We start from the raw sequence: 1,153,433 nt of genomic DNA, 5'->3' as shown, positions 1-1,153,433 counted from the left end.
CCATAATATAATACCTTTCTGTTTGTACAACTTAAATCATATGCTGGGTGTTTGTTTTATATTTATACTGTAAAGAAGACACTTAGGATTATTTAACTCTGAACACTGTTCCTTCTGGATATTGTGATGTAGCCTGAATGTTTCAAATCTGGATGAGTTCCAGTTTTGTTCCTGAACATTGACCGATATTTATCCACTTTTTTTCCAGTCTTGATATATCTAATATAGGGTTTCAGGGAGCAGCAGTTTACCGAGTGAATTTTTATTACATTCTCTTGAAATCTGGTTCAATTATACATTCACTAGGGGGCTCTGCCCCCTGCTCGCTTCGCTCGCCAACCCCCGGTCTTGGGTAAAACGAAATACATCCGATAGAGATTATTGTCTGTCTTGGTAATTGTTACATATGTATTATGTTCAGTGCCACGATATCTGTAGGTCTATGTAAGATATGTAAATGACAACAGCAGTGTAATTGTTATGTTATGTAGGTATAGATGTGCAGATCTATGCATGAGAAATATTGGAGTGGTTATTATAATCTTAACGCTAACGTTACATGAGTGCCGAACTCTTGAGATGGCAACATAAAGTTGTCCATGTCTAAATACAGGCTCAGAGAGGTAAAGGCTGACTCTGCCCATGGTCTGTCTTTGGGATTTGTTGATTGTCATGGCAAATGCAACTGTAATGGGAGATTGGCATTGTTTAAGTGAACAGTATTGTTAGCAACCATTAATAATGTATCACTGTAATGTGCTTAACATATGCTGTGTAGTTTGGACGTTTGGGGATTCCGTCCGTATAATACGGAGCGTTCGTTTATTCATATTATACCTGTGGCGTCGTGTGTGTGTTCTCTGTGGTTGTCGTTGTAGGCGCATGCGCCCTCCGTATTATGTCGGGTTTGATTATGCTGTGGTGTGTGGACGTCTGTGGCCTCCGTACTTTCTGTGGTTTGACTGTGGGGCGGGACGCCGAGGTCTCTTGTGTGTGTTACTTCCGTGAGTACTTATAATATTGTATTACTGCAATGTGATTCACATATGCTGTGGAGTCCGGATATTTGGGGCGTCTGTACTATCCTGGGTTTTTGCTTGCGGTGTTTTAGAAGTGCGTTGTAGGCTCCTGCACCTTCCGTACTATGTCGGGTCTGACTATGCTGTGTAGTGTGGACGTGTACGGTTCCATATTCCTCTATCAGGTCTCGTGTCTGTGTGTTCTGTGGTTGTACGGTTAGTAATATGGATCACTGTAATGTGCTTCACATATGCTGTGTACTCTGGACATTTGGGGATTCTGTCCGTGTAATATGGAGTGTTTGTTTATTAATATTATACCTCTGGTGCCGTGTGTGTGTTTTATGTGGTTGTCGTTGTAGGCGCATGCGCCCTTCATCCTATCTCGGGTTTGACTATGCTGTGTTTTGTGGACGTTTGGGGACTCCGTACTCTCTCCAGTTTGATTGTGGGGCGGGACGCCGAAGCCTCTTGTATTTGTTTTGTCTGTGAGTACTCATATTATTGTATTACTGTAATGTGATTCACATATGCTGTGGAGTCCATATCTCTGGGGCTTCTGTACCATCTCGGGGGTTTGCCCGTGGTGTGTAAGACACACGTTGTAGGCGCCCGCCCCTTCCGTACTATGTCAGGTTTGACTATGCTGTGCAGTGTGGACGGTTAGGGTTCCGTATTGTCTGTGGTTGTTGCTTTATTTCGTATTTCCGTTAGTTGAGCTCTTTCGGTTTTGGTGGTGTATCAGAATTCACTTGCGGTGGTTAGCTATGGTTCAGAAGCGCGTTGTAGGCGCCTGTGCTTTCCGTACTATCTCGGGTTTGATTATGCTGTGTGTTGTGGACCTTTGTGGACTCCGTAGTATTTCCCGTTTCACTCTGGGGCAGTGGGCTGAATCCTCTTTATTGTGTGGCTGTGTCATTACCTATGGGCACGTTGCCTCATTTCTTATTTACGTTAGTTGAGCTCCTTCGTTTTTGAGCTGTGACTCCTTCGTTCTTGGTGGATCAGACTTCGCTCGCTGTCAGCTTCTGCACACTATGTCTCTTGCGTCCATGGGCATGCCATATACCTGCATCCATATCCGGTTTACAATTCTCGGTTAGTAATATGGATTTTCAGGTTACTCATTTCGTTAAGGAGCTATCATAGCTTCAACATACTGTACCTAAGCAGCTACGATGTTGTCACTGCAGTACATATTGGTTTTATACTTAACATTTATAAGCAGCATATTAAAACAAAGTTTTTTTTTCTGCTTTTTGCAAATGTTGTTCAACTTTGAGACTTCAGGACAAAACATTTACCATTATGTTACTGTGATTCCCTTTGGACAAGGAAGAGGTTTCTGGCTAACAGCATTTCACATTTTGCTGTAGGTTTTTAAGCTGAAACAGGACAGTGAGACGCACCCTGCCCAGCTCCCTACTCCTGACATCATGCTACCCTCTCCCCTTGGCCTGCAGCCTCTGTCTCTGATTAATGTGAATATATCGCTCCTGCAAGTGAATTATGATTCTTAGCGTGATGAGAGAAGTCTCAAAATTAGCCGGAATGTTCAAGCAAATTATAGAAAAAACCTGATCTAAACCCATTAAGTAGTTCTCTCATTCGGTAACTAAGCGGAAGTAAGGAATGCCCCGAGGCTGGAGCATGAGTGAGGAAGGACCCCTACCTTCCCTCGGCCCACTGCATGTCACTCAGATTCACGCAAATAAATTGGTACTGCAAGCAAGCTATGATACATAGCGCAATGAGAGAAGTCGCAAAATCAACCAGAATGTTTAAGAAAATTATAGAAAAAAACCCGATCTAAATCTGTTAAATAGTTCTCTTGTGAACAGCGGACAGACGTACAGACAGACAGAAGTTGGATTTGATATATATAGAGAAGAATCAATAGGATGTCAACACACCTTACTTCACTCAAATTCATACAAAGAATTAGGCTAGGCTAATTATAAGCACCGGGTCTATCTCTGGATCCTGATGCTCATGGAAAAGCGGTGTAATATTATTTTAAAGTGTGTTTATTCCACAACTTTCTTTATAATTAGTGCCAATTAGTGGATCTTTAGGTTACCATCATGACAGACACTGACCACTGTTCAGCTACATTTCTTTGTAGCTAAGCCTCTACTCCATTTCAAAGTACCCTACTCAGTATATCAAGTAAGGTGATTAGTGTTAATTAAAATAAAGTTTTGCATTTTAGAACATTTCTGTTTATCATGGCACCAGAGAGTGGCCATTGTGGTGCATGTTGTCAAGAAGAATTTCAATGCTACAATATTAATACTACTACTACTATTACATGTTGCAGTACTGCTACTACTGTTATTTCTACTGTTACTAATACTACTCATGCCTTAAAATCATTAACTCATTCATTTCCTTCACTATACTTTTTACTATTCAGTATACTCCATCCAACAAAAAAAAAATGCTGTAATTAGTATAGTGACTGTAACACATCAAGGATTCCTAGCCAACCATTCATCATATGACCTTTCTGGTCAGGCCTGTCTGAAGCCATTTTTCAAAAGGATAATGCCTGACCTGGCCACCATCTCCAGGGAGTGCTTGCTTGACATCACCGCACTTCCCTGGCCAGCCATCTCTACAGACCCGTCTTGGACAAAAATGTGAATGACATCCTGGAGGAAAATAAAATCTGCAGCCTTAGCACTGTAGAACACTTGTCTTCCTGGAGCAACAATTGCACAGTTAGCTGGATGTGACACAGAGCATTATTCTTCCTTTTGTATGTCACAGTGCCATGACACTGATATTAAGAATCCCAAAGTGTAACTTTGTTATGGAACAATAAGTCATTGGGTACCTGTTTGATACACATTTTTTTCTTGCAAACTGGTCCACTGTTCTTAGGGGCAATTATTTTTGTACTTTTTGGGCAGGGAAATCTAAATTATTTCCATCCATCCATTCATTATCCAACCCGCTATATCCTAACTACAGGGTTACGGGGGTCTGCTGGAGCCAATCCCAGCCAACACAGGGTGCAAGGCAGGAAACAAACCCCAGGCAGGGCCCCAGCCCACCGCAGATCTAAATTATTTTTGAAAATAAAATATACATAGTCTGCGGTGGGTTGGCACCCTGCCCAGGATTGGTTCCTGCCTTGTGCCCTGTGTTGGCTGGGATTGGCTCCAGCAGACCCCCGTGACCCTGTGTTCGGATTCAGCAGGTTGGAAAATGGATGGATGGATGAATATACATAGTTTAAATGACAGCTCTTTACAGAAACCAAAATGTTTAATCCAGTTTAGAGTTGTGATGCAAGGCTGAGAAGCTAGATTCAGTTCCTCACTATTACTAATAAGAAAATCCCACACAAACATAGGGAGTACATACACACTTGACCCAGATTGTGACATGATAGGGACTGAAATTCAAGAAATGAGAGAAATGTGGCAATGGCACTAAAAACTAAAACATCAAGCATTTATTAATGGGGATTATTGGCTTTGGGGGATTTCAGGTTGGCGTTTATAAAAAAATGATGTATTCATTGTATACTACTTGATTTATCCTCCCCTATGAACATACTAAATGTATTTATTTGCAGTTTCTGTCTATTAACTGAATCAGGGAAACTGCTTAAAACCAATACTAAAAAATTAAAACATTATATCACTGCCATATGGATTAATAATTACCATGACAGATTGGGATATTTCAATTTCCACACACTCTGTAAAGTTGCTTTTGTAACAGCACACTTTTCAATCAGGTTTTTCAGAAAATCACATTTCAGGTCCATGATATTTGCTGTTGCAAGGCTGCAGCAGGGTAATGGAGGAGACTGTAGCAGGTTAACAACACATATACAAGAGTCCACAGCTCTAGGGCACACTGCATCAGCAGTAAACCTAAAAAATGAGTCTTGTTACCCATAGTAAGACCAGATCAGCACAGGATGATCCCCAGCAGGTGGCACACATCAGCTGATCTCCAGAGTCTGATGTTGGCCATAAAAATTCCAGGCATTTCCCAATGGCAAGTGAAAATCCATTTGTTATTGGATTTAAATTCGTATTAAGAGGAAAGAAACATGCGTTCAAATTAGATAAGCAAAAAAAAAAAAAAAATGGATGACTCCATTTACAGTGGTATGATTGGACTATTTTATATTTAACAATAATAAAATCAATATTAGGCCAACTTGTGACAAATTTAGACCCACCTTTTTATGAAGTCCTGGAACACCTACTGCTTAGGTTGATTGCTTTCTAGTAAATAAATAAACATCTGACTTCTAAACACATTATTTGACAACTGTGGAGCTCTGGAACATATTAGAAAATGACTGGAAACATTCCATTTCTGGGCATGGATTTGCTGAGAAGAGGTCTTAAGGGAAAAGAGACACCTGCAGACCATAAAGTGTGTTAAAGGCCTCTGAGGAATTGCTGCATGATAAAATAGAGGCCACACAGGTAAGTGAAGATCCTTTCAGAAACTGTGAATAATTCAGTTCACTTTATTGTTATTATACTGAGGAACATTACATTTAAATGCATTTGTTGTTATTCCCAGTAGTGCAGAAACACTGAGCAGTATGAGCAATACAATGCACAGTACAGCAAAATGGCAATGGTCAACAGAAACAACAGTGAGTCTACCAAAAGAAAAAAATACAAACACACAACAATACTACACTAAAATACATATACAGTATATATCAACACTAGTATTAACAACTAGACAATACAAGTAATGTAGTTATAAAATCATAGACAATAGCAAATAGCTTTTGAGGAAGACTAATAGATAAGTTCATGCAGATGGCAATGTTTAATGACGCAGGAGAACAAATTGTTTGGAAATGTGATGGTAAGATGTCAAATGCTATTATATCACTTGATGGATGCCAAAGCAAGAAGACTGTGGCATGATTAGTTTGAGGATGAGGCTGTTGACATAAGAGTTCTGTGTGGATGAGAATGTAGGACCTACAGTATACAATACATTAACTGAGTCATTTCAGTAATCCTTGCAGTCTGCTGCAAGGCAGCTGCCATACCAGACTGTGATGTAGCGAGTTACTGTGCTTTTCCTTTTACATCCACAGATGTTAGTGAAGGTCCATTAAGGAATACTAATTTTCTTCAGCCTTCTTAAAATGTAAAACCATAGTTGAACTGTCTTAACCAGGTTGAACATGTTGAGGAAGTATGGGTAATTGATGGCATGGAAACATAATCACTATGATGTATTAAGTCTCTTGAAGTCCTTTGCTTTCATGCTATTGAGCCACAGATTCATGTGTCCGCTAGGCTCAGTAAGGAGTCTCATCACTACTGTTTTTGTGTCACTAGCAAATGGCATTGCAGAATAAGCATAATGCATATGAAAAAGGACAAATGACACTGGGAACATTATTTTGTTTGTTCATTTACATAAAATATAGTTGTGTGAATTTTGTTTAGATCATACATGCTGACAATAACAAAGATTTTTAAAATTTTATTCTCCATTTATAGTCTGTATATAAAAATGTGGTTTAAGGTGTCCCTACCAGAATAATAAATATAATTTTCAAAAAGATAAACAAAGTTATAAATGAACAGTCACTGTAAAGAGAAGTACAATTTGATGTTACTATATTAGCATTTTTTCAGTCTCTAAAAATATATAATTTTAACATTTTTTTTTGTGATGAACTTTTTATTAAGTAATGACAAACTGACTGGATATATCAATAAACGGACATAGCATACAAAGTAATCCAACCTACCCACTCACAACCTTACCCACCCTGCCTGATCCAAGGGATAAAAAAAAATCAAGGTGTTACATGCCAAGATTTACACAATTGAGCCACAGCAGATCAGGATTCAATTACATTACTGGAAGCACCATTAATCCATGCTGCAGACAACTCCGAACGTAGGAAGGAGGACTCCCAGTTGTCACATTCAGGTGTCTTCTAGTGGGAAGCAATAATTATTTGGGCTGCTAGGATACTCAGACAGAATAACTTGTGTTCAGAGAGCTTGAACGAAAGCCTAGAAAGGTCTAAAAGAAGAAAGATTTGAGGTAACAGAGGAATACTGCAGGAAGGAAAGGAAGACAGTAGGTGACATACATGTGTCCAAAAGGAAAAGATAGGAGGGCAGTACCAGAACATTGCAGAAAAGTGCCAGGTAAACCAAAGGAACATAACTCAGAAAGAATCAGCAGTGAAGCCTATTAGAATCTGCTTGTGATGAGTAGGATAGCGTCTGTGTAGAATTTTGAACTAGGCGTGCTGGTAGTTTGGGTTTCTAGAACAAAACCTTAAATTGAAAAGAATGGTGTCCCATAAAGGCCGTGAAGGGAGAGGAGAAAGGTCTCTGGACCAAATAGAAATCAAGGGCAGAGGTTTATAGGATGCTTTGCAATGTAAAAAGTGCAGGGTAGAGACAGGTTTTTTCTTGGGAGAGAAAGAACAAAACAGACAGTACAATGAGTGATTTGGTAAGGGGGTAGTCAGAGAAACCCCACTTGTTTTAGCACTGATTGGAGCTGCAGGTAGAAAAAGAAACTGGAACCAAGGAGATTAAAATGTGCTTGTAAAGACTGGTAATTGTAAAATCTGAGTTGACATCCATCCATCCATCCATTTTCCAACCCGCTGAATCCGAACACAGGGTCACGGGGGTCTGCTGGAGCCAATCCCAGCCAACACAGGGCACAAGGCAGGGAACCAATCCTGGGCAGGGTGCCAACCCACCACAGGACACACACAAACACACCCACACACCAAGCACACACTAGGGCCAATTTAGAATCACCAATCCACCTAACCTGCATGTCTTTGGACTGTGGGAGGAAACCGGAGCACCCGGAGGAAACCCACGCAGACACGGGGAGAACATGCATCTGAGTTGACATTTGACTACTAATACTTTGAGGGTGTACACTAAGCACAAATCATTATTGTTCATACCTGAGGGACAATTACTTTAACTTAAAATATTTATGCTATATTTTGAAGGTGACCAAAACTAAAGGCCAAGCTAGCTGCACAGCAGTTTGTTCATATCAACATAACAGTTTGTGTTCATTGCATATTCTTGTAGGACAGCACAGGTTAGCCTCTCCATATGCAGAATAATGATAAAAAAAGTCAACAGGTTTTCAAATGGTATGTTTTTGAAATATACAAACAAAGAAGTGACCATAAGGACAGCACAAAGTAACCAGACAAAGGCAAGCAAAACCTAATTTCCCCTGTTGTCTTAAAATGTTTGGTTTGATTGTATTGCTTTCTTACATCCTATTTCTCTCTCGGTCTTTCCATGTGACCTCACTGCCAGTAAATCTTCTCCAAGTGACCTTTTGACGCCAGGGTGAACTCCGTTTATAGGTCACGCCTGCAGTTATGGGCCATCTCTTCAGCTCCAGTTGTGGTAATTTGCAGTCATAATTAGTAGCCTTTACACCTTTTATTCATAAGATGCCTTGGTAGTAGCCAGGCATTCAAAGCATCTTGTGGGCTACTTGCTGTCTTAAATATTGTTGGTAGTACTCTTTCACTGCAGCCATCTGAAAACCTGGAAGAGTTGTACTAACAATGGCATCAGTCTCTTACTAGTCCCCCTAATAGTTCCTGTCTGCTATCAATGGCATTCAGTGGTGTATGGGTTTTGTTTCTCACTGAAGGATCGATATCATGACTGTCTCCTGCCATATTCCATCATGACGGCACTCTTGACATCGGCAATCTCTTGCCAGTCAGGAAACCTCTTACTATATATAAATATATATATCACCATAAAACAGCAAATGCCTGAATTCCTGTGAAGTAAAATAAGATTGAGCTCAGCCACCACACTATGAAAGCCTCTATGATTCTGTCAAGGTGAAGCAAAGGATAAAGCTATATGGATGATAGGCTAGAAAGAAACTTCAATTTCATGACTAGTGATATAAAGCATTGTTCTTTCATAGTTAACTTCATCCTGAGGACAATAGTTTTAAAACTAGTGATGGATGGCTGTATAGACTAAAGAAAGAGAAAGGGAAAGAAAAAAAAAACAGCACTTAGCAGGACAAAAACCTAGCATAGATACATCAAAGTTCGAGAAATGATTTATCTCCAATAGAGAACAGTTACTTTGGCTAAACCTATAACACGGTAAAACAATTCTTATATTGGAAAAGAATCTGATGAAACACTCTTTGCTACCTGTAACAATGCCCCTACCAGCCAAACAAAGAACAGTGTCATTTTCCTAAAAGACACAAATGCATCTGATCTAAATTAAAACAAGTCTTTCTAAGCAGACCTAAAAGTCTATGCCGCTGACAACATGCCGAAGCCCTTTGCACAGAACAAATGCATGGATGGAATGTCATATTTTTTTCTGACTTGTTTTTAAAGATTTTTGTCCCCTAGGTGAAAGCCTATCTACACTGAAAAATCTGCCAAGTAAAGCCATTTTTCTTCTCGACAATGCTCCATCTCGCCCTGATGAAGAAACATTGAAAAGCCCAGATGGGAACATTAACTCTCTATTTGTGCCTGCCAGTCCTACATCCCTTCCACAACCTTGAGGCCATGAAATGTTTGAGATTTTAAAGAGCTGATACAGAAAGAGAATTTTTAAACAGTAGTTTAAACAAACACAATTGTCATTTATCACTGGCCAATATGCTCAGGTAAAAAAGGATGTTTCCTAAATGGCAGCTACAGCTGCTACAAACCCTGCTTTTCAAAACTGTGAGAAAAATTCCAGTATAGGAATCATCCACTAATATGGAGTGCAAGATACAATTCTGCTTTCCATTAAGTGTGGAAGTAATACGAAAAGGACAAGGCAGCAAATGACACTTTCCAGTTTGTTAATCTCAGACATACAGGCCAATCAACAAGAGAAAGTGGATGTGGAAAATGAAATGCTATCCACACCTGTACCAACAAAACAATTTCAGCAAGTGTCTATGAATGGTTTGAAGGTTCTTCAATGGGCAAACTGCCTTGGATAATGTGAGGGAGGATTCACAGTAGATGTTCACAAAATCAGCATTTTAAAGTAGCTATTAATAATTTACTTTATTTAAAGTGGTATTTCTTTTCTGAGCAATTGTATCTCACTCTTCTCATCCAACAAAGAGAGCAGCAACTATCCAGTAATGCTCAAATATATTCACTTTTACTAAATATTCAAATCATGGGGAAATACAGCAACCATACTTTTCAATGACTTTTAAAGTATACAAAAACTTTCAAAAATGTAATTACAATAAAATTCTTTTATCAATTTCATGGTTATTTTGTTAGAATTTCATTAAGTTCCATACAGTAGAACTGCACTAGAAGTCATATTTTAAATTGTGTTATACAAAGTAAGTACAGTGCGTAAAATTCTGAGATATACAAAATCACACATATTTAGTGTTAAGTTTTCTCTTTAACTCTTTCTCTTTGTGATTTTATTTTTTTAAGGCCATGCAATGTCTATCATTAACAATGAATCATTACACTGATGGTTTATTCTTTCAGATTATTAAGTACAGAGGCACACAAAGAAGTGCTGAATCCACACAGATAATTGGTATCAGTTTGACTCCTAGAATTGGTGTCTTCTGTGTTGACTTTCCAGACAGGTTTCCTTTGGCACTCTTTGTCAATTTTTAGGTGAGTTTGCATATTATTTGAAAAGCACCTACTGTGATTGCCATTTCTGTCTGTCTGTCTGCTTCAAACCACAAATCTCCTAGTGGGAATCTTTTGTTGAAATTTGGCACACTTATTCTTCAAGGAATGTTGTCAAGACAGTTCAGTTTCCATTGAGTTAGCTCAAATAGACCTCATTGTACAAAGTTTTGAAATTTAAAATCTCCAATTGAAAAGCATTAACAAATGTTAAAACTCACATTTCCATCCATCCATTATCCAACCTGCTATATCCTAACTACAGGGTCACAGGGGTCTGCTGGAGCCAATCCCAGCCAACACAGGGTGCAAGGCAGGAAACAAACCCTGGGCAAGGCACCAGCCCACCACAGAGCGTGCACACACACACTAGGGACAATTTAGAATCGCCAATGCACCTAACTTGCATGTCTTTGGACTATGGGAGGAAACCGGAGTGCCCGGAGGACACCCGCACAGACACTGGGAGAACATGCAAACTCCATGCTGGGAGGATCTGGGAAGCGAACCCAGGAATCCTTACTGCGAGGCAGCAGCACTACCCACTGCGCCACTGTGCCAGCCTAGCTCACATTTCTTAAAACAAATTATGTGCAGCTTCAATAATGGTTTATTTTACTTGTTTACATTTACCTTGAGAGGGATCACTTCAGCTTGTGTATTTTTTTTTATTTTCCTCTTCTACTGGTCTGACAGCTGCATCTGGCAGCTGCTCCTGACTACATAACAGATCCTCAAAATTGTTGTGATAACTTTCCATTTTTAACATTTTACTGCTTTTAGCATGTGTATTTCTAAACATTATTAAATTATATTGTGTTTTTGGGATGCGGAACCTAACCCTCCTGTGAAATTTTCTTGTGCACCCAAAGTGTTTGTCACAGGTGTCTGGTCACACTTATAGGTAATCTAACTTAGACACCATTAAAATATCAGACTACGCCACCCAGTTTTATCAAGAGACTGGGAACTCCTGAAATTTACCAATAATAGCACACAGGTTTCTTTAAATTGGGCAGTGAGTAAACACACAATGAAAGACACAACAGTAATTTTAGAAAAAAGCAACAGTAAGTTCTATTACACAAAACAATATAAGGTACATTGAAAAGATGAACGAACATAACAAAAACTAAACATATCAGGAATCAATTTCCCTTTTTTTAAAAGGAAAATACACAGTCCACACTCTAAAAGTCAGTTAAAAACAAGAATTGGAGGATACAACCTTTAGTAGTGCAGAGTCCAGTTTTTGCACTGTGTTACCCCAACACTTAATTGTTCATGGATGCACTCTGTTCCCCGGCAGAAGTTGTGTCAAATTGTTGACTCCCTGTCAGCGTCTCTTCGTTGTTCCTTTTTCTTCCACTCTGGGCTCCTTGTGTGGCTGAGACCTAGGCACGCCTCATTCCTCGTCTGTCAGCTTCGCTTGGTCCTCTCATGCGGCTTCCCTCTTTCGCTGGACCCACAACTGACATTTCCTTGTGGAGCTGTCTCTTCCTCCCTGGAAGTAAATGTTGCCGTCCTTGTGCCTCACGTCGTGCCAGCCAGGTACCCTTGTCTGCCTGCGAGCCCCTGTGCCCTGTCCGAGTGCCTTGGCAGCATTTTCTGTGGACTGTCCCCTCCTGCCTTCTGCTGCCCAGGAGTTTATATTTACTTCAGTCCCTCCTGTTGTCAGTCCTGGACAAACAGTTTAATCAATGGCACATCTAAATTGCCTGGGTTTAACAATTAATGAAAACACAAGTTAACAAAATGTATGGTTACCAAACATTAATAAGTACAGATATGCTGATTAGGAACCAATATTTCCAAGCCAGGTAAATACAGACATCCTCCAAGGAAGCAGCAGTTCTGTTATCACACGTGGTATTGTTTGTAAATCTCAACCAGCCATAAACTTCAAAGTGGTGACTCCTTTGCAGTACAGCAAATAAATACATCCTGCAGACAGCCTTTTAACTTCTCACCCCCCAGTCCCAACAATGGGTGCCTAATGGAACCACCCAGTGCACAAAAAAAATGTCCCCATCTGACACGTGCGCATGAGAAAGTTTCATGAGGAAATCGGATTCAGCACCCCAAAAACAGAATATAATTAAATACCTTTTTTTTTTTTGCTCATGTCAATTTAGAGACTCCATATATGCCAGATGGAGTCTAATGTCAATAACTGTAAAGACACACATGTTGGAAGTAAAATTTTACTCAGTTTATAAGCTGAATTTATATTATATTAGAAACAGCACAGTTTTTACTGTCTGCAATCATGCAGTGTAGATATGCAGTGCACGGTGGAGGAGGTGCTACTCAGTACAATGGGGGCTGAGTGAGAGAGACAGCTCAGCTGAGGACACCAGGGAGTGCTCCACTTTACATTGCTTTCAGCTTATTCCTGCGCACACAGTTAATGGATGTCTTCTTTAGCTTATTCTTTAGAGGAATTTGCTTAGAGAACCACTTTAGTCCAGACATTACAGGTTCATGGCTAACCACTGGCTGTCCACAGTGCAAAATGTGTGACCTGGGATGGATTGTGGTGTGATACCATGACAATACAATGTCAAACAGGATGCTGAGTTATGTATTGTAGCATGCTTTGTCACTTCAAGAAAGATTAGGCTGGAATAGTATCAGTAATTGAGGTCTCCATATTGTATAAAAGAGATAGAGGGTTTTAGAAAATCCAGGAAAGAGCTGATGGACTGGATACCTGAAAATTGCTACAGGGGCCCTGTACAATGGCTGACCCTGTGCTGTGACCTCCAAAAAAGGTCATGTGAAAATACAATTTCCCCTTGGGGATTAATACAGTAATACCAAAAAAAAATCTAAATTACAAGGCACATTTAAAGGGATTGAAACTAAATATGACATTTAGGGGTTACATTAACATGATATGATATCATCAGGTTTCTATTATTCTTGGAACTACAATTGAGTAAAGAGAGTACAGGGTAAAATGACCAAGTAATGAAGTTGGTAGTAATACCTTTGAGATTTTCATATGATGACTTTATTTTATGAGGACTAGAGTGACTAGGGATTGACAAGCGATGTGACTAAATAACTTGTTTTCATCCAAACTTTGTACATGTTCATATGAGCAGAAATTTAGGTTGGGCAGATGCCAGACGCTCACAGGAGAGTAAAACGTCTGCTCAGCTTTATGTATAATCACAGTATGAGGTGATGACAATAGAGCACTTTTGCTTTGATATTTCAAACAATTTTCTTGCAATGGAAAATATATTGACTCATTTCACTCCTGATTCTTATTTAGAAAGAGAAAAATAAATGACATAAAAATATTTCCTAGCTCTATGACTAAAAAATGTTTTTTTCAGTAATGAGTTTAAACATATCACTGCCATTTACTTACAGACCAGAAAGACCTCTCATAAAAACTAATTTCTTCTTAGGTGAGTAGTCTGGTATCATATTTTCTGGGTACCATAATGTGTCTCATCAAAACATATATTTAGCTCAAAACAAAACAAGCTCCCCTAAATTATATGAATCAAAATAAGTACATCATTTCTCTGAAATAGCTACATTTGGTGGTAGATAACATATTTGAACATTTGGATTATCTGTATCAATAAAATCCCTAATTAGCCCAAAACCCTTAAGCATAAATTCAGAATTAGGACGCGGCAGATATTGTCAGGTTCAGTCTCCCAAAGGCAACAGCTAAAGATCCCTGATGGTGTGAACAGCTGTTGAGTTGTTAACAAATATGTATATTAAGTTGTATATGAATATTTGCACAATCACTTTACACAGATGGCACATTCCAAAGATTTAAATTGTTGCATGTAGAATAGAGGATGATTTTCACTTTTATATATTGTACCGTATGGGAACCCAATCTTAACTGAAAATCATATTAAATTTTTTTTTCACCTTCTGTGTTAATTACTGAATTCTCTCTGTTAACGAGCAAAACATGTCAGAGAAAGCTTTGAAAATGATATTTACAGAGCACTATGGTTGTCTTATTTACATGCAAACTGAAAACTCTTATTCCCTGTGAGTACTCCAAGCAAGTTCTCATTTCTATTATTTTTGGTAATATTTTATACCATTTTCTACTGGCAGTTCTACAGTAATTATTTTAATTAATTGGAAAAAAATAAAACCTCTACATGAAAATCTTAAATATAAACAACAAAGCATCTTTAGGGTCTGAACTTAAGTGTTTAATTATTATAAAAAGACCCATTGTCAGCCTTTTAGCACCATACCTTTGAAGTGAATTGTGATTTTTCTCCTCTCTAAAAAATGTTACTGACAGATTACTTTCACTAACTGCCATATAGCACCACAGCTGGAGAGACTTTCAGTTCATTTCACAATCACTTTCAAGGCCCAACTACTAACAAACTCATGCATTCATTATTTATTTAAGTGCTTTACCTAATTTAGGTCATAGAGGTGGGGAAAAAAAGAACCTAAAATCACAGATCACCTACATATGCTATAGATTCTTTACAAATATATAAGAATTGTCCTATAAAGACATTAAACCCTGGGGGAAGGATGGGATAACACAAGAACACCCCCTCTCCAGCTTTGGAAAACCATCAACCTGTCCCCCTGTTAGACAAAGACTAAGATTAATTTAGCAACAGATTACTATTTAGCTTACTGATTAAATTGACAGTAGTGAGTGGCTAATATGTATGACTATAACTTACCATCACTTAACACAAATCTAATCACAGTTTAGTTATCACACTATCATATGAAATACAGTATGCATTTTGCTGAACTACAGAATTAGAGAAATTTCAATGGAGGTACAGAGATTGTTTCATTGAGTAGAACCTAACGTCAGATTATTGCTAGTGGTGCCTGCGTCATCCACTAAAGCTGACAAAAGTTTTAGAACTCTCAGGAGATTAAAGAAATATTAATGACCCAACACGGTACAGGGCACACTAAGTAATATTGCAGTATGCCATATGCATCAGGAAAGGCTTGATCATTTAGACAGAAGAACTATTTGCCAGCAATTAATTAATTAATTGGCTGAGATGTTTCTATTCATGCATGTGTGTCCTTTCTCTAGAAAATATAAGTGAGAAAACACATCTATACACACAGACGCCTCTACATAAGTTGTAGTTACATTAGGTTGCAAGAAACCTTTACGCGAGTGAATATAAATGTTTAAAAACCTAAACCTGAAGGAATAGTACAGGCTACTCAATAAGTTCTTAAACTGATGCATTTAGTGCTGGTCAAAGCCCATTTGGAGCCCTATGACGGAACAGTGTCTCTTGGTGTGTTGTATAGTGGATAGTCAGTATCAGACTTCAACAAGCAGGGGGCCCCTTCAGTGTCCTTTTAGTGTGCGCCTCTTCAACTACATAAACAGCGCCCCTCTGTGCCAATATTGCTGAATTGAGACAGTGTGCACCGCTTAACTTTCATAAAAGCTGTGCAAACAGTATTACTTGACTACGATGACTGTAGGGAGTCACCTTTGGTGCCCAGAGGATTATGTAATTGCTTCCCCTCTGTATATTCATCTTGGTGTCTGAAGCACACACTCCTTAACTTTAATAAACAGTGCCGCTATTACATTGACTGGCTCAGGCTATAATTGCCATTCTGAGTTTTTTTGTATTTGCACACAGTGCTGCTCCTGGCAAGATGCCCATGTTGCCCACACCTAGATCTGCCAATAGATACGTTAAGGAATATTTGTTATTGTGGTTATTGTTATGTATAGCTGCATGTGTGTTGATAATGCCACCCCACTCCCTATAAATATAGGTCAAGAAAAATTCCTTCTTTTTGACCCCGCAAATATGAAATGAGATCTACGCCTTTGCCTAGAGTTGATTCTGATTCTTATTCTTATTAAGTGACTTGAATTTTGCTTTTATGTTTATTACTTTATAAACGTCTTCTGAATTGGTGTCTAAATTAAGTCGAATAGTAGCTCTTTTAGTTTAGGTATAAATAATTTACATTTTATATCTTTAATTTTTATGCAATACAGCAATAATAAAGTGAACTTTTCATACTGCACAACAAAAATGCAATCGTGTTCAAAATTTTGAGTAGTTGGACGACAAAGTATTTAACCAATGTTAGCTGGTATATCTTTTCTGAATTACATATGGAAGAGCATTTAGAAGAACACTAGGTGCAGGATAGTGCAACGAAACAATGAACAGAATGATAATGGCTGCTGTACCAGTCCCTTTCAGGAAGTGGATACCTGTAGCGTCCTTACTGAACTGAACATGCACTCTTTACCTAAACAGTCTTCATTATCTCCTTTTTTTGACTCATTTCAGGAGAATGTCACTGTATCTGCTATATTGGGATCTAACCCTTCAGCATACCTTTGTTAACAGGAAAAGTTACAAGTCTGTGAGACTTCTCAGTACGCAGAGTGCTACTTATTTTTGATTATACTGTATGTCATATAAATTTACAAGTTGTATAAAACTGGGCATGTAACAATAATACAATGTGCTACTAACATTTATATTTGCTATTATTAATTTATCAATGCTACTGATTTTGCTGCTGATTTTATTAATACTTTCCAACACAGTATATATTTAAGTCATTTACAGACATTATGTATAAAAACCTCCTTTAGAGTTGCTGAAGTTTAGTTAACAAAAAAAACCAAAACAAAACACAATTCCTTAGTATGTCACTTTATATAAGTTATTACAAAAGTAAGATAAAAGAATTTTGAAACTGCTTTCATTTTAACAGATAAACTAAAATTCATTATTTGTGATTTTGTAACAGTATTTTTTGCAATTTCATTTCTACTGATTTTTTGGTAACTCCTTAGAAGGAGCTTAAGTTTCAGCTTTCCTGGGGCATTCTTTAAGCTATAAATATTTAACTAAATTAAATAGGTGAACTATACTGCACAAATCATCAAATATGCTGGAAAAATACATATACATCTACATGCAAAGAAAGAGGGTGTAAGAGTACCATTGCCACTAGACTAATGAGAACTGCAAGGCAACATCACCATTAAAATATAGCTATAAACAAGCCATATGTCTATTTACCACATTTGTATGCAAAAGATAAGCATATATGCAGTCTAATGACCCTGTCATTAAAAATATCTTGCATAACAAATACTATTACTTATTTATATTGTTAGTTAATGTTTTCTGCCATATCAATAAAATATGTATTGCATAAACAATAAGAAATATTACAGTGAAGTGTAACTAATTAATAGTTTGATGAATCAGGAAATAATGAACAAATCTGTAATTCACTTCAAATCCTAAAATTCCATAAATTAAATCTCAAAAATAAAATTTATTATTATTATTATGGAAAACAACAACAATAATAATACATTACTGATATAACATTTTTCAAATGCTGAATACAGTTCAATGTACTTTTCACGAAAATGTTTCAATACAAATTACCTCCACATTATTTTGTAACAATAAAAAGAATAATAGCAAGATGTTAGTGACATAATAATAATATTATAAATACAAAGTAACTGAAAAATAGTTACAATTATTATATGTTTATCCTAAAGGTGAGATGATATGTTAAGAACCCTTTGCTCATTTTTTTTTATCAATAGTTATGACAATCAAGGAAAGGTAAACAAAAATGGTGCCTGTGGCATTGAGTCAATCAAGAATGCAATGTTTTGTTGACTTAGGTGAAATGGCTGAATGTCCCATTCAACGTTCAAGTTATTTAAGTCACTGTCAATCATAAAATCATAGAACTCTAGTGATGCCTGAGTCACTGAAGAAGTACTCCTTCAAACTAATGCTGAAATAAAAAAGAAGTTATCAGATATCAAAGTCAGGAACTGTGCGACTTTGTGAACTCGAGTTTCTCTGACACTCTATGTCACTCGATCAGCTTCCTTTTGTTGTTTATATCACTGTTTAAACCAACAAATAGTAGGTTTTTTCTTGCCTCCACCTGGTATTCACTGTAATTCTTCAATTTCCCCCTGTGCTTTTGCCATTGCCTTTTCACAGAATGCTGAGCTTAAGGGCTATTTATATTGATTTGCATATTCAAAGAGGCATAATTCTGGGAGGAGTTTGGGAGTGGTATCACGTGCGTGCACGTGCGTTACTTTTCACGCTGACCGGGATTTATGTAGTGGAAGAACGTGGAAGTTGACGAATGCACAGATTTATGCATCTGGATTTTTTTGTACGTATGCACATTTCCGCTTTTGTCCATACACCATGTTTTAGTGTGAATTCTACGCACAGCATTATGCATGAGGCCCCTGGACATCGACACAAATAAATGAATATATGTAAGCCTGCTCTGCAACAGAAATAAAGTCTTGCAGTACTTCTTTAAATTCCCTGCTGTGCGTCCAGTAAATGCAAACTATTGTCAGTACACTAATAATCCAATTACCATTTATTCTCTCAGAATATGGATCCAATGTAGGAAGCGCTTTAAGACAAAGAAGCTTTTACCTGTTGCCCCTCTACATGACAACCACAATTTTCCACCCCCTCAAACATATTTAATGTTTAGTATTTAATGTTTGTAAAATGTCCGGGATTAATACACTAAGAGACTTGTACATAGATAAAGTCTTCACATTTTACAAATAATTATGCTTCAAATTTAACCTGTCATCAATAAAATTATTCCACTACATTAAAGCTAGAAACTTTGCTAAACAGAACCTGCCCAATTTTCCTCACCTAGTTCTATTCCAGAAGAAATATTTATCAGTCTTGCAGACTCGGACAGCATCTCTACAATTTACATTTGCTTAAAATTGCCCTAAATGTTTCCAAGGTAAGATTCAACTAGTGAATGTTTCAATATTTCTCCAGCCTCTCTGGGTCACATGTTCTGGAGAAGGACAAATAAACTGTTATTGCCTTTACCTCACTACTAGCATGTAGACTTATCTATAACTAGAAGAATCCCACCCCACTACTTCCAAGTCAGTGGGTAACTGATGTTCTATACTATTTGGAATTTCCATCCATCCATCCATTTTCCAACCCACTGAATCTGAACACAGGGTCACGGGGGTCTGCTGGAGCCAATCCCAGCCAACACAGGGCACAAGGCAGGGAACCAATCCCAGGCAGGGTGCCAACCCACCACAGGACACTTTGAAATTTGAAAAAAAAAAATTAAAACGTGAAAAAAAATGTAGGTAAACATGCACTATCAAACTGCTAGAAGTATTTAGCAAATAATTGTTTTTTCAGATTATATAAATACTGTATGGTAGAATAATTAACCTGACTTGTCTCTGTTTGTTTTATTTGCATTTCTGTCTGAATAAATGCAACTGAATAGGCAAATTTCATATTTTATGTAAACATTAAGAAATAAAAACCTTGTAATTGGCAGAAATCAATTCAACTAAGTAAAATCAATTTAAATACATTAAGTGTTCAATGCCAAAATCATATATTATCCTACATTCTGTTTTTCAGTTCACTTTAAAATAAAATTACAAAAAAAAAAGGAGATATAATGAAAAGCACTCCTGCATATGGAGATGGCGATGTTTGGACTTGTTGGGTTGCACACTGCCATACATCCCGTCAATAGTTTGCGACTTTGTGATGGCTTGTGCAGTTCTGCAGAGCATAGCACAGAAACATGCATGACTTCAGGACACCAACACAATGGCAATTCAAAGATATTTAGTACATTGAATGTAAAGGGACTTGTATTACAATAATGGCATTTACTTGGCAAAATGATTTTTTTTATAAGTTCAGTAAGAATATTCTTAAAATCTCATAGTTCTGTACTTACAGCTCGCTTCAATTCATGCTGCTTATTTGCAGAGGTCTTGGAACTGATTTATGGCACATTGCTATTGGTCTGACCACTCTATTTTTCTTTTATGTATGACTTCCACACAGAAACCAGCAAAAAGAATGTTTTTGTCATTCTCCACCACGTCACTTCAGTCATTAATACTTCAAGTTCACATTCACTTAAATTTTGCCTTCAATCTTCCATGGTTTGCAGTAAAGAGGTCGCTCAGGAACATGGGTAAATGTATATATTGAGATTAAATTATGAATATTCAAAAGAGGAGTTTTTAAGCAATATATGTTTCCTGACATGTAGTGACGGGGAGTGGCTAAAAGTGCCTGCATGTGTGCATAGTTTAAAGTTGATTTAAGATTTATAAAGGAACTTGGCATGGCACATGGGTGTACATGCAGTTTTATATATCTGATATTTTTTTCTGCTAATGCCATTTTTGCCTTTTGACCATAAGCAACATTTTAGTGTGGGATCTAAGCAAGTTTTTCTACATGAGGCCCCAGGACTGGTAGTTTACTCAATGTAAACAATTGTTAAAATTAGTTTTAGTTAACATCTTAACCATTAATTATACATACAATAACTAGAAGTACACCGTGCACAATATTTTATTGACAGTATATTTATTTTCATAAAATTCAAACAATAGAAAGTCATATAATTTAAATGAATATCCCAATGAATCATGCAGATCTTTTACAAGAAGAAATTAATTGGAAAAAAGTGAAAATATAAATGTAGCATATCTCAAATTTTAAAGATAATTGATTATTGGAAATATTAGTGTTTTAATAAAGATGTTGCATTAAAAAAATAGAAACTCAGTACTGTGGCTTTTTCATGGGTGGAGAGTTGGAAAAGATTAATAGAGGGTCAAGAAACTGAGTAAACAAAGCTAAACGATACAAAGAAGGTAGACTGCAGTCAAAACAAAATAAGATGATGATAAGTTCATTTTTAAGCACTAGTGAACTTGAGAGTTAAGTTTTAAAATAAGTATAGTTTTTTTCTCATTATTATTTAAAAGAAACATAGACATAGCTGCAAGGATGTGATGAAATGAAGTGAAATGTGCCATCATTAATTTATAATGTTGATCCAGATGCATTATTTATAGTTACAAAATAGAAATTACACTGATAACAAATTATTGGCCTAACTCTAAACAAAATATGGTCCAGAAAAATAGAAAAACTAAGCTGTGATTGGAAAGGCTAAGAAAAAAATACCTGGCAAGTTGATGATAAGTCTCTCTTCTTTTCTTACTACTTCTTTGTAAGTTATTGTTATAACATCTACAATCATTTGATTAAAGGAATGCCCCATTCAAAAATTATGCAATTTTATATGTTACTTACCCCATATAGTTTGTGGTGATGGTCAAGAAAAACTTAGTAATCTTATGTTTTTATACAGCAGTGACATAAAAACATTTTTGATACAATGTACGTCTGTAGTGACCAGTGCTAGACAACAGCAAACAATACTAAAACCTCTATGAAAAAATCTCACATTACTTGTGTCACATGATCCACATATGAAGTCATCTAGTCATATACTCACAGTGTTCCAGTCACAGTCAACCTTTTAACTGGCTTAGGTCCCTACTGCCGTCACAGGTTTCCAGAAGAGCACTGTGCTGAGCCGCTTTCCTTCGAATCCTGCTGCCATTCCCCAGCCTTACACGACAGCCCTCCAGAGCAAAGAATCATTCTAGGTCCCTCAGATTGCCCAGTTAAAGTAACCCTTTTCAGCCTCCAAGAAAGTTGGCCACACACTCCTTTTCAAGGCTCTCTACCTAGCTGCCTGCTTCTTCTCTACTGCACACTGACATCTCCATCTCTCTTTTGTCTTTTTTGATCCGCTTTCTCTGTCGTGCAGGCTTCCCTTATCCTGCATGATTGCTTGTAGGTGTGGTACTCTGCCTACTCTGATATGTGAATGAGGCACTTTACTGAACTGCTCACATTTGAATGTGAATGCGCTATCAGCCAAGCACCCCAATCAACCCCAGAGTGGGACATGCTTTGGCATACCCATACCCATTTGGAGCCTGCATACTCCAGGACTCCATTATTTAGTTAAAACTGCACTTTGTCACAGACCCTCAATCCACTGTTGCCTTTTAAAAAAATGAAACTTTTCATAGAGTCTTTCCCTGTCTCTCTTCATTGGACAGAAACTCTCCTCTACTTCATTTCAACTGTGAACACATAACCGACAACTAAGAAAAGAAGCCATCTAGGAATGTTTACTAGTGTCTTGCTGTAACTAATGCATGACAATTTAACCTACCAAGATTTGTGAGTGTATATCTCTATTTACTTGCTGTTAATTACTTTTGATATAAATAAATAAAGCTTGTGAGTGAAGCTTAAAGCCAGTGTCTCTATCTGACTGTTACTGTAGGGTTGAGAAGTTAGATTGTTCATTCGTTGTCTAACTGTTATCATTTAAAGACATAACTAGATACCTTTGTTAAATCCTCTAGTGGCGAAAAATAGGACTGAAGTATAGGTTTGAGAGTAAAGAAAGCCCCAGTTAGCAAGCAGCCTGCCATAAAGGTTGTGTCAATTTTATTTATCATGAAAGAGTAAAAGGAATTAAAAAATGTTGTTTATTATGAGGCATAAAATGTCTGTCCATCAATTTTTCCTTTTTATGATTTTGTGAGGGTTTTGTTTGTTTATTTTTTTTGATGTCTAGAACAAAGTCTCTAGATATCTTTTTTACCACAGTAAAGGGAATACCCATATTTGACTGACCTTTGAAACTTTCATCTAGATGGACATATAGTAGCAGCAGTTGGAAAGAGTGGGTCTCTGTCAGTCACATTCTTTACTTCACTTTTGCAATCTTCTCATATTTGAATTTATTATCAGTGAGACTAAGTAGATCAAAGAAAGTTCTCAGCAAGCAATCTGTTCTTTAATTTATTTACTAGGCCTAGGGTACTGATTATCATGCTGGAGAGATAAAACGTTCCATGTGTCTACTTGGATGGGCCACCTCAAATTGAGACCCGAGTGCTGCTGTGCAGTGGCCGATGCCTCAACACCACACCGGTTCCGATCCCAAACAGGCATGATCCCATTGGCTTTTTCAGCAGTTTCGACTCTTCCGGGACTGAGGCTCCCGAGGGCTCCTCCCCCACTTCATAATGCAAGAAGCCTTCCTATGGGCAGCTGCAACAGAGCATGTCTGTCATTTCAGAACTATGTGAATTTTTTATGGTGGCTGGAGTGTCAGTCCTGCCACCAACCTCTAAGTTTTCCCTGCAAGCTGTAGGTCTGCTTGCAGGACCGGGTGTAGTTTAATGTCATACCCAGTTCTTGAGGCTGATCCTCCAATTAGCTGTGAACCACCCAATCTCAATAAGATTGCACAGGTGGTGAACAAGCTGAGGGTAGGGAAGGCTGCAGGAATCTGTGGTATTCGGGGTGAACTTCTTCAGGCTGGTAGTAAAGCTGTCCTCCTTGCATTGCAAGCACTCTTTGCTTCCACTTGGGAGACATGTGTCATCCCAACTGACTGGAAAATGGGACTTATCATCTCTGTCTACAAAAAGAAGGTTGATCACCTAGATTGCAGCAACTACAGGGGGATAACACTGCTCTCAGTGCCAGGTAAGGTCCTTGCTAGGACCTGTGATCGCTTGTTCATTTATCAATGACTGGAGCAGTCTGGTTTTTACAACTAAAAAGTCAACCATCAACTGCATCCTGGCACTAAGGGTTCTCATGGAGTGCAAATGCGAATATTGGCAGTGTTTCTTTGCAGCTTTTGTTGAAGTTCATAAAACGTTTAACTCAGTTGATTGGGCTGCCCTGTGAGACATCTTGAGACTTGCTGGATATCATGGCCAGACAGTACACTGGTACTGTGAGTGCTGTGCAGAGTGGAGACAGAACCTCTGTGTTTTTCCCAGTTGATTCTGGGGTTCGTCAGAGGTGTGTTCTTGCTCCTACTCTGTTCAATGCTTGCATGGACTGAGTGTTGGGCAGTGTCATTGTATCCAGTGGCTGAGTGGCATCTGTTGGTGATGAAAAAATCACTGATCTAGAGTTTGTTGACGATGCAGGAGTCTAGACTGAATGAGGAGTCTGAATGTTTGGGCTTACAAGTGTCCTGGATAAAAACCAAGATCCAGGCTTTTAATGACCTGGGCGAACCCATCAGCAGTGTGCCTGTCTGCGAAGAGAATGTTGACCTTATCAAGAGGTTTACTTACCTTGGCAGTGGTATTCATGTCTCTGGTGACTCTTCCTATGAAGTCAGTAGATGAACTGGGAGAGCATGGGGGGTCATGGGGTCCCTGGAAAGGGGTGTGTGTGACGCTCCCGATATCTTTGCAAAAGGACAAAGGTCCAAGTCTTTAAAGTCCTGATGCTTCCTGTTTTGCATTATGGTTACGAGATGTGGACAGTGTCCATTGACCAGAGATGAACCTCAGCCTTTGGCAGGCACATAGGGCACTGTCATCTGAGGGGTGCCATTTTGTCAAGGCATGAATTTTTTTTTTGACATGGTGTAAACACAAGCTTCTACTATGACTTTGTCCTCTCAGCACCACATGGGACAACCCATTCTATTTCATACAACAGGCTCCACACTCCTAACATCAAGGAAGCACACCCCCATCTGCTTTTGCCATAGTAAATGGAGGCATCAGTGATTTTTTGTTTTAACCATGTTTTTTTGTGTAGCTCTGTATGGGCTTTAACCAGCACTGAATAATGCAGCAAACATACTGTAACATGAGTGTGGAGAAATTAACTGTTAAAGCACTAAATTTGTGACCCCTCATAACATTCAGAAACTCTCTTTAACTGAGATGCTACCCACTACTTCTGGGTGCAGCATAAAAGAGGCCACCTTACTCCACTTGGGGAGTCAGAGTCGGGAGGAAGAGAACAGAACTTGTGGGAGATGAGTGGAGGTGGCAGAAGAAAAGAAAGAGAAAAGGAAAGAAAAGGACTAAGTTTATTGGGGTTTGTGCAGTATGTGTATTGTGCTGAAGAAGGAAGAAAATAAACGTGTGTGTTTTTGGACTTGTGAGTCTGAGTGTCTGTCTGGGTCGGGCTGATCTTCCACAGGAGACAAGGGCCACGTTGGATTCTTAAGGCTTTGACGGAAACAATTGGTTGTTTAAGATCCCTTGAGTACAAATATTCAGTAACTCAGGGACCACTGTATAATGTACATCTTGCTGATTATTGTAAGTGATATTTTATATAGTATTGTTGTCCTGGGGCGGCACGGTGGCGCAGTGGGTAGCGCTGCAGCCTCGCAGTTGGGAGACCTGGGGACCCGGGTTCACTTCCCGGGCCCTCCCTGCGTGGAGTTTGCATGTTCTCCCCGTGTCTGCGTGGGTTTCCTCCGGGCACTCCGGTTTCCTCCCACAGTCCAAAGACATGCAGGTTAGGTGGATTGGTGATTCTAAATTGGCCCTAGTGTGTGCTTGGTGTGTGGGTGCGTTTGTGTGTGTCCTGCGGTGGGTTGGCACCCTGCCCGGGATTGGTTCCTGCCTTGTGCCCTGTGTTGGCTGGGATTGGCTCCAGCAGACCCCCGTGACCCTGTGTTTGGATTCAGCGGGTTGGAAAATGGATGGATGGATGGATTGTTGTCCTGTGCTATAAGTTGTACTACAACTTTTACATAATATATATTTTTACTTTACTGCATTACGTTTTGATTTTATAAAAGTGCAAGAGCAAGAAAGAGCTCTATTGATACTGACACAATCAATCAAATAAAACTGATCATTGAACTGAACCCTGATAGTCATAATAGTGGATCAAAGATTATGTAATTATAAAGTTGTCAAATATGTGGGTCTGTATGGAAATATTTTCTTATTTGGCTTGGAGGATAGTATACAGTATGAAGTTGGTTATCATTGACAGAAGAGTAGTGAATGTGCTATTCTCCTTTCATCTCAAACACTACAGTATCCAACTTTACCCTGCTATATCAAGTACACTCAAGAATGTGCTCAAAATGCACCATTTTTATGTTTAAAAAAGTTAAGCTTGTAGATAAGATACTCATAAATTATGAGAATGGTACTAAATTTATTGAGCATACCACCAATAAATTTCTACCAATATTAGAATATAATTAATTCCATCATTCACCTCATAGCAAAGTGAAAAATGGGGTCACCTACCTTAGTTACATGTTCATAATTCATTCTGAAGAGAAAATTATTTCAACAACATATAGTGATTAATTTTCTTATAAGGAAGAAGATATACACTTGCAACTTCAGCAGAGATATAAAGATGTCTGCAGGAGTGGTAACTGTGCAGAATGATGAGTGAAAAACTTTAAAGTTGAAATGTAGACATTACTGACCAGCCTTGTAATGTCCACATGTAAACTGCTTCTTCCAAAAGCAACAAACAAAAAAGTAACAAGGTCATTGGACAGAACGGACATGTGACAATTAGAGAGATAAGGCTATCCAGACAGCAGTGGACTCATTGTTTATGTATGGCTGGAACAGATTTGCACCCAAATGATCTCTTCAGACACATGCAACAGTTGCAAGAATGAATCAATCAGAATGGGGGTCTTGTACCGTAAACAACTTTATATAATAGATTTGCATTTAATAATTTTCTACTCATATCATTATTGAATAATATACTTATTGAATCATAAGTTCCAAATATTTGTCATTTTTTAGGTACAATGTGGTGAAGTGAGACAGAGGTCTATGGTGGTGCAAGTTTTTCAAATAAAAACCGTGTGCTCAAGCTTATTGGTGTAGGTGCATGTTAATATATGTAGCCCTAGAATCACTTATGAGGAAATTGGCTGCTTGTACGTGAAGACGCGTTCACTGTGACTAGTTTCCTCATTACTCATTGTGGTTTCTATGGGACATTAGGCAGAGATCACCTGCACCTACAGAGGATAAAAAGAGGCAGAGCAGGACAGATAGGGAGAACAAATAAACAATAGAACAACAAAAAAGTTAAAACTGATAGAGAAAGGAAATGAGAGAAGACGACTGGATAAGAAGGCAATGTGGAAAGAGGGTGGCAAAGTGGTTGTGGAAACCCTGGGAAGGAGTGGAGTGAGAGGTGCTCCAGGCTGCACAGTTGAGAGGGGGAGCAATAAAAGGCTTCTAGGGATTCTGTGGATGCCAAGGGATGGTTTGGGAAGATGGAGAGGGGCTTGTCACTTCTCAGTGGTCACCAATGGATTATGGCTGGAATGGGGAGTTGGAGAGGAATGGAGTTCACTGGTGTCTTTGTCCCGTTCACCAGATCTGGGAGACGGGTGAATGGGGAGAGACGAGTATAAGTGACAAGCACTGGAGAACAGAGGAATGCTGATTCTGATTGGTTTTATCCTTGGGTTTTATTACTTCTGCTTCACTGGGTTTTAACTTCTCCACAGAGCACTTATTTGTATGAGATATATTTTTTATTTATTGAGACTGCACTGCATCTTGTTGTTACTGTAAATAAAATAAATAAGAAGCACTGCACACTGTTGCACCATCTCTTTCTGTGGTGTGCCCTCATTGCCCAGTTCACCTTGGTTTCATGACTATTAATGAAGGTAATGTCAGCTGCGGGCAGCTCAGGCACCACACGAGGAAGACAGAAGTTTTCAGTTAAGATAGTTATACTCACTAATCACACTAATCTCGCTAATACTAAGTAATCAAAGAGTGCCAATGTGTTGCATTAGCACATGCTTATATGCAATTCATTATTCTCTGTACATGTGGCAATGATGACCCTATAAACCTACTATATAAACCTAACTTAAAATTATTATTAATAATAAGGCCAAGTAAGGAACAGAAATAATGAATATTGCACATCTCTGGCGGATAAACACTGTGGTAAAATAATCAATTTTCAAGTGCTAAGACTTGAAATATCTCATTGCTCACATTTTCTAGAGAATTATTTTAACATTCAGGATTACTATATCTAAATGGTCTGCCGTGTGCAGTAATTTTGCTAACCTATCAGTTATTTTCTGTTATAATCATAACATGCTGTACATTTAGAAAGCTAAGCTGTTTTTCTGTATGAAATTAAATGGACAGAATATACAGCAAAGTAGAATTGTCGTAAAACTAATATGTTTTCTTTTCAATAGGACGTATTATAGTTGCTTGAAATTCATTATTAGTTTTCTTTTTTAATTTAGCTTGCCATACTGACGGGACTCAGTCTGTTACTGACAGAGATCCTTCTCATTATAAGCTACATGTACAGTGTGTGCTTCTATAAAAGATAAAACCACATTCAGCTCTTCAGTCTCTCCAGCAGGCAGAAGCCAGGCAGTGGTGAGTTAACAGCTAACATCTATATCTAATATCACATTAACATGCTGTTTCCAGAAACACTGACAGCACTGCTGATACAGAAAATTGCTAAGCATAAAATTAAATAATTACTGGCAATTAATTCTGTGCAATTATTTATTATTGGCAATAATTGTTCACAGTTATTACCTAATGTAAACTGACCTTAAGTGTAAAATGTACCTGATTATTTTTGGCCCAGCTGGGATAGTCAATTAACTTGTAAATTGAGCAGAATTTCAATGTATGCAATTCGGTAATATTCTGAGCAGTTGGAAGTTTTAATTTCCAATTGCCAAAGGCATACAGCCAGTGTGGATTTGTAGTCCTGTGCTTCAGATCTTTCTAACTATTTCTGGGTATAAAGCAACTCTAATTCTTGTTTTTTTATATACAAACTATTTGGAGCATTTTTATACTGGGTGTTAGGTGAAAAACCAGGAAAGGGGAACATTGATACTGCCTAAAAACATAAAGTACATTTTATAGTTTCTTCCATTGTCATTTTTCTGAAATCTCGGTTTTAGTTTTTTTAAAATATATCAATCATCCTTGACAAGCTGTGCTTTTGTTTGATTTTCAGACATGATGCTGGCCCTGTGACCCACATCTGGATAAGCAGGTTTGAAAGGTGAATGGATGGATGCTGGGTCTCTGAAATGCAAATGCCTGACTACTATAAAAAGCAGTTTTTTCTTATCCATAAAGAAAGCTTCATTATGGTATTCAGGAGTTTTTGAGTGTTATAAATTTATCTAATATTTAAACTCTGATTCCGTTAGTACTAAATTAGACCCTAGGGGACATTATTAAATTTGAGATAAAGCCAAATTTGTCTTTGAATTAAGTTGTTTGAAGACAACTTGGTATAAAATATAAAATAACGCATTCAGATCTCCTCCTGGGTCATCAATTGCCCCAGACACCCTTGACCAGGTACCATTTTGCATTAACAGGAATTCATGTTAAGAATGCATTCTTTCTTCATATACTTTGAGATGTTGGTAAACAGAAATAGCCACGGCACCCTAAACTTCTTTTACATCTCCCACAAAATATGGCATATAAGTTTTCTTGGAATCCACTAAATGTGTAAACTGGCTGGATTGGCCAAATCCCCTGCTTCTCTTATATCTACAGTATTTGAGGTCAAGGAGATTGGACTAGTAGTTCTTCACTACTCTTGACTTTAAAACCCAGCTGTACCAAGCTACAGTAAATTTTTACCAGGTGCCAAGTTCTCTGACTGTGAAAATAAATTGACTGAACTCATGTAGTTGTGTGACTTCACCAATGACATTTGTTTTCAGTAATCAGAGATATCACAGCAATTCTTCACGTCTATGTGAACATAAGCTAAAAGAAAATGTCAGAACTGGATCGTTTCTGTCCCATTATCAATATATACAGTATATATTTTGGCATTAGAGGGCACTGTTGCTCCTCAAACATGATAGACAAACGTCCAGGACACCAGGTAAAAGCACAAAAAGGATATTTTTTTCCTTCTTTTCCAATAGTGGTGCATTGAAGCACCTCCACCACCATACAAAGGCAATACTAATAATACAAATAAACACAATTCTTCTCTCCACTACACCTCCCAGCAAGCTCCGTCACACTCCTCCCAACTCCGGTTCGCTTGCTGGGTCTCTACCAGTCCTTTATATATTCCTTGACCCGGAAGTGCTTCTGTTCATCCTCCCACGTGACTTGCCAGCACTTCTGGGTCACCTGGAAAATTCAACTTTTCAATCAACCCGGAAGTACTTTGGGGCTTCTGTTGTCATAGCCCATTAGCACTTCCGGGCTAGGTGAGAATTTGTTTTCTCACCAACTTCCCACAGTGTCCCCTGGCGGTACCCACGGTACCCAGCAGGGCTGTGCTGCCGAACTCCAAGTCCCATAGTGCCCTGCGGGCATCCGGGGCACTGCTGCAGTCCAGGGAAGCTGCCATCTATCGTCATGGGGGAGGAAATGTCCCTTCCCCCATCCTTCCATTACTGGGGCATCCCGGCCGGGATAAACTGCTGGCCATCCCTTACAATATATATATATATAGTGTCCCAGATGGATGGGGACCCTACCCAGCTGGGACGCCTGGATGGTCCCCGTGATGGACACTACCTTCCCTGGACCATGAGGGGGCAGCCACGGGGGTCTGCCTATGGGCCACTGGACCGGAGCTGGGACGCTTATCCCTACCGGAGGACGTGGCCACCGCCAGGAGGCACCCAGACGGTTGTGAAGTCCTGGATGGCAGCAATTCCGCCACACCAGGAAGTGTTGCCGGAGGAATTCCCAGTGTGCTTCCAGCGGCTCTCTTGACACTTCCGCCACACCAGGAAGTGTCGTCAGGGGGAGCACCTAGAGCTCATCCAGGTCAGTATAAAAGGGACTGCCTCCCTCCAGAAGCTGAGCCAGAGTTGGGAAGAAGGAGACGAAGCTTGTGAGGAGGGGAGAGGAGGTCAAAAAGGAAAAGAGAAAGAGAAAGAAAAGAAAGAGAAAGAAGAGAGTGTTGGAGAAAGGCGTTGTGGTGCTTTGGAGAAATAAAGAAGTGTTTTGGACATTCTGGTGTCTGTCTGTCTGTGTCCGGAGGTATGCTTTCCACAATGGCGCCCAACGTGGGGCCCTCCTCCTTCTAAAAGGGGGGGGACCCCGTTTTCAAAAATAATTTTGTGGAGACAGCCCGCACAGCAGACGAAGGTGTACGTCTACCGCGGCACGCATTCCTGGGCCAACACCGCGAGAAAACGCTCGCCGAGGACCACGCCTAACGGACGTCCAGCACAATGGGGAAGAAGAAGGGCAAACGTGCCCTGAAGGTAGTGACGCCTGTACCCAGCGTCTTCTTCGCGGAGGCACAGGTCGGCGGTGCAACGGAAAAGGCCACCCAGCCACAGCTCGCTCAAGAAGACGGGATCCGGGAGGTAAGCCTAGCGTATGACGGTGATACACTTGGCGGGGCTTACCCTGCTGTCCCCTGGTCTTGCTTTTTAGCAGGGGATTGCCCAAATCCGCGTCTGTGACCGAAGCACACCGACCCATGGAGTGATGGCGAGACAGCAACGGGAGATGAAGAGGAGCCGCTGCTGACTACAGAAGAGCTGCGGGGTGGAAGCTACCCGGAAGACTCTTCCCCGACCGAGTCCGCTCATAGGGTGGAGGGAGCGTTGGAGAACCGGAAGTCCCTCCCAGAGACAAGCACAGGATTGGACGGAGTGTGTTGTGTACCTGCAGGTGAGTGGTCAAAGGCGGAACTAATGAATGTCAATCCTGGGATGGTCGAAGACCCAACAGAGCATGCACAGGAACCCCAAGGCTCCCAGTCGGACGGGAGAGCCGAACAAACCATAAGTTCCTCGCCGGCTGATGTTTTGGTTTTGCTGGCAGCTGTACGAGAGTTGGAGGAAGCCCTTCAGCCCGTACAGTCGCTGTTTCAGGTCCTGCGCTTGATGCGAGAGGTGATCAACGGGCTGGAGAAGAAAACGGAGGCTTTCCTAATGACCATAAAGGAGTGGGGGGCTAAGTACACCATGGGATTCTCCAGCCAGAGCGTTGACGCGGTGCAGGTGAGTACTACCGGCACTGTAAAGGAAAGGGGAAGCCCTAGCGAAGGGACCCGTGACGTAAGTGACCGGAGTCAAGTAGCAGGGCGTCCTACAGTAGAGCGGGGGATGAGTACTGAGGAAGCAGCGGGAGAATAGACGGGGGGACGGTGCCGGCTTGTATGTGTTGGCACCCAAACTGCCCCGCTCCAAGAAGCAGCAGCGCTCGTAACCCAATCGAGAGGAGTGCAAACAGCACAGGGTCCCTCTTTGTCCCATAAGGGGATCCAGGCTGTTGCAGCACCCCAGAGTAACAGGAGGCCCCGGAGAAAGAAGGAGGGGTCTCCCGACAGAAGGAACTGGGGGCCAGAGAGCTCGCAGGTGGTGAGAGAGCTCTCTCCACAGCGATGGGGAGCAGCCCCAATCCTAGCTGAGGAGACACAGGCACGGCGTTCCCGTCTTGTTTTCAAGTCCGGAGGGCACCGGAAAGGCAGGGGTTCTGCTGATGTTACAAGTGCCATGGGGCCGGTCATCTGTGGAGACGTTGTCCGTACGCCAGTAGGCAACGTCGGGATGACGTCTCCGCCTCTTTTGTATCCTGTTTTGCAGGACTGGACCATGGACGATGGTATGCTGGCACCCCGCCGTGGGAAACACCTAGCCCTCGCGGGACAGGCCGCTTTGCCGTATGGGCTTCAGCTGGTGCTGGGGCAGTGTCCCAGATGGATGGGGACCCTACCCAGCCGGGATGCCTGGATGGTCCCCGTGATGGACAATACCTTCACTGGGCCACGAGGGGGCAGCCGCGGGGGTCTGCCTATGGGCCACTGGACTGGAGCTGGGACGCTTATCCCTACCGGAGGATGTGGTCACCACCAGGGTGCGCCCAGATGGTTGTGAAGTCCTGAATGGCAGCACTTCCGCCACACCAGGAAGTGTTGCCGGAGGAATTCCCAGGGGCACCCGGAGTGCTTCCAGGGACTCTCTTGACACTTCCGCCACACCAGGAAGTGTCGTCATGGGGAGCACCTGGAGCTCATCCGAGTCAGTATAAAAGGGACAGCCTCCCTCCAGAAGCTGAGCCAGAGTTGGGAGGAAGGAGACAAAGCTTGTGAGGAGGGGAGAGGAGGTCTAAAAGGATAAGAGAAAGAGAAAGACAAGAAAGAGAAAGAAGAGAGTGTTGGAGGAAGGCATTGTGGTGCTTTGGAGAAATAAAGAAGTGTTGTGGACATTCTAGTGTCTGCCTGTCTGTGTCCGGGGGTATACTTTCCACAATATATATATATATATATATATATATATATATATATATATATATATATATACTAGCAAAATACCCGCGCTTCGCAGCGGAGAAGTACTGTGTTAAAGAGGTTATGTAAACATATATATACATAAACATATATACATATATACATATATATATATATATATATATATACACACATGCAGACACATATATATACATATACATATTTGTATATCTACATATATATACACATATATACATATATATACATATACATATTTGTATATCTACATACATACACATATATACATATATATACATATACATATTTGTATATCTACATACATACACATATATACATATATATACATATACATATTTGTATACTGTATCTACATACATACACATATATCTATATATATATCTATATATATATATATATCTATATATATATATCTATATATATATATATATATATATATATATATAGCTGATTACCCAGTGGATTCGCTCACTGAGTGCAAGAGAAAAAAATAAAATGTATGAATAAAATAAGTTTAATTGCCAAATTTATTTTTCCACAAATAAAGAGCACTTACAATAACATAGAAATCAATATAAACAACATTAACATCATTATCATATGAGAATATGAAGTAATATATAAGAAGCACATTGCATATAAATATAAATTATTAAACAGTAAAATGTTCTTCTATAATACGCTACCGTGGCTATTCGTTTGTCTGTCCAGGGTTTTAAATCAGCTGTAGCTCGCAAACCGTTTCACCTATTGACTTGAAATTTGGTACACATATACTACGTCACGTCTACTATTCGCTTTCCCACACATATGAACATATATATATATATATATATATATATATATATATATATATATATATATATATATATATATATACACACATACATATACACACACATACACATATATACATATACATACATAGTGCGTTGCAACACAGGCTGTGATTGTTACATGGGAGGGAGAGGACAAATCACAGCGTCCCGCTTTCTAATCGGGCTTGTGATTGCTGCTTTGACGGATGCACAGATCCCACAGTATTTCCCCTTAGGAGAGGCGTTAGGCAAGTGTAATTGAATAGCGGTGCTGCAAGTTATTACTCTTTTTATCTTTATTTTATTTTATTGTAGAATCAACTCACAGCTGCGCGCACCTGTGCGTGCGTGGCGGATGCGTACGGCTGACGTTTTCATTGTCTATCACCTTCGCTAATCATTCTTGAGGCAGATTGAAGACTTAAGTGCCAGCTTAACTGAAAAATTAAAGAAAACATAATAAGTTTTAAAAAAAATCAGTTTTAACGGAAAAAGATGCCGACGAAAGGAGAGAAGCAGCGGGACGCTAGGGTGAAGAGCTGCTCATTAAGCAGCAAGTGCATCAACCTCTGAGCAAACGAATGGTAAACGTACAGAGAAAGACGATAAATACTATGAATGGTCATGTCAAGTGTATTCACTCCACGTTATAGTGCAGTGCGCTGTTACTGGTATTTTGATAAAAGAATCTGAATAACATAAAAGAAGCGTATAAATTATTAAACAGTAAAACATTAACATTTAAGAAGTAAAGATACATTGAGTACTACTGTAGTGCTTTCGGGTATAGTACATGTTTTGTTTGCCCATTACATGCATAAATGTATACATTTTTTGGTGTACCTACCCAAGAACACGCGACATGAGCCGGCAGTTAAAAATTTATCGCTCCAGCAATTTTAACTCTATTACAAAGTCATCTAATATGGTATTGCAAACGGCAGCGGGAGCGTTTCTATAAACTCAATTTAAACTTACTGTTTACACCGTGCTTTGAAGATGCATAGTATGCGACACGTGTTTCGCCATAATTGTGGGCTCATCAGGAGTACACAGTCACTGCACTCCCTTACGGGAATCGATCCTCGGACGTAGAGGCGAAGCCCCTAACGTTGTGCCACGGCGTGTGGTTCGTTCATTTGACAGCATGTAGATTAGGGTAATTACATTGCAGGCATTCGTAGTCTGATTCACAATCTGATTGTATGGGTGGTTACCTACCAGGTAACGCTTGTGGTTGGTGAGCAAGTCGGCTAACTTCTGCCACGGTGCCCTCTTTCAGTTGCGAGAAGCAGATCATACAATGGTTGAAATAGTTTAATATATATAGCAAAATCACCGCGCTTCGCAAGTCGGCTAACTTCTGCCACGGTGCCCTCTTTCAGTTGCGAGAAGCAGATCATACAATGGTTGAAATAGTTTAATATATATAGCAAAATCACCGCGCTTCGCAGGGGCGAATATGGTATTGCAAACGGCAGCATTTCTATAAACTTAATTTAAAGTTACAGTTTATACCGTGCTTTGTTTCATATTCTTTTCCTACCTTATCAATTGTGTAATGTGTTTTTTGAACAGGTTTGATTCATGGAAGTGATCACTCCTGCTGCGTTCAGTCACTTCATGTGAGCCGCTCTCTTGTGTGATGTTGCGATGTCCACGGGTTTATTTAATGTTAGCTAAGACCCGGCAGTTAAAAGTTTCTCGCTACAGCAATTTTAACTCTGTTACAAAGTGATGCAAACTGTCGTTTATACCTCGTGTCTTCTCATTAAACTTGTATCTCGCGAATATGGCATTGCAAACGGCAGCGGGAGCGTTTCTATAAAGTTAATTTAAGGTTACGGTTTACACCGTGCTTTTTTATACCTCGTGTCTTCTCATTAAACTTGTATCTCGCGAATACAGTATTGCAAACGGCAGTGGGAGCGTTTCTATAAAGTTAATTTAGACTTACGGTTTACACCGTGCTTTTTTATACCTCGTGTCTTATGAAGATGCTTGTATGCGTCACTCACACGCTTCTTATTGTTTCGCTGCCTTGTCAATTGTGTAATGAATGTTTTCTTCAGCGCTCTTTGGGGCTCCTCCTTCTTTTCTACGTACTGAGTTCACAGTCAGTTCACGTGATTACGTGGGAGGCGTGATGACGCGACACGCAACTCAGTCTCCTACGGCCATCTTGCTGCCTTCCATTACAGTATATGGACAAAAAAGGGGTTCCAGTTATGACCATTACACGTTGAATTTCGAAATGAAACCTGCCTAACTTTTGTAAGTAAGCTGTAAGGAATGAGCCTGCCAAATTTCAGCCTTCCACCTACACGGGAAGTTGGAGAATTAGTGATGAGTGAGTCAGTCAGTCAGTGAGTGAGTGAGTCAGTCAGTCAGTCAGTGAGGGCTTTGCCTTTTATTATTATAGATATATATATGGAAGAGAAGGTCTGTGATACGGTTTGCATATTTGCAGTTGGAGATCCACAAAGGGAGAAAAAACGAATCACGTATCATAAAATAGTTTTTATTCCTGAGCTTTCAACCCCTATCAGGGGTCTTCATCAGAGGATAATGCTTAGACTTACAAGAATCAAAGGCAATATATAGCAACAAATTCAGGGGGGGTGGGTGGAGGTGACTAAGTCTGTATGATCAAAAGGGGGGGGGGGGGGTTATCGTTAAATTAAAGTGCATATGTCCTTCTTAAGTTGGCATATGCTGGGTTTATGTCCAAGTGTCTGTTGATGGCATTTTCATCTGATAGCCAAGACTCGGCCAACATTCAACTGGGACAACGTGAAAGTAAAATTTAAGGCCAGTACAAAAAGCGCCAGAGAGTTGGCCGAGTCTTGGCTATCAGATGAAAATGCCATCAACAGACACTTGGACATAAACCCAGCATATGCCAACTTAAGAAGGACATATGCACTTTAATTTAACGATAAACCCCCCCCCCCCCTTTTGATCATACGGACTTAGTCACCTCCACCCACCCCCCCTGAATTTGTTGCTATATATTGCCTTTGATTCTTGTAAGTCTAAGCATTATCCTCTGATGAAGACCCCTGATAGGGGTTGAAAGCTCAGGAATAAAAACTATTTTATGATACGTGATTCGTTTTTTCTCCCTTTGTGGATCTCCAACTGCAAATATATATATATATAGTATGTGTCAAATTGGATCCACTTTTCTTTAACATAACAGACCTGGTGCTTCATGCATATAAAAGCTTGCTTAGATTACATACTAAAATTTTGCTTACACCTGAAAGGCAAAAGTAACGTATGCACACATGTAGCGGCTTTAGAATAGTCGCTGGTGATTTGGAAGAAGACAGACACACCAATATCCGAATTCTGCCGTTTATTCTACAAGACAAGCAGTAAAGGGGCACAGTCAGCACATGCAGCGTGTGGACGAAGGTTCGAGGTAAACTGCAGGCAGACAGTAGACGTAGAGTGAAAAAGCAATTTCTTTATTCTTGGTGGCAGAGAGACCACTCCAGCCCTGTCAGCTAGTGTCACTGACGGTTACCAGCAAATAGCCCAATCTTGGGGGGGGGGTGAGTTTCCTTTTTATACACAATTCTTTGGGGGGATTCAGTAATATGCCCAAAAATTACAACACATTTGTTCAACCACTAAAGGAGAAGTGAAAAAGCCTGTTGCTGTTGATTTTACAATCCTAGATGTTCGTTAAGATTAACAGTTTCCTGAGTACAGACTAAAAGGTCAGCAGTTTGACAGAAATGTTGCAAGTTTGTTTTTTCAGCTTGGGTACACACTTAATTTTCATATGTAAGTCTTATTAATAAACAATTAATCCATAGCCTATCAATACAAACTAGTAATATACTTATTTTGTTAAGATGATTATACAGGTAATGGTTTTCTTCTTTTAACAATCTTAATGCATTCATATAGTTAACACAAAGAACTTTTATACTTGCAAATATATATACATATACATTTTCGTAGCATAATCTGGGTTGCATAATAATATATTTTCCATCCACCCAAATGCACACAGATAGTAATCATCAAGGCATTTTAGACTTGTTTATCTAAGTACAAAAATTTCATTGCACTAAGGCATAGTCACGAAATCTTCTTCCCCTCCCTTGGACTAGGTCAAAAGGTCCTCAGCCCAAGATTCTTTGTTCAACTATTATTTAATACATTGATTCAATTTTTTATTATTCCACAAGCGTCAGGCGCTCTATGTCTCCTGCAAAAGCGTCATCCAGCTTTTTTTCTATTTTTTACATATATACACAAATACAATAAATAGAAATTTAACAAATGCATATAAACAATAACAATGAAGGACAATAATTAACGTTGCAACATACCTACAAGACAAGCAGTAAGGGGCACAGTCAGCACATGCTGTCTCCTGTAGCAAGCCAAACAATATACTAATGAGGCTGGATCTCCGTTAAACCAAACACTTTTAAAATCCCTTTCTGCCGACCAAAAGTGACAACAGAACCTCAAAACACATCAACAACCACATGGCGTGATGTTTCCATTCAGTTTCAGACAGAAAACACTAATTTAAAACTTGTCAGCTTATACGAGAGATGGAGAGTATTGAGAAGCACCTTACCTGCAAAAGCATCATCCAGCTTTTGCCAGGAGTCTGCTGTACGCCACATGTGCGTCCTATGGGTGTTACATTAATTAAAGCCCCCCCTTGCTACAACAGGCAAAGAGGAACTATATACAAGAGATACAATGATTACGTTCACATTAAACAAAATTCACAATATATAAAACAGAAGAATTTCAGTATTAAAAAAATAGTTTTGAGAGTGTTCACAACATAATAAACTAACTCTGCCACACACACACACACACAAAAATCATACATATGCCACGTGCCACACCAAGTTCCTTTATAAATCTCAGATTAGTTTAAAACTATGCACTCATGCATACACATTTAGCGATTCCCCATCATCGCCCACCATTAACTATACATTGCTTAAAAATGTTGTTTTTGAATATTTATCATCTAGTCACCACATACATTTGGCCCTGTTCCTAAGTGGAGTCTTTACTACAAACAATGAAACACAGAAAACAAAACTTTAGTGTATCTGAACTTGTGGTATTACTGACTGAACTGGAGAACCTCAAGAACATTGTTTTTGATGCTGTCTCTGTGTCTCTGTGGTAGTCATAAATAAAAGAAAAAAAAATGAGTGGGAGCAAGTGACAGCAGTTGACTTGAGAAAGCAATAGTAAAATGTCATCATGCAGCAGACAACAACAGGGACAAATCATGAACTGATGCAGTCATCAATCGTGTGTTCAAGCGTCATGTCATTATATCTCCTCTCTTGGGGTGTACTCACTATCACCTAAAAGAAAGAATTTACAAGTAGTTTGCAATGTATCAAGATGCCAAACATAACGCACAGCATGACCCTGAATTGTACTTCCCACACTACTATTTGAGAAAATAAATGAATCGAGGGTTCAGCTTGGCCACCTTGCCACAACAATAATCGGGCACATTTGAGCATCATACTGTATATTAGTTGTATATTAAACTAATGAAAGTGCTTTTTGTTTATAAAAACAAATTCTTTCTGTAATTGTTCCTCTATCATAACATGTGTACATCTGATCTTGGCTTGCTTACCCTGATTGTAAGAAAATTGGATGTATCTGGGTAGCATCTAAATAATTATACAATCCCACATATATGGCATGACATGGCTGAGGTAATGACTGTGAAACTCCTAACCTGCCAGCTAGTTCATGTTGAAAAGTTTCGGTTGGCAAATACACTACAGTTGTTAAAATCTGTAATGGAACAGGGATTACTTTATTTATGCATAATGGTCTATGTAAAGGAGGTCCCACACAACTCCAAGAGAATGGTTCTATGAAGTATAAATTGGCTTATAAGTTGGTGATCATAAGGTGGCAAAAAATCATCACGATCCCTGAAACCTCGCTCTTTGTGTAGACTGCCATTGGCGATATCTCCCAAAGAGTCAGTTATTTCAGACAACACATGGCACACCCTTTTTATTAGGCTACATGCTGAGGCAAATAACATTAAGTACTGTATACTGTATGCATTGGGCATTATTACTAACTCTAAAGACTGCTGTACTGAGAGAACATGTCAGTTAACAGTGATATAATTAGTTCAAGCACAACTGAAATGTTCAATGAAACATTTTCTCTTCTCTTCATTGTCCTACTGCCTGAAATCACAAAAATGGCAACATTAAAAAGTCTACATTGGACTTACGAATGGTTGAAATTTGCCACAATACTAAGCCAGTTTTCACAACAAGTTTGTGTTTTATAAATCCTGATTTTTGTGTAAGAAATGGCTTACCCACATTTCCGAGCATAAGCATTTTTATGGTCTGCATCTAAGAGCACAGATCATGCAATTAATTGAGAAAGACCTGAATCTACAACCCAACTAAACAGACTCTTATCCAAAAATATTGCAACAAAACAGCTCAGACTATTTAGAGCACCATTTAGTCTCCGCAGTAAATTCAAGTTGGCTATTATCCCATGTTTAGTTTTGCTCTGAGTTATAGTTACTACAAAGAGGCACCTCAGAAATTACTTTCTAATACAATTTAAAAATCAATTGTAAAATAAAATTGTGGCTGCCATAAAAACACCGTAATCTGATCATGAATTAAAGCCATATCTTTGGTAGCAGCGCCTGAGTAAATAATTCATTACATATTAAAGACTCAAAAACTACCTCCTTCACATCAAACTGTTCCATAATGTTGTCTATCAAATACCCATTCACTGGAAAGTAAAGCCACTGGAGTTGATGGCATAATCTCATTTTTTTCTTTTGTTTTAGAAACTTGAATCTACATACAGGCACCACTTAAACAGACATGGAGTGATTTTAATATGTAAATTGAACATTAACACGAATTCTAGATATATTACATCCTTTCATGGTTCTAGTATTAAACATTAACACATTCTTAGGCAAGCTTTTCTCTGTATTTGCTAAAACAATCTGTATAAATACTTTATACTCCACTCCAATTTCCTAACGTTCATCTTCCTCGGCTCATCTTTAATGAATCATGTTTACATGCTATTTGGTTATTAGAGAAACCTTTGCAATTGTGATAGCACCGCTGAAACCTGTTGTTGGTGTTCAATAAAGTGAAAACAAGAATAATAAATGCTGGTGGTATTTCAAAAGTTCAATTTTGGGTTCACAAATGATCAGAAGGAAATAACTTTCCCAAGAAAGCATATCAGTTTAATGTTGTTTTGTGAAGTGTAGGTTATTCCATGCCGTAGATTACCAAATCCTAAATTGAAGATTTCATTTTCTATTATTGTCTTAAAAGAAAAGGGCTGACTCTATCTAAAGAGGACAGAAAAAGAAGTAGTTGGCCAGATACACAATTGCATTGAGGATAAGTGCACAAGAAGATAAATAGGTGGCTTACTGTACCACAATTGGCTGCTTCCTTAAATAGTACAAGCCAAATACCAGTGTATTTTATATGTATATTCAATATTTATGTTGGTATGTATATTCTTTCTGTTCCAGGGATATCAGTAGTCATGAACTGAGATGGCCTACCTGCAATGAGGACACAAAACCACAAGGGTGGTGCATTAAAAGCACATTATGCATTTTATTCTAAATTAGGCAGTGTCAAATATATAAAGTGATGTGCAGTTCATCTAAAATAAATAATCAATAACACCAGTGCTCTTTATTTGAAGATAAAATCAATCCATAAATAAATTCAAGTGATTGATAAAAAAGAGTAAAAACCGTATTACTTTTGCTTCACTCCTGTGAGCCTCAGCACATCTCTCCCACTTGCCTCCCCTGCTCACTTATCAGGTCTTCTCAGCGGGGAGGCACCTAAGCCAGTATCCAATGGGATAACCCAAAGCCCAGCTCCATCATGTCAGCACCATCATTTGCCAATGATAGGACGATCCATGAAGCCAACGATCACTCTGGGTCCTTTGATACTCAAAAGGAGCAACCTGATCCAGGCATGCCATTCCTCTCGTTTACCTCTTTGCTTGCTGTCTACTACACTGGCTCACGCTCACAATCCACTCTCTCTTATTTCCCCAATTCTCCCCCTGGACTTTCTCCCATATTTTTTGTCTTCTCTCTTTCTTTCTTTTTCTGATCTCTCATTCTCGATCTAGTAAATACTGTATAACAAGAAAAAATACATTTTGCATCTTGAGATTATGCAGCCTTTAAATTGCATTATTTAAAGCAAATAAAAATTAAGTCACTGCTTTGTCATAATAAAATATTTAATGGAAGGCATTTATTCAGTTTAGTTATATTAAAATACATTTTTTATACATTGATAATTGAATGCTTAAGTCAGTCAATTTGTATGAGCACGTTGTTGCTTGAATCACAGATTGTGTTCCATTTAGTCAGTGTGTTTATCAGGCAACATATTATTACTGATGAGATTACATTTGTATTTACAATGTTATTTCACATTTTAATATGTTTAATAAACTGCTTTTTAGTAAAGCATTAATATTCTGTTTGGTTTTTAATTTATTACATAAAGATCTGTTTTTTTTGTTCAGTTCATGATTTAAATTTTAAAGTTGTTATAAACAACACAAGTACTTGCCCTGTAAATTCAGCACAAACAGTATATAGATAGGGATTGGCTGCATGTACTTCATCTGAATTTAGACTAAAATACATTATTTAATTAGTGCTAGGACCCAGTCTCCATATTTTACTGTGTATGGCTACAAACCTATTTTTATCTTTCGTTGAAAAGTTCAACCACTGTTGCATATGACTTTAGAATGTATATTTATGCAAACGTAAATGGACAATCTACATATTCTAGGTGTATTCTAATCTTCTGTAGAAATTAGTCTGAAGATGACAGCCTCCTCACTGTAAAAGTTCATTAGCTGAAGAAAATAATATTAGAGATAAGAGCAGCTGTTGGGTCAAGTATAAATGTATGAAATATTACATTGAAAGTGTCAGCTTAGCAATAACTAACTAGGTTATTTCAAATGTTATAATTCCAATCAGACTCTAATCAAAAACTATTGTTTAATGAACTTGAAATTGTTTCTAATTCAGCACTTTCTGTATCTTAAAATTTTAAAATTATACCTAATAATCCTATTTCCTTTCTTTAGTTTATATGTTAGAATTCACACTACTTAAAAGACAACAGTAAAGAGTGTTTCAAAATCTCACCAGAGCCACAAGTGGAATACGCCATAGTGGGAACACCATAGTGTGGACATCTCGCTAGGGAATGCCACCTCCCACCATCGCTCTGGTCCAGGTATATGGCTCGCAAGTTTCCCCCTGGATGTTAAAGGAGGACAATTTTAAGGTCTCGATTATGTTGGCCGTACGGGAACATCTGCTGTGTCCATGGGGGCATTAAAACATACGAGACTATATTACTCCCTCTGAAGTTTAAAGGGAAGAACTTTAAGGTTTGGACTGCCATATCAGGCACTTCACCCTGACCACTCCTAATAGGAAAAAGGAATGCCCTTTTCCCATGGGTCATGGCCACCTGTAGAGCGCCTTCCCCCATAGTGGATAGAGAGGGGCTCACCGCGGACAATGTCAGTCAAGGAACCAGATTTGAAATTGAACTGGAGTTATCCGGCGAGGTGGGGAACAAATCCTCAAGTGATGACCTGGGACAGCTAGCAGACTTTTCCATGCCGTCACGTGCACTGGCAGCCTCCCCAGACCAGACACTCAATATGAACCCGAATGAAAATGAAGTAACCGTGGGAGGTGAGTGCAATGCTGCATCGGACATGGAGGAACCAGAGACTGCCATCCAGACAGAGTTTGCTTGCCTGCAATGAGCCGATACCAACTTAGATTTTGCGCTCAGACAAGCCCATGTCGCAAATGACTCTTACTCTCTGGAGAGAGAGGACCCGAATTTTAAGCATGGTTTTCTGTATCAGGTGGTTTCTGATTGCTTGGGTGATGGCTGTATACAGGGAGTGCTCGGGTTACAACGTCTCGACATACAATGTTTCGAGTTTACAGCGTTCACTCCCATAAAAACTTAAAAAATTGAGACATGAGTGTTTCGGCTTACGCCATTAGCGTCATACTTAAGACTACGTGGGCAAACTAGTTTGGTTGCGTGCAGCGGAAAAATGCGCAGTAACGCAGCGTATGAGTGAGGGAGTTGGCGAACTAGTTTCGTTGCGCATGGAGGAAGTGTTCCATTTGTGTGGCTTTGTTTGGTGACTTTGCGGCCCTTATCATGGCTCCCAAACAAAAGTCAGAGTCTTCAGATGGTAGTGCTTCGAAGAAGAAGAAAGCCATCGCGATGGAAGTAAAATTAGACATTGTAAAGAGATTAGATGGAAGTAAAATTAGACATTGTAAAGACATTAGAAGGAATAAAGGTAAGGAATTTTTTTTTACATTCATTTTTTTTCATTTTTTTCTGTTACTACAGAAAATCCTTTTCCTACAAAAAGTCATTTTCCTTTTTCTGTGGCTTAGTTGTGTTTTTATGTTCTAGATCCGGGGTACTCAATAGGCGGACTCCGGTCCGCATCCGGACCCAAATACGGTTAAATCTGGACCAACGCCAAAACAAACATGCAAATTTAATCATAATCCAAATGAGTTCTCAATGAAGTGCGCAATTGTGATTCCGCGCGATATATCTTTGAGGTTTCTACTCGGTTTGGTTGCTTCATCTATGTCCAATCACAGCAGTTGTAACAGTATCGTTCCCACTACTCCCCGCCTCCCCCCCAATACTCGCTCACTCGCTCATTCACGGCAGCCAGATTTATGTACCGGTCACATGCTCTGGGTCAGGCCGGTGAACAGGCAGTCTCATCACTCGCAGGCAGTGCAAATTTCGATAACTGAATTTTTTTTTGCTGACTGAAAGTGAAGATGGCTGGCTCAAGACAGTACATTGATAAGAAAAGAAAAGTTGATTTTGAAAACCGCGAATTTAAGAGTGAGTGGACAGAAAAATATGCGTTCGTGCTCCCCGTGGGAAGCAGAAAACCAATGTGTTTAATCTGCAACGAGACGGTAGCAATAATCAAAAGTGGTAATGTGAAACGCCATTATGAAACCAAGCATGCACATTTTGAACAAAATTACCCTCAGAACTCAGAGGTAAGGACCATAAAAATAAACCAGCTGAAATCATCATATGAAGCTACAAGCAGTGTAATAGTTAGATCAGCCACACAACAGGAGCGGGCAACAGAAGCCTCACTTAGAGTAGCATGGGTCCTGGGAAAAAACAAGAAACCCTTCTCTGATGCTGAAGTAGTCAAAGAGTGTATGAGTGAAGTGGTGACTGCACTGTTTGAAGGGACTCAAAAGGATGAAATAATCCAGAAAATAAACCAAATACCCTGTTCTGATTCCACTGCTGCAAGACGAGCTGAAATACTCGCTGATGATTTGCTTGAACAACTTAGTTCTGCTATAAAAAAAGCCAAATTCATTTCATTGGCTGTGGATGAATCCACAGATATCACGGACAATGCACAACTCATGGTCTTTGTCAGATTTTTTGATGAAGAAAAGGGAGAATTTCATGAAGATGTTTTGGGTCTCACAAACCTCCATGGACACACAAGGGGGGATGATATCTATGAAGCAGTGACACAGATGCTTAGAGACAGAGCGATAGACCTGAAGCATGTTGTTTCCATTGCTACTGATGGCGCACCATGTATGATTGGGAAAGAGAGGGGATTAGTGTCACGCTTGAGAACTCACCACCCTGACCTCATGGCATACCACTGCATAATTCACCAGATGGTTTTGTGTGCCAGCCTTGGAGAAAGGTACTCAGAAGTAATGACAACAGTCATGAAACTAGTCAATTATCTGAGAGCATCCTCTGCTTTGCAACATCGTTTATTGCGCTCATTTCTAATAGAAGTGAATGCAACATTTGATGATTTGCTCCTTCACAACAATGTCCGGTGGCTTAGTAAAGGCAAGGTACTGGAGCGTTTTTGGGCACTGCGGAAAGAGCTGGAGACATTTCTGTTGGATCAGAAGAGTGCAAAAGCCACACCGTTTGTGGATTTCATGAAGAATGACGAGAAAATGGAAATTGTTGCTTTTCTAACGGACATTACTTCCCATCTTAATGACCTTAATATGAAGCTCCAAGGCAAAAACAGCACAGTGTGTGACCTCATGTTAGCTGTCCGTGCTTTCCAGAGGAAGCTGGAGGTGTTCAAATGTGACTTACAGCAGGACCTGCTTCACTTCCCAAGACTTTTGGATCAGACTGCAGGAAAACATCACCATCACAATTATGCTGAATTCCTGGACAAGCTGATTAAAAATTTCCAAACTCGCTTTGAAGATTTCCCTTTGGGAAAACAAGTCTTGCTGTGCATCGAAAATCCATTTCTTGTCAAAAATATTGCAGAATTCTCAAATGAAGCCACAAAAGTCTTCCAATGGGCCAGTGCTGCTTCTCTGCAAACAGAGTTAATTGAGCTACAAGAAAACCTAGCACTGCAGGAATCTCACTGTGACCTTGTCACCTTCTGGACAAAGATGGTTACTGCGGCAGGTGTTCCTCTCCTGCAGAAGATGGCCCTTCAAATTCTTACAATGTTTCCCTCAACGTACTGCTGAGAATCTGCCTTTTCCACTATGAACATGGTGAAAAACACATACCGCAACACCCTCACCAATGAACATTTACATCAGTGCCTCCGCCTTGCCCTCACACCTTTTATGCCCAAGTTCAAACAACTGGTGGCACAAAGAAGGTGTCACCTTTCACACTAAAAGGCCTACCATGTCAGTTTTTTGTGTATAGTTCTAAAGTTTGGGGATTGCCTTTTTTTGGAGTTCTCTATTTGGAATTTGACCGTCACTTTTCCGGACCTCAGACTGAATGGAAATTTAGTAAGTGGACCTTTCAAATTTATATTTGAGTAGCCCTGTTCTAGATTATGATTTTGCAAATGAGACTTAGGCTAGGGTGTGTTTCGACTTACAGCAAAATTCGGGTTACATCACTATTGTAGGAACGGAACTGTGTCGTAACCTGAGGACCCCCTGTATATACAATAATAAAAATAACAATAAAATAGTCATAATAGAGATTAATTATATATATTAATTTAGGAAATAGAACAAAATTAGAATCTGGTAACTGCCACAAGGCTCATGTGATCGTTCTTGTCTTGGTCATGTCAGCTGCCCCGTTCAGTAGTCCACTGAAAGTAAGCGCAGCTCATATATGACGGGCACCAAAATCTTTTAAGTGCTTAGGGCCTCTAAAAGTTTTAATCCGGCCTTGATTAAAATTTTGGAAATGCGTAGTCTCAACCACATTAAATTTGAGATGAAAATAGCATTGGACCTCCTGCAAATTCCCCTTCAGGACCACATTGCAGATTATAAACCCATCACTTACCATGCCCTACTCCAATCTGGATAAGACAGGCAGTAATGAATGGATTATGTTTTCTGGATTCTCCAGCATCTTCACAACATGCAGCCATTAATGTTGAAGAATCAACTAAAGTCAATGAAGGAGGACACAACATTTTTGTTTTGGATTATGGACTAAAGTCAGTTCTCGAGTCACTAATGAGTTCCATTCCTTTAGATGTTCTTAACTTGATTTACTATATAAGTCAGAACTTGCACTGAAAATGTCCATTATTGAAAAAAAATGGAAGAAATGCATAATGATGTGTTACTTATTTTACAGAAAAACATTACAGACTTATTAATGAAATGACAGCAAAACAATATCATTATACTGCGGATCCAGCAACTTACCTGTGACAGGGCTTATTGTGCGACTCTATACTTTGTACTTGTCCACAAGTACATCAGACTGCAAGTTCCAAGTGGTTGCCCATTCATTTTCTGAAATAGTTTTCTCCTCAGTATTTGCCATCCTTCCATCGGCAAATAACATATTGTCTAACTATACCATATCTCAATGTATGTCATTAAAATAAGTCTGGAAAAAAATATTACAAGTATTAATAATGTTTTACTAATTTACCTGTTTACAGAAATGCTGCACATTCAAAAAGTAGAGAATAAAAATTAGTACTCTTTCTTCTGTAAATATGTTGGGAAAATGTGACAGTAATAATTGCACTTGTCGTTTGCGTCATTTAACTGATATCTTGTTGTGATCAGTGAGCTTAATTGTAGCTTTATTTTCAAAATGAAATCCTGTTAATTGAAAAGTAGATGGTAAGCAGGTGAATTCTTGAAATCCCAATAGACCGAAGCAGGAGGGGCTTTGTGGTTTACATGGAAAGACAGGTGGCATAACAAAAGCGTGTGGGACAAAAGAGCACCAACAAATACCTGCCAACAGAAGCATCTTCTTATATAATACGCTACCATGGATGTCCGTTTGTCTTTCAGGATTTTAAATCACCTGTAGCTTGCAAACCATTTGAACTATCCATCCATCCATCCATTTTCCAACCTGCTGAATCCGAACACAGGGTCACGGGGGTCTGCTGGAGCCAATCCCAGCCAACACAGGGCACAAGGCAGGAACCAATCCTGGGCAGGGTGCCAACCCACCGCAGGACACACACAAACACACCCACACACACACCAAGCACACACTAGGGCCAATTTAGAATCGCCAATCCACCTAACCTGCATGTCTTTGGACTGTGGGAGGAAACCGGAGTGCCCGGAGGAAACCCACGCAGACATGGGGAGAACATGCAAACTCCACGCAGGGAGGACCCGGGAAGTGAACCCAGGTCCCCAGGTCTCCCAACTGCGAGGCAGCAGCGCTACCCACTGCGCCACCGTGCCGCCCCCATTTGAACTATTGACCTGAAATCTGGTACACATATACTACGTAATGTCTACTATCTGCTTTTGGGTGATGATTGACCTCCAAGGTTATTCCTCTTTTTAATTTAATTTTATTTTATTGTAGAGCTCTTTTGGCAGCGGCCAGCAGGGTGGCTGTGCGGGGCATGCATACGTCGGCCGTTCTCATTCCTACCACCTTTGCTGTCACTTCCCCTACCTCTTCATATTTTAAATCATTCTTGAGGCAGATTGAAGACTTAAGTGCCAGCTTAAGTGAAAAATTAAGAAAAACATACTAAGTAATTGCAACACAAACACTGGTTTAATCAGTTTTAACGCAAAAAGATGCTGATGAAAGAAGAAGAGAAGAAGCGGGCCTCTAGGGTGGAGAAAAGAAGAGCTGCTCAGGAAGCAGCAAGTGCATCAACCTCTGAGCAAACGAATGCTAAACATACAGAGAAAGAGTATGAAAACTAGGAATGCTCAAGTCAAGTGTATACACTGCACGTTATCATGCAATGCACCATTACTGGTGTTATAATAAATGTGCACTGCTAGTAAAGGGTCACAGTAATGTACAATTTATAGCGCCATTAACAAATCTTGCAAAACAAAATATGTAATTTGAAGGAAGAACCACCTACACAAATGGACAAAAAATTGCAAATTTAAGATTAAACCATATTATGCAATTTAAACATAAACTGCAATGGTGAGGAATATTAAAGTTCTAAGCAATGGGCAAAGTAATTTTGTCATATAATTCCAGAAATTGTGTGGAAGGCTGTATATTTGTTTTATGATCATGCGTGTTTAGCTTCACATGCTTAAAGCTGGATTTGTGCATATTCTCACTCAAGTTTAAATATTGTGTGAGATAATTTTGGAGAACATGTAGCAAAAATAAGGAACTGTAATGAAATCCACCACACATATTGCAGTCACAGGAACTGCCATAGCTTCTGTTATGATTCTGGTATTATCATTTTTATTTGGCTTTTGAAAATTTTCTTGCCCTTGTTATCATTGTTTCTTCTTTTTTGTATAAGTATAACATTTTCAGGTTTATTGTATTCATGTTGTTATTTCTCTTTTCATTTCTTTTCCTCATTTATTTTTGCCTTTGCCATGACACCATTTTGAAACTGTCATGGAAGCTACTGTTTTGAGTTCTCGGAGTTAAGACGCTAGTACTGGTTGCTTGGTTTGCAAACCTGGAAAAGTGTGATACATGTCATCATCAGTGCAACTCTATTTAAACCAACGGCAAAGATTGTGGATAATCAAATAAATGTTTTCATGTATGTTTAGTGTTCTGATTATTGAACTAATGATTTAGTTAAATGTACTATTTTGGCTTTAGTGTTTTGATTTAGCACTTCCTTGGTTTTGGCTATTGGCCCATTTCATGACTACTTTTTTATCTTCCATTCCCTTAACTTTAAAACTTACCATATTTTGCTAATACAGCTGAACAGGTTAGTAAAATGTTTTTTTTTTGTGATGTGACAATTTGGCTTTACACTGATTATTCACTGGAATCCTCCAGGGTTCTATATTGGGCCATTCCCTGTTTTTCTGACATATAAACATAGCACACCCCTTGTCTCTATGATGGCCTCACATAATTTTGCAATTATTGTCATTGACAGCATTCAAATTGTTCTATTTTTTCTCCCTTTGATACATACATCTCCAACTAGACACCAGATTAACCAGCTTGATGTGTAAATTTACATTGTATTCTTAGATTACACCTTTTATGTTTTTACTTGTTTTTTCCTTGGAAGTGACCAACTTGTGACTTGCAGTTTCAGAGCACTTCCAGTATTTAAAAGATGCTTATTAGCAAAATTGATGATTCAAAATGTACTTCAATAGTTCTTCTCTATGTTACCTTGGCAAATCAAGAAAGAAAACAAAGAGGCAGAAAAAAGTAATTCTATAATCTATAAAAAAAAAATGGAAAGGTAAACCTGGATGTTTAACTGAAGGAACAGATTATTGTTCAGATAAAATAAAAATCTTACATCTTGTGGTGCTGAATCAAAGGACAAAACAGCAACACTCCTCATGTCGATTTTTATACCATCCTGCCTCCCCCCCCAATACATTAGTCAAGAGTCCTGGGTTGTGACTTACTTTCGGATTACCAGAGTAATCGATATTTTAGCAAAAAATGCATGCATTGTTCATGTTTCGAGTATAAGACTGGATAACCTGATGTGGAGTATGCAACAGAAGTAAGATGAAATGTTTTTCATGGATGTTTTGATATTGTTAGCCATTGTCCAATGTTGGTCCCCAACCAGTTCCATGAAAGCATACAGTTTGCTCTGTTCTGCATAAAAACATTAGATACATTTTTTTTTTCTTGGCCAACACTATAAACCACATGGTGTAAGTAACATTTAAAAATAAATATCTTTTTAGTTGGAGTATTCATTTAAATAAGAAAAAAAAAATCTTTTTTGGCTACTGGGAGATTTGCCATTTAATACCTGAGATTTAGTTAGAAATGTTTCTTATTTTCTTGAATTTGTATTGGTACATTAATTATTTGCAGAAAAGAGAGAGAGAGGTTAGGAGCACGCACTGATACAGCACATTGCCGCACCCACCACATGATAAACAAACTCAGGATTCCAGATTAGGACCCGAGTGCAGCCATGCAATGAGTGACACCTCAGCACCACACTAATTGAGATGGAACAGAACAATGTGAGGTTCCTTATGGTGGCTAGAGTGGCAATTCTGGTTTTTCCCTGAAGGTTGCAGGGCCTACATGCAGGGCTGGATGCAGATTAACATCATACCCAGGACGAGCAATTGCAGGTCAAGTGCCCAACGAAGTAGAGTCACTTTTAACGTTTGTGGGATTTGAACTGGCAACCTTCCGATTACCAGGGCAGATCCCTAGCTTCAGAGCCACCACTTTTCTAAATACAGTAATATAATAAATGTTAAATATGTATTTATATAAATGTTTTGGTTAATTAAATGTTAAAATGTCTACATAACTAATTAGATTTTTGCATATTAGTTACTTATTACTGAAAGGTAAAACAAAATTGGTAGAAGCAATTAATGCATTATACAGTGAATTGTGCATATGTCATTGCTTTTTAATAATTTTCTATGTAAAAAGTAGGCACTGGGATTAGCTACCTTGGATTGTGTACTGAAGGATTTTGGAAAAAGCAATCTTAAATGAGAATACTGGGAATGTTACAAACAGAATGATCCGTGCAGATTTCACAAGACTGTATTTATCTTTCTCTCTAGTGTGCTTTGTATCATGCATGTCTCCTTATGACCTCTGGTGTCTGTGAGACATCTTTGTAGATTGTTTCAACTGTCATCTCTAGTCATCTTCAGGGACTGACCTAGATTGCCTCTCAAACAAATCGGTCAATGCCTTTATGTTTAGCCTCTGCTGGTATAATGACATGGGAGTGCATTAACAGCCCAATCGGTTTTGAACTTTACTTTAGAATTCTATATTTGCAGATAAGATGGTCATTTAAACAACTGGTTTATTTCTCCCAGAAAATACAAAGACAGTCATTTTACTTGAAGGAAATAAAATTGTAATAACATAAAAAAATCACTAGAGAGATGTCTGATATCACAGTATTTCTTGCTATTAGACTTTCTTTTCTGCTCCTCACAAAAATCATCTCATACATCATAATTCACAGCTCCATGCTTCCATTTTTGGTGCTATGAATTTAGGGATGCAGGGAGGAGCCACCTCTCCTAGCAGCATAGGGCCAAAATCAGGAACCAGAATAGGACAGAACACTGATCCATTTCAGAGCATGCTTATGTAAACTCACAAACCCATTCATCATGGGAATGTAGAAAGAAAATTATCAACCCACACAGACATTGGAATTGAGCAGGCCATGATTTTCAACCAGTCTTCTGGAAATGCAAGGCTACAGCTCTAACCACTGCCTCTCTGTGCTGCCCTGTGCATCTTATTTTAATGTGTAATTGTAATACTTTTGCAATTATGTTAAAATAAAGTAACACATATGTTACACTAGCAATGTTTAGCTACTTATTTACACTAGCAATATATATATGTATATATATATATATATATATATATATATATATATATATATATATATATATATATATATATATATATATATATATATATATATTTAGAACAGCATATATATGAAATCTGAGGTATCTGAAGTAATTCTGAATATATTCAATCAAGTTTTGCTAATATATAAATTGGAATTCTATACAGTATACAGTGAATTTGGAATATATAAATTCAAACTTAATATATTTAAATGAACTGTCACAAACTTGACCACAAGTCATAGCAAGGTTTGGGGCAGCCACCCGTATAATTGGTATCCTGGCTGCAAAATCGTAAAAATTCTGATGTGCAGAAAACCGAGTCCAAAACAGAACTGAGGGAATAGGGAGAAGGTGGAGGCTTTTAAAGTAGAAGACAGGAAGTGAAGTCAGATGGGTCAGGCTCATAAGGGTCTTCAGTCATAGGCTCAAACCCGGACTTGACATCACATGGGCCGGAGCTGGCAAGGTCTTCTTCTATAGGCTTGGACCCGGAAGTGACGTCAAAAGGGCCAGGTGCAATCTCCCGTGAATGGTCTGCAGGAATGGGAGAAAAAGAGTCAGTGCACTCTGTCACATCCCGGTCTGATTCAGAATTGCCCTTACTCAAGCCCTTTAGCTGCCTCCCATGCACACGTGTGTGACAGAACTGTAAATGTGTAAATCTAATTTTTGTATATATGTTCTGATTTTTAAAAATGTAAAGTGCCCCCTGACATATTGAGTGAATGCTGAATGTATTTTTTTCCAATAGTCTTAAAGGTAGCCACAGTAATTTGAAAAAAAAGACATCAGATCAATTTCAGCACAAGACATTAATCTGATGGAGCTGAGCAGCTTCTTGATCATCACCCACCACTGAGTACGATCCCCTGATGGCACTAAATTAGAAAGGCCACCAAAGAAGTGTTTTGAGTGCTCCTTCCTCATTGTGGAAAAGAGGACTATGATGTCCTTGTTTCAAAGCAGCGCATAGGTGTGGTGTAACATAGAAGAGGTATGTACTGTTTTTCAATTGTTTGCCAGTTATCCAGCAAAGATTTGGACCTACAGTGGTTAATGCAGCTACTAGGAAACTGCAGATTCTTGTGTTCTAGTCATGCAGTCTGTGTGTTCTTTTATGATTTTGTGACTTGTCCTTTTTCACCTTAAACCCTTTCGGTTCTAAACTTGAGATGTTGCTGTTTAAATTTAGCCAGTTCATTGTCAATATATTTTCTTGGGTACTAGTTGGTTGTGAAGCTCCCATTTTACTTCAGGTTTATATCTATATTGCTATATATGATACTAGCTGTCCCCAGTGGCTCTGCCCATGTGGTAGTGAAACGTGACAAATTTTATAAATCAAAAATAAAAAAAAATGTAATTCCGGCCAAGTGGAAGGTAGACACTGTACTTGATCGTGTTCAGCTCTGACGGGAGAGCATCCCCCGCGTCAGGAGAAAAGCATGTGGCCGTGATATCTCTGACAATCAGCAGCTACCCTCTGATCTCTCTTTCAAAAATGTCAAATGTTACTCCTTAACAATCTGTAGATGATAATGTCTGTTGAACAAACAGGTATCACTAGCTAAGCGGAAGCAAGGCACGCTCCAACACGTGGTGAGAGGTAGACTGACTTGAACGGAGGCTGGTGTGTGAATGAGGAATGCCACGCTTCCCTTCCCTCGGCCCACAGCCACTCTCTGCAAATAAATCGGTACCACAAGCGAACTATGATACTTTGTGGGATGAGAGCAGTCGCAAAATCAACCAGAATGTTCAAGCAAATTATTGAAAAAGACCTGATCTAAATCCGTTAAGTAGATCTCTTGTGAAAGCGGAGAGACAAACAGACAGACACTGATAATATATATATATATATATACATATACTTGGGGGCGGAGTGGTGGCTCTGAGGCTAAGGATCTGGGCTGGTATCCCGAAGGTTGCCGGTTCAAATCCCCATCACTGCCAAAAGAGCTCCTACTCTGCTGGGCCCCTGAGCAAGGCCCTTAACCTTCAATAGCTCCAGGGGTGCTGTACATTGGCTGACCCTGCGCTCTGACCCCAAGGGGTTTGCGAAAACTAACACATTCCTAATACAAGAAATTGTATAAGGCAAAATAAAGAAAAAAAATATATATATATAGATATAGATATTGTCAGATGATGTTAATGTCAGAGGGTATCACAACAATTTGATGACAGCTGAGACAGACCAGGAACCAGAATTCCACTGTCTAAATGATTTTTTCTGAGGCAATAAGTTTGCGAAATGGCTTGTTTCACTAGTCATTAGCAGAAATGGGAAGCTGTTATTAGTTATGTAATGTAATGTTAAATGTTGGAGAATTCTGCATGCATAAAGGAAAATTCTGGTGTAACTCCACCAGAAGTTTCATGCCTAAAACACCATAATTGTACAGCTTATCATGTTGCTATTATGACACTTACCAAAAAAAAAAAAAAAGGAAATACTCTTATTATTTAGATATCACTTGTTTATTGAAAATGTAAGTAAAAATCAGAAGTAATCAAAGCATCAGTGATAAGGATAAAGAACACACCCTTACTGTACCTACTGTACAAACTCACACCACCTACACTTATCTTTATCTGCACTTGACAGATGACCTGACACATAATAAAAATCAGTGTAAGAGGAAATAATATACAATACATACGAATTTTAAAAAGAAATTAAAGGTAACCAACTTAGTAATATTTCCTATATAAAACTGCACTTGTTATTAGCATGAGCTATTTATAGAGGTATACAATTTATTATTTTATCAATCAAGTATAATTTTGGTCTTGTTTAGAAAATTGCTTAAGGCTTAAAAATTAATTGCTGTTTTATCATGCTAGTTTGAGTTTAATTTTAGAAATCCTGGAAATGCTCAGTAAGTCAAGTCCACAACAATGGATATTTTATCTTTTTATTCCAATACTGCCAATGCTCCAACAGCATTCTACTGGTGTGTATCTAGGTGTTGAAAGTAAACAGAAAATAATTAATTCTGATTAAACAATTTGAGTGAAATTATATATATTAGCCTAAACTAATCTATTCTAACAGAAAGAGATTTATTCAAATAATTGCATTTCATTTCAGACTGCAGCACAAATATATATATATTTTTAACTGATGATTCTACAAGTAAACTTTCTGTTACAGCAAGCTGTTCTATAAATCAGTTCTTTGACAGCTCATTTGCCATAGTGAAATAGAATGCTTGAAAGAATAAAGCATTATTTATAAAGTACGTAAAATTATGCCTATAGTTTCTTGCTTCTAATGTTGAGGGGAAAAATAAAATTTAGATGCAAGAGGTCAGATGAGATACATACTTGAGAGGTATTTCTCCTGTTATCACTCATTTTGTAATTATTAGGGTTGCACACCTGTAACATTCGGTACAAGTCCCCTAAAAAATTGTGTTTCCTGCGTTGCCCATGGTCCATTCAATTTCCATCACAACTTCAGATTTCAGTTACTGTGAGTGAAGTGAGGGTGCATCAGTCCATTATATCCATGGATCTGCCTAAAACACCTGTATGGGAGGCAAGAAAGAAACTGTTCCTCTAAAATAATTATTATAACTACTGTGTTGTTTTTCAGAAAGCATGAACATTTTTTGGAAACAAATCAAACCTTGCCGCGCACCTCATGAAACACTACTGCGATGGTGAAATATGGCTATGGCAGCCTCTTGATACAAACACGTTTTTATTAGCAAGTGCTGGATAACTTGTTAGAGTTGACAGAAATGCTACTAGAGCACAGGACTACATGTATAGAATATTGCGAGAAAGACTGTATCCATTTGCAAGGCACACAACAAAACAATCATTAAAGAAGCTTTTGAATCGAAATGAGTGGACTAGTCAAATTTCATACCTTAGATCAATCAAGAACTTGGCAGAATATAAGAATGTCTGTCCATAAGTGAACTTGAATGAGCTGGATCAAATCTACCAAGAAGAATGAGCAAAAAATGTAAAAAAATCACTCTGCAGACTCAGTCTCAACTCTGGAAAATCCGATTGCTTACACTTCACCATTATTCTCATTTCATGTCTTTGTCAATATTAATTTTAAAATGCCTTAGAAAGTATAAACATTTCACTGAAATCTGTATTTAAGGGGCACCAGTATTAACCGAATGTGTGAGATTATTGTTTTGGAGATTGGAGTATGAACTAATGATGCTTTGATTTAATCATTTTTAAACATATAAAACACCCCATTCTACTGTGTTTCAAGGTGACCCTTTAGGTGCTGCATAAAACTGACTTAAAGGTGTCTTCTTCTAAGTTCCAGCTGGCACATCTATCATAACAATAAAATTAAACCAAACTCAAAGTGACACTTTAAAAGCTATTTCATTTGAGTTATTTGGGACAGGCCCAAACAAAACTATATCCCTTTAAAAGATAGAAAAAATGAATTATGTTACAGAAATAATGGCACCGAATTACATTCTCAAAGTAATTTGTATAGGGCACATTTCATATTAACTTCCTTTTCTTCTAAGAAAGCAAATTAATTTTTTAAATGTAATATTGCAAAAATTATATATCCTGCACTGATTTTAAGAACATTTTCTCACCAAAGAAAATATTTTTCCCCTTTGAATCATGCTTTTAAGATTACACCATATCACATTCTACACTGAATTCTTGTCACATTTCAAGTATAGTTGCAAGAAAGGAAACAGTTGGAAAGCGTAAGGGAAATCAAATTTCATCAGCGCATTTCCATTACAAATCATGTTTTTGGTACAAAACGTCTTTAGTTTGCTAACACAGTTCTTCTTCCACTCAGATCCAAGTAGTTTAGAATTTAAAAAGTTAAAAAAGTGCAATTGCTGTCAATATAAATAAGGATCTACTTTTAACTGCTGCATTTACCACACATAAAAATATACTGACTTGCCAAAAAGGGGCAGAGAGGCTACACGATGGAAAGCCATAAAAGACTACAGCAGTAGAATAAAAGTCTGCCATTGAATGTAAAGGTATAAAAAACCTACTTTAAAGAGCAAGGCAGACACCATGGATTAGAGTAAAATATGGAAGACAGGAAGAAATTGTTAAAGCAATGAGAGCACATTGATGGCGTCCTCCTTTTCATTGTTTTTGTGGAGATTCCTGTGGCCCAAACAACCAAGATAAGTAATGTAAGGGAATAACAACAGGAGTTTAGTTCATGCATGTTATGTCAGTCAATCTAGGCTTACCACAACACGATTAAAAAATGATACCTTTAATATACAGTGAAAGCAACGTAAGTAAAGGTATTATTTCAATCTTCAAAATCTACCGAAGTGATTTCCAAATGGGGGGCTACAACCTATTAAGAGGGCATTAGTAAACTTCCTCTGGGTGCTGCAAGATGACTGCAAATAATGATTTAAAAGCAGGAGAATACTTAAACCAGTAAAAATCAAGCTACAGCTTTAAAAGTAGATTGCATCATCGATATCCAAAACATGTTACATATGGCATACAATTACTGTCAGTTTTCAAAGACCTCCTTTAATGTCGTTTTTCATGCATTAATTGTATTTGTATGTGATTTAGGAGGGTCCCATTTACACCTGGCTTTAAAAATGCATCCCCAGCATTGGGTCACATTTATCTGAGCCGCATGGTGCACTGTAGCTACTACCATTTAGCTAGAATGGGAAAGGGCTGCTCACAAAGAAGTAAAAAGAAGGTGATGTGCCTTGTGTTATAGAATGATGCCAAAGACATGACAGTGTCATGAAGGAGATGGAGTTAGATACACTCATGTTTTTAAAGCTCCACAGGTTTCAGGGCTGGCCACTCTTCTACAGCTTACCTGACTGTTGCCACTAGCCTGCACGATCTTCACTGATTTGATTGTTGAAAGTGGATAGAAAAAGCACATGCATTTTCACTTGTGTTAAATATGGCTATCACTGCAGGAAATGCTCCAAAGCTGAATTCAGAGGATAACAAAGCTGCTTCTGTAATTAAGTAATGAAAAAAAATGTCTGCAAGGGGCTAATTCTGCATTTTAAAAATTACTTTGTATTTTTTTCTTTTAGGAAATACCCAGTTGTTTTATGCATAATTTAACAAGTAATACTTAAGCCAAGTGAATAGTGAGCAGCTTTTGTTGCTTATCGAAAATATCTGCATTGAGAAATTCTGCAGTTTTGTAATTACTGGTTATTAGTTATCCCTGAAAAATGCCAGCTCGTTTTATGTTATGATTATGAAATTCAGGCACTAGTTAAAAATACCTTTTATTTAACAATAAAATAAATAACACACATAAACACACAGGCCATTTTTGAAATGACTTCCTGATTTTGCATTCTGCTTTTACAAATACAGCCAATGCAATAGTACTAGCAGCAAATATGCTTTTGATAAGGGCAAGTTCAAGCATCTTTGTCAGGACTGCAGCAAAAGCACAAGAGGGTAAAATATCGAGGTTTGTGGAACGGGGTCCTTCACATACTCCTATGGTTTTCTTAGGGAACTTGGAGGAATAAAGGTTGAAAACCAGTGATTGATGTGTGACCCGCGGGAGATGTGAGGGATTTCTGTGGTATTTTTTTGTTTTTTTTTCACATTGTGTGGGATGATTTAAATATGTTTTGTAATTTGTCACTATATTGGATGGTAAGGAGGGGATTAGTTCAATTTTTGTTTTAGTTTTATGGTGTTTGTGTTTCTTGTATTTTTTTTTTTTTATTGGAGTGACATTCACCACTATCACTTTGGGATTTAATTTAGCCCGTGTCATGTGTTCCACACTGGGACTAATTGGGAGGCAGAGCTTCTACTTTTAAGGGATTGGTCAACAGTGTTTGGAAAAGTTGGGACTCTGGTTTGAACTTGGGGGTTTTACGTGGGGTACCCTGAGAGCGAGTGCTACTTTCAGTCACACCCAAGGATGCACAGACAGCTGGAGGATATTGTTTTACGTCGGATACATGCAGCGGTTGCATTGCCTTAAATTGACAGGATCCAGGACAGACAGTACGATCAGCGTGAAGGAGAAAGGTGCAGCTAGTGAGAGGAGATCAGGGAATCATCTGACTGGTGTATCCAATTGACTTCATGCTGTCCGGGTTTCGAGTTAGTTGAAGCCCAGAAGATGTGAGTACCTTCATTGCTCAATTAAGTTGATTTGAGAGGAGAGCCCTGTCTGGCACCATGTGTGTGTCATTTTAGGAGCTCATGGAGCAGCATGGGAAACCATCCCTCGACACGAGCTCATGTGGAGTACCCTTGGCGGATGCAGTATTGAGCTAAATGAGTAAAGTCTGTGGAGCTTTTAACTTTCAGGGTTTTACATGGATGCGAAGATAATCGACAGAGGTAGGAACTCGCGAGCATCTGTGTAAGTGCCGCATTGGACTTTATTTTGTTTAGATGTTGGTGATTGTGTTTATTTTTATTAAAAATTGTAATGTTTTGTTTACAAAGATTGTTTTTCCAGTGTGGTGGTTGCTCATCCCTGTATATAAAAGAGCCTGTGTTTAGCAGCACTTTGGAGTTTAGCTAAATTTGGTCCCAGTTCCCTTCCCTTGCTGTTCAGTTATTTCTTGGGTATTGAGTGTGGGTGGGAGTTCAGGGGAGTTGGGCATTTAGGTGCCTCTGTTGGGGAAAGAAAAAGACAATATATAGTGCAAGACATGCTTACAGATACTTATCTCAAGTATCAAAAAATAACTAGGGTGTCTAAACTTATGTTCACCGTCTTTGGTTCACAATTCTCAATGTCCCACCTCCCCCTGGCATTAGTAGCAAAGCTCTACACAACCCTGTGTATCTTGATGCTAATGGGTAGGGATCAGGTGTCAAGAGTAAAGACAGCACCTCTCACAGTATCCCTTTGAACCCCTTAGTTCTTTGGGATGTTTTTGCTTAGTCTTTTGCTGTTTTCCCTTTTTTACATGTGATTGCTTTGCCAAGTGTAACACAAGCTTATAATTGTTGATGACACGTCAAAATTGGATTTTGATCTCGAACAATGGTCTGACACACTATAGGGTGATAGTTGCAATTAAATAATTGGGTGTTGTCATAAAAAACAGCATCTCATTATGAACTTCAGGGGATCTAGAGAAGGTTATATGCCTACAGACATTATCTTGGCCGCTGTGGACAGATTGAGCCGCTTTAGATTGTTAGGTCTACAAAGGCTCTCAGTACCTGTTGTCTTGGTAGGAAGGCTCAATAATGCTTTCTTTGTTTGAGAAGGCTGAGAAAGTGAGTTTGTCCTCCTAGACTCTTACTAATTTGCACAATGGAAAGTGCGACAATTGCCATTCTTCATAAAAATGATACAATTGTAATTTTTATTAGTGTACCAGAGTCTTTACAAATGTTAAAAGTGCCATTATTAATAATATTATTATGTTAATGTTAAAATGGGACAGAAATTATTATAGTTCAATATTGTACTAAGAAAAGAACAACAAAGAGTTGAAAAAGTGTTACGCTTAGTCTAAGGTAGACTTATACAAGGGACTTTCAAAAAGTTTGAACTCTATTTATTCAGAATTTCAAAAACAAATTACACCACATTTCTACATAGTCACCTTCATTTGTGATGCAGTTTTCCCAGTGTTGTACCAACTTTTTAATACCCAATTACTACTACACCCGCCTCCACCGTTTCCAACAAAAATATAAAAGTGCGGAAACTTTTTGAACGTCCCTCGTAGAAGGGATAAAGCTTGAAGCGCCAAAGCTACCATGTCTAATGGCTGCATACATTAACTGTGTTAACACATTTTTTTTTAACTTTAAGCTTTGAAAATAATCTCAATGATTTTGAAATCACAGGTTTGCCAAATCCAAATTAACAGACTGTATTTAAACAATCACATACGACACCACTCAAATAAATGAGAACGATTCATAATTAATGATGATCAGGAAGGCATCTGTAGCAATTGTTACAGCTCTAAGCTTGGAACTGATTTCAGACCTACTGGCAAAGAAAAACAATGTCCTGAAATGACTGTCCAGCTATGCTGTTTGCCAGTGCAAAATTACAGATTTGGATTTTCATTTAGTGATAAAATGTAATGAAAACTGAAATAATATTGTCAGTGTTTTTTCAATATAGTGCATAGATAAATCAAAATAATGATTTTCCTTTCATCCTGGTAGACTATTTATCTGTCACTTTTTTAGATAAGTTTTTTAATTTTTTGTTCCTTCAATAATTTTTTTTCTGCAATTCAGTTATTTCTTTCAAGTTTATTTACTCCAGAGATCATTATGTTTCACTGTTATCTGCCTCCAGGATCAACTTTAATTTTATTTGTTAGATTTAATGTTTACAGCTTTTCTATAAGAGTAACTCTTTTGAGTGTACCTATATGCTAGAAAAATGTAACCATTAAAAAGTAGATGGATAGTTGCTGACTACATTGTGGGTTTTCTTTTCCCTAAAATAAATCAAGGTATTTTTTAATTCTTTTGTTTGTTTCCTTAATTTGATTTGTGAGGAATAACATTTTTGGTTCCCTGCCTTGTGCCCTGTGTTGGCTGGGTTTGGCTCCAGCAGACCCCCGTGACCCTGTGTTCGGATTCAGCGGGTTGGAAAATGGATGGATGGATGGATGGATGGAATAACATTTTTTGCTAGGCCAAGCTACAGCAAACAAGGCCCCGTTTCTCAAGTGTGTTTATAGTTGTGGGACAGGTAAGCCCAAAGCATTTGAATGCATCCTTTGCGGTCCACCACATAATTATCATCAGCTAGTTTTAAAGTGGAACGGTTTTGGGGTGACCTTATCCTCACTTTTTTATGTGGACCTACAGATAATGTCCTCCACCTCAACACTTATTTTCTTATCCTTGCACTCACCTGGCCTAAAATGACACAGCCTGCAGACACAATAAACTTGCACTTGGGACTAAATGGATCTGTTCTGCACCAAGAACTGACTGCAAATGTGCTTCACTTATCCTGTCAGAGAACATCTTTCCTTTTTACATTTATACTCCAGATGACAGGACAGACTAAATATTAAAATCATGAAGGGACAGAAGGTAACACTGGTCTACAAAAAAAAAAATTGTTTGCTACTGGGAACATCAGACCAGCGCTTAAGTTTTTTACACTGATTTCATATATGAAATCGGAATTGAGCTTGTACTGCACATCCGTCTCTCTTTGCAAGAACCAACAGTAGTCACCAATTTTCCCTGATATCGGTTTTCCATCACCTTTATATGTTGAGGAAATCTTTCCCCATGTTCATCACTGACATTGCCCAGATTTGGTGGAAGAATGTCGAGATGAGAATGTAAAAAATGCATCTTCAATGACATTCTGGCTCTCATAAGCTGATATGTTTTCAGCAGGTTCTCCACAAGCTCAGCATAATCCTCTGCTCTGTGACTGCCAAGAAAATTATGGGCAACCTGCACGAATGCTTCCTATGCTACTGATTCAGTTGGCTTCAGTTTCCTTTTGAACTCATTGTCAAGCATCAGTTCACAGATTTCAGGACCAACAAGAACACATTCCTTAATTTTGGCTTCACTTTTCTCAAGACCAAACTTATTTCTTAAATGCTGAAACGCATTGCTGTTTCTGTCCATCGCCTTGACAATTTTCAAATTACAAATTTAGTAATGGCGGTTCTAATGAACAAAATGTCCTGAAATGTGATGTTATGTTAAGGAAACAGTAAAACCGACTACTTACTGAAGTGTCATGTCTGAATTGTGTCATTATGCTTTAGAGTCATATCAGACTTGGCAATCAGTAACAAATATTTATTCCGCTAATTGAAAATTAGTAATTTTTAAATAAAATTAATAATGACAAGGTAAACAACTCACAGCTGTTAGTAACATGTGGCAAATTTGTTTACCTCAATGGCAGCCCTAATGGAAGTACTGGTATTTATCAAAATGGTTATCTGTCTTTACTGTCCAGTTACCCTAGTTGTCCAAGACCTGGAACATCATAACTAAAAAATAGGACATGCTAGATGAAAACGGTTATCAGATTTGGATTCAACAAGTGAAACTTGTTAAAATACAGGTGAAAGAATCCCAGTAGCGAAATGCTTGATGACCAGTGTAATAAACCTTTAATCAGTTATTATAGACTTTAACATTCCTAAATATTCTCAATGTGCCAAAGCGCAAAAGCAAATAAAGTAAATAGGTGTGGCAAATGATCAAACAACCTGGCTATTTCAGCAACTGTCATAGACAATGCTGGCCAACACACCCAAATGTATGTGGTATTCAGTCTTTTAAGGTTACATCATTGTGTTTTCTTGGTCCTCCCCCCTGGTTCTTCTCTCTCTCTTCAATTCAACATTTTTACTTTAAGCTGATGACTTTTAAAAACTTATCACGGCCATAGTGAACACCTCTTACCTCGTTCTGTCCAATGTAATTTTGACAGACCATATCAGTAAATAATCATGAGGTGTACATGTACATGCAAGGAAACCAATGCCTCAAGAGCTTCACTTTCATTTTTAGTTAGCCAATAAAAGGTGTCATTTTGCTTGGCTTTTCTCTACATTCATAATGGCTAACACGGTACAACACCCTAGTACTACATGTAGGAAGTTCAAAAGATTATCATTTTACCATTTAAAGTTCTGACCTTTTCATCTTCCTTGACTGCCCCTTTTGCAGTGGCAATTTTCCTTTCTGCTATTTTAGCCTTCGGTTGGCTACCTTTACTAATACCTCCTCTGTGTGTGGTTAGACAAGCCACCCTACTGAGATCAAAAGTAAAAATAATAATAGTAAAAAGTCACAGCTCTATATTGCACTTCTCATCCAAAAAAATGGCTCTAACAAATATTTTCGAATGAAAGAATGAAAATTAAAACACATTTTAAAATTAATAAATATCATATTCCCTACAATACACACACTCACAAAGAATAATTAAATAAACCATATAGATATCGAAGAAAGGACAGATGAAGTAAACAAAATGCAGAAACATCTCAAAAACACCCCACATTCTAACAATACTAACTTTAAGGATAAAACCGTAAACACTTACTTTCCACCAAAATTACATTACTGCATTTTGTTTGTGCATATTAATTAAAATCTTTGAAATACCATAAAAATGTCAGAGTGAGTTAAGACCATTCAGGAAATTTTGCTTTTTAAGTTTTATAATATCTTTTGTGGTTCACCATCTTTTTCAGGTGTTGACAATTACATAAATATCTGTTTTGCATTTTCCAGCTCCAAAGCATTTTCTTTCATTTCCTTTATTTGTTCTTGGGTGTGTGCTTTATGTTTTAATATATGAAAGTCTATTAGATGCTGTAGCTGCATTTCTTTAATGTTTCTAAAACTGTACAGCTATCAAGATGTCAAATGTTCAAGCATTAACTATGGTGCATAATATAAGAAATTCCATAGTCGAAAAAGCTTTGATTTACACCAACAAAATTTTTTTTAAAAATTAACACAACAGAAAAAGATTTTTCTCTATGAAGAGACAGATTTAGGCTTCTGTATCAATATTACTTTTAGTTATTTTTTACGTTGTAGGAATTTATGATGATTATTAATCAATAAGACAGCCACCCTGGAGGATGCCATAATAATGTGGGATTTCAAAAATACATTTTAACTTCGTTAATTAATTAGGATGCCATAATAATTTGGGATTCGAAAAATAAATTTTAACTTGGTTAATTAATGATCAGTTTTGCCTTTGGCAATATTGCTAATCTATCCAATAATTCGGCAAAGCTCCTACTTTATTTACCTTACCTGTGTCTGTTGTAGATGGCAGGTCTCCGGCCTTAAGACTTAAATGAAGTCAACTAAAGTACACTTGTTTAAAGAAACAAAATAATACAATTTATTGATAAACACAAGGATTATAGAAATATGACAAATGCATATATACATATATTGACATGTACGACTGGATGCAGACACACTAGACAAACATATACTGTAACATATAGGCTGGCCGTTTACTTGTATTTAGATTTCTACTTTATCTTGGAACAGACAAATAGTTTTACAATACAAGTCTTTATGGATAATCTCCACTGTTGTGTGGAGTTGTTGCTTTATTGTTGCTCCGGGTTCAAGTTGAAGATTCTTCATGTGTTGGAGTACATGGTCCTTGTCATTGTTGTGCTACTGCTTCCTCCTGTCTTTTGCCTCCACTTTTGCATCATAAGCAAAAACATTACTTTTTCTGGTACAAGAGTTTAGATGCTGAAGTTTCCTTCTTGAAGTGATGGCTGTTTCTCAGCCTTCAGACTGGCTTACTGCTTAGCTTGGCAAACTGGATCTCAGCTCTCAGGTTCACAAAGGGAAGAGTTTGTCAGGTTCAGGTCTCAATATTTTTTAGGTTTCAGAGGGTTATTTCCTCCTTCCTGAGAGAATCCCCAGTTAGTTCAGTGAGTGTCTAGCGAATATCGCAGAGAGAGCTTCTTCAGGATGGTGCAAAGAGTTTTAAAGGAAGGTTGAACTTTCTCCTGATTGGATTAAAGCCACTTCCATTTCCACCTTTCTTATCAAATGAAATCTAGGCAAATCCTGGTACAAGCTGGAGTCAGTCACTTAGTTTGGAATGCAAGTGGGGCTTTTGTGCAGCTAGATGATTGAATCACTGTTAAATCATCAGCTTTCTTAACAGGCCTGGTACATCACAAAAGCCTAGCAGAATGGGCAATGCACTTGCCAGTTATAAATAAAAACTGTCTCCTTTGCAGACCACTGCCTTATAAAAGTCGGATGGTGCGATTTACATGTTACATGTATTTATCTACAATATCTACTGTATGTATTCTAAGGTTAAAATTTGTATCAAAGCTAAGGAAATGCCTATGTGTATACAGCATGAACACAAGTTTAGTAAGAATAGCTCTTACAAGAGCTTTTATTTAGTCAGTGTTTTTAATTGTTTTGGAAAACTAGATGAATGGTGATGAAAAAAGGTTTGGCAGAATCACAGAAATATTTGTGAACTTTGCCAAACTCGATGAAATGCATTGACATCAATGGGAAAAGATAATCCTAAAAAGGTTTTGATTAGTTTATAATGGTGCAATGGTGTTTTAAATGTTCCTGTCAGCTAGGGCAGAAGTTATGAACTATGCTGCACCATTTATTGTAGTCAAAAATGTGACCTGAGCTATGAAGCATTAGTGCTAACTACTGAGCCACTGTGCTTCCCTGAGATAAAATTAATAGGACTAATTCTCAGAATAATAAATTGCGATGAGATGGGTTTGTGGCATCATGCATTTCTAAATTAAATAAATAATTTGATGTCCATAACCGCCAGGCATATGCAGCAGCTCTGAGGTTGATTGAGGTGCTTGGCTAATTGTGCATTCACATGCAGACAAGAACAGGTCAGTCAAGTGCTTCATTCACACCAAAACTATTGGAGATTAAAGCAAAAGTAAAAGTAAATGGCAGGAGCAGGAGAGGAGCTGGTGCAATGTGGAATGGAGGCAGGTAGTTGTGAAAGTGAGCCCCAGAACAGTAGCATTTGTGGCCAACGCTCAAGATGGGGCTGGAGTGACCAAATGTTCCTTTGTAAGGTCGAGGAGTGGCAGCAGGAAATGAGGTAGCAAGGCTTAGTATGATGCCTTGCAGATGTTGAAGGACTGGTGATGTGGACCCTACTGTAATGCCTGTATAAGGGGTGACTGTTCCTATCGGGAGGACATCTCCTCTGTCTGTAGGACCCTTAAGGGGTAAGAAGATGAAGCATTGGTTTTGGAACACACCAGACTATCACAAAAATTGCTTGCAGACTGTGGCAGAGAGAAGAATGAATTCACCTAGGCTTGCTCCCAACAGATTCAAATGCAGCTACACAACTCTACCAAATGTTTTTGCACATTTACTGCCACTCCTACTATTTGTTCAACAACACACATGGATTCTTCATTCCTTCCTGTCTACATCAAATGCAAAGCAAACTGGGTAATACTACTAAAGTGCCTGGCTCACTTATTACACACAGGCCACATACAAGTCAGTATAAAAAGACATTACTGTTAACACACAACTGCATACATTGGGACATTTCCAGTTTTCTTCTGTGTGCATGTTTTGTGTTTAAATGTATTTGCAGATTTTCCGCTGTCCCATCCAACATTAGCTGCTACAGCTCTATGATGTCACACTGGCTTCAAAAAGCATCATGGGGTACTGGGGGGAAAGAAAAATATTGTCTAAGCCGGCCACAGGATAAATTTCCAAAAAGATATTTGGTAACAAAGCCACTGGCAAAAACAGCATATTAAATGCGAAAATACTTTCACCGATCTACACCATGGATTAGACTGAAAAGACAATATTTTTAATTGATCGTTAGATTAGGAGATGGACCACAGAACAGGGTTACACCTGAGAGGTCTTTTCTATATTGTTTTCTTTATGATGACATCTGATTATTTATTTATTTTTAATAAATACATTTTTTTAAGATTAAACCTATATTTATTGACCTTTAACATGGCAGTTCTTCCAATTCTTCCATCTGATGTGAGTTTCAGTTTTCTCCCTTTTCTCCCAGGTAATGTATATCACTTAGTGAAATACTAACAATAGGAAATATGGTTTCTGTATGCAATTTCCAACCTAGATCTATGTCAGAATAGGTAGGAAGAAAAATACTTTTAAAATGGAAAATGTTTAAAACACAAGTAGAGGGCACTAATAGTATATGGAAGACACCGTAAAAAGGCAGACTTACACTTTGAGGGAAAATATGGAGGAGAGCATACAACATGGGAAGAAGAGCAGGACATTGACAATCAAAGTCAGAGCAGGTTGGGGGCATGGGCTGGTATCATGTTGCCGCACCCACCACATGATGAGCCACCTGAAAGAGTGTGAATTTTTTTATGGTGGTTAGAGTGCCAATCCTTCCACCAACCCCCAAGTTTTCCCTGTAAGTTGGAGGACCTGCTTATCTGGCAGGATGCAGATTGACGTCATACCCAAGTTGAAACAACTGCAGGTTGAGAGCCTTGCTCGAAGGCCCAAAAGAGTAGATTCACTTCTGGCGATAACAGGATTCGACTAGGCAACCTTCCAGTTGCCGGTGCAGATCCCTAGCCTCAGAGCCACCACTCTGCCCAATCAAAGTTAGGGATCTTAAAAAATAATAATAATAATAACAGAACAAAGTCAGTATAAAAAAAATGTGAAATTGCAAAAGCTTTTACAATCAAGATCAGTTCCTGAGAAAATCCTATAACACAAATGGGGACTGTTTTAATAATGATTGCAAGGTAAATTTGTTACTAAGGGTTGGCCTGTGTCACCACATCAGATTGTGTAGTAATGCTCTCTGAATTTTTCAAATAGACATCTTTTGCCAGTCAGTGCTGTATACTTTACCTTTTTTCTTGGTGAGAAGGAATGTTTCCAGGGAGCTGTGACTTTTTAATGAGGTTGGTAGTGAATTCATACAGCAGCTAGAGAACTATGATCTATTACGCTGTTAGATACATGCTTGGAGGCAACTGAAAAATCTCTATTTCTGGAGCCTGCATAGTTAATGTGGTGTCTTATATGAAGCAATAGGTGGTTTTAAAAATATAAATGCATCTTCTAAATAGAACTGTTGGCTTCCTGAAGAAGTAACACAAGGATGATACGCTTGTGCTTGGTGTTAATTTTCTTAATGAAGTCAACAGACTGCCAAAAAAAGAAGTCTGTCAATATTATTTTTTCAAATGGATGCCAGAGACAGAACTGCTGCTAAGAATGCAAAAATAATTAAACCATTTATATTACAGTATGCTGCAGACCTTTCAGAAAAGTGTCACAAGTTAAACACACAATTACAATGTTTAAAAATGTAACGGAAAATATGTGGATTACTGGCTTTTAACTTAACTTCAGGACCCAATGTGTTTTTAAAACAATTTTTCCAAAAAGCATTCCAAAGAGGTAGAAGACTTGCATAGTGTTCAAAATTGCAAAAAAGACAAATGTCAGAAGATTTTAAATGTATTTGTATTTTGAGACATCAGTCAGCAAAGACTTTAGGTAGACATGGAGAATTGATGACAAAACAATAAAACAACAAAGCAATGCATGGTGTAGAAGCCTACCCTCCCGAAAGCAGGGCTAGATTTCTTTCAGCTGATAAAAGCTTAGGTTGTTCAGTCACAGGGTCTTGTGGAGAAAAATGAATTTGATTCACCACTAAAGAAGACTCACTGTGTGGATCACTGCATACAATATAAGAGGAGAGAAGAACACTCAGTCGACGAGTATTAGAAGAAAGTGTTATACTCATATGTAAAGATGATGAATGCATTTTATTTTTGGTTGTCAGGTTGCATGGGCTGTAAAGGAGATACGTAGCTGTTTTGGCATTTTTATATTCCATCCATCCATCCTCTTCCGCTTATCCGAGGTCGGGTCGCGGGGGCAGCAGCTTGAGCAGAGATGCCCAGACTTCCCTCTCCCCGGCCACTTCTTCTAGCTCTTCCGGGAGAATCCCAAGGCGTTCCCATGCCAGCCGAGAGACATAGTCCCTCCAGCGTGTCCTGGGTCTTCCCCGGGGCCTCCTCCCGGTTGGATGTGCCCAGAACACCTCACCAGGGAGGCGTCCAGGAGGCATCCTGATCAGATGGCCGAGCCACCTCATGTGACTCCTCTCGATGCGGAGGAGCAGCGGCTCTACTCTGAGCCCCTCCGGGATGACTGAGCTTCTCACCCTATCTTTAAGGGAGAGCCCAGACACCCTGCGGAGGAAACTCATTTCAGCCGCTTGTATTCGCGATCTCGTTCTTTCGGTCACTATCCATAGTTTATGACCATAGGTGAGGGTAGGAACATAGATCGACCGGTAAATTGAGAGCTTTGCCTTATGGCTCAGCTCCTTTTTCACCACGACAGACAGATGCAGAGCCCGCATCACTGCGGACGCCACACCGATCCGCCTGTCAATCTCACGCACCATTCTTCCTTCACTCGTGAACAAGACTCTGAGATACTTGAACTCTTCCACTTGAGGCAGGATCTCGCTCCCAACCCTGAGAGGGCACTCCACCCTTTTCTGGCTGAGGACCATGGTCTCAGATTTGGAGGTGCTGATTCCCATCCCAGCCGCTTCACACTCAGCTGCGAACCGATTCAGAGAGAGCTGAAGATCACGGCCTGATGAAGCAAACAGGACAACATCATCTGCAAAAAGCAGTGACCCAATCCTGAGTCCACCAAACCGGACCCCCTCAACACCCTGGCTGCGCCTAGAAATTCTGTCTATAAAAGTTATGAACAGAATCGGTGACAAAGGGCAGCCCTGGCGGAGTCCAACTCTCACTGGAAACGGGTTCGACTTACTGCCGGCAATGCGGACCAAGCTCTGACACCGGTTGTACAGGGACCGAACAGCCCTTATCAGGGGGTCTGGTACCCCATACTCCCGGAGCACCCCCCACAGGATTCCCCAAGGGACATGGTCGAACGCCTTTTCCAAGTCCACAAAACACATGTAGACTGGTTGGGCGAACTCCCATGCACCCTCCAGGACTCTGGTAAGAATGTAGAGCTGGTCCACTGTTCCGCGACCAGGATGAAAACCACACTGTTCCTCCTGAATCCGAGGTTCGACTATCCGACGGACTAATCTACTACACGGCTGCGTTTGAAAAACCGACTTATCCCGGATGAGTTTCACTAGCATTAACTCATCCAAGATGATGCATCTGATCTCGGATCATTTAAGCAACGTACGGAAAATACCCCCCAGGTCAACTACAGTTAATTCTAAACAGCTTTGCCCTAATTTTATTCTTCATTTTTGCTAAATTAAATTGACATTAATAACATGTATCATATGAAAATTCCAATTGAGGTACAGCAGTTATGATTTTATTTTTTGCCCCTACATGGAACAGCTGCTCATCCTATCCCCCTAGAGAACAAGCCAATGTTTTCCAGAAGAATATGACCTCAGATTCGGAGATGCTGATTTTTATTCCAGTCAAATTCCACTTACTTGTAGATCTTTACAGTGAAGATCACAGACTGATAAATTCAATAGGACAACATCATTTGCAAATGTTATAATGCAAGGCTAGATTTGTCTTCACAAACTGTGTTTGGAGACCTCAAGTCTCCAAAGAGGCCTAGAATCATATAGTAGGCCTCAAAAACACACTGAAGTCAAGAAGCAGGTTTTTGAAGCCTGCACAGGCCAAAAGAAGCCATGCTTGTACTTTTCAAAAAGGGAATGAGAAGTTGTGAAAACCCATGAGCCATAATGACAAAAACAAAGTTTCTTAATGATGCAAGAAACTTATTCACAAGAGACAAAAGAAGATTGAAAACAGTCAAAAAGGTTTACAAGAGACAATCCAAAAGACAGAAGCCAAGTTCACAATCCAATAGACAAGAAGGGTGAGGCAAAGAATAAAAAAACAGAAAAATCAACAGAGAGCACTTACAAAAAATGCAGGAATTTGAAAGGAGCTGAATAACACAAGTAGTGAACTAACCAATGCCCCAGTGAAGCCTGTCACCTATTTATAAAGGCTGAGGGCAGCCCCTCAACTGCAGCACTAGGGGGTCCTCTTCATATTGGCATCTTCAGAGTAGAAGAAAAGCTCCTGTTGATTGAATTGTCTGCTTTCAGAGCTAATGCTGTGAGGAAGTGAGTCCAATTATATTCTTCATAAGCACTGGCTTCTTCCACAGCAGTGAATTGATGTTCAATGTTCTTTTGCCAAAATCCTAAGTCTTGATTCATACCACTGTTGTCACTTGCACAACTGTTCCAGGTGACATATTGATCTTGTATGTGGTGAGTTTAACACAGTTTTGTTCTTCTTCTTCAATATGCATGGACTTTATGGGTCTGCATCCATGAGTTGTTCCAGGTATCCCTGCTCCAGGTGAAATTCTCTTTGAGTGACATGAAATGATAGAAATGAAAAGTACAAATGGATGAGAAAAAGTGAAACAATTTCAAGTTTTGTTTTAAATTATGACTATTACAAAATGTAAGATTTTGCACTTGAACCAGTTGCAAGGTCTTGATGGCATGCAGGAATACAGTATAATGAATATTAACACACTCACATACTGTATGTACAAACCAAGGTGGACTGCTTTTTAGTTAAGTAGCTGAGTGCAACTTCGAGAATAGACAAAGATGAGTAGAAATGATAATTTGCAGTCAACTTCTGAATAATGGCTTGAAGTTTCTCTGTATCCTTCATCTCCTAACAACCTTGCTACAGTACATTTCATTAATGTTTCACACTCTTATAAAGCTGGTCTTTGTCCATCTGTTAAAGTACTTACCAGAGTTTTAAAACCCATACAGGGATTAAAAATATGGACAGTATTAGTCTTTATGATTTCAGTTTAATCTGCCAAGATCCCATTATTAAACCTCTTAAAAGTTTAGTACTTACGCTTGATCTATAACAGTTAATTAAAGAACCAAACCTATACTGATTAATTTCCAAGTATAAGAATAGATCATCCTAATGAATCAGACTAATAATAATATGTCCTCAGGTAGTAGGCTCACTGGTTGCTTTAGAGAACAGTAGCTATAATATTCATTTATTAAATCCATAAGCAAAATTAAGTAACCCCTGAAACCCATGTAATTTTTTTTTCTGGACCAAATGTAATTTTTACAGTACTAGCAAGGGATTTGTTATAAATCTTCTAAAACAATAAAAACATAATGAGGTGGTTTTCTTGAAAATATTAAAAAAAAACGCTAATAATGTTTAGAACAAAAGGATATTCAGCTACAAACATACATTAGCTATAATGATCCACTTTTTAATGATTATTTACTTTTTCCTTTTTTTTTCTTCTTGCATATTCAGCAAGTGCGCTCTGTCATTAATCACTATCAAGCACATCTGTTCCACTCGTGCATCAAAGGATCAATAACTGATTCTTCCATCTACTGTATTTTATTCTTCTTTTAACTGATTCCTGCAGCAACTGAATTATGCCATTAAAGCTACAATTTAGTGTCATGTTTACTGAGTTCATTTTGCTCTGTAACATTGCACTATGCCTTTAAGATGTAAATCATCCATTTTCTTCATATAGTTTTTAACTGCTGTAATCACAGGAAGCAATGAAAACAAAATAGGAAACAAGCCATCCCACCCACCCACTCACTCCTCCTGGACTAGTTTAGAGCAGGGGTCCCCAACACTGGTCCTGGAGGGCCCCAGTGGCTGCAGGTTTTCATTTTAACGCTTTCTGAATTAGTGACCCGTTTTTGCTGCTAATTGACTTCTTTTGAATTCATTTTATTTGACTTGCTCTTGAAGACTCAGAACCTTAATTGTTTCTTTTTTTTTTAGTTAGCAGCCAAACAATAATGAGATACAAAATGAGCCAATACGTGACCAGCAAACTGTGTTCATCATTAGGGATGGGAATTGATAAAATTTTCACGATTCCGATTCCATTTTCGATTCTGTTTAACAATTCGATTCTTTATCGATTCTCCTATCGATTCTTATTTTTAAAAAAGGAGAACACACAGGTCGATTAGCTTAGAACTTTGTTTTATAGCTTATCTTTGAACAAGATAGAAATTTAGGAGTAGCATGACCTTACAAACCCAACAGTGAGATCTTAAGAGATCCACAGCCTACGGCTCCTCGATGGGGTGCCACGGGGTCCCCAGAAAAAAATGTGCAAATGTAAAATAATAATAAAATAAATATTCTTCTGTAGCAATAACAAAGTATAACATAAATTATTCTGTGGCAATTACACAAGAATGTCCAGTAACATTTACACTCTCCTTTTTAAAAGTATATATGAGCTGAGCACTCAAAAATAAAACTACATCAGCCAGTAACAAATACAATCAACTCAAGTCCAATGGAACTGTGCACAGTGCAATTCTGCAACCATCAACTATTTTGACAGCTACATCCATGTTGGCCGCATTATCAACAGTGGCTGCCACAACCTTGTCTTTGATACCATACTCCTCCAAGATCTCATCAGTCTCCTCTGCTACAGCTGTCCCTGTCTGTGCCTGGTACACTGGTTTGGTTTTGAGGACTTTTTCTTGAGCCTGGCCATTCCTGACATAATGCAGCGTTACTGTGAGGTAATGATCTTGACTAAAACTTGCCCATCCATCTGCAGTGACAGCTGCCTTCAACACGTTTCAGCTCAGAAATGGAAACGGATGAAACATCTGGTAAGAGGAGAACACACAAATTTGACATTCCCTGACTTAGCCTACAATTAAACATATTCACTTACCAAAAATCGGGGGGCATCTACTGTGGCAAATGGGTGCAAGCCTTTTACCACAAACTTAGTCACTGCTCGGTGACATTCGTCTATCCTGGCCTGTGTCATTTTACTTTTGCCCGCCTCTGTGAAAGGAGAAGCTACCGGTAGACTGCAGCGAGAACTGCCAGCATCTGAGACAGTCAGACTCTGTCTGTCTCTCTCGTCATGGTCATCTAAATGCAATGCACAGTAATAGCAGGTTTTGCAATAAGGCAAATCGCGCTAACATAATATGCAATGTTAGTTGATTAGTTACCTGCCGTATTAATGGGAGAGGACCTGCAAACGTTACCGCTGCTGCTGGGTTGAGATTCACTAGTCCGGAGCGGATCAAAAACACAACATTCATTTAAGGTTATCGCGTGTTTTGTGTGCAAATGCTTTTGCATATTCGTAGTGTTTCCTCCCTTTGATGAAATATCTACTTTGCAAGTATTGCAAGTTGCCCTGTTGTCATCCTTTCTCGTAAAGTATAACCAAACTTTTGAGCATTTGTGCCGCTTAGGCGCCATGTTTCCTGCTGGGTAAATGACGCTACGTAACGCGGTGATGTCATTCGAGGCGACTGGAATCGATAGGGGAATCGTTTGCAAAAATGGCAAACAATTCCAAGGAATTGAAACAGTGGGAACCGGTTCTCAACAAGAACCGGTTTTCGATTCCCATCCCTATTCATCATACAATATCTGACAATAAAGAAAGATGAAGGTCTCAGGAATGCTGATCTGCTCAGGTCCCCAAAACATTTTAACAGTGCTCTTAGAAAAGAGAAAATCAATTTTGTAATATATGCTATTGCACAATGAGAGCGGCAACAAGCCATGGAATTAAAGAACAGGTTTAATTAACAACAAAAATCAGAGTCCAATTTTGCAACTGGTTGAAGTGAAATTGGTTGGAGTTTGAGGCCCTGACTTAGTTGGTCTTCTGTTCGCTCACTCATTTCACATTTCATTTCTCTTTGGGTGCTATGTAAGGAAAGAAATTAAGCAATTCAGAAGAACGCTGAAAAAATTCAGGGGAACATATCTTAAAAAACAAGTCAATTAAAATCAAAAGAGGTTAATTAGCGGCAAAAACAGTGCACTAATTAAGAAAAGGGTTAGAATGAAAACTTGCAGCCACTGTGGTCCTCCAGGACCGGAGTTGGGGACCCTTGGTTTATAGTATCACATAACAACGAGAGATAATCCACACGAACAAGAGCAAACATGCAAGCTTTACACAGAAAGTCTTCCAAATATGTATCATTACTTTTAGTCACTGCTGTCAGAGAACGTGCTACCAGTAATGTTTGCACATTTAATAAGGAAGGCCTATATAGAGGTGAACAAGAATGGAATCAGGATGCAGGAATATGGACTGATCCTTAGAGGGCTTCCATGTACTGTAAGTTACACTTTAGTAATATCACAGGAAATGACTCAGAAGAACTTACAACTGATTTTACTGTACAATAAAATACAAGTACATTAACTTATATTTATTATTTAAAAAAATAAATGTATACTAAAATGAGCAGGAAGTAGAATCAAGCATAAATATGGCTTGACTGGAAAATGGCAAATATCATCCCATTATATAAAAAGGGTGAGAGGGCAGATCCAGGCAACTATAGGCCAGTAAGCTTAACATGCATCACAGGAAAATTAATGGAAAGAATTATTAAGGATGAGATTGAGCAACACCTGGCAAGGACAGGAGTTATTCTAAGCAGTCAGCATGGGTTCAGAAGAGGGAGGTTGTGTTTTACTAACATGCTGGAATTCTATGAGGAGGCAACAAAAGGATACGATCAAAGTGGAGCTTATGATATTATTTATCTGGACTTTCAGAAAGCATTTGATAAGGTTCCACATGAGAGGGTGGGCATCAAATTAAAAGAGGTGGGAGTTCAGGGTGATGTTTGTAGATGGGTGCAGAATTGGCTCAGGCACAGGAAGCAGAGGGTGATGGTGCGAGGAACCTCATCAGAACTGGCCGATGTTAAGAGTGGTGTTCCACAGGGGTCAGTGCTAGGGGCCGCTGCTATTTTTAATATATATAAATGATTTAGATAGGAATATAAGTAACAAGCTGGTAAGTTTGCAGATGATATCAAGATAGGTGGATTAGCAGATAATTTGGAATCCGTTATGTCATTACAGAAGGACTTGGATAGCATACAGGCTTGGGCAGATTTGTGGCAGATGAAATTTAATGTCAGTAAATGTAAAGTATTACACATTGGAAGTAAAAATGTTAGGTTTGAATACACAATGGGCGGTCGGAAAATCGAGAGTACAGTACACCTTATGAGAAGGATTTAGGAGTCATAGTGGACTCTAAGCTATCGACTTCCTGGCAGTGTTCAGAAGCCATTAAGACGGCTAACAGAATGTTAGGATATATAGCACGATGTGTGGAGTACAAGTCCAAAGAGGTTATGCTCAACCTTTATAATGCACTGGTGAGGCCTCATCTGGTGTACTGTGTGCAGTTTTGGTCTCCAGGCTACAAAAAGGACATAGCAGTGCTAGAAAAGGTCCAGAGAAGAGTGACTAGGCTGATTCCAGGGCTACAGGGGTTGAATTATGTGGAAAGATTAAAAGAGCTGAGCCTTTACAGTTTAAGCAAAAGAAGATTAAGAGGTGACATGATTGAAGTGTTTAAAATTATGAAGGGAATTAGTGCAGTGGATCGAGACTGTTATTTTAAAGTGAGTTCATCAAGAACATGGGGACACAGTTGGAAACTTGTTAAGGGTAAATTTCGCACAAACATTAGGAAGTTTTTCTTTACACAAAGAACGATAGAAACTTGGAATAAGCTACCAAGTAGTGTGGTAGACAGTAAGACGTTAGGGTCTTTCAAAACTCGACTTGATGTTTTCTTGGAAGAAATAAGTGGATAGTACTGGCGAGCTTTGTTGGGCTGAATGGCCTGTTCTCGTCTAGAGTGTTCTAATGTTCTAATAAATGTTCAATATTTATTTTGAAACTAAACACATAGAGTCAAATGAAGTAAACAAGTTGCATAAATAGGCAGACGAGTACAGAAGTGACTTAATGCCTCTGTGTGTTTATTTCTATCAGTTCATCATCTAGCATAAGATGGGGTTGGGCAAACAAGTTGTCAGCTATCTTGATGTATACATGTCTTTGAGTGTTTATGAATGTGTGCGTGTGTGTGTACGTGTCAGCGTTTGCATGTGCCTTTATGCATGCATACATGTATGTATATTTTGTGATTATATGGATTTTTTAGAAAACAAACCTGTGGGAGGTAATTTCTTTAAATAAAAACATCTGTTTGACCCCAAACTGAAGTCTGAGTAATTGAGCCAGGGTGTTGGGGTCTGTGATACTCCCAAGTGGCCACAATTTAAATAAACTTATGTATCTCAAAAACTACTCATGCAAAATGTTGCACATCAATAGGCCTGGTCTCATGACTAAACAAAGGAGTCTACAAAAAAAGCTCAGTTAAATAAAACATTTTCAGTGGCAGTTATTATTGGTCTTACGTCAAACTGTTTGTGAAAAATATGGAGGACTAAATAGGACCAACAACTGAGACCTGTAGCCTATAATATGACAAACGCATAGTTTTATTGAAAAGGATATTTCAATTTTTTTCAGATGTTATCTCTGTATATACAGTAGGTCTCTGGGTTCAGGGCAGATATCTCAAAAACTGCAATCATACAAGAGCTGCACAAGCAAAAAAAAATGCATACTTTTCTGATATATCAGTTTTCGACTTTCCACACACACACACACAAACGCATTAAAAACGCATTGAACACTGCAGAATCAGAATCTGAACTTAACTTCGTAATGATTTTTGAATCACCAAACTTCCATTTACATGAACGTAAAAGAGGAATAGGCTTGTCCCTGTGTTTTAAAATTGGGTTCATTCTTCCTATCTTCTCTGATTTCTTCATTAATAACCAAGGCACTTAAACTCTTCCATTAAAGTGCAATGATCCCTCCAAACATTATCAAACTTGTCTAATCCAGTTTGGGGTTATAGGGGCCAGAATATATCCAGGTAACATTTGCTGTAAGCTCATCTCAGAGCTCACTCACTGACTCATGGAGTGAAGGTAGAGCTGCTAGTTATCTTAACACACATCATTCAAAGTGTAGCCAGCATGAATACAAGTTAACTTGTACAATGTTACTATAACCTATAGTATAAATGTGTATAAACTTTTGCCCAGGAGGGGTGAGAAGCAAGGAGGCCTAGGTCTCCAGGACTGTGACTGTTTCTGACTTTGTCTTCTGTTATAACTGACCGTGGATCCCCAAAGGTTTATTTTCTGGACTGATTCTAGTGACTGGAGTTTTTTTTTCCTCTGTTCTTTGGCAAATTGGCAATAATTGATAACATTTAAATAATGGACATATAGTGCTGGGGTTCATTTATGTTAATCAATTTCAAATGATTTAGTTTTCTATGTGAATAATCAACTCTGTATCTTCATGTATGCTCATTTTGTGATTAGTAATTTGCAATGTTTGTAGTTGTATCAACCTATGAATTCATCACAGTGCTCTGTGCCTACACTCAATGAAGAACACTATGCAGAAATAAACTGAATTATTGGAATGTTGAAAGAAAACCAGAGTACCTATAAAAAGAAGAACATGCAAACTCCACCCTGGCCAAGAGTTGAACTCAGTCTATTAGAGCTGTGAAGCAGCAGTACTCACCATTATGCCACCACATTATTAAATGCAAGATCTTTACTTACCAGTTGTTGCCAATATAGAATATTCTCTAAAATCTTCACCATTTAATTCCTCAACATAAAAGCAGTGCTTATGCTATGAATATATAAAAATGAAATTGCGCCAGACTTCAATGAATGTTTAAATATTTAATAAACTGGTCTATTCAGTCTTTAACAAACCGTCTTAAATACTTAACTTATACCTAATAAGCATAAACAAATAAATATTTCACTCTCTAGTAAAGAAACCCCAAAGACTTTTTTTTTCAGGCATCTAGCATTTCATCTGTATATAAATGACCTTGTGTCAGCTATGACATCGAGACTTACATTTGATTAATGATATCATATCCTACACAGAAAGTCATTTTTACCTTCATAAAACCAATATATTCAATGGAACCAAATAAACAGCAGAAAGTGAATATTCTTCAGATTTACTTTATTGACGACAAAGGATACATTTGTGTAAAACTACACAAAACAGCCATAAATACCCACACAAGAGAGATTTTCAACTGGTCAAGTGCTATCTCTCCCTGTAACATTGATGCACATTTCTAGTTGATATGTTGTAAATATTTTAAATTTTAAATAAATACAGTTTGTAGAATAATTTATTACATCTACTTTTACATGTTTAAAAATCAACAGATGATAAGCATTAAACATTTAAGCCACAGCACTGTTGGCAAAATCTGGCAATGGCTTGCTGTAGGTGGCGTTAATGTTAGCTTTAAATGATTTGGTTGATTTGTTAAATATCTTTTAACAAAAGATAAAGAAAATTTCATCTGTATGCAAAAAATGGTAATTATACACCTTTTCATTCTCTGAAAATTACCAAAGATGGTTATTTTCTCTGTTTAATTCTATACTAATATATCTGCCTATCAGCATTTAATGCTATTTTGTTGTATCTGAATGTATTTTTATCATATAAAATGTGTAAACCTGTTATAAAAATGTGAAAGCTGTAGAAACAATTCATCTACTTTAAGTGCCGCACCAAGATAGTGGCAAACTGTAATCATATATGATCTTTTAATTATTCATAAAGATTGCCTAGAATGGAAAACTATTCTGGGCCACTGTTTCCCTAAACAAGACACTTGATCTGTTCATATTTTGAGAATGATGCTGAAGATCATGCAAGCACAATTGTATAGTAATGTATTTTAAACTGAAAATAAGATACATTAGTCTTTAAACAATGTACATAATAAAACTACACATGAATACACTGCAGTTTAACAACAGAGGACAGTAAACATTTGTTTAGCCTTGCAGATTTCCTGTTGCACTGTAATCTGTAGTTTTCTGTATAATTATGTACAGTACTTCATAACATTTGTGCATGATTTATGCTTAATCATTTTCCATATGTGCCCCCATTTTCTTGCAGAAAAAGCAACAGCTGTCATTGCCCTACTTACTTTCATCATAATTTTGAACACTTTCACCATTCATCCCATTAATCTCCATTTATTTAAGATTAAAAAGCTTTCCTCATTTCCCTGGATTCATGGAATTAATCTAGTGTTTCTTATCTGGACTTTTCTATACCACATCCATGACTCTCTTGACTCTCCAATGGCCTCAATGATCTGCTTTTTAACTGCAACTCCATCTTGGTGCATGTGTGTTTATCCAATATATGGGTCCTCCCTTGTGATTAAAATAACTTATCTCCTTCTGTGACTTGCTGGTTTCTGTCATATACTCCGTTATTACCATGATTTTGAGGATTTTCACCTAAAAAATAGTGTTAAACAGATGTACACAGATATACAGAGTTATAGATGTCTACCAGGTAATATTTTTGTATTACAAAAATGGAATGTGGAAAAACATCAGATGAGAGGTAGTTGTTGTGTTTAGACTGTTGTACATTTTTGAGCTCAAGCTTGTCATTTGTTAATTTTATTCCATTGAAAAAAAATTACCAAGCAACATTCTTGCTTGTTAAGTTTTTAGCTTGCCTTAGAAATATGAGACACTGGAAACCACAAAGTTTTGTGTTCAATTCTCCCTACTGACCTACTAATCTATTAGACTGATGCGTCAATCTTGATGAATCTTGATTTTCACCTATTAGCTCAAAAATATACTTATTAAAGAGTGTTAAATTGTGTTAATGTCATTAGCATAAGAAACATAATACCTATAGAATGGAAAAGAATATTCTGAATAATCTGCTTATTTAAAGTTTTCAGAAAAACCAGCATTGCCTATTATCGACTGACTTTCACAGAAACCACATCAAGACCTTCAGTTGAAAAACACCCTTGAAAAGAGTCATCTATTAAGTTCAAACACTTATTGAGTTTAGTTTCTCTTTCCACTCCTTCATTTTTCAAAACAGCTTTATTAAATTAGTCAAAAGAAAGTAAATTAATTTTTTTTCTTTGTTGTTTTATTTCTAGCAAAAAGCAAAAAACTCTTTGCCATCAAATGCCATATTAGTTTTTATTCTTTGCATTCATGTATTTAGTTTGTTTACATGTAGGAATATGTCTGATATGCCTGACAGGCAAGGTTACATTTTTTTTACTGAAATATAATGTATATCTAAAAAATTCAAGAATGCGTTTTGGTCGTGCTAAAAGTAGTTCACTTTTGTTTGAAATAAAAGTACTTTGTTTTTTGTTAACAAATGTCATGAAATTAGTTTATTGTTCTCACTATAGATAAACTATTCTTCAGGTCTGTTGGTAACGACTTTGTGACAAGTGTACAGGCATGCAAAGTACAAATAAAGCATAGTGTGGCAATGATGTAGTGAACTTCTTTCTTTAATTAGGCACAAATCATATGACTGATGGCTAGCGGTGAGATTAGTGCATGTCTGCAGTAACCCCATATGATCGATTTTGCAAGGTTTATTTCAGCACAGTACCAATAACAGAATGTAACATGAAATATATTCCATTTTCTGAACCAATGCGTATTTTCTCCATTTAGCCACTCTTACTATATGCCACAAGGGCAAAGGAATTCTAAGGAGGTGCATTCATATAAAGGTCACGCCCCGAATGCATCATTGATCTGTCATGGATAATTTTGTGTTATAAATAATTTTTAACCATCCAGCCACCTAATAAACCTTTTTTATCCAGTTCTTTTGGTAAAGGATAAAGGGGAGCCAGAGCCTAGCAGACAGGAACCATATAAATATAAAACCCCAAATCAGAAAAAGTTGGGATGGTAGGGAAAATGCAAATTAAAAAATGCAGTGACACCTTAAATTTACTTTGACTTTTATTTCATTGCAGACAGTATCAACCAAAGATATTTTGTGTTTTGTCTGGTCAGCTTCATTTCGTTTATTAATATACAGTATATCCATTCCTGTATTACAGGCCTGCAACACATTCTAAAAAGAGTCCACCACTTTGTAATGTTGACATTCCTTCTCACAATGCTTAAAAGATGTTTTGGCAATGAGTATACCAAGTGATGAAGCTTTTCATGTGTTATTTTATCCCATTCTTCCTGCAAACATGTCTTAAGGTGTGCAACAGTGTGGGGTTGTCATTATCGCATTTTTCATGTCTTAATTCTCCACACATTCTCTATTGGGGACAGATGAGGACTGCAGGCAGGCCAGTCCAGTATCCTTACCCTCTTCTTCCACAGCCATGCCTTTGCGATGTGTGCAGAATGTGGTTTTTGCATTGTCTTATGGAGTAATACATGAATGTCCCTGAAAAAGATGTCATCTTGAAGGCAGCATATGTTGCTCTAAAATATAAATGTGTTTTTCTGCATTATTGCTGCCATTTTTTTTTCCCTGAATTACAGGAATGGATGTTGCAAGATGAGAACGGGCATCCCAAATGAAATAGAGAGAAATACATTCCCTGGAAGGGAGGTCAGTATGATTATGCAGATAAAGTGGCCGGTGGGACAGGAAAATACTTTCGTACCCAGTTGGTATGAATTAATAAACGGACAAGCAGAAGCCAAGAGTAGAGAGAGGTTTCATCCCCCATACACCAGGTGACAGTAGTCCTCACATGACAAAGACAAGTTGGGACAACCGCAAGGATGCTTGGGAGACGGAGTCTGGGAATGCTTCCCTGTGGGAGTCTCTACAGGCCGATAGAGGGCATACTTTCTTTATGGTCTGGAAGTGCTTCCAGGAAGATACAACATGACATCGATGGAGATGTTTCACAAGTTTTTGTGGAAGTAAAGAGTAGGCTATTTCAAAGCACAGCACATAAATAAAAAAGTGGATATCTACTTTGAATATTATGATGTAGATTCTGTAGGTAATTTCACTGGAGTTATTTGAAATTTTGAAAAATGTGTTTTATTTATTAATGTTATTTTCAGAATGCGATATTGTTCATAAATACACAGATTTGATTAAACAAAGTAAAAGGTACTTACTGTTTTTTCAGTGTTTTTCCTTCTGTAGCTGTAGTAGTTACCTATATTCTAGACATAGGACTATTACCATAGACTCAGTGCCAAATGTTGTATTGTAACTTTACACAGTAATGGTATATTACTCATATTTAGCAAAAAGAAGGGGTTAGTAGCATACTGAAAATTATAAATTAGGAAAATAACTGATATATTAAATTTAGAAATAAAATATCGAGGTGTTGTTCGCAGTTACAAGTGCAATATTAAAAGATCACATTTTTAATTGATGCTGTTTTGATTTGTTTGCACAATGGTGTGACTGGAGCTATTTATATCTGCAGTGATACATATAGAATTTTGAAAAGAGCTATTTTTCAATTATGTAAAATGTTAACATACAGTAAAAACTGTTGATTGTGCTGTTATTTAAAGTGGGAGAACAGAAAACCTGTGGGCTAGGAAATCTTCCCATATAAATAAACTTTTCAAAGTTGTTTCTTTAATTATATGAGTCTTTTAGGGACTGCAATGTAAATGTTAGAAGGATGTACTGTAAATGTTAAGGGGATGTAGTGTAAATGTTACAGCTTCTAGCAGGCACAAGCTTATTTGTTTGTCCTGCAGTAGATTAGCCAAATAGAAACAGAATTTCATTTTATTCTAATTAGATCTGTTCATGTCTTACAACAGGCCAGGATAAAAAAGACACATTCACTGCAGTTTATAGTAAAAGTTTAAATTGTTTAATTGATTGAATGTTTGTGGTGGGCTGGCGTCCTGCCTGGGGTTTGTTTCCTGCCTTGTGCCCTGTTTTGGCTGGGATTGGCTCCAGCAGACCCCCGTGACCCTGTACCTAGGATATAGCGGGTTGGATAATGGATGGATGGATAGATAACTGATTGTGGGAATGTGTTTATTAAATAATCTATCATCTTTTTTCAATGTTGGTGCAGATGGAGCATAAATCATAACTGCCCTTTACTGTAGTTCATTGAGCTTTCTTAGAGCGACTGCTATTCTGTGTCATATCTTTGTGTCAGTGATATGTAAAGCACTAATCTGAGTGTCACTTTGATTGTAAAGATAAAAACAGTTTTTAAAGGAGTTCAATGTATTTAATATATAAATATTTATAAATTAAAATGTTATCTTTTTGTTTTGAAACACCTTGAAACTTGAAGATACATGTAGTTGAAATACACTCTGCAGAGCAGCTCTGGTCATTAGTGAGTTAGAAATGTCAAAACAGAAAGGCTCAAAATAAGAAGTGGAACACACTTCATATTTCAAAAAACCTATTAAATTTGGGTAAATGCATAACCATCCATCATCCATCCATCCATTTTCCAACCTGCTGAATCCGAACACAGGGTCACGGGGGTCTGCTGGAGCCAATCCCAGCCAACACAGGGTACAAGGCAGGAACCAATCCCAGGCAGGGTGCCAACCCACCGCAGGACACACACAAACACACCCATACACAAACCAAGCACACACTAGGGCCAATTTAGAATCGCCAATCCACCTAACCTGCATGTCTTTGGACTGTGGGAGGAAACCGGAGCACCCGTAGGAAACCCATGCAGACACGGGGAGAACATGCAAACTCCACGCAGGGAGGACCCGGGAAGCGAACGCAGGTCCCCAGGTCTCCCAACTGTGGGGCAGCAGCGCTACCCACTGCGCCACCATGCCACGCTAAATGCACAACGATGTAGATAAATATATATTTTATAAATGGACGTAGCTGGAATTGAAAATGTACTGTCATTGGAAGCATTGTATGGATAAAAGTGGGATAGACAGTGAAGCACTTGTTTGATAAGATGAGCCACATATTTCAATGTAGAGGAAGTCCAGCTTACAAAGGCAAGTGTATCACTCACTTTATTTAAAATGGAGCAATAAAAAAATAACTTAAAAATTATATGTTTTGTTCATTGAGAGAATGAGGACTTAAACAACGTGATTGTTTTATAGAAAAAAAAAAGAAAACACAAAATTCCGTTCCCAATTAATATTTACAAAACACACCCCTTTTCTAATATAGCTTTATTTTAAATAAATAACTAGTTTATGTACAAAAATATATAAAAGTTCTATTTTTTAAGCTTACTTTTTTTCTAATGAGAGTTGTGGGTAACTGGAACCTTTCCTGATATTAGCAGGCACAATGCAGAAATCAGCACCAGGCAAGAAGCTAATTCCTTTCAGATTCCTTATGTGCACACTTAGGATTAAATGTGGAAAAGATGAAAGTCAAACTGGCATCATGTCTTAGAGCCATGGAAGGAAGCTGACGTCACTGGGCAAATACCAAACAGAGTTTAGAGTTCAACTCAATTTATTCTTATATTGCATGAGTCATTGAAGGAACATTCAGAGAATGTACATAGGTTTACAGATACAAAACAGTGCCTCATTTGCATATATACACATACATACATCTGTAAAAAGAATGGTAATACAGATATCCATAAAGTTGTTCAAATAAAATGAAATGTAATGGACATAACAGATGATATCACTAACAGAACACCTTTGTGAAAGAAGACTGTGTACAGCTGGCATAGAAGAAAACAAACTTTAGTTAACATTTTTTTGAAGACAATAAACATCTGATGTGTTGGGGGTTTGGCCAATTAGGAATTTACAAAGTTAAAATCTGCTTAGCTGACCATACCCCACAGCTTTAGGACATTGTGCAACATCATACACCTCATTCTGTGGTTCAATAGTATAGCAATACCGTCTGAAGACATATATGTCATCATTGACAGCAAAGGTTCTCATCATGTTCCTGTATATACAGAAAAAAATGTAAAACGTCTGCACTAAGCCAAATAAGAACAGTGCTTGATGGACTGATGTATTTCTGGAACCTGTATAACTGGTCCTTTTTGCAAATAAGGTCAAAAGTTGTTGAAATCCAAGAGCATTGTTAAATTTTATCTTTTGGGAGATATTACTGTATAATGTTTATGTGAGAATGAAGTTGCATGGCTTATTTTTTAAAGAACATTAGAAGAAAAAAAAATATCTTTGAAACTAGCCCGGAATTACTACTGAAAGTACATTCAGGTTGAATTCCATGTTTTCAGTAAAGCTCTGCAAGAATGTAAATGGAGATATTGCTAGAATTTGGTTAGCACTGGATCTGGTAGTAAAATGTCTTGCTCTGTTATTAAGAGTAATATTACATTTTTAAACATTTTCCAATATACTGTATGTGGTTCTGTGCAAAAGTCTTCAAAGATAATGCTATAGATTGGTTTTATGGATCAAAACTTGCTAGAAAGTGCAGTGAGCATAAAAAACAGACACAGCAGCGATTCTCTTTTTCACGTGTGCGTTCTGCACGTGCCTGTTCAGCTGATCTAAGCTTCATGAAGAAGCCACGGTTTCACTGCAGACTTTGGCTGCCTTTTTTGATTTTGTCTCTTAAGTATTCCCAGACTGGCGCGATGATGTTGAGATCAAGGCTTGGTAGTTTTTCTCACAGGATTATTCCTCTGTCTGCTGCAGGTAGTTTTTTTTAATGATTTTCTCCATTACTTTGGAGTTATTGTCATCCTGTAGAATTAAGTGGGGACAAAGCTGATGACTCCTTGATGGTATAGCATGAAGGATAAAAATCTGCCTGTACTTCTCTGCAGTGAGGTAGCAGTCAATTTTGATCTAATAACTAACTCTGTTTGCAGAAGTGCAGCCTGCTTTGTGTCTCACTGTTTCCTGCAGACATTCATCCATGTACCATTCTCCAACCCATTGGTGAACAAACTATGTTCTGGTCTTCTTCTTCTTTTGGCTGCTCCCGTTCATTAAAACCAATAATTTACAATTTTGACTTTTCATTTCAGAGTACCTGCTGCCATTTTTCTGCACTCCTGTCCTTGTGTTTTCATGTGTAAATGAGTCATTTGGCTTTACTTCCACATCAGTGGAATGGCTTTTTGGTCATACCTCTTCCGTGAAAAGTACTCCTGATAAGACTTCTTCAGACTGTAGATGTGTGTACCAGGACATCAGTGGTTTCTCCTAGATCTGATACTGGGAATCTTCCAGTTTTGAAGGGAAATGCGTTTGATGTATTCTCATTTGCTGTACTGTTTCCATGGCTGACCAGTGTGTTTCTGATCCTCGAACTTCCTCCGTTTATTTGTGCTTCTTAAAAAGCTCTTTTACAGCACAGCTAGAAACAACCTTCTGCCATAAAATTCCTGCTTAAAACAGAAACCTTGATGATGCAGGAAAATTAACTTCTCCCTTGTTGCTATGTTCATTTTTGCCATGGTGTATGATTTACAGGGGGAAACTTCCACATCTACCACAACTTCAGCTTTTTAGTATGGCTGTTCCTTGCCCAGTCTTACTTCCTCTACTCAACTGCTTATATTTATTTTAACCACTTTGATTCAACCTGCATGTTATGTCATTGACCATTAGCATTGGTTTGTCATATTTGCTTAATCACACATTTTTTTAACTGGCAATAGATGTATTATTATGTTAGTTTCTTTCAATAAATAACAATATCTTGTTTTATTGCATGATTTTTTACAAAAAGAATGTTTGGAATTGTAATATGTGATCTTTTTGACACCCTAATCCAGAACACATAAAGTAACCATCTAAGATAAAACTGTTTCTGAATTATCTAGTGCCTTTTACACAGTACTGTATATTCTTAACTTCTTATTGATTCTAAAGAAGTCAACACTACAGATATCAGGATGAATTTACATTCCAGTTCAAATTTCTTATTTTTTTGACAACAATTACTCTAAACAATATCTTATTTCTTTTTGTTTTCTATTAATGTGAAATAGTAGTTAGAGTCAACCAGATTATACAAAGAGAAAACATTAATCAGAATTAATTCTCTTTTCTTCAACTGCTATTATTGGTGAATACAGTATTTCATTGGCAGCTTCTGAATGGCAACGCGGCATTTAAATCAGTATTTTAATCTGTGTCAGGATCATATCTGGTATTAATTCACCAAATTAATTTGTATTTCTTTTCTTCAAAGTTTTTCATTTAGAAAGTCAAATGTATAACATTAGTGATGAGCGAAAACCATTGAATTTGCTTTGTCTTGAGTTTGTCAAAATCAGAGAAATGTTTGTGAACTTCGCTGAACTCCACGAACTGCACTGAAGTCAATGGGAAAGGAGGAGCTGAACTAGTTTTGAGTGGATTATAATGTTGCTATGGACTTTTAAGTGTCCCTGAGAGTTGAGGAAAATGATGCTAACTATGCTGGGCCAATTATTGCGCTCAAGTGTGTGATCTGAGCTGTGAAGCAGTAATGCTAACCACTGTGCTACTACGTCTCAAACAACAAAAGATGCAGATGGAATGAATATCACCAACAAAATACAACAAAGGATACAAGTTAACATTGTACTCACAGAGTTCCAGTCTTGGAGCACACATTGGCCATGCCACAAAGCAATAGTGAGGGCTAGTTCCTTTGTCTGATGTCATGGCTCCAGGAATAGCAGGAATTTCTTTTTTTTTTTCTTGTTTTTCATGTACTTGTGCAGATGCTTTAAACTTTATTTTTCTATTAAGAAGAAAGAATAACCTTGTAAATAGTAATAATTCTTTAGTTTTTATTATTTCACAGCATGTCCTGTGTTTTCTGAAGGGGGGGGGGGGTGGAGGGTGGAGGGTGGAAGGCTCCTTTAAGACTTGTTTTGAGTTTATTGTTGGGCACTTGGCTAATCTGCATGCATAATTAGCCATGTGGTGATGGTGCACAAGGAACAGTGTTATTCAACAGTTAGCAGTACTTCTAATACTGCAAGTTTTTTTGTTTATTTTTTTTACACACATGCTGGATATAAATCTGACAGTGTTTCTGATCCTTGGGACCCCTTTACAACAATTTAAAACTTTTGGGGAGGGTCTGCTTGGTCTTGTGAGGGGGAGGTATTTGGATTAGCACATCTCAGTAGCTGAAATTGCTTTTTTTTTGGTTTTTTACTGTTGTGCTTGCGACTCAGCTATGGCCATGTGACAGGCATGCATAAAAGTTCTGTGCAAGGCCGCCACTGCTATTTGACATCATGCTGACCTTGTAAAGCATCATAGGGTGCATGGAAACAAAATGCTCACCAAGGCCGGCTGCACAATGAAATACGAGAAAGATATTAGCACTCTAGAACTTTAATTTCTAGGAAATCATATTTAAAATATTTTTAGCATTTTAATACATATAGTAGCCATAGTTTTGTTCCTTTATTTTAGAGCTCTTTCTTTTATAACTATTTAGAGCATGCTGAAGGCTCAGTTTTGGTATGTTTGGAGAAAAAAAATTAAAATGTGATTACTGTTTATGAGAAAAAAACATTTCTACTCACAAAAGAAAGCAGCTTCAATGAATGAATGAATGGTCGGCCTCATGTGCCACACACAAAGAAGACATAAACTTCTTGTGTATGTGACAGTTAATCCAAGATTTCTAAAATTATATCTTTGGCAGATGATCTTGATTAAAACATTTTTAAAGAATATTTAATGACCTGAATCAAACTCATTAGCACTTTTTTCATGTCAGTTTTTACAGAAAGGAATATTTCTGAGGATGATTTAATTGATTAACAAGTCTAAGAAAAGCTGTGCATTTTTATGTAACTCTGCAACTTTTAGTGCACTTGCTTTTAAAGATTTTAAATCTATAATTGCTCTCATCATCAAAGAGAGCACACAGCAAAACTAGCAGGGCGGTCTACAGAGAAAATGACATCCAGAGTGAATCGATTCATTTATCCACTCCTTTATTTTATCTGCTGTCTGTAAAAAAAAGTACTCAAAAATGATAATTGGGTAAAATTCAAAGTACTTCATCAAATCTGAAGTAAAAAGTATTACCGTTAAAAGATAGGTAAGCAAAAGTGAAAAAGTATTTGCTTTCAAAAGAATCCAAGTACCAAAAATAAAAGTACATTTTATAATAAAGAGAAGGTCCGAGGCTTTGTCTAGAAAACACAATACATTTATTTTATTTTGAAACAACACTCACATAATATAATTGCTACATAAACAAGAATGATGAATAATGAAAATGCAATCCTGCCTTTGGTTATTACATACAGTCATATGAAAAAGTTCAGGAACCCCTCTCAGCCTGCATAATAATTTATTCTATTTCAACAAAAAAGATAACAGTTGTATGTTTCATTTCCTAGGAACATCTGAGCACTGGGGTGTTTTCCGAACAAAGATTTTTAGTGAAGCAGTATTTAGTTGTATGAAATTAAATCAAATGTGAAAAATTGGCTGTGCAAAAAATTGGTTCCCCTTGTAATTTTGCTGATTTGAATGCATGTAACTGCTCAATACTGATTACTTGCAACACCAAATTGGTTGGATTAGCTCGTTAAGCTTTGAACTTCATAGACAGATGTGTCCAATGATGAGAAAAGGTATTTAAGGTAGTCAATTGCAAGTTGTGCTTCCCTTTGACTCTCCTCTGAAGAGTGACAGCATGGGATCCTCAAAGCAACTCTCAAAAGATCTGAAAACAAAGATTGTTCAGTATCATGGTTTAGGGCAGGGGTGGGCAAATTCATTCCTGGAGGGCCGCAGTGGCTGCGGGTTTTTGTTCCAACCCAGTTGCTTAATTAGAAAACAATCCTTGCCAATAATTACATTTCATGGCTTGTTAGTGCTTTAACTCTGCTATGTTAAGTCATTCTCATATCCTAGATTTTTTTTTCCATTCTAAGGATATCATCCAAATACTTTGAAGTGTAAAACGGATGGGTAATTCTCAATCCTTCACTTTTTTCTCTTCTCTTTCCTTCCAAGTATTTAATTAAACCAAATAGTTCACGATAAATACACACAGGTGTAAAGGGTAACAAGCAAAATGGATAACTGCTGGTTTCTTTTGTCATTTGCATCTTATTGCTAATAAGGAGCAATTAAAAACCAAGAATGCAGCTGTTTAAGACTTAAATAAGCAATAAGGGTTCATAATCTTAACGAGGGAGATAACTAAAATGAAGCAGAAGATGTTTCTAGAGCAATAAGTGCTTCTTATTAAGCAATTGGGTTGAAACAAAAACCTGCATCCACTGCGGCCCTCCAGGAATGAATTTGCCCACCCCTGGTTTAGGGGAAGGCTACAATAAGCTATCTCAGAGGTTTAAACTGTCAGCCTCAACTGTAAGGAATGTAATCAGGAAATGGAAGGCCACAGGCACAGTTGTTGTTAAACCCAGCAGGTCTGGCATGCCAAGAAAAATACAGGAACGGCATATGCGCAGGATTGTGAGAATGGATACAGACAACCCACAGATCACCTCTAAAGACCTGCAAGAACATCTTGCTGCAGATGGTGTATCTGTACATCGCTCTACAATTCAGCGCAATTTGCACAAAGAACATCTGTATGACAGGGTGATGAGAAAGAAGCCCTTTCTGCACTCACGCCACAAACAGAGTCACTTGTTATATCCAAATGTTCATTTAGACAAGCCAGATTCATTTTGGAACCAAGTGCTTTGGACTGATGAGACAAAAATTGAATAATTTGGTCATAACAAAAAGCGCTTTGCATGGCGGAAGAAGAACACCGCATTCCAAGAAAAACACCTGCTACCTACTGTCAATTTTGGTGGAGGTTCCATCATGCTGTGGGGCTGTGTGGCTAGTTCAGGGACAGCGGCCCTTGTTAAAGTCAAGGGTCGGATGAATTCAACCCAATATCAACAAATTATTCAGAATAATGTTCAATCATCACTCACAAAGTTGATGTTACGCAGGTTTTGGATATTCCAACAAGACAGTGACCCAAAACACAGTTCAAAATCTACAAAGGCATTTATGCAGGGGGAGAAGTACAATGTTCTGGAATGGCAGTCACAGTCCCCTGACTTGAATATCATCGAAAATCTATGGGATGATTTGAAGCATGCTGTCCATGCTCGGCAGCCATCAATTTGAACAGAACTGGAGAGACTTTGTATGGAAGAATGGTCAAAAATACCTCCATCTTAAATCCGGACACTCATCAAAGGCTATAGGAGACGTCTAGAGGTTGTTATATTTGCAAATGGAGGCTCAACTAAGTATTGATGTAATATTCTTGTTGGGGTGCCCAAATTTATGCACCTGTCTAATTTTGTTATTGTGCATATTGCATATTTTCTGTTAATCCAATAAACGTAATGTCACTGCTGAAATACTACTGTTTCCATAAGGCATGGCATATATTAAAAGGAAGTTGCTACTCTGAAAGCTCAGCCAATGATAAACAAAAAATCCAAAGAATTAAGAGGGGTTCCCAAACTTTTACTACAGTCAGTGTCATGGTGATGACTTGAAGTGTGGTTACTGGTGAGTGTGGATAAGACGTACGTTGTGCCTCTATTATTTGGATACCCAGCAGCAGTGGAGGAGGCACCCCTAATCCAGAGAGAAGAATAATAAAATAAAATACAAAAATAAGAATAAAAAGTTAAGTGACTGGCTCACAAATGCATCACTTTAATAAATAGATATGAAAAAAAAATTGTGAAAATCAACAAAGATTGGGTTTATTATAATTCACAGTAGAAGAGATGGCAAATATTACATTAAATGCTAGTACAACAATTTCAGAATTATCTTAAGAATGCTGTGGTTTCCTTTGCTCAATATGGTCCCCAATTGTATCTTTAAATTACTTGCTCATACACTCATGTAAACTACAAAGTTAACCACACCTAAACTTATAAGGCACATTATTAACTCTCCAGCATAACAAGTTAGTCGTCTTATAATACATGTTCATATTCTGAATGTACTCCTACAGACAATTGAACATTCTGCAGAATAAAATTTCACTACGCAGAAAAGCATCAAACCAACTTGCATTAATATTACCCAATAATTCAGCTTGAATACAAAATAATAAAATGGCAATTTATAAATCTGACTGTTTATGTTCTAATGAAAAATACTCTGGGCATGGGTCAATTCTGTTATATTTAAATGCTTTCTCCTGAACAGCATAATGGATTAATGAAAAGGACAGCTCAGAGAAAGTGTAAGTCACACAGTAGAATTCAGTGGAAGACAGGATAACAGATGCAAGTAATTATCTAATTGTTCACCAAGACAACATATATTGCTACTCAGAGTTCACCCTTGCACACAAAACTAGAATATTTACTTAATAAGCCACCTATATTTTCCTTAGTCATTGTGACTCTAGTAGATTCCGGTTGGAAGGGAAGTGTTCTGTTAGCTTTACTTGAGCTCAAATTCCATAATACTTATCTTGCTTGAAGGAATGCTGACATCCCTTTTATTAGCTCTCACATAACAAAGTCTATCTTCTCCAGTTAACCAGTGACTTTTACAGCCTGGCTCATTCTCGTTTTGGTAACTTTGCTCATAAGAATTTGCCACCACTTACAGATCTTGTTCACACAATATATAACTTGTAGTCTCAAGATATTATTTGGGCCTATAAAATCTTCCTTGATCTTAAATTTACTGATGATGCTGTGATCTTTGTAGAGTCACTGAAGGCTCTGATTGGGGCTCTTGAGAGATTGAGCAAGGAGTCTGAGCGTCTGGACTTGCGAGTGTCGTGGATAAAAACCAATATCCAAGCCTTTAATGACCTCTTAGGCACAGCCATCAGCAGTGTGTCTATCTGTGGAAAGAATGTCGACCTTGTTGAGTGGTTTACTTACCTCGGCAGTGACATTCATGTCTCTGGTGACTCTTCCAATTAAGTCAGTAGACAGAGGTCTTGAGGTCACTGGAAAGGAGTATGTGACGCTCCTGATATCTTTGCAAAAAGACAAAGGTCCAAGTCTTTAGAGTCCTGGTGCTTCCTGTCTTTCTATATGGTTGCGAGACATGGACACTATCCAGTGACTTGAGACAAAGACTGGACACCTACAGTACTGTGTCTCTACGTTGAATCCTTGGGTACGGCTGGTTTGACTTGTCGAATGAACGGTTGGTCATGGAATCCTGAATGAGGCACATTACCTGCATTGTGAAGGAGCATCAGTTACAGCACAATGTGAAAGTGCACATTCAGTTTCCATCTCTCAACAGGAAGTGGGGAGCATGGGAAAGACCTAGCAAATGAGCAGTGAAAGGCGTGCTATTGTGCAATTACTGTATTTTTAAATGATATGCAGCATTCTATTGCCTGTGTCTGAGCAGTGCTGAACTATAACTTAAGTTCCTGATAGGTCTATTTGTAGTACTAGGGTGTACTAATGTTAGCCATTATGAATGTAGAGAAAAGCCAAGCAAAATGACACCTTTTATTGGCTAACTAAAAAGATTACAATATGCAAGCTTTCGAGGCAACTCAGGCCCCTTCTTCAGGCAAGATGTAATCAAATTACATTGATTTGATTTTGAAAATTGATTACATCTTGCCTGAAGAAGGGGCCTTAGTTGCTTCGAAAGCTTGCATATTGTAATCTTTTTTGATAGGTCTATTTTATGAATTTATAAAAGTTTATCCTGTTTTATCTGTATCAAGGACTTGCTGGAAAATGCAATGAAGTAAAAAGTATGCCATTTGAGCTAAAAATGTAGGTATGTGAAAGTAAAAGTAGCCCTAAATGAAATGTACTCAAGTAAAGTACAAGTAGCTGAAAAATGTACATACGTAAAGTAGCAAAGTATTTGCACTTTGTTATTTTACACCTCTGGCTATCTTCAATTGAGGCTAACTTCCTAAAGAGAAGTTTCACCATCACCAGTAATCCAAACAGAATTTCAGGCTAATAAATTTAATTGTGGGATGTTCTATATTTTAGCACTGCTGCCTCGCAGTTAGGAGACCCGGGTTACTTTCTCTTTTCCTCCCTGTGTGGAGTTTGCATGTTCTCCCAGTGTCTGTGTGGGTTTCCTACGGGTACTCTGGTTTCCTCCCACAGTTCAAAGACATGCAGGTTAAGTGTATCGGCGATTCTAAACTATCCCTAGTGTGTGCTTGGTGTGTGGATGCACGCCCTGTGGTGGGCTGGCGCCCTGCCCAGGGTTTGTTTCCTGCCTTGGTTTGGCTCCAGCAGACTCCCGTAACCCTGTAGTTAAGATATACCGGGTTGGGTAATGGATCGATAGATATTTCAAGTCAATTTCAAAAGAGAGATTGCATAAACAAGACAAAATACCGTATTTCATTTGCACAGGAAAGCATTGAGAATGTTTGAAGAAGTGTTCATCGGGATTATGTTGAAAAATAAGACTTGTTTGGTTTTACTGGTCCCTGCCTTGTGCCCTGTGTTGGCTGGGATTGGCTCCAGCAGACCCCCGTGACCCTGTGTTCGGATTCAGCGGGTTGGAAAATGGATGGATGGATGGATGGTTTTACTGGTGTTTCTTAATAGGTCAGGCGCAAAACCTTTTGATCACCCATATAGAGACTAAAGAAAATGAGAACACACTATGCTTAAAGGGGTTTAGGCAGAAACCATTCAAAGCCATTAAAAATGATGTTTGGGTGAAAGTTAAACAGAAAGCTAAACAAATCAGAACAGTTAAAGCCTGACCTCATCACACCAAGATCAAACTTAATGACAGCAAGATCTAAAAAAGCATGAAGGTTTAAAAGAGGAAGGAGAGGAGAAATTGAAAAGGTAGGTAGAGAAAATGGAAGTGGTGAATAGAGAATCTAATGAGCATAATAGATAAAGAAAGAAATTCTCTGCAGGTATGAAGTTAACAAGAAATGATAGTGGGGAAAGAAAGAGAGAGAGAGAGATAGCATTAAGTTGTAGATTTTGGTTTCATTGTAGGGTTTGGTTGCTATATTCACAGATCTTGAGGGATTAAGGATGGGGGAGTTCATAGGATTTCATGAGAGAGATGAAAGAATGGATTGTTACAGCCTTGCTTTTAAATCTCCTTCAACCATACCAGTAATAAAATAATGCAAAAGCAATGAAAGCCTGCCTCATTGTTCAACTTAACATTCCATAATATATCGTGCATGATTTCATCCAAGCAACTTCAAAATGTTTTAATTGTTCATAAAAGAATGTAGTCTGTCAAACTAATTTCCCCTTTTCTGAATTCAAAGGCAGTTGATTTGTAACTGTACAAGTCACCTACTCGTCAAGAAATGTTATTGTAATTCATTCCAATGTTAAATTTCAATGCATCGTTTTAAAATTTGAAGTGCACTAAAAACACGGGGCGGCACGGTGGTGCAGTGTTAGCGCTCCTGCCTCGCAGTAAGGAGACCTGGGTTTGCTTTCCAGATCCTGCCTGCGTGTAGTTTGCATGTTCTCCTCGTGTTGCGTAGGTTTTCTCCCACAGTCCAAAGACATGCAGGTTAGGTGCACTGGCGTTCCTAAATTGTCCTTGGTGTCGGGGTATGTGTGTGTGTGCCCTGTGGTGGGTTGGCGCCCTGCCCGGGGTTTGTTCCTGCCTTGTGTTGGCTGGGAATGGCTCCAACAGACCCCTGTGAATCTGTGTTAGGATATAGCGGGTTGGAAAATGACTGACTGACTGAATAAAGACACCATTTTGCTAATCTTAAACAAAAAAAGAAGTGCTTAGTTTATAATCACTAATCATGTTCTGTATTAAGTATTTAGCTTCAACATTTACAGAGAGTCAAGGAGGTGCACTTCTTCAGATGTGTCTTGGTCAGGGGTAGGCAACCTTTCAGTGGTGTTGTGCGGAACCTATGTTACAATGTTATTCCATGTGCCGACATAATTCTACCAATTTTGTTATATATAGTGTCAAAATTGGTCCAGTTATAATGGGCTTCAAAAGTATATACATTTGAAGCCCATTATAACCAGATCTTATATTATTGGTCATTTTATATTTAAAATGCATAGGATCATATGTGAAAAGAAAGTTTTGTCAAATTTAAATTTTGAACACATTTATTAAAAATTGTGTTAGAAATGATAAATTACAAGTTTTTTCAATACAAAATACATAGTTTGAATAAGAAAAAATGATCACGAATTCTAATATGATTTATCATTCTTTATTATTAATCAGAGCTATTACTCAAATAATGCAAAGCAATTGTATAACTGTATTCAGTAGCTTTATTTTTGGTTCCAATTATTTGATTAATATAAGTAGTTTGTTTCTGAAAGCCAGAAATAGCCCTTTTTATAGCTTCACTTTTCTCATCAGAGTTTTTAAACGTGGACTGGTGTTTAATTTCATAATGTCTTTGTACACTTGACGTATGACACACGACACTTTCACAGCATAACGCACACACAGCATGATCCTTTTGTTGTACAAATCCATATTAATTCGTTGAAGAGTCTTAAAAAGAGTGAACATCAAGTTGTTGTCTTTTATGAGTCATTTTGGGCAGTATATTATTTAATAATAACAAGAGATTTGCTTTAACTGCACTGAACACATGGTTTACCATTTACATGTTAGTCGCATGCACAAAATGTAGGTGAGGGCGCAAACGCGTTTGCTGTAATTAAAATATAATTTTGCTGTCGGTTGCTGACCCCTGGTCTAGAGTGTACTGCACACTGCATAATCTGTAAAAATAGCAAAGGGAATATTTTACTGTATATATAGTTAACCATTGAACCAGGGTCACAGGGGCTACAGCGTATCCCATCAAAACTGAGTACAATGCAGAAACCAATCCTGGACAAAGCATCATTCCATCATAAAGGACACTCATGCTCGCATCCATGCTCACTCATACAAGGTTAGATAATACTTGTCTGTTAACCTAACAATTGGGATATTGGAGGAAAGCTGAAGCGTTTTGAGAACTTATATGCATACTCCACACAGGCATTAAAGGGGCTGAGATTTGAAGGCAGGACTCTGTAGTGTGAAAACACAGTTGTTTTTATTGCTAGTAGTACATGCAGTAATATTAACAGTAATTGTAGAAGTATCATCATCATCATCTTCCATCCAATTTCAAACATGATTAGCTCAATTCTGAAGGCCACTTTGTGCTGGATCCTATTCTACAACATCGAGCACAAGGCATACCTGGACAAAGCACAAGTCTATCATGTACAGTATGTAAGACAGGAACCAGTCCTGGACAAGCCGCTAGTGAGTCACAAGGCACACTCATGTTCACCCCACACTTTTTAATATTAATTTAATTTATAATCTCCAATTAACATACTGTATCATGTAGGAACAGCAGAGTCGATGGAGCAAACTTCCTTGATTGGGACTACAGTATGAGAAAACTCCACACTGACAGCGACCATGCCTGGATTCAAATAGTCTTCTGAGCTGTGGAACAGCAGTGCTAACAACTACACTAGCGTGCCACACTTTATTACTGCCGCTTCTGCAATGTTTGACTTTATTAGTGGCTTATTCAGGGAGAAAAAAGAATATTAGCAATCTCTTTCAAAACTACTAAAATTAAAGCAAGCTCCTTCTAACATTTGTAGGCAGATAGTTAAACATGTGGTTGCCTAATTAACACAGTCAAAAAAGAAAAACAGAAACTGGTGCATTATCACTATCAAGGATTAATACTGCAAAAAAATAAAAAAAACTTAAGCAAAAACATTCTAATATGACATTTAAACAAATTAAACACTGAAATGAATGTATAATAAAGTCTCGAGGTACTTTTATACATAATACAAATTAGTTTAAAAGCTTATACTTATTTGTATTGCTTTTTGTTGCTTTTAACAAAGGTGACCACTTTTAAGTAAAATAGCTTTTTTATGATATTGTAATTTCCTCCCACAAAAAAAGGAAACCTAGTGCCTTTTTGTTAAAAAAGATGTTATAGCACTGCAGCACTGAAAATAAAATATTGTGGCTACTGTTAGTATCTTAATAGACTGGAACTGAAAAGAAACAAAAAAAGGCTGTGTGCTACATGGTGGCCCTTTCAATGTTGACTGCTGGGCTTTAGAGAGTTTTATTACTAGGGGATACGTATGATATGCTGGTCCCTTTTTGCTTTTGTCATGTTTTTATTTATTTGTATTTTTCTTTAATTGGTAAAATGTAATTTTATGAAGGTGGACACAGGTTTGCAATGTTGCAGTGAATGCAAGCTAAACGCTTTCATCTTTCTTATCTGTAACATTTTATTTTTTTTAGAGGAAAGTGAAGTGGAAAGCAGAACAAGACATGGTTGATTTGGTCAAGCTCTGAGGTGCATTTATGGCATCTAATGTGGCAATAGTGCGGCACTCCTGATTTTTGAAACAAATCACATTTAATGTATTCTGGGAATTAAGTTTTTGCCCAGAATTTATGACTGTAATGGAAACTTATTATGATGTTCTAGTGGATAAGGCTTTGAAACCTCAAACCCAAGACTGCTGATGGAGTCCTGTTACTGTATTTGTCAAGCAAGTCAGGAATTACCCCTACGAATTGTCTGACCAGGATAAGAATTTGTCCTAACTCTGAGTAAGACATGAGATGTAGTCATGAAGCATCTTAGCCATCCTCCCAGCTAGGAGTAGAAGTTTATGTTTAAGAATGAATAAAGTCACGATTTTGTGGCACACTGTGCCGCAAAATGGCAGTTATGAAGGCTTTTTGTAGTTTTCAGATACTAACACTAAGGCTTCATCACAAATCTAACAATAATAGTAATAGAAATAATAAAAATAATAGTTATATTAAAAATAGGAGAAGAAGAAGGAAACCATAATGTGGTACAATATTGTGCTAAACTGCATGAAATTGTTGGCACTTCCTAATAATATCAAGAATAACACTGTAATGAGCACCGAGATCGAATGACAAAGACACAAACACACAATGAATGAAAGAAAAGCCAGATAATGTGCACATTTATTTAACAATGAATGATTCACAGCTTTACTTCAGAAGAATCACCTTCGTGCTATAAATGTCATGGGGAATGCCTTATAAATTATGGCTATGGCTAACACGGTACAACACTCTACTGTTATAAATTAACAGTTATTGATATTGGCCTAAACAAATTCCTGCACTGTTACTGAAGTTGCATTCACTCATCCAGTGTTTCTGATCTTGCTGCAAAATTGTACGTCATGTCACTCTCCATGACCAAAACCCCTTACCTTCTGTAAGGCTGTATTTATCCAATGCCCTGGGAGTCTCCACCTGCCTTCTTGAACTTTCCCCGTCTGATACAAATGTTGTATGGGTTTTTGGAATGCTGAGGTCAGTGCACCTTTGTGACATTTTGCTGTCAATCACCTACTCACTTCCAATTATCTTCAGAGGCACATGTTGAGAACTTCAATAGAGGTTGCGTCCATGACCACCTGGGTTTTGATACAATGATATCACATGTGATTCAGATATGCATACAGTGGAACCTCGGTTCACGACCATAATTCGTTCCAAAACTCTGGTCGTAAACCGAGTTGGTCGTGAACCGAAGCAATTTCTTCCATAGGATTGTATGTAAATACAATTAATCTGTTCCAGACCGTACGAACTGTATGTATATATATATATATATATATATATATATATATATATATATATATATATATATATATATATATATATATTAGTTTTTAAGCACAAATATCGTGGTGGAGGGGTTTGCGTGTCCCAATGATCCTAGGAGCTCTGTTGTCCGGGGCTTTATGCCCCTGGTAGGGCCACCCAAGGCAAACAGGTCCTAGGTGAGGGATGAGACAAAGAGTGGTTAAACAAACCTCCTATGATGAAAAACAATTTTGGACGGCGTTTTCTCTTGCCCGGACGCGGGTCACCGGGGCCCCACTCTGGAGCCAGGCCTGGAGGTGGGGCTCGATGGCGAGCGCCTGGTGGCCGGGCCTGCACCCATGGGGCTCGGACGGGCACAGCCCGAAGAGGCAACGTGGGTCCCCCTTCCCATGGGCTCACCACCTATGGGAGGGGCCAAGGAGGTCGGGTGCAGTGTGAGTTGGGTGGTGACTGAAGGCGGGGACCTTGGCGGTCCGATCTTCGGCTACAGAAGCTGGCTCTTGGGACGTGGAATGTCACCTCTCTGAAGGGGAAGGAGCCTGAGCTAGTGCGCGAAGTTGAGAGGTTCCGGCTAGATATAGTCGGACTCACCTCGACGCACAGCTTGGACTCTGGAACCAATCTCCTTGAGAGGGGCTGGACTCTTTACCACTCTGGAGTTGCCCCCGGTGAGAGGCGCCGAGTGGGTGTGGGTATACTTATTGCCCCCCGACTTGGAGCCTGTACATTGGGGTTTACCCCGGTGGACGAGAGGGTAGCGTCCCTTCGCCTTCGGGTGGGGGGACGGGTCCTAACTGTTGTTTGTGCGTATGCACCGAACAGCAGTTCGGAGTACCCACCCTTTTTGGAGTCCCTGGAGGGGGTGCTAGAGGGCATACCTTCTGGGGACTCCCTCGTTCTGCTGGGAGACTTCAATGCTCACGTGGGAAATGACAGTGAGACCTGGAAGGGCGTGATTGGGAGGAATGGCCCCCCCGATCTGAACCCGAGCGGTGTTTTGTTATTGGACTTCTGTGCTCATCACGGATTGTCCATAATGAACACCATGTTCAAGCATAGGGGTGTTCATATGTGCACTTGGCACCAGGACACCCTAGGCCTCAGTTCAATGATCGACTTTGTGGTCGTGTCGTCGGACTTGCGGCCACATGTCTTGGACACTCGGGTGAAGAGAGGGGTGGAGCTGTCAACTGATCACCACCTGGTGGTGAGTTGGCTTCGATGGTGGGGGAGGATGCCGGTCAGGCGTGGTAGGCCCAAACGTGTTGTTAGGGTCTGCTGGGAACGTCTGGCAGAGCCCCCTGTCAGAAGTATCTTCAACTCCCACCTCTGGCAGAACTTCGACCACATCCCGAGGGAGGTGGGGGACATTGAGTCCGAATGGGCCATGTTCCGTGCCTCTATTGTTGAGGCAGCTCACCGGAGCTGTGGCCGTAAGGTGGTCGGTGCCTGTCGTGGCTGCAATCCCCGAACCCGTTGGAGGACACCGGCGGTGAAGGATGCCGTCAAGCTGAAGAAGGAGTCCTACAGGACCCTTTTGTTCTGTGGGACCCAGGAGGCAGCTGATAGGTACCGGCAGGCCAAGCGGAATGCAGCTTTGGTGGTTGCTGAGGCAAAAACTCGGGCATGGGAGGAGTTTGGGGAGGCCATGGAGAACGACTTTCGGACGGCTTTGAGGAGATTCTGGTACACCATCCGGCGTCTCAGGAAGGGGAAGCAGTGCAGTGTCAACACGGTATATGGTGGGGATGGTGCGCTGCTGACCTCGACTCGGGACGTTGTGGGTCGGTGGGGGGGAGTACTTCGAAGACCTCCTCAATCCCATTAACATGCCTTCCAATGAGGAAGCAGAGCCTGGGGACTCAGAGGTGGGCTCCCCCATCTCTGGGACTGAGATCACCGAGGTGGTCAAAAACTCCTTGGTGGCAGGGCCCCGGGGGTGGATGAGATACGCCCGGAGTTCCTCAAGGCTCTGGATGTTGTAGGACTGTCTTGGTTGACACGCCTCTGCAACATCGCATGGACATCAGGGACAGTGCCTCTGGATTGGCAGACTGGGGTGGTGGTCCCCCTCTTTAAGAAGGGGGATCGGAGGGTGTGTTCCAACTACAGAGGGATCACACTCCTCAGCCTCCCTGGAAAAGTCTATTCAGGGGTCCTGGAGAGGAGGGTCCGTCGGATAGTCGACCCTCGGATTCAGGAGGAACAGTGTGGTTTTCGTCCTGGTCGCGGAACAGTGGACCAGCTCTATACCCTTAGCAGGGTCCTGGAGGGTGCATGGGAGTTTGCCCAAGCAGTCTACATGTGTTTTGTGGACTTGGAAAAGGCATTCGACCGTGTCCCTCGGGGAATCCTGTGGGGGGTACTCCGAGAGTATGGGGTACCGGCCCCCCTGATAAGGGCTGTTCGGTCCCTGTACGATCGGTGCCAGAGCTTGGTCCGCATTGCCGGCAGTAAGTCGAACCCGTTTCCAGTGAGAGTTGGACTCTGCCCTTTGTCACCGATTCTGTTCATAACTTTTATGGACAGAATTTCTAGGCGCAGCCAGGGCATTGAGGGGGTCTGGTTTGGTGGGCTCAGGATTGGGTCACTGCTTTTTGCAGATGATGTTGTCCTGTTTGCTTCATCAGGCCGTGATCTTCATCTCTCTCTGGATCGGTTCGCAGCCGAGTGTGAAGCGGCTGGGATGGGAATCAGCACCTCCAAATCCGAGACCATGGTCCTCAGCCGGGAAAAGGGTGGAGTGCCCTCTCAGGGTTGGTAGCGAGATCCTGCCCCAAGTGCAGGAGTTCAAGTATCTCGGGGTCTTGTTCACGAGTGAGGGAAGAATGGAGCGTGAGATCGACAGGCGGATCGGTGCGGCATCCACAGTAATGCGGGCGCTGCATCGGTCTGTCGTGGTGAAAAAGGAGCTGAGCCGCAAGGTGAAGCTCTCAATTTACCAGTCGATCTATGTTCCTACCCTCAACTATGGTCATGAACTATGGGTAGTGACCGAAAGAACGAGATCGCGAATACAAGCGGCTGAAATGAGTTTCCTCCGCAGGGTGTCTGGGCTTTCCCTTAAAGATAGGGTGAGAAGCTCAGTCATCCGGGAGGGGCTCAGAGTAGAGCCGCTGCTCCTCCGCATCGAGAGGAGTCAGATGAGGTGGCTCGGGCATCTGATCAGGATGCCTCCTGGACGCCTCCCTGGTGAGGTGTTCCGGGCACGCCTAACCGGGAGGAGGCCCCGGGGAAGACCCAGGACACGCTGGAGGGACTATGTCTCTCGACTGGCCTAAGAATGCCTTGGGATTCTCCCGGAAGAGCTAGAAGAAGTGGCCGGGGAGAGGGAAGTCTGGGCATCTCGGCTCAAGCTGCTGCCCCCGCGACCCGACCTCGGATAAGCGGGAGACAATGGATGGATGGATGGATGGAAGCACAAATATAGTTAATAATAACATAGAATGCACAGCGTAATGGTAAACTAAATGTAAACACATTGAATAACACTGAGAAAACCTTGAACGACAGTGAAAACTAACACTGCAATAGTTCGCGCTATAGTGCTAGGAACCGCTCGCTAAAAACACTTTTTTTAATGAGTTTTAAGCACAGGGGAAAAAATGAACGTTTGAAAAATCCGTAATTTAATAAACCACCAAGAAAAGTAACATTGCAACAATGCAGGCTACGAACCGATCACTGTAAATAGAACTGAAAACAAAAACAAGCCTTCTCTACCTTATGCATCCCTCGCTCTCTCTCATGCCTGTGTGTGTGTGCATGCGTCTCTCTTTTGCGAGCCTGAAGCGCCTGTGTGTGTGTCTCTCTAGCGCGCTCCTGTGTGTGTGCGCACCTCTCTCTCTCTCGCGCCTGTGTGTGTGTGTGCGTATCTCTTTTGCGAGCCTGGAACGCCTGTGTGTGTGTCTCTCTAGCGTGCTCCTGTGTGTGTGCGCGCCTCTCTCTCCCACACCTGTGTGTGTGTGTGTGCATCTCTCTTTTGCGAGCCTGGAGCGCCTGTGCGTGTGTCTCTCTAGAGCGCTCCTGTGTGTGTGCACGCCTCTCTCGCGCGTGTTCCTGTGTGTGTGCATGGCTCTCTCTGTCTTGCGCTGCCTGTGTGTGTGCCTCTGTCTCTCGTGCTGCCTCTGTGTGTGTGTGTGCGTGTGTGTGTGTGTGTGTGTGTGTGTGTCGCACTCTCTCTCTTGCTCGCTGCACAGGAAATGCACAGGGAGAGACTGAACATGTACAAACCGAAAGGAAACCTGGCTTGTTCGTATACCGAGTGGGTGGTCGTGAACCGAGGCAAAAGTTTGGTGAACTTTTTGGTCGTAAACCGAGTTGTACGTGTACCGAGACGTTCGTGAACCGAGGTTCCACTGTACTACAGTTTGAGCAATAATTTTTACTGTATGTGTTTGGCATCAATCACACCGACAACTCCAGGAAAACCAATGATTTGCATAAATGAATCTTGCTCTAACATTACCTCACATGGAGTGGGAGGGGAAATGTATCAATCTGCACGTTACATCAAGTGTTACAAGGGCGTTGAGGGTTTGTTGTAAATTTTGAAATGCTTGGTTGTGACATTCCCAAATCATTGCTATTGCAAACAACAATTCCCTGTGACCAAAAAAGTAATGTTCAGCAATTTCATTTCAGCTGGCAGCACATGGCTTCTCCATGTAGATGGAGTGATCACGTTAACATTCAAGATTTGTTACAAATATTATTCCATCTCTGCTAAATTAATATATTTTTATGAATACACTGTTGCCCACCATTTCCAAAACATTAAGCCTTTCCAGGAATGCGCATGTTGTTCTCTGTTTAAGCGACATCTTCTGGCACCTCCTACCAAGTTAGGACGGCTCACAAGCTCTCCAACATCCAAGTGAAATAGATGTATCTACCTAAATTAGGAAAACTGATAACATACTTTTACTCCTACTCCTAACAGTAGGATCAAATTTATGTCACGCTGAGATTTATGAGCCAGTTAGGAACACTCTGAGATGCTTGATAAATACAGACACCGATTTTTAATTCACTTTTGACTTTTGGAAACTAACATAACTTTGTTTAAATGTAGCTAAGAGATACACACTGAAACTATTTTTTTGTATGGGCTAACTAAATAGTAAAGTGATGATTTCATATGCTTACCAGTAAAATGTGTCCAATTATTTATGAGTAATACTTTAAGGTCTTGTCTATTACACACTTATTTCTAAGGAACACAAACAAAGCCTCGTTAAGCTGTTGTTATATAGCATTAAGGGACAAATACATACACAATATATAGCTGGTATTCTAAAGTGTCCATGGTGTATTCTTAAAATTGGTAATTTACACATATTGGAAAAGTATTATACACACATGAGACAAGTAGATATAATATTTCACTAAGCATTAAGATGTAAGAGTTAGAATTAAAAAGGCTTATGTGAAACCCCCAATAGTTCATAAGCCAAAGGTCAGATGTGCTCGAGAGCCAATCCCTTAGAGAGGGAATGCAAACTCTTTGGTTGTAAATCATTGTAGCAAGCCCTGAGATACAGTAGTAGGGGGAGAGAATAGCCCTTATCAAACAAATAAGATGGACAGAGCGGGGGTTTGACTCTCCCTTTACTAAGAATTATTGGTGGAATTAATTAGAGGCAGGACTAGAGCAATGGAATGCTAGAAGTCAAGTGAGGAAGAATAAAGGCTTAAATGATAAGAATTGTAATAAAAGTAAAAGATGCCCATTGCTGGGGGCTCATTGTTCCATCTGAGTTGAGTCTGTGTGCGTGCCATATAATAAAGCTTAATTCTGCTGTCTAATAGTTACACGAATATGCTTAGGGTTAGAATATATTGCTTACTGGGCTAGGTTCAAATGTCAACTGGAAACAGCATAGCATGGGTCAAAACTCAACAGAACCAAGGTGGACTGGGAAATACTTTCTTTCAGAAACGTCTAACCCCAAAAGCTGTGTACAGTAAATTCCTACTTCATTGGAGTTTTTTTTATATATTTCCAGGCTTTTAAAAATAGAATTTTATCATTTCATAGAAAAATAAGTGTATTTTAAGCTCTTTCCAGTGGGGCTTGATTAATAAAATGATACTGCACTCAAGGAATGTGAAACCATTCATACTGACCTGTGCAGCCTATACAGCTTGTGCTTGCTCCAACATCACTGTTTCTTAGGGTTGTGCATCTTGCTAGTGGTACAGAAAGAATCCAGCTCAGAAAATGCAAATATATGTAATGGTTTGCCTCACTGTTGAAAATACACAGAAAGCAAAAATATTGTCTAATTTTAGATAATATTTCCATAATTGTGCACTTGGTTAAAGATGGTTTGTTGTATGGGCTGCCTTCTAACCTTGGGAGCTGAACTCTAATGATAACATTAAGTGTTTTTCTTAGTAAAAGTGTCTTGCAACTTTCTAGTATGTGATAATAACTGAAACTAATCGTGATCAGCTATGCTTCTGGGGCATAAAAATATTCTGTATAGCGTATAGTGTACCGACCACTAGATAGGGTCACTGGTTACAAGTTAAGGTGGTGTTGAATAACCTGGCTAACTGCAAGTTTCTTAGGTTTTCAACAGTATGACAGATACTTTCATTACGTGTGTCCCAACTTTATCATTTTTGACAGACCCTGGCTGCTAGTTTATCTCCATGAACACTGATATAGATTTGGTTTTGCTCTGCTTCAACTTGTTTTACAATTTAACAAAATAATATACTAAATGATATTAGTGTATTTACTGCCTCTATACTTCTGTTGCAATTTATGAAGCAGAAAATCTCCAAAGAGTGTATTAGCAGTTCATTTAATTAAAAGACACTTTTAAAATAAGCTTAACTCTCATACAGAGGAAATTAAATCTCTTTTAAGAGAAACCTGTGAACCCTTCTGTTCAGTCAGCTAGCTAGCTTTCTTTTAATTACCATCTTCATGGTAATACAGTGAATTAATTTCTAACATTTCATAAAGATAGCAATAGAATTAGCAGCTGAGTAGACGATAAGCAGATGATAATCAATTCATAAGATCCAGAAAAAATATGTATCATATTTCTTAGTGTAATACCTGGATTTATTAATGCAGTTTCATTATAATGTTCTTGTATTCTGATCTGCAAAATTAGAAGTTGCAACCACCTGGATAGAGTCTCTTAATGTGAGCAGCTTTACAGCTTTACTAAATTTTCAAAAAAGACAACAGCAGAATAATTTTAAAGCCCTCAGGACATAATCACCGCATCAATTTGCAGTCTTCTCATATTAATTTCCCTTACTTCCTTATTCTGTCATACATTTATTTTAATGTATTACATGAAACAATGTGCAAAACACTTTGCCGTGTGCTGATGCCCCAATATGAACAGATGCTGTAAACAGTCCAGCATTAGCCTTCACTATTATAAGTATGTGGATTGGAGGGAGGTCTTTTAATGTGCATTTAGATGACTAGCACTGTTGGCTCGATTTATATATATTTTTGGTGGATAAGGAATGGAAATCATCTCTGTAAAAATGTTTTGAATATGTCATTTACTTATTTTGCTGTGCATGTATTTTAATAATGCTATAATTGGCCTTATATACCCTCAAATTGTTATTGCCCTCTTAGGGATAGGCTGGCTCTTAATATTGTTGTTACTTTTGCTAAATTACTAGCTCACTGCCTAATATTCCTCCATTGTAAAGATCCCTACACAGCTATACAGTATTTCGCAGTGAACCAGGGAAATATGTTATTATTCCAAATTGAAAAAACATAGTTTGTTCAATAAGGATTATTCCATACATTTTGCTAGAGGTTTCAAATAGGAAAAAAGACTATGTTGTCTATCAAGCTAATTTGGGCTGACTGATGGCTATCTCATCTCAATATCTCATCCAGAAGATTTTTAAAATGTACAGTATCAAAGTTTCTGCCTCAATGGCACAACTCAGTATTTTGTTCAAGATTCTCACAAGGTTTTGTGTGAAGAAGTGATTCCTTGCTACAGGTTTGTTGGACGTTGATGTGTGTGACTTTTAGAACTTAAGCTGCTTACTGAAATGTTTTCAGTAACCCCAGAAAAGATTAGGGCTGGCTCTAATGGCTCTTAATTTAGCACTGGAAAGCTTGGAAGATAAAAAAAAAATAACTGTGGAGGGCTTGAATAAGGTCAGGTTCAAGGTTGTCTTAATGTTATTACAAGACCTAGCTGGGCAAGAACTTAAAAGGCAATCATTTCTTTCATCTGAATGATTGATTTTTGATCATTTAGGGTTTTTAGGGATTCTTTTTGATACACTTTACTGCATTATTTCTACTGTGTTGTGCTTTTTATGTATTTGTCAGTTTGCTATGTCTTATACTAGAAGATATTTTGCCCACTGTACGGATGGCTCATCATGTGCACTAACATTTGACATCACAAGTGCCATTATTATAAAACAATACCATTCTGTTAATTTTTCTACTTGAGCCTTTTGTTAGTAAAGGGTGAAGAACAAATGGCTCCTTCAGAAAGCAAAGAATGAAGAAGACCTTTGTTTAGGCTTGTTTTAAAAAATTGGGACTGCTTTGTATTAATTTACTTCAAAAGGTTGTCTCTTTTTATTTATTTATTTGTTATAGTTGATTAAGAAAGCATTCCCAGAAAATGGTTAAGGATTTTGCTATTGTCATTCCGTCCTGCCAAGAAGCTGTTCTCCTATTTCTGGGTATTTTGCCATTGAACAAGGTGGCGGCTGTCTTGTTTCTGTTCTGTCACCTATCCATCAGTGCTTTATGGTGTCTATGTAGCCAAATATCCCGTGAGACGGCACCTCTCTGGATTCTTATCAATCAAGCAGGACTAAAACAGGAAACTTTTTGTGGGCTGTCAACCACATCTCAAGCGTTTGCCTTGTATATCTCAAGGCTGCCAAGTCTTACACAGTTCTCTTATATTGTGTCTAGCCAGCTTTTTTTGTTTTGTCAAAATTGCTAGCCAACCTACAACCTTGGCAGCAGCTTTCTTATTTATTTTTTTTCTCTAGGAAGTAACCAAACCCACAACACAGTGTACCTGCAGCAGTTGTTTTTTCTCTATATTGTCTGCCATCCTGCAAGACCTTCGACCTTTGCACCTGTCTATTTAGCAGTTCTCCCTTTTGCCCTTTGCTGCCTTCACTCACATTTAATTGTTGCCTATTGTGACCAACTTGTTTCTGTTATAAAGTTAAAAAAACATCACAATATGAGGGAGGCAGAAGTAAAATTTTCAGGTAATTGAAGAAGAAGCATATGCGCAGAGCAGGGGTCATCAGCCAAAACTGAATGACAAAATAAACCTGAAGTAAGAAACAAAAGCATGCCAAAATGAAAAGTCAAATGCTAGAGAAAAACTAATTTTGTTTAAATAAGAAAAGATCTTTCCTCTGTATGCAAAGTTTGAACAATTGCACAGCACAGGGCTCAGTCTTACAGTATATAAGAAGACAGCCAAAACAATCTGACCATACTAATGCAATGTGCAAATACTTAGGCACATAACCATACCCCCAAGCACATATAGTGCTATAGCTGTGAGGAGCATGTGATTAACTCACATTGTCAGGCAAGAGTGCTTAGGGGACACCTTTAGGGCTCCACTAAGGTAAGAGAAATCAATCTACACCAGGAGAGTCTATGGTTGCTAATGCTTTCTCCACTTTATTCCACTCTCTTGAAGAGACCCAGGAAGCTAACTGATGTCACTTCCCTTACATCCCAGGATGTACCATCCCTTCCAGGGTACTCAATATATAAACCAACTAGCAACAGAAAGTGGCCGTTCATGTATGGCCCCATGACTGGGGAAGTCAGACCACCTAATTAGGACACAAACTCATCAGCTCTTGAGTGTGGCTGTGGCCACATTACCTTTAGTTCTTTTGTTTATTTTCTTAAACATCTTTAGTTATAAAACAGGGTTTCACCTGGATGGTTGACCCAACATTTTGTCCTGTTCATCTTATTTACAACGTATCATGCCTGATTTTATTTCATAGTATTATGAATTACTGTATATACTCGCGGATACGTTCTTCTATGGATAAGTCGGGAGTTGATTTTAACGTATAATTTCTGGTATTTCATAATGTCGGTCGTATAAGACGAATGCGGAAAACTCACGCTATTGGTCCAAGAGATTATGATATGCTAACGCCCACCTGAGAGAGTAACCATGGAGCACACTGCCTTTTTTTTCTATGTATTATGCCCATATGACCACACGGTAGGTAATACCAGAACTATTCCGAAGTGACATTTGCACTGTTTTGTGTTTTTTGTATCTCACAGCCTCATACACCTTTATCATAAAACCATCCCTTATCTATGATGAAGCATTCGATCAGAAGAAAATATGAAGCTGGTTTTAAATTAGATGTCGTTGAAGTGGTGAAAGAAATTGGTAACTGCCCTGCTGCAACAAACTCCGATGCGCCTGAGAAACTGGTGTAAGATTGGAGGAGATAAGAAGATGTAAAAAAAAAAAAATTAAGCATCGCATTTTTGAACGGCTGCGGTGGGTTGGCACCCTGCCCGGGATTGGTTCCTGCCTTGTGCCCTGTGTTGGCTGGGATTGGCTCCAGCAGACCCCCGTGACCCTGTGTTCGAATTCAGCGGGTTGGACAATGGATGGATGGATGGATGGATGGATTTTTGAACGGGCACATAAGTCAGGGTTTGGTTTTATGATCGATTTTTCGGGTTTCAAGACCCAACTTATACATGAGTATATACAGTATTTATGCTTTTATTATTTTTAATTTTAATTTATTCATTGTCATTATTATGAACACAATATTAGTTGCTTTTTGACATTTCCGCTTTCTCATTATAAATACATTTTTATTTCTTTTTTCTTTGTAATGAACTCCCCTATATTGTGGTCAGGCAGCATGGTGTGCACCTGTGAGGTGAGAGACGTCAGCACAGTGTGATGCGCAATGCTACCAGCCCATTGCATTGTCCCTAGTAGTTTGTAGACCAAAGATGGACCAGTAGCAAGTAAGGAGACAGACAAGATTTAAAGTGCCAAAAAAGTGCAAAATATTTATTTCCACCACAAGGAATTAAAGTGTGCACAGTGCTTCATTTCATAAAATCAGTGTCTTTGGATGGATAAATAAATGCAGGTAAAATTACTTCATTGAAAGCACAAGAACCAAATAAAAACAGTCTGTTACTTTCAGGAAGATAAATGAATGCATTAAAAACAAAGTAAACCTCCTGTCCCCTTGGAAACATGAATACTGACCCAGAGCATGAAGCATAGTTTCAAACCACCGCAACTTGCCCATACTTACCTGGTCACTGTTGCCCCCTAGCCTTGCACTCCGCAGCAGCAGCTTCTCTCCGCTTTGCATACGGCTTCACCTTTATGCTTTTGTCTGGACCAGTCCTTTAACTCGCCAGCCATCACTGCTACTTAATAATTCTGCTCAGCAGTTCTGGACTAATTAACTACTAACCCCTACTTTCTCTGCTGTTCTCTTTCCAGTTTTCTGTGGTGGCGATCTGCGCCACCACCACCCGATCAAAGCACGTGCTGTCCCTACATTGATGGATTGAAGGCCAGAAGTCCACATGACCATCATCTTCAAGTTCTTCCATGTGAAGCCTGAAAACCATGAGGACTGATTGAGATCATTTATGTTAGGTAGAATGCCTAGAGGGGACTGGGTGGTCTCATTGCCTGAAACCCCTGCAGATTTTGTTCTTTTCTCCAGCCATCTGGAGTTTTTTTTTTTTTTTTTTCTGTCCAACCTGGCTATCAGACCTTAGTTTTATTCTGTGTTAATTAGTATTGCCTAATTTTATTTTTATTTTTTTTTCTTCATCCTGTAAAGCACTTTGAGCTACATCATTAGTATGAAAATGTGCTATATAAATAAATACTGTTGTTGTTGTTGGACCTCTCCACTCAGCTGTATGGCACTCCTCTATCTCACCTCTATAGTAACCAGCACATTGCTGCGGCCATCCTGACCTGCTTTCAGCTTTTTCTCTCAAGATTGCGCTCACTCTCACTCATTTTATTCCAAAAGTCCCTTCTCTCTCCTCTATTACTTGCCCCTCTCCTCTTTTTTCTGCATTGTCAACCCCAGCTGATGTTGTGCACTCGCCATTCTGCTAAATGACAATCACCTTGTTAAGGCAAATGCACATGCAGGCCAGTGCCGATTAATCAGCTGGGTAAGTAAAAACCTAAAACACTTCATAAATTACCCACAAACAACCTGCTGCAACAACCAGCCCCTGACACACAGTCACGTTTTAAAGGTGTGCATAGCGAAATATCTGAATTCAAACAAAAAACCATCCAGATGATAAAAAATAAACAAGATAAAACAAATAACTATAATAATAAGCTGTTATAATATTCATTTGATTCATTGCAGAACAAGGAGGCAAACACAATCCTGTCCACTAGCTTTAGAATGATGACTATGCTTTAATAAAATGCCGTAGACTGTTCTTCAAGACCATAACCATGCCATTGGCTCAAATATTGGATCTGTGACAATCCAAAAGTTTATGGATTTCATATTCATGTTCAACAATTACTGGATTAAAGACAATTGTAGTGGAAAAAATAAAAGCTAAAAAGTAGTACCTTTAAGTGAGAAGAATTAAATGAAGGAAGAACTTGGTAATGTGCTGGCAAGGTCTGTTTCAAAATTTTATGAAGAGTACAATAAATCATCCATGATGGAACCTCAAATAGTTTTATCTCTAGGAGGGCCAAACCTTATATTCCACATTGACAATTACAATAATCTTTATGTTTAAAATCTGTAAATGCTTCTACAGTTGAATCAGTCCTCTGTAGATACAGTAATTGCATACTCTTGTCCAGACCATTTATAACATTTGGAACAGAACTAGATTCAAAAAAGGCAGATAAGCTTGGTAATATGTAGTCAAACTCATAAACAGTGAATCAAAATGGTGTACAAATGTTACTGGGAGGAAATATTTCCTTCCAAACAGACTGAAAGTCTTACATTTCAAATACTTTTTCATTTGTTGATTGACTCTGTTAGTTTACCCACTGATTGGTTGTATTCTCAAAAGTAATTTGGTTCCAGTACTTGAACAGAATTTTTTTTCTTAATGTAAGGCATGAATTGGGGACTGTGATGAAAAACAATGCAGGCTGGATGTCCATGTAGCCTAAAATGTAGAAATACATTTTTTCAAGATCTGTAGTAAAAGGAATTTTCTTTTAAGAGAGTGAGATAAACTGCCTTACAAAACCTCTCTATAACTGCCAATATAATTTCAAAGGTAAATCTGGTAAATAAAAGTAATTCTGCCATAAAATCCACATAATTGTATTTCCAGGTACTGAGATAAGGAAGAGATAAGGGTTCTGATGAATTCCGTAACCAAGCATATTATAGCAAAACCAATCATTACTCTGAATAGTACATGTTCACGCACCAATAATCTCCAAAGCACTCAAAATGTAGAGCTTTCATGGAAAAGGTAGAAGAACGTGCCACGGAGGACAATCTTGCAGCTTTGATAGACTAAATTGGAGTTTTTCAGGCTGAATACTAAGATGTACCACATTGCAGACCAGATATAGCAGAAATATGACAATCTGTAGCATGCTTTTAACATTTCTGCCCATCCCTGTGCCACAACTAACTTGACACAACTATCACAATTCTGCAAGGAGGAAAATACACACAGTAGTGTCTCACCAATGTGCAAAAACGATTACATAGAACATAAAAGCGTAAGAATAAAAGGATAAGTTGACAAGCATAGACCATTCTGCCCAACACTGCTCATCAGTCCTTGTTCACCTATAAAAATTCTTGCAAAAAAAAATCACTCAGTTGGGTTTTGAAGGGTAACAGAGGTACTATCTACCGACCTACTTGGTGATATATTCATGTATGTATTGTATGTGAATGAAGAAGTTTACCCTTAACTAGTTTCCAGTGATGTTCTAGGTGAAGAAATTTGAAATATCTGCATATTTGTGCTGGTATTAAGGAGCCCCAGTAGAGGTTCTTGACACACTTTTTTGTAGGGCTGAAAGTCCTCAGTGTTAGTGTGTCAGAGAGAGAGGATGCACATCATTGTTCATAATGGCACTCAGTTTTGTTTTAATTCCAGGAGGCCCAGAGTGTGTCCTGTAACTGAGCTTGCCATTTCAATTAGCTTTGCGTACCCAAGATGACACGGGTGTGTGTGGCTTGCTGTCTTTGTCTGTGTTCATTTTGACCTGTTTTGTTTTTGATTGCCCCGTTTACGTTTTTTTTAATCCAAAATGTCTCTTCTGTCCTGGTTTATGACTGTCAGTCTCTTTTAAACATACGATCAAAAGTTGACAAAACTTTTAATGAAGATCGTACAGGCCAGTAGACCTGTTCTCCACCTTTTCTGTTGGATATTCTGGCGTTCCTGTGCCGTAAGCCCTTGCTATTGCCCTGAAGGAAGCATTGCAGAAGACGAGGAAAGCATGAGGGTGTATTCGTGGAGGCTTTAAAGTTAACCTGGCATCTTCTCCAGTGATTCATCCTCACTATGTTTTGGCTTATGGTTGTTTCATCACTTGTCTCTCTCTAGAACCTATGTATAAAGGGATCTGGCCTGTTGTTTCAAGCTGCCATAATCAACTCCTCAGTTGGAGACTGGAGTGGATTCTTGAAACCTCTGTCCGATGGGTCGTGCACCTCATCGGTTGGTGAATTGACTTCTTTGAAAATGCAAAATGATAGATCCCTAGCTAACAAAACATTTATTTTAAACAACCTCTTGGGGATTTGATTTTTTTAATTGTGTCTAAAACATGGCTTAACTGTCAGTGATTAAACCCCTTTCACTGAATTAGTCCCCCCTGACTGTAAGTTTTTTAGTACCCCAAGGTCTACTGGTCCTTTTGTTACTGTCGCCAATTGAAATCTGACAGCTACTCCAGCTTTGAATTGCAGTTGTTTGAAATGGACCGTTCTTGTCCTATATTGTGTGCAATGGTGTATCAGCCTCCAAAATTTAACAAGGATTTTATATGTAATTTCTCAGATTTTCTGGCAGGAATTACACTGAATTATTACAGACTTTTAATTCTTGGGGACTTTAATATTCATGTGTGCTACCTGAGTAAAACCTGGTTAAAGACTTTTTAAACCTCATTGATTCTTTTAATCTTACTCAGTTTGTTAGAGGCTTAACAGATGAGCATGGGCATACATTGGACCTTGTTCTTTCATATGGTTTATCTGTCTGTAGCACTGAAATTGGTGATGCTTACTTTTCTGATCACATGCCTATTATAATCGAGGCTTCCTTACCTTGCCAAACAGTCTACATTGGTAACAAGACCCGCTGCTCTCACATAATAAACTCCACCACTACTAGCAAGTTCTGCACAGCTTTTATGGATGCTGTGCGTCCCCCCCCCCCACACCTCAGCTGAACACTGATGGTCTAGTTACTCTTTTTAATGATACCTGCTCTAACATTTTAGACTCTTTTGCTCCATTTAAAGTGAAGCACTCAAAACCTAAACCTGAACCATGGTTAAATGATGACACTTGTACCCTGAGGTGGGCACGTAGGCGAGCAGCATGGAAATGGAAAAAGACATGCTTCAGGTGTCCTTTGATATTTTAAGCTGTAAAATCTGCTAGGATAAAGTACTTTTCAGATATTATTTTAAAAAATGATCATAGACCTAGAGTTGTATTTAATACTATTAACACTATTCTTCACCTGTGTGTTCCTACATGGCCTGACATGACACCAATAGTCTGCAAGGATTTTCACCAATTTTTGTTCAAAAACTTGCTAACATTAGATCCCACATTACACCATCTGTTGATGACCCATCTGTCCCTCCTACATGTATAGTTGTTTTTCATCTATTTGAGCCTGTATCTCTCCCTCTTTTTGGCAGAACCCACAACTTGTCTTCTATTGTTCCCAACTGTCTTCTTAAAGATGTTTTTAAAGTGGTCAGGCCTAGCATTTCAGAGATTATAAATAGTAGTCTTGAGACAAGTTCTGTTCCAGCCTTTTTTAAACATGCTGTGGTGCAGCTTTTAGATCAAAAAAAATCTGGACTTTACAGACTTGTCAAATTTCATTTCCAGTTGCCCTTTCTCTCTAAAATTCTGGAGGAGGTTGTCTTTCTACAGCTTTAAACTTTTTAAAAAGAAAATGGCATTTTTTAAGTATTTCAGTCTGGTTTAATCTCTTTTTGATATGTGATTCTAGGGATGCTGCTGTCTTGTTGCTGTTACATCTGACTGTAGTATTTGATACAGTTGATCATGACATCTTGAGCAGTATGTGGGTGTCCTCATAAGTGGCGCAGTGGTGGTGCTGCTGCTTTGCAGTAAGGAGACTGTGGAAGATTGTGGGTTTGCTTCCCAGTTCCTCCCTGTGTGGATAGCGCTTTGAGTACTGAGAAAAGTGCTATATAAATGTAATGAATTATTATTATTATACAGTACAAGGAACCGCAGAAGCTTTTTAGTCAGCTTGGGCAATTTCTCCTCTTCCTCAAACCTTATCATCTGTGGAGTCCCTCAAAGATCTATTCTGGGGCCTATTCTTTTTTCACTGTAAATGTTGCCCTTAGGATCCATTTTTAAAAAACACAATATTTATATCCATTGCTAGGCAGATGATACGTAGATATATTTTCCACTGAAACAGATCAAAACAAATTCTCTTCACTAAAGTCTAAATGACATTAAAACAGATATTGTGTGTTTTGGACCTTCTGATCTTACTTGTGCTACAAAAATTAATCTTGGCCCCTTGACAGCCTACTGTAAACTCTTTGCAAAAAATCTTGGTGTGATTTTTGATAATGCCCTCAAATTTGATAAACAAATTAACTCTGTTGTTAAAGCCTGTTTCTGTTAGCTCAGGGTATTGGCTGTGGAGCCTGTCATTGATATGGACCTCCAAGTACATCTCAGCATCCACTCCTTGAATATTGACCATGCAAAGATGATCTTTGGTGCAGAGAAAGTCAATAACCAGTTCCTTGGTTTTGATGATGTTAAGTTGCAAACAATTCTCTTTGCACCAAGAAACAAATTTTCCCCCCTGATTCCTATACTCTGTCTCATCCCCTTTATCAATATACCTCATGAGTGTAGAATCATCTGAGAATTTCTTCAAGTGACATGACCTAGTGTTATATTTATAGTCTGGAGAGGTGTAGAGAGCAATGAGAAAAGGAAACAGGACTGTTGCTTGTTCTGCTAACATCTGCATCACAAACACAGTCCTTGAGGCTCACAAACTGTGGTTTGCCCAACAGATAGTCCATTATCCAGGACAACATATGGTCATCCACCTAGAAATCTAACCAATAATCTTAATATAATGTTTGGAAGGTCGGAGAGAAACAATGAAAATCTTATTCTTCAAAGCCCCAGCTCCTTGAACTTTCAAATATGAAAGAAAAGTGAAGTTCAAGTTGAACAGTTGAAAAGTTATTGCTGGTTAATCAATATAAGGTACCTTTCTTTTTAGAGGGGTTTGCATGAGTTACAAACTGAGAATTCAAAGTGTTGGCCTTGAAATTACTGAAAGTTGAGAAATTTGAAGAAGCATGAAATGAATCAAACATTCAAAAATGTATGTGTAATTCTACCCATAGGTTGTAAAATTCAATGCATTTTTTACAATATAGCTGAAAAATATTGAACTTTGTGTTTATATTTTTAGAGGATTTATGAACATAATTTATAAAACTGCAGCTTAATGTCCTCCTCAAAATTAAGCTCTGCCAACTTTATAAGCAATTGCATTTATGCCCTAATTTGTTGAGGAAAACAGGTAATCATATTCATAATGTATTAAGAAGCTTAAGATGTTAAGGTTATTTTTTCTCCACTAAAAAGCCATTTTAATCACACTTTGAGACATCACAATCTGTTGGAATCAAATAGAATAACATTCCTAATGATGGTAAATAGCAAATTAAAAGTGGCTAATTAAAACATTGATTAATGCAATGCACAGCAATGTATTAAAGAGAATTAGATAGATAGTTTAGCTTTCGGTAAGGCAACCTTTCTGAGGTTTTTTTCCTTTAATCACCCTTTAACGTGTGCCACCTCTGTCGAACAAAGCTTATTTTGTGGAGTTCTTTCTCATCTGGTTTCCTACATTTTTTCTTTAAATAATGATTTTGGATTTCTGAAAGGGGGATTATTCCTCAATTATGGAGATTCAACTAGATAACTGCTAGGTATGAAGAATGCAAAGTATTTTTACCTGATTGAGCAATGTATTTTTTTTATGTGCTAAATAACCATTTAGATACAAGGCTGTTGTAGTCGGAAAAATTTGTATTGAATACTGGTGCCAAAAGTACATTTCTGCATACAAAATGCACTTCATGTGCAACTCCTTAAACTAAACTACAGCACAATGGTAACATATTGTTATATATATATATATATATATATATATATATACACAGTATATATACATATATACACACACACACATTAGGGGGCTTACCCCCTGCTCGCTTCGCTCACCAACTCCCCTTGCCTGCGTCTCTGCCGCTCGCATTGTGAAGAGGGGGGCTGGATACACTTCAAGGAGACGCGGTTGCTCCTCCAAAACCCCCTCTTAAACGGTGATACAATGGGAAACAGTTTTTTTTTTCCTCCTCTTTGCTCGATCAGCTGCTGGTTTGCTGCTGCTGCTGCCGTGCCGCGTGATCTGCATCTTGCTTGGCGCTTCGAACATTTAAAAGCCTGCACAGCAGCTGTCGTTGCCACCGGCCCCAGTGGTTAAATCTGTTGGCACAAAGTCTCATCTTGCGGGACATGAGTTCTTGAGATTTTTTAGTTTATAATTTAAAAACTGAATAAAAATCTGAAAATCTAACAACATCACATTAAAGTTTGATAAATTCTAAAAACCAAAAATATATATGTAGGTTTTAAAGCATGACAAAAAAGTGACATAAAATCATTGCACAATTTCGGTGCACTTTTAGGCTTAGGATTTTATATGTATAGAGCAATTAATTAAAATTAATTCAAAAGAAGTTATTTAGGAGGAAAAACAGGTCACTAATTAAGAAAAGGTATAGAATGAAACCTGCAGCCATTGAGGCCTTCCAGGATCAGAGTTGGGGACCCCTGCTGGATAATAGAAAAATGAAGTGAGGAAAAGCCTAGAAGTAGGACAATGTTGGGAATCAAGCAACTTGGCTCTATGCATTGGAAATGTTCCTATTACGTTCCAGCACTGGTGTAGTAAAAGTATTTACATACTGGGCGATATATTGGATGAGTTGGGCCTTTGAACATTCCAATGTCTGAAAACTTCCTTTTCTATCCCTTCATTTTCCTTTTTCTTTTACTTACAACTTAGGTCTGTCTTTAAAGTTTATTTGGTTTCAATGTCTTCTGACCTTGCTTCTCATATTTGTACCCTGGTTGCAAACCAGCATCTACATTACACACAATTCTTTGTAAGGCATCACACAGGCCACTATCAATTAAATAAAAATAAGTCAATTTGACTTCAGATGCAAAAAAATACATAACTGCACACAAAAAAGCTCCACAGCTACTTGAAGAGGTGAAGAACTGAACTTCCTGCTACAGGTAAGCACATTGTCTTTGCTGGAAACATCTTGTTATTAGGTATTATCCTTAATGGAGGTAACAATATGTTTCTAAACCAGTTTTTTAAGACAGTTGTGTAGTAGTGTGAATATGCTCTATCACATAATGAATTCAATTTGTGATTTAAACTAACTTAGATGGATTTGTAATTTGCAGACACACTGTAAAATACTTTGTCAACAACAAATAATTCACAGATACTAAACTATTGATGAATACTGAAATGCACATAACTTTGCTTCTATGAACAGTTTATGTACAAATTTGTTCTGCTTGAATTTAATGAATGAGACCGAATGTGTTTCAAAAATATGCTCCAATGTCATTGTAAAGACCAACTCTCATCTCTGGAATAATATATGTTCAATAAACAATATTAGTAATCAACTGGTAAAAAGCACAAAGGTAACATAATACGTGATGATGCTTCTGACAGTCATGCTTTCTGATTCAAGTCATAAGCTAAAGTTTGACTTTAACATTCCTGACTTTAACAGTTCAGCCAAAATTCTACTAGTCAATTAGCCATAATGCATTTTATAGAGTGCCATTTTCAACATGCATCATCATAAGGCAAATTATAAAGAAAACAGGACCACAATACATTCTAAAAATTAAACTTAACTTAATTAAAAGAATATTCTACCATTTTTCATGCTGTCTTAATTATTTTAAGTGACATTCGCATTTAGCAAAATCAAAACCTTTCTTAGCGGTTTAATTTATCCTCATAAACGTTTGCTTACATTATACCTTGTGTGAAAGGAATAAAAATAATTTTAAAAATAAAGAAAAGAATGTTACTGAGTAATATGATCTGTATGCTATACCTGAAATTAGTATAATATTCCTTGTGTTGTGTTGCTCATTAGCAGAGGTTTAACAGATTATAGAAGACACCAAAAGGTTTGCCAAGTCTTCTAAAAGTTCTCCATAACAGATAATTTGGGAAGTACTGAGTTCATTCAACCATACAGAATATAGTTCAAACTTGAAAATATAATTGCCGATTTCACTGTTGGTGGTGGGTTAGTCACTGAAAGGCTTGTTTTCACCATTCTGAAATTCTTCCTGTTTGTGACTGTTTTGTGTTGTGTGCTCTGTGGGTGAAATTATTGATTATCTGGTGTTTGAAGCTTTCGTTTTGTTTTTCTGAAGGATAAAGAGATAGGTTAGTTCATATAAACATTCTACTGCTCAGTAAGTATCAGGTGAACTGACTATTTCCAAGCAATGTTAATTGAGTGCCACTATATATTCACTTGACCCTAATGAGCAGAAGTTGAAGGAATAGTGCAGATATTAAGTGGGGTCTTGCCACTAAGACAATGAATGATATATTGTATATACTGTATACATTCTATTCTGCATAAACTAAACATCTAAAGTTAACTGTACTTATAGTAAATTACTGCTTGCCACAATCTAAAAATTTAATTCTGAAATGTATGTCTTTTACAGTATGATTTATGTTTTGGAGGACTACCCTCTGAGCTACAAAGTAGTTACAAAAATGAAAAAATAAAATAAAGAGGAATAGTGCTAGTGACAAATGATAAAGTAGGGTAATGTTTGTTCATTCCACCTCACAATACTGAAATTAATAAAGCAGGCTTAATAATGTTATGTTACAACTAATGAAGCCAATAACTACGTGATCAAATATGGCAATTTCAAGATGCGATTCACTGTAGGTATCTATTATAAATCAACTATTAACAATATAAACAAATTGTTTTAAAGATGCTGTTAAAGATGTTAACAATAATAAATTATCACTAGAAGAAGTCATTGTAATATGTTTAGAACATATTAAACATCCGATTATAATAGACGGATAACTTCTCTTTCCAGCTTTTAAAGTTTTATTTGCTGATTAACATTAGAAGCACCAGGTCGATGCCATTTGGCATGAATGTCTTTTAAATTTTTAATTATTTATTAGTTAGTGCCTCTGCTGTTTTCTTCCAAAGTCCAATACAAGCTTTTTTGTCTTGCTGATATTCATGACTAGACTGTGGTGATGACACCAGTGTGACAGACTCTCCACTTCATCCAGGTAAGTCTGCTTGTTGTTGTCAGATATAATGCCAGAGACATGTGCTGCTGTGCAGTCTTAAGTGTAGAAGGAGTACAGCAGTGGACTCAGAACATGATGAGGTGTAGCCACCCACTTGAACCACCTGGGGTCTGCCTCTCATGATGGTAAAGATCCAACTGCACAGTGAAAGTGCTCAGATGCAGTTCCCTGAGCTTGATGATGAGCTTAGGGGGATTATTGTATTAAATACAGAGCAGAGAAGAAGGTAAAATGGCTTGCATTTAAACGTCAGGAGCTCCTGATCGGAAGAGCAGTAGCATGGTAAAAGACTTACATTTCTGTTGTCACACCAGTTGTTGTTAACCATGAGGCATACACCTCCACCCTTTGATTTGCAGGACTTCTCTGTTCTATCCATATACAAAATGGAGAGAGGTTTAGCCGTCTGAATCACATCCTATGTTTATGAGTGTCGGCCAGTCATAAATGAAACCCAAAATAGGGGGAGAAAAAAAAGTAAACAAACACTTAACACAAAGTCGACACACAGTCTGAACAGAGCTGGCAGAATGGATCTGTACTCTTTGGCACCATCTTCTCCAACAGGGATACTAAGCTTACAAGATTTTAGTGAGAACAAAAGGATTCAGACGCCACTTGGCATTCCTTTAGTGTTTTTAGTGTGGTCTTCCTAGTATTAATACCTTCATATTTCTATAATTAAAAAAATGCTTCAGCTGGCCTTGCATTATCACTACATTTATTAAAGAATATGTGTGTTTTTAGTAAAGTTGCAACATGCAATGAAATTAACATGTTACCTAAAAATGTTTTTTTTTTAAAATAAATTGCTGACCCGTGTATTTTGTAGTGAATGTTTTATCTCAGGGAGGCACAGTGGTAGCACTGCTGCCTCGCAGTAAGGAGACCTGGGTTCGCTTCCTGGGTCCTCCCTGTGTGGAGTTTGCATGTTCTCCCTGTGTCTGCGTGGGTTTCCTCCGGGTGCTCCGGTTTCCTCCCACAGTCCAAAGACATGCAGGTTAGGTGCATTGGCAATCCTAAATTGTCCCTAGTGTGTGTTTGGTGTGTGTGTGTGTGCCCTGCGGTGGGCCTATACATCTATGGTGACCAATACAGGACAACAGCAAACAATATCAAAAATGTCCAAGATAAAATCTCGTGTTACTTGTGTCATGTAATTAGCAAGTTAAGTCATCCATGCATATGCAAACAATGACCCATACACATGTATTTTTACTAAAATAATGTTAAATAAACCACTTCTAGAAAATGCTGTTGTGAATGAAAATTTAACTCACTTAAATACAAATTAGCATTTGAATTTGAGTTACAGTTTTTCTATAATGCAGTAATAATTTATTGTATTCCAGTTAGAAATCTTCTCTTACTTTTAAAGCATTTCAGTCTTTAAAGACAGACCACTTCACACATACTTCAAAATAAAACATAGTGTACTATATATCTCTCTATTATAATAAAACAATCTTGGGAAGAGAGACAAGAGGTGACTTTCTTAGAGAGACACTTTCACGTCCCATGAGATGAGACATTGTGCCAAGAGATTTAATCATGCCCGGGGCCGGAAATAAAAGATAAAGAGTAGATGACAAAGTAGAATGTCATAAAGAATTCAAAAATGTTGGCGTGATACACATGCAGAGCAGGTTAGAGATAATGGAAGTACGAAAATTTGAAAGCCTCAAAAAAATGATAATAAAGATCACATTGGCACAAACAAATGGAAATTATTACTTGGTGAAATAATGGAACAGCGAAAAGAGATTGAATATATTGTTTGGATTTAAACTTTAAGTCAGAGACTTGTAGATCATCTAATTTGTATTGCCATCAGGGAAAAATAGTGCTCCTTACCAATGAAGAGGCCTTTTTTGCGAGAATTAAAAGCTTGGTTGTTTGGTGAAAGTGAAATCCACATACGCCAGCGGCAGAGATGTGAAGTTGCTGGTGCATAGCGCAGGCAGGGGTTGGCAGGTGAAGCAAGCAGGAGGCAAAGCCCCCTAGTGTGTGTATATATATATATATATATATATATATATATATATATATATATATATATATATATATATATATATATCCATCCATCCATCGTTTTTCCAACCCGCTGAATCCGAACACAGGGTCACGGGGGTCTGCTGGAGCCAATCCCAGCCAACACAGGGCACAAGGCAGGAAACAATCCTGGGCAGGGTGCCAACCCACCGCAGGACATATATATATATATATATATATATATATATATATATATATATATATATATATATATATATATATATATATATATACAGTATAGTCACACACGTGCACATGGGAGGCAGCTAACAGGTCTAAATGTAATTCCCTGCCAGACCGGGGATGGCAAAGTGCACTGACCTTTTTTCTCACTTTCCTGCAGACCGTTCACATGAAATTTATGCCTGGCCCTGAAGATGTCACTTCCAGCTCCAACCTTGATGTTGTCACTCTGGTTCTAGACAGAATAACATTACTTCTGGTTTCGGACTCTTGGATGACGTCACTTCCAGTGAAGAACCCATGACTGAAGAGACTTCTGGTTCGAGCCCTTTTGATGATGTCACATCCGGGTCCCTACCTATGGAAGAACCTAATCAGTTCTGTTTTGGACTCCGTTCTGAGCACTTCAGTACTAGCAATTTACCCATTTGCAGCCAGGGAATATTATATGAGTGGCTACCACAAACCTTTTTATGACTCTTGTGTTTGCTTTTTGTGACAATATATTATTTTTACATTTTACAATAGTGAAAAACAACAAAAGAAAGAAAAAAAATAGTTTTAAGGAATTCAGGACATGAAAAAAGAAAATCTCTAGCAACTCAAAATGGTTTGTTCTGCCATCATCTTTCATGACATACTAATTACAGATAGAATATTTTGGATTGTGACAGTTATCTAGAACTGGGACTCTCTTATTCTTATCTTTACTAGACTGAACATAGACATTTTATCCAAAATACTATTGACTTAGTTGCATTTGTCCTTACAGTGTACTTCCGCTTGGTTTCCAGAGTATACGTCCCTTAACTTCCATAAATGGTGCCCCTCAGATGATAATACCCTAGGTGGCTGTCTATATCACCTAACTGATTCACTGGCTCTGACTTTAATCTCACATAAAATAAAAGCTCTATTTTTACTGTTAATTATAAACAAGGGAAACCATCTCTTTCAGGAAACTTCTTCTCATTCTCGAGTTATTCTTCGTTTAACAAACAGACTTAAACAAAATTGTCATGAAAAAACAATGGTAGGTTACACATTTTTCATGTGGCATCTAAATCCCGCTCACTAAATAATTCACTGACGTATTAGTATTTGGATATAACCTTTTTTTGCCACTTTTCAAAAGATCTAAGATTTTTATTTTCTCATCTGGAGATAGCACTTCACACTTCCTCTTAGCTTTTGAGGGATTGCTTTTTTCTTAGCTATTTTTCTATAGAACCAAAGGGTGCATATGCAACCCCTTTTTTGCAGAGTCTCTCAATTCCAGTTGTCTGCCGTAATAAGAGGCAAACAAACATGCATGTAAACCTCAGATGGATTGCTCTGCGTTGTGTAACCCTGTCTTACCTGATCAAATAATGTCAATCACAGATCACCGTTCAAATCCTCTTTTAACTTTATTGCCAATTTCAAGCTGCAATTAGACTCAAGAGACTAACAAGCAAACAGAATAGCCAGAATCAAACTGTTTTACAATTTCTCCACATCTATAGTTATGCTGCTTAAAACATCAATAATAACTGCTACTGGTTAAAGCAAAAGCAAATATAAAGCAACAACAAACAATTTTAGAAAACTGGACAAAGAGAACAAGATTTATGAAAGAATATAGCTCACCTAAAAAGCTAACAAAAACTGCAAGAATCAGAGGTGAGTCACCAACCATTTACTGCTATAGCACTGCTGCTTCCAGCACGAGTGAGAGAGAAAGAGAGATCAAGTGCTAATAAAAAAATATTTGCCCTTCATTCTCTCAGAGTATGGAACCAAAGTGTGAAGAACTTTAAGACAGAGAAGATGTTATATGTTGCAACTCTACATGAAAACCACCTTTTTCCATCCTCTCAAACATATATAGTATTTAATGTTTGGAAAATGTCCGGGATTAAAACACTTAGAGACTTCTACATACATAATGTCTTTACATCCAACGAACAATTAAGCTCCAATATTAACTTCTCTTTAACACAATTCTTCCACTACTTTCAAGCTGGAAACTTTGATAAACAGAACCTGCACAATTTTCCTCACCGCACACCTAGTTCTATTCCAGAAGAAATATTGATCAGTCTTGAATACTCAGATAGCATGTCTACAATTTATAATTTATAAAAGACTCCAGAGTATCTTAGGAAAAGGATCTGCCACTTAATATTTCAGAAAAGGAGAGGAAGGCAGCCATAAATAGAATACCTGCTAGCTCCATATGTGTAAAGCATTCAATCATTCAACTTAAAATCTTTTTTATAGCGCATTTATCTCATTTAGGGTGGCGCAGTGGTAGCGCTGCTGCCTCGCAGTAAGGAGACCCGGGTTCGCTTCCTGGGTCCTCCCTGCATGGAGTTTGCATGTTCTCCCCGTGTCTGTGTGGGTTTCCTCTGGGTGCTCCGGTTTCCTCCAACAGTCCAAAGACATGCAGGTTAAGTCGAGTGGCAATTCTAAATTGACCCCAGTGTGTGCTTGGTGTGTGGGTTGGCGCCCTGCCCGGGATTGGTTCCTTTCCTTGCACCCTGTGTTGGCTGGGATTGGCTCCAGCAGACCCCCATGACCCTGTGTTCAGATTCAGCAGGTTGGAAAATGGATGGATGGATTTATCTAATTTAAAATTGTCCAAAATGATTCCAGGGCAAGTTTCAATCTGTGAATGTTGCAGTCTAGCTCCAGCCTCACTGGATCACATGTTCTGGGCGTGTACCAAATTAAAATCATTGTAGACAAAAATCTTTGAATGCCTATCAGAAGCCATGAAGGAATAGCCTTGGTGTCACAATCACTCCTAACCCATTAACAGCTGTGTTTAGTGTACAACTAGATGGCCTTAAAGTGGAGAAGGACAAACATTTATTGCTTTTACCTCACTACTAGCATTTAGAGTTATCTTACACAAATCGAAGAATCCCACCAAACCACTAATAAGTCAGTGAGTAACTGATGTTCTGTACTATCTGAAATTGGAAAGAATCTAATTCTCACATAGAGGATCTGTTCAAATGTTTTTTTTAAAATAGGGTAGGATCTAATCAATAATATTTCAGAATAAGCTTCCATTTTGGTGAAAAGGATACTCTTCCTTTTTTGTTGTTTTGTTGCTTTGGTTGGTGAGTCTCCTCTCTTTCTCTTGGGTGGGGATTGAATTTTGCTTTTCTTTGTTAAGTTTGACTTGATTGTATGGAATATTATCTGCTTCTAATTAAAATCAAAAAAAATGATGAAAAAAAAGAAAACATTTAGAACCCCATCTCCCAATGCTTGAACATTAAATTAACCAGCTACACAGACAATATAATGAATGAGCAAGACAACAAACAATGATTATATGAAGAGTACTGGAGAGAGAGACTGAGAATTTGTCAAATGCTGGGAGACTGTCACAGGGTATGTCAGTGCCTAGACATCAGCTCCTTCATTTTTGATCCACAGGTGATTGAATCGACACATACGGAGGACTGATTGTTCATGATTTATTTGAAGATGTAGTTTAAAAGTATTAAATTTCATAAAGTAACTGTATTCTTGAATAACGTTTTAGAAATATATTAAGAGCTGAATCCTAAATACTCACTTTTGTATTCTGAATACGTAATGTCGGTTCTTATATTCTGGTACAGCCCAACTCTAACTACATGTGATGTATAAGTTCTGATCATATTGTACAATCAAATACCACCAAGCTGAACTACTACAACATTAAGGATGAATTCTAGAATGCAATAAAAACAAAAACTATATCCCTTTAAATTATGATGTAACAAAACCAAATGTATTAAGAATTTGGATTTAAATCATAAACAGATACAGGTGCAAGAACATATATAAACAAAAGAAAAGAGGTTACAATAAACTAAAGAAAATTGAGTATATTATTTTTAACATTTCCACAAAGCAATGGCATAGTCTCTGTCACCCATCCAATATAACTTTTTTTCTTCATCCAATGCTGGTGTTTTTTTTTTTTCTTTTTCTACAGTCTGAGAACATCCAGAAAGCATAATCCATTAAGTGAGTTATCTTGAAGTTTCTTCATTCCAAATAGAATTCCACAACCACTTTGTAAACCTTAATGCAAGTCCCAAGGTTTATGTTGCAGACCTGTTTCCAAAAATGTAGTATCTCCTGCTCCCCAGTGGCTTCTCTTCTTTTTCTACATTTATTTATACCTTCTACACGATGATGAACTTCCTGTAATACTTTGCTTCAATATAAAGGTCCTTCCTGTCTTCACATAACCTCTGACAGTCTTTTCAAAATAAAAGCTTAGCAAGGAATTGCAGTTTCCGTAACGCCCAATCCCTTCCGAGTGTAAAATTATATCTCTCTGTGCCTTTGTCACAATAACTCAAATATTAACACATTTTTATACAAATGTACATTGATGTTTGAGGCTATTGACTAAGTCCAAGGTGGAGACTGAACAAAAAGCTTTATGGTTTAAAATCCGATGCCTTAATCATTACAACAGTCCATGTGACTTTACTGTCCAAAAAAGTACACTTCATGACTTCCTTAATAATTACAATAGTCAGCTACAAATAAAAATGAGCTGCATATGGTAGCTGTTTATTGGACGAAAATTGTCACCATTTATTTCCGAACAAGTGCCGACCAGTTTCCATTCATTATTTCTTTGAACCTGCATTTCCAATTCTAGTTTATAGTGGGTTTTTGAGCTAAAAGTACCAGCCTGTTACAAGGCACATTTACACACACACACCTCACTCACCCATATCATGCCAATTTAAAGACAACAGTTAACCTAACCAATAGATTTTTGAATTGCACAAGGAAAACATAAGTACCTGGAGAAAATTCACACAGAAATAGTAATAAAAGCCACATGTGTATGTAAATACATTACTGTTTATTTTAATTGTACTGTGACTGTGTCTTATTTTTGTTACAGGCATCGCCATTTTGTGCAAGAATGGAAATCCAAGGTTCTAAGTAAAAAAGGAATCGGAGGTCACAATAGTGATGTTATTGACACAATAATACTTAAACTGGCTCCTCAGTACATTCACTGTCTGAATTTGACTGCTACTACCTGTGGTGTTTTAAGTGTTTCAAGCTTCAAATTCTTTGGCTATGATCTTACAACAGTTTCTTGACATTGATTTCGGTTTGCTTTTTGGGTTTAGACATTTATTAGGCTTTCTTTCCTTGTTGTGACAACACTTGTTTATTACCTATGGTTCATCTACTGACCCATTTTTATTTTTCCCTCTCCGGTCTCGTTGCAGAAAAGAGTGTGTGTAAACTCTACATCACAAGTGAATGTACTGGAAACCAAATCATGTCTCTCTGATTTGTGGGAAGAAAACAAAAATACCTTTCAGGAGCAACGGCTGTAAATCATGTGTGGAAATTACTGCTTAGTTGTTTCCCTTTCATTACATATTAAATTAGTGAATCTAGATGAGGAGGCATTATCAAGGAATTGCACACACTAAACACTGCATTGGCAGCCTCAAATAGAGAAACAAATCGAGAATATGATTAAGTAATGTGTTACATGTTATCTAAGTAACAAAACTGTGAAAATGCCATTGTGCTTCTTCTGTATAATTTGCCTCGAATATGCCATAGAAATAATTAGTCATAGTATTTCATTAAGTAAAAAATGCAAGTCAACATGGCTTTTTTTTCTATAAGACTTAATAAGTAGTAAGAGGTGTCAATTATATCTCAAGAAACAAAGTCCTTGGTTATCTGACCAAAGTGTTCAGCTAATGGTCATAATGTTTAGTCTCACATAATGGTTCATAAGTGACATCTCATTTTTACCACAAGTTTCTGACAGAATCAAATATGCAACACATTTGCAGTAGTGTGTACTAACTTAAATGTCTTAGCATGATTCAATTAAGCACTAGCATCTCAATGAAGAAACCATGGAAATAAGACTTGCTCTACCACTTGTCACCACTAAAGTTACTCCATTTAAACCGTCTTACAAAAGGAAATTGTGAATCAAATTAAATGTACAGCCTGCAGTCCAGAAAGAAAAATAAACCACAAGGATAAGCACACTGCACCAAAAAGAAACAGAAAAGCATACAATTAACTGACATAAAGTTAAATATACAGAAAACACCAAGATTAGTAACATAACTAATATGTGGTGAGTAAATAAAAACTTTTAAGAAAGTATATTGAGTTATCCTCACTACTTTTCTTCCTATTCAATGCTGAATAATTTAAAAAATTCTCTCCTAACGTAACAATACCACAGACTACCAGTTGTCATTGATTTTCATGTGCAGCATGTTTTGTCATTTATGAGATATATTTGTCATGCAATTGGTCTTTGATGCTGTTCTTCTTGCTTTCTTAAAACCCTGTGGTCTATTTCTTAGTAAGAACCTGCTTAGCAACTTCTGTTTCATGGATCTGTCTTTCAGTGGTAGTGGTGCTGCTTTGCAGTAAGGAGACTGTGGAAGATTGTGGATTCGCTTCCCGATTCCTCCCTGTGTGGATAGCACTTTGAGTACTGAGAAAAGCGCTATATAAATGTAATGAATTATTATTATTATTAATACTCAGTCAGTGTGACCACATTGTTCATATGTGTTCAATCTTGTCTAAAAATCCTTATTTTCACTGTTATCCTTATGAAATGTCCTTACATTTATTTCTTTTAAAGCAAATAATGTTGTACCATGAAACTGTATCATTAATGACTTTATAGTACTGTACTATCAAGTCTTATCTGCCAATGTTTTTCCACAGTAACTTTTATGTACACCTTATACTTGTAAGACAACCCAAGACTTGTCTTCTACAAGGCCCTTAACCTGCAATTGCTTTACCCTGGGTATGATGTTAATCTGCATCCAGCCCTGCAAGCTGGTCCTCATCCAAGTGGCTTGTCGTGTGGTGGGTACGGCAATGCGCTATAAAGGCATGCCCCCAACCTCTTCTCTCTTAAACTCTTTCACCTGAGACAGCTGCTCACCTTTTCCCTACAGGAAAGAAGTCACTCTTTTCTGGGAGAGGATTATGATCTTAGATTTGGAGATGCGATTCCTCTCTTAGTTGTAAAGGTATCCATAGCTTACTTGAGATCATATAGCAGACAAAAATCATCTAGAAACAGCAGAGAGGCAACTCTTAGTTTCCAAACTTCCAAAAAGCTCTTCATATTTTCTTTTTTATCTGTAATAGGTTTCCAGTATTATTTTTTTTTGTACAGAAGCTACTGTGAGAGGGCCAAAGTGATGCCCATAGTGCAGACATAGTGTACTTTTATGTGGAAAGAATTAAGGTTTGACAGTAAAAACGATTATAAGTGACAAATCCTCTTGACATTTTCCTCTTCCACTTTCATCTCTGATTATCATGTCCCAAAAAAGAAGCAGTAATCTCATCTCTGGGCTCTTCCAGACCCAAACCTAAAAGGCTTCCTAGAAGACAACAGTGACATCATTCATGGACCAGCCATGGGTAATACATCTGTGAGTTTAACTATTCTTCCTAGCCTAAATAATAAGCTAATATACAGGTTACTACTGTACTTTGTACATGTTTTTCTTTCATCTTTTACAGTACCTTGTTGTATTTTTGTATTAATACTGGTTATTTTCTTTATTTCAGGTGCATAAGGCTGTGAGTTCAGTTATATGTTATATTGGACATAGAATTTAGGAATATTAAAAATTCTGAAATTGAGGCAGACATTTGTTCACTGTATAGATATGACCAGAGCTTATTATAGGCTAAGCTTCGGTGTCACTGACCTAAGTTTAATTTCACTAAGCTTCTTATGTTGAGTATCAGGTATGATGTTAAATGTGTTTTTGTTTTTAATTAACCATTTCTCCATGAATAAGTAGATTAAACAAATTATTGTTGATACACATGTTAATAATGAGCAACCAACCTTCTGATATTACATTAAAAAATGCAAAGTCTCATTTCCTAACAAGATATAAGGCATTATTAACTGTTGACTAAGTTCAAATTTTTGGTAATAAAAAGGTCTCACCTGCATTCCAGTTAATTTATTTTTATGTCAAAATGTTAACTAATGGAGAATTTAATATGAGTGAAAAAAGTGTTTGAGGGAAACTATGTGTTTTCTAACCATTTGTCATCCTGTTAGACATTTTGATAAATAAAATTACCCAGCATGTGTGAGTGCCCCCTGTAGTTGGCTGCCATCTGCCTTTTGTCTGTTGTTGGCTCAATTGGCTTCTTCCACCGGATAACAAATCTACAAAATACATCTCTATATTAGGCCATACTGCCAAGGAAAACCAAGCTATTTTATTCTGGGTGAAGTGATATTTAATTTTCCATGTCATATTTATTGTAATATAATGCAAACTAGGAAAGTTCATTGATCCATACATTTTCCAACCCGCTGAATCCAAACACAGGGTCACGGGGGTCTGCTGGAGCCAATCCCAGCCAACAAGGCAGGAATCAATCCCAGGCAGGGTGCCAACTCACCGCAGGACACACACAAACCAGGGCCAATTTAGAATCGCCAATCCACCTAACCTGCATGTCTTTGGGCTGTGGGAGGAAACCGGAGCGCCCGGAGGAAACCCACGCAGACACGAGGAGAACATGCAAACTCCATGCAGGGAGGACCCGGGAAGCGAACCCAGGTCCCCAGGTCTCCCAACTGCGAGGCAGCAGTGCTACCCACTGCGCCACCAGGAAAGCCTCTGCTGGTAAATCACCTGGTTTTTTTTTTCCAAGAACTTCAATTCAGTTTATAAATAAGCATTCACAAGCACAATTCTCACCTGAAGTTAAAGTTTGAAATTATGCAGCCATTGAGGTCTACTTCTAGGTATTGCTGGGCTGGCAGTTTGCAAAAATGATGATCCAGTGAAAAAAAGTAAATAAAAAGAAGATTAGTATTCATGGTCAATATCAACCATTATCTCAGAGTTGTTATGCCTCAAAATACTCCCTATAATTAATCGGAAGGAAAACAATTTAATTACTGTACATCAATGATATGAAAAATGGACTAATTCACTCTAAAGTCAACACATAGGAGTCAGACTGGCCTTTTCTCCTGAAGGCTAGAAAAATTTAATTTAACATCCAGTTTGGAAAAGAGCAGAGATGTGGTTTAATAACTTCCCTAAACAGAAATTCGTGGATGAAGTTTTTGACAAGTAAAAAATTATTTAAAAAAAAATGTAAAAAGTATAGAATGTGGAAAGGACTGAAATCTAGTGGATATAGGGGTATAACTTTTCATTTTGAAAGTCTGGTAGGCAAACTGATGAACATACTCCCGCTGCCTTTCTGCCTCAACATTTTTAAAGTTAAGTATAAATTATTGGGGTTTGCTGGAGGTTTATGAATCAACATGCAAGGGCAGGAAGAAGGAGCAGAACTTTTCTTATAACATTTATAAATTGCACTTTTTAAAGACACTTTATTCATTTTCTGTGCATCGTCTGCTAAAGAATTACCTGAGTATTCTGATAATCAGGTAAGTAGTTTAAGTAGAAAGTGTAAAAAGTTCAGCAGCATTATAAGTCTAGACTTTTAGGATTGCTATTGTGGGATGATGTTTGGTTTTAAGAGGCTACCAAATGCATCTACTACAAAGTGCAATTTATGCTGGCACAAGAGTGCTTCTTATAACCCTTATGCCTACATTACACAAGCATACCTGGCTATAGCCTTCTGCTTCTAATGGCAGAAGTGTAAGAGTTTATGAGCTGTAAAAGACCTTTTTAGAGACAAAAAAACTTAATTTTAAAAATGCAAAGTTGTTTTGGATCGGGGATGACCACATCACACCTAGATTATCTTTATAAAGTCAGTAAAATCAGAAGGAAAAAAGGCAAAGCATGGAAGTCAAACTGAGAATGCTCTGAGTTACTGCACAAACTTCATGCAATGCAAGAAAAGAGCTGCCTGGAAAGACTAAACATGTAAAAGCACCAGGTTGTGTGGTGTGCATTTCCACACTTCATTTCACTTTCGTTTATGGCTTTAGCTATTTGCATAATGCTTAAAGATGACATCTGAATTGCATGAGTCGTTTCTATGATGATCTTCCAGAGTTCCCACAGAGCGTGCTCTCTTGTAACATCAAGCAAGAGACATATTAAGGTCGTCCCAGGAACTTTTCGGCTTATCTGAGTTTGCGAACAGAATACCTAATTTTGCAATTCTTCAAAAGCTCTGTATTTGTATTCCTGGTTTCTAACTTTTTGTTGTTGTTCCTGATTTTGAATCTTTGATTTCATTTTGGTTCTTACGTTAGTATTTTGTGATGTTTGGCTTTGACTTTGGCTTGCCTTTTGTCTCATCCTCTATTGTATCAGTGTAGCCAGTACATGTTTATACTCCTGGCCTAACACTGTTCTTATCTGCTAGATCTCCACCAATAGCAGAACACGTGAAGTGTGGGAAGTGTAGGAAAACACAAATGAGAGTAGAGATAAAATTTGTGACGTATGTGTGTCCACAAAGAATTTGTACATTTGAAAAGGAGTTTATGTTTTAGGGAGAGATGTCCCCAAAAGCCTTTCCACATTAAAACAGTGACATTAAATGTTGTGTTATGCTACTTCATATATTTTTTAATGTGACTTATACAAGTGGAATGTTTTCAAAAAAATTTAAGAAGCATGATTGCTACATTTTTTACACCTGACAGAGTACAGACAGGGGTCATTAAAGACTGAGTAAGAACATGTTAGAATGTGTGTTAATTTGAGAGATCATTTGCTGATTAAAAAAAAAAAAACTGTAGGAATATATTTGTAGTTTTAAAAAGTGGTGAGGACATATCTCCTATGTTCACAGCAGAAATTGCACCTATAAATTATTATGTGAAGTGCTGCTAATGTTAATTATAAAGCAGTTCCTGTTGCCAGGTGCTTGCTTTTCCTTTTTGATTTGCTTCACTTTGGTTGAGGAAACTTGAAAATATTTAAAATCAAATTCATATCTCGCTTAATATATGAGATGCTAATCTCACCATCATTTCATACTTGCTGTTTAGTAATATTATCATGTCGAAGGTTTTGAGTGGCAGAAGCAGCGCCAGGGGGGCACAGGTCAGGGGAAAAATCCATTTAGGGTTTGAGAGAATGACAAAGGGAGAAAGAGAAAGAGAAGGACATGCATTGGAAGATGAAGAGTTTAATTAAAAAGGCACTGTGGTAAGAAATGGGATACCATTGATGGATATGGCAGAGGTTTGTATCTTTAAACTTTAATATGAAAATGTGGGTATCTTTCTCTCTGTCTGTCACCAACACACACACACAAAAACACACATAAGACTTTTTCTTTTTTATCTAAAGATCTCTGTTCCAATATGATTCTGGTACTAATTTTTTTAGTATCTGTATATGACTGGTCAATATATCTGTTGAGTGTGAGCAACTGAAATGTTAACCTAAATAAAAACAATACAGGTCAGTAGAGCTGCAACTAAGTGGCCAGTTTCACATGTATGGGATGGTACTATGCAAGAATGTTGCTGAAGTTAAACTGCATTTGAAGAATTATCTCCTGACATGACCAGAAATAATTATAACTGCGAATGAAAATCATAAAACCACCTTAAAAACAAAGGTTCATAAAAACTGGCAATCCATTGTTTCAAGCTAAGACCCCTCATTAACATTTTCTTTCTACTTTGGGTTCCTAGTTTGTATCCACATTGTTCTCTGCACCAGGCAGTATGGTCTAGATGCTAACTTGTACAAAGTTAAAAGGCTACTGTTTCATTCCCTATGACTGACTTTGCTACCCAGAACAAGAAACTTAATACTGTGAATTCACCAATTTGAAAAATATGTAAACAGTTAAAAGCTTGGTGGAAAAATAAAGAGTTCATATTACAAAAGTTAAAGACACCTTATAGGTAAGCCAGCTAGGGAGATAAGAGGGCCTATGCTGATATTGTGGCTATACAAAAACAACAAAAAACAAGACACACTGGCCAGCTGGACAAGAATATGGCAATTGCAACTTTTAGGTGTGCTGACAAGGTGAACAGAAACAGACGAGCTGACAATTGTGTGGCTTATTCAGATGAACCTGCTTACATGATTTGATATAGGTGTTATCCATACAGACTAATCAGCTGAAACAGACAAAACCAAAACCACTAAACTAGAGCCAAAGCTACTACTACTCTATGAATGACGTCAGTCACATCATTTGTTGGATACTTAGATGAAGGCCCAAAATTAACCTATAGACCACTATATTAACACAAATTAAATGTCTATTTTCTTTTTCAAAAATAAAGTTTTTTTTTAGATTAAATTTGTCTTCTAAGGAGTAGAATATCTGTCAGCCAGGAGCACTCAGCTTGTCACATGCATTTCCCACGTTTATGATGTTATACATTAGTGCACATATGCATAATGTACATACACTGATGCCTAAGGAGCATGTACAAACCTGGTGACATGATTGTACTCTGACACTGTAAATTTCAAACCAGATAAGGTAAAACATACCGCTGATAGTACTAGCTGAAATACTCAAGACAGGAGCAAAACCTAGACAGTCCATTGCAAGGCAAAATCACACACACACATTATCAGGGCCAAATTAGTGTTGCCAGTTCAACCAACCTGCATGTCTTTGGACAGTGGAAGAAAATCAGAGCACCTGGAGGAAACTCACACAAGACATGGGAAGAACATTCAAACTCCATGCAGGGAGGACTTGGGATGTCAATCTCTTACTGCGAGGCAGCAGAGATATCACTGCAGCACCATGCCACCCTGTTTTTTAATTATGTATTGCACTTTTGTGTTAGGTACTGTGCAGAAGTATTTGTGATACTGTGCAATTTTTTTTCTTCATTCAGTGTAAATATTCAGATACATTTTTGTTACTATAGTGTGTATGGTATGGTCTGTATTTGTGTGAGTTAAATATATATATATACTACAGAGTTCGCCCCCTGCTCGCTTTGCTTGCCAACCCCCCTGGCCTGCGCTACATGTCAGCCACTTCACGTCTCTGCCGCTCGCGTTGTGAAGAGGGGGGCTGAACGCACCCCACGGAGACGCGGTTGCTCCTTTGAAATGCCCTCTTAAACAGTGATACAATGGGAAACAAATACAGTTTTGATTTTTTTTTTTACCTCATCTTTGCTCAATCAGCTGCTGGCTTGCCACTGTTATGCTGTGTCGCGTCATCTGCATCTTGCGCGGTGTTTCAAACATTTAAAAGCCTGTACAGCAGTTGTACTACTCTTTGTCTTTTTATTTCCAGCCCCTGGTGTGATTAAATCTGTTGGCACAAAGTCTTGTCTCGCAGAACGTGAGTTCTTGATATTTTTTAGTTTATAATTTAAAAACGGCATATGAATCTGAAAATCTAACAACATCACATTAAAGTTCAATAAATTCTGAAAAGAATGATACCAAACATATATATATAGGTTTTAAAATAAGCCAGATTTAAAGCATGACAAAAAAGTGACATAAAAAGTCACATAAAATCTAGCACAGAATCATTGCACTTTTAGGCTTAGGATTAGATAGATAGATAGATAGATAGATAGATAGATAGATAGATAGATAGATAGATAGATAGATAGATAGATAGATAGATAGATAGATAGATAGATAGATAGATAGATACTTTATTAATCCCAAGGGGAAATTCACACTGCTGGAAAGGCTGCCACTCGCGGCGGCGCCTGAGTCATATATGATATATGATATATGGTCTGGATAAACATATCTAAGGTATTGCTTCAAGCCTTTTTATAATTAATTATAATTAAGATATATTTGTTGGCATCATTCACTTCAAATTTGATTTCATCTCTGTTTCTCCATATGTAGATTTCAAATTTTTAACTAGTGCATAGTTCTTCAAACTGTATAATAGTTGTATTATAGTAGTAGAAGAAATTGTGTCTCATATACAGAGTGCAGCAAAGTTCTTACTTGCATGTCCAAATAACATGCAATAACGTCACCACACCCTGACCTCAGTGACAAACAGGTGATCTGTAAAATAAAGATGTCTATAACAAAACATTTTCAAAACTGATTCTACCCTATTATCAAGGAGTGTGATCTCCTGAGTAGTCAAGTCTACTTTGTTAGTGAACCTTCATATTTTTGATTCCAATAATCTGCTGAGGGATCTGCAAATGAACATAGCAGACATATCTCATTTGTCAATTTTCTTCACTTATTAAAGGAACTTTTGCTCATTTATTTTCAAGTATAATATTTGTTACCAAACATTCAATAGTATGAAGTAAATGAATGTAAGAAACAATGTCTGTTCATCTGCTCAGCATTCACTTTATCTTATTTGCTTCTTCCACTTTGATACCTTGTCAACAAAGCCCCGTGGCATTTGATTTCTCCCCATTCATCTTCCTGTCAAACTTTTGGACTGGAGCATTAACTGTATTCTTTATTTGTTGTAGTTCTTGCTCAAAATCTTCCACCCGTGCTTAGTTGTTCACAGAGTTTACATCCTTCAGCAGCCCACTTTTCATTCTCATTATTTCCCATCCTCTATTGCCTCAATCATCATCTTTTCCAAGTTTATCAATAAGAGTATCAGTGTAATCAAGTATTTTTGTTTAACTTGTTTAACTTAGTAATGAAAGTTCTGCCTTTCCAGGGCACCCATGTTTAATTTGGTGTTTCTATTAACTTCAACTTTACTCTGCCAAATGAGTTATCAAACTCTATAAAGGAGGCAAACAGGTCCTCATCAAACATTAGTTTCTCTCACATTAAATTTTCATTACAGATATTGATTTATTTTTTCAACAACTTTCCTTGAATCCAAGTCGCATTTAAATCAAGAAACCATTTTTTTTTTTACTCTGAGACCTTTGGAACAACACCATGAACATTATTTCTGATGCAAATAAAAGCAAACTGTTCTGTGATCTGTACATTATATTGTATCTGCCTTCAATTCATACGTCACTTTTATTGATTTTGTGACATTTTCAAGCAAGTAGTTTTTTTTTTTTTTGCTTTTTTTCCCAGTATATCCTTACTTCTGTCCATAGAAGAAAAACTGAAATGTAATTAGTGGTTACTAAAAAATTAACTGAGATGACACCTGCTATTGATTGAAGGGTAATCGTTTTTTTAAATCACACAGGAAAGCTCTCAGGCTACATCTGGCATTGGGTAAACGTTTGCCCAGCATGTGTGTGAATTCAATTGCACGTTTTAATACTATTAAGATATTTTCCTGAAAACTAAGAGATCTCAGTTATAATAAAATAGCTCATATGCTACTCTAATAAAAAATATTCATATCTTGAATTTGCAAAAAGGTCAAAGTAATCATTCCCAGTCCAATAATATGCAACCCCATGACACACAGACAAAAGCATGTAATGCTTCTGGGCAAAGTAAGAGAAACATAATAATCAGCAAAATAATTGTAAAAACAATAACCATACACTTCACAAAAACAAAACTTTGAAACAGCCTCTCCTTCCATGTGGTGTTATCTGAAGTTGGTCAGGGTTGTCTGCAATCAAATGAAATTAAATGAAATGAAAGCCAAGGTTGAATAGAGATCAGTAGTAGAAATATGAGTGATCCTCTAGATCAGGGGTCTCCAACTCCAGTACTGGAAAGCTACTGTGGTTGCAAATTTTCCTTCTACCTCTTTTCTTAATTAGTGACCAGATTTTAGTGCTAATTAACTATTTCCCTTTATTTTAGTTGACTTTTCTTGAGACTCTGACTGCTGAATTGATTATTTTTTCCTTAAACGGCACCTAAACATAAATTTAATGTGAACTGAGACAACAGATGAGCAACTAAGTTGGGGCCTCAAACTCCAACCAAATTTACTTAATTCAGTTTCTTAATATGAAGCCAATTCTCGTTGCTAATTAAACCCGTTATTTAACTCCATGGCGCTCATTCTGCCATGGCACACATTTCCAAAACTGTTGATTTTCTTTTTTAAGAGCACTGTCAAAATTTGTGTGGACCTGAGCAGATCAACATTACTGAGGCCTTCAACTTTCTTTATTTTCAGTTATTGTGTGATGGACGCAGGTTGTTATTTATCTGTTGGTTCATTTTGTGTCTTAATATTGTTTGGTTGCTAATTAAAGAAAAAAGAAATAATTAAGGGGGTCAAGTCTTAAGTTCTGCATCAATTAAAATTAAGGCAAAGAGTTAATTAGCAGCAAATTTGGTCACAAATTAAGAAAAGGGTTAGAATGAAAACCTGAAGCCACAGTAGCTCTCCAGGACTGGAGTTGGAGACCCCTGCTCTAGATTCTTAAACTAAGGATCTTTGGCTTTTGTTCACACCTATTTGTGAATCACCGTTGTATTCAATGGGAAAGGGTCTTAAAGTTTACAAAGTACTCCAGTTTGACTGTTGGCAGTGATTCTCAGAAGGGCCATGGGATGACAGTTGGCAGATATTTCCCAAAGGGGAGAGATCTGACAGTTGTCTGGGAGACACTAAGAAGGACAAGTTTTGGTAGTGCAAAAAAAAATAAAAATTTAGAAACACTACACTAGACCATAACTGTACCAATGTGAATGATAAAAAATGTGTCTTACAGTCAAATAAGAATCATGTTTTTTTGGGCCTCATACTGTTAACATATTACAATCATCAAGCAAGACATAATAAACAAAAAGGAAAACCCCATATGTTGCAATACTACAACATGGCCACTAATCAATTAGTCATACTGCTCATTCTTACCAAAAGTGATCTCAAAGTTGGGGACATTTTAGCTTTCATACTGATATTGCAACATTAATAACATTAAACAAACATATCATTTAATTCTTAGGAATATATTAAATACAATGAACCATATCCCTCTATAAAAAGTGAATAGTTTAAAAGCAATAGCAACAACTGAATTTATAAAGCATTTTATTCTGGATTAAACTAGTTTTCACTCATCATGCTATATAAATAATCAAGCAGAAACTTTCCACCCCACTTCACACTCAAAGTTAATATACAGGAGGGAGCAGAAATACATCTTTTATATCTAAAAGTTGTAATTTTGCACAACTGATCACACATAATATCTGTGACAGCTTATTAGATCACAACGCAACTGACAGAGAAGTTACAGTAAAGAAAGAACAATTTATGTATTAATTGCTCAGAAAGGAGATTATTTTACACTTTATTTTTTAAAACAGGTTGACGATGGTGGGAGCTGTGAGTGCACACTACTGAACACAGCAGACCACCTGTGCTACAGTGTGCAAAGAAATTAACAGAACCAGGCAGATTCTTCTAAGTACAGGTGGTGTGCAGTGCTACACTGCCTGTTACCAAAGAGTGCACTAGTCAGTCTGAAAATCAAACAAATAGGACCACCACTGTTGATTAAGCTCTGTTTGATTACCACCTGCAGGCAAAACTGTATAAACATTAGGATTATTCTGCTACTCAGCCTGGAACAGAAGTCTCTCCATAACTGGGAAAGAAACTGAGGCGCCCTGTCTGAAAAAATGAAGGCTTGAAACTCATGCAGCATAACAATGGGTGAAGTAAAAGTATGAGGCAGATATTTGGCAAAGAGAGATTTTCTTTAAAGGTATAAAAATGGGTCGCCTTACAGAAACAATCCAGTACTATCAATAAAATGAGATCCCTCGAGAAATAGAGAGAGTCATAAAGCAGCCATGGTCTTTTTTCTAAACCTCCATAAAACTTCTCAAGAGATTTTAGGTCAGGGCAGTATGTTCATATGTTGTTAATAGAGAAGGACTCTACACAGAAAATCATGACGTCAGTCACAAATCATTTAAATATCCAGTTTCTCGTTGTACCCTTCTTAAAAGTTGGTTGGACTTTATGCACACCATAGATATAGTTAAGTGCACAAAGCTGAGTCAAGGATCTGATTGGATAGGTGAGATCTGGAGGAGAGCTCTATTCTTTTGACCTGCATGTTTATTAAAATCTATATAAACTTTTCATAATGTGACTGGGATATCTTTGTTATACAAAGGAATATCTCTGTTCTGACTAGACTGGAAGTTCAACTGCCAGATAGTCTTTAATAAATACCATCATGATTTTTATTTTGAGACTGAGAAAGCAAAGGAAGTGAGTGGATGGGCTGACACTGGGGTGTGTAGTTCAGGTCAACACAGATCTGTACAACACATAGATTTGAGTAACTAAATCTACATTTTAAAGCACAAAGTAAATGTAATTATTCTTTTTTCATCACAATAATAACTTGATGTTGGCAAAAGAAGAGGTTTTATTTTTTTTATTTGGGAGGATTCCCAATACCCAACAATTGATTTTTATTGTTTGGTCTTAAGTGGTCTTTTCTGAACAACGATTCTAACCTCAACACAGAAATGCATTTTGCTAAATATGTATATTGACTACCTCACAAATAACCCTTAGCATCAGGTTGAACACTTGCCTGGCATCGACAGTAGGCTATTTAATCTTTCCCTTTTTATTCCAGTTGTGCAAGAGAGGTACAGTATACTCACTTAATTTTGTAATTGAAAATGATTCTTAAAAGTGATTTTGTTTATTTCCCTCAAATCAATACATGGTTTAGAAACAAATCTTTTTCTAGAAAACAAAAAAGAATCCAGGACTAACAATAAGAAATGTATTTCTCCGTTGCCTTTAGTGGTATGTGGGTCAGCTTTTTTCTACCTGTACCTGCCCATAGTTATTAAAAATGAATCTCTGCCCACCTAGCCCAATATAAAATGATAAAAGTACTGACCCCAATTTGACCCAGACCTGCTCTATTATTAGCTAGCCGTCCCCATGGTTCTGCCCACGTAGTAGTGAAACAGGACAAAGTTTAAAAATCAATAAACAAAAAGGTATCGCTAGCTAATCGGAGGCAAGGTACACTCCAAAATGCAAAAGTAGACCAACTCCCTATTACTGATGTCACGCTTCCCCCTCCCCTTTACCCACAGCCTCTGTCTTGGATTAGCGCAAATACATCGCTCCTGCAAGCAAACTATGATACTTAGCGTGATTAGAGAAGTCGGAAAATTAACCAGAATGTTCAAGCAAATTCTAGAAAAAAAATCTAAATACAATAAGTAGTTCTCTTGTTTGCTAGCTAAGCAGATGTAAGATACGCCCCGAGGCTGGCGCATGAGTGAGGAGGGCTCTGCCTCTATCCCCTCGGCCCGCTGTGTCTCCCTCGGATTTGCGCAAATAAATTGGTACTACAAGTGAACTATTATACTTAGTGCGATGAGAGGGGTCATAAAATCAACCGGAATATTCAAGCAAATTATGGAAAAAAACTCGATCTAAATATGTTAAGTAGTACTCTCATGAAAAGTGGACAGACATACAGACAAACACACAGACAGACGTTGAATTTATTATATATAGAGAGAGATGACATCAAACAACATTAGAACATTTGTTTGATTAACATTTATTGAGATATCAGAAGCAATTCAAAATGAGACTAATATAGTTTCAAATTCCTGCCATCAAGGGGTCTGTCTTTAACACACAATTAATGAAAAAGAAAACGGGAGGGGAAGGCTATCATGCACTCGTCTTTGGTGCTTCTTTACTTAGTAGACTTCTGACTGAATTAAATTAAATACAACATTATTTCATTACTTAGCCCTAAATCAATTAAACGGGGTTTGCATTACATTACATTTTAGCATTGATTTGGCACATTTTGTGCATGTTTTGAGTTCACTGTATTAGATTCAGTGAGCTGTGTGTTGATTTTATAACATGACCTACTGTGCTGAACTTGTGCTTGCTACTAGCACTTGTTCCGGAAATACAAAGAATTGCCTTTGCAAGTTTATACAGGCAAAAGAAAATTGTTTGCTGATTTTCCCGTAAAGCAAGAAGATTGACCACTACATAGGCATTAAGGTGGGAGAAATGCTTCTCAACAACAGGCTACACAGCTGTCTATTTGATTATTATTTAAAATATTTTAAAACATTTTCTTCTTTGTTATTTATTGCTTTTATACATATATCAACCCACACATGTCCTATTTTTTAGCCAGATCGCGCGAAACCCACGGGTAATCTCACAGCCACACATAAATATGAGCCAATTTGCTTATCATTAATTGCTAAAGGTCAGAGCCCTGACAAAGAATATACAGTACTAGTCACTTAAGCAATGGAGCACCAGTCAACATTTTATACAACAGTCAAAGAATCACAAGGAGGTGGTGATAGTGTCCTATATCTTTGTGAAGTGTTCATGTTATTCTATTAATTGATTTAAGAAATAAAATACTCTAGGATTCTTTCTAAATTAAGATGAGCAATATCCCTGTAGCAAGTGAATTGCCTTATAATATCATTCCATGCACATCTAATAGAGTATCATACTTTATCAGCCATTGCTGGTTCAACATTGTTTCAAGGAGCACTCTAGGAATACTAGTAGGAATTCAGTCAATTTCTTTAACTTTAGTTTTCCACAGTTTGCGTTTATCATCAAATAAATATTATTCTGACTTGAAATTTATCAAATTTACATCAGACACAGAACCAACAAAACACTTTTTCATTAATCCCATGTTATTCACCTTTAATTGTAATGACACATGAAGATAACAATAGCTTTCTTATCACTATGGACTCTCTTTGAATCATAAATTCTCAGTTATACTGATTCTGAAACCCATTGCAAGCATCTGCATTGCCTACATACACTTCTGAATGTGAAATGTCTGCTTTTCTAAGAGTGAATGTTGTAATTTCATTGATAGGAAGAGCTCCTGTAGATAGCACCAGTTTTTGGACTGATATGGTTTGATTGTTTTTGCTGCTTGCCATTAATCTTGGATTCCTGAGCTAAACTGAGACTGTCTTGTCCCACAATAATCTTCTTATACTGTATCATGAAGAGACTGCCCATAAATAATCTTTATTTATTTTTTTAATATTTCACTTATACTGTAAGGGTGCAGATGTACAATTTTTTTCTCATTAGCTTGTATTAAATCATACAAAAGGGCATACCTGTATATACAGTAAATCATTACTCATACTACATCCCAAGGTCAAACTAAATGTGAGTTGAGAACTCAAAGGTCAGAAGTTAAAAAATTATCATCTTTACCAGTTTACTGACTATTTTCCAGATTTGCCTAAGCTGACTAGTTGGTTCCATATCTTTTCCCTCCACTCCCTGTGGTCTAGAACATCCCTCAGGACAAGAACCATTCTTCTCATGCCTCCAACCGCATCTTTGTCTGTCTTTCTCTGGACTTCATCTCCTCTATCTCCATCATAGTACACCTTTTCATTCCCAAATTATCTTAGTCTGTATGTCTGCAGCACAACAACTATCACTGCTACAACAAGTTTTCCGTTTAACTCAGCATTCATTCTCCTCTCACAATGTCACATACCTACTTGATGATTCTCATTTCCGTTGTTTTCAGCTTTGCTTCATGTTCCATCTTTGCCGGCCACATCTCACTCCCATAGAACATACAGTTCCTCACACTGCCTTCATAGAATTTTCTCTTCAATATCAGTGAGGCTCATTTACAGTTCAGAATAGAGAACAGTTCTGGAAATTTCTTCCATGTCCTACTCACCTTTATTATCACTGCTGTGCTCGCACCTCAATCTGCACTTCAACTGTCACCCAAGTAGCGGAACTCCCCTACTTGCTTCAAAATAACTCAATTGTCAACATCTGAAACTACAGCAAGTTACAGCATCCTGCTCCCTTCTTGGACATTTTGATGTTGACAGACTAGCCACCACATCTCTCCATCTAGCATTTCCCAACTTTCAACAACCCATTCACTGGATAGAATTTCTTCCAACACATCTACGGCAAACACCAAATGGCCATTTACTCATCTCTTCCACATTTCCTAATGCTTCAACTCGAATAATCACCTTTGTCTGTTCTGTATTTAACTTGAGACCTCCCCCACTCCAACGTAATGTTCTATTTCAGTATCTTCTCTGTCAGTTTCCCATTCACTTGTTGTCTTTAATATAATATCATCACAAGAACTTCCTTCAAGCACTTCTCTATTTACCAACTCCATCACTATCACAGAAAGCAGTGGATCCAGAATAGATCCTTGGTTCATCCATACCTTTGCACCAGAAACTTGCACTATCTCCATCCATGAATGTAACCAAAGTTTGTGCTTTCTCATACATTGACACTACTGCTGACACTAATTCTTCACACTTAACTTTTTCAATATTTTATTACCTCTTGAAGCACCCTTTTGAAACCTTCTCAACCTCTACAAATGTATAATGCATATTCTTCTTCTTGCTTCCATTAAAATTCAAAGTTTCTAAGATATCACCTAAAGTTGTTTTTTTGGATACGACAAGCATGCCATGTTGTTTTTTAAAAAGAGATATGAATCTAACTCACAAATCCTGCAACAGGACTTAGTTTTTCTTTACACAGAGAACCATAGAAACATGGCATGTTACCAAGTATTGTGGTAGACAGTAGGACTTTAGGGACCTTCAAAGCTAGACATGATGTTATTTTAAAAGAATGAAATTGACTAAATTCTAATCCAAATTCTTTTCATAATGCCTTGCGAGGATATGATAACTCTGTAGCAAGCACTTTCTCAAATATGCACTTCATTAACACTATAATAACCAACCTCAGTCTAAGTAAAAAACGCAGACAATGTGGCATAAATGTGAATAATTTTATTACCATTTAACCTCTATATGTGCACTGTATTAAAACTATACCAGATTATAGATTAAAAAAAAACCTGTACAAAGCGCATTAACATGAATAATTTAACTACCATTTCGAGCAGCCATGACACTCTGCCAATTTATCACTGTTCTTCTCAGACCTTAAATATGGCCTTATTAAATGTTATAGTGTTAACCAACAAAACGTTTTACATCAATGACCTTATTAGTGATAGGAAAATCGACTTTCTTACATTAAGTGAAACGCGGCTCACCTCTGATGATGCGACTTATTTAATTGAACCTGCACCTCCAAATTACACCTTTACTCATGCGGTTCGCCAAGGCAAGAAAGGCGGAAGTTTAAAAGATTTCGGCTTTGGTATGTTTGCATCTTTTGAATATCCTGCTGTTGTTATTCAAGGAGTTTCTCAGACTCTAGTATTGTCTTTGTATAGACCTCCTAAACATAATACGTCTTTCATTGAGGAATTCTCAGACTTAGTGTTAATTATAATAACTAACTATAAAAGGTTTCTAATCATTGGTGAGTTTAATTTTCATATCAATAAACAGTGTGACCCAAAAGCAACAGAATTCATGAACCTCCTGCGCTCGTTTGATCTGAGTCAGCTCATTAACACCCCTACACATAATTGGGGGTCACATGCTGGATTTAGTGATTACTAAAGGATTAAAAGTTGATGTGAGGCAGATCATGGATATCATTTTTTCTGACCATTTTTTATATTATTTAATGTAGAAATACTGATAGCTACAACTAATGAAAAACATTATTAAAAAACACTATTTTGATACATCTGCAGCTTCAATGTTTGCTAACATTCTAAACAACCAGTACATCTGTAATGCTTACTACAATAGTGATAATAATGTAAATAGTAAGGAGAAATTTTAATGCTAAACTGAGAGCTGCCGCTGAAATAGTCGCTCCTGAAAAGTTAGTTAAAAAATTCTCCAGCACTATTATACCATGGAAGAACCAAAGAGTGTCTTATTTAAGGAAAACATGATGGAGAGCTAAATGTAAATGGAGAAAAACTAAACATAGTTCACTATGAAATTTTGAAGGCTAAAATAATGGAATATAACAATATAGTCTGTCTGGAGAGGTGGTACTACTTCTCTAAAATTATAAATAATAATGCTGTTAATCCAATAGTTTTATTCTCTACTAATGATCATTTGCCAGACCCAAGTCACTCAATGGAATGCCTCCAAAAACCTACCAGTGAAACTTGTGAGGCTTTTGCTATATTTTTTAAACACAAAATGAATAATATTAGAAATAGTATAGTACATCCCACCAAAGCTGATCCTATTAAATTCCAGTATTCCTTTTTTAAGCTACTTAAATTCATTCACCAGGATAGATTTACCCAATCTATGTAGGATAATTTCTCAACTGAAACCCTCCACTTGTGTCCTTGACCCAATACCAAAAAGCTTTTTCAAAGAAATATCTGATGTGCTAATTAATAGTGTGCTTGACATAGTAAACTCATTGTTAGATATGGTGGTCTTCCCAGACTATCTTAAGACTACTATTGTTAAACCCCTGCTCAATAAAAATAATCTTAACTTTTCTGCTTTGGACAATTTTAGACCTATTTCTAACCTGCCTTAAGTAAAATTCTAGAAAAGGCAGTCATTACACAGCTAAACAATCACTTGAATAAACATGCTATTTTTGACAAGTTTCAGTCAGGTTTTAGAACACACCACAGTACAGAGACTGTGCTGGTTAAAGTAATAAATGACTTGCGGGTTAATGCAGACAGAAGACATTTATCTGTTCTTATCCTCTTAGATCTGAGTGCAGTATTTGATACCAAATATCACAATATTCTTATAAATGACCTTATTCAGTGGGCGGGCCTCTCTGGCAATGTCTAATATTGGTTTGAGTCTTACTTAACAGGTAGAAAATCCTTTGTTAGTTATAGTAATTATACTTCAAAGACACATGATATTCTATATGGTCTACCACAAAGATCTATCCTTGGTCCACTGCTCTTTTAGATCTACATGCTTCCATTAGATCAAATTATCTCAAGACATACCACGAGCTTCCACAGCTATGTTGATGATATACAACTGTATTTATCAATAGAACCTGATGACCCCAACTCTCTTGATTAACTGACCCAATGTCTTACTTGTATTTCTCAGTGGATGAGTAGCAATTTTCTCAAAATAAATAAGCAGAAATCTTAGTTATTGGAAAAAATGGATATAGTGAAGGTGTTACAAGTAAACTTGATCCATTAGGCTTACAAATCAAGACAGAGGTAAAGAATTTAGGGGTAATTATTGACTTTGACCTAAATTTTAAATCACATATTAATCAGATTATACCAGAACAGCATTTTTTCACTTAAGGAATATAGCAAAAATGAGATCCCTTATAACTTTTCAAGACACTGAAAAGTTAGTTCATGCTTTTGTTATAAGTCAGCTAGATTACTGTAATGCACTCCTTTCAAGACTACCCAAGAAAGACAATAATCAGTTCCAGTTAGTGCAGAATGCAGCTGCCAGAATCTTAACCAGGTAAAGAACATCTGAGTACATCTCTCCTATCATCACATTGGTTTCCCGTGCCATTCATAATTGACTTTAAAATACTGCTAATGGTTTACAAAGCCTTAAATAATCACATGCCATTCTATATTTTGGAATGCCTGTGACCTTACACTCTAAGTCATAACCTTAGAATCTTCGAATGAGTTTCTGCTTATATTTCCAAGAGCAAAACATAAAAGAAATGGTGAGGCAGCCTTCTGCTGGTATGCACCTAAAATCTGGAATAGTTTACCAATAGAAATCTGCAATGCTAATACAGTGGAGTATTTTTAAAAAAAATGAACATGGCTTTCTCATAGCTACATTTCAGTGTATCCCTGTTAAGCTATAGGTGCATTGAAATATTTTTATCAAGGCTCCACAATCTGTACCAATCCCTACTGTTCTCTGCTGTTCTTTTTCCAGTTTTCTGTCGTGGCGTTCTGCGCCACCACCACCTAATCAAGGCACCATGCAGTCCCTACATTGATGGATTGAAAGCAGTACCCCAGATGTCCACATGACCAGCATCATTAAATTCTTTCATGTGAAACCTGTAAGCCATAAGGACTGATTTAGATTATTTATGCTAGGTAGAATTCCCAGTGGGGGCTTGGCCGTCTCTTGGCCTTGGAACCCCTGCAGATTTTGTTTTTTAGTCTCCGACCCATCTGAAGTTGTTTTTTTTTCTGTCCTCTTGACCATCTGAATTTACTTTCTTTGTTACTTAGTATTCTTATTTTTGTTTCATATAAACTTTTCTTTCTTCATCTTGTAAAGCACTTTGAGCTACACCATTTGTATGAAAATGTGCTATATACTGTACATAAATATTGTTGTTGTTGTTAATAGGACTGGCTAGCTTTGTTGGGCTGAACGGCCTGTTCTTGTCTACATTGTTCTAATGTTCTAAAGAATCAAAAATCAGAAAAAAGGAAAATGAGACTTTCTATTAGCACTTGTTCACTGATCGATTCTGCATCTCAAACAAAATGGGTAATGCTTCTACACTGTAACTTATTAGCTCGTATCAGGAAGAAGACCCCTAGGAACAAGACAAGACTCCCTAGCAACCCATTATCTGCTGGTAGCATGTTTCAAAAAGGTGATGTCATGCAGTTAAACTTTAAATAAAAAAATAAATAAAAGTTAAACTCTCTACAGTAAGTACAGCCTGGAAATTATACTTTCAAAGTACACATTTCTCATACCCTAGAACAAAAAAGGTTCAGAACAGAAAAAAAAAATTCTGACCTGTTAAAATGAGTCCCCCAGTTCTCAACGCTTCACAAGAAAAAGATGCACCTTTTCCATATGAAAATGGCAAAGATGTAAATATTTAAAGGTATGATTTTAACAAGAGGTACACAATGTTACTGCAGTAAATGTCAGTGGTTGAGTAGCTCTGTGTATGAATTTGCACCTTGCATCATTTTAATGCTTGTTTAGCACTGTGTGGCTTCTCTTTCACAACAATAAAATACATTAGTATAATTTAACAAAACTGTTCTGCAACAATTAGCAAAGGTTAATATTTTATTCAAGGGTAAAATTGTATATTTCCCCCAGCCTTTTTATGTGACATTTATAATTTGCATATGACAATACCACTTGCAGTGCCTCTGTTTATTGATTCTTTTTCCCCAATCGTTCATTAGAGACACTCAGAAGCAGTGTGATGAACATAACCTAAACACAGCTTTTTGAGTAGCCCTGTTGTCTTGGTGGAAAGTCTGCATTAAGCAATGTGCAGCACTGGACAGTTGCTATTGCTTTTACAATTAACAGTGAGGTGATGACAACAGAACTGTGCATTTTATTTATGTCCCCCTCTCACGGAGGAGCTGGCAGCTGCTGGCACTCTCTGTTGAGATGTCAGAAACAGTGCACTCTGATATCGGTTTTCCTCTACTTCTATAATACATACCGAGTTGACTGAGAAGCAGTAACTGCGCCTGTCCCTCTGTTGAAACACCAGAACAATGCAATCCAAAGTCTGCATTTTAATAACTGAGCAACAGTAGGTGGTCTGCACCTCCTGCTCAAATACCAGAACTGCTGCAGGCTGCTACCCATTGTTGATGTTGTCTGATGCATAACTGTCCTCTAGTGGCTGCCAAAGGATCAGACTGACAGGCAGAAATGGGTTTTAACAAAGTGGATGAGGCTGCATCTCTTTATTTAGTGCAAATACACAACTTTACATTTATGGAATCTCAAAAACTGCAATCCAAATACTTTCTGACAATGAACTAGTTTCACAGCTAAGCCATATGGCGAGGTCATGTAGTCTTGCCAATAAGAACTTAACCTTCAAAGCTCAAGGTCACAAGCTCAAATCCCAGCACTGGGTCACTGAAGGACCCCGATCAAGTTACTTAACCTTTCTGTGCTCCAGCTGTAAGAACTGTAAATTACTGTGTCCTGCTGATACAGATATAAAGAACTCCATTATGATGCACCACGGAAAAGGAAATTGCAGTCCATGCTATACAGTTGAATTTGTTCAATTCCTGCTATTTTAGAAGTACTCCTAGATTATAAATTGATTGATAAAAGCACTATACATTAGACAATACAAGGTTTAGGAAGCAAATCACAAAATGGGGACTTGCCTTATTTATTCACATATTTACTTGGTTCATAAGATACAATTGTTTAAAAGGAAAATGAAGCCTCAGACGCACTTTGATTTGCATTCTGTAATCGCCTCAAACGGCAGCCAGTTAAGAGAAAATGTGCCCTCCATCCCTTTTTAAAGATGCTAGAGACAGGGCCTCGGCAGTAACATGATACAAGAGGTGCCGCATGCATTATCTAAAACATTTTGAGACAGGCCTTTTAAGAATGCGAATTAAAAATGTAACAGGATATATCCTTTAAACGTTTAAGTGAAATTACAGCATTGTGATTTCTCAGTAAAATATTGCCTGACAAGCTGTTCATTCAGAGAAATGTTAATGCACTGTTTTATTGAAACGTAAGTAGTACTCAATACTTTGCTTTTTCATTTGAAGGCAGAAGGTGAACACTGACACTATTTTAAAACAAAACCAGACCTGCTTTTAGGGATAAGCGAGAATACAGCTACACATAATAACAGCAAAAAAAGAGAGAAAAATGACAGAATTCACAGAGATGCCGATAGGTTGCCTTATAACAATACATTCAACGCCATTGTGAAAGAAGAAGGGGTTAGAAAGACAGCATTTCAGGTCTGTGCACTCACAACAAGGCAAATGGAGGCAATGATTCATAGTGCCGGTTGTTGCATTTCAGTTACATTAGGGGGCTAATAAATTAGGAGAGCACTCTGCCCTTTCCTGTCCTTAATTTTTGTTGTATTAAAATTCTAGAAGCAGTCAAAACATGTTAATTCCTACTGCCCTACATTTTAAGAATAACTTGAAGCTGTAATTTACTTTTTATTTTTCAACCAATTTCCAATAACTGTTTTGCTCAGCACACTTGAATACACTGTGGAATTTATTTTAACATAATATATATCATCCATTTGATTTATACAGGCTTCGCATTTTAATTAAATTATAGCTGATCCTCATTTTTTTTTTTTCATTTGACCCTGTGAAAGTCACTTAACCTTTTTTTGTCCCTGTTAGGTGCAATATAAAATCTAAAAAATTATTTTAAGTGACAATTTAGAAAGTGGCATAAAGGTCACAATTTAATCTCTAAAGTGCTTTACTCCTTTTTCAGGGCTAAAAGGTGCTATATGCAGGATAGAAATTCATCATTTTAAGAGAATTAATATTTGTGCAAAACATTAAAACTTACTTCAGAATGAATGCTTCATTTTGTGTTGTGTTTGCTCCCTGCTCTACTGTACAACAATACACAGAGGGTCTTTCAAATGAATTGTTTTGTCAATAAATAAATTGCAGTGGTACAGATAATAAAAATTAATACATAAACTGCTTAGCTAGAAGAGTTGATTGTGTTTTAGTAGTTATGCTATTTAAAATATTAAAGGAGTGTTCTTTATTTCTAGAATGTCAACCAATGGAAAATGTTACTGTATGAATATCCCGGTTTTAATCCGATTGAAAAAACACAACTAAAAAGCTGCAAGCAGGTGGAGCCTGAGCTGAATTTGAGAGGTTTATGATTATTGTACTTCAACTGAGAAAATGTCAAGATTGCAAAATGAAAATATTTAAACTAAAAAAGTACTCTAAATTACATATACTTCCAGTGAAAAGTCTGGACAAGTCCTAAAATGTTCATGTTTTTGATAGAAATTGATGTCTTTTTTATCAAGATGCTATTAAATTGATTTTAAAATATAGCCAAGACAGTATTAGTGTTGCTAAAGGCTGTTGCTGCTTGAGATAACAGATTTTTAATTTATTATTCAGATATGACCATAATTAGCTTTTGCAGTCATCTTCCATCCAATGTCTGTACTATTTTGCCTATTTAATCTTTTCATTTTATTGTATTTTCTTTGAAAGTTTACCTCTTGGGCCAGCATCCCAGAAACATATTTTCTCTGTTGCAGTTTACACAGGTATTTGGCATGTAGTGTATTTAAAGAAGAAGCAAACTGTTTATTTGAACTACACATTCCGATGTTCTTATCCTCTTATGCAGTTGCTTGTCTGGGCCTTCCCCTTCTTTTCTGTCCTGGTCAGATCCAGCTCACCCTCTTCTCTAAAGAAAGCAATATTTGTGTGAAATCTTCAGTTTCTTGATAATCTGTTACACGGAGTAACCTCCATTTTACAAAGAACAGTAGACTGACACATTTCTTAAAAAAGCTGTTTACATTTTGGCCATTTATGGACTCAAGAACTAAACTTTATGAATGCCAGTACCTTGCAATCCAACTGAACACAATGACAGTTTTTAGCGAAGCTAATCCATATTACTAACCGAGAATGGTAAACCAGATGGCATGGACCCAGGTACACGGCGATGGACGCAGGAGACGTACTGCGCAGGCGCCGACAGCGCGCGTCTCATAAACCGCCAGCGAAGTGTGATCCACCTCGCACGAAGGAGTCACCGCTCAAAAACGAAAGAGCTCTTGACGTGAATGAGAAATAAAGCAACAACGGCGCGGGAAAGTACGAAAGGCAAAGGCGCCTACACAGCATAGTGAAACCCGACATAGTACGGACGGCGCATGCGTCACCGCCATATTGTTAGTGGCACTACTGCGGAGTGAAGTTAGGAATAATGTGCTGCTTGGGATTGTACAAACCAACTCGACTAACGGAGCTACAACCACGAGCCCGCATGGATAAAGAAAATAAACGTGGGCGCCTACTACGCGCGTCTGAAACCGCAGAAGCAAAACTGTCTCGGCTCCAGAACCAAACAGCTCGACTAACAGAGCTACAAAAACACACCAGCATGGACAAATACAATGAACATAGGCGCCTACAACGCGCATCTGAAACTGCGGAAGCAAAGCAGGCACGGGGGGTTGGCGAGCGAAGCGAGCAGGGGGCAAAGCCCCTAGTATAATTATAAAGGTTTCTCTTATAACCAATTAGCATTTAAAATAACTAATGAAGAATAATTTGAGGGAGATGATCATTAAGACTCTGAAGCAATGGCTGCTGAAAATGTCATATGTGAATAATAAATTAAAAATCAATCATTTCAGACAGTAATAGCTACTAGTAAATCAATGTAATGATCTTGATCTTGATAAAAAAGGTAGCAATTTTTCTGTGTGTCTAATTTTTTTTACTAATACTGTATCTTCTGAGTAGGTTTCTATGATGCTTAAAAGTCTTCAGGCTGAGCCCTCATTTCTACACTTTCAATTTCACACTTCATTTTGAACACTTAACTGGGATGTTAAAAAATAGAGAAACAGTCAGGGCCCAGGAATACTCATTGATGTCATCTCCCTCATTAAAGGCAGACTCAGAGATTCTTGTCACTTTGTGAACGTAAGCAAAAAGGGTCCAAGCAAGGTATACTTAAACATCTCTTAAGAATTTTAACTCGGTGTGAGAGTCTGGTAGTCCACAATTTTTTTTTTTATTATTGTTGTTATTTTTCCAGTCATAACTTTAGAGTTAAACTTTCTAGAAGCTTCAGCCCCTCATGAAGACAGAAGCTGTGGGACAAAGTTAGCAGATATTACAGATGTTTTTGTAGAGATCATTGTGAAGTGGCATATAAAGGGACGTAAAGAATTGGACAACAGGCTTTGTGAGGTATTTCTTTTTAATGTCTCCCTGTTTCACATATATAGACGGCTGGACACTTCCTACAAGGAATGCACTAAAATATATATATAAAGTGCGGTTCAATATAACCTCCTATGACGAATAAAAAATTTGGACGGCGTTTTCCCTCACCCGGACGCGGGTCACCGGGGCCCCACTCTGGAGCCAGGCCTGGAGGTGGGGCTCGATGGTGAGCGCCTGGTGGCCGGGCTTGCACCCATGGGGCTCGGCCGGGCACAGCCCGAAGAGGAAACGTGGGTCCCCCTTCCCATGGGCTCACCACCTATGGGAGAGGCCAAGGAGGTCGGGTGCAGTGTGAGTTGGGTGGTGGCCGAAGGCGGGGACCTTGGCGGTCCAATCCTCGGCTACAGAAGCTGGCTCTTGGGACGTGGAATGTCACCTCTCTGAAGGGGAAGGAGCCTGAGCTTGTGCGCGAGGTTGAGAAGTTCCGGCTAGATATAGTCGGGCTCACCTCGACACACAGCTTGGACTCTGGAACCAATCTCCTTGAGAGGGGCTGGACTCTGTACCACTCTGGAGTTGCCCCTGGTGAGAGGCGCCGAGCTGATGTGGGCATACTTATTGCCCCCCGACTTGGAGCCTGTACATTGGGGTTTACCCCGGTGGACGAGAGGGTGGCCTCCCTCTGCCTTCGGGTGGGGGGACGGGTCCTAACTGTTGTTTGTGCATATGCACCAAACAGCAGTTCGGAGTACCCACCCTTTTTGGAGTCCCTGGAGGGGGTGCTAGAGGGCATACCTTCTGGGGACTCCCTCGTACTGCTGGGAGACTTCAATGCTCACGTGGGCAATGACAGTGAGACCTGGAAGGGCGTGATTGGGAGGAATGTACCCCCCGATCTGAACCCGAGTGGTGTTTTGTTATTGGACTTCTGTGCTCGTCACGGATTGTCCGTAACAAACACCATGTTCAAGCATAGGGGTGTTCATATGTGCACTTGGCACCAGGACACCCTAGACCTCAGTTCGATGATCGACTTTGTGGTCATGTCGTCGGACCTGCGGCCACATGTCTTGGACACTCGGGTGAAGAGAGGGGCGGAGCTGTCAACTGATCACCACCTGGTGGTGAGTTGGCTCCGATGGTGGGGGAGGATGCCGGTCAGGCCTGGTAGGCCCAAACGTGTTGTGAGGGTCTGCTGGGAACGTCTGGCAGAGCCCCCTGTCAGAAGTAGCTTCAACTCCCACCTCCGGCAGAACTTCGACCATGTCCCGAGGGAGGTGGGGGACATTGAGTCCGAATGGGCCATGTTCTGTGCCTCTATTGTTGAGGCGGCTGACCGGAGCTGTGGCCGTAAGGTAGTCGGTGCCTGTTGTGGCGGCAATCCCCGAACCCGTTGGTGGACACCGGCGGTGAGGGATGCCGTCAAGCTGAAGAAGGAGTCCTACCGGTCCCTTTTGTCCTGTGGGACTCTGGAGGCAGCTGATAGGTACCGGCAGGCCAAGCGGAATGCGGCTTCGGTGGTTGCTGAGGCAAAAACTCGGGCATGGGAGGAGTTTGGGGAGGCCATGGAAAACGACTTTCGGACGGCTTCGAGGAGATTCTGGTCCACCATCCGGCATCTCAGGAAGGGGAAGCAGTGCAGTGTCAACACTGTGTATGGTGGGGATGGTGCGCTGCTGACCTTGACTCGGGACGTTGTGGGTCGGTGGGGGGAGTACTTCAAAGACCTCCTCAATCCCAGTAACATGCCTTCCAATGAGGAAGCAGAGCCTGGGGACTCGGAGGTGGGCTCCCCCATCTCTGGGACTGAGGTCACCGAGGTGGTCAAAAAACTCCTTGGTGGCAGGGCCCCGGGGGTGGATGAGATACGCCCAGAGTTCCTCAAGGCTCTGGATATTGTAGGGCTGTCTTGGTTGACACGTCTCTGCAACATCGCATGGACATCAGGGACAGTGCCTCTGGATTGGCAGACCAGGGTGGTGGTCCCCCTCTTTAAGAAGGGAGACCGGAGGATGTGTTCCAACTACAGAGGGATCACACTCCTCAGCCTCCCTGGAAAAGTCTATTCGGGGGTTCTGGAGAGGAGGGTCCGTCGGATAGTTGAACCTCGGATTCAGGAGGAACAGTGTGGTTTTCGTCCTGGTCGTGGAACAGTGGACCAGCTCTACACCCTTAGCAGGGTCCTGGAAGGTGCATGGGAGTTCGCCCAACCAGTCTACATGTGTTTTGTGGACTTGGAAAAGGCGTTCGACCGTGTCCCAAGGGGGATCCTTTGGGGGGTACTCCGAGAGTATGGGGTACTGGACCCCCTGATAAGAGCTGTTTGGTCCCTGTATGATCGCTGTCAGAGCTTGGTCCGCATTGCCAGCAGTAAGTCGAACCCATTTCTAGTGAGAGTTGGACTCCGCCAGGGCTGCCCTTTGTCACCGATTCTGTTCATAACTTTTATGGACAGAATTTCTAGGCGCAGCCAGGGTGTTGAGGGGGTCCGGTTTGGTGGACTCAGGATTGGGTCACTGCTTTTTGCAGATGATGTTGTCCTGTTTGCTTCATCAGGCCGTGATCTTCAGCTCTCTCTGGATCGGTTCGCAGCTGAGTGTGAAGCGGCTGGGATGGGAATCAGCACCTCCAAATCCGAGACCATGGTCCTCAGCCGGAAAAGGGTGGAGTGCCCTCTCAGGGTTGGGAGTGAGATCCTGCCCCAAGTGGAGGAGTTCAAGTATCTCGGGGTCTTGTTCACGAGTAAGGGAAGAATGGAGCGTGAGATCGACAGGCGGATCGGTGCGGCATCCACAGTGATGCGGGCTGTGCATCAGTCAGTCGTGGTGAAAAAGGAGCTGAGCCATAAGGCAAAGCTCTCAATTTACCAGTCGATCTATGTTCCTACCCTCACCTATGGTCATGAACTATGGGTAGTGACCGAAAGAACGAGATCGCGAATACAAGCGGCTGAAATGAGTTTTCTCCGCAGGGTGTCTGGGCTCTCCCTTAAAGATAGGGTGAGAAGCTCAGTCATCCGGCAGGGGCTCAGAGTAGAGCCGCTGCTCCTCCGCATCGAGAGGAGTCAGATGAGGTGGCTCGGGCATCTGATCAGGATGCCTCCTGGACGCCTCCCTGGTGAGGTGTTCCGGGCACGTCCAACCGGGAGGAGGCCCTGGGGAAGACCCAGGACACGGTGGAGGGACTATGTCTCCCGGCTGGCCTGGGAACGTCTTGGGATTCTCCCGGAAGAGCTAGATGAAGTGGCCGGGGAGAGGGAAGTCTGGGCATCTCTGCTCAAGCTGCTGCCCCCGCGACCTGACCTCGGAAAAGCGGAAGAGGATGGATGGATGGATATATATATATATATATCCATCCATCCATCCATTGTCCAACCTGCTGAATCCAAACACAGGGTCACAGGGGTCTGCTGGAGCCAATCCCAGCCAACACAGGGCACAAGGCAGGAACCAATCCCGGGCAGGGTGCCAACCCACTGCAGATATATATATATATATATATATATATATATATATATATATATATATATATATATATATAGGTCTGAATCGCAATTTGATTATGTATTATGTGGGTGGTCACCTACCAGGTAAGGCTTGTGGCTGGCAAACATCTGCCACACCCTCTTAGTTGCGAGAAGCAGATCATAGATACAGTATGTTATACAGTACCTCTCAAATAATACAAAGAGTACAGGACATGTGTTTCACTTCATTTGGGACTTGTCAGGTGTACACACCTTTGCTTCTCATTGAAGGGATCGAACTTCAGACATCAGTGCCTGAGGCGAAGCCACAAGCTAAGCATCTATTCAAACCGGAGCTCCCTCTTCTATACTCAAACACAACAAACAAGCAGTGATGTTATCAGTTGTCCTGCATTATCTCCCTCCTTCAGTTTAGGAATAGATATCTTCCCTCATCAGGAGGGTTCAGCGGATGCGTTTCAGCAGCTGAAGCTCACTCATTCCAGGGGAAAGAAGTGCAAGGCCAGATCAGTGGCTGGTTTAAAAATGTTCCCAGAATCAACCATTGGGCAACTGACGCATTATGCAGTGACCCTACGAAATTGCAGTTGCACTTGCTGCAGACAATCAATTCCCGGCATGGATCAACAAGGTTTTGCTGCAACAGTGCAAAGCTGTTTCATGACGCAGGAAGTAAAGGGCGTACCCTGGTCAGTTAAAATCTGTCAGGGTCTCAAAAATCTCACAATATACGTATATATTTTATAATGTGGCCAGGAAAGCAGACTTGCGTAGGCAGGCAAAAGGTTAGGGCACCAGCCAGGTTGACCCATTTAATTATAACAAACAATTTACCCATGCAGCAGCAAAACCAAAATTAAACATGGCTACTATCAGCCTTGGTTTTGAATTAGTGCTGGCAATGCAGTTGGAGCTCTATCCTCCTCAGAAGCAGGTCAGACACTGCTCCTTGGGTGGAGTTTCCTCACAGCCTTGTGGATTGAGCTAATCATTCTCTTTGGGTGACTTTCGATGCTACGGGCGAAAGAAAAGATACTGGTAACATCCCTCTTGTCCCGGGGTGGAACTGCTTACCTCACCACAGCCAGGAAGGTGGCCCTCAAGCGCACATTTGAGACTATATGACTATATACAGTATATATATGTAGCATATGTCTATTGTGAATATGTATGGACAGAAACGAGAAAGGTAGGCCTGTTAATTGTACCATCTCAAAGCTTCACAGACACAAACTGGAATATGAAACTAAGCTAAGCACAAACACACAGTTGGAGTGGGGCCCAGAATTAGGTTCCATTGCACTGTGATAAGAAAGCTCTGTAGCTTGGAAACACATTGTAAATAAATAAATACATGTTGTGTTCTCGCTGGGGAGTGGGGCATGTGCAGGTGGATCGGCAGAGAAAACAGCTCGTCTCCTGGTTGGTGTGAGGGCAGTCAGCCGACCTTGCATTGCCGTGTCGGCACATGTAGTGGGCCTGAGTGTCTCATTATCATCCCAGTGTGGCAATCGGGTGAAAAAAGGTTTAGCGGAAGATAGAGACAGAAGTAGAAAAGAGATGGAAAGAATAATGCAGGTTAAAAAAAAGGAAGGGGAAAGAAAGTAAAGATGGGCAGAGAGTGAGAAAGGCGATACATGGAGAGAAGCAGGGAGATGGTTTTGAAAGGGAGCGACCATACTGCTGAGGGAGTGCTCTCGCTGGGTGTAGCCAGGATTTGGCAGCGAAGCAAGGTTTGGAGTGGGTGCCTCATGGATGCAGTAAAGATCTGGGTCTGGAAGGGCTCAGAGGGTGTCTCAGTTTTGGGAAGGAATGATGGAAACAGGAGCAAGACTCAGAAAGGGAACCTCACAGGAACAGATGACATTATGGATTATTTATTGGATTTTAACTCCCCAGAAGGGACACTTTCATTTTATAGATTAGTTTAATAAAAAGCACTTTGCACTTTTATACACGCATCCCTGGTTGACTACATACATTATGTGACCTCATTAGCCAAAGCCCATCCCTTGGTTATGTTATTGACGGTGGTGGGTTCAAGAGGCTTCTAAAGTTAAGTGGGAGTGTGTCGCTAACCCGCACTGTTGCATGCACATAATGTAAAGATGAGGGATTCAGCCTTGGCTAAAATAAGTGTGACAAGGAACAGAAAGCAAAACTGGAACTCAACAAAATAATTTTAATATTGTTATAACCTAATCCTAGCATTAGTTAACAGACAGTTTAAAGACAAGTCCATATGTCTTAACTCTGCTAAAAGACTTTTTTTAGATGGGCACAGGTGAAAAGGCAACTTAAAATTGCCCAACAGGCTCAACATGGAAATACTCCTAGAACTATTGTTCAGCAAACTAAAGATCTCTCAGATCTAATTAAGCCAGCCTATAGTGATACGAAAGTCAAAGCCAATGCCCGAAATTAGGAGGCCACAACCATACAGATTCTGTATGAACATTATACAATTAAACAGGAAGAGAGCCAACAAGAGATAACCAAATTTATATCAGAAGATGTGCAATGGAATAGGTATTGGGAAATGGATACTTTCTTACTCAAAAATAGGTATAAACAAAAGGAAGTTTTACAGAGCTAATAAATGATCTGGAGAATGTACAAGTTGAACTTTCAAAGAAAGATCAACAAAAACAAACAATTACAGACTCAATTGATTCTAAAAGAAAAAGAGGCAAATTTATATAGCAAAGAAAAGGGTATGCCCTTACAAGGTACAATTGAGCATCAAAAAGAGGAAAAAACTACAACACCAACTAAATCACAAACCAAAAGAATGTTAACTTGGGCACAGGTTGTTTCCAAGGGTTCCACTCAAGAATCTGAAACAAATTCGGTTGACAATGAATGGTTTATATCAAGACAGACAGTAAAAGAAAAAGAAGAAATAAAACAAATACAACAGGTCTCCTCTTTACCTCAATGAGAAAAAAGACAAAATTCAACAGGAACTACTGTAACTGAACCTAGAGTATTAATGTCCTAATAAAATTGATAATTTGGAATGAAGTTTCTATTTACCAGATACTTTGAATACCTCTACACCTTGTAAATCTACACAAACCTAAATAGGAGGAAAGGATGAAAAAAACAAAGTAGAGCAAGCACAGAATAAACAGTTACAAAAACAACAGACTGAAAGAGATTAAATTGTTTCAATACATTCCTTGGAGGAGGAATCCAATAAAATGGGTACAAAACAAAAAAAACCTACAGGATTTTATGAAATGTTTACTGAAACTAAAAGAATTACAGCAAAAGATAAAAACATAGAATCAGATCAATCAAAACAGAAAATAGAAAAACCTTTTATACCAGTATTAGTTGAAAATAAAGAACTGGAAAGAGGGGGAAATATTATATTGCATACTGAATCTGACCTTGAAAATTTAGATTTCAATCTAACATTAGAGGCTGAACCAGAATCAGAAGATTTAAGCATTGATAAGCAAACAAGAAAACTGATTACTTCAGATTTAGATATCTCTTTAGAGATAGATATTAGCCCCACAACAACACAAACAGCAGTTAAAAAACAAATCAGCTCCACCGCGGTCAATTTAGAGACATCTCTGATTGACTTTGAAGGAACTGCTTTCCCATCTGCAATAGAAAAGCATTCTTTCTCTTCTATCATGAAAACACCTGTACCTGACTCACAAGCTAATGTAACCTTTTATCCCAAGAACCATGGGATCTCGAGGAGAAAAAACGTTGAGTGGTCACTTGAGGTTAAAAAAATTAATATAATCATGGAACATTCAAATTTGAGACTGATAAATGGTCACCATTTTAAGACTCTACAGATTGATTTTTACCCAGGGGCCAGACTGGCAAACTTTATTTTAATTTAAAAAAAAATCAAGCCAGTCAGTCAGTCAGTCATTTTCATAGGAATCAATAATAAGGACATCCAGTATGTAGAAACAATTGTTAAACAAACTCAAGGGATGCTGAGGGTAGCAGCTCAGGCCTTTCCAAAGGTAATGGTTCTCATGCAGGAGTTAAATTACTCCCATGAATTTACTTTAAAACAGAAGACAATTCTGCAGGCTTATAATAAATATATAACAACAAATACGAGCCACATTGCAAAGCTTTCAAAAGTTGATTTTGTACTTCAGAAAGACCAGAGTCACTGGACAAGGTCCACGGCCCAAACGTTTTTTATTAACTGGACAAAAGCTTTAAACTTACATTGAGCAGGACAAATGCTACAAATCAAAGGACAGAGATCAAAAACAATATATTAAACCTCTCAAAATGGTTACAGGGGGATAAAATTGATGAGCCACAGCATGAAGTTATGGGAAAGAGTAGTGGAAGCTAGGTTGAGAAGTAAGGTGATGATTAGTGAGGAGCAGTATGGTTTCATGCCAAGAAAGAGCACCACAGATGCAATGTTTGCTCTGAGGATGTTGATGGAGAAGTATAGAGAAGGCCAGAAGGAGTTGCATTGTGTCTTTGTGGACCTGGAGAAGGCATATGACAGGGTGCCTTGAGAGGAGCTGTGGTATTGTATGAGGAAGTCAGGATAGGCAGAGAAGTATGTAAGAGTTGTACAGGATATGTACAAGGGAAGTGTGACTGGTGAGGTCTGCGGTAGGAGTGACAGATGCATTCAAGGTGGAGGTGAGATTACATTGCAATAGTGATGGACAGGTTGACAGCCGAGTTTAAACAGGAGTCCCCGTGGACTATGATGTTTGCTCATGACATTGTGATCTGTAGCGATAGTAGGGAGCAGGTTGAGGAGACCCTGGAGAGGTGGAGATATGCTCTAGAGAGGAGAGGAATGAAGGTCAGTAGGAACAAGACAGAATACATGTGTGTAAATGAGAGAGAGGTCAGTGGAATGGTAAGGATGCAAGGAGTAGAGTTGGCGAAGGTGGTTAAGGACTTTAAATACTTTGGATCAACAGTACAGAGTAATGGGGATAGTGGAAGAGTGGTGAAAAAGAGAGCGCAGGCAGGGTGGAATATGTGAAGAAGTGTCAGGAGTAATTTGTGACAGACGGATATCAGCAAGAGTGAAAGGGAAGGTCTACAGGACGGTAGTGAGACCAGCTATTTTATATGGGTTGGAGACGGTGGCACTGACCAGAAAGCAGGAGACAGAGCTGGAGGTAGCAGAGTTAAAGATGCTAAGATTTGCACTGGGTGTGACGAGGATGGATAGGATTAGAAATGATTACATTAGCGGGTCAGCTCAAGTTGGACGGTTGGGAGACAAAGTCAGAGAGGTGAGATTGCGTTGGTTTGGACGTGTGCAGAGAAGAGATGCGGAGTATATTGGGAGAAAGATGCTAAGGATAGACCTGCCAGGCAAGAGAAAAAGAGGAAGGCCTAAGAGAAGGTTTATGGATGTGGTGAGAGAGGACATGCAGGTGATGGGTGTAACAGAACAAGATGCAGACAGAAAAATATGGAAGAAGATGTGGAGTGCGGAGTGGTGGATCTGAGGCCAGAGATCTGCACTGGCAATCGGAAGGTTGCCGGTTCGAATCCTGTAAAATGCCAAAAAGGGACTCTGCTGTGTTGGACCCTTGAGCAAGACCCTTAACCTGCAATTGCTGAGCACTTTGAGTACTGAGAAAAGCGCTATATAAATGCAAAGAATTATTAAGATGATCCCTTGTGGCAACCCCTAATGGGAGCAGTCGAAAGAAGAAGAGTAAGTAAGGCTCAAGAGACATTATTATTGAAGGGATTAACTTTTATACCCTGCCCCAAGGCCAATGAGAGGCCTATGGATAGTTTTATAGCAGAAAGTGAAGAATTTTTTAGAAAGATAAAGTTAATAAATTGCTACAGAAATAAACAGTCAGTACAACACATGCCTTTCTGCTTAAAGTCAGGATGGATACCCCCTGACAATAAGATAGATAAAAGAATGAAGAAATTTATAACTGAAAGCAAAAAAAATTAAGCAAATTCCTAGAAATCTACACCAAAATAGGGAAAATATAACAGAACCTCTAAAGGAGCTAAAATAGCTTAGAAACATAATCATGAAACCTGCAGATAAAGGCAGTGCCATTGTAATAATGGACACTGAAGATTCTATCACTGAGGCCTGCAGACAATTAGAAGACAATGAATATTATTTAAGGTTAAAGGAACCTATGTACAGTATATAGAAACACAAAGACTAACACATAAAATAATAGGCAGTATGGAAAACAATGGTGTCATACATCATAAACAGGCACTTTTTTTAAAGGATCCAGTGACACCTAGACCTAGAAGGTTCTATACCCTACCGAAGATCCATAAAGAACCGACTAACTGGAAAGACCCTTTTTAATTCCACAAGGGAGGCCTATCGTTTTGAACTTCGGTAATGAGACATATACATTGCAAGTTATACAGACTCCTACTTAAATCCCATTTCACAATTACACACTACCTACAGTATGTTAAAGATACAACTGACTTCATCCAAAAAATAAAAACCCTAGGAGTAACTGAGAAAACACTTTTGTTAACTATTGATGTAAATAACTTGTATACTAACATTGATATAAAAAATGGATTAAAGATTATTAAGGATTGGTTACAATATTACCCAGTAAAAAAAAGACCTGATAAGTTTATTCTTCAGTTATTAGCTTTAAGTAGAAATGATTTTATTTTCAATGAAAAATATTATCTACTAACTAAAGGTACTGCCATGGGCAAAAAATGTTCCCCTTGCATATGCCAATCTCTACTTGGCAAGTAGCATATTACGGATACTTGGGCGATATTTTTGGTATCTGGGAATATGACTTACAGAAATTTAAAGAGTGTTTACATAAACTGAATATCCACTGGCCAAATATTAAACTGAAGGCAAAAATAAGCAATAAATCTGTTAATTATTTAGATAGAGAAGTGTACAAATCTAACAATAAGCTTTCTACTAGGGTGTACTTTAAGAAGACTGACACCCATGCATTGTTGCATAGGAGGAGCTTTCACCCTACACCTACACACAAAGAGATTATTAAGTCACAGTTATTAAGATATGACAGAATCAGTTCAACACAGGAAGATTTCTTAAAATCGACTAACATACTTTTTCAAACTCTCAAAACAAGAGGTTATTCGAGAAACCTTCTCAGGGACAGTCTAAAACATTTTTGACACACAACAGTTATACAAAAAAAAAAAATAATACCAATGATCAGCACATATAATAAATATAATACAGAAATTAATAGAATTATTAGAACAGAGCTTGATAACTTACAACAAAATGATAAACCTGTAGAACAGTATAAATTGGTTGCAGCCTATAAAAAAAAAGTCTCAAGGACTATCTAATTACCAGTAAAGTACAATATACTGACAGAAATATAAAAGATAAATGGATGAATCAATGGTGGGATACTAATAGAGTAATTAGGAACAACTAAATTAGTAAAAAAGTATTACTCTTTAAAGAGCAAATCCACTTTTATAAACAGTTTGTCTTGACCCAGAGAAACATTCAAAATAAACACTACTGAATAAAAGTGTAAAAAAACATATAAAGAAAAAGTAAAAATAGTAAGAGAATAAATTTCAGAACAACAACAAAGATCCATCATAGTCAGCAATGCTGCAAGCCAGATGAAGATGGACATATTTTCCTGAAACAGGGTGAAGACAACAGCAACCCCTGCTTGTTAAAGTGAATTATAGATAATAGCAGAGATCATTTCAGCTCTGTTCATCTCATGTCTCAAATCAATATGAACCTCACAGACAAACTTTTTGAAGATTTTTTTTGCTAAATTTTATTTCTGGTTTTGAGTCCTGCATAAAGTAAATTAAATCAGCCAAACATTGCAGAGCTGTGGAATAACTGCTGCAGTTTGTTCTGAGAAATCTAAAGTAGAGCGTGAACCAAGTGGTGTTGTTGGAATGTCTTTTTGAAGGAAACACACTGTGAACACCCTTAGAAAAAGATGAGATCAGACATAGTGTATGACTAGAATCATTTGTAAATGTAATAAAGTCCATTTCCAGATACTACTGAACAACTGGCGAAAGCCTTAACCACTGGATTAGAGAAAACACAATGGAAAATAGTAACTCTGACAGAATATTGTGAACAAAGGCCTCAACAGGGTAGCTGGTTTCTTAATAAGTCAGCATGGTTGTAATCAAAAGCCAAATGTGATGTCCAGCATACGCAAAGTCTTTTGGCTAACCAGTTGTTACAATACTAAAAGAATAAGCGTCAGCGTGTCTGTCTGTGTGTTGTTTGGTTGCTATGTATCTGTCATTCCAAATGATGGTGCATCACAAACATTTGTAGTAACAAAATGCATTGAATCTGTCATTTCAATAGGCGGCACATCACAACATTAGCACTGTTTACAAATTCCCATCCAAAATGGCATATAACAGAGTCATGTGCATTGCATGGTGCATGGTAAACATTTCCGCTTAGGTCTACATTGAGTGCTTACACTTAGCTAGTGTAGCTAGTATTGAAGAAAAGAATATCCCTAAACTGTGCTTCTAAACATCTGTTTTTATAGTAGACATGTATTACATGTTTTTATTGTTCAGTATCTATCTAAAAAAAAAAAAAAAAACCTTCAATTTCGTTGTTCCTTTGTAAAAGTGACAATGACAATAAAGATCTATCTATCTATCTATCTATCTATCTATCTATCTATCTATCTATCTATCTATCTATCTATCTATCTATCTATCTATCTATCTATCTATCTATCTATCTATCTATCTATCTATCTATCTATCTATCTATCTATCTATCTATCTATCTATTACTTCATGAAAAGGCACGTCTTATCATTTTTAAGAACAAAGACATGTATTCACTGAATAGTTGCTGAATTTCAAAACTGGTCTAGCTGCTGTATCTGTCTTGATTCATAAGACCACATAGTCATAGACATCAGTTTCATTTAACGAAGAAACTGAACAGACTAAACTGGATTTGTCCTGCATTCATCCTTTTATATCACTACAGATTTGTCAGAATAAAATGTAAAATAAAAAAGAGCTTTATTATTTGCTTCATTTATTTTCTGAAAGTTCATGTACTATTTCTAGGGAGATCTTATCCACGCGTGTGAAAACTGGCTGGAAAGAGTGCCTTGTCTTGTTTGAAAACATCTTAGTGACACACCAATGCCTCCCTTAAAATGTTCAGCAAGATTTACTCTCTAATTCCACCTCTCAGTAGCAAAGTACTTTCCAATGAATTCAGCTCAGACTGTAACATCATCATAAGACTTGTTTGGAATCGGGACATGCTTCTGGGAAGGTTAGATAATAAGAAGTGTTGAGCAATGCAGAATGACATGTATAAAAAGGAAATATAAAAGGAAAGCACCTCTGATTTTCTTACAAAAAATAATCGCATGGGTCATTTTCTGACCTACCTCGTGTCCTTTTGTGAGTTTCCTACTTTATATTATACCTGTCATTAAGTCATTCAGGTGATTGTAAACTATAAAACAGAATCTTATTCATTTAGTTCACCTTCAATCCAAAAAAAAAAAGTTTTAGAAGGTCTTTTAAGATGTGGATCATTTCTATTTTAAGTGAACAAGCCAAAAAATAGTGATGCCACAGAATGATTTATGTTTGCTAATAAGCATGAATCAAAATAAAACAAAAAAACTACCATAGAAATTGCAAAAGGTACCAAAAGCAATACCACAAAACAGAGTAAACAGAAATCCAAATAATTTTCTATATACAGGAGGTTAGGAGCACAATGCATTGCCGGACCCACCACATGATAAACCAACTCAGGATCCCAGATTAGGACCTGGGTGCAGCCATGCGACGGGTGACACATCAGCACCACACTAGTTCAGATGGAGTGGAACCAGTGTGAGGTTTTTTATGGTGGCTGGAGTGACAATTCTGCCACCAACCCCTAAGTTTTTCCCTGCAGGTTGGAAGGCCTTCATGCAGGGCTGGATGCAGATTAACATCATACCCAGGACAAAGCAATTGCATGTTAAGGGCCTTGCTCAAGGGCCCAACAGAGCAGAGTCCCTTTTCTGATTGCCAGTGCAGATCCATTGCCTCAGAGCCACCAGTCCACCCATTTCTATATACTGAACAATTAAAATTATAAAGTATCAATAAATCAATAAAAACAGAAGAATCAATTTATGAAAGTGTGTAATTTCACTATATGTGTATTATTCATAATAAAGGAAAAACAATTTTTACAAAAGTAAAAATATTATACATACAACAAAGAACCACATTTCAAACCCAAATAAACAACTGGAATACACTCACTGGCAACTTCATTAGATACACCTACATGCTAGTACCGGGTTAGATCCCCCTTTTGCCTTCAGAATTACCATAATACTACATGGTATGGATTCAACAAGGTGCTGGAAACATTCCTCAGTGATTTTGGTCCATATTGACATGATAGCATAACACAGTTAATGCAAATTTGTTGGCTGTACATCCATGATGTGAATCTCCCATTCCACCACATCCCAAAGGTGCTCTGTTGAATTGAGATCTGGTGACTGTGGGAGCCATTTGAATATAGTGAACTTATTGTCATTTTTAAAAAACCAGTTTTAGATGATTTGAACTTTGTGACATGGAATATTATCCTGCTGGAAGTAGTCATTAGAAGATGGGCACACTGTGATCATAAAGGGATGGATGTGTTCAGCAACAATACTCAGGTAGGCTGTGTTATTTAAACTGTGCTCAGTTGGTACTAAGATAACCAAAGTGTGTCAAGAAAATATCCTCCACACCATTACACCACCAACAACAGCCTGAACTGTTGATACAAGGAAGGATGGATCCATGCTTTCATGTTGTTGATGCCCAATTCTGACCCTACCATCTAAATGTCACAGCAAAAATCGAGACTCATTAAACCAGGCAACGTTTTTCTAACCTTCTTTTGTTCAATTTTGGTGAACATGTGTGAATTGTTGCTTCAGTTGCCTATTCTTAGCTGATAGAAGTGGTACCCGGTGTTGGGCATTCAGAGATGCTCTTAGGCTTTCCTCGGTTGTAATGAGTGGTTATTTCAGTTACTGTTGCCTTTCTATCATTCAAACCAGTCTGGCCATTCTTTTTGACCTCTGGCATCAACAAGACATTTTCGCCCAGATAACTTCTGCTCACTGGATATTTTCCCTTTTTCAGACCATTCTCTGTAAACCCTGGAGATGGCTGTGTGTGAAAATCCCAGTAGATCAGCAGTTTCTGAAATACTCACACTAGCCTGTCTGGTACCAGCAACCATGCCACATTCAAAGTCACATAAATCGCCGTTTATCCCCATTCTGATGCTCGGTTTGAACTTCAGCAGGTCGCCTTGACAATGCCTGCTGCCTAAATGCATTAACTTGATGCCATGTGATTGGCTGATTAGATATTTGCGTTAACAAGCAGTTGAACAGGTTTACTTAACAGAATGGCTAGTGAGTGTAAAATTACAATAGAAAACATGGAACAGTGAAATCAGTCCACATTCAATATATTTTATAATTAATAAATAAATAATTAAATAATATGCACTAATAATTATCACACATGTCTTTACAACAAAGAAATAACTGACAATTTATAGATGCCTATAAAACATACCAAAGGATATAAAAAAATTATCTTCAAAGTATGTGTAACAAAAATGAAAAATAAAAACAATTAGGAAAATCAAACAAGGTGTGTAAAAAAATAGAAACAAAATAAATATAACAACAGTGAGAGCCCACTGAATGAAACGATCAGACCTAAGTTAGTACAAAAATTGTCAAAAAAATTTATATCATGAGGTCCAGACAAGCATTAGCATAGAGAGAAACTGACAGAAGTATCACTGGATTCTTGATTCATTCATTTGATGCAAAATGTAGGCCTGGCCAACACATTTTGTGGAAAAAACAAACTCTTCTTTAGGGCACAGTATACTAATATTAAACTTAAAAAGAATAATTAAACAAATTAAACAAGTAAAAAAGAATACAATATATACATCAAGCACCAAAGAACAGAAATCATTGAACTATTTTACAAGGCCAGGTGCTCATAATAGTGGATCCACCTTCTATCAAATGATCAAAAATGAAAGTTGTGTTAACAATAGAAACAGCTGCCATAAATTGATCATAACAAATGCAGATATACCCGAGAAAAAAAGCTTACCTCATGAGTATAAATAAATACTGAAAAATGCTTGACTGAAGGGCTTGTAAATAGCTAAAAGGAAAACCACAAAGAATACAAAATCAATAAAGTACAACTAGAAAGACAGTATTCAATATAGAATGAAAATAACAGAAATCTTGTTTACCTCACACAATCCATACACAAGATTCACAGAAGACTGTGAACATCCATACGGAAATGAAAGCATGAGGATGTTGAAACACAGGGGCATATCACAGAATACACACCCAGTCAAGTAACTCAATCAAACCAAAAGGTTGTAAAGATTTTTTTTTTTTTTTTTTTATATTTTTATTTTATTAATTTTCATTGTAATCATTCCATACAAACAGATCCATTTATAACCCAACAAATTTGAAAACAAATCAAACCCCATCCCTGAGAAGGAGAGCTTAGCTAAAGGAAAATTTCTTTAAGCTTTTTAATAAGGCAACATTAGACAAAAGAAGGGGAGAAGTAAATATCTATATAAATAAGAGATGGAGAAGGGAGTTAAATACAATAATAGTTAATTCTCTTATTCTAAAATAATATTGATTAAATCCTGCCAAGTTTTGAAAAAATTTTGTACAGATCCTCTAACTGAAAATTTGATTTTTTCCAATTTCAAATAATATAAAACATCGGTTTCCCACTGACTTATAAGAGGAGAATTAGGATTCTTCCAATTTAACAAAATAAGTCTGCGTGCCAAGAGTGTAGTGAATGCAATCACCGTTTGTTTGTCCTTCTCCAATTCAAGTCCATCTGGAAGGACACCAAACACAGCTGTTAGTGGGTTAGGAGGGATTGTGATACTAAGGCTGTCTGAGAGGCACTTAAAAATTTTTGTCCAAAATGATGTTAGTTTGGTGCAGGCCCAGAACATGTGACCCAGTGAGGCAGGAGCTTGGTTGCAGCGCTCGCAGGTTGGATCCTGGCCTGGAAACATTTTGGACAGTTTTAAGCGAGACAGATGAGCTCGATATATAATTTTGAGTTGAATAATTCTATGCTTTGCGCATATAGAACTCGAGTGAATTCTCTGTTTTGCTACCTTCCACTCCTTTTCTGATATATTGATTAAGAGATCTTCTTCCCAATGTCCTCTTGGATCTTTGAAAGGTAGGGACTCTAATAAGATTTTATATATTGCGGAAATAGTGTTTGTTTCCTCGGAATTGAGCAGTATTTTTTCCAGCATTGTGGAGGGTGCAAGGTGGGGGAAATCGGGCAATTTCTGTTTAACAAAATTTCTAATTTGAAGATAGTAAAAGAAATGTGTAGCTGGGAGGTTAAATTTTGAACGTAATTGTTCAAAAGATGTAAATATGTTGTCTATATAAAGATCTCTGAGCATTTTAATCCCAAAACTTTTCCAGGTATTAAAAACTGGATATACTTGCGAAGGTTGAAAGAGGTGGTTCCCTTGCAAAGGTGCCACTGATAAAAGATTTTCCATCTTAAAATGCTTCCTAATTTGGTTCCATATTCTGAGTGAGTAAAGCACAATTGGGTTATTAGTATATTTGCGATAACTTTCATTTATTGGAGAGCAAAGCAGGGAATATAAAGAAGTACTACAAGATTTTACTTCTATTGCAGACCAAGCCTGTGTATGTGCATTTATTTGTGTCCAGGTTTTTATGGCTTGTATGTTTGCTGCCCAGTAATAAAACTGAAAATTAGGTAAAGCCATGCCACCTTCTGCCTGAGGTCTTTGTAGGGTCGCTCTTCGGATACGTGGGTGTTTTGAGTTCCAAATGAATGAGGTTATTATTGAATCTAACTGTTTAAAAAAACGATTTATTGATATATATTGAAATGTTTTGAAATAAAAAGAGAAGTTTAGGAAGGATATTCATCTTAACACTGTTAATTCTTCCGGCTAGAGTGAGATGAAGGGTTGACCATCTATGCAAGTCTTGCTTAATTTTTTCCATACAGACGCCAAAATTTTGTTGATAAAGAGCTTTATGTTTACTTGTGATATTTACCCCTAGGTATTTAAACTGATCTGCTATGGTAAAAGGTAGGTTGTAAAGATTTTAATTTAAAAATTCAATATGCTTCCCTATGTAACATTAAGTTATCAAAGTTACCCCAACGGGGGTTTGGTTTTATGATTTCAAGAACAGTAAACCTAAGGTCAGAAACTTTGTGATTTGCCGTAATAAAGCATCTAGATATGGGATGTTTCAAGAATTTAGTCCTGATGTTGCTTTGATGTTCTGAAGTGTGATAATATTGCCCTGTGGAAAAGTAATTAGACTGACTTTTAGAACATTCCCGCAACAACTACAATTTAAACAAGGAAAATGTCCAGGAGCAATATACTACATAATTGACACCCGTAAATAATTAACTGCAAAATTCTGACAATTCCAACCACGAGAAAAGGCAAAGAGAGGTGGATCAGAAAAACTAGGGTGTAATCTCAATATATGCCAATATTTCAGAATAACACATCTAATCAGATTAGCATAATAGGAATACGTAAGATTACACACACTCCTATTCATAGTCATGGATTTCATCTTTAGTGTAAGCAATAAATCTCTGCATGTGAAAAGAACATATTAAATGTTGCATTGACGCAAGTTTTAGAATATCCTCTCTGTAAGAAATGGGCTTTCATATCCATAGCTTGGTTAATGAAATCATTCTGTTCTGAGCAAATACAACGAATACAGAAGAACTGAGGCACAGGTAAATTATTAATCAGGGATTTAGGGTGAAAACTAGAAACATGTAATACAGTATCATGGTCAGTAGGTTTACAATATTAAGAAAATTGGAAAAGAATATTTGGCCCATATATATTTGTATCTAAAAATGAAATAAAAATAAACACTGTTGTTAAGTGTAAAGGATAGATTGGAATTTCAATTATTAATATACATAAAAAACACTGTAATTCATCTAATGCGCTGTTCCAAATCAGAAAAATATTGTTAATTTAATTGAATGACTTACTGTATTTTGCTCAAATGGAAGAATCCTAGCCCACCTCTTTTAAGTCAGTGGGTAACTGATGTTATATACTATTTGAAACTGGAAAAAAATCAAATTCTCATTTAGATGATCTGTTCAAAACTATTTTAAAATCTGGCAGGATCTAATTAATAACATTTTAGAATAAGCATTTATATTGGGGAAAAGTACTCTCTCCCATCTTTTCTATCTTAGAGTTTGACTCTGGATGTTGGCCTTCCTCTCTTTCTCATGAGCAGCGGTTGAATTGAATTTAGTTTTGTCAAGTTTGACTTGTTTGTATGGACTGTTGATTGCTTTTAATAAATCCAATAAAATTTAACAAAAAAAGTTTTGTTATTTGTGTTTCTGAACATGATCACCAGGTTCAAAACTGTTTGTAGAAAAGGATAAATTTTTCTTAATGTAAAAACCATCTGTGATAGCAAGACCATTATAAGGAATGTTACAGCAAAGCTGTCAGGAGCTACAAGATGCAGCAGGTGACCTGCAATGCTAAGAGTATGGTAGAAGGTGAGTTTCACAGTGTAGGGACTTTTTATGAGACAGCAGGAATTCTCTATGTGTACTTCTTGATGCCTGTGAAGCACCCACCACCATTGGCAGGGGAGAAAGATACATAATGGACCCCACACAAAAAAGAGAAGTGAATGAGGTCTGAATTAATTTGTTAAAAGGTCTCTTCTTCCGTCGGGCATTGCCTTCCAGCAGGGTTTCTTAAACAATGGGTTGAGAGTTATTATTATATTTAATGGCAATTGGTCATGGTGGGCTGATTAGGCAGTGGACATTAACTCCGACAATTATCCTCGATTACACTCCCCCAAGACAATTGTTCATGATTCTCCAAAGGGGATTCAACAAGTGCTGGGTATTAAAAACAATAAAAAGGGCAAGATTGGGTTACAACAACAGTTTAAGAAACCCTGCCTTACAGTATTCTACTGAAGAAGTGTGTGATGGTGCTGCTATAGACCTTACCCTTTTTTTAAATTACCTGATGCCAACTAACTGGTCTGCCCCTGTCATCTGCAGGCACTTTGTGGTCTGTTTTCTACTGACTGCCATAGCCTCTTCTTTGCACTGTTCCACTTCTGTCGCTAGTACAGACATCGCACATTCACAGGAAATTGCCTTCAAATTGTCTTCCATCTCCCTTCTCCCATACTGCAGTTTCTTTATAGATAGATAGATAGATAGATAGATAGATAGATAGATAGATAGATAGATAGATAGATAGATAGATAGATAGATAGATAGATAGATAGATAGATAGATAGATAGATAGATAGATAGATAGATAGATAGATAGATAGATAGATAGATAGATAGATAGATAGATAGATAGATATTTTATTAATCCCAAGAGGAAATCACATACTCCAGCAGCAGCATACTGATACAAAAAAACAATATTAAATTAAAGAGTAATAAAAATGTAGGTAAAAACAGACAATAACTCTGAATAATGTTAACGTTCCTGGGTGGAATTGAAGAGTCGCATAGTTTGGGGGAGGAACGATCTCCTCAGTCTGTCAGTGGAGCAGGACAGTGACAGCAGTCTGTCGCTGAAGCTGCTCTTCTGTCTGGAGATGACACTGTTTAGTGGATGCAGTGGATTTTCCATAATTGATAGGAGCCTGCTGAGCGCCCTTCGCTCTGCCACAGATGTCAAACTGTCCAGCTCCATGCCAACAATAGAGCCTGCCTTCCTCACCAGTTTGTCCAGGCGTGAGGCGTCCTTCTTCTTTATGCTGCCTCCCCAGCACACCACTGCATAGAAGAGGAAACTCACCACAACCGTCTGATAGAACATCTGCAGCATCTTATTATCTTTATGCACGTTCAACAATGTTTTGCAAGGATCAAAAATTTCATCATGTTTTATTTTTCTTTAAGTCATTCAAATCTGATTTGCATCTAGTAATTGTGCTTATTTTTCTCATACATTTTGTTTGTACTTAATATATTACGGTTTTTACAATATTCATCTTTTGAATGCTCTTATGTTTACATTTATTAATTAGCAATCACTTTTTTAAACTGCTATTTTAATCAAAGGGTCTTTTTTTGTCTGTGGCTTCCATTTATCAGAGAGAGGTTCTTTCTTCTTCCATTCATCAGCGAGAGGTTCTTTCTTCTGACAGATCTTCTTACAAGCTACTGCAAAATGATGAAGGAGCTGAGTGAGAGGTGTGTGAGAAGAATGTGAGTGAATCTCTCAAAATTTATTATTGAGAAAACCAGGCCTCTGTCTCTTCGTCCTCCTCCTCTTCTTGTTCTCTGTCCCAGGTATGCCTCACTTATTATTTTGTACCATATATTTTACTTTACTGATTATGTTTCTTGGAAGTATTTATTAGTTATTAGCCATGGGACAAGGAAACAAATCTAAGGGAACTTCATCCATCAGCTGCGCTTGGCCATTACGACTTTAAGCCTTTGCAAAATTCATGAAGTTTCATAGTGTTAAGGGGTTACTATTACAGTATATCCATTTTATTTATTTATTTTAATTTCTTATGTTATTGTTTTTTTTAAATTTTTTTTTATGGGTTTAGACAATTTAGCCTGTTTTTTTTTTTGTTTCTTTTTGAGGTACAGTCATAATACCTGTTCCAGGCCCTACTTCTACTTAGGAGAAGAAAAAGTTCATGATTTAATTTTGCCTTTATGGCAGTTTACAGTCTCTGTTGTGGTTATGGCCTGTGGCCTACTGTTCACCACAGCTCCAAACACTTACACCTCATTCCAGGGGCTCCTTGCTTTGAATTTAGCCCAGTTTTTCTCCTCGAGTTCTATAATTTGTGCTCTTCTACATATCTCCAGAACAGTCCTTATTTTACAAACTAAAAATCTTTCTATATTATAGATTGCAATTCTTGAAAAACTCTAATTGCAAGTACATGGATGCTATATCACTAAATAATATTCTGGTGTTTAAAAAAAATCTAAAATACACTGATATTTTATTCTGTCTATATATGAGCAACATTCTTTATTATATTTATGTGGATCAAATAAACAAACTCCTCTGTAGAAGAATAGACTGGGTCATCAACAATTGTGACAAACATTACCACAATATAATAAAAATTCAAATTCCTAAAGAAACAGAGTCAAGACTAATTGTCATTTGTAGGCACCAAAACACAAGTGAAAGAAACCTTAATTAAAAAAATATAGCCTATAAAAGATAATGCATTTACATTGAACAGGTAGTAGTAATATGATAGAAAGGTCTGGTCTGAGATCATAGATGGTACAAGAGCAAGAAAACTACACCATCAAGGCTGAAAGGTCATGTGGAGCAGAAATCAGAGGAGTACACAAGCTAAAGCAGGACAGTGTCAGCAACCAAATTCCCCCTTGCCCAGACATACCCATCAGGCTTAGAATAAGATTTCCATTCAGAGGCAAAAAGCAGGACCAGGACATGGAGATCAGTAGATCAGTTCTAAAGGGACATGTACTGTAGATGTTAGACCCAACTGTTCAAACTGCAGGAATTTTTTTAAAATTATTTTTATTCACAATGACCACAAGAGGAGCTAAAAAATGAGAAGACTTGAAATAGACAAGTTTAGCAAAGAAAAGAAAAGGTGGAAACATGTTGTAAGACTCGAGCAGAGTCAACTGGTAAATGACTGGAGTGAATTGACAATATCTCACAGAGTCAATTGCTCACAGGACATGTTCAATCAAAGGATAAACAGGTTCTGTAAAATCCAAAAATGATAGAATTTCCCATGTCATTATTAGCAAGTCTGTGACAGTTAATTGAAGATTACACAAGGTTTGACTGGTTTTGAGAGACTAGATTTCTAATAACTATAGTAGAACATTTAGAAGGTGTTAAATCAATGGAAAACTCTGTTAAACTAATATACTGTATCAGCCTTGAAGGAATACATAAATGCTACAAAAGACTAGCAAGTTACAATCTGGTTACTTAATCTTTACTCTTATTTGGCCACACCCAGTTTGTTGACCACCAGGTTATCCTGCAAGCAAATAGCAACTTAACCTGCAAAGTAAAACTGAAGGATGTGCATCTGTAGAAAAGAGAAAAAACTGCTTTAAGCAACTCTAGCTTATTTTCCTGTCTTATGGAATCTTGCAAAAAAAAAATTAGGAAAAAGGATCACTTATTCCTTAAAGAGGAATAATAAGTTTAGAAAATGTTTGCAACAAAATGCAGCTGACTAAAAAGTGCATTTACTTTGGTATTTGTGGAAGAAGGTCTGTAGGGGATTACAAAACTGTAGCTGAAGAATCTGTGGTTTTAGATTTAGTGTCGTAATAGCTCAAAGAAATAGAATATTTTTCAGTATTAGTGAAAAAACAATTTTGTGTTACTCCAACTATCAAGTCGCTCAATTCTTTTAAAGCCAACTGAATGGTTAACAATATACAGAATACCATCTGTCAGAATAACTGTGATAAAAAGACTTGCCAAAAAATAACTAAAACACCATATTTCAATATATTTGAAGAATATATGATACTAAGGACATCAATATCAGAGGCTCAACAGCATCAAAAGGTTTTAGAAGAAAAAAAGCAATTTTATGTAGATAGAGATGACTAAAAACAAGTGGATTACACATCCAACGCCAAAGAAGAGTAAGTGCCATCAAAAACAATGAAAAGAGGGAAAGACTTAGCAACTCTGAATCAGAAGAAATTACTATGATAAATTAAAAAGCAACATGACCGACTGTTCAGTATGAACCAGTTTCTCCAGAGTAATGGAATGTTAAGCCAAAATAATGAGTCCTCTGTGTTGATTTAAATGCTGAGAAGGATGGGGTTTCTCGGATGTTAGTAGGTAGCACTGCCTCCTATACTATTTTTATTTTTTCTCAGAACTATAATGAGACCAGCATTTGCAGCTTGTACTTTTGGTATGAATTAGAACCCATGGAATATTGATACTTAATACATTTTTATGACAGTAACTGAAATAATATTTACTATACTTTAACATTAGTTATTCTCTTAGCAATTAACTGTGGGAATTGATTTGTGCAACCAAGAATAACCAATATGGAATTTGATATACAGTACCGTATGTATATATATCTACACACACACACAGAGGATTTAATGATATTTTAACTAAATATTAATGAATTGTCATCCATTCAGTTTTCACTGTAACAAAATTGAACTCTACATTAAAATAATTCAAGTTTTAATTACTTTGCAAATGTATTCACATGTTTAGCAGACTCCAAATCTAGTGAAGGTATATTATTTAAATTGTTACTAACAGACAAAATTAGGAAAAACAGGAATCAGTAGCTGCAGGCTCGGAGAAATAGGAATGAATTGATGATTAGACTGGAAGTGGATCATTTATGGAACATTACAGTATAAAGTTTTTAAAATACTCACTAACTGCAATATTTAAACAGGCCTAATGTAAGGTTGTGTTATATCATCATTAATGATGTTAACTGGTGAATTATCTCATTAGAACTTCTACTTTTTCACCCTCTGTGGAAACCATTATATAACAGCAAAATTAATTAAAAAAAAAATCAAATTTACATTTTATACTGAAATAATCTGAGGTAATAAATGAAAAAAATATAAACTAAGAATAATAGTAATCTTGAAATTATTACAATGCTATTTATTTGTGTTAAATCACCATCAGATTGAAGACATGCAGTCATGAAAAGTTAATCTAAACAATTATAAAAAATTCAGATGTATTTTTATATATTTAGATATTGTTGAGGAATGTTCTTTCACTTTAGCAACAAGAGACAAATCAAAAAAAAAACATCAAGCAGTAAATGAAGTCACAAGAGACCTGCAACTCAGCACCCCCAAAATTAAAAACTTAAAAAGACCTACATAAATTCATCACGCCTTTTGTTACATGACTTTTAAAATCACTTTGTTGCTTTCCACTTGGAAAAGTCTTTCAACCCAACTCACGGGAAGTTCAACAAAAGTCAGCAAGCATTACGTTTTGTTAACCTGTCTTTTAGTCTTCTGTATGAGGGTTGGGGCAAACCAGTTCTCAGATATATTTCAGTTCCCTATCTTGGGAGATTCTGCTTTGAGGCATGAAACGTCATAATCAAAATTTTATCTAGCCTTATGCATGCAATGGAAAATATCCATCCATCCATCCATTTTCCAACCCGCTGAATCCGAACACAGGGTCACGGGGGTCTGCTGGAGCCAATCCCAGCCAACACAGGGCACAAGGCAGGAAACAATCCTGGGCAGGGTGCCAACCCACCGCAGGCAATGGAAAATATGAATAGTAAAAAAAATGTTTCATATAAAAAGACAGACTTCAGGAACAACAGACAATAATATATATACATATATGTTAGGAAGAAAAAAAATTAAATATTGTAATATAACAAAACACACGAAGTACACATTTATACAGTAAAATGGCAAAAAAAAAAAAAAAACCAAACACACACATACGCAAAAATGAACCCCATTTTGTGTAGCATAGCTCATTTCAGAACCCGGTCAATCAGATCAAGCCCAGCACCCAACTCAGACTCAGAGCCGCTCTTTCTTTCTACAACGATCAGATAGCATTTAAGTGCACTAAAAAAAATGTGCACATTTATATGTGATCAGGTCGATCAAACCAAAAACTAATAGAAGTGTACTGATCCAGTCAATGCAATAATCAAAGCCTCTCATGTTAGAGTGTGCAGGTTCAGTCGTCAATGCGATCTCTCTCCAGTCATTATGCCAACACTCCAGATGCATTGTACTATGTAGATGTAATTATTCTGAATAAATTATACCCAGGCACAATGCAATGCAGAAAATATAAGTTAGTGGTAGGTTTAAAAACGGGGTCAAAAGTTTACTGCACACTTTTTTTTTTGATTAACCATGTCTGCCAAAGTGTTCAAAATCTGCAAGAATGGTGCAGTAAAAATAAGAGGGGGTACTTTTGTGCTATATGTAGTGATTGAGGATAGGGAGAAATTCATGGTAATTGAATAAAACATTCTACCATATGTTATAGACACACATTTATTTTTATTGTGGACTCCCATATATGCTGACACATGATGGGATTTGCCAGTTGGCTATTCTATTTGTTATTGTAATAATGGAAAATAAGAAATTAAATCTAACATTTTATTTTTCAAAATTAATTTTAACTTTGCATTTAAAGCAGCAAGTGATAACATTTTGAAAATAAAAAAATCACGTATATAAGTCAAAAATCGAGATGGATCAAGATGCGTTGACAATCAATTTATAATTGTATTGAATCACACAGTGACTTGTGATTGCCACACTACACAAGGTAATGTAAGGATAATTAGGCATAATTAGGTTGTGATGTTTAGTTAATGAGAGTTTGTTGCAATAAATGTGACAAACAATAGCAGCAGAAAAAGAATGACATTGTATGTGGTGGTCCAGGTCAGCTCCACACTCACGGAACCCATCTTGGGTGTCTCTTGAACCCATGCCGCCTGATAACATAACCAAGGAATGGGATGCTGCAGAATATACAGATTCAGGCAAAAGTGATACAAGCAACAAGGCAGCCCACAAAGTCCTCATTACTCAAGGCTCAATTGTATGGACATCATGCTTATGTAGGCTATTATTGAAATGTGTCTCTGAAATGTACACCCATGATAAATGTGAAAAATTAGGTCCTAAGGATAAAGTTGACAGATGATGACAATGAAAGAAGAAGAGAATGAGAGAAAACAGAATTTTACAATAAACAAAATAATACTGTATATATAAAAATATACACCGATCAGCCACAACATTTAAACCACCAGACTAATATCATGTATGTTCAACATCCAAAATACCTGTAACATGTTGAGGCATAGATAGACTCCACAAAACCTCTGAAGATGTCCTGTGATACCTGGCATCAAGACATTAGCAGCAGATCCTTTAAGTCCTTTAAGCTGCAAAGTGGAGCCTCCATGGATTGGTCATATTTTTCTAGCATTTCCCACAGATGCTCGATCCAATTGTGATCTGGGGAATTTGAAGGTCAAGTCAACGCCTTGAGCTCTCTGTCATATTTTTCAAACTGTTCCTGTCATGTTTCTCAAACATTTCTTGCAGTGGGGCAGGGTGCAATATCCTCACTGCCATCACAGAATACCATTGCCATGAAGGGGTAACATCAACTTGAATGCCAGGTCCCAAGGTTTCCAAGCAGAACATTGCCCAGAGCATCATACTGCCTCCAGTGGCTTGCCTTCTTTCCATAGTGCATCCTGCTGCCATCTCTTTCCCAGGAAAACAATGCAAACAAACACAGCCATTCACATGATCTAAAATTGGAAGTAGACGGGGATCCTGCTCCTTCTTTGGGCTTAACACTTGTCTGACAATTTTTCTCAATTCATTGGTAAAATACTGTCTCCTCATTGTCCAGAAAGTCTTCTGTGGATTTTGCCCCATGGGACACCTTCATCCCATTAAAAACACTACATGCTGGTCTTCTTTGTTGCAAAGAGTGAAGTTTAACTTCTAGAAAACAAAATGAAACTGACTGATCAAGGCAGAAACAGCACCACAGTCACATCCTGTTTCCACATATGTGTGAAGAAAGTAGTAGAGCTATTTCAAGCAAAAGTATCACTAAGTGCAGATAATTATTGACTTACTTTTGTGTATACATAGGGACTTTTAGGGGCTGGCAGTTGAGTGATACCCAGTCAAAGAATGGTTCCTTCCTTGTACAAAATTGTCAGTGAAGTGTCTTACTTTGGTAAAACATGGGCTACAGATGTTTGATAATTTGGAAAGCAAACCTTTTTCTTTGTTGTTGATAAGGCCGTTTTAAACAGCCCAATTTGGCTGCAGCTGGCCATCGTCTTAAACCCAAGACCATCGATAGTCATAAACTGAGATGAGCCAGAGCAATAAGGACACATACACAGGATTTATTTAGTGTTCTCCAAACAATAAATAAATTGCAGCGCGTTACAATACTCAACAAAATAAATCAATAAATAATCCTATAATAAAACAGTTCCCACGTGCAGGATAAAATCTAAAATAAATAATTAAAATCGACTCAGGAATCCAGGTCTCTGTGGCGATCACTAAACAGTTTGTAGTGGCTGTTACTCTGTCTCTCCAGTTCACCCCCAGTTGGTCTTCCCAGCTATTGTAGACGCCAACAGCTGCAGTTGCTTCTTCCTGGCTCCTGTACTGCAAAACTCCACTGACGTCTGCCAAGACATATGAACTCAAGCCTCCGTCATCCTTCATGTTCCCTCACAGCTTTTTGGATCCTTCAGAGGCTTGGTACTTGGCCCCTCCTCCAATACAATTGCTTATTAGGGACACCCCGTGGATCACCATTTATTTGCTCCCTTGCAGCGCCTAACCACACTGCCTCCTCTCTTCTGCACTCACTCACTCTGCCAAAGATGCCTCACGGTTTTCCTTCCAAATGTTTTTCTCCTGTTTACCTCTGACCTTCTCAACTGGAAATCTGAATGACACACCCAGAAGCGCTAACAAGGAAATTGGCTGAATCGCGAATGCTTGTATGTGTATGCAGGCTTGTCAATTCCCTCATCAATAACCCGGGCTGCTCTGGTAGACATCCTTAAACCTACGTCCCTCCCTTGACCTCCATGGACCTCTTACCTTTTCTTTAAACATTTGCCTTCAAGAATGATCATTTCAATTAAGCTATCAAGCACAGTACCATAGTCCCAAGTACATTCTGTTAGGAACAGTATTGCACAAGTATTAGATTATCTTTAATAGAACTAATCACAGGAATCAGGTTGATTCCTCTTGAATTAACAACATCCCAGGCAGGATCAGCAACAACTATAGTATAAACAAAAAAAGCAAAAATTAAGATAAAGAAATGCATTGTAATTCTCTGTGCGCGATTCAGCTCTCTCCTTTCATTGATTTTCTCTTCCTCCCATCTTCCTCTCCTACTCAGACTTGAGGGAAATGAGGGATGGTTGCATTCCTGCACACGGCTATGTTCACAAAATCTGAGCCACACCATTGGTCAGAAATCCTGCACCTGCTCTGATCTGCTACGGATCCCTGACACCATGTACCACATGCAAGGGAAACAAACAAGGGAAGCCTTGGTTTAAATTAAATCACTTGTAAGAACAAATGTGCTTCCTTTTATTAATTCAGTCATGTCATATATATGAATTTAATTTATCAATAAAATATTTGATTTAATACTAGAAGGAAAAGGTATGCTATGTACTTATTTTCAATCTAGAAGGTGCAATAGAAGAATGCACAACACACAAATTCAATAATTTCCTGAAGTGAGAAAGAGGTGCATACATTTTATACAGCTGTGTAGTGAGTTAAAACAAAACATAAAAAGCTTGTTTGTAATACATCGTCCCTCAATTTCATGCAAAGTTTAATAAACAGAGATGTTTTGTGTACAAGTGGCCAACAAGGAATTAGCACTAGCTGCCTTCTGGATAGTGTTGAAAGGAAGGTGTTTACCATTAGAAAATTAAAGCACTGTCACCAATGCCACCATCTGTTTGGATTTAATTAGAATGACCACCTATTGCTTTTTCCCTAATATTTAAGTCATCTCTGATACTAAAACTACTGTCAGAAATATTATTTACTAGGTCATATTGTGTAACAGAATATATATTTTAATGCTCTGATATACATTCTTGAGTATGGAGGAATACAATGAGACTGTGAAAAGCTAAGAATTTCCCTTCCTACAAGCAGTAGATTAGAAATTATGTTTCTTTCTATTTTAGGATCAATTATAGCTCCATTACTTTTATTCTGAATTAATCCAAAGACAAAACATACAAAACTTTACCACATTTTATAGAACAAAGATAAAACACAAAATGCAAGCTGCATACAGCCAGCTTTGGGCCCATTGCCCACTTTCCCACTGTAGAGTACCACCACAATCAATTTCATTTCACCTTCTATCTCTCTCTGTGTCTCTAACATGGGCCCTCTTCCATCTCATACTAAGCTTTTGCTCAAGTCACCTTCAAGTTTTAGATATAGGTGGTATAGGTGATGGTCAGGAATACCCTCTGAAAGTTTTGAAGTCTTCTTTCATAAGTATCCACTGACAGCTTCAAGACCAGTCACCCTCGATAGTTCTCTGCATTTTTTAAATATTTTAAGTAATTAGACACTAGAAGGAACTCTTCAATTTCTAATTCTACTACCTAAGGAACAGCTCAGAAGTTTTGGTCAAAATCCTGAAGAAAATAGGATATCCTAATGATTCTGGCCACCAGAAGACAGCCATTACAAGATAAATCTCCAAGCTGCTGTGGTACATCACAGGAGAAGCAGGAAGGTCTGAGAAACAAGTGATGAGTGAAACTGCTAAGTTTCAATGCACATACAATTTTATGAAACAGACCCTAAAGTTAATTTCACTGGGGAGTTTTCAATTATGAAATTCTCTAAAGACTTTTCTTTTGTGTTTTATTTTTATTTTTTTTTGTGGAAGACAAGTAATATTTCTTCCTAAAGCCAATGTTAAGAGTTACTGTGTTCTTTTCAAAATGCATCAGCATGGAGGAGTGAAATTCATTTTTAAAGAAATGTGACATGCTGCGTATTTTCACACAATGACAAACCAAAATGCACCATTAAGCACATTACTTTGTTTTTCCATAGGAAAGCTTAGTACACAGAAAGTGCCTCAATTCCCCCCTTAAAGTTACACCCCCACTTCTGTTATTCACATTCCCAGTTATATATTTGTTTTCTAGAGATCTTTGTTTAAATACTAAATTACAGGCTGTCGCATGTGAAATTAATGCACACAGTACTTCTTGTTGGTGGCTTGTAAGAATATGGATTTTGTTTACAGATTTTTCTTTAAAAGTAAATAGTTTTATTGTTGACTGTTATTGATTTAATTTTGTACACTTAACTGCTGTCATTTTCTACCATTTTGTTTGAACTTCATCATTAATGAATTGTTTTTTTGAAAGGCTAAAAAATGATTACTTTAAAGTTAAGCCACTTTCATTTGAATAATACGTGCTGCTCTTCATTATATTGTACAAGACAATATGAAGTATTTTGTCTTTTTTTTTTTTTACAAAATTGGTATTGTAGAGGTGTGCAGTAACATGGCTTGGTACAGTATTGTGTGTTTTTTATGAAGTGCTTTGAAGTTGACATTTTTTGGGGTTTTTTAATGCTATCACTACTGGTGCAATTACATAATAAAAGTGAACAACTATATAATCTGTGCACTTTTACTGCTACTATAAGGTTTATTATTATTATCAGTTTAAAGGAAGTTACTGTACCATTGCTCACTTTCTGTCTAACTCTCTTTATTCTTAACACTGCTCTTTAGATTTCCGTCCAGTTAAGTATTTCACATGAACATCCATGGGGGTCAAATGCACCCCAACAAAGCCAAGTTATATATTTTTTGAGGTAATATATTTGGAGTAGAATTACTGTGGATGAACTAAATGTTATATTGGGTTTTCAACTTTTCATGTTGTTTTAAAAACTTTCCAAGCTCTGAATATTCATAGAACTGTTGCATTGCTGGCTTGTACAACTTATGTGTACATCATTCCTTCACTTTTTGTAATCTGAGAATTCACTGTTACAGCTCTTGAAAATTTGTATCCAATATTCACTTGCCTCATCAAAAATACTATATTCTAAAAAATTTGAACCAGTCTTAAAGAGCCAATTAAGTTGCACACCAGTCCAAGTAAAGGATGAAGAGAGCGCCACAGTTGTGTCTCAGCTGTTCACAGGAGTGTGTTTTATGATCAAGCTGTTTAAATGTGTTGTATTTTTGCTCCACTATATCCAGAAGAATATGGAGAAGAAGTGTCTAACCTCCCCATCATCATCCCCTCTACCCACCATGCAAACACAGATCAATGTTTCAGCAATAGTTTTTTTTCTAAGCATTATTTTATTATGGGTTTTCATTATTTATTTATATTACAATACAAGTCCATTCTAGTGTAGAATGAAAACACAACTGGTATTCAAACGGATAACATCATTGTGTTTATTTTTGACTGCGACCAAACACAACACACTGTTGAATCTGTTAAGTGGTTAACAATTAAGCAACTGGCATTTTACAATGCTTTATGTATATATACAGAATATATATTATATATATTATGTATTTATACAGAATTCTTTAGTGGATGGCGTAACGCATGCGCGTCAGAGACTCATCTGAGGTATGCAACACCACCCTGGGACAAGACCGGGTGCTGACGTTAACTGTGTTGTCTCCCTATTCCTCCACAGTGCCGAGGAGATGTCCAGGGAGGATAACTGACTCTGCCCCTTCCTGTCCAACCCTTATAAAGCCCCCTGGAAGGAAGCGTCTACTTGTAGACTGAGTGTACCGCAGGACTGCGCTCCTACGCAAGCCAAACAGCTCAAGAATGCTGATTTAAAGAAGCCCAAAGGCGACGTTTGCTTATTTTCTGTTCAAAGCCTTTATTTTTCTTGGGGCCAAAGAGTGTTGGTTTTGCTTTAAATCTTCAGACAATTGAACAGGACAACTCGGTTGGTTTCCCAACATTTCTTTTGGGTTCCATGATTCCCTCACCTGACGACCATGGTTATATACTGTAGGCGTTTAAGAATGTCTTAGTAATTAATAAAAGGGAAAACTGTTTAATGGACTTTGGATATTACGGGTGCTAGTGATGAGCAAAACAGCCAATTTTCAAGTCACATACAGATTTACGACCCTGAAATCAAAATTAGTTTCATAGCTGAATTTCACAACACAAAATTTCAGAAATTCTTCTGAAGACAAACACTACAAACTAAATCTACAAGCTGCTTTAGTAGATCAGGATCAAGAGGAGAAGCAGAAAAAAGTGAAACATGTCAGTTTGATGAAACTGACACTAAAATTAATTTCTCAGGCAATTTTCTCACTAAGGATTTTTTTTGTTTTAAATGTTTGGTTTTTTTTGTGCAAAACAAGGATACTGTTCCCTAAAGCCTCATTCACACTTCTGTGTTTACCTGTGCTCTCTTCTATAGCTGCATAAAGCATATAATCCAGCAGTCAGACATACTGTAGTGCATTATAACATCATGTATTTGCTAATGGCTTTGGCTTCACACTGCAGTGCCGTATAACGGAGTTCTCTACTAACTTTTCTCTCCATTGCCTAAATTTACCCGAGATAATATGTTCAGATTTTGAACTAGCATTTTAAATTAAAGGGCTCCAAGATTTTTAATACATTTGTTAAGTGTAGATTGATGAGCAGAAATGGCGAGTTTATCCATTTAAAGTGAAATCTACAACACAATAAAGAATGCGGAAAGCAAAGGTGTCTGAGTACTTTCTGAATTCATTGCATACAAATACTTTGGTAACCATTCAACCTTCTACACATACAGTAAATCATACGTAATAGCTTTAAAGTGCAAGTTGAGATAAAATAGTAATTTAACAATATAAATTTGCCAATATAAAAAGAATTAATCGTGCATGCATGGATCAAAGACAATAAAGTACAGCAGTCTTTACATTTTAAATGTTATAATGCAAATAAATCGCTAGCAGTTTTCAAGGTACCTTCCATGGCCATTTCATGTACACCCAATGACTTGTCAAGTCATTTTCTAAATTTATTTCATTCAGTTTTAGGGTTGTGATGGTCAGGAGTCTATCCTGCTAATATGAAGCCCAAGCACAAAGCAGGACTCAACTCTGCACTGCTCTCCTACACATTCCCACTAGTACTCACACTAAGCAAATTAACTTAGCATGCTGAGGGATTGCCACAGTACTCAAAAATAAAAAAAAAGAAAAAATCATACTAATAATGAAATCTCCCAACTCAGCAGTTGTCTCCCAGATCTCTGAGATAGTAGCACTAACAACTTCAACACATGCTAAAAACACAACCATTTTCAATTACATTTTTCTATATTAATTATAATGACACTTTTACATGGGGTTAAAGTATTTTAAAAGGACATCACGTTTACACATATTAAAATCTAGAAGTGCTTAAGAAATGTGACTTTTAAAATTTCTTTTATTTACCCTGCGTGGAGTTTGCAAATTCTCCCCGTGTCTGCGTGGGTTTCCTCTCGGTGCTCCAGTTTCCTCCCAAAGTCCAAAGACATGCAGGTTAGGTGCATTGGCGATCCTAAATTGTCCCTAGTGTGTGCTTGGTGTGTGGGGGGGTGTGTGTGTGTGTGCCCTGCGGTGGGCTGGTGCCCTGCCTGGGGTTTGTTCCTGCCTTGTGCTGGCTGGGATTGGCTCCAGCAGACCCCCGTGACCCTGTGTTAGGATATAGCCGGTTGGAGAATGACTGACTACCCCAATAATTTTAATTGTAGAATAACAGTCTCAAACCTGTTTAATTCAGTTCAGGATTGAGGAAAGCCTCAGGAACAAAGCAAAAACCAACCATAGCGAGCAGGCTAGTCTCTCACAGAAGCACTGGTGGAGAGCTCGACTGCCTGTTTTTCCCTTCTCTTTTCTATAGGTGTCTTTGCTATCAGTCTTCTTAGTTTGATTGTTTCACTGGTTGTGAGGTGGGAATACTTATTATATTTTAGTTCCACCGAAACGAAAGCTCTCTGTGAATAGTACTCGATACAGAATTTGTGCTTAGACAAACTTTGCCAGTTTTACCTCACAGTTATGTGGCGAGCCATAACAGACATACACTGCTCTGAGTGAAAGAGGCTGATGGTATTATGCTGCATTTTAGGACACCTGTGGCGAGCTACTGAATTGATTCATCTGCACATCAATCTCCATGATTCACTAATAAGAGTCGTTTATAAAGAATGAACCATTCAGGTGTCTGTAAAATGTAAGGATTCACCATGAAGAAATGTAATGGAGTGTAAAGTCGAGATATTCACTGTAACATTTAGTGGAGTAAAAGTCAAACGTATCCACAGCTAAATCTACTTAATTAAAGTACAAATATGTACCCAAAAATGTACTTAATTACAGTAACAAAGTAATTGTACTTCGTCACTTTCCATCTTTGCACAGAAGCCATTGCTGCATACATTTCCACGCACACTGGACTAATTTAGAGTCACCAACAACTTAACAACTATCTAATTAACAACCTAACTGTTGACTAATTTGATAATTTGTAAATCTTTCGTGATGTGGGTGTATATTGAAAACCTGGTGTTGTGCCACCAGGCAATGAAAGGATCAGGAAGTAAATGGGAGTCAAAATAACAAAGGAAAGGTCAAAATGAGGAGATCAAAAATACTGAGGGTCAAAACATAACCGTGATAATAGGAACAAAATGCAAACAAACTTTATTTATTTTTAGAAATGTGCAAACTTGAATACGGAATTGACATCAGGATCAACTTTTACACCTTGTGACCCCTGATGTCACATTGTTCATGACCCCTAAAGTTGCCATTAGCAACTTGTTGTGATGTGAGATTGTACATATAACTTGATGAATATTTTGTATGTCTTTATTTGATTTTTAGGCAAAGCAATGTAATTTAGTGTTACTTTGGTGAGAGGCATTTGTGTTTGCCCCCCTTTTACGACTGAGCCTCTTTGAATTTTACGACAGGATTTGGGGGAAGATGTGCCTTAAACCAGTTTGGTTAGTGTTTCTTTGCTTAATTAATTTCTACCCCCGCAAGAAAGACTTAAAGACATATGGTCTTGGGGGTGGCAGGTATTAAGATGTTCTATTCCCCCATTGGTCTGAGGTATGGCTGTTTGGAATTGGCTTGTCTCAGATGCCTTTAAGTACCATGATGTCCTATTGGCTCTCGGGGTTGGACAGAACATCTATAAATGTATGTGTTTAACCTCACAATCTCTCTCTTGCTAACCTGTGATGATGAAGACAACACAATGAAGAGCACAGCTCAGCAGCCATTTTGAACAGACATGTGGCTGAAAGCTGAGCACCAATGATGCCTTAACTAGAGACATTTAAGTAACCACAAGTCTGTGTGCCTCCTGAACTACATATCACCATTTAATCAGGTTGTATGGTTGCCAATATTCAAAAATACTTTGCATTTTGTTATTATTTATGAATATTATCAATAAAACATTATTTTATGTGTAACCTAACTTCTGCTTGTCTTTTTACTACATCGAATGGCCTAAGGTAATAGATATAGAAGGGAAGGTGGGGATAAGTTATACAGTAATCCCTCCTCCATCGCGGGGGTTGCGTTCCAGAGCCACCCGCGAAATAAGAAAATCCGCGAAGTAGAAACCATATGTTTATATGGTTATTTTTATATTGTCATGCTTGGGTCACAGATTTGCACAGAAACACAGGAGGTTGTAGAGAGACAGGAACGTTATTCAAACACTGCAAACAAACATTTGTCTCTTTTTCAAAAGTTTAAACTGTGCTCCATGACAAGACAGAGATGACAGTTCCGTCTCACAATTAAAAGAATGCAAACATATCTTCCTGTTCAAGTCAGGAGCAGATGTCAGAGAGATAGAGAAAAAAAGCAAACAAATCAATAGGGCTGTTTGGCTTTTAAGTATGCGAAGCACCGCGGCACAAAGCTGTTGAAGGCGGCAGCTCACACCCCCTCCATCAGGAGCAGAGAGAGAGAGAGAGATAGAGAGCCAGAGAAAAACAAACAAGCACAAATCAATACGTGCCCTTCGAGCTTTTAAGTATGCGAAGCACTGTGCAGCATGTCGCTTCAGGAAGCAGCTTGCACAGAAGGCAGCAACGTGAAGATAATCTTTCAGCATTTTTAGACGAGCGTCCGTATCGTCCAGGTGTGCGAACAGCCCCCCTGCTCAATCCCCCTACGTCAGGATCAGAGAAAGTCAGCGCAAGAGAGAGACGGAGAAAAGTAAGTTGGATAGCTTCTCAGCCATCTGCCAATAGCGTCCCTTGTATGAAATCAACTGGGCAAACCAACTGAGGAAGCATGTACCAGAAATTAAAAGATCCATTGTCCGCAGAAATCCGCGAACCAGCAAAAAATCCGCGATATATATTTAAATATGCTTACATATAAAATCCGCGATGGAGTGAAGCCGCGAAAGGCGAAGCGCGATATAGCGAGGGATTACTGTATACAATACCTTATAAACAGTGGTAAGTGTTAGATTAGGCATTCTAAGGCTACATATTAATAATACAATAGGGGAAAGTAGAGCAATATATATTACTCTACCAAGACAAAACACAACTGCCAAACAAAACTGCTCAACACAGTGTGTCCAGATAAAAACAAAATGGTATCGCAGGAGAACACAAATAAATAATAAACAACTGGAAAAAAAAAAACAAGCAACCTTCAGAATTGAATAAATAACCCTCAAAAAGGTATGGAGAGATTATATTTTTTGAAAAATCATTGCGATTTCCCCCATAGTTGTGACATCTACAGAAAAATCCACATAGATATGAAGAGCATGTTTAAGCTCTGTATTTAGAACAAATGGGTCCAAGGTTGTAATCTCAGGTACTGAATTAATTGAGCCACATTAGTTACCACTGTGACACCATGCAGCTGTAATAATATAATTTGTTTACATGTTTACAAATGTTTATTCAATTCTTATAATGGAACTGTAAAGTGTTTTTTTTACTGGGCTCTAACCTTCTTCAGGCACTGGTAGTGATGGGCATGTACAAATTAAATGGTTTGATCCAAACTGAAAACAATGCTTTCTTTACTCATGGATAATAAACTTGTTCTTTACATAGCAAAAAGTATATGCAGACAGATATGTGGGTGACTCAGAATGTGCATAGCGGGCCAATGACTCATTACTGTGTGTTTACGCTTAATGAAGAGAGTCTGCTATGTACACATTTCAGGTTATTTCTGAAGAAGAAAAATGACATTGCAGTTTATCCAATAAAGCTATATTATTATTATTAGCATTATCATTATTATCCTTTACTTCATCTTGCCTGTTGTTTGATGACGGTAACTAATAAAAAAAACGTCTCTACAAGAGATCATAACGATTTTACAAGTCATTCTTTTTGCTGAGCTTCTTGGCTTCTTTCAGCATGATCTTCATATCATTTGGGATGGCTGTTTTCAAGCAGTAAGTAGCTTTTCTCTTTCTTGTTATGTAGCACTTAGCATGAAGGTTTGCTAAATTGGTTTTATCTGTGACTATTGGCATGTACAACGATGGTAGAATCATTGATTTGATGACCTTTTTGGGTACATGTTCAAACCACTTATTACATACTTTTACTCCCAGATACATTCATATTATCCAGTGGATGTAGCCAGCTACTTTGTTATGTCTGCTGGTGTACTCAAGATATAACATCATCCTGCAACAACAGGCCTTATGTGTTTCTTTGCATTGTTGCACATCCTGCACTTGTTATCAACTGTCCATTTCAGGATGTTCTTAGGGTGTTGTGCTGAATTCTTAGTCCTGAGCTGCTATTATCAAGCTGTCTGTCCCTCCTTTTTAGACCAGAACTGCGAGACATTTCTGTTCATGTAATGGTTTTCTCTTTTGCAGTTCAATTTTTTTCTTTCTGATTGGAGGACTGATTCTTTATATTCAGAGCAATGGTCTCTTGCCTCAGATAATTGTATTTGATTAATATGGATTCCTTCTGCAGACAGTATTTTGCTTAACTGTCATTATGACCTTTCACTGGTCTGGTGAACTTGTCCTTGTCTAGCTTGACGTGCTTACTTAGATCAATGATGTCTGAATTGTAAGCTGATTCTAGCTTGACTAACCCATGTCCACCATTTCATCTCTTGATATAGTCTTTCAACATCAGCCTTGAGGTGAAGGAGTAATCCAATAGAAATGTATCTTAAAGAAAGAAAGCTCATCTTCATAATGTTAGACTTCTTAACTATCCTGAAACTGTAAGCTATGGCAGGTGTAGCTAAGGTGTCGATAGCTGGAATTTTATTTTTCGAAATCAGTTCAGTCTTATGTATTTGTCAGGCTCAACTATAAAACTACCTCACAATGTTCTCCTTCATCCAGGTGTTCTCAATACCATCGGCCTCTTCTACTTCCAGGTACTTGTAGTTTTCTTATTACATTCAGCTGTATTTTTGGCTACTGATTAGCTTACTACTTTTGAATATTGCTATGGCACATTTGTCTAAGGCAAACTCCATTTTGATATCATCACTGAGCACATTGACAATGGTACAGATTTCTTTGACCGTGATACAGCCATTTTACTCACAAGCAGTTGATTTTTACATCCTCTAGGCACTCCTCAACAAGCCTTATGTTGATCTAGAAGGATAATATTTCTTGAGTATGTGGCTATGTCCAATTGGTCAAAGCAACTGTGAGAATTTTGTATGTGGTGGGAAAGTATGCAATGAGATGATAATTCCTTGGGGCTGTTAGCGTCCTGACCTTTTAATATTAGGGAGGTGGTTTCAGATGTTAACCACTCAGGAGCACTCCATTGATCTTTGAAGGTGTTGTTTCTGGCCCTAGTTTAAGTAAGTATTTAGGTCATTGTACAGGGCAGTTAGTTGCTTAAGCGAAACGTTTTGCACGTTGTCTGGCCCAGGGTAATTCCAGTTTTGAGTCTGTTTAATAACCTTAGCTATCTCTTCAACTTAAAAGTCTGTGCTAATGGTCCTATCCTGGCTGAACCAGATCACTTATCATTATGGACAACTTGATGTTCCAGGATTTCTCGCCAGACACTCTTTACTTGTTTATTACTTGGTTCTTTCATGTCATTTTTTGACAGTTAATTTGAGGAAATTCTACCTATCTATCTATGATAAAAACCTTTGAGCATTTTCATTGAGCTGTATTGGTGGTAATGGTTGCATCTGATAATATACCATCTCAGCCTCTGTTTTTTTGCCTAGAGTTTCATCTGAATACAAAGTTCCTGTTCATCAGTGTTCTTGTTTGCTTTGTAATTCTTGAGCTTGTTGTTGGCTTTCAAGTAGAGTTGTTGGGTTGGAACATCTTTCTTGAGTTCAGCACTGGTAGTTCTTTCCTATATGATTCAATGTTTTTTTTAATTCTCTTTTACCATGCCAATTCTTTGTGGGCAACCAGTGATTGTGTTTACTCCTTGACCTCACTAGCTATGGTAGTATCTGCTGCATACATAAGCTCATTGGTGTTAGTAAAAGATAGATATTTGCCTTGTGCAATATTACTGTTTTATTATTTTATTTCTGTAAAACAATGTTTTTCAAAACATAAGCTCATCTGATCAGCATCTCTCAAAAACTACCCTTTTTTAAAATAAGTAAGAGTCTGGCCTATAAGCTTTCCTTTACGCTTTTCGAAATACATAGTTACATGTACATTTAGTATTATAGAGCGTTCAAGGTTAAAGCATTAATGCATGTGATTTACTTCAAAAACATTATACATGTTATTTTTTCTAAATCGCACTTAGCCCATGTGTAGTTCTACATTCCTTGCTCTCTAAATCATTCCATTAATGATGGCTGAGAAAGACAAACTCTATAATGGTGCTTTTTGATTTAAAACTCTACCGGATGTTTCAGAGGACAATAGTTATTGATATTAATAAATTTAGTGCTTGCAAATTTAAATGTCAGCTTCTTTGCCTCCTCACTTAAAATGACAACATGCGACTGTTAAAAACTCCAACATTAGGCCACAAAATCTTTGGCAGACTACAATGACTGAATGTGCAACTTGACTTATAACTATAAATGAAACAAAAGCTAAAGAATTAACTACTGATATTGCAAAATGGATCACGTCAGACTGCAGACCTCAAAATACAGGGCTGAGAGGCATAATTTAAGATATCATGGCTCTACAATTATCACATTGCCTTTACATGGGATAATTGTGTCATATATCAAGAATTTCTATAAAAGGCACACGTCTTTACAGTTTGACCAGTTAAGAAGTCGTAATGCACTGGCATTCACAGGGGACTACCAAACATTACTGTGATTAATCAAGACTAGTCGAATGACATTTTGTGATTGATTGTATTAAAACATTGAATCATTTCACAGCTCTCATATAGTATATGTGTGTGGTATACTATATACAGTATATACCCCAAAATACTAAACTAAAACAAAACCATTTACTGTATATAAACAGGTCTGTTCATCATGGCATCACCAAAGTTAGCTCTGCATCATTACAGCTCCAGGCATCAGGGTTCAGTTCCAACCACAGGTGCTGACTATGGAGTGTTCATAAACTCTTCCTACATCCATTTGAGGATTCTCCTACATTTCAAAAATGGAAGTGATAAGTTAATATATGGTTCTGAATGGCTTTTATGTGCGTGAATATGGCGTATTTATGCGAATGTAACATGCAATGCTTTGACGTTCTGGTGTCCAGCTCATGTTGTCTCAACAGGTTTTGGCTCCCTTGAGCTCAGGAAAAAGATTGAGGGGCAGCTTGTTGAAACGTTGATCTTTTCCAGGCAGATCATCTGGACAGATTCTTGTGCAAACATCTGTGATCTTGAAAAGGACTTTTGGACCTTATATGACAGTCTGTTCAGAGACAAAGAAACAATTAATGCAGATCTGGATGTTTGCTCAATTTTGAACAGCACATTTGGAGGTTACCATCAGCAGGACAGAATAACTTATCAGAACTTGTGCTATAGTCACCCATTACAGATTGTACCAGAAATTCTGAGAATTTATAAATCATCAGCCTTGTTAAATTTATTAATGTCTAGCAGGTTAACCATCACGTCTGGTAGAGCCAATTTACTCAGAATAAAAACACACATTCACAGGTCTTTAGCAACAAGAAAAAAAGGACTGATGTATTGTATTCTTGCTCTCATTTTAGTTTTATAATTTCAGATTGACTAATGCACAATTAGCTGTTCAAGGAAATTAGGCTTTTGTGTTTATGGCAAAGGGAAAAAGAGCAAAGTACTGTAATGAATGTACATTCTTGCATCCAGATTAACCTGAGCCAATTTGTTAAACAGTCGCTAACATTTTGAAGAGCTTGAGGAACATTGGAAGAAAGACAAAAGTAAAAGTCAATGAAGTGCAACAAAGAAAACAGAAGGAATAATTAATCTAATATGCATCAGAAGTGTCATCTGTTTTATATGGAATAAAAATATGCCTCATTTTCAGTATTAGTGTAGGCTTTCTGATTTAATTTGTAAAGCCTTATTTTACTGAGTGGTTATTTTAGAGAGATTTCTTTCTTATAAATATTGAAATGTGTCAATTCTTTCTTTTATTTATTAGCATTTGTAAAATGCAGTAGTGACCCATTATTAGTTACTATATAATATACAGGCCTATAAAAATATTCACTCATCTGGAAGTTTTCAATTAATTATTATACAACATGGAATCTCAGTGGATGTAAGTTGGCTTTTTTGACATTGATCAGCAGAAAAAAACATTTTAATATCAAAGTAAAAACAGATCTCTGCTCTAAATTAATTAGAGATATAAAACACTAAATAACTGATGGTATAAGTAGATTTAGTAGATGCACCATTGAAAGCCATAACATCCTTGAGTCTGCGTGGACAGGTCTCTGTTAGTTTTGCACAACCTGACACTGCCATTCCCCCCCCATTCCTCTTATTCCAGCTGCTGAAGCACTGTCAACCTGCATGGGGATCATGAGTGATCAGCCTTTTTCAAGTCCAGAAACAAACTCTCAATTGAACTGAGAGGTCTGGACTCTGATTTGGCCACTCCAACACATTAACATTGTTATTTTAGGCCATTCCTGTGTAGCTTTGGTTTTATGATTGGGGTCTTTGTCTTGATGGAAAACAAATCTCCTAAAATGTAGGCTTCTACATCAGTCTTTCCTTCAGGAAAAAAAATAATTTCATGCTCTACTCTCTCAAGCCCTCCAGGGTCTGCTGCTGAGAAGTATCCCCACAGGATGCTGCTGCCACTATTATGCTTCACGATAAGGACGGTGCATGCTTGATAATGCACAGTGTTCAAACATGGCATTTAGTCTGATGTCCAAAAATTTCAATTGTGATCTCATCAGACCATAGAACCTTGTTCAAGCTGACTTCAGAGTATCCCATGTGCCTACCGGCAAGCTTTAGCTCAGATATCATGTGTGTTTTTTCTCATTACTACTCTCCCATAAAACTGAGACTGGTGAAACACCTGAACAACACTTGTCTGTCTAGTCCCTGCAGTCTTAGTCACTATAGCTTGTAACTCCTCCAGAATTGTTATTTGTTATAGGTTTCTTGGTGACCTACCTCACTAGATTTTTGCACAATCACTCAGTTTTTCTGGATGGTCTGCTCTAGGCAAATTTACAGTGGTGCCATACTCTTTCTATTTCTTAATGATTTCTTAACTGGACTCCAAGTGATATTCAGTGAATTGGACATTTTCTTGTCTCTGTCTCTATCAACTGACTTATCAATCACCTTTTCACAGAGTTGCTTGGTTTTTGGTCTTCATTGTGTATTAGGACACCATACTGGGTCACCACAAGTTGGTCCTTCCAGATAAGGCGCTGTTATACTGTAGTCAATTGAAACCCCTTGACTACAAACAGGTGATCTCCACTGAACTAATTAGGTGACTTCTAAAACCAACTGGCACATCAGCGATGAATTTAGGGGTATCATATTAAATGAAGTGAATATATGTGATCTGTCAGTGCAGTGTCCAGAAGTGCAAAGCTGACAGAGGTCTGTGCACTCAGGCTCAAGGCTGACATGGTTGCCAAAGGTACCTCTTCTAAATACCGACTTGAAAAGGTGGGAATGCTTATGCGACCAATTACTGTATATACTTCCGTTTAAGTTCTCCCGCGGATAAGTCAGGGCTTGATTTTACCGTATAATTTCCAGTATTTTATAATGTCGGTCGTATAAGTCGAATGCGGAAAACTCACACTCATGGTCCAAGAGATTATGATATGCTAACGCCCATCTGAGAGAGTAACCACAGAACACACCACTTTTTTCTTCTATATATTGTGCCTACGTGACCTCATGGTAATATCCAAACTATTCCGAAGGCGACATTTACACTGTTTTGTGTTTTTTGTATCTCACATCCTCATACACCTTTATTGTAAGAGCATCCCATATCTGCAATGAAGTGTTCGATCAGAAGAAAATATGAAGCTGGCTTTAAATTAAAAGTCATTGAAGTGGTGAAAGAAATCGGTAAGTGCGGTGTTGTAACAAAATTCGATGTGTCTAAGAAACTGGTGCGAGATTGGTGAAGGAAGCAAGAAGATGTAAAAAAAAATGTAAGGGTTGCATTTTTGAACGAGCGTATAAATTGGGGTCTGATTTTATGATTGATTTTTTCGGTTTCAAGACCCGACTTATACGTGAGTATATACGGTAGTTTATTTAAACCACCTTACAGAAATCTGTATTCTGTTTGACGTTAATGATTTTTTTCTGTAGATGAGTGTCAAAAAAGCCAAATTTAAACCATTGTGATTCAATGTTGTATAATAATAAAATGTGAAAAGTTACATATAACTTGAATATTTTTTATAGGCACTGTACAGATCCAAATTTCATTTGTCATTTTAGTAGCTGAAGAGCAATGTATTTTCTGTACTAAAAAACCCATATATTTTAAAATTAAAAAGTATTGTAAATTCCTAAAAATATATGAGTTTGCAGTCTATATCATTTTAAATGTTATTTACTGGCATGTGTTAGACTTAAGTATTTAAGTTTTTACACTACATCACTAAATGTCATCTTCTTTTCCATGTTAACATGGTACCTGACTAATCAATACACCGCTAACACTTTTGATAGGAGCTACCTAAGACAACATACAGTATTAGATATTTCCTGGTACAGCAGGTAACAATATTTCACTAATGCTTTATTCGTTTTTTATAAGACAAACAAAGCACTAACACCATTTTAGAAGAGGAGCTACTTGTAGTGCGACTAATAGCCATTTGCTACTGTGTTACAAGACCTCATCAAAGGTTTTTCTTGTTACCTAGTAATACATGACCAACAATTCATTATAACAAAAACTTAAAGCCCCTAAAGCATTAACAATATGCCTTTATACAAAAAGTAATTTTCCATTCCATCCTGAGTAAAATTCACTTCTGATCTTTTTAATATTAACCAAATATTCTGTTTTTATAATCTAATTGTTTGTATGCAGGATGGCCTAGTTTGTAGCTCAACCCACTGTATAACCCTAAGCACTGAGTTGTGTTTCACTTGTAAAAAAAATAGATGGCATTACATATTATTCACAGTAAGCTATGCAACATTAAACATACAAGAAATAAAACCTTTATGACAATCTTCGTTAAACTGTAGGACACAGTAAAATGGTAAAGATTTGAGGAATTGCCGAGTAAAAGAAAAACACTGCAAATGTTACTCAAAAACCTTACCTTTAATGCTTATCAAGGGGTCCCAAACTTTTACTTTCCAGGAAGAGAAATGGGCAGAAGAAAAATACCAGAAGAAGTCTAGGAAAGGTCATATATATACACCTCATTATGTCAGATAGCCCTGCTTTCTTGTGTATGTGGAGCACCCACAGCTATGGATGCAACTTGAGAGAGTCCTTCTGCTCGTAGATTTACCCCATAGTATTAACTCACCTTCATACCAGCATCAGTCAAGTCTTGCAGCTGTGGATACTTCAAATGGTGGGTGATGGATAGCGTGCTCAACTGCCAAATTGTTGCCAGATGAAGGACACCATTTAAGTTGGAAATGTAAGAGGAGTAGTAATACAGAAAAAGACAGTAGCATCTTGGGAAAGAGGGGCCTTCTCTAAAGAGAGAAAACAGAGCCCACTTATTGGCAACATATGATGCATTGGAAAATGAAACTCCCAGGATCCTGAGAGAAGTGGCCTTTCAAAAGGACAGAACAGCAGAGGACAGACAGCATGGCAAAGGGTAGGCGTTCCTAGCCTTCAATATGTCACTGTGTTTACCTATCTAAGTGTTAATCCAGGATAGAATGGCAGGATGCCAGTACTCCTCTGTCTGGCTGTTAAAAGCCAGCACATCATACCTGATTAGAAGAAAATGGGGCAGCGTCAAGACCAGGATCTTGAATAGCTATAACAGACTCAGAGATGCAGGGGCATTAAAGTCCACCATAGGGAATTCCAGTCTGGTGTCTTTGCAGTCATCTCAGGTAAGAAGCACTGTTGACAGTTAGAGACTCTGATAAACAGACGAAAAGGATAATGTTTTGTAGTTGGGAAAGTGGCAAAGCCACCCTACACAACAAAAATGATACAATAGAACAGTTATTTTATGGCTTATAATGCTTTTATGTATTTTAATTCTTTCTTTGTTAATCCCTCAGTGTGGTGTTTGCGTGTTGCTCTCATTTTGTAAACGGCTCATGTTAGGTTAAATGAGGACTTCTGTACGAATGAATAGATGGGTGTGTAGTTAGACTCATCCAGGTTCCTGACTCGAGTTCAGCGCTACTGTTGTGGTGCTCTTCAGTATCCTGTGACCGAGAAATGGAATGAACCAGCAAAGCTGACTGAGGTTTTGCATTAACCTGAGCTGCAGTAGATTAAACGTAATTACTAAAACTGACCTACAAGTGATTGATCTAGAGCAGTGTTTCTTAAACTTTTCTTTCACACAACCGAATTTTGCCTATTTAGTATTGTCAAGACCCAGAAATGATGCAGACAGTTGGAGAATCACTGCCAAAGGCAGCATCATTTACATAAACTGCCAACAGTGACCCTTCACATCATAAGGCACTCTGCAGAACGTATGCCACCGTTTCCCACTGAGTACAGTTGTGAATCTCTACTCATAGTTAAAGTACCTGTGATTTACAGTATATAGAGGGAGAATTTTATTTTTAATTTCTATACTATGAACAGTGATGCAGTTTACTAGACCTTATACTATAATTCAGCTAAATTAGTGAGAGAGGAGGATGTTAGACTACCTCAATATGCATTTTAATGTCACTAATTCTATGCACTTTTGTAAAAAATAAATTTGTGTAATTTACACTAAGTGAGTGTTAATCCACAATTGTATGTTTTTGCCATTCTCTTGTAAAATTTTAACATATAAATATTTAAGCATCTCCACTCTTGAAATCTAGTACCATTAAAGGGCACTTGTATCATCATTTTTTTTTGTGGGGGTGTTATCATGTCTGTTAACTTAGATGTAAAGCTAAGCTAACCAGGCAGTAAATATCAGCATCGGCACAATCATTTCTTTACTATTGCAGGTTTGGCGCGCTTCCAGTCTCTAGGAAAATGTTCCATGTGATTTTCTAGAACTACTTTTCCCAATTCTGTTAATTTGATGCATTTTGATACTTTATTTAATTTTGTACTCTATAACGTAGAAATTATTTAATGTGTCAAATAATTCCACTAATGACTGGCACATCAGAAAGTAAGAATTTGCTACAGTATTTTTGTCTTATTTGCTTAATTTTCATTGTGTCAATTTACAATATGTCATTCTGAGTGCCTCTCGCAGGACAGGCTAGACACTCACACAGGAACACAGTGGTGGCTCATTAAATAAAGTGCTGCAGTGTAACACGCCAGATGCACTTGGGAGTTAACCTTTGTGATGCAGCATCACATGGCGAGTGCTCTCAGGAGTGAACCTTTGAGCTTCCTGGCCCAAGTGAATGCGAGTACGAGTGTGAGCTGTCAGAAAGTTTGTGCTAATGGGTGTTACTGAAGAAAAATGTAAATGATACACCATTACACCACTGATAAGTAGTTTTTGGTGCAGTAGTCTGAATTTTTATTTAAGATTTAATAAATGCAGTATGTGCTCTTCAAAATGCTAAAAGTGAAAGATTTTGTATCACTGAAATCAAAGCAATATTTTCACTTTTTTATTTCCTGTATGTAAAGAGCTTAGGGAAATATTTTATATCAATATTATGTTTACTAATAAGGTAAATAAATGTAACATACATGATGTCAAATTAACTTTGTATTTGCCTAATTTGTATTATCACAACGAAGGCAGTAAAAAAGAAATTTGATCTCGAGTTGTAAATAGGCAGAAGTTATATTTTAAAGACATTAAAGAATCAAATAACCTTAATTGTATTGTATATTCAATATTCACATAATATGAAATATCTAATAAATGCATTTTTTCTTTACTATATACAGTATATTTGAAATCATGATGTTTAAATAATATACCGTACATTAGGAAAAAACATTTTCACAAAATAAATTCTGAAAATCATGCTTTAGTGGCTATAGAGTAATGAACTCTTCAATGGGTTCTTGATTTATGAGGCACCGAGTCACACCACATCCAGAAGTACAGGCCTTCTGGTTACTAAACCAGATAACATTAAGGCAAAATCAGTGTTTGGGTGTGCTTGTCTTAAAGAATAAAGGCAATGTGCTACACCAAACAAAAAGATATGTGATGGCACCAAACAAAAGTCACATTTCCACTCTTAAGTTGTAGCACAATTACCAGGATAATCATCTCAGCTAGGAGGAACTGCTAATACTTAAAGTCGCACGGTGTTACCAAAAATGGAAACATTTCCTGGATGAGTTATACATGATAAGCTCTAGGTGGCTGTATGAAAATAGTACACTAAATATGGATTAATAACTTAATATATTCCTCTCAGTTAAGAATGTGATATACTGTGGCCTAAAGATTCATTCATTTGTATAAAGATTCTACCAAAAGTAATGGGAATATTAATTTCATCAGTCAATAAAAATCTAAATGTGTCCCTTTGTAAGTGGCCATTCTGATCAATTCTGCGTTGCAAGTTTGCTGTAGAAAAAACTCACATCCATGTGTACACGGCTATGCAATGCTCCCGGTGATTTGTATACATCAATTGTTTTTAATGAGCCCATAGAAGCTTGTTTACTTTTTTCTTTCCTTCTTTTTAACTCTCAGTATGGGAAGACAGACATTAAAGCATGAATATCAGACCAAACAATTCAGTCACTGTGTTGTTCAAAACAACATATCCTTGTTGGCCATTATCAAACAGTGAATTTTGAACACGTGACTGCTATGATTGACGTTCTTATACCTAGTGGCATGGATCATGGACTATCTTAAAGACAGACCTCAGTATGTGCGTCTTGGGAACTGCACGTCTGACATTGTGGTCAGCAACACAGGAGCGCCACAGGGGCCTGTACTTTCTCCGGTCCTGTTCAGCCTATATACATCGGACTTCCAATACAACTCGGAGTCCTGCCATGTGCAAAAGTTCGCTGATGACACTGCTATCATGGGCTGCATCAGGAATGGGCTGGAGGAGAAGTATAGGGACCTAATCAATGACTTTGTTAAATGGTGCGACTCAAACCACCTACAACTGAACACCAGCAAAACCAAGGAGTTGGTGGTGGATTTTAGGAGGCCCAGACCCCTCATAGACCCCGTGATCATCAAAGGTGACTGTGTGCAGATGGTGCAGACCTATAAATATCTGGGAGTGCAGCTGGATGATAAATTAGACTGGACTGCCAATACTGATGCGCTGTGCAAGAAAGGACAGAGCCGACTATACTTCCTTAGAAGGCTGGCGTCCTTCAACATCTGCAATAAGATGCTGCAGATGTTCTATCAGACAGTTGTGGCGAGCGCCCTCTTCTACGCGGTGGAGTGCTGGGGAGGCAGCATTAAGAGGAAAGACGCCTCACGCCTGGACAAACTGGTGAGGAAGGCAGGCTCTATTGTTGGCATGGAGCTGGACAGTTTAACATCTGTGGCAGAGCGAAGGGCGCTCAGCAGGCTCCTATCAATTATGGAGAATCCACTGCATCCACTAAATAATGTCATCTCCAGACAGAAGAGCAGCTTCAGCGACAGACTGCTGTCAATGTCCTGCTCCACTGACAGATTGAGGAGATTGTTCCTCCCCCAAACTATGCGACTCTATTCTACCTGGGGGTGTAAACGTTAACATTTAACATTATACAAAGTTATTGCCTGTTTTTCACCTTCATTATTATCATTCTTTAATTTAATATTATTTATTGTATCATTATGCTGCTGCTGGAGAATGTGAATTTCCCATTGGGATTAATAAAGTATCTATCTATCTATCTATCTATCTATCTATCTATCTATCTATCTATCTATCTATCTATCTATCTATCTATCTATCTATCTATCTATCTATCTTGGGCTCTCTTTAAGGTTGAAAATTAAGTTATACTTCTTTTCTGGGGTGATTTGACTCAGACTATTTTGGACTTTTGGTTTTCAATTGGAGACTCTATTTAAGAGTTTTATCAGTTTCTCACGATATTTTAAATACCAGTTTGTTTTAGCATTTGGTTGACACCATTTTAAGAGTTTCATGTCATTTGTTACCTTGGTAAAGCATCCCACAACTCACCAGCTCAGTGTATGATGAGGCCACCAGCGTGACTATATAAAGATCACTTCTCGTAGTTCTAATTTATCTGAAACTGGATAAAAACCCTTAGTAATAGTATGCAACTTTTTTTGATACTTTTTGGTACTAGAATTTTTGTTGATTTTTCATTTTTTTGTTAGCATTGGCAGCTTTCACAATCATACCTTTGACTTTGTTTTTTGGATAAATCTTTTCTTCTGATCTTTCCTCATAAAATCATTTGTTGACAACATGGACATCTTCTGCCCATCTTTGCTCCTCAAAGATTCAGCCTTTCATGGTACTCTCTTTTTATCAAATCATGATTACAATCACCTGTTGACATCACCTGTTTGAAATCACATCATTATTTAATTATTATACATCATTACTAATTTGCCAACTTCCAACTTTTTTCGGGATTTGTGTTGCAGGCCAGAAATGCAGGAATGGATGTGTATTAACCAATGAAATGAAGTTGACCACACAAAACGTGAAATATCTTGGGTTCATACTTTCTGCAAATAAATAACAGTCAAAGCAAATTTAAGAATCACTGCATTTTCCATACCGTCCCAACTTTTTTTGATTTAGGGTTGCATAATGTACATTGGAAAGAAACTCCAAACATAATTGAAATTGGCTGCCACTGTCATATTTTTCACTCATAGTTAGTCACATGACAGAATGATTCCGTATATTTACAAGCTCATTTTCAGTCACACGAATATGTCTTATTTTAATTTTTTTTATATAATTAATACAATATTTTCTCAATGTAAAATCATTTAGCATTTTAAATTCCTCTGACTTTACTGCATTGACAGTATTTATAAAAGTTGTACTTATGCCACCAATACACATTTGCTGGTCGCCACTTTTAAGTGAACACATCACTGCTTATATTACTTTATATTACTGAAGTAATCAGACACACAGCATGTTATTCTAAACATTTATTGCAAGAGCTGAATACCTGTATAGCAGTAACAAGGATTAACTGTTTATATATATTTATATGTATATCTAGGATGGCAAACACCCCCACACACTGACAAACATACTGCAATAAGCAATTCACCCCAACCCATGGGTTTTTGTGTTTGTACATATATATATATATATATATATATATATATATATATATATATATATATATATATATATATATATATATATATATATATAATTATTATAATAGTATACATATATACTGTTAAGTAAAACATGAAGTGCTATACAAAATGAATGATTCTGTAATCTACAACATAACCTTCAAATAAAGCAAAGGAGGTATGCTTAAAAAGTGAGACAAAAATAATCATATTTAACTGTAAAGCTATTTTGCATGCTATTTCATTGTTTTAATTGGCTTTCATGCCTTAACAAAATAGTTTAAAATGCTTGGGTTCACAAATTTCTGCACGTGCTTGTAGATCAGGTAAATATATTTTGTGGAAATTTTTCTATTTATGATGCTAAAACCAGCCAGGCATTCTACAGTTTGGATCTTTTTTAGCAGAATGGAAGAGAGTGCGACCCACATCCCAACCATCGAAACAGGTAGAATGCATGTTTTCATGTCATGAAGGCACAACACGTGAAACATCCAATGATTACACTCAAATCTCTTGTGCTGAAACACAAATTATGTTTTTTTTTTTTTTTTTAAGAATTGCATTAAAAGCCTTTTTAAAAGACAGCCAATTCCAAAAACCCCTGCACAACAGAATGACTCCTTGTAAAATCACAGGTGCACTTGGGTCAGCAGTCTCCTTATGCTCTGTTTGAGTTGTTTTTTTGTTTTTTTTGTGAAATTAAAAAAGCAAAGATTTAGTAAAAAGATATATCATTACTAATGTCAGTGGTAGAAAAATAGTTAAAAATAAATTAAAAATTTCCCCAAGCACAGTGGTGTTTCAATGACAGTCAGGAAAAATATAGAGTATTTCCTGTAAGTCTGAGATTAAATAACTTGTGTTAACCTATTCACAAGCATTTCTGAGTGTATGAATATGAATGTGTCAGACTACAAAATGCATATTTTTACAGAAAGAAATGAGTAATTTAAAGTAAAACAAAAATGCCTATAAAATATGAATCGTCATAGTCTGTTGAGTGAGTAGTACAGGTACACAAAATTGGTTAGTATTAACTTGTCCTATTTACAAACACTTCAACAATGACAGACTCAACAAGTGTCCACTAACGGTGTTAATAGCACAATTTTTTTTCAATTTTATATGTCCATGTTCTTCAACTGTGTCAAGTAATATAGTCCCAGAATAGCTCAACAACAATCACATCACAATATCTCAATATCTGAATATATTATTTAGCCACTATATTAAAAAAAAAAGAAAAAAAAAACTCTTTAGCCTTCTCTTCTTCAGAAATGAAGATCACATATACTTGAAAGTGAGTTTTACAAGTATTTTGTAAGGTGTTACTGTATGCTCAAGGCAAGGATCCAATACCATTGGTGGTGTCAACATAACGTAGAATTGTATATACTTGCTGAATATAAGCACTGGTCTACAGGCCTACTAAGTACATTAACTCTATTGAACAGCAGTAGCAGGAGTCAACATTAAAAGCCTACATGACTTTCAACGTTTGCCTACAGTATATGATCACTTGGGGACTTCTTATAGCTGGTGCTCCTTTGGGCTATCAGTTCCAGAAACCTGTTTATATGATTTCAAGTTAGCCAGCGGAATGTCTGTCATATGATTGCCACTGTTGAAATGGCCTTCCGCACTTCCAAACTGCTTTCGGTCCCCAAACTGGTTCCTGGTGCCATCTTCTTTCCAGTTTCTTGTCAATGTATGTCCATTCACTAATTTATCCTTGGCCCATTCTTTTTGGTTGGCAAAGGTGGAGAGTGGGGACTTGGGATGCTGGTAGGATCCTAGCCCAGGAGGCATCCAACAGTTGTCAGAGTGTCCAAGAACTAAACACTCTTGGGTACACATCTCTGTGGCTTCAGCTAGTCCCCTGGGTCCAAGTGGGCCATCTAAAAAACAGAGTTAAAAACAAAAACAGGAAATGGATTAAAATCTGCTCATGATATGCCTAAGCAGAGTGAATTATTTGGGCAGGAATAGTATTAAATGCAAATTTCATAATAATACCAACACTGCATTTTATGTGTAGAGTGCCTAGACGTTTTTTTTTAATGAAATTAGACACTTTATTGTTTGCCATACAAACGTCAAGACAATTTTTTTCTGTCCTAAAGCAAATAATCAGCTACAAACACTCCATAAAAGACAATAAAAAGCAGGAAGGCAAATATGTACAGAATCAAAAATGAGAACAAAATGTAATGCCTTTTCCTTATTCCCTTAATTGCAGATGAAATATTTCCTTTGAAATTGGTGCAAGCAGCTTATCAGTGAAAAAGAACATATCTGTTATAAAGCTGATACACATCAGGAGCAGCAAAGGTCACAAAGAATAAGGCGATTCTTCATGTAAAGCACAGGAGATTTAGATGTAGGTGGAAGTTCTTTAATGCCAGAAGCCTAGAGTTTCATGGCTCAATGCACTCAAAAGGTCAATAATGTTAACAAATATCTTAACAAGGCCAGTCAAATACAGAGCCACTCACCACTTCTACGTTTAAAACAGGTTGAAGAGGACATTTGAAGAGAGTATCTATTTTTTGGGGTCTTTATTTTTCAATCTTAATGGAGTTGGTTTCTGTTTAACCCACTATTGCTCTTCTCTTATTCCTGATGATTTTCCATATTGCCTGTGTGTTAATTTGAGTGAAATTTCTTTTCTTCTTTGAGGCATTTTGAAAGATGGCCATTAACATTATGGCAACAGCACTTCAGAGAAATTCAGTTTTATCTGTCCATACCAACTGCTCAGATGTTCTGCTCCTTAGATTTTCTTTTCTGACACATAGTAGATGATGATAAATACAGCAGGCCAGCGCTTCTCATCCTTTAATTGCATAGCCGTACTGTACTTTGACATGTCTAATTATTTTGAGTCATCTCCTCATGTTATTTCCATATGAACTTGGCCTCCTGTTGCTTCAGTTATAGGCGCTGACTTGACAAGTGGTTATTGATTAAATGTTTCTTCGGCATGCACATGGGTCTGTTTTTTTCTACTTTACCTCAAAAGTACATAAATGAAAAAAATGACAATACTGTAAACTTATGACACAGGATTGGACAATATTTTGTACTTTGTGTTATTCATGGTTTACTCAGCTCATAAGGGCTCTCCGTCTTTACAGCCATTTCAGTGCCCCTTGATTGGTGGCACAGCAGTTACTACTGCTGCCTCACAGATTCAGCATCCTGGGTACAAATTCTGTTCCCAGTTGCTGTCTGTGTGCATATTAACAGTATTTCTTTGTAGGTTTTCTTCAGCTGCTCTGGTTTTCCTTCTACATGCCAAAGGCATGCATGTTAAGTTTATAATTTTAAACTGTTCTAGTGTTAGTGCAGGTGTGTGTGTGAGTTTACTAGTGATGGACTAGTACCCTGTAATGGATTCTCCTTGCTTTCCACTTGTTTTCCTGTCACCCCAAATTGGATCAAAAGGCTTGAAAATATTACATTATTTCTGTATTATAGCAGAGCATCTTAGAGTTGTAATGGTTAGCACATATACTGCTCAGTGACAAAGGGCTAATGTTGATTCCTGGCCAGGTCATTGACTTTTTAGAGAATTCCATCCATCCATCCATTTTCCAACCCGCTGAATCCGAACACAGGGTCACGGGGGTCTGCTGGAGCCAATCCCAGCCAACACAGGGCACAAGGCAGGAAACAATCCTGGGCAGGGTGCCAACCCACCGCAGTTTTAGAGAATTCAAATTTCATAATAAGATTCAAAAGAAGAGTGATAAAATCAGAAATACTGTTCTTTACCTTTTCAAAAACATACTACACCGCATCAGAATCATGCAGCTTCAAAAGTGTCCCTTATTTCTTCTGCCAACTCAAACAGGCATACAATATGAGAAATCTGAATGAACATTGTGACAGGTGGCAGAGTGACACAGTGCCACCTCACAGCTAAAGTCTCCTGGTTACAACAGTGTCTTACGGCCTGGGTGCAGTTTGGACATTTAACTCTGTTCATGTGTGTTTTTTTTTTTGTCTAGTCAATACTTTTACATAAACATTGTAAAGATTATGCTTGTTAAATTAATTGGCATCTGTAACATGGCACAACATTTTAAGTGACTTTGAGTATGTAAATGGATCTATATCGAAGTGGATTGGCATCCCATAAAGATTTGGGGCCTTTTTTGTGCACAATACTTCACAAATAAGCTCTTTTCTCCCCCTGTATCTGAAATGGAAGTCTGTATACTTGTGTACACTTTATATACCACAAATATTCTCCTACTTCAAATAGCTAATCATGTGTCTGCTGCTCAACATATTTAACAAGAAGATATCATCAAAAGGTTTAAGTATTGCTCAACTAAGCAACAGGATGAATACGATATGTTAAATTATTGACTAACTCTAGTACCCAATGCGATGGTTCCAGCATTTCGAACCAGTTTCCTCCCTAAGATTTTTTCACACTACAGTCTCTAGGGTTTACGGGGATAATGGTGATAAACAAAAGACATCCGAGAGGTCATAGGAGAATCCATCCATCCATCCATCATCCAACCAGCTATATCCTAACTACAGGGTCACGGGGGTCTGCTGGAGCCAATCCCAACCAACACAGGGCGCAAGGCAGGAAACAAACCCTGGGCAGGGCGCCAGCCTACCGCATCATAGGAGAATGGTCAGCCAAAAAACAGAAAAGCCACATTTACTTCTGCAAAAGCTACGTACAACAGAGGTGTGTACACGGACAAATCTAAACGCATAACACATCAAACTTTGAGGAGCATGGGTAACAGCAGCAGAAAATTCCCCAGTGTTTCACTTCTGTTAGTTAAGAACAGGATGAAGAAGCTACAGTTGGCATATCATCATCATAAATGCACAAGTGAAAACTGGAAAATGTTGTCTGGTTTGATGAATCTTGATTGTTGGTGTAACGTTGCAAATGGTAGGTGGAATGTGTTAATAGGGAAAAGGTAGAGATTTTTTTAAAATTGGGATTGGGAGATGAAGCATAAGTCATAAAACCACAAAGGTCAAAACTGTGAACCTTTTCTGTCTGTCATCACAGAAATATCATTTAACAGACATAGTCAAAATACAGTTGCACAAGTTCTGAAACCAAGAAGACTGTAATTATATCAACACTCTCAAAAGTTTTTAGCTATCCACCCAGTCTCAGATAATCAGGAAGTGTGTGACTGTTATATCTGTTATTCGTTGAAATCATTGGACTCCAGTTGCCCTGCATAGCAATCTGGAAAAGTTCCAAAAGAAACAAAATGGCTTCAAAATAAGATGTTAAACCAATTTTAAAAATTGCCTTTAGCCTTAAATATGAATTCTCCGTATTTTAAACCCCCCAAATGACATGAAATAAACACTAAATCAATCCAAATAATAGTATTTTCAATGATTCTATGTACTTTGCTCCCTTAAACGTATCCTAATAATGACAGTTAACAACAAGCCAAATAGACATCCAGGTAAACAACACTGAAAGGCTGCAATGACTTCAGTATCAGACTCACAAACATGTTTATTAGGAAATAGTGGATTAAATACCCAGAACACCTGGAAAATCGGAATGAAAAGCATAATAATGTTGAAAATCTTAAAAACCAAATGTAGAAAAAACATTAAATTATCCACATTTTAATATACATAAATGCTTGGCATATGCTAATAAAATTTTACAAAATTTAGTTTTGTAATTTATACAATGACCCCAAAACACAAAAACTGAAATAACAGCTGTGAGGGATGGTCAGCCAAATATTCCCGTCCACACCTCCAGGCCGCCAGATGGAGCCCTCCCAGCAGCATGGAAGGTCCCCAGATTCCAGCAGGGCATTATGGACATTGTAGTTTTTATAAACAACCCTGCTGGATACCATGGGGACCACCAGGAGCCGCTGTAGGGAGGCTTCCAGAGCGTGCCCTATAACCCGGAAGTGTGTCATGATCACATGACTGGAAGGAACGACGTGCTTCCGGGTTGAAGAAAAGGACTTTTAATCTGACCCGGAAGTGATGAGGTCTTATGGGTTGTTGGGCTGGAACCACTTCCGGGTCAGGGGATATAAAAGGACTGTGGGAAAGCCCAGACACTGAGCTGAGCTGGGAGGAAGGGTGGCTAAGTGTCTGGGAGAGGAGGAGTGTGTATTATTGTTGATTAATTAGAGAATTGGTATTTGTATGAGTAGTGTGGAGTGGAGGGTGCTTAGTGCACGTATTTATAATAAAAAGAATAATAATTGTACTTTTACCTGGTGTTTGGAGTGGTACCTGAGGGTTCAAGGGAGCGATAGCGCCCCCTACAGCTACACAGCTCACTCAATTAGGCTAGCAGTCCAACTGAGAACAGAAGTTAGTTGGAACAAAAACCTGCAGCCACAGGGGGATCCCTTAGGATTGAGTTTGAGAACAACTGCTATGTTCAAGTTGACTTTCACCAGCAGGCTATTGAGGTTTGTCACAAAGAATGGATTCTTTCAAAATGGTTCCACAACCATGACAGTAATGTCCAGAGGTGGCCTTAGGGGTGTGCAGAGCCTAGGGCTGACCAACCCCACATTGGGCCGGTTACATCAAACACTGTTACCGGTATGTGTGGACTGTATAAACGTGCGCGCGAATTGAATAAAAATAATGTTAACGTACACTGGATTTTCTCATTACAGTATTCAGCTAAATTTTTGCAAGATAACTGGACTTTATCAAAATATAACTGGATAACTTGACAAATACGCTCGAACGGGACACGCGGACCTCAAAAGCGGGTCGCCCATAGGTGCGGGGCCTGGGGCGGTTGACCCACTTGCCACCCCCAAACACCGCTCTTAGTAACGTCAGTTTACTCCAATGGCCTACACTGTATCCAGATCTAAATCCAGTACAGCCTTAAACTTTGGAATGTTCACATTATGAACGTGTGCCCAAAAAATCTGGAGTAAATACACTATCAAGTCATCCTGGAGCAGAACCTCTTTTTAATATTTCCAATATCTTATTAAGTTGTTCTGCAAGCAAAATTGGACTCTACCCAGTACCAGATAGTCGTAGTATGTATATTGACAGACCTGGTCTTGCTTAGAGATGCTGACTTCATAAGACATTAAAAGTAACTTCCATCCATCCATTATCCAACCCGCTATATCCTAACACAGGGTCATGGGGGTCTGCTGGAGCCAATCCCAGGACGCAAGGCAGGAAGCAAACCCCGGGCAGGGCGCCAGCCCACCACAGAGCTCACTGACACACACTAGGGACAATTTAGAATCGCCAATGCACCTAACCTGCATGTCTTTGGACTGTGGGAGGAAACCCACGCAGACACGGGGAGAACATGCAAACTCCATGCAGGGAGGACCCGGGAAGCGAACCCGGGTCTCCTAACTGCGAGGCAGCAGCACTACCCATTGCGCCACCCCTTAAAACTGAAATGAAATTGTCCTATCATAATGCACTGGAAGAATACCAAAGCTGTCACTTAAAGGTTTATTTGTTATACACATTTGGGTTAACTCACTCGATTATGTCATTTCTCATATAATAAGTTCTGTTGGTTATAAGGACTTTAGACTATATCCTTCTGTACTTCTAATCTAGAAATATACCTTAGTATTTACAAGATGAATTGATAATTCAAATCTATAGGGAATCTCCACAAAAACTGCTTTACTTAATATGTCCCTCTCAGTGGCAGCAAGCTGGAATATCTTCTGTCGGAATAAACTGAAGTAATTATTTTAAAACTGTTATGAAGTCTACCCATGTACCATGATATAGTGTACTTTAATTTCAGTGAGTAAAAAGCATAAGAAGATTCACACACTAATATTATTTTGATCTGTGACTGCTTAGAAGAGAGGGATTAAGTTACTGCCTCAGTAGGTGATGAGGAAAAAATAAAATAAATTGCTGGAAGGCCATGGCAAAATCATTAGTGCTAACAACAGGGGGTTATTTTGTACCTTTGATGTAGTGAATTTATTTGCTTTGAAAATTTAACAGTTTTGCATCTTTTAATATATAGTTAGTGATTAAAAACCTGTTTCCAGTAAATACATTTTATTTAGCATTATTTGTCATCACCAACCATGCCTTTCATATGGCTTTAAAATGTTCTGACCTTGAAGGAGTAATTGAGTATTTGTGATTGTGCATTTTCGTATTAGGACTGTCAACTGATTACATGTTTGTAAGCCTCTTTGAAATGTATGGGGTGTTTATGATTTTTGAGAAATTCTCTGTGGTGTTTATAGTCAAGGGAATTGTACAATTAGTTACACAGTACTCTGTTCTGCGGGATCAATAAAAGGAGTGTAGAGAGCAGAACTGTTAGCCACCCAAACTCTACAATGATCTATTTTATCTGCTAATGTTACAGATGCCCAAACACTCTTGAGCACTCTGCACATTTAAGCCAAGGCAGACCCAAAATCAGATCTTTGTCAGGTTTTGCTAAAGCCACTGAAACATTTGCCTCACTGTGGTGCACTAGTGCCTTAGGAGGAGTTGGGTTAAATGACAGATGAAATCTTGTCATTGGACACGAGGTAAACTGGAATTTCTGTTTTACTCTTTTTATCTGCCAGCTGTTCTTCTCTAACACTGTACATTCAAACATTTTGCTTTAAGTAATAATTTGCCTCAAACCTCATTATATTAAAACAAACAATCTGTAAATTTTTACTCTATTCTTTAATATATATCTATTTACATTCATATTACATAGTGTTGCCGTGTCCAGCATTACAGTTTTAGATTTTATCAAATAATGTGCATTGTCACAGGTGGCTGGGGGGGGCGACCCGGCCGGGATGCCCTGGAGAAACAGAGGAGGGCTTATACCTCCCCCAGACAACGTGGGGGCAACTGCCCTGGTGGCTATGAGGACCACGGGTACAGAGCTTCGAAGCTCAACCCTGTAGGGGCCCGTGGTCACAGCCAGGGGGTGCCCCAATGCCTAAGGAGCCCTGGACCTCAGCACTTCCACCACACCTGGAAGTGCTGGGGGGGAAGAGGATCGGGGACATTCGGAGTGCTTCCGGGTACACAGCCGGCACTTCCGCCACACTGGGGAGTGCCGGCGGAAGATTGTCAGGAGGCACCTGGAGCACATCTGGGTGATAATAAAAGGGGCCGCCTCCCTCCGTTCGTGGGCTGGAGTCGGGAGAGAAGGAAGGACAAGGTCTTGGAGGAGGCAAGGAGGCGGCCTGAAGGAAAAGGCATCTGAGAGTTGGCCTGGACTTTGGAGACTAGGGGTTTGTGGTGCACTTTATTCTTGTAAATAATGTACAATAAACGTGTTGTGGGTGATTTGAATGTGTCCGGCCATCTTCCACAGCATATAATTATACTATATTTTAACTGAATGCAATATTCTAGACTTGTCCAAGTTAGTTGGCTATATAACAGCACCTGAACCAAACAGAATTAATATTCTTTCATTCTATATTTGTTTAATATGGTTCTTGTGCTTTCTCAGATATAGCTAATACAGTACTTCTGCCATTATAGCTCTCATATTTTCATGACATCCTTGAAGCTATTGGCAACAATAGGTTCATTAAAAAGAAGGTAGTCTGCCGGAATATAAACCCTTCTTGCAAGGAGGTATTACTCGTACAAGATAGCAGATCAAGTCAGATTATAGGCCAGTGGTATAAATGACTTCATAGGCATGCTAGATCAAATTATGCACAGTAATAGTTATTTTATTAAATATTTTCCATGGTTCATACCACCATTTTGACCATGTGTTATTTTTAACAATGTAAAGCATTATTGTTCTTAATGAAACAAGCAGATCCACTGCATTATGTTTTACATTTGGCCTGACTAACTTGGTAGCTGAGAAGAATTTAGTATAATTTTTGTTGGTATATTTTGCAATGACCTTCATGAGTTATGCATACTCTTTACAGGTAGTTATTATTTTTGCTATTTGTCAGTATCATTGTATTTTACTTTCCCTTTTCATTGTATGAAAACTATAATGCCTTACAATAACCATGCAAACAGCACCTCCTGCATCTCCATCAATCCACTGCAAACTCTACTGCTGGAAATTGTATTTTATGCATGATCAACAATTAGGTGATAACTGTATGGTAGAAAAGACATTAGAAATACCTTACTCATAGATAAAACTTCTTTCTTGAACATGATATATTATATAGTACTCACATGGTATGGAAACAAAGTAAATAGAAAAGCTCCCATGCCATTAGTTTATCTTTATATACGTAAACGTTGGTCTTTGGTTAAATACAAAAAGGTTTTTCCTATTATCTACAAACATTTCTCATTACTTTTCCATAGAAATGTCTTGTCAAGCTTCATGTCAACCTACCACTAACTTGTTGTCAGTTCGCTAAATTTAAAGAAAGCTGCTAGTATGACTCCAAAGATGGCTGTCTTCTTTCAGACTCCATTCAGCATCCCACAGCTACTCCATGTAGAACTGAATTCATGTCCCAGACACATGTTAGTTAGGATCAATGCCCAAGGAATACCAAAATGAGTACCATTCCAACAACATATTCACACATTCTAATTTAACATCAATTTTCAATAACCAAAAATACCACCATTGTACTGTATACTGTAACTGTACTTGTTCAGTGGATAATCAAGGCGGCCATTAGCCATCTTTAATCGAATCCAAATCTTGATATCCATTTTGAAGACTTCCTTTAAAAGTCTGCCTTTCTTCTGGACTGCCAAATAGGGTGCAATAATAATTACAACTTACAGTCCTCCTTACATATCCAGTCTGGTGAGTAGTGTTGATCGGCAAAATTCGCCAAAGTGTTTTTTGCAGCAAGTATGCTGTGCTATCCTGGAAAGTCTCTGTGCAGCTGGCTTAGAGTTGTAGCAGCCAATATTGGATTGGTTAGACGTCACCCCCTCCACGCCCCCCATGAGTATAAAACACAGATCCTAGTGGTGGGCTAAAAATGAGCAGAAAATGTGATAACACATTTAAACACAAACTGTGCATGCAGAAGGAAACTGGTATTTTGTCTTTGTATTTGTTTCTTAAAGGTAATGTATTTTTGTATTGACTTGTATGTGACCTGTACGTCATATGTGAGCCTAACTCTTTAATAATATTATACAGAGTGCTGTGCATTTGATGCAAACATTAAGGAGGGAAGAATTTATTTGCTGTAATGTTGTGCTTATTTGGTAGCAAGCACAAGTGTCGGGGTGGGGAAAAATAAACTGCATTTCAGTTCAAGAGAGGTGAGTACTTGCTATTGAATCTGAGGGGAGCGAACCTTAGTGAATCAAAGTTTCCGGTCTGCCATTGTCTGCAACAAATGTTATTGTTCTGATATTTCATTTTATTATTATATCTCAGGGAGGCATGGTGGCACAGTAGTTAGAACTGCTGTCTCACAACTCAGGTGACATTTTGGCCATATGACTTGATGCAGCATAGTTGGCAGACATTTCACTAGCCGTCAGGGATGCTTAAGAGACCACTGTACAATCATAATCCAGTCAAAATGGTTCACTTTCTCCTTTTCTATTGATTTTAATGTATTTCACTGAGAGTTTTCAAACATTTTTGTGATTTTTCAGAACTTGAGGCAAAGCCAATCCACTACAGATGAATTGTGATCATCCCAAGGTGGCAATAACAGACAAAAGGACCTACTTGAAAGCCCTCCTTTGCTACACATTCTAAAAATGAATTTAAAAAAGAGGTGAATATATTGTAAAGAACTAAAGTTAATTATTAGTAGATAAGAGAATATCAAAAATGTACAAAAAATGTACAGTATCCAATATTGCAATATATGGGGTAGCACAGTGGTGCAGCAGTTAACAATCCCAGAGTCACGAGTCTTAATCCTGGCCAAGGCATTATCTTTGTGTATCTGGCAAGTACTCCTTGTGTTTAAGTAGTTTTTTTTCCTATGTACTTTGGTTTTCTCCTTGTGTTAATTTCCAACTCTAACTTGCTCCTGTATATGTGAGTACTGATGTCTGCACATGTTCTGCAGCAGACTGCTGCTCCCTGCACTGTTTGTTCACACCTTGCACCCAGTGTTGCCGGAACAGGTGGATGTCTAATTGAGCTAAAGGGTTTGAACATTTTTCCATCTTGCATATTGTTTTATTGAAAATAAATTCTGTAAAATCACTTATACTTTCCTTGTAGTTTCCAATACACTATTTAATGGATAAGGACAGTTTTGAAAAGGCTTTTCTTTTATGAAACATGCTTTCCTTTCCTGATTTTCTGACTAGTTTCATATAAATACAGATGGAGATTAAAGGCACTCTAAGTGGACAGACTGCTGTGAAAAAAAATCAGGAAAAAAATATTAACATGGTTCTTCACACATATTTAAAATGAAAATGGTAAAAAGAAAATATATTTGAGATTCGATTCCGGTTATAAAGAAGTCAAACAATTAGAATTGATCCCTCAGGGACAGAACAAACAAGTGTATAAATATTTGTCTGTAGGCAGTCAAATGACTTATCAAATAATACATACTGCGGTGGGTTGGCACCCTGCCCAGGATTGTTTCCTGCCTTGTGCCCTGTGTTGGCTGGGATTGGCTCCGGCAGACCCCCGTGTCCCTGTGTTCGGATTCAGCGGGTTGGAAAATGGATGGATGGAAATAATACATAAGTGACTTGTAAAGATGATAATAATAAGAAAAAAATAGCAACTACAGGTATATTCTTTCAAACTGGTTAATTATTACGTATATTCCCTTAACCTGAATGACTTATGAAAGACACAATGGTCATTGTGGCTATAGCGTGCAGCTCTTTGCATCTTGCACATTAACCTGCTTCATCCAAAAGGAGGGCCAGTTTTGTTCTTTTTAAAACTTTATTTTGTGAACCAGCATGCATTCCAATTATGATTTTTTATTATTTTACTTCTCTACTGGTGACTGAGATTCAAAAACAGTTTAAAGATTTAGTATCACAGGTCTGTAACAACTGTCTGTTATTGACCCTGCCTGAATGAGTGTGAGTGCACTGGGGAATATGCTCAGCCAAACTGGTCCCTTGTCAAAGGTTGGTAACCGATGCTGTTGGAACATGACCCACAATTCTGAACTAGATTAACTAGGTTTGAAAATGAATTGATGGATGGATTGAATTGATAATGCGGTTGATATACAGTTATAAATATCTTTATAATTAACAGTGGAATGGTGGCACAGTAGTTAATGTTTTTGCCTAAAAGCTGCAGAAGGCCTTGTTAGAATAACTGTCCCGTCCCTCTGTCTGTGAAGTCTGCACATTCTCCCAGTGTCTGTAGGGGATATTATCAGGGTATTTTGAAGCTTCTCATATATTCCAAAGACTTGTATATTAGATGAACTGGTAACCAATTCAGTATGAGCATGAGTGTTATTGTGTCCTGGGATGGACTGGGACTCCTACCTGATTGATACCTGCCTAAGACAGAACAGGCTTGAGCCACTATAAATATGAAATGGTTTAAGTTGGTTCAAAAATTAAATGACTGGTGGAATAACGGATTTATAAATTATGTCTTCATAATTTGGGAATCTTTCAGCTTTCTTATATTGCAGTTAGCATGGTGCTGTTTTACATCTCTAAGAGGCTGTGTTCAAACCCCAGCACAGTCAATGCCTGTATGTAGTTACCATGTTCTAACTTTGGTAAAGAGGGTAGTTACTGTAAATTTTATAGTGCATATAAAAAGTAATCACCCCCTTGGAAGTTTTCACATTTTATTATTAAACAACATTGAACCACAGTGATTTTAATTTATTTGGAGTTTTTTGACACTGATAAACAGAAAAAGACTCTTTAAATGTCCAAGTGATGACAGTCTGTCTGTGATGACAGGTCTCTGTTTGGTTTGCACATATGGACACTACCATTCAAGTCCCGCGACAAATGCGCAATTGGACTGAGATGTGGACTTTGACTCTGCCTCTCCTGCACATTTACATTGTTTTTAAGTCATCACTGTGTAGCTTTGGCTTTACGTTTGGGGCCATTTTCTTGGTAGAAAGCAAATCTTTTTCCAAGGCTCAAGTTTCTTGTAGACTGAACCAGTTTTTCTTTCAGGATTTCCCTGTGTTTTACTGCAATCTTTTTACCCTCAACTCTTAGAAGTCTTTTGCGCATAATGCTGCATCCACCATGCTTAATGGTGGCTTAATGACGGTGTGTTTTTGATAATGTAAAGTGTTTGACTTGCAGGAATGCCATTTAGTCTGATGGCCAAATACTTCTGTTTTGTTCTCCTCAGACCATAGAACCTTTTTCAGGTGACTTCAGAGTCTCCTATTTTGGCAAGCTCTAGCCAAGACGTCCTGTGCATTATTTTAACAACGGTTTTCTCCTTTCACATGTCTCATCGGTCTCTTAGTGGACACCCTTACTATTCTTGTTCTTGTAGGATCATGTAGTTTTTGCAGAATGTCTGCTTTTGGCAGATTTACAGCTGTGCCATACTCTTTCCATTCTTAATGACTGATTTAACCAGAATCCAAGGGATATTCAGTGAATATGATATTTTTTTGTCTCTATTCCCTGAATGGTCCTTTTCAAGCATCTTTTAACAGAGTTGCTTGGAGTGTTCCTTTGCCTTAATTGTGTAGATTAGCCCACCATACTGACTCAGCACAAGTTGGACCTTCCAGATAAGGTGCATTTATACTACAGTCAAATGAAACCCCTTGACTACAGATCTCCGGTGATCCACACTGAACTAATCAGGTGATTTCAAAAAACAATAAGCTGCAACAATGAGGATTTAGGGGTCTTGTAAGGACGAGAATATTAATTGTGATCAGTTATTTGGTGTTTTGTATTTGTAATTAATATCGAATTCTTTGCAGAGGATCTGTTTTCTTTAATATTAAAGAACCTTTTTCTGTTGACTCCATGTTGTGTAACAATAAAATAAGGGACTGCATACTTTTTATAGTCACTGTACTAGCATTGGGCGACACATTTCTAAATTTGCTGCAGTTTGGGAGTACATACAACACAGCATCTTTATAAATGTTTTTTGATGGCAGCACTTTGACTTTACTTTATCCTGGTAGTTGAGATTTCAAAACTTTTTCAGTTACAGTGTTATGGGAGTTGTTTAAAATATTTATTGGATATAGCATGAATAAATTAAATCACTAATGTACTACTTCAGTTATAAATGGTGACACAATGCATCTGTTAAAACACTGTTTGAAAAATGCAAATTGAATTAGATGTGAGCATATAATCTAACTCCATTTTAATTCAATTTCATTTTTTTCTGAAACTTTGCCAGCTATATTTAACACCTTGATGTGTTTTGAATTTATACTTAATTTTGTGCATCTGGTGCAGCTATATTTCATTAATGTTTGGATAAAAATAAATCATCAAGTAGTATTTCTCTTCTCTGTTCTTATGATATTGTTATGAATACAGCTGTTGTCACTGTCTCCAAGTATGTTGAGTTTGCCTGTTAACAGAGTTAGTGTAAGAGTGAATTAACTCAGTTTCTTGTTAATGAGATCATTTGGTTTACATTTAACTTTTCCTAAGGTTGTCATAGTTGCTGAAAAGTAATGCATAAAAATAATAGAACTAAAAATATCATTCAAAAACAGGCTAGTTTCAGGAAAGCATTGAATCCAGAGACTGACAAAAGACTATCTGCTAACCCATTGTAGCATTATAGAAGAAATCTCATGAATCCAAAATTTTCCACAAGATTGCTACAGCTGGGAAACTCAGGATGGAGAATAACTGGCCACTTCTTTACAGATCCACTTGTTCAAGGAGTTGACCTGGGATGTAGGCTCAGTGGAAGAAGAATACAAGGTGTAAAGCATGTTGGTGTTTATTTTGTACAGAGCAACCTGCATGAGCCACTCCATTTGCTTGACACTCCACTTTTTGACACTTGCTTAATCCATTTATGGTGTTATACATATATACAGTATATACTGTATATATACACAGGCACACCTACACTAGGGGTGCTGCTCGATTAAAAAATGTTACTGCAATTAAAATTCCTAATTGAATTTAACTCTATATTAATCACAACTTCACATATTTCCTTCAAGCATTTTACTATTTTTCTGTAAAGCAGAAATATCTCAGTGATTAATTTCTAACACAAAACAGTTTTAATAATCACTTGCCTATACATATTAAATTATTCCAGTTAATTTATTGAACATTTTTTTTTTAAACATAAACAAGACCCAATGATCACCAAACACTCCCCTCCTACCACCTGGGAGTTTCTATAATATTTGGAAAAAACAATACATATGGTTTGAAATGCTATGTTGCAAGACACCATTAAAAAAGCACTACAGTTTACAAAAACAATTAAATATTATAAAATGGAAACATAAAATCATGTTTCAGCTTTTGTGTACGAGGTTGTGGTTGAGAGCGTGATACACTTGAGTCAACTCCGCAACTGTTACATGAAGTAGAGGAGTCATTAATTAGATTGAAAATATGTATAGATTTGGGGTTGAATTAAATTTAATTTTGTTAAGTTTGACTTGATTGTATGGAATGTTGTATCCTTTAAATAAATTCAGTAAAAGTTAAAAAATATATATATATGTATAGATTAGGCTTTTAAATAGCAAAGGATAGACTGAAAAAAATTCTAAATATGTATCTGATAGGGTTATTTATTTAGATGTTTAAACTGCACATTGTCATAGAATGTTTCATTTGTGAATCTGTATAACATCCATAAGATCAGACCTTATCCGACTGTGTATGCAGCACAATATCTGGTCCAGGCTGTGGTCTTGTCACGTCTGGATTACTGCAGCTCACTACAAGCTGGAGTACCCACATGTACCATCAAGCAACTGGAGATGGCCCAAAATGCAGCAACTTGTCTTGTATTCAACCAGTAAAGATGGGCACATGTCACTACATTGGCTCCCTGTAGAAGCATGCTCTTTACTTCAAATCCTTGATGCTTGCCTACAGAGAAGTCTGTGGGTCATCAGCAGTATATATGGAGACACTGGTAAAGTGCTATCCTCCTTCTCACCAACTCTGGTCTGCCAGTGAACAGTGCCTGGTGATGCCTCCACTACATGGTATCAAATCTTAATCCACACTCTTTTCATACGTAGCCCCTAGTTAGTGGAATGAGTGGCCACCTCTGTCTGCACTGCTGACTCCCTCAATGTGTTTAAGAAGAGATTGAAAACCCTACTGTTCTGTAAATATCTGTTAAATTATTACTGAATGTTTTCTGTTCTGTGGATATCTGTCCTATTTTTAATTGATTTTTTTTTTTAGGTTTATAACTCAAATTTTGTAACACTTGTTCAAAACAGTTCATAGACTGATGTTACTTGATTATGTTGACTTATTTTTGTAAGTTGCTTTGGATAAAAGTATTTTAACTATTAAAACTATTTTAACCTTCCGAACAAATAGATGGAAATATTAGCATAATCGATTTGCGTGAATTATTGCCTATTTTTATTGGTTCCAGTATAATATAGGCTAATGTAGTCTTATAATGTAGGTTTCAATAGGCAATATTCAATTAATAAAACAACAACAACAACAACGTACAACTCTGAGTGAGGTATTAGAAGTCAAGTGACTCCGCTCTATGTCATCTGCTGTTTACGGATTGGACATGGGTAGAACATGCACTGTAATGTTTCAGGTCAGATATCCCTCCATGGGTGACCGAAAAAAAGCTTATCGACAAATGTATGCATTGTCAGAGACAGGGCTGACCGACAGCCATTCTGTTTCCCATTGAGACTTAAACCCCGACAGCCTCTTACATTTCACAGGCAAACTTGCATTTTCAGACATCATTGCATGTAGCATCTACTTCTAGATGTTCTGCTACACTGCATGATGGGACCATTTTGTTTTTTTTACTGTCAGTGTGTGAACGCAGTATAACAATGACAATAATGTGGATGCGCAATCTTACTCAGCATGCAGTGCTTGTCCTTCATTAACATTAGCAACACGAAAGTTATACTAGTTTGGTTTTAATTGCTCTCATTTTATTCTCTGCACCCTGAGGGCCTAGTGTATATATGAAACTATGTGTTACGAAAATCAAACCACATTCATTATTGATTCAATACAGTATGCAGCATTTTATGTTCCAATATAAGACAATACCGTATTATAAGGGAATAGTGGCAACCCTACCGGTGTGTGTGGATGAAGTTCATTATCAAGAAACAACATAGGAAATAATCAAGCACTTGGATTCATTTGGCACCTGTTCATTAAGAACATGTGAAGCGCTGTGAAATTAACTGGATTAAATTCATGCATTTCAGTGTTGAGTTAAAAAATGTAATCACAGAAATTTTTAATGTGTTAATCTCCAACTAGTGCTGATTAATCAGCAGCTTTACCATACACCTCTCTCTCTGTCTCTACACATATACATGCATGCAAACACACATGTATATATACCTTTATATATACTGCTCAAAAAAATAAAGGAACACTTTTTAATCAGAGTATAGCATCAAGTCAATGAAACTTCTGGGATATTGATCTGGTCAGTTAAGTAGCACGGGGGTTGTTAATCAGTTTCATCTTCTTTGGTGTTAATGAAATTAACAACAGGTGCACTAGAGGGGCAACATTGAGACGACCCCCAAAACAGACAGGTGGAGGCCACTGACATATTTCCCTCCTCATCTTTTCTGACTGTTTTTTCACTAGCTTTGCATTAGGCTACGGTCAGTGTCACCACTCGTAGCATGAGGTGATAGCTGGACCCTACAGGGGTTGCACAAGTACTAGGTACTGTATATAGATATAATTTTTCTTCTTTTTGTATATTTAAGCTGCTTACTCCATTATAGGGTTATAGGGGGCTACTATGAAGTGCAAAACAGCAGCTAGCCTATAATGGGATGCCAGTTCATTACAGGGGCACACCTAAATATATATAATCAGCAGTATCTGCCCAAAGCAGAATTAGTAAATCAGCCTAAAATAGATGTTTTTGAGATGTAAGAGGAAATAAGATTGCTAAAAGAAACCAACATGAAGGAGAGAACATACTGTTATATTCAGGGTCTGTTCCCTGATACATGCAAGTGGTCATGTTTTTGTCATTCTGTTGATTTAGAATGATTTTTATGTGATTTTGTTATTATGTATATTTTGTTGTATTGTTTTATTTAAATATTTTTATTTATGTTCCTTGAATATATTCCTTGTGTTTTATGGGTGGAACTGCAAGATGCCGGGTCGGCATGATGTCACTGCTGAGGGATGACCTGCTTGAGAAGATGGTTCTTTTAGCATGTGGAGTTGCATCATCTTGTGAGAACTGTTCTGATTTCTTGGTGGATGTTTTTGTAGTCTGATTTTGGATTAAAGATTGGATTTGTTTCTTTGCCCTGGGATGCCTTATTTTTTCATATTACTTGCATTGCCATATTATTCGTTTTGTTATTTAAATAATTCTTAATTCATAATTAATAAAACATTAGTTTTGCTTTGGTCTTTCCAATCCAGGGGTTAAACAAGCATTTTTGAGCAAGTGTTTTGGAACTTTTACAGTCTGAGCCCCATTTTGGGCCTTTGCAGACCTTGTAGCCTGTATTTTGAGTTTGTGTCCAGACTGCCTGGGGTGAGTGACATTGTGGTCCAAGTGTTTGTGTTATTTATTATAACCCCTTTAGTCATTTAGGTGTTGCAGTTTCTCGATAAATACAAGGTTTTTTGGAACTCATGCAATCACCTTACAGTCGTACTTTACTGCAGTCAACCTCTGAATCCCATCTTTCTGCTACAATCTAAACTTTTTTTTACATTTTCAATACACTATCAGATTTCAAATATACTTTTCTAGATGAGATAGAGAAGTAATTTACAATGGAATTTTCACCTCCCAGTTGAATTACTTACACTCTCTTCTTTGCAACTCAAAGTATTAACTGGTTTTGGATGTTGCCCTCAGAGCCTTGAACTGGATTAAATGCTATGTTACTGTTTAACTGGCTTTGCAACACTGGCTTCCAGTCTGATATTAAGCAAACTCTGAAAGCTATTACAGTCTGATATGAACTCTTAAAAACTCTGCTACTGAAGAAAAGCCGTTTGTGCAAACATACCAGAAGACTTGTCTATGATTCTCACATTGTATAATCCCACTAGATAGTGAAAATCTAATGCTTGTTTTTTTAAATGTTTCCACATCTTATGTCACTTTGACAAATAACAGTTTAGCTTTGTAGTTCATAGTCTCTGAAACTTTCTTCCAAGGCGGTTCACAATATTCTGTCTTTATTTGGTCTGTTGTGTTTATACCTCTAGTATTTATCCAGTGAAGAGACTGAAATTTGTACAATAGCTGTGAACGCTGTTAAAATGTCTGAAAATGACTGAGTGTTCGGGGACACAGACCAATTCCTGCAAAAATGATTTATTCTATAGAATGTGTAAACTTTAAATCTTGAATTTCTCATACTAAAGAACTGAAACAATTAATTGTGCTTATTTGTGGCATTTCTCATGTAACATTAATAAAGGCAAAAGGAGACAATGTTAACACTCTGTACCATATGTCCCCTAGTAATACTGTATATGCATGTTTTAGGTTCTTCTCGATATCCTTAGTGTATCTCTATGTCAACCACAGGTTTGTAAAGAAATGAGATAAATAATTACATGTGAAATTAAGGCCTGAATGCAGAAAATTGGCAAAATTGAAGCTGTGTCCTTAGACATCAGGAAAGAAAAAAAAAGGACAAGGTAACCAGTTCAACTTCATGAGCACAGTTTTTAGTGTATAGTGGCAGTTTTGAAAATAGGCCTTTACTGGCTCCATGAACCATTGCACCAAAAATAATTAATAACACAAGAAAAGCACATACTTGATTAAAATGCTGAACTCAAAATGAGCTTTGCAGCAGCATATTTTGTAAATTAATGACTTTTCAGGGCATTCTGGATAAGGGGAAGCAGGTTGCTCAGTGTAAGTGTTTTAATTGGTTTAGCAAGGCAGCTGCTGTTTAAATTGTGTTGTACAATTGTTTGAAGTCTTATTTTGGGCTGCCTACTATACTCATCTGTGGGTGCAATGAGGCATTCTATTCTACCACCGCCTTACTGGATGTAGTCTTTAGTTACTGTATGTAGACTATAGCAATTTTATTAAAAGAGCTGCCTGGTAAAAGGTTTAAAGCACTTTTGGGTACAATCTGTACAATTGTGTGCTCAGTTTATATTAATTTCAATTAAAACACAGAGTAAAAATGTTTCACATAGTAGAAGGGGTCTGTGATAGTGGCATCTCATAATGGAAAGCAGAAAAGATAAAGTGAAACAAGCAGAGTTTATTAGAAAGAGAGAGAGAGACAGAATGGAGATCTGGGAGAACATTGACAACACTTTACCAGAATGCAAGAGTGAAGACAATTGTCTTATGTTAAGGATGTTTGATCCTAATCCAGCCATGTGTGTTTCTTTGTGCCGGTACCCAAGCCCATAGAAATGGGAAGGAATACGTCAGGAAGAGCATCCGGTGTAAAGTTTTGCCAGATCAATATGTGGACAACAATACAGATTTTCATAGTGTATCAGTCGAGGTCTGGGTTAACAATGGCCGCCACCAATACTGTTAGCCAACAGGGTACTGGTGGAAATTGGGCTACTGTTGACTGAAGAAGAAGAGTGGGCAGGTATGTCCTGAGACAGGGGAGAAGAGAAAGGTAAAGAGAGTGGAAGTGAGGGTCGGAACGTGAATGCTGGAAGTATGAGTAGTAAAGGGATGGAGTTAGCTGATGTGATGGAAAGAAGGAAGGCTGATATATTGTGTGTGCAAGGGACCAGATGGAAGGGGAGTTTGGCCAGGTGTACTGGAGGCAAGTTCAAATTGTTCTATCATGGTGTGGATGGCAGGAGAAATGGGGTAGGGATTATCCTGAAACAACAGTTTATTAAGAGTGTTTTGGTGGTGAAAAGACTGTCAGACAGAGTGATGATTATGACCCTGGAAACTAAAGGTGTCATGATGAATGTTGTTAGTGCATAACCTCTGTAAGTTTGGTGTGCAATGGGTATGAGAGAAGATTTCTGGAGCGAGTTGGATGAAGTGGTGGAGAGTGGTCCTTAATGGAGAGAGACTGGTGATTGGAGCAGATTTTAATTGACATGTTGGTAAAGAGAACAGAAGGGATGAGAAGATGATGGGTAGGTATGGTGTCAAGGAAAGGAATGAAGAAAGTCAGATGATAGTGAATTTTGCAAAAAGGATGGACATGGCTATGGTGAATATGTATTTTAAGAAGAGGGAAGAACACAAGGTGATGTACAAGAGTGGAGGAAGATGCACACAGGTAGATTATATCCTATGCTGGAGGGTTAATTTAAAGGAGAGTAGAGACTGCAAAGTGGTGTCATGGGAAAGTGTAGTTAGGCAGCATAAGATGGTGGTCTGTAAAATGACATTGGATATCAGGAAGAGGATTTGAGTGAGGGCAGAGCGAAGGATCAAATGGTGGAGTTTAGGGAGAAGGTAAGACAGGCAATGGGTGGCAGTGAAGAGTTACCAGATAGCTAGGCAACTATGGCAGAAGGGGTAAGGGAGACAGCTAGATGGGTGCTTGGCGTGACATCTGGACAGAGGACGGAGGAAAAAGAAACTTGGTCTTAGAATGGGGAAGTACAGCAGAGTAAACAGAAGAAGAGGTTGGTAAAGAAGAAGTGGGATAGTCCGAGAGATGAAGAAGGTTAACAGCACAAGGAAATAAGGTGTAAGGTGAAGAGAGAGGTGGCGAAGGGTAAAGAAAAGACGTATGATGAGTTGTATGAGAAGTTCGAAACTAAGGAGGGAGAAAAGGACCTGTACCGACTGGCTAGACAGAGGGATTGAGCTGGGAAAGATGTGTAGCGGGTTAGGGTGAGAATGGATAAAGATGGGAACATACAAGCGAGGAGAGTGTGTTGAGTAGATGGAAGGAGTACTTTGAAAGGCCGATGAATGTAGAGAATGATAGAGAGAGAAGGTTGGATAATGTGGAGATAGTGAATCGGGAAGTGCAATGGATTAGCACGGAGGAAGTAATGACAGCTTTGAAGAGGATGAAGAACGGGAAGGTTGTTGGTCCAGATGACGTACCTGTGAAAACATGAAGGTGTTTAGGAGAGTTTGTTTAATGGAATCTTGGAAAGTGAGAGAATGCCTATGGAGTGGAGAAGAGGTGTACTGGTACCAATTTTTAAGAATAAGGGGGACGTGCAGAGCTGTAGTAACTACACATGGATAAAATGTATTGAGCCACAGCATGAAGTTATGGGAAAGAGCAGTGGAAGCTAGGTTACTAAGGAAGGTAATGATTACAATACAATACAATACAGTTTATTTTTGTATAGCCCAAAATCACACAGGAAGTGCCACAATGGGCTTTAACAGTCCCTGCCTCTTGACAGCCCCCCAGCCTTGACTCTCTAAGAAGACAAGGAAAAACTGAAACTGAAACTGATTAGCGAGCAGGAGTATGGTTTCATGCCGGGAAAGAGCACTACAATGTTTGCTCTGAGGGTGTTGATGGACAAGTATTGAGAAGGCCAGAAGGAGTTGCATTGCGTCTTTGTGGACTTAGAGAAAGCATATGACAGGGTGCCTCAAGAGGAGTTGTGGTATTGTATGAGGAAGTATATAAGAGTGGTACAAGATACGTATGAGGGAAGTGTGACAGTGGTGAGGTCTGTGGTAGGAGTGACGGATGCATTCAGCATGGAGGTGGGATTACATCTGGGATTAGCTCTGAGCTCTTTCTTATTTGCAAAACAGGTTGACAGATTAGATTAGACAGGAGTGCCTGGGGAATATTATGTTTGCAGATGACATTGTAATCTGTAGTGAGAGTACGGAGCAGGTAGTGGAGACCCTGGTAAGGTCGAGATATGCTCTAGAGAGGACAGAAATGAAGGTCAGTAAGAACAAGACAGAATACATGTGTGTGAATGAGAGGGAAGTCAGAGGAATGGTGAGGATGCAGGGAGCAGAGTTGGTGAAGGTGGATGATTTTAAATACCTGGGATCAACCGTACAGAGTAATGGAGTGTGGAAGAGAGGTGAAGAAGAGAGTGCAGGCAAGGTGGAGTGGGTGGAAAAGTGTGTCACGAGTAATTTGAGACAGATGGGAACAAGCAAGAGTGAAAGACAAGGTCTACAAGATGGTAGTGAGACCAGCTATGTTATATGGGTTGGAGATGGTGGCACTGACCAAAAAATAGGACACAAAGCTGGAGGCGTCAGAGTTAAAGATGTTAAGATTTGTACAGAAATGCTACATCAGAGAGGCTCAGGTTGGATGGTTAGGAGACAAAGTCAGAGAGGTGAGATTGCGCTGGTTTAGACATGTGCAGAGGAGAGATGCTGGGTATATTGGGAGAAGGATGTTAAGGATGGAGATGCTACATAAGAGGAAAAGAGGAAGGCCTAAGAGGAGGATTATGAATGTGGTGAGAGAGGACATGCAGGTGGTGGGTGTAACAGAGCAAGATGCAGAGGACAGGAAGATGTGGAAAAAGTTGATCCACTGTAGCAACCCCTAACGGGAGCAGCCAAAAGAGAAAGAAGAAATATGTTTGGTCCTCTAAGCAGAAAGAATAAAGTAGTTAAAGAAAGAAACCATGAAGGTCTGGCAAGGGACAGGAGAACTTCTAGGGTGATAAACGGTCATTATGGTGCTGATCTGGATACACAGGAATTTGAAGTAACTTTTAAGGATAGGTAGATAGATAGGTAGGTAGCATGGAGGACACTGACAACACTAACATGAGGACTAGTGACATTTAATGCATGCATAGACACCAGATCTGTTGCCCTTGTAGCCAAAGGATGCCTTGCCTTGTCCATGTAAAAGATTCTACAGCTAGGGTAGAAGTGACTCCTGCAAAGGGCTTAACTGGAAAAGAAGCATTTCAACTCCAGCCTGTCAGAGACAAGACAAAATAAGTGGCAAGGCAGAGGGGTAGGGGTCTGGAGGAAGAAGAAGAACGAATAGCCGAGGATCGCGGATGATACAGGACCATAGTGGAGACAGAACAATGAGAAAGAAGAGGGAAAACAGTGATAGCTGGAGCAGTAAGCGAGACCACAGGCTCTTGTGGTTTTCATATTCTGATGGTATGCCCTGGACCTAACATTGGGCTTGATGAGAAGGAAACCATGGTAGAGACTGCATTGCATAATTTAAGTAAAGGACTCTGGCATCCACAAAAAACCAGTTGTCCTGTGTTGGTCCGTCAAGTGTTGCTACAATATATATACACTGATAATGTATGCAGTATGTGTGTATGTGTATTTTATCTGTATATATATATATATATATATATATATATATATATATATATATATATATATATATATATATATATATATGGATATATATATATATATATATATATAGTCACAGGAGGCTGGGGCTCAGACCCAGCTGGGACACCTGGAAGGACCGGGAGGTGGTCTATACGTCCCCCGGGCCGTAAGGGGGCAACCGCCCTGAATGATGAGGGGACCACAGTGACGGAGCAAGGAGGCTCAAACCCACTGGGGCCCGTGGCCACTGCCAGGGAGCACCCAGAGCGTCGTGGAGTCTGGGAGATTGACACTTCCGCCACACCTGGGAAGGTGGTGGAAGGACCTTCCAGGGACGTCCGGAGTGCTTCCGGGTGCAAGGGCAGCACTTCCACCACACCAGGAAGTGCTGCCGGAAGGACGTCATTAAGCACCTGGAGCACATCCGGGTGGAAATAAAAGAGGCTGCCTTCCTACAGTCGGGGAGCTACAGTCGGTGTTTGTCTGATGGTTTTCGGTCCTGGGCTCACTATATATATCTATCTACTGTATATATATATGTGTATACATATTGTATATGTATATGTATATACTGTACTGTATATATATATAGTGGCAAGTGGCTGGGGGTGGCACCCAGCCGGGATGCCCAGAAGGACCGGAGGAGGGATTACGCCTCCTCCAGACCGCGAGGGGGTGACCAACCTGGTGGCTTTGGGGACCATGGGAACTGAGCTTGGAAGCTCAACCCTATAGGGGCCCGTGGTCACCACCAGGGGGCACCCCAATGCCTGGAAAGCCTTGGTCCTTAGCACTTCCGCCACACCCAGAAGTGCTGGGGGGAAGACGACCAGGGACACCTGGAGTGCTTCTGGGTGCGCAGCCGGTACTTCCGTCACACCACCTGGAGCACATCCGGGTGATTATAAAAGGGGCCGCCTCCCTCCGTTCAGTGGCTTGAGTCAGGAGAGGAGAAGGACGGAGCTCGGGAGGAGTGGAAAGGAGGCGGCCTGAAGAGAGGCATCATTCTGGAAAGGCCTGGACTTTCGGGGAGTTTAGGGGTTGTGTGCACCTTGTAAATAGTATATAGTGTAAATAAATGTGTGTGTGGTGCTTAAAACCATGTCTACCTGTTGGTGTCCATGCCATACTCCACATATATATATACTCCATATATATATACTGCGGTGGGTTGGCACCCTGCCCAGGATTGTTTCCTGCCTTGTGCCCTGTGTTGGCTGGGATTGGCTCCAGCGGACCCCCGTGACCCTGTGTTTGGATTCAGCGGGTTGGACAATGGATGGATGGATATATATATATATATATATATATATATATATATATATATATATCCATCCATCCATTGTATATATATATATATATACACACACACTTAATATATATTGTTTTAGGGTGGTGCAGTAGGTAGCGCTGCTGCCTCGCAGTTGGGAGACCTGGGGACCTGGGTTCGCTTCCCGGGTCCTCCCTGCGTGGAGTTTGCATGTTCTCCCCGTGTCTGTGTGGGTTTCCTCCGGGCGCTCCGGTTTCCTCCCACAGTCCAAAGACATGCAGGTTAGGTGGATTGGCGATTCTAAATTGGCCCTAGTGTGTGCTTGGTGTGTGGGTGTGTTTGTGTGTGTCCTGCGGTGGGTTGGCACCCTGCCTGGGATTGGTTCCTGCCTTGTGCCCTGTGTTGGCTGGGATTGGCTCCAGCAGACCCCCGTGACCCTGTGTTTGGATTCAGCGGGTTGGAAAATGGATGGATGGATATATTGTTTTAAACTGTCATTTATTCATATTGTACATGATATAAAATGAATTAAGGAGGTACAATAAACACAATCCTTTAGCAAGCAGTTCTTCTTTTTAATTCCCAGCCCCTTATGATAATTTATTGCAGAACTGCTTCAGGGGTCAATTTTCAGAAACAAAACAGAAAATGAAGTCCCAGCACACCATGCTGATAAAGTGACATATTTGATGAAGTAAGCTGCAAAACACTCCTCATTGTTTGCTTCTGAGTACCCTGCAGCTAAGGAATGTACCCACTACAAAAAGCTGGCACATTCTTTGTGTTTACCAAATTGCACTAGAGACATACCACTCATCTGTTTTTATCTCCCAGTGTGTGTTTGTAGAAAAAATAAATTTGCAGTTAGAGATCTAGGTTATTGTTTATTAAATCAAATACTGGTAGAGTAGAGAGACATCCAGAATGAAAAGTAGCATTTATTTATTTATTTTTTTAATTTAAGTTATTTGTCATTTTGAAAGCCATTTATATTATTTTACAGGCAACAAATCAGTGAAGCCAATTTATTGTTCTTGCATGTTTAGTCAATCCATTTTCTAGTCACAGTTTTAGGGAAAAGTGTGTGTTTTGGGACATTTGGCGTCCATGTCTGTCTGTGTCCGGGTTCAAGATCACAACACGTAAGAAAAATTAAAGGGATCTCTCAGCTTTAGAATTGAGTTGTAAACATAGGCATCCATCTCACATTAATTTAAAAATAATGACCACTGTTGTATTACATTAAAATTGTGCATCGCAAAGTTGGCCAATCTGTAAACAACAAACGTGAAAACATGTTGAATATTAGGCTTGAAATCCTACAACAGCCTACACCTATATCACTCACTCATCTGATAATGGTTGTGGGGAGATATGGTGATGCAGTATTTAGGTTCAAATCTTACTTTGGTCACTCTGAATGAGCAGTTTGCACAGGTGATCTGGTTTTCTCTCAAATTTCAAAGCTGTACAGTTTAAGATGAATAGTGAAACGAATACTAACTACATATGAGTGAGTGTTAGGTGGCCTGAGAAGTTCTCACTCACTCATTTGTAGTTGGTTTCTTTGGTCTGTCAGTATTGCTGGTATTGCTGATCTTAAATACAGCAGTTCAAAAAATCAGAGAGAGCTGGTAGTTAATGAATAAGTCCTCTACAACAGCAAATCATGGAGATCACAGAATAACAGGAACAAAACATTAAACTTATTTCATAGTGGTTCCAGTATATTGTTTTATTGTGTATTTTTTTGGCTCTTCTCTTCTATGCTGCCTTTTATGAGTGTAGAGTAGTTCCGATTTCATTAAGCACTTTACAGAAAATGGGACAGAAAGTAGGAATATACAGTATGCATAATGGAAAATAAAAGAGCTCAAGGTTAATAATAATATATTTCTTTCATTATGTGCAGTAGAAATCATCCAGTACATTTCATTTCTAAACTGTTATCTTAAGAGCCTCTTTTCTTTTATATGTCATTAACTCATAGGTAAACATGATTTTTCAAAGATGTACAGTACAAAGTGCTCTGTGTAATTGGGTGGCCTATATTCTTATAGTATCCAAAATGTATCTAGTTTATGTCAGGTGATGCATATGGGGATCTGAAAACATTTACTCCAGAAAATGTTTAAGGTTAAATGAAAATAATGAGCTTAATTTTCTCCAAACTAAGCTTTTTATATCCTGTAGGTGACAGTCATTATTAACAAGCAAAACAAGATTTAAATTTTCTTTGTGGCTTCTAGCATTGTTCCAACTACTTATTATTATATGGCAAGAACACTGCATCCCACTCCTTATATATCTAATGACAATTCATGCATCTTACAATGCTTAAACTGTACAGTTGATTACTGCAGAGATCAACTCTGAAATGCAAGAGAGAAAAAAAAAAAGAAAAGCCCTGTGTGAGCCTTACAGTGTGCGATATTTTAGCAATTATCTGGTCTCTTAGCAATTGTGAATGAGTCATTAAATGTTTTAGAAATTGGTTATGCTTTTAAACACTCATCGAGCAAGCTTCAGAAATAATGGTGAGAAGTATTTCAGTTGTGTTACTCAGCTGCAGTAATGACAGCAGATAAAAATTCACTATTAATTCCCACAGATTAATAAATGCTAAATAGAAAAACCTGCTCAAACAGCTTCAATATGTTTAGGAAAACAGACAATATGTAAGCAGTATATTTAAATTGTGCAACTTTATAAACTGATAATATTTCTACTTTTAACATCTCCCATCTGTCATGACCTTGTCACAGAGGGTATGCTTGCATGTTCCTGTCAACTAATGAGGGTTTTATCATCTTGCCAGGTTCACACATGACTAAATGATACCTGGGGAGGTCCCAGACCCAAAGAAGGTTTTTGGTCTTACTGGCTCGACTACTACTTGTGGTACACAAAATAATGACATGGACAACATGATGCCAGTGTCTGCTACCTTCAAGAATGCCCCCATTCCGCTCGAAATGAGACACTACCTCAGATTTCAGCCATGGCAACTGTTTCTTTATGACTAACACACTTTCAAAAACACCTGCTTTGAAGATAAACATGGATTCCATCAGATTTCTGCTAATGCCTCCTTATTAGTAACACTCAGTCCCAACAACAATACCTACACTGCAGATACCAACAGATTTCCCCAAATGACAACACAAGGAATCAGATTGGCCTCATTCTTATATGAAGACAATGGCTTCACTCGGTCAGGAATGCAAAATCATACTTAGGCTTGTACTGTGGTTCAGAACATAGCATGAATGGGGCCTTACACCTTATTAGTATAAGAGAAGCATATCCCAAAATGGACACCTTTAGGATCAACTTTGTGAAGATTGACTACAAGAAATATCGAATCAAAAACAGGTTGGAGTCCCTAGATCTATTCAGAAATGAGAGAGTAGAAAAAGAGGGGAAGAGAGCAAATGGACAGACCACAAGCTTGGCTGAAAATGCCCATAACGTCCTAGGTAAGGGGCCACCATGCAGGAATAAAGCCAAAATCTCAGACACAACTGATGAGCAGAAGCAAACAACAGAAGACAACAAAACATCTATTGGTCATAAGGAAGTGAATGCAGAGGTTCAAAGAGACCGGCATACCAAGACAAACCAAAACTGGAACATCAGTACACTGAAGTACAAGCAGGAATAATGGGCAACAGTACTAAAAAAAACTTTTGATATTGTCCAGGAACTGACAGCTAGCTCCAGGCCCAGAAAATAAACATCACAAATGGTTGCAACAAGCTGGCTACTAATATGGAAGACATTGTAAAGCAGTGAAGGATATCATCAAAAAACTGAAAAAAGGAAAGACATATCACATTGATTTTAGCTAGCAAGGCAGCTACAGTAGTATGTAAGCTTGAAGAGGAGCAGATGGTGTTGAGAAAAGGACTTGTATATATGGAGAAGATCAGGGAAAGTGCAAGAAGAATAAACCAAAGAGATTGTATTGTTACTTTATTTTTTGTGTTTTTTTATATTTTTTAAATTGTATTGCAATGGATCATCTTTTGTTATTCTCGTTTGTAAAAATAAGTACTTTTCCCTTGGTTTCTGATATTAATGTAAGGTCAAGGAGAGTGCAAGACGAATAAACCAAAGAAATTGTATTGTTACTTTAATTTTTGTTTTTTTGTTTCAAGGTTTCAATGTATAGTAAATATTGCAGATCAGTAAAGAAGACAGAGAGTGAAGATGGTAAGAACTTAGTATGTATTAATCATATAAAGAAAGAAACTGGCATGGCTAAAATACAGGCAAAAGGTTAATGGTGTTTGAGTAAAGATCACTTTACAAATAGGTTTGAATTGATAAGAGCTTTCCAAAATAATAATAATAATACATTTTATTTATATAGCGCCTTTCCCATGCTCAAGGCACTTACAGAATATAAAAAAGAACGGCAGGGTATACAATATATAGCATTGTACAAACCAGATAAATAAATAAAGAAGATTACAACAGTGAATTCAGAGAAAAAAAAGCCTAACAGACAACATAATTGATGGTCTAGCACACACACATACAGGTTACATGAACATCTTGACAGAGAAGTAAACTGAGAGAAGGGTAATAAAGTCAAGTGGAGCTAAAAGCCTTCCTGAACAGATGAGTTTGAGTTGTTTTTTAAAAGAATTCATGGAGTCAGCTGACCTGATTAATTTCGGTAGGTCATTCCAGAGTCTGGGCGCTATACAGCTGAAGGCCCTGTCACCCATGGAGTGTAGATTAGTGTGGGGCACAACAAGATTGCCAGAATCGGAGGACCTTAGTGGGCGGGCAGGCACATAGTGATGGAGAAGGTCACTGATGTAATTTGGTGCAAGGTTATTTAAGGCTTTGTAGGTTATTAGTAGGATTTTATATGCGATTCTGTAAGACACCGGGAGCCAGTGAAGATGGAGCAGGATGGGTGTGATGTAATCGCTGCTGCTGGTTCGAGTAAGGACTCTTGCAGCTGAGTTTTGAATAAGCTGGAGCTGTGATATAAGATTAGAAGGGGCACCTGCCAGTAGGGAATTACAATAATCGATGTGATAAAAGCATGGACAAGTTTCTCAGCATTAGAGAAGGAGAGGAAGGAGTGAACACGGGATATGTTACGGAGGTGAAAGTAAGAAAGTTTCTTAATGTGATTTATGTGGGTGGAATAAGAGAGGGAGGAATCAAAAATGACACCAAGATTCTTTACAGCAGAGGCAGGTCTGATGAGATCACCGCCAAGATGGACTGGGAAAGAGCTCATTTTATTAAGTTGCATTTTAGTCCCAATTTGCAGGAGTTCAGTTTTGTTGCAATTTAATTTAAAAGAGTTCTGCTCCATCCAGGTATTAATTTCACTAAGGCAGGTTGTGAGCTGAGAAAGCTCTGGTGAAGTTCCACTTTTAACATTGAAGGAGAGTTGAGTATCATCTGCATAAAAATGATACTACGTATCATTATAGCTACGTATAATATGGCTAAGGGGAAGTATGTAAATACAGAAGAGAAGAGGGCCAAGGACAGAGCCTTGAGGAACTCCTTGTGTGCTGGTGCTGAGCTGGATCTGCTGTTGCCAAGACTAACAAACTCTAGCCTATCAGTCAGATAGGACTTGAACCACTGGAGGGCAGTGCCAGAGATACCCAGCATGTTCTCCATTCTGGACAGTAGAATGTCATGTCTGACAGTGTCAAATGCTGCACTGAGGTCTAATAGAATTAATATGCTGGTTTGTCCAGAGTCTGCTGCCATAAGCAAATCATTGGTTACCCGTAGCAGAGCAGTTTCACAGCTGTGCCGCTCCCTGAAACCAGACTGAAAGGGTTCCATCAAATTATTAGAAGTTAAGTAATTGGTGAGTTGGGAAGCTACAACACGCTCAAGAACTTTTGACAGGAAAGGTAAGTGGGAAATAGGCTGGAAATTGTTAAGATTGTCAGCATCAAGACCAGACTTTTTTTAACACTGGGGTTACAGAAGCAATTTTAAAAGTGAGCGGCACAGAGCCAGTGGCAAGGGATGAGTTTATTATTGTAATAGTCGGGATTATGGCATGAAGGCAGGATTTAAAAAGTGTGCTGGGGATGGGGTCCAGTACACAAGTAGTCGGCCTCATCTTACAAAGCAGGTTATTAACAAACGCAGATGTGACTGGTGAGAACTTAGAGAAGGAGCTGGATGGAGTGGAAGAACAGGGAGAGATATAAACAGGTGATGTATTTATGTTAGTTGATTTATTTAGATCTTTAATTTTGTTAAGGGAAAAAATGGAGGAATTCCTCATAGACTTCAGTAGAAGAGGTAGTTGTAAAACAACTGAGTTTCTTCAAAATGGCAGAGGATGTTGTTTCAATAATGTTTATGAAAGGAACAACCACATTTTTCTCTGTCATTCATGGGAGGAATTTGTGATGTACAATTTTGAGTTGAATTATGTAATTTGCTCAAAGTCTAGAAGCATGTAGTATATTTAGGGCTTTAATTCCATCTATTATGTGAAAATCTTATTGAAAGGCTTTATCCTATGACTAACATTGCTGTAAATGTTAAATTTTCAAATAATTTGTAATAAAAATGATGCTTTAAAACAGAAGAAGTGAAATAACAATATGGACATTGACTGACTCCTAACTAAAATATGAGTTTAACCCTGTCACAGTAGGTGATAGGGTAAATTAAATCTTTCTTGTACAGTAGCTAAAGGTTTTATACATTTATTTAAAAGTCATATACAAAGTAAATCTTACATTGCCATTTAAAATATCACACATCATTGGTGAGGAATTTAAGTGGGCTAGTGGGGCTATATCGCCACTTAAAGTCTCCATAAAGCTGCAATTAAATTGATACTATTCTTATTTTCTTTGCATCTGTCCTTGGCTAATCGTTCGTTTCAGATTCCTGTGATTCAGGTACTGCTTTTATTCTTCTAGACTTGGTTTTATTAGATAAATGATGCTAATCGTGATACATGGTGATACCACAGTAACTCAAGTATTAAAACTTTGCAACCACTTTAAATAATATGCATTGAAGCTAACCTCTGTTAACCCATAAATATATGAAACTTCCCAAATGAGGCCTGAAGAAAGAATAGTGCGATTAATCAAGTTGCTTTTACTTAGTTTAAAAAGAAGGGTTTATAGGCTTAAGGGATATAGTTTTTTTTTCTTAACTGACAAAATGCTATTTTGGAACTTCTGTCCTCCTTTCTCTGCTTACCAGCAAATGCCACTGCTCTCTTTAAAGAGGTTTTCCCACCCCATTTCTCTCTGCTTTCTTGTTTTTACAACTTGCCACTAAAAAGGTCCCTTCTAAACTGTACTTTTTGGCTTGTAAGTAATATCCTGTTTTAATTTAATCAGTTTACTGACATAGTGCAAGCTGTCCGAGCTCACATAGATATGGTCATGAAAGTAACATCTTTCAGATCCTTTGAGCTTTATTTTGTCGTCTATCACAACCATTAAAAAAAAAAAAAAAAGTTTTGCATTCCTACTTTTTAATTCTCTAACTTCACCACCACAAATAAACAAAAATATTTTATATACACTTTGCCATGACACATTTTCCTAATCCCTATTTATATTGACAAGCCTAAGCAAAATAACCTTATTAGTAAATATAAAATATATCCCTTTATTAGATATTTCATATATTTTCATGGTTCTCACTTACAGTTACAGCACATAGTATTATTTTTCTCTCTTGTATGCATTTTTATTCTACAAAAGCTAATATCAACAGACTGGTGGATTTCATTTGTAAGTAAGATATTTGCCAATGTCATTGCATTATGTGGAAGGGTGAACTTTGCAGTAGTAGTTCTAAGTAGAAACTATCAAAGTATTTGAATGAGAGTCCATTCAAAGCACTACAACCACAAAAAGAGAGAAAAGTATATTATATATATATATACTGTATACACATATATATTGTGGGATATGGCCGGCCTGTCACCCTGGCCAACACCCCCAGGCCGCCAGATGGAGCTGTCCGTGCTGCATGGAAGTGCCCCGAATACCAGCAGGGAATCATGGACGATGGAGTTTTCCTTTACAGCCCTGCTGGATATCACAGGGGCCAACAGATGACGCTGCAGGGAGGCCCAGAGAAGAGTTTGTGCCCTATAACCCGGAAGTTCGTCGTAGGCAAGTTCCGGGTTGAAGAAAAGGACTTTTTATCTGACCCGGAAGTGATAAGAAATCACATGGACTGTAGGATGGGAAACACTTCCGGGTCAGGGAATATAACAGGACTATGGGAAATCCCAGACGTCGAGCTGAGCTGGGTGGAAAGGTGGCAACGCGTCTGGGAGTGGAGGATTGGTTATTGTTTATTGATTATTGTTATTATTATTATTGAGTATTGTGGAGAGGAGGGTGCTTTGTGCACTTATTTATAATAATAAATATTATATTTGGACTTTTACCTGGTGTCTGACGTCTAGTCTGAGGGTTCAAGGGGTCACGGAGACCTCAAACTATCACAATATATATATATATACACACACACACACACGCATACATACAGTATATACACTTACACTCATATACTTACATATACATATACACACTCATACATCAGGTGTGTCATGACTCCTACTGTTTTTTATTTGATTATTTGGTATTCTTCTTAATCTGTGTTTCCTTCTTCCTTCCTAACTATTCCTGTGTATATATATATATGTGCTCAATTTTATGATTGGCCCTCACAGGCTGCCTTACGCAAAGACATTCTTAATGTGAAATAACCTTTGGCAGCCACACTTCTGAAACATGCAAGTTCAATCTGTCTGCCTAAGCTCTTGCGCAGATAATAGTCAAAGAGCTTTATGTGCTGTATTTACCAGTATGTAGTGTACCATTACTTGCTTTTTAATTTAAGTTCTTATATTGTTTTTGCAGATATTTGTATAGTAATATTTACATGTCTGCTAGATATATCTTCTGCAATAGATTGAGGAGTTGCAGTTGTTTTTATTGTTTCAGACACTATTGACCAGTGTGCCTGAATATGATTTATGCCCTCTTTCCAATTTCGCACCTGCACTTTGTCAATAAAGTTTGAGATTTGCTCACCCATTATTAAGCTTGTTTCCAAGCTGATGATTGAATAAATGAAGGATTCTCACTGTCTTAGTATTTATTACATTTCAACAGAGACATCAGAACACCCAGCGACTTAAACTATGCATACGGGATATGTATTACACATTCCAGCAGATGGCTGATTAAAAGGAAAAAAAAATAGAATATGTACAATCCATTTGAACATCTCAGGCCTGCCATTTGTCTTGTTATGGAACAATCTCGTTTATATGCTGAAGACCTTTCCCTCAGTAAAATTCATTGATTTTTAAATATAGATTTTTTCATTTATAAAAGTAATAATATCCCAATTGCCAGTTTTTCCAATGATATAATGACCAATTGGGTCTCTAGAAAATTACAGCAGCATAATTAATTTGATCTCTAGCTAATTTTATCTGTATTAGTGACGGAATCACATTTTTCTAACCCATACAGATAATCTTCTGTGTTCAGTTTTGTTTAAATGTCAAACTGCTCATGTGTGTTTTACAGCATATTATGTCAGAAGTTCTGTTTCACCTCATTGTCTCACGGTGATGTTTCCAATAAGGTCAAATTTTAATTTTTTTTTTGCCTTTTGTACTTTTATTTTTTTTCTTTCAAATAATCTCAAAGCTCAATCATACTGTATCTTATAACTAAATGTATAATAACAGAACACCTCTGCAATTTGCAAAATACAATATGTATATTCTAGCTAGGCATTAAACAATTTATTTTTCACATACAATGATAACATTCAGGTATGCCTAGCAGTTGTTGCAGCAATGTCCCGGCAGCACGTTTGCCCCTGTACAACAGTGCTAAATTGAGAGTACAGATATTTTGAATGCCACTATTATAAAACCTTAAGGCTCCAAACAATTGGTGGCAGAACATCTGCAAAATCTAGGAATATCTATTGTCATGTTTTTGTTTGGGCCTCACCTTTGGAGTTTGTTTTGCATTCTTTTATTGTGTTCTGTGTATTTCTTTACAAAAACTTTCCTTCCTTTTTTAGCTCCTTTGTTAATTGTTTTGTTAATGAATCATCTTTTGTTAATCTCATTTGTAAATGTGACTACTTTTCTCTTGGTTTCTCATATTAATATTTACTGTCAAATTGCTGGCGATGATGCTGGGACTACAACTCTCAGGTGCTGTGAGAAGGCCTTTCAACAAGCACTTCTGATCTAAACATACAGTAAGTCTTTTCTAGAGGCACCAGATTCCTTCATTTTTTGTATCTGCTCCTTTAGCCCTTTGTACTTTTCTCTTGTGATCGTTTGGTCTTTTTTTATGGGTTACTTTGACTTGGGCAAAAGTTCATTCTGGACTATTGTTTTGTCTTCATTACTTGGACTTTTGTTTAGATTTTTGCTTTTCTGTTTATTTGCTTTTTCTCTTTTAAATGTGTGTTTTTTGACTATTTTAGACTTGAATCCTTTTGTTTTTGCTTGATATATTGTTCTTTGTTTTCTGTTCTTATTTATTTATTTTTATTTATTTATTTTTTTAAATGTTGGATTTTGGCTTTCTTAATCAATTTATTGGAATATAGGACATTCCAGTAATCACTGGAAAAAAGTTCATGACTGTCTTCTCTCTATTATTGTACACTGATTTAAATCTTGCCAATATCTGCAACTTACAAAAAATTATGTCAAAGAAATTTCATAGTACAAAGCAAAAGATACAGCTCATTTTGTTAGGTGTCCTATTTTTGCATTTATTAATTACTCATTGGAATCTGGACCCAATTACTTATTGATATTGTAGAAGCTAACTACTAAATGAGCTATTGGGATGATTGAGCTATTATCTAACCAGATTAGCCTGACAGACTGAATTGTTTTCTCCTGCTAGTCAAACTTATGTCATTATATTTGTTTGCCATCTTTGGCTGCTTTTAGATTTAGAAACTGTATTTCTATTCTTTCTTAAATGAGAAATGATATGTGAATTGAAATTACTGTAAAATCACATAGTAGACAATGAAAGGATACAAATATTTGTGCTTAGACAGCTGTGTTTTCAGTAAATTACATTTGTTAATAGCACATGCTATTTGAGTTCCGGCTTTACAAAATCAATGGTGATCAAATAAATTAAGAATGGCTCAATAAAAAAAATGTTTTTGGTGTATTAAAAAGTGTGTGGGGGTATTCACAATTAAGCTTCAAGTATTTAATTTATATAGGAACTCTATTAACTTCCAGCATATTATCTGTTATTCTTATACAGTAGAATGTACTGTATAATGGAAACACATACTTCAATAACATTTTATATGGTATTTAAGTCTTCTGCTAGATTATTACTAAAACTAAAGAGACCCCTTAAAGTTGTGGATTCAAAGTACAATATGTTGTATTAAATACTCCATTTCAGAACTACAGTGATGTTGACTTTTGCTGTAGTGTAAATGTAAATAATTGTTCACCATTTTTATTGTAACACACCAATCCTCATCAGTTCCATTTAACAATGTACACTTACAGCAGTTTTGCATTTAAATAACACTTAAAAGCACACCTCTTTTTACCTGTACTTTAATTTGTTCCACACTTAACTGCATTGTCTTAATTAATTCTTCTGAGTATATAGGAATTATGTTTTGCATGCATTGTCACTTAATCTGCTTCAATTTAATGTTCAGTTCATTTTTACTTACTGTATATATACTTAATTGTGTTTCTGCCTTGAATATGTTTGATTTAATACTTGAATTTGGAAGCATTTTCTTATTTGCTTTGTAAATTATCTTGTGACAGTTGTAAATGCCACAGGGGCTGGACAGGCATCCCGGATAGAAGATGGGATGGTTCCTTACCCGGATGGGAGGTGGCTAATAGGCAAACAGGCATCCCACCTTGGGAGGAGAAAGGGATCAGACCTGGAAGAGAGGGCCAAATAGAATGGATGGACAGCCCACCAGGAACGGGAAGAAGTCACTGGGGACAGTTTACTCCCTGAGCACATTAGATGGCAGCGGCCCTGGATAGTGGTGCCCAGTATGGAACCAGTACGGCATGCTAGGAAGTGTAGTCCTGCAACACAGCCATGCTGGAGCCCCTGGGTGCCACAAGGGGAAGCTGTAGGGAGATGCATCACCTAAAATGGGACTTCCATATGACCCAGAAGTACTTCCATTGGACAGTGGCCCTGGTACCAGAAGTACTCCCGGGTCCTTAATAAAAGGGACCGCACTCCCTTGTCCAGGAGGAAGAACAGCAACACTCAACTGGAGGAGGGTAAGAGTTGAAAGGAGCGAGACATTATTGTGAATTGTGGAGAATGAAACCTGTGCTTGTGCTACTTTGTGCTACTGTAGAAGGAATTTGAGTTGAATAAACTATCCTTTATTTGCACCCTGGACTCTTGGTGTATTCATGTTGGGGATTTGGGCTGTTAACACCCTGGTTTCCTTCACACAGTGCACTCTTTGAAGACTTCTACGTAAAGTAAATCTTGATTAAATTGTCCATGCTTGAGGCATACTGTATGTACAACGTACTACATGTAATGCCTTATATTTATCTACCAGTAATGTTAAAGCATATATTCAAATCTTTATTTTTGCTTACTAGCCATATGCCTAGTAAAGTAGCAGAGGTATTCAAATAAATGCAGAGAGCTTTACTTTTTTATTTTAAAATAGATTTATGTATATAGGTTTGTTATAATTAAAGCAGGGACAGTAACTAGTAGGGACTTGCCTTTAATTTCATCAATATATATTTGGATTTAGCATTTGCTTACTGTACCGTTATGGATTTTCTTTTTTATTACACATCCCAAAAATGGATTGCTTAGTATGAGTGTGTTCTTTAATTAACTGACATGTTGTTGAGGGGGAGCTCCTGGTTTGTGACTGATGCAGTGGAGGTTACAGAACCACTTTTTCTATAATGGAAGAAGTGAGTTTAAAAAAATAGATGAAGTTTGTTTTTCTTATTTTTAATTATAGGACAGAGCTATGTCATAATAGTATGCATTACTGCCTTACAGAGTCAGGGGGGGGCCCTCAAGAAAATCACACTAACTGAATCTCAGAAACTCAGGAGCAGTGCTTAAGATTTTTGGCCCCCTAAAAAAATAATTTTTTGCGTAAGGCAAAAAGTTGACAGAAGTCTTTGTAAGACAGGACTTTATAAGATAGCTTTATTAATTACTGTTCTGCTTTTTTTTCTCTAGTAGTGTTTTCTACTATACAGTATATAGACTTGGTGATAGGTGTTGGAACATATTCGTTGGTTAAGTTACCAGAATTATACATTCACTATTGTCAAATGTACCAGTGAAAGTCCAGTGGAATTTATACATGCATATGCCAGTCAACACACAACACATTGGCATTTTCCAGTGCCATGATTAGTAAACAGAACTACCTCACCACTGTCCTCCTTACCTGAAAAGTCTCAGAACATATTTGTCATATAGGAAGCATGCTTCGTAAGGCTGAAACAATCTTAGCAATATTTATACTGTATAAGCTTCAGTCTGTGAAGAAGCTGTGCCTTTTCCCATTATTCAGGGATGTGAATTCCGACTAATTTGAAACTCAAGTATCTGTAAGGGTTAAAGAATGAATGATTAATCATAAAAAAATGGTAGCAATGTCTCACACACTGAAAACTAATCTCATGTGTTTATCAGTTTGACAAAAGTAATGCAGAGAAATAATACATCATAATATTGAATGTGCTACATCCCGTACCAATGTCTTTTTGTATGTCATGTAGGTCTCAGTGGTTACAGCAGCTCAGGTGTCTTTGTGACACCAGGCTTTGTCATTTGGACATTCACATTTGTAGCTGTAGTTATTATTTCTTAGTTGAGGTATTAAACAGAGATTATGTTGATGGCTGTAAAATAGTTGTACTGGCATTACAGAATACTCAGGTACACCTCACTGTCCGGATAGCACTGGACCTTCTGAGCATCACCAGTAATGGTGTATTAGTGGCACTGATTTTTGGTGTGGGAAGGAAAGAAGCCAAATGATCACTGCACTGTTTCCCTATTCATGCTATTTCAGGGCACGTTATTGCAGAGTTTTATGGTATTTGTGTTTTATTATTAAAAATGTGTATAGGCTATTGTGTTTTTTTATCAACTGCCAGGTCTTCGTGTAAGTCAGACTAATTCCACCTCAAATTATTTTGGTGTAAATGGTGTAGTACAGTATGTGCTATCTACTCAGGTAGTATAATGAAATTATTAGATTGTGTTTGATAATAACCAAATGCAGAATTTTTTTAAACATTTTATTGAATTTATTAAAATCAAACAACATTCCATGCAAGCAAGTCAAATTTTACAAAACTAGGTTCAAATCTAGTTAACCCCCACCAATGAGAATAGAGAGCTAGGCCAACATAGTGAAAATTTTAATAGTAGAAAAGATAAGTAAGTAAATAAATAGAATAAAAAGGGGAAGAGAATCCACTTCCGCAATTAAAATGTCAGGTTTTTAAAAAAGTTTTGCACATATCCTCTAAGTGAGTTTTTAATTGTTTCCAATTTTCAAATAGTACAATATATAACATCGGTAACCCACTGACTGAAAAGAGGTGAGTTAGGGTTCTTCCAGGTGAGCAAGATAAGTCTACGTGCCAATAGTGAAGTAAAGGCAAGTAGTTTGTTTGTCCTCCACTTTAATCCCATCTTTTAAGTACACTAAACACAGCTATTAGTGGATTAGGAGAAAAGAATTCTATAATTTTAAATAGAGTACTTTCATTTCATAATTCCATTTGTTGGTTCTGACAGGCTTGGTCACTGTCTTTGAGATGTTTTCTTTGTTTTTTCCCCCCCAGGAATTCTGGTTGTCTCCCATGCCTCAAAGACATGCCAGCTAAATTGACCTGGTGGTTGCACCCTTTATTGACATAGCATCCCCCACATATATTTTATAATATTAATGCCACATTATTAGCAGTGTTGCTGCTTCATACTTCCATAAGGTTGGTCTTAAATTTCAGCATAGACACTACCTGTGTAGTGTAGTGTTTGCATGCTCCCACCTGGACCAGTGTGGATTTTTCCAATTTATTGTCCGAATTTCAAAAACTTGTGTATTAAAAGTTGTGACTGGAAATCACCCACTGAAGTGTAGGTGTGTGAAAGAGTATGCAAAAGAATGTCTGCAATGGTCTGGCACCCTGGTACCACCCTTGTACCCAAATTTGCTTTAATAAGCTTTACCTTCCCCTGAGCCTATAATTGGAAAAAATTCTGGATAATAAAGTGAATAAAGGATGGAAAGATTCCATTACATATCATTAAACCTTCACCATACAATGGGTTAACTGATAACAATTTAACAGGAAAAGTCAGTAATTGTGAATTGAAGATGTGAAATTATTTCTGTGTGTTTTGCTGTAGTGGGTGCAAAGGCATAAAGTGCAGCTGTTCCAATGAACTGAATCGCTAGGCACCTGTCTGATTGCTTACATAACTTAACATCACATTGTCAAACCTGCATAAAGCAATTCTTCCCTTTCACATGGGGAATGCACACCTTTGGGATGTTGGAGAAAAACTGGAATACCTTGAGAAAAACCCACACATACATCATGAGAACATGAAAACAGCACACACAGAACAGGCGCAGGCTTTGAACCCAGGATGCTGGGTCTGTAAGGTAAGCAATGGTAATCAATATGGCATCATACTACTCTCTCACAAATACTGTACAGTGTAATTATTATATAGCACTTCAGAATAAGTATTTACGTGCACATATTAGTCAGTTTCTGCCATGAATGAAGGCCTTAACAATTGGTTTATTTGCTCTTAATAAAAGTTACAAAACACTAATGACACTATGCAATAGGTTCTGGCTGTACATTATTTCATTTATTGGTTGCTTAATTGCTATGTAACAAGACCTTAAGAAAGGCTTTGTTTGTGTTACATAGCAGTAATTGACTAAATGACTAACTATAAAGTAAGGCTATAAAGTGCCTATTATAAAGAGTTACCTAATTAATTTCAAACAATTACTATGTTTGTGCTTTCTCAAGTAATGGACAGAGTACATAGACATCATAGTAGAAACTACTTTTATGTTAATAAATGTAACAATTCCTTCCACAACCTCTCAGTCTGCCTCAGTAGCATAAATAAACAATAAATACTGGGTCACTTATTTGTCATCTGCACCAGTGGCTTTTAGGAGGGTAATGGCTGTCAAGTAGAAAGCCTACAGTATGATCTCATCTGCTTTGGTTAAATCTTCTTAAATTATTACACATTGCATGCTGTGTTGGGACAGAAACAATATGCACACAGTGCTGAAAAGGTGCTCATCAACACGATGTTAGCATAGTGACATTTACTATAATGGGAAATCGCTTGCATTAACTCAAAATACTATACTATGGCATGAATGACTACAATAGCATAACCTACAGTATATAGAAAATTGCCTATGTGAAATATTGCTATAAACTCTAATTTGTCCCTGCTTTCTGGTATAATTGTCTCATTCTCAATCAGTGTTGGGAATTATTCATGTGTTGAGCCACACAACTCATTACTAAGATAACTAAGATGTGCTGCGTTAGTCAGAATGGCAATTTCTACTCGGGTTAGAAACAAATGTTGTATCTGACTTAGAGCAGTGTAAAAGGAAATAAAACGAACCAGATGTTTCGATTTTGAATCCTGTGGCTTCTTCCTCCAAAATTCCATTACCTTTCATTCTAATGCTTTCTAAATTGTCAGCATACACTATCATTGTATATTTCCGGTCTAATAAACTTGTCTTGATAAGTGTGGTGCTTGCTGGACTGCAAAAGATGATTTACTGCACTGCATTTGAATACAATGTTTGTGGAACTGCAGTCTTCAAACCAAGAGTTTGATGGATGGATACATGAATGAATGGTGGGAACGGAGAAGCTGTTGCTTCATTTTAACAAATGTATGATACCACAAATTATTTACATTTAAAAAAATATAATTATTGTGTACTGTATATACAATATAGCAATTTACTTATAGATTTTGGATCTACTAAACAGGACTTTTACATTGATTTAGATCTTTATAGGGTTTCTCTTGCATTCTTTTTGAAATTTACATAAAACAAGCAAACATATTTAATTTTTTTTCTGAGTCCTCTTATCCATTATGTGATAGTAGAGCACAACATATTTATCCAACAGAGGGCATTCTCGTGCAGTCACCCACCCATGCTCACTTAATCCAAAACAGCCAATTAACCTAACATGCACATACTTTAGATTCATAGCAGCTAGAGAAAACCCATACATGCTCCACACAGACAGGGACTGAAACCCACATCCCTGAAGCCGTGAAACTGCTAGACTAACCACCAGTACATCAATTCATCCATTAACTATCCAGTCTAATCAAATTCTGTGTCACAGATTGTTCCGCTATGCATCAAAATGAAACGCAATGAAAAATTCTGCCACTTACATTCCTGACAGACATATTGTTGATTAAAAGCAGTTTGCTGTTCTAAATGCTTTTATGTACTTTATATTGATTTTTATCATGGATTTGATCTTTCTTGTCTGGTTGATTGCACTCATGTGGACTTTGTAAAGTGCCTTATAATACCCTAATCCTAATCCTAACCCTAATAATAATAATAACATAAAATTAAGATTGAATGTTTGCTTCATTACATCGTCTGTTTACAACTTAAACTTTGTATCTGCCAAATATTGCAAAGTCTAAATATATGCTTTCCATTCTCAATCCCAAAGCCTGTAATTCCTTCAAGCCTTAGAGAGAATTGCCTCTGCACAGTACTGAGACTCAGCATGGCATTTTCTTGTTTTCCCTGTGCATATGTAGACCCCCCACACCAAGGATTGCATCTGAACATTGTGTTTCTCAGCAATGTTGCAGTGGACTGGCATCTCATCCCATCTTGGTTCCTGTTTTACATCTATTACTACCAAGGTGGGCCCTTGCAGCTCTGAACTAGAAAAAGTGGAATCAGGTAATGGATGAAATAGATGGATAGGTGCGTAGATGGATGGATTGATAGCTTAAATCACACCTTCCCTTCTCAAGCATCTCACAATTCTGAAAGGTCAATTTTTAAGCTGTTTTCTGGATATCATGCTTTTCTGTAGGTGGAAGAATGTACAAAAAATAAAATGTGGTGCACTGGTACAGCATCAGTCAGTCTAATATTTTCTGTCTGAGTTTTAAACCATCTACTTTTTGATTTATCATGTCTATATTTCATTTTTAACAATGAGGGCCTTTTCTGCATCCTCAGTGCTATCTGAATAATTAATACCCAACTTATAAGGCACACAGTTTAACCTTTGCACTAACGATAATTGTAATCAATGATATCCTAATTCTATTCCCCACTTGCCTGGCTGATTCTTTGCTCATGGCTCAGAACAGTAAACATATACACGATACAGACAGTTTCATGTGCACTCAATGACCATTGATTCACTGCGGTTTTCACAAAATGATTTGTCAATTTTTGATTTATGCATTCATTTTAAGCATTGTAAATTTCTACCACAGCTCCTGTATTCCTCCGTGTTATCTGAGGAAGTGCCACACATGCAGCATACCAAATGTCTGCTGTCATTGCCATCTGACTGGCCCAGCGGTAGAAACTGGCAATTGTGTATGTATGTATGTGTGTATATGTGTGTGTGTGTGTGTGTGGTTACTTATGCTTGGATCAACCACCTATAAGTGCATTTTTAAATTGTTATATGCACTTCCTGACTCAAGTACTGGCAAATGAAACATGCCTGTAGGCTTGCCAAGTGGAGGACAGAGGAGAGAAGTGAAGCACGATGCTTGCTAAAGAATTAAGGGGTAAAAGTACTTTAAGAGGCTGCTTGGATCTATGAGTTCCTGTGAAACTGACAGAAAAACATTACACTTCAGGCTGTTATGAAGGCAAGAAGTGAGAGACATTGAACAGCTGAAAGCTCCAGGTTGTCCTTGGCCAGTTTTTGTATATTAAATGTAATGAGCTTGAACGGAATCACAAAAGTTTATCCCTCTCGACAAATATCAGACATGTGGAACCCGAAGAGGATGTGTGCTCTATTTTCCTATTGCCTACGTTTTTACATTTTCCTGTTATAATTCATAAATGCAGCAGATTTATTACACTATAATGCTCTCAGTTTGCCATAGCAATGCCTTTCGGCTATACAAACCTCTACCTCTTAATTGTATTTATCTTCCACATACTGCATATAGTAACTCATTCAACACATTATGGTAACTTAAATCTATTAAAAAAAAGCAAGGTTTGTTTTTTTATTAGCCTTAATTTCCTGGAATAAGTAAAGCACTGTTGTCCTGCTAACATGAGAAAGGGAATATGTTTATTTTTATACCCCACCTTTCTATAATGAACATCATCTCAAGGTACTGTGTATTTCAGAGTGAGATAAAATAAGATTGTATTGCAAAGTACAGTATCTTCATGATTTTATTATTTCATCACATTAGTTTAATGGATCTACTGCTATCCTGTGCATGCTGGGTTGGGTTTATTTTTCTGACTGAGATAAAGAGGAAAAGAAAGGAGAATGGATGTGTGGTGGTGATGTACTTAATTCAGTGTTGGTTTAATAAAAAAAGTATATTACAAATATTGCATTTTACTTTTTAAGGTGGAAGGTTGAAGAATTTGAATATATTCCAGGAAGGTGTGTATTAACCATGCAGGGATAACAGCATTCTCTTAATCAGACTTATCCACTTACACGTAAGAAATTCTAATGTACAGTAAGAATTATTATTTTTTAACTATTTCATAATATTTATGAAAACAAGTCAAACATACTGTACCCATCTGGAAATGTTTTGCCAAAATATACTAAAGGTTTTGTCTCATGAGATATGGCAGTGCAGTTGTTATGTATCAGCTTCATGGTCACCATCTAAACAGAGTTTTCACATTCTTCCTATATTCTGTGTGGTTTGCTCCCAAGATGATGGTTTTCCACACACAACTACTTTAGGTTAATAGGTGTTGATGTAGAAAAGAATATGTCCTGTGATGGACTGCCACCATATTGACAGCTGCTTTCTGCCTTATTCCAGAAGCTGTTGTGACAAAATCCTACTCAACGTGACTTTAATATTATACTAAACAGATCCAGAAAATAGATGTATGGATGGATGTAATGTCTATGCTGTTAGGTATGATAGGGGGCACCATGGTTAATATTGCTGCCTCACAGCTCAGGTAGACTGTGTTCAAATGGCAGCATGTCTTTATCACTTTGGATTTCGCAAGTCTGTGTAAATTTTTTGGGGCAGTGTGGTATAGCGGGTCTGTAGCTTCAAAAGAAAAGGGGCCAGGTTTTAAATCCGTATAGCCATGTCGTTCTCCGTGGGCGCGATTACACGACCGCGGGGAGTTAATGAGGTAGTTGGAGTGAGTCGTACCTGCACGTGTGGGTGAGATCGTTCTCAATTGCTTCATTGGCTTCCTGCGGCATGTGATTAAGGCGCTGCACCCACAGAGGCGTGGAGGTGGATGTATATATATACGGGTCGACACCAGGAAAGGGGTGATAGATGGATCGAGAAATCAGGGATGGATCGAGGAAAGAGGATGAGAAAAAGGAGGTTAAAGGACATGAATGGCGGTTTTGGAAGTTATGATCTGGCCACCTGGAAGGAGGAGACAGCATGAGCTGGGGTCCCATGAAGGAGCGTTTGGCTGTGGCGCTTTAGGGGCTAGTTCACCGCACTGAATGTTCGTTGGAGTGGGGGGGGGGGCAAGGTAGGTGTCCTTCCGATGGATCTGAGGAGTGACTACGTGAGCTCAAAGGATGAAGGGAGGAGAGCCGACCTTGGACAGTCTGGCAGTGATGCATGCAGGCAGCCAAGATGGAGGTCGGCCGAAAGGAGCTTGTGGCTCTTGGGTCTCCGCCGGCTGCGGGAGCAATGGGTGAGCCGGGGAGAATGAGAGACGGAGGTGGGCTGAGATCGTAATAAGAGAGACTGCATGTTAACTTCTGATTTTAACCTCAGATTTTTTTTATTGTTTTTTTTATCCCCACTTTGCACTGTTTTTATGGAATATTTATTGAAACTGTGGAACATTGCATTTCTGTTTTGACACAACGGTTTGTTTTAATAAAAGCACATTGGCACTGATTGCACTATCCCCTGGCTTCATTTGAGAACTGTCCTCATTTGTCAGCTAATCTTGATGACATTACTGATGGTGTCGGGTTGAAGAGCTCCCAGCAGTCGGATGGGAGCATGGAGCAAACCCGCATCATCACTGGCAGTTCAGTATACAACAACACTGTAGTTTATTTTTTCAACAGCTAAATGTGGTTTAGATTCCGTGACCTGGTTTGGGATAAGCATATTTGGGAAATAGATGGATGGTGGAAGACGTTTCTACTGAAGCAATAAAAACTTAAAGATGCACAGGTTAGGTTAACCGAGGTCCCTGTATTGGCCATGTGTGAGTAAGGGTGCTTTGTAATGGAATAAGTAGGTTGAAAAAATTGGTACATGTAAATGATCAATATTTCATTTCAGCAAAATACTAATATGATTTTTAAATTTGTTGATTATCTGTTGTTTGCTCTGTAACCATGAATTGCATAAGTGAATCAGAAAATGGATGGATGCATCTGTCATTTATAGAATTCTGTGAACAGTTTACACTTCATTTATTACAAGTATGCCACTTACAATAGAACTGTCTTGTTTGAAAAAAAAATATTGTAATAAGTTGGAAGCTTTTAATGTGGATGCTCATTCCAAACATAAAATGACAAGACTGATTCAGGTTCATGAAAGGAAGAGAAAAGAGGAAGATAAGTGAAGTAAAAAGCCACCAGGAATGTATGATACATCAAGGGTAAGTGCATGACAATAAGACGGGTAGGCCATGCATATGGAATGAGGAAGGAACAAAGCAGCATATTAGGACTAAAGATACTGATTATTCAAGTGAAAAAAAAGGTTCAATGGAAAAATTCTGCTTTCGAAAGGACACAGGCTTGTACAGTAAGCAGTGCAATTCATATAATACTCGACATGCAGGATTATTGGGAACAGTTTGTGGGAAAGAATAATTAGGGATTATTTATCAAAATTCATTTATGAAGTAATTTCATCATCACCACTCAGAAAGCATTCATTAGTAAAAATGTTTAATTCATAAGCTTGTGCTAATTAACCACTTTTACGTGCACACAGACTTCTGCTCAGTTTCTAATTGTGGTCATTTACTGTTCAGTGAGAGCTGATTATAAAAATCTTGAAGACTGCACAGCAACTGCTTTCTACAAGCCCCCGCTGTGCTTAGGCAAAAGAGGAAAAAAAAAACTGGGAAAATTGAGGTTGCTTATTAGTAGCATGTTTGAAATTTTCTCATTTTTATTTTTAAATTTTGGTTGATAGTTAAAATATTTGTTCACCAAAGAAGATTCATTCCAATATGCCTACATAAATAAAAAAAGTAATGAATACTTGGTCAACAAAAAGTCTACATATGTGATTGCAGATCCGAATTATAAATCCAGTTTGAAATTATAATTTATTGCAATAATAAATAAATTTATTTGTGCAATGATTTGATATTTTTACTTTTTTATTTTTATCATTTTTTAACATTTGAGAAAAAGCCTGAAAAATTAACCACTTTATTTTTTAGCTATAATAAACATTTGCAATCTATCTGTTTATCTATACACACACACTCACACTTATGCGATAGATAGATAGATAGATAGATAGATAGATAGATAGATAGATAGATAGATAGATAGATAGATAGATAGATAGATAGATAGATAGATAGATAGATAGATAGATAGATAGATAGAGAAACTTAAAATACGCCTGATGCATCAGTGTCAAAGCTAATTCAAAATGACATAACCTTACCTGAACACTACAAATCTTGATATGGTATTCAATTAGGTATTTGCTGTATACTCTAAATGTGACCAGTGGAAGGAATGTGTCCTGCCTTGTGTCTAATGTTGTCTCAGTAGGCTTCTGTTCCTTGCATACCAAAATTAGGTTAAGCCAAAGTTACATATGTTATGCTATACAAAGCTGTTCTTCCATTTTACAGAGATCTTAGTTCAACAGTTCATCAGGCCCAAACTGGATACAATATGATTAATACATGGAATCACCATGCTGACCACAACCTGCCCTTTCAAGGTGGATTTTGTTGCAGATGCTCTGTAAGGTGGTGGTGTTGGAAATGCTTGATACATAAACTAAGGGAAAACATTTTGCCAATTGAAGTAGGCAAACGTGTTTATTTAAGACAGATAGGCTTAGTATTTCAGGTAGGCTCAAGTCATCCTACTAAAATAAAAACAAAGTAAGGCACTATTGTATAAAATGAATGGACTGACGCATTCGTTTTTTTTAATTTTTTTTATTTTTGACTGAACTCATCGAACAGCAATAGCTATTTTGTATCACAAATGTATTCTCTTTAAATTAATTGCAAAAGTTTATCAAATTCAATTAAAAATTCATATCTTATTTTCTACCTTGAAACATAAATAACAATGCTATTACATGACAATATTTCCATTTGTTTCATAAGCAAACACTTACTAACAAGAACATTTGTGTCTTTTTTTTCATTGATGTTTTTTTAATAATTTGATGGATAGCTTGTATGAATGAATGACCATTTAGTATAACTGACTGCATAACTGCCTGTCTTTTGAACCTGAATAAGGTAACATACTGAAACAAAATTAATGAATCATTTCTGATATCATGCAGAACCTAGTGGGATGAACTATCCACATTTATTAGCATTATGTTATTTAAACAATAATATTATTGTACTAGATACTTTACTAAATACTGTTAATATTTATACATAAAATCCACCAGATCGAGGCACTTTCAAATGTACACACCTTTTGTAAGTGTTATTGTTTAGTGTGTCCTGTGATGGACTGGCAACGCCTAATTGCTGTACTTGATGCTGCCTGGATTAGACCTTTTAGATAATGAATTGATGATTAGTATTGAAAATATAATTATCAACAGAATGTTAACCATAACTAACTGAGCATTAGAAATAACAACTTGTACAGTAAATAAATGATCCTAAAAGAAATTATACTAGGAAGTCTACCTATGAACAAAATAAAGATCATGCAATTTGTAATACCAAAGTAACACACAGAAAATAATATCCTTATTCCAAAAAAAAGCTAAATGAAATGTAATGACAAAATACTTTATCCCTGCCTTCTTGCAACATCTTTATAGCCCTGGTCAACCTACTATTAACTGATGCAAAAGGTTTTATCTTATAGATTAATGTTATTAATAATGTTAATAAATAAGACTAACTACGGCATTAAGTAACACATTTCTGAAATGATTTGTTGAATGCCTCATTAGTCTTCACTGTAGAGGGCTTCAGGGTTTTAAAAAAAGAAAGCTGCAGATTCATTTGCTGGACTGTTCTATGTGATTTGTTTAACAGAAGTTGTACAGAATTTATCTATGAACAAATGCATTGTGACATAAAGTAACAAAATAATCATGGAAGGGTCTGATATTAAGATGTTCTTACTCAAGATATAATATTACCTTTAGAGAACTTTAAGCATGGCAAGGACCCTTTATACAGAACATTAATAATGAGAGGCCACTTTATTAGGTACACTTGCCTTATTTCAAGGTGATCTGTCATTTGCCTTTAGAATAGCAAAAATGCATCAGGAAAAGGAGTCAACAAAGTGAGAAATGTACGGGGAAGGAAATCCAAAATATCCACAACTGTTGCAAACTAAATGGCATGGCTTTTTATGCTTACTGTAACTTCAGTGACTTTGTACAGGTGGTTTTTTTTTGTAATTGAGATCCAATAGATGGGAGAGACCACTGCGTTACGCTGAAATTAAAGTAATGTTATATGTACCATCTGTTGTCAAGAAGGGACGCACCTAATTAATTGATGTTCACATAGCCCTGTGACTTTCAAATGATCTTCTACTAATATCAAGGGATATTCTACAGTATGTTTCAAGAAAGGCCTTTAACGCCTTCACCGTCTGTTACAGTTTTAACAACTGGCCAGACAGATCCTTTGATTCATGAATTTCTTGTTGCATAACAGACCTCACTTTAGAATAGAACAACATGAAGCAAGAAACATCACACCATAATTAGATTTTCAGCATTCCAATTTCCTGTTTTTTGGACAAGAGCAGAACTAGCTGGGTCGTTGGCTACTAAACCACATCTGTAACAAGATATGAAGTGTTGTGCATTCTGAAGACTCTTTCAGTATCAATATTTCACCATTATGTGACAGATTTTTTATTGTCTATTAATTTGCATAAGCGAAGTTATCCGCTCTCCACCCATTTTGTCAGTGGTCTGTTTCTAATCTCATGATCACCATCAGCCAGTTACCTTTGGAGGTCGGCCCATTCTCGATACATACTTCTGAGACATTGTGCATTAAAATCCCAGCAGTTTATTGTAGTTGTGGCAAATTGCTAGCATGACTGGGACCAATTATCATGCTACATTAAAATTCATATAAACCTTTTACTGTATATTGCTTAATTTGCATTTGAATTGTATCAAACTGGTACTGGCCTACCTTTTTTCATAGCATTTTTTGCACAAATAATGCTGTTAAAAACAGAGGGAAAATACAGGTGGAAAAGCAAGTGACCCTAACAAACTGGCCCCTCAAGGTATTTTGATCTTTTATTCTGATGGGACGTGACAATTAAGATAAAAAGAATAATCCAAAAAAACAATAGTGGATGTTTGAGGCCATGAGGGCCATTTATGTCAAATACCACCAGATGATATTGGCACAAACAAAAATGGCCCAGCAATAAAACTGCGAAGCTAGAATGGCCTACCCAGGTGCTACCAAAAGTAAATAAACATTCTGTCGTTCAGGAATTTTCAAAAACAGCTGAAATAATTAAAACTTATGTTTTAAATTAATTTTTAAGAATTTCTGATTTCTATTAAACAAAATGTGTGAAAGATGAAAAAGCTTTAATGTCAAAATTTCTACCATAGCTTCACACACATTTCCTCAATTATTATGAATAGGTGTCATAAGCAAAATAAATTTAAAAAAAACTGTTACAGTGAATACTTTCCCACACCTTCACTTTAACATGTGTTAATGACCTTGAAAAAACATTAGAAAGTAGTTTGCCTGCCATAAGAGGGATAATGCCACATTTAATCTGTTATTAATAGCTATCCACACATTTTACATACCTGATTTATGGAAGTCAGGGTCACAAAGGGTAGTGTTTCATCCCTCCCACAATAATATACTATATGTTGGGTAATAAATAAATGAAGAAGTAACTAAAACGGTACTAATTTACATAATATGAATGTACTATTATTAATGAACACAGAAATACATCACGATAGGAAAATACACTGCATAATCTGCAAGACACCGAGTATGATGCACAGCTGTCATGAATATTCAGAATAAAGTGGTCTTGAACCATTTCAGGTTACCATGTAGAGCTACGTAGCAGGAAACAATGTATTTCAGTACAGCCATTTATCTGTGAGGATGATCTACGAATGGTATGTTATAAGGCAACTTCCATTTAAATGCTCTTGGCTACTTACTTTCGACATGTTTCTTTTATTGAAATCTACACTTACTCTCAGTAACCATCAGAGAAATCCATGGCAAACAACATGCAAGCTGCTTAGTACTGTAAGTCATTTTTCTGCTTATACAGTACCTGTAAATGGTTCCTCAATTACTGAATATTTAAGCTATAAATATCCTGTGATTATAAATGAATTCTAGTAAATAAATTACTTCAGTAAACATAGGTAATTCAAATTACATCATTTTAGGTATCCAAGAAAGCTGCTTAAGATTTCTCATTTATGCACTTTAATGAAGTTGAATGTGGTAATAAATTATTCAGACATGTGTATGGGGGAAGCGGTATTATTATAATTACTATTCACTTTCTAAACCTGCTTAATGCAAGCTTAGGGTCGCGGAGAGTCAGTACCTATCCTAGCTACACTGGGCACAAGGTAGGAAACAACCCTAGACGGAGCAGTAGTACATCAGAAGGATGCACATTTTGGGGATATATGTGGAAAATGGGAGGTCCCAGAAAAAAAAAAACAAAAAAAAAAAACAGGAAGAATGACAGGAACTGTGACCAGCTTGGAATTTAAAGCTAATCTCATGAGGTTGTGAGTCATCAGTTGCCAGTATACATTTTATACAAGATTATTTTGCTTGTGTTTTGAAAACATTAATTTCTTAATGAAGGAAAAAGACTGGGGAATTGGGTAATCAGTATGTGTAGTGTATATATAGTGGCTCTGTTTCTAGGAAAAAGTCCAATTCTTGTTTGTGTGGGGTTTACACATTCTCCTCATGTCTGCAAGGCTTTTTTCAGTTTTTTGTTGCTGCCTATATCTTAAACACTTGGTTAACACTAGAATTACCAGAGCCAACGAAAAAACTTGTAAATCCGGCCCACCTTAAATCCCTTCGCACCTCTCCGTCAGCGTCTTTTTTCTTCTTAATGTGTCGATAAGCCCAAGCAGCCTGCTATACCATCCCCCCACCGCCTCAGAATGGGCAAGATGTTCTCCCAGTTCCTGCCTTGATCGATTATCTGGGAGTGAGCTACCCAGAATTGTAAGGGGAAATAATTTCATGTGTGTTTTGTGTCTATAACAATCTATGTAAACACATTAAGACAAACGTTTTTCATATTTTAGTAATAAATAACAAAATGCAGACATGAACTATATGTAAAACATGTGTAAATTTATAAGGAAATCTGAAATGGGACTGATGGCTGTCCCGTATAGCAGTGGTCCCCAACCTTTTTGACAGCAAGGACCACTTTATTAGATGCAAATTTTTCCACGGACCGGTTGTTGGGGGGGGGGGGTGTTGGGGTTTGTGCAGTTTTATACACAATTTACATAACATTTCTATTATTATTAAGTTATTAAGCAGTTCGCATACGTTTGCAACCCGAGATTTTTCTTCTTTTTTTGCATATAACAAAGACATATGCTTTGCATTTGCCATTCCAACAGATTGCACATCACAAACATTAACACTGCTATCTTTTTTTCGTGTCTGCCGTTTCTATAGGAGGGTGACAATGAGTTAAATTCCAATGGAAGTTTTTCAAATGTTGATAAGCAATAAGCAAAAGGTATCACTGAAAACCACAGAAAACAAAAACAGCAAAGAAAAAAAAACAGTACGAGGAAAGTTCGAAGAAAGAATTTTTTTTTACATTGTTTCTGTTTGGGGATCGTTGTGCAAATGTGCACAACTGAGCTGCGACCACAGATCTAACTGCTCTGTGGATGATTCATTCAAGCATTTCAAGGTCACTTCGTTGTAATGAAAGCATCTGCTGAATGTACTTCGTAGTAATGCGATTTCTATAGACTCGTGTCATATGGGGAAACTTTCGGGACCATAAAAATACTTTGTTGTAATACTCTCTCACCTCGGTCTCTCTCCTCTCTCTGCGCCACTGCAAAGCCCCGCCCGCCAAGCGTTCTGAAAAGTCTGAGTGAGTCTCCGTTGCCGGCAGTTTTCTCGCGGCCTGGCTGTCAGATGGCTGCGGCCTGGTAGTGGGCCGCGGACCGGGGGTTGGGGACCCCTGCCGTATAGGATGGGATCCTGATGTATGCCCAATAGTGCTAGCATATCCTCTAGATACCTATTATCTTCTAATAAATTATATAAGTTAAGAGATTTAATGGCAGAATGCAATATGGGCAGAATCCTGAGCCCCCTCACAGGGTGTTAAGATTTTCATTAAATATTAGTAGCAGTAGCTTCCATATATATCTAGACTTCATAGGCTTAAATACTGAATTATGAGATCTGCTCTTACTGTAGAGTTGGGTTTAACCAAAACAAACCTCATTAAAAGGATTAAAACTTTGATTTAGAGAAATGGGTGGAATCTACATACCACATTTTGCGTAACTTTCTTAATTTTTTTTAAAATTGAAACCAGAAAATCTCCAGTGCTATATGTGATGATGAATGGGCACATTTTATTTTTGCCTCATTTGTTTAACAAGAGGCCATCTCCATAATGCTTAGACAAAAAAAACGATGCTCTGCCAGGCATTGTAGAAAAGATATACTCTCTAGTGAAAGTTTTATTCAGCATCATGTACTGATTCATATTTTATTTGCCACATGTAACCAAAAATTAAAACTCGAATTTGTTCATCTTCTTATATAATATGCTACCATGGCTCTGAGTTTGTCTGCCCAGAATTTTAAATCACCTGTAGCTCACAAACCATTTGAACTATTGACCTGAAATTTGGTACACATATACTACGTAACATCTACTATACGCTTTCGGGGTGATGATTGACCTCCAAGGTTATTCCTCTTTTTATTTTATTTTATCGAAGAATCAACTCTCAGCAGCGGCCAGCAGGGTGGCCGTGCGGTGCATGCGTACGGGCGCTGTTCTCATTCCCTCCCATCTTCGCCATCACTTCCCCTAAATCTTCATATGCTAAATCATTCTTGAGGCAGATTGAAGACTTAAGTGCCAGCTTAAGTGAAAAATTAAGGAAAACATACTAAGTAATTGCAAACACTGACTTAATCAGTTTTAACGCGAAAAGATGCCAACAAAAGAAGAGAAGGAGCGGGCCACTAGGGTGGAGAAAAGAAGAGAAGCAGCAAGCGCATCAATCTCTGAGCAAACGAATGCTAAAAGTCAAGTGCAGTGCACCATTACTGGTTAAGTATAAAACAACGAATATGAATATACATAAAACAAAATATAGTGGTTACAATTCTGTGTGCTTTACATTGCACCACCTTCTAGAAATCCAAACACAGCTTAAGTTACAGGGTCAAGATGCAGAGAAAGAAAATGGAGAGGAGTGCAAAAAGACATTGGGCCATGGAAAGTGTGTTGCTGACTGTGGCAGAAGTATAAATTCATGTGATATTATTGTGTAAGGATATAATTCAGATGTGTTTGTGAATTAGCACTTACGTATGAATGCATGTCCCAGTTATGCTATTCCACTGTAGTTTTATAAACAGACTTAGCAAAGTATGGAAACATTAAATACTGGAAAAACATCACACACAATGTAAATCTATGAAGTTGAAACAAACCTACCAGATGACTAGTGAATTCTTATCATAGAGGTCATTATTAGTAGGTATCTACCACAACATAAGAAAAGGCATTTATAGTAACCTATAATACTAGGGTGTTTTACCATGTTAGCCATTATTAATGTAGAGAAAAGTTAAGCAAAATGACGCCTTTTATTGGCTAACTAAAAAGATTACAATATGCAAGCTTTCAAGGCAACTCAGGCCCCTTCTTCAGGCAAGATGTACGTAAATCAAAGGAATCATTCTGTTTTTGCAAACCATTTCAAACATCATTAAGTAGTGCATATACATGTTATTTATATATTGTCTGAGTTAAGTTTAAATAATTAAAATGTTAATATGAAATCAATCTACAATTTGGTCATTTTGATATAGTTTCAAAAATTACAACACAGTAAGCAATGACTTTTCCTCCAATATTTAGTCTATCTATAAATGCTGTAATTTTTCTTAATGTTGTATTGTTATTCATATTAAGATATGAGTTTTAATAGATACTTGTGTTAATGTATTTCAAATAAGTTAGTCATAAAAGTAGCCTCAGAGTGGGGAAAGAGGGGTGCAGGTCCAGCACATCAGGAAGCTCTTTAGAGGTGTGTTGTGGTTGCTGGTGAGCCTCTAGTTTTGACTTTATCCTTAGGTGGGCTCACGGAACTGGAAGAAAGTGTGATAGGCAGGATAAAGTAAATGGGTAGAACATTGGGAAGAAAAAGAGGTTAAAGTAAGGCGAGAGAGAAGCAGACAAGAAGATGGAGAAAGAGAGGGGCAGGCAGGAGGAGAGCTCCTCAGGAGAGCATGCGACCAACGCTCAGGGGGCTGAAGATGGCCACTACAGCTGAGTGATTAGGGAGCTGGAGTGACCCAGATGCCACTCCTGCATAAGTCCAGGAAGGCAGATGGTGTCGGGGAGGGTCGGGTGGGAAACCCTGCTGTGGCCACAGATGGCCACAGGAACCTGAGCCTTGGTAGAGGAGGTTTGGATGGGATATCCCAAAGGGAGCCATGGAGTAGTAGGAACCCCATCCTGGAAATGAAGGATGCATGTGACTGTTGGTTGGGTGTCTTCTCCTCCTGCAAGGTCTGGTCAGGATAAAGCAAGGAGACACCAGGATAAAGGAATGCACCAGGACTTGGAGATTTTTAAAAGGACATTTTAATGAATAATTGATTTTAACTTGCTTTTAAAGCATTAATTATTGGACTTGTTTTAACCTCTACCATCACTTGCTTTTATGGATTATTTATTTATGCACTGCACTATTTATTTGAACACTGTTTGGATTGTTTTCTTTGACGGTTTTAATTAAAGCACAGAGCACAGTTACACCTACCGCTTGCTAACTGTGTGTTTGTGTCTTCATCTGTCCGGCACATCTCGGTTACAGTATCAACGGTGGCAGGTTCAAGAGGCTCCCTGATGGCCACAGCAACATGCACCTGACTCACACTGTCACAGAGTGCTATTTTATTCTGATTCCCTTATCCACTATAGGGTCATTAGCAGCTGGATCCTGTCCTGAAAAACCAGTCCTCCATGGATCAAATGTCCTTTGCATGACAAATTTATTGGCTTCAGACCAGCCAACTTCATGTCTTTCTACCATAGTAATAATAAACTTCACCAGTGAAATTCTGACAGAACAACATACAGACTGAACAGAGGGTAACCACCATTGGCAGGAATCAAAACCCAAATGCAAATATTAGGAGGCAGTAGAGCTCCCTTCTGCATTACCCTACTCTTCAACTAGTGTATGGTACTGGTGCCCTATAATATTCATATTTCTCCTAAACAGTAGATGTCTTAAAGGCCTAATGCTGTACAGGAACCAGCTGTGGACAAAAATTGCAGTCATTTAAAGAGCACAGTATACTCACTCTTAAAAATGGCGCACACTCTAGCGACTAACAAGCTGGCACTTTGTATGTTACTTGAGCATAGGAGGGCTTTATCAATAATAAGAAATCCACTTCATTACAGTGGCCATAAAACCACCGGACAATAAACAGAGTTATAATAATATTAATATACTGAATGCTATACTCACATTGTTATTGTTACCACATTCTACTGCAAGTTTCAAATGCCCATTATCAACATTATTTCTTTTTCTACGTAAAAGGCATCAGAACCTAAAGAATGGTCTGATTAAACCATTGCATGTTATAATGTCAATTTGTCTGATTAGGCACTTAGTTAGAAAGAAATCCTTGAAAAAGCTAAGGACTAAGGCTTATGAGTCTTGAGAGGTTTACTACTTTTACTGCTTTTTAAATACTGAATAGCATTTACTGAAAGGCATTCTGGAGTCACCATCAATTATATGTTTACTAACACCTTCCCCAGTGAGCTCCACTCCAAACAGCCCATAAATAACAGTGAGACAGTGGGTCAGCAGTGTAGCTGGATTTGTGGATCTTATGGATGGGTGAATCATACGTGATGCTTTGCAGGTCCTTTGAAATAGATTTTTACTAAGTTAATACATGCAAGTGTTATTTTGTAATAGGTGTTAAACCATCAAGACCACCTTTAAGTGAACTGTTTTGTAAGGAACAATTGTTTAAAATTTTACACAATGTTGACTTCTTCTGGGTCATGGAGAAAAATGATAGTAAATTTTCACAGTATCAAACAGTAGTTTAAAAGTGTTCTTATGTGCTGTAGCAAAAGTCTTAAACATTTTACATATGGTTGATATTAGCAGAGGTAAAATCATTTCTATTCTATTCCTTTCACAGTCCATTGACATTGGAAAATGATATTATTCAACATTTTAACATTTTACACCTGTTGCAACCTTCTTTCTTTTAGACTAGACATCAGGCACTGCAATTTAAAATCTGACTTATTTTTGAATAGTGTCGGGAAAATATAAAATTATATTCTTTTCAATATTACAAATTATGTAGGACTAGGAGGATTCATTAGAAAAACTAAGTAGCATCAGCGTCTAACATTTGACTACAGAGGGTTTTTATGCATGTAAAAACAGAACTTAAATCTAGATATGCATATTTCCAAAAATAGGGGAGTTCATCTTTCAGCATCCAACCTACAACAACGTTACTGATTGGAAACATAAAACACTGAGGCAGACAAAAGACAACACAGAATACAAAGGAGAACCCAGTTTCAAATCAGAACCTCCTACCCAGAGTATCCCAAGGATTAAACTGTTTTGCCGTCTATGAAAATGTAAATAATCTTGAGAGGGTACTGTTCTGAGTCACAACCTTCTCTTCAATATAAATCCACCAACTCTAAATGAATAAATCTAGAAGCATTTACAGGTAACAGGATGGCATATTGTGATGGAGCTTAATAAAAGTATGCTTGGACCTAATTTGATTCATGTTCTATAAGCTGGGAAGAACAAGAGTTTGTGCAACCTACTTTATGTAATTTGTTTTGTATTTATAGCAGCTATATCAACTCTGATGTCTTGTGCACTGTACTGGTTTGATGAATGACACCCAGTCCTGGAGCAAGTATGTGTGTGACATAGAGTGCAGTGGCTACAAAATTAGCACATTATTGACCACTGATAAGAAACTGCTATAACAGTGTTGTCATCTCACGTCCTTTGAACCTTAGTTTGATTACTGGCTGTTTGGAGGTTAAGTTTACACATTTTTCATACAAGCTTTCTATGCAGCTTAAGACAATACCATCAATGTGATTGAATGTACATTTGGCTTAGTACAAGAGACTGCTAATGAGTATGAAACAGCTCTGACTGGATTGCACTGTACTAAAAGAAAAAAACAAACCACTTTATATCAAAATATGCGTAGCAAATATATGAGTGTCTACCTGATCAATGAGCCTTAAATTTTGTGCTTCAACCAGATAGATTTGTTAGTTGCATTTTGCATTTATTTACTTATTTTGTGGATCATAATGTTAATAAATATTAAAATAAAGTGAATGACAGTTTATTGTTATATTTACTGAATGGTTTCAGGAAATTGTTTTTTGCCTCTTGTATTTCTTAATACACAACTACTAAAATACTTCTGTTGACACTTACAACTGCTCCTTAGGGAACATGGGCACCAGTGTATGTCTACAGTGGACAATCTCCTGTGGTGGGAGAATCTGGTAGGCAAAAGAAACGCAGGTTATGTGTGTGCTGACAGTGTATGTTTATTGTGAAAGGCTTTAAAATTTTGTTTCATTCTTTTTAGAACTGATTTATGATTTTCTTTTTGCTTTGCCATTCCTTTAAAGTTTAGATTAAAACATTCTTTAAGCACAGGTTATAAGTAAAAAAAAAATCAAATACTGTATGTAATCGACATTCTCCCTTGTGCCACCCAGAAGATCTCAGTTTAGAGTATTTTCTAAGTGCAAATTCTGCATACTACAGAAATACTCTAGTCAATATAACATGCAACAAACATTTACTGTTGGTCTCTTGGTACATGTTCTCTGACTTTATGATTTACAATATTTTCAGGTTTTTGGTGTTCATTTAAAGACCTCAGCAATCTTTAACTGTACATGTGGGTCTGAAAATCAAAAGGAGCCTCATGCATAAATGTTGTGTACACCTGTTTCCATGCTCACTTCGAGATGTATAAAAACTAAACTTGTTGTAAAGCATATTAATTGCATATTGTATGCAAATTTAAGGCAATTGATTGTAATCACGTTGTAACAATATATATGGTGCACGGAATGGCCAAACAATTCCAAATACCATAGCTGCTTTAGCATTGTTACTCTCAGTGCACCACTCAGAGTAGCTGAACGGAAAGCTCTACAGCGGGTTGTGTCTAGAGCGCAGAGGATTAGTGGGATACTGTTTCCAGCCCTGGAAGACATTTATAGCACACACTGCAGCCTCAAGGAAGGCCAACAGCATCTGCATGGATTGAACTTCTCCCGTCTGGCATACGCTTAAGAGTCCTTCCTGCATGGACCTTGAGGCTCTGAAACAGTTTCATCCCAAGACAGTGGCGCAGCTGTCAAAGGGGAACATCTGTCCCCGGGCGCAGCATCCAGGGGGCGCCAAATTGATGTTAAATTCCCTTCCCCATTGCATTTTGGCAAACAGGAGGGGGCGTGAAATCTTCAGTTGTCCCCGGGCGCTGAAAACCCTAGCTACGCCTCTGTCTCAAAAGCGATAAACAAACTCAATCAGTCCATCAAGTTCTCCCAGTAGAACTGTTTGTACTTATAATTACAATTACCTCACTGTAAACTTGCATTACAGTTGCTGTATGATTCAGGCGCTGCCGCGAGTGGTAGCCTTTCCAGCAGCTCCGTGTATGACTTTATCTTTCTACCTTTTTCTCTATTTTTCTCTATTTGACTGATCACTCCTACCACTTTCTTTTATGTGGACTCGTTCCCTGGACACTTTTTACTACTTGGACATGGATTTTTACACACTGAGACTGAGAAAAATGTCAGGACCTACAGAGAATGTAGTTTGTTGTGTTTTTGTGACATGTGGGTAACAACTAACATCCCAGATGCTAACATGGAGCTACCCGGGTTTAGCACAGTTAGAGTGGACAGAGACGCAAATACCTGCGGGAAGCGGAAAGGAGGAGGACTCGCTCTCTATGAAAATACAAGGTGCAACTCTGGACATGTAAACGTCAAAATCTTCACTTGCTGCAGGGACATCAAACTGTTGGCCATAAGTCTGCAGTTCGAAACGGGGTGCCACCATCGAATAGAGACGTGGAGAGAGCAAACCAGATGAACAACTTCTTTAACAGGATTGACCACCCTAACCCACTCTCACTTCAGAGTACTGCATCCTCCACTCATCCTTCTGCTGATACCAGCATAGGAGAGAGTTTCCCCCCACCCACAATTACAACAGCCCAGGTAAGCAGACAGCTGAGGAGACTCCGTGCCAGCAAAGCAGTGGGTCCAGATGGAGGATCGCCACGACTGCTGAAGGCCTGTGCGTTGGAACTGGGGAGTCCTCTACAGCGCATCTTCAACCTGAGCCTGGAATAGGAGAGATTCTTGAGGCTTTGGAAAACATCTTGCATCACCCCAGTCCCAAAGGTATCACGTCCTAGTGAGCTGAATGACTTCCGGCCTGTCGCTCTGATGTCACATGTGATGAAGACCATGGAGCGGCTGCTGCTTCACCACCTGAGGCCACAGGTCCGCCACACCCTCGACCCTCTGCAGTTTGCATACCAACATGCCAACATCTATATGCTACACCAATCCCTCTCCCACTTGGACAGAGGCAGTGGTGCTGTAAGAATTATGTTTCTGAACTTCTCAAGCGTCTTCAACACCATCCAACCTCTGCTCCTTAGGGACAAGCCGACAGAGATGAGAGTAGATTCATACCTGGTGGCATGGATCGTGAACTATCTTACAAACAGACCTCAGTATATGCGTCTCAGGAACTGCAGGTCTGACATTGTGGTCAGCAACACAGGAGCGCCGCAGGGGACTGTACTTTCTCCGGTCCTGTTCAGCCTATATACATTGGACTTCCAATACAACTCGGAGTCCTGCCACGTGCAAATGTTCGCTGACGACACTGCTATTGTGGGCTGCATCAGGAGTGGGCAGGAGGAGGAGTATAGGGATCTAATCAAGGACTTTGTTGAATGGTGTGACTCAAACCACCTACAACTGAACACCAGCAAAACCAAGGAGCTGGTGGTGGATTTTAGGAGGACCAGGCCCCTCATGGACCTCGTGATCATCAGAGGTGACTGTGTGCAGAGGGTGCAGACCTATAAATACCTGGGAGTGCAGCTGGATGACAAATTGGACTGGACTGCCAATACTGATGCTCTGTGCAAGAAAGGACAGAGCCGATTATACTTCCTTAGAAGGCTTGCATCTTTCAACATCTGCAATAAGATGCTGCAGATGTTCTATCAGAAAGTTATGGCGAGCTCCCTCTTCTATGCGGTGGTGTGCTGGGGAGGCAGCATAAAGAAGAGAGATGCCTCACGCCTGGACGAACTGGTGAGGAAAGCAGGCTCTATTCTAGGCATGGAGCTGGACAGTTTGACATCCGTGGTAGAGCGACGGGCGATGAGCAGGCTCCTGTCAATCATGGAGAATCCACTGCATCCATTAAACAGCATCATCTCCAGACAGAGGAGCAGCTTCAGCGACAGACTGCTGTCACTGTCCTGCTCCACTGACAGACTGAGGAGATCGTTCCTCCCCCACACTATGCAACTCTTCAATTCCACGCGGAGGGGTAAACATTAACATTATACAAAGTTATTGTCTGTTACACCTGCATTTTTATCACTGTTTAATTTAATATTGTTTTTTATCAATATGCTGCTGCTGGAGTATGTGAATTTCCTCTTGGGATTAATAAAATATCTATCTATCTAATATTGCACAACCTGAGCCAGTTTATGAACCCTTTGCAACTACAGTATCTGCACTATATGTACATGTATATTATACTTATGCTTTCATATTATACATTTTTCATTGTTTTTTTATCATTACTATTATTATTTTTTATCATTTTACAAGAAAATATGTCTATGGAGGAAATGTATATTGAAACTCATTATTCCATACAATGAAAATAAAGGAATTCCATTTAATTCAATAGAAGAGAATGCATATTTACAGATGATTGTGACTGGTTTCTATGTCGATTTAGATTTCCAAGAGCTATCTTCTTGGAGCTGTGTGCTGTTAGAATACTAGGATATATACTTGATAGCATTTTTATAATGATATGCATTAAAGTATGTATATTACATTTTACAGATAAATTGTTAATTTCATTTACATAATGTGTACTGTTAATAATTAAACATGTGGGAGCATGGTGGTGCAACAGCAGTGCTGAGCTGGTGGCCTGTCCTGGGATTGTTCCTGCCTCATGCCCTATGCTTGCTGGGACTGAAGCAACCCTGGATGGATGGATGGTTGGAAGAATGGAAGGATGGTATAATTAAACATGTATAAGGAAGATTTTTCAATGTTCCTTAAAAGTTTTGAATAATCTGCATTCTAAGATTACAGCCGGTTTTACATTTAAACCAGATGCTTATTGTGTGGCGATTGGTTACTTGGAGAAAGAAAATGGAAGGACTGGAATTGGGGGTTGGTATGTTTGACAGAGACAGTACTGCTGCAATAAATTATTCCATTATTCCTCACCGCTATCGTTGCCCCACCATGCACACCGTGCCCTGACATGTTTAATATGTGCTTTAATGCATTTCATCATATATATCTTAGTATTCTAAAATGTTCAGAGAGATGTAATATCATGAATGTAATGTATTCTGTGTGTTGATCACTGCCTGTGCGCTCCTGTTGGCATAAGACAAAGCCAGTTTAAGAAGCACATAGCGATTAATGACTGGGTCGGGGAGCACTTAGAATACAAAGCATTTAACGTGCTACTTTAGTTAAAGTGAGATTTGAGAAACTCTAGTGATTAAAAATTGATTTTAACATGAAGTTTATGATGTTCTACTTTAATGATAAAATAAACTATGAAATTAAAGTGGAAATTTAGAGATTTAATCTCGACATAGACCTTTTCTTCTTCACTGCATCCCTATTTTTTTTCTTCTCTGTGGCCCTAATACACTTCCATATGACATTCAGACACTCGATTTTTATCTCGACTTTGACATCTGACCACTTCTTTTCTATTTCAGGCACTGTGCAACTTTCTGATCTTGAACTTTTGACTGCCACTCCATCAATTTAATTTTGTTGCTCATACTGTACCATTACCTAAGCTACCAAGTTGTATGTTTTTCCTTGCCTCCATTACACTGAGTAGGACCTCCACTTTGCATATGGTGAAATTCTTTTTTTTACACATTTTTACCATTGCTTTTTAACAAAACACTGAACAGAAGGGGCTATTTATATTGATTTGCATATTCAAATATGCTAAATTCTGGGAGTAGTCAGGGTGGTGCTGTAGACATGTGCATGTAAAGGAGAAGTGTGTGGAACTTTGCTAACAGTTTTATGCATCTGAAATTTTTGGTGCATACAAACATTTCTGTTATTTTTTATGTACGGCATGTTTTAATTTGAATTATATGTACAGAGTTATACATGAGGCCCAAGAACTGCAGGTGCACAATAAAGAAATGCAACTTACACATACAAACAAGACTGGATTCCACCATATTTGATCTAAAACAAACATTTCCATTGAAACAATGAAGAGTTAGAAATGTGTACTAAATACCTAAAAAATGCCCTTTTTCATAATTTTTGGTAAAAACATGGAAGTATGGAAATGAAACGTATATCTGTCAAACAGATAACTAAGCTCATTGGTTTACAGTCTAACTAGATGCACTTTTGTGGGAGTCTGTCCTAGATTTGGGTTTGCTTAGGATTCAGGCTGGATTAGCATAAAAGGACACAAATTAAAAACACTTGCCTCTTTGTTTGACATGTTACAGTATATTCTGCGTGCTATAGAAAAGAGTGCAGGTATAAGCAAAATTTATTGTATATTTGCTACATTGCACCAAACTACAACAGGTTACTCCTGGGTCATTATCCTTTCAATTCTTTTAATGAGTTCTTCCAACCGAACCTACCATTAAATGGCAATCACTGACAAGTGCACAGCCCTGATCAATACTAATGTGTAGAGATGCTTCAAATACAAATGCTCTAACAGGGAGGGTAACACACCATTTTGCACATTTCAAGGACTAATCAATTAAAGACAGGAAAAGGTCAAATCATATTGAGTAGGAATACAAAGTAATTCCTTCCTAAGCATGCATATATATATATTATATATATATAAATATATAAATATATATATATTTAAAAAAAATTATTATATATATATATATATATATATATATATATATATATATATACAGTGCATCCGGAAAGTATTCACAGTGCATCACTTTTTCCACATTTTGTTATGTTACAGCCTTATTCCAAAATGGATTAAATTCAGTTTTTTCCTCAGAATTCTACACACAACACCCCATAATGACAACGTGAAAAAAGTTTACTTGAGATTTTTGCAAATTTATTAAAAATAAAAAAATTGAGAAAGCACATGTACTCAAGTATTCACAGCCTTTGCCATGAAGCTCAAAATTGAGCTCAGGTGCATCCTGTTTCCCCTGATCATCCTTGAGATGTTTCTGCAGCTTAATTGGAGTGCACCTGTGGTAAATTCAATTGATTGGACATGATTTGGAAAGGCACACACCTCATGTCCAGTCTATATAAGGTCCCACAGTTGACAGTTCATGTCAGAGCACAAACCAAGCATGAAGTCAAAGGAATTGTCTGTAGACCTCCGAGACAGGATTGTCTCGAGGCACAAATCTGGGGAAGGTTACAGAAAAAATTCTGCTGCTTTGAAGGTCCCAATGAGCACAGTGGCCTCCATCATCCGTAAGTGGAAGAAGTTCGAAACCACCAGGACTCTTCCTAGGGCTGGTCGGCCATCTAAACTGAGCGATCGGGGGAGAAGGGCCTTAGTCAGGGAGGTGACCAAGAACCCGATGGTCACTCTGTCAGAGCTCCAGAGGTCCTCTGTGGAGAGAAGAGAACCTTCCAGAAGGACAACCATCTCTGCAGCAATCCACCAATCAGGCCTGTATGGTAGAGTGGCCAGACGGAACCCACTCCTTAGTAAAAGGCACATGGCAGCCCACCTGGAGTTTGCCAAAAGGCACCTGAAGGACTCTCAGACCATAAGAAAGAAAATTCTCTGGTCTGATGAGACAAAGATTGAACTCCAGACCCCAGGAAACCAGGTACCACTCATCATCAGGCCAATACCATCCCTACAGTGAAGCATGGTGGTGGCAGCATCACGCTGTGGGGATGTTTTTCAGCGGCAGGGACTGGGAGACTAGTCAGGATAAAGGGAAAGATGACTGCAGCAATGTACAGAGACATCCTGTATGAAAACCTGCTCCAGAGTGCTCTTGACCTCAGAGTGGGGCGACGGTTCATCTTTCAGCAGGACAACGACCCTAAGCACACAGCCAAGATATCAAAGGAGTGGCTTCAAGACAACTCTGTGAATGTCCTTGAGTGGCCCAGCCAGAGCCCAGACTTGAATCCGATTGAACATCTCTGGAGAGATCTTAAAATGGCTGTGCACCGACGCTTCCCATCTAACCTGATGGAGCATGAGAGGTGCTGCAAAGAGGAATGGGCAAAACTGGCCAAGGATAGGTGTGCCAAGCTTGTGGCATCATATTCAAAAAGACTTGAAGCTGTAATTGCTGCCAAAGGTGCATCGACAAAGTATTGAGCAAAGGCTGTGAATACTTATGTACATGTGATTTCTCAATTTTTTTTATTTTTAATAAATTTGCAAAAATCTCAAGTAAACTTTTTTCACATTGTCATTATGGGGTGTTGTGTGTAGAATTCTGAGGAAAAAAATGAATTTAATCCATTTTGGAATAAGGCTGTAACATAACAAAATGTGGATAAAGTGATGTGCTGTGAATACTTTATGTATGTATATATATATATATATATATATATATATATATATATATATATATATATATATATATATATATATATACACACACACACAAGCAACACTCACACACATGCTGTATATACACATGCAAATACTTATATGCATGCATTTTGTTACCTTAATTTGATATACATAAAATTACTCTTTTTTTTCAGTCAGAAATAAGTGTTTTTGGAGCAACATAATGATTTATTGATGTCATGATCGATATACTCTCCATCACAATACCTTATGGCAAAACATGTTAACTCAAGGCTTAAACTGCCTGCATAAATTAGTTCAGTACATCTGGTGACTATTAAACATAAAAAGAACGTAATGAATAATGAATAAATGCTTTGTAGCTTGCAATGTATTATTAGTTGCATTTAATGTCAACACTATGCTATTTTAAATTGTATGATATACTGAATTATGTATTGTCCTTGTTTTGTATTTGTAAAAAGTGACTGTTGTATGGGTGACAATACTAATTAGTTAAATAGAAAGAGTGTTGTGACAAAATTTTAAATTAAGGTATAATATCTTTTCAGTAATAGTCATGTCTAATTGAATAGTTTTCTTTATTTTAATACTGACAGCTTCTGCCAAATCAGTCCTAATTAAATAAAATACTACTCTAACTTAAACAACCATGGGTCCAAAAGGAGAATAAAATACATTTAATAACAAAATAAAATGAACCTCAAAAATCACCACTTACTAGATTAAGAAAAAGCCCATGGCTGCTTCTAAATTACCCACATAATTCAAAGTTTGTAGTCTTTGGCATCTAAACTGCTGTCAAAATAGATTATGTGTTAAAAATGTACAACTAAATAATTATGCTTTTGATTCATTTTGATTATATAAAAATATAAATTATTAAAATAAAAATTAAAATAAAAGAGTTCTATAAACATTACATATATAAAATTGTGTTTATCCTGATGTGTTTATCCTCATTGCAAAAAAGAAATGAGTTCATAAATTATAACTCTTGGCTATTTTATTCACAAAGTAAATTTAGAGTATTAAACAAATTTAATTTGTATTGTATCCTTGACTATACTAAGTTCTACATACCAGAAATGAAAAAAACAACTGTAAAATTTATGTAATTATTGAATTCCAGAGATACCTGCACATGTCAGAGTTCTTTAAATTCAGATGTTTTCAGCTTTGAAGATGTCAGCTACTTTCATTTGCTATAACATTATTTTAGGGATAGTTCTGTTTTACTCAGAACATTAAGATTTTGTGATTATTTGCTTCCAGTTTTTCATTTTTCAAATCTACAACAACAATTCCCAACTGAGTTTAGGGCATTTAGCAAACTTGGAAAAAGCAACACATTTAATGAGGTGCATATCTTACATCAAAAAACACCCCTGCATGAAAATGAAGATGAAGTGGAAAACATTAGCACGTTAGCAAATCTGAGATATTTTATGATTAGACAATCATTTAATCAAGTGGCACTGGGCATACAGCAGTTACCCAGGCAGGACAAGGTGCCCATCCATTGCAGGAAACACCTACGCCCGCACTCACACTGGTCTAACTTAGATTCACCAATTAAGTAAACAAATATGCCTTTAAGATACGAGAGAAAACTGCAAAAGCATGTTAGCACATGCAGACACTGTGTACAAGGGCAATTTGATGGGAAGTGAGCCTACCTATAAAGGAATAATGTCAGGTATGTGAATTTTTTTTCTAAAGTAGACCAGACCTGGTTTGTAATTCCCTCCTAAGTTCAACCGGGCAACTGTTTCCCCTATCTGCCATTTCTGCAAAACATCCCAAAAAGTCGTCCTCTTTTCATCATGAAAATGCTTAACCACACACAGCACATATGACAGTAGAAACACTTCAAGAATAGAACTTCAAACTGTTGCCCCACACACCTTATTCACCAGATTTATTCATCTGACTTCTTTCACTTTCATGAGATGAAGAAACACCTGTGTGGTTGCCCTTTTGCCACAGATGAGGCTGTCATTGACGAGGTGGTACAGTGATGTGACTCGCTGTAAGTTTCACTGTTGTGAGAAGTGAGTTCACCTTCAAGGAGACCACAGTGAAAAATCCTAATCCAGAATTGTGCTGTGTCTCTTATTCCCCATCAGATCCCCATTGTATATAGTGAGAGTGCTACTAACCACTGCACATTTTCAACTTGAACACTATACAATAAATGATTTTATCTGAAATACAAAACAAAATATTCTTCAGAAAAGTATGAATTTTTAGATTGACCAAGAACATAAAAAAAACAGTTGAAGTGAAAGTGCCTATCATTGCACAGGGACACAGTAAAACATTTAAAATAAAAAGGTAAGCTTTGTCAATGTTTAGCTAAAACTAGCCTTAGATTATGCAATTTGTGTGCTGTCTATTAGTTTTTTTGTTTTGTGTTCACTCAAAAAATTTGCTAAGAAAAAAAACCCTCTCCGGATTATTATTTAATTAGAGGAATTCATGACTCATGCAAAGTTTAATGAGATAATGAAACATTTCCAAGGTTTATAGGGAAGCTGCTTTCCAAATAGACAATATATTGTTAGCATCAATGCACATACCTGACATCTTATGTTTTTAACAGCTACAGTAGATGTGTTTTCTGTTGTCTACTAAGGTAAGGTATAAAGATTTATGGTCTTACTATGTGTTATTTTAAAAGTGAATCTGAAGGTTATCATAAATTTTATATATATAATTTTTATATAATTTATAGTTAACACATACTGTACAAAAAAGATGAAATTCAAATTTCTTATAACCTAACCAGTAGAAGCTGTATGCACTTAATTAATGCTCCAACTGGCAGTCTATGTACATTCAAATCTTAAGCATATTTTTGATTTTCAGTTTTCTCTTTTAATTATGTTTTCTTTCATTCCTTTGCCTGTAGAGGTTTATGTCCCATCAAACTTATTCTATTATTCAACACTAGTCTCTGGGGTAAGATTCAAGACAAACTGGCTTTGGTCTTACATCTTCAGCTCTTGTAATGTTAAAATCAGTTAGTTAATCTGTTCCTTGCCTTGCACTGCTTTGTGATGATCTGCATAATAACAAGGACCCACTGTGTCTTCTGTGTAAGTGAGTGGCATGTACCTTCACCCAGGATCAGAAATGAGGTAAAGTACTGGACTTAACTTGTGCTACGTAAGATTAACATCCACATCAAGAAGAAAATGTGGGTCAGAAGTCAGATGTGTAACGAAACAGTTTCGTTCCATTGGGGACGCTATTCTGTATAGCCTTTTGAAGTTACCATTATGTGTAATTATCTAGTACCAGAAATTTAAAAAAAATACAAACTCAGGATGCTTTCATTGATTCAGTCTTGTTTCAAAGTAACAGTTCTACAAGTGCCTATTACTCAATAACAGTTTGTTTTGTTTTGATTAATTTAGTGGAGGATGAAAAAATGGACTGCCACTCAGAAAAAGATTCACACACACTGAACATTTATCTTATATGAATTAATTATGCAAAAAAATAAACGTGCATTACACGATGAACAGCAGCAATAAAATTATTTGAAAAAATTTGGAATAAGAAAATTAGAGCCCTGTTATGAACCTGTTGTGAAACAACTTCACGAGCTTTTGTGAAAGGACTGCTTTCAACTCAGTTTCACATTAAATTTAACCAATAAGTGGTTTTGTTGCACATGATATACTGACAACAGTCCCTAAGCCATTTTAGCCAACCTATACAGATCCAAGCGGAGAGTATTTCCACAGGAGTTTAAAAACGACAACTTTTTAAAAACTTGAACCTTTTCTTCAAAAAATGGACTTATTAGTTTGGCAAGTGTGATCACATGCAATTAAAAAGTGGGAAGCAGACAAACATCTAACATTTCAGGGCAACAATATATAATTGTCCATCAGTATCCAATAAACAATACTATTTTACATAACTTGTTGGATTTAGTTAAAGCGTGTTGCCTTCATACAAATTTGTGTCCAAGTGTCATTGCAGTCATTTGTATCTTTCCAAAATATCACACAAAGTAAAAAAGATACTTTTTTAAATAATGGAGACGAATTTGATAAAAATATCCAACCTTCCATTTCCTTAACCTGTTTTATTTAGTGAATGGTTGTATGGAGAAATTGCCTATCTTGTAACCAACACACATACCAGCAAATAAGTGTAGGCCTTACACCATATCTGTCGCTCACGGTCTGAGAATTTAGATGTGCAGATTAGTCCAGTATGGTTGTCTTTTGATTCAGGATGACAGATTAGAATGTTTAACTAATCTAATGCAGAGTATGGTATGAGACTCAAAGTTTGTGGAGAAAACCAATGCAGACATGAGGAAAACTTTGTCCATACAGTGATTAGGTCAGGAATCAAATACCCCCGCACCATTGTGTCTTCCTGTTCTGAAATACAGTGGTACATTGTTTTGAATTTTTCTACATTACTTATTTCCCAAAAGAAATACATTTAATGTACTACCAGTTCTGGCAACCATAGGCAAAAACAAAGTGAAAAAACAAGAATACTGTGCCATCAAGTTATATTATAGCTTATCAAAATACTCCCAATTAAAAGCAGAAAGCAAATGCAATAACTGAATTCCAGCTACTATACAAAGACCTAAATTAAAAGGTGGCACGGCCCTACCTAACTCAATTATTTTTTATTGGGGGGCAAATATACAAGCTATAAAGATGTGGGGAATCATGCATAACGCCGTGCGTAGAATTCGCACTATAACATGACGTAAGCACAAAAGCGGAAATGAGCTTATGCACAAAAAAATCCAGATGCATAAATCAGTGCGAACGGCAACTTCCACGTTCTTCCGCTCCATAAAACCCGGTCAGTGTGAAATGTAACGAACGTGCACCTGCCTGCTATCCCGCCCCAACTCCTCCCAGAATTACGTCTCTTTGACTATGCAAATCAATATAAATAGCCCTTAAGATCAGCCTTCTGTGAAAAGACAATGGCACAAGCATGAGGGAAAATAGAAGGATTTCAGCGAATACCAAGTGGAGGCAAGGAAAAACTTACTATTTGTTGGTTTAAACAGTGGTATAAACAACAAAGGAAGTTGATCGAGTGACATAGCGTGTCGGAGAAACTCGAAAGCTCAAGTTCACAAAGTCCCACAGTGCCCGAAATAAAAAAGAAGTTGTCACATATCAAAGTCGCCGTGAAAAGGCAAGTCGTAGCCCACCGTCTGAGTGTCATATGAAAGCTTATTAGGGTACAGAGAAAAGAAAAAAAAATAGGGACACAGTGGGAAAAAGGCACGAAATGTCAACTTTAATCTCTAAATTTCCACTTTAATCACGTAGTTTATTTTATCATTAAAGTACAGTAGAACATCATAAACTTCATCTTAAAATCTTTTAATGTTTAGTTTCTCAAATCCCATCATAACTAACTTTTGGATTTGATCTTCTATGTGCTCTATGTGTGTGAGCTTATGTGTACGTGCTTCCGGGCTTTCTCTTCCTCCGACAGGACACAGAATCCATTACATTCGTAATATTACAGCTCTCTGAATAATTAAAATACTGAGATGTATATGTGATATCATGTTCATGATGATATTAGCTAAAGCATGTTATTAAACATGGGAACACGGTGGCGCAGTGATTGTTCATGCCTCATGCAAGATGCTTGCTGTGCCATGCACGACCTTCGATGAAATACTTTATTGTAGCAGTACCGTCTCTTTCAAATGTACTAACCCCCAATTCCTGCCCTTACTTTTCTTTCTCCAAATACCCAATTGCCACACAATCAGTTCTGTAATAGAAGTTAAGCCATCTGTAAGCTTATAACGCCAATTCTTCAAAACTTTTAATGAACATTGAAATATCTTTGTAGGACGTGTTTAATTATTCTATCCATCTATCCTTCCAGCACCAGCAAGAATACAATGCGAGGCAGGAATAAGCCGTGAATCCTCGCTAGCGCTGTGGCACCATGTCCTCACATGTTTAATTATTAACAATATAGATTATTTAAATGAAGTTAAAGTTTTATCTGTATAATATAATAAACATGTTTTGCTGCATTTCATCTTAAAAATGATATCGTCATCATATGTAAATACGTGGTTTATAAAGTGGCTCAGTTTGTGCAATGTTATAACTGTATCGCAAGTTTACAGTGAGGTAATTGTACTTATAGGTACAAACAGTTCTACAAGGAGCACTTGATGGACTGATTGAGTGCGTTTATAGTTCTTGGGATGAAACTGTTTCTGAACTGCAAGGTCAGTACAGGAAAGGCTCTGAAGCTTTTGCCGTATGAGACCAGTTCAATAGACAGCATGGCTGAGGCAGAGTGAGCTAGATGCTGTATACCGATAATTCTCTTTCCGATCAGCTGCTGTACAGCTGTGATTCCCCACTCAGATACACAGTGATATAAATACTCAGAGTGGTGCAGTGAGAGTAATATGGAAAAACATTATCCACTGTGGCAACCCATAATGGGAGCAGCTGAAAGAAGAAGAAGAAGGTGCAGTGAGAGTAACAACGCTAAAACAGCTATTGTATTTAGAATAGTTTGACCATTCTGTAGACCATTATATTGTTACAGGATAATTACAATCAGATGCATTAAACTAATAAACAACATGGGGTTAATTTCAGTGTACTTATAAAGCCGCGTCAGGGATGTGGATCTAAAAAAGAAAGGGTAACCACACAGGAACAGTAGCACTGCTTTGACGCTGGGTGCCGCCAGTCTGCAAAACTGAGCGGAGAACTTGCGTATGCCAGGGTATGAGCTACTGTGGAAATGTGTGTGGCTTTATGCCAAGTTTAGGTTTTATACATCGCAATTTGAACGTGGAAACGTTCTTACGCAACATTTTTGCGCGTATGCACCGCATACATAAACCTCATCTACAACAGAAATGGAATCTTGCTCTACTTCTTTATATGCTCTGCTTTGTGCCCCATAAATACCAATTATCATCAATATACTAATAATTCAATTGTCCACCACTCACTCAGAATATGGAACCAATGTAGGAAGCACTTTAAGGCAGGGAAGAGCTTTTAACTGTTGCACCTCTATATGATAATCACCTTTTTCAACCCTCTCAAACCTACACAGTATTTAATTTATGGAAAACATCCGGAATTAAAACACTTAGAGAATTGTACAGTATATACTTAATGTCTTTGCATCTTATGAATAATTACACTTCAAATTTAACTTCCCACCAACAAACTTTTTCCACTGCTTTCAAATCAGAAACTTTGTTAAAAGGAACCTACCTAATTTTCCAACACCTCCCATCCATTACTATTCCACAAAAAATACTGATCACTCTTAAAGACTTAAACAGCATTTCAACGATTTTTAAAAACATATTATAGTCTCTTCCTTTCAGAGGTACTGTGGGGAAAGTATCTTTTACTTAATATCCCAGAAAAGGAGTGGACAGCAGCCACATATAGAATACTCTCTAGCTCCATATGGGGAAAGCAATCAATCATTCAACTTAAAATCTTTCATCGATCACATTTATCTCACTTAAAATTGCCAAAATATATCCAGGTGAAGATTCAACCTTTGAATGTTGTAATCGAGCTCCAGCCTCACTGGGCCACATGTTTTGAGTGTGTACCAAATTAACATCAGTCTGGGCAAAAATCTTTGAAGCTTGTCAGACAGTCTTGGTGTCACAATCACTCCTAACCCATTAACAGCTATGTTTGGTGTACTCCCAAATGGTCTTAAAGTGGAGATGAAAAAATGGATTATAACAGCTTATATAACACTTCTAGTATGTAGACTTATCCTACTTAACTGGAAGAATCACAACCCACCATTTAAAAGTTAATTGGAAAAAATCAAATTCTCGCTTAGAGGTTCTGTTCAAAACTTTTTAAAAATATGGCAAAATCTAGTTAATACAATTTTGGAATAAGCATTATATCGGGGAAATGGACATTCTTCCTTCTTTGCTGTTTTTAAAGATTTGCTCATGCTGTTGGCTGTTCTCTCTTTCTCTGGGCTGTTTTGTTAAGTTCAATTTGATTGTATATAATGTTATTTTTTGTTGTATAAGTTAGACTTGTTTGAAATGTTATTTTCTTCAAATAAATTTTAAATAATTGTAAAAAAAAATTGGCACCTAACTTATTTGACTTCACTGAGGTACCACAAAAGACCAAAATTCATTCCTTTTCTGAAGCCACTAATTCCTTTAAACAACCACAGAAAGGCAAGTGCAAGTAGTACTGTGAGCAACCTTGGAAGAGTTGCCAATTTGTTACAGCATACATGCACCCACACTTATCCACATAACAATCTGATCTGGACTAATTGTAGTTTTATGTCTTTGAGTGGAAACAAGAGTACCTGGGTAGAGCCAATAGAGGAACAGGGAGAACATGTAACACTATGAAGACGGTGACAGGGTTGGGAAATGAGCTCACAGTCCCGAAGGAGTAATTCAGAATCACTAACCACTGCACTATTGTGTCACAACTAAGGCCAAAACATCTACTTCATGTTCCTAATAGTTGCCTTTTTTCTTTCTTTTTATATTGCTCACATATTTATAATAGTAGACTGCTAACCTTTATACTTTTATGCCAAAAAGAAAGTTTTGTGAAATGTCGTATGACTCATTCTAGTAACATTTGCCTGTGAGCCACAAGGAAAAACTGCCTTACAAACACACTATTTAGTTATACACAACCATTATTAAAAGATACACTTAAAACATTTCATTCACTTTGTCAGTGATATAATTAATCATACTATCTGACTTCAGAAAATTACATATTGAGAAATAACGGGTACACGGACATTTAAATTTGAACAACATATTATCTACGTTAAATCACACTAATCGGGGATGCTTTGACAAAGTTTTTCAGAGAAGATATGTTTAGTTTACGCTATTATGTTTACTTTCCCCTTGGGATTAATAAAGTATCTATCTATCTATCTATCTATCTATCTATCTATCTAGTTATATTTGTTGAACTTTTGAACTAATTTTAAGGAATTACGATGAAAAAATGTTCAAAGGTGTAACTTTATTAAAAGATTTTACTCAGAAACTTCAATAAGAACTGTATATGCCCAGATTCTTAAATGCTTTGTGTTTTCTGTTAATTGCCAAATATGAGAGAAAAATTATGATACAAATTAAAGTGATACCAGTACTACTTCAGAGATTCAGGCATACAGTATGTGTTTATATCTTGACTTGGTTGCTATCTTTGTGGAGTTGCTTTCCCCATGTCCCTCTATCAGGATTTCAGAATTCTTTAGGAATGAGGGAGGACCATTTTTAAATGACACACAATAACCGACAGTATAAAAATCACTTTTTTGATGAGATGGAAAATAGTACCACATATGTTCTAAGATCTCAGACAGCTGCTCGGCTGGTTGAATGCCATGGCATACTGCTAAGCAGTGTTGATTGGCTAAATTTTCCAAAGTGTTTTCACAGTGAATATGCTGTGTTCGCCGATGATCTTGCTTGCCGAATATTTTACATGAAATCCGCCTTCATGCCAGTTTAGACAAACTTTTTTTCCCCCCAGCACCTAATGATGTTTTGAAAGGCCAGTGTGATACCATGGAGCCCTGTAGTAAAAAATGTTGGATGGGACATCCCCCAGCAGCCCTCCCCCAATACCTCTGAGTATATAAAGCTGATCCTAGTTGTGGGCTAAAAATTAGCATGTGAATATGTTTAAAAACAAAAAATCCACACAAGGGAAACTGGAAATGTGCCAGTGTCTTTGTGTCTTAAAGGTAATGTCTTTTTTGTATGGGCTTGCATGTGACCTGTAACTATGAGCCTTCTGATTCCCAACTATTTCTGCAATTTTGATAAATCTGAGTTGAAGTGAATTCAGTAGGGTTTGTTCATTACTACTGCTAAGTTATTGTCCTATACATTATATTTTATGCCTTAAACTTTGAAGGTATGTACTTTCTCATTCTGGAAAACACCTCATCCTGTTAAGAAATACTATATAATGGGAATACATAATGTACATCATTACAGAACCACCACATTCCTCCAATCGTTAAACCTAGCACTGACTTCTTTAGGGTGCTTTTATGGTGTAATTTTCCATTCTGGAACCTGGGACACATTTTCTAATGGCCACTACTTTTTGCACTAACGAGCTACCAAGTTTACATTAATGTGCATAACAAGCATTTTGTGCAGTATAAGCTAAGGGTACAGGGTTTCGTCCATCCATGTACCTGCCATGTTCATATAAGAGTGATAAGTCTCAGGGTCTGTCTCAGCAACGCTGATTCAAAGTGGGAACCAACCCCATATGGTGTTAACAGTTACTCACAGGGCACATTCACTCACAATGAGACAATTTAAACATAAATTTCTCAAAGCTGCTTAATCCAATTCAGAGATTTGGGAAGGCAAAAGCCTACACTGATAGCATTTAGCACAAGGCAGTAAGAAGCCCTGGCTGAGATTTCAGTCCATCATAGGGCTTATTCATGAACACACCCACCCAACCAAGCTAACATCAATATGTTCTTAATTATGAAAAAAAAACCACACAGTAAGAATTTATAAACTTATTAAAAACAATGACCAAACTCATGTTCAAACCCTATCACTTAGAGTCTATGGGCAGAAATATGTAACCATTGCTGCAGCAAGGCACCCAAGCCATGATAATCTGCTGCGCAGAATATATAATGGATTATACTTGATAAAGTTGCCTCCTAAGTCTTTCAATTGGTTATTTTCAGTTCATTTAGTGTTACAAGGCCTAGCCTTCCATGTTGAAATATATACAATCATTTCAATTCAGGTAATCTGGGTTTCTGACAATAATTTCCCTCCCTTGACAATGTTCTGCATGCTGAGATCCATGTCTGCACTTCCTCTTCATAATAAGAAGTGCTCAGGTTGACCTCGTTTTGAACACTGATCTTCCTACTAGACATACTCTCTACTTTCAAAGTCCTTGAGGTCTCACTTTCCACCCATTTAAGTGCAATGTTATTTGACCATAAAATTTTCAACTACAGCTTCTCAAAAGCACCCAGAATACTAGACCATCTTTTAGTCCATTATACCATACATGCATTTAAATGTTATGCAAAAGCAAATTACATGCTAGAAAATATGATTAAAATTAGAGCCACGATGCTAAGTGTCAGGTGAACAGCTAAGATGATGAATTTCTAATTTTCTTTTTCATTTTCAGCATGGAATTAACTTTCATGTATGTTTTCACTTTTGCAGATGGATTTTGACACAGTTCTTCCTGACCTTCATTTAAATATTATGTTTCATACTTGCTGTATACTGTACTATATTTACTATAGCACATAGAAACAAGCATCTGCTATTTTAAATATGCTGGGCATAAAATGTCAGCTTTTAAAGAAACTTATTTTTTCTTGACTGTGTCCTTTTTTCCCTGAAAAAGGCAGTCTTTTTTCATTTCCAATCTTAATCCCTCTATTGACTGTTCTGATAAATGCTTGCCTTATTGCCCCAGCCTTACAAATTAACCAGCTAACGCCCCTGGTTATCTAAATAAGATTCTGATTGATCGAGGGAAATGATTAATGAGGACTGATTTGAAAGGGCTAAAGTTGCACAAAAGTTTATAATGGATCAGTAGCATATAATGCTAGTCCCTGCATTTCATATTTTAAGACAGAGCAAAATAAATCTGAGGTAAAATAAAGAAAATCTAACTCATGTCCAAAAAGAGTAGGTTGCACTTTCCAGTTTTTTGAAATATGTGAACTCAATCTGTTACACTGCTATGCCTGACGCTTCTGGTACAGGCCCTAAAATTGAATTAAATAGGTTAAAAAATTGATGGAAGTTGCACTTAAAATTCACATTCCACCACCTAGCAATTTTTTGAAAGTTCCACTGGGTCACACAACACAGTATATATGTCAGTGTGTTCTTCCTAGCTGTAGATTTAAAATGCACACACTATTCCTTGCCGAACCAGCAATGACATTACTTTCTTCCTTCAGTATTAGTTCCATAAAATAATAAGGAGATAAAAGTTTAACTTGAGCCCTGTCCAAGGATCGTTCCTGCCTTGCACCCAGTGCTTGTTGGGATAGGCTCCACTTGCCCCACTCTCCTGTTCAGAATAAAGCGGGTTTAGAAGACAGATGTATGAATGGATAAAAGTTTAAAGAATGACTTTGTTAGCTGTGTTCCAGCCAAAAAAAAAAAAGATACACACTGAAACCTGGCATTTCACAAAGTTACATTGGGCATTCTCACTCTCTCTCTCTCTCTTCTTGTGCCTATTATTGTCTTTTTGGGGTCCATCACATAAATTCACCATGGATTCCTATCTTCTGCTGTCTCTAGTTGTAGTCCTAATATTTTTAAGTCACTGTCAATCTGATCCTGCCATCTTTCCCTTTGTTGTCCTTGTGATCTTCTTTGCATTCAACATCTCCTGTATGCATACGTTCTTTATCCATTAATTATCTACGTCCAAACAATCTTAGTTTTTTTCTCTCAGACTTTACAGTATATCCAACCATCCATCCATCCATCATCCAACCCGCTATATCCTGACTCCAGGGTCACAGGGGTCTGCTGGAACCAATCCCAGCCAACTTAAAATGCAAGGCAGGAAACAAATCCTGGGTAAGGCGCCAGCCCAACGTAGGGCACACACATAAACACACCAAGCACACACTAGGGACAATTTTGGATCGGGAATGCACCTAACCTGCATGTCTTTGGACTGTGGGAGGAAACCAGAGCACCCGGAGGAAACCCACGCAGACATGGGGAGAACATGGGATATCCTGCAGGGATCACATAGTGAGAACATTGAGGAGGTTGTTGACTGCACTACTGACTACATCAGCTTCTGTATGGACATTGTAGTTCCAGTAAGAACTGTACGCTGCTATGCTAACAACAAGCCATGGATTACAAGTGACATCAAGGGCCTTTTGAACCAGAAGAAAAGGGCTTTTAAAGGCGGTGATCAGCATGACCTCAAGCACGTGCAGAAGGAACTCAGAGTCCAGCTCAGGGCAGCAAAGGAGCAGTACAGGAGAAAGCTGGAACAGAAGTTGCAGAATAACAGCATGAAGGAAGTGTGGGATGGGATGAAGATCATCACTGGCTGCAGCTCGAAGCGGGGTGCCACCATCGAGAGAGACGTGGAAAGAGCAAACCAGATGAACAACTTCTTTAACATGTTTGACCACCCTAACCCACTCTCACCTCAGAGTACTGCACCCTCCACCCATCCTTCTGCTGATACCAGCATAGGAGAGACATCCCCACCCACAATTACAGCAGCGCAGGTGAGCAGAGAGCCGAAGAGACTTCGTGGCAGCAAAGCAGCGGGTCCAGATGGAGTATCGCCACGACTGCTGAAAGTCTGTGCGTCGGAGCTGGGGAGTCCTCTACAGCGCATCTTCAACCTGAGCCTGGAACAGAGGAGAGTCCCGAGGCTTTGGAAAACATCTTGCGTCACCCCAGTCCCAAAGGTATCACGTCCTAGTGAGCTGAACAACTTCCGGCCCGTCACTCTGGCGTCAGATGTGATGAAGACCATGGAGAGGCTGCTGCTTTACCACCTGAGGCCACAGGTCCAACATGCCCTCGACCCTCTGCAGTTCGCATACCAGGAGAAGGTGGGAGCGGAGGATGCCATCATCTATATGCTACACCGATCACTCTCCCACTTGGACAGAGGCAGTGGTGCTGTAAGAATTATGTTTCTAGACTTCTCTAGCGCCTTCAACACCATCCAACCTCTGCTCCTTAGGGACAAGCTGACAGAGATGGGAGTAGATTCATATTTAGTGGCATGGATCGTGGACTATCTTACAAACAGACCTCAGTATGTGCATCTCGGGAACTGCAGGTCTGACATTGTGGTCATCAACACAGGAACGCCGCAGGGGACTGTACTTTCTCTGGTCCTGTTCAGCCTATATACATCAGACTTTCAATACAACTCGGAGTCCTGCCACGTGCAAAAGTTCGCTGATGACACTGCTATCGTGGGCTGCATCAGGAGTGGGCAGGAGGAGGAGTATAGGGACCTAATCAATGACTTTGTTAAATGGTGCGACTCAAACCACACCTGAACAGCAGCAAAACCAAGGAGCTGGTGGTGGATTTTAGGAGGCCCAGACTCCTCATGGACCCCGTGATCGTCAGAGGTGACTGTGTGCAGAGGGTGCAGACCCATAAATACCTGGGAGTGCAGCTGGATGATAAATTGGACTGGACTGCCAATACTGATTCTCTGTGCAAGAGAGGACAGAGCCGGCTATATTTCCTTAGAAGACTGGCATCCTTCAACATCTGCAATAAGATGCTGCAGATGTTCTATCAGACGGTTGTGGCGAGCTCCCTCTTCTACACGGTGGTGTGCTGGGGAGGCAGCATTAAGAAGGACGCCTCATGCCTGGACAAACTGGTGAGGAAGGCAGGCTCTATTGTAGGCATGGAGCTGGACAGTTTGACATCTGTGGTGGAGCGACGGGCACTCAGCAGGCTCCTATCAATTATGGAGAATCCACTGCATCCACTAAACAGGGTCATCTCCAGACAGAGGAGCATCTTCAGTGACAGACTGCTGTCACTGTTCTGCTCCACTGACAGACTGAGGAGATCGTTCCTCCCCCAAACTATGTGACTTTTCAATTCCACCCGGGGGAGTAAACGTTAACATTATTCAAAGTTATTGTCTGTTTTTACCTGCATTTTTATCACTCTTTAATTTAATATTGTTTCTTGTATCAGTATGCTGCTGCTGGAGTATGTGAATTTCCTCTTGGGATTAATAAAGTATCTATCTATCTATCTATCTAACATGCAAACTCCATGCAGGGAGGACCCAGGAAGTGAACCAGGGTCTCCTAACTGCAAGGCAATAGAACTATCCACCGCGCCACCGTGTTACAGTATATCACTGATAAAATATGCTGCATCAATGTATATCATATTAAATCCAAACAAGGATTCATCTTACATATACAGTTTTAAACAAGCAAAAGCAGAACTTGAGATATCCTATTAGCACATGGAACTAAAGCCCTTTGTCTTTGTGTAAATATTCAAATAAACCTAGAGGAAAAAGAAATTTCATATCAGACAAAATTATATCATCTATACATATGATTTGTGATAAAAGTACTAAAATTAAAACAAAAAAAAAATTACAATTAAAACACATAGATTACAATAAACATTAAGAGAAGGCACAGTTGCATACACAAATTGTAGCTTTATGAAGTGTCATCACTGTTGGCTTTCCTCAATTAATGATAAATCTACTGATAGCAGCACTTTGGCTTTCTCTACTCTACTTTTCAGGCTCTACATATTGAGCCTGAAAGTGATATAATAGTTTGTTCTTTTTTACCACTACAGAGGTAATTTGTGGCCATATTTAGTTACAAATAGGCTTCATTTCCTTCCTGCATTCCTTCTTCTCTGTGGTCCAGCAAGAGTTCCATTAGTGTGTCATTGATAAGCTTTACAATTTTATAAAATGTCATGTGGAGCAAAAGCAAAGACCTCCTGAAGGACAGGAGCACAACTTAGCAGCCAGAGGTCTGTGCATAAGTGGGATGTTTTTGGTTGGCATAGGGCAGAGTGGAGTGGTCGTTATGACTTTGGACTTCAAGCCCAGAGATTGTGGGATCAAATCCCACTACTGACTCTGGCTTGTCCATGAGCAAGTCACTTCAACTGCCTGTGCTCCAATAGGAAAAGTAAAAGAAATGAAAACATTTGCATGTCAAATGTTGTAAGCCTTCTTGGAAAAAGACGTCAGTCAAATAAGTAAATGTACTCACTTAACTGGAAACTTTTCAACCCAAGTTTTTTCATATAAAAAAACTACAGTCTTTCATTTTTAGAATCTACATTGTCCATTACATGGTTGTGAGGAGATTTTATAGCCAAACTGGGTGCAATGCAGGGGCTAACTTTGAATGGTCTGTTGATCACAGGGCATAGTAAGTGACAATGTGTTGCATATTGGTTGGACACCCAAATAAAAATTTCGTAAAACACTACTATTACCACTGCAATGAGCACACACACAAACACACACACACAAACACATGCACACTCTCGTATCAGGCTACTCAGTGTGAGTGAATGTGTTTGGGATGTGGAAGAAGGTTGGAACAGCAAAAAAAATGTTTGCTGAGCACACCACCTCTACACATGTTTGGGAAATAAACAGAGCTGTAAAGTAATAAATGTTTATTTGTCCATTGGATTACATCTTGCCTGAAGAAGGGGCCTGAGTTGCCTCGAAAGCTTGCATATTGTAATCTTTTTAGTTAGCCAATAAAAGGTGTCATTTTTCTTGGCTTTTCTCTACATCCATTGCATCATTCAAGACATGCAACATCACTAGGTGTTTTACTGAATAAACAAGATTAAAATGGAAGTTCAAAACATCACTAAAATCCTTCCACCCATTTTCTAACCAGCTTAGTCAATGCCAGGAAGTCACTGGCTATCCCAAAGTTACTGTAAAACAAGAGTACCAGTCAAAGCGATGGGTTATGGAAGGGACAGACACTAAGAAGAGCCTGAAAGTTATATCAACAATACATTGCATTGTAGAGAAGAAGAATCAATTAAACCCAGAGCCGTTCTAGCACAGTATTAACCCATTTCCAGTGAATTAATAGCATGCCAGAAAGATAGTTCTAGAAGCAGAGTGATTAATGTGTTTAAAGTCTTTTAAGAAAGCTCCATGGAATAATAAGTTTATACCAAAACAGGACAGAATTTTGGGATAATGCACATTACTGTGACACCAATTTATATTTTGCAAGTGTATCTATATGCGGTATGCATGTGTGTGTACAACTAAAACAGACTGAGTTGCTGCAAAAAAAAAAAAAAGTCTCCAAATAAGATCATACAGCTTACCCAATTGAAAGCACTCATGAAAATGTGCAGAATGCGTTACACTTTATAAAACAATTGTAAAAATAGTAAGGGTTTCAATGAGAGATATCATATAATGGAAATGATTTTTAAATTGCAATTGAGATCCGAGCTGCAAAAGCATTTCATCAAATGAAATCATCAAGAGCATTTCTGCACAGAGTGAGCTGTGCCCTTTGAACAGGTTTATGATTATCTCTGATTCTTGGTGAGGTGGAAAGCAGTGACTGCACTAGTGCTTCATGAATTATTTTTTTACAGATGACAGTTTTACAAATGAAAATCAGGCAAAAACCTCTAAGAGTAGATGTGTCCCTTTTCCTAGTACAAGTGTACCCTCCATTTTTAGAGTTTGGATGTCAAGTCTTGTTCAGCATGAAGCGATCAAAACTTGCTCTCAAATGACAGCTGTACAAGTTGCTGGTGGAAGCAGTACAGATGGTTTTTACTTAATCCCCAGAGAAACTGCAAAAAGCTGCCCTTGTGCTGGATAAGAATCATGTGGATTAAATGCATTTATCCTCCATAGATTTAAAGAAGAGAGAGCATATTTTCTTTAAATCCAGAGTGCCAGCACACAGAAAAATTCAAACAATAATGTTACCTAACTCTCAGACGCTAGCAAGTTTAAAACAGTTTATATTGTAATAACCAAGTGAGCCACTCTACAGTTTTATTTGTTGTAATTCTATACTACATATATTAATAAAGTAATAATAATAATAATACATTTTATTTATATAGCACCTTTCCCATGCTCAAGGCACTTAAAACAGTACATACAGAAATTAACATTTCTACTTCTTTATTACTTTTTTACAAATCTTTGATATTACAAAAAAAGTAGTTAGCAATATTTATCCATTTATTTTTTTTAAGTTTGATTATTTATGTAAAAAGTCAAATAACAAAGAGATGAAACTTGCCTAGTTATGCTTCACGATTAAAGCAAGCACCTCAACCCCCAGCAGCGACACCACCAAAGCTGCTTATTAGATTTCTGCACATCTCACTAATTTAAAGATGTGCACTAGGCCAATATTTACACTTTTTATGCTACTTAATACACCTGGGAATGCAGCACTTGTGTCTTTTTCTTTTGTCTGTTTCTGCATGTTACTGTACCTCTGGGGATATGCTTTGAATTTCCTTACTAACAGATGCTGCAGTCACAGTCTTAATGTTTTAGGTTTTCTCTACCATATGATGTGCTTTTGATACCAATTTTACTAATCACTAAACTAGTTTTGAGTTATTACTTAAACAAATTGAAGGAGCTTTCATGGCTCTAATTCTAAAAGTTGGAATTGAAAATCATTGAAAACAACCAGGTGATAATTAGAGACGTAAAGAAGGGCCTACATTAGTCCAGTAAATATTAGTTTTATCAAACACAGTCTAATCGATTTTTTTGGAGTTGGAACAAATATGCTAGACAGTTCAAACAAGAACATCAACATAGGGTGCATCTGCAGTCAGGAGTTTCGTGGAGTTTTCTTTATAACTATTGAAGTATTTTTATCCTCTTGTATTGAGTACACCACAGTTATCAGACTGAGCTTTAATCCGGACAGATGGGCCAAATCACATCTACTTACCCACATTTCTCCTATCCCTGACCCTTTGCCTCATATACAATACCATTGTCTATTGTTCTTTTCAGAGAGGACAAACTGGGCGTTTCTCTGATTTTAAAGGAATCCCAGGTTCACTGAAGTTTAGAATTTGAGAATTCTTATTTCTGGATGTTTAAACAAATAAAATGATGTGTGAAAGAACATCATCAATTTTCTCCTAATTGTGCAAGGTGTACCTTTATTTTACTTTAAGCCGTGTAATAGTGTATGGCGCTATACCATCGCTTAACCTGACACAGACCGACGCAGGAGGCACACTAATAAACCAAAAAAGTTTTATTTTATTTTCTTCGTCTGTGGGAAATTACTTCCCTGTTTCCCACAGGTACAACACAGTCCCAATAAGCACTATCACAACACACTGTACTCTTCTTTTCTTTTGTCTCCTCCACTCCTCCCGGCAAGCTTCATCTACTGCCCCCCAACTCTGGCTCCCGGAATAGTGTCTGCTGGTCCCTTATATAGGGACAGACACACAGGCTCAGGAATAGTTGCACCCTAGCGGCACCCCCAGATTCCAACAGGGCTGTAACAATCTCCAATTCCCATGAAGACCTGCGGGTAGTCCTACGTACCGCTACCAGCCAGGGGGGCTGCCTTCTATCATTCCGGGGGAGGTGATGCTCTGTCCATGCTTGCTCCCCAGGTCCTTCCAAGGCAGAGGCATCTCGGCCGGGCAAGGACGTTGGTCATCTATGACAGCCGGTATTGTGACAAGTTTTCACTATGAATAAATTAATATGGTGGACCCTGGGAAAATGAAATGTGCAGTGAAATTATTCTTAAACTATTCAGGTATGTGCCATGGCAAACTTGTGTAGCCTCATGCCCTCCTGGAAGCTTTCCACACCAGGATGCTTCTAGGAAATTAAATATATTAAAAGCTATAGATAAAAAGTACAGGAAAGGATTACACAAGGAAGAATACAAAGGAAGTACAAGGAAAAGTACACAGAAAAGAAACTTTGTTGATCCTGTGGGCCTATTTTTACAGGTCATTGTGCTTTCTGCTTGATGTTATCCATTTTCCCACCTATGTAATACACACAACATTCACTTCACTGACCATCTCAGTAATCATAACAGGACCAGATTTCACGCTCATCAATACAAGTCTTTTAGTATATCCTACATCAGTGGTCCCCAACCTTGTTGACAGCAAGGACCACTTTATTAGATGCAAATTTTTCCATGGACCGGTCTATGGGGCAGTTTTATACACAATTTACATAACATTTCTATTATTATTAAGTTATTAAGCAGTTCGCATATGTTTGCAACCTGAGATTTTTCTTCTTTTTTTGCATATAACAAAGACATATGCTTTGCATTTGCCATTCCAACAGATTGCACATCACAAACATTAACACTTATCGTTTTTTTCGTGTCTGCCGTTTCTATAGGAGGGTGACAATGAGTTAAATTCCAATGGATGTTTTTCCAATGTTGACAAGCAATAAGCAAAAGTATCACTGAAAACCACAGAAAACAAAAACAGCAAAAAAAAAAAACAGTATGAGGAAAGTTCGAAGAAAGAATTTTTTTTACAATGTTTCTGTTTGGGGATCGTTGTGCAAACGTGCACATCTGAGCTGCGACCACAGATCTAACTGCTCTGTGGATGATTCATTCAGGCATTTCAAGGTCACTTCGTTGTAATGAAAGCATCTGCTGAATGTACTTCGTAGTAACGCGATTTCTATAGACTCGTGTCATATGGGGAAACTGTCGGAACCGTAACAATACTTTGTTGTAATACTCTCTCACCTCGGTCTCTCTCCTCTCTCTGTGCCGCTGCAAAGCCCCGCCCGCCAAGCGTACTGAAAAGTCTTGAGTGAGTCTCCGTTGCTGGCAGTTCTCTCGCGGCCCGGCTGTCAGACGGCTGTGGCCCGGTAGTGGGTCGCGGACTGGTGGTTGTCCTACATGACCTCCACTTTTTCTTTAGACGACTTCAAATTTTTAGTAGTGTAGATGACATTAAAAAGTGGCATCTTACTGCCAACATTCCCAATTAACACCCATAATATGACAACTGTCAGCATAATATGTCTTTTGTCCTTCTGCCTGACCTCTGTAACCCCTTTCTCCCCTTGGTATCCTCAGTGAAATTATATCATCTGCATCTGCAGGGCTCAGTGCTTTCTGGTGACAACTGCCTTCCTAAAATGGCATTCGGAGATGCCACTTTAACCTGTATATCAATCAGTGGGTCAAGACTATCAGCCAAATAATCATCTAACACGTCTTCTCTGAATATGTTTAGCTTGGTAGCTTTCAGTGTCTTTGGGATGATCTGACCTTTATAAAGTTTCACACCTGATAACTTCTCCATCTTTATTTTTACTCCAGTTCATAGAGTCATAGAGAATATCTTGTGATCATGCCTGAAGAATGTCTCTTGGAAACATATAAATGCAAGTCATGTAATGTAATAAAGGGAGCTTAAGGAACAGGTTGTAAACCTGGAGCCTTGTGTCTTTTCTTCATACAGTTGCATGTATACAAATAGAACTAAAAACAACCATTGGAGGAGGTACTTTACAATAGGAGCTTTACGGTCTTGCTCTTAGTCACATTTTGTTACATAACATAGAAAAGCTTTTGTTAAAGTCTAGTTACTGTATATAGAGATTTGGACTTAAAGTGTTGTATAAACAACTTGTTTTCACAGGTAGAAAGAACAGGAAAACCAAATGTGAGGAGTTAGAAATACCTTAAAATTTCAAGATGTAATGGTAGATTAAATAGCAATACAAGCTTTAAGTTCAATTAGTCATCAAAAAAAGATGGGATTTCATTATCTGTTTAAGGAATCACACTTGATTGTTATAAAAAAGGGAAGAAAACAATCTAAAATTTGGAGGTCTTATATTAATAGCTTTCTTAATAAACACCATTTATAACTCAATTTTTGAAGTTTCGAAAAACAAGAGTACTGAAGCATGTCTGGTATGGTTGTTACACCTGCAGTGACAACCCAAGGAGGGGTATAACTCTTCACACTGAATTATTACTTTCTGGCAGAGAAAATATAATCAAAAATTTCAACCTCAAGCATAAACATGGGCTTTTATTGAAATCACACTTCCATCAATTACACAGACAAAAAAGGACAAATGAAAGCCAAACATATTACTACAGCAAGTATTACTAGAAAAAGGGTGAAGAGTTTCTAATACACATACGAAGGTTCAATATAATAAAGAATCTCTTAGAATGTGATTTACTTGGTAATATGGGAGTTTGCTGAAAATGTTGACATAAAGCATTACTCAGCTTTAAGCGCTCTTGTCAGAAGGTGTTTTGGGAAGCTGACTGGAATACCTTGGGAAAACCTTGGATCCTGGAATAGTGGGGCAGAAATGCTAACTCTGACCTTTAATCAGCTTTTGATACAATAATCAGTCTCTACAACACTATTTTAATACATTTGAATCCGGGTTTGTGCTGGATTGGTTAAAATTCAATACTTCTAATAGTTTTTTTTTTTCCTTCCTGTGGCAAAAGTGGATCTCTCCAGCTTTGTGTGGGTTCCCATTCTCTTCTCTCTTGACATATGTTCCTTAAGTACTAATTTCTTTCCAGGACTTTTACCACCTAAAAGGGATGATACCCGTATGTTTTTTCATATGATCTTCCTCTCCATAGGTTTCCTCCCAGATTTCTAATTATATCTCTGTCATCTCCTTTTAAATTAATATACAGTAAACACAGGCTTAAACTAAAAGTGACCATGCTGGATATCACATACCTACCTTGTGTATTTTTTTCCCCCTGGTTCCTTCTGTTAACATTGTGCCTTCTGTCACAAACCCCACATTGGCGCTGATTACACTCAATAATCATCCACCATCCACATCAATAAGACTGTTCCTTGCTTTGTTACCAAACTCCTTGTAAAGTGTTTTCCCCTCTCTCTAAATTGGACATGTACAGTATAACTCTCTGCTTGTAGGGCTTCTGGTACTGTTATCCAGCCTCTTAACCTATCCAGAACACTGCTGCCAAACTGGTGTGTTCTGTATCTCACTACACCCACACTACTTCTCTGCTTCAGTCTTCCCAATAGCATCCTATTTGTGCTCGGCTTCAACTTAAAACTCTTCCTGTGATGCACAGATTCCTACAGGGCTCTGTTTCACACCACCTACAGTCTCTAAGCTCTCCATATGTGTTTCAAAAAAAGTCTTTTTCTGCCTTGTCTCCCTCCTCTCCACATATACTAAAAATGTATGCTATGCATATTTGAATTGAAGTGAATTTATTCTCAGGTCTTGTGGCCAAGCAGATTATTTGCACTGTTACCAGTTTATAGATATCTGGGATGCCGGTGATGATCCTTCAATTCAACAAGCACTTCAGGACTGCTTAAGATTTCTAGCCTTCTCCTTGTCTCTGCATATCTATTTCTTGTACACTAAAACTTTTATTATATTGTGTGTTTATCCTCTAGTCCTAGGTGTAACTGTAGTACTACTGTAAATGTCTTGTATGATAGCTTTAGTTTTGTTGCATACTTCTGTACATGTTTCCTTTGCATTTTTTAATCATCTACTGAAATTCACTGTATGTGTAGTGATTTTAAAAGTCATGTGTGTGTTAATTAAAGAATGACGATATGCACTATTTGTGGCTAAGTTACAAAAGATTTGTGTAGAAGCACATATCAAAACATGCTCATGTGGACATCACCAAAGCAATCTTGTAGCTCAACCAAAAATTAAAACCCACATTACTGAAGAAGGCTATACAGCTGAAGTCTAATGTTGCTAACCTTTTTTATTTTTTCAGCCCTACATTAACTAATCCTCTGTGATGAAACAAAAACAAACATCACAGAAAAAAACTAGGAAAAGGAAAACAACAACTAGAAACGTTGGACGTAGGGGTTACAAAACTTTAGATGCCATTATTTTTTTTTACCAACCCATCCAAACTCCTGGGCCAAGGCTTGCTCTCGACAGCCTTGTGGTTGGATCTTGCACAATCTCTCTATTTTCACATACAGTAAGTTTTGTCAGGGAACAGCATGTGGTTAGATTGACTGAGGTCTTTATTTCCTGTCTGAGAAAAATAAACTATTTATAATAACATTTACATTTTTCATAATTTTCATTATAGTAATTAAGTAGACATTTCATCTGTTAAATTTAAATTATCATAGATATGAACATGCAATGACAACAAATATGAATTGTCTCTGATATTAGGGATTTTGCTAAACAATGCCTATAGGTACATAATTTATTACTACAAATTAAACTTTTTCCATAAATGGCAAAAACAAAAGGGTTATAAAATGGTTTAATACTTAATTAGGGTATCTTTAAATTAATCCAGTTTTAATGTGCTAGTATGTTCATTGTGGGGAGAAACCACCCAGTTCAGGGCAGATCACTGCTGTTGGAGACTGCAGCTCCTCAAAATCTTGCATTATGTAAGAGGCATGAAAATGGATGGATTTTTTAATTAATAATTGAATGTCATTTGGCTGTTCTTTATTTGCTGCTCTGGCTCAGTGTCCTCAATTAAACTAGCATTAGCTACATATTTACATATGGATTGAATCATTAAATTGCATTCCTAACATGATGCTTTCTCATGCCATATTGCAGAATGCTGCCAATGTATCCAATGTCTTGATCAGTTCAGTTTAATACCAACATTTTCTCATATTTCTCATTGATAGTGAATGATTCAGGGAAAGCTATTTGTTTTCTTAAGGAAAATTTAGATGTGAGAATTATTTTTCCAGTGAAAAGTCGCATTGATGAACTGACTTCAGTGAAGAGAGAGATAAGGTTTGTGCTGTTCACTGTTTATATAAAGGATTTTTAATGAGAAGCTGAAGAATACACAGAAAAGGCAACAACTAGGAGATTATTCTTTCAGATAGCAGAGGATTATTCGGTGTATTCTTTTGCATCTAGTTACGTTTTCTGTTGTATAATGGAGTATTTTAACACGTATTAGCATAGGAAACAGAGGTTATGGGGCACTGATTGTTGTGAATAGTTGAAGATTTCTGTTAAACATTATCATTTAAAGAGGAATTTTCTGCCTTGGCTTTACTTTGTGTGTATAAGTAAATATATTCATGGAGTTAGTCTTGTGGACCCAAGAGTGGACATGTTATGCCAAGTTTGTATATTCATTGTGAAGCTTAATACATTTTTATAATTCAGAAAGTAAGCTACAAATATAAAGAGTTTAATACTTGTAAAGAAATACTCATAAAGTAGGTGACAGGGACCACCTGGCAACCCCTCACACCCAGAATAATTTCAACAAGGCAGAAAAGTAAACTAAAATGATGCCTTTATTATACAAAAAGCAATTCTTCTAAAAAAACATCAAGTCTAGTTTTGAAAGTCCCTAAAGTCCTACTGTCTACCACACTACTTGGTAGATTATTCCAAGTGTTTATGATTCTCTGTGTAAAGAAAAACTTCCTAATGTTTGTGCGAAATTTACCCTTAACAAGTTTCCAACTGTGACCCGTGTTCTTGATGAACTCATTTTAAAATAACAGTCTCGATCCACTGTACTAATTCCCTTCATAATTTTAAACACTTCAGTCATCTCTCCTCTTAATCTTCTTTAGTTTAAGTCTTAATCTTCTGTGGCCCTGGCCAGGATGCCTATATGATAGAAGGTCTAGGGGAGAAAGCGGTTTCAAGACATTAACTCCCCTGGAACGCTAGAGCGCAGCCCCACTGGATGGCTGTGGTGTCACAGATTCACGCAGGGCATGCTGGGAGTTGGAGTTCACTGCAGTCCTGTTGGGTTCTGCCAGGGGGCGTTGCAGAGACTGCAAAGCCCTATGATGTCGGGCTTTCGCCACACCTAGGAGTACTTCCGAAACATGCTAATGGCTCATTTGGAGTGCTCCCAAGTGTGGATTAAAAGGAGTCGGGAGGAAGAGAAAAAGCTTAGCAGAGGAGGAGTGGAGGTGGAAAAGAGAGGAAAGAAGAAGAGAAAAGAAAAGAAAGTGCTATGTGTTGTAGACTGTGCTTGGTGCTGGTGCAAATGGGTAAAACACGTTTCCCACCGAACTAAAGCCTTGTGTGTTGCAAAGACTTGTGCCTGGTGTCTGTCTGTGTCAGGCTTGGGGAGCTGGTGTGCCTCCTGGTGGTCTCACTTCTTTTGCTTAAATGTGCACAGAGCACAGTAAAATTCTTACTTGCATGTGCTAATCAACGTGCTACACATTGGCAGTCTCCAGCAACACGAGTAGAACTACCATATCTCAAAATTTTTGTCTTCCTTATTCTCAAGTATTTGTCATAAATTACAGCCCTCATTTGGAAATCCATGCCAAAATTTCAGAGGAGTGCAGAAGCTCAAGGTGCATTTATTCAGTCATAAGAATCACTTGTTACTTAAGATGCTCCAAATTCTTGGTCATTAACTGTGTAACAAATGTACAGCATGAAAAGGAAAATGATCATCCTGTGACTTGTCAATGCATAGTCCCATACTGCTTATCTCATCTTTGAGGGACTTCAAAAAATGATTAGGAACTTCTCCCAATTCACACTGCAATCAGAACACCACCTCTTGAACTTTGCAAAAGATTAGATGTGGTGCCAGCACACTAAAACTAATGAGGCTGTCCCGGGAGTAGTGCATCACTGTTTACACACAAAGTTTGAAAGAAAGAAAGAAGTTCTACCATAAAGAGACTGCCGGACTTCTAGAACAATGCTAAAATGTACTTTTGTTTACTTTGTTTACAAAATGAGGATTTTGTACAGAAATAAACAAAGCTATGCTGATTTGTTAAACTTTGGTAACATCCAATTCATAAAGCATCTTCACTGAATCATAATTAATAAGCTTACTACTTTTGAATGAATAGGTTTACTACTTTTGGATGATCCTTGTAATTGTATAAAATAGCACAGAAACCACAGAGTCTTCCTAGTTAAAACAGAGACAAATCTACATATGCTTTAGCCCTATTAGACCATGATGCTAACCTTATTACATACAGTATTATCATAAATAAGCATAATTGAAGTAAAAAAAGCTAGACAGTCAGCCTTGAAGACGAGACCAACAAGGCTGTCTTCTCACATAAAAATCTATGTAACCACCTTAAGCAAATGCTTGCACAGCTAGTTCACTGTAAACACCAAAGAGCCTTAAAATGAAAAAAGCAGAAAAGCAATCAGAAAAGGAATAGGTAAAAGACAGAGCAGCACAAAACAAAACAAAGGGAAATGTGATCAAAACCAAAGGTGTAAAAATATCGCGACAGAATACTAACAGTTCTACTAATGTCCAATCTAATAAAAAAATGGCCACTGCAATCAATGTCTCAAAGCAACCACTAATATGTTGCTTGCTTATCTCTCACTGTGGTGACACCTACATGACATGGACATTCTGGAGCATCAGAGGATATGAAAGACTGCAAGCAAGTTAAAACAGTTTAAAATAAAATGATAAATATACTTTTTAAATAGTACACAACCAGCAGTTGAAGCTAACGTCAATGGTCATTTGAAATACACCAACAATTAAAGATAAATGGCACAGGTTTATTATGCACATCAATATAGTAACTAGCAACACTGATGCATGCATGCTGTGTCTTGACCTACACAAGATGTGTAATTCATGTATTCTCTTGACATCATTTCTGTCACTATGACATTCAATTCAAATTACCAAATCTATTATCAAAATATGATAATAAACATTTATTTGCTCCTTTGTAAATCTCAAGTATGTAAAACTGTATTTATGACATAGGAAAAAAATCAAAGTGTTACATCAATTAAAATGAATATAAAAATGTACTTTGCATATCAAGTTGATATTAAAAGGAGATGGTACTTATTATAAATTATTGATGCATACTATGAAGTAAACCCCTTATAAAGTAACTTTAAAAGGGCTTGCTATAGGTAAAGTGGAAGACACATCCTTACCTCTGAAAAAGGTGCAAGGTTTACTTTCCAATTTTAATTTTGCTGGAGTAATCTTATTTTATTTTTTTAATTATTTATATTTTTATTTATTTGTTTGTTTTATTTTTTGCAGTCAAAAAATACTTTGTTAGTTTTCCAGCGGGCAGTAGTTTTAAGTAACTAAATGGTACTTGTTACTAATCTGGAAGGTTACACTATGTTTGAAGATTAAAACACAATAACAACTGCATTGTGCAGACATTGTAAGGGTTACTACAATATATGCCAACTTAAGTGGCACGATTAGCACGACAGGCATTTATGCCATATTTTCAATCAGAAATTTGAAACATGAAAATGTCCATATTTTATAAAAACTGTGCCATACATAAGGCAAAATTCTAATTACAGTATAGCAACCATTCCACCCAACTATATTCTTAACCATTTTATAGTAAGGAGCTTATTTAACAAAGACTTGTTTGTGGAAAAACAAAAAGCCATGGGTTTGGTTTGTTAGTGTGTGTATTTGGATTTTTTCAAGGTTCTTTTACTATCGATGCATCCATTGTCCAATCCACTTATCCAGGGCAGGATCACAGGGAAGCTTGAGCCTATCCCAGCAAGCACTGGTCACAGGGCAGGAACAATCCTTGGACAAGTCCAGTCCATCACAGTGTCTAGTATGATTTGACCCGGTTCTTTTCATTAACATCTGACTTGTTGTTGTTTAATTCTTCATAGTACACTGTAATAATTCAATGCTTGAAAACTTTATATCCTGTTATTGCTCAACCTTTAAAGCCTGTCACAATGTTGCCAGGGAAATCCCTGCACGGCAGCAACCCTGAGAAAATAATTTAACCTGCTACTTCTCCAAAAGTAAACTAGATGTATATAAATATACATGGGCACAATTAAAATCTTGTAATTTGCCTTTGGTTTACCCATCTATTAAATAATAAAATAGTCTTAGACTTTCTTGCACAGTCTATGAAAATTTGCTTAATATTAAAAAAAATAAATAAAAATTCTAGCAAGTCACTGCAGGTGGAAAACTGACAAGCGACTTCTTTTCCACCTTTTCTAACCTCACCCTTTTCTGAATGGATTCTAAGTGCATGATAAATTGGGAAATAAGTGGGAAGGAAATATACCTGCAATCTAACTCAACAAAATGAGCATTCTTTCTTTTTTCATGCAACACGTTTGATTATTTCTATAGGAAAGAGATGGGTTTTTCATGGAACCTTTATTTGTCATTTTAAATAAAGATGGGCTAAATTACAGGGAAAGTAAAGGAAAGCATATGCCAGGGCACTGACATGATATTTAGATACAGAAGAGAGAGCTGGTAATATTGGCATATGAAGCACCTGCTATTCATTGGAGGTTTCACATCCAATTATCCATCAGTCCCAAGAATCCTGTCAAATATGATCGGAACAGGTTGAAAAGCTGCAGGCTAAAGGCTGGAATGCACTTTATCATTAACCATTTTACTTACCACTCAGTTATGGCTTCTAATGTCATATCCAGCTGTGTGTGCCTGATGCTGTTTTAAATATAATCAACTTTCGAAATTACTAATCATTTAAACAGTGAATTTAATAAGATATGATAAACTAGGTAAGACAAAACTGTTTCCATCATCTCTGTGTTATTTAAATCTGTCAGCATTACTTACAATTTCAATTGAATAATATACAAAATAAAATAGTACTGCTACTTCAGTTTGGCAAAATAAATTGCAGCTCATAATGGCTTTTTAAATACATGAAATTTATGTTAAAATTAAAAGGTGCACATATTGTGTGTGTGAAGAGATCAAATTAATATAATTAAAAGAAAAAAATATAAACAAAGCTGATTGATTCGTGTACCTGTCTTATGTGTTTTCTTGCAAACATGAATTAAATAAATAGTAATGGTGGTTGGTGATTCTCTAGGAGAGGGGCTAAAACCTTAGCTGGAGACTGGCAGATTTTTTTTAATACCATCCCACCTGCTTTCCAAAGATTTCATTCTGCACCCATCCATCCACTAAATGTTTTGCTCCATTTCAAACCTGCATGCTGAAAGAATTACTCCACTTCCATCCACTATTTTTACCTGCAATGTTTGTAAATAACAAGATGAATAAGTAATTTCATGGCCACACTAATCCATGCAACTGGCACTTTAAGATCTCAGTGTCACTCTGTATGTCACTATAACAATGTGTCACTCAACTCTGCATGACGCTGTCTTTAATGCACCTGCTCTATGGCAAAGGTTCCTCTCCACCTTAACAATGTCAACGCTAGGATGACAACAAGTAAGTAAAACAGGGTGTGGACCACCAGGAGGTCTACCAGCCATCCTACCCAACACAGACAGATGCAATAGCACAAGTGCTTTTTCTTCGCTCCCCATTACAGAGCACAGTACAACAAAGCACAAGAAACCAAATACAATCCTCAAGAACAACACAATACAAACGTCTTCTTCTTCTCCCTTTCTCTGCCACCTCCACTTTTTCCCAACAAGCTTCGTCCACCTCCTCCCGACTCTGGCTCTTCAAATGGACTGAGGCGGCAACTTTTATAGGGCACCCAGAAGTGCTCCAGGTGCTCCCAGATCCTCTTCCTCAACACAGGACTCTGAAACTGTCCAGCTGCCACAAGCAGGGCTGAACTTCTAAGCTGTGAGCCAGGAGGGTTGCCCTCTCATGTTCCTTGGGAGCTATTGCTCTGAATATGTCCTCCCCCCAGTCCTTCCATCACAAGAGCTGCTACTTATGGCATTTCCAGCACAACCCAATTTGCTTCCCTCTCACATCCTAATACGTAATTTTAAGTAACAACACACAGACCTTAGCAAAGGTTAGAACTATAGCAGTTACATGCTAGCCTTCGCTTTGAAATGTATAAAGAATCACAGAGCAAAGGCAATCTTTTTCATGAAATTACCTGAAATTGTATGGACCTGCATGTTACAGACAGACAGACAGACAGACAGACAGACAGACAGACAGACAGACAGACAGACAGACAGACAGACAGACAGACAGATAGATAGATAGATAGATAGATAGATAGATAGATAGATAGATAGATAGATAGATAGATAGATAGATAGATAGATAGATAGATAGATAGGATAGCACTTTAGTTGTCCCAGGAGTGAAATTTGATTATTGGGTTTCTGTAAAAAGCCACTATAACAAAGAACAACAACCCCCATGTAATATGTACCAGAATAACTAAAAAGAAGAAAACTTCAAACTTGACTAAAGATAAAGGAACAGTCCCAGTAATGAGTTATAAATGAATATTATTTTTTGTATAAAGGAGCTCAGTAGTGTGTCTTGATGCGCTTTGGCTGCATAATTCATTTATTAACATTACTCAGTGTTAGTGTGTCAGAGAGGAAATGGGCATCATTGTTCATAATGGCCCTCAGTTTTGTCATTTTCCTCTCCTTCACGACTTTCTCCAGCAGGTCAGTAGTGTGGTCCACAAGTGAGCCTGAATTATTAATGAGTTTGCTGATTTGGTGGGCCTCTCTTGCAATGATGTTACTGGCTGAGCCCACCACAGCTTAGAAAATCACATTGGTCATCACAGAATTAAAAACATGTAAATGATGTCACTACCCGTATTAAAGGGACACAGTCCTTAACAGGGAACTATAGACTAAAGATGTTGGAAGAATAAAGAATAAACATAAACAAACGTATAATTAAATAAGTAGTTCAGAAGTAATACGGGACCAGTATTTCTTAATCCTCCTAAAAACTTTTTTACTTTGTGTTTCAAAAAGTTGCTTATAAGCCCCTAAACTGTGCTATACTCCAAATAACAGATGCTTTGTTTTCTGGTCAGCATCTACAGACAAAGGAGCCTACTAGGTAGCAATAGATGTACAGTAGGTGAGGAAGCATGGCTACATTGGAAGATAAGTCAATGCAAAGCACACTCATTCAGTCAGGTCTATGGGTGAAACCTATGTGAATGTAAGGAGAGCACTAAAACACCACACAGAAATCACCTACAACAAAGCAGAGTTTAACAGTTGAGAGGTGGGAATACTACTTTGCTGCACATCCATGTCATTCCCATAAAAGAAAATAAAAAAAAAATGATTTTATTAAACTAGAGGTTATTTATAAAAATATGAACACAAGGATAGCACTAAAACATCACAAAGAACTCACCTTCAACACAACAGAATTTAACTGCTGACAGGTGGCAATGCTACTTTGCTGCATCTCCATGCCATTCGCATAAAGCAAATGACATAAAAAATTATTTCAAGAAACTAGAGAGTCCTTTATAAATTCACATTTCACAGAGTATCATTTAGCAGCAAATTTAATGCTAGGAGTCATTATACTCAAGCTTATAATAAGAATAAGCTACAATTCTCCCATTTTCTGACTCTCTTATCCCATTTTGAGTTTTAGAGAGGCAGTGCCTATCCTGGCGGCCCTAAACACTAATCTATCACAGAGCACACTCATGAACACACTGACTCCATTGCTGTAAAGAATTATAATAAAGATTTTTAAGAATATTAACTGATTTCATGCAACCTCCAGTATATTTTCAGGTTATATACATATTTTTTTATTTAGATGCTTTAATAATTGCTTATGCCTAACAAGAAGAGCTTTATAAAGGCTTGTTCAAGCTTCTGTTCTTTTTTACTCAGACATCACTGATATTCAGATGCTTAGTTTCTCAAGCACGTTTACATGCTTTCATTGATAGAGGACAACTCCTGCCATTTATCTTACTTTGGCAGGTGCCAGCTGTCATAGGCTGTCCGAACAAATGCTTTATTTAGATAAATAATTACTACTCCCAAGTCATTTCTTGCCATTGCTTGAAAATTTGCATTGTCTCTTAAAAGCAAATCATCTCTGTAATGCTGCCATGTTAACAGCTGACACTTTAAGAAAATCAGTGACAAGATCTATGCTTTTGCTGCAGTGTACTCTCAATAGGGGGAGAGGAAGAATTCTGATGCTGTATGACCTTTGTTGTATAATTAATCTCAGATGTCTCATTTGTGTTTGGTGAAGATGCTTCTCTTCCTCTATCTAATTGTTTTAATGCATTTACCGCCATTTTAGCAATAGGTTCTAGAGGTGCTGCAATTATTATTTTCACGCTCTCTTCACTACCGTTGATTTCCTGATGAAACAAGAGGCATGACCTAATTGTTGAAAATAAGGAATGGAATGAAAAGCAGATGAGATTCATGATTTGAGAATCAGATAAAACTTCAAGATTCTTGTAAGATCCACAGCAAGTTAATTAATTGTCTTGGGCGTTAGGAACCCAGGGCAAAATATATTTAAAGCACTTGTCTTAATTGAAAAATCCTTCATATTTAATTACAGTAACCTGTGTAATGCAGACTGTGCTGAATACGTCTAAGAGGTCTAAGGGGCTGTGTCATATACACACAGTTCACAATGGGCACATCAACTTGACAGAAACAGATCTGCATATGCTTTATAATTACCATTTTTAAGGAGGACTCTTGCAACGGAATCTTTCATTCTGCAGAGCCATGTTCATAGCTTATTTCTTTCGCCTTAAAGATGGCTGGTCAAGCTTGACACATTTGAAGTTTTTGGTTAATTCATCCCAGTATACACGTAAAGTTTTCAATTCAGAGTTAGGGGATGCTTTGTTTTATTATTTTTTCCCTAAACCCATTCCTTTTCTTTCATCTTTATAGTTTGTTTTTAATTGTTTTTCATACGGTGTTAATTTTAATTGTGCTCAGTATTACAATTAGCCTTATCACACTCATTCAGTCCCTAGTTAAATATTGCAGTACTCTGGCAAAAGTTTAGTAATTTTGTACATTTTAGGAATGGTGTTGGTGGTGGGACAGCGGGTGGCACTTCTGTCTTTCAGATCCAATGTCCTGGACTCACTGCCCATATGGAGTTTACATGTTTGCCCACATGGCATTTCTTCCAAGTACTCCCGTTTTCCTCCCACCTTCCCAAACACTTGCTTGTTAGGTTAAATGGCAATCCCAGATAGGCCCCATATGAATATTAGTCTGAGTGTGTGCAGGAGTGGGCCCTGCATTGGCTGGTGATCTGTCCAATGACATTGAGAGAGGTTCTGACCCCTTGTGACCATAAATGTCATGTCTGACTCCCATTATTGAAACAGTGATTCATTCAGAGCAAAGGTTCTGTAGTTCATTGCTGTGAGAATCCTGTCATTACTGGATTTTGCTCCAACCAGTTTAACATTTGGTGAATTATTGTTATTTTGTACAGCGGTGGGCTGGCGCCCTGCCCAGGGTTTGTTTCCTGTCTTGTGCCCTATGTTGGCTGGGATTGGCTCCAGCAGACCCCCCTGACCCTGTAGTTAGGATATAGCGGATTGGATAATGGCTGGATGGATGTTATTTTTAATTGTTGGAACATTGACTGGATTTCTGATAATAACCGGAATTCAAAAAGATGCAGCAGTGGAATTTACTTTAATAAGAAATTCACACATTTCTCCTATAGCTTTAAACACAGAAATGTATCTTTTGATCTTTTCTTATTTTTAGTTCACTTTTTTTCTGTGGAGTTTGTTCACTTAATTGCATCCAAATACTGACAATTAACAAAGAGTGGAGAAGACACAGGTGTATGTGACACTGAGTGCTAAAGGGGAGCTACTTCGCGGTTATATCCACCTGTGCACTCATTAGCAAGCAACAACATTAAAATCCGCAACATTAAAAAAAAACTTTAAAAGGAAGAAAAATAAATGAATTCACAGTTTCTTGTTACTTTCCCATAAAATTTAACAAATACCACCTGTAATTTCTTTATTGACACAAAAAGGTATAAACTGAGAAATAACAAAATAATTAATCATGGTACGAATTCACAAGTTGGTTGGAATGAACACCTACAGTTATGGGGTCACCACAATGGTACTTTTGAGGGTTTTTAATATAATGCATAAAAACGTAACTATTCTGTTAAGACTAAGATAGCATTATCTAGTTATTGCAAAATGCTTCTCAATCTAATAAACAAATGACAACATTTCCTCTGAGATTAACAAAGTAAATCAAATCAAATAAAAAAATCCAAAAAGGTTTTTTTTTTTTTAATATTTGGATATTTACCAATAAAGTAGAAATGAAGGTCAGTAGGAACAAGACAGAATATATGTGTGTAAATGAGAGGGAGGTCAGTGGAATGGTGAGGATGCAGGGATAAAGTTGGTGAAGGTGGATGAGTTTAAATACTTGGGATCAAAAGTACAGAGTAATGGGGAGAGTGGAAGAGAGGTGAAAAAGAGAGTGCAGGCTTGGTGGAATGGGTGGAGAAGAGTGTCAGGAGTAATTTATGACAGACGGGTATCAGGGCACTGACCAGAAAGCAGGAGACAGAGCTGGTGGTGACAGACTTAAAGATGTTAAGATTTGCATTGGGTGTGACGAGGATGGATAGGATTAGAAATGAGTACATTAGAGGGTCAGCACAGGTTGGAAGGTTGGGAGACAAAGTCGGAGAGGTGAGATTGAGTTAGTTTGGACATGTACAGAGGAGAGATGCTGGGTGTAATGGGAGAAGGATGCTAAGGATAGAGCTGCCAGGAAAGAGAAAAAGAGGAAGGCCTAAGAGAAGGTTTATGGATGTGGCGAGAGAGGACATGCAGGTGGTGGGTGTAACAGAGCAAGATGCAGAAGGCAGGACGATATGGAAGAAGATGATCCACTGTGGCAACCCCTAACGGGAGCAGCCGAAAGAAAAAGAAGACCAATAAGGTAGTTATGGTGATTAGTGCTGATGTGTCTCTGCTCCAGACAGGCAGTTCTCTGTATGATGTTTGGACATTTCTTCCTTGTGTGCATACTACAGCTTTGTCTCTCAGTAGCCCGGTTTTCCTCTCATATTCCCAAAGACTTGCAGGTTACAATAACTGAAAATTCCATTTTCTCCCTATGTGAGCATGGGAGTGGGCCTGAGTGAACAATGCAGTAGACTACCCAGGGCTGTTTTCTGCCTTGTGCCCAGTGCTGTTTGAATAGGCTCTGGCTGCCTATGACCTTGGATTAAGTGGGATTGGAAACTAAAGGGTATGGTAATATAGAAATGTCTAACCACAGTGAGAAAGCAATAGTACTTGGTGCAAATGCTCTGATGCTTTTCTTCCAGTCATGAATGTCTTACACTTATGAAGCAACATGGAAACTTACAAACTAAAAGAAACTTTTGGTAATGGATAAGAAAAGTCCCAAACAACTCTGCAAAGTAACCCCCTGAACCACACATCACATTTTAGCTCATTGTTTAATTGTTGATACAGAGCCTCACAGTTCAGTAACTAGACTGAACCACCATAAGTATTCTCCTTCATGAAAGCTTGGCTGTTCTCTTCCACAGACCATGTGGCTTTTATATATCTTGGCTAAAATTAATTGCCTGATGGAGGATTAAGCCTAAGTCTTCTACATTGAACATGGCCAAATATCTTGTTGTTTGTTTGTATCACAAGAGTCATTGTTCTTTAGAGGTGATAAACTCATGCTGAAACCTTGGACTGGGCAGCTGCTGGCACAGAGATGGTTCCATAGCTTTCTTTCCAATTACCTCCCCCCCCCCAAAAAAAAGAAAAAATAAATAAAGGAAGAGAGATTGAAATAGAAACTGGCAACTCCAAAAAGATAGATAGACCTTAGCAAGAAGTGCCCGTCTTTGCAAAAAGTGACAATTAAACAAAGTAGTGCTCCAGTGAGGTAAACAATTGACCGTGTTGAAAGTAACTCTGTCCATTGACATGAGAAGCACTATTGGTTTGTAAAATACAAAAATATATAACTTTATATAAGTTTTATAATAATAAAGGCAGATAGCCAAAAATTCCACAGAAGAAATCACCGCTGAATGGAAAATATGTCTGTAGGCAGGTTCCTAGAATCTGATTAACTAAATGTGCCTGTAATGACTGCATCTGCCAAGCTTTGTCCTGCAAGCCTCCAGACAACCTGCTACAATTGCTTCAGGCATGTATCTAATAGGGCCAAAAATGGCTCTCAGAGAAGTCCCATGGTGATTGTTGCATTCTGCAGCGATGTTTAAAAAATGTAAAAGCATTCACATGTTAGATTTTTGACATACAATACTGACCACATATGAAGGTTCTACATTCGCTTTCTAACTTTTACAGTGTCTGCTATTCAGTTTGTTTTGTTTGGTTTGTTTTTATCTTTTTATGCCTTAGGCATGTCATGTGAGACCATGGCGTGAACTTACTGTATGGTCACATTTATAATTTCACCTGCTACTGTGCCATCACAATGGCACTTATCAAGTATCATATTGTCACCAGTAAGGATGATGATGGGTGAAAGCTTGACAACAGATTTGTAGAGAAAGTGACACTGATGCTGCCCAAAATGAGCAATGCCGAGAAAGTATACTTTATGCCATTCCCCTATCAATTATTTGGAAGCATTTGTGCACACAATGCAATGAGTATATAGACAGTGACCATAATTAAATTGACATAAAGACACATGAACCAAAACAATGCTTATTTAAACAAAAGGCATAATTAGTAGTCAAAACAAACTATAGAAAACATTTCTGGCCAGGCCACAAGCTTATTGCATTTTAGTCAGAGAATGCACTATAGCACGGGGCATAATTTCTAATATTTTAAAATACTCTGTCATAGTTAATGTTTAATGGAGTATATTGTCAAAATATTTTTGAAAAGAATATGAAATCAAAATGTATAGTACTTCAAATCATCAGCTTTGCTGAGTTAATTAGGTATTTCAAAGGTATATTTAACCGTCAGTAGAAAATAAAAGTATACATTAGCTGAACGAAAACCCTACACTTGCCCATTTTCACAGTTCAGTTGTCATTTGCTAATTGATCTTGATATATTATTAAATGTACAGAACAAATATAGCCTATGAAGTAAGACATATGACAAAACATGTTACAGTTCTTTAGAGGTTTTACTGAATTTTCATGTTGGTAATGCAATTGAGAGACTGATCTTGCATGCAGTTATACAAAAAAGGTAGGTGTCATTTACTTTTGGGAAAGTTGTAAAGCCAATTAAATAAGTAAGCAACAATGTTTAAATGCAACAGTATCGTTTTTCTCATTTACACAGAAATAAACAAAGACACAGCTAAATTTGATGGAATCCTTGTGGTTTCTCAGTCCAATGCCTTAACTCTTAGGCTCCTCAGATTGTTTTACTATGTAATTTTTTTCTAAACTACTGATTTCTTCACCTGTTTGTTCCAGTTCTAGACTAAGCACCAGTACATCACACGATACTCCCAAGCTACTTTATCAAATTATTCCTATTAACACGACATGGAAATTATCTATAAAACAGTGGCTGAGATCTTGTGAGAATATATGCTTTGGTTAGCTCTGAGCAAAAATAAATTTAAGTAGCCTGCCTATAAAATATCACCCCACTCAGAAGTGGGAAAAGATGTAGAGAAAGAGGATGAGGATGATGATGAAGAAGTAGAAGAAGAAGAAGCTGTTATAATAATAAACCAATATACCAGTGCTTTCCAAACTCAGTCCTAGGGACCCACTGTGGCTGCAGGTTTTCGTTCCAACCAGATTATTAGTCAGTGCCAATACCTGATAACATCAATCTCATTTAATTACCTAGTATTATTTTTTCTCTTATTCTACATTCAGAAAACCACAGCAGCATGATTATTACATTTATAAGACATTTAGAAATTTTATACTTTTGTTATAGATTTAAATTCTTAACTCTCTTTTGTTCATATTATTATATATTTGTTCTTTCTCTGTGCAGTTTTCCCCCTTCATTGTATTTTATTAATGACAATTAAAAACGAGCAGAGCAGACACCCAGGCAAGCAACACTGAATAATCAAAGACTGCAACTACTTTAGCATCAGACCCACTAATTAGTAAATAATGGATTAATTAAACACTTAGAACACCTAGAAGAGTAGAATGAAAATCAAGATGAAAATATTATTAAAAAGAAAAAAACCATTATTCTCATATAACTGCTAGGTACATTTACTGTATTTTTTTTTTTTTTCTACCAAACTTAGTTTTCTAATTTTTATATTGTTCCCAAAACACAGAACTTCGGAAATAACAGTTCACTTAATTAGCCCAGGAGTCCAATTAAAAACAGAAGCTGATTGGAACAAAAACCTGCAGCCACAGTGGGTCCTCAGGACAGTGTTTGGGAAACACTGCGCTAGACAAAAAGAAACAAATGTTTATTCACAAACTTTGTTTGGTTACCTAAGAGCTAAGTTGTCCCAAAATACCATTTAATTTTAATGATATCTGACTAAACTACAAGATGTTGTAGTTTGTTCCAATTTGTCAGGGCCCTTTTGAGTAAAGAAATGCTTCCTGTTTTCAGAGTATGCAAAGTAAAAATGCCATAAACAAAGTATTATAAAGGTTGGTCAAGCTGTTATATCATAAAAAATATCTTATTTTTTTTAAGATTCTGTGATATATGTGATATTTGACAGTTTGTTTTTAAGATTTGATTGAATAAAGAGAATGTGAGAGAGAAGAGGTTGGATGATGTGGAGATAGTGAATCAGGAAGTGCAATGGATTAGCAAGGAGGAAGTAAGGACAGCTATGAAGAAGATGAAAAATGGAAAGGCCGTTGGTCCAGATGACATACATACCTGTGGAAGCATGGATGTGTTTAGGAGAGATGGCAGTTGAGGTTTTAACCAGATTGTTTAATGGAACCTTGTAAATTGAGAGGATGCCTGAGGAGTGGAGAAGAAGTGTGCTGGTACCGATTTTTAAGGATAAAATTGATGAGCCACGGCATGAAGTTATGGGGAAAGAGTAGTGGAAGCTAGATTATGAAGGGAAGTGACAATTAGTGAGTAGCAGTATGGTTTCCATGCCAAGAAAGAGCACTACAGATGTGATGTTTGCTCTGAGGTTGATGATTGAGAAGTATAGAGAAGGGCAGAAGGAGTTGCATTGCGTCTTTGTGGACCTGGAGAAAGCATTTGACAGGGTGCCTTGAGAGGAGCTGTGGTATTGTATGAGGAAGTCGGGAGTGATAGAGAAGTACATAAGAGTTGTACAGGATATGTACGAGGAAAGTGTGACATTGGTGAGGTCTGCGATAAGAGTGACGGATGCATTCAACGTGGAGGTGAGATTACATCAGGGATCGGCTCTGAGCCCTTTCTTATTTGCAATGATGATGGACAGGTTGACAGATGAGATTAGACAGGAGTCCCCATGGACTATGATGTTTGCTGATTACATTGTGATCTGTAGCGATAGTAGGGAGCAGGTTAAGGGGACACTGGAATGAAGGAATGAAGGTCAGTGGGAACAAGACAGAATACATGTGTGTGAATGAGAGGGAGTTCAGTGGAACGGTGAGGATGCAGGGAGTAGAGTTGGCGAAGGTGGATGAGTTTAAATACTTGAGATCAACAGTACAGAGTAACAGGGATTGTGGAAGAGAGGTGAAAAAGAAAGTGCAGGCAGGGTGGAGTGGGTGGAGAAGAGTGTCAGGAGTAGTGACAGACGGGTATCAGCAAGAGTGAAAGGGAAGATCTGCAGGACGGTAGTGAGATCAGCTATGTTATATGGGCTGGAGACGGTGGCACTGACCAGAGAGCAGGAGACAGAGCTGGAGGTGGCAGTTAAAGATGCTAAGATTTGCATTTGGTATGACAAGGTTGGATAGGATTAGAAATGAATACATTAGAAGGTCAGATTATGTTGGATGGTTTGGAGACAAAGTCAGAGAGGCGAGATTGCATTGGTTTGGATATGTGCAGAGGAGAGATACTGGGTATATTTGGAAAAGGATGTTAAGAATAGAGCTGCCAGAGGAGGAAAAGAGGAAGGCTTAAGAGAAGGTTTATGGATGTGGTGAGAGAGATCATGCAGTTGGTGGGTGTAACAGAGCAAGATGGAAGATATGGAAAAAAATGATCCGCTGTGGCAACTCCTAATGGGAGCAGCCGAAAGAAGAAGACATTTTCTAATCTGTAATTGGTATGAGATTTCTTTTCATATTCCAAATGAATATTCAGTTACATACACTGTTGTGTACTTGCAATGTCCCATTGTTTTTGGGTAAAGAGAGCCGGCACATGGTATAAGTTTCTGGCCATGAGAAACCTCAATCTGCCCCTGAATGTGACCAATACAAAACATTACTTTTATAGCAAACGTTGTTGACTGAACACAATCTTTTTAATATTCTTTACCTTGCAAATGCCACAGATACAATTAAATCAATCAATTTTACATTACAAAAAGTCAAGACATCATAGACTGAAGTTCTTGGTAACCCCTAAAGCCCTCATAAACACTTGGCACACTGTCAGTTTACTTAAAATACAGTATTTTAAATGACTTAAAAACAAACAGTACTGGAAAGAATATATTTTTTTTATGAGGTTGACCATTTATTATTTTTCCTGTCATGTGTTTTGATAACCCCCTTTCTATTAATCAAGTAGTTTCTCAACCTTTAAAAATCAAGGGCACTTTGTTAAAACTTTATGCTTATTCACTCATAACAGGTATTTAAAGATTAACTGTGTAATGGTGCAAATCATTTGATTTAAACCTGTATTTACATACATGGTTAATTCTGAAGGAACAGAGATGTTTTCATAGTGATAAAAACTTTTCCCAATGCTGTGAGACTGTTACCCATAATGAAGTGCCTAATTATTATGTTTAAATACGTCAGGGCAGCTTTAACAGAAATAACCCTGGCACCATATCTTGAGCAGTCAGACCTATTATACACAAATGCCATTTTAATTAATTCTTAGCGATATATACATCAGTGCTACTGTGCTACTGTAGTGACCTGCATGAGCACAAATCTGTGCCAACTGAACTTTCTGATGAGTTTGTTTATTTATTAGAGCTGTTTATGAGGCCAGATGTTTCTCGTCAGAATAAATGAGCCTTTGCTAGTTGCAGATCAGGGGTCCTAAAGATGTTTGCAATCACCAGCTGCCACAATAATGCCTAAAGAAAACTCTTGTAATCCAGAGAAAGTAAACATTTGATTTTCATGGAGCAAAATTAATCTAAAGGTTTATAATGAGATAATCAAAAAGGATCAAAAAAGACTGGGATCCATTCTATCAATAAATCATTAAGAGAGATATCTCCAGCTTATAATGGAATGTTGTCTGTTGGGTACTGAGGCTGAATTAATATCGTCTATCTTCAGCCAGCCAGTACTCTATTTGTTGACATGGAATTTCCTCCCAAAATGGTAGTTGTTAAGACTAACAGGCCATTAACTGTTTTCTCGTGCTGGATCCTAAATACCCACAGTGCCATGCTACCACTGGGACACTGCTGTGTAACACATTGAGAGTAGCCATGTGTGTGTTAGCATGAAATGTGTTATTATTTTTCCCCAATGGAAGGGGACCTGGAAGCAAAGTAAGATCATCAGCTCTTTTGCTTTTTTATGATTTGGTTCCAAATTTTTTTGTTTGGTTTGTTTCAACACTGTGGTGCTTGGCGCACATTAGGAGCTAGTTATATTTGGCAGGCTCAGCACTAATGCCTTTGGAAATTATCCTCTTTGTTTCACTGGATGCCTTCAGGGCCTGTTAAGGCTTTTTAAATCACTTGCTATTCTTCTGTGCAGTCTCCAAATCACTTCTAAAATACTCAGCATCTCAGTGTTACATTTTTGTGCCTACTGAAATGTAATTATTTTTGCTTTGTGCCAGTCAAGTTGTGACACTAGTTAAACTGAAATTAAAAAGAAAAAAATCTGCATACTCTTTTTGTTTGCCTCTTGAAAATTTGTAAACCCGTGCTGCATTGTAATATTACTTTACATTAAAAATTATAGCAATGTGCAATTTTAATTTTAAATTAAATTAATAAGCAATTAATGATGATAGAAGAGTATATAAAGAAAAATATGATTTCAAAGTAGTGAACATTTTTTATTATCTCTTAAACAGATTTTTATCAGGATCACCAAACAAGATACAACTAGCGAGGGAATAATCCCATTGCATTACAGGGAAAAACTTGAACTAGAATGGTTATAAACATGTACTCAAGTGGTAATATACAGTATAATGCCAATATCAAGAGAGCTTCTAGAAGCCCCTAGATCCTATTGTAAAGCTTGGGTTCTCAAGCTGATCATTCTTTCTGTATACATTGTGGCAAAACAATGTTCATTGTGGGTAACAAAGCCCATTAAGTAGAAGCCTTGTCATGACAATGCTGAGGGGTGTTTCAGCCTTAAGTTCAGCTAGTTGATGAGGGCTGCATGGGTTTCCAGTGTTATGAGTTTGTGTCTAGTCTCTGGTGTCTCATGGAGGGCAACTAGAGAAAGAGGTTGGGAGCGCTGTCCTGAGTGATTCCTCTCCAGTGACATTTTTCACTGAGCAAGATTAAAGGCAGACAATGGAAGTCTCACAAAAATACTAACTACTAGTGAATTCCAAGTAACCTTGCCATAAAAACTGTATGCAATAGTATTTGCTGTACTATGTCAGCTATAATTAATAAAGCAGTTTGGGGGGAAAAAAGTGGTACAGTAATCCCTTGCTACTTCGCGGTTCACTTTTCGCGGATTCACGACTTCGCGGATTTTATATGTAAGCATATCTAAATACATAACGCGGATTTTTCGCTGCTTCGCGGGTTTCTGCGGACAATGGGTCTGTTTACTTGCTTCCTCACTTGGTTTGCCCAGTTGATTTCATACAAGAGATGCTATTGGCGGATTGCTGAGAAGCTACCCAATCAGAGCACGCAGTTAAGTTCCTGTGTGCTGCTGATTGGTTCAGCGACGAGTGTTGCATTAACCAGGAAGTCTCATCTCACTCGTTCATCATTAACGTGCTAATGCTTTAGGGGCCGTGTCCAAGCTCCAACAGAAGATGCAAATGATTGCAGAAAAGGTAAAAGTTTTGGATATGTTGAAGGAAGGGAACAGCTACACCGCTGCAGGACATCGATTCTCTTTATTTAAAAAGGAGGAAAAGCATATAAGATCTACAGCCGCAGTGTCCTTTAACCAGGGTGCAAAACGAGTTGCAAGTGGATGTGATAAGGCAGTAGTCTGGATGGAATCTGCTTTAGGAATCTTTGCAACAAGGTCGACGACGTCATGACCGCCTAAAAGCTGCTACGTGTACTTCGCTATACAGTAAGTGTAAACTTATCTACCGATTTCATATTGCTTAGCAGTTGTTCCTGTTTTTAATAGAGTAAATGGTGGGTTGTAAACAATACAGGGAGGGTTTAAAAACGTCCAAATACACGTTAAATAATTAAATAAATATAGTGTCCCTACTTCGCGGAAATTCAATTATCGCAGTCGGCCTTGGAACCTATCTCCCGCGATAAGTGAGGGATTACTGTATTGCTTTTTTGGTGTGCTTCTTAACTCTTTCAGGGCTGATGTCAACTTTAGTCAAAAGAAGGAGTTGAGGATGGTAATCAACTGTAAACTGTGACAAAACCAACCATTACGTTTTAGTTGGACTCTCGTTGCTAGAAGGATTGACCGAGATTTCCAGTGCTCATGTGAATAGCAAGGAGGAAAACAACGTCAAGAATGGCACTGACATCTGTCGAGAGATCAAAGTGAATACGTAAAGCAAAATATTCCGTGAGCAACGTTTTGCCTAATATCTCTGAACTGGACGATGACTTGTCGGACTCTGATTTTGATACAAGTGATCTAAAACGAAAGTGAGAGATTCCAGGTAATCGTGGTACTGACAATGTTCGCCAAGGAGGACTGTCAAATAACAATGATAAGAGGTAGAAACCAGATTGTAATGCACTGCAACCATTACTGCTGTCCCAGCCACGTGAAGAGAGCCTAACTGGCAGCCACAGCATGCAGCAACAGAGGTTTTATGTTGTTTTCTGTGAGAAAACATAACTTTCCAGATACTATATTCAGCCCTCAAAGAGTTAAAATATTCTAAGTACTACATAAGTACAAATCAAAAAGAAGTTATGCTTAAGCTATATAGCACACTGGTGAGGCCTAATCTGGAGTACTGCATACAATCTTGCTATCCATGCTACAATAAGGACATAGCAGTGCTAGAAAAAGTCCAGAGTAGAGCAACTAGGCTAATGTCAGGACTGCAGGGTACGAGTTAACAGGAAAGAGAGAAGGAGCTGAACCTTTTTTCTGTGTTCGTAAACAGATTAAGCGGTGACATGATTGCACTTTTTAAAATTAAATAAGGGAATAGAAAAGTGGCTACAGGCTGTTACTTTAGAATTCATTCTTCAACAGGAACACAGGGAAACAGTAAGAAACATAAGAGTAAATTTAACACAAATATTTGAAAACTCTTCTTCACATAGAGAATCATAGACATATGAAATAAATTACCAGTTAACGTGGTAGACAGTAGGACTGTAGGTACCTCAAGATCTCCACTTGATGTTTTTCGAGAGGAATTAGTTGGATAGGATTTGTGAAATTTGTTGAGCTGAATTGCCTATTCTCTTCAAAACCTTTCTGTTTTAATGTTCTAATAAATACGTTACAGTTAATGGTTTTTCAGCTTAAACACTAATTGCTACCAGTTAAGCAAACCAAATCAAAACAAAACTAACGTATGCAAATAATAAGAGATTATATGTTACAGTATCTGTTATCTTCTTTGATGTTTATCTTCTTTAAACAGTCCAGTTTCATCAATATTTCTCATGTTTTCTTAGTCATAGTAAATAGTTATGGATCAGTTTTCATTAAGCTTGGATCCCCCACATCCACATCAATTAGAACAAAACTCAAATGACACACAATGCAGTTAATTTAATAAAAAATACTCAGAATTAAATAGAACATTCCAGCCAAATGTTCAAAAACAGAATGAATTAAAATATATGCAGTCAAATTACCTTTCTGCATATTAAAATAGATGTTTTTCTCAGTTTTATAAATTGTAAGACATATTTGAAAGGAAAACAAAAACAATAATAAAAAAGTTTAAAGTAATTTTCTATGCCAGCACTGTTCAATTTTCCTAGACATTGATCAGTTGCTTCTGTCTGTTTTTCTGTGATGAGCTTGTTATGCTGTAGAATCCTTACTTCAGTGCATGGCATGAGAGGAATATAAATAGTTCATATTTAAATAGAAAACCACAATGCGCAATAAGACTGTGTATTTCAGTAGTGGCAGGGGATAGATCCCACCCAACATGCATGTTTCACAAAATTTCTAAATAAAAATGTGGATTTATAAATACATGTAAATATGCAAGAGCTGAAATGTTTTTCCAGCAGCTAAATTGTGTCTAACAAAATTCAGGAGCTGATGCTGGATTTAGTTGAACTGTGTAATCACAAGTGTGTTATAGAAATGACTAATAGTTTCACACCACATTTCAACCGTCCCTTCATTTTCCCCATAGTTTTTGACTAGACAGACTTCAGGCACACAGTATACTAGCCATTTAATCAAACAAGACGAGTCCTGCAGGTTGAATGCAGTGAAAATTTGTACCCGCAGTACACACCCTACAGCAACATATTTGTGAACCACAGGTCTGCACTGGAGGCACCCTGTTTTAAAAAGGTCTCAGTGTTGTGCCAAGTTATTGTCATCAAAGGAATGAAAGACCATATTTATGCTCATGATTTATACGGTTCAAATAAAAGAAGTCACATTTTGTTAAATAAAATAATTTTTATTCAACACAAAAAAAACACTTTTTCTCAAGAAAGGAATAAAATATGAATAAAGAAAGGAATGTTTTGCAGCAGCTACTTTATGGAAAAAAGCAATTTTAAATTTACTGGAATGTCGAATAATTGATATTTCACATCTCTAAAAATGTATGTACGGTGCAGTTTAGTTTTGATGGTTAAATTCTGGACATCCCTTAACATTTGTTTGCAGGAGTGACAAGTACCATAACATAATATACTGTAACTTTCTCAACCCCAAATGGTTGTAGTGTATTCTGACAGCATTTTTCGTAAGGTAGGAAACAGCCCTACATAGTCCAATGCATTAACAAATCAAATTACTGGCATCAAGTTCCAAAATTTTGAAGAAAAAAATTAGAGGTTAATGGAAACTAACAGTATAAGGAGGAGTTATCCTAGTTGTGTTCACTCTGAACCAACTTATCTCATTACCTATGTTGGCAGCTTTGATCACAAAATAGGAACTACATGGGGCACTGGATCACTGAAAGCATCCTATGCTCTCCAGGATAAATGATAATGATGAGTTAACCTACGTAACATTCCTTTTTGATAGTGGCGGGGTTGGGGCTATGAATATATGGGGAATAACCCTTGGAGGGACAATTAAAATATACTGACTCTCCTGCAAATTCACAAGGAAACTATTCAGGCAGAATCAGGCAAGACAAAAAACAGTTGTTTTGATTGGACTGTAGACCATCACAGGGTACATTTATGCACCACCGTCCTTATACAGTATTGACACTCTTTATGACTTTGGGGAAAAGAAAGTGGTTAGAGAAGGCTCAATATGCAACACCTTTGCACAGATGAGAAATGGTTTTGTTTTTAAACCATTTATGTCTTTGAAAAAACAGTATTTTGTAACATCTAATTTTCCATATACATGATTAAACCCCAGTTACACTGTCCACATATTAGATACTCCTTATAAATTATAAAATTGTGTAGTATGGCAAATCCAACAAGTCCACGATTTTCCCTGACAAAATTAAACAGGTTTTTTGAAGTTGTAAGGGTGGGCTCTGTGTATGTGTTAGAGCTGACAACCACTTAGAAGTACAATGCAGATAATGCAGTGACAAGGAATAAAGAACACAAGTGTTTTGGACCTCTCAAATAGAAGAGGGGCTCATCTGCTTGACCTATCATGTTTTATGTACAATGACAGAAAAAAAGCGCTACAGCTGAACCCTTTGTACTGGAACTGAGTCCATCAGGCAGCATATTATTGGCTGTCGGGAAAAGGGGTGAACACGTGATTCTTTAGAAGTATGAAACTGTGTTGGAAATTTCCCATTCAGTCAGGCACTTTGACATCTCCAGCAATTTCTAGTCATATAAACTGACATACTCAGGAAAGGAGATCAGCACACAGTCATCAAGTTTGACATCCCCTCAGACTAGGTGTCATGTAATGTGACATCAACACAAGTGTTAATCTGAGTTTTTAATTTCTTTTTACTCTGAATTAAAGATAAAATAATTTTCAGTTTAATGTAGGACTGCGTTCCTCTCACTGTAGATACAAAATCAAAAGCCCCTATTTGTATAAGTGGTTTTCTAGTTGGGGGTGGGGGGTAGTAAGTAATTACAAAAGATTTACATGTCACCAGATATTTCATTAAGGCTGTACTCAAGTGAATGAAGCACTTTATAGTGCAACACTTCCCTCAAGACTTCCAGTGAAATTGATGATCTGGCCCTGGGTGCCCTATTGGGGCAGGTCTAATTGCATTGCAAATGAACACCAGGGGCTCATCCTGATGCTTGCTTGTCCTACTTAGAAGAAAGCACTTCTAGCTACTTCTAACTAAATAACCAATAAATGTATTTAAAATGTTATTTAATTAAAGATAGTTTTATCTTAACAAAGCTATATATGCTGAGTGATAAAAGTAATGACTCCTGCTATAATTATAGTAAGGCACTTCATGCCAAAAGAAGCAAAACACATAGAGTAGAACTTAAATTGTATTCACATAAATTCCTCCCTCTGTAATATTCAGGCAATTGAGAGGAAAAAGATTTCAAACATAATAAGTTAGAAACTGGATGTGATTTCTAGTACTTGTGGGACTCACACCAAATTGTTTTGTACTGTAAGACTTATTTTAGCATTTAAGGGTTAGCTTTAATCTTACTTTCCAGGGAGCAGGCTTCCTAAACCATGAAATTCATTGCTGCATAGTCAGCAACCAAGTTTTTTTTTTTTTAAAAAAAAAGCCAAGCTGAGCATCATTTCGCCTTCCTGAAAAAGACAAGAGGTGACAGCTGAACAGCAAACATGAGGGAAAGGAGGTAACTAAAAAAGAACGGTGACAGCATAGGTGCTAACAGGTGAGAGTGCCTGTCGTTTTTGTTTTATTTTTTTTTTCTCTTTCGTTTCCTAATTCATATCAGATTTCTTCTAATAAAAAAAACAGCCTCACTAGCACTGCAAGCCATTTTAATCAGATGTGTAGTCATCTTTGGAGCTATGTAATATTTTGCTTTTATTCTGTGCATAACTGCTTCAACAAAGCAAAAAAAAAAAAAGATAAAGAATTGTTCACTAGTTATTGGTCTTAAATCAAACATATGATGAGAAATGACAGTTTGGAAAAGATGTCTGCAGATTTCAAGGAGAAAATGCTAAAGACAGCATTTCTTTTGCCATTTTTAGTTTCTGAATCCACTTGTCAGTGCAGATTGAAGTAACAATTTTCTTTTGATATTTGTACAACATGAACAGAATATTTATCATTAGATAATGAATAGATTTAGTGTTGAAGATACTGGATATACTGTACTACTTTGGACATTATGTTACACCTTTTCTTTTTGCCTTTAATTGCTTCCAGATATGCATTTAAGACCCACTTTAGGGGATTCAGGGCTATAAGACAGCTGGAGACTTTCTTAGTAAAAATAGAGATTCACCCAAGACATGATGCCAACTCATAGCACATTTAATATGATGAATGGTATTGGGAAATCAGGAGGAAATCCCACTCATGAATGCAAAATCCACACAGAAGGCTTTCAATCACCCTGTAAGGATTCAAATGCAACGGCCGGCCAGGTCTTTCAATAAAACTCTGGACTATCCTATGATTTTAAGTTTGGTAAACCTAAAAACAATAAAATAGCAGACACAATGATCCGGTTGTTAGCAGTTCTTGTTCAGAGCTCTGAGGAATAAGGTTCGACTCCCAGCTTGCTCACTTCTTTATATGCATGCTCTACTGGTGCTTGTATGCTCTAATCTCAGCAGAATCTGGAATGGTGAACTGGTTGAGTAAATATTGCTAAATAATACATTTTCTTTCTTTATGACAGCTAAAGCCAGCATATGGATACTTCAAGTATTTAAATGGGTAGACAGGTGTGCCCATAAGTATGCCCAGGTTCCACATGTGGTCATGCAGTAAACCTTTGGATGACAGAGCCTTAGTTTAGGAGAGCTAATGAACCTCTTGACTACAGCATCTGCTTTTTGTGGGGACTTACAGCTGATGAATCTTCACATCTTTCCAATGAGATTGGCTGGAATAACAAGAAAGAGAAATATCTGCTGGACAAGTCATAAGGAGAATTACTCAGATGTGTGATGTTTGCCAAGCCCTGCCTTGAGACAGTATAGTCAAGAAGCCTAAGGTCTGGTATAATGGACAGTTTCTGCTTGGGTTCAATCAAACTTGGAGGAAGTGGCAAAAGCCATATCTGATGGGAGAAAAATGAGTAGAAGAGAGAGATAAAGCAAGGACCTGATCTGCTTAGCAAAGGTCAGCCAAAAAGAGGTAGCCTTTTAGGATAGTGTAACACACGTGCGCATGGAAGGCAGCTAAAGGACCTGAATGAGGGTAATTCCAAGCCAGACCAGGGGGTGGCAGAGTGTACTGACCCTTTATCTTTAGGCGGAGTGGTGGCTCTGAGGCTAGGGATCTGTACTGGCAATCGGAAGGTTGCCGGTTCGAATCCCGTAAAATGCCAAAAGGGACTCTGCTCTGTTGGGCCCTTGAGCAAGGTGCTTAACCTGCAATTGCTGAGCGCTTTGAGTAGTGAGAAAAGCGCTATATAAATGCAAAGAATTATTATTATTATTGGCGGCACAGTGGCACAGTGGGTAGCGCTGCTAAGGAGACCTGGGTTCGCTTCCCGGTCCTCCCTGCGTGGAGTTTGCATGTTCACCCCGTGTATGCGTGGGTTTCCTTCGGGGTACTCCGGTTTCCTCCCACAGTCAAAAGACATGCAGGTTAAGTGCACTGGTGATTCTAAACTGTCCCTAGTGTGTGCTTGGTGTGTGTCCTGCGGTGGGCTGGCTCCCTGCCCTGGGTTTGTTTCCTGCCTTGCACCCTGTGTTGGCTGGGATTGGCTCTGTGACCCTGTAGTTAGGTTATAGCGGGTTGGATAATGGATGGATGGATTATTATTATTATTATCTCTTTCCACTGCAGATCGATTATGGGAAATTCTGCCTGGTCCTGATGATGTCACCTCGGTTCCAGCCTTGATGATATCACTTCCTATCATCTTTGCCTCAACAAGGCAGTTCTGTTTTGGACTCGATTCTGTACACATATCTACTCTATACTCAACTCTATTGCAACCAGGAGAAATTATATGGGTGGCTGCCCCAAACCTTTTTGCAACCCTTTTGTCTCATCTTTGACAGTAGTTATTCACCGAGAGACGTAAAACAATTATCATTTCTGCTTTCCTTGGGGTTCTGTTCTCTTGTGAATGAAAAGCAACCCTTTTTTTTTTTTTGTATACTGTGGTCTAATGCCATTTTGCTCCTGGGCCTGGGCAGCGGGTGGCACTGTCACATTGTTTTATTTCATACTATAACAAATAAAGGCATAATGCACATTCTCATGACATATGAACTGAATTGTTTGTAAAAAGAAAGCATTTTGTAGTTAAATGCACAAGCAGAAGATAGATATTAAAGATGAAAGCAGTGGTTTCTTTATAAAAAAATATATATAAATATTAAAAAATAAATATGTCAGTATGTTTTCAGCATTTCAAGGAGTTTTTCAATTGCTCTAAATTAGGAAGGTCAGTAGAAATAATTTGAGTTGCATACATAATTTAAAAAAGAATATATTCTGCAACATCAAAGCTTTCAGTGTATGGTCTTGGAAATATTTAATGAGACATTGCTAAATTGTATTTTCAAAAGGGTTCCACATGAATAAAAGTTCCACAAAAAAAGAGAATTTACATTGATTTTAGCCTCAGTAAGCATATATTCAAAAAAAGAATTTCAGACAAATTGTATACAACAGCTGAGGTCAACAAAACAGAGGAGAGAAGTGGTCTAATCACTTACACCGTGTAACTAATGTGTGCAATTTGGAAGCTAACAGTAAAACACAGCTACAGTGTAATACAACAGTTAAAATGCTAGTACTTCAGCTATATGTGGTGATATCAAGAATAACGGAAAAAATAACTTAAGTTCCATTACCTTTACTGCTTAACACCAGCTTTTATTTTCACCTAAAGAAGTGGGTGGTAAATTGGTATAAGTAATGCCAGTGCTGTATATTGTAACAATGCAATAAAACTATTGTGAATTTACTGCTAGGGGTAATGGTTCTGTATTTATCAGTGATGTCTTAAAAATAAGGTAAATATCAGAAATCAAAATTAAGCTTGCAGTGACACTAAGGGGATCAAATTCAGTGATGAATTCATAAAAGTACTTAGCAGAAAGAAAACAAAATACAATTGCAATAATTAGCAGAAAAAAATCTGTGTTGTTATGTGAATTAGCACAAAAGAGCTGAAGAATTAGAGAACACATTAGTTTATCAATCAATATGGTTTTGACATTTTTCTTCCACCCAACTTGCAAATAAACAGCATGACTCATTCAATATAGGATACTGTTTATTGCTTTCATAATTGCTACCTGTGAGCAATTATATATACTAGTTTTATATAGGAAGATCAAATTCTCTCTTTAAAATGCAGCTGATGTGTGCTTCATTAGTTTGTCTTGCAAAAGGCTGTGAATCTGTAATGGGTTTTAGTTTCACTATGGAAGCAGGGTATGGACCAAAAGCATTGGACAGTCAGATTTGTCTGGTTTAGTCTACATGAGTTGTGAATTTTTTAGTTTAAGCTAAACAAATGAACACAGATTTGTTATTTTGCTCAAATCTCTGCCACAACAATTGTCCAATGGACACTTCATGTGTTCTATACATTTCATCTGATGATAAAAAGTACATGATACCTGTCGACTCTGCCAGATCAAGCTCTTCACTAGAAGTCATCGTGTCCCTTATGAAAGTGACATTTAAGTATGGTTCATCAAATGAGGACAGTTCTGGGGGTCTTTTATGACTTTTTTCTTTCTTTACCTTGTCCAGCTTCTTCAAAGTTAATGGTAGTTCGAACACTACATTTTGAAAATCTTCCCTTCTGTGTTATTGCTTGCTGACTATAGCCTGGTTGATACAAATTTATCATTTTATGTCTATCAAAGAGTCTTGGATTAGCCTTTACCAAACCTTTTCACCAATCAACTCAATATTTGTGGTTACCAACAAATTTTGGATGGAGTGAGTTTTTGTATTTCTACTGCAGTCTTCATTATGGCGCTGGGAACTGGCAATGTGTTACATGTTTGTTGGACATGCAAGTGCCTGTACAAGTGACGATATTAATACTAATTCTATTACTACTTGCAAAAGGCCAATATTGACTTACCAATTAAATAAAAACAGATCACAGTACCTAGGGAAAATTAGATTTCACTTGCCTTTAACGTGACATTATGAAATAAGATGCATCTTACTATTAAAAAAAGGCATTTTACATAACTGACATGACAGTGTTTTCTGACTGCTTTAGAGTATTCTGGTGGCCCACACAAATAAAAGGGTGGTTTTAATACTTAAATACAGTATAATCATTAAAATATTTGACAAGAAAGACACAACATTTAAATCTCCTCACTCTTCAAAAGGCATTAGTTAATTAATAAAACACTTATCAACTGATTCTGAATTGTTACAATGTCCACTTTATCATTCACATCATTATTATTATTCTTGCCTGAAGTCAGATTCAGTATATGCATTATTTCTCCATTTCCATTATTTGACCAGTACCAACAAACTTTTCCAAAGAAGTCTCCTATGTGCTGATTAATAGTATATGTGACATAGTGATCACATCATTAGATATGGGGGTCTTCCCTGACTGTCTTAAGACTATAGTTGTTAAATCCCTGCTCAAGAAAAATAATCTTGAATCCTCAGTTTTTGGCAATTTTAGACCAATATATAACCTTTCCTTTTTAAGTAAAATTCTAGAAAAGTAAGTCATTATACAGCGAAATGATTACATAAATAAACATGCTATTTCTGACAAGTTCCAGTCAGGTTATAGAACAAATCACAGTACAGAAACTGCACTGGTTCAAGTAGTAAATGATTTGTGGGTTAATGTGGACACATGCTGTATATCCGTTCTTGTTCTCTTACAGTGCAGCATTTGACACCATTGATCACAGTATTCTTATAAATCGCCTCAGTCAATGGGTGGGACTCTATGGCATCGTCTTAAATTGGTTTCAGTCTTACTTAACAGGGAGAAAATTATTTGTTTGTTGTGGTGATTATACTTAGGAGAGAGAGGTTAGGAGCACGTGCTGATACAGCGCATTGCCGCACCCACCACATGACAAACCAACTCAGGATCCAGATTAGGACCCGAGTGCAGCCATGCAGCAGGTGACACCTCAGCACCACATTAGTTCAGATGGAAGTGGAACCAGTGTGAGGTTTTTTATGGTGGCTGGAGTGCCAATTCTGCCACCAACCCCCAAGTTTTTCCCTGAAGCTTGGAGGGCCTACATGCAGGGCTGGATGCAGATAAAGGTCATACCCAGGACGGAGCATTTGCAGGTTAAGGGCCTTGCTCAAGGGCCCAGCAGAACAGAGTCCCTCTTGGCATTTATGGGATTCGAACTGGCAACCTTCTGATTGCCAGTACAGATCCTTAGCCTCAGAGCCACCATCCTTAGGAGACCCAAGATATTTTATACAGTTTACCACAAGGATCTATTCTAGGTCAACTGCTCTTTCCGATCTATATGCTTCCATTAGGTCAGATTAACTCAAACAACAAGGTGAGCTACCACAGCTATGCAGATGACACAGAGCTGTATTTATCAACAGCGCCTGATGACCCTGACACTCTTGGCTTTCTGATCTTGATTTTTTCAGTTAAGAAATATAGCTAAAGTTAGACCTCTTATACCTTTGCAAGATGCTGAAAAATTAGTTTACACTTTTGTTTTCAGTCGACTAGATTACTGTAATACACTCCTTACAGAACTACCTAAGAAAGACATCAATTGGTTACAATTAGTGCAGAATGCAGCAGCAAGAAACTTTAACTAGAAAAAGAAAATCTGAGCACATCTCACCAGTATTAGAACTGTTACATTGGTTACCTGTATCATTTAGAATTTACTTTAAAATACTACTAATGGTATACAAAACCTTAAATAATCTCGCCCCGTCCTATATTTTGGAGTGTTTGTCCCTTTACACTCCAAGTTGTAACCTTACATTTTCAAGTGAAGGTCTGCTTATAATTCCAAGAGCTAAACTTAAAGGAAGTGGTGCAGCGGCCTTTTGTTGTTATGCACCTAAAATTTGGAATACTTCACCAATATAAATTCACCAAGCTAATACTGTAGAACAATTTAAAAAACTGCTAAAACCCCATTATTTTAAAATGGCTTTTTCATAGCCACATTTTAGTCCCATATCCCTATTACCTTTTATGGGTACTGAATTATCATTTTCCTGTGGGAAAAAATTTTCATTTTTTCTGCAATTCTGTACCAATCCCTACTGTTCTCTGCTGTTTTGTCCGGTTCTTCTGTAGTGGCGATCTGCACCACCACCACCTGATCAAGGTACCATGCTGCCCTCTGTGTTTACAGATTGAATGGCAGGTGTCACAGATGTCTACATAACCATCATCATCAAATTCTTCCATGTGAAGCCTGTATACCCTGAGGACTGATTTAGAACATCTATATTAGAATGACCAGTAGGAGCTGAGTGTTGTTTTGACCTTGGAACCCCTGCAGATTTTGTTTTTGTTTTTCTCCAGCCTAACTGGAGTGTTTTTTTTTTCTTATGGCCATCTGACCGTACCTTTTTCTTTGTTACATACTGTATAATATTATTGCCTATTATTGTTTGTTTATGTTTTATATTAACTTCCTTTGTATTACATCTTGTAAAGCATTTTGAGCTACATTGTTTGTATGAAAATGCGCTATATAAAGAAATGTTGTGATTATTTCTCTCTACCCATAATTCTTACAATGCAAAATACCACATAAATCCCTTCATTTTACCATATACAGAATGGCTTAGGCACTCTTTCGTACTTTGTCGATTCAGTGTACACAAACACGCATATATATATATATATATATATATATATATATATATCACGGCATTCGTAGTCTGTGTCACAATCTGATTGTATGGGTGGTTACCTACCAGGTAACGCTTGTGGTTGGCCAGCAATCTGCTAACATCCGCCACGTGCCCTCAGTTTGTGAGGAGCAGATCATAGAATGGTTGAAATAGTTTACTGTCAAATAAATGCAAAGAGTACGCGACACGTGTTTCGCCCTCATTCTGGGCTCATCAGGCGTACACACTCCACTGCACTCCCTCTCGGGAATCGAATCTCGGAGTGTGTACGCCTGATGAGCCCAGAATGAGGGCGAAACACGTGTCGCGTACTCTTTGCATTTATTTGACAGTAAACTATTTCAACCATTCTATGATCTGCTCCTCACAAACTGAGGGCACCGTGGCGGATGTTAGCAGATTGCTGGCCAACTACAAGCGTTACCTGGTAGGTAACCACCCATACAATCAGATTGTGACACAGACTACGAATGCCGTGAATGTAATTACCCCGATCTACATGCTGTCAAATAAACGAACCACACGCCGTGGCGCAACGTTAGGGGCATCGCCTCTGGCGCTGACGTCCGAGGTTCGATTCCCGAGAGGGAGTGCAGTGGAGTGTGTACGCCTGATGAGCCCAGAATGAGGGCGAAACACGTGTCGTGTACTCTTTGCATTTATTTGACAGTAAACTATTTCAACCATATATATATATATATATATATATATATATACAGTGTATATATATATACTATACACATATAAATAAACCTTAATTCTCTAAAAATGTCATTAAAACATTGTAAACATTCTGATGTTGACACTTTTTAAAAGCTTTGTTCATGTACTGTGTATTAATTCTGTTTTCTTTCACCCTGATATTTCAAATGTCAGTACACTTCTTCTTTCCTCTGTCCTCTAAAGCCAGGTCACACGCTACTGCCTTAATGATATTCCTCTTAAGCTTCCTGCTCATATGCTCAATTAATAGTTTCTGTCTCTTGCTGAAAACAACTAAGGCAAGGCCACTCTTTGCACATGCTGTCTGAAGTGAGTGAAACTAAGTAAGAAAATTGCTCCTTTTGCTCAATTTACTTTGTGTGTACAATGATGTTCCTTGTAACTCTGAAACAGATTCCAGATGGACAGATGGATGGATGGATATATTGTGCTGTCTGGTTCATTTGCTGTCCTCTTTTGTTACTTTCTCCACACACTAGCATTACTTCACATTATTATTTATATCAGAAACCGTTCGTAGATAGATTACTAAATACATTAAAGTTTGAAGGAATACCATGTTTCTTATCTAATTCCTTGATCCTCTAGTAAATGTGCCTCCACTGCCAATTCAACCACAACTTGCTCTGTTCCCTCAATGAACAAAAAAAAGGGTTTGGTTTACTGGGGGATCAAACCCGTGCAAGTTCAACATATCTTTTTGATAAAACTCCTGCTTCTACCACCTCAGCCCCACAGTTCCTGTTTTCCGCAAGAACAGGAGCCACTAGCAAACATCACTCTGTTGAAAGTTATGATTGGAAGCAAAGTTGCAGAAATGCAGAATTTTTTTTTAACTTTCAAGAGGCTTTTAGTTGTGTTTATGTAGTGGATCTCTCTTTCCAGGGTCTTCTCTTTCATGAAGCAGCAGGTTGCAATTGAAAAACATTTATTGCAGATCTCCAACTCTGATTCTGGGAACAACACCGTTGAATTTTACTGAGAGACAGAGTGCTTTCTGTTCTGAAACACCATTGCAAAGTTTTGCTTGTTTACTGTCCTACACTTGTTCTCTGAGTATTGAAGATTCACAGCTTTTCCCACCCCTCTTTTCAGAGACAATATAAATACATAACTTAGAACTGAATCTTTCTTAGTCTACTAAGTTGAATCGTAAAAAAAAATCTTTAGTGACTGAAATTGATTTATAGATGCAAGACAAGATTATAGTCACTATGTCAGACTTCAGATTGCAATCAAAGTAATTTTGAACTAGAATGACAAAACCAAAACAAGAGAAAATCAACAACAGAAGGGTTTAAATATGAAAAATGTAATTCTCTTCTTTCATTTTCTTTTCTCTTTCTCTAAAATGCAGAGTTTTGCTTCCCATAGAGGCCCTATCACACTACATGATTCTTCCAGCCAGTTCTAGACTTTTTATACATTTAAATAATGCAGTGTGCATACATGCCTACCACTCATGTAGTCGGACATCCCTGTGACTCATTCTTACCGATCTGTTATTCGCCCTGACTAAATCAAACAGGTTTGAGTTTGTTTTAAGCTCGACTGACAGCCTCTGTGTGTGAAAGCTGACCACCAATGAGCTCTCTGCCAGAAGCCAAATGCATAGAGTACAGCCACAAAGAAGAAGGAATGCGGGTGTTTTTGGATCACACAAAGAGAAGACAGGCTCATCTGTGTAGAGAAAGGAAAATAAAAGGGCAGAGATTGCAGATGGAACTCTCTCTGTCTGTAAAGATTTCATACAGGCAACAGCTCTCCTAGGCTGCACAAATTGATTGTTAGCATGAGGTGAGCTCACGATCCTTCTGAAATGTGAAACTATGCTGCGATTATAGTATATAGTAAAATATACTAGCTGTGTGTGGTCTTCAGGACAAAAAACAACCCGAAAACTCCCTAGCAGTTTTACTATATTGGTGAACTTGTAGAGGTGTCAGCTAAGTAGGCTGAGACAGGTCGTATCTTGTCCGAGATGGATGTATAGTCGAGTGTAGCTGTGGCACATATTGAGCAGGACAAGCTGGAGCCTCTCTCAGCCAAACATATGCTAGCTCATTGTGTGAACGCACAGCATGCATGTACCACAAAGCTGAGTTTGTCTGCTTGGGTGGAATGAGAAGTGAGGTGCATTCAAGCACCGAAAAATTTTTTAAATGCATGCATGCGGCGTCTCACCAAGTGCAAGTCAGACTTGTATAAGCTTCTACACCTTCTGTAGAATTCAAGACAACTCTCATGGCTATAGCTGACCGTGAGCAGAGTGGATTACTCCACACACACACACACACACACACACACACACACACACACACACACACACACACGCACACACACACACACACGTCTTTCTTTTATATATGTCTAATGACTGACCATTGAATAGAAAAATAATGCCAAATGCCTTAAGACTCTGACACTTGCATTTACATAAGCAGTTAACATTTTCCACTCTGCTTTCTTTAAAATCAACAAATATTATAATCTTCTTTATCGGGCTTTAAACTCCCCTAACACATACATATTAGTTATATTCATTTATTCTACTTTCTACTACAGGACGTTTTACTAAATTGAGATTGATTGTCATTGGTAAATGCCTTATTCTTTTCTGTATATTTCTTTTCACGGCTTTATAGAGTATGCTTGCTTTCCCATATCATCATTTTCAACTTATATTTTTTTAATCAATCACTAAGGTTTCTAACTTCTTCAGAAAATTTAATTTTGATCATTCATCTTAACCATGATCTACTCCTTACAACCTCCTTGAAAACTTTGGAGTTTCTTTTTTTAGTTCTAGTGTTGAGTACTTGTAATTTTTGGATAAGAAAATTTACATTCCAATGTATTTTAATGGCGGCACGGTGGCGCAGTGGGTAGCGCTGCTGCCTCGCAGTTGGGAGACCTGGGGACCTGGGTTCGCTTCCTGGGTCCTCCCTGCGTGGAGTTTGCATGTTCTCCCCGTGTCTGCATGGGTTTCCTCCGGGCGCTCCGGTTTCCTCCCACAGTCCAAAGACATGCAGGTTAGGTGGATTGGCGATTCTAAATTGGCCCTAGTGTGTGCTTGGTGTGTGGGTGTGTGTCCTGCGGTGGGTTGGCACCCTGCCCGGGATTGGTTCCTGCCTTGTGCCCTGTGTTGGCTGGGATTGGCTCCAGCAGACCCCCGTGACCCTGCGTTCGGATTCAGCGGGTTGGATAATGGATGGATGTATTTTAATTCTCCTAATATCACACAACCATCTTAATCCTTTTCATGTTATCTTTAAAATGATTATCTTAAAATGTCATTTAGTAATGGCACTTCCTTCTGTTCTCTACCGATATTCAAATTTTCTTTATTGAATAAAGAAAACTTGAAAGGTACTTACCATGCATTTTAAATAGGAAACCACAAATAGTATATTATTTTTAAGTAAACAAAGGCATAAGGATCCATAATTAGAGGTGGTGCAACAAATGCTTCATTCAGTGTAAATCAACACTAATATATCAATATGTTTCAATTATTATTTTCAAATAATATCCTATTCATATTGTTTTTAGTCCAGTTTTCAGTTTTAAATAAATGAGTGCCAGATTTTCCTCTGTGACATTTATAGATTGAGCTAAAAAAAGAAAAGCTCAGCATGAACTATGCAAAACATTTATTCATTCATTTTCTTAGCCCACTGTTCCATTACAGGATTGCAATTTGCTGCAGTCCACTTGTCCTACCACAGAGTGACAAATAATCCTTAGGAGAATATCAAATCCAAATTTAGAGCCATCTACTAAGAAAATATATACAAACCTAACTGTGCCATCTTGTTGTCCCAATTCAAAACCATATACAAATATTATAAACTAATGTCTACATTCTATAGGATGAAATATTTCAAAATATGCTTTGCCACTAATTTATCTTATTTAGTTAATAAATAGTTTAGAATATACTTTATGTTATTTCAAAATGTTTTACACTAGTACTTTGCTGTCTTAAAAATATTATTTATAATACCTTAGGGGGTGAAAGCATAAAACATTCATTTTTTCACCTCAAGAACTGATTGTATGTTTTGATAAGTGATCTTATATTTTCTTATGTGACATCAGCAAGGGGGGTACAGATAGCCTTGTATTGATATGACATAAAAGGAAAGCTCGATAACTGGAAGTTTTTTATCTGGTGTGCCACAGCCCTATCTATTCATTGAGTAACATTTAGCCTGGCATGCAAGCTCTTTTTCAAGAAAAAAAGTCTAATGTTTTATGGTTCCCTGATGTGTTTGATACTCCTGCCTGTTTTATACTTTCATATTAGGGCAAACAAACAGAACAGAATACATAGTACACTCCTGATCTCTCTTAAATAGAGAAAACAGCAGGAAACTATAATTCTAACCTTTTGATCTAGTAATGTATTCATTCATAAAATGAACTTGGCCATGCAGGGACCGAATCCAGGGGCTATGCTTTATGTGAATCGAAAGGCAAGTCTGCATGGTCTTGGCAGGATGTCTTGGTCTGACTTTTAAGGAACCTTCATCAGCTGCAAGAGCGTGCACAATAAGACAAGAGAATCGGATACATGTTTTCTGTCTGCATATAGATATACAAAATACTTTTGATTTTCCTTTCTTCTTATTAGTCAAAACTACTATCAGGTAACAGCAAAACCCACCAGGAAGATATTTCCTTAAAAGACACATGAAAAGACTAATTAGCACTGCCTTATTTGAGGCTAAGGGATTTTTTTCTTTTTTTCTTTTTCACAACATCTACATAAATAGTGTATCAAGAAATGGCATGTCCCACTTTACATTAATTACATTATATTGCTAACTTATATTATATGTTGACGGTGTACTTTTTTCACACTAAATCTCTGTTGATGTAACTTCTACAGAGAATTACCCAGAATACACAGTAATTACAGGCATATCAAATAGGAGAAGACTAAACTGAACTTTTACTAGTCTGCTATGAAGATACTAATAGACAAATAACACATTCTATGTGAGTTTATTATTGATCTTTTCATATAAAAAGAGAATGTATTTAAGTACTCTGCTCCCATGAGAGATGGAGTGTAATTAATATCAAAAAGCTACTATACAATTCTATGATTCAAAATGACTAATTTATATATTCTCATGGTTATAAATATGCATTTTACTATCCATTCATCATAATATCCACAGAATTCATTTTATAAGCTGGATTTTTGTGGTCAATATGGAGTCTTTTCCAGTGCAAAGGAAATGTAGTTAAAAACTAAATGTGTGTGTGGTTAGCCCTATGAAACTCTGTCTTCTTTCCCTGAGCACTTGTCTAACGTGAAACCATTATATTTGTTCAGATGACAGTTGAGTTTGGTTCACTTAAACACAGACTATGTAGTTTTCATTTTAGAAAAAAGACAGATCAGCTCCTGAGGTGATTTATTGAAAATGTACTAGTCTAATTAATTATTTGTTCAGGAAAATGAAAGTGCTACAAGACTTTTTGTGAGTGAAAAGGACCAGGAGAAGATCGACAACTGGAAAACCAATGTCAAAAAAGAATAGTGAAGAGGCAAAATGAGAATTGGTAACCAGAAAAATGGGGTAAATCCAAAAAAAAAAAAAAAAAAATCACAGTTAAAATGCTGGAGTGGTCAAAACCAGAGAAACAAACCTGTTGCTAGGACCCACCTGAATATAATAATAATAATAATAATAATAATAATAATAATAATAATAAATAAATAAATTTTATTTATATTGCACTTTATATTTTAGCAATCTCAAAGTGCTATATAAACTAACTAGCAGTAAGAGAAGAAGATATGTTGCATCTATTAAGAGATAATAGAAAGTGTGAACAGTGCAATATGTATACGACACATCACAGATGTGACCAATGTGGTCACATGATCCATGAACTTTTTAATATCAAGATGCAAAACTAATATCAGAATTAAATTCTGTTAAAAAAATTAAACCCCAAAATAACTAAAAAATGCATATATAGAAATGTGAAAATTTTACACTATTACAAAATTTGGAAGAACTTGAATCTTTTTCGGTGAAGTAAAGGAGTAATTAATTGGAAGCATAAAACTGTATAACAGAGGTTCTTAAAATCATGAAAGCAGGAACTGAATGCTAGAAACTTTGTATTGCTGCCACACAGCTCTCGGAGACGGGCTTTGAACCGCATGTGTTTTCACGGTCTACATAGGGTTTGCACATTTGTGTCTCTATGAATTCTTCTTTGCTTACTGAGGTTTTTCATCTTGAACATCTACTGTTAGGTAAACTCATAAATTAATAAACTGTGTGCCTAGTACTCAAAACAAATTAGGCTCTGGCTCCCCTTAAACCTGGATAAAGTGAAGTTAGCAAATGGAAATAAAGGTAAATGTCAGTTAACTCATTACTGTTACCTTTTTTCATTTATCTACAGTAAACTCTTGAATGATTCATCCTTAATTTACACAAATTTACATGCTGATTTACAAAAGTATCAATGAGTTATTATCATATCCCTTATAAATGCTAAACAGTGTGCCTTGCTCTATAATCTCTCAACTTTTTGAGCTTCATGACTTAACCCATTTTAGAATGCTTTTAGTGGCCCACAAGGTCATCTTTGCACAAAAAAAATAAAACAATCTTAAAAAAGTTTTAATAAGCAAGTCAAGACTTGCTTTCTGAGTTTTATCTTGTAGTAGGTGTGTTGATCAGAGAAAGAAATAACAAGTCTGTATAGATTTCTGCTGACAAAAGTGTGCCTTGGTGAGAGAGACTTATTGATAAAATTCATCTTTGCCACTGGACTAATCTTTGCACCTAATACTAACCAGAAGGTTGATTGATTTCATTGTGGAAGAGAGGTGAAAAAGAATGCAGGCAGGGTGGAATGGGTGGAGAAGAGTGTCAAGAGTAATTTGTGACAGATGGATATCAGCAAGAGTGAAAGGGAAGGTCTACACGACAGTAGTGAGAGCAGCTTTATTATATGGGTTGGAGACGGTGGCACTGACCAGAAAGCAGGAGACAGAGCTGACAGTGGCAGAGTTAAAGATGTTAAGATTTGCTTTGGGTGTGATGAGAATGGATAGGATTAGGAATGAGTACATTAGAGGGTCGGCTCAGGTTGGACGGTTGGAATAAAAAAATAAGAGAGGCAAGATTGCATTGGTTTGGACATGTGCGGAGGAGAGATGCTGGGTATACTGGGAAAAGGATGTTAAAGATAGAGCTGCCAGGCAAGAAGAAAAGAGGAAGGCCTAAGAGAAGATTTATGAATGTGGTGAGAGAGGACATTCAAGTGGATGGGTGTGACAGTTCAAGATGCAGAAAACAGGAAGATATGGAAAAAGATTATCTGCTGTGGCAACCTCTAACGGGAGCAGCCAAAAGAAGAAGAAGACTAACCAGAAGGTTGATCTTTATGCTTATGCACTAACACCAAAATATAAGTAAATGTATTATAAGTCAATGTATTTATTCTTTCTTCTGCATTAGATACACATGAGTAAGCTTCTCCTCTATGATAGAACAACCTGTCTCCTAAGGTGTAGCCCTCAAATAAGGCAAGAATAAATTTCTTTCTCTTGAGACCAAGACACTCTGGCATTTCTGTGACTACCCTGAGGGTTCACCAGTTTAGAGATCAGCTCTTCCAAGTTTAGGCTCCATGTCAGTTATTGAACCCAGTCTGGGAATCCTGAGAAGCAGCATTACTTCAGCACCCAAACTGTGCCAAAATGTGTCTTGCTTTTACCTGTGAAACTGAGGAAGACTAACAGAAACCCAAGAAACACAATACTACACCAAAGACATAAAAGACAATGTGGTAAAGACAACAGGTGGACTCCACCAGAGCCAGGACACACAGATTCCTACAGCAACATCCTTCTAGTCTTGGTATTATAAAATTGTTTGTTTGTGCCAAGATAAATTACAACCCTGAGTAGCTGGTAACCAGCCAGCTAAGACTTGCTTGTTCATTTTAATTGTTACTGTGTAACATGCTCATGATTAGCTATGTCAGGCAAACATCTGTCTTTTACAAGCTTTCAATTCATTTTTGAGACAAATGCCTTAAGTTGCAGCACAGAGGTTCTGCAGACCCTCATGCACAACTGTGTATTAGAGAAAGTGCCAATTGACTGAGACATCAGACTAAAATTCTAAAAATGGACAGCTAAATGAAAGAGTTAGCATAAAATCCAGAAAACCTCTACAGAAGAAAGAACAACCACTCCCTTTTGTGTTACATTTGTCTAAATTGTCCATCTTGTGTTCCATCTTTTTCACTGAAATAAAAATATAAGTAGTCATTGTTTTTTTTACGAATCTTGTGATTATCAATGCATTTAATTATTCTATTTAATAAAAGGAGTGTGCTTCAGTTACTTTGATGAAAGTCCAACAGCCAGGAAACCACAGAGAAAGGAAAGGAAAATGCTGTAAATTGCGGGCGTTACTAAATTATCTAATACTGGCATTGTCAAAAGCAAAACTGATAAATTTTTTAATTAATTAATCAGCCTCAATTAATCCATTTTACATCTGCCCCACATTTTTATGTAACAGCAAAAGCAAACTGAGAGTGTTTTTTTCTATCTTTTTGAAAAATAGGAACAAATATTGCTAAAGGCCTAATTTTGCAACCCTTGGTCTTTTAGTATTGGCATATCAACAAATGGATTACATTCCAAAAATTATGATATTTCAGATACTTGAAAATACTGCAGCCCCATCTGTCTACTGTTATAAATGTTTTGGATTTCCATGTTGTTTTGGATTGTCATTTTTAGCAAACGCTGTTTTAACCAAAGGAGAAAGAAAACATTAGTCACACATTGGGTTGTAGCTACCTTGACCAACACCTGACAAATGAACAATGCCTACATCTACATGAGGAATGTCACAGTAAAAAAGGGCCAAGATTAATAAAAACCAAAGGGAAACCAGGACCCCTTTAAATATTTTTTGTGAACAGCTGGGTAGTCTCCTTAATTTTCAAGCTGCTTTGGCTCAGGGAAAGTGTTCCCTTTTATCCTCACTTATTTGCAACCCTTTCTGAATGCTTACATTTAATTTAATAGTATACAGTATCTGCGGTGGGTTGGCACCCTGCCCGGGATTGGTTCCCTGCCTTGTGCCCTGTGTTGGCTGGGATTGGCTCCAGCAGACCCCCGTGACCCTGTGTTCGGATTCAGCGGGTTGGAAAATGGATGGATGGTATACAGTATAATCACAGAAACAAACTATTGAAATGACTTGTTTAAGATTATTATTTTTTAACATAGCACACCTTTCTCAATTGAATCCAGGGTCTTTGGAGGACAAATGTCATACCAGCATCATTGAATACAAGGCTGGACGGTGACGGACATGCAGGAACAGGGAGGTGTAAATTGTACACTGATAGAGACTGCTTGCAGGATTCAATTGGCATACTTATTTATAACACAAAAGTAAACTTGTGAGGCTATCTGTAACTGGTGGCACACTCAACGTGGCTAAGAGTGAGATCTGTTGCTTACTGCGGAGGCAGGCTGTGTTTCTGGGTAAGTGGCCATTTCTGACATTGGCTGACCAAAATTTCTTTATTGGAACCATCAAAATGGCAGCTTTGATTCCAGCGATCCATGTTCTGCCAATTCAAGAGAAAGAGGGAGTTTTGCTCTGAGAGAGTTCTTGCTGGTGACACAATATATGTAGGTAAAGGTTACATACTTTTTGTCTTTCATGAGCAGGAAAATGGAATATTAGATTATGGTTATGTAATTGTGAATGATAATTTAATTTACATAATTTTAAGATGCAGTGACATTAGTTAGTGGCACTTTATACTGTCATTAATCCAGTCACTCATTTTCCTGTAAGTACCAAAGATAGGGGCATGCAGTTAACTGTCCTTGTGGACCCAAGGTGTATTTGGAGTAGAGATCCATTGATGATTTTCAGCATGATATAGAAACAGTGTTTGTCTCAATAAAGTCTCTATTGAAGAATTGAAACATTTAAGAATGGCTTCATGAGTGTTGTAGATGAAGAACGATCAGGTTGGGTATCCATGTTCACTATGACAATACCACTAAATGTGTATATTTATAATAATGTGTTACTAGTCTAGGTAATTATATTCTAAATTGATGCTAAGGTAAACTTTCTATTTCTCCCATATTCATATTTATAATTTGATTGCAGATACATTTTGACTTACCCTCATATTTAGGTTGTTGGAAAAAAACTAAAAGCTGAGGGTACAGTGCAGTGTTACCCATCCCATGATGCATCACAACTACCAAAGTTTCTAGTGCAGTGTACAATGTATTGCTTATCTCAAGACTCTTTAAGGAAAGAGAATGTACAAGGGCGGGCAAAAGTAGGTTTACAGTTGTTTCTATGAAAAAAGACAGGATATGATTATTACATTAGCTGGTATCACTTTAGATTAGGTGTCCCTAATACACTGTACTTACTATGTAATTACTTATATAATTACAGAGTAACTAGGTGTTATTTCCTTGTAATTATTGTGTAATACAGTGTATGATACATATATATATATATATATATATATATATATATATATATATATATATATATATATATATATATATATATATACATATATATATTTATACATATATATGTATGTATATAATGACCTAATCATAATTGTTACTCCACAACTTTTAAAGGCATATATATATATATATATTCATAGCATCTGTTTTCTGAGTCCCGATCTGATTATATGGGTGGTGCCCTCTCAGTTGCGAGGAGCAGATCATAGAATGTTACAAAGTTTTACTGTCAAATAATGCAAACAGTACACGGCACGTGTTTCGCCCTTATTTGGGCTCATCAGGCGTACACACTCATCTGCATCCCTCTCCGGGATCGAACCTCGGACGTCAGCGTCAGAAGCGAAGCCTCTTTACACTGCGCCACGGCATGTGGTTCGTTTATTTGACAGCCTGAAGATCGGAGTAATTACATTCATAGTATCCATTGTCTGAGTCCCGATCTAATTGTATGGGTGGTTACCTACCAGGTAACGCATGTGGTTGGTCTAGCAGTCGGCAAACATCCACTACGGGTGCCCTCTCAGTTGTATATATATATATATATATATATATATATATATATATATATATATATATATATATATATATATATATAAATATATATATTGTCGCAGGTGGCTGGGGGCTAGAACCAGTCGGGATGCCTGGAAGGACCGGGAGGTGGTCTATATGTCCACCAAGCCGTGAGGGGGCAACCGCCCTGGATGATGAGGGGACCACGGGGATGGAGCAAGGAGGCTCAAACTCACTGGGGCCCACTGCCAGGGGGCACCCCGAGCGTCGTGGAGCCTGGGAGCTCGACACTTCCGCCACACCTGGGAAGGTGGAGGAAGGACCTTCCACAGACGCCCAGAGTGCTTCCGGGTGGTCATGCACAGCACTTCCGCCACACCAGGAGCACGTCCAGGTGACTATAAAGGGGGCCAGCTTCCTACAGTCAGAGAGCTGGAGTCGGGAGCTGGAGCAGGACGAAGCTCCAGGGACAGGAGGAAGATAGGCGGCCCACAGACATTGAGAGAAAGGCCCGTGTTGAGTGTGTTGTGTGGGACTTTATTTAGTGTAATAAACGTGTGTTTTATAAAGTGCTGGTGTTTGTCTGATGGTGTTCGGACCCGTGCTCACAATATATGTGTGTGTGTGTATATGAGGGATATCAGTTTTATATTTTCATTGGAAAAAGCGAAGGTGAAGGTGGGAGGAGTAGTAAATAGGCATTAAAAAATTGTTATGACGCTAGGAAAATGGCATCGCAAACGAATGTGACTATGTAGAAAGGTAGTGAAATTTGTTTTCGTAATTCTTAATAGAGTTATAAAAAAGTGAGGAAACTTTTTGAACGTTCCCTCGTATATATACAGTACTCAACATTCAGCTCTTCTTTTTAGTTAAATAGTATTTTTATCATTTAAAAAGCATGATTTAATTCAACATCATTTGTCCTGGCAGTTCATTACCCTATACATTATTAATAAACATTTATAGAAACTTGCATGCTCTAAAAATATTTTTTACACCAACAGATAGACAGACTACATATAAAAGCTCCTAAAATATGCAAACAGGAATAAAAATAATCTTCAACACATTTATAGATAGCATGGAGATCACCTACCAGAATGTAAAATAAGCATGCTGTCATAAAAGCACTTATCAAAATAGCAGCATGTCTTCTCATTTTATAACATTTTGTTGGTAGTGACCTAATGAAATGTTCTACATTTGAAAGACGTTTTCCTTCTTTTGGACTTAAGTGTAATAGATAATGGCACATGCCGGGATCCTTAGCAGTGCACAAACAGGACTAGCATCATTGCAGACTAACTCAGCTCTGGCAAGTGTTGCCAGTGGCTTTTGCTCTACTGTAAACACCGAGCCTAACACAGAATGACAAGAAAAGCGTACATATTGAATTGTCAGTTTAAAAACATTGGATTGATTTATATTGGCACTCTTTTGTTTTTCCTGTTCCTTAAAGGCTAAGAAAATCAAGCCCTTCAGTAGATTTTTTTCTATAATTCAGTATGTTGTTGATATGACATTTAACTGCTCCTAAAACAAAGCACAAAATCAAACTTGTTCCAGCCAAAATGCACTTGTTGAAAAATGTAAGTTTTTAAAAGGAAAAGCGAGATGTACAGTTAATTACTAAACTGTTTTGACAGATGTCAGTGCCATTTACATTGTTTTGTCTCCCTTCATCTCAGAGGCAGAACACAAGGGTAATAAGTAAGAAAATAATGCAGTTCTTCAAAAATCAAGTCACAACAAAAAAGTGAGAATACAATTATATAAAAGCATAGAGGGGCACCTGCTTGACCTACAGACTCAACAGCACACGGATACTACTTTATACTCATATTGTATTTTCTTTCCTAATATTTAAGCATATAAACCGAACAGGCACACTAAAGCAAGAACACAGTAAAAGCAAACATCATAATTTTCTGTTTGCAATTTACTATCATGTCTCCCATACCTTTTTTGGTTTCAAAATCCCTTCCTATTCTATGTTGACTGTGGCGAATGTTTTTGCATTTAATCACTGTCAAACAAGTGAGCTCTGGTGAAGGCAAACGTAAGGAGAAGACTGAGGGTGTTACACAGTGGCCTTGATGTTTCCATACTTAGAGTGGAGAACTCACCGGAAGGCGCATGACATGACTTCTTCCCTATCTCTGTATGTCCCTCCTTTTCTGGGTGCTGACAGTACGTAAACCACCAGTTTCCCAGAAGTCAGCATTCATTCTTGGAAAAGCTTCTATGGAGGTCTGACCTACCTGAAAACAGACTGTACATTTCTCATTCTTGAGAAGCTGAAAAGCTGCTGAATAATGTCAGATTTGTTGATTTTATTATTTTTTTGAAACCCAGGGCATCCTTCAGGATCCCAACCTTTTAGTTGTTTCTTCTGTTCACAACACTTACAGTTATAGTGGTAAATTTCGTATTTTTAATGACCTTGTTCTTATATTATTGGAGTGCTGCAGAAACCCATAAGAACATTTAATCAGAAATTGTATATCAGTTATTTTAGGGCTATATTTTATTTTTTTACTACCACAAAAACAAGTACAGTAAGTAAGTACAGATTACATCAAAATAATATTAATAATAAAATAACAGACTATTCCAAAAGGTCTGAAAGGTCAGTAGAAAGTCTGCAATGCACATCCACTATTTTTTTTTTTTAAGTTTCATGCTTCAGAAAAATTCTGAAAGTGATCAAAACACTTCAGGGTAGATTCTCAAAGAAGCATCAAATTTTGACCGGATGCAGTTCTCTAATTTGGCCCTGAAGAGGTGCAAACAATTCTAGTAATCATAGAATGGACAGATTAATGGAAGGGTACACAATATGCTTTCTTACCATTATTAACTTTAGAAAGAAAATAGTGCATTTTTTGTGTTGGTCAAACAATAGTATATATTAAAGAAAAGTTAATTAACTGTCACAAGTGCAAATTGGTAATTTCTTGGTGCTGTCAGCACTGTGCTTATTTCTAAGTAAATTGCCAAGAAAAAAAGGACACTTTTTTGCATTTTACCAGTGGAAAGCTGCAAACTGAGCAATAAATTGCCAATGGAGACTATTAATAGATAATGATAGTGTTGTTTTTAAAAATGGCAAATGCATTAACATTTAAAGACATTAATCAATGCTTAGAAATACGTAGTTTGGTGGCAAATCCTTGTGCTACTGTCTTGTTATCTAACCTCATGGGTTTGCAGTTCCAATTAGTAAGAGCTACACTTTTTATATAAAGTGATAACTGAGGAGTAAAGCAGTAAACATGTTTCATTAGCCAGCAAGATCAACGTAAAGATAATGTCTTCATCAATAGAGGAGTTATTCCTGATCTGAACAGAGCTTTTAAAAACTTCTTTGCAATGTAAGACCAAAAAGAAAATAACTGTTGATCGCACATTTCTATCAGTATATGCAAAGCAGATGCACAAAATGGGCCAACCTTATTAAGAATGTGTTATCTAAAAGAGATGAAAGACAGGAATGAGTAATGCTCAAAGTTTACTTTATTCTCTTATATTACTAGAAGGAAGCTCATTTATTTAACAGTTTCACAGAAGTAAACGAGTTCTGAAAAATAGTCTTTTTTCTGGTCATGTTTTGGTGGCCTTAAAGACTGTTAAAATAAAAGTCCAGAGTCTGCACTGTTAATTTTTGTGATTCAAAAGATCATTTTTTTCTTTTTATTACTTATTATTATTATTTGGCTGACACATTTTTTCAAGATGACTTATAACATATGAGGTACAACAGGTTACATTTTTTTTTTGTTTTTGCAAGCGCTGGGTGGTGAAGTGACTTGGTCAGGGTCACACAGTGTCAGTAGCAGGATTTGAAGTCAAAAGCTTTACCCACTACACCACACTGCCTGCTGTTGTGTCTCATATGGTAACTTCTTTAACTCTTGAAATGAAATTTTCTTCAGTTGCAACAATCAGAAATATATATGTGACAGCAATAGACACCTGATTTTTCTCTCCTCCGTTGTACTTTAAAAAAGCCTGCCACCCCAGCTCACCATCATGCCAGTTAAAACAGGCTGATATATGACTGCTTATCAGTAAAATCCTAAAAGTATAGCAATGCAGGCATTTCCTTCAAGCACAGTCCATGAGTTGCAAAAAAGCTCCCAGTAAGTCATTTAGCAAGCCGCTGTGATTGGAGTTTGCCTGAATAAATGGGTTTTTATGTTTTCAGCTTATGTTAAGACCTTGCACAAAAGGAGATTCTTGCTACTTGAACTCTTAAATTGCACATTCCTAACCCGGCAGGCCAGAGTTGATGCCCACAATCCTGGAGGAGGTGATACTGTGATCACATGCTGTCAACAAATTGATCAGCTGTACACCATTGCCACTGTCATGATTGCCAACTGCCACTGAGCATTTGGATTCCCCTTCTGCAGCAACTTCCCACTTGTGGGAGTTGTTGGGCAGCTAGTGTTACAACATATCTGAAGACAGCAGGTCAATCTGCCATCTAGCAGTGCTGAATGAGCATAGTACTGGAAAAGGATGCTAATTTTCTAGGGTTTATGATACTGACATTTAAATTCAATACAAATAAAATTATTACATTAAACAATTTCAAAGGTAAGTGGCTTAAAATACCTTTACGGCTTCCATTACACATTAGTAAGATACCCAAGATCTAAGGCATTAAAGGCAAAACCTGCACAATTCAGCTAGCTATAGTTTGCCACTGGCCTAGCACTATTGTTGACCACATTCTTTTTTTCAGTTTCAGCTGACCATACCCATGCATAGGGATCTGACATTACACCATAAAGGTGATGGTGACAAAATTAAAAGAAATGATGTAGACCGAACATGAACATGGCAATACAACTAGAATTGTGTCTGCTATTACAATTGTTGGTGGTCACATCTTTGCACTGCAGTCTTATACTCTTTATCAATGATGATAGACAGACTGGCAATGTGTGCAGAAGCAGGTGCTCTACAAGTGGACTGGGGTGGCGACACCGAGAGAGGTTCCTGAATGGATAGCTATGATGTACAAGCCACTATTTCTCTTGATGTAGACAAAATGCACAAAACAAAATATGAAGACTATAATATAAAATGAGTAGGTTCAAGGTTCAAAGGTTGCTTTATTTAGTCATTAGAAAACATGAAATTTGCCTTCTCAGTTGCATCTAATAACAAGACAGAAAGAAATGAAATAAAACAAATAGAGACAGGACAGGTTAAGGTAAGGCAGTTTGATAGTGCATATTTACTCAATAATTGTTACAGGATACATATCAAACCTTAATCATTTTCTCCGATTTTCCTTATTAAGAAGTCATATGGCACTAGGAAGAAAAGAATTTCTAGTGTGATTTGTGTGGATTTTCAAAGTGACTATCCTTCTTGATTCTTGATTTACTGAAGTTCTACATGTAATAGATGTCCGTCATCAGTTGAGATTATTTCTAGTTTCTTTAGCATTGTCCTCTGATACACACTTGCCAGATCATCTACATCAGTCCCAATAACTTTAGCTGCATGCTTAGCAATCTGCTGGAGCTTTTTAAAATTTTGGTTTGTTAGACCACTAAACCAGGCAATGAAACTGAAAGTGATAACAGACTGGATCATACAGCGATAAAAGGACAACATGAGGTCCTTATCTACTTTAAATAGTTTGAGTTTATGGAGGAGAAATAAACACTGATTGCATTTAGAGGATATTTTTTTTGTATTTCCATTCCAGTTAAGATTGTTATCTAAGTTAGTTCCTAAGTATTTATATTCATTTACTATTTCTACCTCCTCCCCCAGAACAACAATGGGTGAACATACAGATTTCTGTCTCTTGAAATCAAATATCATTTCTTTGGTCTTTTTTACATTCAGAGTGAGAAAGTTTTTATTACAACAGTTTACCATTCAGTCCACCTGATTTAGATAGTGGCTTTCATTCTCCCCAGACACAGTATATAGACAGATTAGCAGGACAACCTGCAAATGCAATATAAAATGTCCTAATAACAATCTGAAAGTGGACTTAAAGGAACATGACTTCATGTCTGTTGTTTCAACCCTCACCAAGCAGGGTCAGGGTGGTCGGCTTTAGGTCTCATTGCGAAATACTGTTTAGAAAATGAACACAGTGCATGGCTTAGTGTTCCAGTGGAAACACCCTGAATGACTATTGGGTCTCAATCATTTTATAAGGTGCACACCTCTTACAGTATCACAGTACTGCTTAACATGCCTCACAGGAAAATTAATGGAAAGAATTATTAATGATAAGATTGAGTAGCACGTAGCAAGAACAGGAGTTTTTCTGAACAGTCAGCATGAGTTCAGAAGAGGGAGGTCATGTTTTACTAACATGCTGGAATTCTATGAGGGAGCAACAAAAGGATATGATCAAAGTGGAGCATATGATATTATTTATCTTGAATTTCATAAACCATTTGATAAGGTGCCACATGAGAGGTTGGGCATCAAACTAAAAGAGGTGGGAGTTCAAGGTGATGTTTTCAGATGGTTGCTCAGACACAGGAAGCAGAGGGTGATGATGCGAGGAACCTTTTCAGAATTGGCCAATGTTAAGAGTGGTGTTCCACAGGGGTAAGCGCCAGGACCGCTGCTATTTTTAAAATATATAAATGATTTGGATAGGAATATAAGTAACAAGCTGGTTAAGTTTGGAGATGATACCAAGATACAGTAGGTGGATTGGTAGATAATTTGGAATCCATTAAATCATAACAGAAGGACTTCCGCTGCATACAGGCTTGGGCAGATTTGTGGCAGATGAAACTTAATGTCAGTAAATGTAAAGTATTACATATAGGAAGTAAAAATGTGAGGTTTGAATACACAGTGGGAGGTCTAAAATTGAGAGTACACGTTATGAGAAGGATTTAGGAGAAGTAGTGGACTCTGCGCTATCGAATGCTCGACTGTGTTCAGAGGCCATTAAGAAGGCAAATAGAATGTTAGGTAATATAGCATGACGTGGGGAGTACAAGTCCAAGGAGGTTATGCTCAAACTTTATAATGCACTGGTGAGGCTTCATCTGGAGTACTGTGTGCAGTATTAGTCTCCAGGCTACAAAAAGGACATAGCAACACTAGAAAAGGACCAGAGAAGAGCGACAAGGCTCATTCCATGGCCACAGGGGATGAATTATGAAGAAAGATTAAAAGAACTGAGCCCTTTCAGTTTAAGTAAAAGTAGATTAAGAGGTGACATGATTGAAGTGTTTAAAATTATGAAAGGAATCAGTACAGTGGACCGAGACTGTTATTTTAAAATGAGTTTATCAAGAACATAGGGACACAGTTGGAAACTTGATAAGGGTAAACTTCACACAAACATTGGGAAGTTTTTCTTGATACAGAGAACCACAGACACTTGGAATAAGCTACCAAGTAGTGTGGTAGACAGTAAAACTTTTGGGACTTTCAAAACTTGACTTGATGTTTTTTATAAGAACTAAGTGAATAGGACTGGCGAGCTTTGTTGCGCTGAATGGCCTGTTCTCGTGTAGATTGCCCTAATGTTCTAATGTACTGTACGTGTGTCTGTCTTGCTTGATTTAGTAGCACTGTGCACTCAGTGTTTTCTTTTTGTCAGTCAGTCAGTCATTGTCCAACCTGCTATATCCTAATACAGGGTCACAGGGGTCTGCTGGAGCCAATCCCAGCCAACACAGGGTGCAAGGCAGGAACAAACCCTGGGCAGGGCGCTAGCCCACTGCAGGGCACACACACACTCACCAAGCACACACTAGGGACAATTTAGGATCACCAATGCACCTAACCTGCATGTCTTTGGACTGTGGGAGGAAACCGGAGCACATGGAGGAAACCCACACAAACACGGGGAGAACATGCAAACTCCACACAGGGAGGACCCGGGAAGCGAATCCAGGTCTCCTTACTGCAAGGCAGCAGCACTACCACTTCACCACTGTGCTGTCCATTTTCTTTTTGTCACATGTAGAAAACAGCTAAAAAAATCCTCTTTAATAGCTCTTGAGCTATTAAAATACACACTGTATAGAGATTTACTGCTTAAATACACAGAAATAACCCTGAATTTGATAAAGAAGGTTTGAGAATGTTATGTTGTACACATTATTCTTGTATAAAAACTGCTGCTCCATAGCTAATTGCAACTTCATACATGGAAACAGAATTTCTAACAATACACCTTTAAAGACCAAACCCTGTATTTTTAAACACTTGTTTATATTTTTAAATACTGCCTACATTTTGTAAAAATAAGATTTCATTGTTAGTTTTCTGTAGTAACATTTCACTAAGTTGTGCTTAGTTTATTACAGTCTTCTTACTTATTTAAAACTGTGTATACTTTTGAATTTTCTTAGTAATAGTATTTCCTTTATTAACAATAATACACCTATAAATAGACATTTGCGTCACAATGGAGTAATTGTAATTACAAATTGATTATTGGAAAAGAAAATTAGTTACCAATACATGTCTAAGTCAGAAATACAAACTATTGATTTCAATCTTTCCTACTTACTGAACTTTGACATTATCACAAATGATAATATAACAAAAATGCCAGTGATTAGAAATCCTTAATGCAGATCAGCTTCTTTGGATCCTTAACTTTCTAAACTTAGCTGAACCTTTTTATCTTGGTTAAAGGTGCTAACGGATTAATTTTTTTGTTAAATGTATGCTAAAGCCTGTTTAACAGTACTTAAGAAAATATGGTCACTGATAATAGCATTGTTTATTATACCAGCATTGCCTTAAAATTAATAATAGTATAACAAGGAAACAGAATAACCTGACATCTTGATTGTCTTTTGTTTTCCCTCAAAACATGATTATTAAGGTTTTTATTTTGTTTGCCTTATTTAAGCTGCACTGTACTGTTCATTTGTACTTATTCTGTCATTAAGTGGTCAATATACAAATTAAATTAAAAAAAATATGGAAATGTACAAATATGTATATTTTCACTACATTTTATACAATCTACATTTAATAAAATCTTTAAGAAGTAGTGGCTTACACCAAAGAACATCATTGCTACTGCAGTGAAAAGCAATGTCCAAATCAGTTTAAAAATATTGAAACATTAGAGGTACAGCAAAAAAGCTGGTGTCACACACGTGCAAACAGGAGGCAGCTGAAGGGCTTAAAGAATGGTAACACATCTGCCCAGGGGGCGGCAGGGTACACTAACTCTCTTTTTAAGTCCCCTGCAGACCGTTCCCGGGAAATCCCACCAGGGACCACTGCCTCAACTCGGGACACATCACTTCTGGCCCTGGCCACGAGGACAACATCATATCCCCCAGACCTCCTATAAAGCCTCACTCCCTTCCTGTGGAGAATTCAGTTCTGTTTTGGACTCAGTCTTGTAAACTACTCTGGTCTTACAATTCTTTACTTTTGCAGCCAGGAACATATTATACGGGTGGCTGCCCCAAACCTTTCCCATGTCTGAAGTCTCGTCTTATTACACTGGCCATTATCAGAGGTTTTTATTGAACATTAATTTTAACCTGTACTCTGCACTCATATATTTATGTTTTTGATCCTTTTCCTGCCCTTCCATAAAGAGGTTGTTGACATTAAAAACTGCACTAATCCCTGGCATTTCCTCCAGTTTCCTTCTGTTTCTTACCTGCTAGATATGCATGTATTGCAGTGATTCAGTGGTTATGGCTGCTGCCTTACAGATCCAGGGTTCTCATTTATAAAACTTTGCATGAGTTGAGTGTGGAAATATGTGTACTTTAAAAAAAAAAAAAAAAAAAGATTTATAAAATCTAGGATTCACACATTGCATAGAAATAAATCACAATCATCTTCTAAATGCATTGTAGTGTCTCTCCTCTGCATACTGGAAGTCGGGGAAAAGCGTAAGGTGCCACTGTCTGAGTGAGTATCCACTACCACCTGGCACATATAAATACATGATCACTGTTACTGTGAATAGTGTAGCTTATATACTGTAAATAAATGAGGGCTCATCCAGTTACCTTACCAGTAATCCAGCCACCATGTACAACAGCATCACATCTGTCAAAGCTACGTTGCCTCAAAATAAATGAATCATGGGTTGATACAGGCCACTGAACCACGTTTGTCAGTCTTATCTTGGCATGACAGATGACTTGTGTGGTAATGGAATGTCACTGCTTACATTTAACAAATGCAACTTTGTTCTCAATAGGTGACCTTATTGCAATTAAAAGTTCTGTAAAGTGCTTTGATTATGTTGGAAAAAGTCAGACACTTCTGCAAATTGCCTTTTTTTGGAAAAAAAAAAACACTTGTTTTACGTATGTGCACACACACCATACGAAAACTGAACGTAGGGCCTCACTTGTCAGTTAATGGCATCCAGCACAGCAGGCATGATTAAGTATAGCCTACCTGAGATATTCCTGACCTGTCAGCCAGTTCTTTGAGAAGTAACAACAGGTTCAGATAATGAAAACCAAAAAAGTTCTTCAGCGTAAATATGCAGCATTGGACGTCTTTTAACAGGTAGCTATACTATAGTCTATGGTGATATGAATTATTATACTCATGACTCAACGTTTAGCTGGTTTCGCTGGATTTGCCTACTTGATCAAGTTTGTCCTTATTTCCCAGTTTCACTGAAATGATAAGTATGGATGGGTCAGAGCTGACATAAAACTTATACAAGTTCTCCAGTTAATTTTATTTTTTAATGAATCCAAAGTTTTGCGTGGAAAGTTGAATATGCACATTTCGAAGCACCTTTTGTATGTACACAAGTTTTACAAATCTGATCCCTGGAGATTGCATTTAAACCTTGATATGTTCAATCTCTGTGTGAACAATGCACATTCTCCCTGTGGTTAGATGTCTGTGAATTTCCTCCAGCATCTTAAAGACAAGTGTGATAAGTTACCAGATAACGTTCAATTGTGATTTGTGATGGACTATCACTCCACCCATGGAAGATTTTGCTCCAAATGTAGGATATTTGAAAGCCAAATCAAACCAGAATCTGATAAATGAATAAATATATTAGGGTATATATGCTTAATGAATCCATGGTTACTTTTATAAGGAAGTTATGCGTTAGAAAAATATTTTGGGAGTTGCATTGCATATAGGGCTAAGATGTGGCCAATGAAGGAAGAACCCAAAGTAGAATTAACAAAGATGACATAGATGAAACTGACGAGAATTTAAGGAATTTTTCCAAAGTTGATCAAAACGAGTGCAGAGTTGAGAAAATAGATTGGTATAGACGTGATAAACGAGGTAGTAGAGTTAAATACTACAACACATTTAAACAATTTGGCGGAATGATATGTACTGTGTGTAAGTGATGGAGGAAGAATGTATCTCACCTTCAAGGATATTCAATAATGCTTACTTTCTGAAGCAATCAGCTAATACTTAATTGTTATTAATTGTTAATACGTAATTGTAATAATACTTAATTGTTATTGTTAATACGTAATTGTTATTACTGTTGCAGGCATTAAAAGTGATATGATAGTACAAGTGCAATTCAAATTAATACATAAGTGAAGCTGTCATCCTCTTTAATAAAATCCCTGTGTGTGTCCAGGTGTCCGTGTGTGTGTGTCTTCTGGTGAAGTGCGCATGCGCGGGGCACGGGAACTGCTTCAAAGGCCGCCTGACGCGTCATACAAGACAGAGAGGGCGGGACCTATAAAATATCGCGCGGCAGATCCAGTCGGATTTCGGTAAATGAAGTAAGACCTAAAACAGAAAACACGAAAAATCCAATTGGGTACTGAGACGCGGAGACCAGCTTCCCCATTGTTGTGCAAGTGTTCACTCTGAGGATGTCAGATTTGCGATTAAGAAGCTTGGTCCGGTAAAGCGTAAAGTACAAGTAGATTTATTTTCATGCACATTACATCAGTTGCTGGGGAGAATCTGCTGATTGCCCACTGTTGTGACAGAAAATTAAACGCATATTACGGACAGCAAAGCCAATATTACTGTCAGAGAAAATTGCAGGCATTTTACGGAAAAAATTTAATGAGGTAAAAGGTCCCTTGCCATTTAATATAGACTGTTCCTACTAATGTTTATGGTAACGGGCTTAATGTCTAGTATAAATATAAAAAGAAGTTATATAAAATATATTTTATATTTGTTTTTCATTCCAATGCATGGACATTGACAGGTGGCAACATTATTTTTATTTTCTATTAAGGACACACTATAATACAGAGTATGTTATGAGTAACGCAGGCAAAAACATCCCATGTTGGCCGTTGCTGGAAAATATAGGCTGTGAGGTAAAGAAAAACCTATTTTTTGGGGTTGAGGAGATTGCTGTTTACTTCCCAGTGTAGTGCTTTGCCAGTTGTCTTGTTATTCTAGTAAAAGAATGTGTTTCTCAATGTGGCCATCATTTATCAACCCAGCATTCACATATTGTTTCACATAAAGTATGACATTTATCAATATAAATGTTTTTTGTGAGAAAATCTATGGACACCGTGACCTTGTCTATGCACGTTGCATAGCAGTGGAATTTTCCGTCTACTTTCCAGTTTGCACATCAATAGCTCAATTTCTGTGTCAGAAAAAATGCATTTTTACCAGATTTATTGCACTGCCAGTTTACTCCACATTGCTAAAGAAGCATTACCTATTAATCTTCAAATGGAGGGCTTCGCCCTTATTTGCTAATTTATATAGGTGCATTTTCATGAAGAAATACTGATATATATGAATAATAATTTCTTACAGGCACTCTCTCTCTCCTGTTTAATCAATCACACTAAGAAACATTTTATCATCTTTATTGTCATCTATCTCTTAAAGGTTAAAATGATTGTATCTCATGGCCTGATGAGACTGAAAGAAGATCCACAAATATTGCTACAGTTAGGAACACACCTGCCAGGCAAATTGAGTACAAAATTCAAATGGGTCACTGCATGCTCAATTCATCGTTCTGACGTTTAATTTTTGTGTTTGCTTTGTATGACCTTTAATCGTATAGATCCTGCTGAAAATCTCTTCCTCCTTCTACCACCTTCAAGAAAAATATCTTCCCAAAAGATGATATATTGTAAATATTGTTTTAGGGTAATCGGAATGACATTTTCTAAGTAAATATTATACTGGATTTGCCTTGACTGAGGTGGGAAAAAATGATATGCCCTGGGAGAACAAAATGGCGAATGTTCCAGAGTATCAAGTATTAGAATAGCCTTGATGCATGAGGTGTCTGCTTGTAAAACAACTGATAGTATAGATGGAGTGGCTTCAGTGTTTGGAGGTATTACATCTGATGGTGAGTTAACACATCCTGAATAATTGTGGATTGATTGGAGAGGATACAGACATTAGCATGATGTACTTCAATTTAATAATGAGGATTTCCCACAGGTAGCATTATTATTATATCTCCATTGCTTTGTGGTATTTCTCATACTCTATAAAGCTCTGGAAATGTACATAGGGCTCACGCTCACACAATGGAATAAGAATTAGATTTCAATCATAATTTCACATTTATTACTCTAGGTGGCTAGAACTTTGCAAATTTCAAGGGTAATGATACGTTATGTACTGGTTAAGTATACTGAGGTAAACAACCTGTTCTTGTCAAAATATTTTGTGTTTATCTTTTGCATACAGTAATATAGGTCTGTTTTTCAAGTTAAGTGAAGTCAAGTTTATTTATGATTTGAAATATAAATGAGTGTATAACAGAAGTGAAAGATTTTCTAGCAGGTGTGGTACAAAAATAATTAAAGTACACAGGAAACATAAAATTCACCACAGTGCCAGAATTATAATGTACTACCCAGCTACTGCATTACATATACTGTACAATATGAGACACAATGTCCTTGCTACAGTAGTAATAAATATAGTGCAAAAGACATCAAGTGCATACACGACAATTATAATTTTGTAGTCAATACCCCTGAAATAGACCAGTAAACGAGATTTAAGATAAAACGTACTATAAATAGCATAGATATAAAATGTTGTGTGTATGGAAATGTAATACTGCATAAGACCGAGTAGCAGATGGAGGATTCAACTAGATTCAGCTATTTTAACTGAGGGATGCCTACTACAATTCTGACAGCACAGAAGATGAAACTATTCCTGTGTTTGTTGGCATTGGTTTGCATATATTACAAAATATCATTTTACTGTGAGGCTGGAAAGCAAATATCCCGTTACACAGGTATGTGGGCTTCTTCATAATCTTTAGGGATTTCCCTTTGCATTCTTCTTACAGATATCCTGGATGGAGGGTAGTGACGACCTGTAGACCTCTGTGCTGTTGTGATGACTCGCTGCAAAGTGTTCTGGTGTGATGCTGTACAATACTGTTTATACAAGACAGAGACGTAAATGGATATGCATCTACAGAAAAGCCAATCGTCTCATGACCTTCCTCAGTCTCACTACAGATGCAGTGTTAAGTGCTCATGTAAAGTCATCAGAAATGAGGCTGCTCAGAGACAAAATGCTAATAAAGATGACTCAAAAGATTCTCGTTAAATTGCCCCAATAGAAAAAAATCACTGTGCTGGACTAAGCAGGTTCAACTAATACAGTGTTTCTCAACCTTTAAGTATTTGTGACCCGAGTTTTCATAACAGTCTTAATCGTGCCCCCCTAACATTTTTTTGAAAGGAGCCCACTAATACCAATTTGTTCTTTTTTAATTTAATGGTATATCATAGATGCATATTTTATTATAACTACTTAACTTTTATCGACATTTATCTAACTCTATATTTATTTTTCTAGTATCAGAATGTAGTTTAAGTTAATTTGTTTTGGTTTCAATAGATATATTTTTCATATTTTCGATTCTTGTTTTCTTTTTTTCACATTTTCGCAACCCTTTTTTGTTAGTATGCACTCCCTTAGGGGGGCCCGCCCCACAGTTTGAGAACCACTGAACTAATACATGGATGAATGAATGAATAAATGAGATTCTAAAACTTGATCAAAGTTATAATATTTTTAAGAAAGATATTTATCAACATCATAAACTTAAATTCAGGCATTGCTTAAAGTTTGATAATCCTACGGAAGTTAATACAAAACTGCATCTTCAGATAATTTACAGATTTGATTTTATTTGACTTTATGGATTTCAGCTCACAAGGAGACTTAATCATGGTTACACAGTTTTATTTTATTTTTTTTTTACTTGACCCATTCTATTAGTAACCCTTTTGCTTTTCTGCTGATTTTAACAGGTTTTCTGCTACAGATGTGGATGTCCCTAATGTGGCGTGTGTAGTAGTGCTACAATCCCACAGTTAAACCTCTTATGATTGGACTACTTTACGGATTTATCCAAACTAAACTCAGCACTCTGCTAGATGCCTGGTTATCCTTTTGTTGCTATGCATGACTGTTCTCGGTGAGTCGCCCTTCCAGTTCACCTTCTAAAAGGGATTCTTCATGGCAGACATTACAAGAAAATGAATGTCTACTCTTTTCCATTTGCTAGCTGCTTGAACTGTCATGGAGTAGAACAAAAATCAAGCATATGTGCGAGCGAAAACTGCTAAGCAGAACCTTTCTCCTGTATGCTGCGTCAGTAGTATAAGCAAAGTTTAGAAATGTTTATGTGCATCTTCTATTAAACTTTATGCAATTCTTGAATAACACAGTATATTTGTTGGATCATTGTAAATTACTGCCATGCTATTCTTTATCATTTTGCTTTGCATAATGTGAGGTCACTAGTATTGTAAACTGTCTCAGCACCTTTATTTCAGTGACTACACTTAAGTTTAAACTGACATTTGATTGTCCTTGGAACAGACAGTTAATTTTGTAACATCAGCTTTTCTTTTCACCGCCATTTCATTCGCAAAACCAGCTCTGTTTATCTCAATTCCCTGGGCGGTGTGGGGTTGATCCTGTAATCTGCTAATATCTGATTTTCTAAGAGACAGTCTTGTCCCACTGGGACTTAAAGTCATTCCTGTTCTCTAACACATTAAGAATTAATACTTACCCTTATGGCACCTACCAGCCTACACCAAAAACTTTAACAAAGCTGTCCAAATCCTTTCTGTCATGCACTCTGAAGATTAACAATAAATCCTTTGATCAGAATTACTCAATTGGCTGGAAGCTGTTTCTATAGTAACCAGGTGGCAGGCAACATGTCAGAATGATTTCATCAGTGGTGAACATCATTAGATACTTTTGTCTTTTAATATAATGACCTGTTTCTGCCTTCAGTGTAGCTGAAAGGTTATGAAAAATGTGAGTGACATACTTAGAAAAAGGTGACCACATGTCGAGCAATGTCTGTGTTGACGCTATTAATTCAATTGTAAACTTCACCCCCTCCAAGCATTATGGATAAAGAATTGAATTTAAAAAAGAAAAAAAAAAATTCTAATCTTGCTGAATCCTCAGTTTTGAACGTTTACTATATTATGGATTGTTCCCAAAGAGTATATTGTCCAGCTCAAAAGACAAATTAAATTTTACTTCTCGAGCTTGAGTGATTACCAGAATAGTACAAAGTACAATACACATTTTTGAGAACTGAATTTCCATGTGTACATGTGTGTAGATTTCCCATCTGCATCACTGCTCACCATGACTCTGCTCAGAATTCAGCAGCTGATGAAAACAGATGACTACTTATTGACCCTGCCACATTGAAAGCTACAGCAGTACTTTAAGGTTGCATTTTCAGCTTTTCAGATACAGTAGATTCATTCATAACATAATAAAAAGGCTGCAATATGAAACTTTCAATTGCTTTAACTTAATCAAGGGGAGGTCAGTTTGATTTTTACCTTCTTTAACAAACCTTTACACAGGATTTTATTGTATTTGCATGAAAAATCAGATGTGTGAAAATAAATGCTATTCTGGATTTGAGAACAGTATTAAAACTACAGCAAAAAAATGAGAAATAAAATAAAAGCAGGCAATTAAATCTTCATGAAAACGTATTCAATAGTACCTGAAGTCTGAGTGAATTATGGTGTAACATGTCATTTAAGTTTTTATTTGTTTATATTTTGGTTAAAGCTATAAATTGTTGTGCTCACGTTACAATTCTGTTCATTGCCATCACAGTTCCTTATTTATATTTTAATGGTGGCTGATTAGGATAAAGAAAGAGTGCAGGACGGACTGGAGGAGAGGAGCGCCTTCTTGCCCAGCTTGATTTTTTCTTTTCTCAAGGGGGTTTATTCACCTGTCTGACTCTTCTTTACACTAACTACCAGCTGCTGAGAGCTAATACTCACAAGATCTTTGGCCTCAAAATACCATTACTATTCAAAAGCAAATTAGTAAAGGCAGCTCATTTTGACTCCTTCCATTAACAAACAAACAATACTGCATACAATCATTCTGCACAAAAAAAAAAAAGAAAACAAGTTGACCCACCCACCCATTTTCTTGACCTACTTAATAAAATTTAGGGTTTCAGAAAGTCAGAGCCTATTCTAGGAGGGTCAAGAACAGCCAACCCTGGAGAGAGCATGAGTTTGTCACAGGCCTGTGCACTAATAGCACAAAAAGTATATCAAATGCACAAAAGATTATTAAATGATGTACATTTTAAAATGTGCTTTCCTACTACAATCTACAATGTTTGTGCCTGTTCATCTTTCAGTAGCTAAGTACACTCTTTTGGCTCTCTTCACCATAGCCTTCATCACCTCAATTATGATCATTTTTGAGTATATCACTAAATGTAAAAGTTAAAATTACCACTCATGATCCATGGCACTTCTAATTTGGCTAAGGTCTGGTTTACATTTTTCTGTCCATTTAACTGAGGTCATCTGTTTCTTTAACTTAGCAACGAGTTCAATCAGTTCATCTTTCATTTCAGTTTTTTTCAGAGATCTCTTCTAGGCAATAGTTAGAAGGCTTTAAGTGAATATGAATTGATGAACTATGTTGGGATAAGTAACCCAAGTATCCTGCTCTTGTCAAAACGTTTCTCCTGTTCTTTTAAAAACACTCATGGGCAATAGGAACTGGAGAAGGTTGATGTCTTAAAGTATCAACAGACTACAAGCAGTTCACAATGCGTCTGCCATAGTCCTGACTCTGGCCAAAGGAAGTGATCATGTCAAGTCAATTTCTTCAGCTACATTGCCTTTCTGTCAAACTCAGATTCATGAATTAAACTCTTCTACGAATCTAGAAAGCTGTCAGCACCAACAATAATAAGTAAGATATTCTGACATCAGATTTCCACCCGTCAGAAAGTTTGCTGCCAAACTTTCAGTTAATTTTTATTTAGTTTGGCTTCTGCCTTATGGAACTCTCTATCAATGCCTGTTCATAAGCTTCTTCATAGGGCAGTATTTAAATCATGGCTAATGTGCCATGCCACAGTAACAATTCAAATTAGATTATTATTCATATACTGTTATGTAACAAGGTCTTAGCAAAGTCTTCTTTTGCTCTTAGTAACACAAACAAAGCATTATTAGAGGGCTGAAATGTGACCCAGTTGTTAGCACTGCTGTTCAGCCTCCTGGGCTCACAACTCAACTCAGGCGCTGATTATAACAAGTTTATACAATATCTCTGCATCCATTGTGGTTTCCTGAGTGTGCTTAGGTTTACTTTCTCATCCCAAAATCTTGCAGGTCAGTTAGACCAGCAAATAAATTGGTCCACTGTGAGCATTTATGAGTAACTGCGTCCATCAATGGACTGACACGCTGAACAGGGTTGAAGAAAATGTAATGCATGATGGTGCTGTGATAGTCTGAGTTCTTCAGTTGAGGATTGGAATAAGAAGGCTTTTCATAATGAGCAAATTAATTGGTCAAGATGTTTACTGAATTTTAATATTAAAAATTTTTGCAACAATTATGTGTTTGTTTGTTTCACCTGCCAATAATCCAGTCTCATTAATATCTTTATCAGGTTCTTCAAACAAACAAACTATTAACTGTGAGTGTAATACAAAAAAAACGTAATTTCATTTTGAAGTTACCCTAAAGAAGTTCTGTATCTTAAAATAATAGCATGTAAGTACTATTTGTATGTTTTATTTGTTTCTTCGCTCAGCATGTTTGATATACATTTCACAACAATGCACCTTCTACAGAGAAGAGTGACATACTGCATTTGGTCATACTCTATGATCCATTATCAGAAAATGCATAGCTATAAACAGCATTGCCTGTTACAGAGCACATGGTATTTTATTGGCATTGAAACATAATATGAACTAATGCATAACCTTATCAATAAAAATAATGCAACAGCAATAATTTAGATCTTCTTTATCTTTATTTTAAAATATATGGAGCTCCAACACTTTCATGCAGAAAACAAAACAGTAAAATGTTTGACTCAAAATGTATTTAGACTAGTTTCATACTTTTAATTATTGCACAAACACGATGGATCACCTAGTATAGACGTATGACCTCCGGCTGGGCTCAGAGCATGTGTGCTATAGTCATAATTGTTGGCCACAAGTAGCAGCAAGGTTTATACACATCTGCACCAATGGAGAGATCATTGACTTACTTAATAATAATAATTCATTACATTTATATAGCGCTTTTCTCAGTACTCAAAGCGCTATCCACACAGGGAGGAACCGAACCCACAATCTTCCACAGTCTCCTTACTGCAAAGCAGCAGCACTACCACTGCGCCACCTGTGAGGACAACTTGGTTTACATTTACAATTTGTTTATTAGGCTGACACCTTTATCCAAAGCGACTTACAACATCTGAGATACAATTGGTTACATTTCCTTCTTTTTATAATTGGAGCACAGGCGGGTGAAGTGACTTGCTCAGCGTCACACAGTGTCAGTGGTGAGATTTGAATTACAGAATAAATGTCTGAAAACATCCTTAAATTTCCTTGCTTTGCTGAGCTTATTAATGAACTCAATCAAAGATGCTGCAAATCTGAACTCAGTGTTTTGCATTTTTCTAAATGTGCTGTGCTTCCAAAAATAAATATTTTCATTATTATTACTTACAAAATTCTTAGTTACTGGATTGTTCCTCACACTGTAAACCTTGTAATAAGTTAAATAAGTACATCCCCCAGATGTGGAATAATTACTGGAGAACAGCTGTACACTCTATTATTAAGTACCTATTGATAAAAAAAAAAAAATAAAGACCCTGGAGCCAGGTAATCTTTGACCAAATAAAGTAGTTTTAGAAGGTTTGTCTGTCCACAGTGCAGCACTCCTGTCAAAGAGGAAGACTATGCCACCCGCAAATTAATCCAGGCCAAGGGATGCCCTAAATACTGACACCAATCAAAGTTGCAAGTTCTTCATTGCCACAATTTGGAGACTATTTAAAATAATTCACATCAGGAAACCACCGATCTGGACAGGAGTAGGTTCACAAAGGGCTAATAACACACAAGGAAAAAAACAACGCAACTCAATGAAGAAAAACAAATATTTAAATCCTTTGTGATGTGAAGTTCAAAAAAAGAACAAAATCCACACTTAAACCCTATTACAAACTTGTAACCCATATAGCAAAAATGTTAAAAGAGTTTCAATTTCCATTCAATCCCTGCATGTTAGTTCTCACTGACACGAGTATACAGTAATAAATAATACCGCTCAAATATCCACAAAATCAAGGGCATCAACTTCAGGGTCTGATGCAACTCTAGGGAAAAAAAAAACAATCAGAATCCACTTTTAAAAAACAAACCAAACCCAACTCAAACTAACCACTTGCCTACTTGTTTTCTAACAAAACATGATTTTGAAAAGGACAACGCAGTACAAAGCATTCAACAAAATACTGAATTGCACTCCACGCAGCCCATTTAAGCAAAGCTACAAAAACACGCCACACCTTACTTTAACAGCTGCAGCTGAACCTCAGCCTGCCCAGAATTACTCTGAAGCCAATTGCTCATTTAACTAGCTCTGGCCTCAACTGCCACTCTTTCAGCTTTTCAAATTTGTCCTCCTGCCCCAACCTTTAAATCCAGACTGGACCCTCATTTCTCCTGTATTGCACTATGAAGTTTATGTGCAACCTATGTAATTTTCTTTTTATATTTTATCCTTCTCTTTGGATAGCATAGTGGTGAAGCACTTGGCATTTTGTTCAAAGTCCTGTAAAGGCCCCATTTTTTTTATTTTTAATACATTTGCAAAAACCTCAAGTAAAATTTTTTCAAGTTGTCATTATGGGGTGTTGTGTGTAGAATTCTGAGGAAAAAAATGAATTTAATCCATTTTGGAATAAGGCTGTAACATAACAAAATGTGGAAAAAGTGATGCGCTGTGAATACTTTCTGGATGCACTGTATATCCACTATAGACAATACAAATAGAGAGAGAGAGAATTAAGGTAAGGAGGACTCAAAATGTTTTTCTGGTTCCCTGACTCACAAGTTTTACCTTTTTCTAATTCCACTATCCTTGCTAACTGTAGATATAGTGAAGAAGAAGAAATTATTTAGCCCTGAATCACCGATCAAGAAATGGTCAGTAATACAAGACTGAATCATTTTTAAATGTTCTGATCATTGAAACTGAAATTAATAATTTTAACTCTGCAATTGTGTGTGCAAATCATGCAATGTTTGATGTATGCCTTAATAGTTCTTGCTCTGTAAGGGGCTTCATTCAAAATGAAAATTACAATATAAAATAAAGAGTTATTGATCAGCTATAAATTTGTCATAGACACATCAGCTTGGGCAGTCAACATGTTATCATGTGGCTAGCACTACTGCCTCGCTGCTTGATGAAACTGTATTTGAATCCTTTCTTGGTCAATCCCTGTGGGTAGTTTGCCTGCTCTTTCCAGTGTCTGTATAGGATGTACACTTCAGGATTACCTGACAGCTGTAAACTGGTCCAGTAAGAGTTACACCTGGTGTAGCTGGCCCGGCCCTGGCTTTCCATGATCCTATGACTGGTTAAAGCAAGTTTAACTGATGGATGAACTGACAATGGCTCTGAAAACTAATGGAAGATTTAATCTGTTATATATTAGTCTTGTTGGCTATAGAATCCATTTCATAAATACACTTGAGAGATTATTTCCAAACTAATTAAAACAATTGCATTATGTTGTATCAGTTTCAATATCAACACACTTCTTTTGCATTTAACCATCTGTCTATTTTTAAGGACAGTTCGAGAATATGCTGTAATCAGTCATAGACAACACATTTTTGATCTATACTACTATAATACTCTGATATATCTTGTCACAGATCCTTACCCGGCCGGGACACCTCCTCGCTGGAAGGATCGGGGGAGCAAGCCTTGTCAGGGCATTACCTCCGCCGGGACACTAGATGGCAGCCCCCATAGGTTGCAGCAGTGCCTCGGACTCCCGCAGGGTTTCACGGGAGATGGAGTTGTCTACAGCCCTGTTGGGATCTGGAGGTGCCACCAGGGGGCACTGCAACTATTCCTGAGCCCATGTAGGCAGTTCTTCTGGCACACCTGGAAGTGCTGCTGGAAGTGGGGCAACGAGCACCTGAAGCACTTCTGGGTGCCTTATATAAAGGGCCAGAGTCGGGGGGTGGGATACAAAGCTTGCCGGGAGGAGTGGAGGAGAAAGAAAATAGAGAAGGAAAGTATTGCGCAGTGTTCTGTGTATTGGGACTGTGTTGTGCCTGTGGGAAACAGAGAAGGTGTGCCAACAGGTGAAGAAAATAAAATAAAAATTTGTGTTTCTGTAAGTGTGCCTCCTGAGTCTGTCTGTGTCAGGTTGAGTGGCCGCTACACCCTCTAGAGTTTTCACAATCTATGATAACCTTTTTTTGTGTAAAAACTGATTCTAAAAATTAATTTAAAATTCAAGTTTTGATTTATTTTAACATTGAATCTTTTGAAAATTTCATTTTGTTGTTTTGCTAAACCAGAATATATTTAGAAACACATCTGATACTAAACAGGAAATGTCCAAAACTGTGTATCTTTGCTTCAGTGTTGCAGTACACAGGTTCTGTAACTCATATTTGTATTCCTTTGCTTGGCCTATAGCCTGATTTCTCACTATAATGCCCCCTATTTAGAGTCTGAACATTCTCTTCTTGTTGGCATTACTTTTCTCTGGTCCAGTTTCCTCCCACACTACAAGCAAATATATTTAGTCTTATTGTTGAGTGTAAAGTTTTCTAGTGTGAGGAAGTATGGTAGTATGTATAAATGGCTTGGATGAGGATCTGGCTATGTAACAATGGTTGGTTCCTGCTCAGCAACCATTGCTTTTTAAGGCAGGCAAATTATCCTGAATTTGCTTAGCTTTCAGGTATTTGCAACTTGTGGTTAAGAGACACCCCCTATCCCATTTATGTGAATGAAGATGAAAGACTAAAACTTTCCCTTTATAGGGCATTAGTTTTTGAATTTATTGAAAAATGTAATCATTCAACATCGATTTCTGTATATCTTTCAATTTAAAGCAAAATGTAATGGGAGCAGCAGAAGAGTGCTTTGAATGCTTGTGCCGCTGCGACTAACAGCCTCTTACTTTCTTGGACTGTCAGCAATCAGAGCTTGTGCTGTCTTCCAGTATCCTTTTCTGACACTCAAGCTGTCAATTTAGTTTTGTAAATAGCTGTCAGTACTTTCTCCCGGCTTATACTGTATCTCACAGAATTCTGGTCTCTGATTGGACCTTTTCGGTTTCTTTCTGTGTTGCACACAGGCTACGGCTGAAGCAATTTCCCCAGTCCTTTAAAGAGACCAGGTTATTATTCACATATTAGTATAAGAAGAATATAATTAATTTTTGCACTCAAACACTTCAATGATCTTTCACTTTATTTTCAGAATTTGCATTCCTTTTGTTATTCAGTTAGAGCACTGGTTTAAAGCTTAGCCAAGGGTTGTTGTTCTTTTCTTGTCACCCAGCATTTATTAAAAAAAACAGCATTTCTTCGTTTCAACTAACATAGTACTAATAGATTTTTATAATCCTTATAATAAGTCCATCAAGTACAAAGAATTTCAACAACATTTCCAAAGTAAAATTTCTATGTCAATGCAAACGAGATTGACAAAGCAACAATAATCTACAGTAATTAAGGAATTGAATGGGTGTATTTTGTCTGTGTCAAGTCAAGTGGTTTTATTGTCAAACCTTTCATATAAAGTATTGCAGTATTCAGCGGCATGAAGTAATATTCCCCAGGGCCACGGTTTAGTATATACATAAACACAGGACAAGTGCAAGAGAGGCAAAAAACTATACTATAAATACTGTAGATAGATAGATAGATAAATAAATAAACAATATGCAAGTGATAAGATAGGTAATAATTTTAAATAGATAGTAAAAATAAATAAAAACACCAACTAATAATAAAAACCAACATTAATAGCAAGTGTAACAAATATATTGCATACAAATAAGTTAGTAGGAGACAGCCAAGTAGAACTCATTTAGATGCTACAGTACATTCTGCCGGATGGAAGTGGGACAAAGAGACCATGGGAGGAGTGGGAAGGTCCTTCACAATTCTATGAGCTTTGCAGAAGAAACACTTTATAAAGATGAGAAGCAAAGAGATCCCAATGATTTTTTTTTATTCTGTGTGTAGAACCCTATAGTCAGAGACCTATTTTCTTTGGATATATGGATAAACAGACTGTTTAATGTGCAGTAAGTTGACACACAGTGGCAACATAAGGTAAATTTTAAAAAGGTAGTTAAGCCCTTATCCTTTTTAATTAACTCTCCATTCCATATCAGAAGTCCCACATAAAGATTATGTTTCCAGAAGTAGACCCATTTACTCCATTGCCTCTGTGCTGTTCTTCTTTCACCTAAATCACATAAGATTCTGTTGCATTAAACCAGCTCCCAGCAGACACACAATGACTGCAGGTATAATATAGGCTGTCCCTGGAAATGGTTGGAAAGAGAAAGCGGGAAAGTGAAAGTGGGGGGTCATTTTATTTCAACATTGAGCCTCTGAAGAAACAGGAGTGGAGGTCACGTTAAGGGCAGTTTATATTGAACACAGTGTAACATCAATCTCATCCCTTTCCTATACAGGGCTTTACTTCGCTCTGTAGTATTTACAATGCTTTGGGAAATCCTCCTTTACTTATTGTTACCTTTTTAGGAATTTGATCGCATAGTTGCTTTAAATGCTCTATGGCTTCATGATGTACTTTTTAGGAATTTCCAGTTATAGGCATATTAAATGTGAATATATTTTAATTCAAAAAAGGTGGAATTGTGTTTCTTCTAAACACACGAGGTGAGCTTGGCATATCTTGCAAATGGGTTTTCAGTTTTTATTTATATTATTCTATACGATTATGTAAATGTATGTTTCCCTTTCATATTATAGAGGTGTCCATTATAATCGGTGGCAAAAATTCTCGATTGAAACATGACAAAATATTGATTAATCCAAAATGGAGTTAAAATTTCTTACATGCACTATAACGAATACCATACACTATACTATATACAGTGTCATATGAAAAGGTTAGATTTTGTTTCCAAATGTTTCAATCTTGGCAAATGCTACATGGGTCATCTCATTGCATAAGGCATACTTGCATTGTTCTTTCCCCAACCCTATATTCAGCTTTGGAGTTCACCTGGTGATAATACTTGAAACTGAGTTCTTTATGCATTTCCATTAGTAAAGGCATCAAAGCCTGCTAAACCTCAAGGGCCATTGAGAGCTCTGTGCAGCTTGTTATGTTATCTGTCGTACCCCGTACTACACAGACAAATCTGAATGATTCCAAGCACAGAAATTTGTTTTCAGCTTCAGAACCTTTTGTTTGATTATCTGATTTGCAAGGTCTAACTGTGGATGCAGTAAACTGTATGATAATCACTTGTTCTGCTTATTCAATTTGGGTTAGCTAGTCTGCTGTGCAGGCCTTTCTGTCATTTCAGCAAGACGCTTGCCAGGTGAAGCTTGACTGATTTGTTATGAAAATATAAAAGTAAACCTTGTTGTACATATGAGTGTATGTAAAGAATTAGTGGGTAGAAAGGTAAGGTGGACAGCAGTGATCCTCGTGCTACTTGATGACACTTTGGCCTGGTGACACTGGGATTTTTTTCAAAGATTGTTTCCTGGAATAATTTTAGCAGTAAACCAATGGTGATGTTTAAATGTCTACTTTCTGCTAATTCCAAATGGTCTGTGGGGGGGGGGGGGGGGGGGGGGGGGCGGATCTGTCAAACAAACACAAAGGTTGTGTGGACAGTGCATTGAGTATGTGACTGTGAAAATGGGAAGAATGTGTGTCAGTAATATTTTGCAGGAGTATAAAGGGGATAAGCCACATCACAAATGGCTAGTAAAGAAGTTTGTTTTTTTTCTGTTATATTTTATATAAATAGACCTGCCCTGTATTTGAACTTGAATAAACAATTATATTTTACATAGTAAGAGGGTTCCTGCACACAACATATGTGAGTACCAGGTTTCAACATAACTTTGTTTGGCTCCCAGTTGCACTTTTCTGTCATTGCTTCAGGATATTTGAACTTTTTCCATTTAAAATATGTTCACATCTACTTGTGCCTTCTGGGTGGGGTGGTTTCAAGCTTTTGCACTTTCTATAATATTTGATTATTTGGATCTGTCTAGTCATAAAACTCCATACTACTGTAATACAGCACAAATATTGGGAACTGTAGTCCTTCTAGAATTTACAGAAGGCCTGGCAGCCTAATGCCACCAACATAACACACAAATCAAATTGAACAACTTTCTGTCTTGGGGTATGTTGTCTCAAGTTCATTGAAACAATATGAAAACTCAAAACCAAGTATGAAAATTGCTATTCGGAATTTACATTTAGTACGTTGAATTAAATTTTGTACTGGAAAAGGGCAGATTATCATTTTTTTAATGAAACAGATAGAATAAATATATGAAACTCTAACCTTTTGTTTTGCAATATTTCTGTCCTGAAGTTCTGCTCTTCTGTTCTACTCTTCTCCTTTAACTCATTACCTGCTTTTATTTTTTTCATTGTAACAAATAAAAGCAGCAGAAGAAGAAGTTTTCTTTTTCTTACCTAGCACTTTTCATTTGCAACCTGCATACTGACATTCACAGTTCAATTGTGTCACTCTATTGATTTTAACATATTAGGAGACAAAGAAAAGGATTACGGATCAGGCCAAGTTGCTTTCATCAATCCTTCTGTTATACTCATGAATTGATGTGACAACATATCTTGTTTCACATTGAGTTTGAAAGGATAAGCCCTGATGAAGCTAACGCTAGATCGATAATCTCTGCTGAGGCCCGCCTCCTAATGGGAAAATGAAGGAAATTAATTTGTAGATACAGAATAAACTGACAGCGTAGGTTTAGGTGAGGAAAATATTTTGGAGCCTAAATACAAGAAATGGAAATTGGAGAGGGAGACATTTTTTAAGTCAGATTAAGCATGCTGTTTCTTCCATTATTTATTTATGTATTTGTTTTACGAAGACTGAGGTGAATGCATGACACAAGATTGACAAAAAGCATAAGTTGTACTGTGCAGGGTAAACTGAAGGAGAGATCAACGATACAAAGCATTTGATAACAATAGTAATAGGCTCTAGGAGAGTAAAAAAATGCTTCACAAATCAAACACTTTAAAATTAGTTGCTTTGCACTAAGGGCCTTTTAGAATCCAACAGAGGTTTCATACCAGGAATTACTGTGAAGTGGAACACACAAGACATAGATGTAATAATTTGTACTCTTTCTCTACATCAATTCTGTTTTTTAAAAGAATTAGATTTGGACTTTTGGGATTTATTCTGACATTTTGGTTTAACGTATTCACCACTAGACCATACCCTACTTCAAGTTACTGTAAATAAAATATTAAAAGGAACTAAAAAATGTACTCTTTATTTCTCACAGTTTACACAGCAAAGCAGCAGCTGTACTATATAACATATGGTAAATGTGTGCTTCAGTTGTCAGTTGTAATGAAATAGCCCACAGATAAAATAATTGGCAAAATGTCATTACCAAAGTACTTGTCGTATAAGCTCTTTAAGTCTTTCTTAGTGTCAAGTTAGAGTGTATTGCTCAGTTTTTAGCAAATGGGATTTCCTGATTTCGAACTGTTTTCTTATTCTGTTTATTTGACTTTGTTTATATTGCATAATAGTTTATTTATTTGTTCTATTTTTAATCCATTTCATTACATAACATATATAAAATAAAGAATGGCATAGAATATAATGGACATATTTACATTTATTTTCTTCGCAGACACGTTTATCCAAAGTGCTTTACAAAAGACATTTTATATAAACTGCATTTGAATTCAATATTCATCATTATTTTGAAAATTATATAGTGTAATTTTATTTAAAAAAAAAAAGATCTTTTGAAAGCAAGGCCCGCAAAGACCAAAATATTGTTTCTGACCACAAGGTTGCCAGTTCCAGCCCTGCCTTCAACTAACTGGATAACTCAGAATAAACTTCCTGTGTTGCAGTTAAAAAAAAATTAATAATGATTATGTAAACAACTCTAATGTATCTGGATCTCTCAGGTTGCCTTGGGAAATGGTGTGCACCAAATAAGCGATAATAATTCGATGGAATATTTTAAAATGCATACTTGTTATCATGGGTGCAGTTTCAACTATTTTTATCCATTCACAAACATGCATTTGATTTATATACTATGTATTTATCCATCCATTTCTAAACAGCTTTATCAGTTGTGAGTTGAAAGGTTAATTATGGTGTATGTAAAAATACTATATAAAATCATATACAAATTACTTATCTTGTAACATGATAAATAAAATGTGTGGATGTGCAGCCTTCCATCCATCCATTATCCAACCTGCTATATCCCAACTACAGGGTCACAGGGGTCTGCTGGAGCCAATCCCGGCCAACAAAGGGTGCAAGGCAGGAAACAAACCCCGGGTAGGGCACACTGCAGGGCGCACACACACACACCCCATACACCAAGCACAATATAGGATCGCCAATGCACCTAACCTGCATGTCTTTGGACTGTGGGAGGAAACCGGAGTACCCGGAGGAAACCCACGCAGACACGGGAAGAACATGAAAACTCCACACAGGGAGGACTCGGGACATGAACCCGGGTCTCCTAACTGCGAGGCAGCAGCGCTACCCACTGCACCACCGTGCTGATGTGCAACATTTTTGGTACATAAAATTATTCAGTTGGCTGAATAAAATAATATTAACCAGAATGTACAGGTTGTTTGTCTTCTGTATTTTCTTACTTTGAAATGAGTGGAGGTAGTTGTGCTTGGAGATTTTTTTTTCCCACTATTGTGTATCTTACTCATTATTATGGAGTTGTATGGTGCAATTCAAAAATGATCAGTAAAATACATTTTGCAAAAATGCACCCACAAACATACATGTCAGTAGCTGAAGTTTCAATGTAATTTATATATTACGGTCATTCCTGTAATAAAGAAAGTGTTTTTGGAACATCAACAAATAGATAGTCTCTGTTAAGTTAACATGCCCAAGAAGAGTCAGGCCAGCTATAATGAAGTGGTAAGCATTTCTGCCTTACAAAGCAGAAAATGCCAAAGCAGTATTTGCCCTTTAACATAGTACATTTATGGTATAACAATATATTCTATACTTACATTTCTGCAAAAGCATAGTTCATTATATCATAGCAATGGACCATTTTTTTAAATAATTCATTTGCAACACAGATAACAAGGTGAGGAAAAAATTATTTTGTATCAAATTGCCTATTTCTAATTAGTTTTTAATTTCAGATTATGGAAGGAGGTTAGCATGGCTTTAAAAATATTAAGCATAGACTGAAGAAAAAATGTTTTTGCAGTCATCAGTATTTATAAAAAAGAAATAAAAAGAATCAATAATATGCTTTAATTCCTCTCTCACATAATAAGTGGTACCTGTGAAAAGATATGCGGGAGACAATTGTGTGTAGGTGCACTTAAAAATGTTACTTTTTAGAAAGAATTTGACTGTAATTGCCAGTGTTAAATGTGAACATGTCTGTCAGTTTAAGGGGGAAAATGAAGCATATAAAATTTAGTTGTGTTTTGCTGAAGCCCCAAAGGGGGCAAGTAAGTAAATGCCTGCATGGCACAAGCATCACAGCAAGAGAAAGGACAGAAATAGCTTTTATCTAGATTTTCTGATTTTTTTTTTCTTTTAAAACACCTGATTCCTATTTTTAAAAAATATACTATTTATATGAGTGCAGCCAAATCCATATTAGTAAGGTCAAATGAGATATGAGAATAAAAAAGTACTTTATTAATGTTTAAAACTGAAACATACAGATGGTGGCTTTATCCTTGCAAATTAAAATAAAAATAAAGCCTTTCTTTGTGTTATGTGTGGTGCTTTTCAATTCAGGTTCACTCAATAGTCACTTGGTATTATGTGATCGTCAGTCAAAAAGAGTAATTTTTGAAAATTAAGTCAGTCTGTGATGCTGAATTATTTCCACACAGAGATGTATTAAGGGCTTGTCTTGCATTGGAGAGTAGTACAGTTCAAAATTCAGGGAAAATTTCAAAAGCAGAAACAAGTTGGTGTTTGAACAGCCAGGAGTTGGGTATAGACAGGCATATCTGGTGTCTATGAGCTACTCAGAATCTAGGTCAGACGCAAAAGGTCAAGTAAATACACCACGACGTGAGCTTGATCAGTCAAAGCAACCTTTGAAATTCCTTTTATATCACAAGGTGAGGACCACTGTCCAGAAATTAATGTCAGAGAAACCAAGAAAGAGTTTGATGCTACATTATGGTAGATCTTTGTACCTAATCTTTCACTGATATAGGAAAGGGACTGACTTAAATTATCTTTATATATAATACGCTACCAGGGCTGTTCGTTTATCTGTCCAGGATTTTAAATCACCTATAGCTCGCAAACCGTTTGACCTATTGACCTGAAATTTGGTACACATATACTATGTGACCTCTACTGTCCGCTTTCGGGGTGATGATTGACCTCCAAGGTTATTCTTCTTTTTATTTTTATTTTATTTTATTTTATTGTAGAATCAACTCTTGGCAGCAGGCAGTAGGGCGGCCATGCAGCGCATGCATACGTGGCACCGTTCTCATTCCCTACCACCTTCACTGTCACTTCCCCTACCTCTTCATATCTTAAATTATTCATGAGGCAGACTGAAAACTTAAGTGCCAGCTTAAGTGAAAAAATGAAAGAAAACGTACTAAGTAATTGCAACACAAACACTGACTTAATCAGTTTTAACGTGAAAAGATGCCGACAAAAGAAGAGAAGAAGTGGGCCACTAGTGTGGAGAAAAGAAGAGCTATTCAGGAAGCAGCAAGTGCATCAACCTCTGAGCAAACAAATGCTAAATGTACAGAGAAAGAGGATGAAAACTAGGAATGCTCAAGTCAAGTGTATTCACTGCACAGTACCGTGCAGTGTGTCGTTACTGGTAGGTATATAAAATCTGAGAGGAAGAGAATATGTTCATATAACCCAAACTCTCTACTAAAAGTAAGTAAAGGAAATACTAAAAGTTCAACGACAAAAGGTGGGGTATGAGGAAAGCAAAGAGAATTGATACAATGCCTAGAAAGATAACACAGTACATAAACAGCACCCAGATGATGTGCTTCAGAAAAGATGTCCAAGTATTCCATCAATCTTGGAGGTTCTGTTTGAGCTCCTAGTGTCTAAAGCTAAACAGCAACAACAATACACACACAAGAAAAAAAACACACACTCTGCCATACTAAAAACAAAATATTCTTCCTTTGTTTTACTTTTAGTAAGCAAAAACCAAACAGCAGGCTAATAAAACACCCCACTACATGAATTAAACTTTTAACATTGAACAAAGGCACAATTTGCTGATATTCAAAAATTAAAGCACACATGTAAACGCATATCAATGCCGCCTAAGATAAGTCAGATCTTACATAAACGACACAGCACCAGGAAAAAGATGGGGGCGAGAATAAAGCCAAAACAACATCCTTGCAGAAATGAATGTGTCATCAGAAACAATATATTTAAACTTTGGAAAATCACTGTGCTTAATTTATTTATAAAAATGAATAAAACTATATTTAACATATTCACTCATCCACGATCCTTTCAATAGAAAAAAAAAGAAGCAGATCTTCCACTGCACAGTGGAGGCTGGAGAGGCCACTAATCCCCTGATTATTATAGCAATTGATATAATGTCCTGAAGCAGCAACCACAAAAGAAAAGATGGCACTATCTGGAACAACAAAAGGAGTTTGTGTTAAAATAACAGATCTCCAATAATCTGGGAAATCCATCGTGCTCTTTTGGTTTCTCAGGTTTAAAAGATTTAATTAAAACATTATACATACAAACAATAATTTTAATTGTTTAAAGGTTACTGAGTAATCATGTCTCATATTCATTATGTCATGTTTGAATTATAAGGGAAAGTGTGATTTTATGAGGAGTATGTAGGTTATAGACTAAATCTATTGTGACTGTGTGAATGGGATGTTCTTAACCAATATATTTTTTCTGCCAAAAGGAATTTGCTGTTTCAAAATCTGAACAAACACACAATTTGGAGAAATGTCTAGTAAGTCCTACGTCCTACATGTTGTGGTTTTCCTTCATGCATTATTAGCTTTCCATACACACATCTCAAGCATAATAAAATATTCAAATGTTATGCATCTGCTTTCCGGTGTTATTTGCAATGGTGGAAAATACAGGTTGTTTTCTGAAGAAGGAAAAAGTAATTGAAAGTCTCTATGCTAAACTCAACAAGCGTACAGATGAGAAGTACAGAAGATATATAATGGATGAAGACGAGGCATACATTAAAAGATCTGATCATTCCTGTTAAAAAAAATTACGGTGAATAGACTTGCACAGCTTACATGTTCCTTGATCAAAGCCTTTGGAGCTTCACAATTAACTAGACAGCAATGCACACTGATTTCTTGTCTTCAGATAATCACAGTTACTCAAACTTTTACCTTGTCAACATAATTAGCTTTAAAATGCTTTTAAACCGTAAAATAATGATAATCCATGAGTTTTGACAGGTAATGCTCTTTTGAAGATCAGTGAAGCATAAGTGACACATTTGTTGCCTAATTGTATAGCAGAGGATTACATGTAGTTAATAGGGAAGTATTGTTCCTTACTTTTTTCTTTCATTTTAATGTTGTTTACTATTTAATATTTTATTTACTAATGTGCATGTTACTACCATAATGCCTGTCACCACTGACTTTTAAAATGAGAATAAAGTCATGTAAAAAGTTTAGACTGTTTAAATATGTTTTCTAGAATTTTATGTTTATAATTTTCCAGGAACAAAACAGAGGCACAGTAGATTGTTTAAAATCAAACTTTATGGTTATATATTAAATGGATTTGAAAGCACCTTGGCTTATGTATCATGCAAGGAGGTCCTAACATAAGCGGTTTCCTCTAAGAGGAATTAAAGCAATCATAACGTGTGCAATTTTATTGCATTTATACCTAGAAACTATGTAAAAAAACATTCTTGCAAATGTAAAAAAACAATGTCACAACATTTAAAGAAAGTTGATATTTGTTATAAATACATAAAATTTGTAATCTGTAATAGGTTTGTATTCTCATATGTTGTAATGGACAGCATTTTTTCACTTAAGAAATACAGTAAAAGTTAGACCTTTTATAACATTGCAAGATGCTGAAAAATTAGTTCACACTTTTGTTTTCAGTCGGCTAGATTACTGTAGCTTTCTGCTGTTATGCACCTAAAATCTGAAATAGTTTACCAATAGAAATTTGCCAGGCTAATAAGCGGAGCACTTTAAAAAATTGCTAAAAACTCATTATTTTAACATGGCTTTCTTGTAGCTTCATTTTAGTTTAATCCTGATACTCTGTATATGCATTTAATTATTAATATCATTCTTGGTGGCTCCATAATCCTTACTAGCCCCTACTTTCTCTTCTGTTCTTTTTCCGGTTTTCTGCGGTGGCAATCTGCGCCACCACCACCCAATCAAAGCACCATGATGTCCCTACATTGATGGATTAAAGGCCAGAAGTCCACATGACCGTCATTGTCAAGTTCTTCCATGTGAACCCTGAATACAATGAGGACTGATTGAGGTCATTTATGTTAGGCAGAATGCCAAGAGAGGGCTGGGCGGTCTCGTGGCCTCAGAACCCCTGTAGATTTTATTTTTTTCTCCAGCTGTCTGGAGTTTTTATGTTTTTTTTCTGTCCTCCCTGGCCATCGGACCTTACTTTTATTCTATGTTAATTAGTGTTCCCGAATTCTATTTTCTTATTTATTTTGTCTCTTTTCTCTTTCTTCATTATGTAAAGCACTTTGAGCTACATTATTGTATGAAAATGTGCTATATAAATAAATGGTGTTCTTGTTGTTGTAATGCTAACAAGATTGAGTCTGGCATTCACATGGATTAGTTTAAGTAGATAAAAACAAAACGGAGAATGTTAACCCACAAAATCATTATAATATGACTACTACACAGGTTACACGTATTTACTGCAAACTGACAAAGCCAGAAAGGCCCGTTTCCATATTTCAGCCTATTTTATGAGCCCTTTGCTACCATTTAGGATAGCAGAGTACACCCATGCCACAAAACCACTCTTAGCTTACACTGGGCCAATTTAGAGCCTCCAACTACTCTAACCTGGACAATCTGGAGATCAGCATTCACAGGAATATTGAAACTCCAGATCTGGAATGACAAATCCGGGACTCAAATCTTGATCCATGAAGCAGCCACATAATTATTACACTACCGTGTCATTCATAAGCCAAATTGCTGTTTCACATCAATATATATATTTAGAATATACAGTAATCCCTCACCTATCGCGGGGGTTACGTTCCAGAGCCCCCCCGTGATAGGTGAAAATCCGTGAAGAAGCGACCTATATTTATTTTATTATTTATACTTATTTTAAGGCTTTATAAACCCTTCCCACACTCTTATAAACCTTTCTCACTCTCTTGTTAACCTTTCCCACACTCTTATAAACACTTCCTATGCTCTTAAACACTTTCTACATTCTTAAACACTGCAGACCAACACTGCAGACCAACACTGCACATTGCACGCAGTGATCAGACGTCAGTGTGTCTGCACTCGTTTTGTGAAGGGGGGCAGCTGAACTCACGCTGAGCAGAAATGGACTTTGTGCTGCTTCTGCCAAAATGCCTGCTTGTCGCTCTGCGCGTTCGGAAGGATCAGGAGGAGTGGGGGTGTGTGAGGGCTGAATGCACGTTTGCTCAAACCCCCCTCCCCTGAGGCGCAGTACGCTCCTGCCACTTCGCATTGTCAAGGGGGTGGGGAGCTGAATGAACGCTAAGGAGAAGTGGACTTTGTGCTAGCTTTGTGCTGCTTGTCGCTCTGCGTGTCAATAATTTTAAAGCCTTGTATTTTCCTGTCTCACTGTCTTGTCTTGCGTGAAGTTAAAATGTTTTATAATAGTGAGATGTTACTCATATCCTTAGCCCGACATCCACATATCATATGTGTTAACAAAGTGTGTTTTATAAGTTTGCATGTGTTTAAAGCATGTGGGATGGGTATTTTAAGGCTTAAACTATAAAAATGTTTATTTATATGGTATTTCTATATCGCGGATTTTCTCCTGTTGCTGATGGGTCTGGAACATAACTTCCGCGATAGGCGGGCAATCACTTGTATTTAAAAACCCGCGAAGTCGTGAATCCGTGAAAAGTGAACCGCGAAGTAGCGAGGGATTACTGTAATCCAAAATCGTAAATATATGTTCAGTGATGTTTAAAAATATTGCATTTATAGTTTTTCTATAACCACCTATCCTGTTCAGGCTACAATAATGCACACAGGAAAAATATACAGCTACCAATCAAACATGCTGGTTTAGACTGAAAAAGGAAACTCCTCAAAAACTGCGAAAACATTAAAAATGCACATTTGGGGATCAACCAGAGTCTACACACTGCAGGCTGGTAACACTACACCACCATTCCTCCTAACAATCTCTTCTTTTCAAGATCTAAAATGGTTAGATTGACTATTCATTGAATCATTTAGAAAGTAAGTGTTTTGAATACCATATGGTCTTTATTTTTAATTATAATGTAACAAAGTACAGCAGTTGTACAGTATTTTTTTATTGTACCATTAATATGCAAATCTTTTACCTTACTTTAGAACTAAGCACTAGTGTTTCTGTACTGTACATGTTGCTGCATATAATCATTCCCACTCACCACTTTTGTGGAAAGCTCCTCTGGTAGGATTGCTGTTTCAGTTAGTCTAGTATATAAGCACTTTACTACTGAAGATGGTTTCCCTGATTCTTGTGTTAAACATTTTTTTCCACACATCCTGCAATCAGTGTAATAAAGTGATAGCGATGAATAATACATCTCCGAGCATTATCTGCTGTATAGTTCTTATTTGAAACAAGGTGACACAATTTAATTGCATTTTTTTATTAGTCAATGAAATTTTTGCAATTTATTCTGGTAACTTCATACACATCTTAATGACACCTAACATAAAACATTATGAACATGAATGTACTTGTATGTCATTGAAAACAATGATAAGAAGCATAATCACGATATGTAAATATGTTTTCTAAAAAGTTTAAACATTGTGTGGATTATGTCTAGGTATATTTAGGTAAAATATTCAATAATATCACACAACCCAAATTTTGGATTAAAAGGAAATGAAACAGTAGTGGAACTTTGTATTGGTGGAAAACAATTTTGTATGATGACAATGTCAATGTGCACTACATGCCATTAAAAATCAATGCTTTAGTTGCCTCACATTTTTATGCAATTGTTTTGTTCACCCCACTGAATTAAAGCTGAAAGTCTGCACTTCAACTGCATCTGAGTTGTTTCATTTAAAATTAATTGTGGTAATGTACAGAACCAAAATTAGAAAAAAGTTGTCTCTGTCCAAATATGTATGGACCTAACTGTATATTATGTGATTCAGTCTGAGCTAAATGATCTTTGCCCTTTAGTTTATTTAAAAAAAAATTCTTCCTTCTCCTACACTTTCAAAAAGCTGTTTTCGGGAACTGAAGGACAGAGCAGTTGTTGTACCTAAACAGTATGAAGCCCAATTAATTACTTGTCAGTTTGTCAGCAATTAATCATTTAGTTAGGACAGAAAAGGATCTTCAGGAGACATGCAGGTAGAAACACACAGTTTAATGCTGTACATTCTTGAATCATCTATTGTTGGAGAAATAGATTCTTCACAGATTAAAATCTTGCTTTCTGCTCAGGCAAAGAAAATCATTTTATCATTTTCCTGTTTGATTCAGCTGTATTGAACTGTGACGTGTGCTCCTCTGACTATGGCTGTTCACTCTGCAAACATGCAAGGAAGAATGCTTGGTGAGAAATTGACTGTGGTTTACAGATAAGGAGTTCATTGAATGGGAAGCTACTGTAAGGAAAAGGTGAATCTGATCAATGGATTGCAAGATGAGATTTTTTTCTTAGCTTTAGGTTACTGCTAATGTAAAAACAGTGCATATGCATTATATATATATATATATATATATATATATATATATATATATATATATATATATATATATATATATATATATATATATATATATTATAGTTTAGTGTCAAATAATGCAAAGAGTACACAACACGTGTTTCACCCTTATTTGGGCTCATCAGCCGTACATACTCCACTGCATCAATCAGATCGTGTTTCAGACTACGAATGCTATGAATATATATATATACACATATACAGTATGGCCTAGTAGTTGAATGCTGTGTCACACTGACCACTTTTATCCAGATGTTAGACAATCTTTAAAGGCCAAACATTTCTGAGAAATGGTCATGGAGGCTGAATTCATATTATTAGGCATGTGCAGTAACACTGAACCTTCTTTCAGGTTGTATTTATTTATCACTAAGTGGGAAAGAAATCAAAGAAACTCAGTAAAGCTCCATCTCACCATGGCAGCCTTACTTCTAACCCCACTATTAATCTAAAATGTGGACATTACTGGATCAAGTAAAAGCTGTAATCAGATCATTAGCTTGACCCTTTCCAAGCTGAACTGCAATAAAAAGAAACAAATGTCACAAACAGGACGTGGCCAACTTGGGATTCATTAAAAGTATATAGGAATGCTCCTGAAGATGTCTCTTAACTTTTAAGGTTTAACAGCACTAGCAGTTTGTTTGAATTTTAAAAGCAAGATAGGTTACTAATAAGCTAAAAAAAAATCAACAGCTGTATGCATGTTTGTGAATAAACTGATTTTAAATAATTCAAAATGTATACTTTATATCACTAAATGCCAAAAGCTTTCCTATACCTTCTACACATTTCATTAAAAACATTAATGTTAAAAAGCAAACATTAATTTTGCAGCATAATTAACAGTATGATCACATTAGAAAACTAAAAATCTCAGGAGTTAAATTCAATTAAAACCACCGTACAAGTTTAGAAAATGCCTGATATCAAGCTAGAAATGTAATTTAATTCAGTAACCTGTGCTTAAGAGCTATAGTTCCACAAGATTTCTGAGCATAAATTGATATTTACCTTGTATTTATTTTGGCAGATTAAAACCCAAGGCCTAACTCTACAGCATAAAAGCTTTTCAGAGAATCGCCCAAGTAGTTGAATCAGCATTTTTACTCAGCACTAACAGAATACTTTCAACACAAAATTGACAAAATTCCATTTGTCAAATGTACATATTCAACAGAGTAACAAATTACAATTTCAAAGCAATAAAATGCATTTAAATACTGTTTATTTTTTAATCCTAATAAATTAAAATATGGACCACTTTTTCAGTGGTTTTGTGGAAGCTTTTGATCTTTTGAGTTTGGCTGGTAACAACCTCTATATTTTTAACTCTGATTTTGCTGGTATTAAACCTGCACTATGTGTCCCTGAATAATTTAAGTCATGTGTACTGAATTCCTAAACTTACATGTATTCATTAATGTCCTTTAGTGCATCTTGACAGGGTTTACTGTTAATTGGCCTGGCTGCAGTATATATCTGGTGCTACCTTTGTCACGTAATTTCTCACCCGTGTTTGACAATCGCATGGTGAACAACAACTGCATCAGCAGAGATGGCTGGCATCATTAGGACTTCCTAGTTAGATGTGCTTTCAGAACCAAGCTACCATGTTACATGTGAGTCATTGCTTCATCCCTGGACCTCACCTGACAGTAACATACAAGATAAAATTGAAGGACTGCTGAAAAATGTTAATGTAATTCCTTACTGAGGTGTTAATGTTTTGCTGCTGTTGTGTTGTACGAGGGACAAGGCATGGGACAACAGTGAAGGCTGGAGGAGTAGTAATTGGGCATTAAAAAATTGGTACAATGGTGGGAAAATTGTATCACAAAGGAAGATGACTATGTAGAAAAGTGATGTAATTTTTTTTTGAAAATCTTAATAAAGTTAAAAAGAAGTGCGTAATCTTTATGAACATCCCTCGTACAAGCCATTATACCTATTAGAAGCTCTATTGTATGTATGTGCGGCGTATCTTTTTGCTTTACTGAACACAACTGCGAGTAAAAATTTCTATTACACTGGTAAGGCATCGCAAACAAAGGAACTAACCTACTATTCCTGGCAAAGCTCAACTTCTGTTAATTTCTTCATGTATTGTAGCTTTTAAATGAGTACATTTAAATAAAAAGAGATTCCTTGTCCGTAAGTAAAAAAGATTTTCCATGAAAGCCTGGACCACAGTGTTTTCTAAAAAATAGGCCAGGTTTAACAGGGTTTATTCAATGGGACTTAATATACAATCTCAAGAAGAGGAGTGACTCGCAGTTATTCTGATTAGTGAAATCTTTGTACGTGCAGTAGATTATTATCGACTACCTACAAACTGATGCAAAGCCATGAATACTGCATACATGCAGTAGGCAGTTACTAACATCTTACCTTTTTTAAACTCATTCTAATCTCTTGATTAAATAAAAGTACAGAATCACCAATTTTTATTTTTATATAATTTAAAAGTACACAATTATAATAATCACACACTCACTGTTATGTCCAGTCTTAAATGGTAATATAATTTGATGCCCCTTAATTTGGTTTTCTGATAAAATGCCTGTTCTGCAATAGTCAGCACCTCTCACAGGGACCATGCAAATTGCATTTTGGCACACTGAGTACTTAGTTTTGGCCAGTGCCACTCACAGTATGTACACACAATGTTACACTGGTCCAGCACGAGAGGGGCTTACTTTTTAAGTGCTTTATAAAATATACAAGTTGTAAATTGGGTCTTTTTATGTCCTGTTCTTCTCCTTACTTCTTTCTTAGGTCAAACTACATGCATCGGAATCTACTTTACCTTTCATACTTTCTCTGTCCTCATGTCCTCTACATATCGCCACAGGTAACTTCCTGGAGTGTGGCAAGAAGTTCTTTGCAGTAAATGTGAGGTCTGATTTTGGTTTCTTTTCCGCTTCTTAATTATATAGTATATCCAGTATGACTAACAGAATTTGAGGTACAACTCCTTATGTTTTTTTTGTGGTTCCAATTGGAGAACAGGCAGGAGAAATGACTTGCTCATGGTCACACAGTGTATGTGGCAGGATATGAACCCATAACCTGAGGGTCTGAGGTTCAAAGTTTTTAACCATGATTGCCTGACACCAGCACAAATGAACTAGTCATTTTTTCTAATTTTCATCTAGGATTTATTTCTAACCTTTATCTCATTTATGGATAGCAAAACAATAATGTATTAATTATAGCATTTTACCATTCCTTAATAGTGCCTTTTACTCTGACCTTATTCTTAATGCTTTAAAGTGACAAGGGATTTCTTTCCATGCCATTGACCTAAGAGGGGAGGATTTTGGAGGGGCATGTCTTTAATTCTCTTCAGAGCAGTTCAGTGCTCGATTTTACACAGTATAATTCAGGTTTTCTTTATTTTTCATTATATTTGTGGGGCACATGCTAAATATTCATTTACTGCCTCTCATAAATATTTAGAGTTGCAGAGAAATCTGCCTTCCTTGGAACTTTTGCCCCTTTCTTAAATCTCTGCATCTGTGCTTTCCCCATTCAGGTTACCTTTAAAAAATAAGTATCTTTGTGTGTTTGTCTGGATTTTGATCAGGAATTCCAGTTTATCCTATAGTCTAACATAGTAGTTCCCAAATTCAGGTGTGACTGCATGTTTTCATTTCAACCAATTTCATAATCAGTCTCTCATTCTTGTTTCTACCTGATCTTGTTGTTTAGTGAGCTGTCATTTTTTCATTCTCGTATTCTAAGAAATTTCGAAATATATCCAAAACTTGTTTATGTTTTCTTTGCCATATTCCTTTCAATGCACCATTTTCTATAGATTTTGCTCCCTTAGTTAAATAGGACCACGTTCACTGTTCACATATCTTAATGAACAGAGAGGTGAACGTGGCAGTGAAGTAATTTGTCCATTATAGCATTCAATGTTGTTTGAACCTCTGCCTGAACTGCACATTTATGATCCATAGCATTTGAGTATACAGTGGTGTGAAAAACTATTTGCCCCCTTCCTGATTTCTTATTCTTTTGCATGTTTGTCACACAAAATGTTTCTGATCATCAAACACATTTAACCATTAGTCAAATATAACACAAGTAAACACAAAATGCAGTTTGTAAATGGTGGTTTTTATTATTTAGGGAGAAAAAAAAATCCAAACCTACATGGCCCTGTGTGAAAAAGTAATTGCCCCCTGAACCTAATAACTGGTTGGGCCACCCTTAGCAGCAATAACTGCAATCAAGCGTTTGTGATAACTTGCAATGAGTCTTTTACAGCGCTCTGGAGGAATTTTGGCCCACTCATCTTTGCAAAATTGTTGTAATTCAGCTTTATTTGAGGGTTTTCTAGCATGAACCGCCTTTTTAAGGTCATGCCATAGCATCTCAATTGGATTCAGGTCAGGACTTTGACTAGGCCACTCCAAAGTCTTCATTTTGTTTTTCTTCAGCCATTCAGAGGTGGATTTGCTGGTGTGTTTTGGGTCATTGTCCTGTTGCAGCACCCAAGATCGCTTCAGCTTGAGTTGACGAACAGATGGCCGGACATTCTCCTTCAGGATTTTTTGGTAGACAGTAGAATTCATGGTTCCATCTATCACAGCAAGCCTTCCAGGTCCTGAAGCAGCAAAACAACCCCAGACCATCACACTACCACCACCATATTTTACTGTTGGTATGATGTTCTTTTTCTGAAATGCTGTGTTCCTTTTACGCCAGATGTAACGGGACATTTGCCTTCCAAAAAGTTCAACTTTTGACTCATCAGTCCACAAGGTATTTTCCCAAAAGTCTTGGCAATCATTGAGATGTTTCTTAGCAAAACTGAGACGAGCCCTAATGTTCTTTTTGCTTAACAGTGGTTTGCGTCTTGGAAATCTGCCATGCAGGCTATTTTTGCCCAGTCTCTTTCTTATGGTGGAGTCGTGAACACTGACCTTAATTGAGGCAAGTGAGGCCTGCAGTTCTTTAGACATTGTCCTGGGGTCTTTTGTGACCTCTCGGATGAGTCATCTCTGCGCTCTTGGGGTAATTTTGGTCGGCCGGCCACTCCTGGGAAGGTTCACCACTATTCCATGTTTTTGCCATTTGTGGATAATGGCTCTCACTGTGGTTCGCTGGAGTCCCAAAGCTTTAGAAATGGCTTTATAACCTTTACCAGACTGATAGATCTCAATTACTTCTGTTCTCATTTGTTCCTGAATTTCTTTGGATCTTGGCATGATGTCTAGCTTTTGAGGTGCTTTTGGTCTACTTCTCTGTGTCAGGCAGCTCCTATTTAAGTGATTTCTTGATTGAAACAGGTGTGGCAGTAATCAGGCCTGGGGGTGGCTACGGAAATTGAACTCAGGTGTGATACACCACAGTTAGGTTATTTTTTAACAAGGGGGCAATTACTTTTTCACACAGGGCCATGTAGGTTTGGATTTTTTTTCTCCCTAAATAATAAAAACCATCATTTAAAAACTGCATTTTGTGTTTACTTGTGTTATATTTGACTAATGGTTAAATGTGTAGATAGATAGATAGATAGATAGATAGATAGATAGATAGATAGATAGATAGATAGATAGATAGATAGATAGATAGATAGATAGATAGATAGATAGATAGATACTTTATTAATCCCAATGGGAAATTCACATTTTTGTGTTTGATGATCAGAAACATTTTGTGTGACAAACATGCAAAAGAATAAGAAATCAGGAAGGGGGCAAATAGTTTTTCACACCACTGTAATTAAGGGAGTGAGCTCAACAGAAATGGGTACATTTCAATGAAAACATCGAAAGAAGTTTAAATGACACACTTAATGTAAAATTGGTTGGAACAAATAACTGAAATAGCCTGTTATGCCAAAGTGAAAGTTCTAGAATTTTTTTTTCCTATCTTTTTCCTTTGCCTCTCCATAAATATGACTACAAAATGAAAACAGGAAAAGAAATGGACAGATGAATCTGAAGATACATTCTGCAGAAATATAATTATAGAATCCAATGCACAGATTTGGAGTGCACATTGCTAGAATTACTAAGCATATGGAATAAAGGAGTAAACATAAGCAGAGATTTGAACAAGGATAAGCAAGAGAAAATTAAATGACATACTATATGCTGTCATAAGGATTGGAATGTCACACAGATGATTGTTTTTCTTTAAATTTCAATATGAAAACTACAAGAGCTTTAGGGATAGGTAATAAAACCAGGAACATTTTATATTTTCTCCATGCACATATATGCAAATAGAAATGAAAACAGCAAATTTAGCAGGTGACAGGTTATGAGCTTTATGGCCTTACTATTGTGCCTGTATTAGTCACTTATTGCTTTGTAACACAAACAAAGCCTTTGTAAAGGTCTTGCTACAAGCTATAAGTGACTAATAGATCCACTAAAGATAGCCCCTATTCTGGTATGCTATCATTGTTGTTCTGTAAGTCTTAATGACAGCAAACATTATATTTCTTCAGCTCTTTTTACAAATGCAGTAACTAATAGATGCACCTAGTTAGCCTAGTTATTTCTAATTGTTACTTCTGAGTTATTGAGTTCAGAATGTAACTACATGTTGTAACAGTGCAACATGGGTTTGTGATATAGCGGGTCCACGGCTCAGAAAGAATGGCAGCATCAGCCTCTAGTCCTGCAACTACACCAAGTGAGATCCACCCTGAGGAGGATCAACACCAACAAAGCTGCAGGACTGGACAGGGTGTCGGGTAAGACACTGAAAATATGTGCTGATCAATTGGCAGCAGTCTTTCTGGACATTTTCAACCAGTCTCTGCAACTTGCAATGGTCCCTGTCTGCCTCAAATCCTCCACTATTGTGCCAGTGCCTAAAAAAATCAGCAGTCACCTGCCTTAATGATTACCGCCCTGTGGCTCTGACCCCAGTAATAATGAAGTGCTTTGAGAGAATCCTCCTAAAGTACATCAAGGATGCCTTCCCTGCTGGATTTGACAACCATCAGTTCGCCTACAGGAGGAACAGATCAACAGAGAATACTGTCTCAATAGTACTTCACACAGCCCTTACTCATCTGCAGTGCCCTAACACTTATGTTAGGATGCTATTCGTCAATTTTAGTTTAGCGTTTAACACCGTAATCCCAGACAAGCTGGTACAAAAGCTTCATAATCTGGGTCTGTTCACATCATTGTGTCTCTGGACTGTCTCACCAACAGGCATCAGGTGGTTCGAATTGGAGATAGTATATCAGCCACACTGGTTCTGAACACAGGCATGCTACAGGGTTTTGTGCTCAGCCCAGCACGCTTCACATTATGTACGCAAGATTGCTCTGCCATCCATGCCACAAATATGGTTGTGAAGTTTGCGGATGATACAACCATGGTGGGTCTCATATCGGTCAAATGATGACACTCACTACAGAGAGGAGATACAACACTTAGCACTATGGTGCTCAGCCAACAACCTCATCTTGAACACCAGTAAGACCAAGAGATAACTGTGGACTATAGGAGGTCCAGAAGAACAGAACATGCTCCTATATTCATACATGAGGAGGCTGTAATGTGTGTGGACAATATCAAGTTCTTGGGTATCCACATTACATCGGATCTGACTTGGTCTTTGAACGCATCTCACCTGATAAAGAAGGCCCAACAAAGACTCTTCTTCCTCAGGAAGATGAGACGTGCTGGATTCTCTTCTCGGCTGCTCACAAACTTCTACAGATCCGCTATAGAAAGCATTCTCTGTCACAGTATGACAGTGTGGTACGGCAGCTGCATAGCACAGGACAGGAAGGACTTGGCACGGGTGGTGAGAACAGCACAGGGGATCGTAGGAAGTCCTCTCCTAGACCTGGACTCTGTATATGCTGGAAGGGTCCAGAAGAGAGCCAACTATATCTCACCCATCTGGGAAATGGACTGTTTGTACCACTGCCTTCGGGAAAGCGGTACAGAAACATAAAAACACACACCAGCAGACTGAAAGACAGCTTTTTCCCCAGAGCTGTGAAGTCCATCTGTCCCTGCTGATACACACACAAACATCTACATCTACCCCTAACCTGCCCCCCTGTAGACATGCACACGCACTTTCCCTCGTAATCCACCCCTGCAGACCCACGCACACAGATCACTGGTCTCTGCAGGTGTACTACCTCAGGAAAAGTCTGGTCTTGATGACATTTTATTGCTGCTGTCTTTTATATTTATTATGTTTATTTTATTATTTATAGTGTATTGTGTATTTTAAGTATTCTGCCTTGAAGCCGAGTCCTACCAACAAAAATTTTGTTATGTGTATGCATAATGACAATAAAGAATTCTACTCTACTCTACACAAAAACGTTCTCATTGCCACTACCTAGCAATTGCCCTTTTCTGCTTCATGATGCCTGCATATTAGGCTGAGGACATACGTGTTCCAAGAGCCACAGAGAAATGCACCAAGCATTGTTTCTATCTCTGATGCATCCTTAGGATTGTCATCATAACTGGCAAAGCAGGCAGCATACTAACAGAACAATAACAGCAGAAGCCTGTATGTCACGTTTCAACAATATTTCCATCTGTGATAAGAAAAGACTCCAATGCTGTTTTTTTTTAACTGGAGAATATTATTTAAACACAAATGACAGGTAAACAGGAACTTAACACATTTATTCCTGTGTAAATGGTACATATTTTACTGGATGCCAAACTAATAGTACCATACAAATTTTTTTACAAAGTGGAACTCTAGTGGTCTATCACTATTTATAACTTTTTACATTATTGGCAATGCTTTGTAAAAAGAGTATCACTGGAAATCTCTATCTAATACAATACATATTAGAACAGTTAATATTTGTAGATGTAACATAAAATACTACATTGCAACACCATTATTCCCACACCTTTGACTCTTTAATGTTTCTGTGCCATCCTTATTTATATTTTCTTGGTGAATCTGAAACATTCATATTTCCCTGATATTATTTGTAAGTTTGGCCTGCGATTGTCTGGTTCTGTATACATGGCTGCTGGTTCTTGCTTTTCTCAGTCTCACGTCTGCCAGAATGAACTGAGCCTTTCAGAGTTGGATCCAGAAGCCTTGAAAATAGATTGCTGGATGGTAAAGGGGCATAATGGTTTCATAGTGGTTAGCAGTGCTACCTCAATGCACCAGAAAACAGGATTTGGATCCTGGTTGCTTTCTGTGTAGGGTTATCCTTCCTGTGTTCTTGTGGTTATTCCTCTGGGTTATCTAGTTTATATAAAGATTGCTTTATTTGTCAAGTTAAAAAATGGCTTAGCATGAATCATTGTTTCCACTAATGGACACCCTATAAGGACAGAGTTTTGGTCTTTTGTGTGATGCTGCTGGGATAAGGTGCTGTGACTGTAAGCTAGGAATATAAAATTGGTGAATTAGATGTGTAATAGAGGAAAACATACATATAAATGCCTTTTTTTCTATTTTGTCTTTTTTGGTGAAACCAATGCACACTTATGTATTAGTCATTCTAAGTCTGGCACAAAACAAATCTATAAGTGCATTCATTCCACTTACATATGAATTGGTATTAAAGTCCAATGACACATTAACTAGAGCCTACATCCAAAACAACAGTAGAAAACATTCAGCGATATTCAAGTTACAGCAAGCAGAAAAGGGAAAAACCTGAAGGGGCAATTAATGACCTTGTAGCTGCAATTATAAAATCTGGGCAAAGCCCCAACAAAGCAGATGGATCTTCTGGAGATGCTTTTAGAAAATACTGCCCAGCTGCCTTTAGCATGCCAGGACACTATGCTCCACAAAAGCAACAACAAAAAAGAAACACTTGCCTCGGGTGGACACTACACAGTATGCAACTATAAAGTGACCAGAAGATTAGTTTAATTGTGGATGAAACACTGGATGTCCTCGGCTATCTGACAATAAACATACTTTGATTTTTTTTCTGCTTCCTTTGTATAACAAGCAGCTAACACAAAAGGTCTATTTCTGACTGAGTTTGCTTGGATTTCTCCACAATGATTTGGCCATGACAGCCACATTTCTGGGAAATTATGGGTACATGTGGCACTAACAAGCAATTCAGCCGAGTCAATGGGGGCCATGGCAGGATATACAAATATTGTAGCAGATGCCCATATTTTACACATTCAACCTTAAAAAGCGAGACTGACATGTGTATTGTGTTGAAGTCTGGATCTGTTCCTCTTGCACACTTAAACATACTTGAATTCAGTTTTCAAATACAGTTCTCCAGCCTTCTAACAGTTTCCTGTATTTTATGTGAGTCTAATTTAAAAAAAAAAACCTCAAATGAAACAAACAAGAAGCCCGCAATCCTGAGGCTCTTGAACAGGTGGTAGAATGAAACAGATGACCTGCCTCATGATAACAGACATAAACTGCATACAGCTCTCATGTTTAACTGGGACACTGCTTCCAAGCGCATTAATAAGAGTAATAAAGGAAGAACTGAAAAGCATTTGTCCTCAGAATGCACCTGCACGGTTTTATCAGAGCTCCCAACTCTAACTGGCTGCAAGACTGGCATATGCCGCAAAAAGAGAAGCGTAAATGCACAGCAAATTCAGCAGTATTAAAGTAACTCTTAAAAATGTATAGTCCCACATACAGTACACACTTAAATTGTCCATTTAACACTGGCAACTTTGAATTCTGGGAGGAGACAAATAAAAAAATAAGAGGAGAAGGAGAACACATTTAATTCAGAAATGCATCAAATAATCAGTAGATTCATTTTCAATAATAATGGTAGATTCATGCAAGATAAGAAGACGTTCACTCAAAATCTATAACTAAATCTGAATGAATTTGCTTTGATTTGAATTTGTAGTCATTCCTGTTCTTAGTTTACTGGAAATGGCTGATATGGGCTTATGTTTTGGGATATTTTTATAATGTTCTACATATCAAACCCAAATTGTATTATTACTTTGGGTGCTTTTGCACTTCATGTCACAAATACAACTGAATCCTTGTTTGCACTTTCCTTAAAAAAAGCAATCAAGCATGCAATTCATGAAATAGCTTACACAAAAGAGGTGAACATAAATGCTTGTTATACAGCTGCCCTTCACTATTGACTACGATTCTACTGGGAGGAGACACCTAGGAATTGAGTGCAGGCTCACTGGTGAAGGCTTTGCTCATTGGAGTTGTCCAAGAGGGATGTCCAAAGGGTACAATCAGGATAAAGCTGCTTAGGTTGATATATAGAGAAGAACCATTACAGTATTAATCAGTCTATTGCAACAACAAGTCATGCTTAAACTTCAAAGAAAGTATTTCCAGAACCAAATGTTCATCTATCCAAACATGTTCTGAAACTTTTTTTTATTATTCCAGTCAGTCATTTTCTAACCTGCTTAATGCTGTACAGGATGATGGGGGTTGTTGTAGCCTATTCCAGGGCACCCGTCAAGACAGGAATAAACCCTGGACAGGGTGCCAGTCCACCTCATGGTGAATGCACACACACCAACCACACAATAGGGCCAATTTAGTATCGCCAATGCACCTAACCTGTGTGTCTTTGAACTGTGGGAGGAAACCAGAGAACACAGAGGAATCCCATGCAGACACAGTGAGGAGCCAAGACAAGAACCCTGGACTCCTTACTGCAAAGCAGCAGTGGTCCCTCTGTGCCCTTGTGCTGCATTATTCCAGATTGTTGAGGAGCTCAAAACAATCCTAGCAGCACTGGAAACAAATCAGGAATCTATTCTTGATGGAGTATGGGATTTCTCAATGTACTCTGGTCTCCTCTCATATTCTAAAGGAGTGTATGGTAGTTAAGCAACTCTGATTTAGAACAACAGAAAACGTTTGACGAGAGGGCCTTTCAACTCAACAAAGCTTGCCAATCCTTATTTCTCCAAAATAATATCAAGGTGAGTACTGAGGTTGCCTAAAGTTCAGTCTACCACACCACTTGATAATTTATTCCATGTGTCTTCCATAGTTCTCTGTATGACGAAAACTATCTAACATTGGTACAAAAATTTACCCTGAACAAGTTTCCATTTGTGTTCCCGTGTTCTTGTTGAACTCATTTAAAAGTAACAGCCTGGATCCATTTTACTAACTCCTTTTATAATTTAAGCACTTCAGCCATCTCACCTCTTAATCTTTATTGTCTTAAAGGTATGCTGGGTGCATGATTGTGATTGTGCCACGTGACAGACTGGCATAACATTTAGCTTAATGCTACCAAGACAAGCTCTGGCTGCTACAAACCTCTACAGAAAAATGTAACATCAGAAAATAGATGAATGGGCCTTGGAGTTCAATGTAAAATCTGTTCAGGAAAACAAACACTGGATGGTAGATTTCCAATATCTATTAGTAAAACTCACTGAATCAAAACTATTAAATTACATCATGCATGTAACTGTAGTAGAGTGGTAAACCAAATGAATGTAAATGTTACCATAATTCAAAAAATACAGGCACCAATCTGTCTAAGAGCACACCCATGCATAGTCTCAGTTTCATGCATTAACATTATGCTAACACTCCTCCATCCATTTACTACATCCTCTGTCTCATTATAGTCTTTATATTTGTTTTGAATTTCCAGAAAAATTATGTAAAAGTGAAAAAAGGCAGAAACTGAGAATTGAACTGAATTGAAATATTCAAAGAATTATGTGACCATTGTAAATAGTGCATATAGTAATAAAAAGTGAGTAAAGGCTATGCCAATGGTTAGATCAATAAAAATGCTGCATTTACTAAAATTGCATTAAAATATTTCGACAAACTTTTCTGACTAGTGCCACAAACAGTTAATTCGTTAAAATATATTAATCCCTAATTTAACATACTTTACATTACCTGTGACTTATATTAGCATCATTTGGAACCATAAAAAACAAATATACCTTAATTCAACTCAAGGTCCCTAAGGGCTGTAGCATATCTTGACAGCGTTAGGAACAAAGCAGGAATAAGATGCCAGTCAGTTTCAGAGAACACTCACGAACTTACCCATACTCAATGACACTGGGCGTATGAGTATTTAGAGTTACTAAGTATCTTAATCTGCAGGAACCTTAAATATTTTTTATTCAAATTATTTCTTCACATAAAGCATAACATATTTTTTGCCTCTTCCACTGGTTAGCCTGGCACTTAATCTTATGATTTCCACATGCTTTCCACTAACAGCCCCATTAAGAGGCTTTCATCTATCTAGGGTCACTAAGAGCAAAGCTGAGCTAATTATGTCATTTGTACTACCCTGAAAATCAGTGGACAACAACATTGCAAAATGTAGAGATTCTGAGTCAGATTGTGTGTTCATCTTCCTGATGATCAGATGTCCGATTGAGATGAATCAGGTCAGTCAGCCTAGTGTGCCATCCTTCTGTCGTGTAAGTATGCAACTGTGATCCAGCAGGTGAATCTGAACTATCAGAAAAAATTCTAATGAGAGTATCCACCTGCACATTAGCAATATTGCCTTGTTTGGCAAAAGCATCACTAAACACAGTAAAATATGGAAACGGGCTGCTTAAAATGTGGAAAAAAGAAAGATCTGTTAAGATAAATGGACTTCAAAAATACAATTTATAGAGAAGTAACTATATACTGCTACATGCCATATATAGATTCATGTTTGTGGGACATATTGCTAATGATTTTCAATTTTGCTAAATGTTATTTTCTATTTTATTTTAACCACATTTGTCATTGTGAACTATAACTATAGTTCAGCATAGTTAGCTATATTTTTACTGCACTAAAATATTCCCTATTCTGACCACTAAAGGGGTTTCTCTAGCATTGAAAGGTAAAGATTATGAAAGCTATGTGAGAAGAAGTATGCTCTAAGGGAGTGTGACATGGCTGATAAAAGGAGAATATGAAGCAAAGTTGGAAAAAACACAGATGAGAATGATCTGTCACTGTTATGTTGGTTATGTTTGTTTATTTTTGTCGGGCTTTGCTTTGCCTCAAGTGATGATCTATACATTGTTTTCAGGGTCTTCTAGATGAAGGATTCTGAATATTCCTTCAGTTTTCTAATTTAATGCTTCATTTGAAAACTGTTTATTTTTTATTTACCACAATGCCATCTTGGATCCCGATGGCTGCCACTACTTTGTGTTGTTCGTGTCTCCCATATCCTTGGGTACAATCCCAGCATTCAGCAGAGGCACAGTGCTGATTACATCTATACTGGTAACACGTTTAAAGGTCAACCAAAATGATACTGTAACATCCAACTTTAGGATCCCAAACTCTTTCTGTGCCTTGTTCTTTTTTTAATGAATTTTGATCTCCCAGTATTTTACTTTTTGATCTTGTTTCTTGGTTCGATTTCTGTCTTGTGTTCTGTATTTTTTTGATTAAGGTGGCTTGACATCCTGGTTTTGACCTCTGCCTGTTTTCCGTCTACATGTTTCTCACAGTCACTTTCCTTCCCTGTGCCTTTGTCAGTGGAGCAACCATGACTGATAGGAAGATGAATGCTGAGTTTAGACTAGGAGGTAGTAGATGTTGTGCCGAGGAGAGACAGACTATGGTGGTTTGGCATTGTAGACTAAAAAGCAGAGAATGACAGGGTGAAGGTGTGCACATGCATGGAGGTGGAGGGAAGGCCAAAGAAGATGTGGTTGGAGGTGGTGTCAGATGATATGAAAAGAATGGGTCCCAATGAAAAGGATGCTGAGGATAGTGGAGGAAAAAGATTTGGTGGGGAACCAGCTAACTTGAGTAAACTGATGATGATGGTAAGCTACTGATAACAATGTGTAGTATTATGCATAAACTGTCAGTGGGAACAGAGGTAAATATCTGTTGCCACACTTGCACTATGTAATTAAAAAGCATCACATTCAGAATTATTACAAAAGACAGAGTCATCAAGAATTAAAATGTTTCTTTACTGTGAGTGAATAAGATGCACACCTGTGATACAAAGCTTTAACACTACAGATAAATTTTAAAAAACACCCTGAAATGCTTAAGGATCACAATATGAGATAATTTACACTGACATCATGACATTAGTTTTCAGGATTGAAAAATATTAAATACAATATTAACATTATGTCCCTAATTTTAACCTATTACTAAGACACTAAACAAAAATCTACTAAATCCACACATTTCAAAGATTTCTGATGCATTCAGTTGAAACCTGATTTCACAATCTGATAAAAAACAGAAAACAAATCTGCAAGCTACCACATAAAAGAGGAAAATCTGAAACACAGCAACACCAAGTAAGAGAGAGAGAGACTGTACTAAAAAACCAGAGGTATTATATATGCCAATGTGGGATGGCAGGGGCCACTAGGACACTGTAATTCCTATTATGCAAGGTGTCCCAGTAGAGGAGTCTCTGGGGTCAACAAAGAACGAGAACAAAGTAGTGATCAGGTAAGAGCTGCAGGAGGCCAGAGGGCAGGTGAAGCAGAGAGAGACAGTCGAGGGCTGATGGTTGTCCAGAGGGCTTGCAAATAACGTGAGGTAGAAAGGATTTCCTTCTTGTGAAGTGACAGAATGAGGGTAGCGGTGGGATTGGGAGGTTTTTACAGAAGGGGATGAGATAAAAAGGTTCTAAGGACAAAGGACACACTCCATGCAAAACTTTCATTTTGAAGTAACACAATTATACTTAAACTAAAGAATGCAAATTTCACCTAGAAATGTGTGAAAAAAAAAACATTTAATAGTGTCTATAACAGCCAAATAATATTTCAGACTGCCTTGAAAATGGGGGTGGATGCCTGAGTGACTGCAACCCACTCAGCATGGAAGGGGAGCACAGCATTCCACAAGTTTCAGGAAGATTTCTGGTACATTCTACAAGCCCAGGAATACTCAAGAATTCAGGCAAAGACTTTTGGAGGATAGAATAGAAAGGGGCTCCACACATAAGACAGTGTTTGGTCATTTGTTGATAAGAAGACAGACAGTGCTCAATGGGAAGACAATTGGAGACAAATTCCTTGTTACATGATAGCAGAAAAGAGTGCAAGAGTAGCTGTGCCAGGTTTCCAGTGCATATTTGTTATTTTATGAGCCATTTTTCATGGCCCGGTAACAGACTGGAAGTGCTAGGATTTTTGAAGTAAGGAGATTGGGGTATGCAGTGGCTTTGGCATTTCTAGAAGTGGCTTAAGCCTCCCCGTGATGTCACCTATGTGAAGGACCAAGATGCCTCATTAGTAAAGAGATATTTGTCATGGAAATCTAATGGTACCCCATGTAATTTCTATGTTGCTACAGAACGAACAGTCATCAAAAGCATGGAGAAGACTGCACAGTAACGTTAAGACAAATGGTTGGAGATCAAAGTCTTTAAAATCTGTGAATGTTTAGTGGAAAGAACTGAAGAGGATGCAGGAGAGAGCTATGGCCTGGTTAAAGAAGGGACACATTTCATCCTGAAAGTGATTCTGGGGCTTGGCTGAAAGAGCCTCTGAGAAGGTGTTTCTATAAATTGAGAGTTCCAGAAATTTGCAGTGGGGAGAAAACTGCAATCAATGTGGTGTAGTTGTTACGGCATTAGATTCTGAGCCCCAAAGCTGCCAGTGAAGGCCTCTCTGCTGACTTGCGGTATGTTCCTTAGAAAGTTTCATGTATTTTGTGTGCTACTTTGTGTAGACCTCACCCCTTTCTTGTCTCATTTGCGTGTATATATATATATATATATATATATATATTTTATGATAATGTAATAACAGAGCAGCACAAAATGTGAAATTCATATATATATATAGGGTGGCGCAGTGGGTAGCGCTGCTGCCTTGCAGTTGGGAGATCTGGGGACCTGGGTTCGCTTCCCGGGTCCTCCCTGCGTGGAGTTTGCATGTTCTCCCCGTGTCTGCGTGGGTTTCCTCCGGGTGCTCCGGTTTCCTCCCACAGTCCAAAGACATGCAGGTTAGGTGGATTGGCGATTCTAAATTGGCCCTAGTGTGTGCTTGGTGTGTGGGTGTGTTTGTGTGTGTCCTGCAGTGGGTTGGCACCCTGCCCGGGATTGGTTCCTGCCTTGTGCCCTGTGTTGGCTGGGACTGGCTCCAGCAGACCCCCGTGACCCTGTGTTCGGATTCAGCGGGTTGGAAAATGGATGGATGGATGGATGGATATATATATATATATATATATATATATATATATATATATATATATATATATACACACACACACACACACACACACACAATGCCTTCTCAAAATTATATATAGATTTACACCATACTTTCTCAAAATTATGATTTTAAGTTGCATTGAAGAAAATGCAATAAAACACACAAAGAAAACAATTTTTTCATCATAGAAACTTTAGACTGACTAGAATTAAAGTCAGGTAAATGGAAATTAGTATTATTGCTTTGGGAGACAAAAAGTAATGTATACATGACTTTGATGTTATGTATTAAAATTTAATTTATTGGCAGAGATTTGTGGAACTCAAACCCCATTCGCACATGTCTAGGTAGTATTCTAAAATGTATAGCAGCAATATTAAATGTGTGTATGAGATGAATTTTGTGTTCACAAGCTATGTTGATTTTGTTTTTATACATTTTCACGATTTCTCTGCTCTCATTAGTGCTGCCATTTTCTTGTAGTATGATGTATTAAAAGGGTTTTGAGAATATTTACACAAACCTAGGGAAGAGTAACCATGATCTCACTTAATAAAGTTAAGAATCAAGGCAGGCTGGAGCCTTACCTGGCAACATTGTTTGTAAAGCAAGAACCAAGCGTGAACAGTGCAGACATCCATTGGCACATCACACACCCCCACACTCACTTATACAGTGACAATTTAGATTTGCCAATTACCCTGAGGCACAGATCTTTGGGATTTGAGTGAGTAATCTGGGATGCGAGTGAAAGAAAATTCAAAGAGAAAATCCCAGCAGACACAGTGAGATCATGTACATTTTGCCCAGGCAGTGTCTATGCCAGGAGGGAGCAACACTAATCACTTTACTAGTGTACCATCCTTAGTTATATAATATGGCTGTGCTACCTATCTAAGATAAGTTAAAATCTAAATAATTATCACAGACATCAGCATTAATGTTTGCAGTGCATTACCTATTGGAACATATTTTGTAATGCATGGAGTAATACAATGCATATCTATCTATCTATCTATAATAAAATGCATAAAATTACAAATCCAATGCACATGCCTCTGTTGTACACTATTTGGTACTGGATTTGAAAAAGCAGTGTTAATGTGGGCACCAAGCAGTAACACAACTTGGGCAGAGCACCAGCCCATTGAAGAACTCGCTTACTGGCAGACATACAGCAAATCTGGAGTTGCCATTCAATCGTGTATGCAAGCATGGAGAAGACATGCAAACTCCACAAAGACAACATCTTGATGTAAGGTTTGAACCCAGAAGGCTAGATCTGTGAGGCAACTGGGCTAACTATTTCTCAATTATGCAAGACATGTGTATTTAAATTGATAATCAAATATTACAGAAGGCCTTTAAAGTGCTCAGTCTAAGGATCTTCTGAACAACCCTTAACAATAACCCACCAATTCATTTTTATCAAATAAAAGTAGAATGTAAGTGATTTATGGCACCGCTGTATTTTGCAAGCTCTTCAAAATTCAATTATATATCACATCTGAAAAAGGAACACATAAAGTATGAGAAAAAAATACATGCAATTGAAGATACAAGAGTAGGGAATTTGTTAATTTCCCAAAATACCAGCAAAGCCGACAAAAACTGTGCCAATAATAAAATGGGCTGTCAGTGATGATAAGATGATAACTGCCCTTGCCAATTTACAGTATAATGATGGAGGGGTGTAACAAAGAGTGCTTCTTATGGTAGGTAGAGACTGAGGGGTGAGATATCTGAAACAGTGAAAGCTAACGGCATCCGCCTCTAGTTGTCTTATTTTCCAACAGCTATGTGGTCTGTGTATGGTAGTAACAGGTCATCTGTGTGTAAGGCAAACCCCCATTAGAGCAGAGAAGAAGAAAGTGAGCCTACAGCAGTGCCTCAAGCATAACAAATGGGGACCTGACCACAGAAAGAAAGTCAGATAAATCACACACCACAATCATTTCAACTCAAGTGGAAATGGGAGGCATAAGAAGAAATGTTATTATTAAAGCACAGTGGGATATTGCAAACTTAGAGTCAATGAATAATATTATCTTTTTTAGTATCTACAGCTTTTGATCTTGAAAAGCACCATACCTAGCATGACCCCTCCCATAAGGCCAGAATAATGTTTGTACTGCGGCTTCTTCATATTTTTTCATTCATTCACCTATGCATTTGCTAAAAGCATGCAGTAAATCTGTTTAGGGACATACATAGATAGTGGTAACCTGTTCCAGCAACATCAAAAGGCACATCCCCACACTCATCTGCACTCAATCACTCCTTCTTCTCCATTCATCTGTTTTCTGAGCTGCATGGGCCACAGAATATCCTGGTAATATTTGGTGCAAGGCAGGAGCAAACCCTGAATGGGGACAGAAGTCCACTTATGCACATACCCTTTGGGATACTCTAAAGCTGCCAACTAATCTAATCCACGGGACTTGTGATGTGGGAGGAAACCAGAATCAATTTATACAGATGGGGGTTGTGAATGTGTGTCTTCCTCACAAACTGTGAGGGAGCAGACCTCTGAATGCAATCTCCAGGGCAGCAGGACCATATACTGTACTTCGGTCCATTATTTTATTGAAAATTTTCACAGCTTCTTGAAACAACATCTTTAAATCCATTGTAGCTCAAAACATACCTCTTTAGTTTCCAATAGCTTAAATGAGTGCCTCTTCTTTAGAACACTCCTCAGACAAAAAAGAAGAAAACACAGCTGACAAAACGACAATCCTCGACTGAACACGGCCACTTCAATCCCTGCCTAGAGAAAGCAGGCACTGCACACAACTTCAGGAATTAATCTTTGATAGGCATTCAGCAGCACCAGTTACTCTCGCTGATTTGTGCTTAAATGCATTAACTTGGCTGACTGACTCATAATACAAAATTTAAATGCATTATTTTATCATGTGTCATCGGCAAGCAAATTTTTGCTTTCCCATTAGCGTCGACTGAGTTGTTACATTTGTGCAACTTACTGAAGGATAATATGCTCAAAGTGTAGGATATTATTCAGCGTTTTCAAATTTAGATCAAAACAGAGATGCTACAAGGCAATAAAGAATACAAAGTGTATTTTAGTGTCAGATTTGCTACAACAAAGGATTACTTCAGCTCTGTTTTTTAGTATGTACCCAATAATGCTCACTACAGCTTATTCTATTAGGAAGGCAACTTATTTTTTAAACTCTAATATAATATACATTGGGCTTGTTTTCATATTCTTGAAAATGCTGCACAATTAGAGTTTGAAATGCAGACAAATGTTTGCTTTCCTTTCTCTCTGGCACAGTGTGTTGAGTTATTATGCTTATCATGGAACTGTGAGGCTGTCTGCGTGCCACAGTAGAAAAACTGGACTAAATAGACAATGCCAATAAAACTTTACAACTGGGAAAATGTGGGGGGGAGAGAGAAAAGAGAGCAAGAAGAAAAGGAGGTGTGAAGCAACACAGACATTTAGTAACATCCTTTAAAATGCAGTTACTGCACGTCTGTCACAATGAAGAATTTTTTTAAAGGAAATATGCAATTGTGTAAAAGGAATTACTGCCATAATGGCACTAATTCAAATGCACCCTAGCTTTGATTAGCAATTCAAAAGGTAAGTTATTTAAACCTCATGTTCTGAAGCCATTAGACAGATGTGCTATCCGCTGAGCCACCTCTAATTAAGCGCAGGTATGAAGGAGATGATTGATCAAATGGAGCATATCGCCTTTCGGAAGGCTAGGTGTCAGCATTTACTATGGAATGACTGATAAAAACAAGACACCTGTTATACAGTAAGGTTGCCACTTAGGTTTGTGGTTTATCTTGGTAAGGGAAAATGTGTCACACGACACTGATTTACATGTGGCTGTCTGCGTGTTCAGCAGGACAGTGGTAAACCAACAAGCTGATGTAGAATAGTCGCATGGGAGAACACCAGATAAGAATATACATTAAGAGTGACCTAGCATGTCAAGTTTGAGAGTGGGAAGGGAGAAACATACAGAAAATAAAGATACATAAATATGGATTTCCTCTATTCCCTTTACCATATAGGTGTGCATCTTCAAGTGACACAGACAGAACGCATTAATAGTTATGGACACAGCTTCCATTTTCTGCCTGATGATTGTATGTATGGAATTGTTCACATCCCTCTGTCCTCTGCAGGGCTTCTTTTAACATTAACTGATTTGTTCACATTTATGTCCAGGATACTTTTTTTTTTTAATGTGCTTTATTTTTATTAATAATTACAGTGCATTTAATGTTTTGTGGTTGGATAGTTCTACTTATGTTGGGAGCTGTTGGGAACAAGCTTCCTAGAGAGTTTTATTCATCTTGCCCTATGGCAGTGCTTTTCAAGTTACAGACACACTGTTCAGCATTTATTAGACTCAATGGACCTGGCTGTTACCCTCAAGTCCTACGACCTTCAGGCACGGTAAAATTCTTTGTGATGGTGTTCATAGTGAAAAGTATAAAATGAAAAAGATGATTTTTTATTTATTTGTTCTATGCTCTGTTTGCTTTTGCTCAGATTTTCTTTTTTCTGTCATTCTGTTCCAGTCACTGGGATAGTAGACTGTTAACTACGCAATCCACATCTAGGCCATCTGGTCAGTGCCCCAACTACCCGTATAACCCTTGCACAAGTACATTCTTCGGCATAAATACAAATTTCAAGTGCTTTTAAAATAACCATCTATGCATCCCATGCGCAATATGACATATTACAGTGCATACTTTCTCTAGCTGCTTACATCCATTTCTGGATCTCTCAGTGTTTTGCTGTCAAACTTGATGTTGTGTTCTACTCTGTACTAGCTCTTTTTGATACCAGCATGAAACACTTAAACCAAACTGCATTAGACTTAGCAGTATGTGCTTTTTTAACACATGCTCCAGCCTTTCTAGCCTTTCTAGTTGTATACAGTCAGTTGGCATATGGATCTCCCTACAGACTCTGTTGCGGTTTCGTACATTTTTGTTCTTTGTCTACATATTACTGCAGGGATACATGACTTACTAGCAACAGTACAGATACTCTGTAGTATAGGGTGGTCAACAAATAAATCCCCAATTGCGTCAGTGCTAGAGTTCTTGCTAACATTCTACAATTGGAGACAAAAAGAACTTACCTGTTCAGGAGATCACCAGTTGAACGCCTTCCTATTTCTTTTCAGTTCACCCAGCCTTGAATTCAAACGCACAATACTTTGGAATACACAACCTGGTTGTACATTCAGGATATTACATTGCCAGTGTCTGATGCAGAACTACTCTGTCAAGCCTTCATTAACTACTGCAGTTTTCGTTTCAGTGGTCTTCCTGTATGAAGTATTAACAGATTACAACTGCTTCAAACACAGCTTTGGTCTGAACAAAACATAAGGAACACATCATTCCTCAACTGGCTTGACACCACACACTTTTGTGATAATCAGATTATCTTCAAATTCCTGCTCCTGACCTAAAACATGTAAATGTATTTCTTGGTTCTGTTCCTCAAGGTTTGTCTTTATAGGTCTGTCAACCACAGAATCACAATTTTTTCCTGTTGTTTTTTTTTTAATTAATATAAAATTGTTTATGAGCTTCAGTCCTATTATTCAATGATATATTATCATCTCTATAGCTTTTAACCATAAATTCAGAAGTTCCGATATAATTGATCAATTGATTCTGTACTGTTAGTTTATCTGGACAGCACAACCCAATGCATTCAATGCAGGGATTCAAAATGGATGGATGGATGGGCTCTCACTATTCCAATATAACCTTCTGTGTAGTTTTAAACAATAAATATGTTTAATTCATTCAGGTCCTTTTTATAATTTTTTTTAAAGTTTTCAGATCTAGCTTCAGGCTCCTTCTGGTATTTGTCTGTACTGTTTGTTTTATATTTGCATTGTTAATTTTTTTTGTAGCTATTAGTGTGTATATCTGAGACTGAATCAAAATGTTTGGTCTGAAAAGCCTTGATATGGCGCTTGCTTACCATAAAGCTTTATAGTAAAACAATTAATTATACCTGTAAATTCTAGATGGTAGTATTGTGTTTCTTAATAAATGATAAATGGGGAAAAGAAAATGTATGTATTCCAGAATTAATTAATTAAGGAGATCATATGTTATCACTGCTTGTTCATATCAAATTTCCAGCAAGTGGAGATGTTCTTACGCTGGCCTATTTGCTGTTCTCAAATCTTATTATGCAACTTTTGGGGGGTTTGTGTCTCCCATCATCTCATACTTTCTCCTTAGGTCTGTCACTGCTGAAGTTCTAATCATCCCTGAATGCTGTTTCTTGTATTTTAAATCCATTGTAAATGCATATATTTTATTAGTTAATTTATGTCTCGATGGCTGTCTGATTCTGCTATCGATTAACATTTTTGCCAGTCTATCCCAGGAATACTATCGGGTCATTTATTTTCTTGGCTTTTCCTAGTGTTTGTATCCCCGCTGCATCATGTGTTACACTTGGTTAACATGTAGCTTGGAACTGTACAGAATTATTGTTTGCTTTATGAGGCACCTTGTGATGAACTGCTCTGTAAAAAGTGCTAAGGAAAGCAAACACTGACTGACTGATAAGCACTGGGGCCTTTCTATCCTCAAAACCCATAAGCCCTCTGGCTCTAACTAAATACACCAGACCAGTACTTTTAGCTTCCAAAAAAACTCTGCGGCTTTTATATAATTAAATTTATATGACACAAACTCAAAATCAACAAAACTGGCACAGGGTGTCACACTTAGCATTTTAAACTAGTTTACTTAATACAACTATTTTATTGCAAAAACATAAAAAAAATGAACCCTTAGAAGTCTGGTATGATGTAATGCAGAACAAACTTGATAAATAAGTATGCAACACCATGCAATTGCTGTCTAATTTGTATTTCATAAACAAACACTGAGCATGGGTACTGTACTGTTTCAGTGCCAGAATTCTTCAATGTTCATCCCATTAATAAACATTAGAAGTATTATGTGACTGTCATGAATAAACATTTGGACAAAAAATCCACAGATAAATACATAAATAAGCAAACAAATTCAAGTTTTCATATTGCATTAGCAATGCAAATTAGACTATTATAAAAATGACTGTTTACACAGAAAAGAAAAATATTTATAGAAAAGCAGTTTAAATAACAGAGCTGGTTAGTTGGTATGAGGCCAGAAGTGTAAAGCTTCCTACATTTGATACTTTATTTTCTATACACTTAGTGGTTACTTTATTAAGTACACCTGTAGGTTAATGCAAATAAGTCTGACCCTCTAGCCAATCACATGTCTGCAACTCAATATATACTGTAGCATGCACATATAGTAAAGAGGTTTAGTTTTTATCTGGTTAAAAATTAGAATGGACAAGATGCACGATCTAAGTAACTTTGCCAATATATGATTGTTGGTGCCAGATGGATCTCACAAACAGGTGCCCCACTGGGATTTTCACAAACTACTGCTTTAGAATTCAAAAAAAAAAAATTGTTCAATAATCTATACACATTCCATGAGTAGCAAATCTGTCTGCAAAAATGTTTTATTAAATAAATAATTACATTTATATAGCACTTTCCTTGCTACTCAAAGCACTTTACATCGAGAGTAGGAAGCCAGTTCAGCCACTGCCAATGTGTAGCGTTAATCTGGATGATGTGACAGTAACCATTATTGTGCCAGTACGCTCATCACACATCTGCTGTAAGATGGTGAAGAGGTGAGAGAGATAGCTTTTTAGAGATTTTGATAAGGGGGCTATGGATGAGGCCATGGTAGGAAATGCAGGCAGGATATCGGGATAAGCGCTACACTTTTCAAAAAATGCCCAGGAATCGTTAATGGCCACAGAGAGTCTGGACATCGATTTTACATCTTGACACAGTGTTCCTATTACTACACTGGAGCATTAGGATCCACACCCAGACTACGGAGTAAGTGCCCCCTGATGGTCACCAACACCTCTTTCAGCAGGTTGTTAACAAGAGATGTCAGAGGAGGCTGGCCATGTTAATTTAATCTAAAGAAAGGACACAAATGCTCAATGCTTTGTAATACTGGTATACGGAAGGGCATCTCTGAATGGATAACATCTCAGACCTTGAAGAGAATAGGCTATTTCAGCAGAAGACCACACTGGTGTCTTGTTCCTGTCAGCTGAGAACAGGATGAAAAGGAAAATGATGGGCAAATGAATGCTTAAATTGGAGAATTGAAGATTGGGGAAATGTTGCGTTCTATATGACATGCAGAGGGTAGGATCAGAATTCAGCATAAATAGCAAGAATCCATCCTGACACATGTCAGTGGTACAGGCTGGTGCTGGTAGTGTAATGGTCTGGAAAATGTTTTCTTGGCACTCATTAGGCATCTTAATAACAGCCACATGAATTCCACAGTGTTAGTGGAGCATTAGCGCTGATCGTGTGCATCCTTTCATGGCTTCAATATTACACTTATCAAATGGATATTTCCAGCAGGATAATGAACCAAGGCACAAAACATACCATATCTCAAGCTTATATAGCAATAATTTCAGTTTACTCTAATGAGCTGTACATTTGGGATAAGACTGAATGGGAGCTTTGTATCATGAATGTGATGCCAAAAAAATTTGTAGGCTGTTGAGTCAGCATAAATTAAAACTGCTAATGAATCTTTCCATCTCCTTGATGAACTGACTCTTTTCTGGTGTGGTTCCTACCCAGTACTGGCTAGCTTTTCTGGATCAAATAGCCAGAGTACATATTCACACATCTCGCCATGATGGTTGATAATAGAAAAGGTTGAAAGAGGGAAGTAAAGAGGGGAAAGCATGAAATGGGAGAAAACATGCATACTGTTGTGCCACTGCAAAAGGAACAGCACCTCTATGGGCATGTCCTGAATATGCACTGAAGACACTTGAAAAGCTCTGGTAGCAAATGGGCAGTGCTTCACCAAGACACTAGAGGATAAATCAGGAGATAATTATGTGCAGGGAGATATGAAGTGCTTGAGAGGGAATAAAAAATTTCTAGGCCAATTCACAATACCCGACTCAGAGAGTGCAGATTTTGATAAACGTTTATGAAGTTAATGGCAGAAAGTATCCATTACTCTTAAATAAATGCCTACGTGTCAGAAATGAAGTACAGCATTAAGTAGAACTCAGATATAACGATATTAACAGATTGGAAAATACTAATCTTACCATCTATATATACAGTATATATATATACAATTCTTTTCGTGTTTGAAACGGAAATTACGTATGACCACAGAGGAACAGGAAAAACATTCTTAATGAACCTGATTCTTGCCGAGAGAGCGAATGGTGACATAGCTCTGGCTGTAGCGTCATGGGAAATCGCTTCTACATTATTAGATGGAGGCCGTACAGCACATTCGGCATTGCAATTACCATTAAAACTTGCTCACGATGAAAATCCAGTTTGCAATATACGCAAGGGCTCTGGAAAGGCAAAAGTCTTGCAACATTCAAAGGTAATAGTTTGGGATGAGTGCACCATGGTACATAAAAGAGCTTATGAAGTCTTGAACTGAACAATGCAAGATCTCAGAGATCCTACCAAAATAATGTGAGGTACTGTCATTTTATTCGCAGGAGATTTTTGTCAAACATTACTAGTTATTCCACGAGGGACACCAGCAGATGAACTCAACGCGTGTTTAAAATCCATGCTTCTCCCACAGTCAGTTATGTCACGTGTTCTCGGGTAGGTACACCAAAAAATGTATACATTTATGCACATAATGGGCAAACAAAAAATGTAGTTTACCCGAAAGCACTGTAGTAGTACTCAATGTATCTTTACTTCTTGAATCGCTTCTACATTATTAGATGGAGGCCATACAGCACATTCGGCATTGCAATTACCATTAAACCTCGCTCACGACGAAAATCCAATTTGCAACATACGCAAGGGCTCTGGAAAGGCAAAAGTCTTGCAACATTCAAAGATAATAGTTTGGGATGAGTGCACCATGGCACATAAAAGAGCTTATGAAGCCTTGAACTGAACAATGCAAGATCTCAGAGATCCTACCAAAATAATGGGAGGTAATGTCGTTTTACTCGCAGGAGATTTTCATCAAACATTACCAGTTATTGCACGAGGGACACCAGCAAATGAACTCAGTGCGTGGTTAAAATCCATGCTTCTCCCACGGTCAGTTATATGTCGCATGTTCTCGGGTAGGTACACCAAAAAATGTATACATTTATGCACGTAATGGGCAAACAAAAAATGTATACCCGAAAGCACTGCAGTAGTACTCAATGTATCTTTACTTCTTAAATGTTAATGTTTAATTGTTTAATAATTTATACGCTTCTCATATGTTGTTCAAATTCTTTTATTAAAATACCAGTAATGGTGCGTGCAGTGAATACACTTGACTTGAGCATTCATAGTATTCATCCTCTTTCTCTGCACATTTAGCATTCGTTTGCTCAGAGGTTGATGTGCTTGCTGCTTCCTGAGCAGCTCTTCTTTACTCCACCTTAGCGGCCCGCTGCTTCTCTTTCGTTGGCATCTTTTCGCATTAAAACTGATTAAGTTAGTTTTTGTGTTGCAATTACTTAGTATGTTTTCTTTAACCTTTCACTTAATCTGGCACTTAAGTCTTCAATCTGCCTCAAGAATAATTAGCGAAGGTGGTAGGGAATGAGAACGGTGCCTGTACACATCCGCCGCACGGCCGCCCTGCCGAGATTTGATTCTACAATAAAATAAAGATAAAAAGAGTAATAAAATCATCACCCCGAAAGCGGATAGTAGACATCACGTAGTATATGTATACCAAATTTCAAGTCAATAAGTGAAATGGTTTGCGAGCTACAGGTGATTTAAAATCCTGGACAGACAAACGAACTGCCACAGTAGCGTATTATAGAAAGAAGATTTTACTGTTTAATAATTTATATTAATATGCAATGTGCTTCTTATATATTACTTCATATTCTCATATGATAATGATGTTAATAATGTTGTTTATATTGATTTCTATGTTATTGTAAGTGCTCTTTATTTGTTGAAAAATAAAATTGGCAATTAACAAACTTATTTTATAAATACTACGTTTTATTTTTTTCCCTTGCACTCAGTGAGCGAAGCCACTGGGTAATCAGCTAGTATAGAATAAGAACACAAAACAAAAATTATACATGCAATCTCAGAGAATTGCAGATCTTGCAAGGAAATTACTATTTTATTTTATATGAGTAACTATTATATCCTATAGATGCAAAATAGGTCTAGAAAACAAAATGCAAATTAATTATATTCTTGAAACAACAGCCGTAGGGTTTATTGGTGAGGAAAGATTCACTGATCTTGACTTTGCTGATGATGCTCTGATCTTCGCAGAGTCAATGAGAGACTGAGCGAGGAATCTGAGAGTCTGGGCTCACAAGTGTCCTGGATAAAAACCAAGATCCAAGCCTTTAATGACCTCTTGGGCACAGCCATCAGCCATGCTTCTGTCTGTGGAGAGAGTGTCAACCACTTCGAAAAGTTTACTTACCTCGGCAGTGACATTTATGACTCTGGTGACTCTACCTATGAAGTCAGTAGATGGATTGGGAGAGCATGTGGGGTCATGAGGTCACTGGAAAGGGGTATGTGGCACTCCCGATATCTATGCAAAAGGACGAAGGTCCAAGTGTTTAGAGTCCTGGTGCTTCCTGGTTTGCTATATGGTTGCGAGACATGAATGCTATTCAGTGACCTGAGATGAAGACCAGACTCCTTCGGTACTGTGCCTCTTCAGAGAATCCTTGGGTGCCACTGGTTTGGCTTTGTGTCAAATGAGTGGTTGCTCACAGAGTCCTGAATGAGGCACATTACCAGATTTAATGTCAGTTTCGGCACTACGGACAGGTGGTGTGATTCCTCAAGGGTGATCTGGCTCATAGGATCCTCATTGTTGAAGATCCGAGTGGCTGGACGAGGCCAAGGGGATGCCCACGTAACACCTGGCTGCAGCAGATAGATAGTCATTTCCGGAGGGTGGGACTGGACCGTGTGTCTGCTTTAGGGGGCTGCCAACCTGGAGCCCGAGCTGTTTCATCATGTCGTGGGTGCGGAAACACAGTATACCAGTCCATTCTCCCACACCTGACTTGACCTTCAAAACAGCCTGGGATTTCCTTACAGCTTCCTTTGTTACATATGAATTTTGTGGATTTTTTGCCTTAATATAATTGTCATTTTGTTTTCTAGACCTTTTATATAAGATATATTAATTTGCTTGCATAAAACAATAGTTATTTAATCATAAGTTTTAGAATTTCATTTAACTAACTATGCAATTTCTAAAACCATCTGACTGATAATTAGGGTGAGTCATATTATGGGGAGTGAATACTTATGCACTCAGTTTTCCTGTACTTTTTATTTGTAATTCATTTAGAGCACTTTGTAGAGATCTGCTTTCAATTTGACATTAAAAAAGTCTTTTTCTTCTAATAATTAAAAAAAAAAAAAAAAATTAAATCCACTTCAATGTTTTATAACGAGAAAATCTGCAAACCTCCAAGGGGGTGAATACTTGCACATGTGTAGTTTGGACTAGTTTTTGAAAATACAATGTTCTTTCACATTAGTGGAATAGTGACTGCCTAAAATGTTCCTGCCGAGAAGTATTTAAACAGCAGGGCTTTTTCTCTTTATCTCCTGCCATAATATGGCAGGATTATAACTTTGAATGGAAACAGTTCACTTTTGCTTTGGGTTTTAATTCCTGCTGGCTTTAAATCTTCTTGATCTCCAAGTTTGAAATAAGTGCATCATATCATAAACAAGCAATGTTGTCTTAATATCTGCTCTGCAACACAGAAGAATTAAAAACCCAGTTTGCTGCTGCATCTCCAATAGGTATTTGAAGAACAGAAGATAGATTCCTGTCTTATATTCATTGACATCAATATTGCACTGGCATTAGCGATGCTCAAACAGAAACAGAATCACGTTCATAAGCATCTGTGCTGATCCATAATTATTTTAAATTTTAGGAAAGTAAAAGAAAAAAGTGTCATCAGTTAATTAAAAAACATAATGGAAGACCATGCTTTAGGAATTATAAGCTCAATAGATAGTGTCACAAGGTGAGTTGATTTTTTTTTTAGCATTCAATGAGTGAAATACTAAAACAGATTAATAATAATAATAAAATCCTGTATGGAAGTCCTCCACAGAGGACAACTTTTCCTCTTTTAGTTATGTTATCTTATTCCTAAGAGTATGCTGGCTGACATTTTGCTCAGACTCTAAGGATTCCTAGACAGGCCCTGTCCTCCTTTACCAGTTGTCGAGCTGCCCACATCCACAGTTTCTTTCACTCCCTGGTCTGCAGCTTACATCCAGTTTCTTTTGTTCATTTTATCTTTTACCCTATCACCAAGGGGACATGTTGCCATGATGCCTTAGTAAGAGGGGGTAAAAATCTTTTGAGCTCACTTGCCAGTATTGTAGAAGAAAGAAACTGAATCAGTAACTGTCACCTTCTCACAGTTAGGAATGGAGAGGTTTGCATCTTCAAGAGAACAAAGCTTTGGGACAAGTAGGTGGTGCCTGTGAAAGTAAATGGAAGCACTTCATTTTGTGAGTTTAAAAGTCAATGGTATATGCAAGTTACTTCAGTGGCTCTGCAGTTGGTTCTCATTACTTTGAGTTGAACATTTGAACCAAACATAGAAATATGGTATTACTCTACAGTGACATTAATTTGATGTCAGTGATGTCTTGTTTTGGCCATGGAGCTTCAAGGTAGAAGAAAAGAACCTTCAGACTACAGCTCTGGAGGCAAAGTCAGAGAAGGTAACACAGAGGCACGTGTTGCACTTAAAAAGCCTTCCTTTTAGACTGCTCCTCTTCAGCATGAATGCTCCTTTGTTTGTATTTTTCTATACCTATTCTGAATGCTCCTTGAAAAGTCAAACCACATGTTCTGTCAATGACATGTGCATTACAATGTTTCTTCAATATTTTGCATCCTTACATCATAGCTGCAAAGTACAGTCTACCAAAGGGCACTGCTGTTTCTTTTCTATCTTATGTTTACCAATAACGTCTGTATTTTCTAAAAGGATTTTTCATCCCTTCTCATTGCTTTTACTGACTTTAATTAAGTCACCAGTGGATTTACTGTTACTTTAAAGAATTGGAAAATTAGATTTCAAAACTTCAAGCGGTTTTAATGCAATCCCCTTTAGACTTCTACATAGATTTCTATATGAATAGCGTATGAATCTGAACATCTGATGCTGTGGGCTTCATCTATCCACTTCAGCTCCCTCCCTTCTTTTAATCTGCACATTAATCAGTATATAATTTTCCTCCAGCCGACATAACAGTGGTAAAGAAAAACTACAACTAGCTTCTGCAATGCAAAAAAATATTTACAATCGCACACATGTATGCCATGTGTCATTCATATCACATGGCATACACTGCTATTGACTAATGCACGAGGCAACACAATGCTTATTTAGAACTCTTAGTTTTATGATTTTTATATAATAGTTGGGAGACAATGTAATGGACTGCTTGACCTTGATTAGTGTGAAAAAGGTCTTGAGTTCATCCACCTACCAATGTTCATTTAAAAATGAATGGTACAAAAAGTTATAAAAGTAAAAAAAAACAATAAAGTCACTGATGTCTTTACACCTTTTAACAGTAGGTGTTTTATAAGGACTGTTGTGTGCTGCTATTATTGCAGCAAAAGATCTTGCCAGAGCTGAGAAAACACTTGCAAAAGCTTTAAAAAACAAACACAAGAAGGTGCAAATGTAACACTTTTTGTGAATCAAAGTCCATAAGATGGCACCTTTGAGTCCACTAAGGAGCATCTGTGACATTTTTGACAAGAATAGACCATTCAGCCCACAAAATCTTTCCAATCTTCTTCACCTAATTTCACCAAAACAGCATCAAGTCAAGTTTTGAAGGTCCCTAAAGTCCTACTGGCTATTGTTCCATTTGCCTACATTTTCCCATGTGAATCAAAATTTTCTAATGTTTATGAAACAGAACCCTAGCTGCTTTCACATCCGTACATGAAAAGCATAATGTGGTGTTGGTAAAACAGCTCGATAATGCAATCATTATGTCCGGTGTAAATGACGACTTGATCCATTTGGATGGCTTGTTTAATTAAAACAATAAAACTACTGTAGATATTTTTCTTGCAGAGTATCACTCAACTAATCTGAGATTAATGCTAATCAGAGTAAACGCACAACGTTTAAATAAGGCACATTCTAATTTCAATGATTTTTGCTTGCAAACTCTCTGACATTTTAAATTTGTATCATTGTATCATTAGGTGTTTCAAGAAAAATCTTTTAAATTATTAAGCAGTGTGTTTATTCTTTCAGTTTTCAGCTATAATTTTAACAGCTAATGCATTTTGAGTCACAGACAATTTAACAGTAGATTAACAATGCCAAGGACATATCTAGAAACATTTTGTAATTAAATGTTAAGTTGATCATTTTTAGGAGTGGCATGGTGATTTAGTGGTACCTTACAGCTTTTGAATATCTGCCTGATCGCTCTCTGCATGCTTGGTTTTTTGCATGCATCATTGAGAAGTGCTGCTTCTGTGGTAGTGTATGGATGTGTAAGTGCTGTCTAGGGTTTGTTCCAGCTTGAATTTGATCCTGCTAGGTGTGGGCTTCAGCCTTACCTTGACAGATATTTAAATTAAACAGGTCTGAAAATGGATGGATGAATTTTAAGGTGATTAATATACCATAACATTCTCAAACCCATATACTGTATATACTCGTGGATAAGTTCTCCCGCACAAAAGTCGGGACTTGATTTTACAGTATAATTTCTGGTATTTTATAATCTCGGTCATATAAGTCAAATACGGAAAACTCACACTTTTGGTACACGAGATTACGATATGCTATTGCCCACTTGAGAGAGTAACCACGGAGCACACTGCCTTTTTTTTTCTATGTGGGTGCAGCAATGTGCTGTATTAGCGCATGCTCCTAACCTCTCTCTCCATTGTGCCTATGTGACCACACGGTAATACCCGAACTATTCCAAAGTGACGTTTGCAATGTTTTGTGTTTTTTGTATCTCGCACCCTTATACACCTTTATTGTAAGAGCATCCGTTATCTACGATGGAGCGTTCGAGCAGAAGAAAATATGAAGCGGATTTTAAATTAAACATCATTGAAGTAGCAAAAGAAATTGGTAACTGCGCTGCTGCAACAAAATTCTATGCATCTGAGTAACTGATGTGAGATAGGAGGAGGCAAGAAGATGTAAAAAAAAAAAAAAAAAAATTAAGTGTCACATTTTTGAATGAGCGTATAAGTCAGGGTCTGATTTTATGATGGATTTTTTGGGGTTTCAAGACCCGACTTATACGTGAGTATTTACTGTAATTGATTTTAGGATTATATTGGGCAAAAGGCAGAAACCAGCCCTAGGCAAGACACCAGTTCATTGCATTGCTTTCTGCAGATCATTCCCACACTCACAAAGTGGCAAATGTGAAATGGCAATTAACGTGCATATCTTTCAGGATGTGGGAGGAAAAAGCTGAAATACCTTCCAGGAAACCGACGCAGACACTAGGGGCCTCATGTATAAACGGTGTGTATGCACAAAAATGTGGAGTAAGAATGTTTCCATGTTCAAATCGCGATGTATAAAACCTAAACTTGGCGTAAAGCCACACACATTTCCACGGTAGCTCATAACCTGTCGTATGCAAGTTCTGCACTCAGTTTTGCAGACTGGCAGAACCCAGCATCAAAGCAGTGCTACTGTTCCTGGGTAACGTTACCCTTTCATTTTTAGATCCACATCCCTGACGCGGCTTTATAAATACACTGAAATTAACCGCATATTATTTATTAGTTTATGGCATCCGATTGTAATTAGCCTGTAACAATATAATGGTCCACAGAATGGTCAAACTATTCCAAATACCATAACTGCTTTAGCGTTGTTACTCTCACTGCACCTTCTTCTTCTTCTTTCAGCTGCTCCCATTAGGGGTTGCCACATCGGATCATCTTTTTTAATATTACTCTCACCGCACCACTCGGAGTATTTATATCACTGTATCTGAGTGTGAATCATAGCTGTACAGCAGCAGCTGATAGGAAAGAGAATTATCGGTATACAGCATCAAACACACGCTGCCTCAGCCATGCTGTCTATTGAACTGCTCTCATACGGCAAATGCTTCAGAGCGTTTCCTCGCAGTTCAAAAACAGTTTCATCCCAAGAACTCTAAATGCGCTCAATCAGTCCATCAAAAGCTCCTTGTAGAACTGTTTGTACTTATAAGTACAATTACGTCACTGTAAACTTGCAATAGTTATAACATTGCACAACCTGAGCCACTTTATAAAGCACGTATTTACATATGATGACGAAATCATTGTTACGATGAAATGTAGCAAAATATGTTTATTATATTATACAGATAAAACTTTAATTTCATTTAAATAATCTATATTGTTAATAATTAAACATGTGAGGACACGGTGCCACAGCGCTAGCGAGCCGCTGGTGCTCTGTTAATGGATTGTTCCTGCCTCGCGCTGTATTCTTGCTGGTGCTGACGCGACACTGGAAGGACAGATGGATAGAATAATTAAACATGTACTACGAAGATATTTCAATGTTCCTTAAAAGTTTTGAAGAATCGGCGTTCTAAGCTTACAGATGGCTTAATGTCTATTACAGAGCTGATTGTGTGGCGATTGGGTATTTGGAGAAAGAAGAGTAAGGACAGGAGTTGGAGGTTAGTACATTGGAAAGAGACAGTACTGTTACAATAAAGTATTTCATCGAAGGTCGCGCATGGCACAGCAAGCATCTTGCGTGAGACATGAACAATCACTGCGCCACCGTGTTCCCATGTTTAATAACATGCTTTAACTCCTATCATCATGAAAATGATATCACATATACATCTCAGTATTTTAATTATTCAGAGAGCTGTAATATCATGAATGTAATGGATTCCGTGTCCTGTCGGAGGAAGAGAAAGCCCTTTTTTTCTCTGTACCCTAATAAGCTTTCATATGACACTCAGACGGTGGGCTACGACTCGCTTTTTCACTGCGACTTTGATATCTGACAACTTTTTTATTTTGGGCACTGTGCAACTGTGTGAACTTGAGCTTCTGCGTTTCTCCCACACGCTACAGTATGTCACTCGATCAACGTCCTTTTGTTGTTTATACCACTGTTTAAACCAACAAATAGTATGTTTTTCCTTTCCTCCACTTGGTATTCGCTGAAATTCTATTTTCCCTCATGCTTTTGCCATTGCCTTTTCACATAACTGAGCTTAAGGGCTATTTATATTGATTTGCATATTCAAAGAGACATAATTCTGGGAGGAGTTGAGGTGGGCCAGCAGGCACGTGCATGTGCGTTAATTTTCACGCTGACTGGGATTTATGTAGCAAAAGAAAGTGGAAGCTGGCGTTAACACAGATTCATGCATCTGGATTGTTTTGTGTGTAAGCACATTTCCTCTTTTTGTGCTTACGTCATGTTATGGTGCGAATTCTGCGCACAGCGTTATGCATGAGGCCCCAGGTGAATGTGTGAAATCCACATAGAACACTTGAGGTCTCTCTGAATTTGTTCAGTGTGAGTGAGTTATGGGTCTGTGCACGAGTGGACTATGTAATGGACTGGCATGTTAAAGGAGGATTGCTTTCTGCTTCCATGCATTGTTTGCACAGGCACTCTGCAGCTCATACTGGAAGTGGCCTCAAAAAATCAATTAGGATTTTAAGTGAATATTGGCTTAAATATTGGACAGAGAAGCTACTATATACTGACTTTAGATGCATGTTAAACACAAATGCTATAAAAGTGGATTTACAGAAATAATCATTTTGTAGGTGCTAGCTTCCTGTAACTAATGAAGGCTCAGTAAATGGATAAATGAATGAATAAACAATTCCTTTGAAATCAAGTTACATTTCCCTCCCTGCAATAGACTCATTTCTTAAATAGGAATATGTGAATACTTTGACATAATGCATATTTTAGCTTAAACTTCATGGAATATACATAAACAGTAACAACCGGTTTGCTCTTAATAAAGCAGTAAAAAGCAATCTGATATGGAGACTCTGTAAAGATGCAAATGAACTGTATATTTTATGCCTTCTTTAACAGCATTTCAGTTCACAACAGGGAAGCAAGAAAATGAAAACTGAATGGCTCCAAACAGCACATTGCTCACACTTGTAACAAGCCACTCAGGGTTATATTTCAACATGTGATGCTGGAAAAATTGTACAGCCTGATTCTCAGTTGTGAAAGATTTTACAGTGTGATTTCTAGATATGTCAGCCAGAGAGAATATATTAAGCAGTAAGCATTTGAACAAGGTAGCATTGCATAAGGGATTTTGTTTAGAAGAAAGCAGAGATATTTTTGTTAAGAAAAAAAAAAAAAGCTGAATTTGCCAAAGCCTTGGGCATGTGCTTGCTGGAATAGTATCAAATGAATGTGATTAGTGAAAACATTAAAATAGGCCCAAAATATCTAAGACAAAAGCTGACTTAATATAATGATAGTTCGGGAAGAAGTTTTAATGTATGCCAGTTCATTTATTTTACCTCTTCAACTAGATCAGAATGAGCCAAAATAATTATTATTTTGATGACTGCTTCTTAAAATATATATATGCTGCTTATAAAATATTTTCATGTTTCTGTTCTTAAAATAATTTTTAAATTTTAGAAGTTACAAATAATACAAATTAACAATTTTGGGAGCTGCATTAGAATACGTGGGTGGTACAGTGATCATCACATGACACATCCCGAGTTCAAATTGCATGCTAAGCCATTGTCTGTGTGGAGCTTGTACATTCGCTCCTGTGTCTGTCAGTTCCATATTGGTCCTGTGTGAGTGTGAGCACAAATGGACTCAGTGATGGACTGGTGGCCTGTCTGGTGTGACTTCATACCTAGATAGCCTTAGGCCCTAAAACCCTTAATTAGATTATGCAGGGTTGAGAATGTTATAACAACAAGAACAATTTATTTTTTGTATAGCTCAAACTTGCCCAAGGATTATTTCAATGGGCTTTAACATGCAGTATTTTTGACAGATCTGAATCCTGGACTCCCTAAGACAAGAAAAAACTCCCCCAAAAAAACCTTGTAGGAAAAAAAAAATTGGAAGATATTTTTATGAAAGGCAATTCAGAGAGAGTCCCCCTTCCATGTAGGTTGGGTGTGCAAAGGGTATCAAAAATGGAGTAAATACAACACACAAGACAGAACACAAGCAATCCTCTTCACAGAGCTAGATTGCCAATCTACCATTGTCACCTCAGAAATACAATACATTTGTACACTTTGTTCATACACAGTCCTTAATACGTGAGGACACAGAGACACAGAGTGCCTTATTATAAGAAAATACTGTATTCTCAAATATCTCAATTGCATTTAGTCTGAATGTATGACAGGGCACATTTTTCCTTTTCACCATATAAGTTTATTATTAGTATTATGCTAATGTATGCTTTAATTAACATTTATTAGCACACTGTTTCTTATAGAATGCCATTCAACATTGAAACTCATTTTACATACCTCAGAAACATGCACTACTCCTTATTTTTGATGTGATAGTCCTCATAAATGATGTCTCCATTATATTTTCTCATAAATAATTTCTAGAATTCCAAATTAATTAATAGTTTCTTTTCAAACAATTTTCAAACATTGGAAACTGACAGAATATCAATATATGATTGCCATACTAGGAGTGTCTACAAGGGATGAACCCACTGGCCTGACTGGCTTCTTGTGTTATGTTGTAAAGTTCAGTGTTAAAGGATGCTGATTTGTTCTACTGTCTGTTATTATGTGAACATATGTCCACTGAAGATATAATGAATTTGTGTAATGAATCACCATTATATGTAACATGCATGTGTTTGGAAAGTGGCAACAAAAACAAAGTTCCTGGAAAATGCCCACAAGGAAACAGAGAGAACATGCAGACTGGTATTTGAGCCCCGGTTACTGAGGCTGTGATAAACATTAGCAACACTAATAACTGTGCTACCTACAGTAAAGCAAAACACAAGCATAAAGCAGCAATTAGCTTCAAACCAGTTATTAATTAAAATATTATTTTCCCCATGAACACTTTTTCTATTTAGTTTGCTATTTTTATAGCTTGTTTAAAAAATTACAGCTGTAAAAATGCAAAATCTTGTAAAAAACAGTACATGCAAATGACAGAAACTGAAGAAAACATTTTCTCACCCCAAACAGAAGAAATTAGCTTTACCATAAAACCTTTATGTCTGAAAAGTGAATTGTAAAATCCATGAAATGGAAAACTGATTTTCTTTTCTTGGGCTTCCTGACCTTTCAATGCTGCATATTCTACTGCGTTTTAATTCTTGCTGAAGTGAAAGTTTCAAACCTTAAAGGAATTAATTTTCAGTGGGCTCTGTAAAAAAGACCTCCTAAATCTAAGCTTATAAAGCTAGAGACTCCATTGGCATTTTTCGATCTCATCCTGGTTTCGCATGATCTCTTAAAGGAGATGATAATTTCAGTGTTGCAGGCCATTTCAGTTCATTTGGCATTTTTAACTATTCAGACTGTAAAAAAATTACTGTTCTTCCATGTCCTGACATGAATGATGAGGTGATGAAGCAAATGTGGAGTAAAATCTTTAATATGATACATCGTAATATGTAAATGTTTATCACAGCCTAATGTGAGAATCTATTGTTGGAGAGCTTAACTCAGTAGAATATCGGACACAGAATTTCAGCCCATCATAAGCCAGGCACTGGCACGGTGCCTACATATATTCACATAAGGGCATCTAAAACTTAAATGACATTTGAAAAAAGGAAGCTGGTATCCTTTAAGTAAAATCAAGGAAGAATATTTCTGTATTAGTGACTCAGCCCAGACTTAAGCTCCAAGTGTTTAAAGGGACCCAACCTGATATACCAAACCTAGAAGAGTAAGTCACAATATTTTATTAAGGTTCAGCTGATACCCATCTTGACTTGTACATAAATGCATTGGAGTGCATCTATGAGAAAGTGTGCATGGGCTTTATTAAATGTGGTAGTTCTCTTACACGAAACCCTGTAATGATATGCACTCTGACTGACTACACTATTGTCTGAACAGTTTTTTAATTTTGCTCATTCTAATGATATATAAAGAGCCAGGGATTGCCCTAATGCTCTAGACCAGGCATGTCAAACATGCAGCCCCTGGGCCGCATGCGGCCCGCAACAGAAATCTGTGCGGCCCACATGACAGATCCTAGTTAGCACTAAACTTGTACAAAATGATCGTTTGTGATTGAATCATTCTGCATCTTCGGCGTTACTTATTGACTTTTCTTACTTCTGCCTTCTGACAAAAGCGTGTTTTCCCATGGCATTATGGTACCGGAAACATCATCTGCTAGTATAGCCACGAGCCTTGTCCAAAGTTAATGAGCCACGAAGTCGCAACTGAAGTGCTAGGCTGCAGCAGCCTGGCAGCAGGGGCAGCCTTAGACATGTGCAAACATTGTGTATCTTGTTAATTAGTATGCTATATTTACTAATGTCGCTCGAGTCGGAGCAGTAAGCTATATGTAGTATTATAACATTCTGCCGTAATGAGAATATCATGGGCCGCCACTTAGTTTTCAAGTTAATGACACATGCATATAGAAGCGTGTCATGAGCACGAGGCAGCTATGCAGTGTCCACAACGAATGTGGCCATCTGCCGTGCATAAGATGCCATATTGACATTGGCGGGCGAAGGGGCCACCAATTCTTTCTCTGCCCAGGGCCGCCACGAGCCTATAGCTGCCCCTGGCAGGCTACACTACTGGCTGGGCTGCTGAGACTGGCCAATGGGCAGAACTGATCATCACGAGTAGTAATAGCTTGCATATTTTCACGTTTTTTTGCTCTAGTTTTATGTAATTTTGTGCTAGTATTGTAACGAACAGTTAGTGCAGACTACAGCTGAAGATCTGAAGTGGACGCGAGAAGTTGGTGAGTTGTTTATTAACAAATTTTTGTGATTTTGAGTTTGTAAAATTAGTGTAGGTCAGGGGGCTTTTGCATATCGGCTTATTTTACAATATAAACTTTGAAGTAAACTTAGTAAAGTAAAATTTGATCTTTGGAGGATTTGTTTTCCAACTTGAATTAATGAGCAATGAATTCAGTGAGCGTTTTTGTAATTTCAGTTCACACGAACAGGACTTTGCACTGTTTACGTCACCATACTCTTACAACGCTGAGAATGCGCCAGAGAATATCCAAATGGAATTGATTGAACTGCAGTCAGATTCTATTCTGAAGGCAAAATACAACAAAGTTGGTGTGCCAGGCTTGTATGCTTACCTGCCCCCCTCGTATGTGCAGATCTTTAAGTTGGCATCGAGAGTATTGTCTATGTTCGGAAGCACTTACCTTTATGAGCAATTGTTTTCGTTAATGAAAGCTACCAAAACCCCACATCGCTCAAGACTTACCATCGAGCACCTTTCATTCCTCATAAAAGTTGCAGCTGCACAAGATTTCAAGTCTGATATTGACGAACTGGTTACCAACAAGAGATGCCAAGTGTCAGGACAAAAGAAATAGATCTCACACTGTAAGACTCCTATATAAGCAATGAATATAATAATATAAGGACCTAGCTAAGAGACTACGACTAATTGTACGCTGTTGTACAGAGATTGTATGGAAATAAATTGCTTTTCTTTAAACTTTAAGTGTTACTTTTTTTTTTTTTTTAAGTTTTCAGTATTGGAAAGAAAGCTACAGTAACTTTGTATAATAGTATTTGCTACAATGCGGCCCGCTGACGCACGTATGGCAGTCGAAGCGGCCCACCAATGGTAGTGACTTTGACATGCCTGCTCTACACTAAGTCCCCAGGAGGAATTTCTAACCTATTTACTATCTATCTACGTTATGTATCAAATAAATGTGCAAGTCTGGTTTACTTACAAGTCAAAAACAGTCAAATGTGAATGAGTAGGGGTGTCCTTTTAGATATCTTCTGTGATGGGATGTTTTCTTACTGTGTGCCTAGTCTTGCTAGGAAGGGTTTCAGCAATAGTAATGAGGTTGAGAAATTCAAGGTCTATTAGCCAGACAAGAAGTAAAAGTATGATTTGAAAGTAACTTGTGAAACATACTATTATTGTGATAGTGGAAATACCAAACCTTTTTAAGAGGAGCTTGGGCTTGTTGTTCATTCCCATCAAAGCTTTTGAAGCATACTTCATTCAGTACAAGAATTAATGGTGATGACTGTGTGGTGTTTCTTATAATATGATGAGAAAGAAAATCCTAAACTAGTCATGAAGTGGTATTGAAAATTAATTATCCCTCTAAAGCATCACTTTCGAGATGTTAAGCAAGTGATGACACTTTTAGCCAACATTTCCACTGACCTTTTCATTCAGAAGTGTGTTAAAAAGCTCACCCTTTATTATAGTTACCCTATTATGCATTTATTCACAAAGGATACAGTTTTTCTACTGTTTAAACTGAAATTCTTAAAATGTTATGGCTCCAGAGCAACTGTGTCTTTTGATAGTTAAGTTTTATTTTGATAGGCAGTCTGATGTTGCTGACTTAAGCAAGGTAGGTGACTGCTTGGGGCTCTGTGATCAGTGGGGGTCCCCAACCCACACAAAGAAGACACACAAAGAGGGATGGAATCCCACATATCACTTAGGCCTAAAAAATCTAGAAAAAAAATCTATGAGTGTTTTGCCCCAAGAATTACATTTTATATCAGAAGTTTGCCAGTTCAGGTCCCATCATTGTGTGACACTGAACAGGTCACTCATCGTCCTGCCGGAGGTCAGAATATAACAGAAAAAAATCTCTAAAGATTTGTGCTAACTATTTTAATTTGGATGGTGTTTGACACAGAAGGCTGATACTGCATATAAAATATAGGTCATTTGATTGCTTGTTTTTTAAATTAACTGCCTGCCCCTTCATCTTGGGCTGCTAGAATGACCAATACACCTGAGACCCTAAAATAGAAAAGTACACTCAATAACGGATGGAATAATTAAGTGAACTGAATTAAGTTTTGGTGTTTCACCACCACCACAATTATTTTTAATGTACACACTTCAAAAATCTGCACACAACAGTTTTTACCAGGTTTCAGATTAGGGATGGCAGCCTTAAAAATAAATGCAGAGTCACTTGTCAGACATATCCCATATGAAAGCAAGATAAATTAGATCAGTGCTTTTCTTAACAGGTGAAACTCCCCATTGCCTTTCAACAAAATCCGCAGTGCAAATTAAATTTCTTGGTGTTTTATGGCATGTTACAATACACAAATTCCATCATGTCTCCCAATGGCTTCAGACACAGCAGCACTTGCTGGTGATCACTATCTTTTATTTTTTTTCCCCCGCAAGATAATAAAGCAACCGTTTGTGAGCTGAGCCATGTATTTTCTGCAAGCAAAACCATCCGTAGGCCTAATTAAAGTTTAAAAAGGCGTTACTGAACAAGTGAAAAACATAGAAATGCAGCTTGAAACAAATGTTTTGGCTGAACAATCATAAGTCTATGAACAACACAGGCATTGTTCTGAAGTATTACGGTACGTCATGCGTTTCAATGTAAATCTCACCTTTTCCATGCTGCACCTTTCCACAGCTATTCTGTATTACTCCTTAGCATCATCACTGTACTACTATACATTAATAGTCTTCTGCTTGTTGAGCTCTTAACTCAGGCCCGGATTTTAGACATTAAACATTATTGTGCACTAACCTGGTTTTCATTCGAACAGGCTATTCATCCATTCTATCCCATGAATTTCAATTCAGCTGGAAATTCTAAAGTGATCTCTTACTACACTGCAACTGTTCATAGAATCTTTTTATTCTAACAAACCCAGTTATTTTTGACATCTACGAAAAACGTATCACTTGGCCAGGTATCCAATAAAGGAGGATATGTGTCATCAACATGAAAATGTAATTTAAAATGCTGAAGCAAGTTGAAGTACTCAAGGACAATAATCATGTTGAATGGTTTCATAAACAAGAACTTGGAAACTTTCTAATAGATTGAAAAAATCTTTCTAAAACTTTTTAACCAATTAACATACTGTATCTGTTTGATTTGGATATGTCGAAACAGCCTTGGGTACTCTGTATTGTAGAAGCTCCCATATTCCAGTAATAAAGAACCAGGATGTGTACTGTAGTGCTGAAATCTGGGTACTTCCACTGTTGTTAAACTGGGATCAGAGATAGACTTTGACAGGACTGCATTACCCTAAGTAAAAACATACTTTAAATAAAGGGTGTTAATCCCTCAAGTTACATAATAGGCCTGCTATAACATACACTAATTTGTTTTTGTCTTAGACAAAACTGGCTCGGAAGCAGCATTGGTCAACAGCTAATGTCAAATCAGGCTCTCTGTGAAGTCTGCCTTGTACTTGATCATTTCTGCCATGCTTGACTTGGTCCCTTATCAAAGGCTTGTTTATGTATTCATTTCACAGTCCATTTCTTAGTTCTTTGGATGTGTTACTTATCATATCATAATTCTCAGTTTGTCCTTGCACTCTAACAAAAAGCAGATGTCTCTGCTATGTCAGTCTTTTCATGAATCATGTTAAATATTCAGAATAGTTTTCTCAAAACACCCAAATCGTCAATATCATCAGAGTCAAAAGTATTGAATATCTTGATAACATCTTCTCTAGCGCTGTGCAGTGAAGTAGCAGAATATATTTTCTCTGACTTTACCCAGAGGTCACTCGTGATGAGATATAACTTGATCATCTTGATTCTAACTCAATTCTCGGTCAGATATACCTTCAAGATACAGGACATTTGGGCATTTCATTTGATCCATTTTTGAGGTATTTTTTTAACTTTATATTTACTTTAATTCTGATACCATGTAGAAATGAGCATGCATCAATTTTGCCTTTACATCTTATATTATAGTGCCATTCACTTACAGTTTTAGTTTTCAGGTACACAGAGAGCATGGAAGAGAAATCTTTATGTACTTAAGACATTTCTTGTACATTTTCATTTGTGATTAATTTAAAATATTTGCCTTATCAAGCACAATATAGCATAGCATAACATAACATTCATCAACCCACTTAATCCAATCCATAGTCGTGTGCAGCTGAGGCCTATCCCAGCAGCACAGGGTGTAAGGTAGGAAATGTTCCTGGACAAAGCATCAGAACATTTCAGGGCTCACACACTGCTAATTTTTAATTGCCAATCAACTGAATGCATTGTCTTTGAGGATGTGAGAGGACAACCCACATGGAAAATGTGAAGAACATGCAAACAATACACAGACAATGGCCAGGTATTGGATTCAAACCCAGGACATTAGATCCATGAGGTGGTCTTCAAGTATAATATACATGTCAAAAATAAGTCACAACTGTATTTTAAAGAATATATATTATTGTTTATACATTTTCTATCCATTTGTTCTAATCACGTTCCATACAATGCAGGGATCAAAGAGCAAAAAAAAAAGTCATTCTTTCATTTTCTAAACTATTCTAATAGAATTGCAAGCAGCTGGAGCCAAACTGGTTTTATTTTGAAGCCAGTCATGCCTGCATTAAAGGGAACCTAAAGATACGTGTCTGGCTGTTTTGATGCACCAGCAGGAGGCAACTGCTTAGGGCTGTGTGGCTTTTCACTCTCGTCACATGCTGTCCTGTTTAAGAGATAATGGCTGTATTTATTCTAGAGAGCTTGATCCCAGAGGTAAATGAACCCTGTCCTGGTGTTGACCAACATGTCTCCTCTCAATTAAGTGTTGAGTTTTAACTATGAAGTCAATTACAGAAGCTGAGTGTCCCTAGATGATTTTAAGGGATACGTGCTGTGAGACTTGAAACGCGCATCTCAATTGCTATTTTACGGATGCTGGAAGTGCCCATGAAACACCAGGGATGACAAGTTTGGTTTTATTTTGAAGCCTGTCATGTCTTCATGAAAGGGAACCTAAAGATATGTCTCTGGCTTTTTGATGCACCAGTAGGAGGTGACCATTTAGGGTTGTTTTTTACTTTGCCCTCTCATCACATGCTGTCCTGTTTATGAGATAATGGCCGCGTTTACTCTAAAGAGCTTGAACCCAGAGGTAAATGAACCCTTTTTCTGATGTTGACCAACATGTCTCCTCTCAATTAAGTGTTGAGTTTTAACTATGAAGTTGATTACGGAAGCTGAGCATTCCTAGACATTTTTAAGGGATAAGTGCTGTGAGACTTGAAACACGTGTCTCAGTTGCTACTTTAGGGAGGCTGGAAGTGCCCATGAAACACTGGGGACAATGAGTTTTGTTATATTTTGAAGCCAGTCATGCTTACATTAAAGGGAACCTAAAGATATGTGTGTGGCTGTTTCGATGCACCAGCGGGAGGTGACCATTTAGGGCTGTGTGTCTTTTCACTCTCGCCGCATGCTGTCCTGAGATTGTATAGTTTTTATATTACATTTTCTACAGGTCTCCAGTTTTGTTCTCACATGATAAAGATGTATGTGTTAATTGGTCACTCTAAATTGCCTCGGTGTGTGTAAGATTGACTGGTGTTTTGCTTAAGGTTAGTTCCTACCTTGTGCACCTTTCTATAGGAGTAAGGTGAGGGTCCCACAACTCTGAACTGGACAAAATGTATACAGGTAAAAGTTGGACTGATAATAACAATAACACATTTAATGAAACATTGTTCTTTTAAAAGTAGCTATCACTGCACGTTGCAGAGACTGTGAATAAAAACATATAAATTGAAAAACAAAAGATTGCTAAAATACATTTTTTTATATTAAAAAGTGTTAAAAGTCTAATTTAAAAGATCAATGATTACTTGGGTCCTGACATCCAAAGGAACCAGGTTGCAATCCATCAGGCAGGCAGAAGAAAAGCCTCTGTCAACAGCAGTGTAGAAATCAATAGGAGTTGACAGACAAAAGGTGGGTTTTGATAGAAACCAGGGTCCAAGTATGAGTACAAAATGATAAAACAATTTGGGCTTTACTCTCCAAAGTAATTGACTTAAAATGTATTATTATTCTGAAGATTTATAACTAGAGGAAAAAAATACATCAATAACTCTCTTAGACTAGCCTTTTATCTACTTTGCATACACTGCCAAGGTTGTAGAGAATAAAACAGCCAAAATTAAGACGTGATAGAGAAAGAACATTTTACAGATGGGCAGATTTAAAATTTTAAAATGCCCTTGAACAGCAAACTAATTTAAAGGTGCATTTAGTATCTAACATCTGTATCAGTTAAAGAAAAAGGCCCATATTGATTGTGTTAATTAAAATTTCTACCTTCATATGTTATCCAGGAAATCATAAGGTCATCTTTTACCATTTCTTATCTGGCTCAGTTGAGGGATAGTCACACTTTCTCTTTCATTTGTCTTGTTCAGGTAATAGGATAAATGAATTCTGATAAGCCCTTTGGCTGCCTAGATTCCAGTATAAAACATCAATTAGCATTTTTAGTCATAATAAACACCTGTTTTTTATTATGCTTATATAATGTTAATTCTATTCTTTAAATTTCAAATCACTTAAAAAGCCTTCCTTATAGTTGATTTTTTAAACACATAATTAATAAAAATATAATAATGTGTAGATGTAATAATATTTCCTTATAGGTGAGCTTGGGAGAAGATATCAGCACCTTCCCCCACAACTATACAATGTCCCAGGATGAGTTGATGGGTGGGACTGCATAAAGGTAGGAATTGCTATTTTCTCATCTTTGTACAAAGAAGGTGAGGCAGTCACATTTTACAGTGGAGCTGTCAAAACATGGTTTTGAATGGAATATGCAAATAGTTATCAGTAACTTCTAGCCAAGGGGATTAATTAGGTTATTATCTTGGCTATTGAAAATAATATAATGATTGTGGTGGAGGTCCTTGCCAACTCTGAGACTGGAACAGTAAAAAAACCGAGGTATAAATGGTGCAGATTGCAATAGCAACTTTTCTTTCAAGTAGTTGTGCTGTTGGAAAGACCACCATAGTATTGTAGCCCTTTACATTCAAAGTTAGGTGTCTGATTGCAGGGATGTGGGGAGCAACTTGGCCTGGCATTCTTGGTCCATTTAGAGACTAACCCCTAAACTAGAAGGTGGTTCCAAAGTTAGTGGTCACAAAGTGGACTGTAAAAGGCACATCTGGCCATTGGACTGTTGAACAAAGTTTCAACTAATTGGAAGACAAAAGGTTGAAAAGAATGAAGAAAATGTTTGAAAAGTGAGAAGGGCTTTAGGCACCACATCAGGTTCTATTCCTATTAATAAAGCCCACTTCCTCTTTCCTGTCCTAAAGGTATACATTTTAATAGAGCAATACCATGTTCATTGTAGCATTAACAGCATGTCCAATTGTTGTTTTATGAAGTACACACATATATAATATATATGAGACATAATTCAACTTTCTCTATATATTTTTGTGGAGTCTGTTTAGGCCCTAAACTATACATCATGTATTCTTCCAAATGCAGTGCCAAGTGCCCATTCTAGGGAACCACTGCTTCAGGATAGACAACCTCATTAAAGCCTTCCTCTTTCACATCTTCTGTCTATTGCCATCTTAGTCAGTCCAACTAGCCACAGGTACAGGTAAGTTGACTCTAATTATTTCTATCCCAGACTGCCCATGTTTTAAAACCATGAAGAAATGAACACACCTGCATCATTGAAAATAGTAAAAGAAAAACTACTGAAACCTAGTAATATGAAAAATGTGTATTAATAACAAGGAATTTGTTTTGAAATTAGGCAACTTCAATTTTTATATTGAGTAGAGGATGTTTACTGTACAAATCTTCATGTTTTAGACCAATAGAACAATATTTTTTGTTTTTGTTTTTTGTAAAGCTCTTTAACTTTTGTTCAGTACATGAAATGTAGTATATACATTTACTCAGATTATTATTAATAAGATGCTTTAATTTTACTTCTCTCCTAAAATGTCTGGTAATACTTTTAAAAGTTATTTCATATAATTCTGCAGGTGTAACATGTGATAGCACAGATATATTCCCCAGACACAGCTCTTCAATGATAAGGGGCAAGGCAAAGCCACTTTAATCATTCAGACAATTGCAGATGATTTACTTTACTGCTTGTGAACTAGCTCATGGGAATAAAACTGATTAAATATCAAATTCACACGATGCGTACAAAAATGAATGAGCACCTGTCCATTTAAATGAAATTAGATAGCTATTTCCTTTTTGGTCAAATATAACTATGGCATAGTGTACATAATCATCCTACTTTGAATAATATCTGTGACATATGGTCAACTGAATCTTCATATGTGAAAGGATTTGTTAAAGAGTGCCCACATGGCTCCAGAAATGCATTATACCACAGTTTAGGTTAATCAAATGATGCAAATTATAAACACTTAAAACTGTAATCATAGTGCACACAGAAAAGTCAAAACTTCAAAGAGCAGCACCTACAAAAATGGAAATAGTATAGTTTGGGCTGAAAAAAATACAGCTTGAATGTTGCAAGTAAGTAATTTAGTTAAATATAAAAATTTATGAATACTGGACAATTGTTTATTGTACTTCTAAATTACTTGACAACAAATCAATAGCACAAATCAAGAATTGTGATCATATTTCAGAATTCTATTTAAATAATTAACATTTATACATGTTAAAAAATTGAATTAACATAGTAGGAAGGTTAAATGCAATGTTTAGTTTTTTTTTGGAATCTAAGCTAACTGTACTTAGCACATAATATTCTGCATGCTCATTGTTTTTAGCATTTATACATTATATGAAAAGCTGGCTTCCAGGTACAGTGACATCTCACCAAACTCATGTCCATGTTAGTACAGTAATAAATAAAGTTTGTGGAGACCCGCCCCGGGCACAGACAGGCAGACACCGATGGTTCAAATACACACACACGTTTATTGTACATTACCCCACTATTTACAGCACCGCACACAACCCGGTGCCCCTGCACCATACACCCTCTTTCAATGCCTCTCTTCACCACCTCCACTCCTCTCCTCCAAGCTCTGTCCTCTTCCACCCGACTCCAGCTGATGAATGGAGGGAGGTGGCCCCTTTTAAGTCCACTCTGACGTGCTCCAGGTGCCTCCTGATGAACTTCCTGTGGCACTTCCTGGTGTGGCGGAAGTGCCACACGAGCACCTGGAAGCACTCCAGTTGTCCCTGGATTTCCTTCCGCCAGCACCTCTGGGTGTGGCGGAATTGCTGACGTCCAGGGCTACCCGGACACCTGGGCGCCCCCTGGCGGTCACCACGGGCCCCTATAGGGTTGAGCTTCCATGCTGTGTTCCCGTGGCCACCATACAAACCAGGGCGGCTGCCCTCTCGTGGTCCGGAGGAGGCGCAGTCCCTCTTCCGGTCCTTCCAGGCGTCCCGGCTGGGCACCACCCCCAGCCGTCCGCCACAAGTTATAAGTTATATTCTACCTATCAAATGAAAATTTTAATGAAATATAATATGAAAAGAAACTTTAAAAATGAATTAACCTTTTTATATAACACTTTATAAACAACAACAATATAGTTATAGAGTGCACGTTTTGAGATTTCATGTCTTTGTTCTTTTAGTCAATATGCTACAATTTTGGAAAATAACAATGTGAAGACAACAGTGAGTGAGGGATTGATCAAAATAATAGGTTTGAGTCCCTTCCAAAAATTCTATTTGTCTAAACATTTTAGAAAAATAAGAGAAAAAAACCTACATCTTCCTAAATTAAATCTTTACCTCCATGTTGGAAACCTGCTTTTTTCTATAAAGATGCTTATAAAGAACATATATTTATAGTGATTACACATTGCTGCTGCTTCCTGTTAGCTCTAGGTTTCCTTGACAAAGAAGGAAGACATGCTTTTTAATCTAACAGAGTAGCCTTCTCAAGATCCTGCTTACAAGTGCACTGTAACTACTCAGCACTGAGTAGTATCAAATACCAAGTTGCAAGCCATAGGCAAGAGTCAAGCCATAATCAGCAACAGTGGTTTGTGAGGTGATTTAGATTCCTGGGATTTGCATCTTGCTCATTATCACTGAAGTTAAATGGAGTGCAGGTTCATCGGGTCCCGCATCTGGAACGTTATGGCGAAAAGAACTTTTTCAAAATAAGGTGTTATTAAAAGTGGTGAAACTCAGGAATCAGTGCTGGGGAGGCTGCTCTTTAATATATATACTGTAAATAGTCTGATAAGAAGATAAAAAAACAAGCTAGTTAAGGTGGCAGAAGATATTAAACTAGGTAGAAGGGTAAATGATGTAGAATAATATCATTACAGACAGACCTAGACAGCAATTTGGAATATATGTGGCAAATGAAATGTAATGTAAATAAATATAAAGTATTACACATACTGTATGAAGTAAAAATGTTAGATTTGAAAACACAATGGAGGGTGTGAAACTTGAAAGTATGTCTTTTGAGAAGGACGTTCATTTTGTATATCCAGACAGTGTACAGAAACAATTAAGAAAACTAATAGAAATTAGTGTGTATGGAGTGCCAGTCAAGGGGATTACATAACACACTGGTAAGGCCTGTCCTGAGCAACTGCATACAGTTTTGGTCTCCATATTGCTAAAAGAACACAGCATAGGGAAGAATGACTAGTCTGGGACTGACAGGTATGACCTCTAAGGAAGAAGTTGAACCTTTTTAGTTTAAACAAATAGAGATTAAGATGTGATGTGATTGAAGGTTGAAGTTTTTAAAGTTATGAAAGGAATCAGTACAGTGGGTACCAGCTGTTACTTTAAAGTTCATTCTTCAGGAAGAATATGGGAATACAGTTGGAAATTTCTTAAGTGCAAATTTTGCACAAATTTTGGAAAATATTTCTTCATACAAAAACATAGACTCATAGAAAAAAAATTGCTATGTACAGAAGTGTGGTGGAGAGTATTGCTTTAGGGACCTTCCAATCTTTTTGGAGAAATTCGGTGAATACGATAGGCAAGACTGTTGGGCTGCATGGCATCTTCTTGTAAAAAATATTCTAATACTTTAATCTCCAGCAAACACTCATAGCATGAAGATTATAATACTGAGCACAGTTTATGTGTGTATTTACTTTTCCTTTAGCTTCTCATACGTCTTTTTATTTTTAGTTCACTAAATAATCCGACAAGAGACCATAGGACATCTGATGTACAGAAAATTAAAGATGAAACCAAAGCTAAAAACAAAGAAAAAAGACAAACTGAACAGAAAAGAAAGCAAGAGATTCAACATTTCAGCTATATAGCCTTTCTACAGACACCCGTCTATACAATGGAAATGTTGAGTTTCGTTCCGTTTTTTCCTTTTCAGCATGAGAGTAACCTTTGCATTTACTTCTCCTTTTTGTAGATGCATGAAGATAGATAGATAGATAGATAGATAGATAGATAGATAGATAGATAGATAGATAGATAGATAGATAGATAGATAGATAGATAGATAGATAGATAGATAGATAGATAGATAGATAGATAGATAGATAGATACTTTATTAATCCCAAGGAGATTGTTAATGTAATGTTAATGTAGCCCTTCAAAAACTCCATTAAAGATAAGAAAAGTACAATACAGCTGTAACTGCACACAAAAGGGAAAAACAAGACCAAAAACAAACAATGCAGTAGGGGCGCTATTGACAAATATTTTTGCACTAAACTGTTTTAACTGTTTAGGATAAAAATGAGAACAGGCTAGAGGACAATGTTAACTTTTACAACTCTAACTTTTTCAGGATTATTTAGCTACATTTGTAAAGGTATCCTATTTTTTAAATTAGTCAGCTCATTTAAATGATAACTAACATGTCATAAAGACTGAAACTCACGTTATCAAGTATATTTAGTCAATATGAGAGATAAAGACTATGCCATTCCTTTTAAACTACAAGACTGAGTCTCTGTCACTTTACGCTTCTCCTCCTGTTATTGATAATGACGCAGATACACTTGTATCAGCCCTTACTGTCAGTCTGTTCATATGTGTATTTCTTCATTTTTTTGTAGGCTGTTCCTGGTTCTCCATGACAAATATAAGTGTTTACCAGAGCAAGAACACTGCATTACAATATTAAGAGCAGAGAGGTAAGAAACTGTAATTTGGGCAAGTAGTAAGTATGTCCACTGGCAGAAGACCCAAAGGTAGAGACACTGAAGGTGTTACACAGCTTAGCACGTCTGAGAGGACCTGCAAATTGCCTAGAAATACGTGAAGACTGTTACAGCATGTGGGTAACCTGATCTGTTCAGCTTTACTCTGACCTTGAACAGAATGAGTAGATTGACAGAGAAGTAAAAAGTTGAATGTCCCCAGTTTTTATTTTTTAGTTTATCATTCAGTTTAATAATCTTGTATTGCACTTTATTTTGTTAAAACCAAGCAGTAAATCCCCACTTTCAAATGTAAAATCCTTCTCTAGGAAAGCTCTGTGGGGTCTGCATACCTCAGGGGTCATGCAGTTAATCAATAAGCAGTACTTGCACACATCTGCTGTCATCAGACCTTTCTATGAGGTCGTTTTGGATTTGGCTATGGTAATATACTGTGTGGGTGGACTGGGCCAGGTTTACATTTTTGTCTCTAATCATAACACTTGGTTACAAAATCCAGAAGTTTAAAAGAGTGAGCCCTCTGAATTTCCTGAACCCTTGTCACTTCTATTTCCACTATCACTGCACCAGCTGTCTCAGATGCATCAACGTGAAGTAATTTCAGGATGACATGCTGGACCACGCTCATGTCCTTTAACTGTGATTCAGTATCCCTGTAATGTATGCTAACAACTGGTCGTATGCTATGAAGTGGCAAGCAGCCATAGTTATAAGGGAACAAGAACTGCGGAAACAACATATTGTTTCTGGATAAAGGAGGCTGTTGGTTTTGTTTCTAATATAGAAATAGGGAAGTCTATGACTATATGGAAACTTAATTCTACCTTCATTTAATCTTATTAGGATGAGAAAAATACTGAGCCAAAAGTAAAGGTGTTGTAGTTAGCATGGTTTACTTTGTTTTTTGAAATGATTTTATTTTACTGTTTTGATATACAATACATTGTCATTATTTATTTAGCTTGATTTTTACACTTTCACTTTGTATGTCCTGGCAGTTTTGTTTTACCGTTTCTTTTTATTGTTTTATACTTCAGCTGTTTAACTTGTTCAGGTGCTGAGTTTTATTTCTCTTCCCAGTTAATTCAATCACTATGGTTACAGTATTTGAATGCAAAACTTTTATTCACTTATGTCTTTATATTTTTCCTTGCTTTTCTGCATTATCACTTTGGGGTATTGAATTCTTTCAAAATTTAATCACCCAACTGTAAATAAGATTTTCCTATCACCTCAGAACACACTTTGATTCTGATGTACTTTTATGAATAATAAATATTTTGATATTGATATTCCTGATTTGAAATGAAGAATATATTTTAAAGCTTTTGAGGATAAGGAATATTGCTACATGATCCACGTAAAAGTAAACTAAACACTTTTCTTCTTAAAAAAAGTTACCTTTTTATTGAAATCTCTCAGGCAGAACTGTAAATAATCCATATAATGTAGTAAGAATTTCACTGTACTCTATACATGTGAAAATGTTTATCTTGGCATGGACCTTTACCTGTATGATTAAGATAAATTTTCTGTTCCTTCTAAGATTCGGTCTGCCTCCCTTACTGTTGGCAGATATTTTGGTATTATTTGTGTAGGTTTTATTGCGGAAAATCCAAATGTCCATCCATCTATCCACCCAAAATGTATAGTACAATATGTTGATATACTATTTTAAAAGCAAATACATTATAATTCAAATAGTCCTGCAACATTAGGCTTAAGATGATGTTGAACTGGAGTTGTCAGTGGTGAGGATCTTTTAGGGAAACTGGCTCTTATATTGATAAATGGACAATATGGTACATCTGCTCCATGCATGGATGCACCCAGGTTCTGGGCATAACCCTAACATTTAGCTCTTCTTCTCCATAATCAGGTCTCTCACTTGCTGGTCCTCATGGGTTCCTGTATTCTTTTGCTGTCACTATTAATTTTAATGGACCAATATTGGGTTAGATCAGATTGTGTTATGGGGTGATAGGATGGGGGGTGGGCACCAAGCATAGGGTTTTATTTTATTATAATTTCCCATCAGAATGGCTTATGTTCCCCTTTAAAGTGTTTGCTTTGTATTTCAATGAAAATTTGATCACAAAAAAGATGATGTTGAATAATATATGCAATATTTCTCTTGTTAAACAAAAGGAAAGCTGAAAATAATAATTGCATTATTGAACGTACTAAATTAAGCTGAAGCATTACAATGTAGAAAGTATGAGAAAAGTTTCTAAAAGTTAAACTCACTTAGCAAGTTTAAAAAATAATATAAAAGTTGAATTAAACTAATCGCATATTCTACACTCATTAATAGTGTGGAATTGCTAGACAAAAAAGCCAGCTTCTACAACTTTAATATTATTAATAATAATAATAATAATGATAATAATAATAATTAAATTTTTTTTATCACAGTATGGAGACAGCTTCCTTCAAGTGTATGCTTGAAACATGAAATATCCCACATATTAAGTTAACATCATTTTCTTTCTTACAAGATAACCAAACAGTGCAAGCAGAAGTAACAAGAAGAAGTAAAATGTTAAACTACAGATAACATAAACCTATTCATCTCTCATAATCATTACATTATTCCAAGCTAAACCTTGTTAAACATTTTAAGATGTTGAAAGTAGTTAGAGTTGCATTCCTGTGGGAAACCAGGAAGCACTTTTTGACCCACAGGGTACTGGATACCCGTTACAAAATGCCCAGGTATTAAGTTTAGTTACTGCATTGGCACCAGTGGGAGAACTGAACATGATAGTAGAGCAAACTGACCATTAGTTATCCAAAGAAGCTAGATGGGCTGAATGTCATCCTCTGTTTTGTACACTTTCTTTTATTTATGGGAATGTTCTGTGCACAGAGGTGTAAATGCTACATGCATATCAGACAGAAAACAAAATGTCATTCTATAGTTTACAGATGTAAAGCTTCTTGTCTTTCACTGTATGTACTAATGTAAGCGAACTGGAAGGTGACCTTCTAGTAATAAAAGGAAACATTCTTCAAAAATGAATTTAGAGACTACACTTTTTCTTCGGGCCCTGAAATGGACTGGCTTGTTTCTTCCTTCTGGCCAATGCCACCGTGTTAATTTCCAGATCCTGTGCCCCTAATTGGATTAAGCCAGTTTGAAAATGTTACATTTTTTCCACATTTTTGTGTATGTTCAAAGAATTAAGATCTAGCAATACTGTGTGCATGACATTCCATGAAGCAGATATACATTTTGTGGTATTTCACAGATATCTTGTAAAAGAGAATAAAGAATATCCTGTAATATTCTGAAATTGCACACTGAGATAAAGGTAGTGATTTCTCTTCAGTTTTACAATCTATATATAACTACTCAACCTTTGATTTGTTTCTAATCCAGATAAGAAATACAATGAATAAACCCATTGTGTCTGATATGTTATGGCTGAATTAACAGCACTTGGTACAGATGCCAGAAAAGTTAATGAAGATGAAGAGTGTTTATGATATCAATGCTCTTATCAAGCTATCTCACTGGAGTGTACTTTACATACAGATTTAATGGTACTGTATGTAAGCTTAACATTTATCACAAGGACATTTTTACAAGGAATTGTTTTACGTACTGTGATATTTAAGTTTTTTTTTAGCATAATATTAAAGCCTAGAATGGCTTACAGTATGTGTTTCTTTAGACAGCTATGAAAATGTCTGGCTTGCCTTACATGGGAGGCATTATTAAAAGCCAACAATACGCTGAGGTTAATGCATCCATCCAATCTTTTCATAATTGGATCCACCTGGTCAGTGGTTAAGGTGAAATTGAGACCACTTTGATTAACAGAGAAGTGAACTACAGAACTGATTGTGGTGTGGTACAGGGCTCTCCCAACAGAAACGGTCAAACACACTGCTATTATGATGGAGACCTTACTTGTCTGTAACTTAATCTTTATCTGTAATTATTTATTTAAAAAAACAGCCAGGACAGACTGCATGCATTACCATTTCCAAAGGTTAATGATAATACTTAATAAGACTGTATATGAGATACTGTAGATGGGCCTCACTACATCCCTGACCAGGAATGCAAGGGTATAGAAAATAAAGAGACTCTTTAAAATATGAGAAGTTTACTTGCTTCAAAAGGAACAGCATATATTATATCATTATTGTTAACATGTTAGACAGATGGACACCGGACTACATAGACAGATAAACAGCATAATAAAAAAGAAAACTGTTGGTTTGCTGTAATCAATGAAAAAGTTTGTTTTTTTGTTGTAAGGTAGTAAGGTTCCTTCTGTCAGGCCTTGGCTACAATAACTTTATAGAATATACCAACTAGTGGCATTTTTAACTGCCGCTACATTTAATTAGTACAGCATTTGCAACATACTTCAGTTTATTCAGCAGCACCATATGCATGATATGAAGTTAATCAGTTACTCTAAGGTAGGATATCAAAAATAGCATCTAGAGAAACAAAGCTGTAAAAGGACAACGGTAATAAAATTACTTGATAAAATATATCTTTAGTAACAAAGCAGAAAGTGGTTCAGAATCAAGGAGAATTCTTAGCCATACTCCCCATGTACTGGCTGATGGATGAAGGGCTGCATTTAGAAAGTCTAAGATCCACTAAGAATATTAGGAAAGATAGCTTCTTGAAGGCTAATTTAGTAGAACATCCATCAATCTTTTGTTTCGGTTTGATGGCAGTCTCAGGCAAATCTGAGCACAACGCATAGAAAGGGATGTATTATTACCATTATAATATGTTTTCCTCATGTAATTCTATTTCAGACTTTATACAGGAGAAAAATAACACAAAAATTATTAGGGAGCATTTACAGTGTTTTGAAATGTCTCTTTAAAAATACTGTTATGATTATTTTAAGGAATTAAAGACAATAATTGTGATGACTATTATTATAGTTTAATTCACACTGAAATTTAAGTGTTAGTCACAGCACCGGTGTTCCAAAACTTTGCTTTTATTATTGATGAAAACTTACAAAAACTGAATTTTTATGCATAAAGTAATTTCTTTGCATATTAATCTTTCACCGGTTTTGTAGAAATGATTTGTATCTGTGCAGTGAAACCAAGCCTTACTACAAAGCAGCACAACAGTGTATATTGTTAAAGAAACTGCAATGGCAAGGGAATATAAGCATGAAAGAAAGAAAGAAAGAAAGAAAGAAAGAAAGAAAGAAAGAAAGAAAGAAAGAAAGAAAGAAAGAAAGAAAGAAAGAAAGAAAGAAAGAAAGAAAGAAAGAAAGAAGCCAAAATTAGACAAGACAATTAATTGTCTCTCAAGTGTCTGAGAAAGAGGATGGAACGGAAACAAAAAAAGCAGAAAATGTGCCAGAACCCTTCAACATGACTGTAGGTTTGTGTTTCTCATTAATTGCTTTGTAAAGCAGCATTTGCTGGCAGTCACTATGAAAAGTGCTGACAATATAAAATAAAGATTAAAAAAGAAAGCGTCTCGCATGCACATAATAGTGATTATTGATTTTTTTGAACATGCGACATCTAAGATGAAGAATAAGACAAAGCTGAAAAACCAAAGTCAGGTTCAGATTACAAAGACAGAAATTGGGTCATCAGCCAGGATTTCAGAGGATTCAAGTTAGTAGCAGTAGCAAAAACAGAGAAAGTGAATTCCACAGAAAGGATGGGACAATGCCAAATGAGTGTCCATCATGTGAGGTTTAAAAACAGATAAAAAGCCCAGCTTCACAGGGACTAAGCTTCTCATAGCCTTATACATATTGCAAGGTGTGTTTGGGTATTAGGGTGTATTTCAATTCAGACATTTAATCCTCCTATTGTAAACCTCCCCTAATAGATAGTCAGAGTTAAGGTAGAAGCTCCCAGATTAACTAGCAGACTTGGGTCAAATAAGATCCATACATGAGTATTCACTTGACCACTGGAGGGTACTGTGTGGCAGACTCACAAAGCAACCGAGAAGGTTTGATGTTCTCCAGTTTGTCTCTTCAATATTCTTGGAAAGTCTTGGTGCTGCTAAGCAGTGCTCCTGGACTTTTAATGGTCAACAGATTACATGGAGTAACTTCTGAAGGTCTTCCTGGAAGTGTTATGTGCTCTCACAATTCAAAGCCCCTTAAGCCAGTGGCTTATCAAGCTTGGAGTTGAGAGGCAGCTGACAACAAGGGAGCAAGAAAGGCAGGCAAGAACTGTTTAGTTAAGGGCCGAAAGAATAGGCTTTTTAACCTTTAGTGTTCTGTACCCTAATTCTCATTGCAATTATTTCTTCATTTTTGAATACATTTCATTTTCTACTGTTACTTTGGTCTCCTGGGTTGTCATTTGGGTTTAGGTCAGCTCTTCAATATACTCATAGTAATTATAGAATATATACTAACCAGCAACTGTGTACTGCACACACTTGACTTATAGTTTTCATCCTCTTTCTCTGTACATTTAGCATTCGTTTGCTCATAGGATGATGCGCTTGCTGCTTCCTGAGCAGCTCTTCTTTTCTACACCCTAGCGGCCCACTTCTTCTCTTCTTTAGGCGGCATCTTTTCGCGTTAAAACTGATTAAGTCAGTTTTTGTGTTGCAATTGCTTAGTATGTTTTTCTTAATTTTTCACTTAAGCAGGCACTTAAGTGTTCAATCTGCCTCAAGAATGATTTAAGATATGAAGAGGTAGAGGAAGTGACGGTGAAGGTGGTAGGGATTAGAACGACACCCATGCACATGCACTGCATGGCCACACTGCTGAGATTTGATTCCGCAATAAAATAAAATAAAAATAAAAAGAGTAATAAAAATCATTAACCCCGAAAGCGGACAGTAGAGGTCATGTAGTATAAGTGTACCAAATTTCAGGTCAATAGGTCAAACAGTTTGCGAGCTATAGGTGATTTAAAATCCTGGACAGAAAAACAGACAGCCACAGTAGTGTATTATATAAGAAGATATTTCAGAAGATGACAGGTTATTGAAGAAAAAAATGAAACCAAGTAAAGCCGCTAATGGCTAACAACTGGGGTTAGCTTCCAAGGCTTCCAAAAATTCAGAGGAATGGCTCCTAGAATGACTGTACCTTATACATATTTAATGAAAATGGGAAAAAATCCTAGAGCTTTTGGTCTTCCCACGTTCATGCCATTATTACATAGGCTGCCTTTCAAATGTGGATGGCTTTAGAGCAGAGTTAGGGTTACTTGATGAAGTTGTAATCTTTCATTATTTTTAATACAATTTAAAGAAAGGGGCACATTCATCAATTTTAGACTACTAAAATAAAAAGTTGCATGATTTCCAAGTACGGTACATTGATGAAACTCACCGACTTCTTTTGATCCACTAAAATCTATTTACTTACTGAACCCTGGTCTTTACACTTGTTCTTTAAGCAGTGTGTTGAAATACTAAAGCCAAAACCTGCATGAAGCATGTCAAAAGAGAAAGACAGGCTGAGCTGATTCACAGGTTTGCAAATGAGCAGGGCAACCTCTAGTGATACAGATAGAAGGTGACTAAAGGTATAAAGATCCATTCATCCATTTTCCAACCCGCTGAATCCAAACACAGGGTCACGGGGGTCTGCTGGAGCCAATCCCAGCCAACACAGGGCACAAGGCAGGAATCAATCCCAGGCAGGGTGCCAACCCACCGCAGGACACACACAAACGCACCCACACACCAAGCACACACTAGGGCCAATTTAGAATCGCCAATCCACCTAACCTGCATGTCTTTGGACTGTGGGAGGAAACCGGAGCGCCCGGAGGAAACCCACGCAGACACTGGGAGAACATGCAAACTCCACGCAGGGAGGACCCGGGAAGCGAACCCAGGTCCCCAGGTCTCCCAACTGCGAGGCAGCAGCGCTACCCACTGCGCCACCGTGCCGCCCAGGTATAAAGATACATATTAAAAAAGTTTGGAGCAAAACTGTACCCTAAATAAAATACAGTCCCAGTATCAATTGTTTGCATCGTAATAATTGTACCAATTTAAGTCTAAATATTTATCAATACATATGAGTCCCATGGTACACAGGGGGACTGGAGTAACACTAACATTTTGCAGTTGACATTTGGCATGCGAGAACTTTAAAAAGTTAAACTGTCAGCTACAATATGAAAGATGCCTGTCTTTTCAAATAGGTTCTTAATTTCATAATTAAGAAGGGCAAGAAATATGGCCATCAAGAATGACAAAGAGGACAGGAAAATAAAACATAGAGGAATGGATATAAAAAGAGTTAGACAGTGAAGGGAATGATGGATATTATTATTTTTATTGTAGAGATGTGCCTGTGATCCTTAACTGAAGGCTACAGGAGGTTTAGTCATAGTCAATGTCAGCGTGGCAAAGTTTGAATAAAAATGCTTGACCTACATGAATATGATCCTGTTATTACGATCTGTATCTCTCTTTTGTTGCTGTAACATATTTTATAAAGTAATTACTGCTTTTTCTTTGTTTGTGTCTAATTAATATTTTTGGGATGTAAAGGTTGTTGAGAAAAAAAGACTATGTAACCATCATTTAAGCTTTTTGGTATTTTCTCAATGTCAATTTTTAATTGTAGGTTTCTATTAATTATTTTTAAAAGCAGAATGTAGAACATTTTGTTTTATTATTGTCTATAGCATCAAGGTATATCCTGCTGATGTGTTTTTGGTCTTGTATTCAGTAAAGGTTATCATTAATAATATAACATGAATTGAACAATATGTCAATTTTCTTTTCTCAGAATTGCAGTGTATAAATCTGTCGTTTCTTGGATTTGGAGGCCTGACTTCAAATCCCACAGCTGGTTATTACCTGCGTGAAATGTGCATGCTCTTCCTCTGTTTGTGTGCGTTTTCTTTTCAGGTACTACAGTTTTCCTCTCAAATCAACAAATATGTACTTTTTGGTTAACTGTTGATTCCAAATGGCCTTGTGAAAGTGTTGGTGTGTGTGTGTGTGTGCGTGTGAGGAAGTCTTGCAATGGACTGGCACTCCATCCAGGGTGGGTTCTGACCTTGCACCCACTGCTGCCAGTCCTGGCTTTCCCCCTGCCACCCCATACCCCTCCTGTTAAGCTAATTTAAAAACATCTTATTAATTTTACAGCACATATACTGCTCCAATGGTGGTTTTATTAACCAGGACTCTTCCAGTACAGCTCAACCATAGTGTTTGTGTTCAAACTGAAGTCTAAACAGCGCTAGAAGTCTGTTGTATTTGATTTATATATCATGAAATATAGATACACCCAACAAGAAAAAGTATTTGCAATGCTAAGAAATTATTAAGTAGATTTATGATGAGATGAATAAATAAATAAATATAAATCACTCAGTTAATAATGGAAATCTTTTCTGTGCAAGAACAATTATAAGTCAGAACTATAAAAAAAGAAAGAAACTACCTAAAGTGGCAATACGGCGTTCTGACAAGGTATTTAATTTTCTCTGTTTTATGTCTGGATCCAGTTTCTAACAATTTATTATTGGAAGCCTCTGGGGGCATAACACTTGCTTCAGAATATTAGAACACATCTTTTTTTGGACTTAAAGCGTTTCTTTTTTCTTAGCCATTTCTGCAGTATACTGTAATGTATCTGACACCCCTTTATCCTCTTTGAAGGAGGCATGCATCTATCAAGGCTTTTCTGATGTGGGCTGATTGTAAGGCACATCACTCTCTGCATTCATGTCAACCTCTCTTTCATCAGGTGCTGGCATTTTGCTGACATATCTAAAGACAGTGCTGTCAGCATTAAGCAGCACTGTTTTCTACTGTATAAACATTAAAATTGGAATATAAAGCAACGGAGCTTGCTTAAGCCTCTACTGAATCATTATTTGGGCAATTGCAGGCTATATTTCCAAGAAACAACAGTATCTGAGATGAGGAAAAAATAGACAATTTTGTAAATTTCTCATTTAGAGACTACTAAGCAGGAAGCATATACATTATATAGGAAAGAGACTATTTTAAAATGATTTTGCGGTTTGTCAATGTGCACTTTCTTCACATTCTCTCTAATTTCATACTGATTAGTACTATTCATTCAAGCCTTTGGTGGCCATGCTAATCTCCACGCTGACACACTACTGCTTCCCCAGTTGACACTGAAACAATGGACTTGACATTTTATGGTATTAACGTTTATCTTTAGACAAGTGATTTACCGTGCACTTAAAAAGTTGGTCATGTCAGCATGATAACAGTGGCACCTAGTAATCCTTGACAAGCTTTTCAGAAGAAATTACAACAGTCTGATGACAACATAAAACATGACTTCAAGAAACATGTAATTGTTTTAAACATTCATGGCTATTAAATGAGAAACAAGGGTCAAATATGAATGGACAGTTTTAGCTAGACTTTTAAAATAGGATTAAGAACATGATTGTGGAAATAGTTTTTAAACTTAGCCTTAATGTTACATTTGTAATTTTTGCAAATAACCAAGTATTATACTTATTAAATATACCACGTTAACTTTCAGTTTGCAATATACAAAATGCCCAGAACTACAGTATGGAACCAGGGCCAAACTAGCTGTCTCAGACCTTTACAAACTGCAAAGATGTCATTATTGAGGCTCACCTTCTAGGAAATTTTCATTATTAATTAAACTTTATAATTCCAGTTATAGATCAGGTTGCACAGTAGGGCATATTCATCTAGCTAGAAACTCAGAAGGACTTGTGAAGCCAAAAGACATTCATTTCTGTCTATCCTGAACATTGCTAAGGGCCAATGAACAAAAAGAAAACTCTTGCCAATGCTGAAAATAAACAAAACAACAGACCCTGGGATGCCACGTTTCAACCTCTGTCCCCTAACAACTCCTACACAACAATTTTTAGTAATGATCAAAGCTGCGGAACAAATCTCCTTTCTCAGATCACATTGTACAATCCACACTCAAGCCAACAGCTTATTTTAAAAAGAGTACAACTTGTCATGTGACTTTTATGATGCATAATAGAGAGGCTCTTATTACAGAGGCATGCTTCAAATGTGTGATACCAAGATGTATTTGAGTGATCAGGATAATTGAAAACATTTCCTGTAAGCACAGAAATAGATTTAAAAATTAACTATAAATATTTTAGCCACACATTTAGTCTTTTAAGGCATTGCAGACCTTATTTTGACTCATTTAATTACTGCTGTGATATCAGCATACTTTGTCCTAATTTCCAAAGCTGGACTTTTCTTGTGTTTACCGTGATCTTCTTGAGATTGCTGATAAATCTGACAAAACTGTCCACTACATTTTCCTAAATATAACAGTGACTGGCACTTTTTATTTATGGCTCCTCTTGCTGTTATCCTAAGTAGGTTTCAAGGGAGGAGAATGCAATTCTGAACATTTTCTTTGCTTCATCTATCCATCCATCCATTATCCAACCTGCTATAACCTAACTACAGGGTCACTGGGGTCTACTGGTGCCAATCCCAGCCAAAACAGGGCACAAGGAAGGAAACAAACCCTGGGCAGGGTGCCAGCCCACTGCATTTGTTTCATCTACTTTTATTTAATAGCTACATATATGGTTTCTCCTGATTGCCAAATTCCACTATTCACCTTATTGTAATGACACACCAGACACCCATGACCCTATGTTCGGATTCAGCGGGTTGGAAAATGGATGGATGGATGTAATGACACACAGCCATATTTGATAATTATGCCATTGTTTATATCAATAATGGAAAGGTTCAGTACCTGCTTTAATGATGACAGAACACCAATGCAAAAGTGCGTTCCTTTAACACACAAGTAAAGCAGAACTTCTTCATTGATGATTTTCCAGTACAACTCAAGTGTTTGTTTCTTGCCATGGAGTGCCCAGAGTAGAGTGAAATATAGTATTCAAACTGGCATCTTCTGAATATGAAGAGAATTATTAACTAGAGGAAAACCTCTGACCAGAAACATTCCTTGGTAGCTGCCATGGGAAAAGAAATGTGGCAAGAAAGCTCAATCCATGATAGCATCAGCAGGAAGTCACATTACTAGCTAGACTATGGATGAACAATTTAATATCCTAAGGGCTACATGTTTGCAGAAACGGAATAAAGAAAAGCCTTCATTTGGCAGTTAGAATTACCTTCTGATATATTCAACTTGCATCTACCATCAGCTGGAAAATACAGATTGAGAAAACTGATAGATGCATAGAGATCACAAATATTCTAAACAAGTACTGATCATATGATGGAGAACACCATACCACATAGGTGAATTTTTTAAAAGGTCTTTGGTTTCATCCTCAGCTTGCAGAATTATATAAAGAAATCTATGAATGGAAGTCTTAACTACTATACTCAAAAGAATTACAAAAAAAATATTTTTTTTAAAAGTATATCCCAGGAAATTGAGAGAGCTGTTCCCCATCCATTCGTCCATCCACTTCATGGTCAATGTCAATATCAGCAGCACTTGGCAACGAGTGACAACCAAGCTTGGACAGGGCACTGTCACATATACACACACACAATCGCTCAAAGAGGACTAATTCAGAGGTGCTAGTGCACCTAATACACGTTTATTTGAGAATTTTGGAAGTAAACCTGAGCATCTGAACAGAAACCCCTGTAGACTAAATGGTGAAAATAAAGATTTCATAAAGACAATCCCAGCTTCTAATGTACAGTACTCATTACAGGGAAATGATTTGTGATTATGATTGACATCTTCAACACAAGTATAATTTCAGATCGACTGTGTCAGGTAGAAATTTGGAGAAACATGGCATTAACTTTTATTGAATTTAGCAAGTTCAACTGCTTAATGACGCTGACACACTGCATCAGTTAAACTGAGCTAAAATGTTTTGCTGCTGATTTTCATTTGTACTCTGCATCTGATGCTGTTTGCTTCCAACAATTGTCATCCAGAACTGATAGGTTCCACTTGCCCTGATACCACTTTTCCATTGTTGGAATGTCCTTGTGAAATCTTTCACTACATTTGTCAATGACTGCACCAAGATTAACAGGAAGAAGTCCAAGTGCGAATACAAAAAAATTAACCTTTAGCAACATGATGCACTTCATGGTGTTCTATACTTGAAGCATGTTGTCAACCAGCTGGGCATAGTTTGGTGTTCTGTAGTTGCCAAGAAGATCGTCAACAACATCCTGGAATGCCTTCCAGGCACCACTAACAGATCTTCAAACTGCCAAATTGTCATTGCTGACGTGTCTGATTTTTAGATCAACAAAAAAGCCTTTCTTAATCTTGGTATCAGCTACTCTGTAACAACATATCTGTCTCAGATATGAAAATCTGGTACTTTTCTATTACCATGATGCAAATGGTATTATCGTTTTTAAGTTTAGGCATCCAAAGGGGACATTAACATTAGGGACCTATAGGTAACTATGCTCCACCCCCACTAACTTTAAGGTTAGTATTTGTGGTTGGGGTAGGCTAGTCTAATAATTTAAAATCCAAAAATTAAGTAACTGGGGTGGATGCCCCACTGATTTGCGTAACGATAATAGAAAAGTACCGAAAATCTTTCCCTGTTCATCACTTTCACAAAATGTTTCATCTGTACAAGTTTTATATAAAGGGTCAACAAGTGGTTTACGTGCCACACTTTTCTGCCTTTGAACTATACAGTTATAGAGTGGTTGAATCTTTTTCATTTATAGAGACACTGTAGCACCCCTGTTCCATTTGCAAATGAAAGAACAGTACTTGGCATATCCAAGCTGCATTGTTAGTAGCAGTTCCACTACTTTTAGGTTACCACAGATGTTCCCATTGTAGTTGTTGAGGCTGTTTATTATGTGAGTCAGTTGTTTGTGAAATGTGTTTAAAGATGCATGATGACCTGCCTACAGCAAACCAAAACTACCTATGGGTAGTAACCTGAACATATAAATATATATACTGTATACACAGTACAGTATACACTTATAATACAAGATTGTAATTGCAATAATACAGTACAGAACAATTTAAAGGTCATCTTTGCAATCACCAGGTCACAATCTATAAGATATGCCCAAAGGTGTTCAGGAAGCAAAATCTCCTTTGTCCTGAGTTAATGATGTCTTCTCAAGTTGCATTTTTATAGTTTTGTACATTTCAGTCTATTTTTCTTTTTTGCCTGCTAAGTTTTTCAACACTGTGACTTCTTTATCACTTTGGTTATGATTACAGTGAAGAAATCAAAGATAGTCACCAATATACAGGTAGTAGCTGTTCTCAAGGACAATCGTTGCTTCATCTAGAAAATCTGAATCAATAAACCACTTTCATAATGTACTGCTCTACAATATATAAAGAGGTGGCCCATATCTGACCTTGACCAAAGCACAAATATTACTCCAGGATCTAGACACATTTCAATTTGAAAACTCCAACTCTTTCTGAAAGAACTTCCTGACTAATCTAAAATCTAGCTGAACACCTATTACAAAATTGCTACTACAAGAGGTGTTGGTGAGGCCATCATGGCGTGTTTACTGTGTGGTCTGTGTGAGGATCCCAATGCCGCAGTGCAGTGATGGGGTCACTATGCTGTGACAATTGGTGCTGTCCTTTGGGTGAAATGTAAAACTGAGGTCCTGACTCTCTGCCATCATAAAAGATCTTTCAAAAATAGTAGGGCGTCCCTTAATGTCCTTTGCTGAACTGCCCACCCTGGCTTTGTCCATTCTGGCCTCTAATCAGCCTCTGCCTCTAACTAGCTAACCATCTCTCTCACCTCTTTACCAGTTAACAGCTAATATGTGGTGAGGGTACTGTAATAAGAATGGCAGCTGTCGCATCATGCAGGTGGATGCTACACATTTGGGATGGTTGAAGTGGTTCCCCACTGTCTATATTAAGCACTTTGAGTGGTTAGACAAACGCTATATAAATGTAATGAATTAATTACCTTTGCTACTGTATTTGTCCTAGTCAAATCTTGATTCCATTGCTAAGGGGAAGTTCATTGACCGCATACCATGTTTGAGCCTTGGTCCAACACAGAGTGGATCAACGTCTGTATCATACAATAGGGACTCAAGTTTTTGTATCAATTTAATACTAGCATGCATTCCCCTGAGGTCTTGATGCAAACAATATAATGAACAAATCAAACCCTAAACTTTTTCCAGGGCAGCTAAGGTAAAGGGCCACTGAGATCACTTTCATCAGATATTTCATAATGTTTTGAAATGCTTTTTGATTTAACCACAGTAACATTAACTAATTAGACCTTCTCTCTGGCAGGGCATCTCTTACTGGAAAATGATCCTGCCAAGTGTCCACTAAGCAATTATTTGACAATTTTGTGGCCAAGAAATAAAAAATAAAAGCAGAGTTTTTAGGAGGCTGTCATAAATCACAATAACACATCTAGCTTGCATGCAATAAAGAACTCATTGAATCAGTATAGTATAGAATATATCAATCCTGAATTTGCTTTTAATGTTACATAAATGTTTTATGGAGCTAAATCTAAAAAACTAGAACATTATTAAAAACAAACATTCTGAATAGGCCACTGGCACTTAAAGTTTAAGCTAAGTCATGATTATCCTAAATAGTGTAAGGGCCTGTTATTTGGTTTATATATTTTAAATTTGTCATATATATTTGAGTTAAAATGAATGAACGACTAAGTGAAAAGAGTGAAAATGAGACTTTTTTATAAGCAGGTCTTAAGTGCCCACCTTATTACCACAGTAAATCTTCCAACCAGTTCAGCACGGGAACAATCATTCTTTTCAGTTCATCGATTTTTCGTCTTCAAAAGATTGTTTTTCTAAATCTTCCATTACAAGTATATGTCTACCGTAGTGATCTAAAGCATTATTGTATATTCTGAAGACAATTAGAGATATTTGTAGTAAAAACTGAACAGGATGGATGACATGTAGTAAATGCATCAGATCCAATCCAACATTGTATAGTGCTTATGGCTGTCCACTTTGAAACACTATTGCCATAGATGGCACAAAAGCAATTAGAAAAATACTTGGAAATATAAATATGCCTGAAGGATTTTTATGACCGAATAAGCAATAAAATCAATAATGATTAAAAATCTTAAATCTTCTAAGAAAATTAATGACAAACTATTTTAAATAGCCATTGCATTTCAATTAACTGGTTTAAAGGGTAAAAATGGACCCTGTAGGTAATGTTGGAATGATCCCAATAAATCAAGGTGAGCATATCTAGTGAGAAATTAATTAAAGGTGCAACAAGTCTTTTAGCATGGCACACAGAGAATATTATTTTTGTTTTTATCCTAGGAATTCATCCAAAAAAGGATTTGCTGTTATGATTTATGAAGGATATTATTTTTTTTATCTACCATATTTCCCCTATCCAATATGACCCATTTTCAGGTGTAATTATAGTAACACGTTAAAAAAAATAAAATACAGAATGTTTCCTTATTATAGTAAGTAAGTTATGTGTGGGAATTAAATATTTCCTTTATTGCATTTTAAAACAACAGTTTTATCACTGGCTAACAACATGAAAGTGTGTACCTGCCTTGCTTTAAGCTGTGGTTTATTCCATGTGAGATCTTGTCATGATGTTACCAATTATGATTATTATTAACACATTTATAATACAAACAATTTCCAAAAAATTAAAAAATGAATGCATGCAAAGCAGAAAAATCACTAAAAAGGCAAACAAGTTATTTAGTCTACAGAACATTTTCTATAAACCTAGTGTTCCTATGTTCTGATGATTTGTTATTGCTTATTAAATTATTAACAATACACCTATTGAGAAGGCTAGCCTGCTGTTGTGATGTGAAATTTTGCATACAAGTTGATAAATATTTTGTATGTCTTTATTTGTAATTTAGACAAAGCAATGTAATATTAGTGTTACATTATTAATAATAACAGCAATAGTTTGATATTTAAGAACCCCTTCCCCCCTTTTAGGAATAAGTCTCTTTGTAATTTTATGACTGGGTTAGGGGAAGTGCCTCAAACAAGTTTGGCTAATATTTCTCTGCTAAAATCTCCCAGTCAACCCCCTCAGGAAAGCCAGGCTGCCTAACTGCCAAGCTTTACCTTAACAAATGGTTTTGGGGGCAGGTGTCAAGGTATTGGTCTGAACTTTGGCTGTTTGGAATTGGCTTGTATCAGAAACCTTTAAGTACCGTGACTCCCTATTGGCTGTAGGGGTTGGACAGAAAATCTATAAATTTGCTTGCTTTACCCAGCTCTCTCTCTCTCTCACTCTCTCACCAAACTGTTGAAAGGCCATCACACACACCATGAATTGAAAAGGGCAACACAATGAACAGCACAGCTTGGCAGCCATATTGAGACAGGCATGTGGCCTGTTCTGAAGAAAGCTGACCACAAATGGTGCCTTAACTAGAGACATTTTAAGTAACTAACAAGTCTTTGTGCCGCCTGAAACTATACATCAACATTTTTCAGGTTGTATGGTTGCCAATATTCAAATGTCCTTTGCATATTGTTATTATTTATGAATATAATCAGTAATACATTATTTAAAGTGTAACTTAACTCCTGCTTGTCTTTTACTACACCTAATTGCCTGAGGTTTGTGGGAAACAGCCCAGACACAGACAGGCAGACACCGATGGTTTACACCGAAACACACGTTTATTTATATTTACAAGTGAATGTCCAACTGTACACAACCCAGTGCCCCAGCACTAAGCACCCTCAGTCCAGGCCTCTATCACAATGCCTTTCCTTCGCCACCTCCACTCCTCTCCTCCGAGCTATGTCCACTTCCACCCGACTCCAGCTGACAAATGGAAGGAGGAGGCCCCTTTTATGTTCACCCGGACATGCTCCAGGTGAGTCACGCTGAACTTCCGCCAGCACTTCCTGGTGTGGTGGAAGTGCCGGCTGAGGACCCGGAAGTACTCCGGGTGTCTCTGGTAATCCTTCTGCCAGCACCTCCGTGTGTGGCGGAAGTGCTGACAGCCAGGGCTCTTTAGGCATCTGGGAAACCCCTGGCAGTGGCCACAGCCCCCTATAGGGTCGAGCTTACATGCTCTGTTCCCGTGGTCCCCATACCAACCAGGGCGGCTACCCCCTCGTGGTGCGGAGGAGGCGTAATCCCTCTTCCGGTCCTTCCAGGCATCCCGGCTGGGTACCTCCACCAGCCGCTCGCCACAGGTTATAAATATAGAAGGGAAGGTGGGGAGAAGTTATATAGTACAATACCTTATAAACAGTAGAAAGTCTGTGAGATTTGAGACATTCTGACAAAGGCTGCATATTAATAATACAAAAGGGGAAAGTAGAGCAATATATTACTCTACCAAGACAAACACCAGCTAAGTATTGCATATACCAACCTGCTCATTCATACTGGACTCAGAAGAAATGCTAATGTGCACTCTCTTCCTGATAAAATACACATTAGTTTGATTTTTCTAACTTCATTCAATTAAGAGTTAAAATAAAGATTAGTTATGAACAGCAATTAAAGACCCCATTCTAGTACAAGAAGATATATTTGGCTCAGATGGACCATTTTGGTTTCCCTTTATTAAAAGCAGAGTTCAAATTCACTTTGACCCTTCTGAAAGGTTTACAGGACATTATAAAAGAAGTATGCAGTGGCACTCAGTTGTACTGTACATCATTACATAATGATATAATGACGCTGAATGGACTCTTTAATTAGCACATCGCTATCATTCCATTGTAAAATAGTCCATGATAAGGCAACATCAGGAGTTAACATGTGCCCTGTGTGGTGGTGTTTCAGTTTTGTAAGTCCATATGCCAAATAATAATATTGTATAACACAAAAAACAGAGGAGGGCCCTGCAAAACAACACATTTCTGTAGACTGCTACTTAAGAGCTCTGTTGTTTGCTTTTTAACAGATTTTTGAACTGTATGATGTTGACGTTTTTTAAAAGATATAGCACATGTATAATAAATACAGCCATTCCTCCATCACTTTATTATAAACTAATTTTTTCAGACTCCCCATTGGGTATTCTTACACAATGGTTGCTTGGCTGCTGCCTCACCACTCCAGAAACTTGGGTTTGAATCCTGGCTCAGTCGATATTTGTGAGATTTCTCTCCTTTTTCCAAGTTTACTTTCCTGCGTGTACTCCATTTTCCCCACATCTCAAAAATGAGCAGGTTAAGATGATTGGTAATTAGATATTGTGAAGTTTGCCCGGACTCCATCAGACCGACACTGCATCTTTATCCAAATACCTTTATTTTCTTCTCCACACAACAACACTACTCAGTCCCGCACAACTCACAACATGCTTCTAGCCCCAGTCTCCCTTCTCCTGGGCCTTCTCTCTCTTTGTCCCTGGGCCACCTGTCCTCTCTCTCCAGGAGCTTCGTCCTGCTCCTGCTCCCGACTCAAGCTCATTGATTGGAGGGAGGCGGCCCCTTTTATTCTCACCCGGGTGAGCTCCAGGTGCTGTGCCTGATGTCACTTCCTGGTGTGGCGGAAGAGTCAGGAGAGCACCCGGAAGCACCCTGGAAGGATCGTCCTCCATGGGTGTGGCAGAAGCGAATAAGTCCCAGGTTCCATGAGGCTCGGGGCGCCCCCTGGCGGTGACTAGAGGCCCCAACGGTCTTGAGCCTCCCTGCTCCCCTTCCGTGGGCCTCTTCTACTCCAGGGCGGCTGCCCCCTCGTGGCACGGAGGACAAAAATGCCACAACCCAGTCCTTCCAGGCATCCCGGCCGGGTCTGACCCCCAGCCATGTACGACAATATCCATCCGATATAAGTGTGACTCACTATGGAATGATATTCTGTCCAAGTCTGGTTTTCACCTTGTGCCTGATTATACTTTGATGGGGTTTCCACATTCCTTGTGTTATGAATCACGTACGTAAGTGAAATAATCTTCAATTCCTTATTGTTGTAACAGCCCTGTCATTTCCTATTCCTGACTCTTTGTATCCATTTTGAAAACCCACTATTACCATCATGGTCAGCAAGCCTATGGAGAACTAAGCAGGGGTCAAGCTTACTGTAGATGAGATGCCAGTTAACGCAGATATGTTACTTTAATATAAAATAAACCTAATTTATACGACAAAGTGAATTTAACAGATATACAATGGATTAACCAAGTATTCAGGCCCCTTCATTTGTAAGTTTAATTTTAAATGGATACGTTTGCCATTTTTCCCATCAATCTACACTAAAAAAAACTACAATAATGTGTGAAAATGTGTATTTAGAAAAGTCTGCAAATTTATTAAAAATCAAAACCTGAAATATCCCATTTATATTCAGACCCTCTGTTCAGGCACATCCTGTTTGCTTTAATTATCCTTAAGATATGACAAACTGAATCGACTGAACAATGTTTAGAAAGGCATACACCTGTGTAAATAGATAGATAGATAGATAGATAGATAGATAGATAGATAGATAGATAGATAGATAGATAGATAGATAGATAGATAGATAGATAGATAGATAGATAGATAGATAGATAGATAGATAGATAGATAGATAGATAGATAGATAGATAGATAGATAGATAGATACTAAGGTCCCATAATTCACATTGTATGTCAGGACAAAAACAAAACCTTGAAGTCCATGATCAAGGCAACAGTATAAAACCATTTCTTAAAATTTTGACTCTTCCCTGGAACACAGTGGCTTCAATTATTGTGAAAAGGGAAAAGTTTGGAATCACCAAGGCTCCTTGGAGAGTTGGTGGTCTGACCAAACAGAGTAACCAGATAAGAAGGGCCTTTATCAAAGAATTTGAGAAGAACCCAATGATTACTCTAACAGAGCTTCAGAAGTGCTTTGCTGAGATGGGAAAACCATTTCAGAAGCACTTCTTCAATCAGGCATGTGATGCCACTCTTGAGTAAAAGGCACATGATGGCATTTTTAGGACTCTGAGAGCATGAGGCAAAAGATTGTCTGGATTGATGACACAAAAATTGAACTGTTTGGGTAGATCACCAAGCACTGTGTCAGATGAAAACCAGGCACTGCTCATCATTTGCCTAAGACCATTTCTGTGGTCTGCATAATGCTATTGGGGTGCTTCTCAGTGGATGGCAAGGGGAAACTGGTCATAATTAAGGGAAGGGTGATTGCAGCCAAATACAGAATGGTTCTTGAAGAAAACCTGCTCCAGAGAGTATACAACCTCAAACTAGATTGAAGGTTCACCTTTTAGTACAGCAATTTTCTGAAGCAGCTTCAGGACAAGTCTCTGAGTGTCTTTAAATACCCCAGCCAAAGCCCATGCTTAAAGTGACCTAGTGATGGCAGGCCCATCCAGTCTATCAGAGCTTGAGAGGATTTGCCAGGAAGAATAGGATAAACTGCTTAAATACCAGGTGTGCAATACTTGTAAAGACTTACCGATTAACACTCAAAGTTGTAATTCCTGCCAAAGGTGCTTTTACAAAGTACTGGGTCAAGGGTCTGAATACTTAAATGAATGACAGATTTCAGCTTTTGACTCTTAATCCATCCATCCATCCATTTTCCAACCCGCTGAATCCGAACACAGGGTCACGGGGGTCTGCTGGAACCAATCCTGGGCAGGGTGCCAACCCACCGCAGGACACACACAAACACACCCACACACCAAGCACACACTAGGGCCAATTTAGAATCGCCAATCCACCTAACCTGCATGTCTTTGGACTGTGGGAGGAAACCAGAGCGCCCGAAGGAAACCCACGCAGACATGGGGAGAACATGCAAACTCCACGCAGGGAGGACCCTGGAAGCGAACCCAGGTCCCCAGGTCTCCCAGCTGCGAGGCAGCAGTGCTACCCACTGCGCCACCGTGCTGCCCTTGACTCTTAATAAATTTGCAAAACTTTCTGAAAACATGTTTTCACTGGGTCAATATGGGCTATTGGGTGTAAATCTATGTAATATGAAATCTACAACACAATAAAGTGTGAAGAAAGTGAAGGTTCCTAAATACCGGTACTTTCTAAATTCACTGTATAGTGCATTTTATGTGTTAAAATCATCAGAAGCACAAGTCAAAACAATTTGAGGAAATTTACAATCTGGAAACACTGCTATTGAAAAGCAGATTTTAGAAGGAATGGTGTGTGTTGTGTAGGCACCCTCCAAGCAGCTATGAAGCAGGGAGTCAATGTAAGAGAAAGGGGAGAGAGTTGTACAGTCTGGGCAAGAGTGGGTTCTTTTCCTCCAGAATACTAGGGTGCACAAGACTTAGTAGTTGATACAATAATCCAGCCTATTAGATAAGAGAACATGACCAGGAAGGAAACAAGCATATGGAGTCTGGTATAACAGAAAGTAAAGGAACAGCTTTGGAGATCTGGAGATTGAAGTGGAAGCTGAGGTTCAACAGTGGAGGAGCTCTGAGCTACTGGAATCTGCTTCAGCAATGTGACCCTGGAGCAAACAAGTGACCATTCCTGGTCCAGGAAGTAATTTTGGCTATGGTCGAAAGTGTCCCTGGGACAGGATACAAAGGTGCCTCATTACTTGCACCTCACTGAGTGCTAAGTTGGGAGATGAATTGAGGAGAACAACTTAATTGGAGGGTGGAAATGAGAGGCTTGGTGAAAGAAACACAGAGACAAAGAAAAATGAGACAGAAAAGAGTGAGAGATGAAGATGAAAGGGTTATGGGAAAAAGTGTGAAAGGTTGCTGGGTAAACAGACAAACCCCATCTCTTATTATTATTATTATTATTATTATTATCTCTTGATAACAGGGGTGTGATACCTGTGCAGTTAAGGCAAGAGAAGCTGCAGGTCATTGTTTTATTTGGTTATTATTTATTGTTACTGTATTTATTTATTCAAATGTGTATCTCTATATTTGTATATATAGGCCTCTTGGGTTGACTATGAGTTCAAGTGGCACAGCTGTGCACCCTCATTGCAACAATGTATAATGATATAATTTTTTTTTCATAAGATTAACTTTAACAAACTTTTATTAAAAAAGAAAATCCTTGTTATTTTTATTAGTAGACACCACAGTGAAAGTGAAGGATGCCTTGTTCAGCAGCTGACTGATATTAAAATGTACCTTCTGTCTGCTGCATATATATTAATCATCCTTTCAAACATTATTTATAGTTTGATAAAATATTGCAGATTGGAAATGCGGATTATTTAAAAAGAAAATTCTTAAGATGTTATACATACAATTTTTCAGTTGTTGTATCTGCAGATTATCCTATTAAATAATTCCTAGTGCAAGAAAGAAAAAAGAATAATGACAGCTCAATCTGATCCACTCCTATTTACTTTTTTTAGTTCTTTGCCTTTAGCAGGAGAATTTGTTTGAAGACGCTCTCATTACAAACTTGCAAATCTCTTTTGTCTATATTCATTCATGACAGACAATATTTTGATTACGGCTAAATTGAAAGCTATCTTCTTTTCCCCCTTGATGCCCACAGTCACTGAAGACTGGCCTGCTTCAGAAGCAAACAGGTAGATCTTGGGAGATTTCAATAACCACGGTGCCTGCAAGGCATCCGACGCTTAAATAATTTTTCAAAAATCCCATACCTCCGACATCCAGGAAGGGATTAGCTGCCTGTTTCAGTCGCTAACATACATTTCATCAAGATTCTCTGGAGTCGGCTGGCATATGCCTGCCAAGGTCTAAGTGGCATTGCTCTTATTCATTCACTTGATGTCCCATGAGAGGATCAATTGCATCAAGAGACGCATAAAGTCTTCACTAATCTCCTCTAACTGCTGCTGACCTATCTTTGCCATCACAGCCCCAGTCTGTAATAAATGAAGTGCATTTTAACATGAAAAATGAAGTAATTACTTGATGTATCAAATGGCTAATTGCACAGTGAGACTTGGAGAGTTGTGGGATAAGCCTCTGTCAAGAAAGAAGACTAAAAGGAAGCAAATGTCAAGGGAGCTCCTCAGAGAATGACAGGATTAGAAAGTGCCTAAATCTTAGAGCAAATTTTCAACTTTCTAACTTCATAAACAACAGTAGAAGGCATTACAAGCGCTAATCCATATTAGTTCGCAAATACGAGCCAAGTAAAATGACAGGATTTGCTTTTTATTTAACATATTACAGATATTTTATTTATATCCATTTCATGTCCTAAATGAAAGTTTAATGAGTCTTATGTTGACTAGTGTGAAAAAGGGATGGCCATATGCTATCAAGCCATGTTAAACAGCTTTCCCTAATCACAAAAAAAAAGATCTTTCATAGCCAAATTCATAATTACAGTTTTTGCTGCAAGTAACCGTGATCTGTATGTGCATCTCCTATCCAACAACTGAAAGATCCACATGCACACAGTAGTAAATATCCAACCATCTTCTGAACCCACTATTTTGTGGGGAGCCCTGGATGGGTCACCAGTTTAATAGACAGTTTTATTTATTGATTTATAGCATAACATAGAATTTTAAAACAAGTTAAACCCAATTTAGTGTCAAGGACTGCTGAAGCCTATCCTGGCATCTATCAGGTATTTTCCTTGTGTCCTGGGTTTACATCTGGTTGTTGTTTGTGTGGAGTTTTCACATTTCCCCTGCATCTGTGTGGGTTTTCCTCTGGGTCCTCCAGTTTTCCTCCTACATCCCTAAGGTTTCCTTGACAAAGGTAACTGGTGAATCTAAAGAGGGCCAAGTCTGGCTGTGTGCCCCCCATGATTCAAAATTGGGAGATTTAATCGGATTAAATAGATATATATGTATAGAATTAGATAAATGAGGTAGTATAATTATAGTTACATTTACGAGGATTATAATACTGTTTTCATATTATTTTATTTGTGTACTGATACTGAATTTCAATAAGCTTCACAACACATTACATGCAGGTTTTGTCTCAAAATAAACTTAAATGTTTATGCTGGCTTATAGTTTAGATTTTGTTAAATATCCTGGAAGGTAAAAGGAAACAGGAATCTACTTTTCTGGCCAACGGTACAAGTCCATTAGCACTCACCCCACTGAATTCAGGGTCAGGTTTACCCTCGGGCCAAAAGCTGCTCATTAGTATCACAATCACACGAAGAGCTACAGTACATGGGCACACAATACTTGTTGTTGAGTACTTTTAGTTTAGTTTTTATTTATATATATATATATATTTACTGTATATATAAATACTTGGGATCAACAGTACAGAGTAATGGGGATTTTGGAAGAGCGGTGAAAAAGAGAGTGCAGTTAGGGTGGAGAAGAGTGTCAGGAGTAATTTGTGACAGATGGGTATCAGCCAGAGTGAAAGGGAAGGTCTACAGGACGGTAGTGAGACCAGCTATGTTATATGGGTTGGAGACGGTGGCACTGACCAGAAAGCAGGAGACAGAGCTGGAGGTAGCAGAGTTAAAGATGCTAAGATTTGCACTGGGTGTGACGAGGATGGACAGGATTAGAAATGAGTACATTAGAGGGTCAGCTCAAGTTGGATGGTTGGGAGAATATGTCAGAGAGATGAGATTGTGTTGGTTTGGACATGTGCAGAGGAGAGATGCTGGGTATATTGGGAGAAGGATGTTAAGGATAGAGCTGCCAGGTAAGAGGAAAAGAGGAAGGCCTAAGCGAAGGTTTTTGGATGTGGTGAGAGGGGACATGCAGGTGATGGGTGTAACAGAGCAAGATGCAGAGGACAGAAAGATATGGAAGAAGATGATCCGCTGTGGCAACCCCTAACACGAACAGCCAAAAGAAGAAGATATGTATGTATATCTTTTTTATGTATGCTGTATTTATTGTTTGGTGTTATATACAGTACACTGTCTAATTTATTTATTGTCTGACCTGCCAAACTTCTGTTCCCTGGCACGTGTTATTTGATTTTAATTTTAACAGATGAGGAAAAGTTAAGTTAAAATTAATTATTTCAATGCTATCCAAGCAGAGCTTCCTATTTGATTTGTGGCATGTTGCTTAGCCTTACAACATCACAGCCTCAAGTCTAGGTCTGTGTAGACTTTTCTTGTTCTGCTGGGTCCATGTATAGTAGCCCAATTATCTCTCTAAACTGTGTGGATACACAGTATGATATTCTGCCATGGTGAGTGCTGCTCACGCTCTCCACAACCCTCTAACTATGAGGGCATGAAAAACAGACTCTCAGAAAAAGAGGTAAAGTAAAAGGTCATATAAATGTATTTGTTTTTACTGCTATAGCACCTTATATCCCAAACGGATCAGAATACTAATATAAGTAGGTTTTATTATGCATACAAAAGTGTTTCATAGTCACTTGCAAATAAAGCTCAGGATTCGCAATAAAACCTCTAATACATTCTGAAGCAGCAAATCACCGGAGTTCTTGATTTGCAGCTTTATGGATCAATTGTGCACTGCTGTAAAAATAAAATTCAGCTGATTTTCTGTACCAGACAAGGCCCTGAAGTGACTAAAATTTCTGGATGGCATCCTGGCTGAATTCAAAGATTTAAATTTATTGCTTTGCAGCATTTGCTCATTATAGCACAGCTCACTGAGTTTAACACTTTCATGCCAATTATAATTATGATAGGCTCAAACAAAGACACATTTGTTTACAGCAAATCATTATCCCTCATGATTGTAATCCAGGGAGTGATTTGTGGGTTCACAGATTGGTATTTGATCAGAATGCCGTGAGACACATACAGACTCAAATTACGTGTACAGCCGTAGCATATCCCAGCAGATTTGCAGACAAGGCAGGAAGCAACTGTGGATGAGATGACAGTGTAATGTGGGCTAAACGCATACACACACCCACACCGAGTAAATTCATCCATCCATCCATCCATTTTCTAACCCGCTGAATCCGAACACAGGGTCACGGGGGTCTGCTGGAGCCAATCCCAGCCAACACAGGGCACAAGGCAAGAAACAATCCTGGGCAGGGTGCCAACCCACCGCGAGTAAATTCAATGTAAATCAAAATTTGTTTGGATGCGAGGGGAAAACCGAGTATCTGGAGAAAAATCCAAATGGAAGAGTGTGCAGGAGACAGATAAATGACCAGGATTCAAACCCAGTGTTTTGGGGTTGTTGTGAGGTAGCAGTACTAACTACTGCATCACTGTCTTACTTTTGGGTCTAACTCAAAAGCATTATATAATAAACTTTTGCTTATTCTTCTAAATTACGTGGGAAGAATAAATAATTATGTCTTTATAAGACTGCCATCTCAGCCAATGTGTTTCATCATTATCAGTTCTTACCAGTGCAGTGTGATTGGAAGAACTTCATTATGTGGATTTTAATGACTGATAACAATGTGCTTTTTTTAAAGAAACATGAAGAAATTGTCATTTTGATTGTCACTCTAAGCAGATACAGAGTCATTGTAATGTTCATAAACACAGGACACACATCATCTCATAATAAAACTAGTAGTAGGATCAGATTGATAAACATGCTCGATGTCTGTTCATTGCAGTGATAACACACACATATAGACTGTTGGAGGTCTTGTATGTCACCTCAACCCCATTTTTGATGTGAAAATGCAGTTAAGTACAGAGACTAGAATATGCTGGAAATTCACATGTTGAATTAAGTTGTAATACACTAGAAAATGTGCCTAGGCTTTGAAACTACAGAAAATATGAAACATTAATAAAAAAGAAAAATAATTTTTTAGAAGACTATGAACTACATTACAGCACTGAGACAAGTACTGTGTGAAATGATCAACATTTAGCTGCTTATCATTTTGAAAATAAGTCATCATTAGAGACTAAGATAAGTGAGTTAAAGACGGAGAACAGAAAGTGCTTAACGCAGAAGGAAGTAAATGGCACAAATATTAAAAGTAAGCAATGATTAATTAAAAAGTAAACAAGTTTAGAATTAATTAAAACATGACCTGTACAGATGGAATCATCTCCTCAGTATGTTCTCTAAATATACAGTACATGTATTTACAATCACATTATAGGGTTATATACTTTATAATGTTCTCTATTTGTTTCCCCAGCAGTGCTGAGTTGAGATTGTTTTAAAGGCTTTTCATACACAAGTTGTTGGTTTGCCATTACTGGGGTTACATATCAATGGCATTACACACCTCTCACTTAAATACTGCATTCTATGAATACAGTTCAGGTATCTATGTACACTGATTACAGAGTATTGAAGATAAGATACAGGTGTGAAACAGAGAGATGAAAAGTTAGAGAAAGTCGTGGAACAAAGAAGTGTGTAAAGGTTAAGGCAATCATGAAGATTATAAGTCAGCAGCATCCTGAAATACAGACACTGAGAAATGACTAAATTGGTCAATTGGAAGCTTTTGAGAGGTGATTATCGAGAAAAATGAAGAAAGGGAGCCGGAAAGGCAAGAAGACAAATGGAGGGGTTCTTGAAGCTGTCAAAGAAAGGAGAACCTAATTAAAAGTGATCAAGAGGAGAAAGAAGAACTGGAAAAGGTACGATATGAGGGTGATGAACTGCCAAAGAATGGCTGGGAAGGAAAACAACTAAGAGAATGACCCAGACTGTTAGGAGAGATGAAAGATGGGCCATAAACATTATGTGAGAATGCTGGGAAAGAGTGAACACTGGAAATAAAAATCCTGGTGTCTTACTGCAAAATTTTAGAACATTGACATTAAGGGCATTACATCTAGAGCTTAACATTACAGAAAACACACACGTCCATGGAGAAAATAAGGGAAAATACAAGTCCTCTGCTGTACTGTACATGCTACTTCTTTGGTTTTGGGTCATTTATCCATTTATACATACAAGACTAAAGACAATATGTATGTGAAAATATGTTCTGTACATATATATATATATATATATATATATATATATATATATATATATATATATATATATATATATATATAGTATATGTACAGTCATGTACAGTATATGTATATATATGTATGGTCATAAATATGTACCTGTATGTGTATGCTTATTTTAAATTTTTAGTAATATACAGTAAGTATTTTCACTGTCTGCCAGCCATTCATGCACCATAGAACACATAGTTAAACAGCCATATTTTTGTAGTCAATTGAAGGAAAACCCACACAAAAAGATAAAGACATTAATTTTCAATCCTTGAAAATCAATAGTGTTGCAAATGTTCAGGGAAATAGAGACAGGCCTGGTCATTCACACGATTGGACTATATATTTAAAAATGCATACAATTTATATGCAATATCTACAAAAAAAAAAAAATCAAAATAAGAGTTGTTGTGTTTTATTTAAGACAAAATCTCCATCAATGGGGTAAGGAAAATTTACTTTACAAGATTCTTTGAAATAAGCTAAATAATCTTAAATCCAAATTTTTTGACAAGTCAATAAACCTTAAAATAAGGAAAACAAGATTTAACAGACGGATATAAAAATGTTTCATTTGCTTTTTGATTTTTAAATAAATTACAGCCTGACACTCTAATACATCTGTATTTGCACACATACTCCCAAAACTGACTTTATTTTAATCAGATTTCTAAATGGCTGATTCATAACAAAGTGAAAATTTTCTAAGGTTTTTGAACATTAGCAAAAAGAGAAAATAATTGATTATTTATACAATGAAAAATATCAGAAATTAAAAATCTGTAAGATATCATTAGAATCTGGTTTGATAAATTAAATATGCAAAAGTAAAAATTATACAATGTGAGACAGGTTTAACAGGTAGAAGCAAACTCTGAAAAAAACTGTTCAGGTTTTTGTAATAGAAAAAAATTCTTAGTAAAGCTGGCAAAAAAAGGAGTAATGTTAAAAACATATACTGTATTTTATATACATTATTTTATATATACATTTCTTAACAATGAAAGGAAAAATGCAAACAACTGTACTTTTCCTATACCACTGAATGGTGCTCATCATGGAAAACTGCCACATGCTACTGTATGTCTGGTATTCTGCAGTGAACTGCACCCCACCCAGGGCTACTAACCAACTCTGAACTGGATAAGCAGAATAGAAAATGAATGGATGGATGGGTGGATGGTATAACATATACTATCTGATTATACTTTATAGGCCACTGAAGGCTCAAATAAAAATAACAGATGATATGTAGCAGTTGTTTTACAGCAGGCATAATCTACTTCTTTAAGTAAGGCATTGTGAACATCAGATACTATTATTACCAGTCAATATATAGAAATCAAAAGATATAAACTAAATAAATGATAATCTGATATTAAGGATGAGGATAAAATGAGATATTTGTAAGAAATTAATTAGTATTAGTTGAGTTTTAATACAATCATGTTTATACATATGAACTTCTGTTAACTATTCATTGTTTTAGTCAGTCAGTCAGTCATTGTCAAACCCGCTATATCCTAACACAGGGTCACGGGGGTCTGCTGGAGCCTTGACAAAAAATCTTCTCTTGATTATGTTAGCCCACTCACAGAACATTAAAGTGTATCCACCTTCGTGACTTATTATAGGGTACTAATAATGTAGCTCTCTTATTATGGCAGTTGACAATGCCTCCATTTTCTACCTTTTAATGCATTCATCAATAATTAACAGTTCTGTTTTAAGTTTTTAAATTTTGCTTTACCAGTGAAGCCTACAATATATTTTACCATTATCTTTGTTTTTGACGTTTATATACAAAATCTCAATACTGGTATGTTTTAAAAATCTGTTTTCACACAACATAATATTATTTGCTTCTTTTAATAACTGATTTTTTTTTTTAGCTGAAATGTAAAATTACTATTTCTAAAGGCAGATGTTGCTTGCTTTTTGAGTATGACAAACTATCCACATTTCAAAAAGTTAAATGACCTTGCATTTTTATCCTTTATGCCACAGTGCTATGTTTACATTTTTGGAAATTGGATATATTGTTAATGTCCTTTTGAAAAGTAATTATTAAAACAAGATGTTTAACTCAACATATTGATGGTTGTCATCCATCTGAGGCATGTCCGCATGTAAAAGCCAGTGGAAACCTTTTTGGTTTAACATGATTGATTATCAACTTTATAATTTAATCACCAAATGCCCTGGGAAGAGATCAAACCCAAATATCAAGTTGTTCTTTAATTCAGTGAGGGAAATGTCAATTAGTTGTAAAGAAAAAATGTTGATGTAAGGACAAATGTGACCTCTATGAAAAAAAGAAGAAGGAAAAAACAGGACAGCCCTTCTCACAGGAATAGGCAACACAAGAGCAACGAAATAATACATTTACTTTGATTTTATTTCTTTACATTTCTTATGGCATGGTGATCAGCTTATTAGGATCTCCACCGAATTTGTTTTTCAGCTTGAAGAACGAAGATCAAATTCAGTTTTACCTTCGTATTTAAAAGTACCTTTCAAAAAGACTTTTCTGATCAGATGAAATTCATACACATTAGGAGGCCAGGATTCCGTCACTGATTTTCAACTTCTCACTTAAACAGGAGATTACAGCAAAAAATGCGTCTACAGTATTTTATAAAAAGGCAGCTACCTTTTCAAAGCATTCTAGTCTGAAGGTCAGTTAAGCACAACAAGTGTAGTCATTTCAAACATGTATGTTCATTATTCTATTTGTCTTCATGTATTTTCATTAGAATTCATTTAAATATTTGGAACTTTTGCATCTCATCTTTTTCATGTTAATTTGTGAAGAGTTTAATGGTTATAAGGAATTAAGTTGATAGAATATTTCTTCTTGTATCTTAAAATAGAAAACTCTAAAATAAGTGTGAGTCCTTTAATGATACAAAAAATCTACATTAAGAATTCAGTTTAATTAGCCTGCTGGTTATTAAAATGACATATACATATTCCTAACATGTGTCTCTGCGCTTGTTCCTATTAAAACAATGTCACACTTTCCTCTATTTAAAAAAATGTATAATTCTCAAAAGTGCTAAAAACACATTTGCTAGGATATACTTTAATTATTTAATTTAATCAAAATGTGCATATTATAGAACCTCCAGACATGTATTGCGCAAAATATTGTACTCTCTTTGCACAAATTGACTATTCTTTCCGTTTCTTGCTCTCTGCAATAATTACTCATCATCGTACATCTCCCTCTTCTTGTGGTATGCTGTACTTTAAAATTGTTCCCTGTAGCATGAATTAAGTAATAAAAGAAAGCAGGAGGAAAAACAATTTGCAAATTTCCTTCAATAAGAAATTATGGAAAGGCAATTGAGCGACGATAATTGTTTAAGCTCCTGCCAATCCAAACACTGCATGCCTGATTAAAATGTGCTCATTGAAATCTACTAAAGGACTATAAGGATCATAAAATGGAGCTACATTTAAATGTGAAACTTAATCTCAATATAATGTGACTTCTGCAGTAATATTACGAAGATGAACTTTTCTACTAAGTTTAGAAAGAACTCCTGACAACTTCTTCTTGTTTTTGTTTATCTACATGATAGGCACTCATAAAAATGCTGCCGATCCCCTCCCTGCACTTCCTTTCCATAAAGTTTTAAGCTTGTTTGTTGCAGCTGGAGGTGTTTATTCTCAACGTTCCCATGGCAGATGGTGATCACAGAGTTGCCGATGGCTGAACTTCTGCTCTATACTTTGATAAATGCCCAGGGAAGCACTCGGGTTTGGGGGTTAAAAGAAAAAAGAACATTTAATCCATTTGTGTTCAACACCTGCTTTCACACTCGTTATGAAGAGCGCTATTAGAAGAGTGAAGAACATATTTGAACTGAAAAAGAAATGAAAGGCTTACACAGAATCATAGTAAGAGTCACAGGTGACCTGCCCTCTTCAATGAAATCTAGCTCTCCAAGTCATGCTGCAGTTTCAATCATGACTGATTAGTTTATTGGTTAAATGAATAATTGGCATATTAGTTTGTTAAACAGATTTTTTAATTCAGCTGTGAATTGTCCTTTTTATATAATGTCTGTATGCATAATGACTTGCATAATCTAAACAGTGTAAACTTCTTTTCTTACATTTCTCCATGAACATCTGCAAATAATGTTCAAGTGCCATCCTTTATTATCCACAGTCCAAAGACATGCAGGTTAGGTGCATTGGTGATCCAAAATTTTCCCTAGTGGGTGTGTGTGCCCTGCAGTGGGCTGGTGCCCTGCCCAGGGTTTGTTTCTTGCCTTGCACCCTGTGTTGGCTGGGATTGGCTCCAACAGACCCCCATGACCCTGTAGTTAGGATATAGCGAATTGGATAATGGATGGATGGATGTTGGTGTGTATGTGAGTGGCCTCTGTAATAGACTGGTGCCCTGTCCAGGGTTGTTGATGGCAGTCAATTAATATTTAATGTGTTATTATAGACTATGAATTTAATAAGCTTTGTACAGATATAATAATAAATTTGTTTCATGGACCATATATATTCTACTTCTATTTGGACTTTTACATAGCTTGCTTTTCTCTCTTTTTCATATGCTTGCTTTTATCAGTTTGTGAAAAAAATATTCTTTGTTTGCTTAAATTTGTAATAAATGTGGGTGTAGTGATGCTCCTAGTTAGACACTCACTGGTTTATTGTACCACAATAATACTATCTTAAACTTACAAAAAGGTGTTACCACACCCTGGCATTTAAGACCACATAACCACTAAACCCCAGACACAGTGGAGCACTTGAGCTGCTGACCTACTCAAAGCTGTGATGTTCGAATTTCAGCCCTCAGTAAACCCCCACTCTGGAATGTTTTGAATGCTTATTGAAAAAATCAAATTATTATTTAGTTCATGATTTGCTTTTATGTGGGCAGCACGGTGATGCAGTGGGTAGCGCTACTGCCTCGCAGTTAGGAGACCTGGGTTTGCTTCCCGGGTCCTCCCTGCGTGCAGTTTGCATGTTCTCCCTGTGTCTACGTGGGTTTCCTCCCACAGTCCAAAGACATGCAGGTTAGGTGCATTGGCGATTCTAAATTGTCCCTAGTGTGTGCTTGGTGTGTGGGTGAGCGTGTGTGTGTGTGGGTGTGCCCTGCGGTGGGCTGGCGCGCTGCCCGGGGTTTGTTTCCTGCCTTGCGCCCTGTGTTGGCTGTGGATTGGCTCCAGCAGACCCCCGTGACCCTGTAGTTAGGATATAGCGGGTTGGATAATGGATGGATGGATTTGCTTTTATTGTTATTGTGGCTATTTTGTTGTTATTGAGGCCTTATGGCAGCACTTTAAATGAAATGTGCTAACGCCCCCTGCTAGACACAGTTGCTTTCTATCTCGTCTCCAGTGTCATTTGGTCAGGCTGCAACTCCTATGACCCTCAAATGGATTGAACAGCTTTGAGAATATTATGTTCTTCTGTAGACATGGACGGCAGCACAGAAAAAACAACATAAACACTTATGTGGCTATTGTAAATATGATTCCTGTAGCATTTTATTTTTCAAAATAAGACAAGCCAGAAAAAGACACTTGACTTATGTTACAGTTGAGTAGCTGTCCCTAAATAAACAACTAAGTGCATTTGATATGGCCGTGACCCACTATCACACAACCATATCAAGCCTAGCAGATTATAACATAACAGTATTTGTCAGCAATAGTCATTTCAGTCTGCTAGTCCTCGGCTCAAGCAGTGGGCTGTCAGTTGGTGCAGCTGAAAGAGTGGATCTCCTTTTAACCCCTATGAGTGACTGAATGAGGTGAAATCCTCAACAAACTGAAAGACCCGCTGCAGCAGTTGATATATTTATACATTTTCTAGTCATGATGACCCCACTGGGTACTATTACTGATACTACTCTGCACTGCTGTTCACAAAAAAGGCAGCTGCTAGTAACTCTTGGGAACAGCAATAGTAGATTGCCAGTGTCAACTGAAACATTAAAATAATGATAACATTTCAATTATATCTTATTGTCAAACCAACTTAGTTTATTTTAAGGTCATGCAGGACCAGAGCTTATCCTATCAGCATCGGGTGCATAAGAGGCAGAAACTAAGCCTGACTAGGCCTCCAGACCATCACAGGACCCACTCACTTATACACACATCCAGAAAGGGCTGACTTAGCATTGCCAGTTAGGTTGGAAGTACCTGTCGAAAATCTCATTCAAGTTCCACACAGAGAACAGCAAGGTGACAAATTTGAATGCAAAACTGGGCCATAACAGAGAAAATTGAGAAGATGGCCTTAAAAATTGACTTTGTAAATATTTGATTAATTAGTAACATGTTTAATGTTATTATGTTTACTAAATTTTATCACACCACAACAACCTACTACATGATCCTTCAGATTTTCAAAATTTCTTTCAATTTGCAGATGAATCATTTAGACAAAAAAGACAAAGATACAGTAAGAGTTCCTTGTGCAGGGCACATCTGCAGTTAAGACAAACTGACTATAACAGAAATGCAAGCCTGTTCACGAGATTACAATAAATGAGATGTGCATTAACAACATGCCACTGTGAAGTAATGAAAAACTTTTCTTTGGGTCATAATACACCCTGGACTGGAACCATACTGCATGGCTATTGAAGTTGTCAATTAAAACAAAAAATGTTTAAGATTTTAGACTATAGGTAAGAGGGTGTGAGAGCAAGTAATGTGACTGGACATTGTTCACAGAGGCTGCATTGTCTTGCTATAATTACATAGACTTCCTCCAGAGACTTCAGTCTTCTCCCGCAGTCTGAAAATACACTATGCTGTCAGGCTGATTGGCGTCTCTAAATTGGCCCAGTGTGAGTGCATGAGTGGCTGTGAAGCACACTGGCATTCCGGCCCATGCAAGTCCCTACTTTCTGCCTGTTGTTGATGTGACAGACGTTCTGATTCTCAGTGGCTTTGTCCAAGATATAAAAATAAATGGATGGACTGAAGATGTAATGCATTAGGTTTCTATAGTTAGCAGCAAATACTGAACCAGAGTGTCAGTGATCCAAACAATGAAGTAGTCTGATTTCAAATTACATTTTCAAACCAGTAATATAGGACCACTAGATTAGGGACATGCAAACAATATGATTGAAGGCTCTCTTCATTTAAAGCAAGAATTAGTGACAAAAAAATCCAGCCAACCATCCTTTTTATTTTCTAAAATGATTATTATGCTTAATAGTACATAATCTGTATGTTCTTTATTTGCAGATATTTCTAGTTATGATTTTGAGCATTAATGCCATATACTTTGAATCAAGTGCTTTGTAGTAGAGTGGAAAAAAGAGAAAAAAAAGAATGAAAAATAAACAAACAAACAAACAAACCAATACGCAGTGTTATTTACTTCTACGAAAAAGATCATAATCAGTGAAAATAGATTCAATATTTGCATCACGCTTAGCAGTTGCAATCTAACAAGAGCAAACCCCAATTTATTAAGTCTGAGGCTACTCATGCCAAGTTGTAATTATCAGGTCTAATTCATTAGTATTTCTGGCATTACAACAAATGATAAGCTACTTAGTTAAATACACAAAACATATCTCCCTAATATCAATATGGATAAACACATTTCATCTAAAACTGTGCTAATTATTTATGGAACCATTTGGTAGAAAATCAACATGGTACTGACAGACTGGCAAAGCATTTTTAATGTAAGTATTTTTTGTAATGGATGTAATATACGCAGACAGAGGTGGGATCTCACTCCTTTTCACAGCCAACTATCTGCTTTACAGTCCTCCTATCAACAAGTATTTTGCTTCCTGATCTCATTGAATAGATGGTGCCTGGCCCTTTTAATGCTACAAGATCAAAATTTTATTATTCTGAGGTTGTAATATCACAGCTCACTTTGTAACCCTCCATCCAGTTTAGGGTCATTAAAAGTCACAACATATGTTGGTAGCATAAGAAGCAAAGCTGGAATAAGTCCTTGATGAGATTTCTGTTAATCTCCAAACACACTTATGCACATCCAGACTAACAGTAGGCCAATTTCTAGCTGCCAGTTTTCTCACATCTTTGGGATATGTGAGGTATACCAAAGTGCTAAAACCCATACAGACAGAAGGAGAACAAGCAAACTACACACAGGCAGTGTCCAAGCCGGACACTCTACAATTTAAGTCCAGCAGTACTAGCCACTGTGCCATCATGCCACCTACACTGTGTGCTCATCTGGCCATAATGGGATAACCATTGTAGACTTTGTTTCACACTGATCCCCAACACAGGCACCCTAAAGGGAAGTGTGTTAAGATGACTACACACTGCAAAGCACAGCTGGAAGTTTATGAGCACACATAGGAGTAGCCCACTGTTTATGTAATTGAGCACTAAAAAGTTAGAGGACCTAGCATTATATAGTAAACATTATGAAATATAATTTTAAAATCGCTCATAATAAAATGAAAGAAAATAATGTGCCATGGCAGCAGGGCTAGGGGATAAAAATTGAGGGAGCAACGAAGCCCCTATTGCCCAACTTGTTCCTGAATGAACAGTACAGAATAAAACTGTCCCGACAATAAAAATAATTGCAGACCCCTGTCTTGATGCATTAAACGTTTAACTGACTGCAAAAACGTTTTAACCTGTAGAAAAAATTAATGTCACATCGCCTACTTCTAACTCAATAGTTTACTAGTTTAAACTTATTGTTTCTGTAATTTAGAAATGAGAAACCTATCAAAATTCTTTGTATTGACTCACATGTCAGTCCAAGAAGTGTTTAATAAATTGATTATGTTAGCCCCTTTAGTTGGTATCGTGTGGTAGAAAATCTTGCAAACAGGTCCGAACGTATCTTGTGATTTTCCAGCCCCATTTGCCATAAGTATCTCCAGATGCCACTCCAACTGCCCTTTTTGTCAATTAAGCGTGCTGGTAAAGGCTCTGAAGTTGCCATCATTTTTAACAGCTGTGAGTGGGTAGAATCGGGTGTACAAGGCTCAACTGTCAAAAGCCAAAGAGAAATGGAGTTGCATTCGTAATTTATGCCATAGAATCGATACCATCAAAAATGTGTATTGAGGTAATTTGAGAATGTTAAAATTGATGATTACTGATATTTCAATACTTTTGACTACCCAGGTGGACAGACACAACTCCAACTCCATTATTTGAAATTCTAATCACACTACCATTATTAAGTCTGATCATCAACATGGATGACATTTTCCTTCTGACACAGTGGTGCTATGAAAATAATATCTCCTTTAATGTCATAAAATTGAAGAATCTGGTGAAAGACGTCAGGAGCAGGAGACAGACCACACTCCCACTTACACTAGAGGGGATGTTGTGAAGAGGCTTAGTGGCTTTATATTTCTTGGAATCACCATCACTGTTGATATGATGTAGACACAACACAGGATGGCTCTCCAGTGCTTTTAATTCCTCAGACATCCAAAGAAACCCCAGTGGTCTCCATCTAGGTTGACAAACTTCTATAAATGCACAGTGGAGTCCATTCTCACTAGGATAACTTTCTGGTATGTCACCTGCTCAGCTCAAGATTGTAAAAGAATGCTGGGGGTGTTGAAGGTGGCACAGAGTAGCACTGGCACACAGTCTCTTTGTGTCTAGAACATACACAAAATACACAACCTTAGAAAGGCAAAAGATATTACAGAAGACCTCAGCCATCCTGCATAGTCACTTTTATGCCTTGTCCTTTCTTAGAACTCATACCACTAGATTCACGGTCAGTTTTTTTTCCTCAAATCATAAGGTGCTTAATCCTATCCTAGTCACATCAGGAAACAGTCCAGAAAGATACAAATGTCCATCACAGGGCATACAGATTCACACGCTCAGTCATTTCAGTTGCCAACCTCTACATCAATGGGATAAGAAACGTTACCAGAATATCTAGAGAAAATCCACACAGCACTATGTAACAATGATACAATTTTTCTAACCAACATGAATAATATTTCATCAGATTATTTATTGTGGTATTGAAAATAAGGTTTAAAAAGTAAAACATGTGATCTGCTCCATTTTATTTAATATCCTCCTATCTTAAGGATTTCAAAGTTTTTCTCATTCTGCATCACTACAGTTTTATCAATGTGCAAAGCTATTTGAGAGCAGAAATCTGAGTAAAGTATATCAGTTGAAAATAACTACATAAGGCATGAAATATCGATACTTGTATATTTCAGAATTCATTTTTCTATTTTTCCTTTGCAATCAAAACAGAACATCAGCATGAAGAGATAAAATATGATATTTTTGACTACAAACCACAATATGAATAAAAAATAAACCAGCAGGCCTAATATTGGGCATTGCCTTCCCAAGTCTGCAAAGGCTTTCAATGGAAACACCACTAGGCACTGCCCTGGACCCAAATAACCAACAGAAGGCCAAAGTATCACACATGATGACTTTATTAAACCCAAATGGGTTTAATCCTTCCCTTTCAGCTACATTTTTGATTTTCCTATTTTCAGTATCACAAATCTGCACTATTCGCCTTATCTTCAAATTTTCTCTGCCCTCTCTTCCTCCGTTTCAATGTGCCTTTGCCCAACTTTCCCCCCTAACTTTCCCTCTTGCAAGAAATAATTTGCACAGCCTACTAAAGAGTTAAATCTACTTGAAACACCAACTTGTATCCTCTGAATCTCAAAGATGTTATCTTGCAGTGGCTGATAGTCATCCAATGTGGGTCTACACCTTTCAACCCTCTCTTTTAAAATGCCAGCCCACCATGGCAACTTCCTTTAATATGCTCATAGTGGATTTCTGTCATTCTTGGAGAAATACCAGGTTGTCATTTCATGATGGTTGTTCACATTCAACCAATCAGGTTTAAAGTCAGCCTCTGACATCATAAAGCAGGAAGTGCAGGAAAAGATCAGTCTGATTCAGAAATCGATCTCATTCATTAAAACATGTTCATAATGCTTCAAGATGGAGGCAAAAATTGTGTCATCATTTAAATTCCTATGTTAAGCAGATTTTTAAAAGGATTATGAAAAAGTTCATCTTCATGCATACAACCCCTCCTTTATGATGACAGATGCTGAATTTAAACTTGATTGGTTGGAAGTGAATGTCAATTTTGAAAAGAGAACATTGATTTTTGAATGGCAACAACAGAAACTTAATAATATCAGATGCACCCTCTCTGTATCATTCAACCGGGACCCAACTTTCTTGTACAGAATACTTTTGCTGCCACTTAACTGCTCAAAGCTGGTGTGCTCATCTCCTGACTTTCCCCTACAGCTTCTCAAGCCCCCACTGCATGTATCCACCACGTTTCTCCTCAGTGCTTCCTGCCATTCCACACTGGTGTGAAGAGAACTCTCCTTCTGCCAATTTAATTTTTGTTAACTGTATTTATGACCCCTATGGGTCTTTGATCTGCTTGCAAATTGTGTGCCTTCTTTGCCTTCATAAATATAACATGGCAACAGTGAAACAGGTAACCTAATATTTTACACATTGTACATAACCACACAAAAGAAGACAAACTAAAAGTCTAAAGTCAGTCTCATTCGTTATAATATACAAAGATACAAATATACACTCCCATTAACAAGTTATGGGATAGAACCAGTTGCCAACCGAGGAAAGGAAAATAAAAATGCCAGTTAAGAGCATTTCTGGAGAAAAATAACCAGCTGGAGGATGGTGTTCCATAATCCTTGAAATAGCAAAGTCACTGCAGGACAGCTGGCTTCACTTCTTCTCCTGGACAGTTTACAATTTCATTTGGACATGCTAAAGTTCACATTTTTACAACATGTACTACTGTGCACAAGACTAGCAGCCACTGAATCCTCACTTTCCTACTCGCTTTGGCAACAAATCCTATATAAAAAAAAATTATAAGGACTTAACTAAATATTTTCATTCCTTGTTGTTTGAGACAATGAGCAACAGTGAATATTGTGAACTACTTCAAATCCATCAGGTTAATGATTTCTGATGACCTTAGTGAGACAATTAAAAGGTAAACTGAAAACTGTTCATCCATCCATCTATAAAACCATTTTCTAAACATCATCACAGGGTTATTGGGAGATGGAACCCGTTTTGGCAGCACTAGGCACAAGTTAGACAAGAACCCGATCCTCCTCCTCCTCCTCAGAAAGCACCAATATTAATTCATACCAGGCAGATCAAAAGTCAACAATATCCTAGCCCGTATGTCAATCAGCTTTCGCAGGAAACCAAAAACAGATTACCAGAAGAAAAAAATGATGCAGAAAAATGGACAACATACAAACCTCATAGAGAAAGAGCAAGTGACATTTGATGCTACTGAACATTTGGCTGACACTTTTATTCAAAACGACTTTAGAGATCAGGATAGATTACAACCGTTTGCATGTATTTTTAACAACTGAAGCAGGAGGTGGGTTAACAGACTTGGTCAGTGCCACACAGAGAGGCAGTGGTGAGAACTGAACTGGCAACTGGGTTGGTTTAATGATCAGAGCCTTAGCAACTACACAAAAGTGCCTATTTGCTTTGATTAGACAAATCACTTCTCTTAAAGGGTTCCCACTAAGATAACTTCGATGTCTCTCTGTGTCAATTTTACCTTTAATCATTTTAAGAGATTATGTAATTACTAATTATTTAGTAACAGCTTATTTTGTTCTACTCATTCTTATAGCACCACCAAAAACAAAGCATGTGAGCTACGTTTATGCACAGCATCTGTTTTGGTATCAATGCTAGATTCAAGACAAGAATATATGATAAATAAATGTAACTACATAATATGATACTGTTTTGGTTTTCCCCCTCAGTTCCCATTCTACCAGGTAATCTGTCTTTCATAGTCCGTCCAGCTAATGAAAGGAGTGACAAGGACCTTACTGAATTTGAGCCAATTTGACATACAGTGCAGTTTTTCCCAGCACTAACAGACCAGTTAAACCCTCTGCACTTCATTAGTCATTTCCTGCTACATTAGATTATTGCCAAGTAAATACTTACTTGTTTATCTCTTGCTTTGTATATATAAAATACTCTTCTTCAAAAATACAATGCTGACACTGTTAGGTTCTGATTAAAAAAATAGCAGTTGTTTGCAATCAAATACCAGTTGTTTCCACTAAGTTTTGCTGCCATATTGCACCGAACCTAGCTGCCAGATGAGCTTTCAAGTGCTGTTCTGTGTACCAGGCAACCTCAGGAGCTCTTGTAACATAGTAAAGGTTGTAAAAGGAGTGCACTGCATCATGCTGTGTGCATGCATTTTTATTTTATTATTTTTTTATGGAATCAGAGTTTGCACTAATTAGTCTGTTTTAAAATAAATGATGAGTCCTCTTGGCAGACCTTTCCTACTCTCACAATTTTCTCTGGCAATAAAAGCAATATGGACTTTACAAGCTTATTATGAATTAAAGTAACAGTGTACATTTACAGTTACTGATGTTATAAAAACAATGTTATAGACACTCACAGTGGGTTTTTTTTAATATAAATTCAAAATTATTGCCTTTACTAGAACCACAAAATAAAGCCCGTAACAATACTGGTAATTTCTCAAATCATTTCTGAGTAGTTTATATTATAAAATGGTTTCTCCATGGGTTTCTTTTAGATATACTTCACTGACCATCAGCAAAAAAAGTAACGTTCATATTGGCATTGTGTTTTACACTGCTTTATCAACTGAAAGGGGCATTTTAAATAATCATTTGACTCTACTATACCTACTTAAATCACTGAATTACTTACTCTAAGTCCTGGGGATTGCATTCCCTGTTCTACGTGCAGTATCCGTAAAGTTCACTTGAATAATTTATCCATCCAATAAAATAGATTAAAAAAAAAAAGTAAAGAATCGAGAAGAGATATGCAAAAAGATGAAATAACAGCTAAACAGATTCACTTGTTCCACCTGGCTGGGTCTTCAAGGCACCCTCAATTGTGCTTTGATTTATGGGGGTAACACAATTTTGTTCCCCTCAAACAGGGAGCATCTCTAGATGGAAGAATGTTGGGCTCCTGTCGATCCGTCCTGGGTTTAATCTTAAATGAGCAACATGGTTCCTACATCATCAGCTCGAAAACCGAAACTGCCACCTGTCAGTGAGGTGGACTTGTTGCCACTTGCTAGTGTTGTGGCAGAAACATGCTGCTCAAAGAAGGCATGCAGAGTTCCAGAAAGGTAGAAAAATCCAATTTTATTGCATGATGCATACATGGACCCAAATTAAATGAAATGAGCAATTAGCAAATTCAGCAAGCTTACATTTATTACAATTCTTATCACTTATGCAAAATACTCTCCTCCTTCCCATCATTACCTAATGTCCATCACCTGACCGAAACTGCCATCATTACTTCATACCCTGTGCAGGTGTTCAAAAATTATTTATCAATTGATTCCCATTAACAAATCGGAATCAGGCGGACCCACACATAAGATACTGGGCTAAAGGTTGGGGCAGCTGCACCCCTAAAACAATAACGCGGTTTCTTATAAACTACATTTTCCTTGACTTGTCATCACCTGTCCAGGCAGGAAGACAGGGAGGCAGAGGCCCAGCCGCTGCAAATGGAAGCAAACAGCCTATCTGGTTTTCTCTCATGGCCAAAGCCTCAATGGCTGCATTTCTTCAAGCAATGGCCCTGTTTTAGCCCTCTAAAAGTACACAATGTCCTTGAGTGAAGTTTTTAACCTTAGCAGCATGATATTGGTGGTTTGCAGCTGACAACAGAAAATTAATAAAATAGGCGGGCACAGGATTTTTACAGTTTAACCCTTACTATACTAGTGTGCATTAGGATATAATACTTTTTTTTCCATATATCCTTATGATTCTCTTTGAATATATGCAAATCATCAACTTTAAGAATATTCTTTTCTACACTTGCCATCAATTGCCTCAGTCTTTCTTTTATTAATGAGAGGGTTGTGTACCCTTCAATCCTAATGGTTTACTTGTTCTTTGGCATCCTGCAGTCAAGCTCCTCCGGTTCAAAGGCACCATGCATGTCAGGGTCTATTTTTTAGCCCATGTCTTTACACAGCGGGGTACAAAAAAATTCTGTCACTGCCACACCTCTCTCCCTTTTTGTTTTTTTTTTTCTACAAACAATATTAGTAGCGATTAACTTAATAATTTTTTTTCTTCTTATGTTCTTTGCCACCTGCTTATATTTCTATTGCTAGAGTTGTAGATGCGAATTTCCTTAGGAAAGTTTTTGTTAGTTTGTTTACTTTGATAGACAGGTGAAAATGGAACATTACCTTATATAATGGCTTAAATATAAAAATGTATTCCTTGTTTAGAGGGTAAGATCAGGCTGTATATGCGTTTCTTAATGCAGTATGTGCTTGGGAATTAAACACAGGTCTCTACAGTGCATCTTAAGTTAATTTGCAACTGTTGCACAGTAGGGGGCTTTGATTTTATTAATTAGAGTTCATCAACGGTGTGCCCCAGAATCAGAAGACAGATTGGTCGTCAAAAGCTTGACAGTGTACTTGTCTTCTCTTCCTACTTCATCTTAATGGAAAGAAAAGGCTCTTTTGGACATGGTGTGGGCTAGACAATGGAGTCCTTGCCTTTGTAAAATGTGTTAAAACTTCATGGTATCTTAAACTGCATGGTGGCAGATTACACCTGCTTCTAGTACACATTTGCAGCCAGGTTTGGCTCTGGCTTCCCCACAACCCTGAATTGAATGAAGTGAAAGTATGAAAATAGGTGGATGGATAATATGATACACATCACACAAAAGGTCAGCTGCCTCTAAGAGAACTGACATATTATAAAAACAAAAACAGATTTAATCCGATGCTACAGAAAGAAATTTCAAAGCATGCAAAGTTTAGATACATAAGCATGCAATTCTGATGGCAAATATCCAGCACTGTAACAGGGGTAAGCAAATCATATCCGGCATGAATGTAGCCTTTGAGAACAATGCTTTCAGGATGTTCTGTTTTAACAAGAATAATATTTGCATATATACTTTAGAAGATAGGATATAAACTGTGCACCTGCAGGGAACCAAAAACAAATTGTAATTACTTTAAACAAATGCTGACAAATGATCTTGGTTGCAAATTAGACCAATGCAAGGAAATCCATTAAAAGTTCAGCTAGCATTATAAATATTAAGTCTGTTCTAAAGTGAATTTTTACTGTATAAACCATCAGAATGAGGACAAAATATGTAAGAGTCATTTGAGAAACTTAAATTGAATTGCAAAGCCATAACATAAGTACTATTGTCTTTTAAAAAGTGTGAAATGGTAGCACAGTGGCTAGTGGTGCTTTATCACAGCCCCAAGACCTCGAGTGTGAATCCCAGTCCCATCACCCTGTGTGTGTGTGTGTGTGTGTGTAGTTTGCATGTTCTTCCTATGTCTATGAAGATATTCAACTCGGCCCACTAGTTTTTCCTCACATTCCAGAGATGTGATTAAGAGATTAATTGTGTCCCAAAATTGATTAATGAGTATTTCAGCCTTGTGTTCTTCTTTACATTAAAAGCTGCTACGATAATCTCTTTTGGTTCACAACCACAAAATGAAAAACGCGGAATGAATGGATATTTCTTTCAAACATATCTTGCAGCTAAATGGATTTGTAATAGTAGCTGGAAAGTAACACTTTAAAGTGTTAAACATTTTAATTACTATATAATGCCACAGGGTCTGATAACTTTTACACATATGCAAGGATGTATATAGAAATGTATGATTGGCTTGATTCTTATAGCATCAATTTTTCAGATCAGGTGACTATACAAGATGTCACCTTTGCATTTTAAAATATTATTGTAGTATTAGGGTGTTGTACTGTGTTAGCCATTATGAATGTAGTGAAAAGTCAAGCAAAATGACACCTTTTATTGGCTAACTAAAAAGATTACAATATGTAAGCTTTCAAGGCAACTCAGGCCCCCTTCTTCAGGCAAGATGTAATCATGTTCAAAATATTATTTTTTTTTTAATCTAATTCTAAAGGCATGATTTTCAAACTAACATGATGTCTACATTGCAAGCAGAATCAGGTTAACTTGGCCCCTGACAGCCTTGTATCGTGTCCCCAGAGGTGCATAAAAATATATCTTCTTAAATAATATGCTACTGTGGCTGTCTGTTTGTCCAGGATTTTATATCACCTATAGCTCGCAAACCATTTGACATATTGATCTGAAATTTGGTTCACATATACTACGTGACATCTACTAGCCGCTTTCGGGGTGATGAATAACCTCCAAGGTTATTCCTCTTTTATTTTATTTTATTGTAGAATCGACCAGCAGGGCGGCCGTGCGGCACATGCGTACAGTTCTCATTCCCTACCACCTTCGCTGTCATTTCCCCTACCTCTTCATATCTTAAATCATTCTTGAGGCAGATTGAAGACTTAAGTACCAGCTTATGTGAGAAATTAAGGAAAATGTACTAAGTAATTGCAACACAAACACTGACTTAATCAGTTTTAACGCAATGCTGACGAAAGAAGAGAAGAAGCGGGCCGCTAGGGTGGAGAAAAGAAGAGCTGCTGAGTAAGCAGCAAGCACATCAACCTCTGAGCAAACGAATGCTAAAAGTACAGAGGAAGAGTATGAAAACTATGAATGTTCAAGTCAATTGTATTCACTGCACATTATCATGCAGTGCGCCGTTACTGGTATTCTTATATTTCAGAAAATCTAGGGACAAAAATTTCACTTGTGGAATTACAGTGAATAATGCAACTGTACAAAGCAAAGGTGAAACTTGTTTATGCTTAGCAACACTTGCATATCCCTATTAAAAATAAAACACAACAATTAAGTACTACACAGACAAGTCAAGATATACAACAGCATGGATACTTTAACAGACAAAATAAAAATTCCAATTTCAAGCACTGAAGTAGTATATAATTAACGGTACAATGATTATTAATTTCATTTCAGCCAGTACTTAAACCCCAGTTCAAGGAATAAAAAATATTTTTAAAAATTGCAAAAAAAAAAAAAAAATTAAACCTAATATATAAACCCACAAATGTATTGGACATGGTGAACTGAAGCTTTTCCGGACTCCATTGGCTGCTAAGTACTCAAACCAGGGCAGTTTTGACTTGCTAATTAATCTAATATCAGAAATTTTAGGATGTGGTAAGAAACCAAAGTATGTGGAGAAATCACACACAGGCACCACAATCTCACATGGTCAGGGACCAGGCAGGAATTTAAACACTTTATAGCAACTGTGGTGGGCACCACAATAAACAATAGAAAAATAAAAATAATAATTATTATGTCATGTAACTATTTACTGGATAAGAAATTGATGTCTATAATATGATTATACAGCATTTGTGTCATTTTCATAAAGAATACCAATTACAGTAGATTTTTTTAAGTAGTTAAAAAGGTTGGTCCTTGCATTAATATATGAACATCCAAGTAACATGAATCATAAAAGCCTTATATGCAGCTTGTCACAAAGTACACTAACAAAAGAAAAAGTCTTTAATGAATGGGATCATTTCTGTTTTAGTTAGCATAAAAAATGGGAAAATTCATATCTGGATATATAATAAAAACAAAAATTTACTGTTCATATTAAGAATAAGCATTATTGAGTCCTGTGCAAATCTGAAAAACAGGTTGGCTATGTTAATTTATGAAAATGAAGCTCAAAAATCAAATCTCTTACATAACAAAGCATCATTATAGTATTTTTTCCCCCTGGTATACTGATATGTTGCAACATTTTGTCTTTTAAACTGCAAAGGGAATCTTGACAACTAAGTGTGAAAAGTGACTTTCAGAGAACAGAAATGCCCTTTGGCTTCACACATTAAAATTCAGACAGTCATATCTTTGACCTTCCTAGCAGCAGGTTTCCAAAATATACCTGAGGTGTAGATTATATTTGTGTACCATCTACACAAAAGCCATTGTGTGGTTCTGTTCTATCTTTCATTTATTTTGTTTACTGCAGGCTACCTTTAAAACTGTATCTTGAGTGGAGCAGGAGAAATATGGCAGCACAAGCCTATTTTTTATTTATTTTATTTATTTCTCTTTTTATAGATTTTAAACACAGAGACTGACAAAAATAAGCCCTCGAATTTGGTTTCAGCACAGAGCCAGCAAGGCTTCCACAATCCTTTATTAGCAAATAAACACATCATATTCTTTCTGTCCTGAGGCATACACCAAATCTTAACACGTGTTAACTTTCTCTGTCAAATGGCTTATTGAATATGGTGAAATAAGTCAAATAATTTCATTATGTTTTTGAACACTTTTTAAAATTATCCAGGAGACCAATCCAGTATAATGTGTATATCAGTCAAGTAAATAAATTGTGACTATAATTGAAAGCACTTGGATTAAAATATTTCAACGGATGTGGATCTCAATGGAAAGGTCTGCATTCAGCTTTCAAGATGTTTCGATTATGTTGGAAAGATACGTAAACATTCTTTAATGAGTACTGACGCTGACTTCTTCAGGGAAATCAGCAGTGTAATTTAGAAGTAACGTCTCACAGGATGATTCATAGGAACCTCCGATCAAATGTGAATGAATGAAACAATGAAACTCTGCCCTTAATTCCCAAGTCAGTTTTCAAGACTTCCTAACCTGTTTAAATGGAGTGTTAATGTCTAAATGGCTAAAAATGAATTGGGCCATTGACTGGTGGTGTCCAGCTGCTTCTTATTTGTGTTTTACGACCTTTCCTGATTATTATGATGTCTAGGTACTTAAATAACCAGATTATTTCTTCTTGTGCAAAAACAGAGAAAAAAAAATACAAAGTGAATCAGAAACAAATAGATGCCACTCGGTTATGCCTCTGAAGCAGACCGCAAGTGCCTCAATCTAACTCTATTGCCTTTCATACTGCGTTTGGCTTTAAAATGGTGGAGTCAGCAGCAATAACTAACAATCATCTGTCCTCTGTGAATGTCAAGTTCTTCCTATGTGTTAGGAATAACTTCAGAAGAAGGACAGTCAACCTTTACACGCCCACAGTGCATGTCATTGCTGACAGCTAAACAAGAAGCAAATCAATTTGATGATAGACAGCTCATTTTCTCCTTTAAAAGCAGTAGCACATATGGAGATCACTTTCCAGTTAATAACACAGACATATTTCATTGATTTCAACAACGTTACTATTGTCTCCATCATCTTATTCTTGTACTTCAGTATCAAACTATACTCAATATTAAATTCCAAGATGAGTAAACAGAAGAATATAGTGAATATGAATGTCAATTAAAACAAGGCAGGGTGGTGTTTAAAAGTGGAAGCAGTTCACCTCACAATCTGATAAACCATTTCAAAAATTATTCTACAAAAACACATAGTATTTTTTAGACCATTAAAAACAAGAAATTCCTATATTATTTTTCACTTTAAGCAAGATTATACTTATAAAAACGTTTTTATTGACTCACCCATTTTCTAAGTCCTTCACGCTAATGGTACACTGTTACACTCGCATTAAAACGTGATGTACTGGGCCGATTAGATTCATCATTGTACCTATCACACCAAGGAAAACCAGAGAAATCCCACTTGAAGACAGGACAACATGAAAACTGCACAAAGACTGAAAGCAGAATGGAGAGTTGGGCCAATGAGAAAGCAGTGCTAATGTTATTTTGCAAGATACTTATTTTAAAAAGTATGATAGCCTGTCATTACTCAATGCCACAGGGATGTTCAGAAGCGTAAAGTATGACAATACATGCCGTGAAAATTTGCCATTTGTGAAAATCACTAATGATTAATTGTTTGGTCTGGCCATATGCTGTAAATAAAATATTTAAAAAATATCACACAATTCAGACATACAAAGTTTAAATGAAAAGGGAAGCACCTAAAAAAGTCAAGCAAAAGTTAAATATTTAAGTTCTTTAATGTGAGGGAATATTTTATCCCTCCTTCAGATTGGGGTGGGGTGTCACTGACAGAAAAATGTGAAAATTTTGGACTGATAACAGTTTCTAGAAGATTATGAAAAGCCTATAGTATTTATCTAAGAGCTCAGCACTACACCATTTCTAAAAGATGTTGTTATTCAGAGACAGCAGTGGGAGTAAGACAAAGGCACACTATAATGCTTAAGCTTTTCAAGTGCTTAAGACAATCAAAAATCCCTGGTCTGGTTTGAGTCTTCTCAGACCCTGCTTGTATTATCTTATATATAAATGTCTACGCGTGGAAGTGTGTGTCTGTCCAGCCTGGAATTGAGCGGTGGAGTCGGGGTAAGGGCTCTACCTCTGAGGATACACAAGCAAGGCCAGCACGTCGGCAAAACGAAACCTCTCAAGAAAGAGTCACTTGCTTAGCGGCTAATACACAAGCGAGGCGAGCACGCTGGCAAAAGGAAACCTCCAAAAATAGACAGGCGCTTAGCCGCTAATGCACACACGATGTGAGCACGTCTGCAACACGAAACCTGCTAGGAGAGAGATTCCCAGAGTAGTTCCTTTAAATTACCTGACATCTCTACATTTCAATTTTTTATCTGACGATTTCAATAGTTTCTAGGACCCCTTGTGCTTTTTACAGCATGGGCTTATTCAGCTAGTACTTTATAATTGCTGTGAGCAGAGTGAACAGTTCCTCATCCCAAAGAAAAAGAAATAAGACAATGGACCAGGAAATAAAGACTTTGCCAAAATAATAGTGGTGGGTACAGAAAAGGGTCTAAAGCAATGAAAAAATGATCGACAAATAAAATTGCTAAACACCACATGTCTTTTCCTATTGTTCTTTCAAACATGAAAATAATAATAATAATAGTAATAAAAACATTTAAATATCACAGCCAATTATTACTTTAGTGAAAAATGGCTAGCAGTTTGACTTGAGAAACACCCTGCAGACACTTTGGCACTAGAAGACTAAGGCTTTCAAACCTTCTCTGGACTGGAATGTCCATCCATCCATCCATTATCCAACCCGCTATATCCTAACTACAGGGTCATGGGAGTCTGCTGGAGCCAATCCCAGCAAACACAGGGCGCAAGGCAAGAAACAAACCCTGGGCAGGGCGCCAGCCCACCGCAGGGCGCACACACACCCACACGCCAAGCACGCACTAAGGAAAATTTAGAATCACCAATCCACCTAACCTGCATGTCTTTGGACTGAGGGAGGAAACCGGAGTACCCGGAGGAAAGCCATGCAGACACGGGGAGAACAAGCAAACTCCACGCAGGGAGGACCTGGGAAGCGCTACCACTGTGCCACCGTGCAGCCCGGACTGGAATGTCATATTCTGAAATGTGCAGTAAGTCTCTGTGCTCCTATTTTTGAAATAGGAGAGGAGCCCACTGTATGTCGTATTATGTCATATCCCATATCTTAGGATTTCTCAGACAAAAAAAAAAAAAATCGAGTAATGGATCTAAAGTGAATATGGCGTGCTACCTTAAAGCATGCTACAGCATATTATATACAGTAAGTGGAAGTTCGATATTTTGCTGTGTTAGCAAGTTTCATTTAGAAACTGCATTGAACATCTACAGAAAATTCATTCTGAGATTATTATGTTTTATTAATTATTTATTTAAATATAGAAATTTAGAAGTTTGAAGACTATATCTGCAGCTTTAGGCACAAGGCAGGAACTAGTCTAATACAGGGTGCCAAACCATTGCTGAGCACATACTTCCATGAAATGGCCTTTTCTCATAATGTATTGCTCAACTTATAGGAAGTGAGAAGAAATTTCAAAATAAAATTTAAAAAATTGTGTAAATTTCATGCAAACAACGGTGAGGTGGCTGTATGAATTTATAGTTACAGACTATTATAGAAAGATTTTGCATCACTAATTTATACAGCTCATAGAATTCAATCATAAAGGCATATTCATAAGCATACGGTTATGATGCTACATGCTGTGACCACTGCAACCCTATGCTGCCCGCATCGATACATTGCTTTATGAATACCTGAGTGTGTGTGTGTGTGTGTGTATGTGTGTGTGTGTGTGAGTGTAACTACTGAAATAGACTTTGAGTAGTCAAAATTAAAAGAGAAAGAGAGAATATTAAAAAGAATAAAATGTTGGAAACGGTAACATCTAAATAACATATTTTAAAATAGTAGTCAAACCTGTAACACTTCGATAACAAATTGCCATGGTTGTCTGGTTATATTAATTGTTTGGATGTCAAACAATCAACATTTTGAATTATCAGTATTATCAATAAAGTACTTCAGGCTAATATGTGTTCTTGGTCAAATAAAAACAGCATGCATTATATATCAAGTAAAGCAAAATGTGAAGCAGCAGAATTTAATTGTGCATGTCATTCTTGTACACAAAAAGAAACACTTCAATTCCTAATATACAAGAAAACTGCAGATGAAACAATTTAATTGAAAGCACAGTTGGGCTGAAATGATCCTGAGTGTGTGCATCAGTGTGTCTTGTGGCGAACTGGTGCCTCACCCTGGGTTGGTTCCTACATTGTGCTTGAAGCTGCCGCCAGTCCCTTTTGACCCTGAAATCGGATTATGTTTGAAAGAAATAGGTGGATGATTGCCTACTTGAAATATATATAAATGTATATAACTGGAGATTTGTCAAAAAATCTATAATCTTTACGCATCCATTTTTGCAAAATTTTAACAGTGCTGCAACTTTTAAGCTCATTTTCTGTCTAGGCACATCACGCATGCCATTCATAAAGTGTGTCTGTTTACTACTTCATTAACAAGTTGTAGGCTACTCATGTGTCTTCATTTTATGATAAGCTGCCTCTTTTCACCTGTTCTTTATATGCAGATGTTCCAGCATTAAAAACAAGATTTATTTTTAGCTTAATTAGATTTCTTCATTGACCTTGACGTTAAACACAGATTCTACTTTGTCACTTGTTATTGTTACCAGATGGCTTTTAAGTCTAAAGAATATCAGCTGCTGCAGACATAATTTTTCAGAATGATTAAATAAAGATCATGAACTTCATCTTTTTTTCAAATTGGATGGAGGTGAAGAACTCTGATTCTCATCCAGGCTGTCAGGTTATCTTTCAGAGGGTCTCCCTCACTGGTGTAATCCAGGGTATTAAGTGACATGGTGGCATTCAGGTTAACATTGCTGTGTAACAATAAAATACCTAGAGACTTTTCAATTCCAGCTTAGACATTGTGAGTGTGGTTGGTTTTGTCTAAATCTTCTATTTTTGCTCCTACATCCAAAAGACATTACAGAAGACACGGGTTGGCTGGCTCTCTGGCAGGGTTGGATGGTTCCTTACCTAGCCTGGAAGTCATGATAATGTAGGAATATGGATGAATGGGCTGGATAGTACCCTCCCCAGGTTGGGAGGCCATTATGATTGAAGGACTGAGAGAGACTGCCTCCCAGAGCTTAGCATCGCCTTGTACACTGGGTGACAGCTGGCATGGCTCCCATTTGGACACCTGCAGGGCTGAATGCAATGTTACAGTTTTGCTGAGCAGTCCTGTTGGGATTCTCAGGTGCTGCTAGGGGGAGTTGCTGGGAGCAGGCTCGCCTATTGTGGAGAGCTCCCGCTGGACCATGAAATGCTAACAACATCACTAACCCCTGTGCCCTTACATGGTTCACAATTATGTAATTTTGGGAAAAAAAGAAAATTTGCAATCTAAAATGGCCACTTTTTCTTCTAAATTATTAAAAACATTTTCATCATCCCTTCCTGCCATGAACCAGATTAAGTGAGTTTAATAATGGACGTATAGATTAGGCGTTATTCATATGGTGCAGCTCTTCATTTTATAATAAGCTGCATTAGCATTAAAACTGCGATTAAATTTCAGTATAACTGATCACATTATCTCACTGCATAGGCTCTAAAACATGAACATCCACTTCCCTACAGTAAACAAATCTTTCCCTCTAATAAACTACACTTTAAATTACAGAAATCCATTTCTGGCTTCTTTTGGTACTTGGTTTATTGCAGACACCCCGGGTTCTTCTTTACATGCTTCTCAATTCCAGTGTGTACCTGAAATATTATCCAGGGACTCATCTTCTTTCACATAGTCTGTGTACGTCTACGTATGGGTTGATGTGACTTATAGAAAGGTTAATGAGGGGTTAAAATCCCTATGGGATAAGGAGAAAGGCAAAGCTGCATAGCCAGCTACAGAGAAGGCTGTTCTGGGTGTTCCTGTGAATGGAGGCTGGGGACGTGGATAGCGGAGCTCAAATGTTGCTTTGGATAACCAGATCTTTTACATAAATGCCTTGTTTTATGTCTGAATTGAATTGTTCTGTAATAGCTTGTACAAGCAAAACAAAGTGCTCAAAAAAGTACCATGTGGTGTGTAAGGTACTGATTAAATGTATATTCTCTTTATTATGTTAATTTGTGCTTTACTTCCCTGGTGTGATTCATTTACGACCAAACTGTATGATTGTCTTCTCATTTTACAGAAAATAATAGAGCACACAATAAGATCAGCTGGTATCCTACTGGGACAAACTTCATTTTGTTTAAATTTTGAATCAGTCATTTTGGATATATCTAGTCTTTTGTAATTTACCTGCAAGACAATTTCCTTTACAAAACTTCTTACAGCATAATCCTAATGATTTTTTTTTTCTTTTTCTGATTTCTTTTTCTTAAGTATTAGTTTTATCACTTAGTTTATCATCATGCTTAGCCTTAGTCAGTTTTAAATTAAAGGTTTGGTTTCAGTTTTACTGGGACTAATTAAATGAAGCTCTTTAAGTGTGTATTTTAACCCATGAGACAGTCAAACTAAAATTAGGCCTGCAGTGAGGACAATAGGTTTGGTCAGTGATAGCAGCAGTGAGGTGTTTTACTCCCCTTCAGCAGTTTGTGACATGGGTGGTGGCTGCAGAGGAATAGAGGATGCGGTAAATGGTGAGCCCTTCATCCACCACTCTTAGAAGGAGTCCTGACTTTGTTCAGATCGACTCCTATTTGAACAAATGAGTCTGAACTCCTCAAACTGAAGGCTTACTATATACAGGCTACTGAGGGAAAATCTATGGGCAGACTTGTCTCAGCTTACCTCGGAGTACCTGGGAACTCACCAGAAGTATTGGAGATTGTTGTTCAAGGAAAGGGTAGTCTGGTCATTTCTATACTGACTGCCTCCACTACAAGCTTCATCAAGACAAGTAGATGGAAAGGGAAGGGAAGAATATGACTGTAGGTATTGCATTGCATGCACCCAAAATGAGAAATTCTCTCTAGTCTCTATTTTCTTATGTTTTACTATTGCCTAAGTAAAAGTACCATCGCAGTGCTTATTGTCTTTTCAACATTGTGTTATGTTTAGAAAATGAATACTGTGAAAATGTATACTGTGTCCTGTATTATTTTGTTTCTCTCTTTAAGACTATCAATAATATACTATTTACACTTTGTCAAAAATAAATATTCATTTTTTTATATTTGATTCCCACCTTTTTACTGTCTTTTACTGTTTCTTCAATAACATTGTAGCCAATAAATTTCAGAGTTCATTTACTTTATATTTCTGTTATTTATATATTTTTTATCTTTCTTCAGTTTTTTGGGGGGCACTGGCTGGTGCACACTTACACTGGCATGAAGGCACTATTAAATAACATGAGGCATCTGGACATTTACTACTTGGAGGAAAGACTTTGTAAGATACTAAAACTTAAACAACAACAAAAAGAAAAAACATTTTTGGGGAAAGTAAATCGGTTTGACTAGCATTTCGTTATGAGACTGTGATTGTAGTTCAGTCAGTGTAATATGATGGAAGATTTACAATGAATTCCGTGTACTAACTCTTCTAATATCCCTCCTGCCAACTACTAAATGAAAGACCTTTTCAATTTGTGGCGCTCACAAAATACATTTATTCCCAGAGACTTCCAGGCTGTTCACCCACATGTTAGGGTTCTGCAGCTACTGCAGCAATGGGTGTGAAGAAAATTTGTGAATTGTAAAGAATGGTGTTCTGTCAGATGGAACAGACACACATATGTAATTCCACTTTAGGATAATGTAGTGTTCTCAAGAGCCCCTACAACAAGTAAGGACATGGGTAGTCTGTATCTTAATCTTAATGTAAAATGACTTGTCTATGGATGCTGTACTCTTGCTCCAGATAAGTCAAAGCAATAATAATTCATTACATTTATATAGCACTTTTCTCAGTACTCAAAGTGCTATCCCCACAGGGAGGAACCGGGCCCACAATCGCCTTACTGCAAAGCAGCAGCACTACCACTGCGCCACCTGTGAGGACAGCAAGGTCTTGTCAGTCTTTAAAGACATAAATGCATGAGTCTTAACTCAAAAGACTTCTATCCATTTTTACTAGTATTTCTCATATGGAACTTGATAAAGTCCATTATAAAATAGATTTGCTGACATAATGTACAAAGTAAAAACAATCATGCAAAAGACCAAAAATACCCTCATATAGTAGGCTCCATTTAAATATTTTGAAGAAGTACATCAAGATTTGTAGGCTTTATTTATTTAATTTATCAACAGGCCTCCCATCATGAGTGGTTTTTGCTTTGTGCCTAGCACATGAAGGAGAGGTTGTAGCTCTTCATGACCCTAAATTGGACTAAACCGGTTTAAAAACTAATGTCTGGAAAGACAGATGGATGGATGGATTAATAGTATATGGTCAAGTGTCCCCACTGGCAGGAAACAATTCAGAGCAGGATGATCCACACTCTGGCATACATGCATACAGTCATATTGAGCACTTTTCCTAGAGTCATTAATCAAACTAATATGCTGCATGTTATGATAGTGTGGGAAGAATTTAGAAATAATAAGAAATAATTTAACCTCTATACATAAAAAACATAATAGAAATGATTCAGTTTCCAGTTACATTATTACCAACTTATTAAACTACCATTTGACATAACTAAGATACACCATACAGTATTAATTTATTTATTTTTTATGGAATTATGTTTATATTTCAAAGTATGGAATTTTCTTTTCAAAATAATCAAGAGCCAAATGTTCTGTACTATAACGCACTATCATGATTTTTTTGAAACCCAGTTAGACATTTCTGGTTAAGCGTCATTGAATCAGAAGACAAAGAAAAAGTTCATCACGCCATCTAGATGAAGTAATGAAACTCATTTGTCATCTGATTAAATTTTCAGTTGGAATAAATTGGTCAGAAGCCACAAGTATACACAGGGTGAAGGTTCCCAGTGCTATCTGTAGTAATCTTATCATTTTAAATATTGCATAGCATTGCATCACTTATAAAAACATCTGGGAGTTTCTAGCACAATGTATTCTATATGTGATATATGGTGCTGAGTTGCAAAATTTTAGTGTTTATGTAAAGAGTGCCTTCAATTTGCAAGTTGCATGATGAGGTCCAGTTGCTCCATGAACATGCCATTGTGAATTCTTTCGAGGTGTCAGTGTGTTATACCGCTTTATTAATTCACTAGACATTTAGACTGCAGAGTACTGCGTGCTTCATGAGATATAATAGGGCAAGAGATGCGAGCACAAGAAAATGTCATAATTTATAAATCCTTCTGGTATTGTGGATAAAGCTGATGCTTCACACCATTCACGCTCCACTTTAATAACACCTAAATTTCAATCGGTATATTGTGAGGTGCAGGCGGTCACTTGCTGGCCTTTGTCTGAGGGAAATGAGAGGGCTAGGAGAAGAGGATTCTAATTATAAGGGACAGACACACCACCTAAGGCATGAGTGATGGAGTAAGACTTAAGAGGTGGCAGAAGTATGGGGTGAAGTTGATTAGGAGTGAGGAGGCTAAAAGTGAACAGATAGAGGCCACTACTGATAGTGGAACTGAAAAGCGCAAAAAACTTTGAAAACCCCCCGGCAGCTGTGAGTACTCCTGCTCTTATTTACATGGGTCACTACAATATTTTAAATGTCATTTATAACCTTCTCATTAACTACAGTATATTTAAATACAGTACATGCCTAACATAACCTAAAATGAATGCAGATCTCTCAATTTATTTGCCTTAAATTACTGATATGCACTAGATGTACAGTATGTAGTAAGAGGAGGTCAAAACTACCAATCAACTGTAGGCTATATGGTCCAGAGCATAAATAACACTACTTAAAAAGAAGCTAACAGATCAAATCCCAGCACAACCACTCATCATTTTATGACTTTAAGCAAGTTTTTCTAAACTCTTTTTTTCTATATCTGCTTGAAACACATAAGGCAATGGTATTAGTTTAAGTAGCCAAGTTGTAAAGTATCAACTACATCTACAAATACTAATTACTCATTACCTTTCAAAACCATTTTTGCTAATATGGGGTTTCACGTGGCCGAGACTGGTAGATTTATGCAACTGACTCTGGATTGGGGGCTAGACCTTCACAAAGCTCAATTAATCCCATATCCATACAAGACCAATTTAGGGACACCATTTGTGATACTGGAAAATACTGACATACAAAAAAAAAAATCTTTGAATATGGAGAGAACATGCAAACTCCACACAGAAAGACAATAAATCTGTGAAAAATGCCTCCTAAATACTGATTTACTGTAAGTCTTCTATAGCTTAATGATGATACTTTTTTCAGCTCTCACAAATGCCATTTTCACACTAAAAAAAACGTACACTTTTTGTGTACTAATTTGTGCCTAGTGCTCCTGGGATTAATAATGCTGAGCCGATATTTGAGGAAATAATGCCACAGAATTGACAGATGGATGGATCATGTTTAACAAATAAAGGGGGATGAATGCTGTAAGCAGCACAACTGCTTCTTTCAGTTTTCTACTGTATTAAGTAGTTACGCTCCCACGTGAGGGTATTATAGCATGAGCATGGATAAAGAAGGAAACTTTGTACCCTGACCTGCTGCCTGCTCTCACAGAATGAGCCTCAAGCCTTGTTTAATAGTGTGTGCTTCGCAGTCACAGAGGCCATAATTTTATCTCCAGTCAGTGTACAAATTCTGTATTTTAAACTTTATCAGTCAACATATTAGTGAATTGCATTCTTTCACTTTTCCCCAGCCTTTTCTGTCCTATAAATTTCTACTTTTTCTGTCACTGTGTTTTGATTACCTGCAATTCATATAAAAGAATTAGCAATGATGAAGAAAAACCGAACATCAGTTGTTTTATTCTTCGCACAGTATGAATATATTGATATTAGTAGTACTTCAAAGATGGCCTCTTTCAATCATATACAGTAAGGACTCACATAGTTCTTATATGCTTGTTACAGCAGCATATATAAAATATTAAGAATTTAGTTGTGTTGAATACCTAATTATGCAAGGTATTACAACACCAGAATGAATAAATTTGAAAGTGCACTGCTAGAAGCAAATGTAAAAAGACATTTCTGCTGTAGGCAGCACAGGAACACAGTATCTGCCACTGACTCGGGGTTATTAAAAGGTTTATCTTTGACTCCCTACTTGATCACTGTTTGTGTGCGGTTTGTATGTTCTGTTCATTTCTGTGCTTTCCTTTTTGTGCACAGTAGGCTCCTCACACATTCCAAAGGTATTAATGTCAGGTTAATTGGAAATTATAAATTATACATCCTTGAGTGGGGCGGCACGGTGGTGCAGTGGTAGCGTTGCTGCCTCGCAGTTAGGAGACCAGGGTTTGCTTCCCAGGTCCTCCCTGCGTGGAGTTTGCATGTTCTCCCCATGTCTGCATGGGTTTCCTCCGGGTGCTCCGGTTTCCTCCCACAGTCCAAAGACATGCAGGTTAGGTGCATTGCCGATTCTAAATTGTCCCTAGTGTGTGCTTGGTGTGTGTGTGTGTGTATGCTCTGTGGTGGGCTGGCATCCTGCCCAGGGTTTGTTCCTGCCTTGCGCCCTGTGCTGGCTGGGATTGGCTCCAGCAGACCCCCGTGACCCTGTGTTAGGATATAGCGGGTTGGACAATGACTGAATGACTGACTGACTGACATCCTTGAGTGAGTGTGCCACATAACAGAATGGCAGGAAATGCAGAATTCACTCTATTTGTTTCGCCTTCAGCTATTAACGATATTCAAGAATTAGAGATTAATATTTTCATATTATTTTTTGTGAATGCATTGTTCAAGAATCTTCAAATATGTGAATAAAGAACATAAACATGTTATCAAAGCAGACAACCTCCATTTACTTCTCTACTTCTCCCAAACATATTCTTACCAGCATTGCAAATATCTGAAATTCTCCTTGCGATGAAACTCCATTCAAGTTATAAAACAGTGGCACAGTTCTGTCTAAGCATCCTTATTTCTCTGTCATTTGCTGATTTGGTCTGATAAGCCTATTGATTTTTATGTTGTTGTTCGGTAGAGACAGTTCATAGATGACCACTACAGGGCTGATCAGTAATGACTGTGTTGCACTTTTAAAGATGCTTTACCCATCATTTAATGCTGCTATCACCATATGCATACAGGAGCATGTAAATGTCAACCATATCAATATGCTTCCTCACATGATACCCATTGCAAGAAACTTTTTTTTACTTTTTTTTACACTGACACATGAACCTGCAACCAAGGCAGGTGACATTATTTTTCATTATAAGTGAAGCAATAGTTGAATCTACTAGTCATAAGACCACAAATATAATTGTAAGGTACTTTTAAGTATTTCTGATATCCTCATTACTACTCCGTTGGCCCTCTTGAGCAAGGCCCTTAACCTGCAATTGCTCCGTCCTGGGTATGACGTTAATCTGCATCCAGTCCTGCAAGCAGCTCCTACAACTAAGAGGGAAAACTTGGGGTTGGTGGCAGGATTGGCACTCTAACCACCATAAAAATCTTCACACTGTTCCAGTGTGGTGCTGAGGTGTCACCCGCTGTACTCGGGTCTCAACCCAGGTGGTCCGTCATGTGGTGGGTGCGCCAATGTGCTATCAGAGCATGCTCCCAACCTCTCTCTTTGTCATTACTGTTGGTATAAACTCTGAATTGGTTGGCTCAGTTAAACAGGTAAGTCACATCTCCAGGAGAAGGAGTTCAAATCTTCACCTTATCACCTTTTTGGGGGGAACGGGATTTGTATGATTTTTTGTTTCTCAAAACACTTGAACTTTTATCCAATACTAGCTAACATAGCTTAAATACCCAGCGTTTAATTGTTTGAGAAAAATATAATAAAAAAAAATAAAACACAACTTTAAAAATAAATATAAATTAACAAACAATGAAGACTCACTAATGTGCTTGTCTTGCGGTCTTGTATGTACGTTATCATCCAGCTGACGCTCAGAACCGGCCAAATCTATTTAATTTCAGAAGCAACAGGTGCATAGTGGTGCTCAAAGAATGCTGGCAGTCACCTCCACCTCGCCCTCTGGTGGTCGTTCCGAGCGTCAACTGGATGATAACATGCATACAAGACCGGAAGATCACCCCCCACCCTACCCAGAAGGGGGTGGGTTAGGAATGATTTCACTCTCCATTATTTTTAATCGACCAATGAGAAACATGTGTACCAAGTTTCATGAAAATCGCTCCAGCCGTTCGGAAGTGATGCTGGAACATATATACTGTACATGCACACATACATTGACTTTTACAGTCATATGAAAAAGTTTGGGAACCCTTAATTCTTTGGATTTTTGTTTATCATTGGCTGAGCTTTCAAAGTAGCAACTTCCTTTTAATATATGGAAAGAAAAAGAATGTCATTATATCCAACCCCTACGTAACTTCAACTTTGTGACCGATGCTTGAACATTATCCTGAAGAATTTGTTGATACTGGGTTGAATTCATCCGACCCTCAACTTTAACAAGGGCCCCAGTCCCTGAACTAGCCACACAGCCCCACAGCATGATGGAACCTCCACCAAATTTGACAGTAGGTAGCAGGTGTTTTTCTTGGAATGCGGTGTTCTTCTTCCGCCATGCAAAGCACTTGTTGTTATGACCAAATAACTCAATTTTTGTCTCACCAGTCCAAAGCACTTTGTTCCAAAATGAATCTGACTTGTCTAAATCAGCATTTGCATACAACAATCAACTCTGTTTGTGGCGTGAGTGCAGAAAGGGCTTCTTTCTCATCACCCTTCCATACAGATGTTTTTTGTGCAAATTGCGCTGAATTGTAGAACGATGTACAGATACACCATCTGCAGCAAGATGTTCTTACAGGCCTTTGGAAGTGATCTGCGGGTTGTCTGTAACCATTCTCACAATCCTGCGCATATGCGCTCCTGTATTTGTCTTCACCTGCCAGACCTGCTGGGTTTAACAGCAACTGTGCCTGGGGCCTTCCATTTCCTGATTACATTCCTTACAGTTGAAGCTGACAGTTTAAACCTCTGAGATAGCTTTTTGTAGCCTTCCCCTAAACCATGATACTGAACAATCTCTGTTTTCATATCTTTTGAGAGATGCTTTGAGGATCTCATGCTGTCACTCTTCAGAGGAGAGTCAAAGGGAAGCACAACTTGCAATTGACCACCTTAAATACCTTTTCTCATGATTGGAGACACCTGTCTATGAAGTTCAAGCCTTAACGAGCTAATCCAACCAATTTGGTGTTGCAAATAATCAGTATTGAGCAGTTACATGCATTCAAATCAGCAAAATTACAAGGGGACCCAAATTTTTGCACAACCAGTTTTTCACATTTGATTTAATTTCATACAACTTAATACTGCTTCACTAAAAATCTTTGTTCAGAAAACACCCCAGTACTCAGATGTTCTTAGGAAATGAAAGACATACAGTACCACTGTTATTTTTTTTGTTGAAAGTAGAGTAAATTATTATGCAGGCTGAGAGGGGTTCCCAAATGTTTTCATATGACTGTATATATATAGATGTCATAGAAGTGTGTTATGTTAACTGCTGTCTCTAATAGGCCCAGTGTAAGTGAGTTAGTGAACCCTTCGGAGGTCTGGTGACCACCCCAGGATTCTGCTTTCAAAGTCTGGATTGTATAAATTATGCTGATTATAATTTTGGTTAATTTTAAGTATGAAATATACTCTTTCACATAGTAATAGTCTATCATCAATGAAAACAGATCAACCTCTGACCCCTGCGTATTAGTTTAAATGTCATTTGTGACTAGATTTCCTTTCATTTCATGCATCTTAAAAACACAAAAGCCACTAGCTACTATATTTCCAAAATTAACAGAAACTGAATGAAAACTAAAGGCTATTGCTCTGTATTAATGACTTAATGAATTTCTTTTGTTGTTTATTTCTCCAAATCCTGCTTTATTTATAATGTAGGCTTTATTTATACAGTATGTGATACAATCTGACAAATAATATTTGTAATGGCCAAGGTTCCAGCTAAAATGCTTCTTTCCAGTATTCAGAGCAGTGCCAAGATTGTGAACTGGGTTTCGCTTTTGCTGACAGATATGCAAGATACTCTAGATAGCCAGTAGCTATATCAGTGTCATAAGCCAGTGAGACAGTCATTGCCACAGGTATCTTCAGGGTAGGTTTTCACAGTTACACAACATTATCTTATTTTCACAGACAGGCCAATGTGTTATGGCCCAGCAACTGCTACAGCACTTGCCAATGCCAAAAATGTGACACCATCATATACGCCATTTGTCACACATCTATTGCTAATGAACCTGAGTCTGCTTTAATGTACGAAACATTCTACTCAAACAGAGGGCAAGGAAAGGTGAAACCAAAAGGAGCTCTTTTAGACTAAAAGGGCATTCAAAGGAAGGGAAATAGAGTACATAAATCGAGGGTCTGATCTGATTGTACATTCCATACAGAAGTACTATCAAATCGTTTAAATTTAAACATTAATCATTCATCATTAGTCACAATTATTGCATCACCTTTCTTTAACAGCCTCTGTATGCTTAGTACTGAAAGGCCAGCATGTACAATGCAAAGGCAGATGCCTTAACTGAAAATTAAACATGTAGCAATGTCCTTTGCACATGAAAAGGACTCGAACTTATGTAGGCATCATTAATGCCAGATTGTAAAAGACAGATTGGTTTATATTTTCCTTTCTCTGTCTGCAGAATTTGCTCTGCATCAATACCTAGCTGTCATGCCCTGGATCTTAGCCCATATGGTGTGAGTGCTGCCAGCTCCGCAAAATAGAGTTATGCTTACAGAGATTGCCTTTTCCTTTGAAAAGGAAGAGCTTAACTAAAGCCTTAATAGAAAACACAAGCAACAACATAAAATAACAAGGCTTTTTTTCCTTTGTTTTGTTTGTTTTGTGAAATGAAATCTTCTCTACCTGTAGCTTATTCAAACTATACTGTCAACTATAATATTACAAGAGATGCTTTTGGGGTGAAAGATCTGCAACATCTTCCAGCTACATTGCCAAGTTGGATATTTCCGGAGATGCTTTTTGTTGAAATGATAGCATTTGATATGTGCAACACATTTCAACTGCTGCATCAACGATAATATTACTAGAGATGCATTTTGTTGACTTTATTGTGTGTGATATCTGCAACATATTTCAACTGCAGTGTCACTGGAAATTGCGTATATGATATTTGTGAGGCAAATATTACATCTGGCATGTGCAGCATTCTTTATCAGCATTGTCAACAAGAATCTCTGTTTTGCAACTGGTCTAATATCTTGTTATATAAAGAGAAGCTGACTTTGTGCTAACCTACAGTAGCTTTATAAATCTGCTGAGGTGATCTTTATGTCCACCTTCTACCCTCCAGGGTTTCTGTAATGCACTGGCAACAAAAACTTTTCTGGTTAAACCGGGTATAAAGGGCACTGTTGCAAGCTTAACTACCATAAATAATAACTTATAAATAGAAGGCTGGGAAAAAAAATATATTTCTGACCAAAAACGCTCAATGCTGGTATTAAAAAACACAAATGGAAAATGGCACATCTGAACTAGAAACATTTCAGAGTTTACTAATGTAAGCATAGACATGAAATATCTTTCCTGTAACCCAAACACGGTTAACTCAAAATGTACCATATCATTGAAACATCATTCCCAACAGTACAGCTATATAACTGTGTGCCAAAATAATTTATTCATTTTGAGCCTAAAAACCTAATGTTTATTTTTTTTACTCAGGGCTGCATAAAAGTCAATACCGATATTTAAACTTGTAGTTTTCATTCCAGCCAGCATACTGTGACTGAGGAGCTGATGTTTTTTTTATCAACAGCAAACCTATTCTGATTCTATTGCGGATCTCCTATAAAAACCGATTATGACAGCAAAGTGAGTGGATCATATGAACAGGTTGACAATGTGCATAATAAATTCTTTCTACATACCTGTTACATTTATTCATATTTCCTGTACATGCTTATAACCCAGCCACAGGGGATGCACAAGCCAGTGTGTTTCTTCGTGCTGGTCCTAAGTCCAGATAAATGGGGAGGGTTACCGTCAGGAAAGGGCATCCGGTGTAAAATTTTGCCAAATCAATATGCGGACAACAATACAAATTTCCATACCGGATCGGTCGAGCCCCGGGTTAACAACGACCGCCACCAGTACTGTTAGCCAACAGGGTGCTGGCGGAAATTGAACTACTGTTGGCCAAAGTAGAAGAAGGAGAAGAAGAAGAGAGGAGAGACGTGTCCGGAGGCAGGAGGAGAGGAGGAAAGTAAAGAGAGTGGAACTGAGGGTAGGAACTTTGAATTTTGGAAGTATGACTGGTAAGGGGAGAGAGTTAGCAGATATGATGGAGAGACGGAAGGTTGATATATTGTGCATGCAAGAGACTAAATGGAAGGGGAGTAAGGTCAGGTGGATTGGAGGTGGATTCAAATTGTTCTATCATAGTGTGGATGGGAAGAGAAATGGAGTAGGGGTTATTCTATTTCAGAAGCCCTTCCCAGCTCCATGAAGTGCAATGGAGGACATATAGTATGCAGGAATATTTTGGTATCTTATTAATGTTTACTGTAGCTATTTCAAAATAACAGCGTTTAATTTTATTGAGAAAAAAACCTCTATGCAAATGTTTTGATATATTCATTGTTGCAGCACTCTTGTTCAAGTACAACATCATTGAAAATAAGTGACACCATTGCAAGACTTACCCCTATCAGGTCAACTTAGATTCATCAGAGTACCTCACTCAAGCCTTTTTATGATGTAGCAGGGGGAGTGGAATCCATAGAGAAAACCTACTGGAAGATCTACCCTTCTATCTAAGCACATTTAGAGCAGGCGCTTCTATTTCAGGGCTACTTCTGACCTAACAAGTGACCTAATACACAGACTGCACTGCAGAACTAAGAGGTCAGGATTGCTGTTGGTTATAATAAAAGGTAAACAATTCTGGAAGGTGGATTGGGAGATATACTGCCATGGAATCACACCACGATCATACCAGAATGCACATTTTACACTGTGGTAAATGCTGGTGGTCAGTTGTGAAGCAAGGACACATGAATTACAATGGACCTTCAGAAGCAGCTTTCCTGAAACATAAGCTAAAGAAGAATAACTCTATTTGTGCAGGGTCTGATTGTAAGCAAAGCCATCTGAGCTCTCTTTCTCTCTGTCAGGCCCCAGTATACTGCACAGCACCACCTCCACACTCCACCCATCTATAGTGCGAATCCTGTATTATCGTGGAATCATGCCATAATCCATTCTAGGTCACACATTTTTCACTGTGGTAACTGCTGGGAATCACCCAAGAACCCACAATGTCTGGACCACAATAGCAGCTTCCCTAAGGTGTAAGTTTAACAAACAACTCAATTAACTGTTTGTGCAGGAGCTGACTGTAAGCAAAGCAAAGTGTTGGGCTTCCTGTTAAAGATATCTGATCTCTCTCTCTCTCTCTCTTTATCTGTCAGCCCCCACTGTAATGCACAGCACCACCTAAACACTCCCCAGTCCAAATCCTGACAATTATGTCAAGTGTATTATCATAGAAACACACCACAATCCACTCCAGGCCATACCTGTACATTTTGCAGTGTTGTAACTTCTGGTAGCCATCTATAAACCCATGATGTCTGGATTACAACAGCCCTCAGCTCAGAAGCAGGTACAGAGTAAACTAAAGGAGAACTCTACATAGGAACTGAGTTTACAAATTCAAAGCAGAACATTTCCTGGTGATATCAGCTGAGCTCTCTCTAACTAAGTTCCCTACCATACTGTGCAACGACGACTCCTCAGGAGAACAGGTACATGACTAGGTGCTTATGAACAAATCCTGCTAAATCTAAAGCCAAGCTTTTTGGGCAGTTTGGCTAAATAGCACTCGCCAATTTGGTGCTTTCAGTGTAGTTATACCTCAAATTAATCTCATTCTCTCATAGATTGGGCAGAGTGTTGGCTCTGAGGCTAGGGATCTACACTGGAAATCAGAAAGGTTGCCGGTTCGAATCCTGTAAACGCCAAAAGTGACTCTACTTTGTTGGGCACTTGGGCAAGGCCCTTAACCTGCAATTGTTCTGTCCTGGGTATATGACATTAATCTGTATTCAGCCCTGCAAGTAGGCCCTCTAACCTGCAGGGAAAACACCTGGGGTTTGGTGGCAGAACTGGCACTCCAGCCACCATAAAAAACCTCACACTGTTCCATTCCACCTGAACTAGTGTGGTGCTGAGGTGTCACCTGTTGCATGGCTGCACTCGGGTCCTAATCTGGGATCCTGAGTTGGTTTGTCAAATGATGGGTGCGGCAATGTTTTTATCAGCACATGCTCCTAACCTCTCTTATAGATTAGAGAGTGAGTAGTGAGACTTGGCTCATTAAGAGAGTAGGAGTAAAGCTGTAAAGATTTGACAATAAGGAGGATAACAAGTGCATGTGCCTATCACCCTCAACTTGCTATTTTGGAGGTGAACTGAAGTAGGGCATCTGCATTAACAGCTCAAGGCATTCTAATTTCCACTTTTAGCTTGTCACTACAGAAATATGCATTGAGTCTCAACATAAACAAAACATTGTTAATCACTCCAACAATAAGAAACATAAGAATGACATGTAAAACGCAGTAAAATATTGTTAGGCCAGATGAAATGACTGTAAACACATGGGGGCAAAAAACATTGCAAGCATTTCTGAGTACTTCTTAAAAGTAGAGCACTCTGTTAAACTTTCACTTTGAACACAGCAGGTTGGCTGGATGTCAAATTGGAGAATTTTTATTTTGGCGGAAATACAATTGTGCTAGCACAGCACATTTCTTTAGTTCAGAATGAGCTAAAGGTGGTTAAAATAAGCAATTTTGAATTAAAAATTCATGTACAAATGTGGAGATAAGCCGCGTCTATTAGAAAAGTAATAAGATATCAACAAGCTGTACTCAGTAGGTCAATGGCCTAGATTTAGCTTGATTGATTTAGTTATTTTTTTCCCTGAAAGTAAAGTTGGAATTGTGTTCATATACATAATTTCTCAGTAATGTGAATTTACGCAGACAAAAAACACAAAATGATGTTGTAACATATATGAAACTCTGATCATAATAAATGTAATATTAGATGCCAAAGCATCAAGAAATCAATGGGATCGAATAGTTTCATAGAAAATGAAATGTAACCAAATCCAACATTTTTTTTTCTGTGATTCCCTTCTACAGTGCATGCTGATGAGATAAATTACACTACAAATACATTTTTAAGTATATGACAGTACAATGTTCCTTATTTAATTTTATTTCAGTCTTCAAGTGCAAATGAAATGGCTAATGCTAAAATGTATATTTTATGTAATGTACCTTTTTTGTGTGTAAAATACTTTTTAGAGAGATTCTATGCTGCTGTTAATATATTCAGAATAGCCACATGCCATAGTTACAGGGGTGGCCAGTTATTCTTCAGAAAAGCAACTACATTGTCAGGTGACTTATTATGTCTTCATCGGTGGCTAATTTCCACTTAAGAAATCTCAAGGCCCACTTCTGGACTAATACATCACAGCGTAGGATGTAATGCTACACAAATAAGTCTGTAATAGGCACAGCATAAAAGCCTAATTGTCATAACTGATTTGACCTTTTGTAAAAAGGAGTACAAGAGGTTATTTAATTTATTTTTACATATGAGTGAGGTGGCAGGCTAATGAGAGCTTAGAAGAAAAGGTGTCATGATTGAGCAGAGTTCATACGCAAAAATCGCAAAGCATGGCAACTGAAACAGAGCAAAATTCTGAAATGGACAAAAGTCAAAACTGAAGAAGAAAAACTTTAAAAAGAAGCTAGATTTCGTTCATTAAATATATTCCCTCTGAATAAAGAAGTTTGCCTATGTAAAAACAAGGAGATGAGCAGTAAATAAAAAATGGCCATCGTTACATCACATGTCCTCCCTGCAGTATTAGAATATCTTTTATACTTATATTTTTGTGGTTTTCTGACATGTAGATTTCCTTTAGGAGGTTTATTTATTATTTAGACCTCATTTGAAAGAGTTTAATTTTATTCTCGTCTTGATTTTCTTGTTTACGTGATGTTTTTGGGGCATATGATTCAGCTGTAGAAAAGGGCAGTACAGGACGCCGCTTGTTGGTCGAGGTCTTCAGGACACCAACTCTGTCTAGCTCTTCTCTGACCCAATCTGGCCATGGTTCTACAGTTAACTGTTGGACAAATATTTTTTTTATTTATGTGAATTAGTTTCTGACGTTTTTGATGTATTTGAACAAATCTTTACCCTTATATGAGATAGTTTTGTATTTAGTGACTAGTATAATCTATTCTTACATTTTGCCTTGAGTTGTCATGATGCTTTGTGCCTGCACTTGGTGAGGAGTGCTGTGCAAGAACAAATTAGTTTGTACTGTATTGTATATTTCTCTGGTGACAGTGATAGATTTGCCATCTAGTTCTTTGAAGATGATTACTTGTTTTCTGCTTTGTATGTTGTACTGCCCTTCCCCAGAATTCTTCCATTTTTTCCCCAGCAGGGTTTTTGTGAAAAAAAGGATGATTTGAATGTGAAAAAACATCCCCTTGATTCATTATTTGTGTGATTTTGGGCTACACAAGGAATGAACTGTTTTTTTATCATGCTTGTGATATCATATAAATGACTTTATAAATTTGTGTCAAGGTTTACTATGCACTTTCCCTGAGTGAATACTCTAGGTATTGAGTGTATTTATGTTACTATTAAAGCAGACCCTAGCACAGGGTTTCTTTTCATGTTTCTGACTTAGGTTTTGCCTTCACCTTCTGAGTAATGTCTTGATCTTTGATTCTTGGTTTCCCGTTTAGTTTTCTCATGGTTTTGACCATTTTCTATTCTGGATTAAGGCTTTATTCTAAACAAGAATATCCTGGTCTTTATGATTCAAACATTAACTTTTAGACACCCTTTATTTCTCATAATATGTAAACACACCGATCCACACCTCTTAGAAACAGTTGGAGCCATATTGACCCGACTTCAAAATATGGTTGAGTGCAGATATAATCATCATTGGACAATGACCAAACTTCAACAATAAACACCCATAAAAAATAAACTCTGTTTGAGTTGTGACACCAATTACACAAGCATTGCTCTCAAATTTGCCATTTTGGATAATTAATTACTACACCGGACATAATAAGGCAGAATTTGGAGGTCATACATGATCATTTATAATGCCCAAATAATTTAAAACCAAATGTCTATTCTAAAGTGTTATTGAGGCATTTTGATTTTGCATGTGTTGTGTCTTTATACTAATTAAGCATACATGAAACAGAGAAATTATGGAGTCAATGCAAATATGGAGTTCACGCAGATAGATAGATAGATAGATAGATAGATAGATAGATAGATAGATAGATAGATAGATAGATAGATAGATAGATAGATAGATAGATAGATAGATAGATAGATAGATAGATAGATAGATAGATAGATAGATAGATAGATAGATACTTTATTAATCCCAAGGGGAAATTCACATACTCAGTTATGTACTGTGCATATAAATCCTAAATGGAGTAAATCCATCCATTTTGTCACACTCTAACACCTTTATCTAGTTTACGATGACAGGAAGCTGCCATCTATCCCAGCAACACTGGGTGCAAGCCTACACTGCATTTGTTGTGCACACACCCTCAGTCATTTATATTAGGGTAATCAACTTAATCTAGATGTCTTAGGGATGTGGGAATTTGTTTTGAAAGTTGACAGAACTTTTAGATATACTGTGCATCAAGTGGACAGGGAGATGAAGACAATGGTTTAAGGGATTACCACGCAGATTAATTTGGAGAGGGACTGGCAGTTATGGCCAAAAAAGTGAAGAAACCCAATATGCAGAAACAAAGTCAAGTCTCAGTAACAAACACAAAAGGTTCCTAACTAAATTTTAAATGGAATTCCTAACAAAATCTTTATGTAGCATGTTATTTGTTTTGAATTTAAGACAAAAATGGTGTATGAGTTACTAAATACTGCCTTCATAACAATAGTTGGCAGTCATTATGTCATGAATGGTAATGATGCCATTTGCGGTCCCGCAAAGTGCCATATAAATAGTTAACAACATTATTACAACCATAAACAAAGGAAAACAAAATTGTGGCAAAAAATATCCAAAATAACAATTTGATTATTAACACACATTTAAAATATGCAAGAGCCATTTTACAAGGCAAAATGAGAAATTTGATAACAAGAAGAAAACGAATACCTGGAGAAAATCCCACAAACACACAGGAAGAACACTCACCCCCGACACAGACAGTACCCAGACCAGGAGTTACACTCAGGACTTTGGAGATGTGTTGTGACCTGCACATTCAAAGGATTGTTTCCCTATAATATTTTATAATGGCTTATTTGATTTTCAAGGTCGTTAACCTGAAATATTAAGACACTTGAGTTTTGAATGACCATTCAGTTTATGCACTTTGAACCTTTGCATTTAAATGTTTCTAGAAAGTGTGTCAGACGGCGTCTATTGTAAAAAAAAGTGTGTTTGTTTGACAAAGGGTCAACCAGAATGCTTGATATACTGTAGGCCTTATATAAATAAAAACATAGAGCATTGCATCAGTATTATGCTAATCAATCAGCTGGGTGCCGGCAGCACAGTGTTGGTTTATCACATGTGTGTGAATCCCCCTGAGAAACAAATTCATTCTGATTTGTTCCAATAAGCATCCGTGCTCAAACTGATGAAAGCAGCTGTCTTCAAACTGAAAGCTGTCTGCATTTTTCTTCTCCCCTCAGCTATCCTTTTTCAGACAGTATAGGCTGTAAATAACCAATTTTTTTTTCATAAGTAATTTTCACAGTGAAAACAAACAAAAACTCTAAGACAAGAAATTGCTTTCTTAAAGCTTGCATTACAATACATTATTAAACATTGCTTGAACACATTAGCTTACACTAGGATTTTCCTGCCCACGACTTTCCTGAACAATCTGAAAATAAACTGGTAATCTTCATTTGACTCTGTGTTCCCCTAATGAGGTATGCTGATTTTGCTCTTAGATTCCCCTACAATTCGTCTTTTCTCTGTAGAATTCCTGCTATCCTTATTCCATTTCCACCTGAGAAGGCTGATTACAGCCATCATTTTATTAACACACTTTATTTAAAACAAATCAAGAAGATAATGTGCATTTATTCATTTTCAATATTTATACTTAACCTGCTTAATTCCAGTGGATTATCTGTCAGAAGTGGGTGCAATTCTGGAACGAGTCCTGGATGTGGCTGGGTAAACTCAAAAGTATGGCGCCCATTTTAGAACATCCTCCTCCTTCCAATGAAACACAGTCCTTCCTTTGGCAAAACTACATCCTCCCTCCTACCCCTGATAAAAAGTTGTCTGATGAAAGTTCCCGGCACCCTGCAGCAAAACACCATCCGCAGTTCATAACTCCCGAAAACACCATCCTTCTTCCTACCTCCAAAATCTGTGGGCAATGTGGGCACATCAGAAGTGGGCATAGTAGCCATCAATCATTTTTACAATGATGACAGTTTAACATTGTCTTGTGCAAATTTAAACTTTTCTAATACATTTTGTAGGGTGCTGTTTATGATTGTGTTTACTACGTGAGACGCTACATTAAACCTTGCATACATTACCCCTTGGGTATTTTTCTCATTTTTGTGTCTGAGTTAGGAGAAAGATTTTGGTGGAGATTGGAGGTAGGAAGGAGAACGGAGGCATAGCTAGGGTTTTTAGCGCCCAAGGACAACTGAAGATTTTGTGCCCCCTCCTCTTTGCCAAAATGCAATGGGGAAGGGAAAGAAAATTTTAAAATGGCGCCCCCTGGATGCTGCGCCCCGGAGACAGATGTCTCCCCTTGCCCCCCCTCAACATCCCCCCCCCACCCCACCCCCAGCTACGCCACTGAAGGAGAATAGTGTTTTAAGGGTGGTTGGAGGACAAATGCCATTTTGGCAGAGATACAGGGAGAAAAGAGGAAGGATGGTGTTTTGTTGGAAGGAGGAGGATCTCCTATAATGGTCAGAGTACACAGAGACAAAATCTACACAGACAGTGAGAGAGCATTGTGAATTGTACCATCACAAGACTGCTGTCACTGCTTTACTAATTAGGGTAATGCTTAAGAAGTGCAGCAAGTTTTTTCCAGTGGTTAGTGCTGCTGCCCGGCAGATCTAGCATTCTGGATTATAGGGAACTGTTTTTTTTTCTGGTTGTCACTTTTTATTGTTGGTTTCTTTCAATCATTTTTAAAACCAAAATGAAAAAAAAAATATCCAAACTTTGTCACATCATGACTAGTGCTAGTGACTTTGCAATTGAATTTTCCACTAATATATTTGTTTAATGTTGTCAAAATGTAGAATCATGCTTGAAAGAACAGTTCAACACTTGTTATTGCTGCCACTACATACAGTAGATCTAGCAGCCTGAGTTTGTATGTTATGGCTGATTGTTTGCCTTTGTGGAGTTTGCACTTTCTCCCTGTGTCTGTTTTTCCTCTGGGTCCTCAGCTTTTTCTTTCCCAATATAAAGGAGAACCGCAATTCTGAGCTGGCCCTTTGTATGTGCATGAGTGGACCCTGGGATGAATTTCTGAGAGCTGGTTCCTGCCTTTAGCCAAATGCTGGTGTGGTATCCCATGACTCTGACTTAGATTAAGTGGGTTAGAGTTCATTAATCCATGTTATGTAATGCTCAATAAACTGGAGCACATTTGGAAAAGAGTGTTGATTTATATATGTCATTTTGCTTTAGTTTGTAACATTATCACTTTTAAAAATGTATCAAGACAATTTCAAGTGTTTTGCATTGCACAATACATAACTGGTAATGGATTCATTTTTATTTCAGCTTATTCATATAGAGCACACTTCACTGAGCACTCAATCATATTTACTACTATTAGACATAAATAAACGAAAGACCTGTGTCTGTCTGTGTGTGTGTGTGTGTGTGTGTGTGTGTGTGTGCGTGTGCGTGTGCGTGTGCGTGAGTGAGTGGAGCAGTCTGCCCTGCTCACGCTCAACCACAGCCACTAGATGGCGTATACATGCACTTTTTATTAGTTCACGCGTTTGTTTTCAGTCGACTAGATACTGTAACGCACTCCTCTCAGGACTACCCAAAAAAGACATCAATCGATTGTAACTAGTGCAGAATGCAGGATCTTAAGTAGGAAAAGAAAATCTGAACACATCTCTCCAGTTCTGATGTCACTACACTGGTTACCTGTTCCATTTAGAATTGACTTTAAAATACTGCTTATGGTTTACAAAGCCATAAATAATCTCGCTCCATCCTGTTTCAGAGTATTCCACAGAGTATTCACTTAGTAATTGAGCTGCAAGAAAGCTCTTCTATCATCAAATGCTGTTGTTAAAAAAACACTAAAACTTTCATTTACTATCTTTTCAAGATATATAGATATATAAGTTAGTACATTTGCTGGGATAGTCTATATTTTCTCCAGGACCCTGCTCAGGAAACAGCAAGTTTAGAAAATCGATGTGGATGCTTGCCTGGATAGGCTCCAGTTTTCTGTGACTCTGAAGTGAGCTTAGAAAATGCATGGAAGGATATTTTAATGTTTAAAAAATACAGAGATATTAAAATGTTTCTTCTAAATTCTCCTCACCACTGAAATTTATCAGACCATGATGCCTATAGTTGAATTTTTAAAATTACAAAGTTACAACGTAGGCAGAGCCAATCCTGCATGCAGTAGGGTGCAAGGCAAAACCCGTCTATGAATGGCACTCACATGCAGTTTCATTATTTCTATATGTAATGAAAATGGTTTCATTATAAATTGTAAGAAAGTCCGGCACAGAGTGAAGATTGGTGTGAGGTGTATGAATGTTTACAATGGGTCGACAGGAGTTTTCATCCAACAGAAGGGATGTTGGTAGTTCACTCTGACATTTGGTAGTAAACGCTCCATTAGTTTGTTTTTGCAGATAAAAAGTTCTCTCTAAGTGCAGCCTTCTCAGGTTCAGCAGGTTGGCTTTCTTTTCCCTTTCAGTAGCTTTTCTATCCGTACCAATCTCAAGTATTGATTTTTTTATGAAAAAGTGAATAAACTAACTTTAAAGCTTCATTCCAATTGTAAGGTTTTTATTATTTTAAATTACAGTGCAAAATGAAAACCACTTGCCTGCGAAAACACATTTTCAAATCTCAAAGGTGTTGTTTCTTGAAATTATCATCTTGTTAAAGAATAATTTTCTCTTAAAGCCTCCACAATTTTATACTGTAATTATTTCAGCCTGTCTTCTAGGTAATACAAAATCTTTTCCCTACTAATATATTAGGTCATTGTTTTTTTTTGCATTAATTGTATACATTTACTAATACAAAACCTTTTAAAACAAATTCATAAGAAAGTGCTTAGTCTTACCACAATCTTAATGTACCACTTTAAATCTTAGCTGAGCTGCACTTTGAACAATGCAAGTATTTTGCATACCAAAGGAGCTACAAAATGTGACACTACAATTTTTGCCAAGTAAGATATCTAAAGAAGTCTTAAATTAAATTCGCTCTGAACCGTACATTAAAGTGTCAATTTGCCTCACCCAAATTAAATGCTGCATTCTGTGCATAATCAGCAAATTGACTAATAGGCATTTTATCATGGTAACTAAATTAAAACAGTTCAAATTTTGTTTTCACATCTCTTGAGATCTTTTAATTCCCATGATCCTACCAACACACACAATAACCTTCTGTCCTTAAGGCAATCATGTTTGCAAGCTCTGATTTTTTTTGGTGCTCTGTATTATGGTCAGTCTTTCATAACTGTGGTGTTCCAATGTTGTGGGGTTTGATTTGGGATAATGTATGACAATTTATATAATTTTGAGTATCCACTGAAAGCCTGAAATAAAGATTTTGAACAGTAAATGGCAAATCAGAGAATGTGGTGGAAGATAATTCAAGTAAACCAGATTAAATCTCCATGAAATAAATATGTCAACAGGTAGACATGTTGGCTTTCTTACTGTGTACAGGTTAGTTAACAACAAATACAAGGATGACTGGAATGCCATCATGGTGTGAAATAAACATCATTAACAACTAAGGTGGGCTGTATGTTTGCTTAGTGTTTAAGTGTAATTGTTAAATAATATTAAAATAGTGTGAAATCATAAACCTTTACAGTAAATAAGTTCAGTTTTGATAAGGAATGCAATAATGCAGGGTATATCTTTGAGTATTGAAATAAACTAGCATTTTAATTATTAGCATTAGAACATTAGAGCACTCTAGACGAGAAGAAGCCATTCAGCCCAACAAAGCTCACCAGTCCTATCCACTTGTTTCTTCCAAAAAAATATCAAGTCGAGTTTTGAAAGTCCCTAAAGTCTTGCTGACTACCATGCTACTTGGTAGCTTATTCCAATGTGTCTGTCGTTCTTTGTGTAAAGAAAAACTTCCTAATGTTTGTGCGAAATTTACCCTTAACAAGTTTCCAACTGTGTTCTTATGTTCATGATTAACTCATTTTAAAATGTCAGTCTCGATCCACTGTACTAATTCCCTTCATAATTATAAACACTTCAATCATGTCACCTCTTAGTCTAATTAAAGAAGATATCCAGTCATTTTAGGAAGCCCTTTGACCCCAGGTAAGCATCATTGGGAGCTGAAGTCTATCCCGCAAGTGATAGTGTAGTCAAGCACTTAATCACAAATACACACCAGAGTGTTCCTGTAGGTGGCACAGTGGTTAGTGCTGCTGCCTAAGAGTTCAGAGGATTTGTGCTTGAATTCTACCTGGTCACTGTGCAGGGTTTGTACATTCCCTCTGTGGCTGTTATTTTTTTTTTCCCAGGGTACTCTTGGTTTTGTCCCACACTCCAAAGACATGCTTTTTAAAGGGAACTGGAATTCTGAATTGTTGCTGTGTATGTTAAGGTTGTGCCACATTACCCAACTTTTCCAGTAGTGTTTAGCTCTTGACATTTATATAATGTTTGTGAGTTTGGGGTGGCTCCAGTGCATTTCTGTGACCAACAGTCATATAGCATGACATTCCCAGTGACTCACACCAAGAAAATAAAACAGGTTTGAGGTTGTCTTAAATTACGGGAGTGTGTTCTGCGTGTGCAGATGTTGGGAATCATTGAACACTCAGCTTCATCCAAAATACATATAATTCAGCAATGAGGAATAGGGAGCATGGATGTGTTGGACCTTGCAAACATAAGAGAGACTTGTTTGATTCAGGGCGGTACAGTGGCGCAGTGGTAGTGCTGCTGCCTCGCAGTTAGGACACCCGGGTTCGCTTCCGGGGTCCTCCCTGCGTGGAGTTTGCATGTTCTCTCCTTGTCTGCGTGGGTTTCCTCCAGGCGCCCCAGTTTCCTCCCACAGTTCAAAGACATGCAGGTTAGGTGGATTGGCGATTCTAAATTGGCCGTAGTGTGTGCTTGGTGTGTGGGTGCGTTTGTGTGTGTCCTGTGGTGGGCTGGCACCCTGCCCGGGATTGGTTCCTGCCTTGTGCCCTGTGTTGGCTGGGATTGGCTCCGGCAGACCCCTGTGACCCTGTGTTTGGATTCAGCGGGTTGGAAAATGGATGAATGGATGTTTGTTTCATGTTATGTGTTTCATGCACAAAAAATAGAAGGTACAAAATTGTAGCTTACCTTGCCTTACATATAAAGCACTTATACATCACCAGCTCTGTAAGGCAGCATGTTAAAAAAAAATGGGTAAGCTCGTCATACTTTGGAAGTGTGAAACTGCCCTTGAAAGTCATTATGGAGTCATGTGGTTTTTCATGCTGTGCGATTTCTCATCAAATCTGACATCCCCTCCAACTAGAGGTTGTGTAATGTGCCACTAGCACCAGTGTGTGTCTTCCCATGGGATGACGCCTCTCCCAGAGTTCCTAATGATGCCCGATATTTGGGTATAATGCCATACTATGCCAGAGGTAGGTTGGCACCCTGCCCGGGGTTTGTTTCCTGCCTTGCGCCCTGTGTTGGCTGTAATTGGCTCCAGCAGACCCCCGTGACCCTGTGGTTAGGATGTAGCAGGTTGGATAATGGATGGAGGATAGATACCATACTATACATGGGTAAATGTGCATTCAGTGATGGATTAATGTTAATTATACACCAGTCAAGATCACATACGTATGAGTGTTGCATCTTCTTAAGTTGCTTGGAGAATAACAAATGACTTGATTCTTCTTCTCCGGAAGATGTTTTGCTGTCCAGAAATGTTAGAATTCATATAAATGTATTATTTTTTGTTAGTCAATGACATCTTTAGATAACTTTGAGTGACTGGATTTTTAGTTGCTAGAATAAAAGCCCCTATTTGTTAAACTAGAAACAACGGAGCTATCAGCCGTGCAAGGGATACAACAGAGATGGAGTTTTATGCAGTTAGGTCTGTAATGTTTTCAGTAATTCACGAAGTACTGGAGAAGCCAGGATTGGCCATTATGCATATAAGGGAGAAGGTAAACTGCAATGGGATACTTATGTTAGGATGAAGGGCTCCAAAATAAGGCCTTAGTGGGAATTATGGAGAACAACCTGACATAGAAAAAAAGAGAAGGCAGTTCTAGGGCACGTTATGTTGCAAATTAATTGGGCTGTTATAGTCTTTACATCTGTTAGACAGCTTACACTGTCTACTGTGATTGTCCAAATGTACAGCATATCTTAAACATGTCATGCTTACTGAAATGAATATGAGGTAATGTGGGCCTCTATAAGAGTCCTTTGACCTGCATATGAAAAAGCAGTGTAATTATAATTAGTGTCACACAAAGAGCTAGGGAGATGGCGAGCATTGTTCCTCAACACTGGTGGTCCACTCCCTTGACTATCTTTATTTCAGAAACTTGTTTCGTAAAATTGAAACAATAATTCAACAGTATAAAAAAAAAATCATTTACAGGAAGACAGAAAAAAAGAAAACCTGGCAGCATTTTTTTCCATTATTTTCAGTTCATACTGTACATTTGTGTTTAATTTAATTGTTGAGTAAATGGTCTGTGCTTCATATTGGAGGTCAAGAAGAAAATGATCAAGGAAAAAACGCTTGTCAGATGTTCTGCTGAAATGTGCATTGGGACAAGAGCAATGGGAGGCATATGCAGGACAGGTTACACCGAGATAAAAAGATCTGTGACAAGCTATTTGTTCATTTTGATTGCTACATGTTTTCGACAAAGGCATTAACTTTTGAGGAAGCAACAGACAAGAAGTGGGTCACAGAGGAGCCCTCAAATTAGATTAAGAGGCAGTAAACCTCGGGGGAAGTGGAGACGAAACAAATACAACACTGCATTCTTGCTTTAAAACGACTTGTCTATTTTTGAAGGTGTCTGCATGTTAGAATTATATTTTAGAATTGCTATAATTGGGAAACTGAATACAGTCAAGGCAAATCACACAATGACTAAATGTACTAAAATCCTTATTTATTTATTTGGAGAGAAGTAAAACTCATAAACGTAGCCTTTGGGTATTGTCAAAAATTTACAAGGAAAATTACGTCATTTTTTTTACTGCATAGTTCATCTAATAGGATTTGCCCTTTGTGGCTCTATTTCTCTTATTGACTACTTTGGTCATTTTCTATCTACTGGGAGGTGTGCACTGTGGGGAAGCGTCGCATTCTCTTTATTGAATACATGTATCTTCCACGGCATTTGGTAATCATTTTCCAGAGATTCAGCAATTAAAGTTAGTAAATTTTTACTTTTTAGTGAGTTAACAAAGCCATGTTGCCTTTGTCATATAAATAAGCAGCTTAGCAGACCTTTGCATACTTGTATATGTTAATCTGATTTGCACCACTTCATTGGTGTGGTTTAAATAAGTGTATGTATGTTTGTGTGAATGTGCTCTGTAATGGATTGCCATTCCATCCACGGTTAGTTGCTGCCTTAGAGGCTCCCATCCCCCAAAACCTTGAAATGAACAAAAAACAACAGATGGTCTGGAAAAATCATCCATCCATCCATCCATTATCCAACCCGCTATATCCTAACTACAGGGTCATGGGGTGAGTAGATAAATTAAGCATATTTTCTTAAATACAAAAATATCTGCAATAAAGCTTTCAGTTTTTTAGAATTCAGAGGTAGTTGCATGTACATGTATCAGTTTTATGTGTCTAATTTACTACAACATGGGTCCAAACTACTATGGGGAATTGTTTAACCATTGTTAGCAAGACCACTTCCCTGTCTGTATAAAGCAGGGGTCTCCAACTCCAGTCCTGGAGAGCTACTGTGGCTGCAATATTTTATTCTAACTCTTTTCTTAATTAGTGACCAGTTTTTGCTGCTAATCAACTATTTCCCTTTATTTTAATTGACTTTTCTTGTGACTCTGACTGCTGAATTGATTCTTTTTTCCTTAAGCGGCACCTAAACATAAATTTGATGTGAAGTGAGACAACAGTTGAGCAACTATGTTGGGGCCTCAAACTCCAATCAACTTTACTTCATTCAGTTTCTTAATTTGAAGCCAATTCTTATTGCTAATTAAACCCGTTATTTTATTTCATGGCGCTCATTCTGCCATGGCAGACATTTCCAAAACTGTTGATTTTCTTTTTTAAGAGCGCTGTCAAAATGTTTTGTGGACCTGAGCAGATCAACATTACTGAGGCCTTCACCTTTCTTTATTTTCAGTTATTGTGTTATGGACGCAGGTTGCTGTTTATGTGTTGGTACATTTTGTGTTTGGTTGCTAATTAAGGAAAAAAGAAATAATTAAGGGGCCTAAGTCTTAAGTTGTGCAGCAATTAAAATTAAGGCAAAGAGTTAATTAGCTGCAAATCTGGTCACAAATTAAGAAAAGGGTTAGAATGAAAACCTGAAGCCACAGTAGCTCTCCAGGACTGGAGCTGGAGACCCCTGGTATAAGCCAAACAAGAGCAATGTGCTGTTATCTGTTTTTTGAGGAATGTGCATTAGGAGCAAGGCTCCATTGCCAACTTGCATTAAAGTATGGTAATGAATGTTTGCCTTACAAAACTTCTGAAAACTTCAAGAATGGTCACAAAAGTGTCAAAGATGAAGAGTGATCAGGACGCCCGGGGTTGCACATGCCCGTTAAATGGATCTGGTAACGTTATGTGTTCCTGTTGTACCACTAGTAGTGTTGAATAGGTACTAAAATTTTGATTTAAGACCAAAGTACCAATACTGAAATAGCACTGAAGCAAATAAGTTAAACTAAGTTAAAAAAAGCTATGCCCAGGCAAACGCTTTATTCTTTTAGGACTTATTTTTTATAGGCCTGGGAAAGTTAACACATTAATTTTTGTGATTAATGTGGACTGTTTAACGTGTTAAAAAATATTGTCACATCCAGGGCCAGCCATCAGGCAAACACCTCAGGCAGTGCTTTGGTCAGGGTGCATTTCCATTTCTTTTCTTTTTTTTATTTGAATTACAAAATAATAATACTGGAATGACTGGACTGGAGATGTAGAGTGCCTTATGGCTGGACAGCTACTGAGCACTGTGCTTTCAGAAGGTGCAGTGCATTATACAAATGAAACATCTGAATGAAAGGAGGAAGTCTCAGGAAAAAGGGTGGAATAGGTTTGAGTGTGGAAGCTGCTGTCACGGAAGTGCTTTTGCTTGGCTTTGGTGACAGAGCACACAGTCGGCTTTTCCAGGTAGTCCCATCATCCTCAGACAGACAACCACCTGAGCAGTGTGTTTCTCTCAGGTGAGGATCCGGGGGCACTACGCTGTTATTTCCAATGGTGCGTCAGTTGAAAAACACTTGTTTAGAGTTTAATTATCAAGTTGTTGATGGTGATGAACAAATGAGGATAATATTTTTGGAGTCACAAGTTTTACGTGTGCCCATTTAAGAGATGCTTATTCTTTCCATTAACTCAGTCTTTAGCAGTGCATTCAAAGTCCACAGTCATTTCGATCGTTTAATTTTTACTTTGACATGTCTGTGTCGCATATACTATGCCAATTTGATACATTGAAAACATTGGCCTCGTTTTCTTTTTGTCTTCTTTTCAGCTTGCCTTTTAGGAAGGCATTCAAATTCAGATTGTACTTGCTCAAGTAGTATTTTGTTAAAAGTTCAGGTTCAGGTTTAAGTTTAAGTTTAAACAATACCATTAATTTGTTTAATTAATTGTGTTGATTCTACATTAAAGTTGTGATTCAGTGTGTATTTACTTCATGATTTATGAATTCATTTTGTAATTACAAGTTTTAATGTCAGATGTGATTAATCACGATTATTTGCACACATTGATGCGATTAATTAGTTAATTTTTTTAATCGATTCCCAGCCCTAATTTTTTATAAATATGTATTGCAGATATTTATGATTTACTTTCATAAAATACCAATATGAACAAAGACATTTTTGTAGGGGAATGCTGATTTTTATTAAATGCCTCTCCAAGCCTTCATTGTTATGATGTCTAAGAAAGCTTTCTCGTTGTGTTATTATACTATCAGTTAGCATTTTTGTGAAAGAAACAAGACTCATTTTTTAATTTTAAGGCTTTGAATATATTAAATACAATATATAGCATTATACATAAATTACACTGTAAGAGACATAACAAATTATGTAGCTTAGCAGTAATTTGCTGCATTATTCATTTATATACAGTTTAATATTATTAATGTGCTTGAAAATCCATGTCCTTTCTAACTTGTGGGATGCAGAGTTGTTTTTAGTTTCTTGTTCGACCTTCGAATGTTCTTTCATTTGTCCTTTCTTTTTCATTAACCTTGCTTTTAATCTTTTTATTGCCCTTTTCTTTTTTTTTTCTAATGGCATTCCACTAATTTCACTGAGGGTCTCTAACCTATTCACATCTCAGTATGCATCTCATTTGTCTGGAGTTGTCAGCATCCCTCCACTCTAATCATCACCTTTTTAGTTTAATCCACCCTTTGTGCTCCTAGTCCCGACCTCATTTACTTAGCATGTCTACTCTTGTCAGTCCTACATCGGTCTTTCTTTCTCTAGCATTTCCTTAGCATGTTTCTCATTTACATTTTAAGGCTGCCCCTTCCCAGAATTCATAAATGAGCCATCTGTAAAGCACTACAGCACATACAAAGAAATCCATCACATATTGGAAATATGTGCACTAGAACATAACTGATTCCATGAACATTCACCACCCCCCTTTAATCAATGTTTAGGAAGACACACCTTTGACAGATAATTACAGTTATACTGTATGTCTCTCCATATAAGTCACTTCTAGTTTGCACATCTGGACACTGCACATTTTTGCTAATTCATTTTTGCAAAATTCTTCTAACCTCGTTAATAACAACTATAAGTGATAACAGTTTATAACATCTCGTGCATATTAATAACTGGGTTAATGTCCTTTAGACCACTCTTGGACATTGACTTTTCAATTTCAGAGGCAGGATTTAAAATAAAATACAATAACGAGACACGACTTTGTGATTTATAGTATACTGATTAGTCCGGATCAGTGGTTTCACGCTCAGTCTTGTGGACACCATGTCATTGCAGGCTTTTGATACAACCAGTGAATAATTTTACTTCTTATTCATCTCATCTAATTAGCTGGTCCTCTTTACTCTGTTATTCTGCATTGATAAAAACATAATATTATGATGTGAACATTTATAAAACATTAAGAAATATCTGTGTTTTTGCTTTAGCTTTAAATGATTTATTTTTCACACTTCGATGGACTGACAGTATATCGTAGTGATCAAAGGTTTATCGTTCTGGCACTTTTTAGTGTCCCACATAGGGCTCTTAGATCAATTGTTGATGTATCCCAGTGCTTCATACCCACCAAACAATCCACCACCCCACTTCCCCCACCACTTTGACTGAATGCCACTGTATCATAATTAAAAGAGTACCGCTGGTAATTTGGTTCCACTTCAAGCACTGCTTGTATCATACTAATGACAGTTACCAATGAGAAGAGCAGACATCCAGGCAAACAACACTGCATACGAAAAGACTGCAACTCCTTCAGTGTCAGACCCACCAAAGTGCTTACTAGTAAATAATGGATTTAATAACCAGAACGGTCCCCAGGACTGAGTTTGAGAACCACTGCATCGGGATTATTTTCCCTCTGACAGATTAGAGTTCTCCAAAGTTTTAGGAGACAGCATCCATGGATCCATTGTCAGACATGCTTAATCTAGTTGAGATCAAAAGGACGCACAAGAAGGTATTCCAGAATTTCTCATTATGTTCTGCACTACATCCATTGTGCTCATAAATCATACAGATTTTGCAAAACAAAAGCAGTCTCACAGAATGTGTCTGCCACCACCATATTCTTAAGATAAGGAGGATGTTAATACACATCTCCACTTCAGCTCCATTTATGGCTTTTTACTGAGTTGTCACATTCACTGTATTGCCCTTTATGTCTTTATATAAATCACAACACTACAGCCTCGCCAAGATGAGCAGCATACAAAATAGATGGTTGTAGAAAACAGCTCCGAAACTAATTTTTGGCTTACATAGAGACTTTAATAGAGGAAAACGACCTGAAGAACTTCACAGGGCAATATTTATAAAGTTGGACTACATGTGATGTAAAAGTAGTTATGATTGATAAAATACTTTAAAAACAAACAGTGAGGCAAGGTTGGAGGGAATGGAGACAGTAAGCAAGCCACATCCCATTACTAAGATGAAAACTGCAAGCTTGGAGGATCTTCCACAATAGACGTAGGATGGGAAGGAGAACCTAGACATGTCAAACAGATTGTGCAGTTAGGTAATGTGCCTTTCACACACACACATGTGGCATGCTTGAAGACAGCTTTTACATTCTCCTTTATTTTATATAAATGTTGATACTGCAAGCTGACAAAACAATATTTCAGTAGTTTCTGCTTAGTTATGGAATTACGCAATAACCACTGCCCCACACACATTGGTTCCTTGGTAAAGTATTCAATGTTCTAAACTAATCCTATGTGAAGAGCATGATAAAAACCTATACATTTTATGATGTATTTATATATTCTCAAAAGCTTCCTGTGTATTTTCTAATTCAGCATTATGCCTAAAAATTGAGGGACTCTAAAAGGCTCTATATTGTATTGGCGGAGAATCTAAACAAAATTAAAATAATTCAGGTTACTGTTTATGTACTGTATTTTGATGATAAAGAATTTATATTTAAAGATAACATTAATTACCAGCATTGAGCTCTCATAAACATACACTAGCATGAGATTTTTTTAAAAATGAGATAACTGCAACTATTATACCTAAAATGAACGCTAATACAATTTGAAATTGGTGGCTCAAGCCATAAATACCAGACAAATAAGAATTTATTATTCTCTACTCAAACTGATATCTTCATCAAGTCCAATTCATGCCCTGAAATGTCTATGGGAATGTTCAGAGAAACACTTAGCGCTTATTGGAAGGGACAAATAATTCCATATGTTTCACATAACAATAAGTGACATGCTAGATGGGCATCAGAACTAATTACTGAGGTCTCTAAAATGAATATATTATATGCAAGATCGCCCAATGATGATTTTAATTAAAAAAAAAAGTTTGTCATTACATTGAGTATTCAACTTTTTGACCTCAAAAGAAACAACAATTAATTGTTAAGTCACGCTGTTCTCATTATGAGGATGAAGAGGCGGTTAATGAGATTTAAGCTTCACAAATACGTAAGAAGGAAACACAAATACAGAAATTAATAATGGCATCAGAACTAAAATTAGCAAAAACAAAAAAAATGCCTAACACATTTAAGAAATAGTGTAAGAATTTATACACATTGTAATCTAATGAAAGTGAGGATTTTACTAGTGATTTCCTGAATAAAATTGATCCACTTTGTTACAGAAGAGCTGGATAAATCTTAGCTCTCTGAAATCTTTAATGCTATAAATTCTTTATAAAGTAGGAATTCTGCAGGTTTGGATGGCTATCCATTTTATTAAAGTTATCAGTTAAATTATCCTTATTAATGTTAAGTATATTTAACAAAAATAGAGAAGATAACATATTATCAAAAACACTGACAGGTTCTTTTTCCAAAGAATGGCAACAACCTCCTGGAGCAGACAATCACACAGGCAAATTTACCCTGACTAATGATTTTAAGATCCTTATTAAAAGTTCCACTCAAAGCATTTGAAAACATTATCACTATATCACAAGTTCAAACTGGGTGTATGAAAGTTAGCAATAATGTACCTTTTTTCATTTTTAACCTAAATATACTCCCTTCTGAATCTTAACTTCCAGAGGTCTTGGTATGTCAGGATGCAGGTAAAAGTTTTGTTAGAAATGAATGGGGATTAGACTCAACATATGTGTTTGGATTAGGTTATACATCAGTCAAGAAGTTTCTGTTTGTATAAACAATATTTATGTTTTGAAACAATTTTACTCTAGACTGCAGAACCAGAAAGGGTTATCGATTATTAATAATTTATTAAAGACACTGGGAATTAATCTGTGGCTATAAATGTCAACCAACAACCACAAATTAAATGGACTTGAACAAAAAGTATCTCTTTGTGCTGATGATACTGTATGGTGCTCTACATTTCTAAAACATACTTGGGCCACTTCACAACAAAGAAAGCCACATCTGCAACTGGCTAACAGAGATCTCCTGTAGTTAAGTGGTAGAACTGGCAGCTCTGATTCCAGCAACCTGTACTTGTCTTTCATCTCTGCTGGGAAATTGACTTATGAAAGAGTGTTGCACCGAGGGTTTCCTTGCTGATGACAGTACAGTACTGTAAGATGATGGAAGGAAACACAAAATAATAAAACTGTCTACTTGGGTAGCTATGGAAAAATGTCTATTAAAACTAAATGTAATGTTCTTCACTCCTGCTGTTACTAATTGGAACAATTTATCAGCAATCAATTGGTGCAGCATTTGCTAACAATGTGATGGAAGTATAGGAAATATATTAATGATGAACCATTGTTAGCTGCTTCTGTGCACAATAATCATTTATTTACCATTACTAAACTAAACAGTGTTACATTTATGGAAGTTACTCTAGACCGTTAAAGACCTCTATACGCACAACCAATTTTCAACCTTCACTACTTTTATTATAAGCAAGATAATTATATTATAATATGACAGTTGCCCAGCTTCGCCAATCTTCATCAAACTCCATGGTTCAAAATATACTATCCTATGTTAAAAAAAACATGCATGAAGCAATTCCAGACATTAGCAACTTATCTTCAACAGTGCATTCCTGGATGATTTTATGTACCATTTGGAATGGGACATTTTAATTTGTACTATGGTAGTAGATTTAAATATGTTATAACCACTTTAATGGCATGTATGATTTAATCCAAGTTTTGCTTATTTGACAGACAGGTTTTGATCTACCATTACCCCAGACTCTCTTGTGCCATCATTAGGAGCTAACACACAACAATTACTCAATGAGTCAAAAATTACATCTTATTTTATTTAAAGTTAGAAAACATCATGTTTCCTTGCAAGAAAGAAAGAAAGAAAGAAAGAAAGAAAGAAAGAAAGAAAGAAAGAAAGAAAGAAAGAAAGAAAGAAAGAAAGAAAGAAAGATTGGATTGAACTTTTTAAATCAACAATCAACAAATCTTTTACATTCATTCATTCCTTTATTGTAAATAAAAAACACAAAGAAAAACTATGTGATAGATAGATAGATAGATAGATAGATAGATAGATAGATAGATAGATAGATAGATAGATAGATAGATAGATAGATAGATAGATAGATAGATAGAACTGTAAGGCACTATAAAAGAAAGAAAGAAAGAAAGAAAGAAAGAAAGAAAGAAAGAAAGAAAGAAAGAAAGAAAGAAAGAAAGAAAGAAAGAAAGAAAGAAAGGATGGAATGAACTTTTTAAATCAACAATCAACAAATCTTTTACATTCATTCATTCCTTTATTGTAAATAAAAAACACAAAGAAAAACTATGTGATAGATAGATAGATAGATAGATAGATAGATAGATAGATAGATAGATAGATAGATAGATAGATAGATAGATAGATAGATAGATAGATAGATAGATAGATAGATAGATAGATAGAACTGTAAGGCACTATAAGAAAGAAAGAAAGAAAGAAAGAAAGAAAGAAAGAAAGAAAGAAAGAAAGAAAGAAAGAAAGAAAGAAAGAAAGAAAGAAAGAAAGAAAGAAAGAAAGATATAAAATTTAAAAAAAATACAGTGACAAAAGTACTGTGTACTCAACATGTTTATATATGAGTAAAAGAACCAAAAGAAAATGTTGAGTTTATGAAATGAATAACAATAACCTAAAATATTAAAAAGATGAGTAAAATGCTACTTCTTGAAACATGTTGCCATACGTATGGGATGGTGGCTCATGCTTAGATTTTCATGTCAGCTCTCTGTCTAGGTGTAGCTTGAATTTTCTCCCCATGTACTTGCAGGCTTCCTTTGCTTTTCTCCAACATCTCAAAGATGTGCAGATCAGATTAAATGATAAACCTAAATTAGGTAGTAAATGTCGTACATTTGCAAGTGTGAATGAGTGTGCCTTGCAAATGGCTGACTAATGTAGTGCCAAAAACTATCTCCAGGTTTCAGCAGCCATGGACCAAATAAAGAGGATTCAGAAATTAATGGATAGCTTCTGGACAAATCAGTTCATTTACAACATTTGTTTTTAATGCAGAAACTCACATTATATAAATTGCTATGCAGTAGCATATTAATGCACAGATTGTACTTTTGACTGAATTTAAAATTTCATGCTCTTTTCCTGTTCCAAAACCCCTTTATGCAACACTTTGGAAACATTCAGTTTTGCTGCTCCCACACTCTGGAAGTCTTTTTCTGGGTCTGTTTGTGAGGTTCCATCTGTCTTAATGTCTAAATTGAAGCTGAAGACCCATCTGTTTTCTCTTGCTTTCGAAATTGCCATTTATGCAATTAACTGTATTTCATTTGACATTGTCTCTTCTGTATTATGGTGATACTGAATCCACCACACAATTTACCTTTAACTCACTTACATTCTCAACTATTGACCAAAGTATTCAATATCTGTTATTCTGATTAATAGCCTTAAACATTTGCAAACTCTGCTCCTCCATCCATTTTCTAAACCTACTTTTTTCCTTTACAACATCCAAAACATTCATTTTAAAACTTGAATCAACTCTGAGTGGAAAATCAATCCATCACAAGAGGTAAGCAGTTTATGTACATACAATATGCCAAATAGACATTCAGTTAGTGTCTCCAAAAGAAAAAAAAAACAATAATAATAATACATTTTATGCATTAATCATTTTGAGTTTTTGCACAAGTTAGAATTTTAAAAGAAGAAACCCAGAGTCACTCTTAATGTTTATATGTGTATTATATTTTATAAAAAGTTTGTGGAAGCTGAAAGCAAAAATAAAACTTCTCTAAACTGGTGATGCTTTGTAGTCAAAAATATATTTTCCTGAATACTGCTCTGTGACTAGACATGTGTAATGCTTGCTGCTTTAGTTTTATTTAATTAATTTTTTTTTTTTTTAATATAAAGTTGTTGTGAATCAAAATTGTTGTCGTCCTGAGTTCAATTCAGGGCGACAGAGGGGTTAAACCTACCTGACACCACGAGGCATAAGGCAAGTGCATGCACAGCACACTCACGCACACATCCATACCATACACCCTACTACTACTGTGTTTAGAGTCAACAAAGAACCTAAGGTGATTCTTTTAGGGGTATAGGAGGAATACCAGAGGACACACAGAGGGAGAAAACTAAAACCTAAACAGAAATTAAACCATACTAAGAAAACTATATTATTTGGTAAAGAAAATTGTAAATCCCTCAATAACACATTTTAATGAAAGGTGGTACTTTTTCATATCATGCCTTCCACCTGTTGTTATTTTTGTGCATTTCTTTTCTTGCACACAATATGGAGGCCTAACAAAATGGAGACTAATGATTAGCGAAACCTGCAGAGTTCACAGAAATATATATATTATTCTGCTCACAGAGTTCAAATCATGTGGCACACATGACTCAATCCATTGGTTGAAGTCACAACCAATGTTACCGATTTCTATGCCGATGTTTTGCACTTTTTCTTCCATGAAAAAGATAGAAATGCCTTGTAAACAATAATAAATCTTTCATTATTATTAATATTTCACAAGGTCTCATGTGTTTTCTTTCTCAAGGAATGGGAGGAGGGAAGCTCCTTTAAGGCTTGTTTTTGGATGGTAGCTCCAGCACATGGCTAATTAGCACAAGGATCAGTGTTATACATCCATTGGCAGAGCTCATAATATTATCATTATGGTCAGCTAATGTGTGCATCAAATGAAAATATTGCAGTTATTTATTTATTTATTTATTTTTTAAATGCATGCAGGGTGGAAGATTGGAGTAGTGATCGGGTTGTGATATGTATGACCGAAGCAGCTCAGCAAGTATCTTACAGTATGCACATATGAGCTGCTACATGTCTTGAGAGGTCACACTGGCCTTGCAATGTATCATGGGGCTCTGGCCGCAATTTACAGAAAAATATTTGGCGAATATAGCCTATTCAGTTCAAAAAATGCCAATCAACACTAATAGAGAATAATGATTCTTTATCATTTTAGGGGTTTCTGTAGTATTTCAATGGGCAAATTTTAATCTAGTGCAAACAGCCAAGTAATAATATGTTTGAATATTATTGATTTTCATAAATATTCGGTTATTACCTTTTTTGAAACCATGTGGTATTTAGTTTTTCCATATATAAGTAGAAAACAACATTGTTTCTTTTAATATCTGAAATTTAGAGTGTGCATAGCAGTTTTCAATAAAACATTAATCTAATTTCTAAGGCAAGAGTGAATCATTTGTGACACACACTGGTATATGACAGTACATACCACATTCACTTAGTTTTTAAAGAAACTGATTATTTTGAAATATTTTGTCTTTTTATAGATTCATTAGAGCAAATAATTAATCAGCTTTTTCTGCAATTTCTGCTACAGAATCACAGACACCTAAAATATATCCAGGCAGTACTAAGTGAAAGGGGAGCACCAGCTTTAGATAAGAGACCAGTCCACTGCGGGGGACACACACACATACACACACATAGTGGTATATTACATTAATGTACATGCCAATGGGATCTGGGAAAATAAAAATGCAAATGATCATAGGCAGATTATGAAAACCTGTCACTGAGAGTGAGTGAATGCCATAATGTTTAAAATATACAGTACATATAAACACACACACACACACACACACACACACACACACACGCACGCACACACACACACACACACACACACACACGCATACATATATACTGTATTTTTGATCAAATCAAGGCTTGATGTATAGAAATTTTTACACTTGATCTTAATTGCTGATTCCTTTACCTTATTAGTGGGTTGCTTGAAGGTGATTTTGATATATTGCATAATTACCAGCCCTGGCATTTAACATGCATTTTTTTATTAGAATATATAATAAACACTGGTCAATTAATGTGAAACAAGGAAAACCTAAAATCCCATAAGTGCTCAAACAGGCCTAACAAACTAAAATGTTTTGCAAATTATGTCTTTTAACATGATGAATTTTTCATATGCAATGTTTTTTCAGCAAATGCAGAGTAACATCACAATCACAGTAAGACTGTGTGAAGAGTGTTTGGTTTAAAATGGTTGAACCTAGATTCTGTATTTGGAATGATATTATTATTATTATTATTATTGGTCTCCAAGTGTATAGTTTCAGTACATTATTCCACTTATTTATATTATTCCACTTCTAAGATGGATCCTCTTCATTAGAATCAAATATTTGTAAGTTCACATGAATAGCAAAGAGGCAGTTAATTGTTTTCTTCTTCTTCTTTTTAATTTTTAATAAATATACTGGCAGACAGAACATGTGAGCAAGAAATACATTGGCTGAACCGGAGTAATAAAAAATAATAAAGCCACAGAAAAAATTAGTCTCAAGCGTTAAGCCTACTGCTTAAAGGGTATATATGCATCTTGACATATGAGACGGTTCATTTTTAGCTCAAATGTCCAAAAAATGCTGTTCATCCATTATTTAAACCTTTGTTTTCCATTACAGGATCACAACTAGCCAGAATCTATTCCAGGATCATCAGGAATTGTGGCTTTGTGCCATCTTTGATAGTTGTTTATTTATTGTAAGCAGTATTTGGAAATGAAAATAAATAATGTTGTGGTATATTGCTGACAGCTACAACACAATAGGATTAAGAAAATCTTGCTTTTAATAAGAAAATGTCAACTCCATTTGGAGACTTATCATCACTTTCAAAGAGAGTCTGCTTGCTTTGTATTACAGAATTATATTATTTTAGGCTATTGTTTGGAGTCATTGATATTCTAACTACAAATAAAAATTTAAATATAAAATAAAATAATGTATCTATATATTAAACACTACAAATGCACAAAAATTAGTATTATTAAGTAATACTATTGCTCAAATATAAGCATTGATGATTTTTCTGTAACAGTCCACAAATCAGACAACAAACTATTACCACAGGTAATTAACTCCTCCATTCCCTAATTTTTCATTCACACTGTCCACTATTAGTTTGTACTATTATTATTATTATTATTATTATTATTATTATTATGCAGGTTGGATAATGGATGGGTGGATAATGAACTATGGTTGCCACATGTAGCTATATGTCCACATGAAACAACTCAAATCGCAATTGATCAATTTTGGTTCAATTTGGTACACTTATTCTGCAAGAAAATTTGTCAGGAATGTTACATTTTCATTGAGATATCTCAGATAGAGCATGCTGTACACATTTTTTGAAATTTCATAACCTCACATACAAAAGCACTAGCGAATTTATGAACTTGTCTATCTTAAAACAGAGAAACATTCTGTGCAACTTCAATTATGAATTAGTTCCAATTTACGCTGAGATGTCACTTCAGCTTTTATATTTTATTATTATTAACTTATTTGCATGATGCCTTTATCCAAAGTGACATATGTGAGATAAAATTGGTTACCTTTCCAGTTGGTGCATTGGTAGGTGAAGTGACTTGCTCATGGCCACACAGTGTCAATAGTGAGATCTGAACCCCCAGCCTTAGGTTTGAGGCCCAAACCCTTAACTATTACGCTGTACGTCCTGCTTAAGTTGTATAATCTCTTGCTTTACTTGTCACTCAGTCATTCATGCCAGCAAAACGAATCATCAATATAAGTTAGTCAAACTCTGGCGGAGGCACACATGTGCAAACCCTTTGTACGCCACCTCACTTTTCCTACTGTTGAGGTAAATAAACAGTAAAGGAAATTACTAGAAATTACTGTAAAAAGAAAGGAATTTGATAAGTGTCACTCTATAAGCTCAGAGTGGGCAAAAATGTCCTCGGTACTAATAGCACACTAAAAAGAATGGCACAACTCAATTATCTGCACATTTTAATGATTTAGTATTTCTCCAAAACAGTTTTTATTGGCAAAGCTCCAGACCTAGTCTCTGTCATGGGCCAAAGCAGCCAACAATTATATCGTGAGACTTCAACAGAGTACAGTAGTTCTTTCAAAAACATTATGTTTAAAAAATGAGACCTACAATTAGTCTAAGACCCTCCACAACAGCTAGCAATAGCACATCAGTCAATGCCATTTATACATCACTTGAACTGGAATCTTGTCTCTGTGAATCATTTTGAACCACCGACCACAAGCCAATGCAGGCTATGTTTTCAACTTCTCAATGCTGTAAAGCACTTTAAATAAGTAATGTGAACTACTGTAATAACACATTTAATTGCATTCTACCATTGTTGTTACTCTGGAGTATGACTCGTTACAAATACATTTAAAAAACAAAAAATGTGACAACTAAATGTTTGATCAAGTCACTGAAAAAAATTAAAATGGCCCAGCTATCAAATCAGTTAAGTCCTGGAACACACCTGAATGTTACTTCATGTGTTACTATATTTATTATAATCTTATTATTATATATTTGTCTGACAGCATCTTCCAAGGCTACTTAGAAGTTGAGGACCTGCTAGAACTGTTTACCAATAGCAGGGACCTTGCAGAGAGCTACAGTATATCTGAGCTGCATCTAGTAAGTCAAGATCCAACCTTGGACTGGGTGGCAGTCCATGGCAGAGAACATTCATTTGCACAGATCCACCAATTAACAGCAAAACACAAAATAAGACCAAATCTTCAAGGGGATTCGGCTTCTAGGAGATATGAGATAGTAGAGCTAGCTATTGTATTAAATCTGCACCTAAAAGCAGAAACACAAATTTATTACATGCTCTAGTATATTTAAAATTATATTTATTGATTTTTACAGTACATTATAAGATGTACATTTATATGCATTCACTTAGCAGATGCTTTTATCCACAGCAACTTACAAAAGATGTCAAACATATTTGAATAACATTAACCTTGAAACAAGTGTTGTGCTAGAGTAGAGCTGATGTCTTATAATTATGCCACAATTGAAGGTTTGTATTTAAAAATGTAATAAATGTAATATTTTACATGTGTAAAACAATGTAAGATATTAGATTGTGCAAAACTTTCTAAAATAATCAATACAAGATATGAACTCTGAAATAGGCACCCATGTTTTAGGATTGAAATGACATCCCATATTTTGCTCATTCTTGACCTTATTAAAACCATAAATAGCTCCTTATAGACATATATAAAAATGAAAAATGGTAGTAGTGCTTATTCATTGAATTCAGGTGCTTAGAGGGCTGTGGCCTACGTCTATATACTTTTTTTAATTGGAAGGTGTTTAATTTTTTGGTGTTAATGGATTTTTCCTGTTAATTTTGAGTTTTAAAAGTTGAAAGCATTGGTATTCTGTAATGTCCTGAATAATGAATGAATATTTCAACTTCTTTTGTCCTTTACACTCAATACTGTATATAGTAATTTAAAAAATCATTTCACTGCCCTTTGGATCCATAAGACAATCAGAAGAGTACAAAAAAGATGGGGGTGGCACTAAGTTGCCCTGGCAGTGGTTAGTGATGCAGCCTCATAGTTCCAGGTGTCTTGCTGTTGTCTGAGTGCAGCTTCCATTTGACTTCTTGGGACTGGTACCGAGATCCCCCTCCCCACCACCCCTTAAAAGAAATGCAAACAGTTCCTGACCATTAGTGCTCCCACCACTTGATTCAAAGCAGCTTCTTATCCATAGGCTACGTATATGGCTACTCAAGGTAATCAATATTTTTTAGATATATTACCTGATGCTGCATTTAATGTATGGTGTAGTATTCAATGTTTGATGTTTTTTTCATAATATACTACTGTCACTGGTCTTGGGGAAATATACAAATAAGAATTTCCTTGTACTATGTGCACAAGAAAATATATTTCAAAATGAAACTGAATTTGATCTAAGCTGACCTGGTAGGTGCATGTCCCATCTGGGATTTTTTCCAGTTATACCTAATGCTTTTGCTTCCTGTACTGTCCATTGGTATATACTGTATATGTTAAAGAAAAATGGAAGGTTGGATGGATAAAAAAGAAGCAGGAAATTAAGAATATATTGTGTTACCATATATACGAGGATAAAATGAAGGTAGCAATGCATTCCTTTTATAGTGACATACAAACAGCTTAATAACAGAAGGAAAGGGAAACATTACATATCATACGGCTAAACTCAAGTCCACAGCAAGAAGAAGTATTGTTCAGCTTTCATTGCAATGGAGTGTGTAAATTCAAAAAATGATCCTTTATTTAAAAAATGAAGTTAAAGGTTGTCATTGTTAGTCTTAACAAGTATTTGATGGGTGGACCCATAATGTCTCCAGGTAAGTGGCAAAGCACAACCTGCCAACAAGCATGCATCAGAATAGTGGCAGAAGATGAGTTTATGTAGCAAAAGCAGACAATGCTGGGTCTAGTATTGTAGAAGAGAATGACAGTACTCTAATTGGACGACTGTTTGCCTAAGTACAGTATGAAATTGACACGTCAGATGGCATTTCAGTTAATCTTCTGCATCATTAGATATGTTTGTGCTTGCCTCCGAGGAATCCAGTGTTGCTGCAAGTCTTGCTCAACATGATGCCTCTCTGTTTTCAGCTCTAATTATGTATGCATTATCTGCCATCTTTGTGTTACACAGACTGCGGTGGTGTTAACCTTTGTTCCCAAATCTCTGTCACTGTTTCTGATGGGAACATAGCCCCAATCAGTTTCAAAGTCTGAATAAAGCTAATTACTTTTTTTTATTTTTTAATTAAGGAATTATTTTAAGAGGAAGTAGGAACATATTACAAATAGTGGAACACCCCTCCTCCCAACCCTAACTTAACATGTGCATGTATGCAACCTCTAATGCAAGCATTATAGCATTTGAAAATTAGATATGTCCTCAGGACCTTTATGAAATCTTGGTTTACATGTAAAATTCAAAAAAGAAATGAACAAATAACATTTTTTGCAGACAAAGTAATAAACAACAGTTTAATTAAAACTGATTTTTTAAAGCTTATAGAAGACACTCTAAGTCAAAATCCACTGCCAATGACATTGTGTAAAGTCTGACTAATTCACTCTGCTACAGCCAGCCAAAATTTTTCTCAAATTGTTTTTTACTTAATGAAAATAGAACTGCTAGCAGCAATTTACACATGGTATAACTGTCAAAAACACGGGAGATCAAAAAGAACTACTGCAATTGTTTCAAATTGTATGAAGAGGAGGCTCTTCAAGAGAGTGGAATGTCAGCTCATTACATATTAAATGCATCTTCTTTGATAAAAGCTTTAGGAAACTTGGGAAATGCAGTAGGAGTCGCCAGAACTGGCCCTTGAGTCTGCATTTCTTTGACTACTGGATGAACTGCTGATTCAGAAAGAGAAGTATTAAGAATGTTATCCAACATATCAGAGGTTGTTTAGATTAAATTCACTACATGCACTGTTTACAGAATAGTGTCTTTCTTGTCTACATCTATTACTACATGCTAGATATGGGTATAGACATAGTTGTAAGTCAAATATAAATGAAATCACCGGACATTGTTAGACATCTTCTTCATTAAAATTTAGTTAAACATTTTCTGACTCTCTCTCTTTCTCTCAGAATGTTTATAAATATAGTATATATATATATATATATATATATATATATATATATATATATATATATATATATATATACTGTATATATATATATATACATACATATATACAGTATATATATATATATATATATATATATATATATATATATATATATATATATATATATACAGTATATATATATTTATATAGTACCTACCAAAAAATACAAAAAAGGCACAACACATTGTGGGAAGCAGCCCAGACACAGACAGACAGACATCACTTTAAAGTCCAACACACGTTTATTTTACAGTTAAAGTGCACAAACCCAGTGCCGCAGCACCCCACCACAAGTCCAGGCCTCTTTCCACACTGCCTTTTCTCTCTTCAGACCGCCTCTTTCCTCTCCCAGACCTTGTCCTCTTCCACCCGACTCTAGCCCTGAATGAAGGGAGGCAGCCCCTTTTATTATCCCCCGGATGTGCTCCAGGTGTGCTCTGGCAATCTTCCACCGACACGCCCCAGTGTGGCGGAAGTTCTGGCTGTATCCCTGGAAGCACTCCAGGTATCCCTGCTCATCTTCCCCCCAGCTCTTCCTGGTGTGGCGGAAGTGCTGAGGTCCAGGGCTTTCCAGGCATTGGGGTGCCCCCTGGCGGTGACCACGAGCACCTACAGGGTTGGGCTTCACAGCCCTGTACCCGTGGTCCCCAACACAACCAGGGGACTAGAGTAGGCGTGAGCCCTCCTCCGGTCCTGTTGGGCATCCCAGCTGGGTACCACCCCCAGCCTCATGCCACGTGTTTCGCCCTAATTGGGACTCATCAGGTGTACGCACTTTTGCTTCCCTTTGCAGGTATTGAACCTCAGACATCAGCGCCCGAGGAAAAGCCTCAAACCTTGTGCCATGACAGCTGGTTTGCTTACTTAACAGGGTGTATTATTTGACAGGTACTATATATCATGTCTATGATCTGCTTCTCGCAACTAAGAGAGCGTGGATGATGTCTGCTGACTGGCTGACTAACTACAAGCGTTACCTGGAAGGTAGCCATCTAAATATTAGATTGTAATTAGACCTATGCATGTAATACTAAATAAAAATATTTTTTTTCTTCTTACAGAATCACTTTTACATACGCTTGCAAAAGAAAGGTGTTTAGAAGGTTAGAGGGAAAAATATAGTCTAACAGAAAGCAGGGTCAGACACCAAAAAAGACAGAAAAATGTAGCAAAGGATCATATTATAGCTTGTTTAAATTATTATTACACATGATATTTGTTTTTATTTGTATATCCAAATGCGTGGATACTAGAAGCTGTGTGCCACCATCTTATATAGGCAGGACGTGATGAAATACATCTTCATGGCGTCCCCTCATGTCAAAGGGCTTGCAATGGGCATAGCAACCACAAACAATATGGCCAGGAATAGTTACAAAAGTAACACACAAAATATTGTCACCAGAAAATAAAAAGTGTAATCACAAAAACAAATCTACACTGACCAAAAATGATTAAGACATCATTCCTGATTAATTATAACATATCTGAGCAGCATCTGGTGAAAACCAGTACAGTGATCCCTCACTATATCGCGAATCGCCTTTCGCGGCTTCACTCTATCGCGGATTTTATATGTAAGCATATTTAAATATATATCGCAGATTTTTTGCTGGTTCGCGGATTTCTGAGGACAATGGGTCTTTTAATTTCTGGTACATGCTTCCTCAGTTGGTTTGCCCAGTTGATTTCATACAAGGGACGCTATTGGCAGATGGCTGAGAAGCTACCCAACTTACTTTTCTCTGTCTCTCTTGCGCTGACTTTCTCTGATCCTGACGTAGGGGGTGTGAGCAGGGGGGCTGTTCGCACACCTAGACGATACGGACGCTCGTCTAAAAATGCTGAAAGATTATCTTCACGTTGCTACCTTCTGTGTGCAGCTGCTTCGTGAAGCGACATGCTGCATGGTGCTTCACATACTTAAAAGCTCAAAGGGCACGTATTGATTTTTCACTGTTTTGTTTTTCTCTGTCTCTCTCTCTCTCTCTCACCCTGCTCCTGACGGAGGGGGTGTGAGCTGCCGCCTTCAACAGCTTTGTACCGGCGGTGCTTCGCATACTTAAAAGCCAAACAGCCCTATTGATTTGTTTGCTTTCCTCTCTGTTTCTGACAGCCTGTGCTCCTGATGCACACTCCTTTGAAGAGGAAGATATGTTTGCATTCTTTTAATTGTGAGACAGAACAAAATAGAGTTTCAGAAAATAACTGCTATACTACTATGTTTTTCCTCACCTTAAATCCCTCTGATGTGCTTCGAGAATCACCTGACAAATTCTGATCTAGCTGGTGTAATTGGATGGGAGAGATATTGTTACAGATATGATATGAGGAAGAAAGCAGATCTTAAAATATAAGATACACTCAGGTAATTACTGCTCTTTAATGATACCAAGAATGAGGAAAAATCACTGTAGGAATACTTAAAGGACAATATGTGAATAAAAAAGCAAATGTAATTAATGGAAATGAAGCTTTTGCCTTAGCAGGAAGCCATGCTTTTGAGGTTTTAATTCTGCACCATAAATGTAACTTAAGCTGAATTATTAATGTCATGATGGTCTGGGATAATAAACAAAGTTACTGGTTCTCACTGCTCTTATAAATATTAAACAGGTTTAGGCAGAAAAATAAAAACTCTAGATTTAGTTATTTGGCAAAACAACCACAAACAGTGATAGCACATGAAGTAGGACTGCTGACTAATAGCACTTGGAGCACAATTCTGTTCCTAGTTGTATGCACTGTAGTTGGCAAGTTCTCCATGTACAAGTTTTCTCTGTGGAGCCCACTTAACTGCCATGGTCCACAGACTGGAATGTAGATAAAGCAACTCTAAATTGGCCTTTTGTAAGTAAATGAGGCATGTTGTGAAACTTGCATATCATCCAGAGCTGGTTTCATCCTAGCAATCATTGCTTCTCTAAGATAGACTCTAGCCCAGAAAACAAAAGCTTTGAATGTATGAAATGAACATGCACATATGCAGTTTTAGGACATTTTAACACAATTCAAAATGTTTTATACCTACAAAATTCAGTTAAAGTGCTTAACAGAAAAGGCTTAAGTAGTTTCAAAGATTTAAAACCTTCTGCAATCCTTTTCTAAACTTAGCACAAGTGTTAACGAATTTCAATCTGACATTTTCAGGCATCATTTCCCATCCACTTCCTTCCATCACACTAAACTGAACAACAGACAGAGTGTTACGGTAAAGGAATAAAGGTCTTACTTTTCCTACTAATTACCTGTTTTAATTCAAAAGAATACAGTTTCCTCTAAAACTGTGCTTTGTAATGACCATCAAGAAAGCAAGAATTGATCTAAGGGCTGGAATGTTTTGTGTAATTGTATGTAGCATGTTCAAAAGAAAGGATCTCTAGTGATCAATATATTAGCTCCAGTGGGGGGAAAACAACAACAAATACGGTACCCAGAAAAGAACCGTTACTTACAGTACATAGTACTTGTAAAACATCCAACTAACCCTGGGCACAATAATCATTGTTTAAGGAAATTTCCCAGGCGAAGCCGGGTGACACAGCTAGTACAAAATATGTTACAATGCCAACATACTTAGTGTTTCACCATCCAATATTGTTTATATTATATTATACCAACACCAAGCAAAACATAAATGTGATGTCTGAATGACACAGCTTAAAAATTAATAAAAAGTAATAAGGAACAATTATAGTCATCTTATGGCAGCTCCATGGATTTGTAGGCCTAACAGACTGATTAAAATCTACAAGAAAGAAATAAACACAGTTTAAATATAACTCCTATATTAATTATACAGTATTAACAAATCAATTTAATTTAATATTTCAGTATACACCTACAAAAGAAAACCCCCCCCGATACTTTTACTTTTTAAATAAATGTATTTGACTAGTCACGTCATCATTTAGTACCCAAACAAGCACAATCAGGGTTTAATACCCAAGAGTCAAAAGAAGAAAATATGAAAACATTTCTCTAAGCAAAACCATTATTTAAAACACTGTATGAAGGCAAAAGGCTATTGCTTAGCAACAAACAAGGAAAAGCATATGTCAGTACGTAGGTAAAAACCTAAATGTAAAAGAATAAATATGATTTCAAATTATTGGCTCAGCATAATTTGCACTGCCAAATGAATACCAATAGAATGCAGTTTATGACTACTGATTCATGTTTACAATATTGTGTATACTTTTGTAACATCTTTAACTCAGTGTTATAAATCAAGAGCATGCCTGAATTTAATCACAGCATGTAAAATATTTTGTAAAATCATACTGTTGATAAAGTGTAATGATTTATATTGTGCTGGGCAGGTAAAAACTGGAAAAAAATCCTCACAGACATTCTAATTTTGTCCCTGCCCCAGCAAATCTGGGCAATAAGAAACATTAAAGAATGGGGTAAAATTACAAACATAAACAGCAGGAAAATAACAAAGTAAAAAAATACAAAGAAATACATAAATAGGGTGAGATAAAATGGAAGGCCTAAAGTGTAAAAAGTGGTAGACGTGGCCGTAAGCTCTCCCAGATGAAGAAGATAGCCTTGCCAGGGTCATCACTTTTATGGAAGTCGCAGAAACCTACCCTACAATTTTTGAAAATTCAGTATTTCTATTTAACAAAAGAACCGTATAACTATTAATCACTTCCTCCAAATTTTTCAAAAAGAAATTTTTAACTCGCACTCAATTTATCATTTATTCTCTTTCATCTCACAATGTTAAAGACAGACCCCCTTAAGCCAAGTGACAATGTGCTGCGCAATTATGAACTTAAACTTCATCTCCCAAAAATCCAAAGCATTTGTGCCCAGATATCAAGAAGGCACATTTGTAATGTCAAGGGACATGTGCAAGCACAGTGAACAGACATTAAAATGAAGTTATGTCAATGGTCTGGCCAAATGCAGAGGCTAGAAGACTAATGAAATATAATGATAACACTAGAGGAGTAATTGCACAGGGTTTTATCAAATTAACCTGTAAATGGTTTCATAAAGACCTGCCATATTCTAAATTGTACACTTCCATTTTAGATTTGAAACAAAGCAAGGGTCATGTAAAAAATATTAATTTTGCTTTCTATCAGAACTTTGTCCTGCACATGCAAGTTAAACAAAGCAACTATTGCTGTAACAAAGGTTAAGTATTGTATTTTGTATCACTAGCACAGAAGCAACTATTAACTTAATGTGTAAAAAAATGCACCATCTAACAAAGTAAAACAACTACAAACACTTAAACTCTACACTGATGTATTTCCAAAATTCTGCCCTGTATTATTTAAAACCTGTCTGATGTGGAAATATGTATTATCTTTATATAAAAATGCATCCAAGCACCATTCATTTTCCTTACATACCTGTTAAATTCAGAAACCTGGTGACTAAGTCCTCCAGGCAGCACTACACACAAGGCAATTGCTCACCTTAGACAGGGTGCTATCCCAACAAAGTGGTGCCACTGGTAAGTAAATGTAAATGGGCCCATCTTTATGGTGTGCATTGTGAAATAAAGTTTAACTAAAAAATGTTAAGGGCAGCACAGTGGTGTAGCAGTAGTGCTGGTGGAGAACAGGTTCGTAACACAGGGTTTGAATCCAGACTTGGTTGGCGTCTGTCTGGGATATGCACATTCTCCTTGTTTCTGTGTGAATTCATAACTTGTAGCCTGTGCTTCCTGCATAGGCTTCAGTCTTTAATTCCAAAGTTAAGCTACATTAGTGGGTTAGTAATAAATGCACAAAAAGTGCTAAAATTTAAAATGGACAACATATTTAAAAACAGTATTAATATTGTATTTGGAACTTTAACTATTCTCTATTTTCTCTCCTGAATAATAACATTAGGCTATGCTATTCTCGGGATACATTTTTAAATTCTATTTTTCAGTTTTCTTGTTTAAAACTCTTTATAGCAGACCACTAACCTAGTAACTGCAATGTAATCTGTTTTGTTTTTGGAATCATAATTACATATTGACAAGGAAAACTGTTAGACTGAAATCAGAAGGATTTAAGCTATTATGTGAGTGTCCTCTTGGGGGAAACCTGAAGGGACATCAATTATATTGCCAACAGCTAACTCCTTTTCAATTTTCAATTCTTGTGTGGTGTGAAATCCTTTGAGGGTGCTTTCTATAGAAAAAAGGGAAGATAAGTTCTATAGCTAAGATGTCAGAAAGAGTTATAATATGTAATTAAAATAAAGGGAGATAAGCGACGTGGTTCCTAATGTTCTCTGTGAGGCGTTTCTTTCAAATAAATTTTCTATTGGTATCTTATTCAAAAATAGTTTTAACCTCAGCTGACTTAAAAAAAGGAGCCGATTGCTCTAGTTTCATGTTTTCCATTCTAAGAATAATACAAAAAATTGTTAACAGGTTATAATAGAGGTAATGGTTTCATTAAAAACATCCTTCATATTTCATGCACATGTAAACCAATTAAAATGCATTAAATACTTTGTATAATAAAGAGGTAGAAAAATTCTGGCTTGCCACATATAAGATGCATGCATACCCACAAGCAAAATGAAAATTGAATGGAAATCTTATTGTTGTTCCCCCTTCTTCAATCTTTTTCATGGCCAAAATAAGTTATCAAGTTCAAATGAAATAAGACCTTTCATATATTGGCTCTAACAGTTTAAGCTGTAAGCCTCAACACATATAGAAGCACAATCAAATGTAATCCTTTTCACAAGACCTGCTCATTGATTACTTTAGAACATTTCATTCTCTGCAATGTATTTGAGTGGAGTAATGATCCATATAATAATGTCTGCACCTTAATTTAGGGGTATGTTGCTGTGTGTATACATATTATTAAGAACAATTTAGCAATATTAACAAAACCACAAAATGTTAGCAGTATTTGTGGTCTTCCTTTTATTTAAGTAATAGCTGAATAACGGCAGACTATCCAGATTACAAAATGATTTAAGTGTTTTTGGCTGCTGTCATCAATTTTTAAGATACGAGTATACTTAAACCTACAAGATTAGCAATTACGTCCAATCTTCCTGATTTAAACTCATATATTTATCTCAGCTCAACATATTATCTCCAACAACGTATCTTTCAATATACTAACCTCGGAGGAACACTAGTGTTAGACCTCCAGAATTACAGACATTTGCCAATGCCGGAGAAAAACTGACAGACTTGCTGCAACTGTCTTAATGAAATGTATAGGAGTTTAGGAAAATTAACAAATTAATTACTTCAATTTCAGTATCCACTTCAATATGAACATCATTTGCATGGCCACAAAAACTAATCCATGGCTTTGTTTTTAATGTTTAAATTCAAATTTAAGCCCTGTCCGTCTGCACTCAGCTGTTAGAAGCAGACACTAATGAAACTTTGCTCAGGACTTTACTCAGCTTGACTGCCTTGCACTTAGGTGATACAAAGAAGATTCTATATGTCGCAAATATAAGCATTATGTTAACCACTTTATATGGTTTAATTGGCATTTTTATATACTTTTACATTAATTTAACTTTTCAACAACATTAAAATAGTCTTTGAATGAATAATACACCTTTCATTTTAATGCTTGGTTTTCTTCAGTTGGGGTCATGAAATACCAAGGGAAAAAAACGTACTGCTATAGCAAGAGTCAATATTTATTTTTATTTTGCATATTTTGTAGTAAACACCGACATAAAGGAACTGATTTGCATAGTTCCTAGTTTGTTCCCAAACAGGATATTTTTTAAAATATCACATTACAAGAAAGAAAATCATTTGTAGGGTTATGGATATAAAGTCAATGTATATAAGTTAAAGCAATAAAAGTTAATGGTGCCTCATAAATCTAATCTGTAGTACTGGAGACATACTATATTTAGTGCAATGCTACAGAATTAATTTGCAAAATATTCTATAACACAGATACAGACAAAAAAAAAACCCATCATATATTACTCGACACCTTCAACATGTATATTCACGTTATCCTCTTTAATAAAATCCCTGTGTGCGTCCATGTGTCCATGTGTGTGTGTCTTCTGATGAAGTGCACATGCGCGGAGCACGGTGCGATGCTTCAAAGGCCACCTGACGCGTCACACAAGACAGAGAGGGTGGGACCTATAAAATATCGCGTGGCCGATCCAATCGGATTTCGGTAAATGTGGTAAGACCTAAAACATAACGCACGGAAAATCCAATCGGGTACTGAGACGCGGAGACCAGCTTCCCCATAGAGGTGGGATTAGTGTTTGTTGTTCACTCTGAGGATGTCATATTTGCGATTAACAAACTTGGCCCGGTAAAGTGTAAAGTGTTTTCCTAAATATATGAATTTTCATGATATTACAATAGGATGACTTTTAAAAGTAGATTTATTTTCGCGCACATAAAATCCGTGACTGGGGAGACGCCATATATACAATAATCAGCTACACGCCAGCACAGATTAAAATACTTGCTGGAGAGATGTATTACTGTGAGAGAAAATTAAAGGCACACAATACAGTGACGCATATTACAGCCACATACAAGCCAGTATTACTGTAACAGAAAATAGACGGTCCTTTGCCATTTAATATAGACTGTTACTACTAATGTTTATGCACTACTATTCTAGCGCCCGTTATTGTAACGGGCTTAATGTCTAGTATGAATATAATTTTGTTTCAGATTTAGATATTGCTCAGATATAAGTATATTACACAAAGTTGGCTGCTGTATTTACTCTAGAGAAATATGAATAAAAACAGTTTAGAATTTACAAAGATATTCTGTAAAATAAATATTGAGTTCTCAATCTGTTGGTTAACATGAAGTCAGGAATATTCAACTGTGATGAAGAAAGAAAAGTCTCATGGCATGTGAAAATGAGTCTCATAACGTGAATCTCATAATGATTAAAAGAAGTCCTACAAGTATCTGAAGGGTATATATAAACCATATAAACATAATATATTGTCACACATGCATCTGGGAGACAAACTCAGAGCTCATTTAACTTTTATACTCCTAGCCAGAGGGTGGTGCTTTTGTCTAATGTCTTTTCTCTTCCCCCACTGCAGAAAGGATGATTAACAGCTCTTCCATCTCTGACCTTGTCAGAACCCTGAACCTGTCCCTTCTGGGTTGTAGTTGGCACCACACCATCTTGGTGCAGTCTGAAAATGGCTCTTGTCTGAACAACACAACCTTTGGATATTTCGATCTTTCATCTTGTTTTTTTTTTTTCTCATCATAATATATGAGGATCATTATGGTACCCCAAGTCTTTTTGACATGTTCTTGTGTCTTATTACTACACACACATATTATATATATATATATATATATATATATATATATATATATATATATATATATATATATATATTGTATATATATATTGCAAAGGGTATCTTCATTGGTTTAGCAGCCTTTCAGTAGTATATCAGGTATATATATTATCACTTGTGGAAGAATATCACCCCTTAATGATTTGTCTGTTTCCCAGAAGACTCTTCTCTGATTCCTCTCCATCTGAGCCCCTTCTAGTCTCCAGGACTCATAACCCCAAAAGATACCAATGTATGTTGTCAGTATGGGTAGGTACCTGAAGATGGCACATTGGTTTCACTTAATCATGAGCTTTTGCCAATTGGCAATTAAACATGGACTTCCTTTGGGGAGTTCAACTATATTCATGTGTTATGTCCATTCTTTTAGTACCAAGAAGTACCAAGATTCAATACTAGTTTATAAGAACCTTTCACAAAACCACACATGCTTGAATCTTGAAATTGACAGGTTTTAATGTAGAGCAGCTGATCGTTGGTCATTTACAAAATCAGCCTTGTAAAATACACCTTGCAGAGTCTTTTTATATAATCCTCTGTACACATATATAAGCATGCACACACACACACACACACATATATATATGTTTACTTAGGAGAAGATTTTTATTTTAAATATGTTAGATTAGATATATGTATTATTTTAGATTTTCTATTCTTATAACACTGTCTTCTTTGGCTAACGCCTCCAGCTCACTGTGCAAGTTTGACAAAGAGCGAAATAAAAGGAGAAAGAGACGGTCTTGATGGAGGCAAACAGCTCCAATTACATTTTTTATACAGATGAAATTCCTGGGGTAGCATGGTGGCACAGTGGTTACAACTACAACTATACAGAGCTAGGAGGCTGCATTAAAACCTGGCATAGTCCCTTTCTGATGAATCTTGCCAGTTTGCAACTGTAAAATGTCCCCATGACAGTGAGTATTTTGTAGATGGGTGCCTATACATGACAATTGTCTGGCATGTAATCCTGCACCACACAGAGCTTTTTCCCTCCCTTGTGCCTAATGCAGCTCCCATCACCAAAAATTGGATTGCATTCAAAATGGATGGATACACGAAAGTACTGTATATTACCACTTAACTAAAAAAACTGTAATGGAGAATCACATTCCAGTATTGTACAGTATGTGCAATATTCACGGTACCTGGGTAATAATGAAAGAAGTTAAAATGTAAATGTAACATTTTCTTCTACTTTAACTATACACATTTACATAATACAGGACAGTTCATTCTGTAAAAAAAGCTTATCTCTTTTATTGAAATTCCCATTTGGTAAACATTTGGATTATGCATGTTCTGTAAGCAACATAATATTATGAATAAGTATCTGATTAAACTGGTAAAAGGAAAACAGCATACAATGTGAGTAAATTGTAGACTTATTGAAATTAACATGGGCAATTTGTAAGTAAACAATTAAAGTTGCAAATAGCATTTTAAGAAACAAAAGTCAGAAGTTTTCCTGAGACATTGCACCACCTACTTTAAGTAATCTATAACTCTTCTGCTGCTTAAAACAATCCCCCACATGCCATTCTTGTTAATGACTGAGATACCCCCTGATGGTGCTTAACATTTAATAGTGTTGGAACTCCGTTTGCCTGAGCAACCTTTTCCATTTACCTTACCTCCACAGCCTTCTAATTTCTCTTCAGAGACAGAAATCCTTTAAACCCATTGTATCCTGAGGCTACAAATTTACTGAGATTTAGGTTTCCAATAAGAGCGTAGAGATGAATGCTACCTTCCCATTTATGAATCAATTTTTCACCCATTGGCTTTTCACTGTTATTACTTTTTTTCTGCTCAAAGCGTAAGAACTTTGGAAATGGATTTTTCTTTCACAAATAAATAAAGTCCATATATGTACGTGTGATTAACCAAGTCATAAATACTGGTGATGGCACTACAATACTTAGGTCACAAACACTATATACAGTTAGAAAAAGAATGTTTAAACCTGCCTGAGCTGCAGCTAGAGCTAATTGCAGCACAGACCTGAATGAAACTACAATTACTTGAAAACCAATCCTTTAGACAAGGCTACACTATGACTATGATTAAACTTTGCTGTAGCACATACTTCTAGTCTTCTAAAAATCAGCTGATGCCAGAGTTTATATGGCACACTGTCAAACTTTAAGCACAGAAGAGGGAGAAGAATGTTTGTGTGTGTACTGTATATAGATATAAAGTCCCTACTGCTAACAATATGCCAGTTTTATACTGTATGTGAGTATGCATTCATGTTTATATGCATATACAGTATTATTATACCAGCATGCCAGCCAGATGACTTTTGAGACATCAGGGTGTCCGATCAATCTCTATTTTAATACTATAATGGATGCTTTCTTTCTGTAGGTTATAAAACTATCCTGTAAATCCTCAAAGAAAATTGTCTGGTAATGTATACCACACACAGAATATTTCTTTTATTGTGGAGGAACAATGAAACCTGTTATTTACAGTATATTGCCCATAAAGCGATCAGACTTGAAACATATGTCCCTTTTGCCTGAAAAAGAACAAGTAAACAAGCCACATGGGTAAATGGAACGACTAGAAGATAAGTGGAAGTTGAAACAGTGCAAAAAAAATCGTCACCAGGAGGACAAGCAATTAAATGTGTTACAACTCAAAACAACACCCAAAGTTGGAGTCAAAAATCAAAAAAAGAAAGAAAGCAAGAAAGAGATCAGAGAAGCCAGAAAACACAAATCAACTTTGAAATAACTTTTGTTTTTGATTGAGGAATCTGCAAACTCAGACAAATGCCTGACCACAGGAAGCAAACTTTATACCCCATAACTCTTGATGTCATTTCGTTCATGACCTTCAATATAGCTGCTAGCAACCCCATGGTAATCAGTAAAAAAACAAACCTACAAAAACGATGACACCTGTGTTAAAACAAAATGGTGTCATGGGAAAATATACATAATATACTTTAAAATAAGTTTAAATCAAAACACATCAGGAATTGCTTCATAGACATCAAAAATGTATACAAATCCAACAAAAAAGAGCCAATAGTGATTAGGAAAGCTAGTCATTTTTGCCACTAAAGTATGACACCAAGCCAAATTTGTGCACAAAAAGGCTACCCTTACACAATGAGTGAGGTGATATTAGAATTTGTTAAAGTTACAATAATAACATGTTTTTGTAAAATTATATCACATCTTTTCCAACAAGGGGTATAAGAGAGAGGGAGAGAGATTAGGAGTATGCACTGATACAGCGCATTGCAGCACCCACCACACGACAAACCAACTCAGGATCCAGATTAGGACCCGAGTGCAGCCATGCGACAGGTGACACCACAGCACCACACTAGTTCAGATGGAGTGGAACAGTGTGAGGTTTTTTATGGTGGCTGGAACTGGAGTGCCAATTCTGCCACCAACCCCACCCCAAGTTTTTCCCTGCAGGTTGGAGGGCCTACATGCAGGGTTGGATTCAGATTAATGTCATACCCAGGACAAAGCAATTGCAGGTTAAGGGCCTTGCTCAAGGGCCCAACAGAGTAGAGTCCCTTTTGCCATTTATGGGATTTGAACTGGCAACATTCCGATTGCCAGTGCCGATCCCTATCCTCAGAGCCACCACTCCGCCCAAGGGGTATAAAACACTTCTAAAATACAGGGTCACCCTAAATGACTTACTGCCATGTCTGACCGTTAAGTTATTGTATAAAGTAAATGCTGTATGTAGACCTCTTTATTTTTCACCAGTCCTCATGCAGTATACAAAGCACTTAAAACCCATGCTTCACTAGTACCTGGTTCATAGATAGATAATGTTAGGGACGGCCGGGGCCCTTACTCAGCCGGGATGCCTCCTCAGTGGACGGACCTGGATGTTGGGGAGTGTGCTCAGGACATTATCTCCCCAGGATTGCAAGATGGCAGGTCCCTTGGCTTGCAATAGCACCACCAATTCCCAAATGGCATCATGGGAATTGGAGTTCTTTGACTCAGACCTTGTGGGTGCTGTGAGTGCTGCCAGGAGGTGCTGTGGGGACTGGGGAGCCTTACTTCTTCATGCTCCACCCTTACCCAGAAGTGCTCCTGTGCCTAGCCTTAAAAGGAGCTTCCTGCCACTGTTCTGGGAGCCAGAGATGGGAGGAAGAGGGACGAAGCTTGCTGGAGAGGAGTGGAGGCAGAAGGAGAGACAGAAACAGAGAGAAGAGGAAGAAGAGAAAAGCATTGCTGTGTGATGTATTGGCACTTTATATTATGATTATTGTGTGGGAAAAGATTAGGAAGAGTTTCCAACAGCAAAATAAAAGCCTATGTTTTGTGCTGAGCTTGTGTCTGCGTTTGTCTGTGTTAGGTTGTGGAGCTGGTGTGCCCCCTGCAGGCCAAAACAGATAAATAGATAGATGGATTTTTATTTGACCCTCCCTGGGGAAAATCTGGCTTTTTACAGAAGCTCATTAAATAAAGAAATAGATATATAATTATACATATACACACACTATGGTTTGAACACACACCAGAATGACTAAAAGCGAAGAAAATCAAAAAGACAGAAAAACTTCTGACTTGGCTGTCACAGTCACATTGATGCATTATAAAGGTGAATTGCTGTTGGTTTAAAGAAACCCTCAGTAGCATTCCTTGACTTTTGCGGAATCATTTGGTGGCTGAAAGTACTCAGTTTTAGTCACAGATAGTATGTGCAGCATGGTTCATAATAGCATTCATTTTGGTTTTAATGCTCTCCTTCACTACTAACTCCAGAGTGTGTTCCACAACTGAGCCTGCCCTTTGAAACAATTTGTTGATTCGGTGGACATCTCTTGAAGTGATGTTACCAGTTTGGCACACCACAGCTTAGAAAATTGAACTTGCCATCACAGAGTTGTAGAATATGTAAAGGATGCTGTTACCTACTGTACATTAAAGGAACACAGTCTCCTAAGAAAAAAAGAGCCTGTTCTGCCCTTCTTATATAGTTCTTCTGTGATGAAACCAGTCCAGGTTGTCACTGATGTGGAATTCCAAGTACATGTAGGAGTGGACCACCTCTACATCCACTCCCTGAATAGTGACCAGACACAGCTGCTCTTTAGTGTGGCAAAAGTCAATAACCATTTCCTTGATTTTGCTTATGTTAAATTAAAGACAATTCTTTCTGCACCAAAAAATAAAGTTCTCCAACTGACTCCTATACTCTGTCTCATCCCCCTTATCAATGCGCTCCATACATTCTTAGTAACCTGAAAATGTCTGCAAGTGACATGATCTGCTGTTATATTTATAGTTTGAGGTGTACAGAGTGAAGAGAAATGGAGACAGGACTGTTCCTTGTGGTGCTCCAGTGTTGCTCGCATCCAATTCAGAGACACTGTCCTTGAGCCTCACAAATGGTGGTCTGCTGGACAGATAATCCATTATTCTGGACACCATTAGGCTTGTCCTCCTGAATATTGCTGAGGAGCTTACCCCTTAACCAGGATGGCTGGATGGCATCAAAGTCACTGGAGAAATCAAAAAACATAATCCTCACAGTGCTGTCAGCTTTGTCCAGGTCAGAGGAAGCCTTGTGGAGACAGATAATTGCATCCCCCACTCCAATCTTTGTCTGATTGGGAAAACTGCAGATGGTTTACCACAAGAGGGCCCATATAGTCCAGGACCAGCCCGTCAAAAGTCCTCTAGTCTTTAGAGGAAGAGGGACCTACTTCTTTTGAACTGGAATAATTCAGGATATTTTTCACAGCAGTGGTGCAATGTGAATTATAGTTTCACCTTTTCTCCAAATTAGCAATGTGTATCCTTACTTACTTACTTTCAATAGTGAACAGTGGTTTCCCAGATTAGGCCAGATTGCTATCTGCAGTATTTGATCAGGTAACTGATTTGATCAGCAGCGCATTGCCACATCCACCACATGACGAGGGTAAGGGCCTTGCTCAAGGACCCAACAGAGTAGAGTCACTTCTGTCATTTACAGGATTCAAATTTTCCGATTGCCGGCGCAGATCTCTAGCCTCAGACCCACTACTCCGGCATAACTATAATGATGTTTTTAATTAAGCTAAGATCACCTGAGGGCAACACCATTTTCACACCTAAAGAATGCATTTCCTTTATATCATAATATCCTGAGATATTCAAATGGCACAGTTTTCAATTTGAATAAAAGTAGACCTTAAATAAATGGTTTCCATTCACATGTAGGCTAAGAATATAAGCATATTTCTATTTGTTTTCCTCCCACATATCATATACATGCATTTTAGGCAAACCGATGACTCTGACTTGAGTTAGTGTTGGTGCGTGAGTGAGTGGACCTGGTGAGGGACTGGTACCCCCTCTAGAGTTGTACAGTGCTGGTGGTTTCCAGGTTGATGCAGCCCTGAGATAAAATTAAGCAAGCTCAGTAAATGGATGGATGGATGGATGAATGGAATTGAAGCATACATTTTACTGAGGAATAGCAGTCATTTGAATTTAAATAACTGTGCAAAACCTGAACTTGAAAAGACCTTCATGTTTAATGTAGCACAGAATAAACACAATGCTGAAACAGAACGGAATGAATGTTGTCTGCCTTGTACATCTTTAAATAAATTGCCTGCTCAATAATAATTTAGACCTTTGAGAAACACGGCAATCCACTCTGCATTGGTTCTGGTTCATATAGTCTAAAGGAAATTTTGGAGACTACACAAAATTGATTAATATTAAAACTGTGGAATGTATCCATATGCTTTCAGGATCAATTTGGTTGCTTTTAGAAGTTAAATAAATAATTTGACAAAGTGGATATTGATAACATTATCATAGTAAATACGGGTTGGTCTTGCTGAACACTTCATGCTCTAGGATCACCTTTTCTACTACAAGCAATAAAAATACCCATAATTTTCCATAAATAAATGAAGCAATCATTTCAACAACAGTCAGAATAAAAAGAAAGCACTGAAATAACTGAAAATAAAACTGGATTACTCTGGCCCTTTTTACTTTCCTTTGTTTTATAACACAGAAAAAAAACTAAACAGCAGAGCAAAGAGAGGTGCTGGGAAATAATCCATCATATCAATAAATCATAAATGATGAATGATGAAAGAGCTGTACTTTTTATGGTAGAAAACATTATGATTGCATTTTTTCCCAGCACTTAGCCTTTGACTGCACAGAAACTCCTGTGACAATGGAATATATATTTTATAACTCTTGTATTCTTCAGACTTTGTTCTTTCAGTTCATTTTTACAATACACCTTACTAAAGTTTAAAAGCAAGATATTGAGGCATACTGCTTTCAATAGAGCTGTCTTACCCCAGTGTAAATGGCTCTAGCTGCATTATCCTGAAATGCTTCTAAAACATATGTCACATGAACAATTCACAATTTACTTTTCATCTCTGAAATATGGGTAGTACTTATTTTAACTCAACTTACAATTTTAGGTATTTTATTTTTGTGTCAGGATGACACAAAGGCACAGTGGACAGAGAAGATTAAATAAATACATTCACTTTTTTGAACATTAGCACAGTGTAATAAACCCTATGTAACCCCTTTTCAAATGTGTCATTCTGGCATTAAGCAGATTCTGTTTTAAGAAGACATAGGGCTTAATTGAGTGTGCCTGCTGCTTGTTTCCCTTGAATCTGAAGAAAAACAAGGAACAACTCTGTCTATTCAATCCATAGACTAATATGGTACAATTAACCGAAAACAAAAAGTAGACATGGGTACTGAGAAGGGTTTATACAATTTTATAGTCTATCAGTGATTCTAATTAACTGCTAAGTCTGAAGCTGATATGTCCACCTGTCTTCCAGATTTGCCAATGCCAAATATGCACTTCCCATGTGCCTGCTTTACTTTCTTCTTATTTAGACCACAAGGAGAGATGTGCAGAATAACATAAATACGCAGAACTAGACAACAATAATGTAGAGTGATTAATTGTGTTATGTTTGGCAGACATTTAAAGGTCTTATTTGAAGCTGGACTTCTTACATGATAGTTGTTTTATCTGCACATTACTAGAACATAAAGCACAAAGTCCAAATCCAGTGCCAGAATTTATCATGTGTCTCAGAATTACTCTAAAAATCTGACTAGAATAAGAATTTGTCCTGGTTCAGTGTAGGACATAAAAATGTTTATGAAGCATCCTGTTCTTAAACTCAGTGCTAGAAGGAGGAGTTCACATTTGAGAATGAATGACATCACGATTGTACAGCAACCCAAGCCGGCATTCATGAAAGCATTTTGCACTTTCTTTGGTGATGGCTTTTAGTTTTCTGATACGAATGCTATGGTTAATTTACCACAAAGATAATACTACTAATACTATAGTAAAATAATAATGTTCAAAGTAGTAGAAGAAGAAGAAGAAGCAAAGCATAAGAATTTAAGATATTGCACTAACCTAGACGTTATTGTTGCCACTTCACAAGAACATCGAGATGGAAAGACCAAGACAGACACACCAAATGAGAGTACAGCCCGATAACAAGCATGTCTACTTAACAATGAAAGATCTACAGCCATACATTCAGAAGAATCGCCCTCCCACTGTTATGGCCACAGGAAATGCCATATTATATAACAGTTACTGAAACTAGCTATGGCTTGAGTTGTGTCTGAACTCATACTCAGTCCTTCCAGTGTTCCAAATTGTCTTCCAGATTTGTGCACTGTGTCTATCTCCTTATGTTCTATGAAGTTCTATTTATTCAACACCCCAGAAGATTGCATCTGCCTTCTCGAACCTTACCAGGCTTGTAAAGTGTAATGTGAATATTCCAATAGTTTGTGTAATGCAAAGCTCAGTGTACCTGTGTGACATTTCACTTTCATCATCTATCCAGCCCCACCTATTTCCAGGGTAATATTCTGGCTATACAATACAGTCTGAATTCATGTCTACCTGTGTGTTGATGCTGTGATATAACTTGCAGTTCAAATATATGTGGTCATCCACAGTTGGGGCAATGATCTTTACATGCATGCCATCAATCAAACCAAATACTCCAGGAAAACCATTGATTTGCATGAATACAGCTTGCTCTAACATTACCTCATGTGGAGTGGTGTGGAAATGTATTCATCTGAATTTTACAGTGTTGTAAGGGCATTCAAAGTTTGGCGCAGAATATGGTCGGTTGTGACATACTTACTATATACCATTGCCATTACAAAGCTGCATTTTCTCTGTGACCAAAAATTTTACATTTGGCTTCTTTGCTTAGACTGAAAGATCATATGACATACAAGATTTGTTACGAATATTATTTAATCTCAGTCAAATTGGTATCTTTTTACCAGCTAAGTGTTGTTCATTGTTTCCAAAACATTCAGCCTTTCCCAGAATGTGTGTTCCAATCCATACCTGAATGCTATTTAGTAGTTTACTAAATTAGAAAAACTGATAAAATGTTTTTATTCCAGATCCTACGAGTCAGTCCATATTTGCATCATTTTGAGATTTTTGTGCCAGTTAAGACTGTTTTCCTACTCTGAGACACTTGATAAATATGGGTGCTGATTTTTTCCAAAGTGAATGTGATTTTTTTTTGTTTTGTTTGAATGATAACTCTTTTAAGAAAGTTGTCTCTTTGTAATCAGTATTCAGATAGTTTGCTCTGGTAGCTCAGCTCTTCTGGTATAGCAGGCTATGCTTAAAACAATGTCCTATACAATAAAATTTTTGTTCCTTATAAGAAGACATGGATAGAGTGCATAAATCCCACACAGATGGTGCCCATGCGTAGATGATATCTGAGGACTAATTGGCAGTTTTTTATGGCATAATGTAAAAGTTATGTTTATAATAATTTACCAGTTGATTAATAAAACAAAGAGCAAATAAGCTTCCATACAGTTTTCAAACCAAGCCATGCTCTTTTTCTTATGTTTATAAAAAGGAGGCAAATCTTTCACAAAAACATTTGTTACATATTACTGTATATGGAAAATGGACTTATCCATTGTCTAATTTAATTTAACTGCTGCATAATGTAAGAGACATGGAGTGAATGGAAGAACACTGCAGAATCGGTCATTTTAATCAAATACAAGTAGTATCAAATAATATTTGTTTGCACTGACATGGAATTCATTCATTAATTTAGTTAGAATTTGTGGGGTGGGGAAAAGATGGATTTAGATCTTTGGTATTTAATTTTAAAAAGGGTGTTTAAAAACTGAACTCTGTCAGCATATGTTCACTGTAAAAATTAATTCAGTTTATAAAAGGCAACTCCAAGTACAGTAGAAGAAATCATTATCACATTACTGTGCATATTTCAAAGTAATACGCTGTAAGAGTAATTGTTGAAGAGAGTTATTTTATAAATTTGAAATAACCCTTGGGTCCTTAAGTAATCTATTCAGGTGTCAGAGAAAAATTGAGTGTTGAGTTCATCCATTAAGTACTGCAACTGAAAAAAGAAAAAAGGTGGATGCTTCTGTGAAGGTTATAACACTGCTTGAAAACCCAAGAAACAATGGAAAAGCAAATTTCTTATTCTAAAAAAAGATTATGTTAGTCACATGTATAAAACATCCAAGAACATAATCTTTCTTTGGCCTTGTGTCTTGACAAGCATTTATTTTTTAACATTCTACTGTAAACAAAATGTTAAAGCAAGAAGTTATTCAGTAATGGAATATCAATTTAAAAAATAGGATACAGCTGTTTACAGTACATATGATAGCTTTATTTTGAAACATTAAGAAATAAAAATCTTAATACCACTATTACCGTTATTTCAAAAAAATAAATCTAGTTTAATTTCAGGCTGACATCGCCATGTCATTTACGAATAACTAGTCTCAATTCCCAATATTCAGTTTATTTGTATTTTTTCACATTAACAAGCTCGAATAGATAATAATTTTAATGGCTAACTTTAATGGCTAAGTTTCTGCCATATTTAGTGAAACTACGCTACATGTTCGGTAAAGGTTAAAAAAAAGCTTATGGCAGACAGCACATTTGCTAAGTTAAAAATCAATTTAAATATAAAAAGTGCTAATCATCCCCTACAGTTACAAGATAATAAATTCAATTTTGTAAAATGGATATTTGCTGCATAGCAACTAGTGGATTAATGAATTTAATTATTCTAAACATTGCTGAAATTGGTACTGTTTAAGTTGGTTTAGCGTATCATACACTAATGGAGATAAAATGATTACATTGAAGAATAATTTATACATGTACAAGCAGTATTTTAAATGAAAAATTGCAATATTATCAAGTAATCATGCCATTATAAAATGTTAGGATTATAAATAATCTGCAAAATAATGATTTGAAGAAACGTGTTTTCTTTCACTACTTACTGAACTGAGATGATTTATGTCAATTTCATACAGCATTCACAAAGAAATAGCACTGTTATGGAAGGCTATAAAAGTTGTTTTTTTTTTCTTAACCTCTGTTACTATCATATAGATGCTGATGCCCAACTCCCTTCTGACCAATACAGATATAGCATAACCTGCCTAAAAAAAACAAACAGTATAGAGATCTCAGCCATCCTTCATGGTTAGTCATATTTGTTCCTACTCCATTCTGGTAAATGATGTGCCATAAAATGATAGTTATGACAAATGCATCAGTGTTTCTCTTACATACAGTATATTACTAACCAGCGTACCCAGCGTTGCCCAAGAATAAATAAACACAGAAAAACTGTCTTGTGTTAGACAAAAAATGTAATACAGCAAGACAATTAATTTTTTTAAATTAGTTAAGAAGAAAACACTGTAGCTATGGTTTTATATGAGATCCTGCCTTGACCGGTATAAAAGCTTGTGCAAGCCGATGACAATATCCTCCCATCAGCCCCAGCCCACTTCTGCTGCCTGATAGGATTCATCGTCCCTGCGTCAGCAGGGATTTTGTGTGATTCCCATTTATAATCACTCTCCTCAATACACCATATAGACTGTATTTTAAGTTGAACCAACAGCAACAGACAAGCAAAATTTCATGAAAACTGGTTCAGTCTGTTTTGTGTGACTGATGAACAAACAGACATGCAAACAACTTACAATTGCATTTATATTTATATGTGTGTGTGTGTGTTAAATGATGTATTCCTTTTCTTTTTTATGTCTATTGTTGGTATTGTCGGCATTGTACTCCTGTCCGTACTCGGTGGTTTACATACAAGTTAGAATTTTACTGAACTATGTTTCAAGAAAACTGACCTTAAACATTAATAAGATGACATAAATAAAAAACCTGCAGTTTTTATGGTACGCAAGGATAAAGTTTAACCTAACTTTTGTATAGACAGTTATTAATTTATACCCCCCATCACCCCTCAAAATAGATTTTTTGGTTGTGTGAAATATCATAATATCTCATCTAATTCTATTCCTAAACTTGAGTTTTCTTGTACAGGGTTATAGGAAGTAATGGTGTATACTGTGTAGTCATGTTCACTCTTGCACTCACAATATCTTTGGACTTGTAAAAACCAAACCAGAAATAGATCACACATACATGTGGAATGCATGCTTAAAAACAAACTAATTTACATTTTATAGAAGATATTCAGAAAATATATGTTAAATCTTGATATGTGTTAGGGTAACCACATGTTTACCTCTATAGAGATGTTACTCAGAGCTGAATTTCAGAAACAGTTGATTTAACAATGTAGCAGTGTGGGTTTTGAATGAGCACAATATGCTTTGTAAATCATATAAAGCCATGCTGCACTTTAAATAACCACAAAGTAAAACACATTTTATTTACAGATGATCAACTCCACTCTGTGCTTAGTTTTAAATACTTATATAACAAAAATGCTAGATTTCCAGTTCACAGTATACATTTTTGAGTACTGCTTTTACTTTTACTGTGAATCAGAGGAGGAGATGATAAACAGTAATCCACTGAAAAAAACAAAAGAGACAAGGGATAAACAGACTATGTTAGTTCAAATAAGCATTCAAAAGCAAACTAGCCTTTTGAGTATTGAGTTAGATTGCCCTTGTTCCTGTCATACAGAATAGAAGGAGTTATTTATTTATTTTTAACTTTATGCAGTGTTATTGCATCATTGAAAGCTTTCAGAGTCGAGTTGATTTCCCAAAGCAATAAGAGGAGCAAACACCATTTAGCATAACATTGATAATTTATATTAGGAATCCCTTCCTACATTTTTGGTACCACATGGGAACTCCCATAAATAAATAATAGTACTTAAGTGAATGAAAAATATTGCCCAGTCTTTTTGTAATCCACTTGTTCCAAACAGGTGCCCATTGGTTGTGTTATGTTTAAATTTGTTTATCATTTTTGGCCTTGTGTTTGGCTATTCTATTACATTTCTGTTATATTATCATTAACCTAACTTTTGACCCATGATTTGATCAGCATACAGTCTAAAATATATTAAAAAATCACTTTGTCTTCTATGATGAAGGAACTTTTTTGTAGCCCTGGAAGCCACGTCATGATGTTCCTGTGCTCCTCAGTACTTATCTTCTGATAAACTTCCCTGTTTTAAGTTACTATGTGCGGGGAACGGAATGCTGTTTCTGGCTCCAGTGTCACAAGTCTTCATTGCTGCCACCACAGATTGGTTCTCCTTTGAATTAATTCAAACCTGCAACCTTCGACAGTCGCTAAATTGTCTGTATTTAGGTTCACCCATTAACTTTATTTAATACTTATAATTTTAAATTTTAGCTCAAAACATGCTTTTCTTGCAGAAATAACCCCTTTAATACCTACTCTATTGTTAAAATTTCAATAAGTAGCTCAGGACACCATTGTCAGCAAAGCTTAATTGTTCTGCAGCAATATATTGCTCAACATATGGTGATAACAGGCTCCACAATATTAAAGTAAAATACTGCATTTATGGCTTGAGTAAAACCTTAATTTATTTAAAGAAATTATATCCATCACACTTTATGTAACTCGTAGATAATTCTCAGCACTTAGCTTTATATTTCTTGGCATCCTTGATGGACCATTAATGTAAATTAAACATCATCTGATTTCTATATCTTTTCTCACTTAAGATAACCATTGCCTGCCAAACAATTTTTTTATTGTTTAAACTGTTCATCTGTGAGCTGTCTTTGCTACACTGCCACTCAACAGCAACACTTTTAATATTTTTGCACTTTATGGACCATTTATCCTCTTAACTAATGACTATTACTCAGAATATGCAAGAATAAATTATATAGATTTCACACATATATATAGCCTTAATAAAAAATCCAATGATGGCTGGACCGTATTACCCTGAGGTTTTTAAAAATTATTTCAAACGATCTTTACATTAAATTCTGGCTCAAATACTGCAAAATAGTGTTGTCAAAGCGAATTCCAAGAAGAACGAGGCCTACACTAAAATACTACTAAGCACAATGTTTGTTTCAGTGAACAAGACAATTTCTGTAACACTTGTAATCATAGGTAATTAAAGTATGTTAAGTTACAGCAGTTCAATGCACCATCTAGGAGTTGTTCGTGTGTTAAATAAAATTGATAAGTAGATCAAAAAGCACCAGAAGAAATCTGCTTTTATAAAAAATCATGCCACTGAGGGTTAAACATGGTAAACACATAACGATTAGAAAAGAATATATATAAATTTGATTCTTATTGCCTAAATCTAATTCTTCTTCTTATGGATTGGTTTGCACCTTTTGATCGCTCTCTAAATATGTACCCCAATCTCCAAGCGACCTTGCTTCATGCCAGGTTACCTTCAGACACATTTTGATATGAGATGGCGCAGTGTCACTACCACCTCATGGAGTCAGTGTCCAGAGTTTGAATCTCCTCTTGTTATCTGCATGGATTTTCTTCTGCCATCCCCAGATATGTGCCGGTTAGGTTAACAGAAGAATCCAAATTGGCCTTGTAAGGGTGTGTGCAGTGAATAACTCTTAAAGAAACAACAGCTTGGTTTGTTTATCAGTTTAATTTATGATACAAATAGATCTTGACATTTGTTGATTATTTATGTGCATGTTTTGATAAAATTTCAAAAATATTGCTGTGGGTATTGTATTGAAACTTTTATGAGAAATTAAAAAAAAGGAAGCATCAGGGTGCAAAGAAGTTTGAATTTGAAATATGAAAGCAAATTCTACAGAATGAGAAATTTTATGTTTGGAAGTTGGTATAATATATCAGAGGAAAATACAGTAAATAGTTGTTCCCTGTACTGGTGAGACCACAGTCTGAAATGGGGTTTCTTACTCCAAGATGGAAAATGAAGCTTCACAGAGTGCTAGGTTCCATCACTTTGCACGTGTTGCCTGAAAAACACTAAAGTGAGCAGAGAATGGTAGGATACTTTTGAGTGGAACAGCTCTGGGGAGTAGCTACCAAATTGTATATGTAAAGACAACCCTAATACACTTTATGTGATTGTATAAAAGCCACTTACATTATTTTAAAGTAAATAAAAACAAATTATTATTTTTTTTAACAAAACAGAAATTCAAGTCTTTTATGAAACTGTTAATTGACTCTCTTTCTGCTAAGGATAGTTTACAGAGAAGACTTTTGCTTCAGTCACCCAATGTTGCTTTATTCGTTTTTAAGGAAACAAAATTGTAGAATATGTCTCTGGGAAAAATTCTAGTTATAGACCCACCTACTGAGGGTAACTTGACATGTGGCACTAATTAGCTGTACTCCAGAGATGTCAAATTGCCTGCCATTACGCTTGCTAAACACAATGTCATAGAACTCTTCAGAGGTATATGCCATCTTAGGGGAACGTTTTTATAGAAAATTTTTCAGAGCATTTTTTTTCCTTGATCCTCTTGTGCCTTTAATTTTTCATTGCTGTTTATCTCCTTGGGTTCTTTTACTTTCAAATTAGCATGATAATTATTTCCTTTGTGTTACCTTTGTATTTTGATCAAAATATTGCAAGCTAAATGAGCCAAAAGAATAGACTTAATCCCCGAACGCATTTTATGATGTAATTTTTTACAATCGTTAAAATATCAGAACTGCATGTCAGATACCCTGATATTCTTGTTTATTTACTTGTACTATGAAAAAAGAAAATAATTAAAATATGTTTTATTTGCTTTTATAGTTGAGACAAAAACTGCAATAATTTCTATAGAGTTGCTAATCTCAATCACGCAGTCTATTTCTGCTACATATATAACCTGTAAAAAAAAAAAAAAACAGCCACTTAACCGACATACGCAAACACAAAAGGGTAAGACGATTAGCAAAGTGTATTTCAAGGGAAAAAAATTAAACAAAGACATCTATAAATACATTTCAATAAGAATAGCTATTTATCAGCTGCTGCTCTGCTGTGAGAAAAAGTGAAAAAAAAAACAAATTAGACATAGGAATGATAAAAATGTCTTAAACATACTCAGCCATGAGTATTAGAAACCAAGCAAATATGTAAATATCTATGTCAATTATATCACTACTTAACTTTAACTTAATATAATTACAAAAGGATGAGTAAATTTCAGCCTCCATCCATTATTATTAAATGTTATTCTTTCATTTCAAAGCATAAAGCTTTCGGTCAAGTGAAAAGAAAATAATTACATAGGGAAAGAGGTGTCGACTGATTATGCTCCTCAGTTCAATCAAAGAAAGAATAGGGCAGTTTGCCAACCAACTGAAGAAACAGGATACCTGCCCCCTTCTTTCACTAACTCGCTTGAGGGCTTGGCAGTCACGATGTTGGGAGGAACCTTCATTGCTATGCACCAAGCAAGCCGAATCTTGAAGGGTCACCACTTTTACATCCGCTGTTTACTTTGAAACATTGTACAAAAATGCTCTATAATATGTGTGGCACTTCAGTGTTCCTATTTAATGGTACTCATTATTTATGCCTTAGCAATAAGTTTGTGAAATTACATTAATGAAGTCTATGAAAGATATTATAGCTTCTATATTACAGTGACTCAGTGCTAAAGTACCGATCACACCTCAGTCCATAGCAGATATTATTATTTAGGACTGTGACTTTGATTTTTCATTTGTATAGCTAATGGTGATCCAGCTCAGTATCACTGCTGTGTAGTCTGGCCAACCACTGCACATCCTTCCAGACACAGAAAAAGGCCACAAGTATGACCATGACTAGCTAGGTGGCTTTATGCTGCAAAAAATTACCTGTGACATGGTAATGCCTGGGCGATAATTAACTGTTTGTAACTTTTTCCTATTAATTGTTTTTTAGAAGAAAAAAAAATAAAGTGAAAAAATAAAAAAAACAAATATACACTGGGTGGCACGGTGGCGCAGTGGTAGCACTGCTGCCTCCTGGGTTTGCTTCCCGGGTCCTCCCTTCGTGGAGTTTGCATGTTCTCCCCGTGTCTGCATGGGTTTCCTCTCACAGTCCAAAGATATGCAGGTTAGGCGCATTGGCGATTCTAAATTGTCCCTAGTGTGTGCTTGGTGTGGGTGTGTGTGTGCGCCCTGCGGTGGGCTGGAGCCCTGCTCGAGGTTTGTTTCCTGCCTTGTGCCCTGGGTTGGCTGGGATTGGCTCCAGCAGACCCCCCGTGACCCTGTAGTTAGGATATAGCAGGTTGGATAAATGGATGGATGGACGGACAACTATACAGTAATGTTAACATGGCCCTGTCCAGTGTTGATTACTGCTTTGCTCCTGATGATGTTGTGATCGGTGCTGGTAACTGCCGGCCTAAAATGGATTAAGTGGGTTTGAAAATCATAATGTATAGTTGGTTATCAGAGACATACTGTATGTGCCATGGAGAATGATAATGTGCATTTTATTTTGCTGTCATGTAAACTGTATATGCCAGAAATATTTTAATTCTCTGGACCTCTCATTTGTTGTTTTATAGACAAAAATGAGCATTAATGATTTGTATTTGAAAGCTGCCAAGACTTGAATACACAGAAGTGCTATACTTCCAACAATTCATCTGTCAGTGTTTCCTTGTAGTTCTTGACAAAAGAGTTAGAACAGTTGCTCAAGTCTGGCTAACCCTGTTCTATAAATTATGACCAAGAGGTCAAGAAGATTTTGGCATGGCTGAATGAGCTGGGGCATTTGATCACTTCTGCTTTTCTCACTTAATCACTTCTAGTCTCTGAATTATCCTCCCCAGGGAAGAAGAGAGTACTATCTTTTGAAAGGTAAGCCTGACAAATGATTTTGTTAGTCTATTAAAAGGTCTCGCCTGCTATTTTTTCCCCCTCATTTTTAATGTTTCTCTTCCTGGGCATTTTAAACACTCTTGATTGGGAAGATAGAACATCCATCACAGCTTCTTATAAGTCGTTTCTTTCATGCCTCAAATACTGGGCAGGGGCAACTGGCCCCTCAGCTCCAACTGGGTGACAAATAAGTACTTTAGACAGTAAGCATCTGGCACACTCACAGGATACAGCAATGATAAATGGAAGAGATATATCAATGCAAACATAATGACATACACTATGTTACAATTAGGGTAATCTGAATGCAATGACTGAAAAACAAAATGATATTTTGAAAAAATGATGTAAATCCATGTGAAGCTGAATAACAACTTAGTGTATTAGCGGAGAGTTTGATCATTTATCGGTACAGATTTCACACATACTGTTCCTGACTCAAGTCTGTAATGAGATGCAAAAGAAAGAGCAAAAGCCATTTTTAGAAAACAAGGAAGATATATAACTGCATTTGTTAATGACATTTTTAACTTGCCATGGCACAATTATGGGTTAACAGCAATTTTTTTTATTTATGAAAATGGCAGATGTATGGTTTGAATCCAAGTCAAAACATGTGATTGCTATACTGCCAATTTACCCTGTATGTTTACCCGGGGGGGTAAACGTTAACATTATTCAAAGTTATTGTCTTTTTTTACCTGCATTTTTATTACTCTTTAATTTAATATTGTTTTTGTATCAGTATGCTGCTGCTGGAGTATGTGAATTTCCCCTTGGGATTAATAAAGTATTAATCTATCTATCTATCTATCTATCTATCTATCTATCTATCTATCTATCTATCTATCTATCTATCTATCTATCTATCTATCTATCTATCTATCTATCTATCTATCTATCTATCTATCTATCTATCTATCTATCTATCTATCTATCTATCTATCTATCTGTATGCTGTGGGTTTTAATTTACAGGTAGTTAAACTTGACTGGAAACACTGCCCTGTTTTTTTAGCTTTTGCCTTTTAGCTTTAGGTTTGTTATTACCACATACTGAATGAAGGAAACAAAGCAGTAGATTTCACAGGTAAGCCAACATAGACGTTTTTGTTCTTCTCATACTAGAGCTGTAGAACGTGCCACTAAAACAACATCTACAGGATTCGTGTGATGTCTTCTCTTCCTTCCTAGCAGTCCCTGTGCTCTACTATCTCTCTGCACTGATCAGCTTCTCTGTACACATTCTCTTTACACATTCCTTCATGTTATGCTTCTTCTAAATAAAAAAAGTTGTGTCTGGAAAGTGAACGAAGTTAATGAGACAGAAAGACAGAAATAGGGCTATTTAACACACAGGATAGTTGTTGTCAATATTAAATAAAAAATAAAAAAGAAGAGAAAAGATTCGCTGTCAAATATTTGTTAGACTGATCAACAATCAAAGTAAGCAAACAGACCTTATGTAAGCATGAGTTTAATATGTCACTGTGCTCTGTGGAAATATATCTTATAAATCTGCTTTTTTCTGCTCACATGCACAGCTCACACATAGCCAGATTAAGCACAGGGGCTCACACAGAATTTCCAGGCAAACAGATGGATTAGGACAAATGGACAGCATGCAGCCAGACTGTGAGATGCTGTAATTGTGTGCTATTTCTATCTGTTAAGTCAGCATGGAATTGTAAGCTTGCTTAAGCATCGTTGCCTTGTTTGGAATTTCATGCTTGTCTGAATTGGGGCACTGCACTCGTAAGAAAGAGTATAAAGCCTTGGAACATTGCCCGGCACATCTTTGAAGCCAACAAACAGATGGAAGACGTTGATATCTGTTCTTGAGAATGCTTTCCGCATCTGCAAAGACGACACCGACAGGCTCCACTTCTTGGGCTCCCACTCCTGACCGGGTTTTGTCACTGACTTCATTCGTCTTTGTACTATCTGCAGTGTAAGCCGATATTGAACAAAGTTATTTCTCCTACGTGATTTCTTACCGCTGTATCACAAGGGAGAGGTATTGTCTTTTATGTTATATCTATATAGATTCGGGAGAAGTAACATGGTCGCAATCACAAAAGAACGTATTCCCAGGGAGCAAGAGCCCCTTGCTGGATACACCTTAATAGTGTAGACATTATGGCACTGTTCTTTAAAACAAGGTTGTGAGTTGACCTCCTATATGTAACTTTCAGAAAAAACTGCTTAACCAGCCTCTAACTCAAATGTAAAACATATATGCAAATAATTATTACGCACCCTGACACTGTGGGTTACCTAGGGCAAAGGTGTATACCAAAGTTATAAAACTAAAGTATATTGAGAAAAATGATTAATTTTTACCATATTTATAGTTTTTTTTTTTTAGTTACTTCTATATATTTGATACATTTAACATAAAACTCAGAAGTCCGCTTTCTTTGCATTTTTTGTGCTGCTTTCCCTTTGTCTTTTAATCCAAACACTTAAAGCAATTCAGCTTTGGAAGAAAATATCTGCAGAACTTGATTTACATTCTCCACTTAAAAGTGGACGAGTAAACCATCCATACGTTTAACAAACGCAAATGAATTTATCAGGTTTCTGTAGCAACATTGTGTTAGTATGCAGAACGCATATATATTCAGGGAGGGGGATGTTGGGGGGGGTTCTGGGTTATAGAAGCATTGTTTCCGGAGGCTGTAATTAGTAGGCATGTCTGGCTTTTACAATTTTGCAAATTATACATTAACAACAAATGGTGAAAACTATTGAAAATGTAATCAATACTTTTCAAGTGTTAAAGCTTTTGGTCATGATAAGTTAAGTGGAAATATAGACAGTAAAAGCGGCTCTATTTATAAGAACAAGAATATGGAGTAAAGGGGGGGGGGGGCTTTGTGGTTGTGGTTTAAAAAAAATATATAATTTGCTTAAAATATATCCAGAGTCATGAAACAGAATAAATTGTCTCCTGGGTAGCAGCAGTTTTAACAGACACAGATTATTAAAATGTGGATTCCAAACAATGAAGAAATAATGACGGGATGCTCACCACACTAAGTATATTGAGACAAGCTGATGATCTGTTAATATGTAAAAGGAGTTGAATGGATGGAAGCATTCTCTTTGTAAAACAGCTTATGTGTCTGCAAAGCATTGAATTACTAAGTTCTCTGAGTCATTGTCAGATCTGAATGGTAGTACATTTCCACGATCAACAATACTTGATGACTGGCACCCCATCCACAAATTGTTTCTGCCTTGCACTTGATGCTTGTGGAGATAGGATCCAGTTTTGCCATGACCCTGCTCTGGATAAACGAGTTCAGAAAACAGATGGACGGACAATGCTTCACAGATTTACTGTAAAATGTTATGTGCCAAAGTGAGATTCAAACATTTTATAGGCTCCAGTCATGTGAATAAGTGAGTACATACTCTTTGAACTCTATAACTTTAGATATCAGGTTATGACTAAGATTAATCTAGTCTTCAACAAGTCAAAAAAGTGATAATCTAACTTCATGCAAAGAAGACAGTATTGTTAATTACGTTTTGATAAAAACTAACAATTGAAGGTAGGTGTATTAATTTATTTGCAAACTATATGATGCAAGAAGGGTTTCTATTTAAGAAGGTGCTGGCGTTCCAAAAAATCTGAACTCTTCATACTATAATAGTTAAACAGAGCTACTGTAACCACTGATTATTTTAAGCAGGGATAACCAAACAAGCAGTTACTTTTATAATCTCACCCCTCTTCTTTGTGTGCAGAGGCCACCTTTTGCCAATGCCCTGTCCTTTTGTCATCACACATTGAGCTTCATGAGCTGCACAGGTACCTCTTTCAACGTAGCATCTTCAATAAATTCTACCCTTTGAAATATTTCCAATGAAGGTTCTAAATTTATTCTTTATTTTTCCAAACTACGTATAAGTAACTTTGATCTTTGGTTCTTTATGCCGTTGCCTATTAATGCACTCCTGTTTATCATCATAACTGCAATGGGGGCAATGTGTAAACTATGACATACAGAAACTAGATAAAAACCACATGTACTCCTCATCTCATACATGTCCTTCAAGGTGAATCATACCGTAATAATGACTCTTTACTGTCTATTGTATTGCTTTAACAGAATCTAAAACACTTGTTTATACCGCTTTTGTAAAACTGTGAGAACCTGCAGTCAGTCAAGAAATTTCCTGTTGCTGTATTCTCTCTCTAGTGTTTATTGAACTGTTCTTAAATATATACTGTAAAAAGGACACAATCTGTATTAAGTACCATACTGTATCATGATTTTATTCTTTATAAAATGCATATTTAACAAAGATCACAGCATGTCCCATATCCATTTCTTTTCACAGTATGTATATAATACCACTGCTCTCTTTGTTAAAACAAGCAAAAAGATCTACTGGTTTTTACAGACACGTGTGATCATCTGCTGTAAAGCACTACAGTTTGTATTGCTGTCTGTATAGCACATAGCTCTATGGTTTCTCCGAAAAGCAGTCTTCCTGAATTCCCTGGTATACAGAATATGAACAAAAAGTGGTGAGCCATAGTACTAAAAAATGTATAATATATACATATCTAAAAAGACATTGTACAGATAATGGTAAACAACATGTTATATATATAAACAATCAATATTTCTAAGAAAACTCAAAGCAGCGGGCTTACCAGTGCTTCTGAGGCAGAAGAATCTTGTAATTTAATGACATTTACCGACTAAATCTAAATAAAGCGGTTTCATGTTTCACCATCAAAAACTATAAACTAAAAAAATCTCCAGATATTCTGCAAAATAAGTACTTTAGTAAGTTTCACTCAGTAATTTAACCTATTACAGGTCAAGTATCCCTAATCTGAAATTCCATTATCTAAAATGGTCCAAAATTCAAAACTTTTTTGAGTGCTAACATGATGAAATGTTAAAAAAGTGGAAAATTTCACACCAGGGTTATATCTTATAAAACTTTGGTTGGATTTAAGCATGAAAATATTTGTACACCAAAAAGTGGATATAAATAATATATGTGCAGATTTAAAATAGATTTCTTCTTTTAGATTGGGGTGAGGGAAACAAAAAATAGTCTGTATATTATATTCATTACTTTTGAGGTTTAATATGTTTGTCACATCAATGCACATTATAATAACAGCTTGGTTATATGAATCATTATACGCGTGAATCGCCATTTCCCTGGTTTGGCTGCATTTCCCTACTTGATCAATGGTGTCTAATCAATGATTAGTTCCATAGTTTTTGTAAAGTTTACACTCTTCACACCAGTTAACAAAATAATCTAAAACTGGATTAGGACTGGTTTCACTCTAATTCAGATGGCTAACAATCAGAGAGTCTTCAGCAAATTTTAATATTAATCTTAAATTTACTGTGATGACCATTTGTGTAGAGGATGTAGAAAAGTGATGAAAGAACATGCCCCTGAGAGGACCCTATAGATGAGGACAGCATGTCAGACAGACAACCATTCACTTTCAGGCTTTGAGTCCTGTCTGTTAAAAGTCAGTCATCTACTCTACCAAACTGAATTCCAAATTAAGTCTGTCTGCAAGAATGTGGGGCTGGATAGTATTTAAAGCTAGCGAGAGGTCTATAAACAGGGCCTCCTTTTGGTTATATCATGAATGAAGCAAACTGACAGTGGCATCATTAAAACCTCTATTAGACTGGCAGGCAAACTGAAATGAATCTAAAAATATACGAGTTTTCTCTGTTAGTGTCTTCTTTATAAGTTGTTCCAATTATTTCATAAACCCTCATGTAGGAGTCATTGGTCTGAAGTCATTTAAGTCTTTAGGGTTTTTGTTTTTAGCTATTGGAATTACTTAAACCTATTTCCATAGCTTTGAAACCTTCTCCTAAAATGAAGTAAAGAATGTAGCTGAGCTGCTAAAAAGCTTTCCACTAAAATGATCTGGTCCAGTACATTTTATTTGTTATTTAATTTTATAAAAATGTTCTCTATATCCTCTTGAATAAAAAATATTTCTCCCTTATCTGTAATCATCTGCTTGAAGCTTTGCACTTGTCTAGTAAAATCAAACGGCTCAAATCTCAGGTAATATCTATAAACCCATTTGCTAAATCAGAGATGAAATTAAAACCAGAAATACTTACTTACTGTAGGAGTTTCTCTTTGGCAATAGATTTTATTGAGCAGTGAGTGGTTGCACAGCTCTCAGTGTACTTAATGTTAAAAATACATATTGCTGTATTTTTTCTGATGATGACAATATCTGATCATGATGCCAGTTCAAACAAACCAAACAACAATATCCAATTATTTTATTGGTTTTTTGAAACAGTACTGCTGTCTGAACTTGCATGTCCTGCAAGTTAGATATCTCTCTATTATATAAATAAATCATGAGACGAGACAAGACTTTTTATCCTGGGACAAGATGTGACTTTTTCAGAGAGATACTTTCAAGTCCCGCGAGACAAGACTTTGTGCCAAGAGATTTAACCACGCCCAGGGCCGGAAATAAAAGACAAAGAGTAGATGACAAAGTATAACGCCATAAAGAGGTTCAAAAACATTGGCGTGATACAAATTCAGAGCAGGTTAGAGATGACGAAAGTACTAAAATTCGAAAGTCTCAAAAAAATGATAGTAAAGATTGCATTAGCGCAAACAAACGGAAAAAGTACTGTATTACTCGGTTAATTAACGGAACAGCGAAAAGAGATTGAATATATTGTTTGGATTTAAACTTTAAGTCAAGAGACTTGTAGATTATCTAATTCATGTTGCCATCAGGGAAACGTAGTGTTTCTTCCCAAAGAAGAGGTGTATCCGCGAGAATTAAAAGATTTGTTGTTTGGTGAAAGTGAAATCCACATACACGAGCGGCAGAGATGTGAAGTGGATGGTTTGTAGAGCAGGGGGCGAAGCCCTCTAATTATTAGTTAAGTCAATGTTAGAAAAGACTGAATATATAAAGAAAATGTTGGTATAGCCCCATTTTTGTGTCAAAAATGACACTGCATATATATATATATATATATATATATATATATCAGATTGTGATTCAGACTACGAATGCCGTGAATGTAATTACCCCGATCTACATGCTGTCAAATAAATGAACCACACGCCGTGGCGCAACGCTAGGGGCTTCGCCTCTAGCGCTGACGTCCGAGGTTCGATTCCCGTAAGGGAGTGCAGTGAGTGTGTACGCCTGATGAGCCCAGAATTAAGGCGAAACACGTGTCGCGTACTCTTTGTATTATTTGACAGTAAACTATTTCAACCATTCTATGATCTGCTTCTCACAACTGAGGGCACCGTGGCGGATGTTAGCTGACTTGCTGACCAACCACAAGCGTTACCTGGTAGGTAACCACCCATACAATCAGATTGTGATTCAGACTATGAATGCCGTGAATATATATATATATATATATATATATATATATATATATATATATATATATATATATACACACACACACACGTTTTGTTTTTCATGACACAAACATTTTTTGTTTTGGTAACAACCTGTGCTTTAAAATGTATTGTTGTACTGCACTCAGATCAAGTTTATTATAATTTTCCAATTAAGAATTCACCCATTTGTTATAAAACTTGTCTAATCTCAAAATCGAATCAACTTTTATTTGTCACACACAATTATGCACATTGTGCAAATTGCAATTAAAATGCTGAGTTATACAAATTCAATATATAAAATAGACCACCCACACATAAAAACCTCTGGCTTGAATATGAGACCTGATGCTGTCGATCACACACTTACAGTGGCAGTAAGATGGTCAGATTTGCTCATTTCTACTGCAGGTTTCCATTTAAGATTTGAAAGTTCTGATTCAAGACTTGAAAGTTTGATATCTCAGTAACACTGGACACAAAGGTGGAACCAACCCTGGAAGGAGTGCCAGTCCATCACAGGAACATGAAGGCACACACCTACCTGACTAAGAGGAAACAAATGTGATTGATTAGCAAATGCTATAAGTAACTCGGTATATGTAATCTTGCAAAACATTAAAGGTAATAAATTAGGTTTTTTTTTTGTTTTTTTTTAAACTTTTTTACTATTGTTATGTAAAGCAGGAAGGAGCCACGATGGTTGGTACTTCAGTCTAACAGGTTCAGAACCCTGCATTTGAATGGCAATTTGGTCCATGTATGGGTGTAGATTAAATACTCCTGCCTGTCTAAGTGAAGGTTTTCTTTAGGCAATGTGGATTTCCTCATATGTCCCAAAGAGGTCCATGATAGGTTAATTGACAACTCCAAACCAGCAAAGTGTGATGGAGTTAGAAGATGGGTGTGATTGTGCACAGTGATGGACTGCCACCCTGCCTTAGACCCTCTCTCACAGGCTCAAGCCTCTACGTCCTTAATTTAGATTCCATAGGTTCAAGAAAGGGAGAGATGTGTGCATTTTTTATCAGATACATTTGTCCAACATTTTATTCAGCATTTTATATATGAGATGCTATAAATTTTTTATTTCCTTTATTTCACATTGTAGTCCTGTGTGTGATTCAGGATTCAGCAGCAGGAGATGGTTAAACTGTCTTTACTGATGAGTTCCCATGTGAGGTAAAACGGGTCAGTAGGTTATTAACATCTTTACTGTTTGTTCATTGTAGTTACTCCTAAAAGAATCCATTGACTGAATAAACTGAATTGGCCTTCCAGGTAGTTGTAGTGAAAATTCTGGTAATATCTCTATGGCAAGGATACATAACACCTTTCAGACAAGGGTCAGTTTCACAAAGATATACATGACCATGGGGCAAACAAGCTCTCTTTCAATTGTTAATCCATGTGTACCAACAGCAGAGCAAAACTCTGCATTTGAAGTGTAGTGCATACCCCTGCCTTTTCTTGATATTTTGGCAACAGAAATGAGTGTGGCAGAATGCTGTTTTCACAGCTGGTTGATGCAGTACACATTCTACCTGAAACAGGAGCGTAATTGTCCAAGAAAGTTCTCAAAAATCTAAAAAATACAGTAAATAAAGATGAGATGTGTTTTTAATATTAACCAGCAGTCCTAATAAAATTGACAGGCTGAATTTGATAAGCCCATTTTCTGTATTCCTGCTCTAAGGACACAACATGTAGAACACTAAAATACATTAATAGCTTTTGCTTAAAGCTGTACATATGCACTAACTGTTTCAAAATAAAAAAAAGAAACATACCTATAACTCATGAAAAAAAATCTGACAGCAGAAATTGCTAGATCCAATTATACATGACTGCTGTTGCACAGTTTCAGAACAGATAAGAATAAGATTTAACAATCTATATTGTATTTTCCAGTTATGCTCTGCAGCTTCTAGTCCAAAAAAGCATGATACTGCAGTAACATTACTTGCTTTCTGATTTTACAAGAACAGAAATGTGATATTTATCAATTGCTAAAATCTTTCTTTAATCTCTTTTAAATTTGTATCTTATATCACATTAAAATTCTACTAAAGTGAAAGCCATAGATAAAATGCCCCAACACTGCATTAAACACCAGTAATATTATGGAACATGCATAATATTTTTCAGTGTAGCTCAGTGATTATGCAGCTACAGTAGAAGTGAAATTATAAGGCAGAGGTGCAAATTTAACCTTGGCTCATTCTGAAATTGACTATAAATAAATTAAGAAAGCAAACCTTACTTTTAAATGCACTTTGAAGTATAAAGATCAATTAAAAGAGAAGAGTAAAAAGTCACCAGATCGACATTCATATTGCATTGTCCATTACCAAAGCCACAGCTTTGCTCACAAAGATCAAGACAAGGAGCTGGTTGTTCATCAGGCAAACATATGCTCACACCCACACTTGGGGCCAATATAAAATCACTAATTGTGCCTTTTAAAACTGCCAAAGATCAAAATATTGCTTATCAGAATTTGCTGGTTGACTACTTTTGGAATTAAAACAAAAATATGTTTAATTGCCATTCAGCCTAGGTTTGGTTGCTACCTTTAGGCCAGGACAAGTCTCAGTAAAACTAAATTCTAAATACAGAAGAGAGATGGTGTAACTGGTCAAATGGTGTGACCTGAACACTTTGAAATTAGATATCCAGAAAATAATGGGTAGTGGACTTCAGATGAGGCAAAACATTATTCACATTTGTTTTTTTACTTTGTGGGCCACCCAAATACCTTCTCCTGTTTCCCACGTGTACAGCACAGTTCCAAACAAACTTCCCTTCTTTCTTTTTCCTTCTCTATCGCCGTCACTCATCCTGGCAAGCTTCGTCTTCTCGCATTTGACTCTGGCTCCTGGAGTAGTGGCTGCTGGCTCCTTTATAAGGTACTTGGAAGTGCTCCAGGTGGTCGTTGACCTAGATTTGGCAGCACGTCCGAGTGTGGTGGAAGCGCTGCAATTAAGGGCTCAGCAGCAGCTGTAGCACCCCTGGCGGCACCAATGGAACCCAACAGGGCTACACCAAACTCCAGCTCCCATGGAGCCCTGCGGGAGTCAAAGGCTCCGCTGCAACCAAGGGGGGCTGCCACCTAGCACTCCGGGGAGGTAATACTCTGGATACGCTCCTCCCCCAGTCCTTCCAGCGTAGAGGCGTCCTGGTCAGGCAAGGGCCCAGGCCATACGCCACAACATCAATGCTAATATGTTGGAGGAAGTAGTTATTTTCAAACTCCTAAGTATCACCATTTTTAGCACTCTAATATACAAGGCCAACACATTTGTTATGATCAAGTCTGTTCTTCGCAAAACAGTTAAAGAAGCCTGGATTATCACAGGATGAAAGACCGTTTCTGAAGTTGCATTATTTAAAAATGTTTTGAACTTCACAACCCATCTCTCTGCCAAGTAAAGGAAGCTGCTGAAGGGAGTGAGGCAAAATGCTTCTAAAAACATTGTTCGCCATCTCCTCACTATGCATTCATTCTTCTTTCTCAGATTGAAATTTAAAGCCATTAAGAATTTATCAAACCCATTACACCCACCTCCTTCTGTTCACTCTTTCTTTGTCTGGTAAGCGGCTCCAGTCAAGAACCAGGACTAGCAGATTTCATAACAGTAGCTTCTCACTAGAAAAATGATGGATACATTTAACATCTTGACCTTGAGGGCATTCTGCTGTATGTTTGAATATGTTTCTTTTCCCCTCTGACCCAGTATGTAAATTTATAGATCTATAAATGGGATGAATGGATGGAGGGGTGGATACAGATACATTCAAAATTGTTTTTAATTATCATTTTGTCTGAAACAAAAACTGTGATTTCTGTAATCATTGAGAAAAAAATGAATGGGTGATGCCAGCAGCAGAGCAGTCTGGTTCTGGTCACAAGACACACAAATAGAGCAGAAGTCAGATTCTTAGAAAACTAAATAAAATGCAAGATTTGCTTAGCACTGCCAGAAACCATACAACTTACTGCAAATGATTTTTGAAGTGGACACATCTTTAACCTAATGTACTTAACAAATTTGTGCATTTAGATTGAAATCACTACCACATAAGACTAGATATTAATTGGTGGAAAGGCAAATGTCCGTTTCCATGTTTTGTCTTTAACTGGGCAATTAGTAATATTGTCAGAAACCTAATTTTCCTGACATATCAATGATTATATAAAGAAAGGTAAGAAAATTATTACAATTTTAATTTTTTTTTCAGATGAATTATTTAAATTAAGATACAATTCATTGAAGGAATCCAGCGGAAATGTTGTCTTGCTAAAGGCATAATACTGTATATACATCTGGAGACAACCCTGGGTGAATTTTGCTTTAAACTGAATGGGAACAATTAGACAGCTCACTGTGCACCACGCTTCTAAGCTAATCCAATGCCTCATGAAGGCAGCGTTCAAAGTAGGGGTGATGATTTTGAATTGCAAAGATCACAGGTTTTCTCATTAAACTGGTCCGACAGTGAGCTAGCTTCTGTTCACGATGAACCATCTACAGTCAAATGCGACATATGTATATAAATGTGTGTTGCATGGGCAGAGAGCACATTGAACGTTTTAACCTGACATTGGCATTCAAAGACATCAATGGACCAGAGTTAAACGTGAACGAAATGTTGTCCAGGGTGCTATGTGTGTGCTCTATTATTCTGTGTTATGACAACAGTGTAGGAGATGATGTAAGCAGAGATGTTTTCATGAAAATATGAACTGTAAAATATTCAATTGAAGTAAGCAGAGTGTCACACTCCTTCAAAAGGACTGGTGTTAAGACAGCCGATAACAAAGAGCCACAGGAGATGCAGATTTCAGTACTCAAAATAACAGCATGAACAAATTAGCATAACACCACCAGTAGATGCACAGATGATGCAGCAGAACATCAACCTTCTGACTGCATGTCTAAACAAAAAACTGAAGAAATTTAACATTACTGCCTAATTGGAAAAGTAAACATGCCATGACGAAATAGTTGCAGAATTTTAACTCATGGTAGTCTGTAGACCACAATCCTTATCTGAACTCTGTTTGCTGTTGTTATGTCATATAGTGATGCAATACCTAAAATGACAGAAAAATATCATAGCAGACAAAGGCACTTCTCAAACATGTGGAGCCCAGTAGTTGAGGTAGTCTGTGTGTGTGTGTCTTTCTGTCTGTCTCCACTGTTGCAGCGCTCTTACAATGTGCAAATTAATCATTAAGCTTCAGTTACCTTGTGCTACTGAGTTCCTGATGATAACAGCAATTTTAGAGTTTTATTTTCTCTCTATGTCATGTCTTTTGCTCACTCTCACTGAAACCCCGGCAGCAGTTTAAAATGCACAAACCTGACAAATTGGAGTTTTAGGATGAAGCCCTGTGGGTATAGCCTTTGCGGAGTAGGATTTCACTGTTATTCACTGATCAGTTTTTAACAGGCTGTCCCCACATGTGTATTCTTGCTTGAGAATCACGTCTGGCCCCATTTGTAGATATGGAAGGAGGGTGTCTTGGTGAGCTGACTCTCTGGACGCTGGAGAATGCTACTCCAGCTGAGCGATTACATAGCTGGAGTAACCTGTTGGTGTGACTTGCCATGTAAGTCCAGGAAAGTAGTTAGAATCAGTGAGGCTTGGAGGGGGAGCCTTGCTAGTGCCACTGATGGCCACAAGGACCCGAGTCTTGGCTAGAATGAGTTCTGGATGGGGAGCCTTGCTGGGAGCCATGGGACAGCAGGTACCCAGACCTGTAGTAGACAGATGGCTGTGCTTGTCATAGTGGTGTCTACTATGCTGCAAGGAATTCGTGAATGTTGAGCAAAGGAGACATCATTTTTAAAGGGCTGCACAGGTAGGACAGTGTTTAAAAGACAGTTTCCTGCCTATGAGATTTAACCTCTCTTTATATTGATTATTTATTGAACTTGTTGTAACCTCCACTTTTGCACCATTTTAGAGGAATATTTATTTGCTGAAGATTTTTTATTTATTTGGACACAGTTTTTTCTTTTTTTTAATTGTTTATAATAAAAACCGTTCACCTTTTTACATCTGCCCCTTGCTATGTGTACATGTCCTCATTTGTCAGACTCACCCCTTGGTTACGTTACAGGCAATGCAGGTTCCTGGATGCAACAGAAGCATGGAGCCAACCTGCATTGTCATACAAATACCCTGACATTAATCATTCATGTGGCTACTAAGATGAGAGACTGTTTCATTCATTCATCCTTTACTGCATCTGCTTAATCCAATGGCTGGGGGGCTGGAGCAAAATCAGGCATAAGTCAGAAACCGCACTTGTACAGGGCGATGGTCCATTGTGAGGCACAACAGTGTAGAGTATATACTCACATTTACAGGAACAGGACAGATTTTTCTTTTGGGTTGAGGCCAAAAACCTATAGAAAAGTCTATGCAGATATTGTAGAGTGTGCAAATTCTTAAAAAGACTGCACAAGGAGTAGATTGTGAATCAGTATTTGAAAGACTATACTGCCATTCAGCTTTACACCTCTTTGTGACAATCCATATGTCCATTTCCTAAACCTTACAGTTTAGGGTGTGACGGAGCCAAAACCTTTATTGCTATCATCAAGCACACAGCAGGAACCAACCCAGGAATGCTGTTGTTGTAGCAACCAGCAGCTCTGTGTTTTGTAGTCCTGTCAGATCTTTGTAAGGTGTTTCTGATTATGCATGTGCTTAAAATGCTTGAATCTTGTCACACAAAAGACAAAGGTCACAGTCACTCTTTTGGGTGTGCCATCAGTCACACTGAATCACTGTTAGTCACTTGTTTCTTTTAGAAATCAGCAATCACAATACTAGGAGGACGTCTTTAGAGAAAGACTATTTATTCTGCTAGTAAGCTGAAGTGTATTGCAGCTCAAATAACCTTAAAGATTATATCAAATGCTGCTGCATCACTCAATAAAATCTAATTAACACAATATTTTCAAGTAAATTATATCATGTAATACAAGAATGTATATACCTTAGTGCTAGTTGTAACTACATCACAGGCTGTTGTGCCTTTTGAATGCAGTTTTTTTCATATATGCAATGACCATTTACAACAGAATTAAAAAGGGGACACAAATGTTTTAGATTTTCAGCTACTCAGGTCAACCTTTCAAAAGCAGGAAGTCAATACCTACAGTAATGCTATTCACATGCTATCCTTTAGAAAGATTAGTTGGTACAGAGATGAGTAAAGTGATTTCTTAAAGAAACATAATCTGCCCAGTTTATAATTGCTTGATAGGTGCAACAAAAACATGTTCATGTTCCATCATATTCTCATTAACATTTAAGATATCTAGTTGCTTAGATACAGCTAATGCACAAGCTGCACGTGACAGACAGTAGAAATAGTTGGGGTAAAAAAAAAAAAATCTGAATAAGCATTTTAATTGTACGATGTATAAAAATTCAGTTAATCAGGTTAAGTGCAATGCAGGACAGGTAATGTCACAGTTTCATTTGTGATCCTGTTTTGGTGTGCTGTTGTGTTTTTGTTTCATACCCACTCTACTGTAATACAGGAGCCTTCTGATAGAGAAGAATGAAAGCAGGCAGTTCCAGGCTGATGCATATAATCAACATTCAATTGAAGCTTTCTCTGACTTACAAAGAAAGACAGCACAGGTAATGTAAGGTACAAATACATCTTTTCATTCATTGGCTATCTTAAGTCTTAGTTGATACAGCTTGCTTTCTAACTATTGTTATACTCTTGAAGCACAATGACATTTAAACAAAGCATGAAAAATATACCATGAATTCCAGATAATGTCAGCATAGTGCTAACAGTTACCAAAAGGAAACATATATATCCTTCCTTAATTGCAATGAGCAAAAAAGTATAGTGGATAAAAATGCACTACGGGCAAATCTATTCAAAGATTTTTAATGATACAAAAACCTCTTAATATTTTGAATAAAAATAAATAAAAAGAAGTGTGATGAAAAGCTTTGCTGTTAATTTTGACACATATTTGTTGTTCATTAAGTAAAGTCTAAATTGCTTCTGTTGAAAGTATATTTAGCAAACACTGGAATATTGTTCATACAACCACTAATTAAGATAATTAAAAAGAACCACAGAACACAAATATTTCACCACAAGGAAAAATAAATGCTGTGGAAACAAAAATATGTCCATGTATCATACAGTAGGTGTAAGTTACATTTAATTTTTTTTCTGTTAAAGATAACCATACAGGGTGTGAATATGATCATCTTTCTTGTTTAGGTAAATATAGCATAGATACTTGAAAAGGGTAGTCGCACTTTTAAAAATCTATTTTGAATCTATAATAATATACAGTGTCATTTTAGTTCAAGTTGTCTTTACCTGAACAGATTTCAAAAACAATACTTGATTTTCCATCCCCTGACAAGATCAGATAATTGTTAATCTCACATTGAGGTTTCATATATATATATATATATATATATATATATATATATATATATATATATACATATCCATCCAACCATTATCCAACCCGCAATATCCTAACTACAGGGTCACGGGGGTCTGCTGGAGCCAATCCCAGCCAACACAGGGCGCAAGGCAGGAAACAAACCCCAGGCAGGGCGCCAGCACACACACACACACACTAGGGACAATTTAGAATCACCAATGCACCTAACCTGCATGTCTTTGGACTGTGGGAGGAAACCGGAGCGCCCGGAGGAAACCCATGCAGACACGGGGAGAACATGCAAACTCCACGCAGGGAGGACCCGGGAAGTGAACCCGGGTCTCCCAACTGTCTATCCACTGGGCCACTGTGCACCCTTATATATATATATATATATATATATATATATATATATAGTAAATATTTGTATAGTTAGTATTCATTAGACATTTTTTGAGGCTTTTGTTTTGAATAAAATAAATTATTTCAGAGATCAATATTATCTATGTTCACGAGAAAATGTTTGTTGATCTGATTCTGATTTATATAGTATAGATGTCGATGGGACAAATAAATACCTTGTGACCAGCCAGACTAATATGTGGCTTGGACCTCCGTGAGTTCCTGAAAACACTTTCAGGCCATATTGAAAGTAGGGAGGTCCTTCCCTGAAAGCGCCTTCAACTGATTTCTGGGGACCTCAACAGGGTTGCATTTCCTGATTCCAACTCCCAAGCATCCCTGCGAGTGTCCCGACTGGGCTGCCACGCCAGGACCATTACCACCTGCATATTGACATTACTACATCTAAACTGAGGAATGAATTCCTGTCCTTACTGGACTGTTTTGACTTGACACAACATGTTGATTTTCCAACCCATTCTGGCGGTCATATATTGGACCTGATCTGCACTTCTGGACTATCTGTTGCCAACATTTACAGCACTGATTTGGGACTCTCTGACCATAAAGCAGTATTTTTCACTGTCTCATTACCTATCCCACCTCTTACCTGTAAACGACAAATTTCTTACAGAAACCTTAAAATATCTGTCCCTCTATCCTTTCTGGATCCATTTCTGATCTTTTACTGTCTGCACCTATTCCACCAACACTAGATAGTTTTGTTGACCATTATAACACAGCCCTTCACTCAGCATTAGATAAAACAGCTCCTTTAAAACATAAGGAGGTTTCCTTTAAGCGCTCAGCTCCTTGGTATAACTCAGAATTGCGATCTATGAAAGCAGCTGGCCGATGCCTTGAGAGAATGTCACGTAAGACTGGCCTCACCATGCACATCCAGGCTTTCTCTGACCACCAAAGAGCTTACAGAGAAGCACTAACTTCTGCCAAGAACACCCATTATGGCAGAGTAATAGAAAGTGGCCATGATAACCCAAGGGTTTTGTTCTCTGTAGTTAATAAACTACTCGAACCCGCATCTGGTCCAACTACCTCTTCTACTGAAGTCTGTGAGGAATTCCTCCACTTTTTCCGTAACAAAATTAAAGATCTAAATAATTCAACTAACATAAATATATCATCTGTTTATATCTCTCCCTGTTTTCCCACTCCATCCAGCTCCTTCTCTAAGTTCTCACCAGTCACTTCTGCGTTTGTTAATAACCTGCTTTGTAAGATGAGGCCGACTACTTGTGTACTGGACCCCATCCCCACCACACTACTTAAATCCTGCCTTCATGCCATAATCCCGACTGTTACAACAATAATAAACTCATCCCTTGACACTGGCTCCGTGCCGCTCACTTTTAAAATTGCTTCTGTAACCCCAATGTTAAAAAAGTCTGGCCTTGATGCTGACAATCTTAACAATTTCCGGCCTATTTCCCACTTACCTTTCCTGTCAAAAGTTCTTGAGCGTGTTGTAGCTTCCCAACTCACCAATTACCTAACCTCTAATAATTTGATGGAACCCTTTCAGTCTGGATTCAGGGCGCGGCACAGCTGTGAAACTGCTCTGCTACGGGTAACCAATTATGGCAGCAGACTCTGGACAAACTAGCATATTAATTCTGTTAGACCTCAGTGCAGCATTTGACACAGTCAGACATGATATCCTACTGTCCAGAATGGAGAACATGCTGGGTATCTCTGGCACTGCCCTCCAGTGGTTCAAGTCCTATCTGACTGATAGGCAAGAGTTTGTTAGTCTTGGCAACAGCAGATCCAACTCCGTGCCAGTCACACAAGGAGTCCCTCAGGGCTCTGTCCTTGGTCCTCTGCTTTTCTGTATTTATATGCTTCCCCTTGGCCATATTATCCGTAGTTATGGATTGGGTTATCATTTTTATGCAGATGATACTCGGTTCTACTTCAATGTTAAAAGTGGAACTTCATCAGAGCTTTCTCAGCTCACAACCTGCCTTAGTGAAATTAAAACCTGGATGGAGCAGAACTCTTTAAAATTAAATTGCAATAAAACTGAACTCCTGCAAATTGGGACTAAAATGCAACTTAATAAAATGAGCTCCTTCCCAGTCCATCTTGGCAGTGATCTCATCAGACCTGCCTCTACTGTAAAAAATCTTGGTGTCATTTTTGATTCCTCCCTCACTTATTCCGCCCACATAAATCACATTAAGAAACTTTCTTACTTTCACCTCCGTAACATATCCCGTGTTCGCTCCTTCCTCTCCTTCTCTAACGCTGAGAAACTTGTCCATGCTTTTATCACATCCCGCATCGATTATTGTAATTCCCTACTGGCAGGTGCCCCTTCTAATCTTATATCACAGCTCCAGCTTATTCAAAACTCAGCTGCAAGAGTCCTTACTCGAACCAGCAGCAGCGAGCACATCACACCCATCCTGCTCCGTCTTCACTGGCTCCCTGTGTCCTACAGAATCGAATATAAAATCCTACTAATAACCTACAAAGCTTTAAATAACCTTGCACCAAACTACATCAGTGACCTCCTCCATCGCTATGTGCCTGCCCGCCCACTAAGGTCCTGTGATTCTGGTAATCTTGTTGTGCCCCTCACTAATCTACACTCCATGGGTGACAGGGCCTTCAGCTGTATAGCGCCCAGACTCTGGAATGACCTACCAAAATTAATCAGGTCAGCTGACTCCATGAATTCTTTTAAAAAACAACTCAAAACTCATCTGTTCAGGAAGGCTTTTAGCTCTACTTGACTTTATTACCTTTCTCTCAGTTTACTTCTCTGTCAAGATGCCAATGTAACCTGTGTGTGTGTGCTAGACCATCAATTATGTTGTCTGTTTTTTTCAGAATTTACTGTCTTAATCTTCTTTATTTATTTATCTGGTTTGTACAATGCTATATACTGTATATTCTGCCGTTCTTTATTATATTCTGTAAGTGCCTTGAGCATGGGAAAGGCGCTATATAAATAAAATGTATTATTATTATTATTATTACTGGAGATGGAACTGCTCCCAACTCCAGACTTCCGCTGGTCCAAGCCACATATTAGACCTGGTCAAAAACAAAGTTAGTTGTTCTTCCCCCTGGCCAACTTGTCTGTCCTTCTGTCTGGCCACCTGTCTGAGTAAGAAGCTGTCCTCCTTCCCGGCCAGGATGCCTATTCTCCTCCTACACCATATATACTAATATATATATATATATATATATATATATATATATATATATATATATATATATATATATATATATATATATATATATATATATATATATATCAGTGGCGGACCATGTATTTCACACCTAGGCCTTCAGTAGTGCTCCGTCTGAATCAACCCGCCCCTCAAAAACTAATTTATGGTTATAACAACCATCTTAATATGCAGAAATACAGTATAAAGAGCCGTTGCATCGCAGATAGATAACTCCTGTAGCCACAATAAATGCCTTTATTGAATAGACAAACCAGGGGTGAACAAGTTCCTTTCTACTGCAGCTACAGCCTGCGACACACATAAAAAACATCAATAATAACTCATAAACTTGCAATATTATTTAGGAAAATCGCAACATTTTACTCACCAAAAATTTGGATTATTTGTAAACAAAATCCATCCTCCTCTCTTTCCTCAAAAACAGTTCAATTACTCTGTTGCACAGATTATCCGTGTGCTTCAGTTCCATCACGAAGTCCCTTTCTATCGCCATTGAAGCTAATGCTGAAAGTCGAACCTGCCCTGTCGTATTTCTGGCATAAGTTTTAATTCGCTTTAGGGCTGAAAATGTCCACTCGACAGAAGCAGTGGACACGGAATGCTCACCTCCAGACATACCAATGTGTACTAGCTGCCCCATGATGCTCTCATTCAGATATTTATATTACACCATCCTATCCAATCAACGGGTCTGAATATGGTGACGTTGCCATACGCCTGCTAGAGGGCCCTAGTGAAACCAGCTCAAAATCTGATTGGTTGAAGCAACAGTTTAATCGACATTTATTTTGTGTTAGAGGGCCTGCAGAATGGATTGTGAAGGCCTCCTGGCAGACTTCTTTGACTTTGACCCTGCCTGGCAACAAATGATGACTGAAATGTGATTGGTTAAATGCTTTAATACGAAAATACATGTCTGGAAGCAGCACAACCATCGGAAAAGCTATGAAAGAAAGCGGACAGACTATTTGGAATTATTTAATAAGTATTCATGGACAAAATATAATTAACATCAGTTTGTGATTCAGATATTTTTTTAGGCCAGCAGAGAAGGCCTTGCAGGCCCTGACGGCCCGCCAGTGATATATATATATATTATATATATATAAAATATATATATATAAAATATATATATAAATATACATATATACACATAGGTGTGTGTGTTTTCACATACATGATAATTAAGGCAGTTCGAAGGGAGGAATTATTTGGGCTTCTATTCCTAAAATATTTGGGAAATAATTTTGTTCACATAACATGTCATTGTTTTTCTGTGGGATTCTTTGTATTAATTTTTTATCAATTAGGCATGCAACTGGGAGAAAATATTCATTCTATAGGATAGTTAAGACTAATTTTAATCTAAGTACCAAAAGCATAATGTATTGCTGTTACAGTAGCTTGCCAATCAATGCAGTTTTATAAGGAATCAAAACTGATGCCATTAATGCTGAGTACATGTTTACCCAAGTATAAATTGTACCATACTTTTTATCCCACTTAGTTTAACTGCAAATAACTGGTGAAATTTACAATATGCTTGATGCATTATTAAACATGCAACATTACTCTCATTTAGCTAAAGACTTTTACTCATTGATTTGCAATGGATGTAGATTGCTGTAGCATATGCAGACAGTGGCAATGAAACCTCTTACTGTTAATGAACACAAACATTATCATCACTGACAATGAACCTACTGATCCAGGCAGTGGACTGGGTAGGTACCCAGTCGACTATGCATGAGGGGCTGATAATATAATTTCTGTAGTTGATTGTATACAGATGATGAACTTAAGCCTACTAGTGAGTGTACACTAGTTTGGACAGTCCATGTAGTTCCTGAATTGCAGCAATTGCCCACAGATGGGTGTTTATATAATGTAATAATTAGGAACTAGGTTTATTGCTATTTTATTTTTTTCATTTTTGTTTAGTCTACCCTGTAAACCAGGGGTCTCAAACTCCTGGCCCATGGGCCATTTCCTGCCCCTGTCCCCTTCCCACCGGCCCATATATGACGTCAACAAAATAATGCAATCCAGCCCACGAACTGTAAATTTATTTAACTATTTTCGCCTACTTCCTTCTTTTACTCATTTAAGTCCAAACTAGTTTAAAAATAATAATTTTAAATTAAAAAATTATTTCAAATTAATGTAAACCTTTCAGTTCTGTCATTTGGTGCATATGTGTATTTTTTGATAAAAAGAATACAAGTAAATTTTTTTTGGAATTCATTTGATTGGTTGTCAATAAAAAAGATGTCTCTTTCCAAACCAAAAAAGAAGGTGCATGCTGAACACAGACAATTTCATGAAAGGTGGACATTACAGTATTTTATTGTGAAATTCAGTGGGAATACCACCTGCCCTATATGCAAAGAAAAAGTGGCTGTTTTGAAGGAACATAATCTCAAATATCATTACTCAACTAAACACGGAGAACAGTATGATAAGTGTTAGGGAGTAGAGAGGGAAAAACTAGCTACGCAGTTACACAAAGGCCTGAAATTACAGCAAAGTCTTTCTCGCAAAACAAAGAAGGATGCTGATGATGCAGTGGAAGCGTTATGTGATAAGTGAGTTAATCGCTAAGGCAGGAAAGCCATTCGCCGAAGGGCAGTTTCTTAAGGACTGTATGTTAAAAGGAAAGATGGGCTTGTTCAAAAATATCTCATCAGCAAACACCGTGGCAGAGTGAACAGGCGAGTTATCAAATGACATTTATGATCAGTTACACGAGAAAGCTGACGTTTTTACTGCATACTCCGAGGCAACTGACGAAAGCACCAACAAAACCAACACTGCTCAACTAGTGATTTTCATTAGGGGTGTAAATTCCAACTTTGATGCGACTGTATAGCTAAGTTATGTCCGATGCACGGCAATAACACAGGCAATGATATATATCAGCTTCTGTATGACACGATTGAGCATGCTGGTTTGCTATGGAACAAACTGGTAAGCATAACCACAGATGGAGCTTCACCCATGACAGGCAAACAAAATTGACTGGTAGTGTTTGTTAAAAAAAAATTAGAAGAGGAAAACACTGATCCAGCAGTAGTAATGCATTATTCATCAACAAGCACAGTGCAGCAAATGCTTAAAATTTGAACATGTCTGTTGTTCTGAAATATATTAATTACATCAGGTCAAGGAGTTTACAGCATTGCCAGTTCAGAGCCCTTTTAGAAGAAATTGAGTCAACTTATGGTGATGTACTTTACTTTACTGAGGTTCGCTGGCTCGGCAGGGAACATATCGTGAAGGGATATTTTGTGTTGAGAACAGAAGAGAAAAATTTCATGGAAGATGGCAGAATGGATGCTCCTGTATTGGAAGATCCACAATGGGTCATGGACCTTGTTTTCTTTGTGGATATTACACAGGAGCTAAACATACTTAACTTGAAGCTCCAGGGCCCTGATCAACTTATCACAGCTGCTTATGAAAGTGTGAAAGCCTGCACCACAAAATTGTAATTATGGAAAATGCCAAAAATCTCAGTCATTTCTCAACATGTAGATCTCTTGTGGAGGATGGCACAGCATTCAGGAGTGATACGTATACATCTGCTATTGAAAACCTACAGCAGGAATTTGATCACCGTTTTCCTGCATTTAGGTCACACCACAGCACCTTCCAGCTGCTTGCAGACCCCTTTACAGCTGATGTGGAGAGTGTTCCAAGTTTATTCCAAATAGAACTTATTGACTTGCAGTGCAATAGTGAGCTAAAATCTAAGTTCAGAGAGGCACAGAGAAAAAACAGACTTGACTGGACAACGTCTGAGAGAATTACCTCCATCCTTTCCAGAGCTGTCCAAAATGTTCAGTCAGATAATGTGCCTTTTTGGAAGCACATATCTGTGTGAAAATCTTTTCTCAACTATGACCTTTAATAAATGCAAGTACAGGTGTAGGTTTACTGATGCTAATCTTGAAGCTGTACTCAGAGTTTCCACTGTAAACTCAATTAGGGCAAATGTGGCAAGGCTGTGTGGGCAGAAACGCTGCCAGGTTTCTGGACTGAAATAGAATACAAGATCAAATGTATTTAGGTATTGCATGTGTTAGGGTAATACAAAGTTTTGTTAATTTATTTAAGTTAATTTAATGAAAAAAGAATTGCACATTTAAAAGTAATGTATTTAGAGTACAGTTTGCTTTTTGAAAAAATATGTTAATAATGGAAATAAAAATAGATTTAAAGAATATTACTCTCTTGTTGTACTTGAACATTCATGTGGCCCCTGTATGACACGACAATACCAGTTGTGGCCCAAAGCCAATTTGAGTTTGAGATCCCTGCTTTAAACCTTGGGGTTTCAAATGCTCTGAATATTAATATGCTAATTCAGTGGTCTGTAATTTGACCAGTATTTGAAGCTGTGTGGAGCTCTTGAGCCCCATTATTGAAGAAGGCAGAGTCAATCAGCACTGCATAGTATAATCCTTGTTAAAGTTATCTCTCAAGCCCTACCATTTGGGCTTTTTATTTATATTTTTGGCCTGTTGGCTTCATTTCTCCACAGATATTGACCTTGGACATGTCTAATCTATGATTTGATGTCTTCAGGTCTTTGTGTTTTGTCCTACATTGGACATTTTGTGTTATTCGACCATATTGTCATATCCTCCTCCTCCTTTCCTCCAAGTGATATACTGTAGTTGACTTGTGTACATTTTGGTTTACTTTCCCACAATCCAGCATGATATGTCATGTGTTTGCAGTCATTGTATCAATTATGTTATGGGATGTAACAACATAAATATGGTGGTGATTCCATTGCACATTATCCCTTGGTGGATAAAACATCTTGAATCTCAATTGTAGCGTATATTTCATTATGATTTTTTTTTCTCCTTCAACATCAGATTCTCGTTTTGCTTGTCTTATTGCTGGTCTTTTTTAACTTTGACCTGGTTTTCCCCTTTTACAATAATTCATGCTTCATGTTACCATCTTCATGTTATCTTCCTTGCTCATGCTCATTCTTTAACACAAGAATGTCTTAACAACTATTAGCTCTTTGTCTTTCTGTATTGGAGTAAAGAACCACATCTGTTTAACGTCATTTGTACTTAAGAAGGAAAATAATAATAATAGTTACACAAGATGAGGTTACAATTTGGCAAAGTTATGTTATGGAATTTCTGATTTAAGTTGTCCAAATTAGTAAATGTGCAAATTACAATTATTGGTTAATGTGAAATTTCTCATTTTACCTCTTATCAGTTGTTGCAAATAATATTACTTTTTCAAACGGCCATTAGTGCTGAAGTAACATGATTTAATATTGAATGAACATCTAGTTGTATAAATAATGTAACTGGAAAAAAAATTAGGTAAGTAACTGTAAATAAGATTAACACTATAGTAAATCCGAAATAGCCAACAGCTTTGGGGATTCTGCTGGATTTCAAAATGAATGCATTTTTTGTATTACTACAGGGAAATTGGTACCATCTAATCATTTAAAATGTTTAAATATGAATGCAGTTTGGTTTCAGGGAAATCAAATTTAATTAAACAAATACTATTAGCGTACACTTTTATTTGAGACAAACACACACCTGTCTTTAAGAAAAGCTCTCTCATGTGGGCTTTCCATGGATATATTAAGTAAGAAAGAAACCATATAAAATATATGTACATTTGTAATGTGTGTACATTACATTGTTTTAAATTATACATTGCCTAAAATATAATTATTTCATAAGTGATTTAAGTAATGAACTGGAGAACATCCAGGTGCACAAGTCAATAAGCAGCACTCTCTGAGTCCAAGCCAAAATCAGTGCAAATCAAGGAGAACTTTTTATAATATGCACTGGAAAAAAATAAATAATTGATACCAAAGTGCCCTTAAACACACCAAATGCCAAAAATAGTTTTTAATTGTGGAGTTTGTTTCTGCAGACTCAGTTTCTCTTCCCTAAAAAGAACTAAATGTGATGCATCACCTTCCTATCCTAGACCCTTCCAAACTTTTGTTTGCAGATACATATTTTGCTCACCTGCTCCCCAGTCCCCAGTCTCCATTATCAAACAACTATAGTTCTTAGCCTCAAGGCCAAAGGTCTGGGACAGGACAGTGCCCCACAGATTCACAGAAGGGGCACTCAGAAAATAATTTCTTCTTTGACAGACATTATCTGGTATAATGAAATATTTATTATTAATGTATAATCCAATGTATTTCCTAGAGCTATGAAATTTAAATATACCCATGGCAACGTTTTCTCTGCCTGTAACGTTTACCTTGGCTTGAGCTTTCAGAATTATTTTCAGAAAACTAACCCAATTATTTATTCAGGTCAAAATGAAGAACAAAATTATTATACTAGCAAACAAAAATTAATGCAAGTGGAAGGTCTCATTCACTGTCAACAGCACTCATTTATTTACTACTGTAAGGCATCTTAAGTGATTTAAAGAAATTATTTGTTGTACAAATCATCTTAGTAAAGAAAGTAAAGAATGCTTAACATAAAAAATTACCATACTGATAAATGTACACATCACAATTAAGATTCACAGAGGACTGCTGATACGAGGGGTGTTCAATAATTTATCTCCTTCAGTAGGAAAGAAAAGGGTTTTCTAAAAAAAAATGTTTTATTTTTCAATATAGTCCCCTGATAGCTCCATACGCTTTATGAACTTTTCCTGCAATGACTTTAACCCCTTTGAAAAAAAACTTCTGTTTACCTTCAAACCAGGACGTCACAGGTGCCTTGATGTCTTCAACACTTGAAAACCGCTGTCCACGGAGAGATTTCACAGATGGCATTGTTGTGAAGAAGCTTACTTGATTTGTATGAGGACTCTCCTGACATCCTGACTCTTGGAATGTTAGACTCGCAGTGAGCCACAACTGTGCATGAGTAACCTTGAGATATGTCACAATATGCTCAGACTTGTTGCAACGTGCTTGCTATTTTCTTTTATATTCAGATAGATATTGAACACCCCTTGTACATAAGGACACAAGACGTTTAACAAACGAGAAGAGAACATTAGCTTGTTTTGGTTAGATAATCGCCAGATTCTTAGATACTTTTAAAACAATGTTAAGATGCCCACTTCAAATTCCTGGCACAGTAGTTGGTTTTAGTTTCTCACAACCTTTTGCTTAAAGAACTGGTTCTTGTATTCTTAAATGGACTTCCCCTTCATTTCTGCCTGTGTTCTCAGGTATGTGATTGACTATTTAGCTGAAGGAATTCTGTTGATCAACTTTATTGTTTTCTTTAACTAACCTGAATATATAGCCATTTTTGTTCAAGACAAAGGGGGGGGGGGGGGTTATTGGGGTAGGTTGGTTGCTCTACGTCGCACAACTTCTAGAAATTTTACAACATTTTTCTATAGCGTGGTGACCAGAACTGTGCAATCCCTATCCAGTCTCAGTGCAGCATTATAGTCCGAGTATAATGCCTCCTGGTAGAACCAGATACGTAGTGTGATTAAATTTACCTAAAATTGTTTCTGACACATATAACTTGAGGGCCTTCAGATAACGTGAAACGTACACAGTAAATGATAACAAGTAGAATGAAGGTTTTCTTCCTTTGCAAATTATATATATATTTACCTCTATGTGTATTAACTCTTTTAAAAGTATTATTACAACACATTAACTGTGCTTTAATTGATAATCTGTCATAGCTGGCTATTTGGAAGTGATATTATCATTTATTGATTAACAGTTTCTTATATATTCTATTTAACACCTTAACCTTAAATGTCATCAAGAGAACATATAAAACCGAAAATCTGAGAGTCAGAATACAAGAACTAGGTATCTGTGTTGTAAAATGAACTCTGTCTCCTGTGATCATAGTCTGGAGGCATAAAAAAAAATTGCAATTTACTGATCCTGCATATCTCAGGGCTTATTTCTTTTTTGTATAGTTGTAGAAAATAAGAATATCTCTTGAAAAATCCTCTGCTCATGTGGACCTCATTATTGCAATCTCTTTACCTTTCTGAGACCTCAACAACATGTTCTTATTCTCATATCACTTTTGCATCTCTTTTTGCAGGTGCCATTTGGACACACTACCTGCAAGCAAAGGGTGCCGGTTAAGAGTGATACCACAAAGGTGACAGACATGGCTGAGATGTTGTACTCACTTTTTGTCAAAATAAAAAAAACACATTGGACAATTCTAAATACTGTAAATGAAAATGAACTGTAAATGAATGAAGTGTATACAATATCATGCAAGCCATGGCCATATTGTGATCTCTCTACAATAATAGTTTCATTTAATGCGTGGTTTGCTTTGATAAATATAGAAAAAGTATTTATATTAATAAAATATGCTTTTATATTCTGTCCACTTTTTAACACAGTCAAAATACTTTCAAATATAACTCTAATATGTGTGTATATTTGTCTGTTTTCAGGTATACTACTTGTACTGTTAACCATTATCCAGCTTTCAGCTATAACCGAAAAAGGGAACATTTCATTATCTGTTGTACATACAAAAACATACACACTGTTAAACAATAAGGTTTGGATAGATTTTTCATATTTTAGCCCTTTTATAAGGCAAGGGAAACAAAAAGGGGAAAGTGGACAGCAGTGAAAAAAGAAGAAAAATAGAGAGAAGAAATCAGAAAGAAAAAGATTCTCATCTGAGTTATTTTTGTAAAATCATAGGGCTGAAGTATCATTTCTGGAACTGTTTCCTTTGTTCACTAGTTTTTAACAACCTTCCAATTATACACTCATTATATTTATGAAGGGCATATCTTAAAATAGCAGCTGGCATCATCATTACTGTTCTTAGTCAAATACTTCAGTATCTCTGCAAAAGTTGTACATTTCAGATCTGGAAGAAATCAGGTATCTGTTATCTGTGTTTCTTTAATGATGTCTTACTTAAGATGTTAACACCAACACTGCATTGGATAATCAAAAGTCTAACAAGTACAAAATAGTAAATAATGTATGAAGACGTGAAGTCCATATGCCACACTACAGTAAATCCTACACCAAATTTTAATTACTTACATATTCTTACTGTATATTGTTTGTAAAATGGATAGACTATATTCTCTTTTTTTAAGTTTGTGAAGGGTAAAATATACACATATGAAATACTTTACTAAATAGTATGGTCATTTAAAATCTTTTAATTCAAACATAGTATATTTTATATATGTTAATATAAAAGTGGAAGTCAAAAGCATTCCCACTGTTTTTATTTTTTTCATTTCTTTTCTGCAAGTAGCCAACTTCTAATTTTAACATAGAATTAAGCACGAACCTTGCTTATTTTCTTGTAATCTATATAGTCCTGTCCATTAAGATACCTTTCACAAGTAATGTGGTCAGCATGCTCATTCATCATTCAACATTTACAATACAAAAGCAGTATCTGGTAGTAGTAGCAGACATTCCAAGTCTCCCCGAAATCAGTGTCATTACCCAGACTCCCACAAGTGAATCATAATCTCCTGGATAATCACTCTTCTTTCCAACATGAAACCCCATCAGACTGGAAATTGCAAGGGGTCCTTCTCCCAAATGTGCCCACTAGACTTTAAACCCCAAGGGAACAACTGCCCTGATACCAGCTATTCCTAGAAATGCTCCAGCATATACCAGGGTCCCTTTGCTGTATGGAAGTCCCTCAATCAATCCTCCCTGTAATCGGTTCTACAAGAGTGGGATGCCAGTAATAGTAGTAGCAATGTCATTTATAAAGCGTACAGCTAAATCCTTACTCCGACTAATCCGACTAACATGTCACCTCACTCTGGTAGCTTTGTTATTTTTCTCTGAAGATGTGTGATCTGCAGACTCTCTTGAATGAATCAGGCAAAAAGTATTCAAATGATCTGACTTAATAATAAAATGATGTAAGTGCTGATGATGACAAATGGTATTTCCACATGGGTTCCTGAAGTAGATGTCGATCAAGTCACCTTTCGGATTCTTACCAACCAGGCAAAGAAGTAGAAAACAAAATAATGATATGTTCTAAGTATGCCTTGCTCAACGGGTTAAAACTCATACTCAAACATATATGAGACACTGGATCCAGGATGATGAACAACAGAGGTGTTTTTGTTGCCCAGTCTGCACCTCTGCTCTATTTACTTTTGCCTTAAAACAACCTATTGCTTTAATTAGATTTCTTAGAAACAAAAGCCATGAAAACTACAAGTTATTTTGGACAGTGGTTAGCATATCTGTCGCACAGTTAACCTCTAGGTTCTATTGATCCCTTCCAGATCCCAGACATGGGTTGTTTTAGGTTAATCGGAAATGTTATTGGAAACATGGGTGTGTGTATGATGCTCCACCCAGGACCGCTTTTTCACTTGGGTCTCTGTGCTACTGGAGAAGGAGTAGCACCCTGCAAAAAACTGAAACATGTAGTTTCAAAAAATTGGTGGATGCTACAATTTACAATACAATAGTGAGACTATTTTAGAGTACAATTTATATTAAATAAAAACTTAACATTAAAAAGCATAAAAATACATATGTCAAAAGGGAAACAAACAACAAGTCAAGCAAAAAAATAATAAAATCGTTACACAGTATAACATTCTTCTATAATCCATGTTCATTTGCTTGACATGAATCGAATTACACTTTCGCCAATGAGTCAGATGTTCTTTTGCTGATAAAATAAAATTCCAACCACATTTATGGAAACGCTTCACTGCTGGTAAAGAGATGTACTAGTTTAGTAAAGGCAAGTCTTCTGTTATATGTACATGAAGACAAACTATACATGATGCCAGGGTATCATTTAGCAATATGTCAAAAGCTGTTTACTTTTAATTGAGTAAAATGTTTTAAATTGAACATTTAATTAATGATAGTAGCAGATACTGTATTCTAGCATATCCTAAACAGACATATAGCTGTTACTATAATTATTTTACTGTATATATAAAGTGATAAGAACATTCATATTCATACATTTATAAACTCCTCTGTAAGGGAATGCTCTTGAGAGTTTCAACAGATTCCACTCACGATGATTATCGTGGAATATGACTAACATCATTAACTTTCAGACCATTATTAACTTGCTACAACATACCCAGTACATTATCTTCTCTTTATAGTAGCTTGGAAAGTTTTCTCCTTCTATATATCAGTTAAAAAAACAATTTGATGTCTGTTTTATTTTTGATGTTTTTTCAGTTTTAGAAGTCTATAAATTTTTTCTTTTTAAATTTATCTTTGCAGATTGTGATATCCACATACTGTACCTTACATTAACGCTTTCCTGTTATAGTAGTGGTAAAACTGATACATTCAGTGAGATTCTCTTGTGTTTGGAGTATTAAAATGCACATACATGTGGTTTTTGATGACAAACATAACAACCACAGCTCAGTGTTAGGTGAATAACTATTGAAGAATCATTAAGGGTTCTGATCATACCTTACAGTTTTCAAGGAGAAAAAAAAAATGTTGCAGCTGAATTTTCCTGAAACATATTTAGTGACATTTATTTTGACACATGTTCAATTTAGCCTCTTTTCATAAAAGCGTAGGTGTTTAATAAGCAAAAAGTCTGCACCATAATATTGAAATTGCCACTTTTTTCTTATAAACATGCATTAATCTGATTTTAAAATCCTCCAAAGAAAAAAAAGGCCAATTAATATAATAGTGTGAAAAATTTCAGTAAAGTCTTAGCCTAGTAGGGTTTTATTGATCTGATATGTTACTTTCTTTAACGTTAAACTGGAAAGTGACAACATATTGCATGCTGGTTAGACATGTAAGTAAGAATTTATCTGTACCCTTTATACATAGCAATACTACAAGTAATATTACTGCTACTGTTGTGATCTAGAGATGTAAATACTGCGTATCATGGGTGTTGAGCCTCCAAGAAGCTTCACTAAATTGCTTTACTGGCCACCTGTTGTATACAGATTGTCACACATGAGCGCTTGGGAGGCAGTCAATGTGATTGGCTGAACGTGGGATGCCGGATCAGAGGTTAACGAGATGTACTAATGACTTTTATCTCTCCCCCCCAGATCCACTGAACAGAAGCCTGCCTAACTCCACCTCTGCTTCCAGAACTTACCCTACCTCTGGCCTCACTTCCAGTTCTAACCCTTTAGACACACCCCTTCCTTTTCAGCAGCTATAAAAGCAATCACTTTTCCTTCATTAGCAAGTCCTGTCTTGGACACAGTCTGAAGTGACTACTCAGCTCCATTGAGATTCATTGTTTATTTCTTTGTAGGAATTTGAATATACAGGGTGGAACCCCAAACCCTTTTCTGTTTCTTTTGTCTTTTTCACGAGATACATTTTATTAGAGTAAAATAACATAAATACCAAGAGTATGAAGTAGGTAAATGTTATAATGATATTTTATAAGGTGTATTTAAATTAATAGAATCTGAAGGAGTGACTCACAGTATCACCTTGAATAAATGCAGTCTAATGCATTACTAGTTTGAAGATGTGCCTTTTCTGATGAGTAATTTGCATTATAGTTTTCACAAACCAATTTGTGCAAATCAATTCAAAATAAATTTTATAACCTGGCATGTAACTACAAAGTCATGGAGCTGAGCCAAAAGATGTACAGGAGAAGGAATGATTAAAACCTGCAAAGTAAACATTAAAGACAAGCCTTTCTGTTTCTTTTTTTTTTATATAATGTACCGTATTAAGGTGTTGACATTCATTACCTTACAATACAAAAGCTAATCTTCTTTAAGGTTTTCTTAAAAATTAGACATTAATCTAGGTGTCCTTAATAACCATAATCATATTGCCCTAACTTTGTGTGCTTTGTAATCAGACAATGTAATCTAAAATAACCTTTTATTTTCTTCTGTTCAACGGTCAAGTCCAGGCTTTGCTCATTGTCATGTTTAAAGAACAAGAATAGTTCTACAAGTAAACAACTTTAAATAGAATTGTGTTTGTGAAGCATTCCACATTTGCTTGGAGTTTGCCTGTTCTGGTCGTGTCTGCGTGGGTTTCCTCCAGGTGCTCCAGTTTCCTCCCACAGTCCAAAGATATGATGTCAGGTGGAGTGGCAACACTAAATTGGCCCTAGTGTGTGGTTGGAGAGTGTGTGTGTGTGTATGTATGTTCATCCTGCGATGGACTGGCACCCAGCTCGAGCAGCCCATGCGACATTGTTCTGGACAAAGTGGGTTAGAAAATGACTGAATAAATGACAATGTCTTATTGCATTAAATGCCTTGTATGTCATTTTTAAAATCAGCTAAATATAATTCTTGGAAATGTACATATATTATTTTATAGAATAAATAACCACCTACATGTATTATGCATATCAGCTGTTAGATACAGTATAAAAAATAGGTGGAAATACTACAGAATTTATTTTATGATTATAAATTTAAATCTTTTTCTGCTTTCTGCATTACCCTGTGCTAATTGTACCAGCAACCCAGGTAAAAAAAAACACAAGAGGGATTGGCAACTCCAGATGCTTCCATCCCTGTCCTTGTTTCTTATCTAGAAGGCACTGAAAGAGTTGTTAACCAGGACATGAATGTCGAAGAGATCTTGACACTGAGGTGGCCAACCACTACTCAAAGAAAAGAGGAAAAAAAGACCTCCATCTTCTGGCTGTGCCACATTCAGGGAGTATGAATGCACACAAATGCAAGAATGCCTGTTTACTTATATTCACAAAAGAGGGTACAGTTCAGACCGCTCCAGGTATCCTAAATGGATAAAGCCAGTTTGGAGGACTATATCAAACATTAAACAAGTTTTTGGTTCAATACACTATCTTTATTGCCGATTGGTTTACTGAGTGCTGACAACTATATATAATGAGAATGATGGTCCTTTCACCCTAACAGAAAATTCCATCTGTCGGTTGATAGCTACATGTTGATCAACAAGCTCAGTCACATTCTCTCCAGAATCTGGACCGGATTATCATTTTTTTTTTAAACCTGTGATCCCATGACACAATTTATTAACGTATGTAAGTATTTGCATACGCCCATGTATAGATTGGTAAAGCAAGTTATCTGCTGAACCCATTGAGTTAAAAGAACATGTTTTTAGTAGGTAAACTTCATAAACACTCTCATTACATTCAGATTGGAAACTTCCCCACATTTAAACTTTAAAGTCAACATTTACAGTAAGCAGTACTTATGACATAATGCAACAGGCTTCAGTTGAGTCCACTCCTGAAATATAATGCCATGCTTCCTAACCCGTCTACTTATTTTATAAGTAGGTCTTCTATTGCGAAAAACATGCAATTCAAAAATGACCAAATGAAGACTTAATTTTCCACTGCACTAGAATTAAACTTTCAGCAAAACTGATAAGTTCATCTCAGGCAATGAACAAAGTTGTATACTTGAAAATATTTCTTACTTGCACTATATATATTTTGCTTCTGGATTGGCTAATTAGAGATATACCAAAAATCCAAACTTGTAAAAATATTGTACTGTAAAAAAAGTTTGTTCTGTAAAATAATTCATACTTTTGGATTGCCAGATTTTATTAAATACATACATAAATATTGTATTAATGCAGTAAAAATTAAAACACACATTTTAATATAAGAACATAGTTCATTCAATTTTTCAGCAAAAAGCATAATTAATAAGAAGGAGCTCACCAGAGTTGGGATCAGAGTTGCCATCAGCTTCAGTCCTCTTGTCCGGCGAGGCCTGTTCGTAGAATTCGTCCTGCGGCTGAACCAGAGGAAGAGGGTGTGAGATCAGCGTTCCACCGCCCACAGGCTCATGGTCCCCTAGGCCACTGTCACTGCAGCTTTCCTGGGAGCCATCGGGTAGGTGAAATGTAACACGCCTCTGTGACTAGAATGAAGAGCACAAAACAAATTTGTTACCGCTCTTCTGTTCAGACTTAAGCCCCTAAATTGGGAATTATGCTTCAAACTGCAATTTTTGAAGCTTATGATGAGAATGAGGTGAGACAGCCATTTAAAAACTGGCAAACAGTAACATTTACAAATTTGATATAGATTGTAGGTATAGCGTAGGGTCTACTAAACTTTGCTGAAAAGAGGTAGTTAATTCAGAACAATTAAGTATCAATAAATCGTTTTAAGCACCTGTTTTTTTCTAACTTATATTTGTTCTGGTGAATATAATCTGCTTGTTTTATGTTATTTTATTTACTATAAATATAGCACACATTATTCTTCATAACATTGCATTTAACACTGTACTTATAAATCATTTCATGATCAAAACAGTAAAATTACTATTTATTTAATTAGACAGCAATTACAAGCTATAATTTAAGATGCAAAACTCATGTAATGTCATTGACAAGTAACATATAATAATACTAAGTTTGACAGACTCACTGCCACCGTAAGAAAGTTTTCAAATATTTCAATAGATTTCAAAAGTATGCAAAAATGACAGTGGCTGTTGAACTAAACTAAAACTGAGTGCACTGCTAAAGATTTCAAATTAGGATACATTGACTTTTATTGTTAACCACAGTCTAATGCGAAGTTTTATACTACATTTGCAATTTACAAAATGATGAGCAGCCACAATTGTGATGCATATAGGAAAAGGCAATACATTAACGTTTTTTGTCAACATTTTAAGTGCTTTAGAAAATGTAGATGTTAATTTCAGTGCTCAGTTGTTGATTTACTTTTATTTTTGAAAGTCTTTTTTCAACATTATCCCCTAATATCGTAAACATAATGATCCTTTGAATGATGGCTGCTAATAGTTGTGAAAATATCTCCTCACACAGACATAAGTTATGATACAATTAAATAATAATAATAAAGATATACCATTGAAAATCTGTTTAAATAAAAATCTAAAAAAAGGACCATAACATGGTTTAATTAATACACATCATTATTAAAATTACGAGCCACAAAAAAGTAATAAGGAAAGTACATCAAAATACAACAGACTACACTTCCTCCTTTTTTAAATTAATGTCTACTGCAAGACAAAATTAGTTTATTTGACAATGTTGCTATCTGTTAATGAAACTGGTATCATCCAACCGGGGGTCATGCACACTTGTGCCTCAGGAGCACTGGCCTCAAAAGAGAAGCCCAATTCCTACCACCAGTCTATCGTACGGCACACTCAATACACATAAGCATAATCATATATACTGAACCAATATAAAGTCACCAATTAGCCTAACATTCTGCTCTTTCGGGCACCAGTGGACAAAGCAAAAGGGAAATCTTGGAAACCCCTTTTCCATATAGTCTGAGGTCTGCCTGTCTATCCACTTATCTGTTCACATTAAACAATTCAGCTCTCAGTGGACCAATTTTGTTGAAATTCAGTACTTACTCGTTAAAGACATTTGTAGGAAAAGTTTAGCTTTTATTGATTAAATCATGGTGTACACATTTTTAAAATTTGAAAAAACTCCCATATAAAATCACTGCTGAAATTTTAAAACCACCTATCTTACTCCTTTAGTACTGTGTCTCTTCAGAGAATCCTTGGGTGCCACTGCTTTGACTTTGTGTCAAGTGAGCGGTTGCTCATGGAGTCCCAAATGAGACACATTACCTGCATTGTGAGGGAGCATCAGTTACAACACTATGGCCATGTGCCACGATTCCCTGAGTGTGATCCAGCTTGCAGGATCTTCATTGTTGAGGACCCGAGCAGCTGGACCAGGCCAAGGGGACGCCCATATAACATCTGGCTGTGACAGATAGAGGGCCATTTCTGGAGTTTGGGATCGCATGTCTGCCTGGGGGGTTGACCAACCAGGATCCCAAACTGTTTCGTTGTGTGATGGGTGCAGTAACGCGCTGTACCAGTACATGCTCCCCAACCTAACCTTACCTGACCTATCTTAAAATAGAAAAACAGTCTGTGCAACTTCAGTTACTGATTAATTTTTTATTTCAAATTTACATTCAGAGAGGTTGTTTAAATTTGTCTATTTTCCTTTTTTATATGTCCTATAACCAATTCTAATAACAAAACAGATTTCCTTTTCAAGTTATTGAAATTCAAACACAATGATGTGCACATGCACTCTCAAACCTCTACAACAACTCGGTTCTCCTGCTGTTTGAAGTTGTACCAGATAAAAAAATGACCTTCATAATCATTGATTTAAAAATGCAGGAAAAGGAAAAAAGTCACTTAACTTCATTAGAAAGAGGAAAGGAGTTCCCTAAATGTGGCTGTGTCAGCCATTATGCATACAGTGAGCAAAAATGTACTCTGTATTTATGTTATATTAATACAGCATGAACGGCTGCATTATCTGTCAATTATAACAATGTAATATTTTTCCTACACTACAGTTTACTGACAAAGTGTCAGTAACTGGCCATTAAGGTCAACACCATTGTGGGCAACAATTTTAGCTGGAGATATCAATATAAATTTTAACTTTATGTTTACGAAATATGAACTACAATTAGCCAAAGATCCTCCTCAACTAACATAGCAACAGAACATCAATCGTTGCCATTTCTACATTAGTTGAGCTGTAGTGTGTTGCCTTGTAACTACAAGCTTATTTAGGCTCGATTTTTAACTACATGATTTTTTAAAATGCTATTAAAAACAGATATTTTATGTACTCTATTAGGGCAAGTAATTCATTTTATCATTACTGCTATTTTTCAATAATAACATATTATTCAAATATTCAATAAATAAAAATGTGATATCTCTCTCTTTGATGAAATTCATAAGCAAAAATTATGAATTACACAACTTTCTAAACAGACAACAAAGACCTTGTGTTGTTTCTTATCTTGAATAGACAATGAAACAATAAGGAGCTTGGCTTTTGATTGCGTTCTATCATTGTTCCAACAGCCTTTGTGAAAAAACGTCAGCTATGATTATTGATTGAGCAGACTTAATATTGGAATTTACACATTTTAGTGGAATTTCTTTTTTAAACTTTATTTTTTTACACTTTCTGTTTGTTTACACTTAACTTACCAATTTTACTTCATTTTATTTTCATCATTGCTCCTGCTTTAACTTCAGTCCAGAACAGTCACTTAGAAATGGTATTAAAATGAACAAAGCAGGTTTGACTATGCATAGCATAACACTGTTTGCTTTGATAACACAGCTTGCCTTCTGCTCAAATGAAAGTCGTACTAAAGTGTCTCAATTAAAAAGGCTGCTACACCTCTGAGGAGCAAGGTATCAACATTCATATGTCTGACATGTACAGTATAATGCACTTTTGCTCTCTATTCTCTTAAATATACTCATCTAAATGTTCTACATGTCAGCTCTGATTTTACTGGATCATCGACCTTTGTGATTCAGATCTTCATCTCATTTTTATATATTAAATGAATGAACATTAGTAGGATAGCAACATGAAACGTGTGACCATCTGTCTGTCTATTCTATAGTTGTGTTTACTGTATGTTTACTTTTAATTTTTTGTCACATTACCAAACACATCTTAGTCTGAGTAATAAGTGATAAATGAAGACAATTTATGGGTGGTCTTCATTAAACATGTTCCAACAATGCAAATATCCTTGCAATATCAAGGTTAAATAATTCTTTAGAATTAAAAAGGTGACTGAATGAATCTTGTATTTAGTAATTGAAATAAGCTTTACACAAGAAACATAGCTGTGCTCAAAAATAATTAAACTTGACACAACACAAATGCACTGATCTACAAGTATGCACCCTACTCAGCTAACTTATGAATATGTACGCACAATATTTATAAGTAGTAATGGATGGTGTGCATTCATACATTCAACAGATATGTTCATTACACTACAGTTTATATTGTGTAATTTAAATAAAAAAAAATACGCTCACATCTAGTCCTTATGTCTTAGTATACATGACTCCTGATTTTTATTAAAATATTGCTCATCTTTTATGAGATTATGCTTATGTCCTTGAAATTCAAGAATGTAGAAGAAACTGGGGCTAAAACACTAAGAAGCAGGAAACAGTGACCATTTTGCTTTATGTACTTTTCATCAAAGCTTTCAAGCAACTGTCTAATAAAACTGTCAAGCACCATACAGTAAATGAAATAAAATATGATTTAGTTTAGCCTGGATTTTCGATTGCCCCTTAATGTGACCAGGCTATTGCACAAGACTGAAGATAATAAGGACACAGCATAGCATTCATTTGAACACCATGTATAAGAAGACAGGCTATATATTTACTTAAAAATATTAAAGGTCATTTTCTGAATGATGCTTATTGATAGCTCAATCCCACACATTGCACACACTGTGTTAACATGTTTATTCGGTATTATTGATTACTTCCAAGAAAAGAATTGTATAACATCTTCCATATACTATATTGTAACTGTGCTGCTATTTATACGCATAAACAAAAATGCAGCAGAATGTAAATATAAATATCACTGTGATGCTTTAGGCACATAGGAAGTATCAAGAAAATGATAATATCAGCTGAACAACAGACAATACAACCACAGACGAATAATGTAAAAATATTTAAGTGTATAATGTTAATTATATTTAGCTCAACCATTTTATTTAGTGCTTTGTCAATATCTAACTCAATCATTCAGACATTTTCTATATGTGCTTTTTCCCCAACAGATTATTGGAGCTACTCATATATCCCTTAGTACTAGGGGCAAACTTAAAAGGCAAATTATCACAATACCATATTTACAACGGACCAGCTTAACATTTGGGAAGGTGACACCAGTATACAAATAAATAAACAAATGAATGAACAATAACAATACTGATCAAAATAACAAATGATCAGTCAAAAGGTATACCATGGTCCCGGATGTTTGGAAAGAGCACTAGGCCATCTTGTTGTGTAGAACTTTTGGTCTCGTCATCAAAATATATAAAGTATAGGAATCTGCAAACAATAGTAAGACATCTTGATCATAGAATTTGCCTCTTCTTAAAGCTTCTAGCAAGTAAATAATAATAATATATAAAGTTTAGTCCCAATCATTTTTGTAATTTATAGATGTCTATACTATATGAATATATGAATGTTTTTAATTTTGTAATGAATTATAGATGTTTATCTAGAAGGCGACATCAGCGTTAAAGATGGTAAGATTTGCACTGCGTGTGACGAGGATGGATAGGATTAGAAATGAGTACATTAGAGGATCAGCTCAAGTTGGACGGTTGGGAGTCAAAGTCAGAGAAGCAAGATTGTGTTGGTTTGTACATGTGCAGAGGAGAGATGCTGGGAATATTGGGAGAAGGATGCTAAGGATAGAGCTGCCAGGCAAGAGGAAAAGAAGAAGGTCTAAGAGAAGGTTTATGGATGTGGTGAGAGAGGACATGAAGGTGATGGGTGTGACAGAACAAGATACAGAGGACAGAAAGATATGGAAGAAGATGATCTGCTGTGGCAACCCCTAACAGGAGCAGCTGAAAGAAGAAGAAGAAGACCTACAAGGCGACATGATAGCTCAGTTGTTAGGTGAAAACCTGAGTGTGATTTTGTGGTTTGTTGGTTTTGTTCCTCCAGGTATGCATCAGGTTGATTTCTAATTCTGAGCTGGTCTCTTGTGAATGTGTGAGGATGTGCCCATGAGTCTGGACTGCCATCCCATTCAATCATTTTACTTGTAATTGGAAAAAGTGCTTTAAGACAACAGAGGGATGAATGAATTAAGTTTTGCTACTACAAATTATAATTACGAGGTATATTGCAGGACCTTGTTTAGTTTCACAATTAAAAGTCTCATTAAAATGCCTAAAGGTGTAAGATATTTTTAATGTGTTAAGCAAATATTTCATTAGAGCAGGAATTCTTCTTTTTCCTAAATTTTGTCTGAAAAAAATGTGTGGCACGTGTAACACTTGCAATCATGAAATTTAGGTGTTCTATTAATGTTCACCCCAGCTTCCTGTATGCCTTAGCAGAATGCTTTCAGATTAAATTAAAACCATTACAGTTTTCAGAAAATGCAAAAACGTTAGCATGGAGGTCTAATATATTTTTCAATTCACCTTATCATCAAATGACCTGCTGCTCTACTTATTTAGATTGCACTCCATCCGGACCCACTTTGAGATTGATAGACACTGCGGACAGCTGTTAACCTCAGCTGAGCATGGTATGGAAAGAATTATAATGTAAGATCTGATCATTTTCTGGAGAGTAATAAAAAAGAACAAATATGTATTACTAGTACATAACAAAGAACCTCCATTTGTGGACTGGCATTTTATTTGGATCACAGTAGAAAAATAAATTATACTATATGTGTAGAGCATGATGGTTTACGATCTTTCATTTACCTTTGATTTTCATTTTTCAGGCTGAAAACTTTTAAGTAAAATGAACATCTAGGGACAAAGTGATATGATAGACTAAAAAACAAAGGAGATGATTTACATTTCTTCTTTCTCAAACTGCAACTTTTTTGGGCTGCTCCTGTAACAAGAAAGTCTACATGCGCTGCTTGAAAACCAATACTGCTTCCAACGTAATTATAGTCTGGTTCCAGTGTAATTATATATGCTGGCTGTCTTTCATTTTGAGTATTAAGTCTTTTTGTTAAAGTGATTCCTTTAAGAATAATGGCTAAAAAAGCAAAGTTGTTTGAAATTTTCCACCATAATGGCATGGTTGAGGGGTAGTTTTTGCTGCTAACAGACAGATTCTGTTTTGATTCCTTGTTTGGTTATTATTTTTTGCTTGAATTCTTTTTCCAATGTAGTTAAGTTTCTTTACAAATTCTACAGATAAATATACTAAGATACTTGATTGGCAGTGATTTACAGTTATGAGCGCAAGTGTGCCTCATGCTGGAATGGCACCATGGTCAGGGTTGGCTCCTTCCTTGTAACCAGTGCTTCTTTGGTAGGTTGTAGCTTACCATGACCCTGAACTTGTTTAATGCATTCATAACTGAATGTAAGAATGACTGGGTAAATGTGAGCTTGAATAGGATGTATTTCCTTCTTCCAACTCTGTAACTGCTTGAGAAAATAGATGCATATAAGTCAGATCAGTTCCTGGTAGTCTGTAACCCATATTCACCTGTTTTCAGTGCCATCTCTATAAGCAAAAATTAGCTGAAGCTGCTAAGATTCTCAAACATTCACTCATATTCGATCATATTCATTGACTCAATGATAAAGTTTATCTTCAATCAAAAATTCTTTGTGGGATGCTGGTATGTGAAGGCAAATCATTCACCCCTTGGTATGAAAAATACATTTTAATTTTATATTAATCAATCAGTTTTATACATAAAGAGATGTTTCTTTCTGTAATGATCAATAGAATATGGGTTTTCTAATTATTCTTTAACAAGATCCCAGGAGAGCAATAAAACTATGCCCAAATGGATTACATTTCTTTCATGCCAAGCTTTTCCTTCCATATATCTCAACATTCTCCAAAACTGTTTAGATCAATTATGTGTCTTAGCTGCATTGGACAAAAAAGCAGGAATAACCATGGGCAGGTTACCAGTCCATCATAGAGCACATTGTATAAGGCAAAATAAAGAAACAAAGAACAAAAAATGGGCCAAATAACAGTTACCAAACTACTGAAATATATATACATGCTATTAGGTTGTGTAAGGGGACCAAAAGCAAAATAGAGAATAGAGAAAAGGAGAATTACAGTGCAAATTTCACACTGACATTCACGTGTAGTCGCGAGTTATCAGCATTAACTATTGTGGCATCCCATTGTGGAGCTGTTTGTGCAAAATGAACTACTGCTGCACTGTAGATCTACCATTCTTCTATTAAATTAGTCGGGAGCGCCACATTTTGCAAGGTATGTGCTAGATGAAATGTTTAAATAATAATGTGTTGCATTCGTACTTAGCTGTGCTTAGGCTTTATGAAGTTACATAGTATGTAAAACACTTTTGTGAATTTCAATAAGAGTTGGCTCTGCTTGGTCTTATAGTATGCTGAACAAAGGACATTTGTTTAACTACATTACCATATTTTTTACACACTGATATTTATTGCATAAGGATTTATTCCCCACTCTAGTCATCTATATAGAGATTCACAACTTTGAATTGATAGCGGCTAGTAGCAATCTGTCATCCGAATATAAACATAAGGAATGCGGGAGGTGATTGCACACAACAAGGGATTGGGAAAACTGCACCGCTCACACCCTGATGAAACACTAAACCCCTATTTACAATTTTTTGAGCCTGCCTGAGAAGTAAACCTAAAATCTGGTCCAACATTTATTAAAGAGACAGTTTCTACAACTTACTCAATACAACAAGTTCAAGCTGTAAGAAGAAAAATGAAATTTTGTAAATTTTTATACATTAATTGCCGAGCTGCTCTACAGATTGGCCAAGCTTATGTTTTTTGGATACATTACAAGGTTCTATTGAACATACTCTGAAGAGCTTGTTTCCTGGATTTTTATTAATTTTTTAATGAAATAAGCTCACACTTAATGGTGACATAAAAGACCATTACATAAGCAAACCTGCACTATAATTACCTCTATGCATTAGAATAGTATTTTTAATTGCAAAAGAAAAAGGTAATCGGGATCTACCCAGGTTGAACTGCTCAGCCCATATTTCTGCCTTCGTTCCTGTAACGGTTTTCACAGGATTGTTGGAGCGATTTTATATGAAATTATGCCAGTTCTGAAGCCAATGTAGTTTAGTCACCACTTACAGAATGTAGAGGAATGTTAATGTACTGTAGGTGAAGCTGTGTGGAACTTGCACCTTCAATGCGTACTCAGAGATTTACTCTAGATATTCTGTTGTCCTGTCACATGCTAAAGATGTGTTACATTTAATTGACTGAGAAACAATAATGAGTGATTGTAGGCGTGAGAGCGAACATGAGCAGTCAGACTTACAAGGAAGTTTCCAAGTTTCTAAATGGAATTTAAAATTCTTTCTTAAAGCACTCCAATTATTTCAATGTACAGTAAAAACTTAGATGGCCAAGTTTCATAATTTTAGCTTTCAGGCAACTTCATCCAGCCTTCACTGTGCCCAATTAATCCATCTCTAAGTCTTGGGTATGCAAGCATCTTTGCTTATAAGTTGTCCTAAAAATATTTATGTTTCAATGAGAAGAATCGTTTGTATTAATTTGTTTCTACCTTTCAAAGGTTTTATTAAGTTTTGGCTGGTTAATAGCAATTAAGAAAGCACAAATTCAGAAATGCCTGAACAAAGTGTGCGTATTGGATCATGTCTGCTGTATCATTTAGAATCCAACTCTTAAAGACTTACATAAACAGCTTTATTCATTGAGAATAGACTTGGAATTTGATTTTTTTTTAACATTTTTGATGTGACAGACATTATCTGAAAAAGATGATAGCTTTTACAAAAGCTAATCAACATGGAGCTTAATAAACCATCTTGTGAATGAATATTCTATCTTTCCATTATTTTCTCAAATATGCTGAGACCGTTTTAGGAAAAAGGGGAGACAGAATGCATCCTAGAGGCATCACAGCATGAAACAAACAAGACAGCAGTCCATCAACTCTGATACACCCACCAACCATCCTCCCAAGCAAGTTTTTAAATTAGTCTCCATGTGAGTGAGCATGGCGGTGTGTCAGCCAGTGTACCTTGTGACGGCTATGTTCTACTCCTGCCTTACACTTTTTATTTTCAAAAAAGGGGGCAGCTTTTTACTTCTCTGTACTGTGAAAAAAATAATTAGAATATTGGCAGATAAATTTAGAAGTAATTACAGAATGAGTTATTTTTTTGAGAAATTTAGCTTCACATTGTTTTCCTGGCTGGAAGAAAAAGAGCCTTGTTCAGTGTTTATGATTTAACTAAAAACAGGCGTTCTTAAAAGCATCCGGTGTCTGATGAGTATTATTGAATGAATGATTAGTCAGACAGCATGAGAAGCTATTCTGGACTCCTACACTTTTAATTAGGGAATATAATAATATATATTTATATATCACTACTCTAGGAAAAAGCACAGAGCGTATAAAACTAAGGAAAAACAGAATGCTTCATATAATTGAGAAACAAACTGTATGAGAACATCAAGAATTATAAATGCATATTCCAGCCAGTAATTTGTTAATGCCAGCCTGCTGCATAAAAATACAAATCTAAATGTTTTATCACTTATGACAAAAAAGCCCTTGTTTTGTATGTTTAAAGAGAAGGTTTTTCAGAGGCTGGAAGATATGATACAGTATCGAAAAGCAGAATCACCTTATCAGAGGGTCCAAGTAGAGTTAAAAGTAGACTAAAAGTCTAGTTGCTGAAATTTTAAAAAATCCAAAACTTGACCAAAGCTCATTTGCAGAAATCATTTCAAAAGTAAAATCTTATGGACCCAGAATTATCTAACTACCATCTACTGTGTTTGAGTAACCCTTTTTGTGCAATGTGATGACCTCAGGCACTGCAGATGCAGGTCACTGCCCAAGCATGAGTGTAGATAGGTTCATTCAGTGGACTAGCATTCCATCCCGAACCAGTTATGGCCTTGCCCTGTAATGGAGGCAGGATAAGTTTCAGCTCTCCTTAATACTGTTGTGGAAAAAAAGTTATGGAAAATAAATGGATAGCAATGAACTGTGAACAAATTCTTAGGTATGCGGTGGCAAATAACGACTTTACCACAAATATAAAGCAAAGAAGAAGAAAACAAGTTTAACTCAGTATTGAAGACAGCAACCTATTTTTCAAGTCTATCAATTAAAATTAAATTCGCAGTATTATTAAATGCATCAATGATATCTACAGTTACAAATGCAGAAATGCACTAAGGTTTGTCATTAACAGTCATTCATTTTTTTTTAGAAAGATCCATCTCGGTATTTTGATAAGGCCAGCAATCTGACTCAAAGGTTCCAATAATATTATTGTGCCTCATCACAGATAAAAGTTGCTAAGCAACAACTTTTTCCAATAATTTTATAAGTGAAAATAACCTTTAAAATTTGTCTGAAGTTGTTTAAAACCAAAATATCTATTATTAGGTTTTTGAGTAACAGCTGGACAACTGTGTATTTAATGTAAGCTATATTAAGGAAGGAATTAATTCTGAAGCAACTAGCTCACAATAAACTGTAAGAATGGTAGAATAAAAAACATCTGTAGACTTGATGGGTTTTTTTGTGGAAGAATCTGTAAGAGACCATCATATCACATTCCACAAAATCTAAACTACTGAACATGCAGGGTTTGAGCACCATAGGATGTCAAAGAATATTACATTCTCAAGCATACCAATCAATATTATCTCAGTTCAGCCTGAATCCTGGTTAAGGCACCTTGGAATAAATAAAGGGACCTTTGAATCATTCAGGGGGGTGATCCTGAGCAACTCCCAACCCAGAATGGTGCCCAGACCCATCAACGTTCAAATTAAATAAGGATTCATTGATGGAAGCTGAGTGATCCAGGGAGCATATAACAGAAGGGAAATATAAGAGGTGAATATATAAAAAACAACAAAACTAAGCCCTTCTTGGGACTAACTAAACACAAAATCAGCTTCCTACTTCTTCACCTTACTTTCAGACCACTGGCCATTCATTCCTGTTTCTTGCCAGGTGAGCCATTATCTGTTCTTCTTTCTCAACTCCAAGCTCACATGACTAAAGAATTGGAGTGCCTTTTAAAGCTACTTCTAGGGCATTGTCAAGCCAGTCAGGAAGTATTTTCTGGGTTAAAACAAAGACCTTGGGAAACATGTAGCTGCCCCTTTAAAGGGCCAGGCACCAATAATTATGCCCCCTATACAGCACATCCTGCTACTTCTGACAGACCCAGAGGACTAAGCCCAGACCTGATGACCTCCTCCAGCAGTCTGCAATGTCCCAAACTGGGTGTAGCATATTGCTAGCCCTGGATGACTTACTGATGTCTGGTCTTGAGCAGTGACCTAGACCAACTCCTGGACAGCTCCATGACATCTGATCCAGACAGGGATCCATGCCAACTCCCAGATGGTATGGAGGGGAAGAAAAAACCCTTGCAGTGTCCCTCACCTCCCTACTGGCCTTCACAATATTTACTAGAGAGAAGTAGAGGTGTTTAATGGGCAAATCAAGAACAGGAGTTTAGACATAGCAGGGATAGAAACCAAAGAAAATGACTAAACCACCTTGAAGTACTAAGAAACATAAAGTCAAAATTAAAAATGTCACAAAAATTAAAAAGAAAATTCTAGAGAAACTAATTTTTTGAAGCTAAACAAAAGGTCATCCCTTTGAAACAATCTTTAGACAATAACAGAGCACATTTAAATTAGACATATTTTATCATGTTGCACATACTGCATAGCCACAATCCCTAGCAAAAAAGACTGTCATAATGACTAAAATTAAAAAATAGGACAACATTACAAAGAAAAAAAATACAATTTTTGACTGAATTGTGACGTAAGTCTTTAATTGCAAGATTAACCCAATTTTGGACCACAGTTAAAGACAAAATCTAGCAAATGAGCCTAGTACTGAGTATGTGAAGATGGATGATCTGTGACGTAGCACAAGATCACACATACCACAGGGAATGACGATGAACAGTTAAGTACAACACTTTAGTGAGAAATACTACTGACATGGATAGAGATACATTAAACCCAAACTCTGATTAAATCTTCATTTCGGTCCTATAAAGAAAAAAAAGCTTTTTTGAAATAAAGGATTGCAGAGCAGCTTTCCGTAACGGTAGCACAGCATTATCCAACAGAGTCACACATTTTCAGGGTAAGCTTAGACAGCCATCCCCTTTTAAACATTACCTAGTTAGGCCAATGCAAGGTTTATTATGATTGAATAATTTTCCTCCAAATTACCCCCATGCTATTAATACAGTGGAGAAACATTGTTATGTGTGCTATTTCCTGTACTATTCTAATGTTTACTTTTGCTTTTATTCTCTTTTTGGAGTATATGTGAAAATTAAGATGCCTCACTTAATAAGTGAGTTCTTTTTGATAAATTATAGGGTTACTCATTTATATATTCAAATAATATTAACCTTTATGAAGTACTAAAAACTTAGCAGAAAAGCATTTTCTTTGTAGTTTTTTTGAAAATTAGTGTGAAAATGAAACTGCTTCTATTACAGGAGACATTAACAAATTTTAAAACTGACTGTAAAGTTGCCTAAATAGCTCTTGCAGAATAATTTTCTAGGAAAAGTAAGGTGCATTGCAGTTTCACATGACTGCTTTTGAGATTGCTGGTTGAAGATCAGGTCTCATGTCCTGTAGGAAATCTAAAATAACTGATATCTTCCTATAATTGGATTCTCTCAGTGATCAAACAGATATACTATGACCCTAAAAATCCTCTCTACAGTCCTCTTGCTACACTGCACAGATAAAGCGGGAGCTTGTGTCTCTATTGGAAAAAAATGAGCTATCACGGCTGCTATTTTGATCCTTTGTTCCGTGACCCTTATGTCTACAGAGCTAACTTACAGTGTTACATTTTGTGCTTATTTAAGGCAGGCATATGTTTTATATACTTTGATAAGTCTCATTGTGGAGTTAAGAAGCAGAAAGTGAAAAGCAACACAGCCTTCTTTCTGCTCAGAACTACACCAGTGCCTAGTATGCTTTAACAGTTTCCTATTCGGCAGTCTATATTACTAAAATATTTAACAAACAGTAGTCAGTACCTATGCCAAAATTTAAATAATATTTTCTGAATTGTGCAGTACTCCTTGGTGGCACAGTAGAACACTGGGTTTCACTGCTTCATTGTGGTTCCAGCATCCTGGGTTCAAACAACAACTTTGGATGTTGCCTGTTTTGAGTTTACTCAATGTTCCTCCTGTCTGTGTGGGCTTTCTATGGGTGCTCTGGTTTTCCCTCCCACACCCCCACCAAGACTAGCAGGTTAAGTTAATTAGCAATTCCAAACTGGCCCATGAGTGAGTGTGTGAGCGAGGGGATGTGGGTGTGTGACCAAAGTTTTATGGAAGGTTAGCAAGAAAAATGCATAATTCATAGAAATGTGAATTCATCAATTAACTATCAATTGGAGAACTGTAAAGAAACAATGAAAAAATGAACTTCACTGCCACACCCAACCTGTATCTCCCACTCTTATAATAACCCTGAATAGATGAACAGAAAATCTTTAAATCAACAATGCCCAAACTTGCCGAGGAGAGGAGCACCACCCAGACAGGGAGCTCAGGTTATCAGAAAATTAAGAGAATTATGAGAATCTGGATAAACTGTACTATGATTTGCTATTTATAAATAATATTGGGGCAGACAAAAGATTGATCTTTCCACTAAACTTTCAGGAAAAGTAAGACTGAAAAGTGAAGTTTTCTAGAGGTGAAATGAAGCAGGTCAGCCTGTGTACAGCAAAAGGCGAGAACTGACATGGCAGATATCATGCCCAGAAATAACAACATCCCCTGGGTGTAGAGATTAAGAGAGAAGAAAAGTCCAACAGAAAGTAGATGTAAGGATGACAAAGCATGCTAACAGAGAGGCACGCCAAGACAGGAGTGGAAATAGAAGGCTGAAATGCTGAAACTGGTGGTTGATCTCAGAGCTTATTTTAAAATGTGCCTGGGATGATCAAATAACTGAAATGTCAATTTGGATTCATTGGGAAGAACTTGCAGAAGGTAAGATAGATAGATAGATAGATAGATAGATAGATAGATAGATAGATAGATAGATAGATAGATAGATAGATAGATAGATAGATAGATAGATAGATAGATAGATAGATAGATAGATAGATAGATAGATAGATAGATAGATAGATAGATAGATAGATAGATAGATAGATAGATAGATACTTTATTAATCCCAAGGGGAAATTAACATACTCCAGCAGCAGCGTACTGATAAAGAAAAAATATTAAATTATAGAGAAGGTGAACAAATTTGAATAGAATATTGTTAAGATTGTGATGGCCGGAATATTCTTGAAAATAGATCCTCAAGAACAGCTGATGCAAGGAGCAGTCACATTATCAAAATGAATGAACAGATACAAGTTTATAAGATTCCTTCAGTAAGAGATTGCATATTGATGCATAAGGAATTGACAGAAGCCTAAGGAGAAATGGAAATGTGACTGACACCGATATGCAAGTCTGGGTTATTAGAGATCAGAGTATGGGAGTGCCTTGATAAAGATAGCTTAAGAGAGTTGCAACACTACAGAAAAACTTCAGTTCATATAAGACTGAAATACTTGAGTATATGGTGTGGAATTTTAACTTCACTTTAATGAAAGGTAGAGATGGAAAATGCCACAGTGCTGGTTTGTATATGAAAGGGCTTCATGCAGGACTTGTGTCCATTGTTGCTGGGAAAGGATTCTGGCCCTCCCATGACTCTCAGCTTCATAAAGAAGACATGCAGATAAGATGAGATGTGATGGCAGAACCCTAGTTGACTTCACAGAATAAGAAAACAGTTGCAAGAGCAAAACAAATAAATCAAAACCTTTATCCCTTTCTGGATGTACATACACAGGAAATGAGGCCTGATACATAGCAATCCACATTTTGGACTACTAATGGGATTGGGACTAATGGGATTGTTATTTCTGACAATCCCATTCACCCTTCTCAAGCTATAGACTCTGGTGGCGTGTTTTACCCTTCAGAATATGATGCATGATTGGTGTAAATGAATCATGTTCTCACATTTGTTCACCTATCTTTCTTGGAACAATAAACATTAAAGTCCAATTATGTTCCCTACCCCTTACATGATTATTTTTATTGTATGGGAGGAAGCTTATACCTATTCCAACTATTATTATATTAAGATGATATATCCACATAATGTGAAGATAATGAAAAAATAAACACTTTCAACTTGCATTTTTAAAACTTTTATGGACAGTAAGTAAATGTAAAGTACAACATGTAGAAGTAAAAATGTTAGCTTTGAATATAGATTGGGAATTTTGATAGTTGAAAGTATACCTTATGAGAATGCCTCACTACTAAACATCAAGACAATGTACAGAACCAATCAAGAACTCAGTATATCATCCATCCATCCATTTTCCAACCCGCTGAATCCGAACACAGGGTCACGGGGGTCTGCTGGAGCCAATCCCAGCCAACACAGGGCACAAGGCAGGGAACCAATCCTGGGCAGGGTGCCAACCCACCGCAGGACACACACAAACACACCCACACACCAAGCACACACTAGGGCCAATTTAGAATCGCCAATCCACCTAACCTGCATGTCTTTGGACTGTGGGAGGAAACCGGAGCGCCCGGAGGAAACCCACGCAGACACGGGGAGAACATGCAAACTCCACGCAGGGAGGACCCGGGAAGCGAACCCGGGTCCCCAGGTCTCCCAACTGCGAGGCAGCAGCGCTACCCACTGCGCCACCGTGCCGCCCTCAGTATATCATGACATGTGGAAAACAAATCAAGGTAGGTTATACTTAAGTTACCATATATACTCGTCGATAAGTTCTTCTGCGGATAAGTTGGGACTTGATTTTACTGTATAATTTCTGGTATTTTATAATGTCAGTCGTATAAGTCGATTGCGGAAAATTCACGCTATTGGTCCAAGAGATTATGATATGTTAACGCCTACCTGAAAGAGTAACCACGGAGCACTCTGACTTTTTCTTCTCAGTGGGTGTGGAGCACGTGCTCCTAACCTCTCTTTCTCTCTCTCTATTGTGCCTACATTACCACACGGTAAGACCCGAACTATTCCAAAGAAACGTTTGCACTGATTTGTGTTTTTTGTATCTCACACCCTCATACACCTTTATCTTAAGAGCATCCCTTATCTACGATGGAGCATTCGATCAGATGAAAATATGAAGCTAGTCGTTGAAGTGGCGAAAGAAATTGCTAACTGCACTGCTGCAACAAAGTTCGATGCATCTGAAAAACTGATGCGAAATTGGAGGAGGCAAGAAGATGTAAAAAAAAAAAAAATTAAGTGTTGCATTTTTGAACGGGTGTATACAGTAAGTTGGGGTCTGATTTTAGGATTGATTTTTCAGGTTTCAAGTCCCGACTTATACATGAGTATATATGGTAAATATCTCACTATTGAGACCCCGCCTGGAGTACAGTTTTGGTTTTCAGAATACAAAAAAACACATACCAACACTAGAGAAGGTCAAAAGGACAGCCACTAAGCTGTTTCAGAGAATGAGAGATATGAGCTGTGAGGGAAAATTAAAGCAGTAGAACTTTTTTTAGTTTAAACAAATGAAGACTAAAAGGGGACATGATCAGAGTGTTTAAAATTATTAAAGGAAATAACACAGTGGATCCTGTCTGTTACTTTAAAATACATTCTTCAACAAGAACACGGGGACACGGTTAAAAACTTGTTAAGGGCAGGTTTTACACAAAATGTTAGAAAGTTTTAATCTATACAAAGAACCTTAAATACATGTAATAAATTATTAGGTAGTGTGGTGGAGAGTAGTACTTCAGGAACCTTCAAAGCTTAACTCAATCTTATTTTGGACAATCTAGGTGAACAGGATGAACTTGTTGGGCTAAAAGGCATGTTCTCGTCACAATTGTTTTGATGTTCTAATAGGTAAGACAGGAGATTACCCAAAAAATTCTGAAGGGCAAAAAGCTCGACTCGTACAATTTTCATATACATTCAACATAAGACACTTCTGGGGCCAAGTTCTCGTAAAATTAGGTTTTTAATTTGGGAGTCTATAAATACTATTCCCAATATCCACTAAGATTCCTAGAATGACACAGCAAATCCATGAGAACTGCATGCAGTACAACCTAACTTTTATGATTAAATTCTGAGAAAAGTTGGCTAATTAAAACGCGTAGGCAATAAGCACAGAGTAATCACATCTATGGGCATAAAGTGACCATTCTGGATTTATTATACAGAGTTTGCACGCATACTTTAACACTTGCTAAACAAAGTGTTCTAGGCATTTCAATGATCTTCACATTTTACTATACAGTGAAACCTGTGAAAACAAATTACCATAACAAGGACTGCATTCAAATGAACTTAGAAAGTGTCTTTATTTGCAATAGAATTCACTTTTAGAGCAGGTTTAATTAACTGAGGAATAGTTTTCTCTTAGTCATTTATAAGGTTAAGATAAAGAATGCTCAAAATTACACCTTAGAGGTTATTTATTTATTTATTTTTAATATTTTGAATATTGCAAGGAGCTACTGTAGAACTTATTTCAACACCACTGGGTAAAGCATAAATGAAACACTAGTTCAACAGAGGGCACACTTTTTCTAAACCACATAAACGTAAAATTTACCAGTAAACCTCAAATGTTTATATTTTAAGTTATGGTAGAAAATTGGGGTAAGTGAAGAAAAAAGAAAAAAAATCTATATGGGAAGAATGTGCACACTCTGCACAGAGAGTCAGACCTGCTTCAATGGACCTGTCAGTTTCACTAACATCTACACTTTACTGCCACAAGGTGTATACGTATGATTCCCTCACGTTAACGTTGTTCCTAGAAATTAAGGTTATTGCTCTAAAAAAGTCATTTACCTGTAGCAAAACAGCTTTATTTCAGCCTTGAGCATTATAAACCAGGCATTTCAAGAAGAAGCCAAGAATACTTTTAGGACAGGGGTGGGTAGATTCAGTCCTGGAGGGCCGCGGTGGCTGCAGGTTTTTGCTCCAACCCAATGGCTTAATAAGAAGCACTTATTGCTCAAGTAACACTTCAGCTTCACTTTAGTTGTCTCGCTCGTTAAGATTTTGAACCCTTATTGCTTATTTTAGTCTTAAACAGCTGTATTCTTGGTTTTAATTGCTCCTAATTAGCAATACCATGCAAATGACAAAAGAGACCAGCATTTCTCCATTTAGCTTCTTTTCATTTACACCTGTGTGTATTTATCACGCACTATTTAATTAAATACTTGGAAGGAAAGTGAAGAGAAAAAAGTGAAGCACTAAGAACTACTCATCTGTTTTAGACTTCAAATCATTTGGATGATATCCTTAGAAAGGAAAATAAATCTAGGATATGAGAATGACCTGACATGGCAGAGTTAAAGCACTAGCAAGCCATGCAATTAAATAATTGGCAAGGATGGGTTTTTAATTAAGCAACTGGGTTGGAACAAAAACCTGCAGCCACTGCGGCCCTCCAGGACTGAATCTGCCCACCCCTGTTTTAGGACATGCTTAAAGGTGTGAAATGGTATGCACAGTGTTTGCTTTATGATATCAGAGGGTAACTTCAAAGCTGATTGGTTGAATGTTAAAGACTGCCCTGGACTTTGATGTACTGTAGTTCGAGGAAGAAAAATCCAAGGAAACAAGATAACTCTTGCTTTTGAAAGGATGCATGCAATTTAGGCAGAGAGTGTAAAACTTTTTTTTTAATCAAATCATTATTAAAAATATGTAAACAGACAAATAACTAAAATATACAATATAATAATAAACCTAACTTTTTTTTTTTGAAGAAGGAGTGTTTTGACAGTGGAAAAATGGCAAATTCACACCTGCCATCAGAAAAGACAAACAGCATGTGAAATCTAAGAGCAGCAGGGTTTCAATTTATGCTTTTCTTATTGTGTTTGGGCATATTACTTTGTGTATTTCTTCCCACACACACTAGATAACATAAATATGCGTTAGATTTTACTCCTGTTATGGATCTCTGGGACAGCTCAAGGCACTTTATCACAATTTATATAAAATAACTTGATTTAGTTCAGGATTTATCCAGCAGTTCAAGTAACTACTTTAGATAAAAAAATGAAACAATAAATAACAAGCATGCATAAATATAAAATAAAGAATAAAATGTAAAATAGCAAAATAAATAAATTAAAAAGCAGAATACGATGGTGATCTTCTACTAGGCGTGTTTAAAAATCTCAAATACAAAAGTAGGATACTTATCCGTCGTGACAATGAAATACCAGCCACACCAGCTATTACAGTGTAATTCCCACCATAAAATAAAGTTCCACTACCATGAAGAGGCGACATTTTCAAATGGCTGTTTTTTTAGTCTTTATCATTCTGACTCAGTGGGTTTATTGTATTTTCAGTGCTACAATAAATTAACTACACATTGTCAAATTTAAAGGAAAGTATGCTCAAAAATCAGTACTTGTATATTTTGAGCATGGATGATTACAATTTGTTCCAACAGTAAGAACATTTTCCTATTCATTTATTCAAAAGATGCTTTTCCCTGAGGGAGTCTTTCTAGTATTTGATAAGATACTATTTCAGTACAAGGCTCTAATGGATAAAAATATTCAAAAGGTGCTGTGCCATTACATAACAAGTACTCAGAAATGCAGGAGAGAGATGACCACTTGTCAGTAATTTTTGATCAGACTCATTTCAGAAATATTATTACATACCTTTGAAGATAGTGTGATCACTCATGTATACTAAGAAAGGAAAAACCCCTAGATAATTGCTGGTCAAAAACCATTAAAAGACTTCTAGAATGTGTAAGGTGTAACAGATTAATACTGTACTTTAGTGTAATTTGACTAGAAGAGCTGTACACCAAGTAAAGCAAGTAGTTACATGGTGCTACTGAAAACAAGATCGACAGAAGTAAAAAGAGCAAAAAATAAATTCTCAACATCATAACAGAAGTAGATTATACAGTCAGACTAATAGAACAAATCTATAATTTAAAAACTGGTACATTTGAGAAATGTTGCCTTATGGTGTAAAATTGTATCTTTGTTTATTGGTTAATTTACCCCCATTCGCTTTATGGTCTTCATTAATGTAGTTTTGGATTTTTTGTAAGTCCATACCTGCCTCTTTCCTCACTATTTTTTAATAGAGGCTTCAGGTTTGATCTAAGGAGGCCTCAGTTTGCAGCTGAAGCTTTAGTATTTCAAAGCTTATACTGCTCGGCTTCCCTTTTGTTTTTCCCATTAATAATGACGTTTTCTTGGTCATTTGACCATTTTCAATTGGCCTTTTGGATTTTGGATTTAATATTGGCTCTTAGTTAACTCTTGAGTCTATGGACTTTTTTATCTACTCTTTTGCATTTTTCTTTTTTTTTGTTCCTTTACCTTACTTTAGCAGTTACTTTTGAGTTACTTTTTGATTTTTTTTTCTTTTGAGGTCTTGTTTTGTTTTCAGATTTTCTTTACTGAATTTAATAAATGAAATCAAATAACTAATTGTTTTTTGTTGTGGGCCAGAGTTTTAGACCTAAAGCCTATGTGGATTTAAGTGCTTATATGTTATTTCAAAGATTCAGTCATTTCTTGATTTTTGTGTCAGGTTATAACAATACGATGGAGTGGCCATCCATGGCTGATGCCAGTCTTGAAACAAATATTTATGGAAAAATGTATGGAAATTTACAGAGTTCTCAACTAAAATAATTCAAATAAATAAAAAATAATAATAAATCAACCTCACAACATAAGCATTTGCATGTTCCCACAAACAGATTAACAAGCTGGTAACATTATTCAGTGTATAAATAATCAGCAGCACCTACCTCATTTCTTCATTTTCAGCTTCTGGCTTTAGTACACATGTACAGAATAGCACATGCAGAACTGTCAGAAGAGACGCACCTTATATACTCTGTTTACATTGACTGAATACACACTTTTTAAGTGATAAAATAAAAATGAATTAAAAGCTGCTTGTGAATTATACTCTGAAGTCAAACTGACTTCTACTGACAAAAATGACAAGTACTGACATAATTTCTTGAAAAAATGCTGTTGTAAAAGTGTGCTTAACTGGAAAAAACGTTGGTTGATGTGTTTCCATGCAAAATTTCATGTATATTGCAAATCATACACCTCTGGCTTCCCTAACTTTTTCATATGCAGCGTCAGGTATGAGGATCAGTACCTCCAAATGTGAGGTTATGTCCCTCAGTAGGAAAAAGTTGGATTGTCCTCTTCGAGATGGAGGTGAATTACAGCTTCAAGTGGAGAAGTTTATAAAGCTTGGGGTCTTGTTCACTAGTGAGGGGAAAAGAGATGGTGTGATTGACAGCCAGACTGTGGCGGCGCACACAGTTATGCGGTTGCTATACTGTTCTGTAGTGGGGAAGAAGGAGCTGAGTCAGAAGTGTAAGCTCTTGATTTACCAGTCTATCTATGTCCCTGCCCTCACCTATGATCATGAGCTTTGGGTAATGACCAAAAGAATGAGATAGTGGGTAAAACCAAGTGAAATGAGCTTTCTCCGCAGAGTGGCTAGGCTGTCCCTTAGAGATAGGATTAGAAGCACCGACATCCGGGAGAGGCTCAGAGTAGAGCTAGTGATTCCCCGCATTGAGAGGAGCTATTTGAGGTGGTTCGGGCATCTGAACACCTCCCTGTGGGGGTTTTATGTGCACAAACAGCTAGGGGGAGACCCCTTGGAAGACCCACGGCTCACTGGGAGGATTACATCTCCCAGATGGCCTAGAAACACCTTGGAATCCCACAGTGTGGCTTGAAAAAAAAGGGTGTTTGGGCCTCACTGCTATCACTGTTGCTCTCACAATCCAGCTTCAGATAAGTGGTGGAAAATGAATGAATTTTCCTGCGGAATGAGGCATATACTGTATATATGTATATATAGATGAAAGATCTATAGAGCAAAAAAACAGTATATATGTATACTAGGGGGCTTACCCCCTACTCGCTTTGCTCGCCAGCCAGTTCGCGTCTCTGCCACTCGTGTTGTGAAGAGAGGGGGGCTGAATGCACCCCAAGGAGATGCAGTCACTCCTCCGAAACCCCCTCTTAAGCGGTGATGCAATGGGAAACAAATACAGTTTTTTTTTTTTTTACTTCCTTTTTGCTCGCTGTTGCCGCTGCATCGCATGATCTGAATCTTGCACGGCGCTTTGAACATTTAAAAGCCTGTACAACAGCTGTCTTTGTAATCTACTTTTCGTCTTTTATTTCCAGCCCCGGGCGTGGTTAAATCTGTTGGCACAAAGTCTCCTCTCGTGGGATGTGAGTTCTTGATATTATAGTTTATAATTTAAAAACGGAATAAGAATCTGAAAATCTAACAACATTACATTAAAGTTTGATAAACTCTGAAAAGAATGATACCAAACATATATATATGTAGGTTTTAAAATAAGCCTGATTTAACACATGACATAAAAATGTCACATAAAATCGTTGCACTTTTAGGCTTAGGACTTAGGATCACTCTTCTTTGGTCTCTTTACTCCTCTGCCCATGTTTCTAACACAGCTTTAGGCTTGATATACTATATGGGTATGGTCTTTAAACTGATTTCTTTTCAGAGGTCACAATCATTTCTAGGGCTGGGGAGGCTAGTCTAAAAAGCCTCATAACCGCCAGGCACTCTGACTGCACCGTGAAGTTCCTGGGCCCACAATCACTTTATGTTTATATTTCTAAGCAAGGCAGTACTACTCCTTTTCAGCTATATCTCCTTTACAGCAGTCTTACTCAGAACACATGTTCTGTATTTTTCTGTGAAAAGACACTAAGACGAAACTGACTTTTTTTTCCATACTAGATAAAAACCATAAGCTTCAAATGCTATTACAGGTACTTTCTGAAGTTAATAAGCTGTGTATTTTTGCTTAGTTTTGACCATCTTTCCTCACATTATAATGACATTTGAAAACCTTTCACAAGTCTGTAAATGAACATCTTGGTAACCTTTCCAGAGAGAGTAAGGTTCCGTCAAGTGAATAACATTGTATACAGAAGGAATACTGTAATTATTGGCAAATGCAAAGGTCACATAATTTCAGGAAATGCAAATAGGCTAGTTATATAATACCGTGGTTTGACAATGCAAGCAAGTGGCACTCCTTTAAAAAATACACTATGTCTGTATGTACAATGCATATCAAAAGTCTATATTCCTTTACTAAAATCTGACAAATCATGTCATACCACTTTTTACCTTTAATAGTACCTTGTAAAAAGAAAACTTAAGTAAAGACGGTCAATATTAGCAAAGGGAAATTAAAGATAAAAAGCATTGAATGCAGTGAGTGGAGGGCGGCACGGTGGTGCAGTGGGTAGCGCTGCTGCCTCGCAGTTAGGAGACCTAGGTTTTCCCTGCGTGGAGTTTGCGTGTTCTCCCCTTGTCTGCGTGGGTTTCCTCTGACAGTCCAAAGACATCCAGGTTAGGTGCATTGGCGATTCTAAATTGTCCCTGGTGTGTGGGTGGGTGTGTGTGCCCTGTGGTGGGCTGGCACCCTGCCCAGAGTTTGTTTCCTACCTTGCGCCCTGTGTTGGCTGGGATTGGCTCCAGCAGACCCCCCGTGACCCTGTAGTTAGGATATAGCGAATTTGATAATGGATTGATGGATGGATGGATGGGTGGATGCAGTGAGTGCATAACAGAACACAGTGATGTAAGGAGGAGAAAATTGCAATTTAACCAATCATGTTCCATATCATTTTTCAACATTATTTTCTACACTTGCCATGAAATTAAGTGATTCTGCTTAGCCGTAAATCCTGCCCCTGAAAGACTTCACTGCATGTCTGGCTCTTCAACTTGCAGCACGCAGCCCACAAAAAAAAATAAAAGTAAAAGATCTGGCCCAATTCATTTATCACCAGAGGTGACACTGTGTTTGAGCAGCAATGCATGAAGTCCAAATTTCTTGAACAGAGAACATCTTTGCCCTTCCCCCTACTGTCAAATCAAGTTTAGATGTTTCTGAAGTTTGCACTCCAAAGCGTTACAAAGGTATGGAGACTCGAGCAGTGTTTTGACACTTTGCCAACTAGTAAATCTACAAAAATGTCTTTCTCCACTCTAAAAAAAGAAAAGAATTGATGATGAAAATGGTCACTTTCACAATGACTAAACTGAGAAACAGGTATTTGTACACACTTCAACAAAACCATGTTACGCACGTATGAGTAGGAGGACATATTATGGACCACATGAAGGTAATTTCACGCCAGGCCAGGGGGTGCCGCTAAACCTTCTCCTGTTATCTCTGTAGACCAGACATGATAAAACCTGTCTTACTCATCCCTGAAGATGAGTTCCGGCACCTAGAACGATGTCACTTCAAGTTCTGGCAGCTAGGACGATGTCACTTCCAGGTATGATGTTGGAAGAAGGTCACTTCTGGTTCCCATAAGTCACTTCTGGTTTTGGCATAAAAAGCCGCCATTTTTACAACCTGTACTCGGTTCACTTTTGGACTCCATTGAAGACACTTCTGTCTGCTTTTCAAAACCCATTGCAGCCAGAGACAATACACAGTTAGCTGCCCCAAACCCTTTTGAGTCTGTCGAGTCTGATTATCTCACAACCATTATATGTTTGCTCTGTAACGAGTTTGCTGCTGTCACGAAAGAACACAATTTGATGAGGCCATTTAACACAAAGCACTCAAACTTGGACACAAATCTTCTTGCAGGCTCAGATGCTCATAGTCGTAAACTTTAATAATGAACTTTGAGAGCAGACAAGCTATCATGGTTTGGTTAAGTTCTGAGCAAGAAAAGGCCACATCAGCCTCCCTCCATGTTGGCTTCAATTATTGCAAAACAGGAAAAACAAAATGTTCAATTACTGTGAAAGACTGCATTTAAGCGACCATTGAGGATTAATGACAGATGACAAATAAAGGAAGAACATAATCTAACAACGTTTGGGATGATATATACTGTACGTGCGAGTCAAGCTTTTTGTGCATGAATATAATAAAAATGGACACTTGCTTGCCCTTAAGAAGTACCCACCTCAATCACTGTCTGTGAATTAATCTTCCTACTTATGAACCTAAGTTTGCTGCACTTGCAACGTCAAGTAAATGCAATTTTAGTTATTACAAACCAAACAGAGTACTGGTAGATAAATGTGTACTTTATATAAGATGGATAAATGTGAAGCAAAGAAAAAGACAATGAAGGTTAACTGATAAAGGGATGTTTTGTTGGTCTTATAGTATATAATTTTGCCAAGACTTGTTGACTTTAGTTTTAAAATATATGTTTGCCACACATCAGCCAAATCATCAAGCTTAGTGATGGTAGCAACATTCAGTGAGGGCTGTTTCTATTCAGACGTTTGATTTCCAGTGTACATCATACCTAATTTATAGAGCTATTAATGCATGTTGAGTTATTTCAATGTCATTTAAAAATACATACAGTAATGTTTTGTCTACAGGTGCTTCCTCCTAACTGGCAGGATAAGCTGTATATTTGGTCAATTATATGACATATATGTCAGAATTAATTTAAATACTTGTTTTTTTTGCAGTTTACACAAGGAAAAACTAATAAAATCTGATTTTCATTTTTTTTATTTCAGTATGGGCTGGCTACAGTTTTCTTTTGCCAAATAATTTTGCACTGTTGTCATAACCTTTCCACAATGGGTCTGTTGAGTATTGCTAACATCTAAATAACAGCACTTAAATTTTCAAAAAGTATATGTAATTAAGATTAAGCTGCCATACAGTTTTTGGTGACTGGCCCAAATTTTAATTTCCCCCCTGAAACAATCGATCTAATTATTCTACATTACTGTTTCAGTTTAAGTGTACCAGGATGACTCTTCTCACCCTCAATGAATTTGACAGTTCACTTACAGCAAATATATTTTTGGTTCAGCCTTTTATAGACTGCTGCTGTGGATTGAATTTAACTACAAAAAGTAACTATGTTTAAAAGAATTACACAGCTAATGAAGCTAAGCTTGGTTTATAATGAGTACATCTTAATTACAAAAAATGAATGCACTGTAAATTTCATAAATACCCCCCAAGAATTATGCCTATTTTGTATTATAAGGAGGACTCCAAACAAGCTGAAACTGTCTAAATGTACTTCACCCCATTTAGTGACATTTGCTTGTTTCCAGTTTCAGAGCTGTGATTAGGCATTAGGACCTCATTATCACCAGCACCTTCCAGGCTGAGTGAGACACTTTACACCCCAGAGACATTGGAAGCTATATATCTTTTTTTCTACTTTTATTGAAGAGCCAATTTAATGCAGCCCCCTCTAATTCTGATTTAAAATGGTGCCATGACCTTGTATGTTCTGCCTCTGCTTTGAAAGACTAATAAGTATCTTTGGGACCATCTGGAAGCAGTCAAAATTTCATATATTTCTCATTTAAACCTGAAGTATATAAGAAACAAAAATATTTAATGCAAAAAGTGTATCAAACCCCTAGAAAATTGTTTATTATTAGCATAGTATCTGTTAAACATGCCATTCATTAAAATTCAATTTAAACCAAGGTGCCTGTCACACAAAAGTATATGTGAAGGTGTTTTTGACAACCTGCTTTAGTTGCCTATTTCCTATAAAGATGAATAAGCTACTGTCTTGAGAATATTGTGGGTATATTAATTAAATAAATAGACAGACGAATTTAAGGGTAATGTTTAGGCAATGTTGTCATGTACAACAAAAATAACTGACAGAACTGTGGGCACATGAACTGTGCCATTTAAACCAGAAAATCAGCACAAAAGGTACTGGGAGTAGGGATCAAAACAAGTACAGCACTTGAAGCAAATATTCTCATGGTTTAGGTGTCTACTGAATATTATTTTTAACATTACACAAAAATATCTGTTTTGGACTTGTTTCTACCCATTATGTACAACCAGAATTGTTTCCACCATTACAGGACATTTTTTGAATGTCTTTTATGTATTTATTTATTTTCTGCAAGCAATAGCATTTAATATGCTTACCCACATTTTTTTTTATTAAATTTGCAATTGTTTAAGGATATAAAAAATTACAGCAACATTTTTAGGAGTCAAAGATGTGCTTATTATTTTAAAATGTAATTTAATCTTGCAATATAATCACAAAATATGGGGCAGGTAAGGAGACCAGGGTTCACATCTGGGTCCTCCCAGCATGGAGTGTGCATGTTCTCCCCATGTACACAAGGGTTTCCACCAGGTGCTCTGGTTTAATCCCACAGTCCAAAGACATGCAGGTTAAAAGACTGGCAATACTGGTCCTAGTGTGTGGTTGGTGTGCATGTGTGTGTGTGTGTGTGTGTGTGTGTGTGTGTGTGTGTGTTTCCCCTCTGATGAACTGTTGCCTGTCTAGGGTTTGTTCCTGCCTTGTGCGCTATGCTAGCTGGGATAGGCTCCAGCAAAAACCCTGCGAACCTGTTCAGGACTGAGCAGGTTTGGAAATGAATGACTGGCAAAAAATATACTGTCAGCGAAATACAAGAAACATAAAAATTGAACCAACATAAAATCGTTAGCTTTGCTGGAGACGTTCGAACTTTGAACAGAAGCCTACATAAATTGTTGATATACTTTAAAAAAAGTTTACTTTTATGGCTAATATATAAACTAAAACATTTTTAAAATTAAAAACTGTAATAATAGGAGACAAGGAAGGGGTAAGATCACAATGAAACAGCCATGCAACAAAGCTTAAAAGAGGGCATTTATTAAAAACACTTAAAGGCTACACAAACACATTTGCTAAGTATTTAAAAAATAAATGCAAAGCTAATTAGAGAGCAAAAAGCAAGGCAATTCTTTAATAGTAATCCTTTCCATGTTACATTATTATCATCTCAGTTGGTACACCTATATTTTTCTAGTATACCTAAGAATTGGGAGGCACAGGAGAGGGTTGTAGAAGATGCAAGGGACTTGCTTGTTTATGAGCATCAATGGATGGGGGTCAGGAAAACAAAGCAGTGTTTTAGTCTGTTTATCTAATTTTATAATAGTATTAAAAGAGCACTTCCTATATGCAGGATGGAAAGTCGTGGCATTAAAAGAGGTTAAATTCAAGCAAAAATGGGAGACATTCACGGTAAACTAAAAACATGAACAGATGGTCGTTATCACCCTCAAATTTAGGCTGCTGACTATAAATAATAAATAAATAATCAGAGTTTGATCCCCCTGGTTCAACAGCACATGATTAGTCAGCACTGGGGACTGAACTGTCAAACTCTTAGCAACAATGTTAGAGGAAGACAACATGAATCCTAGAATTGCATGGTGGCTGCGGTATTCTTTCAAATTATTGTTTCAGTTCTTTCATTTGCTGTTTATCCTTGCTATTAATTGATGTAATGGTTTGGCATAGCTGACATTCAATATTTTAGGTATTAGCATTAAAGAATAAGTTTGAGATTTTCTTAAGTCAAGTTATTTGTTCACAGTCATGGAATATATGTGTTTGCCACATGAAATTGGTTTGTGTGTCTGTCTGTGTGTCCATCAGGTTGCTATGTCATACCAGAAAATGGCATGTCACAAACATTTTATGTTGCATTTGGCATTCCAATAGATGATGTATCACAGTCATTAACATGAATCCCTTACAAAATGGCATATAACAGAGACACATGCATGGGTAAGCTAATGGGTATTGAAGAAAAGCCTAAAAACTTATCAGATAGATAGATAGATAGATAGATAGATAGATAGATAGATAGATAGATAGATAGATAGATAGATAGATAGATAGATAGATAGATAGATAGATAGATAGATAGATAGATAGATAGATAGATAGATAGATAGATAGATAGATAGATAGATAGATAGATAGATCATTTCACTGATTATCTGAGGAAAGAGAAATTATCAAAGAGGGCTTTTTTTGGATGGGGCAAATCAAAAGCCATCTGATTCCATAAAGTGCTTCATTAAAAGCAAAAAAAGGTTTCTAATAATTTGAACAATGGCCTACAGACCCTGGATATCTAAATGATTAGTGTGACTAATTTTTTGTTCAAAATATTATACGTGCTTCCCCTTTGGAGCACGACAATGGACTGCTGCTTCTGCATCATAGTCCTTATTGGAAGGTGAAGTTTACCGCTTAGTTTGGAGTTTGGTACTTTACACTTTGCTACTCTTTAAATCATTTCCTTTTAAATGCTATTTTTTATGCTGTGTGGTTAAATATTGATAAGGAGTAATTAATTTGATTGGATCTTACTTTTGCAGTTGCTGTTTTGCCATGGACAATAATTACAATGTTTAAATGTACATTGACTGTTAGCATAATATAAATCCGATTTGTTCTACAAACGTTGCCGTAGCCATTCCTCTTTAAATACATGTCTACCTGAAGCACCCAACACTCAGACAAAGGATTTTGAATTGTAAACTGCCTAATTTTCATACTTCTTTTCACAGTTACTAGGCATTTATTTAAACTTCACACACGTTTGTTTTTGCATAAAGCTAAACATAGACCAAAATGGAAAGTCTCCCACATACAAAAACATATACATCTAAAACTATTAATATTTATTTTTTGTTTTTAAATAACAGTTTACAAAATAATAGAAATTAGTTGCTAAAAAATAAATGAATTCTTAATATTCATCTCCTCAATAAAATCCAAAAGGGAGGTGCTATGCTGGGAAAAGGAAAGCCATTTATGTTTTCAAAACTTCAAACATGATAACAATGAAATTATATAAGATGATGGGTTATAGTGTAATTATGTAAGTTAAATACATATGCACTACACATTTAAACTAAAGAAATGAAAATTGCTTATTTGCTTAACAACAGATGGGTTTTACCTGTGCTTTAAGAAACCATATTAAAACTCAAAACATTTAGCAACAAAATCACTGTTTTGAAAATAGAAACTTCCTGAAACGATTTGCAATTTTCGTTTTATAATCATTTTAAAGTAACAACATATGATTTATATAGCAGAACATAATTGTGTGGCCTGTGTTAATAAACTGAATTCAGTGGGTTCAAAAATTAATGGAAATAGTAGGGCCATCACAAATCACAAAAATATACATGTTCATAGGCAGCTCTAAATTATCCCATTATGAGCATGTCCAGTAATAGACCTCCAAGCTATTTAGCATTGACTCCTGCCCTCTAATGCTTTAAATATATGGAGGAAAGCTGGATGTATGTACTTTCGTAAATTTGTATGGCAATCACAGAGGCATTGAAGCTTCAAGTGAAAATATTCACGGCATTTGATAATGCATGTAGATAATATATTAGTAATTAGCTAACCAAATAAATCTGTTGGATTTAAAACCACTTCTTCTCTAACATGTCAAATTTCTGATGCATTTATATTGTTGCCTGATTTCCTCAATCAACCAATTTTTCATATGATTTTTGTTAAACATATGTATGGTTTTTTAACAAATAATCTTAATGTAAGATAACATTCTCAGACCCACTTATTTTTTTGAGGGCCACAGGGGGTCAAGGGCCTATCCCTGCAGCACTGAAATCTAGAAAGGAACAAGATCAGGGTGGGCCACCAGTGTGCTACAAGAACCACCTATGCTCATGTATCTTTTTGTGGATGCTGGAGGAAAACCAGAGTACCTGGAGAAGAAATCTACAAAGACAGCGACTGAATGCTGGATCTGTAAGGTAGCCTTAACAAAATAAATTGTTTCTGTGGCACAGCCATGAAATCTGTAATCCTTCAGGAGCATCTTAACAACCATTGACAGAAGTAAAATACCTGTTTTATTTTAGGTTACAATTTAAAATTCTGTCAGAATGTCATAGATAAAGTCAATGTATACTGTTATATGGTAAATTGTGTTTCTAAGTTAAATAAAGCAGCTCCGTTAATAATATGTCAAACTATTAGAGACCATAATTACAGCAAAAATGGTGTTGCTAGTTAACTATGTAATATTTATGAATTTATTGATTTCTAAAAAGTTCAATTTTGTGCAGCAATAGAAAGTAAAGCTGGAAAAGAAAGGCTTGTTATAATAAAGGGAATCACTTCAGTGGATTCCTTTGTCTTTTGAACATCCTTCAGCACATCATATTTATGTATAGGAAAGATCACACAATTATGTTTAATGGCCCTCAGATGCTGCTGCTATTGATTGATGAACGTTATTATCCTTTCTTTATATTTACAGTGCACACTGAATATCTGATGTGGTCAGCTCCGCCTTTTTCCTCTACCGCTTTTACACTGTGTCTGCTGTCTTTGGTGATGGGATTTCACTGCATGCAATGAGCTATGACCTTTTTTATTACATTTAATGTATTAAGGATATTAAAAGAGCTTAATGATGAGAACAAGTAATTCTGCCCATTCCAGCTTGTAAGTTTTTTATCACAGATCTCAGTGATATTTAGTCCTGGTCCTGGAGGGCAGCAGTGATGTAGATATTCATTGCTACAAATCTTTTAATCAGAGGATGATTACCACCGATGCTTACTCCTTGATTAAATAACCTACATCTTTTGCTGTTTCTGACTGGAACTATGCAACTGAGTTTTTAATATGTTATATATATGCATGAGTTTTTTTGATCCTGAAAGGAATATTTTACTTTGCTGATTTTGTGTGTGGCCAAAGATTTGCTACTGTGCACTAAAATATTTGAATTACTTTCTACCATTTGTTGCTTATAATGTATATACTGTATGTATTTTTTCAGAACCAATTCAACATGGATGCTGAAAGCCACAAAATCATGTATCATACTACCACTGAATGTCTAACATTCTAGAATAGTACACCTTTAGCGATTCATTATCACCATATCAATCACATTAGGACCAGTCCCTTTCTTATGCCACAATGAGCTATTTTCATAACCGGAGTACAGATATTGACCATTATTGGAGAGCACTTCATTTCTTAATACTCCACAGGTATGTGCAGCTAAATGCATAGTGCTATATGACTAAAATGAGTACTGCATAAGTAAGTAGCAATCTTCTGCTTAGCAACTGACCATTGGTGGATGTATCAAAGAAACATACTACTCTAATATTTGCAGAAGATATTATTTTCTGTACATTTTAAAATCTAAATGGAAATGTTAAAAAGAGTTTTGAATCTATCATTTATATTTAAAATGAGGTCACATTTTTGCAATAGATTCAATGTTCCTTGAAGGGAAAAATACATATAAAGTCTGGGAGGCAAATTGTTGTTCTGTGTCACAATTAGCCAAAGGCAAAATATGAACCTGCACTTCTGTGGTTTCAAACTCAAAACCACAAGATCATATAGTCTGCCTGAGTTTAAGTGATAATTCATTTAATGTTCCTTAACTCCCTCTGTTGTAGGTACTGCTAATTCCATAGGTATCCGAATGTGTTTAACTGCATGCATCTGGGACTGAAAGATAAATCAATCACCACTAGTGAAAAGAAATACATACATATGAAATAAATTTCATCACACAGCCTTTCTGTTCTTCAATAAATGTGCAGTGCTCACTGCTTTCAGAGCTAAATAAACAAATAGTTTAACCACTTCACGGAGCTAATGCCTATAAAAGCACACACTTAGAGCACAACAACAGCTTTTTATTGATATTCACAGTATTCGTCAGCAGTCAGAGGCTTTTTGCAGCTTCTGCAAAATGATCAGTCAATTTATGAATTCTATATTGTTTTTTGTAAGTTAAAGAGCGATAAGTGGATTTCTTTACTGTGATTTCACAATATAGTACACAATATTTTCACAATACAGTATGCATAGCTTAGCAGTTTTACCTGATTCTACTATATGAATTTACTTATACAGACATGCCTAAGGGATATATTTTCCTTCAGTTCAGCATAGTATTTAAAAAAATCCGATGTATAAATTAAGCTACACACACATATATACAGTATGTGTTTCCTACACACAAGGAAAACAGTCTTTTCCATTGTCCAATGTAAAAGAGACATGGGAGAAGGAAACAGAGGTTGCACATCAGCTTAATTATCCTTTGCTTCTGCCTCCCAACTGGTAAGACTAGTCAGAAAACATGTAATGTCATCAAAGTCTCTTCTGCAATTCTGTCTCCTCCAATCCCCCCACCATAAAAAGCAGCATCAACAGGAAGAGATCGATATTTATGATCAAGCACAGTCAATAAACACAATGGTGTCGACACCTCCTGAACCTTTACAGTATGTATTGTCTGTATTAGTAAGAACGACAAACGTGCAGTCTGCACTAAATGGGTTGCTCACTGTCTGTGTAGAGTTTATATCTTCTCTTCAAGTTATCCTTATTTCCTCCCATAGGTTAAAGATATTTCTAACCATCTGTTCTGTCATACCATTTAAATCCAATAGAGAGTCTTAGGGAGCCAGAACTTATCTGGATAGCATGAAAAGCAAGCAAGGACCAGCTTACTATGGAGTTCCCTTCACAGCTGCTTGCCTGTGAGCAGTCATTCTTTACAGAAGGTAATATGATCCTCTTTAATGAAGTGCCAACCAAACCTGCTCAATGAACATTCTCTTTGTTTGATAGTATCTGTTTTGTTACATAAGGGGTGGGTGACATCACTGAATCTTTTGTAACAGGTTGATATTGCATCAAATCAATTATCACTCTAGCACATCAATTAGACAAATAAATAACTCTAGAGCTCACTCTGATAGATGCATTCCATGCTGGGCATCTAAAGCAAGGTAGTTTGATCTGACCATTATTTGGACAGCTTCCAGTGGTCACCAGTTATTACAGGTAAATTACATGATTTTCTAAGATTATATAAAATCTGCAGTTATGAGAGGTGATTTTCTATCAGTTAGGGGTGATGTATGTTGATATGATTGCACAGTAAATAGCATTACTGTCTAACAACTGCAGGAGGCTATCTATGTGGACTTTGCTCATTCTCTGTGTGTTCACAGCATATTTCTGACTTGCAGTTTAGTTAAATTATCGACCTGAAACTAATCTAGTATGAGCGAGTTAATGTCTGGGCATGAATGTGACTTGCAATGGTGTTGCTCCATCAAAGACCAGTTCCTGTTTTGTGCCCACAACTCCTTCATGAACTTGGAATTGGATTAGACAGTCTGATAATAGAAGGATGGATGCTTCTCTTGGATAACTTCCAGCTGCTAAACAAGAACCCTTTTTACTTTCTCGTATACAAAGTATTAGATCATCCAAAAAATTCGATTCGATTTTAGAACTCCCTGACTTTCTCGTATACAACATATTGGGAAAGAATTGGAATCCTCCAAAAATTCCATTTTGAGATTTTGATGAATCTTGATGTTTTAAGACCTCCCTGAGTCCAAAAATACCATTTTTGGAATTATGTCTGTGTGTGTGTGTGTGTGTGTGTGTGTGTGTGTGTGTGTGTGTGTGTATGTAAACACAATAACTTGAGTACAGTTTCACTTAAGTCAACCAAATTTTGCATACAAGTATTAGGTACAAAACATAGATTTCTATCAATTTTTGGGATATTTCTGGTAACTGGAAGTGGTACTTTACCTTTTATTCATGCAGCTGCAGAGTCTTATTTATTCAACTTTACTTTTATAATAATTGTTCAATAAATTATTAATTTGATTTGATGTTGACTGTTCTTTAATGTACATAATATAAAAATATAATCATTGTCTTGTGGTTTACTCCTCAAATATCCATCCCCATATCTGAGTATACGAGAAAGTCTAGGGGAGACCACTTCCGATTTTTGTTCCTACATTGAGTTCCTACATTAGTAATTTTTATTTACTGACTGTTCAGATTGTGCAATTAAAATAATTTAATGTTTAATTTTGGCTCAGAAATAGAATAACCTATTAACCATATACTGTATCACACCCTATATTAGCTACTCATCAATCATCTTTTCATACAAGTAAGGAGTTCTAATAACTGTATAACACAACTGTCTCAAACTCACTTTATCCATCTTGGGGCTGTAGGAGGTTGGAACAGAGTAGGAATCAGGCATGGACAGAGCACAAGTCCAAAACAGTGCAGCAAATTTTGATTAAATTAACACAAGTCTGTTGGTATTTGGGAGGAAAAACCATGCAGACACAGCAAGGACATGCAGGCTCCATAGGACAATGATCAAGGTGACATCTGACCATAGGTTGCAGAATCTATGAGGTAGCACTGCTGACAATATTAATAACATGATATAATTTTGACAATTGATGGTAAAACAAAAAAATCTTGAAGGAAACCTAAAATGAAACATAGAATGTGGAGCCCCCACAGAGTGTAATCCTTTTCAGACTTACTGTATATGTGGGATTCAACTGCTGCAACATAAGATTCCTTCCCACTTTCATAACAACCAGGCAAAATGAAAAGACAGCACATTAATATGTATTAATAAAGCAAAGAGAGTGTTGAATGGTAGCATTGTGCTTAACAAAGATTCTTGCTGGCTTCAAGATGCTAGGTTCAAAACCTTTTCACTACTTGTATAGTGTCTGCACTTTCTCCATAACTAGCTTTCATGTATCTGCCTAATTCAACTTCGTCCTTCATCCAAGAGATATGCATGTTAGGTTGATCGTTACCTCAAAATATCTAAATTTGCACTGGATGTGTTTGTGCATGAGTGTGTCCTGTTGTCACAGCCTTTCCTGATGAGCTGTTGTCACAGCCTTTCCTGATGAGCTCAGAACTAATATAACAGAATAAGCAAATTCTGTCATTTTTAAGATGCATGGAAAAATACATGAATTCATCTTAAGATGAGGATTCTCCCCTCTCTGATTCTATTTTCATGATTCCTAGCAGATATCAGTTTTAATAAAAAACATTAAATTACTTGAAAACAAAAAACTGTTAAACTTGCAAGAAAAGTCAAGCTATATTATTCTGATTCCAGTGACAAAGGTGCTATGAAGGCTTGTCTCCAACAGTTAAAAGACTACACATTCTGGGCTTTAAGTGTAAGAACCAAAATACCGTATCTTGACCTAAATAAGCACAGCTCTGGGAATTGCCAGCACAGCAAGCTAAAAATGAAACATAATGCCAGCTGATATTTTTTCCAATACACATATAAATTACGCTTCCAGGCTTCAGCCTAATATACAGTAAGAGATTACTTTTATGTGCAATTGGTGCAGAGTGCTTAAAACTAAATAATAGTATAGTTTGGCAGCAAATATGCAAATAGATTGTAGATTACAGTTTGCATATAATGAAATGTCCTGCATTGCTGTCTAGAGTAATGTGATTACATTGAGTCAATCTCATGTGATGTAACTAAAGAGATTCAAACTTAATCGAAGTTCAGAAGAGCAGTGCACTTTTGCAGTCATTCTGCATTCAATGCTAAGTATCTGTGCTACCATCCACTAAACCTGCTTAATTTAATTTTAGGGGATTCAAGTCCCTGAAGTGCCTGTCCTAAACTTACCAAAGGAAAAAAAAATTGTATTGACATCTAAACTATCCAAGACATCCAAATTTTTGGTTTACAGCTGAAGCAGGCAGCTTGGTTCTACTGGGGCAGCGGATGGCCTGGTGGGTTTTTTATTTAAAAAAAAAAAAAAAGCATAGCTTTTCAGGTCTGCTTCTCTGAAATGCTTTCATTTTGTGTGTAATGCTGTAAAATTTTGGTTTGACTTCAGAGGGCCTGCAGATTGAAATGACTGTACAAGTAGCATTACAGACCCTTCAATAGGAGACTTCAGCACAAGCAGTACTGGGAGGACAATCAGTGCACTATGCTCCACACAGAACAGTAATATTACAGCACACACACAACCTCCATCCATCTAGCATTAGAGAAAGTGAGGAAAGAGTTTGCTGTTTAGCATTCACTGAATGTTACAGACTATAAATCACACAATTGTAGAATAGCTTCCTTGGTATGGCTGCACAACACATAACACAAAAAAGCCATTACAGAGCCCAAGCTTGCAGCATCTTTACATCTGCAGGTGCTCACTCAAAACTCCATCTGCCATTTTACTGCACCGCACCATCCCCAGACTTTCAAAAAAATCAATCCATCAATCAGTGTTTATTTTATTTGACTCAGTACAGATCTTTCACTCAGCCAAGTATCAGAAGACACCTTTAAGAAAATAGTTTAAAGCTAAATGTAACAAAGAACATGCATGTCACTTTGCTCACAAGCCCAAGCTGTGGATGAACTTACTCTCTGGTTAACTCAGGTTCAGTATATTGCCCACAAAACCCCTGAAATGGCCTCACTGTGCAATGGTTTAATTGGGATGAGGGCACACCACCATGCACACGCACAATGTTGTCTTCACTCACCATACCTTAAATAGCACAGTGCAACCTACACAAGTTCCGCTCTGCTAGTGTAAGAAAACTTGAAAATTTCTAACATATCTGCTCTATTTAATATAGTTTTTGCTTTTTATTACATAAATATTTTATGGTTTAATTACTGTACTACTGCATTTACGTTATAAATATGTGTAAGTGCTCTGAGTCTTTATTCAATGAAGAGTGCTTTAAAGTGAATTGAATTGATAAGGAAGGTGAAGTGTGGGCCGTGGGTGTTAGCGAGCATTGACTGCTTCACAACCTGACAGTGCAACTCAAGCTACTGTGTATACTGCTGTAAATAAACAATTATTTACTTCTGGTGAACAAATCTCTCACTTGCGATTGCCAACTGAAGAAAAATCAGAAGAAAAACAGATACTTCTGATTCTCAAATTCAAGACCCCATGCTCTCTGTATATTATCTTATTGCATAGTAAATGCATAAAAGTAAGGTTTATTAATTAAAAGAAGCAAACATAGCTTACTGCGGTGGGTTGGCACCCTGCCCAGGATTGTTTCCTGCCTTGTGCCCTGTGTTGGCTGGGATTGGCTCCAGCAGACCCCCGTGACCCTGTGTTCGGATTCAGCGGGTTGGAAAATGGATGGATGGAAACATAGCTTAAATCTCATGTGGTGGTATACATGTTATGAAAACTATGAACTATGATGCTATGAAACCAAACTCATGCTGACGAGGACGAATATCCATCTCAAATATCTAGCTGGAATTCTCCTTAGAAACCACTGACATTTGTCATGGTAATTTTATGTCATCGAAATCGACAAATCTGGACAACAACAGAGATTAGGGGGATTTATGGTGATGCAGTGGTTAGCACTAGTGCTTCGTGTTTCCAGAGTCCTGACTTCATATTACAGCCCAGACACTGTGTCTAGAGTCTCCTTATCTGTGTACTGTTAGGTTTCCACCCATTTTCCACAGATGTGTGTTAGGCTAAATGGTGACTTTACTGAGAAAAAGCCAAAGCCTATCGACAGAAATTGACAAGCTCCTTGGACAAGGAACCATTGAGCCAACTTGTAGACACAGACAGACAGACAGACAGACAGACAGACACATAGAAACACAGAAAGAAAGACAGATAGATAGTGACTGGGCACAGATGCCCTTTGCCAAACACCATTCTTTGGGTTTGCTGATATTAAGTTCTATTTGCACCAAGATACATAGTGCTCCACCTGAGTCCACAGGTGCCACTACTCAACAGTTCACATCTGGTAACAAGCATACCATTTTTGTGTTGGACTATGGCAGTATGCTAGTGTCCCTTGAGTAAATAAGTTATAGTAACCAGAGAACATAAATAAAGCATACCTGGGAATTGAAGCAAAAGGATTCTTTGCCATATTACCAAACAAATGACTGGCAATGGCTTATAGAAATATCTTCTATGTAAAATGCATACAGAGACTAGGATGTTTTTGACAAGATGACAAATCAGTGACCGCAACAGAAACATCATTTTATTTGTTAACTGCTCCACTAAGTCACATGATGCTAATTAAAAGTCATAATTACTGTTAATTTTCAAAAGAAGAACTTCTGCTGCTATACCCTAATTGCTTTTGCCAAGTAATGCACAATGAAGTGGAGCTCAGGAAGAATTACAATAGACTATTCCACATATTCAGAAGCAGAAGACTAAGGAATTCATAATATGAAAAATCACCTACTGCTTTATAAATAAGAAGGCTGTCTATTAAAACAACAGGAATTGCTTTATTATGCTGGGCATTAAAACAATATGACTTTAATAATCACTGGTACCAAAATGAAATGAAGAAAAAATGGAATTCAGCTCATTACATAGCAAAGAAAAATGAGGGCACTTGTTATTTAGCATCAGAATCGACACTGGTGCCTTTTTGACAGGAAGCCTACTGACTAATGGTCTATATTTGTACCAAACACCACTTCTAAGCATCTGCTTTTAAATATACTAGAGAAGAAAATTTAATATTGTTACCAAGGTAACCTTTGCTCAACCTTTGCACTTGCATTATTTTTAGATGGAGAAGCCTTCTCAAAATTCATATTTCTGAAGGGGAAGGAAAAAATACAAAAGGCCGATGGCTCAAAAGATGCAAAAGACCGACAGCCAGCACACTGGGGCGTGCCACAAATTAACAGGCTCAGTGGTAAGTTTGTGAAGGGTCTTGTTAAAGTAATGCTTTCTGAGGGTCTGGGAAAGTGAAGTATTCTCGATCTCGCTAAATAAAAGAACAAAAAAAAAGAAAATGAACTGCAAGGAAATGCAGCTATTCACATAAATCCTGTACTGCACAACAGAACGGACAATAAAATGCTTTGAAAAGACTAATTCTGTTGATTTTTGTCATTATCCATATGAGTTTATTAATAACTTTTCAGCCAACATCTTTGAACAGTTACAGTTTTTGGACTGTGGTATTTTATTTTAAATATATTTAGGAAATAAAAATTAATCTTGGAATGGCTAAAGAGAAAGAAAGTGTACATTAGCAGAGAAAAGCAGAATGTAAGAGATATAAAAATCTGTTTTAAGGAGATCTACAGTATACTTTCTGGTATCAGCCTGTGACCCATTAGGTGTGTTTCGTCCAAATTTATGGTGCAAAAATTTTCTATGAGAACTTGCCACCGGCCAAAAAGGAATCAGTGAAGTATGCCAACTACTACACAACTAAATTTAACATTACGGCTTCAACAAATAATCTAATTGAACAATGGTGAGAATTCCATAGGGAGCTGCTGAAAACACTGGTTACAGTAGATTTGCTATTCTTAGAAGAAATAGAGAGAGAGAGACCTTACTTTAATAAATGAATTTCTGCAGAATAAAGACAACCCAAAAATAATTTGCAGCATACTTATTAAATAGCTAACTGAAAGGTTTATTATGCCTGATTGCTTTTTCTGAATGCCAGTTACTGCTTTTATTTTTCCTCGACATGTCACCAACACAGCCTGGAGCTGAATGCTCTCAAATCATATAAAACCTGACACCACCAAAATATCAACCATGACAAATGTAGAAAGGTGTCGGTGTTCAATGCTCACTCCTAATTTTAAAGGACAACTGTGCTGAGCAGATTACCAATTAGATACACGCGACAGCCTACACTTCCGTCTGCAGATGGAGCTCTTGACAAAACAGTGTGATGCTGATCAGGGAAAAGCAAACACAGCATTTTCAAATAGGAGTCACACTGTGCCAATAAAAGATGTTTCCAGAAGATTTTTGGAGACAATTAAGTAACTTGAGCGATAATGTTATTAATAAGACACCTTGTTTTACATTAACTTATTATCCTGTCCCCTAGGAGCCATGTATGATAGATTAATAGAAAGGTACAAAGTCAAGAAGTCAGCTTCCATCTACTGCTCATACTGCATGCATCTTGATTACATGTACATATTACTACATATATACAGTATGTATATATATATACTGTATATATACAGTATGTACAGTATATTAAATATATAGTCTACCTGTGCACCCATCTATCCATTTTCTGATACTGGTTTATATTTCTGTTCTTGCTTAATTGCAATGCCATCCCAATAAAAGAGTAATTGCCCCATCTCCCAGTTGCAAAAGCAGGTTTTTGAGCATTCATGATAGTACTAGAGGAGATCAGAATGCTTTGTCATCCAACCTTGCTTGTATTTTTATTCCTCGGTAGATTTATAGACAAAAAACTAAGCATAGCATATTTTTAACATATGCATGTGGTTGGAAAGTCTTAAGGCTCTGGGCTGTCTCAAAGCTGCTACTTAAAACTAACAATGACAGAACAGTCTTTTGTCTTACAAGTAGACAAAAGGAGAGCAAATGGAAATTTTATTGAAATGTCTTATTAAAGTCTCTTGTAAAAAAATTGCTTCACAGAATCCTACTGTATTCAATATATATACAGTATATACCCACACACACAGAAACACACACAATTGCCTTGGAATTTTTCACACTTTATTGTTATCCAACATTGAATCACAGTTGTATGTGGCTTTTGTGACACTGATTAACAGAAAAAGATTCTTTTAAAGTTAAAGTAAACATAGCTTTTTGTAAAGTAGTCTAAATGAATAAGAAAAATAAAAATAATTGCCTAAATATTCAAGCCTGTGTACATTATCAGGCCTCTGTCAGCATTGCACATCTGAACTCTGTAATTTTTCCCCATTCAAACTGTTCAAGCTCCATCAGTCTGCATGGGGATCAGGAGTGAACCGCTCTTTTTTAATTCCAGCTACAAATTCTCAATTGAATTGAGATCTGGACTTAGACCTGGCCACTCCAAAACAATAACATTGTTGTTTTTAAGACCCTCCTTTGTAGCTTTGATTTATGCTTAGAGTCCTTGCCTCGCTGGAAAATGGTGCAAGTGTCTTGCAGACTGCATTAGGTTTTCCTCCAGGATTTCCCTGTATTTTGCTACAGTCATTTTACCTTCACAATCCTTCCTGGGCCTGCTTCAGAAAAGCTTCTCCTCACGGCATAATACTGACACGACATGCTCCATGGTGGGGATGGAGTGTTGCTGATAATGTGAAGTATTTGTCTTATACCAAGCACGCAGTCTACTCTGACTATCACAAACCTCAATTTTGGTCTCATCAGACCACAGAACCTTCTTTCAGCTGACTTCAGAGTCTCCCATGTACCTTCTCTCAAACTCTTTCTTTTTTAACATCTTTGACACTCTCACATAAAGCTGTCACTGGTGAAGCACCTGGGCAACAGTTGCTGTATGCACAGTTCCTACAGTCCCAGGTCACTGTAGCTTGTAACTCTTTCACAGCTATCATAGGTCTCCTGGTGGCTTGTCTCTCACCTTCTTTTTGTATAACCACTCAATTTTTTATGGAAGGCCTGCTCTACGCAGATTTGCGGCTATGCCATGCTCTTTACATTTATTAATGAGTGATTTAACTGGACTTAAGGGATATTTCTGACTTGGATATTTTCTTGTATCTTGTCCTTTTCAAGCACTTTTTCCACAGAGTTACTTGGAATGTTCTTTTACTGACTCACCACAAGTTGGACCTTCCAGATATGGTTCATTTATACTATAATCAATCAAAGCTCCTTGGCTACAGACATATGATCTCCATTTAACTAATTAGATGACTTCTAAAAGTCATCTAAAAGGACTCTAATGGCTGCACTAGTGATGATTTAGGGGTCCAGCAGTAGTTAAAGGGGTGAATACTTGCATGATCAGTTATTTTGTGGTTTATATTTGTAAGAGATTCAGAACACTTTATAGTTTAAAGACTGATTTTCTGTTAATCAGTGTCAAAAAAGTCACATTAAAACCCACAGTGATTCAGTGCTGTAAAACAGTACAATGTGAAAATTTCCAAAGGAGTGAATCCTTTTTATACGCACAATATGCAGCATATAAACTGACTCCATATAAAAGATTTGTTATGCAAAAAATCAGTCAATCCATTTTAAATAATCAAAGTCCATGGCAGCTACAGCCTAAACTCGCAGGATGGAGCACAAAGAAGACACCAACTCTATGTGATTTTAGTCCAACACTAAGTACACTCGCATTTATTAGACCAATTTCGCATTGGTAGTTAAAGCAGTACATAAACTAATTCATTAATTAACTAACTAGGAAAACCCACAAAGACACAGTGAGAATATGTAACAGTCAGTGACCAATCACAAATTCAAACCCAGATCTATCTGTGTGGCTGTTAACCGCTGCACTAACCTGTCGCCCTTAAAGCCTCATTTAGATCAATTATATGCACAATCTTTGACTCCCTGTGTTTCTGAATTGAATTTACATACTCCACTTTACATGTGCAGATGCTGATTATTTGTGCTCTGCAAAAACCTTGTAGCTTTTTTGTCTGCTGTATAACAAAAGTCACTTTTACTGTTTGTAACCCTTTCAAATATATTGAGAATATGATTACAAATATTTAAGTTTTGTGTATTGAATGTGTCTATTTTTGTTATTTAAAGACATCTGTCTAATAGCCAAACATCATTTTAGATATTAAATAATATAAATTCCAATCTTACAAGGATACAGATCTTGTGGAACTTGATGCTTTATAGTTGTAATCTAAACGTGTCAACACAACCTCAAAAATCAGTGTTAACTGCAATGAAATGATCTGTATTCACAAAGGTAGAAAGGTCAAATCCACAATTTCAATACTATCCCCATTAATGCAAGAGAACTGTAACATCGCCAAAAGAATTCAACTTGCAGGTGTCTTGACATCCTGAATCCCTTTTTCCCCCCTTTCTTTAGAAATTACATGAAAAGGAAGGGAAATTGCAGTGATCTGTGAAACAGAAGTTTGGAGCAGTGCTTGTTAGACACTTGTGTTACTGTAGTTCACTTAAGCCCCTTTGACATTAACACTGAAACTAAGTCAGAATTCTGTGACAGCATTGATGTGGACTGGAATAAACTGAACAGAGCTTTCCACACTGTCCTGTTTACAAGCAGTATTGATTTAAGTGCAGAATGAGGTTATTATATTTATTTATATACAGTAGGTTGTTGTGCACTTCAGGGTGGCACAGCAGTAGGTGCTGCTACCTCACAGCTCTAACAGACCCATTTCAATTACTAGCATGCTCACTCCGTGTATGTAATTTGTGCATTCATCTAATGATTTTCTCCCACATTCCAAAGGTGTACTTGCGAGACTGATTTGCCAGCACTAAATTGCTCTGGCATGAGTGGCTGCTCCTTGCGCCAGACTGCTGCCTCATACAGGATTAGCTTCCCATGGTGTTGGGATAGGTTTCTACCTCAGCTCCCCACAACCCAAAAAATGGATTGTTTTGGTAAATTAATGTTTATATGGATTCAACACTTTAAACATATGGGCTGTCCTGAATTCTGTAAAATATATGATGATTAACATATTTGACCTCGGCATAAACACAGTCATTCGGTAATACATACTGTATATTCAACACTGCTGACTCAAAACACAGGAAAATGTCCTCTTCTTACTGTAACTTTTGTAGAGTTTTTCTCTTTTCTTTCCATATAGACTTACAGCTCTTTAAGTATTTTAACAAGCTGAAGGTTAGTTATGGAGTTAAGCTATATTGTCATACCATCCATATACAAGTGCACAGTGGCATGAAATAATGTTCCCCTAGAATCACAGTCTCACATAAAGATAACATCTTACATCTATATGATACAATACCTGCCAAGTAATGCAAAGAGTATACAATATGTGTTGCACCCTAATTGGGGCTCATCAGGTGTACACACCTTTGCTTCCCCTTACGGGGACTGAGCCTCAGACATCATCGCCTGAGGTGAAGCCTCTGACATGGTGCCACGATGGCTGGTTCGCTTACTTGACAGGATGAAGAGCAGAGTATTAAATTCATAGGTATGAATCACAGTCTAATCATTTGAATGGTTACCTACCAGATAACGCTTGTGGTTGGTCGGCCAGTTAGCAAAAATCTGCCATGTCCCCTCAGTTGTTAGAAGCAGATCATAGATATGTGATACAATACCAACCAAAGCGTTTGATCCCCATAAAGGGACGCAAAGGTGTCTATGCTTGATGAACCCCAATTAGGACAAAACACACGTCGTGTACTCTTTGTATTATTTGGCAGGTGCTGTATCACGTATCTGTGATATGCTTCTCGAAACTGAGAGGATGTGGCGGATGTTTGCCAAGTGGCTGACCAACCACAAGCGTTACACATTGGGTTTCACAGGCTGCAAAACAAGACATTACATATTAATAGAATGACTACAAACTACCCTAGGTCCAATTTGACATGACAATTCGTAAAAACTAATTTTAGAAGCTTGACCGCCAATGGAAGGAAGACGCTGTACAGTCTGGCTGAACTGGCACTGACACTTCAATACCTTTTATCAGACAGCAGTCAGTCAGGCAAAGAGTCCTTGAGAGGGGTGGGAGAGGTTATCTACAATGTTGGAAACTGAGCAGATGCATAGTTTCTGTAAGATGTCCTGAATGAATAGGAGGTCCAATATTTTTTTTTTTCAATTGTGTGCACTATCCACTGCAGAGTCTTGTGGGCTTGCAACTCCCATTCCAGACAGTGATACAGATGATCAAGACACTCTCTATTTTGCGCCTGCACAACATGGTGTGAATGCAGGGGGAAGACTTGCTCTCCACAGCCATCACAGGAAGTGGAGATGCTGCTCTGCTTTCTTATCTAAGAAGTGTGGGTTGAGAGCTCAGCTGAGGTTACCCTCCACGTGAGGAATTTAGTGCTCCTTGCAGAGTCCACTGTATAGCCCTTGTGTGCAGTTAAGAGGGAGCAGCAAAGCTGTTGTGTTATATATATTATGTAGTTCAGGTGCGATAGGACTGAAGTGGGTGATTTCTGTGCATATAGCCTAGAAAACATATATGGAATCTATTATGAATTGAAAGTGTATCTTTAATGAGGTAAATGGGACAGAGTACAGTAAGATAAATGCTCCTGGGACTTTAAGCTTACTTGTGCTTCATGAACATGGAAACCCTGTTGCCTTTATTTGAGATTGTATTAGATATTTGCTTCTGCCCATATATATTAAAGTAATGCTTTTACAAGTGAATGAGGTTATGCAAGTGACTATGTCTTGTTCTACAATGGACTAGAAACTCATTTAGGAATGTCTCCTACTATGTAAATGATGCAGATACGCAAACTTAAAAAGAGTTCCCTGCCCGGTGTGGAGTTACCGGGGCCTCTGCCTGGAGTCAGATTTAGGAAGAGTTCCTGAAATTAGTTCCTGGCGGCAGGGCCTGCCATGAGGCCCTGTCATGTACTGCCCAAACCTGAGATGTGGAACTGCCCCCCCGTGGGTCCACCACTTACAGAAGGAATAGGGGCCGGGTGTGATGTGGTCAAAGGCAGAAGTCTTGGCGGACTGAAACCCAGATACATAAACTGACTAAATGTAAAATGTCTCCTGTCCAGGGAAAAGGGACCAGAATTGGTGGGTAAGGCAGAAAAAAAAAACTAGATATAGTTGAGCTCACATCTGCCGACTTACATGGTTCTGGAACCAAACCACTCAAAAGAGACTCGACTCGCCCTTACTCTAGAGTTTTCCTGGGAAAAGGGCATCAGGCAGGAGTTGGTTTCATATTGAGCCACTGTCTGATCAATGCCATGTTGGGATTTGTTCCAGAGAACGACAGGGCAGCCTCTATTCAGCTGAAGGTCATTGGAAGGGAAGACTCTGACTGCCATATGTGCTTATGCACCAAATGGTGGCTCAGAGTGCCAGGCCTTCTTGTAGTGCATGGAGGGAATCCAGGAAAGAGTCCCAACTGGGGACCACATTGTTCTGCTGGGCAACTTCAACACCAAAAAGGATGAGGATGGGGACATCTGAAGAGGTATGATTGGGAGGAATGGCCACACGAGTGGTGTTTTGTTATTGGACTTTTGAGCTAGACATGGTTTGTCAATAACAAACACCACATTGTAACATAAAGTGGCTCATAAGTGTACTTGCTACCACAGCATCTTCAGCCAAAGATTTATGTTTGATTTTATAATTGTATTGTCAGATTTGTCGTCACATGTTCTGGACACTCAGGTGAATAGAAGGGGCAGAGCTTTCAAATGATAACCACCTGGTGGTAAGCTGAGTCAGAAGCATATGTATAGACCTGGAAAGCCCAAGTAAGTAGTGAGGATTGATTGGGAACATCTAGGGGTGCTGTCTGTCCAGAGGACAGTCAGCTCCTACCTTTGAAAGAGCTTTCCCTGCTGGGGACATAGAATCTGAATGGATCTCGTTCAAAGCCTCCATTATGGAAGTGGGAAGAAAAAAAAAACATTGGAGTAGTTCCATTGGACGAGAGACCATGAAAAACGACTATCAGTCAGGTTCAAATAGTTTCTGACAAGCCATCGGGCAATTTAGAAGGGGAATGGGGGGCCTCACTCAGGTTGCTCTCAGCAAAGGTAGAAAAATGCTGACCCAGACTGAGGATGTATTCTGATGGAAGAAGGAACACTTTGAGGAGCTCCTGAACCAGAAAGACATGTTTTCTGTGTATGACGCAGAGCCAGAAGCTAATGTGGGGCGGAGTGGGGTGGCTTAATGACCATTTCCCTAAGGGAAGTCACTGAGGTGGTTAAGCAAGACTCTGGGAGTGGATGAGATCCAGCACAAAAATACTGAGGGCTCTGGACATTTTTGGGCTATCATGGCGGAAACACCTTTTCAATGTTATGTGGACATCAAGAGCAGTGCACCTGGAGTGGTAGAAAGGGGAATTGAAAGGCGTGTACCAACTCTTGGGGGATCACACTCCTCAGCCTCCCTGGAAAAACTGCCCAGTCGTGGAACCTCAGATTCAGGAGGAGCAATGTGGATTCCATCCATGCCGTCGAACAGTGGACCAACACTTTACCTTCATGAGGAATATGGAGGGGGTTATGGCAGAATGCCTATGGTGGTGTCCAGTGTGGTGGCCTTAGAATTGCATGTCTGCTTTTTTCAGGTGACATAGTTCTGTTATCTTCATTGGGCTGTGAACTCCAGCATGCACTTAACAAAGCAACTAAGAACACAATTCATAACAACAAGGTAATATTAAGCACAAAGTTGTTAGATAAATGAGAAATTCTTCAAGTATTAGTTTTTTGTAATCTACATAATTCAGCAAAAATTGAATGTATATGGGAGAAGAATGGCAATATTGCTTCATAGCAAAATAGATATAAAAGTGTCATTTAGAAACTGGCCCTAGTGCGTGTGCATTAGTGTGTTCCCCTGCAATGGATTGGCACCCTGTCCAATGGTATTGTTTCCATGTTGTGCCCTATGCTTGTTGGGATAGGCTCCATCTCCCCACGTCCCCACACAGCAAAAAGCAGGCTGATAAAATTGTATGACGTGGTACTATTAAAATGTACAGATAAAGTACAGTCAATTAAAATTAAATAGAGAGAAATAATGGATAATTAAGTGTGATTTAAACATGAACAAAAATAAGATTTTATGAATTTACTCAGGAAGAAATTTGAAATGATAAACAGCTTCAAAGCTTTATGAGTGTTCTCCAAGGGTTGTTAAGTTTATAAAGTAATATGATTTTATACATCTCCCTGCCTACAGAAAAGATGTAAAACGTGTCCTTACATTTTTGATGCAGATTGTGTAGTTATGCCACACTGCCGACTAGAACATCGCATAAAGGGATCATTTTCCTATAGATCATTTAATGTGGTCTACCTAATTCTCTGTATGAAATGTCCTGACATTGAGTCTATGTGGGAGAAACTGGACAAACACTGCACCAAAGGATGAATTTACACAGGTTCCACAGTTTACATCTTGCCTGAAACAGGGGCCTGAGTTGCCTCGAAAGCTTGCATATTGTAATCTTTTCAGTTAGCCAATAAAAGGTGTCATTTTGCTTGGCTTTTCTCCACAGGTTCCACATTAAATGTAGCAACAAAGATGTTCCTGTAGCAGCCCACTTCAACAGCCAGGGTCAAGGTGCTTGCAAGGTGGCTATTCTCTAAAAACTCATCAGAAACTTCAAAAGACTTTGTTGGACAGTTATCTTATCGAAAGATCTTGACCATACATTGTTCTCCTCTCTTGCTAAATGAATCTTAGCCTGAAGAGGTCTATTAATTTTTTACATCTAAGATGTCTCACCTAAAGGTGTTCCAATGTTTTATTTGTCCTAGTGTATATATAAAAACAGGGAACTCCAGTTTCTGTATTACATCTTGCCTGAAGAAGAGGCCTGAGTTGCCTCGACAGCTTGCATATTGTAATCTTTCTAGTTAGCCAATAAAAGGTGTCATTTTGCTTAACTTCTCACTACATCCACAATGGCTAACACGGTACAACACCCTACTACTACAGTAAGCCACTAGAGTCAGTCCACAGATTCTTCCAAGTACAATCTGTTCTAAAATACAACTCCCTCTTTCTTAGTCCTTTCAACTGGAATGCTTACAATCAAAGCATCCAAGAAAAGACTGGATTCAATATCATCTTATCTATTTTATAAAAAGCACTACAAGGCCTTTCAAGCAATAGTTAAGAAATAGGAATTAAAGTCAAATTAGGGAATGCACAAATAACTGCACTTTGTTTCACACAAAGTGAATGCTGTTTTTAATGTACCACAAAATGTTTCAAGATTTCCACCACTTTGTGTGTACTATTTTAATGAAGGTTTGCTCCAAAATCAGCACATGCCTGTGAGATTTCAAATTGTTTGTTCCCTTTGGCTGCCCAGCTCTTTCCACTAGAGATTGGGTTGATCTAACAGCCAGAAGCAGAAGACATCTACTTACACCCTGATAAGCAAGGTGATTACCATCAGTTAAAACACACATAGATTAATTTAGTCTCAAATGACTGGAAGAGGCAATAAAGCTCCCATCCGGCAAAGTGAACACTTAAGCTCTTCTACTAGGAAAAAACCTTAGGCAGTTATCAAAGGCAGATCAAAAGCAAATCATAATTCACCTTGCCGCAATGACAATACAAAACAACAATGGCGTTCTTATCTAGTCTTTAGTCAAACAGTACATATACAGAAAATGCATTACAAGCAGCCTTGATTCCCTCTATCTCATTCTGATCATTTATGTGTTACTTTAATAAAATCTCCCATATTATGATGTTATGAGGATGGTGTCTAATTGCAATGTGGTCATTGTCTTTTTCATGCATATATCAATAGTGGGTGAAAACAAACCACTAGGCCACACAATTAGATGCTAGGAAATAGTTTAAGTATTCCCTTTGCCAGTTTTATTGTTGTATTTAAGTGATAAAGATGTGCAAATATTTAAGGGATTTTTTTTGTTTTTTATCATTTCTCTAGATTTTCACAATTTAGCTTGTTTTTGGTATTAACTACAGCAGGGTTTTTATGGTGAGGGTCAGAGATCAATACACTACCCACTGTACATTATGCTATTTAATTTGAGAACAATAGATCTCTGAATTTGGCATTTGTTTTATTTTACTCATCTTGCACAGGAAAAGCTTGATTCCTCCTAAAATGTCCCTGGATAAGCTGTCAGGCTGTATGAGTAATGCCAAGCATGGGTGTGAGTGTGTGTAACAAGATGAAATACTGGACTCAAGAGTTATGAATCTAGTCTTTTACTCACTGCTGAAAAGACTGGCTATAGTCACTGAAAAGTTTTAAACACAAAGGAAAGCACAACCAGTACGACCGCGTATTAGCAGGAAGACTTCAATTCTGTCTCCGATGTATGGTGTGAACCTCAGAAATCTGTTTGTGATCCAAATATGCCTATATTATATATGTAATGGGTTCTGACAGTATAAATAGCCTTGGACAAAAGAATTTGCCAAAAAAAAAATAAAAAGTGAATGTTCATTCTGTTTGGTGGATGTGAAGCTTATTATAAATATATTCCATAATCTATACCTTTATGTTTATGTAACTGGTAAGATGTAAACTTTGTAACTCTATTTTACCTGTGAATGTGTTACTGCACTCTGAGCCGGCAATATACAAAAATAAACTGATCTGAATTTTATGTACAGAAAGAAATCAAGGAACTGTGAAGGTAATTATGGTGTACTTCTTGAGTAGAGGAGACTGCTTTAATCTAGCTTTTTCTTCTCTGTACCACTTTTGAGAGAAAACACAGAACAGTAAATTAGAATATTAGTGAGAAGTCAAGAATCAAAATAATTTGACCTAGGAGTACAGATGAGGTCAGGAGTGAGAAAAACTATGGTTGTGAAAGTTTAATACTAAATTATACTAATAAATAAAAATGTGCCCCACATAGTCATTTATTTCTGTGTTGCCTATCAATAATACTAAAACAATTTTTATTTGAATGTTAATTTTTTAAGAGAAAAAGCTTAGAAAAGCACTCAGTTTTTGATTAGATTAGGCCATCCAGCCCAACAGAGCTAATCAATTGCTATTCACCTTGTATGCAGTGAGTGTGCTATTTTCAACCATCCTGCTAAGTAATTACCAGTAGTCCTTTTATCTGTGTTTATCAACAACTGTATGAAATGTTCTCAAAATGAATTTTACTCCCATTATCCTATTATTATGTTATATTTACTTTTGTTACAAGGAATAAAAAAACCTGCATCTTGTTGAGGGCTACTTTATATTTGTTTTCTGGAATATGCTCTTAATATGCTTAACCTCAAGTAACAAAAGACAGATACCAACAAATGCCTAGAAAGAGGAATTCAAAGACACTAACAATGGGGCTCAAGTAAAATTTATATTGGACTAAACTGAAAAACGCAATTAATCCAATTCAGATTTGAGGAAACCAGGACCTATCCCATCATCACTGAGGAGAAGGGATAAAGCAGACAACATCCTTGTATAGGGCATCAGTAATTAGAGAAGTGTTATTTTAGCCAAGCATAACTCACTGTCTCTCTTTCTCTATTAAGACAATGTCCCACCTCTAGAAGAGGAATTATTTTAATATTGATCTGACTCCGTTGAAACAATGTTTGGATAAATGTTATCCCTGAACATCCTATACATGTCTGATGAGCCAGATAAGACCACAGAATACCCCCCGACAGACAGAGATTAAAGTGAAATTGTCTAACCTAAGATAGAGGAACAGTCGCAGTAGACATCACACTGGCAACTCGTAGATCTCGTATGTGTATTAATCTGCATACTTAATCAAGAGATATATGGGGGACTTGGTTGATACTCCAAAGCATTTTACTTGTCTCAGAAGTATCTTTGTAGAGGTAGGTTCAGACAAATATCAAGTCATTGGTGTCATCTGCTAATCCATTTTGTTCATCCATTTTCTGAATGTGATTATTTCAACATATGTAAAAGGGTAGCTTAAGCCTATACCAGTAGCAAGAGTGGCGTTTGGGGGTGGGTGGCAAGTGGGACAACTGCCCCAGGCCACGCTTTTGAGGTCTGAGTGTCTTGGATTTGTCAAGTTTTATTCTCCAGTGTAAATACATTTGAGATGCTTCTAAAAGGAACCCTTTTAAAATCCCTCTTCAAGGTCAAATTCCGTACATTTACATCTTTGAAAACATCCCATAGTCCGAATATGAATGCACAAAAATGTGTATCGCTAATGATAACCAGCTGACAGGACATCAACGTGTTATGACTATGACATCCTGCATGTCAAGACTCAGAGTATACTTGCAATTTGGGTACTTTTCTAGAAGAGGCCCTGCTAATTTCCGCATAACAACGCATCGTATTTCGCACTGTCGTGGTATTGTCTTGAATTTTGAATTTCACTTTTTTAATAGATTATATCGTTATATTTTGATAAAGTCCGCATGTTATCTTACAAAAATGTAGCTGAATACTGTAATGAGAAAATCCAGTGTATGTTAACATTATTTTTATTAAATTCGCTCACAAGTTTATACAGTCCATACATACCGGTAACAGCGTTTGACGTAACCAGCCCCGCATGGGGTTGGTCAGCCCTAGGCCCCGCACACCCCTAAGGCCGCCTCTGACCAGTAGTACTAGGAACTAGGTAGGAACCAGCATTTGGTCCATCACTTAACATAGTTTTAAAAATTCAGGCGGCTCTCTGGTAAATATTAATGAGAACAAAATACTACAAAGTTTTTCTTTTCAAATGAATGTGAATGTGAAATAATTTTTACTTGATGAGTTTCATTTTTTAGTTATGAACGGAACAGAATATCTCTTTTGAGGGGGTCAATTGCCAGTCAGTAGTGTTTTTTTCTGTCATTATTATGCCTTTTCCTACCCCATGGTATACTGTACCATTATCCAAAATTGTACGATGTTTAAATATGAGGTTAATATATTGTACATACTATACACATGCATGGGTAATTTTAGTTTAAATTATTTGCAATTAGTGATTTAAAGTATTGCCTCACAGTGATATCATTAATAACTCTGAAATGTTTTTCTGTAAAATAAGTAATAAAGTACTATTCATTTTGTCCGATTTTTCCATTAATGGAAGTTTTCATTGCAAGTTCAGCTTTTTAAACACAAACAGATTATGAACTTTCAGAGGAACAGAACTCATTCATAACACCAGGCTTGCCTGGTTTAAATAGTCAATTATAATATTAACTGTTCTTGTAAGTTACTTTGAGTCGTGGTATTCACCAAATAAATAACAATAAAGCCATGACTCTGCATTTCAAATTAAAGCATAAATATGCACATGTAGCCACCACAAGTTACCAGCATCATATGATGGACTATTTTTTCACTTGATTGCAATTTCATAAAATTACAAACCCTAGTCTTTACTGACTAAACATTAGAGTGAAATGGGTACTCAGTTCTGAATATCACCCCTATTTTAATAACATCATACTGTGTGAAAACATTTTGAAAACGAAAGAAAAAGGACTATACAAGGTTGGCAGTCACACTGTAAAAACACATGAGTTTTTGGATCATGCTTATTAACAATGCTGCATCCATATTTAAGCTTCCTACTAATAACAAATGGCTTGAGATTATTTACAGATGTAAATGACATACAATTAAATGTAAAGCCTTGGATGCCCTTTAAAGAGACAAACTAACAATAGGCAGGGAAATGTAACAGTTTGAGAACTGTATATCTGCTGTGCAGTTTCTGGCAGACATTTATTTCTGTGTCTATGGTAACAGTCAGATTAGTAATATATTCATCAAAAATAAAATAAAAAAAAAACATAATTTGAAATGATTTTTCAGATGCATACAACCAGTTATGAGTAATGTAAAGTGTGATGGCCTGAAACAGATATCACAGTAAATTAACAATGAGGTTTGCAGCTTGTGCTTTATAGTGTTAAAATGATGATAAAATCGGAGCTTGCTGAAATTAGATTCTTACGCTACAACAGCACTTTTCACATCCATCCATGAAATCCCATTAGTATGGTTATGGTAATTAATTCCCTAAGAATCTATCAAGAGGCCTCACACTGCAAGGAGCATATACTTATATAACTGTTATAAAAACAATGTAAACAGATTGGGGATTAATACAGTAAAACCTATCAAATGCTAATGATCACGTCACCTGTTTAATAAACTTTCATGACACTATTAGCATTATATAGCATTTTTGTCTTTTAAATATCTTGATATGAGTGTTTGGAAATATTTTTTCAAAAGAATTTAAAATTCAGGACCTGTGAAGGTTGCCTTAGCTACAGTTTAATTTAATTTACATTGTCTCATTAAAGCATAATTTTGTGGTCACCATCTTAAAAGGGACTGCACAAAGAATGCTTGAAGGGCTTTTGGTTGCCAACTGGAAATATTACTTTGGTTCAACAAAATTTGTGCTTAAGCATCAGTGGTCAGACACTCACTTTATACTTAAAATGCAGAGACATGTCTGGTTTTTTTTTTTGCATAAATGACTTATATCCCACTACAGAGATCCATTTTGTTTACCCTGTAATCAGAGGCCTTGCTAAACAATGATGAGAACAAAGTGCTGTTATCCTAAGCATGTGATTTTTATAGAGACCAAGAAGGGGCTTAGTACATAAAGGATGCTCAGGTGCTCAAATAAAGACAATAATTGTGTGCAGATTCTATTGTGAAATAAAATTGTACTTTTAAATAACTTGGGAAATAAGAATTTTATTAAAAAAAAAGGCTCTAATAGTAGGGGTCCTTCATTTCCTAGGATAACTTCACAAAAAATAAATAAATAAATAACAATGAATAAAAGAAAAATTAAAACCTTAAAAATGTCTTAGCAATTATATTGAAATTACAATAATTATACAGAACGCAAGTGAGCACCCTATTTACAAAAAAATATATATTTATGCAGAAGGCTAAAAGGATTTATTCTCTTAAGATGTGCTTCTCATAACAAAGGAGCTAGTGGGCTAGTATACCTACACACACAGACACACACACACACACACACAAAATGAAGCTGTGCCTGCCTTCTTCTACAGTACTACCCATCTAAATTGGCCTTTGTGCGGCTTATATATTGTAACTAAGCACCAAAACGCCCACCATAACTTCATTCACATAGAATCAGTTACGTGTGACACGTGGCAAGGGTTGTCATTCTTGGAGCTTTCTGGGTAGTCACAGCCAATATTCTGACCAGCACAAACATCTCTGTGATTTTTAATATTCATGAAGGTCAATGGGAAGTTCCACATATCTAGGCTTATTCTAAAAAAAAATCACTACTTGCCCCTGTTTTCAACTCTGATTTCTAGTATCTTATTTAAACACATCACTGCAAACATTTTTGCACATCATATTTAAATTACCTTTCATATCAGACACAATCAACCAATCAAAACAGACACAAGCTAACCAATCAGTTGTCTGGTGATCGGGAAGCCTGCACCTACCTCAAAAGGCACACTAGCTAGAGAGCTAGCTTTAGTCATTTGAATACCCCATGAATGATCGCTTCGTGTGAAATATATAGCCCTCAGACAGAGAATGACTAGTAAATGACTAGTTTGCAATGATTAGCAGCTGACAACGAGCATTGGAAACATCATTTTGCTTTTGTAAGTTAATATGCTGCTGTCAGGGATGTTGTCCGATTTTTACAGAGTTTAGAATTTTTGAGTTTCTTGATTTGTTGATTATCCCAAATAGTGGTTTTTGTCCTATGTGGAGACTTGCTTTCTTTCTTTTGTTGTCATTATTGGTTTGATGAGTATAATGCACTGTTCACAATTCATATACGGTAGCTTTTATGATATGAGTTGCTGAGCAGGGGATCCTTCTAGTTTTATTCATTTGTCTTAATGTGCACACACATCAACAATACTTGAACATAAATATTTACATTCTAATACCAGCTTTAGAGCAGACAGACAATGTGAAAATATGAATGTAAATATAATTACACATTTGAATAATTATGTCATTATGCATCATCCCACCATCCCTGTCAACTCCATTCTAATGATTATCCTGTACTGGATATCCTATATATAGTACATGTGACTAGCGCTTCTGTCACAAAACTCTTGGAATACCACTCAGGCTCTGCTAATGTTGGATTTGCATGTTCTCACTGCATAAATAAGGACATTTTTCATATACTCCTAAATCACCATTCACTTCTTTTATTGCCTCAAAGTAAGCTGCCAACACACAATCATCCATGTACTGCACTGTGCAAATTTTGAAATTGGCATCTACTATCATTTCATTTGCTTCTGCAAGCAATTCCTAATTAAAGATACTATGAGGATCTTCTACAGTGATGCCACTGGTGCACTGCCAAAGATACACTAGACTATAAAAAAAGAACACCAGACCAGAAGATGAAAATAAGGTTGGATCAGTAACCAGAATGTCTAAAGAAGAGAATACCTACACCAAATCGCTAACCCAAAGATAGGACAGACCCTATCCCAGAAGAATTGGGCCCAAGACCGGAACCAGCCCTGGATGGAGTGCTAGTGTATCTTTGACACACCTGCATAGGGCCGAGTTGGAATTAATCTAACATACTTTACTTGTCTCAGATAAGGGCTTGGTTCATGTCATGTGCTGAGCAACTTGCGATCATCTACCACTTGGCAAGTGTTCTCCTTGTCAGTGCTTGTACAGTTTCCCCCTAAGTATCATCTGCTTGATGTCATTAGCTTATTTAGCATATGGCGCCTTTTATATGGCTGTAGAGTAAACAGTTAGGATTTTTAATTCTAACCATACAATTTAGTAAGTCTCATATTCTAGCTTTCCTCTGTTTAACAATATCATCCCAGACTGATGAGTAAGTGAGGAGACAACCAAAGACGAGTCCCACAACACAGAGAAGATACACATAACATTCTGCATGATCTTCATAGACAACTACTGGGAGTAGAATCAAGTGCCGGAGGTTGGATTGGTGAGGGAAACCAATCACACCCTGGTCTGTGGATGCATATCTGTACTTGTATGTTAATTAGGCAAGTTAGGGTTTTGGTTTTCCACTTCATAGAAAAGTTCAAGAACAAAAGGTTGCACAAACAAATTTAAAGAGTTCAATGCAATTTTACAGTTCAATGCTACCACTATGTGCCAGGCATGTTGAAGTATAAGGGGAACAGAAGTGCTTTTCTATAAAGTTCAGGTATGATAAAGCTCAAGAATGTTTAATAATAAGGATCTGCCATGAAACAGCAAAGTGCAAATCTATAAGAAAAAGTGGCAGCTGGAGCTTGAGTTTCAGTGAACCTTCTTTGTATGCCCTCTATAAAACAGAGATGAAGCACATGAAAGCATTATGGGGCACATCAAGATTTGAGGAAATTGTACTTTTGGAAGTACCTGTCCAGGCCTGTACTCTAAATCAAGAGAATTTTGGGACTACTGGATCAAGTACTAGCCACTAGTTACAACTTAGACTACTGACTCACACTGCCATATACAGTATGATTTGTGGGGCTGCAAAAGATGTACTATAAGTCCATTGTAGTGCACGCTCATGTACACATCCATACTCTCTCACTGCAGACCAGTTTACTATCACCAATTAGTATGACATGAGTAGTGTTAATATTGTTAATATTTAGCACAGGAGGAACATGTAGACATCAGTCAGATAGTAACTGTCTTGGCTCCTGGAGCCATGAAACTTCAGTGCCATATTTTATGACACTCTACACCAAGAGTTCCCAAAGTGGTCGATATTGACCCCCTGGGGTCGATTTGAACTTTCTAGGGGTCGATAGTTTCAATGAAAAAATTTGGGGGTCAACGACAGCAAAAATAGACCCCCTTACTACTGCTATTTGTTTGTTACTTCAAAATATCTATGATTCCAATAGGTACCTAATTAAGAAGTAAAATCATTTAAAAAAAACACATTACATACCAAATATGCGAACGAAAAGGTAAAATGTGTCATTAAAAGAGTCACACGTAAGAATGCATGAAAATACATGTAGCACAAACATGTCTGTTCATTGTCTTATCGAACATATCAAAGCAAGTGCGGATATGAAAAACCATTGCATGTAATTAGGGGGTCGACAGTTTTAAAAGTTTTTGGTAAAGGGGTCTGCGGCTGAAAAAAGTTTGGGAACTCTTGCTCTACACTGTGAAATAGCACGACGGGTAACAAGTAATATTCAGAAGTCAAACTTTTAGTATGGAAGTGAAAGAAATATCTGATTAGAAATGGAGTGTTTGTATTCTTGTAGTCCGTCCAGTAATTCATATCTGGGAAGAGTAATGTTTCAATATTATAAGTACTATATAAATTAAATTTTTATATAATATAAAATAATTTTAAGTTTTAACTGGACAGAAGGGTTAATGAATGACTAATTGAAAGCAAATGTTAAGTATTTATCCCGGAGAGAAAAATGTGACGATAAAACAAGATGTTATAATAATTTTTTTCATCTTTAAAATTTCAATCGTATTTCTGAACAACATTTTCCCAAAAGTCCAATTAAGTGTGATATCTTTTAAAATCATTTTATTCGTCATGTGTAATATAGACATTTTTTATATATTTTATATAGATTGACTGGTGGAAATTCAAAAATCAATGGTCTCCCTATTAATTTAAGATATTTTACAGCTAACTTGGCAAATGCTGACATTTAACAAAATCTATTTTAAAAATGAGAACTTTTTACCTTCATTGAAAGCATATACTGCACAAAGGCAGTCTGCAGAAGGAAGAGGAAAGCTGCTTTTCAGCTTCTAAAAAATATGTGACTGAAAAAAATGAGCAAACTATGAGCCAACCTGTAGTTCTCAGGTCATCTTCTCACTGTCTTGAATCTTGAATATCAAAAAAGAAGTAAAAAGTTAAAAAAAGACAGCTAAGACTAAAATAAGGACATTAAGCTCAAATGCTCTAAATTTTAAGATTAAGATCATGCAGATTACATTTTACTGTAGAAAAGGAAGACTTATTTCAAGATGGATTATGATGAACTTTTAATACTTTACCTGACAAGACAAAGATTACGTGAAAATGGATAAACTACATTTTCACCTGAAGATACAACCAAGAGATGGTTTAAACTTCATGTTTAGAAGACCTTCAACTTGCACTTGCAACTGATACACATGAGCCAGTGATCTGGTTCTAGACCCTATATGAACAACGTTCAAGTCATATTGAAATATACTCTACTAATTACTATACTGAGACATTTATCTCCTATTGTTGTTGTGAAATGTAAGTTGTAGAGATTTATACTGGTGTTTGAATTACTACAGTTCATAAAATAGGGAAAATAATAATATACATTTTATATACATTTAGAAATTTGTGTTTGGTGCCGGAAGATGTTTTAAGCAAAGGCACTGCTGACTGAGGAGTATTTTATGGCATAACCTCTTTTTATGAGTTGCTGTAATTAATTCATTAAATTACTAATCTGTAACATATTTAACATAGCCACCTTAATAAAAGTACTAGTGTCTGTTTGTGTGACTGCATATCTATGTGTCTGTCCAGTTCCTATGTTGCAGTTATAAGCCATTTGGTATGGGATTAGTAAAAGCAATGGTAATGTTTGTGTTGAACCATCTGCTGGAATGAAAAATGCAATGCATTTTATTACTATATTGTGACGATGTGGGTGGGTTCTGTTCCATGCTCTCATCTCTGTTTTGGGAGCTCTTGAATCCAACACTGTCAGTAATGTCACCGGATGAACTGATCAGTGGAGATATCCACGAAGCAAGGGGATGGTGCAAAAAAAGTGCAAGAGTGCTTTCATTTTAAAACAGTCAAAACAAAGTGTTCAAATAAATAGTGCAGTGCTTCAAATAAATAAATAATCCAATAAAACCAGTGAAAAGGTGGAGGTTAAAATAAAATGAATAAATCCATAAAAACAAAGTTAAAATACTACGGATGGAAGAAGCAGGGGAGCCGCCAGTAGAAGAAGGCTTAAAACAAAGCCCAGTGCCTTCTTCTACTGGCGGCTCCCCTGCTTCTTCCATCCAGGCTATGCACCAGGGGAGTCACCCTACCTGCAGCTGACCTTCTCCATCTAGTCTTTAGCCCTGTGATCCCTGGCTCCGTTGGACTCTCCAGACTATGACTTGGGTTCCCCAGCGACCAGGACGCTCACACTGGGGCTGCCTCCTCCCAAGCATCCTGACTCCCACTACCTTTTGCGATGAACCAACCACATTCCGGTCACTCCTGCTCCTCCAAAGCGCTCAGCAGGAGCGACCACTTCTAGCTGCCCCCAAGTGTTGGCCTAACATTTCCGAGGGCCTCTCCTTCCAGCTGCCTGTTCTCTCTAGCGACCCTGCCTTCACCCGCTCACTCACTCGTATGCCCACCCCGGCTTTCAGCTTTTTGCCATCTTCTTCTCCCTTAACCTCCATTCACTTTCCCCTTTAAGTCTCTTTTCTCCGTCCGCACTCGCGCTACTACTATATATAATGGGGACATGGCTCAGGTATGGCGATTAGCAGCTCCCGGCATCACTTTCCCTATTCGGACGACTCCTCACCTGTACATTTAAGCGAGGACTGCCCACATCACAAAGCGCCGGGGAACAGCTCTGGCCACACTACCACGCCCCCCTCTATAAGCCGTGAGTGCAGTGATTATCTATTTAAAACTGGGCTTTTTCATCTGAGCTGTGGGCCCGCTATACCACATGCATACATTACAAAATACATTCCAGTTGATCGTATACTGCAAATATTAGCGCTGGATACGTCTAACAGAGAGTAACTGGTGGATAGACAGCTTATTAGATTTAGATCGGTGACTGGTAGCACATCTAGCTCATCAACATATTTTGACTATCTATCATTTCAATAATAGGTTTTTGATACCTCATAAACGGAAATAAACATAGGAAATGATGAAGACATATACTCTGTAGACCAACAAGTTATCATCTAGTCAAAATTACAGTACATTAAAGCTAAAAACATTGAATGTCCTTAAAGTAGGACCCCAACAACATTCATGACTAGGACTGGTGAGTAGGAAGCAGCTACAAAATGATTGCCTCAGGCACCACTTTGGTAAGTGTGGCATTTTCAAGCACCTATATATATGGTTTAACATTATGAAAATGAATACAAAATACTGACAGATAAGTATTAACCTTGAGAATTACACACATATCTAGTTATTTACAGTATATAATATCTTTAAAAAATTGAGAAATATTTCAGTATAAAAAAGTTTAGAATTTTGTTTAATACCATGCACATCGCCTCAACACACCACAAGCTTCCTGAGAATCAAAATGGCTCAAGGGCATTTCGAAGATACATAATGTCAGTGCATGTTATTGCCATTCAGTTTCCTGATTTACACATATCGTAATGTTTATATACTAATTATATCATTTTGTATTATTTTGTTAATTTCTGGAATGTTATTATAATGTCAGTTGTATAAATTATGTTAAATGTTAATTATGCTTGCACCGCACAAGTTAAATTAAAATGGTCAAGTTTAGTTTGCGATTGACAAAATATTTACAGAAGAATGCAGGGTGAACAAAACAGCCAAGGTTACTTTGACATTCAATTTCACAATCACAAAATAAAAATTTTTTTTGGAGGAGCGTCAAACAGAAACGGTTAAGCTAATCGGTTTCATTGTTTCACATACAGTGCCTTCAGAAAGTACTCAGACCCCTTTCATTTTCTTCACATTTTGTTATGTTGCAGCCTTATGCTAAAATTGTTTAAATTCCTTTTCCCCTCACCAAGCAGCTCTCACCACCCCACAATGAAAAAGCGAAAGCAGGATTTTAGAGATTTTTGCAAAATTCTTGAAGAACAAAAAAAACAAAATATCCTATTGACACAAGTATCCAGACCCTTTACTGTGACACTTGAAATATAGCAGAGGTGCATCCTATTCTATTGGTCATGTTTGAGATGTTTCTGTAGCTTGTTTGAAGCCCACAAGTGATAAATTCAATTGACTACACATGATTAAGTAAGACACACACCACCCAACAATGTATATCAAAGGAAAAACTAAAGCCATGAGGTTAAAGGATCTACCTGAAGAGTTTAGACATTGATTGTATTGAGATGAAGTTCTGGAGAAGGCTACACCACTGAAGTTTCCCAAGAGCACAATGGCATTCGCGACAGTTAAATTGAATAATATTGGAACAACCACACCTTTTCATCGTGATGGCTGGTCAGTCAAACTGAGCAATCAAACGAGAAGGGCCTTGGTAAAAGAGTTGTCCAAGATCCTGATGGCCACACTAGCTGAGCTGTGTGGAGCTCACAGAAATGTCTCAAAGGTCTCAACCACCACTGCAACACTCCACTAATCTGGGCTTTATCATGAAATGACCAAGCGAAACATACAAGTCCATTTGGAATTTGCAAAAAAGCACCTAAAAGTTCCTCAGACTATGAGAAACAAGATCCTCTGGTCTAAAGAAACTAAGGATGGACTGTCTGGCCTCAGTTCTGAGCATTACATGTGGAGTAAACCAGGCACCGCTTATCACCTGCGCAAAACCTTTGCAACGATGAAGCATGGTGGTGGAAAAATCATGCTGTGGGGTTGTTTTTCAGTGGCAGAGACAGGGAGACTAGTCAGTGATGTGGGAAACTTGAATGAGCAAAGTACAGCGATATCTGAAATGAAAACCTGCTCCAGAGTGATCTGGACCTCAGACTAGGCCAAAGATTCACTTTCTAACCAGACAATGACCCTAATCACAAAGCAAAGACAACACAGGAATGGCTTAGGGTCAACTCTGTGATTGTTCTTAAGTGTCCCCACAGGACCTTAGACTTGAACCTAATTGAACATAACTGAAGAGATCAGAAAATAGATGTCCACTGATAGCCTCCATCCGACATGACAGAGACTGAAAGGATCAGCAGATAAAAATGGCAAAAAAAATCCAAATTCTGGTGTGCAAAGCATGTCGTAGGAATGAAATATAAGGCCATAATCACTGCCAATGGAGGTTTAACAAAGTAAAGGGTCTGAATACCTGTGTTAATATAATTTTTCAGTTTCTTTTTATTTTTAATAAATTTACAAATAATTCTAAAATCTTGTTTTTGGTTTGTTGTTCTAGGGTGTTGAAAGTTGATTAATTGGGGAAAAGTGAATTCAAATGAGTTTAGCATAAGGGTACAGCATAACAAAATGTGTAAAAAGAAAAGTGAAAACTTTCTGAAGGCACTGTATGTCCCAAACAAATATACAGTATTTTTTATTTATCATTTTTATTTTGTTTTGAGGATGCATTTTATCCTGAGATTATTGTATTGTGAAGTCTGCATTTCAATATGAATTTTATGTGGATTAAGTGTATCACCTCAGGCCTAGCAAGGTTATACATTGGGGAGCAGTATTTAATGCACAGGCCCTGTTGATGGCATAAAATAAACAATGGCACCTGGCCATGGATCTGCATTCAGCATGGATAAGTACAAAAGGCTAATTAAATGGCTCATTAAGTATTGCATCAGTTTCATTGTGTCAATTTCCAACAGCTCTCAAGACCACAACATTTTATTTCTTAGCCTGTTTATATTTAAACCTTCAATCTCCTGGCTTAAGTTATAAGAACACAAGAAATATGACAAACATGGGCAGACCATTCAGTCCATCAAGCTTGTTTGTTTAGCTAATAGCTAAGCTGTCCCAATATCTTATCTAAATACTTCTTAAAGGTTATAAGAACATAAAAAATTTGACAAATTAGAGGATGATTTTTAAGGTGGAATTAAGCACTTGATTCAGACAGATATATCTTGAAAAAAAAAATCTGTTTTCTTTTTTAGAATGTGCAGAAGGCCTCAACTTAACAGGTCTCGATTTGTTGCGATGCCCTTCTGAGGAGAGGACCAGGAGAGAGGACATATCAACAGCAGTACCTCCCCAGGGACACGAGAGGGCAGCACCCCAGGTTGCATCGGGGCCATGGGCTTGGAGTTTAGAAGCTCAACCCTGTTGAGGTCTGTGGCCACTACACGGGGGCGCCTGATCAGCTCCAGAGCCATGGTCTGCAGCACTTCTGCCACACTCGGAAGTGCTGCCAGAAGAGGATCTGGATTCCGATGCAGCATTTCCACCAGAAGTTGATTGGAAAGCACCTGGAGCACTTCCGGGTGCAGTGTAAAAGAGGACCCTTAACTCAATTCAAGGAGCTGGAATTGGGAGGAAGAAGACAGATCTTATGAGAGAGGAACTGAGACAGTAGAAGAGAAGAAAAGGAAGGAATAGAGAAAGGGACAGAGCATTGTGGTGTTTGTGTACTGTGAGTGGGCAAGAAGAAGGAAATAAACATGTGTGTCGTGGGACATTATGAGTCTGTATCTATCTGTGTTGAGGCTGATCGGTCACAGTGTATATTTGTTGATTTACAAAATATGCCATTGTTCTCGACCAGTGTAATGCTAAATGACATGGTAGAAAGCATCAGGCAGTCCCACACACAAATGATATTACATTAAATCACATTGGAAAGTATACTCATTCTCCCTACATGTAATGTTTGAGGCGTTTCATACTTTCTTTCACTCCTCACTACCTTGCCAATCATGCCCCAACTAACCAGCTGTACTAACTGGTGAAACATCAACATAATTAAAAAAAAAAACTGACTCTTTCTCTGGAGAAATAACATCTGTTTTATACACATGGGTTAAGCGATTCTCAGGGCGCAATGGATTTTAAGTCAGAGGTCAACTGAAGTAAAACATCGTCATACACTGTAACTGCAGCATACTTCCTAGTCCAATCTGCTATGTCTTTAAACTGAACATGTGCAGTACACAGTTATTTATTCAAACATGTTCTTCTTTGTTCTGCAGGCCTGACTTTAGGTGAGTTCTTCAGCAGCTGTCATTCAATTCTGACTTCAATCTGTTTTATATCCTAAGTCATTGTATTAAGGCTTTTAAGGCAGTAGACTGGCTAGTAGTTTACGGCAGTGTGTGAGGCATCCCATTTACAGTACAATATCAGGAATTTGTCAGGGCCTGTTGATATTGCACATGCCTTTGGCTCACAATAGATGAAGAAAGATAAATGAATTACCAGTTTAGTTTAATCTGCTTTTATATCATTCACCCCAAAAGTGTGAATTATAGCTGCCAACATCTTTTGTTATTTCTTTCAATTAAAAAACAGCTGATGTTGCATACTCTTCTACAAACCCTCAAATTAAAAGGCTAAACAAGCAAAAAAAGAAATAAGAAAGTAAATAGTTAAAAAAGGTGACCTACTCAATAAGCTATATAAGCTGCACTAGTATCGTTACATATTCATATTTGCAAATTCTGAACTTCACATTCTTTTTTCTCCACATGATATAAAGGAACATGCATTTATCAGATTTTGAGCTTTCTGATCACCATTACAAAGAAAAGGCCATTTGTAAGGCAATAATTAGGCCTACTAAAGGGACCTACACAGTAAATCAATCCGGCATGTTCTTTATGGTTAGCACTTTTTTATGAGAAGAATGTTAATATAATGAGGCAGAAGAAAAGTACGGGTCCATTGAAAGGCCACACGCGTCTTCTCAGAGCTCGCAAATAATCAAACAATAAACACTGTAGAAAACATGTAAAGAAAAGTAAATATGCATACAACTAGAAATAATCACAAATGTGGAAAAAAAAAGTTATACATGCTGTGGTTTGCAAGGAATTGCAAGAAAAAGAAAGTGGCAGCAGGGCTGGAAATAAGTCCAAGAAGACTCTAGACAAAGAGGCCAAGCAACCCAGCAAGTGTCAGGAATTCTTGTCCAAATGTAAAAGTGAAACTTAAAATGTTTAGCAGGAAATTGTGGAGGATAGTGAGTATCTATCTATCTATCTATTACATAGTCTTATGTCTTTTATCCTGAGATCATGTTCTCATTTACAAAGTTAGGACTACACCATCTAATTGTGTCCCTCCAGCCTGTTAGGTGGCAGAACACAATTCTGGAGAATGAGGAGTGGATCCACATTTACCTTTCAGATAGGACAGTCCAGAGGCTTAACAGACCCACCCTAGAATCAAGAAGTACTGTAATTATATGCAAGATTGGAAGTGACCACCAAAAAGGGGGTATAGTTGGTAATAGCCAAATGTCCTAGATGTGAAGAGGCAGGAAATACTTCTTGGACGAAAATACAGTAGGCTAGAATTGTGAAAGACAGAACTGAAAAGTAGAAGAAAATGGAATTATTTTATATGACACTTTGAAATAGACAAGACTGTGAGTCACTCCTATGCTGTGTCTAAACATGGAATAAAAGGATTGGCCTGTAAATGACAAAGAGAAAATGGACCAGGAAATGAACAGTGTCAAGGGGTCAGAGGCAAAAGAGTAGTGAAAAAGCATGCAGAGGTGCCCTACTAGAAAGAAAATGAGAGACAATCACCAAAAATACAAAATATCAAAAAGTAACAAAACAAAGTCAGTCAAAGTCAAAACTAACAAATATAACACCTAACATTGAAAAAACATATTAAAGCAAATGTCCATTGTAAATATCCTCGACCTAGGATGCACACAGTGACACACTGTTATGTTTCACACATTGGCAATGATGCCATCCTACCACAGTAACAGTAAACAATACGGTTGTGCTTAGGACCAAAATATAATAAAATAGTGCTTTCAAAAAACAAAATGATGATACAATAAAATCAACCTAAACACATGAAAGTAATATTTAGTATGTCCAAAATATATGGCAAAGTAATCACGACACCCATCCATCCATCCATTATCCTAACACAGGGTCACGGGGGTCTGCTGAAGCCAATCCCAGCCAACACAGTGTGCAAGGCAGGAAACAAACCCCAGGCAGGGTGCCAGCCCACTGCAGGGCACACACACACACACACCAAGCACAATTTAGAATCACCAATGCACCTAACCTGCATGTCTTTGGACTGTGGGAGGAAACCAGAGTACCTGGAGGAAACCCACGCAGACACGGGGAGAGCATGCAAACTACACGCAGGGAGGACCTGGGAAGTGAGCCTGGGTCTCCTAACTGCGAGGCAGCAGAACTACCCACTGCACCACCGAGCCACCGACACCCACCAGGCAAATTGAGAATTGATAGCTGTAGAGTAAGTGTAAGAGTTGAATTTCAACCCTGGTCCAATGCGCATGTTGCATGTGTCTGAGTCTCATATCCTTCTGAGCTTATGCTTAAAAGCTGATGCTGTTATTTTATTATTCACTATGATAAATGTATTTCTTGTTACTTTCTGTTACCCCTTAAGAGAAAAATATTATATTTATGGCATAACCATTATTCTATAGTACTAAGTTTCCTGTTTATGTACCCAGCTGGATCATAATATATACATATATATATATATATATATACATATAGGTCATTGTTCTTTTCTTTTAAACCATGAGAAACAAGGTGTACGTGGAGAAACACATCTCCTAAAATAAGAATAAAAATAATACATTTAAAATGTCATGTACATCCTAAGCAAACAGGACTATCAATCAAATGGTGGTAATTTAAGGTATCAACATCTACCATGTCCCACTAGCAACTACGTGTTACCAATCATGTTATAAGTTTTCTGATTATGTAATAAATTCCATTTTTTGAGTAGTGACCAGTGTAAAAACATAAAATGATGTAATTGAACAAAATGTATGTGTGTAAGTACAGAAAATAGGACAGAATGATCAAACTTGTTTGTGTTTTGCGTACGTGACAAAAAGCATATATACTTTCTGTAAGTTTTCTTTCAATGATGTGTGTGACAAGAAAATGTACCTTTAGGGTAAAGACTTTACCAATTGGAATAATACAAAATGAGTCAGGACGCTATTTTTATTGCTTACGTGGTCTACGATCAGGAGACTAGAAAAGCTATAAAAGAGCAAGGACATCTGCGCTCGAGGCAGATGAAGTGTGGTGTCCTAGGACTGTATTTCTCTGTCATTTTACCCTTGCCTGGTATGTATCAATAAAAGGTTTTTACTAATTTTAATTTTCTTCTCTGTCTTCAGTCACAAAAAGTGTCCACACCTAATCAATGGATTGAATAAATATAGTGCAGAGGATACTTTTTTCTTTGTAGCATGTGGCTAACATGTAATGCACTTGTCACCTCTTCGGAGATTTAGATAAAGAATAACGATTGACGCTGTTCTCCTGCCTGTGTTTTTTTTTTGCTTAAATCAGGGCATTCCAGTTGGAGGGTGTCCATTTGAAATTCTTTTCTTCCACATGAGACTGAGAAGATAAACACGGTTTGTGTTTCTGCATCTTCTGATTTGATCATTTTGAATTCCTACTTTGCTCATCTCACCCCAGTTTGTCAATAACTGCACAATTTATGTATACTTGTGCCTACCTGATGTCATTCTAGATGACGGCTGCTATGAGCATAACTTACGTTGTTAAGAGAGAGAGGTTGGGAGCATGCACTGATACAGTGTGTTGCCGCACCCACCACACGACGGACCACCTCAGATAGGAAAACAATGATAAGCAAGAAAGAAATTACATGAAGAAAGTCTTTAATACTGGAATGCTATCTGCACACAATACTAAGAAATAAATACAGTATGTTTGGAATCCACCTCTATCCTGAAGTAATAACGTGTGAATTTCCCCTTGGGATTAATAAAGTATCTATCATCTATCTATCTATCTGAATGAATATTATGTGTGTCTCTGTGTGTACATGCCCCTATATTCCCATATATGTAAAAATAACTAATTTACTGAAATCCTATACTGCAAACTTTCAGAAAATTTATAAAAGAAAGCTTTAATTTGTGTAAAAGAAATTCTAAAAGCCTCATGAAACTTGAATGCATGCGATAATGATGTTGCCAAACCACACAGCTTGGGAAGACATTTTTGTGCTTGGGTATCTTCCTCAGAATCATCCTTAGAAAAAGATGAATGCTATCAGACAAACACATGACTCAGATGCGCCATTTTTGTGGCGTATGTATGTCCTAATGTTTTTAACCTTATTATATACAGTATAATAATTCAGTTACAGATTTTTGGCAAAACAGACTTGTTTATTTTGTAACGGACTAATTCAAATTGAGTGGAATCAGACAAAGGCAGAAAGCAATGCTGAATGGTGTAGTGGATAATTCAATTTGTGCACAACCATTAACCTAACCATTAGAACATCAGGACAGTTGTGATGAGAACAAGCCATTCAGCTCAACAAGCTCCTCCATTATATTCATCTAGATTGTCTAATTTGTTGCTGTTTGACTGCTGATATTTTCATATGGTTATAGTTCTTTGCGTGAAAAACAAACAGCCTGTCTTTTACACAAAAACCCACCCAGATGCAAACTGTATACAGATGGTGACCAGGCTAGAATCTGAATCTAGGTCTCTGTAGCTCTGTAGGCCATCTTACTAGATGTTAGATAGATTCATACCCCAAAATCCTTCCTTTACTGTGCACAGTCTTTTAAACATATTCATCTAGGAGTTGTAAGAATCATCTGAATATCAGATCAGAGTGGTAGCAGAAGGCAAACTGTTAAAAAATATTCTTTGAATAGACAGTTCTACACCAGCACACTGAAAACGGAATGCCCGCATAAATCTGCTATAAGTGCTTTGAGTAGTGAGAAGAGCGCTACATAAATGTAAAGAATTATAATGGATATTTACCTGAACCATATTGTGTGGTAATATCTCTTCAAGCAAACAATGTATCAATACCCTTTCTTGTTTTATTAAATGAAAAGCAGGCATATTCATTTTCAACTGCTTTAATATCAAAGAACAGCCCAGCATAAACTATTAGGCTTTTTTTTCTTGCAACAGACAGTGTATTTCACTGTACATCTTTAATTTAGATCTAACTGAAATGTATGCATTTCATCTTTTTTGAGATGAGGCAATGCAGTGCATACTATTACAAATTGCAGATCTGACACATTAGACAGACAGTGATTTCCATGACATTTTGCATCTACATAGTGTACATATACACTCATACCAGATCATCTACTGCTCTCAAATTGCACGCATCAGGAAGGCAGCTTCCTACTTATAAGATTCAGTTTTGAAAAGGGCAAAAATGACATTGTACTTTCCTCATCTCCATTTCATTCACTTTCTAGCAGAAATGGAAGATAAACTCTCAAGTTTATACATCTACTCTGAAAGACAGCCAAGAGCTCCAGAAAGGTTAAACCAAAAGCCCCATGTAATAGCAAATAACAAGGTTGCATAAATATACCTGAGCATAAGGAAACTGGATAATGTTTAACACATCACTGTACACACTTAAAAGAGAATCTGAGGGATTCAAAATCAGACGAAAAAAAGGTCTGGTTTCTTTGAAAATTTTAAAAAGTGTTTTGCTTAAAATGTTTTGGTGGGTGGTACCACTAATTCATAGCACTACAGTTCAGGAGAAGTTCAAATTTGGGTTGTCACCTTACATTATATACTGACTTTTGATGTTCTACATTTGTTCACATGGATTTTGTCTCAGTGGTGATGCTCCTTGAAACGTGCATCAACAACAAGGGTTAGATTGCTTGAAAAATGTTTATCTGTGTGTGTGCTAAATGGACATGCTTATTGTTTAGTGTGTGCTACTGCCTTGGCCATATTTTTGACTGAAAGAAATTCAAGCCCTATCACAAATATGTCTGGGAAACTGTGGGTAATGCAAATGAGTGGATAATCTGTCAATCTGACATTTTATATTTATTGGACATTCATATATAGCAAAAAGGAACATAGAGTATGTTAACAGAAGGAAGGCATTTAGTCCATCTGTCTTACTGTATATGGATAATTTTAATTGTGTCATTACTTTAATATTTGAGGACTGCTTACCCTGACATCAATCCTTATTGCCAAGTGGACATCTTGGCAAGTAAACGGCTTGCTCCACCTGGAGTCTTGGATATAAATAATATTAAAGGATCATTATAGGGTCATTATTTTCATGTGTACTTAAATGTACTATTCCAGTGATTCTCAACCTTTTGTGTGTCTGGACCCAGCTTTGGTCGGTGATGATGCTGGGCAATATTTTGCTTTGGAACATTTAATAAGAGTGTATATTGATGAAATGTTGTGCTCTCTGTGTTTGTTGGTTCTTTGTGGTACACAATCGAAAGAGGGGAGTAGGCCTCCCCCTGGTGTTTTGTGTGGGTTGGAATGCATGAGGCACTCAGCCGCTGCAAAACTTAAGTTGACAGCCCACTGACGGTGACTTGCAACCACACTGAATTAGAAACACCGTGCTAATTAACTCTCTAGTGTCAAGATTAGCGAGTATAATATACAGTTATGGGGTCATTGCCTCAGTAAAAAAGTAAAAGGATAGGTAGTTTGGAGTAAGACAAAAAAGCCCTATAGGAATTTAAACCTAGCCTCAGGCAGCTGAATGCTGCTTTTGATCAATAACGACTGTGTCAGTAGGGTGCTGGAGATGAAGCACTAGGAGTTATTTTTCTGTTGACAAGGGAAATCAGACAGAGGCATGAGGACACACAAGTAGCTTAATTCAGAAGGGGTAAGCCTTCTTGACCTATTGAAAATGCTGTTGAGAAATTCATTGACTTTAGGACCTACAGGGAGAGGCATTTTACAAGAGCTTCAGATCTCTTCAGATCACACATGTCTATAAATTTCTGGACCCTCCATGCACTCCACGGTTTCAACAGGAGTTGTTTCTAAACCCTTTAAAAGCCTAGACTCAAATGTTGTCTTTTTTTTTAATTGTTCCAAAATTGTAGCAATTTTTTTCTTTTGTATGTCATGCTGTCTAAAGATTACAGATGGTAAGAGTCTCCTTTACAGGTTAGTAATCCAGCCATTATTATTCACCAGACTGTGTCCAGATTAATAACATATGGCAAGTTCTTTGTGTTGAAATGTAGCCCTAATTCTAATCGACTGAGAAAAGCAGGAATTAACTGATGTGAGGGTAACAACAAACTTTGTTAAGGGTAATCTGTGAAAAATAATTTAGATAATTTTTATTTTTTTGCTATAGACTTTTCATATAATTATAACTAATGAAGGTAGGAAGAGTGATTAGCTCTGCTGCCTCACAGATTCAGAAGACTGGAATGCTCTGTTAGACACATTGGTATAGTTTGCAAGTTCTCCCTGTGCCTAAGCAAATTATTCTTCTTGTAATCCAGTTTTCTTCATAAAGACATAGAAATAAAGTATCCAGGTGAGAGGTTTAGAAAGGTAAAAAGGAATTTCATATTTATACTACCAAACTTTATTATCTTGAAATGAGTTGCCATTATAGTTTATATCTATTGTTAGCATAGCGTCTTGATAAACAATATTCTCAATTCACACTGAAATAAATAATCTCAGCGAAAAAGATAGCACTAGGAGAAATACAGTGAAGGATCTGCTTGATTAAAGAAAAAGTTAAACATAAGAGGCAGGAGTCAAACGAAGAATTATTATTATTATTAAACTCAGATTACTTAGTTGAAATGTAAGCGTGCAAATCATCACACCACCATGACACCCCATGTAGTGTTGTTTCTCTCTTCATAGATCATATTTTAGTGTTTCATACCATTAACTATTATGAAACTGTAGCTTTCCTAAATTTTGCTGTCAATTTAAAGTGGGAAAAAAATGAACACAATTAGTAATCGTAATTTGTTATGAATGCAAAGCCAAAAGCTACATGTCCTAAATCTGCCTTATGAAGAAAACTACTGTGTCCCAAACTTCCAGACAGGGGCTTGTATAACAACCAAAAATGAGAGATTGTTTTATAGATACAAACATAGAACCTGTTGATAAAGAACATCATCCCAAGGGGCCTAACAAGTAAAGTGGTGAAATTACTTAATGTACAGAATTTGTTAGGTCAGCTGAAGGTTGTAAATTGGCCTGGTGGGAGTGAGAATGGTTGCCAAGTGTCAATGTGCCTCAAGATAGACCACCATCCTGTTTGGAAAGGTTTCCTGCTTTGCATGTGATGTTTCAGGGAGAAGCTCTTGTGACTCAATAGTTTATTTAAGTTGGCATGAAAAAGGATGGACATATACATACATACACACTATGATGTTGATTTAAAATAAATAATAAAAGTATTAAAAACAACCTCCTTGTAACACCCATTCTCCTGTAGAACGTCACAATCAAAATTTAAGCAGTGAGTTAGTCCGCAGGACTTAGCTGATATAGTAAGGATTTAAGCATAGACATAAACATCTAAAAGAACATACCATTTATTAATTTGTAGTCTTGCAAATGTTCACCCAAAACTTTCATACTGGCTCCTTTTGAAATCCTCTGTGAATGTCACCTCCACACAACTTTCAACAAAGTGACTCTGAAGGAGGCAACTTGCCAGTTGTTTCTTTTCATCTCAACCAACACGGATATTGGATGTCAAAGAGTCCTTTATCCCCAAAATGAATAATACAAATTACAAAGCACTTGTCCTAATTTTGTAACACACTATAAATAACTGTGAGGAAGTCAAGTAGATTTTCATGTAACATGATGCCGGTTCAATGATAAGTGCCTTTTCTAAGTCATTTGCTGTATTTAAATCATGCCAATTTTTGATCAAATCTGCTGTTTTATCGGACTCTGTATACATTTTTTATAAGATAACCCTATGCCTGTTTAAAGTCAAACAGGCATAAAAGCATTACGATTTTTTTCACTGTGCTCAATTGATTGATTGTTCTCACTAAATGTGCTAGCTTTGCTTTTTAAATCTCACTTTACTCTGAAGTTATTTGATGGTTCAAAGGAACCACATGTATACCCTTGATTTGCTTTGCCAGCAGATCCTTGTTCTTCCACAGTACACTTGATTTGCTTGGCTGACCACTGCTGGCATCTGCCAGCTCTTCCCCCTCTCGTGCAGGGTGTGTGGGGGTGAGCTAACTGTTACAGTCAGGAGGAATATGCCACCCTACAGCCAAGCTCCTAATGAATAGGTCACACCACATTATCTGGATGGTAGAAGTAACTGAAAATGTATTTTTTTTAGTTTTCTGCTTCTGTTCTGAGATATTATGTGTACACGTTCTAGTCAAGCATAGGCTGAACAAAATCTTGTTAAGCATGATAAGGAATTTAAAAACATAAAAAGTCTATTTTATCTTGCATAAGATACATAATGTATGCAGTCGTCAGTTGATAGCACCAAAATAGGCTGAACAGCTAACCACTATATTCTGTAGTACAAGGAAGCTTTGTTCTGTGCTGCATCATGCTGAAGCTTTAGTCTTGTGCCAGGCATACGCTTACTACTGTAAATGTCACAGATCAGTGCCTGAAGGGAAGATAAGCTATGGCTATTGTGGTTGGTATGCTTGTAAAATGGTACAAATGCAGCATTTTGTAAAATTCTAACCCTTACGAGAAGTCAGGCCAAAAATCCATGATCAAACCAGTGACGGTTTAGTTTTTTTTATTGGCAGAAAATGACAGGCAAATAAGCAGCACAGTAGATAAGCTTTAATTCAAATGGTGAAATCCTTTCGTAAAAAATTTTACATATGTCTGAAGATAACTGATATGCGCTGCAATGTGCTGTGTACATAAAATTATATAAATAGATTTTCTGAACTTTTTCTATTAGACGCAACTGAGCCTTGTATAAATATGTCATGTATATTTTGTGAACGTCTTACGCACAGAGTACTGCAATGCAAGGAAACTCCAGGAAAGAAAGAGTGAGACTCATGATGATAACAGTGTTGAAACACAGCAACCAGCAGTTTATTTAGTCAGATATAGTTCCTTGGAAGTGAAAAGGGCAATGGCAACAGTACAAAGAAAACAGAGAGGAAAAATGCTATAGTTATCTGTGATGCTAGTTGATAGGTGACCCTGCAAATGCCAGGCGGTCACAACATCTTCTTGAAGGGTGAGGCTATGGAGAGATGACAAGAGAACACAAGACCTCCTGGCTAACACCTAGTTCAGTAAGCTGGAGCAGGGTAGCACATATGAGGTGTGGTTAGGAAGGAGTGGATGAACAAGATTAATGTCCTATCCTACCTCTCGACGGCAGTACACAGTTATGTGTTTAACCTTCCTGGCATTAGCCCCAGGCGTGACTCAGAATTCTATGTTATTATAGTTAATATGGAATCAGACTCAGGCTGATATTTAATGATTCACTTTACAGTGTAAAGTAAGAAAGACTCTTGGAACAGAATTCTGTTGCCATCCTAGTAGATGAAATAACATTATGCTACAAAAATCATGAATATTTCTATGCATTTAGCAATTCTAAGTTAACTCATCTGTATTCATGAGTAGAGTGCAGCCTTCAAGGAAAACCAAATGGCATGTAAATGATAAGTGGTAAAGCTAGTTTTAGAACAAACTTAAACTGAACCATTAGTTAAATCAAGTGATAATGATGAATATGTGAATTGCTTGTTAGATGTTGACATGGATAGTGAAACTGACGCAACTTAAACTGTACAACCAAACTGCCATGATATGTGTGGTAAATTTAGTCCTGTGAAGTTTCACTGTGGTGCAAAAAAATAAAATAAAAGGCAAAATGATTGCAATCAAGTAGATGCAGAAGAAAGATGCTAGCCCCCTAAGCATTGTTCATAATGTAGTTATTACCAATGTTCATTTCATGGGAAATATGGAAGTGACAAAGCCTTGCACTGTGGTAGACTACAACAACACAAGGGACGTGTTGATCGTGCAGCTCATATACTGACACTTTATTATCTCATATGCGAGCAACGGAACAAAATACAAAGAAACATGCTTCTACTGCCCCGATTGCAACATCGGGCTGTGCGTTAGACAGTATTTCAAAACATATCACATGCTACATATTTTTTCTTCTTGAACATTTATGACTTATTTTCTGGGATAAACATCCCACAAATGAGGCTACAAGAATGGGCATTTGGCCCCCGTTAATTCTTGCCACAGTAACAGTGATACTCAAGAGTGTGACGATGGATAGCAGAGATTAATGGAAATTGGTGATACAGCAATAACAATAGTGGTCACGTTTCAATGAAACATTACTATAACCATGTAATGATGTGAGTCTGAATTCTGTACTTTTAACTAACTTCAGATTGCATATCTATGTATATTATTTATCTACAAATGATCACCATATTTTTAATGATAGCATTCCCCAAAGCTACCTTAATGTAGATTCCATAGTACCAGAGGAAGATGTCAGTGTTCAGCTAAAACTGGAGCACTAATGGCACTATCTGTTTGATGCAGGATATTCTGTATGCTGTGATTCACAATATGATACTGGAGTTGCACCGGAACTAAACCTCAGGTTATTGGGATAATTGACTTTACATTGGGAGACAGACTGAAGAGTTTCTGGGCAGTAGAAAGATAGCTACCTGACACAAGAGATGAATATGCTAGATGTACAACAATAGTAGAAATATTGCCCTCCAAAAACAATATTAGGACACAGCCCCAAATTGAACTAATGGTTATTTTTTCCTTCTTCTTTTTACTTGCTTGCATGTGTTAATTTTGTGTTTCTCCTTTATATGTGTGTTCAGTCATAAAATGCTTTCTCCAGTCCATCCGGTACTACTACAATAAACTAAACCTTATAGTCAGGTTGAGCAGGAGAGGGATGTAAAAATGCATACACTAAAAGAAGCTGCTTAACAATACTGGAGTAAAGTTACCTACATGGCACATGAATGAAGAAATCTCTTATAAAGAGTCCCTGAAAAGGAGAATAGAAGCAGCAGAAGCCTAGAAGACAGTCTGAAGAAAAAAATATCTGCTAATGGTCAGAAGGGTTGTGTACCCTCAATAGGTGACTACTACATATGTGAGAGAGATGATTAGGTCAAGAAAGAAAATGTTTTATAAATCATTCCATTCCTATCCATGTTCAAATGAACAATAATAAATATATACATATGCAGTGTGGCTTGTTGAATCTGTACTATTTAAACATAGTTTTCGTTTTCTTGTGTTTTAGAAATAAATATTGCAGCTACTTGTTACACATATATAAGTAACAAAAAGAATTGCTTCTCTGTTGTCGGAAACTGATTTCAGAGTTGCCATTAATCTTCATGGAGATACATTTTTTGTTGTGATAGCTAGATTTCTTTTTGGTGCAATGAAAAGTGTTTTTATTTCTAATTTAATTTACATAGACAACAATGGAATATGCTAGGAAAATATTGATGAATGCAATGTTGCATTAAAAGGATGCTTTGTATAATGATGAGAAGTTGTGAGAAGTCAGGTGTAATTTATAGCATTTGCATTTATATCATTTAAATCATCTTTCTGAACAACAGCTGAATGCAATGTTTCTAATATCAAATGGTAAAGCTGCCCTAGCCTGATTTGGCTGCATTCCATTGAAAAATATCTTTGGAATAAGGTTGACCCCACTTTTGTTCTAAAATTCATTGCTAAAAGCAGCTAGAAGTAGCTACGGACAAATAGCCAGTCCTCCTTAATCAGCTGAATGCAAACAAACCATTGAAGAAAATTATTCATAAAATATTAAATAATGTGACTCTCTCTGAAAGCAAATACCACAAAGATGTCCCTGCTGTGAAGTTTCAATTGTTAGTGAAGCACCACACTTAATCTTCGGTCCTTTTTCTCACTGCATTACTGTGGTAGAATCCTGTAATTGCTTTCAGTATGATCATCTTAAACATACATAACCCTGTTTAACAAATGTCTCAGTGGTCAAAGTAGCTTGAATAGCTTTTTGATCTCATTAAAAGTAAATATAGACAATTTTACTAAACAGTCATGATTTTTATTTTTAGGAAACCTGCCTCATGAATTTTCACAACGACAAATACAACTTACGAAAATATGAATTCAGATTTATGAATACACAAATAAAAAGAACAGAAAAAAATCCTAAAATTTAGGATGAGCCGAGCAGTGAGGGAAAAAACACTGTTTTAGTAAATAGGACAACCGACTAAATCCTAAAATACTTGCAGCTCACATCACACTGTCGTTGTGCTCTCTAGACAGTTTCTCTTTCTGCTGTCTTTGAGTCTCTTCTGTCTCGCCATTCTAAAATGGTCTACCACCTTTTAATTAATCCAACAATGGTTTATGCTTTTCCTTTGTAAAGGGATTTTGTTCAAGCATCACTAGCAGGAGTTTCAGAATTATACTGTTAGAATCTTTACTCACACTGCTAGAATAAAACATTCATCCCAATCTCCATAGTAGGAATCATACTGGTCACAGCAGAAAACCTTTGTGTAATTTCATGGAATTAACACAAACTTAGAAATGTTTTGCTTTAAACTGTTACCATACTTCTTACGTTGATATTCGTTTCTAGATATTTGCCAGTTGTATTTCATTTTGGGTCAGTTTCTGCTTTCTTCCCAATGGTGATGGAATAGTTGCGCTTTTTCCCAGTGACCATAAATTGGATTATTTAATTTCAGTAAGCAGACAGATAGGAGCAAATGTTTTTTGTGAGAGCAGGCAATTATGCACAACATAGCTTTTATCAGTCCATTTTCCTTCCCAAAGTACTAGTATTAGCAACACCATCCATCCATCCATTTTCCAACCCGCTGAATCCAAACACAGGGTCACGGGGGTCTGCTGAAGACAATCCCAGCCAACACAGGGCACAAGGCAGGAACCAATGCACCACAGGACACACACAAACACACCCACACACCAAGCACACACTGTGTATTTAACCAGCATCCTTCAATGATCCCAATTTCTGAAGAGATAAAGTGATGGCTACTAACTCTCTTTAAAACAAATGCATTTCTAATGCATCTCTTAATACCAAGTAGGTTTAGATAAGTTTGAGTTTCTAGTATCTTTCTTCATAGCTCATATGCAGAAGACCTGGAATCAGTATAGTAGCTCTTATCTTTTTCTAATAGTTTTGTGGTTTTTGTATATTATGGAGCAAAATCTGTATGCAGTACTCTAGGTAACCCTTTAGTAATGTGTCATATCCTCCCTTAACTTGTGATCCACACAACATACTACGCAACTAAATATCATATTAGCTTTCCTAAGTGTGTCTGTGCACTGACTGATTATGAATAGTATGAGTCATAAAGCATTTTCAAACAACCCCCCTACCACCGCCCAACTGCCATTATGCAATTACTATATATCTTAAATAATGGCAACCAACCTTCAACGTGACACCAATCAGATACACCCTCACACTGGTACACAGAGAGCGACCTTCACAAGCCATTCACTGTGACAACATGTCTTTGGCCTGTTAGTAGATTAAAGAGCCCCAGTATGAAGTAACAGCAGATATCAGAGCATGCCTGGGCCAAATCAAAGTGAGGAAGCAACGCCGCCTTCTTTAATTCAAGAAACCCTACAAATTAGCTTTATATCAATATCATTTTTTATCTGCTCAAGAAAAAAAGGACATTACAAAGTCACATGATTTATGTGTAGGTGTGTTGACATTTTATTTTCAGACTTCAGAAATAACCTGTGAATCAAATCAAGGTGATACATTTTAGACTTGTACAAAGTGATACTGTACCTGTCTCTGGTAGTACAAAGGACAATGTGTTTAAATTACATCCCAATCCATCATAAAATCAACGTTGTTAGATAAGGCCTGGTGCTTGAAATGACTGGGCTGGGTAGGGGCAGTGCAAGTTAAACACAGCACTGGCTAGTGCCTCCTGGAAGAGGCAAGAGAGTGAACTCACAATCACACAATGACTGCAATGACAGGTATAGGAAACACCATGCTAGGCTATTGCTTAAAATGAGCCTAAAGAGTCCACTCAAACATACAAAAGCTTAAACATGTAAATCAAGACTCATAAAAGAACAGTTAGAGAACAGACTTTTCTTTGCTCTCTAGCATTGCATTTAATTGAATCTACAGCACTGACTGTACACATTTAGGCTGGTTTAATTGTGTAAAACTGAATAAGTTTAAGTAATTAAATAGCTTTATATTCCCACATTTTTAAAATAATTTTGCTGTTATATTTAACTTTCTTTTGATTAAGCATTTACCTTTTGAAAAACCATATCACAATTAGAACAACATCTCAATTTTGACTTTGAATTGGAACATATGATAGCGCAGTTGCTTCCTCACAACTGTAAAGTACTGGGTTCAAACTCCAGTTGTGCAGAGTCTGTATGTTACTTCAGCATCTGTGTCAGTTTTCTCTGGAGTCTTTGCACATCCCAGAGATTGATGACTCTACATTAACCCTGTATGAATGGCCATAGAAGTGCTCCCTGGACTGGCTTGGCATTCCAACCACGGATACGATCTTTATTTGGTACCAGGACAAGTTTTGGCTCACCACAACTCTGCGTTGAAATAAGCAGATTTGGAAAATAGATGGATGCTTAGATCATTTTTAAGCATCCAAAGAATTAAGAAAGGATTTAACAGACTGATAGCAGAGCCCCGTTTCTATGGATATTGAGGATTTGTTTAATCCTAATTATAAAACCCAATTTATTTGCTACCTCCTGCTTTTTTCCTTTCTAAGTGACTGGTGCATTGTGAAACCAAGCACAACTCTTCTGCAACCCAAAAGGAATTTTCTCTATCTGGCAGACTTGACGAGAGGAGAGTAGCAAGCTGATCATGCTTGAAGAAAATAGATCGACTTACGTGATTCTCTGGTTTGCTTGATCAAGCCCCATCCAGTTAAGTTTCAGTACGTCAAATGTTCTTACAGTACTTCCCTTTTCACAAAACAACCTGAATCAATTTCATGCTCAGTGTTTAAGAACTACTTTCACAATTAGGTGGCTATTTAGCCTGGAGGAGCCAACTGCTGCTTATATCTGGAGCCGTTACCCTATGAATTTAAGAGGTTTAGCTCACATTCATCAGTGTAGTGGTATTCTGACTCTTCTTAAGGATTGTTCTGTACATATATACTTACAGAAACATAAAAAAAATATGTCCTAGAATTCAATGAAAGCACATTTTTAATCTGTGCTTAATTAATTCATTGCTTCCCAAGATTCTGAATCATTTTCACAGTGTAACATGTGACACTACCTGCTAATTCCATTTAAGAAGTCAGTTTAATTGAGATCCAAGTACTTTAAGTACAAGTACAGAGGGATGCTTACATTTTCTTTCTCAGTGTTAGAAGGGCTTCCAATTTTAATATTGTTTTGAAAACCTTTAGGGACTTTTCTGAATGATAATGGCATACCTGGAAACTCTTCAGATACGCTAAATGCAATGCTTGAAGAAACTAGAACTGTGGTTAGCATGTGTTAAATGAATATTTGGCAGTAAAAGTAAATGATGCGATGGACCTATGTTTGAAAAGAATCCTGGAACTGTTCCATCTTCCGGCACATCAGGGATTTGCAAGTGGCCACCTTCAAATATTCATTTTTCTTAAACAGATAATTAGATCATTTGAGTGCCACTTGTCATTTTCATGACAGCATTGTTTCAACTCTTCATTATACTGAATTAAAAGAGATGTGCCGACTGCATCAATTTAGCAATTGAAGCAGTAGGAGAGAACTAATATGATGAATCGTTGTTTTTTTTGTTGTTGTTTTTTTTAATTTTAAGCTTATATGAATCCAAAAACAGTCCTCCCTTCAATTATGCTAAGAAGAATTACACTGAAAATGTAATTTACTTTTCACTGAGAAAGAAATCATAGCGACCTTGGTTTGGGGGAAAAAATGCAGCAAAAAAAGCAGCACAAATGCCTAGCTATTGCTACTGCTGCAGTACAGCAAGTGACTGTGAAATATTGAAGAAATGAGGGCAGGCTGATCAATCTAGGGCCGAGATGTATACAGGTACACTAGAGGAGAATCATTTGGAAGTCAGTGCACATCAGTCTCTGCCTCATGAGAACATTTTGACCACTCCACTGAGGCATTCGGGATCAGTGAGAAAATCATCCTGAAGCAACTTTGAGATGAGACTGTCAAGTTAATATATATTTGTGTTTTGTAATTTGTATGCACACACCAGAGAGAAAGTTGTAGCTGCCAGAACCTATCCTAGACAGAGCCAGCATAGCCATTAGGTCAAAATATATTTTTCCCTTCAAATTTCTGATTCTGTTGACCTAGTTTTTTCCAGGGGGTGAAAAGACAGAGAATAAAGCAGGAAAATCCATCCACAACACTTTCCAAATTCTATTAGAAATTCTTTTTGAAATGACAAGCTGTCATGTTAAAGTACAATGAACTGTGATGTTTGAAACAATAAAAGCCCTTGTTTTATTTGATACAGGAGGCAGCCACCACATACTAAAAGAATTTGTGGATACTGAAAATATGTGTACTGTATAAGCAACACATATATTTTAAAGGAGTGCCTGGCTGCTAAGATGTTGCTAGAGCAAGGGCAGCACTGGGACAGAACAGAGCAGAATAAAGGCCATTACACAACCTCCATAAGTGTCACAGAAGAGCCCTGTCAAAGAGAGACAGGGAATTGGACTACAAGTACCACTAGGGTTGATATTGTCATTCATATTTCCCCAGAAATTCAACTGACAGGCTATGACACACAGTCAGGGGTGGTAGCAGACCACGCTTCCTTTTAAAACAAATAATGCTATTCACATACTACTTAAAAATGGGCAATGATAAAAAGAGAAAATTACGATTTATTGTGACATGATTAAATCTTATTTGATGAAGATTTACAAGAAAAAAATCTATCCAGTTTTTGAACATACTGACTCCAGTTACATCCTAGAAATTTTGCATAAAACACACACCATCTCTGACGGGTCCCAAGTTCACTGCACAACACATTCAGACTCACAGAGCTATAGCATTAATCAAAATAGGATGAGGGAGACACCAGAGTTCTGCAACAGAACTCAGTGTGATCAGGAATGAGGACATCACCAACCCTGCTACAAAGAGAAATCAAGAGCAACCTAGGTGAAAGAATCTCCTCTATAATCTGTTTTCCTCTCATTTGCATTAAGAACATTAAAAGTTGCAGGGTTTCACTTTAGACATGGCTTAATCTAACAGCAGGAACAAACAGAATTCAGTGTGAGCTGGTTGAAAGGATCATGATGATGCTGCCACTGCCAATCTCAAGATTAGGTTCAGGTTTAGGTTCGGGTTGGGGAGCATGCACTTGTACAGCACAATGCCGCACCCACCCCATGACGAAACACGTGGTCCCGTCGCACCCTCTGGAAATGATAATCTATATGCCACAGCCAAGTGTTAACATGGGCATCCCCTTGGCTCAGTCCAGCTGCTCGGGTCCTCAACAACGAGGATCTTGCGAGCTGGATCAACCCTCGGGAAATCGCACCACATAGGCATATGTAGACACTCTCGGCATGTTCAACACTTTCTCTTCAGACAGACACAGTGCTGACTGTTGTGCTCAAGAGGTCATTATAGATAGATAGATAGATAGATAGATAGATAGATAGATAGATAGATAGATAGATAGATAGATAGATAGATAGATAGATAGATAGATAGATAGATAGATAGATAGATAGATAGATAGATAGATAGATAGATAGATAGATAGATAGATAGATAGATAGATAGATAGATACTTTATTAATCCCAATGGGAAATTCACATAGGCCTGGATCTTGGTTTTTATCTAGGACGCTTACAAGCTGAGACACTCAGATTTCTCACTCAGTCTCTCAAGATCCCCAATCAGAGCCTCCAATGACCCCGCAAAGATCACAGCATTGACGACAATATCAGTGAATCTTTCTTCACCAACATATGCCCCACAGCTGCTGGACCCCACCACCCTGCCAAAACACAGTCCATGCAAGCACTGAACAAGCTAAGAGCAACAACAAACACCAGAATCAACTGGGAAAAATGCATAGATTCTGCATACAATCTATAGCACATAGCACTCAAAGTACCAGTGTACAAGTCAGACCGTGACATGCAGCAACTTCAAGTCTGAGGATGTCCCACAGGGCAGTTTGATCAGCCAAGTCAAACAATTTACAAAAATTGAGAAATGTTGCAAAGAAACTCTGTCAATATTCACATTTGTGTTCAGTGAGAACCGTCAAGGCCAGGATGCGAACAACGGAAGACTTCTTACACTTAAAATCATACTGCTCCTGGTCATTGGTAGGTGATCACGGACCTATTGAGGATGACCCTAGCAAGGACCTTATCTGGAACGAAGAGCAATGTTATCCCCCTGTAGTTGACATAATTCAGGAAATCACCTTTCCCTTTCCAGATAGTGACGACAAGTCCCATTTTCCAGTCAGTTGTGATGACGCTAGTCTCCCAACTGTAAACAAAGATTGCACGCAATTCCAGGAGAATAGCCTTACCACCTGCATGGAGAAGTTCACCTCAGATACCACAGATGCCTGAAGCCTACCTTCCATCAGCTGGTTCATCATCTGTGCTATCTCAGTGAGATTGGGTGGTTCACAGCTAATTAGAGGATCAACCGTGGACCTAGTGAAGTCCAAGATCTTAGATGGAGGATCAGCTTTAAACAGCTGTTCAAAGTAGGCAGCCCAGAGGGTCACAACTGCAGCATCATCTGTAATAACCATTCCATCACCTGCCCTGACTGCGTCTCTCGGAGGAACAGATTGGGATGTGTGTAATGCTTTGATTTCTCTGTAAGCAGGATGTAGGTTGTTAGATAATAGAGGAATCTGAGCAAGTGACACACCATCTAACAAACGCCTCCTTATCTGCCCTCAGATCCCTCATAGCTGTCCTTCTCAGTTCCCAGTACAGACTGGAGTTGCCATCAAGGTGTGCACTGTGACTCTTCTCAATCCAGGGTGTCCTGTGAGATAAGCTACTTCCTTCAGGGAACTTGCACCCAAGTCTACAAGAACCTCACACAAAATGTGTGCAAACATATTAGAAAAAGCCTGATCTTGGAATGTGGCCTAGGTCAAGATTAGGTAAAGTCATATAGCTCCACAGGCTGGCTTACTGCCTATGCACATGGCAGGAATAGATGAGTAACATGAATTTAAGGGTTTCCATTAAATTGGGGAAGACAACTCAAGGCTAGCTTTCACAAACCATGTCAAGTTCTAAAGGTAATGTGGTAATTTCAGCAGTGGTAACAGTACTTGTGGCAAACTGGTTAAAATGGCTGAAGAGAACAAGGTAACATATTAGTTTCTTGCAGTGGGGGGATGCTTACCAGCTGGTCTTAGTCATTGTTTTATTTTATTTAAATATATCAAAGTAACTCTGAGCTATGGATTTTCCTTAAAGGGTGGAACAGAATATCCTAAAACTGAAACACCAGATAGTGGATATTTTGGAGGAGGAAAATCTTAGAAATAGCACACTTTTGTTAGTGACCTCTTTCAAAAAAGTCCAGGAAAGATTATTTTAATATGATTATTCTGGAATATGTTTAGAAGGCGGCACGGTGGCGCAGTGGGTAGCGCTGCTGCCTCGCAGTTGGGAGATCTGGGGACCTGGGTTCAATTCCCGGGTCCTCCCTGCGTGGAGTTTGCATGTTCTCCCCGTGTCTGCGTGGGTTTCCTCCGGGTGCTCCGGTTTCCTCCCACATTCCAAAGACATGCAGGTTAGGTGGATTGGCGATTCTCAATTGGCCCTAGTGTGTGCTTGGTGTGTGGGTGTGTTTGTGTGTGTCCTGCGGTGGGTTGGCACCCTGCCCTGGATTGCTTCCTGCCTTGTGCCCTGTGTTGGCTGGGATTGGCTCCAGCAGACCCCCGTGACCCTGTGTTCGGATTCAACGGGTTGGAAAATGGATGGTTGGATGTTTAGAAGGTTTTGAAAGCAGTAATAACCAAAACTCAACTTGCTTTATAATGGAAAAAATTAACACATCCATTGTTTGACAGACTGATCCCAATTCTGGATCTGTTCTAAAGTGTATCCTCACCAAAACTGGCACTAGACAGGAAGCAGCCGTGGTTCAGGGCCAGTGCCTTGCAGGACACACACATGCACAAAGACACACACCTACACACTTCACGTACACACATGGCCAAGTTAGAATGTCCAATTCACCCAACATGCACGATGTTGATGTGTGGGAGGAACACTAACGTATCCGGAGAAAAACATTCAGTCAAATAGATAATTTGAAGACTCCACAGTGATAGTAACAAGTTTTAATTTGAACCTAGTTTCCTGGAGCTGTGAGGCTGTTGTTCTAAGATCAGTACCCACGGTGCTACAATATAGCAAAGATTTTATATAATACATATATGTGCCAAATAACAAAACATCAAGAAAATATCTCATCTGTATTCAGGACCATCTCAAGGGGGAGCAGGACCCTATAAATTTGTGTATAATTTTTTTTTGCAATTTCAGCTGCATGTACTGTACTATATATACTTCTGGTAAACCTTAAGTATGTATGTCTAACAGAGGACCTGCTTATCTTTCATTAAATAGGGCAACATAAATTAAAAAATAAAGGATAAGCAAATAATACATCAAATAAATCAAAACATTCATCCAAATCCATCTCCACAATTATCTTTCCTAAGTATAGATTGAGGCTGCCATTGCTTCAAATGGACTGGTTACAATTTAAAGAGAATTATGTGTACTTATTTATCTAAATAAGAGTCAGAAATTATAGTGTGGTCAAAGGTAGAAATTGGGGACAGTGGCCCTTGTCTATCACATTGTGTCCAGTTAAGCATTCATGATCCTACAGTACTTGGTATCTCATCAAAAAGGATTATTATCTCTGGGAAAACCAATCTCGGACATTAAAACACTGAGCATGTTCTGTAATACTGTTCACTGCCTGGCTTTGTCATTCTTGTCGTTTCTTACTCTTACTATGAGCTGTTTTGTTTTTTTCAACTTAAATAATGACACATCATGGAATAGTCTGTTTAACATCAAATCTAGGTCAGTGTCTGAAGAATTCAGAGCTTAAAATAGCAGCTATAAGTGCAAAGTGGGGAAAAAACCCTTGACAGGACAAGGGCAGGGCACTAGGCCATTACAGAATACACGTGGATTCAACAGGGTTAATTTGTAGAACTTCACAACTTCAATACATGTGTCTTATGTTTAGTGGTGAATCAGTGATCCTGTAAGAAGAAGATCCAAAGAGTGGGAGAACATGTAAACTAAGCACAGAGGGCTTTTTAAACGTGAATCAAACTGGGTGCCCAGATACTACGCCACTATGTAATCAACTTATAGCAGTTCTCAATTTAAAATTTAGGGGCACTGCAGAGAGGATTGCTAAAACAGAAAACATTAAACTAAAGACATAAAAAATGGACTGTGCGAAATGGAAAAGTTGGCACAGTTATTAATTCTTAATTATTATTGCTATTAGATACTAAACAGAAAAAACAATTACAGACACACTCCAGACTATTCAATCATGATGCATCTATTTCCTGTAAACTAATGGTGCCAGATCACAAAAAACATACTAGTCAAAATGCTTTATCAAATAAGTACACAATTAGGAATTGTAACAAGGCAACTAAATAAATGTAAGGCTGCCGTATCTGGCCTTACGGGACTTTACAAAACGTGAGGCCAATTTTCTGGTTCTGTTCTCTCCAAGTTCTGTCTTGTTGCCTATTGTTTCTCCATTGGTTTGCAAGAGCATTCAAACAAAGACTAATGAACTGAGCTACTACTTCTTGAAATGCAATGGAGAGTGCTTTATTTTAAATGGACATGAAGATGAAAAGCAAAGCAAAAAAAATTAAGTTGGATACACAAGTAAAAAAGAAAATACATTTACATTTACATCATTTAGCAGACGCTCTTATCCAGAAGTGCAAAGGACAAGGTAAACTCAAAGTCTGAAAGATGAGGCAAAAGTGTTGACATTTCAACCCCAGAACGGTCTACAGTATTTATTACGGTGGCCCCAAATGGCAAGTGACAAAAAATATAACGGTGTGACACGCACAATTAAACAAGGTGATACACACACTTAAGGTGATGCGCACATTCAAAAGAGGTGACATGCAAAATTAAATGTGGTGCCGCGCAAAATTAGAGATGACACCCTCACAATCAGAGGGGTGACGACAAGTAAAAGTGTACAGAAAGGGTAGGTATCTTGGTCCCTCCGGGGCAACCGTAATTTATCCTTTGTTGTTATTTTTTTTTAAAGCTACTAGGGGGCTTTGACCCCTGCTTGCTTCACTCGCCAACCCTCCCCCCCCAGCGCTATAGGCCCTTGTGAAGAGGGAGGCTGAACGCACCCCAAGGAGACGCGGCCGCCCCTCCAAAAACATCTCTGAAACTGTGATACAATGGGAAACAAATACAGTGTTGTTGAAACCTCATGTTTGCTCGATCCGCTGCTGTCTTGTCACGTGATCTGTACTTTGCTCGCCTATCCTTCGCCCCCCTGCGAGCGCAACTTGCCGTTGTGAAGTGGGGAGTGCTGAACGCACTCTAAAGAGACGCGGTCGCTCCTCCAAAACCCCTTTAAAATGGTGATACAATGGGAAACAAAAAACAGTTGGTTTTTTTTACCTCCTTTTTGCTCGATCAGCTGCATGGCTTGCTGCTCCTGCCGTGCCATGTGATCTGCATGTTGTGCGGCGCTGTGATCGTTTAAAAGCCTGTACAGCACCTTCTTGTCCCCCAGACATCCTCAAACACTATGTGATGTCATTTCACTGGTCTGTTGTATCACCGAGTAATATTTTCCATTTGTTTGTGCTGTTGCGATCTTTAATCTTATTTTTTTGAGACTTACAAATTTTCCTACTTCCATTATCTCTAACCTGCTCTGCAAGTGTATCATGGGACTTGCTTCCAAAGGTTTTAAGTATGACTTGACTTGTCCCTCTTGCTGGACGTGAAAGTGCCTCTGTCTCTCTTCCAAAGATCACGTCTCGTCGCAAGATTTTTTTTTTATAATAGGTGCTTTTCCTTTATTCGATACTTTTCTTTTTTTCTTCCAAATAGGCTACCTTGTACCCTTAGTTTTGTCTCAGGTAGTAAGGACCTGCTGGCCGTTTCATCCCCTTTTATGGAGACAGGCAGTGAGATGAGAGGCAACAATATTCAAAGCAGTGAGCGAGTCAGAGTCTTAAACACACCGTCAGTTTTCATAATACCTGAAAACACATGACAATTAAAACTTAGTTATTATTTTTGTCTCAGGACCACCCTCATATTGATGTGGTCATCACAATATAGCACTAGGTGGCGAGTCTTACAGACACTGTACCCCTGAACACCAAACTGGTTTAAAATGCTTGGACTCATCATGCCTCCACAGTCAGAACTCCAGTTATATATAATTGTGATTCACTCCCCTACTGTCAGATCCTGGATGTGTTTAACATCACTTTGCTGTCATTTCTTATTTTTTTCCTGTGTTGTGGTCATCTACTTGTTCTTTTGCTTTATTTTCTTGTTTAATTTTTTATTAAGCGAGACACTCCAAAAGTGTCAGATATATTTTTACTGGCTCACTCTTGATGAAGCGTGCAGTGGCCATGCAAGTGTTTGTGCTGTCTTGAAATAGGAAATCATTCCTTAAAGAATACTTCCAGAATTTGATCTGTTCTTACCCTGAACATTACTCTTTATCACGTTCGCATTTTCGATACTAGATTAACTGTCCATTAAAATAAACATTCAATCCAGACAGAAAGGTGTTTGTGTTTTTTTGGACATATTTATCCACGGTTTGACATGCAGGAATACACCCTTCTCTCTGGCCTCTTTTTATACCAAATCCCAGGACTACTTTCAAGGTTACTTCTGGTCTCTTTGGAAATACCTCCGGGTGAGGCATAGCCCCACAAAACACCCTGAAGTAGTCTGCTTATAGCTCTCTCTCTGGCTGCTCCAAGTAACCATGCCAGACTGATGGTTCACTTTTAACTAAAGGGCCAGACAAGTCTGTAAGAGCCTCAACAGCCACCTCCTGCTTCCTGAAGTTATGGAGTTGTGGCACATGAACTCCTTTCTTGTGCGCTCCCCACTGTCCTTCCACTATATTAATATCCCTTGAGTAATTTAAGGGACACATTTTTACTGCATCTCCATCACCTGTTATACATGCTGGGGTAGGTTATAAGTGGCTTCCAGTCCAGGATGTGTTGCAGTACCTGTTCATAAAGGTTCTAACCTGAATCATCTTTAATATTATATAGTTAGTCACAGGTGGCTGGGTGTGGTACCCAGCCGGGACGCCCCGGAGGGCTTATGCCTCCCCCAGACCACGTGGGGGTGACCACCCTAGTGGCTTTGGGGACCATGGGAAATGAGCTTAGAAGCTCAACCCTATAGGGGCCCGTGGTCACCACCAGGGGGCGCCCAAATGCCTTTGTAGCATTGGCCCTCAGCACTTCCACCACACCCAGAAGTGCTGGGGGGAAGAAGACCAGGGACACCCGGAGTGCTTCCGGGTGCACAGCCGGTACTTCCGCCACACAGGGGAGTGCCGGCGGAAGATTGTCGGGAGGCACCTGGAGCACATCCAGGTGATCATAAAAGGGGCCGCCTCCCTCCATTTGGGGACTGGATTCGGGTGAGCAGAGGACAAGGTCTTGGTGAAGAGGAGTGGAGGCGGTCTAAAGAGTGAAAGAGGCATTGTGAGGCCTGGATTTTTGGGGGTTGTGTGTGCACTGTAAATAATGGATTTTGTAAATAAACGTTTTGTGGGTGAACCAACGATGTCCACCTGTCTGTGTCCGGGCTGCTTGCCACAATATTATATATATTTATTATATTATATATATATATATATATATATATATATATATATATACAGAGAGAGACAGAGAGAGAGAGACACTTGTGGAACAACTTGAGGGCTTACGTTATTGTAATTCTCCACCAAGACATGAGGGGGCACTGTGCAATAATAATCTCTCTTTTCCATTCCCCTCTGGAGAAAGGAAGAATAACATATTTCCACCTATGATGTCACTTCTGGGGTCAGACCACTTGGACCCGCTTCTCCTTCCAAAAATCCTTCAAAATATGAAAAGTCACCATCTTGGGCAGTCCAACTGATTCTTCAGCACAACTCAAATTTGCGCTGTACAACACATTTATTTTTACACCTGTTGTGTATGGGGTTTGCCAGACCTCTTTGTTTTTTGTGTCTTTACAGTGGTGTAGTTGGCAAGATTATTGTGGGACTGCACCATGAGTGAACCTCAGGATGTTGAAGTCATATATTTTATATATATATTTTATATATATATATATTTTATATATATATATATATATATATATATATATATATATATATTATATATATATATATATATATATATATATATATATATATACTGCGGTGGGTTGGCACCCTGCCCAGGATTGTTTCCTGCCTTGTGCCCTGTGTTGGCTGGGATTGGCTCCAGCAGACCCCCGTGACCCTGTGTTCGGATTCAGCGGGTTAGAAAATGGATGGATGGATGGATATATATATATATTATATATATACAGTCAACCCTTGATATACGACCAGCCGGACATGCGAACAACTTGATTTACGACCAACATCTTGCGTTATGACCCGAATGCGTCACATGTATCCGCTTGCGCGATTGTAAACAAACAGCCGAGAGCGTTCGGTCAGTGCAGTGATTTATATAATTTTTTTTCGATAATTGCTAAGGAAGGAAGAGAAGGTAACAAAGGTAAAGAAAGCAATCACAATCGAAACGAAGAAGGAAATTGTATGGAAATATGAGAGTGGTGTTCGTGTGACCGATCTCGCTAATATGTACAGCATGTCGAAATCCTCCCTCTCGACAATTTTACAAAGAAAAGATTTGTATAAGTAGGCTCCTTCCAAACAATAACCACCTTCCATTTCATTCTCCTCCTCCTCCCTTCCTGCAGCCCAAAGATGTCAAATTAAATGGTGAGTACAGTATGAAATTGTTGTTTCTGGTAGGCTATGCACTTTTTATAACTTTTTGGTTAGTACATTAGAAAAATTATTGGTGTTTTGGTAAATTATGTACATTATACAACCCTTTTTAATTATGAAAAGGTTAAGTAAGTGTTGCTGTAGGTGGTTCGGAACGCATTATGGGTATTTCCATTATTTCTTATGGGAAAAATAGTCTTGACTTACAACCAACTTGAGTTACAACCAGCCCTCGTGAACGAATTGAGTTCGTAAGTCAAGGGTCCACTGTGTATATATATATATATATATATATATATATATATATATATATATATATATATATATATATATATATATATATATATATCAATACATAATTCGCCAGTCTCCTTACTCACGTCTGTCCGAAGCCGAATGCGCAGTCGCCTTCTGCGCATGTCTGAAGCCGAATGCGCAGTCGCCTTCTGCGCAGCTGCCCGAAAAACCTTACGAGACTGACATCGCGGCAGGCGGCGGATTTACGGCCGCGAAAATTCAAAGAGAAAGGCGACCACGGCCGCGAAAATTCAAAGAGAAAGGTGACTTTAAACTTCGATTAAAGCTCTAGAGGCCTGAAAGGCGAATTCGACTACAGCTCGAGGCCTAATTACGCATACATTCAATACACCTATATCAGGTTTGTGGTGCTTATACTTATTATATATTATACTATTCCACTCGTGCCCGTTTCATCTTACGTTGTCGAAACGGGCTCTTTGTCTAGTATGTATATATATATATATATATATATATATATATATATATATATATATATATACACACACACACACAGTAAAGGTGATTCTGCACATAAAATATATACTTTGTAAATTCAATGTATTTGCCAGTTTGGCACCCAATTATATTACTGCATAATATTTACACATATATTCACAAAAAACACAAGCATACATATATGCACAGGGTGTTGCATGAAAAAGCAGAAAAGCAGCCCTGTGCAAAGGAGTAACGGACAGTCAATATGCTTGCTGATTCATTTTGTTCTTTCTTTTATCTATAAGCTTCCTGGAGGGGGGACATATCAGAATCATTAGAATAGTTAAAACGCTGTATGTTCATGCAGGCACCTTCAAGTTGGCAGCTAGGGGGATTCTTGGAACAATATGCCACTGTGACCCACAAAATTCAACAATACTATTTTACCAAAATCAAGAAACCCTTCCACCTGGACCTCAAAGATTGTCATGAATATTATGAATTGTATGGAAACAAATTGTATGGGAAAAATAGATGCAGTGATAATCACAGATGGGTGTTTCACAAAGGTCATATTGGCATGTATGCTATGGTGCCAGTAGTGTGTATTGCTACTACTGGTGGAGAACATTTTCATGAAAGCTGTGAAAACAGTCAGTAAAGTTAATTCATGACATTTTGGAATTATAATAAAATAATACGTTTTCAAGTGTAATATAACATTTGTCATGTTTTCATCCACCTTAATAAAAGGATAAGCGTTCATGTGTCTGTGTAACCATGGTTATGCTATGTCTGTTATTCCAAACGGTGGCACATCACAAACATTTTTAGTAATAAAATGTGTTTCATCTCTCATTCCAACAGAATGTGCATCACAAACATTAACAATGCTTTTTCAAATCCCATACCAAATGGCATATAACAGAACATATGCATTGCATGGTGCACTGTAAACATTAACGCTGAGGTCTACATTGATTACTTACTGTACATTTCAACGTGTCTTAGACAGGTACCACGACTACTTACTAATAAAACTTTTAATGACATTGACACAAAGTCTGGGAATTTTTTCATGTGCGACAGTGTGTGTGTGTGTGTGCGTGTGTGTGTGTGTGTGTGTGTGTGTGTGTGTGTGTGTGTGTGTGTGTGTATGGGCCCAAGAATTAAGATATCATCCTGGCAATCCCCTTTATATTTATTTATTAATATAAATAAAGTGAAAGTAAACAAAAAGTACAGCTATTGTTGTTATTCAGCTTTCTTCATATACACAGACTCGCTTTGGATTCATGCTCCTTATTCTCGATTGCTTTACAAGATCAGTCACTTGTTTTGAGGCTTTCTTGAGTCCCAGAATCTGAATCTGACATTAGTTTTCTGGATTAAAGCTTACTTTTGTTTTTGTTATTTATTACGGGCAATATCTGTAGAAGTTTTTGTTTATTAAAGATCACTGCTCTTTTGACATCCCATCATTAGTACAGCCTCTCATAAAAGAGTGTGTCCTCAGAGGTTGTTACTTCTGGTTAATGACACAACTGGTTAAAAGATCATCTCTGGAAGCACTTCACTATTTGAAGTTGCAGATTCAAAACAACCCTTTTTTTGCCTTGAAGTCTATTACTTGTGCTTCCCTGCTTTTTGATTTAGCTTGAATTTCAGACTTTGATTTTTGCATTGCGATTTGGCTTTGACTTCTCAGATTATTTTTTCAGTTTTGACTTCTGCTTTTTTTCCCCCCAGTTACGACTTAAATATTCTTACTAGCTTGCCCAGCATAATATTCAGGGAGCTTTGGCTCCTAGCAGAGTCAGGTTCCTAAGTGAATGCCTTTCTTTGGCCATCAGGCCAAATATATACAGTATAAAAACGGGCCATTGGGCTTTATACTCAAGAGTCAGGGCATGGCCAGAGGTCATCTGTGGCCTTCCCCTTGTAACTGCAGGTAAAAAGGGTCATTAGTGACAGCAGCCTCTCTTGTCCTGAGGTCAAACTGCATACCTTGACAGAGCCCTGAGCACATGTATGTGACTATACACACACACACACACACACACGCACACACACACACACACACACACACACACACACACACACACACACACACTGTGGTGCACATTAAAAACAAATGCCCAGACTTGGTGGCAATGTCATTAGGGTATACAGTATACTGTACATTCATATTTATAATGTGCTCATGAAGGTCAGTTTTGAAAGGGTTTCAGTTAAGCCCAACAACCTCAGACTTGGCAGGCACTCATATTAAATGAGTTGCCAGATATGCAGTTGAAAGAATATTTACAGGCAGCAAACATAAAAAAATTACAGCCATTACACTGAATAAAATTTATAGTAGTAAGAAAACTGATACAGCCACACAAAATTAACAAATTCTAAGACCACATATGCTACACCAGACAGTTACCATCACAGCTCAACTTTAGTTTTGTAGCATTTGCAATAATAATCTCAAAGAGGAGGAAAAAGTATCTCACTTGAACAGAGTGAGAGCAAGAGGGACAAAGAGCGAGAGAGAAAGAGAGAGAGGTCTAATTAAAAGGAGGGCAAACAACTCCGTAGATGAACTGGGAGGTAGCAGAGATAATTAGACCATTGGGGGGTAGGATTACACCCATCATAAACTAGTTTGACATAGGCAGAGGTTAAGTACTTAACAACCTAATTGGGATATTAGAAGAAGTCTGGGCAAAGTGCAGACAACGAGCAAGAGAAAAGACTGTCCAAACACTTGAATATCATTAAAACCAGCTCCAAATCAGAGGTTAACTCATAATTAAATTTTAAAGCCACCTTCATGATAGATTTTCATTAATGGAAAAAAATAGCAGCAGACACACTAAACAGTACACCTGAGTATGGAGGTTGTGCTTTTGAGTTTCTTTTGAAAATCCTGTGGAAACTGTCTTCAACTAATCACACAATAGTCACAAAGTCTCATAGGGTCCTTATACATCTACAGTATAGGATACAGTAGAGGCCCACAAACATCTATAGCACATGATACTACAGAACATGTGGAAATGGCACATTCTTGATCAATGCTGTTACTTTTTTAAATGGGCTACACTCTTTTCAGCCATGCCAACATCCTAGAATATTTAATTGCAATATATATTTAGTAAATGTGGTCTGCCATCACTTTTCATTAGCAAAGAGCAGGCTCCCAGCAGCCAAAAAGTGGCTCCTACCCCCCATAAACACCTTAGAGGCTTTCGGTGTCTGTTTAATGAATGAACTGTCATGAATAAATACTAAGCATCAGTCTTTTTTTTTTTTTTTCGTTTTTTTGGAAACGGGTCAAGACTTTTAAAATGGTTTAGCAGATATGAATGTGCTCTGGTCATTTAAAAGTGCTTTCATTCTTGTCTGTGGAAGATGTGAAAAGCTGAGTAAAAGCATAATAAGAATTCACGCAATCGGGTTAAAAAAAAATGACAACAAGAGTCATTTATCCTCATTTTTCTCTTCCATTACAGCCACGCTAAAAATGTAATGCCACACAATCAGGACACATTTCAGAATGGCTGGGGAGCATCCATTATAAATGAGGTTATAATACCATGAAAAAGTTAAAACCTAAAATGGAGGGAGTTTTCTATCAAGAATAACCTAAATGTAAAAAGCGCCTCAGTGAACCGCAGCTTGCAAGGGAATTGTTTGATACTGAGAGCCATATTAAATGTATTATCTTGTTATGTGATGCACTTTACATTTTATTTAGCTAAATTACAAACTGTCAGAGAGGGTCCACAGTCCTTAGAAAAAAAAAAAAGGGTATCTTATTTCTCCGGGGACAGTAAACAAGAAGCAGGATAACTGCTAGCAATTAGCGCCATATAGATAAGTGTGCTGCTCACAGATGCATTCTCCTAGGACAAAGTCTCTTCTGGGTATATTTACAGTTTTGCCAAGATTGAGTTCAGGATGTTAAAAAAAATAGAAAAAGTCTACACTGTTATCCATATATCAACTACTTGACAAATAAAAATTCATTTGTATCAAGTTAAATTCTCTTATAAACTGGAAATAGGAGTTTTCAAAATTTTTAATTTATTGTTTGAGGTGGTGAGAATTGCTTTAAAGCATGTTATAACTGCTATTCTAAAAGTTGCCTTTGTACAATCTTTTTAGTAAAGTTTATTATTATTTTTCATTATGTATTATACTAGCTGTGCTACTCATCTAAGACGGGTTGAAATGTACGCAATCAGTGTAGACCTCAGCCTTAATGTTAACAGCACACCATCTATTGAATTGTATTTTCTGTTGGATGTAGTAGTTTACAGGCAATGCATATGTCTCTGTTATATGCCATTTGGTAAGTGATTTGTAAAAGCAGTTTTAATATTTGTGATGCACAGCCTTTTGGAAAGGCAGAGACACAGCAACTGGATGGACAGACACACAAACACTCATCCTTTTATTAACAGTAGTTGATTCATCCATTTCTGAATTAACTTTTTGTGATGTTAGAGGTATCACATCAGCAGAAAGAACAAACCCTGGAGACTGAAAATAGTCTAGTACATTAGTCCAACACAGTCCCACAATCTTTCCTAATAAGCTAATTGTTTGAAAAACAAAAATTAATGTACAAGATGAGCTATTTTTGGCATATTTATTTAAACATAGCCTTATCTTTTTTATCAGTTTGTGTTTCCATTTATTTACATCAGTTTTGCTGGAAGTAAAACCCATCTATTCATCCTCCCATTTTTTCAGTGCTCACTTTCTCTAATTCCAAGTCAAGGATGGAAGCAATATTGGGCATAAGTAGGGTTGCCAGATTAGAAAATTAGAAATACGGGACACTCTTAAAATTCATCCATCCATTGTCCACTGCTTATCCGAAGTCAGGTCGCAGGGGCAGCAGCCTAAACAGGGAAGCCCAGACCTCCCTCTCCCCAGCCACCTCTTCCAGCTCCTCTGGGAGGACCCTAAGGCTTTCCCAGGCCAGCCGAGAGATATAATCCCCCCAGCATGTCCTGGGTCTGCCCTGCAGCCTTCTCCCAGTGGGACATGCCCAGAACACCCCCCTAGGGAGGTGTCCAGGGGGCATCCTGACTAGATGCCCGAACCACCTCAACTGACTCCTCTCAATGCAGAGGAGCAGTGACTGTACTCTGAGTCTCTCCCAGATAACTGAACTCCTCACCCTATCTCTAAGGGAAAGTCCAGCCACCCTGCGGAGAAAACTCATTTTGGCCGCTTGTATCCGCGATCTTGCTCTTTCGGTCACATAGGTGAGGGTGGGAACGTAGATCGACTGGTAAATCGACAGCCTCGCCTTTTGGCTCAGCTCTCTCTTCACCACGACAGACCGTTGCAGAGCCCGCATTACTGCGGATCCCGCACCAATCTGTCTGTCAACCTCCCGCTCCATTCTTCCCTCACTCGTGAACAAGACCCTGAGATACTTGAACTCCTCCACTTGAGAGAGCATTCCACCCTTTTCCGGCAGAGAACCATGGCCTTGGATTTAGAGGTGCTGACTCTCATTCCCACCACTTCACACTCGGCTGCGAACCGCTCCAGTGAGAGCTGGAGGTCACTGTCTGATGAAGCCAACAGAACCACGTCATCCGCAAATAGCAGAGATGAGATTCTGAGGTCACCGAACCTGACCCCCTCCGCTCCTTGGCTGCGCCTAGAAATTCTGTCCATAAAACTTATGAACAGAATCGGTGACAAAGGGCAGCCCTGGCGGAGTCCAACCTCAACAGGAAACGAGTTTGACTTATTACCTGCAATGCAGACCAAGCTCCTGCTCCTCATGTGGAGGGACTGAATGGCTCGTAACAACGAGCCATGTACCATGTACTCTTGGAGCACACCCCACAGGATGCTTTAAGGGACACGGTCGAATGCCTTCTCCAAATCCACAAAACACATGTGGACTAGTTGGGCAAACTCCCATGCTCCCTCCAGGATCCTGGCCAGGGTGTAGAGCTGGTCCAGTGTTCCACGGCTGGGACGGAATCCGCATTGTTCCTCTTGAATCCGAGATTCGACTATCGACCGAACTCTCTTCTCCAGCACCCCTGAATAAACCTTACTGGGGAGGCGGAGGAGTGTGATCCCTCTATAATTGGAGCACATCCTCCTATCACCCTTCTTAAAAAGGGGGACCACCACCCCAGTTTGCTAATCCAGAGGCACTGCCCCCGATGTCCATGCAATGCTGCAGAGACGTGTCAACCAGGACAGCCCCACAACATCCAGAGCCTTGAGGAACCCTGGGTGGACCTTGTCAACCTCAGGGGCCCCGCAGCATCGGAGATATTTAACTACATTGACGACCTCGGCCCCTGATATGGATGGGCAGCCACACCACCCCCGGAGTCCTCCAGCTCTGCTCTTAAAATGTCTCTCTATATTATTATATATATATAAATTTATACATGCCCCCTACACACCCAGACCAATATATTACGTATATAAAAGTAGACACATAAGTTAAAAACATAAAGCAAGGATTTTAATGGGTTATGAGGAAAACAAAAGTAAAATCATTTGAAAATTATTTACTGAAAGTGCAATTACATACACCACAGTTTGCTTCAAAACAGCTTCTGCCTTGTTTGATAAATGTCCATTCGCTGGAATATTCATCATGAAATTTACACTTACGTTTTGGCATCTTGGGATGGATGGATTAGTTTTTAAGTTAAAAAAAAAGTGGGCCGTGGCAATAGTAACAACAAACTTTGTTGACACTGTATGTTGCGGAGCTGATACAGAACTGCACAGCAGCAGGGCTGGAGAGCAAAACGGTAAAAGTGTTGCTGTCCTCAGCCAACCATTGCAACTGAACAAGTTGCAAACAGGCAGCACACACTAGTTTCCTCATTACATCCATCCATCCATCCATTTTCCAACCCGCTGAATCCGAACACAGGGTCACGGGGGTCTGCTGGAGCCAATCCCAGCCAACACAGGGCACAAGGCAGGGAACCAATCCTGGGCAGGGTGCCAACCCACTGCAGGACACACACAAACACACCAAGCACACACTAGGGCCAATTTAGAATCGCCAATCCACCTAACCTGCATGTCTTTGGACTGTGGGAGGAAACCGGAGCGCCCGGAGGAAACCCACGCAGACACGGGGAGAACATGCAAACTCCACGCAGGGAGGACCCGGGAATCGAACCCAGGTCTCCAGGTGTCCCAACTGCGAGGCAGCAGCGCTACCCACTGCGCCACCGTGCCGCCCGTTTCCTCATTACATTTGGGTTATTTTCATCAAGAGAATCTGAGAAAAGTATAATTACTTATAAAGTTACAACTAAGTAGCATAACAAGGTAGTAAAAATATATTTTTATCACGAAATTTGAAAATGAACTAAATATGGGACATGGGTGTCCCTGAAAGGTCAGTACGGGACAGGGGACAAAATTATCAAATATGGGACATGTCCCATATATAAGGGACGTCTGGCAACCCTAGGCATAAGACAGTCCTGTGAAAATGTCCATATGAAAAATGTTTATTTTTAAACAAAAGAAATTGCTAAAACTTTCAGGAAAATCCAGATGCGTTGAAACTGCCTCACAACTATAATACAATTCTATAGGCCATTTAAAGAAAACAGTTATCCTAACACTAACCCTGGCATCTTCTTACTGGTCAGCTGTAGAAGGGATGTGTTTGGTTGTCCAATAGGGACGTTTTTTTCCCCCCTAACAAACAGCTCTCAATTTTCAGCCAGTTTGTGTTGAGCCAGTGCACTGCTGATTATATACAATATTTATCAGTACTATTATTTTACAGAAGTCATCACTCTTCCTGCTCTAAAGAGGAATGCATGGTGTCTGTTATAACAAATCCAGACAAGCTGATTGCAGGATCAGGGCTTTGCCTGGAAAATAAAACTTTTATGCACTTTAAGTAGAAAGATTTTGAAGTAATAGGGATTTTTAAAAGTGTTCATATATTTCACAAATTTGAACATAAATTGTAATTAATCTTAAATATTACTGTATCAGTATTTGGCATGTATAAAAATGGATCTATGTTCATTATACTGTACTACTACTGTATGCCAGAGTTCGTTACTGCATCTTCTTTGTAATGTACATGAAATAGTTGTTTACACAAATATATTAAGAAAACAATAATTTATTTTATTAGAAACACTTGGAATTAAAAAGTTACTGTAAAATATTATTGGTACTCTGTATATTGTATATAGTATATATGATGACTTATCAAGTCTGCAGAACTTTGTAATGCGACTTCACATCTTTGCATGATAAAATGCAGTAATGATTTCATGTGCTGTTTATTTACAACACTAAAACTCACATCCCAGCATACTGTACATGTTATCCCTATAAGGTAAAGCCATAGAGAGGGATTGCATTTCTCCCATGTGGGTCTGCAAATCCTCTGCTTAAATTAGTATGGAAGGCTAGATTAACCTCCTAATTGTAATGTTTGGCATAAAGGAAAAGCTTTCTCTACAGAAGATTTACCAACCTGCCGGATTATGAAAAGTTTTGTTTACAACGGGTGTCCAGCTGACACAGACTTAGGCACATTTATAGTGTTACAATAACAAGGGTTTGGGCGACATGTTATTGTCCTCCATCTGTATTGTATTATGAAAATGACTAATTAGTGTGATTTTATTAGATTAATCTTTTAGTCATTTTCCAAGTATTGTAGATCAGGCATTTACAAAATAATAATTATCACAGAATACTAGTTAGTAAAATATTAAGTAAACATTCCTGTAAATAAAATATACTTTTACTATTTGGTGTTTTAATCATGAAACTATTTTAGTAGAATTTAATAATTTTTATTTTCCTACTGTTTGTCTTGGTGAAGTGACAGGTAGTAGCAGGCTACATAGACCAGACCATTCTTCTCTAAACCCAACATCATTCTGTAGTTTCTCATGCTGCTACCTACTATGAGCCCCTCCTTGTTCCTCTTCACTGTCAATCATTCCTGATAAACCTTCTCTTGGAGGTACCCAGGGGACATATTCATTAGATGTTCAAGCCATATTAGTTGGCTTCTTTCAATCTGGTGCTACATTCACTCTAGTCTGAGATTCTCCTACATATTGGAGACGGTCCTCCTACTGTGGCAAGCTGGCACATCAACCCTGAAGGGTAAGGGGGTGGGGGGCATCTGAAATCCTTGTTCACACTTCAGTGTTTACCCGTGTTAGTTTCTGCTGCTGCACAATGCTTGTAATACATACCACAGCAGTAAAATTAATTCCATTTATGCCTCCAGTTCACATCACCATGAAGGTGCAGTGTGTTTTCTAATGTGACATGCCACATATTTTCAAAAAAAGTCAGATCAAAATTCATTATTATTCACATTACTTTGTTATCTCTAGAGAAAAACTCATTACGTGGGAATCTAAAAGCCAGCCATTAACCAACAACAGCCCTGAACATGAGGTGGAGGTTTCACATGTTACCTGAGCAGAGGAGCATCAAGATTCTTTTCTGCCACCAATGCATCTTTAGGATTGCAATTATTACCAAGATTTTCTGCAAACAGTAGTGCGCATTGTAGTAGCAGAACGCATTTAGCGGCTCAACAAAAAGTCTGCATGTGACAGGAAATGAGTTTTATTTTTCACAAGATGCATGCATGTAAATGCTTCTAGAGAGCATTTAAACATAAATGGCACGAAATTTTTGCTGGAAGCAAATTGCAATTTATTAAAGTTTTTTTTGGAAAAGAAAAACACAATTTTGTACAAATCATTTTGCACAGCACTACTCCACATTATCAGAAAGCCGGCTACTATTTTTTTTGGTAGTGGAGGGGATTACTTGAACCCTAAGAATGGTGACAAATGCTCAATTTTATTCTGAATACCTCACACTTGGTTGAGAACCGCTTCAGTGCACACAGCACATTAGAGTGATAAGGGAAATGGTCGCTATCATGCTCAAAAAAAACAAACCCACAACCATCAGGCTACCACATCCAAAAATCTCTATACGTGACTTGACATGACAAGCACACCATTGGAAAGTATTACAAAAAACACAAAAACAGTACTTCGCACTTTAGTCTTCAAATATGTATCTATTGATATATATCCAATATTTAGGTGAATGTGCACAATAATGCAAGGCCATGTATTGTTACTTTCAGATTTTGATGGTTTCAAGTGTTTCTTTTTAACATTTTTTCTGCAGAATCTCTAGCATATATGTCCTGACTGTGACACATAGAGCCATTTTTAAGCTTTTGTAATCTCTGTTCTGCAAAGTTCATGCACTGTGTTTTCAAACTTGCTTGTGTTTAGCATACACATAGCAACCTGCAGGCATATTCCATTGATGCCATTTATCTGCTTTTAAAAGCATCCATGAACAGGTCAACATTTTTTACACAGACAGAATTCACCTTCATTGCCAGGTGTGGTTTACCCTCTAGACAAATCAAATCCTACTCTCCACTATGCTGCAAACCAAAACACAATACAGACCCAACTGGTTAATGCAGCAACATTAATGGCCTGGCATAACAGCGTAATTTTATCTGTCTATCTATCCATTTTCTAACCTATTTAAAGAGGCTCTGCCACCTGTAATGTCAGACTTATCTCAACAGCATCAAGCACAGGGTGAGTAGAAAACTGGAATGGGGTCTTAACAAAAATGTTAGTTTTAATTTTTTTTGTTTTTCGAGTTTTCTAATTTGTTAGCACCATTTTCTGATTTTTAAACAAAATGTAACATTGCACTCTCATAAAAATGGCTATTTATTTGACTTGGTTTGTGAAGCAGCATTTTCATGCAAATGTTTTGCCTGTTTTTCTTATGATGTGATTTAGCAACTACAGTGGTGTTTGGTATGCAGCGTAAATGTTTGTTTTAATATATGTTTAAAAATGGCCAGATCTAGTGCTAATGACTATCTCTAATTTAGTGGAGTATTAGTAAGAAAGACAATATTATACTTACAGTATCTATCTATCTATCTATCATGATGATTGAGGTTATTGTTAACTGCATGTTCCTACTTTGGTGTTATGTTTTGTTTTCCTGTTGTGTGCATTCTCTTTAAAATGATGCTGTTCTTCACATACAGTATTTTGTGTGGTGACATTGCATACATCTTTCTGAAAGCTGGCATGGAAGGCATCCAAGTTTTAAAAAATCTCTACAGATGGTGTATATTTCACAATAGCAGTAGGGTGTGGATATGGGAGTTCCTGAAAGGATGACAAGGTGTGAGAATTGTCAATTGGATTAAACTAAATAGGGAAACAAGTCACGTGTAATTTAGACTCATTATGAATCTGTTTCTTCTAAGATTTGATTATTCTCTTGCTCATCTTGTGTGGATCAATTAAATGCGAAGTGTAATCCCACCGCCAGCGACTTTCAATCTGCCAAGATAAGTACAAACCACACTGTTACTCTTTATCCCAGTGGCAAAAATAATACAAGGTGGAGACATTAGAGCAGATAATGAAGAAATACAAGCAATTTCTGCTGTCTATTAAGATGCATTTTTTCTTTTCCTTTGAGATACCAATGTAAATGTGCTAAACATATGACAAAGTATTAGCGGATTAGGAGAATCTTAAATTGACAGAATAAGAATTAATATTTACCTTTTATACTAAAAATATCATTTTAACATATGTAATAAAATATGTTTTAAATAAGCATTATTTGTCTGTTTTAGTTTTATCCTACTGTCACTACTCTGTGGGAGAAGTGCAAGTTAAAATCGGATTGAACTGTGTACACAGGGTAATAAGTTTGAAAAACATTATATTCCTGTTGATATTTACCCTGTGAGACGTATACTGTTTCTCATCCAGTGATGCCACAAGACAGCTTCTGAAATTATTAAATTATTTGAAGGAATGATATTGAATTAACACATCATTTTATATATTACCTTTCCATACTGTTTTTTACATTTGCTACACAAGCAGTTTATATCGTTTGGCTATAGTCACAGAGGAGTCAGTGGTAGGGGCAGAATTAGAAACCCTTAAAGTCATAAAACAAAGCCAAACAGGTGGTTGCTTACTCTGTTATATCGTTATACAACAAGCCTTATTTTTCAATAGTGTAGGAGGACAAGTGAAGAAAGGGAGATGGGATCATGTTTGTCATGAAGAGTAAACTGAAGTGGAAGAAGATGTGGTTGGCAAACATGCTATTAGGCTCAAGTGCAGGTGCCACACGATGTAACTCTAACCTGTTTTGCATGAAGCAAAAACGGTGGGTCAGAGAAGTAGAAGGTAACATGGTGTCCTTGGGTCCAGGACAAGCTAAGAGCAATGGCATCCCTTGGTCAGTTTAACTGCTGATGCAGCTCAGTAAACGGGTAACCCAGAGCCAGAAGAAGGATGAAATGGACACTGCACATAGTTCACAATATTATTTAATTTTGCCTGTTTTTTCTCTACAAAACTTATTTTTTCCTGTTTAAAGCCTCACTTCTTCACAAAACTTTTTTCCCTTGGTTGTGTACATTTGAGACCCTCGTGTCTTCTTTCCTCCACCCATGAAGCGCGATAGGATGAGTCTGTTTGGCCCAGGAAAGTGCGATTGCAGGCTAAACTAGTTTAGACTAGAACAAATCAGTTTGTCTTGAGAGCTCTAGATTGATTTCAGGATAATCTACTTTGGGTTAGATTCATCCTATCCGCTTCAGCTAACTGGTTTGGCCTAGTCTAAACTTGTTTGTCTTAAGATTTGGTTTGGCCTGTAATATTTAATGTAGATTTGTATGTAAGTGCGCAGACATACCAAGCTAACTTATACAAAAATTTTGTTTTATATATAAATATATGCACTGAATTTGTTATCAATCCCTATCAATGTATTTGCATAAATTAATAAAGCTTTGCACGCGCAACATTATCCAAAGACTTCCTTCTAAAGTAAGACACTGTTTTTAAGTGGCTTAAAAATAAATAAACAAATAAAAAATAAAAATAAAAAACAAAAGGAAAAAACTTTGGATATCTCTTGACTCCTGAGAGGCAAAACTGAATTAATGAACAATTCTTTATCAATGTTCACCAGAAATACATTTTTAAATTTCTATTGATAGCTGAGTTCTAACTTGTTCCATAAATCACAATACATTGCAAAGAAAAGAGTTAGAAAATATAAGTATTGCTGTAAAATAATATACAGTACAGACAAGGACAAGGAACCATGCTTTGTTGACATCGGTTTCTGGAATACTAACAGAAACAGTTTGAAATGTATGTGTCTCACCTCCACATAATAAAGACACGCAGAATAAGTTCTGCTACTTGTTTATATTTGTTTGAACTGCCTGAAGGGTACGTGTTTTCCGAAGTAATAAACTCTGGCCCTTGCATACTAAAACTGGTATACTGTATATTTATAACACATCAACTGTTGCTTCATTTTTTTTAAATATATTATTATAAATGAAAAGTACAGAAATGTAAACTCTTTAATTTGTAAATTTCCCTGTAGGAAAATTAATTTCTAATTACATACTGTAATTGTCATTTCTAAGTCTCCTAAACATTACTTAAAGAGAGTCAGAGTGGAAAAATAAATAAATAAATAAACAACAAAAATGTTCCTAAGCTTTGGAGAAGTGTAACCTTGTTTATCTGTATCTGTGTAATGAATAACAAATGGCTACAAGTCTCCGTAAATCACAAAGCTATTAGTTTCAAATACACAAACAGCATCATCCCTCTCACAGTAAGTAGTCCAGGCTAAAAGCTATCAGTGTGAGTATAATGCACTGAGTTTATTTTGTTTTTAACATTGGTATTTCAATGAGGTGTCACAAATTAATAGAGTCCTCCTAACTTTGTGAAATTGCAATGAGTTAAAATTTAAATTTCATAGTCTCACTATTAAACATTTTTGGAAATTGAAAGCTGTACCTAGTTGGTCTGCATCTAAAGCTAAGCCATTAGCCATGCATTAGAGAGGCGTCTGTAAGCCCATCAGTGGCTTAATGCAACGGCTTCCACTAAAGCCATACATCAGCTCAAGCTATTTTTCCACTTGACAGCCCTCGCTGCTTTAACAGTGGAAGCTTTATTTTATCTCTGTTCCTTTTTTCTTTCAACCAAGGTATTTAAAATATTATCAATAAAATACTTAACTCATATGCATATTATCAACTGAGTTACTGTCTATTCGCTCATAAAAATAGTGGATTATGATACAGATAATTTAACCACAGAGGAGAAGCCATCCAAAATACACTTTAACTTGGAGGAAATGCTTTCACTTGATCCCAGAAAATGGTAAGACCTAATCTCTCATCCCATACTACATTTGTGCTAAAGCCTCTGCTGTATGAATGATTTTTCGTCAGAAGAATATTATCAAGCAGATATTTTCTCTTTAGTGTAAAACTGGAAATGAGTATCACTGTTTATATTTACACGCAGCAAGAGTAATATACATGCTTTTCAATTTCTTACTGTACTATTTTTTGAAAAGGATATCAGTGTTCAATGAGAAATGGATAAGACTGAAAAGTTCAATTTCCCTCCACTCTTAACATCTAATGAAAAAGTAATGTTCATCATTGATAGACTAAAAATAAAACCATCTAATAAAAAAAAACTTTTATGGTTAACATATATCTTATTTAGACACTGATATAAAAGCTACATTGTTTTGTTTTAATTTGAAAAATAAATAAATAAAAAACAATTACTCTCAGGGCAAAGAACATCACATCAGCATTTTAGATATTAAAGGAATCATTTTTAACCAAACTAGCCAGTCATCAAGAGCAATACCTGTTAAAAATGACGGGAATAGAAAAAGAAAAGAAAATTGACGAACAGCCTTTCAGTTGGGTGTCTGCCTGGTACTCTGACTGGCAGAACTGACTCTGGCAGTTCTGTTAATGGTAAGGCTTTCAAGCTTTGTCAGGTAACATGTAACTCTTATTTCCCATCAAAGTCAGCTTGCTAAAGGTTAAAAAAAAATTGGTTCAGTGAAAAGAAGAAAAAAGAATAAGCACTTGTAATTTCGGCTTTCACTTATCTTCAAGTACAGTGAGGTATTCCTCTGATGTCAGAACTTCTGTTTTGTTTCCTATTTCTTTTTAAGGCAACATCATTTACCACAACTTTTAGTTAGAGGGGATGACAAACTTGATGATGGCGGTTGCTGATCTCGATGCCTCTACTAGTTATCGCAAAGGAATGACAAATTAGACTTTTCAGCACAGTTTTCTATTTCCAAAATATTACAGGCTCAGTCCTGTTCCTGGTATCCAAATAATGTGTTGTCTGACAGAGCTGTTGCTGTATGAATGCTTTCCAGATACAGCAAATTCAACCTCAATCTTGACCATTTTTTTCTCTTTTTTCATTCTGTCATAAAACAGAGGCAATAAACAGATAAGCCATTTTTTTGCATTATACACACTGAACATCTGGGTGGGCGCTTACTGGTTGTCAGCTCCTGCATACACACAAGCCCTCCCCTACAACTTAAGGCAAAATTAACATTGTTTGATTCTGTTGAGGTGAGTCACAGACTGGTTGGGCCGAGTTGCTGCGGATGTCAGACCATCTGACTGGAAGTCACAGGAAAATGCCACATCTGCTCCTGACTCGGTAAGATCCTGTAAATGACTGAAGATCATTGGAAAAGCCATGTAATGTGACAGGGCCTTTAGTTTTTCATAAAGGTTAAGAGCAGTGTTTCTCAACCACTGGGTCATGAGTTGCCATTGTGCACTATGGTAGTGGGTCTCAGTGGGTCATGGCAGGTCTTCGCTCTGACAATCACGTTCGATTCACCAAGGGGGGAAGCTCTGACCATCATGGTCAATTCAGTTTAATTCACCAAAGGGTAGATAGTCAAAAAAGACACTTACATGGGAAAAAGTGGGTTGCAAAACCAAAAAAGGTTGAGAAACACTGGTTTAGAGGGTATTCATTTTCACTTGTGCAGAGTACAGTGACATTCTTACTTGCACGTATGAGTCAATTTACAACGTGTCACCACTCTCTGGCACCATGATTAGGGAGTATACCAACTTTATCTTGAAAATTCTGTCTTCCTTAGGCAAAACATTTTAGAAAACAGTTAACAAAACTATTTACCTTTACACTGTAATAGGAAAATCATTTCATGTTTCCTCCTTAGTGTCACATTGTGTCCAAACTAAGAAATAGGGGTAGCAAAAGATTTAACTTCCCAAAAATAAGAAATTAATTTTATATATTAAATTATTTGAAAATAAGTACAAATTCAAAATAAAGCCACAATAAGGCTTTTGGGTCTTCATAATGAGTGACCACTTTGTGAGTTATGCCTCCCAAATAGTGAATTAGTTGCCCATTTAGCCACAGAATAGCCAGAATTCATCAGAATGTGTTCCTCTGCTTTACTTTAACACTTTGTTCAGTCCATTAGCCATGATAATTCCAACGTGTCCAATAATTTTTATTAATCAGCTGATGATCGAGCTCTGCTTACACAGACATTGTTTCATCATTCACACCTGTGCATGAATGAATTGATATTCAATAACTGGGACATCATGAATTCACTGTATGGTATCTTAAAACATTTACGTTTTGGCTGGTAGGCTCACTAGTCAAGGTCAAGATCTCGTAATAGAGAGAGAGATAGACAGACAGGTTGTTGCTGAACAAGGGAGAAAAAGACCCCACCTGAATGACAGGAGGAGCTACAGTATTTGTTGAGGAAGGCATAACTTGCTTTGTTCTCTGTACTGATTTGTAGTTTGTGGTTCCATTTGACCCTCCTTATGTATTTCATACAATTTCATTCTTTCATACCTTCCCTTGTTCGTATATATAAACACATTTATGCAAGTATTTTAAAATTGCTCAGAATGGTCATATTTAGGTTAAATAGGGAAAAAGTTAATGAATTAAATTGGAAACAATTTGGTAGAAACATCTGTATAATGAGCTGCTCTAAAAGCGGTGATGACACTTATTTGGAGATTGAGTACATAAAATGTGGAGGCTGGATTTCAAAAGATCATGCAATCATAATGCTAATAATTATGGAAATAACAGAAACAGATTAATTAAACAGACACATTTTACAATGTTACACTTTTAACAATTAGATTAAAAAAATCAGGTTATAGAGGACTTTGGCTTACATTCCTTAAATCAAGCATGTATATTTGTTTTTACTAAATTACATGCTAAAGGTATTTCATTCAACTTCTAATTTCACAGGACCAAAGAAAAAAAAAACACTGTTGGCCATTTAACTGTTGGGAAAGTGACAAAAGAAAACATACTATAAACATTTATTATTTTTTCTATCTCCCTTTAATGCCGTTGATGGCAACTTAAACCAGACTACTCACATATAATGCTTTAAGAGGTAAGCAAGATTTAAAAAAAAACTTATTTAATGATTATATTTGCACAGGTCAGATATTTCAGTTTACAGAATTACTAACATTAAGCCTAGTCAGCATGCTGACAGGAGTGAGAAATAAATAAAAGGGAGCAACCGCATTTAGACAATAGCTGATACTTAACAACAAATGAAAATGATAATACAGCAACAATATACAGTCACACATTGCCCACACGCAAGATGGCAAGTTGTTCCTTTATCATCGGTTTTCATTTTGATCTTCAAAACCACACCATATTTAAGATTTATGAACCAGCCTAAAATATCTCGGAAAGCAAATGTGGAAGCTGTGTTGATTAAATGAGTACAACACATCTGGTTATCATTTTTTGAAACTAGATATCTATGGTATTAGGAAAAACATTACTGCTACGTGCCATTTATATTAGAGCTTACCAGGTGCCACATTCTAAAGAACATGTAGTAATAGGGTGTTGTACCATGTTAGCCATTGTGATGTAGCGAGAAATCAAGCAACATGACACCTTTCATTAGCTAACTAAATAGATTACAATATGCAAGGTTTTAAGGCAATTCAGGCCCCTTCTTCAGGCAAGATGTAATACAGAAACTGGAATTCTCTGTGTTTTTCCAATGCTGTATCTGTCCTAGCACAGGGAACTCCAGTTTCTGTATTAGATCTTGCCTGAAGAAGGGGTCTGAGTTGCCTTGAAAGCTTCCATATTGTAATCTTTCCAGTTAGCCAATAAAAGGTGTCATTTTGCTTTTACTTCTTGCTAAAGAACTTGAAGGAATTTATAGTAAATAAGAAATAGAAAGTTCTTTTGTGACATTTTCAACTTTTATTTATTCAAATGTGGAAGTGCAGCATAGTTAACAAACTGAACAGAATCCAAAAAAGTCTGACTGTTTGTAAAAAAGTATTTTATTTATTCAAATAATCCTCCTTTCATGGTCAATCACAAAAATACATCAGGTTTTGTTAATTGTTGGCTAAGAGGGACACTATTCAGTAATTCAATATCCCAATCACCATTTCTCATAACCCTAGCACCTTCTCTTTGCCATTTAATATGAAATCCGTTTTCAGTGGTGTCTTTTATAGAAAATGTACTAGTAAGACCCAGAGAGAAGCAGTGATTCAATGTACTGCTTTTGAAATGGTGATTCAGAAGATGTCACATTTGAGTATGCCACTGATTTACTTGAATTGTTAAGCTCACTCATTAACTATGTAAAGAATAGAGGACATATCAATTTAGTATGACTTCTACATATTTAATTAGGTGTCATTTCAACACAAAATTGGATCTGTTGGTTACTTAGATATTTTATACACAAAGAATGTACACACAGAACCTATCTCACTTGAGTTCCATTCTAAGATGACGTCCTCCCCCACTATCACTTTGTTTAATCATTTCAGTTTGGCCTGCAACTATATGAAGTGAATCATTGCTCATTATGGCACAATTATAACGCTTCAGAGGACTCTACAACAGAGATCCTGACAACAAGGATCCATTTCAGCTTGGATAGTCTTGTATTTGGCTACTTGGGTAATTCGGGCATTTCAAATTATTAGGCTGGGAAAAAATTTTTTTGTAAATATTTTTTTCAATTTCACTACAGAAAAATAGCTAAACTGTAAAACACATGCCATAGTTTCACAGGTCAGCACTATATAGCTAAGGTATGGATCTCCTTTCCCATTGTAACAAGCAGAATATTTAATACAATAGTTAGTTGCTTCATTTCTTCTCACTATTTAAATTGTTTTGGGCATATAATCTGCACTGTTGAAAAATTTCAATACAGTAAAGTCTGAAATCGAGTTACAATTTTATCACTGTAGAATATTAATAAGATTTTAATCCATTAAAGGCTTGAAATTATTGTCCTTTCAAATAGTGGCAAACTTCAAGAGCTGGCATTTGAAAAAAAGCTTTCCAATAACGCGCCCTGTGTGTGTTATGTCTTTCCTCTTTTAAAATTTTGCCATTAAATATGAGGGCTTTCACAATCAGCCAATTGACAGTTCTTTAACTTCATTCAGTTTCTTAATTTACCATTAACATTCCATTTTGGGTGATTTCCTCATTTTCCTATTGGATACTCCATCCCTGTTATGTGGTATACTGTACAGTAATCCCTCGCTATATCGCGCTTTGCCTTTCGCGGCTTCACTCTATCGCGGATTTTATATGTAAGCATATTTAAATATATATCGCGGATTTTTTGCTGGTTCGTGGATTTCTGCGGACAATGGGTCTTTTAATTTCTGGTACATGCTTCCTCAGTTGGTTTGCCCAGTTGATTTCATACAAGGGACGCTATTGGCAGATGGCTGAGAAGCTACCCAACTTACTTTTCTCTCTCTCTTGCGCTGACATTCTCTGATCCTGACGTAGGGAGATTGAGCAGGGGGGCTGTTCGCACACCTAGACGATACGGACGCTCGTCTAAAAATGCTGAAAGATTATCTTCATGTTGCTCCCTTCTGTGCGGCTGCTTCGTGAAGCGACATGCTGCATGGTGCTTCTCATACTTAAAAGCTCGAAGGGCACGTATTGATTTTTGATTGTTTGTTTTTCTCTGTCTCTCTCTCTGTCTCTCTCTTTCTCTGCTCCTGACGGAGGGGGTGTGAGCTGCCGCCTTCAACAGCTTTGTGCCACAGCGGTGCTTCGCATACTTAAAAGCCAAACAGCCCTATTGATTTGTTTGCTTTTCTATCTCTTTCTGACATTCTGTGATCCTGACGTGCACTCCTTTGAAGAGGAAGATATGTTTGCATTCTTTTAATTGTGAGAAGGAACTGTCATCTCTGTCTTGTCATGGAGCACAGTTTAAACTTTTGAAAAAGAGACAAATGTTTGTTTGCAGTGTTTGAATAACGTTCCTGTCTCTCTACAACCTCCTGTGTTTCTGTGCATATCTGTGACCCAAGCATGACAATATAAAAATAACCATATAAACATATGGTTTCTACTTCGCGGATTTTCACCTTTCGCGGGGGGTTCTGGAACGCAACCCCCGCGATGGAGGAGGGATTACTGTAATCTGTTTCAGCAAAGTTACATTTTTATAATTGAGATTTTTGCTAAAATTGGTAGATTTTCAACATATATAAAGAATAGTATAGAACAGAACCCATAGCAATGTTAACAACATTTGTATAAATCACATTATACATGTACCTTTTGTGAAATTGTTTATTTGATATTTGGACTTAAGTCTTCATGTCAAAATTTTGTCGTTATTACTAAACCATGAAAAATGTTTGTGTTTTAGGAATGTGTTCAACATTTCTTGCATTTCCTGTCATCCTACACATAGATTGTTGTAGACACGGGATACACAAAATGTATGTATTCCAAATAACGATATATTATTTACTCAATACAACTCTAGGCACCTCACACTGAGATAAACAAGGCTTGAGCTGGGAGAGCTTTTTGCCTGAGGTGAGCTCCATCAAGGTGGGGGATGGGACAGCAGTCTGCTTGCTGCTTGTGCTGATCGACACATTTACAACACAAAAGATGCTGACGAATAGGTGTGAATGGATTTAAGGTGAGCTGGGATTATGAGTTTATTCATAGGCTTCAAGGGATTCTAGTGTTAATTTAGTGGAGCAATGCTTTCCACTCCATTCTCTTTTCGAAGCTTTTCAGTTCACCACATTACCTGAATAATGTTATTTTCTATATTAACCATGTCCACAATATCTTTTTCAACATTATAATCACTCTTATACCTTTTTAATGATATAAACAAGTACAGTAATGATGTAACAATAAACATAAAATAGTACCTTATCTTATATTGCATAAATGTTGTTCAGTGTTTTCCTTGTTTGACCATTTATATTTAGTTCAGCAATATCAACCGCTAATTCATATTCAGCTGGACAGAAATCCATAGTTTTCCATAACTAGGGTTTTTCTAATAGTCTTATTTACAATATGTTTTAAAGGCTTGTTCATGCTTTTTTGCCTTTGTTGCTAGAAAAGTTTTGGAACCCTCTTGACCCAATGGAGTTTCTAATAATAGGTGGATAAATTGACAATGATAACATATCAATAATCCAATCTATATTATTCTGAACTAAATTTACACAAAGCATATTTCTTTTTTTTTTACTTTCAAAAAGCTGTGTTACTTTCTCTAATGTTATGCAGGTATGGCATAATCAATCCGTGAGCATGACTGCCACCTCAGAGCACACAAGTCTAGCTCTCTGTTCTAGCTTATGATATTATTTATGTACAGTATGGGATGATTTTATGGTAATTTTCAACTATATTTGTATTTAGTTAAAAAAGTACCTCATTATAATATACTTTCTAAGGGATACTACAATGATTATGTCGGCAAAAGAGTGATGGGAATGGAAGTACAGGGGAAGAGAAAGCAAGGGATGCCAAAGTGAAGGTGGATGAATAAAGTAAAAGAAGATTTGAATGAAAAGTTGACTGGCGAGGAGGTTGTATGGAGAAGGCTGATCAAGCACATCAACCTCACACAGAAAAGAGAAGAGAAGAAGATGAAACTAGCTTACTGATTATTACTACTAGGTAACCTTCAGATTTTTTTTGCTCTCCTTGTGACTTGCAACATTTGCAGCTTGTCCAAAAAGCAGTTGAGTTTTAAAGACTTAGAAACATCATTTCTAAATCAACATTTTGGAAACGAGTTCACCTTAAATGTAAGTAGAACCTTTGAATAGTACTTAAAAGTACAACTTATCAGTATTGCTGCAAGTGTCTTGAAATAACCTCCAACCAATACAATGTAGTCATTAGAAAAAAGACTTCTATAAGAAGGTAGCAAGATTAAAATATTAACGTTGATTATCTTGGAAAAGAAATCTTAGCAAAAATTCCTTTAAAGGTATGAAGTTCTTGTCATGTGGATTTTCCTCCAACATGGAGATGCACATTATGGAAACTGGAAACTCTAAATTGGCCCCGTTAGAGAGTTGAAGTGTGAATGAGTGGGCCCTGCGATGGACTGATGCCTTGTCCAAAACAGTTTCTTAATTTGCTCCCAGAGCAACCAGGAGGGTCTTGGTCTCACATGAATCAGAAATGTATTAAAAGGGTTTGAAAATGTTACATTAGTGCAGAGTCTTGAGCTAAAACTGTATATAATAATAATTAGGACAGTGCTGGTTGTTTGTGAACTGGTAATATTAATTATCAGTTATTTCAGAAGTACTGTTAGTTGCATAAAATCAACAGCTGTAAAGCAACATTACTTTATAAAATCTTAATGTACAATAATCTTTCGTTCTATTGTCAGAATGGAAAGTGGATTTAAAACAATAGCCAAAAGAACACAAAGCCCACCAGCACATAACGTTCAAAGTTTAGTTCAGTCCTTGCCTTGAAGGCGCTTCATTCACAATAGAGTATGCTTCATTAACCTATTGCTTACTCCAATCACCTGCATATTCAAAGGGAAAATTGCAAATACCCTTATTACAATAGAAATGACAAGCACTTTTGTCTTGTATCGTCTTTGTCTAACTTCACAGAGGCGCAAAATTAAATTAGGACCTATTGTTACAGAGGTTCACATGAAGGTTGCAGTCTACTCTTGACTAGTTTAAGTGAATCATCCTCCTGGTCAATTACATGATCTTTTGAATTTTACTCTGATAAAAAAAGGCAATCTATTATAAGCATTACAGAAACTGGCAGAAAGCAAGCTGAATTAGTATGCACCTAATTAACAGCAAAATATCACTGTCAGATTCTTTTTATAGTTCTTTTTCTATTTTAAGGACTTCTATTTGAACAAGATAATGTAATCTTATAATAAGAAATTGGTCAATAATGAGATCTCATTTGTTCTTTAGATGCCAATAAAATGGATATATTTTTAACTTGCTGTACAGAAAGATGAGGTTTTGCTTTTAATTACAGATGCATTTGCAGGATTTAGTGGACTTGTGGCTGCAATGTCCATATTGACTTAAGCATAAACTTTATTGCCAACATTTGTTAGTGAACTCTAAAATATGATTAAGACCCCTTCGCTCTAGAACTGTCTTGGGGCATCAAGCAAGTTAAAAAATGGAATGGAAAACACAAAGCATTTCTATGAAACTGTCAGCCTTGTTTCTTCAGCAAGGTAAACTGTCGTATTACAAATGTGTCACCTAAAAATTATTTCACAACTTGCTTGAAGTAACACATTACAGTTTAATAAAAAACTAAAATGTCATTTATGTCTCAAAATATAACCTGCAAATGTCTTTTTCTAAAGCTAATGTTTCAGAATTATTTTCTGCGGCTTGTTTCTACTGCCAGTTCTTGACCAATGTAATTAGGTTATCTTCTCCATCCACATTTCCAAACAATTTAAATCAGGGAAAAAGCTTTAAATGTGTGGTGAAAGTTTTTAATTCAAAGTGTTTATTACATTATTACAAATGCAAGTAATACGTATATATTTATGCAGTATATACACGCTTATATGTATGTGAGCATCAACAAGTAATTTATACTCTTGAGTAATACAGCTGGTAAGTCACACAATCGCTGACTGTGCACTCATTTTAATTTTTGCATACAAAACAGCCCCACTTACTGTCAAAAATCAACAAGAATAGTGATTTCAAGTAGTCTACCAGATTCCTAAAGCCAATGTCACATTACATGACTTCTAGTAGTGGGCCCTGACAGATTTGCCGACCACAGTTACTGATCGCGTCACTGGACCATGTCAACTTAAATGCCTGAATATCGCTGCCCGTGTCACAAGAGCACAACCAAGCTCACCTTTTTTTCTGACAGTCAATGCATGCTGCCTGGCGGAGCAGCTGCTTTATGAAGTTTTAACAGGTATGGTGAGCTCAGCCACAGGCTTGGCCCTTTTTGATATGGTATTTAAAATAGGAGACATCAGGCAGACAAGCTTCTCTTTTGTGTGTGAGGTCCTAAACACCTGTGTTTCTTATTCCTCATTGCTCTATTAAAATGCATTGCAATTCCATATGAGCATTTCTTTGGTTGTCAACTCTTATACACACAGAGTTCGCTCCTACAACTAATGACAAAATCAAACCTGTTTGATTTTTTCAGAGCAAGTCACAGATTAGCGGGAGTGACTCGCTTTGTATGTCACATTAGGCGACCCGCTTCACAGGAGACTGTCTCCAACTTGCTAAGATTATGTAAATGAAGGTTATGACTATTTTAGTTTGAAAGTATTTCTGGTGAGCTATGGAGGGGTTTTAAAAAGCTTGTGTTGAAGGGGCAAATGACAAGAACTGAAATCTGAAATATACATATTTGAATGGAGAACTAGATGGGGTATTTATTTATACTTTACAATCATGACCATAAATTGCTATATATTTGTGGGTAGGGACAAATGATCAATTGAAATATAAATTAGTGCATGCAGTTCCTCCGCAAGGGACTTTGGGTTTGAGGTACCTTACAATCTAACGTTTGAAAATGTGTATCACTTTGCAAAATGCAGCCTAAGCAATGCAAAATGTATTAATCTGTTTTAAGACTATTTTGCAGTTATTTTCTCCAAATGTCTGGTATACATTTTTTTAAATACAGAAAAACACAATAAATGAGTGAAAAGTAAATTGTTCATTGTTTGTTTAAGCATGTTTTGTATGCTTCAATGTAAAGCATATGTATAAACAATCTGTTTCTCAGAAACAACTGGATCTAATTGGAAATAAGTAAAAACGTAAAACAAGATAGATGTGTGTTGGTTTCCCATTATGCTTTTAGGGCAGGGGCTCTCAAACTCAGTCCTGGGGACCCACTGTGGCTGCGGGTTTTTGTTCCAACCAGTTTCTGTTTTTAATTGGACTCCTGGGCTAAGTGAACTGTTATTTCCCAGATTCTGTGTTTTGGGAATAACATAGAAATTAGAAAACTAAATTCACTAAGTAAATAAACAAATAAATAAAGCATGGAAGAAACCCTTGAGGAAGACAGGAATAGTTCAATCAATCAGTCTTTATTCGGGCACCGGTGAGTACATGGATTCATGTGTTGCAAGGCAGAAGAGCAAAGTTCCCATTTTCAGTCAGCTTTTTTATATTTTCTTCCTCCCACCTCCTTTCCCTTACTTCTCATAAAGCATAATATCGTTTACCTAAGCATTTAATTTTATTACACAAATGGGCCATCTGTTTCTGCTTTGTGTACGTCAGTTGGACCCTAAAGAAGGACAGGTTATCTTTCCTGTGTCTAACAGACGTGTTCCTAAAGAGGAAGTTGTCCTAGGTCAGCTTACTGCACCCTGTCTTATGACAGACGCCTGTATGAATAACCTGCTGTTATAGCAAAACAGCTTTGTCAGCTTTTAACCCTTAGTAGCTTGCAAGCCATTAATTTTTCTTTCACAAAAGCAATATATGGGAATAATGTTTTTTTAACAACATTTTCATCTTGATTTTTCATTCTGTTTTCTGGGTGTTCTAATTGTTTAAATAATCCATTATTTACTAATTAGTGGGTCTGACGCTAAAGTAGTTGCAGCCTTTCACGATTCAGTGTTGTTTGCCTGGCTGTCTGCTCTGCTCGTTTTAAACTGTCATTATTAAGATACAAACTTCACAGAGAAAGGGCAAAATATAATGAAACCAACAAAACAGAGTTAAGCATTTAAATCTGTAGAAAAATAGAAATATTTCTAAATGTCTTTTGAATGTAAAAATCATGCTGCTGTGCTTTTCTGAATGTAGAATAAGAGAAGAGAAAAAAATACTAACTAATTAATTGAGATCAGCATTATCGGTTGTTGTCACAGATTATGAATCTGGCTGGAACAAAAACCTGAAGCCGCAGTGGGCCCCCGGGATCGAGTTTGAGAACCCCTGTTTTAGGGGGTTCTAGGATGACATAAAATAAAAAAGAATAAATAATCAATGTATAATTCAAAAACTAAAATGAAATTTGGGGAAAAAATAACCAATTAACAAGCAAAACAATGTGTCTATCCATTGAGCTATGAATGTTTTTATTGACTCAGTTTATTCCAATTTCATGGTCACGGGGATCTGAAAACCCCACTATATAAAAAAGATATTGCACAACATATAACAAATGATGCAAAATAAAAACAAAGCAAATAGTTAAAGTAGTGAAGAGAAACTTCAATCAGCTGAAGTAATACTGAGAACAGAGTCGTAGCTAGGGTTTTCAGCACCCGGGGACAACTGAAGATTTTGCGCCCCCGCCTGTTTGCCAAAATGCAATGGAGAAAGGAAATTTGGCACCCCCTGGATGCTGCACCCGGGGACAGATGTCCCCCCTTGCCCCCCAGCTACGCCACTGACTGAGAAATGTCTTCACCTCTCTGTATTTCAAGACCTGACAAACTTATAAAAAATACTGTGAAGGCAAAAAAGGAAAACAGTTGTGTAGTTAGCAGAATGAGGAATTAAGGTTATACAGTAATATATTTTGCAAACATTGTGCTTACTGTTAGCTTAACAAGACAGTTTTTAAAAGAAAGAAAAATATGATGTATAAGATCTGTGCTTCGTGTTACTTTCCACTTAATATGGCTTTTGCCTTAAATCGGAAGCTCCATTAAAACATTAATAATGCAGTTCACATTAAGCCTGCTTTACTCTCTTTGAAGCCTAGAGACGAACATGCGCTGAGGCAAACAGTCTACAACTGAGTGCTAAATCAGCACTGTGTGTTTTGGAGTTGAAAGCCAATGAAACAAAAATATATTGTCTTGTTCTTTTCTTAATAAAAAGGGTTAAGTGTTGAAATTCATTTCAGGTTTGGAGACATAATATCAACACACTGTACACAGCACTATATCATTTTTCTTTACTTGAATATGCTCTGTAGCACCCTCTGTTATTATAATGATGCGTAAAAAAAATTAAAATGTGTTTGGGGAACAAAATAAAATGCATCATTTTGGGATTGCTTTTTTTCACTTTTAATCCAACGTCACTTTCATACAAAAGAAAAAAAAAAAGAAAAACAGAGACAAGAAGCAGAAATAAGCCTAATCAATATAATTGATTGCGATTTGGCTTAAAATAAAGCCCTACAGAAAGGGAATCTAAGAAGGGATGTGCCATGTATACTTCCGGTATTTATTTAAGTGCAAAAGCCTGCCCTAAAGCTCTCCTTGCACAGAATTTATAAATCATGGCTGTTAATTTCTCAGGTACTTTTGTCAAAGCTTGATTTAATCAATATTGTTCTCTCCACTCAACCTTCACCTTTGAACTTCTCCATAACTAATATTTATTGGATTTACATATCCCTGGTATCTGCCTCATTCACCTCCAGCATTTTCAATTTTCCAAGCAGTTTACCTAATTGCCTTGCCTCTCTGGACACTGAGCTATGAAGAGTACTGCAAATGCACACACCTGGTTTTACAAAAGGCCCATCGCTCTAAATACAAACATATTTCATTGCCTCAGTACTTGGATTCAGCTTTTACTTCAACATGGATAATTTGCATGTTTGGCAGCAATAAATACATTTGCAGCCACTTTACAAAGTGTATGATCTGATTACAAGCTGCAGCAGATGTGCCATAATGCAATTTTTTAAATGGTTCCTTTTTTTCATTTTATTTCCATAAAACAAATCTGTATGATTTTTGAAATATTGTGCCATTATAACCTATTCAATAAAGTGCTAACTCAAGGCAATGGAAAAAGTCCAGCCCGTTCTGAAAGCAATTTATAGAAAAAATGCAAACTGGGAATACTAGATCAATATGTGAATTAGTGAATCATTCTGCACAGCATGCTTTAAAATGTAGAGGGGGCAAAGATAGGGACACTGAAGCAAAGAAAAAAAAATCACAGATTATTTATATTATTTATTTAAGTAATATACGGCCCATCACCTGGGTTGTTATTTTAAGGCACATTAAAATTTGCACTGTACATACAGTTGGTGAAAAGCACCATCATTCAGTAACAAAATTAATACATCTAATTCTAGTTTAGGAAAAGGTGAATCCGGAACAGGCAGGGACAAATTATTTGACTCTCATAAAGAGTTTTATGTATGCAGTGACAAACAGGAAAATAAAAATGGACTTTATTTAATGTATGTTCCTTTCCAAGCCAAATAATCTTCTTCATTATGCTAGGAAAAATGTTTTATAACACTAGATATGCAAATATGCATTACAATAATAGAGTTAAGGATAGAAACTGAAATATTTTCTATGAGTGTAAAATATTCCTGTATCACTGGGCTTTATTAGTGTGTTACATTCATTTACAAAATACATCTACCATGGGCTCAGCACCACACCTACTTAATGTCATTTTAAAAATATATGGTTTATGTTATATAGGGCTGGGAATTGATTAAAAAAATTAATTATTCACATGATTGTATGTAGTTAATCATGATTAATCACATCTAACATTAAAACGTAATCATAAGTATGTAAATCATGAAGTAAACACACACTGAATTATAAAAATAATGCAATAACACAAAGGATTAAATAGTAATAATAATGGCATAGCTTAAACATAAATAATCTCATTAAACCTGAACTTTTAACAAAACACTACTTGAGCAAGTACAACCCAAATTTGAATGCCTTCCTAAAAGGTAAGTTGCAAAGAAGGCAATAAGAAAACAAGGAAAATGCATTATAAGCACTGACAAAAAAATCTTGTGTTCATTCTCAAATTGGCATAGTATATAAAACACATACATGTCAAAGTAAAACTATGCAATCAGAATGACTGTAGATTTTGAAAGCACCACTAAAGACTGATTTAATTGAATGTATAAGCATCTCCTAAATGGGCATACATTAAAATTGTGTTAAAACTGTGCATATGCCATCCTCAATTGTTCATCACCATCAACGACTTGATAATTATACTCTACACAAGTGTATTTCAACTGGGGCACTGTGGAAATAATAGTGTAGTGCCCCTGGGTTCTGACCTGAGAGAAACACACTACTCAGGTGGTCGAGACCTGTCTGAGAAGGATGGGACTACCTGGAAAAGCTGACATAAAAGCGCCTCAGTGATTGCTGTTTTGCAGACACAGCACTTAGAGTGCACTGTAGGAGCCAGGAGATGTGTCGGGGGTCCAGCTGTCAGGGTACGTGCTTGCCAGTGACTATCACAGAGTCGAGGGACAGTGGGCATACAAGTGCTCACTAAGTGCTGTGTCTGTGAGCGCCAATCTCCAAATTAATTTTTTTGACGGCATGTCTGGTAGTCAAGACCCTTAGGACAGTTTAGCATATGTATGACATTAATGTTTTTGTAGTTGGTAGAATCGTGATGTGCCTTGAGATTTTCTGGGCTACAAAAAGTGTGCCACCAAAGAAAAAATGTTGGAATGCACTGCTGTACACCTATGCTTTTGGCATGTAAAAAGTTCTCCATAGCTGCTATCGTGCCTAAAAACTGACACTGTGCATTACTTGGGGTGGTCATCTTTCTTTCTTTGCATAAATTAGCGAAGATACTGCAAACTGGAAAAATGGGTAGGGATAATATTCTATTTCATAGAATTTTATCATTATATTAGGGCAGTCAGCAATGCAAGTTACCTGACAAACTGACAAGTTAAATACAGAGGTATTAGAGACTTATTTTGCCAATCAAAGATGACTTAAGAGCACTTAGGTGGTATGACATTACAGTCATATGAAAAAGTTTGGGAACCCCACTTAATTCTTTGGATTTTTGTTTATCATTGGCTGAGCTTTCAAAGTAGCAACTTCCTTTTAATATATGACGTGCCTTATGGAAACAGTAGTATTTCAGCAGTGACATTAAGTTTATTGGATTAACAGAAAATATGCATCATAATAAAATAAGACAGGTGCATAAATTTGGGCACCCCAACAGAGATATTACATCAATACTTAGTTGAGCCTCCTTTTGCAAATATAACAGCCTCTAGATGCCTCCTATAGCCTTTGATGAGTGTCTGGATTCTGGATGGAGGTATTTTTGACCATTCTTCCATACAAAATCTCTCCAGTTCAGTTAAATTTGATGGCTGCTGAGCATGGACGGCCTGCTTCGAATCATCCCATAGATTTTCGATGATATTCAAGTCAGGGGACTGCGACGGCCATTCCAGAACATTGTACTTCTACATCTGCATGAACGTCTTTGTAGATTTCGAACTGTGTTTTGGATCATTGTCTTGTTGGAATATTCAACCCCTGCGTAACTTCAACTTTGTGACTGATGACTGAACATTATCCTGAATAATTTGTTGATATTGGATTGAATTCATCCAACCCTCGACTTTAACAAGGGCCCCAGTCCCTGAACTAGCCACACAGCCCCACAGCATGATGGAACCTCCACCAAATCTGACAGTAAGTAGCAGGTGTTTATCTTGGAATGCGGTGTTTTTCTTCCGCCATGCAAAGTGCTTTTTGTTATGACCAAATAACTCAATTTTTGTCTCATCAGTCCAAAGCATTTGGCTCCAAAATGAATCTGGCTTGTCTAAATGAGCATTTGCATACAGCAAGCAACTGTTCGTGGAGTGAGTCCAGAAAGGGCTTCTTTCTCATCACCCTGCCATACAGATGTTCTTTGTGCAAATTGCGCTGAATTGTAGAACGATGTACAGGTACACCATCTGCAGCAAGATGTTCATGCAGGTCTTTGGAGGTGATCTGTAGGTTGTCTGTAACCATTCTCACAATCCTGCGCATATGCCGCACCTGTATTTTTCTTGGTCTGCCAGACCTGGGTTTAACAGCAACTGTGCCTATGGCCTTCCATTTCCTGATTCCATTCCTTACAGTTGAAACTGACAGTTTAAATCTCTGAGACAGCTTTTTGTAGCCTTCTCCTAAACCATAATACTGATCAATCTTTGGTTTCAGATCTTTTGAGAGATGCTTTGAGGATCTCATGCTGTCACTCTTCAGAGGAGAGTCAAAGGGAAGCACAACTTGCAATTTACCACCTTAAATACCTTTTCTCATGATTGGACACGCCTGTCTATGATGTTCAAGGCTTAACGAGCTAACCCAACCAATTTGGTGTTGCAAGTAATCCGTATTGAGCAGTTACATGCATTCAAAACAGTAAAATTACAAGGGGTCCCAAATTTTTGCACAGCCTGTTTTTAAGAATTGATTTAATTTCATATAACTAAATACTGCTTCACTAAAAATCTTTGTTCGGAAAACACCCCAGTACTCAGATGTTCCTAGGAAATGAAACACATACCACTGTTATCTTTTTTGTTGAAAGTAGAGCAAATTATTGTGCAGGCTGAGAGGGGTTCCCAAACTTTTTCATATGACTATATTTTGGCCTTCTTACAGAAATGTGAAATAGTATTACACCAGGATTACCATGAACCCAAGTGCCTCCCTATCTTTCTTCCCATTCCCCTGCATCTATGTTGGTATGTATAAATCAAGAAAATGAAAACCATGTGTACATACACACATGTACTGTATGTATACACATATAGATACTGTAAATATACACAGCCACATACTGTACATGCATGAGGTAACCTTCAAGACTCTGCACTATTAACCTTCTTGTATCACTCATAGCTCTGGGTGTTCAGGCCACGAGGCACAAGCCCGTCCCCTTATGGGACAGGCCCTATATAATTGACACTCATGCCAGAAGGGATTGACTTTTGTACCTGCATTACAGGTGGAAAGATACTTTCATGACACAATTGTCATCTGATCAATTTACTTTTGTTGTTCAGATATGGCAATTGTTGTTTATTTGTGTTGATTGAACTCATTTTGTTTTTTGTCACAACTAAACAGGGTTACTCCAGATGTACCTCCAACCTTTGAACATGTTCTTGTCTGGTTATTTCATGACCATACATACAAACAGATACAGACATATGCACACACACACAAACACACTATCAGTTGCAAAATGAAATATAAAGTAATTTTCAGAGCTTCACAAAAATGCCTTTTTCTGGGAACAAGTAGTGAGTAAACGACTTACAGCTTTTCTGCAGTAATAGAAGACAATTAAGCAATAAACATTGATCGAAACAATTCCTACAGGTATCCTTACATTTTTTGATTACTTACAAATCCTCTTTTTGTATAAAAGTAAAGTTGGAACAAAACTGGAAAAATAAGATTGTTTGAAAACTTTTGATCAGTAGTGTATTCTACAGGGGTGGCACGGCGGCGCAGTGGGTAGCGCTGCTGCCTCACAGTTGGGAGACCTGGGGACCTGGGTTCGCTTCCCGGGTCCTCCCTGTGTGGAGTTTGCATGTTCTCCCTGTGTCTGCGTGGGTTTCCTCCGGGTGCTCCGGTTTCCTCCCACAGTCCAAAGACATGCAGGTTAGGTGGATTGGCGATTCTAAATTGGCCCTAGTGCGTGCTTGGTGTGTGGGTGTGTTTGTGTGCGTTCCTGCCTTGTGCCCTGTGTTGGCTGGGATTGGCTCCAGCAGACCCCCGTGACCCTGTGTTCGGATTCAGCGGGTTGGACAATGGATGGATGGATGGGTGTATTCTACAGTATGTGTATTCTAGTGTGTATATATATTGTATAGCCGAGGGTGGTAACAGCCCCCCAAACCCCGACACAGACAGGCTGGACACAAGTTTGCCACGCAGCACAGTTTATTTATACGTGGGGGTGCTTCCTTCGCTCCCCACAGTGCAGCACAGTACCAAATGGCACACAATGCTCAGTCCCTTCTTTCTTTCTCATCTCTTCCTATCCGCCTCTACTTCTCCTGGCAAGCTTTGTCCTCCACCTCCCAACTCTGGCTTCGTGAGTAGTGGCTGCTGGCTCCATTTATAAGGCACCGAGAAGTACTCTAATTGCTTGTTAACCTACTTCCGGCAGCACTTTCGGGTGTATCAGAAGAGCTGCATCCAAGGGCTCAGCAACAGCTGCAGCACCCCCCTTGCAGTGCCCATGGAACCCAACAGGACTGCATCAAACTCCAGCTCCCATGGAGCCCTGCAGGAATCTGAGGCACCGCTGCAACACAGGGGGGCTGCCACCTAGTGCTCTGGGGGAGGTAATGCTCTGGATAGGCTCCCTCGGTCCTTCCAGCATGAAGACGCCCCCGGACATGTGCCGCTATATATATACATAACCACACACACATATAAATACTTATGTAGCACCAGCACCTTTATGTGCTCAGCTGGCCCCCATCCCACTGTTTCCCTGATTCTACTTTATGTAGCATTCCACACAACGTATGGAACGAGTGGTAGATGGGACAACACTCTGTTTTAAGAAAGCACACACACACTCAGTCATAGTAGGTCAGCACTCTATTTAATGTGCATGGCTACTACACAGCACAGGAAATAGGTACAGACTCCAAATAGAGACTCTGCTCAAATTCTGATCTATGGACTCATGAAACCATGAGGTAGCAGCAATAGCAAATGTGCCACCATGCTGTCCTCTTTACATAATGATTGTTAGTAAAACATTTTTTCTGTTATACAGAAGTTGAAAGATGCATCATCAGATATGTAGATAATAGTCTTCTATTTAAACTGGCAACACTGGAATTATCATGCAAATGAAGGAACCCAATGAACTCAGCATCATATCAGTAATACTTGTAAAGCCTGTTATATGAAAGTATCACTACCTTATTCACTGTCAGTCATGTGGAGCATCATTTCAGAGGAAAAGCTGACTTTATGCATCCTGAAAACATTAAAATGTAGGATTCAATTGCTAAATGAACAAGTGCGATTTCAATTAGATCAGGAGTGCACACAACTGTGAGTCCCCAAGAGAGGGACCAGAATTAAATGGGTGACACCAGTGTCAGCCCAGAATGCTCTGCATTGCTAATTAAGGAAAACATTAACGGGAGATTGACAACATGTTCCAGACTCAGTCTACCCAACAGGGATCAAAAACATTACCCAAAAGGCAAACAGGTCTTACAACAAGTTTGTAATTAACATGAATGCAAATAAATCTTTTCTGAGTGGGCTATTCATTGTACAGTGAGTTGATGTCCACATAATAAGATGTAAAAGAGAATATTAGTTTTCTAAATACCTGTAACATAATAGTAGGCAAGAAAAAAATACCAAAAACAAATATGCTAGATTCTGCTATTAAAGGCACATGAGCAAAACCTAACTATCAGTGTATGCAATCCAATACAGGCCAACTTTATTTGATATAAGGTTTTTATACTGTACTCCACTGCACACACAGGTGTGAGTATGTGAGTTGTGAAAAAGCAGATCCTATTCCTGAAGCATTAGATGAAATTCTGGGCAGGACTGGATTCCACACAATAACCTGGGATCCTCACGAATGCCCATCCATCTTAAGAGATATCAAATAACGTACAGTACATCTTTTGGAAATAGAAAGTAATAGATAGAAAATTCAAACAATCTCTGAGAGGACATGCAAGTACTACACAGAAAGTGACTGAGCTGTAAACAGTGCTCATGTTCCATAAGCTGTTAGTCAATCAACACTAACCACCAAAAAACATAACGTTGAATAACATATGATTGCAAAATAATACTCTCAAACTCACTTAATCCATATTTAGAATAGTGGGGAGTCAGCATCAGGTACAAATCAGGAACCCAGCATGGAACGAGTGCCAATTCATCACTGGGCTCATTCACACACTCACATAGGGAAAGTTTACACTCACCAGTTAATCTAACCTGCACATTTTGTGGATGCTGGAGATAAACCAACACATGCTAAACACAGTCACCAATAAAGCACTAACCACTGCACCACCATGTTGCACTAAAAAAATATAAAATATTTAAAAGATCTGAAAACAAGTAATAGATAATTCATATAGTCCATGTTAACAGTTACCTATACATTGAAACTCAGTTTTCTGCAACTGATTATTTCTATTGTTTTTCTGGTGACATAAAATTTTGGTGAAAAAGCATGCATCTAAAATTGTATACATATATCGATATACAGTATTACACCAGCTTTCTGTGTTCATCAATTGGTTTAGAGCTGATCTAAAATCATGCATGAATAAAAGATGTGGCAGAAAAAAAATTAAATTGGGAAGCTCAAACACCTACACAAAACAGAGCTGTCAGTGCTATGGAAGACCTTTAGTAAAGAGTGACTGCCATCACTGTTGAATTACTTGATGAATGTGACAACTTTTTGGATACACAGTGACATTGAATCGCAAAAATGTCGACAATAAGTATACCTAATCAATGAGTATTCTTAAACTGCGCATGGAAAAACATGTTTGGAGTGCAGATGTTAGGGCAGTAGTTTAACAAAGTGTAGAACAGAAAAGAACTCCATTCTTCATCTAAAAGACTGGAAATGCATGTTTAGGATGGCTTTAAAAATCATAAATGATTAAACCCTCGTACACTTTCATTTGGTGGAAAATGAGGAGGGATACGATAATTAAGTTAGGCAGACTTGTGTTTTCTTATAAATAAAAAGATAAAGAGTTGCATGCTGGTCGGACATATTTTATTTATTTACTTGTAAGTAAGAATGTCAAGGTATTCTATATAAATGACATACTACTACTTTACAAGCAATTATAGCTGGATCAAATTTTTGCTATTAAAATCTTAGCATGATTTGCAATAAATAAATATTATATATATATATATATATATATATATGTGTACAGTATACAATACACATATAAACACATACTGTGTATATACATTCACATACCTGTATATACTTTGCCATGTGTGTTTTGTCACACACATGTGCATGGGAGGCAGCTAAAGGGCTTGAGTAAGGGCAATTCCAAATCAGACCAGGATGTGACAGAGTGCACGGACACCTTTTCTCCCTTTCCTGCAGACCATTCACAGGAGATTCCACCTGGCCCTCTTGACGTCACTTCCAGGTCCGAGCCTATGGAAGAAGACCTTGCTGGCTCTGGTCCCTGTGATGTCACATCCGGACTCAAGCGTATGAAGACCCTCACCCCCTTCACCCTATGAAGATCAATATTGAAGACCCTCACGAGCCCGACCCCTTTGACCTCACTTCCTGTCTTCCCCTTTAAAAGCCTCAATCTTTTCCCTATTCCCTCAGTTCTGTTTTGGACTCGGTTTTGTGCACATCAGTGCTATCATTTACTTGCAATTTGCAGCCAGGAAAAGTATAAATTACTTCTTTGCCAAATAATGTTTTTTGATTCCATCAGAAGGCATATTTGTAAAACACCAAGTTAAAGAAAAATGTAAAAATCAGATGTCATTTTCAAATTGCTAATATTAAACAATCACCGTAATTATCTGAATTCTGTTATTTTTTCTTTTTTGTTTCTCCGTTTGACAATAAAGAGTCAAAATAAAAGAAAACAAAAAAGTACAGCAGTGTGAGTGAATAAAAACACTCCCTTAAGTAAAACATTGGATCTAATCCAGCCACTTACATATGTCGCTACATTTGAATGGGCTTTTTTGATATTGCATTTAAATCCCTTTGAGATTACCTGAAATGATGTTGACTTCATACATACTGTTTCAAGTATGCTTGTAATGCTCATTATTGCACAGAAACAATGTATTAGTATGTGACTGTTAATACAATTAGTCACCAAGGTGCTTCTTTTATCTTTGCTAATATTCTACATATTGTAAAAATCTAACAAATGCCTTGTGTGAATTGTAAATGTAATCTTACTGCTTGGTTAGAATATATCATACTGTGGAATATAGCTTTTAACTTTGCAAACTGCAAATGCCAAACTTCATTGGAGCATAAAAATGTCACAACTAATTTGGGGAGGACAGCTCAATTGAGACTGACAGCACTCTTATGACCTGAAAACACAGGGGTTAGTAAAATTGACATGTGAAGTAAGTGTTAAAATGTCCCAAATGGAGGGAACAGGTATATGGTTTCTATACACTGAAATGAACTATGACACTGGGTGCGTACAGCAAGGTACTTTATAAAGCTATTAATTGTTTTGTGACACAAGATAAAAATAGGCTGTGTGATAATGGAAGATGAAAAACATGCGTATAAATCCAAGAAGGGAAAAAATGAGAGCATATGAGAGCATGGAAGCCTGAGGACTGCTCAAAGACATGCAAATGTTCATAAAGGGACATCTCTCTATTTATACTAAAATAATACTTGTTCCTTCTTATTAACTGCTATTTTACTTTTAAAAACTGCCATCAATCCATAATCAAATCTGCTTGAACGAGCTCCGAGCTACCCCTCCTAGCAGCACTTGCCCTGGACAGGGTACTATTGCATGGCAAGGGGGCACTCCTGGACATCTGTAATTGCTGTTATTGTAAAATTTACAATCTCCATATTAAACTAACTTGCACATGTTTGGGATGTGTGAGTAATATCCATGTAGACATGTGCAGAACGTACCAACTCTATACATACAGTGATCAGGCAGACCAAGATTCTGGACATTTTAGTCAGTAAAGATTACTACATAACCAAGCCATGGGACCTAACAAAAATAATAAAACAGTTAAAATGTATACAGGTATACAGTATGTTCTTGTAGACAGGAGGTGAGCGTTCAGCTGGTTTAGGCCCCCTTCTCTTTTCCTAAGACAGAATCTGTATAGATTGCTGCAATTGCTTTATGTTCCTCCGTTTACAATTTCTAAGGCACTGTCAATGAATTCACCTGTTATATCCTAAACAAGCTGTTTGCCTATAGCCAACCCAAGCATTTCCTGTCCTATCATGCCTGCCATATGTAGAAGTTCTACTTACACTTCCTTCCAGCAGCTGTCCTCTAGCCACCCTCACTTTTCAAGTGCATACCAACATCAGTTGTCTGAACTCATTTAAAGCTGTTTTGCTTAACTGCTGGCATATTCTGACTTCCACTAATGGCTCAGACATCAAGTTCTTCATGCTGTTAGTTTTGTTGTCTTTTCTGATTGTTCAAATATCTTTGCTTTTTGCTTCTTGTTTTGTTCTTCCAATACACTTTGCCTAATTTTACTTCAGTTCAACTTGCTGCGATCTCAGCCTTTATGTCTACCCTGACTATACTTTCAGTTTCTCCTTGTGTTTCTTTATTTGTAAAAATCTGTTACTATAATGTTCCTTTTTGAAACTTTTTCCAAATTCTCTGGTCATCAGTGCTACTACTATGAATACTTCCATTAATAATGTTAACACCCAATCTCAACATCCAAAATGGGCCTGTGGATAGAAAAGGGAAAAGATCTGGGGATAAATGGCTAAACTGGGTAAACTTTTTAAAACTGGTAATGATGATGATAATGATAACCCAGCCACAGGGGATGCACAGACCAGTGTGTTTCTTCGTGCCGGTCCCAAGCCTGGATAAATGGGCAGGGTTACATCAGGAAGGGCATCCGGTGTAAAATTTTGCCAAATCAATATGCGGACAACAATACAAATTTCCATACCAGATCGGTCGAGCCCCATGTTAACAACGGCCGCCACCAGTACTGTTAGTCAACAGGGTGCTGGTGGAAATTGGGCTACTGTTGGCCAAAGAAGAAGAAAAAGAAGAAGAAGGAGAAGAAGAGGGGGGAGATGTGTCCGGAGGCAGGAGGAGAGGAGGAAGATAAAGAGAGTGGAACTGAGGGTAGGAACTTTGAATGTTGGCAGTATGACTGGTAATGGGAGAGAGTTAGCAAATATGATGGGGAGAAGGAAGGTTCATATATTGTGCATGCAAAAGACTAAATGGAAGGGGAGTAAGGCCAGTTAGATAGGAAATGGATTCAAATTGTTCTATCATGGTGTGGATAGGAGGAGAAATGGAGTAGGGGTTATTCTGAACGAACAGTATGTCAAGAGTGTTTTGGAGGTGAAAAGGGTGTCAGACAGAGTGATGATTATGAAGCTAGGAATTGGAGGTGTAATGATGAATGTTGTTACTGCATATGCCCTCAAGTTGGGTGTGCTATGGATGAGAAAGAAGATTTTTGGAGTGAGTTGGATGAAGTGATGAACAGTGTACCCAAGGGACAGAAAGTGGGGACTGGAGAGGATTTCAATGGACATGTTGTTGAAGGTAACAGAAGAAATGAGGAGGTCATGGATAGGTATGGTGTCAAGGACAGGAATGAAAAAGGTCAGAGTATAGTGGATTTTGCCAAAAGGATGGACATGACTTATTTTAAAAAGAGGGAGGAACATAGGGTTACGTACAAGAGTGGAGGAAGATGCACACAGGTAGATTACATCCTATGCAGAAGAGTCAATCTGAAGGAGATTGAAGACTGCAAAGTGGTGGCAGGGGAAAGTGTAGTTAAGCAGCATAGGATGGTGGTCTGTAGGATGACGTTGGAGATCAAGAAGAGGAAGAGAGTGAAGGCAGAGCCAAGGATCAAATGGTGGAAGTTGAAAAAGGAAGACTGCAAGGTTGAGTTTAGGGAGAAGGTGAGACAGGCACTGGGTGGTAGTGAAGAATTACCAGACAGCTGGGAAACTATAGCAGATGTAGTAAGGGTGACAGCAAGAAGGGTGCTTGGCATGAAATCTGGACAGAGGAAGGAGGAAAAGGAAACCTGATGGTGGAATGGGGAAATACAAGAGAGTATACAGAGGAAGAGGATGGCAAAGAAGAAGTGGGATAGTCAGAGAGATGCAGAAAGTAGACAAGAGTACAAGGAGATAAGGCACAAGGTGAAGAGAGAGGTGGCGAAGGCTAAAGAAAAGGCGTATGATGAGTTGTATGAGAGGCTGGACACTAAGGATGGAGAAAAGGACCCGTACCAATTGGCTAGACAGAGGGACCGAGCTGGGGGTTAGGGTGATAAAGGATAAAAATGGAAACGTACTCACAAGCAAGGAGAGTGTGTTGAGCAGATGGAAAGAGTACTTTGAGAGGCTGATGAATGAAGAGAATGAGAGAGAGAGTAGAGGTTGGATGATGTGGAGATAGTGAATCAGGAAGTGCAACGGATTACCAAGGAGGAAGTAAGGACAGCTATGAAGAGGATAAAGAATGGAAAAGCCGTTGGTCCAGATGACATACCTCTGGAAGCATGGAGGTGTTTAGGAGAGATGGCAGTGGAGTTTTTAACCAGATTGTTTAATGGAATCTTGGAAAATGAGAGGACGCCTGAGGAGTGGAGAAGAAGTGTACTGGTGCCGATATTTAAGAATAAGGGGGATATGCAGGACTGTAGTAACTATAGGGGAATAAAATTGATAAGCCACAGCATGAAGTTATGGGAAAGAGTAGTGGAAGCTAGGTTAAGAAGTGAGGTGATGATTAGTGAGCAGCAGTATGGTTTCATGCCAAGAAAGAGCACCACAGATGCGATGTTTGCTCTGAGGGTGTTGATGGAGAAGTATAGAGAAGGCCAGAAGGAGTTGCATTGCGTCTTTGTGGACCTGGAGAAAGCATATGACAGGGTGCCTCAAGAGGAGTTGTGGTATTGTATGAGGAAGTCGAGAGTGGCAGAGAAGTATGTAAGAGTTGTACAGGATATGTACAAGGGAAGTGTGACCGTGGTGAGGTCTGCGTTGGGAGTGACGGATGCATTCAAGGTGGAGGTGGGATTACATCAGGGATCGGCTCTGAGCCCTTTCTTATTTGCAATGGTGATGGACAGGTTGACAGACGAGATTAGACAGGAGTCCTCGTGGACTATGATGTTTGCTGATGACATTGTGATCTGTAGCGATAGTAGAGAGCAGGTTGAGGAGACCCTAGAGAGGTGGAGATATGTTCTAGAGAGGAGAGGAATGAAGGGCAGTAGGAACAAGACAGAATACATGTGTGTAAATGAGAGGGAGGTCAGTAGAATGGTGAGGATGCAAGGAGTAGAGTTGGCGAAGGTGGATGAGTTTAAATACTTGGGATCAACGGTACAGAGTAATGGGGATTGTGGAAGAGAGGTGAAAAAGAGAGTGCAGGCAGGGTGGAGTGGGTGGAGAACAGTGTCAGTACTAATTTGTGACAGATGGATATCAGCAAGAGTGAAAGGGAAGATCTACAGGACGGTAGTGAGACCAGCTATGTTATATGGGTTGGAGACGGTGGCACTGACCAGAAAGCAGGAGACAGAGCTGGAAGTTGAAGAGTTAAAGATGCTAAGATTTGCATTGAGTGTGACAAAGATGAATAGGATTAGAAATGAGTACATTAGAGGGTCAGCTCAAGTTGGACGGTTGGGAGACAAAGTCAGAGAGAGGTGAGATTGCACTGGTTTGGACATGTGCAGAGGAGAGATGCTGAGTATATTGGGAGAAGGATGCTAAGGCTAGACCTGCCAGGGAAGAGAAAAATAGGAAGGCCTAAGAGAAGGTTTATGGATGTGGTGAGAGAGGACATGCAGGTGATGGGTGTAACAGAGCAAGATGCAGAGGACAGAAAGACATGGAAGAAGATGATCCGCTGTGGCGACCCCTAATGGAAGCAGCTGAAAGAAGAAGAAGAAGAAGAAGAAGAAGAATGATGATGATAATGATGAGGATGATGATCATGATAATGATGTCCTCTACTCTCAAGAACACCACTTTTGTCAATGGTCGTTTAAACACAAGAACTGGAAAGTGTCTAAATATCCATTTGGAGCAGAGTGGAGAGTGTACTGTCAGAACACCACTATTAAAAGCCTTGGACCCCCCAAGAATAAAATGTGGGACTTTACATCTATCACTGCTTTTATGTATACACAGGGCAGCATAGTACAAATCCCACACCCTGGTACTGTCTATATATTTGGGTCTAGGTGCGTTTTCCTAACATACCCCAAAGATGTGCCTGAGATTTAATTAGTAATTCCTAATGACTGTCTCTTTGATGAACTGGTAAAATGTATGGCTGTCTGAACAGTCTCTGCTCACCAAGTGTGTTTAAGAATGTTATGTACGGTAACGGATGCATATTTAAATCCCTTTGATGGACTGGTGCACTGTCTATAGTTGTCCTCCAGCATTGTGCTTGGAAATGCTGAGATAGGCATTAGCCTGTAATGACCCAGAATCAGATAAGCAGTTGTGGAGAAAGAATGAATGAATATATTGTATGTGTACACTTGGTACTTGGTGTTTTGAAAAGTATTTTTACATTTGTATTCCATTCTAAGCTTGTTCTCTCCAAAAATCTATATATGCATCATTATTATATACTAATTGTATTCCTAAACTATATTGAATCATTAAGGAAAACTAAAATGACTGAATCTAAAGTGAATGTGAATCAAATATTGCAGTTTAACTAGCACTTATACTCCATTAGGTTTTTTCAACAAGGTGTTTTGTGTTAATCTTGAAAAGTGGGTATGAATTATATATTTTTTTCTCACTCACATCTCCTTGACAGGGTCTTTTTAAATCAACTAGTTTCTTGGTACAACAGTGTTCAGATATCATTAATTAACACACTGGACTCATCTCTCCAGGAGGAAGATAATACGTGTCCACATCTTGTCACACGGACAGGGTCAGTTTTCAAAATGATTGTGTTGACAGCTTGCTAGTCACATGTTGCACATCCTTGATCTGGTTCCAAGCAACTTTTATTTCTTTACTGTAACTGATGGATATAAAAGAACAATCTGCAGCTGGAAGAGGGTGTCTAAGACTTGCAAGGCCATCAGTGGAAAATATTTTTATCTGACGCCATTTAGTACCACTCTGAAAAGGCGTGATAAATGAGTAGAGAAAGCATCATTTATCCTATACGGTTTTGCCTATGTATTTGCCATGGTTTTTAGAACCTTATTGACCCATCCTTGTTGTGATTTCATGTCTGATTCAGGGCAGCTCCAGGGGGATCAGCAACATAATTGAAACAGGAACTGATAACAGAACGGCGCACCAGTCCAAAACAGTTAAAAGCTGTACACACCAACATTCATTCGGAACATCAACTCTCCATACAGAAGGCACCTCTTCATGGACTTCAGCTTGTGGCTCAAGCTCTGAAAGATGGCTGTGTTATCCAATATGTTACAAGTCATCCTAAATCATACATTATTAATATTTGATTTTCAAGATCATCATATGCTCTTAAGAAAAAAAAGCAGCTACTCTAGCCTTTTGTGAAATGCGTGTCCTTTATTGCATTTCACTTTAGAGATAGCACTTAAATCATGTTGCATTTATAAAGTAAAACAACACTCTGGTTTTTCTTCTCTCCTCCTTTTTCATATCTTTCCAGTGGAATGTGATAAATGATTGTCACAGCATCCAAGGAGACAAAATAGCTCTAGTGAAGAATCCCGATTGAGAGGAGGCCAAGAAGCTTTCATTTAACAGCCTGTATTTATGATAGTCAGCTGAACATGCATATCACTGAAGGCAGCGTCTTCACTCTCCCACTTAATAGGCAAAGCGTTTCAGCTCCATCAATACAGACACTGGCTCTGCTTTACAAGGAAAAGATATAAATTGATTTCTTTTACCTCTGAATGGTCAATTTTCAGGATAATTATACCATGATCTGAGTGGTAAAATAGCTTTATTTAAGCATAAATCTGTAGGCTAGAAGAAAATTAAAAGAAGAATAAAAAGAAGAATAACAGTTCTTTTAAAAAAGAGCCAGGGAACTGCATGTTTTGAGCAGTGATATATTTTGTATGTGGCTTATCCACATATTGAAAATGATGGTAGTGGGACCTGTTTTGTCATGTAATGCAAAGGGAAAAAAGCTTGGACAGCTCAAAAAAAATTATATTATATATATATATTATAAAAGTAAAAAATAAAAACTAAGTAAAAAGCATTTTATGCTCATGCTAGGATAATGATCTGGAAAATAGTCTTTTTTAAGTACCTGTAGCATACAAAGAAATATATATATATATATATATATATATATATATATATATATATATATATATAGGTAATATACTTTAATAGATTAGGAAGATATAAATGTAGTCTAGCAAACTGATACAATTTTGTAAAGCATGCCATTGCAATAAGATAAACAGAACTTTAAGTCTATTACCGGTAAACAGCTACCATTAGATCACTATTTCTTATGTTTTAATTTTATTTTCACCATAATGATAAACTGTTATTTCTAGATTCTATTATATATTAATTATACACATGATATAAGCTGAGAATTCACATTACTTCAGCTAATAGGAATAATCTATTCATCCATTGTCTAAATTCACTTACTCCATTTATAGGGAGCAGGATGCTACAGCCTGTACAAGCAGCATTGGGCACAAGAGGGGATGAGGCCCTCATACAGCCTTGTATGAGGTGCCATTTGGGCAAAGACTTGTTGAGAATTGAGAAATCTGTCTTGCCTGCTTGGAAATGTTTTTGAATAATATTTTTTTTTTTAGTTTGTGAAAAATTTATATTTGAAATGTTTGATTTTATGGCTTTATTTTCATGTAAAGTTTGAATTTTATTTCCTTCAAAAAAGTTTAGCATTTTTTTTATTTAAATTTTAACTGTGTCACATGGCAACTTTGAAAGTCACTACAGGTAGATAACTGTTGCTATGGGACACAGCCTGGTTGCTAGGGTCCGACTTCTTGCTGTAAGCGGATAGACTGCAGGGGCAGCAGCATGATCTGCTTTGTCCAGGACACAGACTCAATCAGTAAACAAGTGCTTTTAAAAAGTCTTGTTTTTTGGTATTCTGATTTTGTTCTTTCACTTTAACACAATCTTTTTCTTGGCATATTGGCTCTGGTTGCTTTATAAAATTTTGGAGAATGACTCCTTGCAATTCTTTTCAGATAATGATTGTAGTTTAGCCACTGGGTTTAAAAACAGATTACTCAGAAAAGTTTATTTCCAGTTTTCAAGAAAGAAATACTTTGTTGTTGTTTTTTATTTTTTCTTAAAAGAAACCTACATCTTCAGTTAACTGAACATCCCAGCAGTGCCCTCTAACAAATATTGCCAATAATCAATCTGGGACGGCCGGTTTGAGAAAAGGATAGGATCTGAACTTAAACACGCTTAATTTTCACTTGTCACATAAAAATACATTTGTACATATGCACACTTCACTCATAAAGGAGTGATTTAGAGTAAGCAATTAACCTGTCTTTGCAAGTCTCCAGGATAAAGGGAGTTCAGAATATGCATGAATACTTACTGAGAAAGACTGCACTGGGATTAAAACTTAAAACACTGAGTATGCAGTGCTAGCCATTGCAGCACAGCACTACTCAAAAGGTAGTATAAAAGTGTAAATATATTGGTTATTAGGGATTTATTCTGTAGTTTGTTAAAATCAAAAAGTGTAAGCACTTGCAATAAAATAATTTTCTGATAGTTCCAATAAAAGTACTTCTCAGTGATTAGTGCAAACCCTTTACACAAGCCAATGAAACAAACATGTCCATGTCCATGAAACACAGCGTTGTTTTGTTGCTTCCTATAGCATGACAAACTAATTGTTAAGCATTTCTGAGGGCTATATCTGTGTGCACTCTTAGATAGATAGACCTTTATTTGTTGTATTGCTTTATACCGTATGCCTAGTGAAGAACAAACTGATTCTTGCTAAACAAATCTGCAGCAAAATTAATACCATTGATACAAGAAAAATGACATTTAGTTCCTGTCTGGAAGCATTTATATGTGTCTGACTTTTATTTAGTATCTCTCTATTATAAAAAAAAATCTTGGGAGGGAGACGAGATGTGATCTTCTCAGAAGACACTTTTGTCTCACTTCCTTGTCTCGTGGAACATTAAAGGATAGCTGCTGTACAGGCTTTTAAATGATCGACACACAGCATGACAAGCAGAAGATGCAGCTCGGCAGCAGCAACAGCAAGACAGCAGCTGATCCGCCCACAACTCCTTAGCGTGTGTTCAGCCGCCCCCCCACTTCACAAAGCAGCATTATACGTCCCACGAGAAAGACATTTAACCACACCCGGGGCCAGAAATAAAGGACAAAGAGTAGATGACAAAGTAGAATGTTGTAACTCATATAATGAATAACTCATTCACTACAGCTTTATTACTGGCAAATATCCAGAAATAAAAAATGAATGAAATGACAATAACAATCTCTTTAAATTGTATATCTGGTTAACCAAACCTGGGGGTTGGCAAGCGAGGCAAGCAGGGGGCAGAGCCCCCTAGTTTAAATAAAGATCAGTAGTTAAAAAAAAAAAAATCACCAATGATCTACTGTCACATTTACATTTTAGTGCATCTTTGTGTGCAAAATATGCAGTATCTCACAAACTGCACCTTTATGGTATTGTGAACAAGAGGCAAACATCACATTGATATTACTGTTGTTCCGACAGTGTACATTCTTTGCACATCTGCAGAAAAGATCACTGGTAATCACAGAAGTGTAAATGAGGCTTAAAGGATCAATTAAAAAAATCTATAAAACATTCCAAAATTCTTTTTGGTGAGTTACGCTTTTCACAATTGTGAAATCACGTGCAACAATAATTTTAGGGTTAGTTTCGTAAAATTGCATGAGATTTGAAAATTGCCCATTTCACTCATCACTATTTATAACAAATAGAAGAGTACAAAACAGTTAAGGAATAAACCAGCTGCACTGAATGGTGAAGTGACGAAGATTTCTGGATATAGGAACATTTGGCAACACTTTACATCAAGTGACTCCTATTATATTGTTTTTACACTACAAGTACTCAATTGCCTATGAGACCATATTGTGATCAGACATTACTACAATGTACTTACTGTGTAACACATGCAACACAAAAGAATAACAATAATATATAATAAGAATGAGAAATGCATACTTAATATGTAACTTAAGCAACATTATCATTAAGTATACTATAATAATACCAAATTGCACTGTAGTTATGCAGGTAATTATGGACAACTTAATTAGTAATTGAGTAATTTAACATTCTTTTAATCAGTTAAAAAAGTTTTTTTGTTCTGCTCTGGAGATGGGCTAATCAGTGTGTAGACTTAGATTTAAGGTTAGGAGAAAAATTAATCTATTAATATACCTACTGGAGTACCAAAATAGCTCATTATTTTATTATGTTGTCCTTTATTAGGGCACATGGAATTTCAGTTTGTGGTCAGTTATACATACTATGGATAACCTCTGTAATAGTAAGGGTTTCAGAAGTCAGAGGCTTGTTAACTTTACAGAATACAGAAAGAATTTAAGTAATTTCAGTTTCAAATTCTAAGCTCAGCATAACTTGCAAAGTTTGAATTGAATATGGTAAACGTGAGTATTTTGTATGGGAAGACGGGAGGAGCTAAAGATAGCAAATGCTATTGGTCCTTTAGCTACAAGGAAAGCATACTAATAGCAAACCAATATATAGTATGTCTTCTTTTCAATACTTTGCTTTTAACATACTTTAAATATGTAGAAGTAAGTTGATGCCAACCAAAAAAAAATTAGTGCATGTCCACTTGACACATATTGAAGTTTCCTTTGACAATAAAATTATCATGAATTATTTAACACTGTATTTTCTCACAAATAATCAACATACTTACAAATGGAGAGGCTTTGAATAAAACATTTAAAAGCCATTACTATTCTTTTGTAAACCCCCAGCAGAAATCTCTTGTGGCAGAACTGTAATGTCTGTGAAATTTCTGTGTGTTGTTGTATGACCTTTTCTGTCATCGTGTGCACATTTGTTCATGTGCTTAAAACAAAATAAGATGCATTGACTTTGTCTTTTTTAATACTGAAGTGTGTGAATCATTGTTTCTTCTAGCTTAAAAATAAAAGTAAAATAATTTGGAGTGAAGCTGAATTTTTGCAGATTTCTGACACTTATTATCCTTGCAATGCCGATTTCTTTGTTATTCAAATATGCAATATATATTAATGCTAATTTAGATGTAAACCATATGTATGACTGGGGAATGATACAATTCAGCATCAACTAAACAGGGTATTGCAATGATTATTTCAGTAAGCTTTATTTTTGGGCAGAATAACAATGTTCTTGTCAGTAGGAATATCAAAATAATATCCTAATAATTCCTTATCCATATTGCAACTCTTATTGAAATAATAATATTTTGAAGCATACATGATTACTGCATCACCACAAGCACAAAAACAGTGTACACTGATGGATATTATTTATAACTGTACAAAATTACACATGGTATTCTTTAAGCCATTAATTGAGACCAAAAATTCTTAAGAGCAAAAAAGCAAACTAAAAAAAATCTGCCATTAAATCAAGTGGCGCATACTTGGTAAAAAATCCTTTTTTTTTTTTAATTCAGGTTGCATCAGATCCAGCTTGATCATAAAATGGTAAAAAAAAAAAAAAAAGGAATGTAATAAAAGCAGTACATTCTGAATGGGAGAAAGACTATTGCGTCCAGGTAGTTTTCCACCTCATTAGTAAGGCATCTATTCTGGCATTTGCAGTCATTACATTTGAAGCAATAGAAAGATCACCAAAAACTAATATGGGGATTTCATGGCTGTTCATTACAAATTCACAAATGATCAGTCAGCTCAATTATATATGCACACTCAATAAACTGGCCACTTTTTATACATACTGTAAAGACTTGTTTTACCCACATAGATATTTAAAAATAAATGAATAGTTAGTGCATTTTGTCTAGCATTTAAGATGACCTATTAATTACATTTGGATACTTTCATTCAAACAACTCGAATGCAGTTGTTGTCCATGACAAGCTTTTAAAGTAAAGATTTCCTTCTTTTTTTAATTAGGCTTCTTCATTCTTTGTATTTCATCCTGCACATGTTGGGTTAAAAACACAGGTGTCAAACTTTGCTTCTTCATTGATGCAATACTAACAGAGCCCCTCTAGCACCGCTTTTGAACATCCCTATTAATTAACTTAATTTTATGAAGATGTGCCTTGATATAAAGAATGCTCAGACAATGCACTATATTTAATGGTCTCAATTAGAGATAATGTCTTCAGTTTGTCCAAATCATTTTATAGAGGTGGCCAATTTGTGCACCTGCTTCTTTATATAACAGACTTTTTTCACATTGCACATGAAAAAAGCAATAGACGCATAAATCATAAGAGCCAAAGAGAATCCATAGCTGTATGCTAAATTTGGGAGGATGGCTTAGTCAAACAAGATTGTGTAGTTTATTTTGAAATCAATATTTATTTAATAAATGCAATTAACATAGCTCTATTGATGTTAAAAAATCACAATGCCTCTATAAGTCTGCAGGTGGTTGACACTATTATATATACTTTGTAACAGTGGCACCTGTTAATGCTACCCAGGAAACCAAAACAAACTGGCAGACAATCATGTGAGGTAATATTTTTCATTTTGAGAACTCTGCTGCTGACTTACTTGCAAAGCTGTTAATTTCAACACCCTAGATTAGCTATCACTGCTGCATGTCTTCTATTAACCTGCCAAACATCTGTGATTCACCGACGCTGGTTTCCACACTATTTCAAAGACTTAACACTCAACCAGCACTCATTCAGCTTATATGTGGACCCTAATCTTGAGATTTCTCTCCCTAGATCTGTTCAGGAAGCTCCATTGGTGGCTTCATTCAAATTGTCCTTTAAAATTCAGGTTTTCTCTGCTGCATTTTATTTAGCTACCCTTCCACATACTTATGTGAAATGGTAAAAGAAAGTCTTATACAGTTCTATCGGTGTTGTGTATGAGGACATACCTAACAATAATCTAGTCCTGTATAGGCACTACGAAGGTGGATAAGCAGCAGGTGATGTACAACATATTACAAATCTTACTTATTTTTTATTCAACAAAAAAATAAGCCGGCAGAAATCTTCCTTTTCAGATAACTATATACTGTACTCTCTACTGTTGGGAACTGGAAACACAACTATGGCGAATCTTGGGTATTAGGATTACAAAAGGCTTCACTAAAAGGCTTTACTGGCCAGGCCTCTTTAGCCTGTGCGGAAGGCCTCACCCCAGTGGGGCTTATGTTTCATTCCAATGGGAAGACAGAATTTCCGAATTCCTAGTTGAAATTTTCAGCTGGAACGCCCCTACAAATTGTATTTTCTATTTGGATACTCAGGCCTGGTCTGTCAAGTTTGAGGCTGTCTGACTTCAGATTATGATGCTGATCCAAAATGGCAACACACACTGCGAATATCCGTGAAAGCTATAGTATTATACTGTTTATTAGAACTTTTGTGTAATTTCTATCTGTGGACATGTAGCTACAGTGTTAGGATATAAAATACCATATAATGCGTAGTTATCAACTGGTATTTATTCTGAAAAAGCAATCTCAATAAACATTTTCCTGGAGGCATCCATGTTGGTTTTCCAAATGTTTTACTGGAACGCATTGAACTCGGGTATGATGTCATTCCCAGCTCTGACATCCAACTTCCAAGGTAAATGGACAGTATTAATCCTAATTCCAGTGGCCTGCCTCAGACTTTGTAAGACAAAAAGAGACTGAAACCTTCCAACGAAACTTAACACTTCAAAAAATCAAGACGTCCCACAAGTAGAAGGGTCACCATAAACCTTGCCCTGTAAACAAACGGGGCTCAAAATTATCTTTATAAAAGGAACAAAACATTAACAGAAAAATAGAAAAAAAGCACACTTGTGTTTACCATGTTATAATGGTGATTTTTGTTTGCTACAAAAATGGAAGAAAATACATCTTATGTACCTTCTACTTAAATATATTTTCTGAGATTTTACAGAATTTCTCTATTTGTATTAAACAGTTTATGATAAATTTCATCAAGTAGGGTATTTTAATTTTTTGCAATATAAAAAGAAAATCACTACATTACATTGCAATCCAGTAAGAATAAATGTGATAATGTAGTAATTCTGCAGACTTTTCTGTTGTCGTGATTATTCAATTCCTGACATCGCTTGACCCATTAACACTGATCTGTTGGATATGTGTATTTTCTCTTAACCTCTGCTTTTCCCAAGGGGTTTCAGCATCTACTTCTTTAAAACAGCATTTTCTTATATCTCTGTCTTGTTTTATCACATAGGTTTATCTTCTGACAACACCATTTTTAAACTCCCACAATCTATCAATGAGTTTCATGTGTTTTGAATTCTTAACTTCTGTTGGCAGACAGTTATTTTCATCTAAAAGAAGTTAGTTATGCAGCCGTAGATCCTTACGATTAAGCACCATTAAGACTATTTGTGCCATGAGGAAGTTGAACACAATGGCAGGTTATTAAAATCAGAAAAAAACATTTTTACCAGTGTGCATGCTTACTTATAGTCACCATCAGCATTTCCCATCCACCTATCAAGCACAGTCAATCTCTTTCAGAGTTGCAGGCATCACAGCCTATCCTGGTAGTATGAAACACCAGTTCATTTCAGGGCTACACTCATGTATACAACTATCCTCAAACATACTGCATAGAACCGTCACTTAACATTAACATACCTTTGGGATATGAGCTGAAAATTGGAGTACATAGGGGAAAAAAACTAGTAGACATGCTTAATAAATGAAAACCTTATTTAATTTCTAGATCCTTCATATCCATAGCGCTTGTGTGTGATGTACATTCCTCTGGAGCTGATCAGTTTAGACAGTAAGTAACTTGTGCAGTTAGGTGTTGTAGTAATATGACTTTTAGAATCCCCTGAACACACATTTGCACACTTTTTGCATTTCTTGTTTATTTTTGCACAAGTTGGAAAATTTTCTAATTTTCACTGTGACATCATATCAGCACGAACTTATAGTCTGCTTTATTTATGGGTGCTGCCATTTTGTGTGCATTTTAAATAGCTGTGGTCATGCTGTTTGTGGTGGCAGGCATATTGCCCCCATCCTCATAATGGTGTATGCCTTTCCTATTTAAATATGGCTCCTGTAGTTTGTTAGTTTTAGTTAATGTTATGCCAGTCTTTATTACTCAAAGCAGCTTAGCCGGACAATAGCAAAATTCCAACAGACCTCTTCGTATTGTCTGCTAGTTCACTTCACTGTGAGGAAACACGAAGATGTTGTTAAAAGTGTACTAAGATATGTGCATATTTTCGGGAAACAAACAAAAACAGCCTGAGAATACCAAAGTAATCATAAAAAATCCAAATGATCCAAACTGTAATTGATAGGTTAATATAGAAATTGCTAGGAGTCATTACCACAACTACAAGAGTTGTGACCAGAACCAAAAAGCTAAGACTATGAACCAAACCATGAAATGGGAAGATATAGGTTGTTAATCAAAACACCTAATGCTATGATTTCAAGACTAACACTGCTCAAGGTTTAAATCCATAAACTTGAACAGAAAGCTGAAGTGTGAAAGAGTTTTGTAGCAGAGCCTTTGTGATGTAACACATGGCGCTTCTTTGGAGGCTTTCCTTAGTAACAATGTAGTGTGTCCAGGCAAATCACCAACAAATTGCTAAGAATCTAAAATGGCGATGTGATGCACTTAAAATTTAAATCAAAAAAGAAATAATAATATTAAATAACAAAAATATGACTTACCTTTCTCAAATTAAAAAAAAAATTAATCCAAAACACATATGTAAACTTCCTTGAAAATAAAGCTTTAAGAATTTTTGCAGTCATTATAGTTTATAATATTCGCACCAATTCAGTGAAATGTCCATAGTCAGAATCTCAGCTCAGTTAGTACTGATTATGAGTCAAATACCACTTGGCTTTGAAATAAGGTCCTTACACCTAAGATCTAGTCCTGACCTTCTGACCTTTGTGTGTGCCAGATTGATTGTCAGTGTTGTTTATAAAAACTGTTTCTAGAGATCCCATAATGTAAGCATGGCTAATCGAAGGTGAGTGTGTAAGAAAGAAGTTGGGTTTAGAATGTGGAGCTCTAAGGGTCTCATTTTACATTCTGATATGCTCTCTCTCTCTCTCTCTCTCTCTCTCTCTCTCTCTCTCTCTCTCTCTCTCTCTCTCTCTCTTTCTCCTCTGTCTCAGGATGACAAAGCATCAGCTGTACACAAGTGTGGAAACTGCAGGGGCACTTGCTATGAGTTGCTGATACTGTCAGCTATTTTCTGTTTACATTGATTCTAATTTGTCTGCAGACTCAACAGAACCCATACAAAATAAATAAAAAATTAAAATGGTTGTCTAGGGTATATTTTATTATCATACAGAACACACTTCATCAGACAGACAACCCTTTAAGATGAGAATGCTTTCATTAGCCGTAAACATTTAATGCCAGGGACGATCTATAAGTGTCCATGCTGTTAAAATCATCAGCTCATTCTGCAGGCATTCATGTTTATAGCGAAGTAAACTATATCAGCCATATGTTGGTTAAATTAAAACAAAATTGCATTTGAGGATGAAATAGGAGCTAAACTCCATCAATGTTTGGAAACACCAAGGGCAGTACCACAGGGATGCTGGGGGGAGTGGGGTGGCTTAAAAAAATACACCATTCAAAAAATATACAGTATGTTACTTAATCCATGCAATTTGCATTAATGGCCGAGAAAAAAAATATCTCACGTTTTCATGTAGAACAAAGACAAAGGTTTCTGATAGAGTATTCAATTATAAAAACTAGTATCAAAAACAACCATAAAAAAACAAAACTCATATTACTTATGTAGTATAATCCATAAATATGCTCACAATATCCCTAACACGTTGTTTTAAATAAACAACTTCCAGACAACACTCTTGTGAATGAAAATGGAATGTGCACAAATGCAACTGAGCACTTCAAACGCACCTATGCCACTGGAAATACTCCTTTCCAACTAACTCCAAGTTATCCTAGAATTCAATCTTAAAAAAAATCACTTTGGCTTCCAAAAATCCTAATCACGAAACATATTCATTTCAAATTCATACAGTCTATCTTCTGCCCTCAGAAGTGCTTTCCTATGGGACTATCCCCTGACCTTCTTTGTCATTTCTGTTCTTTCAACACACCTGGTACCTTTGTGCACATGTTCTGTCACTGTCCTCTTATACTTTCCTTTTGGTCCTTTGTTGCTATCTGTCTGTCTTTGATTCACTCAGCAGAGATTCTGTTCTTATTTCATATTTTTGCTCTTATTGACCTTTCTTCTGTTCCACTTACCTTTCTGCAGCACTACCTCTTTCCTCTGAATACTATTACAGCCATATTGTTCCTGCCTCACTCTGGAAATCTCTGGATTCTCTCTCCATCAATCTTTAAAAATCCACTTTTTATAAAATGACACTCCTTGACAACTCTGTGCTGTGAATTATTGAAGCTCCAATCTTATTAAATGGTCATCCCAGGTTCAGCTGATACTCAACTAGATGGCCATTGACTATTAGCTCAGCATTTGTCTTGTTTGCAGCTTTGACTTTTTACTGACTTAGAAGAGATGGAATGGAAGAGTTGTTTTATCTTCTGTACTGAAAATGTCTTATTATCATGTCTTATTGTTATCATATTACATTTTACATTTTTTATTTTTAATTTCTTTGATTAGAAAAAAAATCCTGGTTCCTCATATCACTGAAATGCAACTCTGCATGTTCTAATAAGTATCTGCACATTGAGTACAATCACTCTCACCCCCCCCCCCCCCCCCCCCCCATACTTCTTTACGTGGAGTCATATTTTTTTTTTAGAGTCCTTAACTTTGACTTTAGCATCTCAAGTACAACTCAGTTTCACAAGCTCAGGTTTACACTATTTAATTGATCCTTTATGATGTTTTTGTCATTTTCAGAACTCTTTCAAGTAATCTTTCAGCTCATCTTACTTTCTTTTTCTAAGAAAAAGTGCTTGCACATCATAATATGTAATGCATGCAGAGTTCCAAAAGTACACTGTAAAAATAAACTATGGATCAATGGAAAGTTAATGACACCCCATATAGGTTATTGAATTTCAAGCTAATACGACAGAAAGAAATTCAAGATTACATTCATTCACAGATCTAATGTAACTAAATAGAGTTTGCACACTATTTATCATGTTCATTTTAAAACACTAATCTAAATATTCAAAAGTAGATGGTCCAGCATTATTAATCACTCTGATCACACCAGAACTATGAAAACCTTAGGACAATGCTAACCAATCTAAGACTGTTTCAGTTCCTGTCCTTGTGACATAATTACTAAACACATAAAAGTATAAATGAGTGTTTTCAACAGGATGAATAAGACAAATACAAATTTTAATCCATAAAAATAACACTTTGAAAATAATCTTAATATGTATGCCTCTACAAAAAATGAAATAAAATGTTACAATAAAGACTACATAATACATTTGGCAAGATGGCATCACAGGAAGCTCTATGCCATGGTTGACCAGATGCCTTGTACTTTCCAAGACAGTCTTATATATCATGTCAATATTCTTAAATAAATATTCACTTGTTCAGCATTTTAGGCTTGGTGCAATAACATGTGCAAATTCTGCCCTGCATAGATTGTTGCACACAGCATTGAAGCCGAACTCAGACTATGTTTAATCGCCAATAACGCCATCTCTAGTCAGATAGACAAGATCAAAACCCCTGAGATTATGAAGCTTTCAGAATAAGCATCTCAGTAGCATTGCTTGCTTGTTTTGATATGAAAGTTAAGAGTTTATATTTAGTGATGTGGGTACTATAAGATCATCTGCTTCCTTTTGATATCACATTTGTTTTATCGTGCATAATTAATTATCTAAGGTGCTCTAAACACATCCTATGTATAGTCTTAGTGCCAACATAGGGTCATCTCCTAGTTTTGTGTAATTGTCATGTGTCATCACTGCTTAAATTGGTGATAGATAGATAGATAGATAGATAGATAGATAGATAGATAGATAGATAGATAGATAGATAGATAGATAGATAGATAGATAGATAGATAGATAGATAGATAGATAGATAGATAGATAGATAGATAGATAGATAGATAGAGCTATATTTGTCCCAAGAGGGAGTTAGTTTTTTATAGAAGCTCAAGAAATATTATAACAATCAAACAAACAACAAACCTCTTGAATTACACAGAAAGAATTACAAAAAAATGAAGAAAACTTCTGACTTGGCTAATAATAAGAGAGCAGCCACGGTGATGCATTATAAAGGTGTATTGTCATAGATATAAAGGAGTCCCTGTAGCGTTACTTCATACAAGTCTTGTGAATAATTCATTGGCTGAAAGTACTTGACAGTGTGTCGGAGTGATGATATTCTGCATGATTCATAATGGCCTTCAGTTTTGTCTTCATTCTCTCCTCCACTACTACCTCCGGTAAGTCGAGAATATGTCCCATAACTGGCTCCAAACAGGCTCCAGGAGAATATGATTACCCTTTCTATGGCTTTGTTGTGGGTTGAGTGCCTACTGTAAGGAATTTGCCTGTTCCTCGTCTAGCCTACATTACCACAGGACACATAGATTATTCAAATGGCACAAAGCAGATTATTTGTGATGTGTCCTGATGTAGAATTTATCTAGTTCAGATCAAGTTCCTACCTAATAACAACCACTATTAGTTTATGTTGTCATTCACTTTATTTAGTTAGTTTAGACAAGCAGTTAAAGAGCATGCTGGAGAGAAAATATAAATGTGCAACTTAATTAAAGGAGGTCTGTTAGTGCACATGATAGTGGTATGTGTGCAAGTATAGTCATCATAAATCAAAATATTTACTATGCATTTTCCATACTGGGCGGCACGGTGGCGCAGTGGATAGCGCTGCTGCCTCGCAGTTGGGAGACCTGGGGACCTGGGTTCGCTTCCCGGGTCCTCCCTGCGTGGAGTTTGCATGTTCTCCCCGTGTCTGCGTGGGTTTTCTCCGGGCGCTCCGGTTTCCTCCCACAATCCAAAGACATGCAGGTTAGGTGGATTGGTGATTCTAAATTGGCCCTAGTGTGTGCTTGGTGTGTGGGTGTGTTTGTGTGTGTCCTGCGGTGGGTTGGCACCCTGCCCGGGATTGGTTCCTGCCTTGTGCCCTGTGTTGGCTGGGATTGGCTCCAGCAGACCCCCGTGGCCCTGTGTTCGGATTCAGCGGGTTGGAAAATGGATGGATTTTCCATACTCAACATATTGTTAAGACATCATTAGCTTAGTATGCAAAAGAAAGAATTAAGAATATAACTTAATACTTTATGAGATGAATGGTGGCGAAGTGGTTAGCACTGGTGCTTCACTACATCACAGAAATGGTTTTGATTCCCAGTCTAATCCTTTTCTGTGTGGAACTTAAATGTTCTCCCAATTTTAAAGAAGAGATCATGGATCCTGCAGTTCACCTACATTGTTATTCTTTTGTAATATTGTGGGAAAAATCATACAGCCATAACCACAGGTGCCAAGGTTAACTTGACTTGAGTCTCCATGTCCTTAACATCCCAGGTTTAGAGATTTTAGACTCTAGTTAATTATTAGGATATATGTCCTGTTCCCCTGTTTTACAAACTAACAGTTCCTTCCCTGAGACCCGTAAAGTTTCGATACCCGTTGCCAAACATTCCCAGAGTATATATAAGAATTTAAGCTTTAGGCTCTGACAATATTAATATTACTATTATTAGTTTACATTCTCAGCAGCTAAATGATATCAAACAATGTATATGAAATCAATCAAAACAAGCCTCCAAAATTATAAAAGATTATTTATGAGTCATCAGAGGCCAGAGTCACCTCCAAGCAGCACTGGTCAAAATGCAGAAAGCAGCCCTGGATGGAACTTCATTCTGTCAACTAGCCCATTCACACACATACTCGCTCTCAAAATGAGCCAATTTAAAATCTCCGTTTAACTTAACATTCACCTCTGTGGAGAAGTGGATGAAAAATACCTTAACATTTTAATAATACAGTATGCGTCTGTTTTATAAAATACATGAACTGTGAACAATCTTAGCAGAAGGATGGATTCATTCCTACATGGTCAGTTTAGAGCCAATAGTCAATCTCACTTGTACATTTTTGGAATGTGGAAGGAAAGAAGAGAGGAGAAACATGCAAGCACACCAAAATAATAGGCTGGGTCTTGAGACAAAGTCCCTGAGCCTACAGTACAACTCTCCTGAGCCCTGTACCACCATGTCAACCTAGTAATCATCAAAGTAAGAAAGTACTGAATATACTCTAATTAGAAAATATTTATTTCGTGAAATCTCTAAGAAAAAAGAAGCCAAGAAACTGAATGAAGGTCATTAAATTCTTGATTTTATTATGCCAAAGAATGAGACCAGAAATTCAGCAGCCTGACTGGCAGGAGTGATAGGCAGGCTTTAGAGCTGAGCCCATGTTCTCTGACATCGAGAGAACATATGAGACCAATAAGTAGGACTCATTTTGCAATAGTCAAACACTTAAATAGAATGCTGAAATGGCATTTTGTAATTGCATTACTAGAAAAGAATTGCCAAGTGCTGAAATGACTATTCCATGTTGATTTGGAATAGGTTTAACAAAATTGACACTGGTGACTTAGAAAATTGAATTCCATAATCAATTAATTTGAGAATTCAGATTTCCATTTTAATTGCCAGCTTTGTCAATTTACAATGTATTTATTCAATTCCTCCGTTAAATTGTATCAAATTGGCACGTCTCGATTCAATTTTAAAATTTGGAGTCTGTCATTCCATATTTGATACTTTCAGCTTCAATATATGAGGTAAAATTAATGTTGGCTAGTATTATAGTTTGCGTTTTCGTATTTTAATTACATTTCAGAATGTCCAAAAATAAAAGAATTTGTGATTGGAGAACTCTTCCAATAGTCCTCTAATAGCTCGTTAAAGCACATCCTACATGTGAATTACTATTGTGACAATTACAGTATGCAACAAAATAGATTAACAGAATTACCATTTAGATTGGTCTTTCTATATTTTTTAAACTAAGTATGACAAAGACTATAATTTTTACTGTCATACCAAATCATAAAAGCTGTCAGAGAGCAACAAAAATATACAAACTAATAAAATATTAAAATTAAATAAAATAAAAATTAAAACATTTTTCCAACACCCATTGATCAAAATCTAATTCAAGTGGCACTGTTGAGAAAACATGATCACTTACTGTATACAAATATAATGAGACTGATTTTCTGACTACTGTACACAGATTACAGTGATAAACAAAAAGAATGTCAGGAAGGAGGACTCACTCCACTACATTCATACATTTGCCAAAATTGTAATTTGTTTAAAGGTACCAAATATATTCCAGCTAAATCAACAAATGTTGAATATGAAACATATACATTATTATAAATATACATATATACTATATTTCAAATGAAATGTAAAAAATAAAAAGACTAATGTAGTATACTAGTAGTAGTAGTAGTAGTAATAGTGGTGGTAGTGAATAAGAAGAATACATTGTATCTTGTATCTGACCTCATATTTATAGCACTCAGTGTATACTGCCCACCATGACTCGAAATCCAATTTGTTCTCCTTTTTCTGCGACTGAATATCCCTATAGTCATAGCTCAATGATTAGATATAAGCAACACTGTACCTTCACACTACACAACCTAAGGCTACTGTGGTTTATTCACTAAAAGCTGCACCAACGAAATTATGGCACTCTGTGTTTTCCAGTAGAAAAAGCACAGACCTAGCTATTCAAAATGTGTGTTACTTAATGGTTTGTGGGCTGTAATAGATTGCAGGGGTTTAGGAATTTTCAGTACTGTGACTACACTATCATGCAAAAACCAACCGGTGGAGCAGTGAAACCTCAAAGTGGCATTTGAAGCATTCAAGTTCTACCACAAAACCAATAGGTTTGAATTTCCATCAAGGATCAGTAACAATTCTTTTCCATTTAAATTTCAATTTTAGCACACTGTTTAGACTTTTATTGATTGTAGACTCCTTAGTGTTATTTTTACCCCCGGAAAACAAAGTCAAAAACACTATATTTTTTTCATCAATAAAAAAATGTTTTTACGTGTAATAGGAACATTTAAATAACAAAGCGTCAAACTTAAATAAAGTAGAAAAAGTATGTCTAGTGCTCACTGCTGTACTGATGCATATTTAGTACACTTCCTTTGTGTGAAATGTTTTGAAACAATCACCAACACACAGCCTGACGTCACAATCAGGATGGTGGAAGTGTGCTTTTTTGCACTTTTTAAATAATATTTATTCTGTTTCTTGCGCATGACAGGGTGGAATGTCAGTGCCTGACCTGCACAATCGAAGCACCATTTGTGTTATTGTAGGCTTCCGCAGTGCAAGGCTTAGTGAATTCAACATTTCCCCTGACAAAAAGGACAGAGGTTGCATTGGGAACAGTGTTTAGGGGGGTAATATTTTCTTGTCTTTCTACTTGATTGCAATCATTCTGCTTTTTTTCCATGCACCTACTTGCACTATGGTGAACCTACAGGAGTCCAAGTTCAACATGCATATCACAGTTCGGTCATAAATTGGCGTATGCATCAGTTTCACTATCTGTATTAATGTCTAATAACCAATTTACATTGTCATCACTATCTATCGATCTATCGCTTGATTCAACTAATGGTTCAGTTTCAGTTACTTCTAAAACTGGCTTTACAGGTTCTTGTTTATATGCCATTGTGATTTGGTTGAAGGCTCCACCCCACTCAAATATTGACGAGATACTTAGATGAGCTTACAGTGGCAAAATGCATAGAAAAACTAATGATTTTTTGCAGCAAAATGTTATTTTATCCGCTAGATAGCAATAAGATTCTTAGAGTTATTTGGGCTTTATATTATAAATTGGATTATTAAAGGTCCACAGGTTTGACTTGGGCTTAACCATAATTACATAGAATTCTGAGCCTAAACCATGCTCTGGGTTAATGCCAAGGAGGTTAACCTGTTAAAATACTGTATGCTATGGAAGTCGTGTGTGTTTTACAGGGTTATATCCACACAGTGAAACAATAATAATAATAATAATATTTTTTATTTAATTGTTCTTTATGAGACACTCAAGAACTGAAGCTTACTCCTACCGCTCCAAAAAAAAATCATCTTGCATGCAAAACATTGATCATTTATTGATAGCTAGTGACTGAGAGATAGAAAGAGATAAAGAGTACGAGTACAGCATGCAATCGAGTGACAGCAAATGAACAGACCTAATACACTAAATATATGTATATATTAGCGGCAATGTGTGAAAAGCAGGTATTGTTTAGAATTCCTGGGAAATCTATAGAATTCTTGACATTTTTAGGCAAAGCATGAAATGTCTGTCTTACTTTAATATCCTATATACTTTCCAAGGGCATTGTATATAAAATCTAGGCATTTTACAGAATGACAAATGCTATTAGGCAAAGAATAAAAAGTGAGTCATGAAAAGGCCTTTATTGAAAAGAGATGTATGAAAATGAAAAAAGAATTACAAAATAAAGCGTAAAAAATAAACAAAACCCAGCCACACAATATTTTGTATGAAATGGCAGATTGTATTTTATTTCCCATGCGCTCAGTGCATAAACTAATATTAACTACTGACAGAACATAGATATTGTGCATATTTAAATTTTGTCATAAAAGTAATTTAGCAAAATTACATAATTATATAGCACACCTAAGAAAATAATTAAAGGAAACATTGGTCACTACTGGAAGTATTTTATACTTTGCTGGTTTGGCTTTGGGCATTGCATAGTATGGCTAGGAAATGTTTGAAATTTTAATTTTCACATTCTTTGATGTCCCATTTTCAGCATTCTACAGATTACCTAGGCATTCTGCACAATGCCTAATTTCACACATTGACAGTAACATATAAATTGTTTATTCCTACATGTGTTGAGGGAGAAGTTTAATGCACCCTGTTTAAGGTACAAAGAGCATGTGATTATCGCAGTAGGACTCATGCAAGGTGGGAAGAAACTAGTTTGCCACTCCTTTTCAGGCCACAATAAAACATCCAGAAAAGAGCACACTACACTACATGCAATCCATTAACAGGAATTAAACAATTAGTTTATTTTTAACCATTTGTTTTTACTATAGACACCATGTTGATTAAGTTGGTCAGGTTGTGCAGTAGCATCTGTGAAATAAATAATAATGTTCATACCTCAAGGCTCATGTTTAATTCTTAATCTTGTCACAATCCATGTGTTTGCATGAGTTGATTGTGAGAGGTGAATGTGTCCAGTGAAATAAACTTTTCTACACCGATTCCTGCGCTGGGCCCAATGCTACAAACATACAGTAGACTTTGAATGATTTGCACAGACATGGAGTTTATGCTGATTGTCAGATCAATACTTAACTCTGAGTCTATATGAAATAGATGAATGTGTGCCCTGGTTTTTGTCTCACATGCAAAGCAACAATGATCAGAAGAAAGACATTTAGTTCAAACTTGCATGTGATTTTCACTTTCATTCTGACTTTGAACTAGCAATACATTTTTACAGTTATTAATTAGAACCATAAAGGCAACAGAAAAAACATTAAATTCTGATAATAGGCTGGATCTTTTGTGATTTGTGACTTTAGCAATTATCTTGTTGCTGTCCAACATATTAGTCAAGATACATGACATTAGAGGCACTCCAGTATTTAACTTTGCAGCACACCTCAATTGATGTCAAATGTGTTTGGTAAAAACAATTAAATCTTTACAATTTAGCTTCTTTCTTTTGTCTTGTGGAGTCAGAAATTCAATTCAAGTCATTTAGACTACAAGTTTAGGTTAGAACAAATATATTGTATGTCTTTTTATTTTTATAAGTTCTTCAATAAATATGGTGTTGGTGGTTGGGAACATGCAAATAAATAAATATGCCTGCTTAAAAAAATTAATAATAATAATAATAATAATAACACATTGTACAATAGAGCAGAAATTAGTCCTGCGATAAAAGCTTGGCAAAAAATATGGTCTGTATGGGGACTGAACATTACTGAAGTGTAAATTATTTTCACTGTTTTACATTAAGTGATTAATCCTAATTTTCCCCAATATGAATGAGTGTTTGTACATGTTTGTGCCCACTTGTGAACTTGTGTCCTGTCTAGCATCAGTCTTCCACCTTATATTCTGCGCTGCTGAAAATAACTCAACAATCCTGAGCTATAGAAAACACAGTTAGTAAACCTGGCTAACAATACTGCATCTGACAAACAGACTTGGATGTGTTTTTATGGTTGTCCATAACATAGTTGGCCATTCTGTTAACTTTTGCTCTGAACGTGTGACACTGAAGCAACACAATACATTATTTCATTACTCCACACTTATTTAAGATGGCTTTGTGCAGCTTTAGGCATCCAAACATTGGATTCCTTTGCTGAATTATTTCAAGTTTTACAGTAAGAGCAAAGGATGTTTGAGCTTAAGTTAGTACTTTCTGCTAACTTTATTTTGACTATGATTTGGTTTATTTTTTCTGATTTTAAAATTTAGTTCTGAAAGGTGCTTCTTGTCTTTTGCACCCTAACCAGTCCCCTTAGTTTTCTGTTTAGTACTTTGCACTCTGTCCATACAGGAGTGGGTAGCTGGGAATCGTGCTCAGCCCTGTGTCAGAGAGAGCTGCATGCACTCATGAAGCTGTTATGTCAGCTTGGCGGTGAGAGTATGGACATGTCTCTGTAACCCAAGGTTCCAAGTTAACATCCCAGGGCCTTGTTAGCAGCACTACACGGTGAGCTTTCAGCCTGAGACAATCCTTCACCAATAACGTATCTCGAACTTTGCCTTAGTGCAATCGCTTCTTTTAAAGTGCCCATAATACCATTATGAATTTACATTACAACCTACCTGTTGTACAGTCTCAGTGTTGGTGAAATGACCAACTCAGTGATATACATTTGGGCAAACAGGAAATTCTAAACAGGTCCATTGAAACTGGATGTAAGTGGAGATGGTTATGGCTTCTTAAAATTTTTTGTTCCAGCTAAGTCCAAAAAATACATAAATTAATAAGAAGCATCTAATTATAACCAGAAAGAGAGCCAGAGTGAGAGAGAAATGTTTCAGTTGCCTTATGAAGAATTATTATTGCACTCACAGTAAAATTATGCAGGTGTGTAATCACCTTATCATACTGGGATGGCATGCAGCCAACAACAGATATAAAAAAATTAAAACTGGAGCTTAAACACTCAAAATCATCTTTTATGACCACAGCATTTGAAGGCAAAGTGAACAAAATGTTAACATGTTCTTCCATTATGTTATTATGTAAAATGCTGAAGCATTGACTATTCTTTTATTTTATTATATTAATTAAAATAAATGAAATTATTTAAAACAGCCTCCCACAATTCAGATTATTGTTTAAAGTGAACACTGCTCATATTTCATTTCAGGTATATTTTGCATGGGCATATTTTTATAGGTTGCTCCCTGAAAAGTAAGCTAAGCTCCTGGCTCACACACACGCGCTTAGGAGGCAGTCAACAAGCCTGGAGGTGAGTGAAATATCGCGAGACAAGGAGTTGATTTACGGTACTAATGCCTCTCTCTCTCATCAGACCAAAAGAAAAAAATTAAAAGTACCTTTTATACTTCCAGGTTCTAAAGATGGCATCCAACCGTCACTTATGCCTCTGACTCCCCAAGACCACGTCACTTCTGGCGCCCTCACCATGACGTCACTTCCGGTGCCAGCACCATGACATCACTTCCGGCTTCCACAGATGACGTCACTTCCAACGAACAGAAAATGACGTCATATCCGGCCAACTCATTTCCGCCCACCATTTTTACTGTATATAAATGCCATTGTTCTATTCTATTGTTGTTGAATGACCGTAAAGAAATTTGCATTTCTTGTCCATTGGACATTATACGGGGACGGTCCCCAACTGTTTTTTTTTTTTATGGTTTTGGAGTATTATTCTTCCACACTCCTTAATCTCTGGGCCTAATGCTAACACAAAAACATACACACATAAAACAGGCAGCAGAGGACAAAATCTTATAGCACTTAGCCTGACTTTTAATGCTTTTTTACTTTTCAGAACATAAGATTGTGAAAGGAGCACATCAACATCATCAAACAAGAGCCTCTGCTTGTTTTTTTCCTGCTCCCCAGATGCATCTAGGTGGCTTGGGTCAGAGATAAGGTCCATAGACTGAATGGCTCAATGACTTCCAAAAAGACAGAACTCTCCTTTTAAACCATTGGGTGAGAGGCAGTGCACATGTGAGCGAGCATCTGTCCTATTGTAATCAACTATTATATAAATATGTTGCCAAATAAACAACACAATTCCATATATTTCACTTCTCTCTCTCTCTCTGTTTCTGTAACCAGAGCATTCTGGTAAATAACTTGTTTCATAAAAGATTTTGCGCTTGACCATCAGTTGAAACCTGTGTGAAAGTTTGTCTGTAGGGGTCTCATTTTCAAATGAGTTTTGTTTCACAACTAAAAGTTTCATATTCCAAAAATAAGCAAGATACATTTATATGTGTAGCGAAGTGAAAACTAAATCTATGTAGTAATATGTAAATATAGCAAAGAAAACCAATGAATGCCTGTGAAACCATTTAAAGCTTAAATCACAGTGACATACTAATAACTGCCTGCATTTGCTGTACCCGGTGGCTTTCTTAGACTTACATTAAGCAATTCCATCCGCCAGACAGTCACTTACCATCCCCCACTGCTTCTACTCCTTTGTTTTAATATCAGCTATTTTTAACTATTTTCAGATGTTTAACTCAAGTTCTGTATGATAAATTTCCACGTAAAAGGCTCTTCATTAAATTATGTTTCCATGAATAAATCATACACTGCTTAATCAAGATTGGAGAGTAAGGAAAATTTTACAAAGGCTATCAAGCACAATACTTAAAACATGAAAAATGCATACAGAGTTGAAACGAATTAACAAAATTCACTGTATTCGCCTATTTCATAGAGTGACATAAGAATTCTGAATCTTGTGATATTATAATATGTACATGTCCTTCGCATTATGCCCTGACCTCAAATCTTTCAGCTCACTTCTCACCTTAACTGTAAAGTAGAATACTCAAGTGCAAGCGTGCTGAGTTATAGGATCATTCCAGTAGCCATTTTCTATGGCTACTATTTTTCAGTGTTGCATATTAGTATCGTCAAATGGGATACACAAAGGATCAGTTCCATTAAAAAAAAAAAGATCTTTTCACTTCTTTCTTCAATTGAAATGCACATTTGCTGCCTATGATGCATTCATTATCTTTTTAAATAATAAACATTGCAATGCATTTATACTTTAGAAACTTTCTTTGCCAAAACCGATTCTTTAGTCATGTTTTGAGCTTTTGGAAAACAATCTTGCGACAACACATAGTTATACTTTTTTTATTATGCTGTTCCACATGGGCTTGGTCTGGAGCAGAGTTCAGATTGCTGTCTGAAGCAAATGTGCCTTTTCTACTACAATAAAATGATCACTGACATAGCACTGCTGCCTTAAAAAGCCAGTAGCCTCAATGGCCTTCCTGACCTGATCACTGTCTGTGTGAAAAACAAGGTCGTCTCGCCCCAACTTTTATCCTCAAGTTATGCATACTAGAGTTAATGGCCTTTTTGAAAGTTGGTGTGAGTGGAGTGGTTTCTCAGTGTGCCCCATGATGAATGGCACTTCAGCTAGAGTTGGCTGGATTCTCCCAAATTAGGGCTTGGCTTCTTGAGAGGAATTGGTTAAGAAATAAATAGATGGGAATGTGTACAGTATGTAAATCCACTGGAACGATACATAGTGTGAACTAATACTGCTGATTAAAACAACAATTGTTAGAATGCTTAAGGGTTGATTCATCTGCCAATCAGTTGACCCAATAAAAATTCCCACGATAGTTTTGAGTAAATCTTTTGTTTTTTCTAGTGGTACGCCTTTTCTTTATAATTAAGAGATTAGCAAAATGTAATGACTCCATTACTCTGTTTGGTATTTCTATTACAGGAATCAGCTTGGAAGCTTCAAAACATTGCTTAACAGAACCACCTGAGAAAGCAAAAAAAACAGACCTCATGTAGCTCCTACCTGATGTAAAATAACACCAGTATGCTTCATGATCAGAAATGCTTTGAATCTGTGAACCAATAAAAGGAATGGTTAAAAACAAGTAATCTATAGATGTAAAAGTCAATGTATGTGTGTGTATGTATGTATGTATGTATGTATGTATGTATGTATGTATGTATGTATGTATGTATGTATGTATGTATGTATGTTCCAGCATCACTTTCAAACGGCTGGAGCGATTTTCATGAAACTTGATACACATGTTTCTCATTGTTCGACTGAAAATACTGTAGGGTGAAATCAACCCTAACTCACCCCCTTCTGGGTAGGGTGGGGTTGATCTTGTGGTCTTGTATGCATGTTATCATCCAGTTGATACTCAGAACGACCACTAGAGGGCGAACTGGAGGTGACTGCCTGCATTCTTTATGTTTGAGCACCACCACACTACTGTTGCTCTTGAAATTAAATAGAGTTGGCTGGTTCCAAGTGTCAACTGGATGATAGCATACATACAAGACCGCAAGGCAAGCACATTAATGAGTCTTCATTGTTTGTTAATTTATTTTTATTTTTAAAGTTGTGTTTTTTTTTAATTATTTTTCTCAAATAATTAAAAAAAAAAAAAAAAAAAAAAGAACACTTTATTTTCCTCCTGGGCAACACTGGGTATTTCAGCTAGTAAAGTATAATTTGATCCTTCCTTCTCAAGGGTCCTGGCACCTGTTTGGGATCATTTTATTTTATGCCGTTTTCTCCTCTTTACACTTTTAACTGTATAGGTAACGGAGCATGCAAATGACAGCCACTTTTACACCAGTGATGGGTTGAGTTTTATGTTTTTATGCTGGACAAATCCAGACATCAAGGATATTAAAATTTATGGCCCAAAAGAACAGAATTAATTTGCAGAAATTTCTTCTGAGAAGAGAACTGCTTTCTGTTAATAACATTACGCTTAAAGAGACCAAAACACTTTTGTCAAGTGCTAAGGCTAGAAAGTAGCAAATTTAGTGAATGACTTCATTAGTTGCTGCTGCTGCAGCTCTGTGATTAGATGCTGAGATAAAAGCTCTGGCTGCACAATCATAACAATGATTACTTGGCACATCCAGCCATATTGAGTATTAATAGCCACCAACCTGGAGCTGTGATTAACACTTAGCACTGTAAATATCAAGCTATAGCCTATATAAGAAGTTGCTTTCATGGCAGAAAAAATTAAACAGCTAATCTGTTCCATTCAGCTGGCAAAATATTACAGTTCAAATTTATAAAGCTGGAAAAGAGAAAACAATGTATCAGCTGTTAATCTTTTCACCAGGCTAAATATATTATTTATTTCTTATTTATCACACACACGCACACACACACACACACACATCTGTCTGCTGTGCCCTTTGTTCCATTTGTCATAGTTTTCAAGGTCACTGGAAACCTTGTTGGGAAAGTGTGTTGACTTGACTGATCGGTTCAGTGATGCCTGTTCGCCAGTCTACAAGTGCTTTTACAACAAGCTTATTTTTCAAAGCTATTTATGCTCACGGGAGGGGTGAGATGGGTTCATAATTTGAAAGTCATCCGTGAGTGTGCAAAGCTCCTGATCCATCAAGAAAATTCTTAAATTTCTAAGTTACAGTATTCTATTATTATAAATTTAGGAAGTGGGCATATTTCTCGATAATTTTTCATACATGAAGAGTTAGAGGGTAATACCATCATTTACTATGAATGGCATATTTAGCTCTACGTTCTGTACACGCCTTATCCAAAATGACTAAATTTTGTATTTTAAGTAGCTGTTTCTCTTTTTGTGCTCTATCTTTTCCAGTCGACATCACAGTCTCTTTTTCATTATGAATACACAGGCTTCAACACACCTATTCGGTTTATTGACCCTTTTTCTTTTTTCTATTAAATTGTCAAATATACCGCACATTACTCTGAAACAGGATACAGTGTAAAAATCAATAGCAAAACATAGCCTTCCAGCAGTAAACACATGTGCTGCACATGATCCACTTTGTGCCTGTATGCCTTCCTAACACGGGGCAGCGATGGATTGTTGCAGACAAATAGCAAATAAATCAAATGTTGCAATCAAGTTTGCAAGTTTCCCAGTAGTCTGTGGCACAATGGCAAATGGCTTTATTCAAATCAATGCAGCTCTCACTGTGATCTCAAGATGCTGGGTTATGCAGTTTTCAGATATTAGGGGACCAAGTCAGTTCTCAAGGCTGCTGAAAGTTTTGCTGTTAAAATTTAAATGCAAAGAGATATGCAAATGAGCAGCTGTTATAATAGCATTCTCACACTGTGCAGAAAAGGGTTCTGTTTTACAGTGACTGTGTTGGTATTATTCAAGCTCTACATGTAATACATATTTTTGTTAAGGCTACACTTTTATGCCATTATTGATATAAAAAATACAAATTGATTTTATATCTGCTCTCTGTGATGTCATTGATTTCTGTACACAAAAGATGCTGTACTTAGAGTGTATTAATACAACTCGGGTTTGAAAAGATAAAGTGGGTGTCAGCAAGTCAAGTTAAGTCAATTTATTTTCGTATAGCGCTCTACACTGATTACCGGCTTATAGCGAAATGAATACACATGAGTACAAATATAGCAAAGAATACACATTGCAGATTACTTGATGCCAACCTACAAAAATACAGATTGGGATGCATATATCACTAAAAAGACCATCAGTGTTAGGGGGGTGTTTTAAACCTTTAATGTCCTACAGCAAGCTCTTCATTCTGGGCACTCAGGAAAGTGTAAAGACAGGGGATCATGTAGTCTTTCAAGAATACAGAGTACATTCACAAGCCTAAGTATTCTTATTTGCTTTATCTATATTGTACAGTCTGTACAGATACAATTTTAGATTATACAATCTTGAGCATTTAATTATACAAAATCATGCTGGCAAATATTATGGTGCCAGCTGTCCAAAGTATTTGTAAAGTCTGTATATTTTGATGCAATTCTGGCTCATGCTCCTTTTAATTCTACAATCAATGAATTTTCTGATTGTGTGAATTTAATCAGAGAAGCAGCATAGTTTACATTGGTGACTTGCTGGCAAACCAGTAGTTTTTGTCAATTTTGCCACTAATTCTTCCAATCACAAGGTTACAGGATATTTTATTGCTAAACACAAAGCAGAAATGACCATGTTTTGAGATGCCACTTCCAGTAAGCCAATACTTGCTTATATTGGCCCAATGAAGAAATGTGATTTAACCTTAACATGGTAGTCTTGGCAAGTGTAAAGAAACCAGAATGTGTAAGGAGAACTGCATGTCTCAGGAAACAACTGTGTACATTGTGCAGTTTTAAATTATTAATTTACTATTTTTAAATGTAGCTGAAGACTTTTTGTTGATGGGTTTATTTAAATCATCCTTTGAACCTTTAATAAGTATATTAAATTATTAATGAGTTCATTACTTAGACAGAATTTGCACTATACTACAGCGTTTTTTTGCATGTAGGTAAATGGGCATATTTAATACATGACAGTTTTGGAGCAGTTCATTTAGAATACAAAGAAACAACCAAAATAACCAAACAGGGCTACAATCAAAGAAGGAGCATCAAAAACATTTTCTCAGCAATTATTGTAGTGGCTTGGCTTTATTGCTTTTGTTGGTAGGTACCGTAGGCACATGGCCTTCCTCCATTTACTGAGCAAACTTAATATGATTTTAGGGTCACAGGAAGCTAAACGCCTGCCTCAAAAACATCAGATACAAGATATAACCAGCTACTGACTGCATGCTGATTCATCACAGGGCAGGTAAGAATATGGTTCTATAAAAATTTAATGCTGCATTTTTACATAGCAGTTTATATTTGCATTAAGTATAAAGAGTAATCTATGGTTTATGAAGCCTTAAATAGTATAAATAGTTCTAATTTGTTTTATAGGTACAGTCGTGCACGAGTGTTACCCATTTTGTCACTATTCCACCCAAATTAAAGAAACTGACAGACAACTTCTTCTTCTTTCAGCTGCTCCCATTATGGAAGAAGATGATCCGCTGTGTCAACCCCTATCTTTCTGTCCTCTGCATCTTGTTCTGTTACACCCATCACGTGCATGTCCTCTCTCACCACATCCATAAACCTTCACTTAGGCCTTCCTGTTTTCCTCTTCCCTGGCAGCTCAAAGAAACTGACAGACTAAAGAAGGCTATTAAATTCTCCCTATTTTTATGTAATCTGCTGTACAGGAAGCCTTCATCCACTAGAAGGTATCTAAACACATACAAGTATGCACATACACACAGACACACACATACACACACACACACGCATGCGCGCGCACACACACACACACACATGCGCGTGTGTGTCATTTGGATGGAAATACAGCATATAGTAAATAATTATACCAGCAAAAACAGCCTTAAAATAGATTTGAAATGTTTGTTTTATGAATAGAAATGTAATTTTCTGGACAACTATCTTAAGACACTTCAATTTGTAGTGTTCTCAACTGCAATAGAATAAAATTAAGAGGATAAGAAATGTGTCAGCAACAATGTACCAAGACAGAGGGGATGTCAGAATGCCTGTTGTTTGACTTCATTTAAGGGCCCATTGCATTCTCAATATGAAGTCCTTTTGTATCCCTTGCACTCCCTCTAGCACCCGACCTGACAATATGGCAAATTAACTCTCCAAACAATTTTGGAAAATAATGGAAAAATCAACTCACATTCAGCATGTTTATTTTACATACTTTTATCTGTATCGCACTGGATATTGTGAATTTCCCCTTGGGATTAATAAAGTATCTATCTATCTATCTATAAAGAGATAAGGCATGAATGTATAAGATGCATTCATAGACCATGGATGTAGAAACACTAAATAATAATAAATTTGACTAATTGTATGCTTGACTAAAATATTTAAAAATATGAAAAGATTAATTTATTCTTTATAAAACAAATTCACGCCTCATTTTGTATCCACAGTAACATTACTGCTATAATTCATTCTAGCAATTGTGCTCTGTGTAAACAGACATTTGTACCACCAGGTTTGCATGATAGTTACTAATCATCAGCAGTCCTTGAAACCCAAAACAATTTTAGTCCTCTTTGAGTTATGTATGAGTTATCACACCACAGCTAAAACAAAATATACGCACATACACTTAATATGAATTTACTTTGAATTCTTTTGTGAGGATGTAAGCCTAAAAATGCACATCACAGTCACACACTACAGAATAATAATAACTTAAAGCCAATAAACATCTAAACAGTAAGAATTTAAGAAAAGATTGTCACTAAGCCTCGAATGAGGTGTGCATGTAGGCCTTTACCGGTAGAATGGCATTTCAACACTACCCACATGGTAGTTTTCCAAGCTAGTGCAGTCACATTTCTGAAAATTCCTGAAACAGTACAATAACATGCAGTGCGGAGGGATGAATGGCCTGTTCTTGTCAAAAATTGTTCTGCTATTCTAAAATGCTCCATTGCGTGTATGAATATTTGAACTAAATTCCTCAAAAATAATATGCTATTGACTTCTTCTTTACTTTTAGCCAATCAGATATGGAAAGGCCATAGTAATTCCAGTTTATTGCAATTGTATATCCAGTCCACACACCTCAAGATAATTTACTAATTAAGTTTGCATTGCCAGTGTATTCTTGCTGCCCATGGGCTAGCCTTATGCTGCATTCCAGCTGGGAAAATCCACCTAAAATGCTTTCAAGTGGCAACTTTCACGGTAAGAATTTGGAGATACTTGGTTACTTCTCTTCCCATTTCACTATATAAAATAAAGAAATTAGTTTAGCAAGAAGTGGACTTAGGCTGTCATGTTGTACAGTATTTAAAGCAATGCAATAGGTGCTTAATGCATACCTACTGCTTTCTCACAAGAAAAACCTAGTATAATATATTTTATGTGCAGATTAACATAAGCTTTTCACTTCTTTCACAACTCCTACCAGAAAGGTATGTAAAACAAAATATAGTGGATTGGTGTGATGTCAAAAACGGTAACTTATGAAACTCCAATAGAATATGAACATGGCATTTATTTATGCTCTTCATTGTTTTAATTTCCTCACTCATCCCGCTTGTCTTGACAGTATTTTTGCTTGTTACTAGTATGTGAATGTGCTGTCTTTAGATGTACACTAAATATGTATATCACAGAGTGCTACAATTGTTGCTGGTATCCAGAGAAGTCTACACAACAGACTTGAAACTTTCCCTTTCCAAAATGTCTCAGAAACCACCGTCTTAGATAGTGGGACTGACAAGAGATCATTTCCTTTGATTAGTCCTCAAATATGTCACACTGTTGTCAGAACAACAGCACAAGTTACCATTGTTTTAACTGATTTCTGCATTTAACTCCAGTTTAATTCTGACAGCAAAATCTTCAAAGACTACAAAGGACACTGCAAACTTCACAAGTGGGTTTAAGATATTACATTGAAAACAAGCTTGTTGAGAAACAAAACAAAGACATGACAAAGCAGAAAATCAAGAGCCTCAAGGATGCAAAGCACTCAAAGGACTCTATGGTACAACCCTCTGAAGAAGAAAGTACATGCTCTGCTTAAATCAAATCTGTTCATGTAGTCACATGATGGCTCAATAATTCTTGTCAACCAACTCAATGTAGTGTCTCCATTTAGTACTGCATTCATCTTTTCCCATATTTCAGTTCAAGTTTCTTATCCTTACATATATATTCAATTTTATGTTAATTTACATTTGCGTGTGTCTTATTATAAATACAGAGGTTACAAAAGTACACAGCTAAACTTTGTTACATTTCTTCAAATTTCAATAAATAAAGCATGATCATCCATTCTTGTGAGTTAACACACCACAACATAATCAACAAATGTATATTTATTCTTTTGCAAGTTATAATATGATACACTTTAAAACTAGCAAAGAGGCATAATTTGGACTGTGGAGTGTGCTGTGGTTGCTGTGGTGTTACTTTGCTTCACCTAACAGTATTCACAGTCATTAAGCATAGCGTATTACATAATTACCTTGTTGATCTCAGACCAGCAAAGGCTGAACATATTTTAGATTTATAAGCACTTAAAGAAAAACAGACATATTGGGGAAAATGATTATGGCGGCTGTTATATTAAATTTAATTATTATTTCATCAGTAGGAGCATCTTTGATTTCATACTGTTGAGCTCTAAGATGAACATGGAGAACAGTAGATTGTTCTTCTCAGAACTCATACACTGATGAAGTTGAATTTATTGACCTAGTTACTTTATAGAAGTAATTTTCACAGTGTGACTTAGCCTATTTGGTAGCTACTAATGATGCCCTCAAACTGAAAAGAATCTCTTTGCAGATATTGATGACTGGCGGGTGGCACAGCATGTTCGTAAAGAGCATGCAGTTGAGAAAATGTTTAATTAATATTTAAATAATACACTATGAAGAGCAAAAAGTTGAAATATTTTGAATTCCAAGATGATCAATTTGACAAAATTGAAGAAAGGTTTTGTTTTCCACCTACCTTTCATTCCATTATATATATATATATATATATATATATATATATATATATATATATATATATACTGTATATATATATATATATATATATATATATATATATATATATATATATATATATATATATATATATATATTCATAGCATTCATAGTCTGAATCATAATCTGATTGTATGGGTGGTTACCTATCAGGTAACGCTTGTGGTTGGTCTGCAAGTTGGCAAACATCCGCCACGGTGCCCTTTCAGTTGTGAGAAGCAGATCATAGAATCTTTGCATTATTTGACAGTAAACTATGCAACATATATATATTATATACATATAATTTATATAATATATATAATATATATATATATAATTTATATAATATATATATATATATATATATATATATATATATATATATATATATATATATATATATATATATATATATATATATATATATATATATATTATGAGGAGCCATTCAGGAAAAAAAGATTGGTTCAGATATATATATATCGGTTCGGATACATTGGTTGAGATATATACATCGGTTTGAATACAGTGATCCCTCGCTATATCGCGCTTCGCCTTTTGCGGCTTCACTCTATCGCGGATTTTATATGTAAGAATATTCAAATATATATCGCAGATTTTTTGCTGGTTCACGGATTTCTGAGGACAATGGGTCTTTTAATTTCTGGTACATGCTTCCTCAGTTGGTTTGCCCAGTTGATTTCATACAAGGGACGCTATTGGCAGATGGCTGAGAAGAAACCCAACTTACTTTTCTCTTTCTCTCTCTTGCGCTTTCTCTGATCCTGACGTAGGGGGTGTGAGCAGGGGGGCTGTTCGCACACCTAGACGATACAGACACTCGTCTAAAAATGCTGAAAGATTATCTTCACATTACTACCTTCTGTGCAGCTGCTTAGTGAAGCGACATGCTGCACGGTGCTTCACATACTTAAAAGCTCGAAGGGCATGTATTGATTTTTGCATGTTTGTTTTTCTCTGTGTCTCTCTCTCTCTCTCTATCTCTCTCTCTCTCTTTCTCTGCTCCTGATGGAGGGGGTGTGAGCTGCCGCCTTCAACAGCTTTGTGCCGCGGTGCTTCGCATACTTAAAAGCCAAACAGCCCTATTGATTTGTTTGCTTTCTCTGTCTTTATGACAGTCTCTGCTCCTGACGCACACTCCTTTGAAGAGGAAGATATGTTTGCATTCTTTTAATTGTGAGACAGAACTGTCATCTCTGTCTTGTCATGGAGCACAGTTTAAACTTTTGAAAAAGAGACAAATGTTTGTTTGCAGTGTTTGAATAACATTCCTGTCTCTCTACAACCTCCTCCTGTGTTTCTGCGCAAATCTGTGACCCAAGCATGACAATATAAAAATAACCATATAAACATATGGTTTCTACTTCGTGGATTTTGTTATTTCGCGGGTGGCTCTGGAACGCAACCCCCGCGATGGAGGAGGGATTACTGTACATCCGTTCAAATATATACATTGGTTTAGATACATTGGTTGAGAAGTATATAAATTGGTTTGCATAGATCTGTTCTGATATATATATACATTGGTTGAGATACATCCGTTCAGATATATACATCGGTTTGAATACATCCGTTCAAATATATAGTTTGGTTTAGATATATACATCGGTTCAGATACATCTGTTCAGATATATTTATTGGTTCAGATAGATCCGTTCAGATATATACATCGGTTGGGATTTACAGGCAGGCACAATACGGCCACCCAACGTTAAGCATTTATACAAGTAGCATATGCCTGTCTGTCGCGTTTTGTTTTGTAAGCCATCTTGGTTGGGGGTCCTTGATTTCAAAGAACTTTTTTTCCTTTCATTATTTAAAACACTCACACAGACACCCGCCTCCTCGCCCCGCTCCATCCCGCCCCGGCTCAATGCACCCGCCTCACTCGCTCCCTCTTGTCCCTCCCATGACAGATTCTTCTCAAAAGCCGAGTTACCAGAAAGCATTGATCGCAACTGCAGTACGTCCCATTTTTTCACCTCATGAGACATTGGTTTATCATTGACCAAAAGCCGCCTGGTGATATCTGTTATTCCGTATTGCAAGCATTTCATTAAAGGGCGATCTGCTTCAGCAAGGAACTTAGTCCCATTTGCTGAAAGGATGTTATGGAGGAAAACACTGGAGTTGCTGTTTCTTTTAGATGTTGATCAGGGATCAAAATGACCAGAATATTCTTGCTTCACAAATAACTGATGTTTAACTGTTTTTTATAGTAAAACTGACAAAACCACACATAAGCAGGTACACGCACACAACACACACACTCAAACTCACAAATCGTGGGTCACACATACTACTGATTAAGCGTATCTGTCAAAGGCGATTATTTTTTCACCCCATAAAACAGATTCTTCTCAAAAGCTGAGTTACCAGGAAGCATTGATAGCAACTGCAGTAACTCCCATTTTTTCACCTCAACAGATGCTGGTTTATCATTGACCGAAAGCCGCCCGGTTATTCCGTATTGGCAGCATTTCATTAAAGGGCAATCTGTTTCATCAAGGACATTAGTCCTGTTTGCTGAAAGGATATTATGGAGGAAAACACTGGAATAGCGCTGTTTCTTCTGAATATTTATCAATGATCAGGGATTAGAATGATCAGAATATCCCTGCTTCACAAATGGCGAGTGTTTAACTGTTTTTTTAGTAAAACTGACAAAACCACACACATTCACACGCACGCAGACACACACGCACACTCACACACACATACGTACACGCACGCGCACACACACACACACACACACACACTCAAACTCACAAATCGTGGGTCGCACACATTACTGATTAAGTGTATCTGTCAGGGGCGATCATCAAGAGACGCTGGTTTATCATTGACCAAAAGCCGCCCTGTGATTTCTGTTATTCCGTATTGACAGTATTTCATTAAAGGGCGATCTGTTTCAGCAAGGACATTAGTCCTGTTTGCTGAAAGGATGTTATGGAGGAAAACACTGGAATAGCACTGTTTCTTCTGAATGTTTATCAGTGATCAGGGATCAGAAGTATCATATATATATATATATATATAAAACCCAACACAGACAGACACAAGGGGCACACATACAAAAGCTCACGCTTTTTATTTTCTTTTTAATTAGCACAGCACACAGTGCACCAATCAGCAATATAGGCTCACTCCTTGTTCCACTTCTTTCTCTCTTTTCTCTCTCTATTTTCTTTCTTTTCTGCCACCTCTACTCCTCCCTTCCCAAGCTCTGTCCTCCAACTCCCGACTCTGGCTCCCTGAATGGAGTGAGGCGGCCCCTTTTATGTTGTACCTGGATGTGCTGCAGGTGCTTGTTGATGGTCTTCCTGCAGCACCTCCTGGTGTGGCGGAAGTGCTGCATGGGCACCTGTAAGGATATATAGACACACACACACATATATATATACACACATACACATACTGTACATACTGTATATACTGTATATATACTGTATACATGTATATACTATACTATATAGCTATATACTATGTAGCTATAGCAATAATGGCTTATAGTGAAAATGACCAGTAATGTAAATATTACTATTGTGCCATCAGTATGTCTTTCAGCTTTTTGGATCAACTAAGGAGTACTGCTGTGTTTATCAAAGTTGATTTTTACAATTTCAATCTACATAAAATTGCTAATTACAGTTTTTTTTTCTACAACGGTTAATGTTCTGAATTAATCAGTGCATTCTTTTATGTGAAGAAAACTGAGATGACGATAAATATACTGTCGTACACGTAAAGTAATAACAGGAAAGACCACTATGACTTTTTTCATTAGGGTCTGGATACAATAATAAGATTCACTTGAGTGTCTGTTAAAAGGGAATTACAGCATTGATGTCACAAAATAATCTTATACTCTTTACTTGCTGACTCGATATTAGCATATTTTTTGCTTTGTGGAAAAGGACTTATCTCATTACTGTAGCATCCCATTTACTTTCAAAGTTTAATTACACAGCTTATGCATTATGTAAATTGCTTTTAGAGTTGTACTGCATTCTCTTATATTTTGCTTTAATTTCACTAAGATTGGTACATGTAGCCCAATTTTATCAGTATAATCATAGCAATGCTGTTTGTTTATCAACACTGGATATTTTCAGTAGCTCAGCTCTCTAGGCTGAACATGTGTATAGTAAATGATATCATCTGGTGCTTTATGAGAGTGTGGGGCAGTGGCTAAGACATTGGCCTTAGAACTACAAGTCTATTAGTTAAATTCCTGCTAATGTTGTGCTGTATAACTCTGAGCCAAATTCATAAAAACATATATGAAAATATAGCACTGTAATGTTTCCTAGTCTCTTTAAACATTCTGACCATGGGAGAGGCTCTCTATACATAATGTGTATTATTATTATCATCGTTATTATTGTTAATATAGACACATTTACTGCATTTTTATCTGCAAACCCTTAGAGATTAAATTTGTATTAATTTTAACAACTATGTGTAGAATAATAATTTCCTCACACCTTCCAAAAAGGTACACATTTTCACAACCCAGCTGCAGACAAGGCATTTTTGCGTCCAAATTCTCCAGAGGTCTAACAACCCCATCAAAGTCGATAAAACTATAGTTGTAACATGGACATTTCTATGTCTCACCAAGGAAACTATTTGGAATTAAAAACCCTGATCTTAAACTCTCCTGCACAAAAACTTTTAGGAATAGTCATAACTGATTAAATATGATTGGATCTTCAACATGAAAAATGTATGATTCTCATATCCATTTAACATATACATTGTTTTGAGTATTCATTCATTCATTCATTTTTGAGCCAATTTAATCGATTAAACATTCATGGAATTCTAGACATTTCACAGTATTTTAATGAGTTCCCAATTAATTAATTACAGTTATAGACTTACATTCACATTTAGCCTTATTCATGTTAGCAGCGAGTGAAACAGGCAAGTTTGTTTACATTCATTTTGTAGGTGATTTTGTATTTGTGCAACTTATTAAGGGTTTTTTAGGTGTTTAAAGGGTATTTCAGGATGAAAAACAAGGAATATTACTTTCTAAAGCAGCTGCACAAAGAATGTACTGTAATTCATACTACACTGGTAAAATCAATTCTATTTATGCTTCCCATTCAAATCATTGTGGAGTACAACAGTATGCTGCATATTTTCTATATGAAAACACACTGCAATAACCATTGAGCATTACCGTGTTTTCTCCACAGAAAGACTCAGTAAATGGAGAGTTGCTGCTGCCAAACCCCTCTAGTTCATATCGAGTCCATTTAGAGGAGACAATTAACCTAATATACCCAATGTGGGATGGTGAAAAATAACAAGAAAAACACAGGAATCCCCAACAAGAATCCATACATTCAAGGAAAGATTGCGCAAATATCATAAAGACACTGACTGAGCTGGTCAGTGAACCCTCAGTGTAGCAGTGCTACCCATAATATCACCATTGTATCCTTAGCTAGGTTTACCATATTTCCCTGAATCAAAAAAAGAGGACACACAAGTAAAACTACTGAATGGATGCCTGGGTGAGGTTATTTACTTATTAAACTCCTTAATGTCCTCAGAGTATTTGGTGGTACTGTGCACCATCTGAGAACCTCTGTGTTTTCATCTAATGTTTGTTAAGAAATATATGGTTGGTAAAAAAAAAAAAGTATGAAAATTAAAAAAAAAACTAAATCTGGTTGGGAATGATGGGCCACAGTGTAAAACTAACATTTTCATAAAAATTGCCTGGATGCCTAGATAAGCACCTCAAAAGTGGACAGGTCTGTGGAAACCCGAATGTATGATAATCCTGCCTTAGACTGCAATGTGTTGCTGGTTATAACTGAATTCAAACAAGATTTTGATTAGCATGCTATTTTTGATAAATGAATAAATAAACTCAGCTATGCAGTCTGCAGTCATTCAGGAACAAATAAAGTCCTGTCTATAAATACAAATATTAATAGAACATTAAGTAGTTTTTAAAGCACATTAATTGTACAAACAGTGAATAGCTCTATGTAAAACGTACATCAGTGCACCAAAGCCATTTAAAACTCTTATCAGCTGGAAAACATTTATGAATATGGCAAAATATTACTTTTATTTCATATTTACAGTAGTGATCTCTTTATAAGGTACAATCCTGCTTTCTGCAAAACTGACAGCTCATTCAGAGATGACATGCAGTACTAAATGTTATTCAGTTGCTGGTTTGTGAAAGCTAGCTAGTGTTACAGATACTGCATATTCAAAATGTAATAACTGGCTAACAGCAATCTTGCAGCCAAAAGCAGAGCAGTAACAGAAGGATTTATGGAAGGAAAAAGGAAACCCAACTTGTGTAGAATAAAATACGTGCTACAGGTTATTGCAAAAGTCCCATCAGAGCACACATTAACCGAATCTTATAACATTTCTAAGTGACACTAAGAAACTTTTATTTTATGAAACAACAAGATAAAGAAGTCACAAGGGCATCTTCCTTGCAAGGTGTGTGTGTGTTAGCAGCGTAACACTACATTTTACAATCTTATGTATTGATATGATAGTATAACGCTTAATGGGACTATTGGAGCAGTTCTTGGTTTATTGTAATCTCAACAATATTAGTATTTTCTAGTTGAGCTTCAAGACTCCGTGTATTTTTTACTAATCTTGTCTTTTTTGCATCAGCACTAGATACTGAAAGAATGTGAATGAGCCTCAACAAAATTCAAAAGAAGCCAATCAATTTCTATCGTGTTAGCTAATAGCCAATGTTGCTGGTGCTCTCAACAGGTCAACAGATGACTCAACGCCATTGTAAAAGAAGTGATTAGAATATTGTGACCTTGCATCTTGAGCATTCAGCGTCTTGTTCTTGTGCTGACGTTTCACATGATGCCAGAATGAGTAGGTACTACGATGGCAGGAATTTTGCATTGCTTATCTTTCACTGAGTATTTAATTTACTTGTTTCACTAATCTATTTCCACAAAAGACTTTATTTTCATGTCACACTTTAGAATGTCAGAGTAAAGCTGAAAAAACTATTTCATCATGTTCACATGCTTGAAGAAAACCTTCATTCCTGTGGTGCACACATAGGTTTGTCTCTGAAAAAGCTATCATGGTCAAGAGATTGAATCTTTAAACAACGCATTCTGCTGACAATACTACTACTTTTTAGAAAATTAAAAGTCATACATTTTTAAATTTACTTCATTTCAATATTTGTAACATATTTTACATACATAAATACATCCTTGATTGCACATTTACACATTCAACACTTATGCCTCACACTTGTAGGAATCTGGGCTTGAACCTTAGTTGTACAGAGTTTACACTTTCATCCTATGAAATCCTGTGCTGGGGAGGCAGCATTAAGAAGAAGGATGCCTCACGCCTGGACAAACTGGTGAGGAAGGCAGGCTCTATTGTTGGCATAGAGCTGGACGGTTTGACATCCGTAGCAGAGCAACGGGCACTCAGCAGGCTCCTATCAATTATGGAGAATCCACTACATCCATTAAACAGTGTCATCTCCAGACAGAGGAGCAGTTTCAGCGACAGACTGCTGTCACTGTCCTGCTCCACTGACAGACTGAGAAGATCATTCCTCCCCCAAACTATGCGACTCTTCAATTCCACCAGAGGGGGTAAACGTTGAACATTATTCAAGTTATTGTCTGTTTTTTACCTGCATTTTTTATTACTCTTTAATTTAATATTTTTTGCTGCTGGAGTATGTGAATTTCCCCCTGGGATTAATAAAGTATCTATCTATCTATCTATCTATCTATCTATCTATCTATCTATCTATCTATCTATCTATCTATCTATCTATCTATCTATCTATCTATCTATCTATCTATCTATCTATCTATCTATCTATCTATCTATCTATCTATCTATCTATCTATCTATATTCATGCACATTTATTTCAGCTATTCTGGCTCCCTCCTATATCAGAAACATTCATATTATGTTGAAGTTGTTCCATTCTCAGTGAGTATACTATAGATGTGTGTGTGAGTGTGGTGCCTTCCACCCAAAGCTGCCAGAATGGATTCCAACTTGCCCTAAACCTAAAAGGGGAAAAGTGGTTTCAGGAAATAGATGGCTCTCCATGAGTTAACAGTATCATATGAAGAAGTTGATTTTGTATTAAAGATTCATATAATTCACTCACCTTTATACTGAGTACATTAACCTATAAAGTGGAAATCCTGATCTGCTACTCACACAGGGTTAATACTTGAAGCATTCTTAAGTGTGTCCTAAGTAATCAAAGTCATGGCACCAGATTGCTGCCCTCTCCCATTAATTATTCATGGTGATTCAATACTACTCGCCCTTAAAGTGGTATTTCCTGGCAACCTCTTATTAGCCCTTTTGTTGTTATCTTGAACAGGCAAAGTGCAAAAAACAGCGCATTTATTGGTAACCTGTTTGTAATACTCCAGTTATAAGTATTGCAGTTTTTTTTTTTCCCCACAAATGAATAACTGAACTTATATAATACATTCTGCTTTTTTCATTTTCCTTTGCTTTTCAAAGCTGTCATCTAGATCCTGCTTCAGGAAACAGATTTTTACCCTTTTTTCCTAGTTGTTTATCACAGCTCACAATTGCTTCAATCCCAGATAACAAGGCTGTCATTAGTTCCTCCCCTAAAGGCCACGCAAATGCAGCATGGTGTCTGTCACTGTGAATTGGAAAGGTGTACTTTTTGATAAGCCTCCACCTAAATCAACTGAAGTTTCTCCTAAGAGCTAATTAGTAGAATCTGGGCCACAGTGCTGTTCGGCGCTGTCCATCAAATTCCCTGCCACTATTGACATCATCAGCTAAGTGTCAAGTTCAGGCTTTTGTGATAGAGACAAGCCTATTACTGTGAAGCCTGGGGGAGGGGAATGTTGCTTTTGGAATAATAAAAAGCTGACACTTTTTGTCTAAAAGGCTACAGTCCCAGAATGCAATTAGTGAGGTTTTTAAAGTTAACCAGAAAAAGGAAGTAATCACTTACAGCCTTTTTGTCAATTCTGATGACCCATTCAGGAACAAATTCTATTAAAATACAGATCTGAAGGATGAGCCATGTAAGAAGTTAAAAAAAAAAAACTATATAAAGGAATTTGTTAAAGAAAGTAAAGTCTTTATGATGTTGCAACATACAGCATAAGATCATGACATAACATTGCCCCAAGCATTACCCATTGATAGAAATAATGTGCTAAGCATTCTTGAATAAAAAACAGAAAAGCATTTTTTTATTTATTTTTGAAAGAGAAGGTAACATCTGTTAGAAGATGGAAAATGACATCTTTGGAAGCTTTAAGGCTAAGAAGACACATCTCCTGTCAGACTTGAAACACGGTGAGATCTGCAAATAAAATTTATGCCCTAAAGTGATAAGTGATAAAAAATAAAAATTTATAGATAAAAGTTTGTTGGATTTCCTGCAGTTGGATTTATGCAAGGAGAAGGAAGTTACAAATTCCAAACATGAAAAAAACAAGTGTTATTTATATACTGTTATTGGTTGTGATACACATTTCTAGCCTACTGAATAATTCCACATAAGCAAAATATTGTCTTTAGTTGTTTTATTTCTGTTTACAAATAAAAAAAAAGTATGTATTATTGTTTGATTATAATAATGTTGGTTGGCCAAATGGAGTCATGGTTAACACTACTGTCTCATAGCTCCAGAGTCCTAGTTTCAGTTTCTGGTCCAGCTACTGTCTGTGTGGAGGTTGCACATTTTCCACATGCTTGAGTGGGTTTCTCCTCTAGGTTCTCTGATGTGCCATTTTAGTGAAATGACAACTCTTAAATGATCCAATATGTGTGAGCGTGAATGTGCCTTGTAATGGGCTTGTGCCCTTTTCAGAGCTGGTTCCAGCTTTACGCCCAATGCTTCATTGATAGGCCCCAAACCATTGCATCATGGAAGAATTAGTAGCAAAATAGATGGATGAATGGATCAAAGAAGATATTTCACCAATGTCAGACAGACACCAAAGACAAATCACAGTTATTGTACCTTAGGGTAGAAGAAACATCAAACTAAAGGAATTCTGTTGTGTCCACCAGATTTGTCTTTTAATTTATTATACATATTAAAAAAGTCATATTTTTCAAATCAAACCATTCAGATATGTGCTGTTTTTAGAATATTTGAACATACACATCAGCTATTCTCCAGCCGTCGTATTGTAAAGAAAAATACAAATACATTCAGCCCTAATTTAATTATCAGTTTAGGTTGCAAAAATGAAAACAAAACAATGAGGAGGAAGTCCACAAAGAATCGAGCAAAGCAAAGTCATTAATCCAACAGCAGTTTCAGATTCAATACAAATTAACTGTAAGCATATAAAGGAAAATCAAGTGTTGATATTTTTCAATGAAACATGTCTTAATGAATAATACTGAAGAGTATGAATAGATGCTGAAGTTAGAATATTGCCCTTTCATAAGCAGTTAGCTAATTCTAGACTACACAGAAGATGGAATTCGTGCATAAGACAAGACACATTGATTTTGTTTCAGGGCTGCTCTCAGCATATTTTTATTTTTGTTTCTGATGGCTGAAAACTGTTTTATTCTTTTGTTTGCAAACAATTATTTTTATTACAATAGTTTTCCAATTATAAAATAACTGTACTTAGGAAATTAATGTACCAGAGTGTTTGGTTTCAATGACTCTGCCCACAGCAGAACAGACAATGAGGGAGCAAGATGGCAAAGAATCTAAATGTCTAAATGTTTTCGGCTTTTTACACCCCTAGCAGACTGACCTCACAAAATAAATATTGATAATTCTGAATTTATATAATTTCACTTAAGTAAATGAAAATGCATCATTGCTTACAAATGAACTTATTTACATACCATTTACTCTACTGTCATTGTTCTTTTTTATTATTCAGCGATTTCCTTAATGTCAGTATGGGTGGTTTAATAAATTCTTTCGAATCAGCACCACCACCCATTTAACTGCTCTTTTCCAGGTTTTCCCATGTTAGTCAGTTGCCCCCCAACTTACTTCCATTCTTTGCAGTCCTGGGCATCATTTGTGGTAAGATTCATACTTTTCATATCATCATACACAACCTCCTGCAACTTCTTCTTTGACCTCCTGCTGGGCGTCATCCCATCCACCTCCCTGCACATCTTCACCCAGTCATCCTCTGTCTTTCGACCCACGTGCCCAAACTAATTTAGCCTATTACACCTATCAACTACAGACCAAGTCTTTAACCCTTAAAATGCCACATACTTTGGGGAGGGGGTTAATGTACCCCCTGGACGGTAAATACTTTTTTTGCTGCACTTTTTAAAGAAACGTCACAATTCACCAAGAAAAAGTGAAATTTTAACTGAACACATTTTTTTTTCATGCAAAGAGTATCACAATTACTGCAACACTGAACATTTTACACACTGCCAATGAACTGTAAAAAACTATTGCAAAAATCTCTTATTATATGTACAAGGTGCAACTGACGCCATTGATGAAATTCAGTGAATTACCGAGCCAACTGCCCTTGAACTGGCTGCACGCAAGCACACAAAGGCCAACGCTGCAGGCTAGTCTAATGCAGTGGCTGAATCCCAGAGACAGTTATGCCGATTTGCTAGGGGGAGGCAGTGGTCAATGCATGTATGGCATGGACTGATCAGCTCCAGCATGCTGGCAAATTGCACTAGGAACTGACTATAGCCGGCTGTAGCGCTCAACGAATGTACATCACCAACTATACTCGGCTCCTGTGTACTGGAAAATTGCATTGGGAACCGACTATAGCCGGTTACGGTGGTTTAAGGGTTAAGAGATTCTTTTGAATATATTGGAAAATGTTTTTGGTGAAAATGCTACTCACTGATAAGCATATGACCCCAAGTTAGAATTATGCTGAGTCTAATCTAATTAGAAGAAATACCATTGTAAAAGCTGCAAGTGATATTGAAGCATTTGAATGAGTGATATAGAAGCCAATGACAATGACGGACTAAAAACATTGCACAGGGCAGAAGCCAAGTATTTTAATTACATGTCAATATGCAGTAGTATACATAATTCCTTTTTTAATATAATAATCAAATACCCCTAAAATAGTAGTGTTTCATAACATTTACATTATTGCATTATCAGGAAGGAAAAGTCAATAAATGAGGTGTTAATCTTTCAAACACATGTATTTATGTGTACCACTGAGCATGAGGTATGAACAGTATCCCAATGCTGGAAGCTTGCGGCTGCTGGGTTTCATTAAGACTAATTTAATGAAACAAAGACATCTAACTTTAATTAATCTGCTTGCCTAATCATGCTACTTACTGACCCTTTTCTGCACCTTTCACATGAATGTGATATAGCTCCACGCTGAGGGGTTTACTTTTCCAAGAAATCTAGTAAATTGAGTAAACAAGATTTGCATTTCAAAATTCCAGCTCACAGAACTGCATTGTACCTCCTTGACCTCCTCATTAGGAGCTCTCATTTGTTCAATGGTTTTTAAAAAGGCGTATAATTCTGATATGCAAACGCAGGTGCAATTAATAATGTGTTCTAAAGAGCAGCAGCTAATTCATCATTCACTTCCAAGCCTTATGTTCCTCATTGCCTGCTGTTACAAAAGCCATTCCACAAAAATAAATAGGCTAAAAGTTTCAGTAAATGTCTTTTCTCTTTCTTGGTCTTTTTGGATTCCAAAGAGTGAGTGTTAAAAAGACTGGTTGGAATGGAAAATTGTTATCAGCAAGACCTGACAGGAGCAGGGCTGCCACACCATTCCAGAAATGTCATTTTGAAATTATCCGACTTTGTTTAGCAACATTTTTATGTACTATTCTCTTTCACATATTTAGAACTCTGAAATCACATGAATGCTAAATGTTACATGCCCTGCTTAGACATACTGAACAGGTGCACAATGGTCTGAGAAAGGTGATAAAATGAATAAATAACTTGTACTCTTATATGCTTTTATGTATACATGTAATTTGAATGTTAAATGCTTATTGTTTATATACCGTACTTGTATGCTTATGTAACCTCTTATTGAATTAGATAACATATACAGTATATATAACATATTTCTTATGCTTTAGATAAATAAGAGCAAAGTAGAATCAGAAGATGAAAGAAGGGTTAAATAGAATTACAAGTTCATTACCTCACATAGAGACTGAAGAGTAAGAATAGCTCTATCTATAAACAAACTCTTCATAGCTGTCCTTAACTTCCTCCTTGCTAATCCATTGCACTTCCTAATTCACTATCCAACCTTCTCTCTCTCATTCTCTTCATTAATCCATTTCTCAAAGCATTCTTTCCATCTGCTCAACACACTCTCCTCACTTGTGAGTATGTTGCCATCTTTATCATTTATCATCCTAACCTGCTGCTTAGGAGTAATTTCTGTCACATGGGTACCAGCAAGAGTGAAAGGGAAGGTCTACAGGACAGCAGTGAGACCACCAATGTTATATGGGTTGGAGACAGCAGCACTGACCAAAAAACAGGTGACAGAGCTGGAGATGGCAGAGTTGAAGATGTTATGATTTCCATTGGGTGTGACGAGGATGGACAGGATCAGAAATGAGAACATTAGAGGGTCGGTTCAAGTTAGACGGTTGGGAGACAAAGTCAGAGAGGCGAGATTGTGTTGGTTTGGACATGTGCAGAGGAGAGATGCTGGGTATATTGGGAGAAGGATACTAAGGATAGAGCTGCTAGGTAAGAGGAAAAGAGGAAGGCCTAAGAGGAGGTTTATGGATGTGGTGAGAGAGGACATGCAGGTGGGGGGTGTGACAGAACAAGATGCAGAGGACAGGAAGATATGGAAGAAGGTGATCCGCTGTGGCAACCCTAATGGGAGCAGCCAAAAGAAGAAGAAGAAAAATTTGTAAGGAAACACACATTTCCAGGTTACAACTTATAAAACACTGAATAAATATTAAGTGCATGTTATTAATGGCTGTAAGCTGAAACAGAAAACTGAAAATATATTAAACAATACTATTATGTCTCAGGAAAAGTGGTACATTTAACTCTTTTGACATTTGCAGTTACTACTTGCATTCTTATGAGAGGTGCTTTTATGACATAATATATTTAATATTTATGAAAAAGCTTAATGCTTTTTAAAAGCTAAAAATTGAAAACATTCCAAGTTAGACTGACATGAATGAGATACGGACTTTAAAAATTACCCAAGCCAAAATAACAAAGATTCCAAGACTGATTAAAACTCAGTTGAAAAAGTCATTATGATGGCATTTTGTTTTATCCTCACCAGATATCATTTAACATTGTCAGATTAGATGGGAACCACATGACCTTAGGTCTGGATTGTTGTGTACTTTTTACTACATTTATTGATTGTTGTTCCTGATAATAACCTAAAACAAGTAAATAAACAAATTAATAAATAACTAAATTACAATTACTTGTAGCATATACGTTCAGTCAGCCTAATGGCAACATACTGTAATGGCTTAGAGGCTTACCAAATCGCTAGATTTCATATTCTAAGAAAATCAAAGAATATTTCACCATAAGCCATTTCACCATAAGGCAACCAATATGCTTCTCTGTTTTTATGTAGAGTTTATGAGAGTGTGGAGAAGAAAACTTGAGGTGAGGCAAAAAAGGATTTTATCCAACAAGTACACAATAAATATGTTTATTTTTAAACACCAAAACCCCAAATATTCACAGCTAATAAGTCATTAAATACATTAAAATTTCTAAACATGCTAATAAAGAATACAATCAATTTCCAAAACCATATTGAATTTTGCAGTTTTACACTGTATGTTCACTGTAAAATTGGTTTCTTTTTTGAGTTAAGCAACTCAAGGAAATGCATGACCCTCAGTTTAACCATTTTAACAGCAGCCCTCAGTATAAGGCAGATATTAATCTTGAATGGGGTACATCAACATTGAGTCAAAATGGGCCATATTAGAAAAGCTCAGGAAACATATATTCTTCATTTTAAAAGCTTCTGCGGACATGTGAGCTATAAGGCTTCCATCTTATTTGTTGCTGCTGAGCACAGTAGGGTGGGATTTAAAGCTCAAACCTAAAATGTAAGATCCTTTTACATTGAGTTCTTAATACGTTCTATGATATGTGCCATTGGGAAAACTGGAAGAATCTCAAATGCTCAGTGATGTCAATTACATACTCTTGTTGCATATTATTATTATTGTTTAAAAATGTCACATTTTTTTCATTTTGTGTATAAAAAAATCACTCAAGTGTGTATCCATGTTGGTTGTTTATAGAATTTCAGAACAAATCTTTTTCTGATTTTTATTTTTATTTTTAATAATGTTAGAAAGATACTAGCAAAAGCTGTACATTGGTACATTGCACTTGGGTTAAAATGAGATTGTCTAGTTCAAGTCTAAAAATACCTTCCAGTATAAGTTACATATACTGTATTGGTCTAAGTGGGTTAAAGACATTTCTGTAAGTTAACTAAATGTGGAGATGTTTGATAAATGATAAATACATCAGGGTTTTATTCACTGTGACAACCTTCGACAATAAACAGTATACAGTAACAGAGGTGTGACCAGAACATCATGTGTGGGTGGGCATTTGGCTTGTCTGGGGGGGGGCAAAAAATATCCATCCATCCATCTATCCATCCCCATTTTTGTAGGGGGGGTCAAATAATAATAACAACAAGTTTTATATAACATATAAAAGCAAAAATTGTGGCATAAATCATAACCTATTGTTCAATAAAATTAACAGAGGCAATGGAACTTGTATTATTTTTTGTGAACAACATATGAGAGCAATAACGTAAACGCGGCTTATTGTAGTCATGGGAGGCTATAGGACATCAGTTTCTAGTGTTTAACCTGGATATTATCTACAGGACCAGTCTGCGGTTACTCTTGGCAAATTCTGAAATAAATTCATTCGTGTCTAGATTTTCTGTGATGTTTTTCTCATGTGCCAGAATGACTAAAATTTCTCTTCCTTGAATGCAGCATTATTTGGCGGAGTGGAGTGAGAATGCGGTTCAAAGTAAAGAAAGAGCTTTAGCATGTAGCTGAAGACACACCAATGATGACTGCTGTGATGCAGACATGGCTCTGACGTGCGGGATACTAGACGCGTGTTTGTGGAAGCTGCCACCGTCTTTTTCTAGAGCTTTTTTCCAATTAGGGTAGCCGTGTTTGGTGAATATGTCCTTGCGGTCCGAATTGGAAACACTAAATTTGTGGCAGGCAAAGCAAAAGCTGCCATCACGGACAAAATATATTCAAGCCATGGTCGAGACTGATACCAGCTTGCACTAAAACATCCGAGTGTCTTTCCGAATGCGCGCTTGGGATAATTAATTAAAATGGGCTGGGATGGGCTATCCATATTTAAGTCAGGCAGACCGGACTGTATATTTTGTTGAAGGCAGAGGTTTGGAGTACCCGACACGGGCGCAGAGCTGGAGGATTGTGTAGGCTTATCTACATCCTTTGGAGTTTCAGTTCCCGACGTGGGTGTGCTGTGCTCCGTGTTGGTAGTAGCGGTGCTGGGCTCAACTGCGGAGCCAGCAGCTTGCGGAGGTACAGAGGTTGAAGATGTCTGATATTTAATAAGCCACCTATGCATAGCCTTTGGTGTTACCAACCAGAAAATAAAAGAAGAATGGAAAGTATACGCTGTTTTTATTAAAGAATGCGGTCAACAGGTTCAAAACGTTTTGTAAAATGTGCGGCGAAGTGAACTGTGAGCAGCACGGTGCCTGTCTAGTGAAGGAGACACTGCCGGATACACCCCAAATTTAAACGGGCCGATTGGAAAGCAACTCAGTTTTGAAAATCAAATGTTATTCTTCTCCAGAGTTTTCATTGGACAGACAGAGCATTTCGCAGGGGGGGCATGGCTTGTCTCTGGGGGGGCAGTGCCCACCCAAGCCCCCCCCATGGTCACGCCTCTGTACAGTAATGTTTTTCTATATATGCTTAATCATTTAATCACTACAACTTTGTTTTATTTAGCACAATGTAAAGTTGCACTACATAGTATAATCAAATGCAAATATTTAAGATAATAAATGGTTATTTTGTAATAGGACAATTAGCTGGTAACACTGTATCTTTTTAAAGTCAGTCAGTCAGTCAGTCATTTTCCAACATGCTCAGTGTCTGGAGCCTATCCCAGCAACCACAGAACGCAAGGCCAGGAACAAACCCTGGACATGGTGCCAGTCCATCGCAAGGTATCATGTTAAAGTTTGATTGACAATTTTCAGAAGTATGAACCAGACTGATTTCAATCATTTTTCATTTCACAAAAAGTGACATTCAGCATATTTATAAAGACTTAAGCAGAGACTTTATTAGTATTTCATATATACAGTATATTAAATGTAGTCTTAAATTATCAGAGCAGTCTTGTAATTCCACAATAATAAAGACAGAAAAGGATTAAATGAATATGATGGTACCATCACCATTCAGCAGCTGCAAGACTGAAACAATACAGTGTGCAGAAGTGTATGGAAGTGGGCTTTGCCACAAATACAGTAATACACAAATAGCACTCCCTGATTACTAATGTATGCTGGGAGGTCCAGAGGAAAGTTGAGCTTTAAAATGAACTCTAGACACATGTAAAAAGACTGAAGATTAATGTGCAGTTGGTGGACTGTCAATGGAAACTGCACTTTTATGTCCCTTGGGATGATAAGGCCAAAGCCAAATTACCGGCGATCAAGAAATCAGAAGTTGGAATTTACAACTAAGCTATCCCTAAAGTCCAGACGCTTTTCTAAACCTAGCAGCACAATCATATACTGTTTCTTACAACTAAGCAAATGTGTATTTCAAAAATTGGAATCAGGCAGACTTGCCTGATTTTAGCAGTGCTAACCATTCTTTGAATATGCATTGTTGACAGGGTATAGTGAGCTGGAATTGAAAGTGGAAGCATAATTAATAAGAATAAATGACACTGCATTGAACTATAAAGCACTGCATATGCTTTAAACATACATTTCCAATATTAAGAGCAGATAGATAGATAGATAGATAGATAGATAGATAGATAGATAGATAGATAGATAGATAGATAGATAGATAGATAGATAGATAGATAGATAGATAGATAGATAGATAGATTTTCCTAAGTTTTCCCTGGTGAGTATTCTCCAATTAATCCTTATAATCCAAACTTTCTGCTAATTACTGTACTTTTCAATTAAGGTCATAGCCATCCCATTCAATGTCTGGCTGTTAGAAACACTTTTAAAAGTCCTTTTTTTAATAAACTCATGAAAATAAAAGTAGTGAAATAAGATATATCCATACAGAGTGACTGCTAAATATTGTAGGTTGTTCTGTCCAGCACAACAGATTTCAGAGTGTACCAACTTTGGAACTGAATTTGACAAGTGTTCTCAATTTAACCAGGCAGAAGATAAATGGAGTTAAATTAAAATGTGGAATTCGATCTTTCAAGTTTAATAACACATAAAAGTGTATACTTATCAAATATTAAAGCTTCATGTTACCAAAGACCTGTACAAATAAGCAGTTGCAAATAAGTCGCTATTTTCAGCATCATCAGAAATCAGTCAATCAGAAGACACAGGTAGTTGGCAATGAATGACAGAACAGCAAACACATCAGTTAACAGAATATAAAGTTCATTTCAATTCCCAGCAAATTTAATCCATGTAATCCACATTTTCAACAATCGCTTGCTGTCTGTTCCAGCAGCATAAAACATAAGTCAGGTATGTTGTGGTAAGAAAAAAAAAATGCTACTGTGTACCGCCCTTGGGTAAAAGTATTTTAATGATGTTCAGAAAAGAGGAGCATGGTGTAGTGACCTGTGGTGTCAACCCCCCGACCAAGAGATAAGCCTCATCAGATAACGGTACCCACAGCTTTGTACTCTACCATAACTGGGCCAAAGGCATTTTACTTTTATATGAAGTATATCTTCATGTTTGCTTCTTGCATCACTTTTTTGAGGGTGTTATAGTGGTTCACCCAAAAGACTAAAAAACAATGCATTTCTTAGCATCCTTTGTGTGCAGCCATTTAGGTCCCATCAGATTGAAGACTGGATAGGGGTGGCCATAAAGCAATTTGTACTGCAGATCAAAACAGTGTCAAGAGCAGTATTAAAAGGAGCAGCACTACTGTCAACCAATTAACACTTCTTTGAGAACCTGTAGGCAATGATAGATTATCAACACCTAGTCTTCAAGACAGTTCCTAAAGATCACATGAACATGATGAACATAACTCACATACAGTAAGCCACTGCCCAGTCAGACAAATGGCAAATGCCTCACACTGGGACCAACGCATCCACAAGTGCTTCAAATTGTTTCAGCTGCTCACTTGAAGGTTTCATGCTGTTATCTGACACATTCTGAAACAAACAACTGTCAAACAACCCCTGAAGAAAAGAAATTAACCGTGCTGATGCTTTAAGAAAGATTTTTGACAGAATATTGCAATGTTTTTTAAAGCAAATGCTGTTACACCATTCCAAAACCTTGGTTAATCAACATTCACTGCATTTATTCTAGAAAGGCATTTTTAATTGTTTAGGAATATGAGACTACTCGTTTGATTAGCAGTAAACCTCAGCTTCATTACTTACCCTAAAACACGTATCTGGTGTTAACATTGTAATTTTCTGGTTATGTGTACTCTTTCTAGCTTATGACTTACTGTTCTGTTCTCGGACCACAATACTGGCCACACATCCTGAGGTTTGTTATTTAATTATTGTCCTCTCGGTTATGACCCACATTTTCATTTGGACTTCTCCATGCCATCTCCTGATTCCGTTTTCTCTCAAAACTGCTGTTGCCTTGCACAAGCAGTACAACAGAATGTAAGCATATGCCATCTTTGTTGTCCCTTTTTTTATTTTGCATTTAAAAAATTACATATATTGTATATTACAGTATGAATGATATATTTCTTGCATATATAGTTTTTAAATATACAGTTCACTACCACCCTAGTTGCACTGCCAGCTGTACTACTGTATACATGTTACTCTGTTGGGAAAAAAACACAAAAAAATTCCGGAATAGCCAATCTTCCTTTCTGAAGTCTGACTAGTAAGACCATTCACTTTCAATTACTATCCAGCCTTCCATCTTCATATTCCAGCACCGGATGCAATTTCAAGTCATTACTTATAAGCGAGATACAATGTGGAGGTTGCTTTGCAGCTCCCCACAAATTGTATGTGTTTGCATATTACAATATTGAAGCTTAAGTGCTTCATGGCTTGCACTGTTGCGTTTGATTCTTTTTTGTTTTATCCTGCATTAGGCCCAAAAGATGTGGGCTTAAATTTAAATAAAGCATGTAGCAAAAGAATGGCTTTCCTAATAGCACAATATAGCAAACTGTTCTAGCAATTGCACCCAGTGTTATTACCTAGCCATACCCAGCACAATCTATCAAAAGTTAAATGTAATATTTTAAATCTCTGGCAAAACAGGATAGATTCATTGAGTAATTTCCACACCACTGCACTATACACAATATATTTTTAGGTGATATGCAATATATTGATGGATGGCTAAGATGTAGCTAATGCAATGAAGCGCCAACAAATAAATGTCACATGTAATAGAAGAACTATGGTTTATCAATGAATATGCCACAGTATAGGAATCAAAAGGGGACTTTTTCCTTCCAATTCTTCTCTGCCTTAATAATCCTTCAAACACTATAAGGATAACCAAGACATACTGTATAATAATAATAATAATAATAAGTATTATTATTATTATTTACTATTAGTATTTTTAAGCACTGTGAAGTAACTCCTCTATGCATTTTTATACCTGCTAAATCCATCTCATGGTTGAGGGGTCCAGAGCTTATACTATTTACATTGTATGCATGGAAGGAAACAAGCTTGGATAAGGGGGCTGTGCATTGATGGGTATAATAATGCACCCACGTGTTTTTAGTTATACAAGACTAATTCAGAGATGGCAATTAACCTAAACTTTGGATTGTGAAGGAGAAAGTAGTGCATTTGTACAGACAACCTGAAGGGAACTGGATCTCTTAGTTGTGCTTGCAATAATCTAGATATCAAAAACCATCAAAAGAGCTGAATTGGTAGTTGAATTCCACAGACTCCTACTTGCTTGTTCCCCCATGGAAATCTCTGGCCAGGCTCATAGATACCTGGTGTCTGGCTGTGTGCATCATTTACGTTTTTTGGCATTGCCAATACTCTGAAGTGGGACAAGAACATCACCTCCATTATTGGGAAAGCACAACAGAGACTATTCTTCCTACACTAGCTAAGGAAACTTAACATTTCTTGGTCTATCCTAATGAAGCTTTATTCAGATATAATCATGAGTATTCTGACTTTTTTTTATCACTGTCTGGTACCCTTCCATCTCCATCCTGTTCAAGACATGGCTGCAGTTGGTGTTTCAATCTGCGAGAAGATCATTTGGGACAGCAGTGCTACCCATTACATGAATATGCGAATTAAAAGAATGGATGGATGTTTCCATATTTTAAAATGTTTATATAGCATACAATCTTTAATTTGCATCTGAGTTTTTTATTAATATTTATAACTTTTTTTTCATTTTCTCATTTTGTAAAATCACTTCTCTGTCCATCCTTGAACAAAGTTATTGACATTCATTGTCAAGGGTAACTAAATCCTATCCTATCGGCATCAGATACCAGTCCTGATAGGGGTTGCACACTATCCATTCACTTATATGCGGGCAAAAAACAAAAAAAGCATACAGTATTATTAGGATGTGGAAGGAAAAAAAACAGTATATAGCATGAAAATTCCACACAGATATGAAAATAACGCACAAATATTAAGCAGACAATAAGAGGGTAGAAAAGATTAAGATATCAAAACACTAAAATTGTTGTTGCATAAAACTTAAAAAATAAATGTAGAACTACAGGTACTGTTATTATAATGTGCACTAAATAAGTGATGCAACCAACATCCTAACCAATTCAACGAAGAAAAGCCAAAGATAACAGCTAATCGTTCATGAAAACTATGTCCTATGCTTTGATAATATACTGTATTGTATATTGATATGAACAGCGTTATCAAAACAAATAAACATAAATACATCAAATGAATATAAAGTATTCTTACTGGCTACAACGTTTAAATAATATCATCCAACAATTCTGGTGTAGTTATTAATCGCAGTAATTTAGAGACCTAACAAGTGTTTCTCCATTGGTTACAATCTGGTTTTGTTACCCATCAGAACCTGGGTAATTAAAACCTGCAATATCTGAGTGTAGTTTCCAAATAGAGGAAAGAGTAAGAAACTTTATAAGTGAAAATTAAAAAATAAATAAAATCTAGTTTTTCCAGAAATATTGTTTTGTTTTTCTAGTAATACGTTTCTTTTATTCAAATGTTATTTTTGTGCAATGAAGGTGAAAGTGATGCAATATGGCAACTACATGGGTATGGGCTACATTTAAACATACCTCTGTTATTTGCTCCTGAAATTTAAGTATGAAAAGGAAACTCACATAAAACATGGTAAACCAAGACAAATTCAAAAAGGAGAAATCCAAGGTGGGAAATAAATTGGTTGTAAGGCAAGAAAACTACTGCTGGATCGCTGTATCATACTGTATAAATTCACTTAAACACAAAATAAGCCAAAAACAATATAAAGAAATTGCAGAGTATAAAGAAGATAAAAACAAATAAAAAAATGTGTTAGGAGAACTCTGATAATTTGTTTGCCCTGGGAATGTCTTTGGAGATTCTGCTTCACAGAGTTTATACTGTAGTTTGAGGGGCCACATGGGAGCGCACAAGAAAGTACAGTGCCTAGGTGGAATAAAACAGAGGGAATATGCGAGCGATTGACTGCACGCTTCAACTTGGAATTTGTTTGGTTTAGTGGATAAACAGCTCAGGCACCCTGGTGGTGTTAGCTTGCTGCCTTTAACCGCTTTAATTAATGGTCCTGTGTGGACTGGAGCAGAAGCCTGAACCAGCATGATTAGCCCGTTTTTTAAGCAACATGGCAGGGTTACTGGAGCTTGAAACTACATTACTCTAGCATGAAAATCATTGTTCATAATGCATGTTGCTAGTCGTAATATATCATTTAAAAACTCATCTGTTGCATAGATTAAATTGGATGTCAGTTTAAAATTCTTAAATGAAATACGCCACTTGTTTTCTTGGACTATAGAAAAAAAAACATGATTAATCAGTTAAATATATTCCACAATTTTAGGCAAGCAAAATAATTGCTCAAATTGTATTTTCTCCTGCTATTAAATTCAGTAATAGCTGCAATTGCAAAACATTAAAGATCCAGATTTATAAATAAAAAAAATGCTTACTTTCCTCGTTTTAAGCACCATTCACTGCTAGTTGCTGGGAGCATAATCCTTGATTAAAGTATACATGAACAATTCTTTACTAGCCCTCTGACTGAAAGATCCCCAGATTACAGAAAACAACGCTCATCAAAAACAAAAAGGATTTTATTCAGTGTGGCCCAGTGGTTAGCATTGCTCTGTCAAAGCTCCACACTTGGATTCACACCCTGACCAGGTTACTGTTTGCATGAGGCTGATATACTGTTTCTATGGTCGTATAGGTCATTCTCATGGTTTTCCTTCCAAATCCTTAATTCTTAATCCTCTTAGGGTAGACCTGGGCCTTCCATGGCTCTGAACTGAAATAGATGGGCTACAGAAAATGGAGCGATGGGTTATTTCATCATCCTAAAGATTGTGTATCATTACACTGACACGTGGTATAAAGTTGTCAGAAAAAATATTATAAACTATTGTGAAGAACCCTCATGTTCAAGAGATGTGAACAGAAAGCAAAACACAATATAAAATGATGCATTATTTAATTCTCTATACATGTTACTTGCAATACCTCAAGTAAGTTTAAATTTAATTCTACAAGTAAAATTAAATAAATAACTAAAAGGCTGGATGACACAAATGTAAAAATTGTCAACCTTTCATAAAAATGGCGTTACCTTTTAACTAGATACTGGGCAGCCAAAGCTGGACACCAGCTTCATTCACAGTTGTCTGGTTAGGTATAATTTAAGCAGAAAATTTCTTAGAAGCTGCCACCAGGGGCCAGTGTAGTAAAGCACTCATAAGATGACTCCCTAATGTACAGAACAGCACAACCACTTTCCCTCTTGCTCTTTTAGCTTCAAAATAAGAAAATGCTTTTGCTTATTGTAAGTAGACATTTCAGACTGAATTCAAGACAAACTTGTAAAATTCAAAAATATATTTATTCAACACTCATACTGCACAATAAAAACCTAGAATCACATGCACAAATTTGTCTGTTATTGTCTCAGGTCTTACTCAGCACCGTACTAGCTGTTACTGTACAACAGGTGTGTATAGCTCTCAGGACATTTCTATCCCCATGAAGATCAGTTAAGTGTTCCTCTCAAGTGTACCCCTGGCTTCTGTTTCCCTTGAAATAGGCGAACATTTGGGCTTGTTTGTTTATTTTATTATGCTTATTGCATAATGTGACCCAAGGGTGTCAAAGCAGCCATAGCAGCCTACTACTGTACTGTATAACTAATGTAGGTTAATGATGTACCAAGTTCAGAACTGCACAGCTTTTTGATTCATCTGTAGGTCTTTTCGCATTTTACGATGGATTAATTTATGTAGATTTTTTAAATGCTGAATGTGTTTAAATGGCTTATTATATACTGCACAAAGTATAGGAGTGCTTGGTCTACTACTGTATGTATATATATATATATATATATACATATATATATATATATATACATATATATATATAATTATATATATTAGTAATAAGGCGCTATATAGCGCCAGACCCGGCACAGACTGACACAGAGGCACGTGTTAAAACACACAAGCTTTTTATTTTTCTTCACCTGTTGTGCACATCTTCCCTATGAACCCCACAGGCAACACACAGTCCCAAAAACACTCACAGTACTCAAAATAACATTTCTGGCACCACCACTCCTCCCAGGCAACCTTGTCCTCTTCCTCCCGATTCTGGCTGTCGAGTGGTGGTGGCTGGCCCCTTTTATAGCCCACCCGGGAAGTGTTCCAGGTGCTTGACCACCTGGTCCCAATTGCACTTCCGGGTGGGGCTGAAGACTCATCCAGCCGGGCTGTTGATTCCAGGCAGCACCCCCTAGAGGCCACCCCAGCTCCCAACCAGGCTGTGGAGGACTCCATCTCCCATGGAGCCATGCGGGAGGTTGGGGAATCACCGTCGGCCAGGGAGGATGCCACCTAGCTTCCCGGGGGAGGTATTGAGCTGCCCATGGTTGCTCCCCCGTAACATACGCAGCAGGGGCGTCCCAGCCGGACATGGGACCGGCCACCCATCACAATATATGTATACTTACGTTATCTATTAATAAATTGTGCATGTGTAGTATGGGCATCAGTGACTAGAGATGCCAGAACTGAACCCAAGAACCACGTGTACAGTATTATGATGCCATCCTGATCAACACTTGCATTTACTTTTATTTATAGTAGGTAACGCAGTATCCTTGTGTTTTTATAAGGATTTCTTTTTATTAAAACAAACTGATATGCCTTAAAAACATGCATATGTATGTATGCATATATTAAATATATATATATGCGTGTTTTTATATTAAATATATATATGCGTGTTTATTTTTTAATTCAATACTGAATGCATTGTTATTGCAATTGTCAATTCAAGCACTACAGTGAGAGAAAATGAAAACTAATCTATAGAAATTATAGATATATCAGACACATATGCAATAAGGTCTCAAGTTACCTAAAGTCTAAATATTAAACTCCAAAGAAGCCAACCATGAAATTACAAATGGCCACAGGATGTTACTGGAAAGCTCTGTTAATTGTGTACCAAATTGCTGTACAGTTTTTTTGTGGCAAACTACAAACACAATGTTGTTTTTCAGAATATGGCTAGCGTTTGCTAGAATATGCCATATTTCTAAAAACTATACAACCATTTTCTTAATCATCAAGTTGAATGTTTTAATATACCACGATTGACATCACTGAAACCTGTGTATGCTCACTGCTCAGTCGTAGCACAGCTGGATTTTCTGTAGCGAGCTACACCACGAGTCATTCAAAAACTTACAAATACATTCTGAAGGTGCTGTATGGCAAATAAGCCAACTGTTGACAAGTAAACAGTGGTTCAGGAACTGTTCTGTATTGATTGTACTATAAAAATACAAACATTGCATTTACAGTCACCTTTAGCAAATGTCTAGCATTATACACTTCAATTGAAACACTTTTTAAAGTGATAAGAAAGCCATCATTTTCCTTGTCCATTTATGTTATTTCGTATGTGACTGCTCAGTAACTACAGCACTGAGGTGTGGTAAGTTACGAATCACATCTTACTGCTCTTTTTTATACTTTTGTACATTTCTCCCAATGGTTTAGCATGACAATTTTTTTCACATTGAGCTTGATAAATATTTTATTTTACTCTTAAGTTTTAAAATAGCATGTTCTTTGAAATTCAGTATACACAATTACCATTGACTTACAAAAAACAAACAATAAAAAAGGCAAATGTATTAAATGCCCTAGGAGTTGCTTCAAGATATTTAAATTATAGGACAAAATGTATTGTTCAGATTTTTATTCTTCAAAACCTGCCTGCTACATTGAACACATATAAAAGGAAATGTGATCCTTTTCATTTTAATATTTTATCATGTTGAATTGACAATTTTTATTATTCTGTATGCATGACACAGAACCTATATGACCATGTCCATGCTTTCTTGAGTTTATATTTTATATATATATATATATAAAAAAAAAAAAACTTTCAGTGGGCTCTTAAAATTGTTAAGCAATGTCATTTTCTAATGGGGTTCACCATGAAAATGATACAGCATACGTTGTAAAAATGAATGATATAATTTGAATTCTTTTATCCAGCATATGCACTTCAACCAGTTGTTTTTATGGCAATGTGACATGCTCAGCCACCTTTTGTGTGGCTTTCCGTTTACCTCGTTTTACATTTCTTATCTGCTTTATTTCATGCCCCAGCGCATACTTATGCATTTGTGCTTAGATCATTTCATAATAAATAAATGAAGAATTTGCCTGACAGATTTTCATCAGGACAGTGTACTCAGATATACTGTCTGACAATGCGAGTGATGCAATCACATTTTTCTCCCCAAGTAGCTCATTTCTTCTTTCTTATCGAATCTGATTAGATGAACAGGGAAATTGTTCTAAACTTCATGACTTGCATAGTTAAAACTAAAGTAGCTTCAGGCCACAATTGTATGATTCCCATTTGAATTGCCACACTTCTTTTGCTCCCATTGCTTATTTTATGATTTTGTATTCTAGGACAGCTTCTTCATTCATCTTAGGCCTACTGAATATCAATTAATAAAAATTCAAATGATCCACATTCACAAATATTAAGTGTTACTGCAATAACATATTTCTTTTTGCACATTTACTTAATGAAACCAATTTTCCAAAGAGGAATATAGTATATTATGCCATACTGAGAAATGTATATAAGTATATTTAGCTTAAATATATTTATCATCACCGGATTAACAAATTAGATGGTTGCCCCTGCAAATTTGTGTTCATCTGCTCTCCTTGGTCCTGGAAATCATTTGATAAGAGGCATGTTGTTTTCACATTATCTGACACCACCTCCAACTATGTCTTCTTCAGATTTCCTCTAGGCCTCATCCCCTACAGCTCTATTTTGGTGCCTCTCTTCACCCAGTCATCCTCTGCCATTTGCTCTACCTTAATTTCTCATCAGCACAACACTACCAATCTAACTTTATAGTTATTGCCCAATTTCTGTCTACTTTTGTTGCACTGTAAAATTTGTTGGCTGTGGCAGAGGGACAGTCAACTATTTTTTAAAGAGAAAAAACATTTTATTTCTTTTACTCTGCCATGACTACTTGTCCAGCCCAAAATGGCTGAGCAGTGACCAACACAATTGTAATGTGTGACTTAAAAAAAGTCAGTAAATAGCAGGGAAGAGGGATAAAAATTCAAACAGAAGAAAGCACTTTGAGAAAACAATATTGTTAAAATGAAATGCACAATGGTGACCAGATGGTTACAGTTTTACTAGCTAGAGCTAAGGATAGGATTATGCAGCCATCGTAAGGAAATTTAGCAAAATGCTTTTTTGACTTTTTATACGTCAATGTTTGGCTTAATATTTTGTTTTTGGTTACTCAGTAATCTCTGACCTTTTGCCCAGGTACGTTCTCCAACTCCAATTTTTGAGTTACACATTTGGTTCTAGCCCTAAACATGCATAATTTCCTCCTAGGAAGAATAACAGCATGTCTGTAACAGGTTTAAAATACAAGGGCTGCTGCAGTTCAGGCCAAGAAAAACAGGAGGTGTGGTTAGTGACAAGGGAAATCCGTCTTGCCTACATTAGATTCAGAAGTAGGATATCTTTTGCTCAGAATTGTAATTGTAAGGAAAAATGAATGAAATGTGTATAATGTACTGTAATTAAGTCTCTGCAATGCCTGTGAATACTACAACAATACTAACTGCCCAGACAACAGTTCTTCTTTAGCTCACACTTTTGGAACCTTGTCTGAGCTTTGGTAGAGTGACACTTCTAGGTTGGGGATAAACCAAGTGATAACCAAAGTAAAGTAATCTTGTTAATCATTTACAATGCATAGACTGCTGTATTTGGTTTACTCAACATATTATGAATTTCAAGCTGTAGATTGTGACTAGAGATATTTTTCAGAAATTGAACTTTCACCATTATGGAATTTGCTCCCAATTTAAAGGTATAACTGGAGCTAATTGAAGCTCCAGCTTGTAAAGCTCATGTAGAGCAGTAGGGTGGCACATTATTTTAGTGCATCTTCCTCAAGCTGTAGAGTCATTGGTTCAGATTCCTCCCTGGAGACTATCTATGTTCTGTATGATAATTCGACCCTGTGCTTTTGCTATTTTGTTTTTCTGGATACTCCCATTATTTCTCTCATAGCTGGAACACTTATAATAAGGCAAAATGGAAGATGTAAATTGGCACAGTGTCAATGAATGGTTGTATGTGCATACACAGTATGGGATGCGTGATTCCTGCCATGTATCCAATTTTGTAAGTATCGACACTGGCCCTCATTTGGGTTACAGTATATGGATATTTTAATGGATAGATGACTGAATGAATAGATCATTACGTTCAATGATCTCAACTTCAAAGAAAATTCAAAATAAAGAAGGATTCATATGCTGACATAGTGAGTTTTATTTTTGTTATATATTGCAAAAACAAAATCCAAGATAAATATCTTGAATTATCTTCGAAATGGCCAATCGTGGATTTGGGCCAGAGTGTGGGGTGAGGTAACTTTAGTAAGGGCAGCAGTAACAGTAATTCTTAATATTATGAACTAACAATAATAATAGAAAAATATGAGTTAATTATGACATTAGGGATTCTAAACACATCTGGTCCATTATATATACTGTACAATTAAAAGCTGTGAGAAATATTTTAATTTTAAAGGTTTCAAATTTAGTCTAATACAGTTCAAACAGACTCACTGCACAGTGAGCACCCAAGAAACAAATTGGTGCATGCACATTTCATTTTTTTAAAAAATTTTTTTATTTTTATTGGAAGAAAACAACATTCCATACAATGAAGTCAAACTTAACCAAACAGAATTTTGTGCATATTTCAAAGCTACAAGTCAATACATGATACTGGTATTCATTTTCCTGATTTTCACATATTGTGAATATATCGATTATGCCATTTTACAAAATTTGGTTAATTTATGGAGTTTTATTAGGTGTCAGTCACTTGTACAATGTCTGTTAAATTATATATATTATTTATTTATTACATTTATTATTTTGTCTGTTGTTCCGAGAATGCACTGTATTGTGGGAGTACTGTATCAGAATATATTATATGTGGAATGAGTGTATCATCTCAAGCCAAATAAGAATATACAGGGGGCAGCAAACTTGTGCCTTGCCTCAGGCAGCATTATTAAATATGACAGCCCTGCATGGATTAAGTAAGTTTTGGAAATTCCTTTTTTCTGTTTCTTGTTTTCTGTTATTACAGGGTGATAGTTAACCATAACAGATGAATCTGCTAAATAATAAACTATTAAGTAAATACATTAAAAATGTAATGGTTCTTTAGCACCTGAAAAATATCACTTACTTAAAAAAAAAACCTCATTAATAGAATTACTTGCACTTTTGAAAAGATTTTGTTACACTGCCCCATATTTTTGCCATTTAAAGGCATATGTACACATAACTAGGAGGATTCTTGCTTAATTGGACATTGAAAATTCATGCCTCTGTTGCAGTGAAGCAAGTTAGGGGTCTATGCCAATGTATAATCCTTAAAAAAAAAAAAAAAAAAGTTGTGCTCCGACTTTCTCTGGATGGACCTGCACCCACAATGTATAAAATGAGAGAGAAGGAAAGAACAAGAAATTGAGTAAACAAGATTGGTGAAAAGAAAGAGGACCAGATTTGGTTGGGAGCTAGGGTGAATTGAAAGTGGTGAAGCAGTCAGGGGAAACTCAGCAACTTAGCCGAGTGAGAGGTGATCCAGGGGTAGACTTATTCACAGTGGAGAGTAGGAGCGATTGTGTGCTCCACGGGAACCTACAAGTGCCAACAGAGGCGGCAGGATGAAGGAATCAGACTCGGTGCATCCTGACAGACATCAATGACAGGAGACATATGTGGAATGCTTCTGCGGGCGTCTCAGCCCTGCTGAATATACCTGGGAGGTGGGTGTGCAGGTGAGATGAGATGAGAGAGAGAGAGAGAAAGAAAGAGAGCGAAGCACTGTGGACAGATTTGAAAGATAGATTCGGACTTTGACTTTACTCTTGATTTTAGAGAAAAGCCAAGCAAAATGACACCTTTTATTGGCTAACTAAAAAGATTACAATATGCAAGCTTTCGAGGCAACTCAGGCCTCAGGACATCTTGCCTGAAGAAGGGGCCTGAGTTGCCTCGAAAGCTTGCATATTGTAATCTTTTTAGTTAGCCAATAAAAGGTGTCATTTTGCTTGGCTTTTCTCTACATTCATAATGGCTAACATGGTACAACACCCTAGTACTCTTGATTTTAGATATTTATTGGCTTCAATTTATTGATTATTAGCTTCCTCTTTATGGATTGTTTACTGAAGAAAGTAAACTGCACCTCACTTTTGAACACTGTTGTTGCTTTTAAGAAAATGCACTGAGCACTTTCACACAGACTGTTACTTGTGTCCACATTGTCTCGGCACATGATTACTGATGTCCCAGGAAACGTAAGTGTGGCAAGGCTGCAGGCACCTGGGGCATCATGCCTATGCTTAATAAAAGCATTTGCAGACAAAAATCTTAATCACTCATAATCTTTATTATAAGAGTCTATTTTTACTTTATTGGAATTCTAATCTCAGCTACTCATAACCTAGCATACACATAGTGTAAAGGAAGTGAAGATTAATATAACATTTGCTATGTTCTAAACTTGCATATAAATGATTTTTTAATCCATCCAGCCATCTTTTTTAAGCAGCCTAGGATTGTGTGATGTATTGGTGAAGCTGTCGGGGAGTTTACAGGCCTGGGAGTTATTAATGTTTTTTCCCTATCTGCTAATTAATGCAGGCAACACCTGCTTCGAAAGGTGCAATTAGAAGGTTGGTTAGGTAACACAGAAAAAAGGGAGGAGAAAAATAAGAAAATAACCCTCTCATAAGTACACACATAAGCTAAGAAAAATATGGACGTGACATTTAGTACACCGCTACTTTTTTTAATGTGTTGGATTTTTTTTTTTAAATTAGTCGTACTATTTCATTGATGCTTTAGAAACCAACAGTACTTATGGCAGGCATGTTGAACTACACCAACCTTGTCAGGGAAACAGAGGCAATTTCCCTAGACATAAAAAAATAATTAAAGCCATAAGCACCAAGCTTAGCAAACAGTGAAATACAAACAACAGAAGGCTTTTAGGACTGTCTAACGCAAATGCATTTAAAGTTACAGGCCTCTAAAATGGAACGCACAGCAGTTGGTAGCTCTCAGAAACTACAAAAAAAAAAAAGAAAAAAAATGCATCTTAGGTTTCAATAATGTATGAGCTCTTTTATCAGCAAATACACATGAAGAAGCATTGTACTAAATTAAAAGTGCATGAAATCGAAAAGCCAAAACTATTACATGCCGGCGTAAGTTCTTTGTACGGAGACATTGGCTGGATTGTCCATTATCCATTAGTCATTTTTGGTTGTTTTTTTTTCTTTGAACAGGTGTAGTAAGCTTTAATATATAAACTGTTTTCAAAGTCTGACACATTCTGAATATGGATTGCCTAAAGGAAGAGAATGCATTGCAAGTTTATGGCAGTGTTAAAATGTGCTTGGCATAGCACGTGGAAGCAGCTGCACTCCTACTGATCTTGTGCAAAACAGCTACAGTTTGCATTCAGAAAGAATTGGGTTTTAAAATTCAGGGAGTCTGAAACATAACACAAAAAGAACGGCTTAGCAGACTGACTGAAGAATTAATGCTAGCATAGTTACATGCCAGTTACTGCTTATCAGGTTTGTTTGAAAACAATAGAGATTAAAACCGCTATTTAGTAGAAGCTTCCATGGAGATAACCACTGCCAAGATCCCACCTCTAGATTTAGAAAACAAAACAGGGATTGAAGTAAGGTCACTTTAAGCAGAGACAATTCCCACAGACTCCTACTCTAGGTAAAATTAAGCTTTTACCAACTATTACATCAAAAGCAGAAGACTCTTACAGCATTTTCTAAATCATACCCGTTGTCTTAACCTCAAACAATATCCCTTTGTCAGAGTTTTGAAAGATGTAGTCAACAACTAGAGCAGCAGAGTCAAGGCCAAGATAAGTTTTGGATGGGCCACACATTTAGTACAGAGAAAACACATATACACCTGGGAAATAGCAGACACACACACACGCACATACAAAAAAAACCCACAAATCTTCAGATTGTGAAAGGCAACTCGAATCCATGTACACAATACATGCCTTGAGAAAACAAATATGAGGTAGATAGTGTATTTTGGTTACATTTCTTTTGTTTTCCCCAAGTGATTTGCTCATTGTCACACAGTGTCAGTAGCGGGGTTTGAACACACAACCTCAGAGTTTGAAGTCCTAGGCCCAAAGCCTTAACCACTACAACACACTGCCCATGGTTAACAAAACAAAACACAATTATTATATACATAGTACTACACCTGATTAACCAATGGCAGTATAACTGACACCCATTGTCTTAAGAAAAGTCCCAGACAAAGGAACACAACTAGTTTACACATAAACCGAAGAACGCTGGATATAGGATGTGTGTAGTATTTAGTGAATCCTGAGTTTGTAATAAACTCCCTGTTGCTCTCTGTGTGTAGTTTGAACATTAGAACATTAAAATAGACTGTGATGAGAACAAACCATAGAGGCCAACAAGCTTGCCCATCCTATTCAGCATGTCCAAAATAACATCAAATCGAGATCTGGATGTACCTGAAGTTCTAAACTCCACCACACTACTTGATAATTTATTCCATGTGTCTATGGTCCTTGTTGTAAAGAAACATTTTCTAACATATGTTCAAAATCTCCCCTAACAAGTTTACAACAGTGTTTTTGTTGAAGCAATCATTTTTAAAGTAACAGCTTGGACCCATCGTACTAATTACTTACTGTACATCATTTTAAACACTTCAATCATGCACATTAAACATTCTCCCAGGGTTCTCTCTAGCTGCTCTGGGTTTACTCCCATCTTGTGTTGTCTTGTGTTGTGCTTGATGCTGCCAGAAGAGGCCCATCATGACCTTTGATTTGATTTAGAGAGTTTGAGAATGTTAAAGTCCGAAATGCAGTGTGCCTTTGTTTAATCAGAGCACTGCAACAGAATATTGAAGGGGTTACTAAACAAAGAGTTTCTTTGAAAAATGCTATGTATCTATTTTAGCAAATCTGAGAAAAAATCTTTTTTGTTTTGACTAAATCCAATGGAGAATACTGGCAATTTAAGTTTTACTACTTTAATAAATCTGGAGTAAAATATTTAACATTGGAGTGCCTCAACAAGTACAATTCAATACTTATACCAATTGAAATAGTTCATACAGAATGTGAACATAATTAGTGTGTGCTTATTAATATCACAAATGCAGTTTGGTCTTGAAGCATTACTTTTAACCTTGTATTTTGAAAAATGCAGTAGGCGATTTAGCCAAATAATGGAACACTGAATCAAAGCCAATTTAAAACTCTATTCCCAATGACATTTTGACTATGGAAAGTAGAACAAGACTTTGAAGCATTGTTTATTTCAATGTTGTAGTATAATATTGATTAGACACCTCAGACTGCCATAGGCCAAAAGTAAATTGCATGTTTCTAAAATTCAAAGCCAGCTCCAACTTTTCACAAATCCTTAAAAAATATACTGTTTATATTTAATGCTAAATTCAATACTCAAAATGTCATGTTTCAAAGGCATATACTTAAAAAACAATAACATAAAATGCATTAGCTCTATGAAGGTCTGTTTATCACCACAAGTTCAAATCCAAACATTCGCAGAATTTGCTGCCAGCAGAAATTAACAAGAATATCTGGTTTCTATGTGACAATATGCAGAGCTTCATTTTTCAGCTATTGCTTATTTCTTCATGATAAAACCATGCCTGGATTCAAGATTCATATCTAGAGGCAGCTGGTTGTTATCTCTGTGGACTATAGCACAATTTACTACAGAGTATTACAGGCTTATCATTCAAATTTCTTAGCCAAATTTTATAATATATGTTTGTATATTTTTTGTAATATTAGCACAAAAACACATATGACTTACAGCTGCTTGATTAACACAAACATCTTACTTCAGAATAGTTTTTATTGTTTTGCTTCCTAGAAATGTGCTTCCAGCTGTTGTGTTCATTTCACACTGACTCAACTCTACTTTAGTGTCGAAATGCTGACATTACAGTTCCGCCTGATAGCTCTTAAAGCCAATTGACTATCTTACACATTCAGTATTGTTTTTCTCCTGACCTCATGTCAGGATAGCTCCACATTCTACCCAGAATCTGTTTTATATTGATCTATCTCGAAATGTTATGTTATTACCATTACTAGTAGAATAGGCTTAGGGTGTTCATTTTAGGACATTCTCCTTCTCTGGCAAAATCTCTGATAAAGGTCAGACCTCCACCCAAATCTCTCGCCTCCTTCATACTTCACACACATAAAGGTGGATTCAAAAGAAGGCATTGCAGCTGTCAAGCCTAGCTTTTTACTACCAGCCAATAATTCGTCAGCCTTCATTTGATGTCACACATTTTCTCCTTTCATTTCTGTGGGTGGGAATTGTTATTATTGCCTGCCTTGCCCAATATTATTTCTTGCTATTCAGTTATTTTACTGCTATTTAAATATCATTTTTCATGATCATGTTATTAATTTTGTTTTTAGTTTTGTTTTGCCTTTGCATTTTTGTAATTTTACTATTTTCTTTGTTGTTTGTGCTTTGCACTGCGTAAGGAGATGGGCCATATATTTATGCAGCTGAGTTATTGACCCCAATAGTGTAAGCCAAAGCTTTAGAGTGTTAATCAGCATTGACATAGTTAGTGTTTGCGGTTTGTTGACTATCCCACTGTGTTTGTTTACATGCTTGCATTCTCTGGCTTTGACCCAAGCACTCGTCTGATTTGGATTTGGTAGTTTTAACCTAATATCTGCTATTTTTTTTGTTTTGGCTTTGTTTTTTGTGTTCTTGTGGAGCCATTTTTAATAAACCTTTAGATATATAGGAAGTTGTTTTGTATTAGATGTTTCACAGTTTGCCTCTTCTCCTATTTTGTAGTCATTTTGAACTTTTATGAGCCCTGTGTTAGGCCTGAAGCCTGCTTTTTCGGTTTGAGGCAAGGCTTCTTTGGGCGAGTCCAAACCAGCGGGCATGGACCTGAAATAATGGTAGGTCTGGTCTTTTTGTTTTTGGAGACAGGCTTCCCTTTTTTGTGCTTTCAAATGGGAGGATTTCTAAACAGGATTACAGTTTAGACAGTTACAGTACGTTCATCCCCTGGATCTGTTCAGTTCAGAAACTAGAGGGAGGATGGCATCAAAAGTGACATTTGGGGGTGGCAAGTGGGGCGACTGCCCCAGGCCCCGCACCTAAAGGGGCCCTGCTTTTGAGGTCCATGTGTCCCGTTCGATTGGATTTGTCAAGTTATATTCTCCAGTTATATTTTGATAAAGTCCACGTGTTATCTTGCAAAAATTTAGCTCAATGCTATAATGAGAAAATCCGGTGTATGTTAACATTATTTTTATTAAATTCGAGCGCACGTTTATGCAGTCCACGCGTAACGGTAACAGTGTTTGACGTAACCGGCCCCGCGTGGGGTTGGTCAGCCCTAGGCCCTGCACACCCCGAAGGCCGTCTCTGGATGGCGTTTTGTCAGATTGTAGAAAGCATATGGAGTATTTTCCAAGATGGGATAGGGAATGGAGTTTTGTTGTGTTGCTATTTTGGCAGATGTAGGAGGAAAGGTGGAGTTTTGCTGGAGGGAGTAAAGATTTTTGTCAGAGGATGGTGGATGTCCTAAAATGAACATGGTAAAGGGCTAGAAATTTCATGACTTGATATTGTTATGATTCAACAAGGGCTCCATCCAGGCTTTGTTTCCTTTTCTTTTTACGTGTTGTCAGTTTTTATTAATTTTCTTGTGTTTTCTGGGAATTAATATATTTTGATTTTTTTTTGCACAATAATTTAATTACTGTTCTCTTGATTATTAATTATTGTATATTATATTGTATGTTAATTTTGTTAGTTATTGTGTTTGCAATGTTCCTTGTTTTTTATGTGTTGAGCTCAAGAGAGTGGAACACCATGACATTGCACCTGTGGTGACATATAAAGTCTAAAGAAGCCTCAGTTCAGGGCTGAGACATTTATGTTTGTCTGGCTGATTTTAGTAGATTCCTTTTGTGAGCTCTCTTTTTACTTTAGGTTTTGGGTCTTGTTTTCTGTTTCTTATTTTTCACATTATTATTCATATTAATTACATTTAATTACTCATTAACAATACCTTCTCTATCATTCTGATCCTAATGAATAGAGGACACTTTCCAACACAGTCTTTATGAATCCTTACAGACTAACCAGAAGGGACAGTAAGCTCTGTCACAGATAACCATCTAGCTGTCCATTTAGCTGAAGGGATATATGCAATTTCCAACACCCTAAGTAAGCAACCGTCGGCAATCTCAGAGAGTATGCCACAAGGAGGGGGAGGTAGCATTCTGCAATCCCTTATTGAAGACAGCATGTTTCGACTGAGGGATGTATCATCATTCAATGATAGCTTTTCATTCTATCATTTTGCCTTGTTCAACTCTATGAGGTTGATAATGTTATTATAAAAAAACTAAGACGTTTAAACATAAGGACAACATACAGTATTACACACATCCATAGTTTATTAAAATAAAATAAATATTGGTTTACTTTTTTATTAATGACTTTAAAACATTTTATCTGTAAAATAAGTAATAAAGCATTATTCGTTTTTGATCATATTTCCAATAATGGATATTTTCAGTGCAAGCTTGAACTTACAAGCAAAATCAGGTTACAAATGTCAGTAGGAACAAAACTTCTTCATAACCCAGGGTTACCTTTATTTGACATTTTTCCTGAATAAACTATTACTAATATCATGAGCATTATTTTGTTATTTGGGCCAGGGTTTTTTTGACGGCTTTTTCAGGTGTACACCACAGGCGTGAAGCCTAATTTTTGGGGTAAAGACTTTAAGTTTTGTGAAAGCACCATCTAATATATATACACTGCATTTTTGTTGTATAGTTTGCAAACCTTCATATGAGAAAGGGATCAGGCAAAGTATCATTTAATTAACTGAATTGTGTAAGTAGGAGTATTTTTCAAAAGTGTTATCCATTTCTTAATAAGACAGAAAATAGATTCCTGGGGCCTCATGTATAACACTGTGCATAGAAAAAACATGGAGTACAAACAAAAATGGAAATGGTGTATGCACAGTTTTATGCATCTGGATTTTTTTTTTGCATACGCACAAGTTCCATGCACTTTCCCTTTATAAATCCCAATGAATGTGAAATTTAACGCACATGCACGAGCCTACAGCCCAACCCCAACCCCAACCCCTCCCAGAATTTCTCATATTTGAATATGCAAATCAATATAAATGGCCCCTACTGTTCAGTGTGTTGTTAAAAGACAATAGCAAAAGCATGTGGAAAAAGAAGAATCTCAGTGAATGCGAAGTGGACGCAAGGCAGACATACTATTTGTTGGCTTAAGCAGTGGTATAAGTAACAAAAGGAAGTTGATCGAGTGATACTGTGGTGGAGACATTCAAAAGTTCAAGTTCAGAAAGTCGCACAGTGCCCAAAATAAAAAAAGAGGTCAGATATCAGTCGATGTGAAATAGCGAGTTGCAGCCCCACCATCTGTTTATTCTGTTTCAGACAATATCACAAATGCTGACCCCCATGCCAAGAAAATGGCTCCAGGTGGTAATGATGCTGCTGTGCCCAGCACATCTTTGGACACAGGCTGTGCACACATCTCTGCTTTAGAAACTGCTGGGCGACCATCTGGCTGTGTGCTGTAAATGCTGCATCTGATTACCTGTTTTTACATTCTGCTAAATTACATTCAAACGCAGTTGTAACACTGTCTGATTTGGCTGATTATTTACAGGGTCAGGGTCTGGCTCATGATAGCGCATTTCTTCAGGTATGAGTAAGCCGCGATTGTGTGCCACACGGTGAACAATCCAACACACTTTCTGTGAACAATAGGGCAGCACGTTAATACAGTGAAAATGATTTCTATTTACATAAGCAAATTAATTATCTAAAGGCACCTTTCTAGTTTAGTACTGGAACCAAGTGCCACAACGGATAGATTCTCTGCTCTTTACATGGCTCTTTGAGGTGACTCGCTATCCTTATAAGGACTGCTTGCCTTTTGCCGCGCTAGTTGGAAAAAGCACCTGTGACTGTGCGGAGCTGTTGTTTTTACAGGCTCTCCTGCTATAGATGATGTAACGCCAGCTCGTTCTTTTGGTGATTCATCCATGGCTCATGTAACGTGTCCAGTGTTGTTGCAATAGCAATGTGCATTCAGTTGACCACTCCAATTACATTTGGAAAACTGGACATTGCTGCGAAATGTGCTTTGATGTTTCTCAATTCAACCACAGTGTAAGGAAATCTTATATATCTGGATGATACGCTCATAATGCCATCCTATACAGCTAGAATGGCGAAACTCAGTGATGACTATGAAATACCTGATTAGTCAGCAAGCTCCTGTGGCTAAAAACCCAAGAGTGGGCAGAAGTTGCAAAGGAGCAGATCCAGTACAATTCCTTAAAGTCTGCCTTTGTAAACCTGGTGCCAGTTCAGGATAGCGCTTGAAAACTGAAATCAAGCCAGTCATCATCATCTATAAATAAGCACGTTCTTCTAACACTTCAATTTCTTCGAACAACACTAAAGCAGTTATGGTATTTGGCCAATCCGTGCACCATTATGTTGTTACAGAACGATTACAATCAAGTGCCTTAAATTAGTAAATGATATGCAATTAATTTTGGTGTATTTGGTACGTAAATCCCATGTCATGGATATGAATATGAAAAAGAAAGGTAAACGACACAGAAACAGTGGCACCTCTTTGACACTGGATGCCGCCACTTTGCAAAACTGAGCAGAAAAGTGCGTACGTATGGTTTGAGGCTGCTGCATGGCTTTATACAAAGTTTAGTTTTTATACATCTCAAAGGGTGTGTGGAAACGGGCGAGTGCAACATGTTTGTGTGTACGCACCATTTATACATGAGTCCACTGGAATTGGATTGAATTTCATCTCCTGAAGGTTGTTTTCATTGCACTGTAATAAAGATGATGCAAAAAACCACAGTCAAATATACTGTACTTCTTATTATTACTAAAAATACTGACAAATACAATGTTCAGGAATGCAGCTCACTTGTTGTCAGAACCTTATTTTCTTTCTTCTCCACATAAGGGTTGACCAAACTGTATTAGGAATAATATAAGGCCGGAAATGATTAATAACATTTTCTAAGTGTAAATGCTTTTATTCCGATTGGTCATATAGGAAAGATCTAATAGCAGAGAGAGAAAAGAGAGAGAGAGATAAATAAAGACTAAGTTGTTTTGTGTTTTTTTGGATGAACTCTTAATTAAAGGTTGGCAGTTCTTTGACTGCTTGTTGCCATGCAATGGCTAAAAGTAGTTAATCTCCTGTCTACCGTTGCATACTGTAGCTCTACAGACCTCACTTTCTTCTTAAAGACTTCATGTCTCATATTATCTGGTATCCCTTTTAACTATTCTCTTACTGTGTACAAGGCATCTAGCTTCTCTTATTCGCATCAGCTTTAATACCTGTCATTGTCTTGTTCTAGGTATCAGTAATGTCTCAGATAATGATTAAAGCATCATTCCTTCCTATTCATGTTGATGTCTTTCTCTTCCATATTAATAGCCTGCTTATTCAGTTTTATCTTTTAAAAAAGTTGAATCTGGCATTTATTAGTTACCACACAACACAAATTTGCATTTTGTCACCACTTTCAGGTATAGGCCTGGGATACCTCTGCCTATAGTCTGTCCATTCACATACTCCTAGTTCCAATCTAGCCTGGCAGCACAACTTATGTGGCAATACTGTGAAGGAATGGGTAGGAAGTCAATAAGAAAGATTTTTAAGAGATGAAAATATTAATCATGTTTACTGATTGTTTAGTGTTTGGGTTCTTTTTGACAATAAATATAGGAATTTACCCTTTTTTCAGAATGTGTTTTATTTGTTAGATATGTTTGCTTAAGTTTCTACATTTCTGCCTGTACACAATTTTGTGTTATGTTTTTAGTGAGAAATAATAAAATATATTTTCATTAAACTATTTTAAACTTTTTCGCTCTTATTTATCAGCAAGTACCTTCCCAAGTCATTATTCTTGTCATACCTTATGTGCCCATCAAAGTGTAGAAATCATTGACTTCTATACTTTGTATCTTTTGTGGATGATACACCTTAAGGGCACCAGGCAACCAATATGTCTGTAAATAAGAGCTTGAGGTTTGGCTGATGGCATCTCTGAGGAACTAATTGCATAAATTCAGGTGTAGTTTATAAGACAAACGCAAGCGATGTGGCCTAGTGTTAAAGTTACTGCAAAGTTGCCTCCAACTTGCCAAATAACTCTGAATAAATCATTTAAGCTTCCTCTGCTTCAGATGTGAAATATTTATGTGAACAACTGATGTGTCTGAATCTTGAAAGTGTCAGTGGATAAAGATATTTGTTGAAATAAAACATTTACACTAAATATTCTCTTATTATTAAGTCTAATTGCTGGCTGCTGCAAATAACTGTTGAGACTCTAATGCTGGAGGCCTTATTTGGCATGTCCTGGAGTCACATAATTACTGCATGTTCAGATTTCTATAGAGATTAATCAGATTGTAAATGCTTCCCATTTTTCAAAATCAGTAATACTAGTAAGCAGGACATCAACTGACAGTTGCCTAAAGCAACTATTTGTCATAAAAGTGATGAAACAGTCTCATAAATTGCCTCTATAATAATCAAAGGCATGCATTTTATATTAAATTCAAATTATTTCACATTATGTATTCATTACCAACACCTTCTCTATCATTCTGATCCCAATGAACAAAGGGCACTGACCGACATACAATCTTTATTAATCCTTATAGGCTAATCAGGAGAGCCAGTTATCTAAATCAAAATACTTTAAATCTATATCAGAAATGTTTAAGAAAATGTCATGAATTAATTTCTCCAATAATTTATTTTGTAATATATCACAGTCTCTGAGAAGGACAGTTTCACAATGGGTAGTGCTGACAACTTATTACAGTACACATTGAACCCAGCTAATTTCTGAAATGCTTCATCTATAGTTTAAATATTCTTCAGTGTGCATTGGTGTTTCCTCCTGGGATTCATGGTTCAAAAATAATTATGAGGAATGGGTAAATGCATCAGTTTGCTCTGCAATAAACTTCGGTTCAGTTAAGGGACAATTCCTGTCTTAATTTGAGCATGATTACAATAAGCCTCAGCTCCCCACAACACTAAAAAAAATTGAGGAGAGTATGATTTGTATTAGAATCTCAATTTAATTTTCTAGTTCTAACTTCACAGTTGTGCTGTTATGGCTTATATTTTAGCCAACCTCAATAAGCTGGTATGAAATACTTAGTCTACATTTTTTACTTTTTCTGCAGTCAAACAATTCTGTATAATCTTTTCACTAAGCATAATCTTCATAAAATGTCAACAGTGACAAGTTCCTAAGGTCCATAATGAGCTTGGAATTCTGAACAGATAACTGTGGCAAATTTAATATTTGTCTGTGATTTTCAAGACAAATTCAGTGTTAAGAAAAATATTAGGCCTTCTATATGCAAATTTAATTGCATGGCAGAAAAAAAAACTGTCTGCATAAGCAGAATTGGAATTGCCTCGGAGTCACAAGTTCTGTTTCATTTTTCCCTAAACCTAAGATATATTTTTTTTTACTCCTCAATCTTCAAGTTCACTAGTGATAACTGGATCTATTTTGAAGCTAGTCATTCAACAGCTTCTGAACAGCCAATCCTGAAATGAACGATGACAGGGCATTTAGGGAGCTAGCTTTACTCCCATTCACAATCAGACAGGCATACAATTGCTTTCACCTTTCTCCTTAGCTACGGCTGAAGATAACCCTCATAGGAAATAAACAAAGAGAATTCTGTAGATTTCACAAAATGTGGGAAGTATAACGAAGGGAATGAGCATATTTGAATCTCCTTAGATCAAAGAGGCAAGTAATACAATTATTAGTGTTTCAGCTCATTGCAAAGTGTAGTCATGAGAAGCTTCAAATTATAATCAAATGCTGATAATCGACAGTGATAACAATCCACCTACAATAAAATGTAACTGAAACCTATCATATTGCTAATTTGCATTGTGCACTGCCTCTTTCTTCAGAAAGAAGCTGCTATGCAAATGTAAAGAAATCTATTCATTGTTGGGCAAATCTGCAGTTCTCTCTCATTTCAATGTGTAACAATGTAAAGGCAAACTGCATTGTTACATTATATAATGCAAATGAGACAAAAAAAAAATCCTCACTTCTTTATGCACAAAAATATGAATTAACTTTAACCACATCACACCATAATTTTTTTTTTCTTTTCTAAATGATCTTTTATTATGAGTATCTGGAGACTAGGCAGACCCAAGTGTCTCTTCTATTACCCTTTGTGATTTGGTAAATTTGGGGGAAAAAAATGAATGAAGCATGGTGGCACAGCAGTAAGTGCTGCTGCCTTGCACTTTTGGCATCTTGGTTTAATTTCCAGCCTCTTTGCCATTTTTGCATAACTTAATGCATTCTCTCTAGTTCAATGAGCAGTCTCTGTTTTTTTCCCCCCCACATCCTAGAGGGCAGAGTGGTGGCTCTGAGGCTAAGGATTTGCACTGGCAATCGGAAGCCAAAAGTGACTGTACTTTGTTGGGCCCTTGAGCAAGGCCCTTAACCTGCAATTGCTCTGTCCTGGGTATGTTGTTAATCTGTATCCAGCCATGCATGTAGGTCCTCCAACCTGCAGGGAAAAACCTGGGGGTTGGTGGCAGACGTGGCACTCCAGCCACCATAAGGAACCTCGCACTGTTCCGTTCCACCTGAATTTGAGGCAGAGTGGTGGCTCTGAGGCTAAGGATCTGTGCTGGTATCCCGAAGGTTGCCGGTTCAAATCCCCGTCACTGCCAAAAGAGATCCTACTCTGCTGGGCCCTTGAGCAAGGCCTGTAACCTTCAATTGCTCCAGGAGCGCTGTACAATGGCTGACCCTGCACTCTGACCCCAAGGGGTATGCGAAAACTAACAAATTCCTAATACAATACAAGAAATTGTATAAGGCGAAATAAAGAACACAAAAAAAAAACAAACAAATTAGTGTGGTGCTGAGGTGCACTGAGGTGCACTTGGGTCCTAATCTGGGATCCTGAGTTGGTTTGTCATGTGGTGAGAAATTAGTGAATGGAAGTCATCCTGTAAGTGTTTAGTGTGATGGATTGGTGCCTCATGCAGGATACGAAAATCAGTAGTGGCAAACTAGGGCTCAGCAAGTAGGTGGGTATGTGAAGTGCAGTTTCAACATTCCAGTTCAACTGATAAACAAATAATGCCATAATTATTAGTCACATTGAGCATAACTCAGACCCATATAGCGGGCCGCATACTGTATATGCAACTATATCCATCCATTATCCAACCTGCTATATCCTAACTACAGGGTCACAGGGGTCTGCTGGAGCCAATCCCATCCAACACAGGGCGCAAGGCAGGAAACAAACCCCGGGCAGGGCGCCAGCCCACTGCAGTATGCAACTATTTATATATATACAACTTTATAAAGTTGTGAATAAATTATAAAAACAGCCAGGAGAACAAAAAGCAGTAGACACTTTAATAGTCAAACATTCTGATTCTGTTTGTAACATGGAAATCTCAGCATTCTGAATTTCTGTGACTAAGAATGAGCCAAATAAGATAATATGATTTTGTGTGTTTTAATGTTCTTGAAAACCTTATTGTGCTAAGCAAACAAAAGTATTCTTTAGAGCTCTTCATTTTGTCTGAAAAAGGTGGTGCTGGATATCTGGCAATGTAACTACTATCCATAGCTTACAAGTGGCAAAACAAAACAAGGCTTTTTTCAGTTGAGGTACAGTATAGTATTTATATCATAATGCACAGTTAAAACATGAATATAATTTTAATTGAAACATAACATTAGTCAGGAGTAAAACAGAACAGCACAAAGGTGCAGTGGTTAGTGTTGTCTCTTCACAGCTGCGGAGTGCCTGGTTTGAATCTCTACTCGATCACAATTTGTGTGCATGTTTTCCCCACGTCTACATTTGTTTCTCTTTGGGTATTCTGGTTTTCCTCACACATGGCATAGAAATCAACTGACAAATCGGCCCCATGTGAGTGAGAGGACATGGTGGTGTGCAGACGGTTGTCATCCTCAGAGTTATTTACAGCTTTGTGTCCGACTTTGCTAGGACACTAAAACTTGAGTTTGATAAAGGGTGGATGGAAACATTTGCATCCTTTAAGAACAAATCTTCTCATTTATGTGACAGGTTTACTAGGTAGGTGCATTAAGTATGTAGACATATGACACTTGTGCTATCCAGTGGGTGCTATTGAAGCAAACTCAAATGTTGCTTGTGAGGCAAAAATAAGTGCAAAGAAAAATCTATTCCTTTGCATGACAGTTTTACTGGGTTGGTAAGTATTATGTCCAGTACCTCCAAATCAACCTGATACTGCATACATCCTATGTGCTACCATACTACTGGTTGGTATGCCTTACTGACTTTGCATCTTGCATCATGTCTTAATGCACTGCATGTATTCATTCAGAGCAAGCGCTGCATGAATGAATGGATTTTAAATGTGCGTGCACTGAAGTGAACGTCACAGCAGAAAAATTCATTTGAATTAAATTAACTTGGCGGTTGCCAGAAATGAGCCCCACTCACAATTGTCAGTCAGTAATCAGTAGTAATCACATCACAGCAATGAATTCTGGTAGAAGCAGGAGGTTTTCCAAAACAAGACCTTCACTACTTTGGGTCCAATGTCTTTGAAATTAGTTGATGCCTCTGCAATGTGTTACTCTAGAGTGACCAAAGTTTGAGTGCTAGGGATTTACCTAGTTATTATATGCTGTACTGTGATATTTTTGTAAGCCCAGTTTCATAAATGAAGGCGGAATGGTGGCGCAGTGGTAGCGCTGCTACCTCGCAATAAGGAGACCTGGGTTCGCTTCCCGGGTCCTCACTGCGTGGAGTTTGCATGTTCACCCCGTGTCTGCTTGGGTTTCCTCCGGGTGCTCCGGTTTCCTCCCACAGTCCAAAGACATCCAGGTTTGGTGCATTGGCGATCCTGAAATTGTCCTTAGTGTGTGCTTGGTGTGTGTGTGTGTGTGTGTGTGTGCCCTGTGGTGGACTGGCGCCCTGCCTGGGGATTTGTTCCAGCCTTGCACCATGCTCCAGGAGACCCCTGTGTTAGGATATAGCGGGTTGGACGATGACTGACTGACAGTTTTATAAATGACTTTGCTTTCAGAATTGGCTCCCTGGGTTCCAGATTGGTTTATTTTCAGTCAAGTATGGATTGATGGTCTTTGGTTAGCTCTATTGATTCATAATTCCTGATCTGATCCTGGTAGCTGTACCTGTGTGGAGTTGGTATACACTCTTTGTGTGGACTACATACAGATTCTCAGTTTTCTTCTCACATTCTGTATTGGTTAGGTTAACTGCAGATTTTAAAGTTGTCCTGTGGATGTACGTGTGCATTATGATAAACAGCTGCCCTATCCAGGGCAGCTTGCTGCACAAGGCTGCTCAAGTTAGTTCTGACTCCCCATACCTCTGAAATGGAAAGAGTGAATTCATAAAAATAAAAAATAAAAAAAAAAACAGAACTCCACACTTGTGCAGGACAACACTCCGTCCACTTTATTGTCACCAGTTAACTTAGCATGCATGTCTTTGGGAATGTGGGAGGATAACGGGGTGTCTGGAGGAAAACCCATGTAGACTGGACACTGAACCCATGAGGCAGCAACACTAACCACTCAACACTGACCATGAAATAACCACTTCATTAGTTTAGAGATGTACTATGGTGTAACACCCCTACACTGAATACAATTACATTATGACTGCACCACTTCATAACAATTTAATACCCGGCCAGGGGGACGCTAAATTCAATCAGGACACAAAGTAATATTAAAGGTTTTTTTATTGCTATAAACTAGTGACAGTTTAAAATTTCATATAATAAAAACATGAACCACAGTCTAATCAGCGTTAGCATGGGTAAATTTACAAAAGGTAATAAAAAGAAAAGGCAGATACATGTGAATTCAAACTATACACAGTGGAAAAAAAACCCAATATAAGCACACAAAAGATGTTTAAAATATTGTGTTTATATTTATTTATTTATATTTATGTTAGGTAGAATGCCTAGTGGGGGCTGGGCAGTCTTGTGGCTTGGAACCCCTGCAGATTTTGTTTTTTCTGTCCTCCCTAACCATCGGACCTTACTTTTATTCTGTGTTAATTAGAATTGCCTAATTTTATTAATTTTTTCTTTCTTCATCCTGTAAAGCACTTTGAGCTACATCGTTTGTATGAAAATGTGCTACATAAATAAATGTTGTTGTTGTTGTTGTTGTTGTGGTGTTAATTACAAATTAAAACATGGAAACTTAAACCTCTTTCAAACATCTCTCCTCCAAACCTTGTATGACAAATTAAAAAAAAAAAAAATGAGTTTAATCTGAATTAGAATCATCCAATTGACAAAAAGAAAGTAGTGCAGCCTAGCACAAAAACACATACATAATAAAACTAAGGGCACAGAAGCAATTTTAAAAATAAAAAGAAAACACATCACTCTGACATAATATGGATAAATAGTCATACACAGTTAAAATGTTGCTTAAAAAGCAATAACTGCAGCTTTAAATTACGGTTTCCACAAAGCCTCCCCTAAAACATAAAGTAAAGCAAAAATTATAGAATTCGCAGAAAAGAAAAAGAACAGAATCAACTCAATTACCTTGCCCACATTTCTCAGTCAAAACACAGTGTCTTAAGGACAGTATGATAATCCTCCCTCAAGAAGCACACTGATTCTACTACTTAAGCATTTCACTATATATAGTACTGTATGTCTAATTTGTGTGTAACAAATAAAATTTAATTTCATTTGATTTAAATGCTGCTCTTCTTAAAAAAGAAATACAAGCCACACCTCAGCTCACCGGTTTCAGCTGCATGTTCACCTGCCTGTTTATCAAATAGACCAAGGATTTCACTTGTTAACTAGCTCAGACTACATTACATTTTACTTTGGCTTGACCTCTAGTGGGATGTACGGTTTGTCATAGTGAATATCTCATGTGGCCAATGGCAATATAACTGGATGGAGGGATACCAACAGTTAAAATATTGAAATATTTTTTTGCTTGGAGGTGTATTCTTCAGTGGTTTGGGCAATAAACTGACCTAAAGGTAATTTACCCACTCCTAAATGATGATGATCCGTGAATTGCTGTTAAAACTGACTGTTGTTACCCAAACCCATTGTGACTTTATATCTGTTGGCTCTGCTTTGTGATGAGAAAAGCTTTTATTTGTCTTTTCAAATGCTGGTGTTCAATTCAGGCTTAACATTCAGTATTTAACTTAGAGAGTAAATACATTTGATTGAAAGCATTTCCCCAATAGTTTTGGGGTGGAGTGGAGGCTCTGAGGCTAGGGATCTGTGCCAGCAATCGGAACGTTGCCAGTTCAAATCCTGTAAACGCCACAAGTGACTCTGCTTTGTTGAGGCCCTTAACCTGCAATTGCTTTGTCCTGGCCATGACGATAATCTGCATCCAACCCTGCAAGCAGGTCCTCCACCTTATAGGGAACACTTGGTGGTTGGTGGCAGGATCGGTATTCCAACCTCCATAAAACACCTCACACTATTCCAGTGTGGTGCTTTGTGGAAACCGTAATTTAAAGCTGCAGTTATTGCTTTTTAAGCAACATTTTAACTGTGTATGACTATTTATCCATATTATGTCAGAGTGATGTGTTTTCTTTTTATTTTTACGATTGCTTCTGTGTCCTTAGTTTTATTATGTATGTGTTTTTGTGCTAGGCTGCTGCACTCAGGTCCTAATCCATGTAGTTCATTGTGTGGTGGGTGCAGCAATATACTATCAGCACATGCTCCCAATCTCTCTCTACCCAATAGTTTAATGAAAGAATACAGTGCTAAAGCATAGTAAAGTGCCAGTGTGATAATAGGATTTCTGTTCTAACACTAACCCTAATTTCCCCTAAAGGTTTAATAGTAAGAAAAAATAATAAACACCTCAGAAAATGAAGCAAAGAACAAATGTATCAAGAAATTTCATCACCAACATTGGTGAAAACAAGGGTGGAATAAAGTTAACAACTTTTGAAACAAATATACCCTCATCATTGATTAAAGCACAAGGACTTAAGCACAAGCCCTTTCTTGTCCATTCAAAGCACATTCGTTTTTGGGTATTTTAACAAAGAATACAATGAGATTTATTGTTTTATTGAGAAAACAAAACATCATTGCCTATAAAAAGCAATATGTAAATGTAAAATGCATAAGTGCCAAGTAACATTTGATAATTATACTGTAGTTTTTTTCTTACAATACATCATTCCCATAGGAATCATTTTTGTGTTTATCACACCTACAGACTAATGTCTTAAGCGCCTTAAGCATGAAAAAGGTGCTTTATAAATAAAATGCATTAAAGTTACTATTTATTTAACAAGTGAGGTGATGAGAAATGCTCTGTAAATATGTAAAATTTTAAAATGCTTTCCGTTTCTAGTAACAGTCACCATTATACACAAGTTTATTTAAGTTTGATAAATAAAACTAATAAGCCAGCTTATTCACTAGAATGACTTCTCTTAAGCTGTATTAATGCTTAGGCCCACATAATGCGGATCGGCTGCAGGTGTAAGAGCACTCCATTATGTCACGTGATCATGGCGGCTATCATTATTCTCTATCAAAGCACCCAGCCATGAAATGATGTTTCTACTGAAAATAAAGTTAAATATCACTGGATGATGGGGTGATGAGTAAATATCCATCACATCTCTTCCTTCTCTCTTTCCATTTCCATTTCCATGTTTAATTTAGGAATCTATTCACTATTTTTAATACTCTGAAATTGTCGAGATGGCAGTTCATTGAGTTTATTTTAATTATCTGTCTTGAATTGTCCCATTTAAAAAAATTGTCCTTTCCATCATGCTTTGAGGAAGATTTACATCATAAATAAGTAAATAAAATCTGCAATCAGTATTAGTAATTCTGCAAAGCAATGTAATGCTCGCAGGTAAGGCAGCCAATGTAGCCAAGCTTGAAATCGAGTCTGTTTTCAAAGGCAGAAATTGAAACTGTCAGCAGTTTTGAAGCTAAGAAATTTAACTTTAGGTCAGTTACATATTTTTGATTACTGTGGTTTAAAATTCCAGTTTCTGGGTACTATGGTGATTAAGTGTGTAACCCTACTGTTGTATGGATCTAGTGTCCTGGGTTTGAATTTTGTGTGTTCACTTGTCTATGTGGAGCTTGCATGTTCTCCTTATGTCTATATGGATTTTACTACCACATTACCAAATACATAAGTGAGAGGCTAACTGGTGATTTCAATTTGACCCTTCATGAACTGGCACCCTGTTCAGGGCTGTTGTCTTCCTTGTGCCCAGAATAGCTGAGATGTCTCAATGTGACCATGATTAATAGGGTTTAAGAATGTTATGTGATGTTATTTTGGTTTCCCAGGGTTTATTCCTGCCTTATAAAAGAATAAACACAAGTATTTAGCAATCACAATAAGGAAAGAACCCTGGGGTGAAGAACATAGTGATAAAATCCTGGAATTTGTCCATTCATTAAATACACAATGAGCAGTTTCATAAAAACTATGCATATCTTTCAGGTTCATCGTAGTTGTTTCATTTTCCATTTTTATGACAGAGCACATGAGAGGAGACACAAAAGGTCATGCTGCGTTATCATGATAATAGTTTTACTGAAATATCACATATTTCTCACTGGGCCATAAAACGCCATAAGACAAATATATTCTTGTTAATTCTACCAGAACTGATGCTTTGAAATGACATGAAATTTCTTATTATTATTGTACCAGTATGCTTCAGTTAGTAACATTTTTAAAGGTAATGCAAAACTCATGTTTATTATTATTAATGAGTAATCAATCATTTGTTAACAATAAAAGAAATAAGTATCAGGCATAGAGTGCCATAGTGTCATGCCAGCCTCTGCTATAATTGGTGTACTTGAAGTTTACAAAAAGGAACAATGTTTTGTTTTTCCTTTCTTTTTCCCTTTCATTGTATTTTGCATATTCACATTTTTGCAGGAAATTGCAATAATCTGTGATTTCCTGTGATCAGGAAAACTGTCACAATTAGTGACAGCTGGCAGTCTCCTAATGTCATCTACACATAAAGATCATTTCAAGGAATTGAGGAAAAGTGTCAGCTTTGTGAAATTCTTGCAAAGTGTTAATTTAGTAACAGCATTTTATCATGTTGCTGTATTCTCATTGATAACATTATATCCATGCAATATTATTATGAATATACTATATATATTGTAACCATCTGTGACCACTATATCAGGGTGTGTTGTGGACACAGTACTTTGACCCCCTGCAGGAATATTATGTCTGTAATAAGAAAATGTTCACATTTAAAAAGCCTCTTATCAATTGCTAATTATATTACTCTGTTATGTAATGACATCATTAGTCCAACTTCATAAGCAATAGATTGATTTAAAAAAATAGAAAACATGGAAACTACAAATACACTGTAAATTTGCATCACCATACTAAGTAGGTCTTTAACCTGGCACATATACTTTTTTTTTGTATAATTATGTTTTTTTTTAATAAATCGCATTACAATGATTGAGACAGTTCAAATACTGTTTATAATTGATACAGCATTCGAAATATCTAAAATCAATCTCAGCAGCCCCCTACTAAACAAGTCAGAGTGCTGTGTGGACTTCACAGACATAAAGTAGTCCCTCATATATGTTGAGATATCAAAAAAGTTAACAGAGACTCATCTATTTTTGTGCAATATTAATACCTTTCCGGCAAATTCTGAAATATTGCACACAGAATTAGATTTTTTTGTAATGCTAAATAAAGTTGCCATTGAATGAGTTTAGTGTAAATTATCACAAGATAAAAATTTTATGTGGTTCACACGTGTTTCTTTCAGGACACACCAGGGAAGGATTTTGTAGCAGCATAATCAACTGTCTTTTCCAATTTTAATTTGGCAGAACTGGACTCGGAAAACCATTTGTAATTCCTCCTGTGTCTCTGCCCCTTACAGCTCAATATGTATACTGGTGTGACCATCAACAGGTATCATTTGCTATCCCAAAGAAAGGTTCTACTAGTGCCAAGGACTGACAAAATTATATTATTTAAATGATATACATTAGCCCTGTGGCTATTAAAATGGTCTAACCTGGTGGGTACGCCAATCCTTTATGCTCCATTGTTTGTGTTTGTTTGCAGAGTATAATGTTGTCCCATGTTAGAGAATTTGGACTAATACTGTTAAAGGATTTGGAATAACTGGAAATCTAAAACTATCTGATAATCTGGCATCAGTTATATTTTATGGCATTTTCAAAACATATATCCTAGCAATAAAGGTGCTTTTTGACATAATTTACAATTTTAATCTTTATCTGCACATATTTTAGATAAATTTACTTATAAAAACTGTCCATTGAAGACACCTTTTTCGTCAGTCTTTACACAATTTAATTAATAATGCATCTTGTAGATGTCTGAATTTTATTCTTTATTTGTGATTCAAATTCTTGAATTACATTCTCAACAGGGCGGCACAGTAGTGCAGTGATAGCGCTGCTGCCTCGCAGTAAGGAGACCTGGGTTCGCTTCCCGGGTCCTCCCACTGTGGAGTTTGCACGTTCTCCCGTGTCTGTGTGGGTTTCCTCTGGGTGCTCTGGTTTCCTCCAGACATGCAGGTTAGGTGTATTGGCGATCCCTGCTGTGTGTGTGTGTGTCCAGCGGTGGGCTGGTGCCCTGCCCAGGATTTGTTCCTGCCTTGTGCCATGTGCTGGCTGGGATTGGATCCAGCGTACCCCCATGACCCTGTGTTAGGATATAGTGGGTTGGACAATGACTGACTGACTGACTGACATTCTTAACATTGCCTAAGATGATACAGGTGCAAATTTTTTGAAGCTAGTTTGTAAAATCTTGAAATGTTGCCTATATGTTCATCATTATTACAGTAGATAGTATGGACTCAACCATAGACAATGTTTTAAGACTTGCAACCCTGGGAAGGGTTCTTTTAACAGTTTTAAACTTGCACATAGGTGAAGTATTGAGTCACTGGTAGTATAATTGTTCCATGGATGCATAATGTACACCATGTCAGTATGGAAGTCTCTAAAGGTTGTATACAAAGCAATTTCCATGAATTAAAAACTATTATTTAGGGATGCTTGGGAATATAATGCTGATCTTAGATAGGTATCTTAGCCTTAAAGCGCATTTACAACTAATCTGAACTGAAACTTTTCCATAAAATTGCAAGAATTACATTTTTATAGCCCTTTCAGTTTTTTGTGTGTTTTTGTGTGTTTTTGTAAGTGTCATTTATAAATATTGGAACTGTTCTAAGACAACTGACTGTCCACTGGTTATTATAAGCTCTTATTCAAGTTTTCCCTGAACACAGAAATCCTGTAATGTTTCTTGCAATGTAGCACACACTAATTTCAGCATAAAGATATCCTTCTATTAAGAGTCCTTCCATTACAATCACCTTACACTCTAGTTGTTTGCATTGGCAGATAGTTAGAAGTTAGGTTTATGGTTAGTGGAGATTGGTGTGCCCCCAACGAGGCACACCGAATGCACGGGTACATTTCCGGCACGGCACCTATCCCTAAAAAAGCTTAATAGATACTTAAAATTACCCTAAAAAATAACTAACCAAACCCATCTATACAGTTAGGGTTAGGGTTAGCTTGACCAAATAGCATTGGTGATAATGATAAAATAATTAGAATTTACATTAAGACTATCCATCTGCGGTGGATTGGCCTCCTGCCCAGGATTGGTTCCTGCCTTGCGTCCTGTGTTGGCTGGGATTGGCTCCAGCAGACCCCGTGACCCTGTGTTCGGATTCAGCGGGTTGGAAAATGGATGGATGGATGGACTATACATGCTGGCTTGTGGGCCAGAATAGAATAGTTTATTCCATAGGTGCAATAAATAGTTTGTGTGTTATAGTTAATATATATCCAGACGTCTGGAAGCTCAGATGATACAGGGAAACATACTGTTATTTATTATTATTATTTGTAACACAGCTGTCTAGTCAAGATGAGCAAGGCAGGTGTTTTTACATCCCTGAACTGCATAAACCTTATGGCTTCCTGTAAAATGCCCAGCTAACAGGAAACCAGGATGTCTGCACCACTGCATATTTACACACACTGTAAAACTAGTGATTTTTTTAAATACAAAACTAGCTATTACAAATTTATATAAGCAACTATTTTACATCTTCTAATAAAACAGAATAGTGTTCGATCATAACCCTTTTTCATTTTAAAATTCCTTATGTGTGCTCTGAAGCAGAGAAAAATATATTTGCATACAATGCCCTTTGGTACTGAAATACATTTAGCCTATGTTAAAGATTTTTAGCATTTTAATAGAACTAAAATTTAGCTACCCAAACTGCACATATTTTCCCTAGAGTGCCTTAAAAATTGTCCTCCAACTCTGAGTCAAAGGTGGACATTGAACTATCTTGATAGATAGATAGATAGATAGATAGATAGATAGATAGATAGATAGATAGATAGATAGATAGATAGATAGATAGATAGATAGATAGATAGATAGATAGATAGATAGATAGATAGATAGATAGTTAGATAGATAGATTGATAGATAGATAGATAGATAGATAGATAGATAGATAGATAGTTTAATTTGTTTATAGTCCACAAGGTTTGCTGCAGAAAGTGCTTTTTATAATAAAATCACTATACTTATATTTTAGATTAATTCAAGTTTTTGTTTTATTTTAAACTCATATTTAGTACCTAGGATTGGACTTTACCTGATAGACCTTGAAATCCTGTGAGCTTGTAATCTATTTTTCCTCTAAGCTGCGGGGCTATGCACCTTTTTTTTTTTTTTTTAGAGCTGCGCAACACCAATGAAGTAAAGCCGTCCTGTTTGGCCTCCCATGTTTTGGCACTTTATGGCAGTTGTTACATTACAGAGTTGTCATTCATTTGTCAATTGTAATTGTTTGTGCTTTTTAACAACTGATACACCACAAGCATGTCAAACACATGGGCATAGGGAGTGTTTTATGGGCTCGTGCTGGACTAATACAGAGAGAACGAATCGGGAGTGATACCACCACTAACTTTGGTCCCATTTGTGTCCTTAGACTGGAGGAAGAAAAAAGCCTAGAAGACAATTGATGCCACTTCCCTGCCAGGAGAAACCCAGGCACTTCCAAACCTCACGGTATATAATCACAGGTTCCAGCAGTAAATGGCATTCAAATATAGATCTACCTAAGAGAAATTGGGAGCTCCAAGCTTTTGGAAAATTATTTATTTTTTGGTCAACCTGAATACAGCAAACTGCTAAAATGATTGCAGCTTACAACTGCATTTTTTAAAAAAAGTGTCAATAAATGAGGAATTCCTTGGGACCACAACCCCCATTCGTGTCTTTGTTCTTCCTTATTACTATATATACAGATACACCACACCCACATACACACATACAAACTTACTCATATATTGTATATTTTACATACTGTATACACAGACATACACATACAAACATAAATACTTTATTTCTTTATTCAATTGAATGCAATATTGGTGAGCTTTGTAGCCTCACATCTTCAGAGTTCATGGTTCAAACTGGAGACAAAACTTGGCCTGATATTAGTAGCCATAACCCTAAACTGAATTACATAGTTTGAAAACGGTTGCTTTCATCAATTGATCTTGACACACATGCCATTCGGTTGTGGAAGGAAAAACTGACTCTATGGAAAAAAATTCACACAGACATGGAAGGAATATGTAAAGAGCACCTTGGACTAGGATTTGACCTGAGGACTTTGAAGCAGTAAGGCAAATGCAATAGCCACTGTGATACTCTGTCACCATCTCCCCTCTAATTAAAATTATATGCAAGTTCCCAATATACATGTATTTAAATGAGAAACTGAACTATTGGCAACAAAACAGTACTGTTAACAAGCTAAAGAATGTCTCTATTGTCATATTTTAATAGACAAGGTTAAAACTAAACAATAAAAAATTACATTTTAAATAAATCTACAGAAAAGCTTTTTTAGTAACGAAGCATCTCCACCTACATTGCATTAAGAATTGGCAAACTACTGTGTCCTCGTTAGTCTTTTTTTTTGCTTTGATAAATTATCTGTTTTTAGGACAGTAATATATTGAAAGACACATTTACAAGGTAATTTTTCTTGCATGTCTTTATTTAACATCTCTTTTTAAGAAAGATTTTATTTTTTTACTCTTAATTCTCAAGTGCCTTACACCGCCATTTTAGATTTTAATGGGGTAGTTAAATGGTTGCTAATGACTGCCTTCCAGAAGGTATTCAGGATTTGAGTATAGAAGACTTGGTTATGAATTCCAGTGCAGCACCATTAGTCCTTTTTCCATGATTCCAGCTTTGAATCAAAAAAAAAAAAAATTGGTTTAGAGCTTTAACTGGTAATAACTCAGCTTCCGCATTCTATTACCTGTTGTATCATTTTGGATTTGGCTTAATTATTGTGCTCTTGTTAATAATTCTGGGCAATTCTTGTAGACTACAATAATGGCACAGCTCTTCGGTTTTCCATATTTTCACAATACATTGTCTATTTTGAAACATGTTTGTTCCAGTTTCTGTAATCTCCTGGTTTGTTGCTAATATCATCTAGCAGTAGCTATATCTTTCATTTTGTCAGCAGAAGGATGGCTAGAAGTTGAAAGGCAAATGGAGAGTGTCTCTTTTACAGTCCTGCTGAGTTGTTTCAAGTACTTGTATCTGAGATAACTCAAGGATTCATCAACTTAAATCTCCATCCAGCTATTTCTTGACAACACTGGAAGTGATGCCGGTGCATTGCAGCCAACTTAAACCTAACATGGCCTCAACATGGCTTTCTCATAGCTTCATTTTAGTGTAACCCTGATATTCTGAATATGCATTTAATTTTTTCATGGCTCTGAAATCTGTACTAACCCCTACTTTCTCTGCTGTTCTTTTTCTGGTTTTCTGTGGTGGCGATCTGTGCCACCACCACCTGATCAAAGCACCATTCTGTACCTACATTGATGGATTGGAGGCCAGAGGTCCACATGACCATCATCATCTAATTCTTCCATGTGAAGCCTGTAAACCACGAGGACTGATTTAGATCATTTAAGTTAGGTAGAATGCCCAGTGGGGACTGGGTGGTCTTGTGGCCTCGGAACCCCTGCAGATTTTGTTTTGTTTTTCTCCAGCCCTCTGGAGTTTTATTTTTTTTGCTTTTATTGTCCTCCCTAGCCATCAGACCTTACTTTATTCTGTGTTAATTAGTATTTTTTCTTTTCTCTTTCTTCATCTTGTAAAGCATTTTGAGCTGCATCATTTGTAAGAAAATGTGCTATATAAATAAATGTTGTTGTTGTTGTAAATATACCTGGTGCAGTTCCCTCCAGTAACAATTTCTTTAATGTCTATATAGCCTAGTTTTTAGGAATATTTTCAATTATTTAGGCTCACAGGCAGATATTGTAGTTAAGTTGAAGATGCAATTCACCAAGAAAAACAGAGAGCAGACTGTGTGATGAATGGGTTGAAGGAAATTAAGTTACCGTATAATATAAATGAGGACAACAGAAAAGACAAGTCCATTGTAGTGTCAGTGGTAACATTCAAGGATCCTTGCAAATTGAGTATACCTTAGAAATATGGATCTTCCCTTATAAAGAAGAAACTTTTTACTTGTGCACAGTTACAAATAAGAAGCAGACATTAGCTAGTACTATTTCCAGTATAGCACTGGCACCATTGAGAAACCTACATACCTTAGAGCCCTGTACAGGAGTACACCCTTAATAGCATGCATGTTTCATTTGTAAAGTTGTATGGTCTGTTACTGATCAACAGAGGCAGTTAAAGTTGAAAAATAAGCTGCTTCACAGCTGTCCACCAAGCCTGGGAGCAGTATGATCCTTTTAGTTTGATGACCAGCATACAGTGAAAAATTATGTCAAGGTTGTCATCAACTAATTAGCCAGGTGGGACACACAGTAAAAAGAGACAGCTGTGTTTTAGTGATTCTTTTGTGTTCTTGAATATGAATAATAATAAAAAAAAAAGAATAAAAAAACTCTTTGCAGCCCTATTACAATCTATCATCTTAGTGCTGACACACCACTGCACATGTGTTGTTCCTTAACAGTCTGCTAGTAAATTATTTATGATAATTTATTTTGTAAAGAAGATTAAGATTTATTCAACTGTTGCTACCTTTTCAGACTGGCATGTTGGCTGAACTGAAGTAACTCATCTTTAATTTCTGCTGACATAAATCTAAAACTCCTACACTCCAATAAATTGGTTTAGGAAGACTTGATGCATGCAAAACTGGCTTTCCAGGTTAAATTCTGTCTGCCTTATAAGCATTAAATAAAGAATGCTATTTCATTATCATATGCTAACTTAATGTATTAGTATAAAAAGTATTAATCAGATATACAGGATGAAGATAAAAAAGCAAAAAAATCCTTTGTATAGACAACCCAGTATGACAGGATCAGCTTTTCATTGTGTAAGTTTTACAAAAAATCATATTATAAAGTTCAAAAGTTGCACAAGTCATATAAAAATGACAGTCACAAAAAAAAAGAAAAAGCTAGCCCATAATATAACCACTAGCCTGCTAGTTTAACTGTTTAATAAATTTACACAGAGTAGCAAACCTGCTGCTAGCAAAAATTCCTCAGAGAATGGGGATGCACCCTCATCCACCACTGCAGTGCAGAACACATCCGTGGAAGATTTTGACCATTCATTTTTAGGCTGATCTATTTAAAATATAGGAATATAATGAGCAAAGCTGCAGCCTACAAGAGATTGTTGCCACCTCCCAGAGTCCATGTCTTATTTTGTATTCCTTCTTATGCTACGCAAGGCACATTACATCTCTGTGTTTGAGTAAGTTTTTACTAGAAGCTTTGCTTTCTACATATACACCAAAAATTGCTGTTTCATTAGCTGATTATTGCAAAATTATTCTGACGTAGCACTATGTGCCTGTACTACAATATCACCCGCCATCCCACCCTTTTAATTAATGGAGTACACACAACACATAATAAGCAATTGGCTACATTTACATTAGTTTTTACAAGATATAATGTCACACGAAAGATGTAGTTCAAGCAATATAGTGTATTTGTTTGAGCCTTGGAATAAGGAAACGCTGAAAGTCTGACTTGATTAAAAGATACACCAGCCAATATCTACCTCTACTGTTGTCACTTTAAACATAATTTATCACAAAATAGGTAGAGAGTTTAAATATTACTTCCACTACTAGTTAATCCTAATCATGACGTTTGAAATGTATGCAGCCTATCTAATGTTTGTCTTTCTTAAAGTAGGCAAAGACACTCTGTTTTGCATACACTTCAGTGTACAACATATACAGTACATAAATAATGCCTTTTTAATTCAGTACCATAAATCAAAAGCACAAGATTTGCCTTAGGCTTGCACCACAGGCTGTACTAAGTTTGATTTGATGCTTTTGTTTAAAATATATCTTTTCATTCATTATTTAACCCACTACGTTTTTGAGTCATGCGGGCTAAAATCTATCCTGGTAGCACTGGTTACTACACAGGAACAAACACTGACCAGTGCAACACACCAGTCCATCACAAAGCACAATCTTGCAAACATCCATACTTGTCGCCTACATGACACAAGTTTATACTCATTAATTAACTTAACATACATCTTTGGGATGTTAAAAGAAAACTAGAGAACCTCAAAATAAATAAAAATAAATTTCAAGATAAAAGCCTCAGTTTCAATTCCACGTTTTTGGAACTGTGAAGTAATAGAACTATCTGCCACACCATCTTGTTACCTAGATAGATAGATAGATAGATAGATAGATAGATAGATAGATAGATAGATAGATAGATAGATAGATAGATAGATAGATAGATAGATAGATAGATAGATAGATAGATAGATAGATAGATAGATAGATAGATAGATAGATAGATAGATAGATAGATAGATAGATAGATAGATACTTTCACAGAGTTATACAATAATTAAAGGATGTCATTACCTGCATAAAGGACTGCAGTCTCCTTAGGAAAAAAAAATGTTTGCTCTGCCCATTATTATATATTTACATGTTTTTACAAGACCATTTCAGCCTGTCACTGATGTGGACCTCCAAGTATTTGCAGCATTGCACCATCTCAACATCCTGGAATATTGACCAGGCACAGAGGCCATTTGGTGCATCCTAATTCAATTACCAGTACTTTGGTTCAATGGATGTTAAGTTGCAGACAATTCTCAATTCTTTGCACCAAGTAACAAAGTTCTCTGCCTGGCTGCTATACTTTGCCTTTCTCATCTTGTCAATAAACTCCATTAGTACAGAATCATCTAAGAATTTCTGCAAGTGACATGACCTGGAGTTACAGTATATGTATAGTCTGAGGGGTACAAGATGAAGAGAAAAGGAGACGGGACTGTTCCTTGTGTTTCACCAGTGTTGCTCACAACCACAAGAAAAACACACTCCTTGAGCCTCACAAACTGATGTCTGCCCGACAGATCGTCCATTAATCAGGACATGATATGGTCACCCACCTGGATATCTTTGTAAAATTGAATATAGCTAAGTATAATCTATAAATTAAACATATTTTAAGATATTTCAAATATGTTGATTTTTAGATACTGTTTATATACTATCATTGTTAAATTAGTTGCATTGTCATTACTTTTCCCATTCTGATTCTGAAAGGTATTGGGGCAGTCAAAAATGATCACATTGCATTTTGATGGGAAACTTAATCTTGGGATTTCTTCCTGGACACATCTCATTTAGTATACTGATGCTAAATGAGGTAATCACTCATTTCAGTTTGAGAATGTTAAAGAAAGATATACTGCCCTGCTAGACTTTAACATGAGAAATTACAGGGCAAGCTTAAAGCCCTCAAACTGACTTCTGAGTTTAAATTCTTTAACTTTATAATAAATGATACTGTATTTCCACTGAAGTCACTATGTATGTTTCATTATGATTATACACAGTGTGGTGGATGCCCCTGGGTTGCAACGCTGCCTCGAACTCCCGCAGGGCTTCATGGCAGTTGGAGTTTGTTGCAGCCCTGTTGGGATCTGCAGGCGCCGCCAGGGGGTGCTGCAGCAGGAGCTGCTGAGCCCTTATGGGTGTTGTGTTTGCCACACCTGGAAGTGCAGCCGGAAGTGAGCAATCGAGCACCTGGAGCACTTCTATGTGCCTTATAAAAGGAGCCTGCAGCCACCACTCAAGGAGCCAGAGTCGGGTGGAGGGAGACAAAGCTGCCATGGAGGAGTGGAGGATTTAAAGGAGAAGATTTGTGCTTTTGTATATTTGTGGGACTGTTGTGCCATGATGGACACAGGGAAGATGTGGCCCCCAGGGGAAGAAAAATAAAAAGTTTATTTATTTTACGTGTGCCTCCGGTGTCAGTCTGTGTCGGGTCGGCGCTGATATAGCGCCTTTATCACAACAGATTAAATGTAATGACAGCAATAGCAAAAAGATATGCTATAGTTAAGTTGGAGTTATTATGCAATAAATGCCTAACGATGCAATCCTCATTTTTAAAGCATAGTGTACAGCAGTGTATCCGCTGGAGACATTTCTGGCATAATGTAACACTAAAACTGAATTGATGAAATGATGAATACAGTATGCCTCGTTCTCTCTCTTGTTTCTTCCTGTGTTTTTTTCCCTCTAAGAATCAGACAATCTAGGACCATATCGATCATGCTGTGTCCTGCAAGGTCCGAACCCCTATTAGCTTATTTCAATTCAATTTAGTTTAATTCATGTTTATTGTAAAAACACAAGAACAGATACAACAAAACTAGTACTGTGAGCTCTCAAGTAGTACAACAACATTTTAAAAAAGAATAATAAAAAAACAACTTGTGATCAAGAATTTGAACCAAAGAAACCCATCTCTAAATGATCAACATGAATATCAACATGCTTTAACACATATCTGTGCAGCAGTTCTTGGAGATTAACTAAATGTTAAGAAAAGAATTTTGTACAAACAAATGGTTCATTCAGCTGGAGGAGCACACAGTTACTGGATGAGGTGCTGCTGCTTATAGGTAAGGAGAGGCAGGAAAGCCGAAGCAAGGCCACTTGTCCTGATGCATTCCAAATACTTTCTTGTGCAATGTGCTACTTTAGATTTAATGCAACTCAAGTACAGTATATCCACTTCCGGCAGCTACGGTGGTTACTTTAAATACTATATAGTATGAGCTTACAAATATAGGGGGAATCTTAAGATCTTAAGGTCTAGTAACACTCTTTCTATTTGTGATCTTTGGCTTTTGGACCCAATTCCCAACTGCCCCTTCTTAACAAGTCACTATTCAGAATATTCAGTTAACATCTAACTGAAAAGAGAATTATTGACCAACTTTGGTTCAGCTTTTTGTTCAGAGACATTTTTAATAATGCAATTTATATTATGAGAAGGGGTGACGGGAATAGTGGAAGATCATAAAGCAACAGATATAATAATACAGAGGAGTGAGCAGGATCCTTAAACATGTTCTCAATAATGTGCCAATCAAAAGCAGCCTGAAAATGGTTTTGATATGTATAGCAGTCTTATCCCTATACTGCTCACACATGGCACTTTTATTTTATTTTCCTAACCTAATTTCAAGCATGCTCTTTATCCTGAAATTCATAAGCTAGAATATGTGTTTGTCATCAGCAGTTTAAATTATTATCACGCCTCACCAGAGAAATAAACAGCTCTGTGTAGTACAGACCCCGAGGAGGATATAAAAAGGTTAAAAACTGTTTGACAAAACTAAATAATTAGGTCTTGTTTTCTACAATACACATAACCCTGGTGTCTATAACATTTGATCCACATTTTCATACATATTTTCTGTGAACCAAATTCATTTCTTCTTCTTCTTTTTTTTTTCTCTGTCACTGAACAATTCACTTTGCTGCTCTCTGCAATCACCACATAGCAGCTGCTGACAGAAATGACTCACCACATGCAAGTCCATATGGCATATTTTATTTAAGGTGAACGCATATCTTCATTTCAAGTAGCTTCTTTTGTATGCTAATCTGAAAAACAGGACTTCCAGTGTTCTTTAAAAACTAAACATATAAAGATTGCCCATTTGCATTCATCTTAAAATATGCAGCTGCATTTCCATTAAGAGGGATCTGCATATGTTAATAGTGTCAGCTTTTTTGTCAGTCTGCTTGGATTTCTAGAGGCTAAACATAATTTTTGTAATTCAAGTAAGAAGTGAAATAGCTTTAGCATAATTTTCAAATTTTGAAAACAGTTAGTTAAATTATTTCTTCAGGCATCCATGTATGTAAGGCTGTTCTGTCAATTTTTATCCCGTCTGTATTTTTAGGAAAGGTAAATTAGATGGTATGGTGGTAGATTTCAACAGCAGTACCTTGCATCTGTCATTTTCTGAGAGAAACCACAAGCCTGGCCTGGGATGTTCAATGTGATATCCTTAAATAACACAAACTTTGCAGAAATGAGTAATCAGATCAGTTGACAACTTTAGTGACAGTGTCTGTTGAAATGCAGCGCTGGCTGACACTCCCATCTGTTGAAATAAACACCCCCATCTTGACACTCCAAATATGCAGTGCTGCTGCAAGAAAACTTAGTCTATTGTGATTAGATTCTATTCCTTTCTGTGATGCACTCATAACTTCTCTAGTTGAGAATTTACTACATTTCAGTCAAAATTTACATACGTACATTTCCGGTTCCTTCATATTGTTTCTCAATTCAGAAAGTAGTTTCTCTTGATAGATTAATAAGCAAATTTATATCTCTTCTCTACAGCAACACATGAACTGCCAACAGCTTAAGAATTTGGATTTCCAAATGCTTAATTAACTGATTTTTTTTAAAGGTAAGTTGTAATAGTTTATTGAACCCTTTTCCCAATGATATCTCCAAGGAACTAAGACAGAGGTGTTACTTAAGTTGGATAAAAGAAAAAGATTGTAGAGGGGGATTTTAACAAATTCAAGACTGTAATACTAAATACCTGCTATAATACACTTGAAAGTATCAGATTCTTAAATTACCAGGTAAAATAGTATTAAATCCACTTTAACTACTAAAGAGTTTTAGTTATCCAAGAACAGTTAAGTGATGTAGTAAATTTGTTATTGTGAATGGCAGTTATTTTTTGACTGGCTGTACCTGTAAACAGGAAGAAAGAGGTGGATTGCAAAATAATAATAATATTGATGATGATGTAGTTGTGCCAAATTACAATTATGTTTTTGCAAAGATGTTACGCACTATTGCAGTTTACAGGAGCAAGCATTTATCTAATTTATTTTGATTCTGAATCAATCAGCTATACTGTACTGCATTTCAATACTGCATTCAGAATTGCATTTTTTAGAAAACTGTTAATAATTTAACATTTTTTCCATGTATGACACTTAACAATAAAGATCTATCTATCTATTTATCTATCTATCTAACGTTGATAAACATATCCAAATTAACATTTGACAGTTTTCACGGTACAGGAACTTTTTTTAATCTGTACTTATATATGTGTTATATCTGTTATTAGTTGGAGATGATTCAGACATCGTTAGAATGTGTAAAATGATTTGCCAAAATGTTATTGCAAAAGCAGAAACCTATAATGACAAGAGTGACTAAAGGTTTCTCCAATTAGGCAAAGGTGTGTTTTTGGCTGAGAGATGAAAAAAAGATTTAAAGGGCAAAGTAAGACAGCGTACAAAGAATAGGCCTAGTTTTTAACCAAAGAAGGATTTAAAAACTGATCTGTAAAAATTCTCAACGGAAGTCAAAAAATCATTATCAAAAGTTCAAAAGCTAACGTTCATTTATTTAAATACTTTTTCCATAAACTATACCGTAGAAATCACAAGATTTGTTTTTGAATATTCAAAAAGTTTAGAAACCGGGAATTGCACATTGCAAATTGTTTATAATGTACGCTTGAAGATATTACACAAAATGATGATAGCAGAACACATGATTTGCAATGGAAAAAGTTCACATAAACAATACAGTTGCAACCATATTGTTGTTGTTGTTTTTTTTTTAACCCATTTTGGACTTGGGTGGCATGGTGGCACAGTGGTAGCGCTGCTGCCTCGCAGTAAGGAGACCTGAGTTTGCTTCCCTGGTCTTCCAGGCGTGGAGTTTGCATGTTCTTCCTGTGTCTGCATGGATTTCCTCCGGGTGCTCCAGTTTCCTCCCACAGTCCAAAGATATGCAGGTTAGGTGCATTGGCGATCCTAAATTGTCCCTAGTGTGTGCTTGGTGTGTGTGTGTGTGGCCTGCAGTGGGTTGGCTCCCTGCCCAGGATTTGTTCCTGCCTTTCACCCCGAGTTGGCTGGGATTGGCTCCAGCAGACCCCCCCGTAACTCTGTGTTAGGATATATTGCGGATTGGATAATGACTGACTGACTGACCATTTTGGGTTCTTGAATCTTTGAATCTTAGTAAAGTCAACAAAAATTATTATTGTTATTGTGAATTTCCCCTTGGGATTAATAAAGTATCTATCTAGATATCTATCTAAACAGGAAACAAAGTCCAGTGTTCTACGGTGGTTATGGTGCATCTACCATACAACAGAAATGGTTCTTCGAAAAGAAAACCTTGCTGCGTCTAAATCAGAAATTGTACAGTGTATCAAACAAGAATAACCCAGCATCATTAATGAAGTGCTTTAAAAATCTTCAGACAAATATACTTTTTTTTGACTGTCAGTAGGGCATTGTTTAAATGGTCAAATTCCGGCAGTAATGTAGTGTATATTTTTCAGTTTGAATATATCTTTGTTAGTCCAGCAAAATTCAGTTACATATTGTATTTGTTTCTTAGTCTATGAAATTCATGTGATATCTTTCATATGGATATATTAAAGTTTTCTTTATTAGAGTTATAATCAGAAAAATAACACTCAAAATTACGATTAAAACAGTTCTTTAGCCATGCACTATCACAGGTATCAAACGGCACAATTATGTCTTAGAAGTGAAAGTGCTTAAGAGATCCAGTGCAACCAGCATGTATTCCAGTTGTGATTGTGGCCAGGTTTTTAAATGGCAAGAATAGGAGATGCATACATGCTCAGAGGTGTTCTCTATTAAAAAAAAATCCAAGTATGTAAGAAAGAACCCATCACCATTCAGTCTATGTTTATAAAGACCTATGACTAAAATTATGGATTCTATTTTGCTCAAATTATTTTACCAAATAAAAATGGAAAGTATTTTCTTTCCTCAGAAGGAGAATGATTTGCTTTACTTCCTAGTGGACAATACATTTGGCTGGTAAAAATAGTTTACTGCTTGAATGGACTACACGTAGTAATATTTGAACCTAGTTTTAGTCCAGAGATCTGCAGTGCAACCTGAATAGTAAATAGTAAATATGATCAAGTGTTTTTAGAGTTTTTTTTGTTTGTTTTTAAAAGACAGTGTTTGTCTTCAATTAATCAAAAAATACATATGTTTTATCAAACCTTTCACAGACAATTTCACAAAGTACACAAGATTACAAATCAAAGTAACTAAATAATTAACTAACTAACATCAAAATACAAGATAAAGGAATATACATTAGTAACAGGCTGAATAAAAAATAATCATGAGAAGACTGACAATAAAAGGTGTTGAATAGCATGGCAGTGAGTTTAGTAGATACAAAAGAGTGAAATATATAGGTGTAGGAAATCTAAAATAGATAGCACATATTTTGGAAGGTTCACTTTTGGAAGTAACGAATTATGCTTTAGTGATCCCTGCTTACAGTTCACACCTAAATTCTGTAGAACACATGATACCAGGAGGGGTATATTGGGCCTGATAAAATAATATGAGTGGTATGACATGCAAATGGATAAAGAATCATGGTGGTGAAGAAGGAGATTGAAAAGGACAAAAAAATGCTGTTTAATTTAGAATTGAAAGGCAGTTGCATTATAAACAGGACTGCATGCAGTACCAATCCACCAATAAATATTCCTAACAAACATAAAATTAGCTTTTCAGTCATCTATGAGCATCATTATTAACAAAAGTCATTTCTAAGTGTAATAGAAACATAACCGTTAAAAGAATTATGGTTTTTGCCCTACATAAACTTCTGTCAAGAGGCAATCTCTCCTAAATCATTCGCTATTTTAAATACTAAAAAATGGATCAGCCAGAGCAATTGACTTTCACAATATCTTAAAATAATTCAAAGACAAAATGGGACATGTTCTCCAAGGAAGGCAGTATTCTTTTCTACAACAATTAATTCTTACAGTATTCCATCATGCAGGTATTCCTTTTTTCTCCTTTCTTTAATTTCTTATTATTTTAATATATGCAATTTTGTCCAGTTCACACTCAAAGGCTGTAACTCAAGCTGGCCGAATTGTGCTCAAATAAACAACTAGCCTTGGATGAAGCATTAATTCAGAGTCACCATTTAAAATAAAAGCACATCTTTTGAATATGAGAAGAAAATAGGAGTATTCAGAGAAAAAAAAAAGAAAAATATGCCAGCTCTATGCCAACAATGCCCTTGGCCAGGATATGAACCCTGTCTCTCCTGGACATGAGAGGTGGCAACACCTGCATCACTGTATGGATCCAAAATAATGTGTCAACTTTTAAACCTCTCAAAACTGATACACATTTACTGATTCACATTGCTGTGATTTCTAAGACAAGGACCAACCTCTCTCTTTCAGAGTATGTCCAAAATACAAAACAAGATGGTCATCATGTTTGCCACTCCTTTCTCTTTCACCATCCATTCTGTTTTGTTTGCGAGTCCAAACAACTGGGTTCCATTTCTTCAGCATCATTTTCCAATTCTAGTATCATTTGACAGTTTTTGTATGCTCATCATAACCATGATTAATTTTATGTGACAGCCTACCTCTGTACTATTTTTCGAAACTACAAATTAGTTTTTCACCACAACCATTCTGAAGAACTTTCTCTCTATTTTCTGTCATCCACTCATCCATCTGTTTAAGCCTGTTTTAAGGTTGCAGGGCGCTGAGGTCTATTTCAGCAACACCACCCTCAAGGTAGGAATCATTCACCGAGAAGACATTGAATGAATGAATTGGAGGTTGCATGGCCACTCATCCATTTTCCTTGTCTAATTTCTACCTCAAAGACATCTACCAACTAAAGGAGCCCAACAATCTCCTATTCTCCTGCCTCGTGTCCTGCCTCTTCTGTTTTGTCCATCTAAAATAACCAGGAAGCCTCTGTCACTTTTAGGCAACACAGGAACAAATCAAATCCGTGTTCTCTGATCCTGTTTCTTTTCAAACTTTTTTTTTAAAATTTGTGTAAATGGAATACCATTAAATAGGTTCACCCATTATGTTTTGTAATAGAGCATATATTAATTGTATGGTTTTCTCATGCTCACTGGGGCAATTTAATTTTATATTTTTTTTACTTTATGTCACAAGTAGAACAGATGCAAATACATTTTTGATATATTGGAGGAGAGTCGGTTTACACATTGAAAAAGGCAAACAGGCATGGGGAAGACATTTAAAGCCCACACAGTTTCCACACATCTCGTCATTTACTTTATATCAACAAATATTATTAATTATTAACTTATTATGAGGTGGCAATATATAGATCAGCATCCATCCATCCATTTTCCAACCCGCTGAATCCGAACACAGGGTCACGGGGGTCTGCTGGAGCTAATCCCAGCCAACACAGGGCACAAGGCAGGAACCAATCCCGGGCAGGGTGCCAACCCACCGCAGTAGATCAGCATTCAGACTTAAAATTCTAAGTAATTTACCTTACTCTTATTATACTTAGAATTATCAATGCTCAGTCTATCCATTTTCATGACCACGTTATGGACACATAGTTTATCCATGCAACACTTGGTACAAGGGAGGAATCACTTTTACATGAGATACTAGTCCATCTCAGGACACACATGCACATACCCGTACCCACTCATACTAGGTGAGCTGGAATACCCAGAGCAAAATTGCATGCAGAATCTGTGAAAAACATTCAGACTGCAAAAAGACATTCAAACTTGCATCACTGGCCACTGTGCTGTCTTGCTATCCTGCAGGAATTTTTGAATTCTGAAAATTAGCTATATTAGAAATTAAATTTAGGCTAGAGTCACAGAAATCTATTATGGTATTAGAAAGCAGAAAAGAAAAATACCAGATTGAGGACTGAAGTGTTTTACACCATGAGTGTGATTAAATGTGTGAATTAGCACAAGTGGGCAACATTAACACACAAAGGAGATGAGATGCAACAGGGAAAATATTGTTTGTTTCTACTGAGATAAAATAAATGAAAAAGATCAAGACATAATTAAAAAAGAGAAAATGAAAAAAAAATATACAGTATAAATATAATTGCTTAATCTGTGACCCACCAAATAACCATACACATGTGAAGCTTACAGAGGACATGCTGCCTTGACTTTAGGTAGTTCAAGGGCAATAACAAGAAATCCACTTGGCAGTTATGCAGTCATCTTAACTAAACCACTCTGCAAATAGTTTCAGGACACCAAAATACTCAGACACTGGTAAAAAAAATATCACAAAGTTTAATCCCTGTACTTGTGTATATAGTAAGCATAGTAAAATGCTGCGTACAGGACATCTTTAGTGCAAGACAGTTCTTTGTAGAAACACTGGTACTGTCGCTCTTTCATTTATTTTCTCATCCCTTTTTGCTGATGAGAGTAACATTTATTGACCTTTGTTAAATTATAGTGTCCTTAATATATGTAAGCTTTCTTTATGAAATCAGATGGAATGTCATTCCACACCTGGATAATTAATTCCTTTAGGTTTTTTCAATGCAGTCCTAAAGATTTTCAATTTAATTCAGGTCAAGGTTATGAGCAGGCAACAAAGGGCATTAGTTATATTCACTTTCCTTTTGTGTCGCACACTGAGCAGCTCTCTACATAAGAGAAATGTAACCCTTAGTCTTCAGCCCATATCTGTCTGTCTAGCTATCCATCTATCTGTCTATCTCATTTCAGAGGTTTCATGTTAAGGATGTTTTTTTTTCGCTGCATATCTGAACGTTATTTTGTTCCTTTTGAATCCTGCTTTCCACATTGAGAGCCATCTGAACTGCAAATTAATCACTGTAAGTAAGATGTAAGATACTGAGAGGTGTTTGTGGGCATGATTTTAATGAAAAAGGGAGACATAATCAAACTGTTCCTTGGAATATGGCAGATATGAAATTAGCAAATTAGTAAGGCATTTTTATCCCTCCAGGGGGCTGATAGAATACTTGGAAGTGGTTTAAAGTTCACTATAAAATAACCAGGGATTGCTTTACAGCAATGTATTTTTTAATTAGGAAATGATGACCTTTCATTGCAGGTGTTCTATGAATTTGAATATTTCGTACAGCAATAAAATTTGTTGTCATGAATGGAAAAGTAAAAGAGATCTGAAATATAGTTGAGTCACTAAATGTTCTGATTATAAGAAATCAGATTTTTAAAAAGACCATTATTCTATGTCCCTATTAATTCTGCTAAAAGTATACGTTTTACTTGAGGACAAATACTTTAAACCAAAATCATGTTTTGTTTTTATTGCCACTTGAAGAGAATTTTTTCTAAATCTTGATTATATAAAAAGCAGTACTTATGGAAATTATATTTAAACGCACTACACTCACATTGATTACAGTTTCATATACTGCCCACATTAACAGTAAATGGCATTTTATCACGTAAAATATGTTCCTCATCTAAAATTATGCCTGAATAATACACCTCTCTCTACCATAATTCTGCATTGAACTTGTAGGGATAATAAGAAAGAACTCTTTTATTGCCCACATGGGCCTAGATTACTCATATGGCCACATTTCCCACTGCCTTATATTGCTGTAGGAGAAAACACCAATACCTAGCTTGCGGCCTAAATATTAAAGCACTGAAAAATAAATAAAGCCTAGTAAGGATAAAGAAAAAATCATTTTAAGTTTAAAACTTTGGAAAGGACTGTACTTCATCTGTAGATTAAAGATGACCAATGCAAAAGAATATTGCATAAAATTAAACATGCTTGTTACGGATGGACTGGCTTGGTGCCACAGTGGTTAACACTGCTACTTCAAAACAACTGGGTTCCGTTTCTCACTTGTTTAATGAATGAGGCAAGCTTGCTCATGTTTTGAGTGTTTCTCCTTGTTCTCTGGTTTACTTCCATATCCCCAAACACATGTGTTAGCTTGACATGAGCTTTTAAATGATTCTGTTTTTTGTGAATGCTTAGCCTGTGGCGGACTGGCATCTCATTCAAGATCTATGCCTGGCAATCCAGTCTCCTTCCAAAGACAAGCAGGTCATGTTTGACAACTTCAACCTGGGCATTATGAGTGCAATGTGGGCACATGTATTAGTATGTGCTGTGTGAGGGTCTGCAATTCCATCCAGAGATCATTCCTGTCCTGAACTCTACAAAGTAACTTTGTTTAATTTAAATGTACAGCTTATTTCCATTTCTTTAAAGTTCAATCTTTATGTTTACTATTTAGCATTATTCACAACTTGTTATGAAGGTGCTTTTAAATTTATCTTGAATTTATGAAATACCTAGTATGGAAAAAAACTTCAAACTTCTCTCCATAATGTAGGAATAGAAGTAGGGATACAAAATTATATGAAGTGATTATTAATCTAGTGTTATTAAATATGTTGTCATTTCATCCAAAAAGGAAAAAAATAAAGAATCCCCAGAAAATGAAGGATGTTTAATTCCAAGATACTGCCATATATTTTTTTCTCCTGGATTGATGACTTGGTAAAATGCACAACAAAGGTGTTCTTTAAGCTGGACAGTGTGGCAGCGGTGGTGCTCAGATAGAGAATATTCAGACTCTGCAAAGCAGGTAGCTGGATTAAGACCAACTGATGCCCTAAGCACAGTCCTTCCATTGCTTGGCTGACAAGACATTAAGACTCATTAAGTGAAATTACTGATTGAACTTAACTAAATGTTGCAATTTCCTCATATGACAGGCTAATATGCACAAGAGCAAATTGATGACCATTTACAGTAACGTACTTGTTTCCTAAGGTCACCTATTTGGAAAGTTTCAGAAAACTAGATAGATTCTAAAATAAAGGGTCTTCGCTCCCATGAAGCCAAGGAATTGAACCTTGTAATCACCAGGCAAACTGTGAATCATCAGTTTCACAGCAGCCATTTTCATGTCAACATGAAAAGTGATGCACACATGGGACCTGAGCTTTGCACACTTTTCAGGAACAATAAAATGCAGTAGAACACATTAACAGGTCCTACCTGCTTCATGTTTCTTGTGCTCTTTCCCTGTTTCTCAACAGTATTATTCATGTATCAAACGTGTCTTTACTAATTTGACTTACCTAAAAACACTAAATAAACAAAAAATAAAATCATACAGAAACATTAAAAAAAAAAGAAAATAATTCAATTTGGGAATTTCCTAGGTTCTATGTGTGAAATGGACACTTATGCATTTGTGAGTAATCCTGAAGGGTGTTGTTTGTATCCTTACACCGATACATTTTCAACTGAAACAAATCTGGCGCTTATTCCAGTAATACTTTAAATTCAACATATGTGTATCCCAGTGAATTAGTATTTTAAAATGCAGCATCACTGCTATCAGAAAGCGTTTTACTGGATAAACAAATTAAAACAAAAAAACTAAGTTACACAAGTTTTATAACTCCGTTACAGATCAAAAAATGGTAGGAAAAGTGATATGACCTATATTGTACATTCTTGTTTGAAGAGACCTTCTTTACATTGTAAATTCTGAAGTAATGTATTTGCCTTCGATTTGTTTCTTGAATAAGCACACACAATAAATCAAAAACAGAACAGTATAGTATCATATATAAAATATAAACACAGGTCACCTCAGGTGAGTAATGTGTTATGCCCGATATATTTAGTGTCTACGATTGCCACATTATTCAACTTTAAGATTTTAACAGACATTAATATAAATATCTATGAAGTCCTAACTCTATAATTTAATCTTCCAACTATTTGCAGTACAATTATTTGAGAATTTGAGAGGTCTAGTAAATCATAAAAAAAATACAAAATGTTTATTGCACATTACTTAAAAAATGTATTGTCCCTTAGTATAACAGGTTTTTAAAGACTTAAAGTTTAAAAAGAATTTACTTTTGAAAATCTGTCAGTGCAAAGATATGCTAATCAGAGTTAAAGAGAGTCTCTTTCCAGCATTCTTCCTTCAGAAATGTCCATATGAAACTGAATGAAGCTCATAAGGACACGGCCCACTCTTTTCGTTAACCAATCACAATCCATAAAATGGCTTTTGTAGTGTGTGACAACATTCCGGGCCCTCAGGTGTGGCAAAAAAAGCGAGCATCATTTAATCTGCATGTAGGTCATTTTTGTCACATTCTGCTTCTTTCTAAATAATGCCAGGAAAAGAAGTACAAGCCGAGAGTAAATGCTGTTCTGAGTGAAGTAATGTCATTTTTAAAATTTACCATAGGATTGCTTTCTACTTTTATTTAAGCATAGTTTTCATAACAGTTAACTCTATTGATTTTATGCACTTTTTATGGGAAAACAGCTGCAACTGAGAAGCTGCCATGATATGTGCATAATTCTGACTTTTGAAGATTATTGGAGTTTTAACGCAAGATTTACAATTTAATTCAGGTCAAGGTTATGAGCCAGCTGCTTAGAGCATTAATTACATTCACATTTCTTGTCAAAGTGATGCATAGGCTGAATCGTGAGGTTAGTCTTTGTGCTTTAAAACTGGTGTTCACTGAAAATACATAATGTATTTTTTTTCTGAAAGACATAATTTTACATAGTATGATGAACCTACCTGCTTTAATAAATTCTGTATAGTCCAGCAACAACAACATTTATTTATATAGAACATTTTCACACAAAAAGTATGGCTCATGGTGGTTTACAAGGGGTAAAAGAAAGTAAAAATAATAAAGAATATTAAATAAACAAATAAATAACTACATATTTACACAATACAAATAAGTAACAGAAATGGGAAGACTCCCTGATCATGGTTTATATTACTATCAACTAAACTCAGTTTTTAAGTATTTAATGGTTATAATGGTAAATGATAGATTCTGATGCCTGACAGCCAGAAACGAGAGGAAAACCAAAAACTGATAAGATGCTGGAATAAATAAACCAAGATCTAAAGACTGCATACCCCAAACTAAACATTATGGCCATCCACATTCCTACCAGCATCAAATCTAACTATTTACCATTAGCTTCAAAGACACTTACACACCCTTTGCATTACCTATCAGAAACATACTAGAGGGGATAAAATAATTGTGGGACAGTGTGCGCTGCCCTTTTTTCTGTAGCTTTGTTTTCAATTATTATAATAGGGGCTAGGGGCGGCACGGTGGCGCAGTGGTAGCGCTGCTGCCTCGCAGTTAGGAGACCCGGGTTCGCTTCCCGGGTCCACCCTGTGTGGAGTTTGCATGTTCTCCCCGTGTCTGCGTGGGTTTCCTCCGGGCGCTCCGGTTTCCTCCCACAGTCCAAAGACATGCAGGTTAGGTGGATTGGTGATTCTAAATTGGCCCTAGTGTGTGCTTGGTGTGTGGGTGTGTTTGTGTGTGTCCTGCGGTGGGTTGGCACCCTGCCCGGGATTGGTTCCCTGCCTTGTGCCCTGCGTTGGCTGGGATTGGCTCCAGCAGACCCCCGTGACCCTGTGTTCGGATTCAGCGGGTTGGAAAATGGATGGATAATAGGGGCTACTTGTTATAGTTTATGGTTGCATTTTTTCCTGATGCTTTGATTTCAGTTGATTTCATTTTTGGACTGCTCTGTTCTTCAGACTCTCATAAATAATAAGAAATAAAAAAATTACAAGTTCTTAATTACAAAAAACAGACAATGAAGCATATCCAATGGAAAACAAATCATAAAAAGTCCCCTCCTACATATGATGCCTACTTAACCCAACACACATGGCCCTCTGAGAAAGAGACAGAGGAGAAAAAAAAAATAAGCAGAGACTGACCACTCATCTCTAGTGCCACTGGAAGACATGTTAAACTGAGGCGAGGAAAGTTACAAAAGACTTAAACTGTAAAAGCAGGATTCCCACAGGTTAGGAAAAAGAGAATCGGGGTGAATCTCATCAAGGAGCTAAAGCCAGTTTCTTTGCTAATGTCTACTGAGAAGAATCTCTGCATTGTAATGATGAAATAGATGATGAAGTAATGCAGATAGATTCAGGATGAAAAAAAAATCCAAGGAGAAAGATATATATTAGAAGAACTGTCCCAGGGGGACATTTAAAAAGCATAGGTTACACAAAAGTGTGCGAGAAAATTCCATGGTAAAACGCTTTTTTGGAGTAAGATATAGACGTTGTGTACAAATTTAAACTGAATGTGTTTATGTGAGATTATATTCCAGGACAATGTAGGTATGGACCAAAATATGGACCGAGAGAGTGTACAGTGAATGACAACACACTTTACTAAGAATAACGTGCAGTGTAGAACATTAAGAGTTTGGATTACTAATGTCACAAGGGACAAATGAAAACTGCTCATAGTTGATTTGCTGGACTGGTCATTACTGGTATTTGCCAAATGTCACACTACCCACATACTGAGCAGCAGTTATGGTATGACTGACCAGTGTAACTGGGGTATGAGTGCCATTTTGTTTGTTACTTAAAAAGGGGACAAATTCAACTGGAATGCTGATTGCATTTAAAAATATTTAATACTATATCATTACAACTTCACAGATGTTCTATGTAGGAGTATTCTTCACCTGGGTATGTAAGAAAAAGGTCAGTAAAAATCTGTGTGAAGAGCAAAAAAGATCAGTTTGGCTGAAGAAACAAAATCAATACAAACCACAATTTGTCTGTGTATGGATATTTAAAATTCACACAGTGAGAAAAACATGTGCCTTTATAGACTCAATATATGTTATATAGGATTTCCATATTTTATTTGCAGTGCTGTTATTGTTTGAACTGGGTAAACTGGAATTTATTGGGATAGAAGGGGTGCATAAACATTTAATGATACAACTGATTTCAGAATATATAATCCCTCTCCTGTTATATATATATTATTTTCCACTCTCAACAAATATCTAGACAGACTCTGTTTATTTTTTAGGTGTGGTAGTTATTGAACAAAAATTCCATCATTTCTTGTCAGAGATGAATTCTGTTGTAGATTGTCAGCAAGTTGGAAATAATTTGCTGTGTAAAGACCTAGTGTTCAAGATATTTAATGTGTGTCTTGTCTCTGCTTTAATGGTGCAAACAGCTGGATGGAAAAAAAGAAAAAGAAAAGAAAGCAAACCTTGGACAATAATTGCACATAAACACAAATCTATAACATATCCCATTATTCTTGTGAATTTCAGAGCCTCTGCTCTGTTCTTTTCATTTGCCTTGTTTAAAAAGAAGCCTTTGTCTTAATAAAGTTTGTCTCAGCATTTTTGGAAGCAGAGAAAAGAATGGTTAATTGCTTTATGGCTGCAATCTATTATTCCAGAAGAAGCACACTTTCTATAGTAAAGCACAGCTCTAAACTCAGACATGGTAGATTGTTTCTGAAATCATTAGCTGTCATTAACTGTATTTGCATGTGTCAAATATAAAAAGGTGATCTAGAATTGTACCAATAAAGGGCAAGGAACTAAAATAAAAATAATGATTTTATGCATTACAAAGTGCATGAAAAAGCAAACATCATTAAATAATGTCAAAACATATTTATATTTATTTTTTGCATTGACGCTGTACTCAAGTATCAGAGGGTACAAGGACTGCTTATGTGCAATAAATTGAAAATGTGCTCATAACTGACCTCATTACCAGATTACATTTGTGAATGTTGAAAACACATGGTGCTTAAAGATTCTGAAGATTAGTACCATTAATTCATTACTTAATTTTAGGCCACAAGTGTTCCCTAATATCTTTAACCCTGAACTGTTCTCCATACCTTAATACTGTATAGACTATTGCTGCTTATTGTAGCTGCCTTACGATGATCTTGGAGAATCTTACATATGAATATGTACTATTCCTAATCATTATCTCCTGCAAATAGTGTATAAATACTTTTGGACAACTGAACATGGCTCCTGTAGCCTACTGTTAGTAAAGCAGAGTTGTGTTCTGCAAGGAGGTCTGCAACAAACATCTTAAGATGCTGAAATATGGAAAGTGAGAAACACTTGGAGATTAAAAAGGAACCCATTTTCTACAGTGTTAGATTAGATGGATCACTTACCTTCACTTACACAGAGAAATACATGTGTTTCAACATCAAAATTTGCAGTATTAAGAAACAATGTCCTTAATAATATCTCATCCGCCTGTTTAGTGTGAGGACAACCAAAAGAAGAATACTGGCTTTACTGCATACTGCACATTTGCATATAAACCAATACATTTCTGATATGTTCCTCACTATCTCTTTGTCCCTGTCAGGTTCTCAGACTTTATTTATTTCTCCATGTGCATACTGCTGTGTGGTTCTCAATTACCTCCATTGTTTTGTTTATACTGCCACAAAACAACATGAACCTGTGTGTAGTTTTCACCAGCTTACTTCTTGCAGGTTACAAAATGTAAACAGCATGACTGAATCATCCTTAAACCCAAATGATGACCAAATGGTTTTACTATATAAAAGTATAAAAAGAAAGAACGCTTAGTGTTTAAACTACAACCCTAATCATAGTAATAAATAATAACTACTGTTTAGGAAATCACTTTTTTCTTTTCAGTTTGCTATGTTCTTATATGTTGTTTGTAGTTTTTCAATCTGATGCTCAAAATTACTGAAAATTAAAAATCTATTTTTATGCAGATTTCAATACCTTGTCATCTGATTTGTGATGGTTTTTCTCTAGCATTTGTGACAGAAATCAGAAATAGTTGTTTGAGGTATTCATATGTAAGTTGCATAAACCCAATTTTTAATGTTATAATTTACACAGTTGTATGGCCAGATGGTAATGGGTAGACAAACTTTCATTTTCTTGAACAAAACAAAAGAAAGCATGGGGCTTTACATAGCCATTCAAATTCTTAGTGCAACGTAAATGGAATAGGAATATGAGAAACCCAATGATATTAGGTGAGCTCAGACAGGAAGCAGTGGGATGAAATTAAAAAAATCTGAAATTCAGGGCTGCGGTGGGCTGGCGCCCTGCCCGGGGTTTGTTCTTGCCTTGCGCCCTGTGTTGGCTGCAATTGGCTCCAGCAGACCCCCGTGATCCTGTGTTAGGATATAGCGGGTTGGACGATGACTGACTGACTGACTGAAATTCAGCAAAGTTTATATACACAACAGTATGTGTTTATATTTATCATGTAAGGCTATATAATGTTAATATTTACAGTTCTGAATGAAAAAAAGGTAAAAGACGACACCTAAAACTATAGTAGGACCACCTTTATCATATGTATTTGTCACTATTCACCATGTGATATATTTAATTGTTTAAAATGTTACATATCGCTTAAGCATAAACATTCTTGAGAAAAGTATACATTTATTTGGATTTGACCTAGTAGCTCCCTAAGGTATTTTTGCAGTGTTTGCATTCAGTCTTTCTCTCTATCAACTTCTGTACATGTAGCCCTACTCTACAAGCAGATTAGCAAATAACAGGATTAAACAAAAATCATCAGAAATCCCTAACCTGTTCAATATCATATGCCAATGATCTTTTTTTCTGACCATAAAACATAAAAGTGAATTGACTTTCTGTGATGTATAATGAAAAGCATTAAAGCTACAACCATCTAAAATTGTGCTTTGAAGACTATCATACTTTCAATAATAATCTTTCATATTGAAACCTCATGCAAGGTTTAAATTCATCATACTATTACTACTGGAATTACATTAAATCAGATCACCAAAATTAATCTAAAATTCATAAACTCTCATTTAGATCATTTGGGGCAATGCACTTCCAGTATATATTTTAACTTTTTTGTATCGTTTTCTTTGGTTATATTTTATATATACTGTAATTTTTTTACAGCAATTTAGTAGTAAGAGGAAGGTCAAAGAGGAAGTGAACACTATTAAAAATGAAAAAGCAAAGATGGAATATACAGACAGTGAAATAGCAAATGCTTTGAACTTGCATTTTACTGACATTTATATGTTTGAAGACAAGCTTAACTGCCCAAAAGTAACAGGGGCTAGTGAGAGTAGCACATGTCTAGAATAAGTATAATAGCAAATAGTCAACCTGGGTTCAGACAGAGAAGGTTATGTTTCACTAATATGCCAGAATTCTAATAATAATATACTAGGTGGAAGGGCAGATAATATAGAAAGCTAAATTGTTACAGAGAGTCTAGAACAACTTACAGGTTTGGGCAGATTTGTGGCAGATATGAAATTTAAAGTAAGTAAACGTAAGGTATTCCACATCGGAAAAAGAACTTAGATTTGGATATACAATGAGAGGTCTAAAACTTGAAAAGTGCACTTTATGGGAAGAACATAAAACTTGTAACAGATGCATCATCATCTATATCAAGACTGTGCACTGAAGTGATCAAGAAGGCTAATAGGATGTTAAGTTATATATCACACTGTATGTAGGACAAGTCATATAAGTTTATGCTTAAGTTATGTATCAAATCAGTGAGGAATCACCAGGAGTACTGTGTAGAGTTCTGATCTCTATATGACAAAAAAGATGGAGCAGTGCTAAAGAAAATCAACTAGGCCAATCCTGGGACCAACAGGTATGAGTTATGAGGAGAGACTAAAGAAGCTGAACCTTTTCAGTTTAAGCAAACAGAGTTAAAGAGGTAACATGATTGAAGTGTTTAAAATTATGAAAGGAATTAGTACTGTGGATCCCAGCTGTTATTACAAAATAAACTCTTTAAAAACATGGGGACACTGTAGGAACTTTTTAAGAGCAGACTTTACACAAATGCTCCTCACACAAAGAAAAACAGACAAATGGAATAAATTACCAAGAAGTAAGGTGGTGTGTATGACTTTAGGTACCTTCAAATTTCAACCTGATGCTATTTTAGACAATCTCTGTGAACAGAATGGATGAGCTTTTTGGCTAAATGTTCTAGATCACTATTGTTCTCATGCTGTTCTGTATCACAGTTGTTCTCATGCTCATATATTCATGTATATGTAGCCACTTTCTCCTTTCTCCTTACTTGCATGGTGCTCCGCTTATAGGTCATCTTCCCTGTGTGTACCCTGAGCAGGAAGTAATTGTCATAGTCAGTCAAAACAAAAGAAAACTCTTTTGACTCAAATTGAGTTTCTGCCAGCTAGAGTGGTTTTTCTTCACAGCAGGCTTGCTCTATTTGAGCCCCGCATTAACACTGTATGATATACTGTAAGTCTATATATATATATATATATATATATATATATATATATATATATATATATGGGGGAGGTGGCTAAGTCAGTGTGGTCAGGAGAGGGGGTATTGGGTGTAAAGTCTTGTTTATTATGAATATGTTCTTCTTAAGTTTGCATATGCTGGATTTATGTCCAAGTGTCTGTTGATGGCGTTCTCATTTGATAACCAGGATTTGGCCATCTCTCTGGCACTTTTAGTACTGGCCTTGAATTTTACTTGTACATTGTCCCAGTTAAATGTATGTCCTGTTGATTTAGTATGCGTATAGATCAATAATAGTGAGTCCTTTCTTCTGACGGCGTTGCGATGTTCCTATATACGTGTTGTGATTCTTTTTGAAGTTTGTCCTATGTATACCGCTGAGCAAGAACTGCATGGAATGCTATAAACTGCGTTTCGTGTTTCTGCTGTCAATTTCTTGTTTTTAGCATTAAAGAGGACTGTGCGCAGATTGTTCGTGGGTTTGTGTGCTATTCTGACGCCTGACATACATATATTATATATAATATGGGTTTTTTTCTATAATTTGCTTGAACATTCCGGTTGATTTTACAACTCCTCTCATTGATCTATGTATCATAATTCACTTGCGGAACCAATTTATTTGCGAGAATCAGAGAGACATACAGTGGGCCGAAGGGAGGTGGGCAGAGCCCTCCTCACTCACGCACCAGCCTCGGGGCGGTCATTACCTCCGCTTAGCTAGCGAACGAAAGAACGACTTAACGGATTTAGATTGGGCTTTTTCTATAATTTGATTGAACATTCTGGTTGATTTGGTGATTTCGCTTGCAGGAGCCGCCGAGGACAGCTACTATATATATATATACACATACATATACGGGGGGTCCTTGGGTTACGACACAGTTCTGTTCCTACAACAGTGATGTAACCCAAATTTTGGTGTAAGTCGAAACACACCCTAGCCTAAGTCACTTACCTATCCTAACACATTTGCAAAATCATAATCTAGAACATAAAAACACAACCAAGCCAAAGAAAAAGGAAAAGGACATATATATACGATACTGTTCACTGTACTGTAGTAACAGAAAAAATGAGTGTAAAAAAATCCTTACTTTTATTCCTTCTCACATCTCAATTTTTTCAAGTTTTTATGGGAGTGAGTACTGTAAACTCGAAATGTTGTATGTCGAGACGTTGTAACCCGAGGACCCCCTGTGTATAATGTGTGCATATTATATTATATATATATATATATATATATATATATATATATATATATATATATATATATATATATACACAGTAATCCCTCGCTACTTCGCGGTTCACTTTTCGCGGATTCACGACTTCGCGGGTTTTTAAATACAAGTGATTGCCCGCCTATCGCAGAAGTTATGTTCCAGACCCATCAGCAACAGGAGAAAATCCACGATATAGAAAGACCATATAAATAAACCTTTTTATAGTTTAAGCCTTAAAATACCCATCCCACATGCTTTAAACACATGTAAACTTATAAAACAAAATTTTTCTAACACATATGATATGTGGATGTCGGGCTAAGGATATGAGTAACATCTCACTATTATAAAACATTTTAACTTCACGCAAGACAGTGAGACAGGAAAATAGGTGCTGTACAGGCTTTTAAATTATTGACAGGCAGAGCAACAAGGAGCACAAAGCCAGCACAAAGTCCACTTCTCCTTAGCGTTCATTCAGCTCCCCACCCCCTTGACAATGCGAAGTGGCAGGAGCGTACTGCGCCTCAGGGGAGGAGGGTTTGAGCGAACGTGCGTTCAGCACTCACACACCCCCACTCCTCCTCTTCCTTCCGAACGCTCAGATCGACAAGCAGGCATTTTGGCAGAAGCAGCACAACGTCCATTTCTGCTCAGCGTGAGTTCAGCTGCCCCCCTTCAGAAAGCGAGTGCAGACACATCGACATCTGATCGCTGTGTGCAGTGTGCAGTGTTAGTCTGCGGTGTTTAAGAATGTAGAAAGTGTTTAAGAGCATAGGAAGTGTTTATAAGAGTGTGGGAAAGGTTAACAAGAGAGTGAGAAAGGTTTATAAGAGTGTGGGAAGGGTTTATAAAGCCTTAAAATATGTATAAATAATAAAATAAATATAGGTCGCTACTTCGCGGATTTTCACCTATCGTGGGGGGCTCTGGAACGTAACCCCCGCGATAGGTGAGGGATGACTGTATATAACTCCTGCAGCAATACTTGTTTTAAAAGATTGTTTAGGTGCAAGAGACCATAAAGGGGCACTTTCCAAACAGGGGTCACCATGTGCCAAACAGTATAATTTTACAATGCCATGGGATACAACATCAAAACTTGGCATACTGGTAGCTGACAGACTGGGGCACAAAAAAAAACTTGATTCCAGGGTTGTGCATCATAAAATGTCATGTCTATGTACTGTAAATATCCTGTCTTTTGGAGAGCCCTGAAATGAGCTGGAATCCTGCCCTGTTTTGATTCCTGCCACAAAAAAACTGCTAGCATTGTCTTTACTTTTCCAAGACTTTGAAATGTGAAATGTAGGTCATGTTAAGAGTTTCATAAAACCACTAACGGTACTGCTAGCTAAATCTAATTTGCTTATTTTTTATTGGATCAATACAGAATCAACACTCATCCCTATTATATAGCTCTTTAAGATTTGGGAAGTAACTGGAGTGTATGCAGTGTAGCAAACAAGAAATGGAGAGAATGCACAAACTCCAGTTACAGCAGACTGACTGAAAATCAAACCCAGGTAGTAGAAGCTATTAGGAAACAATGCTATCCACTGTGCCACCATGACAACTTCAACCAATTTAGTAATCAATTTTAAACAAAATATGCTACTTTTACTGTATTTATTCATGCTGATAAAATAGATTTTTAAACTCCACTGTCACCAGCCATAATTCTAGGGTTTATCAATCCTTGCTTATTCTTTCTAAAATAATAAAATACTGCATATTTAAAAGAAATAAAAGCATAACTTTGTAAAGGTTACACAATTATTTTTGAAAAAAATAATGCATACTATATTTTCCTATTGCCAGTCATGAATATTATTGTAAACTCCCTAAAAATATTTGTATTTTCTGAAGGCAGTACTCATTATACTGTTTTCTGTATCTAAATTAGCAATTCACTATTTCCATACAGTCTAAGATCAGCTTTATGAGGCCATGATTGCATTTACTTTTAAAACTACAGCAGTGAACCACATATTGTTGATGCAGGCAGATGTCAATTTTTGTGCCAAAGGTGCTTATGCATCAATATTTTTACAGAGTCTGCAAATAAATTAACACCTGTCAAGTATAATTTGTGGGCATGACTGGATCTTTCCCCTTGAACTACTGAGTAAAAAGAATAACCTTTTGATTTTTTAACAGTATGCTCATTCATAGTACTTTGAGGTGTCATGCTATACTTTTTGAGCAAAATTTAAAATTGAAAACATTCAATGCATTCAAATATTTAATCTTTAGATTAAAAAAAAATATTTGCAGATGCGTGTTTGCTGTTGTCTGATAATGGTAGAGTAAAGGATTTGAAAAACTGAATTGTTTTATATTTGACTTTGTGCAACCTGATTTGTTGCAGAATTAATTGAGCTACAAACCTTCTGGCAGTGTGTTCTTTTTTTACTTTTAAATGTTAAAAAAAAAAATCACACTTCTTTATAGTAGACAGACATTCAGTAAATGTAGCATTAAGATTAGCATGGTGTCACACATGCGTGCTTGGGAAACAACTTCAAGCCTCATATAAATGTAAGTTTAAATGTTATAATATTTCTTACAATTATCAAATTTAACTTTGACCATTAAGATGCAAACATTTAGTTGAAACAAAAGAACATTTCCCTTAACAGATTTTCATTCATCTTACAGGGTTTACCTTTGAATTTCTGAGAGAGAGAGAGACAGGGTGTCTTATACTACCTGTCACATTTGCTTTTATGGCATGAGTAGAAATTATTATGATTGGTATTCTTTATTAGTTTTTTTACAAGATCTTCTGAACCTGTTTTGCTGTTCTGAATCTCATTTGTTCATTCCTGAAATCTTGATTTTTATACACACGGCCACTTTGTTATTCCTGTTGTCGGGATGTTCTCCCACTTGCCATTGGAGTGGCCTCAGGTCATGGATGTAACATGTTAAAAGGTTGCAGGTGATGATCTGTCTTTATCCATGTCTGCAGACAATTTAGAGAGGGCAGTGACTGACTTGAACATGTATTAATTGCTTCTTCTGCACCTGTACTTGAAAAGTAATATTATGAAAAAATGGACTTCTAAGGCCAATATCAGAGGCAGTAGAGTGATACTGAGGTGGAATACATCATATCCCTCTCTCATCCTACATCCACCTTTATTTTCGTGCACAGCTTTGTTACAAGGAGCATTCTCAAAGTAAGTGTGAACAATCCAAGTACTATTTTAAATAACACATTTTCTAGTTCCTATTAAAGCATTTTGCAGTTATATAAACATTCATTTATTATGCAACCATTAGTTTAATTGTTTCAGGTTAAAGCTTAAATTTGGAAAGAATGTGAAATAAACAAATGCATTATTAATAAAGAAACAATGACACTGTTTTCAAAAACGTCATGCTATGTCAAAATATGGAAAGATATTCATAGAAAGCAGTTTCACTTGTTGGCTATTAATATTTGAAAGCTCATTAACATAATAAATCAGAGCAATCTACAGCTTTAAAATCCCAGACTGATACTACTTGGAAAACATGGCAAGAATGATAAGGCAAAAGACTGACAATGAATAAGCGTAGTATTTGGAATGATAACACAGCATCAAATATGTGTATTCAACTCCAAAGTACATTGTGATAGATTTCTAAATATTGAAGGAAATAACAAGAATTGTAACCTCATTTAGTACTTAGTCATTACAAAAGAAATTAAGATTAAGAAAAAACTAAGTTTACTTTATAGACACATCTGTCTCTAAACCTCTAAGCAAAAACATGTCTTTCACTACAAAGGAACAGGAAATGATTTTTCTATCTATAGATACACTGACATTATTTTTAACCTTTCAGCCCCATACTGGTCTATCTCTGTAAAGTAATTACTACTTTTTATTATTAAAACATTGTGATACACTGACAAATATATTTTCTAGTGTGAGTGACTCATAAGAGGGCTACAGTAACAGCAATGCAGAATGATGTTACTTATGAAAAATAATTATAAATGAATTTTGCTAAAATGCTATTTAAAGACTGCAACAGATTAATTTAACACACTTTTATCATCGATGGATAAAAGTGACATCTAATTACAGTTTTAGACATGATCATTTCAGCGCATTTAAAATGGTTGGGCTATCATATATATGTCAGCTGCTCATTTGCTAGCTTGGCCGCTGCCAGGTTATGCCACGTTTTAATTATTATTTTTCTTTTTAATTTATTTTATAATTAATGCTACAGTGTTAAGAAACAAGAATTTTTAATAATGAAATATACACTTGCTTTCAAGGACTGTGCATTCAAATTTCAATTTAATACATTATCTTTATTACACTAACTTTTAAATTAGTGCAGTGTAAACTACATTAATAAAATCCAAGAATTGAAATAAGATATTCCAAAGCTAAATAAAACTGTATTTTAAATCAAACTGAAAGGATAAAGCACCAACAAAAACATAATATCAAGTTTTATTAAAAAAATTAATCATTAGAATATAGAAGAATTTGATCATTTAAAAAAGTTATCTGCATTTCTGCTCAGTTTTAAAAGCATGCTTTCTTAAATGTAAACAGGGACGGATTGTGTAATGGCACTCCAATAATTACTTTGAGTCTCTGTAGATATCTGCAGTATCAGCAGGTACTTTTTTCTATCTATTGGTCTGTTCAGAGGACACATTAATTGTCTTATTGGCTTATGTGAGAAGTTTACAACTTGTCTGACCTTTGTTTTGCATAGGTGAAGTATCAAGATGTTCAATAACTTACAATCCATAGAGTGTTATACCATGTAGATAATAAACGACTACGCACTTGCTTTTATACTGCAGGGACAGGCTCTGAAATAGTAGAAACAATTGACGGATGGACCAGTGGATGAATATTTATATTCTTTATTACACTATGCAAATATTTGCAGGGGTACATTGAAAAGGTAAAAGCATTTCTAAACAGTTTGTTATTTTGAAGTCATACAATTACACTGGATGTGATGAGGGGTTATTGAATACCTATATTTCTTAAAATCTGGTTTAGTAACTTAATTCTAGTTTAGAAATTTTGAAAAATATGGCGATAGATTTTATGATCCATCTTTTTTTTATAAAATAGCCTACATGAGGAAGATGTAAGCTTTTTAATGTGAATAGCAGCAGCAACTGTGAGAATTTATAAGATGCTGAATACTTTTGTCACAGTAGGCTGTTGCAATCTATTTGTGCCATTTCTTCACTTCTCATATTGACTTTCCAATTCCTACCACCACTTGACACATGGAAATAAACAAACATCAAAAATTTCATATGGTAAGGTGAGACATGAGTCACTATCAACATTGTTTAGAGCAAGGGTTCCCAAAGTGGTCGATATTGACCCCCTGGGGTCGATTTGAACTTTCTAGGGGTCGATAGTTTCAATGAAAAAATTTGGGGGTCAACAACAGCAAAAATAGACCCCCTTACTACTGCTATTTGTTTGTTACTTCAAAATATCTATGATTCCAATAGGTACCTAATTAAGAAGTAAAATCATTTAAAAAAAACACATTACATACCAAATTTGCGAACGAAAAGGTAAAATGTGTCATTAAAAGAGTCACACGTAAGAATGCATGAAAATACATGTAGCACAAACATGTCTGTTCATTGTCTTATCGAACATATCAAAGCAAGTGCGGATATGAAAAACCATTGCATGTAATTAGGGGGTCGACGGTTTTAAAAGTTTTTGGTAAAGGGGTCTGCGGCTGAAAAAAGTTTGGGAACCCTTGGTTTAGAGGATGATTTGGAAGGATGAGTCCTCAGACACAAAAACTTACAGGCATTTAAACGACTGTAAGTTGGTTGGTTGGTTACAGGGTTGACAGCATTCAACGACTTGCCTAACAAATAAGAAAACTTCTAAAACACGTGACAGACCAAAAAATAAGGACAAAAATCTAGAAATGCAGCCAAGGAAAATATAGCAAGGTCCAAAAACAGGGGAATATAAAACAAAAGTAAGCTGAATAGCAAACTCAAGATAAAATGTATTAAATTAGAATTTGGTATTTCTTTCATTATAAAGACATGAGGTACTACCAAAGTAAATTAGTAAAACTGATGTTTTTTAGAATTTATTGAAAAACCCGCTTCTCACTAAAACACAGTTGCAGGACACTGGAGGTAAAGCGTTCGTTTTTTCACTTACTGTATTTGAAGCTTGAAAGTGAGACAAGGCCACTTAGCCAATATTTTATTAATGTTATTTACTCAGTTTTGCTAGTGATTTACACAACCACTCCATGCATGAAGGAGAGAAGAAAACAATTTAAATAATTATTTGCCTCACAAGTGGAAAACTGAAAGATGTACCCCTCCTCCATGTTGTACACTTTAAAAAGTGCAGAATATCAAGAGTCCACTACAACAGTCAAAAAATAACAACTGATGTCTATCACACCTGAATAAGACAATTTTGTCTGTTTTGCTTTGATAAAAAGAATTTATTACCTTAACACTAAAAAAATAAAATATTTTATGCCTAGAACAGAGATGTAGTCACGGAAAACATCATGTTGACAGAGCTCAACAAGCTAGATCTGAAAGAAATACTTAACACTCTTTGCTGGTTGTGAAAACCCTTTCATAACTGTTCCAGCTGCTAACAACAGCAAGTTGTCTGCAAAGGTGGTCATTAGTTCTATAAAACATAGTAGCTCAAGCCTAATACATACGCACACGTTCTGTATATACAATATATAAATCCTCAGTAGTGGCTAAAGATGCATTCTACAACATGACTATTCTGCTGTTTTAAATCGAATATGCAATTTACATAATCCTATAGAGTCGTGGACAGTAGCAGCATGTGCCTATAATCACCTTTCATGTGTGACTAGCAGTGGCAAAAATCAAGAAAAATCAATCATAAGTCATTGCGTCATGTGAAAGTGAGAGAAAACAATATAGGAGTGCTCAGTTGGAAGTACAATGCATACAATGTCTACAAACAGAAAAAAGTCAAATCAAATCTACAACAAACAGAGCAATTGAAACCTAAAGACATTCACGAATATAGGCATTTGGAATTGCAAAGATTGGAGAGGCTCATGGAACTTTAGAGTAGAGACACATTTCTATTTGAAATCTCATTTTTCATGTATCATGACAGAGTGGAAAAAGAAAAAAAATTCTCCATGTTTACTACCTGCTAAAATGTGTCAACCTTGCGATACTTTGTCAAACACAGCAGGAAATAGTGCAGTCGTAAAGGAGCTGAGTAACTTGCCAAAATGTGGTACATTTTTGGGAAAACTCACATAGATAGAAGAATAACATGTAAAGGTATTGACTGGGCAAAAAAATGAACCTGAGACTGTGTTGCAGAACTAACCTCTGTGCCACCTGACACTACATTATAAAAACATCAATTCATTTTGTGATGATGACCATGTAGTACTCCTAAATCCTCTAAATTGACAGTAATCCAAAATAACAATTTAGAATGATCACATTTAACTACGCTGCTAATATCAATGCTTTTTTCTTGTTTTCAATACAAGCACAATGCTCAAGGAGTAAATCCATTTTTAGCAGCTGCTGTAACTACCATGTCTCTTATTAGTTATGAATATATAATTGGCTCTGTGTGCATTGTTTGCTAGTTAACTGCTATTTTATAAGAGTGGGACCCACTGCTGCTGGATAAATGGATTTTACTCTGGGGAAATCTCAACCTCCTATTGACATTATTAGCTTAACTACAAGAGTTTGGAACATGTATTTGCATAATTTAATATCTTTTTAAATACAATGATACTTGCGCAGAGACCCCATGTTTGAAAGACCATCTGTCTCTAATGAGCAAATCATAATGCTGCAAGCATTTTTAGTAAATGGAGGCTAGCTATCTGGAAAGTGTATATTAGTTAGCAGTCAGTGTTTTACAGACACAGTAAACAGTGCAATATGTGAAAATGAAAATGTAGTATCAACATTTAAAGTCTCCTATGATCATACATAATGGGCTACAAGCTACAATTCTACTTGATTTTAAATGGTGCTACGCAACAAATTTGCAGCACATTAAATAAAATGCAGGCAGCATGGTGGCACAGTGGTAGCGCTGCTGCCTCGCAGTAAGGAGTTTGTGTCCTGGGTACTCCCTGCGTTGGTTTCCTCCCACAGTCAAAAGACATGCAGGTTGGGTGAATTGGCAATCCTAAATTGGCCCAAGTGTGTAGGTGGGGTATGTGTGTGCGTTCACAATGGACTTGTGCCCTGTCCAGTGTTTGTTTCTGTCTTGCACCCTTTGCTAGCTGGGATAGGCTCCTGCAGACCCTCGCAACCCTGCTCAGGACTAAGTGGGTTAGAAAATGACTGACTGACTAAATTAAATACAATGATTTAATTCAAATTTGACATTGGTTTAACCTTTTAAAAAATGTATGTGACATCCCCTTTATAACAAAATCCTTGAAATGCTGGCAGCACTGAAAGTAGACACTGAGCAATATGATAGGAAAACCAGACACTGTTACTTCAAATCTTCAAACTACAGTGAATAGCAACTCCTCTTAGGCAAAAACATACTAAATAAATATATTACTCCAATTCAGAAATTGATTTTAACCAGAGAGGATAGGAAAGCCATAATTTTTGGTGAACATTATAATAAGAAGCAATTAAAGACTACAGATCCATTTTCGATGTCAGCTCTGTACATCTTTTGCTTTTCACAGCAGCATTATTGAAAGGAAGGAGCAAGCCTTGGACAGCACACTAGTTCATTGCAGGTCACAGACACATGGACACCTATTCTTTCTTATTATAGAGCAATTTAGAAACATCAATTAACCTAACATGTCATATGGGCAAAAACAGAAAGGACTGCAGAAACCTTATGTGGATACTGAGCATATACAAACATCACTTGGGCAGTAACCACACATTGAATCAAACTCAGGTTCCTGGAGCTATGCACAAGCTAAACAAAAAACTGCACGTTTGTGAACTACATAACAAAATGCCATTTTAAATTACGTTTTCAAAGATAGTCATGATTAGTTTAGGAAGATTTTTCCTGTCAAACAGTTTTAAGTTGTCCACCAGATGTTGTTCCAAACCACATGATCTTAAATTTAGATTAAAGTGGCTAGATAATCAATGGATGTTTAATGTAAAAATAGGCACAGGTAGTTCTTTAGCCTTTATTGTTTCTGCTATAGAGTTTAAGATCAAAGGATAACTAAAGCCATGTACCATATTGAGACTGCAGAAGGCATGAAGTTTGTTAATCTCACTCCAGCTGAGAAAACCAAAATTATCATTGATTAGTGTGTGAAATATACTGTGGTAATCGGAAGGCCTCATTAGTACCCCAGTACTGTTGGCTGAACACAGAAATCTTACACTGTTACTGAGAAGTATACAATAAATTAACTTTGGAGAATGATATCACTTAGAATATGCCTATCTTAAGTACATGAATGATAATTTGGATATGCACTCTGCAAACAAAAGCCATACCACACTGTATTTCTGACCTGCACCACACAATACATCCATTTTTCTTGTGACATATAAGCACTTAGACTTGTGGTTGTAGTTCCACTTTTCTTGTTGGCCACTGCAAACTTCTGGGAATTGGAGATCTCTTGGTAGCGTTAATGTAGAAATAGTAAATAGTAACACCATACCATACCATAAATATCTAACAAGATTGATGACTTCACTTTCCTCTTTTTATGGGGATACAAGAAACACCAAAACAACAAATATGAAATGAGAACAAGCAGTGGCTAAACCAAAAGTGAGAACAATCTGACATCAAAAAATAAAAATGCTAACCAGAACTCAGGAACCTGAAACAGAAGGCGCTTTTCTTAATCCAGGAAGATAACAATCAGAATTTTAAGGGATATCTGTCAGTCTCAAATAGCATTGGATCGCATTTATGATGTAACAGGGTTCACAACTGTTGGGGATTTCTGAGACAGATTATCTAGGAGACTCCCATTGTCTGTGCTCTAAAACAGCAGCACCAATAGCAATACCAAGATCACATTGCGACATAATGGTAAATATTAACAGCTTCTTGACTTCAGCATGAGACCACAAACTAATCTAATATTCAGAAACCAGTAAATAGATTTGTACTTTGTAAAACTTCATCCACGATAGCTCACAAAAAATAAGGGAAACAACTAATCATAACAACACAGTTTCCAACATGAATATTGTCAGTATCACAGTACCAGCAATTGCCATTACATTCATCATCACTGAAGTGACGGCCCACACAGCCAAATTGGATCCCCACACAATTGTTTGTGTTTATTTGTTTTCTATAAAAATCTCTGCCATCTTTCACAAATTCTCCTGATGTAAAGATACAGTCTCCTTACTTGCTGTGGTCACTCAAGCATATAGCCCTGTCCAGCCTATAAATTGTTCATAGCCTACCAGTCTTCCTTCTGATATGCTCTGATATGTGCACCCCACTGCAATATATTTCCACAAACTCACTGAGTAACTTATAACATTACAGCATATTTCATTTTTTTATAGAGACACCCCCATAATTTTGATTAGTACCATGGTGGTTCATGGTTTTAATTGACAGGCTTCAGACCTCCCAGAGACTCCTCTTACTTACCACTTTGACATTGATATCATATTTACATAAGCTGACAACAGAATACAAATTATGTTTGCAGTGACCCACTTTCAAATTACAGGTTTGACTAAAGTCATGTTAGATCCTGGATAAGGGAGCTCAATGCCAGACAAACATGAGTTAAAACATACAAGGTATGGGTTTCTTATTCTCACTCCTGTTGAGAATTATGACTGATGCAATTCCAATTATCAAGTAGGAACATGAAGATTAAGTTTGCTGTGGGCCCACTTCCTTATTGAAGGTTGGTACTAATTTATCTGAATGCAGCATGCTAGTGACATCCTTTCTTATGTAGCAGAGGCCAAGGGCAATAGGAGTGCTGTGGGTAAAAAAATATATCCTTGCACGTGGAAGCTCACCCATTATGAGCCAACACTCAGTAAGGAGCAAAGACCTGAACACATGCCTTGATAGCCAGGTGAAGAGGGCTTGTGACAAGAGCATTTCCTTTGCAGACAGAACCTCGTTACAATTACACTTTTAAAAAAAAAAGCAAATTACACCACATTTTACCAAGATTGAATAGCCCATTTATTTGGATGCTTTTATTTTACTAAGTTTGTTATATTTACAAACACAGTAAAACAGGCTGTAATAGAAAATACATTAAATGATCGTATGTGCCCATTTGCTGTTGCCAGGCAGTCTAATATTTAGAAACTTCCCTAAGAGATTGACGAATGAAAGAAACTGAGGTACAGAGGTATTCATTTGGATTAACGAACAAAGAAACTACTGTTGTAGCTGTGTGGTGTAGTGGGTCCACAGCTCATGTTAAAAGGCCACATTTTAAATAAATCGCCGCCTTCGCGGCTTAGAGAGGGGGCATGGTAGTGTGGCGGATCAGTTCCCGGGGAATTCATGATGCGGGCAATCCTCGCTTAAGTGCACAGGTAAGGAGTCATCCGCATCCGTAATTGTTCCCAGAAGCTGCTGTTTGCCACACTTGATTCACGTCCCTGTGATAAATGGATGCACGAGGTGGCTAGCAGGGGAGAAGAAGAAAAGACAAACAAAGGTTGCAGGAGAAGAAGGCAGGAAGCAGGGAGAGGATAGCTGGTGCAAGAGAGCAAGAGTGAGCGAGCGCAGGCAGCTGGACAGTGAGCCCTCGTGGTGTGTTTGGCTGGCACCCCGGGAGCAGTTGGTAGTGGGCCCTCCCACTGAGCATTTTGAAGAGCGGGAGTGACCGGAAGGAGGATCGCTCGCCACATAAGGTCAGCAATGGCAGGGAGAGTCAGAACTTGGGGAAATGAACCCCCCCAGCGTGAGCGCCCTGGTCGTTGGGGCAGCCCATGTCACGGTCTGGTGAAGCCCACCGGAGCCAGGGATCGGCGAGGTGAACAGGCCAGCAGGAGAAAGTAGAGATTGGTATGCGTACAGACACCTATTTATTACTGAGAAATCTGACAAAGCACAATGATGCCAGGCTAATTAAGGGTCACTTATCAAGTTAACATCTTGGTGATGCAGTAGTGAAGCACAATACCCTGAGAAAACCCATATGCAGACATGGAGAGAAGGTGCAGATTCCTCAAAGACAGTAACTGTAAATCAGACAAGGAAATGCACTCAGGTCCATGGAATTGTAAAGCACAGATAGTATACAAGCATAGAAAGAAAAAAATATTTAAAATATTTTTTCACAGTCAAAAAGATTTAATATTTAATTAAAGAATGACATCTTACTAAGTATCATATTACAGCATTGTACTACAGTGTGTCAAATACAATAAGTGTGAAAATATAAACAGTTAAAAAAGCAGCTCAGTTAGTCAGTTCACCACAGCATATAGCTTCTGAAGCAAAACAAAATGAAAAAAGGTTACATGTTGACAATTCATGCCATGCTGTAAGGGTTTTATGATCAAATATTATTGAAGTTAACTGCTGGCAGCAGTGCTGTTAGTTGAGAGCTAGTAAGTCTGACACGGTATGCTTTTTCTGTCACGCATTTTACCCTGCAGTATGTAAATTATCCGTCATTACACTGTGCATAATTTTCAGTACAGTATTGCTATGGCTTTAGAACCTTCCTGTCACTTCCACTGTCCCATGCTGAAGTTCATGCATTGCTACAGACACCGCTACAAGCTAAATTAAGACTATTTGGAATTAGAAAAAAAAAGGAAATGAGCTTTTAGCACACAATTTAAGAAGTAATGTTCCCATAACTAATTCACCAGAAAATCTTACTTAATAATGGTTTTACATTTCCAATGCCAAACCCCATTATTTATCTTGTCTCCAAGTAATGTTCTCTGCACGCTTGCTCTGCTCTAAGTAGAGCCCTTATATAGAATGTGTCAGCCAGCACTTACTGTACAAACCTCATGAATAACACGTTAACTAAGGATGCCTGAATGCAGCAGGCATTATATCAAACCTATAAACCTATTACTCACATTTAATGTATCTTGTTGGATTATATGAAATTATTTAAAAAGCATACAGTCTCTTTGATAAAACACACACACACACACATTGTTGTAACATATATCCATTGTAACATCATCTGCCTTTTCCAGGGTTGGAAGTTGGCTGCTGATTTTTACAGTGGCTGCTGATTTTCAATGCAATCAGAGACCAACTACAGCCTTTAACAGAACATCATTTCTCCTCTTCCATGTTCTCAGGTCTACAGTATAGTGTGAAATTCAATAAAGATGTGCTTTGCTGGCTTGGCTTCAAGCACACAGGAGGGCACTCAAACTCTGACTTGCTTTTTATTATTCTATTTTTGTAAATGGCCTTTTAAAAGCAGTCAATTTGCATCAAGCAGGCACAGGTGTGAATGAGAATGAATTGGCTGCTCCGCTGCAGGACATTCACTTAATTGCACCTTTGTCTGTTCATCTGATATTTTTTTTTTATCCATTTAAGTGCTGTTTAAGCAAAGAAGAACTCTTATAAAGAGACAGAATGTGAATTTGAATATATTTCAAGCATAGATTTCTTAGAAGACCAGATGCATTTTTGCTGAATATTACCCCTTTATTGAATGGACATTGTTGTTATTCATCAACTCAATACAAATGGACCAAATGCATTTACTAATCTAACTAGATTTCATATCAGTGATTTAATGAGTGATGGCACTACATTAAAATCAAGACATTTGCTTTTTAATGTGTGTACTCTGGTGCGCAATATTGTAAATTGAATGCAAAGAGAGAATGAATATCCTTAAGAAACTGACAGTAATTAAGGCCTGATTTTCAATAGTAGTCCATGCAACACTTATCTTTTCAACTAATGACAATCCAAGAAGAAAAAAATGGAGATACTTGCTCTGTATTCTTGCATGTGTATTAATGTTTATTAATATAGAACACTTGTAAAAATGATGATCATCAGTCTAATTAGAGTGCCATTTGTTTTATCTTTTCAGAAACTCATATTTTCTCAGAATGCACGTCAGCATTGCCATCTCTCATTAAATTGCTGATCATAAACTTTCATGTTAGCTCAGTAGGTATCTGACTATATAGAAAGAATAGTGTTCATTCGGTTATTTCTAAAAACCAGACTAGCTAGTAGATTACACAGTGAAAGCACATTTTAAATTCTCTATGCCATTAATTACAGTAAGGAATTTAGTTAATAACAAGTCATCCAAAAAAAGAGTTGGCTGCAAGGAAACTGCAGCTCTCCATGACCGATCACTTTTAAACATCCTTCCTATATATACTGCACCAAACTATGAAAATGTATCACCCTGAGCTGCTACCTTTCATTTTAAAGTACAAATTAAGGAGGTATCAATGCTGTAACAAAGTCTCGCTCCTTCTTCACAGAATGCTAAGCAGTATCAGTGAATTAATAGAAAAATGACATTTGAAGATTCATATGGGCTAAAGGTGATTCACAAATGCTGAAGGAAAATAAGAAAAAGTCTGATGAATAACGGGAGGTGATGATAAATAAAGTATTAAAGCATCAAACAGCTTTATTAGCCCAAAAGTTTCACAAGGCTGTATTGATCTGCAAAGTCTTGCTTTTATTTTCTTTTCTGTACTTTTCTGCAATGTATCCTTGATGTGTGCATTTTATACCTTAACGTATTTAAAATATGGCAGTAAGCTACCGTTCAGAGTGTCAGACCATACATGTACAGTACATCATACAAATACAATCTATTTTGCTACAGATTTGTTTTCTTTTTTATAGATTCAGAATTAACGAGAATTTTTAGGTACATATTTACAAACAGAGTGCAAATAGATTGTCTGCTTATGAATGAATATTGATTTCTACATTCAGTGCTCCAAAACAAAAGAGGACACTGATAAAAAATATAACTCAAATAAATTATATATTTGAAGTTAAGGTTACTTTATTTTAAAAGAAAACGGATACAAAAAGAAGCAACTCGGTCTGATGGAGTTCATTGTTTTTTGGTTTTTTTTTTTAACAATCTCTTTGTAGCGAGCACTCTCTACTTTCTTAACATTAAGGTCGCATAACCTCTCACTTAGCAGGACTACTCTAGCAGTCTGCCCATGTTGTTAAACCATTTAAGAATGTAATAAGCTATCCCAGCTTGTATAAACCACCAAAACTATACTGAGACCTTAATGCACAACACTCATTTAGAAGGTGTGATAGGAAGCCCATTCCTAAGTGGAATAGACAGATACAAGGCAAGGGGAACATTTATTTACTCTCTCCCTGGTACATGACTGGGTTTCCTGCTGTAATCCTCTAGGTCAGGGGTTTCAAACTCCAGCCCTGGAGGACCACAGTGGCTGCAGGTTTCCATTCTAACCCTTTTCCTAATCGGTGACCAGTTTTCACTGCTAATTAACTCCTTTTCTCTTCATTTTCATGGCCCTGTTTTTAAGGATTCAGTCCTCTGAATTGATTGGTTTCTTCATTAAGTTATAGCCAAACAGAAATGAGATGTGAAATGAGCCAACAGATGACCAGCTAAATTGGAACGTCAAACTCTAGCAAATTTCACTTCAACCAGTTCCTTAATGAGAAGCCGATTCATGCTGTTAATTAAACTCGTTATTTAATTCCAGGGCATGTTGCTGCTCTCATTCTGCCACAGCAGACATTTCCAAAACTGTTGATTTTCTGTTTTTTCTAAGAACACCGTCAACATGTTTTGGTGAGCTGAGAGATCAACCTTACTGAGGTCATCACCTCACTATTTCCAGATATTGTGGGATGGGTACAGGTGAGCTGGTCATGTGGTGGCTTGTTTTGTGTCTCATTATTGTTAGGCTGCTAATTAAGGAAAAAGAAACAGCTAAGGGGTTCTGAGTCAAGTTTCTTAAAACTAAAGCAAAAGAAGTTAATTAGCAGCCAAAACTGGTCACTAATGAAGAAGATGGTTAGAATGAAAACCTGCAGCCACTGCGGCCCTCCAGTACCGGAGTTTGATATCCGTGCTCTAGGTGCTCTGGTTTTCTTTCTGCACTCCCAAAGATACGTAGGTTATTTTAAGTGGTGATTCCAAAATCAGTCCCTTTGTGCATGTGGGTGTGTTCATAAGTGGGAACCTGTGATGGACTGGTGTCATGTCTTTTTCCTATCTTGTATCACTGCTGAAGGACAGGCCCTGTTTCCATATCCCCTGGCACAGGCTTCAGTGAATTTAAAATCTTATTTTCTAATTTCTTTCTCTGAGGCTGCTTTTACCTTTGTTACTGTTATGCAACTCATCTAGGAATTGTATTTTAAAACAAAGGAACCATCTCAGCAAAATGTAAAGTTCTTTTTAAACTTAATTTTGGCAATTTGACAGAGAGTATTAAACAAAATGTCACTCCAGCTGGGAGAATTAACATTGTCCAAATTATTATTCTTCCAAAGCAAACATTTTTTTCAGGCCACACCCATATATATTATACTGTATTAAGAAATCTTTTTTCAAAACACTAGACTTAGTTGAAAATTTGTTTATATGGAATTCAAAATTAATATGCACTAAAGACACTAACTTAAAGACACCCAAAAGAAGAAATTGGCATGGCACTACATAATGTTCTTGTTCTATTTCTGGGCTGTAAACTTCCATACACAGACTTTGGAAGTCATTGAAACCGTACTTGCTTGGCTGGCCATGGAAATAAATTGTTTATTAACAATCCCCAGGTCCAACATTCATTCAAAATTTGATTCCACTATAAAACATATTGTGGCCCGTGGGGGTGTTGTCATGAAATCAAAGAAACTAAAAAAGGAAATGGAGTTTTTTTTATTTTTATTATTTCAAATAGAAGTAACAACAAGAAGTGGTAAAGGACTTTAAAAGGCAAAAATACAATAAATTTGGGAATCGAGTAAAATAAAAAGACCTCTCACACCTTGTCATGTCTATAACTTGTACTTTTCTCCTTTCTTCCACCTACAGGTATCTTCTTTCTCCTCCTGTAAGTTGAACTCTCATCCACTCTTTACCCAACACTAAGTTTCCTACAGCAATGGCCACAATTGGATCCCTGGAGTACTTCCAAGGTCATTTCCTTTCTCTTGTGAAGCACATCCGAGGCCACACATTCAGTCATCCCAGAGTTCTCTCTGGCAGCTCTTGGTATCTCTCATAGACTATTGGCCCATTTTTAATAAAAGGGACAGAAGGGCCTGCAGGGGCCTCAATAGCAGCCTCCAGCTATATAGCAGTTGCAGGGCTGGAAAATATTCCATTATATTGACCTCTCTTGCCTGTACCCTCAACTGGCATCCCTTCTCGATGCAAGCATAATATAATTCAATTAACAATTATACACTTGGCACACATACCTACCTTAAATTTGTATAAATTGTATCTAGAACAATATCCAAATATTGAAATAGGGACCTGTTGACAGTGATCACAAAGTTTAAAGTTTAGGGAGTGAGCTACACTTGGATCATTTTGGGTTATAACGTTTACATATATTTCAGATTAACAGCAATACCTGGAGTAAAACTACTGGAATAAAATTACACAAGAAGAAAGCTACAGTATAATCCTATACTACTATGCTCGTGCAAAGATTTGTCTTGCTTATATGGAAGAATCTTAAAATAACTCTCATTAGCCTCATTAGCCAATGGAAAATCAATTTCTTGTATTATTTCCAATTAGAAACTTTTTAGCATTTGGTAAGAATTTATTAGCACTTAAATAACAATATAAGCTTTTTTGTCATATAGCTGTCTCTTGTAGTTATGAGAAGGTGAAGGAGGTTCTGTGTGCTTATTCAAGTTTAGTTTGCCCTTACCACTGCATTACATGTTTGTATTTTTGACTAACCATGAGGTGCTATGTGTTTTCTTTATGTTAAATTAAAAATACATAAATAATAAAGTAAACAGGGCCTAGACATTCTAGTGTCTTTATTTTGCTCAAATATATTAGCTCTAACCACATAATTAAAAAAAAAAAAAAAAAAAAAAAAAAACACCGCCAACCAAACCAATAAGTATACTTACTGGAGGGGAAAGCTGCCAGCCAAATTCCCCAGTCCTAGGTGGCAATAAGCATAGTTTATTTCTAACCGCTACAGGCAATAAGCTGTATAACACTCTCCAAAAAACTTTGAAAAGGTGTCCAGTCAAGAAATTTGGCTATTGTGTCACAAAAGCTTAAAAAACATAGTAGTCTCAAAGGCTACTCTTCACCAGCTCATGGAAGGATTTACAAAAGCCTATTGATGTGTCATATATTTTAAAGGCCTTCATGTCTAACTAATTTCTGACTTTACATTGACTTGGTGAATCAATGTGCACCAGTATGAGTATGATCTGTGGTATAGGAGAGGTTTCTGATTGAATTGACTGAGTTGCTATGACCCTGCAATGGAAAAGAGGGGCTCTCAGAACACATCGTCTTTGTCTCTATTATCCTGTATTTTATGTGGTTCCTGAATTAGGTTGATTCTTATTATTCTTTTGTTTTGCAGATTAATTTGTTTTCGGACTGATTATTTTATAGTTACCTTGTAATTTCACTTTACTGTGGTGCTATACTGTTATTATATTAGTGCTAACATCTTGTAGCTTATTATATATATATATATATATATATATATATATATATATATATATATATATATATATATATATATATATATATATATACTGTATATATATATATATATATATATACACACACGATATGCAATGTGCTTATAGCTAGAATCCTAATCAGAAGCTAGTTAATATATTTTATTGACCCCGTTATTTATTCCTAGTTTTTGAGTTTTGATTCCGAATGATTTCATATTAGTCTTTTTCTTTGTATAATATTTAGTATACATGAGCTCAATATTTAGTTCACAGATATGGATGCCTCCTCTTTGTTGCACTGAATGTCAATTATCAGTAGTTTACAAAAAAAAAAGAAAATTTACTCAACACCACTAGTTGGCAATGCACATGTGTGAACCAAATTATCCCAATATTAATAAAAAAAGCCTTTCTAAATTTTATACTACTGGGTAATTCTAAATCCCTATTTGAAGTGCAGGAGCAGGAAAATGAGGAGACTAACTAACAATGGATACAACTAAGTATTCAGTTTTGATCAAGAGATTGTTCACAATGAACACCTGTTACTACCCCAGTCCACCAGGGTCGAGATGAACAGCCCCTTCTTAGTGCCATAAAAGAGAGAAACATCTTTTGTCAGTAGTTTATTGCTGAGATCAGAAAAAAGTTTTACAGATTAATAAAGCATAGGATGAGAAAAATGAGCTACACCAAGCTGAGTGAATGCATATGGAATACCGAGTAGGCAAATTGTGTGGATAACAAAAACGTCATGTTTGCCTGAAACACCTTAATGTCAATATCTTCAATGTTTAATCCCTGGCCAAAACAACAGTGCTGAGATAACCTTCCCAGGACAAGCAAAAATAAATATTTGCATCTTGTTTGATCTGCATGAGATCATTATTTGACAGAAGAGTCGGATCAGAGCCTAGAGAATACAAAATTCAATATGATTATGATTTTTATTGATTAAATAATGAGATACTCTCCCCTGTCATTGCAAGATAAACATCACAAAATCAACAGTTTTCAGAAAAGGCAAGGTGAAATCGGTGTAGAAGATTAAGTATGGAAGCTCCATATTTTATTATTTATTTTAAATTAAGTATTCGGAAACCATTGTTGTAACAGTGATTAACATCTCAGAGCAGTACCCTGACTATATTCTAGAAGTAGCTATATCTATTATATAACAATTGTTTGTAAATAAAATGTCATTATAAAGAGAAAATGTTTAGAAAGAAATGTCAAAGTAAATGAAGAATCTAGTATATATGTTGACAAGAAACACTTTAACTATTTGGTGAAAAAATCATGGTCAGCATTACAAGGTTACATAGGGACATACAGCAGCAGTGAAATTATAGACAGTGGCATATTCATTTAGGGACATGCAGCTTCAGGAATCCAAAACAATTAAAGATAATTACAGCTTACAAAATTACAAGATGAAAAATATACACATTTACAAATGGCAGCTATACCCATATATGTATAATTTGTACCATCCTCTCCTAAACTAATATGAGTGCAGCACATTAAGATCCATGCAAATATGTGGTGAAGTTTTCAGTATAAAATGAGACCAAAGTTGTAAAACTGCAGGCCTTCCCAAAATATATTTAAAACTGGAATTTTTTCTATTTACCTTAATTGAAACAATGTACAGTCAATCCCAATTGAGAATCCTTATTATTTTCCTATGGTATAAGTTTGTTGCTAAAGCTGTTCTTTTCTGCCTTTTCAACTTACGACTTACTTATCGCCAATATTTTAAACAAAAAACAATCATGATTGTTGTTTTTTTTAAATCCCCATATATATTTCATTTTGTTTGAGTTTTTATTGTGTTTGTAACACACACTTAAATGAATTTATTTTGTCCTGGAGCAAAATTTACAATTGTATGTATGTATAAAACTGGAATACATTTACAGCACTTGTAAATGTTATTCATTTAGTTTACTTCTTAAAATGGCAAGAAACGTAAAAATAATATCTTAGATATGCATTTTGAGAGGGGGATCGGTCTCATCATGGCCTGTATTCCAGAATTTTCTAACCTTTTTGAGAATTTGTTTAAGAGAGATAAAGTTAAAAACCTGTTACTCTTGGGTGTGTTTTTTTACTCCCAAGCTTACAAAAGACAGTGTTTTATTTCCACTCATATCTTCTAAAATGATACAGTAAAACAAAAAAATGAAGCAAAAGATGGCTGAAATTTAATATACCGTAAATAAAATAATGTAAAAACAAATAATGACTATTATTTCTCAGAGTAAATCCCTAAATCTCAGTGCTCTTAATAGGAATGTCTGGTTTGGCAGTTTTGTGAGATCAGAAAATTTTGTAATGTTCCAAGTTTAAAAACCCAATCTCCATTGCTAGGGTCTAGTCCATCTAGGTGTCTTCCACCTATGCCCGCCACTAAACCAGCATCACACCCGACCATTATCCTTTGTCTTCAAGGTGGGAAGCCCACATCATCATTTCGGGTTATGTGGTCATGTATAAACGGTGCGTACGCACAAAAATGTTGCGCAAGAACATTTCCACGTTCAAATTGTGATGTATAAAACCTAAACTTGCCGTAAAGCCACGCACATTTCCACGGTAGCTCGTACCCTGTCATACGCAAGTTCTCTGCTCAGTTTTGCAGACTGGTGGCACCCAGCGTCAAAGCAGTGCTACTGTTCCTGTGTGGTTATCCTTTCTTTTTCAGATCCACATCCCTGATGCAGCTTTATAAATACACTGAAATTAACCGCATATTGGTTATTAGTTTACTGCATCTGATTGTAATTAACCTGTAACAATATAATGGTCCACAGAATGGTCAAACTAGTCCAAATACCATAACTGCTTTAGCGTTGTTACTCTCACTGCACCTCAGACCCCACATTGGATCATCTTTTTACATATTACTCTCACTGCACCACTCGGAGTATTTATATCACTGTATCTGAGTGTGAATTACAGCTGTACAGCAGCTGATCGGAAAGAGAATTATCGGTATACAGCATCAAGCACACGCTGCCTCAGTCATGCTGTCTATTGAACTGCTCTTATACGGCAAACGCTTCAGAGCCTTTCCTGTACTGACCTCGCAGTTCAGAAACAGTTTCATCTCAAGAACTCTAAACACACTCAATCAGTCCATCAAGTGCTCCTTGTAGAACTGTTTGTACTAATAAGTACAATTACCTCACTGTAAACTTGTGATACAGTTATAATATTGCACAACCTGAGCCACTTTATCCATCCATCCATTTTCCAACCCGCTGAATCCGAACACAGGGCCACGGGGGTCTGCTGGAGCCAATCCCAGCCAACACAGGGCACAAGGCAGGAAACAATCCCGGGCAGGGTGCCAACCCACCGCAGGACACACACACAAACCAAGCACACACTAGGGCCAATTTAGAATCGCCAATCCACCTAACCTGCATGTCTTTGGACTGTGGGAGGAAACCGGAGCGCCTGGAGGAAACCCACGCAGACACGGGGAGAACATGCAAACTCCACCCAGGGAGGACCCGGGATGCGAACCCGGGTCCCAGGTCTCCCAACTGCGAGGCAGCAGCGCTACCCACTGCGCCACTGTGCCGCCCCTGAGCCACTTTATAAAGTGCGTATTTACATATGATGACAATATCATTTTTAAGATGAAATGCAGCAAAATTTGTTTATTATATTATACAGATGAAACTTTAACTACACGGTGCCACAGCGCTAGCAAGCCACTGGCACTCCGTTTATGGATTGTTCCTGCCTTGCGCTGTATTCTTGCTGGTACTGACACGACAATGGAAGGATAGATGGATAGAATAATTAAATACGTCCTATGAAGATATTTCGATGTTCCTTAAAAGTTTTGAAAAATCGGCGTTCTAAGCTTACAGATGGCTTAACGTCTATTACAGAGTGGATTGTGTGGTGATTAGGAATTTGGAGAAAGAAAAGTAAGGACAGGAATTGGAGGTTAGTACGTTTGAAAGAGACAGTACTGCTACAATAAAGTATTTCATCGAAGGTCACACATGCATCTTGCACGAGACATGAACAATCACTGCGCCACCGTGTTCCCATGTTTAATAACATGCTTTAACTCCTATCATCTTGAAAATGATATCATGTATACATCTCAGTATTTTAATTATTCAGAGAGCTATAATATCACAAATGTAATGGTGATTCACACACATAGAGCACATAGAAGATCAAATACAATACAAAGCATTTAACGTGCTACTTTAGTTACAATGGGATTGAGAAACTAGTAAATTAAACAATTTTAAGATGAAGTTTATGATGTTCTACTTTAATGACAAAATAAACTACGTGATTAAAGTGGAAATTTAGTGATTAAAGTTGACATTCCATGCTTTTTCCCCCACTGTGTGCCTTTGTTTTCTCTGTACCCTAATAAGCTTTCATATGACACTCGGAAGGTGGGCTACGACTCGCCTTTTCACGGTGACTTTGATATCTGACAACTTCTTTTTTTATTTTGGGCACTGTGCAACTTTGTGAACGTGAGCTTTTGAGTTTCTCTGACACACTATGTCACTCGATCAACTTCCTTTTGTTGATTATACCACTGTTTAAACCAACAAATAGTAAGATTTCCTTGCCTCCACTTGGTATTCACTGAAATTCTTCTATTTTCCCTCTTGCTTTTGCCATTGCCTTTTCACAGAATGCTGAGCTTAAGGGCTATTTATATTGATTTGCATATTCAAAGAGGAGTAATTCTGGTAGGAGTTGGGGCGGGACAGCAGGCGCATGCATGTGCGTTACTTTTTACGCTGACCGGGATTTATGGAGCGGAAGAATGTGGAAGTTGGAGTTCACACAGATTTATGCATCTGGATTTTTTTGTGCGTAAGCACATTTCCGCTTTTGTTACAATGTTATAGTGTGAATTCTACGCACAGCATTATGCATGAGGCACCAGGTGTTGATCTAGGACACACTGTAGGGATTATATCTCTCAGCTGGCTTGGGAACACCTGGGAATTCACCAGGAAAAGCTGGAATCTATAGCTGGGACAAAGAAGTCTAGGATGACCTGCTTGGGCTGTTGCTACTGTGACCCTCACCAAGAAAAACACTTAAGACAAGACGAAATTAAATTTAGTAGTGGGTTTGCAGCTGACAAGGATTTTATACTTCAAAACATTAGCCAAGTTTGGTCTTCAGATAAAGTATGTTGTATTTTAAAACAAAACACTAAATTGTTATTTTTTTTAAATAATTAAAATTAGTAAATATTCAAATATTTAACAAATGAATAATTTTGTTCTGGGTAAGAAGACTTCATTGCTGATATTGGCTCAAGAGTTTTGGTTTGTTCTGCAAGCTGGGAAGTTCAAAACAGCTACAGACAAGAACATGAAAGCTTAGTGAGTTACATGCCTTGTAAGGTCAATGTGTATGTGCTTAGATACAGCAAATCTACTGAGGGGTATTTAAAAAGGCTAGTAATATATTAAGCCCACTATAAAAAAAAAAGCTGAAGACAAATTCATGAAAAATTCTGCTCATTGTTTGATAATACAGACAGATTTCAGATAGAATGAAGTGCTCGCTTTTGATCTTACTTCAAGAATAACTGAAAAAGAAAATATGGGAGAACAGGTTTATCCTACGGTTAATTAGAGGACACTTGAATAAAAGAGTAAAAAAAATATTTCCACACAATTGATCAAAGGGATGTATTGGACCTAGGATTTTAACTTAAGAAGGTTACAAATTATACAATAATCCTGTGCACTGTATACTGCAATACAGGACTTGAGTAAAAAAAAAAAAAAAAATGGGAAAGCAAACAGTATACCGATAAAGGAAAATGGATACTATTAAATGTATCAAAAAGGTAAGAAAAAGTGCTTGTCAATGGCATAAAAGAATGCTGTATACCCTATAAAAAATTAATAATTAAAACAGTCTATTCTGTCTCCATACACCGATAATGACTGCATTTAAACTAAACATAAACACTATTATGGGTTAATACCTTAAACCAGGGGTCCTCAATCACGGTCCTGGAGGGCCGCAGTGGCTGCAGGTTTTTGCTCCAACCCAATGGCTTAATAAGAAGCACTTATTGCTCAAGTGACACTCCTGCTTCACTTTAGTTGTCTCGCTCGTTAAGATTTTGAACCCTTATTGCTTATTTTAGTCTTAAACAGCTGTGTTCTTAGTTTTTAATTGCTCCTAATTAGCAATAACATGCAAATTACAAAAGAGAGCAGCATTTCTCCATTTAGCTTGTTACCATTTACACCTGTGTGTATTTATCATGCGCTGTTGGGTTTAATTAAATACTTGGAAGGAAAATGAAGTGAAAAAGGTGAAGGACTAAGAATTACTCATCCATTTTAGCCTTCAGATCATTTGGATGATATCCTTTGAAAGGGGAAGAAAACTTGGATATCAGAATTACCTGACATAGCAGAGTTAAAGCACTAACAAGCCATGACATTGAATTATTGGCAACAATTGCTTTCTAATTAAGCAACTAGGTTAGAACAAAAACCTGCAGCCACTGCGGCCCTTCAGGACTGTGATTGAGGACCCCTGCCTTAAACCATATAAAAAAAGTCACAGTGAAACTTTAAGCAGGTGATTCCATACAAAAATCACTCATATGCAGTACACTATCCACTGTCATAAATGTGCCAAATGTCCTAGGAGTACAATGTTTGGTGTTGGACAATATCAGTTTATTCTATTAGGTGTGCAATATGTTGCATGTCAAAACAATGAATTAACCTTTACAAGTAATCTGCTTGTATTATGTTACAGTAAGAGGAGCTGGATTCTCTTTTCCCTCTTCAGGTAAAAAAGAAAGAAAAAAGAAACAAACAAAAAAAAATCACTCCAAGGAAAAGTCATCATAACAATAGCAAAGTTATTGAGCTGTATTATGCAATTAAGCAATTTCTAGCACACAATTAATTCAGTAATTGAAAAGGTCATTTTTTACTGACATGCTCACAGAATAGAAAGTTACAAAACCAGCTATTGATACAAACATAATCAACACATTTAAATGCAAACCATGCTATGAATTGTAAATAGATTATAAAATTATATACAAAAGTAAATGTTAGATAAATACAAAAAGCAATAAAACAAATAATTAAACAAAATATTGAGCATAGTCTGCAATGCAAAACTCTTAGGATACCTTCAGAAGTCAAAAAGAGGATTTTATAAGGATAAAAAGTTTGCTTGAAATCTATACTTTTAAATCATTGGACTAATAAAGAATGTACTATACAAAACAATCAGTAGTTCTACTCAGGAAAATATTAAAGAATCAAAAAGTTACTCACTTTCTTTTTAAACAGTATAGAGTATGGAGGCTATTCCAGCTAGCATAGGGTGCAAGGCAGGAACAAACCCCGGACGAGGTGCCAGTCCATCGCATGGCTAGTGCACACACACATACCAACTCCAAGCACACACTACGGCCAATTTTGAATTAGCAATTCACCTAACCCGAATATATTTGGACTGCAGGAGGAAACAGGAGCACCTGGAGGAAATCCACACATGGGGAGAACATGCAAACTCCACACATGTGAACCTTGTTCTCCTTACTGCAAGGCAGCAGCGCTACCACTGCTCCACCCTACTGTTAATTTATATTGTTTTAATTATATTATATATATATATATTATTATTAAATGAAAAAATACTATTTAAACATGTTTAAGTGGAAATCACAGACAAAAAATATGAATTCCGTAAACCACCATATGCATGTTATATTTATGGCATGGTGGCATAGGGGTGAAAGTCTTCGGCTCAGTTTCAGAGTGAGGTGTTCACATTTTCTTTCCATGTATGCATGGGTTTTTTAAGAATTGTCCAGTATTCTTTATCCCTCTTATATTAAACTGGCATACTGGCTTTGAGTGTAAAAAATCCCATGAACTTCAGTCCTGCTTTATATGGTGTTGCCTTGTTGGAATGGCTAAACCCTGTGACCCTAAACTGAATTAAGCAGGTTTAGTAATGGATGCATATATAAATTATATTATAAACTGAGAAATAAGCATGTTTCTGTTACTTTATTTTACCTTTTAGAATAAATCTGGAATGTCTAATGATAATGTCCATAGATTAAGCAGTGTACGTTAGTGGCAAATGTGGAAGAATCTTAAAAACTTGTTCACTTTGTTACCCTGAGAAAGTTATTCAACTTGCAAATGCTTCAATTGCAGAAGTAAATTGTAAATTGTTGCATGTTATTATTAAGAAGTCCTACTAGGGTACATACCAGTATTCTATTTGTTTGAAATATTTAGATATTTAAAACAGTATATAAAAAAGTATTTGTCTTAGCTTTCGTATTTACCTCATTACATAATAGTTTATTGCCTTGGTTCCTATTAGGCTAGCTCCTAAGCCACCCACTCTTACAGGTATAGAGTTAACATAGTAGGAGAAACTACTAGATAGCTAATGTACAATGTCAAAATCTTTCAGTCTGCATTCCATTTGTGATGCATATACATTAGATCTGGAGGTTAAGCTAGCATAGTCATGTACAATCTAATCATAATACAGTCATCCCTCACCTATCGCGGGGGTTACGTTCCAGAGCCCCCCGCGATAGGTGAAAATCCGCGAAGTAGGGACCTATATTTATTTTATTATTTATACATATTTTAAGGCTTTATAAACCCTTCCCACACTCTATAAACCTTTCTCACTCTCTTGTTAACCTTTCCCACACTCTTATAAACACTTCCTATGCTCTTAAACACTTTCTACATTCTTAAACACCGCAGACCAACACTGCACACTGCACGCAGCGATCAGACGTCGATGTGTCTGCACTCGCTTTCTGAAGGGGGGCAGCTGAACTCACGCTGAGCAGAAATGGACTTTGTGCTGCTTCTGCCAAAATGCCTGCTTGTCGCTCTGCACGTTCGGCAGGAGGAGGAGGAGTGGGGGTGTGTGAGGGCTGAACGCACGTTCGCTCAAACCCCCCTCCCCGGAGGCGCAGTACGCTCCTGCCACTTCGCGTTGTCAAGGGGGTGGGGAGCTGAATGAATGCTAAGGAGAAGTGGACTTTGTGCTGGCTTTGTGCTGCTTGTCGCTCTGCGTGTCAATAATTTAAAAGCCTGTACAGCACCTATTTTCCTGTCTCACTGTCTTGTCTTGCGTGAAGTTAAAATGTTTTATAATAGTGAGATGTTACTCATATCCTTAGCCCGACATCCACATATCATATATGTTAACAAAGTGTGTTTTTTAAGTTTACATGTGTTTAAAGTATGTGGAATGGGTATTTTAAGGCTTAAACTATAAAAATGTTTATTTATATGGTCTTTCTATATCGCGGATTTTCTCCTGTTGCTGATGGGTCTGGAACATAACTTCCGCGATAGGCGGGCAATCACTTGTATTTAAAAACCCGCGAAGTCGTGAATCCGCGAAAAGTGAACTGCGAAGTAGCGAGGGATTACTGGGTGTATGCCCTATTATAATCTAAATTTCACCTTGTTTATTTTCCTATGCAAATAAGCTTAAACCTATAAACTACTCCTTATATAATTACTATTTCTATTTAGAGGAATTCTGTGATTTTACAGAGGAAATTGAAATTGTAATTACTTAATTATTTATACTTTAACAGTTTTACTTCAGATCCCATCAGCTTCATTTTACCATGCCTAAAGCTAAGCATTGTTTAAAAATGAAACTGGCCAGACGTATCACTTGTTTCCAAGACTTTTTTCTTTAGTTCCACAAGATTGTTCATTGGATATATTTTCAGGTTTTTCATACAGTACTTTTTGACAAAGTAATACCAGTAGAAAGAATTAGTTGGGAAGCAAAACATCACTACAACTTAAAGGGGCATTAGACAGGAACCAGACCTAAACCAAGTGGCAATCCATTACAGGGCACTCTCACAACCACATTAGGGGAATATTGCCAGCAATGACTGGTTATTTGGACTATGAGAGGAAATCATAATCCATGTAGGGAATGAATGCAAACCCATGAAGATCACACACCCTACAAGTTAATCCAAGTGCTTTGAAATGGAAATACCATCTGGAGCATTTTTGTGCTGCCTTTATATCAAAGCAGAAAAAAAAAAAAAAAGTACACTACTGGTCAATTAATAGTCATTTTAACAGAGGGTTACCTTTTTTAGAGTGGCATACTAACACAGTGTTTACATAAGATTTATTCCCCCCCGCACTATGAGTACTCCAGCTTTCTCTCACATCAAAAAGACTCACAGACTGGGATGAATGGTAACTACAAATTGAATACAGAGTCATATGAAAGTGAATGTGCCAAGAGGTGGACAGTTACGACTTTCATTCCACCCAGTGCTGCCCCTGATAGTTGATAGTAACCTGAGCTTTTCACTGAAACCAGCAGGTTCAGCAAATCAATGAAGATTTGGCTTATATAGCCTCTTCTGGACAAGTGAATATACAGTAGATCAATGTATGGGTAGACATGCTGCGCATTGTTGCCTGTCACACCTCTATCAATGCCTACTGGCCAGCTAAAGGGTTATTTGTTAAGATACACCCTCTTCCTGTTTCACCCCTTTAATCTTGTGAAATGTCCTGGTGATGGGGAGTGTGCGAGACATGTCCCTACCACTGGCCTCAGGATTAATTTTATCTAGATGTTATCCCTACTCATAATCCCCTGCTTGAGATCTTACCACTGTTCTTATAGAACTATGTGTTCACCAGTTCTTGTCTCAGTTCCGGAGCCAGAAACTTGCCTTTTCTGCCTCCTTTGCCAACTCCTTCTCTACCTTCCTTGGTTTCACTCCTGTCATTCAACCCAATAGAAACTAATGGATGTTCTTACAATGCCTCAGCAACCCTCCTCAAACCACATACTGTTGATAGCGCTCCTCCACACACCCTCACTGCTCTCAACTGCTAGCTCGGAATGTTTCTGCCTTTTCTTCTTATAAGACTCCTCCACCTGTTCCTATGGCATAGCCAACACCTTCGTGGGACAGCCCACTACATCATAACGATTATTTTGACTGTTGCAGACCATACCACAATATTTAACCTTAATGATGGAGTTAATGTAATTTAGGTGGGAAACTAAAGTCAGAGGGGTATTACCCCCACATCCAAACCAGGTAACCCCGACTGAACCCTTCTGAATACCTGGGGCCTCATGTATAAATGGTGCGTACGCACAGAAATGTTGCGTACTCCCGTTTCCACGCTCAAATTGCGATGTATAAAACCTAAACTTGCCGTAAAGCCACGCACATTTCCACGGTAACTCATACCTTGGCGTACGCAATTTCTCCACTCGGTTTTGCAGACTGGCGGCACCCAGCGTCAAAGCAGTGCTACTGTTCCTGCATGGTCACCCTTTCTTTCTTGACCCACATTCCTGACGCGGCTTTATAAATACACTGAAACTAACTGCATATTGTTTATTAGTGTAATGCATCTGATTGTAATTAACCTGCAGCAATATAATGGTCCAGGGAATAGCCATAGTATTCCAAATACCATAACTGCTTTAACGTTATAACTCTCACTGCATCTTCTTCTTCTTTCAGCTGCTCCCGTTAAGGGTTGCCACAGCAGATCATCTTTTTCCATATTACTCTCACTGCACCACTCGGAGTATTTATATCACTGTATCTGAGTGGGGAATCACAGCAGCAGCTGATCGGAAAGAGAAATATCGGTATACAGCATGAAGCAGACACTGCCTGAGCCACAGCAAAACGCTTTAGAGACTTCCCAGTACGGACTTTACGGTTTAGAAAAGGTTTCATCCCAAGAACTCTAAACACACTCAATCAGTCCATCAAGTGCTCCTTGTAGAACTGTTTACTTATAAGTACAATTACCTCACTGTAAACTTGCACTACAGTTATCATATTGCAAAACCTGCGCCACTTTATAAAGCGCGTATTTACATATGATGACAGTATTCATTTTTAAGATGAAATGCAGCAAAATATGTTGATTATATTATACAGATAAAACTTTAACTTCATTTAAATAATCTGTATTGTTAATAATTAAACATGTGAGGACACGGTGCCGCAGTGCTAGTTAGTTCAGGGATTGTTCCTGCATTGAGTTGTATTCTTGCGCTGACTCGACACTGGAAAGATAGACGGATAGAATAATTAAACATATACTACAAAGATATTTCAATGTTCCTTAAAAGTTTTGAAGAATCGGCGTTCTAAGCTTACAAATGGCTTCACGTCTATTACATAGCTGATTGTGTGGCGATTGGGTATTTGGAGAAAGAAAAGTAAGGACAGGAATTGGAGGTTAGTACGTTTGAAGGAGACAGTACTGCTGTGATAAATTATTTCATTGAAGGTCGCGCATGGCGCAGCAAGCCTCTGAGATATGAACAAGCACTGCGCCACCGTGTTCCCATGTTTAATAACATGCTTTCATTCCTATCATCATGAAAAAGATATCACGTATACATCTCAGTATTTTAATTATTCAGAGAGCTGTAATATCACGAATGTAATGGATTATGTGTCCTGTTGGAGAAAGAGAAAGCCCGTTTAAGAAGCAGGTAGTGATTCACATACATGGAGCACATAGAAGATCAAACACAGAACAAAGCATTTAACGTCCTACTTTAGTTACAATGGGATTTGAGAAACTAGTAAATTAAACGATTTTAAGATGAAGTTTATGATGTTCTGCTTTAATGGCAAAATAAACTACGTGATTAAAGTGGAAATTTCGAGATTAAAGTTGACATTTTGTGCTTTTTTCCCACTGTGTTCCTATTTTTTTGTCTGTACCCTAATAAGTTTTCATATGACACTCAGACGGTGGGCTACAACTCGCCTTTTCACGGTGACTTTGATATGTGATTTCTTTTTTATTTCGGGCACTGTGCGACTTTGTGAACTTGAGCTTTCGAGTTTCTCCGACACTCTGTCACTCGATCAACTTCCTTTTGTTGATTATACCACTGTATAAACCAACAAATAGTACATTTTTCCTTTGCCTCCACTTGGTATTCGCTGAAATTCTTATATTTTCCCCCGTGCTTTTCCCATCGTCTTTTCTCAGAAGGCTATTTATATCGATTTGCATATTCAAAGAGGCGTAATTCTGGGAGGAGTTGGGGCGGGACAGAAGGCGCTTGCACGTGCGTTACTTTTCACGCGGATCTGGATTTATGTAGTGGAAGAACATGAAAGTTTGCGTACGTACAGATTCCTGCATCTGGATTTTTCTGTGTGTGTGCACATTCCCGCTTTTGTGCTTACGCCATGTTATAGTGTGAGATCTACGCACGCCGTTATACATGAGGCCGCTGGTGTCTCAGTCTAACAACTGCCTAATTAAGTATTTACACATTATCATATTAAATAAGCACTTGGCTGTTTCACAATAATTAAGATAAGGTATATAAGTAGGTTTAACATTTCTGTTATCATTTTAGCCCTAAAATAGTGACTTAACATCAGGGACCTATTTTATTGTCCTTAAGGTTAGTGTTTGGACGAGGGAAAGGCCGTCTCAAGTGGTGTCTGCTTTCTGAACAAGACCCCACTTGCCCCTATTGAGCTTATTGGGACATTGTCAGCAGTCGCTGAAGAGCTTCCAAACACAGAGGTGAGTTCAAAAGATGTCTGTTGATAGTGAAGTGCTGTGGCTACCACCGGCATAGTCCTTTGTAATAAAAGGCTGCTGATTCAATTACTTTTCAACTCCATATGCAAATCATTTAAGCCACCTGCACTCCAATTCTAAAAAAATAAAGATGTCAGCCAATATCCAATGATAACTTATGTGAGAACACTCATTCAAACAAACACATTGGTTAAGACAGAAAGCATGATGAACAACAGATTCTGCAACTCACAAACACAGGTTTTCCATTTGCTCTCTCACACTGTAGCTCTACAGCAGGGGTCTCCAGCTCTGGTCCTGGACTGCTGCAGGTTTTCATTCTAAACCGTTTCTTAATTAGTGACCAGTTTTTACTAATTAACTGCTTTGCCTTAATTTTAATTGACTTGCAATTTAAGACGAAGACCCTTTATTTTTTTTTTCCTTAATTAGCAGCCAAACAATAATGAGATACAAAATAAGCCAACAAGAATTGGCATCTAATTAAGAAACTGGTTGAAGTGACATTGGTTGGAGTTTGATGCCCCAATTTAGTTGGTCATCTGCACCTCACTTCACATCTCATTTGTGTTTGGGTGCTGTTTAAGAGAAAAAAAAGCAATTTAGAGGACTGAATCCTACAAAACAAGGCAATTAAAATGAATGAAAATAAAATAAATAGAAACAAAAACTGGTCCATATTTAAGATGAAGGTTAGAGTGAAAACCTGCTGCCTCAGTAGCACTCCAGGACCAGAGTTGGAGACGCCTGCTCTAAAGCCTCCCCATCTCATCTTAAATGTAAACACTCTTTTGAAAACATAACAAAATAAACACAGCCATGAGAGTCTATTTCTACCCTAGTTAAAATATAGTATCACATTGTTCTTAGGTTCATGCTTCTTGTTTTTTGTGCTTTCTACAGGTAGGCATGCTAGCAAACAAGAATCTACCAGCTCTTATGTACTGTAGGTTTAATGCAGAAAAACACATTGTATTTGACTTCAATGTGGAAATGAGTGAACTTTAAAAATTGACTACACACTGTAACTGGAGTGGAGTCCCACTTCTTTGCCTACCAGAAATATTGCATTCACACCTTAGCTGTCCTTTTCCTTTCTGGATGTTGCCCCTTTGACCCTAGTACTGACATTAATTTAACTTGAAGAAATTGAACATATACTGTAGTGTTTTTCATTTAGAATATTATCTTTAAACTCCTAGGCACTTTACTTCCTAGGCTTACAAGACCGTGTGGAATTCCTTGGCAGTGCAACAAATGAGAATATGACCTTGTTTTATTCTGAATTCAATTTTTTCTTTGCCTTTTTCTAATGTACATGTTGAGAATAAGAAAAATTGTCTGGTTTTCTACTGCTGAAAACAAGATGATAATGTCACATAAACAGGATCTTCCCAGATAAAATGAACTGAAAGACCGAAGCAGCTCTGAAACCAAGAACCGTCTTTAAAGAGTGAAAAACAAAAATGGCATGACTGTGCTGTATGCAGTGCCACAGGAGGAACTGACACTTTTTAAACAATAACAACCATACAAGCAATCATTCATTCAATGAAAAATAATTGTGGAAAATTTACCATTAAAGGCATCTGTTCACGTCAAGTGATGTGATGCTTCTTTGGTTTTTACTTTATGAAGAGAGGGGCTATAATTTGCCCTGATTTTAATGGCTGCTCATCAAGACCAATGACATCTGATCACTGTGATCATACCATGCGTTAGGCACATAGCTGAAAAGGCATAGTTAGTTCGTGCAGCAGGAGTAGGCAACACTCTAGAGCTGACACTCAGTTTTCTGCTGTTTTCTGGCTTCTCTGCAAAAGTTCTCCAATTCTCCTTTGCAATATAAAACAAAACAGTTTAACATCTTGATTCTGTACATCATCAAGCATATTTCTAATGTGAAATGGGTTTAACATCCAAATTAATATGGCTATTGAAATACTTGAGTATTTTGACAAATTGCCTTGGATCTCAATTTGTAACATCTACAAAGTGTATATTTTTATTAAAAATCTTAGCCCTGGTGAAATTTAATTTGTTTGATTTATCTTGGGATCTTCGAGCATAAATTCATTTTTTTTTCTATTAATAAAGGGCCCCTGCTCCCTTTTAACTGAGCTTAAATGTTGCAATCCATTTACTGAATATATCAGCAATGAAAAAATTAATTATTAAACAAGTGCCTCAGGGAGACATCAATGGCCTTGTCACACACGCCTAAGATTGATGACACGTCACCTCCTTAAAAAGGCCCGATGGCTCTGGAATTCTAACTCTGTGATGGCAATACTAAGCATGTCACAGCATAAGTCAATTTTTAATTTAATTTTTTATTAAATGCAAGATAGAATAAATTTATCTGGGCTTTGCTGAGTCTATTTGAATAAATGAGCTGGCGCTATTTCAAATGAAGGGAATGGTCAAGGCTGCTCAAGGGCATCAGGAGCCCTGAGGCATAAGACACCAGTAAATAAAACCCAGCTATGGTGGGAGTTATGCATTTTGAGCACAACAAGCATCCATATCTTGAAACATGATTACTAGAAACATTTTTGAACAACTCAGACCTTACATATTTTAAAACTCCTGTTCATGCTTGGGTAAATACAACCTGCACAGTCAGTAAACACAAGCATAATTTAAAATGTATAAAGTTTAATAATGTCTTTAGCATTTATACTCTGTACATAAAGTAAAAGAGTGTATTTACGGAACACTTTTAAATTACCCAAACTTAACATATTCTTATAAAGTTTTCCTATCTACCTTAATCAACACTATGGCTGAATAAGTTCTGAAAGTGATTTAAATGTAATATTCAAAAATGTTCCATGCAGTCTGTTTTTGTCAGCAAAGCATGCAGTGATTATAAACAATATAAGATTTTAGAAACAGTTTATTATTTCTCAGTATGAAAGAAATGCTAACGTCCTGGGAAATCCAACTTGACAGCTGAATATGAGGTTTCTGAAATTCTGAGCGACAGTATTTTTCCCTTGCCTGCCCTCTCAGCATCTAACATTTAAGACAACAAAATATACTGAAGAACACATCTGCCTAGAATACATATTATTTTTCTCTGATCTGCTGCTTATCTCTCATGGGGCTGGCCAGATCTCTGAGCATTTCCCAAAGGAACAGAGATAAGAGAAATGTAGCTAAGATCCTTCAATAAATCTTCTAAATGCTGCAGTCAGTTCTGATGAAGTTACTAGAGAGAAGAAAAAGAAAAGCCAATGTAAAATCTACACCAGATCTTTATAGAAACTGGGATGAATTATAAATAACTGTTGTCGATTATCTGAGGCACTTCCTTTATAGATAGATAGATAGATAGATAGATAGATAGATAGATAGATAGATAGATAGATAGATAGATAGATAGATAGATAGATAGATAGATAGATAGATAGATAGATAGATAGATAGATAGATAGATAGATATTTATAAGTATAGTAAAGTGCAATTTCTGCACTTGAACTAATATTTAAACCTACTTTTAATTGGCACACTAAATTAAAGATAAATCTTTATCAACTAAAAGACAAAGAATATGTACAGTATTTCATTAAAACCAAGTCTGCATGCATTATTATAATCACGCTAACTTTCATCACAAAAATATAAATAAAATTTAATACAAAAACACATTGTTAAAGAAAGAGGGATGAGTCAAAAAAGTATTCCCATAGTGAACTATCAAAGACCAAGGATTAAATGATAAATATGACTAATTATAATTGTTTTAAATCCATCTAATTCCTCAATCCAATCTGAGAAACTGGAATCTGGAATAGAGTCAATCCCAGACAAACCTCCAGTCTATCATAGGACACACACCAAATTATAGTAAGAATTACACTTAACTTAGAATGCATACTTGTATAATTTTATCTTTTTTTAATTCTTCATTAAGTAAGTGATTGTTTTAAAAACACAGTACTATAATGCTGAGGAGGGTAGAGCTGTGCCACAGTTCTGAGGATGAACTTGGTCACACACTATTCCTGGCCAAGCTATTTTTTATTCACTACACTTTCTTTTCAGATGCCAAAAAAATGCCGGTGATGGCACAGCAAAAATTTATGTTTGCATTAGGGCGCTCTGCAATGAACTTTTGTTTCATCCACAGTTCATTCCTGCTTGCCACCAGAGTATGTGTATAAGATTTCAGTTCCCCATTACTTTGTTATTAAAGTAAGTTTAACATTCGGATGAATTAACAAAAAGCTTAAAGTGTCTGACATTGCCATAGTAAATACATCAAGAGTGCATTAATGCATTGTGAAGCATTTGATATTAAATGAGAAGCAAAAAAGAAGTACGCAATGAGCAATAAACATTGTCTAGACATAAAAATCTCCAATCCGTTTAATCTTTTTCAGGCTGGAAGAAGGCCAGAGCCTATTCCGGGTAGCATTTGGCACAAGACTGGAAACAGCTCTGGACAGGGTGTCAGTATTTCGCAGGGCCCATTTATGCACACACCCACACTCAGGCAAAGCCAATTTGGAATCTTCAGGTAACCTGCACCTCTTTGAAAATGTGATGGGAAAAACTAAATTGAAAGGCAAAGCTGTTATATATGTTACAAGGTTACCTTTTCAGCCCTACTCTGATTCTTTGACTTTTGAAACTTCGGGAAACAGTTACAACAAGATTCAGCAGCATAGAATCTGAACCTCTCTATGTTGTGGCCATGATACTCGACCCAAGGTAAGACCAAAGACGTTTTAGTCTGTAACAGTGCATGTAATACCGTAACTAGTTAGGATCTGTGATTTTTTTGAGGCTGTGCTTTTTTTAACTTTATGGTAGTGGAATTAAAGAATTACAGGACATAAAAAACACACCTGTACTTTTGTTCTGGAAAGGCAGCCTACTGTAATTGTGTCCTTGATATTTAGTAGGGATTTAAAATTATATATGGGTGTTTGCAGACTGTTTTGTTTTTACAATTAGTAAGCCATGCGAACATATAGATAGATGGCAGAAAAACAATGCAGGGATTTATCGGGCTCATACATCATTGTTGCTATCGAGTGGATGTTAGTTACAGTTGTAATCGGCCCTCTAATTTGCTTGCAGGGCAGAACATTACAGGCCTAGTTAATGCAGTCATAGATCTGGATAAAATAAAAAATACTAATCATGCCTAATAAGCGTTATGTGAATAGTGACTGTAGAATAACGAATTTTGTAACAAATTGTATGGCATAATGTTTACTGTAAGCCGGATAATTCTCTTTTTTTTCCCCAAATTAAACTAAGGTACAGCATTTCACTGACGATCACAGATCAGGAGCACTTAAACTGCTTAGCGCCGGTGTCTTGGCCACACAGACCAGCTCAGAGCAACGGAATACAGCTGAGATATCAAGAGAAACGAAGGCCCTGCCGATGGTACTACAGAGAGGATCTTTGCATGGGATGCATGAAGAACATGTCAATAAAGATAAGAACATGTTTGCTACATGGACGAGTCAACAGCATCACAAATTAATCTTATTCTCTGTGAACCTCATATTCCAAGAAGCACAGAGCCACTGGCTTTCTGGAGGAGCAACAAAAGCTGTTATCCTACTCTGGCAAAAGCAGCTCAGGTCCATGTACGAGTGTGAACAGTGAACGTCTGTTACAGCAGCACAAATTGTGGATGCCAGGAGGAACGGACTGTCTTCAAAAATGAAGAGATACTTGTATTCTTAATTAAGAATCTACCCTCATAAAGAGTAGCCTAGTTAAGCTACAGAGTTCAGTAAAGCTGTCTTCTTTTCTTCTTGCTGAAGTAGACTGCTCTCATGTTAAATATCTAATTGAACATAGTAATTAGAAATTTGGAATATGATTAAAACATGTCTGTCATTTTATTTTAACAGTTTTATGTTTTATTATAAATGTTTAATGTGTATAAATTATGTTTTTTTTAGTATTATAGTGACTAAAAAGTTTTATATCAGGTCAGGGAATATTAACAAAAAAAACAGTAACACTTTGTTATGTGATATGAAGCTTATACATGGCTGGTGTTGCACAAGCTTGGCTATAAAGTAAAAATTTTAATCAAAAAAAAAATTCTGTATCGAGATTGGCTGATCCTAATGATAAGGAATCACTGGCTCTAAAAACCCACATCGAAGCACCCCTACTAATAAGAATAAAATAATCAGCAGACCTAAGTGCAATAACCAATAGTCAAAGTCTAGAAGCTTGCTACTGTAAGCTCAGACCCTTACATGACAAAGAAAAGAGGTTTTTAAGCAAGAATTAGTTTTAAGATACCCAGAAACGTACATGCTGACACCTTTAATAGCAATAGCCCAAAGATGTCCCATGTTGGGACACCTGGAAGACACAGGATGTCAATGGGCATCATTGCTACAAGCAAAGATTCAGAAAATATACAAATGGAGGCACACCCTTTACCAAAAACAAAACAAAAAACTGTGGTGCAGTAAGTATAAATATGTAATATAAAAAAGTAGCAAAATGAAAAGAAGTCCATAAAATGTGAGTTTCGTATGTTCCTTAACTGTACAATCGTATTAGTGTAAGCTGGAACAGTCATCTGTTTTGCAAGGAACTGCAATCCATAACTGCTGCTAATTAGTTTATCTATTTTAAAGATTTACTGTCATTTTGAACCACAAAATTCCATTTAGAACCCTTGACTAGTCTTTACAGCCATTAATTACATATTAGAAATTATGTATTATTTCTTTCATAAAGCAGCTTTTGTGGCATACAGCTTATAGAAAACTGAACTTACAATGATGTTTTATTTCATTTAAACACATATTTTTTTAAAAGAAATATTTCTGTAATAGACTGCTAAATGCCTAGAATATTATTGCGATATGCAGGTTTACATTTAGGCCATTGAGGTTAGCAAACTTAGAATAATTAGACTTTGAAATAGCATTCATCTGCAAAAGTGACCTGTGTTTTGTCTTTATTACCATATGCCTATAGAAATCAGAGCCACAAAAGTATAATGGGATAAAAATGTACCATTCAAGAACAATACGTTTGTTAGACAAACAAATCTTGTCTCGCTTTTCCTAGAGGACCTCCATTTTTGGTTTAGTCTCGCTCATTGACTACTACTGGCAGGATTCCTACAGTTGTTTTGACCACATTAACAAGATACTCTCAGGTCACTGAGCATTTTCCACAGAATGCAAAAACAAAACAAAATTTAAAATTGAAAAAATATAATAACAAATATAGAGTTATTTGCATCACTAAAAAAATTAATTGACTACAAAAAGCTATAAAAACATGTATTTTGCACCTTGTTCCTAGTTTTATACTCTGAATCAGCACCTCACTTTATGGAGTGTGTTAAACATTTATTTTTTTATTTCTGTGTGTGTGTGTGTTTGTTTGTTTGTTTCACCACTCGTGTCCTATCACATTGTAACACAGGTCAGCATTTTGATGAGCTTCAAAAAATTTTTTCCACCAATAGATTAAAAGGTTTTTAGTGAGCCATTTACAACCTCTCATTCAGGTGTGTCAGAATAATATTGCAACTCAAAGGAAATCATTTGTGTCAATAATTAGAAACAGTAGCACAAATCTAATGTTGTCAAAGGATGTACAAATTCAAAGGATTGTACCAAATGTACAACTTCTAGTTGGGTAATTCTAACAGTAAGAGGTTTGTTCTGTATATGGCTCTTAAATGGGTTGGGTGTACAGGTGTTAAAGGTTTATAGAGTTTATAGGGCTATTATTGTCAAGTTTATGGAATATGCTGAAATTCTTCCTTGTATGTGTTCATCGACATACAACATGACACCCTTTAGCAACATTATTAATTAGTAGAGTTACAGTACCTGTGGAAGAATAATTTTAGGGTAACATAGCATTCATGTTAAAGAAATAGCATAAAGGGTTAATAAATGTGTGTAACAAAATTAAGATCAAGTTAACAACAAAATGTACACTGAAATATAAGGTTTGGTTTAGGAAGAATACTGAGATGGTCAAGTAAATAAAGAATGTACCAGAAGAAAGGCTGATGTAATATGAAAAATGTACTGAAGGAATCAGCACATGTACTATAAGCAGCAAGAATGGACAGTTATATGAACAGAAATTTGAAGGGTGGTGGCGCAACTCAAACATAAGAAGAATCAGAATATAATATAACAGACTTTTATTGTATATAAATCATTTGGGTGTAAACCAATGAACCAACCACAGTAAAATGTATGCATTGATTGACACTGTATGAACATTTAACAGTTTATAAAATGAACCTCTATCCTTTGTTTCTCAGACCATTCTGATCATTCTGACCATGCTGTAATGGACTGCTTCTGAAGAATGCTCCCTCCAAGGCATTTTGCCGAGGAGTAATTAAAAGATACAATGAACAGCTTTTCTCCTACCTGATGACTGGATTGTCCTGTTATAAGATGTTTCTTTCTTTAACAAGATGTGAAATTTCAACCACATACCTCACCTCGTACCTCTTTCTTCCTTAGCTGCAAGAACAACCCTATCTTGAAACATCCATCTTCCTTCCCTGAAAAGCCTCAGTATGTGTTTGTCACAGAAATATTTATTTTAATAATGAGGACTCAAGCCAGAAAACAGTTCCAAATTCTATCTGCCAATTACATATAAACCAGCAGAGGTTAGTGTAAGTGGTAGTAGATTTTAGTGACTTTAGGCAGACCACTTGCGATCTCTGCTCTGTTTAATAATCGGACCAATTCATGTTCTAAAAATTGTGGGAATTATTTTTTAAACTCTTCTTCAGTTTGGTTATTAGATGAAGTCAAATAAACTGTTTTAGGAAAAAAACTAAACTGTAGGTCAGAAAGATATGCTCGGCCAATTCAGAAAAATGTATTACAGTCAGTTACAAGGGCATAACATTTGGAGTTTATGGGCTTTTTGGAAGAGATAGGACACATGTATCTCAGATAAAGTGCAGGAGCTAAAAGGAATTTTTCCACAATACGTGTTGTATACAGTATACTGTGGTTGTCATTAATTCATGTTTAATATTAGACTAGAAAATCAATGCATATAGTTTCATATTGTTCTCATAATCCTGACCTCCAGACATCTAGTTCCAATTAAATCCTTAAATATATGATGCAACATTTAGGTACATTTGGACTTACTGCACGCTTCATATCTGTCTGTCTCTCTGTCTATATGAAACCGCTCTCAATAGACCAGTTTTGTAGAAATTGGGCATGCTTATTTTTTAACTAAGTTTGTCAGGAAACTTTGGTTTTCACTGAGATGTGTTGGTATGAGTGGAATTTTCAAAATGTCCCACTGAAACCATTGTTAAGTTTGCAAACACTTGTATCTTAAAACAGGAAAACATTCTGTGCGCCTTCAATTACAGATTAGTTTACTGTTTCAAATTTACCTTGAGAGAGGTTGCATTAACTTGTAAATTTTGTATATTTTCCTTATCTGACAGACAATACTAATGGCAAAACAGGTACCCAATACAAGATAGTCAAATGCCAAAGGAGATACCCCTTGCTACACCAGCATACTTCTCCTGCAAGGTTAATATAAGAACACCATAAATGTTTTTTTGTTTTTTAAAAAGTGTTACCTATCTAGAAATGAACACAGGATGAAGGGAATTATGTAATGATATATATTAAACAAATGTACTCATTATTTTCAGTAAATTGCACTAAAATCTTTTTCACTGATGCATTATCTGCACATTATAATGACTCAGTATATTTTTTCTGACAATAATTTATTGGCAAAACACCGAACATGCTTTACATTATGGTCCGAGCAGCCAAAGATTTTAAGTCTGCAGGCAAGTCTTTACATAGTGTTATTTTTAAGAAATTTGAACAACAATTAGATATTGACAACTTAATGTAGTTTTCAAACACATTTATTTGCATTTTATTACCACTGTTGATTTTGAATATAAATTATTGTTATAAAAATATTTAATAAATAAACCTACACTTTGAAGTAACTAAAAAATGTAAAATGACCCAATTTCAAAAATTATTAACTAATGCACCTCAATTTTATGCCATTGGTTATTTTTCTAACTTGCTTCGAGCTACAGATGCATGTTATACATTAATTGAGCATAGTATAAAAATATATAGTACAGGTAGGTAACCCAACAATATTAAAATAGTGGTCAAGTGCATGATTCTGTCATTTATTTTTAAGGTCACTGTACCTTGTGACTTATTGTGGTTTTGTTTAGACTTGTCACATGTAATGCTCTGTGAACAAATCTAGGTGAATAGGATTAGCAAGCTTATTGGTTTTCTTCAAATTTCTTGAATTAAATAGTGACAAAACTGAGGTTCTCCTCATTGGTACAAAAATCAACATTATCCAAAATTGATCATTTTTCATTTGTTATTGATAATTCCTCTGTCTCCCCTTCCCCACAGGTTAAGAGTCTGGGTGTCATCCTTGACAGTACTTTATCCTTTCAGTCCCACATCAATAACATCTCCCAGTTTGCATATTTCCACTTGCGTAACATTAATCGTATTCTTCCCTCCCTCACTCCGCACACCACTGCTATTCTTGTTCATAGCTTTGTCACTTCTCATCTGGATTATTGCAATTCCCTTTTCTTTGGTCTTTCTCGTAAATCAATTTATAAGCTTCAACTGGTCCAAAATTCAGCTGCCCATATCATATAACTAGAACCCCCTCTCTTCACCATATCACTCCCGTTTTGCAGCAGCTTCACTGGCTTCCTGTTGACTTCTGCATTCAATTCAAAATTCTTCTGTTAACTTTTAAGGCTATTCACAACCTTGCCCCTCCATATCTGTCTGACCTCCTCCATGTTGCCATTCCCTCCTGTACCCTTAGATCCTCTTCCTCCATCCACTTGACTGTCCCCTTCATCCATCTTACCACTATGGGGAGCAGAGCATTCAGTTGCTTTGCTCCCCAGGTTTGGAACTCACTACCATCTGAGCTTAGAAATATTGAATCATTTTCACTTTTCAAATCTAAACTTAAAACTCATTTGTTTAAGACTGCTTTTTCTCTTTGACTACAATTGCTCTGTCTGATTTTAAATTTTGTATTTTAGTTTTGTTTTTAATCTGTGTTTTATCTATTGTTCAGTGTCCTTGAGTGTTTAGAAAGGCACCACGAATAAATAAAATGTATTATTATTAATGTATTATTGGGCGAAACAGCCCCTATTCTTGTTAAAATTACTCAAATGTTCTAATGTTTGAATCAATAAAATCACTGATCAGATAATTTGAAGATTATTAGCATGAGTTCTTTGGAAAAGAGACTTCAAAAAGAATCTTAATGTACTGAATTTTGAGTCTATGAACAATGTGGCCCAACACCTTAAATTTCACACCAATCCCACATTCATGCATATAAAACTGTAAAATGATTAGCATGTTTTGTCAAACTTGATGGAATAAAAAATAATAATCAGTTAATTAATTAAAATAAAGCAAAGCATATATCTTATAGTTGATTGTATTTCCAACAACATAAAAAGATTATATCCACCCAACTATTTTCTAATTGCTCTATCCAGTTCAGAGTAATGGGAACAGAGTAACGGGGGCTTATGGCAGGAACCAGTCTTGGACAGAATGAGGAAAGAGAACACAAGAACAGAATTGAGAGTGAAGTACTCGCCTGGATTTTTAAGTCGATAGTTGTCACTATTTTAAAAATCCCGAAGTCTGAAAGAATCTAAAAACAATCATTTAACCTGCACAGTCAAACCATTCACAATCAGAAAGTCAAAAATATGTTTGCCTGTTAAGTCACACTGGAGTGGGAGAATGATGCAACATTGAAAATATTTCAAAATCATTTAAATGTGTAATACTGATAAATTAGAATGCAAGCACAAAACAAACAACATCAATGTTCACATTTAAAAAATATTTTATGCCCTAAGAGCAAATAAATAAACCTATTTACTGTATAATGTAATGTTTTGAAAGTTTGTTTTCATAAATGATTTTGCTTTCAGGCCTTTTATAGATATTTCACCTGATGTGCATGTAATTTATATATAGTAGATTAACAGAGGCCATGAAGAAAATAGTTTTATAAATATTGTATATTATAAGGGCTTTCAGTGCAAGGCTTGAAAAATTGATCTACTTTTCCAAAAACCAGCTAATAAGGGCTTTTTGTCTCTGCTACTAAAACATTTATGAAAATAATTATTTTAAAGTCGCTGAGAACACTTTAATAACTTTTCTAAATTATTTTAATTAGTAAGGCATAAATAAATAATACTTGTTTTATCTTCTTCTATTGTTAATGTGAAAGACACTGTTAAGTTTTTCAAATGACAGTTACTTAAAGCCTTTTTTCCTTAAATGTGTTACAGAGCATTTAACAGCTGCTGCAAAATTGGCAAGATAAGGCAACATTTTCAGAAAGAAATACACAGGTGTCCAGTAACAGTACAAAATGTTGTTTGTTACACACAATATTTTCGGTGTAGTGTTTAAATATTTCCCAAATTAGATCTGAGGTCCCAGTAGTCAATAAAGTTTTTGAGGGATACACATACATCATTTTAAATCAACCCCTTTCCATAACACAAATCAATAATACCAGGAGTCCCAGAGATGTCACAACAATATCAGCCAGCCAGCCCATAAAACATCAATCAGTTTAGGCTGCTCTTTTCCTCGACTCCCTGGAAACTTTTTAATGTTGCAAAACTAGCCAGTATTAGTTACTTCACAGAACACTTGTCATAATTCTGACGTGTTACTTTTACTCACATTTTGCCGATCATCTATCTATGCAATAAGTACTTTTTTGACATGTTACTGGGGAACTGATAAATAAAAATGATTCTGCATCGCCCTTTGGGTATTTTCTTGATTGACCTAAACAGTAACAATATAAAATATAAACAGTAACAATCTTTGTATATAATACGCTACCGTGGCTGTTCATTTATCTGTCCAGGATTTTAAATCACCTGTAGCTCACTAACCATTTGACGTATTGACCTGAAATTTGGTACACATATACTACGTGACGTCTACTATCCACTTTCGAGGTGATGATTAACCTCCAAGGTTATTCCCTTTTAATTTTTATTTTATTTTATTTTATTATAGAATCAACTGTCGGCAGTGACCAGCAAGGCGTTCTCATCCCTACCACCTTCACCATCACTTCCCCTACCTCTTCATATCTTAAATCATTCTTGAGGCAGATTGAAGAGTTAAGTGCCAGCTCAAGTGAAAAATTAAAGACAACGTACTAAGTAATTGCAACACAAACACTGACTTAATCAATTTTATCGTGAAAAGATACTGACAAAAGAAGAGAAGAAGCGGGCTGCTAGAGTGGAGAAAAGAAGAGCTGCTCAGGAAGCAGCAAGCGCATCAACCTCTGAGCAAACAAATGCTAAATGTACAAAGAAATAATATGAAAACTATAAGTCAAGTGTATTCACTGCTCATTATTGTGCAGTCCGTTGTTACTGGTATAAAATAACTGTACTGCAACTCACAGTACTGAAGCAATAACATATTCCATAATTTTCCAGTAAATATTCAAATTAGACATAAACTTGAGTTTTCCATGTGACATACAGTAACCGCATACTGATTTAGTATTCTTCTTTAATAAGAGTGTTATTTTTATTGTTTTAAAATTAATTAATATGCTCATATAATGCTTAGAATAGGTGTGCTCAACTGGCATTCTGCAGTGGCTGCCGGTTTTTGCTTTAACCAAACTATTAGTTAGAACCCATTTATTTACTAATAAAACAATATATTTTTAGGCCTAGTTTGTTTGTAATGTAACTCATTTGCTATGATTTACATCTTAATTCCCTATTTTAGTTTTTAAACATCTGCATTAAGATTTCAATTGTTGCCTGTTTTCTTAACCAGTTAATAATTCCGGTTCCAGGTGGAAATAACAAAGGAACCACCAGCTCTCCAGCTAATGTGTTTCCATTTAAATCTATGTATATGCATCATGAAATATTTGTGTTAATACAATGTTTCCAAATAAATGAGGCAAAAATCTGTTCTGGACCATAAAAAAAGGATAATGTTTTTAGAAAATGAAAAATCTACAATGTGATAAAGATTTCTCTTATAGGAAAGAAAGCCATATAATAAAATACCAAGTTTCATTATTTGTTAAGCCTGCTCTCTAATTATGAAACCATTTGGAATGAAAACTTGCTGCCACTGCAGACCTACAGGACTGGAGTTGAGTACCCCTGGCTTAGAAGAACCCAATAAAGTTGTATTAAAGCAGGTTTTCATTCTAACCATCTTCTTAATGCAGGGGTCCTCAATCACAGTCCTGGAGGGCCGCAGTGGCTGTAAATTCTTGTTCTAACCCGGTTGCTTAATTAGAAAGCCATTCTTGGCAATAATTTAATTTCATGGATTTTTAGTGCTTTAACACTGCTATGTCAGGTAATTGTCATATCCTAGATTTTCTTCCCCTTTCTAAGGATATCATCCAAATGATTTGAAGTCTAAAACAGATGAGTAGTTCTCAGTCCTTCACTTTTTTCTCTTCACTTTCCTTCCAAGTATTTAATTAAACCCAATAGTGCATGATAAATACACACAGAGCTACATGGTAACAAGCTAAATGGAGAAATGCTGGTTTCTTTTGTCATTTGCATCTTATAGCTGTTTAAGATTAAAATAAGCAATAAGGGTTCAAAATCCTAACGAGTGAGACAACTAAAGTGAAGCAGAAGTGGTACTTGAGCAATAGGTGCTTCTTATTAAGCCATTGGGTTGGAGCAAAAACCTGCAGCCACTGCAGCCCTCCAGGACCGTGATTGAGGACCCCTGTCTTAATGTATGACCAGTTTTTGCTACTAATTAAGTTCTTTTGCCTAAGTTTTAATTAACTAATGTAACTAATTATTTAAGTTGGCTCAGACCCCTTAGTTGTTGCTTTTTCCTTAATTAACAGCCAAACAATAATGAGACACAAAAGGAGCCACCATGTAACCAGCTACCCAGTGCCCATCACACAGTATCTTAAAATAAATAAAGGTGAAGGTCTCACTAAAGTTGATCTGCTCAGGTCACCAAAACACTTTTGATGGTGTTCTAAGCAAAAGCAGAAAACACCCCCATATTAAAGTATTATGAAAAACAAATTTACTAGTACATTTAAAGGTACCCATTAATCCCATCCCACTAATGAATGCCTGAACCTGCTTCTCTTGGATGTCATTGCTATTGGCTGATACTGCATTTAACCGAGCAACAACCTGTTTTCCAGTAAAGAATTAAGGTGAGACAAAAACTAACCAGCCTCAGGCAACATGCTAACCGATATCAGGTCAAACTTTTAATCAACTTAATTTAAAGTATCTAATTAAAATGCATTTGGTTGGACTTTGTAGGAGAACAAAGTCCTTTCAGATACAGATAGGTTTCAATGCTATCCACAATGTTAATGTGTTACCCTCATTTAAATATGTTAAAACTTAAATTTTAGTATCAACCCTTACAAAGTAAGGTGTTCTTGTTACAACATTATTTGTTTCATTACAATTGTAATGAAATAACCTTTAAGGAAGGAATATTGGTGGCAACAAGGAGAAGGTGATACAAGAATGAGGTCATCACTTGGTTTTTCCTGTTGTACTCTTAGATATGTGCGTCGTGTACATTTTCTCTGTATTATTTAGGTCATTGATGATTACTTTTGAGTTTTTTTTTATTTAACTAGCCACTTTCTTCAAGCAGGTATTATATATATCGTGTGGATATCCTCTGTTGTTCCCTGCATGCAAAACTCAGCACAATGCCTCTCTTTAGTATGATAGATGGACCATGGCCTTCTAATAAAATATGAAAAGACAAATAGTATAGTGTATTTTATGAATTTCATCGAAACCAACAATTCATAATCACAAGGTTCAGCATTAAATTGGCTTGAACAAGCAAGCACAAATAATGAACTAAATACATTATTTTTTTTGCTTTTTGTACTGGATTAGTAGATAGATAGATAGATAGATAGATAGATAGATAGATAGATAGATAGATAGATAGATAGATAGATAGATAGATAGATAGATAGATAGATAGATAGATAGATAGATAGATAGATAGATAGATAGATAGATAGATAGATAGATAGATAGATAGATAGATAGATAGATAGATAGATAGATAGATACTTTATTAATCCCAAGGGGAAATTCACTTACTCCAGCAGCACCTTACTGATACAAAAAACAACAATATTAAATTAATGATTGATAATAATGCAGGTAAAAAACAGACAATAACTTTGTATAATGTTAAATGTTAACGTTTACCCCCCCCCCGCCACCCCCGCCTCCCCCCGGGTGGAACTGAAGAGTAGCATAGTTTGGGGGAGGAACGATCTCCTCAGTCTGTCAGTGGAGCAGGACAGTGACAGCAGTCTGTCACTGAAGCTGCTCCGCTGTCTAGAGATGACACTGTTTAGTGGATGCAGTGGATTCTCCATTATTGACAGGAGCCTGCTGAGTGCCCGTCGCTCTGCCACAGATGTCAAACTGTCTAGCTCTATGCCAACAATAGAGCCTGCCTTCCTCACCAGTTTGTCCAGGTGTGAGGCGTCTCTCTTCTTTATGCTGCCTCCCCAGCACACCACCGCGTAGAAGAGGGCGCTCGCCACAACCGTCTGATAGAACATCTGCAGCATCTTATTGCAGATGTTGAAGGATGCCAGCCTTCTAAGGAAGTATATATATATATAGTATATATATAATATACATGCATTTTATATATATATAGAATATATAGTAGACATGCATTTTGAAAATGTTCATACGTGTTTGTCAGATTAGAGATAAATAAGACTGCTTATTTTTTAATCAATCCAAATAAAATTTTTTATGCTAAGAAAGAGATGCAAATGACTATATTAGCATGTCAAATTAAAGGTTTACGCTAAAAGAACTTGATGTGGAAAATATTTACATTTTGAGATGACTGTTGTAAAAGGTTTCAGCTCCCTATGGTCTCATACATGACAAAGCAGGCTTAGAAAATGGATGGGCAGGACATGAGTAGCATATTTACACAGTATCTGTTGTATTAAATAACTATGGTAAATAGACCAAATGGGCTCCTTTTATTTGTAAACTTTTGGTAGGTAGCTTCGTAAGTGACTAACTTTATAATTAGGATAAGGATCATGTTTCCTTCAAGAATTCTGACACTTTATGTGGGCAAAACAGATTTAACAGGCAGAGAATGTTCATGAGACACTATCTCGTGATGTTTTTTAGTGAACTCTTCAGATGCACATTTAAATTATATATATATAATAACACACATATTATATATATATATATATATATATATATATATATATATATATATATATATATATATATATATATATATATATATATATATATAATAACAGAAATATTTTCTAAAATGACATTAAAAAATTAAATACTTTTATTTCTTCTTTTTTTTATCAAATATCTTGCTTCTGAAAGGATCAAATGTAAAATGAGCCAATATGAATCTCACAAGTTTCCATTTTTTTCATTAGAGAAAGAGCAAGGGTTCATTCGATGAAATTTTAATGACCCATGACCTGCATGCCAATGAAGCATGCATCTAAATTTTTCAATAATGTTGTAACTCTGCTGGTACTTTATGATATTTCAGCTTTCTAATTCTCTCACACCTTAAGATCCTGGTTTATTGAAGACAAGGCGTCTATGAACGATGATAAAAATTGCTATGCTGCATTCGTCACAATGAAACACAGCTTTATGAAATCTATTCCAGGCCTACTAAATTGTAGATAATAAATAATGCATATTTTAACTCTGTTTTAAACAGAAATGAAAGTCAGGCATGACCATTTATTCTTTTATTTTGTTGAATTAAGGTCAAAAAATGTGGACCTGGTATAATTACGTAATACATTCACTATACAAGAGTCTGTTCTTACATATGATGTATTTTACACTATATAACATATATGTCATAGAACTAGCAGAACCTTTTGCAGCTTTTATATAAATTTATTGAGCTGCAGTATGGCAAAGACTTGAAAATAAAGTCTTTTATAAATAAGCTTCAGATTTGTTATTACTGTAATTTCTAGTGAAGTATCATATTTTTCTAACAAGAAGGCTTAAAAATAAGATGACAAAAGAACCCATCTGTTCCTTATTTTAGTAACTAATAGCTAAATTGCCCCATTATCTCATCTGCTTTTTAAAGGATGGCAAGGTATTACCATTAACAAAATGAATTCATATTTTGCTTCCTAACTCTGAAAGGACATACAAAGAAGAACAAAAAGTTTCCACTGAATTCAATGATTTTAAATGTAAGTTAACCTGTCCTCCCTATTTAGAATGAGCTACTCAAACCCCTAACCCTTTTAGTCTCCATCACTGGGTAAGTATGTAAACTCTGCTTTCTGAATTTCGAAGTGCCAGTTTCAATTTTAAAGTAATGAAATTAGATATATTTATATCAGAATATTTTCAGTTTTATTAAATGGATTGTGTATGCTGTATTGTATTTCTATATTTTCGCACTGAATGCTGTGTGAGTGGCACACTGGCACAGTTTCAGCAGTGCTGCCTTACAGTAAGGAGAATAGGGTTCACATTCTGGGTTCACTCTACATGGAGTTTGCATATTCTTCCTGTTTTTGCATTGGTTATCTCCAGGTGCTCCAGTTTCCTCCCACTGTCCTTAAGACAGGTTAAGTGAATTGGGAATACTAAATTGGCACTGGTGCGTGCGTATTTGTGCGTTTGCCCTGAGATGGACTGGTGCCCTGTCCAGGGTTTGTTCCTGCCTTGCGCCCTATGCTAGTTGGGATAGGATCCAGCACTCCCCCTACAATCCTGGTCTGGATTAAGGGGGTTAGAAAATGACATGAAACGAATACTTAGCAACTGCAAATCATTTTTTATTCCTTTGTCTCTTTGATTGTACGAATCCTCTCCTGAGAAGTCTTAGCCTATCCAAATAGAAATTAGAACAAAGCAGGAACTAAACTTGAAGAGATCTTTGTCCATAACGGTGTAAACACATACACACAACACACACTCGAACACACATTAATATGAGGGGCCAAACAGGCCATAAATCATATATTTTCAAATGTATCCTACTGGTTGACACGTAAACACTATTGGTTTATGAATATTTACTATTGGTTTGCATATGTGCAATAATGGTTTCATTCATATGAACTGCACTGGTTCATGTCCGTATATTATCGGTTTGTGCGTGAACTCTATACACGTATGCTTGTACACGTATGCTTTTGGTTTGTATATGAACTATATTGAATTGAACTTTATTAATGGTTCATGTGCGTTTGCTATCGGTTTGTGAGTGAATTGCATTGGTTTGCGTGCGTATGCAATCGGCTTGTGTTCGTATACTACTGGTTTGCTTACGTATAGCACTGGTTTTTCATATGCACTATACTGGTTTCACGTGGGTAATATATCGGTTTCGCATATGAACTCTATTGGTTTTGTGTATGCACTACATTGAGTCCTTGTCAGTCTTCTACCGGTTTTATGTGTGCGTACTATGCCGACTTTGTGAAAGTAACATGCTGGATTTATGTGTGCAGTATATCGGTTTTGCGTATGAAACATACTGGTTTGCGAACGCACACTATTGCAATGTTGTGTATGAACTATATCGGTTCTGCGTGCGAACTATATCGGTTGTTCACGTGATCTTCAGCGGAAATGGGCGGGGCAAGAAACAGGAACTCAGGGGCCGGTAGTGTCATGGAGAGTGTAGAGAAGCTGACAGGAGACGGATCTGGGTTTACTTTAAACAGCGCCATATTTTTTTCCGCACAATAGGTTTGGGAAAGGACTTGGTGGTAATTATTACTATTTAATAGAATCTGCCATTGAGTGTGTAATGAACACAAAGCTGAAGTTAAGTACGTATTTGGTCATCTTTTTATTCGCTTCCAGCTACATGCTCGCTTCCAACCCGCAACTGTACTTTTTCACACAGCTTTTGCAAACTAGTTACTTATTCTAAAGGCAAAATATTCTACATTTACGACTGACGCCTTTATCCAGTATAACATTTAGTTACTACTGGTTACATTTCTTATGCCCAGCGATCCCGCACACATGCCGCCTAGACAGGTGAAGTGACATGCTCATGGTCACACAGTGTCACTATCAGGACTTGAACCGACAAATGTAGGGTTTAGAGGACAAAGCCCTAACCACAATGCCCCACTGTTTGCACATCTGCAACGTGCATATTATTTGACATGACATATTTAGCTTTGAAAAGCTAAATGTTCCATATTTAGGACCAGTATATGTGAGTTACATCATATTGGGCCACCTTACCTTTCACAGTTTTGTGACAAGGCACATCCGTTTTTTAAGATGCAGCCGAGTTTTGCCCTGCCAGATACGAGTACCTGCGTATTTCCACTCCAGTATCTGATAAATAGGATTTACTGTGCTATGTAATGGGCACTGTAAAGTGTTAAATCACGTTCGGCCACCTTAATTTTCACAGTTTTGTGACAAGACAGATTCCTTTGTTAAATTAAAGTTGTATTTAACATTTTTGACCTGTGCAGAACCAAAATGTGGAATATTTATTTTTTCAAATAATTGATCAGTTTGTAATGATTCTGACTAATGTACACGCTGTAGAATATTTTGCCATGCTGCTAAAATAGAATAAGAAGCTGGTGTGCAAAAGCTGTATGAATAAGTAGCTGACTGCAAGCATATACTGGATGTAGCTAGGATTGAATAAAAAGCCAGCAGAATGTGCACCTAACGTCAGCCCCGTGAATATTTCAGAATTACTGGAAAATACTGTTAACCACCAAGCCCTTTCAGAAACATACAGTGACATGCAAAAGTTTTCAATCACTTTAAAAGTCATCCTAATTTTCTGTATGACAAAAGATTTTTCCACGTTTATTCGTTCATTCTTTTCAACGTGAACTCTTGTGCTGTAACAATACATTTCCAAAGTCTAAATAAACCATTTTCTGTAGATATTTAACTGAAGAAGAAAAACTCCAAAGTTGGTGTTTGCATTAAGTATTCAAGCCCAACACATTCATACTTTGTCAAGAACCCTTTTGCTGCCGTAACAGCCTTTGTTCTTTTGTAAGTAGGCCCCAGTTCTGCACATTGCTCAGGAGTGATTCTGCCCCTTTCTTCTTGGCAGGATTTCTAGAGACCCTCTATGTTGGTGAGATGGCACCTCTGAACAGCAGTTTTCAAACAGTGCCACAGATTCTCAACAGGGTTAAGCTTAGGGCTTTGACTTGGCCACTCCAAAACATTCACCTTTCTGTTTTTGAGCTATCCCAGTGTCACATTGGCCTAATGCTTAGGGTCATTATCATGTTGAAAGATGAATCTTCTCCTGAGCTTTCATAGCAGACTGGAACAAGTTCTCTTGCAAAATTGTGCAGTATTTGTGTCTATCCATTGTCCCTTCAACTCTGACAAGATTCTCAGACCCAGCACATGAAAAACATCCCCATAGCATGAGACTGCCACCACCATATTCCACTGTAGGAATGTTGTTTCTTGAGGCCTGGGCAATGTTAGTGTTACACTTCACATACCTCTTAAGTCTGTCCAAAAACTTCTATTTTGGTCTCATATGACCATAAAACCTTCTCCCACATTTTAACTGGGTCTTTCTCATGCTTTGTGGCAAACGCCATAGGTTGTTTTATGTTGACCTTCTTAAGGAATGGCTTCTTTCATGCTACTCTCCCATAGAGGCCTGTTTTATGGAGAACTCTTGAAATTGTGGACCCCTGCACCTTTACTCCAGCTAAAGATCATTGCAGACGTCTGAGAGTGACAGTTGGATTTCTAGTCGCCTCTCTCACCAGTTGATGTCTCACTCTGATGTTGAGTTTTGAGGGACAGCCTGTTCTAGTCAGAGTCTGTGTACTTTGATGAACCTTCCACTTTCTGGTGATGAATGCAACAGTGCGCAATGGGACATTCAAACTCTTTTGATATTTTTATAGCCATTCCCAGTCTTGTGCATTTCAATAACTTTGTCTCTCACATCAGTAGAATTCTCCTTTGTTTTCATTTTTGCACTGACTGTCCACCAAAGATTACGGCCCTTACAAAGGGGGCTGTTTATATCCAGAGAGACAGAAAGGACTCACAAGTAGCACCTCATCATGTTTAATTATGATTGTTAAACGACTGTCACCTTTGTAATTAATTTGTCATTGGTGTAATGATGGAGCTTCCAAAGCACAGAGGTTTAAATACCTATGCAAACATTAACTTTAGAGTTTTTCTTCTTCAGTTAAACGTCTACAGAAAATGGTTTATTTTGTCTTTGGAAATGTTTTGTCACAGCATAAGAAAAATACTGAATGAATAAATGTGTATAAATCTTTTGTCTTGCAGAAAATTATGACTTTCAAGGGGATTGAATACTTTTGTATGCCACTTAATGTTTGTGAAATGGCTTGGTGATGATTAACGTTTAACATCTGAAATGATCATGGGACTTAAGTTAGGTACACATTCAGGTGGCTTTTTATTCACTCCTAGCTAAACATATGCTTGTAGTCAGCTACTTATTCACAAACCAGCTTCTTCTTCAATGTTAAGTGCATGGCAAAATATTATACAGTGTGTACATTAATCTGCAAACTGATACATTATTTGAAAGAATAAATATCCCAGATTTAGGACTTGAACAGGTTGAAAATGTTACACTCAACTTTAACAAAGGAATCTGTCCTGGACAAGATTATATTATGTCAAATAATATACACATTGCAGATGTGCAACCATTGGGGCATTGTGGTAAGGGCTTTGTCCTCTAAATCCTACATTTCTTGGTTAAAGTCCTGATAGTGACACTGTGTGACCATGAGCATGTCACTTCACCTGAATAGGCGGCACGGTGCGGGATCGCTGGGCATAAGAAATGTAACCAGTAGTAACTAAATGTTATACTGGATAAAGGCGTCAGTCGTAAATGTAGAATATTTTGCCTTTAGAATAAGTAACTAGTTTGCAAAAGCTGTGTGAAAAAGTACAGTCGCGGGTTGCAAGCGAGCATGTAGCTGGAAGCGAATAAAAAGAAGACCAAATACGTACTTAACTTCAGCTTTGTGTTCATTACACACTCAATGGCAGTTTCTATTAAATAGTAATAATTACCACCAATTCCTTTTCCAAACCTATTGTGCGGTAACAAATACTGCACTGTTTAAAGTAAACCCAGATCTGTCTCCTAGCCACTTGTCTTTACACTCCATGACTCTACCGGCCCCTGAGTTCCTGTTTCTTGCCCCGCCTATTTCCACTGAAGATCACGTGAACAACCGATATAGTTCGCACGCAGAACCGATATAGTTCATACACAGAGTTGCAATAGGGTGCGCACGCATAACCAGTATGTTTCGTACGAGAAACCGACATGGAGCACACATACAACCAATAGAGTTCAAGTGCAAAACCGATATGTTACCCACATGAAACCAGTATAAGACGTGCATGAAACCAATGTAGTGCATACACAAATCCATCGTTAGACCGGCACAGAACGCAAGCCAATATAGTTCATACACAAACCAATAACATACAACTGAAAACCAATGCAGTTCACTCACAAACCAATAACAAATGTACTGGAACCACTGATATACACACGCGAATCAATATAGTTCATATGCAAACCAGTGCTATGCATATACGAACGGATATAGTTCACGCACAAACCGATAATATACAGACACGAACCAATATAGTTCATATGAATGAAACCAGTATTGTACGCACGCAAACCAATTAAGTATGCACGCAAACCGATAGTAAATATTCATAAACCAATAGTGTTCATACGTAAAACAATAGATTACACACAGAAATATATGATTTATGGCCTGTTTGGCCCCTCATACATATGCCTTGGTTCTTGGAGATGTTAGGAATCATCAGTGCTCTGCGTCAACCCTCAATGAGGAATGTTTGCATGATTTCAAATATTTACTGAAATTATTGAAGTCAAGATTTCAGAACATTGATGCATTCATACCAATACAGATTTTATTAACTTTTTTTAATGATAAAATTGATGATACCAGATTTCAAAGTCATCTAGCTAGCTAAATATTAATAATGTCAAACCATATTTCTCCTTATACACACCACCTTAGTAATTTTAACTTCATTCTGGAAGAATACAAAATCAAATCAACTTCAGCATGTACAGCAGCATGATGAGAGTACTCCATCATTATTTTCATAAGCTAAATATTTTGCCCTGCAGGGCTTTGTACTCCAACCTTTTTCTATTTTTTTTCACTTGACACAGTTCCCAATGGGATTTATTACTTTTAATTCATATGTAGATAATATTCAGCTGTACTTTCCCTTTAAATTGAACAATGTTTCTCCTATAGCAACATTAGTTAATTATGCTAGTGAGTTAAAAGGCTGGATGGAAGATAACTACTTGTATTAAAATACAAAAAACCAGGAATGCTATTAAATTGTGGGGAATGATGCAGAGAGCAACAATGTGTTACCACTTTTTAACTCAGTTGGACTATTAATTTGTATTACTGAATCAGCATGCAATTTAGGCATTATCTTTGTGAACCAGCTGCCTTTTAAAATACACATTATACCACTATCCAGAAACTGTTTTTCCTAGCTTAAAAATATTTAGAAATTAGAAAATTAAAAAAAAATTGAATATACTGAGAAATTAATTTGTGCATTTATTTCTAGCAGAATTGAGTACTGAAAAGCATCATTTGAAAACTACTCAAACAGGCCTCAAACTGGAATGATCAGCCAACTTGTGCAAGACTAGCCCCTCTGGTTTCAGCATTTAAATCCAGGCTGAAGATTCAGTTTTTGTCTGGCATACCCTGAGTAGAGCTGCTGATTATCCATTCTTCTTGCATTTCTGTTGTCAACCAACATTGTTTGTCATTTGCATGAAAATGTAAGCATGGCGATAATTATAATCTGTAACTGACCTTTCTCAGTTTTGTTTCTTTTCTGTCAAACTGTTGTGGCAGTTGATACCACTAATATACTGATAACTTGTTATGTTGCCCTTTGAAAAGGCACCAGAAATACTGAAGAGTTTTAGAATCTTTGGAAGAAATGATTCTGTCATTTTATTGGTTTATATAATAGTGTAGTATACTCAGGAGGATGTAGGAGGCCTGTTGACCTTTGTTGGTTATAAGTTACTTTGGACTCCTGACAGAGATTTTGGCCACATATCAGCTATGATGTTAATCAACATATGTTGTTAGGATCTACCTTTGCAATTAATTTGAAATTAGTTGTTTTGCTGCTGTGTTTAACCTGTAGTTTTTTTTGTGTGTATATTACATAATATGTAAATTATATAATTTATACATACCCTGTATACCTGTAAACAGGACCACTGCGTTAAATAATGCCACCTTACTTAATTCACATGCAATAGATATTGCTATACAGGCTTCACAATACAGTACATGCTCTGAATGTCAGACAAAAAAATGTAATAGCCATTAAGATTAGCTTTAAAACAATAAAACAATAAAAAATAGGCATTAAAAACTATACAAATGTATAATATGAAACTGAATGCAAAATGAAAGTCAGCTGTATTGCTTCTCCTACAAGGTTCTCTAAACGCTGTACCTCTGTCTAGCAAGATAAAAAAACACTGGGCCTCTCTAACTGAACATGTGCAGTACATACTTAAGAGACTTTCACAGACATTGTCTGACACCTTAAATAGATTCCAGAAATTAACAAAATTTTACAAAATGTTAATACTGTATTAGTTTATACAATGTGATATGTATGGGCATAGAACCATCACGAACATTGAAGGAGGGTGGCAAAATATTATAGGTTATAACACAGATACCCACCAACAACAACAAAAATAAAATAAATAAATAATCCTTAAACTGTTCTAGCATAGGAGACACAGACAAAGTAAAATTAAATGATCAGCTACAAATGTAGACATTGAATGCACTACTAAACACTGATTTCATTCAAAGCATAAGCATCACTCAAGTGGACTTACATTAAATGTTGTGTTAAAACTCCACAAATAATGTTTTATGTTGCTCACCACAATCCATTGCTTGATGATTATACTCTTCACATTCCCTCCTACTACTGGCATGCTAAAAAGGTTTCTCGATGGCTGGAAAAACTGATGCAGAGCATTGCTTGGATGGTGACATTATTTGCATACATGATGAAGTAAACAGTTTAGTTCAAGTACCTAAATATAATCTATAAGGTTACAGGTTATGAGTCTGCATAGTAAAAATATAATGGTGCTGTCGCCATCACTGTAAGCTAGCTGGCAGGCTAGCATGTTAAACAGAGAGCTACCCTCAGCAGCATCAGAATATACTTCCACTCAAAGATAGCTTATTTTTTCACTCATAGGACAAAGATTCTATCTTTTCTAATGAAATGCAAAAAAAAAAAAAAAAAGATAGCCTGCCAATACAGCCCAGTGTCACACCTAAAATACATATTTTTCCAAGAGAGTCTTGGATATACAGTATATTCATCAAAGATGATTCCACTCAAATCATCTTTTAGCATTTGCCATTGCCAATTCACATACATGCAGCACTGTAAAAAATTTGAAGTCAGCATATAGTTGGTATCCACGTTTAGTTGTTGTATCACATCTGTCAGATGAATTAATTTTTATTAATTATGCAGATTCAAGCTACAGTAGATATCAGTATATGGTCACATCTGTCTTGAATCACTTGCTGTAGTCAAATGTTAATTCCTTTAAATTTAAACCTGTGCTATATCCAGACACGTGTCATCATCTTACTACCACCTACAAGCCTTTTATTATTCAACTCAGATGTCCTTGTGTGTGTTTTGGGGGGTTGTTGCTTGTTTATTATAACATAAAATTAATTATAATGTAAACTTCTCTAAACACTCTTAAGCTGTACTTAGTAAAGAGCGCCATAAAGAAATAAAACAAATGTAACTGTTTTACAAAAAAGGTACAGTTTTACAGTACATCACTATACTGCATTCATACTGTTATTCATTTCTATTAGCCACTTTGCGACAATGGCATGTATAGTGGTAAAGAGTTCCAGGCATTTGGAGTTTAACACCCCAAAGCTATTAGTTCAGTTACTAATAACAAATAATGCACTTTTGTGCTTGTAAACAAGCATAGAAAGATGTTCGCTATTGTATAAAACGGTAAACAAAAATATATTTCAATAATCTTCAATATTTTATTTAATAAAATAAAATAAATGTCTTATTCATTTGATAAAAATGACTGAAATTATGTAGCATGTGTTTTAATCTTTACCAGATTTCAACATTTTTAGCCTTTTAGTAGGTTGAGAAGACACATTTTAGAGTAATTGAGTCAGAATTGCTAACCTTTATCTTTAGTTAAAAAAGCATGATCTTTAATATTTAGCAGAATAACATTCTGAATTTAAAAGTACAACATTCCATAACTAGTATTCTTCATAAACATCTTCTAAATTTCAACAGGAGTGGGCTGTGATTTGTGAACTGTAAGACAGTTTTAAATTACCTACATTATCAGCTTCAAACCAATATTATTTCATTGTAAAGCTGCAAGAGATTCCTCTTTCAATATAACTGAACTCCAGAAATACTTGATGCTTTCTGGTTTATTATATGCTGTAGCAATATCATCAAGTATTACAAACTTGATAGAAAAGTTGTTCTGTAACAAAATATAAGACTGTAGGCGTTTTCCACTCAAATAAAAAAGAAGCAGGCAGCATTAGAGCTGAATGGCATTAATTAGCTCACCCCATGAGTAGTGCACTTTGCTTGATTTCTATTACAATTTTCTGACATCAAGTGTATATTTTTTGTTATTCTCAGTATAGTGAAAAATCAAAATTAATTATAAGGGATTGTTAGTATATAATTGAAAAAAGGATAAAAAGTGCTTCCATTAAAATGATTACTTATGCATGTTCTTAATTTAAAGCACAGCAGTAAAACCTTTTTGTTGTTGCTTTCTAGGGGCAGTTGTACCTGTTAATGAAGTATGGACCTTTGCAGTTGATTGCATACCCTGATCAATATGTGGAAAAAAGAAATGGTCTAATTAGTTAGATATTTCTTGTTATAGCTGTTTTTATATAAAGCTGCGACAGTGAGTGCTCCTTCTGCTGTACTAAGAGAGCCAAGGGCCTCATGAATGGACTGACAGAAACATTTATACCTCTATCACTTGAGCTCACAGAACACAGCCATTCATTATTATAGATTTTTAAGCAATACCATGATTCTTTGACTTTTACCCCCCAACAGTCAATTCATGGTCATCACTTTCAAGAAAAGTAGTAACCTCTCTCTCTCTCTCTCTCTCTCTCTCTTTTAATGGATTAATCATCTAACGCATTCTTTTCTTCAGGGATTACTTTTTATACTTGGTTCAAGTGCTCATTGTCTAGAAATATTCAGTTTTACTGTGTAAGTTACTGAACTTGTTGATTAATATATAGATAATAAAATGCTTATCGGGCGGCACGGTGGCGCAGTGGGTAGTGCTGCTGCCTCGCAGTTGAGAGACCTGGGGACCCAGGTTCGCTTCCCGGGTCCTCCCTGCGTGGAGTTTGCATGTTCTCCCCGTGTCTGCGTGGGTTTCCTCCGGGCGCTCCGGTTTCCTCCCACAGTCCAAAGACATGCAGGTTAGGTGGATTGGCGATTCTAAATTGGCCCTAGTGTGTGCTTGGTGTGTGGGTGTGTTTGTGTGTGTCCTGCGGTGGGTTGGCACCCTGCCCAGGATTGGTTCCTGCCTTGTGCCCTGTGTTGACTGGGATTGGCTCCAGCAGACCCCCGTGACCCTGTGTTCGGATTCAGCGGGTTGGAAAATGGATGGATGGAAAATGCTTATCAGTGTTTTAAAATCTCATAATATTATTCCTATTATGTTTCCATTGGAAATAACATAACATAAAATAACGATACATCCACAAAAATACCTACTCAGAGTCAGGGGGGCAGAGCATACCCCAGCAGAAGCTGGACACAAGGTTGTAAACAGCCCAGGAAAGAGTGTTGGTTCATTACAAGGCCCACTTATGAACACACTCACATTCAGCCATTGTCACACAGGGCCAATATTGAATTGGCAAAATATTTAATGTGTCCTTTGGGAACGTGGCAGGAGAACCAGAGTAGCTAGAGGAAAACCCAGACAGACAAGGTAGTATCAGTAGTAGCAGTAGCATTCATAGTTGAATTGTATAGAGTACAGAGAAATTTGTATGTGTTCAATCACCATGCAACATTTCACCTCTCTCCAGTGGAGGGGGAAAGTGTAGAAAATCCAATTAAAAAACTATTTGAACCCATGCCACTGGATTTGTGAGGCCACTGTGTCACCAAGTCTGTCCTTATAAGCAATTTTTCTTGAAATACTCTAAATTAATAAAAGCTTACTTTTGTGTCAGCAAATCTCAGGAATTAGCCTGAATGATGTATGCCCGTTTAAAGTTTGCATTTGTTGAGATCATAAATTATTTAAACAAAATGCTACTCCAGATGAGTAATGATAGAGTACACAGTTTATGAAGGCCTCTGTTAGGAATTATAGTGGTTCTTTTCAAGCATATTTAAAGAACAGCTATTAGTGAATATAACATTCAGAGGCTACAATTATGGAAAGATAGGGAAAGAGAAAAACAATAAATCCTGTGTCTCACCAGTGTAACTGGCATTTGGATCAGTACATTTAACTGGGGTATTCATGGCTGTTGCATTTTGTATTATTTTAAATTTGATTATACGTCTTGAATTTAAATGTGCTTCTTTTCCTGTTCATGTTATACCTGCTTGTTGTGGGAACCTACTTCAATTTACATGACACCTGCTTTGCTTTGTCAGTTAAAATCAATACAGATCCTTTCCCTGGCTGATATCTGAATGGAGTTCACATGCTCCCTTTATGTCTGCCTTGGCTTATGTCTAGGTACTCTAATTTTTTCTTATACGTCACAAAGACAAGTGTTTATTTAATTAATGAGTGTAAACTGGATTCACGTACGCAATATGTGTGGGTGGCATTGGTCATTGTAAGGAAAACTTTCTGTTTATCTGTGTAACCAAACACACCACATACCAGTATATTTAACATGGAGATGATGACATCATATTACTTTTATTAAGTATTTATGTACTTTATAAGATGTTTTGCCAAGTGCGGCACAGTGGCGCAGTGGGTAGCGCTGGTGCCTCGTAGTTGGGAGACCTGGGGACCTGGGTTCGCTTCCCTGGTCCTCCCTGCGTGGAGTTTGCATGTTCTCCCCGTGTCTGCTTGGGTTTTCTCCGGGTACTCCAGTTTCCTCCCACAGTCCAAAGACATGCAGGTTAGGTGGATTGGTGATTCTAAATTGGCCCTAGTGTGTGCTTGGTGTGTGGGTGTGTTTGTGTGTGTCCTGCGGTGGGTTGGCACCCTGCCCGTGATTGGTTCCTGCCTTGTGCCCTGTGTTGGCTGGGATTGGCTCCAGCAGACCCCCGTGACCCTGTGTTCGGATTCAGCGGGTTGGAAAATGGATGGATGGATATTTTGCCAAATAATTTTATCAATCCAAATATTTAGGTACCCTTGATATTCAAACAATACATATGGTGTGAGATGGACCAAGTTATTCTCTTTATTCTGATCAGTGTAAACAATATGGTTTATTTACAATTACTTTACCTGGTATGTTGAAAAGAAAAATAACACAACATTAGCTTTAAGCAGAGGATTTCCTCAACCTATTCCATTCTCTGACATTAATTCCAATATAAGAATGTATTATCATTACTCAAAGAGTGTTGATTTAACTCAGACAGATAAACCACTAATTGTAATTTTAGACAAACAGTGCATCATATAAGAGGCAGCCATGCTTTTGGGCACTCACGCCACATTATTTTGAAGCCTATATATTTTTCCTTTCCCTCTGGTCTTATTATATTTCAAGCTATGCAGTAAATGCTTAACTAAATTAGTTTTTTTTTTGTTTTCACAAAATTACTTTAATTAACAACAATAATAACAATGAACAACAACAATAATGAAGAGCTAATGTTAATTGTATTTTGACTAGATTGAGCAATCAATCACAACACAACACAAAAAAGCCAGCTTAGAATACAGTCAGTTCACAACTTGCTTTGAGTTAGTAAGCTAAGGAGGGTGCTGTAACAGTTAACACATTTTGTATGTATGTTTTGGAGCATGGTGTTTTTTATCATGTAGATTCTGATTTTGTAGTTTATTTATAATTTCAAATTATTTTGATTAATTTTATGTCCATAACAGGCGGACACCAGATGCGACCAGCAATGGCACTGCTGCAGGGGTCATGGGCCTGTTTTGCAAGCAGTATCAAAGCAGACCCACACAAAGTATAGCTAGCTAATAATAAGTGTAAATTAATGCATGAAAAGCAGCAAAAATATACTTGATTTAATATATAACAATTTGAAAAGTAAAAATAAGATGACCTATAAAAAGAACATTTAAAATAAAGAAAATTCATAATAAATTAATCAATCGATCAATTCTACCTTACCTATCTAATTTTGGTTATAACCGCTCCACATTTTATAAAGGAAAATCAATTTGGATACATATTCCTCTAGCACTAGGCTACCACCATCAACACCTTCTGCAGTGAGTTCCTCTGTAGCCAGTGGTAGGTTTGATGAAATTACTGGATAATGACTGTGAGCTATTTTTTTTTTAACATAAGTGGAAAGGTTACATGCTATCATGCTTATAAAAAAAACTACATGCACTTGGTGATTCATGCACAGTTCTGGCCACCTGCCAGGCTCTTAAATTGATTACTTGAGGAAAACAGAGCAGAGCACTTACATCTTACTGTTATACTAGAATTAAGCTGGATGATAAAATGTAATAAATAAATGCAGCACGCTATGTTGACATATGAAAAATGCCATTAGAAAAAAACATGCTTGTCCTCCTTTTTGACAAAATAACAAGATTGAAGTATGCATAGAAAACTGCTGTAAATAACCTTCCTATTTCTAAATGGTTTCTGGTAAGTAAATGTGGCAAAATAAACATTCTTTAATGAATAAGCATGTTATTAAAATTACTTTCTGAATCTGGTTTTCTAATGGAGGTTTGATGCTACTGAAATGAAACAATTTGGGTACTGTGTCCACCTTTGGACATCGTCATTTTGCCCTTCTATTGTTATCAAGCATCAGTCTTACTCCATGTCATGTATCATTGGTCACCTTTCACTAGTCACTCATCCTTGGTGAAGTGTCAATGCGTGTCAGATCATGCACCCAGCCTCTCTCCTGCACACCATTCTAATTTAAATGATATAGGAGACTACTACTGCACTGAATTGCAGTACTTGGAGCGAACCAATGTTGAGTACCTTCATACTGACCAGGCAGAAAAATCAAACCAGACTGCTACTTAAATGCATCTCTTTACACCTCATGACCTCCCAATGTATAATTTCTAAACTTCTGGCATGTGCTTAAAGTCCTTGGGTTATGTAAAAATGCATGGCCAGGAAAGGCAATGTACATAGCTTTAACATTTTAAACATTCCCACATCTAAAACTTATTAGAAACACCTGAGAAAAGTGTGTTGTGTTGTGTCCATATCATAAATGCAAAAAATTCTGAATAAGGACCATAATGAAATCACCTAATTAATAGTCAGTGCCTGAACTACATGATGTCTGTGATGCTTAACTGCTTAAAACAAGGTGTGATTAATCATAAGTCATGGAAGCAATGAAGTTTTCTCTGAATTACACCTTGAATAAAAACTAATGTCATGCTAGGATTACAATGTGTGCCTGAAGTATTTGAAACTGTGGGTTATTATTATTTCGTACCTGGCTGACGCTGTTATCCAAGGCAACTTACAACATTTGAAAAACAGTTGGTTACATTTCTCTTGTTTGTCAGTCAATTGAATTGATTTTCTCATGGTCGCACAGTGTCAGTAGCAGGATTTGAGCCCACAACCTCAAGGTTTGAAGTCCAATGCCTTAACCAGTACATAACACCACGCTGCCTGCCTTATTATTAAATGAGACACTTCATAGAGCCAACCATTGCTTTAGACAGGTGAGTAGCTTTAAAGATCGTAATACTTCTAAAACAAAATGCTATTTTAATGGAGAACTTCCCTCAAAATTTAGAGTTTGAGTGATATTAGTACATTTGGTTTGGTTGAAATTAGTAATGTAAAAAATGCCAGAAAATGTATAGTATGTACAGAAGGGATGAAAACTATCCTGCACAAACTATTCATTTTAGTAATCACGCTGTGCTTTGTGGAGAATTTACATTGGAGATACATGCATGTTTGAGTTTACTTATCATAACATTTTCAAACGTAGTTAATCAGATTCATTACTCCCGGGGGCCAGATCCCATCCCTGCATCTCTGGGAACAAAATAGGAATTCTGAATGTGGCACCAGTCCATTGCCGGGTTTACTTACTCACACCCCATCACAAACTGTCAATGTAGATGTGACAATTAATCTCATTAGCACATCTTTTGGGATATTGGAGGAAATCTGAATGTTCACAATTAGGGCTTGGTTTGGGATCAGAGCGCAGGAAGCTAGATATGTGAGGCTGCAGTAATATCTTATGGACTACTCCAAATTTGAAACTGGCTTTGAATTTTTTTCCCTTTCTTTTCTGTGGTATTAGAAACAATTTCATTTTTATTTGTTATATCAATACACCAGTGATGGATTTGTTTTGGTATTAGAGTGGGGTTTAGTGGCTCTGCAGATACTGTTATAGCATACCTTTTAAGTATGCAACTTCTGCTGTATTGATTTTTTTAATGTTATATTTACTTTTCAAGTGCAACATGAATAATGCACATATGAGTATTAACAAAATATGAAATGCACCATTAAATCTAGCTTGTCAAGATCTGTTTCATAAAAAGTGGTTATTATAGCGACAACATTTTGTATCTTAAATTTGGAATAATAAAAATTATTATTTTATATGCAATACAGGCTCTGTGATTCCTTCCTCTAAATAGGTCAAAGGTTTACATGATACCAACACAATCATTCAAACACATAAATAACTGTCATGCCGAGTGATACACAAGAGTCTAACCAAGTGCTACAGGTGAAATGTAACTCTGATTTTTCAGAATTAGATTGAATGATACTATATATGATAAAATGAAGTCAGATATGAAAGAGCTGATGATTGACAATGTTTATTGAAAAAACTCCATTTAAGCAAAAAGAAACAATAGCTGATGAATGTCTCTAAATGATAAGCAAGAAACATTGTGCTGTCTGATACATGACAAGGGGTAATGCTGACACATGACTGATATTGAAAAGCCAAAAAAGGAGATCCTAAATGATGTTCTGTATAGTATTGAGTCTGAAAAAGAAAATAATCATGTATACTAGAGTCATCACAAATCATTTAACCTCATAAAACATAGAGGCACTCTTTTTTGTTGATAAATACTGTGCTTAAACATTGATGCATTTACTATATGAGATTTGTAGACATTAATATTCAAGTTAAAGAAGTAATAATAGGATACTAAAATACTAGAAAAGTTAAGATTTTTAAGTTTTATTTTTGTTCAACAAGATAAACAGTCCTTGAACTCTATAATGCAAAACTAATAACTTGCTTTCAGTACTGCATTTATTTAACCCGATTAAAATCAAATCATGTTCAAAATCTAATTACTTATGGTATACAACCATAACAAAAATGAAAAGCTACATCTCCACCCACATAATCAAAACAAGTACTTTTTGGATTCTGTTCTACATTATTTGTGACACAGTGTAACAAAATGACCTTTTATATTAGATATTAAAAATGTTATATTAAATCAATGGATTGGAGAGAGCATGGCTAATACAATGATACCAATCATTTTTGGTCTTGCCATTTTTAAGTGAAGTAGGCTAAACCTTTGGGATTTCTTGATTTAAGTGATGTAAAAATGTTTAAGCTGTCTGCAGGGGATTATTCTGGCATTGGATCATAGGATTACAAGAAATATTAAATATATACTGTATATATTTGCAGAAACACATGCACATTATATACAGTATATTATATATGTTGAGTATCTATAATCCGAAATGCCTGGGACCACAAGTATTTCAGAATATTTGCATATACATAGTGACATATCTTGAGGACACATACTGTATGATCAAGTCGGAAAATGCAGCCAAACCAGGTAAGTAATGACTCAGGCATACAATAATTTATATCACAGAGACATTATCATAATGTATGTTGACTTGATTGCAACATACTAAACCTCAAAAGTGATCAATATTATGTATTTTAGTTATCTTTTAGTATTTGCACTGAATACATTTTTTTTTTGTTTTTCTTCAGTTTACATTAACTACTTGTTGTCACTTCTCAATGAACTGGCTGACAAGTCAGGAAAACCTAAGTGAAGCCTTTCTCCATTTTGCTGTCTGTGCTGGAAGCTATTAACTGGCCGACGAGATACTGCATTTAGTTTTTGTATGGTGTAGATGTTCATACATAAAACATAACATGCCAACATTTAAAAATGGCAACATCCATCCATCCATCCATTTTCCAACCCGCTATATCATAAAGAGGCAATTTGTTGCCGTGTCTGGTTTTCCAAATGTAAGAAACACATACACATCAGACATATATATTATTTTTTTTTGTTCTTTATTTCGCCTTATAAAATTTCTTGTATTAGGAATTTGTTAGTTTTAGCATTCCCCTTGGGGTCAGAGCGCAGGGTCAGCCATTGTACAGCGCCCCTGGAGCAATTGAAGGTTAAGGGCCTTGCTCAAGGGCCCAGCAGAGTAGAATCTCTTTTGGCAGTGAAGGGGATTCGAACCGGTAACCTTCTGGATACCAGCACAGATCCTTAGCCTCATAGCTACCACTCTGCCCCTAAATTATATACTGTATATATATATATATAATAAACAGTGGTGGTTTGTAGTGCAGGGTGTTGGGATACAAATCAATAGGGCTGGTTGGCTTTTAAGTATGTGAAGCACCGCGGCACAAAGCTGTTGAAGGCGGCAGCTCACACCCCCTCCGTCAGGAGCAGAGAGAGAGAGAGAGAGAGAGACAAACAAACAATCAAAAATCAATACGTGCCCTTCGAGCTTTTAAGTATGCGAAGCACCGTGCAGCATGTCGCTTCACAAAGCAGCTGCACAAAAGGTAGCAACGTGAAGATAATCTTTCAGCATTTTTAGACGAGCGTCCGTATTGTCTAGGTGTGCAAACAGCCCCCCTGCTCACACCCCCTACGTCAAGATCAGAGAAAGTCAGCGCAAGAGAGAGAGAGAGAAGTAAGTTGGATAGCTTCTCAGCCATCTGCCAATAGCGTCCCTTGTATGAAATCAACTGGGCAAACCAACTGAGGAAGCATGTACCAGAAATTAAAAGACCCATTGTCCGCAGAAATCCGCGAACTAGCAAAAAATCCGCGATATATATTTAAATATGCTTACATATAAAATCCGCGATAGAGTGAAGCCACGAAAGGCGAAGCGCGATATAGCGAGGGATTACTGTAGTATACAATTTGGGGGGCAGGTGCACATGTTCCTTTCCACATCTACAGGGCAAGTTATGGGAATAATAATGGAACAGTAGAAATGGGAAAGCTGGCATTAGATTGGGCAACATGGTGGAAAGGGTATAATACATTTTAGCCTGGATTTGTCCTATGAGTTTGGTACTGGACAGGCCAAGATGTGCATTAGCACTATGATGAGGAATACCAGAGCATGCTGAATGACTAGATAGTGTGGAATATGACCCGGACACAGACAGGCAGACACGTTTAAATTACCCCACACACGTTTATTTAGGGTCTCCATTATACAATCCATCACTACTCACACAAGCCCCAATACCCCTCAGTCCAGGCCTTATCACAATGCCTTCTCTCTGTCTCTATCTCTTCAGACCGCCTCCTTCTCTCCTCCAGAACCTTGTCCTTCTTCCACCCAACTCAAGTCCATCTCTGAAGGGAGGCGGCCCCTTTAAATACGCACCCAGATGTGATCCAGGTGTGTTCCTGGCAATCACCCACCGACACTCCCCAGTGTGGCGGAAGTGCCGGCTGTCTCCCTGGAAGCACTCTGGGTGTCCCTGTTCCTCTTCCCCCCCAATACCTCCAGGTATTGGGGTCCCCCTGACGGTGACCACGGGCCCCTACAGGGTCGAGCTTCACAGCTCTGTACCCGTGGCCCCCAGGGCAGTCGCCCCCTTGAGGTCTAGAGGAGGCACAAGCCCTCCTCCGGTCTTCTCGGGTGTCCCGCCTGGATACCACCCCCATCCGGGTACCACAATAGATAAATAGATAGATAGATGTGAAAGGCACTTTACAATAGGTAAACAGATGTGAAGGGCATTATATAATAGATAAGTGCTTTTTCAGTTTGTCCCCCATAACCTGTGCCCCCGCCCAAATTTGTTTCACCAGCTGCCACTGAGTTTATAGTATATATATATATATATATATATATATATATATATATATATATATATATATATATACACACACACAAATGTACCACTTTTCTTAATTTTAATCAAGGCAACATTCTCTATATGAACTACAGAATTGGATTAGGAACTAGATTAGCAGAATGGATGGGTGGAAGATTGGATGGATCACTCTTTTTGGAGTAAGGCTGAAACTGAAAAATATCTATCAGACTTCATCAGTATTTTGTTGTACAGAAATGGGGAGAACACACCACACACTTAATTAATCAGGAATCTAACCCACATTCCTGAAAGTGCAACAGCAGAGCTAACTAATGTACTACTCCACCATACTTCTTTAAAGTTCTTTGCTTTAGTCCGTTGTTTTACTTACATTGTTTGGTATTGTTCAAACAATAGGTTATTTTGCTCTTTCAATAAATTCTGAAAATGTATTATGTTGTTACAGCTTTTAATACCCAGGAGTCCATTGGTTGCTTATTTTAATGATTTTGCTTCATTTAATTCACACACTTGTCGAGACTCTGCTCTCTTAATTGCTTCTGATTTAGTTACAAATTAAATTCTTTCAGTTGCCAATTCAAATAATGTTTATGTCTGCCTGTGTGTCTACTCATGTGTTTGTTCATCAATTGATTACTTACCAAAACACTGTAGTAGTAGGCTGTTGTACCATGTTAGCCATTATGGATATAGTGAGAATCCAAGCAAAATGACAAGTTTTATTGGCTAACTAAAAAGATTTCAATATGCAAACGTTCAAGGCAACTCAGGCCCCTTTGATCTTGCTTGAAAAAGGGGCCAGAGTTGCCTCAAAATCTTGCATATTGTATTCTTTTTAGTTAGCCAATAAAAGGTGTAATTTTGCTTGACTTCTCACTATTACACAAACACTGAAAAATAAAATAGACAGAACAATGCAAATACCAAAAAGTGAATCTACTACTGAGTATAAAACATTAAAACATTAGAACAATTTTACAAGAATAGGCTATTCAGTCCAAGTTCATCAATCATATTCTCTCCAAAATGACATCAGGCCATATATGTAAGCTACTTTTCTCAAACAGTGAACAATATGCTTGAACTTGGCTATGTCAGAGCCTGAAAATTAAAGGAGAATGCATTAAAACAAGCATTTTGATTTAGCAACAGTTTAATTAAATGTAAGAATTGACATCTGGTTAAGAAATTAGTTGTAGTGGAAAAGTGCAGTTCTCCAAGAACTTGGACTGAGTAGTCTTGTGGGGCCGGACATGATTCTCAAACGAGAATACACATCTGAGGACAAACCATTAAAGAGTTAAAAAAAATCCTGTGCTATGAAGGATAAACCCCCAGGGCCTCTTTCTAAAACACTCGCCCCCAGTTTTTCCAGTCTGTGCAACAAAAAGTGAACAAAAGACTTGACTCTGAAAGAAATTAAAAAGCTAAAGTTGATGTTATCCATTCAGGAACTCAGTAGCATTAGGTAACTGAAGCTTAATAATTGATCTGCATGTAGTAATGAGCACTGTGACAGTGGAGACAGACACACACGTAGAACACCACAGCTACTGGACTCCACATGTTTGAGAAGTGCCTCTGTCAACTATGCTATCTTACTGTCATTTTAACTATTGGATCTCTATATGACATAACAATATCAAACAGAGTTTCGATAAGGTTTGTGGTCTATGGATATACAACTTGTTAAAACGCGGAAGGCTATTTTGTCATGGCATGTTAGCATTTCCAATTAGACAGTAAGGTTAAATTCCCTTAGTTATTTGTTTCAGACATGAAGTCAGAAGGTGGATGTTGTGCAGCTACATTTGCACATCTACTGGTGTTATTAGGCAGATGTGTTTATTTTCGTATTTTAAGAGCTGAAATCTGCATCTCCTGTGGCTCATCATTATCAACTCTCTTAACAGTAGTCCTTTTGACAGAGTGTGACGCACCTTTTCCTACAAAGGCATATTTTGCAGTTCATATTTTCATGAATATACGGCAATTCTTTCAACTGCACATTGCCATCGTAGTGCTGAACAATAGAGAGCACACACAGCACCAGCAACAACATATCATTCCATTGATGGTGTTGAATGCCAATGTATAATCTGATGCTACAGAAAGGTTTTTCACTTGTATCAGGTTATGTTTATTTTTAAACTGTGCAATGTACACTCTGCACGTGTGTCTCACATATATATGTCTAAAAAGGGTTTTTTTAGAAGACTTTGATGGTTCATCGCAAACATAAGGTTTCTGTCTGTCACACCTCTGATCTATGCAGTTAAAAATCACCATCCCTACTTTAAGCACTACCTTCATGAGTCATTAGATTAGTTTAGAAATGTGATATTCAGTGAGCCATCTAATTGTCCCCACCCAGTTTTAAGCACAATTTAAACATGATTGTATCCAGATGTACTGTATATATTATATGTCTGGCTTCAGTGAGACTAAGGACTGAGAAACCCCTCAAATACATATTTGACATATATTCAAAATGCAACATTGTGGAATATAATAATAATAATAAGAAGAAGAATCCTTTACATTTATATAGCGCTTTTCTCACTGCTCAAAGTGCTTTTCATAGTGAGTGTGAAGCCACTTTAAGTACCGCTAATGTGTAGCATTCACCTGGATGATGCGACAGCAGAACAATTTTGTGTCAGTATGCTCACCACACATTAGCTATTAGGTGTTGAAGTAGTGAGAAAGAGATAGCCAATTAGAGACAGAGGATGATTAGGGGGCCAAAATGACTAGGCCATGGAGGGCAATTTAGCTACTCTTTATAAAGGATGCCCAGGGATCTTTAATGACCACAAAGATTCTGGCTAGCCTCACCAACACTTCCAGCAGGAAACCACATTTTTCGTAGATGTACTCCCATCCAAGTACTGGCTGGGCCCGAACATGCTTAGCTTCAAGTGGATGACCTCTTTTGAGGTGCATGTGATATGGCTGCTTTATTTTCTTTTCATTAACAGGATTTCAGAGAAGCTTAATCTCATATCCTGCTGATAACAGTGCAAGGCAGGAACTAACCCTGGATGTGATGCCAGCCATACGTAGTAGTAATAGTATCAGTGGCAGTAGTATTGTCACATACAGTGAAATTCTTCCACATATTCTAAGCCTGTTTTTTCCACCACAAGATTGGCAGGTGCTTGACATCTACACATACATATAGAGTGCCAGGGCATCAATATATAGCATGGGTTACCAAACAAATCAGATATGGGGGGAATTAAGCATCCAGGGAGAAAACCCAACTTTAAATAATAAACAGGATTTAATTAGGAGATAAATAGTCATCACTTGTGCTGGTCATTAGTCAAGTCTTAATGTTGGCTGAATTTTTTGTGAGTAATACGCAGAATCAGATGTTATACCATGAGTAAGTACTATGTTTACTGCTATACTTTATTTATTTGTAAATTAATGTTTGATAACTGTGTTCGTTGTGATGTGTTTTTAATGTTATATTGTGGTCTCTGTTTGGAATTGAACCAAGGGAGCAAAACTAACCACTGCTCAGACTACATAATATAATGAAACATCACATTAATTATCCCTCGGTATTTTATTACATATTTTCTTGTATTCATAGTAATAAAAAACAAGGGCAATATTATAAATTAGAAAAAATAACTGCAGTGCAAAAAGTATTGCATTTCAGTGTCCTTAGAAAAATGTGTTTGCAATAAATTTAAACCATTTATTAAAAAAGACAAGGACTTCAAAAACACCAAAGATCAATAAAGTTGTAAATAAACTAAATTCAGGAAAAAAATCAAGAAATGAAGTATTACAGTTTAAGGACAGAAAAATAACCCTCAGCATTGTCAGGAATTCAATGACTACAATGATTCAATGAGGCTGAACACATGCTTAAATACAGTGACTGTCGCGTACGAACCGGAAGAGAAATAAAATAGAGCACAAAGATTTCACAGCAAAAGCACGTACGCACGCATGCACGTGCAAGCACGCACGTCTGACCAAGAACAATGCAACACGTGCGGAAATCATCAGCACACACAAACCGAAAGGGAAACTGGCTTGTTCGTATACCGAGTGTGTGGTCGTGAACCGAGGCAAAAACTTTTTGGTCGTAAACCGAGTTGTACGTGTACCAAGACGTTCGTGAACTGAGGTTCCACTGTATATATATAAATATATATATATATATAAAATCCAATGTCTGTCTGTCTATCTGTATGTATGTCCATCTGCTTTTCACGAGAGAACTACTTAACGGATTTTTTTATATAATTTGCTTGTACATTCCGGTTCATTTTGTGACTTCTCACATTGCGCTATGTATCATAATTCGCTTGCAATACCGATTTATTTGCGCAAATCCGAGAGACACGTAGCGGGCCAAGGGGTGTGGGGCCCTCCTCACTCACGCACTAGCCTCAGGGCATTCCTTACCTCCGCTTTGCTACCGAATGAGAGAACTACTTAACGGATCTAGATCTTTATTTTTTTCTATAATTTGCTTGAACGTTCTGGGTGATTTTGTGACTTCTCTCATCGCGCTAAGAATCATTGTTCGCTTGCAGGAGCGATATATTCACGCTAACCTGAGACAGACGCTGCAGGCCGAGAGGAGGGGGAAGCGTGACATCAGGAGTGAGGAGCCGGGTGGGGCACTCCTCACTGTCCTGTTTCAATGCTATGTGGGCTTAGCCATGGGGGACAGCTAGTATGTAATAAAAATGGACAGAACTCAAAAGTAAAACTTTACATTCTGAAAACGTAAAATAAATTGACCCAGTGAGTGTGTGTGAGAATGAGTTTTTGTTAGTCTCTTTGTTCTACGACACCCTACCTTTCTGTCCAGAGATTCTTCCTGCAATGAAAATAGGTCCAAGGAACATCCATATCTGCAGATACAGTACATCATAGTAAAGCTGTCTACAACTGCAGAACTGTAAAGTTAAAGTTAGTTGGCCTCCTCAGATTAAGAGACTCTGTCACTTTCCGAGTCACAAGGCGAGTCAACAGTAAAACCTGTACCAATAGTCTTCTGGGGTTCAGTTCCAAGCTTTATCCACTAAGACTTTGTATAAATAACATAAAAGTTGACAGAGTAAGTGTTTCATCTTCTCGTACAACTGAAATAGTTTTTCTTTCATTCATGACCATATGTTTAAGAAGCTGTTTAGTCAATTACAATGAAGACATCTATCCATTAATTTTATAAAATCACATGTTCTTATATAATGTTTCAAACTTTCCAAAGTTTCTTCCTGAAGCAAAGGAAGAACAATCTTTTTACTCATACTGGGCTAATTTAGAGTCACCAATAAACCTGAACTACATGGATTTGGGATGTATGAGAGCAGCTCTATAGGTGTAGAGCACAGCAGACTATTGCACTGCTATAATACCATAGCAATGACACAAGTCAGTTCAGGAGATTACAATAAAAAGAAATATTTTATGAAGCATTAGAAAGCAAAGAGGCAAACAATACATTTAACGTGATGATTCTAAAGTCAAGAAAGTTTGGAGTAATTTGGAAATATAAAGTTGTTAATTGAAGTCATTTAGGAATATCTGGAGCTGCTTAATGACCAAAATCCCTTTAATGGAGCACATTACTGGCTTAATTGATGAATAACCTGCAATTGTTCTGTCTTTTGGAATGAGTGATTTATTATGGCCTAAAACATTTTCTACATGTGTAGGCATACAGCATTAGGACTCAGCAAACCTGACACACATACTCACTCATGCATTAAAGATAGCATCATATTAACTTAATTGATCAAGTCTGTGATTTATATTATACTTGTGATTTTTTTTTTTTTTTTGCTTGCTCTTATTTGACCTTGTTCACTGATTTAAAATCACCTTATAATGCCTTTCACATGTGAATTGAGAATATACAGGATATGTAAGAGCACAAGAAAAAATTAAATGCCACTGCACACAGATGTCCTACATGATTTGTTTTAGAAAAGATATGAACATTTTTTAAAAAAATATGCTTTATACTTGGAAATGTGATGCTTCAGTATAATTTTATAAGATTTTTGCTGTTTTTACTGAGCTGGGACAGAACTATGTTTTGAGATTTAATTATCAAATTAAGGAAAACTCAGCTCATTTGAAATTAGACTAAAAAATAAAATATCTGTTTTATTATCCCATGTGAAGTCTATGGCTGATAACTTAATGTTTTACTTTTTAAAGTTAGCTTTACTGAATGATTCATTACTTCATAAACCTCCTTACAATGAGATCGTGACCTTATTTTTATGATGAGTGTAACACAATGACATTTTATGAAAAACTTCTACAGCTCATGGATTTTGCTGTTTATTATAATAAACTTGATATCTTATTAGTCAGAAGGCAGTTATTCTTATAAGAAAAATATATACCAATGAATGTTTCTTTCTCCATCTAATCTTGGCATTTATTATAATCCAAGAAAAATGTGTCACAGAATTATTCCTTAAATTCTTCTAGCAATTGTCATTTATGCAGTTTTTGACTTTGCAGGAATCTGTGTGCTAGAAATATTTGCAATGTAGTCCTCATACAGTATATTACGGTAAATAAAATGACCATATATGGACACAATCGGACAATTACTACAACTACGAGTCTCAACAGGAAAATAAAATAAAAATATGACTTTTTGAGCAAAAGTCAAAGATTGATCTGTTAAATTTCTAGTACTGAATGTTCTAAAAACCGTAATCTTTAGGGTCAAACTCTAATCCTGGAGCATCACAATGGATTCAGGTTTTCGTTCCAGCCACTTTCTTAATTAGTAAGCAATTACTGATGCTAATAAAATATATCTGTTTTGCATTCATATTAATTTACTTGCCTTTTAGGTTTCATAAGCAGTTGTTTGTTTCCATAGCTAGCAGCTAAACAATAATGAGGTACAAAGGTAGCCAACAAGGGTCACTTGCTGTGTGCTGTCAGCTGGGTATGATCCCATGCTAAACTGGTTTTAGAAGTTATTGAAGGTAATAAGGGTAACTTTTAGGTTTAGAGCCATTGCAGTTTGCATCAGAGCTATGTGCCACTAGCAGACTAAGACTAAGACTTACTGAAGTTACAGTGTGCTTCTTTGAGCTAGAGAAGGCAAACTTAAATTCCCTTCTGAGCAAGTTTAACGGACTTAGTAGGGGCAGTTATGTTGCAAAATGAATTCTGCACACATCAGACAGATGGTTATAGACATGAAAAGGCACAAATATGCAAATAAAAATATGTAAACCATATTTTATATTTATATTTATATTTGGACTGAAATATAGTATAACATGATACTGAATCATATATGTGTAAGTCAATGCCACAGAATAAAACAAACAATGCATGGAAATATTTATAGAGCATAAAATAAGAAATGGGAAAATACAGATCAACAAACATTTGACCATTAATCTTTAGTAAAAATACCCAGAGTCAATGTCCCTAATTAAAAAAAAAATCGCTTAGTCACAGGTTTGCACATTGAAAGATGCTGTGATTTTCTTCAAATGCTGAATTCCTTCAGGGTGTCTGGGGATACCTTTGGGAGTGTCCCCCAGATCTGATATGAGATCTCTAATATTATGTATTACATTGAGCTTAATGATTGACAAGTATCAACTCTTCTTTATTATCTAGCAAGACCAAAATAAAATGCTCACAATCCCACACGTATATATATATACATTCAATAAACCCATCCATCCATTTTCCAACCCGCTGAATCCAAACACAGGGTCACGGGGGTCTGCTGGAGCCAATCCCAGCCAACACAGGGCACAAAGCAGGAACCAATCCCAGGCAGGGTGCCAACCCACCGCAGCACTCAATAAACCTCACACATAAAAATAAATTGACCTGGTTGGTGGTCTCCCTCGCGTATGTGTTATGTATGGAGTGCGAGGTAACGCCAAAACATTTTCTCTTGCATATTCCAAGGCTTCAGGGCACAGATCCAGGTCAACCTAATAGCAGATCCAGCCAGGAGTTTCAGGTATGATCCTACTAATTTTTATTTTTTGTTGTCATTAGTTTCCATATAAGGATTGCTTTTAGGGTATTTTCATATACTTGTCACATATAAGTGACTAATTTTCACAAAAATGACAGAGATAGTCCATCCATTATCCAACTTGCTATATCCTAACTACAGGGTCATGGGGGTCCATCCATCCATCCATCCATTTTCCAACCCGCTGAATCCGAACACAGGGTCATGGGGGTCTGCTGGAGCCAATCCCACCCAACACAGGGCAAAAGGCAGGAAACAAACCCCGGGCAGGGCAACAGCCCACTGCAGGGCGCGCACACACACACCCACACACCAAGCACACACTAGGGACAATTTAGGATCGCCAATGCACCTAACCTGCATGTCTTTGGACTGTGGGAGAAAACCGGAGTACCCCCATGCAGACACAGGGAGAACATGCAAACTCCACACAGGGTGGACCCGGGAAGCGAACCCGGGTCTCCTAACTGTAAGGCAGCAACACTACCCACTGTGCTACCACAGACATAGTCATTTCCATCCAATATAGCTTAATGATTAAAGTTATTTTCTAATAAGTTTACATGAAGACATATTTTTCCCTGTGCTCTGCCCCATTAAATCAAAAGGAATATTTAGTGGCACATTGTTAATTGAGTGAGGGCGAGACATTAATTGCCAGTGCAGCGCCTGTAATGGGCATTGCGATGTCCAGCTGAGCAAACCAAGAAGAAATACAAAGCCAACAGTAGCTGTGAAATATTTAAACTTGGTATTGATCTTGTTCCGCTCTTCACTCCAACATAGACCACTTAATATTACACTATGCCACCAGTTAAAAGTTTAGACACACCCAGAAATGTTCATGTTTTTAAAAGAAATTGATACTTATTTTTAGGAATGCCAGCACTTTGCAATCCAAGTGAACAGAATAGCAAGTTTCAGCCGTGCTAATGTAATTACAAATGTTTCTTTAATAACCAATTAGCATTTAAACATAACTGATTAAGGGTGAGCTAAAGGAGCTGAACATTAGGACACCTGAAAATGTGGAAATACAATCATATGTGAATAATAAATTAAAAATCAGTCATTTCAAACAGTAATAGCCACTAGCAAAACTAGTACTGTCTAGGTTGTATCTGTAAATCAATTTATTAGTATCTTGATAAAAAGGTGTCAATTTCTATCAAAAACATTAACATTTCTGGGTGTTTCCAAACTTTTGGTTGGGAGTGTACATATTTTGGTCTTGATTAGCAGATAGTACAGTACTCTCTCAGTTACAATGAAATTGACTCCAAATGACTCGATAACTTGATGTCACTTGTCCCTGTGTGTCTGTCATACAACATCTTTTTCAATTAAACATTTGAAACGAAGAATAAAGGTTTGAGTAGTATTGATCTGTTTTGGGGATAGAAAACATGTTGCTTGAGCTCTTGTTATGCAGCATCATAGCAACTATACAAACACAATCGTAGCACCTACAATACCTCTTCCCTCTTAGTTTTTTTTTTAGTTGCTTTATCTTACTTCCTTGCTTTGTTGTCATTTTGCTGTGTGTTTTTAGTTTTATCTGTTGTCTGAAGGGGTGAAGACACACAGTGCCTTCAGACAGTATTCAGACTCCTTCACTTTTTTCATATGTTGCTATGTTGCGAAAAATTATTTAAATTTATTTTACCCCACATCAGGTAACACTCTAAATCAAAGAATGACAAAAAAAAAAACAGGATTGTGGACATTTCTGCAAATTTCTGACTCTGGTGCATCCCACTCTATTGATCACCATTGCACCTTATTTGGAGTCCACATCTGGTAAATTGGAGATGATTTGGAAAGGCACACACCTGTTTATATAAGATCCCAAGCAAATTCTGGCAGCATTTTAGAGCACAGATGCCTTCATAATTCTTAAATGGAAGATGGTTGGAACAACCACATCTCTTCCTAGAGGTAGTCATTCAGACAAACTGAGCAATCACAGTTGAAGGCACATGGTAAGAGAGGTAACCAAGAACCAGATGGTCAGTTTGGCTTAACTCCAGTGAACCTTTGTTGAGATCAGAAAATCTTCCAGAAGGATATCCGTGACTGCAAAACTCTACTGATCTAGGCTTTATGACAGTTGCCGGACAGACACCTTCCCTCACATGGAAGCCCACTTGGCATCTAAAGGATTCTCAGACTGTGAGAAACAAGATTTTCTGGTCTAATGAAACCAAGATTAGTGTCATGTCTGAAGGAAACCAGGAACCACTCATTACTTATGCAATACCGTTCCAACAGTCAGGTTGCTTTTCAGCAGGAGGGACTAAGAGACTAGACAGGGTGGAAGGAAAGCTGAATGGAGCAAAGCACAGAGATATCCTTAATGAAAGCCTGATCCAGAGTACTCTAGACCTCAGACTTGGTCACAGGTTTGCACTAAATCTTTAAGGTACCCAGCCAAATTGGATATCTCTGGTGAGACCTGAAAAAAAAAGTCCACAGATGGTCTCACTACAACCAGTTAGAGCTTAAGAAGATCTGCAGAGAAGAATGGCAGAAAATCCCCAAATTCAGGTGTATGACATCACTTCATACCCAAGAAGGCTCAAGGCTATAACTGCTGCCAAAGGTGCTTACATTAAGTACTGCATAAAGGGGCTTGTGTCAATGTTATTTATTTTTAATAAATGTGAAAAAAATTCCAAAAAATCCAGTTTTTGTTGGGGTATTGAGTGTTGCACGATTTAGAGAAAAGTTAATTTAAACAATTTTAACACAAGACTGTAACATAGGAAAAAGTGAAACAGTGAAAAAGTGAAGGTGTCTGAACACTATGAATCCACTGTATTTACATTTAGGGTTCTTCATGCTCCATTCTCCGTGCTCTGTGCTTGTCACCTTCGCTAGGTCAGGATATGGGAGGTCATACAGTATGGGTACTCACCAGAGTAAGGGAGTAAACACATTAAATAAAAATGAGGCTGTGTTGCTACTAATGCTATATATATATGAAAAAGTTTGAGAACCACTCTCAGCCTGCATAATAATTTGCTCTACTTTCAACAATAAAGATAACAGTGGTATGTGTTTCATTTCCTAGGAACATCTGAGTACTGGGGTGTTTTCTGAACAAAGATTTTTAGTGACGCAGTATTTAGTTGTATGAAATTACATCAAATATGAAAAACTGGCAGTGCAAAAACTTGGGTACCCTTGTAATTTTGCTGATCTGAATGCATGGATCTGCTCAATACTGATTACTTGCAACACCAATTTGGTTGGATTAGCTCGTTTTAGCCTTGAACTTCATAGACAGGTGTGTCCAATCATGAGAAAAGGTATTTAAGATGGTCAATTGCAAGTTCTGCTTCCTTTTGACTCTCCTCTGAAGAGTGACAGCATGGGATCATCAAAGCAACTCTCAAAAGATATTAAAACAAAGATTGTTCAGTATCATGGTTTAGGGGTAGGCTACAAAAAGCTATCTCAGAGGTTTAAACTGTCAGTTTCAACTGTAAGGAATGTAATCAGGAAATGGAAGGCCCCAGGCACAATTGCTGTTAAACCCAGATCTGGCAGGCCAAGAAAAATACAGGAGCGGCATACGCGCAGGATTGTGAGAATGGTTACAGACAACCCACAGATCACCTCCAAAGACCTGCGAGAACATCTTGCTGCAGATGGTGTATCTGTACATCGTTCTACAATTCAGCGCAATTTGCACAAAGAACATCTGTATGGCAGGGTGATGAGAGAGAAGCCCTTTCTGCACTCACGGCACAAACAGAGTCGCTTGTTGTGTGCAAATGCTGATTTAAACAAGCCAGATTAATTTTGGAACAAAGTGCTTTGGACTGATGAGACAAAAATTGAGTTATTTGGTCATAACAAAAGGTGCTTGCATGGTGGAAGAAGAACACCGCATTCCAAGAAAAACACCTGCTACCTTCTGTCAATTTTGGCGGAGGTTCCATCATGCTGTGGGGCTGTGTGGCTAGTTCAGGGACTGGGACCCTTGTTAAAGTCAAGTTCAACCCAACTCAACCCAATATCAACAGATTCTTCAGGATAATGTTCAAGCATCAGTCACAAAGTTGAAGTTACACAAGGGTTGGATATTCCAGCAAGACAATGACCCAAAACACAGTTCGAAATCTACAAAGGCATTCATGCAGAGGGAGAAGTACAATGTTTTGGAATGGCTGTCACAGTCCCCTGACTTGAATATCATCGAAAATCTATGGGATGATTTGAAGCAGGCTGTCCATGCTCGGCAGCCATCAAATTTAACTGAACTGGAGAAACTTTGTATGGAAGAATGGTCAAAAATACCTCTATCCAGAATCTAGACACTCATCAAAGGCTATAGGAGGCATCTAGAGGCTCAACTAAGTATTGATGTAATATCTCTGTTGGGGTGCCCAAATTTATGCACCTGTCTAATTTTGTTATGATATATATTGCATATTTTCTGTTAATCCAATAACCTTAATGTTAATGCTGAAATACTACTGTTTCCATAAGGCATGTCATGTATTAAAAGGAAGTTGCTACTTTGAAAGCTCAGCCAATGATAAACAAAAGTTCAAAGAATTAAGAGGGGTTCCCAAACTTTTTCATATGACTGTATATATATATATATATATATATATATATATATATATATATATATATATATATATATTATATATATATATATATATATATATATATATATATATATATATATATATATATATATATATATATATATATATATATACAGTATAATTAAATTTTTTCATTCTGTGTCCTGGGACACACTGCACAATTTACTGATTTAAGCTGATGTTAAGTCAATGTTGAGTTACTGTTTTCTTAACAGGAGCTCTGTGGTGATAGTAAAAGCTGATGGGTAAAGTGGATATCACCTTTATACGCAGTGTAAATATTTAAATTATAGTTGTTTTACTTTGCACCATATGTGCATTACCTGTTCAAATTTATCATCAACCTTTTGCAAATCCCAGTCGGAAATGCATGAATGCATTAATTCAGATCCCATTCTTTGGCAGTAACTCAGGCATGTTAGGCTGAATACTACTTACTGTACGCACTGACCCCATAAAATACATAGAAGTATGATGTATGTGTTATGAATCAAGCTAAAATGCCAACAGTGATACTTTTTAAAAAGACACTGCTCTCAACATTAATACTCATTTAGTTCAATTTAAATGTTATAATATTATTAATGTCCCTGCCTAATTATAATGTCATCATCTTTTTTAATGATGTACAGTGCTTGGTGGACAAAGTGCCGGCAGAACTGCAGCTTAGTGCACATTTAAACAACATTAAGCATAGATACAAAGCAAAAATAAAATTAACAATAATAATTGTAATAATTGACAGCTTTTTGATTTTTTTTTCTCCTTTATAAAAAGAAAGAACATTAATTACCCAGGGTCATTTTAATTTACATTACCTTATAATATTCTTCTATATATGTGTTTATAAATTTTGTAACTATGGTATTATGATTTAATTGAATTGGAGAAATTCAGTCTGTATATTATCTTTAAATGTAATATAAGTAATCATAAAAAAACATTTTCAATATTAGTTCATTTGCAATATTAGTTTGTTTACTCATTTTTAGACTTTATTTTAGGAGTTATTTTTCACTGGACTAATATTTTCTATAGATTACATGGATTTGAAAATGAGAGAAAAGTAAAATATGTTTTTGCAGAGAGAATGTAAATTATATATTTTCTGACAGGGCTGAAGGACTAAACACATAAATTCTAGAGGTTGGGGCAAAACGGGCAGCTTTGAAGCAGAAAGAAACCAGAGGAACAGAATCAGAAGGATTTTTTTTTTTGCTCTCTCTCTTTGTTTCATGTCTTCTATTTATATTGAAGTGTATAAGATTCTTAATATGAAAAATCCATTTATTTAAAGACTAATTGCAAATGAAATTTTATTATTAATAATCAAAGTAAATTGTAATGCATGCAGCTTTAATTAAGATGTTATCAAGAAACTATTGTTTACTTTAATCACATTTAAATAAAAATTCATCATTTTAAAAGCTTTTCAAAGAGACATACGAGTAGTAGTAGTGCATACAGTTCAGTTTGTCCATGATCACAGTTAAAGGATTGATTTGTAAACGTTTTCCATGTTCCAGCATTTTCTATAGAAGTCCTTTCAGGAAACCAGCAACTGAGAAGCCAAAAAAAAAGTGCTATTGCTCAAAAACAATACAACACTTTCAACTGGATTTAAGGTCTTTATGATCTTGATTAAAAGGCACAGTTTATTCATTTTGATCCACAAGCGTTTATACATCCATAATCATTGTCTTTAAAAGTTGTTGACAGCATTTCATTCAAATGTGTTTGGCTTAGTGGGATAATGTGACCAAGCATCGCTTCCTTCACATCACGATTTTAGAATTGAAATGTTTACTCAGATTAAAAAATGTATATTAATTAGAATTACCATATTTTATAGTGTTTGTGCTAATTTCTAGTAATACAGTGCTAAAATGGCTTGCACTGTTTTGAAATATTTATTTTTCAATACGAACGGCTTCCACAATGACCAACAGTTGTCTTCCTTAAAATAAATGCCTGATGTTTACTGGAACAGCCTTGAAAATATGCAGTCACAATAAGTGTGATATTTCTAAAGGAGAGTGGGAGTGCAATGTGGGAAATCCTAAAATAAGGACTGAATATATTTTATACATGTTTGCTTTTTAAAAGAAATCAAAGAGACATAATCTTCATGAATTCTCAGTGGCAGCCTGGCTAGCAGCAGAAACCTAAAATTTGTATCAAAATGTATAAATGTATATCTAAGGGTAAGTATAAAAATTACTTTTTGTTTATTTTCCCAGTCTGCTTTGTCTACATACTCTTTAGATAGTGGAGACAACTGCAGTGCCTACAAAACCTTGGTGGACATGAGTAAAATGGATGCCTAATGTGTTTATATAATTAATATAGCACAAATGTATTACAATGTAGTGCTTCTTTTAAGACAGATTTAAATAAGGTAGGACCAGTATCAGATAATGACAGTATTCTACTTGCTTTCTGCTTTTGAGATGTCTATTCTTCAGTCTGCCAACATGTACGTAAAAATAAGGTAGTGTTGCTTACCATGTTGTTACTTTTGATGTATAAAAGCTAAAACCCAAATATAAAGCATAACATGCTATGTATTCTCCTTCCTGCTTAATTAACATAGCATCACTTGCAGACCCTTTCATATTCTGCACACTTAGTTGTATTGTAGATTTATTTTTTTCCCCATCAATCTACACCCAATAACCCTTGACAAAGTGAAAAATGCTTTCAAAAGTATTTGCAAGTTTGTTACAAATTAAAAACTAAAATCTCTCATTCATATAATTATTCAGAATGTTAAAATCAGTACTTTGTGGAAGTCCTTTTGGCAGCAACTGCAGCTTCGAGTCTTGTTGGTTAAGTCTAAGGAACCTTTGCACATGTGGATTTGGGAAGTTTATCTCATTGTCCCCTGCAGATCCCCTCAAGCATCAATAGATTGGATGAGAGGCCTCTGTAATCTACTATCTTCAGGTCTCCCAGCAGATGTTCTGTGGGGTTTATCTGTGGGTTCTGGCTGGGCCACTCAAGGATAGTCAGAGAATTGACCCAAAGCCACTCCAGCATTTCTTGACTGTATGCTTCAGGTCATTGTCATGCTGAAAGATGAACCATCGCACAAGTCTGAAGATGTGTGCATTCTGCATTTTTCTTCAAGGACCTCTCAGTATTAGATTGCATTCATCCTTTCCTCAATTCTATCAAGTCTCTTTGTCCCTGCTTCTGAGAGGAATCCCTAAAGCAAATATATTAAACATGTATTATTTAGAAACATTTATTTGACTTAAATAGTAATAAGTGAAACAACTGTACACCATCAGACCTTGCTACAATTAACAGCATGCTATCAATAATTGTGTACACAAGGCAGAACCATTTACAGGGTGGGAAAAAGTCTTCCACTTGGCATTCTTGTCTTTGGTAGCTGGATGGAAAATTATTTAAACAGAATAAAAAAGTCATCATACAATATAGACACAAGAAGAACATGCATATGCCACAGACAAAAATAAGTTTCAATGGAATTCAGGTCCCTGGATCTGTGTGGCAACAGCATTAACCATAATACCATTAATCTGCCCCAGAGTCCTATCAGTAAAACTGAATTAAAATGGCAACAATGCTTCCATTCTAAAACACATGTATGTGTCCCAGTTTCTTCAAAATCAAATATTCATGCAACAACTGCAACACCCTGTTTGCACAAATATTTTATTAGAATGCTGTCATGCCTGCTTTTGTTTGAATTGCTGTACAGGACGTAAATAGCGTGCGTGATGTTGGGCTACATGTTCAATGCAAATGAAGCTTTCAAATCATAAGGAAAAGTCCCCTGCTCTCCATTCAGTTGTGAAATGTATTTTGACTTCACTGAAGGTGGGAGGCATAGCCTACCAGGTTGTTTACCATTGTGATACACAATAACTTAAAATCATAATCCAAATAAAGAATAGTAATGCACCATCAAAGTCTGACAAGAAGAAGTGCTTAAATTTACATCCACAAACTCTTTTATTTTATATCTGAGTGCCTAAATGGTTTATTGTGCAATCAGACTCCCTTCCAGAGTTGCATTTTCTGTCAATTAAACATTTATGTGTAATTCACTATAATACAGCATATCTGATGCATCAAATAAAATGTAATATTTTAAGCTGCATTTTTGATGACCAATATTGTGTGCTTTCACTGGGATCGGTGCAATGCACAAAGGCTGAAGGTGTCTTCTTAGAGAATGACATAAGATGTAGACATTTCTTTTTTGTGGGATTGGGACTATACATAGAGGTCTAGGTGACAAATAACAACAAAAATAGCACACTTCCAACGGGAACTGGATGAAATACTTCATCTAAACAAGTAAATGTCTTTCTGGTGCTAGAAAACAATTTTGACTTCTTGTTTACCTTGGTTATCCTCTTAAAAACATCAAACTAATTTAAGACACACTTTAAACAATTTCTTCCAAGTGTTCCTAATTACAATGCAATAAACGCATCTCATTAAAAGCGTAGCCCTGCCTTATGCTCTGTTCCTGATTCAAGGACAAAGTAGTTTAAGATGATGAATTGTAATTTAAGGTAGCTTAAACAGCAGTCAGGAAGACAGTGATGTCTTATTATTGTCACAACCGGCTGGTGTGAGTGTGATCATTAAAAATGTGAGTATCGTTGTAGTTACATAGTCAATTAGTTGATTAATGGTTTAATTAATTAATTAGTATGTAATTATTGCTTAATCATTTTATGGTGTGACCATGAATCTCTTAGTAATCAAAAAATGAATGAATTGAAGAAAGGATCTTTGGTTATGAATCAAGATGTTTTACAAGGTACTTCAGAGTTAATGACATGCTAGAGTAAGGAAAAAGCCTTGAATAAGGTACATTAATGCCATACTGTGCACACAGTATCAAACCCACTCAAGCCAATGAAGAGAGTGCTGGAGCCTAACCCTGGACATGATACCAGTCTATTGTAGGGCAAATATGCCCATGCCCCCAATTTGCTCACACTACGGTCAATTTACAGTACCCCTTTGATTAATATTTAAGATATATGTCTAACAAGGGAACCAGATATTTTGGTAGATAAAGGAAAAGCTGATCAGAAGAGTCCTCAACTATTTTGGAAACATTAGTCCAAAGGCTGTGTGGATGCAAGTTGCTTTTAACAACTTATTTATATGCAATGGTGTGATGTTGCTGGCCTATAGATGCACAATTTTAGTTACACCTTTAAAGTCCTGCAGGTTCTGCCCATATCTTCATATGGCCAATAGCATCTTTAATTTCCTTAAATACTCAATAGATTTTAGTCACTATGGCTGCCATTTACAAGGACTTATTAGTTATAGGCTCTGCTTCTATTTTGGGTGTGAATTTGCCTTCAACATTAAGCTGACTTCCAGAACTCATCTGCCAGGGTCTGACTATCAGACACACCCTAGATATAACAAAGGTTCTATGCAAATTCCTCCTTACAAAGTTGTTATTGTAAATAGAAATATATAAACAGTTATGGGTGCTTAATAGATGTGCCTAGACTTTTAAAAGAAACAGAAATTACGACCGAATTCAAAACAGAACAATTTCACCAATTAATTCTTTCACTTTAATGGCTTGAAGTTTGTGTTGTTTTAAAAGACGCAGTCTGTCTCAGCAATTATTCTAGTGTTAAAAGTTTAGTCCATATTTCTGTGTTGTACTGCGAGGAGCAGTTTTACTGCTACTTCTTAAATATGGGTTGTAGGTTGACTGGCACTCAAAATAATTTGTCCAGTGTGCATAAGTGTGGGCATGTACATTAGTATGGGCCTGGCACCCCACCTGAAGCTGGTATCTGACTTTGCCTGATACACCCGGAATAGGCCTTGACTTCCTGTAGCTATTCCAGTTCACTAAAAGGCAATTTATAGTTGGGCAAAAGACATGCCACTGTTGACAGTACAATAACTATAATGATAGTAGTCAAGATATTTTACTTGACTCTAACTTTATTAGACAAGATCAAGGTCAAATTCTGTGTGTAATGGATTAAAGTACCATTTTCTGTCAGACTTTCCCAGTAGGTAATCTTAACACTGCAGATTCAGTATATTTGAAAATGCACATTTGTTTCAAGTAAGGAGTATGCCAATATGCAAAAGTGAACAGATTTTAGAAAATTATATGAAGGCAATTTGGGATTACTGCCATCTGGGAGTTACTGTATTCTGGCGAAAAGTTTTGCTTTTTAATGTTTTCATTTTCAAAATTTAAGCTTTTCCTTTTATACTGAAAGGTTGTGTGAAATGCCTGCCGTATGTTATGTGGCATACTAAGGCATTGGTCTTCAAGACACAAGGTTCTCAGTTCATTCTCCACCTTCAACTCACTGTGTGAAGCTAATCAGGTAAGTTAACCTGCTTGAAGTCCAGCTGCATTGTATTCTCATTGTTTAAGTCGCCTCAGACAAAGATGCTGGCCAGATATACAGCAGTAACATCATTCTGTACTGCATTGAACAAAGAAATACTCATTTTCATTTTTACCATCTTTTTCTAATAAATGATGCACTGCTGGTTACAAGTACAGTAGAACCAATTGAAATATGAATATTAAATGAAAATCTTGTAATTCAAAGCATACATCACCTACTGAATCCAGCAATAGTGGGCTACATTAGATATTGTTTACATACATTATACAGTCTTTAATGCCTGTTAATCTCCAGAAGCATCTGACTTGTATTTTTAATATTAATCTTCTTCTTCTTTCGACTGCTCCCGTTAGGGGTTGCCACTACGGATCATCTTCTTCCATATCTTTCTGTCCTCTGTATCTTGCTCTGTTACACCCATCACCTGCATGTCCTCTCTCATCACATCCATAAACCTTCTCTTAGGCCTTCCTCTTTTTCTCTTGCCTGGCAGTTCTATCCTTTACATTCTTCTCCCAATAAACTCATCATCTCTCCTCTGCACATGTCCAAACCATCGCAATCTCTCCTCTCTCTGACTTTGTCTCCCAACCGTCCAACTTGAGCTGACCCTCTAAGGTCCTCATTTCTAATCCTATCCATCCTCATCACACCCAATGCAAATCTTAGCATCTTTAACTCTGCCACCTCCAGCTCTGTCTCCTGCTTTCTGGTCAGTGCCACCATCTCCAACCCATATAATATAGCTGGTCTCACTACTGTCCTATAGACCTTCCCTTTCACTCTTGCTGATACCCGTCTGTCACAAATCACTCCTGACACTCTTCTCCACCCATTCCACCCTACCTACACTCGCTTTTTCACCTCTCTTCCACAATCCCCATTACTCTGTACTGTTGATCCCAAGTATTTAAACTTTTGTATTTTTAATATATATTAATATATTTTAATTTAAACTTTTGTATTTTTAATATTAATAAACAGACAAAATAATTTATTTGCCAGTATTAAGAAATAATGTGTGTCATTTTATGTTAGTACTGAGGATTTGCTTAGAGCAGGGGTGTCCAACTCCAGTCCTGGTCAGCCACAGTGGCTGCAGGTTTTCATTCTAACCATCTTCTTAATTAGTGAGCCATTTTTGCTGCTAACTTGTTTTGCCTTAGTTTTAATTGACGTGACTCAAACCCCTTAGTTGTTTCTTTTTCCTTAATGAGCAGCCAAACGATAATGAGACACAAAGCAAGCCTCCACATGACCAGCTAACCTGAAAATAAAGAAAGGTGAAGGTCTCTGTCATGTTGATCTGCTCAGATCACCAAAACATCTTGATAGTGGTCTTAGAAAAAACAGAAAATCAACAGTCTGCTGTGGCAGAATGAGAGCAGCAACAAGTCATGATATTCAATAACGGCTTAAATTAACAGCAAGAATTGGCTTCTCATTAAGAAACTGGTTGGAGTGAAATTGGCTGGAGTTTGATGCTCCAATTTAGCTGGTCATCTTTTGGTTCATTTCATATCTCATTTCTGTTTAGCTGCCATTTAATGAAGAAACAAATCAATTCAGAGGATTGAATCCTTAAAAACAGAGCTATTAAAATGAAGGTAAAAGGAATTAATTAGCAGTGAAAACTGCTTGCTGATTAGGAAAAGGGTTAGAATGAAAACCTTTAGCCACTGCGGCCCACCAGGACTGGAGTTGGACACCCCTGGTTTACAGGAATGGTGTATTGCTCCCCTGAGCTAGTAGCCTTGGACAAAGATACCTTTTACTGTAAGTTAAGAAGAAACAGCAACCAATAGGTAATTAGTTTAAGCCAGTTTCACTCTTCTTATAATTGTCTGCTTTCCCGTAGGCCATCTGTACCCTCCTGGTCATCCAAATGATTGGACTGATACTGATATATCCCTTATGTGTTTTGGACAATGTGAATGAAAACAGCAGAATCACAAAGAGCTCATATGCAACACAAAAATGAAAAAAACATATGCTTTAAAGAATCTCCTCTCAAGTTTAATTGAAATTAATCCCTGAAAGTGTATTCTTTAAAGCCTTAAAAAGGAAGGTGTTTTTTGTTTATTTTTTATTCAGCACATCCCTGTTTGTACGTTGCATAGGCTAATTTATGCCGATATACAATTCTAGTTTTAATGCAATGTACAACATACTGTGTGTTATCGGATTGGTAGTATTATAGCATTAGGATGTTACAGAACAAACATACAGAACTCATTTAATTGATTGCACTAGAAGAGAAATATTTCTTGTCTTTTTACACAGTAAAAAGCCTATTGCAAGTCTATTGCACGCCATCGTTCTACCCACACCAGCAGTGTAGCCCATTCTGCCTAATTTTAGATACAAAATTAATTTAATTTGTTAAAGCTACTGAACCAAGATTTTCATTAAAATCTAGTTGTCACGTCTCCACAAGAAAGCCCCCAGATTCATTTTAATCACTTTCAGCAGTGTCTTCATTTCATTTTCTTAATATGTTATTAACATTCCGCACACTTGTGGATTTCTTTGATGTCCTGCTTAGAGTAACTAGCACAGAAGCTTAAGATTTTGGTTTAACTAATTACTGATTAGGTGAGGTCTTGAATTTAATACTTGATTTTTAACTTGATTGCCTGTTAGAATCTTACTTAGAATTTTTTATGCCATTTAATAGATAATAGCAGGTGGTATTTATAACTGTAGCTCACTGGATCAAAAGCCTAAATCCAGAATATATTATTGACACCTTGCTTTAAAGTTAAAATGTGCACCAAAAGCCTGGCTACCAGAGTAAGACCATATGCCCTGGATATTTTTTGCTTATTTCTTGTATTAGTTTAACAATTTAGATTATGCATGCCTTTTTTTCTCTTTCACTGTATACATGTTACTCGGTAACGGCTGTCAGAATTGAATTTGATTGTGTTTTATGTTGAAATGAACTTTGCACAAATAGATCCATCGAACAAGACTCATAAATATTTTAATCATGATTTCTTCTTAATCATTATTGTTTTTCAGGCAGACAGATGGAATTGGGATGAATTTTCCATGCCTGTCTGCTGTCTGGTGAAGAGGTGCATATTAAATGAAACTTAGTAAACAGCCTATTATATGTTGTACTCAGAAGTACAGTGAAAAGCAAAACCTTTTATCAACAGTAATGTTTATTTAGAAATGTTTTAATATATCTTAATTGAAAAAAAGCACAAATGGAGGAAGCAAAATAATATATGTAAAGATAAAGAGCATAATAAAATATTACAATTTCTATAATGTATAAAATGCAACAAAGTGTAGCTTCAGTTGCAAAGATAATGAGAATATTCTAAATTTTTTTAGAGTATAGGTCTTAAATTTTACGACTGAAGTATACAATTAAAAGTAAAAGTGATTCACCTTTACATAACTGTGCAAAGGAGGTTGCGTAGTTCTTTGATGCAACAGAAAGTGGCGGTTTGCTTTTTAAATGCTGCAGCTACCTTTGCCAAAGTTAGAAATGGCACATGAATGTATAATTTACGATTACTAAGTCCAAGGATGACAGAACTCATTTGAGAGAAGTAGATGATATTAAACCTTTATAGTCAGTCAGGACATTCAAGTCGCATCAAATCAAGGAGTCTACTGTATATAAAGTCCATGTAGCAATTTCTTCTGACCTGGGCTCTCTGCTCTCTTACATGTTATGGTAAATAATATAATTCAAAAATAAACCTTTCTTCATTTAAAAGTAACTTGTTCTTTTTTGTTTTCTTATGAAGCCATGACAATACATGATTAAATCTTCCTGGTAACACATTTAATTCCCCATGTCAAAAGAAGTGACCTGTCATAAAAAATGTCCTCATTTTCTCAGTTTAAAGATATTATAAGCAGTTTATGGACATGCTATATAAAAGTTCTTCTTATTGGCACAGATAAAATCCACACACAAACAGAGAGCATTCCTTCACCATATCAAAAAAAAAGACTTCATATCGAGCTTCATTATGTTATACTGTAATTAACTCCATGGGGCCAAGTTTGATAGTAGATATAGAAATACTATGCAGATTCAGTTTTCTATTTTTAAAATGATTATTTTCTGCACCATGTCTGGAAGAAAGAAAAAAAAAAGCTTTTGCATAAAAAGCCCTATGAATATTAATTCATTTAACTTTAATTGGAGTGGTAGAAGTATGCAGATTATATTTAAAACAAGTCAAATGAGGTTTGTAAAGTAATGTCATTAGATTTACTATAAAGATATCTACTGTACATTAAATTCAGTACCTTCCTTTACAATAGTTGTAAGCTGATTTGCCCACATGCATTTGAGGCTGCAATTTAAGTTTCTCTTGAAATTATTCTTGCATACAATCTGCTTACTGAGTTCACTTGGTCCAGTATTAGGGAGATAGGAAGCTAAAACCAATCTCAGCAGCAAAACAGAATGCAAAGCAGGAACTAAGCCAATCCATCTTTGGGAATGCTTATACACTTGTTCACATACCAAGCCCATTTTAAGATGGCTACTTACCCAGCCTGCATGTTTTTGTGACTGGGGGACAACTGGACTACCCAGAGGAACATCAAGCAGACCCAGTAAAACTGTGTAAATGGCATGCAGTGTATTTGGTGTGGAATCAGATCTTTTTATAGATAGATAGATATGATATGAACACACAACAGAATGATGAAAAATGAGTAAAATTACAAAGAAAGAAAACCTTCTGTCTTGGCAGTAACAGTCACTGTGAGGCATTATGCAGGTGTATGGCCATTGTTGCAAAGGAGCCCCAGTAGTGTTTGGCACCCTTCTGTTGACACAGTGTTAGTGTGTAAGGGAGAGGATGTGCAGCATTGTTCATAATAGCACTCAATTTTGTTTTAATTCTCGCCTTTGGTACTACCGCCAGGGTGTCCAGAGCGTGTCCCATAGCTGAGAGTAAACTTTTAAGTAGTTTATTGATTCAATGAGCCTTTCTTGAAGTGATGTTACCAGCTCAGCACTCCACAGCTTAGAAGATCCCACTTGCTGTCACAGGTTTGTAAAATATGTGAAGGATGTCAACCACATTAAAGGAATTCAGTCTCTTAAGAAATTTTGCTCTGCCCTTTCTTATATAGTTACTCTGTGTTAAAGATTAGTGCATACTGTCACTGATGTGGAACCCCAAGTACTTGTAGGAGTGCACCACCTCTAGATCCACTCCCTGAACAGTGACTGGACATAGAGTTTTTTTGGGTGTGGTGAAAGTCAAAAAACAGTTCCTTGGTTCTGCTGCTGTTAAGCTGCTGACAATTCTTTCAGCACCAAGAAACAACATACTCTACATGACTTCTATACTCTGCCTCTTCACCCTTATTGATACACCCCATAAGTGTAGAATCATGTAAGAATTTCTGTTTCCTAAAGATTGGAAGTCAAGGCAATATTTGAAAAATATGGAAACAGTATTAACGATATAGGCTAAAGGGCACAATATTTGTGCACCCCAAGAAGGATCTCCCTTTCTTTTAGTTCAATTGTTACTGTAGCGATGTAACACATTTTGTATGATTGTTTGCACCGCCATTTTGTATACATGGTCGCTATGATGTATGTTGCTTGACACATAATGTACATGCTATGTGACCCATGACATCATGGCAGCCATGATATAAAACATGGTTACATGCATTTAGCAAACATCATTGAGCAAATATTTGAATTTTAAGATCAATGTATTGTGACAATTCCTGAAAATCAAAAGTGCCTAGGAAATATTTCTAATTTTGAATTTGTCTTCTTTTTTAACTTTCAATTCTAGTTATCTTTTTGTATTGACAAATGATTTTTTAAATTAAACATGCAACATACCTCTACTCATTTATTAGCTAGTCATTTTGCTTCTTCCCTCCCCTGTGTTGAAGCAATGTTACACGCTTACCTTTTCTCATTTGTAGTAGTAAAAGGAGTAGCCCTCAATACAATCACTATGCTAAAGCATCCTGTTTGAAAGCCCTTCTTTTATGTCATATACTTCTTATAAGAAAACATATGAAGGCAACACTTGGAAAATGCAGTTAAATCACACATAATGGACGTGTGTGTGTTGAGCAATTGAAGAAATTTGCACATTTGTTTAACATTTGCCCTACTGATGTGGTTAAAGCCATTCCTAATATTAATCCTTGTGGGGTGTCTGGATTAGAATGCATTTGGAATTTTGCAGTTAGCATTTAATGTATTTCAAGTATAGTAGCCTCTAGGCATTCAAGCATATATCACAATGTATCATTTCACAGCTGCCCTGTCACTAGCTGTAAAATGTTAAACTGCAGTTCGTCTCAAGGCAAGAACTGTAATGATTCATTTTTCTCGGCACAAACTCACAACTCATATAATATGTCTCTAGATGAAAGTTGAAAAACAATTCACCTCTAATATATTCCAAGGTACAAGTCAAAAAACAATACAACTATGTGAAAAAAATGCTCCCTGACAAATAGGAAACCCTAACAAGTCCTAATTATTCTAACAAGATCCTGCTGTTGAAATCTGTAAAACTTACAAAGCTATGAATACATAAAAGTAGCAGGCATAGTTGCAGATCTGTCAACCAAATATCCTCAAAAGCAATGCAGATTAGCAGATACACATGCATACTGTACATCACAAAGCTTTAATTAGTAGGAAAAGTAAAAGAAGCTTTCTTTTTAATTAGATAGTAAAATGATCTCCAATGCATCTAGTCTTTATGAAGATCAACACTTTCTCAAATCAAAATGTCTTAATCTGAAGACATTTAGCTGTGACAGACTTATAACTATGACAGTTTACTGTCATAATTACCAATATGCATCCCTCCGTTTCAAGCTTTAAAAGTCTTTATCCAGTTAAGTGAGCTAGACATGCTGGTTTGTCAGTGAAATCGTTGCTTTATCACAAAAAATGACTGTTGATGAAATTTCCCATTTACCATAATTTTAGGAAATTATTCTGATAACTTTTTTGGGTATATGCTTGAAATCAGTACCATAGTATAATATTTAATTCAAAAATGGTATACTAAAAGGTTTATAGTATACACTTACCAAATTGAAATGCGCCATTTGGTATCAGTTTAACAGTTTTGTTTCTTAATTTGAAAATGGAGGAGTACAATTAAATAACAAACTTATATGGTAAATTCCGTTTTGAATTTATAATTATATTTTTCAGATATTATCTTGAAAGCTAACAACACTCATTTACAAAATCCTTGTAAATTTCGATCCCCAGTAATCTACAAGATTACGATTATGCTTAAAATCAAAATTACAGCAGTTTATGGGCTGGCCTTTGCAAACTGCTTTGCATCACAAGTATTTTCTCTTTGCAAAGGTTAAATGTATTGTTCAAGCACAGACAGTCACAATGGCTGTAAAGCTTGATTTTACTGATTGATGAACTTAAAAAAATAAAACAATATGTTACATAAAACATTCAAAACAGCTTAATCCAATGCTCTGTACGTAGATAAAGGGTAATAGCCTACCCTATCAGCATTGGGCGCAAGGCAGGATAAAAACCCGGGACAAGGCACCAATCTTTCACAGACCCATGCTGGGCTAATGTAGAATTGTTGATTAAATAACAATCACGTTTTTGAATTTTGTTGGAAAACCAGAGTACCCGAAGAACAACCAATGTAGACATAAAGAAAGCGTGCAGCTTCCCACAGACAGTGACTGGGTGGGAGAATTTCAACCCAGAATGATGGATCATTGAAATAGCAGCATAGCTTACTGACTGTACTGCATCACCCTGTTTGTTAAGGTTATTTTTTTATTTATGAAAACTATTCTACAAAATATATATTGCCTACCATGTTGCTGCAGTTCAGCAAATATCAAATGTTGACATATTTATGACCTACTAATATCAAAACAGACAGCCATTATGAAGAATGTTGCACATTCTCTCTCTGACAAACTAGCACTGAGTACTTTTAGCCAACACAGTATTCAGCAGAAGTGTGTCAAGAAATGCTATTGGCAGAGAAATATGCCATCATAATACATAATAGTGACTGCTGTCTTATCTTTAGGAAAGTTTAAAGTTTTATTCTTCTTCTTTGTAATTGAGTGTATTTGAGGAGGGTTGTTGGTGTTGTTTGTTGTACTATGTTTGTATTCCTTGTGTTTCTGTAAAAGCTAAATGTCCACCTTGGAATAAAGTTCTATCTATCTATCTATCTATCTATCTATCTATCTATCTATCTATCTATCTATCTATCTATCTATCTATCTATCTATCTATCTATCTATCTATCTATCTATCTATCTATCTATCTATCTATGTGATTAAGGTAGGTAGCCATTAAGACATCACCTTGCAGTATTATGGGTTCTGCTTTATAGATTATTTTAATCTTTTTTAACATTTTATATATCTATGGCACCTTAACAAAAAATAAATTAGTGAATTCATTGTACAATATAAATTCTTCAAAAGAGAAAAGCGAACTTATTATAATTAAAATGTGCTGGCAGTGCACAGCGTATTTACAGTACTTATGTATTTATTCTGGCAGTGCAAAATATATTTACTTACATACTCATATGTTTTATATATATAGCAATTATGTCTGTAGGTCTTCAAGCTGAACAATCACTTTCGCACATAGGCTAAGCAATTTAAGAAAAAACACCTGTTTAATAACATATTTTACTTTCACTAAACCATTTTCCAATAGTTAAGTACACACCCTACATTTCCAGAAGTAACTTTTCTAGAATTCATTTATTCAGTTTTCCAATCTGTTTTTTCCAAGACTGGTTCTCAGGGCCAAAGCTTGTCCCAGCAGTCCATGAACAAACCAAACATGGGGCACTATTTCATCTCTTCCAAAAAATAGGAAAGCTTTATTCAAAAACATTAATTGATTTTGAATTAAGATACTTCCTGCTTTTTTCTCAGTATCTACAAGAGTGTACTACCAGTATTTGCTACTATCTACCATTGGAATTAACTTCATCGAAAAAAGAATATGTGCTGTACCTCAAAAGTAAACATTCATCAGCAAGAAATGTGGGAAAGTCAAGTATGATCCTGTTACCTTCAAGATTAACACAGTTGAAAATCATTACAAAAATGATTGAATGGTTATCACATGTTAAATCAGACAGCTGTAACCAGTCAGCAGTGAATTTAAACTTACTGAACATACTGAAAAGCCTATAATAATTTTTTAGTTTATTTTGAGGAGAAAAAAATGCACTATCCTATTTAATATCTTCCAATTATAAAGTGTACTACTCGTTGCCTAGTTTCTGCTTTATCTTACTTTTGTTGGAAGGTCTACTTAAATCTGTATTACATTGGAGAAGAAGGTACAGTATGTGAAAGCTTTCATATGGGTGGATTATGCTTGAGTGCAAAAAAGAAATATTGAAAGTGCATTTGTATTAAAGTTTGTTTCTGGCTAAAGCACTGATTACATCAAAACCTAATTTAAACCTAATCTTGGCAGCTGTGATTCTAGAAGATTGAAGGTGAGGCTAAAGGTATTACTCTGAACACATGTACGGCAGATTAAGCGTGGTCTGAAGCATAGGACTTAATCCATACATTAGCATAAGTCTGCAAAATATATAAAGGGTTTATATGCATCATTCACATTTAAATAGCTACAATTTTTGCATCACAAAACATTTCTATTATACCAGCAATTACTCACTGGCTTTATTTTATGTGAAGGAATTGCTTGGCAAATGGATACAGTCTAGCCAGAAAATAGTCCTATACTAAAATCATTAAACAGAAAGCAAATGAATTTCTTTCCAAGATGAATGTCTATTCTTATTTTTTTATAGTTTGAAAAAATTATGCAAATTAAAAAAAATTTTGGACAATTTTAACCTTTTAAAATATTTCTGCTTTTTTATACACACCATATTTATTGAAGAATATGAAAGGCCACTTTAAACTCTAGGTGAAAAAACAGTAAAAGAATATCAAGAACAGACATTATTTTTCCCTAATCCAATTGGGTTATATTATGCATAAAGATAAAGGGGTTGGTTGCTATAATAATGAGTACTAAAATACTTAATTAAAAATTGTATTAGCTGGCAATTCTCATTTTGAAACAGTCTTCAAGGAATTTACAAATTAACGTGAAAAAGAATTAATTTTTTGGGGGGAAACCTACTGCAGCTCAAAGTGAAAGGAGGCCTTCAGTAATTAGTTCTAGTGAGTCTTTCATCAAATGACAGGATTCACACTTAAGCTCCCAGGCTCAATAAAGTTTTCCATATGTTCATCTGTGTAATCAACACTGCACAGGTTTTCTAAAGATTAAATTATTAACATAGTACGATACCTTATTCTCTCAAAAACATGATTGTACAGAATGAACATTTTATGTTGAATTGCATTACATTAAAGATCACATTGCAAACTGCATGTCAAATTAAACAATATCACAAGAAATCACTTCCACTTTGCACTAAACAACCATTCAAGAGAACAATGAAAAACACCTAATACCTGAGATTTCTCTGTTTAATCAGGAATTCTGGAGTAACGGTAAGAACATTAATCACCAACAAAATAAACAGATTTTTTTCAGACAGTTTCATTATGTTAGTAAAAGACATCTTTTATATGGGGAACAATAAAGAAAATATAAATTAATAAATGACAGTGTAATTTGTATAAACCTCTTGCAGAATGCAATTAGATCATTTTAATTATTTGAAGCTAAGAGTACAGCACTGTAACCATCAAGAATCGTTCAGACCAACACTCCTCTCTCTCTCTCTCATTCACTCTCTCTAGTTTTCCTCCCTGAGATGGAAGGGAGATATAGATATGGACCTCTAGTATCAAAGCCAATATCTCTACCATTGTGGTAAAAGAAATTTCCATCAGCCAGTGTCCACTTAGCCTTTAACATGGTGGATTATTGTGGAACCACAGCAGGTCGTAAAGTTTGCTCTGTGATAATTGTCAGTGGCGCAGGAACAGACAGTAAACAGTGCAAAGTGAAGTACTTTCTGGTGACATCACATGATTTTGAGCTTTCTCTCTGTCTCTGTCAACCCCCACTGTTCTGTGCAACACTGCCGCCATACTCTACCCATACACAGTTCAGTTTCTTCCAACTATGTCATGGTCTCAGAAACAGCTCCTCAAAAGTGTGAGCCAAAGGATAATAAGCTGCTCATGCAGTGACTCATAGTAAGTAGCAATGTAAAGCAGAGAACTTCCTGGTGATGTCAGCTGAGCTCTATCTTTCACTCAGCCCCACTGTACATTTACATTTACACATACACACAGTATATATAAATTAGCCATAAAACATTATTAGAAATGCATATTATACAGTGTATTTTATATATATATATATATATATATATATATATATATATATATATATATATATTCATACAGTATATCTTTGTATATAATGATCTACATACACATTTTCATAGATACATATACAGAATACAGTTACAAAGTATCTCATACTGGGTGTGTTGCACTCTGGATGCAAAAATACCAGGAGAGTGCAAATTAATATAAAATCGTACTTATTAATCTAAACACAGGTGTTGTGATGTGAAATTTTGCATACAAGTTGAGAAATATTTTGTATGTCTTTATTTGTAACTTAGACAAAGCAATGTAATATTAGTGTTATATTAAAGATAATAACAGCAATGGTTTGATGGTTTAAGAACTCCTTACCCCCTTTTAGGAATGAGTCTCTTTGTAATTTTACGACAGGGTTGGGGGAAATACCTCAAACAAGTTTGGCTAATATTTCTCTGCAGGACTCCCAGTCAACCCCCACAGGAAAGCCAGGCTACCTAACTGCCAAGCTTTACCTTAACATATGGTTTTGGGGGGTGGCAGGTGTGAAGATGTTCTCTGCCCCTATTGGTCTGAAGTATGGTTGTTTGGAACTGGCTTGTATCAAAAGCTTTTAAGTACTATGACACCCTATTGGCTCTAGGGTTGAACAGAAAACCTATAAATTTGCTTGCTTTACCCAGCTCTCTCTCTCTTATCAAACTGATGAAAGACCATCTCACATCAGAAATTGAAAAGGACAACACAATGAAGAGCACAGCTCGGCAGCCATATTGAGACAGTCATGCGGCCTGTTCTGAAGAAATCTGACCACAAATGATGCCTTAACTAGAAACATTTTAAGTAAGTAACAAGTCTGTGTGCCGCCTGAAACTACACATCACCATTTATCAGTTTGTATGGTTGCCAGTATTCAAATGTACTTTGCATATTGTTATTATTTATGAATGTTATCAATAATACATTGTTTAAATTGTAATTTAACTCCTGCTTGTCTTTTACTACACCTAATTGCCTGAGGTTATAGATGTAGAAGGGAAGGTGGGGAGAGGTTATATGGTATAATACCTTATAAACAGTGGAAAGTCTGTGAAATTTGAGGCATTCTGACAAAGGCTACATATTAATAATACAACAGAGGAAAGTAGAGTAAAATATTACTCTACCATGACAAAACAACAGGAAAAAGGGAGAAATCATATAATGAAAAATAAATCAACAAACCAAAGACTTTCTCTCCTATTGGGCCTGAAGTCCAAAAGATCAGTCTTTTTTTGGACTGGCCTACCCGTTTGTCCACCATGAACACAACAGGATGATTGCCCTTGTTTCTCCTGTTCTCATTTCAGTTCTTAAACTCCTGTACCTTCTTGCTAGTAAAGCCTTTACCTTTCTTGTTACTAGACCCAATGGAGCTATGGCTGAGCACAACATATAAGACCAACTTCCTTAGAGTTAATTTTCAAGACCAACTCTAATAAATTTCCAGCATGGCAAGCTAAAACACACTATGTGGTGTGGTGCCTAGAACAACTGAATCAGTAAAGCAACAAGAGACCTAATTAGGTTTAAGGCTACTTGCCCTCTACAGTCAGCAGTCTGGGTTCACCTGTTGTGTGTGTGAATGCTATACTTCCATCTTCCTGCATGGAGAAAAATACTAAAAATACTTCATTCAAGCTACACCTGACTTCTTTCTGATCCTTATTCTTCATATCTGCTTAACATGCCATAATAGTTTCCGACTACCCACATTGGTTTATGGAGCTGTCTCTTCATTTTTTATTTGTTATATAAAAATACTGCCCAACACCCAAGGCAATGGGTATTGAACAGGTTTCAGTATGCACTTGAAATTTTTAAATGAAATGGTTGAAAACAAGCATTTCAGAATGAAAGGTTAAGCCTACTTATAAAAATTGCGTAAAATCAACAAATACACCTCCAAAAATACAACAAATGACACATGCAATTGATAATAGCATTTTATTGTACAGTTGAACTATTTTATTAAACTGTTAACCCATTTTATTGAACAGTTGAATCACTACTGTATATATCTACCAGAATTGCTGTAAATCCTCCCTTAGACAGCAGGGTGTACTAATAATCTAAAATGAATAAAACCCAATATCAAAAGTTTTTTACTCCAATCCTCTAAATGTAAACATCTTAATAATATTAAATTGCCAGATTCAAATGACGACAAAGTACACAAACCTATAAAGCTATTTTAATTAAAGCATCACTTTTTTCTTCAGCCCAGAATTGTATAATTACTATTGCTGATTTAATACTGTATGTACTTGGCATAGTTTGCAGATGGCAATTAGGGAAAAAATAAGTGCACATACGTATATATTTGATTTGTTATTTAGTTTGTGTAGCATATTCTGGAACTCCTATGTGAATTTCATCTAAAGAATGAAGCTAATGATGGATGGTAGAATTATGTTTAATGTGCTATTTTATCTTTTACTATAGGCATTGTTTTGTTTCTCACAGATTATTTTTCCCACAAAAAAAGCAGAATCCTAAAGGCATTAATGCATCCATGATGCTGTTGTGGCCTTTTGTGCTTCTACCTTGTATGTCACTTGTACCTAATTAGCAACTGCAAATGTATAATTACACCTTTGCCTGAAGAGTAAGCTCAGATAAACCTGGAAATTGACAACTGAAAGAGCACAAGTTTGCCCGGATAAATCAGTGGCATTCGTCTCTATTGCTAATCTTAAGCAGAGCAAGACAAATGTTAAAATGCATGCACACACAGCTGAACAAATATGAAATTCTCTCAGCCTGCAGTACCTGTATATGTTTAATCATTCCCTAAAAGTAAATGAATAGATTCTTCTTTAATATACTAGCTTCTCATTATCAAGCATTATATTTACCTATTTACCAACATTTTGCCAGAAAAAAATAAGAACATTGCCACTGTTTTCTCTACAGATAACAATGTGAACAACATGGGAGAATCTTTGACCCCATTTTGAGCAACTCCTGTCTCTGATAAAGAAGAATACAAACTGATCATAATTCAATCTGTAATGGATATTGATTTGCTGGGTTATACAGCACAGATGTGTTAGGCAACATCTAAAAGCTAGTCTTAAGTAGTCTTACAAAAAAAGCATTTATTTATATGCAAATGTAGTGTACTAAAACAACATTTTACTTGTAGCACTGTTAAAACGGGTACATTAAAAATGAATCACATTTAAATAATACCATAAATGTGTTAATTGTTTTAGGTAATGACTGAGTGAGTGTAGGTAGTGTAAGCATGACATCTTGTAAGCCTATTTTTATAATATAGTGAAAACAAGACTAATTAAATGCAGAAGTATCAAAATTTTAAATCAAAATATTCTCTCTTCTGGTAGGTTTTGTATTGTTTCTTTTATATTAAATATAAAATCCAATTGTCTCACTTATTATTATCAGTATTTAGTAAGCATTTGGTGACATGGAAAAAGGCTAATTAAGATCTACTGATACAAACATAACATTTATAGACAATGCATTTATAAGAATTTCTCAATGTGTACTATAATAGAAACCCAAAGAAGAAACATGATTATGTCAATGGAGACAAAATTACCCCAATGCATTAGGAGAAGTATTAGCTGTAAATGAACTATTATTGATATTAATTCAATTAACACTTCAAAATGTGATTTCTACTCCATGGCTATTCTCAGCATTCAATATTTTTGTAATTATCAAGCAATTCAGTACTGAGAAAAGTTTTTCAACTTGTACATTAAATGTTTATTTCATCATTTATTGGACCTGCCTAGAGCAATTTTAATGTACTAGAGATAAGGAGTTTATTACACATCTACAAATTGTATTAGATGAAAATCTTACTAGGGCATAATGTCTGCATTTCTTTTAACATAGTAGGAAAATGGTTAAAAAAACATTTTTGTTTAATCAACACAATGTATATACTACAGCCCTTGTAACAGTGCCAGCATCAGCAGCCTGTCTCATAGTGCCTATCCATGGTATAGCAAGTTTAGGAAACAGTAATATGTACCTCTTTGGCAGAGGTGCAGGAATCAAAAAGTACTTTGTGAAGTATGGATTCATGAAACTGCCGAGAACATGACTTTTTAATGGAGTTGCAAAAATGAAGTAGTGTCTGGACCATAGGTGATATGGGAGAAAAACATCTATTTTGACTGTGAAATGTTAAGAACGAGTTGAAGATGGTAAACAGGAGGGTGTATTGGTAAGGAACCAGCTGCCTCAGTTCAAGATTGGCAACAAGGGCTTTTATAAGCTGAGATAGGTGTGTGTGTTCATTTTAGCTCAGTCACACTCAGATAACATACAAATGCTAAGTATTTGATGTGGGATGAAAAGTGACGTACATATAAACAAAGATGAACTTTCACATATGATTTCTTTATGGTGGCAACCACATTCAGTCAGTGCCTTCAAGAAGGTTCCACCACAATGTTACAACAAATAGAAAGTGCATGTCAGTACATGCTGTGACATCACTAGTAGCAAGTGGTAATTAAAGGCTGGATTGAAAGATACAGCATTTATATACTTAGTGTGGGTGGAAAATGAGGACTGTCACACAGAGAATATATTATTTACCAATTGTCAAATTCATTGATTAAAACCCACTGAGATAAATGCAAGCACACATTAGTTCAAGTAATGTCGCAATCCTCCATTCATCTATAACATTTTGCACTGTGGACATCCAGTACGGGAAAAGCAGGATGCTGAAGTCTGTCCCAGGAGCAGATATAGCAAGGCTAAAAGCAGCACCAAATGGGACACACATGTTCACATTCCCTTGTATTGGGTCAATCTAGTGTGGCCGATCAATTTAATAGCTTCTTGGACAGTGGTACAAAAGCCAAAGTACGTTAAATAAACATGGAAAGATAATGATTTTACACGTGAGTCACAGTGTGCTTGTCGAACAAATTATGCTGCTGTTTTATAGCATTCAATCAGTGAATGCAGCTACAATTCTAATTTTACAAACAATACCAAAGTAAAATAAACAGAACTATTTTAGATTTATAAAAAAAGGTACCAGTAATTATAATAGTGTTAAGATTTGCTGACATATAAGGGTTTTTTGGGCTCTTGTTCATTTGCAAGTCCTGTCACTCCTAGTAATTCTGTAGGGGCTAAAACAGAGGGTTGTGAAAATAATAAGCAACACATTTAATACACCAATAAAGCATTGAAACTGTATCTCATGTGAAATTAGTTTGTTTATTGCTTTTAGTGGGGATAAAAAAGTTTTTTGTTTGTTTTTTTTTTCAATTTTAACAGAATGTGACTCAATCAAAAACAAATTAGAATCTCATGGCTACTTGTCCATGCTTTTATCACATCCCGCATCGATTATTGTAATTCCCTACTGGCAGGTGCCCCTTCTAATCTTATATCACAGCTCCAGCTTATTCAAAACTCAGCTGCAAGAGTCCTTACTCGAACCAGAAGCAGCGAGCACATCACACCCATCCTGCTCCATCTTCACTGGCTCCCTGTGTCCTACAGAATCGAATATAAAATCCTACTAATAACCTACAAAGCTTTAAACAACCTTGCACCAAACTACATCAGTGACCTCCTCCATCACTATGTGCCTGTCCGCCCACTAAGGTCCTCTGATTCTGGTAATTTTGTTGTGCCCCTCACTAGTCTACACTGTATGGGTGACAGGGCCTTCAGCTGTATAGCGCCCAGACTCTGGAATGACCTACCAAAATTAATCAGGTCAGCTGACTCCATGAATTCTTTTAAAAAACAACTCAAAACTCATCTGTTCAGGAAGGCTTTTAGCTCTACTTGACTTTATTACACTTCTCTCAGTTTACTTCTCTGTCAAGATGCCAATGTAACCTGTATGTGTGTGCTAGACCATCAATTATGTTGTCTGTTTTTTTTTCAGAATTTACTGTCTTAATCTTCATTATTTATTTATCTGGTTTGTACAATGCTATATACTGTATATTCTGCCGTTCTTTATTATATTCTGTAAGTGCCTTGAGCATGGGAAAGGTGCTATATAAATAAAATGTATTATTATTATTATTATTATTATTATTATTATTATTATTATTATTAGAATAATATGCCTCAAAAAAAAAAAAAACATTTTTCCTCCCATTCAAGTAAGACAATGATGCAGATTTTCTGTTCGTAAGCTGCCCAAACAAAAGACACATTTAACACATACACTGCAGATGGGAAGCTCGGGGTTGATCTTAATTTCAAGATTTGCAATGACTATGCCTCCCATTTTGTATACCATGTTCATATGATTCTTTGGATCCCCACCTCTCCTATTCCAAAGGCTTGCAAACTGAATTGGCCCTGGACGAGTGTGAGTTTGTCATGCAACAGACTGGAGTTCTGTCCTTGTAGCAGATGCTGAAAGGATAGTCTCCCGCTGTTCATAGTCCTGTAATGGAACATCACGTACTTTTTTTTTTTTTTGGCTGAAGAATCTGATCAAAATAATTAGCGTGGTCATGTTTACACAAATGCTGTAATTTGAGATGAGTTATGTATGGTAAAGAAACAGTTTAGATAAAAAAGTTAAGTGAAAAAGTGTGATCACTTTTGTTACACCACAGTAAGCCACTGCATCACATATGCTGTAATATACTTTTAAGATATGCATAATGGGTATAAATCAGTAAAAAAGTGCAATAGAGAATTGAAAGAGAAACTGCTAAATTGTCTCTTGTTCTTTAGCAGCCATAATCATGGAAAAACTAATCTAATACCATATAACAGAAAATAACCAGATGTGGGATTACAGACATAAAACTTACTCATTAGGTGATGATGTCATTAGGTGATGAGTATTTAATATTTGCTATCATGTTTCCCAACAAATCCGTAGCTATAAACTGAAAAATATCATGAAGTAAACAAATCAAAGAGCTTAAATTAATTATAATATTTAACTTGGATTTTTACAAAAATAAAACAGCATTTTGTCAGCATATCTAAAATTGAGAATAACAGTAGACTAAGACTGAATATGACCTTTTTTCCCCCACATTTACGATCAAATGAAATCAAATCCACAGTCAAGGCATGGACAAATAAGTTTTCATGTACACAACCAGTTCATCATACCATGAAAAAGAGAGCACAGCATCATCTCGCCAGCAGACAGGTGAGACTTCATAGAGCAGGGGTCACCAACTCCAGTCCTGGAGGACCACCATGGCTGCAGGTTTTCATTCTAACCCTTTTTATAGTGAGTGCCCTGTTTGTGCTGCTAATTAACTTCTTGTGAATTCATTTTAATTGCATTGCTTTTCCTAGATTTGTTCTCATGAATTTCTTCCTTGTTCCTCTGAATTGCTTTATTTCTTTCCTTAAATGGCACCCAAACAGAAATGAAACGTGAAGTGAGAGAGCCAACAGAAGACCAACTAAATCAAGGCTTCAAACTCCAACCGGCTGCTTAATGAGGCACCGATTCTTGTTGTTATTTAAACTCGTACTTTAATTCCATGGCTTGTTGCTGCTCTTTTGGTGCAATAGCATACATTTCTGAAAGTGTTGGTTTTCTCTTTTCCAAGAGCACTGTTAAAATGTTCTGGGGTCCTGAGCAGATTGACATTCCTGAGACCTTCATCTTTCTTTATTTTCAGATATTGTATGATGGGCACCAGTTGTTTTGGCTCATTTTGTATTTAATTATTGTTTGGCTGCTAATTAAGGAAGAAGAAACAATTAAGGGGTCTGAGTCTTCAAGAGCAAGTCGAATAAAATTAGTTCCAAAGAAGTTAATTAGCAGCAAAAACAGATCACTCATTAAGAAAAGGGTTAGAATGAAAACCTGCAGCCAGGGTGGTCCTCCAGGGCCGGAGTTGGCGACCCATGTCATAGAGCACAGCTGAAAGAGCACACCAAACCTACACACAGCAACCTGGAGTAAACCATTGATTAAGTAAACATGTTAATATATGCAAATTTTTTAAAAAATTAATCTAACCAGGGCAGCACGGTGGCACAGTGGTAGTGCTGCTGCCTACAGTTAGGAGACCCGGGTTCGCTTCCTAGGTCCTCCCAGCGTGGAGTTTGCATGTTCTCCCCGTGTCTGCATGAGTTTCCTCCGGGCGCTCCGATTTCCTCCCACAGTCCAAAGACATGCAGGTTAGGTGGATTGGCGATTCTAAATTGGCCCTAGTGTGTACTTGGTGTGTGAGTGTGTTTATGTTACTGTCCTGCGGTGGGTTGGCACCCTGCCTGGGATTGGTTCCTGCCTTGTGCCCTGTGTTGGCTGGGATTGGCTCCAGCAGACCCCCGTGACCTTGTGTTCAGATTCAGCGGGTTGGAAAATGGATGGATGAATCTAACCAAGTCTGTAACTCAAACAGGCACATCCAAATGCAAGGCAAAGTCAATTGTGGTCACATCCAGATAAGGCAAATCTTATAAGAAAATGACAAAAAGTGATAAGTAATAATAAACAAAAAAAAAAAAAAATTGAAGTCAAAAATACAAAAGATCATGAAATCAAGGGAAGCTCCAAGTAATTGCTTTTTCAAAGGCAAGAACGCCACCACTGAATGCTTCCCTGGATTCTGTTTAACCATTATTTGTGTGATTCTATATAAGCTATTATATATGCTAAGCAACAGCCATAGGCGAAAAGAGCCAGAGTGAAGAAGACAGATGAAAAGACAAGAGGCAGAGTTCCAGTCTGTTTCTAAGAAATGTGAGCTAATCAGCTAAGCTAAAAAATAATTTCTATAGGAGAAAGGACAGTGTTGCCATTATTGGATTGACAGTAACAAGAGCATACACTGGACATTTTTAGACACTCCCCTTGCTTATACTTACTGTCCTTAGCAACAGGAATCCCACTTATAACACCATTTTACAGTATTTGAGATTGAGTTTGCTTTTTGGAAATGTCATGATTATTGGGGCACAAATCTCAACCACTGTGCTACAGTAATTGCACTACGTTATTTAAAAGAATGTTGCAAAAAGAAAAAGAAGATTGTTTACCCTGAGCAGTAAACACTGTCTACATTGTTGAGATTTTCAGTTACACTGACCCCGAATAAAGTAAATTTAGTTTTGTTTGAGTGTTAGTATTTATCTAGTTTTGAGAGTAACTGTAGTTCTTGGTTATCATGCTGTACTTTTAAATTTTATTCTGTACATTCTCTGTATTTTATTTTGTATTCTCAGTACGCCTTGCAATCACTCAAATGTAAATTATGTATTTGGATTTGCTTTTGCAAGATGCATTGGATAAATGTATCTGAATAAGAATAATAACATTGTTGTAATGTGTTGGGGAAGCTCAATCTTTGCATTATAACAGGCTCTAAAATCAATCCATTAATGTTTAAAAATATACTGTTTATTTAAATATATTTGCATTCTCAAATTCAAAATATAAATTAGGCATCTAAATTCTTAGTCTAACTTAAAACAGGTCTGAAATATGAATGCATTTTTTCCCTAATGCCTCAGCCACAGAATCTCACCAGGCAACCTTTTCTTTTTGTTAGCATTACAGACAAGTCCACTGCATGTATTGCTCAAAGTATATAGAAGAAACATCTGCAAAATATCGGTTTTAAAATGTCAAAGCCCTGAGTTTCAAGGGTGACAACAAACTTCTGAGTATGAAATAACATGGATCCTTTGGTTCCTAGTGCCTTCATATACCATGACAAATACATTTCTGAGAGCACGGTTCTGAATGAATGCCATGTTAGGTCAGCAAAGGTCAAGGAGGATTGATTTCACATTCATTGTTCAGCTTGCTTGTGTTATTTGCTTTTGTTGTGTAGTAAACTCTAAACAATATGGTGAAAAAGTCTTAACACTGACTACAGAAATATAAGGCTCATATTTTAGGCTTTATTATACAGTTAGTTGGGTTGGGAGGGATACTGAGTTCATCTATGCCCAGAGACACAGTGGTTGTACTTAATCCTTTACAATTTTGGATTAAGTTTGGTTGACTTTATTATCCCAGAGGGGGCCTAGATTCAATTCCTGCTCTGGTCTTTCAGTGTGGACTTCTCTGTGCTCTTTGTGTGTCCCTGTGTTGGCCCCCTAACCCTGTGTGTTAGCCTAATTAGTGTCTCTTTAAGGTGTGATTGTATATACGTTTTTAATGGACTGATGTCCCTTCACTGCTTAGTTTCTGCTTTGTACCTAATGCTACTGGAAAAGGCTCTGCAAAAGAAAAAATCAGGTTAAAAAAATTAAAATGTTAACACTTACTGGGTACCTTGTGATATTTCATAAATAATAATGTACACTGTTGCTTTAAAATAATTAAAAGAACAGGCTGATATGGAAAATACTATGAAAGATTTAGCTAATAAGTAAGCGAGCAGTTAAAGTTATCACTTACAGTGCATTGCATGGATCATTTAGTTACAGTACAAGATGATATCCCTTCGGACATCTCTCTAGATCTGGAACAGAGCTGAATGAATTAAAAATGATCAGATGCAAGTGATTAATTTAATATTTTTATTTATTATTGTTTGTATTTTATACTGCTTATTTGGTGACATCATGGCATCACCATCTTTTGGGTATGATTTACAGTATATAGGTGTCACAGTTTTGGTGTTTAGGGTGCATCATATTATTATGCATGTGATGCACTGGCAATATTGCATTTCATGTCATCACATTTGCATTATAAATGATGACCACCAATAAATTGCACCTCAACTTTAAAACTAAAAACTTAAAAAGAACAACTTCACAAAAGACTTTTGTTGATTTAATATGAACAATTTAGAAAGAATTTGGTTTTGTTTCAGCTTCGACTTTTGCCAAGGTCTTTGTAGTAAGATTCTTGCTATAGTTACTGTTTTGACTATTACTTGAGAAAATCCCTTAAATTCTGATATCTTTTCTGATCTGTGCCATTTAATTAATGTCATCCAGATTGTTTTAAAAAGGTATGGTTTAAAATTCTCATCTACTTTTCCCCCTCAAATCTAGCATAGCAAAGCTCTCCCTGTAACAATAGTTTCTAATCCTCTTATTAGTTTGCCTTTGAACTCTTTCTCCTTATAACTCTTAAGAACAATTATACTTCAACCCAAAGTTGCTTTAAACCTTACTTTGGGTCATTTCAGACTCATTTCCTGGATCATGCTTGGACCAGTTTAACAACAGTGACAACAAGCTGAAACATTCCCAAGATGCATTTGGTATTGCTATTATTAGGCTGACACCTTTATCCAAGGTGACTTGCAATACTTTGGAGAAGTACAATTGGTTACAATGCTTTGTTTTTTCCAATTGGAGCACAGGCAGGTGGAGTGACATGGTCACACAGTGTTAGTAATCGAATTTGAACCCACAACCTCAGGTTCTGAAGTCCAAAGCTTTCGCCACAATGCCACACTGCCTGCTCCTATCCCTATTGACTTAATCAGCCATGTCTCAAAGGCAGCCCTACTGTTGCCTACCCTTTAAAAAAGGCTACATGATCCAATCTGTTCTTCTCTGGTATTCAGTACTGCAACATAGTGTCCTGGGGAGAAATAAATGGCATCCTGCTAGCTGCTCTAGTCTTCACCTTTAAAAGAAAAACATGTTTCCAGCTTTCCTGTGTAAGGGCCAGGAGGTCTTCTGGCCTCTTGCCAAACCTACTTGGCTTCCCAATTTCACTTCAACCCCCATGTAAACCTGTAAAACCTACTACCTCCTACTGGTGCCCTTTAGCTAATGACTCATTTCGCTGTCCATTACAACCTTGGTGTTACATGTACTCCTGCCTGACTGGGCAATTTTTTGTAAGTGATTAGTATTTTTTTTTCTTTTTATTCTGCACATTATGTAGGTTTTTCAATTAAAGAATGAAATATTTTATAATGAATTCCCCCAAGTGGCTTTGTAAAAGTACAATAACTTCAAAGACTAAGTTCACCCATTTCTGCTTATAAATTAGATCTTCAACAACTTAATATTAAGTACCCCTGGAGTAGGGTTTAGGTCAATAAACTGATAAAGTCAGATAATGATGTCTTTAGAGAGCAATGTAGTGAACTCAAGGGACATCTCTCTTACTATACCTATTATTTATTTATTTGCTTCTACACCTACACTCAAGCAACCTGCACCCCTCCCAAACCCCCCCACATCCCTCATCTTTCATCTTTAATTTAATATACTAAACTGATTTTTGAAGGACTCAGCAGCTTATTCATAAAACCTCCAAGTTTCTGCAACTCCAGATGGATTAAGGCTAATCATAAAGTGAGTACATTTAAATGAGAGGTTGCTGACCATAATACATTTTCTAACTTCAGCTATGTCAGGAATAAAGATCAGTTAAACAGTTGGCTTTAAGCTTTTAAGGGAATGTGTTATTTACCTTCTATATGACTGTTTTTTATTTCTCTTCATGGTACTGGTAATCATTTCTACTACTCCTTTTTCCATTATCCAGCATTTCTAACATAAATACTTTTTTGGGGAAAAAAAGCCATGAGACTACTCTTGACAATGTTTCAGCTGAATATTTTATTCTGAAGATGGCACTCTAACCTTAATAATGTCTAACATAATACTCAGAATTGTGACATTGTTGGCATTAAAGGCATATGTTCTGCATTTGTTAACTATGAGACTGTTAAAAGCAAAAACACTTTAAAAATAAATGAGATGAAGAAATTTACATTTTGTGTAATAAATAGATTTTAGACAGTAGAATGTATTATTGTAAAATTAATAAAGAATGAAATACGTTGTTACTGTTCAAGATAATTGCTGGGGACAGTGAGTGAGGAGGAGAGCTCCTGTTGCTTATCAGGTATAGCTTCTACATGATTTTGTAAAATGAGATAAAATGCAGAAGTCCTGTGTGACTAATGAAAAACAGAAGTTCTGATGGATCATTTTTGCTAATTTATTATTGTATAGTTCCACACTATGATAATATGTAGTTACTATGAGATGTATATAGAATTTGTTTTCTTTCATTTAGCATTTATCAAGCCCATCTTCTTGTATGAATCTACTGTTCATTCTATAAAATTGTTTCGAAAACTATCCACACATGCTCATAACCTAGCAATTATGACTCAGCTATCGATATTATTATGTATCTTTGGATTATTAAACTAGAGTACCCAGAGGGAAATACACACCAACACCAAAAGAAAAAAGACTAATTAGCCCAGAATGTAGTTAAAACATTGTAAAAAGGCAGCACTACACACAGTCCACCAAATGGCGGAATTAAGGTTATTTCAGGATAAAATATAACAGCTTAGGTAGCCAATGGTTACCACTTTGCAGCCAAGTGGAAAGTAAACTTGTATAAAAGGATTGTGAACAGCAAAACAACCCCTCCTCTACCCAATTAAAGTTTAACATGGAAGGCTTAGGTAAGAAATGGGTATGTATAAAGCAGCAAATTGTCAATTAGTGAAGTGAGAGTAAAAGAGAGAAGAAAATGGAATTTAAATCTTAAAGAGGTTATCCGCAAGTACTCTAACAGATGAGTAGAATGTTACAAACTGACATTTAAGAATACACTAGAAAGAGTAATGCAGAAGACTATGCTTTAACTGTATGGCTAGAGAGCGTCTCATTAGTTTGTGTTTGCACACTTTGATGCATATATTAGTCAATAGGAACTGAAGCACGGTGATATCCAGTGGGGTGATTAAATCAGTAATGTAGGAACTAAGTTGTATTTGAATGTGCAGAAGAAGAAGATCTGGACTTTTTCTTAATGACAATCACTTTGCATCCATGTCTTTGGGGAGTTCATGGAAATAAGAATTTACCCATGAAACCAACAAAAACATGCAATCTCCAAACAAACAGTCTTATAAGTGGAACAGACAGTCAATTACAATTGATTTAGTGACACTGGTGACTATGTCACTTTATTAATTACTTTGTTTCCACAAAATAAATATTTTGCCACATTAACGTAGTGTAAAATGCCTCATGGTAACAATGTGGAAGAAAGATGAATGATGAACTTTTTATCTAAAGAAGAAACCCATGATTTATGGCACTCTAAATATGATAAATGGCAAAAAATGTGTTTAAAAATTGATTTTACATGTCATTTTTAGATGGAAACCCACAATGTATGTCTGTTCTGCTTTAAGTCTGACTGAATAAAGCTTGATTGGTTGGATGTATTTAGAACAAACTGAACCATCATGATAAAGCACAATTTGGCAACAAAACAGATGGCCTGTGATTTTAAAAACATAAACTCAAACCTCACACGAGACATTTAAGCAGACATTATAATGGATGAAAAACATCAATAAATGTTATTCCAAATCTGTGTTGGAAAATTACAAAGATAAACTCAATCATCTTGAGTGAATAGACTAAAGAAGGCTGCACTATTCAATCAGTCTTGGGTCAGTTCATTATATTAATGGCACATTGTTTTTAAGCAGATAAACACTTTTATCCTATGACTTTATTACAATAGAAAATGATGAAAAATAAACATTAATAATTATTTGATAGTATTTTAAAGATCCTACATGCTTTAAAAATTGATATTATAGGACTTGGCAGACACTTTGAGAGCTTCACGTCTTGAATACACAAAAACTAAAAGCATTTAAACAAATTATTAACCATTACAACAACTTTTTGTAGTCTTTTTACACACAGTGTTTCTTGACTCGTGTATCAAGTGAACAGGATGATGTTTGAACTGTTTGGAAATTGAGCATTAGTTTGACTTGCAATCATCATGTAAAGTAGTACAAATTTTGTTTTTTGCGCATTAAACATGTTGATTCCAGCATGATAATTATATTTAATAATATAATATCCATACTCTTATCTGGTTTCACACCTACTATAATGGGATGCAGGATCTTCCAAATTATAAATGTACAACAAGGCTTATTCCTGTTAAAAGTAAAGAATGCTTGAAACGTTTCATATACTGTACAACATATTTAGAAAAATACTTTAAAATCCCATTTACAATTATGTTAATATTTATTGAAAGTCCCTTTCATTTTTTAAAGCAACTACAGTAATTCGAGAAAGTCACATAGAAGAAAATAAAATCAAGGCTGTTCTTTCACTTTTTTGCTATTATGCATTGCAGGATGCCAGAGGCTTACCCAGCAGAGTATAAAGCAGGAATGTTCCTGGATGCGTAACAGCCCATTACACGGCACACATTATCTTATTAGATCATTTTAGATCCAATCCATCCACCAAGAGTAACAGGCACATTTAGTGATGAAACCAAAGTATCTGGAGAAAAACAACACAGACACAGGGAATAAAACTAATCATACAAAGATAGATAGATAGATAGATAGATAGATAGATAGATAGATAGATAGATAGATAGATAGATAGATAGATAGATAGATAGATAGATAGATAGATAGATAGATAGATAGATAGATAGATAGATAGATAGATAGATAGATAGATAGATAGATAGATAGATAGATAGATAGATAGATAGATACAAAGAGGGCTAGGCCGGGAACAAAACCATTGGAAGTTTGAGACAGCAATGCTAACCGATGTGCCATGATGGTACTGACAAAGTACACTGGTAATTCAGAAAGTGAAAACTTACTAAATGTGTCTTCTTCTATTTAATATTAGCTATTCCATTTTCTGCAAAGACTATTAAACCACAAAATTTAAAGATGTCAAACAGAATACTGTGTGTGTGTGTATATTGTGTACTGTAGCAGTACAGGTTGATTAGAGCTCTTTCATTCTTGTAATGCAACATTTTCCAATTAGTTTAATCCTATCAGGGTTCCATCATGCACAACACTGTACTTAGCCCTGGATGGACTATCAAACAACCATAGGGACATTTTACAAGCGCCAATCAACCTAACCTGCATTGTAACTGAAGAAAAATCCTTAAAGATGCTGGAAGAATCTGTAAACTATATAGAATGACTATGCACGTTATTCCAACCCGGGTTACTGGGTCCATGACAAAGTTGTTTTCACAACAGCACCAATCTGTTGCATTTATATGGCATGATCCCTCCTAAAGCCCTCTTGTTGGCACATCCATACTTATATAGGGACAGTGTGTCATAATTTAACTCAATGTGCATGTCTTTGGGGTTGTTGGAGGAAACTTCTTGCAGAAATGGGGAGAATATATAAATCTCACATGGACAACAAACAGATAGGATGCTGGATACACCAGGCAGCAGCATTAAGCATTTTGCCACCCCACACATCCTGTGATTAGACATACACTACATGTCCTTAAAAAACAGCTTTACCATAATATTAAACTCCAATTTTACTTAGAAACATTTAACAAGTTTTACAGCAATCATTGGATATGACTTCTACTCTTAATTTCCACACAAATCTGTTGTTTATGAATGCAGTTCCATTACACTGTTTTATGTGCATGTGTTCCTTGATGCCTTTAATATAATCTTTAAATTGAAGACAAAGATTTCTGATATAAGAGGAGAGAGATTCAGAAGAGGCAAGCTCTGCCACAGAGTGGCAAATAAGAAGCACAAATCTTACAAATGGATGTGACCACAAGGACAAACAGTCAGTCCTTGTTCACGCAGCACAGCACAATAAGAAGGTCTTTATAGAACTAATGAAAGGAGGAGATGTGTGCAGAATTGCCCTTGTACCAAACAAGATGTCCATTTGGGTTTAAATAGACAGATGGCTTGTTGTTGTAAAGAATAATGCCTATGTAAATCAAAAAATCGAAAAGGTTTAGTTCCCAGTTGAATGTTTTTTCAATTTAAAAATGACATTACCGTCCATAATTGCAAAGCTGACAGTAGTATTTCATTATTAAGGGAAGTCAAAAATAAATAAGCAAGAACAACTATTATTATAAATTGCTAATTGTTCCAGCTGGTAAGAGATTGCTAGGGTTAAGGTTACTACCAGGCTGGCATAAGGTAAGGAAAAGTACCAAAATCACAACCACTAGAAAGAAATCCTCACTAACAAGGAGAGATCAGCTTGATATTCCAATATCAAAAGGCAAGGGCTGTCATTGATGGCAAGACATGTACTGAGCACCTCAGAAGGGCAAATAGGTGGGAACATAATTATAGGTGGTGAAAAGTCGAGGATTGGATGGAAAAGTGTAACATTCCCTCAAAATATCAGAAGGCAGGTCACCCTGGATAACAGAGACTGGGGTCATTGTGTGGAGGCTGGAAACCAGAAAACTTCTTGGCTGATAAGGGGCATCACATAACCCCAGGTCAGAAGGTGGAGAATGGCAAAAGATCTGTCCCAGTCCTTCATCATTCTCTTCCATTAAGAAAGGAGGACATATTGCTTCTTACTAAACAACATGGGCTGCTAGATACAGTTTTACATTAGCATTGTTAATTCATGGGGGCTACACCTGAACCTATTATGGTCCTTGGCAAAAGGTTGAAAACCAAATCAACTAAAAAGTTCCCTCTGCTTTCAGTAAGATTGTGATTTAGGGGTAAAGTTCTCGGTGGTTTGAAGAAGGGACCAGTTTTGTGAGTGCTAAGTTATACACTGCAAGTAGAAAGTTGGCAACCTGGTCAACCAAAAAGACAAGGACTCAAGAGTTACTTGTGAAGGCCAACGGTTTCTTGTTTTCTTTTTTTGTTTTGAAACTATGTCTTCTCTCATGTGTGTATCCCTCTTTTGTACTTTACATTTATAAGAAACTTTTTTTTTATACCATAGGCCTCATTAATATTATTCTTGTACACAAATAATAATAATAATAATAATAATAATTCATTACATTTATATAGCACTTTTCTCAGTACTCAAAGCGCTATCCACACAAGGAGGAACCGGGAAGCGAACTCATAAATTATACACCCATGTATATACATGGTAAAAACACACATACTGTAAAATTGAGAACACAAACAAAATAATCATAATTATTGCTTTTGTATATATGGTAGCATGTTGATGCACTGGTCAAAATGTCTGCCTTTGGGTTTGATTACTGTCTCCCTTCATGGAAACTGTTTACAGGTTTGGCCCATGTTTTCATGGGAATTCTTCATTTTTATCATATTTCAAAGAAGCCAATGTTAAATTGATTAGAGATCCTAACTGGTCAAGAGCAGACATTTATGTATGCCCTGGGGATATTCCAATTCTGGTTCTTTCATTTCACCTTATGTTTTCAAATATTAGCTTGGACTCTTCAAGCCACTGTAATGGAATTTAAAAAATGAATGACATAATGAATATGCTTAGACTGACAAAACTGAATATTGTTAATCAGTAATCCAAAATGACTAAATAACCCGGGCAAAGAAAGAAAGAAAGAAAGAAAGAAAGAAAGAAAGAAAGAAAGAAAGAAAGAAAGAAAGAAAGAATCCAGTTCTGACATTATTGGCCAGCCTCACACAAGAATGTAAGCAGGAGTGCATGCTAGAATTATATTTTAATCAGCTCTGAATATGTTTTTTCTGTTTCTCAGTTTTATAATAAATGATATAACAGCTGATTGTCAAAATAGAGCAGTGGAAAATCCTAAGGAAATAAGCAAGTCTCTGGCAAAATGGATTTTTGGACAGTTTTACAGACCAGCAGGCATAATTCTGAAAACAATCTGTGAAAAAAGGGAATGTTGGGCAAAAAAAAATCAGATGATGAAGTTTATAAAAGATCCTGAAATGTAACCTTCGGCAAGCTTTAGCAACAATAAAAGGTAACTGGACGGTATTGCAGGGGTGTGCACTGCAGTCATAAAGATCTGGGAGTTCAGAGGTTTAAAAAACTTGAATCTGAATCTATGAATATATTGTTTTTTCAGGATTTCATTCAGGCAGCAATCAACAAAAATCAAAACTTAATTTACTCAGGAATCACAAAATTGTGAGTGGTGCCAAACTAAACATAAAGACATAATGCTTGAAGTCAAAGAATGACATGCAACATTGCTCTTTAGCATTGTTCTTTTATAAAGCAAATCAAAAAACAAAACATGTCGTGCATCTTAGCAGGAAGCTTTCAGATGGTAAACAGAAGAATAAGTAAGCAGATAACCTTTGAACAAATACACTGTACAATGAATACTGCTAGCAGAAAAGGAACAGACAAAAACATTGACAGTGCTAGAAAAAAAGGTAACATTTCAGGCATCAATCCAAACAACATGTAACAGCAAAACATGTTGTTTGAAACAAATCTGCAGGTACAATATTTATTAAAACCGTGTTTGTTTGTGAATATTTATTAATATTTGTACTAATATACCATAAATCTACAAAAAACAATTATGTAATATTGAAACCTGTAAATTTTATTTATACAATATGCACAAATGAATTCTGTGTACTATTATATGTCTGCACCTCAATGAATTTATATGCCTTTCCAAAACAGAATGGTTCTGTGTTATGTGACGTCAGCAGAATTGTCAGGATTGTCCAAATAATGCCCCATTTTTGCCATTTTATGCATTTCAGTTCCACTGTATTGTGAGTTTGCTTTCGTAGGTGCTACCATGTCACCACCAGTCATATGGCGTGCTATAAAAGATGGCTACTTACATCAAACTGTGCCTTAACTACATAGCAATATAAAGGAAAGACTTCAATGAAAATCTTTGCTTTTGAGCACTCTTTTTGCTGGCAAAATTCAGTTTTCAGCTCGATTTTCTTTTTGACTCAGAATTTATTACTGTCCCCTAAACTTGACAATCAATCTCTTGTCTGTGTTTTGACCTTGGCTACATTAGACTGACCTTTTGTGTAACAGTACTAAAACCTCTGACCCAGGATTGCATTAAAGTGTTTGTCAGAATTTGGAAAAATCCCAACTGTCATGACAGTCGAAAATGTCTCTGTTACAAAAAAATTGATTGAGAGGTGGTTAACAGCACACAAGTATCTAATTTTTTATTCTCAAAAAACTGAATTTGCAGGCCAGTACGGGGTTGCATGCATTCAGCTACTCCTTAAACTACAAAGAGATGACAACCTTGATGGCGCAGCCCTGAGACTCAAAAGTGAGTTCACAGAATACCCAAAATACACGCAAGTATAGAGGGCCGTTATGTTCCTACATAAAGACAGATATGCTATGTTTATGACCAAATAACTTTTGAGATTATAAAAGGTGGGCATAACTTAGTAAACTAAACATCTTCAGGAAACTACTGAAAATTAATTTCTTTCAAATGCATAAAAGATCCACTTATGAATGGTTCAAAACCTTCTGTAGAGTTAAAACATACAGAAGCAATAAGGTTTGTTTCACATAATTCACACATTCATCCATAGTACTAATGTTAAAATCCAAGACTTGATCATTTTTTAGTAGTAGGAATCAGATTTTTGTAAACATCTACACATAATTCTGAATATCAAATTACAGCTTCTCAAAATGTGCAGATTTAATTTTAATGGAAGACTCCACTAGTTATTTCATGCTTTATCCTTATGTGATGCTTAAAGGTTGAGAAGGGGGGTTTCAGGTTAATATTTCTCTTTTTCCATTTTCGTTCACTGTCTCTCTCGCTCAATCACTTCATGACAGAAGGCAGAAGCAGAAGACAGTTTCCGATTGTTAGAAAAGGAATAAAGAAAAAGGAAATTTGAATGATGTAAGATCTATTTATGCAATGTAGAGTGATCCTGTTTTTAGTTTATGCTCATATGCGTTCATCTCTCAAAACAGTAAACACTAAGAAGTGACCCATATAAGACAGTGTGACACTTAAAAATATTTTACATTTTACATATTTAATATGTTAAACGAAGACACACAATTAAAAAGTAAACACTGTGCTCAAAAGTTGGGAAATAATAAATAAGGGAAACCATTTGGCAAAAACACACAATGCTAAACCAGGCCTGAGAAACAAAGGAAGACACTTAGTATATTTTTTTTAATTGTTACCCAAAAGGCAATACCAATCACATTGACTTCTTGTTAAATAAGAAGAATACAGAATTTGGGAATGCAGACGAATTAAGTATAGAGTTACACTATAAAAGAAAAATAAAGTACTCAAACAGTATGAAAAGCACATAAGCTCCCGAATGCTTACAGTCTGAGAAGTACTACTATGTTGCAGCTCCTGCAAGTCAAGCCAACAATGTTCCTAATTGTTAAAACAGCTGAAGCTCGCTGACATACTGTAGATGATAAACTACTTAGTGTACTCACAATAATGTGCAGTAAATATAAGAACAGTTCTGACACTTCTTTTCTTACTACACACTTTGTGTTACACGTTGTCTCTCTTTTCTTTCTTTGCTCATTTCCTGCCTATAATCTCACAGTTGCTTTCATGCTTATATTATAAAGGGCGTCAGTGAAAGGGAAGATCGATAGATACCACGGTATTCGATAATTCGATTCTCAAAATGTACTCAGTTGCTATCAAGTACCATTAAAAAACATTGACTACAATCTTTTCTGTAAGATTTGGTGTCTATGGTCTTGCAAAGACACAATGTATCTTTGCACTTTCCTCTCACACAGATTGAAATGAATGAACAGCCGAACTGTGACCCAAGAATCCCATAAATCCTGCCCGTTGTGATAACTGCTAATCGAAACTGTAGCATTGCACAGTCCTACTTTTCAGAGATGGAAAATAAACAGCCCAATGCAATATTTGTGAGAAGGAGGTACAGCACAGTAGGAATTCGAGCAGACTATTCAAGCATCTATAAAGCACACATCTTGACCAGAAGCAAGAAGTGGAAAAGCATCAAAAGATGCAAGTCTACGTGATGTAGCTGCACCCACTGCCAAACAGCGGATGTTTCTGCCTGGAAGTAGCTCTGCTGTTTGCAGAGCTATTTAGTTTGGGGTTTACTGGAGACTCTTTAGTTGAGTTTACCATTTTTTCAATTACCACTGAGTAATGATAATGAAACATATAGCTAATTGTTAGCAAAATGCAGGAGGTGTAATAGTATAAAGCATCACATTCAGAACCGTTTGTCACAGGTTGTGTTCCAGGTTTTAGTTTGAGGGAATATGTTTTTTGCTACTAATTAAAATTCAGTAGACTTTATAACTAATATTCATAAATAAGCATTTTAAATACTCTAACACTATGCAAAATATTTGTTATCTATGCCTAACTTGGAAATGAAAAACTTCTTGGGATGTAGTTTTCTTTCTGAAGAATAAGAGGCTAAGAAAATGTAGATAAAAATATTATTCATTTTGCAACTTTATTGGAATCCACAATATTTTAATAGCAATAATAGCAATCTGTTGTGTATTAAATTATAATTTTCATACTTAATTTTGTATTGTGGGCACCACCAGTCCCAGTTGCTCTGTGTGTAAAGTTGGCATATTCTCCTTGTCCACGTGGGTTTTCTCCAACAGTCCAAGAAGGTTAGGTGGAGTGACAATGCTAAAATGGTCTGTGATGGGTGCGTGTGTTCACTCTGCAATAGGCTGGCACCCTGTCCAGGGACAAATCCTGCATTATGCCCGAAGAGGTGAATAGGATTAAGCCTGAAAATTGTCAACATGTTATTTTTTAAATGTAAAGCTAATATGACAAGATCTTTCTTGATGAAACAGAAGCTTATAATATATTAAAAAATTCAAATGTGGGAATATTATTTGTTATTTGAAATGTTAAGTGTTTTAAGGGTAGTAAACAAATGAACAAATCATTATGAAAATGCAAAAGTTAATATTATCTGTTCAATTTGTATGTTTCCTCTATAAATGTTTATTTTATAATAAATTTGTTATAGTGACCTTGTGTTTGATATCAGTTAATTTAAATATAGACTAACCTATACCATTTAATAATAGCCATGCTAAAAATATTATAATAATTTGAAAAAAGTTATATGCAGATTAAAAGATACTCAGGATTAGTATTGGTACGTAGTGATTCATAAAATATTTGTATCAGTATCAATTTTCACAAATCGTAATGTTGCCCATTTCTAGGTGCCAGTGCAAGAACACTTACTGTAATTAATAGTTCTCATCCTGCATGGGATCAGAGCATAAAAAATGAGGAGGGCCAATGAGGAAAGTTTTCACAACCTGGTTTTCTTGCCTATCAGATGTTGCTTTGTTATAATACTTAACTTGATTAAGTTGTGCAGTTCTGATACATAAAAGCAGTATGCATTTTGATATGGACGCTATACATTTAATCTTGTTTTCCCTGTAAAGTGCATTGTGATTGGTGAAAAAAAATTCCAAAACTGTTTTCATTTTCAAATCAGTTAAATAATTTCAATTTTGTTTTTATTTACATTCCAGCTCAGAAACAAATCTGCGATGGCTTGCCCGTCTAGTGTTGTTAAATAATCCATGTGATAGATATCCAAAAAAAAAAAAAAAAAAGAATTTGTTAGTTTCCACTGTTGATTTCCGGGAATGGAGAAGCACAAGAGCAATTGTAATCGATGTTGTTAAAAATATCACAGCTCAGAAGCAGAATAGGGGCCACATTTGCCAGAGGATTCCTGCTGGTATATTGTATCAATATGCAGCTCTGCCTGCCTGAAGAAAAAAAAATGAACTACTGTAGCTCTGAATGCTCATGATAGCATCCATGCACACATTTCTAAAATTCCCAAAGGGATATGCACTCCCATGTCAAATACCCTCTGAAGTCATTTATTTAGTTAGCTTCTGTATTCAGTGTCCTCTACCAGTTTCTTCAGTGGTAGTAAACTTCTGTATTGTAGTTTTGTTTCAGTCTAAAGAAGATGCACATCCAGTCTCCACATGCAACAAGCTGTTTCATTTTTTCCATTGCTTGTTTTTATATTGGATGATACAGTAACTATGTAGTTAGGACTCTTGACACACAGACTCAGCTCCCTGGCCTTATTGAAGCATTATGAAGCTTTTCTACAGCTATTCTGGTTTTTCTCCAACATCCTAAAATTGCATGAAATTAATCTGAGATGTTAAACTCACCCTATGTGGGAGGATTGCTTGTGTGATGTGTGGGCCATGAGATAGAGAGGCAGCCAGTCCAGGTTTCATTACTGCCTTATTTCAATCAATTCTGGCTAAGATAGGCTTTGGTATCACCAATCTGAACTACATTCGTCAGTTCTAACAATACTATGTTATCATAAGAATTTCTTCCCCACTTAAAATTTAGATTGCATAGTTTAATCAGTTATATTTCACCAGACAGCATAATCAAATCAAAGCTACCTGGCTGCAACTGTCTATTTTATTGTATTTCATTTTACTGCATACAAGTCAAGGTGAGAGTGAAATACTACTAGTTAATGCATGCTGACTCAATAGAGTTATGCATTACAGTGATGTCAACTGATTGCAAAAAATTACCCAAGGCACGGCAGGGTTACTCAACAGGCATTTTCATTTTGCATCTACTGACAGTACATTTGTCTAAGTCACTGCTGGCATTTAGTTTCAGAGATAAACAAATATTTTCTTATAAAGTATGTTCTGAGTAAAAAACTTTGTCCCTTGTTTAGAGTAAAAACTTTGTTCAACTTTTCTACTAATTTTGCTTGCAACGCTTTCTGAAATAATGAAAATTGCATAAACTTTCATGCAAAACCAACAAAAGCAATCATGCTATGTACTACTGCATAACTGCATTAAATGAATACGAAAACAATAATATTGAAATGAAAAATGATTAGTGTACAAAGCAACCAACTGAAAGTAGAAAATGAAACGAAATTGCAATAATTAGTCAATCATTCACAATGAATTTGTTATTTGAGGCTGAGAAATAGTGGAGGTGTTATTTAGGAAAAATGATCACTTCTTCCAGAATTTATTGTTGTGGTGTTGCTATTACTGACTGACTATTATTAGATATGCTCATTGCCGGCAGCAGGCAAGTTGACTTGCAAATTAACTTTTCCACACTGACCTTCTCTTCACATGTGTAATGTATTTGTTTGTACAGAACTCGCTCTACATGAATACATACAGAATGTTAAGGCATGATGCAAGATACAATGTGAATAATGCGCACCAGCCAATAGTAACCTACCACCCAGAGTGAATGTATTTGTATTTGACTGATATCTGCCTACCCACTAAAACTCTCACAATGATGGATATGTTGGGACCATACATACTAAGTTACTTATCAGGTAATCTCTTGCATACACATATGAAGGAGTGTAATGCTTACTGAACCTCAGTTTCTATAGCTAGCTTTTTCTGTTTAAATCTAGAGCAGATGCTCATAGATCATGTTTGCTACAACAGTTCTGAATTAGGAGTGTTTAAATACTGCTTCAACTGCATTTTCCATACAGAGTTGAAAATTTAAAATATACAGTACAATATCAATAGTACTAATCAACTATTATTTTTAAATCTTTTATAATACATTGTCTTAATAGAAGTTGATTAAAAAAGAACTCAAAAATACTTTTAACTGAACTGCTTCTTTTATAAAATGTTATAAAAAAAAAAAAGCACAGGGGAAACTATTCATTCGTATAATAGTTATATTTCCCTAGTGTGTTATGGGACTAGGCAACAGAGTCCCTAATTATTACCCTGGAGGTTCTAGGAGTCTTATGTCCATGTCTTGCAGACCAAAGTGCAACTTGTCAGGAAAAGATATTATGCAGGCATTCATTTTTGACTCCCCCAGGTCCCTTATAAATGTGGCCTAAGAGATACAGTAAATCACAAATGCAACTCCATTTAGTGTCTGTCTATTGAATTGAGAAACACAGTCTTCTATTATGTATACCAGCTTGCTCTATTTACAGTAAATTTTGGGTTCAGTTTTTTTTTTGACAATTTCAAAACTCAAAATATCTAAGTACCATAATTGTATTTGCATAGGAACTGGTATACCCATGCACTGAAAAAATTGTAAATGCTGCCCTGTAAAGTGATCATGGTCATAACCAAAATAAATCTTGGAGACTACCTGGAACCAAAGAACTACTCGATCAGCGTAGTACATAAATTAAGCCCTAAAGTGACTCCATGCTATTTTCATGATTTGTGAAGACAGGATACCGTGACAGGAGAACAAGTCATTAGCTGAAAAGCATCAACAGTTTACTATTCCTATACCAGCTTTGACACTGCATAGAGTATGTGGGACTAATAATTTAGAGGGAGCTGTGCCAATCTATAGTGCTTGTAATGCTAAAAATATAATAATTAATGCAGCAAGTTATAAGCAGAAGAATGGTGTATTCCTTAAAGAAAAGGAACTACCAGCAGTTTAATCTGGCCATCACTGAAGTCCAGTGACTAATTTATTTATAGTTGCATATGGGTGTTTAAATGATAACCATGTTACAGAGATGTACATTTTCTATGTTGAATATTATACTACAAATTAATTAGAGTAGTCCTGCAGATGAAAGGCTACTTGAAGTTTATTCTTAGCTTAGTTACTGTAGAAAGTCATAAAATATAGAGATTTACAGTAGGCAGAATAGAAGTTGACCATCTGAATAAGCTGACCTTTCATGATGAGTTATACAACTACCCTGAGATGTGTAGCTGTTGTCTTAAGATTACAAGCCATTTAAAGGACATACTGCAGTTAACACCATAGGAATAAATCAACTGATATGATTGGGTGAGCAACATGACATGGGAATGGTTGACTTTTACCATGTATTCTATGGGTCATTTCACTCAACTGTAGGCAGAATGAAAGTTCTGTTAAAAGATTAAACAAAGCATTAATGTGAGCTATTTTTTGTCATAAGAAAGCCAATGGGAATTTGTTTTAACTGTAAATAGGGTAAATTTAAAACAATTTTCCATCAAATACTTGCATTCATTATTGCATAGTTAATACTATAAACACTTCCAGAAGTTGGTTGGTTGCTTCACCATTTATGCTCAATTAAAACTCTGAATCCAGAAAGGATATAATTTACATACAGTCAAAAAATTTAGTCTAGGCCGTCCTTCAACCCCAAGTTATTTCCTTTATTGGATTAATTTATTTTCTTAATGAATATTGCAGCAAGGGATGGTAAACAGACAAGTTAATAAAATCATAACTCATATACTAATAAAAGAACTCAAGCACCATTTTGGCCTGCCTGAGCGAGTGTTGCATAGCTATCTTTTTCTTGCAGGGAGCACACACAGTTGGAATTCCCAACACACTCCACAGAATCTCACTTTTCAGATTCTGCCCTATCTCTCTCGGTCTTTGGACAACTTTATCTCTTCGTTAGTGAGCTCTTCTTATAACTCATGCGTTTTCAGGGCAGCCACCTAACTTACTCTTCAAATGCACCTCTGAGTGTAGCCTAAATATCTTTATAAAATAAGTGACTAAGCTGGTTAAACTAATGGGTTGGTGTCAGGATGTCATCTTCCTGTTTTTGGGGTTGGGGCTTAATTTGATGTCTTTCTCAGTCATTGCTAGTGTGAATATGGCCAATTCGCACTGTTTGGTCTAATTTTCTTCCACTACCCAAAGATGTGCAAGTTGGTGAAATGGCCCTGTATAAGACAGACTGACTGTTTACATTTACTTATTTGGCTGATTGCTTTATCCAAGGCAACTTATAACTTTCATGATACAATTAGTTACATTTCTTTTTGGTTTTCCATTTGGAGCACAGGCATATTAAGTGACTTGCTCAAGATCACACAGTGTCAGTAATGGGATTTGAAACCACAGCCTCAGGGTTTGAAGTCTAAAACTTTAACCACTACACCACACTGCCCACACTTGACATTACATGAATGTGAGTAGAAATGAATCTGCCTTTTGATGCAGTAATATCCAGTTCTAGGCACCCCACACTCCCAAACTTCCATCAGCAAAACTAAATATCTAATTGCCAGGTGAGGACTCTGACGGTTCTCTGGTTCTTTACTTTTCCTTTCACATCAAATAAACGTGTATGTTAGACTGACTGATGATTCTAAACTGGATTTGTATGAGTGTATGTGTGTGTGTGCCCAAACAATGAATTGACATTACATTCATCATTATATTCAGTCTGACCATGGCTTGTTGGGATAGGCCGTGGCTTTTGTGACTCTGAAACTGGATCATGCGGGGTTAGTAAGTAATTAATTGGAATTAAATGAAATCATTATTATTTCTATGAGCAGCCACAGCCATTATTTACCCAGCTGACAATCACTTATCAACACAAATAGAATAAGTATGATTTCAAAATATCATGATTTATGAAACTAAAATAGGCTGTTTTCTTGAAATTACAAATAAAACTGTAATGGACTAACCTGTTATCCATTGTTAGTTTCTGCCTTGTGCCCATGCTTGCTGGAACAGGCTGTAACGCCCAACAAAAATATACTCTACTAAGCACATTTGAAAAGTAATGAATGAATAAATAAATTACAATGAATATGAAAATTAGGAGTAATTTAATATGATAAACTCTAGACTGATGACCTAACTTTAGTGTAATCTTAAAAAAAATGATGTAAAACCAAACATAACATAATTAAGATTCTACCTAAAATAAAAGGAATCCTATATGAACTTTGTAGTTACCTAAGGAAGGCCGTTCAAGAATGGGGATCACAAGAAGCTCTTAACATCATACTTCTCCAGCACTTCTGCATTACCAGTTGAGTTACTGCCTAATTTCTTTACTAATCTAAAACCATCTGGGATGTTATTTCATTTTATTCTTTGTCCCCTATGCTTAAGCATAGAAATAACACTTCATTTTAAAATCTAAAAGTCACTTTGTGCAAATATCTCTACTTAGTCACTCCATCCATCCAATACAAAAAATGCCATAGCACCACCATCATCTGCCTGATGTTACTTAGGAGCTGATAACTGCAGACTCTCATTGAGTTCTTGTTGCACACTGAGTTATGGAACTGGCCTCATCTTGGAATCTCTCAGGGTCTCACTAGCAAGCTGCAGTAGAGGTAGTGTACAGCAAAAAGGTTCATTTTTAACAAATCTATCAGTTTTTTTGTCTTGTTTTTAGTCCAATTCAAACAGAAATGTTTGAAGAACTGACAAAGATAAAACCACTATGAGCTGTGGATCTGGAAACTTTCAAACTTCATATCAATTTGTCACAGCGAACACCACTTGAGCCATTATATAGTAACTGCACAGATAATCAGCTGTTCAGGATATGAGAAATGAACCTCAAATTATCCAAAGGTTCAAAATCAATTTCTCTTTACACTCAACACAATAAAATGGAAATTTACATTGGAATAGCAAGCATACAGTATGTATATGAGCAAAACCATATTCCTGATTTTAACCACTCCAAATAGTGTATTTCAAACAAAAATTACCTGTAAAACAAAGTAACAGAAAAGAGAAAAAATTGAAACTAGCACAGAAACTGCCATGTATAGCATCATTGGGGACACAGCTACCTTTTAAATGTAACTGAGCTGTGTAGTGTATTTTAGTGTTTGAATAAGGAGTCTGTTTTCCCCATTTTTCTGTTTCATACAGATGAAATTCCTTTTTAGTCCCTAAAAAATAATCACAAAAATCTTTCTAACCTGGGGCCTCGTGTATAAATGGCACATACATACAAAAATGTTGTGTATGCCCATTTCTGCACTCGCATCGAGATGTATAAAAACTAACCTTGGCATAAAGACATGCACATTTTCACGGCAGCCTCAGACCAGACGTACGCATTTTTCAACTTTTTACAAGTTTTGTAAAAGGGCAGCATCCAGCATCAAAGCAGTGCTACTGTTGTTTGTGTTGATGCCCCTTCTTTTTCAGGTTCACATCATTGATACGGCCTTTATTAAATACACCAAAATTAAATAGCGTTTAATTTAAGGCCCTTGATTGTAATCATTCTGTAACAATATAATGGTTAACGGAATGGAAACTATTCCAACCACCATGGCTGCTTTAGCATTGTTAGAAGACATCGCAAATGGAAGAATTAGAAGAGAGTCTAGAGATCATACTAATTTCCTGTCCCATGGTGATGACTGGCTTCTTAGTCAATTTAGATTTTCAATAGCTATCCTTTTGGAGTTGTGTGCTGCTAGAATTCTAGGATGCATACTTGATATCATTTTTATGATGAAGTGCATTAAATTGTGTATATGACATTTTACAGATAAATTGTTAACTTCATTTAAATATTGTATACTCTCAATAATTAATAATGTGGGGGCATAGTGGCACAGCTGCCTTACAATAAGGGGGTCAAGTCCCAGGTGTTCTCTATCTGGAGTTTGTATGTTTTCCTGGTGGGTTTCCTCTGCCTGCTTCAGTTTCCTTCCAAAGGCATGCAGGTTAAGGGATTCGGTGAGGCTAAATTGATGCTATTAGTGTAAGTGTGTGCTCAAATTAATTTCGGTGAGCTGGCGCCCCATTCTGGAATTGTTCCTGTCTCGTACTCAATGCTTGGTGGAACTGGCATGACCCTGGATGGATGGCTGGAATAATTAAACATATATAACAAAGATTTTTCAATGTTCCTTAAAAGTTTTGAAGAAGTGGCATTCTCAGCTTACAGCTGGTTTTATATTTAGTACAGGTGCTTATTGTGTGGTGATTGGTCACATGGAGAAAGAAAACAGAATGTTTGACAGAGACAGTACTGCTGCAATAAAGAAAGACCAAGAAGAACATCCATTAAATTCCCAGGACACCTTGCCACAATTTCTCTAAAAAGTGATTGCAAAAGCAGCTGAACGTTCACTGCAGAGAACATTTATGGGACTTGTGACCAGGCTCCAAGTGGCGAGATATATGAATGAGTATCCTACTAGTTTAATTGAAATAGTGTATAAATGTTGGATTCATGAGCTAGTGGTTGAGTACACAGACACAGATTTCAATAGATGTTCTTCTAAGTTTTCTCTATTGCAGCTATGATGTCTTTCTCAACCTACCAAACCCCAGTTCCTATCCTTTGGTATTCTTTCCCCACATAACCATTCACCACACAATGTTCATTGTGGTAGTAAAAATAGGTGTAAAATTAGGACACTGAGTGTTCAGAAATTTTAAGGAACATTGAAAAATCTTCGTTATACATATTTAATTTTTCCATCCAGATTCGTGGCCGGCCTAGCAAGCATTGTGCATGAGGCAGGAACAATCCCTGGACAGGTTCCAGCTCATCAAAGGGTGAATACAAGTACACACATACACTAGTAGCATCAATTTAGCATCACGAAACCCCCTAATCTACTTGCCTTTGGAAGGTAACCAAAGCATGCCGAGGAACCTCCCCCCCCCCCCCCCCCAATGGAAAACATACTAACTCCTGGCATGGTGACCGCCTTACTAGTGCTGTGCCACTGTGTCCCCACATGTTTAATACATGCTTCAATGCATTTCATCATGAAAAAGATATCAAGTACACATACAGTATTTGTATTGAAAAATGTTTAAAGATCTATAATATCATGAATGTAACGTATTCTGTGAGGCGATCACTGCCTGTGTGCTCCTGTAGGTGTTAAGAGAAAGCCCATTTTAGAAGCACGTAGTGATTAATGACTGGGTCAGGAAACCCATAGAATATGAAGCATTTAACATGCTCCTTTAATTACAATGGGGTTTAAGAAGCTGTTGTAAATGAAACATCAATTTTAAGATAAAGTTTATGTTGTTCTACTTTAATGACAAAATAACTACGAGATTAAAGTGGAAATTTCAAGATTAAAAGACCTCCATATAGTGTTCGCTGAAATTCATCTTTTTCACATGTGCTTTTTCCATTGTCTTTTAACAAAACACTGAACATAAGGGGCTATTTATATTGATTTGCATATTCAAATAGGTGCAGTCCTTGGAGGAGTCTGGGTGGGGCTGTAGGCATTAGCATGTGCATTAAAATTCACATTGATTGGGATTTAAAAAAGGAAGTGCATAGAACTTTGCCTACGCACTATTTTATGCACTGAATTTTTTGTGCATACACATATTTCTAGTTTTGTCCGTAAGCCATGTTTTAGTGTGAATTCTACGCAAGGCGTTATGCATGAGGCCCCTGGTGATTATTAGCAGGCTTAGGTTAGAGTTGTGCGAATTAAATCTAGGCCTGAAACACAAATGTATGGTAACTTTCAGAGTGTCAGAATCTATAGCAGGTGTCTTACTTTACTGTACTCTTTATAGTGAAGACAGGCAGAACCTTCTTCCAGACTAAGCCCAATAAAAAACTCCTGTACAATACGAGCAAACATAAGGTTCATCCCAGCTCCATTCAAGGGAATCCATATGTCTAGATGTTCAAATGCAGACAGTGTATGTTGGTATAGACAGTAGGACACCACTGCAGTGCAATAAAATGTAGTTGTTAAAATATTGCTGTTTAAGTTATTACTTTCGAAGACATAAGCCCAAGAGTGTGACAAATGGAAATGTGGGGAATATAAGGACACCTTCTATACATAAACACAGACAGGCCTCCCTGGGTGCTACCTAGATGGCATATCCTTTAAAGTATGGTTTAGACATGTAAGATGCAAGGGTACTTGACGCCACCTGTGGGCACATGGGAGGGAAGGCTCAGGACTTCTAGAGGGATTGCCCATTAGTTTGTGTGTTTCAAAAGCTACTGTGTAATAATAATAAGATCATTGAATGTGGTGTCAGGAATGGCAGTTGATTTCCTGGGTTCGCTTCCTGGGTCCTCCTTGTGTGGAGTTTGCATGTTCTCCCTGTGTCTGCGTGGGTTTCCTCCGGGTGCTCCGGTTTCCTCCCACAGTCCAAAGACATGCAGGTTAGGTGAATTGGCGATCCTAAATTGTCCCTAGTGTGTGCTTGGTGTGTGTTTGCTCTGCAGTGGGCTAGCGCCCTGCCCGAGATTTGTTTCCTGCCTTGTGCCCTGTGTTGGCTGGGATTGGCTCCAGCAGACCCCATGACCCTGTAGTTAGAATATAGCGGGTTGGATAAAGGATAGATGGATATATACTGTATATATATATATATATATATATATATATATATATATATATATATATATATATATATATATATATATATACACAGTATATATATATATATATATATATATATATATATATATATATATATATATATATATATATATGCACACATACACACACAGTTATGCACATGTATATACTGTTGCACAGTGGTTATTGCTGCTACTTCATGGGACTACAATATGCTCTGTCCAAATATAGGGTTCTTAAAAACCAATGTGAGCCAGCATAATGCTTTTTCTGTCAGCCAGACAGGTAATCTTTAAAGCAGCAGTTGTCTCCCAATGATTCCTGTTCCATTAGATTTCTTTAAAAGCCCCAGGATTGCCTGCTTGAATATTCCTTTTGTAATCCTACCTAGCAAATAGTTTCTAAGTGTAAAATTTCAGTCGTTCTATTTAATTAGAGAAATGCATACTTTATGATTTACTAAACACTAATAAATATAAATCTCCCGATTAATAACCTAGTTATTTACTCTGGTATTCAAAATATATCTTTAAAATGGGTATACCTTTTAACAATAAATCTCAAATATTTTCTTTTTAGTCTTGCCCCTCTGTGTTTAATGGACTATCAGTGCCAGTCAACTATTTATTTATGATTTTTAACAATAAAACAGTAGAACTGCCATGTCACCCTGAGAATGCCGTAATCTGTAATTGGTTGCACATCTTGAATGCCAACTATATCACTAAAATAATTTTTAAAAATTGCACGGCTATGTAAAACAAACACCTACAGTACATGATCTGTATCATGACACTTTAAGAATATTGACTGCTGAGCAGTGGAAGGCATTAATAAAAAATGCCACAGACTGTATCATGAGACTCATTTTTTAAGTGCTTCTATGCACCATTAGAATATCATCAATACTTATTAGAAATTATCTTTTAAAGCCTAGTGTTCACTAATGCATTTCCTATCAAGGCTAGCTATGACTTTATAATTTTATACTCTGCAAAGACATTGTAAAAAAAAAAGTCTTTTCTTCTTGATGTGTAAGAGGATATACATTTATCTTGATTGTCTGAAGGGTCAAACTGTGGTTATAGTTTAACAATTGAGAGCTCATTAAAATGGTCACAGCAGGACTATTCTATTTCAAAAACCGTGGAGAAAAAAGGATAATATTTTTGAAGAGTAAAAGTTTTTTGGACTTCAAGTGTATTAGTAATTAATGTTTTTTGGCTGAAGAGGATGAAACTTTGAAAACATTTTAATCAATTAAAAGTAAACATATCTACCTTTAAAGTAAACCTTACAGCTACAGTAGCAACTTGCAATTTCTTGGAAAACCTGTCATATGGAATAACCTTCAATTCGTAAAAAATAGAATGATGTGTTTCTTAAAACTTCACTTTGGCAATTTTTGAACCCTAAATACATCTTTAGGAATGCTTGTACGTTACCACAAAAGGAAAGGCAGTTTACTTGCTTTAATGAACAGAACAACAGATTTTTGGCTTTGCTAACACAATTACAAAGGTTAAGAGAGGTTACTATTGGGATACTAGCGTGATGGCTGCTGAAAATGGGCCTTTCAGTAATGTGTGAATAATAAATTATAATTCAGACAATTCAATCAGTAATATCCATTTACAATATTAGTAATGTCTTGGAAATATTTTAAATAAAATAAATTTCTAGGTGATTCCAAACTGTTGAAAATTATATCAAACAATTTTTTTAATAATAAATATAGGTATCACCATAATCAGCACAACTGTCTAACAACTTTAAAGGTCTAGGTTTGATCCCCAGCTCAGTTACTACTGTACTTATGTGGAATCAATATGTTGGATCAGTTTCTGCCAGATCCTCTGATAAGTCTTCCTTGTCATGTGTGTTATGTTAGTTGGTGGCTCTGAATCTGCAGTGGCTGTGAGCAATGTGATATAAAAGCAGACTCAGAAAAGAGATGAATGGATATATAGATATCACCATATATTTTCCATGGACCTCATTTGAACTACTACTACTACGTCATATGAAAGTATAGTTACTGTAACACTGCCTATAGGTAAGGTGCATTGCTTCAGATAAAAGACAGCTGACATAATGGATCAGATAAAAAAAAATAATCCAAGTGTGTATTCCCTATGCAGATCATTGTTTCTTCTTTTGGTGCATTCTAGCAAAGTATTAATATTCAAATATTAATCCTGGAACAGCTGCATGCAGTAATTGCAGTCCCAGTAAATGTCACAGTAAATTAATCATGACTAATTATCGTTTTTATCCCAAAACACTTGAAATACTGTGCCAGTACAAATAAGGGTAACAAAGTGAAAACTTTGATTTCTTTCACACCTTTAGATAATTATCATTAAATTACATGTTTATATATGTGTTTTTTTCTTCCTAATGACAGCTGCTTTGGATGGATGGATTGGTGCCGGCAGTTCATACCTTCCAGCTGACTATTAGTGAGTTACGACTTATGTAAGCTGAAATAAGTTTTTAGTTGTCTCGCTTTACTAAGAAAAGTAAATACCATTGAATGATGCAAAACAATTTTATTAAAAGTGTCACTGGCTTTTATTAAATGTTCCTACCTAATTATATTTTTGTAATACATAACCTATAAACCTGGTTGGTGCGTTTCTTAATTAAGGATTTGTGTATAGACACGGTTTTGTTTAAAGCAAGTATTTTTTTCCCTTAATGTCACTGACTAAAACAGCACTTTATACTAAATGTCTTTTCCTACCAATTAGGGAAACTAACACCTTGAGGCAAATTGTGCCACTCCTACCACTGAACTGCAGATAGCATTACTGTAAAATTTCATTACTGGCAGACATATGTCTCTTCAGTCTTCGAATAAAGACTAGGCATTGCTAAGTAGCGACATTAAATTGGTTCCTGTGATTAGGTAGTCAGTGTGCCACATTAACCAGACACTTAACTGGCATTTACAAAAAGCATCAATTCTCGAATTTAGTAATTCTACTTATTTCGATGATGTATGAATGAGCAACATCAGCTAAATAATTCATTGAAAATGCATCTAATCCCTCTGCTCAGGACATTGACTAACTCCCACGCAACAGCTACCATGGGAAGATATGTACTTTAATCTAATTTCACATCTGTTGTGATAAGCAAATAAGGGTGAAGTAAGTACTGATCCACAGACCAAGACCTAGATTTAGTCATTTCTTATCTTCCTTTTGAATTCTACATTAAAATCATTTTTCTTTCTCAGTACAGAATACAGAGCAGTCATATTTCAGGAAATAATTCAAATAGGGTGCCTATTTAAAACATTATTATATTGAAAATATCAGCATCTTTACCTCAGGCATTCCAACTAATCAACAGAATTGAATTGAAACTTCACAGAAAATTACAGAAATCATCAGGCATACCAGAGTAAAAACATCCTGTAATACCCATGAAAATATAATACAAAAATAGATGCAGGAGGGGGTAAGAGCATTTTGGGTGTAATTTCTTTACTGTTATTTAAAACTGTACAATAAAAGTATGACTGCTGCAGTGATTAGTGCTGCTTCTCCACTGCCTTGGGAGACTAGGTTTGAATCCTTGTTTTTAAGGAGTTTAGATCTTCTTTTCTTCAGTGTTCTCTGCTTTTCTTTCCACATCTCTAAATGTGTGCATATCATGTTGTACATTATGTTAAGGAATTTACTATAAATAGGATGGACAGGTTTGTCTCTGGTCATGATGGAAGATGGTTGAGGACAGTTAAAGCCCTGAGGTGAAGGTGAGCCTTTATGAAGGGTGTGTTTTGAGTCTGATGTTGTTTGAGACAGCAATAGACATGATGAACAAGGAAGTACATAAGGAACTCATAGGGTGAAAAGAGGTTTGGGTGAAAGACACCATGCTGAAAAGGAAAGTTGGTCTGGTTGAAAGTAAAAGGGATCAAAGCTGTGGACACAAAGGGTGCCTATGGTGATAATGTTGGAAAAAAAACAAATTCATTACAATACCAACACAGTATTGCTTATGTTAGGTGTTAATGGAAGCTCTTCCCCACTCTGGTTAGTTGAATAGCTTGTCTGTCTTTTAAGGGACAGTTTTATACAGAACATGATGGTGAATGTCAGAGTTTCCAAATGAGAATGACTAGGTGGATATGCAAAGCTTCTCAGAGGGAGTGGAAAAATATTTAAGAGAAAGATTAGAGCTGAAGCAAGATGTTGTGTGTTGAAGAGAGACAGGCTATAATGGTGTGGGCATGTGGGGTGGAAGGGGAGAAATGACTAGGGAAGAGATGGAGTGGAGTGGGCCAGAGGAAGATAGATGAAAATACAAATGAATGTGGTGTTGTGTGACAGTGTGTATCATGTCTGTCACTGTAATGTAGAGGCAAGGGAATTGGCCAACCTGGTAGAACAGACATAATGGCTACTGAAAGGCTAATGAAAAGAGCCAAATAGTATATTTAAATATATAGTGGGAATCGCTGAATATGATCATTTCTCCCTTTTATCTTCTTTTTAATCTCTACATTAATGCGCTCACTTAGTTTCCACCCAATTTTAATTATTATTTACAATTTGCATAATGAACATAATTCATTTCATCAGTTAGTAACGTGCTTATTTAAACTTCTTAAAATTTTATGATGTGGTCCCTTTCCCTGAGGCTTTTCTCAGAATCTGAAAATTGTGCATAATTTACATATGCATGTTATATATTCTGCTGCTTTCTACATCAGTTATTTTGGTGAGGATTCCAGTAAACATGTTTGTAGTATTTGATTTAATAAGAATATTAAGAGATTGGACAAACATGAGAAGACCAGTGTATCAAGCTCAGTCAATTAGTAAATACCTAGGTATTGCCTGTGTGAGGTGATAAAACAAATTCTACCAAACATTTCTCTCTTTTTATATAAATAAATGAGGATAACAACAACTTGTGGTATTGCCATAGCCGACATGGATATGTTTAGTTGCCTGACAAAACCCTTGTACTAATTGTCAACATTTATGTAACAAATGTGCATTTAATGCATGGAATAGAAGTCTGTTTGTTTTGTTTCTAATGCCTTCCAGTATACCAGGAGAAAAAGTTTAGAAAGAAGAAACCAGTCCCAAAATCAGACTATTCCTTTCAAACATCATCCCATCACTTTCAGACCTACCTCATCTCTGGCATCAGCTTAAGGAAGTAGAACATTACATGTGAATGCTGTGAATTATTCAGACAGCTGATACATCTTTTTCTAAATAAACATTGTCATAGTACATAAAATAATTTACACCTATTAAATTCTACATGGTTCTTTAAAAGGGCAACACAATTTGATTCATTTGATGAAGTTAATGACAATCTGCCATTGTATGTACAGTATTTATTTTAGTGTGCAGTTCTATCTTATCTGCAGAATCCCAAACTCATTCAAGATATGATAACTTTCAAAACGTTTTCGATGCAGCTTGCTAGAGCTAGAAATAAAGCAGGCTTACCATTTATATGTTCTTTATTTAAGTCTTAAAATAAGAATTTAAAAAATATTGCAAAAGTAAGGAATGTTAAATTGTTCAAATACTGCATGTGTGTGGCTTTATTTCCCATTTGGTATTAAATATTGAAAGTTTACTATACCCACTGTTATGATGAAATGAAAAAAAATTAATGAGGTAACCTTTTTTTTATTGTTATTCTTTTGCCAATTTTCCTAAAGCATATTTTTGAGCTGTTATCACCATGTTTCTGTCAATTTAAAGAAATACAAAGATATGCAAACACTGAGTACATCCCTATACACTTGCCTGTCTAAAATGCAAGTCCATGTAATTTGTAATTTAATGCTTCATATTTGTATTTATTTATTTATTTTTAGATTTATAATTAAAATTTATCTTTGTTAGTATGCATTTATTTATCAAATATTCTTTGAAATTCATCTTTGAATCCTATTACTGTCAATTAAATTTGAATCTAAACTAGAGTAAAAATCATTTTTTCTGTCAGTTGAATTTTTTTTTTTATATGAAAATGTTTTATGTATCAAAAATGTGAATTTATTACAAGTAAACACACCATAAAATTACTGCATTAAAAACATTTTCATGTAAAAACACAAGCCTGAACAGCAAAAGGTTTGCAAAAAAAATGTTGAAATCTGGTTGGTTGTAAAGGCTTAATAATATGCAGTCCACCAGGGAAACACTGATAACAAATGTATGTGTGTGATCTATATATATATATATATATATATATACACGCACGCACGCATACAATATATATATATATATATATATATACGTATATATACACACATACACGCATACATACACACACACACAATATCCAAGTTAGTACAAAATTTCCACTTCTTGCTAATCGTTTAACATTGAATTTTGAATATTTATTGAATAATTACATACATTTAAAGGGTTCAGTAAATGAATATTGCACATTACCATTATAAATTAAGACAATATGTTTTAAAAGATCTGGGCAACAACATGTCAAATCAAGAAACAATCTTTTGATGAGCTCTTAAGCACTCTTAATGGCTAACAGAAAGACTACTCATAAAATTATGTCAGGTATAGTCTAAATCGTCTGATAAATTTTCAGCTTTTATAGGTTGGGTTCACAGTGTGTTGGTTGGTTTAAGAAGTGTTGCATTACACAAACAACAGCTCTATAGTTTTGAACATTTACTGCACCATTAAAAACAAAAGTATCTTAATTTAAATCAATGAATTGCGATCTTCATCTCTGTTCTTTGTTAAATGTCAAAAAAATGTTGCTTTTCATAAACCATGTTTTCCATAAAGCCAAGAAATCTTAAAAAAACTGATTCACTGAGACACTTGCAAAAAAGCACAACTTTCATAACATTTACACAGAAATTTGAACAGATACTGCCACAGCAAAACCATTCCCAAATTAAAGTTATTAAATTATAGATGATGTTTTAAAAAACCTGACCATCGGTACTCACTAGGGGTGTGCACGGGGTCCAATACTCGGAATTCAGTTCTGCTCGGGATCGAAGGTCCAGATATTCAGGATTCAGTTCAGTTCTGGCACGGGTTAATGTTCCCTTTATGGAAAATTCAAGAAAATGGGATTAACCGCATTAATTTGCTGTATGAATGGTTGAGCTGGCTTCAGGACTGCTATAAGGCACTCTATGCAGTTGGAAGACAGCGATGACAGTCTATAATCATTTGTCTAATCTTGAACATTACTTCTCTGATAAATTTGATTTGAAATGCATATTTGGAAGTCACATTCACATTATGACAACTGACCTGGCTCTCCAAATAAATAACTTATTGGTGCTCACATCCAAAGGGTGATAACCTGTAAAACTCAGTTTGTGATTGAGTCGGAAGTTTAACCCAAGTCCCAGGTGCAAAGAGCTGATAATAATCCCATTTCTGTGTAAAGGCATATTGTGTTGAGGTTCTTTCATAAAATCTAAGAGCATTTCAAAGAAGCTAAAATCCAATAATGATGTGCTCAATATCAGTGTTACATAAAGGACTGATTGAATTGTGAATGTCTAACAATATTCAGTAACAATATTACCAGAGGATTCCATAAGTTGGGATACAGGACAAAATCAAGTGTCTAAGAAAACAAAACATTTTTATTGCCAAGTCTTTAATGTAGTATGTACTGTAGGAAATCTGGGACACATACTGTCTTGACACAGACTAAATTTGGCTCCTGGCCTTGCACCAGTCTGAAACTTTGTTATGAATTTTAGGCACTATTGCACAAAGAGAACAAAGAAGAAATTTCACTGTGGCTGCCACAAGGCTCTGCTGTAATTCTGGTAATTCATACCATCAGATAAACTTTTTCCTATGATGACCTAAATAACTTCTGAAATAGTTAAACATGGGAGCAAAGAAAAGATGGACAAGTTTTCTAAGATGGTGTATAACAAGTAAGAAGATAAGCCAGTTAACAGGGCTTATTCAATGAATTGTCCACCCATTTCAGTCTGAACTAAATTTCAAAAAGGCCCATAGAATGTGGTATACTTTAAAAAAAAAAGTAAAATAATAATAATAATAAATGGTAAAAATGCACTCTTTTTATATACACATTTGGTGCAAATAATAAGTCTATCTACATTACCTGACAATGCAGTTCTTTTTAATTTTTCTGTTAGCAATGCAAATTCCTTCATATTATTAATTATAATATCATTCCTAAAACTAATTTAGGACAACAACACAGTATATTACACGTAAAGAAAATGCTTCTATGGAGAAATAAGGTTTTACTTAGCAGTACAAGTTTCCAGAGAATATTAATATATGTCAAAGTTGTGTTAAAATTATTTTGACTTCAAAAATACTCAATTTAGAATGGATTAATTGAATGTAGATTTGGAAGGAAAGGTATGGAAAAGGCTCAGTGAAAGACAAAAAGAAGACAGGGTAATGACAGATAAAGAATGAGTGTGTGTGTGAGTGAGAGAGAGAGAGAGAGAGAGAGAGAGAGAGAGAGAGAGAGAGAGAGAGAGAGAGAGAAGGAGGAAACAAGAGTGTTGTGGCATTGCATTTGCAAATCAGGGAACTGTCCTTGATGGGTGGGTGAAACACTCAGTCTGAAAGAACAGCATGCCATGATGAAATATTTTCCTTTTCATACTATAAGGTCCCCCATTAGTTATCCCTACCAATAAGTAAACTGTGATAGGTAAAGATGACACTTTTTATTATACATTTCTTTGTACCTTGAATTCTAAGGTAAAACATTTTTGCATCATTTTTTATAGTATTTTATTTAAATGATATATGCTTTGATCTTCCATACTACAATGAGGTAGCATGCAGCACCACATTTTTTAACTGAAATTTACTTCTTGTAAAATATGCTATGCTTGAACTACAGCACTCTGAATGGAACCACTGGTATGTATTAAAGTAGTTATATCTGATAAGATTACACTAATACTTCATTGTATAATGCTATGATAAAAAATGAAAATATTTACTTTAAACCATTTTCTTAAGAGCCAAATAATCTGGTTTAAAAGTAATCTGCTTTGAAGGCTTGGCTTAGATGTTTATATAAGAACTAGTTATGTATCATTATTGAGTATGATTTAAATCTAGAAATACAGTATATTGATTATACAGTATTGCACATACTATAAGTAGAAAAAGCATACTTTTTTAATTTTGAATTTATTTTTTGGTTTCACTATAGGCACCAAAGTGCTTTTTATCAGTGCCCCTGCAATAGCAATTATGAGTGCAGAAAATACATAGAAGCACTTCAGGATTTTAATCAGATAATATCAGATTGAGGAGATGCAGACGTCCGTTGTTGTTAGCCCGTTGGGGTCCAGAAAAGCAAAGTCCAGACATAACCCTTGACCATCAGCAAGCCCATTAAAGGTCATAACCCCACACCCTAACATTCACAAATAGCAAGAAATTTAGTCTCACAAATTAATCTAGCAATAATGAAAATGGGAAATTGGAGTTAATGGAGGAAACTCATGAGAACATAGAGCAAGAACATATGACCTCTACACAGAACATAGACAGGTTATGGCAAGTGATTATTAAAATTTATTAGAATACAACATCTTTATGACAAGGTTAAAAAATTGATTAATGACACAGATTTAGCATTATTTCCTGTCATTTTCAGACCCTTTTTGTCTACCCAGAAATCATCATGCTATTTTGTTTTTTTAAGTGAACCTGATACAATATAGAAACACTCACTGATTCTGAACATGTATAAAAACTCATGAAATATGGACTATGATAAAACATTACATAAATTCTCAAACACATTATCCACATTTAGGACTGCCATAAGCACTGGTTGCTAAGAGGAGAACTTTCCTGGAAACAGCACCAGTCCATTACTGAGCCCTCTCACGTACACAGACACACAGTCACAGATAAGATAAATTAGTAGGAAAACAGGAGCACCCAGTGGAAAGCCCACATATTTAGGAAGAACATGCAAACTATATATAAAAAAACTGTATATAAAAAATATAATGCAATTGTTTTGGAAAGGGTTACACTGTTCTGGATTGTTATAGAAAAATATTTTATATTTGGCAAATAAGAGAGATCAACCGTAGCTTTAAATCAACAAGTCACTATACAGCACTAGTACCCTGCATAAAAATATGTCTAGATGTTTTCAGAGTTCAAATGCAAATTTATTGAAAACTAATGTTATAATGGAGTATTTCCATGACAAACCAACTCCACATAATTTTACTCATTTGTTATTCTCTCTGACCACTGCTGACTTTTAAAATGCCTATTAACAAAGAATAACCAAAAATCCCCTTTAACAAGTAAAGTGGAAATACATTAAGCTCTTGAAGTTGTATTTTTACTAACCATAAAATTTTAGGAAAAACAGGAAAATAATGTTCTTTAAAATAAATTGTATTTTAGCAATTTTAGTATTTTTTGTGATCAAATTTTAATTGAAATACAAAACAAACATTTTAAAGGGAAACATAAGCCATTTTGATGTGAGTTACAATAAAATAAAGCCCCTTGTTCAGCACCTATCCCTCACTCTATCACTCCTCACCCTGTCACCTCATAATGCAGCCAAACACAACCCTGCTACTTTAAAATTCATAGTGACAACAAAAGAGTAAAGGATCTCATGAGAAACAGCAAGTGAGGGAACAGCACAGTGTCTACCCCATTATAGAGAAGAAAAGCTAAAGATTAGGGTTGCAGCCAAGACCTGGGTGCATCAATGCTCAGACCAGTGCCAGCGATTGTCCCTGATGCATATTGCCTCTGCCGGATAATGGAAAACTTAAGTGAGGAAAAGTCTAGATGAAGGAAAATGGGAAAGTAAAGAGTTCCTAACAGAGGGTATGGGAGTAAGAACACATCAGACACCCCAGACCATTATTTTACTTTATTATTAATGTTCTTTTCAGGGTAGTATGGTGCTACTTTACTATTACTGCTAATCATTTTTTGCAGCAAGTTTGCTGGGTTTGTCATTGACCTTATTTGCCAAATCTTCCCCTGAAAGTTTGCTGTGCAGCTGGCATAAGCTATTTTTTTCCCAGTGCCCCATGATGTTTTGTGAGGCCAGCATGACATCATAGAGCTGCAGTAGTCCATGTTGGATGTAACAGCCCTCTCAAATATATAACACTGATCCATCATAATAAAGGTTCAGAGTCTGTGAGCAGAAGTCAGTCCTCAGATGCACAACAGAGAGTAGAAGCTTGTACCCAGAGGCTGCCGGTGTGCAGCTCTCTGTCTTCCTCTACTCCATCTGTTAGCTTACAGTGCTAGTCCTTCATCACACAAATACTAAGGCATAATAGGCCCCCTCTGCCCCCAGCCAACCCCTAAATCCAGCATCTAAAATGGCACCTGACAAAGTTGTTGTTGCTGCAGCACCTGCTCTATCATCCCCCTTCCACCAGCTGATTAGTTGCAGCATCCAAAACAGACATTCATAAAAATGAAAAAGTTCTGGATCAGTTGAGATTTCCAGACCTCTGCTGCTGATTCCAGGGACTAGATGGGTCCTTTGTCTGTTCCTCTCTATTTAAATGTTACTGCTCTGATACCTAATCCTGTTAATGGTCACATATTAGAACCAGAGTTGTACAAATAAAACTAAAACATTGTGCTTCCTCACAGCTCACGTCACATTTTTGGCTCCAGTACTCAGTCCAGCGTAGCGGTCAGTCGCTTCCATAGCCCTCAGGTGGACTTAAAAGACCACTACACCATTATAATCCACTCAGATCTACTTCAATTTCTCCTTCCACATTGACCTCAATGCATTTTGCTGAATTTGGCAAAAGTACTGAACCTTTCGGTGTTTTCACTGAAGTTAAGGCAAAGCAAATTCAGTGGGGTTCGTCCATCAGTATTCATGGCACATCACTGTGGATGTGTCCAAGTGCACCCTGCAAAGAACTGCCACTCCATTCACGATTTGTGGTTTTCTTGCACTTGATGCTGCCAGAATAGTTTCTGGCTCCAAGTGATAATGAAGTGAAATTAATGTGTTAAGGAAATCAATGTAATCTTTTAGTTTTACTTGCTTCTTTTACAGTGAAATTAAAAATATACAATTACAAAAGCAAGAATAGCCTCATCCTCCAAATGTAGCATCATATGGTTTCAAAGATAACATGTAATTTTATATCGAGTGGAAAAAAGCAGCCTGTTTTGTGAACCACCTTATGTATTCACACTGGTTGTGAGTGTTACTCTATAAATAAGTTTAATTTGAAAAATTGTGACTTGGGTGTATTTAAAAAAAAAACTATTAAAGATACCACTGGACATACATCTACATTTACAGCAAAACTTCAGGTTAATATGTCCCTTCAATAAAAATAAATACCTAATATTCAGAACAGTTTCCTTGCTTGTACTGTATCTGTGTTAATACTGTATATCAATTATTTAAAAAATTATGACAAATAAAGATTTGTTTTTTGTAATTTTGCTTGAGAGGCTAAACTTTCCACACAATCATTAGCGTCACAAAGCAGTTTGAAATATTTGTATTCACATCCAAAAACAAGCTTGTTAAGTGGATTTGTTCTTATAAAAACAACTCTGTATGAAAAAGTATTTCTGTATGTTTGTACGCCCTGATATAGTCTGCTGACCTGTCCAAGGTTACGTTCCACCTTGTGTTACCAAGTATCAACCTTGCCCTGGAAACTCTGAACATGATAAGTGGGATGGGCAGGTTTTAGCTTGGGCAAGCCAAAAAAATGACGTCCTTGTGGATATAACCCATGTTTTGAAGCAACTTGTAAGAAAGAAAACTACATTTTAAAAAAATATATTTAGGCAAACAAAAATTAAGCAAGATGTCAGAATTAATACTGCATTTACCCATTTATTTAAAATTATTATCATTTAAATGTTTAACAATATTGTTGACTTGATCAAACATACAGTATAGTTAACCTAAGTGTATTTATCCTTATTTGTAAATACTAGTTTATAGTCGCATTGGGTTAATTACTAGAATTTCATTTTGTGCTACCTAATTGCAAATTCTCGATATAACATGCAATTAAAAAATGAATTCTATACTTTGGATACACTAATAAAAAAAACATCTCTCCAACTGTTTTGTGGACCCACAAAATCTAATTCAGGGGCATGCGGAGTGAGCTGCATTGGGTTCAAAGCAAGATCCAGTGGTGGCTGAGATGTCACTTCAGTTACAGAGGACAAAACACAAAACCCCGTATTCCGGTCAGATAGCATCACCTGAAATTGCACATGTACAGGAAGAGTGTAAAGACATTATCCAAATAAAGCAGATAATAATAAAACACAGTTAAAATAGACATTTAATTTGTGTCCAACATTTTTAATAGACTATATAAAAACGCACATTCTGGCAGAGAAAGTCTACATTAAGCATATGAAGCAACTGACTCCTGATAATCAAGGCAGCCAGTACCTACTATCTGGAGAGTATTTACTATTTTCTGCATTACTGTCTAGGTGAAGAATTTTATTCCCTTTATTTCATTTTTCTGCACACAGCTAAACTAAGTATACTGTAAAGAAATAAATATGCTGTATATTCAAACAGAAAACTATGATGTCTCTGCTTGCACAGCAGACTCTTCCTTACAATAATCTTTTAGTAGCTCAATGTCAGAAATACAAGTTCAGGCAAAAGCTTCCAGTAATTTATTTTCAATGTGTTGCTCATACATCCATTCAAGGAAAGGTAATCATTGGCTTGTTACTGTATACAATACAAAAACAAGAAAAGCCAGGAAGTCCAAAAACATTTTTTAAACTGTTTCATGTCAACAAGCCTCCTGCTTCAACTAATTAAACTTTTTCTTTTACAATGTTGCATGTGGATACTTTATTCAATTCACTTTTATCTCCAAACTCCATACTAGGACTGGCTATACAGGGAAATGTAAGGGGTACAACTAAACCTGAACCCAGATATAAAAATAGCAAGTGGGCAGGTTGAACCGCAAAATAGTATGTCTCTTTTTCCCAGCACAAAATGAAGACTACCATCCATTCAGTCAGTCATCCATCCTGGTACTGCATCCAATGTTGGTTCCTGCCTTGCATCCCAATGCTGCAAGGGCAAGCACCAGTTTCCGGGTACATTGAGATAAACAAAACAGGTCAAAAAACTGCTGGGCAGAAAATGAAAAGCTGTCATCTGCAGTCTGTGCTCCAGACAGCGTAAAACACCAGGATTCAATGCACAAAACCATGACAAACTTCAACATTTCTAAATGGATCAACCTTCCCTTATTATGGAAATATCAGCAAAAACTAATGCTTTCATATATTAATGCACCTTTTTCTCTTGATACTTTGTTTTTAGTTAATCTTTTAAGATTACAGCATTTTACAACATTACAGTTGGAGCAAGAGTGTCTGTAATTTTATATTGTATTTTGCTGTTTGTCAGCCACCGTACAATGTGATATTAGCTAACGGTCAATCCAGGCTTGTGACAAATCTAGTTATTCTATTTTCTTGAAGACATAAGACATTAATGATTAGAACAACTTGCTTTCCGTTTATAGCCAGCCAAGTTGTTCCTGTTATTTGGAACGAGAAGCAGGAACGAATGTGGCCCCAAAAATGTTTAAAAAATGTATTAAACCTTAGTCCTTCCTTGAGCTTGGCCAGTCCCTAAAATAATCATATAATATCACAAATGAAAAAATAAATAAAACACAATACAACCCAGAATATCTCTTATAGTTAATTGAAATATGCTGTAGGTTACTAAATGGAATATAACATTACATTCTAAAACCTGCTTAATCCAATTCAGGGTTATTTCAGAAGCTCTAGATGCAAGCCATGATCTAACTTTCAACAGGGTGCACACCCTCATACACTCATACAGTTCCAATTCTAACACTGACAAAAAAACATACTGTGTATGTCTTTATGTCTTTAAGAGATGGAAGTCAAAAAGTGCCCAGAGAAACACTCATGTATACATGGTAAAAAGGTAGTATAGTAAAAACCCAAAGAGGTAGGAAATTAAGGGATAAACTTCCATTTAGATGGATGCTTGGTGACCCTTTAAAGGACTGTTGGTTATGTAGCTCCAGAATGCATCACTGCTTCCGTGGCCATTCTTCAACACTGTGACTCCATATCAAATTTCTCTCATAAGACTCCATTCATCTGTTTCCTACCTGGCCTATAGTCTGCTCTTCCATGTCTATTCCCTGCTCCACTTTAAAGTGTTCCTCTTCTACCATGACGTTCACGGCAACAACCCACTCTATGAGCTGATCCATACCAGGATCCTTCCAGAGACACCCCAATAACTACCTGCCAAGGCTAATGGATTTTAGTGAAGGAGAGACTCCTAAGTTCTACTGAACAGGTAATTGTTTCCCGTTTCTCCTCCACACTCTACACTAGCTCCTTTTGTAGCCTTTGTCTAACACCTCACAGGATGCCATAGTAGGATCTTGCGCTTTTAAGTTGATCTGTCACTTGAGAACATAGGTGAAAATAAAGATTGAAACCAGAAAGCACTTCTTTCTGTAAAACGTTCTGTGAACCTGGAATAGAAGTCATCTATCTCAGTGTTTTTCAGCCATTGATTCGTGGTGGGTCACAAGATGCTATTGTTTATAATTCCTCTTGCTCCGATGTTCTTTCTTGATCCACCAAGGGATCCTAACGTTGGGGGGTCACAAATCCACATAGGAGATATCTAGCTGCTGACAAGTCTCTGAAACTTTTAAAAGAATCTCACTAAAATATTGGGACAATTTATTTATTAGAAACCAAAATGAGCTTAGTTTAAACTGTAACTTGTAGTTTGTAAAATCACAAATGGCAGTGTGAAATTTTGATAAAGACTCATTTCAATATTTATGCAAATTATTCTTCAAATTTTAAAAATTGGGCAAAACATTTTGTCCAGACATAAGCAGGGTGGAGTGGTGGCTCTGAGGCTAAGGATCTGTGCTGGTATCTAGAAGGTTGCCGGTTTGAATCCCCATCACTGCCAAAAGAGATCCTACTCTGCTGGGCCCTTGAGCAAGACCCTTAACCTGTAATTGCTCCAAGGGCGCTGTGCAATGGCTGACCCTGCGCTCTGACCCCAAGGGGTATGCGAAAACTAACAAATTCCTAATACAAGAAATTGTATTAGGCGAAATAAAGAACAAAAAAAAAAAAAAAAAGCAAGTCATGGAATGTTATCAGTTTTTCAGCCTCTTTATGTAATATGACCACAAGAGGGCACTCCTGAGCTCCAAACCACAGACATATAGTCGCCCAACACAATCCTGGGTTCAAAGAAAATGGTTTTTATTTTTCACCCACAATTTTGAAGACAAATGCCAGCCAAAACACTCCAAAATTAAATACATTTCTTCTTCCTGAGTAGTGTCTTCTTTGACTGTCACCCCCTGCCTCCCAATTCTGACTCCTGGATATAGGGCAGTGGGCTCCTTTTCAAGCTGAATGCGGGAATACGTCCATTGCCCTTGGAAACACAGCTCCCTTTATTGGCACCCAGGAACCCTGACAGAGTTGCCTTTCCAGACTCCAACACCCAAGCACCCCTGCAGGTGTCCAAACTGGGATGCCAAAAGAGAACCACTGCCATCTGCCATACGGGGGATGGAACTGCTCCCAGCTTCCAGCTTCTATTGATCTATCAATTATCTTACTCCAGGCAGGCACAAAGTCGTTTCCTCGTCTAGCCCGCAAACTGAACTGTCCTTCCATTCTGGCATCCCGTCTGGGCAAGAAATTATCCTCCATGACTATTAGTACTTTGAGAATGACTGGCATGTTAACAGTTAAAATAAATAAGCTAGAATGACAAGAAAAATGAAGTAAGGAGGCTTTCTAAATACTTTCTCATCATGTTCTTTGTCAAACCACAATAAAGAGGACCTTTACCTTGTGTTGTCAGTGTGCAAAATTCAGGTAGAGAAGTGAGTGACTGCTCTTCTTATCAATCAATTATCTTGCACTTTTCAGGCAGTAGGTTACCCACTGTGTTATCTTTTTAGTACTGCCCCCCACCCCCTACTAATCACCTCGATCATTATGTCTTGGAGGCTTGAAACTCCTGGGCTGTACTTCTCTGAAGGTGAATGTCAAGGGGACCAGCAAGCATCTCTGAATCTGAATTCTGTTCACAGCGCACAGAACATAGCTCTGGTAATTTTTCTATTAGACATACACTAATAATTAGGCATCAATTTTAAAACCTTCAGCAGTCTTTAAACTTCTTTACTGTCATTTCTTTTGTGTTGTTCTTATTGAACCAATTTATTTGTAATCAGAAGGGATAACAATAAAATGCTCATTAAACTTAATGTAATCTTCTTCCAAACAGGCATATTGTCATTTACTGTTTGTGGATTCCTGTTTCTTTTCTTATGTGCTGTCTCATCAAAGCAGGATTCTTGCAATTGTGAGTAGCTGGCGCAGAGAGTCCATTGATTTGCTTTTTAATTTAAGGGAGTTATAAATGCATAACTAAAAGGGACAATTCAGAAAATAAAATCTTTATGGTAATATTGTTTTCTTTTCTTCTGTTTTGTTGTTCCTTTCTCACATTTCTTTACTCACTTTAAAGAATACATCATGCATGTCATATTAAGAGTTATTTCTTTAAACCTGAATAACGAAAATTATAGCTTTTGAGATCTGTCAAGTCACTTAGGAAGACTTGCTGAGAGCCGCAAAGGAACAGAATAATGAAAGGCCCATGTAGATTTCCATAAATCTCTTCTATATTATTCTACAGAATAATTCAGGCTCCAACTTTGCAAAGCATTAGTTGCTTCATGCAAGTCATTTGGCAGTTTCTGGAACTCTTAAAAGTCAACACTGGCTTCCTCGGTGCTCTCATGGTAATGAACAAAAAAATAAAAAGACTTTCATTTCTTACTTTGACCATGTAAAATGACAGGTAGTTTCTAAACTCAGATTAGTAAGTCTAAGATGTTGCCCAAGGATGTATGATGTATGCTGCAATTATCTACTGATCTGCAATATCACTGTATGTAATGAGGCTAAGCCTTGTGCACCCCAAACATAAATCATTGTCTTTGCTAAATATTGCCAAAGCTGAGCGATACTGGGATTATTAAGGAGCCTGATTAATATCTGTCAAGGCAGAAAAACAGAACATATTGTAGCATAATTTTCTGGTATGAAAAAGCTTAGGATAAAAAAAGAAGAGCATAAGATAAAATTAATATGACTGAATATTTACAAATAAAATTTACAGCACCTGAAGTGACTCTACTCTGTTGGGCCCCTGAGCAAGGCCCTTAACCTGGAACTGCTCTGTCCTGGGTATGATGTTAATCTGTATCTAGCTCTGCATGTAGGCCCTCCAACCTGCAGGGATAAACCTGGGGGTTGATGGCAGAATTGTCACTCCAGCCACCATAAAAAACCTCACACTGGTTCCACTCCATCTGAACTAGTGTGATGCTGAGGTGTCACCCGTTGCATGGCTGCACTTGGGTCCTAATCTGAGGATCCTGAGTTCATTTGTCATGTGGTGGGTGCAGCAATGCACTGTATCAGCTTGTGCTCCTAACCTCTCTCTCTCTCTCTCTCTTTCTACCAAAACACAAAAAATCAAATGGATGAAGATTAGACAGTAGTCAGCAAGTTACTATTTTGCAATTTATTTCAAACCTAGAACTTGTACAAGTCTTGTTCCAGATATCTCATGTTATACATTTCTCTTTTTGAGTTTTAGATTACAGGAAAGCTTATGCTTAAAGCTAAAGTAATATTTTATTTTCTGCTGCAATTTACCAGTAAATAGTCTAAGAGAAAATAAAATCAAAGAGTGTGGGGGATAAAAAGTTACTTATAAAACTATCCCAAAAATTAGGAAATACATTTGAATGGACTGCTCCCAGAGCAGCGTGTTATTTCAGCATACTGTCTGAGTCAGTACATCCCATGTGCTAATTCAGACCACTTGACAACTGAATACTTAATTAATAGTTTACAATAAAATAGTAAATAACTACATGTGAGTTAGACACATAAAATGACAGATTTTTTCTAAAAGAAAAAAGGTTAAATAAAAAGATGTGTTAGAAACAAAATCCCCCTGCAAATGACAAAAGTGAATGGAGATAAACCAAAGTGTCTACACTGAATAAGCACTCCATGAGCTGTGACAGAACAACACTTAGAAGACATAAGACAGACTCTTGCAGAAATATTAGTGCTTTCATTGTCTTCAGACACATAATGCATACCACAAGCTATTCTACGTGTGTGTTAGTAGTGTTACACTACACGAGAGCAGGATAAACTTAAAGACTGCAGTTACTCAATTTGTTGCCTTGGAATATTGACTGGTAAAGAATTACACAATTTGCTCCTGACTTCTCAGAACAGTGTAAGACTTCCTATTGTTTCACAAAAGTATTACATGCTGGACACTTCTTGATAGCCAATCAAGAGGCACATCTTGTTTTTTGTGCACTCTGTCACAGTGCTACAATGATGAGACTTTGAATAGGCATTTGTGCAGACACCCTCCAGAATACTCAATTTTCTTCATTTCAAGAGGCCACCATAGTTGTTCTCTGACCTTTTTTGTTTCCTTATAGGTTTGGCTGAACTTGTATGCACTGTACTTGGAGATGAGTGCTCATTAATTTCCAACTTACACACATAGGAAACCAGCCCTTATAATCTGCTACAAAATCAAACCTGTTTGATTTTCATGTGTCTGGTCAGAGAGCGATGACGGAGCTTATCCTAGTAGCGCTGCTCATAAGAAAGTAACCTGTTCTCAGTCGTGTGCCAGTACCTCACGGCACAAATCCAGACAAATGCCAACATTCACACTCATCTTTTTAATGCAAATATAGACACAAGCACAGCATTTCTCTACTCTGCTCAAACAGGAACTTGCTTATGGTGCCTGACATCTAGAAAGTCCTAACTAATGCAACACTATACTGTAAAACAAGACCTTAGTCAACCAAATTATTACAACCATGTCAGTGCAAAATGGTAGCTGATTAAGATTATACAGTAAATAATGGAATATATTCAGACTAACAAATAAATAGAAGTATAAATATCTGATCCAACTTAATTTGTATAACTGTTTTGTAAATTTGAATATCTCATATCTCATTTCAGCAATTCAGCACCGTCGTCCTTTGGCTTCTCTACTGTTTGTTGGTGCCCAGGGGTTGGCATGGTATCCAATTTCCACAAGATACTCTCATAAAAGGATATAAATTAGCTAAGGGTGCTACCTTGACTTGAGCTCTGTTAGATGCTCATTTCCTAGCATTCAGTTATAAAAATGTTAACTTTGCTTAGCAACACTAAAGATATGTACTAGGTACTTGATAGTAAATCAAACCTTGATAACCCAACTATGATTTGTTATACAATCTCCAGACTGGTTCCAAGATTTATTATTGTTGTAGAGAGAGAGTAGTCTAATATGATGTCTAAAAAAGACATCAATATTTGGATTATTCTGTTAGGAAGAGCATTGGATTGTAGAGGAGTTCAGTTCTCTCTAAGGCACAATATCAGTCAAAGACATTCAAATGAATTTCTCTGAACATAGAACATTTTCCACAGTGAAGGAAACTAAAAAAAAATGCAAATCCAACTGAATAACTTCACCCAAGCTATGCTATCTGGGCCTTCAGCTCTTTACAATTATTCTATTATTCAAGTGAACCAAAAATTTCAAAGGAAACTCTTTTGGTTGTAATGGTTTTCTGATATATTTCAAAAGTATTTTTGCTATCAAATGCTCCATTGCTGAGGTTGGTCCCCCTTTTTTTTTTGCTGCATTGAAAGAATCCCAACCCAGCGTCCATAACTCATTGATGAATTGATTACCTAAAATTAGAAAAAAAATCACATTGTCTTTGCTAGGGAAGATGAAAAGCATTTTTCAGAATTTATTAAAATTGTTTTAAAATAAGTCTGCCTAGCTTCTGTCTCTGTTTTGCTTTACTTTTAATATCCTTTACTGCTTTTAGACAAAATAAATGCATACATACGTCATTTCCTTATTGGCATCAAAGGCACTTTGATAAGCCAAACCGATACAAATCAGAGAGCATGACACTCCCAGCAGATAAGACAACAACATTACTTATGGTTAAGCTACATATAAAAGAGGTTTTGAAAACTTGGATTAGTAGATTAAGATGGATGTAGGCAACATTATACATACATACAAATCAAGCAAAAGGACTGCAGAAATGTTGTAATTATTTCCCTGTAATCTATTCAGTTAGTCAATAAATGGTGTCATTTCGCTTCATTTATCATTGCACTGACTATTTTTCCCGAATCAAAACTGTAGCTCTTATGCCATTCACACACTTACAGTTTATGGAGCCTATTTAATTTAATCTGTTAATCCAACCTACATGTGGTAGCACGGAAAGAAAACTCATGCAAACATGCATGTGAACATGTAAACTCCATTTGGAGAGGTAGAAGTCTAAACGCACGTTTCTGGGCCTGTGAGGAAGAAGTATTGAAAATTGCACCATTATTCCAACTATCCATAGAATGTAGGTAGAATGTCTTAGCTTTTATGTCGATATTTACCATTAGTTTAGGAGATAATGTAAAAAGTAAGATGGTGTCTTATGAACTGGGGGATGACTTGCATGACTTAACTGATATCACACAAATATGTGTTAAGCTATTAGGCTGATGTAAGAAGTACTGCCAAAAAGGGCACCAATATTGCTAGCTTCTTAGCTGAACGCAGCCCTCTTACTTGCTGACACACTATTGTTACAGAGCAACTAGTCTAGGCCTCTGTTAAGTATACCTTTTCACTAAAGTCTAAGACTAAATGATGTAACCTTGCCCCCCTCTACCTCACTCAGCTCCTAGCTTCATACACTCCTTGTCACTCTCTCAAGTCCTCGAGCAGTAATCTCCTTACTGTCCCACGCACCAGACTCTCCACCCTGGGAGGCAGGTCCTTCAGTGTTATGGCCCCTCAAATCTGGGACTCTCTTCCTCAGTCTCTCCAAGATTGCTCCTCTTTTTCCACCTTTAAATCTCAACTGAAAACTTTCCTCTTATATGAACTTTTGTCTTCTGTGTAAACTGATACAGTGCATTGCCGGACCCACCACACAACAAACCAACTCAGGATACAGATTAGGACCCAAGTGCAGCCATGCAACGGGTGATACCTCAGCACCACACTAGTTCAGATGGAGTGGAGCAGTGTGAGGTTTTCTATGGTGGCTGCAGTGCCAATTCTGCCACCGACCCCCAAATTTGGATGCAGAATAAGGTCATACCCAGGACGGAGCAATTGCAGGTTAAGGGCCATGCTCAAGGGCCTAACACAGCAGAGTCCCTTATGGCATTTTCGGGATTTGAACTGGCAACCTTCCGATTGCCAGTGTAGATCCCTAGCCTCAGAGCCACGCCCTGTTTATGAAAGGCACTCTATAAATGCAACTTATTATTATTATTATTATTATTATTATTATTACTAAAGCCACTGACCTGCTCAATTTTAGAATATTTTTGCAAAGTTTGAACACTGAGAGCTTTATATGGGGTCAGAATCTTACAACATTACTTGGATTAATGTATCTAGAAATATAAAGGCAGTAATTAATATATCCACAACCATATCTGTTAAATAATGTTAAAAAAATCAAGCTGAAGAACAACTCAGATGCTTTAGAAACACTTAAAATTTCCCCTCCATTATCCTTTCTACATTTCTCTTCCTTTTGAAGTGAATGTCTCAGATATAGGCATGGGGCAATTTTCTCTCAGAAGTCTGTCAAAACACAAAGACTTCACCGGTGTGTCTATTTACAGTATCCTGTTTTTTTTAAAGATTAAAGAAATTACCATGTGGGGAATGAAGAACTTCTTACACTGAGACACTGGCTACAGAGTTCTGTTCATGTATTGTATTCAAGGATCATAAAAATGTATCGTATTTATAATCTGCTAAATAACTAAATCCAAAATAAGATAATCCTCCTTAAACAGTAGATCATTTTATAATCTCTAGCCAAGCACGCACAAAATGAATGCCTAAACTGGCGTGTCACACAATCAATACTAGCCGTGTGGATAAGTCCACCTGTCATATAATAGTGCCCATCTCTACATTCCCTACAAGACTTCATGTGAGATGGCCACAAGCCAGAAATCAGAAAGTTTTTGGATTTCCACACTTTTGTGCTAAAAAAGTGTGCAATTTTCTCCCCATTAAACACTGAAGTATTGAACACAAAGAGGAGATGATAAAATTGTACATTTGGTAGAATTCCATATCAAAATGTTCCACCCAAAACATTAGTGTTTGCAATGCAGGATACTGGTCAAAAATGTAAACTATTGCTAACATTTTGGTACACAATACCCACATATAGTCTAAAACACAGTTGTTTAATTTCTCCAAAATGTTATAACCATCTTGTCACTGACTGAAGATTACACAACAGGTTTGAGTTGATAGGTTGTTTCTCCACATAAATTGTGCTATCAATGAATTTAGAAAGTGGAATGTGTTATTGACAAATGACATGTGGCATTTTCGCTGGACTGATTTTTCTTTTACATATCATTTCTTGTAGTAATCGGCAACTCATTTTGCAGTTCTGTCAAGCATTTCCCTCATGTGGGAATTATAGGTAGTTTTTTTCCTTAGGGTCTCATCCAGATATAAATGGCCAGACAGAATTCATTTATCAATCTCTGGAGCACTTTATCCAATTGTACGTGTCCAGTTTTCATGACAATTGTTGTGGGTTATAGCCCTGACCAGAATGTTATAAAAAATTATGGGCACTTTAAATCTGTCCCTAGATACTAGCCACTATTATATCTAATCTTTGGCTAGGCCTGGTTGTGTGGGAACCTATTAACTGACATGGTCTCTTTAAAAAAAAAATTTGATTGTAAACGTTTGGAGAAAAAGTGTTGTTTAATGTGAATTTCCTTGGGATTAATAAAGTATCTATCTATCTATCTATCTATCTATCTATCTATCTATCTATCTATCTATCTATCTATCTATCTATCTATCTATCTATCTATCTAATATGATGGTTCAGAAAAGTGTTGTTTATTATGGTGGTCCAGAAAATTCATTTGACTACACCACCAATCTCCATTTATCAGGCCTTGCTTTCCTTTCGTGGTGATTTTCTCTAGTACAGTCTTTTTAAATTCCCACTTCACCTTCTGTTCATTTTGTTAAGTACAAAAGCAGATGAATCTTCCCTTGCACAAATGTCTATTATTTCACTCATTGGTTATAGCTTCAAAAGAAGTTTTGGTCACTTACATTGGTTATTCATACTTTCCAGAAATAGCATTTTATATTATGTCTGGCGACGTTGATTCGCATAAGGAAGGGCTTTGTTCATGTAACCTTTCTGACAGATACCATTGTAACTATATTAACTTAAGGTATTGTTTTAACTTGACCAAGAACTTGTACTTCCAGTCCAAGCAATATGCACAGGGAAAAAGAATGTTTTGTGCTTAGAGACTATTATAAATTTTGCTGTGGACCAGGCTGTCAGCATAGTGTCCATTATCCATAAGCCTGAACTTAAATAAATAAACACAGTAAAAGGGACAGATGATGAATGAATGTCATTTGCATTACCCATAGCATTCATCCATATAAATCCTGCCTAGTTTGGTATAAATCTAGTCTTTGTTTCAAAAAAATATGAAGAGTAATTATACTCCCTAGCCCAGGGGAAAGCAAAGTCATCTCTGGAGGGCCGCAGTGGCTGCAGGTTTTTGTTCCAACCCAATTGCTTAATAAGAAGCACTTATTGCTCTAGAAACATCTTCTGCTTCATTTTAGTTATCTCCCTCATTAAGATTTTGAACCCTTATTGCTTATTTAAGTCTTAAACAGCTGCATTCTTGGTTTTTAATTGCTCCTTATTAGCAATAAGATGCAAATGACAAAAGAAACCAGCAGTTATCCATTTTGCTTGTTACCCTTTACACCTGTGTGTATTTATCGTGCACTATTTGGTTTAATTAAATACTTGGAAGGAAAGAGAAGAGAAAAAAGTGAAGGATTGAGAATTACCCATCCATTTTACACTTCAAAGTATTTGGATGATATCCTTAGAATGGAAAACAAATCTAGGATATGAGAATGACTTGACATAGCAGAGTTAAAGCACTAACCAGCCATGAAATGTAATTATTGGCAAGGATTGTTTTCTAATTAAGCAACTGGGTTGGAACAAAAACCCGCGGCCACTGTGGACCTCCAGGAATGACTTTGCCCACCCCTGCCCTAGCCCATTTTCCTAACACATTAAATTATCCTTTATATCCTTTTAATTCTGAAATATTGACATTCACAAAAGTAAAATTAGTGGCTTTAACATGGACAATGTTGCTTTAGCTTGCTCATAATTTGATATGGTATAGATTTTTGTTGTCTATGAGTGTCTGAGATGCTTGTTTTCATGTTTTACAAAAAGGTGTTGACTGGTCTTTAAATTATGAGATGACACATAATCCAGACAGTTAAAACTGAAAAGTTATGGAATAAACCTATTTGTAAATTTCTTGTGTTTGTAAAGTTAAATACAGTATACCAGAGTGATTTTATTTTTTTTGACATAAGTGTCACTGGGCTTTACACATGTCAATTTATGTTATATTTGATGACATCAGTTACTGTATATGCAAAAGCATTTCATTTAGAGTGAGGCTAATATGAATCTCTAAACTTTTCTGCTATTGAAGTTCTTCAGTTTTTTTCTTCTCTATATATATGACATGGCAAAATACACATTCTTAGCATATCTCAGATATTTTTAACAACATACTTTATGTATATTTTAAATGATATTTAAAAGATCTGGTCTTTTTTTCTTTGTTTCATACTGACAAAAAAAGCCTTTTGCAGGCTTTCAATTCACATAGAGTCATTTCAAGCTATACATTTGAGCAGAGGTTGTTTAAAAATAGTATCACAATTGCGTATAATTATTTTTAACTTAAACAATGTTAGCCTTTTTAAAACGGAAATAAAGGACTCTACATGGTTTAAAAAGAAAGACATTTCAAATAAAAAGCCTTATTTATAACATGAGGTAAACTGATGTCGATTTTTTTTTTAAAGACAGACTGAAAGTTACATTTGACCCTTTTCACACTGACTTTTATAAAATGTTATGAAGGTGATTTTGCTAAATCAGATAAATGGCAAGTACTTTTATGTTGCAAATGGTTCACTAATGAGCTGCTCTGGAGCAGAAATTTCACCTACTGACAGCAAAAAACCATAACTCCTGCTGAAATTCCTTGTAATGGTTTATTTGAGTAAGGTAGTTTATTTGCCCTGTGTAGAATGGGGAAATGACATATTGTGGTAATCAGGATTAATTGTCCAACCTGTCATCTTCAGCTGGTAAAAGGTGATCTGGTGGGTATTGAGGTAAGAAAAAAATGTATGGAAGAATAACAGAATTATAATAGCAAATATTAGATAATGACTTTTGTTACAAAACCTTTCATAATAAGAGTATGTTCAGTAATAGAAAACAAATGACCTCCTTGTTTGTATTTTGCTTTTTTTTTTCCAGAACTTTTGTAGTGGTGCACATTGCTCTTATAAGAAGGAAGTCTCTCTTCCCTAGGATTCAGAGGTAAGTAATTTCCTGGTTTGAAGAAAGGACTATTTATATATGCATAAAATGACTGTCACACTTTGGTGGTGAGAATGTTCAGCAGGGACATAACCTACAGGCTGGAGATGTTAAACCCATGGGATATTAGTTGTAAATAAAGTCCTGTAAATGTGTTATTTGTGCATTTTTATGAATGGATTATAACTGACGTAAACAAGCTGCAAACAATCCCAAACTGGATAAGCAAGTTTAGGAAATAGATAAAGAAAGATAATTTCAACATACTGTTAGAAGGATGACCACTGCTACCTTGTACGTATACTTAAAGAATATTGTTTCACCTTAACATATATATATATATATATATATATATATATATATATATACTGTATATTTTTTTTTGTTTTTAAATGTGTAACTAGCAAAATAAATGTCAATGTAGATGATCTTATTAGTGTGATGAGCCACTACAAACCAGTAAAAATAGCTTAGATTTGAAAGTGTCTGAAACTGTATTGCAGGGTTTCGGCACCAATCTTCCATAAAACTTTAAATCATTTAGTATTCTAAAGATGGAGAAATGCTGTTTCAGGTTCCACTCCACAATCTTACTTATCAAACAAATAAGAAAATTATGATATATGGCATAGACACATTTCAGCTCTTGGTGAGAGCAAGTAAGAACCTTTTGATTACAGCTCAAGTTGGAATGAGAAAAACTGGAAACACTTGTAGTATACCTTGTGCAAACTCTGGAATATTGCAAACAAATTAAATGGCAAAACAAAATCTGGGTGCTATTCAGAGATACTTTCAGTACTAGTAAAATAGTTCCATGATTAGAACTTAGTATTCACTTATAATACATAGAAAAACTCATGGGCCTTTAGGGCAATTGAAAAACCCTTTTACCAGAACAAATATTGATGAGACAGGCTGCATCTACAAAAGGAAAGGACACAGAAGCATTCTAAGTGCAACAATCTTCAGAGAAGTGTACAAAGATTGAAACTGAATTAGGAGGAGCAGATGAAGACGTACGGATCAACTAACTAAACAAATAAGCTAATTATAAAAAAAGTTTTTTTCTTAATGCAAGATGTATCCATATTACTAAACGAGAATGGTAAACCGGATGGACGCAGGGACATGGGCCGTGGACGCAAAAGACGTAGTGCGCAGGCGCAAAAGACGTAGTGCGCAGGCGCCACACAAAGCCCCCCTCCAAGCACCGGAAAATAAGAAATGATGCGCCGCGCCCATAGCACACAAAAAAAAGGAGTCAGACGCAGGTGCCACACAGCACACGAAACGGTACGCACACAAAAAAGAGGATTCAGACCCACGACACACAAAGCCCCCCTCCACTAACAGAAATAAAAAATGAGGCAACGCGCCCCTAGCACACAAAAAAAAAGGAGTCAGACGCGAGCGCCACACAAAGCCCATTGCACACGAAACGGGACAGACTACGGACATAGCAGACGAAACGGGACGTACACAAAAAGGAGGATTCAGACCCACGACACACAAAGCCACCCTCCACTAACAGAAATAAATAATGAGGCAACGCGCCCCTAGCACACAAAAACAAGGAGTCACACGCAAGCGCCACACAAAGCCCATGGCACACGAAACAGGACAGACTACGGATTTCACACACTAACATAAATAAGACATGAGACACAAAGCACCCCTCCACTAACAGAAATATGAAATCAGGCAACGCGCCCATATCACACAAAAACGAGGAGTCAGACACACACCCCAAAGTGAAACGGGACAGACTACGGACTCCACACACGGTCACCAATCAAGCCCGAGATTGAGGCTCAAAAACGGAAGAGTGACCAAAAGCGAACACTCGAGATCATACAAAAACCCCACACATACGGACAACACAACATATTTGAATCAGATTATCCCCGCCTAACAGTGAAACGGGACAGTCTAAGGAGTCCACAAAACTTCACAAATCAAGCCCGAGATGGTACTGAAAAAGAGGACTCACACCCCCACATCACAGTTAAACGGAACAGACTACGGAGTCCTCAAAGGGTCACACATCAAACCCAACATATTAGAGAAAGCGATTTGTGTTTCGAAAAACGGCAGATACTACGATAGAAGCATTCGCCTACAACTCGCATCTGAAATCAACATACAGACTATACAGCACATTCCACGCACTTCTAAAAAAACGCACGCCAACAAACGATGTCATACATAAACAACAAGACACCGGACTACAATACATATACAGGCGCGACACCTGATGGGTAATAATACGAAGAAACGAAATGTCCGTATTAAACATACGTCATCTGAACATTTTCAAACTATACAGCATAGGTGAATCTCATTACAATGATGCACTATTAACCGTACAACCACAGAAAAGGCTCCATATTAACAGTGAGTGCGATCCTCCTTATTACTTATCCATATTACTAACGATAAAGAACAAACAAGTCATGATTTCAAGATCACGGGTACAAAACGATACGGCTCGAGTAACGGGACCACAAACACGAACCCGCATGAAAAAAAACAATAAACGTCGGCGCCTACAACGCGCTTCTGAAACCGTGGAACAAAAAATGTCTTGGCTCCAAAAACGCAAGGCTCAACTAACACAGTTACAGAAACGAGCCCAGATGGACAGACACAATGAACGTACACGCATGCAGCGCGCGTCTCAAAGTGTTGAAGCGAAGCAGGCACAGGTTCAAAAGGAAAGAGATCGAGTCACAGAGATACAAAAACGGGAGCGAAGGGACAAAATAAATAAACGCAGACGTCTACAACGCGCGTCTGAAATGCCGGAAAACAAGCAGGCAAGGCTCCAAAAAGAGAAAGCTCGACTGACCGAGATACAAAAACGGAGCCGGAAAGGTTTTATCTACAATTACTTCTTCAACATGAAACCGGAGCTACATCATTTGACGACATTAAAACTGTTCGAGATGGCTGCACCATCAAACTCTGTAAGACAATTCCAAGAGGCGGTAAATGACAAAGGATATTTATTAGATGATACAATATGGCAAAGAACTCTACATGATGCAATATCCTATTCAATGCCAGGTCAAGTTCGACAACTATTTGCTTATATCTGTGCCTTCTCCTCCCCATCAGATCCTTTGAACCTCTGGAATACAAACAAAGTAGGAATGAAGGAGGACATATGCCACAAGCTACATGGAAACAATGATTCCTGCATCAACTGTGAAGCCTATGCACTAAACGACATTCGCTTAGCTCTTATGCTCCTTGGGTATACATTGGATAACTTCCATTTGCCAGATGCTCCAGATTCCTTACCAGCTCTACATTCCACAACAATAGATCTCCAAAAAGAACAACAGATTGCACAGACTATGATTTCCACTTTAAATGCCTTACAATGTGATGCTTTTCACAAAATTGTTCATGCCACAGAGGACGACAGCCCCGTACCCAAATGCTTCTTTCTTGACGGCCCTGGAGGAAGCGGAAAAACATACCTTTATGAGACACTTATACATTTCTTTACTGCAAAACAACAGTTAATTATCGCATCAGCTACAACCGGAGTGGCAGCTAATTTGTTAATAAATGGTCGCACATGTCACTCCTTATTCAAAATACCGGTCCCAATCACAGAAACATCGGTATCCACTATGAAAATGAACAGTAACAATGCACGAAACATCCGTCTTGCAAAACTGTTAATTATAGATGAATGTACAATGGCATGCAGTCACTTACTCAACACCATTGATAAACTTCTACAAATGTTGATGAATAATAATATTCCCTTTGGAGGAAAGGTACTTTTATTAGGAGGAGATTTTAGACAGTGCTTACCTATTGTTCCACATGCCATGCGCTCAGCTATTGTTCAGTCCACCTTAAAATACGCGGACAATTGTTATTGCTTTCAAAAGATACACTTGGTACAAAACATGCGATGTCCAGATCCAGAATATAACAATTGGTTATCACAACTGGGAGATGGGACACTCACCAATACAGATGGACTTCACCCAGATATTATTACAATTCCTAAAGCCTTTATCTGCGACGACTTAGTTACGGAGATATTTGGAACAGCAATCTCATTAGACCAAATACCCCTTTTCACACAACGGACTACATTATGTCCAAAAAATATTAATGTTGATCACATAAATAACCAAGTCATTGCATTACTTCCTGGAGAGGCACAGCTCTTTCTAAGCTCTGACAAAGTTGACTCTGATGACAACAATGACCATCTTAATTTCCCCTTAGAATATTTGAACACTATTAACCCAGCCGGATTGCCACAACACAATCTTAACCGTAAAATCGGAACAATAATCATGCTATTAAGAAACCTTAACACTAAACAGGGTTTATGCAATGGTACACGTTTAGTCGTCAACACCATGACACACAATGTTATTGAAGCAAAAGTTCTTACAGGATCACATGCTAACAATACTGTTCTGATTCCTAGAATTGACCTTACAAGTTCTGACCTAGAATTACCTTTTACACTTAAACGGCGACAGTTCCCCATTAAACCTGCATTTGCAATGACCATCAACAAATCACAAGGACAGACCATGGACAAGGTTGGCATCTACCTCTCTGACCCCGTTTTTGGACATGGACAACTTTATGTGGCCTTCTCACGAGTTCGCCGTTCATCTGACGTTAAAGTTAAGGTTATAAATGATCCATGCCAAGAAAACTCATTCAAGGACAAGACACCATCTTTACTACTAATGTTGTGTACAAGGAAATTTTCCAATAAATCTTTACACTGTGCCATGCAGTTTATTCTTTGCTTCCTATGTGCGTCATCTACACCTTCACACTATGCTATATCTCATACATACATCACGCTATTTGTAATTACCCAACACCAGGGGTTGGTGAGCGAAGCGAGCAGGGGGCGGAGCCCCCTAGTTAGAAAGAAATGAAAAATTGCCACAGTTATTGTATGGGACCATGACATTAGGGGAATCATGGAATTCTGGCTAAAAGAAAGTGCTAGAGAGCAATAGAATATCACACATCTATACATCCTTCTGGAAAAGACAGAAAAACAAAGAAAGGAGGATGTGTTGTCCTATTCAGTATGCCAAAACTAATTTTTGCCTCAAATGTTAAACACAGAAGAATCTGAATCTGTCAATATCACTGTGCGTTAGGCTCGTAAGGAAAAGGTCCAAAGATCACCTAGTCAAATTAAACAAAGTATGTACAATAAAGATGTAGTTATCAAGGTGGATTTTAACTTTATAAACTTTGATTATCAAGCCCCTCTTGGAAATACAGAAGGGGTAAATAAAATGGCGCTCATAGCAAATAATGTTTTTTTGCACCCATTTCAACAGTGAGTAATACCTTTTTAATTTTCATCCTTTCAAACAATAAAGACAGCAAATAACAAAGTTACTGATTATTTAAGACATAATGATCACAACAATTTGAAATTGTTTTTATAAATACAGAGATTTATGCCATAGTTCAGACATATAATTTGTGTAAAGCAGATTTCATGGAGATGAGGAGACATATGAAAACAAAAAAGAGAAAAATCAATACTTTAGTCTGTTACTTCAGAGACATACTCATTAGGCCAAAAAATAATTCAAACTCCAAAAGCAAACAGAAAATAAATGTCCAAAATTGATGAAAAACGACATTTTTTTTTTACAGAAGACCAAAAACATCACTCTACAAGAAAATCAAACACATCATAGATTTAAGGCTTTCAAGGACACCAAACATTACAGCAATGGATCAAAAAACATTGAAAAGGTTAAAGGAGAAATTGTAAAAAAGAAGTGAACAGAACTTATGCGCCCTCAGAGATATACAAGGAAAGATCATTGAAAATAAGTAGCAAACACCAAACATGTTATTCAAGTGTTTGTAAAAGAAATAAAAGAATGCCTCAGGCAGAAGTAAATATAAGCTCTGAGTTTACAGATTTCAAAATAAAAGAGCCTGATGTGCTTCATACCCTCGAAGGACTTAAGACTAATACAAGGCCCTGGGCCTAATGGGATTTTCCAGTAGTGTTGAGAGAAATGAAAGGCGATGTTTTAAAACCTTTATATTCCTATAATGACTTTTAGTGGGAGAAGTACCTGATGACTAGAAAGTGGCAAATATGACTTCAATACATTAAAAGCAAGAAAAAATGGATCCCAGTATTGATAGACCAATAAGCCTGACTTTTATCTCATACAAAATTATGTAAACAATGAGAAGTCAAGCAGAATGACACCCTTTATTGGCTAACTGAATAGATTACAATATGCAAGCTTTCGGGGCAGCTCAGACTCCTACTTTAGGCAAGTTTAATTTAAAAATATACTAAAAAGCAGGAAAAATGGATCTGTGAGAAATCCTGCCAAACCAACTTGACTGACTGTTTTAAAACGGAGTAGCAGAATTAGCAGTCAAAAGCACAGTAGACAACATATTTTAGTTAGACTTTCAAAACTTTATTAATGCAACTCTACACCAAAGAATGAAATTTTGAAACTAAAAGCCATTACCTTTAACAGCAACTATAAAACTGGATTTCTTGTTGGTTACATGCATGGAGATAAATAGTACAGGTAAGAAGATGATGCTCCACATAGAGTGAGGCCAAGTGCATTTAAGACTAAACCAAAGCACTTTATAAAGCCATTTTTAAAAACTGAATTGGAAACAGAAATCCTGCCAAATCAGTTATTAGCCAAACAGACAAGCTTCCATCCATCCATTATCCAACCCGCTATATCCTAACACAGGGTCACAGGGGTCTGCTGGAGCCAATCCCAGCCAACACAGAGCGCAAGGCAGGAACAAACCCTGGGCAGGTCGCCAGCCCACCACAGGGCAAGCTTGCTATACTGAATATTTTCATCTTGCATGTCAAAACTCTTTTCTTGTATCTTTCAACTACAGTTACCCCTAACCGGTATTTCTTTTCAACCAATTCAAGTGACATTGTCACTCATAAAACAACAGCATCTTGAGTGGTCTACATCAGATGTGCCAAAATGGACATTACCAGTTGTCCACAGAAATTTCGTCTTTTGAGTTATGATAGTCAATACAGTGAGCCCTTTCTAGGCCTTCACAGAACCTTTGTACATCTAATTAAACATCTGCATGCATTTAAATTTTCTTGCATGGCACATGGGTGTTTTCTTTAGTTACAGTATTTCTATGTAAAGTTCTGTTGCGTTCCTACAGGTTTTCTCTGGGGCCTTGAAACAATTTGCCTAGTCTACCTCTAAACTGACAATGAGAAAGAATGGTAATGTGAGTTAGCTTTCACTGCCATGTAACTGAATGGCATAAAGTTAATTCTCATCCATGTAAAATCATGATCCAGTTTCTCAAAACCCCACACTAGATAAGCAGGTTCAGAAAATGGATGAATTTTATTACAAGCATTACCATAATATTATTACTAACTACCATAGGTGTGTGCAATTTTTTTTTAAATAAAGAAAAGGGTTACATTAAATTTTGAAGATACTTAAACCAATACTTGAGATTCACTGCTACTTTTTCCTTCTTGAGCATCTTCTCTCCTAAAAACATTTACTTATCCATCCATTTTCCAACTTGCTGAATCCGAACACAGGGTCACGGGGGTCTGCTGGAGCCAATCCCAGCCAACACAGGGCAGGAACCAATCCTGGACACAACACAGACACGGGGAGAACATGCAAACTCCACGCAGGGAGGACCCGGGAAACGAACCCAGGTCCCCAGCTCTCCCAACTGCAAGGCAGCAGTGCTACCCACTGCTCCACCGTGCCACCCCATTTACTTATTACCCTTTTAAAAATATTCACAAGTTGTGCTGGAATTTAAAATGGCTGATAATGTCTGACTTTATGCTATAGAGAAACAGAGAAAAAAATGATCTATACTGCAGAAAAACTCAGACATGAACCATTAACAATCTTCTGCATAAGGGATTGATAGCTCACAGCTATTTCCTATGTGTAGCTGTACTTAGAAAAGTCCTATTTGCAAGGTCTACAGCCTATTCTAACAGCATTAATTTTAAGATTTGATTCATTCCTAGATAGGATACTTCAATGATATAAGACAGTTTATAGTTGCTAATATGTACGCATCTTGGGGAAGGAAAAGAAAAACTCATGAATACATGGAAATCATGTATAAGCCATACAGTTTGAATGTAGGACCCTTGAACTGTGAGGCAGCAGTGCTAAGCAATGGGTCACCGGGCAAAACATTTTAGGATTTTGGGGCTATAATTAAATAAAAATAAATAGTTTAATCCTACATTTTAAAAAAAGAATTATTTTTGTGAGAAATAGCACTGTTGAAATGTGTAAGAGCTGGCATTGTATGTTACCTAAGTGAAGATGACACCACTGCTACAAATAGCAACTCATCTGTACAAATATAATTTTCAGTGTGTATAAATAAGTTTTGTATATATGTAAGCATCAGTCAGGAAAAAAAATGCTTCTTTAAAAAATATGCTATTTTCTACCTTAGTTGTAGGATGAATAGATAAAAGTGTTACTAAAACTTTAAAATGAACCCACTGATTAGACATTCTTAACAAAGGAGAAAGTAAAGAGGCTTTGTTTCTTCAAATGTTTCACAGAAAATAGAATTGTGTGCAGAATGATTTGTCCCTATTATTAGTTCTATGCTTCTGTAGCACAGTTCACTTTCCTAATGATTTTTCACTGGGTTTCCTGAAAGAAAAAAAAAACTCAGCTTATATGCATTTCCTTCCAAAAACTGTTTGAAGATCTTTTACATCAGATGTGAAAAAGAAATAACAGCATCTTTTCTACCTCTGTTAGTGTCTGGAACTTTGAGCCAAGAGCGCTTTGTTTAAATGTGCATGGCTTTTAATCATCAGTAGGAAGCAGGCACACTTCAAGATATTGGACTACATCAATCACTGGGAAGACTCTTAGAACTGAAAGAGTACAGTTAAACTTTGCTTTTAATCTGCATTCTTCCAGGTTGAAAGCATATAAAAAATTAACCTGAATTCTATGAAGTTTTTGGGAAATCAGCAAATGTGTAAGTTATATTGTTTTGTCTTCATATGAATTTTTTTTTTATTCCTAATATTGTTTTTGAGATGAATTCTTATTGTTGAAACTATTGGATTGCTTAATAGAATGGTCGTTAGTACTGTTCCCTTTCTACTTCAGGTAGTTAAAACCCCCTTTACACTACATGACTTTTTAGTGATTTCCAGTCATAGACTTTACTTACATAATCTTGGTGAGTCTAGGCCAGTTGTGCTGCACTCCCATGACACCCCAAACCATCATGACTTAGTCAGACCAGTCTGTAACTCACTCCAAAATACCAAGAGGTTTGATGTGGTGTTTAATTGTACAGACTAGATTGTTAGTGCAAGGGCTGACAACCAAAGAGAGCTCACCTATAAGTACAATGCACATAGTGCAGCTAAGAGAAATAAGGAGCACTTGTGTTATGGAGCTCACAAACAGAAGAGAGGCTCCTGCTTGTATCACAGCAGAAGGGAAAAAAATAGACCAAAACTGTGGAAGAACTCGCCATACATTGTAAGCATTTTTGGCCATCTGTGAAGACTTTGCATATTTTTCTAGTATACAAGTTGCTTTTTCCCAGATATTGCACTCTTTCCTCACATTTCAAAGACATGCACGGTATGTTGTTTGGCAACTCTAAATTAGTCCAGTGTGTCAAATGTGATGTATTGGTGCTCCAGCTTGTATCAGTTTATACTTAGCAACTAATGCACCCCAGAATCCCTGTAAATTACTGTGTATAACCACTTTCAGAACTTCGTGTTCAAGAATTTTCATTCCTTCAACCCACACTATGAAGGGTGCTGAAATGTACTCTATACTGAACATTTGTTCAGGGTCGGCTTCATTTTCATTATAATGGGATAAACTTCAGCTCCTTTTCAGTAAATGTTTGTTTCTAAAGGAGTGGGAGGCTGGTATACCACATCAGGACAAATGAAATTTTCTGGCCTTAGACAAAAATATTTTTTTCTTGTTTTAGCAAATATTTACTTACCGTATTTAGCCATTACCTATGGAGAAACCATCCATCCATCCATCCATTTTCCAACCCGCTGAATCCGAACACAGGGTCACGGGGGTCTGCTGGAGCCAATCCCAGCCAACACAGAGCACAAGGCAGGAATCAATCCCGGGCAGGGTGCCAACCCACCACAGGACACACACAAACACACCCACACACCATGCACACACTAGGGCCAATTTAGAATCGCCAATCCACCTAACCTGCATGTCTTTGGACTGTGGGAGGAAACCGGAGCGCCCGGAGGAAACCCACGCAGACACGGGGAGAACATGCAAACTCCACGCAGGGAGGACCCGGGAAGCGAACCCAGGTCCCCAGATCTCCCAACTGCGAGGCAGCAGCGCTACCCACTGCGCCACCGTGCCGCCCACGGAGAAACCATTACTTAGTCAACTAAATCAAAAATGTGTAAGACCCATTATTGTAAGTTAATTTTATGTTAAATTCATATAAACTTTTAATACAGCTAGGTAGGGAAAATCTGATTGAAGAAAGCATGATTCAAAACACTGTTTTGTACTTTCCTTCCTTGCCTCTGAACATAAATCAAATAAAGCATCTGTGGGCCAACCATTCGGCCCATTGGCCGAAAACAAAATTCACTGATTTGTACAGCACAGTTGAGAGCCCCTTAGAAATAAAGTCTTAGCTTTAGCATGTGCTCGAGTTACACAACTAAGAACAATTATATTTGCATGTTAAAGAATAAATGTAACTTACCAAAATATAACGTAAAAGCTTAAAGTTTTCCTTCGAACAAAGTGCTTTTGAAGTACTACTATACCTCTGTGAGATTCTTCTTCTTTAAATATGGAACAGAATGAAGACGATATCAGAAGAACACTGAATCAGAAAACAAAAGGAGGCTATGCTGAGCTTATACAACATCTAAATGAGGCCTTGCTTTAAATGATGTGGTAAGGTGAGTTTTCATTCAAAAAAATGAAAGCTGCTGCTAGAGTACTAGTATGACATAAAGGAGGACTGACTCAGGATGAAGCCCCTAAGAGTAGAGTAGATATTCTGTGAGCTTTGTTGCCTGACCATGGCTTTATGGAAATCATACTTGGAATGATATGCTTACCATGGGCACCAAAAGTCATCTCTTTAAAATGGTGGCTCTTGTGTTTCTTTTGGAGCCACAACACAACCAGTTAACACTGTGTCAGCTACAAACATAACGAACTTTATATTTTCATGATTTTGTATGCTAATCCCTGACATTGTTCTCTTTTACTGTGCATTTATGTTTGTAAAATGTTGTGGAATTTTTGATTTATGGTTAATAAATTGTACTAGCTCTCAGTGAAGAACACATTACACAGTAAGTTTGGTGTGTCACACAAGTGGACTAATTTGAAAAGTACATGCAGACCTGTCATTGTGGTTGGGCAACAGGGGGCCAGTCCTGACCAATCACACTGCTAAACCCATTTTTTAATATTTTAACAATAAAAACATTCTTTTGTATAAAAAATAATATCTATACTTGTAAATTTATAGAGGCAGTTTCTTGATTGACAAGCATCCTTTTACATTTCATACTCTGATTTGTAGCTTAATAGTACCATAGGTGGGAGCATGAGTTTACATCCAAAATCATCAATATAGATAGTTATAAAATTATGTTGATCATTAGAAAAATTAGATAACATTGTGTTTAAAAAATTACACTATGGATATTAAAAATTGGATGAAATCATCTCTTGCTGCTTTAATTGCACATGGGTTTGGAAGAGACTCTCAATCTGATGTTGCAGTGAAAAATCCCATGTGAATGGCAGATAAATGTAGCTAACTAGCGGTAGGAACAGGGCTTGTAATTGAATGAGCCACAAAGAAGAAGATGCTGAGCTGAGTCAGACTGAATCACATGAGCCAAGTTTGTTTACTGTGGATGATTTGGGCACAGACAATCCTAAGAAAATTATACTGAACCAATACTGAGAAAGAGCTCTACACAAGGCAAGTTATTATTTTTATTTCTCTCTGTGTGTTTGTGTGTGTGCATGTCCTGTACCCATTGTGGTGTTTATAGGGCTTAAACATCTGCTGTCTGTCTTGGTGATGGTCTGTTCTGGAATTTAGTGTGCAGTTAAAATAGGTTATAGCATTTCATTAACCTGGTCCAGTTTGAAGCCAACAGCAATTGCCAATATTGTTTAAAGCCTTTTATGTGTTTTTGGCTGGTTGAATTTTTGTTTTGGTGGCCCTGGATTAACATGCATTTTGGTTAACTCTAATATGGCTTCCAAATTAAAGGTCTAGTCTGTTGACATTATGACACTAACCTCTTGTTAAGAGCAATCTCTTTGTTCTAGTTGCCTGGTCAACCATCATCATTTAGCTTAAAAAGGTACTATGTAAATAAAATGTATTATTGTTATTTTTATGAATTTCCTTGACATCAATGCTGTACTAGAATAATTTTCCAGAACAACACTAGCATTAATTAAATTAAGTTAATTAATTTTAATTAATTAATTAAAATTTACATTGTCTAGTGCCAAACCTCAAAGTGCACTATGAGTTTTGCTTTGGGCAGTTGGCGTGCGTCTTGATGGCTGATTTTAAGTTTACATGGCAGCTTACATACTCTTCTGCATCTCTTCCAGGGGAGCAACCATGGGCAGCTCAATACTTCCCCCAGGACGCTTGGTGGCAGCCTCCCTGGTGGACGGTGATTCACCAGCCTGTCACATGGCTCCATGGGAGATGGAGTCCTCCACAGCCTGGTTGGAGGCTTGGATGGCCGCTAGGGGGAGCTGCATGGAGTCAGCAGCCCAGCTGGACGTATCTTCAGCCTCACCCGGAAGGGCAATTAGGACCAGGTGGTCAAGCACCTGGAACGCTTCTGGGTGGGATATAAAAAGGGCCAGCCACCACCACTCGAGAGCCAGAGTTGGGAGGAAGGAGACGAAGCTTGAGGAGGAGTGGTGGTAAAAAGGAGAAAGGATTGTTGCTGTGTTGGGATTGTGCTTGTGGACTGTGTATTGCCTGTGGGTCACGGGGAAGATGTGCGCCCACGGGTGAAGAAAAATAAAAGTGTCGTTTGTTTATACGTGCCTCTGTGTCTATCTGTGTCGGGTCGAGCGCCTATATAGCACCTCTATTACAATCTCTACATCTTAAGGTCTGCCAACCATAAAAATCCACCATTTCAACATCAGTGTGGAAATAAAATGAGTACAATAGTGTTGTTTAAACCTCTGGCTTCTAATTAATCTAACTACAAACATTAAATGAAGTTAGCCCACCCTTCTCCTACTTATTGTGTGATATATTACAAGTGTTCTATAAAAATATGTCTATTCTGAAAAGTAATCAGACTGATTTTGGTTGAATGGCTTTCTTTTTTGTAAAACTTAACATATCATACTTGATCTTTTGCCTGTCTATTCACAAATCTTTTACTAAGCATTGTCCCTGATATTTGTAAATAGTATGGAATCACTCAGGGACTCGCCCTTCTGTTTTATAATTTGACATGAAAAAGCTAACCATGAAACCAAAGCCTCAGAAGTACAGGTCATCCAGATGAGCTAAACAGAATTTCCTCTACTCAGCTGAACATGCAGACATCTTCATTTTTCCTGCAATGGGGAGAGCGTCGTAAACAAATTTCAGCAGGTCTTCTGCCTAAGGAAATCTCACTTTGGCACTTTGTTCATGAATGATGCAATCCCACAGCAGAACATCTATGTTCATTTGACACTGGCTTCAACATCGCAAACCATGTTGTATTGCCTCAGCCTCTCTCCGTTGAGGTTAATTTTCAAATTGCCTTTACTTTTTGATGTACCCTCGTATTACACAGTACTTCTCTCTTCATCTCTCTCACTGACCCAGCTCTACAATATTAGAATAATTATTGTCAAAGACCTAAATGTAACTATGGAAGTATTTCTCACCTTGAATTAACACTTTTATCCAGCCGTGTCACAAAGTTTTTGACAACTATTATACAACCTTACAGGCAGAAATTTCAGAAAGTACAATTTCATTTGCTGATCTAGAATATGGCAGCCCACTTAGCATATTCCAGTCCTCACATTATGAACATCTTTCTGCTGTCTTTCGATCAAAATTACGGTATTGGCATGCAGGTACTTGCAGGAGTTGGAAGTCCAATACCTACAGAACTTTCGCATGTTTAAACTTTTTTTCTCACATCAAACAGATAATGTTTCTTTGATATAGGGACAGTCATGCACCTCTTTCGTAGGCTTTCGACTCCTATGCTTGCCTTCTAGAAATTTACAGTTTCATTATTCTATCAATAGTCAACTTTTAGTTTATAATGAATGTTTGGAAAAATTGTGTACGACACTACTTGTATTCGACTTTAAAATGTATTACCTTTGTGCTTGCAGTCACTCTAATGTATTGCTTATACTTAGGGTGTAAGTCACCTTAGATAAATGAATCTACTGATTAAAGATCACCGTATCTTGTTTAATAGGTTTGAACTTTTGTTTATGTTTAATATTTTTAATATACTGTATGCACAACCTGAGTCTCAAACCACCTACAACTGAACACCAGCAAAACCAAGGAGCTGGTGGTGGATTTTAGGAGGCCCAGGCCCCTCATGGACCCCGTGATCATCAGAGGTGACTGTGTGCAGAGGGTGCAGACCTATAAATACCTGGGAGTGCAGCTGGATGATAAATTGGACTGGACTGCCAATACTGATGCTCTGTGCAAGAGAGGACAGAGCCGACTATACTTTCTTAGAAGGCTGGCGTCTTTCATCATCTGCAATAAGATGCTGCAGATGTTCTAGGCGAGCGCCTTCTTCTACACAGTGGTGTGCTGGGGAGGCAGCATAAACAAGAGGGACGCCTCACACCTGGACAAACTGGTGAGGAAGGCAGGCTCCATTGTAGGTACAAAGCTGGACAGTTTGACATCCGTGGCAGAGCGACGGGCGCTGAGCAGGCTCCTGTCAATTGTGGAGAATCCACTGCATCCACTGAACAGTATCATCTCCAGACAGAGGAGCAGCTTCAGCGATAGACTGCTGTCACTGTCCTGCTCCACTGACAGATTGAGGAGATCGTTCCACCCCACACTATGTGACTCTTCAATTTCACTCGGAGGGGTAAACGTTAATATTATACAAAGTTATTGTCTGTTATACCTGCATTTTTATCACTCTTTAATTTAATAATGTTTTTTATCAATATGCTGCTGCTGAAGTATGTGAATTTCCCCTTGGGATTAATAAAGTATCTATCTATCTATCTATCTATCTATCTATCTATCTATCTATCTATCTATCTATCTATCTATCTATCTATCTATCTATCTATCTATCTATCTATCTATCTATCTGAGTCATAAAGAGATGTGAAACTCAATTCTGGATACATCTCACTACTGGATATGCTCACTGCATATTTTACAATGTTGATGTGGAAATATGAAAAAATACCAATAGTATTAAGGCAAAAATGTAATATTATTGAATACTAGTATTATGTGGAATCCCCCAATGTTTTTCTTTTAACAATTATATTTGAATATTTAGTGCAAGTAAGAACCTACAGTACCTGTAAGATAATCTCAGCAGCAAAGATCCTACCCAAGAGGGGTAACAGACTCTCTGAAGCAGTTTATTATTGAAGAAGAAAAAGATTCTCTTTTCTGGTGGAGCAAAAGACTAAAAGACTCTTTCTTCTTTTGACATAAACATAACCCAGTATCTGAGATATTTGTCACAGGTGCTCAACAGACAAAACATTGTGATTGTTGCTAGTAGTATGCATTATGTGAACAAACCCTTTGTTCTGAAAAACCTATCCAAATTTCTTCACCACAGCACATCTTTATGAGCTGAAAAATGTTGCTAATAGTCAGTGCATCAAATTCATAGCTAATCAAACTTCAACAATATGAAACAGACTGATGAGCTATTTATAACTCTGTGATAAGACTGTGTATGTGGAAGAGAAAATAAATCACATTGATGGGTAGAATAAAATGTTAGAAATTTCCACTACTTTGTTTGTCTCGTAGTTGGCATTAAACCAGGTAATCTAAATATTTGTTACCAAAGCTATCATTATGTCTTATTTGAACTGCAGGGTCTTGTTCTCGCAATCAGGCACAGTAACTCATGGTACAGCATCATGTTAAATTGGCAGAGCTCAAGTGTCTCTTGAGAACTTGTGACTGAGTGTCTGTTAGAATCAGCACAGATCGAAGATCACGAACACTCATGATTTACCTCGAGTGTTACATGTACTTGTAATTCAACTCGAACTCAAAAACTGTGTCTTATTAAATTTAACTTGCTGCTGTCTTTTACAGGAAAAAATATTTAGAAAATATAAATGGAGAATTAAAAATATATACTGTACCTCTGTATAGAGAGAAAACAGTCAATATAAAACTTTATAAGTTTTAAAGGAGAGAAAATGGTTGAATAATCAAACAACAAAATATTACAATTCCATGTATAAAATGAAAAATATTAGTATTTACTATATCAGGAGGCTTGAACAGACTTGCCTAATAGCATAAAGTATATTGTCATTGCATGCTATGTGATGTATTGTATTTTCAAATCAACATATATCTGTATAGTTTACTATAAATTAGTAAACTATAAAGTATTAAAATATTTTTAATTGATATTAAAATCTTTCATAGCTCCTCAGCTTACCTAAACAAAGCTATGACTTTAATCCTCGTAATAAGAGTACATAACACAAACAGTCTCAAAACTTCATCCAAGAAGGATTATGGTGTGGCACCCGGATGGGGCTCACGCCCGGCCGGGACGCCCAGGAGGAAAGGAGGAGGGCTCATTCCTCCTCCAGAACGTGAGGGGGCATCCGCCCTGGTTATATTGGGGGCCACGGGTACAGAGCTTGTAAGCTCTACCCTGTAGGGGCCCGTGGCCACCGCCAGGGGGTGCTCTGATGTCTTGGGGACCCTGGACCCCAGTGTTTCTGCCACACCCAGAAGTGCTGGGGGGAAGAGAAGAGGGGACACCTGGAGTGCTTCCGGGTACACAGCCGACACTTCCGCCACACTGGGGAGTGTCGGTGGAAGATTGCCGGGGCCGCCTCCCTCCAGTCAGGGACAAGAGTCGGGAGGAAGGAAGATGATGTCAGGAGGACGACAAGGAGGTGGCCTGAAAAGAGAGAAGGCATTGTTGAGAGGCCAGGACTTTGGGGTCTTTGAGCATGATAAGACTGTACATAATAGTGTAAATAAATGTGTGTTGGGTGACATGAACGTGTCTGCCTGTCTGTGTCTGAACCAGTTGCCACAATGGGAAGCCAGAGCCTATTCTGCCAGCAGTTGGCACCAGATACAAGCTAAACCTGGATATCGTGTCAGTCCATTACGGTGCCTGTTTTTGAACAAATCCACACAAATTTACAATTGGCTTAATGGACACAACTTTGGGATAAGGCAGGAACACATTTATAGAATATGAGTGTCAATAAACAAATATGGGGATAATATTAACATTTTCCCTGCACCCTTGTTTTTTATAGAAGATTAGATTTGTATATTGGTATCATAAACATAGGACAGTGAGCTGACCTACTACTAATGTGTACCAAGGATTGAGATTCATTCATCTTTTTGTACCATGACAAAGCATGGAAAACTGGGGGTGTTCTTAAAGGTTTGACTGGTAGTGTGCCTATGCATATACCTCTAAATTGCATTCCATCAAGCTGTGGGATACTGATATGCTGCACTGCATTGATGTTTTGGCCACCATCTAAGAATTAGTTACATGAGCCAATAGATATAAAAATGGGATAAACAGCCCTCACAGCAATCATCATACTCACTGTTTCTTGGTTTCTGACACATCATCAAATTGGATCAAATGAATGATTCCCCAGTGACTTTGCCACAATACCTATAAAAACATCCTTAACGATTGCAAAATTAAAGCACAGGACCTTTATGGCAGGTGTAACGAGACTCAGAGAGGCTGGGATTTTGAATGGGCATCGAGTACAATCCATTGATTCATTTCAAATAATGTGTGAGTGTTGGGTTCATGAAAACTCAATTGACATCCTTTTGAGTAGGTTTTCTTTATTGCAGCTGTCTTGCCTCTCCACAAACATACAACATGTCTTTCAAAAGAGCACCAGGATCTCAAAAGAAAAGAATCCCTTTTTTTCAAATAGCAGGGGCCAAAATTTAAGCAGCCAGTCTTGTTTCAGATGTTTTTCCACTGCAAACAAGAACTGAAAAGAATGTATCATTTGTATTTTGATTATATCAAACATAAGCAACAGACTTTCATATATTTACCAAGATGTAAGTTATGGAAGAAATTACTGTGTTGCTAAATGTCCTTTTTACTGATTGTGTTTCAAATTTTTTCATTGAAAACCTGCTTCTTCGACACTTCCCTGTATGTTTTTTTTACATTTCAAATCAAACTTTCCAAGTACCACTGAGCACTTTCATTAGCCGAAAATCTATTAGTAATATTGGTGACACATGTACATTTTTTTTGTGACGTTAATGAAACTTTACATTTTCTTCACGTACAAAACCACCATTTTAGGATTCCTGCCTTACTTCCATAATTGTTATCAAACTATAACTTCTCACTTTCAAACTCTTGACACAAAATATCCTAGGGTTTCCTGCCTAAGTTATCTCTGTACAATAACTGGAACCTCATTACAAAGAATCCCTGTGGTCATCATTCTGATGTCCATCCCATGAGCCCATGTTCTTTAAGTACCAACATTCAAGTTCTGAATGAAAACCATCCTTTTGACTATTTATCTTAAAAACTGATTTGCATCTCCATTGGCCTCTTATGTTATATTTCCCTAATTGATACACTGTTTGTTTATTACTATGTTTAAATGGATTAGTATACAAATACTTTCACTTTGTATTGGGTTGTTTATGGCTTGGTAGAAGTCTTTGTAATAGTACTGATGATGAAAGAGGCCAAAAACAGTTTGCTAGTCTGGTAAATAAATAACTACAAATGATAGTTTTGAATATTGCATATAAAAATACAGCTGGATATGATTCTGCTTTTTGACCCTAATCACTCACTTTAAAAAAAAAGCTTTAGTCAGTCATTGTATTTTGTTCTACTTCTAAACACCTGAAAAACTGCTCAGAGTAAGGAAATGTCAAGATGATAATGACTAAATAGAATCCTGAATAAAGCCTTTCGTTCTTTTAAGGTGCTTCATAAATGGATGTTCCCTCTAGGCTTTCAAATGAAAGAGAAAAGCACATGAGAAAAAAAGTTCAATTGCAAAATCTTTTCTACAGGATAATATTTTTCAGTCATTAACATAAATGTGTGAAACTATAAAAGAATGAAGTATATCTTAGACGGACAGGGTCATGCAGGGTCCTTCATCTTATGCACTTCAATGTAAACATCAGAATATGCAAAAATGACAACACAGAATACAATTTCTAGTCTCTTGTTATAAACATTTTGTTTTCTAGTGGGGCAACTCAGCAGTTTCATTCTTGGAACAGTTTAAAGAAAGGTTTAAAGCTCACACATTTCCATCTGCGTCCTACTTCTTTATGGAATTACAGAGGCTTAATTAAGGACTTGTCTTCTTCTAACCTTTATTTTATTATGAAACTCTTCTGAAATGAAAGAGTGGGTGTCTCCCTAAGATGCCAGACTCCATCATTACAGATGTCTATCTACTGGCCTTACAGGGTGCCAGAGGGCACTGTTAAACTTTGTTTGTATTATAAGCCTGGATTGTAAATATTGTGTGTTAAGAGATTTTGATACTGGAACCAAGTCATGCGATTTCAGAAGAAAATTCCAGTAACACTCCAAAATGTCAGCTAAAAAATACACTGTGTACTGCACAAATAATCAACAAATTGTGTATTTTGTTCTTTTTTGAAAAAAAAAACTTAATCTATCATTTTATGTCATTTAAAAATTTGACTAGAAAGCAGCACTAAAGCAAAGATGCAGAGTTAAGACTGTTTTAATCAAGCCCATCTGGAACAAACAATATGGTAATTTTCTTAATATGTTGATTATTAATTAGTGAAGGCCCATATTTACAAAGGAACCAAATGTGTTATTACACTGGAATCCTTTCCTTAGTGTCTAAAATACTGCTATTTTGTGGCACATTTTGCTTCTAATAACACAATGAATGAATGAATTAGAATTAAACAATCACATAATATAGTGTGTTCCCAATTGAGACTGAGGTGGGCTAAAGTCTAAAGTAACATTAATGAGTTAAATGTAATGCATCCATCCATTGTTAAACTTACTGAATCTATTTTAGAGCACTGGGGTGGCAGCAACAGCTACCAGACAAGGAACTAAACTCTGGCTAGGGTGTCAGTCCATCACAGGACACACTTATACAACATAAATTAAGACTTGCCAGTTAACCCAATGCATATCTTTGTAAAGTGGCAGGATAATTAGAGTGTGGGAGAATATACCAACTCAAGGGCAAGAGTGTGCACTCATCACACACAGCATTGCTTGATTCAGTTCCATTCTCCTGGTGGTATACAGTATGTTAGCAGTGCTAAAAATGAAAATGCAGCCACCAGGTTGCATTGCAAGACAATATTCAATTTGCACAAATGTATTTGTGAAAATATTTACATTGCACCTAGTAGACCTAACACTCTGACTTTAGACTGTGAGAGGAAATCTTACTTCATGGATGGTATGGTCTTTAAAAACTCACATGAATATTCAGAGAGCATGCAATGCATACTCTAGAAACGCTCCAATCTGGAATCAAGCCTAGTGACCACAAGGTGTGTGGCAATGCCATTTTCCGTTAATAATTCAGCCATTATTTAGTCAATCATAATATTCCAGACATGTTAAAGTAAACTATACTATTTAAATCACACTGATACATCTTTCATGCCACACATGTTGTTTGATGTGTTCTTGGAGATTTGAACCCTTGCAAATACAAGCCTATTTGCTTCCCATAAGGCCGTAATTATGTTATTTTCCTCTATTCTTTACATGAAAATTAGGAAATAATAAATAGGTAAAATTATATATATACAGTGTATATATTTGTTTTTAAACAGATCTCCATCATCTACTCCACAGATGTCCCCTTACTTGAGAACACTAAAACGCACTGCAATATAAAGCAAGTCCTTGGAAAATATTTATTTTCAGGGTGCAAAATTTTTCATACAGACAAAGAAAAACTACTTATACGACTAACATTCTGTTTGGGCCTCCACCGCTTCTCTTCGGTTTTTAAGATAAACTAGTGTCATCTGGGGCAATCGTATTGCTACCACCTGATTAGAAGAGATGACTTAAAGCATCTTGATTGTCACCCACTTTTCTCATACTACTCTCATGTCAGCTGCAGATGCTGCCTATATTGTCTTCTCATACTCAGCTTTTCAGTAGAGCAACTCAACCACCTGACAGAAACGAAACTGAATTCTTGATTGGCATTTGTTTTTAGCGTGTGATAATTATTACATGATTTAGGTTCTAGATCCAGTTTGTCCGTAGTAGTTATTTACTACAACTAGGAGCAGATGAATTTAATAAACAGAAGGTAAATAAACAGGTGCAGATGACCTGATGGAACTCAGACTTCATTACATTTAATTGGTGTCTGATAGTAAGATGAAATGCAAGGGATGGTGTTCCAGATGATACTAGAGTAACGTAGTTTGTTTCTGCAGGAGCAAATGCATGGTTTTATATTGTGATGGACGGATGAAGCCCTTTGAAGCTTCTTCTTAGTTGTACCAGAAAACAATCCGATGCTTCGAAAATAGTGAAATCTGGTGAGTTACAGAAATCATAGCAGCCATGAGCTTGACACAGCCCAAGTACTTTTAATCCTTGTTGAGTGCATAGTTAATATTGGGGAGGTGCCACAAAACATTACAAGCCCAAGAACACACTCTGTATGTTCATTCTGATCTTATGATAATCATGTTATCATTAGTCCTAAATGTAGTTTTCTGCCATTTTTATCACCTGGGTCATTTAGGTAGCTCACTATTCTTAGAAGGACCGCTTGCTCCTGACGCCCTAGTTTGACTAATTTTGAGACGTTAGCAAGTTTGTAGTTTTTATCAGCACCCCTGCAGCTAACACTAAATTGATTATTTGTATGATGGAATGCCGACTAATACTGCTGCCGATTCATACCCAGGCTGATGCAGCTTGACAGGGCCATTACTATAGTGATGCAAACAACAAAAATGCATTAGTGTTCAGAGCCAGCGAGATTCTACCATACATTATCAGTCAGCACTGATTCATAATTGTGTAACAACATTATTACGTCTGTTTTTTTTTGGTTTTTTTTGCTGTGGGGCAATTTGAAAGATTCATATTTTTCTATTAGTTCTTGGGGAATGATTGCCCTAAGGGGCAAAGAGAGTCATAAAGGGTTTAGGGAATGTGCTTGTGGAACTGGGCACACATAAGAAAGTTTAGAGAAGGAGCCTGCATTAGGCTAGAGTATTAATGACATGTTATAAGTTACAGTAAAGAAGATATAAAATGGTATTTACTTTATTGTCGGATAACGGGTTTCATACTTCCGGACTCTTAATTTAATTCAATACCTTTTGTGTGTAAGATACTGTATGTGTGAGAGTTTCACATTCCCTTTCATAATATGTGAGACAGCGCAAAGCTTTGAACCAATCAGAGCATTGCTGGTGTTTCAGTGATGTTTGAAGCTTTGGATGTCTTTGATCACATAGTTGTAAAGCTTCGATACACTGTTTTGATGCAGTGAACTTCATTAGATAGATAGATAGATAGATAGATAGATAGATAGATAGATAGATAGATAGATAGATAGATAGATAGATAGATAGATAGATAGATAGATAGATAGATAGATAGATAGATAGATAGATAGATAGATAGATAGATAGATAGATAGATAGATAGATACTTTATTAATCCCAAGGGGAAATTCCAATACTCCAGCAGCAGCATACTGATACAAAAACAATATTAAATTAAAGAGTAATAAAAATGCAGGTAAAAACAGACAATAACTTTGAATAATGTTAACGTTTACCCCCCGGGTGGAATTGAAGAGTCGCATAGTTTGGGGGAGGAACGATCTCCTCAGTCTGTCAGTGGAGCAGGACAGTGACAGCAGTCTGTCACTGAAGCTGCTCTTCTGTCTAGAGATGACACTGTTTAGTGGATGCATTGGATTCTCCATAATTGATAGGAGCCTTTTGAGCGCCCGTCGCTCTGCCACGGATGTCAAACTGTCCAGCTCCGTGCCTACAATAGAGCCTGCTTTCCTCACCAGTTAGTCCAGGCGTGATTCGTCCTTCTTCTTAATGCTGCCTCCCCAGCACACCACGGCGTAGAAGAGGGCTCTCGCCACAACCGTCTGATAGAACATCTGCAGCATCTTATTGCAGATGTTGAAGGATGCCAGTCTTCTAAGGAAGTATAGCCAGCTCTGTCCTCTGTTGCACAGAGTATCAGTATTGGCAGTCCAGTCCAATTTATCATCCAGCTGCACTCCCAGGTATTTATAGGTCTGTACCCTCTGCACACAGTCACCTCTGATGATCCAGGGTCCAGGAGGAGTCTAGGCCTCCTAAAATCCACCACCAGCTCCTTGGTTTTGCTGGTGTTCAAGTGTAGGTGGTTTGAGTCGCACCATTTAACAATTAAACTGATAGTTTCCAAACCACTGTGCCAAACGTCCCATCCCTAGTTTTATACACTAACAAAATATATGCAGTTAGTCTTTCTTTGCCAGTAAAATTATGAACATTAGAAAGTTATCTCAGTATCAATCAAAATCATTCATTGTCAATTATTTGGTGGAAAATCTCATAACAAGGAGTATCTAATGCTAACGTAACAGATGGTATTCCATTGAAAAAAAAATCACAAGAATGTTTAGCTTGAGTTGTTTTATAGTCCATCCATCCACCCATGCCGTATAAAGCCAATTGCAGCCACATCATAGTCATCAAACTCACAGCCAGCAGCATTGGACACAAGGTAGAGCATTATCCCATCCCAAGGCACACTCGTGTACACATTCACACTCAGTGCTACTGGGTAAGGATAGAAATGCCAATCAAACTAATCTGCTTGTCTTTGTAATGTAGAAAGAAAAATTGAATTTCAAAGAACACTCATGCTGACACTGGGAAAATGTGCAAACTCCACACAGACAGTACATGAACTGAGACTGAAATTCATTACTCTTGAGCTATGATGCACTGACAGCATCGTTAACCACTAGGGCACCATACTGTACCAGTAAATTGATATACGGCAATGTAGTAAAACTTTGCTTTAAACTACCCTATTGTCACCATCCTGTTAGACTATTTTAAATTCATTTCCAATTTCCATCCATCAAGTCATATTCTAAAGCTACCTGTCCCATTACTGAGTTGTGGAGGTCCAGAGCTTATCCTGGTAACATCAGGCATAAGATAGAAGCCAGCATGGGATGGAATGCCTTTCAATGGCTATTCACATTCACACTTGTACATCTCTTCACTTAATTTACAAAGGCCAGGTCACCTTATATCCATATCTTCAAGTAATGTCCCTGATTGAAAACCAGTGCAGCTTTAAGGGGAATGTGCTAACTTCATGCAATCAGTTACTTTTGCTAGGAGTTGAATCCAAATCTCTGGGACTATAAGTTGGAATACTTACCACTAACTCACGTATATTTTCTTCTTGTGACATAAAATAATACTGACATGATAAAAGATGACCCTCCACATTACACTTCCATTAAGCTCTGAGCACCTGTCATCCACCAATTTTGGACACCAACTTGCATTTATAATACATTTTAAGGACTCAGAAATGCTACCACTTGATCTGTTGCCTGGAGTTTTGTTAAGATTTTTAGTTGTAAAAATTTAGTGTGAATGGTTGCCAGAATTTAGATACTGTATTACAAATTAGTTTACGGAATTTAATGTTGCATAGACACAAATTATTACACAATCTGTACAGAATCACACTATTGACTTTCCACCAGAACCTTTCTTATATTTAAATCATCCAAAGCATCATAATAAGATATTTAGACGTAGCCACATGCATGTTAGGAGTGAGAGTATGTGAATGAAATTAGTTTGTTTTACATGGGATTCTATGGTCTCTAAGTTCCACTAACCCTGATATCCCAGCCACCTTAACAAAGCATTATTGGTTACAGTACGTCAAGTAAAACTTCTGTTCTACTAACAGATTCTGCTAATGCCAGATCAATCTTTTCTATGTATCACACCATGTTACAAAAACAAATATAGTGAAAGATAGCTGGACAATTTCAGTGTATGATTTTATAATTTAGAAGATTAAGTTAAACAAAAATCCTAATAGCTAAGGTTGACTCTTGAGTCTTGTTCCTAATGATGATGCCAGAATAGGCTCTTGCTCCCCACAACATTGAACTGGTTGAGTGTTAATAGAAAATGAATAAATGAATAATCTAATATCTACCTAATTATTTTAATATACTGTACATAGTAATTTAAAATTTCAGACTCCTGATTGGATGATTAGTAGGAATGCAAAAGACTTCATTCAGATCTCAACCTGGTGTCTCTTTCTCTCTCTGCCTATGGAATCTGCACAATTGTCCCAAGGCCATATGATTTCTTCACCAGATCTCACAGCTTCCAAGATATGCATGGCAAGTTGTCTGCCATCTCTAAATTCGATCAGAGTTAGTGCCTGTAGGGGGTGTTCATGTATGCCCTGTGATGGAGCAGTGTCCTGTCCACTCCCTTTTACAGAATACTCATTTGGATTAGCTGTGGAACCCCTGTGACCGTAAAAATGGATTAAACAGGTTCAATACATGGATGAAGGTATAGATGCACATTTATGAATAATTTTCATGATTTTTTTTTATTATTATATTTAATTTATGGTTAATCTACAATTAAATATTTGAGTTGTTTTGAAGGCCTTGACGAAAAATAGAAAAGGTCTTTGTACTTTGTATTATCACTTTTGCCAGAAATGATCTCCAAAACAAAGGGCTTGGGCCTTTGTATGCTGTGTTCATTATACTGACACTAATTGGTGGCAAATTTGACAGGTTAGAGTAGATTGTCTTGCCAGAGTGGGCATCCATGTTCTCATTTTTCTATATCTCGCTCTCTGCCAATCACTTGTAGGGAAGGGTAATATTAGTGAACAAACTCTACTGAATTAAGCCTTTCAAAACATGCATGGAGACCTTTATTGTGTTCCATGTCGCTTCCTCTCTGCCATATAAAGAAAAAAGATCAGGGAATGTAATAACTGTCTCTACTGAAGGATTCACTTTCACGCCTCGTGGAACTTTGCCAACTTAATTGTGGAAGCTGGATTTCACGGCCCACTGGAAATGATGGGGTTAGACTTTCATTTTTTTTATTCCCACTGTCTGTATTCATATGCACTTGAGGCTTCTAAAAGCTTATTCTGAAGGTTGTGAACCAGTGACTACAAGATTTTATGGCAGATCACTGTGCACTGTGTAATAAAAGAATAAAATAAATAAATATGCTGCTGGTAGTAGGTGGTGTGATGTGAAATTTAAGAAAAGAAAAAGACAAAAAAAATGAAGGTAAAGCCCTAGTAACAATTTTTCTTTAAAATGTGTCTGTTTTTGTCTGCAGAAACATAGACTGAGTGGGCATATAAAATTATAGATACTGTATTTTGAATCCCTCCAATCCTTCAGAGGGTGCCTCAGTGGTTCCTGGTAGTACCTCACAGCTCCAAAGTAATGTATGCAGGGTTAATTTAGTGTGAATGAGCATTTTCTGTGATGAACTGATGTCCTATCCAGGGATGAGTCCTGCATTATGGCTGTTGCTATTAGCATAATCTCCCTGCAGTGGAAAAGGTGATAGATAGCTGTTCATGGCAGACACCATTCTGAAGAAATAAAACAAGATGCAGAATTATTGTAGTTTTAGTCCAGGCAAGTAAAGGAATATAAGAGTAGTGAAAGGTTTTTACATTGCAGTCTAGCAGCACCTTACATACTTGGCTAGACTAATCCTCATTTTATTAACAGAAGGTTCAAGCATACATTTATATTCCTCCTAAAATACTTAAAAAATAGTCTTTACTGCATTTCTATTTAAAACAAGAAGACTTATAACACCTTTTCCTCATATTTCAGATTCAAGAAAAGGCATTCTACAAATTGTTGGCTCTATTTCAAGCAACCTTTTGACTAAACGTAAATTAACTTGCAACCCTTAAAGTAGAATCGACCTTTCAGTTATAAAGAAATATTATGTCAACTTGCAGTAGGGCAGATGAAGACATAGGTTTGTGGTTACATGCCAACTAATTTGATTTATAAAGGGGTAAAGGCAAGTAGCAATAAGAGTTCTTCTCAAATGAAAGAACATCCCATATAGAAAAATGTTATTCCTCACTATAGCAAGTTACACAGTAATTTAGTTTATATCAGAGTTTATGTTATTACATATAGGGGATCACGATGTGTTGAAATGTTTGTGGTATTCAAGTTATTTAGTACTTGAATCTACGGTATTTTGGATGAAAATATATTTAAATGAGCTGGGCTGATCTAAACCAAACAGTAGATGGCATTTTTTTTTGAGGTCTCAGTCATTGCCTTTCATAAACACAATACATGAAGATCTCCTTTAACCCAAAAAGAATGGTGGTCAACATTGACATCACTTTATTATCACATAAAAGGAAAGAACCTTGGAAATATGTCTCCTTTTGTTTTCTATTGTGAACTGTCTTCAGAATTTTTCTTTTTTTTTAGAAAATGGAAATCACAGAACTTAAAACAATGTACACTTACTGAACAAATTATTAGGAACACCAGCACACCTGCTTATCCAAACAATTATCTAATCATCAAATTGTGTGACATGAGCTCAGTGCATACAGGTTAGGAGATCCAGTTAATGTTCACATCAAACACCAGAATGGGGAAGAAATGTGATCTCAGTAATTTCAACCTGTGGCATGATTGTGAGTACCAGACATGTTGGTTTGAGAATTTCTGTAACTGCTGATCTTCTGGGACTTTCATGCACAACAGTCTCTGGAGTTTTCTCAGAATGGTGTGAAAAACAAAAAAACATTTTGCATGCTGTAGTTCTGTGAACAGAGACACCTTGGTGATATGAGAGGTCAGAGCAGATTGGTCAGACTGGCCAAAGGTTGCTCAGATAACCACTCTACAACTGCTGTGAAAAGCATCTTAGAATGCGCAACACATCAAAACCATAAGGTGGATGAGATACAATAGCAGAAGTCTACATCAGGTTCTACCCCTGTCAGCCAGGAGCAGAGGGTTGAGGATGCAATGGGCAATGGCTTATTGAAATTGGACATTTGAAGACTGGAAAAATGTAGCTTGGTCTGATGAATCTCAGTTTCTGCTAAGACACACAGATTGTAGTGTCAGATTTTGGTACCAACAGTATGAATTCATGAACTCAGCTCATGGATGATTTAAATATAAGAAAGGTTCTTGTGGAAAGTCAATGGTGTGAGTCTGTACAGATTGTGTAATAATTTGCCCAGGCTGGTGGTTGTGGTGTAATGGTGTGGGGAATGTTTTCTTGGCATTCTTTGCGCATGTGAATAGCTTGAATACCACATCCTATCTGAGTAGTCTTGCTGACCATGTGCACCTTCTCATGACCACAATTTACCCATCTTTTAATAGCTAAATCCAGTGTGATAATGCAACATGTCACAAAGCAAAAGTTGTCTCAAACTGGTTTTGTGAACATGACAATGAGTTCAGTGTTCTTCAGTGGCCTTCTAGACACCGGATCTGAATCCAGTAAACCTCTGGCATGTGGTAGAAAAAGTATAAATGTGCAGCTGACAAATCTGCAGGCATTGTGTGATACAATCATGTCAATGTGGACCTGAATCTCAAAGATATGTTTCCAGCACCTTGTAGAATCTAAGGCATTAAATACTGAAGCTTTAGTACCCAGCTTTAGTATGGTGTTCATAATAATTTGCTCATTTAGTGTGTAGGAAACGTTATATAAAAACAGTGAGTGAAATTTTAAAAGCTTGTGTGAAAAATCCTATACACTGAAGTATCCATTCGCAACAAAGTAAAACATGAATGAGTATAAATAAGAACATAAACAGCAATCTTAAAATAGCAAAAATTTATCTGAATTGTCACTTTAGTGTTTGGGATTATTTTTGTTATGTCTTTTGAAATTTAGTTTTCTGTTTTTGCATATATATTTTTCATTATGCACTTGATATATGTAATATGAAGATTGATTTTTATTTATATTTTTCCTGCAATCATCTGTGCTTTTAACAATTGTTCTGTCTTTTTCTGTGTATTATTGTTTTTATATATAACTGTACGTTGTAAAAATGTCTGAATAATATTGATAAAGAAGGAAATATGAGATCATATTCATGATGCCTCTTTAAGACAAACAACCCAACTCGGTTGTGTTAACTTGCTTTGTCATGTTGGATAACTCATTTTGATGACACAAAAGGAGACTATGGGACATGATAGTGCCTATCAATTAAGATAACAAAAGAAAAGAAAAATAAAAAAAAAGATGCATTGTCTTGCATACCTTCCCGTAGCTTATGTGTTCTTTTAAATTGTACACTCTGTGCTCCCAACACTTTGGGGGAAAAATTAACTAATTTTTTAAAAAGTAATCTGAAACTGGACACCTATCCACAATAATAACAGAGGTGATTTCCAACCTGAGTTAGAGTTCTACTGTGAAAAACACTTAGTAGACAAATTAAAAGACAAATGTATTCTCTTTTATAATAAGACCATTATAGAACTTATCTGGGGTTATGTTAACACCTAAAATGTTTTATATCTTTTACTTGCACAAGAACAAATACTTTAATAAGCTGAAGCTATCCGTGTGTCCCAAGCCCATTACCTACTGAGTTCAAGATTAAATTCCACCTTACACATCCTAACACTCACTACTATTATTGCCATGGTTGCATTCATTTATTTAAAGGTTTTGGCCCAACATTTTCCCATACATTACTTCAAATTTAGTTCTTATTTTCAACATTTTTAAATGTTGGAAGTAACAAAGTTTCAGTTATTCTACTGGGGGTGTGTTTTGGAAGTAAAAATACTGAGAGACATTGTCTTTTCTGTTTTTCTGTGTGTTTGAAAGAGAATGACAAAACAAGGTATGGTTAGGTATATCTCCATAAACAACCTTATTCATGCATATTTTTTAACAGTTGAGAGTTAAAGTTTTGGAAACAATCATGCTGTGATTCAATGCCTTGTTATTGACAAAGTAAATCAATCACATTTTTAGAACATTAATGGTGACCAGGAACAATTGAGCAACAAATATAAATTCAACCAAATCCTGGAAAAGAACTGACTTGTTTAAAAGGGTGAGCATCAAAATAAATTCCCACAATTAAAAATAAAAAATGCAAACCATGTCCGTAGCATAGAAGAAAAATGCAATACAAGGTTACTAACGTGACCAATATCCCAACATGCTAAACAAATACAAAGATACCATATACTCTTTCACATATACATTTCACAATTGCTGTGGCAGACTAGGTAACTTACTGTGGATTACAAAGAGTGAAAACCTGTAACCTTTTGGGTTAACCACTAGTCCATTAGATGCAAGGTCACACTAACTGAGCTATTAAAATGTTTAGAGTTAAGCCCAATATGACACCATTCAGACTGACTGACTGAATAAAGCACAATTAAAACATGAAGATTGAAAGTCCTAGCTCCAGATATTAAAACACTTCAAACAGATATGCTTGATAAATTAGGTAAAGCTAAGAGTCAGGCATGTTTAATTTTAAATCATTTTAAATTAAGTGCAATTCAAAAAGAATAGTTATTAAAATTGTTATAAAAGGAGTGATTGAATCAACTGACCTTGTAGATTGAATGTTAGGAGGGCACACAAATAACAGGGGCTGCAGACGACAATGTTCTATCCCCACAGAGCATGTGAATGTAAACCAATTGAATTAGACATTTTAGGTACTAGTAAGGTGCCTCATGAATAAAATACTGACTGATAAAATTAGTTGCAGAGATATTAAGGGCTTAGTAGAGACATCGCTCATCCCTCCATTCTCTGAACCTGCTTCTTCCAACAGAGTGCAGCATCAGGTGTTAACAGTAAAAACAAATGTAAGGCCAGGTTCAGGGAGAAACAGTCTTGGAGAAAATTTGGTGCTTAGTGATAATCAAAGTCAAGTTTATTGTAATCTCAGCCATATACAATTATACAGAGTGTACCATTGTATAATGTGTGAAATTGTACCTATACATATGAAAATAAAGAACTAAAACTTACAGTGGGGCAGTTATTCTATCCAGTATGTCTTAAGAATATACAGCAGAAAGAAATTAGACCACATCAAGAAAAATCAGCTGCTATGTCACTATCCCATTTTAGTTAATATATCTGTTCATCGGTACAGTTACTTTCTGAATCAGCCCATTCCATTTCAGAGTTTGCAAGAGCTGCAGCAAAGATGGGGTACAAGGCAGAAACCAACACTTATCCAAGCCTTCTTTCAAGGCACAGTTTGCTCCCATATACACTCATACCAATCTGAATCCCCAGTTAACCTAACATGCATGCGTTTAGGATGCAGGAAAATGAAGGAGGACCTGGAATGAAAAATCATATGGACAAGGGAGAATATGAAAATCTCAACATGGACAGTGACCAGGCCATGATTCAAACCTAGATATCAGAATCTATGAGGCAGCAGTACTGCAATGCCATCCTAATTTTTGCAAGAAGATGGAATTCTAATTGGATTGTATTTTACCTTAATTATTCCTTACAATGCATAATTATAATACACATAAACACAGAAAACAAACAGTGATGGAGTGCCAAAGTGTCCAAACTGCACAAAGAAAAAATGTTATCTAGCAAAAATAATTTGCATTTTACAATACTTCTGTGATAATGCATTTGTAGTTAAGCAGTGATTTGCCAAAGAGTAAAAAATGAAATATATTCTTTTCTGTGGGTATAAATAATGTAAACTTAAATTACAAAAGTGATATCTTCTTAATAAATAGCTTTTCCAATATAATTATTTCTTAAAACACAATCTACCATGCAATCACTTTTTACGAAGGACTTATTACAAAACTATTTAGTCTAAAACACAATTTATGGTGCAATCAATGACTATTTTCTTAAAACACAAACAGCTTACTAAAAAGAGACTGGCCATTAAAATTCAAATAATCACCTAATCTTATCTGATAAAAGAAATGTAAGAGGCAGTTGATCACAACATAATGGAGATAGAAAAACAAAAAACCCTGAACAAGCGATTTTTTTTTTGTTTTGTTTAAAATTATTGCACTCCCTTTGTTGCTCTGTGCCTCACCGTCTCCTTGCAATATGGCTTAAGGAATGTCATTGCCTCCCACAAGATTTAGCAAAAGTCAAAACAGACTTTTCACAGAATAATGCACTTAAAAAGAAAATATGCTTAGCTCCTTGGAGACTTTTAATATATCCCTTTGAGTCCAAATACAGGTGCTTGTCCTTAGTTAATCTTGTGAATACATCATTTCCTTGAGTGGGTGCTGCCCTTTTTAAGATTGCACTCAAGGAGCTTTTAAAAGTAGAGTAGACTTGTGCAGCACTCCTGGAGAACCAACTGCATTTTATTACAATTATACTTTTATTTCTTTTTTAGGGTCAGGGTACAGATGTGACTATGCTGGTCTTTCCAAAATATAGTACCGGTAAAGTAGGGCAGTGCTTTGATACCCTTGATCTCATTTTCATTCAACAAAATGACATCCATCCTCAAACTGACTTTAATATTTAAATTGTTGTGGAGAACAATCAGTGCAATGGCTGCAGCTCATCTTGGATAGGGCACCATCATCACTTACACCAGTTCAAATTCCCTGTATTCATGCATTTTTATTGTGGTAGGAAATCCACACAATTACAAGAAGAACATCTTCACTCTTCACTGTTCTTTTTGGTAAACAGTTTAGGTCTGTCTGAACATCCTAGTCATAACAGTAGCTACCCACAAAATGTTTAGTGAATCACTGCAGGTCTATCGCCCTTCCTTGGCTTGAACCAGAAACCTTCATCTGGCCAACTTTACTCCAGAGCTGAAAAACAACATACTCATCAAATCTATGCTAACAGAGCACTCCGTGAAGGGACTAGTTTTTAGAGAGGTACAAACGTCATTTGTCAGGAATGGGACCATCCTTCACCGATAATTTAAACATGAGAGAGTGCAACTGTTAGTGATCTGTGAAATTATTGCTTCCATACTCTAGGTCAAATTATTGAGTGACATCAACTGGAAGAAAGGCAACTTCAACTTTCTGGAGAAAAGGAACATTAGTTTTATTGGCAGGGGCTGTACTTTTAGCTTTGTTTTTGCTGCTGTGGGTTCATTTTTACCAATCTGCATTAGAGTAATACCACATAAAGACAAAAATGCTATATTTTAAAACACGGTTAGTGAGTCCCATGTTTCAATCATTACAGTACTTTTCACCACTCATTTAAATTTGTGCAGCAGACATCACACTGCAGAATTACATGTAGGAGCCATTACACATTACTATACCACTTGTTGGAATATTTTTGCAGTCCTGCAAATGGTTTCTGCAGTTTTTAAGGCTGGCAAAATAATACCTATACTTTTTTAAAGACATTGTACCATTATCTTGGTAATCCAAAGTTTTTTCCTACAATATTTGTTATAGTTTCAACTTATTAAACCATATGGAAAACGTTAAAGCTTGTTGGATGTATAGATATCTCTTTTACCACAATGGCATCCTATTCTGGGGTAGAAGTGCATGACACACACCTTTCTAGAATTCTTTAAGTGGTGTTGGCACAAAGCAGGGGGGTTATAATTGCTGTTTAGTTTTGTACTTATACTTGTATAAAGTTAACAATTTTCTGATTTGGCAAGCCCTTTTAAACACCCACAGTGTGTTGTCTTGTGGAAGCCTCCTATATTGCTGGAAGTCTTAGAGATGAATAGCAGTAGGCAGCATCCTACCTGAACTTCCATCATGGTTTTATGATCAGAACAGCATTAAGACACTCTGAACACCAGCAAAACCAAGGAGCTGGTGGTGGATTTTAGGAGGCCCAGACCCCTCATGGACCCCGTGATCATCAAAGGTGACTGTGTGCAGATGGTGCAGACCTATAAATATCTGGGAGTGCAGCTGGATGATAAATTAGACTGGACTGCCAATACTGATGCGCTGTGCAAGAAAGGACAGAGCCGACTATACTTCCTTAGAAGGCTGGCGTCCTTCAACATCTGCAATAAGATGCTGCAGATGTTCTATCAGACAGTTGTGGCGAGTGCCCTCTTCTACGCGGTGGTGTGCTGGGGAGGCAGCATTAAGAGGAAAGACACCTCACGCCTGGACAAACTGGTGAGGAAGGCAGGCTCTATTGTTGGCATGGAGCTGGACAGTTTAACATCTGTGGCAGAGCGAAGGGCGCTCAGCAGGCTCCTATCAATTATGGAGAATCCACTGCATCCACTAAACAGTGTCATCTCCAGACAGAAGAGCAGCTTCAGCGACAGACTGCTGTCACTGTCCTGCTCCACTGACAGATTGAGGAGATCGTTCCTCCCCCAAACTATGCGACTCTTCAATTCCACCCGGGGGTGTAAACGTTAACATTTAACATTATACAAAGTTATTTTCTGTTTTTCACCTGCATTATTATCATTCTTTAATTTAATATTATTTATTGTATCATTATGCTGCTGCTGGAGAATGTGACTTTCCCATTGGGATTAATAAAGTATCTATCTATCTATCTATCTATCTATCTATCTATCTATCTATCTATCTATCTATCTATCTATCTATCTATCTATCTATCTATCTATCTATCTATCTATCTATCTATCTATCTATCTATCTATCTATCTATCTATCTATGTACTCCTCACTGGAAATTTAATGCATTTATAGTAACATGAAATAAAGAACTAAACAGGCGGACTGAGCTGGAATTTCAAATATTTGATGGATATATTGGATGTTTGGAATTTGCAGTGTATATTTCTTTCAAGAGAAAGCTATTGCTACTGTCTAGGAGAGTGAAGAATGCCATATAAACAAAACATAACAGGAGTGCAGTGGGTGGGTTTACAGGTAAGTGAATGATGAAGCTCTTACTCGAATAGGCTGACACCAGCCTAGGGAAGGGACTCTCCATGTTACTGGCATGAGTCAGGCATGTCTTAAGTGAGCTCAGTCCAACGTCTTCTCTGCCTATCAGAAGAGGGCATTGCTCTTCTCACTGTCTGGTGCTTTTGGGCCACCATTAATTAGTGATGTTTTTTTTTGGTATAGTGGAGACAATAAAAAGAAAAAATATTTGGCTCTGTTCAGGTAGACCAAGAGCAGTGTCGGGTGTTTTATATTTTGCTTCAATTATTTTTTACATATGATATACTGTATATTGTATGTGTATGCATTTTCACATGCAGTACTTTCAAACACATTCATTTACTTAAGCTTTTCAGGTTATACAGTTCCCCAGAAATATACATTAATGGTAATGTGATGTAATTTATGGTAAAGTAGGTAATTTAAGGCAAATTAATACCGATCCCATTCATATTCTGAAGCTTTTGGCCCCTTAGAAAAACCTAGAATCACAATATGCTATGGTATGATTTTGAGGGAAACAAACTGGTTCTGAGTATATCACCAGTTATGAATGTGTAATTCAAATGTTTAATACATTTGATATTTTCATGTGACAATGTGGAAGGGAACATTAAAGGGTTAAATGCAGTTCTAGAAAAAAGGTATCAGAATCAATGAATGCATATTATCCCCAGCACGCCACAGAAAAAAAATCATACAAATAAATTACAATTGTATTATATTGACCTCCTAATCTATTTCATTGAAATTCTATCACTTGACATAGTGAATCTGAGAAATTATTATAAACGGTTGCCAAAAATGCATCCAGGCTGCTATAGATATATTGAACACATGTGACAGAGCCTACAAGTGAAATGAAGCGTTCCTGTAAAGTAGATACTTGAGTAGGAGGAAAATAAAGTGAGCTGAAGCAGAGCCTTTGGTATATCATTGCAAAACTTTTTTTTTTTCTAAACTACATCTGCAATGTTTAAAAATTTTGCAGCTGGCCTGCTGAAGGAGGGCAAAAGTGCAGCCCTTTTTCTTCATATTAATAGAACCTTTGTGATGTAGCCCTTTTTACTGATTCTGAAATAAAAATTATAAATCAGGCTTAAGTGTGGAGGTCTTGTTCAACTCCAACAGACATCTTATAATAATGACGCCACTATTCAATCACCGACACAACTACCGTAAACGAGTAAAGCAAATTTTACACAAAAGAAAATCTCTTCTGAAGGCTAAGGAGTGCAGTATTTTTAATATATACTCTATTTTTTTAGGATTAGGATGCTGGAGCCTATCTTGGCAGAAACATGCATGGCAGTGATCACAGTCGATCACTGCACTAAAAAATGTACTTAAATGCAGGTCTCTGGACAGTTGAGGGAAATTACTACCCTTAAAGAAAATACAAAAATGTGCAGAATATACTTTATCTAGTAAATGAACTGAAATCAAGACATTTGTGATGCTACATATTGTAACCACCTAGCATATATACTGTACATATAATTGTTTATAATGCATTTGACTTCCTCAAAATATTGTTCAGATGTACACACAAAGGAGAATTTTAGTTTCCTTCAGTGTATCATTTGTAAACAAAAATGAAAAATTACAGCATTTTGATTCAAAATTCAGCTTTTTAATCTAAAGAGTTTCAATGTGTACTATGCATTTTACAAATGCATTTTTATAAATAAGCAAAAATATTAAAGAACATAATTTTTGTTTGAAGGAAATACAATTTACTACTGTTGTCAGTAAGTGGTCTTACTTAGCATGTGGTCCAGTGTACTTGTGACTCCATTATATGTCAAACATTAATGTACAATGCAAAAACAATACAAACAATTATGGCACACAATAGAAAACAGTCCAAGAACTCAAAATTTCACTTATGTTTCACCAGTTTTACATCAACAATATAAACAACCATGAATTAGATTGAGACTGCATGGTTCCTAGCGTTTTTCCAGTACAAGGAAGAACTTTCAACAGGGACCTGTGTGGTATAGCGGGTCCACAGCTTAGAAGAAAAGGCCAGTTTTAAATAAATAATCCCCGCACTCGCTGCTTAAAGAGGGGGCACGGTAGTGTGGTCGGACCGATTCTCAGACGCAAGGTGTTTCCTCGCTTAAGTGCACAGGTGTGGAGTAGTCCATATCCGTAATTGATGCCAGGAGCTGCTAAACGCCACACCTGTGCCACATCCCCATTATAAATAGGAGAAGCGCGAGTGTGGAGAGGGGAAAAGAATGGAGGTTAAGGGAGGGAGAAAGAGAAAGAGAAAGCTGGAACCTGAAAGCCAGTGTGAGAGTGAGAGAGCAAGCGAGAGCATGCTCGCTGTAAGGTGGACAGGCAGCTGGAAGAAGTGAGCTCTAGAGGGGTGTTTGGCCGCCATCCAGGGGCAGATGGATTGGGTCACTTCTGCTGAGTTTTGCAGAGGAGTAGGAGTGACCACGAACGAGGATGGCTTGCCGCGTAAGGCTGGGAAGGCAGCAGGAGTCGGAGATTTGGGATCAGAACCCCAGCGTGAGTGCTCTGGTTCCTGGGGAACCCAAGTCTCGGTCTAGATTGAGGCTCCAGTCTCTCACAAGGTGTGGGTTTGAATCCCAGTGCTGCCACCATCCATTTGCTCCATACTCCCTCTTCCTCAACCTTAACCACCCCTACCTGAAAAGTTTCCACCCTGGCCAAAGTTACTGCTCCCACCACTTCCAAAGTTTCTAAAGATTAAATAACACAGGGTCTGACAATACATCTTTCTTTTTGTATATACTATTATAAAATGGTGTGTGAATAGGCTGGGATGGGAATCAGCACCTCCAAATCCGAGACCATGGTCCTCAGCCGGAGAAGGGTGGAGTGCCCTCTCAGGGTTGGTAGCGAGATCCTGCCTCAAGTGGAGGAGTTCAAGTATCTCGGGGTCTTGTTCACGAGTGAGGGAAGAATGGAGCGTGAGATCGACAGGCGGATCGGTGCGGCGTCCGCAGTGATGCGGGCTCTGCATCGGTCTGTCGTGGTGAAAAAGGAGCTGAGCCATAAGGCAAAGCTCTCAATTTACCGGTCGATCTATGTTCCTACCCTCACCTATGGTCATGAGCTATGGGTAGTGACCGAAAGAACGAGATCGCGAATACAAGCGGCTGAAATGAGTTTCCTCCGCAGGGTGTCTGGGCTCTCCCTTAAAGATAGGGTGAGAAACTCAGTCATCCGGGAGGGGCTCAGAGTAGAGCCACTGCTCCTCCGCATCGAGAGAAGTCAGATGAGGTGGCTCGGGCCTCTGATCAGGATGCCTCCTGGACGCCTCCCTGGTGCGGTGTTCCGGGCACGTCCAACCGGGAGGAGGCCCCGGGGAAGACCCCGGACACGCTGGAGGGACTATGTCTCCCGGTTGGCCTGGGAACGCCTTGGGATTCTACCGGAAGAGCTAGAAGTGGCCGGGGAGAGGGAAGTCTGGGCATCTCTGCTCAAGCTGCTGCCCCCGCGACCCGACCCCAGATAAGCGGAAGAGAATGGATGGATGGATGGATATTATAAAAGGCAATTTGTAAATTACATGGTAATCACAATGGATAGAAGCTAATGCAATATGGCACTTTGCGATAGCTTATGGGTAGTTCGGAAATACACATTAGTCTAGTTGACCCAAGGACAAATGAATATGGGATGCACAACCGTTAAACAACACAGTGTAATGAGATTTCTTTGGTCAGGGGGACTGAAACCTACCGAAATTCACTGAAAGATGTTGGCTCAGTACTGAAATGAAAACAGCATGACTCAACAAAAGTTTATGAATGGGAAGAAATGTTTAAAGTGGAAAGAACAAGTTTAACTGGCAAAGCTCAGTCTGGTCGACCATCAGCATTGCAGAAACAAGCCCACATCAGCATGGTGAATGCCTTCAAAGAAGACCGACAGATTACATTGTCCACTGTTGTTGCACATTTGGATTTCAGCTGTGGATCTGAACATGCCATAATACGGTACATGATGACATGGGGTGCTGTAAAGTTATTGCAAGATGTGTACCCAAACAGCTTACTAATCTGAAAAAGTCAACATCCTTAGGTCGAGTTTCAGCAGTTTCACTCCCTCTACCCAAAGAAATCCCACTATGGCGCGTTGCTCAACAATGGTGCAATCCCAAAGCAAAGTATCCATATTCATTTGAGCTTCGCTTCAACTAGATTAACAGCAGAGCATTGTGCTGTGCATGACTGAATTACCCATAAGCCATCATGAATGTGTTGTATTGCTTCAGCATTTATACATTGCGTTTACTGTGTAATTTTGAAATTACCATTACTTTTTGATTAACCCATTATGTCATGTTATTTTAAATATTTATTTTTTGTTATAAGTGTAGTATGTTTGCTCTTCTTTTAATTGGACCCCTCCATTATTTAAGCACCATGTCATTTCCCTGTTTCTGTATTTTTTGTATTGCTCCAGAAATCACAAACCAGATATTATAAATGATTATTGGATGAAGCCAACATTTTCATATGTTAGATGGGGATGAATTCATTCTGTTTATATTACTGTTAATTTTTTTATTTGTTAATATTCTGGTTATTTAAGTTCTAATAGATACACCAGTGAATAACACTGAAGTAGCTGCTGTCCTTTAGCATTCAATGTCATTTGCACGTGAGAACAAACAACACAGAAAAAGTAAATTAAAAAGAAAATAACTAAACAGAGTTAAGCATTTTAATCCGTGTCAAAAAAACAATTCTTAAATTCTTATAAATGTAAATTTCACACCACTTCTCTTTAAAAGTAAAAGAACAGGAAAAGGTCATCTAATTAAGCAGTGTGGTCATTTAGAGATAAAAATGGCTCACTGGTTGTAAAACTGGTTGGGGTGAAAACCTGCAGACAAATGGTTGCTCCCAGGGCTGAAGATGAAATCCCCTGCTATAGAAATTCCAGATAAATTAAAATTTTGATATATTAATTCATTAACCAGTGTCAGTTTTCACAATTAGGTAAACAAAATCACTAAACCAAGGCCTGCTGATTCTATGTTGGAAAAAAGTACCTGTTAATGATTTTTAAAAAGTGACTATTTATGATTATTTTCATGTTTATCAATTTGTGCAAATCTAAAACATTAATCTGTCTGAATAGTATATTGGGAATTGAATGTACTATCCAAACAGTGCTTCAGAAATTATCCAATAAATATTTAAAAAATGTATGCAAATTGGCACTCCACAATAATTAATGTACTCAAGAAAGTTAGAGTCTCTTTAGTCTATCTTGTGTGATTGTGTAAACTTAAAATGGTAAAGATTATGAATACTCTAAAAGGGATGGAATTATTGGAATGATCACTTTAATTTCATCATCAAGTCTTTTTTCCTCTAGTTGTACTTGAGTAGGTGGAGGGGGTCACTGAATCTTTTCTCTCTTTTTCAAGCTTGGTAGCCCCAGGAAGCCTCTAAAACACTAATATGCCTTATAATATTACCTGGCTCCTGGTAGGAAGCTGTTCCTGATTGTTTCATTGCAACAGAACTTCAAACTACTAGAGAAATTCACTAAAGAAGATATGCTTTCACATCAGTTGTAATTATGATCACATAAGGAACAAAAAATCAAAAATCACCAAATATAAGGGTGACCGCTGATATATCTTTGGGGGAGTAGTGCTGTGTAAATCTAATGTGAAAAACCTTTTCTTCATTATATGAAACCACTTACAGGGCCTGCACTACGTAGATGCTTAATGATGAAATTAATTAGCTCAGATTTCACTTGACTGTTCAGTTCCACCTCTAAGAAACTAGTCTTGTACCAAGTGAAAGGTGCTTGCTTGGACCACTGTCGTCTGAAACAGCTCTGCGCAGTACATGGACAAGCTTCTTTTTTTCCCCAGTAAAATCTCTTTACTTATCTTCCATACAGGGCTGACTGCCCCAGGTATCTCTAAATGGTGTTCCCAAATTCTTAACATAACAGTTTAATAAATTTAAGGTTATTGCTGTTTTACCTATTCATATAGAATTATAAAGCGTTCTGATTATTATTTGCTTGTCCAAGTGGATTATGAATATGATATATATTCACATTCATGCATGTATTCTTTGCAGACTGTAGCTATATGATGTATTAGTTCTTGATAAGTGATGCAAAAAAAACTGCAGTATACTACAAATATATTGGTAAATATATGAAAATTTGACTTAACATTTTAGAACTGTAGCATTTTTAATTTACAAAATGAGTAAACATAAACAATATATAAATGTAACAATATAACATAATATTGAAAGGACTAATTGATTGATGGTACCTTCATTTTACAAAGATACCAATATCAAAAATTAAATAATAATATGTTTATCGTCAGTTACAGTTATAAAAATATGTATCCTTGAAATTCAAACCTTTTTTTTTTCTTAACTACATCTTTGTGAACTTAAAACCAATTTCTTTCACATCCATTATGTCACCTACCTCACTCTGCACTGTTAAGGTTGCGGAGAATTATATGCATCTCAATGACACACATACACACATTACAACAAAAGGACATTTCCCTCTTTCTGAAAATATACTATTATAGGAATATGAAAGACAGACGTTTTGAGGTAAAGAAGAAAGAAGTTGTGAGTTAAGGCTGCTATAGTTACTAATAATGGCGCCAAAGAGTGTTGACATGTTATATGTTGATAAGCACATGTAAGTAAGAATTGTGCTCCATGTGTAGAGTGTACATGCTCTGTCCATGTTCAAATGAGTATCATCTGGGTGTGCCAGTTTCCCCCCACAGTCTAAAGATTAGCATTGTTAAGTTAGCCTATTAAGTGTTTGTGTCCTTGTGTTGTGTGTTTGAGAGATCAACTTTCTGGGATAGGCTCCACTTGCTCTGAAGTTGGGTGGATGAATAGATAATAATAATAATAAAAAAATTTATTTATATAGCACCTTTCCCATGCTCAAGGCTCTTCACAGAGTCTCATAAAGAAACAGCAGGTATATGTAGCATGGGATACAAATGTTTCCTCAATAGAACACTAAAAGAGATAGATACAGGATATATAAAAGCATTAAAAAGAATAAAAGACAATAAACTGGAGTAAAATACTAAATTCAATACTAGAAGAAAAGCCTGGCAAATAACATAATTTGTGATATAACACACACACAAATTATACTGAGTATCTGGATAAAAAGGAAGACTCAAAGAGGATGCAGAATGATATGTTAAGTTAAAAGCCTTCCTGAACAGATGAATTTTAAGTTGTTTTTTAAAAGAATGAATGGCGTCAACTAAGATAATTATTTCATTGAGGTCATTCCAAAGTCTGGGCGTTATACAGCTAAAGGCTCTGTCACCCATAGAGTGCAGGTTAGTGTTTGGCACAACAAGATTGCCAGAATCAGAGGACGTTAGTAGGCACATGGGAGCATAGTGATGAATAAAGGTCATTGATGTAGTCCGGTGCAAGGCCATTTAAAGCTTTGAAGGTTAACAATAGAATTTTATATTCAATTGTGTAAGACACAGGGAGCCAGTGGAGGTGACGCAGGATGGGTGTTAGGACTCTTGCAGCAGAGTTTTGGAATCAACTGGAGCTGGGATATAAGATTGGAAGAAGAGTCGCAATGATCAGTATGGGGTGATAAAAGCACAGACAAGTTTCTCAGTATTAGAAAAGGAGAGAAATGAGGGAACACGGGATATGTTACAAGGAATGTTTCTTAATGTGGTTTATGTGGGCGGAATAAGAAAGGGAGGAATCAAAAATGACACCAAGATTCCTTGCATCAGAAGAGGGTCTGAAAAGATCACCATCAGGAGTGACTGAGAAGGAGCTCATTTTCTTAAATTCTGTTTTGTTGCAATTTAATTCTAAAGAGTTCTGCTCTATCCAGGTTTTAATTTCACTGAGACAAGTTGCGTACTGAGAAAGCCCTGATAGAGTTTCTCTTTTAACATTGAAATGATAACCCAGGCTATAGATATGAATGGTATGGCCAAGGGGAAGCATATAGATACAGAAAAGCAGAGGGCCGAGGACAGAGCCCTGAAAAACCCCTTGTGTGACTGGTGCTGAGCTGGACCTGCTGTTGCCAAGACTAACAAACTCTTGCCTGTCAGTCAGATAGGACTTAAACCACTGGAGGGCAGTGCCACAGATATCCAGCATGGACAGTAGAATGTCATGTCTGACAGTGTCAAATGCTGCCTTAAAACTAACAGAATTAATATGCTGATTTGTCCAGAGTCTGCTGTCATATGCAAATCATTGGTTACCCAAAGCAGAGCAGTTTCACAGCTGTGCTGCTCCCTGAAACCAAACTGAAAGGGTTCCATCAAATTATTAGAAGTTAAGTAATTGGTTTATTGGCAGGCTACAACACACTCAAGAACTTCTGACAGAATAGGTAAGTGGAAAATAGGCTGAAAATGGTTAAGATTGTCAGCATCAAGACCAGACTTTTTTAACTTTGGGGTTACAGAAGCGATTTTAAAAGTGGCTGGCACAAAGCCAATGTCAAGGAATGTATTTTAATGTTTTCTTAACAGAAGGCAGAATTTAAGAAGTGTGGTAGGGATGGGGTCCACTACACAGGTAGTGGGGTCTACTCTTACAAAGCAGGTCATTAACAAATACAGATGTGACGGGTGAAAATTTATAAAAAGAGCTGGATGGAGTGGAAAGACATGGGAAAATATAAATGAATGATAGATTTACGTTAGTTGAATTATTTAGATCTTTAACTTTATTGCGGAAAAAGTGAAAGAACGTTTCACAGATTTTTTCTCCTCTAATTTTGGTAGAGGAGGTAATTGGCTCAAATGCAGGTTGAAGTAGTTCATTAACTACACAGAACAAAACCCTTGGGTTATCATGGCCAAATCTATTATTCTGCCCTAATGTATGTCCTTGGCTGAAGTTAGTGCATCCCTGTAAGCCCTTTGATGTTCAGAGACAGCCTGGATGCATACGTTGTGGCCAGCCTTACATGATATTCTCTCAAGGTGTCAGCCAGCTGCATTTCATAGAAAGTAACTCTGAATTGTACCATGGAGCTGAGTACTAAAGGAAACCTCCTTATGCTTTAAGGGGCTGTTTTATGTAGTGTTGAAAGAAGAGCTGTGTTATAGTGGACAACAAGATTATTTAGTGTTGAATGAAAAGGTGATGGAAATGGAACTAGCAAGGATAGAACGCCAGATATTTTTAAGGTTTCAGAAAGAAATTTGACGTTTACAGCTAAGAGGAGGGAGACGTAATAAGATGGTGAAAAGTACTGCTTTATGATCAGATAGTCCCAAATCACTGCAATAAGTGTTCCCGACAGATAAGCCAGATGTGCAGATCAAGTCCAATATATGAGTACCAGAGTGAGTAGGAAAATTGACATGTTGCACCAAGTCAAAACAGTCCAGTAAGGACAAGAATTAATTTCTCAGCTTACACGTAGTAATGTCAATATGGATGTTGAAAATGCCAAGACGGATGACTCTCTGTGAAAGGGAACTTAAGGGAACACACATATTCTCACACCTAGTATAAACTGCACAAGTGATTATGATGTATGATAGGGTTTTCTTATAATTTTCACAAATTACTGACATCAGTACTACTGTTAGTTTCCACAGGGAATGCCACTGAAACAACAAATGTCTTGCTAAACATGGGGACAAGTCAATTTTTGCCTCGCATTTCCCCTGCCACTGCATGCATACTCGGGCTGATCAGGAACTATTCAGTGTCACACTTTGATTAATTTTCCCGAATTTGAATCATCAGGACTTCTCGCTATCACCTACTGTTACCAGAAATGTCAGACTTCTTCGACTGTCTTGCTAACTACCGTTTAACGGTCATGAAAACTGGGGAACAGACAGAAGAGTGTTCACTGTCAACCAGGTGGATCCCCCAAGTAGTAACACAGCTAATACTTGGCCAGTGGCCACACGCGATTGATAAGTGCCTTAGTCTACTGTAATAACAATAATAATTTTGGGGGCATGTGCAACCAGGAAAGTCAAGTCATTTTTATTTTAGTCTTCGCATTAATGGATTAGAATTGGAATTATCACAGCAAAGTTATTATGGAGGCCTTTAATACTTAACTGTATACCAATCCTTCACTATTTGTAATTGCTCCATCTGTAAACTAATGTAATATATCCATCCAAATTTCACTATCCACATCGAAATCCTCATATTCTGAATCTAAATCCAAAAAATAAATGTAAAAAATGCACACATGCCTGCAAAACATTACAATGCACGCCTGTACTGAAAAGACAAAGAGCGCACAATGGGCTGTCATGACCCAGAGTTGCATTTTGTGCTTTTGACCATTCACTATTATTTTGCCCCATTATTAAATGAAAAGTGTTTACAAAGAAAGTGGATGAAAAGAGTGACTGCACCTCCAGCTTCCCTTCCTCTTGTCATCAAAACGCAGTTTTCAGTCAGGAAATAAACATTCTTTTATAATTTTGTTTTGCTGACCACCATTTCCATTCATTGTGTGTTTTTAATGTGTAGAAGAAAACATGATTGGTTTTTGAAAGTGAGAAAACCTTTCTGTTTACTTCTGTACTACAATAAACATACACACCATTGTGTCCATAAAGTGTTAAACAAGTAGGCCATTCATGTTTAAAATGCTTTGTATGACACAGGACTGTAATACAGGTTTTTTCTGTTTGCGTGGGCATTAACCTGGTCAATAGCTTGTGTCCACTGAACTTTCTCGAAGTAAATACTGGTAAAAATGAAAGTAACATTACAGTTTTCAATTGGTTTCGACCCCTTTTTGACATGCAAATGTCATGCATTGGATTTGCTAAAGTACACTGATTTTTCGTTATATTTGACAAGTTATTGTTATTGCTATAGCATTACTTGTAACAGTTTGCAGAGTGGAAAAGTCATGAAAAATGTGAAAACTTAGCTGAGGACAAGGGCATTACATGTGTATTTGTTTGGAAGTGCATGATGTGTTCACTTGATTCATGTTCCTGAGTATAAGAATGAACTGTTACAGTTTTAAATAATAAGATTTAACTCATCATATACTCAATTAAGACTCCAGCTTTACTACCTCTGCCGAATAATCCCCACCAAGCACACGCATATACAAGTATTCACAAATTATGAACATCACATACATAAGTAATAAATCAGGTACAGGAGCATAAAAAGTTTCCAAACTTTATATCAGGTCAACTTCCCTTTCCCTTTTTCTTTGTGTATTACAATGAGTGTATCACAGTTAACGAACATCAAATAAACATTTTTAAAAGTTCTATGCCAATTTGTGGTAAAAAGATGATAAGTAACTGAGTGTTTTGGGCGAAATAAAGTAAAAGCCTAGAATGGGGTCCTTCCTTAGGTTTTGTTTGTTTAGTGCGTATTATTTTTTGCATTTGCCAGGTTACATTGTCAGATGCTTATGTCTCTGTTGTTGACTCCACAGAACTGGACTGCACTTTGATGTTAAAGCTGCTAGAAGCGGTGATACCAGACCTTTCTTTACTATCTGTAATGCCATTCTCATTCAGCTGAACTGCTGTATTTATTCAAATAATTATTATAGTTTTTAATGTATTGCATATTTCTCAGTACAACAGGGTTTTTTTATCTATTTCTTTTCTTTTTCTTTTCATTTCACTGCACCACTAGGCTCTTGTTTTGAATGACCATCCGTATGGACATTTTCTCTTTTTGTATTATAGTAAAACATTAAATGTACAATCTTGTAAGAGTGACATGGTTTATGGTTTATTTATTTACATAGCACATTAAAAGCAACTAAAAGTTGACCAAAGTGCTTTACATAGAATAAAAGCTAATTGTAAGAAATAAAGGCCAGATAAAGAAATACAATATACTGTATATATATATATATATATATGTAGGGTGGCAGGGTGGCGCAGTGGGTAGCTTTGCTGCCTCGCAGTTAGGAGACCCGGGTTCACTTCCTGGGTCCTCCCTGCGTGGAGTTTTCATGTTCTCCCTGTGTCTGCGTGGGTTTCCTCTGGGTACTCCAGTTTCCTCCCACAGTCCAAAGACATTGGCGATTCTAAATTGTCCCTAGTGTGTGCTTGGTGTGTGTGTGTGTGTGTGTGTGTGCGTGTGTGTGTGTGTGTGTGTGTGTGTGTGTGCGTGCCCTGAGATGGACTGCCACCCTGTCCGGGGTTTGTTTCCTGCCTTGCGCCCTGTATTGGCTGGGATTGGCTCCAGCAGACACCCATGACCCTGTAGTTAGGATATACCGGGTTGGATATGTGTGTGTGTGTGTGTGTGCGTGTGTGTGTAAAACATAAACACATGTACACCAAAATACAAACACAAATAACTAATACATACATACATGCACAAGAATAAAATGAACACAGTATAAACACTATGAACAGAAGATTTAAACACTCAAACTCCTAAGCTAAAAAAACAAGTGAATAAAAGTGTTTTTTTTTTAGTAAAAACTTGAAATTATGAACTGTGAGAACCAATCTTATTACTAGAAGCTAACCATTCTACAGTTTAGGACCAGCCACTGCAAAGGTACGATTCCCCCTCAGCTTCAACCATGCATGTGAAACAGTAAGCAATAGTTTATTTGAGGACCTCAGTTGCCTGGCTGACGAATATGGATCAAGATGATCAGCTAAGTAAGGTGGAGCTGACCCATGTAAGGCTTTAAACACAGACAATAGGATCTTAAAATTCACCCTGTAACTAACAGAGAGCCAATGAAGACAGGCCAATATTGGAGCCCTGCTGGTCAAAATTCTCGCAGCTGCATATTGCACCAGCTACTGGTGAGATAGTGTCATACGGGATACCCTGACATGCAAGGCATTACAATAATCCAGACGAGATGTGACAAAAGCATAGTGAGCTTTTATAAGTCATTAAAAGACAAAAACAGCTTGACTTTATTAAATGACCGGAGGTAGAAAAAAATAATTTTTACTACAGCATTGATCTGTTTGTCAAATTTTAAATCTGAACCCAAAATCACCCCGAGATTTTTAGCATATGGCTTTAAGTACCAAACAAGTGAACCCATTGTATTAGCAATGTTTCAGTTAACAGCTCATTGACAAAATAGAATGAGTTCAGTTTTTGATTCATTTAACTGCAAGAAGTTAAGTGCCAGCCAGTGTTTTATGTCGTCAAAACAGTTAAAAAGCTTTGTCACCAACTCCATTTCACTCAGTTACAAAGGAATGTAAATTTGGTTATCAGCAGCATAGCAATGACACAGGATGTTATACTTTAGTGTAGAGCAGAACAGTAACACATATAAAGAGAAGAGAACTGGGCCTAAGACAGATTCCTGGAGTACCTCACAGGTTACAGAAGCGATAGGAGACATTGAGCTACCAACATGTGCAGAAAACATCCTGCCTTTGAGGTAATCCATGAACCACTTAAGAGCAGTACCCCAAATACAACCTATCACTTGAACCTGTTAATCAGAATGTCATGATCAATCATGTCAAACACAACTCTCAAATCTAATAAAACTAGCACTGCGCACCTCCCTAAATCAGCTGCCAACAGCAGATCCTTCTTCACTCTTAGCAGCACCAATTCTGGTCTGTGAAATAGTCTGAATCCTGACTGAAACTTATCAAGAATATTGTTGTGCTCCAATAAGCCTGTAGTTGGGTACCCACAACTTTCTCGAAAACTTTGGAGAGAAATGGTAATTTGAAAATGGGACAAAAGCTACTAGGAAACAAGGGATTGGGGTTTGCTTTTTTTAACAGGGATAGTATCACTGCATGCTTGAAGCAAATAGGAATAGTCGTCATCTACAAGGAGCTATTGATATCTGACAGAACAACATTTGACATCAAATACCTCTTTAAATAACTGAGCAGGCATAAAGTCAAGAGGACAAAAAGAAGGCTTCATATAACTCTCAATTATCGTCATGTTCTAAAGAGAAACTGTCTGATACCGATGAAGGACAGCAGAGTGTATGATGCCCACTGACTGATCCTGAGCAACATGCACAATGTTAACTCTAATATCAGTAATTTTACTGATAAAGTATTGTAAAAAGTCATCACAAGAGAGTTTACAGAACCCGCAGTTAGATTAAATACAACATCAATAACACTAAGCGACAATCCTTCTTCCAATTTCTCTCAGCCTTCCTACACATCCTTCTGAGAGAACTCATAGTGTCATTAAACCACGGCTGTCTTCTTGACTTACGTTTCCTCTCTTTAAGTGGAGCTACAACATACAAAATATCTACGTAAGTAAATGTGAATTGATTCACAAGCTCATCAAAGCTGTGGTCCTGAGAAGATGCTTCACCCCTAGACGATAAAGAGTTTATAAGAATTCCAAAAAAGGTGGCGGAAATGGAATTAAAGCTGCATGACCAATAACTAGGAGGAACAATCACTGAAGGCAGATACTGTAAATTGGCATCACATGTAATAAAGCTATGATCTGAAAGATATCCATAATCAGTTTTAATGTTACAAACAGAGAATCCCAACAAAAATACAAGGTGCATTGTATGACCATGTTTATGAGTGGGGCCTGTAAAAACTAAACAAAATCAAAAGACTCCATAAGATGTAAAACAATCTTTGGCCAAAGGTTTATAAGGACAACAAATCTGAATATTAAAGTCTCCAAGAACTAAAACACAATCATTTAGTGTCATGACTGATAACAAAAAAATCAGAGAATTCTGGGATGAGATCCTTTCACAAGTGGGGGGTCTATACACCAAGACACAGAGAGCTGGATGAGGCAAATCCACCTTAATCAATTGAACCTCAGAGCTAGAAAAGGTCTCAGTAGGTAATAACCGACATTTAAAGTGATTCTTAAAAACTATAGGTAGGCTTCCACCACAGCCTGTAGACATGGGAGTGCTAATAAAAACTACAATATGGATGAGAAAGGTTACTCTTGCTCAGCCAAGTCTCTGTCACAAATAAGAAGTCCAATTCACAAGAGATCATTTAAAATAAATTGTTTTTTTTTCAATAGCGATCAATGAACAATGCCATTTTAATAAAGGAGCAATCTCTCACTAACTGTTGTGAAGATCCCAGTAGACATGGGTTGCCATAGTTAACTCCACCACTATGAAGCCACAGAAATCCAGGAAGACATCAGAGAGATCCAACTGGCTGATCCATGGCCACAGTTCAAAGACCAGTATATCTAAGTCCTAAGGACGGTTGGATCAGAATAAGACTCCGCTTGTCATAGTCTTCCCAGATCTGTGTGTCGAATGACGTTCTTGCTCTGATCATGACTTGCTCATATCAACCAACAAGGACTTGTGTTTTTCTTTTAAACTTTTTATTTATGTCTGATGGGATAGGTTTATAATCACGAGGATCGAAGATAGACAGGGGTGTGCACTAGACAGCAGATTGCTGTGGGTTCCAGTACTGTCTGTGAAAATGTGTCCTTTTCCTGCTGTTATTTGACATTTTTCTTTTGGATTTGCCAAGGCACCTTTGAGAGGAGGGCCACAGTGTGCGCACCCAAGTCACCCTGGTGGTAGATCTGGCCATGTAGGTTATAGTCTTCTGTGTTCAACCTCACAATCTTAGACCTGTTTATTGGAATATAGTATCACTATCTAAAATGTTTATGCATTTTAAAATCAATAAGTGAAATGTTTTTTCTGATATTTCTGGTTAATGTCATCCAAATATACTGCTTAGGTCTCTTTCCTGTTAGTTCTATTAATTTTATAAAACACCCAAAGAATCAATTTCATATGAAAAGAACCCTGCACAGAATGAATGGTTGACCATAGAACGTCACAACCCAGTAAAATACTATTACAGAGCCAATAGTTTTAAGAGTGTATGATAGAAAAAAAGAAAGCAAAAAATATTTCAATTTCATGCATTATTCAGTGGGGTTGTGTTCAGTGTTAACTTACATAAAATGGGTCTAGCTTAGTTCGTGGCAAGGGAACATATATTTCTCCCAGCAGCTGCATTTTTTTTCTGACAGTCACAAGACATGCTGCTACTTTGATTTGCATCTCTAAATTTGCTCATTGTAAGTGTGCATGGTTACTGTATGTGGGCATCCTGTGATGGAGTGAGATCACGTTTAGTGCTGGTGTCACCGCTTTTTATTTAACTTCTTATCTTCTATTGCTCTAACTAGCAGAATGTGATGATTTTAAAAACATTGGATATTTTCAATATTAGATATTTTAATAGTTAATAATGTCAATATTTTATGCTTATGCATTACCCAAACACATATATTTGAATATCATATCAAAACTCCACTCAGGTTTAAAGCCCATCACGCATACAGTCACATACATGCCAATTTAGAGTCACCCATGTACAGTCACATGGAAGAAAAAGTCGAGTATCAAAAGAAACATTCACATGAGAATATGCAAACTCCACACAGATGATGATTGGGCTATGACTTAGACCCCGAATTATGCATCTATAAGGAAGCACAGCTAACAACCACACCATCAAATTTTACTGCCTGAAATCTACCAAGTGTGTTGAACCTCTGAAATGGTACCATAAATTAAGAAATGTACCACTGTGTCTTTAGTGGAAAGAAGTTAAAATCATTTAATTCTAAAACAAATGAAACATTTTTTTATTTGCATTATATTTATATGTTCATTCACCAAGCATTTTATTGCCATTTAAACTATATTTATGTACTCATTTTACATTTAAATCTCATGCTAGATGGATGTAACTCATCACTTTATAAGCATATTACAGTGTCTTACCAGTGTAATCACATGTCATTTATCAGAAAACTGTCCACTGTGTCATGTGTTATCACCTAATAAAAGTGTAATGTTCCCCACATGTGTCCATGTGTGTAAAAGATATTTTGCTCCCAGGGTTAACCAATCTTCAGTCAAGTCATTATTATGCCAGTTGTTTGGTTTTATCTCTTTGATGGCTTCATGAAAATAGAATCTTGCTCTTAAATTAATTTACCTTTTCCCTTCTCATGTTTTTCCATCTACCGGTTTTTGGAAATGTTAATCAAAAATGCCTTTTTGAACATTTGCATCATTATTTCAGATTCCTGAGAGTGGTTTAATATTTTCTTATATGCACACTTACTCCATCCATCCATCCATTTTCCAACCCGCTGAATCCGAACACAGGGTCACGGGGGTCTGCTGGAGCCAATCCCAGCCAACACAGGGCACAAGGCAGGAACCAATCCCGGGCAGGGTGCCAACCCACCGCAGGACACACACAAACACACCCACACACCAAGCACACACTAGGGCCAATTTAGAATCGCCAATCCACCTAACCGGCATGTCTTTGGACTGTGGGAGGAAACCGGAGCGCCCAGAGGAAACCCACGCAGACACGGGGAGAACATGCAAACTCCACGCAGGGAGGACCCAGGAAGTGAACCCAGGTCCCCAGATCTCCCAAATGCGAGGCAGCAGCGCTACCCACTGCGCCACAGTGCCGCCCACACTTACTCTGTTTTGTTTATTAACATTTTTCAAATTTTCAAATCCAAATGACTCAGCAGAGAATATTTTTGAGATCTTACTTGAATTTAAGCCTGGCTGTCCATTGAAAACCCCGTCCTTTCATTTTTGGTTCAAGAAGCTTTTAAAAAGGCATCTCAATGTGCTGCGATAGCAAGGCAGTGCTGAACAACATGTTTCATATCAAGGGAGCAAACTCTACTTAATAAAAGAAAACAGCAAAATAACCATAAGCATTTAAAGTTATGGCAAAGAATAAAATATTGATAAATTTCTTAGAAATATTTGTAGGAGAGATAACAAACCAACAATGAAAAAAAATGAAAAGTTAAGATGACACACTGAATGTAAAACTGGTTTGTATAAAAACCTACAGCCATGGGGGTCCCCCATGACTGAACTTGAAAACCAATGGGTTGGACCATTCAGGTGGAGTGGCAGCAAGTATTGCAATACTTAAAAAGTTATGGCAAAGAAAAAAATATTGATAAATTTCTTAGAAATATTTGTAGGAGAGATAACAAACCAACAATGAGAACAATTAAAAGTAAAAATGACACACTGATTGTAAAACTGGTTGGAATAAAACCCCGCAGCCACGGGGGGGTCCAATCTGACTGAACTGGACCATTCAGGTGGAATGGCAGCAAGTACTGCAGTACTTAAAAAAATGAAAGTCACATTCTGCTTTCTTCCTTTTATCTCTACTCATAGCATGACTTTTCATAGTGGTGGTACTAGTTGATTTTTATTGAATTCCTTCTTATTCCTGTCAATTCAAGTCACAGATCTACTTAAAAATACAATTACATTTTCTAAAATATTCTTTAAGGATTTATTGGCATCTATGCATCAATTTCTCTGAGCTTGATTTTTATCAAGGTATTGCATATAGGCAGAATTAGTACTCAATGAAGTGATTTTTGTGAAACTGAAGTCAGTGTTTCGCATAGCAAAAAAACAAATGCTGTTTTGCTTCCAGGTAAATGTGTGTCATCTATACAAGAAGAAAGATGTTCATTTTCTGTCTGAAAGCATTTTCACAATTTAATTTCCAAAAATGTTTGGTGCCCACTTAACCAATTATGATTATAATGATTTTGATGACTGCAATCCCAAAGATTCATTGGAGACAGAAATGAAACTTGAGGCTCCACAGAACAGAGATCATGCAAACCCTCATATGCAGGAATCAAGAAACAGCAAATGACAGTTGCTAGGTAATCATGGCCGGCTTTCCTTACAGTGAGTTTTCTTATGGAGAATGCCCAACAACATGCATGATAGTGTTTTGGTGTGTCTTGTTGTGCAAAATATCTGGCAAGTCATATCTTTAAAAATACACTGCACATCCATAGTTATATAAGCAAGAAGCAAATTTTATTCATGCAGGTTATTACCTGCATTATGCAGCTGCAGATCAAAAAAACACAGGAAAGCACAGAGAAGTGTAGGACTCTAAAGGGGGCAACATTCATTGTTTTCTTGCAAAATCGCCAGCAAAACAAGTTTTTGTGTGAATTATGCGAATCATAACTCCGTTTTACTCATTACCGTCCAGAATGTATCTTAAACATATAGGTTTTAAGGCAAACCCAGACCTGAGGGGCATGTTGCTTCATAACAGGTCACGTAAGAAGTGGTTAACTACCCTAAGATGAGTTCTTTCGAGATGTAGGAGGAAGCTGAAGTAACTCCAGTCACATAAACAATAATTATGTACAGAATTGAACCAAAGTCTCTGCAGTAAGCCAGCAGCTACCTTGCATCTAGTTTATGAGCAGAGTAACAGCATTAACAGGTCAACATCATCAACTTAACCACAGAGAGTTTGAGATTAGCATGAAAGGTGCTTTTTCATGCAAATGGAAGCCACTTAGTTCATGTTCATCAGAGATTGCACCCAGTTTCTCATAGGGTGTCCACTTTAGCATCAGACCAGGCCGATTTATTTCCCTCATTTACTGCTATTGAGCAGCCGAAAGTGTTGTTGAAGGTTAAAGTAGCTGTTCCAAAAATGGAACAAATGTATAAAGAGAGAAGAAAGAGAATTTCTCGAAGGAAAAAGTCACATAGTTAAGTTAAGGGACTTGCTTCATTTCCCACATGTTCTTTTTTTAAGGGGATATTTTAATATATTATGCAAATTGCACTCCTTCCTTTAGCCTGAAACTGTTTTCTCAGAGGGCTTTTCATGGCATTGGGATTTTTGTCTATGTTCACATACAAATTATCAGTGCCGATATTCATTTTCTAGTTCCTGTCCGTTTTAAGCCTCTTTATATACAGTAGGAGACAAAAGACTCTGTAGTGAAAGAAGAAAGAATGGACTGGACCCCGCGTTAGTAGAGGGTGCAATTGTTGTACTAAAAACATTGAAAGAGAAGCACTTCACTAACTACATCAGACTAAGTCATGTAATTTATATGAAATTAGTGGGTACAAAAGCAGAATCTGACATGGACCAGATTCCAGCCCACTGCTTCACACACATTTATATCCCACCAATTTAGAGATATCAAAAAATCTAACTTCATGTTTTTGGACTCTGTAATTCGAGGGAAACATACTGGAACACTGGAAAAGCATTCAAAATGATTTTAATAAAAATAGTAAAGTAGTACATCAATAAATATTTTTATAGCTTGTTTCAGTAAGTAACAATATTGCATCTTGAAACGAATATGAAAACATATTGAAATAGATTGAATAAAGATTATTCAAGCAGCATAGTAACTGAGCAAGGACAGATAAAGGCAAGAATAGGGCAGCAGCAGAATATTAAATGTCATAGATTAACAATGAGAATGTCAATTTTTAAATTCTATAGACAAGAAGTGGGTCTTCAGCTCTGCTTTGAATAATGAGGCAATAGTACCCTTGTGAAGGGAGAGAATTCTTGAGAGTGGCATGCTCCAAGATAAATGAGTGCCTGTTGAGGGATGAGTTTTGCAGAATTAAAAATGGCAGAGCTTTTCAAAAGTCTTAAAGTAATGTAGTCGAAATGCCAAATTTTTAGCTGTCTCTTCGGTTTGGAGTCACCAGCTGCAAGATGCCAAGAATATCATGAAACAGTACTATTCTTACAAGTATTTGGCATCTGCTTCAGCATCCAGTGTTTTACAATTTCAGTTAATCCTCCCAGCTGCCTTAGATCACAGAGCCGTCTAATAATCACCTGATTGATTTCTTTTCACCGCAATCGCAGTGTCCTTCACATTGTTAATGACATGTTGCTGACTGCTAATGCTAGATCTCCATATACAGTAAGCATATTCATCTCATGCGTGGCAATCAGAGAAATGGCAGATGAGACTGGAATAAGGACTCTGCGGTTAAGCCAATGGTGTATTGCTCGAAACACAAGGGGATCTTTAAAAATTTTCAACGGTAGCCAAATTGATTAATATGGCTGTGAGGATTGCACTAAAATAAATACAGGTTCATAGATTTGATTGATAACTGGAATTGCTGTTTCCTATATCATTGTAAATTAATTAATGTGATACACTTTACTTTTGGTACGACACCCTTGAATTGTCTCTGAGTAAACATTGCTTAGGGTAACATTGTCAATGTTGGATTAATCCAATTCAGGGTCGTTTGAGACTGGAGTTTATCCTTACATTACTATATGTGGCACAAAGCTGGAACCAGCCCTAGACAGGGTAGCAGTCTATCACAGTGCATGCTAATGCACGCCCAACTCAGGGACAGCTTAGATTGGCCAATCAGCCTATCCCACATGGCTTGGGGATTTTGGGGGAAAAAACAAATGTAGACATGGAGAGAACATGCAAATTGCAATTTGTTCACCAGCTTTCTACAAATCAAAAATAGCCTATGTTAGGAAATCAGTATAACCTCATTTTTAGTGCAGGCAGAACAAAAGAGAGGAAGTGACAAAAACTGAACGTGCAGTGGAATAGACTGCAGTGATAATGGAGGAAGCATTTTCATAGTTACTTCTATTAGGCCATCTATTCATGCAGTCATTTTCTCACTATTCTTTACTCCAGCCAGAGCCTAGGCAGCAGCTCACCCTTAACAAAACTCCAGTGAATCATACTCATTATTTTATATAACACTTCAGTTACATATTATATTTTCTCCAAGATTATTTTCAGTTCATAAGTCAGGTAATTCATTTTCACTTTTCATTCATTACATAATGTGTTTTCCTTGGTGTACCATAACAGTTGTCCTATTGTAAAATGCACTCACTGCATAAACCACAACGAGAGATGTCAAAATCGCATCTTTTCCAGTAATTGCCGCAAATGTACTGTGCTTTAATAAATCATCCAGATGGGCCTAATGCAACATTTAGAAACATTAATATCTATCTAATTAGGAATATAATTGAAGTATCTAAATGAGGATTTACTTTACATTTATAAAACAGAAAATGAATATGACAGCAACTGTATCATAATGTAGTTGAAACATTTAGTCTGCAGAATGGATGAGGTTTTAATTTGTCTAATGACTACTAATTCTTTAAGCAAACAAACTTTCTGCAGGGTCTCTGCTGAGTTATGAGCCGCCTATAAATGTACACAACAAATCAGCTGTTAAAAAGGGAGTCATGAAGGAAAACTATAACATGAGTCATCAACAGAAAGCAATTATTTTTTTACTGATGTTCATTTAAAATTATATACTTTAAACTGTACAGCTATGAAGTGCAACAAATCTAAAAATTACTCAAAATTGCTTTCTTGACAAAGAATTATTTTTGTCTTATTACGTTTAGAGTAGATGTAGAACAGCAGCAGAGTGGTTCATGCAGCTGTCTCCCACCCACATGGACCTAGGGTATATTTCAGTGTCAGTTCCCCACCTTTGTGTAGTTTAACTGTTCTTTATGTGTCTACATAGATTTTCTTCAGGTACTATAGTTTACTACAAGACATGCATAGAAGGTTAATGGACTGCCTTAAGTACTGTAAGTGAGGGTTTGTGTGTGAGTGTGACAGACAAGTATATCATCCGTGGCTGACTCCTGTTTGCAGCTAATGCTGCAAGGATAGATTTCGGTTTCCTGTACCTCCATAATTGGTAAAGTGAGCTCAAACCATGCATTGATAGATGTATGGGTTAATATTTAGTGCATAAAAACCCTACCCCCTGAAAATGGATGGAACTTGACTAGGCCTAGCCAGAATGTGCCTGGTGTAAAGATATTGTTGGAGTATAGCAATTTTTACACTAACTATTTTAAAAATATAAATTTTCATTACATAGACTATAAAATTAAAGTTTCAACAGTAACAACTTCCATAACATGCCAAATATGGAAGGTAGGGTATGAGGAAGAATGAGAAAGGAACAGTTCTAATTCTAACAATTTAATTGTTGAAAACCCACGGATATCTCACATTCGGAAGTCTACAACTGTCTCACTACACCAATATCAGCCTTTCTCAGCAGTTTAATGAGCCCATTGGTTGAAGGCGTCCCTTCATATTTAAAGATAATAACCATGCCTTCTAGGTGCTTGTTAGCTTTCAGTGTTAGGCTCTCAGCTGAGTCATCTTCACTTTACATAGTCACACCCATCATGAAGGCCTTATTTCCTCCAGACATGCCTTTAACAGAAGTCCATTTAAGACTTTCCATCGCACAGGCTCATCACACTCTGTATTAGCTGTCAACCTTAATGTTTGCTCATTTGATAGCTGCTTTAATCACCACTTTTTTGGAGGTGCCATTGGTGCTATATTGGTGCCTAACGATGCAAATATCTTTGACGACTGGATAAAAAATGTTTGTTTTCCTTTTACCTAGGCTTTGTATCTTACCTGTGCCCAAGATGTATTGATAATTTTGTTGAATTCCCACCTTCAGAAATTCTTTAAACACTTCACCAGTTTCAATCCATTTATCCAGATTACAGTCCATATACTGTATCTACCACAGCTCTACCATTACTTGACATCAGTCTCTATGAACATTCCATCACTTAAAGCTGCTTTTCATTGCAAACATACTTATTCACATAGTTACCTTTTTATGGCTCCTTTCATCCATCCATCCATTTTCCAACCCGCTGAATCCGAACACATGGTCACGGGGGTCTGCTGGAGCCAATCCCAGCCAACACAGGGCACAAGGCAGGAACCAATCCCGGGCAGGGTGCCAACCCACCTCAGGACACACACAAACACACCAAGCACACACTAGGGCCAATTTAGAATCGCCAATCCACCTAACCTGCATGTCTTTGGACTGTGGGAGGAAACCAGAGCGCCCGGAGGAAACCCACGCAGACACGGGGAGAACATGCAAACTCCACGCAGGGAGGACCCGGGAAGCGAACCCGGGTCTCCTAACTGCGAGGCGGCTCCTTTCATTCATACATATTAAAAACTCTTTTCCTTTTTTGTAATTCAACTGACTCTGCTGCCTCTGCAGCGATGAAGTTGGCTTCCATAATGAAGGACTCAGAATGAGAAATATTGTTGCTGAACTAAGTCAGGACCAGAACCTTGGATTCTGAATTTCATCCAAAGAGGAACACTAGGAAAGAATCCCACTTCCCACTTGTCATCCATTCCACTATCTATTTTACTAAACGACAGTTTAATTTCTGCACAGTGGACGCACCGAAGTGCATGCGCGCTGTGCCGCAGCGCCCCAGAGTCAAACCCAGCGGCTTCCCAGAGTCAGAAGGTGGCGCCCCAAACAACACAACCTGTAAACTAAACTTGCTCTAATCCACTGTGCCAGCAGAGTCAAAGGAGTCACGGCTCCAAATGGAAAGAGCTCAACGATTTGTAATACAAAACCGAGCCCGTAGTTCCCACAGTTAGTGCGTGGCACCCAAACACCACGACCTGTAAACTACACCTGCTCTAATCCACTGTGCCAGCAGTCAGTGTGTGTAAGTTGGAGTATGCTTCCTAACAGTAAACGACTTCTACCTAACGACACAGCCACAGAACAACAAAGACGACACCGCATGGATGAAAACAATACCCGGAGGCTAGGAGTCACGGCTCCAAATGGAAGGAGCTCAATGATTAGTAATACAAACACAAGCCCGTATGGCTACGACCTGTAAACGAGCCTGTATGGATAAAAACAATGAACGAAGGCGCCCACACAAAGAAACCGCTTTAGTACAAATATGTTTATTTAATTAAATGAAAACTTTACCATGGCTACGACCTGTGAACTAAACCTGAGGTAAAGCGTGCACGCCAGGTTGTACAGCCGCCCAAACGCGACTGCCCACACCACCGCACCGGATCCGCCGCCATGGTCACTTCAGCACGCGAATCAACACGACACAGCCATAGAAAACAAAAAAGAGACTGCATGGATAATAATAATAATAAACACAGCTCCAAAAAGAAGCCGCTTTAGTACAAATATGTTTATTTAATTAAATGAACTTTACCAGGACACACCCACCCTCCATGATATTTCATCCCTCCAAGTATCGGAGGGAACAGAAAGTGATTGCCATTCTTGGATTTGCGATTCTTTCGAGAATCGCGGGCTTGCTGGTAATACTCTATCTCTCACTAAGGTCAATAAATTAAATTTCTGCATTTTACTAATCCTTCAACAAAAACGTCTTTGACTAATCCACCTATGTAATCCTAACATTGACTGTGTAACTTTCTCAATCTTGTCTACATTACATTTCACAAAGTGAAACCAGCTTTACCATCATGCACTTCCTCTTTCTGTTGTGACTAGAGCTACTCTATCAATTGATCTGTTCTCTACTGTGGCATCACACTGGTCTACAAAAAAATATTTTTTGTTTGCTACTGGGAAGTTCAGAGCAGCTCTTTATTAAGTTTTTTACACTGATTTCATATATGACATCAGAATTAAGCTATCTGGAGTTTGGACTGTGTCCCACCAAAATTATTTTGATGTGTTTATTCTGAAAACAAACCAGAAGATGATACCAAAGACACATTAAAGTATATTTATGTCAATTTACCTCAATATAAAAGTGAGGTCAGTGTGCCCAAAAATGTTGGATCAATTTTCCATCACCTTTACTGTATATCTTGATGAAATATTTCCCTATACTCATCGCTGACATCGCCCAGATTTGGTGGAAAAAAGTCGAGATGAGAATGTAAAAAATGCGTCTTCAGTGACATTCTGGCACCCATGAGCTGATACGCTTTCAGCAGGTTCTCCACAAGCTCAGCATTATTCTCTGCTCTGTGACTGCCAAGAAAATTCTGGATAACCCACATGAATGCTTCCCATGCTGCTGATTCAGTTTGCTTCAGTTTCCTTTTGAACTTATCGCCAAGCATCAGTTCACGGATTTCAGGAACAACAAAAACACCTTCCTTAATTTTTGCTTCACTTTTCTCAAGACCAAACTTATTTCTTAAATGCCGAAAAGCATCGCCATTTCTGTCCATTACCTTGACAAAATTTTCAAAGTAATGGTGAATCTAACAAACAAAATTTCCTGAAATGCAATGTTATGTTTAACAGTAAAACCTCTATCTACTGCACCGTCATGTCTGAGTTGTGTCATTATGCTTTAGAGTCATATAAGACCTGGTAATCAGAAACAAATATTTATTTCTACTAATTAAAAATTTATAATTTTTAAATAAAATTAATAATGACAAGGTAAACAACTCACAGCTGTTAGTAATGTGTGGTGAAATCATTTATCTCAATGGCATCCCTAGTGGAATTACCGGTATTTATCAAAATGGTTATCCTCCTTTACTGTCCATTCACCCTAGTTGTCCAAGACCTGGAACATCCATCCATCCATCCATTTTCCAACCTGCTGAATCCAAACACAGGGTCACGGGGGTCTGCTGGAGCCAATCCCAGCCAACACAGGGCGCAATTTAGAATCGCCAATCCACCTAACCTGCATGTTCTTGGACTGTGGCAGGAAACCGGAGCGCCCGGAGGAAACCCACGTAGACACGGGAAGAACATGCAAACTCCACGCAGGGAGGACCCGGGAAGCAAACCCAGGTCTCCTAACTGCGAGGCAGCAGCGCTACCACTGCACCACCCAACCTGGAACATCATAACTAAAAAACGGGATGTGCTGGACGAAAACGGTTTTCAGATTTGGAGTCAGCAAGTGAAACCTGTTAAAGTAAAGGTGAAAGACTCCCAGTAGTAAAATGCTTGTTGACCAGTGTTATACAGGGTGGCGCAGGGAAACGGGAAATTTTCAATTGCCATTCAATGCAGGAATAAACACATTACAAAATACATTTAATGATGAAATGTATTGTACAGGATATGTAATTAATAATGGCAATCAATATTCATTCAATATTCATTTTATATTTTGAAGAAAATATCACAAAGGTGTTGTCCATTTCTCCATACATATTCTGATAGCCTGTTTTGGAATTTCTGCATTGCTCAATGTAACATGTCAAGAGGAATGCCAGCGATTTCCTCTTCAATCCTCCTTTTTAGTTCAGCAATGGTTGCAGGATGTGTGTAGTACACTTGGCTTTTAAGATGTCCCCACAGAAAAAAAATCACAAATTGTGAGATCTAGAGAAATTGCATGAAATGACGCACTTTCCAAACAATCTTCAAATAGCTGCCATTGATTGTTGAGCAGTATGCGAATTGGCTACACCTGGGGACTTCTTTTTTTAAGGCTGAACCTGTTTCTTAGAAATTATGCACCCATATTGTAATCACATGAGCAGATGGGACACGATCATGACGTCCTAACTGGTAATGATGCCGAAATTCCCTTTGTACAGCAGTCATAATATCACCATTTTTATAAAAGGCTTTCACAGTGAACGCTCATTGCGCACCACTCCACTGCTCTATTATTACTAATGGCTAGGGGTTCTAAATGAGGTTGCATTGGTCCCGAACAACTGTCATTGGCCCAGGGTTGCCAACACCTAGTTCCAAAATTTCCTGTTTCCCTGCGTCACCCTGTACATCTTGAATTATTCACACCTAGCAGACCACGACTTTCACAAAGTCCTTCCGTTCCCTTCCGCTGTCTCATTCCTCTTCATAGTCATTTGGTCTACGCACCATTTTACCCACAGACAGCTTCCAGCTGATGTACATGGATCCGAATGTTTAAAGTGTTGGCTAAGTTTACCATGTCAGTTTTCATAGATTTTCTGACTGCTCAAAGCTTACTGTGTCTTTAAAGAGATAATATTTTAAAAAAATGGTCAAACAAAATTCAGAGTTAAAAGATATCTTTTGAGTTTGAAGAATAACAGGTGGTTTGAGTCAGGCAGGGGGCATTTTACTGGGCTAAAGCAGATGCTTTCCAGAGATGATCAATAAAATTGAACAGAGGTTCAGCTCTTCTCTAGGGAAGGTTGCAATCTTGCAGTGAATACTGTTTTTAAATTCTGTTAGATTTATAGCCATTGAGTGAAGAGACTTAAAATTTCAGATGAACCTTAGCCACAAACCAGCAGGGGTCAAACTGACAAATATAACTTGTCATGTTAATGTATTCAACATATTATAGACAGACTACTGGCAGGCGTGAAAGTTAAGAATGGTCTCTTCAATTGCATACTTAACAGGCCAGAATCTAGTTACTTATTATGCTATGAAGATTATTAACATTTGTAGAGGGCTTTCTGCTCATAATTAGTGATATTTGACTTTCTGTGCACAAAATTCTTGAAGAATCTTTACAGGCCACAGGGCTGTTTTTTTATATTTGATGAATAGATTCAATTAAGCACAGATTCCTGCAAATACAGATTTCAAAGTCATGTTTCAGAGAGTACCATTTGCAATTCTTCTTCAATCAGCTGTTTATACAGATCCTTCGTATGGTAGCATTACCTTAAATGCAATAATATTGAAATAATTAATTAATTGTACAATTTGTGCTGTTATCTAATATAGCAGCAACATGTGTCATCTATCTCGTGGCTCGCAGAGATTAGGTTTCAATCCCAGTCTAGTGCTACCTGTGTAAATTTTACATGTTTTCTACATGATTGCATTACTTATTCACCCCAGCGTTATTTTTTTCCTCTTCCACAAATATTAGGTTAATTTGACTGTCTATTTTAAGTAAATCTGCATGAAAGTGAATGTGGATGTAAATGTGCCTGCAGTGGTCTGGTGTCCTGTCCAGAGTTGCTTTTTTGTGTTCAGTGTTGCCAGGACACATTCAGACTTCAAAACCCTAAAGTTAAATCAAAAATTGTTGGACAGATGGTATTGCTAAAGTGAATGTTATTCAAAGGTTATTAATATCTTGTAATAGTGATGGTGTTTAAATCTTTATTATTGCCATTTCCTTAATCAATTACATATTGAAAAATTCATAAATTATGTAGTATTGTTATATCTATAAGCACACCAGATTAATATAGAAAACTGAATATACTGTATCAATGTCCAGAACAGGGCAGAACAGTGGCGCAGTGGGTAGCGCTGCTGCCTCGCAGTTGGGAGACCTGGGGACCTGGGTTCGCTTCCCGGGTCCTCCCTGTATGAAGTTTGCATGTTCTCCCCGTGTCTGTGTGGGTTTCCTCCGAGTGCTCCGGTTTCCTCCCACAGTCCAAAGACATGCAGGTCAGGTGGATTGGCGATTCTAAATTGGCCCTAGTGTGTGCTTGGTGTGTGGGTGTATTTGTGTGTGTCCTGCGGTGGGTTGGCACCCTGCCTGGGATTGGTTCCTGCCTTGTGCCCTGTGTTGGCTGGGATTGGCTCCAGCAGACCCCCGTGACCCTGTGTTAGGATTCAGCGGGTTAGAAAATGGATGGATGTCCAGAACAAATACTAAAAACCCCTTTCTGTCCACATGACACATAAGAACATTTAATCTACAGATAAATACATTAAAGACATCAGAAAGACAGAAACAGCCATTTTTAATTCCTAAAAAGTTTAAACAGAATGAGCAAGTTTATTAAATCCTTTGCTGAGCTCTTACTCCATTTATCACAACTGTAAAATCAAGACCTTTTCCATCTTTGCTTAGAATTACTTTTACTAATACATTACAGTTTCTTTTTTCATCTGTCACTAATTAAACTGTTTTAGTTTTCATTGCCTTAACTCAATTTGCCCTTTTCAGAAATATATTAACACAATATATTTAATTATTATGATATTACAATTAGAAACCTATTATAAAATATACAGTACATGCATTAGACATATAGAAGATGACAACCCATCTGCTACCTCTGAGCCCATCCATTATTTAACAGACACCTCCCTAACTGACATTCACTGGTATAACTCATAGTGGAAGGCATTATTAGCCAGTCGGTGTTCCACATGTGTCAGTTTATCTCCTGTATGTTAATGCAAGCGTCATATCACAACGACTACTTTATATTGTCACCTCCCTGGGCCAGTATGCCAAAGTTGTGGTCAAAACACTTCTTCTTGTCTTTCTAACCCAGGTTTTTTTTTTCTAGCCCAATTCCTTGACTAGAATTGTCAAGCTATTCCTACAGTATATGGTAGATTTTTTTCCTTCAGAGAAGTTGCAAGGTAAGGCTGTTATACTCACTTATCATGGTGACATGTTCCATGATGATTAGTGGATGCAAGTAAAAATTTCATCATACTCTGTACCCCTCACGATAATGATGCAATGACCAATGATTTGTAGCTCAGAACAGAAGATTTATCCTTAGTCCTGCATGTTTTTTCTCTTCCATTTCTTTCCAAATATTTTGTTAAAACAGATACTTCATGATGAACACATGAAAGTGTAAATTGGACCAAATTTTATGGTGAACTGCTGGTTGTTTTTTCTTTGTTAACTGGCAGCTAATTAATAAAACAAGAAGCAATTATAAACAGTGAATGCAGCTGTTTAAGACTAAATTAAGCAATTAAGGGTTAGAAATCTTAACAAGTAAAGTTAACTGAAATTAAGCACCAAAATGTTGATTGAGTCAAAATTTTCTCGGCAGCAACTATTAGCTTCTAATTAACAAATTAGGCTGGAACAAAAACCATCAGGCACTTGGCTCTCCACACTTAAGTATAGAACCCGTGTTCTAAATGCTCTTGCTTCATTATGTGGTATTTCACAGTTGGTCGAATCAAATGGATACTATTTTTACTTAGTTTGATGTAATTATTTATTTTATTTTTTTTCACCATGTGGTGCTGGCACATCTTTTTCCCATATTGCTTAAGGTCACCACAGTGGTTGTTGGTATTGGGCCTGTTTCTGCGTTTTTTTGTCTGTCTATGATCTACCACTGCCAGCTGAATAATGACAAAGGCATTGTGGCATAGCAGCATTTGTTATTTAAAGAATTGTTTTGCAACAGTTGATTTATCCACATTTTTCTGTTCTTTAAAGCAACTGCTAGATCCCACAGGGCTCAGTACTGGGACCTCAACTGATTTCACTTTACATGCTTCCACTGAGATCTATCATTAGAAAACATGTTGATTTTCAGTTGTATGCAGATGCCACCCAGTTATATTTTTCTTTAAAACCAAATGACGTTTCTCTTATGTTGTCCTTAATTAGATGTGGTAATGAATTAAAGGAGTGGATGGATGAGAACTACTTTTCTTTAAACACAGATTAAACAGTTAATTATTGGAGGGAATGACACTGATTGTAACAATATTTTGTCATTATTTAACTCAGTTGGAATCACTGTTAGTTTTACTGAAAGCCCTCAATCTAGGCATTATCTTTGACTCTAGCATGTCATTAAAGCGCATATTACAAAATTATCCAAAAATGTGTCTTCCATTTTAAAAATTTTGAGAAATGAAGACATTTTACTAAATGTGTGAGATACTGAGAAATTAATTCATGCATTTATTTCTAGTAGGATTGACTATTTCAATGTGGTGTTCACTGGATGTACAGCCTTCAGTTCATCTACAATTAACTGCTGCAAGAGTTGCTACAAAAACAATAAAATATAAACACATAACTCCAGTTCTTAAATCCTTACACATTAAGATCTTGACATGCTTATGATTCCAAGGATTAATAAAGTAACAGTGGGAATTCAAGCTTTTAGTTACAGGGCCCCAAATCTGTGGAATAGTCTGCCTACTACTATAAGAGATGCCCCTTTAGTCTCAGCTTTCAAATCCAGACTGTAGACTCACTACTTCAATTAAGCATACCCTGAGAAGAGCTGCTGATTAACGGCACATACTGCTTCTCTGTTGTTAGTCATTAGCACCAAAACATAAGTAATATAATATTTATAATTTGTTACTAACCCTTACCTATTCTGTTTCTCTCCTCAGTACTCAAATGTGTCACTTGGTGCCACTGCCCTAGTGCCAAGTTGTTTGCCTCCCTATGGAAAAGTCATTTCTGATAAAGGAGCACTGGAATCATCAGGTAGAAGGGTTCCTACCTGCTACTATAAGAGATGTCCCTTTAGTCTCAGCTTTCAAATACCGGCTCTAGACTCACTACTTCAGTTAAGCATATCCTGACTAGAGCCGCTGATTAACTGCGCATACTGCATTTCTGTTGTTAGTCCATCCATCCATCCATTTTCCAACCTGCTGAATCCGAACACAGGGTCACGGGGGGTCTGCTGGAGCTAATCCCAGCCAACACAAGGCACAAGGCAGGAGCCATCTATAATCTGTGAAGAGTATTAATTGTGCTCTATTATGAGTATTGCATTTACCCTAGGTTTTGACACCCATTGCATGCCCAACCTACCTGGAAAGGGGTCTCTCTCTGAATTGCCTTTCCCAAGATTTCTTCCATTTTTTTTTCCCTACAAGGGTTTTTTTGGGGAGTCTTGTCTTCTTAGGGAGTCAATGCTGGGGGGCTGTCAAAAAACCCATTGCAGCACTCCTTGTGTGACTTGTTGTTGTTGTACGAGTCTTGATGCTGCAAAATTATTTGCTGTATTTTTTAAGGACAGTATTGTTTTCTTATTTGTTCCTTATGCTTGCTTTTTGCTTACTGGTTACCTTGCTTTTTATTTTTCATTCCTCCTTCCATTTTTCTCTACTCTTTTGTATGTGGTGTTTGTCTGCTCATTGGATCCTATCTTAGCACGTAGCTTCTTGTACAGGTGGACTCTTATGTCTACAAGCATCAACAGCAGTTTAACCAGAAGAATGATACAAAAGTAGAAGCTTGCCAAACTATACATGCAGTTCAGATGTCTGTCTGATGCTTTGTGTTTACTATACCACAAGAGAGTGTAAAAACAAAAAAGATGTGCTGAAATTGGCGCTTATAGAGTTGTGCTCTATATTGAGTAGCTGGCAAAATGATTACGGTACTTTCATTAAAACATTATGGTACTTTCATTGCAAAACACAATATTTGAAACTGTGATGAAAAGTTGTAATCAATGTAAGCAATGCAATTCAGCAAGTGTTGTCATTAATTTTGCAATTTCTGAGTAAAAGTCATGTGAAGTCCTGTAGTGTGATGCTCAACAGATCAAACAACTACAATGGACTTAATGGTCTTCTATCATTTGACAAACACTGTACATTTCTTAAGACGGTAGGATTCCCACACATATGGTAGCAGAAAACATTTTGTCTTGGCTACTGGAGGCGGCACTCAAAAACTGAGACCAGGAAGAGAATGCTAAGTTTCTGTTGACTATAATAAGAAGCAAACAGCAATGAGTTTCTGTGCCAGTCAATAAAAACCAGGGCATGAAGTTGCAATGTGCTCATGTGCCTCTAGAGGGCAATGTTGCATGACAGTCTCAGGAATGTATTGTACAATCTTTCAATCAATAAGTGAATATTGAAACTTTGAAATAGGCTGAATGAGAAAGCTGTTTCAGAGCTTACTCTCTGAGTGTCCTGATGACTCGTAACAAAATAGCTGTTTTGATATTCTGTAAAAAAATGGGCCTAGTTGTATAACTAGCTGAAGCAAGGCAAATAAAACAAGTAAAGAATCAGGAAAAGAAGGAGTCAAAACTGTAGCCAGTAATGAGTGAGGATCAAAAACCTTAAGTCAAAATTAAACCTGGCATCAATGCCAAAATGTCATTTAAATTCATTGTCAAAAGTAGGCATGCAGGACTCTAAAAACAAAAAGAGTTAAGTAAAGTCACATGCAAGGATTTTTTTTCTCAAAGTTATCTGCAAACTTGGATATTGATATGTCTGAACTGCCAGCTTACGCAGCATTGCAGGTGTGATGTCAGGCATAGACACACCACCTAGCAACAGCAGCGCATCTAGGAAACAATTCCTCAAAAACAGGGGTGCACATCACAAGATAAAAAGCCGACACAGTACTTTTCAAGACATTAAGTAAAATTAACTTCTTCAAATATAAAACTTTAAAGGAATTAACCTAAAATGCTCTCGATCTATTACACCAAGACAAGGGTTAGACTGAGTTGCCAATGACATTTGCTGACTAGTCCATTGCATATGTGAAGTTAGTACTTTGACATAAACATTTTATACCAAGTAAAAATGATAATTAAATTGTTCTTTGTAATGCAATATTCTTATATACTTGCAAAGTGAGTAAAGGCAGTCTCTTCACACAACTGGACTGTGGATATGACACAAAAACATAATTTGTTTTACAATATTTCATATTCCACAAAACAATGGTCCTTAATGTAGCATATGGCCCAGAACCAACAAAGTGAAAAAATCTGAAAACAAGCTACAGGTGACATACATTTACATAAACCACTTTTAAAAAATAATTTTCCCTTGCTGTGCTGTCATGGTGGGGCAGGTGTACAGCATCTTGGCATATAGTCACACTCATCATAATAGCCCCAAACCAACCGGTTGGTTACCATATCCTACAAAATAACAGAAGTAATTATTCCTGAAAAAATAATGGAGCTTATAGTAAGGTTGATGAACAGATTCAATGGTAGAGAAGGGCAAGGATAAATGAAAAAAACGAAACATGGGATAAAGTATACGGAAGTGTTGGTGGGACATTTTAACTTTGGCAGGTGGAAATGATGTTTGTATAATAAGTTTGGCCCTATGGCCAGGCCTAGTTTTATTTTTTCAAGGAATGATTTGATTAAAATAAAATATTTTTTACATAAAAAAACTGCTTTGATGAAATTTTGGTTTGAGCCAGATGATAGCCAGAGGTAATCCCGTGGACACTAAACAATACATACACACACATACACACAGATATGCACAAGGGTGAGACTAACAAGAATGCTACTGGTGTTTACTTCTCAGTCAGAAAACTAGACATAAGCTGATCCTGAGCAGGCGTTTACAAGAATAAGAATGCAGGTAACATTATAATACTTTATTTCATTCATTAATTCTATAATCTTACATCTCAAAATAAACTTGATTAATTTGTTCCCGGGCCTTATACACAGTTGAGATTAAATTGATTCTGTAAAGCTTAAGGTGTCAGCAGCAGTAATGAAAGCATTACACATCCATTATGTGAGAGATTACACTATCTGTAGAACATGTTGGTGACATGAATTAATCTGTTAAATATACATAGAAAATAGACCATTTTGAATAACTTGTCACTGGTGCAATCCTCTATGGTTTAGTGGTGGATTGAATAATGATTTAGAGTTACTAGATGGTGATGGAACAGTTTCTGGATCACCATATTGTACCTCAAACTGCATATTGTATTTCTTTTTATTTCCCAGTTTGTGTTGCCACTGCAAACAGTTTTTTACAGAATGAGACATGCAAGAATGTTTTAGCTGAGACTTGTGCTTAAATTAGGTTTCAAATTGTATTTCATGAATTATGAAATTTCTTCTCCCACTCTGGTATTCACTGCAAAAAAGTTACTGTTTATAGACCAATGCTAGGCAAATTTAATTAGCTACCAATGGTTACTGAAGGCTTTGAAAATAGTTGTGCCACACAGCGTGAGTGCGTCCATTTTTCAGCTAGAAAGCTGAGCGTAACTGGCATTGAATAGAAACTAACAATTCAATTAAAGGGGAAAAAAGTCATACTAAATTCTGAGCTAAGAATCTTGCAGCATAGACCATTGAACTGGATATTTGCTTGCAAATAAAGGAAGTAAATATAATACTTTTAAATATATATATTTTTTTATATATGTATTAGATGTCACAGAGGGCTATTTATTTTGTTTTGTCATAGCAGCTTTATCATCAATCTTTTATTCTTCTATATTAGAACTATCTAATTTCTTTTGTTTATTAATCAATGGTAATGTTGTAACTATGCATTACAATATTTTTGGAAGTAAATGTCATTCAACTACACCTCCAACTTATCAAGTGAGACAGAATAAATGTGCACACTCAAAGCCGTCTCTGTGATCATTATTTTTTCTTCCATGCTATAAACCTACTTTGGCTATGTTGACAAGCAGTAATGCACTAGTAGGAAGCTGTACTTGGCTTTTCTTTGCCTATACTTTCCTAAAAACTTCAGCAGCAATAATGACTTAAGACACTCACAGCTCTATATGATTCTTCCCTTGTGGCTTGCTGGCAAGATACAGCCAATTAAATCCCCATGATACCCTGAGTCCAGATGTGTCCTTAATATGAGCTACAGACATCCTCTAAAGCATACCATTCAGTGTATGTCAGTGGCCAGTGTGCACTGCTCTGCCTACTGTATGTAAGCATGGAAATAACTGCTATTCCCTTGGTGCAAATGAAGTTTTTACTATTGCAGATTTCTGTGTAAAATTTTCTTCTGCCTAAATGCTTTCATTTATTTGAAGTTAATACTGTCTGATGAATTACTAATGTCTTAGAAATTTTAAATTACTTACAAGGTTGTTTGAAAAATTGACATTTCATAAAGTTTTCCTGATGTATCACAATTTACATAACTCATAATTCATGACTTGCTTAAATTTGAATTCAAATATGAAAATATAAGAAGCTGGTTTAAAAATCTAGCCAGATGACATAAGCTGATAGATAGATAGATAGATAGATAGATAGATAGATAGATAGATAGATAGATAGATAGATAGATAGATAGATAGATAGATAGATAGATAGATAGATAGATAGATAGATAGATAGATACTTTATTAATCTCAAAGGGAAATTCACATACTCCAGCAGCAGAATACTGATAAAAAAGTATGAAGTATAAAGATTGTACAGAATTATGTGTAAGTATATATATATATATGTTTGTGTGTTAGTGTGTGTATGTGTCCTTCATAGTGCTCAGTCAGTTTGAGTGACATTTCTTACACCACACAGCTTGTTCTAAGCACCCAGCATCAAAGAGCCATGCAGTTCTCCTTGAATCAGAAAAACTGAAGACACTGTCAGCTGTTCAGCTGCTAATAGACAGGCGCTTGCTAGAGTTGTCCGCCCTTTAATCCCGTCTTTCTTTTTAGTACAGTCATATTTCCTGTCACTACCAACTTAAAGCCATGCCACCAATATTTCCTTTTTCAATGAAAAAAGTCTACTTTAATACAACTGAGTGATATGTCATTTATCTTTATAAACATAACTTTGATGATTTATCTGTCTAACTGGGAAAATAACTTTATTTTGGTACTTCACTAGGTTAGTAAATAGTGTTAAGTAATACATAGAAAGTTAAAAAAAATAATAATAATTTTGTCTGGAAACTTTTATCTAACTGTAAAATTTCTGGAAAAGCGGTTATCGAAATGGTATACCCTCACATGAGTCAGAATTCCGAGTGAGGGAATAATAGTAACACTGTTACAGGAAAGAACAGTCAAGCCTCTATCTTATTTTTGTTCCAACAATGTATAAATGCAGTGTGATCTTGTGATTTGGAGATTAAGCAGTCTGCATTCTGTAATTTTAATAAGCTTCATTGTTTAGCTTCATTTCTGCAAGAACAATGAAAAGTTTACAGGAATCTGAAAGGTTATTAATTCAGCTTTCTATTTGGTTGTGCATAACATGAAAAGCCAGGGCTGTGGACTAAAAACAACAAAAAAATAAATAATTTTTGACTTCAGGGCAATGGGATACTCATTTCTCCATCACATCTTTTTTTCTCCAATATACTGTAGGTTTAATGTAACAGTTGGTCTTTCCAAGCAGATACTAGCGGCTACTGCTGTCCTTCACTTGTAATGGATGGGCCAAGTTATGGTTTCATAATGGGGCTCCAAATTGAAAGAAATAGTGAAGCCTACAAAAAACAAGTACTGTGTTTCCCCTGCAGCTAAACATTTTTTTTTTATTTTTGAGGCAGTAAGAGGAGTAGAAAACTTCAATATTAATGTTATATTACTAAAGACAAACACACATAGATAGATAGATAGATAGATAGATAGATAGATAGATAGATAGATAGATAGATAGATAGATAGATAGATAGATAGATAGATAGATAGATAGATAGATAGATAGATAGATAGATAGATAGATAGATAGATAGATAGATAGATAGAGGTTGTCTTTTTTGACAGTATTTTTTAACAAAGGAAAGTCCCTTGACTTCTGATATCTATCAAGTTAAGCAGCTACAAATGTATTTAAAGTATGTGCTGCAAACTTTATAAAATTTAATTTTTTTGATATATTAACAGTCGATTAAGAGAGTGGGCTAGCAGTAAATCAACTGTAGAGATAATATTTTGAAAGTTTATATTACACAAAATCAATAAGGATTACATTGCAGTAAAAATGATAGAAAATTGAGATTACTAAAAATAAAGAAACAGAAAACAGCCACTGAGTAAATTACTGTTACACATTGAAGTAGGAGAGTGTATCTTATAGAAAAGAAACTTTTTAACCAAGACATGCATTCTATACTGAAAGAAAATTAATGAAAAAATAACATAGTGTAGGAAGATGACAAGGCAAATGACTCCATGAAATTACAAATAAATCATTCCTGCAGATTCTAGGTAAGGGTCGCTAACATCTTATATCCCTATCCATAAGAACCACAAAGGAATTTAGACCGTAAATTTACAGGTAAAAAAACCTCACAAATTAGCTTTTGTTAGCCTTTACAAATCCAGATCTCCTCCTTGTCCTCCTCCTGCCACTCCATCAGTTTTGTAGTGGATTATCAGCCTTGAGTTTAAACTCCAGTGTCATTGATATACACACGTAATATGAGGACAGAGAGACAGAAGCTTTGATTTTTGTACCAAATGAATAATAATGTGCTCTTAAAGAGAGGACTGCTTAGAATTTAAAGAACTGTAAACCAATAAAGCTTCATGCCATCTAAGACACAGTAGTGCTGACATTTCCAGATTATAATTTGAATATTTATGAGATAGGGATACATGATGAGCAATTTAAAGTTGGAATAATAGGAGATAATAGGGGATATTGAAATAACATGTTAATAACAAGGCAGCTGCATGTCTTCCACTGCTCCACAAAACAGCACACTTTCTCCTCTGTGTAGACCAAAATTCTTAAAACATAAATCAACTGTTCATGTATTGTTACCTTAAATAATAGTTTTTATTCAAAGCCTTTGTTTCTAAACTTCTATGCCTTATATATCTATAAAATATTTTCATGAAAGTTTTACGTGTACTGGTTTTATTATTTTTAGTATTTGATTACACTTAAAATGTTCCCTTAACATTTAAATTTTCTTTTACCAAGCATGCATACGTTCATTCATTTTCATACATACTTAATATAGTTCTGGGCAGAGTGGTGGCTCTGCAGCTAGGGATCTGCACCTGTTTGAATCCCATAAATGCCAGAATTGACTCTATTCCGTTGGGCCTTTGAGCAAGGCCCTTAACCTGCAATCGTTCAGTCCTGGGTATGACGTTAATCTGCATCCAGCCCTGAAAGCAAGTTCTCCAACTTACAGAGAAAACTTGGGGGTTGGTGGCAGGATTGGCACTTTAACCACCACAAAAAAACTCACACTCTTCCAGTGTGGTGCTGAGGTGTCACCCACTGCACTCGGGTCCCAATCCAGTTGGTTCATCCTGTGGTGGATGTGGCAATGCGCTATCAGCACCTGCTGCCCAACCTCTCTCTCTCTCTTAATACAGTTCTGAACTGTGAAGAATCAGTGTCTATATTCTGTGCAAAGCAGGAACCAGCCATGGACAGGCCACCTGTCTATCTTAGGGCACACTTACGCGCATATTCACAATCACACAGGCTAATGCAGGGACACCGATTAACCTTATATGCATATCTGTGGGATGCTGGAGAAAAGCTCAACCTGAAAAAAATACCTCACAGGCAAAATACGCAAATTCCACAAAGACAAGGTATTACGTTATAAAAAACTGTTCATTATTACTAACTAGTTTCTGTTGTTTGCACTGATTTCATATTTCCTTCACAACTTTTCACCACAGTTTCAAATATTGTGTTTTGCAGTGAAAGTTCTATAATGTTGCATCATTTTGGCAGTTAGTCAATACAGGGTACACCGCAATAAGCACCAATCTCAGCACAAAAACATTTTTTGTTTTTGCACTCTGTTCTGGTACAACAAACGCAAAGCATCAGACAGACATTTGCACATCAATTTTTCTTTGCTAATTCTGGGTTGAAGTGACAAACCAGACCAACCTATCTTCAGTAATGTCTTCCAACCTTTCCTGGGTCCTCCTAGTAGTCCATACCTTGACCATCCCACGAAGCATCTTAAACATATGCCCAGACCATCTGATTTCTTTCAGTCCAGAGAAGCAGCAGTTGATAGTTCTGAGCTCCTCACCCATTCACCGAGAGTGAACCCGGCTGTCTTTAGCAGGAACCTTATTTTATCCACTTATACTCATGAGATTATTCTTTCAGCCACTACTTGTAGGTAAGGATGTGAATGCAGACTGACCAGTGAATCAAAAGCTTGATCCTAGTAATTACCTTCCTCTATACTACTATAGTCCAGTTCAAAGTTTGCAAAACCATTGATGTTGAAGTTTGGTTGATCTTATGATCACCTTTGCAATGAACTAGACCCAAAGGTACTTCAAATTCATACACTTGGGGTAGATGCTTACTTCCTACCTGAAAACAACAAGCCCTCACATTTGAAGGTGTAAATTTTTATCCGAAATGCATCACAATCTGTTTTGAATTTCGATTGGGCCAGAGAAAGAACTATCAATAAATAAATCAAAAAGTACCTTCAACAGAACAAGGGTGCTGGGCCCCACCTCTGGAGTCAAGCCTTTAACTGGTATTTGCTGAAGGAGTGGCACACCAACAAATGTGTGCTGGACAAAAGGGTACCAACAAATAAGTTCTAACAAAAGAGCATGGTGACAAATGCACATGGGAGATATGTGTGCAGCAACAAATGAGCACAGGTAATGGATTGCTTCAGAGAAAAGTGCAGGGTTTCAATTTACACATACAAAAATGACATAAACCTTGCATATTAAAATGTTACTATCTTTAGGTTTTGTGCCTTGTGATGACATTCCCACTGCTTGTGAAAAGCTTGTGAATACATTTAAGGGTAAAGCATATTATATTACAAAAATAAACATGTAATGTTATTTTATGTCAGTACAATGATGTCTTAAAAGTAATGTCTTTGTGTATGGCCTTCTACATGAACTATGTGTAATAAGTGAGCCTAACTCTTTTTAGGATATTGCCCAGAGTGCTGTGCGATTTGAAGGAATTGCTGTTAAATCCATTTGAGTAGCACAGTCTTAATAAGCATTTTGAGGGATAAAGAGGTGCACCAGTATTTGCAGCTAATCCTTAATACATGTGTTATTTGTTAAAAAAAAGTATATACAAATACATTATGGTTGTATCTAATGAAACCATCTAAATTGTAGTTATAACTTGACATAGATTTTTGGCCATATTACACACTGTCTAGCTTAATTTCCAAGTACAACATTTAATCCTGACATATGGATGGGTGCAGCTTATACTTGTGAAAGTTACACGGTACAGATACCTTTTATTTATATGGATGTGTGCTTTCTCTTCATTTGTGTTTCTCTTGGTGTGGTATGTTTTGTAATTCTACGTATGCATTTCATTTACAATATACTAGCTGTGTATGCCCATGCTGTAAAAAGCCCGGGCTACTAGAAACTATTGAAATCGTCAGAAAAAAAATTGAAATGCAGAGTCAGTGGTTTCGTTTTGTGGACGTGCTCGCCCCCCTTGTCTAGCAAAGCATAAGCAACTTTCTCTCTCCTCGAATGTTTCGTTTTGCCGATGTGTTCGCCTCACTTGTGTATTAGTGGCTAAGCGAGTTTATCTTTTGTCGGTTGTTGCACTTTGGCGATGGAGTTGCTTTATTTCAGCTTCATGCTGTAGTCTCGCACTTCTTTCTTCTTCCGACTCATTAACTTGGGGCTGCCTTGCTAGGTCTTTGAGCTTCATGCACTCGCATTTCCGGGACAGACAGACACACACACTTCCACACATAGACATTTATATTATATTATATTATATTATATTATATTATATTATATTATATTATATTATATTATATTATATTATATTATATTATTTTTTTGTTTTCTTTTTGTAAATAAAACTAACTGCAGGAGGTGTTACTAGCTGTGCTTATTTACATTTTTCCTGCACGCGTTTGTCCCTGTACTCTTTCATCAACACCCTTTTGTCCCATGCCGTTTTGTCATACCATGCATAAAGTGAAGGATGAATGTGAGGTGCAGTACAATTCAGATGACAGTCAAGAGTGGGGCTCATCCAGCAATAATAGACCTGATCAACGGAAACTGACTCGGGAGATTGAAGAGTAAAAAAAAATGCAACAAACAATAATAGTATATTATAATTTTGTATTCAACCTTCCACTAAATCTACTCTTTAAAAACTGGAAACTGTCACTTCTTTGCTAGAATAAACCCTGGACTGCTTTTCAATTTATTAAAGGACACACTTATCCACATACTCAAACATACCCATATCAGGCCAATTTGGAGTCACAAACTAACCTAGCATCCACATTTGTGAAATATTGGAGGAAACCAAGCTCTCCTTATAAATCCTCCACCTGCAGATAAGCTGACAACATATCCATCTATCCATTATCCAACCTGCTATATCCTAACTACAGGGTCATGGGGGTCTGCTGGAGCCAATCCCAGCCGAGACAGGGCGCAAGGCAGGAAACGAACCATGGACAGGGTGCCAGCCCACCGCAGGGCACACACTCCCACACACCAAGCACACACTTGGGACAATTTCGGATCAGCAATGCAATGACAACATATAAAATCTGAAATTGATGTTTTCTGCAGTCTTATGATTGTGCCACTGTGGCAAAAACTTACAAACTGAAGTGGGAACAAGCTGCTACTGAGAAATAAAACCCTCCATCCATTTTTTAACCCGCAGGGTTGCAAGTGAGCTGGAGTCTGTCTCAGCAAGCACAGGGTGCAAGACAGAAACAATCTCTGAACACGGTACTAAACAATTGCAGGGTGAAGACTCACTAACAAGAAAACACACACCACACACACATTAGCACCACTAATTCACTTAACTTGCTTGTTTTTGAACTGTGGGAGGATGCTGGAGCCCTGGAGGACACTTGCAAAGATATGGGTGAAAACATGTAAACTCCATGCAGGGACATGGGATGTACACCCTGGTATCCTTACTACAAGGTAATAACGCTGCCACTGTACCACCATGCTGACTTAGAAAGAAAATCCATGAGTTTAAAGTATAAAACTTTTAGAACAATTTTTTTTGTTTTCTTTAATGAAATGCAGTTTACATTTCTGATGTATACAATACCAAATGTGTTCTGTATCTTTTAAAAGATAAAAGCATATATAAAATCTAAAAAAAAAAGTGCGGCATTACAGTATTAACCATAGTTTTGATAATGTGCATTCTCTAGTGTGGCATCCTTATTATAGCTTATAGTATGCACTAGATGTTCTGTGCCCTGAAGCATGTAAGGTTCACTAAAATTACACTGCAGCAAAATGATTAAGTGGTGATGGGGAATCAATAGGAGTGTGACACTAATGAATAAAAAATTCTTTGTTTCAGCTGCTGAAGAGCTGTATCTGTCCATAAGGTACAAGGTACTTATCAACTGCCTGCTGGTTCACAAGCCTTCTTGACATCTGCACTTGAAGGTTTGTTGCCAGGGCACAGTACTATAATTTAATATCTACAACAACACAACACTCAGCACAAAGTAGTAACAACAGTCAGACAGCAACTGCAACATCTTTTTGATGCAATGAATGTGTGTTGTTCACAATTCCAGTGCTGGCTTTTCAATATCCAATGCTCCAGCTGGTAAATGTTTAGCACAGATTTTAGTTCAAGTATGAATCTTCAGTAGTACTTTTTGTCATTTATTTATTTTAATAAATTCTGTTATACTGTTTAGTTACTGTATAGCTTTATGGCACAGTGGCAAAGTGGTCAGCATTGCTACCTTACAGTTTTGATGACTAGAATTCAAACAAGGTCCTGTCCTCTGAAGATCTTTTTTGCACATTCTTCTCACATCATTAGTTTTTTTTTTAACATATATTACATTTACTTCTTCTGCCTCCACATATCACAAAAACTCACATTAGGCTAAGTGACAGCTCTAAATTGTGTGGATGTATGCATGCACAGGTGATGGTGGCATTGGTGGTCACACCTTGTGAACCTGTAAAGGAGACAACAGGTTCAGAAAAATAGATGGATGCTTCATTAATTACTTTTGTAAAGTCTAAATAAATACAATGTTTACTGAACTAAAGGCTAATTTTAGCTAATTACTATTTTGTGTCTTTTACAGCATAGTTAGCTATTTTCTATGCATGGTTCACAGCATAGTGGCACAGTGATCCAGAATCCCAGGACTGAATCAGAGTGTCTGCTGGTTATCCATTTGGAGTTTTCAACAGACCCTGCAATACTTAAGTGGCTTTAGTAATGTAATGTTTTGTAGCTCTCCAAAGTTTTCATACTATACATACAGTATACTGTATATTTTCAGTTACAGAGAAAATCAGCATAAGTTAGATTTTACAAACTTCTACTATTGTATCTACTACAAGATGAACATTATGAAAAAGGCAGCAGAAATCTATTATTGAAGAAGGTAGTCAATGCTCAGACTTGTTCACCTGGAAAGGAGCTGTAATGAGCTAAAACCAAATGATTTTTGACATTGTTTAAGAAGTAGCTGTAGAGTCACTGAACTTAGACAAATTAGACATTAGCTAATTGAATGAACATTAAGTTACAAAAGTATTCAGTTTTAATTAAGTCTTTGATCTCAACATACACATTGTCACTCATGCAAGCCGGGGGAGCATTGAGTAGGTAAAAACAGGGAAGGATAAGGGTGAAACACAATCACTAACTGACTTTATGTTTTTATCTCTATACCAAAGGAAGGGCTCTTTGGGCAAACAGTGACATTCCCTCTATCCCACAGATTGTCACTCTACCTTTTCCACCCTGTTCCCTATATAAACCCTTAAGCCATCGGAAATCAGCATTCACTGTGGTTCTTGATCTCGTAGAGGACAGATCAATTTAAAGGCACCATACCATAACCACATGATTGAAGGACCATTGATGCATACATTTTGGTTTAATTTCTTTCCTGCCAAAGGACATTTCACTTCTTAATCTGGGCTTCTGCTTTAGTGCCCCAACACCCTGAAGCTATTTCAAGTCTATATACAATACATACAGTATATACAGGGTGGCCCATATATATGTATATGATGTTTCACAGGCTGTAGAATTTAAACTACTGCGCAAAAAGTATCGAAAATTGCATCACTGTGTAGCCTGAGAATGGGAGTAATGTTAAGGTTAAGGTTCTTAATTTTCATGTTCCATTATGTTACTTGATAATAACATTGATAGTTTCCTGACAATAACGCCTTTTCAATCATATACATGAATATGGGCCACCCTGTATATTGTGTTGGGGTGTCAGGGCAAGGCCACCAGTTCAAAATAGAGATATGCCATACAACTTGGGCAGAATATACAGTGTTGCACAGAATGTTATCCCACCAACTTCCAGTAATAACTGATCCTCAGTTAACAAAACAGAGAAAAGCCAGGGAGGACAGGCAAGAGGCCAGAAGATCAAATGGCTGACCTGGCCACTAATTGTAAATGGGAAGCTGCTCTTTAGTATCCTGAGAAAACATGACATGCTAACACACAGTCTTCATTTCTATCTCTCTCTCTCTCTCTCTCTCTCTCTCTCTCATGCCATTAACCTTCCCTGTTGTGTTTCTAAGCACCTGTCACATATACAGGGTACACCTTCCCCTAGAAACACCTGCTTTGTAAACTGCCATGTGTGGAACCTTTCCTACTACTAGTGCATTTCTCTCCCTCTCTCTTGCCTGCCCCTGCTATGCACCATCTTGTTATTGTACTAGCCAAAAGCAACCTCTTGTCAATTGGACACTTTTTCACTCCTCTCTTAATATACATATATACAGTATATACTGTTTACACACATATGTGTATATGTACAGTATTATCTAAATGTATTTATTTATATCCAGTTTTATGGGCTAGTCAAAATAAAGTATTACAGTTTCTGATATAATTAGATCCTTCACTGTGAATAGATCTTTTTAGAAAATATATTGTAAAGTTTTAGTATATGTCTAAGTGTTAACATGCACGCAGTTTTATTAAAGACATAAGTATAACAAGTGAAAGCGCTGATTACTTTGTATTCAAACAAAATCTAATCAATAGGTAATTAAGAAGAGTAATTCCTCCGGACCCATCGCAGCCCACCTAAAGGGAAACAGCAGCTCTTGGAGCCGGAGGACAGTGATGTAATCATGTGTGGTTAATCAGAGAATGACAATGCTGTGCGAATGCAGAGTGATTATTTTATCTGAAGGCAACTCCAAGAGAGCTCAGTGTAATAGCTGAATATCACATAAGATCAATCAGAGGCACTCCAACGCTATCCTCGTTAAGCTAAAACAGGAAAGAAGGAAGTTGCTTTTGCATTTGTCATCTTGGGATTTCAAAGACAAGCTCTGTACTCCCAACATACTGAAACACACTTTGTCTTAAGGTTCATGTTAAATAAACATGTTCCCTGAAATATGTGTTAGAAAATATTTTTTGCAACTACAGTTTTCATTACCCCGTTCTATAAAAAGAAATGCTTAAGCTGCAATGATGCTTTAAAATTGTTATTTTGTTGATTGCGTTTGAAAATGTGAGTTCAATGTATGGAATGCCTGGGCTCATACCAGCAGGATACTGACTCTTATTATCCCCATCCTTACAAAACCTCTGCAGAAGAAAAGCCTTCTCAAAAAAGAGCACACAGATAGATGATTTAGAAATATGTGAAAGGCAGCAAATAATTTACTTATGAAAGTAGGAAAAGCAAAATCATAAATAGAATATGGCTATCATCTTTTATCACACTTTCTTTTTTCCCCACCCACTACTTATGCAGGTTCTTTTTATTCCTTCCATGACACATGTTCTGTTCTTGAGTCTGAAAAGAAATTTAAGTAACAGGCATTCGTTGTATGAGTCAATTTTAAGGAAGAAAAGAATAAAAGTACTTTTTTTGAGAGGAGGCCAAGGCAACAAAATAAATTATATTTATTTCCTGAATTCCTGAGTTAAAGCCTAATTTTTCATGGCAAATGATCAGCATTCCAATGGTTAAATGCCAGTGCATAACAACTTATACCAAATTTGTTTACTTTTGTCAAACTATCTATTTAATTGCAAGAACACAGTCATAATTAAAACTCAGTGGGATCATTTTTATTGAAACACATTCTGTATTGTTGCCTTCTAGATTCAGAGTCATGAGTTACACCTAATCATAATCTGCATGGGGTTTGCATGCATATTCACCCTGTCACACATGTGCACGAGAAGTCTATGGGCTTTAACTAAGGGCAAAACGCCAGGATTGGGGTTGATGAAGTGCACTAACGTCTCCTCTTCCTCCTCTGCAGAACCACAGAAGAGAAGACTGACTAGAGCCTAACCAATTTCCACTTCCTTCTCCAGACCACACCCTCCTGCTGACCTCATTTCCATGTTGGACCCTCCTCTTCCATTCCACTGCCTATAAAAGCAGTCACTTGCCTTCCCCAATCAGTTTCATTCAGGACTCAAATGGGATTTTTTCAAGGGTATACATGTCATGATAACTGGAAATTATAAATTGGTCTAGCATGTTGAATGTTAGTGTAGGCATGAGTGCATTCTACAATGGACTGGTGTTTTCGTCAATGATTGTTTCTGTCTTGTACTCAGAATTGCCAAGATGTGTTCCAGATTCCCTGAAGTGTCCATTGAATAGACTGATGAGTAGACTTCTTCACTTCTGGGGAAATTTATTCAACAGGTAAGGAAGAGTAAGCTGTTCCTACAACTTCTTTTGTAATTTCTTTGACTAGTGCCTGGAACACTTTAAATTCCAATTACTGATTTATTACAACAGCCCCTGACTCATTGTGGTCCTATAATAGCAAAAGCAAGTTTAGAAAATTGGCTATGGTTTAAAGCTATTTTCTTCATTGGCATTTTCAGAGTAATGGGGAGCTGGAGTTTGCCTCATAGTAGTGGGCCCCAAGAAGGACCCAGACCAGTGAAGGATATAAGCCTGTCACAAGGTGTTCTGCAGCCATGGATTTCAATTAATATGAATCATAGAAGTCTGAGTATTTATAGCCTGTGCACTAATATAACTTGATTATCAAATATTATTTCACGCGCAGATTCTACTTATTATTGTACATTGATGGCTTTTTATTACTTGTTTTGGCCATTACATTTTTAAAAAATATTTCTTGAGCTCTGCAAAGAAAAACGCTGATGACTTCCTTTGTTCCCAAACATTTTCTAGGATGTGAAGCCCCTAATTAAACACTGATTGTTTTATTGATCCAGAAGAATATTAGGTTAAAGCTAGAGAAGTGTTACAACACCTTGGCATCTGAGGCCCCATAATTACTAGAATTAGAACATGCTAGTTCAACACCTGCTGACGTGCATAACCCTTTGAATTGCAGTTCTTCATACACTTCCATGCTCCAAACTTCTGCACACTCCAAAAACATTTGTCGAAATTCAGACAGCGCACCCAGAGCATCTCACTTAACTGCTGCATTCATCTCTGTTGACTTTAATCATGTCTCCCAACGTAGCCTAACCGTGGATTTGTATGCTGAATGTTTTAAGGTAAGCTAACTATAAACTTCTTTTTTGTGTTGTTGTTGTAGTTGTTTTGTCACTGTTGTGGCTTTGTAAACAGAATGACTTTACCACTGTGTGATTCCTAGCATTGAACCCTGGCCATCCCTGCAGGACACAGGTAAGCTCCTTCATGCTCACACTTGTTGAATACATATTAAGCCAGTTTTACAGATGTCAAACTACTGCATTAAAAGCTATTTAACCGTGGGAAAAAACAGTCCCTAGAAATTAAAAACAAGTGCCAAGTCCAGCTTTTTCTAAATGCCTTTTTTATTACCAGAACATTCACAAACCCAATTAATTCAATCAGGGTTGTGAAGGATCAAACGATTTCCTGCCTGAAATCGACCCCTGCCAAGGTGACAGTCCATCACAGAGACCAATCATGCACACAGCCACACCCACATTGGGCTAAATTAAAATCAGAAATTAATTAAACATGCACATCTTTGGAGATATGGGAGGAAAACTGAGATATCTGAAAAAGAAAGCTATTCAGTTTTTGGGTAAACAGGCAAACTTCACACAGACCAGGCATGGAATTTGAATCCAGAATCCCGGGTCTCTGAGGCAGCAGCAAAAATAATGTTGCCCTATTGATTATCATTATTTGGTGTAGCAAAAGAATAATACACCTTCTGAAGATATGCTGCACCATTCAGGCTACATAACAAAAACCTAAGAAGGACAAAAATCAAAGCCACATGTTGGTAAAAAGTGCTTTGTAATAATGAAAATCTCATTGCAGCTGATATGACCAAACTTCATAAACATCTTCTTGAAAATTTCTATATATAACAGTAATATACAGCTCCGTGCCCTCCTCCTTGTCTTTCTGCAGGCTAACCCTAATAGCCATCCACTTCATAAAGTGCTGTTTCCTCATTAATGAACATTAAAGATTCCCACACTCCTGTATGCAATGCCATTTTGAAAAGAATCATAAAAAAATGTGTCAAGTTTTTTTAAGATTAAATACAGTTTAAGTTTCATACTGTGGAAAGAATCTGTAACCAGAGAAGAGCGTGTTGGGGCTGTCAGTTTCAGGAAGCACATCTATTAGGGCTCAAGCCGATGATCTGCTGACCCCATAATAATATCTGTGCAACTTCTTTCTGGTTTAACATGAAAAATCAGGGGTCAGAACCATGCCCTTCAAACTAATCCCTTCCTTACAACCAAATGCAAATTAAAAAACTGACCAGCATTAGTCATGATGTTAGACTAAACAATCTGAAACATGGGCCTGGGCTTATATCGTGTCAATACCTTCTACTTTTTTGACTTGTTGATGGACTTTGCATGGTCATCACCATTGCAGCTTTTTAGGACTGGATGACAGGTAGGAGAAATTAGTGCTTAATTTTATTATACGCTGGACAACTAAAGTGTGATATGGTTAAAATGTATACAGTATGTTTAGATTATTCTGATCAATGTAAACCAATATTAGTAAGTGGTGATTCTTAGTGGCAAGGATAACAAAATCTTTTTTCCTCTTTTTTTTTCTCCTTCTATGCCTTAATAACACAGTTTTACGATCCTGCCCACAGATCTTGGTGAAGGCTGACATATAAAGAAGCATTGATTTTCAGTTCACATTTTATACAACTTTAGATTCTTGCTTTTTTACAACCTATATTTTCAGCAGGTTATGAAATGAAAATGTCTTGATTAGGGGAAAATGTCTGCAATCCTCTGTATATTTAGCCCAGCTCAAATCTTTGGAAGCAACGTTTATGTAAAAAGGAACTGCTCACTGTTGAGCACAAAGTTAAGGGAGAGATTATTTTTGATATTTACAACCACTTTTCATGTTTGAGGTGTTTAGCCTTCACATCCAGGCTTCAGTCTCAAGCCTCCTCTACTCCTTTTTGACACAGACACTACTTAAGATGTGACTTTTGCTCCTTTTTTGTATTATTCTGCCCCTTGGAAGTGTTGCACTGTTGACTTCTCTGACTGTATCTGCTCTGATGAACACAAATCACATTATATTTTCTTTTTGCAATATAATGTACATTGCTTTTCAAAGTGCTTTGTGATAGAAGGCCATGTGTAAAATAAAGATTCTTAAGAATCTTGATTCAAAAGTAAGACCTTATTGATTCAAAAGATTTTCCTTTTTTTGTAAAACAAATGTCATTTTGCAAGTATAATAAAATCATGTAGGAAATTAAAATGGTGAAACTTCTGAGTTAACTTCATTTGATGACCATGAAAAATGGAAGTAGCGTGGAGGGGGTGAAACCTTGTTTATCTTGTTCACTCTCCTTAAAAGCTAAATCTAACCAGTTAGACTTAAATTAAGAATGAAATACAAGGAATTGCTTTCAAACATTTATTATGAAATTATATAAAAGGTGTAAACAGTGCTCAAACAAGTCTGTAGAAAGGTGTTTATTTATAACTAAAAATCTGTCCGCATTTTAGCTGAACACAGATGTCATTTAGAAATATTACATCACATAAAGCAAAAAAAAAAAAAAAAAAACAAGGCAAGGAAATTATAACACATCACATGGCAAAGGTTACCAGCAGTTCAATGTACATATGAAAAAAGGGAAAAGCAAAAAACATCTTATATTTACATAATAACAAAAAAAATGCAGTGGTACAATGTCAAAGACAAATAAGGCCATCTCTCAATTTACACTTGAAATGAAATCTACTTTAGCATTTTTTTCTCTCCACAGAAGACCACATTCATAATAGCTCTGTGATATTATACTTATGTGGCAAGCCAACCCCAGTAGTAATCCATAAAAGCCCACCACAATTTAACACTACGCTGCCTGAAGTATCTATTGACAATGAATTCTTTCACTAGAGTGTGACAGAAAAGATTTACTTTTTTATATAGGCAGGGTCTTTTACAGCTCCATGCAACAGTACTGTATACTTCTATACATGTGGGCAAACAGTGGCAGAATGTTTGCATGGCAAAAATTATGGAGAGATGCCCTCAATCAAATTAACATAGCATCTCCCTTTGGGAGGAAAATGGATATACTTGAAAACGTGGAGCACTTTTATAGTCATTATATTGTGCAGCTCCAACTTATTTTTTAGTGGAGGCAGATACCACTTCTTGTGCTGTATTTTCCTGTAATTACAGTACATAGAACGAATACTGCACTACATGTACAGTTGTTGCATAAGCTTGTTGTAATTATAGCATTATTAACATACTTTGTTTTGGAAATGCAGTAAAAACATGATTTCCTGTTATCATATATCTTATCTGTATAAATTTCCAGTTGTGTTGTGTTATTTCAAGCCAGCTGAAAATTCCTGCTATGTGTAGATCAATCATGTTAAGTTAGTCAAATTTGAGGATTGTTTCAAAAATAAAATGTCACATTCTCCGCCTGATTATAGAACATGGGCTTAATGGATTACTACAAGGTGATGACATCAAAGAAACTGGATGCATGAAATAAAATAAATTAAATATTACAAATGCACTTTTGCTTTCCAGTAGATGACTCCAAAACTTCACGTAACAATACCTGAAAAGATTTTTAAATGTCCCTTACACTAACTTGATTACCTATATGTTTCAAGAACACAGTCTGTTCATCGTAAAAGAACAAAATAAAAAAAAATTCAAACACTTTTCTGTCACATTTACATATATACATGTACTTACAAGAAAAAAAGTAAAAAAAAATAAAAAAACACAAAGGACGAGAAGAGAAATGAAGTAGTAAAATAAAAGAATGAAAAATGAGTAGATGCAGTTGGAAAATCTTCTGAATACTCATACAGTTTAAAATGCCCAATCCATGTAAGTGTAATATTTGTGTTGTTTTCCAATTATTTATGTTTGGGTAGCTAAATATTTTACATAGGAAGCAATATACTGTATATATGTAATTGTTACTACTGCTGCAAAAAATAAATAATTTCTCTGTAAAATAATACCTTATCTGAAGAATACGGATGGATTATCGGCTTCTTTTAAGAGAGCTATATTAAACATTTATATATATATATATATATATATACAATATTTAGCACATAATACATACGTAGTTTAGTCATAAAGGAAATGGTTACAGAATGAAGCCTTGTTTTCATTTTAACATATAAGGCTAAAATGCAGACAACTCTACAATTGTTTTTTAATCATTTGGAAATCCCAGTGCTGGGGCTTGTGGTTACTGATGGTTATAAATACATGAAAATCTTTTTTTTAATCATATTTCAACCCTGTAATACAGCAAAATCACATATTATTGTTAACTTATGTTGGGCCTTTTGGTCTATGTCTAAATTTAAATAATAATAATAATAATAATACATTTTATGTACTGTATATAGCACCTTTCCCATGCTCAAAGCGCTATCTACCATATGTGTTTAGCAATGTACTTATTATTAACTTTGCACTTTTATGCACTGCTGATGAAGATGGCAATTTTAAAATACATTTGACAAAACAATTCTTCTCCTATAAGATATACTGCCAATGAAAGATAGGGTACACTTGCTCAGCCATTACAAAATCCTAATAGAGACTGTGTGTATTTGGATCACAGTGTAAGAGACAGTGACAAATTCTTTTTATCTTCACTTTTTTTAGTATGTTTTAATGAAAAAAAAATCTGATTTATTTACAGTCACTGATTTTTTTCCTGAGCTCCAACATTTCTTATTTAAAAATCTCAGTAGGCCTTGTAATGAAAGTGCCTGAAGAACTCCTGGGTTTGCATTAGTGCACTCATCCTCTTCTTAAAGAGCAGTGCCAGAAAACTATCACCGTGATAAGCAATGTGCACCACACATTTTAGATCTCTCTGGCTCTCCGCAGCTATCACGCCCTCCACCCACACACCCTCCCATTCACTTTTAGTTGACTCAACAATCAAAACAGCTGAAAGCATGTGGTCTACCACTCAATTAAAAAATGTAATGCTGATGGAAGTGAGGTTTGCATCGGCCTCAAAACCTTCAACAGCTAATGAAAAACTGCACATGACTTTCTCGCTGCAATATTTGCTTTCACTCAGCTATACACTAATCCCTGCTTAGAAAATAATAAATGAACTCATGGAAAGCTCCAGCTTGTTGAAATGAAGACAGATAAATAGATAAATAAATAAATAAATAAATAAATAAATAAAATGACCCTTGTGCGGCTTGGACTTTCTAAATACTGCAAGTGTCTGGGCAAAATACATTATAAGAGGGCAGCTACAAAGAAGAAAAACTTTCATGAATTTAGCATTCAGTGATTAAAAAAAAAATCAACAGCTGAGTGTGTTCATATCTTGGCGACCTTAGAAGGGAATGAATATTCATGTCACATTCCGTAACTTCAGGCAGCAACCGGAAACTTCAGCACATGGCAACAGACTATTGTGTAAAGCGGTGAGCTGATGTGTCTCTGTTCCACTATCAATGCAGACTAAGTAATGGCTACTAATCCAAGCTATGAGCCCTCACCCCCCTCCCATATTTAAAGTAATGTAGAATGGTACTGAAACAAAGCAGTTTTTTGTTAAAACAGCTAATTAAAATATGTCATTCCAGAGCAAAAGCGTTAAAAAGAAAGTAAAGCTCATTTGGCTAAACATTCCCCTTTCACTCTTTACACAGGCACTGAAGTGGTAAAATTGTAATTTGACATTTCTGCCAAACTAGGAATTCTTAATCAGTCCACTTTATTTTTGATTTGTGTGATACTTGACTGGTTTTTAAGTAATTACAGACCCTTAAATGAAACGCTCACACATACATAATCCACTCTTATACAAAATTCCCTAGTAGCGCAGATGTTTTTAACAATCCATTTTAACATTGTGTATGTATGTGTTTGTACATATATACAGTATGTATATATATATATATATATATATATACATACATACATACACATAGTGTGTATGAGTGAGTATATGTGTGGATTCATTAATACAGCTTGATTCAACACATTGCGATCAGACTGATAAAATAACACCCTACTGTAGATCCTGTTGAGCCACAACTGAGTTGTACAGGGAACTCAAAATCTGTTGATTTTCAATAAAATAAACTAGGAAAGTAAAGTAATGTTCTGCTTTAGGAGACTATCAGTCTTAAAGAGAGACTGAATTTTCACTAGAGATTATTTATAAATCTCAGTTTTTCAATATTGCAAAGAGATTGAGGTTAACAGTATTAGGCACAGGGCAGAATCTCTACATTTTTACATCCTGGTCCAAACAGTCTGAAAAAAAACATTTTATTATGTAGTCATAAATTCTCTTTTCAATCACATACTATCACTACAAAGTTTTTCCTTGATAGAGTTAGCCAGGGACTTCCAAGTAAGCAACGGGCTCAAAGCAGGAAAAAACCCTGAGCTAGATGACTATCTCTTTTCAAGCTCCACATACCTGAATGTAATAGGTGATTTATAGTCTCCCTTTAACCTAACAACATGTTTGTCAACTGTGGAAACCACAGGAGCCTCCTTTGGTAAGAACATATAAACTGAACACAGCAGGCATGGGAATGAAAACAGGGTACAATTGCTAAAAAGCAGCTACCACACTATATTTATTAATTCAATTATTTAATTAAACTGTTAAAAATAGTTTGATCATGGAACTGATCTTCTTAGTAACCAGCAATCCATCAGCTGAGTATGTTAAATATCAAATGAAGCAACAGCTTAATAATTGCATCTGTTTAGAAAGTAGATGGATGTGCCAAATCTTTATGAACTGATGATGTAATTATAGGGCCTCTATAGGAGCTGGAGATATCTGCTTTATTACATTATGTTTTGAATTTCATTTATGAATCGCCTCAGTATATTGTGATTAACTGGCAGTATCTCAAAACGTATTTCTAACAGAAAACCTGTTAGCAAAGTCTAATTCAACTATGTCTGAAAAAAAAATACAAAAAACTAAACCCCTTTTGCTCATTTATTCGGTCGTAAAGCCTAATTAGCCGAGAAAGCGCACTATATAGTACACCAAGAAATGGAAATAACATTAACAATATGTTCACAGTTTTTGTTCTGGCCTAATGGTGAATGAGTAAAATCTGACATGGCAGGTTATCCTGCTATTTAATTTTGTGCTGAAGAGGCTACAAGTCTTTGTTGTCTGTAGAAAACGTGCCAGTGTTTTCATAACTTTAACAGCTGTTGTTTCTACCTAATAAAGCTCACTTGGGGCAAAGAAATGAATTCCCCTACCACTGTCAGCAGAGTTTGGGTGAACTAATAAAGCAGTCTCCCCATAATGCCTGTGGCTGCAATAAAAGTGCTGTCACTAAAGCCCTACTGATGCTTTGCAATGTCTCAAAACTGTCTTTCCTTACAGCAAACAATCTCCAGATCTACCCGTGAGTTTAAGAAGTTTTCTAAGATGCTACATGTACTGTATTAGAGACTAAACCATGTGAGACAAGCAACATATGTCAAGATATGGAAATGGATTTTGTTGTTTATAACTTTTGTTTACATATTTTCACTTTAGTTATGTATTTATGTTTCGCTAAGTATTAAAATCTAATTATGCAAAGTGTCTAACTAAGCACACATACTAATTACTAAGGACATGTGTAGTAAATGTTAACTCTAACAAGCTCAGTTTTAAGCACTTCTCAGCACTTTGTAAGTTAATTTCTTCTAGTATCTTCATATTCTGTTTTTTTATAAAATGCATATAACACGAGAATTTCATGCTTGAGACAATAAGGATCCTTTATAGTCATAAGCCAATAGGAAAGTTATGTTACAATAAAGGACTAACTTTGAACCTGTCTGAGGCAGCAATGGGCCATTCTTAACTGCCTTTAAGCGTGTAGTGTGAAGCTAGTTTATCAATGTAACTGTTTATTTACATCGTAACATTATAAATTCTTGTCACTTTTACAAAATAATAATGGAATGACATATGCCAAAAAGTAATCATACCCACAAAAAGGTCAACACCCAACGTATCTTAAATTGAAGTAACACTATCAGACTGAATGCCTTTTTTTGTGAATCTAGCACTAAAAAATATTCGGTAAAGTCCCCAACCTCCCACTGTTTTCACCCTTAAAAGCAAAGAGTGATCATTTACAGTTGCATCTAAAGTATCATGCTAACTGTGCTCTGTATTAAAACTGTAGTTAAGCATCAGAATTTGAAAGCAGTATCAGATCAGCCCAACCCCCTTTCGCCCAACTGTAATCATATACTGCTGAGTGGCACTTTGCTGTGGAGCTGCCTCATGGTGTGTCAGTGCCATCTACAGGCAATCCAAATTGGTGAGGGGGAAAAAAAGGAAATATTTAATATTTAATTCTTTATTAACAGGAAATGAATAAGCCTAAATAACCAATTGTGGATTAAAAAGGAAGCTGGGCCTCAAATCCTTTATCAAGGAATAAACTTCAAGGTTTATTGTAATTAAATTTATGTAAGTATTGCCAGAAAAAGAAACTGCTTACTTTTGCCTAGGCCATTTATTGCACACTCTTGCCAACAGTAATTTATTTTATTATCTGAGCTATTATTTTGTTCATACAGAGTCACTGGGATGATGTGGTACCAGAGTGAAGAGCTGGCTAGTGTTAGTAGTTGTATTAGTTTAAATGGAATATCTACTACAGCTAAAATTTGACTTGAGGGAGTTAATTTCTAATGGATTTCTATTACATGCACAAGAAGAGCACTCTTTTGTAACTTGAACTTGCACCCAGTTACTACATTAATTGTGAAACATACAACACAACAAAAAGTTCCAATGCACTGTACACTTTCCTACAGGCCTATTCTTTGTCGAGCCAGTATAGTCTTTTTGTTTAGTTATTTTCCAAGATGTGCACCGCAAAATTTAATTTTGGAAATAATACATTCAAACAAAAATAAAATAAAACAAATTACAACCACGACAACATGAAAAAACTGAATACACTGACTACATAAAGATCTTTAAAAAACGGATAAAAGGGAGACTGCAAATTCTGTCTCTAAAGAGCTAGTGTTTTTGTTTTTTTTTTGGACTGAGTTATATTTTATAGTCCCAGTTCATAAGCAAACACATTGTTTCTTGATTGAACTGTATAACATAATAAACAAAGCTACTAATAAAATTTTCCAAATGAAAAAATAACACATACACACACACCCACACACACACATATCCCTATTGTTTGGTTTGTTTTGCAGTAATGATTTAAAAAGAAAGAAGGGAAAGCTCTTTCATCACAAACAGTGAAGTTTTTCTTTTTCTTTTTTTTTTAAGTACAAGTAGTCTTAAGGCAGCCCCTTTTCTGTGAGACTGCCATGGTAAGCACAGCAATTAAAAGACAATCCTGGCACTTTAGTACTGGTGAATTGGGCAGTTATATGCAGTACTGATAGACCAGTAAAAGTGCTCTTTTACCTGTCTGGTGTGCAAGGGGCCCTTTGTCTTGAAGCCTCCCTGGGAGCTGCACTCTGAGGCACTGAAGTGGTCTGAACTAGTAGAGGATCGCTTCGAAAGGGTGTCACAACCCCCAACAAAGGTGTTGTCCAAAGGGAGTTCCTGAATCACATGATGCTTTTTCACTGACACTGGAGTGTCTGCTTTAAGATGAAAAGCAGACTGTGGAGAGGCAGACTTATAATGCCTAGCCAGGTCAGGGCTGTTAGGTTTAAAGGTTGTAGTCGGTGCTGTGCTCCAGTCAAATCTTCCTATACCCTGCTCCTCAAGCTCAGCTGGAAGGCTTATAGTTCCATTAATTGGCTCATGCACAGGGTCATCAGGTTTAGACTCCTCAATTGTAACAAAATTCAGCAGAGAATTCTTAGGTGATTTCCTTTTCTTTCGTTTCTTTTTCTTGTTCTGTTTGTTCTCCTGATTGGGAGACATCCACTCAGCCCCTTGCTTATTTCTCTGTGCAGCTTTAAATCTTGAAGCGTGACGGCAGCGTACCAGCACAGTGACAAAGATAACTACTATAACAACCATTGCACCTGCTAGAATAGCAATCATGATTGTCAGGTAGTCTCCATTCTGGTAAGTCTCACTGTTGTCACCAATCGTTTTGTCCAAGGGAGTTTCCATAGTCCTTCGAATCAAGTCATATATGTAAGTGCCATTACCTACAGTGTCATTCACATACAGAAAAACCAAGACAAGGGTATGCAAAGACTTGGGGTAACCAAGATCGCTTATGTTGACCACTAATCGATGCAGGCCCACATCAACAGAAGTTGGCTTTTCCTCTAGGGTAATATTACCAGTCACTGGGTCTATCCTAAACAATCCTTTATTATTTCCACTAACAATTGTATATTTGAGCTCAGCGTTCATACCTGTATCGACATCAACTGCAAAAACCTCTGCTACCACAGATCCCGGGATGGCAGAGAGAGGAACCAACTTAAATGAAGTATTTGAGGGTGGGTATATGACAACAGGGCTATTGTCATTGACATCTATGACATTTATGGTCACTTTAGCAGCAGAGGAACGAGGAGGTCGGCCCCCATCCATGGCCTTAACGTCGAATGTATAAGAGCTTTGCTGTTCTCTGTCAAATGAAACATTGGACTTTATAACTCCAGTGTATGGGTCTAATATAAAGTTGTCATTATCGTTCAGAATGGAAAGAGTCACAGCGGCGTTCTCTCCTGCATCTGAGTCTGTGACTGTGATCACTCCCACGGTGCTGTACTTTGGTAAGTTCTCTGATACAAAAAACTGAAAGTGATTATGGGTAAACTTAGGACTGTTGTCATTCTCATCTTGGACAGTTACAATAACAGCCGCCTGGCTCTGAAGTGGAGGAGTCCCATTATCTCGTGCTGTGACTGTAAAAAGAAAACGTTCTTGCTCCTCTCTGTCAAAAACTCTAGAGGCTGTCAAAACTCCTGTTTTACGATCTAAATCAAAAAAGGAGGCATTGGGTCCCAACTGGTAGACGATTTCTGCATTCTTACCACTGTCCTCATCTGTAGCACTTATAGTCGTGAGGTACAAACCACGTACATTGTTTTCGAGAACTGACAGCTCAATTACAGGCTGGCTAAAAATGGGAGGGTTGTCGTTTTCATCTTCCAGCTTAACTCTCACTAAAGCTGTCTGATTTAAGCTGGGCTTACCAGAATCAGAAGCGACAATTTTAAAGCTGTATTCTTTGGTGCCCTCATAGTCCAAAAGTGAAGAAGTCTCTAACAAATACTGGTTATCATATACTGCCTTTAGATGGAAAGGAACATCTTTTTCAATAAAACAAATTACTTTACCATTCACATCGATGTCCTTGTCAGAGACTGTAATCAGGGCAATTTTCGTGTTTATGGGATCCTTTTCAGAGAGGAAAACTGTTCCATTAATTGGACTGATAATATACCTCAAATCAATATTTGGAGGATTGTCATTAACATCCGTCACATTAATAGTTACAGTAGCTCTGGCAGGACTAGGCATCCCATCACTGGCTAGGACTGTCACCTTGTGTATAGCTGTCTCTTCTCTATCTAAAGGTCGCTGGACAGTAATAAGTCCAGTGTTTCCATCCAAAGCAAAGAGCCGTTTCGTAGCTGGGGAAACTTGGGTGCTGTAGATGTATCTGATTTCGGCATTGGTTCCAATATCTGCATCGGTTGCTTGCAGTTGCACTACAGATGTTCCCACGGGTGCATTTTCTGGTATAATAACTTCAATTTGGTTGTCTTTGAACTGGGGTCTGTTATCATTGACATCACTTACAGTCACCTGTAAGATTGCAGTACTTGACTTCTTAGGGCTACCTCCATCCTCCACCTTTATTTTCATTACGTAAGTGTCTTTCTGTTCTCTGTCCAGTTCTTTCTGAACAATCAGTTGAGGCCATTTCTCACCTTCTGGGGTCTCAACAATATCGAGACCAAAGGCACTCTGGCCGTTGACTAGTTCATAATGCTGTACACCGTTCACTCCAACATCGGGGTCTGTGGCTGATGGAATGGAGAACCGGCTGTCTATCACTGTATTTTCCGGAATTGAAATGTTGATGACTGGGTATGGAAACATAGGAGCATTGTCATTGGTGTCCTTGACTAAAATTTTGATTTTGATGAGTCTAAAGAAGTCATTAGGGAGGATGACAACCTCAATCTCGAAAGAGCATTCATTTTCTTCATAAGAGGGGCCAGCACAAAGTCTCTCTCTGTCAATTCTGTTAGCAGTTGTAAATAGTTCCCCTGTACTGCTTGACACTCTGACCAAAGTGTTATCCCCAGCTTTGGCAACGAGCTTGTAGACTAGATTGGCACTAGTTCCAGTGGCTGCATTAATATGAGAAATGTTCAAATCCTTTGGTATGTTTCCAATTAGTGCATTTTCAGGCAGCTCCTCTTTGATAGAATAGACCAGCTCCTGGGCTATAGCAGGGTCTAGCCAAAAGCAGGCAACTAAAGTAGCCAACAGGTAAATATCCTTTAGGTCCATGGTAAACGCTTAATCCTTACTCACTTTTCGGTTCAAGTATTATTTGCACAATATTCTGTCCTTGAAAGGCAGGATCACAAAATGTCAAATTGTGAGACAGCAGCTGCCAAAGCAGTCCTACAAATAAATAAATAATAGTTTACACATACTTGCAATGCACACCACTTGGTAGGAAAAACACACATTTCCCATAAAGCTGTCTGATCAGATATGAGCTAGAATTAAGACAGTGCTTACTATCATCATAAAAACTTAGGAGGCAGCATTTAATTATATTAATGCAGATGAAGTAAGACAGTCTAAGAAACGTTACTGTTTGTTGCCACGTTTGGTTATTAGTATTGTTATTGACATGTTTCACTTACATGTACAAAATGGCAAACACAAAATGGTTAATATACTTGTAATATATGGTTAATTACTTATTATTATTATTATTATTATTATCATTTAACCTTCAGGATCTTGCCATTAGATCATGTAGTAGTCTGAGACTGAAGTAGTCAGTCTCATCTTCAAAGATTTCATAATGAGACAATCGGCACTGGGAACAGTGTCTGCCTTTCTAAACTTTACAAAGTCTGCCCATGCACAGCGTTACACAAAAGGGACACAATGTAGCAGGTCAATCTCGTCATCAGCCCCGCCAGACACCAGGCTCGAATCCCTTCTTGTCTAAGCAAACAGATATACAGTATATTCACAATTCTATTTTTGTGTCATTTTCATTCCTATGTATACGTGTCATTGTCTGTTTTGTGTGCTTTTTTATTGTCTTACTGCGCGTGCATGTGTGTGCTATAGAGCATAAATATGCATTTTCTTACCGCTGCTGTCCCCCGAAGATGTTGCTGGCACGCATCGGGTTTCACACAGGCACACTGTTGCCTAAATATTGCAGTTTCTCACGCCTTACATCACATCATTTTTATTCCTCCAAAAGAAAAAATAAAATTAAGAAAAGAAAAAACGAGAGAGAGAAAGCCCATGATGACGGAATACTCCAACATTATGCTCCTAATAAATCATCACTTTATGGATGTCCTTTATTTCATGTGCAAGCGGCTGGCATTTTTATAGGCATGTTCCATCTGTGTTAAAAACAAAAAAAAAAACACTTCGCTTCAGACAGGGGTTAAAGGATGCGCAGAAAATATCCCTCGCTCTTTTCTCCTACAATACATTGTTGTTGGTGTTAACTTTCCCATGTTCATCTTTAATTCACTGTTGAATCCATGCACTGCAGCTGGCAGATATCCACTCTTAAAGAAAAAGGAAAAAAAAAAACATACGAAAAAAAAAAACAAAATCAGATGATCAGCTCATGCTGCTGTTTTTTCCCTTTTGGTTAAAAAATAAGAATAAAATTTGAACACAACCCGAATTCATATGCAGTCATTCCGCATCCGCACGCAAACCAAAGTAATATGCAGTGTGCTTTAGTGCCATTCACTCCAAACAGAAGTCAATTGCTCGAATTTTTCTGTTGCAGAAGGACCGCGTCAGTTCACAGTGGTCCAGGTCTAAGATGCTCTTTTCTATGCTGCTAGTGTCTCGCTTGTTTAATAGAATCATGCAGTGTTCTGCTTTATGACATCCCGAGTATCTCAGCAGACATCTGCCTTTGCTGTTGTAACAGGTGCCATATCAATATAATTTGATAATATAACTCTCCCGCTTAGGATATGCCCTCTCTTCCTTGCTCACTCTCTCTCTGAGCCGAATTTCTTGATATAACTCTCAATAAGCCCAGAGGGGGTGTGAGTTACACTTGCTTTCCGCCCACAAGTCGATCGATTGGCCTTCTTGTATTGGAACGCTGCCTTGGAGGGAGGAGCGCCGCGGTCATTGGTAATTCTAAATGTCAATCACCTCCGACCAAGTTGTGCTGAATCGCTTGATGAGCTGCAGGCTCGGGAGATACACAAGCAGCTTGGGGCTGAGCCACAGATAATGAGAGTAGCGCTTTGAAAGCATACTGCAGTTGAAACGGCTGCTTCATCTTCCTTTTTTATTGTACGTGCTTTCACTCTTGTCAATTTTCTTTCACAGTGCCAAAATACCGCCCATGTTTTTGCATATGCTCAATAAGGGAAATCGCATACAAAAGCAATGCTTACAACGGTCTTTTTAAATTCCCCTATTAAAATGCATAACGCCTAGAAAGGGAGGAAGACAAAAGGTCATTTAGGGTTCTTTTCTTTTTTCAGTATTTACCATTAAAAACGAAGCTGTATCATAATGGGGCGCGGGTGTTCATTTTGTATATCCTTTCGTAAAGTAAAGCGGGTTTAACCTTTAGCAGCTGAAGCGCAAACAACAAGGTGCAGTAAACAGTGTCGGGAGGGAAGATCGGATACTGAAACGCGGATAGAAACATCTCCGAATTTAGAGTAACAGTGAAAATGAACGTATAATTAATCTGTTAGAAACAAGTAAGGATAGTTAAGAAGGTGCGATTTTGAATTTAGTTTTATATATAGATAACATTTATTAGGTGCAACGATTTAACATAGGTCGAGACAGGTGCGCTTTAGTTTTCTGCTCTTTAATTCACACAGTTTCAACTTGAATAGGTCGCATTATGTTTGAAACAATACATAAATTTGTTTTTAGGAAAAAAAAAATACAAAACACTAAGACTTATGCAGATCTCTTTAGTTTTCAATACTATAACAATTATTTTACTTTTTAAAACTGTAGAATTAAAGTAATCATAATAATAACAAATCAGCTTTACTTCTTTTTGTTGTAAACCTCGACCTCTTTTTGACTCTTAAATTATGGGTTCTCAGTCAACTTCCAGATGGTTCAAATGGAGGTCTTGTCAATGTTCAAATCCCCTTATTACCTATCATGCATGCCTAATACAGAGGAAGGACTCAGAAGCCACAAATACAGTAAAGTACAGTCAGCATCAATACAGAGGAGATTTTTGTTACCAATTTAAAAGTCATCAATGAAGCCAGTCCCAACCCCCCCTTTGTTTCATGCGATCTCCGGTACTTTGTGAAAGTGAATGTGCTTGTTGCGTTTGGTATAAAATAACATTCAGCTTGCTCTAAATAGATTCTTGAAGAGGAAGAAAAAAAATCCACACTGTAGTAAACATTGCCATCTAGAGGGCATTTTTTAAAATGCAGTTTAATTTAATATTTTTTGTTGCAGACATTTTCAAGCCCTTTGTATCTGCGGCATTTCCTAAGGTGGACGATGATTGCGTTTTTGACGAGCAGGTTATCGTGAACAACTGTTAAATGGCTGATATGGGGAACATTTCCCTCAATTATTCTATAGGTAAATATTGGAATATATTAGTAATATATTGGTTGAAAACAAGATTTACATTAATTGCACAAATCATCTGTTATAAAGTAATACAAAGTTGTTTCACAATGAGAAACAAAAATAATATTTTTACGGTAGATTCAGTACTGTATTATCCCTGTGAATTGAAACTAATTAAACTGACCTGAATAAAAAAGGTATAAAAGGTATGTTTTTGACAGATAGATAGATAGATAGATAGATAGATAGATAGATAGATAGATAGATAGATAGATAGATAGATAGATAGATAGATAGATAGATAGATATTCAGCGATTCTTTGTTTCAAGTGCACATTGGTTTTATTAAGTTTTTAATTTCATTACTGGTTTATATTTTATTAGTTGTAGTGGTACAGGTAGTGGAAGTAGCAGTAGGTATTTATTAATCTTTGGAAATTTCTTGTAACAGAAATTGTCGAAATGTAAATGAGTACACCAGAATAGACAGGGGCACTTGTAAGTCTGAAATGGACAGAGGGCTACAAAGAGGATGTTTTTCATAAATGCTGGAAGCATGAACTCGAACTAATTGGTTGGAAAAGTACTTTATTTATCATATGTGTGTACTGTTACCTCTAGGGGGTGCATGAAAATCTTCCAACTTAGATTAGAAGAGGTTTTCAAAAATGCATAATATGAACATTTATTAATCAACCAGTCTTTTTTATATGACGCCATCCACAAGAGGCATCATTATGAGGCACAGTTGAGTTTTCAGTTTAATGTACTTCATAATTATATATTATGAAATTATCAAAGTCTGCAGTGGGTTGGCACCCTGCCCAGGATTGTTTCCTGCCTTGTGCCCTGTGTTGACTGGGATTGGCTCCAGCAGACCCCCGTGACCCTGTGTTCGGATTCAGCAGGTTGGAAAATGGATGGATGGATGGATGAAATTATCAAAGTGAAAAACTTCAAAATTCAAAAGCTACCTTTTATTTGTCATAATGACCCAAAGAGACACAAGACTTGGAAATACTGCCATCTTAGGCTCCCCAGAGGTCATTAGCACTGTCTGAGGTTCTTATAAAAAATTCCTCCCAATCATTGGCAGACTCTTCAGATTTTCAGACCAAACATGTATTTTTTAGATGTGCTCAGCAGCATCTCCCACAGAGAAGCTTGTGCATGAAGCCCCTTAGTTAATGACCTGAAGTAGTTTTTCCTGTCCACAGTTTTTTTGGGGATGTAGTCATTGGAATTTGTGAACTTCCAAAAAGTTTCAGAAGTGTGGCAACTAGACTAAGGAGAGATAACAACTTGGAATTGGTTGATTTAGCAACTCTAACAATGCCCCTGCATGCAGCCCACAGTGAATCAGTGGGGTAAATGACATTTGCATCCAGAATGCTAATGCTAATAGCATGGTGTTAAACAATTCAAATAATTCACTGGTAGAGATCTGCTTAGCATGGTGATGCATTGGTTTGCCCAGGCACACAATTCCTGAATGACTAGGTTTAAATCATAGCCCAGCCAATGCATGTGTGGAGTCTGCACATTCTCCTTTGGTCTGCATGTTTTTTCTTTGGGGACATTGCTTTCTACTTCCACATCCTAAAAATGTGCTCTGCGTTAAACAGTGACCCCAAATTACCATGGTGTGACTGACCATGGGGGTGCACATGAATGGATTCCTCTCCAATCGATGGCTTACATTTTCCTTGTACCTGATGCTCCCATGTGAGGCTCCAGGACCTTGTGAGATTAAACTTGCATTAAATAGATCAAACAAATGGATGGATGGAGATCTGATTGGCCAGATCAAGCAGATTTTAAAAAGGCATGCTGTGCATTTATATAAAACTGCAGGGAATATTATGAAAAGGTATATAAATACATAAAATAAAGGGAAAAATACCCTAAATGTAATGCCTCCAAATCTCATTCTCTGAATCTTTTTTTGATTTTTCTATAAGGAAGCAATTTAATATATATATTTTTTGCCTTTTTGCACACCAATGCAGCCTCTCACTACCTTCTTAAATTAAGATGATGCAGTTATCTGAATAAAGCATTACATCATTCAGCAAGGCAGGATGTAACATGGTGACCCAGACAATATCAAATACAAGTAGCCCTAAAAACACTGATGATTTTTAAAGAAAGTATACATTTTGAAAAAAATCATAGAGCTCTACCATTTAATATACATATATCTACTTCATCACTTGTTGTTATTATAGAGTCATCATTGCCACATGTAGAGTACAGTGAAAACTCAAATGCGCTATAAAACATACAGCATGTCTTCTTGTTTGGACATTATCTCAAAACTTTTGTCTTCCTTACACAAAAAATCTACACATTTTTTTATACTACAAATGATTTGATTAGGGCGGGACGGTGGCGCAGTGGGTAGCGCTGCTGCCTCACAGTTAGGAGACCTGGGTTTGCTTCCCGGGTCCTCCCTGCATGGAGTTTGCATGTTCTCCCCGTGTCTGCATGGGTTTCCTCTGGGTGCTCCGGTTTCCTCCCACAGTCCAAAGACATGCAGGTTAGGTGAACTGGCGATCCTAAATTGTCCCTGGTGTGTGCTTGGTGTGTGTTTGCTCTGCAGTGGGCTGGTGCCCTGCCCGGGGTTTGTTTTCTGCCTTGCACCCTGTGTTGGCTGGGATTGGCTCCAGCAGTCCCCCGTGACCCTGTAGTTAGGATATAGTGGGTTGGATAATGGATGGATGGATGAATTCTTAATGTGAGTTGAGTACTTTTATTAAAAAGCATAGTAGCCAGGCTCCTAATTGGTATTTTGCATGGGTAGTAAGAGGCAACTCTATAAAACTATTTCCAAAGATTTAATGTCTTATGAAAAAATAATGCCATCAATTTTTACATTTTTGCAGACCTTCTTAAACGGGTTATAATTTAGATATTTCTTTACAGAAAGGGGGGGATGTTGGACAGTTCTAAAAAAAACATTCAGAGGTATATATGAGGGTCAGCTCTAAGATTATGTTTAAACTGCTAAACCGGTGTCATCTATGAGATATTGAGTAGATATCAATGTGCTTCATACGCTTGTTTCAATGTTTAGGCTAAAGCTGCTGTGAAAAGTGCAATGTAGATCAGTTAATTTGAACAAAAAAGGATACATCTGTTTTGAACTCATTTTAACATAGTACTTGCAACTGCAAGTTAAATCTATTAAGTGCAGCATTAAGATGGTAATACATTCTTTTACGTTTTGCAAGTTTGGAAAATACAGTATATTTTTAAAGGTCCTCGCCACCTTAATTTTTACAGTGGATACAACTGTACAGAATATTACAGTCAGTGAACATGCATCTGCCAGGGACTTACCTTAGGCAGTATGGTGCATTGACTAAGGACTTGGCTCATAAAGCACAAGGTCAAAGGTTCACTACCTATCAGTGGCTCACCATGTGGCCCTGTGCAAGTCATTTAACCTTCCTTTGCCACATTTTTATAAATAGATTGCTCTGCTAAAAAGGCACATATATGAGCCTCTATGTTCACTGAGAAAATGTTAGTGTTGTGGAAGCAATATCAGAAACCACGCCAGAAAACTGAAAGGACACAAATCACACCATCCACGGCACATAAAGCATAATCCCAGTGATATTGTAAAGGCCAAAGGAGCACCAGAGCTTATTTGTCTTGACTGTCATTCAGTTTTCTCTGTACTTTAACTTTATGGGGGTTAATGTTGAACTTTGTGCTGTATCATTGATTTACATACTTTGTGCTGTAATTTGTCAGTTTTGCATGCAATTCTTTAGATAAGTACTATAAGACTGCTGCATTAAATAACACTGTACTAAGTAAAATCCCTGTTAAGGGGTAAGTTCTTGAGATTTGCAGGTGGATGAGCTGGTGGTGTTCTGAATAATGGACTATTGGTTGGACAGACCCCATTTGTGAAGCGCAAATACTGTGTTTCTGATATGGATGTGAGCAACACTGGAGCACCACAAGTAGTAGTCCTATCTCCTTTTCTCTTTACTCTGTACACCTCAGACTATAAAAATAACGGCAGGTCATGTCACTTGCAGAAATTCTCAGATGATTCTGCACTTATGAGATGTATTGACAAAGAAGATGAGACAGAGTATAGGAGTCAGGTGGAAAAGTTTGTGCAAGGAGAATTATCTGCATCTTAACATCAGCAGAAGCAAGGAACTGGTTATTGACTTTTGCTGCACCGAAAAACCTATGTTCTGTCGCTATTCAAGGAGTGGATATAGGCATGGTCCACTCCTAAAAGAACTTGGGGGGTCCACATTAATGACAGGTTGGACTGGTCTTGGAACACCGATGAACTATATAAGAAAGGACAGAGCAGGCTACTTTTCCTTAGGAGACTGTGTTCCTTTAATGTAGAAAATGAAATCCTTCATATCTTCTACAACTCTGTGATGACCAGTGTGATATTTTATGCTGTGGTGTGCCTGGCTGGTATCACCACTTCAAGAGAGGCCCACTAAATCAACAAGCTAATTAAAAGGGCAAGCTCAGTTATAGGATTCACTCTGGACCCCTGGAGGTCGTAGCCATTATGGACAATGCTGCACATCCTCTGTCTGATACACTGAGTACTTTTAGCCAACAAATTATTCAGCAGAAGTGTGTCAAGAAACACTACTGGGGCTTCTTTATGCCAACAGCAATGCGTCTGCAGAATGCCTCACTGGAACTGTGACTGCCAAATGAAACTTTTCGTTCTTTATACTTTTCTTGCTTTATAATCATTCCAGTGTGTGTTCAAACCAAAGTGTGTATGTATATATATATTAAATAATTAATTTATTTATTTATCTACCTATTTTTGTATTTATTTTTTCAAAGAGTTTCTTTATAAAGTCAAATTTCCTCCTGAGGAGAAATAAAGATCTATCTATCTATCTATCTATCTATCTATCTATCTATCTATCTATCTATCTATCTATCTATCTATCTATCTATCTATCTATCTATCTATCAGACTCGACACACTCATAAAGGTTGGGTCAGCCACTTCTGTATTGTCCCTGGCTGCAATGGGTTTGAAAAGTTGACAGAAGTGTCTTTGATGGAGTCCAAAAGTGAACTGATTGAAGTTTGAGAAGATGGCTATTTTAAATGGAAAGACTGGAATTGACGTAGGGGAACCGGAAGTGACCTTCTTCTGACGTCATCCTAGGTGCTGGAACCGGATGTGATGTCATCCTAGCTGCCAGAACCGGAAGCGTCGTCGTCCTAGGCACTGGAACCAGAAGTGACATCTTCAATGATGAGTCAGACAGGTTTTCCCATGGCTGGTCTGCAGAGATAACAGGAGGAGGTTTAGTGCACCCCACCACCCCCTGGCCTGGCATGGACTTACTTTCGCTTGGTCCATACAATGTCCTCCTACTCGCACGTGCGTGAAACAATCTATCTATCTATCTATCTATCTATCTATCTATCTATCTATCTATCTATCTATCTATCTATCTATCTATCTATCTATCTATCTATCTACAGTAAAATAAAATGTAACTTGATATGAAATTCAATGTTTTATTTTTGAATGTTTTTTCATATGTTCACTATATAACCACAAACAGAATGATTATGCAATTATAAACTCTTATTTATTAGTTTACTGCTCACACCTTTCCTGTCCAGGGTTGCGCGAGGTGTAGTGCTCTCAGATCAATCAACCTCCCCCTTAAACATCACCAATTAATGATGTTATTGCTTGGGTGGCACATCACCATTTTAATCAAGCCAACATGACTGTTCATTTCCTGTAATTTTTAGTTTTTCCACATGGTGTCTTAATTGTCAGTAGCCATACACTGTACCAAAGTATGGAAATACCTCATTTATCATAGGATAACATAGATAGACTAATTGGTGGCTAAGAAGAAATCAGCATTGCCAGTTTTGCAATAATATGGCTTCAAAGCATAATGAGTGTGGTGAGCCAAAAGATTTAACCAATGTTATTTGTAAACTAAAGCCGATGTCACATTAAGCAACTTCTAGTCCTAGGGTATGTCTAACGTGCTAATCTTGTCACTGGACCTTATCAGTTTAAACAGCTGAAAATCACTGGGCATGTCAAATTATGCAACTGTGTGCTGAGTTTCCTGCACAGTCATGCATGCATATTTTCTGATAACCAATAGCGTGCTGCCTGATGGAGTCTTTATCATACAAAGGGTTAACAGGTACAGTAAGATCAGCCGCAATCTCAAACCTTTTTCCAATTTCCATTCTGTTGTTGTACGTAAAACATGAGGCATTAGACAGAAGAGCTTATCTTTTGTTTGTGAGAGGCAAAGAGTCAACCTATTTTTTCTTTAAAAAGTCAAATTTCCTCCTGAGGAGAAATAAAAATCTATCTATCTATCTATCTATCTATCTATCTATCTATCTATCTATCTATCTATCTATCTATCTATCTATCTATCTATCTATCTATCTATCTATCTATCTATCTATCTATCTATTGTGAAAAGATCAGACTCGACACACTCATAAAGGTTGGGTCAGCCACTTCTGTATTGTCCCTGGCTGTCCCTGACTGAAGACCCGATCAAAAATGTTTGATTTGGTTGTGGCGAGTCGTTGACTAATTGGACTGAGTCTCTGGGTATGTCTGACTAGGCAATTGATCTTGACAGGAGAATGTAATTGAAGGCTACAGTTAAACATTATTGGAAAAGTTGTGTAAAGTGACATGGCCTTAAGCAAGTTGGTTTTTGTTTACAAAAGGTTCACAAATGATAAACTTGCATAGTCATTTGCACGTACAGTGTTCGGCAGCCTACGCAATTTTAGACAATGCTGTTGGTACAAGAGCGAAAGGCTTGTCATACCAGACATTAATTATTGTCGCTTCAAGATTTGGAAAAAGCTCAAAACACAGGGCAGTATGTGAGGTGCCCAATGTCGCACAGCTGTTTCATGTTAATAATGTGAATAAATTTTAATCAAATGCACTTACTTTAAAGCATAATAAGTATATTTTTGCTAAGCCACATAACATAAGCCAGATCATCCTATACAGCAAACATACCTGTACAGAAGATGATCAGTTTTAGCATGGAGTTAAATTAGGGGGTATCCCTTTCGGCTGTAATAATCCTTTTGGGGAAGTGATTGGCATATACGACCTATCCATTGCACCGCTGCCATGAGGAAAACTCCCATCATCTTTCAAGTCAACCCACAATACATCTCCTACAGAGCTGATGGAGAACATAAAACACTTCCTAACCACCCTGGCTTATTAATGGTTTTTGTTTTTCAAAAGGACTGGATAAGGTGTTAAAGCCACCACCATTGACAAGGTACCATAACACCACTGTGACATGATTTTCAACGGATATATATTTTCTTCCCAGCAGAAACTGCAGTCAGTCCCTAAATATAGAAGAATATTTAGTGATGCATCTGGAGCCTAGACATCCAGTTGCAATCGTTAAATGATCCAAGCAGGATTTTATTCCACCAGTCTTAACTCCATTCACACCTCCAGACTGACCACTGTACCTGTAGCTTTTATGCAGCAGACTTGCTGCATTATAGAACATCCCTCATAATATGCTGCAGACATCATCCACTGCACACCTTCATTATCAGTAAAAATTTATAAGGCATACAAAACTTTAGCGCACCCACGGAGTGGAACTCCACTATAAAGAAAATCGTCAGATTGTTAATTTGCATTTTGCAAGGGAAAAGTAATCAGATTTGTATCTGTCTGCTAACAAAGGCATTTAAAATTTCTAGTGCAAATACAATGTGTGTGCAATGTGTTTACAGCTTATCCATATACAATCAGGGTACATCTGTTCAATCACGTGGTTTAAATCACTGCTAAAGTAACGTCAGTCAGCAATGTAAGTAATTAGTCGTCGATTGCCAATGATATCCATCAGCTAAATGCTATTGCTCAGTGAAAAACAGTGTGTCAAATGTTAACCCTTATCATATCCAATTGAGGTAAACCAGCTGGTGCTGTCTGCTTTGAAAAGCTTTTTTGCACTGATTGGAATGAGATTGGAATAGTGAAGCCACTGTATTTAGTTAAATTGGCTGTCATGTTCCTAAAACCATTCCATGACTTTCCTAGACATTTTCCATGGAGCTTAACCTTGTTTAATGGTTGCTGGGATTTCTGCAGTATAAGTTTATTTTGGTTCTTTTTGGATATTTTTTTCTTTTAAATTTTTTTTTACTGTTTTTGTCCTTGTAAGTTCATTATGCTCATTGTATTCCAGGAAGCTTTCCAATTGCACTGGGTCACTTAACAAGCATTAAATGATGACATCTCAGATACCATCTTATTTAAGAGCAAGAGGATGCAATAAATTCCACTGTGCACTGTAGTAATCAATGAGAGAATTTTTTTTCCATGAAAAGAGTATTTTCCTGGAAGTATTATTTCTGGTGGTAGAGTTTAGTACACGCTAAAGAGTATATTGGATGAAATGATGGTGCAGGACAAGATAGAGTGCTAGGGGTTCCAACTGGGAAACAAAACCCTGTTTAATTAGAACAACAATGAAAATTAAGTACTTTAAAGTGCAGTTTTAAAGAGAGAATAGTCCTCTTACTCTGTCTTTTAGGAAATACTGTAGGTTTCAGGCTTGATTCGCTACAGACATCAGGTCCACATCAAAATGCAACTCTATTCGCTGTGGCCACACTGCTTTTATATATTGTGGACTGGAAGGGGTGGGGCTTCTTTCAGTTCGTTGCCCTCAAGGGGTGGTTTCTCCAGGCTGTGAGGGAAGAAGGAGACAAGTCTGTTGGTGGCAGCATCCCCTGTCGTCCCAAGGTGATCCTACTCATTTCAGGTGAGCCCGGAAGGTGACCCTCTGGTGCACATGCCTGACAACAGATATAACCTTGAAACAAGTGATGGTTGAATGTTAGAGTAAGTCTTTATTATTTTGCAAACCAGAAATCATAGTCAAGAGTGCTTAGCATGTAGCATGATATTCCTTTCCTTTGTACAATGGTGCTTTGTTTAATCTACTATCTCTATTTGACTGAAATGATTACTTTTGATACTTTTGGTCTTTTTCTGGTATTTTTGTGTATTTTGTTTATTAATGAATAATTTAAGTTAAGCAGGGCAGCACGGTGGCGCAGTGGTAGCACTGCTGCCTCACAGTCAGGAGACCTGGGTTCGCTTCCCGGGTCCTCCCTGTGTGGAGTTTGCATGTTCTCCCCGTGTCTGCTTGAGTTTCCTCCGGGTGCTCCGGTTTCCTCCCACAGTCCAAAGACATGCAGGTTAGGTGCATTGGCGATCCAAAATTGTCCCTAGTGTGTGCTTGGAGTGTGGGTGTGTGTGCCCTGTGGTGGGCTGGCGCCCTGCCTGGGGTTTGTTCCCTGCCTTGCGTCCTGTGTTGGCTGGGATTGGCTCCAGCAGACCCCCGTGACCCTGTAGTTAGGATATAGCAGGTTGGATGATGGATGGATGGATGGATTAAGTTAAGCACTATTGAAAAACAGCTTGTCACACACGTGCGTTTGGAAGGCAGTTGGAGGGTTCAAAGCAGGGTGTTGATACACCAGACCGGGAGTTGGCGATGAGAATTAATGCCTTACCTTCTGTCTCCACAGACCGACAGAAGAAAAACCCAACTAGACAACATACTTCCGCTTGTTCCTGACCTCACTTCCGGCCCTTCTGATGAATTCTCAAGATTTATTGTCCTTCAACCCACCCTTTCTGTTCCTTACTATTAAACCAATAAGGCCGCTCATTCCCAAAAATAATAAGTTATAGAATTATAACAATATTGTATAATACTATAAATTGTGTATCAAATATGGTAAAATGAACGCTTTTAAAGCATATGACGTAAAACAACTTTTGCACACCACATCATGCAGAAGTGGTTGTCATTTTTGGATCTAATTGAGATCTAGTCATCCATTTATCCATCTACCACTGAACCCATTTACTGCACTTCTGGGTTGCAGGACTCATCCTGGCAGTGCCAGTCATAATGCAGGGACTAATGCTTATCACTCCCACCCACCCACACTTATTCTGACTGGGATAAGTTAATGTCATCAATAAAGCTAGCATGCACGCCTTTGGGCTGAGAAATTAAATATGAAGGACCTGGTGACAACCATGCAAGCCACAGGAATGGATTTATGACTTTGGAAAGGTAAAGACAGAGACAGAGACATTTATAGTTTCTACACAGTGACAGAAGTTGGAATACTGTATTTTGATTGGAGAATTTACCCAACATGGAAGTAGCCCCACGTTAGTATGATATGGTATGAAAATCTTAGTAGGGGATACAGAAGAACAATGAATAATTTCAAGGATTGCAAACTTATGCTAAAGAGGGAGAGAGAGCTGAATTTGGGGAATAAGTCTAGATATGGCACCCATGGGAACCCTGAAATTTTGTCAAAATTAAGAAGAAAAGGAGAGCCTTTCAGCTGTTCTTTTATAATATCCATCCATCCATCCATTCATTTCTTAATATGCCTATCCAGTTCAGGGTCTTGGAGGTTCTTTATAATCTATAAAATATTATTAAAGATAAATGAAAAGACTATGAGAGTGAAATGTTTTTAGCTATGCAATGATGTGTATGTAGTAGCTGCCCTTTGGAAACATTATTCATTGATCACTGGTTGATTTAAGGACTCTTCAGGAATCATGTGCATTACAAAAGACACACACACATACACAAACCCTCAGCGAGAAGAAAGCACAGCTGTTTAGCTGTCATTCCATCTCTAAGTTCAGGTTGGAGTGGAATTTTGCAGAATCATTGTAATATTTCATTCAGGGATATGTCACTGCAGGTGTATAATCTTGTAGGTGTTATTGAGACTGTACCTAAAAAAAGAAATAGTGAACATATTTGTACAATGTTTCAGAATACAGGGTAACAGGGCAATTATGTATATGTATTTTTTACAAAACAAACTTGGGCCAAAAATAAGAGAATGACAGTAAGTCAGCGGCAATGAAACAGCCAGCAAACTTGTTTTGTTAAAGTCCAGTGGCTAAGCCATTAGGTCACACTTTCTCCTTAATAGCTAAGGTTCTCAGAGTCTGTAACAGCATAAAATGTCCTAGGCATGACTAAATTGACTTTATAAAATAGCATGTCTACTGAAAGCAAAAAGCAACTGCCTCTACTATTCATTCCCTAAGCATGCATTTTATTAGGGATATGCCTGCAACATGAAAGCCTTGATAACGTCTATATGATAAGAATTGCATGTAAATGATGTTATAGCTAGTAAACAGGACCACTGATTGTTTTTGGTTACATTATTTAATCAGACCTACTTGATTAATAATATTATATAGTCCTTGCTTCATGCAGCTCTCAAAATGGTCTGCTTCATTGTCTCTCCTTTTTTCGTCCACTTAATTTTTTTTTCATTCATAAAGCTTTGCTCACCTTTCCATGCACATAGTGATATTGCTGATTTAGATGTCTCTCTACTCCTGGAACCTGAAAATATTTCCTGTCTGACCACATTCTTATCACTGCCAAATATGTCACATATTTTCCTGTCTCCAATGCTGACTTTCTCATCTTCCGTTGCCCTCTAAGTCAAGCAATTTCTTTGTCATTTCCTTTACTTTGTCTGGAAATATACAATGTTTGAATGCAGTGCTCCTCTAACCAAAATTAATGAATTTACTCGCCTCTGTAAAAAAGAAAAAAGAAATAAAAAGGACCTCAGTGTTGCTGGTAAAAATCATACCTCAGTTATAATTCTGAACATGGGCTATTACAGGACATTGTCCACAGTGTTGAGTAGCATTAAAGATCACATACAGTTTTGGACTAATCATGCAAATCATCACAGGCATTCAGTCACTGCTGCCGAGATAACACATACCACAAAAAAGAAACTGATTACAGGCTCTTCAAGTGAAAGAACAGGAATAGAATACCTACCTTAGTAATCCACCTAAAGGCTTTGTACCTTATTTTTGTCTAACAGTGCCTTAGAGTGGGCTTTCTAGGTCTTTGTAAGATATATAATCTAGTAACTGAGGTGCTGAGCTTGACACCACTAACCCACACTTTACAGAGTAACCTAGAGCAAGTCATTTATCTTTGCTGGGATTGTGTGGATGCGGCAATGTAAGCCATCTTCGTAAAACAGACCCTGACCCTTTTCATGTGTTTCCCAAGTGACTACCCGGCTAACCTTTAGAGGGGAATAAAATGGGTTACTATACAAGTCATTGGTGAGCCAGTCAAATAAGGAAAGGCAGGAGCTTACTGGTGTGGGAGAAGACTAAAGCTAGAATAATACAAGGAAAGTGGTTTGGAAAAGAAAAAAAAACATTGGAACCAGCTAAATTAAATTCTGTATTTATAAGACCTGTAGAGGGCAGTTTTGGTTTAAAATGAAATACTTTGTAGCACTCCATATTCTTCCATCTGTGTGTAGGTGAGCAAAACTATTATAACAAAAAAATTAAAAAATCAGCATTGCACAATCTGCTTTGGTTTCTGAGTTATTGCATGTAGTAAAAGAAATGACTGTCGAGGCGATTTCAGGTGTGAAAATGACATCTGAGTTGCACAGAACAAATATAAGACTTAACAGATTGGTAGTATGAGAGCAGCTCTGTATGACAGTATGGGCAGGCAGAGGTCAGAATGTTGGGCTGAGCTCAGCTGTTATCAACTTTTACTTGCTATTTTCATCTGGCCCACAAAGATCATGCTGTAGTAAAGGGAGACAGAAGAAATAAAAGTGGAAGCTGACTTTCCTAAGCAATCCATCACTGTGCCCCATACTGTTTGCAAATGTCACTTAGTTGTTTGTTTTTTCAGGAGGTTATGAGTATGACTATAATAATTGTAATGGTTTATAAGTTGTTTCCTAGTTTTTGGATTCTGGTCTTCGTCTAGTATTGTGGGTACTTATGTTTGTTCAGCTGTTTTATTCCCATTTTGACTTCTTTCCTTGTTTTTGGAGACTTTATTTTGTAATGTGATCTTTAAATTATAGGACATAGTTTTAACACAGAAAGTCATTTGAGGGTACCATTCCTCAAAACATAGACCCCTTTCCACTTTAGTTTGCCTATTCTTATACTTACCAACCTTTGGAGATATGCACCACTACCTTTTCTCAGTTAGCTCCTTCAGACTTCACCCAGATGTGACTGTCACTGTAGCTCCTCTCTTGGGAGCATCCTTCGACACCTCTGATTGAGCTAGCTGAGAAAGTATGTCATCTCACAGCATCCAGAGGTAGTAAATAGAGCTAAAATGCAGACAGGAAAGCAGGCTTAATAAGTTTTAATATTGAAACAATTAAATGACTAATGCCATAAATTAAGGCAAATAGAGTAAAGCAATCCACATCATACAACTGGGATTTTTCTGTAGTTCTTTAAGCAGATGATAATCAGCAACATATCTGTACGGGTTGCCCTTGTCTTATAGCTTGAAGTTTTGAGGAGTGACTCAACATATTTTTAGTTTGCGTTCTTCATCAATCTCTTTTCTATGATCAGCTCATTTTTCTGATCTTATACCGCTACTTCGCGGTTCACTTTTCGCGGATTCACGACTTCGCGGGTTTTTAAATACAAGTGATTGCCCGCCTATCGCGGAAGTTATGTTCCAGACCCATCAGCAACAGGAGAAAATCCACGATATAGAAAGACCATATAAATAAACATTTTTATATTTTAAGCCTTAAAATACCCATCCCACATGCTTTAAACACATGTAAACTTATAAAACACACTTTGTTAACACATATGATATGTGGATGTCGGGCTAAGGATATGAGTAACATCTCACTATTATAAAACATTTTAACTTCATGCAAGACAAGACAGGAAAATAGGTGATGTACACCTAAAAGCCTGATTATACAGGCTTTTAAATTATTGACACGCAGAGTGACAAGCAGCACAAAGTCCACTTCTCCTTAGCGTTCATTCAGCTCCCGACCCCCTTGACAATGCGAAGTGGCAGGAGCTACTGCGCCTCTGGGGAGGGGGGTTTGAGCGAACGTGCGTTCAGCCCTCACACACCCCCTCCTCCTCCTTCCGAACGCGCAGAGCGACAAGCAGGCATTTTGGCAGAAGCAGCACAAAGTCCATTTCTGCTCTGCTGAGAGTTCAGCTGCCCCCCTTCACAAAGCGAGTGCAGACACATTGACGTCTGATCGCTGCCTGCAGTGTGCAGTGTTGGTCTGCGGTGTTTAAGAATGCAGAAAGTGTTTAAGAGCATAGGAAGTGTTTATAAGAGCGCGGGAAAGGTTAACAAGAGAGTGAGAAAGGTTTATAAGAGTGTGGGAAGGGTTTATAAAGCCTTAAAATATGTATAAATAATAAAATAAATATAGGTCGCTACTTCGCGGATTTTCACCTATCGCGGGGGGCTCTGGAACGTAACCCCTGCGATAGGTGAGGGATTGCTGTAAACCTATACATTTCCAAAATCATCCTCTTTCACAGCTTATACAATATAAAAGCCTGTTTCTAAAACCAACTGCTTTAGCTCACACTTCTGACATCATAAAAGCAACACAATAGCATAGCATGTCTGTATAACTTAGAAACAGCCTATGAAATCATACATGCATTACGGTAACAGTTCTGCATTATGTATTTGATTTAAAGCAGTTCTTACCTCTTATCAGCAGAATCAAGCAACATCCCACAGCAACTTTCCTAATACTTATAACGTACAATGCCATCTATACACTTTCTATTTAAACTGATAATTAAAATATTCATTCTTAAACCAATACAAAAGCATTAAGAAATAAGGTAAATTTTTTACTACCCAAGAAACATAGAGAGTTGTTTTAGCACAGAAAATGAATAAGGTGTCTGTAAAAGTATGTTTATTTAAACATGACAAGAAACATTCTGCTCTTTCAACCTAAAGGTGCCCAAAAATCAAGAGGCAGAGGGACACAACCAGAAGCAAATGTATAATCAACAGATCAACAAAAAGTTTACACAGAACAAAAAAGCCCATACAAGAAGCATACGAGGCCATGCCCACGCCAGCATGGAAACGTGGGGGTTGTCAGGGGTAAACGTGTTTTGGGTGTCCACATTAGGATGATATGCAGCTATGGAATATTATATTATACTGTGTTACTCCATGACTTCTGTAGAAACATTAATCTGATTATTATTCCTTTCTCCACCAATGCCTTCAGGTCATGGTGAGTGAATATTTGCTTATGTAGGCTTATTAATGCACCTTGTCAATGTGAAAGGTGCAGTGGAAGTACAACATTGTAAATATTCAAAAAAAAGTTTTAAGAGAGAGTGAGAACATTGAACACCAGCCAGAAACAAACACACCTCAACCAAATTGGAAACTGGAAGCAGAGGTATCCTCCAGGGAATAATCTGGACCTTTTTTCCTGTGAGACAAGGTAGCCTGGAATTTTCTTCCGAGTTCTGGCCCTCTAAGGGTTGAACAGGGCTCAGGGGTACAATAGGTTCAAGGGCTAGTAAAGGGTGGAACTTGACCCAGGAGTATGCCAGGGGTGGAGTTTAAGAACTCTTAACTGCTAGTGCAACACTGAGTCTAGAGGCAAGAGGTGATATGAACAAAGGATTGTTGGCTAGATCGAAGCAGGCCAGGATGCTGCGTTAAAGAAGAAGACAGTAAAAGATGAAAATGCAAAAGGGAGTATTAGGTAGCAATTTTGGCCACTGACAGTTGACCATTTTCCACTTGGCAAAAGTGAATTGTGGCCATCCCTGTATCATGTGTTTATTGTCTCTGCTATTCCCTACCCATAAATTAAGTTAATTAAAACAGAAATTCATTATATTTTGCTTTTCTGTTTCAATGTCTATCCAGGCTGTGTGACCTCATTTTTTCTTTTTCACACAAGTGAAAGGGGTTATTTAACTTCGGGGGAAAAGGAATATAGTGGCTAGAATAAGGTAAAAGATTATCTAAATCTTTTAGTGCTTAGACTTGAGAGTGGGTCAGGTCCACTCCACACCCAAAGATCAGACCTGCTGAGATTGTTGTAAAGATGGAATACCCTTTTCTTTTTGGATTACCATGCATGGTTTGAGAATGTCTAAATTTGTTCATAAGAAACAAGGGCAGAGTGACAGTTGCTTTTTCATGCCTCCTGGACCCCGTGATTGTCAGAGGTGACTGTGTGCAGAGGGTGCAGACCTATAAATACCTGGGAGCGCCGCTGGATGATAAATTGGACTGGACTGCCAATACTGATTCTCTGTGCAAGAGAGGACAGAGCCGGCTATACTTCCTTAGAAGACTGGCGTCCTTCAACATCTGCAATAAGATGCTGCAGATGTTCTATCAGACGGTTGTGGCGAGCGCCCTCTTCTACGCTTCTTCAAAGTTATTGTCTGTTTTTACCTGCATTTTTATTACTTTTTAATTTAATATTGTTTTTTGTATCAGTATGCTGCTGCTGGAGTATGTGAATTTCCCCTTGGGATTAATAAAGTATCCATCTATCTATCTATCTATCTATCTATCTATCTATCTATCTATCTATCTATCTATCTATCTATCTATCTAAATGGAGCAGACTGGAAATTTGGTTAGGTTCGGTCCATTTTGTTATTGTTTATACCCATTTCTTTGTCGACTTTCATTACAAATATGAAAGGTGAGAAGACTTGCAAAAGTATTTATTTCTTTTATTTATTGCTTTCCTTGCATCTGCAGCTCTTCCCTTGTTCACTTTTATTTTTGCTTGATTTATTCCATATTTTATTATCATTCCTAATCTCTGTAAAAATGTGTTTCAAACCCAGGAATATTAGCTAAGCTGCAGAAATATTAAATGTGTCAAATGTGTTATGTTAATTAAACTAATGAAGCATTTGTCATCTTGGTTAGACAGAAAACCAGAAAATGTGCAGCCCACAAGGAAAAAAGCCTGACATCCTGGTAGCTGAAAACAGTTTACATGATGGTTATGTGTCCTGTATTGCAAAAAAATAATTGCAAATGTATTACTAGATTTGGTTTGACAGTTTTACAAATGTACTTTAATTAACTGTGCTAACTTTTCCTTTTTGAAAAGATTTTAACATATTGAACTTTTTTTTGTTTCTCTTAACCACTAATCATTTCTTTCATTTACATTTTATGTTAAAGATGATTAGGATGTGAATAATTTAAAATATTCTTACACAGTACATCAGGTTATTGAACCTTTTCCTTTATCATATTACTTTTATTTTCAAGTTGTTATGCTTGAATTCTTTAAGTGGTGTGGGATTTGCTGGGCATCACCTTTGGTAAATGGAGTAAATTAAAAACAAAATACTTACTTTAAAAAAAAAAAAAATTATGGTGTGTATAATGTGTATGTGTCCTTCACATGATAGTGTATCATTTCCTCTTGAGCTATCAAATAACTTCAGATGTGGTTCAATGAAACCAGTAAAAAATGTTTTATTTATTTTTAACATGCTAAACTATTTGTAAGGTCTCCTTTCATTTGTTTTTATTACATTTAATTGTAGCTTGCATTGTTTAATTAAAAATAATTTCTACTTATCTCTTAAAACTTTGACTTTGTATTAACATTGCTTCATTAACATTTGTTAACTAGAGATTCTTTAGAGATGTATCCACAACTATGGACAAAGTAATTAGTAAAGTAACCAGCGTAAATATCATCTCACTAATGACAAGTGATGCAACTTCTGAGGGATGTGGTCTACACTGGGGTCCACATCCTAGAAACCGCCACCCAAAATGGTGGTGTTGGATATTTTGTTTTAGTAATTTTTTCCCAACTCCCCCTGGCCCTTTTGGTTTGAATTTGCAGTTGATTTGGGAATGTTCTACTCCAAGGATTTTTGTGATGATATTAGTTTTTCTTTTTGGAGGTTAGTTTTATTGTTGTAAAAAGTTTTTTTTTAATATTTCCACTGCCATGTTTCAGTTCCCATTATTGAGGGTGCATTCTTTGAGGTTGTGTGCTATCACACATGATGTGATGGCATAAAAGATCATTTTGAGTTCATATCTGTATCCAAGTTGATAGATTCAAAAAGAAAAAAACAAATCTTTTCCATTTTCTTTGTTTTAATGATCTTCTGGCTAATACTTTTGTTTTGATATTTTCAACTCTGATTCATGTTTCATGATTTGGTTTTGGGTTCTGTATTCTTGATGTTCCAGAATTTGACCCATTTGTGTCTTTTGACCATGTCTTTTCACCTGATAACCTTATAAACTTCTTTGCACTTTTCTGCTAAACAAAACAGGTGGCACCCATTGAAAAAAAAACAAATGGCATCACAGGAATACCAAAACATAATGCTAAAATAAAACAATAACTCTAAACATAAGTTAGTCGTAAAATACAATTGTCATTAGATTTCCCATATTTCAGATATAAAAAAAATAGAACAGAATAAATGAAAATTAATTCAACTAAAAAAAATGTAAAAAACAAAAGCTAACCTAACACTTTGTTTACTTATATTGTTAAACTATTTTATCTGTTCTTCCTTTTTTCAGTTTTAATATTGTAGGAAGGCACGGTCTGTCCTAGAAACACCTTATACAAAGCAAGAAGTAATCCTTAGGACCAAAACCATACCAAAGCACAGTAATGTGCACTGGCACAGATCCTGTGAGAATTGAAGTGTACAGGAGAAGTTCAAGGTGAAAAATTCACAGGTATTAAACTTATATACAGTATACAGTATATGTGTGGCAAAATAAACCTTTTACTTTTTTTCTAAAAATATCATCCACTCCAATGCATTATGAAGGTTCCATTACCTAATTTTAAAACCTGATTTGTTTTACACTTTCCAAAAAAATAGTGAGTCTGTCATTCAGAACCCATTATTACAGCTTTAGACTTTTCTACAAAGGCCACATACTCGAGCTCAAATACTAATTAGATATAAAATTTGATTAGTACTAGAAAGAAGTGATGAACCCATGGAAACAGACACAATTAGGACTGCTTGAACTAATAAATAAATTCAAATGGTATAAAATGAATTTTACTATTCCTTAAGTCAAGTGTATACATTTCTGAAATATAGTTATTTAAATATCTTTCCACATCCTGATTAGGACTTCCAGTCTTCCCATTTTTCTTATGATTATAACCACAAGTCATTTTAAAGTACTACAAAATGGCCTCCAGAATTGTATGGCAAGTTAAGTATCACAGTCTGATCAATAAAAACTGTAAAGCCACATAAATTGAAATGTTAGAAATTTCAAAATATCCATTAGAAGTTTAGCAAGGAGACTTTTGTCTTTTTAAGAGGAAAAATGTTACTTCATAAAATCGTTCTTCTCTAATTCAGGCAGAAGTGAAAGTGAGAAATCAGAATTGAAATCTAAAGATGAAGTATATCCATGGTCCATCTGAACTGAATAATAAATTCAGTTATCCTTCTAGACAACAAGCTCAAGATCAGACTTTTATACATGGGATACAAGCATTGACTTAACGTTTATATTAGGGAGATAACCAGAAATGTAGTATTCCTGGTATCTGTTTATAATGCCAAAGAGCAATTTCCCTAAAAAACTACTTATTTATGAACTGTTTCTGGAATTAACTTTATCTGATAGAGAAGTATTTTTGGGCTTTATTATCTAAAATGTAAGAAACAATACATTTCTCCTTTTTTGTGAAAAATGCCAAAATCTGAAACATTTTAAACAAATTGCCATGATAGGCAGTTGCTTTTTTGATCCCAGAATAATAAGAAATTTCAAAGTTAAATTTGCTGCAACATCTAACAGGTTTGCATATGATTGGGCCTCTTAGTTGATGTAAAATATGTCAGAGTTTTCTAATCAGTTGACGAATGATTCACACCCTCCTTCCAGATAAGCCATTTTTCAAGTGTCACATTACTTGCTAATAACTCTTCGTTTCTAACATCATAATTTTGTTTAGTACAAGGTAGTGTTTAAGAATGATGGGCGTAGGAATGTTATTTTTCACTGTTATGAAACTAGTGCAACAAAATGGCATCCATACTGACCACAGTAGTATCTGTCTTCATTTTGTAATGTGTGATAGCTTGTCTTAACCCCCTAAACTTCACACAATTGGATGAACAAGACAACATGGAGACTTTTTAAAAGTCCATGTGTTGTTGCTTCCTGTAGATCCCAAATATCACTACAAACCTTAGCAGGAATCTTAAATTAAAGAGGAAGGGAATCTGTCATCAACCCATCTAACAACTTACCTCTTACAGTGATCTGCTCATCTAGGTGTAGCTCCTCAAATTAAAGGTTGATATGGAACAGGAGTTTGTCAACTCATAGCAGCACCTTTGAATGTATACATGTGAGTGTATGTTCACCTAAAATTTATAACATCATCCATAATATTAGAGTATGCTGGAAACCATTAATATATTTACTTTCCCTCAGCAGGTACGCAGTAAAAGATTTAATAACCACAAGCTTAAAATACATTTTTACATCACATCTTATGTCATACTTTTTGCCATTATACAGTATAGTCCTTTTTCCCTAATCACCAACTCTTCTGCAATTAAATTTAAGGAAACAGCAGGAGATGAATGCCAGAAGTTTACTTATATAATCTTGCTAACTCATTGTGACTATAATGATACAATTTTTTCATAAAGGTAATTTTTCCATTTACAAAATTAATTAGATTTTTGTTGTGTAGAATCAAATTTGAATTTTTTAAGCAATGATGAATGCAGTCCAAGTAAGTCTGAGTGCCAGAGCAAAAATCCTTTTAGTGTTACTTCATTCTGACAATTGAAAATCATATTATGGTGAAATTTAGCAATGCACTGTGTTTAAAATGATGTGTGTCACTCTGAAATGACGTAACAGAACCATCTCAGGACGTGATTCATATCAGTTATGTTTACAGAACTTATTTTGTGTTGACTTAGACATCTATTTATAAAAGAAAGAAAATAAACATTTACAGTTATAATAATAATAAACCCTGCAATGTTGCTTACATTCAGTAGAACAAGCATGTTTAAGATTAAGTGCATTTCATTACTTTCACTGCTTTAAAATAACAACAGCCTGACAACCAAACTTGCTCTTTGGATTAAAGTTAATGCAAATGAAGCTGGTTAAAAAAAATAGTCTTCTTCTTGAAGGTTTTATTATTATAATTTTATTTTACTTACAATTTTCCAACCATGTTTCAAATAAAGATTTTGTTTTGATATTTATTTAATTAAATAGTGTAACCCAGTCCTCCAAGATTTATTTAATGCATTACATAAGCCAAGAAAAATCTTTTCATAACATAATTCATTTGGAGTTAGTGAAACACTGTGATAATGGCTGCTTCCTCACTAGTCCATGGTCCTAGGTTCCCCTTTTACTCCAGACATAAAAGATATGCTACAGTCCTCCTAGAGCTGATATTGGAATACGACAGTTGACGAAATTACTATAAGATGAATAACTGAATTGGAAAAACAGGATGGACTGTAGGGTAATTCATTCTGAAACTGATTATCCTTTAATTTCAAATACTTACAGTGCATTCAGAAAATACTCCGATTCATTCACTTTCTGCACACTTTACTGTAGTGTAGACTCAGTTTCAAATTAATTTGACATTTTTACTCATCAGTCTACATTTTATAACCCATCATGTCAAAGTGAAAACATATTTTTAGAAAGGTTTACAAATTTATCATAATTTTAAAGAAATCAAAAACCAAAATCTCTAATTTATTTAAGCATTCAGTTTGCTTTAATTATGCCTGTGATGTGTCCAGAAGTTGCATGGAGTCTACCAGTGGCAAACTGAATTGATTGGATGTAGTTTAGAAAGGCACACACGTGTCTTTATAAGTTCCTACAATTCGTGCTGCATATCAGGACAATAACCAAGCTGTGAAGCCCAGGGAACTCTTTGTAGACCTCCACAATCAAATTATAGTGAGGCAAAGATCAGGACAAGGGCTATGTTTCTGTCCTGTGATTCTATATCCTTGTTTTTTATGTTTTTGCTGCTGTATGCATCTGAATTTCCCCATGGAATTAATAAAGTTTATCTATTTTAATCTAATAAAACCATTTCCAAAACTTTAAGTGCACCCAGGGGCACAACAGTCTCAATAATTGTGAATGTAAGAGGTTTGGAACCACTTAGATTATTCCTAAAGTTGTCTGTCAAGGAGGTGACCAAGAACCTCTAATGGTCACTCTAACAGAGTTTCAGAAGTCCTCTGCTGAGGTGAGAGAACCTGTTGGAAGGATGATCTCAGCAGCACTCCATTAATCAGGTGTTATTGGTAGAGTAGCTAAGTTTGCCAGATGACATTTAAAGGACTTTGAGAGCATAAAGAAGAAGATTCTCTGGTCCGATGAGACAAAACGTGAACTCTTTGAACAGACCTCCAAGCACTATGTCTGATGAAGACTAGGCCTTTTTCATCACCTGCTTAATACTATTCCTATGGAGAAGGATGGCGGTTGCAGCTGCATGCTGTGGGGCAGTGTCAGAGAGACGTATGAATGGAGCCAAATAGAGAGGTCTTTGAAGAAAGCCTGCTCCAGAGTGCACACAGCATCGGACTGAGGCAATGGTTCATCTTTCAGCACAACAATGACCTGACGAATACAGCTAAGACAATACTGTAGTGGCATCAGGACAAATCTCTGACTCTCCTTGAGTAGCCCAGCAATAGCACAGACCTGAAGATGGCAGTTTACAGAAGCTTCCCAGCCAATCTAACAGAGCTTGAGAGGATGTGCCCGGAAGGATGGGATAAACTGCCCAACTCCAGGTTTGTAAACCTTGTAGAGTTATACCCAAGAAGACTGTAATTGCTGCTTAGGGAGCTTCTACAAAGTGCTTAATGAATGGTTTGAATGCTTATATGAATGAGAGATTTCAGTGTTGGATCTTTTAATAAATTAGCAAACCTTTCTGAACACATGATTTCACTTTGCCATTATGGGTTATTGAGTGCAGATTGATAGGCAAAAATGGCAAATTTATCTATTTCAATGAAATTTACAACACAATAAAGTGTGCAGCAAATGAAGGTGTCTGAGTACTTTCTGGATTCAGTGTATTCTCAATGGCTAAAGTGATTATTGAAATGAAGCATGTCAGTAGTGTACCAAACAAAAAGAAAAAAATAATGCAAAGGCAAACCAAGATAAGCCAAATCCCGATACTACTCTGGGTTATCCTCAACAAACCCTGAGCCTCGGTCTTACTTTCTCAGCCACTCCTCACTCTCTAATTTTTCTCTCCCTAGTCAACTGTCAACTCAGTGGTAAGCTAAATAAATCCCTACCTTGAGGCAGCTTTAAAATGCCCCCAGAGTCAGTCCTGGCAAACCCCAGGAGTCTTTTTTTCAACAGTGACACCAGGCCAAAATGTCCTTTACCAGCTTCTGGTGTCTAAGCACCCCTGAAACCTCAACAAGCTTTGAAATGCTGGATCTCTCAGACACACTTTAAGTTACATGCCTTAAAAGGATAACATGGTCAGAGTACTAACACCAGTCAGGAAGAGTGTGTTATCATCTATAGGCTTTACAATATAGAAATAGCCTAATAAACCCTACCTATAAAAATGCAACATTGTCCTACTTCTCCTGACCTTTAACTATGTGGTTCTCTCAGCCAGGTGGTATTCCAGTCTTCTTCCAACCCTCCATGAGCGCTTTTCTTCTGTATAGATAGTCAGATATGACTGGCACCTGGACTTGTATGTAATTCCACCTAAGGTTCCAGCTCTCTCTCCTCTGTTAGCATCCAGCACACCTGTCACAGGGCACCTGGTACACTTGGAAAAAGAACTCTGTGGAATTTCAAGAGCATTTTTTGAAATATATAACTATGTGTTTTACACTAATTTCATATATTACTGTTTCATCTCATTCTGACTAATAAAGAAATCACAGGCAGAGATTCTAAAAATGGGCTTTGGAGATGAGAAGAATATGAGGGACCATCCCTTCTAATTATGCCCTTTTGGAGGAATATAAAAAAGAAAGAGAACAAGGCAACTGAAGTTGGCTTGCTTCATTTTCAAGAGCAGGAAAAGAGCCTGAGAGGCTACTCCAAGTATCCAGGAAGGGATCTCAAACTGTGAGGTAGCATATTTATTAAACAAGGGTTCTGTTATCTTATTTTGCAGAACTATGATAATCACGTCTGCTTTTCAAATGATTTCATGGATTCACATCTCTTCATTTGCTTGGCACTTTATTTATGGGACAATCCAAAAATTACAAGGTCTTAAGCTTAGAATTTATTTGCTATTATTCCTAAATTAGGAAAGTGGCTATTAATCCCTTTAACCTTTTAAGAAAATAGCACCATTTTCACAGTGTAATGTCTTCTGTACTCCTTTCTCCTACACTCTGTACATTCAGATTTATAACAAATCTTGCAAAATACTTAAGCATATTATGTTACTGAAAATTGTATCAGCTTCATATATCATCGATTACCATGAGTGAGTGACATAAGCATGTTGGGAAGATATTGCTCAAGATCAGAAAACCTGAGAAGGTTTTATTTACTGTGTACATACTTTATATACAATGCAGAGGAGCTGCTGTTGTTTTCAAGTTGGCGCGTTTAAATTGCTTGTCAATGCTGAGTTTTCTTTCTTTTTTCTCTTCTGTGTAAACAGCCATTATGCAGCATGTGTACAGTCGCATACAGTACCAGATACCTCATTTTTCACTTGGGATTCTGAGAAATCATTTTCAGTTTGAACAGATTTAAACAGATTGTTAATGTGCCTAATTCTGATAAACAACTTGTTTGAGCACACGTTTAAAAAAATGTACCATAATTTAATGGTTAATTGGCTGACAGCTGAGCTGCCAAAAAATAGTCAGGAACAGACCAATGTACTAAACCATAGATACTGGAATAGTTTCATATCACAAACAATAGAGTATTTTAACAAACATTCAGTATTTTAATGCAGCGCCATTGTGCGTCTATGGCAGTGCAACAATTATTCATAACAAATTCTGGCACATTGAATCAATTGATATTGGCAGATAAAGCACTGCCTAAATGCAAATATACATGTATTCATCTATTTAAAAACATTAACTGTTGACTGTATTGAAGTTTTTTTAATGTAAAAGTATATATATAGGGAGAGAATGGACACTGGAGCACTGCAGCTCCTCAAACCCAGTACACAAGTAAAGTCACACAATCAAGAGGCTTCAATAAATTTGGCTTTATTAAATCCAGTACCTTATACAAGTTTCAATACTCCTTCAATAGACTTTCTTCCACAATAAATACTCCAGCTCTCCTCCAGGCAAGCTTTGTCCACCTCTTCTCGACTCTGGCTCACCTGGATGAGGTTGGAAGGCTCCTTTTATCCCAGGAACCAGGGGTGCTTCTGGTGTCAAGTGACTGCAGCCTGGCAGCACTTCCAGGTGAGGCGGAACCTCCTTTGTGGAGTGCACCATTCTTATGGCTCCTTCTGGCGGCACCCCCACACCCAGGGTTATTCTTTGAGATTACATGTCCCAAGATGCCCTGTGGGAGTATGAATGGGAGCTCTGCCAGAAGGAAGCTGCCACCTTACGTATTTGGAGAAAAACAGCCACCAGCCTGGAAAGGTACTGAAAAGACATCTGGCTGGGTCGCCTGTCTATCCACCTGGGGCTTCCTATCCTGTCTGGGTAAGGAAAGTTTCTCTCTCTTGGTTGGGGGTTCCCGTCCATACTGTACGGCACTTACTATATATATATTATATATATATATATATATATATATATATATATATATATATATACAGTGGAACCTCGGTTCACGACCATAATTCATTCCAAAACTCGGTCGTAAACCGATTTGGTCGTGAACCGAAGCAATTTCCCCCATAGGATTGTATGTAAATACAATTAATCCGTTCCAGACCATACGAACTATATGAAAATATTTTTTTTTTATGTTTTTAAGCACAAATATAGTTAATTAAACCATAGAATGCACAGCATAATAGTAAACTAAATGTAAAAACATTGAATAACAGTGAGAAAACCTTGAACAACACAGAAAACTAACACTGCAATAGTTTGCGCTATAGCGCTACCAACTGCTGGCTAAAAACACTTTTTTTTTTAATGAGTTTTAAGCACAGAGAAAAAATAAACATTTGAAAAAATCTGTAATTTAATAAACCACCAAGAAAAGTAACATTGCAACAATGCACGCTACGAACCGATCACTGTAAACAGAAGTGAAAACAAAATCAAGCCCAGTGCATTGTTTAACTGCCTTCCTAGCTTATGCGTCCAGCCCCCTCTCTCTCGTGCTGCCTGTGTGTGTGCGCATCTCTCTCTCTCTCTCGCGCTGCCTGTATGTGTGCGTGTCTCTCTCTCTCTCTCTCACACTGCCTGCATGTGTGCGCGTCTCTCTCTCGTGCTGCCTGTGTGTGTGCGCGTCTCTCTCTCTCGCGCTGCCTGTGTGTGTGTCGCGCTCTCTCGCTCTCTCTCTCTTGCTCACTGCACAGAAAATGCACTGGGAGAAACTGAACATGTACAAACTGAAAGGGAAACTGGCTTGTTTGTATACTGAGTGTGTGGTCGTGAACCAAGGCAAAAGTTTGGCAAACTTTTTGGTCATAAACCGATTTGTGTATATATATATATATTTGTATATATATATAAACTGTTCAAAAAAATTTAAGGAACACTTTATAAACACATCAGATCTCAATGGGAATGCTGGATATCTATACTGATATGGACTGGGTAATGTGTTAGGTATGAAAGAATACCATATCGTTTGATGAAAATTAAAATTATCAACCTATAGAGGGCTGAATTCAAAGACACACCAAAAATCAAAGTGAATAAATGATGCGTCAGGCTAGCCTATTTTGCCGAAATGTCATTGCAGCAACTCAAAATTGTACTCAGTAGTTTGTATGGCCCCCACGTGCTTGTATGCATGCCTGACAATGTTGGGACATGCTCCTAATGAGACGACGGATGGTGTCCTGGGGGATCTCTTCCCAGCTCTGAACCAGGGCATCATTGAGCTCCTGGACAGTCTGAGGTGCAACCTGACAGTGTCAGATGGACCAAAACATAATGTCCCAGAGGTGTTCTATTGGATTTAGGTTAGCGTGGGGGCCAGTCAATGGTATCAATTCCTTCATCCTCCATGAACTGCCTGCATACTCTCGCCACATGAGGTCATGCATGTCATGCACCAGGAGGAACCCAGGACCCACTGCACCAGCATAGGGTCTATCAATGGATCCAAGAATTTCATCCCAATACCTAATGACTGTCAAGGTGCCATTGTCTAGCCTGTAGAGGTCTGTGTGTCCCTCCATGGATATGCCTCCCCAGACCATCACTGACCCACCACCAAACCGGTCATGCTGAATGATGTTACAGGTAGCATGACATTCTCCATAGCTTCTCCAGACTCTTTCATGTCTGTCACATGTGCTCAGGGTGAACCAGCTCTCATCTGTAAAAAGCACAGGGCACCAGTGGTGGACATGCCAATTCTGGTATTCTGGTATTCAATCGAGTACCACGGTGCCGGCCAGTGAGCACAGGGCCCTTTAGAGGACGTCGGGCCCTCACGCCACCCTCATGAAGTCTGTTTCTGATTGTTTGGTGAGAGACATTCACACCAGTGGCCTGTTGGTGGTCATTTTGTAGTGCTCTGGCAGTGCTCATCCTGTTCCTCTTTGCCCAAAGGAGCAGATACCAGTCCTGGTGATGGGTTAAGGACCTTCTACAGCCCTGTTCAGCTCTCCTAAAGTAACTGCCTGTGTCCTGGAATCTCATCCATGCCTTTGAGACTGTGCTGGGAGACACAGCAAACCTTCTGGCAATGGCACGTATTCATGTGCCATCCTGGAGAAGTTGGACTACCTGTGCAACCTCTGTAGGGTCCAGGTATCACCTCATGCTACCAGTAGTGACACTGACCGTAGCCAAATGCAAAACTAGTGAAAAAACAGTCAGAAAAGACAAGGAGGGAAAAATGTCAGTGGCCTCCACCTGTTAAACCATTCCTGTTTTGGGGGCCATCATATTGCTGCCCCTGTAGTGCACCTGTTGTTAATTTCATTAACACCAAAGCAGCTGAAACTGATTAACAACCCACTCTGCTATTTAACTGACCAGATTAATATCCCAGTTTCATTGACTTGATGCTATACTCTGATTAAAAAGTATTCCTTTAATTTTTCTGAGCAGTATATATATATATATATATATATATATATATATATATATATATATATATATATATATATATATATACTGGGGGTGGGCAAAACTAGGTTACTTTTGTCCACCCCTGTGTGGGTGTCGATAAATCCAGGGGATCTATAAAAAAAAATTAACTAATCGTATAAAGATATGTAATTAAACACAATTAATCGTTCTAACATTAAAACATGTCATTATGAAATAAATACATAAATCATGAAGTAAATACACACTGAACCACAAATTTAATGTTGAATTAACACAAAGGAATTAAAATATATATATTTATTGGCATAGTTTAAACCTAAACAATGACCTTAAACCTGACTATTTAACAAAATAACAACTTGAGCAAATACAACCTGAATTTGAATGCCTTACTAAAAGGCAAGTTGAAATGAAGACAATAAGAAAATGTAGACAATGTATTAATTATCAAATTTGCATAGCATATGAGACACTTTAGCATAAGTACAGATTTAATGCTTTTGTGGTTGGTAGAATCGTGGTGTGCCTTGTGATTTTTTGGGTTACATAAAGTGTGTCACTACAGAAAAACAGATAACACCTACCTTTGAGTAGGGATAATCATTATTTTGTCATTATATTAGGGCAGTCAGCACTGTGAGCTGGTTGGCAGTCCAGCGAGTTAAATACAGAGGTACAAGAAACTTAGTTTGGTTTTAGTGCAACTCAGATAACTAATTTAGCAACCCAGCCACAGGGGATGCACAAACCAGTGTGTTTCTTCGTGCCAGTCCCAAGCCCAGATAAATGGGGAGGGTTATGTCAGCATGGGCATCTGGTGTAAAATTTCAATAAGCGGACAATAGAAATTTCCATACCAGACTGGTCGAGCCCCAGGTTAACAATGACCTCCCCAGTACTGTTAGCCAACAGGGTGCTGGCAGAAATTGGGCTACTGTTGGCTGAAGAAGAAGAATAAGAAGGAGAAGAAGGGGGGAGACATGTCCAGAGGCAGGAGGAGAGGAGGAAGGTAAAGAGAGCGGAACTGAAGGTAGGAACTTTGAATGTTGGCAGTATGACTGGTAAGGGGAGAGAGTTAGCAGATATGATGGAGAGAAGGAAGGTTGATATATTGTGTGTGCAAGAGACTAAATGGAAGGGGGGAGTAAGGCCAGGTGGATTGCAGGTGGATTCAAATTGTTCTATCATGGTGTGGATGGGAGGAGAAATGGAGTAGGGGTTATTCTGAAGGAACAGTATGTCATGAGTGTTTTGGAGGTGAAAAGAGTGTCAGACAGAGTAATGATTATGAAGCTGGAAATTGGAGGTGTGATGATGAATGTTGTTAATGCATATGCCCCGCAAGTTGGGTGTGCACCCAAGGGACAGAAAGTGATGATTGGAGCGGATTTCAATGGACATGTTGGTGTAGGGAACAGAGGAAATGCGGAGGTGATGGGTAGGTATGGTGTCAAGGAGAGGAATGAAGAAGGTCAGAGGATAGTGGATTTTGCCAAAAGGATGGACATGGCTGTGGTAAATACGTATTTTAAGAAGATGGAGGAACATATGATTACGTACAAGAGTGGAGGAAGATGCACAAAGGTAGATTATTATGTTCTCTCAGAAGGAGTTGCATTGCGTCTTTGTGGACCTGGAGAAAGCATATGACAGGGTGCCTCGAGAGGAGTTGTGGTATTGTATGAGGAAGTCGGGAGTGGCAGAGAAGTATGTAAGAGTTGTACAGGATATGTACAAGGGAAGTGTGATGGTGGTGAAGTCTGCGTTGTGAGTGACAGATGCATTAAAGGTGGAGGCGGGATTACATCAGGAATTGGCTCTGAGCCCTTTCTTATTTGCAGTGGTGATGGACAGGTTGACAGACGAGATTAGACAGGAGTCCCCGTGGACTATGATGTTTGCTGATGACATGGTGATCTGTAGCGATAGTAGGGAGCAGGTTGAGGAGACCCTGGAGAAGTAAAGATATGCTCTGGAGAAGAGAGGAATGAAGGTCAGTAGGAACAAGACAGAATACACATGTGTAATTGAGAGGGAGGTCAGTGGAATGCAAGGAGTAGAGTTGGCAAAGGTGGATGTGTTTAAATACTTGGGATCAACAGTACTGAGTAATGGGGGTTGTGGAAGAGAGGTGAAAAAGAGAGTGCAGGCAGGGTGGAATGGGTGGAGAAGAGTGTCAGGAGTGATTTGTGACAGATGGATATCAGCAAGTGTGAAAGGGAAGATTGGAGACGGTTGCACTGACCAGAAAGCAGGAGACAGAGCTGGAGGTAGCAGAGTTAAAGATGCTAAGATTTGCAGTGGGTGTGACAAGAATGGATAGGATTAGAAATGAGTACATTAGAGGGTCAGCTCAAGTTGGACGGTTGGGAGTGAGAGGCGAGATTGCGCTGGTTTGGACATGTGCAGAGGAGAGATGTTGAGTATATTGGGAGAAGGATGCTAAGGACAGAGCTGCCAGGCAAGAGAAAAAGAGGAAGGCCTAAGAGAAGGTTTATGGATGTGGTGAGAGAGGACATGCAGGTGATGGGTGTAACAGAACAAGATACAGAGGACAGAAAGATATGGAAGAAGATGATGTGGCGACCCCTAACGGGAGCAGCCGAAAGAAAAAGAAGAAGATAACTAATTTAGCACTTATGTGATATAACTTTGATTCAATCTTCTTACAGAAACATGAAATGAAAAAGAGAGTGTCATTTTTATCTTCGCAACTTTTTTCTATTGCACCAGCACTGCCATACACCCCTCTCCCCACCCCCTTTCCTCCCGCTCACCAGCACCTATGTCGGTATGAATAAATCAAGAAAATAAACAGCAGTGCTACGTATTGACATGTGACATATCATTGTGAACTGCATAAAAAAAAAAATGAGATGAAAATGCCAACCTGACCAAAGCACTGCCTGAAGTATTTGCCTCGCTGCCGGCCCTAGATGCAACAGTATTTTTTAACACATTAAACAGGTCACATTAATCACAAAAATTAACGTGTTAACTTTCCCAGGCCTAATATATATATATATATATCCATCCATCCATCCATCCTTTATCCAACCCACTATATCCTATCTACAGGGTCACGGGGGTCTGCTGGAGCCAAACCCAGCCAACACAGGGCGCAAGGCAGGAAACAAACCCCGGGCAGGGCGCCAGCCCACTGCGAGGCGCGCACCCACATACCAAGCATACACTAGGAACAATTTAGAATCGCCAGTGCACCTAACATTCATGTCTTTGGACTGTGGGAGGAAACCAGAGCACCCGGAGGAAACCCACGCAGACACGGGGAGAACATGCAAACTCCGTGCAGGGAGGACCTGGGAAGCAAATCCAGATCTCCTTACTGCAAGGAAGCAGTGCTACCCACTGCGCCACTGTGCCACCCAATATTTAAATATATATATATTTATTGTCACACACGTGTATTTAGGAGACAGCTAAAGGGCCTGGGGAACTGTAATACTACACCAGACCAGGGGGTGGCAGAGTGTGCTGTCTCTCTCAGGTTCTTGCAGACCATTCCCAGGAAGTCTCACCAGGTTCTGGCACCTCTGATTACATCACTTCCGGCTCTGGTGCCTCTGATTACGTCACTTCCGGTTCTGGACTAGATGACATAATTTCCTTCACCAGCTCTTAAAAACTGCCATCTTACCTCCAGATATTCAGTTCTGTTTTGGACTCTGTCTTGTGAATATCTCTGTTCAAATATTACAAAACTTTTGCAGCTGGGAAATAATATACGGGTGGCTGCCCCAAACCTTTATGATGTCTGAAGTTGCATTCTTATCACAGTGGCATAGTCAGCAGGATGGTGGTTCCCAAAAGAAAACAGGACAGGACCAAAGAATTAATCAGGTGAGAAAGTACTGGGGCAGAGTTTCCTGGTAGGGAGTTCGTTTGGGGGTCAGGAGTAACTTGGTGCAGGCTCCGCTTCCTAAATATGAAACCGGGTTAGTATTTTCTCAAAGGAAGAATATGGATGAGATTTACAGACGTGCGCTGGTTCCTATGGAGGAAACGAAGGGGGCTCATTATGTTCTCTCAGAGAAGAGAGCTGAGCCGCCCATTGGGGTTAGGATCCCAGATAAAAATGGACTTTCCCCAGGCCAGCAGGCAAGGATATTAAAAAACTGGGGGTTAGATCCACAGAATCTACCCGGGAGCAGGCAGAAGCTCTCTGGGAACAAACATCCCATTGGCTAAGGCCATTTGAACTGACACCATTTGGCCAAATGGTGCAGCAGGTTGCTTGTTCTTTGCTGTTAAAAGGACTCCCCAAAAATGTTGCCCAGCCGGGACCTGGGGAGAATTCCACAGGACGGTGGAGCTTATAAAGCTCCTGGAAAATTCTAAATCAGTCTCACAATCTGAGGGAGCAGAACGGTCCTTTAGTGGATTCCATGGGGATTACAGTACGTCACACAAACTAGGTCTCTTTCATATAAACCTCAGCCTGTTCCAAAGTTCCCGGGCCTCAGGGCAGATAAACTGCCGGGGAACGAGGAGGGATGAAGGTAAACGGGGAGAAGCAGTTTATGTGCACTTTCAACCCCCTAACGCTAACACATACGGGAGTGGTAATAGTTAATGGATATAAAGTAGAAGCCCTCCTCAATACCGGTAGTAACATTTCCGTTGTTGCTCACCGATATGTACTACCGCGACAGTGGATAAAAATAACAATCAGTATTACCTGTATACATGGGGAAACCCGTAAATATAAAACCACCTGATGTTTCATTAGCTATAGAGGATTGCTGAAAAAAATCACCATGGCAGTCCTCCAGCATCCACCTTTTGCTGTGATTCTCGGGCGAGACTGGTCGGATAATAAAAGCGGTGTACCAATTACTACTCCCGAAAAAACCTTGGGCCTAGCTATAGACAGGGATGGCTTGACTCCAGCTGTCTACACGCTGTGTAAACAGCCGGCGGAGAGAGATACGGAAGGCCAAGAGGCAGATGGGGAGATTCCTGGGCCTCTGTAGGTGGACACATCATCAACCCGTGCCTTGACGAGCCGGGAGGAATCCCCGCCCCTTGAGGTCAGACCGGACCCTCTCTCTGAAACACACTTTCAATTCAGAGAAACGCTGGCTTCTTTCATAAGGGAGCAATGGAATGATGACTCCCTGAAACATGCTAAAAAACATGCTAAAAATACAGCAGTACTTGTCAATGACCAACGCACTCATCAGCCCATGCCACAGGGTCCTCACTTTGTGAAAGAAAATGACCTATTATATCGAATAGCTGAGCATGAGGGGGAGGTGAGAAAGCTATTGTTAATCCCGGCGGCAAGTCTGTGAATTAGCACACGCCCACCTCCTAGGAGGCCATTTGGGCACCGGAAAAACATTAGAGCGGATTAAGCTGTTTTTGTGTCTCTTGTCCAGACTGTCAATTACGGCAGATTCCTAGGAGGGACCGAGCTCCTTTTGTTCCCCTTCCCCTAATTGATGTTCCCTTTGAGATAATTGGAGTTGACATTGTGGAACCCTTAGAGCCCTCAGTCCAAGGACATAAATATAAATTAGTCCTTGTTGATTATGCTAATCGATATCCTGAGGCTGTTCCCCTGCATTCAGCCACATCAAAAATAATTGCGTGTGCATGTTGGCATTCCTAAAGAAGTCCTTATGGATCAAGGGACGCCATTCACCTTGGAGGCGTTCAGGGTAGTTGCCAAGTTATTTAAAATAAAGACTGCGGTGTATCATCCTCAAGCCGATGGTCTAGTGGAGAGATTTAATCAGACTCTCAAGCAAATGCTTCGCAAGGTGGTCAGCGAGGATGGGAGGAACCTGGATTAGCTCTTCCCCCTCATACTCTTTGCCTATCAGGAAGTCCCACGAGCCTCTATGGGGTTTTCACCTTTTGAATTATTATATGGGCATCACTTCTGTCTGATATATATATATATATATTCATGGCATTCGTAGTCTGAATCACAATCTGATTGTATGGGTGGTTACCTAACAGGTAACGCTTGTGGTTGGTTAGCAAGTCGGCTAACATCCGCCATGGTGCCCTCTTTCAGTTGCGAGAAGCAGATCATAGAATGGTTGAAAATAGTTTTACTGTCAAATAATGCAAAGAGTACACAACATGTGTTTCACCCTAATTCTGGGCTCATCAGGCGTACACACTCACTGCACTCCCTCTCGGGAATCGAACTTCGGACATCAGCACTAGAGGCGAAGCCCCTAACATTGCGCCATGGCTTGTGGTTCATTCATTTGACAGCATGTAGATCGGGGTAATTACATTCATGGCATTTGTAGTCTGAATCACAATCTGATTGTATGGGTGGTTACCTACCAGGTAACGCTTGTGGTTGGTCAGCAAGTCGGCTAACATCCGCCACGGTGCCCTCTTTAAGTTGCGAGAAGCAGATCATAGAATGGTTGACCCCAATCTACATGCTGTCAAATGAACGAACCACACGAACCAATAATACAGTAATCCCTCGCTACTTCGCGGTTCACTTTTCGCGGATTCACGACTTCGCGGGTTTTTAAATACAAGTGATTGCCCGCCTATCGCGGAAGTTATGTTCCAGACCCATCAGCAACAGGAGAAAATCCGCGATATAGAAAGACCATATAAATAAACATTTTATAGTTTAAGCCTTAAAATACCCATCCTACATGCTTTAAACACATGTAAACTTATAAAACACACTTTGTTAACACATATGATATGTGGATGTCGGGCTAAGGATATGAGTAACATCTCACTATTATAAAACATTTTAACTTCACGCAAGACAAGACAGTGAGACAGGAAAATAGGTGCTGTACAAGCTTTTAAATTATTGACACGCAGAGCGACAAGCAGCACAAAGTCCACTTCTCCTTAGCGTTCATTCAGCTCCCCACCCCCTTGACAATGCGAGGTGGCAGGAGCCTACTGCGCCTCCGGGGAGGGGGGGTTTGAGCGAACGTGCGTTCAGCCCTCACACACCCCCACTCCTCCTCCTCCTTCCGAACGCGCAGAGCGACAAGCAGGCATTTTGGCAGAAGCAGCACAAAGTCCATTTCTGCTCAGCGTGAGTTCAGCTGCCCCCCTTCACAAAGCGAGTGCAGACACATCGACGTCTGATTGCTGCGTGCAGTGTGCAGTGTTGGTCTGCGGTGTTTAAGAATGTAGAAAGTGTTTAAGAGCATTGGGAGTGTTTATAAGAGTGTGGGAAAGGTTAACAAGAGAGTGAGAAAGGTTTATAAGAGTGTGGGAAGGGTTTATAAAGCCTTAAAATATGTATAAATAATAAAATAAATATAGGTCGCTACTTTGCGGATTTTCACCTATCGCGGGGGTTACGTTCCAGAGCCCCCCGCGATAGGCGAGGGATGACTGTATATATATATTATTGTAAAACAGGAGACAGGACAAGGTAAAAAGTTGGGGTGAGCCCCATATAATTAATGGAGAAATGACAAAATAATTAGGCAAATATATAGAGGTCTTTTCATACTGGAATCAAAATCAAGACTGAGAAAAAATAGTAGCAGTGCCCCTTAAGAAGAAGCCAAACCAGAAGGGGTGTGCCCAGGAAACCATGACATGATAAGTGGTCATTTGATCTGTCGGGGAGAAGCATTAGACAACAGCGCCCACCCTCGACTCGGGGTGGAATTACCATCAGATGTTTGCCTTTAAGTTGTCTCCCAAGCACACATGTGTGATAATGTAAATAAGTTTTTTTTTGTATATATTTTTCCTGAAATTTTACAGTGTTATGTTATGCTTTCATAAGATGTACAAAAGAATTATAATGTAATTAAAAGCTTTTCAGTAATTATTTTTAAACTTTGTTTCTTTACTGTATTTTATTATGGAATAAAATTTCTCCTTTCAGATTATGCATTGAATTTATCATTACTTTTATCATTGATTTATGATAATGATTACTAGCTACATTTCCTGTTAAATACAAGTAATGGAATACATTTAAAAATATGTGATATCTCTTTCCTTATGTGTACTCCCAGCATTCCTTGTACACCTTTCCTCAGTGTCCTTGTGTGTGTGATCCTCTCCTGCCCGGTGCCTCCACTCTCCACTCTCTCATTTTGAAGCATCTTATTCAACTTTTGTCCACTTTTTGACTAACACCAATGGTGGACCGCCTCCCATTGCCTGCTGTGAAAACATCATTCATATTCTTGAAAATTCTTCCCATCTTTGAAGGCAACTCAGTGAGGCTTTCCTTGGTATCCTCAAGTGCCTCACGCTCTCTTGCCTGGTACGTCCTCTCCCAATTACGTTAAACTGATCAACCAAAGTGAAACTGTCCAATCAGATTGCCTATGGGGGCTGGAGACACAAACACACAGAGACAGTAGAATTTTATCCTGATGTCCTGGTTAAATTGCCCACCATGGCTTGGTCATTCTGGACTCCTAATTGTCCCCTGTCTCTGATTGGCTAACTATCTCTCACCCCTTCACCACCAAACAGCTAATGTGTTGTGAGCATACTGGCACAAAATGGCTGCCATCGCATTATCCAGGTGGATGCTGCACATTAGTGGTGGCTGAAGTGGCTCCCCACTCACTGCGTAAAGCGCTTTGAGTTACTTGAAAAGTGCTAAATAAATATAATGAATTATTATCTCTATCCAGTGGATAAGCAGCTTCAGAAAATAAATAAAGCGAATAATATACACTAAATATCCTTCCATTGTCAAACCAGTTTAATCCAATTACAAGATTTTTAGAATGAACTTAGTTTTTGTGCACATTTGTAAAAACAATTTTACATTTACTATATATTGTGTGGGCGGCACGGTGGTGCAGTGGGTAGCGCTGCTGCCTCGCAGTTAGGAGACCCGGGTTTGCTTTCCCGGTCCTCCCTGCGTGGAGTTTGCATGTTCTCCCCGTGTCTGCGTGGGTTTCCTCTGGGTACTCTGGTTTCCTCCCAAAGACATGCAGGTTAGGTGCATTGGTGATTCTAAATTGTCCTGTGTGTGTGCATGCCCTGCGGTGGGCTGGCTCCCTGCCCGGGGTTTGTTTCCTGCCTTGTGCCCTGTGTTGGCTGAGATTGGCTCCAGCAGACCCTGTAGTTAGGATATAGCGGGTTGGATACTGGATGAATATATATTGTGTTATATTACATTTTTGTTATTAGATTCATTTACGGACTTTTGTAATGTATTATTCTGTTAGGTAAGGTTTATGGTGATAAATCTTGATTGAATTATAGATTATCTGATCTAATTTGGTTATAAGAAAACCCATTTATTTGCATTTTGTTTCCAACCCTAAATAAGACAGAAGGTCAAAAGAAACGGAGTAAATATGTGGATGGATGGCTTGACTTAGTATCGCCAAACAAAATGACAATTCTCACAGCAAACATTTGAGGCTTTGTTCGATAAACAGGTTAATTCATGAGAGACCATGACTATAGCACTGTGTTTGCTATAGATGTGCTGTGCATAACCTGAGGGTGCCTATGAGGAAAATGCATTCAATCTACAAAATCTATAGCTTAGAGAAAATGACAAATTATAGGATGAAATTTTCTAGAGTTAAAAAATGGAAGTTGAAATGACTGTAAAGTGAATTTTTATGCAGCAAAATAAACATCACAGTACACTGAATTAAACATTGGTAATTGAAGTGTGTGAAGTCATTTGTATAGCTATTAATACATTTATTTCCTTATAGATCTGTTTGAAAGTACAATGAATGATAAATATAGACAGTATGTAGTATAAACATATAGAACATGAAAACTTAAAACACCCTTGATACAATTCAGGATAGGTGTGGACAGAGCTAAGATAGGCAGTAGTGGTAGCGAGGCAGGAACCAGTCCTGGGGAGGGTACAAGTTCATGCTAGCTCCCCATCAGACACATACTGTAAACCAACAGGGCCAGTTTAGAACCACCAGTTACTCTGACCTGCATATCCTTAGAGCTGTGGGGGAAACCAGAACATCCAGAGGAAAAACAATGTGGATACTGGGGAAAACAAGCAAACCTGTTATGCATGATTTGGACCCACAATGTTGTATTCAAGAAGCATCAATGTTGACCATTGAATTAGATCTATGGTTTACAGTGTCATTATTCTCACATATACAGAGTACAGTAAAATTGCCACTTACATGTGCTAATCAAAATGCAATGCATTGCCACTCTCCAACAACATAAGTAAGCAGAACCTTACCTGAAAACATCTGTCTTCCTTTATCTGAAGCCCACCCCAGCAAAGGTCAGTTCATCACAGGGAATACAGACTCTCATAGTTACACACATACTGGGCCATCTTAAAGTCATGAGTCAATCTAGGCTTGTGGAGAAAATGCAAAATCAATGGATTGGATTCGACTCTAGGACTGAGGGGCTATAACCAATATTTCTCTAATACTCCAAAAAAGCTTTTCAAGTGTGATCAATGAAACTATTTTTTAATAATGCTATTCAGCAATGGTAAAATTGATAATAATGAATGAACTTTCTTCAGACATTGCCCTCCAATACTGTTTTACATAAAATGATAATTTGTATTAGCATATTGCATATACCTGATAAAAGAAATTAAAATTGATTAAAATGTGTATTGCTGTGGATTCATTTCAGTTAGAAGATTTGCAATGTGGTAACTGCCAGTGGCCTTGTATGAACCTGTAACATTTGAATTATAATGACTCTCAGAAGTTGTTTCTTACCAGCTCCTTGGCCTTTGCTGAGCAGTTAGTGCTTGTGAACTGTGGAAGCGCACACACTGCTGGTGACAACAGCTGAGTTCTCTGTCTTACTCAACTCCCACTGTAATGCACAGTGCCACTGCAGCCACAAGTTTTATAAGTATTATGTGAATATTTTTTACTTTCTAGTATACGAAGTACAGGGAAAGTATTGTAATTGTCCAAAGATTCGATGTCGGGATTTTGATGAATCTCAACGTTTTAGACCTCCCTGACTTTCTCATATACTAAGTATAGGGAAAGTATTGTAATCCTTTAAAAATTCCATTTCAAAATTTTCATGAATCTTGACGTTTTAGACCTTCCTGAGTCCGAAAATACCATTATTGGAATTGTATGTGTGTCTATCTATGTGTGTGTATGTAAACACGTTAACTTGAATACACTTTAACTTATGTCAACCAAATTTTGCATACATTAGGTACAAAATGTAGATTTCCGTTAACTGCAAGTGGTACTTTACCTTTTAGTCCGATTTATTCAACTTTACTTTTATAATAATTGTTCATTATATAATGAATTTGATTTGATTTGTTCAAATCAATTTCTTTAATGTACATAATATAAAAATATAATCATTGTCTTGTAGATTACTCCTCAAATATCCATCCCCATATATAAGTATACGAGAAAGTCTAGGGGAGACCACTCCCAATTTTTTGTTTCGTCAGTGCTTTTAAGTAAGCATTTGTCAAAAAAGAAATGTGTATTTAAGCAAGCAATGCAAACTCATTTGGATGAAGCTGTAGGATTTGCTGCTCAGTATAGTTTGTGTCATCATTTACAGAGGCTAAAACAATTAAATCATTTGAACGAATGGCTAAAAGGGTCCTGCGCAGGGTTGCAAGGCTTATTCTACATGATAGTATAAGAGCTCAGCAACAAAAGTGGACTTTGGAGTAGAACTACATGCCTGTCCAGACTGAGGGGAACCAAATTAGATAGTTTTGAGCATACTAACTTAGGAGATGTAAAATGCATCATCCAAACTTAGAAAAGACATGCTAGGGGCCCATAGCTTTCTGCTAGCATAAAGAAGAGCAGGTAGAAATTGTTCAGGATAGGATGGCCTGGTTTTTAGGAACATAAACAATTATATATTGTGGAAAAACCTGTTGCTTCCAGGAAATGCTTTACAAGAAGAAATCACTGCAAACACACGATTTCATGTGTGTTCCGTTTCTACAGTAATCTGTGTAAACACATTGTTAAAACAGAAACTTTTTCATATTTTAGTAATAAATGTTACAAAATGTAGGCATAAACTATAGAATGTGTGAAGCCTGAAATCCAAAGATCAAATAAACACTTTCACAAAAGGTTTAAGAACGAAAAGACACCTTCCATGGAGTAACGCTAAGATTTGCTGACTCAGCCCTGCCGTGTCTCAAAGACCCAAGTTCGATTCACCACTTTGGAGAAAGTGTTATTTTTTTTTCTTTGCAACCTCAAACGGACATAAAATTTATAAATTGGTATTGGATCACGGTTAATCCTGTTGATTAATTCATGCTTTTTACTTAGAGTCAGAACAGGAGCTTATTCAGCTTCTGATCTGACTCTAACAGCGGCAGTATAAATTCACACCCAATCTGACGCAGTTCATTTTCAAATAATATTGCATTACTTCGACAATGTTTTCTGATTGGTACTATTCGCGTCATAAAATGATTTCTTCAAAACGTCACATATATTTGTCTCTTTCTTTTTTTAAAATGTGCGTTGATCACCGCCAGTATGTTGTAGCACACAGCAACTGGCCACCTGCATGTTCTTGCGCGCACTGAATAAGCGCACTGAATAAGACAGCGCTATATGCAATCATCAGATTCTAATGATTTAAGGTGGGATGGATCTCCGAGTTTTTTCGTAGGCTCTGGTTTTTCTAATGTTAAGAAGCAAGTAGTGTTTCACACACATGGAGCACATAGAAGAACACATACAAATCACAGCATTTAATGTGCTACTTTAGGTACGATGGGATCTGAGAAACTCTAGTAAATTAAACATTGATTTTAAGATTAAGTTTACGACGTTCTACTTTAATGACAAAATAAACTACGAGATTAAAGTGGACATTTTGACCTTTTTTCCACTGTGTCCCTATTTATTTCTTTTCTCTGTTTCCCAATACACTTATGTATGACACTCAGACAGTAGGCTACGACTCACCTTTTCACGGTGACTTTGATATCTGATCACTTCTTTTTTATTTCAGGCACTGTGTGACTTTCTGAACTTGAACTTTTGAGTGTTTCTGCCACGCTGTTTCACTCGATCAACTTCCTTTTGTTGTTTATACCACTGCTTAAGCAAACAAATAGTACATTTTTCCTTGCTTCCACTTCATATTTGCTGAAATTCTGTTTATCACGTGCTTTTGCCATTATCTTTTAACCAAAGAAAGGTGGTATGTATAAAATATATTGCAAAATTCTGGGAGGAATCAGGGTGGGACAACAAGTGTGTGCACATGCGTTACTTTTCACACTGACTGGGATGTATGGAGCGGAAGTGCGTGCACTGCTTATGCACGGTTTTGTGCATCTGAATTTCCCCTTTTGTCCGTACACCGTGTTTTAGTGTGAGTTCTATGCACGGTGTTATGCATGAGGCCCCAGGACTGTGCAGCTGTAAGGCTCCAGTGCTAACCAGCGCACAATCATACTGGTCTTGCTACTAAATAATTGCTGAAAAAATGGCATACACATTATTTAATTTTAGCTTGCATATATTATTATAAATGTTTTTACATCACTAACACAAATTTTCTTCAATATATAAAATTGAACATCTGTCTGTCTTTATGTTCCCTATACAATCCTTTGACAGATCTGGACCACATTTTGCATAGCTGCACTCTAAGACCACATGGACAAGACAAATTACTTTGACCTTGGGGGCCCCAGTATTTTTTTTTTCCTTTGTGCTATAGCTTGCACACCAGTGCCACCTGCTGGCTCAGAGCAAGTAAAGCAAGACTAGTAGACAAAATAATAAGAGCCTAACATTACGTACCTGGGCAATATTTCATACTGCTTCTATCTACTGTAATATAAAAATGAGTACCATACAGTTTTGTAGGGGGCTGAGTGAAGCTTGATTGAGAATGGAAAGTGCAGCGCAACAGAAAGGAGAATCAAGGGGTTGTTGTCTAACTTCTGCTTTGTCTGCTTTTCTTCATTATTTAATGAATTGTCCACCTTGAACCAGGAGGATGAATCAGACATGACAGCTTTCATGATTATAACCCAGCAAGGAATTACCACAATTCTGGAATCTAATCGGACCCAAAAGAACAAATTTTTGACTCACGACAGCAGAGACATTGATAGAGTGGCAGTGTGGATGACAGATGGGACAGCTAGCAATAACATCAAGGTCACCATTTTAAAAGTACATAAAGCTTTGCTTTCTTTCCTTAGCCGATTCTACAAATATACACAAACAATGGTGGGTACTTTGGCTAATAATTTATATAACTGAATGGCTTCCTTTCAGTTTGTACATTTTAGTAAACCTCTAATTTAGCTCCACTTTATGAAAAGTTTTTTTTAATGAATTGAGTTTTCTTTATGATTGCAAACTTATACAGTAATACTGTACAGTATTAACCTATGGTACAGGTTTCATGATTTCTGGTTTCTGACTTTTGTTTTATACTTGTAAATGTATTCAGAAAACAAATAGTAAGAGTCATCTCAAGCACAATCAAACACTGAGTGAGATTTGTAGAAAGTGGCTGATCATTTGGATTATTATTTTTATTACCAATGATGCCATGTTGGCTTTTATGTTTTGAACAGATATTAAACAAGTATTTATACATAAACTATTTAATCACAATTTTTATGGTTTTCAGGGAATTCACATGGTTTCACACACTGAAGAGTGTTACTAAAATTAATGTTTAAAATGGTGTATAGCCTCTGCAGTAGTATCACAGCAGCATCACATACTGGCAACAACTATTCAAAACCTGTTTCACTTCTTATTAGGACAAATTAACATGCTAAAATCTGCAAGGGATTCTCCTTACCTTTATTAAAAAAAGATAATCAGGTGCATTGCACACTGACTTTTTTGTGGCATAACTTCTGTTATTTCAAAGGTATTTAAAAATTTCTAAAGAGAACACTATAGAGTCTATTCTGTACAGATGCATATATGATGCCATACGGCTTTCTATGTATTTATATATGAAGTGCTGGGAACAGAGAAATCAGAACTGATATGTGATACAACAAGTACTGACCAAACTAACCAGCTCAACAATCTGAAAGTGACATGGTCAGTCTAGTCTAACCTGTTTTTGTGGAGATGAAGAAAGTTTATAACTGAATATCACAAAGGTTGCTGGAAAGGTGTGTGTTGAAATATCTGCTCTGATATGTATGATACTCCATCTATTTGTACAGTAAAATGAGTTTATAATTTTAGTATATGGATGGGGGCATACAACTCTGATAAGGGTATACTGAGTTGTTCTTCTTTTTAGTGAATTTCAAGAGCAATATATAGGTAATTCTTTGCTATTTACATCTGATATTGATTTTTTTTTATTTTCTTTGCCTGCTTATAAATGTGATCTCTGGTTCACACTGTAACAGTTTGAAATTGAATGTGAAGCATTGAGCTTGGGAACATCCATTAAGTGGTCATTTTTTATTGGTGTCTTCACAGATTCAGGGCCTGAACCTATACCAGTAGCACTGGGTGCAAGACAAGAATTAACACCTGGTAAACGTTCAGGCCAGACATGAAACACAGTGTCTCCAAATCTAAGTGTGTGTGTGTCTTTCAGAGAAAAAGTAGCTGGCTTTATGTATGTGAGGAGGACATAGCTACCCCAGTACTTTTGGATCATCTTTAAGACAGAGAGTATAGAGAGAAGAGATGGTGGAGCTTTGAATAGTAACTGAAAGAAGTCCATGATCTTTATCCTGTAAATTTCCATGGTCTTCTCCCTTTTTTACCTTCTCTATATATAGTATTGCAAAAACCAGACATAAGAGTCATAAAAAGGTTTGGGGCAGCCACCCGTATACTGGTATCCTGGCTGCAAAGTTGCAAAATGTATAACAGCACTGATGTGCACAAAACCGAGTCCAAAATAGAACTGAAGGAATAGGGAAAAGGTGAAGGCTTTTAAAGGGGAAAACAGGAAGTGAAGTCAGATGGGTTGGGCTCATAAGGGTCTTCAGTCATAGGCTCAAGCCCAAACGTGACATCAAAGGGGCCGGAGCTGACATGGTCTTCCTTCATAGGCTCGGACCCAGAAGTGACCAGGTGGAATCTCCTGTGGATGGTCTGCAGGAAAGCGAGAAAAAGAATCAGTGCACTCTGATGTGCCACATCCCGGTCTGATTCAGAATTGCCCTTACTCAAGCCCTTTAGCTGCCTCCCATGCACACGTGTGTGACAATGGTATTGGAAAGTACTTTTATATCATTAGATTCAGATTTCATGATTTAGAAATTCTATAATAAGATCTGAACATTTATGATTTGATGTCTGACAGTGTATGTGTTCATCATTTGGGTGTGTCTTTGGCATCCATAACACATGAATAGTTTGGTCAAGCATAATGAAAGCTTATTAAATTCCTGAAATTATATAAACTTATTTTTTACACTTTTCTAATATTAAGCATCTTTGTCTTTATGCTTGTAAAAACATAATGTTATTTTTATAATTTCCCCTTGGGATTAATAAAGTATCTATCTATCTATCTATCTATCTATCTATCTATCTATCTATCTATCTATCTATCTATCTATCTATCTATCTATCTATCTATCTATCTATCTATCTATAATGAAATTTATCATTTTTAATTTATGTATTACAGGAGAACAGTTATAATATAACAATCATCTCTCATCTCATGTTCTCATGTTCAAGTTGTGTCTCCTGGTAATGGCCAAGGTTGCAGCAGGCCCTAGTCCCTAGTTACAGATTCCAGTTCTTCCTGTGGAATTCCCAAGCAAGCCAGATGACAGATATAATCCCTCCAGATGTAGAGTCTCCACCAAGCCCCATTATTGGCACCTGGAGGAATCCTTATGTCATGCCCAAACCACCTCTTCTGGCGTTGCCAAGCTTCCAAACCTACCACCAAGTGGTCTTGCAAAGTAACCTAATTTCTGACACTTGTACTCGTAATCTCATTCTTTCAGTCATTACCCACAACTCATGACCATCAATGAGGACAGGGATGTAGATTGACCAAAAAACCAAGAGTTTTGTCCTTAGACTCAGCTGCTACTTCTCCGCTGTGAATAAGTACAACATGCATGGAAAGGCGGCTACTTAGCGATCTCTCATTTCCTTCTTTCCGCGCTTGTGAATAAGATACAAAGATGCTTGAACTCCTCCACTAAGGGCAGATGACAAAAGGTAAGACAAAAATACAATCAACTCAGTAACTCAGAGAAAGAGTTAAGATTCATTTATATTAAGCAAAGCTAAAACAACTGCATATTCTTTATCGGTCTCAGAGATCTCAATAATAATTCTGATTTATTTCTAGTTTGCAATATAATTTTACGAGAAACACTTTACGTGATTTGTTTTCTTAGACATGCTCTCAATGCTTCCCAAAGTGTTACAATGGCAAAAAAAATATGAAGAAGTTTACTTAATAAAGTGTTCACCCTACCACAATTGTTTACCAACAATGACTTGCTTCAACAGAGCACAATTAATTAAATTCCAAAAAAAAAAAAAATACAGGAACCAAGGTAGAAATTGCATCATATTTGTAAAATTTAGCAAAAAGAGAAAGGATTGATATCAATAAAGTAGAACCTCAGCCATGAGGCAAAGCTCTGGATTTACCAGTCAATCTACATCACTACTCTAACCTATGGTCATGGACTTTGGGTGGCCGGGCTCTTTTTGAGAGATAGGATGAGAAGCATAGACATCCGGGAGAGATGAGGTATAAGGCCACTGACTCTCCGCATCAGGAGAAGCCAGCTGAGGTGCCTCACAGATGTCTCCCAATGCAGGTTTTACCGGCTAAACCAGCTGACAGGAAACTCAAGGCTCCAAGATGGCCTAGAAAAGCCTTGGGATCTCACTGTATGAGTTTGCAAGTGTGGCTGGGGACGTATGGGTTTCACTGCTAAGACTGCTGCCCCAGCGACCAGGTTGCGGATAAGAGGTGGTAAATGAAATGAAAAAATATATATATTTATACATAAATAATTTTATTTTTATTAAAAAAACAGTATGAGCTAATTTCTCAAGTATTCCATCATTTTACATGTTTGTAGAGTCAGACAACAAAATAACTACAAACTTTGTGGTTCATTTTTTATGCCTATAATACTAGTTTTTTTGTGAGAATAGAAGGAATATGAATTGTTTTGAGTAATCACACTCCTTTGAATTTCTTGTTCTAATAAATGTGTTGAAGTCGCTATGTGCTTTTTTAATTTAAGCCTGTCTGTTTTTCCTGTCAGCATATTACACACACAACTGATTACTGCAGTATTATTTGTACAGCATCCTTAGTTTGAATAATTTACATACATATTATTTAGTTTGATCAAATTATTGAGCATATTTAATTTCATTTTTTAGAACGGAACATATTACATGACCTTGTGCTGATGCTCCAGGCTTTTAAAACTTTTTTCGAGTAAGATGTACAGTAGCTTTCTAAACCGTCTGCTATAACAAAACAGTGTGTCTTTACCAGCATGGAAACTGTTCCACATTCCTTATTCCCACTGGCTTCTTACTTTAGCCTTTTATATTTTAGTAGGTATGTACACGGCAGGGAGGGAAAAGCTTACCTCTTGTTTTTCACTTACATTTTAGTACTTTATTCTGATCTCAATTTAGTTTCTCAATCTTTTTATGCAGGCTCTGCCACATTGTGTTTTCTTTTCAGAAATAAGGCTGGACAAACAAATACAAACAATCTGAGTAACCCCAGTCTTTCATTTATTCTCATTTAGTGTTCATTAATCATTCCCTGTTGTCAACTCCTTTTTTATTAAGGAGGTGATCCTACCCAGAGTTGTGACATGTAGTTCTATCTGAAAGGAACTAAGCCATCTGATGGCAGATTGTTTTTTTCTGTTATCCTAATTGTGTGCTAATTTACTTGACTTCAGCATCTTGGAAGTATGTCTTACATTAATAGATGAGCTTAACTCTGCTGTACCACTTAGTAAGGTAGTCTGAAAATGTCAGTCAGAATTGTGTGTAAGACACTTATTGGTATGTTAGTCATCAGAAAGAAAAAAAATCAGGTTCTGAGATGTACCTTTGTTTTCATAGATTATCCTCTTGGGTAAAGTTTATAAAGCTATGTGAAGAGAAGTATGCACTATAAGATAGGGACATGTCTAATGGAAGCGAAACATAATGTGTGGAGTAGAAGTAAAGGGAGGTTATACTTAAGTTGTATAAAATACTAGTGAGGCCACACCTGGGGTATTCAGTTTTAGTCTCAATATTGCAAAAAATACATTGCAGCACTAGAGAAAGACTAGAAGAGAGCAATTAGCCTCATTGAGCTATGAGGAGAGACTGAAAGAGGAAAACCTTATCATTTTAACCAAATGGAGATTAAGAGATGACATGACGGTAGGGTTTAAAATGATAAAAACAATTAGTATAGTGGATCCTATCTGTTTTATGTATTGTCACGCATGTGTGCATAGGGAGCCGTGTAAAGACCCAACGAGTTGTGTAATATATCGTGCCAGGGGACAAAGGCGGGGTACTAACCTTTCTTTCTTTTATTTTCACAGAAAGATAGAAACAACACCGCCTTGATTGTACCAGGACTTCCTAAAACCACGCGCTACCACTTCCGCATTCCATCCCTTCCTCTGGTCCCCTCCTAATGATGTCATAGCTCCCATACATCACCTCAGTTCCTTCCTGGCATTCCATCCACCTGTTTCCGGTCCCACCTCATAAATGGCTCCCTTCACCATGTTCACTTGTCTGTTGTAATCTAGAGAAAGATTTATCACTGGCCTTGAAAGTTTATTTTGCAAACTGTACAGTACTGTATACGGGGCCGGAAAACCCCAAACCTTTATGATCTTTTGTTTCTTTATTACTATATATAGTTGCCAACGTGTGCATGGGAGGCAGCTAAAGGGCTTAAATGGTTGTAAATACATGCCATACTAGGGGGTGGCAGTGTGCACTGATCCTTTCTCTCTTTCCTCTGCAGACCAGCCAAAGGAAATCCTGCCTGAGTCTAAGGACGTCATTTCCGGGTTCTTCCTTTACTGATAACACTTCTGGTTCGGCATTTCCGACATCACTTCTCCCAGTTCTCCTATATAATAGCCATTTTCAATACTATTACTTAGTTCTGTTTTGGACTCCAGTCTGTAAAGACCTTTTTTTCGTTCAAGTATACAGGGTGGCTACCCCAAACTTTTTTCTGTTTCTTGTGTACTTTATTTCCACAATATTTATTTGACATGGTGATGTATCTAGGATATTAGATATCTGATAAGAAAGGACAGTTTGATATTTTAGTATTTAGGGGTAAAAACTACCCACAACAGAAAAACTAAATAAACCATAATCTCAAAAATGCCTTGATGGATTTCATTTGATTGAAATTTGGTGATGTTGCAGAAAAAAGAAAATTAGTTGACACATTTTTTTTATTTTTAATACAATTCTTATTTTTCTATATTTGTTAATATTATGCCACAAATATGAACTGAGAAAAGGCTTTACACAATTGAAGATAGAGCAGAAGTGATTGACGGGCTAACTGGAGGAATTAAAATTACTGTGTGTGTGAAACCACAGAGCTTGCTGCAAAGACTTTTGTGGCATGCACCAAGCCTGAAACATCAGAGCTTATAAGTGGTAACCTTCCTCCCTCTAATGGAAGATAACAACGTGGTAAAAATTGTTCTCAGCCCATTATAGTTTTTCCTGTACTTTGATTTATAATACACAGGCCATTGGCTCAAAGTCCAATAAATCTTTACACTATGTTAATTTCCTTTACCCCACTACGTCCGTTCATTACAATATATACTCAATTTTTTCATTATTCTTACTGATCACCTGTTTCAATTTGAAAGAATACAATTTCTTGTAAAACTGTCTTAAGCATTAACTACCACAACACACAACCTGCCAATTATATTAGCCCTTGGTAAAAGTCTTTATTTTATCCATTAAACATATATATATATATTGCATATAGTTACAAATTTGCAAATGGAAATCTCCGCAAAGGCTCCTGTAAGCACATTGATACCACACCAAAGCAGGAGTGCTGTCACTAGTAATATCTGCTACTTGTTCTGCAACACCAAGCTATCCTCAGTAGAAGAGGCCAAGCCCCACCCCCGGTGAGAAATCCAAGTCCCATCCCTTATAAACAGACTATTAGGTAAGAATGGTGTCATTTGATCTGACAAGGCAGGTGAGATGGATGTGTCTGATGCCAAATCTTTTAATGATAGTGCAAATGGCATTTGCTTTTGTTTCTCTTATTTTTCTTTGGAAAAATTCATATTAAAATTTGCACCCAATTTGTATCTGGAAATAATTGCACTAAATATAGATCATTGCACTCTCTCTCTCTGTCACTGTTTCAGTCTCTTTACATATATATACATATAGTCGTGACTTGGTTAACAACTTCCTGACTAACAACATCTCATTTTAACAACAGAGCGTTCATGCAGACACAATAAATGAAACTGAATAGAGTCTAAACACTGTTGTAAGCAGTCGCATTGCTTTATTAATATTGTTATTAATGTATTATTACTGTGCTTCAATAATTATTAATTTATGTGATGTATGTATTATGCTAACCCACCCTAAGGTTATTTGAGGTTAGGTTATCTTAGGGTAGGTTATATCATGACACATCATCATGGCGAAAATGACACAAAGACACGTCCCTTGCATCCAAAGTCAGCGAGGTGAAATTGACATCAGACACAGAGGCATGCTCCCATCCCTTTAATATATGTCAATCTGCTTAATAACAAAATCAACTAACGACACAATGCTTTATTATATTTCACTGTCCAAGCACTATACCATTTGGCTTTTACTGTCTTACACTAAATTCTGCAGGTGACATATTCATGGATGAACACCAATACTGAAATCCATATGTCTGATCAAAATAGCAAACTAAAACAGCATGTTATTCTATTTTAATCAGCCATTTCTTGTTACATATTTGTTTGTATGTTAAGTCATAGTCACATGCATCAAAATGGGAGCAAATAACATCTGGCACAGAATAAGTTGAAAAAAACAAGTAAAAACGAAGTGCAAAAAATTGTAAAGTGAAAAAGTACTAAGCAGTTTATGTGTCTGCTTCTCAAATTAACAGAGGATATGGTGCCTCTAAGTTGTGTAAGCATTTTGTACAAAAATAAACAAAATATTTACAGAATGCAGGGTAACCTTTAGTTTAGGTGCTGTAAAAATGCCACTGTTACCCATATAGCATCATATAACAAGGCATTAACAAAGAAATCTTTTTGGTCTTAGTAATGTTTATAAAGCATCACTAAGTGGTTATTCAGCTTTGTGCAGTGTGGCATATTGAAATGTTGGTAAAATTAATGGTAAACATTAACAATTCCTTAGAC

General features: G+C 37.0%; 1 protein-coding gene across 3 annotated transcripts; it reads right to left on the bottom strand.

The window, feature by feature from the left end:
• Window positions 1-208,766: 208,766 nt before the first annotated feature.
• LOC114650153 (protocadherin-9) lies at window positions 208,767-1,101,748 on the bottom strand. 3 transcript variants are annotated; one of them, XM_051925668.1, is made up of 5 exons: window positions 1,100,427-1,101,743; window positions 1,096,567-1,099,716; window positions 983,659-983,760; window positions 593,203-593,278; window positions 208,767-210,556 (listed from the first exon to the last, which is right to left on the bottom strand). In XM_051925668.1, the coding sequence occupies exons 2-5, from the start codon at window positions 1,099,597-1,099,599 to the stop codon at window positions 210,189-210,191; spliced, it is 3,579 nt and encodes a 1,192-aa protein (XP_051781628.1). In that variant the 5' UTR covers window positions 1,099,600-1,099,716; window positions 1,100,427-1,101,743; the 3' UTR covers window positions 208,767-210,188. The 3 variants fall into 3 exon arrangements, with proteins under 3 accessions (XP_051781628.1, XP_028655459.1, XP_028655460.1); XM_028799626.2 differs by having other exon boundaries at window positions 593,203-593,404; window positions 1,100,427-1,101,740; XM_028799627.2 differs by lacking the exon at window positions 983,659-983,760 and having other exon boundaries at window positions 593,203-593,404; window positions 1,100,427-1,101,748.
• Window positions 1,101,749-1,153,433: the final 51,685 nt, after the last annotated feature.

Source organism: Erpetoichthys calabaricus, chromosome 4, assembly GCF_900747795.2.
Source record: "Erpetoichthys calabaricus chromosome 4, fErpCal1.3, whole genome shotgun sequence".
In the NCBI taxonomy this organism is placed as follows: domain Eukaryota; kingdom Metazoa; phylum Chordata; class Cladistia; order Polypteriformes; family Polypteridae; genus Erpetoichthys; species Erpetoichthys calabaricus.
This window is presented reverse-complemented; position numbering and strand designations above follow the sequence as displayed.

What these genes read in the sequence shown, in the direction of transcription:
- LOC114650153 (XM_028799626.2), bottom strand. Translation starts at nt 1,099,599, where the DNA reads ATGGACCTAAAGGATATTTACCTGTTGGCTACTTTAGTTGCCTGCTTT. An exon ending in GGACCCCGTGCACACCCCTA is followed by an intron (nt 593,405 to 983,658) that starts GTGAGTACCGAT and finishes TCTTCATTCTAG; the next exon opens with TCACAGAGGCGTGTTACATT. An exon ending in CAACTCTGATCCCAACTCTG is followed by an intron (nt 210,557 to 593,202) that starts GTGAGCTCCTTC and finishes TCTGTTTTTTAG; the next exon opens with ATGGCCCACTTGGACCCAGG.